The sequence below is a fragment of the Pan troglodytes genome, chromosome 16 (assembly GCF_028858775.2).
Source record: "Pan troglodytes isolate AG18354 chromosome 16, NHGRI_mPanTro3-v2.0_pri, whole genome shotgun sequence".
NCBI classification, from domain to species: domain Eukaryota; kingdom Metazoa; phylum Chordata; class Mammalia; order Primates; family Hominidae; genus Pan; species Pan troglodytes.
The window spans coordinates 35,300,557-36,398,423 of record NC_072414.2 but is presented as its reverse complement, the minus strand read 5'-3'; the positions used below and the strand labels follow the sequence as shown (position 1 = coordinate 36,398,423).

General features: G+C 43.0%; 24 protein-coding genes, 7 non-coding genes and 3 pseudogenes across 118 annotated transcripts; 19 read left to right on the top strand and 15 right to left on the bottom strand.

Moving 5' to 3' along the window:
- Positions 1-5,611: 5,611 nt before the first annotated feature.
- GOLM2 (golgi membrane protein 2) lies at positions 5,612-132,149 on the bottom strand. 2 transcript variants are annotated; one of them, XM_009428964.5, is made up of 10 exons: positions 130,600-132,149; positions 96,877-96,931; positions 91,119-91,221; positions 87,827-87,917; positions 81,982-82,126; positions 81,572-81,652; positions 41,599-41,697; positions 40,414-40,584; positions 18,340-18,507; positions 5,612-8,032 (listed from the first exon to the last, which is right to left on the bottom strand). In XM_009428964.5, the coding sequence occupies exons 1-10, from the start codon at positions 130,924-130,926 to the stop codon at positions 7,962-7,964; spliced, it is 1,311 nt and encodes a 436-aa protein (XP_009427239.1). In that variant the 5' UTR covers positions 130,927-132,149; the 3' UTR covers positions 5,612-7,961. The 2 variants fall into 2 exon arrangements, with proteins under 2 accessions (XP_009427239.1, XP_016783621.1); XM_016928132.4 differs by lacking the exon at positions 18,340-18,507 and having other exon boundaries at positions 130,600-131,907.
- An 86,581-nt stretch (positions 132,150-218,730) lies between these two features.
- On the top strand, positions 218,731-549,935 carry FRMD5 (FERM domain containing 5). Of its 8 annotated transcripts, XM_063794898.1 has the most exons (17): positions 218,761-219,098; positions 496,533-496,637; positions 501,043-501,085; positions 501,315-501,393; positions 510,870-510,967; positions 514,900-515,023; positions 518,604-518,691; positions 528,620-528,708; positions 531,142-531,228; positions 531,817-531,880; positions 532,423-532,514; positions 534,932-535,006; positions 535,897-535,965; positions 536,885-536,991; positions 546,240-546,583; positions 547,482-547,533; positions 547,879-549,935. In XM_063794898.1, the coding sequence occupies exons 1-17, from the start codon at positions 218,997-218,999 to the stop codon at positions 547,890-547,892; spliced, it is 1,632 nt and encodes a 543-aa protein (XP_063650968.1). In that variant the 5' UTR covers positions 218,761-218,996; the 3' UTR covers positions 547,893-549,935. The 8 variants fall into 8 exon arrangements, with proteins under 8 accessions (XP_063650966.1, XP_063650971.1, XP_063650970.1 ...); XM_063794901.1 differs by lacking the exon at positions 531,142-531,228 and having other exon boundaries at positions 218,736-219,098; XM_063794897.1 differs by lacking the exon at positions 547,879-549,935 and having other exon boundaries at positions 547,482-547,646.
- On the bottom strand, positions 349,373-350,238 carry LOC107968608 (glyceraldehyde-3-phosphate dehydrogenase-like; annotated as a pseudogene).
- On the top strand, positions 423,909-425,201 carry LOC134808522 (actin, cytoplasmic 1-like; annotated as a pseudogene).
- LOC743052 (peptidyl-prolyl cis-trans isomerase NIMA-interacting 4 pseudogene) lies at positions 544,345-544,884 on the top strand (annotated as a pseudogene).
- A 3,771-nt stretch (positions 549,936-553,706) lies between the features above and the next one.
- WDR76 (WD repeat domain 76) lies at positions 553,707-595,856 on the bottom strand. 6 transcript variants are annotated; one of them, XM_063794893.1, is made up of 14 exons: positions 595,740-595,856; positions 593,548-594,393; positions 592,275-592,676; positions 585,478-585,567; positions 584,411-584,466; positions 580,906-581,029; positions 578,135-578,233; positions 577,980-578,023; positions 576,603-576,756; positions 569,423-569,581; positions 563,504-563,721; positions 561,854-562,006; positions 559,304-559,357; positions 553,707-554,597 (listed from the first exon to the last, which is right to left on the bottom strand). In XM_063794893.1, the coding sequence occupies exons 2-14, from the start codon at positions 593,605-593,607 to the stop codon at positions 554,333-554,335; spliced, it is 1,878 nt and encodes a 625-aa protein (XP_063650963.1). In that variant the 5' UTR covers positions 593,608-594,393; positions 595,740-595,856; the 3' UTR covers positions 553,707-554,332. The 6 variants fall into 6 exon arrangements, with proteins under 6 accessions (XP_063650963.1, XP_063650960.1, XP_063650962.1 ...); XM_063794890.1 differs by having other exon boundaries at positions 594,940-595,840; XM_063794892.1 differs by having other exon boundaries at positions 595,731-595,840.
- Positions 595,811-616,067, top strand: MFAP1 (microfibril associated protein 1). Its single transcript, NM_001246371.1, has 9 exons — positions 595,811-596,153; positions 603,206-603,425; positions 605,568-605,697; positions 605,954-606,141; positions 607,288-607,396; positions 607,498-607,658; positions 610,740-610,899; positions 615,179-615,268; positions 615,368-616,067. The coding sequence occupies exons 1-9, from the start codon at positions 596,075-596,077 to the stop codon at positions 615,548-615,550; spliced, it is 1,320 nt and encodes a 439-aa protein (NP_001233300.1). The 5' UTR covers positions 595,811-596,074; the 3' UTR covers positions 615,551-616,067.
- Positions 616,068-618,776: 2,709 nt separating this feature from the next.
- On the bottom strand, positions 618,777-620,628 carry HYPK (huntingtin interacting protein K). The gene is made up of 5 exons (XM_009428959.5): positions 620,506-620,628; positions 619,872-620,161; positions 619,469-619,524; positions 619,087-619,138; positions 618,777-618,945 (listed from the first exon to the last, which is right to left on the bottom strand). The coding sequence occupies exons 2-5, from the start codon at positions 620,055-620,057 to the stop codon at positions 618,850-618,852; spliced, it is 390 nt and encodes a 129-aa protein (XP_009427234.1). The 5' UTR covers positions 620,058-620,161; positions 620,506-620,628; the 3' UTR covers positions 618,777-618,849.
- SERINC4 (serine incorporator 4) lies at positions 620,089-626,497 on the top strand. 6 transcript variants are annotated; one of them, XM_003952645.6, is made up of 12 exons: positions 620,105-620,769; positions 621,168-621,344; positions 621,517-621,695; positions 622,154-622,233; positions 622,654-622,747; positions 623,314-623,525; positions 623,730-623,825; positions 623,928-624,054; positions 624,443-624,515; positions 624,934-624,982; positions 625,129-625,282; positions 625,457-626,497. In XM_003952645.6, the coding sequence occupies exons 1-12, from the start codon at positions 620,668-620,670 to the stop codon at positions 625,668-625,670; spliced, it is 1,557 nt and encodes a 518-aa protein (XP_003952694.1). In that variant the 5' UTR covers positions 620,105-620,667; the 3' UTR covers positions 625,671-626,497. The 6 variants fall into 6 exon arrangements, with proteins under 6 accessions (XP_063650977.1, XP_003952694.1, XP_063650973.1 ...); XM_063794904.1 differs by having other exon boundaries at positions 620,116-620,769; positions 621,127-621,344; XM_063794907.1 differs by lacking the exon at positions 622,154-622,233 and having other exon boundaries at positions 620,089-620,769; positions 621,127-621,344.
- A 127-nt stretch (positions 626,498-626,624) lies between these two features.
- SERF2 (small EDRK-rich factor 2) lies at positions 626,625-628,346 on the bottom strand (the record flags this gene model as incomplete). Of its 2 annotated transcripts, none has more annotated exon segments than NM_001251924.1 (3): positions 626,625-627,094; positions 627,587-627,695; positions 628,288-628,346. In NM_001251924.1, coding segments are annotated over 3 exon segments (513 nt in total). In that variant the 5' UTR covers positions 628,295-628,346.
- MIR1282-1 (microRNA mir-1282-1) lies at positions 626,911-627,010 on the top strand. Its single transcript, NR_035631.1, has one exon. It is a non-coding gene; the product is annotated as a microRNA mir-1282-1 (primary transcript).
- Positions 628,347-643,215: 14,869 nt separating the features above from the next.
- Positions 643,216-648,133, top strand: ELL3 (elongation factor for RNA polymerase II 3). 2 transcript variants are annotated; one of them, NM_001246499.1, is given in 12 exon segments: positions 643,216-643,621; positions 643,756-643,950; positions 644,176-644,211; positions 644,569-644,681; positions 644,797-644,998; positions 645,110-645,195; positions 645,339-645,414; positions 645,953-646,130; positions 646,208-646,250; positions 646,373-646,544; positions 647,388-647,432; positions 647,510-648,120. In NM_001246499.1, coding segments are annotated over 11 exon segments (1,194 nt in total). In that variant the 5' UTR covers positions 643,216-643,621; positions 643,756-643,818; the 3' UTR covers positions 647,621-648,120.
- A 1,070-nt stretch (positions 648,134-649,203) lies between these two features.
- On the bottom strand, positions 649,204-673,932 carry PDIA3 (protein disulfide isomerase family A member 3). Of its 2 annotated transcripts, NM_001246452.1 has the most exon segments (13): positions 649,204-649,638; positions 650,163-650,220; positions 650,415-650,494; positions 651,098-651,226; positions 652,146-652,254; positions 653,830-654,012; positions 654,725-654,850; positions 655,171-655,287; positions 657,541-657,670; positions 659,213-659,320; positions 663,514-663,631; positions 666,386-666,464; positions 673,604-673,932. In NM_001246452.1, coding segments are annotated over 13 exon segments (1,518 nt in total). In that variant the 5' UTR covers positions 673,771-673,932; the 3' UTR covers positions 649,204-649,524.
- Positions 673,933-675,129: 1,197 nt separating this feature from the next.
- Positions 675,130-683,587, top strand: LOC453386 (cation channel sperm-associated protein 2). The gene is given in 6 exon segments (XM_024349183.3): positions 675,130-675,166; positions 675,169-675,270; positions 675,724-675,864; positions 675,867-675,893; positions 676,069-676,137; positions 683,303-683,587. Coding segments are annotated over 6 exon segments (588 nt in total). The 3' UTR covers positions 683,515-683,587.
- On the top strand, positions 676,135-693,251 carry LOC134806979 (cation channel sperm-associated protein 2-like). 2 transcript variants are annotated; one of them, XM_063794912.1, is made up of 7 exons: positions 676,135-676,271; positions 687,622-687,779; positions 688,015-688,114; positions 688,431-688,488; positions 690,898-691,109; positions 691,462-691,626; positions 693,082-693,251. In XM_063794912.1, exons 2-7 carry the CDS (start codon positions 687,678-687,680, stop codon positions 693,111-693,113), a joined length of 669 nt encoding a protein of 222 aa, XP_063650982.1. In that variant the 5' UTR covers positions 676,135-676,271; positions 687,622-687,677; the 3' UTR covers positions 693,114-693,251. The 2 variants fall into 2 exon arrangements, with proteins under 2 accessions (XP_063650982.1, XP_063650981.1); XM_063794911.1 differs by lacking the exon at positions 676,135-676,271 and adding an exon at positions 683,393-683,475.
- LOC112205803 (U6 spliceosomal RNA) lies at positions 686,027-686,133 on the top strand. The gene has a single exon (XR_002939885.1). It is a non-coding gene; the product is annotated as a U6 spliceosomal RNA (small nuclear RNA).
- A 7,100-nt stretch (positions 693,252-700,351) lies between the features above and the next one.
- LOC742658 (stereocilin) lies at positions 700,352-719,344 on the top strand. Its single transcript, XM_063794913.1, is given in 33 exon segments — positions 700,352-700,439; positions 700,554-700,656; positions 700,959-701,744; positions 701,833-701,857; positions 702,625-702,689; positions 702,692-703,881; positions 704,838-704,900; positions 705,002-705,106; positions 705,222-705,415; positions 706,068-706,254; positions 706,393-706,505; positions 706,783-706,823; positions 706,826-706,908; positions 707,259-707,441; positions 707,746-707,784; positions 707,968-708,135; positions 708,295-708,360; positions 708,842-708,967; positions 709,965-710,023; positions 711,094-711,217; positions 711,322-711,434; positions 713,877-714,012; positions 714,430-714,626; positions 714,825-714,915; positions 715,124-715,280; positions 715,834-716,003; positions 717,386-717,398; positions 717,401-717,540; positions 717,924-718,066; positions 718,255-718,400; positions 718,643-718,743; positions 718,832-718,979; positions 719,179-719,344. Coding segments are annotated over 32 exon segments (5,316 nt in total). The 5' UTR covers positions 700,352-700,439; positions 700,554-700,601; the 3' UTR covers positions 719,268-719,344.
- Positions 705,517-705,620, bottom strand: LOC112207828 (small nucleolar RNA U13). The gene has a single exon (XR_002942258.2). It is a non-coding gene; the product is annotated as a small nucleolar RNA U13 (small nucleolar RNA).
- On the bottom strand, positions 716,285-716,388 carry LOC112207830 (U6 spliceosomal RNA). Its single transcript, XR_002942262.1, has one exon. It is a non-coding gene; the product is annotated as a U6 spliceosomal RNA (small nuclear RNA).
- A 188-nt stretch (positions 719,345-719,532) lies between the features above and the next one.
- On the bottom strand, positions 719,533-726,076 carry LOC100608872 (creatine kinase U-type, mitochondrial). 3 transcript variants are annotated; one of them, XM_024353829.3, is made up of 10 exons: positions 725,659-726,076; positions 724,560-724,882; positions 723,756-723,954; positions 723,457-723,552; positions 722,849-723,070; positions 722,634-722,719; positions 722,394-722,517; positions 720,605-720,739; positions 719,987-720,112; positions 719,533-719,782 (listed from the first exon to the last, which is right to left on the bottom strand). In XM_024353829.3, exons 2-10 carry the CDS (start codon positions 724,706-724,708, stop codon positions 719,666-719,668), a joined length of 1,254 nt encoding a protein of 417 aa, XP_024209597.1. In that variant the 5' UTR covers positions 724,709-724,882; positions 725,659-726,076; the 3' UTR covers positions 719,533-719,665. The 3 variants fall into 3 exon arrangements, with proteins under 3 accessions (XP_024209597.1, XP_063650979.1, XP_024209599.1); XM_063794909.1 differs by lacking the exon at positions 725,659-726,076 and having other exon boundaries at positions 724,560-724,900; XM_024353831.3 differs by lacking the exons at positions 724,560-724,882; positions 725,659-726,076 and having other exon boundaries at positions 722,849-723,026.
- A 2,915-nt stretch (positions 726,077-728,991) lies between these two features.
- On the top strand, positions 728,992-799,997 carry LOC107966461 (inositol hexakisphosphate and diphosphoinositol-pentakisphosphate kinase 1). Of its 4 annotated transcripts, XR_010151654.1 has the most exons (37): positions 729,309-729,359; positions 734,038-734,131; positions 734,398-734,572; positions 735,326-735,521; positions 735,973-736,063; positions 736,276-736,361; positions 736,676-736,830; positions 736,971-737,072; positions 737,537-737,698; positions 737,802-737,923; positions 739,742-739,843; positions 740,695-740,781; positions 740,900-740,975; positions 741,120-741,229; positions 741,316-741,398; positions 741,612-741,743; positions 741,903-742,024; positions 742,298-742,480; positions 744,488-744,629; positions 744,819-745,042; positions 745,367-745,494; positions 745,703-745,817; positions 745,975-746,082; positions 747,007-747,123; positions 747,269-747,433; positions 751,634-751,724; positions 770,487-770,660; positions 772,917-773,090; positions 773,266-773,334; positions 779,880-780,052; positions 780,583-780,738; positions 781,355-781,479; positions 784,165-784,343; positions 784,558-784,657; positions 784,973-785,029; positions 787,467-787,678; positions 788,032-788,197. XR_010151654.1 is itself a non-coding variant. In XM_054667495.2 (27 exons), exons 3-27 carry the CDS (start codon positions 734,426-734,428, stop codon positions 799,901-799,903), a joined length of 3,123 nt encoding a protein of 1,040 aa, XP_054523470.1. In that variant the 5' UTR covers positions 728,992-729,070; positions 734,038-734,131; positions 734,398-734,425; the 3' UTR covers positions 799,904-799,997. The 4 variants fall into 4 exon arrangements, 2 of the variants coding, with proteins under 2 accessions (XP_054523470.1, XP_063650959.1); XR_008539563.2 differs by lacking the exons at positions 729,309-729,359; positions 773,266-773,334; positions 780,583-780,738; ... (4 more) ...; positions 787,467-787,678; positions 788,032-788,197 and adding an exon at positions 728,992-729,070 and having other exon boundaries at positions 770,508-770,660; positions 779,880-780,033; XM_054667495.2 differs by lacking the exons at positions 729,309-729,359; positions 770,487-770,660; positions 772,917-773,090; ... (7 more) ...; positions 787,467-787,678; positions 788,032-788,197 and adding exons at positions 728,992-729,070; positions 799,827-799,997.
- On the top strand, positions 771,433-790,572 carry CATSPER2 (cation channel sperm associated 2). 3 transcript variants are annotated; one of them, XM_054667496.2, is made up of 13 exons: positions 771,433-771,751; positions 772,317-772,463; positions 772,917-773,090; positions 773,266-773,334; positions 779,880-780,052; positions 780,583-780,738; positions 781,355-781,479; positions 784,165-784,343; positions 784,558-784,657; positions 784,973-785,029; positions 787,467-787,678; positions 788,032-788,196; positions 789,657-790,572. In XM_054667496.2, the coding sequence occupies exons 2-13, from the start codon at positions 772,319-772,321 to the stop codon at positions 789,686-789,688; spliced, it is 1,587 nt and encodes a 528-aa protein (XP_054523471.1). In that variant the 5' UTR covers positions 771,433-771,751; positions 772,317-772,318; the 3' UTR covers positions 789,689-790,572. The 3 variants fall into 3 exon arrangements, 2 of the variants coding, with proteins under 2 accessions (XP_054523471.1, XP_024209369.1); XM_024353601.3 differs by having other exon boundaries at positions 771,475-771,751; positions 772,314-772,463; XR_010151655.1 differs by lacking the exon at positions 787,467-787,678 and having other exon boundaries at positions 771,475-771,751; positions 772,314-772,463; positions 789,657-789,827.
- Positions 782,647-782,751, top strand: LOC112207608 (U6 spliceosomal RNA). The gene has a single exon (XR_002942033.1). It is a non-coding gene; the product is annotated as a U6 spliceosomal RNA (small nuclear RNA).
- LOC129137209 (stereocilin) lies at positions 799,931-828,530 on the top strand. Of its 5 annotated transcripts, none has more exons than XM_063794876.1 (30): positions 799,931-800,018; positions 800,133-800,235; positions 800,538-801,323; positions 801,412-801,436; positions 802,200-803,457; positions 804,414-804,476; positions 804,578-804,694; positions 804,837-805,003; positions 805,582-805,843; positions 805,982-806,097; positions 806,392-806,524; positions 806,875-807,057; positions 807,362-807,400; positions 807,584-807,751; positions 807,911-807,976; positions 808,458-808,583; positions 809,579-809,637; positions 810,719-810,842; positions 810,947-811,059; positions 813,518-813,653; positions 814,069-814,265; positions 814,464-814,554; positions 814,763-814,919; positions 815,504-815,673; positions 817,365-817,520; positions 817,897-818,039; positions 818,229-818,377; positions 818,620-818,717; positions 818,806-818,953; positions 828,445-828,530. In XM_063794876.1, exons 2-30 carry the CDS (start codon positions 800,181-800,183, stop codon positions 828,447-828,449), a joined length of 5,310 nt encoding a protein of 1,769 aa, XP_063650946.1. In that variant the 5' UTR covers positions 799,931-800,018; positions 800,133-800,180; the 3' UTR covers positions 828,450-828,530. The 5 variants fall into 5 exon arrangements, with proteins under 5 accessions (XP_063650946.1, XP_054523454.1, XP_054523451.1 ...); XM_054667479.2 differs by lacking the exon at positions 828,445-828,530 and adding an exon at positions 819,153-819,318 and having other exon boundaries at positions 805,657-805,843; XM_054667476.2 differs by lacking the exon at positions 828,445-828,530 and adding an exon at positions 819,153-819,318.
- LOC112205784 (small nucleolar RNA U13) lies at positions 805,105-805,208 on the bottom strand. Its single transcript, XR_002939868.2, has one exon. It is a non-coding gene; the product is annotated as a small nucleolar RNA U13 (small nucleolar RNA).
- LOC112207827 (U6 spliceosomal RNA) lies at positions 816,266-816,371 on the bottom strand. Its single transcript, XR_002942257.2, has one exon. It is a non-coding gene; the product is annotated as a U6 spliceosomal RNA (small nuclear RNA).
- LOC453384 (creatine kinase U-type, mitochondrial) lies at positions 819,507-825,955 on the bottom strand. 2 transcript variants are annotated; one of them, XM_003314639.3, is made up of 10 exons: positions 825,638-825,955; positions 824,542-824,864; positions 823,739-823,937; positions 823,440-823,535; positions 822,832-823,053; positions 822,617-822,702; positions 822,378-822,501; positions 820,585-820,719; positions 819,961-820,086; positions 819,507-819,756 (listed from the first exon to the last, which is right to left on the bottom strand). In XM_003314639.3, exons 2-10 carry the CDS (start codon positions 824,688-824,690, stop codon positions 819,640-819,642), a joined length of 1,254 nt encoding a protein of 417 aa, XP_003314687.1. In that variant the 5' UTR covers positions 824,691-824,864; positions 825,638-825,955; the 3' UTR covers positions 819,507-819,639. The 2 variants fall into 2 exon arrangements, with proteins under 2 accessions (XP_003314687.1, XP_016783603.1); XM_016928114.2 differs by lacking the exons at positions 823,739-823,937; positions 824,542-824,864; positions 825,638-825,955 and having other exon boundaries at positions 822,832-823,009; positions 823,440-823,530.
- A 63-nt stretch (positions 828,531-828,593) lies between the features above and the next one.
- PPIP5K1 (diphosphoinositol pentakisphosphate kinase 1) lies at positions 828,594-887,262 on the top strand. 14 transcript variants are annotated; one of them, XM_063794878.1, is made up of 32 exons: positions 828,594-828,737; positions 834,012-834,105; positions 834,372-834,546; positions 835,300-835,495; positions 835,947-836,037; positions 836,250-836,335; positions 836,650-836,804; positions 836,945-837,046; positions 837,511-837,672; positions 837,776-837,897; positions 839,719-839,820; positions 840,672-840,758; positions 840,877-840,952; positions 841,097-841,206; positions 841,293-841,375; positions 841,589-841,720; positions 841,880-842,001; positions 842,275-842,457; positions 844,465-844,606; positions 844,796-845,019; positions 845,344-845,447; positions 845,680-845,794; positions 845,952-846,059; positions 846,984-847,100; positions 847,246-847,410; positions 851,737-851,827; positions 855,290-855,415; positions 856,117-856,179; positions 859,707-859,889; positions 861,370-861,507; positions 881,083-881,196; positions 885,191-886,132. In XM_063794878.1, exons 3-32 carry the CDS (start codon positions 834,400-834,402, stop codon positions 885,991-885,993), a joined length of 4,449 nt encoding a protein of 1,482 aa, XP_063650948.1. In that variant the 5' UTR covers positions 828,594-828,737; positions 834,012-834,105; positions 834,372-834,399; the 3' UTR covers positions 885,994-886,132. The 14 variants fall into 14 exon arrangements, with proteins under 14 accessions (XP_063650948.1, XP_054523459.1, XP_063650951.1 ...); XM_054667484.2 differs by having other exon boundaries at positions 845,344-845,471; XM_054667482.2 differs by having other exon boundaries at positions 828,652-828,737; positions 834,283-834,546; positions 845,344-845,471.
- Positions 887,263-889,103: 1,841 nt separating this feature from the next.
- Positions 889,104-909,928, bottom strand: MAP1A (microtubule associated protein 1A). Of its 2 annotated transcripts, XM_003314635.5 has the most exons (7): positions 909,507-909,928; positions 908,442-908,543; positions 899,996-900,078; positions 899,607-899,747; positions 891,211-899,395; positions 890,849-891,069; positions 889,104-890,646 (listed from the first exon to the last, which is right to left on the bottom strand). In XM_003314635.5, the coding sequence occupies exons 1-7, from the start codon at positions 909,742-909,744 to the stop codon at positions 890,491-890,493; spliced, it is 9,126 nt and encodes a 3,041-aa protein (XP_003314683.1). In that variant the 5' UTR covers positions 909,745-909,928; the 3' UTR covers positions 889,104-890,490. The 2 variants fall into 2 exon arrangements, with proteins under 2 accessions (XP_003314683.1, XP_003314682.1); XM_003314634.5 differs by lacking the exons at positions 908,442-908,543; positions 909,507-909,928 and adding an exon at positions 903,016-903,148.
- On the top strand, positions 909,896-1,013,205 carry TP53BP1 (tumor protein p53 binding protein 1). 7 transcript variants are annotated; one of them, XM_054667473.2, is made up of 29 exons: positions 910,235-910,367; positions 928,302-928,486; positions 928,671-928,764; positions 929,013-929,097; positions 939,722-939,849; positions 940,727-940,885; positions 941,218-941,347; positions 941,697-941,747; positions 942,980-943,146; positions 945,039-945,168; positions 945,967-946,061; positions 950,669-950,877; positions 963,831-965,157; positions 973,265-973,384; positions 974,160-974,363; positions 979,176-979,233; positions 982,354-982,446; positions 988,111-988,594; positions 992,612-992,764; positions 998,338-998,609; positions 999,289-999,438; positions 999,728-1,000,158; positions 1,004,025-1,004,216; positions 1,004,631-1,004,846; positions 1,007,081-1,007,296; positions 1,010,674-1,010,768; positions 1,011,319-1,011,518; positions 1,012,327-1,012,472; positions 1,012,849-1,013,205. In XM_054667473.2, the coding sequence occupies exons 2-29, from the start codon at positions 928,310-928,312 to the stop codon at positions 1,013,034-1,013,036; spliced, it is 5,970 nt and encodes a 1,989-aa protein (XP_054523448.1). In that variant the 5' UTR covers positions 910,235-910,367; positions 928,302-928,309; the 3' UTR covers positions 1,013,037-1,013,205. The 7 variants fall into 7 exon arrangements, with proteins under 7 accessions (XP_063650943.1, XP_054523448.1, XP_523062.4 ...); XM_024349178.3 differs by lacking the exon at positions 910,235-910,367 and adding an exon at positions 927,503-927,733; XM_063794873.1 differs by lacking the exon at positions 941,697-941,747 and having other exon boundaries at positions 909,896-910,367.
- A 118-nt stretch (positions 1,013,206-1,013,323) lies between these two features.
- Positions 1,013,324-1,049,986, bottom strand: TUBGCP4 (tubulin gamma complex component 4). Of its 8 annotated transcripts, none has more exons than XM_009428884.4 (18): positions 1,049,641-1,049,986; positions 1,044,850-1,044,978; positions 1,044,451-1,044,573; positions 1,044,009-1,044,062; positions 1,043,171-1,043,227; positions 1,040,917-1,040,996; positions 1,037,570-1,037,771; positions 1,035,121-1,035,286; positions 1,034,747-1,034,871; positions 1,025,963-1,026,013; positions 1,025,432-1,025,537; positions 1,023,800-1,023,907; positions 1,022,943-1,023,081; positions 1,020,181-1,020,358; positions 1,018,539-1,018,673; positions 1,016,587-1,016,703; positions 1,015,833-1,015,972; positions 1,013,324-1,015,184 (listed from the first exon to the last, which is right to left on the bottom strand). In XM_009428884.4, exons 1-18 carry the CDS (start codon positions 1,049,716-1,049,718, stop codon positions 1,015,172-1,015,174), a joined length of 2,001 nt encoding a protein of 666 aa, XP_009427159.2. In that variant the 5' UTR covers positions 1,049,719-1,049,986; the 3' UTR covers positions 1,013,324-1,015,171.
- Positions 1,049,987-1,050,027: 41 nt separating this feature from the next.
- On the top strand, positions 1,050,028-1,059,722 carry ZSCAN29 (zinc finger and SCAN domain containing 29). Of its 2 annotated transcripts, XM_009428929.5 has the most exons (6): positions 1,050,028-1,050,515; positions 1,051,048-1,051,479; positions 1,051,948-1,052,152; positions 1,053,949-1,054,647; positions 1,056,366-1,056,833; positions 1,058,799-1,059,722. In XM_009428929.5, the coding sequence occupies exons 2-6, from the start codon at positions 1,051,162-1,051,164 to the stop codon at positions 1,059,665-1,059,667; spliced, it is 2,559 nt and encodes an 852-aa protein (XP_009427204.2). In that variant the 5' UTR covers positions 1,050,028-1,050,515; positions 1,051,048-1,051,161; the 3' UTR covers positions 1,059,668-1,059,722. The 2 variants fall into 2 exon arrangements, with proteins under 2 accessions (XP_009427204.2, XP_009427205.2); XM_009428930.5 differs by lacking the exons at positions 1,050,028-1,050,515; positions 1,051,948-1,052,152 and having other exon boundaries at positions 1,051,360-1,051,479.
- Positions 1,059,723-1,066,236: 6,514 nt separating this feature from the next.
- Positions 1,066,237-1,090,642, bottom strand: ADAL (adenosine deaminase like). 26 transcript variants are annotated; one of them, XM_054667461.2, is made up of 14 exons: positions 1,090,091-1,090,322; positions 1,088,939-1,089,039; positions 1,087,338-1,087,460; positions 1,085,592-1,085,817; positions 1,084,936-1,085,066; positions 1,084,065-1,084,125; positions 1,081,327-1,081,380; positions 1,080,405-1,080,492; positions 1,077,673-1,077,754; positions 1,074,759-1,074,885; positions 1,073,643-1,073,723; positions 1,071,694-1,071,832; positions 1,069,699-1,069,799; positions 1,066,237-1,068,986 (listed from the first exon to the last, which is right to left on the bottom strand). In XM_054667461.2, the coding sequence occupies exons 4-14, from the start codon at positions 1,085,652-1,085,654 to the stop codon at positions 1,068,792-1,068,794; spliced, it is 1,122 nt and encodes a 373-aa protein (XP_054523436.1). In that variant the 5' UTR covers positions 1,085,655-1,085,817; positions 1,087,338-1,087,460; positions 1,088,939-1,089,039; positions 1,090,091-1,090,322; the 3' UTR covers positions 1,066,237-1,068,791. The 26 variants fall into 26 exon arrangements, 25 of the variants coding, with proteins under 25 accessions (XP_054523436.1, XP_054523441.1, XP_054523440.1 ...); XR_010151653.1 differs by lacking the exons at positions 1,081,327-1,081,380; positions 1,085,592-1,085,817 and having other exon boundaries at positions 1,066,237-1,067,753; positions 1,068,092-1,068,986; XM_054667466.2 differs by lacking the exon at positions 1,081,327-1,081,380 and having other exon boundaries at positions 1,090,232-1,090,504.
- On the top strand, positions 1,090,460-1,093,221 carry LCMT2 (leucine carboxyl methyltransferase 2). The gene has a single exon (XM_009428928.4). The coding sequence runs from the start codon at positions 1,090,460-1,090,462 to the stop codon at positions 1,092,518-1,092,520; it is 2,061 nt and encodes a 686-aa protein (XP_009427203.1). The 3' UTR covers positions 1,092,521-1,093,221.
- The last annotated feature ends 4,646 nt before the right edge of the window (positions 1,093,222-1,097,867 follow it).

The following is a 1,097,867-nucleotide window of genomic DNA, read 5'->3' as shown; positions in this document are numbered from 1 at the left end:
CGTGATCCGCCCAACTCGGCCTCCCAAAGTGCTGGGATTACAGGCCTGAGCCACTGGGCTTGGCCTACCGGCCTATTACTCACTTTATTCTGGCTTCTTTTTCTCAGCATTTATCACTACTGGTCATATAATAAGCATATAAAATAATTTTGTCTCTTCCTCTAATATGTAGTTCCATGAAAGCGGGGATTTTGTCACGGCTGTATCCCCAGTACTCTGAACAGTTCTGTACACGTATTAGGTATTCAATACATAGTTGCAGAATGGTCATTGTTCTGCCATGATAGAATCCCGTGTTAGAGAGTTGGATGGATAGTGTCTTAAGGGCTGTACGTTAATTTTGACGAATAAATCAAAAATTCAAATTTCTGAGTCTCTCAACATGTCAACCCTGTGTTTCCAAATACTTGGACATGTTAGTTTGTAAGTCTTCAAGTTCATTTTTCTGCCATCTCCAATCTGCTATTAAACCCATCTGATGAATTTTTCATTTCAGTTATTGTTCTTTGCAGTTCTAGAATCTCATTAGGATTTTTATAATTTCTGTGTCTGTGCTGAGATTCCCTATCTGTTCTTTCATTAACATATTTTCATTTAATTCTTTAAACATATTTATAATAGCTCCATTAACAAATACAATAAAGGCTGGGTGCAGTGATTCATGCCTGTAGTCCTAGCACTTTGGGAAGCCGAGACGGGTGGATTGCCTGAGCTCAGGAATTCAAGACCAGCCTGGGCAACGTGGTGAAACCCTGTCTCCACTAAAATACACAAAAAGTAGCTGGGTGTGGTGTTGCGTGCCTGTAGTCCTTCCCAGCTACTCAGGAGGATGAGGCACGAGAATTGCTTAAACCTGGGAGGTGGAGGTTGCAGTGAGCCAAGGTCGTGCCACTGCACTCCCGCCTGGGCAACAGAGCAAGACTGTCTCCAGGCCGGGTGCGATGGCTCACACCTGTAATCCCAGCACTTTGGGAGGCCGAGGCGGGCAGATCATGAGGTCAGGAGATCGAGACCATCCTGGCTAACATGGTGAAACCCCATCTCTACTAAAAATACAAAAAATTAGCCGGGCGTAGTGGCAGGCGCCTGTAGTTCCAGCTACTTGGGAGGCTGAGGCAGGAGAATGGTGTGAACCCGGGAGGCAGAGCTTGCAGTGAGCAGAGATCGCGCCACTGCACTCCAGCCTGGGCGACAGAGTGAGACTCCATCTCAAAAAAAAAAAAAAAAAAAAGACTGTCTCCAAAACAAAACAAATAACAAAGTCCACCCCAATTTTAAAAAACTATGGACCACATTTTCTCATCTCTTTGTAGGTCTAGTCATTTTTTAGGGAACACTGGACATTATGAATAATAATGTTTTAGAGACTCTAGATTCTGTTATCTTCCCTGAAAAGTGATGATTCTTGTTTTAGCAGGCACTTCAGTTACTGAGTGGTCACCTAAACTTGTTGATGCTTGGTTTTATTTATACTTTGTTAGTTCACATCTATGGAAAGCCTAAGGAGACTTGCAAGCCCTATGTTGGCAGGACACAAGCTCCATACTCTGTTTCCCCTGCTAATCTTGTCAAGGCTTGACTTTAGGCTTTGATAAGGCAGATCTAGAGTAGGTCTTACTCTAGGGGATGGAGTTTACTCCTAATGTGCAGCCTTTCTAATGTTTCAGCTGTTGCTGCAATTTTTTTTTTTTTTTGAGACAGAGTTTCCCTCTGTTGCCCAGGCTGAAGTACAGTGGCATGATCTTGGCTCACTGCAACCTCTGCCTCCTGGGTTCAAGCGATTCTCGTGCCTCAGCCTCCCGAGTAGCTGGAATTACAGGCATGCGCCACCACGCCCAGCTAATTTTTGTGTTTTTTTTAGTAGAGATGGGGTTTCGCCATGTTGGCCAAGCTGGTCTCAAACTCCCGACCTCAGGTGATCCACCTGCCTTGGCCTCCCAGTGTTGGGATTACAGGCATGAGCCACCCGCCCAGCCTGTTGCTGCAATTGTTAAAGATGTTCACCTTGGCAGGCCCAGAAATCCAATGTCCCTTAGCACTGCTTTTGTGCCAAAACTTCTTGGCCTCTGGTATCTCTATTCTGTTCTCAACCCTGTAGCAACTGCTATCTGTAAGCATTAGATGGTCTTTTTTCTGAGCATATATAGCCCAGTCCTTGGCCATGGACTTGTGGGGACCTCTATATGGATTTCTGGGGCTGCCTCTGTGAACAGCTCCCTATTCTCTGGTGTCCGACCCAACAGATTCCAAATGTTTCAGCTGCTCCCTATGGTCTCTGCCTTCTCAGTTCAGCAGACCCACTGTGCTCTGCTCTTACTCCCAGCCTCTTTACACCACAAAAAGTGGGATGATTGTGGGGCTCACTGCCTAAGTTTCCCTTCTCTCAGAGATAGTAGTCTTGTGCTGGCTGGAAATAGTTGCCTAATACATCTTGTCGAGTTTTATAGGTGCTACTAATCCAAGAGGGCTAGTCAAGTTACTCCAACATAGCCAGAAGCAGAAGTCTCCCTTTCCTTACCTCAGACTTTTTTCTTTTTTTTTTAGTCAAGAGTCTCACTCTGTCACCCAGATTGGAATAGAGTAGTATGGTCATGGCTCACTGCAGCCTTGACCTCCTGGGCTCAAGTGTCCTCCCACCTCAGCATCCCAGACAGCTGGAACTATAGGCATACACCACTACAGGCATATACCTGGCTAATTTTTGTATTTTTTGTAGAGACAAGAGTTTCACCATGATGCCCAAGTTGGTCTTGAACTCCTGGGCTTAAGGAATCTGTCCACCTTGGCCTCTCAAAGTGCTGGGATTACAGGCATGAGCCACTGTGCCTGGCCTCCCTCAGATTTTTGAAGTGAAACTAAGGGAAGAGGAGCAGCCCCTCCCAGGTAGCAAAACTAAGAAAATATGATCTGTTAGAAGCCACAGTTAGAACTTTGAGGAGGGAGCTAGTTTGAGACAAGGTAGTAAGTAGAGGGAAGTAGAAATGGGAGTTGGTGAAACAAAGTCCTGGCAGCATTCCAGTCCTTGTTTCAGTTGTCTTTAAGTCCAGGGGATTCCTATTCTTTATGCACTTTTCTTACATGAACCATTACATTTCCCCCCTTTTTCTGGGTTAGTTGGTTGAATTTTCACTTGGAACTCTTAGTGAAGAGAGTTTTAAAAGAAACTGGGTAGGGTGCGGTGGCTCATGCCTGTAATCCCAGCGCTTTGGGAGGCCGAGGTGGATCACGAGGTCAAGAGATTGAGACCATCCTGGCCAACATGGTGAAACCCCGTCTCTACTAAAAATACAAAAATTAGCTGGGCGTGGTGGCACATGCCTGTAGTCCCAGCTACTCGGGAGGCTGAGGCATGAGAATCGCTTGAACCCGGGAGGCAGAGGTTGCGGTGAGCCGAGATCACGCCACTGCACTCCAGCCTGGCGACAGAGCTAGACTCCGTCTCAAAAAAAAAAAAAAAAAAATTAGAACTGAATGTCGATGGCCCACATGTGATGTGAAAACTCTATAACCTAGACTGAAAATGTATTAATGACACACTGTCCCATTGAAACCATGTGCCGCACATGAGAGAATAGGTGTTTCTAAGGTCAGCCCCATTATGGAAAGTGACTACCTTCCTGATACAGTTTGGCTCTGTGTCCCCATCCAAATCTCATCTCGAATTGTAATCTCCTGTGTAGAGGCAGGGACCTGGTGAGAGGTGACTGGTTAATGGCGAGGGTTTCCCCCATGCTGTTCTTGTGATAGTGAGTGAGTTCTTACAAGATCCACTGGTTTTAAAAATGGCAGTTTCCTGTGTGCACACTTTCTCTCCTGCCACCATGTAAAATGTGCCTTGCTTCCCTTTTGCCTTCTGCCATGACTGTAAGTTTCCTGAGGCCTCCCCAGCCATGCGGAACTGTGAGTCATTAAACCTCTTTCCTGTATAAATTACCGAGTCTCAGGTAGTACCTTTATAGCAGTGTGAAAACAGTCTAATACACTTCCTCCTAAGTATGTTGTTGCTTTTTTTCTGAGACGGAGTCTAGCTCTGTCGCCCAGGCTGGAGTGCAGTGGCTCGATCTTGGCTCACTGCAACCTCCGCCTCCTGGGTTCAAGCGATTCTCCTGCCTCAGCCTCCCAAGTAGCTGGGATTACAGGCGCACGCTACCAAGCCCGACTAATTTTTGTGTTTTTTTAATAGAGACAGGGTTTCACCACGTTGGCCAGGCTGGTCTCGAACTCCTGACCTTGTGATCTGCCTGCCTCAGCCTCCCAAAGTGCTGGGATTACAGGCGTGAGCCACCACACCTGTCTTGTTGTTGCTTTTTTTAAAAACAAATTCTCTGTCCTCATATTCAAGCAAATTTTGTTGTTACATGATTACAGGAATGAGAAGCCCAAAAGACACAATCTTAAGATTTCTTCAAACTGTGTCATATTTTAGAAATGATTTTGAAGTCATATTCACTTTTCTTCTAAAATCATCTTTCCATGTAGATTTGCTTCATTTTATTTATGGGTCAGTAGCAATACCTAAACTTACAAGGCTCTCCCTATCTTGACCCCTCCATACTACTTCAGCCTCATTTCTCTCTCCCTTGCATATTCCATTCCAGCCAAATAACTGTAATGTTTTAGTTCAGTAAAATCTAATTGTTTGGAACCTTAGAACATTCATTCATTCATTGATTGATTTGAGACAGAGTCTTGCTCTGTCACCCAGGCTGGAGTGCAGTGGTGATCTTGGCTTACTGTGACCTTCGCCTCCCGGGTTCAAGCGATTCTCCTGCCTCAGCCTCCTGAGTAGCTGGGATTACAGGCGCACGCCACCACCTCCAGCTAATTTCTGTCTTTTTAGTAGAGACACGGTTTCACCATGTTGGTCAGGCTGGTCTCGAACTCTTGACCTGGTGATCTGCCCGCCTCAGCCTCCCAAAGTGCTGGGATTATAGGAGTGAGCCACTGCGCCCAGCCAGAACTTTTATTTTTAATAGCTCTTTAACACTATTTAAAGTTATCTTGTTCATTTGTTTACTTGTGTATTATCTGACTGCCCCCACTTGAATGTACGCTCCATGCGAACAGAGACCTTGTCTATCTTATCCGCTTATCTTAATATCTAGAACAATGCTGGGCACATAATAGGCATTCAATATTTGTTGAATAAACTAGACCTACAGTAAAGAGCCCTGGTGTAAAAATATTTGGTTTTCAGGATGGGTATGGTAGCTCATGCCTGTAATCCCAGCACTTTGGGAGGTCGAGGCAGGTGGATCACCTGAGGTCAGGAGTTCGAGACCAGCCTGGCCAACATGGTGAAACCCTGTCTCTACCAAAAATACAAAAATTAGCCAGGTGTGGTGGCACGTGCCTGTAATCCCAGCTACTTGGGAGGCTGAGGCAGGAGAATTGCTTGAATCCGGGAGACAGAGGTTGCAGTGAGCCGAGATGCGCCACTGCACTCCAGCCTGGGCAACAGAGTGAGACTCCGTTTAAAAAAAAAAATTTGGTTTTTTAGTTTAGCTTAACTTAAAATGAGTGCTAAACTTACTCAGATTTTAGTGTTAAAATGTATTTACATCATGGGTGTGATGTTTGTGTATGTATTAGAATCAGCAAAACAGTGAAACAAGTTTAATTTTTAATTTATTAGAACCCAGTAAATGATGATTTTAAAAGCAGAGTTTCCATCAAATTAACACTTAATTCAGGGCAAAAATACATTTAAAAAACCTAAATCTTAAGGCAGAAGTAAAACATTATAAAAACAGTATGTCTAATACAGACTGTAAAATGTCAGATTTTTAAGAGATTCACATAGTATTTTATAGCACTAAAATATTAATACAGTCAGAAATATTATCAATTGGTCCAAGATTTCTGTTTATAAAATGTCTAGACTGCTAATTGAAGAAATGTTGCTGTATAAGTAATAGCTACAATACAACCAACCAAGTGATTGTTTTTATGACAAAAGAACTAAGGCAGGTAATTGCATGGTTTCCATTTGTAAAGCTTTTGCAGTATTAAAATATAAAGCATTACTAGGGGTATTTTTTGATTCATCTCCCTACCCTAATGCCCCCGAAATGTACATCACTTCCCTTTAACTCTATTTTAAAATTCTGTGAACCACCATACCTATTCATTGTAGGCCTGACCCTATAAAGGCATGAATTGTTTAATTTGATATGGTGGAAAAACAATTTTAGTAAACTACTACATCTTTTCCTAGTCATTGAGCAATTTCAAACAGAAGTCTTAAGAATTTTTGCACCTCAACAAGTGAACAACCTGTTTCTTTACCACTATAAGTTTGAATTTTGCCTAGAATGTGTTAGTACACAGGGGAAAACACATTTCATGTTTATGTGCAATTAACAGTAGCCCTTCTGAAAAATAGGGTTAACAATCTTAAATTTCCCCCTGTGATCAAAACCTTTTGTTTTTAGGGGGCAGGATAAGATTTAAAAGTGCTTTAAATCAGAAAACAAGAATTAGCTAGCTTACACATTCCACTGAATAGTGTCAAAAAAGATAAATGCATTTAAAATAATTTGTAAGTCTAGCAAATATAAGCTTGACGGGTTCTTAACTAACATATTAAGTAATTACAAAGATTCATTTTTTTACAAACTTTTAAGCTATTTTAATAAAATGGCTATAGACCTCACTGTACTTCTATTTATTTGTGCATTAATAAAAACCTGTTAAAATTCCTTATTTAGTACTTCTGAAAAAGTCTAATCAAATAAGATCCCTAAAATTACCAGAAAAGCTTTGAAATACTGATTGCAGATTCATTTCAAAGTAGATTTAACCCCTTTCAGGATCTGGTGTTTAAATCATGAATGTCTTCACCAACTTCAACTCTGAAAATATAAAAATTTTAGCCAGTTCTGGCTACAGTTAAACAGTACTGGTATTACTTGAAAAAATAAAAATTAAAAATATATTGTCAATCATGCATTCCACAATTTCAAGAACTAAGATATAACTCATAAATACTGTTATGTCTTTGCAGGTTATCTCAATTTCCATCAGGCCTCAGCTGAAAGCTCATCTGCCAAAACACATCAGCACTCATGTAAAATAAAAGGAGTAGGGAGGTGACTTTGTACACAATACTGTACAGTGTTTGGCTTCCAGTTTCCCTCTTGTGTGTAACTATTCTAGGTATGACTCCTTGAGCGTGAAATGAGGGGTAGATAGAACGGAACAGCTGTTGGGCTAACAAGAATTAGTGTGTAGACTGGGCGCAGTGGCTCATGCCTGGAGTTCCAGCACTTTGGGAGGCCAATGCAGGAGGATCACCTGAGGTCAGGAGTTCAAGACCAGCCTGGCCAACATGGTGAAACCCGTCTTTATTAAATATACAATTATTAGCTCTCTATTAAAAATACAAAAATTAGCTGGGCATGGTGGTGGGTGCCTGTAATCCCAGCTACTTGGGAGGCTGAGGCAGGAAAATTGCCTGAACCCAGGAGGCGGAGGTTGCAGTGAGCCAAGATTGTGCCATTGCACTCCAGCCTGGGAAACAAGACTAAAACTCTGTCTCAAAAAGAAAAAAAAAAAGAATTAGAGTATAAAAAGTTTTCTGCTGAATATCTGTTCTCTTCTTACTGTGGTTATGCTATGCCACATATAACCTGTACAACCATTTTGTCCTGTTTATCTATTTGTGGAAATAAGTTGGCTCAATAAAATGTGAAATATACATTAGTTTGCTTTAGATGCAAAGATTAGCTGTTTTTGGCTTAACTGTATCATAACCAAAAAAGTCTATACCTTGATAATACAATATGAAAAAGTTCACATATGTACATGGGTACATTCCTTCATTAAAGTTTTTCCTTAATTCTATCTCAATGTATCTTTACAACTGATACAATTCGTCTTTACAACAAAAGTCAGAAAGGACAAAGTAGAATGATTTCATTTTACAGCACTTTAGGTTTTCTGAAGCGTTCCTTTAGGACTTAAAGGACATCATTGAAATGTTGCTTTCCATAGTCTGCAGGATCCATTTGAAGCTCTCGTTCTTCATCATCTGTAAGTAAAATAATTTTGTATCAACATATTATTTTTTAAATCACTGCAGAAATCCAATTAATGTCTCAGTTTTTCATAGCCTTAAGGTAGTTTCCTGCTTGTTATTTTACACCTAGTACAAATAGTGTTCTATTTGTTAGTTGCTTGGCTAAAGAGTGAAAAGTATGTGGAACTATTTTGCAAGATTAATTTTAATAAATCTTTAGAAAATAGACATAGATGACAGACAAGCAGAAATAGAGCCAGATAGACATAACTAGTAAAACTTTAGGAACGCACAAATATTGAGGAGTTAATATTTTTATATAAATGTAGTCTTTTTTTTTTTTTTGAGACGGACTCTCACTCCGTTGCCTAGGCTGGAGTGCAGTGGTGCGATCTTGGCTCACTGCAACCTCTGTCTCCCAGGATCAAGTGATTCTCCTACCTCAGCCTCCCAAGTAGCTGGCACTACAGGCACCTGTCACCATGCCTGGCTAATTTCTGTATTTTTAGTAGAGACGGGGTTTTACCATGTTGGCCAGGCTGGTCTCAAACTCTTCACCGCAGGTGATCTGCCCACCTCGGCCTCCTAAAGTGCTGGGATTACAGGCTTGAGCCACAGTGCCCAGCCTAAATATATTATTTCTATATAGATGATATTTAGTCCTTTAAATTAAAGCTTTGGTAGAAACATTTCTGTACACATTTTCAGGCTTTTAAACATCGATTTTTTTTCTAAATTATAAAAGTATCCAATATTAGTATTTTAAAAATTATAAAAGACAGAAAAATAAAAGTCACTCATAATCCCAACATTTAACATTTTAGTGAATTTCTTTACGTCTCTGCAAAAGTAGCTTCCTCTTGGCTTCCTAAATGGGGTATAACAACCAAAATTTAACCTTTTATTAACTAAACAGAAAAAAAAGATTACTGTTAATAAAATCGTCAAAGCCTCTTTGAGTGGCTGTATTAAATTACTCCAAATAGTGCTATGGAGTTTGATTTATTTGGCTATTACAGATTTTTCTGGCTCTTTCTTGGCTATGAGTTGTCACTTTGCCTTCTTGTCAATTTACCTGCCAATAGCAATTCTTCTTTTCTAATTTTGCTGCAAATTACAGGTTTTGAAATGAGACTGCTGAAGAGGTTTTTTTGTTTGTTTGTTTGTTTGTTTGTTTTTCTGAGACAGAATCTTGCTCTGTTGGCCAGGCTCAAGTGTAGTGGTATTATCATGGCTCACTTGCAGTCTCAACCTCCCGGCCTCAAGTAATCCTCCCACCTCAACCTCCCAGGTAGCTGGGACCACAGGTGCACGCCACCACACTAGGCTACATTTTGTATTTTTTGTAAAGACAGGGTTTTGCCATTTGTCCAGGCTAGTCTGGAACTCCTGGGCTCAAGTGATCCACCGGCCTCAGCCAAGAGTATTAAAATTATATTAGAACAAGAATGAAACGTATTTTGATGAGAGCCTTGGAGAGTCCCTTTGGAGTACATAGATTTTTTTTTTTTTTTTTGGGATGCAGTCTCATTCTGTCGCCCAGGCTGGAGTGCAGTGGCATGATCTCAGCTCAATGCAACCTCTGTCTCCTGGGTTCAAGGGAATCTCCTGCCTCAGCCTCCTGAGTGGCTGGGACTAAAGGCGCTTGCCACCGCACCCAGCTAATTTTTGTATTTTTAGTTTCACCATGTTGGCCAGGCTGGTCTCAAACTCCTGGCCTTGTGATCTACCTGCCTCAGCCGCCCAAAGTGCTGGGATTACAGGCATAAGCCACCGCGCCTGGCGTAGAGTACATGGATTTTTATGATATCTTTTGGCTTCTCTGCAGACTTAAAAAATCACTTTTCTTACATTCTGGGTCACATACTATTACCCAATAGCTTAATTTTTGTTAATATAATTTAAAGAAAGTTATACATTGGAATCTAAATTCATATGTATACTATAGTTTTCTAAAAACTATTACTTTAGGTATGAGAGGTTTTAACACTCTAAAACTTTCTTCTTTCAAAAATGCAAAACAGGCCAGGCATGGTTGTCCAAGCTTGCAATCCCAGCACTTTGGGAGGCAGAGGCAGGCAGATCACTTGAGCTCAGGAGTTTGAGACCAGCCTGGGCAACATGCTGAAACCCAGTCTCTACTAAAAATACAAAATTTAGCCAGGCATGGTTGTGTGTACCTGTAGTCCCAGCTACTCAGGAGGCTGAGGTAGGAGGATTGCTTGAGCCTGGGAGGTGGAGGTTGCAGTAAGCAGAGATCACACCACTGCACTCCAGCCTGGGTAACAGAGTTAAACCCTATCTCAAAAAAAAAAAAAAAAAAAAAAAAAAAAAAAAGTCAAACAAACCAATTTTCTTTTTCAACAACTTTCCTGTTAAACTTACAGAAATTTTCATTTCTAAAATTTTAGGTAACCATTTTGCACTTTTTTTTTTTTTTTTTTTGAGACGGTCTCAGTCCCATCACTCAGGTTGGAGTACAGTGGCACAATCTCGGCTCACTGCAGCCTCGACTTCCCAGGGCTCAAGGGATCCTCCCACCTCAACTTTCTGAGTAGCTGGGACTACAGGCACACACCACATGCCCAGCTAATTTTTCCTTTTTTTTTTTTTTTTGTAGAGACAGGGTTTCACCATGTTGCCCAAGCTGGCCTTAAACTCCTGGGTTCAAGCGATCTGCCCACCTTAGCCTCCCGAAGTGCTGGAATTACAGCTGTGACCACTGCACCCAGCCTACCCCATATTCTTAACAAATGATCTATCTTTAAATAGTATAATCCACTAGGTATGATAATCCCAAATCTGTCTTAATATGTGTTAAAGCCTGAAATTATATCCATTTCACACTTTTACTTTATATACATGCTAATCAATTTCTTATCAATGAACTCTTTACTTAAAAAAAATTATATATATATTTTTGAGACGGAGTCTCATTGTGTCGCCCAGGCTGGAGCGCAGTGGCGCGATCTCAGCTCACTGCAAGCTCCGCCTCCCAGGTTCGCGCCATTCTGCTGCCTCAGCCTCCCGAGTACAGGCGCCCGCCACCACGCCCAGCTAATTTTTTTGTATTTTTTTAGTAGAGACGGGGTTTCACCGTGTTAGCCAGGATGGTCTCGAACTTCTGACCTCATAATCCGCCCGCCTCGGCCTCCCAAAGTGCTGGGATTACAGGCATGAGACACCGCGCCCAGCCTATCTTTGTTTTTAAAAGGGAAAATAATCACAGGTATCTCTCCAGAAAGCTCTCCTTAGGATCCACATTATAGAACCTCACCTTATGGCTATAAACACATCTTTTAGGACTTTAATATAATGATTAAATTAAGATAAGACTTAATCATCATGTAGCAGTGGATAATTTTCTAGAAATTTAATAGGAAAGTTATTGAAAGGAAAAGGTGTCTTTACTTTTTGGGATTTTTTTTTTTTTTTAGACGAAGTCTTGCTCTGTTGCCCAGGCTGGAGTGCAGTGGCACGAATTCGGCTCATTGCAACCTCCGCCTCCCGGGTTCAAGCGATTCTCCTGCCTCAGCCTCTTGTGTAGCTGGGATTACAGGCGTGCGCCACCATGCCCGGATAATTTTTGTATTTTTTTTTTTTTTTTAGTAGAGACGGGGTTTCACCATGTTGGTTAGGCTGGTCTCGAACTCCTGACCTCGTGATACACCTGGCTCGGCCTCCCAAAGTGCTGGTATTACAGGCGTGAGGCACAGCGCCCGGCATTTTTTTTTTTTTTTTTTTTTTTTTTTTTTTTTTTTGAGAGGGAGTCTTGCTGTTGTAGCCGAGCCTGTTAGTGCAATGGCGAGATCTCGGCTCACTGCAACCTCCGCCAGGTTCCAGCAATTCTCCTGCCGCAGCCTCCCGAGTTGCTGAGATTACAGGGGCCCGCCATCACGCCCAGCTAATTTTTTTGTATTTTTAGTAGAAACAGGTTTTCCCCATGTTGGCCAGACTGGTCTCGAACTCCTGACCTCAGGCGATCCACCCGCCTGGGCCTCCCAAAGTGCTAGATTACAGGCATGACCCACCGCGCCCAGCCACTTTTTGGGCTTTTTTTTTTTTTGAGACGGAGTCTTGCTCTGTCGCCCAAGCTGGAGTGCAGTGGCGCGATCTTGGCTCACTGCAAGCTCCGCCTCCCGGGTTCACGCCATTCTCCTGCCTCAGCCTCCCGAGTAGCTGGGACTACGGGTGCCCGCCATCACGCCCGGCTAATTTTTTGTATTTTTAGTAGAGAGTAGAGATGGGGTTTCACCTTGTTAGCCAAGATGGTCTCGATCTCCTGACCTCGTGATCCAGCTGCCTCAGCCTCCCAAAGTGCTGGGATTACAGGCATGAGCCACCGTGCCCGTCCTTTTTGGGATTTGTTTGTTTGCTTGCTTGTTTGTTTTGAGACGTAGTCTCGCTCTGTTGCCCAGGCTGGAGTGCAGTAGGCGATCTCGGCTCACTGCAAGCTCCGCCTCCTAGGTTCACACCATTCTCCTGCCTCAGGCTTCCCAGTAGCTGGGACTACAGGCTCCCGCCGCCACTCCCGGCTGAATTTTTTTTGTATTTTTAGTAGAGACGGGGTTTCACCATCTTAGCCAGGAGGGTGTGATCTGCCCTCCTTGGCCTCCCAAAATGCTGGGATTACAGGAGTGAACCACCGCGCCTGGCCCTTTTTGGAATTTTTAAGTGAACAAATAAAAAGCGAAATCAGGATAAGAGCAAATGTCTACGAACAGAAAAACAAATGTACTCCCAGCTCACGTACTTAACAAACATGATCTAGTTCCTAAAATTATTTGGACCTGTAATTATCTTCTCAGGAAAATAGAGATAACAACTGTGTTTCCTACCTCAAAATAATATACATGAAGGCAGTCATTACTTGCAATGTCCTCAATAAATATGAAGTTTTTTTTGTTAATTTATACCTGTTAGCAAAATTTTAATATGGTATCTTCACATTGTTTTCAGAATTTCACAGGACTTTTAAATTAACTGGAGTTCATATTCAGTGTAGCTATTCTACCCAGAATTCAAGTTTCTACCAACAACCTCTTTGCATTTATCTGTAAAGCAGTAGTACATGATTATGAAATCACCTAACCAAATCTAATGTAGAATAACAGATAACCACTAAATATAATTATAAGAACTAATATTTTAGTTCCTTTTAGGAAGCAGCAAAATATTAAATAGTTCATCAAGGTAAAATGAATATTAAAGGAATATTTTAAAGATATCCATAGTTTATTAAACAATTCCTAAATTCCCTCTGAAGTCAAGAAAGGCCACCTCCATTAAAGAAAGCGCTACCATGGCTGGGTGTGGTTGCTCACGCCTGTAATCCCAGCACTTTGGGAGGCTGAGGTGGGCAGATCATGAGGTCAGGAGTTCAAGACCAGCCTGGCCAACATGGTGAAACCCTGTCTCTTGTAAAAATACAAAAATCAGCTGGACGTGATGGTGGACGCCTGTAATCCCAGCTACTCAGGAGGCTGAGGCAAGAGAATTGCTTGAACCTGGGAGGGGGAGGTTGCAGTGAGCTGAGATTACGCCATTGTACTCCAGCCTGGGAGACAAAAAAAAAAAAAAAAAAAAAAAAAAGATAAAAGAAAGAAAGCTCTATCGCCTGGGTGCAGTGGCTCACGCCTGTGATCCCAACACTTTGGGAGGCTGAGGGAAATGGATAGCTTGAGCTCAGGAGTTTGAAACCAGCCTGGGCAATATAGCAAGACCCCATCTTAGAAAATAAAAAAAATTTAAAAAAAAAGCAAGAATTCGGGGCAAAAAGCCAGTGAGGAGCCAGGTGCAGCGGCTCATGCCTATAATCCGAACACTTTGGGAGACCGAGGTGGCCTGATTGCTTGAGTCCAGGAGTTTAAGACCAGCCTGGGAAACATGGGAAACATGGCTAAATCCTGCCACTACAAAAAATACAAAAAACTAGCCAGCCGTGGTGGTGCATGCCTGTAGTCCCAGATACTCAGGAGGCTGAGGTGGGAGGATCACTTGACCCCAGGAGGTCGAGGCTGCAGTAAGCCATGATCATGCCACTGCACTCCAGCCTGGGTGACAGAGGGACACCCTGTCTCCAAAAAATATATATATATAAATATATAATATAAATATATTATAAATATATAATATAAATATATTAAATATATAAATATAAATATATATAATAGAAATATGTTATAAATATATAATAGAAATGTATTATAAATATATAACCATTTATATATCTATATAAATATATTATAAATATGCAAACATTTTTATTAAAATAGAATATATTTTATATATTGTTTATATATAATTTATATATATAATTATATATATAAATAATTGTAAACACAGGAAAAATAGGCCTCAATTCTACAAAACACTCTACAAGTAGTGCTGACCCCAATGATTAATATGAAATGAACAGGTATCAGATATAAGGCTGGAATGCTTCAGCTCCCTACTGGCAGATATGCTGCCAAAGCCTCAATTCATAATACACAATTTTGGAGACCAAAGCCAAAGTATACTTAGGTGAAGCCAGAATCTTATCCTGCAGCTGGAATCTCTAATGCTAGGGACCTCACAACTTAAGAAACTACTCCTACTACTAGAGAGCAGAGAAGAGCCCCTATTGATTGAACATTAAGTGTGTGCTTCATTTTTTGTTATCTTTCGCTGTAGAGTCACAATAGTGGCAATAAAGTTTCTACTTTCTTTCATGGATTTGGGAATAGATCTGTTTCAGACATCCTGAAATCTGAAACATATTTTCTCATAATACTTGTGTTATATATAATGATTCCAACTTGAATGTGGCCACAGAATTTTAAAACCGAGAAAGATCATTTATTCTAATTCAGCAGTCTTCATACAGATGAAAAAATTGTGGCCCAGAGAGTTTAAGTGACTTGAAAAGCAATACACAGACTATCTCTTGATTCTAGACTAATGTTTTTTTCTTTTTTTCTTTCTTTTTTTGAGACAGAGTCTCGTTCTGCTACCTAGGCTGGAGTGCAATGGTGCAATCTCGGCTTACCACACGTCTGCCTCCCGGGTTCAAGCAATTCTCCTGCCTCAGCCTCCCAAGTAGCTGGGACTACAGGCGCCTGCCACCACGCCCAGCTAATTTTTGTATTTTTTAGTAGAGAGGTTGGCCAGGCTGGTCTCGAAATCCTGACCTCAGGTGATCCGCCTGCCTCGGCCTCCCAAAGTTCTGGGATTACAGGTGTGAGCCACTGCGCCTGGCTGACTAATGTTTTTTTCTACTCTATGTTCTGCCTGCTTTGGCTACAAGTGCAAACCATACTGGGAACCCAACCATTATTTCCACATTGGCAAAGTAATGAACATTTGGAATCCAACTTGTTGATAAATTAGGGAACAGCCATAATTACCTCTCCCTACTTTTTGGACAGTTAATAATATACCTAAAGAATCCCTGGATGGCCAGGTGTGGTGGCTCATGCCTGTAATCCCAGCACTTTGGGAGGCTGAGGCGGGTGGATCACTTGAGGTCAGGAGTTCGAGACCAGCCTGACCAACATGGTGAAACCCCCATCTCTACTGAAAATACAAAACTTAGCTGGACGTGGTGGTGCACGGCTGTAGTCTCAGCTACTCGGGAGGCTGAGGCAGGAGAATCGCTTGAACCTAGGAAACAGAGGTTGCAGTGAGCTGAGATCGCGCCACTGCACTCCAGCCTGGGTGACAGAGTGAGACTCCGTCTCAAAAAAAAAAAAAAAAAAAAAAAAAACCACACAAAAATCAACTCTACAACAGGAAGATTCAGCTTGAGCCTGGGTGACAGAGCAAGACTCTGTCTCAATTAAAAAAAAGAATCCCTGGAAACATGTTAACAATTATTTAGGTCTCCTCAGTATTCCTTTTTAGTCAGTTCACCCAAACTTATCCCTCTTTATTTGTTGGAGCTGATGTTCCTGCATCTTTTTGTTCTTGGTCCCCTTTGTAGGTGCCCTATCCTGCCACTATCATCTAGAGAATGCCAGAATGAGACAAGAAATGTTAAATGGCAACACTCAGCTCACGTAAGATTAACTTGCAAATAGGGAAATCCAAAAATGTAACAGCCCCTTCTCTACTTCACTGAGGACATCATCTTTTGTCATTTCCTTATATTCCTTAGTATCGGTGAATTTATTTTCTTGTGAAAGGAATGGGAGGGCAACATGAGGGTCTTGGGGACTTAAGTAGAAGGTGGCAGTAAGAACCAGGGGAGGAAGAAGGAGAAGAGTACAAGAAAGGGAGAGAGAAGGCACTGAAAATAAATCTACTTACAATAGATTGAAACCCATACAAATATTAAATCAAAATTTTCTGACAATTATCAACTTTAAGATAGACAAAAATATAAGAAATGATTGACAACAAAGATTGAGATAAACCACTATAATAAAAACCTCAAAATTATCCAATGAGATGAAAAAGCCCTTACAAAAATTAGAGAATATTGAAAGTGTAAACCAAGCAAGCTTGTAATACCAGAAGTTAAAGAGTTATTACCCTAGTCACAGTTATAAGAATAAATGCTCAACGAGAAAAGCATGCAATTATCAGTTAAAGACAATGTGCAAAGTACTGTGGCGGGTGGGTGATGTGCAAAGTACTGTGGGGGGTGGGTATAAAGGTAGAAAAGGATACAAACAAAATGGAAGGCAAAATAAATAAAAATTCCTGCCCTCCAAGAGCTTACAATCTAATTGGTGATATGATATACATGCATGAAAAAGCCTTAAAACGTTATAAATAATTGCAAATAAATATAATCCAAACAAATCACAAAAGCAATGAGAAAAAATGATAAAATTTATGAAAAAAGGATGAGATTATAGAAAAAGTACATAATATTGTAAGGTTATATTTATATCAATATCAATATTACCAAAAAGTGTTTGAAAAATTCTTATAAATATAACCTTATATAACTCCTAGCACATATGAATCTCTTTTCTATCCCCAATAATCATAATTTTCCTAAACTAAAATGAACTATGAAAACAGTGCCTAGGTAAAAGTCAGTCTCTAGTTTCCCTTTTTTCTACAAACCATATAATTTTCTAGAACAACTACATTTTCTTCCGGGTTTTATAAAAACAATGCTTGTCATGAGCCTAAATAAAAATTTAATTACTTTAAAAACAGCTAAGGAAGAAATCAAAGCATGTTATGATGAAAAATTTCCATGCATCACATAAAAATGTAATGTATCACACACTAAGGTCACAATCAACTTTTATAGAAAAGAGAAATAGCTCCACAAATACTACTAAACAAGATAAGCAGGCAGAAAACTAGCCTAAAAACTTGTAATAGAGTAAAACACTCTGATATGCATGCATGGGTAGGGCTGCATGCACACAGGTAGATTCTGAACTTTCACTAAGTTAAATGCTCAGCAGAAGTAACACAGTGAATAAGAAAAATATGTTGAATCTGTGTAATAAATATAAAACAACTCTTCACATATTGATTGTTAAATATAAATTTTAAGCCTCTCAGAAAAAATTCAAAAATAGCCTTCCTCTGCTATGTCAGTGGTGAAATAATCTTATCTTCAGTGTGGAGAAAACCATTCCCTTTGTGGCTTTCCTTATAACGAAAAAGCTACCTGGGCAATATTTGTACCTGAAATAACAAAATGTTTTTAGATAAGAAATTGGAAAAGTGTATTTTGTAGAAGCATTTGCCTTAGGTAAAGTCTAGAGTCATTTTAAACAATTTAATTCTAAAATTTCTGAAGATTCTAAGTTTTAAATCATAGCTGTATCAATAATACACATAAGATAACCAAAATTTTTAAAAATTAAAATAATTTACAGATTTACAAATTCCACTATTATAAAAGTTTTCAAAATAAAACTGAAAAACTGCACAGAACCTCTTTGTATTAATACTGAGGTTGGCTGGGCACAGTGGCTCATGCCTGTAATCCCAGCACTTTGGGAGCCTGAGGTGAGCAGATCACCTGAGGTCGGGAGTTTGAGACCAGCCTGACCAACATGGAGAAACCCCGTCTCTACTAAATATACAAAATTAGCCAGGCGTGGTGGTGCATGCCTGTAATCCCAGCTACTTGGGAGGCTGAGGCAGGAGAATCGCTTGAACCCGGGAGGTGGAGGTTGCGGTGAGCCGAGATCGCACCATTGGACTCCAGCCTGGGCAACAAAAGCGAAATTCCGTCACAAAGAAAAAACAAAAAATTTAGGTTACACTGCCACTAATAAGTGGGGGAAATTCTACACAAATTCAACCAAAAAACTTAGAGGTGGGTTTCATGGTTATAGCATGGAGGCCAGGCCCACGCTCACCTTGGACGTCTTCCTCTCCACCATCACCATCTTCTTCCTCATTGTAAGCCAGTTCAGCCTGCTTGTCTGCCTCATACTCACCTACGTTACCATCATCCCCATTATAATCCGCCAGTTTAGAGCCATGCTGCGGATCAACAGGGGATTCATTTTCATCAAAGAATCGGCCTGTGAAGTAGGTAGAGGATTAATTCAAGAGTAAAGAGAGAAGAAAAGAAGGAATCTATACTGAAGGCAGACCAGAAAGTAAACAAGTGAAAGCTGGCAACTTTTGGGGTACTGGATATAAAAGGATACATTTTGTGAAGGTTATCCAAGACAAAAGTATATAAGAGGGAAGACTCTGAAAATATGTAATTTTTATTAAGAATTTCTCTTTTGTGTTAATTTTAGTGCTTGCCACTTAAGATTTGAATGATTTCTTAAAGAAATGGGCACCATTTTTAGGAATGTTTTCCTAATAACCAATGACTTCTCTAATATAAGTATGACTAAATTAACACTTTAGGAGAATAAATTATTTTATTACTAGATATGATACATATTTAAAATTTGAAAATCTAGGCCTGGTGCAGTGGCCCACACTTGTAATCCCAGAACTTTGGGAGGCTGAGGTAGGTGGATCGCTTGAGCTCAAGAGTTTGAGACCAGCCTGGGCAACATGGCAAAACCCTTTCTCTACAAAAAATACAAAAATTAACTGGGTATGGTGGTGTGCATTTTGGATTTCCAAAAAGGGATGACAAAGAAGGTAAGCCATCAGAATCCCTAGTGGTTTAAAAAAAAAAAATCCCAAGTAATTCTGGTGTATCTCTTCTCATTTCCTAAGACAGATTTTTAAAAAGACAATGGAATCTTAAGAAAACTGACCTATAACAGGCCAGTATATTATACACATTCATAACCATTAGAAATCAAGAAGACAGGCCCGGTGCAGTGGCTCACACCTGTAATCCCAGCACTTTGGGAGGCTGAGGTGGGCAGATCACCTGAGGTCAGTAGTTCGAGACCAGCCTGGCAAACATGGTGAAACCCCATCTCTACTAAAAATACAGAAATTAGCCAGGCGTGGTGGCAGATGCCTGTAATCCCAGCTACACAGGAGGCTGAGGCAGGAGAATTGCTTGAGCCCAGGAGGCAGAGGTTGCAGTGATCCGAGATCACACCATTGCACTCCAGCCTGAGTGACAAAAGTGAGACTCCATCTCAAAAAAAAAAAAAACAAAAAAAGAAATCAAGAAGATAAATAGACATAATACCTACTGTAGAAAACTATTCAACAATTAGACATTGAAAATAAAAATGTTAGGCACACTAGGATCTGATTTAGAAATGCAATACAACTAAAACTATACTTAGACATTAAGTTTAACTTAGCATAAAAGTAGATTTATTTTAATCCATAAAATTAACTTCCTAATAATGCAAGACTTTAAGACTTAGAAATTTAACAACTTTCTGTGATAGGTCTAAATTTTTAAAAATATATTTCAAAAATTTACATTGCAGGCTGGGTGCAGTGGCATATGCCTGTCATAGCAGTACTTTGGGAGGCCAAGGTGGGAGGACTGCTTACGCCCAGGAGTTTGAGACCAGCCTGGGTAACATCTCTACAAAAAATACAAAAATTAGCTGGGTATGGTGGTCCACACCTATAGTCTCAGCTACTCAGGAGGCTGAGGTAGGAGGATTGCTTAAGCCCAGGAGTCCAAGGCTACAGTGAGTTAGGATATTGCCACTGTACTTCAGCCTGGGTGACAGAGTGAGACCTCGTCTCTTAAAAAAAAAAAAAAATTAGCCAGGGGTCTGTAGTCTCATCTACTTGGGAGGCTAATGCAGGAGGATCATTTGAGGTCAGGAGTTTGAGGTTATAGTGAGCTAAGATTGTGCCACTGCACCCCAGCCTAGGCAACAGCAAGACTCTATCTCTGAAGATAAATAAATAGATAAATAAATAAATAAAATTTACATTGCAATGGAACACTCAGGAAAAAAAATAAACAGCTTCCTTTGCTTGGAAAGAAAGGTTAAGTACAAATAGAATTCTGGGGGTACTGGTCAATTCTACAGATGGTTCATCACATCATCAAGCCAATGTATTTCTAATTGTTGGGTAAAGAGTCCATCAGGAAAAATCGTTAAAGAACAAATTGCACTTACAGAGGCTTTTAAAGAAGGGCGGGTGTGGCCAGGCATGGTGGCTCACACCCGTAATCCCAGCACTTTGGGAGGCCAAGGCGGGCGATCAGAAGGTCAGGAGATCAAGACCATCCTGGCTAACATGGTGAAACCCCATCTCTACTAAAAATACAAAAAATTAGCCCGGTGTGGTGGCAGGCACCTGTAGTCCCAGCTACTCGGGAGGCTGAGGCAGGAGAATGGTGTGAACCCAGGAGGCAGAGCTTGCAGGGAGCTGAGATTGCGCCACTGTACTCCAGCCTGGGTGACAGAGCAAGACTTAAAAAAAAAAAAAAAAAAAAAAAAAAAGGCAAGGCGGGCAGATTGCCTGAGGTTGGGAGTTCAAGACCAGCCTGACCAACATGGAGAAACCCTGTGTCTGCTAAAAATACAAAATTAGGCAGGCATGGTGGCACATGCCTGTAATCCAGCTACTTGGGAGGCTGAGGCAGGAGAATCGCTTGAACCCGGGAGGCGGAGGTTGCGGCTCACTGAGATTGAGCCATTGCACTCCAGCCTGGGCAACAAAAGCCAAACTCTGTCTCAAAGAAAAAAAAAAGAAGGGAGGGTTTGGGGACAACAGGAGACTGAAGTAACTGGAGTAACTGGGGCCAACAAAAAGAGCATGAATTCATCTTAAAACTATTCTAGTATAAGCTTGGATATGTACAATAAATAAATAAATAAATAAATAAATAGAAAAGTTGATGAAACAGAGTTAGAGAAAAGAAACATACAAGAGAATAGGTAGGCTATTTGTAAGAAAACAGTGTCTCCTAATTATAAATCAAACACTTTGATGGGCTTTATTATCTTTCTTTTTGAATAATAAAATAAATGATGTCAATATAGGCAGTAAAAAGAGATTTACAGAAATCTATATTTTCTTTTTCTTTTTTTTTTCTTTTTGAGACTGAGTGGCTGGAGTGCAGTGGCCCGATATCAGCTCACCGCAACCTCCACCTCCTGGGTTCAAGCAATTCTCCTGCTTCAGCCCCCTGAGTAGCTGGGATTACAGGCGCCTACCACCATGCCCGGCTAATTTTTGTGTTTTTAGTACAGACAGGATTTCACCATGTTGGCCAGGCTGGTCTTGAACTCCTGACCTCAGGTGATCCGCCCGCCTCGGCCTCCCAAAGTGCTGGGATTATAGGTGTGAGGCACCACGCTCGGCCTTCATTTTTAAATCAGAGTTATGAAATACAGAAGACTCAAAACATTAGGCTAAGACAAGGTACTAAAAAATATATATCATTTACTAATATTGTCAGACATGGAATAAAGAAATGTCCCACTTGTACCTGTTATAATATTCCAACAGAACAATTTAAAATTTCCTTTTTTTAGGTGTTTGATGATCTGACTAGCCTAAATTAAGTCAAAATTTTAATACTATAATTACATAGATACTCAGATAATAAAAATATCAACAAGAATGAATAATGACACAATTGCCCTTTGTTAAACAGTGATCTGTGCTATTATATATACAGAATTATCACGTTTGGAGAAATATTTATAGCTAACCTTTAATACTGGGCTTCCAACATTTCACAGACAACAAAAGTTGAAAAACACAGAACCAACTTACACAGAGTTGCCAATCAAGTTAAGGAGATCAGACAAACTTTGCATTAAACATTGAATGAATATAACGGTACAGACAAAAATGCATAATACTGATCAATATAAGGGACTGCTAAATTATTCAACATTTAAGGGCCACATGTCAATGTGAGAAAAGGGAAAGTTCAAAAAGAAGACAATTATATTAGACTATGACAGGGAAAGAAAGAAGCACTGAAAGAACAGGTAAGAACAAAGATGGGGTATTTAGAAGATAGTAAAGAGATTAATTTGACTGGATTTATATGAGAAAGTTAGAGTAAGTTTGAACAAGCAAATTACAGATAATTACGGGGCCAGGCATGGTGGCTCACGCCTGTAATCCCAGAATTTTGGGAGGCCAAGGTGGGTGGATCACCAGAGGTAAGGAGTTTGAGACCAGCCTGGCCAACATGGAGAAACCCCATCTCTATTAAAAATACAAAAAATTAGCTGGCTGTGGTGGTGGGTGGCTGTAATCCCAGCTACTTGGGAGGCTGAGGCAGGAGAATCGCTTGAACCCGGGAGGCGGAGGTTGTAGTGAGCTGAGATTGCTCTATTTGCACTCCAGCCTGGGCAACAAGAGTGAACCTCTTGTCTCAAAAAAAAAAAAAAAAAAAAAAGGCTCCTATATTCACTTGTGTTCATTGTTTAAATCCAATGACAAAGTATATAGAATCTCCTATATTCACTTATGGTCACTGTTTAAATCCAATGACAAAGTATAATGGAAGTATCTACAATGCTTTCATCCATCCATGGTTCACTGATGTATGTGATAGGTATTGCACTATGCACTGTGATACAAAAATAAATCATAAATCTACAGTTGGGCATGGTGGCGCACACCTGTAGTCTCAGCTACTCAGGAGGCTTCAGCCTAGGAGTTTCAGGCTGCAGTAAGCTATGATCATACCACTGCATTCCAGCCTGGGTGACAGGATGAGACTCTGTCTCAAAAATAAAAACAGAAAGCAAAAATAACATCCTATCTTCATCTCCTATAACTGAGTATAGTAAGGAAAACAGATAAGTAAACAAATTAGGAAGTGATAATACGTGTGCTATTGCACACTGCTCTAGAAAGTAACATCTGAACATGGAGACAACTGAACATGGCTTCAGTTGGCTTCCTTTTGATACAGTGAGTTTGAACATTATGTAGGAGGCAATAACCAGTAGTCAAGATTTCTTTTAAGCTCCCTGAGAACTGAAATCTGATCTGCCTTATGCCCTACAGTATCTCCAGTATCTATTTAGGTAAGAAGCTATGAGGACTTACACTAGGAAGACGGAGGAAATGTTAGAAACTGATGAATCAGATACATTTGAAAATGACAAAATGAATATATGTCATAATGGAGCAGAAAGAGTCAAAGGATGATTCCAAATCCTAGCCTGGAAACTATAATTAATGCTACCTATATCCCAAATTGGGAAGGTATGAGAAAGCAAATGTTGCTTTAGATAAACTGAATTTGGGACTACAGTATGACATCCAAATGAAAATGTTTTATAGACACATGGCTATATGGATCTAGAATGTAGGTGCAAAGTGAGGGCTAAACATGTAGATTTAAAACTCATAAATTTCAAGGTGATCGGTTAAACTATCAGAATATAATTTTAGGAAATAAATATTTACAGAAAACAGCTATAAGTCAAAGAAGTGATCTTGGGGAATGACAATATTTAAGAAGAGAAAAAAGAAGTAATGAGGGCAAAGTTATCATTTGATGGTATAAATCTATGATGTGTGTGTGTGTGTGTGTGTGTGTGTGTGTGTGGTTTTTTTTTTTTTTTTTTTTGAGACGGAGTCTCACTCTGTCACCCAGGCTGGAGTGCAGTGGCGCGATCTCAGCTCACTGCAAGCTCCGCCTCCCAGGTTCATGCCATTCTCCTGCCTCAGCCTCCTGAGTAGCTGGGACTACAGGCGCCCACCACCAAGCCCGGCTAATTTTTTGTATTTTTAGTAGAGATGGGGTTTCACCGTGTTAGCCAGGATGATCTTGATCTCCTGACCTCGTGATCGGCCTGCCTCGGCCTCCCAAAGTGCTGGGATTACAGGGGTGAGCCAACACACCTGGCCTATGATGTGTATTAACAGGAATTAAATAGTAGACTTCATCTCTGAGGCATTTCAACTTTTTACAACCTTTAATACAGTTCTGCTGCTCCGTAACAAAACTGTTAAATCTGTGCCCAGCTAGGGGAGTAATAAAGTAATTATATTTAGTTTGGATCCTAGATTTCCTTATATTGTTGCAAAATTCAATTGTGCGCTTGAATATTATTTTCACTCTGGTGGCCAGCTGAAAATGATTTGATTATCAGCAACAATATAGCTTCATCCCAATAGTTTAAACATGAGAACACAAAGAAACAACACACCCACTAGCTATTGAAAGTCTTTGAGTTGTATCAAGTTTGAAAAATTGTAACAGATTATTTTCAATATTTAAATTCCTTTTCTGGGCTAAGTGAGCTAAAGTCTATTAAATATGTAATAAGCATGTATGGCATGTATATGAAGTAATTTTTCATACATTTTACTTTAATTCATATACCACGTGGTCTAACTTCATATGCTCCACATCACCTAATTAGGCATTTAACGCGCTTTTCAATTCACGCTAAACAACACAATAAAACTTCAAACAGAATGCTAGACATTCTGTAAGACATCTCAAATATCAGACTACAAACTTCAGAAACTAGTAGAGAAAAAAATGAGTAAGGGCTTTGGTCATGTGGAATAGATAAACTTTAACCTTTTCCATTTACAAAGGCATCGTTTGAATACAACTATCCTTTTAAACTAGTGAGTTTTATTGGGAAGGTATGAGAAAGCAAATGTTAAATGAGAAAGCAAATGTAGCCATTTCTCGTGGCTAAAATTTTATGTTTTATTAAAAAAAAATTTTTTTTTGATGGAGTCTCACTCTGTTGCCCAGGCTGGAGTGCAGTGTTGCAATCTCGGCTCACCACAACCTCCATTTCCTGGGTTCAAGTGATTCTTCTGCCTCAGCCTCTCCAGTAGCTGGGATTACAGGGGTTTACCACAACACCCATGTAATTTTTTTTGCATTTTTAGGAGAGACGGGGTTTCGCCATGTTGGCCAGGCTGGTCTCGAACTCCTGACTTCAAATGATCTGCCCACCTCGGCCTCCCAAAGTGCTGGGATTACAGTCATGAGCCACCACACTCGGCCTCATGGCTAAAATTTTAAAATAAAGTTATAAAGTCTTTACTTTTGTCTGTCTGTATTATGTGTACAGGTATACATGTATGTTTGTATATTGTCTACATGGTATCACTGACCTATAAATAAATGAACACTTATAAATTAAATAACTAGCCTGCATGCTTTTCAAGTTCATATGAATTTGGCAATCTTTGGTAAATAAAGATAGCTTTATTTTTTATTTTATTTTATTATATTTTTGAGACGGAGTCTTGTTCTATCGCCAGGCTGGAGTGCAGTAGCGTGATCTCAGCTCACTGCAACCTCTGCCTCCTGGGTTCAAGCGATTCTCCTGCCTCAGCCTCCTGAGTAGGTGGGACTACAGGCGCGTACCACCACACCCAGCTGATTTTTGCATTTTTAGTAGAGACGGGGTTTCACCATGTAGGCCAGGATGGTCTTGATCTTTTGACCTTGTGATTCGCCCGCCTTGGCCTCCCAAAGTGCTGGAATTACAGGCATTAGCCACCACACCCAGCCCTAAAGATAGTTTTAAATTGTTGGTAAAATAAAATAGAAACACGTTCAAAAAAAAAACCAGTAGAAAATAAGAGAATAACATTTCTTAATCACAAAAGGGTATTTCAATCAAGAAAAACTAGGCCGTATATTTTAATTCTGTACTATAAGTCAAAGGAAACACCAAGATGAGTCACTTTTGCTTCATTAGTCTGATGTTCGTTTACGGGTTTCAATTTCTCAACTATTTTATTTTTAAAAGTTTATATTTTGGCCGGGCGCAGTGGCTCACGCTTGTAATACCAGCACTTTGGGAGGCTGAGGCGGGCGGATCACAAGGTCAGGAAATCGAGACCACAGTGAAACCCTGTCTCTACTAAAAATACAAAAAAAAAAAAAATTAGCCGGGCGTGGTGGCGGGCGCCTGTAGTCCCAGCTCCTTGGAGAGGCTGAGGCAGGAGAATGGCGTGAACCTGGGAGGTGGAGGTTGCAGTGAGCCAAGATTGCACCACTGCACTCCAGCCTGGGCGACAGAGCGAGACTCCGTCTCAAAAAAAAAAATTTTATATTTTTATGTCATTAATGTAATATATTACCACTATTGTAAGCAAAATGAAACTATTAGAGCTAGTTACAATAAACCTAGAGAGAATGAAAAGGAAAGTTTAAGGAAGGCAGCCTCTTTTTTCTAGCCTTCATCTATTGGCAGTATTCACTTTCATTTATTCATTTGGTAGTTAACACATTCAACTGATCTTGCATTATTCAATTTAATACCTAGAGTTGTGACTATTTCAAGTACCCTGAAGGTAAATGACACGTGATGACTTATAATCTGTTGAGATATGAGTTATAATCATGAGAGGTGGGAGGTTGGGGTGTACAAACTGTAACAAAAATGTTACTGCAGGCTTTCTTCACAAAACAATTGTAGGAAAACTATTGACTGGCTTTTGAATTGATTTCATTATCAGGAACATATTAGGGCAAAAAGACCACATTTCTATCTCAAGGGATATAGGCCCTGCATATAGTAGGCACAGGAAGCAATCTATTCACTGATGGACTGGACTTGTGGAAGGTAAAGAGAAATAAAGGAAATGAAAGAAGCATGGTAGCTAGAATTTATGGCAAACAGCATCTGAACAACCTTACCATCTCCCCGTTTCCAAGGCAAACCTATACTATCTAGATTTGTGTAGATACACTCTATGATGTTTGCAATGATGAAATCAACTAAAAACCACCTTTCTCAGAATGTATCCCCTGTTGTGATGCAATGTATTACGTGGTTGCTCAAACCATGTACATTCCAAAGAAAGCTTTGTTTTCAAGACTGGCCCTTGGCTGGATTCTGAGAGATAACCTCTGAGCCCATGAAATATTCTGCTTTATAAATGTTTTTGTATGCCTGAGGCCTGAGCCATTATGTACCAGTCTGATGAGGTCAATTCATCCTACAAAGTGATTTATGGTGAATAGAGTTGTTCCTCCCTCAGTATCCACTGAGGACTTGTCCAGGACCCCAGCAGATACCAAAATCCACAGATGTTAAAGTCCCTTGTATAAAATAGCACAGTAGGTCAGGCACGGTGGCTCATGCCTGTAATCCTAGCACTTTGGGAGGCTGAGGCGGGTGGATCACTTGAGGTCAGGAGTTTGAGACCAGCCTGGCCAACATAGTGAAACCCCATCTCTAACTAAAAATACAAAAACTAGCTGGGTGTTGTGGCATGCGCCTGTAATCTCAGCTACTCAGGAGGCTGAGGGAGGAGAATCATTTGAACCTGTGAGGTGGAGATTGCAGTGAGCCAAGATTGCGCCACTGCACTCCAGCCTGGGCGACAAACGCTTGAATGTGGGAGGCAGAGGCTGCAGTGAGCTGAGATCACGCCACTGCATTCCAGCTTAGGCAATACAGCGAGACTGTGTCTCAAAACAAACAAACAAACAAAAAAAGAGCATTATAATAAATCTTCATATCTGATAGTGGAAGTCTTTACACTTTATTCCTTTTATAAATTGTCTTGGCTATTCTTATTCCTTTGCAGTTTCCATACACATTTTAGAGTCAGCTTATCAGATTCCACCCAAAACCCCCAAACTCTGCTGGGATTATAATTGGGATGGCAATGAAGTTCTAGATTAATATGGGAGGAATTGACATAATTACAACATTGAGCATTCCAATCCATGGATATGGATTTATTTATATATTAATTAATTTCTGTGAACAATATTTTGTAGCTTATAGAGGTTCTTGTAAATCTTTGTAAGAACTTTTCAAGGTATCTGATGTCTTTTTATGCTATTAAAAAGTTTCTTTTTAAAAGTTTCACTATGTTTACTGCTGCTATATACAGAAATATAATTTGTATATAAATCTTGCATGTAATAACTTTGCTAAATACATTTGTTTATAAATTGTTTTGAGTTTTCTACATATAAAATCATATTGTCTACAAATAATATCAGCTTATCAGTTATATTTCTTCCTTTCCAATCTCTATACTCTTTATTTCCTTTTCTGTGCTTTATTTCATTGATTAGAATCTACAGTGAAAAGCAGAATAGAAGTGATGATGGTGGGTATCCTTTTCTAGATCTCAAGGGAAGGTTTTTGAGAATTAATCATTAAATTTGATATTTGTCATAGGATGCTTAAAATACTCTATCGAGTTAAGGAAATTACTTTCTAACCCTACTTTGCTTAAAATTGGTTGTTTTATCATAAATGCATGAATTTCCTCAAATGCTCACTTTACATCTTTTGAGATGATTTTCCTCATATATTTTGTTAATGTGGTAAATTACATAGATCGCTTTTCAAATATTAAACAATCTTGAATTTTCAGATTAAATCCAACATGGTCATCATGTATATAATTTTTATCTGTCTCTGGATTTGACTTGCTAATGTTTTGTTCAGAATTTTTTTTTTTTTTTTTGAGACCGAGTCTCGCTTTGTCACCAGGCTGGAGTGCAGTGGCACAATCTTGGCTCACTGCAACCTCCGCCTCCCGGGTTCAAGCGATTCTCCACCCTCAGCCTCCTAAGTAGCTGGTACTATATGTGCGCACCACCGCACCCAGCTAATTTTTGTATTTTTAGTAGAGACAGGGTTTCACCATGTTGACCAGGCTGGTCTCAAACTCCTGACCTCAGGTGATCCACCTGCCTTGGCCTCCCAAAGTGCTGGGATTTACAGGCATGATCTATCGTGCCTGGCCTTGTTTAGGATTTTTATATCTATGTTAATAAGAGAAACTGCTATAATTTTTCTTTCTCATAATATTCTTAGTTTTGCTGTCCAACTTATGCTGGTCTCATAAAATGGGTTGGGGAGTGTTTTTTTCCTTTTCAATTCTCTGAAAGTTTATGTTACATTGGTTGTATTCTTTCATGTTTGAAAGAATTCACCAGCTGGGTGTGGTGGCTCACACCTGTAATCCCAGCACTTTGGGAGGCCAAGCCAGGAGCATCACCTGAGGTTGGGAGTTCAAGACCAGCCTGACCAACATGGAGAAACCCTGTCTCTACTAAAAATACAAAATTAGCAGGGCATGGTGGCACGTGCCTGTAATCTCAGCTACTCGGGAGGCTGAGGCAGGAGAATAGCTTGAACCTGGGAGGCAGAGGTTGCGGTGAGCTGAGATTGCGCCATTGCACTCCAGCCTGGGCAACAAGAGCAAAACTCCATCTCAAAAATAAATAAATAAATAAAAAATAAAGAATTCATCAATGAAACCATTTAGGTACCAAAATATTAACTTACAGATTCAATATGTTAATAGACATGGAACTATTCAGATTTTCCCTATCTTTTTCTGTCAGTTTTGTATAGAAGTGTTTTTCTAGGACATTGGCCATTTCATCTAACTTTGCAAATGTTTTGGCATTAAATTAATAATTAATAATACCTCTTATCATGTGTCCTTTAATATTATTTGTAGGATCTATATTGATGTTCTTTTTTTTTCATTTTTGTTATTGAGAATTTGTGTCATCTCTTCCTGTCTTAATGTGTGCTGACGATCTTTCCAATTTCTTTTTTTTTTTTTGAGATGGAGTCTCACTTTGTCGCCCAGGCTGGAGTACAGTGGCGCAATCTTGGCTCACTGCAACCTCCGCCTCCCGGGTTCACGCCATTCTCCTGCCTCAGCCTCCCAAGTAGCTGGGACTACAGGCGCCCGCCACCACGACCGGCTAATTTTTTGTATTTTTTTTAGTAAAGACGGGGCTTCACCGTGTTAGCCAGGATGGACTCGATCTCCCGACCTCGTGATCTGCCCGCCTCAGCCTCCCAAAGTGCTGGGATTACAGGCGTGAGCCACCACACCTGGCTGGTCTTTCCAATTTCACTTGCCTTTTCAAAGAACCAGTTTTTGGTTTGCTTGATTTCATACAGTGACCCTGAATTAGTAATCAAGCTAAACTCTCATTAACTTTTACCAGTCTCTTTTGAGGGAAGGGGGGAACTTTTGATACCTATTCAACTTATTTAATGATTATTGGTTTATTCAAGTTTTCAAATCTTCATGAGCCAATTTAGGTAACTAATAATTGCCACAGTTTGAATGTGTCCTCTCCAAAATTCATGTTGCAGCTTAATCCCTACTGTGGTGGTATTAAGAGATGGGGCCTTTGGGAGGTGATTAGGCCATTAGGGCTCCACTCTTATAAATGGGATGAGGGACCTTAGAAAAGGGGGCTGAGCATGGTGGCTCACGCCTGTAATCCCAGCACTTTGGGAGGCTAAGGCGGGCGGATCACCTGAGGTTAGGAGTACGAGACCAGCCCGACCAACATGGAGAAACCCCGTCTCTACTAAAAATATAACATTAGCCGGGCGTGGTGGTGCATGCCTGTAATCCCAGCTACTTGGGAGGCTGAGGCAGGAGAATCACTTGAACCTGGGAGGTGGAGGTTGCGGTGGGTGAGCCGAGATCGTGCCATTGCACTCCAGCCTGGGCAACAAGAGTGAAACTCCATCTCAAAAAAAAAAAAAAATTCTATATGTAAAGGAAGATCAGGTATTCTGTGATACACTAGCTTGCCTCTCCAATGTTCCTTGGGAGAATGATTAATAACCACTGTTAAATAAATGAAACCCTGCTGGTATACAGAAAAGCCAATATGAGAAGCAATTTGATCAACAATCACTCCCTACTGTTTGGAGTAACCACCCTCATGACTTTCCATGTGGGAGCTGACATTTGAAGTAAATTCTTATCTCTATTCAAAGCATCTAAATACAAATGGTATGTCCCTCCTAGCTGGCAAACATGTAGGCCTCGCCTGGATTTTCAGTTTCAACTATTTTGGAAGATGTCTGTTTCTTTGAAGTATCCCTAAACTATATTTTGTGTCACCACATAGCCTACATTCTAAAGTTTAAATTAAACTAACCCAAATACATCTTCCAAATATGGTGAAATATACCCCAAAATGTTCTAGCCACTTTTGCATGATGTGGTAATACAAAATTAAATTTACAAAAATATGCAGCTCTTTATAAATATATCAATATAAGTATGATATATTAAGCTATAAAACAAAAATACTAAAGTTAAAGCTGCCAAAAATTTTGTAGTGAGGTCAGGAATGGTGGCTCATGCCTGTAATCCCAGCACTTTGGGACACTGAGGTGGGAGGACTGCTTGAGCTCAGGAGTTTGAAACCAGCCTGAGCAACATGGTGAAACTGTCTCTGCAAAAATACAAAAATTAGCCAGGCATGGTGGCACACACCTGTAGTCCCAGCTATTCAGGAGGCTGAGGTGGGATGATCCCTTGAGCCCAAGGAGGTCAAGGTTGTAGTGAGCTATGAACGTGCTAATGCAGTACAACCTGGGTGAGAGAGTGAGACCCTGTCTCAAAAAACAAAACAAAACAAAAATTGTGGTGATAACTATATAAAGTCTAAGGACTTCCCCTCCTTTTCTAATAGTGTTTTCAATAAAATTTTCAACTTTTTTCTAACAGCATGTTATTTTGTACCTACAGAGTATCAAGTGCTTTTATTTTTTATTTACTTATTTATTTATTTGAGACAGGGTCTCACTCTGTTGTCTAAGCTGGAGTGCAGTGGCGTGATCATGGCTCACTGCAACCTCTGCTTCCCAGATTGAAGCAATCCTCCCACTCAGCCTCCTGAGTAGCTGAGACTGCAGGCGTGTACCACCACACCTGGGTAATTTTGTATTTTCAGTAGAGACAGGGTTCTGCCATGTTGGCCAGCCTGCTCTCGAACTCCTGGCCTCAAGTGATCCACCTGCCTCAGCCTCCAAAAGTGCTGGGATTACAGGCGTGTGCCACTGTGCCCGGCCACATTGAAATTTTTGAGAATAATGATTTAGATATACATATTTGACAAGTGTTAAATGAAAGAAAAAAATTGTAAGTCAAAAAAGAAGAAAATTATAAAGCAAAACTGTACTTAAAAATGAATTTTCAAGCTGGACGTGGTGGCTCACGCCTGTAATCCCAGCATTTTGGGAGGCCGAGGCAGGCAGATCACGAGGTCAGGAGATCAAGACTATCCTGGCTAACATAGTGAAACCCCGTCTCTACTAAAAAAATACAAAAAATTAGCCGGGCGTGGTGGCAGGCGTCTGTAGTCCCAGCTACTTGGGAGGCTGAGGCAGGAGAATGGCGTGAACCCGGGAGGCGGAGCTTGCAGTGAGCCGAGATCACACCACTGCACTCCAGCACGGGCGACAGACCGAGACTCCGTCTAAAAAAAAAAAAAATGAATTTTCACTGGGCTCAGTGATGCATGCCTATAAATCCCAGCTACTCAGGAGGCTAAGGCAGGAGGATGATTTGAGCCCAGGAGTTTGAATCCAGCCCGGCAGCACAGCAAGACCCTGTCTCTCTCCCTCTCTCTTTTTTTCTTTTGAGACAAGGTCTTGCTCTGTTGCCCAGGCTGGAGTGCAGTGGCACGATCATGGCTTACTGCAGCCTCTAACTCCTGGGCTTAAAGAATCCTGCTAACTCAGCCACCCAAGGAGGTGGGGCTACAGGAGCACGCCTCCATGCCCAGCTAATTTTTGTATCTTTTGTAGAGATGGGGTTTCACCATGTTGCCCAGGCTGGTCTTGAACTCCTGGGCTCAAGTGATCCATCTGCCTCGGCCTCCCAGTGTTAGGATTACAGGCATGGGCCACTGTGCCAGGCCACCTGTCTCTTAAATAACTAAAATAAAATAAATTTTTCTTATAACTAAATAGTTTTTGCTCTATGGAAAGCAAAGCTGAATAAACACAAGAATACTAACGATTTTTTTTTTTTTTTTTTTGAGACAGAGTCTTGCTCTGTTGCCCAGGCTGGAGTACAGTGGTGCAATCTTGGCTTACTGCAACCTCCGCCTCCCAGGTTCAAGATTATTGTGCCTCAGCCTCCCGAGTAGCTGGAATTACAGGCATGCACCAACAAGCCCAGCTAATTTTTGTATTTTTAGTAGAGATGGGGTTTTACCATATTGGCCAGGTGGGAGAATCACTTGAACCCAGGAGGCAGAGGTTCTAGTCAGCTGAGATTGCGCCACTGCACTCCAGCCTGGCCAACAGAGCAAGACTCCGTCTCAAAAACAAAAAAAAAGAACAGTATATTTATGTCCAGATAGAATAAAAGAAATGATTTTTATAAAAGAAATTATCTTCTATAAGAGAAATGAAAATCATCATAAGAGTCTAGATCAATATGCTTGAATATATACAAATAAAGACCTTTTGTGTCAAGTTGTATAAAGTTGCATGATACAAGATCAACACACACAAAAATCAGTCATATTTCCTTTTTTTTTTTTCCTTGAGAGAGTGTCTCACTCTGTCACCCAGGCTGGAGTACAGTATCGCGATCTTGGCTCACTGCAACCTCCACCTCCTGGTGCAAGCGATTTTCATGTCTCAGCCTCCCAAGTAGCTGGGATTACAGGCATTTGCCACTGCACCCGGCTAATTTTTGTATTTTAGTAGAGATGGGGTTTCACCATGTTGGCCAGGCTGGTCTCGAACTCCTGACCTCAGATGATCCACCCACCTCGGTCTCCGAAAATGCTGGGATTACAGGCATGAGCCATCAGGCCAGGCCAAAAATCAGTCATATTTATATGCACTAGCAAGAAGTCTAAAAGGAAAATTAAGAAAACAGTTCGATTTACAATGACATCAAAACAATAAAATGCTTAGGAATAAATTTAACCAAGGCAGCACAAGACTTGTGCACTAAAAGCTACAAAACATTGCTGAAAGGAATTAAAGATGACCTAAATAAATGGAAAGACATCCCATATTTATGGATTGAAAGACCTGATATTGTTAAGATGGCAGTGCTCTCCAAAGTGATCTACAGATTCAGTGCAATTCCTTTTTTTGTTGTTGTTGTTTTCCAGACAAGGTCTTGCTCTGCTGCCCAGGCTGGAATGCAATGGCACAATCTCAGAATCTCAGCTCCCTGCAGCCTCTGCCTCCTGGGCTCAAGTGATCCTCCCACCTCAGCTTCCCAAGTAACGGGGACTACAGGTGCATGCCACCATATGTGGCTAGTTTTTGTATTTTTTGTAGAGACAGGGTTTTGCCATGTTGCCCAGGCTGGTATCAAACTCCTGGGCTCCAGTGATCTGCCTGCCTCGGCCTCCCAAAGTGCTGGGATTACAGGCATGAGCCACCGCACTCGGCCAATTTTTTAATTTTATTTTTTCAGAGACAGGGCTCACTTTGTCACCCAAGCTGGAGCGCAATGGAACAATCATAGCTCACCATAACCTTGAACTCCTGGGCTCAAGCAATCCTCCCACCTCAGCATCCACAGTAGCAGAGGCTACAGGCTTGTGCCACCATGCCTGGCTAATTTTTAAATTTTTTGTGGAGATAGGGTCTTGCTACATTACCCAGGCTGGTCTTGAACTCCTGGCCTCATGTGATCCTCCTGCCTTGGCCCCACAAAATGCTGGAATTATAGGTGTGAGCTACTGTGCCTAGCCACAATTCCTTTTAAAATATCGCTGCCTTTTTAGTAGAAATGGAAAAGCAGATCCTACAATAAAATTACAAGGGATCATGAAGAGCTAAAATAATCTTAAAGATGAACAAAGTTGAAGGACTCATAATTCACAATTTCAAAACTTACTGCAAAGTTATAGCAATGAAAACAGTATGATACTGGCATAAGGAGAGACATATAGATAAATGTAACAGAACTTATAATTCAGAAATAAACCCATATATCTGTGGTCAATAGATTTTTGACAAGGATACCAAGATTGTTCAATGGGAAATGAAGAGTCTTTTCAATAAATGTTGCTGGGACAACTGGTATCCACACACAAAAGGATTAAGTTAGACCTTACCTCAAACCATATACAAAAACTAACTTTAAATGGATGAAAGACCTAAATATAACAGCTAAACCTATGAAAGTCTTAGAAGAAAACACAGGAGGAAATCTTCATGACCATGATTTTGGCACTGGTTTCTTAGATATGATACTCAAAGTATGAACAAAAACAAAAAATAGATAAATTGGACCTCATCAAAATTAAAAACTTTCGTGCATGAAAGGACACTATCAAGAATGAAAAGACAACCCATAGACTGTGCAAAAATATTTGCAAATCATACACCTGATTAGGGTCTAGTAACCAGAATACCTTTTCAAAAACCTCTTAAAACTCAACAACCAAGACAAATAACCCAACATAAAAATGTGCAAAGGGCCAGGCCCAGTGGCTCATACCTATAATCCCGGTGCTTTTGGGAGGCCAAGATGGGAGGATTGTTTGAGGCCAGGAGTTGGAGACCAGCCAGGGCAAGACAGCAAGACCCCATCTCCACAAAAGCTAAAAAATAAATACATACACTAGCTAGACATGGTAGGGTATGCCTGTAGCCATAGCTACTACTGAGGCTGAGGCAGGAGGATTACTTGAGCCTAGGAGTTTGAGGCTGCAGTGAGATATGACTGTGCCACTGCACTCTGGCCTGGGTGACAAAGCTAGATTCTGTCTCTAAAAGTAAATTTTAAAAAAGGACAAAGGTCTTGAAAGAACAATTCTCCAAAGATGATATACAAATGGCCAGAAAGTACATAGAAAAGGTGCTCAATGTCATTAGTGAAATGCAAATAAAAACCACAAGGAAACATCACTTCATATGTACTACATGGTAGAAGGAATGAATGAAAGTGGCGGGGGGAAGGAAGGAAGGAAGGGAGGGAGGGAGGGAGGGAGGGAGGGGATGTGGAGAAATTGGAACTCTTATATGTTGCTGGTGGGAATGTAAAATGGTACAGCTATTGTGGAAAATGGTTTGGCAGTTCCTCAAAAAGCTAAACATAGAACTATCATATGACTCAGCAGTTTCACATCTAGGTACATACCCAAAGAATTAAAAACAGATGTTCAAAAAAACTTGTACATAAATGTTCACAGAAGCACTATTCGATAGCCAAAATGTAGAAACAACCCATATATACATCAACAGATGAATAAACAAAATGTATCCATACAACTGAATATTATCCAGCCATAAAAAGAAATAAAATACTGATAGATGCTACATGCTACAGCATGGTCGAACTTTGGAAAAATTATGCTAAATAAAAGAAGCCAGACACAAAAGGTAACATACTGTATGTTGTTTTTTTTTTTAAGATGCAGTCTCGCTCTGTTGCCAGGCTGGAGTGCAGTGGCGTGACCTCAGCTCACTGCAACCTCCAACTCCCTGGTTCAAGTGATTCTCCTGCCTCACCCTCCCAAGTAGCTTGGATTACAGGCATGTGCCACCACGCCCAGCTAATTTTTTTTTTTTTTTTTTTGAGATGGAGTCTCACTCTGTCACCCAGGCTGGAGTGCAGTGGCGCGATCTTGGCTCACTGCAAGCTCCGCCTCCTGGGTTCACACCATTCTCCTGCCTCAGCCTCCCAAGTAGCTGGGACTACAGGCGCCCGCCACCACGCCCGGCTAACTTTTTTGTATTTTTAGTAGAGACAGGGTTTCAGTATGTTAGCCAGGATGGTCTCAAACTCCTGACCTCGTGATCCGCCTGCCTCAGCCTCCCAAAGTGCTGGGATTACAGGCTTGAGCCACCGCGCCCGGCCTAATTTTTGTACTTTTAGGTAGAGATGGGATTTCACCATGTTGGCCAGGATGGTCTTGATCTCCTGACCTTGTGATCCACCCGCCTCGGCCTTCCAAAGTACTGAGATTACAGGCATGAGCCACCGCGCCTGGCCGTATGATTCCTTTTATATGAAATATCCAGAATTGGTGACTCCATAGACAGAGAGAAAAAAGCAAATTAGCAGTTTCCAGGTGCTGAGGGTAGGAGAGTACAGAGTTTTGTTTCAGGGTGATGAAAATATTCTGGAACTAGAGTGGTGATAGTTTGTACAACTTTGTGAATGCACTAAATGCCACTGAATTGTACATTTTGGTGAATTTTACGTGTAACTTACCAAAACAAAAAATTATTTTTAATTAAAAAAACTTTTGCATGATAAAGCATAAGAAAGTCTTATATCAGGAACGACAATATAAGAGGAAAACTGTGATAAATCTGAATTATCTATAAAGATTTGATACGGGGCTGGACAATGGTGGCTCACACTTGTAATCCCAGCATTTTGGGAGGCTGAGATGGGAGGATCACATGAGCACAGGAGTTCAATACCAGTCTGGACAACAGAACGAGACCTCATCTTTGTTTAAAAATTTTAAAAATTAGCCAGGTGTGATGGCACATGCCTGTGGTCTCAGCTACTGAGGAAGGTGAGAAGGGAGGATCATTTGAACCCAGGAAGTCAAGGCTGCAGTGAGCCACAACTGCACCACTGCACTCCAAGCCTGGGTGATAGAGTGAGACGTTGTCTCAAAAAAAAAAAAAAAAGAAAAGAAAAAGAAAAGAGTTGATACAAATAAATAGAACCAATCTACAAAGTTCTCAGGCTAAGTGGTCAAAACTGATGCACAGATTATATACCAAGAAATAATTACAATAAAATTACTCACATAAATATAGGCTACCAGAATAAATGATTATTAAAACATTTTTAAGGAAACGTTATATTCTAAATACCTTATAAAAACGATAAAAATCAATGTGGCCAGGCCACAGAGAAACCCCTAAACTTAAATAACTCCAGTGACACTTTAAAACTGTTCTAGAGAACAATCTGACACTATTTAACAAGTGCTATAAAGCTAGTCAAGTGCTTTGACCCAGTAATTTCGTTCTGAGGACTATACTTTTAAAGGAACATGCAAAGTAGGAAGAACAGGAAATAACTGGGGAAAAAAAAGATAGTAACAATCATGACAGCTACAATGAGAAAATACGAAATGATCTAAACAATGAGAGGAGACCTAAGTAAACTGTTATTATTGCCTAAGCACAATAGAATATATATATATGTATACATATATTCTGTATATGTATATAATATATACAGAATATATGTGTATATATTAATAAAAATTTAAATTAAGTAAAAAGGAATGTAAGAAATAATGTCAAAGTAAATCACAAAATTGTGCATGCATTGATTTCAACTCTCCATATACATTAATGATAAATGGAAAATAATTTGGAGTGAGGGTTTAAAACTCAATAGGCTCTTTTCCTTTTCTTTTTTTTTTTTTTTTTTGACAGAGTCTCGCTCTGTTGCCCAGGCTGGAGTGCAGTGGCACAATCTTGGCTCACTGCAAACTTCGCCTCCCGGGTTCAAGTGATTCTCCTGCCTCAGCCTCTCAAGTAGCTGGGACTACAGTTGTGTACCACCATGCCTAGGCTCTTTTCAAAATTATTGTAGAGAGTAATAATTTCCGAGCAATTATTTCCAACCACCTTCTTTACCCAAATATCAGTTAAAAAAATATATACAGGTAAGGCAACAATTAAAAAAATGTATAGAATAAATATAAGTTTAGAAGAAAATCTTGGCCGGGCGCGGTAGTTCATGACTGTAATCCCAGCACTTTGGGAGGCTGAGGCGGGCAGATCACCTGAGGTCAGAAGATCGAGACTAGCCTGGCCAACACGGTGAAACCCTATCTCTACTAAAAATACAAAAATTAGCCAGGCATGGTGATGTGGACCTGTAATCCCAGCTGCTCGGGAAGATGAGGCAGAAGAATCGCTTGAACCTGGGAGGCGGAGGTTGCAGTGAGCTGAGATTGCACCACTGCACTCCTGCCTGCCACTGCACTCCTGGCCTGGGTGACAGAGTGAGACTCCATCTCAAAAAATTTTTTTTAAAAAAAGAAGAAAATCTTAAGTGATCAAATTAAGATATTTTATTTGTTATGCTCTTACTGTACACCTCTTCTTGTTGAGATGTAAGTTTTCAGGCCAATCCCCCAACCCAATTTTGAGGAAATATTTTTTCATTATATTTAAAATGTTAGCTAAATCTTTGTAATAAAAATGTTTTTCACACAATACTTTGGTCAAGATACACAGATATGCTTTAAAATATCAAGGAATTTCCTATTTGAAGAAAACAGAAAAAAAGAAAAAAGAAAGGAAAGCCAATTAAATTAATGCAAACTATACATTCACATATATGAATAAATTTGAATAACTGTTACAAGATCAACAAAAATACCTTGAATAGGCTGGGCACGGTGAATCACGCCTGTAATCCCAGCACTTTGTGAGGCTAAGGCGGGAGGATCACTTCAGCCCAGGAGTTCAAGACCAGCCTGGGCAACAAAGCGAGACCCCGTCTCTAAAAATAAATAAATAAAAATAAAGAAATAAAATAAAATACCTTGAATAAATTCACAAATATAACATTGTTCAATTATTAGCTTACATGCAACCTTTGTACAAATAACTGCCTAACCAGTGCTCTGCACAGTTGCTGCCATAGACAGAAGCCATCATAAAAACCAAAGACTTGATCTTACTCCTGGTGACTGATAAAAATTAAAAATAAATAAATAAACCAAAGACAAACTGAAGCTTTTAGAGATTCTGTCTATTCAGAATTGAAGGTAAGAAGATGCCATGAAAAGCAGAACCAGTGAAAAGCACAGTTTAAGGAAGCTGATCTAAGGGACACTCTCCTGCCTCAAATTCTACTACTAGAATTTTTTCTTATACTTCTAACATCTAAATGAGGAAAATGCAATTGCAGGGAATGGAGGAGGAAGCAGTATTGAGCAATCTACTAAGGCAATCCCCCAGAGTGTATGTTTCTCCCAGAATGTTCCATTTTTCAAAACTATTTATTTTCTCTCCTCCCTAATCAAAGTTTTCATTTGTAAGCCTATCAAAATATATTTTTCTCATTTCTCCAAAAAAGTTTATATTCATAAGAACTAATTGTATTTTTTAAAAAAGTCAACTCACCTGAAATTTATTATTTAACAATGGAGAATATGAGAACCTTTTTAAAGTTTTCTTTAAAATCGTATCTATCCATTTAAAACCTGTATTTCCTTTAAATTTTGACACTTTCATACCTTCTCTTTAAATATATATAACTTCACTATACATTTATTAGAGAGCAGAATAATGAAGACCTTAATTCATATTACATTTAAAGAAATATTTTTAGCATAATATTCATCAATTGATTCTTACTTTGCTTCAATTTATGGAAATCACTGACTCTGTCCTTGGTAGCCTGCTTTAGTATATCTGTTTGAATTCTGGGTTCACTGTCCAAGTTTGAGCCTGGAATCAAACGCTGAAGAGGACTAGAAGGATTCTGTTTTGAAGTACCGGGGTTTCCATTGTGGTTTACGTGTGAATCTGTGGCATAAAAACATCAAATTAAAAGAATATAATTTAATTTAATCTTTTAAAGATGAATTTCACAAGAGCTGCTTTAGAAAGCTAAGACACACTATTGTTTAACATTGGGTAGCCACAAAGCTTTTTTTTTTTTTTAAAGGTTTATTCTCATTTCTTTAATCAAATATTATAACCAATGTGATTTTAGCTGTGGGAAGTTTACTGATCATTCCCAGGTGAGTATCTCCACTAATGGCCATAAACTTATTCACCAAAAAGATATACAGTAGAAATCCATAGATTAATATAGCAATGATACTCATATCTTTTCCTCCCTCCAAATTCCATATCACTATCAGAAATCTCCAAAATCCAGTAAGGCTTTTGAAATTTCTACTCTCTAAGTCATCTTCATCTATACAGTGACTCACAAGTGTTGACTCTTGATTCTTTCTTAGCATTATCTACTGGATACCACCTCTCTTTCCCCACCTCCCTTTTTATCCTCATCAATGACTTTAATTTTGGATCCCAAAACATCCTATTCCACTCTGACCTTTTTCCTTTCCATCATCTCCCTTAAGCAGGTCTCTTCAATCATATCTACTCTCATTTCAGGGAAATGTTCTATAAAATGGAATGAGTGTTTAGAAAATAAACAAATACATTCATAAGTACGAAGATTTTAATATAGGTGGGAACTGTAATTTATAGAAGGCCTCTATGAGATAAATTTGAACACATTTTGAAGAAGCAAACCTGTATAGCAGGCAGAGAGGAAAGGGAATGTAGCTCAGAGTGGCATAATAAATAATTCTTCTGTTAAGAAAAAGACTAACAATCCACCAGATAAAGTGGAGTTTCAGATTATTATTTCTCTCTGCTTTTACTAGCCTAAAAAAATATATAACATTACCTCAAAGAATAAATGCTATTTCACTATACTGCTAAGTGATATATTTGATACACTATATAACTGTACAAGACTAGTAAGTTGGTTTCAAATGGAATTATAAGCATAAGCCTTCATACCTGGAGGCATATTTGGGGAGAGAGGTTGTCCAGTTGGAAGATGGGAGATTGCTTGATGACTTTCATGTTGAGAAACTGAAATAGGAGGCTTCCTTAAAGCTAGAAGAAAAAAAATAAATCCATATTATTCTCATTGATACTATGATTTCTAAAAAAAAAACAAAAAAACAAAACAAAAAAAAAACCACCGTGAATCAATTTACATTGCACTAATTCTATGATGTTTATTCTAATTTTGTAATCCTTATAGTTGGTATGCTAATTTATTTACAGTTACTAATTGATACACTGTACCATTCATCGCAGAATTTTTTTTTTTGGTGGGGGGACAGAGTCTTGCTCTGTCTCCCAGGCTGGAGTGCAATGGCATGATCTCAGCTCACTGCAACCTCTGCCTCCCGCGTTCCAGCGATTCTCCCTGCCTCAGCCTCCGGAATAGCTAGGATTATAGGCGCTCGCCACCACGCCCGCGTAAGTTTTTTATTTTCAGTAGATATGGGGTTTCGCCATGTTGGCCAGGCTGGTCTCGAACCCCGGATCTCAGGAGATCTGCTTCCCTCAGCCTCCCAAAGTGCTGGGATTACAGGTGTGAGCTGCCGCGCCCGGCCCCATCACAGATTTTTTTGACCAATAAATCTGCCCAGAATATAAGCTCCATGACAGTACAAACTGTCTTCGTCACCACTATATCCCCAACATCTAGAACATGCCTAGCATGTAAGAGAAGTTCAACAAAGATTTGATGAATTAATAAAATGGACTGGGCGCAGTGGCTCACGCCTGTAATCCCAGCACTTTGGGAAGTTGAGGTGGGCAGATCACAAGGTCAGGAGTTCAAGATCAGCTTGGCCAACAAGGTGAAACCCCATCTCTACTAAAAATACAAAAAATTAGCCGGGCGTGGTGGTGCGTGTCTATAATCCCAGCTACTTAGGAGGTTGAGATAGGAGAATCGCTTGAATCTGGGAGGCGGAAGTTGCAGTGAGCTGAGATCGCGCCATTGCACTGCAACCTGGGTGACAGAGACTTCATCTCAAATAAATAAATAAATAAAATGAATCTCTTCAGATACAGTGATCTTCAACAGTGAGACCTTTTTATATGCATAGCACAAATAAAAATTGACACAAGTTAGGTAAGGTATTAAGAATATGTTATTTTTAGTTGCTCAGATTTTCTTTTATTTATTTGCTCAAATTTTCTTTTCTTTTCTTTTATTTACTTATTTTGAGACAGAGTCTTGCTCTGTCGCCCAGCTTGGCCAACAAGGTGAAACCCCATCTCTACTAAAAATACAAAAAATTAGCCGGGCGTGGTGGTGCGTGTCTGTAATCCCAGCTACTTAGGAGGCTGAGACAGAAGAATCGCTTGAACCTGGGAGGTGGAGGTTGCAGTGAGCTGAGATCAGGCCACTGCACTGCGGCCTGGGCGATAAGAGTGAAAACTCTATCTCAAAAAAAAAAAAAAAAAGTCCTGGCGCGGTGGCTCACGCCTATAATTCCAGCACTTTGGGCAGCCGAGGCGGGCGGATCACGAGGTCAGGAAATCGAAACCATCCTGGCTAACATCGTGAAACCCTGTCTCTATTAAAAATACAAAAAAAAAAAATTAGCCGGGCGTGGTGGCGGGCACCTGTAGTCCCAGCTACTCGGGAGGCTGAGGCAGGAGAATGGCGTGAACCCGGGACGCAGAGCTTGCAGTGAGCCGAGATTGCACCACTGCACTCCAGCCTGGGTGACAGAGCAAGACTCCATCTCAAAAAAAAAATTTAAAAATAAATAAATAAATAATTTAAAATATATATATATACTTCTTAATAACGTGTTCCTATAGAAAACTTGGAAAAATAGAAAAGCACAAAGAAATTAAACTTTAACTGTAGTACTACAACTTAAAGATAACCACTGTTATCCTCTGAAGAGTATCTCTGTGGTGGGTTTTTTTTGTATTTCTGTACATTATACTGTATACCTTAAAATTAGGGTTATATCATATATACTATCTTATAATCTTTTTTATTTGTATTTTACACATATTTTCCACGTCATTCCATTTTTCTCTACAGTATTACCAAATGATAGTGCTGAATCAAAACTCTCAATTTTATAGTTTTGGCTAGAGAGATCTGGGTAAAAAATTGCCACAAGGGGCCAGGAAAGGTGGCTCACGCCTGTAATTCCAGCACTTTGAAAGACCGAGGCATGTGAGTCACTTGTGGCCAGAAGTTTGAGACCAGCCTGGCCAAAATAGCAAAACCCCAACTCTACTAAAAAATACAAAAAATTCAGCCCGGCGTGGTGGCACACGCCTGTAACCCCAGCTACTTGGGGGCCTGAAGCACCAGAATTGCTAGAACCTGGGAGGTGGAGGTTGCAATGAGCCAAGGCCGCGGCACTGCACTCCCGCCTGGGTTGCAGAGTCACAAGGATTATTTTTATTTTTTATTTTCTGAGACAGGGTTTTGTTCTGTTGCCCAAGCTGGAAGGCAATGGCAAAATCATCGCTCACTGCAACTTCAACTTCCAGGGCTCAAGTGATCCTCCCAGCTCAGCCTCCCAAGTAGCTGAGACCACAGGCTTGCACTACTACACTTGGCTAATATTTTATTTTTTGTAGAGACGAGGTCTTACTATGTGGTCCGGGCTGGTCTCAAACTCCTGGCCTCAAGCAATTGTCCCACCTTGGCCTCCCAAACTGCTGGGATTATAGACGTGAGCCATTATGCCCAGCTCCCAAAAACTTTAGAGCCCCATAAACTGTAACAACTTAACTAGTTGGTGGATAGACTTTTACCGACATAAGAAAAAGCAGTGTGTATCCTGTAAACACTTTGATTTCTATGCTTTTATTTTGCCTTTTGTTTACTTTCCTTTTGTTTTCTTGAAAAATTCCTTTTAGAAAACCCCAGCCTTGGTTTTGTTGAACTAAGGGGAAAGGTATTTATTTATACCTAGGATAGAATAGTTAGAGGACTTCCCAGAGGCCAGAAGTAATAGTTTTAAGCCCCATAAATATAAACACCTACTATATACCTAAAAAATTAAAAATTAAAAAAAGAGGTAATTATTATAGTTAGTCGTACTGAAACAAACGATGATCTAGAAAAATGCTAGCTGACTTGGAGACAATTAAGAGTGCTAACCTTACCCTCCAATTTTGTATAGGAGATACTTGTGTATACATATACAAGTATCTATTTTTTTCCTCCACAAAAATGAGATTATGTTATACTTGTTTTCTTGTAACCTGTTTTCTTTTTAATTTAAAAAATCACAGATACAGACTGAGCACAGTGTCTCATGTCTGTAATCCCAATATTTCAGGAGGCCAAGGCAGGAAGATCATTTGAGCCCAGGGGTACCTAGCAAGACTCTGTCTCTACTAAAAGTAAATACAATTAGCTGGGTGGGGTGGCACACATCTGTAATCCAGCTACTCAGGAGGCTGAGATGGGAGGATCACTTGAGCCCAGGAGGCTAGGGCTGCAGTGAGCCACCACTGCACTCCAGCCTGGGTGACAGAGGGAAACACTGTCTTAAAAACAAGAAACAACATAGGTATCTTTGTTTTTTGTTTTTTGTTTTTTTTTGAGACGGAGTTTTGCTCTTGTTGCCCAGGCTGGAGTGCAATGGCACGATCTCGGCTCACCACAACCTCCGCCTCCCCGGTTCAAGCGATTCTCCTGCCTCAGCCATCCCAAGTAGCTGGGATTATAGGCATGCGCCAAGCCCAGCTAATTTTGTATTTTTAGTAGAGATGGGGTTTCTCCATGTGGGTCAGACTGGTCTCGAACTCCTGACCTCAGGTGATCCGCCCACCTCGGCCTCCCAAAGTGCTGGGATTACAGGCGTGAGCCACCACATCCGGCCCAACATATATATCTTTGTATGCCAATAAATATAGCTCAGCATCATCCTTTTTAGTGGCTACATATTACACTTTTATGGATATAACAAATTTAATGAACCCTCCCTATAAGATTTCCATGGTTTTTAATTTATCATTATAAACCATTTATGATAAGCATTCTTTTTTTGAATTTTTTTGAGAAGTCTTGCTGTGTTACTCAGGCTGGAGTGCACCAGTGTGATCACAGCTGACTGGAGCCCCGACCTCCGGGGCTCAAGCAGTCCTCCCACCTCAACCTCCTGACTAGCTGGGACTACAGGCATGCAACACTACACCTGGCTAATTAAAAAAATTTTTTTTGTAGAGAGGAGGTCTCACTATGTTGTCCAGACTGGTCTTGGAACTCCCAGGCTCCAGCCATCTTCCTGTCCTGGCCTCCCAAAGTGCTGGGATTATAGGCATGAGCCACTGTGCCCAGCCTATAAATCTTCAGATAAGAAAGTACTAAGTCAAACAAATTAAGAATACTTCTCAAACAAATTAAGAAAAAACCTGTAACAAATGTGAGCTTAAAAACAATGAAAGTTTGGGGAAAATTAGATGCAGAGTAGACTGCAAACAATATCATGACAATGATTGATGATATCAAAGCAACTCTCGGTCAGGTGGGGTGGCTTATGCATGTAATCTCAGCACTTTGGGAGGCTGAGGTGGGCGGATCACGAGGTCAGGAGTTTGAAACCAGCCTGGCCAACATGGCGAAACCCCGTCTCTACTAACAATACAAAAATTAGCCAGGTGTAATGGTGTGTGCCTGTAATCCCAGCTATTCAGGAGGCTGAGGCAGGAGAATCGCTTGAACCCAGGAGGCGGAGGAGGTTGCAGTGAGCCGAGATAGCACCACTGCACTCTAGCCTGGGCAATGGAGGGAGACGCTGTCTCAAAAATAAATAAATAAATAAAAATAAATAAAGCAGCTCTCTTTATATTTTAACCTGGTCCTCTTCATTGAAGACCAGAGAGCCAGGGGAAAAATATACAAGTCAACAGGGAATATCATGCTGCTATCAGAAAATACCATTAATAGCTAGGCTGCTGATATGGTTTGGCTCTGTGTCCCCACCCAAATCTCATGCGGAATTGTAATCCCCAGTGTCGGAGGTGGGGCCTGGTGAGAGGTGATTGGATCATGGAGGTGGTTTCTAATGGTTTAGCACCATCCCCATAGTGCTGTCTCGTGATAGAGTTCTCACGAGATCTAGTTGTTTAAAAGTGTATGGCACCTTCCCCTTTGCTTTCTTCCTCCTTCTCTGGCCATGTGAAGATGTGCTTGCTTCCCCTTCGCCTTATGCCATGATTGCAAGTGTCCTGAGGCCTCCTCAGAAGCAGATGCCTGTACAGCCCGCAGAACCATGAGCTGATTAAACCTCTTTCTTTATAAATTACCCAGTCTCTGGTAATTTTTTTTTCTTTTAAACATTTAAAACAAAAACAAAGATGGGGTCTCACTATATTGCCCAGGCTGGTCTTGAACTCTTGAGCTCAAGTGATCCTCCCACCTTGACCTTGGAAAGTGCTGGGATTACAGGCGTGAACCATCGTGCCTGGCCTCAGGTAATTCTTTATAGCAATGCAAGATCCGACCACTACAGCTGCTAAAACATATATCATTGATAAAGCCATTATTAAGGAAAAGTATCAAAGATAAAATAATAAAATGTATTTATCACAAAGAGAAAATACAGGCCACCAAAGCCATTAGAGCATATAGTTTTTATCCTATCACTGATTTTTGTATTATTTATAAAGCAGAGTTATCAGTGTAGAAATTTAATCATTTGACAATATTTATTTATTTATTTATTTTTGAGACTGAGTCTTGCTCTGTTGCCCAGGCTAGAATGAAGTGACGTGATCTCAGCTCCCTGCAACCTCAGCCCCCTGGGTTCAAGCAATTCTCGTGCCTCAGCCTCCCAAGTAGCTGGGATTACAGGCGTGCACCACCATGCCCAGCTAATTTTTGCATTTTTAGTAGAAACAGGGTTTCACCATGTTGGCCAGGCTGGTCTCGAATTCCTGACCTCAAGTGATTCGCCCATCTTAGCCTCCCAAAGTGCTGGGATTATAGGTGTGAGCCATCACACCCAGCCAATTGGACAATATTTAGTATCTACTATATGCCAAGATCTGTTTTTTTGTTTTGTTTTGTTTTTTCAAGATGGAGTCTTGCTGTGTCAGCCAGGTTGGAGTGCAGTGGCACGATCTCGGCTCACTGCAACCTCCACCTCCTGGGTTCAAGCAATTCTCTTGTCTTAACCTCCTGAGAAGCTGGAATTACAGGCGCCCGCCACCGCGCCCGGCTAATTTTTGTATTTTTAGTAGAGACAGGGTTTCACGATGTTGGCTAGGCTGGTCTCAAACTCCTGATCTCTTGATCCGCCTGCCTCGGCCTTCCAAAGTCCTGGGATTACAGGCGCGAGCCACTGTGCCCTGCCAAAACTGTTTTTGTTTTGTTTTGTTTTGTTTTGTTTTTTTGAGACGGAGTCTCGCTCTGTCGCCCAGGCTGGAGTGCAGTGGCACGAACTCGGCTCACTGCAAGCTCCGCCTCCCGGGTTCACGCCATTCTCCTGCCTCAGCCTCCTGAGTAGCTGGGACTACAGGCGCCCGCCACTGCGCCCGGCTAATTTTTTGTATTCTTAGTAGAGACGGGGTTTCACCGTGTTAGCCAGGATGGTCTCCATCTCCTGACCTCGTGATTCGCCCGCCTCGGCCTCCCAAAGTGCTGGGATTACAGGCGTGAGCCACCGTGCCCGGCCGCCCAGAACTGTTTTAAACAGCTGGAGATTCAGCAGTGAACAAAATAGACCAAGTTATTGTCCTATGAAGCTTACATTCTTGTTGGGGAGATAAGAATAAATAAACAAAAGTTATAGAACATAATATAAATGTCAGAGTGCTGTGTATAAATTAAAACAGGGAGATGTGATAGAGAGTGGTGGGAGGCTCTATTTTAGATAGTTTGGTCAGGGGAGGCATTTTTGAGGAGGAATCATTTGAGCAGAGATATGAATGAAACTTGGAGGAAGAACATTCAAACAAAGACGAGCAAGTACAAAGGCCTTGAGACAGGAGCATGAGCAGCATATTTGAGGAGAAGCTAAGGAGTGAGGAAAAAGTGTTAGAAATGAGGGAGACAGGAAAGAAGGGGCCATATTAGAGACACAATAGTAAAAACTTTAAGAATAGGTGGCTAGGTGGCAGAGGTAACTGGGGGCTGGGACTGTATCTGGTAGCTCCTAAGGAGGCAATAACCAGGCACTAGTCTCATGTCACCTTTACCTCTAAATTAGATAGATATCCCTTTTTCAAAGGTGAGGAAACAAAAAGCTCATGACAGTAGAGATAAGACATACCTCTCACTTGACTTAAAAATTCAGAGTAAACATTTCTAAAGAAACTGGTAAGATGCTTACAAAGATGACAGGTGGTTTAGGATTAATTGTCCTCTACTTCTCTTTTAGGCTTCAGTTGCAGCCTCTACTCTGAGAGGCAAAAAAAGAACTGATCCTGCCTTTTCCTCCCATTTTCTTACTCTAACAACAGGGCTATAATCTCAAAACTGTCTAGACTTCCAATTTCCTGACTAACAGGACTTCATGATCCAGTGCCTATGGCCATAGAGAAGGAGTATGGCACTGATAAGCAGTGGTCCTCAACTCTGGCTGCATTCTAATATTACAGACACTACCACAGACGTACTGAATATGGGAATGGGGCATGGGTTTCTATACTTACTGAAAGCTCCAAAGGTGGTTCTACTGCACAGCCAAGAGAATAAAAGAATAAAATACATGAGCTTTGGAGTTAGACCAGATTTTCTCTTTTAGAGAGTCAAATCATGGCTCTGTAATTTATTAACTGCATGACTTTGGATTAGTTCCTAATTTTTCTAAGCCTCAACCCTCATCTATAAAATAAAGATGATGCCATTTACCCTGCATGATCAATGTGGGGACTAAGTGAGAATATTTTCCTCTGGATTATGAGACAAGCCTAGCAAATAGTTGGTGATCAATACATACTGGAGTATTTAGAGTTGTCAAAGTAATGTATTTATCCTTAGAATGAAAGAGAATCTAAGATTTAGATTGAGAAAATCTGATTAGTTTTACAATTTACATGTAAAACTAATCAATTTATTGACCGGCTGTGATCAATTTTCTGAGCCTCCTGATTATATAGTTGACTTGCACTTCAGAGTCCTGATGAATATTTACTTATAGTAATGTTTTGGAAAGTTACTGAAACTCAGATCAGCAATTGACCATAAAAACTCCTAGAAAGAGATGAAGTAATATTAATCATTCTGAAGCATAAACATTAAATACAAAACAACGATATAACATTCTTTCTTTGCTTTGTGTATATGAACAGATACAACACACTTGAAATTTGCTCAAATACTGGTTAGTGGGACTATCTCAGCCCTCCATGAAATATAGGTAAATGTCTACATGTACTACTTAAAATTATGTTCTCATATGGCTCCTGAGACATGGTCTATGAGTAATGAGTTTCCTTTAAACTTAGAGATGGATTTATTTAATTAAAAAAGGACAACATGAACTTCCACTGCTAGCAATGACATACTAACCAGTATTGGGTTTCCTCTACCCTAAACAATTATAAAGGCAGGAAAAATACATGAGGCAGCTGTTTGTAAGCACTGTACAACCATCAGCACAAGACCATGGTCCTTAAAAGAAGGGATATATATGAATAGGCAGTCTTTGTGAGCAGAGGAGACAGAGATCATCAGAGTTTGGACTGCTGAGGTGGCTAGAATTTGCGGGAAAGGATATTACAGAGGAGGAACCTGTGGGGGATGAAACGGAGAGCAGAAATCTGTATGGGGATTTCCTCTTAAGTCTTTGGCCAAGCCCCAGGTTGTGTATGCACAGGGTGAGACTTCATGGGGTCTAACAGACAGCTCCTCCTATAGGGCTGAGAGCTGAACAGAAATAACAGAGGTGGTTGGGTGTGGTAGCTCATCCCTGCAATCCCAGTGCTTTGGGAGGCCAAGGTGGGAGATCACTTGAGCTCAGGAATTTGAGACCAGCCTGTAAAACATAGTGAGACTTTGTGTCTATTAAAAATTAAAAAAATTAGGTGGGCATGCTGGCACACACTTGTAGTCCCAGATACTCAGAGGCAAAGGTGGGAGGAGAGCTTGAGCCCAAGAAGTAGATGCTTCAGTGAGCTACAATCACACCACTGCACACATACACAGAAAAGGCTAAAATTCTCCCTGCCTTCCCTATTAAAAATAAAAAATAAAGGAAATAACAGAGGTCATGGAGCACCAACCATCTTCGGTATTCAGATGAGATGCTACAAGGCCATAGTTTAAGAGTAGGGACCACGCTCTTAGAGTTGGGGTTTGTTCTAGTGCCCAGGCTGAAGTGCTGTGGCATGATCATAGCTCACTGCAGTCTCAACCTCCTGAGCTCAAATGATCCTCCCACCTCACCCTTCTGAGTAGTTGGGACTATAGGAGCACATTACCACACTAGACTAATTACTTATGATTATTATCATTTTTAGGCCACACTCTAGAGTTAAAGGCCATGCTCTGAGACTAAAAACAAAATAAAAACTAACTTGCTCTAATGAAGCAAAAAACCAAAGCATAAACAAGCCTGACAGAATCAACAGGCTCTGTGATGGTTAGTATTGAGTGTCAACTTCACTGGACTGAAAGATACTTTAAGTATTGATCCTGGATATGTCTGTGAGGGTGTTGCCAAAGGAGATTAACATTTGAGTCAGTGGGCTGGGGAAGGCAGACCCACCCTTAATCTGATGGGCAAATTCTAATCAACTACCAGCGAATATAAAACAGGCAGAAAAACGAGAAAAGGTGAGACTGGCCTAGCTTAACAGCCTACATCTTTCTCTCGTGCTGGATGCTTCCTGCCCTCAAACATCAGACTCCAAATTCTTTAGTTTTGAGACTTGGACTGGCTCTCCTTGCTCAAGCTCGCAGACAACCTAATGTGGGACCTTGTGATCGTATGAGTTAATACTTAATAAACTCCCCTTTATTCATATCATATATTATTCAAATTTTAAAATTCTATCTTTTTTTATCCTTCTAGGACTCAAGTTACACACATTTTAAATTTTATTTAAGATGGAGTCTTGCTTTGTCATCCAGGCTTTATTAATACTTAATAAACTCCCCTTTATATATATATGTGTGTGTGTGTGTGTGTGTGTGTGTGTGTGTATGCATATATATATGTGTGTATATATATACATATACAGGCCGTATATATATATATATATACATACAGGCTGGTCTCAAACTCCTGATCTCTTGATCCGCCCGCCTCGGCCTTCCAAAGTGCTGGGATTACAGGCGTGAGCCACTGGGCCCTGCCAAGAACTGTTTTAAACAGCTGGAGATTCAGCAGTGAACAAAACAGACCAAGTTATTGTCCTATGAAGCTTACATTCTTGTTGGGGAGATAACAATAAACAAAAGTTATAGAACATAATATAAATGTCAGAGTGCTGTGTATAAATTAAAACAGGGAGATGTGATAGAGTGGTGGGAGGCTCTAGTTTAGATAGTTTGGTCAGGGGAGGCATTTTTGAGGAAGAATCATTTGGTGAAAAACATCAATCCACAAATCTAAGAATGTATATGTACATATATACATATATATACACACAGACACACACACACACATATATATATATATATATACACACGCATATCTAAAATGCTATAGGGCTGAGAGCTGAACAGAAATAACAGAGGTGGCTGGGTGTGGTAGCCGGGTATATATATATATATAATATATCCTACTATATGCATATATCTCCTATTAGTTCTGTACCTCTAGGGAACCCTGACTAACGCAGGCTCCTCCAGTAATTTGTCTGCCAGAACAAAATTCAACACCCTTTAAAAGAAGACACCCTTTAAAAGAAGGCAACAAAATCCAAACTCCTCAATGTAATACTCATAAAGTATACAATAAAATTACTAGACATACAAAAAAGCAGAGAATGACCCACAATCAAGAAAAAAAGGAATCAACAGAAACAAACGGAGAGGTGATCCACTTGTGAAAATTAGCAGACAAGAACTTATAAACAACTGTTTATATATATATATGTATATGTATATATATGTGTGTATATGTGTATATATATGTGTATATATATGTGTGTGTGTATATATATGTTCAAGGATTTAAAGGAAAATGTGGGAACATCTGGTAAAGAATGGGGAGTAAAAAAGAACCAAATGGAAATTCTGGAATTGAAAGTACGACATCTAAAGTGAAATATATGCTGACTGGGCTTAACAGCAGACTAAACATTACAGAAAAAAAGGGGTCAATGAACTTGAAGGTAAATCAAAGACATTAAACAAACTGAAGGAGAAAAGGTATTACAAAAATCTAAACAAAACTTCAGTGACGTTTGGGATAATATCAAGCAGTCTGAAATGTATGTAACTCGGCCGAGCATGGTGGCTCACTTGAGGTTAGGAGTTCAAGACCAGCCTGACCAACATGGTGAAACCCCGTCTCTACTAAAAATACAAAAAAAAAAAAAAAATAGCTGGGCGTGGTGGTGCATGCCTGTAATCCCAGCTACTTGGGAGTTTTAGGTGGGAGGATCGACTGAACCCGGGAGGTGAAGGTTGCAATGAGCCGATATCATGCCACTGCACTCCAGCCTGGGTGACAAAGCGAGACTCCATCTTAAATAAATAAATAAATAAATTTTAAAAATGTATGAAACTTGAGTCTTAGAAGGATTAAAAAAAGATAGCATTGTAAAATTTGCATATTTGATCTGAATAAATGCTGAAATTTCCCCAAATTTGGTGAAAAACATCAACCCACAAATCTAAGAACCTCAGAGAACCCTAAGCAGGATAAATACAAAATAAAACCCCATACTAAGGCACATCTTGGTCAAATTGATAACAATTAAAGATAAAGGGAAAATCTTAAAAGCATCTAGAGAAAAAACACACAATAAAAGAGAACGACAAAAGAAAGATGGCTGACTTAGAAACAATGAAGGCCAGAAGATAGTTGGAACTGCATCTTTTTTTTTTTTTTTGAGACAGAGTCTCTGTCGCCAGGCTGGCATGCAGTGGCGTGGTCTCGGCTCACTGCAACCTCCACCTCCTGGGTTCAAGCAATTCTCCTGCCCAAGCCTCACAAGTAGCTGGGACTGCAGGCCCACGCCACCACGCCCAACTAATTTTTGTATTTTTAGTAGAGATGGGGTTTCACCATGTTGGCCAGGATGGTCTTGGATCTCTTGACCTCGATCCACCCACCTCAGCCTCCCAAAGTGCTGGGATTACAGGCATGAGCCACTGCGCCCTGCCGGAACTGCATCTTTTAACATGCTGAATGAATGCCCTCAACCTATCAGCCCAGATTTCCATATCTGGCAAAAATAACCTTCAAAAATGAGAATAAAATAAAGATACTTTCAGATAAAAGTTGAAAAATTCACTGCTAGAAGACCTGCACTTCAAGAAATGCTAAAGGAAGTTCTTCAGGCTGAAGGGAAATGATAATCAAAGTAGAAATTTTAATCTATAGGAAGGATTCAAATTTGTGTCCTTTATAACAGGGATCTAAAAACTTTTTCTTAAAGGGCCAGACAGAAAAAAAAAAAAAAAAAGGGCCAGACAGTAAGTGTTTCAGGCTGTGGGCCTTACTCAATTCTGCTGTTCTAGCAGAAAAGCAACCATAGGCAATATATAAACAAATGAGTATGTCTATGTTTCAGTAAAATTTTATTTATTAAAACAAATGGCCACCTGGTAGTTTGCCAATGTCTGTTTTATAAGATATCTAAGAAAAAATTTTAATTATAATTTTAATATCAAGACTGGCAATTTGTTAAGATTTTTAAATTTTTATAGCTTAATTTTTTCCTGAGAGTGCTTTTAGAAAAATAATCTCTACCAAAAATATAAATTATTAACCACAATGCTTCCTTAAAACATAACGTTTTTGTTTTTTTCTTTGACAGGGTCTTGTTCTGTTGCCCAGACTGGAGTACAGGTAGCATGATTATAGTGAACTGTAAACTTGAATTCCTGGCCTCAAGCAATCCTCCCACCTCGGCATCCCAAACTGTTCGGATTACAGGCGTGAGCCACTGCACCTGGCCTTAAGACATAATCTTCCTATCTTTTTTCCTCATCTCACATATCACTGTAATTACTTCTCTTTAATTTTTATTTTTATTTTTGAGACAGGGTCGCATTCTGTTGACCAAGTTGGAGTGCAATGGCGTCATCATGGTTCACTGCAGCCTCAATCCCCTGTGCTCAAGTGATCCTCCCACTTCAGCCTCCCAAGTAGCTGGGACTACAGGCGTATGCCACCATGCATGGCTAATTGTGGTATTCTTCTGTCTCATATTATGTTGTCCAGACTGGTCTCAAACTCCTGGACTCAAGCGATCCTCCTGCCTTAGCCTCCCAAACTGCTGGGATTACAGGTATGAGCCTGGCCTCTCTTTAATTGTTTTTTAAGACTTAGAGCAGTTTTGTGGTTTTTTTTGTTTTTTTTTGAGACGGAGTCTCGCTCTGTTGCCCAGGCTGGAGTGCAGCGGCGTGATCTCTGCTCACTGCAAGCTCCGCCTCCTGGGTTCACGCCATTCTCCTGCCTCAGCCTCCCGAGTAGCTGGGACTACATGCACCCGCCACCACGCCCAGCTAATTTTTTGTATTTTTACTAGAGATGGGGTTTCACTGTGTTAGCCAGGGTGGTCGCGATCTCCTGACCTCGTGATCCACCCACCTCGGCCTCCCAAAGTGCTGGGATTACAGGCGTGAGCCACCGCGCTCGGCCAAGACTTAGAGCAGTTTTCAGTTCACAACAAAACTGACAGGAAGATGGAAAAATATCCCAAATATCTCCTGCTCCCATACATGGCCATGGATAGCCTCCCCGATTATTAACATCCCCTACCAAAGTGGTACATTTGTTAAAACTGATGAACTTACACTGGCACACTGTAATCACCCAAGGTCTCTAGCTTACATTAGGGTTCATTCTTGGTGTTGTACATTCTATGGGTTTGGACAAATGTATAATGACATGTCTCCCCATTATAGTATCAGAGCATTTCACTGCCCTAAAAATCCTCTGTGCTCTGCCTATTCATCCTCTCTCTCTCTACCCCATCCCCTTGCAACTACTAATTTTTTAATTGCATTTTAGTGCAATTAAACTTGAACTCCTGGGCTCAAGCGATCTGTCAACTTTGGCCTCCCAATGTGCTGGGACTGCAGGTGTGAATTACCACACCCAGCTTTCTCCAAGTCTTTTCATGTCTTAATATCTCATTTCCTTTCAGTGGTAAATAATATTCCATTGTCCAAAGGTACCACAGTTTATCCACTCACCTATTGAAGAATATCTTGGTTGTTTTCAAGTTTTGGCAATTACGAATAAAGCTTCTATAAACATTTATGTGCAGGCTACTGTGTGGATATAAGTTTTTAACTCTTTTTGATAGATACCAAGGAGTAAGATTTCAGGATCATACGGTCAAAGTAAGTTTAATTTTGTAAGAAACTGCCCAACTACCTTCCCAAGTAGTTGACAATTTTGCATTCTCACCAGCAACACATAAAAATTGCTTTTGTTCCACGTCCTTGCCAGCATTTGGTGTTTTCAGTCTGCTGGATCTTGGCCTATTAGAATGGTCCAAAATCTACTGTAGTAGATTTCCCTGATGACACATGATATGAAGCATCTTTTCATATGTTTGCCATTTTTATGCCTTCTTTGGTGAGGTGTCTGTTTAGGTTTTCAGTCCATTTTTTAATCAAGTTGTTTTCTTTTCTCTTCTTTTTTTTTGAGACAGGATCTCACTCTTTTCCCCACGCTGGAGTGCAGTGGTGTAATCATGGCTCACTGCAATCTCTGCTTTCTGGGCTCAAGCAATCCTACCACCTCAGCCTTCCGAGTAGCTGGGAACACAGGCACGGTCCACCGCACTTGTCCAGTTTTTTTTTTGAGATGGAGTCTTGCGCTGTCACCCAGGCTAGAGTGCAGTGGCGCGATCTCGGCTCACTGCAAGCTCCGCCTCCCGGGTTCATGCCATTCTCCTGCCTCAGCCTCCCAAAGTGCTGGGATTACAGGCGTGAGCCACCACGCCCAGCCACACCTGTCCAATTTTTTTGTATTTTGGGTAGAGATGGGGTTTTGTCATATTGCCCAGGCTGGTCTCAAACTCCTAGGCTCAAGCGATCCACCTGCCTCAGCCTCCCAAAGTGCTGAGATTACAGACGTGAGCCATCATACCGAGCTTGTTTTCTAAGTGTTAAGTGTGTGTTTTTATTTGTTTATTTATTTATTTTTATTATACTTTTAAGTTTTAGGGTACATGTGCACAATGTGCAGGTTAGTTACATATGTATACATGTGCCATGCTGGTGCGCTGCACCCACTAACTCGTCATCTAGCATTAGGTATATCTCCCAATGCTATCCCTCCCCGCTGCCCCCACCCCACAACAGTCCCCAGAGTGTGATGTTCCCCTTCCTGTGTCCATGTGTTCTCACTGTTCAATTCCCACCTATCAGTGAGAATATGCGGTGTTTGGTTTTTTGTTCTTGCAGTAGTTTACTGAGAATGATTATTTCCAATTTCATCCATGTCCCTATAAAGGACATGAACTCATCATTTTTTATGGCTGCATAGTATTTCATGGTGTATATGTGCCACATTTTCTTAATCCGGTCTATCATTGTTGGACATTTGGGTTGGTTCCAAGTCTTTGCTATTGTGAATAGTGCCACAATAAACATACGTGTGCATGTGTCTTTATAGCAGCATGATTTATAGTCTTTGGGTATATACCCAGTAATGGGATGGCTGGGTCAAATGGTATTTCTAGTTCTAGATCCCTGAGGAATCGCCACACTGCTTCCACAATGGTTGAACTAGTTTACAGTCCCACCAACAGTGTAAAAGTGTTCCTATTTCTCCACATCCTCTCCAGCACCTGTTGTTTCCTGACTTCTTAATGATTGCCATTCTAACTGGTGTGAGATGATATCTCATTGTGGTTTTGATTTGCATTTCTCTGATGGCCAGTGATGGTGAGCATTTTTCCATGTGTTTTTTGGCTGCATAAATGGCTTCTTTTGAGAAGTGTCTGTTCATGTCCTTCGCCCACTTTTTGATGGGGTTGTTTGTTTTTTTCTTGTAAATTTGTTTGAGTTCATTGTAGATTCTGGATATTAGCCCTTTGTCAGATGAGCAGGTTGCAAAAATTTTTTCCCATTTTGTGGGTTGCCTGTTCACTCTGATGGTAGTTTCTTTTGCTGTGCAGAAGCTCTTTAGTTTAATTAGATCCCATTTGTCAATTTTGGCTTTTGTTGCCATTGCTTTTGGTGTTTTAGACATGAAGTCCTTGCCCGTGCCTATGTCCTGAATGGTAATGCCTAGGTTTTCTTCTAGGGTTTTTATGGTTTTAGGTCTAACGTTTAAGTCTTTAATCCATCTTGAATTGATTTTTGTATAAGGTGTAAGGAAGGGATCCAGCTTCAGCTTTCTACATATGGCTAGCCAGTTTTCCCAGCACCATTTATTAAATAGGGAATCCTTTCCCCATTGCTTGTTTTTCTCAGGTTTGTCAAAGATCAGATAGCTGTAGATATGTGGTGTTATTTCTGAGGGCTCTGTTCTGTTCCATTGATCTCTATCTCTGTTTTGGTACCAGTACCATGCTGTTTTGGTTACTGTAGCCTTGCAGTATAGTTTGAAGTCAGGTAGCATGATGCCTCTAGCTTTGTTCTTTTGGCTTAGGATTGACTTGGCGATGCGGGCTCTGTTTTGGTTCCATATGAACTTTAAAGTAGTTTTTTCCAATTCTGTGAAGAAACTCATTGGTAGCTTGATGGGGATGGCATTGAATCTATAAATTACCTTGGGCAGTATGGCCATTTTCATGATATCGATTCTTCCTACCCATGAGCATGGAATGTTCTTCCATTTCTTTGTATCCTCTTTTATTTCCTTGAGCAGTGGTTTGTAGTTCTCCTTGAAGAGGTCCTTCACATCCCTTGTAAGTTGGATTCCTAGGTATTTTATTCTCTTTGAAGCAATTGTGAATGGGAGTTCACTCATGATTTGGCTCTCTGTTTGTCTGTTATTGGTGTATAAGAATGCTTGTGATTTTTGTACATTGATTTTGTATCCTGAGACTTTGCTGAAGTTGCTTATCAGCTTAAGGAGATTTTGGGCTGAGACAGTGGGGTTTTCTAGATATACAATCATGTCGTCTGCAAACAGGGACAATTTGACTTCCTCTTTTCCTAATTGAATACCCTTTATTTCCTTCTCCTGCCTAATTGCCCTGGCCAGAACTTCCAACACTATGTTGAATAGGAGTGGTGAGAGAGGGCATCCCTGTCTTGTGCCAGTTTTCAAAGGGAATGCTTCCAGTTTTTGCCCATTCAGTATGATATTGGCTGTGGGTTTGTCATAGATAGCTCTTATTATTTTGAGATACGTCCCATCAATACCTAATTTATTGAGAGCTTTTAGCATGAAGGGTTGTTGAATTTTGTCAAAGGCCTTTTCTGCATCTATTGAGATAATCGCGTGGTTTTTGTCTTTGGTTCTGTTTATATGCTGGATTACATTTATTGATTTGCATATATTGAACCAGCCTTGCATCCCAGGGATGAAGCCCACTTGATCATGGTGGATAAGCTTTTTGATGTGCTGCTGGATTCGGTTTGCCAGTATTTTGAGGATTTTTGCATCGATGTTCATCAAGGATATTGGTCTAAAATTCTCTTTTTTGGTTGTGTCTCTGCCCGGCTTTGGTATCAGGATGATGCTGGCCTCATAAAATGAGTTAGGGAGGATTCCCTCTTTTTCTATTGATTGGAATAGTTTCAGAAGGAATGGTACCAGTTCCTCCTTGTACCTCTGGTAGAATTCGGCTGTGAATCCATCTGGTCCTGGACTCTTTTTCGTTGGTAAGCTATTGATTATTGCCACAATTTCAGCTCCTGTTATTGGTCTATTCAGAGATTCAACTTCTTCCTGGTTTAGTCTTGGGAGAGTGTATGTGTTGAGGAATTTATCCATTTCTTCTAGATTTTCTAGTTTATTTGCATAGAGGTGTTTGTAGTATTCTCTGATGATAGTTTGTATTTCTGTGGGATCGGTGGTGATATCCCCTTTATCATTTTTTATTGCATCTATTTGATTCTTCTCTCTTTTTTCTTTATTAGTCTTGCTAGCGGTCTGTCAATTTTGTTGATCCTTTCAAAAAACCAGCTCCTTGATTCATTAATTTTTTGAAGGGTTTTTTGTGTCTCTTTTTCCTTCAGTTCTGCTCTGATTTTAGTTATTTCTTGCCTTCTGCTAGCTTTTGAATGTGTTTGCTCTTGCTTTTCTAGTTCTTTTAATTGTGATGTTAGGGTGTCAATTTTGGATCTTTCCTGCTTTCTCTTGTGGGCATTTAGTGCTATAAATTTCCCTCTACACACTGCTTTGAATGTGTCCCAGAGATTCTGGTATGTTGTGTCTTTGTTCTCATTGGTTTCAAAGAACATCTTTATTTCTGCCTTCATTTCGTTACGTACCCAGTAGTCATTCAGGAGCAGGTTGTTCAGTTTCATGTAGTTGAGCGGTTTTGAGTGAGTTTCTTAATCCTGAGTTCTAGTTTGATTGCACTGTGGTCTGAGAGATAGTTTGTTATAATTTCTGTTCTTTTACATTTGCTGAGGAGAGCTTTACTTCCAACTATGTGGTCAATTTTGGAATAGGTATGGTGTGGTGCTGAAAAAAATGTATATTCTGTTGATTTGGGGTGGAGAGTTCTGTAGATGTCTATTAGGTCCACTTGGTGCAGAGCTGAGTTCAATTCCTGGATATCCTTGTTGAGCTTCTGTCTCGTTGATCTGTCTAATGTTGACAGTCACCCATTAAAGTCACCCATTATTAATGTGTGGGAGTCTAAGTCTCTTTGTAGGTCACTCAGGACTTGCTTTATGAATCTGGGTGCTCCTGTATTGGGTGCATATATATTTAGGAGAGTTAGCTCTTCTTGTTGAATTGATCCCTTTCCCATTATGTAATGGCCTTCTTTGTCTCTTTTGATCTTTGTTGGTTTAAAGTCTGTTTTATCAGAGACTAGGATTGCAACCCCTGCCTTTTTTTGTTTTCCATTTGCTTGGTAGATCTTCCTCCATGCTTCTATTTTGAGCCTATGTGTGCCTCTGCATGTGAGATGGGTTTCCTGAATACAACACACTGATGGGTCTTGACTCTTTATCCAATTTGCCAGTCTGTGTCTTTTAATTGGAGCATTTAGTCCATTTACATTTAAAGTTAATATTGTTATGTGTGAATTTGATCCTGTCATTATGATGTTAGCTGGTTATTTTCCTCGTTAGTTGATGCAGTTTCTTCCTAGTCTTGATGGTCTTTACATTTTGGCATGATTTTGCAGCAGCTGGTACCAGTTGTTCCTTTCCATGTTTAGTGCTTCCTTCAGGAGCTCTTTTAGGGCAGGCCTGGTGGTGACAAAATCTCTCAGCATTTGCTTGTCTGTAAAGTATTTTATTTCTCCTTCACTTATGAAGATTAGTTTGGCTGGATATGAAATTCTGGGTTGAAAATTCTTTTCTTTAAGAATGTTGAATATTGGCCCCCACTCTCTTCTGGCTTATAGAGTTTCTGCCGAGAGATCCGCTGTTAGTCTGATGGGCTTCCCTTTGTGGGTAACCCGACCTTTCTCTCTGGCTGCCCTTAACATTTTTTCCTTCATTTCAACTTTGGTGAATCTGACAATTATGTGTCTTGGAGTTGCTCTTCTCAAGGAGTATCTTTGTGGCATTCTCTGTATTTCCCGAATCTGAATGTTGGCCTGCCTTGCCAGATTGGGGAAGTTCTCCTGGATAATATCCTGCAGAGTGTTTTGTTTGTTTGTTTGTTTCTTTTTGAGACAGAGTCTCGCTCTGTTGCCCAGGCTGGAGTGCAGTGGCGCAATCTCAGCTCACTGCAAGCTCTGCCTCCCGGGTTCAACCCATTCTCCTGCCTCAGCCTCCCAAGTAGCTGGGACTACAGGTGCCTGCCACCATGCCTGGCTAATTTTTTTGTATTTTTAGTAGAGACGGGGTTTCACTGTGTTGGCCAGGATGGTCTCGATCTCCTGAACTCGTGATCTGCCCACCTCAGCCTCCCAAAGTGCTGGGATTACAGGCATGAGCCACCGCGCCGGGCCTCTAATTGTTAAGTTTTAAGAGTTCTTTGTATATTTTGCATAGATCTTTTATCAGATATGTCTTTTACAAAATTTTTCTCCCAGTCTTGTCTTCTCTTGACATTTTCACTCACAGAAGTTTCTAAATCTTTTTCTTTATTATTATTATTATTTTTTGAGATGGAGTCTCGCTCTGTCACCCAGGCTGGAGTGCATTGGCGCGATCTCAGCTCACTGCAACCTCTGCCTCCCTGGTTCACGCCATTCTCCTGCCTCAGCCTCCCTAGTAGCTGAGGCACCCGGCATCACGCCCGGCTAATTTTTTTGTATTTTTAGTGGCGATGGGGTTTCACCATGTTAGCCAGGATGGTCTTGATCTCCTGACCTCGTGATCTGCCTGCCTCAGCCTCCCAAAGTGCTAGCATTACAGGCGTGAGCCACCGTGCCCAGCCAGAAGTTTCTAAATCTTAATGAAGTCCAGCTCATCAATTATTTCTTTCATGGATCGCTACTTTGATGTTGTATCCAAAAAGTCATTGCCATACCCAAGGTAATCCAGGTTTTCTCCTGTTGTCTTCTAGTTTTATACTTTTGCATTTTCTATTTAGGTCTATGATCTATTTTGAGTTAATTTTTGTGAAGGGTATAACGTCTATGTCTAGATTCATTTTTTAAAAATCTAGTTGTCAGCACCATTTTTTGAAAATACTGTCTACCCCATTGTATTGCCTTTGCTTCTTTGTCAAAGACCAGTTGACTATATTTATGTGTGTCTATCTCTGGACTCTCTGTTCTGTTTCATTGGTCTATTTCTCTGTTTGTTGACCAATACCATACTGTCTTGATTACTGTAGCTCTAATATTAAGTCTCGAGGTCGAGTAGCATCAGTCCTCCAACTTTTGTCTTCAATATTGTGTTGGCTATTCTGAATGTTTTGCTTCTCTATATAAACTTTATTTTGTTTTGTTTCTTTGAGACAGAGTCTCGCTCTGTCACCCAGGCTGGAGTGCATGAAGTGCTCTTGGCTCACTGCAACCTCCGCCTCCTGGGTTCAAGTGACTCTCATGCCTTAGCCTTCTGAGTAGCTGGGATTACGGATGTGCACACCGCACCCAACTAATTTTTGTATTTTCAATAGAGACAGGGTTTTGCCATGTTGGCCAGGCTGGTCTCAAACTCCTGGCCTCAGGTGATCTGCCTGCCTTGGTCTCCCAAAGTGCTGGGATTACAGGCGTGAGCCACAGTGCCTGGCATGCCTCTATATATAAACTTTGGAATCAGTTTGTCAATATCCACAAAATAACTTCCTGGGATTTTGACTTGGATCATATCAATCTATAAATCATACTCCGAGGAACTGACATTTTGACAATACTGAGTCTTCCTATCCATGAAACTCAATAGCTCTCCATTTATTTAATTCTTCTTTGATTTCATTCCTTAGAGTTCTGTAGTTTTCCTTATATAGACCTTTCACACATTTTATTAAATTTATACCTAAATAATTGAATTTTGAGAGTACTACTATAAATGGTATTGTATTTTTAATTCCAAATTCTATTTGTTGACTGCTGGTATATGGAAAAGTGATTAACTTTTGTATATTAACCTTATATCCTGCAACCTTTCTATAATCACTTACTAGTTCCAGAAGCGTTTTTGTCAGTTCTCTTGGGTCTTCTACATATAAGATAATGACATCTGTGAACAAAGAGAGTTTTATTTCTTCCTTCCCAATGTGTTTACCTTTTGTTTCCCTTTTTGCCTTATTACACTAGCTAAGACTTCCAGTATAATATTAAAAAGGAGTGGTGAGAAGGCACATCTTTGCCTTGTTCATGATGTTAGTAGGAAAACTTCTAGTTTCTCATCACTAGGTATGTTGTTACTTGTAGATTTTTTTGTAGATATTCTGTATCAAGTTGAGAAAGTTTCCCTGTATTCCTAGTTAACTGTGTTTTTCTCATGAATGAGTTTTGGATTTTGCCAAATGCTTTTTCTGTATTCACTGATATAACCATGTGATTTTTTTTTTAGCCTGCTAATATGATGAATTATGTTACTTGATTTTTTAATATTAAACCAGATTTGCATACCTGGGATAAATCCCACTTGCTTGTGATACACTTTTTTCTTTTTCTTTTTTTTGGGGGGCGGGTGGTGGTGGGGACAGGGTCTTGCTGTCACCTAGGCAATGATGTGATCTTGGCTTACTGCAGCCTCAATCTCCTGGGCTCAAGCAATCCTCCCAACTCAACCTCCTGAGTAGCTGGGACCACAGGGGTGTGCCACCACACCTGGCTAGTTTTTGTATTTTTTTATAGAGATGGGTTTTTGCCATGTTGCTCAGACTGGTCTTGAACTCCTGAGCTCAAGCAATCTGCCCACCTTGGCCTCCCAAAGTGCTAGGATTACAGGCATGAGCCACTGTGCCTGGCCTATAATTCTTGTATACATTGTTGGATTCAACTTGCTAATATTTCATTGAGAATTTTTGCATGTAAGATCAAGAGAGATATTGGTCTGTAGTTTTGTCTTATCTAAGATCATGAGAGACATTGGTCTGTAGTAGTGTCTTTCTCTGGTTTTGGTACTGGCATAACAATGGCATCATAGAATGAATTAGGAAGTATTCCCTCTGCTTCTATCTTCTGAAAGAGACTGTAGATAAGGGGTATAGTTTCTTCTTAAATATTTGGTAGAATTCACTGGCAAACCCATCTGTACCTGGTGCTTCCTGCTTTGGAAGGTTATTATTGATTCAATTTATTTAATACATATAAACCTATTCAGATTATCTTTTTGTAGAGCTGGCAGAGTGTGTCTATCAAGGAAGTGGTCTAGTTCATCTAGGTTATCAAATTGGTAGGCACAGAGTTGTTCATAGTATTCCTTTATTTTCCTTTTAATGTCCATGGGATCTGTAGTGATAACCCTCTTTCATTTCTGACAGAAGTAATCTGTGTCCTCTCTCTTTTTCTCTTAGCCTTGCTAGAGGCTTATGCATTTTTATTAATACTGTCAAAGAACCAGCTATTGGTTTCATTGATTTTCTCTAATGATTTCCTGTTTTTAATTTTATTGACTTCTGTTCTAATTTTTTATTATGTCTTTTATTTTGCTTACTTTGGATTTAATTTGCCTTTTTTTTTTTCAATTTCCTAAGGTGGAAACTTAAATGACTGATTTTAGACCTTTCTACTTTTCTAACATATGCATTCACTGCTATACATTTCCCTCTAAGCATGACTTTCACTGCATCCTATAAATTTTGATAAGTAGTGTTTTCATTTTCATTTAGTTCAAAATATTTTTAAATTTCTCCTGAGATTTCTTCTTTGATCCATGCATTATTCAGAAATAGTTGTTTAATCTCCACATATTTTGGGATTTTCCAGTTATCTTTCTATTATTTTATTTTATTTTTGGCTGAGTACAGAAGACTTTATTGATGGTACATGACAAGGTGGGGGCTCTCTAGACCCCTCCCATTCTTCAGGGGATATGGCATGAAAACTGTGGTGGAGGGGAGCTTCTTGGTGTGGTGGGGGACGGAGTGTGGCAGGGACTCCTCAGCAGCTGAGAGCCTCTCTTTTTCTCTCATGCTCTCACTAGGGCTGGTGGTCCGGAGGGCTGTTATTCCTTGGAGGCCATGTGGACCATGAGGTCCACCACCCCATTGCTGTAGCAAAACTAATTGTCATACCAGGAAATTAACTTGACAAAATGGTTGCTGAGGGCAATGCTAGCCCCAGAATTAAAAGTGGAAGAGGGAGTGTCACCGTTAAAGTCACAGGGGACAACTTGGTGTTCAGTGTAGCCCAGTGTGCCCTTGAAGGGCCTTCCGATGCCTGCTTCACCATCTTCTTGAAGCCATCATATTTGGCAGGTTACTCCAGACAGCAGGTCAGGTCCACAACTGACACATTGGTGGTAGGGACGAGGAAGGCCATGCCAGTGATCTCCCCATTCAGCTCGGGGATGTCCTTGCCCACAGCCGTGGAAGTTCCAGTAGATGCAGGAATAATGTTCTGCAGAGCCCTACAACCATGACGTCACAGTTTCCCAGAAAAGCCATCCATAGGTCTCCTGGGTGGCAGTGATAGCAGGGACTGTGGTCATGAGTCCCTCCATGATGCCAGAGCTGTCATGGATGATCTTGGTCAGAGAATGCTAAGCAGTTGGTGGTGCAGGAGGCAATGCTGATGATTGTGAGGTTGCTTTCATACTTCTCATGGTTCATGCCCATCAAACAGGGGGTCAAATGCAGCAGAGATGATGACTCTTTGGCTCTCTCCTCTAAGTGTGCCCCAGCCATATACAAGATAGTGAAGACACCAGTTGACTCCACAACACAACCAGTGCCAGCATCACCGCATTTGATTTTGGTGGTATCTTGCTCCTGGAAGATGGAGATAGGATTTCCACTGATGACAAACTTGTGATTCTCAGCCTTGACAGTGCTGTGGAGCTTGCCACTGGTGGAATCATACTGGAACTTGTAGACCATGTAGCTGGAGTCAGTGAAGGGGTCACTGATGATGACAATATCCACTTTGCCAGAGTTAAAAGCAGCCCAGTTGACCAGATGCCCAGTACAGCCAAATGTGTTTACTACAACCTTCAATTTCACCAACTGTCTCAGGGACATGGCTGCTGCTGCATGAGATGCAGTCCTTTATCACACAGAAGGAACAGAGAGCCTATCTTTCTCTGTTGATTTTCAGTTTAATTCCACTGAGGTCTGAGAGTAGACATTATGTGATTAATATTTTTTAAAATCTGTTTAAGTATTTTTGTGTGTGTGGTTGCTGTCTCATTTTATTTTATTTTATTTTATTTATTTTTATTTTATTATTATTATACTTTAAGTTTTAGGGTATATGTGCACAACGTGCAGGTTTGTTACATATGTATACATGTGCCATGTTGGTGTGCTGCACCCATTAACTTGTCATTTAGCATTAGGTATATCTCCTAATGCTATCCCTCCCCCCTCACCCCACCACACAACAGGCCCTGGTGTGTGATGTTCCCCTTCCTGTGTCCATGTGTTCTCATTGTTCAATTCCCGTTTTATGGTCTATCTTGGTGAGTGTTCTGTGACAGCTTGAGAAGAATGAGTACCTGCTGTTGTTGGATGAAGTGGTTAATAGATGTCAATTACATACAGTGGATTAATACTAATTACCTATAATTTTTTGAGGAAATGCATTACTTACATTTTCTTCTTCTAATTTTTGTGGGTACACGGTAGGTGTATATATTTACGAGGTACAGGAGATATTCTGATACAGGCATACAACGTGTAATAATCACACCAGGGTAAATGGGGCATCCATCACCTCAAGCATTATCTTTTGTGTTAAAACCCAATTATACTCTTTCAGGTGTTTAAAAACATAGAATTAAACTATTATTTAGTCACTCTGCTGTTCTATCAAATACTAGATCTTGTTCATTCTTTCTATTTTTTGTACCAATTAACCATCCCCACTTCCCCCTTCCCTTTCCCCAATAAGCTTCACAGCCTCTGGTAACCATTATTCTACTCTCTATTCCCATGAGTTCAACTATTTTAATTTTTAGTTCCCACCACAAATAAGTGAGGATATGTGAAGTTTGTCTTTCTGTGTCTGGCTTATTTCACCTAACATAATGACCATAGTTCCATCCATGTTGTTACAAATGACAGGATCTCATTCTTTTTTATGGCTAAATAGTACTCCAATGTGTATATATACCACATTTTCCTTATCCATCATCTGCTGATGAGCACTTAGGTTGCTTCCAAATCCTGGCTACTGTGAATAGTGCAATAAACAAGAGAGTGCAAATATCTCTTTAATATACTGATTTCCTTTCTATATATATTTTTTTCTGCATACGAATGCCAGGTCATATCCTTTCTCTTAAGTATATATCTAGCAGTGGAATGGCTAGATCATATGGTAGCTCTATTTTTAGTTTCTTGAGGAACTCCAAACTGTTCTTCATAGTGGCTGAACTAATTCACATTCCCACCAACGGTGCATGAGGGTTCGCTTTTCTCCATATCCTTGTTAGCATTTGTTATTGCCTGTCTTTTGGATACAATCCATTTTAAACGGGCTAAAGTCATATCTCATAGTTTTGATTTATGGTTCTTTGATGACCAATGATATTGAGCACTTTTTCATATATCTGCTTTGCCATTTGTACGTCTTCTTTTGACATATGTCTATTCAGACCTTTTGTCTATTTTCTAACTGAATTATAAGATTTTTTTTCTTATATGGTTGTTTGAGCTCCTTATATAGTCTGATTATTTATCTCTTGTCAGATAGATAGTTTGCAAATATCTTCTCCCATTCTGTGGGTTGCCTCTTCACTTTTCTTTTCTTTTCTTTTTCTTTTTTTTTTTTTTTTTTTTTTTTTTTTGAGATGGAGTTTTGCTCTTATTGCCCAGGCTGGACTAAAATGGCACGATCTGGGCTCACTGCAACCTCTGCCTCCCAGGTCCAAGCGATTCTCCTGCCTCAGCCTCCTGAGTAGTTGGGATTACAGGTGCCTGCCACTATGCCCAGGTAATTTTTGTATTTTTAATAGAGACGGGGTTTCACCATGTTGGCCAGGCTGGTCTCGAACTTCTGACCTCAGGTGATCTGCCGGCCTCCCAAAGTACTAGGACTAAAGGTGTGAGCCACTGCACCTGGCTACTCTTCACTTTTCTGATTGTTTCCTCTGCTGTGCAGAGCTTTTTTAACTTGATGTCATCCCATCCGTCCATCTTTTCTTTGGTTGCCTGTGTTTGTGGGGTTTTACTCAAGAAATCTTTGCCCAGTCTGATGTCCCAGGGAGTTTCCCCAATGTTGTTTTTAGTAGTTTCATAGTTCAGGTCTTAGATTTAAGTCGTAAATTCATTTTGATTTGACTTTTCTATGTGGTGAGAGACAGGGAGCTAGTTTTGATCTTCTGTGTATGGATATTCAGCTTCCCCAGCACCATCTAATGAAGAGACTGTCCTTTCCCCAATGCATATTCTTGGCACCTTTGTCAAAAATGAGTTCCCTGTAGATGTATGAACTGTTTCTAGGTTCTCTACTCTGTTTCATTGGTCTATGTGTCTGTTTTTATGCCAGTACCACGCTGTTTTGGTTACTACGGCTCTGTAGTATAATTTGAAGTCAGGTTATGTGATTCCTCCTATTTTGTTCTTTTTTCTCAGGATAGCTTTGGCTATTCTAGGCCTTTTATGATTTCATATAAATTTTAGGATTGTTTTTTCCATTTCTGGGAAGAATGTCATATTTTGATAGGGATTGCATTGAATCTGTGACTGCTTTGGGTAGTATGAACATTTTAACAATATTGATTCTTCCAATCTATGAACATGGAATATCTTTCCTTTTTGTGTGTGTGTCCTCTTCAATTTCTTTCACCAATGTTTTACAGTTTTCATTGTAAAGATCTTTCATTTCTTTGGTAAAGTTAATTCCTAGGTATTTTATTTGTAGCTATTGTAAATGGGATTATGTTCCTGATTTCTTTTTCAGATTATTCGCTGTTGGCATATAGAAATGCTACTGATTTCTGTATGTTGATTTAGTATGCTGCAACTTTACTGAATTTATCAGTTCTAATAGTTTTTTGGTGGAGTCTTTAGGTTTTTCCAAATATAACATCACCTGCAAACAAGGATAATTTGACTTCTTCCTTTCCGATTTTGATGTCCTTTATTTGTTTGTTTGGGTTTTTTTTTTTTTTTTTTTTTTTTTGAGACAGAGTCTTGCTTTGTTGCCCAGGCTGGAGTGTAGCGGCGCAATCTCAGCTCACTGCAAGCTGCGCCTCCCAGGTTCACGCCATTCTCCTGCCTCAGCCTACTGAGTAGCTGGGACTATAGGCACCCGCCACCACGCCCGGCTAATTTTTTGTTATTTTTAGTAGAGACGGGGTTTCACCATGTTAGCCAGGATGGTCTCGATCTCCTGACCTCGTGATCCACCCAACTCGGCCTCCCAAAGTGCTGGGATTACAGGCGTGAGGCACCACACCCGGCCACCTTTCTTTCTTTCGTCTGATTGCTCTAGCTAGGACTTCCAGTACTAGGTTAAATAGCAGTGCTTAAAGTGGGAATCCTTTCACCTTCCTTTCTGATTTGGATGTCCTTTATTTCTTTCTCTTTTCTTATTGCTCTAGCTAGGACTTCCAGTACTAGTACTGGAAGTCTAGGTCAAATAACAGTACTAGATCAAATGACAGTGGTGAAAGTGGGCATCCACTTCGTGTTCTAGATCTTAGAGAAAAGGCTTTCAGTTTTCCCTCTTCAGTATGATACTAGCTGTGGGTCTGCCACATATGGCTTTTATTATGTTGAGGTATGTTCTTCTTTCTACATCCAGTTTTTTGAGGATTTTTATCATGAAGAGATGTTAAATTTTATCAGATGCTTTCTCAGCATCAGTTGAAATGACCATATGGTTTCTGTCCTTCATTCTGTTGATACAATATACCACATTAATTGAGTCATGTATAAGAAGCATCCTTTCATCCCTGGGATAAAACTCACTTGTTCAATGATACATGATCTTTTTAATATGTTCCTTAATTCGGTTTGATAGTGTTTTGTTAAGGATTTTTGCACCAATGTCCATCAGAGATATTGGTCTGTGGTTTTCTTTTTCCTTGATGTGTCTTTAACTGGTGTTGGTATCAGGCTATTACTGGTCTCCTAGAATGAGTTTGGAAGTATTCCCTCCTCCTCTATTTTTCAGAATAGTCTCAATAGGATTGGTTTTAGTTTTTCTTTAGGTGTTTGGTAGAGTTCAACAGTGAAGCCATTGGGTCCCGGGCTTTTCTTTGCTGGAAGACTTTTTATTACAGCTTCAACTTGTTACTTGTTGTCAGTCTGTTCAAGTTTTATATTACTTCATGGTTCTATCTTAGTAGACTGTATGTGTCTAGGAATTTAACCCTTTCTTCTAGGTTTTCCAAATTACTGGCATATAGCTGCTCATAGTACCCTCTAATGACCCTTTGAATTTCTGCAGTATCTATTGCAATATCTCCTTTTTCATTTCTGACTTTATTTGGGTCTTCTTTTTTTCTTAGTCTGGCTAAAAGTTTGTCAGTTTTATGTTTTCAAAACACCAACTTTTTCTTTCCTTGATCTTTTGTATTGTTTTCTTCATTTCAATTTCATTTATGTCTGCTCTGATCTTTATTTTTCCTTCTACTAACATTAGGTTTGGTTTACTCTTGCTTTTCTAGTTCTTTAGGATGCCTTGTTAGGTTGTTTATTTGAAGTTTTTCTTCTTTTTTGATGTAGGAGCTTATAGCTATAAACTTCCCTCTTAGTTCTGCTTTCGCTGTATCCCACAGGATTTGGTATATTGTGTTTCCATTATGTTTGTTTCAAGATATTTTTCAATTTCCTTCTTAATCTCTTCATCGACCCACTAGTGACTCAGGAGCATATTGTTTAATTTCCATGTGTTTGTATAGTTCCCAAAATGCCTCTTGTTATTGATTTATAATTTTATTCCATTGTGGTTCAGAGAAGATACTTGATATAACGTCAATTTTTTGAATGTTTTAAGACTTGTTTGGTGGTCTAACATATGGCCTCTACCCTTGAGAATGATGCATGTACTGAGGAGAAAAATGTGTATTCTGCAGCCACTGGATGAAATGTTCTGTAAATATCTATTAGGTCCATTTGGTCTATAGTGTAGATGAAGTCTGATGTTTCTTTGTTGATTTTCTGTCTGGATGATCTGTCCAATGCTGAAAGTGGGGTGTTGAAGTCTTCAGCTATTATTGTATTGAAATTTATCTTTCTCTTTAGCTCTAATATTTGCTTTATGTATCAGGGTGTTCCAATGCTGGGTGCATATATATGTATAACTGTTATATCCCATTGCTGAATTGACCCTTTTATATATAATGACCTTCTTTGTCTCTTAGTTTTTGTCCTGAAATCCATTTTGTTTAAGCATAGCTACTTCTGCTCTTTTTTTTGGTTTCTACTTGCATGGAACATCTTTTCTCATCCCTTTATTTTCAGTCTATGTGTGTCTTTTTTTTTTTTTTTTTGAGACAGAGTTTCACTCTTGTTGCCCAGGCTGTAGTGCAATGGCGCGATCTCAGCTCACCGCAACCTCTGCCTCCCGGGTTCAAGCGATTCTCCTGCCTCAGCCTCCCGAGTAGCTGGGATTACAGGCATGCACCACCACGTCCCACTAATTTTGTATTTTTAGTAGAGACGGGGTTTCTCCATGTTGGTCAGGCTGGTCTCAAACTCCCGACCTCAGGTTATCCGCCTGCCTTTGCCTCCCAAAGTGCTGGGATTACAGGTGTGAGCCACTGCACCCGGCCTATGTGTGTCTTTACAGGTGAGTGTGTTTCTCGTAGGCAACAGATTGTTGGGTCTTAATTTTTTTTTTTTCTTTTTTTGAGACAAGGTCTTGCTCTGGTGCCCAAGCTGGAGTGCAATGGCATGATCTCAGCTCACTGCAGCCTCAATCTCCCAGGCTCAAGTGATCTTCCCACCTCAGCTTCCGGAGTAGCTGGGACTATAGGCATGTACCACTGTGGCACCACCATTAGAACTGTGCTGGGTTAGACCTGAAGCCAATACAGCACTGGGTCTTACCAAGGCCTGCTGTAACCACTACCTGGCTACCACCTATGTTTGCTCAAGGCCCTAGAGCTCCACAATCAGCAGATGATGAAGCCAGCTGGGCTTGTGTCCTTCCTTTCAGGGTGGCAAATTCCCCCAGCAGGTTCAGAGATGATGTCTGGGAACCAGGGCCTAGAATTGGAAATGTCAGAAATCTACCTGGTATTCTTTCTACTGCAGTAAGTTTGGCACCAAAACAGAGTCTCTCCCTGTGTCCACCACTACCACAGGCCCATGGGGAGTACTGTGGCCTCCCATGGGGAGGCCAGGGTATCGACAGTGTTCACTTAAGGCCCAAGGGCTCTTCAGTCATCTTGTGAACACTCAGGCCTGGGACTCACCCTTCAGAGCAACAGGCTCCCTTCTAGCATAGTGTAGGTCCAGAACTACCATCCAGGAGCTAAGGCCTGGAATTAGGGACCCTGAGAGCCCATTTGGTACTCTTCCCAACTATGACCAAGTTCAAATCTACGCTGCAAGACATAATCTCCTTTATTCTTCCCTCTCCTTTTGTTAAGCAGAGTCTTTACTTGCAGTCGCTACTGCTGGGTCATACCTGAAGCCAGCATGTCTCAGAGTCTCACTCAAGGCCATGGCATCTCCTATCTGGTTACCACTGCTGATTATTCAGGGCCCAACGGCTCTTTAGTTAGCAGGTGATGAATCTTGCCAGGACTAGGTCCTTCCCTTCAAGGCAGGAGGTTCCCTTCTGGCGCTGACTGTGTCTAGACACTATAGGCATCTAGGGCCTGGAATAGGGGTCTCACAACTCTACTTGGTACCCTAGATGACTGTGGCTGAGCTGGTATTCAAGTTGCAAAATGAAGTCCTCTTTACTCTTCCCTTTCCTGTCTGCAAACAGAAGGAAGGGGTCTCTTTTGTACTGGCAAGATGCACTGGCTGGCACTGTGTGGAAGGGGTGACACAAGCACTTCCTTAGTCACCCTGGCTGCTGTCTCACTAGGTTGTGTGCCCCCGCAAGACCACTGGCTCTGATCCCAGCACTACTCTAGTACTTGCCTGGGGGTTGCAGTCCTTCTAGCCTAGACTGCTTTTCTAGTTCATTTAAGACCCCAAAGCACTCTAGCTCGCGGTGGCAAGGCTAGCCAAACTCAAGTTCTGCCTGCTGGGAGAGAAAATTTCCCCTCTGACTAGGGTTAGTCCACAGGCTTCCTCTGTGGGCATTGGCTGAGTTCTGCTCAGTGTTGGCAGCACTAAGTTCCAGTGCAAAGTCTCACAATTACTGCACTCTCACTCCTGGAGGTGTATAGATTCTCTCTCCATGCCACAAGGCCACTGCAGGGGTTGGGGGGTGGTGTCTTCAATTCAAGACTGTCTTTCCTACTCCTTCCATGTCCCTTTTAACAATATTAAGTTAAAACCAGGTACTGTGATTGCTCACCTGATTTTTGGCTCTCATGAAGGTACTTTTCTGTGTAGACAGTTGTCAAATTTGGTGCTACTGCAGGGAGGACAATCAGTGGAGGCTTCTATTCAGCTATCTCGCTCTGCCTCCTCTCTCTCTCTCTCTCTCTTTTTTGTTTAGACAGGGTTCTCTCTGTCACCCAGACTGGAGTACAGTGGTGCAATCACAGTTCACTGCAATCTCGAACTCCTGGGCTCATGTGATCCTCCCACCTCAGCTTCCCAAGTAGCTAGGACTACAGGTGTGTGCCACTATGCCTAGCCATTTTTTTTTTTCCTAAGATATGAGGTCTTGTTATGTTGCCCAAGCCTCGAACTCCTGGCCTCAAGCAATCCTCTTGCCTAGGCTTCCCAAAGTGTTGGGATTACAGGCATAAGCCACTACACCTAGCCTCTCTTTAATTTTTTTAAATAATGATTTTTTTGAATAGGTAGTTTATTAGTATTATACAAAAATTTAAAAGTTCAGAAGATTATATAATGAAAAGCAAGTCACCTTTTCATCCCTGTCCTAATCTTCTTCCCCATAAAACCACTATTACTGGTTTCAATCTAGAGCAGTACTGTCCAACAGAACTTTCTACAATAATGCAAATGTTCTGCATTGGTGCTGTCCAACACAGTTGCCTTTAGCCACAGGTAACTACTAAGTAAGCACTTTAAGTGTAGCTAGTTTGACTAAGAAACTGAATTTAATTTTACCTAAATGTAATGAATTTAAATGTAAATAGCCACATGTGACCAGTGGCTACTGCATTAATACAGTATAGATCTAGAGAATCTGTCTAGAGTAAAGGTTTTTCTGCCTTAGCTACATAATGTAATCACCCAGTGACCATTTAAACCTTCAATGCCCAAGTCAAACCCCAGAATAAATATAACAAAATCTCTGGAATGGAATTTAGGCATCAGTATCTTTTTTTTTTTCAAGCTCCCCAGAGATTCCAATATGCAACCACCATTCGAAGCCTCTGCTCTAGAAAATCTGTTATCTTACAAATAGATTACCTCTACCTAATATTTAAAAACTAAAAGCCTGGCCAGGTGCTGCGGCTCACACCTGTAATCCCAGAACTTTGGGAGGCCGAGGCGGGTGGATCACCTGAGGTCAGGAGTTCAAGACCAGCCTGGCCAACATGGTGAAACCCCATCTCTACTAAAAATACAAAAAATTAGCCAGGCATGGTGGTGGGCGCCTGTAGTCTCAGCTACTTGGGAGGCTGAGACAGAAGAATTGCTTGAACCCAGGAGGTGCAGGTTGCAGTGAGCCGAGATCACGCTACTATACTTCAGCCTGGACAACAGAGCGAGACTCTGTCACACACACACACACACACACACACACAAAAACCTAAAAGCTTTTCCTGGATGCTGTTGATAGAAAATAAAAATAAAAATAAAAATAAAGAAAAATAAGAACCAAGAGGAGTAATTTTTTTCTTTCCAAGTTATTAATTAGGAAAATAACTTTCAATTGCTCAGGTACTTAAATATCTTTATACCTATAGAGGGTTTCTCCCAAAGTAAGTCAATAGGGGTAATTTTTACATTTTTACTGGGACTGATTGGATTTTTAAAGCTAAAAAAGAGTTTCCAAGAAAGAAATATGATTTTCCTCTTTGTTTATAGGTATAATACAGAGAAGATATTTGCATTGCATACTGTTAAAGAACTCCTAAATATCAAGAAGAAAGGCTGGGCACAGTGCCTTACACCTGTAATCCTAGCACTTTGGGAGGTCGAGGCGGACGGATTACCTGAGCTCAGGAGTTCGAGACCAGCCTGGGCAATACAGTTGAAACCCCGTCTCTACTAAAATACAAAAAATTAGCTGGGCGTGGTGGCGGGCACCTGTAGTCCCAGCTACTCAGAGGCTGGCATGAACCCGGGAGGCGGAGCTTGCCGTGAGCCGAGATCGTGCCACTGCACTCCAGCCTGGGTGACACAGCGAGACTCTGTCTCAAAAAAAAAAAAAAAAAAAATTAGCTGGATGTGGTGGCGGGCACCTGTAATCCCAGCTACTCAGGAGGCTGAGGCAGGAGAATTGCTTGAACCTGGGAGGCGGCAGTTGCAGTGAGCTGAGATCGCACCATTGCACTCCAGCCTTGGCTACAAGAGCGAAACTCCATCTCAAAAAATAAAAAAATAGGCCGGGCGCGGTGGCTTACGCCTGTAATCCCAGCACTTTGGGAGGCCGAGGCGGGCGGATCACGAGGTCAGGAGATCGAGACCATCCTGGCTAACATGGTGAAACCCCGTCTCTATTAAAAAAAAAAAAGAAAAAATTAGCCAGGCGTGGTGGCGGGTGCCTGTAGTCCCAGCTACTCAGGAGGCTGAGGCAAGAGAATGGCGCGAACCCAGGAGGCAGAGCTTGCAGTGAGCCAAGATTGCGCCACTGCACTCCAGCCTGGGCGACAGAACGAGACTCCTACTCAAAAAAAAAAAAAAAAATTAAATAAATAAATAAATAAGTTTTGCATGTGGTGGCACAAGCCTGTAATCGCAGCCCCTCTAGAAGGTCAGGCAGAAGGATTGCTTGGGTCTAGGAGTTTGAGGCTGCAGTAAGCTATGACCATGCCACTGTACTCTAGCCTGGATGACAGAATAAGATCCTGTCTCTAAAAATAAAAAATAATAAATAACAAAAAGATTTTAAAAGTTTAAAAACTACTGATATAAATATGTAACTGCCTAACATTACAGTTATCTAAATCAGCATATAGGTAAGTATCCAGGTCAAGAAGGTAATTCATTAAATCATAAAGTTCCTGTAAAGTCTTGGCGATTAGTTCCAAATCAAGCATTAAAAACAAACAAAACCCAGTAAGGGTTCACTGTATGGCTTTGGGAGCTGAGAAGCTGAAACAAAATGCTAACCCTAGGCACATGCTCTATAACCCTTGACTGTTTCAGAGGTATATATATATATATATATATACACACACACACACACATATACATTTTTTTTTTTTTTTTTGAGACAGGGTCTCGCTCTGACACCAGGCTGGAGTGCAGTGGTGTGATCTCTGCTCACTGAAGCCTCCGCCTCCTGGGCTCAAGCAGTTCTCCCACCTTAGCCTCCTGAGTAGCTGAGACTACAGGCATGCGCCACCATGACTGGCTAATTTTTCTATTTCTTGTAGACACAGGGTTTCATCATGTTGCTCAGGCTGGTCTCAAACTCCTGGGCTCAAGCGACCCTCCCGCCTCAGCCTATCCAGCTGTAATCTCAGCTAAGATTACAGACGTGAGCCACTGTGCCCAGCCTCAGAGGTATATTTAAAGATAGTTTCCCATTGCTCTACCATAATTTCTAGTATGGTCCTAGCTATCTTAAACAAAACTGTCAGTATATATAACAGTCCACTTTTAAATTACAAGGATATATATTTTTTTCTTTTCTTTTTTTTTTTTGAGACAGAGTCTCACTCTGTTGTTCAGGCTGGAGTGTAGTGGCGTGATCTCAGTTCACTGCAGCTCTGCCTCCTGGGCTCAAGGGATTCTCCTGCCTCAGCCTCCCAAGTAGCTGGAATTACAGGTGTGTGCCACCATGCCCAGCTAATTTTGTATTTTTAGTACAGACGGGGTTTCACCATGTTGGCCAGGCTGGTCTCAAAATCCTGGCCTCAAGTGATCCACCCGCCTCAGCCTCCTAAAGTGCTGGGATTACAGGTATGAGCCACTACGCCCAGCCAGGATATGTTCTTTTCTCTGCTTCCTCTTTGGGGTTACTGCCTCTATAGCTAATAGGACACCACATATACACCAGAACTTACATTGACATTAAGAATTTTGGCATACTCTACTTCAGGAAGAAAAGACAAAACTGAGAAAAAGGAGTGGCAAAGAGATTAAAAATGGGGCTATAATTACATGAAATAATAACAACAACAACAACTAAGTTGGTTTTTTTTTTTTTTCTGTCTTCCAGGTTGGAGTGCAGAGGCATGATCTTCGCTCACTGCAACCTCTGCCTTCTGGATTCTAGCGATTCTTCTGCCTCAGCCTCCTGAGTAGCTGGGACTACAGGTGCCCACCACCACACCCAGCTAATTTTTGTATTTTTAGCAGAGATAGGGTTTCACCATGTTGGCCAGGGGGTCTTGAACTCCTGACCTCAAGTGATCTGCCTGCCTCAGCCTCCCAAAGTGCTGAGATTACAGGCATGAGCCACTGCACCCGGCCAATAGAAACTAAGATTTATATAGCACTTGCTATGTGCCAGGCACTGTTCTAAGTGTTTTACATTTAAATTTCACAACATTCCTGTCAGGCTGGAATTGTTATTATTCTATTTTACATATAAGGGCAAAAAATGGTCACAAAATTGTTAAAAGATAAGAGCCAAAGGTTTGAATCTAGGCAATTTGACTCCAGAGACCATTGTCTCACCATTAAAAGATAGCCTGATAATTCAACCATACACATTTACTGGGACCCTGCTATATGCAAGGCAGCATGTAGGGAGCTCCAGATACAAAGATATGAAATGGCTTTCCTTCGTGTTTGCATCCGAATGATCACAGAGCTCAAAGTTTCCTTCTACCAGTTACCATTTCAAAATAATCTTTACACTCAAAATACTTCCTCAAATAATTAAGGATAATTGCTATGAAAAATGATTATCAAAGCAAAGCACCAATAGTTTAAAGAGCTTCAAATATTAATCCAGGCCAGGCATGGTGGCTCACACCTGTAATCTCAGCGCTTTGGGAGGCTAAGGCAGGCGGATCACAAGGTTGGGAGATCGAGACCATCCTGGCTAACACGGTGAAACCCTGTCTCTGCTAGAAATACAAAAAATTAGCTGGACGTGGTGGTGGGCATCTGTAGTCCCAGCTACTTGGGAGGCTGAGGCAGGAGAATGGCATGAACCTGGGAGGCAAAGCTTGCAGTGAGCCAAGATCGCATCACTGCACTCCAGCCTGGGCTACAGAGTGAGACTCTGTCTCAAAAAAAAAAAAAAAAAAAAAAAAAAAAGAGAAAAGTATGTGGAAATAAATAATAGAGGTCAAAAATTATATATGTTTAAATACAAATAATATATTTTGCAGGTATATTACATGAAAAATTAATGTATGCAGGTAGCCAACTGTTGCTCATATCTGAATAGAGTGCTTCTATGTATCAGAAACCATCAGTATGTCCTTGACAAAACTTTGGGTATAGTTTTTAAAATACACAATCGCAATGTAAAATAGATTAATCAACCTAAAACTCAACTGTGCCTAGGACTAGAGTAAGTGCTACAAAAATTTAGAAGAATACAGAGTTCCTGCTCTGAACATTTCTTTAAATTAACATCTAAGTCAGTGGTTCTCAAATTTTAGCATAGATCAAAATCACTAGGAGAGCTTTTTAAAACAAATTGCTGGGCTCCATTCCAAAATTTCTGATTAAGTAGGTCTGGAATGAGACCTAAGAATTTGCATGTCTAACAGGTTCCTGGGTAATGCTGACACTGCTGATCCAAAGACCACACTTTAAAAATCACTGAATTACAGCTAGGCACCACAGCTCCCGCCTATAATCCCAGTGCTTTGAGAGGCTGAGGCGGGACTATTGCTTGAAGACTGGAGTTAAAGAGTAGCCTGGGCAACAGTGAGGCACCGTCTCTACAGAAATAAAAATATTAGCCAGGTGTGGTGGTGTGTGCCTGTAGTCCTAGAAGGCTGAGGTGGGAGGATGGCTTGAGCCTAGGAGTTTGAGGCCACCATCAACTATGATCACTGCACTCTAGCCTGGGCAACAGAACGAGACCCTGTCTCTGAAAAAAATATAAGTAATTTTTGGCTCTCTGTATATATATTTTTTGGCTGGGTGCAGTGACCCATGTTTGTAATCCTAGCACTTTGGGAGTCTGAAGTGGGAGGATCACGTAAGCCCAGGAGTTTGAGATCAGCCTGGGCAACATGGTGAGACCTTGTCTCTACAAAAAAATAAAGAAAATAGGCTGGGCATGGTAGCTGATGCTTGTAATCCCTGCATTTTGGGAGGCCAAGGCAGGCAGATCGCTTAAGGCTAGGAGTTCGAGACCAGCCTGGGCAACATGGTGAAAACTTATCTCTACAAAAAAACTATAAAAATTAGTCAGGTGTGGTGGCACATGCCTGTAGTTCCTGCTACTCAGGAGGCTGAGGTGGGAAGATCGCTTATGACCGGGAGATCGAGGCTGCAGTGAGCTGTGATCATGCCACTGCACTCTGGCCTGGGTGACAGAGCGAGATCCCATATCACAAAAATAAAAAAATAAAGAAAATAAAAAATAAAATTAGCTGGGCATGATGGCACACACCTGTAGTCTCAGTTATTCAGGAAGCTGAGGTGGATGGATAGCTTGCACCCAGGAGATCAAGACTGCAGTGAGCCATGACTGCACCACTGCACTCCAGCATGGGTGACAGAGTGAGACCCTGTCTCAAAATTTTAAAAAGAGGCCGGGCTTGGTGGCTCATGCTTGTAATCCCAGCACTTTGGGAAGCCAAGGTGGGAGAATCACTTGAGGTTAGGAGTTCGAGACCAGCTGGCCAACATGGTGAAACCTCGTCTCTACTGAAAATACAAAAATTAGCTGAGCTTGGTGGCACACACCTGTAATCCCAGCTACTCAGGAGGATGAGGCAGGAGAAATGCTTGAACCTGGGAAGCTGAGGTTGCAGTGAGCCAAGATCGCGCCACCGCACTCCAGCCTGGGCAACAGAGAGAGACTGTATCTCAAAATTAATTAATTAATTAATTTTAAAAAATCACTGGATTACTTCATTGTCTTACAAACAAAGCTTGCTAATTCTGATTCTTTATTTTCAAATTCATATTATTGCTTTTGTCCTTACCTTTATTTTAGGGGAAATCACTATGAATTGGAAACCCATAAGAATTTGAGAAGACAATAAAACTATATAAATAAAAGGACAAATATTTCATTTATTTGATCTAAACATTCAGCAATTTCAGTCATGTACAACTAGCTATAATCACAGAAGTAATTACTGAGACTGAGAAGAAATAAAATCAGCCAAAAGCAGTAGAGGCATGCTGTTAATTTCTTATTTTTCTACCCTAATAAATTGGAGCAGGGAGGAGTACCATTAATAGCCAAGAAACATAGATATGGCAAGAAAAACAAAGAAGAGACATGAAAGAAAAAAATGAAGGGGATTAGAATAGCAGCAAGTGGGATCAGGCCTTCAAGTGAAAATGGATAAGCAGCAGACACATTAAGGAGGAAAGAGACATACAATGAACAGAAGTGGCCAGAAAAGAAAAAAAATGTTAAACAAACTATCCAAAAGTGTGGGGTAATTCACTAAAAGGACAAGCCAAGCCCTCAAAACTAAATAATTAAATAACTCTTATTAGGGTATTACTATGCCATATTAAAGCACACCAACAACACAGGAATCTGGGCACATTTGGTAGGAAAGAAAAGAGCCATGCATACTTTTAGTAAACATAAATGACTCTATATAGTACAACTGTCATAAGCAAAAACTCAGAGTGACAAAGAAAAGATTCAAATATAGGTGATTCTTATCAAGGCAAAAACAAGTATTTTATACATCTTAGCAAAAAATTTTATAAAAGTTGGATCCAAAAAAAGTCCTGGCAATTAATGGGTACTTAATTAAGTAGAAATATCAATCATCCAGATATCTGTGACTTTTCCAAGTGTTACCCAAAAAGAGAATGGGGTCACATGAAATGTATTATCATCACTTTAGTCGAATTCTCTAACAATTTTTACTTACCAGGGGGAAGATCATCAACTTTTGCTAGGTCATTCTCTTCTATTCCAGGCATCCCTGCATCACCACCTCTTTTGATTTGTTCTGCCCAAGTAACAAAAAGATAGAATTCTATCGTTTTTCTTACATAATTTGAAAATGTTTTGAAGGAATGTAACAATCAGTTTCTAAAAGTAATAGGCTACATCAACTGAACATCTTTACATCTTGCTTTGGACATAGCTGTAACTCTAAAATAACTTACTCTTTTTTCTCTTCTATCAAACAATCCAAATTTGAAACAATGCAGACACTTAATCATGTGTGAACTAAAATCAAACAATTTTCTTTATGATTGAAAATATTCACTTCAAAATGGGAAGAAAAAGTCAATATCCTATTAATACAAAACAGAAGAATAATAACAATAATACCTTTCCCATGTGGAATATGATTGCTTGGGGGTTCTTCATTCTTATCTGCAACATTCTCAGCTACTTTTGGAATATTTTTAGGTACTACTTGATTGTTTATATCCAATTCTTTTCCATCATTTGATTGAATCTTGTGGGTCTCTTGCTGTTAGATAAAATTTGGTAATAATATTTTTCAGTTCAAATTGTTAAACCACCGACACAACTATTAATTAAATGTTCTGAAACAGTTCATCTTGTAAAACATATACCATGGGTTCAAATAATGAACAATTGGAGATGCAGGATACATTATTTTCTGTGTGATTTTTATACCTGATAAAAAGTCAAAGAATAACACTTTTGAAAATCTCTAGCTACAGTAAATGAATGATTTGGTAGGCAGAGGTGACTCTGCTTGGCTATGCTGAGGTGTGTGATTCTGCAAGACAGCCTGCTGAATACTATAGGTTACCCTAATGGCCTAAAATTGGGCATCTTCCTGGGTGCTATGGGCAGGGTGGGTTCTCTGTAAGCATATGTTAGAACCAAGCAGGATGGCAGTAAGGAGGAGACTGGTACACAGGTGCCTCTTCAAGAGCAAGGGTGAAAAACAGGCAATCTTCTTCCTAAGTGTGCTGGCCACCGAAACACAGCAAGTAGTGGCAGGACAATAAACAGGTCAGTGCTTCCTCCAACCTGTTCCTAACCTAGCATCTTCTTGGAAATGTGAATCTTCAGGTACATGGTTAGGCCTAACTCAATTCTCTTGGTGGACCAGTATTAAGTTTGCCTCCATGGAAAATTGGGAGCAGCAAAGATTCAAGTACACAAGCTTGGGATGCCGTATATAGGTTCCTCTAGTCAACATTTAATGCATCTATAAATGCTTTGTAAACTCTAATGCAGTATGAAATATAATTCTTAGTAATGTTATAAAAATAGTACGAAAAATCTATATGGAATCTAGAAAAACAAGAGCCAAATATATATTTTTTATTATTTATTTCTGAGACGGAGTCTTGCTTTGTCGCCCAGGCTGGAGTGCAGTGGCGCGATCTCGGCTCACTCCAAGCTCCGCCTCCCAGGTTCATGCCATTCTCCTGCCTTAGCCTCCCGAGTAACTGGGACTACAGGTGCCCACCACCACACCCGGCTAATTTTTTGTATTTTTAGTAGAGACGGGGTTTCACTGTGTTAGCCAGGATGGTCTCGATCTCCTGACCTCGTCATCTGCCCACCTCGGCCTCCCAAGGTGCTGGGATTACAGGCGTGAGCCACCGTACCCGGCCACAACAGCCAAATCTTAAGAGTGTGTCACAATAAAGGAGAAAGAGTACTCTGACAATTAGGTGTAAGTATTCCAGTGTCCTGGCAGGTAAAATCAACAATAAATATTTGCATCGTGTCTCATAGTTTCCAAATTGCCTTCATAGCTGTCCTCTAGTAGAAATAAAATTAATAGTTTTGAGAAAAACAAAACTGAGGTATTAAAAACTTAAGCAGTTTGGGCCAGGCACGGCGGCTCATGCCTGTAATCCCAGCACTTCGGGAGGCCGAGGTGGGCGGATCACGAGGTCAGGAGATAGAGACCATCCTGGCTAACACGGTAAAACCCCGACTCTACTAAAAAATACAAAAAATTAGCCGGGTGTGGTGGCGGGTGCCTGTAGTCCTAGTTACTTGGGAGCCTGAGGCAGGAGAATGGCGTAAACCCGGGAGGCGGAGCTTGCAGTGAGCCAAGATGGCACCACTGCACTCCAGCCTGGGCAACAGTGCAACACTCCATTAAAAAGAAAAAGTTAAGTAGTTTGGGCCAGGCACGGTGGTTCATGCCTGTAATCCCACCACTTTGGGAGGCAGAGGCGGGTGGATCATGAAGTCAGGAGTTCAAAATCAGCCGGACCAACATGGCGAAACCCCGTCTCTACTAAAAATACAAAAATTAGTCGGGCATGGTGGCGCATGCTTGTAATCCCAGCTACTCAGGAGGCTGAGGCAGGAGAATCTCTTGAACCCGGGAGGCAGAGGTTGCAGTGAGCCGAGATCGGGCCACTGTACTCCAGCCTAGGTGACAAAGCAAGACTCTGTCTCAGAAAAAAAAAAAAAAAAAAATTAAGCAGTTTGTCCAAAGTCACAAAACTAGAGAATTGTGAAGAAGGAATTCTAACCACAGTCTTTCTGACTCCGAATCCCACATTTCCTGTAAGTTGGTAAGCTATAATCAATTCTGATAGTTTAATCATTGATGAATGAAATGATAAACTGAAATTTTTGAACATGTCAATATAAACACCAAGGGTGAGAAAATCCATGAGGTACAACCTGAGCAGCCAGCTTGCATCTCTGTGCATCTTCACTATAATGCTATCTCATAAGGCTATTGCTATAGTACTCTTCACTCTTTTCCAGATGTGGATAAGAAAAATATTGAACAAAATTAAAAGTCAACAAGCTACTGTTCAAAAATACTTTTCCATTGAAAATAGTTAACAAAGATGTTGTATCTTTAATGTACTATTGACAGTACCTTTCTATGAATGGACAATATTAATATTAATAAAATAAGATGCTTTTCTAGATGTAATGTTTGTGATTTGGTTAGTGGGCCTCCTGATGGTTTTTAAAATAAACTTCTTATTCTGAAATAATTTTAGATTTACAGAAAAGTAATCACCCCTTACTCAGTTTTCCCTAATGTTAAAATCCTGTTAACCTACCATCCATAATTACCATGATACATTTGCAAAACTAAAAAAGAAAATCAGTATATTATTAGTACCTAAACTCCAGACTTACTTAGATTTCACCAGTTTTTCCACTAAGTCCTTTTTCTGTTTCAGGATCCAATTCAGGATACTACACTGCATTTATTTTAATTTTTTAATTTTTTAATTTTTGAGATGGAGTCTCGTTCTGCTGTCAGGCTGGAGTGCAGTGGTGCAGTACTGGCTCACTGCAACCCCCACATCCCCAGTTCAAAGGATTCTCCTGCCTCAGCCTCCTGAGTAGCCGGGATTACAGGTGCCAGCCACCATGCCCGGATAACTTTTTGTATTTTTAGTAGAGATGGGGTTTCACCATGTTGGCCAGGTTGGTCTCGAACTCCTGACCTCGTGATCCACCCACTTTGGCCTCCCAAAGTGGTGGGATTACAGGCGTGAGCCACCGCCCCCAGCTACTACACTGCATTTAAGTCCTTAGGTCTCCTTAGTCTTCTCTGGGCTATGAGAGTTTCTCTGCCCTTACAGCATGAACGCAGTAAACAAATAAGCATGGCTGTGTCTCAATAAAATTTTATGTATGAACACCAAAATATAAATTTCTTATAATTTTCCCAAGTACTAAGATAATTTTTTCTTGATTTTTTTCAACCATTTGAAAATGTGAAAACCACTTTTGGCCTCTAAACAGTACAAAAGCAGGCAGCAAGCTGAATTCAGCCTGCGGGCTATAGTTTGCTGACTTCTTTTCCAGAGTCATTTCTATGATAGACATGTGGCTGGTTAATTAATTTTAAAATTAATAAAATAGATAAATCCCTGAATACAATTTATGCTTATTTCATATAGCTAACATTGGATTTGTCTCTATGAAAACTCAAATTGCACAGAACCAACTTGCTATAGTAGTTAAAGTACAGGAAATGAAGGGTGGGGAGTAGAATTAGGTAGCTGATCTAGAGGGTAAGGGCTGATGTGCTACCCAGAAAGGAGAAGTTCTCTGGGCACCTCAATTCCTGCCATGCCTTGTTCCATTCAGGGTAGGATAATGGCAAGGAAGAATTGGAGAAGCATTAGTTAATTAATAACATAAAAATAGCCTAGTATAGAAGAACAGAAAGAGAATTACACTGGCTTGGAAAAAAAGGGAAAGCTCTCATCTGTATTCCTTAAGAGAATAGAAGAGAGCGGCCGGGCGTGGTGCCTCACGCCTGTAATCCCAGCACTTTGGGAGGCTGAGGCGGGCAGATCACGAGGTCGGGAGATCGAGATCATCCTGGCTAACATGGTGAAACCCCGTCTCTACTAAAAATACAAAAAATTAGCTGGGCGTGGTGGCGGGTGCCTGTAGTCCCAGCTACTCGGAAGGCTGAGGCAGGAGAATGGCGTGAACCTGGGAGGTGGAACTTGCAGTGAGCTGAGATCACGCCACTGCACTCCAGCCTGGGCGACAGAGTGAGACGCCATCTCAAAAAAAAAAAAGAGAATAGAAGAGAGCAAACTTATCCCATTATTTATATACTATGCTTATAATGACACAATTGCAACAGCAAACCTCTCTTCCCCTTCCTTTTGTGTTCCATTATGTTCTTTTGACCCTCCAGTGTCTCAATAATACCTTTTGGTTGCCCTCAATGCCTCTACTATGGTAGCTCACTCAGGCCTGCCTTTGTCCACCAATCCATCCTTAAACACCTCTTCAAAGTGGACTGCAGATAGGCAGCAGGTATTCCACTTTGTAGATTCAAAAAATGAAATGGAGAAAGAAATGACACCCTCTATATCCTACTATAAAATTGTGAAAAAGCTAAGAATGAAAACCTGATATCCTTAACTTCTAGTCCTTTACTTGAGATGCTACCAAAGAGCAAAACAAATACTTTTCACTATTAAATCTTTTTTTCCTTTAAATCACAAGAGTTCATAAAAATCATGCCTGGTCAGGTAAGATTACAGGGTATAAAAAAATGAATTGGCCTGGCGCGGTGGCTCACGCCTGTAATCTCAGCACTTTGGAAGGCCAAGGTGGGCGGATCACAAGGTCAGGAGATCGAGACCATCCTGGCAAACATGGTGAAACCCCGTCTCTACTAAAAATACAAAAAATTAGCTGGGCGTGGTGGCAGGTGCCTGTAGTCCAAGCTACTCGGGAGGCTGAGGCAGGAGAATGGCATGAACCCAGGAGGCGGGGCTGGCAGTGAGCCGAGATCACGCCACTGCACTCTAGCTGGGCGACAGAACGAGACTCCATCACAAAAAAAAAAAAAAAAAAAATGAATCATGTCCTTAATAATTAGTAATCTTCAGACAATTTCCTCTATTGCTAAAAGAATCTTCATAATACATATTAACTTAAAATGAATTAATAAAAGAATTTGCCCCCCCCCCCCAAAAAGTATGAATCAAATTGGTTGTAGTGGCTAGTGTCTCATTTCTGTGCTTTAGGAAAGGGTGTCAGAATAACAGAGACTGATGATAAAGGAAAAAGTGTTTCTTTTTTTTCTATTTCTCAAATGTATAAAAAAGGAAGTAGTTGATTTTCAGTAAAAAAGTTGCCCACTTTACAATCTGAGAAATATATTAACAACAAAAATTATTTTTTTAAAAAGATGGATATTTTGGTTCAAAATTAATTTAAAAAAAAATTTTTTTTTTTTTTTTTGAAATGGAGTCTCACTCTGTTGCCCAGGCTGGAGTGCAGTGGTGTGATCTTGGCTCACTGTAACCTCCTCCGTCTCCCAGGCTCAAGTGGTTCTCCTGCCTCAGCCTCCTGAGTAGCTGAGATTACAGGCATACACCACCAGGCCTGGCTATATTTTGTATTTTTAGTAGAGATGGGGTTTCCCCATGTTGGCCAGGGTGATCTTGAACTCCTGACCTCGAGTGAGCCGCCCGCCTCAGCCTCCCAAAGTGCTGGGATTACAGGCGTGAACCACCGTGCCCGACCAGTTTTAAGAATTAAGATTATATTTTTGCAAATGTTTAATTTACTCAGAAATAAAGCCATTGTAAATCACTTTTGGAATTAGGCTGGCTGGAAAACTTAAAATATAATGTTTTGTGACAAAATTACAATTTTAATTTCTAAATTACCATGATTTATAACAAAAATATTTGGATTTAAGTATATTTTTAAAATTTACCTTTTGTTCCTGTAAAAACTGGTCTGCTAACTTTTTAATATTTTCTTCATGCTGTGCTCTCAATTCCTTGATCTGCTGTCCACACTGAAAACTAAATTACAAAGTCATTCTTTTAGATTATATTATCTTGGATTGGATTCTCAAAGTTGTCCAGAAGTTGACACATACATAAGAAAGATAAAACACTCAGTTAGCAGGGGAGAGTGGGCTGGAAAAAACAGAGCATACAAATAGCTCACAATCAAAACTTTTAAAATACTTGAACTTGTAATAGGAGGTAGATAATACTGATAAAGCTAATTGAGAAAACAGAAATTACAAAGATAAAAACAATTCTTTTCCTATTATTTCCATAAATTGCATCTATTAAAAAAACTTTCAAAACCAACTTCAATCACAGAAGAGAAAAATACTATAGAAGAGAAAACTGTGAGACCAATTTATAGTAACAGATGAGGAAAGCTAGAATTATGAGAGTTGATAAGGAGTGGCAGCAGAAGATTCATCCAATAGTTAGTAGTTTAAACACTGTAATAAAAGGCTAAACCATAGAATACTAGGAATGAAAGAAACTAATAAAGAAGATAGACTGGTGCCATCAGGAGAAAGTGAACAGCAGCAAAACAGATAAAGATGGTGACTTTCTGCTAGCCAAGTAGTCAAAGGATACACATACACCAATCATGCAAAAAGAAACAGTTAACACATATATAGAAAAATGTTAACTTTCACCATTATAAAATGCAAATTAAACTTCCTATATGTGGCTAGGCAGGGTGGCTCACACCTGCAATCCCAGCACTTTGGGAGGCTGAGGCAAGCAGATCACTGGAGGCCAGGAGTTCGAGATCAGTCTGGCCAACACAATGACACCCTGTCTCTACTAAAGATACAAAAAATTTAGCCAGGCATGGTGGTACATGCCTGTGGTCCCAGCTACTCAGGAGGCTGAGGCATGAGAATAGCTTAAACCCAGGAGGCGGAGGTTGCAGTGAGCTGAGATTGTGCCACTGCACTCCCAGCCTGGGCGTCAGAGACAGACTCAGTCTCAAAAAAAGAAAAACACAAAACACAAAACAAAAAAACCCACCAACTTCCTACATGTATATATATATAGTAGTATCTTATTCCTATACTAACAAAATTAAATTAGAATTAAAACCAAATTTGGTAGGGCTATGGGGAAATGTCTACATTATAAATGAGTACAATCATTTTAGAAAGCAACCTTTCATCTATGCTGTAAAAGCAACAAAATTGGTAAAGCATTCTTTTAGAGGAATTCTACATTTGAGAAAATATACTACTGAAATAACAAAGGGAGGGGAAATCTTTATTTTTTTATTTATTTTTGAGACAAGGTTTCATTCTGTTGCCCAGACTGGAGTGCAGGCATGATTATGGTTCACTGTAGCCTCAACCTCCCGGGCTCAAGCAATCCTCCCACTTCTGCCTCCCAAGTAGCTGGGACCACAGGTGTATGCCAGCATACCCAGCTAGTTTTGGGAAATCTTTTTTGCATAGACATTTTTATAGCTGTGATAGTCTTTTTTTTTTTTTTTTTTTCAGATGGAGTTTCGCTCTTGTCACCCTGGCTGGAGTGCAATGGCGCGATCTCGGCTCACTACAACCTCTGCCTCCCAGGTTCAAGCAATTCTCCTGCTCAGCCTCCCAAGTAGCTGGGATTACAGGCATGCACCATCAGGCCCAGCTAATTTTTTCTATTTTTAGTAGAAATGGGGTTTCTCCATGTTGGTCAGGCTGGTCTTGAACTCCCGACCTCAGGTGATCCACCCGCCTCAGCCTCCCAAAGTGCTGGGATTACAGGCGTGAGCCACTGCACCCAGCTTTTTTTTTTTTTTTTTTTTTTAAAGAGACAAGTTCTTCACACCTGTAATCCCAGCACTTTGGGAGGCCGAGGCAGGTGGATCACGAGGTCAGGAGATCGAGACCATCCTGGCTAATATGGTGAAAGCCCGTCTCTACTAAAAATACAAAAAATTAGCCAGGCGTGGTGGCGGGCACCCGTGGTCCCAGCTACTCGGGAGGCTGAGGCAGGAGAATGGTGTGAACCCGGGAGGCAGAGCTTGCAGTGAGCTGAGATCGCGCCACTGCATTCCAGCCTGGGCGACAGAGCGAGAGACGCGAGAGACTCCATCTCAAAAAAAAAAAAAAAAAAAAAGACAAGTTCTCACCCTGTTGCCCAGACTACAGTGTAGTGGCATCATCATGGCTCACTGCAGCCTCAATCTCCTGGACTCAAGCGATCCTCCCACCTCAGCCTCCCAAGCAGCTAGGACTACAGGCATACGCCATCATGCCCAGCTAATTTTTAAAAATTTTTTGTAGAGACAGAGGTCTCACTATGTTGCCTAGGCTGGTCTTTTAACTTCTGGGCTCAGATGATTCTCCAGTCTCAGCCTCCCAAAGTGTTAGGATTACAGGTGTGAACCACCATAACCTAGCCTGTGATAGTCTTAAAGTGAGAAAAGGAAAACTCCTACTGTGGTCCCACAATTGGAAGAGACTAAAGAAGTTTTGGTACATTAATATGCTAGAATAATATATTACCTCTACATACGTTAAATCTTTAATCCTACAGACATGCAGAAAAATAATACTGTTACGTTAAAATACATATATTTAAGTAAATGTACAATGATAACCTACAAGAGTAAGAAGTCAGAAATGGACACAAAATGCTTTAAAATATGGCAAATCTTTCTAACTTTTGGTGTACAAATCTAAAAAATATCTTTTACCGTAAAATTGATTACAAATATAATAAAAGTTTTAAGGCGTGATTGCTAGAAAGGCCTGTAAGAGGATCCCCAACCTCATCACCAAGTGTAGAGGTATCAGCAAGAGGGCTGACATGCAGAGCAGGAAGAGCAGCCGGCACTCAGTCCCTCAGCTCTACTGGGAACATCTCCCAGTGCTGGTTTCATCTTCTGGATGTCCGTCAAAAAGAATCACAAATCTTCTTTCCATCTTTGCCACATCTAATAAAACTCAGAGCTTGTAAGATTTTCTGTCTCACAATGAATTCTACAACATACACAAACTCAACATGCCCTCTAAGAGATACTTCATGCTGTTTAATTTATCAAAATAAAAGAGTCTGGATTTCAAAGAGCAAAAGAAAGATAATAGAAAAGGAATTTAAAAGGCTTAACAAAATGAAAGAAGAGAAAAAAAGGGAAACAAAAGTCAGAGAGAAAGAAATGAACTGAGCCCAAAAGCTGGACAAATATTTTAGATTCATAAACATATGTTGCATGTAACATCTTACCTTTCATATTCTAACCTCTTCACAAGGTAAGTATTGTTCTTCCTATAGTCCTGAAGCTGGTCTTCTTGTCGAAGAAATTCCTGACGAAGCTCAGCAAGTTGCTCTATCCACCCAAGGTAAGAACCAAAGGAATCAAGTTCACTCATTGTAATGCTTCCTATTCAGAAGCTATGGGATGTTTTTTTAATTATACATAATTCTCAATTTCTTTAGTAATATTCCCAGGAAATTAAATTATATAACAAACACCACATTTAATAGCCTTTTGTAACACATTCATGGTCAATAAAATTTATTCATTTATTTATTTGAGATAGGGTCTTGCTCTGTCACTCAGGTTAGAGTGCAGTGGTGCAATCTTGGCTCACTGCAACCTGCACCTCCTGAGCTCAAGTGATCCTCTCACCTCAACCTCCCAGACAGCTGAGACTACAGGTGTGCAACATCACATCCGGTTAATTTTTGTATTTTTAGTAGATATGGGTTAGCCATGTTGCCCAGGCTGGTCTCAAACTTGTGGGCTCAAGCAATCTGGCCACCACAGCCTCCCAAAGTGCTGGGATTAAAGGCATAAGCCACCATGCCTGACCGGTAACATTTATTTTTTTAAAAATATAGCTTCAGTGGCTTTCACATCAACCCAAAATATTCTTTAAATTACACATCGTTACACTTTGTATAGACTCATGCTAAGCTGTGGAGACAATACAAAAAACTACCTATCTCTTCAAATCTATCTGCTTTATTAAAGTAGGAAAAAAGTACTATGGGTACAAATTTTAAGTTTTCTTTCTCATTTTAAATCACATTCGACTACCAACATAGGTGCCAATCACTTTAGATACATTTCTAGTTCGGCTATGGATGGTAGCTCTACATATCCCAAAATTCCATTTTCAAAGCTCATAATTTCTGGACTAGGACTGAATTTTTTTAGTGGAAATGAATCACGTGAAATTCCAAACTGGATAGTAAATTATAACCTGGCCAAACACTTGTTTGTAAATGTTTAATCCATAATCACCAGCCACACATGTTCTAGATTTCATTCCCTCATGATCTAAGCCTACAGACAAAAGAAATGCAGGCAGAAAAGAGTGAATGTTAATTTCACAGATAGGTGATTTTAAAAACAGCTAACAGCCTTAGCAGTTAAGCAAAAGTAGTATTAAGATAATTTTTAGAAATGAAAACAGGGGCCTATACTGTATAAGCAACAGCTATTAAGATTAAAATATAACATCTAGCCATAATGTACCAATACTATAACATCTATTTTTTACAGAAGGGTTACAGAATTAGTCTTATTCCTCTAAAAGCACTCCAAAAATACTTGGGAGATATATATACAGCCACTTTCCTGAGTAAAAAGGGAGATATAGATATATATGTGTATTTATAGAGATGGTCTCACTATTTTGCCCAGGCTGGTCTCGAACTCCTGAGCTCAAGCGAACCTTCTGCCTAAATCTCCCAAAGTGCTGGGATTACAGACGTGAGCCACCATGCCTGGCTGTTTTTAAAAAGCAGATGTTGGGGCTGGGCGTGGTGGCTCATGCCTGTAATCCCAACACTTTGGGAGGTGGAGGCGGGTGGATCGCCTGAGGTCAGGAGTTCGAGACCAGCCTGGCCAACATGGTAAAACCATGTCTCTACTAAAAATACAAAAATTAACTAAGCATGGTGGTCTGAGCCTGTAATCCCAGCTACTTGGGAGGCTGAGGCAGGAGAATCACTTGAACTCAGAAGGTGGAGCTTACAGTGAGCTGAGATTACGCCACTGTGCACTCTAGCCTGAGTGACAGAGCGAGACAAAAAAAAAAAAGCAGATGTTGGCTGGGCACGGTGGCTCACACCTGTAATACCAGCACTCTGGGGGGCCGAGAAGGGTGGATCACATGAGGCCAGGAGTTCGAGACCAGCCTCGCCAACAAGCTGAAATCCCATCTCTACTAAAAATACAAAAATTAGCCAGGTGTGGTGGCGCATGCCTGTAATCCCAGCTACTCAGGAAGCTGAGGCAGGAGAATCACTTGAACCTGAGTGGCGGAGGTTACAGCAAACCGAGATCATGCCACTGCACTCCAGCCTGGACAACAGAGCGAGAATCCATCTCAAAAAAAAAAAAAAACTATAAATAAAAAAATAAAAATAAAAAGCAGATGTTTTTAAACAGCAGATGTAAACATATAATTGCATCCATGCAAAAAAAAAAGACTAGAATAAAAATATATCAAAGTGCTATCAGTGAATGTGTTTGACAGTAGGATTTTGAATATATACTTTTTTTCTATACTTTCTAAATTTTATTGTGGAATTATAACTGTGGCAATAACGAAGAATAAAAATTTAAGTCACATAAACATCTGCTGAGACACATAATGTTTAACAATATGCATAATAACTTGTATAATAATCAAGTATGAAAAAAATCAATGATTCATATAAAATATTTGTAGTTAACCATTATCTTTGCATATTCAAGCCACATTTTAAATTTCTTTTTTTTTTTTTTGAGACAGAGTCTCTAGCTCTGTTGCCCAGGATGGAGTGCAGTGGCGCGATCTCGGCTCACTGTAACCTCTGCCTCCCAGGTTCAAGCGATTCTCCTGCCTCAGCCTCCTGAGTTGCTGGGATTACAGGCACCCACCACCATGCCCAGCTAATTTTTGTATTTTTAGTAGAGACAGGGTTTCACTGTGTTGGCCAGGCTGGTCTCGAACTCCTGACCTCGTGATCTGCCCGCCTCAGCCTCCCAAAGTGCTGGGATTACAAGCGTGAGCCACCGTGCCCAGCCAAATTTCTCTTTTTATAATATTAATTCTCCAATATGTAAACATGGTTGATTTACCCCCCATCTCAAATAAAAGTGATGGATCTGTGGTGGCCAGGTAGCCATAAAAAACCCTTTCAGCTTGTTGCCTGATCCCTGTCTCCATCTCCTAAGATACAGCAGGCCAGAGGTACCAGAAACCCTGGCCCCAGCTATGAATGCTGATTCTATAGAGACAATGAGATCACAGTAGGAAGCAGTAGCAAAAAGCCTTGTGGCCAAGGGATCGAACTAGCTAGTTCAGTAAACCTGTGCTCAGGCTGGATAGTTTCTAGAACTGAAAGCTGAATTTAAAAACTGTAACTAAAAAACAAACAAAACTTAACAACTACCAGAAAGAGACTTCAATTGGTGATCTTTAGGACTCATTCTCCTCGGGAAAAAGGGAACAAAAAGATTACAGTCCCTTCTGATTCAGGCTATGCTGTAAAATACCTGAAATAGCTTCAGAATGAACCTGAGGCTTAGTATGATTTTAAGATTCTTGGATGGCTTCTCTGTACCCCCACAAAGCTTCCCATTGATGGTATTTGAAATTCATCTATCAGGAAATAAAATTTTCCTTTGTAATTGAAGATAAAAGACTTAAAATACAATTGACAAAGAAAAATAAAACATTAATATGAGTTTTAGCCCATGTAAAATATGATTATTTCCTATTTGAATACAGAGAAAGATCATAAAGCAGGGAGGTAATTGGTGATTTCCAGTGGGTCAAAACAGAGATTTGCAAGGGGAAAAGTAAGAAGACCAGAAAGCAAAACAAAGGAGAAAGAGGATCAGGAAAAATAACTGATGGATACTAAGCTTAATACCTGGGAGATGAAATAATCTGTATAATGAAGCCCCGTGACACATGTTTACCTATCTAACAAACCTGCACATCCTGCACATGTACCCCTGAACTTAAATAAAGGTTAAAAAAAATCAATTTTACTTTTGACTGATTGGCATGTGTTTTCTTTATATGAACCCAGAGATATTCTGTCTAGCGTGGCTGCTCCAGGTCACCGTAGCAGAACTCTTAGAGTAAGTTAACACGAGTCAGGTTGATTGTACAGGACGCTCTATCTTTGAAAGCAACACCAGTTATGTTATAGAAAGACATGGCTGTACTCCCTTAGTTTAACTTCAAAAGATTAGGGATAGGTAAGAAATGGGTTGCCTGGGGCCAGCTTTAAAAAAAAAAAGAAAATTACTTCTAGAAAACTTTGACTTTGAACTTTCTTTCAGTAACAGGCATAAAAACAAGGTAAGCTAATCAAAATAAATCTGATAGTAGAATGTCAATTTATTATCTCAATGATTGAAAAAACCAACTTTCCTTTATTTCCAAGAAAATATAAACCATCTCAAGTGTCTTAGTGTCTATTAATTCTACTATAGCAGATATTAATTTCAAAGAAAACTTGCCTATAAAAGGCAAGTTTTCAAGAAGTTTGTTTCAGTAGAAATCATTCCAGTTGCAAAAGTCACATTATTGAATTTCAATTTTAAATTTTTAAATTCAAATTTAAGAGCCCAAGCTTCAAAACCAAAAGTTGTATAGCTATACATACAAATCAAGACCTTTTTCTCTGCTGAAGAGTATCATGCACAATTTCAAAATATCTCAAGATCTACTCCAACACATATGGTACAATAAAGATTTTTACTCAGTAACACAGGTTGTCATTTTTGTTGACACATACTAACAGAAGCCACAGGACTTCTTATTCAACTGATCTATTTAATAAACAGTTAATAAGCATTAAGTTACTGCTTTAATAAGCCCTAATAGTATTTCTTAACATTTAATAAGAAGTATACTTTGATAACAAGTGAAAGCATTTGTAAAAATTGCAAGTTGGAAGCAGCACTGACACTGTGGCATCTTCTGTGTCATCCTAATATATTTTGGTGAGTCAAAAAGAGAACATGGACACAGATGCAACAAAAACCCATGTGACGACCCAGAAAGCATTTCTAACAGAAAATCAAAGCTGTTCTAAATCATGGATAATAGGAAATCAACAACTTATTTTAGGGTTACAACACAAAAAACACTTCCTATTGATTGTGCTAGGTAAGGAGAAAAATTTTACTACATTACAAAGCCAGCTAAGGTTGGCTACTTCGAGAGGACAATAAAAATAGATTATCTAAGTATATCTAAAGAGGCTCAAAAGGATAATAGAATAAAGGATATTTATGAAGCTAGAGAGCATGTACTACCCACATACATAAACCTAGAGACAATGCGTGCAAAATTTTAAAATACAGTATTATAACCAAAGGGTGTGAGGGAGATGAGGATTGTTCCTCAGATCCCAAACTTCAAAGGCTAACAGCGATGGCATGAAGTAACATAAGCAGATTGTAGGGCTTTTTTTTTTTTTCCATAAAAGCTGTAGTACCTCTTTATCACTTCATCCAAGTAAAAATATGCGTGTGTATTTTTATATTTATTATTATTTATTTATTATATATTTATCTATTTTCCAGGTTTCTTTCTGTTCCCAGGGTATATAAAACCTTAAGCTTGGAGGCTCTATCCAAAGCATCCCTAGACCTGAATGAATTAATTTAGCAGATTGGACACAGTACAGAGGGAACACTTCTCATCTTTTCCCTAGAAATTTGATGGCTTCTGAAGCTACAGCTCAATTTTTTTTTGAGTATTCTCTTAAGAACATTTCATTGCATAACCTTGTCTATAGCTCAAGGTTAAGACACAGATCTCAAATTTTAACTTGGATTTATCATATATAAAGCATCATTAAATAATTTATTATATCTTAAGGCAAAAGGATAAATGTTTTACCATCAGAGGAGTTTGTTCAGAAAATTGTATTTCATTAGGCTAATTTACTATTTCTTAATTCTTCACAATTTTAGGCATTTAGTGACCTTGGTTTATCTTTAATCTGTAATTAAGGTTCTTACCCTTTAAATGATGTATGTCTGCCATCTGATACGATATGTTGTTCTGTAGTTTAACCTGAAAAAAAATTAAGTTCTCATTTTACTAAAAAATATGTAGTTTTGCTCATTTTTTTGGTTCACATTCACTTTGAGCTTGATCATAAATGCAAACAAAAAAACTCTGGTTATTTATTTATACTCTACCTCTTTCCAAAAAAAATCAGCAATAATTCTGATCTTGTAATGCTTACTTTAAATTTGCACATGAAAATTCATTTCAATTGATAAACAATGTAACAACTTTAAAAGTTTTAAAGTTTGAACTGAACATCACATAATGATTTTTTTCTAAAACTCAGAGCTATGGTCACTGTCTTCTAGGAGCCAGTACATAAGAATACTAAGAACTTAAAAGTATACGAAAACATGACTCAAAGGCTTACCAGTCAACTTAAAAATTAAAATAAGACCTTGGATAAGCCAAGACCTCGTAGACAGGGAACTAACCACTCTGTTTCAGTTATTGCTTTAGATAAGTTTGTTCTAATTGTAAAATGTAACTAAAATATCACTAAAAATACATCTCTTGTCTACCCCAAAGTAACTTTACTTTGGAAGGCACAGGCAGATTCACATTAATCAGAAGTAGCACCATGGAAAAATGATTTGTTTTTTTATACTGAGTCTCACTCTGTCGCCCAGGCTGCAGTGCAGTGGTGCGATCTCAGCTCACTGCAACCTCCGCCTCCCAGGTTCAAGATATTCTGCTGCCTCAGCCCCCAAGTAGCTGGGACTGTAGGTGTGCACCACCACACCCAGCTAATCTTTGTATTTTTAGTAGAGATGGGGTTTTACCATGTTGGCCAGGCTGGTCTCGAACTCCTGACTTCAAGTGGTCTGCCGGCCTCTGCCTCCCAAAGTGCTGGGATTACAGGCATGAGCCACCACGCCTGGCCTGAAGAATATATTTTTAAACTTTTTTTTCAGAGTCTTGCTTTGTCAACCAGGCTGGAGTACAGTGATGCAATCACGGTTCACTGCAGCCTTGACCTCCAGGGCCCAAGTCTATCCTCCTATCTCAGGCTCTCAAGTAGCTGAGACTACAGGTATGTATCATAATACCCAGTTAATTTTTAGAAATATATTTTTTTGCAGAGACAGGGTCTTGCTATGTTGCCCAGGCTGGTCTTGAACTCTTGGACTCAAGTGATTCTCCTGCTGGCCTCCCAAAGTGCTGGGATTACATGCATGAACCACCATGGCCAACCTAAACTTTTTATTTTAAAATTAATTACAGATTCACAGGAAATTGCAAAGATAGCAAAGAGAGGTCCCAGGTAACCTTCACACAATTCACATAATTTCCCACAATGGGTACATCTTATGTAACTACAGTACAACATCAAAACCAGGAAACTGACATTGGTACAATATGAATGTATAGCTCTATGTCATTTTAAAATATGTGCAGATTTGTATAACTACCATCACAATCAAGATGCAGAATACTTTTATCATCACAAAGATCTCCCTCATGCTATCCCCCCGCCCCCCTTTTTTTTTTTTTTTTTTTTTGAGACATGTTCTCACTCTGCAGACCAGGCTGGAGTGCAGTGGCAAAACAGCTCCCTGCAGTCTCCATCTGCAGGGCTCAAGCGATCCTCCCACCTCAGCCTCCTGAGTAGCTGGGACTACAGGCATTTGCCACCATGCCAGGTTAATTTTTTTATTTTTAGTAGAGATGAGGTCTTGCTATGTTGCCCAGGCTGTTCTTGAACTCCCGGGCTTAAGCAATCCTCTTGCCTTGGTCTCCCAAAGTGCTGGGATTACAGGAGTGAGGCACAATGCCTGGCCCATGCAATCTGTTATAGTCACCCCCAACCCCCAGTCCCCCACCACCCCATGTCAAGCCACTCAATGGGAAAGTATAAAACAACTAAGAAAACATGAGAGTAGTCTCAAGAAATTAGACAAGGCACCATCTAAAGCAGTATAATTACTACAAGAATCCAGAGATCCGGGAAAACTTCATGGAATTGATTATATCTGAATTAGGCATTGAAAGTTAGGTAAAAATTTAAACAGATGGGAAAGGGGCATTTCAGATGGAGGAGATGGTATAAGAAAAGATACAGTGGCAAGAAAGCATGAGGTATACCTCGAGACTCCACCAACATACTGTCTGACTGGAGCACATGAAAAGAAGAGTTGGAAAGAAAGATAGAGTAAAAAGACCATGGAGTATCTTTCAGTCCCAGGTAGAGTGTATTCTTCAATCTGAGAGCCCACGACTTTCAAATTTAAAATAAAAGTTTGTCCATAAATAGATGAAAATATAAATGTTCTAGGTGAAGCAAGAGAAGGAGTCTAGGGGGTCCCTCTTTTTCTCCCCCCCGAGTCCTGGGTGCTTTGAAGAATGAAGTTTAAAATATACAGCTAGGTCAGACACAGTGGTTTATGCCTAGAATCCCAGTAGTTTGGAAGGCCAAAGCAAGATGATCACTTGAGGCCAGCAGTTCAAGACCAGCCTGGCCAACACAGTGAGACCTACAAAAACTAAAGAAAATAAAAAATGAAATTAGCCACGCATGGTGGAACATGTCTGTAGTCCTAGCTACTTAGGTGACTGAGGTAGGAGGATCACTTGAGCCCAGGAGTTTGAGGCTGCAGTGAGCTAGGATTGCACCAGTGTACTCCAGCCTGGGAGACAGAGCAAGACCCTATCTCAAAAAATAAATAAATAATGAAATATAATGTTGATATTCAGTAAGAAAAAAGGAATAAAGTACTAGTACATGATAAAATATGGATGAGCTTGGAAAACATTATATATGCTAAATGAAAAAAGACAGTCACAAAAGTTCAAATATTATCTGATAGCATTGATATGAAATTTACAGAATAGGTAAAGCCATAAAGAAAGAAAGTAGATTAGTGGCTGCCAGGGGCTGGGGGCAGGAAGGAATGAGGAGTGACTTTTTGTTGAGCACAAGGTTTCTTTTGGGGGTGATGAAAACGTTCTGGAATTAGACCATGGTGATAGTTGCTCAACATTTTAGATATAGAAAAATGCACTAAATTGTACACTTGAACAGGATAAATTTTATGGTACATGAATTATACGTCAATTTTTAAAATGTAAAACAAACAAAAATGGCCAGGTGCAGTGGCTCACGCCTGTAATCCCAACACTTTGGGAGGCTAAGGCAGGCAGATCACCTGAGGCCAGGAGTTTGAGACTACTCTGGGCAACATGGCAAAATCCCCTCTCTACAAAAAATACAAAAACTTAGCCAGGCACAGTGGTGCATGCCTACAGGCCCGGATACTTGAGAGGCTGAGGTGGGAGGACTGATTGAGCCCTAAAGGTTGAGGTTGCAGTGAGCTGTGACTGCACCACGGCACTCCTACCCTAGGTGACAGAGCGAGACCCTGTCTCAAAAACAAAAATGAAAACAAAACCAACCAACCAAACAAAAACCCCACTCACACATTACTATGGGGTATCATACAGGAAACTGGAAGGCCAGGCGTGGTGGCTCATGCCTATAATCCCAGCATTTTGGAGGCTGAGGCAGGAGGATCATTCAAACTCAGGAATTCAAGACCAGCCTGGAAACACAGTGAGATCTCATCTCTAATAAAAAATAAATAAATAAACAGATTAGTCGAGCATGGTGGCATATGCCTATAGTCCCAGCTACTTGGGAGGCTGAGGTGGGAAGATCACTTGAGCCCAGAAGTCAGGAGTGCAATGAGCCATAATCAAGCCACTGCACTCCAGTCTGGGCAATGGAGCAAGACCCCATCTCAAAAAAAGAAAAATGGAAACTGAGGATAACACAACAGACAAACACTATGTACTCAAGGAGCTTACCATTTAGGAGGGGAGTCAAGTAAATTGGCAATCATTATACCGTAAAATAAATGCTATCATTCGGTTCTACAGACATGATGGGCGAACTTAATAGAAGGATTTAATACAGCCTTCATGGAGTGAGAGAAGGCTTCTGGAGATGATGATGATGACTGATATGAGTCCTGCAGGAACCAGGTATAAGTAGGGAGAAGATAAGGAGGAAAGGCATTCAAGGCACGTGTCAAAACTTAGATATGAAAAACACTTAACATTCTAGGAATTATAAACAATTCCCAGTAGCTGCAACAGAGAATTAGGGAGAACTGGTAAGAAATATGGCTAGAAAGGTAAGTAAGGTTCACAATTATGAAGGGTCTTCCAAGAAACATGGATTCATCCTGTAAGCTATGGTCAATCTTTAAAGGTCTTTTAACAAGGTAGTAAAATTCAACTTCCAATTTTTTTTTTTTTTTGAGACACAGTGTCGGTCTGTTGCCCAGGCTGGAGTGCAGTGACCCAATCTCTGCTCACTGCAACCTCCACGTCCCAGGTTCAAGTCGTTCTCCTGCCTTAGGCTCCCAAGTAGCTTGGACTACAGGCACACACCACCACACACAGCTAATTTTTGTATTTTTAGTAGAGACAGGGTTTCACCACATTGATCAGGCTGGTCTCAAACTCCTGACTTCAGGCGATCCACCCACCTCGGCCTCCCAAAGTGCTGGGATTATGGGCGTGAGCCACGCGCACCCAGTCCCAATTTGCAATTTTAAAAAGTCAATCTGGCTGCAACATGAAGAGTAGACCAGAGTGGGCAAGATGAGAAGGAGGGAGACCAAGTACTACTGCCATATTATAGGTGAGAATGTTGGTCTAAGTCAGGGGTGGGCAAACTATGGCCTGTGAGCCTGTTTTTGTAGGGAAGGAAGCTAAGGATGACTGTTTCATTTTTTTTTTTAAATAGCTGAAGGAAAAAATCAAAAGAAGATTTTATGATACATGAATTACATGAAAATGAAACTTCAGTGTCTACAAATAAAGTTTTATGGGAAAATAGCCACACTAATTTGTTTACATATTGTATATGGCTGCTTTTGAGCTACAGTGGTTGTGGCAGAGACTATATGGCCTGCAAAGCCTAAAGTATTTACTATCTGGACTTTTACAGAAAAGGTCTTTTCAATTTCTGGTCTAAACTAATAGAATCAGAAAAGAGAGGTAAATACATGTGAGATATTAAAGGGGAAGAATAGTCTTGTGGAATTGATTATATACAGGCGTAAAAGGAGAAACATCAAGTATGATGCTTAGATTTCTAATCGGGGTGACTAGATGAGTAAGAATATAATTTTCTGTAATAGGTAAACACAGGAAGAGGAACAGACTTGGGGTCAGGGAGAGAATCAGGGAAATGATTTTTTGAGATTTTGACCTATTGATTTTGAGGCATCTGTGACATATTCAAGAAGAGATCTTCAGTAGGCAGTTGGACATATGGAGCTTGGGCGACGACCACAGAGCCATTCACATTCAAATGGTAATCCAGGTCATGGGAATGAGATCACTGAGGGAAAGCTACAGGGGAAGCAAAAAAAAACCTGACACCAACAACTACAGTATTTGATCAGTTTGCTCACTCAGAACTGCTCCGTAATAACTTCCAATTAGCCTGTATTTTACTTTGTTTCCCAATTCCTTCATTTGCAGAACCTAATCTCTTTTTGTACTTGTTGCCCTTCCAAGAACATCATCATCCTTTGTATTCATTTTCAACACTTTGGTTTTTTATTTAAAAAAACACTTTTTTTGAGACAGGGTCTTGCCCTATTGCCCAGGCTAGAGTGCAGTGGCATGACCACAGCTCACTGCAACCTTGATTTCTCAGGCCCAAAAGATCCTCCCACCTCAGCCTCCCAAGTAGCTGGGACCACAGGCATGTGCTACCACGCCCAGATAATTTTTTTTGTCTTTTGTAGAGATGGGGGGGGTCTCACTTTTTTAAATCAATTTTTATGATGCTATGCCAGGTTCTCTGTACTCCATTTTAAATCGGCTTCTGAAATTGGTAGAGGTATGCTCTTCTTAAATATTAGGCTGTGAGTGGCTTCAGCTTCCCTGAACTGTCTCTTTCATACTCTTATACATTGGAAAAAAATTTTAATGGAGGTGGGGAAATTCAATCTATAGTTGAATATATATATTCAACCTGGGTCCCTCTGTCACCCAGGGTGGAGTGTAGTAGCACAATCTCAGTTCATTGTAACCTCTGCCTCCCAAGCCCATGTGATCCTCCCACCTTAGCCTCCCGAGTAGCTGGGACCACAGGCACAGATGACCACTCCTGGCTAAATTTTTGTATTTTTGGTACAGACAGGGTTTTGCCATGTTGCCCAGTCTGGTCTTTTAGCTCTTGTTTTTTTTTTGAGACAGAGTCTCACTCTGTTGCCCAGCCTGGAGTGCAGTGGCACAATCTCGGCTCACTGCAACCTCCACCTCCCAGGTTCATGCCATTCTCCTGCCTCAGCCTCCTGGGCAGCTGGGATTACAGGTGCCTGCCACTACGCCCAGCTAATTGTTTGTATTTTTAGTAGAGACGGGGTTTCACCCTGTTGGCCAGGCTGGTCTGGAACTCCTGACCTCGTGATTTGCCTGCCTCAGCCTCCCAAAGTGCTGGGATTACACGCGTGAGCCACCGCGCCCAGCCAGCTCTTTAACTCCTTTGGCTTTAACCCTTCCTCTGAGAGCCTTCATTTAATATCTCCACCACCATCCCCTCACCTTCAAAAGAAAGCTTAACTTCCCTTCTAACTATTCCTTCTCACAGTTCACTGTTTTTTCTTTTTTTTTAGAGATGGAGTCTCACTGTGTTGCCCAGGCTGAACTCGAACTCAGTAGCTGTGACAACAGGCTCAGGCCACCACACCCAGCTCTCTCCTCACAGTTTTAATTTCCTTGTGGTCATTAGGAATATGCTTATCTTCTAAATGACTGCCAAAACGTCCCTGCTGTTGAGAAATTAATTGGAGTTCTTACTATTACATGACTAGAAAAAGAGATTATCTTCATTTTGCCACACATATTCTCTGTTGAACTGATCATGCTTCCACAATATTTTCACTTTTTTTCTAAATATATTCCACACAGGTAACAGCACATAAACTTCCTGATACCCATAAACACTGAATAAATGTTTGCTCAATGATCCCCTAGACTTTTATGTCCCATACTCTTTGTACTACACACTCTCCTACCTTAAGTTATACTTTATCCATATTTGCACAATTTTAATTATTCTTCAAGGTTTCTTTTGAGCGCCTTTATTTATTTCCCCTTGTTATCGCCGTCATTGCCTTTAGGCTTTACCTTATCCCTCTCTTTTTGTAATACTTGTTTCTTTGGGATTTTGAGTCCATCTATAATAGGCCAATTATCCTTGTTCTGTTTGGCCTTTTCCCTGTGAATCTCTTAAAATGTGTTTACTGTCCTTCCTGAGACCTCTCTCCTGAGTTTTATGTTCTTTGTTTATGCTCTTTATTTGTTTTCCTCAGCAAGAATTCTTTTTTCCTGATACTTCCCTATAGTACTTCTTGTTCATCCCCAGCTACTTCATTTATTTTCCCTTAATCTTTCTTCCTGCAATATCAAAAACTTCATTTTTATTTTTCTACCAGCTCTCTTCTGAAGTTCTTTTCATGTTTCCCCATCCTACGTGGCTTCTCTAAATTAATTTTGGCAGCTCTTAACAGCTCAGTTGCTCTGCTTCTCTTTCCATTTGGGGAAACCTTGAAAATGGCTCAGCTGTGCCTGCTTTCCTTTCATTACGGTCTGTTCTTGGGCAATCAGCACAACTATGACCATTTATTCCAAAGGTTATATACAATTGGCTTACTACAGATGTCATTCTTGACTCCTTTTTCTCCACACCAGAAATATTTTTCTTGATTATATCTCATACTCAGATGATTTCTAGAGACAAGTCTATCTTCTGTAACATAACTGCCAAACCTGGCTGATGCTCAGAATCACCTGGGGAGCTTTAAAAAAGACATATTCTACTTCCAGTCTGATTCAGTAGTCTGGGAAAGGCCCAGAAATTTTAATTTTAAAAATCTTATGTGATTCTGATAAGCAGCCAGGTTTGGCAATTATTCATCTATAGCATGGTTAACACCTATACCAGCTGGATCAAAATGGAATAGCATTAATAATAACAAGCAGGTATTAAATGATTATTTTTGTGCCAGGTCCTAGGCTAAGTGCTTTACAAGCATTATCTCATTTAATTCTCACAACCTCCCTATGAAAGTGAGCATAGTTATTTTTCCCCATTTCACAAATGAGGAAACTGTGTCCTCAGTCATATACCTACAGCAGGTTTTGAATACTTTCTCAAATAGACCCAGTCCAGAGTCTGTGTCTGTGACTACTGTGTATATACTAGACCTGGTAGGTGATTAACATTTTTTATTCTCACTACTCATAGTTCACACAGAGTATGCAGTCAACATTCCAATCACATCTGCAACTTTTACTTATCTGTTAATGAATTACTGTCTTCTTAAACCAAGTTTTAGTATAATTTATATCCAGTTATCAGTTACATTTTTTTTTTTTTGAGATGGAGTTTCGCTCTTATTGCCCAGAGTGGAATGCAGTGGTGCGATCTTGGCTCACTGCAACCTCCGCCTCCCAGGTTCAAGCAATTCTCCCACCTCAGCCTCCTGAGTTGGTGGGATTACAGGCATACACCACCATGCCCAGCTAATTTCTGTATTTTTAGTAGAGATGGGGTTTCACCATGTTGGCCAGGATGGTCTCGAACTCCTGACCTCAGGTGATCCACCTGCCTTGGCCTCCCAAAATGCTGGGATTACAGGTGTGAGCCACCGCACCCGGCCTACCCAGTTACATTTTCTTTTCTTTTCTTTCTTTTTTTTTTTTTTTGAGACGGAGTTTTGCTCTGTTGCCCAGGCTGCAGTGCAGTGGCGCGATCTCAGCTCACTGCAAGCTCCGCCTCCTGCGTTCATGCCATTCTCCTGCCTCAGCCTCCTGAGTAGCTGGGACTACAGGTGCCCGCCACAACACCCGGCTAATTTTTTGCATTTTTAGTAGAGACGGGGTTTCACCGTGTTAGCCAAGATGGTCTCAATCTCCTGACCTTGTGATCTGCCCACCTCGGCCTCCCAAAGTGTTGGGATTACAGGCATGAGCCACTGCGCCTGGCCCCCAGTTACATTTTCAAAGAGAATAAACAAGGTCTTTGGTCTTGATTGGCTATAATGAACAGCACAAAGTTTTTTTTCATTCACTCATTTATCTTATTAAGAAATTTTATTTTATTGTGGTGCTTATTCATTATTTATTCAATCAGTCATTTATAAAGCACTTAGTGAGTACCCACTATGTGATAGACCTAGGGATACAAAGGATTTGATCTTGGTCTGTTAAGAAGAATCACAAAGAATTACTATAAAGTTTACTTATTTAGTCAGTCAGCCAGTCACAAAGAAACATTTATTGAACACCTGCTAAGTGAAAGACACTGTGTAAAGCCTAAAGATACAGCAATATATAACAAACAAGAGAGAAGTCTGGATAAAGGATACAGATTTGGAGTCATTAGCACATAAAGTGTAACAAGTTTTATAAGTGAGTATGATGACGTAGTAAGAGAGTAGAATGAGAAGATTTCAGACAGAAAACTATGAACTATAACATTTAATAATGAATACAGGTGAAGTCAGCAAAGGAGACTAAGAAGTAAACTGAGAGATAAGAAGCCAAGAACATAGAATGCTGGGGAAAAGATGCTGAGATTATCAGGAGTAGGAGGAGAAAATGCAGATGAAAGCAGAAAATGCAGAGATAAAATGTCTTTTCAAGAAATTTTCCTGGAAAGGGGAAGTAAGACAAATATTTTTTATTTTTGATATGGAGTTTCACTCTGTAGCCCAGGCTGGAGTGCAGTGAGTGGCACAATTTTGGCTCACTGCAGCCTCCACCTACTGGGTTCAAGCAATTCTCCTGCCTCAGCCTCCCAAGTAGCTGGGATTACAGGTGCCCACCACCACACCAGGCTAATTTTTGTATTTTTTTTTTTTTTGAGATGGAGTCTTGCTCCGTCGCCCAGGCTGGAGTGCAATGGCATGATCTCAGCTCACTGCAACCTCCGCCTCCCGAGTTCAAATGATTCTCCTGTCTCGGCCTCCCAAGTAGCTGGGATTACAGGAGCACGCCACCACGCCCAGCTAATTTTTTGTATTTTAGTAGAGATAGGGTTTCACCATGTTGGCCAAGATGGTCTCTATCTGCTGACCTCGTGATCCGCCTGCCTCGGCCTCCCAAAGTGCTGGGATTACAGGCGTGAGCCACCGCACCCAGCCATTGTTGTATTTTTTAGTAGAGACGGGGTTTCACCAGGTTGGCCAGGCTGGTCTCGAACTCCTGACCTCAAGTGATCTGCCTGCTTTGGCCTCCCAAAGTGCTGGGATTATAGGCATGAGCCACCGCGCCAGGCCAGACAACTATTTTTTAAATGCTGAGGAGCAAGTATAGACTGAGAGGGTGAATATAAGAGGAGGACCGGATTACTAATTCTACAGTCTTTAAAAAGATGGAAGACATTGGATCCAGAGAACAGGTAGAGAGGCTGGCCCTGGAGAATGGATGAACCTTCTTTTATTTTAACAAAGAGGAAAGATAGATGGGTACAGATGTAGGTATTTCTACAGATTTGGTAGTTAAAGTTTTATCAGTCCAATTCTTGGTCAAGCAGGAGACAAGATCACCTACTAAGCTTGAGAAAGGAGAAAAAAAGTTTAAATGGGCCTAAGGAGGGCAAAGATCTGAAAGCTGTTGGAAAGGGTGTGTTGCCTGGAGAAATATAATATGTAACGTGTTACTGAAAACCCAGTTGAGTTTGCTGATCATAAATTCCTGCAAATCTGGTTATATGATTTTCTGCAGCTGTGCTTGAAATTGGCATGTAAAAGAGAAGGTAATGGCAAGAAACTAAATTGAAACAAAATCTCAGCTGGATAGGGAGGAAAGTAAAGAATACATAGGGCTGCTAGAAAGGAAGAGGTAATAGATTAGAGGTCCAGATAAAGTTGGAGAACAATTATAGTTTATTCAGCGGTTTTAATCTCTTTCTTGTTACATTCTCCCAAGAACATGCAAGTTTGATGTTCACAAACTTTAAATTTCAAGGATTTGAAATCCTATGTTAATGACTTGGCACGGTGGCTCAAACCTGTAATCCCAGCACTTTGGGAGACCAAGGCAGGTGGATCACCTGAGGTCAGGAGTTCGAGACCTGTCTGGCCAACATGGTGAAACCCCATCTATACTAAAAATACAAAAATTAGCCAGGCATGGTGGTGGGCACCTGTAATCCCACCTACTTGGGAGGCTGAGGCAGGAGAATCGCTTGAACCCGGGAGGCAGAGGTTGCAGTGAGCCAAGATCGTGCCATTGCACTCCAGCCTGGGTGACAGGGAGAGACTCCATCACACACACACACAAAAAAGCAATCCTATATTAGGTTTATGTTAGAATGAATTAATAATCAAGACTTTTGATAGTTCATTAACGTTGGCAAGTATTTCTAGTTCTCATCCCAGGCCCTTCGAAGGACTGTCTCTCCCCACTCCTTTGAAGGTATGTGTTTTTTACCACATATACACTTACCACAATAATAAAAAAAAAAAGAAAAGCAATCTTTTTCAGACATCATGTCCTGAATTTCATTTGAAAAATACAGACACTATGCCATTAATTCACATTAAAGTTATGGTGCCTGGAATGCCTCTTTAATTGGAGGCATTTCCCCAACATTTTTGGGGAAAAATGTTTTTCCTCTTAGGGAGGGGAACCATTTAGGGAAGTAAAACCTGTTAAGAAACTTTCCCCACTAAGCTCTAAAATAGTTTTCTCTTTTTCAGTTAAGGTAAGAAATACCACATGTAGCATCAAGGCAGTGGCATAATCTATAAGAATGGGTCATTTATAAGTAGAACATGTATAAGTATAAAACTACCTTGCAGGATTTGGTATGGAAAGTTTATATCCATATTCTTTAGTCATATGTTCTTTTAAGAACTTTTCCAGGTATGTATGTATGTTTGTTTTTTGCTTGTTCGTGTTGTTGTTGTTGTTGTTGTTGTTGTTGTTGTTTGAAACGAAGTCTCACTCTGTCGCCCAGGCTGGAGTGAAGTGGCACAATCTCGGCTCACTGCAACCTCCGCCTCCCGGGTTCAAGCGATTCTCCTGCCTCAGCCTCCCAAGTAGGTGGGATTACAGGTGTGTGCCACCATGCCCAGCTAATTTTTGTATTTTTAGTAGATATGGGGTTTCACCACGTTGGTCTGGCTGGTCTCAAATTCCTGACCTCGTGATCCGCCTGCCTTGGCCTCCCAAAGGGCTGGGATTACAGGCGTGAGCCACTGTGCCTGGCCGTATGTATTTTTTAATTGACTGATTGATTGATTGAGACAGGGTCTTGTACTGTCATCCAGGCTGGAGTACAGTGGCACAATCATAGCTCACTGCAGCCTCAAATTCCTGGGATCAAAGGAGTTTGATCCCAACTCCTGGGATCCTACCTCAATCTCTCAGGTAGCTGGGATTATAGGTGTGCATCACCACACCTGGCTATCTGAATATATGTGTGTGTGTGTGTGTGTGTGTGTGTGTATATATATATAGAGAGAGAGAGAGAGAGAGAGAGACTCTCACTATGTTGCCCAAGCTGGTCTCGAACTCCTAGTCTCAGAGAGATTTCCGCCTTGGCCTCCCAGCCTTTCCAGGTCTTTTTAGTTGGTTCTCTTGTGAGTACCCTTTCATCCCTTGGTGATTTTAGTTGCTCTTCTCTGGATAATTCTTAAACTTGCATCATGTAATTAATGCTGCACAAAGTAAATTAAGACTGTGACTATGCAGAAACCCAATAGCATAGTGCTTAAAAGAAGGGGCTCTGGCTGGGTGCAGCAGCTCACGTCCGTAATCCCAGTACTTTGGGAGGCCACGGCAAGCAGATCGCTTGAGGTCAGGAGTTTGAGACCAGCTTGGCCAACATTGCAAAACCCAGTCTCTACAAAAAATACAAAAATTAGCCAGGCATGGTGGCATTTGCCTGTAGTTCCAGCTACTCAGGAGGCTGAGGCATGAGAATCACTTGAACCCAGGAGGCGGAGGTTGCAGTGAGCCAAGATCATGCCACTGCACTCCAGCCTGGGCAACAGAGTGAAACTCTGTATCAAAAAAAAAAAAAACAAAAGCGGGTGAGGGGTGGGGCCTCTAAAATTAGATTGCCTGAGTCTGAATTCTGAATTCACTACCTGTTAGCTCTATTTCCTTGGACATACTGTTTACCTTCTCTGTTTCAGTTCTTTTATCTATAAAATGAGAAAATATTATCTGACTCATAGCATTGTCAAAAAGTTTATGCCAGAGATAAAGTGTTAACAACACTGGCTGGCACATGGTAAGGGATTAATAAACATTAGCTATTACTATGTAAAGGAGTAGAATGTCTTCTTTACTATTTCTACAAAGTCCCACTGCTAAATTTGACTGGCTTAAAAACAACACAAAAGAAAAAAAAGTCTTTAGCTTTTAGCCTTTTTAGCTAAAACAATAAATTGGGAATCTCATAGAATTTTTTTATTTTATTTACTTTTTTCTCAATTACTTTTTTATTAAGGGATATTTGACAATTAAAGATTGTATATATTTAAGGTACACAATTTGATGATTTGATATGCTTATAAGATCTCCAGAACTTACTCATCTTGCATAACTGAAACTATGTACCCCTTGACCAACATCCCATTTGCCCCTTCCCCTAGTCCCTGGTAGCCTTCCTTTAAATATATGCTCAGAAGTGGGATTGCCAGATCATAATATAGTTCTATTTTTAACTTCTGAGGAAACTACATACTGTTTTCCATATGGCTATTTACATTCCCACCAACAATGTTCAAGGGTTCCCCTTTCTCCACATCCTCACCAACATTTGTTATCTTTCACCTTTCTGACAATAATCATTCTAGCAGGTGTGAGATAGTATCTCACTGTAGTTTTGATTTGCATTTCCCTGATGATTAATAATGTTGAACATTTTTCCATATGACTGTACCTGTTGGCCACTTGTATGTCTTCTTTCAAGAAATGTCTATTCCAGTCCTTTGCCCATTTTTAAAACAGGTTGTTCATTGTTATTACATTGTATGAGTTCCTTATATATTTTGGATATTAACCCCTTATCAGATATATGATTTCCAAATATCTTCTCCTACTCTGTAGGTACCTTTTGACTCTGTTGATAGTTTTCTTTTGCTGTACAGGAGCTTTTCAATTTGATGTAATCCCATTTGTCAATTTTTAGTTTTGTTGCCTGTGCTTTTGGTGCACACACCTGCAGTCCCGGCTATTCAGGAGTCTGAGGTGGGAGAATCGCTTGAGGTGGGTCAAAGCTGCAGTGAGCCACAGTCATGCCACTGTACCCAGCCTAGGTGACAGAAAGAGACCTTGTCTCTAAAAAAAAGTTAAATATAGAATATGGCCCAGCATTTCCACTGCTAGACATAAAAGAAGTGAAACCAGGGACTCAAACAGATACTTGTACACCACCGTTTATAGAGGCATTACTCACAATAACTGAAAGAGGGGAACAACTCAAGTGTTCATCAACAGATGAATGAAAAGCAAAACATGGTATATACACATAATAAAATATTATCAGCCATAAAGAGGAATGAAGTTCTGATACATGCTACAACATAAACGAATCTTGAAAACATTATGCTAGGTGAAATAAGCCAGATAAAAAAGGACAAATATTGTATAATCCTCCTATATGAGGTATCTAGAATAGACAAATTCATAGACACAGAAACTAGAATAGAGGTTACCACAGGCTGGAGGGAAGGGCAATGGGAATTACTGCTTAATGGGTAGAGGTTTTCTTTGGTTTGGGATCGTGAAAAAGTTCTAGAAATAGATGGTAGTAATCATGGTTACACAACATTGTGAATGTACTTAATGCCACTAAATTATACACTTAATATGGTAAAAATAGTAAATTTTGTTATAGATGTTTTACCACAATAAAATAGTAATAACAATAATCATCATCATTCTGGCCCCAAATAGCTTTAACTCAGACATAATTTCCCCTACTTCTCAATACCACCATGTACCTTATATTACACTCTCCTATTCTACTGCTTGACCTTCTGTGAAGGTACAACATACTTTCCAGCTTTCCTGGCCTCATTTATGTTCCTCCTGTCCTTATCCCTTTCTCATTTTGTTAAATTACTAAAGATCACCTTTTCAGTGAATTATTTCGCTCTTGACTTCCTGAGGAAGTTAATCAGTTATTCCTCTGTATTCTCAAAACCCTTTGTAAGTAGCTTTACTGTAGCATTTAATCATGCATTATGGATTATTTTTCTATGTGTGCCTCCCTCACTTCTTCAAAGAACGGGAATCTTACTATCTTTCTATCCCTATCACATACCACATGGTATTCAACTTTCCCAAATAAATGACTTATGCATATAATAAACTTTGAACAATCATAAAGCACTATATCAATAAATGGTTTTATTTCATTCTGCCCATTGAGAATTAGTATCATGTGGGCTGAACACGGTGGCTCACGCCTGTAATCCCAGTACTTTGGGAGGCCAAGGTGGGCGGATCACGAGGTCAGGAGATAGAGACCATCCTGGCTAACACTGTGAAACCCCATCTCTACTAAAAATACAGAAAATTAGCCAGGCGTGGTGGTAGGCTCCTGTAGTCCCAGCTATTCGGGAGGCTGAGGCAGGAGAATGGCGTGAACCTGGGAGGCAGAGCTTACAGTGAGCGGAGATCGTACCACTGCACTTCAGCCTGGGCCACAGAGCCAGACTCTGTCTCAAAAAAAAAAAAAAAAAAAAAAAGAAGAATTAGTATCATGTTAGTTTCCAGCTTATGAGACAAGTCCCTGATGATAAGCAGTATAACTTGGATACAGGCATACCTTGTCTTATTGTACCTTGCTTTATGCGTTTCTTATAACCCTGCATCGAGCAAATGTATTGGCACAATTGTTCCAATAACGTGCTCACTTCATGTCCCTATGTCACATTTTGATAATTCTCAAAATATTTCAAAATTTTCTTTATTATATCTGTCATGGTGATCTGTGACCTTCAATATTATTATAATTGGGGGCACCACAAACTGCACTCATAGAGGACAGTGAGTTTAATCAATAAATGTTGTGTGTGTAAATAGAATAAACAACTTTATAGAAACAGAAAGTAGAATAGAGGTTGCCAAGGGTTGGGGAGACGATAATGGGAGTTACCATGGAATAACCATTCCCCCATCTCTCTTCCTCTCCTCAGGCTTCCCTATTTCCTGAGACAAAACGATACTACAATGACCTCTAAGTGTTCAAGTAAAAGAGTTGTATGTCTCTCACTTTAAATCAAAAGCTAAACATAATTAAGCTTAGTGAAGAGGGCATGTCAAGAACATAGACAGGCCAAAAGCTAGGCCTCTTGTGCCAAACAGCCAAATTGTGAATGCAAAGGAAAAATTCTTTAAGGAAATTCAAAGTGTTACTTTAGTGAACACATGAATAACGAGAAGGCAAAACAGCCTTACTGTTGCTGATATGGAGAAAGTTTCCATGGTCCAGATAGGTCAAACTAACCACAATATTCCCTTAAACCAAAGCCTAATCCAGAGCAAGGACTTAACTCTCTTCAATTCTATGAAGGGTGAAGGGTAAAGAAGCTGTACAAGAAAAGTTGGAAGCCAGCAGAGGTTGGTTCATGAAGTTTAAAAAAAAAAAGCAATCTCCATTAACATAAAAGTGCAAGAGGAAGTGGCAAGTGCTGATGAAAAAGCTGCAGCAAGTCATCCAGAAAATCTAGCTAAGATCACTGAAGGTGGCTACACTAAACAACACATTTTCCATGTAAATGAAACAGCCTTCTATTGGAAGAAGATGCCATCTAGAACTTTCATAGCTGCAGAGAATTCAATATCTGGTTTCAAAGCTTCAAAGGACAGGCTGATTCTCCTGTTAGGGACAACTGGTGACTTTAAGTGGAAGCCAATGCTCACTTACCATTCCTAAAATCCTAGCCTTTAAGAATTGTGCTAAATCTGTTTTATCTGCGCTCTATAAATGGAACAACAAAGCCTGCATGATAGCACATCTGTTTACAGCATGGTTTACTGAATATTTTCAGTTCACTGTTGAGATATACTACTTAAAAAAAAGATTCCTTTCAAAATACTACTGCTCACTGACAATGTCCCTGGTCACCCAAGATCTCTGATGAAGATTTACAAGGACATTAATCTTTTCATGTCTGCTAACAGCAGCCCATGGAGCAAGGAGTAATTTCTACTTTCAAATCTTATTATTTAACAAATACCTTTCATAAGGCTATACCTGCCATGATGTAATTCCTCTGATGGATCTGGGCAAAATAAATTGAAAGTCTTCTAGAAAGAATTCACCAATCTAGATGCCATTAAGAACATCTGTAGAGGCTGGGTGCAGTGGCTCACGTCTATAATCTCAGCACTTTGAGAGACAGAGGCGGGCGGACACTTGGGCTCAGGAGTTCAAGACCGGCCTGGGCAACATGGGGAGACCCTGTCTCTACTAAAAATAGAAAAATTAGCCAGGTGTAGAGGCCCATACCTGTGGTCCCAGCTACTCGGAGGCTGAAGTGGGAGGATCACTTGAGCTCAGGGGGTAGAGGTTGTAGTGAGCCGAGATCGCACCACTGCACTCCAGCCTAAGTGACAGATCAAGACTCTGTCTCAAAAAAAAATTATAATAATTTGTGGCTGGGCACAGTGGCCATTAATTCCATCACTTTGGGAGGCCAAGGCAGGCAAATTGCTTGGGCCTAGGATTTTGAGACCAGCCTGGATAACATGGCAAAACTCCACCTCTACAAAAAATACAAAATTAGCCAGGTATGGTGGCATGTGCCTGTAGTCCCAGCTACACAGAAGGCTGAGATAGGAGGATCACCTGAGTCCAGGGAGGTCAAGGCTGCAGTGAGCCATGAATTGTGCCACTGTACTCCAGCCTGGGCAACAGAGACTGTATCTCAAAAAAAAGAACATTTGTGATTCATAGAAGAAGGCTAAAATATTAACAGGAACATGAGTTTGGAATAAGTTGATTCCAACTCTCATGAATGATTTTGAGGGGATTCAAGACTTCAGTGGAGGAAGTAACTGCAGATGTGGTACAAATAGCAAGAGACCTAGAATTAGGCTAGGCACGGTGGCTTATGCCTGTAATCCCAGTACTTTGGGAAGCCAGGGCAGGAGGATCACTTGAGTATGGGAGTTTGAAACCAGCCTGGGCAACATAGCAAGACCCTGGTCTACAAACCATTTTTTAAAAATTAGCCAGGAGTGATGGCTCAGGCCTGTGGCCCAGCTACTCAGGAGGCTGAGGTGGGAGAATTGCTTGACCCCAGGAGGTTGAGGCTACAGTGAGCTGTGATTGCACCACTGCATTCAGCCTAAGTGACTGAGTAAGAGAGAAAGAGAGAGAACTAGAAATAGAAGTAGAGCCTGGAGGGCTGGGAGCGATGGCTTATGCCTGTAGTCCCAGCACTTTGGGAGGCTGAGGAGGGCAGATCACTTGAGGTCAGGAGTTTGAGACCAGCCTGGCCAACCTGGTGAAACCCTGTCTCTACTAAAAGTACAAAAATTAGCCAGGTGTGGTGGTGGGCGCCTGTAATCCCAGCTACTCAGGAGGCTGAGACAAGAGAATCGCTTGAACCTGTGAGGCGGAGGCTGCAGTGAGCCGAGATCATGCCATTGCACTCCAGCCTGAACACAAGAGTGAAACTCTGTCTCAAAAAAAAAAAAAAAAAAAAAAAAGAAGTAGAGCCTGAAGACGTGACTGAATTACTGCAATCTCATGATAAAACTTGAATAGGCCAGGCATGGTGGTTTATGCCTGTAATCCCAGGACTTTGGGAGGTTGAGGTGGGAGGATTACTTGAGGCCAGGAGTTCAAGACCAGCCCTGGGGAACATAGCAAGACCACATCTCTACAAAATTTTAAAATTAGCCAGGTGTGGCCAGGCACCGTGGTTCACATCTGTAATCCTAGCACTTTGGAAGGCCGAGGCAGGCGGATCACTTAAGGTCAGGAGTTTGAGACCTACTTGGCCAACAAAACCCTGTCTCTACTGAAATACAAAAATCAGCCAGGCCTGGTGGCGGATGTCTGTAATCCCAGCTACTCAGGAGGCTAAGGCACGAGAATTGCTTGAACCTGGGAGGTGGAAGTTGCATTGAGCTGAGACCACACCACTGCACTCCAGCCTGGGTGACAGGGCGAGACTCTGTCTCAAAAAAAAAAAAAAAAAAAAAAAAAAAATTAGCCAGGTGTGATGGCACAAGCTTGTAGTCCTAGATGCTCCAGATGCTGAGGCAGGAGGATTGCTTGAGTCCAGAAGGTCAAGGCTGCAGTGAGCCATGATCATGCCACTGCAGTTTAGCCTGGGTGACAGAATGAGACCCTGTCACCAAAAAAAAACAAACAAAAATCCAAGCTATGCTTATAACTCAAACTTTTTTTCATTATATCCCCATGAAGCTAATCCCAAGGTTTTGTTCTCTTCACTTAAACACTAAATTGAATCAGAAAAATATTTTTGAGTTTCTAAATGAATAAAATATTATTCTAGATCTACTATAACATGTTTCAAATAAAAGATATATTCTATGTATACTAGAAAGATGAGTTGACAAGCGGTAGTTTTACATCTGAATATTTTAGTTATGTCTTCCAGAAAAGGTAGTGCAATCAGATATGTGGATAATATCTGTGGTAGCCCTAGTACATATTTATGCACCCGTTGGTTCAAGAAGCAATATAAGTTGCTAAATCAATCATCAAATATTTACTGAGTCCAGACATAGGGAATAGTATGAAATATTAAGTGTTAGATTTATACTAGATTTAGACTATTTATTTATTTATTTATTTATTTATTGAGATGGAGTATTGCTCTGTCACCCAGGCTAGAGTGCAGTGGCGCGATCTCCACTCACTGCAACCTCTGCCTCCCAGGTTCAATTGATTCTCCTGCCTCAGCCTCCCAAGTAGCTGGGACTACAGGCGTCCGCCACTACGCCCGGCTAATTTTTGTATTTTTAGTAGAGACGGGGTTTCACCATGTTGGCCAGGATGGTGTTGACCTCTGGACCTCGTGATACGCCCACCTCAGCTTCCTAAAGCGCTGGGATTACAGGTGTAAGCCACTGCGCCCGGCCTAGACTATATTTTTATAGTCAAGAAATTCACAGGCTGGATATGGTGGCTCATGCTTGTAATCCCAACACTTTGGGAGGCCAAGGCCGGCAGATCACTTAAGTCCTGGAGTTCAAGACCAGCCTGGGCAACACAATGAAACCCCATCTCTACAAAAAAAATAAAAATTAGCTGGGTGTGGTACTGTGCACCTGTAGTCCCAGCTACCTGGGAGGCTGAGGCAGGAAGCTCGATTGAACCTAGGAGGTGGAGGTTGCAGTGAGCTGAGATGGTGACACTGCACTACAGCCTGGGCAACAGAGTGAGACCCCATCTCAAAAAAAAATAGGAAAGAAAGAAAATTCACAATATATCATTGGAAGACAAGAAAAAAATTAGAACCACTAGGCGTGGTGGCTCATGCCTATAATCCCAGCACTTTGGGAGGCCGAGGTGAACAGATCACTTGAGGCCAGGAGTTTGAGACCAGCCTCGTCAACATGGCAAAACCCTGTCTTTACTAAAAATACAAAAATTAGCTGGGTGTGGTGGCATGTGCATGTAATCCCAGCTACTTGGGAGGCTGAGGCAGGAGAATCGCTTGAACCCATGAGACAGAGGTTGCAGTGAGCCGAGATCGTGACACTGCACTCCAGCCTGGGCAACAGAGTAAGACTCCATCTCAAAAAAAAATAATAATAAATTAAATGTAAAAAAGAGAGTCAATCAATGGCTTCCTATTGCCCTTAACATGACTCACAAATCTTTTCACAATCTGAATCCAGTCTTGTAGTGCAACATCAAATATTATCACACTCATTCTAGCTCCCTCATTCCACATGGTGAACTTTTTTTTTTGAGATAGGCTCTCACTCTGTTGCCCAGCCTGGAGTACACTGGTGCCACGACCTTGGCTCCTAAGTTTTTTTTTTTTTTGAGAGAGGGTCTCCCTCTGTAGCCCAGGATGGAGTGCACTTGGCATGATCTTGGCTCACTGCAACCTCTGCCTCCTGGATTCAAGTAATTCTCCTGCCTTAACCTCCCGAGTAAATGGGATTATAGGCATGCGGCACCATACCCGGCTGATATCCTGTGCTTTAAAATATGCAATAAAATAAAATATGCAACATTCTACATCTGGAACCCTCTTATCATCTCTCCTGAGCCTCTTATCCCAAACCTCTCACTCAATCTTTGCCTCATTAAATCCTGATCTTTTTTTTAAGGACTCAACTAAAACTCTCAAGAATGTCATCCCTAAGCCTCTAAAATAGGTTAGGTCTTCCCCTCATAGCCCCTGCTCAAGGGTAAGTTCCATAGTCAATGTATACCATATCTGTCTTGTTCACTCATTCACTATGTGATATGCATGCAGCATAGTAACTGATCCAAAATAGAAACTTGAACATATTTGTTCAATAAAGAAATTAAAATGGGGTTAAAGATGGAAGCACAGCATATGTAAACATTGAGTGGGAAAATGATAGGATAACCAAGATAAATGGGTATTATTAAAGCTAAAGGGAAGAAGTTTCAAAAAGGAGAGAAAGGAGAGATCATCAGTATAAAATGCTATAGAGAGTCAAGTTTAAGAGTGAAAATGTAGCCAGGCATGGTGGCTCATGCCTGTAATCCCAGCACTTTGAGATGCTGAGGCGGGAGGATCACTTGAGGCCAGGAGTCTGAGGCTGCAGTGAGCTATGAGAGGCCTTTGTTAATCATCAAATGAGAAAAAATGTTCCCCTAAGTTGAACTTAAATTGGATATAGAAAATTGAAATTATAAAAGGAAAGCAAATCATTTTATATTAAATAGAAAAAGCTTTGTGGATGTAAGTTTTGAAGTCATCCTCAGGGAAAAAGTGTAGTTTGGAAAAGAGAAAGAATCAGACATTAAAAGCATCTGAGCAAAAGCTCTGTGGCAACATTGTTCAAAAGAGGAACTACCTGGCCAGAAACAGTGTAAGAAAATTAGATAAAGTTAATTAAGAACAAGAAAGAGAGCCTTGAAGCACTGTGAGAAACTGAAATTACTGCATGCCCAGTCTGTCCCTAGAGAAAAGCCTGGACTTTGAATTCAAGGAAACTTTAACTCTCTTTTGAGGAAGAGGCTAACATGGGGAACTTTAAGGTCTTCAACCAAAAATTGTAAGGACTAGTTCCTCCTGTTTAATGAGGTCATAAGTCAAAAGGTACTCCCTATCACTTCAGGAGACAGATGTTACATGCCACACTATAAGAACTGTTTGTTTGCCTCTATGGAGTAAGTAAAAGGGAGCTCCTTGAATGTCCTTTTACCTTTTTTCTGCACAACTAAATCCTAGTCATCATTTTTCAAAAAGCAGCTTGTTTTATGATCTTCATGGAACCTCCTGAGATTACTCAGTCCTTTATCAGGAGAGTAAGAAAAAACAGAGAAATACAAAAATAAGAAAGGGAGACAAAGAAAAGTGACAACTTGTTTCAAAGATCATTTTAGTGTATAGCACAGTAAGTGCCCAATATATTTAATAAATTTTTGTCAACTGAATTAATATACTTGGGTTTCAACAGAATAATACAAGACTAAATTTCTTCCTTCCTTCCTCCCTCCCTTCTTCCTTTCTTTCTTTTCTTTCTTCCCTCTCCCTCTCCCTCTTTCTTCCTCTTTCTCTCCTTCCGTCCTTCCTTCCCTCCCTTCCTTCCTTCCTTCTCTTTCCTCCTCCCCTCCCCTCCTCTCCTCTCTTCTTTTCTTTTTTCCTTTTCTTTCTTTTTTTGAGACAGGGTCTTGCTCTGTTGTCAGGCTAGGGCACAGTGGCACAATCATAGCTCCCTGCAGCCTCAAACTCCTGGGCTCAAGTGATCCTCCAGCTTAAACCTCCCAAGCAATTAAGACTATGGGCATGTGCCACCATGCCCAGCTTTTTTTTTTTTTTTTTTTGCTATGTTGCCCAGGCTAGCCTCAACCTCCTGGCCTCACATGATCCTCCTGCCTCAGCCACCCAAAGTGCTGGGATTATAGGCATAAGCCACTACACCTAGCCCCAAATTTCTTCAAGATTAGCTATACCAATGCACCCATGAAAGAAAGGAACTAATATTATTAAATGTCAAGCTTTGTATGGGACAGGCCTCTAAATATTTTACTTCATGAATCCTCTTCATTTTATGAGTGAAGAAACAGGCTTAAGGAGAGGTAACATAATGGTAGAATTATAAACTCAAGTCTGTTTGACTCCAAAAACCCTTGTTCTTTCCAGTGACCCATACTGCCACACAGTATATATTATATAAGAGTAGTTATCTAGTCAATTTGGGAGGCCGAGGCGGGCGGATCACCTGAGGTCAGGAGTTCAAGACCAGCCTGGCCAATATGGTGAAACACCGTCTCTATCAAAAATGCAAAATTTAGCTGGGTGTGGTGGTGCGTGCCTGTAATCCCAGCTACTCGGAAGGAAGAAGCAGGAGAACCACTTGAACTCGGGAGGTGGAGGTTGCAGTGAGCTGAGATCGCGCCACTGCACTCCAGCCTGGGCGACAGAGCGAGACTCTGTCTCAAAAAAAAAAAAAAAAATTATCTAGTCAAAAAATCAAATTAACTTTTAAGTATGCATTTGTGTATTTGTTTCCTAGGCTGATGTAACAAAGTGCCACAAACTGAATAGCATAAAGCAGAAATGTATTGTCTCACAGTACTAGAGGATGGTTTTAGAGGCTAGAAGTCCAAAATCAAGGTGTTGGCAAAGCCTTGTTCCCACTGGAGCCTCTAGGGGGAGGCTCCTGGCTTCTGGCTTCTGGTAGCCCTGGGCATTCCTTGGTTTGTGGAAACATAACTCCAATCTCTGCCTTTATCTGCCATGCGGTCTCTGCAATGTGTCTGTGTGTCTCTGTGTATTCATGCACCTGGTGTTCTCCCTAATTCTATTTTTTTTTTTCTTATAAGGATACCAGTTATAATGGAATAGGGGCCACCCTAATCCAGTATGACCTCATTTTAACTTGATTACATCTGCAAAGACCCTATTCCCAAAATAAGATAACATTCACAGGTGATTTAGACTTCAATATATCCTTTTAGGGGATACAAATCAACCTCGTACATTTTGTAACAGCACTAAGAACTATTTTTCCCAGAGGAAAAAATTTAAAACATAGTCCTTCCTCAAGGAACTTAAAATTTCGTTGAGAAAACGAAGTTCACACACAATAAGCTATTAGTAAAAAATGAACAAAATAAGTTAATGAAGCTCAAACAATAAATGTAAATGGTGTATAAAGAAGGAAAAGCATGGCTGGGAGCAGTGGCTCACACCTGTAATCCCAGTACTTTGGGAGGCCCAGGTGGGTGGATCACCTGAGGTTAGGAGTTCGAGACCAGCCTGGCCAATGTGGTAAAACCCCATCTCTACTAAAAAAAAAAAAAAAAAAAAAAATTAGCCGGCCATGGTGGTGGGTGCCTATAATCCCAGCTACTTGGGAGGCTGAGGCTAGAGAATCACTTGAACCTGGGAGGCGGAGGTTGCAGTAAGCTGAGATCGCGCCACTGCACTCCAGCCTGGGCGACAAGAGCAAAACTCCATCTCAAAAAAAAAAAAAAAAGAAAAGAAAAGAAGGAAAAGCATATTCTAGGTCAGAAGTCCCAGGGGGCTTCATAGTGGACATGGATCAGAAGCTGGATAAAAGACTGGTAGAATAGGCCAGGTGTGGTGGCTCATGCCTGTAATCCCAGCACTTTGGGAGGTCAAGGTGGGCGGTTCACAAGGTCAGGAGTTCGAGACCAGCTTGGCCAACATGGTGAAACCCCATCTCTATTAAAAATACAAAAAAATTTAGCCAGGCCTGGTGGTGCGTGCCTGTAATCCCAGCTACTCAGGAGGCTGAGGCAGGAGAGTCGCTTAAACCCGGGAGGCAGAGGTTGCAATGAGCCAAGATTGCATCACTGTACTGCAGCCTGGGCAACAGAGCAAGACTCCATCTCAAAAAAAAAAAAAAAAAAAAAAGGCCAGGCGCGGTGGCTCACACCTGTAATCCCAACACTTTGGGAGGCCGAGGCGGGTGGATCACGAGGTCAGGAGATCAAGATGGAGACCATCCTGACTAACATGGTGAAACCCCTTCTCTACTCAAAATACAAAAAATTTAGCTGGGCCTGGTGGCGGGCACCTGTAGTCCTAGCTACTCAGGAGGCTGAGGCAGGAGAATGGTGTGAACCTGGGAGGCGGAGCTTGCAGTGAGCCAAGATCACACCACTGCACTCCAGCCTGGGCGACAGAGCAAGACTCTGTCTCAATTAAAAAAAAAAAAAACAAAAAAATTTGGTATAATAAATATACAGAAAAGAGGCAAGAAACTAAGAGTCAAACAGCAGGAACAAAGGCACAGAAACAGGAATTAACATGATACAGAAAGGCAGGTGGGAAGGCAAAAGTAAGCAAAACAATCAGCCTGAAATACAATTTGGGTCAGGAGATAGTGGGAGACAAAGGTAGCTAGAGCCATTCTATGGAAGACCTTGAAGATGAGACAGCAGAATTCTAACCTGATGTAGTCAGTGAGTAATACAGCCACTCTGAAAATAAGGTTTGAGGAAGTTCAGGCTGGCTTCACAGGAGAACTGACAAAAAGAAATGGAGACCAAGGAAAGGGGACTAGTTAGGGATCTGCCAAGTTCTCTATTCTGCAGTCAGAATGACGTTTTTTTTTTAATTCGATCAAGTAACTCCTCTGCATGTTGAAGCACTCAATATGATATACTGAAGGAATCAAAGACAACACCAAATTTCTAACCTCAGTCTTAAATAACAGTTGCATGGGCATCATTTATAGGAACCAAGAAGGTAGGAAAGGGATATCGTTTGGAAGAGTTATCAGTTTTGATTGGTTTATGAATAATTTGAGGTAGAAATTACAGTTAAAAGTTGGCCAGATTATGGCTGGTGAGGCAGAGGCAAAGGCAGGAATTATCATGTGCAGCATATTAGAACTGTAGAAGGTTGATACTCAAATTACAGAAGAACAGGCAAGCTCTAGGGAGTCAGCTAAGACACCTATGGGAGGAGCCAACTAAGCCTAACTGGAAATGAACCAGGAAACTGAAAACAAGCAAATAACAAAAACAGTCAGACATTCAGGAGCAAAGGGTGAGGCAGGTAGGCTAGGGCTGGGACCAGATCTTGGGCAGGAACACAGACAGAGTCCCATCCTGGAAAAAAGGCAGAAAAGAAATAAGGAAGTAGCTGTAGAATAACCATGTAGTAGGCACTGTTTTAAGAATTTTAATCAATTTACTCAAACCTCTCAAGAATAAGAGAGACTACTATTATATTCCAAAATTTTCCCCCAAAAAGCATTTTTTTGTAATACGCTTCTCATCCTCCTTTCTGACACATGACCTTTTCCCCATTCAACTAAAGGCATAGGCTGCCTCAAGGAAAATTATGGTTGTTAAAGGGAAAAAAGGTCATTTACTATTCAGCTTCAAACCTCAAAACTGATGTGTGTGTGTGTGTGTGTGTGTGTGTGTGTGTAATAAAACGACAATTTTGAGGACTTTTTCTACATTCTAACAGCTCCTTTTATTTATCAAGAGCTTGACTTGCCACAGCTGGACCACATAGCTTTAGTATGAGCTACAGTTTGCAAGAATCCAAGTTTAGGAGCCAAGCACAGTGGTGCACACCTGTAGTTTCAGCTACTCAGAAGGCTTAAACAGGAGGACCTTCGCTTGAGCCCAGGAGTTCCTGGCTGTGGTGTGCTATGATCACACCTATGAATAGCTACTGCATTCTAGCCTGGGCAATGTAGTAAGACCCCATCTCTTTAAAAGACAAAGAGAGAGAGAATAATAATCAAAGAGACATGCCCTGTACTGAGGAAAGAGAAATAAGGACTTTTCTGATAAAAGAGGAAATAAAAGGGTGTGTGTGTGTGTGTGTGTGTGTGTGTGTGTATGTGTGTATGTGTGGTGGAGCTCCCTTGTTCTAAGATGAACTGTGTTTCCCCCAAATTCACATGTTGAAGTCCCAGCCTCCAGGATCTCAGAATGTAACTGTATTTGGAGACAAGGTCTTTAAAGTGCTTAAGTTACAGTGGGTCTAATCCAATATGACTCGTATCCTTTTAAGAAGAGGAAAAGACACCAAGGATGTGAGCATACAGAGGGACTATCATGTCACAATAAAGCAGCAAGAAGGTTGCCATCTGCAAGCCAAGGAGAGAAGTTCAGAGAAAAACAACCCTGCTGGCACCTTGGTCTTAGACTTCCAACCTTCAAAAATGTGAGAAAATAAATTTCTGCTGTTTAAGCCACCTAGTCTGTGGCATTTTGTTATGGCAGCCCTAGCAAACTAATACACCCCTCCAGGCTGAAACCCTTTAGAGGGAAGTTTAAAAAATCAGAAAGTTTGAGGGAATCTCAGAGAAGTGGGGGTTGTTTCTCACTTCTTTGGACAAGACAGGAACAACTTAAAGCTCCCTTAAAGAATTTCCATGTTCAAGGCTGGATGTGGTGGGTCATGCCTGTAATCCCAGCACTTTGGGAGGCCAAGGTGGGCAGATCACTTGAGGTCAGGAGTTAAAGACCAGCCTGGCCAACATGGTGAAACCCTGTCTCTACTAAAAAATCAAAAATTAGCCAGGCATGGTGGCATGCGCCTGTAGTCTCAGCTACTCAGGAGGATGAGGCAGGAGAATCACTTCAGCCCGGCGGGTGGAGGTTGAAGTGAGCTGAGACTGCGCCACTGCGCTCCAGCCTGGGTGACAGAGTGAGGCTCCATCTCAGAAAAAAAAAAAAAAAAGGAATTTATGTGTTTAGTAACCCAGGTAACAGACTGGAAGTGACAGAATGGCATAATAATGTGAAAGAAACCAAATATCACCTTTCTGATTCCTCTGGAGAAAGGATTCCTTGATTTCCAAAGATAACCTTATAGTAGCAATGAGCATATCTGCCAAGCAGACTTTGGTTTCTTTTTTTTTTTTTTCTGAGACAGAGTCTTACTCTGTTGCCCAGGCTGGAGTGCAGTGGCACAATCTTGGCTCACTGCAACCTCTGCCTCCCAGTTCAAACGATACTCCTCCCAAGTAGCTGGGATTACAGGCGCCCCCCACCATGCCCGGTTGATTTTTGTTTTTTTTTGTGGTGGTGGTGTTTTTTTGTGTGTTTTTTTTTTTGAGATGGAGTCTCACTGTCCTCCAGGCTGGAGTGCAATGGCGTGATCTCAGCTCACTGCAACCTCTGCCTGCCGGATTCAAGCAATTCTCCTGCCTCAGCCTCCCGAGTAGCTGGGACTACAGGTGCACACCACCATACCCGACTAATTTTTTGTATTTTTAGTAGAGACGGAGTTTCACCATGCTAGCCAGGCTGGTCTCGAACTCCTGACCTTGTGATCTGCCTGCCTCGGCCTCCCAAAGTGCTGGGATTACAGGCGTGAGCCACCGTGTCTGGCCCAATTTTTGTATTTTTAAGTAGAGACGGGGTTTCACCATGTTAGTCAGGGTGGTCTTGAACTCCTGACCTCAAGAGATCCACTAGCCTCAGCCTCCGAAAGTGTTGGGACTACAGGCGTGAGCCACCGTGCCCAGCTGCAGACCTTGGTTTCTAATGCCATTCTCCAATAAAAGGAACCAGGGTTCCTTGGAGAAATGGCTGACTCTAGGGCTGGAGTAGGAAACGTATAGATAGGCCTAGAGCATCTAAAAGTACCAAAAAGTAAGAAAGGGGTATGTCACAATGAAACTGGGTGTAGGGTATGTGGAAATTCTCTGTACTTTCTGGCACTATAAAAGTAAGAAGGGGATACAGGAGTTAATGAAGGAGCTCTCCAATAGCCAGAGCCAGAACAATTTGAGCAACAAAAAAATAAACTAATATTGGATTATAAGCCAAAGTACAAAATAAATATCCATGAGTCCATACCGATACAAGTAAATTATTAAGTTAATAAATGAGGGAGAAGAGACAAATCTCCTTTGCAGAAGAATTCCATATAGTTTATGTTGATACTCTGTCCTTAAGGAGGAAAAACATAACTACCCACTCATTAAGTGAGGGTGAACATACTTTCTTCCAAAGTGTACAGTATGGAAACAGATTTTTTTTTAAGAGTACATTATAGTGGAGAAACCTGACAAGCACTATCTCACGCCAGGTGATAGAGGTTAACATAAGTAGTGATAAATCATTTTGAAAAACGTACCCATGATATGATGTGTTGAGACTGGTACTTTACTTCTGTGGTCTTTGTCCCAAAACCCACAACCCCAGTCTAATCCTGAGAAAAGACTCAGACAATTCCCAATTGAGGACATTCTATATAAAACACCTAATCAGTAATCCTTAAAATTGTCAAGATTATCAAAAACAAGAAAAGGTCTAAAAAACAAGGAAAGGCTGAAAAGAAGCTTCAGGAGACATAATGTCTAAATGTAACGTAACTCTGGATGAGACCCTGGAATTAAAAAAGGACAGCAAGCGAAAACTGAAGAAATCTGAATAAAGTACAGACTTTCATAATAAGATATCAATACTGGTTCATTAATTGTGACAAATGCATCATACTTATGTTAAGATGTTAATAATAGGGAAGACTGGGTGTGGGGTATATAAAAACTCCCTGTACTATCTTTGCAATAATTTTCCAGATCTAAAACTGTTAAGTGGCCAGGTATGGTAGCTCACACCTGGCACTTTAGAAGGCCAAGGCAGGAGGATCACTTGTTTAGTTTTCCAGATCTAATTTTCCAATAATTTTCCAGATCTAAAACTGTTAAGTGGCCAGGTATGGTGGCTCACACCCAGCACTTTAGAAGGCCAAGGCAGGAGGATCACTTGTTTAGTTTTCCAGATCTAATTTTCCAACAATTTTCCAGATCTAAAACTGTTAAGTGGCCAGGTATGGTGGCTCACACCCAGCACTTTAGAAGGCCAAGGCAGGAGGATCACTTGAGGCCAGGAACTGGAGACCAGCCTGGACAAGATAATAAGATGCTCATCTCTACCAAAAAATAAAAAATTAGACCATCATGGTGGCATGCACCTATAGTCCTAGCTACTTGGGAGGCCGAGGTGGGAGGATCGCTTGAGCCCAGGAGTTTGAGGCTGTAGTAAACTATGATCGCACCACTGCTCTCCAGCCTGGGTGACAGAGCAAGACCCTGTCTCAAAACAAACAAACAACAATAACAATAAAAAAACCCTGAAAAACTGTTAAGTTTAAAAGACAGAGACCAAGACTACCCTTTCTACTAAGCAGCTCAGAGAGTCCTCATTAACCCCAAGAACAGACATTCACAAGCAGCCCAAGAAAGTTGTTATAGCCAGCTCAAAATACAGAAGTGGCACACCAAGTGCTGTAGCACACACCTAGAATCCCAGCACTTTGTGAGCCCAAGGCAAGATCACTTGGAGCCAGGAGTTTGAAAGCAACCTGGGCAACATAGCGACACCCTATCTCTACAAAACTAAAAAAAGAAAAAACTTTTAAAAATATACAGAACTAGCCGGGTGCGGTGGCTCACGCCTGTAATCTCAGCACTTTGGGAGGCCAAGGCTGGTGGATCACGAGGTCAGGAGATCGAGACCATCTTGGCTAACATGGTGAAACCCCGTCTCTACTAAAAATACAAAAAATTAGCCGGGCATGGAGGTGGGCGCCTGTAGTCCCAGCTACTCAGGAGGCTGAAGCAGAGAATGGCGTGAACCCAGGAGGCGGAGCTTGCAGTGAGCCGAGATCACACCACTGCACTCCAGCCTGCTTAACCGAGCGAGACTCTGTCTAAAAAAAAAAAAAAACATATATATGTATGTATACACATATACACACACAGAACTGACATTCAATAAGAGATACAGTCTTGTGAGCCAGCTGCATAAAATATTAGCCAAACACTTAAAAGTAGTTAAGATACCCAGGGCAATATTTCCCAAACTAGTGGGCTTTGCTATATTATTCTGTGCCATAATAGGTAGGCCATGAAAATAGTAACCTGTGATCAAATAAACTAAACAAGACTGAGTTTAACAAAATTGAATAGCCTTCTTTATTAATGGATTTCTCAGAGCTTTTATATTCTAGCAGGCATTATGAATTCCAAGAGGAGGATACACTAACATTTCCCTCCAAAAAAGGTTTTCGTTTTTTTCTCCTTACCACCTAAGAAATATTACAAGAAGGGTATTCTGTTTAACACTACTTTGGGGAATACTGCTCTTATGGGAGAGCAAAGGCTCAATAACAGAGTCCCCTACTAGGTGACTGGAAAGAAAAAATAAATCCAGCAAAGAATATAGTGAAGAAGATAAGACTGGAGAGTCCAGTATTACAGAAGCAAGAAAGAAAATAGTTTCCAAATAGCTAGAGAAAATCAACAGGATCAAACTACTGGGAGGTCAAATACAGTAAGAATAAAAATATTCTTTGGTTTTGACTAGGAAGACTGCCATTTGTGACCTTCAAGAGAATAGTTTCAAAAAAGGGGAGGAAAGAAAGATGGCAGACATTTTAAGATTAGGATGGTTATGAAAAAATAGGTAGATGGAACATTTGTAGACCATCAATAATTTGACTTTAGCAATGAAAGTGAAAAAACAAATGGGTTGGTTGGGAGAAAGGAATATACAGATTTTTTTTCCTTTACTGAGAACAGGGGACACCCACATACTGTTGAAGGTAAAAAGTGAAACAAACTGAAAGAGACAGTTCAGTAGAGCTGGGCAAGGTGGTGCACACCTGCAGTCCCAGCTACTCAGAGGCTGAAGCAGGAGGATCACTTGAGCTCAGGAGTTCAATGCTATAGTGCATCATGCCTGTGTAACAGCTACTGCACTCCAGCCTGGGCAACACAATGAGACCCTGTCTCTTTAAAAAAAAAAAAAAAAAGAGGCTGGGCATGGTGGCTCACACCTGTAATCCCAGCACTTTGGGAGGCTGAAGCGGGCGGATCACCTGAGGTTGGTAGTTCAAGACCAGCCTGACCAACATTGAGAAACCCCTTCTCTACTAAAAATACAAAATTAGCCAGGCGTGGTGGTGCATGCCTGTAATCCCAGCTACTCAGGAGGCTGAAGCAGGAGAATTGCTTGAACCCCGGGGGGCGGAGGTTGCAGTGAGCTGAGATCACGCCATTGCACTCCTGCCTGGGCAACAAAAACAAAACTCCATCTCAAAAAACAACAACAACAACAACAAAAAGTCCAATGGATGAAAGAATGGAATCAAGAGTATTAATTACAACAAGAGACTTTACTTTGAGACCAGAGAGAAGAATGTGAACTGTAATGCTTAACCATGCCAAGTAGGAAGACCTTACTTTAATACTCCAAACTTTCATGGATTTCTACCTACTCTGCCCGAGAGTTTTTCAGTCTTTAGAGTTAAGCATGCAGCGCACATATAAATGTACTGATTCCTTGACCCTATCAGAGCATGTCTATGTTATGGTGAAGAGGAGGGGGTTATAGGGAAGCACTTAGCTGAGGGCCTTAATCTTCATGAAATAAGAAAGCCAGGTCAACAGGAAAGTTAGAAGCTCACAGTTTAATTTATAATGACTTACCCTTAAGTGATTTTGATATGCAAAGTAAAACTTGTCATTATAATGGGCATTTACACACAAAAATGTGAAGATTACCAAAGAAGGGTATAGAAAGGCATCTACTATCCTGCCCAGAAATTTTCATAACTCTACTATACCTACAGAAGTTGCTAAGTCATAAACTATTAATATAGTTACCAACGAGCTAATGAAAACAAGGATTATTTAGTAGCAAGTATGATTACAGTTCAATTTTAAACTTTTTATATTTAAAACTTTGTATAGTTTTCCATCTGCATAAAACACCAACCCTAATAGCAACTTAGCTATACAAAATTTCATTCTATTTTCTTTCAATGAAGACACTGACATGACATTCCACTGCTTAAAATTTATTTTCAGATTCTAATCTTTTGGCTGATTTCATTAACAATTCAAATTGAGTAGATAATGATGGATCAACTATGTCCAAGACACAAGTGTGTCTCACATATAGCTCGAGGGCCCATCTATCATAACATTTTGATCACAAAAAGGCAGTCATAGCTGATTATTTAGTTATTCAATACATCACCCTATAGAGATTTTAAAAGTCACACAGCTTAAAAAATATATGGTGACTACCATAAGTAGAGGAGTCAGAGGCGGCTTCGTTCTTTAAATAACGAAATTAATATTCCTTAGTGTGCACGGAATAAAAATGAGACAATAACCACACCAAACCTGGCAGTCGCCAGATTTGTGTGTCTTTGAAGGTAAGGGGGCCACACAGGCCAGATGATTACTACTGCCAACTCACCAGCTGAGCTTAGAGAATAGGCAGCATCCGTACACAGTCCACTCTTGAGAACCAGAATTTACAGTCATTTTTTTCTGGCAGGGACCAGAGAACGTGGCACTGATAAACTGGGAAAAGTCTGACAGAAACAGGGTTGTTGGGGGTGAAAGGAGCCTTCAGGACTGAAATACTGGAAGGGATAAGACAACAGCTAGCGGATTAACATCCCGCCCCAGACCCCGGAGAGAAAAGAAACCATGGGGGTTGAAGAGAAAGGGGTCGTCCTTACCTTGTCATCCTCGCATCTCTTCCCGAGGCCCTCTCTGGCCTGCAGCCGGCTGCTGAGGCGGCCGTAGTCGGCCTCCTTCTGGTCGATCTGTTTCTTGTGCGTGTCCACCAACAGCAAGAGGTCCGAATTGCGCTTTTCCAGCCGCCCGCGGGCCACTTCGGTGCGCTGGACCTGGCCCTGCAGCTCGGCCACCTCCTCCTGAAGCAGGACGTGGCGGGAGGAGATGCTCCAGTAGTTGAAGGCGAGGACGACGATCACCACCAGCAGCACCACCAGCACGAGAGAGGGCAGGCGGCCAGCCCGCCGGTTGGCCCCGAAACCCACCATGGGGCCAAATCGGGCTGTACCCTAGGGGCCTCGCCGCAGACACCTGCAGGCAGAAGCCCAGGCCTCGGCTGGAGTTGCCCGGCGGACACGGCCCCAGGACCGGCCGAGGGAGGAGGCGGGCTTATCGGTCGGCTGCGAGCCGGAGAAGGGGGCGGGGCCGCAAGCCGCAGGTCCCTCCCCGCCCCCCTCCTCAAATCAGGCCAAAACGCGTTCCGGAGGCTTTGAACCCGACCCTGCACCTGCCCAAGGGAACCGGGAGAACCCAGCTGCCAGCGTCCCCCAAACCCAACACCTCACGGTTGGGAGGCGGGGAAAAAAAACCGGAAAGGGGCGGATGTACCCTGGCCCCACCCACTAGCTGGGGCCTGGTCGTCTAGGGGACCATTTCCGAGTTTCCGTCGACACCCCTCTTGTCGCGAGAACGTTGCTTCCTCTCGTCTCTCTCTCTCTCTCTCTCTCTTTCTCTCTCTCTCTCTCTCTCTCTCTTTCTCTCTCTCTCTCTCTCTCTCTCTCTCTCTCTCCTCTCTCTCTCTCTCTCTCGTCTCTGTCTCCGGGTTCTCTCTCGCTCGCTCGCTCGCTCTCGCTCTCGCTCTCTCTCTCTCTCTCTCTCTCTCGTCTCTGTCTCCGGGTTCTCTCTCGCTCGCTCGCTCTCGCTCTCTCTCGTCTCTGTCTCCGGGTTCTCTCTCGCTCGCTCGCTCTCGCTCTCTCTCTCTCGCTTGCTCTCTCTCTCTCTCTCTCTCGCTCGCGCTCTCTCTCTCTCTCTCTCGTCTCTGTCTCCGGGTTCTCTCTCGCTCGCTCGCTCTCGCTCTCTCTCTCTCGCTTGCTCTCTCTCTCTCGCTCGCGCTCTCTCTCTCTCCCCGCCCAGAGTTTTCTCTGTCGCGTAGGGTGTTGTGTTAATTTTGGCGGTCTCAGATGTCTCAGGTACCTGGGTCGGAGTCCTTTCTGTTGTTATCTACTGGATTCCCTTGATTCAAGGCCTAGGGAGTTCCTGCCCTACACTGGCCCTCGCGAAAATATTTGTCTTTGAGGACGTCTGGGGCTGCGACCGCGGAATAGAAAAAAATAGTAGGTGAGCTGCTGCCAAAAAGGGGCGACTAGAAAGGTTTTGTACTTGCTTCTGTAGAAGGGGAATTTCTCTTTTGTGCTAATGATGTGGAAAGAAAAAACAAAAAGACCGTAAAATAGCGATGCCCTAAACATAATGGAGAAAAGCGGGAGAAACCAAGCTTTAGGACTGAAAGGGGTGGTGCCAGTCTCGTTTCCTAGGTTACTGCTTTCACGAACCGAAAGAATTTCAGAATGTGGCGAGCTCCAATTTTTAAACGCACTGCTGCTTTTGCCTCAGCTGGGCTTCCAAACAGAAAGTCCAGAAGCTGCCCTCGATGAATCGTAACTAATGCACTGTTACTGCCAGCGAACACATTCTGGGTTAGAAATAATAGCTCTAACAAATTGTTTTGCGCGCCTAGTCTCATATTATCTTCTCAACAACGCAATTTTACAGATGAAGAATCCAAGACACATAGATGTTTGGGAACTTTCTCTTATCTGGTTTTAAATAGGCTTGAATCCAGATCATTGAACTCTAAACACCATTGCTGTCTGCATATAGCAGACTGTTTATATGTTAAGTGTGAATTTCAGTAGTGCAAAAAAAAAAAAACCTGCCTCTTTTGGGTTTTTTTGCATAATTATTTTGTCCGTGCGTAGAAAAATAAAAAGGTACTGGCTGTAACCTGTTTAAGGAGAGGATGGGGTTGCCTTATTTTTCAGACCTCAGGTTGAAGAACTTCCATGAGTATAAAACCTCAAGAAGGAAAAACCTTGGTATTTTTTATTCGAATCAGAGTGATATGATTTTGAGGCAGGAAGACTTGTCATCTTTGAATGATTATTCTGTGCTTCCTATCCTCAAAAATTATTTCCCTAAGTCCCGTAGTAGCGTAGAATTATTGCATCTTCAAAGAACAATGATTACTCTCTCAGATGCAGTACAGAAAACCACCACCAAAATTATTAATACTTGGTTCACATCAGAAGTGAGCTCTGGCTTCATAAGATCTAACAAATCCTCTCCACTCTCAGATGACAAGCCGACTTTGGCAAAAGGAAGCAAAGCAAAAATGAGAAATCATTAACTATAAAGAGCCTTTCCATCTCTGCTTTCGTCAACTCATATTGGCCTTGCTCTGCTCAACCAGCAATCGAAAATTATTCTAGGCCGGGCGCGGTGGCTCACCCCTGTAGCCCCAGCTACTCGGGAGGCTGAGGCAGGAGAATCACTTGAATCGGTGAGGCAGAGGTTGCAGTGAGCCGAGATCGTGCCATTGCACCCCACCTTGGGCAACAGAGTGAGACTCCGTCTGAAAAGAAAAAAAAATTATTCTATAAAGTTATGTTAACTACTTAAGATTTACTGTTCCCACGAGTGTTTTCATTTTTACATAGGCAAATCTAAAAGTATAAATGTTGTACAAAACACATACACATACATTTCCTCAACAGATGTTTAATAGAACTATTGGGTACCATTATTCCATTTCACAGGTGCAGAGGTAACTTGCCGAAAGTCAATTATGTAGTAAATGGCCGAGATGACCAATCCTCTTTCCACTCTTCCCCAGAAGATTTTTTTTTCCATTTTGATGGTTGTCTCATCAAGCTGTTCCTCCTACTGAATACAAACCAGATATTAAGACAGTGTTTAAGTGCCCTCCCATATGTAGTTCTGAGTTAGACATTAAACAAATTAAGGTAAAAGTCAATTCCTTAAACCAGGTAATCAAAGTTAACATCAACAGTGATGTCCTGTCGATAGTATGTATTGGTGATACAATATGATGATTGTAGCACTCTGTGTGGTCTTCTTCACAAAGACTCATAACCCTAGTCTACTCATGAGAAAAACATCAGACAAATCTCAGTGGAAGGACATTTTAAAAAATACTTGACCAGTATTCGTCAAACTTGTCAAGGTCATCAAAAACAAGGAAAATTGGAAAATCTTTCATGGCCAAGAGAAGCTTAAGGAGACATGATGATTAAATGTATCCTGGTTGGGATCCTGGAACACGAAAAGGACATTAGGTAAAAACTAAGGAAATCTGAATAAAGTATGGATGTTAGTTAATAATAATATATCAGTACTGATTCATTAATTGTGACAAATGCACCATACTAATGCAGGGGAAACGGTGTGGGATATATGGGAACTCTACTATTTTCACAATTTTTCTGTAGATCTAAAGCTGCTAAAAAATTATTTTTAAAAAGTCCATTCCTGTCTTTTAGAATATGTTATCAAGTATAGACATAAATATGATATAACTGTAAAGGCAGTGTAATCATAGATAAATAATGTTTCTTGTGGTTTTTTTGTTTGTTTTATTTTGTTTTTTAAAAGATGGGGTCTTGCCCTGTCACCCAGGCTGGAGTGCAGTGGCTCGATTTCGGATCTCAGCTCACTGCAGTCTTGACCTCCCCAGCTCAAGTGATCCTCCGGCCTCGATCCCGGAAGTAGCTAGGACTACAGGTGCCCGCCCCACGTGCAGCTAATTTTTGTATTTTTTGTACAGACAGGGTTTTGCCATGTTGCCCAGGCTGATTCTGAACTCCTGAGTTCAGGTAATCCTGCTGCCTGGGCCTCCCAAAGTGCTGGGATTAAGGCATGAACCACCATGCCCGGCCAGTCATAGACAAATAATGGGGTTTTTTTTCTTTCTTTTCTTTTCTTTTTTTTTTTTTGAGGGGAGATGGAGTCTCACTCTCACCCAGGCTGGAATGCAGTGGCATGATCTCACCTCACTGCAACCTCTGCCTCCTGGGTTCAAGCGGTTTTCCTGCCTCAGCCTCCCAAGTAGCTGGGATTACAGGCGCATGCCACCATGCCCGGCTAATTTTTTGTATTTTTTTGTTTTGTTTTTTTTTAGTAGAGATGGGGGTTTCACCATGCTAGCCAGGCTGGTCTCAAACTCCTGACCTCGTGATCCACCCACCTCGGCCTCACAAAGTGCTGGGATTACAGGCGTGAACCGCCGCACCCGGCCAACATATAATGTTTTAAGGTTTAATTGGGAGGCCAGGTGTCCCAGCTACTCAGGAGGATGAGGTGGGAGGATCATTTGAGTCTGGGAGGTGGAGGTTTGGTGAGCTGTGATCGCACCAGTGCATTCCAGCCTGGGTGATGGAGTGAGACCCTGTGTCAAGAATAAATACATTAATTAAATAATTATATAGATTTAGTTTGGGGATAAGCATCTGTTATAGGGTAGCAGGTGTAGGAATTTTGTGTTTGGATGAAGTCATCTTTAAAGGCAAAAATCGGCCGGGCGCAGTGGCTCACGCCTGTAATCCCAGCACTTTGGGAGGCCGAGGTGGGCGGATCATGAGGTCAAGAGATTGAGACCATCTTGGCCAACATGGTGAAACCCCATATTTACTAAAAATACAAAAATTAGCTAGGCATGGGGGCATGCACCTGTGGTCCCAGCTACTCAGGAGGCTGAAGCAGGAGAATCACTTGAACCCAGGAGGTGGAGGTTGCAGTGAGCCGAGACCGCACCACTGCACTCCAGCCTGGTGACAAAGCGAGACTCTGTCTCAAAAATAAATAAATAAAGGCAAAAATTATGTCATGTATTTCTCTTAACATAATCCTTCTGACCCCCTTTCTTAAGCCCACAACACAATTTCACGTACATTGTCTTCAGTATATTTTGACCCATAAAAAGTTTGACATGCTGGAATTGGGTAGAAAAGTGGATTATTTTATAGTTTATTCCTCAATATTTTGGACATTTGGTAGGACTAGGTTAGAGAAGATGGCAGCTCATAGAAATAAGAAATGCACAGATATGTAGGCAAGATTTCTTCTATTGCTAATCAAAAAAACCTAACTTAAAACTAGCTTAAGAAAAGAAATTATGGCCGGGTGTGGTGGCTCATGCCTGTAATCCCAGCACTTTGGGAGGCTGAGGCAGGCAGATCACGAGGTCAGGAGCTTGAGACCAGCCTGGCCAACGTGGTGAAACGCCATCTCTATTAAAAATACAAAAATTAGCCAGGTGTGGTGGCACACGCCTGTAATCCCAGCTACTCGGGAGGCTGAGGCAGGAGAATTGCTTGAACCCAGGAGGTGGAGGTTGCAGTGAGCCAAGATCGCACCACTGCACGCCAGCCTGAGTGACAGCGAGACTCCGTCTCAAAACAGAAAAAGAAAAAAATTATTAGAATGATACTAGGATAGTTCACAGTACTACTATTGGTGTAGCAGTAGGAACTGGAGTACCTACAGGGGATTTGATGCTTCCAGGACCTCTAACTCTTTCTGTTTCTCCCCTCTGCTTGGCTTTATTCACTACTTCAGATGGTCCTTTTCCTTGTAGGCAGCAAATATGGCCCCAGCATCCATAGAGTAATATCTTGACATTTCTCTGATCTGAGAAGAAAGGGAGGTTTGTCTTCTAGATTTCAGTACAAAAATCCTCAGGGAAGGATTTTGATTGTCCAAGGCTGGTCATGTGCCCACCCCTTGTACCCATTACTGTGTTCAGGAAGGTGAAATTTTATGATTGGCCCAGCATAGGACACTCCTCTCTGGCCAGTGGGCAGTATGTTACTATGAAACAGTGTATTGGGTAGACCAAAATAAATAATCTTAATTACAACTGAGTTTTCTTTTTCTTGAGATGTATTAAGTACTTTCCTTCCAATTAGGAACAGTTAATGTGTTAATAAAGCCATGGTGTCATGGGTTGGGTTATCCAGAAAACAGACTATGAGATGGAGATTAGTAATAGGAGGTTTTTTTAGGGAGTGTTCTTGAGATCACCACCTGCAGAAGGGAAGGGAAAGAAAGAGAGGAAAACAGGATGAGCAGAGGGTGAAGTTGGGCTGCTGGGAAGTTTCAGTGAAAGCTTCGGCCAGCTCCACGTAGAACTCTGAAGCTGTGGTGACCCTTCAGAATTGTCCTGGGTTGGAAGGGCTCAGGCCTTTATACTCCCACACCAACCAGGTTTTGGATAACGAAAGGGAAAGGCCAAACTGCAATCAATTAGTAACAATGCCTGGGCTGGGCGTGATGGCTCATGCCTGTAATCCCAACACTTTGGGAGGCTGAGGTGAGTGGATCACAAGGTCAGGAGTTCGAGACCTGCCTGGCCAACGTGGTGAAACCCCGTCTCTACTATAAATACAAAAATCAGCTGGGCATGGTGACGGGCGCCTGTTATCCCAGCTACTCGGGAGGCTGAGGCAGGAGAATCGCTTGAACCTGGGTGGCAGAGGTTTCAGTGAACCGAGATAGTGCCACTGCACTCCAACCTGGGCGACAGAGCAAGACTCCGTCTCAGAAACAAGCAAACAAACAAACAATGCCTGGATTGGTGCATTTAAAAAAGATTAGGAAAATATATCCGGACTTATTGATAAAGCAAACTGTAGTCGATTTATAGTTCAGCCACAGGCACAGGAAGGGAGTATGATATCATGCATGGGTAATGGATGCTGTGGTGTGCCACCCAGATCCCTCTTCAGGAATGAATGACATATTCCCCCAGCTGCTGGGAGTGCTGTCAGCAGACACCTCTCAGTGATCAGTCAGCCACCTTCAGAATTGCCTCAGCTAAAGAGGGCTGCTTCATAAAGGAAATACCCCAGCCCCCCATCCAATACTGGTCAACAGAACACATGTGTTATTTCCCTATGACAAATCCATTTCCTATAGTTGTGTAGCATGAGGCAATATACTGTAAGAGTAAGGTGGGCTCTGGAGTAAGAATTCATGGGCTGAAAGTCGTCTCTTCACTTTTACTAATTTTGTAACATCGGGCAAGGTACTTAACCTTAGTTTTCTTGTTTCCAAAATGGCAAATCAGTTAGGATTAAGTTTGGTGCCATGTAACAGGAAAATAAATAAATAAAAATAAACAAGATAGGATTTTCTTCTCTCACACATAAATCCAGAAGCCGGCCATTCAGGATTGACATGGCAGGCTCCTTTGAGTTCACTGTTCAATCATCCCTACAGTGTTGCCCTCATGTTCACTTCCAGCTATGACATTCTTGATGCAGGAACCAGAAAGGGCCAGGCATGGTGTCTCATGCTTGGAATCCCAGCACTTTGGGAGGCTGAGGCAGGAGGATTGCTTGAGCTCAGGAGTTTGAGACCAGCCTGGGCAACATAGTAAGACCTTGTCTCTACAAAAAAATTTAAAAAGCAGGGGTGGTGGTACACACCTGTAGTTCAAGCTGTTTGGGAGACTGAGGGAGAAGGACTGCCCAGCCTGGGCCACAGAGCAAGATACTGTCTCAAAAAACAAAAAAGGGCCAGGCACAGTGGCTCACGCCTGTAATTCCAGCACTTTGGGAGGCCGAGGCGGGCGGATCACAAGGTCAAGAGATGGAGACCATCCTGGCCAGCATGGTGAAACCCTGTCTGTACTAAAAATACAAAAATTGGCTGGGTGTGGTGGCACACGCCTGTAGTCCCAGCTACTCAGAAGACTGAGGCAGGAGAATCTCTTGAACCCAGGAGGCAGAGGTTGCAGTGAGCCAAGATCGAGCCACTGCACTCCAGCCTGGTGACAGAGCGAGACTGTCTCAAAAAAAAAAAAAAGAGGAAGGGTACACCCTCCCCCAATTTTTAAGAAGACTTCTCCAAATACACATTTCTACTCATTTTTCATTTAGTCACAGAGTCATCGTAGACATTAAGGAGGCAAGGAAATACAGTGCTACAGCAGAGCAGCAGTGTCCCCGGTTGCAAATTCAGATCTTTAGTAAAGGAAAAGAGAAGAAAGGTACAAAGAGACAACCCAAAACCAAAAAACAACTCTGAAATCTGTGAGGATAATAATAAAGCCTATCTCACATGGTTGTTTTATTAATTAATAAGTATACAGTGTTTAGAACGGGCACTTATCAAGTATTCAGTAAATGTTGCTACTCTGGCTACTATTACAGCAGTGGTTCTCAGTTTGTAGGAGGTCATAAATGTTCACTATATTTTCACTAACTTTTGTCCATGTACAGAAAAATTAATGTCTACAAAATCTCATTACTTTAAAAAAGAGTTTGAAATTGTGTTGAATAAAATTTTACTTAAAATTGAGCTGGTTATGGTGGCTCATGCCTGTGATAGCAGCACTTTGGAGCACCAAGGCAGGAGGATCACTTGAGGCCAGGAGTTCAAGACTGGTCTGGGCAACATAGCAAGACCCCATCTCTACCAACAAATTTTAAAAATTAGCCAGGTATGGTAGCACATGGCTGTAGTCCCAGCTACTTGGGAGGCTGAGGTTGGTGGATCTCTTGAGTCCAGGAGTTCAAGGCTGCAGTGAACCTTGACCACACTACTGCACTCCAGCTTGGGTAACAGGGCAAGATCCTGTCTCAAAAGAAATAGCAGGGCGAAGTGGCTCATGCCTGTAATCCCAACACTTTGGGAAGCCGAGGTGGGAGGATCACTTAAGGCAGGGAGTTGGAGACCAGTCTAAGCAACATAGCAAGACCCCATCTCTACAAAACAATTTAAAAATTAGCGGAGTGTGATGGTGTATGCCTGTACTCCCAGTTACTTGGGAGGCTGAGTTGGGAGGATCCCTTGAGCCCAGGAGTTTGAGGCTGCAGTGGGCCGTGATCAAGCCACTGCACTTTAGCATAAGAGACAGAGCAAGACCCTGTCTCTAAAAAAAAACTAAGTAAAATTACTAGTGAATCCACTTTAACCTTTTTCATTGTGTATTTTTAAAATCAGTAGATACTGGCCGGGCGCGATGGCTCACGCCTGTAATCCCAGCACTTTGGGAGGCCTGAGGCAGGTGGACCACCTGAGGTCAGGCGTTCAAGACCAGCCTGGTCAACATGGTGAAACCCCATCTCTACTAAAAATACAAAATTTAGCCGGGTGTGGTGGCAGGCACCTGTAATCCCAGCTACTCAGGAGGCTGAGGCAGGAGAATTGCTTGAACCTGAGAGGCAGAGGTTACAGTAAGCTGAGATCGCGCCATTGCGCTCCAGCCTGGGCAACAAGAGCAAACTTCGTCTCAAAAAAAAAAAAAAAATCAATATATACTAAATTTATAATTACTATCACATGGTAATCTGTACAGTTTTTGACATTAAAAAAGAAGTTTGAGCTGGGTGCGGTGGCTCACACCTGTAATCCCAGCACTTTGGGAGGCCGAGGCAGGTGTATCACAAGGTCAAGAGATCAAGACCATCCTGGCTAACACTGTGAAACCCCATCTCTACTCAAAATACAAAATTAGCTGGGCGTGGTAGCATGTACCTGTAGTCCCAGCTACTCAGGAGGCTGAGGCAGGAGAATAGCTTGAACCCAGGAGGCGGAGGTTGCAGTGAGCTGAGATCACGCCACTGCACTCTGGCCTGGAGACAGAGCGAGACTCCGTCTCAAAAAAAGAAAAAAAAAGTCTGTAGAATCAAAAGCTGTCACTGCCTATAGTCCCAGCTACTTGGGAGCCTGAGGCAGAAGGATGGCCAGAGCCTAGGAGTTGAACACTGCAGTGCTCTATGATCGTCACTGTGATTAGCCACTGCATTCCAGCCTGGGCAACATAGTGAGACTCATCTCTAAAAAAATAAAAGGTTAGAGGCCGGGTACGGTGACTCGCGCCTGTAATCCCAGCACCTTGGGAGGGCAAGGTGGGCGGATCACCTGAGGTCAGGAGTTCGAGACCAACCTTAACAATATGGAGAAACCCCGTCTCTACTAAAATACAAAATTAGCGGCTGGGCGCGGTGGCTCCTGCCTGTAATCCCAACACTTTGGGAGGCCGAGGCGGGAGGATCACGAGATCAGGAGATCAAAACCATCCTGACTAACACGGTGAAACCCGGTCTCTACTAAAAATATTTTTTAAAAAATTAGCCGGGCATGGTGGCAGGCGCCTGTAGTCCCAGCTACTCGGGAGGCTGAGGCAGGAGAATGGCGTGAACCTGGGAGGCAGAGCTTGTAGTGAGCCGAGCTTGCGCCACTGCACTCCAGCCTGGGCGACAGAGCGAGACTCTGTCTCGGAAAAGAAAAAAAAAAAAAAATTAGCCAGGCATGGTGGTGCATGCCTGTAATCCCAGCTACTTGGGAGGCTAAGGCAGGAGAATCGCTTGAACCTGGGAGGCGGAGGTTGCCATGAGCCGAGATCGCATCACTGCACTCCAGCCTGGGCAACAAGAGCGACTCTCTGTCTCAAAAAAAAAAAAAAAAAAAAAAAAAAAGTTGGTAATCTTGGGCCCTTGGGCCTATAGGACCACTTTTTTTTTTTTTTTTTTTGGAGACAGAGTCTCGCTCTGTTGCCCAGGCTGGAGTGCAATGGTGCAATCTCGGCTCACTGCAAGCCCCGCCTCCTGGGTTCACCCCATTCTCCTGCCTCAGCCTCCCGAGTAGCTGGGACTACAGGCGCCCGCCACCACGCCCAGCTAATTTTTGGTATTTTTAGTAGAGACAGGGTTTCACCATGTTAGCCAGGATGGTCTCGATCTTCTGACCTCGTGATCCGCCCGCCTCAGCCTGCAAAGTGCTGCGATTACAGGCGTGAGCCACTGCGCCCGTCCAGGACAACATTTTTTATAAGACTATAACCCCACCTCTACCAGCCTCCATAGCCTTATTTTTTCTTCATATCACTTATGCCCTAGCTCTAGGATAATCCTGTTTCCCAGGATATATTATGTCTCTGGCCCTTTGGAATGCTTCTCTAACTTTGTTCTTTCACTGTCAGTTATTCAAGAATTCATTCTTAATAAAAATGATACAAATTTCTCACATAGGTACACAATCAAAACTATACTATTAATATAATTTGAAGTTGTAACAGTAATTTTTTTGTTGGCTTTTTTTGAAACAGGGTCTCACTCTGTCACTCAGGCTGTACTGCAGTGGTGCAGTCATAGCTCACTTCAGCCTCGAACTCTTAGACTCAAGCGATCCTCCTGCCTCAGCCTCCCAAGCTAATTTTAAAAAATATTTTTTTGTAAAGACAGGATCTCACTATATTGCCCAAGCTGGTCTTGAACTCCTGGCCGTAAGCAATCCTCCTGTCTCAGCCTACCAAAGGGCTGGGATTACAGATGTGAGCCACTGTGTCCAGCTGAGTAATACTTTTCAGTGAAATTTTAAAAAATTCATCATCATGGCATTGTTATTGGAAGCCTGCTTTGTTCAAGGATTTATATCATGGTGCATGCATTAAGTAATTAACAAATTAATTAATTACTCAAATATTTACTGTGTGCCTGCCATGTGACAATCTATAGTGTTGTAGGTGAGAGGAAGTGCGGAGGATACAGCAGAAATAGAAAGGTCCTCCTGAAGCTTCCAGTCTCTTCCTCCTTTACCAGTGCCCAACCAGGGGAACACTGTATTCAGTTTCCTCCTTGAAAACATTTTTCAACAGCTCCCATGCCCTGCTGCTCCCAAGTGATGGAAGCGACCACTATCTTACTGTGCCTGCATGATGTCCTCTAGTTTTCTATTGTAGCAGTTTATTTTGCTGACTCTACAGTGGACTTTTGGTAGATTTTTTTTTTTTGAGATGGAGTCTTGCTCTGTTGCCCAGGCTGGAGTGCAGTGGCACAATCTCGGCTCATTGCAACCTCTGCCTCCTGGGTTCAAGCGATTCTCCTGCCTTAGCCTCCTGAGTAGCTGGGACTACAGACACGCACCACCATGCCCAACTAATTTTTTGTATTTTTAGTAGAGACGGGGTTTCACCATGTTGGCCATGATGGTCTTGATCTCCCAACATCGTGATCCACCCGCCTTGGCCTCCCAAAGTTTTGAGATTACAGGCGTGAGCCACCACACCCAGCTGGTAGATGTTTTTCTGCAGGACCGCATTATAAGATAGTATGAGGTAGGCTGTGATTTTGTTTTGACACCACACCATTAGGCTTTTTTTTCCCCTTCTCCAATGTCTGCTCACTTCTTTCTTTTCCATTTATCTGAAACTTTTTTTTTGAGACAGTGTCTCACTCTGTCACCCAGGCTGGAGATCAGTGACACAATCATGGCTCACGGCAGCCTCGACCTCCCTGGCTCAAGCAATACTCCTGCTTCAGCCTCCCAAGTAGGTGGGGACTACAGACACACACAACCACACCTGGCTAATTTTTAAATTTTTTGTAGAGACGGTGTCTTTCTATGTTGCCCAGGCTGGTCTCAAACTCCTGGGCTCAAGCAGTCCTCCCGCCTCGGCCTCCCAAAGCATTGGGATTTACAGGCGTGAGCCATCGTGCCCAGCCTAAAACAGTTTTAAAATACTCTCTTATTCATTTCATTCTTTTTTTCTTTATATCCTTGAATTATGGAATTTTAGAACAGGAAGGGAATTTAGAGATTACCTAGTCTAAAACTCCTATTTAATAGATGAAGATAAAAATCCAGAGAAGTATTGCGATTTAAAATTATTCTATTTGGCCAGGCGTGGTGGCTCACGCCTGTAATCCCAGCACTTTGGGAGGCTGAGGCAGGTGGATCAGGAGGTCAAGATATCGAGACCATCCTGGCCAACATGGTGAAACCCTGTCTCTACTAAAAATACAAAAATTAGCTGGGCATGGTGGTGCGCGCCTGTAGTCCCAGCTACTCAGGAGCCTGAAGCAGGAGAATCGCTTGAACCCAGGAGGCAGAGGTTGCAGTGGGCTGAGATTGTGCCACTGCACTCCAGCCTGGTGACAGAGCAAGACTCGGTCTCAAAAAAAAAAAAATTATTCTATTCTACCAGTCAAAGGCAGACATAGGATGAGAATACAAGCTTTCTTCAAGATCCAGCATAAATCCTCACTCTCTGAGAGCTTCTTCCAAATTCCAGCTCAGCTCACATATTTTTCATCTGAATTTTGCGATTATTGTCTACATCATTGCGTATATTATCTACATTTATTGTCTGCATCATTTTGGCAATAATCAGAGTATACTCAAGTCTTTCACATTGGTTTGACTTGACTCTCCAGTTAGCTGTAAACTCTGGAAAGCACAGATTTTTCACTTTTATTTTCTCTGTTGGCAGTTAATGATATTAAGCAGATATGTACTGAGTGAATTAATGGGCACATAGTAGGGATTCAAATATTTTTTGACTGATTAGTCATCACTTCTCACCTATCTTTTCAAAATATAGTGGTTCTTGTTCCTTAACATTTGCTTCTATTTCCATTGTAATTTTAAAAAACCATACTTAGATTCTTGGCAAGCAATGAAAAGATGGTCATGCCTCTGCACAGTCTGCTGCAATGTATTTTTTCTACACTTGGCAGAAAACCCAAGGTTTCTGCCCTATTTTTTGTTCTCTGCCCTGCAGTTCATCTAATCTTCTAGCTCATGGTGGCTTTCTCTGCTAGATATTGTTCTGAAGAGCGACCCAATTAAATATGGCCCCATTTGATGCAGTGGGACTTTATGTGGGGCTAGTTTCAGATGACCACCTTGTAATTTTCCGAACCTTTATTTATGTAGTTTTTTTTTTTTTCATTCCTCAGCACCTGCTGCAGATGCTAGTGTGGCATCACAATAAATCCTCCTGTGCTGACTTTCAGGCAGAAGACACAGCTGTGAGCAGAGCTGGTCATGTGTCATCTACTGCTTTTTAAGCAGATCCTCGTGTGTATCCATTGTCTGAGCTTTAAGTGGAAGCTTTTTTAACCTACGTAGTTTTTCACTGAATCTGTTAGTTTCAGCATGTTGTTTGTGTTGTTTTCAGTAGTGCAATTCCTGATATCTATCAAGTAAACACCATGATGGATTGAGCTCACCTCATGCTCCTGTTCAGGTGCTATGTTTTGATTTGTCGGTATCCCAGAGAAGCAGCCCATTGCATCCAAGGCCAGAACAGAAGCCAGCAGTTGCAAAACACCATATTTTGTAGCAGGGCGATGTAGTAACTTTGAAATACTGATCCTTATTAACATATTGGTGTGCACAATGCTTTCTTTTGGCATCTGAGCATTGATGGGATTATTTTAAATCCATATTAAAAATTACTCCAAAGCAGGCAGATTGCTTGAAACCAGGAGACCAGCCTGAGCAACACAGTAAAACCCATCTCTACAAAATATACAAAAATTAGCTGGACATGGTGGCCCATGCCTATGGTCCCAGCTACTTGGGAGGCTGAGGTGGGAGGATCATTTGAGCAAGAGGATGAGGCTGCAGTGAGCCATGATCACACCACTGTACTCCAGCTTTGGCGATGGGAGTGAGACCATGTCTCAAAAAATGAAAATAAAACAAATTACTGATATTTAACTGGGCACAGTGGTTCATGCCTGTAATGCCAACACTTTGGGAGGTTGAGGCGGGAGGACCACTTGAGGCCAGGAGTTCAAGACTAGCCTGGGCAACACAGTGAGACCCCATCTCTATTAAAAAAAAATTTTTTTGGCCGGGCGTGGTGGCTCATGCCTGTAATCCCAGCACTTTGGGAGTCCAAGGCGGGAGGATCACAAGTTCAGGAGATCGAGACCGTCTTGGCCAACATGGTGAAACACCATCTCTACTAAAATACAAAAAATTAGCCAGGCGTGGTGGTGCGTGCCTGTAATCCCAGCTACTTGGGAGACTGAGGAAGGGGAATCTCTTGAACCCCGGAGGCAGAGGTTGCAGTGAGCTGAGATGGCGCAACTGCACTCCAGCCTGGTGACAGAACAAGACTCCATCTCAAAAACAAAAAACAACTTTGGGAGGCCAAGGCGGGTGGATCACCTGAGGTCAGGAGTTCAAGACCAGCCTGAACAACATGGTGAAATCCCATCTCAAAATACAAAAAAAAAATTAGCTGGGCGTGGTGGCAGGCGCCTATAATCCCAGCTACTCTGGAGGCTGAGGCAGGAGAATTGCTTGAAACCAGGAGGTGGAGGTTGCAGTGAGCTGAGATTGCACTGTTGCACTCCAGCCTGGCTGACGAGCAAAAAACTCTGTCTCAAAAAAAAAAAAAAAATTTTTTTTTTTTTTAATCAGCCAGGCATGATGTCATGTGCCTGTAGTCCCAGGTACTCAGGAGGCTGAGGTGGGAGGATCGCTTGAGCCCAGGAGGTCAAGGCTGCAGTGAGTTGTGATTACACCACTGCTCTCCAGCCCGGGCGACAGAGCAAGACCCTGTCTCAAAAAAACCAACCAAACAAACAAACAAACTACGGATATTTTAAAGAAAATCTGTTAATTTCCATATCCAAGTAAGTTATTTCAAATGATATGTAGCTAGACCACACTCAGTACATACTGTGCTATTTCATGCCTCCATGCCTTGGAACACTCTGTTTCTCTTTGCTAGAATGCACTCCCTTTGCATTCTCCTAAGTCTTTTAAGATACTATTTGAATGTCTCTTACAAAACAATTTCATCTTTGTGCCTCTACTACACCTAATTTACATGTTTGGTATTACACTTACTATAAGTGTATTACTGCTATTTAGTTTATACATATGTCACCTTGTTATAGATTGTGAGATCCCTAAAGATAAGGACTGTGTCCTTATCTTTCCACCATTCAGCACTGTGGCTGACATATATCATGTTTGATAAAGGAACATGATTTATTTCCTCTGGGTGGTATTTGACTAATCCTTGGTCTTTCTATCACATATAAAGAAAATCCTAAAATAGATGAATTTTTCATGTTGAATTGTCTGAATTCGTATGAATGTATGAATTTGGGGGTGTTTTTTAAAAGTGGAAATAATTTAATGTTTTTTAATGCTTATGAATGTGCTCAGAGCAAAAAAAAAAAAAAATCAGATAGTCAGAATGGGAAAACAAACAGTGAAAATCACCAACAGTTTCATCCACCAAAGTAAAACCACAGTTAACATTCTAGCATAGAGCTTTCCAGACTTTTTCCTTTTTCCTTTTTTTTTTTTTTTTTTTTTTTGAGATAGAGTCTTGCTTTGTCACCCAGGCTGGAGTTCAGTGACACAACCATAACTCACTGTAACTTCGGACTCCTGGGCTCAAGTCATCCTCAGTCTCCCAAGTAGCTGAGATCACAGGTGCACGCCACCATGCCCAGGTAATTTTTATTTTTGCAGAGATGGGGGTCTCACTATATTACCAAGGCTGATCTTGAACTTCTGGCGTCAAGTGATCCTCCCTCCTCGGCCTCCCAAAGCACAGGATTACAGGCATGAGCCACCACTCCCGGGCCCATCAATGCATTTTTAATGCATATCAAAAGTACCATGTGTATTGTTTTGTGACCTGCTTTTTCACTTAACAATATCTTGCAGGCAACTTTCCATGTAATAAATTTATTGCTACATATCCGTTTTTGGTCAATGCATAGAACGATGTACTATATACTTTATTTAACGAATCTCCTATAGATGATCACTAAGTATTTTAGGTAGCTTCTTATGGTCGCCCAGAACAAAGACATCCCTCAAGACACTTTATTTTTATTTTATTATTATTATTTTTAGAGAGAGTCTTACTCTGTCACCCAGGCTGGAGTGCAGTGGTGCAATCCTGGCTCACTGCAACCTCTACCTCCTGGGTTCAAACGACTCTCATGCTTCAGCCTCCCGAGTAGCTGGGATGCATGCCACGACACCCAGCTAATTTTTGTATTTTTAGTAGAGATAGGGTTTCACCATGTTGGCCAGGCTGGTTTCAAACTCCTGACCTCAGGTGATCCACCCACCTCGGCCTCCTAAAATGCTGGGATTATAGGCGTAAGCCACCATGCCCAGCTGGCAAGATACTTTAAAAATGTAGGAAAGACTCGTTCAGATTTCCTCAAGGATCAAGAGGGCACGTTAAAGGATGTTCAGTCCATAGATCAAAACTGGAACCAGAAGTCCATCTAACAGGACACAGCTCTATAAACCAACTACTCTTTCTGACACTTCTTTTTTTTTCAGACTGAGTCTTGCTCTGTTGTCCAGGCTGGAATGCAGTGGTGTGATCTCAGCTCACTGCAACCTCCACCTCCCAGCTTCAAGCCATTTTCCTGCCTCAGCCTCCCCAGTAGCTGGGATTACAGGCACCTGCCACCATGCCCAGCTAATTTTTGTATTTTTAGTATAGATGGGGTTTCACCATGTTGTTCAGGCTGGTCATGAACTCCTGACTTCAGGTGATCTGCCCGCCTCAGCCTCCCAAAGTGCTGGGATTATAGGCATGAGCCACTGCGCCCAGCCTCTTTCTGACACTTCTGTCTCTCCTCTCGTCTCCATGTCTCCCCAATTTTCTCTTCTTCTTCAGAGTTTTTGCTTCCTCTCAACTTCCACTTGTACAGAGCTTTGACTTGGCTTGCTCTCGTCTCCTACATGTGATATTCTTTTGGTTTCTGTCCCTTATTGTCAGTAAGTAGAAGTTCAGATATTTTTATCCTATACCCAGAGGATGATCTTGTACACTCCACTTGAGATCCCCGGTGTAGAAGTGAAAGAAGTAACGAGAAATGGAGGTGAAGAGATAAGTGGGGGCCAGATCATAGAGAGCTCATATTAAAGAGTCTGGCTTTTTACCCAAGAGTAAGAGAAAACCACTAAAAGATTTTAGGAATATTTATGATTTAGGAAGACTTTTCTAGCTAAGTGTGATTGTGCCTGCAAGTCTGTAGATGGCAGGAAGGCTAGTTGAGAGACTGTTGCAACAATTCATATGAGAAACATTAAAGTCCAAGAAACATCCCAGAAACAGTTTTTAACTTGAACAGTTGTATCAGTGCTGGGGGCATTCCCTGAAACAGGAACTCTGGAGAGCTGATGAGCTTACAAGTCGTTTCTATAAGGCAGAAGGTTTTCTAGTTGAACGAAAAATTACACATTACTTCACTAAGTCCTTGAAGATCTTCATCTGACAACCTCAGACCTTTTCTACTCTCAAATTCTATTCAAGAGCTGTTTGGGGTTGTGGTTGTCTTAAGTCTTAAACCATGAAGCTAATTTTTACTCCTCTAGCTTTATCCTTTGTCATAATGAAATACATTTTCTTGACTGAATAACATGTCATGCCTTTTACCTCCTCCTGCCAATGTGTGACGGATATGTAAGAAAAAAATACTAAAAAAATTTTTGATAATCCATTCACAAAGTGTGATCTTTCTCCATGTTCCCCCCACCACCCCACTTTTTGTTACACTTTCTCTTTCTCCTCCTCCTCTTCCCTCTGGGAAGTCGTTTTGAAGGAACAGGCATCTGTCTAGACTGTTTTTTATTTCTAGAAAGTATTAGGTGGATGACTGATGCTTCAGAAAAATGGATTCCAAAGAAAAAGGAAACAAGATTACTGGGGTTTAGTCAACTAGCTTTACAACAAGACACAAACAATTCCCTTAGTCTAGTAGTAGAATGGTAGGTATGGGCCTGGAAAGGTTCATTCATCATGCCTGATGTTCCTCACATCTGGACCTGCCTTTTATTCCTCAAGAACTTATCCTAGCAAGACTGATGGCCAACTCTCCTGAGCATTCTCGAAGCTGAAGCAGGATACTTCTCCACTGTCTTTCCTCCTTTTCCTCTCCCACTCAAAGATAATTTTTGGGTGAGAGCAAATTAAGTCTAGGAATTTACTAACTTGAAACATTACTTTTTAAAGTATATGTCTTAGCTATAGTATTATTTATCTATAACTTTGGCTAAAGTAGTAAGACCTGATCCATCTGACTTAAATCCATTGAAATGTGTTCCCCCAAAACCCTATCAAAGAATTTACAACTTCTATCTCTTACTTAGGACTCCTTTAACTGTAGTTTACATATCTTAGAGTTTTTCTAGATGGATACATAGAAACAGCATTTCCCTGGAACAGAGGCTCATAAAAATGATGGCATAGGCCAGGTGCAGTGGCTTATGCCTGTAATCCCAACAGTTTGGGAGGTCAAGGTAGGTGGATCACTGAGGTCAGGAGTTCAAGACCATTCTGGGCAATACAGCGAGACCCTGTCTCTACAAAAAAAGTTTATTTATTTATTTATTTATTTTTATTTTTATTTTTTTTGAGACAGAGTCTCACTCTGTCGCCCAGGCTGGAGTGCAGTGGCGCAATCTCGGCCACTGCAAGCTCTGCCTCCTGGGTTCAAGCCATTCTCCTGCCTCAGCCTCTGGAGTAGCTGGGACTACAGGCGACCGCCACCACACCCAGCTAATTTTTTTGTATTTTTAGTAGAGACAGGGGTTTCACCGTGTTAGCCAGGATGGTCTTGATCTCCTGACCTTGTGATCCACCTGCCTCGGCCTCCCAAAGTGCTGGGATTACAGGCGTGAGCCACCACGCACGGCCACTGGAGATGTAATTTACATACCATAATGTTCACCCATTTAAAGTGTATAATTCAATGATTTTTAGTACAGTTACAGAGCTGTGCAACAATTGCTACTATCTAATTCCAGATTATTTCCATTATACCAAAAAGAAATCCATAAGCAGTCACTCTCCATTCTTCCTCCCCCTAGGTCTAGGCCTACTTTTTGACTCTATGGATTTACCAGTTCTGGACATTTCATATAAATGGTATCATACTATATGGGTTTTTTTGTGATTGGATTATTTCACTTAGCATAATGTGTTTGAGCTTCATCTATGTTTTTAGCATGTATCAATACTTCATTACTATTTTTTTTTTTTTTTTTTTTTGAGACAGAGTCTTTCTCTGTCACCCAGGCTGGAGTGCAATGTCGCGATCTTGGCTCACCGCAACCTCCGCTTCCCGAGTTCAAGCGATTCTCCTGCCTCAGCCTCCTGAGTAGTTGGGATTACAGGCGCCCGCCACCACGCCTGGCTAATTTTTGTGTGTGTATGTGTGTTTTTAGTAGAGATGGGGTTTCACTGTGTTTGCCAGGATGGTCTCAATCTCCTGACCTCATGATCCGCCAGCCTTGGCCTCCCAAAGTGCTGAGATTACAGACGTGAGCCACCACGCTTGGCCAATGCAAGTCTTTTCAAAGAATTTATTACTCTTGACTTGTGCACAAGTCACGGCCTTTATTTTCTAGCTCTGCAAATTACTGTTGTTAACCCAGCACTTATATACCTGCTTATCACTTTTATTATCTGTTTTAATAATAGAGATCATAGAAAAGTGAAATACAATGCAAAACAAATCCCAGCCCAGTTTGCAAACACCAAGCATGAGCAAGAGGCCAAGTGAGCTGCCAGCCTCTCATTCAACCTTGTGTTCCTAGTGCAACAAGCAGCAGCAGTTCTGTATCACAGTGATGTTATAGAACCTGTAGCCAGTCTAGGCGCTGTGATTCATGTTCCCTACATATCTGATTGTATCTAGTTTGCAATGTGAAAATCCACTGTAGAAGAAATGTCTGTAAGTGTAAGTTGCTATGGAAACGTGGAGAAAGAAATACTTAATTCCTTCTTGGAGGTACCAGGGGGATTGAAGTTCAGGGAAGGTTGCCCATTTGATCTGAGTTTTGAGTAAGGAGAGAATGTGTTCGTAGGTATACAAGGGGGGACAGGCACATCCAGGTGAGGATACATCATGAAGGAACAGGAAACATTGCTGTGGAAGTTTAGAGAATGGAAATTTATCTGTCATGGCTGAAACAAGGTTTTTTGAAAGCCAATTTTCAAATAAGTTTTAAAATAATGTAAATGTACATCTATTCTATTGTGTAGAACTAGTATATCTTATATCCTAAGAACAGGCGTTGCTATTCTTCAATCACTTCTCAATGACTTATTTAGATAATTTTACTCACATTAATCTGCATTCATTTTCTTCCCATTAGCCATTTTTCTCTAAGAATTACTATAATTTACAAAAGGTACTGGCAGTCTCTGATAAAAATATATATCCACGTACAGTCATTCACGTGGTTTGGGGGCTGAAAACTGAGCTCTAAGCAGGATATCTAGATGTTGGCATGTCCTTCAAGGAACTCCATGAACCTGGGCAAGTTGCTCAACTTGTTTTGACCTCAACATTTTTTATGGGTAAAACAAGATGATCTCTAAGATCCCTTCGACTATAATGGTCCTTTCAGATGGTGAATTGTGAACTAAGCAGCCTAATGTCCTATCTGGCTAGGAGATTTGCCTTACATGCCTGGAACAAGACAGAAATTAAAATATTTATGTCCTAAGAAAGAGTCTCTCAGGTAGAGACCCCTAGACAATGATGGGGCAAGGCAAATAACCTCACACTTAAGTACATGATAAACTGCTGCCCATGCTAATCTGTCATTAAAGTTTGGTTAAATTAGAATCAGAAATTTGTAGACATAAGCAGTGCTATTTTGTCGTTGTTGTTGTTTTGAGGCAGGGTCTTCCTCTGTCACCCAGGCTGGAGTGCAGTGGTGTGATCACAACTCACTGCAGCCTCAATCTCCTGGGCTCAAGTGATCCTCCCACCTCAGCCTCTCAACTAGGTTGGACTACAGGTGTGCACCACCATGCCCAGTTAATGTTTTTTTTTAAAAAAAAAGAGATAGGGTCTCAATATGTTGCCCAGGCTAGTTTTGAACTCTTGGCCTCAAGTGATACTCCTGCCTTGGCCTCCCAAAGTATTGGGATTACAGGTATAAGCCACCACAATTGGCCACTATGCTTTTTTAAAAATTGTAGTAAAAGGCCAGGCACGGTGGCTCACGCCTGTAATCCCAGCACTTTGGGACGCCAAGGTGGGCGGATCACTAGGTCAGGAGTTCAAGACCAGCCTGGCCAACATGGTGAAACCCTGTCTTTACTAAAAATACAAAAATTAGCTGGGTGTGGTGGTGTGCACCTGTAATCCCAGCTACTTGGGAGGCTGAGGCAGGAGAATCGCTTGAACCCAGGAGGCGGAGGCTGCAGTGAGTCAAGACTGTAACACTGCACCCTAGCCTGGGCGACAGAGTGAGACTCAGTCTCAAAAAAGAAAATATTGTAGTAAAATACACAGAACATGAAGTTTACCATTTTAACCACTTTTAGGTGTACAATTCAGTTGTATTATGTACATTCACAATGTTGTGTAATCATCATCACTAACTATAAATGCTATGCTTTCGTGTTTTGTTTTTCCTCCCTTAGTTTCCTTAGATAATGTTATTTTAAATAAATCTTCTCCCTCAGCTGAATGAAAAGAAAAGAAACTTTTTCGCTTGGGCATGGTGGCTCACGCCTGTATTCCCAGCACTTTGGGAGGCCGAGGTGGGTGGATCACGAGGTCAGGAGATCGAGACCATCCTAACTAACACGGTGAAACCCCGTCTCTACTAAAAATACAAAAAATTAGCCAGGCGTGGTGGCGGGCACCTGTAGTCCCAGCTACTTGGGAGGCTGAAGCAGGAGAATGGCGTGAACCCGGGAGGCGGAGCTTGCAGTGAGCCGAGATAGCACCACTGCACTCCAGCCTGGGCGACAGAGTGAGACTCTGTCTCAAAAAAAAAAAGAAAAGGAAAGAAAAAAAACTTTTTCATATTGCCATTACAGTTTTTCTTTTTCTTTCTTTCTTTCTTTTTTTTTTTTTTTTTTTAAGAGGCAGGGGTCTCACTATGTTGCCCAAGCTGGATTCAAACTCCTGGACCTATGCAATCCTCCAGCCTGAGCCTCCAGAGTAGCTGGGACTATGGCATGTGCCAGTGCATCAGGCTACAGTGGTTCTTAACTTGGAGATCCTTTTCCCCCTCAGGGGACTTTTGGCAATGTCTGGATACTATTGACATCTAGTGGGTATAGGCTAGCAATGTTGCTAAACATCCTACAATGTACAAAACAGTTGCCCACTCGCCCCCTGCACAACAAAGAATTATCTAGCCTCAAATGTCATTAGTGTTGCTTTTGTGATTCCTTGCTCTTTCAGAATCATTCTGGGGCTCTATGCCTCTCTCTCTCAGCAATGGAGAGGCATGCTGGTAATAAGATTGGAAAAGTTTTGAAACCCGAGGAAATACAGCAAGACCCAGGCAGATAAAGAGAAGAAACCAAATAAGGATGAACTGTGAACATTAATTCCTTTTCTCCTAGTGATCCCCTCATTGTGTTGCTCTCTAATTCTATGTTAGTGGTCATTTTATAACTGTTCCTGTAGTACAATACTTATCAACAGCATGACTACAATGGTGAAAGGACAGGACCAAGATGCAAGAGGCCCAAACAGTGAAAGGCAGTGTTTAATTACTTCTTCATTTGGAATGAGTTATTTCTAAGAAGCAGTCTTCTCTTGAAATTTGACTTCTATTGTACCTTGATCATTGGCATCTGACCCTTAGTTTCCTGGATATGCTAGTAATATGTCTGGTCCTGATTGTGGATTGTTTGCAATCTTTTTCCAAGAGGAATATTAGTTTGGTTAGTAGTCTCAGTGGAACTTCCTAGCAGAAAAAAATAAGCAGTAATTCCTCTTCTAACTTCACTCTTGGCCGGGTGTGGTGGCTCACACCTGTAATCCCAGGACTTTGGGAGGCCAAGGTAGGAGGATCGCTTGATCTCAGGAGACCAGCCTGGGCAACATGGCAAAATCCTGTCTCTACTAAAAATACAAAAATTAGCTGGGCATGGTGGTGTATGCCTGTGGTCCCAGCTACTTGGGAGGCAGAGGTAGAAGGATCGCTTGAGCCCAGGGTGGAGTTTTTTGTTTGTTATGGTAGTTTGTTTGTTTTTTAATTTTTATTTATTTATTTACTTTTATACACATGAGCCACCACGCCAGGCCAATTAGACCAGTTTTTAAATTTTAAGACTTTGACTACTCATTTTAAGACTATAAGTCATTTTGACACAGACCTATGTTAGAAATGAGCTGAATTGTCCTAAGACCTAAATATGGGGAAATGGCCAGGTTGTTAAGTTCCGTACTTAAATGTTTTATGAAGTCTCAACTGATTGCTACTAAGAGAAGATCCTAACTTTTGATCCAGTGAGAAATAATTTGCTCATGGAATGAGGAACAGAGATAACAGAGTGGGGAGGTTCCCAGGATGCGCTTGCCTTTCCTCCCTCCCCGCCCAACAAAAGAACAGAGGTAGCTATACCAGCACTTCCCAAATTGTGCTCCATGGGACAATAATGCCTAGAAAGTCAGCAAGTGTTAAGACAAAAACTGGGGGGGGGGGCGGTGGGGTTAAAACCAGGATGCAAACTAATTATTAGGTTCCCTAAGTGAAAATGTCAGTGCTCCAAGAAGCAGACATCAATTAGAATGCTTTTTCAACATAGTTTCCTTATTTTTCACCCAAGGTAACATTCAGTAATTACTGGATATTTCCTGCACTGGCTTATCAGCCATCTGCTCCTGGTAATCTTGCTTCTAGAATTTTGTCAAAGTTCCAACCAGAAACAGAGATTGACCCTGCCCGTCTCAGTAAGACCTGACCTGATTTCTGCTCCCTGCTCCCCAGGTTATCTGCCTTCTTCTCGTTTAATCAAGAAGATTGATAGGCTGGGCGTGGTGGCTCACACCTGTAATCCCAGCATTTTGGGAGTCTGAGGCAGGCGAATTACTTGAGTTCACGAGTGAGACCAGACTGGGCAACATCTATTAAAAATACAAAAACTTAGTTGAGCGTGGTGGCAGGTGTCTGTAGTCTCACCTACTCGGGTGGCAGAGGTGGGAGGATCACTTGAACCGGGAGGCAGAGGTTGCAGTGAGCTGAGATTGTGCTGCTGCACTGCAGCCTGGGCAACACAGCCAGACCCTGTCTCCAGAAAAAAAAAAAAAGATTGATAGTGAAGACATCCAATTATAACTTTTTCTTTCTCATTTGGAGCGCTAAAAGGTGAGCATCTTCTCGTCTCCACTAGAAATATTATAAGGTGGTAAGCGTTTTTGTAATGTAGTATATTTGATATGCTCTTTCCTTTCCTCTGATATAATTTATATGCTTTATGTTGTGGAAAAAGAACAGCTTAAGGTTGTTCTTAACCTAAACTTAATACGTTATTTTTTCAGTGACTCCTTAGCTCTGCAAGTGATGTTCAGGATGTTCACATATTCACAGGCATGTGGTCACAGACTCACCCTGCTATTCAACACCTACAAAGTTAATAGGTTTCCTTATACATGAATATTCATAGCAGCATTATTCGTAATAGCCAAAAGGTGGAAACAAATTAAATGTTTTCTAACTGAATATTTAACAAAATGTGGTATATTTATATACTGGAATATTATTTGGCAATGAAGAGCAATGTGATCTGGATTTCATATTATTAAAGTCAATGTTGGCCAGGTGCAGTGGCTCACGACTGTAATCCCAGCACTTTGGGAGGCCAAGGCAGGTGGATCACAAGGTCAGGAGTTCGAGACCAGCCTGGCCAACATAGTGAAACCCCGTATCTACTAAAAATACGAAAAAAAAAATTAGCCGGTCATGGTGGCAGTCTCTTGTAATCCCAGCTACTTGGGAGGCTGAGGCAGGAGAGTCACTTGAACTAGGGAGGCAGAGGTTGCAGTTAGCCGAGATCATGCCACTGCACTCCAGCCTGGGTGAGAGAGCAAGACTCCATCCCAAAATAAAATAAAGTCAATGTTAATAAGATTTTAAAAGTTATTTTTTTGGAATGTAAGCGCTTGGAAAACTTAAAGGCCAGAAATGATAACAGTAATGGGAAGGCTCCAGAGTGTGAAGTTAAAGGGCCATGAGAAGGGTTCAGGCTTGTTTTTGTTCATTTTGATCAACCAATCTGTTATTATTATTATTATCATTATTATTTGAGATGAAGTCTCGCTCTGTCTCCCAGGCTGGAGTGCAGTGGTGCAATCTTGGCTCACTGCAACCTCCACCTCCTGGGTTCAAGCGATTCTCCTGCCTCAGCTTCCTGAGTAGCTAGGATTACAGGTGTGTGCAACCATGCCCAGCCAATTTTTATATTTTTAGTAGAGATGGGGTTTCATCATCTGGCAAGGCTGGTCTTGAACTTCTGACCTTGTGATCCACCCTCCTCGGCCTCCCAAAGTGCTGGGATTACAGGCATGACCCACCGTGTCTGGCCCCAATCTGTTATTTTTTTTATTATTATTTTTTGAGACGGAGTCTCGCTCTGTCGCCCAGGCTGGAGTGCAGTGGTGCGATCTCGGCTCACTGCAAGCTCTGCCTCCTGGGTTCACGCCACTCTCCTGCCTCAGCCTCCCAAGTAGCTGGGACCACAGGCGCTTGCCACCATGCCCGGCTAATATTTTGTATTTTTAGTAGAGATGGGATTTCACCGTGTTAGCCAGGATAGTCTCGATCTCCTGACCTCGTGATCCACCCACCTCAGCCTCCCAAAGTGCTGGGATTATAGGCGTGAGCCACCGTGCCTGGCCTCCAATCTGTTATTTTTAAGCCACAATAACAAAAACGTCTTTATTGCTGCCATTACTGAAAAAAAGAACTTTATTATTTTTTCTTATATCTCAATTCTTCCCATTGAGACCATCAACTTTTAAATGCAATTTTTAGATAATTTTTTTTTTTTTTTTTTGAGACAGAGTCTCACTCTGTCTTGCCCAGGCTGGAGTGCAGTAGTGTGATCTTGGCTCACTGCAAACTCTGCCACCCGAGTTCAAGTGATTCTCCTGCCTCAGCCTCCCTAGTAGCTGGGATTACAGGAGCCTGCTACCGCACCTGGCTAATTTTTGTAGTTTTAGTAGAGACGGGGTTTCACCATCTTGGCTAGGCTGGTCTTGAACTCCTGACCTCGTGATCCACCCACCTCAGCCTCCCAAAGTGCTGGGATTACAGGCATGAGCCACTGCGCCCAGCTGATAATGTGATGTTTTAAACCCAAGTTGTGCAAATAACACAACAGTGCCTTTATTTGCTGCTTATTGAATTCTACCTTGTAATACTTTATCTCTCAGATTGTGAGCTTATTGAAGACAGGAATCATACCATTCATCTTCATATTTCATTTCTCCCTTGGCTTCAGAAAAAGACTACCATGTCTAACACATAGGCACTGAATACCTTTTTTTTCTTCAGTGAAATTGAATGGGAATTTTAAAATTATGATCTTTTTTAAACCTTTTTTATTGTGAAATCAGAAAGGCAGAAAAGAGCACAATACAAAAATGTATAGCTCAACAAATTATCCACAAAGCAGACATCCATGTAGCTATTACTCAGCTCAATAAAAACATTATTACCAGCAACCCTCTCTCAATCACTATCCCCTTTGTTCTCCCAAAGGTAACTATTATCTTGACTTTTGTAAACACATACTCTTAAACACTGTAGGTTAGTCTGGCCTGGTTTTTAAAACTTACTACAAATGGAATAACACTGAACAGGAAGAGAAAACCTTGAAATATTCAGAGCTGAAAATGATTAAGGTGAGTATTTTTTAGATGCCTGCCCCCCGCCACATTTTCTCTCCCTCCCTACCTGCCCCAGAAAAAGGAAGCCCTAATTCCTTAGTTCTCTAAACCTGCTCATCCAAGAGGCAGTTACCCTAGAGCAGCCGCCTGCTGGAGCATCCCGCCCAACACACTGCCGTGTAAGGAGCTCCCCTGCTGCTACTGACTCCGGATGACTGGGATCCATCAGGAAACTCCGTCCAAGGGCACTAATTGTGCATGTGTTCTTTTGTATCTCAGATTCACCTATAATGAATCCATAATGTTGTAAATAGATTTGTACCTAAAATTCATCCATAATCATCCATAATGTTGCATATAGATTTAGCCTGCTCATTTCCATTGCTGTATGTCATTCCATTGTGTGAACACATCACACTACATATTTACTCGTTCTTTTTTTTTTTTTTTTTTTTCAGATGAGGTCTCGCTCTGTCGGCCCAGGCTCCAGTGCAGTGGCGTGATCTCGGCTCACTGCAAGCTCCACCTCCTGGGTTCAAGCCATTCTCCTGCCTCAGCCTCCTGAGTAGCTGGAACTACAGGCGCCTGCCACCACACCTGGCTAAGTTTTTGTATTTTTAGTAGAGACAGGGTTTCACCGTGATAGCCAGGATGGTCTCGATCTCCTGACCTCATGATCCACCCGCCTCGGCCTCCCAAAGTGCTGGGATTACAGGCATGAGCCACTGTGCCTGGCCTTATATTTATTCATTGTACTGTCGATGCCATATTTAGGTGATTTCCAGTTTGGAACGATTACAAATAACATCTCCATGAGCATTTATATATATGTCTCTTGATATATATGTGTTCACTTTTGTACTGGATACCTGAGGGTGGAATTGCTGGAATTGCTGGATCACTGAGTATGCACCTTCCACCTTAGTAGAGAAAGTCAAGCTGTTGTTGTATCACTCCTGCCAGCAGTGTATGAGAGTTCCCAGTGCTTCACGCCCTTGCCAACAGTTATTATTGTAGTCTGTTTAATTTTAGCTTTTCTGGGGGATATACAGTATTATCCAATTGTGGGTTTTTGTTTGTTTGTTTTGTTTTGTTTTTTAGAGACAGAGTCTTGCTCTGTTGCCCAGGCTGGAGTGCAGTAGCAGGATCACAGCTCACTACAGCTTCAAACTCCTGGGCAGAATTGAGCCTCCCACATCAGCCTCCCAAGTAACTGGCACTGCAGGTACATGCCACCATACCTGGCTAATTTTTATTTTTTTTCGTAGAGACAGAGTCTGACTATGTTGCCCAGGCTGGTCTTTTTCTTTTCCTTTAATTTTTATTTATTTATTTATTTATTTATTTATTTATTTATTTATTTATTTTTAGAGATGGGTTTTCACCTTGTTGCCCAGGCTGGTCTTGAACTCCCGGGCTGAAGCAACCCTTCAGCCTCGGCCTCCCACAGTGCTGGGATTACAGGCATGAGCCACCATGCTCAGCCCCAATTGTGGTTTTAATTTACATTTTCCTGATCACTAATGAGATTGGGCAATTTTCATATGTTTACTGGCTATTTGATATCCTCTTGTGAAATGCCTGTTCAAGTCTCTTGCCTGTTTTTCAATTGAGTTGTTCAAATTTTTGTTATTGATTTCCAGTAGTTCTTCATACAGTATACTCTGGATACAAGCCCTTGGTCAGTTGTATATGTCGTAAATTTCCTCTCCTTTTTGTAGCTTGTACTTTTCATTCTCTCTATAGTCTTTTGAAGAAGAGAAATTCTTGATTATAACACAGTCAAATTCATCAACTTTTTAATATGTTCCCTGTTTTAGAATGCTTTCCCTACACCAAGATCATAAAGGTATTCTGTATTATCCTCTAGAAATTGTATGTTTTTCCTTTCAAATTTAGATCTACAATCTACATTGGATTGTCTTTTATATATGATGTGAGTTAAAGGTTGTTTCTTTTTTTCTTCCCAAGATTCTTTTTCAAATATCATAGTGTCATTTATTGAAAAGACTGTTCTTTCTCCACTGCTCTGCAGCACCATCTTTGTTAAGAATCAAATGTTGATCAATATATGAGCCATTTCATTCTATTTGTCTATCCTTGTACTGACATCACACTGTCTTAATTGCTATTGCTTTATACCATGTCTTTATATCCAAGATAACAAGTGCTCCATTCCAGTTCTTCTTCAATTGGGTCTTGGCTATTTGTTACTTTGCATTTCTGTATAATTTTTAGAATTAACATGTCAAGTGGAACTTTCATTTTTCTCTCCTAGTGCTAACTTTCAGCAGCTAAATTTCTGTGGGACTATAGTTATTTAGAACTTTAATGACAATAGCACTTTGAAAGGACGTGATATAGTGGGAAAAACATGGGCCATGCTATCAGACTTGAGTTTGAATTTATTCCTACCATTCTCTATTAGTGTGGGACATGAGAATGGTACAGGCTTGTTTTTATCTATTTTGATCAATTTTTAGGCCACAATAACAGAAACATCTTTATTACTGAAATTAGGGAAGAAAAATAACTTTGTTATTGCAAATATGAGACTATCTTCTTCCTATTGAGACAGTCACTTTTATAAGCACAAGTTAATTAGCTTCCCTAAATTCAGGCTTATCAGTTGTAAAATGGGGATAAAAATAATTACTTTATGAGGAATGAACCTTTGTAAATGTGCTTAGCACGGAAAAGGAACTTGATAATGGTGGTCCTTATATCTGTTCTTTCTTGGCTTGTCTAGCGTGTTTTCCTACACCCTTCTCAGTTGACTGGGAGCAATGGCAGGTCTGAGATGCTAGAAGTTTTTGCATAATAAGAGCCTAATTTTCAGAAATTCATATTATCTAAACTGGGAGATATTGGGGTACATTAGATACATATTATCTAAACTGGGAGAGATTGGGGTAAAAATTATGTATATGAATACATTCTTTTTTTTTTTTTTTTTTTTTTTTTTTTGAGACGGAGTCTCGCTCTGTCGCCCAGGCTGGAGTGCAGTGGCGCGATCTCGGCTCACTGCAAGCTCCGCCTCCCGGGTTCACGCCATTCTCCTGCCTCAGCCTCCCGAGTAGCTGGGACTACAGGCGCCCGCTACCACGCCCGGCTAATTTTTTTGTATTTTTAGTAGAGACGGGGTTTCACCGTGTTAGCCAGGATGGTCTCGATCTCCTGACCTCGTGATCCGCCCGCCTCGGCCTCCCAAAGTGCTGGGATTACAGGCGTGAGCCACCGCGCCCGGCCATGAATACATTCTTTATAAATGTTTTACAAATTATGATGCACATTTTAAATTTCACCATTATTCTTCTCTTCCTCCTCCTTTAATATTAGTTATAAATCATACAGAGTATAGGTTTTGTTTCTATAATGCTCAGTGCAATAAAAAGTCAGGCTTGTGACTGGATTGTTAAAATTCAGCACTGCACGGGTTTGTTGGCATCATGATAAATATTTCTTAGTCCAGTTCAGAAATGCGTCAAAGCTATCATGACATGTATCAGACATGTCATGATATGACATGACATGCAGCAGACAATGTATCAGTCAGCTCTGGGCATCATTACCCACTTATCATAACTGTAACTTGTGCCTCATCTTTTTAACTTTAAACATTTGTGCTCACCTAAAAACCAATTTAAAATGTTTTTCTTATTATCTTCTTACCATCCCCCCAGAATATATATATATAAATACACACACATATATATATGTGTGTGTGTATATATATATATGTGTATATATATATTTTTTGAGACGGAGTTTGGCTCTTGTGGCCCAGGCTGGAGTGCATGGCATGATCTTGGCTCACTGCAACCTCCGTCTCCTGGGTTCAAGTGATTCTCCTGTCTCAGCTTCCTGAGTATCTGGGATTACAGGCACCCGCCACCACGCCTGGCTGATTTTTGGTATTTTTAGTAGAGACAGGGTTGCACCATGTTGGCCAGACTGGTCTCAAACTCCTGACCTCAGGTGATCCACACGCCTCGGCCTCCCAAAGTGCTGGGATTACAGGCGTGAGCCACCAAGCCTGGCCCAGAATATATATTTTTTTAACTCACAAAATGCATATCGTATAATGTAAATCATAAAGTTATAATGAATACCCATGAATCTAACATCTGTCATCCAAACCATGTGCTCTTTCTCTATTCATGCTAACTGGCTTCTTATTTAAGCCTCTTTCAGAACTTTGCCTCTTTAATTTATATTATTGGCTTAATATTCACTTAAAATATCCTCAAATAGTACAGACAGCTGCATGCAGCTTCGATATGCGGTTATTTTGCAGCTCATTAATGCTATGAAATCTATGAACATGTTTATTTAGTAAAATTGGCAAGCAGGGAGTTTTGTCTCCAATTCTATCTACACCTCTAAGTGTCTGTGTGTAACGGTGGCTGCATATGGCCTCTTACACACATTCAGAAATGAATTCTTCTCTATGTATCTCTGTATCTCTTTCTCATTCTATCTCTCTCACACACACATACATATTCAAACACACACAGAAAGAAAAGGATATAGAAAAATAAAATATGAAAACAGCTCCCAATCTGATCCATCTACCATCTGTACTTTCCTATCCATCACTCTGCAAACTTGGGCAAAATGCTCTCTCTTGTATTCATTTGCTCCCTATTCCCTTATTCATGCTGGTTTGGAGACAAAGTGGGTGTGCAAAAAGGCAGTCCGCTATTTTCTGTGCCACGATTTCCCTTTTCAGTGACTCCATAGCTGCTGTCAGCTCACAGGAGCCATCAAAGAGATGCTCTTTTATGGATACGGGGGGAACTCTGATTGAGCACTTTGTGGAAGGTGACCCACAGGGCAAGAGTGAATAGTCTGTCAGCCTATTCACTGTTTCTGCAATCCTGTCACCAGGTGGCAAAAGCAAAGTGCTCTGTCAAATGGCCCAAAAGCTTATCAGGGAGGAAAAGACTCAAGGATTTACAGCATCTGAGCTTATAGAACATGCTCATTTAATTCATGTGATGTTTCATTTTTTGTATTTTGCTCTTCAATTTTAGTAACACTTATGCCTTTATGGTTGTAATCTTTTGCTTCCCCCATCCTTTCTATAGATGCATTATGTATATATCTGTGTGAATATGTATATATATAATATACATCTACATATCATAGTTCAGTTTAATAGGCATTTATTAAGTTATTATGTCCCATGCATCAAGGACACAAAGATGAATAAGATATGGATTCTGCTGGGCATGATGGCTCCTGCCTATAATCCCAGCTACTCAGAAGGTTGAGGTGGGAGAATCACTTGAGGCCGGGAGTTCAAGACCAGCCTGAGCAAAATAGCACAAGATCCCATATCTGTTTTTAAAAATGTGGATTCTGCCTCGAGGAGCTTACAGTCTACTGGTATTTATCTTTCCAAAGAGACGATTTTAAACATAGGGACCATATTTCAGTTTTACTACACAAAGTATTAAAACCTAATAGGACTTTCCAGAAGGCACAGGTCAGCCATAGGAAGCAGATTTAATTTGTGTATCATTTACATACAATTTAAATTTGTTATGAATTTTTTTTTTGACAGGGTGTCGCTCTGTCACCCAGACTGGAGTACAATGGCGCGATCTCAGCTCACTGCAACCTCCGCCTCCCGGGTTCAAGCAATTCTCCTTCTCAGCCTCCCAAGTAGCTGGGATTACAGGTGCCCACTATCATGCCCAGCTAATTTTTTGTATTTTTAGTAGAGACGGGGTTTCGCCATGTTGGCAAGACTGGTCTCGAACTCCTGACCTCAGGTGATCCACCCGCCTCAGCCTCCCAAAGTGCTGGGATTACAGGCATCAGCCACCGCATCTGGCTGACTTTTTTAAATTTCTGAAATAATTTTAGGCTTACAGAAGAGTTGCAAAGATAGAATAAACTGTTCCCATATACCCTTTATTTCAGATGTTAACATCTTACCGAACCATAGTACATTTATCAAAACTAGGAAATTATCATTGGTACAATACTATTAACTACAAAATAGACTTTATTTGAATATCACCAATTTTCACTAACGCTCTTTTTCTGTTCCAGGATCTGATCTAGGATCCCACATTGCATTTAGTTGTCACGTCTCCCTAGTTTCCTTCAATTTCTGATGGTTCTTCATTCTTTCCTTGTCTTTAACTACCTTGGCACTTTTGAATAGTACCAATCAGGAATTTGCTAGAATTTTCCTCAATTTGGGTTGGTCTGGATGTTTTCTCATTATTAGATTAAGGTTATAAATTTGGGAGAAAAAATATCACAGAGGCAACATGCCCTTCTCAATGCATCCTATTAGGAGTACATGCTGTTGACATGTCTAATTACTGGTGTTATTAACTTCGATCGTTTGGCTAAGGTGGTATCTGCCAGGTTTCTCCACTGTAAGGTTACTATTTTTTCTTTGTAACTAACAAATATTTTTCAGAAGATATTTTGGGGCTATGCAAATATCTGGTTTCTCCTTAAAACTTTACCCACTAGTTTTTTATTTTTTAAACCAACTTTTCTTTTTCTTTCTTTTTTTTTTTTTGAGATGGAGTCTTGCTCTGTCACCCAGGCTGAAGTGCAGTGGTGCAATCTCGGCTCACTGCAACCTCCGCCTCCCAGGTTCAAGCAGTTCTCCTGCCTCAGCCTCCCAAGTAGCTGGGACTACAGGCGTATGCCACAACGCCCAGCTAATTTTTGTATTTTTAGTAGAGACAGGGTTTCACCATGTTGGCCAGGATGGTCTCGATTTCTTGACCTCATGATCCGCCCGCCTCAGCCTCCCAAAGTGCTGGGATTACAGGTGTGAGCCACTGTGTCCAGCCTTTAAATGATCTTTTCTTTTCTTTTTTCATTGCTTTTCTTTTCTTTCTGTTAGAGACAGGGTCTTGCTATGTTACCCAATCTGGTCTTGAACTCCTGGGCTCAAGTGATTCTCCTGCCTCGGCCTCCCACAGAACTGGGATTACAGGTATAAGCCACCACACCCACCCTAATTAAACTTTTTGTTTGAGAATAGTTTTAGATTTAGAGAAAAGTTGGGCTGGCCTAAATAAACTTTTCATTTTAGAATGGTTTTAGATTTACAGAAAAGTTGCAAAAATAGTACATAGTAGCCATTTTCCCCTATTGTTAATATCTTCCGTGTACATTTGTCACAACTATTAAACCAACATTGACACATTAAACTATAAACTCTGTACTCTATTTAGATTTCACTACATCCACTCATTTTAACATTCAATTGATCTTGCCTGTAGCAATTACTATTGTGGTTTTCTGGTTTTTTGTTTTTGTTTTTGTTTTTGTTTTTTGAGATGGAGTTTCGCTCATGTTGCCCAGGCTGGAGTACAGTGGTGCAACCTCAGCTCACTGCAACCTCTGCCTCCTGGGTTCAAGCAATTCTCCTGTCTCAGCCTCACGAGTAGCTGGGATTACAGGCAGCCACCACGATGCCTGGCTAATTTTTGTATTTTTAGTAGAGATGGGTTTCACCATGTTGGCCAGGCTGGTGTCAAACTCCTGACCTCAGGTGACCCACCGGCCTTGGCCTCCCAAAATGCTGGGATTACAGGCATGAGCCACCGCACCCAGCCACTATTGTGGTTTTCTAACTGTAATTTTCTGTTTCCCTCATTTTTTCTACACTGTTAACTGGAATTCTTCTGCAAGGAAAAATTGTTCCTTTTCTCCTATTTATTTATTTAGTCCTTCATTTATATCTGTGTGGACTCATAGATATTTATTATATTCTTTGGCTTATAATACTATCTATCTATCTATCTATCTATCTATCTATCATCTATCTATCTATCTATCTATCTATCTATCTATCTATCATCTATCATTTTAAGAAGAGTCTAGCTGTGTTGCCCAGGCTGGAGTGCAGTGGTGCAGTCTCGGCTTACTGCAACCTCTGCTTCCTGGGTTCAAGTGATTCTCACATCTCAGCCTCCCGAGTAGCTGGAATTACAGGCATGTGCCACCATGCCTGGCTAATTTTTGTATTTTTTTTTTCTAGTAGAGATGAGGTTTCTCCATGTTGGCCAGGCTGGTCTCAAACTCCTAGCCTCAAGTGATTTGCCCACCTCGACCTCCCAAAGTGCTGGGATTATAGGCGTGAGCTGCCACCATGCCGAGCCCATTATATGGTTTTGTTGATCAAATTATTCCAGCTTTTGCTATTGGGAGCTTGTTCAGGTTAGCTTCTGTGTCCCTTCGACACACTTACATCCCTTTCTTTTCTTTTTAGATCATTTTTATAAATCTACGTAGACACTGTCATCTAGGAAGCTGTTTATTAATTAAATTCTTTAAATTAATTAAAATTATATTTTTATTTAATTTTCTTCCTCAGTTGACATTTTAACTTTTTTTTCCTTATTCTTATCATCCAAACATTATAATTGTCCCAAATTACACTGAAGGATCAAGGCATGACAAATATACCAACAAGGGGGAAAGGATGGGACTTAGGTGGACAGGGCTTGTTTTTTTTTTTTTTTTTTGGCACAAGTTACCTGACCTCTCTAAGTCTCAGTTTACTCATCTATAAAATGGGTGGTAATAGTAATAATATCTATATCATGGACTCACAAAGATTAGATGATTAAGGTGTCATAAGATGGAAAAGTACTTTGTTAACTGTAAAGTTTTATATAAATATAATAGTGTTATCTTTGTATCATAGCACAATGGCGCTGTATCCTATCCCTTTAATTATTTGATAATGGTTGTTAAGAAAATGTTTTTGTGATTACACAGAGAGGCCTATTTAAGGAATAACAATGAACAATTGAAATTGTACTAGCCAAAACACTAAGCCTGGAACCAGATTAATGTATTTACTCAGATGCAGCCTCATTTCTATAACTCCATTCATTCAGAAAACCCAAAGATTATACTGGTAATAAGCATGACCTCTCTCTTTCAGACATAAAATGAAAGTTTTGTCTCTATTAAAATAAAAATAAGCCAGGATCAAATTTTTTTTTCTCCAAAGCCATATAATGGTTCCTAAATCAACACAAACTATTATGTAGAAGCAATTCATGTTGAAGAGTCTGCTGATTTGCTCAGTGTCATCCTCCTGTTCATCAGTCAGGAGATTCATGGATTACCCATTACATATGAAGAATACATGCTGCAAGCTCTACCTGGGAAGTAACAGATTTAGTACCTGCTCTTGAGGAGAATGATACCTACACTATCATTTATGGAACCTGGAGCTAAAGAAAAAAATAGTTTTAAAATGACTTTCTCAGGCTGGGCGCAGTGGCTCACGCCTGTGATCCCAACACTTTAGGAGGCAGAAGCTAGAGGATCGCTTGAGCCCGAGGAGTTCGAGACTAGCCTGGGCAACAAGGCAAAACCCCGTCTCTACAAAAAATACAAAAATTAGCCAGGCATGGTGCTGTGCACCTATAGTCCTAGTTACTTGGGAGGCTGAGGTGGGAGGATTACTTGAGCCCAGAGGTGGAAGTTGCGGTAAGCCAAGACCACACTACTACACTCCAGCCTGGGCAACAGAGTAAGATCCTATCTCAAAAACAAAAATTATTTTCTCGGCCAGGTGCAGTGGCTCACACCTGTAATCCCAGCACTTTAGGAGGTCGAGGCAGGTGAATCATGAGGTCAGGAGATGGAGACACAGTGAAACCCTGTCTCTGCTAAAAATACACACAAAAAAATTAGCTGGGCTTGGTGGCACCCACCTGTAGTCCCAGCTACTCGGGAGGCTGAGGCAGGAGAATACCTTGAACCCAGGAGGCGGAGGATGCAGTGAACCAAGATCCCGCCACTGCACTCCAGCCTGGGCGACAGAACGAGACTCCGTCTCCAAAAAAAGAAAAAAAATAAGACTTCCTCAAATCAAACTGGAATCTAAAATTTAAGTGAGTATAATAATGTTTGGGAGGCCGAGGTGGGTGGATCACGAGGTTAGGAGATTGAGACCATCCTGGCTAACACAGTGAAACTCCGTCTCTACTAAAAATACAAAAAATTTGCCAGGCGTGGTGGCAGGCGCCTGTAGTCCCAGCTACTCGGGAGGCTGAGGCAGGAGAATGGGGTGAACCCAGGAGGCGGGGCTTGCAGTGAGCCGAGATTGCACCACTGCACTCCAGCCTGGGCCATGGAGCGAGACTCCATCTCAAAAAAATAAAAAAATAAAAAATAAATAAATAATGTGAATACAAGGCTGGGCGTGGTGGCTCACGCCTGTAATCCCAGCACTTTGGGAGGCCGAGGTGGGTGGATCACGAGGTCAGGAGTTCAATACCAACCTGGCCAAGATGGTGAAACCCCGTCTCTACTGAAAACACAAAAAAATTAGCTGGGCATGGTGGCGGGCGCCTGTACTCCCAGCTACTTAGGAGGCTGAGGCAGAGAATTGCTTGAACCCATGAGGTGGAGGTTACAGTGAGATAAGATTGTGCCACAGCACTACAGCCTGGGTGACAGAATGAGACTCCATCTCAAAAAAAAAAAAAAAAAAATTGTGAATACAGAGATATTTATGTGGGAGCCAGGAAAGGACAGAGTGAATTGAAAACCAAGATCAACAGAGAAGTGGTTTTCCTCTTTTTTGAATGGCCTGTTTCCTTATTTCTGTCTCTCTCTTTTTGAGAGTCTGATGTCTCATTGTGCACTCAAATTTTAGTGTTTGACTTGACCCAATTCTTGATGGATAGAGAGCAGCAATGGAGACCAAATGTGTTTTACGGTGCAATGTTTGAAAGAAATTCAACATAGTATATCATTAGTCCTTTAAAAAATGTTTATTAATGACAGACAGGGCCCCTTCTACAGTTTAGCAAATTTAAACTAGCACAATAATTTATCATCAAATTTTTTGTGTATAGTAAACCCAAAATTTGGGCTAACACAATGATACCTCCAACTTCTGATTCTAGCCTCTCTCTGGGCCCTCTTCCCTCCTCCATACAGTCTTGCAGTGGCATTAGGACAGTTTATTTTAAAAGGATCTGTAATACTATCTAGAAAGCAAAGAATACAGACCAGGAACTCAAACTGATTTATCAGAGAGGGCCAGAGATTCTCCTCTCTCTCAACTCAGTTCTGTTCTCATAGGCTTTGCCCCTAGTTTTTATTATTTTCACCACAAACACTATAGGATTTGATCTTCAACTTCTCAGATTGTCTGTAATTGTCACATATCTGTCCTAGTCAGAAAAGTGACCTGTAGGCTGGGTGTAGTGGGTCATGCCTATAATTCCAGCACTTTGGGAGACTGAGGCGAGAGGATCTCTTGAGGCCAAGAGTTCAAGATCAGCCTGGGTAACATAGTGAGATTCCATCTCTACAAAAAATACAAAACTTAGCTGGGTGTGGTGACACGCGCCTGTAGTCCTATTTACTTGGGAAGCTAAGATGGGAGGATCACTTAAGCCCAGGAGTTCAGGGCTGCCACTGCACTCCAGCCTGGGCAATAGAGTGAGATCCTATCTCTAAAAGTAATTTTTTAAAAAGTGACCTATGGTTCACCCTTTCCTTAATTTCTATGGTTGTAGAACAGTAACCGGGCTGCACTATGACATTTCAGCACTAAGTGGAGCCAGACGCCCAACTGCCTTAAAATTTACAAATCAGCAGAAGAGTACAGCCTAGTTACCTGGAAAACCTGACTTGGCCATTGTGTTTACAGATGGACAGAGCTGGAGTTATATGGTACATCACATATATTTGAATGCCCAAGACTCAAGGAATAGATACCATGGAAATAATTACTTTAGCTCATCTCACATGGTTAAAGAAAACCTATCAAATAAACACAAACTAACCAAATTTGGTTTTTTTTTTTGTTGGGGGGGGTGTTTGTTTGTTTGTTTTTGAGACAGGGTCTCTCTCTGTTGTCCAGGCTGGAGGGCAATGACACAATCTCGGCTCACTGCAACCTCCACCTGTGGGCTCAAGCAATCCTCCCACCTCAGCCTCCGGAGTAGCTGGGACCACAGGTGCACGCCACCATGCCCAGCTAATTTTTGTATTTTTTGTAGAGACAAGGTTTCACTATGTTACCCAGGCTAGTCTCAAACTCCTGAACTCAAGTGGTCTGCTTGCCTCAGCCTCCTAAAGTGCTGGGATTACAGGTGTGAGCCACTGTGCCTGGCCCCAAATTATTTTGTTATGTCATGATTCCCAACCCCTCTGCCCTTTGTTGAAAGCTTCTATAAGAAAGACATGTAGCCTCTGGTGGTTCAGATTCTGATCTGCAGATGAGAATGAGCCAATTTGGGAAAGAGCCCAGCCTAACAGAGGATTTGTGATAGCATTTGGGTGATGTTTTTGCAAGCAAATATATGTTTGGCATAGGGACAGTTTTGCCCAGGGCAGAGTATTGAATTCTGAGAATAGGAGCCAGTTATGGGGTACGTATGTGTAGGAGGCCGATGGAGGGTTAATAGAGTCACAGATCATGGCAGTTGGGTAGAGGATGAGAAATTACTTAATGTTCAGGATCTATACCCTAGGGAAAAATAAAAAGAAATTACTTAATGGGTACAATATACGTTATTTGGGTGGTGAATACCCCGAAAATCCTGACCATTACAAAGTCTATGCATGTACTGAAATTACACTTATACCCCATGAACTTATGTAAATAAATTTTTTCTTCTTCTTTTTTTTTTTTGAGACAGAGTCTCATTCTGTCGCCCAGGCTGGAATGCAGTGGCTCGATCTCACCTCACTGCAACCTCCGCCTCCCAGGTTCAAGCAATTCCCTGCTTCAGCCTCCCGATTAGCCGGGATTACAGGCACCGGCCACCAAGCCCGGCTAATTTTTGTATTTTTAGTAGAGACAGGGTTTCACCATCTTGGCCAGGCTGGTCTTGAACTCCTGACCTCGTGATCCACCCACCTTGGCCTCCCAAAGTGCTGGGATTACAGGCATGAGCCACCGCGCCCGGCCATAAATAAATAAATTTTTTCAAAACAAACAAACAACAACAACAAAAAAACCCAAAGAGTCACAGATCATTCTTACCTAGAAACTCAGCACAGACTGAGCAAACCATTCAACTCTTGGGAGACCCTGAGATCCTAAGTATAAAAGATGAGCTAGGCCGGGCGTGGTGGCTCACGCCTCTAATCCCAGCACTTTGGGAGGCCAAGGCTGGCGGATCACGAGGTCAGGAGATCGAGACCATCCTGGCTAACACAGTGAAACTCCGCCTCTACTAAAAATACAAAAAAAAAAAAAGTTAGCCGGGTGTGGTGGTGGGTGCCTGTAGTCCCAGCTACTTGGGAGGCTGAGGCAGGAGAATGGTGTGGACCCAGGAGGTGGAGCTTGCAGTGAGCCGAGATCGCACCACTGCATTCCAGCCTGGGCAACAAAGCCAGACTCTGTCTCAAAAAATAAATAAATAAATAAAAATAAAAAAGAGATGAGCTTCTGGCCCAGCACGGTGGCTCACGCCTGTAATCCCACACTTTGGGAGGCCGAGGCAGGTGGATCATCTGAGATCAGGAGTTCAAGACCAGCCTGGCCAACATGGTGAAGCCCCGTCTCTACTAAAAGTAGAAAAATTAGCCAGGCATGGTGGCATGCGCTTGTACTCCCAGTTACTGGGGAGACTTGGGCAGGATAATTGCTCAAACTGGGGAGACGGAGGTTGCAGTGAGCTGAGATCGCGCCATTGCACTCCACCCTGTGCAAGAGAGTGACTGTGTCTCAAAAAAAAACAAAAAGAGAGAGAGAGATGAGCTTCTTACAATTATTCCACTGCTTTCTGACATATTTCCTTATCTGTGAAAAGTGATAAAAATGCTAATTTCTACTTCCACTTCTCTTTCACAGGCATATGTTGAAAGGGGGTTACAAAGTTTAAAATCGCTGTTTTAAAGACTAACAAAACTTTATCTTGCAGGTAAGGAACTTGTTGTGATATGCCACCTTAAAGTCAAATGCTATTGGAAGCCCAGTCCTGAGCTTGTTCTTATAGGATGACAGATGAACTGAATGGATAAATAAAGTACAGCTCGATGCCTTATAATCCTACTTTCTTTTATTTACTTCTTTCTTCAATAAACATTTACAGGTGCTTACTCTATGTCAGGCACTGTGTTTGGCATTGGGAAGCCAGCAATGAAAGCCCTGCTCTCTTCCCACAAGAGCACTTGGTCTATGTGAGGAGAATGATAAAAATGCTAGCGATTATAGGAGAGTGCAGTAGGTGCTATGATAGGGTGGGAGCAAGGTTTGTGGGGACACAGAGCAGAGTCTCAGACTGGGGCCGGAGAAGGCCTCAAAAGAGGCGGCATTTGAATGGAACCTTGGAGAATATGAAGAGATAAACAAGTGGAAAAGCTCAGAGGCATGAAACAGCATACTTGTAGCACTATCTTGTAATAAACTACAACTTGCAACAATACATAAAGAAGGACAGCTGGGGACGGGTGCAGTGGCTCACACCTTTAATCCCAGCACTTTGGGAGGCCGAGGCAGGCAGATCACAAGGTCAGGAGTTCCAGCCTGACCAACATGGTGAAACTCTCCATCTCTACTAAAAATACAAAAATTTGCTGGGTGTGGTGGCACGCACCTGTAATCCCAGCTACTCAGGAGGCTGAGGCAGGAGAATCACTTGAACCCGGGAGGCAGAAGTTGCAGAGCTGAGATCGTGCCATTGCACTCCAGCCTGGACGACAGAGCAAGACTCCGTCTCAAGGAAAAAAAAAAAAAAAAAAAAGGACAGCTGGACATGGTGGCTCATGCCTATAATCCCAGTGTTTTGGGAGACAAAGGGAGGAAGATTGCTTGAGGCCAAGAGTTCAAGACCAGCCTGGGCAACATATTGAGGGCCCATCTCTACAAAACAAAAAAAAAAACAAACAAAACTTAGCTGGGTGTGATGGCACATGTATGGTCCCAGCTACCCAGGAGGCTGAGAAGGGAGGATCAGTTGAGCCCAGAAGTTCAAAGCTGCAGTGAGCTGTGATTGCACCACTGCACAACTCCAGCTTCTGTTCATCCACCTACAAGGAGAGACTTCTCTGGGACCCTGTTGTTCAAATTATGGAGGGAAGGTGTGGAATATCTTTCTATGTCCAAGTCCCTGAGGGCAGGAAGGAAAACTGAGAGACTGGCCTTATTGGACCTTGTTGACACTGTTATCTCATGTCCTTTCTCTCTCTCCTTTCACTGTCAATCTCCTAAAATGTGCGGTTCACACTCACTGTACCCACATCTTTTCCCGTTCTTTTCTTAACATCTTGAGCTTTGACTTCCATGCCTAAGACTGCTCTCTCCAAGATAACCAATATTCTTTCAGTCAGTTTTATTGAGTTCATATTTTCTTCTTAGCAATATTTGTTCTGCTGATGGAAGAATCTCTCTGTAGTGCCTTTTGGTGGCCCACCACTACATTTCCTTTGCCAACATTTCTTCTCTTTTTTCTTTTTATTGAGACAGAGTTGCCCGGGCAGTAGTGCAGTGGCACGATCTCAGCTCACTGCAACCCCTGCCTCCCAGGTTCAGGCGATTCTCCTGCCTCAGCCTCCCAAGTAGCTGGGATTACAGGCATGTACCACCACGCCCAGCTAATTTTTGTATTTTTAATAGAGAGGTTTCACCATGTTGGCCAGGCTGGTCTCGAACTCCTGACTTCAGGTGATCTGCCCACCTCGACCTCCCAAAGTGCTGAGATTACAGACGTGAGCCACTGCACCTGGCCTCTCCCCTCTTTTATACCCAATTGTGTTGCCCCTAAAGCTGGGTCCTTGGGCCTGGCTTTGTCTCATTCATTCTCTTCCTCATTTTAATACCTTCCTATTTCTTTATACATATTCCTCTCCTAAGACTTAATTTTTGGCTGGGCGCAGTGGCTCACGCCTGTAATTCCAGCACTTTGGGAGGCCAAGGCGAACAGATCATGAGGTCAGAAGATGGAGACCATCCTGGCTAACACAGTGAAACCCCGTCTCTACTAAAAAAAAAAAATACAAAAAATTAGCCGGGCATGGTGGTGGGTGCCTGTAGTCCCAGCTACTCGGGAGGCTGAGGCAGGAGAATGGCGTGAACCCGGGAGGCGGAGCTTGCAGTGAGCCGAGATTGTGCCACTGCACTCCAGCTTAGGGGACAGAGCGAGACTCTATCTCCAAAAAAAAAAAAGGTAAAATGATATACAGCTTAAGAGCATGGATTGTGGTGTCAGAATGCCTGAGTTCAAATCTTGGCTCTGCCACTTACTAGTAGTGTCACCTAATTTCCCCATATGTAAAATGGGGATAATAATAGTACTTACTTGGTTGGATTGTTGGAGAATTAAATATATTTATGTAAAATGCATGGAATAATGCCTACTACATGGTAACTCTATGTCAGTATTACTATTATTTTTATTAGGCTCTAGATTAGTTTTTAAATCTGCTGTTAATATATCTCCACTTGCATGCCCTTTGAATTTATTCCTTACTTTTAATTCCTATAACGTCTCGTACCTCCCTGTAGAGAAGTTATGAAAAGTATGGTCTTTTGAGTCAAACCTGGATTGGTATTTCAGTTCTATTTCTTCCCAACCACATAACTTTGTGTAAGGCATTTCATCTCTCCAAGACTTCATCTCCTCTTCTGTATCTATATCATTTGTGAGGATTAAAGGAAGTAAGTATGTGATGAGATGATATAAGCACAAGGCAAACAGTTAACAAATAGTAGTGATTCCATTGTTGTTACCCCTTACCTTCTATATTCAGCACAAGTACTATATCTTTTATAAAAATTCCTCAGACTGCTCCTACCACAGTGCCCCCTTCCTGGCTTCTCTTGCACTTGTTATCTGTACCACTCATCTGAGAGTAAGCATATGCCACTGTGTATAGTCATTTGCCATTTGATTAATATTTCTTCTTTCCCTGGTGTAAATGTCAGCTCTTTGAAGGTAGGGACCTTGTCTTACACCTTCTTGTAGCTTCAGCATGTTTTGACAAATATTTGCTAGTGTTTGACAAATAAATGCTTTCTCCTCAAATATCAAATATACAAATTGGAGCTTTCCCCAAGAAGCATACTTCTCAACTCTCTTGGATCTCTCTGTTAAGATGCCACCTTTATTTGGAAGTTAATCTGATGAAGCTATTTCTAATCTCTTTGTTCAGAAATCTTTGACATCTTATGTACTGAGTTCTATCAATTCATGTGCCTGGCTCAGTGCCTAGGACATAACAGTTGCTCAATAAATGTTAAATGAGAAACAAATCAGAATATAAATAACTAGATTCTTATTTTAAAATGTTTCAGATTTGCCTCTTTTCTTTATCCCTATTTCCACCAACATAGTCCAGACGCTCACGGCTTCATATTTAGAATATTGAAATAGCTTTCTCTCTGGCTCCCTCATTTTCTTCTTTCATTTTAATCTATCTTGCCTATTACTGTTAGACACATATTCTGAAAATTCCATTTCAATTCACATATGATATGGTTTGGGTGTGTCCCCACCCAAATCTCATCTTGAATTCCTACATGTGGGAGGGACCCGGTGGGAGGTGATTGAATCACGGGGGCAGGTCCTTCCTATGCTGTTCTCATGACAGTGAATAAGTCTCATGAGATTTGACAGTTTTGTATGGGGGGTTTCCCTGCACAAACTCTCTGTCTTTGCCTGCTGCCATCCACGTTAAGATGTGACTTGCTCCTCCTTGCCTTCTACCATGATTGTGATGCCTCCCCAGCCATGTGGAACTGTAAGTCCATTAAGCCTCTTTCTCTTGTAAATTGCCCAGTCTCGGGTATGTCTTTATCAGCAGCATGGAAACGGACGAATACAACATAACATGACCTTTTTTAACCCTCACAGCAACTCTATGAGAATTATCTCTCTACTGCTTAAACAATTAGCTGATCTTCTGAGGCTGGTTGTTAAGGTCTTACACAGTTTGGTCTCATTCCATTTACCCAGTATTTCCTCTCATCAGTACCTCTCACAAATTCCATGCCTACCCAAGCTGGTCCCACTAGTCCTACACATTTTCCTTCACACCCAGTCATGACATCATCCTAACTCACGCTTTAATCATGTTCTCAATCATGGAGATCTTGCTTTATTTCACTATCTTTATTTGACTTCAAAGTGAAAAGTTCTTAGACTAGTGTAACCTGCTATTTTCTTTACATAACTTTATGTAATTCCCTTTATATATAAAATCTTTATGGTTCTATTTAGCATGTATTGATTCCAACTTATTATGTCTACTTATTTCACATGGGTTAGTTAGTATAGCCTCTCTCCCTACTTGTATCACAAATCAATTAAGAGACGAGTCTATGATTTATTACTCTTTGTATGCTATTCAGTATCTAAGCGAGCTAAGTCCATAGGAGAAGCTCAGAAATGATTGATTGATGGCCAGGCGCGGTGGCTCACACCTGTAATCCCAGCACTTTGGGAGGCCAAGGCTGGCAGATTATCTGAGGTCAGGAGTTCGAGAGTAGCCTGGCCAACATGGTGAAACCCCGTCTCTACTAAAAATACAAAAATTAGCCAGGCGTGGTGGCACACACCTGTAATCCCAGCTACTCAGGAGGCTGAGGCAGGAGAATTGCTTGAGCCAGGGAGGTGGAGGTTGCAGAGAGCCGAGATCGTGCCACTGCACTCCAGCCTGGCCAACAGAGTGAGACTCTGTCTCAAAAAAAAAAAAAAAAAAAAAAAGAAATGATTGATTGATATAGTGGAAATTACTGTGATGAAGGTGATGTTTTGGGAAACAGAGTTTTCTCAAATTTCAGTCCAAGATAAGATCTGTGATATTCCAGATAATTTGACTGAATATCATATTATGCTGTCTGTCTTATATTGAATAGAAGGTAAATGTTACTGCACCATTTACTTTAATAAAAACAAAAAGTTTGCTATTGATGAAAGCTAACGCCGAGATTTATCTTTTTTATCTGAATTTGATCCATAAAAACCGTTTCATAAAAAGGAATAAAAATTATGAAAATCAAACCCCATCTAAAGTTTCTGTTTGGGCCAGAATGGCTTACACTTGTAATCCCAGCACTTTGGGAGGCCGAGGCAGGCGGATCACCTGAGGTCAGGAGTTCAAGACCAGCCTGAGCAACATGGTGAAACCCCGTCACTACTAAAAATACAAAAATTAGCTGAGCATGGTGGTGCACTCCTGTAATTCCAGCTACTCAGGAGGCTGGGGCAGGAGAATCGCCTGAACCCAGGAGGCGGAGACTGTAGTGAGCCAAGATCGTGCCAAGGTACTCTAGCCTGGGTGACAGAGTGGGACTCTGTCTAAAATAATAATAATAATAATACAGTTTCTGTTTCTTTTAAATGTGAGCTCAACAAGTAAAACTTATTCATTTCAGTCCTTCCAACATTAATACCATGGATAGCTCATAGCTTTCCTCTCACATGACAATTCCAATTTCTGGACATGCCAAGACCTTAGAATTTAGAGCAATCTGTTAAGTCCAATTGCAGGGCTAGTTGGTTATAGTTGTTGGAAGCTAAGAAGTACAGTGTGCCATGAAAAAAAGGATATAGATATGTTTTCCTTTAAAATACTGCTACGAATATAAGATTCTATGGTGTTCTATTTCACATAGTATGCTACACCTTTTTATTCAGTTCTGCCTCAGGGAAATAGGTATATATATATGTGTGTGGAGGCATAGGAAGCTTTAGATGCCATTCTCTTTCAGGCTACCCGCTATTGTCCTTTGGGAATGTGGAAAATTAACTAGACAAGGGCTCCTATGCTTCAGTAATCTTTGTCTTACTTTCATGGTTTTTGCCAAATATTTTTCTTTAAAGTAACTATTTTTATTTGTATACATTTATTTTTAAAAAGTATATTTGTATCACTGTCATAAATTAAAAAAAAGATTTCGGTTATCATAAGCAGAATGTAACCATGAAAAGAAATACAACAAAAATAAAACTTTTTCATCAAATTCCAGCTAGATACTCTTGGACTCTCAGCCCAAGGCTGGACTCACTCTTTGTTATAAAGGAAGGTTGGTAGATGTTAGAAAGATGTTAAGACATATTAGCATTAAAGTGAAACTTTCTTCTTGACATAATCAGTGTTATTAAAAGAAAATTAAAAGGAAAATATTATATTTGTTGCCCAAGTTAATTGATGTTGTGCCTATCACCTAAAATTATTTCCTGTATCTTAGTGGTATGTGTGCCCCACTTTGGGATACAGTAAACCAAGAGAAAAAGGGATTGAATTATTTTTTAAAAACTGAGGGAAAATTCCAAAAAGGAGAAATCTTTATGCCACCAAATATTATCATACTCTTGTATTTTCAAATCTATAAAGCACAATTTCGTTAGTGTTCATTTTCATTCTAAGATCCCTCATTATAAAGGCTCAAGTGGGCCAGGCGTGTGGCTCACACCTGTAATCCCAGCACTTTGGGAGGCCGAAGTGGGCGGATCACCTTAGGTTAGGAGTTTGAGACCAGCCTGGCCAACATGGTGAAATGCTGTCTCTACTAAAAATACAAAAAATTAGCCAGGCATGGTGGCGTGTGCCTGTAGTCCCAGCTACTTGAGAGGCTGAGGGAGGAGAATCGCTTGAACCTGGGAGGCGGAAGTTACGGTGAGCCGAGATCGTGCCATTGCACTCCAGCCTGGGTGGCAGAGCAACACTCAGTCTCAAATAAATAAATACATAAATAAATAAATAAATAAATAAAGGCTCAAGCTAATAAAAGAAAGCCTGTCAATGCACCTGTATCACCTTATCTGATGCATTATTTATTCACTCAAATAAAATTCATGGAGACCATCCACCTATTTAGAGCTTAACAAATATAGTAAGCGTTCAGCTATAAAACAAAAACCTTGGCATATAAATCTACAATAAACTAAGGGAAACAAGTCAACAGAGGTACAAGGGAAAAACATTTTAGGATTTCAATAGAAAAACTATAAACTTGAAAAAGAAAAGGAGAAAAGAGGTACATTAAGAAATCCGGATAGGTTCAAGTAAGTTTTCTATGCTTTTTTGAAAGAAATTTTCAAAGTAGGATGATCAACCATCCTGGTTTTCCTGGGACGGATGAATTTCCTAGGATACAGAACTTTTTTAACAAATTGAGAAAGTCCTGGCAAATCAGGACCAGTTGGTCACCCTAATTCAAAAGCTTCCTTCAGGCTGGGTACGGTGGCTCACCCCTGTAATCCCAGCACTTTGGGAGACTGAGGCAGGCGGATTACCTGAGGTTAGGAGTTCAAGACCAGCCTGGTCAACATGGTGAAACACTGTCTCTACTAAAAATACAAAAATTAGCCAGGTGTGGTGGCGCACACCTGTAATTCCAGCTACTTGGGAGGCTGAGGCAGGAGAATCACTTGAACCTGGGAGGCGGAGGTTGCAGTAAGGCTGAGGAGGCTACTCAGTAGACAGCCCTACCCTTACACAAGATCGTGCCACTGCACTTCAGCCTGGGCAACAGAGCAAGATTCAGTCTCAAAAAAAAAAAAATGAAAGAAAGCTGCCTTCAAACATACATATTAAGTAGTACAGAAGTAGAACTTTTCCTCCTGTAGGGTGTTGGAGGGTGTATGAAGTTATGTCTACAGAGCATCTGATAAACTTTGCCATGCCTAGAAATTGCTTTGGGAATACTATTGTCAAACCTTTTTCCTAAAATTGCAATTAAATTTTATTGACTAATTACCTGAAATGGAATAAGGACAAGCATCAAGCATCTTTTTCCAATATCCCTTCTACTTGCCTTTTTTTTTTTTTTTTTTTTAAGACAGAGTCTTGCTCTGTCACCAGGCTGGAGTGCAGTGGTGCAATCTCAGCTCACTGCAACCTCCGCCTCCCGGGTTCAAGTGATTCCCCTGCCTCAGCCTCCTGAGTGGCTGGGACTAAAGACGTGCGCCACCACGCCCGGCTAATTTTTTGTATTTTAGTAGAGATGGGGTTTCACCGTGTTGGCCAGGATGGTCTCAATCTCCTGACCTCATGATCTGCCTGCTTCGGCCTCCAAAAGTGCTGGGATTACAGGCGTGAGCCACCACGCCCCAGCCTCTACTTGCTATTGACCATCTAAGTGCTCAGTGACACTCACATAGTAATACTTCTAGGGATGCTGGGGCATTATCTGTAAATGGTTGAAGATACTAAGTAACCAAAGGCATTTGAATATGAAAATTCTCCAGTTCAGCATGCCAGTGTTTTTTTTTCCATAGGTCATCTACTTGTCTCTTCCATCCCTACCACTTGATTTATAAGATAATATAATTAAATTCAATAGTCAGTCTCTGAAATGCCTTCTCTGTGAAAGACACTTTTTGCTAATTTAATTCTAAGCTCCTCTTACAAATCATGTATAAAATTATACACTTCTAAAATTATGTACTTCTACCTTATCGAAAATCAAGATTTGGGATTTTTCCAAATATGCACCTTGAAGATTTAAATTTTCTATAAGAGAAACCATTACTATGGAATGTTTAATTGTGCATATTCCTAGTACTCCTCACTTAAGGCTCTAACAGCACTTTCTAGGTGTAAAATACAACACAGGGCTGGGCATGGTGGCTGACGCCTGTAATCCCAACACTTTGGGAGGCCGAGGCAGGCGGATCACGAGGTCAGGAGTTCAAGACCAGCCTGGCCAACATAGTGAAACCCCGTCTCTACTGAAAATACAAAAATTAGCTGGGCATGGTGGCATGCGCCTGTAGTCCCAGCTACTCGAGAGGGTGAGGCAGGAGAATCACTTGGACCCGGAAGGTGGAGGTTGTGGTGAGCCAAGATCATGCCACTGCACTCCAGCCTGGGTGACAGAGTGAGACTCCATCTCAAAAAAATAGAAAAAGAAAAAAAAATCACAGTACACACACAAAAAAATAAAATCAACAAAAAACAAATAAAATAACAAAACCCCCACAGTACTAATATCTCACAATTTACTATATAGTAACATTATTTCTTCTTCTTCTTCTTCTTTTTTTTTTTGAGACGGAGTCTCCCTCTGTCACTCAGGCTGGAGTGCAGTGGCGTTATCTTGGCTCACTGCAACCTCTGCTTCCCAGGTTCCAGCAATTCTCCTGCCTCAGCCTCCCGAATAGCTGGGACCACAGGCACACGGCGCCATGCCTGGCTAATTTTTTGTATTTTAGTAGGGACAGGGTTTCACCATGTTGCCCAGGCTGGTTGCGAACTCCTGGGCTCAGACAATCCACCTGCCTTGGCCTCTCAAAGTGCTGGGATTATAGGCATGAGCCACCGCTCCCAACCACATCATTTCTTCTTAATGCATTCTTCTCATTTATGTATTGCATTATTCAAAACAATTATTGTTCCAATTTTAGTATATGTGCTGCCTAAGCAAGCTCTATTCAAAAAATTATTGAGTACTTTCTTTGGACTGCACACTCTGCTAGGAACTGGGGATTCAGAAATAACACAGACAATGTCCCTACCTACATAGGGCTCACATTCTGGTTGGTGCCTTTGAGACATTTAAAATGAATGTCAAATAGAAAATAAAGTCTCCAAGGCATGAAGCTCTGACTACTCGGGAGAAAAAGATTAGCTAGCCAAGCAGATCTTGTCTATCTTTAGTTTTCAGACTTTGGGGATCAAATAAAAGGAAAGCAGAATAGTTTAGAACAAGAAATGAGTCATACTGGAATACAACCAGTGTAAGAAAAAACCAAAAAGCTATAATCTCTGTTTGTCTTCCTTGGAGCAGAGTTCTGCAAAAGAAATCTTTTGATATAGTTGTGGGGTTACTTCCTCCTTTCTCTGAATCCTTATTAAAGCTTTTGGTAAACAGCTTTGGTTAATATAATCCTGTTTCTTTTAATGACCTTGGTTCACTCTTTAGCTATTACACACTTTCTGACTTTACTTTCATGGATAAGTTGCCATGCCCATGCAAAAATTTAGCCCAAGAATCCAAATAGACCAGATTTTTCAAGCAAAATCTTTGTTTTCTTTTCTTTTCTTTTCTTTTTTTTTTCTTTTTGAGACAGAGTCTCACTCTGTTACCCAGGCTGTAGTGCAGTGGCGCGATCTCAGCTCACTGCAACCTCTGTCGCCCGGATTCAAGCAATTCTCCTGCCTCAGCCTCCTGAGTAGCTGGGATTACAGGCGCCTGCCATCGTGCCCAGCTAATTTTTGTATTTTTAGTAGAGACGGGGTTTCACCATGTTAGGCAGGACTCGATCTCCTGACCTCGTGATCTGCCGGCCTTGGCCTCCCAAAGTGCTGGGATTACAGGCGTGAGCCACTGTGCCGGGCCCAATCTTTGTTTTCTTTCTGTTGGTACAGAGTCCTCTGAATAAAAAAGAAAAGGAAACTATGGGTAATTTTAGAATTCTTTTGGCAAGAAAAGCAATCAATATTATAAACAACACTGCCAGGCCGGGCGGATCTCCTGAGCTCAGGAGTTGGAGATCACCCTGGGCAACATGGTGAAACCCCATCTCTACTAAAATACAAAAAATTAGCTGGGCATGGTGGTGCGCACCTGTAGTTCCAGCTACTTGAGAGGCTGAGCCACAAGAATTGATCGAACCCCAGAGGGAGAGGCTGCAGTGAGCCAAGATCACACCACTGCACTTCAGCCTGGGCAATACAGTGAGACTCTGTCTCAAAACAGAACAAAACAAAAACAATACTGCTACTATTAAATAATAGGCCAGGTGCAGTGGCTCATGCCTGTAATGCCAACACTTTGGGAGGCCGAGGCAGGTGGATTACTTGAGTCCAGGTGTTTGAGACAAGCCTGGACAACATGATAAAATCCTGTTTCTACAAAATATAAAAATAAGAAAATTATCTGAGCATAGTGGCATTTGTCTGTAGTCCCAGTTACTTGGGAAGCTAAGGCAGGAGAATCACCTGAGCTCATGAGGTCAAAGCTGCAGTGAGCTGTGATTGGGACACTGCACTCCAGCCTGCGTGACAGAGTAAGACTCTGTCTCAAAAAAAAGAAAAAAAATGCAGACATTTATTGAGCATCAGTTAAGTGAAGGAAATTAGAGAATAGATAAGGCCATAGTCCTTGGCCTTAAAAAACATGATCATTTCGTATGTCAGGTGCTAGGTACTAGCAGAGATGCAAAAGAAGTATTCAAGAGGGTTCTGGGCTGGGCGCGGTGGCTGACACCTGTAATCCCAGCACTTTGAGAGGCTGAGGTGGGCGGATCACTTGAGGTCAGGAGACCAGCCTGGCCAACATGGCGAAACACAATCTCCACAAAAAAACTACAAAAATTAGCCAGGCGTGGTGGCAGGTGCCTGTAGTCCCAGCTATTGGGGAGGCTGAGGCAGGAGAATCGCTTGAACCTGGGATGTGGAGGTTGCAGTGAGCCAAGATTGAGCCACTGCACTCCAGCCTGGGTGACAGAGCAAGACTGCGTCTCAAAAACAAAACAAAACAAAACAAAAAACCCTCCTTTCCATTGTCATGTAATTGGCTTAAGAGACATGTGAACCAATTCTGACCAACAAGTCACAGGAGGTTTGCTGGAAGCCTCTGGGAAAGGAACTTCATTGATCTTGCTGGGTGTTAAGGGGTAGATTGTAGCCTATATAGCCTGATAGTTACTGAAGATCATCTTGAGATTATGGCAGAGGAGGCTTAGAATTAAGCCTATATTACAGAAGGCAGAGGAGAGAGATGGAAAAAACGGAGGTTTTTTTTTTTGAGAAAAAAGGTATCATTCTGTCACCCAGGCTGGGGTGCAAGTGGCGCAATCACGGCTCAATGCAGCCTTGACTTCCCAGGCTCAGGCAATCCTCCTGCTTCAGCCTCCTGAGTAGCTGTGACTACACATATGTGTCACCACACTGGGCTCTGAGTTCTTGATCATGTAATTTTTCCTCCGAGTTAACTAACGCTGAAGCTTTTGTGAGTCAATAAACTTTTGATTTAGGACAGTTTGAATCAGTATTGATGTTATTTGCAGACAGCATCCTACCTGAAGCTAGGTTCCAACTTTCAAAGACACAATCTAGTTGGGGAGGCAGGATCACCATATTTCACTGGCTCTCTGATGTACTTCCTTTTCTCCATATTTTTTTGAAGGGGTGGCCTGCCCCTCCACACCTGTGGGTATTTCTAGTCCGGTGGGATGAGAGACTGAGAAAAGAAATAAGACACGGAGACAAAGTATAAAGAAACAACAGTGGGCCCCGGGGACCTGCGCTCAGCATACCAAGGTCCTGCACCGGCACCGGTCTCTGAGTTCCCTCAGTTTTTATTGATTATTATCTTCATTATTTCAGCAAAAAGGAATGTAGTAGGAGGGCAGGGTGATAATAAGGAGAAGGTCAGCAACAAACATGTGAGCAATAGAATCTACGTCATAATTAAGTTTAAGGGAAGGTACTATGACTGGACGTGCACGTAAGCCAGATTTATGTTTCTCTCCACCCAAACATCTCAGTGGAGTAAAGAATAACAAGGCAGCATTGCTGCAAACATGTCTCGCCTCCCACCATAGGGTGATTTTCCTCTTATCTCAGAATTGAACAAATGTACAATTGATTTTTATACCGAGACATTAAGTTCCCAGGGGCAGGCAGGAGACAGTGGCCTTCCTCTATCTCAACTGCAAGAGACTTTCCTCTTTTACTAATCCACCCCAGCACAGACCCTTTATGAGTGTCAGGCTGGAGGACGGTCAGGTCTTTCTCATTCCATGAGGCCATATTTCAGACTATCACATGGGGAGAAACCTTGGACAATACCCCGCTTTCAAGGGCAGAGGTCTCTGCAGCTTTCCACAGCGCATTGTGCCCCTGGTTTATTGAGACTAGAGAATGGCAATGACTTTTACCAAGTATACTACTTGTAAACATTTTGTTAACAAGGCACGTCCTGCACAGCCCTAGATCCCTTAAACCTTGATTTCATACAACACATGTTTTTGTGAGCTCCAGGTTGGGTCAAAGTGGTTGAGGCAAAGCTACAAATTAACAACATCTCAGCAAAGCAATTATTTAAAATACAGGTCTTTTTCAAAATGGAGTCTCTTATGTCTTTCCTTTCTACATAGACACAGTAACAGTCTGATCTCTCTTTCTTTTCCCTACATCTTTTAGCATCTCTGAGATGGGGGTATGTTTCTGAAATCAGAGTATAAAATCATAAAATTATTCTTACTCCTTACTCAAGCAGCAGCCTTTCTTTTTTTCTTTCTTTCTTTTTTTTTTTTTTTTTTTTTGGAGATGGAGCCTCACTCTGTCACCCAGGCCTCAGCCTCCCAAGTAGCTGGGATTACAGGTGCCCGACACCATGCCTGGCTAATTTTTGTATGTTTAGTAGAGACGGGGTTTCACCATGTTGGCCAGGCTGGTCTCGAACTCCCGACCTCAGGTGATATGCCTGCCTCGGCCTCCCAAAGTGCTGGGATTACAGGCATGAGCCACCACGCCCCAAGCAGCAGCCTTTTCATAGTTGTCAATGCCTATGCATGTGTGCATGACCTTGGTCATACTGTTCAGTTGATATTGCTTTAAGTTATAGGCACTGTTTGAAATACAGGTATTAAGCTTAATCACCATTTAAAATTAATCATGATTGCATCATGATTCAGAATTGAAATGAAAGTTTATTCTGTCTTCAGAAACGCCCAGAAACAGCAGCAAAACATACATTGATATAAGTATAGGAAATATTCATCCTTGGAGGAATTACCACAATTCCATACTTTCTTGCAAATACTTTATGCAGGAACTAGGAAAAGAAGACACCCACAAGTTTATGGAACTGTGTTATATTCTGTTACTGAGATGCATGCAGAAGGAATGCCATTCACACATCAAACAATGCACCTGAAAGCAAGAAGAAAAAATGCCAAATCCCTCAGAATACATGTAAGAAATTTCAAGGTCATGATAGGTTTGTGTTATTGCATCACACAGGACTGTCATTAAAGCATTGTGCCATAGAAAATGGAAACATTATCAGGTGCCTTTTGCTTATAGGAAACTAATTGCCAAATTGGTCTTTTAGGCAGATGTGGTCACACCAGTTGTTTATGAGAATTTATTTTCCTGAACTAGAAGAAGAGTTTTAAATAATTTGATCTTGTTGATTTTATTTTTGAAGGCCAGATCAACTTCTTTTCTTTGAATAATTGAGGCATTTTGCTCTTTTTTAAAAATTATTATACTCTAAGTTCTAGGGTACATGTGCACAATGTGCAGGTTTGATACATAGGTATACATGTGTCATGTTTGTTTGCTGCCCCAATCAACTCATCATTTACATTAGGTATGTCTCTAATGCTATTCCTCTCCCAGCTCCCCACCCCACCGACAGGCCCCAGCGTGTGATGTTCCCTGCCCTGTGTCCAAGTGATCTCCTTGTTCAATTCCCACCTATGAGTGAGAACATGCAGTGTTTGGTTTTCTGTCCTTGTAATAGTTTGCTCAGAATGATGGTTTCCAGCTTCATCCATGTCTCTGCAAAGGACACGAACTCATCCTTTTTTATAGCTGCATAGTATTCCATAGTGTATATGTGCCACATTTTCTTAATCCAGTCTATCATTGATGGACATTTGGGTTGGTTCGAAGTCTTTGCTATTGTGAATAGCGCTGCAATAAACATACGTGTGCATGTGTCTTTATAGTAGCACGATTTATAATCCTTTGAATATATACCCAGTAATGGGATGGCTGGGTCAAATGGTAATTCCAGTTCTAGATCCTTGAGGAATCGCCACACTGTCTTCCACAATGGTTGAACTAATTTACACTCCCACCAACAGTGTAAAAGCGTTCCTATTTCTCCACATCCTCTCCAGCATCTGTTGTTTCCTGACTTTTTAATGATCGCCATTCTAACTGGCATGAGATGGTATCTCATTGTGGTTTTGATTTGCATTTTTCTGATGACCAGTGATGAGCATTTTTTCTTGTGTCTGTTGGCTGCATAGATGTCTTTTTTAGAGAAGTGTCTGTTCATATCCTTTGCCCACTTTTTGATGGGGTTGTTTGTTTGTTTCTTGTACATTTGTTTAAGTTCTTTGTAGATTCTGGATATTAGCCCTTTGTCAGATGGGTAGATTGCAAAAATTTTCTCCCATTCTATAGGTTGCCTGTTCACTCTGATGGTAGTTTCTTTTGCTGTGCAGAAGCTCCTTAGTTTAATTAGATCCCATTTGTCAATTTTGGCTTTTGTTGTCATTGCTTTTGGTGTTTCAGTCATGAAGTCCTTGCCCATGCCTATGTCCTGAATGGTATTGCCTAGGTTTTCTTCTAGGGTTTTTATGGTTTTAGATCTAACATTTAAGTCTTTAATCCATCTCGAATTAATTTTTGTATAAGGTGTAAGGAAGGGATCCAGATTCAGCGTTCTACATATGGCCAGCCAGTTTTCCCAGCACTATTTATTACATAGGGAATCCTTTCCCCATTTCTTGTTTTTGTCAGGTTTGTCAAAGATCAGATGGTTTTAGATGTATGGTGTTATTTCTGAGGCCTCTGTTCTGTTCCATTTGTCTGTGTATCTGTTTTGATACCAGTACCATGTTGTTTTGGTTACTGTAGGCTTGTAGTATAGTTTGAAGTTAGGTAGCGTGATGCCTCCAGCTTTGTTCTTTTGGCTTAGGATTGACTTGGCAATGCGGGCTCTTTTTTGGTTCCACATGAACTTTAAAGCAGTTTTTTCCAAAGGCATTTTGCTCTTTAAGTGAAATCACCAGCACTGTTATTGGAGATACTGTTATTTAGCCCTGGTAAAAACCTGTTTCAAAAAGATAACCACTCTAGCCATGTGTAATGGTGCACACCTGTAATCCCAGCTACTTGGGAGGATAAGACAGGAGAGTTGCTTGAGCCCAGAAGTTTGAGGCTGTAGTACACAATGATAGTGCTTGTGAATAGCCACTGTACTCCAGCTTGGGCAACATAGTGAGATCTCATCTCTCAAATAAAGAAAAAAGAAAGAAGAAAACCACACTAACTTTGGAACTTGCACCTTTGGAATAAACTTAGCTGGATGGATCCTATATTCTTCTGCAATTAGCATCTGTAATATCCATAGCATAATCCACATTTTTTCTGGAAATACTTGCATGCGGCAGGATAGAAGTTTCCTAATCTCTTGTGTGTTTTAAATGTTTATAGACACATTTAGAGCATAGAGAGACTGCTGTCTGTAAATAGATCTGCTTCTCTAAACAGTCCCTAAATGATCTCTCTGCCTCTTTCCTTGTCTTTCACTTAATTCTATAAGATGCAAAATGTCCTTTATAAAGCCTGATTTGGTTCTACTGCCTGAAGAATAGCATGCAGACTCCTCAGTCTGATATTCAGTTTGATAATGTCCCCCTATATTTCTAATTTTATTTTGTACCATACTCTTTCACATATTCTATACCTCAGTCGCATTAGAGGGCTTGCCTTTGCCCAAACCTACTTACAGTCTCTTATCTCCATATCTTTCCTTATGGTAGTTTCTCCTTGTGAAATCCTTTCCCATCATCTGTCTCTTCCTTTTGGAGTCCTTCCCATCCTTCGTGGCCCAGCTCAAGTAGTGCTATTTTACATCTCCTTATTGAGGGTTAATGCCTCTCTCTCTTATTTTCCTATTATTTTCATTGCATGTGTTGTGTCACTACTACACTTGGTTTATCTTGTATTCAAATTAAGAGTGATTTGTAAATATGTTTGCTCTACTGGACTTGGGCTCCTAAGAGCAGTGACCAAATTTTTCACTAATTTTAGTCATTCGATAATGAATGGGGTTAGTCACTGTGTTAAATACTCTCATGAAGCTTCTAGTCAATAAGGAAAGCCAGACATTAACGAATAATTACAACTGTGTTGAATATGGTGACAGAAAGGTAAGTTTTAATAGGAGCATATTAGAAGGGAACATAATTTAGTCTGAGTAGTTGGGGAAAGCTTCCAGGAAAAAGTAACACTTAAACTGAGATTTAAAGGATAGTACCAGCCTGGTGCTTTGGCTCATGCGTGTAATCCCAGCATTTTGGGAGGCTGGGGTGGGAGAACTGCCTGAGCTCAGGAGTTCGAGAACAGACTGGGCAACATAGCAAAGGCTTGTCTTTACTAAAAAAACTAAAAAATAATAAAAAATTAGTTGGGCATGGTGGTGTATGCCTATAGTCCCAGCTACCAGGAAGGTTGAGGTGGAAGGATTGCTTGAGCCTGGAAGATAGAGGCTGCAGTGAGCCATCATTGCACCACTGCACTCCCACCTGGGCTACAGAGCAAGACCCTGTGTCAAAAACAAACACACAAACAAACAAATAAACAATAAAAAAAAGTAGGAACCAAAAAGATGAAAATGGGAAGGGAATTGAAAGAGGACAGAAACAGGACAGGAACAGTATCTAAGAAAGCTAAGACTTTAGAAATAATGACATGTTCTTAGTACTGAAAAAAGTCAAGGTTGTGGGAATTTAATAAATGAGGAGGAAAGTGGCACCATGTGAGCCTGTAGAAGCAGACAGCGGCTGAATCACGCTGTCCTAAGAATTTATGATTTTATCCTAGGGGCAGTAGGAAGTAATTGGAGGTTTTAATAAGGGAAATGAGGAGGTCAGAATTATGTTTGTAAAAGCACATGTTGGCTTGGCGCGGGGCTCCAGCCTGTAATCCCAGCACTTTTGGAGGCCGAGGTGGGTGGATCACAGATCAAGAGATAGAGACCATCCTGGCCAACAGAATAGGCAGGAGAATCACTTGAACCCGGGAGGCAAAGGTTGCAGTGAGCTGAGATGGTGCCACTGAACTCCAGCCTGGGCGACAGCGTGAGACTCTGTCTCAAAAAAATAAAAATAAAAAAATAAAAGCACATGTTTGCTGCAATATGAATATATGTGAGACACAAGAGTTTGTTATTTGTTTATTTTGGTGGGAGGTGGTTTTATTTGTTGTTTGCAATTATTCAGGCAAGAGACAGTGGTAACTTAGACCCTTAGATATTTGCATCCCCTACAAGGTCGAGTACAAGTGTTTGTTTCCAGTGTCATTAATAAATGTTTTTTGAACTGAAGTAAATTAATTGGCTCATAAGTATAAACTCCAAGACACTACAGTCATCAGGAACAAACACTTTTATTTATTTTTTTTTTTTGAGATGGAGTCTCGTTCTGTCACCCAGGCTGGAATGCAGTGGTGTGATCTCAGCTCACTGCAAACTCCGCCTCCCAGATTCAAGCGATTCTCCTGCCTCAGCCTCCCGAGTAGCTGGGATTACAGGCACATGCCACCATGCCTGGCTACTTTTTTTTTTTTTTTTTTTTTGAGACAGAGTTTCCGTCTTTTGCCCAGGCTGGAGTACAATGGCGCCATCCCGGCTCACCGCAACCTCCGCCTCCCACGTTCAAGAGATTCTCCTGCCTCACCCTCCCTAGTAGCTGGGATTAGAGGCATGTGCTACCATGCCCAGCCAATTTTGTATTTTTTCAGTAGGGTTTCTCCATGTTGACCTGGCTGGTTTCGAACTCCTGACCTCAGGTGATCTGCCCACCTCAGCCTCCCAAAGCGCTGGGATTACAGGTGTGAGCCACCGCGCCTGGCCTAATTTTTGTATTTTTAGTAGAGACAGAGTTTTGCCATCTTGGCCAGGCTGGTCTCAAACTCCTGATCTCAGGTTATCCACCCGCCTCAGCCTCCCAAAGTTCTGGGATTACAGGTGTGAGCCACCCTGCCCGGCCATGGATCAAACACTTTTCTTTTTTTGAGACAGAGTCTCGCTCTGTCACCCAGGCTGGAGTGCAGCGGCGTGATCTCAGCTCACTGCAACCTTCGCCTCCCAGGTTCAAGCGATTCTCCTGCCCCAGCCTCCTGAGTAGCAGGGGGAACAAACACTTTTAAATACCTGGGCATTCTTCTCCAAGCGACCTCAGGTCTGTGATTCCAGGTTTCACTAAGTCCAGAGCAAATAATAATTTCTTCTCTAGTGGTCCCTGAAGATCCTGGATCAGGAAGAAAACGCTGTAACTAAAACTACTGCCAGTCTCATTTTACAGGAAACTTCTCTATAAACGTCACTTGTTAAGTACTGGTGGAAATGACATTCCTTTCAGTTCAAGAAAGGAAGCTCATTCTTTCTCATTAGTTGCCTCCTGCTTTGGTTGCTAATGTTTCAATGTATGCAAATAAAATCTCTCCCTTACCTTACTTCATAAAACAACAGGTTATGCTTTTAATTTTTTGTGAGGTTAGAAAATCAGTCTAGGTGTAATATTTGGTAATCTTGTGTCAGATTACTTTTATGCTTAGTAATTTTTAAAATTTTCAAGATAGCCATTTATCATCAAAATGGGAAGTGTGTGCGGGTATGAATAAGCACGATTGAAGAAAACAGGCCATGGCCGGGTGCAATGGCTCATGCCTGTAATCTCAGCACTTTGGGGGGCCGAGGTAGGTGGATCACTTGAGGCCAGGATTTCGAGACTAGCCTGGCCAACATGGTGAAACCCTGTCTCTACTAAAAAAATATAAAAAATTAGCCGGGCATGGTGGCGCATGCTTGTAGTCCCAGCTACTCAGGAGGCTGAGGCAGGAGAATCGCTTGAACCCAGGAGACAGAGGTTGCAGTGAGCCAGGATCGTGCCATTGCACTCCAGCCTTGGCAACAAGAGTGAAACTCCATCTCAAAAAAGAAAAGGAAAGAACAGATGAGCAGATATTTAAGGAAAATAGCTAGTTATGAAGCATAATTATTCAGGACAGCTGTGAGACACACATGCGCGCGCGCACACACACACACACGCACCTCTTCTTTCAGATACCAAATAGAGACATGATTAAGTTTCTTTTCAGTGTGACAAAGCAAAGTTGATCCCATTTCCTTCAAACCTACTCGGTTTTCTTATCTATAAAATGGAGATAATACTGTTTACTTCATGAAGCTGTAAGGATTAAATATGTTATATAAAATAACAAGTAAGTACAGTAAATGTTTAATCAATTAAATAATACATAGAAAAAATACTAAGATACTCTACATATCTAGATGCCTTCTCCGCACAACCTTAAAGACTTGATATTATTAGGAATGTTTACATTATGGATTGGACTAAGGGACATTTTTAGACAAACTTGAAGTAGTTGCAATTAGTCTTTGGTTCACCTTCCTGCCCCTTTGTGTTCAGGTTTATCCTCTTCTGTATTCACATTCCTGGTGTCCACATGATGGTTTCTAATTGCTTGTTGCTTTCCTTTTTGCAGTCTATTCAGAACTTATTTCTCTGAAAGTATTTCATGACACAGTGTACTCCAAAATGAGGTGTCTTTTTTTCTAACTCTGTTTTTTCTTTTTGAGGCAGAGTTTTGCTCTTGTTGCCCAGGCTAGAGTGCAATGGCACGACCTCAGCCTTCTGCAACCTCCACCTCCCAGGTTCAAGCAATTCTCCTTCCTCAGACTCCTCAGTAGCTGGGACTACAGGTGCACATCACCACGTCTGGCTAATTTTTTTGTATTTTTGGTAGATACAGGGTTTCACCATGTTGGCCAGGCTTGTCTCAAACTCCTGACCTCAAGTGATTCGCCCACCTTGGCCTCCTGAAGTGCTGGAATTACAGGTATGAGCCACCACACTCGGCCATTTCTAACTCTGTTTAAACTTTCGACCTCTTCAAAAGGCTCAACTTAGCTAGGCGTTAGGAAGCAAGTGCTCTTACTAAGCTAATTTGAATCAAAGCATTTGGTTAATTTAATCTTTACGCATATTTACAGTTGAGAAAGGACAGTCATTAACCCCAGTGACAATGATTTTGTAGTGGAATTTTAGGCTCTGTAAAGGAGATGTTTTTTAGGTCAGGCAATAATTTAACTGGCAGTAATTCTCAATCTTAGTTGCACTTTGGAATAATTTGAGAAGCTTTTAAAAGATGCCTATTGCCGAGACCCACCCCCAGAGAGTCTAATATAATTGTTCTGGGGTGAGGATCAGAAAGTGGAATTTTTAAAGCTCCCCAGATGGATTCTAATGTGCAGCTATGTTTAAGAACTGTCAGGTTAGAATAACCCTGTTTTGATTTAACCTCATTACTAAAAGGTTTTCATTTTTCTATTATGTGAGTCACGTACACATTGATTACTATACCTGATAAAAGAAGGTTGGGAAAAGTTTAATGGGACAATATAGAGCATTAATTGTAATTTAAGTGTCATCAAATTCACCTCCCACATTTTACTAATGAAGAAAAAAATTCAAATGGTTAAACTTACAGAGATAGTTAGAGGTGGAGCCAGGGCAAACTTTAAATGACTTAAACAATAGAATATTTTTTAGGATATATTAAAATATCCTAGATTTTTTTTCACTTTTTGAAATTTAATTTAATTAATTTTCTAATGGGCTAAATTTATTTTAAAATAAGAGTCATTCATGCAAATGGCAAAATTCAAACAATTCAAAAAAGTACAAAGTAGAAAAGCACAGGTTAAGGCCGGGCGCGGTGGCTCATGCCTGTAATCCCAGCACTTTGGGAGGCTGACGCGGGTGGATTACCTGAGGTCAGGAGTTCGAGACCAGCCTGGCCAACATGGTGAAACCCCGTCTCTACCCAAAATACAAAAATTAGCTGGGCGTGGTGGCAGTTGCCTGTAATCCCAGCTACTCCGGAGGCTGAGGCGGGAGAATTGCTTGAACCTGGGAGGTAGAGGTTGCAGTGAGTCGAGATAGTGCCATTGCACTCCAGCCTGGGGGACAAGAGTGAGACTGCCTCTCCAAAAAAAAGAAAAAAAGAAAAAAAAAGCAGAGGTTACTTTTCTTTGTTGCCATTTCTGCCACAAAGAATATAACTATTGTCTTCCACAAGGCGGCAGTATTGCTTACTCTTCAACAATCTCCCCATGGCCAGACAGTGATTGCCAGAGTCGACTATGAATATTCAAGTCATTCTCCCAGTGACTGAATCAGTCCCTGGTACTGAAATGCCAGGTCAAAGCCAGATTCCCGTCATGAGAAAAACCAAAAGTGAACAAAGAACTGCACCAGATTGAGCTGTAACTGTGTGGATAAACAGTAGGAAATAGGTTAGGGACGGAGAGAACCAAAGGAAGCACAGGGCAGTGGGTTGCCGCCCAGAAAACTTCTATCAATTTCCTATCTCCATGGAGGAACTGCAACAGCTAGGGTCAGTTTTGAGAAAGCGTGCATCCAATTGTGTCATGCACAGAATTTTCTCTTTACAATGAACCGGACCCAGTCAATTCAAGGGTTTCCACAGTATCCCTCATGGCTCCAGAAGTCTCTAGGCCACCAGAAAAGACCTGGATCTTTCAATAGTGCCCTTCCCCAAAAAGAGTTGGGGAGATCATGTTTGAGTTTCCCAACCTTGTAGATTTCCAGCAGGAACAGGTGATAAAAAGCACAGATGGTCCTGTTTTGGTCATTAAATTCTAGCGACATATGGTGAGGAGAATGCTTTTTAGACTTTCTATGTGAGATCACATATCTACTGGAATAAAACGTTTGTTACTGGTGACATCTTTAGGATCCTGAGAGAATGACCCTTCTCTGTGACATTCAATAATATGCTTCTCCATGACGTAGGAGAGGACAGAACTGAAGAAAGTAGTAAGTGATGGAATTGTAGAAAGGAAAACTCTTCGTCTCCTCAAATCCTTGAGATCATTGCAGCAGGGATAGGGGCAGGGGCAGAAGCAGAGGCAAGGAATGGACTATGACAGAAAAGGTTTGTGTGAGGGACAGTTACTAAGAGTGAAGCTTTGTTCCCAAGGTAAACCCAGACAAACCACAGAGAAAGAAGTATGTGGGAAACACATTATGGAATTTGCAAGATACGTCTCTAATTATTATGGATCTATTGTGATGTGATCTACTGTTTGGGGTCCTTCAAAGTAATGGGTATAGAGCCTAGAACACAGGACCAAGAACCAGCTTTTTTTTTTTTTTTTCCTAATCAAGAGTCTTTCTAAAAGCTGCTGAGCTCTTAGACCAACTTTGTAGTTTAGACAGTCTTTTGGTAACTAATGGGAATTGTTGTACCTAATTACAACAATGGAGAGAAATACCATACTAAATACTTTGAGTCATAATGTCAATCAGTTTAAGTTAAATCCTTACTTTCCACAAGCATTATTTCTTTTTTTTTGAGATGGAGTCTCGCTCTGTCCCCCAGGCTGGAGTGCAGTGGCGGGATCTCAGCTCACTGCAAGCTCTGCCTTCCAGGTTCACACCATTCTCCTGCCTCAGCCTCCCGAGGAGCTGGGACAACAGGCGCCTGCCACCATGCCTGGCTACTTTTTTGTATTTTTAATAGAGACGGGGTTTCACCGTGTTAGCCAGGATGGTCTCGATCTCCTGACCTCGTGATCCGCCCGCCTCGGCCTCCCAAAGTGCTGGGATTACAGGCGTGAGCCACTGCGACCAGCCAGCATTATTTCTTTTAGTGACCCCTGGCTACTTCTAAATGATGTGCCTGATTTCAACTATGAATTTCCACTTTTTTTTTCCGTGCTGTATCCAAACTTCATTCTGGATTACAGTACTTGGCAATATGTCCAATGATCATGGTTTGTAACGGGAAAAATCCTGGCTATTGCCTTCATAAGGCTTAGACATCTTACATAGTCCTGGCAGAACTTTTATTGATAAACAAAAACAACAACAAAAACCCAGGATGTTGACCTGCATTTTCTAGGTTTGAAGCTAAAACAAATTTTGCACAGGCTATATAATTTAGTCAATGGGCACTCCCAAACCTCAGACTGGAAATATGAAACCCGGTTAAAAGCCAATAAAGAAAACCTGATGTGATCCCAGAGCTAATTAGGAGAATCTACTAAAAGCATTCTTGTTAATAATGCAAGTGCTGGGCTCGTTGTCACAGTGTTAGAAGAACCGTAACTGTGTTCTCTCTCTCTCTCTCTTTTTTTTTTTTGAGACGGAGTCTGGCTCTGTTGCCCAGGCTGGAGTGGAGTGGTGCGATCTCGGCTCACTGAAAGCTCCGCCTCCCGGCTTCACGCCATTCTCCCGCCTCAGCCTCCTGAGTAGCTGGGACTATAGGCACCAACCACCATGCCCGGCTAATTTTGTTTTTGTATTTTTAGTGGAGACGGGGTTTCACCGTGTTAGCCAGGATGGTCTCGATCTCCTGACCTCATGATCCGCCTGCCTCGGCCACCCAAAGTGCTGGGATTACAGACATGAGCCACCACACCCAGCCACTGTGCCCTCTTAATTCCACCTCAATTTTAAGTGAAAGATGGGCATAAAAATCAGAAGGAAATAGCATTGCCAGTGCCATGTTATGCCCTACCTTGGTCTGGAGCCAGGTGCACGATAACCAGAAGATCAGCTCTTACTGGCCAATGGGAGTGTTTATGTTTCTTAATCACAGTGGACATGTCTGAGAGACTGCCGGCTCTAGTAGATTGCTCACTGATACCTGGTTCCTCTTCATGTGGAAAGATCACAATAACCTGTCCTGTTGAGCTCAGATGTCACCATGTGAGTTGCTTTGGCCATTGAAATGTGAGTGGAAGCTCTGGGGGTTCCTCTGGCAGAAGTTTTAAGAGCCAGAGCATGCTTTTTCATGGTCTGCTTTTCCTCTGCCATGGTTACCAATAACATTCCAGACAGAAGTTGCTCTGGCAGTCTGGGTGCCAAAGTGAAAATAATGATGGAGAGAGCAGAGCAACTTTGCTGACCTCCAATGCACATGTGGTGTGAGTGAGATGTAAGCTTTTGCTTTTTTAAGGTTGTTTGTCACTGTAGCACAACCCTACATCATACATTCTCAATGGGAGAGGTATCACCCCATGGAAGGCAAAAATTGGCCTTTTTTTTTTTTTTTTGAGACGGAGTTTTGTTCTTGTTGCCCAGGCTGGAGTGCAATGGCGTGGTCTTGGCTCACTGCAACCTCCACCTCCTCGGTTCAAGCAATTCTCCTGCCTCAGCCTCCCAAGAAGCTGGGATTACAAGTGCCCTCCACCATGTCAGCTGATTTTTTTTTTTTTTTTTGTATTTTTAGTAGAGATGGGGTTTCATCATGTTGGCCAGGCTGGTCTCGAACTCCTGACCTCAAATGATCCTCCCACCTTGGCCTCCCAAAGTGCTGGGATTACAGGCGTGAGCCACCATGCCCGGCCTTTTTTTTTTTTTTTAAATGTTATAAAACTCAGATGTGCTGGGTGTGGTGGCTCATGCAACATAGTGAGCCCTAATCCCTTAACAAAAAAATAAGACAATTAGCCACGTGTAGTGGCCTGCACCTGCAATCCCAGCTACTTGAGAGACTGAGACAGGAGGATTTTTGAGCCGCCCAAATAAAAAAAACAAAAACAAAACACACAGATGTTATTGTATATATAGTACACAAATAGATATACTATATATTAAATATTTATGGGGGGATGATTAGGAAAAAAGTCTAAAAAGGCTCCTTGAGAGGTGATAATGAAATAAAGGTTGAGTAACATTGTTCTATAATGGTCAGGTTATCTTCATCAAATCTAATTTAGGGGGTTCTCAGCTCTAGTGGAACATTTAAGTCTTTTGGAGAGCTTTTTAAAAACACTGATATCCAAGTCTAGTTCCCAGAAATTCTAATTTAATTGGCAGAATTAACATATGTATATATATATATATATATATATTTTTTTTTTTTTAACAGTTCCCAGGTAATTCTAATTTGCAGACAGGGTTAAGAACCACTGGACCAGACATTCTCAAAGACAAAGCCGCATTACTTCCCCCAGGGAGAAGTCACACAAATAGCAGAGAAATAGCACAGAGCACAGGAAGTGGCTGGCATGGAGTACAACTCACTCCTGTTTTAGACGGGCTATTCTGGCCTCATACCAGGTAACAAAAAGCTGCATTCATCAAGAAGAGACAGCAATGTCCGCTTTCTGTATTTTATCATTCCCATTTCATGACACACTATTTGAATGCAGAAGGTCCTTTATGAGTCATTTGGAAAACACAAGAAGGCCAAAAAATGGCTGTGGTTATTCCTGGACTAGTACCCATAATCAGCATTTTCTGCACAGATGCATTTGGAAATCATCTCTAGCTCAGCTCCTAAAATTCTAAGTTCTTATTGAGTGAGTTAAAAAAGCCATTCAGCATGAGATCTTTATGTCCTATTCCTAGGAAACTCTAGATGCCAGAAGGGAACTTTCATATAGTGTGTAAAAGTTAAAAATTAAAGAAAATTAAAAACAATTAGGAGGGCACTTTCTCTGTCTTTGCATAGAAAGAGGCTTGGGCTAAATTGCAGTGACATGGGATTATCGTGACTGAATTTGGTCATTAGATGGATCACCACTTATTCTTCCCTGAAATGTGACTTGGAATTGACAATGGTATGGCCATATATATATATATATATAGATATATATATATATAGATATTTTTTTTTTTTAGATGGAGTTTTGCTCTTGTCACCTAGGCTGGAGTGCAATGGCACAATCTCGGCTCACTGCAACCTCTTCTGGTTATGGCTATATTTTAATGAAGTGGCTCATTTTCAGGTTGGAAGTTGAAATTATAATGTGTTAATTAATAAGGGTATCACCTTGATTTTTTCCTTTACACATTTGCACACTCAGATGGTATTTACATTGGTCTCATTTATTTGGAGGTTAAAATTAAAAGATGTGGATTGGCTTTCCTGATGTTAATTTTGGTCACTGAGCACCTAGCTCAAGGGAAGGTGGAGATATTTGCAGGCATTACTTGTGAAATTTCTTGAAGCATAAACATAAAATTTCCAGGAAATTCTCCACAAGGAGAGTCAGCATCAGTTGTACAAGTTGGCAAATGCTCACAACTATCTTGTCAACACTTGGTTGGTGATTTGGGCAGATACAGAAATAAAAAAAATCAAGTGTTGCAGTTATTAGTAGAGGCCAGAATGGATTTGAAATGTGAAGATGGACAAAACGTGGATCCTAAAGGGCTTAAACGCTAAGTATCTGCAATTCATTGTCTCTAATTTTTAAAATTTCTTTTCAATTTTTTAAATTGACAAAAATGTTATGTATAAGCCGAATGTAGAGATAAATGCCTTTAGTCGCAGCTACTTGGGAGGCTGAGGTGGGAGGATCCTTTGAGCCCAAAAGTTCAAGGTCAGCCTGGGCAACAGAGAGACCCCCATCTCAGAAACAAAACAAAATTATATATAAAATTGTACATAATAAATATATATAATTATATATAAAAATATATATATTTATTATATACAACATGGTGTTTTGAAATATTATGGAATGGCCCAATTGATCTAATTAACATATGCATTACCTCCTTATCTCTCGTTTCAAAGAATGGCAATTGTGAATCCTTTTTAGAACGCTGGCTAACCGCAATTCCTCATGTGGAGAAAGCAACACAGTGACTGTATGATGTTGCTCATCTACCCACAGCTGATTGAATAAGAGGTAGACACCTGACTTAAGTTAATTACATTCTTTCTCCTGGGAATTTGGAATTGGGATGCAGAGTCTTTGGTTTGTTTATACTGGGCACTGGAACTGTTAGATAATGAAGAGCTGGGGCTGACTGCCATTTTCTACCAAGGGGATGTTGAAGCAGAGAAAGCCAATCTTCGAAGAAAGGAGAGAAGACATTATGGAGCCTAGAGGAGATGAAAGTAATATCTTCAGTTTGTGACTTTCAAGTTCCACGTCAAATCCCTTGTGAAACCTGACTGTCCTAACAGTTTTGGTTTTATAAGTTATGTGTGTATCTTTTCAATAAACATCATCCCCTTGTACTTGAACTAATTTGAGTGGGATTCAGTGCCCTACAATTATTGCTGTCTTAAGAAATATGTCTATGTCTCTATACATAGAATGGCTAAAATCTATGAAGAACATATGCCACATCTACTGCAGGTATTTGGCTTCTGAAAATTTTGCTTAAATTATTAAGGTTAGCCTTCCAGTAGATGAACTGGCTGTTTAGTATGACAGATGTGGCAGGCTCTGTGAGCAAATGGGTCACAAAGAAATGCTGATTGGCACGAAATCGTTTGCAGCAATGGGCACATGTTTTACCATACATGTTCTAAACCAAAAAGTATAGATCTATGCATGCAAAACCTATGGTTAAATTAGCTTTCTTTAACTTAATTAAACCCCGTTAATATAGAGAGACAAAGGAGATATGCACAGCAATTTAATGTCTCCATTATAAAAGACTTGAAAAGATTCTAAGATGGATGGAATAATCAGCTCTATCAGCTCCATCAATTTCTAGCCCCCTTTTGCTTCTGCTTTAGACCCCTGACACCAATTATGTAAATTTGACCCCACAGCATCTGATTGCTTTTGCATTATAATTTAAATGTAGGTGTCTTATGAAGACAAAAGGAAATGCATTCTTTTCAGAATTAAGAATTTGAACGGATACACTGATTTTGTTCCTGTTGAATTACCAGGCAGCTGGAGAAACAGCTGGACCAGTTTCTGAAGATCAAAAAAAGAAACCTCAAGTCTGAATTACAATAGGGATTTCATCAGAATTTTATAGTATTGTTTAATAAATACAAAACAGCTGAGCGCGGTGGCACATTGCCTGTAATCCCAGCACTTTGGAAGGCCAAGGCGGGCAGATCACCCAAGGTCAGGGGTTCGAGACCAGCCTGGCCAATATGGTGAAACCCCCGTCTCTACTAAAAATACAAAAATCAGCCGGGTGTGGTGGCGGATGCCTGTAATCTCAGCTACTAGGGAGGCTGAGGCAGAAGAATAGTTTGAACCCAGTAGGCGGAGGTTGCAATGAGCTGAGATCATGCCTTTGCACTCCAGCCTGGGTGACAAGAGCAAAACTCCATCTCAAAATAATAATAATAATAATAATAAATACAAAACACACTTTACTGGTAATTGGTTGCTTTCCCGTTTACATTAGCAAATGTATTATGAAGACAGTGCCAAATGCACTAGGAGTTTCTTGATTCACTGAGAGTAATCAGTTTGAACTTTATTTTAAGGACTACAAAATCCAGTTTGAAGGAGGATGTAAAGATCAGAAGCAGTATAGCATAGTAGTCCTCTAGTATTGCCTGGGTTCAACACCCAGTTCTTCTAACTGTATGATCTTTGGTAAATTACTCAAGCTCTCTGTGCTTTAATTTAAGCATTAAAAAAAATTATTGTTATTATTTTTTCGTCCGGGCCTGGTGGCTCACGCCTGTAATCCCAGCACTTTGGGATGCCAAGGCGGATGGATCACCTGAGGTCAGGAGTTCGAGACCAGCCTGGCCAACATGGTGAAACCTTCTCTGTACTAAAAATATAAAAATTAGCTGAGCGTGGTGACAGGCGCCTGTAATCCCAGCTACTGGGGAGGCTGAGACAGGAGAATTGTTTGAGCCCGGGAGGCGGAAGTTGCAGTGAGCCGAGATTGTGCCATTGTATTGCAGCCTAGGCGACAGGGCGAGACTCTGTCTCGAATTTTTTAAAAAAATTGTTATTATTTTTTTAGAGATGAGGCTTCGCTATGTTTCCCAGGCTGGTCTTGAACTCTTGGCCTCAAGTGATCCTCCTGCCTCAGCCTCTCGAAGTGCTAGAACTACAGGCGTGAGCCACCATACCCAGGCTCTGTGCTTCAATTTTCTGATTTGTGAAATGGGGATAATAATAGTACCTACTTCACTGGACAGTTATGAGGATTAAATGAGTTAGTTTATATGAAGCACTTAAAACAGAGCCTAGCTTATAGTAAGTTGCGTTAGTCATTATTATACTCCATATGCAAAACCTTGTATTTTCTTGAAATCTCTGCCAATGGAGCTAATTATTTTATTAGTGCAATATCCTTTCAAATCCAGTCAGTGACTCAAAAGTAGGGAAATAGATATATGTCTGGCTTTTCACAAGCAGATAGCAATGTGGGTAAGGAACAGTATGGTGTGTATATGGGTTATGTGTATATATGTGTATAAGAGCTATGTATGTAGAAGTAGCCTTGATCTCAAAATTCAGACCTCCTACTTCCTTACGAGAATTACATTCTGCCCAGTAGGTTGGTTGAATGACTGTCTTGTCTTAGGACAGGGCCAGCATGTTCTGATTAACTATAGGTGGACAAGGTACATTGGGTCAAGACAAGTATAAGATGAAACCAGCTGCAGATTCTAGAAGGAAGTCCAGCCTCAGTGGTACACATCAGAAGGGGCGGGTAGCCTGGGAAGTTGTTGACAAGAAGGAGGAATAACTTGGAGCTAGAGAATTTTTCTAAACTGGATAGCACAGTGATGGGTAACCCAGAAGAAGGACTATTCAGAGATCCAGACAAACAGCCTGCTATTTGAGTAAGGGATGTTGCAAATAGCAGCATCTGCAATGGGAGAGTAGTAGGAGCATATTGGATTCCATCTCTGAGGGACTGTGATTTCATGGTGTATTAAGACAAGGGAGCCAATGAAAGGAATCAAAAAGGAGCTCAGAAACTAGAAGTAGGGGCCAGATCTCAGAAATCTGAACTCTGTTGAAACTGTAGCATAAGACCAGAACCAGAGCCGCAATGGCAAGTTTACACTGGGTGTTGGGATAAAGACTGGTCAGGATGGTCCTAGGGATGGGTTGGGTGGAAACTTCAGGTCCAAAGGGCTCAGCTGTATGGATAAGAAGGATAAAAGAGGCCGGGAGTGGGAGGGGGAAAAGAACAACTGGATGTCTATAAAGGACAGTGAGGCAGTTCTTCAAGCATTCTTTTGTCTTTTAAACTTTGAGTCACAGAAAGTACCATTTAACTCTGGGTACTCTCTCAGTGAAGGAATGGTGGTCCTTAAGAATGCCTCATGGTCCGTAAGAATGCCTCAGCCCAGGCTGGGTGCGGTGGCTCACACCTGTAATCCCAGCACTTTGGGAGGCCGAGGCGGGCGGATCACAAGGTAAGGAGTTTGAGACCAGCCTGGTCAATATCGTGAAACCCTGTCCCTCCTAAAAATACAAAAATTAGCTGGGCATGGTAGCGCATGCCTGTAGTCGCAGCTACTCAGGAGGCTGAGGCAGGAGAATCACTTGAACCCAGGAGGTGGAGGTTGCAGTGAGCCGAGATCGCGCCACTGCACTCCAGCCTGGTGACAGAGCAAGACTCTGTCTCAAAAAAAAAAAAAAAAAGAATGCCTCAGCCATGGCTACATCTCTGAGTGATTGGTAGAAAAAACAACAACAGCAACAACAAAAATAACTATATTCTGGCTGGGTGTGGTGGCTCATGCTTGTAATCCCAGCACTTTGGGAGGCCAAGGCAGGTGGATCGCTTGAGCCCAGGAGTTTGAGACCAGCATGAACAACATGGTGAAACCCTGTCTCTACTAAAAATATAAAAATTAGCTGGGCATGATGGCATGTGCTTGCAATCCCAGCTACTCAGGAGGCTGAAGCAGAATTGCTTGAACCCGGGAGGCGGAGTTTGCAGTGAGCCGAGGTTGCATCACTGCACTCCAGCCTGGGTGACAGAGCAAGACTCAGTCTCAAAACAAACAAACAAGAAAACAAAAAGAAACTTGTTCCCTAGAATTCAAGGAAGAGCCAGGCGTATTTAGAATAACATAAAAACTTAATTCGAAAACTCACATTTTGTGATTACCAGATTAGGGAAATGGAATGGTGTTTGGAAGGAGAATTGCACTAGTTATAGAGGAAAATGACCTTCTGTGAGAGTTGGATGCCCTGTGGTTGCTCTTAGATTAATTTGCCTCCTTACTTGTCACTGATCACACCTACTTCTTGTTGCAGAAAAACCGTTCCTTTCCATAGCTATAGTCTTAACCTGTTGTCTAAATAATGTAGCTAAATCAGCTGAGCACATGGGAATCAGAGACTAAAAGAAGCACATTAGGCATTCAATAAATATTTGCTGAATGAATGAAATGCTCAGTAAGCATTAAAAGATGATGATAATGACAATGGTTAGCATGAAGAAGAAAAGGAAAGGGGACAGAGGAAGGCACGAATAACTGTAGCTCTAAGGCAATTGGCTCACCAATTACACTGCTGAAGCGATAACATAACAATCACAGTTTTCAGGTACTCGGATGCTGGTTCTCCAGTTTGTGTATCATCTCAGATTTTTGGTTTAGATTTTCCCTTAAACTGACTCCCTTTTAGTCCTCCATTTAATGTCTATTAATCCACAGAGAAAATGAAGGAACAAGAAATTAATAGTAGCTAAAACTTTCCAATGTTTTCTTTGTGCAAAGGCTTATCTCATTTTACTCTCACAGTCTCTCATAGAGAGGGACTATTATTATACCTGTTTTACAAATAAGGAAACTGAGCCTTCACAGCATTCTCAAGGTCACACAGCTGGTACACAGCAGAGCATAAACTGGGATTATTGGAACCTAGAGCCCATACTCTTATCCATGTTCTCTTGCTTCCATGCTACCGAGTCTTCTAACTTGTTCCTTGTGTTTTAGAGTTAAGTCCTTTCAAACTCTCTCTTCTTTTCCTTTTTCTTTTCTTCTTCTTTTTTTTCCTGGTGTATAAATGTGTGTTGTATTGATTTATCAAATTGTTTCTTTTGCATCTTTCAAATTCTTAAGCCTCAAGGTGCCTCTGTGCTGGAATGTTTGTTTTAATCAAAACTAGGCATGTACATAGTTTAGGAGTCAAATAGCTCTACAAGGCCTATTACAAAAAAAGAAAAAATCAGGGCTGGGCATGGTGGCTCATGCCTATAATCCCAGTTACTTGGGAGGCTGAGGTGGGGAGATCACTTAATTCTGGGAAGTAGGGGTTCCAATGAGCTAGGATTGGGTCACTGCACTCCAGCCTGGGCAACAGAGTGAAACCCTGCCTTAAAACAAAACAAAACAAGACAAAACAAAAAAAATCAATTCCCTAGGCCTCAATTTCTGCCTCCTCTACCCCCCCTCCGCCCCCATAATAACTTTTAGCTATTTTAGCTATTTCTTTTGTATTTGTCTCAATTCTTCTAAATAATATGCTTTTACTGTTATTTCTCTTTTTTGTTTTTTTGGTTTTTTTTGAGACAGGGTCTCACTCTGTAGCCCAGGCTGGAGTGTAGTGGCATGATCATGGCTCACTGCTGCCTCGACCTCCCAGGCTTAGGTGATTCTCCTACCTCAACCTCCCAGGTACCTGGGACTGCAGGTACACACCACCACACCTGGCTAATTTTTTTATTTTTATTTTTAATAGAGACAAGGTCTTTCTATGTTGCCCAGGCTGGTCTTGAACTCCTGAGCTCAAGCAATCCTCCTGCCTTGGCCTCCCAAAGTGCTGGGATTACAGACATGAGTCATTGTGCCTAGCATATACTGCTATTTCTTGATTTTTTAAAATGTAGGTGTTATCTATGAAAGATATATTATTTCTTTCAACTACTCCAACCCCCAGCATACCCCAATCACACATACTTTTCTATCCATTATCCCAATATAGTTATGTCAGTTAAATTAGTAATAAGTATATTATTATGATTACATAAATTCTTATACACATGCTATGATTACTTTTCCTTTCTTATACAACTTTTTGTTTTTCCTAAAGTTAATACAAGCTTTGTTTTAATTTTTCTCTTACTTCGTTTTAATATAATTATCACTAACTTATAACCAAATTCTCCCCTAAAAGTGTATTTTTTCTCATTACTACATAGTCGGGCATATTAGGTAGTCTATCAATTTCGTCTTCTTGGAAACACCTGGGAGCCATCTGATTGTCTCCCTTCCGACCTTGATTATTTTCTAGACTAGCTTCACAGCTGTTATTCTGGGATCAAACCTCACAATTATTCTGAGAATTTACATTACCTCTTTCTGTGTTAGATCCTGTTTCCAGGATGCCATGTGTATTAGTCAGCTTTTGATACTTTTTTTTTCAGGAATGACTCCAAAATATGAGTAGCTTACAACAAAAAAGATTTATTTCTCACTTTCATTAGACATCCTCTGTGGGTTGGCTGCGTCGTCTACTCCGTGTTGGCTTCTTCCCAGGACCCAGGAGCAAGCTCCATCTGGGCCATGCCAGTCTTTTGGGAAAGAAAAGGTCAATAATATACATGTTTTCACTTACATTCTATTGTTCAAACCAAATCAGTGGTCAAGTTTAATGCCAGTAGGGTACGTAGAAATAGAGACGACAGTGAATATTTGAAGACATAGCACAATCTTTTATTTTATTTTATTTTTGTGAGACAGAGTCTCGCTCTGTCACCTAGGGTACGGTACAGTGGCGTGATCTTGGCTCACTGCAGCCTTGAGCTCCCCAGCTCAAGTGATCCTTCCCCTTCAGCCTCCCGAGTAGCTGGGACTATAGGTGTGCACCACACCACACCCAGATAATTTTTGTATTTTTTGTAGAGATGGGTTTTTGCCATATTGCCCTTGCTGGTCTTGAACTTTCGAGCTCAAGTGATCCTCCCACTTTTTCCTCCCAAAGTGTTGGGATTACAGGTGACATAATACATAATCTACTATGTATTCTTATTTCTATTTTTTTTTTTTTTTGAGACGGAGTCTCACTGTCACCCAGGCTGGAGTGCAGTGGTGCGATCTCAGCTTACTGCAAGCTCAACCTCCCAGGTTCACGCCATTCTCCTGCCTCAGCCTCTGGAGTAGCTGGGACTACAGGCGCCTGCCACCACGCCCGGCTAATTTTTTGTATTTTTAGTAGAGACAGGGTTTCACAGTGTTAGCCAGGATGGTCTCGATCTCCTGACCTCATGATCTGCCCGCCTTGGCCTCCCAAAGTGCTGGGATTACAGGCGTGAGCCACAGTGCCCAGCTCTTATTTCTTATATCTTTGTTTGCTCTGACATTTTTGGGGAGCCCATCCCTCAAAAGCTTCCTGAAGAAGGGTATGTACGAGTATAAGATATTAGACATTGAGTTCATACATGTCTAAAAGTGTCTTTTTACTCAAGAGTAGTGTATTTGGGTATAGAATTCTATATTGGAAATAATTTTCCTCAGAATCTGTAAATGCTGTTCTACTATTTTCTTGATTCCAATGTTGCTGTTGAGAAGTTCAATGTAATTCTAATACTGTTTGTAACTTTTTTTTCCTTTTCTGGAGGCTTACTTTTGTTCCTAGTGTTCTAACATTTCATAGTAGTATGTTGTGGTGTGGATTTGTTTCTATCCATTGTGCTGGACAGTTGGTACCCACTCTAAATTTGGAAATTCATGTCCTTAATTATGGGAAATTTTCTTGAATTATGCCTTTGATAATTTTTTGCCCTCCATTTTTCCCATTTTTTTTTTAAAATCCAGGATCTTGCTCTATCGCCCACATGCTTGAGTGTAGTGGCATGATCCCAGCTCACTGCAGCCTTGACCTCCTGTGCTCAAGTGATCCTCCCACCTCAGCCTCCTGAGTAGTTGGGACTACAGGCACCTCCCACCACACCTGGCTAATTTAAAAATTTTTATTTTGTAAAGACAGGGTCTCACTATGTTGCCCAGGCTGGTTTCAAATTCCTGAGTTCAAGCCATCCTCCCATCTTAGCCTCTCAAAGTGCTGGCTGGGATTACAGACGTGAGCCACCGTATCTGGCACTCTCCCCCATTTCTATTTCTATTTAGTTTTATTTTTCACCTATCCTATTTTATTTTACATTTGCACATGTTATTTTTAATTCTCAGAATGCTTTTTTCCCCTCTTTTTCTAAATGGCATCCCAGACTTATTTACTGGATGCAAGATCTTCTATCTCTATTAGGATATTTACCAATAATTTCCATTTTGAAATTTTTCTTTTTCCTACTTAGTTTTTCTGTCCTCCAAGTTGCCTGTTTTCCTTTTGTTTTAGTCTCTATATTTTATGTTAGAGATATTTCTTAAATTTCTGGCGACCCCATTCTGGTTCAGAAATTCTGTTTTAGTCTCTCCAGATAATTACCCTTCAGTTTTCTGATAGGGTGAAGAAAAGAAGTCTCTTGGCTGCACAGAGTCAGAGAAGGGAATTGCTTCTTAAATTGACTTTCTAACAATCCTCCTGTTTTCAGTTCTACCTTCATTTCCAAAAGAACTGGGTAAATCAATTTCTAAATATTTTGTGCATTCTACAGTGCAGATCAGGTTGCTTCTCAGCTTTGCCCTGCTAGTTTTGGATTCGGCTTTCTTGGGTTTGCTCAGTCAATTATTCCTCATCCATACGCTTTCTGGATTCCAAAATGTTGTTGTTGTGGCTTCTTTCCATTAAATTGGTCTTTTAGGTTTATGCCTTTTATTTATTTCTTCTTCTTTTTTTTTTTTTTTTTTTTAGACAGAGTCTCGCTCTGTCACCCAGGCTGGAGTGCAGTGGCGCGATCTCAGCTCACTGCAAGCTCCACATCTTGGGTTCACACCATTGTCCTGCCTTAGCCTCCAGAGTAGCTGGGACTACAGGCGCCCGCCACCACGCGCAGCTAATTTTTTGTATTTTTAGTAGAGATGGGGTTTCACCGTGTTGGCCAGGGTGGTCTCAATCTCCTGACCTCGTGTTCCGCCCACCTCGGCCTCCCAAAGTGCTGGGATTACAGGTGTAAGACACCTCGCCCGGCCTTATTCCTTCCTTCCCTTCCTACCTTCCTACCTTCCTTCCCTTCCCTTCCCTTCCCTTCCCTCCCCTCCCCTCCCCTTCCCTTCTCCTTCCTTCCTTCCTTCCTTCCTTCCTTCCTTCCTTCCTTCCTTCCCTCCCTCCCTCCTTCCCTCCCTCCCTTCCTTCCTTTTTTTTTGAGACAGGGTCTCACTTTCTCACCCAGGCTGGAGTGCAGTGGCATGATCTTGGCTCTTTGCAACCTCCATCTCCCAGTCTCAAGGGATCCTTCTGCCTCAGCCCCTCAAGTAGTTGGGACTACAGGCGTGCACCATCAGGTGCTTATTTTTGTATTTTTGGTAGAAATGTGGTTTTGCCACATTGCCCAGCCTGGTCTCAAACTCCTGAGCTCAAGGGATCCACCTGCCTCAGCCTTCCATAGTACTAGGATTATAGGCATGAGCCACCTCACCTGGCCTGGTTAAAGCCTTTTAGACATCACTTTACTGTTGCTTCAGTGGTTCGGTGTGACAGCAGAGGTAAATACATGTGTTTAACCTGCCATTTTTAAGCAAAAGTCTTATGATTCTCAGAACAACCAGAGAAGGCATTCTAATCCCCATTTTACGAATGAGAAACAGAATTTAAATGACTTGCCAAGATTACATGGCATAGAATGTTAGAGCTGGGGCTTGTATTCAGGACTTGTGACTCCACATTCAACGCTCTTTCCACTAAATTCCTGAAAACGAAAGCTGTGTAATATAGTTGTTAAAAACACAGTGTTTGGCACCAGACACTTGGATATGAGTCCAGGTCTTGCCTCTTGATAGCTGTGTTCTTTCAACAAGTTATTTAGTCTCATTGCACTGAAAGTTCCTCATCTATAAAATGCGGATGATAACAATAGCACAATCTAACCACACTATTATGAGAATTCAATTAGATAATATATGTAAAGTACTCACCATAGTCTCTGGCATATAGTGAATGCTCCCTTGTTACTATAATGGAAAAAGTGAAATGATAAGGTGTAATCATGATTTGCAATTTTAATTAATTGAACTATGTCCAGAGAACCTTTGAAATTAATTCTGCAGACATTTACTGAATAATTAGCATGTGCATTGTGGAATGTTTATTCTTCCTTTCTCCTCTGTTTGAACCTCTTTATGAAAATATCTTTGATTTGCAACTGCTTCAAGCCCAGCTGAGCTCAGCTAAGTAACTTCTGAGTAAGGATAGAAGAATTAGATAAAGTCACAGATTTTTCTGTGCACCAATAGCTAATGAAATGAACAACAAAAATACATTGATAAAGTTCAAACAGCAGCTACAACAAGGTAAAGGGGAAAACCTTACATATAAGTGAAATGTTAAAAAAAAAAAAAAAGGCCAGGATGCCTCACGCTTGTAATTCCAACACTTTGGGAGGCCTAAGCAGGTAGATTACATGAGGCCATGAGTTCGAGACCAGCCTGGCCAACATGGTGAAACCCTATCTATTAAAAATACAAAAAGTAGCTAAGTGTGGTGGCTCACGCCTGTAATCTCAGCTACTAGGGAGGCTGAGGCATGAGACTCGCTTGAGCCCAGCAGGCGGAGGTTGCAGTAAGCCAAGACTGCCACTGTACTCCAGCCTGGATGATGGAGTGAGACTCTGTCTCAACAATAAACGTGGGGAGACAATAAAAGAAACAGAATATTCTGGTGCAGTAAGGTGTGGCTCCTCACCTTGCCTCTATTCTTTAGAAGCCTTTAGTCCTTGCTACTCAGGAGGCTGAGGTAGGAGGGTTGCTTGAGGCCCAGAGTTCAAGACCAGCCTGGATCAACAAAGTGAGACCCCCCACCGTCTCTACAAAAAAAAAAAATTAAAAAATTAGCTGAGCGTGGTGACATGCACTGTAGTCCCAGCTACTTGGGAGGCGGAGGTGGGAGGATCACTTGAGCCCAGGAGGTTGAGGCTGCAGCGAGCCATGCTTGCACCACTGCACTCCAGCCTGGGCAACAGAACAAGACCCTGTCTCAAAAAACAACAAACAATAGCAACAACAGCAACAAAAACCCCAAAAAACTATGCGTTGATTTCAAAACTTTCTTGCAAGAAAATAAGCTTATAATAACTTTTATAACATGTTGAACAGGATCTAGTTTGAAGCACTAAAAAGGATAAGACAGCAGTTTGAAAAGAGCTCCTATCAGAGCAACATTAATTCTGCTAAAATTGAACTAAGAACAAACATCAAACTTATGGTGGAAGCTTGAGTGGAGGAATGGTGAAATCACTGGTGCTTTATGAAAAGTTTATGGGGAAAATGTCCCAAAGAAATCAGCAATTTGCAAATGGATAACTCATTTTAAGAAGGGACACGATGATGTTGACAATGGAGCCCACAGAGGCAGGCCATCCACATCAATTTGTGAGGAAAAAAATTAATCTTGTTCATGCCCTAATTGAAGAGGACAAATGATTAACAGCAGAAACAATAGCCAACACCGCAGACCTCTCAACTTATTCAGTTTATACAATTCTGACTAAAAAATTAAACTTGAGCAAACTCTCCACTTGAGGGGTCCCAAAACCATTGCATCCAGATCAACTGAAGACAAGAGCAGAGCTTTCAAAGGAAATTTTAAATAAGTGGGATCAAGATCCTGAAGCATTTCTTCAAAGAATTGTATCAGAAAATGAAACATGGCTCTACCAGTTTACCATGGCTTTACCAGATTGTGCTGAAGACAAAAACACAATCAAAGCAATGGCTACCAAGAGGTGGAAACGGTTCAGTCCAAGCAAAAGTGGACCAGTCAAGAGCAAAGCTCATGGCAACAGTTTTTTTGGGATTCTCAAGGCATTTTGCTTGTTGATTTTCTGAAGGGCCAGAGAACCATAACATCTACTTGTTATGAGAGTGTTTTGAGAAAGTTAGTCAAAGTTTTAGAAAAAAAAAAAAAAGAAGCCTGGGAAAGCTTCACCAGAGATTCCTCCTCCGCCATGACATATTCCTGCTGCTCATTCCTCTCATCAGACAAGGGCAATTTTGTGAGTTTTGATGGGAAATCACTAGGCATCCACCTTACCATCCTTCTAACTTCTTTTTGTTTCCTAATATTAAAAAATCTTTAAAGGGCACACATTTTAATGTAAAAGACTGCATTGATATGGTTAAATTCCCAAGATGCTCAGTTCTTTAGGGATGGACTAAATGTCTGATATCATCACTTACAAAAGTGCCTTGAACTTGATGGAGCTTATATTGAGAAAGTTTATATTTTTATGTTTATCTTTTAATTCCCTTTTGTCATAAATTTTTTGAAGTCCTCTTGTATGACTGACAAAATCTATAAATTATAAACCCTGACAAAATAGAAATAATAAAAACCACAAGATTGGGAGTTGGAATACGGAGGTAGGAGGAAGTATACGAATACTAAATATCTTATTTCACAGAACAAGTGGTCAACTGACACTTTTTCTGTTTTTTTTTTTTTCCAGATGGGGTCTCACTCTCTCACCTATGCTGGAGTGCAGTAGCATGATTTCGGCTCACTGCAACCTCCACCTTCCAGGTTCAAGTGATTCTCCTGCCTCAGCCTCCCAAGTAGCTGGGACTACAGGTGCGCACCATCACGCCTAGCTAATTCTTGTATTTTTAGTAGAGATGGGGTTTTGCCGTGTTGGCCAGGCTCGTCTTGAACTCCTGGTCTCAAGCAGTCCACCGGCCTCAGCCTCCCAAAGTGCTGAGATTACAAGTGTGAGCCATGGTGCCTGGCCAAGAAATATGAGCTATTCTGATTTCTTCTTTATATATTTTCTTTGCTCACATTTTTTTGGGCTATTTCTCATATATTTCCTGCCTTTCCCCTTTATATCTTTTTTTAACCAATGTGTATTGAATATCAATCTACATAAACTGATGATTTAATAAATGTTGAAGTAATTTTTCCAGTTGCATAAGACTGTAAGTTCTATGAGGATTGGAGATATGTTTTATTCATCTTTGAATTCTGTCAGCACATGGCATAGGGACTTGCACATAGTAGACCACCAATACTTTTTTTGAATAAATGAATTAATTTGCTTTGTTTCATTTATGTTTGTTGCTAGAATAATGGCTGAAAACTAGCTGGGAATATAAGAAAAATGAGCCGTAATTGGAGAATATAATAAAGCCTGTCACCCAAATCTGAGAGACCTGTTATAAATGCTTCTGGTGCTTCATTAAAGATATTCTATTGTTTTCAGAATCCATTTTCCCCCAGCAAATAATTTCTTCATACTTTAATTTAATCCTTTACACTATCAAAATTATCATTTTTAAACACAGATCTGATCTTGTCACTTCTCTATTTAAAAACCTCCAATGTCAGCCTATTGACTATGCAACAGAGTTCAAACTCCTAACCATGGCAATCAAGGTCCTACATGACTTGGCTTCAGTCCATCTCTTTCTGGCCAAGGCACCTCACATGCTATCCATTCAGGGATACTTGCAGTTCCTAGAGCATGCTATACTCACGCTTATTTGGACCTCTGTGTCTTTGCTTATACAATTTCCACTACTTAAATGTCACTCCTCATCCCATATCCATCTTTTCTGCCTTCTTCACAATCAAGAGCCTACTGTAGTCCTCAACGCCCAACATAAATGCTTTCTCTGTAAGGCTTCACTGTCTCTCCTAATTAAGCCTACATAATTGTACCATTTGTTGTGCTCTTGTAGTACTTTGCTCATGCTCCATGTATTGTATTATAGCTAATTTACATACATCTAACACTCTCTCTTACATTGTGAAGAATTTTTTTCTTTTTTTTTTTTTTTTTTGAGACGGAGTCTCGCTCTGTCGCCCAGGCTGGAGTGCAGTGGCGCGATCTCGGCTCACTGCAAGCTCCACCTCCCGGGTTCACGCCATTCTCCTGCCTCAGCCTCCCGAGTAGCTGGGACCACAGGCGCCCGCCACCACGCCCGGCTAATTTTTTGTATTTTTAGTAGAGACGGGGTTTCACCGTGTTAGCCAGGATGGTCTCGATCTCCTGACCTCGTGATCCGCCCGCCTCGGCCTCCCAAAGTGCTGGGATTACAGGCGTGAGCCACCACGCCCGGCCCGAATTTTTTTCTTTATACACTTCTTGACTTATTTCCTTTTCCCATATCTGGGCTATGTCTTACATATTCTAGAACATTGTCACAGTGCCTAACACATACGCTCAATAAATGTTTGTAGTTTGGAATTTTAAAAAGCGTGTATACTGCTTATATTTCCATATAAAAAACCCCACCTCTTCTAAGTGTAATGGGGGCTCACCAAAAGTCTAAAGGTTAGGTAGAAAAACTGTCTCTTAAACTGTATGTGGTTTTCTGTCCTGATAAATGGGAAAACTAGAGCATTTCTTCAAGAGAAGACTACTCTGGGAAAACTACATGAATTGTTTAGTTACTCATATTCAAACAAGTAGACATGTATTACTCTTAGAAAACTATAAAGCAACAATTAACCTGAATATAAATGCTTTAGACTGAGAAGCAGAGTGCTTCATTTGAATATGCAAATCTTTGTGTGTGGAGCAGAAGTACTGCTTCTGCAGACATTGATGTAGAAGAGAAGAACAGAAAATCTGTTTCTTTCCTCTGTGCGGATTTAGAGCATATATGTGTCAATGCATTATTATTTCTGTGGAGATGTGAATGTCCTTTTGAGCCCCTGCTCTTTAGATAGCAGAAGCTGAGACCTAATGAATATAGGAAAGCAAGGACAGGCATGATTTTCACTGCTCTGCTGGAGAAATAATTATGCAAACGGACAGGACTGGCTTTGACAAGGCTTTACCTTGACCCACGTGTAAAGACTGAATAATTCAACCTTTGTGAGAAACATGCTGATGTTGACTATTGTGTTCTGATATGACAGCCCTGTTGAATCAGAGGTCAAGGTCATACCCTTGGGCATGCAGGGTGGGGTTTCCTCCAGAAGAGTAGATATTTCCATGGTTAGTCATTCTAGGAAGAGGTAGCACCTGGGACAGAAAATGGGACTTGGAAAGTGGACCCTAACCTGGGTAAGGAGAGTTGTTTTCTTCACAGTGATTGGGAGTAAACGCCTAAGACGTAGTCAGGGGAACTCTTGCTGGAGAGGGGAAGCTATCTTCAGCCACATGAACCAGAATGGAAGCCTGACAGTAAGGCCAGGCCTGTATCTAATCCACAGTCCATGAGGCTTTGAAAGTAGCTATGTCATACTTCCAAGTTACACTTCAGATTATTCTTTTTTTCCTAAATATTGTTAGGAGTTAGAGCTTGGTCTTAGCTGTGTTGGGGGAAACTTTGATGGGAAGGGCCTGTGTTTGTCATGTCTTGGTGAAGAGAGGGCAGTACTCCTTCCTGCCAAAATCTAAAGAAATGGTGAAGGTTGCATTGGCTAAAGAGAGAAACCAGTGTCCCAGAACAGCAGGGTATAGAATATCTGAAGCAGAGACATGAAATGCTTTGTTTAGTTTTTTCAGGCATACGCGGGGGATAGTACCTCCCCTGGGGACTCCCTCGTAGTAGAGAAGGAAAAGAAATTCAAAAGACGGCTGATATTCTGATAATTTGGAAGGTGGGGGTTCAGAGCCATTATAATTTGGATTCTTATTTTTAAATGTGGCCTCCTTTATACTTAAAGACACATGAAAGCTATGGCACGCTGGTTCTCAAGGGCAAATAAGGCCTTTTATTAAATAAGCCCTTTCCATTCTGGGCATCCTGGTTAATAGATTTGAGGAAAACAAAGATAAACAAAATATTTCTGTTTGGTTTTACTTTTTATTTTATTTGGAGACAAGGTCTTGCTCTGTTGTCCAGGCTGGAGTGCAGTGGTGCAGTCATAGCTCCTGGGCTCAATTGATTCTTCTGCCCAGTCTCCCAAAATTCAGTTTGGTTTTATATGAGCCCTTCCTTTCTAGTTCTCCTTATGCTTCTTCTCATGAGCTTTGTTGTGGAGGCATACATCTAGATTCTTGCTTTTCTTCCATTATTTTTTCATTCTCTGTATTCCTCACAAAGTGTTTTGTATCAGAGAAGAAGGGAGAGTTTGAAGTTCTCTCTGGATATTACACCTAAGCATGAATGAATATCTAACTGGTCTTTCAGTGAGGTGAGCATCTAAGCAGATGTGATTTTTTAAATTACTTTTTTCTTTTTTTGAGACAGGATCTGGCTCTGTTGCCCAGGCTGGAGTGCAGTGGTGTGATCTTGGCTCACAGCAACCTTCCCCTCCCCCTAGGCTCAAGCAATCCTCCCACCTCAGCCTCCCCAGCAGCTGGGACTACAGGTGTGTGCCACCACACCCAGCTAATCTTTGTATTATTATTATTATTGTAGCTATGGGGTTTCACCATGTTGCCTAGGTGGGTCTTGAAATCCTGAGCTCAAGCGATCTGCCTGCCTTGGCTTCCCAAATGTTGGGATTATAGGCATGAGCCACTGCACCCAGCCTCAGACATGATTTTCTCAGACTGAGCAAGGATGCTACTTAACACATTGACATAGGAAATACAGTCTCACCTCTGTTGATTGCAACTATGGCCACACTTCGAAAAAAGACTGCATTCAGTTCCTTAGAGCTTTTCTGGATTCATAGTGCTTTGCCTTTTCATTCTAACAGCTTCTTATTTGGATAACCTGTTAAAAACACTTTCCTACCATCACACTAATGGACTTCCTCTAGCTTGGACATTTTTTCTTGCTCTTGTTGATTCTATAACAAACAGTAACTTTTGCCTTCAACAAAAGCTCTTTCAGTTTGAATTTTTTTCCCTTTCTTTTTTTTTTTTTTTTTGAGATGGAGTCTCGCTGTCTCCCAGGCTGGAGTGCAGTGGCCCAATCTCAGCTCACTGCAACCTTCGCCTCCCAGGTTCAAGCAAATCTCCTGCCTCAGCCTCCTGAGTAGCTGAGACTACAGACACACGCCACCATGCCCGGCTCATTTTTGTATTTTCAGTAGAGACAGGGTTTCACCATGATGGCCAGGCTGGTCTTGAACTCCTGACCTCGTGATCCACCCACCTCGGCCTCCTAAAGTACTGGGATTACAGGTGTGAGCCACCCCACCCAGCCTGAAATATTTCATTATCTTCTTACAGCTACATAACAAAGCTGAGCTTTGTAGAATATCACTTTGGCATATTAATAATTTTACTTGTCTCCAAGATCTTCCTGAAATTTTGAGTTTCTTCACAGGTCTTCTTCCTCTGGGATTTAAGTGCTGTAGAATACCTGTCAATTCCATTTACTTCAGTTCATCAATTTTTTTTTTTTTTAGACCGAGTCTTGCTCTGTTGCCCAGGCTGGAGTGCACTGGCACAATCTCAGCTCACTGCAATCTCTACCTCCCGGGTTCCAGCGATTCTCCTGCCTCAGCCTCCCCAGTAGCTGGGACCATGGGCGCATGCCACCACACCCGGCTAATTTTTGTATTCAGTTCAACACTTATTGAATACCTATTATGTTTCAGGCATCAGACTACCTGCTGAAGCTACAAAGTAGTGGAGCGCACGCCTGGTTTTATGCCTGGAACACTTGACTTACTAGTTCTAGACTCATAACTAACTCCATCCGAATTGCACTGAAAAGAGAATCCTGCTCCTATGGCTATTAAATGCCACAAAGGAGAATGCAACCAATTAAGAGCAGTCCAGGTTACTAAGGTGATAGAAAGAAAAAGGGGGAGGGAGAGGGGGAGGAAGAGATAGAGAGAGAGAGAGAGAGAGAGAGAGAGAGAGAGAGAGAGAATGAATGAGAATGAATCTCCCCATGCAAAAAAAAAAAAAAAAAAATTGGGAAAAATATTGGAATCCAAAGACACTAGGGAAGAAGCATACTTTAAAGGCGGTATAGTTTTCTAGGCTAATGTAGAGTTTCATTTTTGTTACACATTATACCTATAAACAAGAACAGTGCAAATGAAAGTAATAGGAAATTATGCCTATTTCATTATTTTAAATTAATATATTTATTACAGCATTAATGTTCTATGTTGACACGATTATTATTATTTTTTTTTGAGACGGTGGCTTGCTCTTGTCCCCCAGGCTGGAGTGCAATGGCCATGATCTTGGTTCACTGCAACCTCTGCCTCCTGGGTTCAAGCGATTCTCCTGCCTCAGCCTCCCGAGTAGCTGGGATTACAGGTGCGTGCTACCATGCACGGCTAATTTTTTTGTATTTTTAGTAGAGACGGGGATTCACCATGTTGGTCAGGCTGGTTTCGAACTCCTGACATCAGGTGATCCGCCCGCCTCGGCCTCCCAAAGTGCTGGGATTACAGGCGTGAGCCACTGCGCCCGGCCGACATAATTATTTTATAACATTTCCTCACATCAAAAATCTTTGAGGGAGAATATCTCTTATTGAAGTTCTGGTAAAAAACCTTGAAGTCTGTAAATTTGGGGTGACAAAGAGAAGGAGACAATTCTTTGTGATGTATACCTCCTGACATACTATGTTGTTCTATTGAGAAAGTCTGAAGACATAATTTCCAGTTCTAAAAGTGCAAGGAGAAGATTCATTGCTTCCTCTGCTCCCTACCAGCTGAAGCAGCAGTCTCCTTTTGTCTTCTGAAATAAAAAGAAGGAGGCAAAGGGTGTTAGAGTGGAGGGTTTTTTAGGGGATTAAACCCGGGTACTTCAGAACCTCTGAGGTCCCTTTAGCTTTTATTTAAGTAGCTCCTGTTTCCCAAAATAAGAGGGCTGGAGCACAGAGGCCAGACGGGCCAACTTAGGGTACAGCACAAGTCGGGGGCAGTCGCCCTATCTGGAGCGAGAGGTACCCGCATTCTGCAGGTGCAGGGACTGTGATCCAGCACCCTGCCGCCTCCTCGCTCCGGCTCCCAAGAGGGCGGGAACCGCGGTGTTGCAGGGTGCGGGGCTTGGCTTCGGAAACGCAGATCAAGTGTATTTCAGGCGGCAGACATCAATCCAGTTGGGTGCTCACACCTGGCCCGGGGGAGGGGAAACAGCATCCATAGGAACCACGGGGCGGAGAGGAACCCCTCGTTTGGGACGCTAGAGGGCTGCTCCGGCTTGACTAGGTCCGACTGCTTTTCTGTGATTGCTTCTTTATCCCGCCCATCATCCCAGTACTCTATCTCGATTGGCTTTTCGGTCTGCCACTCGGTTCCGCCGCGCTGACCCCCATTGGCCCTCTCCAGTTGAGGCCCCGCCCCGCGAGCTGGGCACGGGCATTGGGGCGCCGAGGAGACAGAGCCCGGCGCTTGATCTGGGCTGGGGGGAGGCGGTGGCGGCTGAGGGAAGGAGGAGGATAAGGAGGAGGAACGAGGCCAGCAGGAGGCAACGGCAGCGACGGGGCCGGGGTGATGGTGCAGGTGCCTGGGGTCGGTGCGGAGCTGCCGGGCTGAGGGACGCCTGGTCCAGGGTCCGCAGCGCCGCCGCGTCGCTCCCGAGCGGGCGGGCGGGAAGATGCTGAGCAGGTTGATGAGCGGCAGCAGCAGGAGCCTGGAGCGCGAGTACAGCTGCACCGTGCGGCTGCTGGACGACAGCGAGTACACCTGCACCATCCAGGTCAGCGCCGCGCCGCCCCGCCCCGCCCGCGGGACCCCCTTGTCCCCCAAGTGTGGTCAACTTGGCCGGCGGCGGCCGCCGCCCAGGGGTCGCCCCAGCCCCAGCGCCGTGCTTTGTCCGTTCCTGGTTGCGGCGGACCGCCCTAGTGCAGGGCGTCTTCTCGGGAGCCCCTGCCGGAGCCCTGGCACCCGGTGTGTCACCGCCGCCGCGGGGCGAGTCTCCGCGTCCCACACCCCTAAGTCCTCCCCTGCTCTCCCTGGGTGAGGGCGCCCCGTCCTGGTTCCTCGAGCCCGCCCGAGTAAGGTGCACCTTTCCGGGGCGCCCGGAGGGAGGCGGGTAGGGCGTTAGGCTCCTAGCCCGGCCGCCCCGTCGGGGGCGCAGGCTTTGGCTCTCTGGCCGGGCAAGGACGTATGGCTGGCTTTTCTTATCTTTCTTGGGTTGGAAGGATAATGGTTTATGTCATAATTCCTCCCCCCCCCCCTTTGTGAGTCAGAGCTTTCAGAAGGTAGAACTGAACGCGCAGCCCATGCGGAGTGGCCTATTGAAGGAAGCCCAGTCCTCTGGGTTTTAGAGATTTAGGCCCCCTCCCGCCTTTCGATCCCCAAATTTTATTGTGTTGGGCGGTTCTAGGGGACGTGAGGTAAAGATTTAGCAACAAGTCCCAGCGATTTGGGGCTTGGAAGTGGCCAGGAAGAATCGGCGACTTACGAAAAACGCCAACAATACGGTAATGCTCAACAGCATTTCTTTCAGAACCTGGTATTTTTGAAGGCATTTTTACAACCTCTTGCTCATGTTCCTTCGCTACTGCTGTGTGCACGTCAGGAGTAGTAGTCTTTCCCGGGAATGCAGTCACAGCCCTCTCTCCTCCCTTATGAAAAAGTCAGAGATTGAAAACATTGACAATGCTCCCGTGTTTAGTTCATCAGCCAGGAGGATCCTGCGCTCATCGCCGGAAGCTGCTCTTTGTGGAGAAGCAAATTGAGCTGGACCCAGAGGGGTCTCACCTGATCCTTTGCCTTTGCAGCAGGAAAACAGAGGAGGAGGCTTCTGGCTCAGATGTGACAGACAAAACTGTCGGCCTGGGTCCTACCCTCAGTGTCTTCTTGCCCCCCGCCTCCTTATTTATTTATTTTTGCTGACAGTGCTCAATCGCGGAAAATAGCGGTGTGTGAGAAAGACACTGGGTAGTGTATGAGAACAGCTGGTCTCTGCTGACTCCGTGCTCAGTTCAGCCTTCTCCTCACTTTCCCTTTTCTCCCTCCCCTCGAAACCAGCTCTGAGCGTAAGTGCTGACTGCTGCCAAAGATCCATGAGGGTAGAGAAAGAGCACAAAATCTCTTTTTAAGGCTACTTAAATACAGACTAAGCAGTCATAAAGATGCTAGCCATCTAGTGAAAGGATTTTTGTAGTTGAATATGATAGAGAGATGCTCTGTATTATTTCCTTGCTGAATGAGTGGAATACTACTTTTTGTTCCTATTGTATCATTGTGCCATGTCCAGTTTTTTTTTTTTGTTTTTTTTGTTTTGTTTTGTTTTGCTGGGGTATGAGAATACATTGAGTTGATATCTTCACCATTTGAGTATATTGTCTAGAGCTTTTTAAAAGTCTTTATCCTTTTGTTTTAAAATTTAAAGCATTTATCCAATAGCATATCAAGGGGAGTGTGAGATTTAGACTTTATAAGTCCTAAGAATACTTTTGGGGTATGTGAAATAATTTCCGAGGCAGGTCATTAACTTTTGCCAAGGTGTAGAATACAAATAAAACACAATTCACATCACCATTTCGCTAGAAATGATTGTTAACCTTGTGGTTTTAAAGTATTGCAATGAGGCAAATAGTTATTTTTTTCCCAGTTAGTGGAACCTTTGAGGTTGCTTGATTGGTATTATAATTGTGGGTAGTTTTTATTACCATTTAGAAAAAGAATATTTTTGAGTTAAATAGGACTTATTGGATTTGTGCTTGCTATATCCTACTATGGCTGTACTTATTTTCCTACTGCTCTCATTTTACATTATTACAATTTAATTTTATAAAATATCTAGGCCACCTAAAAAATTAAGCTTGGTGTAATATGGCCACACTGTAGTAAGTGTCCACTGTCTAGACATGTTAATGATTGTGCATTGTGATTTTTGCATGGAATCTAAAGAACACAGGGATTGTTAAGTATATGTAATGTTGTCATTCTTTGGCATCACTTTTGCGAATTGCTTTTGTTTTTACCCATGTGAGGAAATGTAGCAAAAAGACAGTATCTTATATGAAATTAACATTTTCTGCATGTAGCTTTTTTGAACATTTAGAAGTTGAGCTTTTCTTATAAACTTTTCCCTTCATGCATTTCTGTAGTGAGTGTGTGTGTATATGTGCATGTGCTTATTTGTTAAATACTGGGCATAGGATCTTTTAAATCAGTATGGAAAGGATCTGTGAACTTCTTATTAGGTTAAGCAATATTCCCAACATTTTAGGCATTGTAGCACTGTATATTTTAATTTTTATGGTGATAATTTGAACTCATTTTCCTTAAAGTGTTGTATGCCATATTTTTGTTTAAATAAAGTATCTATTTTAGAATGATTTTACTGCCTTAGCATAATCAGAGACTACTTAGGATATTACAGAATCAGAAATGTATCACTGGGTTGGAGTCATGATAGTTCCATTTGGTAAATTTCAGTTATAGGAAATTCTGTCAAAGTATTTGTCTATCCTTTTGTAATGCAGCATTTATTCCGATCTGGCATTTAGGATGTAATTATTAAGGTAATGAAAATGCCTTATATCTTTTCAATGAAGGTTGCCACAGTTACCAGACTATTCTTTCACTCTTTCTGATATGCAAATGTATTTGTAGACCATGAGAAATGAAAGTATACATAGGAGGGTTGTAGTCTAATTGCTCCCCTGTGAAGAACATTGTTAACAGCTCCCTGCCAGTTTTGAAGGTCATTGCCTCGTAAATGCAGGTCTGGTCTACTCATCTGTTTTTCATTAATCTGTTTCATTTATGGAGATATATATATATATGTATATATATATATTTACCACATTTATCAGCTTACTTTGTTATTTGGAGAAAATAGGGAAAATTAAAAAATGAAAAGATAACTAATATCTTTGAACTCAGTATACTGAAGAAGTCATTTACATGCTTAGGCATGTAATATCCTAAGGAATAGATTTTTATGGTTTTAAGAAATGGGATCTTGCTATGTTGCCTAGGCTGGACTTGAATTCCTGGGCTGAAGTGATTCTCTCGCCTCAGCCTCCCAAGTAGTTGGGACTACAGAAGTGCACCACCATGCCCTGCTTATAAGGAATAGGTTATTTTATTATTATTATTATTATTATTATTTTTGAGGTGGAGTCTCGCTCTGTTGCCCAGGCTGAAGTGCAATGGCGCAATCTAAGCTCACTGCAACCTCTGCCTCCTGGGTTCAAGCGATTCTCCTGCCTCAACCTCCCGAGTAGCTGGTATTACAGGCACCCACCACCATGCCTGGCCAATTTTTGTATTTTTAGTAGAGACGAGGTTTCACCATGTTGGCCAGGATGGTCTCTATCTCTTGACCTCGTGATCCACCCGCCTCGCTTCCCAAAGTGCTGGGATTACAGGCATGAGCCACTGCACCCAGCCAGGAATAGATTTTTAACTATCTTTCAGCTTATAATAGTTTATAAATTATGAGAATATATATTGCAACATTTCTAGTAGAAATATGTGTTGAAAAAATACCTATTTTCAAGTCAGAAATGTTAATCAGTTTTTTGTGATTACTGAAAGGTGAGCTATTCTAGAAATGAATTTGATTTTACTGAGAGACATATTAAAATAACGGATTAAGCAGCCAGGTTAAATTGTGCAATTAAATAAGATACTACCATAAATAGAATGTGTGTGCAGGGGCATTTCCATAGTATAACCAATATTTGGATTTGATTGTGGCTCAACCACTTAGTAGCTGTGGTAGCTAGGGTGAGAGAGGGAGGGAGAGAACAAATGTATTGAGCCCTGTGCTTGCCAGGCACTCTAGAGTTTATAATAGATTAAGAGAAAGCTATAAATCACAAACCCTAAGAATGATCACATCTAGTTCTATGCCTTACATAGTTTTAATTCAATAAATATTTGTTCTAATTTGTTTGTGCTACATGATTGCTATGTTAACTTCACTTCAAATTTTCTTATTCCTGAAAACAATAAACAGTTCTAACAACTGTATGACTCTTTATAGTTTTAATCCATTCCATTACAAACCGTTTTGCTGTGTGACCCCTCTCCCGGGTGAGCAGTATGTTAGTGTGGTATTTATGAGGTCTTTGAGGTATTTATGAAGTCAGTTTCTGCAATTATCCTTTGTTGAATTAGTGGAGTGCCAGTTGGTATAGCTCCTATGACTTTTTGGTTTGTCTTTTAGGATTTCAAAACTTTCAGGTCCCCCTGCCTCCATCTCTGCAAGTTTAGAGGGCTTAGATCAAATGAATACTATGTGATGCAGTACTTCATGGATTGTTAGAGTTCTGCCAGAATTAGGATTTTGAGTGTAGGGATCACCATAGCTACAGAAGTTTCCTTCACACCTTTCCCCTTAGTACCCCATAAAAGAGGAGACAGACCTCCTCACAGCCTCATTTTCTCACCTCTTGCTCCAAGAGGAAGTGGACCATGCTTCCCATCCTGTTTCTGGTTATATCTATTTTAAGTTGAATTCACCTTTGATAGCCTCATCTATAACATCCTGTCTGATTCTGCAGACCCTGTTTCATGGAGTAGCCTACTGTGAGTTGCTCATCTCTCAAATGTGTCTAGTTAGGGCTTGTACTAAAGAAGTGAATATCATGGAGGATTGGCAGCAACCTTATAGCTTCTGTTTCTCACTTCTGTAGTGCCCAGGAAGGACAGTGCTGCTTTCCTGGAGGCCAGGTGATGGTTGTTGCCCCTCTGTTTTCTGGTCTTGACCTTTTGGGGCTTAGGCCAACCACCTCAGTGGTTTTCTTATGCAGCTGGGAAATTTGAAGGGTACTAAAGCATCTCCATTCCCATGTTGCAGGGAGAATGGTGTTTCCCCTAAGACAGCAAATCGCCAATTCATATGTCTATCCTAGCAATTGAAGCAGGTCTTCCATTCCTTTTTAAGACCCTAGACCCTGGTGACCAATAAAACTCTTTGGACTTTTGGCTAGACATGGTGGCTCATGCCTGTAATCCTGGCAATTTGGTAGGCTGAGGTGGCAGGATCACTTGAGATCAGGAGTTTGAGACCAGCCTGGTCAACATGGTAAAACCCCCATCTCTAGTAAAAATACAAAAATTAGCCAGGTGTGTGCTGTTACATGCCTGTAATCCCAGCTGCTCGGGAGGCTGAGGCAGGAGAATTGCTTGAACCCGGGAGGTAGAGCTTTCAGTGAGCCGAGATAGCACCATTGCACTCCAGCCTGGGTGGCAGAGCAAGACTCTGTCCCAAACAAAAAAAACAAACAAAACAAACAAACAAAAAAAGTCTTGACTTTTACAAGCACTTTAAATACAGGTAGAGCCAAAGATAAACCAGGGGGAACAGAGGGTCTAAGTTCACATACTTCCAACCTCCAGTTTCTCCATCAGGCTAAAACTGTCTCAGAGAAATTTAAATTATGGACCTTTTGCCTCCCAAGGTCAACATGTGATCTTCATTATTGTTGTCAACATTTTGACCAAGATAGGCCCCTATATTGGTCTTTCAACAGTTGTAATTGTTGTATTATTTCTAAAGATTGTGTTTTACTTTTGTGGTCTTACCAACTTTCTAGTATCATATCCTAGATTTGGGAGGCAGGAACTTGTAAAGACCCTTAGGTTCAAATTCCCCAGGCTTTTGCCTGCTACCGTTAGACTAAACACAAACTTGTGTGAATCAAGTTCTCTAAAGAGATCCTTCCGTGCCATGCTCATGAAGGCAAAATAATTGGGCCACATGCTTGGCAACCACTGAGTTTGTGTACAATAGCTCCATTCACTTGTCTACAGAAAACACCCCTTTGACAGTGATTATAGCTTTCAACCCCCCACCCTTCCACTTCTGACTCCCCGAATTACCATGACCTCATCTGCTGCTTCGTATTTAGAGGTGCTCTGGACCACTCCAGAAGTGCCTAGAACTCATTCCTGTGTGTTAAAGATCAGTTCAAAGCTTCAGACAACTACTGCCCACCAAGAAAAACCATTCAAAATCAGGACCAAATCTAGCTATTCTTATGCCTCATTTGAGTCATTTTACTATGTCACAATTCAGGGGCCCTTTTCCTTCAGTAGAAATTGTGAGGCCTCTCAAAAGCATGGAAAATGAAATAAGGGATTGGATAAAGCAGTGGTTCTCAAAGTATGGCCCCTAGATAGGCATTATCCATATCACCTGGGTACTTGTTAGAAATGCAAATTCTTGACCCCATCCCAGACCTAGTGAATCAAAAACTCCGGGGATGGAGTTCAGCAGTCTGTTTAACAAGTCTTACAGGTGATTCTTAGGCTTGCTGAGGTTTGAGAATCACTACTACTGGGTTACAGAGATATTTAGTAGGTAAAATGGACAAGTGTTGATTGACTGGATATAAAATGTGAGGGAGAGGGAGAGGTGAAGAAGGAATCTCACATTTCTAACTTTGGATTTATTCCTGAATTGTCTTAATAGATTCTCTTCCCTTGCAAGGTAAATGCTAGGTTGTCTACAGATATGCATACCTATTTTCAAGTGGGTAGGAGTCTAAAGATTCTGCAGTGTGTCATTATACCAGTTTGATGCTGTTGTATTTATTGGTTAGTATTTTTTGTCTCTCCTGACCTAAAAACAGTAGATTATTGTATATTTGTATATTTTTTAAAAATAAATTTTGTTCACAACTTGACGCACTGGGGGAAAGGAAAAGTCAAGGCCCCTGTTGTCGAAGGGCTTACAACTTAGGGATTGCAAACACGTAAATAACAAACTATAAAGCATCATGGAATTTGGAGCTAAGACAAGGGGATATGTTGTGGCAATGCAAATTTGGGTTGGAGTTTGGGAAATGGGGAGGGATTCCAAAATTAATAATTGTTTTTCAAAGGAGATGAAATGTGAACCAGGTTATGAAAAATTGCCAAAAGCAGGGCCAGGCACTGTGGTTTATGCCTATAATCTCAGTGCTTTGGGGAACCAAGGCAGGAGGATCCCTCGAGGCCAGGAGTTTGAGTCCATCCTGGGCAACATAGCAAGACCTTGTCTCTACAAAAAATTTAAAATTTAGGCTGGCATGTTGGTGTATGCCTGTAGTCCTAGCTACATGAGGGGGCTGAGGTGGGAGGATTTTGTAAGCCCAGGAGTTTGAGGTTACAATGAGCTATGATTGTGCCATTGTACTCCAGCCTGGGCTACAGATGGAAACGCTGTCTCCTAAAAAAAAAAAAAAATTGCCAAAAGCAAAAATGGCATGGGGATGCGTAAAGAGCATTAGAGGCTGAGTTAACAGCAGACTACTTCTAAGTGGAAAAGTTAAAAATGTAAAGTCTTTAGTTTTTTTCTTTAGTATGTTTATCTGACTTACTCTGGTATAGTTGAGTCAAACAACAGAAATCTGCTTGGGGAAAATTCTTGTCAGTAAATTTCAATCATACTTGATATGCAGAGAGGAATCAATCTAAACTAATAATGCATAAAGCTAGTGTTGAATTAAATCTAATTCTAAAACTGTATAACACAAATTAAGATTCTTCACAAAGCAATGGCATTATGTCAAGAAAAGGTGGATTCAGATTTCAATCTTCATTCTGTGGCTGCAGTAACTACATATGAATTTTATTTCCAAGAGGACTCTTCTCTTCAGGATCAGTTTAATCATCTGACAAAAAAGAGGGTATCAAATTGCAACATTTAGCCGATGTTTGAAAATCCTTTGATGAATACAGTGCAGCCCCAATTGTGCATTAACAGTTAAGAAATGTGACCCATGGAGTCCTAAAAGGCACATTTCAGCATCTCTGTTCCCAAACCTAAGCGGCCACCAAAAATAGCTTCTCTTGAGGACCGAGGATTGCGTCTCTGAATTCCCCAGTGAACCCCTGACAGCTTCGAAGTTCCCAGCCTTATACAGGGTGTACTTTTAGCACTCAACACAATGCCAGGCTAGAGCTTTGGGGATGGGAACCTCCAAGAAAGCACTGTTCGGCATTTGGGCAATCAGTGTTCGGCAGAATGCCAATGCTAATAGGTTATTTTGCTCTGGAAAAGGAGAAAAAGAAGGGATAGTCTAAAGACTGATGAATAGGGGATGACTGACAATACGGACACTCCACTTTATTGGAGAGATTAAGGGGGCTTGCTATGAAGTGGTATTGTGGGAGCCAGAAAAATTAGCAAAGGCCCACAGGCCCAAGACCTGAAATAAATAGTGGTACGTCAAACCCGCATGCCCTAGGGCACACTCAAATGTCTGGCCACTTTCAGTGAACTTGTAGTAGGAAAAAGCCAAATCATTAGGAACCCTCATAGTCTGGTACTCCATCCAGGCACTCCTTAGTCAGGCAAATTATCCTTCACCTCCAGACAGGTGCAGAGCCTTTTTTCTCTACACCCTGACTTAACCCAAGGGCCTGTAGTCTGGGCCTCAGTCTAATTTTGAGGATACTGAGTGGAAAAGTTGGCTTCAGGATTTCCAAAGGATTCCAAATACGCTAGGCAGGAGGTGCCACTAAGATTCTTGTTTTGTTAGACTTGAACCAAGCTGGTAAGAACATTGATCAGAACACAAGAAAGGCCGGGTGCGGTGGCTCACGCCTGTAATCCCAGCACTTTGGGAGGCCGAGGTGGGTGGATCCCCTGAGGTCTGGAGTTTGAGACCAGCCTGACCAACATGGAGAAACCCTGTCTCTACTAAAAATAAAAAATTAGCTGGGTGTGGTGATGCATGCCTGTAATCCCAGCTACTCTGGAGGCTGAGGCAGGAGAATCGCTTGAACTGGGGAGGCGAAGGTTGTGGGTGAGCCGAAATAGCGCCATTGCACTCCAGCCTGGGCAACAAGAGAGAAACTCCGTCTCAAAACAAACAAACAAACAAACAGACAAAAAACACAAGAAAGCAGAATTAGTGAATTCACATAAGGATCTCATGTACTTCCAGAGGTAATTTAAGATGGAGAAAACATCTAGCCTGCCCTCTTTTAGATTTTTTTGCCTCTAGAGCATTTTTTTTTAAGATAAGAGTCTCACTCTGTTGACCAAGCTGGAGTTCAGTGGTATGATGTCGGCTCATTGCAACCTCTGCCTCCTGGGTTCAAGCAATTCTTGCGTCTCAGCCTCCTGAGTAGCTGGGATTACAGGCATGCACCACCACGCTCAGCTAATTTTTGTATTTTTAGTGCAGAAGGGGTTTCACCATGTTGGCTAGGCTGGTTTCTAAACTCCTGACCTTAAGCAATCCACCCGCCTCAGCCTCCCAAAGTGCTAGGATTACAAGTGTGAGCCACCATGCCTGACCTTGCCACTAGAAGACTCTAAAGGCCCCAAAGTTATTATGGAATTGGAGGTTTGTAGGTCAGAGGACTCCATGGATTGGCAATGATGCCTGGAATGTTATAAGGCATATTAAGCCTGCAATTTCTCAGTATACACTTATCTGTCTAACAGAATAGCCCCTCAGCTCTTCGGGAGGCCATTTGGAAGTTATACTATCAAAAGAAATTTGGCTGTTGAGCAGTGAAACTCTGATAAAAACATAAGGAAGTCCCAGTACTGGAATGCAACTTCTTCAAACTATGCCCAGCTTCAGATTCTAGTACATGTGAAATAGGTTTTAAAAAAACTAGGAGAGGAGTTTGCTTGGTGTAGCTACAGGACATCAAACACCGCATATTCTCACTCATAGGTGGGAATTGAACAATGAGATCACATGGACACAGGAAGGGGAATATCACACTCTGGGGACTGTGGTGGGGTGGGGGGTGGGGGGAGGGGGGAGGGATAGCATTGGGAGATATACCTAATGCTAGATGACGAGTTAGTGGGTGCAGTGCACCAGCATGGCACATGTATACATATGTATCTAACCTGCACAATGTGCACATGTACCCTAAAACTTAAATAAAAAACAAAAACAAAAAAAAACAAAAACAAACAAAAAAAACCACTGAACCAACTAAGCAGCACAGCTAATCTGAAAACTTAATACTTTCTTTGCTTACTTTTAAATTTATCTTACATAATTTTAAAAAGTTTGTTTAAATGAATAGCCACACTACAGACTGTACATCTATGAACTGTTTTCTAATTTTATGGTAAGGAGATATTACCCATATTCTAATTTGTAATATTGGGTATACTGGTCAGTCTGATTATTTTTAAAGAGACAGATATAATGATATACTATCTTGCTGCAAATGAGATCTTTCAGTGTGTCATTATAAAATATTATGGACTATTTTTACTAATGATTTATCTCACATAAGCTACTTTCTGGCTGAAAGACAATGACAAAAGAAGTGGAAGAATTTTACTTTTTTTTCACTTTCTGAATTCCACAATTTTATTTCTTGCCATCTTTCCTGAACAAGATAGCCCTTCTGTTCATCTCTTATTATCTCCTTTGCTTTATGCTAATTTATACTATTAGCCTCTCATTTAATAGAGTCTTTTATCACCATTTCTAATTGCCATCACTGCTTAGTTATACCTTTGCTGGTAAGATTCTTTGTGTGATGGTCACACCTTCTCTTCGTAGTGAGAGGTATTAAATAGGTGCATTCATAGTGTATGTAAATGTACACTAAGGCATAATGTGATACGTGTACTTTAAGTTCATTTTTAAACTTAAGAGTGTTGTATATTTAGTTAATTGAGGCAGTACAAACAAATGGAAATCTGTATTGTATAAAATGACATCTTGAAACTCCAACCTAAAGATTCCTGAAAACCTTGGGCTTTAGCTGGATTGGTATTATATGTTAAGAGTTTTCTATTAACTTTTTTTGGTAATAATTTCTTAATGGATTAATAGACCCAATGTGACTCTGTGTCTACTATGTCTTCAGGTCTGGTGCTTCAGGAATGGGTAGACATGATGGCAGGAGGTGGACTTTCCATGGCCAGTAAAGCCTTACTTTAGACAGCCGAAGTTAGAGTGGAGGGAGAATTAAAATAATTGACTAAATGGAGAAACAAAAGATCAAAACAGAGAAACAGAGGGGTTGGAGTGAGAGCCTTAAGCAGAAATACCTGGACGAATCTGGAGGGAGAATCTGGAGAAGCAGGTTGAGGATAATGAAAGAACATTGGAGATCTTTTTTTTTTTTTTTGAGACGGAGACTTGCTCTGTCGCCCAGGCTGCAGTGGCGCAATCTTGACTCACTGCAACCTCCACATCCTGGGTTCAAGTGATTCTCCTGCCTCAGCCTCCCCAGTAGCTCAGACTGTAGGCTCAAGTCACCACACCTGGCTAATTTCTGTATTTTTAGTAGAGACAGGGTTTCGCCATGTTGACCAGGCTGATCTCGAACTCCTGACCTAAGGTGATCCACCTGCTTCAGCTTCCCAAAGTACTGGGATTACAGGCCTGAGCCACCGTGCCGGCTGAGATCTATTTTTTGTTGTTGTAGCTGTGTGTGATGGTAGAGGCTTAATGGTTTAAAGGAGCCCTCTGGGCCTGGCCTCCATGTGGGGGTGACATTTAAAATATTCAACAATCAATGAGTCATAGTGAACACCTCACTGCACAATACTCTGCCACAGTGCACTGGTGCTGGGTATAGAACCCTCTGCTGGACGGGCCACTAACTATTTAGTGCTGACCACATTCTATTCTCTGGCTTCCCATTTGCCCTTGCCAGATGTGGGGACCAAATTGTGTAGGTTTTACCTTCCTGTGGAGTGGTGGGCCCATTCACATCTTTCACATGTTTCCCAAGCGCACCTCTAATTATTTTATCTTTTAAAAATCCTACATGGTTTTCCCATTGCCTACAGGATAACAGGAGCCTTTTAGCATGGCACAGAAGGCCCTCCATAATCTCTCTGCTACCCCGCTTTCCAGCATTGTCTTGTCTCATCTTCCGTATGCACCTTTTCTCACTGCATGGATCACCAGCCTTCTTGTTCCAGGGTAGACTCCCTCCCCATTGTTGCTGGGCAGTGCCTTGGGGGACTTATAGCACTTACCATATTGAAATGTGAGTATTTTTGCCAGAACAGTGGCTAATGCCTGTAATCCTAGCACTTTGGGAGGCCAAGGTGGGTGGATCACGAGGTCAGGAGATCGAGACCATCCTGGCTAACATGGTGAAATCCCGTCTCTACTAAAAAAAAAAAAAAAAAAATTTAGCCTGGCGTGGTGGCAGGCGCCTGTAGTCCCAGCTACTGGGGAAGCTGAGGCAGGAGAATGATGTGAACCCGGGAGGCGGAACTTGCAGTGAGCCGAGATCATGCCACTGCACTCCAGCCTGGGCGACAGAGCGAGACTCCGTCTCAAAAAATGAAATGTGAATATTTTCTCACATGTCTGTCTCTCAGTGTACTGTGAACTGTTTGAAGAGCAGAGATATCTTTGTACAGCTAGTAACTAAGGTGTCACCGAGGGGCTTAATATATGTTGATTGTAGATGTGTATGAATAAAAGTATTAGCTCTGAAAAAATGATTATTAAATAATGCAAATGGGCCTGATGCGGTGGCTTACACCTGTAATCCCAGCACTTTGGGAGGCCAAGGCGGGTGGATCATGAGGTCAGATCGAGACCATCCTGGCTAACATGATGAAACCCCGTCTCTACTAAAAATACAAAAAATTAGCCAAGCATGGTGGCACGTGCCTGTAGTCCCACCTACTTGGGAGGCTGAGGCAGGAGATTTGCTTGAACCTGTGAGGTAGGGGTTGCAGTGAGCTGAGACCGCACCACTGCACTCCAGCCTGGGCGACAGAGCGAGACTCCGTCTCAGAAAGAAAAAAGAAAAAGAAAAGCAATGTAGGGCCAGGTGTGGTGGCTCACGCCTGTAATCCCAGGACTTTGGGAGGCCAAGGTGGGCAGATCACATGAGGTCAGGCATTCAAGACCAGCCTGGCCAACAAGATGAAACCCTGTCTTTACTAAAAATGTAAAACTTAGCCAGGCATGGTGGCGCACACCTGTAATCCCAGCTACTCGGGAGGCTGAGGCAGGAAAATTGCTTGAACCTGGGAGATGGAGGTTGCAGTGAGCCGAGATCGCACCACTACACTTCAGCCTGGGCGACAGAGCGAGACTCCGTTTCAAAAAAAAAAAAAGCAAATGTAAAGTTACCTATAGCTTGAGCTAAATAGGTGGAAAAATGAACCCATCATGTTTTCTATTTTTGAGAGTTATGATATGGTGATATTATTTGTTTTGTTTTGTTTTGTTTTGAGACACGGTCTTGCCCTGTTGCTGAGGCTGGAGTGCAGTGGCGTGATCTTGGCCCACTTTACCCTCGAACTCCTGGGCTCAAGCAGTCCTGTCTCAGCCTCCCCAGTATCTGGGACTACAGGTGCATGCCACCAAGCCCAGCTAATTTTTAAAATTTTCTTTTGTAGAGACAGAGTCCTGCTATGTTGACCAGGCTGGTTTCAAACTCCTGGACTCAAGTAATCCTCCCACGTCAACATCCCAAAGTGCTGGGATTATGAGTGTGAGCCACCGTGCCCAGCCTATGATGACTTTAAAAGGTGGTTAGTTAGTGGTGAGGGTGGCACAACTCTGGGAACATACTAAAAACCATTTAATTGTATACTATAAAATGGTGAATTTTATGGTATGTGAATTAAATTTCAGTGCTAACGTAAATTTCCTGGTTTTGATAACATACTATAGTTATGTAAGATTTTACCACTGGGGGAAGGTGGGTGAAGGGCACATGGGACATCTCCTTACTATTTTTTGCAATTTTATGTATCTATAACTATTGCATAATAAAAAAATGTAAAAAGGTTAGGATGGGCAGAGTAGCTCATGCCTCCAACACTTTGGGAGGCTGAGGCGGGAAGATTGCTTGAGTCCAGGAGTTTGAGACCGGCCTGGGCAACATAGTGAGACTGCTGTCTCTACAAAAAATAATAAAACAAAAATTAGGCATGGTGGCATGCTGCTGTAGTTCCAGCTACTTGGGAGGCTAAGGTGGAAAAATTGCTCGAGCCCCAGAGTTGGAGGCTGCAGTGAGTTGTCATCAGACCACTGTACTCTAGCCTGGGCAACAGACCAAGATCTGGTCTTAAAAATAAAAAAAGTGATTAAATTAGTTTTTCTAACCAAATGTGTTTATGATTAAGTTTGGGTTTATGGTTTAGAATTGCTATAGAATGTTTTCTCACTTGATTAGAGATCCAGTTACTTCTTAAAATTTTATGTCAATATTTTATTCTCAAGTATCATATGTCAAAACCTATCTACTTATAAATAATCCTATATAATTATCAATTATAATCTAATAAAAAGATAAAAATTAAGGATTTAGAAATGGTATCTTGGCAGTATTTTTCTTTTTTTGAGATGGAGTCTCACTCTGTCATCCAGGCTGGAGTGCAGTAGCAGGATCTCAGCTCACTGCAACTTCTGCCTCCCAGGTTCAAGCGATTCTCCTGCCTCAGCCTCCTGAGTAGCTGGGATTACAGGTGCCCACCACCATGCCTGGCTAATTTTTGTATTTTTAGTGGAGACAGGGTTTCACCATGTTGGCCAGGCTGGTCTCAAACTCCTGACCTCAAGTGATCCGCCCATGTTGGCCTCCCAAAGTGCTGGGAATACAGGTGTGAGCCGCCGCGCCTGGCCAGTATTCTTTTTTTACATCCTTTCTCTGTAATTCTTTGTTCCTTTAAAAATAATATTTCTGACATAATTACAATTAAAATGAAGGTACTGATAAGTTATGAATATTATGACACGGTGCCATTTTTGTGTCTTAGAGAGTTATTTGCTATAAAGTCCATATTACATATCTTTAATTTGTAATATATGTTAATTGATTAAAGAATTATTGAGTTCTTTGTTCCAGGCTCTGTGCTAAGTGCTTTATATGCATTCTTTCATTTAATCTTATCTATAAGATAAAAAATGATATTGTCTCTAATTACAGATGAGTGCAATGAGGCTTAGACAAGTGAAATAACTTAATGTCCCAGGAGTAGTAAGTCGGGAAGCTGGGATTTGAACTTACATCTGTGTGACTACAGAGTTCTTTTCTTTTTTTGCCTTTTTTGCCTTTTTTTTTTTTTTTTAAGAGATGGAGTCTCACTATCTTGTCCAGGCTGGAATGCAGCGTCTGTTCACAGGTGTGGAGCACAGTGCACTGCAGCCTTGAACTCCTGGCCTCAAATGATCCTCCCACTCCAGCTTCCGAAGTGGCTGGGATTACAGGCACACACCACTGTGCCTACCTACAGTTGTTTTACTTCTCTCTGATGATAACTTGGAGTGAATTGGGAGAACTGTGTTAAATGCCTGGCACTGATTATCTTTGAGACCTTGGTCAGGTAACTTAATCTCTAAAATTGCAATGTAACCCTCTTATTTGCCAAATGAGGAGATGAGGAGGCACAAATAGATGATCCCGCCAGCCCCTTTTAGCACAGATGTTCTGTAGTTCAAGAAATTTATCCTTGGCTCTATAAGTTGTTTGTTTAATGTGTGTGTGTTCCCTCTGTGAAGGATATTATTTATAAATACAGATGTTCCTTTTAAAGAAAGAGATGTCAAAGGAAGAGCTTGGTGACTGCTTCCATCTATGATCTGGTCTTTGAGTTTGCAGAACACAAAATACAGCTTTATATGCTCATTCAACTGATTTCAGGTTCTCGGGAATTGATTCATGCTAACCAAAATTGTAAGAGCTTTTGTTTTTTATGTATAATCCAGAATCTTAGTTTGTCAATTATAATGGAATAGTGAATACTGGTTTCTGCCATTGTAGGCACTTCTTTTAGGATCAGAGACTTTGGAAAACCAGATTAGAAACTATTTGGAAGGCAAAGGGAATCAAGTGGGTTTGAGGGGTATTTTTCAGGTTCAAAGTCTTATAAATAATCTCTGTTCTGTAGTAGAGTTCTAGTAATTATATATCTACCGGAATCAGTTTTCTTTCTCCTTTAAGTAGTAGTTACTAATGGCTGGTAATCTTCTCTTTTTCTCCTACTTCATGCAGATTATTGTACCTATGCTAATATGACTTTTTTTCAGATAGGTTAATTTTTCCTTTTCTTATTTTTTTTAAAGGTACATCCCAGTCTACATGATACTGTTTACTTTGATTAGACTTGGGTATTTATTTATTTATTTATTTATTTCAAGACAGAGTTTCACTCTTGTTGCCCAGGCTGGAGTACAGTGGTGCAATCTTGGCTCACTGCAACCTCTGCCTTCTGGGTTCAAGCGATTCTCCTCCCTCAGCCGCCCAAGTAGCTGGGACTATAGGTGCGTGCTACCACACCTGGCTAATTTTGTATTTTTAGTAGAGATAGAGTTTTACCACGTTGGTCAGGCTGGTCTCGAACTCCTGGCCTCAGGTGATCCACCCGCCTTGGCCTCCCAGTGCTGGGATTACAAGTGTGAGCCACCGTGCCCGGCCTAGACTTGGGTATTTCTTAAGACTCAAATCTAAATGTCATTTCCCCTCTAAGTTAGAGGACTTGGCCAGACAACTTTAGTTTTATGTTGACTTTCACTAGTTCACCTTTCAGAGGGAGGTCTCTTTCTAACATTGATCCCAAATTCCAAGGGGAATTCTGCCATGGTCCATATGTTTTCGACTATATTGTCATTCTGTCATCGGCAATATATAAACTTGATGGTATACGTAGGAGGCACGCTCCTCTTAGTTATAGAACTCAGTAAGGGTGAGTTCTGGTATATTTCAAAGGTTTCCACTATTCTTTTGATCTCAAGTTTCCAAATATAGTTTTCTGTATCTCCTCAATGTAAACTTGCCTTTTAATTTTTTAATTTTATTTATTTTTGAGATGGAGTATCACCCTGTAACCCAGGCTGGAGTGCAGTGGTGTGATCTCTGCTCGCTGCAACTTCCGCCTCCCAGGTTCAAGCGATTCTCCTTGCGTGAGCCTCTCAAGTAGCTGGGATTACAGGCACCCACCACCATGCCTGGCAAATTTTTGTGTGTTTTTAGTAGAGATAGAGTTTCACTATGTTGGCCAGGCTGGTCTCGAACTCTTGACCTCATGATCTGCCCGCCTCAGCCTCCCAAAGTGGATTACAGGCATGAGCCACAGTGCCTGGCAAAACTTGCCTTTTATAAGTCAGATTTATTGGGATACAATTTACATAGATTAAAATTAACTTTTTTAGCTGTACAGTTCTATGAATTTTGACAAATATATGCAAGTTGTGTAACTACCTTGTATGGAATATTTTCAGCACCCTGTAAATTTCTCTTATGCCCCTTTGTGATCAGTCCTCTCCTCTTTCTCCAGCTTCTGGCAGCCACAAACCTGATTTCTGTCCTTACAGTTTTGCCTTTTCCACAGTGTTATAAATGGAATCATACAATATGTAATCTTTTGAGTCTGGCTTCTTTCACTTAGCATAATGCTTTTTTGAGATACAATTTACATACCATAAAGTTCATCTGTTTAAGGTGTACATTTCAACAGTTTTTAGTATCTTTTCAGAGTTGTGCAACCATCAAGATATCTAATTTTAAAACATTTTTATCGCCCCAAAATAAACCTTGTACTCATTAGCAGTTATTCCCCAATTCTGACTCCCCTCCCATAGCTCCCTATCCTAGGCAAACACCTACTTTTCATCTCTCCAGATTTGCCTATTCTAGATATATTAATTAATGGTATCATACAACGTGGTCTTTTGTAACTTCTTTCACTTAGTATAATGTTTTTCAGGTTCATTCATGTAGTAACATGAATGCTTTATTTTTTTAATTGCCAAGTAATTTCCCATTGTATAGGTCATAGATATACCACATTTTGTTTATTCATCAGTTGATGGACATTTCAACTTTTTGGCTATTATGGATAATGCTATGAACATTTATGTACAGGTTTTTGTGTGGACATGTTTTCCTTTCTCTTGAATACGTTATGAACATTTTTGTACAAGTTTTTGTGTGGAAGTATGTTTTTATTTCTTTTGGATGGATACGTAAGAGTGGAATTGCTGGATTGTGTGGTAATTCTTTGTTACCACACGAGCCAGCAAACTGCCAAACCCTTTTTCAAACCCTTTTCCACAGTGCTCAAACCCTTTGGAACTGTCAAATCCTTTTCCACAGTGGCTCAAGGGTTCCAGTTTCTCCTGGCCAATCCTCACTATTGTCTGCCTTTTTTTTTTTTTTTTTTTTTTACATATTTTATTTTATGAACTTTCTTTTTTTTATTATTATACTTTAAGTTTTAGGGTACATGTGCACAACGTGCAGGTTAGTTACCTATGTATACATGTGCCTTTTTTTATTACAGCCATTCTAATGGGTGTGAAGGAGTATCTTATTGTGGTTTTGATTTGCATTTACCAGATGACTAAATATGTTGAGCATCTTTTCATGTGTTTATTGGCCATTTGTATATCTTTTTGGGAGAAATGTCTATTCAAGTCTTTGGCCATTTAAAAATTGGGTTATTTGTCTCTTTGTTGAGTTATAAGAGTTTATTATATATTCTGGATACAAGTCCTTTATCAGATAGATGATTTACAAGTATTTTCTCCTAGTCTGTGAGTTGTCTTTTCATTTTCTTGATGGTATCTTTTGAAGCACAAAAGATTTTAATTTTGATGGAGTCCAATTTAATAATCTTATTTTTTATTGCTTGTGCTTTTGGTGGCATATCTAAGAAATCATTGCCTAACCCAATGTCAAGAAGGTTTATACCTGTATTTTCTTCTAGGAGTTGTATAGTGTTAGCTCATACATTTAGGTCTATGATCAACTTTGAGTTAATTTTTGTGTATGGTGTGAGATAGGTGTCCAGACTTTTGCTATTACATGTGGATATCCAGTTGTCCAGCGCAATCAGTTGAAAAGGCTATTCTTTTCCTCATTAAATTGTCTTAGCCCTTTTGCTGAAGATGAATAGACCATAAATATATGGGTTTATTTCTGGACTCTAAATTATATTCCATTGATCTATCTATTTACCTTTATTCCACTACCACAGTATCTTGATTAATAGCTTTGTAGTAGGTTTTGAAGTTGGGAAGTATGAGTTCACCACCTTCATTCTTTTTCAAGATTATTTTAGCTATTCTTGGTTTATTGCATTTCCATATGAATTTTAGAATCAGCTTGTCAATTTCTGTAAAAATTCCAGGTGGAATTTTGATAGGAAGTGTATTGAATCTGTTGATCAATTCAGCAGTTCAGGGAGTGTTGCCATCTTAACAGTATTAAGTCTTCTGATTCATGAATGTAGGATGTATTTCCATTTATTTAGATCTTTAATTTTTAAAAAAATGCTTTGTGGTTTTCAGTGTAAGCATAATGCTTTTGAGATTCATTCATGTTAGTGTGTATATTAGCAGTTTTTTCATTTCATTGCTGAGTACTATTCTATTTTATGGATGTATCACAATTTGTTCATCTATTAACCCATTGAGAGACATTGGAGTTTTCATTTTTTGGCAGTTATGAATAAGGCTGCAAAAAGACATTCACATACAGGTTTTTATATAAATATAGGTTTTCATTTTACTTAGGTATATACCTAGTAGTAGAGTTACTAGTTGTATATGTGTGTCTGTTTACCTTTATAAGAAACTGCCAAACTGTTTTCCAAAGTGGCTATATCATTTTGCATTCCCACCAGCAATATATGAGAATTCTAGATGCTTTGTGTCCTTACCAGCACTTGGTGTTATTAACATTTTTTTAAAAAGTTATTTTGATAGGTATATAGTGATATTTCATTGAGGTTTTAATTTACATTTCTCTAATGGCTAATGATATGGAGTATAAAATAATGAAATCCTAGACTTTTAGAGCTGGAAGAGACTTGAAAGAGTTCATTCCTGGTTTTTATATTCTGTTCCTCAGACATATTTCATGGGGTGTCTGAGGTGGGGATTTGGGGACTGAGGAGCATGCTGAGTGCTGAGTGGGTGGGATCTGAGCAACCTGCCTAGAAGGGCTCTACTTTTTATCAGTTTTAAAAATATTGAATTTCCAGGTGATAAATTGTTAGAAAAAAGGTGCCTCTGTTAAACAAAAATGAAAGCTACTGAACTGAATTTTTTTTTAAATTTTATTTTACTTTAAGTTCTGGGATACATGTGCAGAATGTGCAGGTTTGTTTCATAGGTTTACATGTGCCATGGTGGTTTGCTGCACCTATCAACCTGTCATCTAGGTTTTAATCCCCGCATGCATTAGGTATTTGTTCTAATGCTCTCCCTCTCCTTCCTCCCAACCCCCCAACAGGCCCCGCTGTGTGATGTTCCCTCCCTGTGTCCATGTGTTCTCATTTGAACTGAATTTTTTTAAAGGGCAAAACTGAGACCCAGAGAGGTAAATTGACTTACCCAAGATTCTGTAGTCTGAAATGGATTCATACAATAGGGCTCTTTATTCTGCAGTGCACTATCTTGTCATAACTTTCAGATTCTACTGTTTGTTGACTCAAGAATTATGATAAAAACTCTTCTGACCAAGATTTGTTGAAGTCATAAATATTTTAAAAATTTTCTTTTATATTGAAAAGTAGTATATGGAAACTAAGTCATTTTTCATGAGTTAGCTGTACTGACTAAAAAATGAGGTTATCTTTTCTTCAGGAATCCAATTTCTAGTACAAAACCTTCCAAAATTACTGTGCTTGGTTTCTGTGTAATGTGGGAAATGTGGCACAACTGTCAGAGGTTATAAATGACAATACATTATAGAAATAGGTGAGGGAACAAGCAGGGATTTGCCATTGGGAAACAGACATTGTATTTTGTTATCAGTTTTGATGAACACTGACAATGGTTCATCAATGTTGAAAGAGTAAAATTGAATTCATTAGATGCAATCATAATGGTTAGAGTAAGTTTTTTTTTAATAAGAAAAATTCAGTTCTGAAATCTTTCCTTTATTGAGGTTTTTCTAGAAATTACCAGAGTGTGAAAGCAGTTCTATACAGTGTTGGCAATTCTGAGATTGGCTTTGGGACTGATGAGTGAGCAATGCATGGTTACATTGAGCAGAATTTTATTAGAATGCCTTTGGTGGATTTGAGTAGAAATTTTATTTAATAATGGTATAGAGAAAGGAGTATAGTGTTTGAACTCAGGAAACTTGAGGTCAAACCTTGGCTCTGCTTCATACTACCTATATGACCTTGAATGAGTCACCTAACTTCTGTGATCAGCCTATTCCCAAGAGTTGTGTGAAGATGAGAAAAAAAAAATAGAGAAAATGTATCTGAAAGTACTTTATACATTTTAGTGCTATTTAGCTATAGTTTTATTACTAATAATCATCTTCGAACTTGCAACATACAGGATTTTTAAAAAATGATTTTTCAGCCACATGCGGCAGCTCATGCCTGTAATCCCAGCACTTTGGGAAGCCGAGATAGGAGGATCGCTTGAGCTCAGGAGTTCAAGACCAGCCTGGGCAACATGGTGAAACCCTGTCTCTACTACAGATACAAAAAAAATTAGCCAGGCATGGTGGCACATGCCTGTAGTCCCAGCTACTCGGGAGGCTGAAGTGGGAGAATCACTTGAACCTGGAGGTTACAGTGAGCCGAGATTGTGCCACTGCACTCCAGCCTGGGTGACAGAGGGGGACTCTGTCTCAAGAAAAAAATATATATATTTTTTTCCTCCTTATATTTGGCTATAATTTACTTGTATTCTTTTAGCCTCTGTCCTATGTCTCTCATTTTTGGAGTTTTTGGAAACTTTGCTCTGTCCTTAGTCCCCCTCCTCCTCTTTCAAATAGATGACATTTTCTCACTTTTGTCTATTAGGAGAACTAGCTGTATTACTTTTTTCCTACGGAAAAAAAGAAATAGTTTTTATTTTCTACATATATTTAGCCTAACAACCCTGGCTAAAGTATCAAACCTATAAGCTGCATGTAGGTTTTCTTATCTGGCATTGAATTTCCCTTCCTTGTGGTTAAGTTCCTTGTACTTCTGCCTGCCTTTCCTCTGGGATTTCTGTTTCCTTTAGATGTGTTTGAAACCTAATATGCCTTGGTCAAGCCCATTTGTTGGTCTGTAATAGAGTTAAAATACTTTATCATGATATATTTTGTAGACATGAACGGTGGGGTCATGTATTTCAACTGCTCCAATAATGATGACAAGCGATTTCATGTGTTGATTTGACTCCTCTGTCTTAGATGGAGTTAAAAGTTATTTGCCAGTCCTCAGTAACTGTAGACACAGGAGACAATGTTGGAAACAATGTTGGTGAAATGGAAGTATCTTCCCTTTTGACAGCTGAAGCTGGTAAGGTTGTCAATTTTAGTGTTATTTCCTTTTCTTCCTGGTTAAGAGAAGGAAAACTTTTTCCTGAGGGTTTTTATTTTCAGTGGTTACTATCTAATCGCTTATTTTTATTTAAATTAACTAAAAAATAAAATTGTATATTTTAAGTAGTTCTGAGATGAATGGGTATTCTGGAGAACAAGCACATCTGCATCAAATACTGTTTCATTCTTGGGAGTTTCATATGCTTGCTAGATCTACTTTCATCATTTGGAGTAATATTTTTAAAATAATAGCATGTCCCATTTTTGAAACTAGAGGCTAGTTTTCAAAAAGTCACTGAATTCTAAATTAAAGCAAAGGAAATAGCAATACTGGCTGATGTGTTTATAATTTGCCTAGAATTACCTCTTGGTTATTTATACTTTGTATTTCAGAAACCACACTCTTAATGTATGTTTTCTGAAATAAAAATGGGCTGGGTATGGTGGCTCACACCTGAACCCCCAGCACTTTGGTTGGGAGGCCAAGGCAGGAGGATGGCTTGAGTCCAGGAGTTTGAGACCAGCCTGGGCAACATGGCAAGACCCTGTCCCTCAGAAATTAAAAAAAAAAAAAAAAAGAAAAAGAAAAAAAGAAAGCCAAATATGGTGGTGCACACCTGTGGTCCCAGCTACTCAGGAGGCTGAGGTGGGAAGATCACTTGAGCCCAGGAGGTCGAGGCTGCCGTGAACCATGATTGTGCCACTGCACTCCAGTCTAGGTGACAGAGCAAGGCCCTGCCTCAAAAAAAAAGAAAAAAAGTGTAGTGATATTGTGTTAAAAGCCAGCAGAGGCTGGGTATGGTGGCTCATGCCTGTAATCCCAGCACTTTGGGAGGCTGAGGTAGGTGGATCACTTGAGGTCAGGAGTTTGAGACCAGCCTGGCCAACATGGTGAAACCATGTCTCTACTAAAAATCTAAAAATTAGCTGGGGCATGGTGGCGCACGCCTGTAGCCCAGCTACTCATGAGGCTGAGGCACCAGAATCATTTGAACCCGGGAGACAGAAGTTACAGTGAGCCGAGATCACGCCACTGTGCTCCAGCCTGAGTGACAGAGCGAGACTCTGTCTCAAAAGCCAGCAGATACTGACCAAAGGCATACTTTCTCTAATAATGACATTCTAGGGTCATTTTGTTCATAGCAATCATTCATGGAGGGGTAGAAAGACAGAGGCTGGAATGGGGTAGGTGAAGTATCAATGCCAGTTGAGTTCAATTCCCAACCTCATTGGAAATTCAGAGGTTGTCATATACTTTAATCATTCATATTTCGGGAAAATCATACCTTAACCCAGAAAAAAAATAATTTCTAAAGATACTACACGGGCAGCATTCTCAGTGTGTATTATTATATACTTCAACGTATATTAAAAACAAAACCCCAAACAAAAATACTGGATTCCTTATACAGCCTTGAAATTATAACCAAAAGCTTGTAGTGTTGAATACTCAGTAGACGAGAAAGATTCACAACTAGCAAATTGGGCAGTTTGAACAAGTTGATCAATGAACTGGCTGGAAATAGAATGACTGCTTTAAAATATCACTTAGACATAGTTATGGTAACAATTATAATTTAGCTTTCATATTTTTAAGCAATATATACATCAAGAAATTCTAAAATTGTCACTATTCTGTGATAACTTAGTATATTTTGTATTCAGATATTATGCAAAAAAATGTGCACTAACACATACTTTAAGAAAAGTAGGTTCTTTTACTTAATATTTTAGGGTATCTCTGTGGCTTCTTAAGATGACTGCTTATAGGCATATATCTTGTCACCAAGCTATGGATATTTTAGATTTTAATGGTTATGTGTGTGTTTTTAAAAAACATAGCAACATGAAGAGATTACATCAATTAAAGCTTTATGAGATAGAGCAATATAGGTATATCTTGTCATGGAATGGCTTTCTAAAATATTATAAATGGAAGTATTTTAAAATAAACTGTAAAAATCAATAGTAAGTCTCTTTGTTAAGTGAAAAATCATGTATAAATTAAAGTAATATATAACTCAATTTAGAGTTTTCATGTTATAGGTGTTGTAGTATAACCAGCTGGGTAAGGTAACGCCTTGTGGAGTAGCAGACAAAAGCCAGTGGCTTATCTAAGGGCAAAAACTCCATCAAAAGTGGCTGGCAGGGTTCAGAGACTCAGCTTGCTTTCTTTGCAAAAGTCCCTGGGCCTAGGAACACTGTTGGGGCCAAAAAGAGAGTGAGTATAGGATCATAACTACAGAATGGGAAAAATTATGGGGAAATGGGGATTTCTTTCCATGTACAAAAAGGTATCTGAAAACATATTTAAAGTTTTTTTTTTTTTGGATATGGAGTCTCACTCTGTTGCCCAGGCTGGAGAGCAGTGGTGTGATCTCGGCTTACTGCAACCTCCGCCTCCTGGGTTCACGTGATTCTCTCACCTCAGCTTCCCGTGTAGCTGGGATTAGAGATGTATGCCACCACGCTCAGCTAACTTTTGTATTTTTAGTAGAGACGTGGTTTCACCATATTGGTCAGGCTGGTCTCGAACTCCCGACCTCAGGTGATCTGCCTGTCTTGGCCTCCCAGTGCTGGTATTACAGGTGTGAGCCACCATGTCTGGCCTAATTAAAGTATTTTTAATAAGCAACCAGCTGGGCTTGATGGTGTTCTCCTGTAGTCCCAGCCACTCGAGAAGCTGAGATGGATCACTTCAGCTCAGGAGTTTGTGGCCAGCCTGGGCAACATAGTGAGACCCTGTCTCTTAAACAAAAAAAGCAACCACGTGGCAAAAGTAGGTTTTGGGAAATCTGTATTTGAGAAGAAAACTTTAAAAAATAATATTTAAAAATAAGAAGGAGCAATTTATATGTTGATACTATCTCTTCTCCAGGAACAAAAGAGTATGTAGTAGTTCTATACACAGGCAATAAGTGAAAGGCTGAATATTATATTCACCTCTGAATATGTTTCAGTAATAATTACATATATTTTTCTATAACACATGGAAAGGAGTTTCAGTAGTATTATACCTAAGTATGGAAATAGTTATAGTTACCATATTTTTAAAAAGTATATTCAGGTAGTCTAACTGAATTTTATATTCTCAGAAATTATATATAAATAGCTATCATTTGGGGCTAAAAACTTCCTTGTTTTGTTATTGTATCATATTGGAGCTCACATATTTTGATGAGAGGTGATAAAGCAAGGGTCCCCAGAAATCTGCTGTTGTTAAGGAAACCCATATAAAACCTGACCCCACATCTTCTGGGATTTCCTGGAAATCCACTGACATTTCCTGGAAAGAGAGATGTGCCTGAATATTTTCAGGATAACTCTGTTCTCATAAGCTTTCTGCCTGTTCTCTCTCCTTTCAACTCTGGTTTCTTAGGAGCTTCACTTCTCTCTACTCCCTTTCCACCTGGTGATCTTAGGTCTCAGAGGTTTTCTTTAAAATAACTATCTTCTCTCAATTTTTTTTTTTTATGGAAGGATTCTAATTCCAAAGGAATCATTTGGTTAAAGGTCACCTTCATGTAAGGTCTGGAGGAATGGAGGAGAATCTAGGGGACTGTTTTACATTTTCCTTATGGAAGATAGAGTATAGCATACCCTGAAGAATTACATGCAAGGTGAGAAGAAAAGGCGACAAAAGCCTTTACATGCAAGGTGAGAAGAAAAGGCGAGAGGAATAATTGGGGAGGTGAATAGAGTAAATCTGAGTATAATACAGAAGCCAAAAGTAAGTATTTTATTAGATGCATAATTTTTATATTTACCAGCTTCTACTGAATAAAATTGAAGTTGGTTCATCAGGGTCTGTGACCAATGATTGCACGTGAGCACAGGAGAGAATAAATAGAGCAACCTGAAGTAATAAGCGATGGGGAGGAGTAGCCTAGGCGATCTTGAAATGATATTGATCAAGGAACAACAGGGAGAGAAGAAACATTTGAAGTAAAGGAGGCTTGTAGCAGCAGGTGGGTGTTAGGATGAAATAGCGTTTAGTCAGCTTGGCAGAAGAGGAACCTAGCGCATTAAGATCAGCACCTCGGAGAGAATCTGAAGAGAAAGATTGGGTAGAAATGAAATAAACAAAATCTGGACAATCAAAAATGAAGTACGTTGGGGATATTGGCGAATTATTTGAATTGTCCTAGCCCCTAAATATAGATGTACCTACATTTTTAACGCTAACATACATTTAAGTTGATTCCTGAACTCTGATTGGACAATAAAGATACAGTTTATTATTTTCACTTTCAGAAAGTAGAGTTGTTAAAAAAAAGTTTTTACATCAAGTAATTGTTCTTGTCATTACTAATGTAGTTACAGTTGTGTTCACCACCCAAAATAAAATTGGCTATGACACACAAGAATTAAAGACAGGAATCTTAAAATTCACTTAAATTTGGCACTGAGCAAGTCTATATGCATGATTCGTCCACTAATCCTTATGAGAACTTAATCAAATAGATGATCTATATGTGAAAGGATCCTAAATTCATAAAGGCCCTTAGTCACAGTCATGAATGTTCTCTGCTGAACACTTTTTTTTTTTTTTTTTTTAAAGACAGGCAGGGTCTCACTCTGTTGCCCAGGCTGGTGTGCAGTGATGCGATCTTGGCTCACTGCAACCTCCACTTCCCAGGCTCACATGATCCTCTCACTTCAGCCTCCTAAGTAGCTGGGACTACAGGGATGTCCCACCATGCTTGGCTAATTTTAAATTTTTTTTGTGGAGACGAGGTCTCACTACGTTGCCCAGGCTTGAATATTTTTCTTAATCCAGCGCTCTGGGCAGCCAATACCAACCAGTTGCTTGGAGGTGAAACTGTTGGCTCTTCCATCTAGTGTTATTTTTATATGGAAAAGTCTAATTGGTAGAAATAGAAGTCTTAGAAAAAAATTGCTAATTAAGGAGTTAGTTGAATTGAAGGATGCTAAATCTATTTTCATTTCCTTTAGTTGGAATGATTCAATGATTCACTGACTTTCAGACATACTGACTAGATAAAAACAAACTCAGTAAACTTGATTTCTCACTTTGGATAGACCTTAATAAGCAGTATTCGGAGTTACTGGGAGAAAATAGAGGTGAGTATTTTTTAATCTTTGCACAAGAATTTTCTTCTTCTTCTTTTTTTTTTTTTTTTTTTTTTTTTTGAGATAGGGTCTCACTTTGTCACCCAGGCTAGAGTGCAGTGGTGTGATCTTGGCTCACTGCAACCTCTACCTCCCGGGTTTAAACCATTCTCCTGCCTCAGCCTCCCGAGTAGCTGGGATTACAGCTGCTCACCACCACGCCCAGCTAATTTTTGTATTTTTAGTAGAGATGGGGTTTGCCACATTGACCAGGCTGTTCTTGAACTCCTGACCTCAAGTGATCCACCATCCTCAGCCTCCCAAATTGCTAGGGTTACAGGCATGAGCCATCGCACCTGGCGTACATGAGAATTTTCTAAGTGTAAAGATAATGAGAGAAATAAAAAAGAAAAAGATCCAAAGATATACCACATAAAAATTAAAAATCTCTTTATGTCAGAAACATCAAAGCCAATAGCTAGAAAGTGAGTAAAAATTTAGGAGAAAAATTTGCAGCCAATATGCCAAAGGGTTACTATCCTTAATAATAATAATAATCACCACCACCATCATCATCATCCATTATATAAACACTAAAAAGAACTCTAGCTCGATGGAGAGAAGGCCACAAAGTGGACAATTAATACAATGAGGAATTACAATTAGCTAATAAACATGTGAAAAATGTTTATTTCAACCTCACTAGTAAGCAAAAACTGTAAGTTAAATAAGTTCCAAATTTATTATGCAAATTAGCAGGAACTAAAAAATAATGATAAGAATATACTGAGTACAAGTTTAAGTCAGTACAGTCTTTATTAAAAGATTTGCAAGTTAACTCCTAGGAATCTCCCCTAAGGAAATGATTTAAAATACAAGAAAATAATTTTTATACCAAGATGTTCATTAGAAAATTATTTATAATAGTGAAAAAAATTCTTTTACATATTGAAACATGTATGTTAATTATACCTCTTTTAATACTCAGAGGCTGAGTGGGAAATATTAATTTGATAGATTTATTTTATTTTTATTTTTTTGAGACAGGGTCTCACTCTGTCGCCCAGGCTGGAGTACAGTGGCATATGGCTCACTGCAGCTTCAGCCTCCCCAGCTCAAGCAGTCCTTTCACCTCGGCCTCCCAAGAACCTGGGACTACAGGCACATGCCACCCACCTGGCTAATTTTTGTATTTTTTGTAGAGATGGGGTTTCACCATGTTGCCCAGGCTGGTTTCAAACTCCTGAGCTCAAGAGATCCTCCCACCTTGGCCTCCCGAAGTGCTGGGACTGCAGGTATGAGCCACCATGGCCAGCTGCCAATTTGATAGATTTAGATTAATTTAATATCTGCTACCTGCTAGTTACTGTCTTATTGTGTTGGAGTTCTTAGTTGCAAGCAATAGCAACCAACTTTGGTTGATCTGATTGATTGATTGATTGATTGATTGAGATGGAGTCTCACTCTGTCGCCTAGGCTGGAGTGCAGTGGCATGATCTCAGCTCACTTCAACCTCCACCTCCCAGTTTCGAGCAATCCTCCTGCATCGGCCTCCCCAGTAGCTGGGATTACAGGCGTGTGCCACCACCACACCCAGCTAATTTTTGTATTTTTAGTAGAGACGGGGTTTCGCCATGTTGGCCAGGCTGGTCTCGAACTCCTGACCTCAGATGATCTGCCTGCCTTGGCCTCCCAAAGTGCTGGAATTACAGGTGTGAGCCACCGCTCCTGGCCAACTTTGGTTGATTTTAACAGAAGGGGACTTCACTGCAAGGACATTGGGTAGCTCAGAAATTTTATAAGCAGGGTGCAGGCAGAAATGGGCTTAGAAAGTGGACAACAAAAAGGGAGGCTAGGGAGCACCCAGGACCCAGAATACTACTACAGAGCCAGTCTGAGAGGACATTGCTGCCTCCACCTCCAAACATGTATCTGGATGCTCCAGCTTGCTCTACTGTAATCTGGAACACTGAACACTAGGCACCGGTGCCACAGTGCTACCACATCTGCCCCTGTGCACTTCATACTGGTGGTGCAGCTGTCTTAGCTGCTTCTGCTGACCACCAAAATGTATTCTCCATGGTTCCTGCTTCTTCACTGTGACAGTTTCATTGTCAAAGACCAAGGTAGGAGTGTTTGAGTAGCCAAGCCCAAGTCATGTACTCTATCCTAGCTGTAGGGGAGGCTGGGAAAGTAGGTATCTGGTATTTTCAGTTTCTAAAGTGTCTCCCATTAAGACTTGTATAGAAAATAGTTCACATGTTGAGCAGGAAAAAATCCATTATATTTATGTTATTTCATCAAATTATGAACAAAGTTTTAAAATTTACTGTCTGTTGCCTCTTATCTTGCTAGTGAATAGGCTAACATCATTAATTTCTGTTATTGTATGGTGCTATTTATGAGTATGTGACAATCTATCTTCTATGTGGTCCCTGATCCTTAGGCTGATTTTAATTTGCAGAATAGTGCATCTGCAAAAAAAAAAAGACCAATAATATGTGCTGTGAACATGGTAACTAGTCAGTGTTGTTAAGTGAATCCATAAAAGTTGGAAGTAGTATATTTTTCTTATAATGCAAAAAAAAGTGCTTACAAAAATAGTACACTACTAGAATGTACCATGATCAAGTAGGGGGAATTTCAGGTTAAGCTATCATTAAGTAAGTAAGGGCTTTCAGGGAAACCAAAGAAAACATGATCGGGGATAGACATTGTCTGGAAGGGAGTGGGGCTGAAGAAATGAAAGGTGGGGAGGACAGTGAGAAGCAGGAAAGAACAGATGAGGATTGAAGGAGAGAAGCATTTTGTTTGCATTCTTAGGAACTGGCGCGGAGGTTAAGGAGCAGCATAAAATGGATCTCAGGTTTGAAAGACTTCCCCTTGCTAGAAGCAAGGCAGAGACAGAGAATGTTAAAAGATGGATGATGATGTCTGTCAACATTTAATTTGGCCTATACAGAATGAAGTGGAGGGACTTGACTAGGCAACATTCAGGGCCTCTAATCAGCTGCACACTCTCCCCATGTAGCAAGAGAAGTGGCCTTATTAAAAATCTTAGAACAGAGAGAAGAGAGGGAGATAGCAGTTTTTACCTTTTCCTGAGACCCTGCAGAAGTTGTTATTCATTAGACGTTCACTTTATTCCCTTTTAAGTCTGGTAAAGAATGAATACTTGGACGTTTTGTTTCATGCAGATTTAGTTAGCAACTCGATTATCAAATGGTAGAATATCTGTATGCACTGAAGCCAAATTCTCAGTAACTCAGCTTTTGTTAGTCATATGAGGATGATGAATAATAGGACTCCAGAGCAGTTAACAAATTGATACAAGTGGTAGGAAAATTTGATATGAAGTTATCAAAACAATATAATGAATCTGTTAAAGCTAAAGAAGTGTACCATGACCACATTCATTATTTATCCACTCAGTCGTTCAAAAAGTATTAGAATGCCCAACCCCTCTATTCCAGGCACTAGTTATGTACACAGGGGTACAGCAGAGAAGGCAGACAGACCTATTCTCTGCCCTTGAAGAGTTCACAGTCCACTGAAGAAGTAGACACATTGAGTATAATCAAGAAGTGTTACAAGGATGTTTAACACTTCCTTAAAATCCTGAGAGAGTCAAACATAATATAAGAGCTGAAAGATGCGGATTTGGGGGAGACATAGGGGTTTTTTTGTTTTGTTTTGTTTTTTTGAGATGGAGTCTCGCTCTGTCGCCCAGGCTGGAGTGCAGTGGCGCAATCTCGGCTCACTGCAAACTCCGCCTCCCGGGTTCACGCCGTTCTGCTGCCTCAGCCTCCCGAGTAGCTGGGACTATAGGCGCCCGCCACCACGCCGGCTAATTTTTTTGTATTTTTAGTAGAGACGGGGTTTCACTGTGTTAGCCAGGATGGTCTCGATCTCCTGACCTCGTGATCCGACCGTCTCGGCCTCCCAAAGTGCTGGGATTACAGGCGTGAGCCACCGCGCCCAGCCTTGTTTTTTTTTTTTTTTTTTTTTTGAGACGGAGTTTCACTCTCGTTGCCCATGCTGGAGTACAATGGCCCGATCTTGGCTCACCGCAACCTCTGCCTCCCAGGTTCAAGCAATTCTCCTGCCTCAGCTTCCCAAGTAGCTGGTATTACAGGCATGCGCCACCACGCCTGGCTAATTTTGTATTTTTAGTAGAGTCGGAGTTTCTCCATGTTGGTCAGGCTGGTCTCAAACTCCTGACCTCAGGTGATCTGCCTGCCTTGGCCTCCCAAAGTGCTGGGATCACAGGCGTGAGTCACCGCGCCCGGCCGACATGGGAGTTTTAAGACAAAGAGAACATTAAATTTTCAGCCTGGAGGCAGGAAAAAACATGACTTTAGAGCCAATAGAAATACAAAATTGGCAAATTATAATGAAAGAAAGCTAGCAAAGGGAGGAAATGCAGTGTTAGGCAAAGTAATGTAAATATTAATATAAAGACAAAGAGTTAAATAAGCCAGGTGTGGTGGCGTGGACCTGTAGTCCCATCCACTGGGGAAACCGATGTGGGAGAATTGCTTGAGCTTAGGAGTTTGAGACCAGCCTGGGCAAAATAGTGAGACCTGATCTGTCTTTAAAAAAAAAAAAAAAGGCCTGGCACGGTGGCTCACGCCTGTAATCCCAGCACTTTGGGAGGCTGAGGCGAGTGGATCACAAGGTCAGGAGTTTGAGACCAGCCTGACCAACATGGTGAAAACCCCATCTGTACTAAAAATAAAAAAATTAGCCGAGTGTGGTGACACACGCCTGTAATCCCAGCTTCTCAGGAGGCTGAGGCAGGAGAATCGCTTGAACCTGGGAAGTGGAGGTTGCAGTGAGCCAAGATTGTGCCATTGTACTCCAGCCTAGGGCACTAGGAGAGACAAGGAAAAGACAAGGAAAAGAGGGAAGTCTGAGGTTCTTATAACCTTTCAAGGAAATACCTCTACCTAAAAATCCCAAGAAGGGATGACAGAACATAAGGCTCATAAAGATGGCAGTTCAGTACAAAAGTAGAGATAAAAGTCTCAGCTGAATTCAATTTCCTGTGAAAATAGTCATTTTAGTGGAGAGTCTGTGGAAGGAGAGGAAGATACGGTATAGTAAGGGGCTGTTTTGGAACTTGGAACATTTGGAAAGATGTAGAACAGAGGTAGATGAGGTCAGCTGCATATCTGTGAGAGGGAGAAGTTGGTCGCCATATGCCATCCCACTACATTCCCGAAAACTACCAATGGTAGTAATTTATACAAATCATGTTTAAATACCATGCATCACAACAATGATTACACATTGAGCATGTGTCAAATTATTGTATTTTATTGGAAAATTATACATAACCTTAATAGTTAAGCATGTTGCCCAGTTGCTTGCAGATATTAATATTACAGGTGAAGAAGGCAGATAAAACTTTGTGGCACTCTTTGAATCACAGCATTCCTTCTCAGCAATTATTTAATGAAGCTATGAGGTATCCTAAAGAGGCTTATGATTTGGTGGGTGAATATAAAATTACCATTTTAGTAAACTATATTTTATACTCAGAGGTGCAGGCAGGACACTTTGGGACCACTTGACTCAAGATGAGCATGGTTAGAGAAGACTTTCTGGAGGAAGCAGCAGTTGAACTTTTTTGAATAAGTAGGAGTTGGTTGGGAATAGAAATTGAGGGAGCTGTGGGACATGGGTGGAAGGAACAACATGAGCACAGATGGAGGCATCTCTGTCTACATTTATTGTTAACTCAAGGAGGGACCAGTAAGCATCCATGGGATGGGAAAGGAGATATAAAATAATATGCTGATCCTGCTGACAGAGAGCACATGGTTCACTTATTGGAGATGTATTTACTATTTTGTGCCACGAGGGTGCTATTTAGTGAACTACCTGCCTCCTCTCTTGTACAATATGGTACACTAGTGGCTTGATAAAATTAATGCGTCCCCAACAAGTGAGCAATTTACTTCCTTCTTATGAAAGGGCTAGTAAGTTGCTATGCATTCTTTTAGCTGGTTATATAGGTTTTAAAAATGATTTAAACAAAAATCTAAAGGGAATTTTATAGACAAGGAATCATCAAATAAAATACTAAGATATTGCTAGTTGTCACCATAAAAATGGAATTAGGATTACTTAGAATGATGGGCTTAATTTTTAAAATTAGCTTGAAAAGCTTTCTTCAAACTTAAGCATCCAACAATAGGTGGTTGAATAATTCATGATATATAATCAGATACTATTTAGCTTTAAACATGAAGTTATAGAAGAATGTTATAATACAGGAAGATGCTCACCATATTGTTAATTACAATAAAGCAGTATACAAACAGTATGAGCAAGGTTTTGCTTTTGCTAAAATGTTTATAAACTGGTAAGCTGTAGGCTTTAGTAATCTGGAATCATACAAGAGGTTCCATTTGCATTTCAAAATGATTACAACTTATCCGTCCCTCTCCTCCCCACCTTTCAGGTTCTGTTCTATCCTGCAAAACTTTCCCAGTTATTTATTTATTTATTTTTTGAGATGGAGTCTCACTCTGTTGCCCAGGCTGGGTGCAGTGGCGCCATCTCGGCTCACTGCAACCTCTGCTTCCCGGGTTCAAGTGATTCTCCTGCCTCAGCCTCCTGAGTAGCTGGGACTACAGGTGCAAGTGGCACCACGCCCAGCTAATTTTTGTATTTTTAGTAGAGACAGGGTTTAACCATGTTGGCCAGGCTGGCCTCAAACTCCTGACCTCAAGTGATCTGCCCACCTCAGCCTCCCAAAGTGCTGGGATTATGGGCGTGAGCCACTGTGCCTGGCACTTCCCCAGTTATTTCTATGAGAACTAAATGTCAGCAGTGGCTACCATGAAGGGTCAGCCATGCTACTTATTCATCTTTGGCTCACCCTTGATGATAGATGCTGCCACTTGAGGAGCCTCACTGAAGGTACTACTGAGAACCTCGGGACCTTGCCAGAGAAGCTACCCCCTGAGCCTGTCATAGCCCCTGATTGTCTGGGTGATAGTGCTGGATTCTATTTAAAGGTATGAAAAATGGCTTCCTCCTTAAATCTCAGCTGCTATTTGTTGCCTGGGCCTTGAAGCAGCACAAAGTCCACAGATCCACTTAAGAAATGAAGCAACTCCTCTAACTGCTAATCTTTATCCTTTGTCCACAAGCTTTCAAACTTGGCAGATCAAAGCAAGAATTACCAATGCTTCCTGATCCAACCTGATGCTTCTCCTATTTTCATTCTCTAGGTGACTTGGCAGTGTCATCTGCTTGATTGCTCAAGCACAAAACCTGAGAGGCATCTTAAACTCCTCTTGTTCCTTAACTTTAGGCTCCAAGATCCCTTCATTCTTCTTTCTTGCTGTCTTGGAAGTCAATTCATTCCTTTTGTCTCACTGCCTCTCAGAATTTAGACCTTAATTTCTCATCTGGAGATATCAGTAGCCTCCTAATCATTCCTGCCCCTTCCAGTCTTTCTTCCACCCTGGTTTAGCCTCCGTACTCCTTTACCATGGAATACAAAGCCCTTTATGGTCTAGCCCTGTTGCATCTCAGTCCTTTCTCTTGCCACTCAGTCTCCTCCACAGATACCTTATGTGGTGTTTCTACCCTCCCAAACGTGTGCGTATGGTAAAATACACATAAAATTTATCATTTTAAGTGTATAATTCAGTGACATTAGGTACACCAATAGAGATTTGTGTAACAAACACCACTCTGTATTTCCAGAATGTTTTCATCATCCCAAACAGAACGTGTGTCTTTTTCCTCTGAATAGAATGCCCTGTTCCTCTGCTCCCATCCCTGTTCCTCCTAAGGATCTCTCTAGGCTTGGTTCTTGCGCTACATTGTCTGAGAAGATTTTCCCAGTCTTTTCAGACTTGAGTTAGGTGCTCATTTTTTTTGTCTTCCTATGCCATGCTGGGCATACTCCTGCCATGACACTTGCCCATGATATTGTGATTGTAGGTATGTGTGGCTCTTTCTTCCACTAGACTTTGAGGTCTTTGAATGAAGAGTCTGACTGTCTTTTATCTCTGCATCCTTAGCTTCTAGCACTATGCCTGCTGTGAATAAATGATTGGACTCAGCTTCCTATCAGCTATGCAAATTAGCTCTTGATCACATGCTAGCATTGAATGGAAATCAGGTAGCAGGTCTAAAAGAAATTTCATAAATGTAGGCTCTTTCTTCTTTACATTAGGTATTCATGGAAATTTGTTTTTGAGGGCTGCTTTGAGTATGTAATTTCTCAGCAGTTGCACATAATCTTCTATGTTTATAATTTTAGTAATGGGTTGGGTCATGAGTATACAGTAACTAGGATAAGGTGACAAATATTAGGAAGAGTAAAAATTTTACAAAAAGCTGAAAATCTATGTGGTCTTAAATATCCAGAACAGTTTCCAAGACTGTTTTATTTGTCAGGTTATGAGGTACAAAAGAAAGAAGGAACTGGAAGTCTTATTATTTTGGTGCTATTGGATAGAAAATCAGTGAAAAGACATTGGAATGAGTCAAGGTACTAGACAGGGCTTAAGGTCACAACAATTTTTTTCTCCCTTCTGTTCTATTTTTTCCCCTTTCTTTAGAACAGAAAATAGATGGGAACAATTCTTAAAAGTAGAACTGCTACTAAGTTCTCACAGTAGTAGTTTAATGTTTCTCTTGTGGTTATACCTCATCCTGGTGTGAGATGCTGAATTTGTCAAAGAGGGTGAGACAGAGGCTCTAAAATTCCTAGAATTAAAATTAGATATATGGATCTATTATCCATGGACTTTTATGTCACTTCTTTTGCCTTAAATCAAGTGAAGTAAAATCCTAAGCATACTATTTAAAATCCAGTTCCGCCAGATGCTCAACTAGAAAGGTCAATCTTTATCACTCCATTTACACTGAACAAACATATTTGTGGCAGCAAGAGATTGAATCAAGGGGAAAAAATGTAGTCCAGTAATGTGATTCAATTGTCTCATCAGGCATATGATTTGAACATAATTTGAAGGGTCCTTGAAGTTTCTTTTTTTTTTTAAGTTTGAAATCAGAAATTTGCAATTGACACAACATGAGTCATGTAGATCTGATTGAATTTCCTGGATTTTCCTTTTCTTTCAACTCCTGAATTGTACTCTTTCATTTTCTTATTTGGAGTCTAGTGAAGAAAGGAAGTGAGACAAACTTAAAGTGAAATCAGATTGTACATTTGCATACCATAGAGCTAGTGGAATTTTTTTATTTACAGTTTATGATATAAATGACTTAGCAATAGTTGTTTTTCACACAACACATTTAGAAATTTCTGTTTTAGCACATTGAACAATTAATTGCTTGATAGTGTGATTTACCTGCTTAGGACTTTTTAAGTCATCATTATGAATTATATGAAGTATTATGTGAATACTACTACCTGTAGGATACTACAGTGGTACTAATAATTTAGACATCTATTAGGCTTTTCATATAATCACATGACCCAAAGTTATTTAAAGAGGAGTCTGAAGGCCCAGTTCCTAATGTGAGAGGACCTCACAGGTAGATTACAAATATAGAATATTGCCTGCATTGATACTGATTGATTACTCTTGAACATTTGGACATTGGAGAAAATTTTTGAAGATAAGTGTTCATTGACATAAAGTATGCTTTACTTTTCATGAAGAAAGGAGGCTTCATCTAGAGAAGTAGGAATTAAACATATCTGAAGGTGTCTGGATTTTAGCTCTCATAAAATAATACAGGTAAAAATTATTGTATGTATTTGATATGTAGCTTGTAATCATAATGCCTTTTTTATTTGAGAAGGTTGACCTATTTTTAATGACAGAGAGAAAGGATGTAGTATGAAAAATTGATCTTTGTCTCATCCCTGACCTCCAATTCCCAGCTTGCCTGTTCAGAAAAACTACTGTTAACTAGTTTCTTATGTATCTAGAAGGGGCAGTTTATTTTTGCATTTTTATATATATATATTTTGAGACAAAATCTCTCTATGTTGCTCAGGCTGGTCATGAACTCTTGATCTGGAGCAGTCCTCCTGCCTCAGTTTTCCAAGTAGCTGGTACTAGAGTAGAAGAGACAATTAAAAAGATACATTCCTGATGTTTATTACAGCACCAAACATATTGTGGGTGTAAGTCAAGATGCATATCAAATCCTATTTTCATACTTCCAAATGACAGGGTAGAGATGAGATTTAGGTTCATAAGCAACAGAAGCCTATCTGGGTCTAATAGGTATTCCTCAACTTTCTTAGATCATATATATGTTCCTGGAAACACATAAAAAAGTCAAATGTGTGAACCTCAAACATTGGACTCTCATGTTTTAAGGGATGTTTAGAGTACTAAAAGCTACTAAAAAATCCTCAACTTTGCCTTACTTTTTAAAGCACAATCTTTGGCCTCTATTTACAGTTAAAATTATTTATACGGGCTGGGCGAGGTGGCCCACGCCTGTAATCCCAGCACTTTGGGAGGCTGAGGTGGGTGGATCACTTGAGATCAGGAGTTTGAGGCCAGCCTGGCCAATATGGTGAAACCCCGTCTCTACTAAAAATACAACAATTAGTTGGGCATGGTGGCGCCTGCTTGTAGTCCCAGCTACTAGGGAGGCTGAGGCAGGAGAATCACCTGAACCTGGGAAGCAGAGGTTGCAGTGAGCCGAGATCATGCCACTGCACTCCTGTCTGGGTGACAGAGCGAGACTCTGTCTCAAAAAAAAAAATTATATGTCATTTTGTATTTTTCACTATTGGGCAAGTAGTTGACTTACCTCAGTTCACTGAGACTAAATATTAGTCTTTTTCAATACACTTAAGGCTTTGAACTTTGCCTCAGTGGTTCAACTTTTGTGACACTGTGCTGTTTTTCATGACTATCAGCTCTTTTTTTCCTGCTTTCCTCTGGAGAACTTCTTGCATATTTCATTATATTCCTTATTGCACCTAGTCAGTGGTCACTCAAAAAATATGTTTGGGGAGGAGCCAGGCGTGTTGGCTCACACCTGTAATCCCAGCACTTTGGAAGGCTGAGGCAGGCGGATCACTTGAGGTCAGGAGTTCAAGACCAGCCTGGCCAACGTTGGTGAAATCCCGTCTCTATTAAAAATACAAAAATTAGGCGTGGTGATGGGTGCCTGTATTCCCAGCTACTTGGGAGGCTGAGGCAGGAGAATCGCTTGAACCTGGGAGGTGGAGGTTGCAGTGAGCCGAGATGGCGCCATTGCATTCCAGCCTAGGTGACAGAGCGAGACTTTGTCTCGAAAAAAAATGTATATATATATTTGGGGAGGAATTAAATTAGTGAATAAAAGAATTCAACCCTTTTTTTGATAAAGGAATGGAGTTTCTACATCATATGGTATGCTTATATTCAGCTTTAATAGATACTAACAAATAAGTTTCCAGAGTGACTATACAGCTTTTCTTCTTTTTTTCTTTTTTGAGACAGAGTCTCGCTCTGTCACCAGGCTGGAATGCAGTGGTGTGATCTCGGCCCACTGCAACCTCTGCCTACTGGGTTCAAGCGATTCTTGTGCCTCAGCCTCCTGAGTAGCTGGGACTACAGGCACGTGCCACCATGCCCAGCTAATTTTTGTATTTTTAGTAGAGACGGGGTTTCACCGTGTTGGCCAGGATGGTCTTGATCTCCCGACCTTGGGATCTGCCTGCCTTGGCCTCCCAAAGTGTTGGGATTACAGTGTGAGCCACCGCGCCTGGCCAGCTTTTCTTTTTATCAACAGTGTGTGTATGCTGTACTGTCTCCTCACCAACACATGTTATTATCCATCTTTTATATTTTAGCTGATAGATGTATGATGGTATCTCACTTTGGTGCTAATCTGATGCCTAATGATATTGAGTGTCTTTTCATATTTTTATTAGTTTTTTTAGTGAAGTACCTATTTTTCTTTTTCTTTTAAAAATAACTTTCTTGAGACATAATTCACATGTCCTACAATTCACCCATTTAAAGTGTACAATTAAGTGGCTTTTAAGGTATTCAGAGTTGTACATCTATCACCACAATTTTTGGAGAATTTTTATTATACCAAAATGAAACCCTGCACCCCTTAGCTGTCACTATGTAACCTCTCCCTTTCAGCCCTTCTGCATGACTAATCTACTTTTTGTGTCTATAGACTTGCCTATTCTGGATATTTTATATAAATGGAATCATACAACATGAGGTACTTTGTGACTGTGCAGATATAATAGTTGCAATAAAGGTTTTACACATAAAGTGTTGCCTGCTTTGCAGGGAAAACAGTTCACTAAAGCTTGATTAAAAGTATCTACCAAGCAGTTTCCACTCTAAGCATCTTCTAAGTATGCACTGATTATAAATCATAAATAACTATTTTATACTGTTGCATAGGATTAAAAACCAAAGTAATCCCAAAGTGAAAGCTTTGGTGCCCTCAATAACCAAGTATGTAAGCCGATAAAGAAAATTAACATGGTGATTAGGAAAAACTAAAAACTTGTGTACTCTATTGGTCTATTTTTTTTTTTAAAGTTTTTTCCCAAGGTTTTTTTTCTTTGTTTGTTTTTGTTTTTGTATTTTGAGACTCACTCTCACCCAGGCTGGAGTGAAGTGCAATCATGGCTCACTGCAGCCTCAACCCCCCCAGGCTCAATTGATCCTCCCACCTCAGCCTCCTGAATAGCTGAGATGAAAAGCATGCACCACCAAACCCAGTTAATTTTTGTATTTTTTATAGAGATGGGGTAATTGCCATGTTGCCCAGGCTGGACTCCAACTCCTGGGCTTAAGCGACTTGTTGACCTTGGCCTTCCAAAGTGCTAGGACTACGGGTGTGAGCCATTGCACCCGTCAACATTTTTTCCCAAGTTTTAATTGTACTTAAAATTAATATAACGTAAAATTTACCATCTTAGCCATTTTTTTTTAAGACTTGCCCTGTCACCTAGGCTGGAGTGCAGTGGCGCCATCTTGGCTCACTGCAACCTCTACCTCCTGGGTTCAAGCAATTCTCCTGCCTCAGCCTCCTGAGTAGCTGGGATAGCAGGCACCTGCCATTATGCCCGGCTAATTTCTGAATTTTTGTAGACACAGGGTTTCACCATGTTGGCCAGGCTGGTCTTGAACTCCTGACAGCAGGTGATTCACCCGCCTCAGCCTCCCAAAGTGCTGGGATTATGGGCGTGAGCCACCATGCCTGGCCTTAACCATTTTAAAATGTACAGTCCAGTCAAATGAAATACATTCATAATGTGCAACCATTACCACCATCCACCTCCATAGTCTTTTTCATCTGTAAAACTGAAACTCTATACCATTTAAACAATAACTTCCCATTTCCCTATCCCCTCAACCCCTGGTAACCATTCTAGTATTTGTCTATACCTCATATAAATGGAATCGTATAGTATTTGTCTTTTTGTGACTGGCTTATTTCACTTAGCATAGTTTTTTCAAGGTTTATTTATGTTAAAGCTTATGTCAGAGTTTCCTTCCTTTTAAAGTCTGAATAATCCTTCATTATATGTATATACCACATTTTGCTTATTCATTCATCTGTTGATGGACTTTTAGGTTGCCTCTACATTTTAGCTATTGTGAATAATGCTGCTGTGAACATGGATATACAAGTATCTCTTTGAGACCTTGTGTTCAGTTATTTTGAGTATATACCCACCCAGAGGTAGAATTGCTGGACCATATGGTAATTATATTTTGAATTTTTTGAGGAAGTGCCATACTATTTTCTATAGTGGCTGTGGCTGTACCATTTTATAGTCCCACCAATAGCGCATAAGAGTTCCAGTTTCTCCACATCCTGTCCAGCATTTGTCTTCTCTTTTCTTGATGATAGGCATCTTAATGATGTGAGGAGGCATCTCATTGTAATTTTGATTTGCATTTCCTCAGTGATTAGTGATGTTGATCATCTTTTCATGTGCTTATTGGCCATTTGTATATCTTCTTTGAAGAAATGTCTATTCAAGATCTTTGCCCGTTTACTTTTTTTTTTTAGAAAATATTTGCAGTACAGTTTAATAAAGAAGTCAGATCCACAATATATAAACAACTCCTGCAAAGCAATAAGAAAAAGATAAACAGCCAATTTTAACGGGCAAAATATGTCATCAAGCACTTCACAAAAGACTATCTCCAGATGGTCAGTAAATGTATGTTCCATTATTGTTCATCAGGGAAATGCAAGTAAAAATTGATGTGCAATATCAGTAGACATCCACCAGAGTGGTTAAAGTTAAAAAAAAATTAAGGCCAAGTGTTAGTAGAGATTAGAGCAACTTAGCTCACAATCAAATCTGGTGGAGCTTTTTCCCATTTACTGAGGTAACTCAAGAAAGCTGTCTGGTGGTTTCTAATAAAATTAAACATACGCTTATTCTGCAAGGCTTGTATGAGAATGTGTGTAGCAACTTTATAATTGTCCCAAACTGGAACAAACCAAATGTTCAGTAGGATTATGAATAAACAAATTGTGTCTTATTTATATATTTGCACATTGGAGTAATACTACACAATAAGGTTAAAGAATGAAGTATTGATACATACAACAACCTAGATTTATCTTTAAAAATTGAGCAAAAGAAGGGAGACACAAAAGATGTACAATAGTGTTTACTGCTGCAGGTTTTTGACTGGAAAAGGGGAAAATATAGTTTTGTTTTGTTTTTTTGGGACCGTCTCCCTCTATCACCCAGGCTGGAGTACAGTGGCGCAATCTCAGCTCATTGCACCTGTGCCTCCCAGGTTCAAGCAATTCTCATGCCTCAGCCTCCTGAGTAGCTGGGACTACAGGCATGCGCCAGGACACCTGGCTAATTTTTGTATTTTTATTAGAGAGGGGATTTTACCATGTTGGCCAGGCTGGTCTCAAACTCCTGACCTCAAGTGACCTGCCCGCCGCGGCCTCCCAAAGTGCTGAGATTACAGTTGTGATCCACTGCGCCTGGCCTGGCCTTTGCCCATTTACTAATTGGGATTTTTGTTTGTTTGTTTTAGGAGTTTACTATATATTCCGGACATGAATCCCTTATCAGATATGTGATTTATAAAGATTTTCTCCCATTCTGTGGGTTGCCTTTTTACTCTGTTGATTTTGATGCACAAAATTTTTATAATTTTCATGAAGTCCAAACTTTTTTTTCTTTCCTTGCTTGTGCCTTTGGTCTCATATCCAGAAAATCATTGCCACATCCAGTGTTGTGAAGCTTCTGTTTGTTCTGAGTTTTATAGTTTTAGGTTTTACATCTAGGTCTTTTAGCACTGCACTTTAATTTCTTTTAGCACTGTTTTGTAGTTTTCATCCAATGAATCTTTTACCTCCGTGGTTAATTCCTATGTATTTTATTCTTTTTGATGCAATTATACATTGAATTGTTTTTGTACTTTTCTTTTCGGATTATTATTTGTTAGTATATAGTACCCAACTGATTTTTGTGTGTTAATTCTTTTTTCTTTCTTTCTTTTTTTTTTTTTTTTTTTTTTGAGATGGAGTCTCGCTCTGTCACCTAGGCTGGAGTGCAGTGGCGCGATCTTGGCTCACTGCAAGCTCCACCTCCTGGGTTCACACCATTCTCCTGCCTCAGCCTCCCAAGTAGCTGGGACTACAGGCGCCCACCACTATGCTTGGCTAATATTTTGTATTTTTAGTAGAGACGGGGTTTCATCATGGTAGCCAGGATGGTCTCAATCTCCTGATCTCGTGATCCATCCGCCTTGGCCTCCCAAAGTGCTGGGATTACAGGCATAAGCCACCACGCCCAGCTCTTTTTTTTTTGTTTTGTTTTTTGAGACAGAGTCTTGCTCTTTCGCCCAGGCAAGAGTACAGTGGTGCCATCTCGGCTCACTGCAGCCTCTGCTTCCCAAGTTGAAGCAATTCTCCTGCCTCAGCCTCCCAAGTAGCTGAGACTACAGGTGCATACCACCACGCTTGGCTAATTTTTGTATTTTTAGTAGAGATGGGGTTTTGCCATGTTGGCCAGGCTGGTCTCGAACTCCTGATCTCAATTGATCCACCTGCCTTGGCCTCCCAAAATGCTGGGATTACAGACGTGGGCCACGGCACCCGGCCTCTTTATTTATTTATTTTCTGAGACAGGGTCTGCTGTGTTGCCCAGGCTAAAGTACAGTGGTGTGATCATGGCTCACTGCAGCCTTGAGTTCCTGGACTCAAACAATCCTGCTTCATCTTCCTGAGTAGCTGGGACTACAGGCATATAGCACCACTTCTGGCTAATTGAAAAAAAAAAAAAAGAATTTTGTGGAGACAGGGTCTCTCACTGTGTTGCCCAGTGTGGTCTCAAACTCTTGGGCTTAAACGATCTTCCTGCTTTGGCCTCTCAAAGCACTGAGATTACAGGAGTCAGCCATCACACCCAGCCTGTGTGTTGACTTTATTTCCTGAGACTTTGATGAATTCATTTATTAGTTGTAGCAGGGTTTTTTTTTTCTTTTTGATGGGGGTGGAATCTTTGGGATTTTTCTACACATAATATATCGTCAGCAAACAATTTTATATCTTCCTTTCTGACTTCTATGACTTATTTCTTATTCTTGCATAATCTCTTTGCTAAGAACTTCCAATTCTATATTAAATAGCAGTGGTGAGAGTAGGCATCCTTGCCTTGTTCCTGATCTTAAAGGAAAAGCTTTCAGTCTTTCACTATTGAGTATGATGTTTGCTGTGGATTTTTCATATATGACTTTTCTTATATTGGTAATTTCTTCTATTCCTAGTTTGTTGAATGTTTTTATCACGAAAAGCTGTTGATTTTTGTCAAATAGTTTTATGCATCAGTTGAAATGATTATTTTTTTCCTTCCTCCATTCTGTTAGTGTGATATATTGCGTTGATTGATTTTCATATGTTGAACCATCCTTGCACTGCAGGAAAAAAATCTCACTTGGTTATGTTGTATAATCCTTTTGCTATGCTGCTGAATTTGGTTTGTTAGTATTTTGTTGAGGATTTTTGCATCAATTTTGCATCAATTTTGCATTGCAAAATGTTCATATGGGGTATTGTTCTGTAATTTTTTTATACTGTCTTTGCTTTGCTATTAGGGTAGTGCTGCCCTCCTGGAATGAGAATGAGAACTGTCTCTACCTCCTTTCATTTCTTTCAGTCTTTGCTTTATATATTTTGATGGTCTGTTATTAGGTGCATAAATGTAATTGTTACATCTTCTTGCTGTATTGAATCTTTAATATATATTGCCCTTTGTCTCTTGTTAACTTTTTTGATTTAAAGTCTGTTTAGTCTGATATTAATATTGCCACTCCTTCTCTCTTATGGTGACTATATATTTTTACATCCTTTCGCTTTCAACCTACTTGTGTCTTTGGATCTAAAGTGAGTCTTCTATAGATAGCATATAGTTGGATCATGTGTTTTTTAATTGATTCTGCTAATCTGTCTTTTGATTGGAGCATTTAACCCATTTATATTTAAAGTAATTATTGATGAGGAAGCACTTTTGTCATTTTGTTGTTTGTTTTCTATATATATTATAGTTTTAAAAATCTCTCATTTCTGTATTACTATCTTCTTTTGTGTTTAGTTGACTTTTTGTAGTGAATTATTTACATTCCTTTCTTATTTCTTTTTGTGTGTTTTCTATAGGTATTTTCTCTGTGGTTACTATAGGGATTACATTTAACATTCTAAGGTTATAATGCTTTAATTTGAATTTTTACAAGTTCAACTTTAATCACATAAAAACTATGCTTTACAGTTCTGTCCCCATTCCTTCTGGTTGTTGATATAACAAAATTACATCCTTATACATTGTGTGTGCCAAAACATAAACTAATAATTCTTTTTAATACATGAGTCTCTTAAATTATGTAGAAAACAAAATGTGGAGTCACAAACCAAAGTTATAATAATATGAGTTTTTAGACTAATTTTAAAATGTATAAGTCTCTCAAATCATGGAGAAAACAAAAACTGGAGTTACAAATCATTGTTACAATAATACTAGCTTTTATAATTGCCCAGGTATTTACAGGTACACCTTTGAGATATTGTGGATTTGGTTCTAAACCACTGAAATAAAGCAAATATTGGAATAAAGTGAGTCACAATTTTTTTGGTATCCTAGTGCATAAAAGAGTTATGTTTATGCTATACTATAGTTTACTAAGTGTGCGATAGCATTATGCCTTTTAAAATGTACATACTGTAATTAAAATATTTTATTGCTAAAAATGCTTACACAGAGACACAAAGTACAGCTGTTGGAAAAATGGCACTGATAGACTTGCTTGACACAGGGTTGCCACAGACCTTCAATTTGTTAAAAAAAAAAATGTAGGTTGGGCACAGTGGCTCACGCCTGTAATCCCAGCACTTTGGGAGGCCGAGGCGGGCGGATCACGAGGTCAGGAGATAGAGACCATCCTGGCTAACATGGTGAAACCCCGTCTCAACTAAAAATACAAAAAATTAGCCGGGCGTTGTGGCGGGCGCCTGTAGTCCCAGCTACTCGGGAAGCTGAGGCAGGAGAATGGCGTGAACCCGGGAGGCAGAGCTTGCAGTGAGCAGAGATTGTGCCCCTGCACTCCAACCTGGGGGACAGAGTGAGACTCCGTCTCAAAAAAAAAAAAAAGTAATATCTGTGAAGCACAAGAAAGCAAAGCATAGTAAAACAAGGTATGCCTGTATCTTCATTTATTTACTTATTTTATTATTTTTACTTTTGAATATCTTAGTCTTTATTATCCAACTTCCAAAAGGGGAAAAAGAGAAAAATTAAGGGAGGGAAACAAAAAAGATGTGGGCCCATTAAATACTCTGGAAGTCACTTCAGCTGGTGAAGAAATGCTGGATTAAAGAAATGGTAGATTTTAAGTGGTTAGGTGTTAATGGGAACACTAAATTGATAATGTCATAGCAGATATTGTGGTCAGAAGCAGCAATCAGCACTGAAAGCACAGATCACTGATATTTGAAGGACAAAGTCTTTTTTTGCCCACCCTGGCTCCTGCAAGCTATGTGCAAGCCGCTCCAGGAGTAGGTGCACAGCTGTCTGCCACAGGGCTGGGGGTGGGGAATGGGCAGCTGCTAATGTGATAACAGCTGAAATTTATAAAAATTAACCACACTTTACAATCCAAGCCTTCCCCTGGAAGTTGGAAGCCTTCAGTAGACTCCAGAGTTCCAAAATAGTTACATCAGACAGATTTGTTGTCTAGGTGGGGCAACAGATTCCTGGTACTTCTTACTCTGCCATCTTACCAAAATCCTTTCCTGTACTGGTCTAACACCTGTTTTCTAAGTCATGTTCAAAGACAAAATGCTTTCAACTTAATGGCCATACTGCCCACAGTCATTTACAGACTCAATGATATTCCCATTAAACTACCATTGACATTCCTCACAGAATTAGGAAAAACTACTTTAAAATTCATATGAAACCAAAAAAGAGCCCCTATAGCCAAAAACATCCTAAGCAAAAAGAACAAAGCTGGAGGCATCACGCTACCCGACTTCAAACTATACTGCAAGGCATGGTACTGTTATGAAAACAGACATGTATACCAGTGGAACAGAATAGAGATCTCAGAAATAAGACTGCACATCATCCACAACCATCTGATCTTTGACAAGCCTGACAAAAACAAGCAACAGAGAAAGGATTCCCTATTTAATAAATGGTGCTGGGAAAACTGGCTAGCCATATGCAGAAAATCGAAACCGGACCCTGACCTTACACCTTATACAAAAATTAACTCAAGATGAATTAAAGACTTAAATGTAAAACTCAAAACTATAAAAACCCTAGAAGAAAATCTAGGCAATACCATTCAGGACATAAGCTCAGGCAAAGATTTCATGACAAAAATATCAAAAGCAATTGCAACAAAAGCAAAAATTGCCAAATGGGATCTAATTAAACTAAAGAGCTTCTGCACAGCAAAAGAAACTATCCATCAGAGTGAATGGGCAACCTACAGAGTGGGAGAAAGTTTTTGTAATCTGACAAAGGTCTAATATCCAGAATCTACAAGGAACTTAAACAAATGTACAAGAAAAATCAAACAACCCCATTAAAAAGTGGCCAAAGGACATGAACAGATACTTCTTAAAAGAAGACATTTATGCACCCAACAAACACATGAAAAAAAGCTCAACATCACTGATCATTAGAGAAATGCAAATAAAAACCACAATGAGATACCATCTCACACCATTCAGAATGGCAATTATTAAAACGTCAAGAAACAACAGATGCTGGCAAGGCTGTGGAGAAATAGGAATGCTTTTATACTGTTGGTGGGAATGTAAATTAGTTCAACCGTTGTGGAAGACAGTGTGGCGATTCCTCAAAGACCTAGAGCCAGAAATACCATTTGACCCAGCAATCCCATTACTGGGTATATACCCAATGAATATAAATCATTCTGTTATAAAGATACATGCACACGTATGTTCACTGCAGCACTAGTCACAATAGCGAAGACATGGAATCAACCCAAATGCCCATCAATGATAGACTGGATAAAATGTGGTACATATACATCATGGAATACTAGGTAGCCATGAAAAGGAATGAGATCATGTCCTTTGCAGGGACATGGATGGAGCGGGAAACCATTATCCTCAGCAAACTAACACAGGAACAGAAAACCAAACACCACATGTTCTCACTTATAAGTGAGAGCCAAACAATGAGAACACATGGACACAGAAGGAGAACAACACAAACTGGGGCCTGTTGGGGGATGGCAAGGGAAGGGAGAGCATCAGGATAAATAGCCAATGCACGCGGGGCTGAATACCTAGGTGATGGGTTGATGGGTGCAGCAAACCACCATGGCATATGTTTACCTATGTAACAAACCTGCATGTCCTGCACATGTATCCTGGAACTAAAAAGTTTAAAGTGAAAGTTCAATTCCATTCTCAGTATGCAAAAATGTAATGTATTAAATTTCTGCATGTTAATACAGCATACAAGTTTAAGTTGCCATTTCCATATGGTAAGCTCCCTTAGTATGATATGTTTTTCTTCTAATAAGGATGATTAAAATGAAAGACAAAGGGTCAGTTATATTTTATTAGTGGCCGAATAATGCCCACTAAATTACTTGTGTTAAATCTTAAACTTTCATTCAGTTCGGCAGAATTATCCTTGGTAGCCATGTGTTCCTGCTGCTTATCAAACAAAATTGGACTGCTAGTGTGTAATCAGAATTGTAACTGTGAGTAATATGCTAGCAAATTCCAGACTCTGAAAGCAACTTCTAAGGTTAGGTTTCTTAGAGTTGGAGTCCTGTTCAAAATGAGTTTTACACCAAAATGGATTTTACTTCCAAATTTTGTGTTTTGAAATGTATGTTTAATCTAAGTTTGCATTTAATTTTTCCTGTCAAACCTTAGTTTAGAACCCAAAATCCTCTTCCTCTAAACTTTCTTAGTGATACCAGCAATTAATCCCTGTCAGTTTCACTGGTACAAGAACACTGCATTTATGAAACAACTGTTCAAATAAATATAATAGTAAAAAGTAATACTTTACTTGAAATAGTGAGTTTTTAAAGAAATGCAGGATTTTAAGTGGTTGTGTTAACAGGCACACTAAGTTGATGGTGTCATAAAAGACATTTTCCATTCCCATTTTGGACTGAAATGAGTAGCTGGTGCATTCAGTTCTGTGCAGTTTTGCTATCTGCCAGCTCCCTGATGGCCTGGAGCACTGGGACCTCAGGACAGATGTTTGCAGGAGGCTTTTATAGGTAGGGCTGTAAAGCAGCATCAGGAGCAAAAACAGAGAAATAGGCTGCTGTAGTTTACATATCCCCCTGGGATTCTACTTCAGTGTAAAATTTTAATTTTAAATTTTAGTAAACTGAAAAGGATAAGAGCATTCTGCTTCCAGAACACTTTATCAGGACAAATTCATTAGTAACTCTATGATACTGGGCACTGGCCAGGTTTCAGTCAGGACCCTTTCTTCTCCTATCCTGCATACCAACCCTGCACTTAGGACCAGCTTTCTACACTTAGGACCAGCCTGCTACAGAAAGGGAACAAGCACAGGTTTCCTCAGTCTTCTCACATTTTAAAACGCTTGGAAGGACTTGACTCACTCTGTTGCAGTTTCCCCCTTCTGGAAGAATTTTGTTTTTGAGAAAATGAATGGAAAGTCTTAAGTATAACAATGGCATATTTATGAATTATGCAAGTGTTCCAACATCAGTTTATTATGGGAAGATGTGTTTTAAACAGATATAATATTCTAAATGGTGATGAGGTTTTCAAGCTAGTTCGCAGAAACCACTTAGCTCAGGGTGCCCCTGGAAAGAGAAGTTGTGTATTCTAGGATCCTTTGGGGACCCTGAACCACAAAGTCCTCTGGGCCCAAGACCCTCTATAGCTTAAACTCTTGTATCACATGGAGTCCTGTGAATGAAATAGATGGAAACTCCTGAGCACACTCCTTTTTCTACTCACTGATTTACTGTGTCCTTGGCTCTACCCACTATCCATGCCTAGCTGTCACCCAGTGGATAAGAGATAAGAGGGAACATTCAGACCATAAGCTGATACAGAATTGGAGGCTGAGTTGGACTTATTTACTTACAAGTTCCTTTTCCGGATGAGCCTTTAACTGAAAAGTTGAAGAAATATTTATAAAAATAATACCTACTCTATAGATATCCTCAACTTACAAAGCTTTTGTTTTTAAGCAGAAGCTATGCTAGAAAAAAAGAAGACAAGAGAAGGAAATCCTATAATGAAGTATAAAGAACACTGGCAGATGGAGCAGATAAAATTTAAAAATTATTGAATGCCACTTTTTTGGACACCGAAAGGTTCTCAGGGACTTCATAGTTATACAGAATATCTGGCATTGTTTTTAGCTTTTGAGTGTTGTATATTTACGTTTCTCTTTTACAGTCAAGAAATAGAGCTTCAGGGAAAGATAATACTTTTCTTTTCCTTTTTTTTTTTTTTTTTTTGTGACAGAGTCTCACTCTGTCGCCCAGACTGGCGTGCATTGGCATGATCTTGGCTCACTGCAACCTCCGCCTCCTGGGTTCAAGCGATTTCCTGCCTCAGCCTCCCGAGTAGCTGGGACAGCAGGCGCGTGCCACCACGCCTGGACAATTTTTTGTATTTTTAGTAGAGACGGGGTTTCACCGCATTAGCCAGGTTGGTCTCAATCTCCTGGCCTCGTGATCAGCCTGCCTCGGCCTCCCAAAGTCCTGGGATTACAGGCGTGAGCCATCGCACCCAGCCGAAAGATAATACTTTCTACCATCTAGTAATGCGTTCTGATACCTCTATTATAGTTTGTTGGGAAATGTAAAAGAATGGGTTTTTGTAATTAAATACTCATAATATCTTATTAATGGAACCCTTGGAAAGATGCCTTAAGTAGCAAAATATTTATTCCATATCATAGTTCTTCATGGCCAGTGAAAATTTTTGGCTATATGCCCATCTCCTTATATACAATGTCTTTGTAGATAGCTGGTTTCTTAGTCCCCAAGTGAAAAGTTTGTGTCTGAGGAACACTGAGAGAACCAGATAGAAGTAGGTCTCTTAGGTGCTCATGTGTGAATTCACCAGGAAGATCAAATGAGGAACAGTTTCAAAGCAGGCTACATGAAGGTAGCAGAATATTTTCTACTCTCTAGTTTCAGTGTTCAGGGTGTACTGTGTCTGATACATCCTTTGTGATTAGGTGGGATAGGTGCCCCATGTTTTCTTGGGAGCTGAGTTTTATAACTTATCTGGATTTTGAACACATTTATTCTTTTTCTTTCTTTCTTTTTTCGAGACGGAGTCTTGCTGTGTCACCCAGGCTGGAGTGCAGTGGCACAGTCTCAGCTCAGTGCAACCTCTCTGCCTCACAGGTTCCAGCAATTCTCCTGCCTCAGCCTCCTGAGTAGCTGAGACTGCAGGCCCGTGCCACCACGCCCAGCTAATTTTTGTATATTTTAGTAGAGACGGGGTTTCACCATGTTGGCCAGACTGGTCTTGAACTCCTGACCCCATGATCCACCCACCTTGGCCTCCCAAAGTGCTGGGATTACAGGTGTGAGCCACTGCGGCCCGGCCTACGTTTACTCTTCTTTTGTGAGGAAGTACAGCATTTGCCCAGTTGTATACCTGTCTGCCTTCTCTTAATTTAAACTATCAAAGTAATGTTTTTGAACTCTATTATCCTTTTACATTTATCACTCTCCCCATATTCCTCTCCACCCCAGGGGGCTCCATTTCTTAGCGTTACCAGTTCTTTTTCTGTGAATGATAGATTTTAAAGAAATTTTCTGGCCTGCATATTGTGGACATGTTTTTTCAATAGTTATATATTTCCCATAGAGACTATAATAATTATGTTATGAATGTGTGGAGTCTCTATAATTTGGTCTCTTCTGTAACTTGTGCTAATTTTTCAGAATTTACTTAAAATTTTTTGAGTGGTTTGTGAGCATCTGAGAGAAGATGTACAAGTTGTTTGATGCTACCATGTGTTCACTAAAATCAAGTGATGTCAGACTATCTCACTTCTATCTCACTTCTTTGAAAAGCTTAGTAGATTGGCAGATCATGGAAATGCAACAAGCAAAGCTAAACCAAAACTGAGCAGGACATTTTACCTTGTCTTATAAGGGTTTTGATGGCCAGATAGAAAAATATGGACTGATTGCTAATATAATTAAGTGGATTAGTATTAATTAAGAGGAAATTTTCTGTTATGTCTCTAGGGTTCTCTATGTAAAACTTCTCGATCAACATTTTAAATCAGTTCTTTGGATGAAGCCTTCTATAGAAGGCAGGATTATTGATTTTGTGAATGACATAGTGCAGGATGGGATAATGAATACATTTGATGACATAAAGAGATTATGGAAAAGGCCACAGACAAGGACAACAAGCCTAATTTAATGACAGCAATGAGTAGATGTAAGAATAAGGCCTTACACTTGGAGGAGACAAAAAACCCTATACAAATGAGCCCAGGATGTGAGAGGTTAGGTAGCTGTTAACTTAGCTGTTAAATAGATGGCAAGTGCAGTGTTCATCATTCCAGTTTTGTAGTGAATAAGTAAAGCTGGTGTGGTCTGAGGTAGGTTGTGTCACCAGAAGTCTAATAACAGCACTTGGAAAGTGATGCTCACACTCTAACTCTGCAGCTTCCGAATTACAAGGAGAATTCAGTTCTGGGTACAGAGTGCCCTTCAGGAGAACAAGTAGGACAGTTTAAAGCCTAGAAATTGTATCAAGTAAGAAAGTCAAAGGAATCACAATGTTATAATTCCTTTGGAATGTCCTGCAGTTTTGCTTTTTCACATTTAGGGTTCTTTTTTCTTCCATCAATTTTATTTTGTTATATGGTAGTGATCTAATTTGCCTTATGCATAGCTAATCCTAGCTCCTTTTATTGAGTGGTCTAATTTCCCCCTGATTTGTAGTGCCACCATTGTCTAGAACCAAATTTCTGTGTATGTACTTGACTGTTTCTGAATTATCTGTCCTGTCCATTGATCTGTTTGTCTACCCTTGGGCTAGTATCACACTCTTTTAATTATTTTGTCCTTTTCTTTCAAATTGTCTTGGCTATTTATTCTTCTATGTCAACTTTAGAATGAACTTGTCAACTTCTGTAAAATTTCCTTGTAGAATGTTGATTTTTTTTGGCATAATTTGAAGAGAATTGATGTGGTTATCCATCAAGTATTCATATTTGTGAACATAATATATTTCTCCATTCATGTTATTTTTGGAGGTTTTTAATATAATTGTGTACTTTCATCTGACAGTTTTACACATTTTGTGGGATTTTTTCCACAGTTACCCTCTAGTGTTTATTGCTATTGTAATTGGTTTTTTTTTTTAAATTACATTTTCTGAGTTGGTTATTACTGGTATGTAAGAGAACACTGTCAGTTTTTACAAGTTGATCTTATATCCAGCAACCTTGCTGAATCCTCTTTATTTTAATTGTAAATTCTTTTGGATTTTTTTTTTTTTTTTTTTTTTGAGACAGAGTCTCACTCTGTCACCCAGGCTAGAGTGCAATGATGTGATCTTGGATCATTGCAGCCTTGATCTCCTGGGCCCAAGCGACCCTCCCACCTCAGCCTCTTGAGTAGCTGGGACCACAGGCACGTGCCACCATACCCAGCTAAATTTTTTTTGTATTTTTTGTAGAGTTGGGGTTTTGCCATGTTGCCCAGACTGGTCTCCAACTCTTGAGCTCAAGTGATCCACCTGCCTCGGCCTCCTAAAGTGCTGGGATTACAGGAACGAGTCACTGTGCCTGGCCTTTCTTGGATTTTTTATGAGAGCAATGATAGCATGCAAATAATGACATTTTGATATTTCTTTTTTAATTCTTGTGCCTTTTATTTTTCTTCTTGCTTTATTGTATTGTCTGGGACCTCCAAAACAATGTTGTTTAGAAGTGGTGATAACGGGTATCTTTATTATCTTCTTGACTACCCCTCTTTACACATTTAGTTGTATTTTTACAAAGTTTTTTATATGGTAATTTCATTGTTGTTCAGTTTTAGTATTTCATAATATCTATTTAGATTTCCTCCCTATGAGTTTTTCTAGTACGTTATTTTCTCTATATATGATTATTTCTGTTTACTTTTTATTATTGATTTCTAATTTGCATTGTGCATAATGTGATTAGTATATTATTCTTAGAAATTAGTTGATACTACCTTTGAGACAATAGTAAATTTTTATAAATGTCTTATATGCTTAAAGCCACTGTATATTCTTTTTCTGTTTAGCACAGTTTTATATCTATATGTGTGTATATATGTATACACACATATATGTATGTGGATATATACATAGACACAGACATGTATTGCATATGTGTATATATTTATGTGTATATATGTATATGTATAAGATCAGACTTACTGTTGTGTTCAGATTTGCTATATCCTTGGGGAATTTTTGTCCATTTAGTCTGTGAGTTTCTGGTAACACAGTATTAAAGTCTCCCATCATGACTAGTTGTGTCAGTCTCTCCTTATTAATTGTATCTGCCGTTGCTTCGTATGCATTTGAGAGCTTATATTATTAATTGTATACATTCATTCATTATAGCTTCTTTGAAGAGTATTCTTTTTTATCATTATGTCATGTCTTTTTTTTTTTTTTTTTTTTTTTGTAGAGACTGGGTCTCACTTTATTGCCCACGCTGGTCTCCAAGTCCCGGGCTTAAGTGATCTTGCCCCCTCAGCCTCCCAAAGTGCTGGAATTACAGCATGAGCCACCATGCCTGGCCTGTAATGTCTTTTTTTATTCCAAATTTGTTTTTTATCTTAAGTTCTATTTTGTCTGTTAATGTTGTTATACCAGCTTTCTTTTGCACCTTCCTGATATATTTTTCACTGTCTATTTTCAAACTTTCTGCATCATTTTGGCTTAGACATGTCTCATAAGCAGTGTATAGTTGGATTAAAAAATTATTTTTATGATTTTTTTTCTTTTTCTGTTCTGGCTTCTCAATAAGATTTTTTTTAACCGAGTCTCATAGACTCTGTCTTTTAGTAGATGAAAGAAAGTGTGTGTGTGTGTGTATGTGTGTGTGTGTGTAGAGAGAGGGGGAGCTATAGATGGTGTTTCTGTTCTTGTAATGGTTATTTCTAAGTTTTTAACATTCATAAATAATTATAAAAATTTCTATCAAAATTTAAAAGGATCTTAGTGTATTTGAACATCCCCTTTTCCTTTCTAGTTCCGCTTTTTAAAATGGCTTTACTGAGATACAATACACATACTATACGATTCACCCATTTAAAGTGTACAAGTCAATTTTTTAGTATATTCAGAATTGTGCAACCATTGCCACGATCTAATTTTACAACACTTTTGTCCCCTTAGTTTTGTCCCCCTTAAAAGAAATCCTGTGCTCACCAACAGTGCTGGCCTACTCCCCACTCTCTTCTCTGTCGCCCCAGTCATAGGCAGCCAGTAATCTACTTTCTGTCTCTTTAGATTTGTCTATTCTGAACATTTTATGTAAATGGAATTATATAATCTGTGGTTTTGTTCCTGGATTCTTTCACTTAGCATAATGTTTTCAAGGTTCATCCATGTTGCCACTTTTCTTTTCATCATAATCACTTTTAATCATAATTTATTTATAATCTGTAATTGGCTGCATTTGATAATAAATTTTATCAGTTTCTGTGACCACCAACCTGTCTTGCTTCCTTCTTTGGGCTCTTCTTTCTGAAGTATATTCTATGATATATCAGTTCTTTACTAAGAGTCTGTTAGTGTAACATGGTCGTTGTAGGTTTTAAAATGTTTTTATTTTGCCTTCATTCTTTATGATGGCTTAGCTGGGCATGGAATCCTAGCTTGACAGTTCTTTTCTCCTAACATTTTAAACTTATAACTCCATTATCTTCAAGGCATCCATTATTGCTGATGAAGTGTTTGCTGTCAGTCTAATTGTTGTTTTTTTGGTAGGTGATATTTCTTTATGGCACTTTGATGTTATGCAGTTTCACTATAATATGTCTAGGTGTGATTTATTTATGTTTATCCTGATTGGTACTGAGATTGCACTTTGAATCTCTATGTTTTATGGCTATTTTTCCTTTATATCCTTTGAGAATTCTAAATACTTATTTTAAGGTCATTTTCAGATTGTTTTATTATTTTCATTTTGTCTTGAGTGAATTCATCTACCAAATAGTTGATTTTATTGGTAATCGTGGTGTTAATTTTTTTCATGTATTTGGAATTTTGGTTTGAAAGCTTAACTCGAATGACAGTTGTTAACCAATATCATCATATCCTACCCAGCCTATCAGTTTTGTGGTTGCCTCCATCTGATTCCTGTAGGTAACTCAGATTTCTGATCATTGTGATAATGGTAAATAGTACATATCTAGCCACTGAGCTAGCAAGTGGCTGGCTTAGATTTTGGTGCCTCCTGCCTGTTTTATTGTACAGTATGACATAACTGCTTTTTCCAGTGTCATTTCTGGAGTGCTGCCCACTTCCTGGCTTTAAGCAATGTGCCTGGCCTCAGTCCCCTGCCTTAAGTGAGACAACTTAAATTTTCATTAACCTACAGAAGTTGAACTCCTGACCATCTTTGCTTGCTTTCAGATATGGAACCCATTAGGCTTCACTGACTGCTTTCTGTTTCTGTTCCATTTATAGTCCTTGGAAATATTTATTCTAAATAATTACTATCATATAATCATATAATTTATTGTCATTTTGATGGATATGGCATGTATGATAGATGGGCTAATTTAGCATCTGTTTTAACCTCCTTCTGGTATGCCTTCCTGTGCTACAGTGACTGGAAAGTAAAAAGTACTAGTTAGGCTTCCTTACCTCTAGAGTTCCTGATATGATTCCGATTCCATTAATCATATTTACTTGCATGAGATTTGAATTCAGAATTGAGTCAGTGGGGAGAGGGTGGTAGGGCACAGAGCATTCATTTTGCTGATGCAGATCCAGTGGTTTGGCGTTTACAGTGTTTCTAATCCCCAAATTGCAGCCATGGGCTGTGTTCCTCGGAGCCAGCAATTCTGGTGGGAGCTTATTGATCTAACTGAAGCTAAGGCAGTATGTTCTTGGAGACAGCAATCACACTGGTGGCTACCGAATTCCTGGACTGTGGCTAAGGAGGTGTGATCCTGTAGCCAGCACTTGGCACAGGAGTGCCTTGCTTCCTCAGCTTTCCGATGGTGGCAGAGGTGGCAGTTCCTTTGGCAGGCCAGTTCTGTGTGGATTCTGAGTTACATTCCTTAAGGTCTAGCTTATAACCTCCTCCTCCAACTCTTACATTTATTTTATTAGCATCTAAGTGTTAGCACCTAAATATTAAATCTGATCCTGTTTAAAATATTAGAGGTTTTTTTATACCTGCAATTGAACTCTAACTAATATGGCAGCTATAATTTTCCTTTTTTAAGAATTTTTTTTTTATTTTTTATCTATCGCTGTTGTGTGAAGGGTGCAAGAGTTTGTATGTGTTGGGGTGTGTGACCTCAAAGTATGAACCTACACAGCCATTTTAACAAGAATTATCTGTTACTTATATTGTTTTTCAATTTCAAATGATTTCTTTTTGTTCCTTGGTATGTAAAACCATTATTGATTGCAAGGTTGTCTCAACCATAACATTGCAAAACTGAAATATAATGGCATGTGTTACCCTAGAAGAGGAGAAAGAAGGCAGTGTTTATTTAGGATTTTAATGCAAAGTGATTGGCCTAAGGACATTTGGAAGATGTAACACATTTTTCTACCACTGCAAGGTAATAAAGGGTTGTGTTCCTTGACTATGATGAATTAATATGATCAAAAGTAGAAAATATCAACTAGCTACAAATAAATCTTATTCTCCCTCTTTTCTTTCTACTTTTATATTTTATCATAGCCAGTTTGTGACTTATGTGCCTAGAGAAATAAAGTCCTTCTCCAGAATTTATAGAATAAAAATATTAACTCTAGCCATCTTTGTGAAAGGGTTCTGGGATTTCTGACATTCCATTTTTATTAAAATATTATTTGCACCTGATAAGAAAAGTTTTATTTCAGGCCAGGCACCGTGGCTCACGCCTGTAATCTCAGCACTTTGGGAGGCTGAGGTGGGTGGATTGCTTAAACCCAGGAGTTTGTGACCACCGTGGGCAACATGGTGAAACCCCGTCTCTACCAAAAAAAACAAAACAAAACAAAAAATAGCCAGGTGTAGTGGCGCACCTCTGTAGCCCCAGCTACTCGGGAGACGGTGGTGGGAAGATCTGGGAGGTGAAGGTTGCAGTGAGCCAAGATGGCGCCACTGTACTCCAGCCTGGGTGACAGAGCCAGACCTTGTCTCAAGAAAAAAGAAAAGAAAAAAAGGGAAATGTTCTATTTAATAATTTTCCTGGCATTACCTACTGCGACCCAAAACTTAACTGGTGTCAGATTTGTATTTTAAATAATATTATGAATATAGTTCAGGAAATAAGCAAAAATATCCTGAAAATTTTATGCGTCTACTAACTTGTCTCCTTGTTGCCTTTGATTTGTAGGTTTTTTTTTTTTTTTTTTTTTTTTTGAGACAGTCTCACTCTGTCTCCCAGGCTGGAGTCAGTAGCGCGATCTCGGCTCACTGCAACCTCTACCTTCAGGATTCAAGCAATTCTCCTGCCTCAGCCTCCTGAGTAGCTGGGACTACAGGTGTGCACCACCACCTGGCTAATTTTTGTACTTTTAGTAGAGATGGGGTTTCACCATTGGCTAGGCTGGTCTCGAACTCCTGACCTTGTGATCCCCACCGCCTTGGCCTCCCAAAGTGCTGGAATTACAGGCGTGAGCCACCATGCCTGACCCAATTTGTAGTTATTTAAAAACTGATGTCAGAGTCACAACACAGAGAAATGTCTGTAATATAGTAAAATCTATAATAATTAGGCAATAAAGCATGTCTATGTTATAATTGTAACTGAAAAATCAGTTATGCATAGGAATAGGGACTGTAAGGAAATATGAAAAAATTGGAAACAGCTGATGCTTTCTTAGAGGAAATAAAGCCAGTGGGGCTTGTTTTGTTCATAGTAGGCTTGTTTTGACTCCTAGTTTCTGAAATTTGCCTTTCCTTTTCTACATTTGTGAAAACTTAGAAAAACATTTAACTCCAGGCTTCTGGCACTACTCTTGTTTTTTATAAGTTGTAAAAAATTATTGAGGGTGGTTGTGTGAACCACACATCTTTACATTTTTTCAGTACTCTGATGTATAGTTTGTATAGATTTGGGGATTCAAACTTTTTTAGAAATGAGAGTTCATTCCTTTCCTGAACTTGTAGCCTCCTAGCAGGTCCATCTCCTTTCATGCTTATCCCTCAATAGTCTCTTTTCTACAGTAGCCAGAGTAACACTTTCAAAGTATGAGTCAGATCTTTCCACCTATTTCTTGTTGCTCTTTCCTTGTTCCCTCCATTCTAGCCCTAATCTTCTTGCTGTTTCTCACATAGGCATCTTGCCAACTCAGGGCCTTTGCATTTGCTATTGCCTCAGCTTGCAGGGTCTTTCTCCCATGGGTTGCACCCTCATTTAATTCAGGTCTGCATTCAAATGCCACCTTCTCAGAAAGGCTATCACTGACTAGCTAAAGTATACCTCTCGGGGCTGGGCGCGTTGGCTCGTGCCTGTAATCCCAGCACTTTGAGAGGCCGAGGAGGGTGGATCATTTGAGGTCGGGAGTACAAGACCAGCCTGGCCAACATGGTGAAACCCTGTCTCTACTAAAAATACAAAAATTAGCCAGACAATAGTGGCGCGCGCCTCTAATCCCAGCTACTCGGGAAGTTGAGGCAGGAGAATCTCTTGAGCCTGGGAGGCGGAGGTTGCAGTGAGCCGAGATCATGCTACTGCACTCCAGTCTGGGTGACAGAGCAAGACCCTGTCTCAAAAGAATAAAAATAAAATATACCTCTCTATCCTCTTACCTAGCTTTGTTTTTTAAAGAATTGCCACACCCTTATTCTCCTCACTTTCTATGCCTCTAAGAAGAGCTGTTACTATTGCCCTCCATATTTTTCATGAGCCTTAGCTCATTTTGGGCCTTCACCTTCCAGATATTCTTTTGTAAGTATTTGTAAAGCTGGACGCGGTGATGCACACCTGTAGTTCTAGCTGTTCAGGAGGCTGAGGCAGGAGAATAATTTGAGCTCAGGAGTTCCAGCTATGACTGTGCCACTGCACTCTCCAGCCTGGGCAACAGAGTGAGACCCTGTCTCAAAAAAAAACAAAGTATTTGCCAGTCTTTTGCATGTTTTGCTTTGGCCATCTGATTATTTTCCATCTATCTTTTGAACACATCTTTTAAAGTTTGGGTGCTTCAGAGAGTTCCTTGACCATCCATATTGGCTTATTTAGAGTTCTCTCCCTTTTATTCCTTTTCTTTTAGTTTTGATTTTGTCAGCCTTCTAGGGCTAAAATTATTATTATTATTTACAATCTCTGGACATTGGCTTATATCTGATTCTTCTCTGAACTTTTGTAATCTATTATTAAAAACTTTAAAACTCTTAAACTTTAATATGTATGCCTGATATGACCAGTGTTAATTTTTTGTGTGCGATTAAATACTTGAATTTTATATAGGCTTCTTCTTCTTCTTCCTAGAGTTTTGTTATCATTACAACACCAACCTATTCTTTCTGGTTTGTCAGAATTAAGTTCTATTTAGCATCTTTTCTTTCTTTATTTTCTCTTTTTAAATAAGTAATTTTAAAGATTCCTCACAGACATATTTAAGAATTCTATCTTTTTTCAGTTTTTTTTTTTTTTTTTTTTTTTTGAGACAGAGTCTCACTCTGTTGCCCAGGCTTGGAGTGCAGTGGTGCGATCTCAGCTCACTGAAAGCTCTGCCTCCCAGGTTCATGCCATTCTCCTGCCTCAGCCTCCCAAGTAGCTGGGACTACAGGCACCTGCCACCACGCCTGGCTAATTTTTTGTATTTTTAGTAGACACGGGATTTCACCGTGTTAGCCAGGATGGTCTCGATCTCCTGACCTCGTGATCTGCCTGCCTCGGCCTCCCAAAGTGCTGGGATTACAGGTGTGAGCCACTGTGCCTGGCCTTTTCAGTTTTTTATAGTACTAAAATACATATAAAATTTGCCATTTTAATCATTTTTTTGTTTTGTGTTGATTTTTTTTTTTGAGACGGAGTCTCGCGGTGTCGCCAGGCTGGAGTGCAGTGGCGCGATCTCAGCTCACTGCAATCTCCAACTCCCTGGTTCAAGGGATTCTCCTGCCTAATCATTTTTAAGTGTCATCATTTTTAAGTTCAGTGGTATTAAATACATTCATGTGGCTGGGCATGATGGCTCATGCCTGTAATCCCAGCACTTTGGGAGGCCAAGGTGGGCGGATCACAAGGTCAGGAGTTTGAGACCATCCCGGCTAACGTGGTGAAACCCCATCTCTACTAAAAGTACAAAAATTAGCTGGGCATGGTGGCAGGCACTTGTAGTCCCAGCTACTTGGGAGGCGAGGCTGAGGCAGGAGAATCGCTTGAACCCGGGAGACGGAGGTTGCAGTGAGCCAAGATTGCATCACTGTACTCCAGCCTGGGCAACAGGGTGAGACTCTGTCTAAAAAAAAAAAATAAATAAATAAATACATACATTCATGATGTCCAGGCATGATGGTTCATGCCTGTAAGTCCAGCACTTTGGGAGGCTGAGGCTGGAGGATCGCTTAAGTCCAGCAGTTCGAGACCAGCCTGGGAAATGTGGCAAAACCCTGTCTCTACGAAAAATAGAAAAATTAGCTGGGCGTGATAGCACATGTCTGTAGTCGCAACTACTTGGGAGGCTGAGGTGGGAAGATCACTTGAGTGCAGGAAGTCGAGGATGCAGTGAGCAGAGATCATGCCACTGCACCCCAGCCTGGATGACAGAGTGAGTTTCTTTCTCTAAATAAATAAACACACACACACACACACACACACACACACACACATACACATTCATAATGTACTACCATCATCACTATCTGTCTCCAGTAACTCTTCTCATCTTGTAAAACTGAATCTCTATACCCATTACATCAGAGGTCCCCCAACCCACGGGCCATGGACTGGTGCTGATCTATGGCCTGTTAGGAACCAGGCCACATGGCAAGAGGTGAGCGGTGGACGAGCAAGTGACGCTTCATCTGTGTTTACAGCCACTCCCCATCGTTCACGTTACCGCCTGAGCTCCGCCTCCTGTCAGATCAGCGGTGGCATTAGATTCTCAAAGGAGCGTGAACCCTTTTGTGAACTGCCCATGCAAGGGAACTAGGCTGCGCACTCCTTATGAGAATGTAATGCCTGATGATCTGTCACTGTCTCCCATTACCCCCAGATGGGACCATCTAGTTGTATGAAAACAACCTCAGGGCTCCTACTGCTTCTACATATGGTGAGTTGTGTAATTATTTCATTATATATTACAATGTAATAATAATAGAAATAAAGTACACAATAAATATAAAGCACTTGAATCATCCCAAAACCATCTCCCGCCCACCTGTGGAAAAATTGACTTCCATGAAACCAGTCCTTGGTGTCAAAAATGTTGGGGACCACTGCATTATACAATACTTCTCCATTTTCTTCTCCCACCACACTCTGGCAACCACTGTTCTACTGTCTGTCTCTATGATTTTAACTACTGTAAGTACCTTATATAGGTGGATTTATTCAGTATTTCTCTTTTTGTGACTGGCTTATTTAACTTAGCCTAATGTTTTCAAGGTTCATCTATATTAGAGCATATGTCAGAATTTCCTTCCTTTTAAAGGCTGAATAATATTCCATTGTATGTATATCCCACACTTTGCATATTCATTCATCTGTTGATTGACATGGGTTGCTTTCATGTTTTAGCTATTGTGTATAATGCTGCTTATGAACATGGGTATACAGATATCTCTCTGAGACCCAGTTGTTTTGAGTATACACCCAGAATAGAATCTTTGGATCATATAGTAATTATATTTTGATTTTTTTTTAGGAATTGCTGTATTGTTTTCCACAGTGGCTGTATCATCTTACATTCCTACTGTTTATAGGGGTTCCATTTTCTCCATATCCTCACCAACACTTGTTATTTTTTGTTTTTTTGATAATAGACATCTTAGTGGGTGTGAGGTAGTATTTCATTGTATTTTTTATTTGCATTTTCCTAATGATTAGTAATGTTGAGCATATTTTCATGTACTTATTGGCTATTTGTAGATCTTCTTTGGAGAAATGTCTAAAGAACTACTTTTTTGATATTCATTTGAATGAAAGTGGATAGCACTAACCTTGGCAGCACAGTAAGATTTGGAGATTTTATAAATGCAATTGAAGGATTAGAAACTGTTAGGCTAGATAGCCTTTGAGATAAAGTTTGGATAACTATAAGGCTAAATCCTGGCTTGGATTCATCCTTTGGTCAGTAGAGGTCATCTGTGTCAAAGAAAACAAATTATTTATTTATTTACTTATTTTTTGCTACTGCTATTACTGTGAAATTACTAGTATATAAATAATAATTTCTTTTAACGTAAACACCAACTAGTTTATGCTAAGCTGGTTTCTGCTTGCCAGAGTCAGGGTTGTAAGTAAATCTGTAAATCTATGCATTTTGTGCTCTGAAGTTCTAATGAATCAAAGTTCCACAAGGGATGCTATGCTTTCTCCCTCTTACTTTTTTCCATTTGGTCCATACAACTGTAAACAGGTGCTGCCCTGTAATTTGTAGCTATTCAAGTTTGGAAGAAATATGTACCTTCTGAAGTGCTAAGCATACAAATTCTTAAACAGGTTTTATAGTTCTAGTAGATAATAACATATTATGGAAAGACTTTCTCCAGAGTCATTTTTTAGAACTTTGAAGAAGGTTCACTTTGCCTGGACTGCAATAGATTTATCCTTTTTCTTATATTTATTTATTTATTTATTTATTTATTTTTTTATTATTATACTTTAAGTTTTAGGGTACATGTGCACCTTGTGCAGGTTAGTTACATATGTATACATGTGCCATGCTGGTGCGCTGCACCCACTAACTCGTCATCTAGCATTAGGTATATCTCCCAATGCTATCCCTCCTCATAGGTGGGAATTGAACATTGAGATCACATGGACACAGGAAGGGGAATATCCTTTTTCTTATTAGTTATTCAGGGTCACCTAAAACTAAGCTTTACTAGTGAGCCAGGTGTCTCACTTGGAAGTTCCCTGGAATAGTAGAACTGAAGTGTAATCTTTGGAAAATGAGTTGGAAAGGAATGCCATCAGGGTCCTGGGGAAGGAATCTAATAGACTTTGCCACCGTGGGGAAAAAGGCCATGAAGGCGAGGCAGAGCTGTCCCAGACTAGTGGGCGAATCCTCTTGCCTCCAAGGATTGGCGGGGATGTCAGTCTCTCATGGTCCTCACCTTGCACAGGGTAATAGATGTGATAATGGTGATGAGTGTTAGCAACCTGCTGAAGCATGATGGGTTTAGAGGGGAGAGGGTGGTTATAGTATTAGTGCAGCCCACCTGGAGGGAGCCCCATTGACCACAGGAATCACCAAGCAAGGTGCAAACCATCCCAGCATCTTTTAAGAGAAGGAAGGGGACACTGAATTAGGGAGAGTTGACATTGTAAATGTGGACATTGAGGTCCTTGGTTGGCCTTCCCCAAGCTGATGTTCTCTGGGAAACAGTGGTTATAAAAGTTTGCTGACCCATGTGCTTTGCCTGGGGCTCATTTGTTGCCTTGCCAGAAGTCAATCATGGGAAGGGTCCTAGTTACTAACCTGAGGAACTGCTGCAAGTGAAAGCATCTAGAATGACTTTTCTGTTGGAAGAAACAAAATGACTGTGAAAATTGGAGAGGAAAAGGCTCTTCCTTCTGTTTTGGGCTCTAGTTAGGTCATTTTTGTGATGTGGACTGCTGTTAGAAGCTTCACTCTAAAAGCCTATCCTACAGTATCTCTTGATGCCCTTGGAAATGACTTTAAGCTGTCTTTCCCGGTTTGGAGTTAATGGGATATTGAAGCAGAAACTGAGTTCTAATATCTGGGGACTGCAGAGAATCTCTAAGGATTACTTTAACTTTTTGTTTATTTTAAATTAAAAAAAAGTGCCTCTGAGATATAGATGACAGGATAAAGACATAATCAGAGGAATTGCCATCACTCCTCACTGGATTTTTCAGAAACAGAACAAAGTTGTTGTTACAGTTCCATAGCCCTGGGATAAAGTCTGTGATTCCTTTGCTTATTACATTTTTGGGACAATGCTTCTTGCAATTCTAGAATCTGACTTATAATCAAAATGGTCAGGTTTTAGGTTTATGAAATGTTTACTAAGTATACAAAAGTTGGGTTTTGGCTTTAGAGACAAAATTATTTTTTACTAGATGGAGTTTCTTGAATTGACTTTAAAAAATAGCATGTAAGCAAGGGATTTTATTTTTCATTTTAGATTGGGGAATCATAAGAGCTTTCTGTACATTTTTCCAATATAATTGACATTGATCCTTAAGGGCTATTTGGATTAAGGTTAGCCTGTAGTCTCAGTTTTTGTATTATCTCTTTCAAAGTAGGACTTGCCTGAGATTTTATAATGTGGAAATGTTTTATGCCCAGTGCTGTTGACTGTGTAAAGAGCTTCAGACCTCCACTAATGTTGTACTCCTAGCTGCTGTTTGGTTAACACTGCCTACCTTCTCCAAAAGTAACTCATTATATATGCCTTCTCTCCCCACTCATGCTTAGGGACTTCGTACCACATCATTCTGTGTTTTTTTTTTTTCTTTTTCTTTTTTTTAGCTCCTTTAATTTCCCTATTTCTATCCTTGTTCAAATCTTAAAAATTCAGTCTTAATTCCTTCTGATTCCTGTCATCTTCAGTTTAAAGGAAGAATGATGTTGAGGGGATGGTAGAAGAGCTCCTGAAAGTAGTCATATTATTTACTGTATGACTATTTTATTTTTGAATAATGGTACCAGTTTGCTTAGGTAAGCACATATCTAGGAATACCCTAACCTACTCAATGATGAATGCCAATATTGAAATCCTAGTGATGTATGCCTACCATATATCTTAATCAGCTTCATAATCCCATTTCTTTCTCAATGATACTACTTTGTGAAACTTAATTTCTTTTTATTTATTTATTTTTTTGAGATGGAATTTTGCTCTTGTCACCCAGGCTGGAGTGCAATGGCATGATCTCAACTCACTGCAACCTCTGCCTCCCAGGTTCAAGTGATTCTGCCTCACTCTCCCCAGCAGCTGGGATTACAGGCCTGCGCCACCATGCCCAGCTAATTTTTGTATTTTTGGTAGAGACAGGGTTTCGCCATGTTGGCCAGGCTGGTCTTGAACTCCTGACCTCATGTGATCCACCCGCCTCGGCCTCCCAAAGTGCTGAGATTACAGGCCTGAGCCCCTGTGCCCAGTGAAACTTAATTTCTTAACTCATGAGTGCTAAATAGTATGGATATAAAAATAGTTGCTCTTTTGGGCATTTTTTGAAGATTGCTTTTTTTCTCAGAAGCTTCATTGAAATGTAACTGCCATGATTCTGTCTGTATGGTGGGGGCAAAATTTTACCTTCCTCTCTCTTGGCATAGCTGCTAAATAAGTTAAATAATTAAAAATGGAAGCATAAGCAAAAAAATGGGAAAATGTTGAAAAGCCAGATTGCTACAGCTGCCTCCTTCACATTACTAAAAGTTTGTTATCTTAGAATATTATCGACATCTGCTGGGTTATTTATTTATTTGTTTTGGAGACAGAGTCTCATTTTATTGCCCAGGCTGGAGTGCGGTGGTGAGATCACAACTCCCTGCAGCCTCAACCTCCCAGGCTCAAGTGGTCCTCCCACCTCAGCCTTCCAAGTAGCTGGGACTACAGGTGTGCCCCATGCCCAGCTAATTTTTGTATTTTTTTGTAGAGATGAGGTTTCGCCATGTTGCCCTGGCTGATTTCAAACTCCTGAGCTCAAGTGATCCTCTCGCTTCAGTTTCCCAAAGTGCTGGCATTACGGGTTGTGAGCCATTGCACCCGGCCTGGTTATTTTTGTTAATAAATATAATTGAGGGAAAGGAGAGCCAAGAGCAATTAAGTTGAGATTGTACAGTAGTCATGGAAGTGGGGAGTGGTGATGGATAGTCATTGCTTTTCAGTTTCTGAAATGAACACTGAAGACTCCAGATTGAGATCTGGGTATAAGTCTCTTACTACCTTCACAATAAAAAAGCATTTATTAGGCTGGGTGTGGTGGCTTACGCCTGTAATCACAGCACTTTGGGACCTCGAGGCAGGCAGATCACTTGAGGTCAGGAGTCTGAGACCAGGCTGGCCAACATGGTGAAACCCTGTCTCCACCAAAAATACAAAAATTAGTCGGTGTGGTGGTGAATGTCTGTAATCTCAGCTGCTTGGGAGGCTGAGGCATGAGAATTGCGTGAACCTCCTTGAGCCTGGGAGGTGGAGGCTGCAGTGAGCCGATATTGCACCACTGCACTCAAGCCTGGGCGACAGAGCGAGACTCCATTTCAAAAGAACGTTTATTAAATGACTATATGAAACATGTTCTGTTCTATAGAATACAGAAAGATTGTTCCTCTCTAGGTGTTTATTATTTAAAGTGACCAATTGCAGAATGAACATTCATTAGGATCAAAGTACTTAAAAAAGTATTTATAGGCCATGAATGTAGCAGTGCCCAGTGATTGGTATGAGGGAAGTACATTAGTTTAATTAGCTTAACGTTCTCTTGACTGGACTATTCCCCTTACTTCTAGTTACTTGGGAAAGTTTTTATGAAGGAGACTAATTTCCAAAGTTATTTAGGCAATGACAGGTTGGAAGATTGGTCAGCTGAGAGTGGGAGGAACATAACGTATGAGAGCCAAAAGGAAGGGTGGAACAATGGGCCGGTAAAGAGAATGAGGACTAGATAAATTCTAATGAGGGAAGAGTCTAGGGCCTATGTGGGAGAGTATGAAGAGTAGAGGGTCCTTGGAGTGTGGCAATAAGAATGTGAAACTCAGATTGGAATTGGCTCCTGGTCAAGAGGATGGTGTGATGTTTCTGCAAAGGTTTATGGCGGGATCATGTCATTGTGGATGGAAGAGAAACTCAGTGTTTTTTAGATGCTCACATTTTATTAGGAACTGCATGATACCCATAGTCTCTAAAACTGGCATAACACAGATCACATACAAACTTAGATTATTTTAAAGATTTATTGTATTAGTTCATGCATTTTAGCTTTTTCTAAAAATGAAGTTTGATCTAAAGTAATTACTGTGGCAAAGAAGAAGGTTAAATCTGTGGAAAGTAGCACCTGTCATAGGGAAATGCCATTATCTCAAACACTTTGAAGTGCCTGGATTTCAAAGCTGTCAGTTGGAGCCATATTTCTTGAATCTTTTTTTACTCACCAAGCTGGATTGTGTCATTTTAATGTGGTAACATATATAAGAGAAAAGGAGAAAATGATCCTGGTACTGATTATCTCTTGGGAGGAGGTTCAGAGAGGTGAATTTTTAATGAGACTTTGGTGTTTGTCCAGCAGAATCATTGCAGTAGCTGACTTCACTTATATTGGTTTTTTTTGATACTATCCGATCATAACTCTGTGGGAGTTTCTTCAAGTGAAAGGTAATTTATAGAATTTACCGATAAGACTACTTACATTTTCAAAAGCTTTTTATTGCTTTTAGATAGACTCGGAAAAGGCTAAGATGTCCTGGGCTTCCCTGTCAATGTGCTTCCCTGAAGTCAGTGGTGGCAGGGTAGCAGAGTCAATTCTACATGACAGTAAAGGAGGACTACTGTGGCAAGATTGGTGATGAGTGCTGTATTCAGTGATCATTGACACATTAAAAATGCCACAAGAGGTCATAAAAATGATGTCGGAATTTGGAAGACTGTTGAGAAAAACTGATTTTTATTATCTTCTTAGTCCTCTTTTCTTCTTCAGAAATAAGAGTTTTTATTTTGTCTGAATGTCAAATCACAGTAGTTAGTATTCATCAGGCCACCCGTCTCATGTCTAAGAATTTCATGATCTCAGAAATTGTAGCTGAGGCTTTAGCCTCAATTCCATAGGCCCTGAGGTAAAGCAAAGGAATTTTAAAATCAGCTTTAACCTCAGCATTTAGAAAGAAACTGGAATAAATCATCTAACATTTAGCTTGGTGTTATGTGTAAGAGCACAAGGTACTATGGTAATAATCAGAATGACTCTGAAAATCAGTCATGTCAGATCTATTTCCTGTTCTTCTCTGATAGAATGAAAGACCCATAGACGAGGATGAAATAGTAAATTATTATTATTATTATTAAGAGATGGGGGTCTCACCCTGTTGCCCAGGCTGGAGTGCAGTGGCATGATCCTAGCTCACTACAGTCTCAAATGCCAGGACTCAAGCAATCTTCCCGCCTCAGTGTCCTGAGTAGCTGGGATTATCAGCATGAACCACAATGCCCAGCTAATTATTCTTTCCTAGTTTTAGTAAGGTTTTGATTTTGACTTGCACTACATTCTTATTGACAACCTAAGAAAACACCCTTTTCATGAACTTAAGTAACTTCAAAGAAAAAAGGACTACAATACAATAAAAACAAAACTTTATTTACATTTTTCCAAATTAATTGTTCTTATTTGTCAGTGGATTTTTGTTGTTGTTTGAGATGAGATCTCACTATATTGCCCAAGCTGGTCTGGAACTCCTGGGCTCAAGCGATCTTCCCGTCCTCTTCTGCTCAATCCACCACGCCTGGCCTCTGGATATGTTCTTAATTGTTGTTTTGAAGTCTGTCTTATTCATATATCCTAATTTTTATAACCGTTCTCTTTCTGAGGGATACTTGGATGATTTCTAGTTTTTCACTGTTTTAAATAGCATGTCTAAGAACATCTTTTTAAAATTATTATTATTGTTTTTTTTGAGATGAAGTCTCCCTCTGTCACCCAGGCTGGAGTGCAGTGGGATGATCTTGGCTCACTGCAACCTCTGCCTCCCAGGTTCAAGTGATTCTCCTGCCTCAGCCTCCCTAGTAGCTGGGACTACAGGTGCGTGCCACCATGCCTGGCTAATTTTTTGTATTTTTAGTAGAGACAGGGTTTCACCGTGTTAGCCAGGATGGTTTTGATCTCCTGTCCTCGTGATCTGCCTGCCTTGGCCTCCCAAAGTGCTGGGATTACAGGTGTGAGCCATCGCCCACAAGAACATCTTTATTTTTCTTCTTCCTTCTTCCTTCCTACCTCTTTTTTTCCTTCCTTCTTTTATTTTGAGGATACTGAATATTTCCTTACATTCCTTGTAATACCAGGTGGAATTATTGGGTCAAAAGATATGGGCACGGTGGCTCACGCCTGTAATCCCAGCACTTTGGGAGGCCGAGGCGGGCAGATCACCTGAGGTCAGGAGTTCGGGACCAGCCTGGCCAACATGGTGAAACCCCATCTCTACTAAAAATACAAAAAATAGCCAGGCATGGTGGTGAGTGCTTGTAATCCCAGCTACTTGGGAGGCTGAGGCAGGCGAATTGCTAGAACCCAGGAGGCAGAGGTTGCAGTGAGCCAAGGTCATGCCACTGCACTCCAGCCTGGGTGACAAGAGCAAAACTCTGTCTCAAAAAACAAAAAAAACAAAACAAACAAAAGATATGAACAATTTTATAGTACTTATTACATAATCTTGATTATTTTTCAGGAAGAATTTATCAAATAATAATGTCACTAAGTAGAAATATAGCCCAGTCAGCCTCAGATTTTGTAATTTACATCTTGCTAGTTAAGCGGTAGTACTTTAAAGCTATTTTAATTAGCATTTCTTTAATTTCTAACATTGTATTTTCTCAGATGATTCCCATTTGTATTTTCTTTTTCAAAATTTATCTTTTTCTCTCTTTGACCACTTATGAGTGAATTTTAGGTGTCGCCCTTATGTAATTGCATGTTTGTTTTCTTTTACATTTTTGGACAAGAAACTTTTGTCAGTTTTCTCAATGTGTTGTGTTGCTTTTTATAAAAGATGATTTTCTGGTTTCTTTATTTTTTAAAAAATATTTAATTCTACAGATACATAGGTATATGAAACAAGATAGGTATATAAATAAATTTTCTGTACTAATAGTCAGTTATCCCAACAATTCCCAAGTGGTGATTCCTTTACCCAACATTGAGTTGCTGTTGATTTCCAGCTTGTTTATATACTAAAATAGTACCAAATAAACTTGTCTATCATATTCCTTGAGGGTCACTTTTCTTTAACCCTATGCCATATCACTTTTTTTTTTTGAGATGGAGTTTCACTCTTGTCACCTGGCTGGAGTGCAATGGCGCGATCTCAGCTCACCGCAACCTGTGCCTCCTGGGTTCAAGTGATTCTCCTGTCTCAGCCTCCAGAGTAACTGAGATTATTGGTGCCTGCCACGATGCCTGGCTCATTTTTGTATTTTTAGTAGAGATGGGGTTTCACCATGTTGGCCAGGCTGGTCTCAAACTCCTGACCTCAGGTGATCCACCCACCTCGGCCTCCCAAAGTGCTGAGATTACAGACGTGAGCCACCGTGCCGGGCCTGCCATATCATTTTGATTAATGTTCACATTATGATAGCCATAAAATGATTCTTGCCATGTTATTTTCTGTATTTATCAGGCTTGTCATCACTGAAAATATGAAAGGCTTTTAATTGGTATTGAATTAAACTTATTAAATTAGAGGTTTTATCTTTTTTTTTTAATTTTTTTTTGAGACAGAGTCTCGCTCTGTCGTCCAGGCTGGAGTGCAGTGGCACGATCTCAGCTCACTGCAAGCTCTGCCTCCCGGGTTCACGCCATTCTCCTGAGTAGCTGGGACTACAGGTACCCGCCACCACACCTGGCTAATTTTGTTTTTGTATTTTTAGTAGAGACGGGGTTTCACCGTGTTAGCCAGGATGATCTCCATCTCCTGACCTCGTGATCTGCCCTCAGCCTGGGTTCGGCCCCTCGGCCTCCCAAAATGCTGGGATTACAGGTGTGAGCACCATGCCCAGCCATTATCTTTTGTTTTTGTTTTGTTTTGTTTTGTTTGAGGCAGGGTCTCACTCTGTTGCTCAGGCTGGTGTGGTCTCTGCTTACTGCAACCTCTGCCTCCCAGGCTCAAGCGATCCTCCTGCCTCAGACCGCACAGTACAGCCCAAGTGCACCTGGGACTACAGGCATGCACCACCATGCCTGGCTAATTTTTTTTGTATTTTTCGTAGAGACAAGGTTTTGCCACGTTGCCCAGGCTGGTCTTGAACTCCTGACCTCAAGTGATCTGCCTGCCTCGGCCTCCCAAAGTGCTGGATTACAGATGTGAGCCACCATGCCCAGCCTATTATCTTTTCAATACTTAGTCTTATCTACTTGACGTATAACTTTTAATTTATTTATGCCTTCTTTTACCATTAACAGTTTGTCTCTTTCCTTAAGTAAATACCTTACATTTGGTTAAAATAATGTCTGAGTATTTCAAGGTTTGTTACGTTTTGTTAATGAAATTTTTATTTTTTACTAAAGCTTCTACTTACATGTCACTATAATTTAGGAATGTGATTTGAATAAATATATTTCATGTGTTACAGTGAAAAGTATACTATTTCTTTTCCTTTTTTTTTTTTTTTATTTTGAGTCTCCCTTTGTCACCCAGGCTGGAGTGCAGTGGTGCAATCTTGGCTCACTGCAACCTCCATCCCTCAGGTTCAAGCGATTCTCCTGTCTCACCCTCCCAAGTAGCTGGGACTACAGGCACACGCTACCATGCCCGGCTAATTTTTGTATTTTAGTTAGAGACAGGGTTTCACCATATTGGCCAGGCTGGTCTCGAACTCTTGACCTCACATGATCCATTTGCCTCAGCCTCCCAAAGTGCTGGGATTAAAGGTGTGAGCCACTGCCCCGGCCTGAATAGACTATTTCAACTGTCATATAAGGAGTTTTTTTGTTTTTGTTTTTGTTTTTTTTTTTGGTAAGTTTCCCCTTTAAAGCCTGGAGATATCCATGAAAGATCTAGAAAACTAGAGAGAAAGGGTCAAGCTTGAGAGAAACCTCGAGCTTGAGAGATTTGGTGATTAGACTCTGTCTACTCATTGGGGACTACAGATCTTAAATCTTGCTACATTTAGACCAGTGATCATTGGATTGAAGACTGAAAGCAGATCAAGATTTCAGCGCTAATATGGCAATACTTTTTTAATAGCCTTTCCCACTTTATAAAAATCCTTTAATTCTATTCTCCCTCTTCTCTTCCATAGCCAATCTCCTTGAAGGATATCTTGCTGTTTTCATCTCCTTGGCATTTATTCCCTTCACATCCACTGAAAGCTGACTCCCCCTCCCACCCCCTGCCCCAAATGTCCTAGTTAATATCCTTAGTGATACTTCATCAGCCCTTATAGTAATTGAGCTTTTTGCACTATTCGACATTGTTAAACACTTCTTTTTGATAGTTTCCTCCAAATCAACATAATTACTACTCTTTTCCCCTTCATTATTTTCCTGCATCTTTGAATTCTTTGCAGCTTCTTTTTTCCTTCCTTCAGGGGGTTATACTTGAACTTCTCATTTCTCACTCTGTGTTTCCTTTCTGATTGATTTTACCTGTGGCCTCAATTTCCACTACCACTTAAACACTGATGACTACTAAATTTATAAATTGACTGAGTTCAGGCTGTGTTCCTAAGCACAAGATATGTATACCCAATTTCCTGCTACATGTCTCTACTTGGGTTCAATCCAGCACCTCTAACTCAGCATGTTCATCATCCCATCTTCAAAATCCACTCTTCCCAGCTGGGCACGGTGGCTCACGCCTGTAGTCCCAGCACTTTGGGAGGCTGAGACAGGCGGATCACGAGGTCAGGAGATCAAGACCATCCTGGCTAACACGGTAAAACCCCGTCTCTATTAAAAATACAAAAAAAAAAAAAATTAGCTGGGCGTGGTGGCAGGCGCCTGTAGTCCCAGCTGTTTGGCAGGCTGAGGCAGGAGAATGGTGTGAACCCGGGAGGCGGAGCCGAGATTGCGCTCCTGCACTCCAGCCTGGGCGACAGAGCGAGACTCCGTCTCAAAAGAAAAAAAAAAAAAAAAAATCCACTCTTCCCAATAATCCCTACTTTTGGGGAATTCTTCCTTATCCTTCTAGTTACCCAAGCCAAATCTAGTACTTATTCTATAATTCTTCTTCTATCCCACCTATACATTAATCTCTTATCATGTTTTGTCAGTTCTGTCTTCGAAATCTCTCTTAAATCTGGCCCTTCTCCATTTCTTCTGCCTCTGTCTTATTTCAGGCCCTCATTATTTTTGCGTGAGCTCCAGTGGCCTCTTAACTAATCTTCCTGCCTCTAGACAGTTCTTTCCTATTCATTCCTATTTCTGGCAAAGTGATTCCAGAGAGATCTTTCTAAAACTCAGTATGCCCCTGCCATTCTTCTTGGGATACTTTAATGTTCCATTATTGTCAGCATAAAGCCCAAACTCCTTGGTATGGTTTGTAGGTCCCCCTATGAACTTTCTCCTCTGTACCTGTTCAGAATTGTATGTCTTGACATTCCCTGACAGGTGTTCTATGCTCCAGTCATATTGAACTACCTGTACATCTCTGGGACCATGCTGTTTATTGCTTATTATGCTTTTGCACATTCTGTTCCCTTGAAATATATTCTGTCTTCTTTAGTTGGTTACTTCCTCTGAGATGCTCAGTCATTTATTCAGTAAGTATTTTTTACCACTTACTATATGTTAGGTACTGTTCTAGGTGGTGGAGATAGTAATGAATAAAACAGGCAAAGATCCCTGTGCTCATGGAGTTTGTGTTCTGGCAGAACCCAGAACTGGGTTAGGTGCTTTTGTCTTCACACAGTGCCTTAAACTTAAAAAAAAAAAAAAAGAAGTAGACAGTGTCTATGATTTCAGCTTTTCTGTCATGTGCCCTTCTGAATCCTTCCTAGGAGATGGAACCATTGCTAATGCATAAACTGCCTTCTCTCCTTTATTATCAGAACCTGCTCTGATGAAAGGATCTGAAATTTATTCATGGGAAATAAAAATAAGGGTTTAAAATATCCCTCGCAGGGATATTTTATTCCAAAAGGCCAGAGAAACTTTAAGCTTGGGGAATTTTAAGCACCAGATTGCCTAAAATAAAGTTTAAACTTTGGAAACAAGAAAGAAAAAAACAACCTGGAATGGAACCAGTTAAGTTATGGTGGGTAGTGTCACTGTACGTCTCGAAGTCAGTAGCCTTGCTTACCTCCCTTTACATGGATCTTGGGAAGATTGGTAAGCCATTTTAGAGGAAAGGTGCTGTTTTCTTATAAATGGTAATAAATTAATGAGTGTGATTTAAAAAATATTATTAGTGGCCAGGTGCAGTGGCTCACACCTGTAATTCCAGTACTTTGGAAGGCCGAGGTGGGAGGATTGCTTGAGCCCAGCAGGAGTTTCACACCAGCTTGGGCAGCATGGTAAGACCCTGTCTCTACAAAAAATAAAAAAAATTAACTGGGTGTGGTGGTGCATACCTGTAGTCCCAGCTACTCAGGAGGCTGAGGATTGCTTGAGCCCACGAGATCGAGGCTGCAGTGAGCTGTGATCACGCCATTGCACTCTGGTCTGGGTGACAGAGCAAGACCCTGTCTAAAAAATAAAAGTTAAATTTAATAAAATAAAACATTAAAAAAATTTAGCATGGTGGGATGAACCTGTAGTCCCAGTTACTCAGGAGGCTGAGGTGGGTGGATCATTTGAGCACAGGAGGTCGAGGCTGCAGTGAGCAGTGATTGCGCCACTGCACTGCAGCCTGGGTGATAGAGCAAGATCCTGCCTTTAAAAAAAGAAAAAGGAAAATCTTAGAGAACAGATTCCATACAAAGCTGTGTATTATACCTTTTGAATCCCATCAGGGGATCTGGTTGAATCTGAGATTTTGACTGGCTAGTTTATGAAGATTTCCTGCTTTAGGCTTGCGTTTGAATTGGAATTTTAAAAAGAGAAGTAAATGCTGTGATAAATTGAGGTAATAATCAGTACAGTGAAATGGTAGGATAGGAAATGAAAAGAAGACAGGTTCATAGAAAAGTGAGTATAGGGGCCAAGAAAGTGATTGAATATAGAGGCAAAATGATGTAGAAGTGGTAAATGGGAAATCTATGCTAAAATAATACAGAGTATTAAATAAAGTTGGCCTTGTAGTGGTCAGAGGAGGAGACCACAAATATGTTCCGGATTTTTAGAGCCCCAGAAAGACCCTTAAAATCTGCCTTAAAATGTGTTTTCCATTTACTAGTGAAGGCTGAACATTCTTTTAAAGATGTCTTTGTCCTTGTACAATACAATATACCCAGAAGGGAAAACACTTTATAGCCCTTATGGACTAACTTGGTCTGCTTTGAAATTTGGCTCAGGTAGGCCTTACCATGGAGTTACCTGGTAGCTATTAAAGAAGTTTAAGTACAGAAGTTTTCATAATTACTTCCTTAATTTCTTCCTCATAGTTTGATTTTAAATTAGAAGAGAATTATCCTCCTCAATCACTACCCCTAGCAAGCTTCATTAGTCTTTGAAATGTTTCTCCCTGTAAAGAACAGTGGCAAAAAAAAAAAAAAAAAAAAAAAGAAGAAGAAAAAAAGAAAGAAATGGAATCCAGATTAACTGACTAGTTTTTAGTCCTTGCTCTAATTCCTCAAAGCAAACCTTTAAAGGCTGTGTGGTTTTGAGAGTGAGGGAAGATTTATTAGTGATTGAAAACTGCTGTTTTATTTAGAAATTCCTTTTAATTTTAATTTAGGTTATAAGTATCTTGGACAAAGGAAGTACACCCAGCTGCTAGGTCCCCTGATTGTATTTATATCACTTTCCCTTCAACCTCCTCTGGCCTCTCTAAGGCCTTAGCCTTCATAAATGCTAAGGCCCAGGTGGGCCATCTCTGCAGAATTGCATACAAAGAAGCACAGTCCAGCATCCAGAAGGAATTTAAAAGGAATCTCAGTCTTGATGTGCTTTTCTCAAAGATTGTTAAATAACATCTAAGTTGTAACCCATAGCAATGCTTCTCACAGTCAATCTTTATCCTCCCTCCAATTCTTTCATTGTAGCACTGCTCAGAAACCCCAAAAATGCTCAGCCTGAGGTCTTTCCGCTAGCCCAATCTGATTTTTTTCCCTTTCATCTTATCCTCCCCAACTCTTTATTAGATGGGCAGACTTAGTCTTTTTGGCTTATTCTCTCATTTTTCTCGATTCCTTGCCCATTACTCAGATTCTCTACAAAGGTGAGTTCAGAAACTGAGCAAGCAGGAATCTTTTCTTCTTTCTTCTTAGCTCTTCAGTCCTGCCTTTCTCTACCACTCATTCTCTTGATTCTGAATCACAGTAAGTCCTGGGAAAGTGGATAGTCCAAAGAGAACTTTCATTAGAGGGCAGTGAAGGCAAATTAACTGGGTGAAGACAAAATACATTTTAGCTAACTCTTCCTCCTGGATGGGTGCATTCACACTTTTTTTTTTTTTTAAGACGGAGTCTTGTTCTGTCGCTCAGGCTGGAGTGCAGTGGTGCGATCTCAGCTCACTGCAACCTCTGCCTCCCGGGTTCAAGTGATTCTCCTGCCTCAGACCCCGCCCACCCCCCCGCCCCACCCCCTGAGTAGCTGGGATTACAGGCCCACGCCACCATGCTCAGTTAATTTTTGTATTTTTAGTAGAGACAGGGTTTTACCATGTTGCCCAGGCTGGTCTCGAACTCCTGACCTCAGGTGATCCGCCCGCCTCAGCCTCCCTTAGTGCTGGGATTAAAAGTGTGAGCCACTGCACCCAGCCCATGCAGTCACACTTTAATACATTTTGTAAGGTTACATGAAGTTGCTTTGAGGATCCAAGAATTCTGTTTTCTGAGCCCAAGGGAGGAATGATGCAGACAGAAAAGATTGGTAACCAACACTGGGGAGCGAGGGGCATAAAGGAGATAGTGCTGACCCTTCTCCCTCTCTCCCAACCCTAACCTGTTGCAGACAACCGGTTCCTTCTTTAACCCTTTAGCCAGTTAATGAAAGTGTATTATGCTGGCAACAACATGTCCACTTGACATCTTCAGATGCTTTTGTGACACTTTTCAAAATGTACCCTTTCTCTGGCTGTTGTAGCCCTGTAGTCAGGACACAGGCTCTGCCAGTTGTTAAAGCCAAAGAAATATATTTGGAGCTGGGTGTGGTGGCGTCCTTAGTCCCAGCTGCCCCAGAGGCTGAGGTAGGGGGATCACTTGAGCCCAGGATTTCAGAGTTACAGTGAGCTATGATTGTATCACTGCCCTCCAGCCTGGGCAAAGAGTGAAACAGCCAGACCCTGTCTCTTAAAAACAAAACAAAACAAAACTCACTCTCTCTCTCTCTCTATATATAATATATATAGTTGTATATGTATATAAAATATATATAGTTGTATATATTTTCAGAATATAGATATATTCTGAATATATAGATATATTCTGAAACATTATTCCATCTCCCCTAATAAATCATCTTTCCTCCTCTTCCTTATCGCACTCCTTCCCCTGGTTAGCATTCATCTGAGCAACTGTCATTTTGAGGAAGGCTGGCAATCAAATAGGGGTGACAGAACAGGGCCTGAATTATTAACAAGCAATAGGTTGGACTCCAGTGCTCACATTAGTTGCTTTGATCAGTCAGCTGCTTATTAGCATAATCCAGAGAAAGAAAGGACCTGCCTTGTTGTACCCGGGATGCTTTCTTATCCTGATGATTGCCTCAGAATTTGCATCTGCTCCTTATTCAATTGACTCTACGTTTGCAGCTGCCTGAAACTGCACCTACCTTTGTAGCAGTTTTTTCCTACAAATGTTTAGAACTCAGATTTCCTCTGATCTTGTTTCTCTGATCTGATTCCACATGCTTTCTTTCCTTTGAGAAATCCTCAAAATCTGTGATCTGCTTAGCACTCTTCTTTGCTTTCACTGAAATTTTGAATTTCTTCTTTTAAGTATTTCATTTTACTGGATTTAGGATGGAAAGGGGTTCAGTTATGTGCATAAAGTCTATCATCTCAACCCAGTCTTAGTTTTTATTATTTTACATATATGTATCTGTAGTTTCATATAATATCATCCCTATGTATGATTGACTCAAAATGTTATTAAAGATCTGAACATTATTTCTAGTTTTCTTTACTGGAAAGAAACACATTTCCAGCTGAAGTATACTTAAAACTATAGAATATGTTAAGTTTATTTTGCAAGTTGATCCAAGATTAAAAGAATAAAATGCAATGTGACATATATGTTTGAGTAGTGCAGAAAACTACTGTTTTTATGGAGATAAAAGTTGATGTTGATAACAGAATTTATTACTGGCTTATTACATGTATTACATGTAACGCATGTAGATAGTTTTTATGTATCTGTTTATGAGAAGAGTATGTTGTATTTATATAATTTGACTTATGTTCCAATATTTAGTGTTTTTTATATAACATAAGCATTTTTCAGAGTTGCAGAACAGAATTCAAACTGGTAGACTCCAGGCCAGATCAGGCTATAGAAATGTTTTGTTTGGTCTTCATAATATTAGCTTACTCAGTTTTTTTTAAAAAGTGAATTAATTGCCAATGTTTGAAAGTAAAGCTATTTCAGGAAGAGTTCCCGACTTGTAGCTTCTCTTGAAAAATCAGAAGATTTAACAACTTTGGGTCCACATTCCTCTGTGGCAGTAAATGACCAGTGCTGAGTAGTGGCTGCCCTTGTTAGCTAGTAGTTGGCCACAGTCTTCGTCATTCTTTATAATCTGTTAAGCCAGTCTACTTTTCTCTTTATTGCTTCTTTCCTGATCCTGTAGGTGTTTGAGTTTGTGACCCCCTACTATATAAATCATTATTTTAAAGTATTATGAAATATTCATGGAATAAGGGTACTACAATTATCAGATTTCTTTCTTTTTTAAAGTGTATATAATTCTGTGATTTTCAACTTTGTAAACATATTCTTTCACATTGGCATTATAACCTGGAAGCAGAAGTATGGAGTCAAAAAAATGAGAACAGTTACATGGCTCTTGATAAATATGCAAAGTGCCTTCACAATAAAAATAGCTAATGTTGAAGCTAGAAAGAGGAGTCAATAGAGAAGTCAGGAGAAATGCTGGCCTTCTACCTACAGAGCCTCATAGTGTCCCTGTGGAGATCTTGTCAGTTTAGGTCTGGTTTTTATTCTTGCTGATCCAGTTAGTAATCAAAAAGTGGCTTGGTGAACACAGACTCAGAATAAAGGAAGCAGTAGTTTTGAAGGAGATTTCATTACACCTTAGCGAGGACTGATGTATTAAGTTTGCTTTATAGTACAAAACATTTGTCTCTCAAAATCATAATGCCTGCTGAGTCAGTATCCATTTTCCTTGGATAGTGTTGGGTGAATACTGCGAAATTCTTTTTGCAACCCCCTCCTTCTTTCTAAAAACTCCATTTATACTACTGTCTTCTGTTAATACATTCTTTATATGAATTTCAGTATCATTAGGTTACGTCTTTATATATGTCATTTTTTTTTCTGAAATACCTAATTACCTTATTGGACTTGGGCTAGAGGAACTCAAATGGTCTTTTTATGGTGGATGACTGTTATAGATAGAGATGCCATCCATTATATGTTTACCCTTTCTAGATTCATGTTTAGTTTTGTCTTCTAAATTCTGAGTATACTTTGTTCTCATATGTCGATTAATCTGGTGTTTGTTTAATATTTCATAGTTATGCAAATAAAGTTCACATATATCATGTTGTTTTATCCAGTTCAGACCCTGTGTCAGTTATCCGCGAGGGTATCGTGATTCCCATTTTTAAAAACAAAGAAACTGATGATCAGAGAATATAAATGACTTATTCAAGGTCAAAAAGCTAGTAAGATGATTACTAGAGGCTGGGAAAGGTAGAAGTGGGGAGGAGGGGAAGCGGGAATGGTTAATGGGCACAAAAAGTTGTTAGAAAGAATGAATAAGACCTAGTATTTGATAGCACAACACAGTGGCTACAGTCAATAATAATTTAATTGTGCATTTAAAAATAACTAAAGGAGTATATAATTAGATTGTTTGTAACACAAAGGATAAATGCCAGAGAGGGTGAATACCCCATTTACCATAATATGATTATTACACATTGCATGCTCGTATCATGTACCTCATGAGAGATATCAAGTGTCTCATATACCCCATAAATATATACACCTACTGTCTACCCACAAAAATTAAAAAGTGAAAAACAAAGCTATTAAGTAACAGGGTTGGGAATTAAAGTGAGATTTTCTGACTTCAAAGTCCATGTTTCCAAGATAAGCAGTAGAATGAGGCAGTGGACTTAGTGATGCGAAATGAGAAGGGAGCATAACCCTACAATGCAGATTGTTTCTTTTGAAATTTCTTTTTTTGCTCCTACCGGGAAAGCAGGGTCACCCTATTTGGTATAAGTGGCATAGAGCTTGTCAAGAGGTGTTCTTGGGGATATAGTCATACCCTGTTTGTGAGGGAGAATCCTGCAAGTTTGGTACCCTTTGATCTTCTCTGGGACAGCTGCAGATAGCAGGGCAAAAGTTAAAGAGAGGTTTTATGTAGAACCATTCCTATAAGACCCCCTTCTCATCTGGCTAAATACAAAGGTATTCACTAATGAAGCTTAACTTATCTCTGAAGCATTTTCATTTTAATAGAAGACTTATAAGGAGAAATATGAAAGGAAAAAATCAGTGAAGGTGGCCGAGTGCGGTGGCTCATGCCTGTAGTCCCAGCACTTTGGGAGGCCGAGGTGGGTGGATCACAAGGTCAGGAGTTCGAGACCAGCCTGGCCAATATGGTGAAACCCCATCTCTACTAAAAATACAGGCCAGGCGCGGTGGCTCAGGCCTGTAATCCTAGCACTTTGGGAGGCCGAGGTGGGTGGATCATGAGGTCTGGATGAGATCGAGACCATCCTGGATAACATGGTGAAACCCCGTCTCTACTAAAAATACAAAAAATTAGCAGGGCGTGGTGGCAGGTGCCTGTAGTCCCAGCTACTCTGGAGGCTGAGGCAGGAGAATGGCATGAACCCGGGAGGTGGAGCTTGCAGTGAGCCGAGATGGTGCCACTGCACTCCAGCCTGGGCAACAGAGCGAGACTCCATCTAAAAAAAAAAAAAAAAATCAGTGAAGGTGCAGTGGCAGATAAGGGATTCCCTTTTTATTACATTTTTGTTTCAGTATTTTTTAAAAATTAGAAAGATTGAATTATGAGTTTTAAAATAGTACACAAATAATATAAGGAGTTCTTAACAGTCCCTTCAGGCTTTTATTCTCTTAAAATGATTTCTAAAACCATATAACAGGAATTTTTAAATAAAACTTCTACTATAAGTTCACTATAATTCCTGTGCACTTAAGCAATATAGCACAACTTTGAAATACAAAAATAAGATATACTTCTATCTCCAGGGACTTCTGACATTTTTATATGAAAAGAGAGAAGTATTTGGCCAGGCACTGTGGCTCACGCCTGTAATCTCAGCACTTTGGGAGGCCGAGGTGGGCGGATCACGAGGTCAGGAGATGGAGACCATCCTGGCTAACACGGTGAAACCCCGTCTCTACTAAAAATACAAAAAATTAGCCGGATGTGGTGGCGGGCACCTGTAGTCCCAGCTACTCGGGAGGCTGAGGCGGGAGAATGGCGTGAACCCGGGAGGCGGAGCTTGCCGAGGTGGTGCCACTGCATTCCAGCCTGGGCGACAGCACGAGACTCTGTCTCAGAAAAAAAAAAAAAAGGAAAAGAGAGAAGTATTCAACAAATCAGTTTTGGCGTATGGGTTTCCTCGTGTTGACTTTTGAAATACTGATTGGTGACTATCACCAACCAATATTCCCTAGCTCCTTCGTGCACCTCAAATGACTAAGAATGGAGAGTACTAGGAGTAGCATCTATTTCTTTTGCAGAGATTAGAAACAAGACGCTTCTTGCTCCACTTCTTCAAAGGGTTCCGATTGGGTGATTAAGAACAACTTTAAATATTTTGGAGTTGAGAGAAAGTTATGAGTCCTTTTTCAGCCTGAGACTTTTCTGTTATGAAGGAATGCATACGCAGTCAGCCTTCCAAGGATACTGCTAGCAGTTGCTTTAAAATATTCTTAGGGGCATTGTTTTATAGACAAGTCCCTTGAACCTGATGATCAAGAGAAATAAATTGATCGGGCCCTTGCAGGAGCAGTTTATCACCCTGGAATACTTTTGACAATTGCTGAAAATGCGTGCTGGCAGGAAGTTTTTTAATTACCAAAACCATCAGATCATTTGCTTGGTTCTTTCAGAGTCAGTGAAATATATGAGTGAGTAATGGAGTCTGTTCAAGAAAAAATTAGCTAAGCATTGAATCTGGCACTGTCCCTGTTGCAGATGGAAGGCCAGATGTGCAGGAGCAGTCACGAATCATCAGGTTCATATATATAGAAGCACACACATATATGTATGTTACATATATATGTATACATGAGAGTTAAAATAAGAAAGGAAAGATTTTGTAGTTCATAGGAGAACCTCATATTTACAGCAGGTTGAATTTCTGGAAAAGGCATTTTAATTAAATGGAAGTGGTTTTCTTAAGTTTAATTTGGTTTTCCTTTGGAAATAGCATTATAATAGAGTTATATGCTTAACTGGGGGAGAGATATCTGAGTCTTTATAAAATTGGTTATAAATGTAATATTTAATCAGCTATTAGTGATAGAAAAGGGCAATAATAGGCAAGCACTTTTCAAAGATAATACATTTTCTCATTTAATTTCTCACACTATTATCTTCATTTTGCAAATGGGGAAACACGTTTAGAGAGATTCAGTAATCTGAGGAAGATCATAAGGCAAGGAAGTGCTAGAGCATGGCTTCATTAAAGGGATTAGAAAATGGTAGCCCTTGAGAGTTTCAGGGTTAGCAGTAGCTAGAACAATGAAAAAATATTGAAGCTAGAGATGGATTATAGTGGAAAAGTAGAGACGGTCCACACTTTTTCTGTGTTAAGAGAGGTAATGGAAAGTAGTTGCCAGAGGATTGTATCAGTGATTTACTGTGTTGAATGGTAGTAAATTGAGGACTGTCTGTACTGCAGTTGTGAAATATATGAAGTCCTACAAAAAGTAGACTTCTCAGAAACCTTGCAAGCAGTTTCTTACAAACCTGAAGATACTCTTACTATATAATCTAGCAATCACACTCCTTGGTATTTACCCAGATGAACTGAAAACTTACATCCACACGAAAGCCTGCACGTAGCTGGGCATGGTGCTGTGGGCCTGCAGTCCCAGCTACTCAGGAGGCTGAGGCAGAGGGATTGCTTGAGCCCAGGAGTTTGAGGCTGTAGTATGCTATAAATGCCTGTGAATATCTACTGTGCTCCAGCCTGGGCAACATAGCAAGACCCTGTCTCTAAAAAAACAAAAACTGCCTGTGGATGTTTATAACAGCTTTATCCATAATTGTCAAAACTTGGAAGCAACCAAAATGTTCTTCAGAAGAAAGGAGGTTATTTTACAAGAAGGTGAATAAATACAAAAAAATTACATACAAAAAATTTATAGTAAATATACAAAGTTACAAGAAGGTGAATAAATAAATAAAACATGGTACACTTAGCACTAAAAAGAACTGTGTTATCAAGCCATGAAAAGACATGGAGGAAACTTAAAGGCATTTTACAAAGTGAAAGAAACCAATCAGGTTGTATACTATATGATTTCAACTATATGACAGTCTGGAAAAGGAAAAACTATTGAGACAGTAATGATCAGTGGTTTCCAGGGGTTAGGAAAGAAGGAGGGAACTTAGGTAGAGCAAAGAGGATTTTTAGGGCAGTAAAATTCTTCTATATCATATGACAGTGATGGATATACGTCATTGTACACTTTTCAAAACCCAGAGAAAGTACACTACCAAGAGTGAACCCTAATGTGAACTATGGACTTTGGGTGATAATGATATGTCAATGTAGGTTCATAATCAATGTATTGATTATAACAAATGTACCACCGTAGGGTGGGATGTCAATAGTTGGGGGTGGGTTTCATGTAGGGGGTAGGGGAGTATATGGGAACTCTGTACTTTCTGCTCAATTCTGCTGTGAACCCCAAATTGCTCTTAAAAAAAACAAAATTTATTAACTAAAAAGAAATAAAAAAGGAAGCAAAGAAAGAAGGAAAGAAGAGAAAGAAACCTTGCAAACCAGAAGATAATAGGTGACATATTTAAATGGGAAAATATTCTGTCAACCCAGAATTCTATAACCAGTGGAAATGTCTTTCAAAAATGAAGGAGAAAAATGGTAAATTTTATGTTATATGTATTTTACCACAGTAAAAGAAAGGAGAGATCAAGATATATAAGAAAAAGCTGGATGAAAAGAATGCAAAGAGCAAACAGTGGCACTGATACTTCATAGTTAATGTGATGAGACCAATTTTAGAAATTAAAAAATTATTCAAGGAACATAACCATTAATGATAATAGAAGACAGCAATAATATCACAATAGTATCTAACATTTTATTGAGTACATATTATGGGCCGGGCACTAAGCTGAAATGCTTTATATCTGGCAATGGCATTGGCAAACTTTTATTTTATTTTATTTTTATTTAGAGAGAAGTCTCACTCTGTTGCCCAGGCTGGAATGCAGTGGTACCATCATATTTCACTGTGGCCTTGAATTCCTGGGCTCAAGGGATCCACCCACCTTAGCCTCCCAAGTAGCTGGGACTACAGGCTTGTGCCACCATGCCCGGCTAATTTTTAAATTACTGGTAGAGGTGTCTCACTGTGTTGGTCAGGCTGGTCTCCAACTCCTAGCTTCAGAGATCCTCCTGTCTTGGCCACCACCCAAAGTGTTGGGATTACAGGCATGAGCCACTGTGCCCAGAGGTTTTTTGTTTTTTTGTTTTTTGTTGTTGTTATTGTTGTTTTTGAGACAGAGTTTCACTCTTGTTGCCCAGGCTGGAGTGCAATGGCGCGATCTCGGCTCACTACAAACTCTGCCTCCAGAGTTTAAGCAATTCTCCTGCCTCAGCCTCCTGAGTAGTTGGGATTCCAGGCATGCACCCACCATGCTCGGCTAATTTTGTATTTTTAGTAGAGACGGGGTTTCTCTATGTTGGTCAGGCTGGTCTCGAACTCCAGACCTCAGGTGATCCGCCTGCCTTGGCCTCCCAAAGTGCTGGGATTACAGGCATGAGCCACCGCGCCTGGCCTTATTTTTATTTTTTATTTTATTTTTTAAAGAGATCTCAGAGTCTCTGGCTTTGGACTCCGGGGCTCAGGTGATCCTCTGATCCTTCCACCTCAGCCTCTCCAGTAGCTGTGACTACAGGTGTGCACCACTGCACCTGGCAAGGGAGACTGTTAAAAATAAAAGTCCAGACAGTAAGTATTTTCAGTTTAGCAGACTATTTACCATTTCTTTTGTCTATTATTCTTTTTTAATTTTGTTTTGTTTTTATACCTTTTAAAAATGTAAGAAACCATTCTTAGCTTGAGGGCTATACAAAAACTGTATGAGGGCTCAGTTTGGTTTAGTCTATAATTTGTTTACCCCTGGTCTAGACTTTAAGCTTTTGACCTCAGTGCACATGACTACTTAACAAAATCCAAACCAATTGCACATCCCTGAAAAGTCTGTAGAAAGGACCAAAGGCATATGGAAATTGAGAATTAATTGTCATATTTCCGTGGCTTTTGTTGCTTTAGGAGCAATGATATAACAAAATTAAAGAAGTAATTTAAATAATCTGTAATTCTACCACCCTAGCACAATAGCCAAATCCAAATTACTTTCCAATCCTGGCCTTTATGCAGCATATTTTAAGAACAGTAATTTTTAATGTATTTTCAGCATGTAAAAATAACTTCAGCATTTCTAATTTTAAAATCTCATTAACATTTTTTATATTTTAATGGAATGTTAAAAAATTTATCAGTTGAATTCCAATCATGCAGCTTCATGAGAGCTGTTGCTTTCCCCCCTCTAATCATATAACCTTTGAGCAGCATTTTTCGGCTGATAACTACAAATCAAGAGAGAATAGATATCCAAAAGAGGCAGAAGAGATGTGTAATAAAGAGCATATGAGGACTGAGAAAGATAAAAAGATGGGAGTTGTGTGGAATAGAATTGTTAAAGTGGTACATTTCCTACCCAAAAGATCAATTTTTACTTAAGGTTTCGTTCAGACTTTTGTCCTTCTGTGTCGTTCCTGTTTTTGGTTTTGTTGGTACAGAATTACTTTTAGCTTCTTTATTATTTTTCCTAAGACTGGTGATGTTTATACTTTATTACCACTCTTCCTTGGCTTTGCCTCTCTGTCCTCAGCTATTTTCTCTAGCTATGGTTAAGGTTGTATCCCCCTTCCCTTCCTTTATATCTTTTCATTTGCCTATCAACCTTCTCAAATATTTCGTTTGTGAATGAAAATACATCTTGTAATTTATGAAACAAACAACCCACAATACCATTGTGCTGGGGCCCTGGGTGGTCCCTGACACCCTTTCAGAGAGTCCTTGGAGTCACAGATATTTTCAAAAAATGCTAAGGGTTATTTATTAACTTTTCTTTTCTTGAATCGATGCATATTTTAAAAATTTCTCAGTTTAAACTTCTAAAATGGTAAAAATATACCATATATCATCCACATAAACAAAGCTCATTGATGTTCTCAATCATTTTTAGCAGTGTAAAGGGGTCCTGAGACCAAAAAGTTTGAGAATGGCTAATGTATTTCATCAGCAAACTAAAAACATTTATTAAGCAGCTTTGTATTTTCAGTCCCAGTACTAGTTGTGTAGAATTGGTGGCAGAACTTTCCCTCACAGTTTAGAGGTGAAGACATACTTCTCAAAGGATAAGTACAGTTGGAGTCAGTAAGTGCAGAGATCTTACACATCACGGGAGTCCAGAGGGAAGTATAGTTAACTTGTGATTATGTTACTGGTGATAGGGGAGGGGTCAGTGAGAGGCTGGAACCACATTTATTAAGCCTTCCTAGAGGAGGTGACCACTGAACCAATTATTTTAAAAATCAGAATGAGGCAGGTGAAGGATGGTTGTAGGAGGCCTTCTAGACGAATCAGCAGGAGCAAAGACAGGGAAGCAAAGAGTGCAATATGTACAGGCAAACACAAGCAGGCCTCTGTTACTGCATGCAGGGTGGGTTTAAAGAGTAGTGGCGATGAGGCTGGAGATATGGCAGGGAACAGTTCTTAGAGAGTCAGTTTTAGCCTTTTAGGAGTTTAGACTCTATCCTTAAAGGGAAACCCCACATTTATTTATTTATTTATTTTTGAGCACATATGTGGTATTAGTTCGTCTTTCTATACATGAAGAATTTGGCTTATTAAAATAATTTTAATTGTTGGGTATCAGACCCATTTGTAAACAGAAAAATACAGTTAAGTGTTTTCTTAGGAAACAGAATGTAACCGTACTTTTTAAAACATCGTACAGCCATGGATTCAACCAACTGTGGATGGAAAATGTTTAGGAAAAAAACAAGAAAAAATAATAAAAAACCAATACAGTTAAACAACTATTTACATACATTTACATTGTATTAGGTATTATAAGTAACCCAGAAAGATAAAGTATATAGGAGGACGTGCTAGCTTATATGCAAATACTACTCTATTTTATATAAGGGACTTGAGCATTTGGATTGTGGTATCTGTGGGGGTTCCTGGAACCAGTCCCCAAGGGGCAACTGTAGTAAGCTTAATAAGAAGAAATTGTGTGGTAAATATTCACCATCCATTTAGTTCTAATGGGCAGTAGTAATTATGGGTTTTCTTGTTGAAGCTAATGAAGGTAAAAAATAGGTCCATTTTTTTTAAAGACTAAGTTGAGAACTAATAGAGCTAAAAGCAGTACAGGCATGAAAGGAAAAATGACAAGCTACAAATAAATAGTAGTAAAGTGAACTCTAAACCTTTAAATTCTCAACTCAGTATAAATGACAAAACATGTTACCAAATCTGCATCATTTTTATTGCCACCATTTAAATCTAACTGATGGTTTCCTACAACTAGCAAACTAAAAAAAATAAAGAACAGAAATGTATTTCCCACAGTCTGGGAAGTTCAAGATCAGTAAGTTAGCGCCTTGGTCACTCTGCTTCTAGGATGGCACCTTGAATAGCACAGGTGTTTTAAAGAAATTTTGCCTTCCACACCTTTGAAATAATTTGAGCTGGGCACAGTGGCTCACACTTGTAATCTCAGCACTTTGGGAGGCTGAGGCAGGTGTATTACTTGAGCCCATGAGTTAGACACCAGCCTAGGCAACATGGCAAAACCCTGTTTCTACAAAAAATACAAAAATTAGCTGGGCGAGGTGTTGCGCGCTTGTGGTCCCAGCTACTCAAGAGGCTGAGGTGAGAAGATCACTTGAGCCTGGGACATCGAGGCTGCAGTGAGTTGTAACTGTGCCACTGCACTCCAGCATGAGTGAGACCCTGTCTCAAAGAAAAAAAAAAAGAAAAGAATTTGAGTGATATAGGCTCTTTACTACCATGTATGATACTACTATGAAAGTTTTATCAGCATTATTCACGATAGCCAAAAAGTGGAAGTAACCCAAATATCTGTCAGCTGAGAAATGAATAAATAAAGTGTGGTATATCCATATAATGCAATATTGCCAATAAAAAGAAATATATGTTTTCTACATGGATGAGCCTCGAAAACATTATGTTAAATGAAAGAAACCAATCGAGAAGACTACATATTGTATGATTCCAGTTACAGTCATGTGTCATTACTTAACAACAGGGTATGTTCTGAGAATAGGGTGATTTTGTTGTGTGAACATCATAGAGTATACACAACCCTAGATGGCATAGCCTACTATATATACTACCCAGGTTATGTGGTATAGCCTATTGCTCTTAGGCTACAAACCTGTATAGCATGTTACCGTACTGAATACTATAGGCAGTTGGGACACAATGGTAAGTATTTGGATATCTAAACATAAAAAAGTACGGTAAAACATCAAACATCTTTAACGTATGAAACATTAAAAATGGTACACCTATATGGGACACTTACCATGAATAGAGCTTGCAGGACTAGAAGTTGCTCTGGTTGAATCAATGAGTGAGTGGTGAATGAATATGAAGGTCTCAGACATTGATGTACACTACTATGGATTTAATAAACACTGTACACTTAAGCTACACTAAATTTATTTAAAAATTTTTTTCTTCAATAACAAATTAAGCTCAGCTTACTGTAACTTCATGAACTTTTAGAATTTTTAAACTTTTTGATTCTTTTATAACACCTAGCTTAAAATATAAACACATTGTACAGTTGTACAAAAACATTTAAAAATATTCTATAAGCTTTTCGCTATTTAAAATTTATTTTTACTTTTTAAACTTTGTTAAAAACTAAGGCAAACACACATTAACCTAGGCGTACACAAGGTCAGGATCATCATTATCACTGTCTTCAATCTCCGTATCTTGTCCCACTGGAAGGTCTTCAGGGGAAATAACACACAGGGTTAATGATAAAAAGTATAGTATGATAATACATAAAACAGTAACAGTCATTGCTATTATCAAGTGTTATTTACTGTACATAATTATATGTGCTATGCTTTTATATGACTGGCATTGCAGTAGGTTTGTTTACACCAGCATCATCACAAACATATGAGTAACGCATTACATTATGATGGCTATGACACCACTAGGCAATAAGAATTTTCAGCTTCATTTTAGTCTTATGGGACCACTATCATATATGAGATCCATTGTTGACCAAAATGTTGTATGAGCTGCATAACTGCATAGGCAAATCCATGGAGACAGAAAGTAGATTAATGGTTTTCCAAGACTGGGGAAGAAGGAAGTTGGGAAATGGGGAATGATTGCTTGCTAATGGATATGGGAGGATTTCTTTTTGGGGTGATGAAAATGTTCTAAAGTTGATTATGGCAAAGGTCGCACAACCTTATGTATGTACCAAAACCCACCGAATTATACACTTTAAATAGATGAATTGTATGGCATATGAGTTATCCCTCTATAAAGCTGTTTGATCTATCTGTATTTCAACAGTTAGAGTGAGAACTTGAATATTGAAAAGTTTGAAAATACATGTTGTGAGGGAAGGTAAAACGCCAAAGACTACATTTTACCAGTATATGTCTAATCAAAACTATTCCATAAAACTCCTTCCTAATTTGAATAGAATGATTTTTTTCCTTTGAAGGTAAAAATCCTCTATATCTTTTACCATTTTATTAATATTTAATTCCTTCTTCTTTCTTTCTGGAGAAACTTTGGATTCTGACAGAGCTCTTTCTATACTGACCTGACAAGGTCTCAGAGACTAGTACTGTTGCAGCTAATGAGTCAAGTGGACACTCATGCTGGCTGTGTTCCCAAGACTATTCTTACATTAGGGCAAATGGCATGAGGACAATGCATCCAATGTATCAGGCACAAAGAGGTTTTTCTTCCTAATTGACCATGTGTGTCCTCCTTTCTTTGAATAATAGGAGGAAAATCTCCCTACCATGACTTTTGGAATTCCTTCCTTTCCCTCTCCTAGTACCCAAGGTTATGAGTGTAGGCAAGGCTTTTGTTCCAAAGCTGTCATCTCCTTTTATCAATTTCCCCTTTTCATTCCTTCTAGGTCTCCAAGCCTCAGAGCAGAAGGCTGTGACTAGTGAGCCTTTCTGATTTGTTTACTCATTCAGGCACACACAGTGAACAGCTGGGAGTCCAGCCAGTTTTGTTATACTGTTGCTTGTCTAAGTGATTCCCAAGTGAGTCAGTGAGACCTTAGGTCCAACTCTGACCATCCATTTGGTTAGTGGTTTGGGTAGGCTGTGGACTGGGAGGCTTTTTGAACTCTTACATGGTAGCTTTTGAGCCCTTACCCTTTTGTTCTGCAGGCAGAATGAAAGTCTGCTTGGGAACTCCTGAAAAACCTCCCATCTTCAAACAAACACTATATTTAATTCCAAGCTAGGACAATTTCTTTCTTTCCTTTTCCTATGGAAGAGTAGTCTGTTTGTGAGATCTTCATTTCTATACCCTGATTTCTCCACAGCCCTGTTTCAATTAGCTTTTATTTCCATTGATTTGTCAGATCCGTTTACCAGAAGTACATTCTTAGATTGAGGACCTCCTTCATGCCAAAACCTTCTGTCCTCTTTTGACTTAACTTTATGTGATAATATTCCTGACAACTCCTTCCTTCTCAGAACTCAATCTTTCCTTGAGTGGAACTCAACTGATGCTTGTTGGATTTGACTATATTTTTCACAGTGTAGCATCCAGGCTTACTTCTTACCTTTCAGCTGATTCATCTTTGTTTCTTGCATTGAACTACACATTCCTCACATTCTCTAATCAGAGTATTCTCTGAAGGTTCTACATGCCAGTGCATGATCAACTGCATCTGGTTTGTATTTAGACCTTGTGGTCCAGGGGAGTGGATATGTCCAAGAGGTTAAAGGTATGCAAAGAATGGATAATGGTGCCAAGTGGACTGCTTCTGCCATTGAGTGTGATACGGCAGTCACCATAAGAATAAATTACATGGCTTTCAACTAGTCAATAGTCCAAAGTTTTTCAACCCTGCAGTACCTTAAGCCAGATTTTCTAGACTTTGGTAGCGGTTTAAAATAGATTTCTGGAACACCTCCAAATCTGTGATTTAAACTGTCTTAAAGTTGGGCCCAGGAATCTGTGTTTTTGAAAAGCACCCAAGTGTTTCTGATAGAGTTGGTTCAGGCATCATTCTCGGAGGAAACAATGTCATAACCACCTTTCCTTTAGTAACAGGCTCCATCCTTAGAGATTTAGAAAGAACTAAGAGTAATCTGCAAAATATAGTAAAAGTTGCCTAGGACCTGGAATGTATCTACTTGTGAAGTAACAACAGTACTCATCATCTTATGTTTGTTCATCCTCACCTTGGGAACAAGTACATTCATTGTCATTTATAGAAAAGATCCAAAAGAAGCAGGCTTACCAGCTTTCATGGTAAGTCTATTTTCACCTTCATAGGAGTTTCAGAATCATCTGTAAGAGGCCTGGAATCCAGAGGCACCCAAGGGAATTAGCAACAAGAAATACATAGTAAGTAGGTTAGTTAATGAGGCTATGGAGTTAGTATTGTTTTACATTGTTTAAGATACTCTACTATGCCTACATTTTGGGAAAGATGTGTATCTTGTGACATTTGTACTTGATTTGGTTTGATTTCATACCCTGCCTGCTATCCACAAGCTTGCTTTATATTCTTTCTGGGGGAAATCCCCTCAGAATCATGTGAATAGCTGCCAGGCCACAAAGCTGACTTCTCCACCCTGGCATCACAGAGTGGGAAAGACTAGTTTATTTCCTTCTTTTCTTTTTTCTTTTCTTTTTTTTTTTTTTTTGAGACGGAGTATCACTTGGTTGCCCAGGCTGAAGTGCAGTGGCGCGATCTCAGCTCACTGCAACCTCCGCCTCCTGAGTTCAAGGGATTCTCCTGCGTCAGCCTCCCAAGTAGCTGGGACTACAGGCGTGCACCATCACACCCGGCTAATTTTTGTATTTTTAGTAGAGACAGGGTTTTACCATGTTGGCCAGGATGGTCTCGATCTCTTGACCTCGTGATCCACCTGCCTCGGCCTCCCAAAGTGCTGAGATTACAGGCGTGAGCCACTGCGCCTGGCCCCAAGACTAGTTTATTTCTAGCTGCAGGAACTAGTTCTCTTGTTTAGGCCATTTAGTCTAATGAATAAAAAGAATTCAGAAAAACTGGGTTTCTTTCCATACAGCAACTTCTTTGGGAGGTAAAGAAAAAGAATCTTAGTCTCAGAAGTCAAGCTATCTGTGGTTCATATCTGCCTTGGGAGATAGCACCTCCTTGCACTGTGTCTCATTGATGGTTGTCACTTTCTGTTGTTACAAGAGAGCTTGGGTCCCATGTGAGGTCACTAATATTAATAATGTAGAAATGGTTTTTAGTTCAGAGGAGCAGCTTGTCAACAGCTTGTATTTTTAAATATTGTACTAGGAGGAAGTATACTGTATTCATAGGGTATGTGCTTCTTTATTAGTAATCTTAATGCATTTATGAGCAGTTTGACATACGCTAATTATTTATAGTGCTGTGGATTCCATTTGCTGCTAGGTGACAATGTGGAGAGTTGGGATGCAAAACTGTGATTAAGAAGCTATTAGTTGGCCTGGCACGATGGCTCACGCCTGTAATCCCAGCACTTTGGGAGGCCAAGGCGGGTGGATCACCTGAGGTCAGGAGCTCGAGACCAGCCTGGACAACATGGTGAAACCCCCTCTCTACTTTAAAAAAAAAAAAAAAAATTAGCCGGGTGTGGTGGCACATGCCTGTAGTCCCAGCTAGTTGAGAGGCTGAGACAGGAGAATCACTTGAACCCGGGAGGTGGAAGCTGCAGTGAGTCGAGATCACGCCACCACACTCCAGCCTGGGCAAGACAAGACCGAAACTCTATCTTAAAAAAAAAAAAAAAAAAGAAGAAGCTATTAGATACAGTCAGGATGACTGGATTTCAGCTTTTGTGTGGCTAGACCCAGAGTGTAGGGGGGCTTTCAGAGTGCTTGTTAAATGCTCTGGGTTAAATCAGAAAGAAGGAAAGCTAGCAAAAATTGCTTAATCAGAATAGTTTGGTTGAACTCATACAAGCTTATCTTTTTAGATGTTGTGGAATTCTTTGCAACTCTATAATTAATTCCAGATTGTTCAGATGTACTTCTAGTGCCAGAGATAGTGTTGTGGCTGCCTCCATAGCAAGCCTAAAAGTACCCCAGAGCTGGCCTCTTTATGGTACTTGCAAGTAGAGGATAAAAGATGTATCTTTTTGTATCTTGGATACTGGTGACCCTTGGCAACAAACAATCTCCATCTCTCTTGAGGGAGTCAGGATGCCAAGCAAATTTTGAGGAACAGATAATAGAATAATGATATGAATCAAAATAGGGGCCAAGAATCCCAAATTCACTTCTTCCTTCCATTCTCCAGAACCCATGATTGCAGTTTCCACATTTTTTTTTCAGTTTTAACAGTCTCCTTTTTCATAATCATATGATGGGAATTCATGTGTGTCAAAGAGATTACTTGAACATTACCACCTCCAAGAGAGGTCATGGTAGATGGTCTTACTGTTGAAAATGTGGTCCATGGATCAGCAGAAGCAGCAGCAGCATTACCTGGGAGTTTGTTAGGATTTCATAATCTCAGGCCCCACTCTAGACCTACTGAATCAGAATCTGTATTTTAACAAGATCCTCGGGTAGTTTGCATGCATGTTAAAGTTTGAGGAGCATTGGTAGAGGGAGCTGTGGCTATTTATTTTATTGGTCATGTGCATACTAATTTCCCGACCTCTCTTGATTATTAAAATGACTGTGAACTTACTAGAACTACAACATATTGATGTGAGGGAGGTGTTTATATGTGAAGGTGATTGGCTTCCATGCAGAAACCATGTAACACCCAGCCTGAACAGTTTCTGATGAGGTTGCCCTTAACCTAGGAAACTGAAAGATAATGTTGTCGTGTTTTTGATATATGACTACTGTCCTGCTCAACTTTATAAACATGTCCAGGAGGTGGGGAGCAGTTTGCTACTCTTCATTTGCAAATCAATTATCTTTATATAAGTAGCAAATAGTCTATTTTAAAAGCTCAAAAGATAATTTTTAAATGAGAATTTGCTTTGCATGAAGTGTGTAGATGTTGGAAAAAGGTGACTTTGTCTAATTTTTCTAATATATGAAGTTTAAAGGAATTAAGAGAATGTAAAAAATGGAGGCAGTAAAACGTAGAGTCTTCTTTAAGTCACAACTGTGACAGGGTCTCTTCAAGAGACATCAGAAGTGACAAATGACCATTGGTGAGGAAATGGTACATTTGCAGTTTGGGTTCATAGTTTTCTAACTCCGTGGATGAAGAAAGACTCAAGGCTCTGACAGAAACTAAGTCATAGATTGCTTTTCTGCTTGTGTCTCTCTCTTTTTTTTTTTTTTTTTTTTTTTGAGACAGAGTCTTGCTCTGTCGCCAGGCTGGAGTGCAGTGGCATGATCTCTGCTCACTGCAACCTCTGCCTCCTGAGTTCAAGTGATTCTCCTGCCTCAGCCTCCCAAGTAGCTGGGACTACAGGCATGCACCACCACACCCAGCTAATATTTGTATTTTTAGTAGAGATAGGGTTTCACCATGTTGGTTAGGATGGTCTCGATCTCCTGACCTCGTGATCTGCCCGCCTTGGCCTCCCAAAGTGCTAGGATTACAGGCGTGAGCCACCGCACCCGGCCTTGTATCCCTTTTAGTAGAGAGTATGCTTCCTGTTCATTCAAGAGTCAGGTGACAGAGAGTAACATAATCATTGAAGCTTGGACTTTTTATTTAGTTTTTTGTTGTTGTTGTTTAGTTTTTGTTTGTTTTTTTTTTTTTTTTTTGTCACTCTGAACTTTCGGGAGCATGGCATTACTTTCTGGCTGCTTTAGGCATTTGGCTCTTGCTGATGCACATAACACAGGGTCAGGCCAGGTTCATGCTGCTGCAGGTCCTTTCTCCCAGACTTTAAGAAGATGACATTTTACGTTAGGATGCAGTACACATGTCATTCAAAGGCCATTCTGCAGCTCCTGGAGCACAAAGACTTGCTGAGTTTGCCATGATTGCATGCAAATTTTTGAAAAGTCAAATGCATGTATAAAACAGTTTGTCAGGCTGCTATTGGAGGAAAACAAGAACAAGTTGAAATCAATTGTTTGGGAAGAACATTTTGGCATGGTTTCTCTGAAGTTGAGTAAACATAATTTGTCCTATGTACCCATCTGGGCACACAGTAGCAGTCCTTCTGCCCATGGAAGGAGTTTGCACACATTAGACAAGTTACTAGTCTGAATCTCCAAGACACAGATAGACGGTTCTGTGTGTGTATGTATTTGTGTTTATACACTGTAACATATTATTCTATATACAGTGTTAAAGGCAGAGCCCTCCCCGAGGTACACTGCTTTCTTCAGAGAGCTTCCCTATAGTCTGCTCTGGTAGCACCTCCTACTTCTTTTAAGGTTAGTACAGGAGCCCCTCTTCTTGTCTGGTTGACCTGGACACTTTCATAGCCATGTCATTCTAAGGGTTCAGGTCTGACCCAGATAAGCCCTAAGGCCCAGACTGCTTGTCTGAAGTCTCCCAAGAGCACAGTTTTGCAGAGGCAAAGTGAGGCTTTGCTAAAGGCACTTCAGAATTTTTCTACAAAGCTTGCTGTTCCTACAGGTGAGGGTAGCTGTTTTTTTCTCCCCGTAGGTTTACTTTACTCTCACTCATCAACTCTGGCAAAGTGGATTTAACCATCAGATGTATTCTTTATTTCAGAGAACAAAGTGGTTTTGTTGGACTTCTTGTTCTCTCACTAGCTTTTGTGAAGGAAAAAAATCCTGCATGTTCCATACTAAAATGATAGCATTATAATTTTGCATCATTACATTATTTAACTGTTATCAGTAAATCTATGAATAAACTCTTCGAGACATCCATTCTCTACTTTTGTTTGTTGATTCATTATCATGCTTTTTGTACTTTCCAAAGCAGACCCCACATTTTTTGTATGAAGCATCAATAAGGGTGCGATATGGCAAGGGTCACTCACCATCATCCCTGCTTATCACTGTCTCCTTTCTTGCTCCTGACATTTTTTCAGTGAGTAGTACCCCTGTGTGACAGCTGGAATACAGAGTGGTGACTGCACATTGACCTTAAGAACACATTTGTGGTTGTGAAATGGGCTGGGTCAAGGACTGCCCTCCTGCAAATTCCCTTCTACAAAATTTATTTTAAAGATACACACTACTAGGCTGGGTGTGGTGACCTCACTTACAAAGTGCTGTAATCCCAGCACTTTGGGAAGCTGAGGCGGGTGGATCGCTTGAGGTCAGGAGTAAAAGACCAGCCTGGCCAACACGGTGAAACCTCGTCTCTATTAAAAATACAAAAATTAGCTGAGTGTGGTGGCTCGTGCCTATAGTCCCAGCTACCCAGGAGGCTGAGGTAGGAGAATTACTTGAACCCAGGAGGCGGAGGTTGCAGTGAACCAAGATCACACCATTGTACTCCAGCCTGGGCAACAGAGCAAGACTCTGTCTAAAAAAAAAAAAAAAAAAGATACACCGTACTAGATTGATCCTTCAGTAATACACTGTAGCATTTGTTTTAGGTTGTTAAATGAGTGGGCTTATGCTACTACAATTGCTTTAGTGTTTATATAGCAAAAGTGTGGCATTTGTGATTAAATGGATCACCCTGAGTTGGAATGATGGACATAATTTAATTTACTCTTTTTTTTTTTTTTTTTTTTTGAGATGGAGTTTCTCTCATGTTGCTCAGGCTGGAGTGCAATGGCGTGATATTGGCTCACCACAACCTCTGCCTCCTGGGTTCAAGCGATTCTCCTGCCTCAGCCTCCCGAGTAGCTTGGATTACAGGCATGCACCACCACGCCCAGCTAATTTTGTATTTTTAGGAGAGATGGGGTTTCTCCATGTTGGTCAAGCTGGTCTCAATCTCCCGACCTCAAGTGATCCACCCACCTCAGCCTCCCAAAGTATTGGGATTATAGGCGTGAGCCGCCGCACCCGGCCAATTTACTCTTATGTAGTAAGAGTAGGTCAGCCTTCCTGGAGTCTGTTTAGGATGGAAGTGGGCTTTCAAGGCCAGGCCATATCCAGTCAGGCATGCCTTTGAGTGCAGCATACAGTTGGAAGGACTAGGGCAAGAATGGGGAGAAGGTATAGGAGCAGTTCCTTTATCTTAGTGGGTTTCCAGTTGGCCATGCCAGGAGGGAATAAAGTAACTGAACTCTGGAAAAGCTACAGAATCCTGCTGCAGGGGGTACATTTGAGGAGAAGCCAGAACATTAAATGAAGGTAAGAAAATGCAAGAAAGAAGAAGCAGCACAGGTGAATCAGAGCTCCTTCAGCAACATCTGACAGGGGCTCCCTTTTGGGCATGAAGCTCAGGGTTCATTTTTAAAGTCATGCTAAACAGAAACTGTGAATTCAAGCCAGGCGAGTTGGCTCACACCTGTAATCCCATTACTTTGGGAGGCCAAGGTGGGAGGATTGCTGTAACCCAGGAGTTTGAGACCACCCTGGGTAACATAGTGAGACTCTAACTCTACAAAAAATTTTTAAAAATTAGCCAAGTGTCGTGGTGCATGTCTGTGGTCCCAGCTACTCGGGAGACTGAGGCAGGAGGATCTCTTGAGCCCAGGAGATTGAGGGTGCAGTGAACCACAGTTGTACCACTGCACTCCAGCCTGGGCAACAGAGCAAGACCCTGACAAAAAAAAAAAAAAAAAGAAATTGTGAATCCCCTGGAGGTGCTTGTTAGATGAATGGAGTCCAAGTCCTGTCTCATAGAGATTCTGATCAGGTCTCAGATGGACTCGTGGAATCTGTATGTTTTCAAATGCTCTAGATGAGTCTTATGCTTGGGTAATTTTGAGAAATACTCTGCTGCTAGATTATATTAATCCTGTTGGGTGGGACTCTATGTTGGCTGGCTCCCTAGGGGTCCAGTGAGTAATGCATCGTGAATCACTGGATCATGGTCATGTTATATCTATGGATATAATAATTTTGTCAAAGCTTTCTAGAGAGGCCATTTCAATGTGTCCCTCAATGAATTTTCCTAAAACTATTTATCAGCACAATTGAAATTTGTGGATGAACTTGGTCTGATTAAAGAGATGAAAAATGGCTTTTGAACTAATTGCCCCTTTATCTCCCAAAGTGTCTTTCAGAATATTGATATTCATATATCAGTAACTCAGAGTGAATATTAGCTGCAAAATAAAACAGGAATCATAGGCTTTGGGTTTACATTATGACACAAAACTTTTAAGTGTGTGACCTAAAATAATTTGTGCTACAATCAAAAGAAAATGTTAAATAAAATGGAAAATAAAACTCTTAGATTTCTGTACACTGGTGATGAATAACTTGAGCATGGTAGGAGCCTGATAAATACTAGAGGAATTCCAACACACTGTTTAGTGGGAGTTTGGTGGCTCAATAAAACATTTATGTCCTAGTTAGGACTAATGGGTTGTAGGTGTCTGAGAAGAACTCGAGCTAGCCTTAGCAGAAAGAGGGGTTTATTATAAGGATGTAGAGGTTGCCAGACCTAAGAATGGGAGCAGCTGGGCCTCAGAGAGAGACTGGAATTAGGGGACAAATGGAAAGCCAGCCCGGACCTAGGAGGTGCCCATGCTCCCTCTCCCTCTGCTTTTGTTTGCATATCTGCCTCTTATCTATATACAGACAAGATTTCTTTGTTCCACAGTCTACTTGGTAGAGAAATCACCAAGCTGCAGTACCTGAGTAACTCATGAAGACACTGCCTTGATTTGTTCTCATGATTTCAATTCCAAACTCTCAGGAGAAGAAATCTGACTGGCCTGGCTTGAGTCAGTTTGTATCCTGGGTTCATGGTAAGCACATATGCCAGAGTCCATATGTTTCTGGAGATATGGAATGCAATGTGGAGGTATGGTCTTTGAGAAAGAGGGTTCTTGCAAGCTGATTCATTCACCCCAAAAATGCAAGTATTATGATATATAATGGTGAAGACTTTTATTATTATTTTTTTTCAGTGGGGCTGGGTTGTATTGCTCCATTAAGATATTAGGGGCCGGGCGCGGTGGATCACGCCTGTAATCCCAGCACTTTGGGAGGCCGAGACAGGTGGATCACAACATTAGGAGATCGAGACCATCCTGGCTAACACGGTGAAACCCCGTCTCTACTAAAAATACAAAAAATTAGCCGGCCATGGTGGAGGGCACCTGTAGTCCCAGCTACTCTGGAGGCTGAGGCAGGAGAATGGCGTGAACCCGGGAGATGGAGCTTGCAGTGAGCTGAGATGGCGCCACTGCACTCCAGCCTGGGCGACAGAGCAAGACTCCGTCTCAAAAAAAAAAAAAAAAGATAGCATGGTTGCAGTGTTTTGTCAACCAAGTATTGTCTCTCATCCATGCTTTTGCATAATCTAATGGATGTAGTCATTTCTACCCTTCTTCACCTGACTAGCCTCATTCAAGTTCAAGTTTCAGATTAAATAACTCTTCAGGAGAAGTGCTCATCAGCCAGTCTTCCTTGTTGCTTCATGCCCTTCCCTTTCCCTACCCCTGATAAGATCAAGTTGTTTTTTTTTTTGTCCTGAAGGAAGGAATGGAAGAGAGTTTAGAAAATATGTGCATTCCTAAAAATACTCCCTATCTAATGTATACAAGTTTCTGGGCTAATTTTTATAAGTAATAAAAAGGGAGTAATGGCTGGGTGCGGTGGCTCACGCCCATAATACCAGCACTTTGGGAGGTTGAGGCGGGTGGATCACGAGGTTAAGAGATCGAGACCATCCTGACCAACATGGTGAAACCCCGTCTCTACTAAAAATACAAAAATTAGCTGGGTGTGGTGGTGCACGCCTGTAGTCCTAGCTACTCGGGAAGCTGAGGCAGGAGAATCACTTGAACCCGGGAGGCAGAGGTTGTGGTGAGCCGAGATTGTGCCACTGCACTCCAGCCTGGCGACAGAGTGAGACTCCATCTCAAAAAAAAAAAAGGCAGAGGATAGAACAAATACACAATTACTATAATGCAAAGTAAGATAAAAGTTTCCGAGGACAGTATAGGGAGAGAAACATTAGGATGTGGGGTCAGCGAAAGACTTTATGAAGGACATTTCACTTTAGACAGGCCTTGAAATTTAGATTAAGTTTCTAGAAGGTGACGTGGGGAGAGGTGGGAGAGGATTCTGGGTGCAGAAGTCAGAAAAAAATAGCATGGTTGTAGCAAAATTCTAGATGAGCAAAACCCATTTCACTAGAACAGAGGGCAAGGGTGCAGTAGGAGATAAATCTGGAAAGGATCACTTAGCTCATATCCTATGATGAACACAGTGAGGAAATTACACTTAATTCCATTGGCAGTGGGTTGATGAATTTTGCACAGAGTATATCATTGGAATGTAAGCTTCATGAGATAAAATGACAACAACAACTGTGTGTCTTTTTCTCTGACTCTTTAGAGTCTAGCACAGTGTCTGGCATAGAGAGTGTGTGCTTAAGAAATATTTGTGACTTCGTGAATCACAGCTGTATCTTAGCAACGTTAATTTGGCAGCACCAAATAGAATGAGTTATAGGGGAAGACTGGGAGCTGTGAGACCAATTTGGAGGTGAATATGGTAGCTTGGCTGAGAATTAATGAAGACCTTTGAGCTGAGCTAGAACAGAAAGGATGGAGGCTGACTTGTAGAACATTGTGGAAGTGGAATCTGAAGGACTAGACATACAGGAGAGGCAGAGACCCTTTCAATCAAGGGACTAGATTCCCAAAACAGAGGGACTAGATTCCCAAAAGAGAGTGACGACCAAAAGAAAGAAACCTACACGTTACTGTTTTATGAGAGAAAAATATGAAGCAGTTATTCCCCTTGCTTTTTAAATTAAAAATCGGGAGCATTAAACTTAAATACTTCAAAGTCTGCTTCTCTTGCATCCCATGTCGTCATACAGTGAGGTGCTCTGTTTATATTTCATGTAGGATGTCAGGCCTCAGCTCTATCCTAAATTCATACATAGGCACTATGTATTTTTCCTTCCTCTCTTGACTGAGGGGAAGCAGGGAGAGAGGAGAGTAGAGGCTCAGGCAGCACACAATTCTAGAGAAAAAGCAAATCCTGTCAGTTAAAAAAAAATTCCCATGGATGGAAGAAAATTAAGATAAGAGTTAGCACTGGCCTAGAGTTTCTTTTCTCAATAAAAAAAAGTTTGTGGAAAAAAGATGAGTATTTAATGAACCAGACACCATATATATAAGGGTATTTCTTATATACCTCCTTCTGGAACTTAGCACTATAAGATTCATTCAGTTACTGATTCCCATTTTTCCCATCACAAAATCTTGTTCACATTAATGTGATGTGATTTATCTTCTTCCAAAGTCTCTTGTGCTTAGAAAAGAGAAGCTAAAATTAGTTAGGAAAGCATTCATTAAGGACTGGATCATGGGCATTCCACTAAGCACTGGTGATAAGGAGACTTATAAGTTATGTTTTATGTTCTTAAGGAATTTATTAACCTGGTTGAAGAAACAGGATATATATGTGTGTGTGTGTGTGCATGTGCGTGTGTGTGTGTGCATATATATCTATATATATCAGGCTATATATGTAAAATGTAAATAATATCATAAACATATGCCAAGTGCTAAATAAGCTTGATTTCATAATGCTTGTTTCACAAACAGGTTAAAAACCACCAGTCAGGTATACTGTAACACTTAGGTGGATTTAACATTTTCTTCTCCTGAAGAAAAATACTTAAGTATTTCCTAAAGATTTCATTGAGAGAGAAAATTGTGTTTGACAAATTAAATAGAATACCATTATTAATAGCTTACAGTTGCTATAAATTGATCTCAAATGCTTGGTACTTGAATAATGGAACAGGTTCTGTGATTTATAGTGTAACTTCATTAACAGGTGTTTCCATAGTTACAGTGCTCTTTGTGCAGGGTCCCCAAGCTGGTTGTGTTAGGTTGTCTCGAATTGCCCATTTTCTCAGATTGGGTATTTGCAGGCTTTAGTAATGGAAAGAATTTAGTTGTCGTGGTAAGGATTCATAGTAGTCTTTTTAAAAAATTCAAAACATGGGACATAGAGTGATTAAAATACAGCACTTTCTTTGGAAATAAGTACTATAAGACTTAATTTAAACATGCACATTGTCAGAAGAAAATTGCAGTTATTCGCCCAGGCACAGTGGCTCACGCCTATAATCCCAGCACTTTGGGAGGGTGAGGCGGGTGGATCACCTGAGGTCAGCAGTTTGAGACCAGCCTGGCCAATACAGTAAAACCCCATCTCTACTAAAAATATAAAAATTAGCCAGGCATGGTGGCGGGCACCTGTAATCCCAGCTACTCGAAAGGCTGAGGTGGGAGAATCACTGGAACCCAGAAGGTAGAGTTTGTAGTGAGCCGAGATCGCGCCATTGCTCTTCTCCAGCCCAGACAAGAGTGAAACTATCTCAAAAAAAAAAAAAAAGTAGTTATTCATCTCTTCGGTAATTTAGACAGGGCTTCCATAACATTTTATCTTTAATTTTAAAATATTGAGCTAGCTATTGTGGCTAAATCTTATATATTCTGAAATATAGTTACAAATCAATTGGGACATCTAAAGAGAGCAGTACTCACTAGGGATTTTATTTACATCATCTCAGTAATTTTATGGGCAAGCATTCTGAGGATCTAGGAGATTAAATAACTTGCTCATGACCTTGCAGCTTATAAATGGGATCTAAAATTGTACCCTGGTGTGTCTAACATTCACCTATACCACAGATTTCCAGATTCTTGGCCTCAACTTCAGGATAGACAAGTTTAAAATGGGAATTCAAGTAGGAGCTCCCTAAACACAGATTAAGTTCAAGTGAAGTGAGGGACGGAGGTGAGCATGCATGCACGTGTGTGTGCATGCAGGGTGTACACTGCTGAGAGATAGTGTGATGGAGGTCTTTGCTGTGTTCTTTCTTTATGATAAAGAGTGAGAGAGGTGGAAGACAAAATTTCATTAGGCCCTTAGGCCTAATCAGCCACTTTCTCTTTGTTCCTGCTTTATAATAGGCACTTCTGATGTCTTGACTTACCTGGCTACATGCACTACAGACATCTTCCACTGAAATTCTTTCTATTCTTTATGTCCCAGTTCCTTTGCTTCTGCTTGCTCTGACTGCAGAAAACCACCCAAATAAAATGCCTTCTATTAGGAAGTGACCAACTTTTTTTTGACGTAGGATCTGGCTCTGTTGCCCAGGCTGGAGTGTAGTGGCATGACTTTGGCTCACTGCAAGCTATGCATCCTGGGCTCAAGTCATCCTCCCACCTCAGCCTCCCAAATACCTGGAACTACAGGTGCATGCCACCATGCCCGGCCAATTTTTGTATTTTTTGTAGAGCCAGGGTTTTGCCATGCTATCCAGGCTGGTCTCCAACTCTTGAGCTCAAGTGATTCTCCCATGTGGACTCCCAAAGTGCTGGGATTACAGGCGGGGACCACCATGCCCAGCCCTGAAAAACTTTTTAAAGGACAAGCAGACATGCCTGTTTATCTCCTGGAAATTCTGGTACTGACAAGGAGTGGTCAGTTCCACATTACACATATACGTAAAACCATCGTTAATAGTTTTATGTGGTGTTTATTTTCTTGTTCTATATATAAAAATGGACTCACAAAGAAAGATTTAAAAGCATATCTGAGGTTATAAAGTACATTCATGCTGTAGAATGGGAAAAGGGAGGGCAAACAAATGTGAGAAACATGGATAGATCTGGAGACACAGAGTCACCATCTTTCTGTCCCCTCCTGTGCTGATAAATTCTTTCTATTATATCAGTCTGCTGGCCAACTTTTATTTTCTCTTGAAACCTGAGTTTTTAATGTAAGTCTGTAAAATAGAGAATAAATATGAAAGTTTATCAGCAATATTAAGAATCCATTTATATTATACATTAAGGAGTTCCTTGAAGAATAAGCCACTTTGACTGGGTCAGGAGAAAACCACTACTGAGTGAAAGAGCTTAACAGTTTAGGGGCTTAGGGTCTTACGGCTTTGTAGTCAGACTGAACAGGGTTCAGATCCCATCTCTGACATCACTGGCTGTGTGCCTTTGGGCGAGCTAGTTAACCTTTCCAAACCTCAGCTTCCTCCTTTGTAAAATGAAGATACTAGTAGTTTTTGTCTCCCAGAGTTATTGTGACAATTAAAGGAGAGCACATATATAAAGTATATCATAGTGCCTGGCATATGGTATGGAATGAATAACTGATAGCCTCCAGTATTGTTTTCTCTCCTCTTAACTTCAGTCCTGAGTACCTCTCTGTACACCCAAGGTTTTGGGGGAAGGAAGAAGAGAAAACATGAGGAGGGATAACCTGAAACAGTTGATGTCTGTCAGAGGTGCACACATGGAATCAAAACATGTGGAACAAGAATCAGGGCATCATTTCTCTTTTCTAAGTCCTGATATTACTTAAATAAATATAATTATCGTGGAGTGGTCTTAAAGTTGTTGGATTTTTACCATATATTTATGATTCTGTTTATATTAAATGTTCAGAATAGGCAAATCTATAGAGACACAAAGTAGATTAGGGGTTTCTTAGAGCTGGTGGGGAGAGAGTTAATGGAAAGTGAGGAGTGACTGCTAATGGGTACATGGTTTCTTTTGGGAATGGTGAAAATGCTCTAAAACTGATTGTGATGATGGTTGCATAACTGTGAATACACTAAAAACCATTGAATTTTATATGTTAAGTGGGTGGGATTGTGAATTATATCTCAATAAAAATGTTTAAAATTGGGGGAGTTTTTGCCTATCTCAACTAGAATGTAACTTTCTTGGAGAACAGGACCTATATCTTTCCTCTCTAAACACTCAGCCTAGCATAAAAACTAGCACATGGTAGATATTCACGAAGTGTTGAATAATGAATGACTCCTTGAGTAAGTCCAGGACAGAATTCTCAGACAATGTGACTCACCATACAGGAATTACTTCAGCTAGAGTAGTTTTACTTCAACTCAGTGTAACTATTGGGCTTTCAATTTTGATTTTATTTGCATTCCCCAAAGAGTTTGAACATTGCTGGGCTGGAACACCAAATTTTATTCCTAAATTCAATTTACTCCTTCTTCAATGCCTGGAATGATGATGATGATGATGATGATGATGATGATGATGATGATGATGATAGCAGCTGATATTTACTGAGCACTTTCTATGCTTCAGGCACTATTCTAAGCATTTAAAATAAATGAATAAATAAATATGTGTATGTATATCTCATTTAATCCTTACAACAATTTTGGGATGGGTTCTATTATTATTCTCATGTTTCAGGTAAGGACATTGAGGAAAAGTAACTTGCACAGGTTCAGGCAGGTAGTATGTGGTGGAGCCAAAGTTCAATATTGCACGAAAACCTATACTTTAAACTACTGCACTAGAATGTGCCGTAATGTTTTGGTTCATATATTTCAAAGGAACCTGCCTTGACTACTTTCTCCTCTGAATTCATTGCATATGTTGACTGCATTACTCTTAAGTTTATATGTTATTACGTGTTATAATGTAGGGCTTTTTGTGAGTTCTACTTACTCTATTTTAAAACTTGGGCGGGCGCGGTTGCTCATGCCTGTAATCCCAACACTTAGGGAGGCTGCGGCGGGGTGGATTACCTGAAGTCAAGAGTTTGAGGCCAGCCTGGCCAACATGCTGAAACCCTATCTTTACTAAAAAATACAAAAGTTAGCCAGGTGTGTTACCACACACCTGTAATCCCAGCTACTTGGAAGGCTGAGGCATGAGAATCGCTTGAACCTGGGAGACGAAGGTTGCAGTGAGCCAAGATTGCACCACTGCACTCTAGCCTGGGTGATAGAATGAAGAAACAAAAAAACACTGGTAAGGGCAGAGACTACCTCTTTATCTGTTTCTAACAGATAAAGCCATTGTTGTCCTGTGTTGCCCTTTATATTATCAAGACCATGAATGATGATGATTTTTACAGTGAACGGAAATCCTTTCCATAGTACTGCTTTATTTTAAGGTCAGTATTCCTTTTATAATACAAATGTTTCATAAAAGCCATGATTATTACTTTTTAATGACAGACTAATCTTTATCCCTCACCCCTATCAGTCCTACCCTTTAAATATCTCCATCCATGGAAGTACTCTATCAATAGGCCAATATTCACCTTTTAAAAATTGTGGTAAATACACATAATATAAAATTTACCAATGTAACCATTTTTAGTGTATCATTCAGTGGCATTAAGTACATTTACAATGTTATGTAACCTCATCACTCACTAGTTCCAGAATACTTTCATCACCCCAAAAGGAAACCCACTTAGCAGTCACTCCTATTTCTCTCCTACCTGCAGCCCCTGGCAACCACTAATCTGCTTTCTGTCTCTGTAGATTTGCCTATTCTGGATACTTTACATAAATAGAATTATCTAATATGTGGCCTTTGGCATCTTTCACTTAACATACTGCATTTTCAAGGTTCATCCGTGTTGTATCAAGTATTAATACTTTATTCCTTTTTACAACTGAATAATATTTCATTGCATGAATATACCACATTTTGTTTATCCATTCATCTGTTGATGGATGTTTGGGTTGTTTCCATCTTTTGGGTGTTATGAACAGAGCTGCTATAAACATTCATATGTAAGTATTTGAACACCTGCTTTTAATTCTTTTGAGTGTATTCCTAGAAGTGGAATTGCTATGTCATATGGTAGTTCTATGTTTAGTTTATTGAGGAAACTCTAATATCCCTTGTATAATTTTATAGATATTATATAACACATATGGATATTATTGCTTGTATCATTATTAAACACCTCTGTTTCTCTCATTCCTGGAGTCTTCAGGCCCTCTTGGTTCTACCTTTTAAAATTATCTCCTGAATATGACAGGAGATAATAAAAAAGCTTCCATTTCCATTCAAACCATCAGACTCTTAGTATATTTTACCTAACCAGTTGCTAAGTGATTTGGGCAAATTATTTAATGTCTTCAAGTCTCCATTTCATTATTGATAAGATAGAGGATAATGTATATATGGGGTTGTCATAATTGAGATAATACATATAAAGCTCTTAGCCTTCTGATTGCATAATAGGGCTCAATAAATGTTTGTGATTATTAATAATCTTTTAACTTGTCTCTCTTCCTCAGGTTTGGTTACCTCAAAATTCATTAGCCATACTGCTGGTAGAGTAATTTTTCTAAAATGCAAAATTAGCCATTGCTTCCCTATTTTATATTTTCTTACAACTCTCTATGCCTATAAGATAATGCCCAGACTTGGTTTGAGATACCCCTCTTTGGCTTCTCTTGCCCTATGTGGCTCCTTATCAAGACCAGTATTGGCATCCTAACCACCCACACGGCTGCCATTGTATCAGGTCATTTGCTTTCTCTTCTGTTTTCTTACTTAATTTTTCTACTTTGACCTATGAGTCGTTTCCTTATCTTCTTGAAAACTTAGCTATGTATTTTTAAAAAATGTTTGCTATATTTTATTCTGAAGTTTCTTTGAGTTTTGTTGGCGGAGGCTTTTTAGGTTATCTGGTCTACCCTATTGACAGAAATAAGTCTTTTTTATATTTCTTGTCTAATCTCCTGTCTTTCCACTTTGCTTCTCAAATAGGACTTAGGGCTAGAAGTGGGTTCAGTGTATCTTTATATTCCTAGGCTCTAGAACATAGTGCTTATATAATATCTATTTAATGAATATTCTCCAAACCACATTGTTTATTTGGAATACCTGTTCACCTTTTAAAATTCACAACAAACTGATTGTTGCAATCGCCAAATAAGAATCTATATAAATGACAGCTGCTGAGTGAAGTTTGTACGTAGGGGAACATTTCCTGGTAGCCATATTAGATTTCCATAGGTAAATCTCTTGGTGCTCAGATCACAGTCATTTGTGTGTAATGATATCTGGATGTGGTTTATACCACACCCCCAGATTGCTTCCCCAGATTGTATATCAAAGTCACGATCTTTTGGCAGAATTATAATTGCCCGTGGGGAATGGTGGCCTCTGAGTTTCATAGCTCAGGGATGTATTGTTGGAGCTGCTGTCAGTTTTTCACTAGAGATATAACAATTGAAGTGTCTTACATTTCTATAGTTCTTTTTAAAAAACAAATTTGAGATACAACACATACCATTTAAAGTGTACAATTTAAATTTAAAGTGTACAATTCAATGGAATAAAAGCTAAAGGATTATTAGCCTGGAGAAGAGAGAAAACTTATAAGAATGTGACAGCTTCCTCCAGTATTAGAAGGTCTATCATGTGGATAATATAGAAAAAAGGTTTAAGTCTGTGCTGTGTTGCCCCAGAGGGACGAACCAGGAAGTTGCAAGGAGATAGATTTATATCAACATTTATATCTGAATTCATATCAGAAGAATTTCTGACAGTTGGCGTTAGTTGAAAATACAGTGGGCTGCCTCGGGAGTTCATAAAACTCTCCATCAATAATAGTATCCAAACAGGAGCAAGATGACTGGTAGTGGGGAATTCTGTAATGGTGATTCAGGCATCCCGTGGGTTGTATTAGGTGATTTCTGCGGTCTCTTTCTACCATGAGAGATTGATTCTTTGAAGGCTAGAGAAAACAAAGGGAGAAGAAGTTTACAGCTTGCAAAACACGGGGTATGTATAATGTAAAGATAGGTGTGTTATCATCTTCTTGAAATTTGGTAGTCAAAACATAAAATTTGAGATTAGCCTCCTCATTATCTAAGTGGGACATTCAGATACAGAAGTTATTAAACATTGCCCAAGGTCAAATAGCCAGTCAGTGGCAGAGTTGGAACTAGATTCCCTATTGTTTTAAGACAAATAATGGAATTATTCATTTTAATAATTAAGATAAAAATAATTTACTGGATGGAAAAACTGACAGGTCCAAGACTAGGTTATGACCACATCCTTAATGTATTATTAATGAAAGGTAGGTATGTTCAGGATACCTTTCAAGCCTTTTGAGGATAAGATCAAACAGTACGAATGACAAGCTTTACTACAAAACTTACCCTGGTGCTGCTGACAGAAAGAAGATATTGAACTGAATGAACCACTGATTTAACACACAATGGCTTTTAAACTGTGTATGTCTTTATGTTTTTTCTCTGTTTGCTTTTATCATTGTTTTTGAATGTTTTATTATTTCCATAGTTTGATCCCATGTGTCCCGTTTTATTCCAAGTCCACTTTTATCTCAGCGTCTTGAATGTTTAACACAAACAACAAATGCATTAAACAGCAAGGCATTGTAACTTCTAACATCAATAACAGTAAAAGCAGTAAGACATTCAAGAACAATGAAATAAAAGCAGTGGGGGAAAAAAATCCTGGGTTCAGTTGAAGCTCGGCTAGGAGTATATCAGCCAGTAGTGAAGCTTGAACAGGATCACAGAAGTTAGAAACAATTGTGCCAGACTATGAATGGACAGCAATTCTGTCCTCCAAATTTAAACACATAGCATTAAAATATTACAATTAGTAACCATGCAAGACTGGCATGAGAAAATGAAATCTAATCTTGATCCTTGTTTTAAATATTTTAAGAGGAGTTTATCAAATAAATTTTCTTGCTTTAGTGGATGCATTTAGAAGAAATGGGACCATATAGATTTGTCCTGTGAGATTACGTCTTCATCTTCTTCCTAGCATACCAAAGAGAGTAGGATATTTGCATATTTCCAGTTCTCTTTTCACTTTTTAAAAATCACATGAAATATCCTGTGATATTTATATATGACCACTGAGGTCCAAAGGTAAAAGAAGGGCATTTTAATCTGTCTTTTAAGGCATATAATCAGAAAGTGTTTGAGAAGCTTGTCATGAATTATGAGCACTTTCAGCGAATCACTTACAGAGTATTTTCAGCACAAAATCCTGTGAAATTTAGGTTCATAATTGCATCACACTCCTTTGGTACCGTTGTTGGAGTCAGAATTCACTTGGGAAAACACTGACTTAATTGGCAAACTTTATCTCTTCTTCCTTCAGTACACCTGCAAAGTGCTTATCATAATAGGAATTATGCTTGTTCCAAGGAGAAGCTATCCTTGTGAATTAGCCAATTAGCTAGTGTTTCATATCTTATCTTTCATTCCCAAGCCTATGATTTTTTTCCTCTAAGTACCAACACTTATTTGTGAGCTTGCAAATTGAAATGTATGTATTCCTTTCCTTGACATCTCATCACTGTGTAATATGACCTTCAGCTATGCTTTTAGGAAATGATTATGTATGTCTGAGTTAAAAAAATATCTTCAGACTGTTTGTGGAAACTGATTTTTTAAAACAAATTTTAAAGGAACTTCCTGTCTCATAGAATTTCTTGGCATATAAAACAAGGGAGTCTTCAATAGAAATGAAAGAATACTGAATGCAATTTGTACAAAACAGCATATTTGGCTGTCAATTATGGACAAAATCACCAGAAATCAAACACCTGGTCTCTCCAGGGAGGAGGACTGATTGTCACATAGCAAGAATACTGGCTGACCTAGCATAGTTCAATATATGGGGTGGAGAGTATCTCACCACCAGAAAAGTCGTTTGAGAATACATTTAAAAATATATTAGTTTGGTTTTGCCAGTGCAGACTTATTCTCGATTAGCAGATAGAGTGTTTTTGAAGGAGATTTGCTGCAACCTTTAAACTCAACTTTTCCCCTCTGTGTTCCGATATGAGCTAGTGGCGCATGGGGACCCTTACCTTTGTTTTGTAGAGTTAATGTGAGCAAGAAAGAATTTGTGTGAAATTTTGAACAGTCATAAGAATTTTGGTATTTATAAAAATAAAAAAAATTCAATTTATTTTTGAAAATAAATTGTTCTACTGTCCCTAAAGTACCAAGAAAATGAAAGAATTTTTGGGAAAAGCAGGTCTCAGAATAATTTCACAGCCAATTGCCATTTCTTGGATCATGAAAGGCCTTAGGATATTGGTGTTGACATTTTGGGTTCACTTTTCTTCTTCATTGTCCTCTGAGGCTGTCTATATGTAGCAGATGGACCAGATTGTGGCACAGCTGACCTGTTAATTTTCACTATTTCCATTATTAGAAGCTTTCACTGGTTATGTCGCAATTTACATTAGCCACAAAAATGGCCAAAATGGATAGATTTTTAAATTACCTTGTAAGCTATTCATTTATGGCCCCAAAACGCAGACAAAATGTCAGTTCAGAATTTTATTTGAGGAGGATATAAATCAGTTTGAACAATAATTTTAAATACATGTTAATAATTCTTTTTATTAATCCTCTGAGTTCCAAAGCACAGAGAAAGAATCCCGTAGGATCTCAGTAAACATGAAATATAAGTAAACGACTGGACCATAGTTCATTTTTGTGTGTGAAAGAATATAACTTGTGTCTTCCTGGTGTTTATTATTTCTGGCTTGTTACTGGATTCCACCTAAAAGTTCTGTTTCCTGAAATAGTTGATCCCAGATCTCTTTATGAATCACAATGCCGATTTGCTTTTCTTTCTGTATGTGTAACAGAGAACTTTGTGGTAACACATAGACTTTCCCAAGTTCATAGTTGAGGATTTTAAGCAGTCAGTAAAGACAGAAAATTAAAGGAGAGAAAATCCAGAACAAGCTGTTCAAAACTAATCAGTAGGAAATTATGTAAACTTAATTAACTAGGGCATCAAGGGAAGGGCTATGGAGTGTAATGAATTTTTTTTAGAAATGAGGCAAAGCAGCCAAACTAAAATAGGGTTAGTTGAAGTGTTCCCAAAAGGGAAGGAGGGAATATCCTTCCTGCATAAGGAGCCTTCCTTGACCTCCTGCCTTATTTTTGGCTGTGAATCTCTATGCCATGATCCTCAGTGGGGTAGGTATGCAAGGAGAGTATGGTGCCAAATGAACCAAAAAAAAAAAAAAAAACTCATTTGTATTATTTATTGAATGATGCTCATATAGTAAAATGGAGACTGAAATATAGGCATTATGGCCTAGTCGCAAACCTCTGACCTTCCATTTGCAAATGAACCAAAATGATTAGCCAAGATTTAGAGGAAATTCATAAATTTCACATCTAGGTAGACCAGCTGGAGAAAGACTTGAGGGTTCTCTGTCTAGGACTCAATTCAGTTCAATTTTTAAACAATTTATTGAACACCTACCTGTTCTGTTAAAAATGATGTGCTAATGCTGCATGGAACAAATAGCTGAGTGAGGTATTTCATTGCCTTTTAAGAGTGTATAATCTATTATGGAGAAAGAGACAAGTATACAAACAATAAGCATACCAGGAAGTGGTACAAAATAATACTCCTATGTCTGAAGACTCCTAAACGTCTTTTCCTAGTCTCATTTTCTCTTGTAAGCCCCAGATCTGAGTAGTCAACTGCCTTTTGGACCTCTCCCATCAACTTTTGAGTAGAGAAATGTAAACTTTGCATTTCTGATTACTTCAAAGGTAGATTTAGAAATGTAGATACACATACAAAAATGGAGTGTTTTCTCAAAGCTATCATTTATTTGGGTTGCAAATGTAGAATTCAGGTGTTTTAGGCACACACGAGAACTGATAATTGTTACATATATATACATAATCCCATATACCTACAGACCCTTTATGACAAGTACAGATTGTAAAACACAGTACTGTCAAATTTTGGAAGACAAAGAATGCATATATGAACTCTTAATTTAAAATTGGGTTTGGAAATTCAAACAAAATTAAAGGAGATAAAAAGTTTTATTTTCTTATTCCTTTATAGCCTCAGTCACATGCTTCACTTTTTTTTAGTTGTGGTAAAATATATATATATAACATAAGCATTTTAACCATTTTTAGGTATAAAGTACAGTGGCATTAACAACATTCACATTGTTGTGCTAACATCACTGCCATTCATCCCCAGCACTTTTAAATCTTCCCAAACTGAAACTCTGTTTCCATTAAATAGTAGCTCCCCATTCTATTTTCTGTCTCTGTGAATTTATTCTAGATACCTCATATAAGTGTAATCATACAATATTCGTCCTTTTGTGTCTGGCTTATTCCACCAAGAATAGTGTTGTCAAGGTCCATCCATCTTGTAGCATGAGTTAGAATTGCCTTCCTTTTTAAGACTGAATAATATTCCATTTCCTTTCAAGGCTGAGCAATATTCCATTTTGTGTATATACCACATTTTGTTTATCCATCAGTCAATGGACATTTGGATTGTTTCCACTATTTGCCTATTGTGAATAATACTGCTATGAACATGGGTGTACAAATATCCATTGAAGTCCCTACTTTCAGTTCTTTTGGGTATATACCCAGAAGTGCAATTGCTGGATCATATGGGTATACTTACCCAGATGGGTTTTGTTTTATTGTTTAAGAGACAAGTTCAATGTTGCCCAGGCTGGCCTTGAACTCCTTGGCTCCAATGGATCATCTTGCTTCAGCTTTCCACTTAGTTGGGACTACAGGCCAGGTAGACCAGCACCCAGCTCAATTGCTGGATCATATGATACTTTTATGTTTACTTTTTTGAGGAGCCATTATACTATTTTCCACAGTGGCTGCACCATTTTACATTCCCACGAGGAAAGTGCAGGCATTCTAATTTCTCCATATCCTTGACAACATTTGTTACCTTGTTTTGGGTTTTTTTTTGATAATAGTCATCCAAATAGGTGTGAAGTGGTATCTCATTGTAATTTTGATTTGCATTTTCCTAATGGATTAGTGATTTTGAATATCTTTTCGTGTGCTTATTGGCCATCTGTTTATCTTTGATGGAGAAATATCTGTTCAAGTCCTTTACCTATTTTTTAATTGGGATGTTTTTTGTTATTGGGTTATAGGAGTTCTCTATACATCTGAATATCAATTGCTTATTAGATATGTGGTTTGCAAATATTTTCTCCCATTCTGTGGATTGCCTTTTACTCTGTTGATTATGTCCTTTGGCACACTTTGATAGTGCCCTTTGTTAATTTTGATGAAGTCCAATTTATCTGTTTTTGCTTTGGTGGTCTAAGAAATTTCCAAGTCTAATGGCATGAAATTTTTTCCCTATGTTTTCTTCTAAGAGTTCTATAGTTTGGGCTCCTATATGTAGATCTTTGATGCACTTTGAATTAATTTTTGTATATTGTATAACATAAGGATCCAAGTTTATTCTTTTGCATGTGGATATCCCAAAGCCATTTGTTGAAAAGACTTCCTTTACCCATTAAATGGTCTTGGCATTCTTGTTGAAAAATAATTTGGCCATTGGCTTATTTCTCATAGCATAATGTTTTATTTCTGGGCTCTATTTTATTCCTTTGGTCTATATGTCTGTTCTTATGCAGTACAGTACCACACTATTTTGATTATGGTAGCTTTGTAGTAAGTTTTGAAATCAGGAAATGTGAGACATCAATTTGCTTTTCTTTTATAAGATTGTTTTGACTCTGGGATTCTTGAGATTCTATGTGAATTATAGGACAGTAACATACTTTTACTTATGGTCTTTGAAGTATTTTATAGGAAGTCCTCTATGACATTTTTATATAAAAACTCCTTTTGAAGTAATCCTCTCTAGTTCATCTAAGTTTAGGATAAATGGCAGGGTCTGATAATTTAAGCCAGTATAGGGCTACATGGTATTATTTAAACCCTTAGGGGGAATAAAAGATTACAGGATAAAGAATTTGAAAAGATATTTTCTTTGTAGAGAAAAAGAAGGAAACCACATTTGAAAAAACAGTTATCATGCCTTTTGAATTTTTTAAAAGTTTGATTGGAAAGCATTCAGCTATTCAGAATTTGCCTTTAGCAAAGGTTTTAGATTGACTCCCCTCTCACCCATTCTCAATAATCTTATTTTTTGCTTTGTAAATGAATAAGCTTCGGGGATTTTATTCTGCAATGTATAAGATATGTATGTAATATAGACATAAAAAATAAACATAGTTTAACCACTTTAACAAGCTGTAAAAATCCAAATCTTCAGGGGCTACCTTTTGTTATTTAAGGATGTATAAATCATGATAGCTTTTAGATAAGTCCTTCTCATCTTCATGAGCTTCATGTAGTCTAGCACAGTTACTTTCCATAGCAGATGTTTGATAATTGTTTTTTAGTGAAATTTTAATAAGAATTTTATGTCTGTTTTTTCCTGTTCAATAATAGGTAGTATTTGAAGGAACTTTTCTGGCTTAGTTACTTCATACATCCAGTCACTTCATTTCCTCCCCTATCTGTTTGAAGGAAAGGTGCTTACTAAATTTGTTAGTGATCACATTTTTTTGAATTTTCTAGACTCACTCATTTTTATTAAAAGGTAAAAAGTTAGCATTTTCCCATCAACATTTGTATTTATTTGAATTATCAAATTTCTTTTGCTTTGAACTTAAGCATGCTGCAGTCATTGTTGTCTTCTTTTTTAATCTTGCAGTTATTTATAATTTCTTTTTGTAATCTCTTACAGTTTTGATTTAGTTTTTTGACAATGCAATTGAATATATTCTCCATGTGTTTAAGAATATTTTAAATAAGCGCCCATTTCTTTGTAATGATTTTTCTCAGAAACAAACAAATCCTCAAGCTACTCTAGTAATATTCCTACTCCAGAGTAGTATACCATAGCTCTTGAGAAGAAAAGGAAAAATAATAGTTTCTGTGTGTTTTAAGTGGAAAGTAGTTTCTTTGATTTACATGAACATTAAGGCGTGATAGGTAATGACAATTTATTCCTAAAATGTATTCAGTTACCCATTGACATGGATATGTCATAACCTGTTATCCTTGACTTATAGATCTCCCCAGGGAAAATGTTCCAAGAGAGTGAGCAAAAGAAATGTTTTCTGGGGAAAGTATCAAGGCAAGAGTGTTGTTATTTCAGACATCACAACATTTCCCTATAGCAGTCTATATCCAAGAATAAATCTGTGCTAGCCAAGCAGATGAATCTGGCATTTCTGAGAATACATGTGATGGTTGAATTGAGATTTTTGGTAACAACTGTGGGTCACTCTAAGATACCCATTTCTGGACATCTCAGACTGAGAGATGACTATAAGAGGTATCATTTTAAGTCTGGAGACCAGAAAGCCTCTATACTTGTTCATAGAGCTTTTTTTTTTTTCTTTTTTTTATTATTATTATACTTTAAGTTTTAGGGTACATGTGCACATTGTGCAGGTTAGTTTCATATGTATACATGTGCCATGCTGGTGCGCTGCACCCACTAACTCGTCATCTAGCATTAGGTATATCTCCCAATGCTATCCCTCCCCCCTCCCCCCACCCCACAACAGTCCCCAGAGTGTGATGTTCCCCTTCCTGTGTCCATGTGATCTCATTGTTCAATTCCCACCTATGAGTGAGAATATGCGGTGTATGGTTTTTTGTTCTTGGGATAGTTTACTGAGAATGATGATTTCCAATTTCATCCATGTCCCTACAAAGGACATGAACTCATCATTTTTTATGGCTGCATAGTATTCCATGGTGTATATGTGCCACATTTTCTTAATCCAGTCTATCATTGTTGGACATTTGGGTTGGTTCCAAGTCTTTGCTATTGTGAATAATGCCACAATAAACATACATGTGCATGTGTCTTTATAGCAGCATGATTTATAGTCCTTTGGGTATGTACCCAGTAATGGGATGGCTGGGTCAAATGGTATTTCTAGTTCTAGATCCCTGAGGAATCGCCACACGGACTTCCACAATGGTTGAACTAGTTTACAGTCCCACCAACAGTGTAAAAGTGTTCCTATTTCTCCACATCCTCTCCAGCACCTGTTGTTTCCTGACTTTTTAATGGGAGAAGATTTTCGCAACCTACTCATCTGACAAAGGGCTAATATCCAGAATCTACAATGAACTCAAACAAATTTACAAGAAAAAAACAAACAACCCCATCAAAAAGTGGGCAAAGGACATGAACAGACACTTCTCAAAAGAAGACATTTATGCAGCCAAAAAACACATGAAAAAATGCTCATCATCACTGGCCATCAGAGAAATGCAAACCAAAACCACAATGAGATACCATCTCACACCAGTTAGAATGGCAATCATAGAGCTTTTCATTTATCTGAGTGTTTTCCTCTGCTTGTCGGGACTTGTGCTTTCACGAGCTCCTGCTCTCATATCAGGGGAGTGAATAATTGAATTTGGATAGCTTTTTGGTTTTTGAGTTGGAACACTCCTTTTCCTGTGGAACGTCTATAGAAAAAATGAGTCAAACAGAGAATATGCAGGGGAGGCAACTCTGAATGCTTCCATGGCTACATACATACCTGTTTTCTTTGATTTGCTAAACCCTAAATTAAAAGGAAAGTACTGTCTAAAATAGGGAGAAATTCCCTATATTTATACCATCATCTGAGTATTTACAATGGAGTGTTTTGTGTTATAAATGTCAAAAAGGTTGAGACAGGACTCACTTAAATTAAGAGGGGAAACTTTTTTTAATGATGGAAATAGGGGCTTAATAAACTTACATCTCCTTAACTCCTTTAATATTTGTAATAAACTATGACTGTTCAAGAGTTGAGCAGTCTCTTGTTTGAAGAAATTTATTCATTTTCCTTCAAAATTGGCACCACTTTAGAATTTCCAGTTGAGATCTATTTGGCTAAGACCTCATTTCCCATCCAATTCATTAAAATTGTTGATGTTCAAGCCAGGGAGAGGATATTTTCTGGGTCTACTTGTGATGGCTCTGTATCAAACCAGCCATGTTTAGAAACCCTCCAAGGCCTATGTGATTTTTTAAAAAGAAATTTATTATGTGGAATGAAGAAGCAAACATGTTCTATTTTATACTATTCAGAGCCAAGTAATCAGCCGTTTCCCTCAGGAGTCACTTGTGCTAAGAGCTGGCCTGGACTGGGAAAGGCACTGTAATGGCTGCTCATCACCCAGAGCTGCCCAAGCACTAGCTTCACCTTATAGCTCAGAGGGACCCCAATGGTCTTTTCCTTAGTGCTTAGGTTATTAGTACTAGACCTCTGAAATGCAGACCTAAGAAATGCCTGGTGATGGCACTAAAGCTGACGTCACTATGAAAAGCAGGCAGGAGGTATTGTACCCCTTGTGAGGAAGTTTAAAAGTTTCTTATAGCAACTGACTTCTCCATTAACAAATAAATAGACCTTCCACAGCAGCTAGAAGTTACCTCATCCCGTTTATTGAACTGTGGCCATGGACTTCTCAATGATATCCCTGTAACCCTAAGACCTAGTGAAAAACCTGGTACAGGAAAAAGTATACAGTAAATATTAGATGAAGAATAGGCAGGAGAATCACCTGAACCCGGGGGGTGAGGTGCGGAGGTTGCAGTGAGCCAAGATGGTGCCACTGCACTCCAGCCTGGGCGACAGAGCAAAACTCCATCTCAAGAAAAAAAAAAAAAAAAAAATTCAGCTCTGTGATTTCCATTTTTTCTCCTGCCAAAGATCATGTTAATTATTTCTGTTTCTCATGGCCTCCATATTTTGAAATATTTATTATTCTCCATTGATTAAATAATAATTCATTTGTTTCCTAATTTTACTGACCAAAGCCAACCAGGACTTCTGGTCAATATGAGAAAATTACAGTTGGTTAGCTGCAGCTCAGAAAAAAAAAAAAAGATATTTGTGTAATAAATAAGCTTTTTGAAATAAAAATAACTTCCAGGCCCAATTATTACTTTGGGGGGGCTTCTATGATTCTGAACACGCATACTAAAAATCAATAATATTGTCTAAACTACTCATTTTATAGATAAACATGGTAATGCTTCAGGAGTTAGGTAGAAATGACTTACCTGCAAAGCCAAACTAATTGATTCCCAGTTCAGAGTCTATTTAGGATGGATATATAGGATAGGGCTTGGAGAGGGTATTCTAGAATGAGGCCTTAAGTTCTTGGCTCCTTTTTAAGAATACGTGTTGTTGGATTATTGTTAACATAAATTTGGACAGAATTTATGGATAGAATCCCATTTAACAAATACTGTATTATATCTAGTTATATATAATGTCATTACATATCCCCATGATCTAACTCACAGTTCATACCAATGTTTTATTGTCATAAGCTGCAAAATTCTATTAGATTTTAAACATTTCATATGAATAGGTGTCATAGAGGACTTGTTTTTGTCTGGGAAGGATGTGGGAACACCCTCCTTATGGCCCCAGGAGAGGGAATGGCTTGAGAGTGCATGTTATTAACTTGAGATCAGGACTAGGCATCCATTAGAGAGTGACCCTTGTGGGCAGTGGGATCAGCCTTTGTAAGGCCTATAAAGAAAACCAAGGATGAAACTATGCAGTCAGGGCCAGGTCAAGGATTTGAAGTGGATCAAGATTCCTATGTCCATGATGTTTTGCATTTCTGCTATTATTAACATGTCAGAATATAATAGGTAGTCAGTATAATTTGATTGTTCCAAAAAAATTAATTACAAGTCGTTATCCATTTAGCAGGCAGTCTTCAAATTAATATATTAATCCATTTGCTACAGCACTTATGAACAATAATTATATGCAAACACCCACATCATTATAAATATTAGTAATTAACTTTAAGGTGTTTAGACTGAATATTAAGTTCGCTCTTATACACGTATGTTTTTGTGTGCAGAGTGTCTGGAAGGGTCAAGAAAAGGAATTTGAAACTCTGGAACAGGCAAATATACAGGAAATCATGCAATAGGGAGAGGAATACGTAAGATTTACCTGAAATATGGACTTTTACTATTTTTTATCTTAAAATTTTTAGTTTTGTTTCTTTAGAGACAGTTTTGCTTTGTTACCCAGGCTGGAGTGCAGTGGCATGATCAATAGCTCACTCTAACCTTTAACTCCCAGGCTCTGGCAACCCTCCTGCCTCAGCCTCCCAAGTAGCAGGAACTTCCAGTGTGTGCCACCATGCCCGACTATTAAAAACATTTTTTAAAAATTGAGATGGGGTCTTACTATGTTGCCCAGGTTGGTCTTGAACTCCTGACCTTGAGAAATTCTCCCACCTTGGCTTCCCAAAGTGCTGGCATTATAGGTGTGAGCCACTGTGTCCAGCCTTGATCTTTTATTTTATTCAGGTATAAAACATAGATAATGAAAAACACAGTTTGTTTTTTTTTATTGCTAGCGCAAATTTGGGACAATTTTATCTTTGAAAGGGACAATATCTGCCATCTAGAATCATAATCCAATTAGTTGAATGAGTTTCTTTCAATCTGAACACAGTCTTCATATGAATATTAGTATGACATAAAGGAATACAGCATGGTATGTTCTGGTGTCCTACAAAAGCAAAAACATCCAGAACTTTCCACTGGAAGGCTTCATAACAGAGGTAAGCAGTAACAATTCTAAAGCATTTTAAAGCTGGTTAAATTGTCTGTAACAGCAAATTTTTATAGTAATCTTTTTTTTCCACCATGAGAGGGCAAGGTAGTCTAGCTGTGTTTCAAAATCTCTTACTGTATTAACAAGGGAGAATCATTTGCTGTTATAACAAGTAGCAAAAAGGTACAAACATTTATATGGTAGTGTGGAGTGGGTTCTTTTCTATCAGGCAGTTCCAACACACTGAGAGGCATACCCTGTTCCTTATTTTGACTGTTGTACGTCATACTTAGAAACTGTTAAGTTTTAGAATCTTTAAAAAAGAACTTACGAGGTCGATAGGTCTAAAGCATGTTTTGTCTGTTTGTACAAGCAGAACCCTTAAGAAAAATTTTAAAGTTTTAAGAACTCGGCTGGGTGCGGTGGCTCACACCTGTAATCCCAGCACTTTGGGAGGCCAAGGTGGGTGGATCACCTGAGGTCAAGAGTTCGAGACCAGCCTGGCCAACATGGTGAAACCATGTCTCTGCTAAAAATACAAAAATTAGCCAGGCATGGTGGTGGGCGCCTGTAATCCCAGCTATTCAAGAGGCTGAGGCAGGAGAATCACTTGGACCCAGCAGGCAGAGGTTGCAGTGAGCTGAGATTGCACCACTCCACTCCAGCCTGGGTGAGAGAGCAAGATTCCGTCTCAGCATCAATAGTAAGGAAACATTTTTTGTATACAAGCACTTGTGTATATAGTGGAATATTAAATGATTTTAAAAATATTTTCTTAATTATTAAGAATATAGTCAATGTACTTTGACTAATGCAATGAATAACACAAGAGTCCAATGTAGCTTCATAGGCTGAAATGATGGAACAGATGGAAAAGAGTACATTAACCATAAATAAACATAAAATCATGAACTTAGGTTCAAAAAATCAACTCTGGATACCCATGATAGAGAACACAGCATGTTATGGGAAGAGACCCCAAGTTTATAATTAGCTGTAAGCTCACCGTAAAGCAAGGTGGTAAAATGTTAGTCCCAAATGCTTAAACTGAATTGTATTAAGTAGGGAGGAGAGAGTTTTATAGTACACTTGACTATTGTTGCCAGAACTTTAGTTTGTTTTGTTTTGTTTTGTTTTGTTTAGACAGGGTCTTGCTTTGTCACCCAGGCTGGAGTGTAGTGGCACGATCATGGCTCACTGCATCCTTGACCTCCTGGGATCCGATGATCTTCCTCCTCAGCCTCCCTGAGTGCTGGGATTACAGGTGTGAGAACTTTAGTTTTGTGTTCTATTCTGGGCATCAAATTTTAAGAAAGATGCTAACCAGCTAGGGTGTACTCAGAGGAAGGCACCAAGTGGATGTGGGGACTGAAAACTGACCTGGGAGGATGAATCAGAATAACTGGGCAAAGACATAAGTAAAAGTATAGCTCTTGCTTCTGGGGGAAGAAAGCCTGAGAGATTATTTGATCTGAAATCCTGACTTTCAAGTTGAGGAAACAGGCTCAGAGAGATGTGTCTTGGGTCACATGAAGAGAGAGGAGCAGACTACAGACTAGTTTCCAAATATGCCAGGCAATGGGATAGCAGGTGCCAAACATGTGATATGCTGTGCAGAAGAGGGGCCAGACCTTTTTTGGCAGCTTAAAAAGGCAGAACCAAGACTAACGTTTGAAAGTTACAGAGATGATTTGGGACAAAAATCGAAGGAACAACTTTCTAGCTATTGTAGCTGCCTAACATTGGAATGGATTGCCTTGAAAAGCAGTGAGTTACCTATCACTAGCTATGTTCAGGTAAAGGTTGGATAGGATGTTAAGAATGTTGTTGAGTGATTCCTTTCGTGCAGGAAATGTTGGACTACGTAAGTTAATTACTCTAGCCCCTTTTGATTATTAATAATAGCAAACATTTATTGAGCTTATGGAGCTACCATGTCAAGTGTGGCGTATATATCATCTCTTTGATTCTTATAATATTTGAGGAAGCTGAGGCTCCACAGATTGCTTATCTGAGGTCACACAGTATTGGTGAGGTGAGATTCAAATCTGGAGGTAGTTTTGCTAACTTATGTGCTATAGCTACAGATCTCTAATTCACATAACTATTAGTTAGATCCATTCTTTTGTGATTTGTTCTTTAAGCTTTTGTTCAAGCATTATTTGTTCAAGCATTCTGGAACAGAAGCAGACTCTCAATGAGAGGGCCTAGCTTGCATTAGAGGATCTGACTTTTTTTTTTTCTTATTTTTATTTTATAAATAAGGTTTTGGTCTGTCACCCAGGCTGGTCTTGAACTCCTAGACTCAAGCAATCTTCCCACCTTGGCCTCCCAAAGAGCTGGGATTACAAGCATGAGCCACTGCACCCAGCCCTGGTTTCCTATAGGTTTCAGGTATCATTAATTTACCCTTTGAGGCACTTATGCCATCACAGTCCCTTGAGAATAAATCCTCTGGAAATGGTTAGCCATTTGTAGTTCCTAAGCCATTTCAATAGTGGTAGAAGTAATATTAAATTACCATTTGTCATTAAGAGACCTTGTGTTCCCAAATCTCCTTACTTTGTATACATTTAAAAAATTTCCTTAGTAGTTATTATAATCCTCTTGTTATGAATATGAAAACTGCATGTCAGATTTTGATTTGTCTTGCCTCCCCCTTAACCTGAGCTATTTTTTTAAAATTAAACTGAGATAATTGTAGATTTACATGCAGTTGTAAGAAATAATACAAAGAGGAGAGCCTATGTATCTTTTACCCAGTTTTTCCCTATGGTAACATCTTGCAAAACTGCAGCACAATATCATAGTCAAGATACTGACATTGATGCAGTCAGGATGTAGAACATTTCCATCACCATGAGGATCCCTCCTATTGCCCTTTCATAGACACCTCTCACCCTCCCATCCTTGACACTTGGCAACTACTAATCCTTTCCCCATTTCTATAATTTAGTCATCTCAAGAATGTCATATAAATTGAATCATACCATTTATAACCTTTTGGGATTTTTTTCACTCCACATAATTTCCTGAAGATTAATGTAGGTTGTTGAGTGTATCAACAGTTGTTTTTTTTTATTATTGCTGAGTAGTATTCCATGGTATAACAGTTTGTTTAACCTTTACCTGTTGAAGTACATCTGGATTGCTTCCAGTTTTCAGCTATTATGAATAAAGCTGTTATGAACATTTGTGTAAAGGTTTTTGTGTGAGCATAGGTTTTCATTTCTTTGGGATAAATGCCTAGGAATGTAATGCTAGGTTATGTGGTAGTTTCATGTTTAGATTTGTAAGAAACTGCCAAACTGTTTCCCAGAGTGGCTGTACCATTTTACATTCCCACTGACAGTGTGTGAATAATTCAGTTTCTTTGCATCCTTGCCAGCATTTGGTGTTGTCACTATTTTTTATTTTAGCCATCCTGATAGGTGTGTAGTGATATTTCATGGTTTTAAGTTGCCTTTCCCTAATGCTAATGTTATTGAACATCTTTTCATGTACTTATTTGACATCTGTATATCCTCTTTGGTAAAATGTCTGTGTATGTCTTTTGCCTATTTTCTAATTGGATTGTTTGTGTTTTTATTATTGGGTTTTGAAAGAGCCTGGGCTTTATAGATATCAGTTTCAGCAATGTGCTATTCATTCCTTGACTCTGCCTTCCTGCCTTCCCAATACCTTATTCACAGTAACCCTCACATCTGACTTCTATCATGTGTTGTACCCTGAGAAAATCATGATTCCATTCTGAATAGATCTGGAACAAAATACAGGTCATCTAAACTTGCTAGCAATCTTTTCAACACAAGATTCACATGTCATAAAATTCGCCTGTTTAAAGTATACAAATCAGTGGGTTTTAGTATTCATAAAGTTGTACAAACATCACCAGTATGTAATTTCAGAACATTTTTATCACTGCAAAAAAGGAATCTCATACCCATTAGCAGTCACTCTGCACTCTCCCATTTTCCCATTCCCTCAGCCCCTGGAAACCACTAATCTGCTTTCTTTCTCTATCAAATTGCCTATTGTGGACATTTCATATAAACGGAATTCTGCACTAAGTGGCCTTTTGTGTCTGGCTTCTTTCACTTAGCATAATGTTTTAAAGATTCATCCGTACTGCAGCATGTATTAATATTAGTACTTCATTTTTATGGCAAATAATATTCAATTATATGGATATCCCACATTTTGTTTACTCATTCATCAAGTGATAGACATTTAAGTTGCTTCCACTTTTTGGCTATCATGTATAATGCTGCTATGAACATTTGTGTGCAAGTTTTTGTGTGGCTATATGTTTTCATTTCTCTTGGGTATATAGGAATGAAATTAATTGCTGGGTTATATGGTAACTCTATATTTAACTGTTTGAGAAACTGCCAAACTGTTTCCCAAAATGGCTGAACCATTTTATATTACCACCAGCAATATGTGAGAGTTCCAGTTTCTTTGCACTCTTAGCAACACTTGTTATTTTTTATTATGTCCATTTGTGTTTTTTACTATGACCATCCTGGTAGGTAAGGAATAGTTCACTGTGTTTTTGATTTGCATTTCTTTAATGATAAATGATGTTGAGCATCTTTACATGTGCTTATTGGCCATTTGTATTTACTTGAAGAAATATCTGTTTCAATCTTTGCCTATTTTTAAATTGCATTATTTGGTTTTTCACTGCTGAGTTTTAAGAGTTCTTTGTATATTCTAGGTGCCAGATGATTATCAGATATCAAATTTGCAAATATTTCCTCTCATTTTGTGGGTTGTGTTTTCACTTTTTTGGTAGTGTCTGCTATGGTCTGAATGTTGATATTTCCCTCAAATTTATATATTGGAAATAATCCCCAATGCTATAGTATTAAGAGTTGGGGCCTTTAGGCGTGATTAGGTCATGAGGGCTCCACCATCATGAATGGGATTAGTATGCCTATAAAAGAGGCTCAAGGGGCTTGTCTCTGCCCTCCACCCTCTGAGGATGCAGCAACACGGCTGATCCATGAGGAACAGGCCCTCACCAGACACCAAATCTGCTGGTGCCTTGATCTTGGACTTCTAGCTCCCAGAACTGTAAGCAATAAATTATACTGTTTATAAACTACTCAGTCTATGGTATTTTGTTATAGCAACCTAACACTGATTAAGTCAGTGTCCTTTGAAGCACAAAAGTCTTTACATTTTGAATATGACCATTTTAACTATTTTTTATTTGGTTGCATTTACTTTGGTGTCTAAGCAATATTTTAACCAGTGCTTTTTTGCTCATGATTATATCCCTCTCAATGTCTTTTCTAAGTACACCTAATTCATGGCATATACCTAGTCTCTCCCCAGTTCTCCATGCAAATGAGCTTGCCTCCTATTCTCTGAGAAAGTTGAGATGATTTGCCATAAATTCTTCAACTTCCTCTGTCTCAATAAGTTTCCATGTATTTTCACTCTTTTCCCTTTTATACTCTCTTTCTTTTGAAGTACGGGAATTTTCCTTTTCAAAATGAATACCTCCACCTGGTCCATTCCATCCCTCTTCTTCTTGGACTTTAATTCAGTGATTGATCTTTTTCTCCCCACTAGCATCAATAATATTTTGTTCTCTACTAATCTTTCTTTTCTGCCTTCATACAATCTCAGGTCTTTGTTGCCCCTTTAAGGAAAAGAACTGAGGGGGAGCTTTGCCCAATTTTATTTTTCCTTTAAGCTACCAACCTCTTTGACTCCTTCCCTTTACTTTTAATCTTGAAAGAGCAGTTTCACTTCGTCTAAAATATTGTAGTAATCCTCTCAGTGGCCTCCAACTCCAAAGTCTCCCCTTGGACTCCTCTTACACACTTTCCATCAGTTGAATCTTCCCAAAGTAAAGTTCTTATCACCTAACTCTCCTGCCTAAAAACTTTGATGACTCATTTAATATCGAGTTATCTATAGGACCTCCCAGCCTAATATTCAAAGCCCTTCATAACATGTTCTCTCAACTCTGATAGATCTGAACAACTCATTTTTCCGTGAACACCCCCTTGCCACTAGTTTCCTGCGTAATGCCTTTTCCCCAGAATGCCTGTCTTCCTTCAGTTCTTCCTATGGAAATTCTGTGTAAAATTTAAATGCCTTGAAGTCTCTGTTGATCATCTCTTCCCCTTCCACCAGAGGGCGCTCTCCAATCTTTGAATCCCTATCACATCGTAAACGACTGTGTGGCCCTTACTATTTGACCTCGTATTATAGCTTTTGAAAGTAGATTGTGAATTCTGTGAAGGCAGAGACTTACCTATCTGTGGACCTCTCCAGCAGCCATCCAGAGCTGGTAGAGCCAGTAGGTATTTCTTGAATTGATTTATTGAATTGAGTATTTCTTGAATTATTTTGATTTAAATTGAAAACAAGAACCTGGACACCTACATCTGTGGAGAAAAATCTTGAAAAGATAAAGCAGAAAACATGGGGTAGACAGTGGGAGGTGAAACTGAGAAGGTAATTTATGCTTTAGCTTTACAGCAAATCAGAGCACCTGGAGTTCAAAACCTCATTTTTCTGAATGTCAGTTTTGTTTTTGAAAAACAATCAGTGCATAGCATATTTACTCTTTAATCTCAAAACATTAAGAGTAAAAAAAAAAGTGGAACTGGTTGAGTAAAATGATATAAAGTCACCTTATCTGACAAACTGTATCATCTGTTTTGAATGAAGGCCCTAGAATTGTTGTGAAGGATGTCATGTTCATCTCCCAATTATGGAGATAAAAGGTAATGAGTGCAGGAACTTTGTAAAGTCTAAAGCACTGCATATAAGTTGACCTTTAAAGTTAAAAATATTTCTTACAAAATGTAGGTCAGTTTATATGCTTATTGACTACTGTTAGCTGGTTGGTAGGTGGTAGCAGTCTCTCAGCTGGCTCTTTAAGGATGGATGGGTCATGAAATCAATATCATGACCAAAATCAATATATTCTCAAGGATAAACCCAGTCCCAAACTTTTATATTAAAAAGTCTAAGTCAACCTGTGTACTAGATCGTACTCAACCTCCATCATATGCATAGTGTTATTAACTCTGTTGAGTGTTCAAATGACACTAAATCGATTAAATATTTACCTGTTTGGGTTGGGTGACTTAAAGTGATTTTGTTTTATTAACTTTCAGGTCTTAATAGGAAAATGATACTCTTCATTATTTTTCCTTCCTTCATTACCCTTCCTTTTGGGCTCTTTGAATTGATTTCTAAATTGTAAGTTCTTGAAAGCTGAGAAACTGTGCCATATATTTTTGTAAACCCTAGTCCTACCAGGACCTCTTTAGCATTATAATTATTCAGTAGTACCAATAGTGATAATCCTTAATATTTATTGAGTGCTTACTAAGGGGTAGACACTATACTAAGTACTGTATATTCATTATTTCGTTTAATTCTCATAGCAACTTTGTGAGTTATTTCAAAGGAAGAAATGAGACTTAAATAATTTGCCCAAGGTCACACATTGCATAGGTGGCTGAGCCAAGATTGGAACCCAGGTGGTCTGACTCCAGAGCCTGTGCTCTTAACCACTACACTATCTTCTTTAATAAATGTCTATTCTCAGTGATGCTAATTAGAACCAAGCTGTGTGCATGGCATATGTGCAGTGACATCCTGTCTATGTTTTTATTGTGTAATATACCCATGATACTGTGAGCCCACAGCTGGTGTCCATTAATGATAATGGTGTGGGAATTCAAAAGTAATTTCCAGAGCATCTTGAGTACAAGACATAATTTTCATTTTTCAGTGATCTTTAAATTCTGGGGCTTAAAAGGGACTTGTTATTTGGTTACCCAAAATAGTTTTCTTCCTTTTCTGAAAGTTGGATTTGAAATGGAGATAATATAAGACTACAGTGTGCTTTCTGATATTATTTCAGTAGGATTTTTTCACTTTTATTTTTTCTAAGCTCCTCTAAAGGGGGAGGTAGAGGCAACGTGTTTTGTTTTGTTTTGTTTTGTTTTTTTTGAGACAGAGTTCACTCTTGTCGCCCAGGATGGAGTGCAATGACGAGATCTCGGCTCATCACACCCTCCGCATCCCGAGTTCAAGCGATTCTCCTGCCTCAGCCTCCGGAGTACCTGGATTACAGGCATGCGCCACCACGCCCAGCTAATTTTGTATTTTTAGTAGGGACGGGGTTTCTCCATGTTGGTCAGAATGGTCTTGAACTCCTGACCTCAACTGATCCACCCACCTCGTCTTCCCAAAGTGCTAGAATTACAGGCATGAGTTTTACTGCATGTAGCCTGTTTCACTACCTTCTTGATGTCATTATATTTGCCAGGTTTCTCTAGATAGCAGATCAGATCCATGACTGACAGACACAGTGGTGGTGGGGGACATGGAAGATCATGCCAGTGACCTTCCTGTTCAGCTCAGGGATGACCTTACCCACAGCCTTGTCAGTGCCAGTAGATGCAAGGATGATGTTCTGGAAAATTCCACAGCCATTGTGCCATAGTTTCCCAGAGGGGCCATCCACGGTCTTCTGGGTGTCAGTGATGGCATGGACTGTGGTCATGAATTCTTCCATGATGCCAGAATTGTCATGGATGACCTTGGCCAGGGGAACTAAGCAATTGGTGGTACAGGAGGCATTACTGACAATCTTGAGGCCGTTTTTGTACTTCTCATGGTTCACACCCATTACAAACATGGGGATGTCGGCAGAGGGGGCAGAGATGATGACCTTTTTGGTTCCCCCGTCTAAATGAGTCCCAGCCTTCTTCATGGTAGTGAAGACACCAGTGGACTCCACGATGTAATTAGTGCCAGCATCACCCCATTTGATTTTGGTGGGATCTCTCTCTTGGAAGATGGTGATGGGATTTCCATTGATGACAAGTTTCCCATTCTCAGGCTTGATGATGCTGTGGAACTTGCTATGGGTGGAATCATACTAGAACATGTAGACCATGTAGTTGAGGTCAACAAAGGGATCATTGATGGCAACAATATCCACTTTGCCAGAGTTAAAAGCAGCCCTGGTGACCAGGTGACCAGTACAACTAAATTCATTTACCTTGGCCTTCACCTTCGCCATGGTGTCCCAGGGGTGCAGCTGGCCCTGCACAAGAAGATGCTGTTGTCAAACGGGAGGAGCAGAAAGCCTAATTTTCAAAATATTTATTTGAAAAATGTTTTATACATTGGTGGACTTTAGACTGTTTTATATTAAAATACATAAATACATGAATAAATTTATGCCAATAAATTTGACAACTGAAATGACATTTCTTGAGAGACATAAACAACCAAAGCTCACCCAGGAAGAAAAAGATAACTGAAGTAGCCCTATGTCTTTTAAAGAAATTTAATTAATGGTTTAAAATCTCAAAACCAAAAATAAAACTGTATTCCTAGATAGATTTACTTATATGTTGTACTAGTTCTATACAAACTCTTCCTAGCTGGCTTTTTTAAAAAAGAAGCTGACAAACTGAAATCATGTGGAAATGGAAAGAACGTAGAATAGCCAAAACAATTTTGAAAAAGAAAAGGCTGGAGATTTCACTCTCATTGATTTTAAATATAAAGCACCAGTAATCAAAATTATATGGTTTAGGCTTAAGGATAGATATATTCATCAGTGAAACAGAATAGAGAGTCCAGAAATGGACCCACATATATACAGTCAATTGATTTTTTTAACAAAGGTACCAAGAAAAAATTGGATATCCCTGTGCAATAACCTCAACCTTTATCATACTCCTTATACAAAAAAAATTACAGTAGTCCCTCTGTATCTGGGGGGGATTGGTTCCAGGACCCATTGAGGATACCAAAATCCCTTATATAAATGGTATAGTATTTGCATGTAACCTATGTACATTCTCCCATATACTTTTTTTTTTTTTTTTTTTGAGACAGAGTCTCACTCTGTTGCCCAGGCTGGGGTACAGTGGTGCAATCTTAGCTCACTGCAGCCTCTGCCTCCCAGGTTCAAGCAGTTCTCTGCCTCAGCTTCCCGAGTAGCTGGGATTATAGGCACCCACCACCATGCCTGGCTAATTTTTGTATTTTTAGTAGAGACGGGGTTTCACCATGTTGGCCAGGCTGGTTTCGAACTCTTGGTCTCAAGTGATCCGCCTGCCTCGGTCTCCCAAAGTGCTGGGATTACAGGCATGAGCCACAGCGCCCAGCCTGTAGCTACTAACTTTTGAAGTAATACTGATACTTCTTCAGAAAGACCGTGTCTTCTAGTTTTAATATTGGAAGTAACATCTCTGTGGTCCCCATGGTGGATACAGTATTTTGTGTGGTATACATATTCATAATCAACTTACTTGAGAAGGAAATTTGGGACTTAAATTTTTATAAACATGAACTTTTTAAAGTTTATTGCTGCCAAAAATGTTTATTGCAAAGTAAAAAGGCATCACCACACAAGAAAATAAAGTCTTTATTTACATCAGGAAAATAAATGACAAAATCACTGTGAAAGAGCATACAGACTACTATCTAAATATGTTGCAGCAAGGCTGTTCAGATTGTATTTCCTGCACTTGTATCTAACCTACGATTTCTCACATTTCCCACTGACCTCACTATCTGGAAGCCTAGCAGCTTTGTGCATCTCACAAAAGACATGGTCAGGAAGAATGAACTGTCCCTAGCCACTCATGTACCTGTACACTTCATTTGTTCAGCAAGCATGTGCATGCCGTCTTTGAAAGAGAAGTATTAAGTCCGGTATCAGAAAATGGTGGGGGAAAGTGATTGCTGGCCGTATTTCAGATTTAACACCATATGAGAAATGTTAATGCATCTCACCATTAGATAAGACCATGACAAAGGCTGGAAATTTAAAGCAAAGATCCTGCAACATTCATAACCACCCACCCCAGCTTATTTTAATGCAACGAGTAATAATAGTTTTTGAAAAGTTAACATTCTGATTCAAATGTCAAATGTCAAACTTTATGGACTTCGCTGACAGCAGCAGGTAAATTGGACTGGCATAACAAACTGGGATGAGTAGTTACACATTTATGGCCTATATCAGAAGCTCTAAACAATTCAAAGCATAAAGGATAATGATAATAGTCCAGCCAAAGGGCCAGACTAATAGTGAGAGACCACTGGCCGCCCTTTATTGCTAAAAAGCAGTAATCTTGGTGAAGCCTGGGAGAACCCCACACTTTTCTTTAGGACTGAGGCTGTGAGAGCATCCATGGACATTACAGTTTGTCTACTTTAAGCCCACACTGAAACCATAATCTCTCCCAAATGCATTGAAACTTGTCCCTGAAATCTGCCCCTAGATTTTGACTGTGAAGGAGTCAGAGTTAAGTAACTATGATATTTAGAAAAGCTGGAATGTCTAGGTTGTGGGAAGTGAGAGAAAAGAGAATATAATGATAAAATTGCATCTGTAAATCACATAGAGTAGGGAGTCAGGAAGGACATAGGATTTCCCCATTGATGTATCTTTGTGTCAAGAGCTGAAAAATGTAGGAGGGTACTGCCTTACTCTTCTGAGCTAATCAAAAGCAGCAGCAAGTACACAGTGAAATAAGATTTAGTTGTTAAGTGGCAGGGAAGAGTGTTACAGTTTGAAAGTTTATGTTGTATACTAGACATTATGTCTAAGTACTGTGGAGGAGAGACAAATATGAAACAGTTTCTTCCTGTTCACTGAGCCTATATATTTTTAAGGGATATAAAATGTTTGCACACAGGGGCCTGTCTCAGTTCCTCTCTTAGAGCTCAAGCCCTTAATCCAAGTATTCTCAGATTCAGATGTGAGGAATAAGTTAGTGTGCCAGGGATTTTTTTCCTTTTTCATTATTTTATGTAATTAAGTGGCTTCTCACCTTTTCTTTTTTTAGGCAGTCGTCATAGAATTATCATTTCTGCCCTCTTGTTCCATTATGGAATGAAATTTCTGTTGTCCTAGGTCATCAGTGCCTAAGCCATTTGGGGACTAAAAAAATAAGTGTGCTGTATAGTTGAGGATTTTATTATTTCTGCCCCAAATATTTTGACTTTAATTTTGAAGGGAATATTTGTAAGATGTACCTTTTTAAACAGAGAATGTCTATCTTACTTTAATCTATTGTTGATTCAAGGTCATGTTTAGGAATGTCAGTGTTCTGTGTTGTAGATATATATGGTGCAGGGCATGAAGCTGAATGATTTAATTTGTCACTGTAGAGCCCAGCACTGTCACAGCCCCTTCTCCCCTGGGCCCTTGAACTGCCTTGGTTTTCAGGCTTCTGGGTATCCACCTAGCGTGGATACTAAGGAGCATGTCCTTAGGCACTCTTTGCATGCTGTCTTCCCTCGCTGCCTTCAAGGGCTGCTTATGAGCTGGTAACTCTTTGTTGGATTAGGCTGTAGAATGAGTTTCTTTTCTCCCTCTTTTGTAACTGGCTTTCTTATGTGCCAGTGTCTGCTACTTGCAACCTTGCTGCCTACTCTGTCATCATTTCCAACCTCTGCTTCTGCTTCTAATCTCTGTTCTATCTGACAGCTCTCTCCACTTACCTTCTTGTCTTCTTCTCCTTTGTGTCGTACACATTGTCAGCAGATTGGAAGAAGGTTTTTCCTACAAATAGCCAGTGCAGCTCTTTAGCACTTTCGGCTATTTTTGTTGCCAGGTGTTCAGGGACTTGATCTGAAACTTAAATACTATTTTTTAAAAGGTGTTTCTGAATTTGAAACCAGGGATTTGTCCAGAAACCTGTCTCTATATAAATGAAGTTTTACTTTACCTTATAAAATATAGTGACCCTAGCTGGGTGCAGTGGCTCACACCTGTAATCCCAGCACTTTGGGAGGCTGAGGCAGGTGGATCACGAGGTCAGGAGATAGAGACCATTCTGGCTAACATGGTGAAACCCCGTCTCTACTAAAAATACAAAAAAAAATTAGCTGGGCGTGGTGGTGTGCGGCTGTAGTCCCAGCTACTGAGGAGGCTGAGGCAGGAGAATCGTTTGAACCCAGGAGGCAGAGGTTGCAATGAGCCAAGATCGTGCCACTGCACTCCAGTCTGGGTAAGAGAGCGAGACTCCATCTCAAAAAAGAAAGAAAGAAATATAGTGACCCATACTAGGAATATCTCTTGTTTTAAATAAGAGTAGAATAATTTAGTTTTTGTATTTATTATCCAGCATATTGGCTTGGTATTCTCAGATGTTTAAGGCCTAGAGAAAATTCTAGTTCTTCTATGAAGGCTTTCTTTACCCTTCTAGAACCTATGCAGACTCTATCATAGCATTTATTCACCTGGCCTTGAAATGTGCATGTTCTGTCCCTTAAAGGCTCTTTGAAATCGAGGAGGGGGTGGGAATCTATTTATATCATCTTTATATTTCCCTCTTTACTACAGCTCTTAAGATAATACCTTGTATATCATAGCTTTCTCCAAAATGTTCTGTTGAGTTGAATAATCCGCTCACTCCCAGGTCCCTTCTGTAGTTTGTGATTGATGCTAGTTGAGGGTTCTTCGCACCAAACGTGTCATCTTGCATTTGCTCACATTAAAACTTCTCTGCCAGTTGCATAGGTTCCTAAGTTTTTCCTGTTGTTTGTCCTCAAAGATCCTGGCTCTTTGTTGTTTCGGGAAATTTAGTGTCAAACAGAAATAAAGTTACTATATGCTTCCCCTTCCAGAGCCATTTAAAAGATAAAATCTTTAAAAATGCTCTGTTCTTACAGAAAAATGCCTATTTGTTCCTCACACATTTTTGCTTCTGAGCCAGTTCATTCCCCACAATAAAACAGCCCCATTTCTTCTTCTTTTTTTTTTTTTTTTTTTTTTTTGAGACGGAGTCTCACTCTGTCGCCCAGGTTGGAGTGCAGTAGTGCAATCTCGGCTCACTGCAAGCTCCACCTTCCAGGTTCACGCCATTCTCTTGCCTCAGCCTCCTGAGTAGCTGGGACTACAGGCACCCGCCACCACGCCCGGCTAATTTTTTGTATTTTTAGTAGAGACGGGGTTTCACTGTGTTAGCCAGGATGGTCTCGATCTCCCGACGTCATGATCCGCCCGCCTCGGCCTCCCAAAGCCCATTACTTTTAAAAAGAGCTTTACTGAGATATAATTTACACATCATACAATTTATCTATTTAAAGTACATAATTCAGTGGCTTTAAGTTTATTCACGGAGTTGTACAACCATCACCACAATATAATTTTAGAACATTTCATGACCTCCAAAAGAAACCTCATGCCCCTTAGCAGTCACTCCACAGTTCCCCAGCTTCCGGTCTGAGGCAAACCACAAATCTACTTTCTGTCTCTATAGATTTGCCAATGCTGGACATTTCATATAAACATAATTATACCTACCATGTGTGGTCTTTTGTGACTGGCTTCCTTCACTTGATACTGCTTGATATTTGTTTTTTTAAAATATTCTTGTATTTATAACTTCTCCTCAGAACAGATGTGGTCTTGTAATTCTCATAAGTCCTTCTGTGGCCTGGTTTTATTGGATTTGTGAGATTTGGTTAAGTTGCAGAATATACTGTTACACGTCAAATAACATTGGCTGCTGATGATAATGAAAATGGCCCTGTTTCAGAGCTAAGATTAGGTTATAGATGTATTTCATAAAGCTGAACCAAACTATGGATGTGGTCAAATGAATTGGGATATATAGGACTCCATGGTTTTCACACTGACCCATTTTCTAATGGGTTATTTGAGGCTTTGAGGTTTTTAATTCCTAAGGATCATAAAGCGCTGGAACTGGAAGGGACCCAGCAGTCATGAAGCTTAGTCCCTCTTCTCTAACTCCTATCCCATTTTACAGAATTCAGAATGTTCATTGTTCAAGATCAAATAGTTAATTAATAACAGAACCAATTATAGCAAAATTACAACTAATGTGTGTCGATTCCTAATCCAAGGTTCTTTACTTCCTTTTGGATTTTGTTGCTGCTGTATCCTGGGTTCTCTAGAAACAAGAGCCTGACTGGAAATTAAGTGAAGCTTTATTTGGTGGTACAATTTCAGAAGAGTAAGAGTGAAGGAAAAGAGATGAGAAGTGAGAAGCTTTGAGAAGCAAAGCAAGGCGATTAGATTACCATGTTAGCAATTGTGTCATGATGATCCTCAAAGAGACACAGCTGGTTATTCAGCAAGTACATATGCTTGACCATGTGCAATATCTCCAGATAGGATAGATAGAACAGTTCAGCCGGGCACGGTGGCTCATGCCTGTAATCCCAGCACTTTGGGAGGCCGAGGCAGGTGGATCACTTGAGGTCAGGAGTTCAAGACCAGCCTGGCCAACTTGGTGAAACCCCGTCTCTACTAAAAATACAAAAATTAGCCAGGCGTGGTGGCTACTGGGAAGGCTGAGGCAGGAGAACCGCTTGAACCCCGGAGCCAGAGGTTGCAGTGAGCCGAGATCATGTCGCTGCACTCCAGCCTGGGCAACAGAGTGAGACTCTGCCTCAGAAAAAAAAAAAAAAAAAGAACAGTTCATAAGAGCAAAGAGGGAGAGGGAATTTATCTGCCCATCTCCTCTCTGGCTGCTTGTTTCCCATTATCAAAGGTCAGTCATGGAGAGTGAACTCACAGTTCTGAGTGGTGTCATGCTGCCCTTCCATTTGGAAAGCCAGATTCCATGCCCTGGTGAAGGATTTCATCCAAGTTTGGAAGTGGTAGGAGAATCCATAAGCTCTGGGTATATAGTTAATTTGTAGTCAACAGGGAGGATTTCCTCCTCCCTCCTGCAGTGTCGCTGGTTGTCCTCAGGGATGATGAGACAATGGTGTGGAGGGAAACTGAGGAGGTGTTTAAGGGTCAATGAGATAATGGTGTGGAGGAGAACCAAGGAGAGGTGTCTGATACACTTGCCAAGAGAGTGCCCTTCCTAGCCTAGGTTTCTGAAGTCATCCTTTATGAGCATGATGACCCCTTCACTAGTGTATTTGAAGGAATTGCTTAAATTGACAGTCATGTTCTTTTTTCTAATGAGACATTTTTTCACACTGCTATGGCTGACACTCTTTAGAGTATTGAAACATGTAACTAAAACTGTCATTAGGAAACTTGTTCTCCTGGCCATCTCTCTTTTCTAGAAAAAAGAAAACACCTGGAAAGGCTTTTCAGAATTATAATTGCTTGGTACCTGGGTTTCTGTGTAGGTTGCCCCACATGCAGAGATTTCCTCAGTCAATTCAATTCTTATTCTTCTTTGCAGATGAACTGACTAGCCTATATTGAGATTTCTCCTGCTCTGGCTATTTAGAGTTTATTTTCACTGTATTTGCCCTACTCTCTTTCATTTAAATATTACTTCAGATTTTTTCTATCCTGGTTTGTTTATATGCTAGTTTTCCTCCTGGATATCTTTAATTTTTGGGAATCCCCCCACTACCTTGAATTTTAAATGCTTGTTGACTACCTAAATATAAGCTGGAGTATTTGTTCTAGGCCAAGTTGTCAGAAAGAATTTGGACAGTGGACAAAGAAGTAATTAAAGCTTTAAGTTCTTCAGTGAATAACTGCAAATGAAAATGTTAAAGTTAGTTGTTTGGAAAGGTTTGAAGATGAGAGAGAATCATATGTAGATTAATGAATAAGGGAGGAGGTTATTTCAATTTGGGGACAAATGGGAAGAAATACCAGGATAAGGAGGTAAAATGGTGGTTAGAAAATACCTGGTGTAGAAAATGAAGAAGATCACGCAAAGAAAAGGAGATGTATAATCATGACATTTATAGAATTAGAGAATCGTCAGTGCTGGAGGAGGCCTTAGAAATAATTTAGTTTAATCCAGTTAATGTATAGGTGAAGAAACTGAGGCTGAAAGAGGTTAAGTGACTTAAGGTCACACAATAGTTAAGATCAGAGGCCAAGATTTGAACTGAGGCCTTTGGATTGCAGATGATTGTGCCACATCTACCTTGTACCACAGAGTACCACAGCTACTTTAAGAATGTTTCATATTTCCTTTCCTGAAGAGTTATTTTTCCTATTTGGTGGCTTTTTCATAGCAATAATTGGTAAAATTTAAAGGACTTGATTTTTAATTTATTTTCAATGTTTTAAAATGCAGTGCATAGTAAAGCTTGTAGTGTGTATAGTGACTTTATGTTGACTGTATAGTGTCAGTTACAGGGCTTCAACAAGCAAATGAGATCCTCTTAGTAGCTGAGGATAGTGCTAATCATTTAATAAAAGCACTTTAGTAGTTGGTTTTGTCGTAAAAACATAGACTACTATCTAAACCCAAATCAAGTTATAAAACACTCCAGTGTTTTTCTGGAGTCCAAATAATTGTTCTTGTGTTTGATCCTTCTACAGTGCTACTACTAGTCTATAAGGTGCCAGAGTCATTAATCCTGGGCCAAGTAAAAAAATAAAATAAGACACAAACAACTTCCACCCCAGCTACCCACCCTAGCTCCTGGTCACAAAGCTTTGTGAGAGAAGCAGGCCTGCATTTCAGATCCTATAGCCAGGTGCCTTTGAGCAGTGCACAAACTGTGCAATCTTAGGAAACAGCTCCACTCTTTTTTTTTTTTTTGAGACAGAGTCTTGCTCTGTCACCCAGGCTGGAGTACAATGGTGCGATCTCAGCTCACTGCAACCTCCATATCCTGGGTTCAAGCGATTCTCCTGCCTCAGCCTCCTGAGTAGCTGGGATTACAGGCGCATGCCACCACGCCCAGGTAATTTTTGTATTTTTAGTAGAGATGGGGTTTCACCATGTTGGTCAGGCTGGTTTTGAACTCCTGACCTCGTGATGTGCCCGCCTCGGCCTCCCAAAGTGCTGGGATTACAGGTGTGAGCCACTGCGCCCAGCCAGCTCCACTCTTTTGGAAGCAGATCCTTGTGTACCTTTCATCCTTGTGATTCTGGTATTACCTTTTTGAAAACTGACATATCACTCACAGTTTTATCCCAAAGAGTTTACATATGATTAAAATATGGGTAGACTCTAATTAGAGGATTATTAATATATTCTCCAAAGAATAGAATTAGCTATAATTCTGTAGAATTATTATAGCTAGAATAATTCTATTCTTTGGCGGACAACCCCTATGAAAATAGCATTCAGTTGATGATTACAAGCTGTTAAACCATTCTTTGTATTAGATGTTTCTGCATTCACTCAAGAATCAGTTTCTATAATCAAGATGTTATTTGTTGTGGAATTAGTTAATGTGTATTTGAAGAGACTCTAGTAAAATCTGACAGGTTTGGGATTTTTATGGTTGTAAACAGTTGTTCCAAATGGCTCTGGAGAGCGGACGATTGCAGGGAAGATAATAGGATAGAGGTTGGGATAAAAGCTGCTCCCACACCCTGATGCTTTCTTCCCTCAATGCCTCATTTTCACCTGTGGGCCAATGATTAGGAAAATGAAATAACATTAAAACAACACTGTTTGTCATGTTATTAGTAGCTGTTAATCCTTTACTATAACTGCCAGAGATTTTGTGTTTTAAAAGACATAAGTGATCATATATACATTACATAAAGGAGTTGAACATGAGAAGGCACACAACCATAGATATATTCCATAGGAGTGTTTTTTATAAAATGCACAATTTCAATGCTTTAAAGGTTGGGTGCTTACAGTTTGCTATTTGCTTTCACACATGTGATGACGTTTAATCCTGACTATAATTCTATGAAATGGAAATTATTAATCTCATTTTGTGAATAACTTGACTTGCTCAGTGCCCCTTCTTTTCATATTCTGAATTCTTTCCTAAACTATCTTATCTGTGCTTACAGCTTCAGTTACCATCTATAAAATTAGTAACTATATCAAATTTATATTTCTCACCCTGAGCTTCAGTTTTTTTATATCTAATTATCTTGTTAGCCTTTCCATTTGGATCTCTCAGAATGAACTGTGCTCATGGACTTCCCTATCAAACCTGATCCTCTTACAGTGTTTTCTTTATTAATGAATGACATCATCCATCATCCATCTGATTGTGCAAAACTAGAAACCTAGGTCTTGCCTTAAGCCATCCTTATTCTTGTCTCATATCCAGTATGTCACAGAGTCTTCTCAATTTTGCTTCCTACATAACTCAAATCTGTCTGCTTTTCTCCATCTCCACTGCCACCGCTCCCATCCAAGCTCTCTAGCATCATCTTTTTCTGCTATTCCAGTAAAAATACTAGTATTTGGGCTTTTCACCCACTCATATTCATTCTCCACACAGCAACCAGAACGATCCTTGCAAAACACTAATTTCAAGATGTCACTACCCATCCCACCCTCCTTAAAACTCTAATGAACTTTACTTCAAGAACTTCCCATTGCTCTTAAAATAAAGACTAAATCTTTACCATGACTGGCAAGGACTACTGTGGTTGCTTTCCTTCCATGTTCATCTTTTGCCAGTATCCCCCTAACTCTCTGAGCTTTTTAATGTACCACATTCTCTCCTGCTGCAAACTTTTGCCTTCCCCTTGTTTGAAGTTGTTTTCCTGCTCTAAGTTAGTTACCTCCTATTCCATCTGATTTTAGCTTCCTCTGGGAAGCCTTCCCTGACTCCTAATCCACAACAGATCAAGTCTCCCTGCAGTATTATCTCATAATATCATCTACCTCTTCTTTGTAACACTTAGCACAGTTACATTGTTGTAATTATTTGTGTGATATTTTAAAAATAGCATGCATCTCTCTTACCAGACCATGGACTCCCTCATGACAGGAAGTGTGTCTCATTTTATGTCCTGTTACATCCCCATCACCTAGGATACTACCCAGCACATACTAGACCCTCAATATACATTTGTGAATGAATGAACAAATGAATTCAGTATTCTCTAAGGCCCTTTCTGGCTCTAACATTCTATGATTCTATAAGGGACAGAGAAGTATACCACTGGATAAGTATTAAATGGAGTGTAATTTTTCACTGTGTTTAAGAAATGGTCATGGTGTCTTTTGTTGGGACTAAAACTGATATATTAGAGTGGGGCTTCCCAAAATCAGAGTGAAAGGACTTCTGGTCTCTAATATTGTTCCTAGGCACTATCTCAGGGTGTCCTGAGAAATATTTTGATTCTGGAAATGGAAACAAATGTTATGTAAAAAGAAGTGGCTGTGGAAGCAATAGTACCCAACTAGTAACAAGTACACCTTGCACTTGGCTCTTAGATTCAAATACCATTCTCAGGTAAAGGAATGAAGGATCCTTAGAGAAATGGCTGATTCTCGGATGGGGACAGGAAATATACAATATAGGCCTGAAGCATCTTATAGTGCCAGACAGTAAGTGCTCAAAAGAAACACAATGGTTGCGTATGTTAAAGGGACACAGGATCCAACTGAAAGAGCTCCCAATGGTCAATGCCAGAAAAATTTGAGCAACAAAATAAAGTAGTATTGCATTGTAACCCAAAGTATAAAACCAATATACATAAGTCCATACTGATATAAATAAAAGTCTGAATAAATTGGAGAGACTAGAAAAAGCTATAATAATTGGGAGAAAAGACAAATCTCCCATGAAGAAAAATTCAAAATAATATATGTAACTACTTTGTTCTCAAGGAGGTGGAGCACAACTCCTCACTCCTTTAGTATGGGCTGTACATAGTGACTTACTTCCAAAGAATAGAGCACATAAAGAGGAAAAAAAAAAAAAAGAGTTAACTTTACAGTGGAAAATTCTGACAGACACTGCCTTAGCCAGGCAATGAAGATCAGCATTAACAGTGATAAATGTTCATAGTATTACCCTTGATATGATGTGATAAAAATGGCACTTTATCTCTGTAGTTCTTCCTCCCTATAAGTTCTTCCTCCTTATAAAAACCTATAAGCTCAGTTAATCATGAGGAAAACATCAGACGAATCCCCACTGAGAGACATTCTACAAAATACTTGACTAGTACTCCTCGAAACTGTCAAGATCATAAAAAAACAAGGAAAATCTAAAAAACAGTAACGGCCAAGAGGAGCCTAAGGAGACATGACTACAAAATATATTGTGAGATCCTAGAATAGAAAAAGAGCATTAGGTTAGAACTAAGGAAATGTGAATAAAGTATGGATTTTATTTTAAAATAATCATATTGGTTATTGTGACAAATGTGCTGTACTAATATAAGATGTTAATAATAGGAAAGGAAATGGTATCAGATATATTGGAAGTCTGTACTATGTTTACAACTGTCAATCTTTAAAACTGTAATATCTTTAAAACTGTTCTTAAGTAAAAATTATTTAAATGTTTTTTTAAAAAGTGACTGGGCTGGGTGCTGTGGCTCATGCCTGTAATCCTAGCACTTTGGGAGACCAAGGTGGGCAGATCACCTAAGGTCAGGAGTTGAAGACCAACCTGGCCAACATGGTAAAACCCCATCTCTACTAAAAATACAAAAATTAGCCGAGTGTGGTCATGGGTGCCTATAATCCCAGCTACTTGGGAGGCTGAGGCAGGAGAATTGCTTGAACCCAGGAGGCAGAGGTTGCAGTGAGCAGAGATTGCATCACTGCACTCCAGCCTGGGTGACAGAGCAAGACTCCATCTCAAAAAAAAAAAAAAAAAAAAAGTGACTGAATGTATACACTAATTAGGAGGTGAAAGATGGAAAGAGTTTAACAGGGCTCTGGAATTTCAGGACCAGTGAGAAATAGTCAATTTAGGATCTAATTATTTGCTTTGTAGGTTTATGTATTGCCCATTTGGGGTAGATTTAGGAAAATATTTTCTAAATTCAAGAAAAAAAGGCCAGGCTGGGCACGGTGACTCATGCCTGTAATCTCAGCACTTTGGGAGGCTGAGGCAGGCAGATCACTTGAGGTCAGGAGTTTGAGACCAGCCTGGCCGGCATGGTGAAACCCCGTCTCTACTAAAAATACAAAAATTAGCTGAGTGTGGTGGTGTGCACCTGTAATCCCAGCTACCAGTGTGGTGGACGCTGGAGATTCACTTAAATCTGTGAGGCAGAGGTTGCAGTGAGCTGAGATTATCCCACTGCACTCCAGCCTGGGCGACAGAGCGAGACTTTGTCTCAAAAAAGAAAAAAAAAAAAAGGCCAGTGTGCCTCACACCTGTAATTTGGGAGGCTGAAGCATGAGGATCACTTGAACCCAAGAGTTCAAAACCAGGCTGGACAACATAGCAAGACCATATCTCTACCAAAAAAAAAAAAAAAAAAAAAAAGGGAGCCAGGCATGGTGGCATGTGCCTGTAGTCCCCAGCTACTCAGGAGGCTGAGGTAGGAGGACAGCTTGAGCTCAGGAGGCTGAGGCTGCAGTGAGCCATGGTCACACCACTGCACTCCAGCCTGGCCAGCAGAGTGAGACTCTGTCTCAAAAGAAAAAAGAAAAAGAAAAATACTCTTTAGTTATCAGATACTCCTCACGCATAACTTCTCTATCATTTTTTTCTTTCTAGTGTTTTGAATTTTATTACTTGAGCTGAAATATTCTAAAGATGTAACCACTCTCTTTTTTTGCACACTGCTTAAGATGAAAAGAAATCATTTATATGGAAACTAGAATAGCTGATATTCCAGACTAAGGTAATAAGCTTCTGCATTAATAATTCATAGATGTAATTTTTGTGAAAGATATGGTTTATATTAATCTTCTGGTGTTCCTAAATTTGATTTTTTAAAAAAGTTTATTCACTAAACTAAAATTTATTGTGGTCATATACAGGGTGATCTAGGGGTCAGGAAGGTTACTTGTACATAGATCCTGCCCACAAGAAGATTATTGTTTAGTGCTGGAGACAAGACATGTTTGTAAACAACTAAATCATAAAGTAGAGGGTTATAACTTCCCAATAAAGATGTTGATAAAATACTATCCAAAATCAGTAATGGAAAAGATCATTCCCAATTGGAGAACTCTGGGAAGGTTTCATAGAGGAATTAGTAGGTTGACCTAGACTTGAATAATTTCAGATTCCTCTAAGTCAAGAGTTATATATTATTGATATATGTACTTCCAGCACATAGTAGGTATTAAATAACATTTGTTGACTGACTGAAGGATTTTAAATGCAAATGGAGATGACAGAAAGGACAAGGAAAGATATTCTAGTTCTAACTATTGCTTCTAACAATGTTGTATGAAACAAATATCTATTCTATCTTTTTTCTTATTGATTCCTCATTTGATAAATGAGTTAATTTGATTATGTCACTTTCCATTTTTACATCTCAACAAATACATTATTTATAAATAAATTGTTTGCAAAGGCTTTTTATAGTGACTTTTTGATGGCTGGAATATGGAATGGAGGAGCAAAGCCAGCCCTTTATTCACTAGGGTTACTCTGTTTTTTAAGGAGCCCACTGTCCAGCTTAAGGTTTATTCGGGTTACTTATACTCTTGTGTGCCTTATTTCTTTAAGCTACTTTGAAGCTTGTGGAAGTATCGGTCAGATGGTGGTACAGATTCCAGGAGAAGTAAAACTCAGTCAAATGAGTGGTCTACTTCTTAACAACTCTGGTTAGAGGTCTGGTTTGGGAGCCAACTCTGGTTAGAGGTCTGGTTTGGGAGCTTAAAACTATGTTTGAAATAAAGATTGCATATCATCTGTGGATTTCAGTTGCATGGGCTATCTCCCTCATTTCTATGGATAACTAAGACATGGCTGGTAGCACATGCCAGCCATTTTTAGCAGGGTTACCCTGTTGGTTGCACTATTGCAATTTGTTTTTAAATTGACCCAACTTTTAAATCTGTAGGCAACAGCAATAATGCATGCTGCCTTTCCGCCAAGAAGTACAAAGTGGCTTAGCAGTGGATTTGTAGGTATATGATTATATTCAAAATTAGTGTAGGTATGAGATCAAAATCATAATGAGGCCGGGCATGGTGGCTCACGCCTATAATTCCAGCACTTTGGGAGGCTGAGGCAGCAGATTACTTGAGGCTAGGAGTTCAAGACCAGCCTGGCCAACATGGCAAAACCCTGTCTCTACTAAAAATACAAAAATTTGCCAGGCATGGTAGTGAGCACCTGTAGTCCCAACTGCTTGGGAGGTTGAGGCACAAGAATCGCTTGAACCTGGGAGACGGAGGTTGCCATGAGACGAGATCACACCACTGCACTCCAGCCTGGGCAACAGAGTGAGACTCTATCTCAAAAAAAAAAACCAAAATAGCTAAATTGGACTTCATCAAAATAAAAAACTTTGTGCTGCAAATGTCACCAAGAAAGTAAAAAGACAACCCACAAAATGGGAGAAAATATTTGCAAATCATGTAACTGATAAGGGACTCATATCCAGAATGTATGAAGAACTCTTACAACTCAATAATGAAAAGATAGCCCAATAACAAAAGGGCAAAGGATTTGAATAGACATTTCTCCAAACAAGATACAAAAATGGCCAATAAGCACATGAAAAGATGTTCCACATCATTAGTCATAGGGAAAATTAAAATCAAAACGACAGTGAGATACCACCTCATACCCATTAGGATGGCTATAATTAAATGGATAGACAAGCCTTGCTTGTGAGGATGTGGAGAAACTAGAACCCTCCTATACTGCTGGTAGGAATAGAAAATGGTATAGCCACTTTGGAAAACAGTTTGGCAGTTCCTCAATAAGTTAAACTCTATGTTTATAGAGTTACCATGTGACCCAGCAATACCACTCCTAAGATGACAACCGAGAGAATTGAAAATAGATGTCCACACAAAAATTTGTTAATGAATGTTCATAGCAGCATTTTTCATAATAGCTTAAGAGTGGAAACAACCCAAATGTCTATACACTGAGAAAAGGATAAACAAAATGTGGTATATCCATGTAATAGAATATGATTTTGCAATAAAAAGAAAGTATTGATACATACTACAACATAGATGAAGCTTGAAAAAGTTATGGTAAAACCCAAAGGGCCACAAGTCGTATGATTCCCTTTTTATAAAATGTCCAGAATAGGCAAACCATTAGAGACAAAAAATAGATTAGTAGTTGCCAGGCGTTGGTAGGGATTAGGAAATGTGTTGGCAGGAATGAGAATTAGCTAATGGATACGGGGTTTCTTTTAGGAGGGACAAAAGTATTCTAAAATTAGATTGTTGTAAACATATCAAAAATCACTGAATTGTGCACTTTAAATGGTGAATTTTATGATAGGTAAAGTATATCTCAATAAATCCATTTTTGAAAAAGAATTGTTTGTCATAGATGTTTGTATTATAAAATTTATTGATCTTTATGGTAGGGAAAGGGTCACCCCACCAACACATAACATTTAAAACTTTCCACAGGCCTAGGAACATTAAGCTAAAGGACAAATCAGACAGCAGGCTAGAGGGCACCCATGTCTGGCCTAGTAATTGGTCAGAGGAAGTTTAAACAGTTTTTTCTTTTTCCCTCTCCCCTCCTTTCCCCTCCTCTCCCCTCCCCTCTTTTTTGAGACAGTCTTGCTCTGTCGCCCAGGCTGGAGTGCAGTGGCACGATCTCAGCTCACTGCAACCTCTGCCTCCTGGGTTTAAGCGATTCTCCTCCCTCAGCCTCCCACATAGCTGGGATTACAGACACCCGCCACCATGCCCAGTTAATTTTTTTGTATTTTTAGTAAAGACGGGGTTTCACCACGTTGGCCAGAGTGGTTTTGAACTCCTGACTTCAAGTGATCCGCCCGCCTCAGCCTCCTGAAGTGCTAGGATTACAGGCATGAGCCACTGCGCCTGGCCTTAGTTTTTTCATTGACTAACAGTTGAATTATTTCCTAAGAGGACGTCCTCACAGTAAAGATGATACTGGCATGCTAGACCTCTACAGCAAAATCTGAATTAATATCTTCTAAGAATGGTTCCAGTTGGTATTCAGTGTAGAAAAGTTATAGGATAATCTTTTCTTAGGCTATGTGGATGTCTAGTTTTTGATATTTTCAGATTAAGGGAAGTTGAACTTGGCTATCCTTATATAACTTCCAAATGTATTACATTATGTATTGTGGTGTTTCCAAGAATTTGCAAACACTAAAATGTAAAAAGGTTAGGAACTGCTTAGAAAAATTACAGTGACCATTGCTATTCTTGGAAAAGTAATTACACCAACATTGTATTTTAATTCCAGAGCCAAAAAAATGTGTGGCAGAGTCAGCTAGCAAACACCAGGAAAGCGGCTGTGAAGGAAGATTGAAATTTAAATTCATATTAGCCTCTTGAGCCAGTATTTTTGTGCATGGCCCATTGTACTTTTCTATTTGCCTTGAGTTGGCACTGGACGTTGAATAAACCTTGAAGACATAAATGAAAATGCGTATTGGTATGGAAATGTGTAAGGATATGGAAGTGTCCTTGGTGCAATAAAGCGCATAATGCATTTTCTGTCATTTGTCATCAAAATTATTTTTTCACTTTGTGTGGCTTGTCTACTTCCATTCTTGCTGTGAGGTATTAGCACATTTGTAGCTATTTATTAATTCCCCTTTTTATTTTCTCTTGAGTTCTGTCCTACTTGTTCCTTATTCAGGGTTAAATTTAAAATGTTCACGTCTTTTTCTTTGGGGAATATTTAAGAAAGGAAGACTACGACATCACTCCATCTTCTTCAATGAAAGGAGAACTTCATTCATTCATTCAGGAATTATTTGCTGAGTATGTACTCTGTCCAGGGTATTATGCTAGGTGTTGGGTGTTTCTAAATTAATCAAGGAGATGACTGCAGAGCTGATTTCTAAGGTACTGTTTAAAGTAACATTTCAGTGCTGTGCATAATGATAGCAGCAAAGAGACTATACAACCGTAGGTCAGAAGAAACAGAATAATTCCACTGAACTATCTGTGACAGAGTGACAAATGACAACAGATCTTGTTCAAGCCCTGATCATGAGCTGAAGGAATAACTGCATTTCCTATTAGTCAGATACTGCTTTGACCTGATATTAAAGTCAACTGTTCTCATATTTAGGATACAACAGCATTGTATTCACTTATCAAAGAGAATGGGTGACAAATACTACATTTCTCCTTTCTGCTCTTCTCCTTCTGCCCCTTCCTTACACTCTGAATGCCCTTTCTAACCACTCCTATCATTTTGTTTCTCCTCCTCCTATATTACTGTACTGTCTATTGAAGAATAGTCTTTATTACTAGTTTTATTGTCAACTGATGTTTCTTAATAAATCATCTGATCTTCCATGTTGAATTTATACGTGCATATACAAGTATGTACATAGGCATAGTAAACTTTTCCACTTTCCCCTATTTTTGCTTTTTTAAATTGATTCTTGTTGATGTGGGTTGATCAGCCTTTTGGTATGAATCATTTAAGTGTAGTCAAGATACTCCAGAGAGGGGAAGTGAATGTCAGAACTTAACAGCCATTTCTCTTTCGTTAGAAAAGAGACAGCATAACAGGAAAATGAGTCCTTGCCATAAATGCCATGCTCAAAAATCTAAGGTAAATTGGAAAATATCTAGGACAAATGGTGGAATTTGCTAATTATTTACTTCCTGGACACATCTGACTGGGTAATCCAAGATAGACTGAAATTGACCTAATTGAATTTTGTAAATTATTGAATAAGAATACACTTTACACTGAACTGAACATTTAGTTATTTTTTCCCACTAACTCGTGAGTGTAGGAAGGAGAGTCAGATTAGTTCTAAATGAAATGAAGAAATTTTATTTTTCTCTCCACATCTGAGTTATAGTGTGAGTTGTGTGTCACAGTTTTATTTATGGGGAACTCAGAGGATGTATAGTCTTTAAAGCAGTCTGGGACAGAAAGCTTAAAAAGGAAATGAACATAGAACATGTCATATTAGGGAAACAAAGGGAATGAGAATTTTTTTTTTAATACTTTAAGTTCTGGGGCACATGTGTAGAACGTGGAGGTTTGTTACATAGGTATACATGTGCCATGGCGGTTTGTTGCACCCATCAACCAGTCATCTACATTAGGTATTTCCCTAATGCTATCTCTCCCCTAGTCCCCCACCCCCTGACAGGCCCCAGTGTGTGATGTTCCCCTCCCTGTGTCCATGTGTTCTCATTGTTCAGCACCCACTTATGAGTGAGAACATGCGGTGTTTGATTTTCTGTTCTTGTGTTAGTTTGCTGAGAATGATGGTTTCCAGCTTCATCCATGTCCCTGCAAAGGATATGAACTCATCCTTTTTATGGCTGCACAGTATTCCATGGTGTATATATGCCATATATTCTTTATCCAGTCTATCATTGATGGACATTTGGGTTGGTTCCAAGTCTTTGCTATTGTGAATAATGCCTCAATAAACATACATGTGCATATGTCTTTATACTAAAATGATCCTTTGAGTATATACCCAGTAATGGGATTGCTGGGTCAAATGGTATTTCTAGTTCTAGATCCTAGAGGAGTCGCCACACTGTCTTCCACAATGGTTGAACTAGTTTACAGTCCCACCAACAGTGTAAAAGTGTTCCTATTTCCCCACATCCTCTCCAGCATCTGTTGTTTCCTGACTTTTTAATGATCGCCATTCTAACTGGCATGAGATGGTATCTCATTGTGGTTTTGATTTGCATTTCTCTAATGACCAGTGATGATGAGCTTTTTTTCATATGTTTGTTGGCCACATAAATGTCTTCTTTTGAGAAGTGTCTGTTCATATCCTTCACCCACTTTTTGATGGGGTTGTTTTTTTTATTGTAAATTTGTTTAAGTTGTTTGTAGATTCTGGATATTAGCCCTTTGTCAGATGGGTAGATTGCAAAAATGTTCTCCCATTCTGTAGGTTGCCTGTTCACTCTGATGATAGTTTCTTTTGTTGTGCATCAGCTCTTTAGTTTAATTAGATCCCATTTGTCAATTTTAACTTTTGTTGCCATTGCTTTTGGTGTTTTAGTCATGCAGTCTTTGCCCACTCCTATGTCCTGAATGGTATTGCCTAGGTTTTCTTCTAGGGTTTTTATGGTTTTAGGTCTTACATTTAAGTCTTTAATCCATCTTGAATTAATTTTTGTATAAGGTGTAAGGAAGGGATCCAGTTTCAGCTTTCTGCATATGGCTAGCGAGTTTTCCCAACACCATTTATTAAATAGGGAATCTTTTCCCTGTTGCTTGTTTTTGTCAGGTTTGTCAATGATCAGATGGTTGTGGACGTGTGGTGTTATTTCTGAGGCCTCTGTTCTGTTCCATTGGTCTATATATCTGTTTTGGTACCAGTACCATGCTGTTTTTGTTACTGTAGCCTTGTGGTATAGTTTGAAGTCAGGTAGCGTGATGCCTCCAGCTTTGTTCTTTTTTGTTAGGATTCTCTTGGCAATGCGGGCTCTTTTTTGGTTCCATATGAAAGTTAAAGTAGTTTTTTCCAATTCTGTGAAGCAAGTCAGTGGTAGCTTCATGTGGATAGCATTCAATCTGTAAATTACTTTAGGCAGTATGGCCATTTTCATGATATTGATTCTTCCTATCCATGAGCATGGAATGTTTTTCCATTTGTTTGTGTCCTCTCTTATTTCCTTGAGCAGTGGTTTGTAGTTCTCCTTGAAGAGGTCCTTCATGTCCCTTGTAAGTTGTATTCCTAGATATTTTATTCTCTTTGTAGCAATAGTGAATGGGAGTTCACTCATGATTTGGCTGGCTGGCTGTTATTGGTGTATAGGAATTGTTGTGATTATTGCACATTAATTTTGTATCCTGAGACTTTGCTGAAGTTGCTTATCAGCTTAAGGAGATTTTGGGCTGAGACGATGGGGTTTTCTAAATATACAATCATGTCATCTGCAAACGGACAATTTGACTTCCTCTTTTCCTAATTGAATACCCTTTATTTCTTTCTCTTGCCTGATTGCCCTGGCCAGAACTTCCAATACTATGTTGAATAGGAATGGTGAGAGAGGCTATCCTTGTCTTGTGCCGGTTTTCAAAGGGAATGCTTCCAGTTTTTGCCCATGCAGTATTATATTGGCTGTGGGCTTGCCAGAAATAGCACTTATTATTTTGAGATACGTTCCATCAGTAGCTAGTTTATTGAGAGTTTTTAGCATGAAGGCTGTTGAATTTCGTCAAATGCCTTTTCTACATCTATTGAGATAATCATGTGCTTTTTGTTATTGGTTCTGTTTATGTGATGGATTACGTTTATTGATTTGCGTATGTTGAACCAGCCTTGCATCCCAGGGATGAAGCTGACTTGATCGTGGTGGATAAGCTTTTTGATGTGCTGCTGGATTCAGTTTGCCAGTATTTTATTGAGGATTTTCGCATCGATGTTCATCAGGGATATTGGCCTAAAATTTTCTTTTTTGGTTGTGTCTCTGCCAGGTTTTGGTATCAGGATGATGCTGGCCTCATAAAATGAGTTAGGGAGGATTTCCTCTTTTTCTGTTGTTTGGAATCATTTCAGAAGCAATGGTACCAGCTCTGCTTTGTACCTCTGGTAGAATTCGGGTGTGAATCCATCTGGTCCTGGACTTTTTTTGATTGGTAGGCTATTACTGCCTCAATTTCAGAACTTGTTGTTGGTCTATTCAGGGATTCGACTTCTTCCTGGTTTAGTCTTAGGAGGGTGTATGTGTCCCGGAATTTATCCATTTCTTCTAGATTTTCTAGTTTATTTGCTTAGAGGTGTTTATAGTATTCTCTGATGGTAGTTTGTATTACTTTGGGATCGGTGTTGATATCCCCTTTATCATTTTTTATTGCATCTATTTGATTCTTCTCTCTTTTCTTCTTTATTAGTCTGGCTAGTAGTCTATCTATTTTGTTGATCTTTTCAGAAAACCAGCTCCTGGATTCATTGATTTTTTTGAAGGGTTTTTCATGTCTCTATCTCCCTCAGTTCTGCTCTGATCTTAGTTACTTCTTGTCTTCTGCTAGCTTTTGAATTTGTTTGCTCTTGCTTCTCTAGTTCTTTTAATTGTGATGGTAGGGTGTTGATTTTAGATCTTTCCTACTTTCTCTTGTGGGCATCTAGTCCTATAAATTTCCCTCTACACCCTGCTTTAAATGTGTCGCAGAGATTCTGGTACGTTGTGTCTTTGTTCTCATTCGTTTCAAAGAACATCTTTATTTCTGCCTTCATTTCATTATGTACCCAGTAGTCATTCAGGAGCAGGTTGTTCAGTTTCCATGTAATTGTGCGATTTTGCATGAGTTTCTTAATCCTGAGTTCTAATTTGATTGCACTGTAGTCTGAGAGACTGTTTGTTATGATTTCTGCTCTTTTGCATTTGCTGAGGAGTGTTTTACTTCCAATTATGTGATCAATTTTAGAATAAGTGTGATGTGGTGCTGAGCAGAATGTATATTCTGTTGATTTGGGGTGGAGAGTTCTGTAGATGTCTATTATGTGGTCAGTTTTAGAATAAGCGCAATGTGGTGCTGAGCAGAATGTATATTCTGTTGATTGGGGTAGAGAGTTCTGTAGATGTCTGCCTGGTCCAGAGCTGAGTTCAAGTCCTGGATATCCTTGTTAATTTTCTGTCTCGTTGATCTGTCTGTGTTGACAGTGGGTGTTAAAGTCTCCCAGTATCATTGTGTGGGAGTCTAAGTCTCTTTGTAGGTCTGTAAGAACTTTGCTTTATGAACCTGGGTGCTCCTATATTGGGTATATGTATATTTAGGATAGCTAGCTCTTCTTGTTGCATTGATCCCTTTACCCTTATGTAATGCCCTTCTTTGTCACTTTTGGTCTTTGTTGATTTAAAGTCTGTTTTAACAGAAACTAGGATTGCAACCCCTGCTTTTTTTTTTTTTTTTTTTTTTTTTGCTTTCCCTTTCCTTGGTAAATATTCCTCCATCCCTTTATTTTGAGCCTATGTGTGTCTTTGCACATGAGATGGGTCTCCTGAATACAGCACACCGATGGGTCTTGACTCTTTATCCAATTTGCCAGTCTGTGTGTTTTAATTGGGGCATTTAGCCCATTTACATTTAAGGGTAATATTGTTATGTGTGAATTTGATCCTGTCATTATGATGCTAGCTGGTTATTTTGCCTGTTAGTTGATGCAGTTTCTTCATAGTGTCGATGGTCTTTACAATTTGGTATGTTTTTGCAGTGGCTGGTACTGGTTGTTCCTTTCCATGTTTAGTGTTTCCTACAGGAGCTCTTGTAAGGCAGGCCTGGTGGTGACAAAATCTCTCAGCATTTGCTTGTCTGTAAAATATTTTATTTCTCCTTCGCTTATGAAGCTTAATTTGGCTGGATATGAAATTCTGGGTTGAAAATTTTTTTCTTTAAGAACACTGAATATTGGCCCCCACTCTCTTCTGACTTGTAGGGTTTCTGTCAAGAGATCTGCTGTTAGTCTGATGGGTTTCCGTTTGTGGGTAACCTGACCTTTCTCTCTGGCTTCCCTTAACATTTTTTCCTTCATTTCAACCCTGGTGAATCTGACTATTATGTGTCTTGGGGTTGCTCTTCTCGAGGAGTATCTTTGTGGTGGTCTCTGTATTTCCTGAATTTGAATGTTGGCCTGCCTTGTTAGGTTGGGGAAGTTCTTCTGAATAATATCCTGAAGTGTTTTCCAACTTGGTTCCATTCTCCCTGCCACTTTCAGGTACACCAATCAAATGTAGATTTGGTCTTCTCACATAGTCCCATATTTCTTGGGGGCTTTCTTTTCACTCTTATTTCTCTAATCTTGTCTTTTGCTTTATTTCATTGAGTTCATCTTCAATCTCTGATATCCTTTCTTCTGCTTGATCAATTCGGCTATTGATACTTGTATATGCTTCATGCACTTCTTGTGCTGTGTTTTTCAGCTCCATCAAGTCATTTATGTTCTTCTCTAAAGTGGTTATTCTAGTTAGCAATTCATCTAACCTTTTTTCAAGGTTCTTAGCTTCCTTGCATTGGGTTAGAACATGCTCCTTTAGTTCAGAGGAGTTTGTTATTACCCGCCTTCTGAAGCGTCTTCTGTCAGTTCATCAAACTCATTCTCCATCCAGTTTTCTTCCCTTGCTGGCGAGGAGTTGTGATCCTCTGGAGGAGAAGAGACATTCTGGTTTTTGGAATTTTCAGCCTTTTTGCACTGGTTTCTGCCCGTCTTTGTGGATTTATCTACCTTTGGTCTTTGAACTCGGTGCCCTTCAGATGGGGTCTCTGAGTGGACATCCTTTTTGTTGATGTTGCTACTATTCCTTTCTGTTTGTTAGTTCTCCTTCTAATAGTGGAGGCCCCTCTTCTGCAGGCCTGCTGGAGTTTGCTGGAGGTCGACTCCAGACCCTGTTTGCCTGAGTATTACCAGTGGAGGCTGCAGAACAGCAAAGATTGCTGCCTGTTTTTTCCTCTGGAAGCTTTGTCCCAGAGTGGCACCTGCCAGTTGCCAGCGAGAGCTCTCCTATATGAGATGTCTGTTGGCCCCTACTGGGAGGTGTCTTCCGGTCAGGATACACGGGGGTCAGGGACCCACTTGAGGAGGCAGCTTGTCCCTTATCAGAGCTCGAATGCTGTGCTGGGAGATCTGCTGCTCTCTTAAGAGCTGTCAGGCAAGGACATTTAAGTCTGCTGAAGCTGCACTTGCAGCTGCCCCTTCCCCCGGGTGCTCTGTCCCAGGGAGATGGGGGTTTTATCTGTAAGTCCCTGACTGAGGCTGTTGCCTTTTTTTCAGAGGTGCCCTGCCTAGAGAGGCAGTCTGGCCACAGCAGCCTTGCTGAGCTGTGGTGGGCTCCGCCCAGTTCAGACTTACGAGAGGCTTTGTTTACACTGTGAGGGCAAAACCACCTACTCCATCCTTAGCAATGGTGGATGCCCCTCCCCCTACAAAGCTTGCGCATTCTAAGTCGACCTCAGACTACTGTGCTAGCAGCAAGAATTTCAAGCCAGTGGATCTTAGCTTGCTCGGCTCTGTGGGGGTGGGACCTGCCGAGCCAGGCACTGGAGGGAATTTCCTGGTCTGCTGGTTGTGAAGACCATGGGAAAAGTGCAATATCTGGGCCACAGTGCACTGTTCCTCCCGGTACAGTCTCTCAAGGCTACCCTTGGCTAGGAATGGGAAATCCCCTGACCCCTCGCGCTTCCCGGGTGAGGCAACGCCCTACCCTGCTTCAGCTCGCCGTCTGTGGGCTGCACCCACTGTCCAACCAGTCCCAATGAGATGAACTGGGTACCTCAGTTGGAAATGCAGAAATCACCTGCCTTCTGCATTGATCTTGCGGGGAGCTGCAGACTGGAGCTGTTCCTATTCAGCCATCTTGACAGCCACTGAGAATTGTTAAAAAAAAAAAAAAAAAAAAAAAAAAAGCTCTGGCTAGCCATATGCAGAAAGCTGAAACTGGACCCCTTCCTTACACCTTATACAAAAATTAACCAAAGATGGATTAAAGACTTAAACATAAGACCTAAAACCATAAAAATCCTAGAAGAAAACCTAGGCAATACCATTCAGGACAAAAGCATGGGCAAAGAGTTCATGACTAAAACACCAAAAGCAATGGCAACAAAAACTAAAATTGACAAATGGGATCTAATTAAAGAGCTTCTGCATAGCAAAAGAAACTATCATCAGAGTGAACAGGCAACCTACAGAATGGGAGAACATTTTTGCAATCTATCCATCTGACAAAGGGCTAATATCCAGAATCTACAAAGAACTTAAATTTACAATAATAAAAAAAAACCCATCAAAAAATGGATGAAGGATATGAACAGACACTTCTCAAAAGAAGACATTTATGTGGCCAACAAACATATGAAAAAAAGCTCATCATCACTTGTCATTAGAGAAATGCAAATCAAAACCTCAATGAGATACCATCTCACACCAGTTAGAATGGCAATCACTAAAAAGCCAGGAAACAACAGATGCTGGAGAAGATGTGGAGAAATAGGAATGCTTTTACACTGTTGGTGGGAGTGTAAATTAGTTCAACCATTGTGGAAGACAGTGTGGTGATTCCTCAAGGATCTAGAACCAGAAATACCATTTGACCACCAATCCCATTACTAGGTATATAACCAAAGGATTATAAATCATTCTACTATAGACACATGTTGCTGGGCACAGTGGCTCGCACCTGTAATCCCAACACTTTAGGAGGCCGAGGCAGGTGGATCATGAGGTCAAGAGATCAAGACCATTTCCTGGTCAACATGGTGAAACCCCAACTCTACTAAAACTTTAAAAAAAAAAAAAAGCTGGGTGTGGCGGCATGCACCTGTAGTCCCAGCTACTTGGGAGGCTGAGGCAGGAGAATTGCTCGAACCTGGGAGGCAGAGGTTGCAGTGAGCTGAGATTGTGCCACTGCACTCCAGCCTGGCGACAGAGCGAGACTCCGTATCAAAAAAAAAAAAAAAGAAAGAGAAAAGACACATGCACACGTATGTGTATTGAGGCACTATTCACAATAGCAAAGACTTGGAACCAACTCAAATGCCCATCAGTGATAGACTGGATAAAGCAAATGTGGCACATATATACCATGGAATACTAGGCAGCCATAAAAAAGGATGAGTTAATGTCCTTTGCAGGGATATGGATGAAGCTGGAAACCATCATTCTAAGCAAACTATCACAGGAACAGAAAACCAAACACCGTATGTTCTCACTCATAAGTGGGAGGTGAACAATGAGAACACATGAACACAGGGAGGGAAATATCACATACCAGGGCCTGTCGGGGGTTGGGGGGGCTAGGGGAGGGATAGCATTAGGAGAAATACCTAATGTAGATGACAGGCTGATGGGTACAGCAAACCACCATGGCACATGTATACCTATGTAACAAACACGCACATTCTGCACATGTATCCCAGAACTTAAAGTATTAAAAAAAAAAAAACAACTGTAGTTGTAATGTTGAATGCTGCCTAACAGTCAGGCAAAATAATGATTGAAAAGTACCTGTTGGATTTAACAACAAGAATTTCATTAGAGTCCTTTGCCAGAACCTTTTAGTGACCGAGTAGGGAAGAAGATCCAAAAGAAATGGCAGAGTCAGGAATATGATCAGGATGCTCACCAGCACTGCTTCTTTACCACTGTACTGAAAGCCCATGCACAAAACAAAAAAGTATAAGGATTAGAAAGAAACAAGTGTCATTACTTACAGATGATATACTATTTTGTATTAGAAAAATCCAAGAGAATCTACAAGCTAGTGAGTTCAAGAATATGTAAAACTCAGTTTGATTTTTGTTCTAAGTGCTTGACACATACGATTTTATTTAATCCTCTTAATAACTATGATCAACTACAATTTTCAGCTCCATTTTATTGATGAGGAAATTGTGGTGCAGAAGGGTTAAGTAACTTGTGCAATCACACAGCCATGCAAATAGCAGTATGAGAATTTGAGCCCAATCGGCTGCAAGGACCCAGCTGCCGGTGCCTATACTCTCTAAACAACTTCTCTCCTCTATTTTCAAAAACAGAGTCAGAAATAGTAATTAGAAGGGACCCAGGAGGGGTTTTTTTTTTTTAATTTGAAGATAAGAGAATGTTGAGCAGGTGCGTGAGGGTGAAGAGGGACTAATTGTAGGAACTTAGTTCTGGAAGAGATTGAAAAAAGAAAAAACTTGAGAGAAGTTCAACCTTGGTCAGGAGAAATGTGCCCTTATCCTCTGACACTAGCATAAGGGTTGTTATGTCTGAAACAAACCACAGAGTTTGGAGTAGGCATTTCTGGTCTTGTTTTGATCCTGTTGACAAGTGCCCTCTCAGTACATATTATGGGCAATGCTGCGTTAGGATTTGTTCCTTTAATTTTTGTGACATATGACGCAGTTTCTCTGGCCAGAGGCTTCTCTTAGGTCAGCATACATTTCTCACTTAGTTCATCCAAGCGGTGCCTTCAGAGAGAGTTTACTACGAGGAAGATCTGTCAGGAGCACATGTATAACATTTTTTAGTCATTCTAGTTAGTTGGCTTCAGGACAAAATAAAAACCTCCCAGCTGATGAATAAAAAGTACCTGATGTCACCTTCTTAAATGCCTCAAAGTAGCATGGGGCTACTCAAGTTTTATGATATATAAACATAAAATATAAAACATAGATTTTTTAAAAATGGGATCAACACTGCTCAGGTGGCAGTTGGTCCAAAGAAAAAATAGTCAGGTACCAACCTCTAATAAGAAAATTTGCATAGTGGCACATCCCTGACAGATCCAAAAGGGTCTCCAAATTTTATTACTTCTGTTTTACCCTAGCAACATTAATAAGTACATCATAACAGGCATTTTTTGGCCAAGAAAAATCAAATACTCTTTGGGAGGTAAAACGGATTTTGATGCCTTCGAATGAATGCTGGAGGAATTTGGCAAAAGACATTCTAGCAAATGCCAAAATAGCAGTCATCCAGGATACTGTGTGTTTGACTCACAGCCAGTCAGGCACAGGCAAAGTCTGACGGGTTGCTTCTTTACACCACCAGAGTAACACTTAGGAGAATGTTCCAGATGTGTAAATGTTCAAAACTTGAGCTCAGACCAGACCTAAGTGGTATACAACCTGTTCAAGGTTGATTTAATTGCTAGCAATTGTATATTCCTCAAGGTCTTTATGGCCTTTTGTCAGCATGGCATGGCAAGACAAGAAAAATTTTAAAACCACTGGTTATGTAGAGTGTTTTTTGGGTATGGAACCATATCTTCTGACTTAGCCCCAGAAGAGTCACCTGTGACACCATGATTGCAGGCTCTTTGGGGTTTGGACTGAAGTCTGGAAACTGCTGCATATGCTACATCAGAAATTTTAAATATAGTACCAGGTCTTAAGCAAATATAGAAAGTGAAAACAGCAGAATTCTAACAAGAATTAAGTGTTCTGATAGGCCAGTGGAAATGGGGAGCAAGCAACATTCACTGTTTCAGGGAACCAGCTTTAGGGACTGAGGTATCAAAAAGAAGGGATTGGATATACAAGTGGACAGGGTGGAGAGATCTCTAACCTGGGTAGAGGGAAAATAGTTAGAAGCACCCAGTTGTTAGGTTAGGGCTAGAATGAGCCTGATGTAGAACTCATCAGTGTTTGACTAGGGCTTCTTAACTCTTCTCTTCCCCCCTCAGCTCCCAAGTTTCAGACTGCCCAAAGCCTGGAAAAAGAGCTAAATCTAAAATTAGCTGAAGTTGCTGAGGATGCAACTTGGAGGTTGGGGCACAGACTTAGACAAGCCTTACGTCTTCCTGCTCCAGACAGTGCTAAGTAAGGGGGAAATATTTTCCTAAGATAGATGGGCACATAACCCCATTAACTCCCAAAGGAGTATGAAAGGGAATATGTGCTTATTTCACAATAATCTTTTATTGCAAAATTTACTGATGCAGAAGTAGAAACTAATGCAGGTGGCAAGTGAGAGGAATGTAACTTTGTTTCCCAGCATTTAGAAGTCCGTGAACCCAAGTGTAGACCAAGTGAACCTTTAAAGACAACACACGGGTATTACTTGGTCAGGGTAACAGACCATATAAGTAGGTAGTCAAATAATTCGAACTAGAAAACCTGAAAAAATAAATTGCTGAAAAAGGAGGTTGAATGAACAGTAATCATTCCTGTGTGATTAGTAAACTTTTAAGACCCTGTTATGGTGAATTGTATCACTGTACTTTTCAAGTAGACAACATTCAGTTAGACACCTGCCTAAGGAGCATATTTTTCATTGACTTTTGATTATCAAAAATTGAGATCTTTCTCATGCCCAGACTATTGCCAAGGAAACAAGAGTAACAGTTTCCACTCAGCAGCCTGGCTAAATTCCAGAACCCCATGTGACTGGGCAGACTCCTGGAGTCTTTCTGATGACCAATATCAGAGATGCCTTGTCTGTGGCCTATTGTGTTTTCCTGTATAAATGCTTCATGGGAAAATTTATACTCTAGATCAAATAAATAAGAGTGAATCCTAATCACCTTTTATTGAACACTTAATAAATACCAGACAGTATGCCAAGCCTCAAACATAAATGATCTTATTTAATTCTTACGAATCTTAGGGACAAACCCTTTTCACTCATGTTGTAGAGGAAGCTAGCCTAAGAGAGTTCAAACAACTTACCCCAACTCACCCAGTTACTAAGTTTCAGAATCAGAATTTGAACTCAAGGAGTTTGATGTTTATGCCCATGATTTTAATCATTATATTCTACTGCCTTTTCTCTTCCCGTTTTTGAAATTAGCTCAGAACTAAAACCATTTTCGAAATATTAGAATTGTTTACTGGTGTAATTCTCTGTACAAAAATCTTACAAAGCAAGTGTAAACAATGGAATAAATGAAAGCTTCAATTGAATATACACAATGAAAATTATATATGAAAATATTAAGTTCATTTATGCTATATGAAAAAAGAGGCTTGAACAAAAACTATTATTTGGGATATTTATTGAAACGCCTCTTAAAAGAGAATTTGCCTCTTATCAGTTTGAAAAACTTTATTTTCTTTTTTTTTTAACTTTTAGGTTTGGAGGCACATGTGAAGGTTTTTTTTTTTTTTTTTTTTTTTTTTTTTTTTTTTTTTTTTGAGACGGAGTCTCGCTCTGTCGCCCAGGCTGGAGTGCAGTGGCGCGATCTCGGCTCACTGCAAGCTCCGCCTCCCGGGTTCACGCCATTCTCCTGCCTCAGCCTCCCGAGTAGCTGGGACTACAGGCGCCCGCTACAACGCCCGGCTAATTTTTTGTATTTTTAGTAGAGACGGGGTTTCACCGTGTTAGCCAGGATGGTCTCGATCTCCTGACCTCGTGATCCGCCCGCCTCGGCCTCCCAAAGTGCTGGGATTACAGGCGTGAGCCACCGCGCCCGGCCGAAGGTTTTTTACATATGTAAACATGTGTTACAGGGGTTTGTTGTAGATATTATTTCATCACCCAGATATTAAGCCCAGTATCCAATAGTTATCTTTTCTGCTCCTTTCTCTCCTCGCATCCTCCCCCTTCAAGTAGACCCAGTGTCTGTTATTTCCTTCTTTGTGTTTATAGGTTCTTATAATTTAGCTATAATTAGCAAAATTATATTTTATCATTTAGCTACCACTTATAAGTGAGAACATGTGGTATTTGGTTTTCTGTAACTGTGTTAGTTTTCTAAGAATAATAGCCTCCAGCTCCATCCATGTTCCTGCGAAAGACATGACCTTGTTCTTTTTTATGGCTGCATAGTATTCCATGGCATATATGTACCATATTTTCTTTATGCAATCTGTCATTGATGGGCATTTAGGTTGATTCCTTGTCTTTGCTGTTGTGAATAATGCTGCAGTAAACATACACATGCATGTGTCTTTATGGCAAAATGATTTATCTTCCTCTGGGTATATACCCAGTAATGGGATTGCTGGGTCCAATGGTAGCTCTGCTGTTTAGCTCTTTGTAGCGAGGAATTGCCATACTGCTTTCCACAATGGTTGAACTAATTTACACTCCCACCAACAGTGTATAAGTGTTCCCTTTTCTCCACAACCTCACAAGTATCTGTTATATTTTGACTTTTTAATAATAGCCTTTCTGACTGGTGTGAGATGGTATCTCCTTGTGGTTCTGATTTGCATTTCTCTAATGATGAGTGATATTGAGCTTTTTTTCCATATGCTTGTTGGCTGCATGTATGTCTTCTTTTGAGAAGTGTCTGTTTGTGTCCTTTGCCCACTTTTTAATGGGGTTGTTTGTTTTTTCTTGTAAATTTAAGTTCCTTATGGATGCTGGATATTACACCTTTGTCAGATGCATAGTTTGAAAATATTTTCTCCATTCTGTAGGTTGTCTGTTTACTCTGTGGACAGTTTCTTTTGCTGTGTCTGCAGAAGCTCTTCAGTTTAATTAGATCCCACTTGTCAATTTTTGCTTTCATAGCAATTGCTTTTTGCATCTTTGTCATGAAATCTTTGCTTGTTCCTATGCCCAGGATGGTATTGCCTAGGTTGTCTTCCAAGGTTTTCGTAGTTTTGGGTTTTACAGTTAAGTCTTTATCCATCTTGAGTTGATTTTTGTTTATAATGTAAGGAAGGGGTCCAGTTTCTATCTTCTGCATATGGATAGACAGTTTTCCCACCACCATTTATTGAATAGGGAGTCTTTTCCCCGTTGCTTGTTTTTGTCAGCTTTGTTGAAGATCAGATGGTCATAGATGTGCAGCCTTATTCCTGGGCTCTCTATTCTGTTCCATTGGTCTATGTGCCTGTTTTAGTACCAGTACTATGCTGTTTTGGGTACTGTAGACTTGCAGGAATTATTTTCTACCCTGCTTGAATTTTAAAATAGCTCTCAAGGGACCTGATCCATAAAGATTTGCATCTATAATCTATAGAGTTGGAGCAGAATAATCATTTGATAAAAATGAAAGATGTCCCCATTTTTAGTTTCTCTAACGTTCAAGTAATCTTAAAGTTAAGGCAGATGTAAGGATAAGATGATTGGGGAATATCATGAAAATAGCCACCAAATACTGGACTACGTGAAATAGGACCAAAAGGGGTTAACATTGCCATGGACTGAACATGTTTGTCCCCTGCAAAATTCATATGTTGAAACCTAATCCCCAGTGTGATGGTATTAGAAGATGGGGCCTTCGGGAGGTGGTTAGGTCATGAGGATAGAGTACTCATGATTGGGATTAATGACCTTATTAAGGGGTTGAAGATACCAGATTTCTCCCCTTCCACCATGTAAGGACATATTAAGAAGGCACCATCTATGAACCAAGAAGAGGGCCCTTACCAGACACCATGAATGGCTGGCACCTTAATCTTAGATTCTCAGCCTCCAGAACTATGAGAAATAAATTTCTGTTGTTTATAAGCCACCCAGGTTATGGTATTTTGTTACAGAAGCCCAAATGGACTAAGACAAACATTAATTTTGTTTTTATATTTTCATAGAGAAATGATGGGATAACTGTAATATCCAGTTGTGTGTGGCTTTTTTTTCTCCCCTGTGGAAGAGGGGCCCTGGGCAGAACTTTATATTCTTGCACTTTTCAAGGACTTCAACCTTCATCTACACCACTATTCTAATTATTTTTATCACCCAAGCAGGTAGCTGAGTGTGCAGCACCCATCCATCCAGGCAGGTGGGAGCCCAAAGCACTCCTCACTAGGGTTGTAGAGCATGTGAGTATCTAGTCACTTGGCCAGAGCTTTTGACTAGGAGACCCAGTCAGACTGACTGACACTCCTCCTGCATCACTTTAGGGCTTCTTTTTTTTTTTTTTTTTTCTTTTTCTGGTCTCTTTTGGAAAACCTGCTTCGGCAAATTCTTGCTCTTTTAATAGAGAATAGATTTCTTCTGCCTATTTAGTTCAGACCATTATTCTCTCTCCTATCTTTTTCAGACTTTGCACTCTTAAGTTTCTCTCATCCAGCACTTCCCTCTTCTTCCTTTCCACGTAACTTCAAGTGTGAGGCTGACAGAAAGACTGCAGATTTTGTGGAGACAGAGTCAAACCATGCCAAACTTCCATCTTCCTCCTCCTTCACCTTCTCCTTTTTGGGGATTGTAATGGGATCCATGGTATCACTGAGCTTTGCTACAAGGTGGAGTTGCCATTGATTATAGTGTTTAACTAGGGAGACTCAGAAAGGGAAACATACTTGCTTTTTCCTAGCATAGGGTTTTGTTTCCATTAAGCTTGAGAATGAATGAAGTTTACAGGAAGCTAGAAGTTTCACTGAGTCAATCCCTGTTCGCTTTATTCATCCAGGGCTTTGAAGTCATTAACACATAAAGTAGTGCTGAATTATAAATCTTGTCAGTAACACTAAGTATTTTCAGTTGTACATTATACTGTTGCTCAAGGAGAAGTAAATACAAAAATAAGCAAACAGTAGAGGGCAGAATCAGGATTAATAAATGGAGTGGCTTTGTGATTCTGCTCTTCATAATCTGACTCTGGGTATGGGATTTGGATACGTAAATCTTATTAGAGCACCAATTTCCCCTCCTTCCCTCACCCCTCATCCCAGTTCAACAAAAATTAATTTTGTAAAAAAAAAAAAATCAATGTTGTAATGATCACACATGTTCATTCCCATTTAGTCTGCCTAAAGTTATGCCAGGAATTCTGTTAAGGAAGTACAGATTTATAACATCAGCTGTCAACTTTTTTGTTTCCTATGTTCCAGTCTCTTTGAGAGCATCAGGCTAAGGCAGAGAATTTGTGATTTGTTTGTTCACTTATTCATTAATTACCAGAAACATTGGAGGCTAGAGTACAAAAATGAATAAAACATAGTCCATACTCAAAAAATATATAATCCAAAGAGGCTTTTCATTCATAAGTTCTTTCAGTGTTTACTGAGGATGTTCTTCAGGTGTTCTCACTTGCAGAATGCTGTGGCCATGCATCAGAATCACCTGAGACGTTACTAAAAATTAGCATTGCGTATGCTCCACCCCAGACCTACTGAATCGGAATCTCTAAGCATCTGTTCTGTTTTAAAGCCTGACAGGTAATTTTAATGTTACTGCTAGAGTGTTGAGAAACAAATTTACTGTGGAAAGTACAGTGATTGAATATGTCTGCATCTCAATCCTATATAGCCTTGTGTTTTAGTTACCATGTCAGCATATGTCAGCCTGTGTCTCTACCTCAATCCTGTATAAGCTTGTATTTTAGTTACCATATTTTCTCTGTACTGTTCCCTGTTATGTTATGTTTACTAATCCTAGCCACTAGAATACCTGTAGGTTTAATAGCTTTAACACTGAAATTATCCTGGGGCAGGTAAAATAAAGTTGCTGCTAAACACCAGAGTTAGTTTATTGGTTCAGACATCACCCATTCTGGTTCCTGTTGCTGCTTTCTTATTGTGACTGCAAGGTCGAAATCCTGCACAGCTATTCATGGTTCTGTTTTTTTTTTTTTCCTTGAAGCAAAAGGATGCAGCAGTGTTATCCAAAGGGCTTTAAACAGTGAACCAAATGTAAGTTAAATATGGTGGCAGGAGCCATTCCATAAAGGTTACAAACTTGTTTTAGGAGTGAAGTGGGGACTTTTTTTGGCTTGGTGCCAAAATGGAACTGGCATTGTTTTTTCAATTCAGCCTGCCTGGTATTTCTATCATAGCTTTGCTAGTTGATCAGTTTCCTCTCACTATGGCCTCTTATTCATTCCTTCATTTGGCAAATATTTGTTGAATACCTACTTATGTCAGGCACTGTTAAAGCAGTGGATGTAGTGGTAAATAAAATAGAAGTGGTTTAGTGTATTTCTTTGAGCCTTCCTCAGAGAAAATGTCACTTCTTTGTCAATGTCTTTACAGCCTTTATCCTGAGACCAGGAGAGAAAAATTACCTAAATATCCAGTCTAGTTTAAAGCTTAAACTGATCCAGTAATTCAGACAGTCCCTTGGGGTAGTGTCATAAATGATGGCCATAGGTGTCTCCTGGTCTCAGGGGCAAGGTCCCTCATCCACTTTAGTGCTGCTTGTTCTGCTGTCATTTAGGGCTGAAATATGTGGCTGTAGGCTGCTTGCTCAGAACCCAGTAGCACTCTGGCTACCTGGGCCTCCCCCTGACTTCTGGTTGCACCCCCTGAGCCTCTGGTGTGTCTGCCATCCAGTTCATCCCCTTATAATCTCTCAGTATCTGTGCCTTATGGGAACTATGGGGGCTCAGGAAACCTGAACCTCAGACACTTCTCTACCAGACCTGCTACAACACTGAGTCACTGTTTCTGTGCACCATGTTGTGGTGGAGGCTGCCTGAGAGTTGATCTTCTCTAGACTCCCAAACATGAAGAAGGAGTGGGCACTTGGCCTTTGATTTTATCCTCACTTATTTAACAAACTGATTTATCTCCAGGCTGAGGAAGTCAGTGTTGCTTTGCTGCACTTCCATCTCGCATAGTCTGGAAGTCTGGAAGGACTTTTTCCTACATTATATCCTTCTCTTGCCATAGACCTAGCATGGCAGTTATAGTTGGATGGAATATCTTCTCTACACTCCCTTTTGTATGGGCATGTTGGTTGATATAGAAAAGGGAGAAAAAGTATTTTGGAAAAGTCTTAAAGATGACTTTTTGCTTATAAACTACTGTCTTCCTGCATGTCATAGATTATATTTTTCTCTGCTTGTTCATTCTCCCTTCCTTTTCCGTGTGATATGCAACACCTCCTATGAGAGGAGTACACATCCTTGCCCCATTGATGTTAGGCTTAAATGTGTGACTTTCTTTGGCCAATGACATGTGAACAGATATGATATAGACCACATCTGGGCAGAAGTTTTGAAAGTCAGCACAGGGCCGGGCGCGGTGGCTCATGCCTGTAATCCCAGCACTTTGGGAGGCCAAGGAGGGCGGATCATGAGGTCAGGAGATAGAGACCATTCTGGCTAACACAGTGAAACCCTGTCTCTACTAAAAATATGAAAAATTAGCTGGTTGCGTTGGCACGCACATGTAGTCCCAGCTACTCGGGAGGCTGAGGCAAGAGAATCGCTCAGGAGGCAGAGCTTGCAGTGAGCTGAGATGGCACCACTGCACTCTAGCCTGGGCAACAGAGCGAGACTCTGTCTCAGAAAAAAAAAAAAAAACAAACAAACTAGAAAAGAAAGTCAGCACAGGTTTCCACCAGCCCTCTTTATTCCTTCTGCCGTGAAAGTGGCATGACCAAAATAAGGGCTGTTGCTTCTGCAAGGGTCACAGAATGAGATTCATGTAACAGAAACCAAGCTGCGCCTGACCTGAATCCAAACTGCACTGTAGTGAGAAAATTTTGTCCTTATAAACATGAAGATTTGGGGTTGTTACTGCAGCAAAGCTGACTTAATTATTTCCAAATATTCCATGTTACATAACAAGAGGAACTAAATATGGAAAATATTCTAACCTCTAGTTTTTTGGGGTTTTTTTGTTTTTGTTGTCGTTGTGTTTGTTTTTTGCTCTGGAGAAAGAAGTGACCATCGTTATGGAAATAAATGCTATGCATACAGCATATCCAGGTGAAAATTAGTAATTAAAGGATAGAAAGTCTTATTTTAAGATTGTGACATTGTTATAGAAATGTAATATAGAGAAGAAGGTACTAACCCTATTCAGTGGCGGGTTAATTCTGGGTTGTGATCCCAGGGTCATGGTCCACAGTTTGTGAACAACCATGGGATCCTTTCTGTCTTTATTTGTGTGGATGCAAGCGATATAGCTCAGATTCCAACAAACACCACAGATTCTTCTTGCTATTTTTTATTCCATTGTATTTTAGGAATTGTAAACATGTAAGATTTATTTAGTGGTGAATACACCTGCTGTTTATTTACTTACGCCAGAGGCAAGCAAAAGAACTGGTAGACAATGAAGAAAGAACTGTTGATCCCACAGCGATCATTTTAGCTAATCTGTGCACACATGGTAATCACCATGAGCAGAATAAATTTTGGAAAAAGAAAAATATAGTAGCTTTTTCCTTTAGAAATGCTTAGGATTCCTCTGGATTTGAGTGGTTGGAATTTCCCTGCTGATATAGTTCATTTCTGGTTTGTATATAGAACTGCCCACCATTTTCTGTTTGAGAAAAATCATTTCATCATGCTCAAACCTTGGGTTTGCTAAGAAAAAATAATAGTCCTAACTTCGGATACTTTATTGTGATAGACAGGGCTTGCAACTGAATCTGATAACAGATTCGTAGTTCAGTTCTCTTGAGTAAATAAATAATAAGCTGTTAAAAAAAAGCAACAATGTAAGGCCAAATCACTTTTAAAGTAATTGTTCATGCGCTATAAATGTGGAAAGGGAAAAAAACTAGATAGAACATGAGAAATACAGTAATAGTTAGTATATTTTAATACAGTCAAATGCTATTTTAAATCGTAGAATAGGTATGACAGAAGAGGGTAATGAGTGGAACTTTTTGCTTAAGACAAAACATACTGAATGAAATTTGTTTCTATCAAGAAAGAGAGAGTCCAGACGTGGGGGTTCATGCCTGCAATCCCAGCACTTTGGGAGGCCAAGGCGGGTGGATCACTTGAGGTCAGGAGTTTGAGACCAGCCTGGCCAACATGGCGAAACCCTGTCTCTACCAAAAATACAAAAACAATGAGCCAGGCTTGGTGGTACATGCCTGTAGTCCCAGCTACTCAGGAGGCTGAGACACGAGAATCACTTGAACCCAGGAGGCAGATGTTGCAGAGAGCTGAGATGGTGCCACTGCACTCTAGCCTGGGTGACAGAGTGAGACTCTGCCCCACCCTGCCCCACCAAAAAAAGGAATTAAGGAGGGAGGAAGGAAATTAGGCTGACCGTAATTGCCAGAGCCTGTATAAGTAAAGTGAATGAGAAAAGGTGTGATTTTCCTGGATCAGGTTTCAGAACTCATCATGTTTAACAAAGAAAATCATATGTTGCTGATTCCCAGAAAGGCGGTAAGTGAGCAGCCACCAAGCCTGGCTCTCAAGAGTGGTAGGCTCCTCACCTGTCATTCAGTGGGCATCCATATCTGTTTGCTTTCTCTATACTAGTCATATTTAATACTCCCTATTTTCTTAACACTCCCAGCTCTAATTCTTCCACAGATCCTACTGTACCAAATTTTATTCCAAAGTCAACAGCATTTCACATTTATACTTAGAATACTAATTAAATTATGAGTTACCATTTAATGCATAGAGTACCCTAATAACCTGAAAAATGAAGACTTGCTTCTGATTTTGACTTACTCAGTTGTTCCTATACTTTGGCAGACTGCATAGATGTATAAGATATTAGATATAATACATATAATTACATATATTTGTGTGTATATATATATGTGTGTGTGTATATTCTCCCATGCATCTCTTTTGTTTGCTAGAATATCCTTCTTATCAATATCTAACTTCCTTTAATGTCCATTTAAATGGCATTTGCTCTATGAAGCCTCCATTCACTCTCTCTTAACCCCTAGCTAGACGTTACCTCTTCCCATGTCTACATTCCAATAGCATTTAATTATTTTTTTGTAGGGAGTTTTAATGATATTTTATTCTATATTATAGTTATTTGTATATATTTGTATCCTCCCTAATAATGGTGATGGTGATAGCAGCTACCATATGTTGAGAACTTTCTGTTGGCCAGCCACTGGATTAAACTCTATTCCTCACAATACCACTGTGAGTTAAGTATTACTACCCCACTTCTACGAATGAGGAAGTTGAGGCTGAAAGAGCTTGAGCTAGGTGGGCCAAATTCATACAGCTAGTTTGGTAAAGTTGAGATTTAAAAGCAAATCTGTTACTCTCCAGATCTCATACCTATAAACCATTCCCCTATTACTCACTTATGAATTGAGTGAGGATGTAGGTTGAGGGCAAATGGAGGAAACTCACTTTTACTGAATGTATAATCTGTGCCTGACACTTGACTAAGAGCTTTCAGGTATTTTATCATATGAAGTAGATGTTTTTATTTACATTTTATGGATGAGAAAACCCATGCTTACTATAAACAAAGATAAAAATAACAGACTTTGAGAAGATATTCGTATTTTATTTTACTGGCAAAGAATTCAGAGCCAGAATATGTTTTTAAAATTCCACAAATCAATTTTTAAAAAATGAACCAATTCCCCAATTTAAGAAATGATCAAAAGAAATGAACAGGAAGTTTACTTAAGGGTAACCTGTAATAGGAAAAAACGTATGAAATGATAACTTTATTAGCAATTAGGGAAATATAAGTTAAAAGATGAGATACCATTTCAAACCTGTAATGTTGGCAAAAATTAAAATGCCTGACATGTAGTTTTGCTAAATGAGAATGCACCTAAAATGCACAATGCTAGGTACAAAAGAAAATGATATGCCACTCTGGAGAACACTCTGGTGATGTGAAGGTTATCATACCCTGTGACTCAGCAATTCCACTTCTTAATATATATCTTAAAGAAGTTCTCCCAGGAGACATGTTTAGTGCCAATATTATGAGGGGGATGGACAAATTGTGATATTTTCATACAGTCGAAAATCATAAAAAAAAAAATCATAGGGAGTTAAAACAAATGATCTGCCACACATCTGGTGTTTATTTTCTGTACTTTTCTCTATGATTAAAATATTAATAATGTAAAACAAAAGATGAAAGAAACCTAGATTCCAACTGTACATTGTAACACTTAACAAATGTTTATTGAATTAAAATTTCATTTATGTTCACAATGGTAATAGCAGTCACAATTTACTGAGTGCTTATTTATTGCTAGGTGCTACATATACTTCATATCCTTCACATCCAACAACCTTGCAAGGCAGGTCTTGTTAGGCCAGCCACTAGATATGGAAAACGAGACCTAGGAAGGTAAAGAATGGTTATCTTCTTTCTTGATATCATGCTGATTCTCAGAAATTCACAAAGTATTGCCCTTGTGTCCTGAAAGCATTAATGTTCCATAATTTATAATCAGTTAATAACCTGAGCTTTAAAATGATCCATTTTAATATAGTAAAAAGTGACATTCAAATACTGTAAATTTTATATTACTGAAGACTTTAGTGTTTGCCAATTCTTATAATTTTGTTTTTAGACTACTGGAGGATCACTGGTGGGAATGTGTATGGACTGCAAACAAGTCCAATTTACTTTAAAAGAGTCTTTAAAAATACACTCTACAGTTTTTAAGTCTAGACGTTTAAGTTGAGAGGAGCTTATTTCTTTAAAAGAAATAAATGAAAAGGTTTTGTACTAAAACAGGCTCTTTCCCACAAAGAAAGTTCCGTATTATAAAGCTCAAGGTGCTTTGTAATGTTCTGCCTATTGCCACCTCCCTGTTTTCTGTCCACAGCCCCTTGGGTTACTTGTCTGGCCTCTGAGCCTTTGTACATGTCATTTCCTCTGAGTAAAATGTTATTTCAACATTATAGCTTAGGACTCCTATGTCAGGCTATAACTCTCACTGCCTCATTTGCAAGCAATTCCTGTAACAACCTCCAGATGGGGAGATACTGGGGGACCTGGGGAAATTTAGGGGAGATGGGAGTGTCTTCAGGTATCATCTAGATGGTAACTACATTTCAGGGGCAAGAACGTCTCTTGTAGACCCCTGACCTCAACCCAGGAGTGTACATAATTGGTGTGGCCCAAAGACTGGGGCTTTTTGTGTCCCCTTGCCCCTATTTTTGCATAAATACATATCTAACAGATAAGCTACTGGACCTCTGATCTCCTCTCACTCCTCTCCCCAACATTTCTTCTCCTTCAAATTTGCCCCATTGCTTTTTTCCAAATCACCATGTTCATGAAGCTTAACCTCCAGGGTCATTTTTCTGATCTCCCTGAAGCCATTCTGTAACAAATGCATATAACCCAAAACTTTGTAACATTAATCTGATAGTTACTTGACTATATGAAAAACGGTATGCAGCTGTGGAAATAGTGCTAGACCACTCAGATGGTCTAGAGTCAGGGCTGGCTCTTCCATTTCACGTGTGTCCCTGAGCAAGTCTCTTTCTTCCTCTCCATTAGAAGGAAAGTAAGCTCACTGGAATCCTGGAACCAGCCTATCCTGGCCCACAAAATACGATTGTTAAATTTTTGGCAATCTCATGAGCTTTTTTTCTTTTAAAATTATTCAAGCATAAGAATATTCATGATTACCTGCCCTCTTTTTTTTTTTTTGGTGGAGTGGGGACAGAGTCTTGCTCTGTTGCCCAGGCTGGAGTACAGTGGTGCAATCTCAGCTCACTGCAACCTCTGCCTCCGAGGTTCAAGTGATTCTCCTGTCTCAGCCTCCCGAGTAGCTGAGATTACAGGTACATGCCACCACGCCCAACTAATTTTCGTATGTTTTTTTTTTTTAGTAGAGATGGTGTTTCACCATGTTGGCCAGGCTGGTCTCAAACTCCTGGCCTCAAGTGATCCCCCAATCTCATCCTGCCAAAGTGCTGGATTACGCGCATGAGCAACTGCACCCAGCCGCCTGCCCTCTTTTGTATTATATTAAAATATACATAACATAAACTTTATAGTTTTAGCTATTTTTAAAGTACATACACATGGTCATGAAGCCATCACTATTATCCATTTTCAGAGCTTTTTAATCATCCCAAACAGAAACTATTACTCCCTCCTCACAGACCCAAGTAACCACTCTTCTACTTTCTGTCCCTATGAATTTACTGAGTGTACGTCATGTAAGTAGATATTATTCATTATTTTTCCTTTTATGTCTGGCTTATTTCACTTAGCATAATGTTTTCAAGGTTCGTCTATCTTGTAGCATGTACCAGAATTTTATTCCTTTTAAGGCTAAATACTATTCCATTGTATTTACATACTACATTTTGTGTATTTGTTGATGGATATTTGGGTTGTTTCCACCTTTTGGCTATTGTGAAGAATGCTTCTCTGAATAGTGGTGTACAAATACCTGTTTGAATCTTGGTTTTCAATTCTTTTGAATATATACCGAGAAGTGGAATTGCTGGATTGTATGGTAATTCCATGTTTAATTTTTGAGGAGCGACCATAACATTTTACATAGCAGCTGTATCATTTTACATATATAAGAGTTCTAGTTTCTCCACATCTTCAGCAACATTTGTTATTCTTTCTCTTTTTTTAGTAATAGCCATCCTAGTAGATGCAAAGTAGTACTTTATTGTGGTTTTGATTTGCATTTCCCTAATGATTGGTAATGTTGATCATCTTTTCATGTGCTCACTGGCTGGCAATTTGTATATCTTCTTTGGGAAAATGTTCAAGCCCTTTGCCTATTTTTAAAATAAAATTGTTTGGCTTTTGGGTTATTGAGTTGTAGGTGTTCCTTATATGTTATATATATTAATCCCTTATCAGATATATGCATTGCAAATATTTCCTCCCATGCTATGAGTTAGTTACCTTTTATGAGCTGGTTTTAAGGCACAGAAATTATTAAAAATTAAACTATATAAACTAAAAACTTATATATATATGTATATTTGAGACAGGGTCTTGCCCAGGCTGGTGTGCAGTGTTGCAATCTCAGCTCACTGCAACATCTGCCTCCCAGGCTCAGGCAATCCTCCCATCTCAGCCTCCCGAGTAGATGGGACCACAGATGCGCACCATCACACCTGGCTAATTTTTGTATTTTTTTGTAGAGACTGGGTTTAGCCATGTTGCTCAGGCTGGTCTCAAACTCTTGGACTCAAATGAGCTGCCTTGGCCTCCTAAAGTGCTGGGATTATAGGTGTGAGCCACTGCACCAGGCCAAGTTATATTAAAAACAAAATAAATACACAAAGCTAATCATTTTATGGTTATCTATTCTCTTGAGATATTTGTATCTATTATATCTAAATGATGGAAATATTATGTAATGGTGTACCACTGCATTTTTTCGCCAACTCTGAGTTCGGTGATTTCATGTTGATAGCTTGAAATTACCTGTGATAGAAGTACTTACACCACTGAAATCAACAAACACTACAAATCAGGGTTTGATTTATTGTTTTGTTGATTGTCTAGACTCAAGAAAGTGATGAAGAAAATGTTAATAATTCATTCTCTATAGCTATTACTTGTGAATAGCACAAAAGATTGAGAAATATTCTTCCAGTATGGGAAAATTATTCATTGATTTAGCAAAGAAGTCACTCATATGATTAATAAATTAATAAAGCTCCAACATACAGTTTTTTGCTTTACTTTTGTCTTAGTTGTTAAAAAATATACTAATTCATACATTCATGGTGACCCACATTTGAGGAGCTAGTTTTTAAAAATTTACAAACACACTACTGAGTAAGCATCCTAGGAGCAGGAACTCTGTCTTGTTCATCACTGTAAATCTGGCACCTAGAAAAGTGCCTAGCTGTTGAACAAATGAAGATATATAACTTCTCAGTGTCTCAATTTCTCATCTGTAAATTGAGGACAACAGACCTATGCTGCTACAATACTGGGGTGAGGGAAGAGCAAACGTGATAACAAAGCTGAAACCACTTTATGAACAAGCAGCATTAAGCAGATGTAAAGTGGTCTTATTAAGATATATTATGAAATGGTGAGCCAAGATCGCACCACTGCACTCCAACCTGGGCAACAGAGCAAAACCCTGTCTCAGAAAAAGAAAAAAAAAAGATATGATATGATATCATACCATATACTGAATGTATTTACCTCATATGTTGGTTGGTTAAAGGACTCTAATAGAGATAAGGATTCGTATATAGATAATTTGTTTCATTCAAAGAAAACATATATTTATTTTATTTCTTTATAAATAAATATTTTGCAGTCTCATTTGCCTGGTTCAGTGCTAGGTGTTCTGGAAAATACTACAGAAATAGATTTCTTGCACTCAAAAGATGCATATCTGCTCATAATGATAACAAATAAAACATTTAGAGAACAGAAAAATTAAGTGGGAAATGTTTGGTATTAGACACCGTGCCAAGGATTTTAGTGCTTGTTCTTTTTTTTCTTTCTTTCTTTTTTCTTTTCTTTTCTTTTCTTTTCCTTTTTTTTTTTTTTTTTTTTTTTTTTTTTTTTTGAGACAGACTCTTGCTCTCGTTGCCCAGGCTGGAATGCAATGGGTCAATCTCAGCTCACTGCAACCTCCGCTTCCCGGGTTCAGGCGATTGTCCTGCCTCAGCCTCCCAAGTAGCTGGGATTACAGGTGCCCACCACCACACCCAGCAAATTTTTTGTATTTTTAGTAGAGATGGGGTTTCACCATGTTGGCCAGGCTGGTCTCGAACTCCGGATCTGAGGTGATCCACCAGCCTCGGCCTTGCAAAGTGTTGAGGTTACAGGTGTGAGGCACCGTGCCTGGCCCTTTCTTTTTTTTTTTTTTAACAGGATGCCAAAGATATTTTGACTAGCCTTTCTGATTATTAAAAATCCTTCTTTGATATTATTTTCCAGGGCATCTTGGATGATGGTGTTAGATCATCATCAGTAAGCATTTAATAGATAGTCACTGTATGTACTAGCTGTGCTAATAAAAATATAAACTCTAGGATTTACAAAATTGAGTGAAATATGGTCTGCAGAAAACAGATAGGCAATCATAAATGCATTAGAAATATATGCCCACATCAGCCAGGCATGATGGCTCACACCTGTAATCCCAGAACTTTTGGAGGCCGAAGTGGGTGGATCACCGAGGTCAGGAGTTCAAGACCAGTCTGGCTAACATGGCAAAACTCCATCTCTACTAAAAATACAAAAATTAGCCAGATGTAGTGGTGTATGCCTATAGTCCCAGCTACTTGGGAGGCTAGGGCAGGAGAATCGCTTGAACCTGGGAGGCAGAGGTTTCAGTGAACTGAGATCAGCCACTGCACTCCAGCCTGGGTGACAGAGTGAGACTCTATCTAAAAAAAAAAAAAAAGAAAAAAGAAAAGAAATGTATACCCACATTGACTGTTAGCCATCTCTCTCCCTCTTAGCTATTTTAATATGCCAAAAATTATTTCTCTGGAAATAAACTGCCTAGGTCAGTAAGACCAAAACGTGGAGGACAAGGAGACAGTGCTGGCTTGGGATTTACAGGGCAAAAGTCTCTATTTGACCAGATGATAAAGAAGAATGGAAAAAGAAAGGATTAGGGCCATGGAAGCCAGGGCTTTCTCCTCCTGCCCTGTACACTTTGTCTCACTCCTTGAGTCAAACTAGAATTCTTAGGGGTGCAGCCACAGACCTGTGCCTGTGGACTGAGTATTAAACAAGTGAATAGATTGAGAACTTAGTGACAGGACATTTTTAATGATTATGCCCCCAAAGTGATATTTTTTTTCAGTGTTCTATTTGCAAAGGCCCCTGTCGGATTTCCTTGCTGAGAATTAATTACTCACATGCCCAAACTTAATCAAATTTTTCTCATCACTTTATGCAGACAGCCATTAAGAGTAGCTCGACACTTTACTAAAGGAGTTACCCCTCCCTTTTTAGAATACCTAAATCCCACTGAGGCATGAAACAAACAGATTGGTGTATACTGCTTAACTGTTCCTTTGAGGAAGAATGATAGTTTATGTTTATGTATTCCATTTATATTAACTTTCGTCAAAAGTGCTTTTTGAAGTTTATTTGCATTAAGTCACAGTCTAATCCCTTGATCTAAACCATATTAAATACTTTGATGCCAGCCTGTGCTTTGAACAAATATTTCAAGTAGATAACATTAACTTAAATAATCCTGCTGCCTAACATATTCTCAGATAAAATATTGATTTAAATGCTAATATAGATGTGCAGAGTTCCATTTTCTCTTTCCTTATAAGCAAAAATGGATAAACATTTAGCCTTTCCTAGGCAGTGGGACTTAGGCTAATACAAAAAATTAGCTCTTGTGCAGTGGGACTGCAGCAGGGTTTGAAAGCCATGTTTGATCAGGTGCGGTGGCTCACACTTGTAATCCCAGCACTTTGGGAGGATGAGGCGGGCGGATCACGAGGTTAGGAGATCGAGACCATCCTGGCTAACATGGTGAAACCCCGTTTCTACTAAAAATACAAAAAAAATTTTAGCTGGGCATGGTGGCAGGCGCCTGTAGTCTCAGCTACTTGGGAGGCTGAGGCAGGAGAATGGCGTGAACCCGGGAGACGGAGCTTGCAGTGAGCCGAGATCGCACCATGCACTCCAGGCTGGGCCACAGAGCCAGTCTCAAAAAAAAAAAAAAAAAAGAAATATTTGGGGATTAATGCTATTAGATCAATGACTTGCCCAAAATCAGCTCAATACATGGCAACTGATTTATCAGTGTACACAGTGTACTGTGTTTAAAATCCATAGTGACTAATGTACTAAATAAATAGTTAAATGTAATCACGATAATAAAAAATAAAATTTGAAAGGCCTTAACCGTTTACAAAATACTGGCAGATACATGATCTCATTTGATCTCAAAAATTCTATCAGAGGTCGGGTGCCATGGTACATGGTTTTTGGTTTTTTTTTTCTGAGACAGAGTCTCGCTTTTTCACCCAGGCCGGACTGCAGTGGCGCTATCTTGGCTCACTACAACCTCCACCTCCCGGGTTCACACCATTCTCCTGCCTCAGCCTCCCCAGTAGCTGAGACTACAGGTGCCCACCACCAGGCCCGGCTAGTTTTTTGTATTTTTAGTAGAGACGGGGTTTCACTGTGTTAGCCAGGATGGTCTTGATCTCCTGACCTCGTGATCCGCCTGCCTCAGCCTCCCAAAGTGCTAGGATTACAGGTGTGAGCCACCGCACCCGGCCAGTTCATGCTTTTAATCTCAGCACTTTGGGAGGCTGAGGTGGGCAGATCACTTGAGCCCAGGAGTTCAAGACAAGCCTGCAACATGGTAAAAACCTGTTTCTACAAAAAATTAGCCCAGTGTGGTGGCAAGCACCTGTAGTCCTAGCTACTCGGGAGGCTTATCACTGCATTCCAACCTGCAAAACAGGGTGAGACCTTGTCTCAAAAAAAAAAAAAAATTATGTGAACTACAACAGTTATTATTATTATCTCTTATTATCCAAGGCCACTCTATTTATAAAATTGTAGTAGCTAGACTCGAACCCAAGTCTTCATTTTTTTTTTGTTTTGTTTTTGAGATGGAGTCTCACTATTTTGCCCAGGCTGGAGTACAGTGGTGTAATCTCGGCTCACTGCAGCCTCCACCTCCCGGGTTCAAGCAATTCTCCTGCCTTCGCCTCCCAAGTAGCTGGGACTACATGTGCATGCCAACATGCCTGGCTAATTTTTTGTATTTTTAGTAGAGACAGGGTTTCGCATGTTGGCCAGGCTGGTCTCGAACTGCTAACCTCAGGTGATCCACCTGCCTCGGCCTCCCAAAGTGCTGGGATTACAGGTGTGAACCACTGCGCCCAACCTCCAAGTCTTCATTTGCCAGAAACGGCAGTTTCCACAATGCCATTGCTGCATCCCTATGGCCTGTTTCAGGGTACAATGAAGAAATACATTATTCGTATATACAAATATTAACTACCTCATAAGGACTCTGATGGTTTCTTAGTAAAACACTTCAGTGGTGTAATTCCCACTAGATTGCTCAGTTCTCTTGGTCAAATATTATGGGTAGTTTTGGTAGGTTTTTCCTTTTCTGACCAGATCTGCCACATTTTGTCAGCATTCTGGGTTTGCAGATGTTGCTGTTTAATTAGATTGCTCTGTAGAGGATGAGAGAACCAGGAGGTTCATTTGCATAACTGATAAGTGGCTGGGTTTTGAAGCAAGAGATAATGCTTCTTTGGGTCCTATGAACTGGTGGGAAGGCAAGGTGTTAGTCTTTTTCTATTGGAGATTATCTGTAAACCGGGAACTTCTCCACATCTAGGCACTCCCTGTATCTGAATATTGTATTCTGAACCTTACTCTGTACTCTAGCAAGATGATAAATGTAATGCAGATATAAATCAACCTTTCATTTACTTAAAATAATAATTCTGCAGTAAAGGAAAAAATGACAGCTACTCTGATCCTTGAATACTGGGCAAAGGCAAGCCATCTGTAAGTGCATAGTCCTTCAGTATGACGTAACCTTTCTCATTTAATGAACATTTTCCCCTAGTAACTCTTTGTGCTGGCAAACCATGAAAGAAAGCATGTGGACTTGGCAGCCCAACCCTGAAGTTTTTGTCTCAAAAATTATTGCAATTTCTGTACTAAGGGTCCAAAGGACATTTGTTTGGACACAGACTTTTCTGAAATTAAAAAGAATGACCTTATTTCACTTAGTGAAATGAGTTGTACTCTTAAATAGAGTCCATTTTGAATAGTTTTTCTTAGAGCAACACTGTCAAAAAAGAAGATATATTTTATATTCTCCTCATTATTAGAAGAAAATGCACTATTAAGATACCTTCAGGGCCAGGCACGGTTGCCCACACCTATAATTCCAGCACTTTGGGAGGCCAAGACAGAAGAGTTACTTGAGACCAGGAGTTTGAGACCCATCTGGGCAACATAATGAGACCCCAGCTCTGTAAAAACCAAAAGGTAAAAATGTAGCCAGGCATGGTGGTGCTTGCCTGTAGTCCTAGCTACTCAAGAAGCTGAGGCAGGAGGATCACTTGAGCCCAGGAATTCAAGGCTGCAGTGAGTTATGATCACACTATTATACTCCAGCGTAGGCAACAGAGTGAGACCCTGTCTTGAAAAAAAAAAAAAAAGTTTCAGTAAGGCTTGCTTGGGTCTCATGGTACCATTTAAAAATTCCTAGTCCTAAGTGGTGATTTGGCACAAGGTTAGGCATAGTTTTTTTCTTTTATTTTGGGGTGAAAAACAGGGATCACATATGATTGAAGATAGTACTATGGTTTTTACTGATATTTAATAAACCATACCCACCTTAATTTCCTCTTGTGCTTTCATCCCTAGGAAACCTATAGTTTTAAAAGTTAACTAAGTTTATAATTGACATAACATGTAATCAGCAACTTACACATGCCTGATGTGCTCGTTTAGTTAATGCTCATATAGCTTTCAGAGTATCTCAGATACTGTTAAATTATTTAATCCTCCTAACAACTCTTGAGGTAGGTATTCTTTTTTTTTCTTTTTTCTTTTTTTTGAGACGAAGTCTCGCTCTTGTCACCCAGGCTGGAGTGCATTGGCGCAATCTTGGCTCACGGCAGCCTCCATCTCCTGGGTTCAAGCGATTCTCCTGCCTCAGCCTCCTGAGTAGCTGGGATTACAGGCGCCTGCCACCACACCCGGCTAATTTTTGTATTTTTAGTAGAGATGGGATTTCACCATGTTGGCCAGGCTGGTCTCGAACTCCTGACCTCAGGCAGTCTTCCCGCCTCGGCCTCCCAAAATGTTGGGATTACAGGCGTGAGCTACCGCACCCGGCTGAGGTAGGTATTCTTATTATACCCATTTTAATGGGATATAGAGAGGTTAAGTACCTAGTCTGACATCTCATAGCTAAAAAATAGGGGGCTGAGACTTGAACCCAGAAAGTTTGGCCCGAGTCCTTACACTTAACCTCTCTACTATACTACTTTTGTTTGGATGAATACCAGCCTTAGATAAGCTTGCACAGAAAGACTCCTTTCCTCAGACTGCTTTTCCCCCCATCACAGCTGCAGTCTTTTGTGACCTAGACCCCCTCTCATGCCAGTCTCTGTCCTCACCTTGTTCCAGTTAGGCTAATGTTGAACAAATGATGACAGGATTGGTTCAACCAGCCCTGATGAGTGTCTCTGTTGAAAGTATCTCCAGAGATCGAGATCAGCCTGGCTAACACACGGTGAAACCCCATCTCTACTAAAAATACAAAAAATTAGCCGGGCGTGGTGGCAGGCACCTGTAGTCCCAGCTACTCAGGAGGCTGAGGCAGGAGAATGGTGTGAACCCAGAGGGTGGAGCTTGCAGTGAGCTGAGATCGCAGGACTGCACTCCAGCCTGGGCAACAGAGTGAGACTCTGTCTCAAAAAAAAAAAAAAAAAAGAAGGTGTCTCCAGATACTTGCATCACTCCTCCTCATCATCATCTATTTCCTTTCATTCCTCTAACTTTCCTTATAGGGCCTCCCCAATGGAAGTAAGAAAATGTCGAGGGTAACTGAAACTTAATATGAAATTAATGTCATAGCTGGGAAAGAAGTCCTCATTCAACCACCAAAATTAGAGAATGAACCATAGGAGAGATTGTTCTTTACAACCAAGCTGGAATTCAGAACATATTTTTCAAAGGAAACATTTTCATATTAATAGTTTGTATTACTTTCAGAATAGTATAGGCCTACACTTTATTCGTTGACTCATTCAATCATTTGTTCAGCAACTTTTTAGAACACCACGTGCAAGATATTATACCAATCTCTAGGGATACAAATCACCACCATGGTTAAGTCCATGATTTGACCTAATCATTATTAATATCATTGAATCAGTGAGAAAATGCTCATGAATTTCTAAGTACCTAAGTTACTGAAGAACTTTGGAAATATATCTTTTTTGTAACTTAGGGACTTAACCTCAAACTCCTGGGCTCAAGTGAGCCTCTCACCTTAGCCTCCCATGTAGCTGAGATGACGGGGGCATGCCACCACGCCCAGCTAATTTTTTCAAAATGTTTTTGTAGAGATAGGATCTTGCTATGTTGCCCAAGCTGGTCTTAAACTCCTCGCCTCAAGCAGTCATCCTGCCTCAGCTTCTCAAAGTACTGGGACAAAATAATTGACTTTTAGAAATCAATGTGTGCTTTTCATAATGAGAATCTACTTTTTAAGATACAATCGGCGGGGCGCAATGGCTCACACCTGTAATCCCAGCACTTTGGGAGGCTGAGGAGGGCGGATCACCTGAGGTCAGGAGTTCGAGACCAGCCTGACCAACATGGTGAAACCCCACCATTACTAAAAATACAAAATTAGCTGGGCATGGTGGCGCAGGCCTGTAATCCCAGCTACTTGGGAGGCTGAGGCAGGAGAATCGCTTGAACCAGGGAAGCAGAGGTTGCAGTGAGCCAAGATTGTGCCATTGCACTCCAGCCTGGGCAACAAGAGCGAAACTCCATCTCAAAAAAAAACAAAACAAAAACCCAATAACTTGCCAGTAACCAATAATGTTTTAGGTGAACCCAAAAGATTATGTTAAACCCAGATTATACTTATGTACCCTGCAAGTGTACCCCCTGTTAATTGAGATTGGTGCATAACATTAGTAGTCATATCCTGTAATTTTGTGCCACCCACAACACTTCTCAATACCGTATCTGTTCAGTGAAGATGTTTGGGAAGTTAGTGACCAGTTTTGAAAGAGGCATACCAAAATTTGTTATGTTTTTCTTTCATCTATGAATAGAACAGTTACCCTTATTTAATTTGGTAGGGGAACTTTATCATTTAATGCCATATTCTACTATAGACTTGAAATGGCTAAATACACTTAAGTTCTAAGAAAGCTTCTTACTAAATGTGATTAGGTATATGGTTTTGCAAAGCCTAGAGGTGTCAAAAGAATATCTGCAGAGTGTTTAGAAAAGTTTAGAGTCTCTGTGATAGTCAGGAAGACTTTGGAAGTGTCATTTATTCAGTGGTGCACTTACAGTCAGCCCTCTCTATCCGCAGGCCATTTCACTTGTCTTTGGGATATCTTTGCTTGGGAAACAAAATGTGAACAAGCAGTGACCCTTTTAGGAATCTAGGATTTCTTAGGGAGATTTATTAAGTCAATATTTGTCAGTATCTGTTGAATCCTTAAAATGAAGGTCTTTAGAAACTTGCACATAGCAGTGAAAGTGAACAGATGGTGAGTTCAGGAAGGAAAAAGAAGAGTCAAGCAGTAAAGACAGATGGACACCAACAAATATGAATTGAATAGCCCATTTGTTCCCTCTTTAGCTGTTGCACTTGAAACCTCTGATTTCTGATCCCACCAAAAGTCTAGTGAAAAATGCTCCTCGATGTCTCGCTGGCATTTTTCTCAAGCCCCATCCTTTTTGACCTCTGGGTAGCATTTTCTATTGTGACCTCCTGCACCCTCTTGAGCCTCTTTCTTGCTTTGTGACAGTCTGCTGATTCTCAGATTACTGCTCTGACGATTCCTTCTTTGATGGCGTCATCAGGGTCTTTTTCTTATCCTAAATGCAAGTATTCCCTAAGGTTCTGCCCTTTACCCTTCTCTTTCCTCCTCCTTTGCTATCTCCCTTGATGATCTCATCCACTTTCATGGCATCAGCTCATTTGTATGCAGAATAGTCTCACATCTATAGCTTCAGCAATCCAGACCTCTCCTCAGGGCTTCAGTCGCACATTTCCAACAGCCTGTCAGGTGGCTTCACTAACACTTCATTGTGTCCAGAACCACACATCATCTGTCCGACCTTCTTCTATTTCTCTCCTGGGCACCTGTTCTTGAATGACATCAGCATTCTCCAAGTCACCTTTGACTCTTCCCTCTTACTGATCCCCACAACAGTTAGTTGCCTGGACCTGTTGATTTATATCCTAAACATCTGTTGGCTCTGTCTCTCAATTCCCATTGCTACAAACTTCACTACTACCGTATTAATTTCTCCAGAGAGCAGTTCTTATCGTCTTCAGTTCTCTACTTAAAACTTTTAAGGATGTAAAGTATTAGGAAGGAAGAAAGGGAGGGAGGGAGGAAGAAAAGAAGGAAGGGAAATTAAAAGAAAAAGAAAAGAAGCCTACTTAGCTGGGCATCCAAGGCCCTAACCTTCTTTCCTTCTTTCCTTAATCCACCAAGCAGAAGCAACAAGACCCCACTGCCACTAGCCAAATGTTCTGTCTCTTCTAAATTATCTGTATCTCTTTTCCACCTGCATTCCAGTTATTAGTGTTCATATTTTATCTCTAGTGTTAGAGATCATGGACTCTTCTCATCTTGTTCACCCTAGTTCTCTCATCGTGCCCAGTGCTATGCTTTAACACATAGTAGGTACCCACTGAAGCATTTTTTTTAACGTTGAGTAATGAATTTTGAACAACTTCTGCCCACAGTTAGGGCTCTTTTGCCCAGCATAAAAGCTATATGGAAGAGTTCCCTGTTGTATTCATGTTTGTTTAACTTCCTTTCTGTTTTCTGTGCTTCAAATAATCCATTCCATTGTCAAGAATATCATTTGTAGGTCTGGTTTAGAGAAGAGGTTCTTGAGGCCAGGCATGGTAGCTCACGCCTATAATCCCAGCACTTTGGGAGGCCAAGGCAGCTGGATCACTTGAGGTCAGGAGTTTGATACCAGCCTGGCCAACATGGTGAAACCCTGTCTCTACTAAAAATACAAAAATTAGCCAGTTATTAATTAGCCAGCTACTCAGGAGGCCGAAGCAGGAAAATGGCTTGAACTCAGGAGATGGAGGTTGCAGTGAGCAGAGATCGTGCCACTGCACTCCAGCTTGGGTGATAGAGCAAGACTCTGTCTAAAAAAAAAAAAAAAGGAAAGGAAAAAAAATTGAGAAGAGATTCTTGGAAGGCTTCATCTCTGAGGTTAGTCATCACTGTAATCCTAGAGAGCTTCTGGTAACTGATTGTTTCTGGGTAATTCACTGTATTCCATAACCACTTGGGTTTTCTGCTGTGTGTAAAGCGGAGACAGAAGGCAACTTGCTGTCCTCTTGAGTATTTCTGGTAATTCATTGCCAAGCCATCCATGGCAGAAAGTTCCCTCAGCAGAATAGATGCAGCCATTCCAGAGATGGAATCTGTCCTCAACAATAGCCTGATCAATCTTAGTGGATAATTCCCTTATAAATAGAAATGATTCTTTATGGCCAGCATAATGCAGAAATTGGATAATAAAAATTTTTAAATCCCTTTGAAGGTCAGGGTATGATGTTAGGGAAGAGTAGCCTCTGTGCTTTGTCTAATATACTCAGGTTCCAAAAAGATGCAGTAGAGATCCACAGTGTTTACTCCTGGGCAGAATTCTTATTTGAATTTCTGTCTCCATTCTTACTTTTATAAGCTGAGTTGGACAGCCAAACAGGGAACTTTAAGGGTAATAAATATTACCTTTTCCCCTTATGCCTGGGACCTGGAGCAAGCTCTTAGCAGCCTGTTCTCTGGGCCTTTCCTCTTAGTACCTAGAAGTACACAGCACCCCAAAGCCCCCAGGAAACCTATGCCTCAAAAAACTCCATAAAAGTGAATTTTTTTTTCAAACACAGTCTCACTCTGTCACTTAGGCTAGAGTGCAGTGGCACAATCACGGCTCACCGCAGCCTCGACTTCCCAGGCTCAAGCAATTCTCCCACCTCAGCCAGCTGAGTAGCTGGGACTACAGGTGTGTGCCACCATGCCTAGCTAATTTTTTGTATTTTGTAGAGGCAGAGTCTCTCCATGTTGCCCATGCTGGTCTCACACTCCTGGGATCAAGCAATCATCCTGCCTCAGCCTCCCAAAGTGCTGGGATTAGAGGCATGAGCCACTGCACCCAGCCACATGTTACTTTAAAAATGTACAGAAAGACAAATGTCTTTTGCATCTTTAAGATTTCTTTTTCACTCCTACAAAGGTTCCCCCCAGCCATGTTTAGTGATAACTGCATTGAGCAAGTCTTATTACCTCTCTGACTCATTATCAGTCATATGAGCTACTGTGACCCAACCCTTAGAAAGCTGGGCAAAGAAGAGATAGTGTGAGCTGAGGCAATAAATTAGTGATTTGTTCATCCATTCTTTATTCATTTCCTTATTTTTATTTGTTCAACATTTATTATTTACTGCTTGGTAGGAACTAAGATAAGATGATGGGACAGACATGGTTCCTGTCGTCGGGAAGCTAATTTTTTGTTATTGTTGTTTTTTGTTTTTGAGACGGAGTCTCCTCTGTCACCCAGGCTGGAGTGCAGTGGTGCAATCTCGGCTCACTGCAAGCTCCGCCTCCCGGGTTCACGCCATTCTCCTGCCTCAGCCTCCCCAGTAGCTGGGACTACAGGCGCCTGCCACCACACCTGGCATATTTTTTGGATTTTTAGTAGAGACAGGGTTTCACCGTGTTAGCCAGGATGGTGTCGATCTTCTGACCTGGTGATCTGCCTGCCTCAGCCTCCCAAAGTGCTGGGATTACAGGTGTGAGCCACTGCGCCTGGCCTGGGAAGCTAATTTTTAATGGAGGAACTCTACAAGTTTAATGCTGTGATTCTTAACTTATTTTAGGTCAGAGACTCCTTTGAAAATCTGATGCAAGTATTAGCTTCCACAATGAAAATACATTTACACAAAATTTTACATACAAAAATCTTTGGTGCACCACATGTTAAAAAAGCCTGTGGCCGGGCGCGGTGGTTCATGCCTGTAATCCCAGCACTTTGAGATGCTGAGGCAGGCAGATCACTTGAGGTCAGGAGTTCAAGACCAGCCTGGCCATCATGAGGAAACCACATCTCTACTAAAAATACAAAAAAATTAGCCAGGTGTGATGGCTCACAACTATAGTCCCAGCTACTTGGGAGGCTGAGGCACAAGAATCTCTTGAACCCAGGAGGCAGAGATTGCAGTGAGCTGAGATGGTGCCACTATACTCCAGCCTGGGCAACAGAGCAAGACTCTGTCTCAAAAAAATAATAAAATAAAGCCTTCTACATGAAATAAAGGCTTCTAGAAATAAAGCCTTACAGGCTCATGCCTGTAATCCCAGCACTTCAGAAAAATGAGGCAGGAGTGTCGCCTGAGTCCAGGAGTTTGAGACCAGCCTGGGCAACATAGGGAGACCTCATCTCTACAAAACAAAACAAAACAAAAAAAAACACAAAAAATTGCCGATTGTCCCCAGCTACTCAGTAGGCTGAAGTGAGAGAATCACTAGAGCCCAGGATTTTAAGGCTGCAGTGAGCCATGATCATCCCACTGCACTCTAGCCACAACAACAGAGCAAGACCCCATCTCTTTAAAAAAAATTAGCAGCCAGGCGCAGTGGCTCACGCCTGTGATCCCAGTACTTTGGGAGGCCAAGGCGGGTGGATCACCTGAGGTCGGGAATTCCAGACCAGCCTGACCAACATGGAGAAACCCTGTCTCTAATGAAAATACAAAATTAACCGGAGTGGTGGCACATGCCTATAATGCCAGCTACTTGGGAGGCTGAGGCAGGAGAATCGCTTGAACCCGGGAGATGGAGGTTGCGGTGAGCCAAGATCACGCCATTGCACTCCAGCCTGGGCAACAAGAGCGAAACTCTGTCTCAAAAAAAAAAAAAAAAAAAAAATAGTTAATTAATTTAAAAAATTAGATTTTAAAAATTCAAAAAATTAAAAGATAAAAATATCTGGCATTGTAGATACTAGGAAAATGCAAAATATGTTAGGATGTTAATGTCCATTTTGATCAGCAGACAGAGAACTTAAGGGATTAAAAACATTGTTATCAAAACAGTCAAGTTTGTCAAATGTGTACATTAACTCCAAATGAAATTCTAGGCCCTCACAGTATCATTAAAAGCAGAGGTTTATATGTATATAGGCATACCTTGGAGATATTGCAGAATCAGTTCCAGACCACCGCAATAAAGTGGATAGTGCAATAAAGCAAGTCACAGATTTTTTGGTTTCCCAGTACATATAAAAGTTATGTTTCACTATACTGTAGTCTGTCAAGTGTGCAATAGCATTATGGCTGGAAAAAAACATTTATATATTTTAATTTAAAAATGCTTTGTTGCTAAAAAAAAAAAATGCTAACAATTACCTGAGCCTTCAGCAAGTTAAAATCTTTTGGCTGGTGGAAGGTCCTGCCTTGATGTTGACAGCTGCTGACTGGTCAGGGTGGTGGCTGCTGAAGGTGGCTGTGACAATTTCTTATAATAAGATAACCATGAAGTTTGGCACATCAATGGACTCTTCCTTTTATGAAAGATTTCTCTGTAGCATGCAATGCTGTTTAACTGCATTTTACCCACAGTAGAACTTCTTTCAAAATTGGAGTCAATCTTCTCCAATCCTGCCACTGCTTTATCAACTAAGTTTATGGGATATTCTAAATCCTTTGTTGTCATTTCAACAATGTTCACAGCATCTTCACCAGGAGTAGTTTCCATCTCAAGAAACCACTTTCTCTGCTCATCCATAAGATCTTGAGATTGTGGCAATTCAGTCACATCTTCAGGTTCAACTTCTAATTCTAGTTTTCTTGCTATCTCTACCACATCTGCAGTTACTTCCTCCACTGACACCTTGAAATCAAGGGTTGGAATCAACTTTTTCCAAACTCCTGTTAATGTTGATAATTTGACTTCTCCCCATGAGCCACAGATGTTCTTAATGGCATCTAGAATGATGGCATTCAGTTTTTCAATTTACTTTGCCTAGATCCATCAGAGGAATCACTATTCATGCAGCTATAGTCTTATGAAATGTATTTCTTAAAATAACACTTGAAAGTGCAAATTACTCCTTGATCCATGGGCTACCAACTGGGTGTTAGCAAGCATGAAAACAACATTAATCTCCTGTACATCTCCATCAGATCTCTTTGGTAATCAGGTAGAGTGTCAGTGAGCAGTAATATTTTGAAAGGATTTTTTTTTTCTTTTTGAGCAGCAGGTCTCAACAATGAACTGAAAATATTCTGTAAACCATGCTGTAAACAGATGTACTGTCACCCATGCTTTGTTGTTTCATTTATAGAGCACAGGCACAATATATTTAGCATAATTCTTAAAGATCCTGGGATTTTTAGAATGGTAAATGAGCATTGGGCCTCAGTTTAAAGTCACCAGCTGCATTATCCTTTAATCTGAGTCAGCCTGTCCTTTGAAGCTTTGAAGCCAGACGTTGACTTTACTCCATCTATGAAAGTCCTAGATGGCATCTTCTTCCAGTAGAAGGCTGTTTAATCTACATTGAAAATCTGTTGTAGCCACCTTCATAAGTGATCTCAGGTAGATCTTCTGGGTAACTTGCTGCAGCTTCTGTGTCAGCACTTACTACTTCATCTTACACTTTTATGTTATGGAGATGGTGATATGGTTTGAATGTGTGTCCCTGCCCAGATCTCATGTTGAAAGATAATCCCCAATGCTGGAGGTAGGGCCTGGTGGGAGGTGATTGGACCTGGTGGGGGTGGCTTCTCATGAATGGTTTAGCATCATCCCCCTAGTGCTGTTCTTGTGATAAGAGTTATCATGAGATCTGGTTGTTTAAAAGTGTGTAGCACCTTCCCCTCACTCTTTTCCTCGTGCTCCGGCCATGTGAGATGCCTTGCTTCCCCTTTGCCTTCCACCATGATTGTAAGTTTCTTGAGGCCTCCCAAGAAATAGAAGCCGCTGTATTTCCTTTATAGCCTGCAGAACTGAGTCAATTAAACCTCTTTTCTTTGTAAATTACCCAGTCTCAGATATTTCTTTTTTCTTTTTTTTTTTTTTTTTGAGATGGAGTTTCACTCTTTTTGCCCAGGCTGGAGTGCAATGGCGTGATCTCGGCTCACTGCAGCCTCCACCTACCGGGTTCAAGTGATTCTCCTGCCTCAGCATCCCGAGTAGCTGGGATTACAGGCACATGCCACCATGCCTGGCTGATTTTGTAGAGACAGGGTTTCACCATGTTGGCCAGGCTAGTCTCGAACTCCTGACTTCAGATGATCTGCCTGCCTTGGCCTCGCAAAGTGCTGGATTACAGGCATGAGCCACCACACCCAGCCTCAGGTATTTCTTTATAGCAGTATGAGAGTGGACTTAATACAGATGGCTTCTTTCCTTAAACCTCATGAACCAAGCTCTGCCAGCTTCAAACTTGTCTTGTGCAGCTTTCTTATCTCTCTCAGCCTTCACAGAATTGAGAGGTAAGGCCTTGCTCTGGATTTGGCTTTGATTAAAGGGAATGCTGTGTCTTGTGTGATCTTCTATCCAGACCACTAAAACTTTCTGCATATCAGCCTGAAGACTGTTTTACTTTCCTGTTATTCATGTGATCACTGGAGTAGCACTTTAAATTTCCTTCAAGAACTCTTCCTTTGCATTTACAAATTTGGCTATTTGGCTCAAGAAGCCTAGCTTTCAGTCTATCTCAGCTTTCAACCTGCTTTTCTCACTAGGCATAATCATTTTTAGCTTTTGATTTAAAGTTAAAGACGTGACTTTTCCTCTTACTTGAACACTTACGGGCCATTGAAAGGTTATTAATTGGCTAATTTCAATATTGTTGTGTCTCAGGGTATAGGGAGGCCCAAAGAGAGGGACTGAGTTGGGGGAACAGCTGGTTGATGGAGCTGTGAGGACACATAAAACATTTGTTAAGTTTGCCATCTTCTATGGGCATGGCTTATGGTGCCCCAAAGCAAGTATAGTAGTAACATTAAGGATCACAGATCACCGTAAGAAAAAATAATATTAATGGAAAACTTTGAAATATTGCAAGATTTAACAAAGTGTGACACAGAGACATGAAGTGTGCATGTGCAATTGGAAAAATGGTGCTAGTAGACTTGCTGGATGCCAGGTTGCCACAAACCTTCAATTTATTAAAACAAAAACAAAAACAAAAACATAGTATCTGTGAGTCACAATAAAGTGAAGCACAATAAAATGAGGTATGCTTGTACTGATATGTACACACATAGGTATACATACATGTTAAATAAAAACTATGGCATTTTCTCTGGAAGTTTGATTTAACATTCATTTGAAGTACCTTGGCTCACTGGTGTGGGTGTGTTACTAAATTTCTTGTAAGGACACATTCCTCTTTGAGAGAATGCTGGTTTGAAAAATAAATATGAGAGCTATTGGTCCAAATTGCTATTATAGATTAAAAATCAAATTGTTTTACAGAAAATTTTTAGTCAAACCATGCTGCCAAAATAGGGGGTGAAACAATTCATAATGCTGGGTTCCTAATAATTTATTCATTTAACATCAGCAAATATTTGTTGAGTGTCTACAGCTTGCTGGACACCGTTCTAGGCCCCTTTCTTCTTCAGTGAACAAAAGAGACAAAAATTGATGTCCTCATAAATTCTAGCAGTGATCCAGGGGTGGAGAATAAGCAATGAATAATAAACATAAAAAAATTAGTAAATGACATATGGTATATTAGAAAGTGATAAGTGCTGTAGAATACGAAAACATAGAGTAGGGTAAGGAAAATGGGGACTGCTAGAGTTGGAAGGGTGGTTGTAATATCAAGTATACATATCAAATACAGTAGTCAGTGTGGGCCTTGTTGAAGTGAGATTGAACACTTGAAGGAAGTAAAATAATCATTTCTGGCGGAGGAATCATAGCCAAGGGCGTAAATAAGATTATAGCTGTAGAGTGTGACAAATAGCAAGGAGGCTATTGTGTTTGGAGTAAAGTAGGATGATGAAGGGAGTAATAGGAGGTGAGGCCAGAAAGTTATAGGGACATTTTTAGGACTCTGGGTTTTACTCTTGAGTGAAATAGGGAACCATCGCAGGGTTTTAACAACCTACAACTGAGTGTTTTGTGATCATTGGAATGTTAAGAGGAGTGATTGAAAGTGACTTACATTTTTAAAAGCACTACCCTGACTGCTATGTTGATGACAGACTGATTAAGGGGCAAGGGTAGAGGCAGGGAGACTAGCTGGGTGCAATCTAGGCCCAAGACGATGGTGGTGGCTTGGACCAGGGTGATTGATAGCGGTGGAGGTGGTAAGATGTGGTTAGATTCTGAATACATTTTGAAGGTAGAACTGATAGGATTTTCTGACAGATTAGATAGATGTGTAGTATGAAAGAGAGAGTAAAGACTCCAGGATGATTCCAGGGTTTTTTATCTGAGCAACTAGAAGGATGGAGTTGCCATCAACTGAAATGGGATAGGCTGTGGGTGGACCCCATTTGGAACAAAAGATCAAGAGTTCAGTCTTCTGCTGTGGTATGACTTGGGAATTCTTTCCTTGTATCCTGGGACTGAGCACATAAGTAAAGTGAGGATAATAGGAGGTAGGTCTCTCATTGTTAGAAAAGGGAGTTACAAGTATGGAAAGGGGGGAGACTAGAATTAAGGGAGGAGACCACCCCTCATATTGTCTTATGCCCAGTTTCTGCCTCCAGAGAAAGAAGAAGTAAAAACTAAAAGGCAGAAATGAAATCCACAGGCAGACAGCCCAGCGCCGCACCCTGGGCCTGGTAGTTAAAGATCGACCCCGGACCTAATAGGTTATGTTATCTATAGATTCCAGACATTGTATGGAAAAGCACTGTGAAAATCCCTGTCCTGTTCTGTTCCATTCCAATTACCGGTGCATGCAGCCCCCAGTCACGTACCCCCTGCTTGCTCAATTGATCATGAGCCTCTCACGCGGACCCCCTTAGAGTTGTAAGCCCTTAAAAGGGACAAGAATTACTCACTCAGGGAGATCGGTTTTTGGAGACGTGAGTCCGCCGATGCTCACAGCTGAGTAAAGCCCTTTCCTTCCACAACTCGGTGTCTGAGGGGTTCTTGTCTGCGGCTCGTCCTGCTACAGAATGAACCCTTTGAAATTGGAATAGAATTAGAGATATTAGTGTAAACCCATGGTTTTTGACATTGAGATACAGAAATGGATATAAATATACACCCTCAAACATACTTTCTTAACTTCATTACTGAGAAGGCCTGCGACGAATGACCCTCCAATAACAATGATCACACAACACCCAGATGTAAGTTTTTAAATGCCATTCTCCACTAAAAAAATCAGGTGCCTTTGAGAACTAGCTGATTCTGGGCCAAGGCAGAGAAAGGGTAAGATGGGCCTGGGACATCTTATTGTGCTAGAAAGTTTAAAAGTGCTCAAGTAATGATGACATGTCAAAAGGACAGGAAACAACTTGAAGGGGCTCACTGTGGCCAAACCGAGGAGTCTTTTGGCATCAAAATAAAGAATGAACTGGGTGCAGTGGCTCGCACTTTGGGAGGCTGAGGCAGGTGCAGTGGCTCGCACTTTGGGAGGCTGAGGCAGGTGGATCACTTGAGGCCAGGAGTTTGAGATCAGCCTGGCCAACATGGTGAAACCCCGTGTCTACTAAAATTACAAAAATTATCCAGGTGCTAATTAGCCAGCTACTCAGGAGGCTGAGGCAGGAGGATCCCTTGAGCTCAGGGGTTCAAGACAACATTTTGAAACCCCATTTTTACAAAAAATACAAAAAATTTAGCTGGGCCTGGTGACATGTGCCTGTACTCCCAGCTACTTGGGGGGCTGCGGCAGGAGGATCACTTGAGTTTGGGAAGCGGAGGCTGCAGTGAGCTGTGTTCATGCCACTGGACTCCAGCCTGAATGACAAAGTGATTTTTGTCTCAAAAAAAAAATAAAATAAAATAAAATTGGATCTTTATCTTATGCCATACACAAAAATAAACTCAAAATGGATTAAAGATTTAAACATAAGACCTGAAACCATAAAAATCCTAGAAGAAAATATAGGAGGAAAGCTCCATGACATTAGTCTTGGCAATACTTTTTTTAATATGACACTAAAAACACAGGCAACAAAAGTAAAAACAAGTAGGGCTACATCAAATTAAAAAGTTTCTGCACAGCAGAGGGAACCATCAACAAAATGAAAAAGTGTCCCACAGAATGGGAGAAAATATTTATAGTCCATATGTCTATCTGATAAGGGATTAAATCCAAAATATATGAGACTCATACAATTCAATAACAGAAAAATAAATAACCTGATTTAAAAATGGGCATAGGAGCTGAATAGACATTTTTCCAAGGAAGATATAAAAATGGTCAACAAGTATATGAAAAGGTGTTCAACATCACTGATCATTAGGGAAATACAAATCAAAACCACAATGAGATAGCACTTCAAACACGTTAGAATGGCTATTATAAGAAAGACAAAAGATAACAAGTATTGGTGAGAATACTTGTTATTGGTGAGAAAAGGGAACCCTTGTACACTATTAATGGGAATGTAAATTAGTATAGCCATTTTGAGGCTGGGCATGGTGGCTCGCACCTATGGTTCCAGCTACTTGGGTGGCTGAGGTGGGAGGATTGCTTGAGCCCAGGAGGTTGAGGCTGCACTGAGCTGTGTTCACACCACTTCACTCCAGCCTGGGCAACAGAGCGAGACCCTATCTCCAAATACTAAAAAAGTATAGCCATTTTGAAAATCAGTATGGAGGTTCCTCAAAAATTTTAAAATAGAACTACCACAGGGTACAGTGGATCACACCTGTAATCCCAGCACTTTGGGAGGCCAAGGTGGGTGGATCACCTGAGATCAGGAGTTCAAGAACAGCTTGGCCAACATGGCAAAACCCCATCTCTACTAAAAATACAAAAATTAGCTGGGTGTGGTGGCGCTTGCCTATAATCCCAGCTACTCGGGAGGCTGAAGCATGAGAATCGCTTGAACCCGGGAGGCAGAGGTTGCGGTGAGCCGAGATTGTGACACTGCACTCCAGCCTGGGGGATACAGCGAGACTCTGTCTCAAGAAAAAAAAAAAAAATAGAACTACCATGTGATCTAGCAATCCCACTTCTGGGCATATATCCAAAGGAAATCAGTTGAAGAGATGTCTGCACTCTCCTGTTCATTGCAGCGTTATTCACAATAGCCAAGAAATGGAAACAATCTTTTAAGTGTTCATTCACAAAAGAATGGACAAAGAAATTGTGGTAGGGTGAGGTGCAGTGGCTCACACCTGTAATCTCAGCATTTTGGGAGAGTGAGCAGGAGGATCACTTGAGCGCAGGAATTCAAGACCACCCTGGGCAATATAGTAAGACCCTGTCTCTACAAAAAAATAAAAAATAGCTGGGCATGGTGCATGCCTATAGTCCTAGCTACTAGGGAAGCTGAGGCAGAAGTATGGCTTGAGCCCAAGGAGTTTGGGGCTACAATGAGCACTCCAGCCAGGGTGGCAGAGTGAAATGCTGTCTCCAAAAAAACAAAAACAAATCATGGCATATATATATACATATGCATGGCATATATATATATATATATACACATACACACACACAAATATAAAATGGTATATCATGTATGTGTATGTATCTGTATATCACACATATATCTGTGATATAGATATTCCATTGTATATGTGTGCGTATTCACATATATAGATACACACACATGTGTATACAATGAAATACTACCCAGCCTGTAAAAAGGAGGAAGTCTTGCCATTTGTGACAACATGAATGCAACTGGAGGGCATTATTCTGAGTGAAATAAGTCAGAGACAAATACTGCATGATCTCACATATGTGGAATCTAAGAAAGTCAAACGCATAAAAAGAGTAAAAAAGTAGTTACCAGGAGTCAGGTGTGGGGGTAGGGAAATGGGAAGATGTTGGTAAGAGGGAACAAACTTGCAGTCATAAGTAAATTGTGGAGACCGAATATACATCATGGTGACTATAATAATAATGAATTGCATACTAGGAAAAAAGTTTTTAAGTGGGTGTAGAGTTTTAATTTTGCTAGATGAAGAGTTCTGGAGATTGGTCGCACAACAGTGTGAATGTACTTGACACAACTGAACTGCACACTTATAATTAAAGGCTGAGTGTGGTGGCTCACACCTGTAATCCTAGCACTTTGGGAGGCCAAGGCAGGCAGATCACCTGAGGTCAGGAGTTCGAGACCAGCCTGGCCAATATGTCAAAGCCTTGTCTCTACTAAAATTATAAAAATTAGCCAGGCGTGGTGGCACACACCTGTAATCCCAGCTACTCAGGAAGCTGAGGCGGGAGAATCACTTGAACCTGGGAGGTGGAGGTTGCAGTGAGCCGAGATCACACCACTGCACTCCAGCCTGGGCAATAGATGGAGACTCCATCTGAAAAAAAAAATAAAAATGAAAGCAACTTGTGAAGAGAGAAGAAACAGTGTTAACAGCTGAGGAATGAAATTATCGTCTGTTTGTTTCCTATCCCTAGCATTTGATGATTACAGCTTATTTTCTTTTTCCAGAAGTTTTGGTGCTTGCTTGCCAGCAGGTTGTTCCCAGAGATTGTCTGTGTTCTAGAAAGTGACGTCATTTTGCATGGTAGAGAGCAGCTGGATAGAAATAGGCCTGCCTATCTCACAGCAGGGCGGAGTCTTGGAATGCAGAGTCTTTCATTCAAATCATACTGAACTTCCTGATGTGAAATCAGCCATCATCTCACAAGCTCATCTCATCAATTTCCTGGTAGAAGCAGCTGTGCTGCCAGGGATAGAATCCTCTGGCCAGCCATTATTAGATCTGAAAACGCACCCCTTGTTTTCCCTTTAGTGCTCAAGCCTTAGTGTCTGCCAGTTTGAATGGCAGTGGAGTTTAGGGATTTGTATGTACTTAAACTGAATAAGGTAGAGAGCCTAATGGTCATGACAGAATTGACAGACACCCTCTCTGTGGAGTGTTGGATCACATATGCATTGCCTCTGATCAGTCTGCTTGTTTGAAACTAATGTCAAAGGCAATGTCTAGTGTTGCCTCTTACCTTTAATAGGAAACTAGAAATAGAACCCTTGTCACCTGTGCAGAGATTTGCCATCAGAGAACTTCATCTGTCCTTTAATACTTTTGCTGTGTCCTGGAAATGATTTCTTTACTTGTCTTCCAGGATATGTCACTCATTCCTACCAACTAATAATAAGCATATCTAAATCTTGTAGACCACTTTGCAATTTACAAAGTTATATATCTATTATCTCATTTAATCTTGGTAGCAGAACTAAAAAGGCGATAGTCTTATCCCCATTTTGTGGAGAAGGAATCATAGCTCCAGATCATATACCACCTGTAAGCAGCTATGATTGTTATATCCCTGATGACAATACCTTAGTTCCACATTGAAGCAGTTGAAGAAATGTAGCTTTGTTAATTATATTATCTAACAAAGTCTCTTTAGTGTGATGTAGGAAATACCTCACACAAAGGACCATTTTACTATATATAGTATAACATCATGTTGTATACCTTAAATATATATAATAACTTTTTTTAAGACAGAAAAAAGAGGCCTTTAAGAGGCCTACTGGAAGTAGACGGGAGATCTCAATGTCATGAACATTGAAGAACATATCTTTTTGTTGTCATTATGGTTTTATTGTGGTTGTTTGGAAACAACATAAGTCATATGGACTGAAACTGTTAATTGTTTCTTGTGGCGTGCATGATCATTCTGATTTTTCTATAAAGAGTAGAGATAGATAGACATGTTTCCTTTTCATCATTTGCAAGCATTGTCTAGATTATGGGGAGGCAACTGCCACTGTTAGATTTCAATAATATAAAAACTTAAGAATAGAAATCAGGCCCAGGGGAAAAATCCACTCACTTTGGCAGCAGAACTACATCAAGAAAGCTCAGGGGCAAGGAGACAACAGGCAAGGAGACAGTTTCTCCTATGGAGACAGACTAGGTTCTATCAGCAATTCTGGTATCCTGTGTCATTGCCAGCAGGCACCCTGAAGGGAATGAGATGAACCACAAAAGAATGTGTTGGTAAGAATATATCCTTTGCAACCTTACTGCAGAATGGGAAATTTCTTTTGAGCTTGATCCATTTTTGTTCCCTAGAGTCAAAAATATGTTTTCTTGAGAAATCTCAAGAGTAGAATCTTTGGGTGTGGATTGGGGAGAGGAGTGGGCAGAGAATAGGACAACAATGAAGGCTGGTTTTAGAGAGGTAGAGCAAAGATGCCGTAAATAAGCATAGCAGTTAGAGTATTGTGAAATGAAATTTGGGAGTTACCCTTCAGGCCTTTATCATCATAAGAGTCATTTTCTTTCTGGTGCTAGCAGCATTCTTCTGTTAAGGTAGGTCCCCTGTGTCTGTCTTCTTGAAAGTGGGAGTTGAAACTTTCTCTCTTTTCTTTCTTCTCATCATGACTAGAGTATACCTGAGCAGATATTTGTGTTTGTACATTCTAGTTCAGTGATATTCATGTTTTAATCATTGGAAAGCTTTAAAGAAATATCAGTGCATGTATCATTTTTTTAAAAGCCCCCCACATGATTCTAATATATAGCCAAGGTTGACACTGTTCAAGAGCAGTGTTTATCAAACTTTAATGTGAAAATGAATCATCTGGGGATCTCGTTAAAAGATGGTTTCTGCTTTCAGTAGATCCAGGATAGAGCCTAAAATTCTGCATTTTCAACATGCAGAACACTTTGAGCAGCAAATTCCAGAACAATGGTTCTCAAACTGGTATACAAAAAAAAAAAAAAAAAATCAGCTGAGGAGCTTAAAAAAAAAAGGCAATCCCCACTCAGATCAATTCAGTAAGAATCTATAGGAGAGAAACTGAGGGTTTGAACATCAGCTAGATGGTGAAATTGAACTTTATAGCACTCATCCCCTCACAGAAATATCATCGTAAACAACTACCCATGCATGAAAATACCTTCACAAGAACTAGGGAAATCAGATGAGAGAGTACAGCAATGAGGTATCATGTAGAAATAAGAAAAGATACATTGAAGAGGGCAGGAAAGACAGTTTTACGTTACCCTCGTCACACTTCCCCAAACCTCAGACAGCACAGCATGGAGAAAGATACCCTCTGTGTGAGGGAAGGAGAGTGAGTACCGGACATTGCCTCATTCCTCAACACTGGGCCTGTCCCAGTAAAACCCATCACTGGGTAGGCCCCATGGTCCCTGACTCCAGGCCTGTACCTACAGACTAGGCTTCCAAGTCCACCACAGTGCCAAGCTAGATCCTGCAGCCCCAGGCTCCAGGCCTGCTCAGTGGACCCTGCCTCCAGGCCAGCCCCTGCAGACCTAGTCTGCAGGCCCACACCAGGTTCCAGAACAGCCCAGAGGCAGGTCAGCCCACACAACCCCAGGCTTTAAGCCTGCCCCAGTGCCAAGGCAGAAGCCTAGGCCTCAGGCACCAAGCCATCACCTTCAGACACGGGCTCCAGGCCAGGCTGATCCTCGTGACCCCACCCTGTAGGGGAGCCTCTGCAGCCCTACACTCCAGCAGCTTTGGGGTTCAGCCCTGTTCTAGCACATCCAGGGTCCAGGCTCATCCCAGTAGACCCCAGCACTGGGCTGGAACCCATGGACACAGGCTCTAGGAACATCCATGTGGACCAAGGTTCCAAGCTGGCTCTCACGGCTCCAGGACCTACGTTAGCCCTCAAAAACCTAGCCTCCAGACCTAACCTCCAGGCATATCCCCATGGACCCAGTCTTCAGGCCAGTCCCCAGGGTTCCAGGTACCATGCCAGTACCCATGATCCCAGGCTCCAGACCAGCCCCTACAGATCCAAGCTTCATTCCTGCCCTAACACCAGGCTGGCCCCAGGCTCCAGGCCAGTCCCCATAGACCCAACCTCCAGTGGACCCAGAATCCAAACCTGCTTCAGCAGACCCATGGTCCAGACCCACCCCTGTAGACACCAGTGCCAGGACAGTCTCCATGAACCATGTCTCCAGGACCACTCCTGGAGACCCATGCTCCAGGCCAGCTCCTGTGGACCTAGGACCCAGCCTGCCCCCACAAACTCAGGCTCCAGGCACACCCCAGCACCAGGCCAGCCTCTTTGAAATCAGGCTTCAGCCCTTTGTAGCTGCAGGGTCTTCATCCATGGATTTAACCAATCATGGATCACAAATGTAGTTAAGCCTACATTGGTTACATCTGTACTAAACATGTACAGACTTTTTTTTCTTGTCATTATTCCCTAAACAATACAGCATAACAGCTATTTACATAGCATTTACTTTGTATTAGGTACTACTAGTAATCTAGATATTTAAAATGTGTGGGAGGATATGCATATGTTGTTATATGCAAATACTATATTGTTTTATATAAGGGACTTGAGCATCTGTGGATTTTGGTATTCTCAAAGGGTCCTGGAACCAATTCCCCACAGATGCTGAGGGATGACTATATTCAAAGTGCTAAAGGAGAAAACAAGAATACCTGGAAGCTGTCCTTCAGAAATGAAGGAGAGAGAAAGGCTTTCTCAGATAAGCAAAAGCTGAGGGAGTTCATCACTACCAAACTTGTCTTATGAAAAAGGCTGAACGGAGTTCTTCAAGCTGAAAGAAGAGGATGCTAATTAGTAAACATTAAAACATACAAACTCACTGGTAAAAGTAAGTACACAGTCAAATTCAGAATAATATTGTAATGGTGGTGTGTAAGTTACTTATATCTTTAGCATGAAGGTTAGGCAAAACTATTTAAAAATACTAAGCGCAGGGTGCAGTGGCTCACGCCTGTAATCCTAGCACTTTGGAAGGCTGAGGTTGGTAGATCACTTGAGGTCAGGAGTTTGAGACCAGCCTGGCCAACATGGTAAAACCCCATCTCTACCAAAAAATAAAATTAGCTGGGTGTGGTGGCATGTGCCTGTAGTACCAGCTATGCAGGAGGCTGAGGTAGGAGAATCAGTTGAACCTGGGAGGCCAGTATTGCACCATTGAACTCCAGGCTGGGCAACAGAATGAGACCTTCTCTCAGAAAAGTAAAATAAAAATAATAATAGCTATAATAATTGATTAATGAATACACAATATAAAAAGATGTAAATGTTGATAGTAAAAGCATAAAATATGAGGGGCAGGTAGAGTAAAATAATTGAGTTTTTTTACGCACTCAAAGTTGTTACCAGTTTAAAATGGCCTGTTATAACTATAAGATGTTCTGTGTAAGCCTCATGGTAACCACAAAACAAAAGCCTATAGTAGATTCACAAAAAATAAAAAGTAAGGAATCAAAGCCTAACACTAGAGAAAATAAATCACAAAGGAAGATAGCAAGAGAAGAAGGAAAAAAGGATCCACAAAACAATCAGAAAACAACTAACAAAATGGCAATAGTAAGTCCCTACCTATCAATAATTACTTTGAATGTAAATGGATTAAATTCTCTAATCAGAAGGCATGGAATGGTTGAATTAATTTAAAAAACAAGACCCAACTATATGCTTCCTACAAGACACTCATTTCACCATTAAGGACACACATAGATTGAAAGTAAAAGGACGGCAAAACATATTCCATGCAAATAGAAATCAAAAGAAAGCAGGGGTAACTATTCTTATGTCAGATAAAATAGACTTTAAGTCAAAAGCTGTAAAATGAGACAAGGTCATTATATAAAGATAAGGAGGTCAATTCATCAAGAGACTATAACAATTATACATATAGATGCACCAACACTGGAGCACCTAAGTATATTAAACAAATATTAAAGGACTTGAAGGGAGAGATAGATCGCAACGCAATAATAGTAGGGGACTTTGATACCCAACTTTAAGCAATGGACGTTTCATCCAGACAAAAAAAATCAATAAGGAAGCATTGGACTTAAACTGTACTTTACATCAAATGGACCTAACAGACATATACAGAACATTGCATCCAGCAGCGACATCATATACATTCTTCTCTAGCACACATGGAACATTCTCCAGGGTAAATAATATATTAGGGTCAGATGCAGTGGCTCACGCCTGTAGTTCCAGCATTTTGGGAGGCCAAGGCGGGCGGATCACGAGGTCAAGAGATTGAGACCAACCTGGCCAACAAGGTGAAACCTTGTCTCTACTAAAAATACAAAAAAATTAGCCGGGCATGGTGGCACGCACCTGTAGTCCCAGCTACTCGGGAGGCTGAGGCAGGAGAATTGCTTGAACCTGGGAGTTGCAGGTTGCAGTGAGCCGAGATCGTGCCACTGCATTCCAGCCTGGCAACAGAATGAGACTCCATCTCTAAAACAAAACAAAACAAAAAACCATTATGTTAGAGCACAAAACAAGTCTAAATAAATTTAAATGAGTTTAAGAAGATTGAAATCATATCAAATATCTTTTCTGCCCACCAAAGTATGAAACTAGAAGTTAAGAACTGGAGGAATTTTAGGAAATTTCCAAATATATGGAAATTAAACAACATGCTCCTAAACAACAAATAGGTCAAGAAGTTAAAAGGGAACTTTTAAAATATCTTGAGACAAAATAGAATACAAAATACCAAAACTTATGGAATGCACCAAGAGCAGTGCTAAGGGGTGAGTTTGTAGCAATAAACATCTACATCAAAAAAAGAAAAAGTGCCCATTGTCTCATGCCTGTAATCCCAGTGCTTTGGGAGGCTGAGACAGGAGGACCACTTGAGCCTGAGTTTGAGGTTACAATGAGCAATGACCATGCCATTGTACTCCAGCCTGGGCAGAGGAATACCCCATCTCTAAAAATAAAATAAGAATTGGAGACTGATTTGAGTAATAATAAAACTCCAGTCCAGCCGGGTGCAGCAGCTCACACCTGTAATCCCAGCGTTTTGGGCGGCCAAGGCAGGTGGGTCACCTGAGATCAGGAGTTCGAGACCAGTCTGGCCAATGTGGTGAAACCCTGTCTCTACTAAAAATACAAAAATTAGCTGGGCATAGTAGCATGCACCTGTAGTCCCAGCTACTCAGGACGCTGAGGCAGGAGAATTGTTTGAACCCAGAGGCAGAGGTTGCAGTGAGCTGATATCGCACCACTGCTCTCCAGCCTGGGCAACAGAGCAAGACTCCATCTCAAAAAAATAAAAATAAATATAAAACTCCAGTCCCTTGCAAAAAAAAAAAAAAGAATTTACAACCTTCTCATCAGTAAATATTTCGACATATTCAGGAATGCCCAACCACCAACCAATACTTTACATTTTTGCTATAGAGACAATTCTGAAGTCTAAAACTCCACGTCAGATTAAAACAAAACAAAAACAAACTCAGAACAATCTCCAACTGGAAGTTTGATTAAAGAACAAATTTCATTTCTGCTGTGAGACTCATTAGTGGAGAATATTTGTAGTCTCTATTTCTAAAGCCAACTTTATTATTTTCAAAGCCAGAATTATAGTAGAAAGCAAATATTCCTAGTAGTATTTTTTTAATAGAAGATACCTTATCCTCAAATAACTTATAGTTTAAAGAGTTTCTGTTTCTCTCATACTTCATCTTGTTGGGAGCTATCAGCATTCAGGGTTTGGATTTTTTCTGACACATGGTTTTCTTCTGGAAACCTACTAATTAGTAAAAGGATGCAGGGCTAGGACACTGTGCTGTGTTAGAGATTTTATTATTGAGCCATCTCCAAAGAATGTTGGACCAAGATTCGAGTTTAGCAGAGCTAATACATAAATGGAGTTGAGAAAACAGGAGAATGGTGAACACATCAGTGCCCTGTTTGAAAATATCAATCCCTTACCTGGTAGGCCTGATGATTTTTAATAGAGACGAGATTGTGCATTTTTTGTGGCAAGAACTGTCTAGTTTAATGTTCCAGAATTATCAGCACCAAAGACAGATCAAAAGGTCAATATTTGTCCTCCCTGTAAATGCCTTGTCTTGGGAGGGTGTTAATATGCCCAATTTGGCAATGAATTTATGGATTTTTATAATGAATATCCATATTTCAAACCCAGGCAGGTGCTCTGGAGCAGTACTGTCTGAGGGCACAGAATGCAGCAGCAGCAGTAGCAGCAGCAGCAAAGACCTGTCCCAGGCATTCAGGGCTCATTTGTATGGATGCACCGATGCTGTGGGAGCTGCGTACATCAAAGCCACTGCAGTCCCCATCACAGAGCCTCACTGAAAAAAGGATTGTTCTGCAGCTTTCCTTTCCCATCAGAGTTCCACTCCATAATCTAATACCCTTTAGCTGGAGAGGATCTGGGAGAAAGGGAGCTGAATGTGCAAAGCAAAGAACAATTTAAGTACAGTGCTCAAAAATAATTGGCAGCTTCAGGTAAAATACAGTTCTACAGTGATAAAAATCACAGCATCTTAACTCTGGCAGAGACCTGTACGGGTCATACAGTCCATCTTCCCTTGCCTGTTTTCAAAACTTAAACCATTCTAATTGGATAAGAGCTAATTTTTCATTTTAGGACTTGCAGAAAGAAAATTACAGAGCTCTCTTTGAAATCTGTTCTGATATATAGTACCTCTTTCACTGTAAGTTCATTTTTAAGTTAACCCAAATCCATCATATTCCAGTTAAAATTTGTTTGTTCAGTCATCTATAGAGATGTATAATGACTAGTCAGTATCCTTTATGTAAAAGTCATTGAAGATCAGCCATAGTTAAATTACCACTTCAACTGTCTTTTCAGTGGCTAAAATCTGTCAAGTTCCTTAAACAGTTTTTCTATGGCCAGTTTTTTTAGTCTCTTACCTGTTATTATTATCTTCTCTTCATTTTCCATGGCAATCTTTGGCTGTAAAGCTTAAACTGCACCCAGTGCTGTAGAAATATCAGATGAGTACTTAGTACGGTGAAAAACTCACCTCGTGTTCCTAAATACTTGTAGTTTTTGCTTTGCACACTAATGTGAGACCAAAAATTACCATGCTAGCTGACTCTATATGATCTTAATAATCAATGAGAAAATTTGTGATACGTAAATGTGTGTCAAAACATTTGAAACTCTATTTCTGTTGGTTATAAATGTATAGAGAAATGAAAAAACATAGTAAAACTAATGTTAGTAAGCTGTAATTTAAAACATTATAAATAATGAGAAAAGAAATTTTATTTATAGGCGTACCTCAGAGATATTGCATGTTTGATTCCAGACTATTGCAAAAAGCAAATATCACAAAAAAGCAAAGTCAGACAAATATTTTGGTTTCCCAGTGCATATAAAACTTATGTTTCTGCTGAGACCGTGTCCACCCTGCAAGCACAGAGCCTTGCCCTCGCCTCTCTGCCACCCGTCCACACCCGCCGCCAGCTCACCATGGATGATGATATCACCATGCTTGTCATCGACAATGGCTCTGGCATGTGCAAGGCCAGCTTTGCGGGTGATGATGCCCACCCCGGGCCATCTTCCCCTCCATTGTGGGGCGCCCCAGGCACCAGGGCGTGACGGTGGGCATGGGTCAGAAGGACTCCTATGTGGGCGACGAGGCCCAGAGCAGGAGAGGCATCCTGACCCTGAAGTACCCCATCAAGCAGGACATTGTCACCACCTGGGACGACATGGAGAAGATCTGGCACCACACCTTCTACAACGAGCTGTGTGTGGCTGCCAAGGAGCACCCCATGCTGCTGACCAAGGTCCCCCTGAGCCCCAAGGCCAACCACAAGAAGATGACCCAGATCATGTTGGAGATCTTCGACAGGCCAGCCATGTACGTGGCCATCCAGGCCGTACTGTCCCTGTACACCTCTGGCCTACCACTGACATCATGATGGACTACGGTGACGGGGTCACCCACACTGTGCCCATCTATGAAGAGTATGCCCTCCCCCATGCCATCCTGCGTGTGGACGTGGCTGGTCAGGACCTGACTGACTACCTCATGAAGATCCTCACCTAGCACAGCTACATCTTCACCGCCACAGCCAAGCGGGAAATTGTGCATGACATCAAGGAGAAGCTGTGCTATGTCACCCTGGACTTCGAGCAGGAGATGGCCATGGTGGCCTCCAGCTCCTCCCTGGAGATAGCTACAAGCTGCCCGACGGCCAGGTCATCATCATCAGCAAAAGCAGTTCTGCTGCCCTGAGGCGCTCTTCCAGCCTTCCTTCCTGGGCATGGAATCCCACGGCATCCATGAAACTACCTTCAACTCCATCATGAAGTGTGATGTGGACATCCTCAAAGACCTGTATGCCAACACAGTGCTATCTGGCGGCACCACCACGTACCCTGGCATCGCCGATAGGATGCAGAAGATCACCACCCTGGCGCCCACACAATGAAGATCAAGATCACTGCTCCTCCCAAGCGCAAGTACTCCGTGTGGATCGGCAGCTCCATCCTGGCCCGGCTGTCCACCGTCCAGCAGATGTGGATCAGCAAGCAGGAATATGATGAGTCAGGCACCTCCATCATCCACCGCAGATGCTTCTAGGCGGACTGTGACTTAGTTGCGTTACACCCTTTCTTGACAAAACCTAACTTGCGCAGAAAACAAGATGAGATTGGCATGACTTTGTTTTTTTTATTTTGTTTTGTTTTGTTTGGCTCGACTCAGGATTTAAAAACTGGAATGGTGAAGGTGACAGCAGTTGGTTGGAGTGAGCATCCCCCAAAGTTCTACAGTGTGGCCAGGGACTTTGATTGTACATTGTTCTTTTTTTAATAGTCATTCCAAATATCGTGAGATGCGTTATTACAGGAAGTACCTTGCCCTCCTAAAAGCTACCCCACTTCTCTCTAAGGAGAGTGGCCCAATCCTCTCCCGTGTCCACACAGGGGAGGTGATAGCATTGCTTTCATGTAAATTATGTAATACAACTTTTTTTAATCTTTGCCTTAATACTTCTTTATTTTGTTTTATTTTGAATGATCAGCTTCCGTGGCCCCCCTTTTTTGTCCCCCAACTTGAGATGTATGAAGGCTTTTTGTCTCCCTGGGAGTGGGTGGAGGTAGCCAGGGCATACCTGTACACTGACTTGAGACCAGTTGAATAAAAGTGCATGCCTTATTAAAAAAACACTTATGTTTCCACTATACTGTAGTCTATTCATTGTGCAGTAGCATATGTCTAAAAAAACAATGCACATACCTTCCTTAAAAAACACTTCGTTGCTAAAAAAAAAAAGTGCTAATGACCATCTGAGCCTTCAGTGAGTAGTAATCTTTTTGCTGCAAAAGGGTCTTGCCTCAATGCTGGAGACTTTGCTCTGTATTAGGTTTTGGCTTAAGGGAATGTTGTGGCTAGTTTGATCTTCTGTCCAGGGGTCCTCAACCCCCAGGCCACAGACCAGGCCACACAGCAGGAGGTGAGTGGTGGGGGGGGGCAAGAGAAGCTTCATCTGTATTTACAGCCACTTCCCATCACTTGTATTACCACCTGCGTTCCACCTCCTGTCAGATCAGCAGCAGCATTAGATTCTCATAGGAGCGCGAACCCCATTGTGAACTGTGCACATGAGGGATCTGGATTGCATGCTCCTTATGAGAATCTAGTTCTTGATGATCTGTCACTGTCTCCCATGACCCCCAGATGGGACTATATAATTGCAGGAAAACAAGCTCAGGGCTCCCCCTGATTCTACATTATGGTGAATTTATAATTATTTCATTATATATTACAATGTAATAATAGGTTGGGCATGGTGGTTCACACCTGTAATCCCAGCATGTTGGGAGGCCGAGGCAGGTGGGATCACTTAAGGTCAGGAGTTTGAGACTAGCCTTGCCAGCATGGTGAAACCCCATCTCTACTAAAAATACAAAAATTAGCCAGGCGTGGTGGTGCATGCCTATAGTCCCAGCTACTTGGGAGGCTGAGGCAGGAGAATCGCTTGAACCCAGGAGGCTGAGGTTACAGTGAGCCGAGATCGCACCACTCTAGCTTGGGTGACAGAGCAAGACTCCGTCTCAAAAAAAAAAAAAAAAAAAGTAATAATAGAAATAAAGTGCCCAATAACTGTAATGTGCTGGAATCATCCCGAAACCCCCTGCAACCTGGTCCATGGAAAAATTGTCTTCCACAAAACTGGTCCCTGGTGCCAAAAAGGTTGAGGACCGCTGTTCTGTCTAGACCATTAAAACTTTCTCCATATCAGCAAGAAGGCTCTTTCACTTTACCATTCATGTGTTCACTGGAGTAGCACTTTGAATATCCATCAAGATCTTTTTCTTTGCATTCACAACTTGGCTAACTGGCACAAGATGCCTAGCTTTTGGCCTTTCAACATGTTTTTCTCATTAAGCTTAATCATTTCTAGGTTTTGATTTGAAGTTAGAGGCATGTGACTCTTCCTTTCACTTGAACACTTAGAGGCCGTTGTAGGGTTATTAATTGGCTTAATTTCCTCATATTGTGGTGTCTGGGGGAATAGGAAAGCCTGAAGAGAGGGAGGAAAATGGAGGAATACCCTGTCAGTGGAGCAGTTAGGACACACACATTTATTGGTTATGTTCACTGTCTTCTATGTGTGTGGTTCATGGCACCTCAAAACAATTGCAATAGTAACATCAAAGATCACTGATCACAGATTAACATAACATAATAATGAAAAAGTTTGAAATATTGCAAGAATTAACAAAATGCAACAGAGACACAAAATGAGCACATGCTGTTGGGAAAATGGTGCTGAAAGACTTGCTCAATGCAGGCTTGCTACAAATCTTGAATTTATTTAAAAAAAAAAAACCCACAATATCTACAAAGCACAATAAAGTGAAGCACAGTAAAACCAGGTATGTCCGTATTTATTAAAAAAAAAAAAATCCCAAGTACTTTAACAGTACTTGCCTCCTTTTTGTCATATAGTTTATGATACTGAGAAAACATCTTTTCTGTGCCTTGGTGAATTGTCATCATACTCCCTTCTAAGTTTGGATGAGCTTCCAATATTTTACACTTTATGCTTTCAGTGTCATGAAATATCTGCAAGAGTTTCTTTGATGTGAAGTTTTTGCCAGCATCGCTTCCTCTGGGACATCTTCATACGTTTCGTCACAACCACTTTCCTCATTTACATTGATTAGTTTGCCTTCACTAAGTTCCTCTGGTGCATATCTAGAGCCCCTTAAATAGCAGCAATGTCAATAATCTCACAGTTAGCTATTTCTTCTATAACCCTATTTACATTCCTGTTACCACTTTTTGTTACTTTGCTGCATTTTCATCTTCGTTAGCCAGTTCCCTCTTTCAGTTATCATTTTTGGGTTTCATCATTGGAAGACAAGGAGGCAACCCCACTGCACACTTTGTTGTTTGTGCATTAACTGAATAACAGATGCACAGTGACTAGTCACCGACAGACTGTGAAAGAAGTGACGTGATTTGTCACTGATCGTGATACACATCTGTTATTTATGTTGTGAACTGAAGAGCTAGCAATCAAGTTTGTACTTCATGTAATTACTCACAGTTAATAAACCATGGCAACTGAAATTTCAACCCTGTTGTTTGGGGACTGACATTCTTTCATCTAAGAACCATGCAAAGTGAGGACAACCTCAGTCAATTCCTACATTCCTTCAGGCCCACTGCTAATTTTCTGATTCCTGGTCAGTTATCTACTCTGACATTCAGATCTTTTTCTGGTATATATGCCTTGCTAACTTCATCTTAGTGAAGTTTCTCTTTCTCCTCCAGGGGCAATACCTTTGATCTTTCCTCTCTGACATTTATGCTCTTGGCTTCTGACCATTCCTTCAATCTCTAAGTTTGTTTGAAATACTGATTTGCCCCGCTAGCTTGTGATCGTTTGCAAATTAAATAGACATTTCTCCATTCATTAATGTGAATACTTATCCCCACAGAATGTCAATTCCTGAATACCAGCACAGGTTCACCCAGCCAGCTTATCCTTATCCTTTGGTCATGTGGTCCAGTCAGTTGTATAAGGGACTCTGTAAAGGTCCTGGGTGGGGCCTCAGAATCTATATATTTAAATGTTCTCCATATTATAGCCAAGTTTGATTTATAATATAAACCATGCTTTCCTGGTTCTTAGTAATCTTACTATAGACTAATAGAAGTTTAGATCTGACAAATATACTAGAGATTGTCTTGTCAAACCTACTCATTTTATAAGTGAGAGAACTAAGGTCCAGAGTTGCCAGATGACTTGCCCATGGCTTCCCAGTTACAAGCAGAGTAGGAACTAGAACTGATGGTTCCAAACGCCCAATCTTTCTTTTTTTTTTTTTTTTTTTTGAGATGGAGTCTCACTCTGTTGCCCAGGCTGAAATGCAGTGGTCCGATCTCAGCTCACTGCAAGCTCTGCCTCCCAGGTTCACGCCATTCTTCTGCCCCAGCCTCCCAAGTAGCTGGGACTACAGCTACCACCACACCAGGCTAATTTTTTTGTATTTTTAATAGAGATGGGGTTTCACCATGTTAGCCGGGATGGTCTCGATCTCCTGACCTCGTGATCTGCCTGCCTTGGCCTCCCAAAGTGCTGAGATTACAGGCGTGAGCCACCGTGCCCGGCCTTGTTTTTTTTTTTTTTTTTCTAGACAGAGTTGTTCTGTCGCCCAGTTTGGGGTGCAATGGCACGATCTCGGCTCACTGCAACCTCCACCTCCCAGATTCAAGCGATTCTCCCACCTCAGCCTCCCGAGTAGCTGGGATTACAGGTGTATGCCACCACGCCTGGCTAATTTTTATATTTTTGGTAGAGACAGGATTTCACCATGTTGGCCAGGCTAGTCTTGAACTCCTGACCTCAAGTGATCCACCCACCTTGGCCTCCCAAGGCATTGGGATTACAGGCGTGAGCCACTGCGACCACCCCAAACTCCCAGTCTTTCAACCTAATTTCCATCCTGTGGGATACAATCAAAGTCGTTCATCATCATCTTTTTCAAACTCACCTGTGGTAATTTTCTTTTTCTGTGTGAATCTGTGCAATAATATCTGAAGAGAGATGCTCAAGTAAGTTTCTCTGTAGTGAATGGGAAAGCAGTTGTGGCAAGGATTGTTGAGGTAGTAGGAGCTATAGAGGCCTGGAGCAGCTCTGGAGGAACCTTAATCCAGTCCTGCTCCAGTGCTTACCCTCTGCCTGCTCTGCGCCTGCCCACTGGTGCCTAAACTGCTGTCCACTGGGGGCTTAGGTATCTGTTTGACTTGTGCACACAGTGCTTGTTTCCGGAGGCAGTGTATAGAGGAGAAGATGGGGATGCGGGTTTGGGTAGGGGTTGAATATACTATTCTGTAAAGCTTTTTCTATTTCCATAAGATATTCTCACAACTGAAGACTCTGGCCTTCAGGTTTGCTGACAGAGTGAAATGAGTCTGTCTGTAATTCTGAGAGACGCACTAAGGAGTAGAGCATCATCCCTTTGATATGTTGTGTAAGTTCATGAAAAATGAATGGGGAATGTTGAATAGTATGTATAATAGCAACGTTAATGCTTACATACCCATTCTGGCTTGAAGAAAAACAAAAACAGAATTTTGCTACTTCCTAATCTCCCTGAGTTCACCTGTCACAGGCAACAGCAGTGTTTGAAATGCTAATGTGTCTTGTAGCCATTTTAAAGACTGAAGAGCTGCATAGTTCAGGGAAACTGAGATCAAGGGACTTCTTTATAAATTGTCCTTACATTTTCTCTAGCACTTGCTGCCTGGGACCCTGGCCTCTCACTAGGCCCCTGAAGATGAAAGAGCATTTCACAGTGACATGACATTTTAGAGCCAGAGGTGGAGATGGTGGATGGGGGGAGGACCTTAGTACTCTCCTGCTTCAATTCTGATTCCAAAATTTTTGTTTTCTCTGCTGAGACCCCAAGTGGTCAACGAACTTAGCTACAGTTGCACAGTTTGTTTAGGGCTAGATTTAGACTAGAGCTCAGGTTTCCTGATTCCCAGGTAAATGTGGTTTTGGCTGTATCATATTGTGCATAAAAGCATTGTCAGACTTCTTAAATGAAATACAAAATCCTGGGTGATTTGGCAGTTGTGAATCTTGCTGGCGGTAACAGACTTTTGGAGGAGATAGGACTGTATTTTTATAGCTGAGGAAACCAGATCAAGGAAACTAGTGTAAATAATGGTCCAAGGGCTGAAAAAAAAATCCTCACAGCCTCCCCATTATAACTTTTCAACTTAGGGTGCCAGAAAAGTCTCCGTTAATGATTTAAGTTAAGGTTTACACTGAAGGCTGGGACAAAAATGTATATAAAGCACCTAGTTTGCTTATGTATAGATACATTAGATCTCAGAGTAAAGAGAAGGGAAAGAGTATCTTTAAAAATTAGAAGATTGGGGCCAGGCATGGTGGCTGACACCTGTAATCCCAACACTTTGGGAGGCTGAGGCTGGTGGATCACTTGAGGTCAGGAGTTTGAGACCAGTCTGACCAACACAGTGAAACCCTATCTCTACTAAAAATACAAAAATTAGCCAGATGTGGTGGCACATGCCTGTAATCCCAGCTACTTAGGAGGCTGAGGCAGGAGAATCACTTGACCCCGGGAAGTGGAGGTTGCAGTGAGCCGAGATCACACCACTGTACTCCAGCCTGGGTGACAGAGTGAGATTCCATCTCAAAAAAAGATTGGAAAAAAGATACCTGGGGAAATTTAGTTTGCAAGTGACTACCTAGTTTTTTCTTTCCAACTGAAGGTTCACATTAGCATCAATAAATATTTTACAGCAAGTCTCATACCCTGATTTAAAAAAGATACCTTCTGTTCTTTGGAAACCATATCAGAGGTCTATTTTTAGGTAATTATTTTCATTTTCTATCTTTAGGAAAAAAAACTTTAAAAATACAGTTTATAAAGACCCAATGTGTTCTTTAAAAACTTCTTGGTAGGACTGCTAAAGTTCCATTTCTCCCCTAATGAAGTATAAAAATTGAATTCTTAATGCAGATGAAAGTGTCCTATTCTGGGGGAAAAATGCCACAAAGGACACTTCTTAGTAAGGAAGTGAGCACCAAGATTTAAGGCAGGAAAGGATAAGCTAACTCTACTGTTTTGTACAAATGCAGTTGAGTTTATGATCAGGACTGCCTTTATCTGTATAGCTGCTAACCCTCAAGCGTTAAAGTGAAAAAAAAACACCAGCTGCCAGGCTTTGGGTTTTACAAAAAGAAGACCTGGACAACAAGAATCCTTTTACTGGATTGATTCCATTGATGTTTTGTCCTTGATGTCAAGAAGCACCTTGCTAGTAAAGGACTGCCTTTTAAAGTTCTTCTGATATCAGACAATGCCCCTGGCAACCCAGAACCCCATGAGTTCAACACCAAAGACATCGAAGTGGTCTACTTGCCCCGAAACACAACATCTCTAATTCAGCCTCTAGGTCAGGGAATCATAAGGACCTTTAAGGCTCATTTCACACAGAACTGTATGGAAGGATGTCAACCCTATGGACGAGAACCCCAATAGAGAGAACATCATGAAAGTCTGGAAGGATTACAGCATTGGAGATGCCATCATTATAGAAAAAGTCATGAAAGCCATCAAGCTCCAAGTAATAAATTCCTGCTGGAGAAAACTGTATCCAGATGTTGTACGTGACTTCACAGGATTTATGACAGAGCTAATCAAATAAATCATGAAAGAGATTGTAGATATGGCAGAAAAGTTGGGGAGAGGGTAGAGGTTTAAAGGTTTAAAACATGGATCTTGGAGAACTGCAAGAGTTAACAGACACCACACCTGAGAAATTCACAGAAGACAACTCGATGGAGATGAGTGCTTCTGAATCAGTGCTAGACAATGAGGAAGAAGATGTAGAAGAAGCAGTGCCAGAAAGCAAATTGACATGAGACCATCTAGCAGAAGGTTCCTAATTATTCAAGAATGCTTTTGACTTCTTTTATGATGTGGATCCTTCTATGATACGGGCACTGAAACTAAAGCAAAAGGTGGAAGAAGAATTGGTACCATATAGAAACATTTTTAGAGAAATGAAAAAGCAAAAAAATCAAAAATTACAATGTATTTCCATAAAGTTACACCAAGTGTGTTGGCTTCTCCTGCCTCTCCTTCCACCTCCTCTACCTCTTCCATCTCTGCTACTCCCAAGACAGTAAGATCAACCCCTTTTCCTCCTCCTCTTCAGCCTACTCAACATGAAGACAAGGATAAAGACCTTTATGATAATCCATTTACACTAAATGAACAGTAAATATATTTCCTCTTCCTTGTGGTTTTCTTAATAATTTTTTTTCTCTAATTTATTGTAAGAATACAGGATGTCACACATACAACATACAAAATATGTGTTAAGGCGAGGTGGTTCACGCCTGTAATCCCAGAACTTTGGGAGGCCAAGGTGGATGGATCACTTGAGGCCAGGAGGTTGAGACCAGCCTGGCCAACATGGTGAAACCCCAGCTACTTGGGAGGCTGAGGCATGAAGATCACTTGAACCCAGGAGACAGAGGCTGCAGTGAGTGACGATCACATCACTGCACTCCAGCCTGGGCAACAGAGTGAAATTCTGTCTCAGAATGTGTATGTGTGTGTGTTTGTGTGTCTGTGTTAAATTGACTATGTTATCAGTAAGCCTTCTGGTCCACAGTAAGCTGTTAGTAGTTAAGTTTTAGAGGAGTCACAATTTTATAAGTAGATTTTTTACTGTACCTGGTGGGAGGGGGTCAGTACCCTAACTCCTGCATTGTTCAAGGGTCAATTGTATAATGAATACACAAAAATGAGCAGCACCCACAACCCACTGTGTCTGGCCAAAATAAGCCCAGCTTTAACTTTACTGAAATATTCTCCTTCATTAAATAACATGTATTTTCGGTCTCCTGGGCTACCTCCAACTGGGACCAGCTTTAAGATAAAAAAAATCAGATTTCAGATGTGTGGTTTGGGTATTTAAATTTTCAGTGATACTCAGTTTCATATCTTTCAATTGAGGGAAAATTGTCAAGAGACAAGAATGGTGTCAAGAGTAGAAAGATCTAGCACCACAAGCCAGGGAGTATTGAAAGAGAACCAAGGGCCAGCTTCTCATTAAAATCAGAGGCAAGAAAGCATCTAAAGATCAAATGACTTAAATGGTAGCAGAAAAGACTTTAGGAGGTAAATAAGGAAATGTTTGTTTGAAGGCTTAATGGAGGATATTGTGTTAGAAATGCTGAGTTATTTTCCCTAGTACTAACTTTCTAATAGCAATGATGTTAAGGATATCTCCCCACACCCCACCAGCATTCTCAGTTACTGAAGGACTTCTGCAGGAGTGGGACAGTCCCCTATTAGAAAAGCTGGCATAGTTGAGGTTCTACCTATATTTAAGCAGAGGTAGATTTTATTAGAGAAGCACTCAAGTGTAGCTTTTGATTTTTTTGGAAGCATACTTTATAGGGCCTGAATACCTTATTAAAAGCAACATAATACTACATTAAATGAGTAAACAAGCATCTAGGGAAATCACACTTACAATCAATTAGATTTATAGACTAGTATTTCAAAGCAAAAACAGGAGGAATTCAAATGGAACATCTAGGATTCTGAGCAGCACATTGGTCTTGGAATTCAACTACAATCTAATATGTCTTGGTTCCTTTACCCTAAATACTCTGTTCTCCAATTAGAGTTGGTTTTGTTCTTCAAGTCTTTATTTTCATAGCATCACCCGACTTCTATGTTGCTTCTTCTTTAATTTTTTTTAAGTAAGAAACATTCTGCTTTATCTCATTATTTAACCATTCAGAGACACTTCCCAGGCTTTTCTATCATTTGTGAAGAACAGTGGGTAAAAGTAAAGTACAATCATTCTGGAAATTCTTTATGAAACAGAAAATATATAAAAATATTCAGAGTATCTCCACTAATGCCTGATGACAATTCATTTGGACTTTTGAACTGGAGAGAAAGAAATCATCCAATAGTTTTGTGTATTGCTATCTATGTTTCTTTTTGGTCAGTAATGTATATGTTATTTCCAAATGGCCTTCCTCCATGACCCTCATCCAATTCATGAGGAATAACATATTTTGAATCTCAGAAAAGACTGCCACTTTTAAGCCTTATAAGACTGAGTTCAAGTCCCAGTCCCTTGCCTCAACAATGGACTCTAGTGGCCTTTTCTTGCATCTGAATAACCATGGATCAATATCTGCCTATAAGAGTGTGGAGGTATAGGAGGTGGACGAACATGCTGTGGGAAGCAAATTGAACCCTTTTTTTTTTTTTTTTTTTTGAGACAGAGTTTCGCTCTTATAGCCCAGGCTGGAGTGCAATGGTGTGATCTCCGCTCACGGTAACCTCCACCTCCCAGGTTCAAGCAGTTCTCCTGCCTCAGCCTCCTGAGTAGCTGGGATACAGGCACCTGCCATGACGCTTGGCTAATTTTGTATTTTTTTGGTAGAGACGGGGTTTTGCCATGTTGGCCAGGCTGGTCTTGAACTGCTGGCCTCAGGTGATCAGCCCGCCTTGGCCTCCCAAAGTGCTGAGATTAAAGACATGAGCCACTGTGCCCAGCCACAAATTGAACCCTTTCTATAAGCATTTTCTACATTGCCAAAAATAGTGTTGTCCTCAAAAGTACAAGCTTACTTACTGGAGATTTAGGAGACAGTATTTTGCCAGTAGAATTCCATCTTCCTTTAAGCAAACTTAACATGCAAAAATCTATATTTATCCAACAGAGTAAAGGCTAAAGAACTTTTTGTTTTAAAAGAACACTTGGCCGGGTGTGGTGGTTCATGTCTGTCATCCCAGCACTTTGGGAAGCCGAGGTGGGTGGATCACCTGAGGTCAGGAGTTCGAGACCAGCCTGGCCAACATGGTGAAACCCCGTCTCTACTAAAAATACAAAAACTAGCTGGATGTGGTGGTGGGTACCTGTAATTCCAGCTACTTGGGAGGCTGAGGCAGGAGAATCACTTGAACCCGGGAGGTGAAGGTTGCAGTGAGCCAATATTGCGCCACTGCACTCCAGCCTGGGTGAATCTTTTTGATTACAAAAACACATGGAGACTCAGAAAATCATGTTAACCAAATGTACGTCTTAATCATTATAAAGTGAACATCACCCGATCATGAAATAGAACGTTGCCACCTACTCTAGAAGCCCTGCCCAGGTACCCCAACTCCATCGCAGTCCCTTCTTTCCCTGATTAGTAACCATTATTATGATGTTTACATTCTCACCAGCAATGTATGAGAGTTCTAGTACCTGCACAAATGCTTGCCAACACTTGGTAGGGTCAGTCTTTTTCACTTTAGCCATTCCAGTAGCTGTATCTCTTTTGTGTTTGTAATGGTATGTATTTGTGGTGGTATCTCATTTGTATTTTGCTAATGACTAATGATATTGAGCTGCTTCTCATCTGCTTATTTGCCATCTGTTAGGAAGATTTTTAAAAGGAAGGAAGTGAGAGAGAAGGCAACTCAACGGCCAAACAGGTTTATTTACAAGAATAAGCCTGCAAGCGGTCCCAGTCAGGAATCTGGCTGAGACCCTGATTTATTTTTTTATAATAAAGTTTCTATAGGGAGGTTTTTATAATAAAGTTTTTATAATAAAGTTTCTATGGGGAGGGGTTGGGGATGTGCTGGCAGGTTGAAACTGTAGGGGGCAGGGGAAGGATGTGGTAAAGGCCAGTCAGTCTTTGTTGTAGTCAGGGTTGTTACTGTCTGTTAAAGGTATGGGCGAGGTTGACCTTTGCTGACCAGATAAACTCCCTAGCAACAGTTAGTACTCCAAAATCGCAGGGGACTAGATATCCTCACTGTAGAAAAGGGAGGCCTATTTCTCTTCCTGCAAGAAAATGCTGTTTCTTTACAAATAAATCTAGATTGGTAAAAGAAGGAATATCCAAACAGAAAAATTGCAGACCGCCTGCCCAAACAACCTGCTGACTTTTTCAGTTATTTCCTCCATTGGGCACTCCCTTTAATTGGTCCTTTCATTGTCATCTGCTTAATATTAATGTTTTTACCCTGCTTGATGAAATTGTTTTCAAAAGTTTATTTTAGAAAGAGTAACCTCAGTTGCTCAGACCACCATAACGGAACACATCAAGGAGGCATTCCTGCTACAGCAACAATGAATGACCTCATCACCAGAGGAAGGCCACCCTCCCCCATGCACCACCCCCAGTGAGCAGGAAGTAGTCAAAGAGAACCTACATCCCTATTCCTAAATAATAATAATACAAAGAGGTGGGAATGTGAGAATTAACAATAGTGATGCCATTTTTCCACCTTGGTGACTGTGTTTCCTACCTTAGTGACAGTGTTTCCAAAAACAAAGCAAAGGTCAACCTCACCCATACCTTAACAGAGAGTAACAACCCTGACCACAACAAAGCCTGGCCCTTACCACATCCTTCCCCAGCCCCCTGCAGTTCCAACCTGCTAGCACTTCCCCAACCCCTCCCCTATAGAAACTTTAGTATAAGGCTGGGCACAGTGGCTCACGCCTGTAATCCCAGCGCTTTGGGAGGCTGAGGCAGCTGTATAGCCTGAGGTCAGGAGTTCAAGACCAGACTGGCTAACATGGTGAAACTCTGTTTCTACTAAAAATGCAAAAAAAATTAGCTGGGTGTGGTGGCATGCACCTGTAATCCCAGCTACTCAGGAGGCTGAGGCAGGAGAATCACTTGAACCCAGGAGGCGGAGATTGCAGTGAGCTGAGATCACGCTACTGCACTCCAGCCTGGCAACAGAGCAAGATTCTGTCTCAAAAGAAAAAAAAAAAAGTTGGTCATGGTAGTACATGCCTGTAATCCCAGCTACTTGGGAGACTGAGGCAGGAGAATCACTTGAACCTGGAAGGCAGAGGTTGCAGTGAGCCAAGATCGCACCATTGCACTCCAGCTTGGGCGACAAGAGCAAAACTCCGTCTCAAAAATAAAAAAAAGAAACTTTAGTATAAAAATGTCAGCTTGTAAGCAATCAGGGTCTCAGCCAGATTCCTGACTGGGATGCCTCACAGGCTTATTCTTGTAAATAAACCTGTTTGGCCATTGAGTTGCCTTCTCTCTCACTTTCTTCCTTTTAAAACTCTTCCTAACACCATCCATATATATCTTTGTTAAAGTGTCTGTTCAAATCTTTTGCCTTTTTAAAAAAATTGCGTTGCTTGTTTTTTTATGGAATGTTGAGGGTTCTTTTTATTCTACATGCAAGTCCTTCATCAGATAAATGCTTTGCAAAGATTTTCTCCTAGTTCTTGGCATGTCATGTCGTTCTCTCAACAGTTTCTTTTGAAAAGCAGTTTTAAATTTTGATAAAGACCAATATATCCATTTATTTTATGAGTAGACATTTATTTGTTTTTTATGGGTTGTGTTTTTGGTGTTATATTTAAGAAGTATTTGCCTAATCCAAGGTTACAAATGTTTTCTTCTATAAATTTTATTGTTTTATGTTGTACATTTTGGTCTATGATCCACTTTAAGTTTTTTTTTTTTTAATATATGGAACAAGGTATGAATTGAAGTCTCCCTCTCCCTTTTTTTTTTTTTTAGCACATAGATATCCCGCTGTTCCAGCACCACTTCTTTAAAAGGCTTTCCTTTCTCTACTGAATTCCCTTTTACACCTTGTTGAAAATGAACATGTGTGGGTCTATTTATAGGCTCTTTATTCTGTTCCATTGATCTATTTGTCTTTCTTTGTGTCAGTACCACACTGTCTTGGTTATTGTAGCTTTATAATATCTTGAATCTAGATCATATTAGTCCTCCAAATTTGTTCTTCTTTTGCAAACTTGTTTTGCATATTCTAGATCCTTTTATTGCCACATGAATTTTAGAATTCATTTGCTAGTTTCTACAAAAAAGCCTCCTGGGATTTTAATTGAGATTGCATTGACTCTATAGACCAATTTGGGGAGAATGGACATGTTAACAATTTTGAATCTTGAAACCTATAAACATGATATATCCCTCTGTTTAGGTTTTCTTTCATTTCTCTCAGCAATGTCTTATTGTTTTCCTTGAGTTGTTAGAGTTTTAAATATTTGCTAATCACTTGTGTGTAAAGTGGTGTCTCATTGTGGTTTCACTGCTGACGACCAGTGAAATCCAGCATCTTTCAAGTGTTTATTGGCCCTTCAGGTTTCCTCTTCTCTATTGCTTTTATATTGGCCTGGCATTTTATTTGCCAAGAATATCTCTGCTGGGTGATCTTATGGTCTCTTATTTTTCATCTATTTTGTGTTTGTTTTATTGATAGTGGAGATGTTTCTCTTTTTTGGCTCTTGAATTCTGAAATAGTAATTTAGATATTGAGGCAAATACCTCTTTACATCTTTCATTCCTTGTTAGTTTTATCTCTCCTACTTTCTGCCAATAGGAAGCTCTGGTATTCCCTGGCATATTCTAGCTTAGATGACTTTTGAGAACTCTGATTTGAGAGCAAAGCATGAGGTCACCTCACTTGTCAATGTCCCTTGGGCGATGCCTAGTTTATCTTTTTGCTAAGCTAATCTGCTCTCATTCCTCATGGTTCACTGCTCTGGACATTCTGCGATTCTGTTCCAGCTGAGCACATTAGAAGAGAGAGACGATTCCGCATCACGGGGCAGAGCTTAGGTAGCCTGGGGTTCTCACCTTTGAGCCAACAGGCAACTTGGCAAATTGCTCAACAACTCTGGGAGATGATTGTCAGAAGCCACAAGAGCCCCAGTCAGTGTTCTGTGAACCTGCTTTGAACAATTAAAAGGATCTGCATGTAACAAATTCTTGAAAAATTTTTGTTTCATTTTTATTAAAAAGGAAGCCTTTGATTTCTGTTGGCTACAAAGTAGGCTTCCTGTGATGTCTAAGTCAGAGAGCTACATGAATCTGGTTGTATCTTTCAGAATATTGTTTATGCATATTAGAATTTGTGAATAGTTATTTTGCTTTTAACACTTTAAACATTTGTCAAATACCTATGGTGTGCCAAGCACTGTGTCAGGAACCAGAATCACCAAAATGGATAAGGCACGGCCCTCTCTTAGAAAAGCTTACAGAAGCCAGAGTATAGGTAGGAGTTAACTAACTCCAATGCTTTCTCAAAGAAAGAAAAGGGAAGGTAGATGCGGGAATGGGGCCATCCTAAGGCATAAAAAGCAAGCAGCCTTAACCTATAGAAACTTGTCCAGGAAGAGTATAAGTAGAGAATTAAATGAGCACCTGCAGCACATAATTTCTGGACAACTGGATAGGAGTCCAAAAAGGGAAAGACACTAAAAGATATTGGCATTCAGAAATTTCTGTAATCCCAAATCCTTGCTCAAGCTGTTCACCTCCTAGATTGCTTTCCATGACCCTTTTCATTTGGCAAACTCTCATTCACCCTTAAGGAGTCACCTGAGATTTTTATTCTCATGGGAAAGTTTTCTTCCTTGCCTCTCACTTTCACTAGAGGACCATCTTGTGTGCTTTCATAGCACCCTACTGCTGATTCCAACTGTTCCACTTAGCACTCTGCATTGAAAGTGCCTCTTTGTCTCCACCCAGTAGAGTAACTTCAAGATCAAGCTGATCCCTTTTGGAGTAACCTCAAAAAAAAAAAAAAAGTTAATTTGATATGTTCAATGGGATCCTAACATACTGAAACAGTGGGCTAAAATCAACAAGAAGAAATTTACTAGGCCTAAATCCTGCATCTAGTTCCAGCAGTTAAACTATACAAGTAGAAGATTGAGGAGGCCTGACTTAGTAGGAGAATGTTTGAAATGGCATTCTAGGTATCCGCAAATTGGATATAAGCCAATGGTATATAAGTTTCTCTAAAACCAAATAGAGGTTTGGGTTGTATTAAGGAAAATATAGCATTTAGATTAAGATTTAATAGCTGTATTATATTATAATGCTGCAGTATATTTGGAGTATCATGCTCAATATGATCTTCTGACTTAAAGAACATTAGTGACCAGGAGCAGTGGTTCACACCTGTAATCCCAACACTTTGGGAGGCCAAGGCAGGTGGATCACCTGAGGTCAGGAGTTCGAGACCAGCCTGACCAACATGGTGAAACCCCGTCTCTGCTAAAAATACAAAAACTAGCTGGGTGTGATGGTGGGCACCTGTAATCCCAGCTACTCAGGAGGCTGAACCAGGAGAATCGCTTGAACCTGGGAGGCAGAGGTTCCAGTGAGCGGAGATATCGCGCCATTGCACTCCAGCCTGTGAGACAGAGCAAGACTCTGTTTCAAAAAAAAAAAACAAACAAAAACAAAAACAAAAACAAAAACAAAAAAACATTAGCATTAGCAAACAAGAAAGTAACTAGGATATTAACCAAAATCGGCCAGGTGCGGTGGCTCACACCTGTAATCCCAGCACTTTGGGAGGCCGAGGCAGGCGGATCACGAGGTCAGGAGATCGAGACCATCCTGGCTAACATGGTGAAACCCCGTCTCTACTAAAAATACAAAAAATTAGCCAGGCGTGGTGGCGGGTGTCTGTAGTCCCAGCTACTCGGGAGGCTGAGGCAGTAGAATGGCGTGAACCCGGGAGGCAGTGCTTGCAGTGAGCTGAGATCGCGCCACTGCACTCCAGCCTGGAGGACAGAGCGAGACTCCATCTCAAAAAAAAAACAAAAAACAAAAACAAAAAAAGGATATTAACTAAAATCTAGAAAGAAGTCATATGATGATCCATTCATAAGAATTAGATATTCGGCCTGGGGAAGGGAAGACTTGGAAGACATGGGATAGGATAGTATCAAATATCTGAAAAGCAATCATGTAGAAGCCTGGGTGGAGTTGATCTCTTATCCTTCAGAAAGCAGAGCTGGATATTCAGAGAAGGACTGTGTGGTAGATAGAGCTCCCTCTCCCCTCTCCCCTCTCCCCTCTCCCCTCTCCCCTCCCCCCTCCCCCCTCCCCCCTCCCCCCTCCCCCCTCCCCCCTCTCCCCTCTCCCCTCTCCCCCTCCCCTCTCCCCTCTCCCCTCTTTCCACGGTCTCCCTCTGATGCCGAGCCAAAGCTGGACGGTACTGCTGCCATCTCAGCTCACTGCAACCTCCCTGCCCGATTCTCCTGCCTCAGCCTGCCGAGTGCCTGCGATTGCAGGCGCGCGCCGCCACGCCTGACTGGTTTTCGTATTTTTTTGGTGGAGACGGGGTTTCGATGTGTCGGCTGGGCTGGTCTCCAGCTCCTAACCGCGAGTGATCCGCCAGCCTCGGCCTCCCGAGGTGCCGGGATTGCAGACGGAGTCTCGTTAACTCAGTGCTCAATGGCGCCCAGGCTGGAGTGCAGTGGCGTGATCTCGGCTCGCTACAACCACCTCCCAGCCGCCTGCCTTGGCCTCCCTAAGTGCCGAGATTGCAGCCTCTGCCTGGCAGCCACCCCGTCTGGGAAGTGAGGAGCGTCTCCGCCTGACCGCCCATCGTCTGGGATGTGAGGAGCCCCTCTGCCTGGCTGCCCAGTCTGGAAAGTGAGGAGCGTCTCTGCCCGGCCGCCATCCCATCTAGGAAGTGAGGAGCGCCTCTTCCCGGCCACCATCACATCTGGGAAGTGAGGAGCGTCTCTGCCTGGCCGCCCATCGTCTGAGATGTGGGGAGCACCTCTGCCCTGCCGCCCCGTCCGGGATGTGAGGAGTGTCTCTGCCCGGCCGCCCTGTCTGAGAAGTGAGGAGACCCTCTGCCTGGCAACCACCCCGTCTGAGAAGTGAGGAGCCCCTCCGCCCGGCAGCCACCCCGTCTGAGAAGTGAGGAGCGTCCTCCCTCCTCTTCCGGGAGGGAGGTGGGGGGGTCAGCCCCCCCGCCCGGCCAGCCGCCCCGTCCGGGAGGTGAGGGGCGCCTCTGCCGGGCCGCCCCTACCGGGAAGTGAGGAGCCCCTCTGCCCGGCCAGCCGCCCCGTCCGGGAGGGAGGTGGGGGGGTCAGCCCCCCTCCCGGCCAGCCGCCCCATCCGGGAGGGAGGTGGGGGGGTCAGCCCCCCGCCCGGCCAGCCGCCCCGTCCGGGAGGGAGGTGGGGGGATCAGCCCCCCGCCTGGCCAGCCGCCCCGTCCGGGAGGGAGGTGGGGGGATCAGCCCCCTGCCCAGCCAGCCGCCCTGTCCAGGAGGTGGGGGGGCGCCTCTGCCCGGCCGCCCCTACTGGGAAGTGAGGAGCCCCTCTGCCCGGCCAGCCGCCCCGTCCGGGAGGGAGGCGGGGGGGTCAGCCCCCCGCCCGGCCAGCCGCCCCGTCCGGGAGGGAGGTGGGGGGGTCAGCCCCCCGCCCGGCCAGCCGCCCTGTCCGGGAGGTGAGGGGCGCCTCTGCCTGGCCACCCCTACCGGGAAGTGAGGAGCCCCTCTGCCCGGCCAGCCGCCCCGTCCGGGAGGGAGGTGGGGGGTTCAGCCCCCCGCCGGGCCAGCCGCCCCGTCGGAGAAGTGAGGGGCGCCTCTGCCCGGCCGCCCCTACTGGGAAGTGAGGAGCCCCTCTGCCCGGCTAGCCGCCCTGTCCGGGAGGGAGGTGGGGGGTCAGCCCCCCGCCGGGCCAGCTGCCCCGTCCGGGAGGGAGGTGGGGGGGGGGGTCAGCCCCCCGCCCGGCCAGCCGCCCCGTCCGGGAGGTGAGGGGCGCTTCTGCCCGGCCGCCCCTACTGGGAAGTGAGGAGCTCCTCTGCCCGGCCACCACCCCATCTGGGAGGTGTATTCAACAGCTCATTGAGAACGGGCCATGAAGACAATGGCGGTTTTGTGGAATAGAAAGGGGGGAAAGGTGGGGAAAAAATTGAGAAATCGGATGGTTGCTGTGTCTGTGTAGAAAGAGGTAGACATGGGAGACTTTTCATTTTGTTCTGTACTAAGAAAAATTCTTCTGCCTTGGGATCCTGTTGATCTGTGACCTTACCCCCACCCCTGTGCTCTCTGAAACATGTGCTGTATCCACTCAGGGCTGAATGGATTAAGGGCGGTGCAAGATGTGCTTTGTTACACAGATGCTTGAAGGCAGCATGTTCGTTAAGAGTCATCACCACTCCCTAATCTCAAGTACCCAGGGACACAAACACTGCGGAAGGCCGCAGGGTCCTCTGCCTAGGAAAACCAGAGAACTTTGTTCACTTGTTTATCTGCTGACCTTCCCTCCACTATTGTCCTGTGACCCTGCCAAATCCCCCTCTGCGAAAACACCCAAGAATGATCAATAAAAAAGAAAAAAAAAAAAAAAGCAGAGCTAGGGTCAGTGGGTAGAAGTTGCACACTGGAAGTTACCTAGGAGACCTTATTTATTATTAAGAACTTGCCACAAAACTGTTCAAAGGTGAATGGGACTACCTGTATGAGGTGGTGAGCTCTCTGTCATGCACGTGGAGGCTGGAAAACCATAGCCCTGAGATTAGGACTGTACAGTTGTATAGGTTAGTTATTGTACAAGGGCACCCGGCCAAGGGGGCAACTAGGGCTGAAATCCAGCCAGTGCTGCAGTAACTACATCATGTATCCTGGCATTGGTTACCCAGAGGAAGAGGTACCTTTTTATAGTTCACCCAAAGATGCCCCAGATCTACTAGATATAGAAAGGTTTTCTTATCAGGTGAGAGATCAGATTAGTAACCGCTAACCCCCTGCCACATCTTATTGTACATTAGTCTGTGGTCACAGCTATATTTAATTAAAACTCAATAAAGTAAGGTGAAGAAAATCCAAGCAAACAAATTCCATTTAACCCAAAGGAGAATAACTTATATATGCTTTTTAATATATTGATGCATTTAAAGGCCTCCCTAACCCCATCCCACATGATGTTGTGTGATGTGCTGCAGGAGGGGATGAGAGAGAGATGGAGTTGGTTGGTCTTCCATGCTCTATGAACTCTCTTAATAACAAGGTGTGAGCTCTGCTACATCTGAGGCATATTCAGTGCCTGTCGTATCTTTCTTTGGAGATTAAGCACCATTAAAATGTTTTCTACTGAAAATCTTTATATATATATATTTTTATATATAAGTATATAAATATATAAATATATAAAAATATATATATTTTTAATAGAGATGAGGTCTTGCTATGTTGGCCAGGATGGTCTCAAACTCCTGACCTCAGGCAAAGTGCTGGGATTATAGGCATGAGCCACCACGCCTGGACTGAAAAATCCTTATATTTAAATGTGAAGTTTTAAACCCTGTCTCTACTAAAAATACAAAAAATTAGCCAGGCGTGGTGGCGGGCGCCTGTAATCCCAGCTACTCGCGAGGCTGAGGCAGGAGAATCGCTTGAACCCGGGAGATGGAGGTTGCAGTGAGCTGAGGTTGCACCATTGCACTCCAGCCTGGGCAACAAGAGTGAAACTCAAAAAAAGAAGAAGAAATGAAGTTTTAAAAACAGTATATAAAATTATGCATATAATGTCATTTCAACCCTATTGCATAAAAACTGTTTTTTTTTTTTTAGATGCAACCTCCACCTCCTGGGTTCAAGTGATTCTCCTGCATCAGCCTCCTGAGTAGCTGGGATTACAGATGCGTGCCACCATGCCCGGCTAACTTTTGTATTTTTAGTAGAGATGGGGTTTCGCCATCTTGATCAGGCTGGTCTTGAATTCCTGACCTTGTGATCCGCCCTCTTGGCCTCCCAAAGTGCTGGTGAGCCACCGCACCAGGCAGAAATTTTTTTGAACAAAAGAAAAAATAGTAGCAGATGTACTCTCTGAGGGACAGGTTTATGGATAGTGTTATTTTTATAACAGAAAACAAATATTTTAAAATGATCTTCTCTTCACCTTGAAAATTTTTTATTTTTTGTTTTTTTGGTTTTTGTTTTTGTTTTTGTTTTTTTTGAGGTGGAGTCATACTCTGTCACCAGGCTGGAGTGCAGTGACATGCTCTCAGCTCACTGCAACCTCCACCTCCCGGGTTAAAGTGATTCTCCTGCCTCAGCCTGACGAGTAGCTGGGTTTACAGTCCTGCCACTATGCCCAGCAATGTTTTGTTTTGTTTTGTTTTGTTTTTTTAGTAGAGACAAGGTTTCACCATGTTGGCCAGGTGATTCACCTTCCTCGCCCTCCCAAAGCATTGGGATTACAGGTGTGAACCACCACACCTGGCAAGAATTCAAATTTCTAAAGGGCCTGAATTTTTTCCTCCCACCTTGTCATCAGCTTACTCACCAATGAAATTTTCATCTTTTACATTCTCATTTCTTTTATCATATTACTATAATATGCTACCCAAACAGAGTGCAATTAAAATCTGCTGGGGAAAAAGACGTCTCATTTACCTAAGAAATGCTCTTGGAAATGAGCTTCAAAAATAGATGGGGTATGGCAGGTACGGTGGCTCACGCCTGTAATCCCAACACTTTGGGAGGCCAAGGCATATCACTCGAGGGCAGGACTTTGAGATCAGCCTGGCCAACATGGCGAAACCCTGCCTCTACTAAAAGTACAAAAGAATTAGCCAAGTGTGGTGTCTGTCACACACCTGTAATCCCAGCTCCTCAGGAGGCTGAGGCAGGAGGTGGAGGTTGCAGTGAGCCAAGATCATACCACTGCACTCCAGCCTGGGTGACAGAGCGAGACTGTCTCAACAACGACAACAGCAACAAAGAAATAATGGGGTAAAATGCTACATCCAACAAGAGTATGTTACCCTAGATACCATATATGTTGAAGCGAGAGAGGGCATAAACTAAAAAACATTTGATGCAGTGCTTTCAACTTCTAAGCCTTTCTGCCTCCAATCCAAAGAATGCTGGGAGAGGAACATTTCAAAGACAAAGAATAGAAGCGCAGAGCAGTTAACAAGAGTAAATTGTCAAGAAATGCTGGCAGTAGCTAGGCCATGAGTGTCAGGCCAGCAGCCTAGGTTGTCTTCTGATGTTTCTGAGAATAGAGATTTATCTTAAAAGAAATTTCCACCTGGTTCTAGTTTTAATTTTAGAACTCTATCTAGTTCATCAATCACATTACAATATAGTAGTTGAAGAAAATTAAGCACAAAATCCAGTTCCCACTTTTTCTTCTATCCTCCCTTTTGTGATTTGCATTTTGTCAAATGCAGTTTGTGTCTCAGCCAGAACACTCTCATGGCTGACTTTCTGTGTGGCCAGTTGGCAGGTTTCATAATGAGAGGCAGGGTGCTGAGAGAAGAGGATGCTTATACCAGAACACAGAAGAAATAAAATTCTGTAACTCCAATAAAAGTACATTTATAACCAGTATAGTTCTTACCTCCAGAAAATCTTAGGATAGAGGCATAGTATCATTCATCTCTTCTTAACAAGGAAACTATCCAGTTAACTAGTATAGGCCCTCAAAGGCGTATGTTCTGTCTGGCAAGTCTTATGGATTTGGTTATAGGAAATGTACAGTCCTCTCAGGGCTGTTATTTATTGGCTAAGATGTTTAAAAGGAGTCCTTTATAAGAACTTCCAGTCTTTTTGAGTGTATGTGACAATTTTTGGGAACCAAAAGATTGCAATATTTATATATAGAAATTACACCAATTTATATGAAGAAGTTCCACCCATGGGAGAGGGACCATATCTCTCTTATTCATTATTATATGCTCAAAAGCACACATAGAACTGGGCATGGTAGGTGTTGAGTAAATATCTGTTAAATAAATGACCGAATGAATGAATGAATGTGCATGGCTGTAAAATTCTCAATGATTGAAGAATAAAGGTGGCTGGACCATAGTGGCTCATGCCTGTAATCCCAGCAAAACTTTGGGAGGCTGAGGTGGGAGGATCGCTTGAGCCCAGGAGTGTGAGACAAGGCTGGGCCACATAGTAAGACCCCATCCCTACAAAAAATTTAAAAATTACATGGATGTGGTGGTGTACGCCTGTAGTCCCAGCTACTCAGGAGATTGAGGCAGGAGTTGATCCCAGGAGTTGGAGGCTGCAGTGAGCCATGATTGTGCCACTGCATTCCAGCCTGGATGACAGAGCAAGATCCTGTCTCCAAAAACAAAACAAAACAAAAAAAAAAAGAATGAAGGCAATTTAAACCTCATTTTGGGATGCCAGTAACAAACTATTAGCTTACCTCTAAATCAGTATTAAGGCCTCTAGATATAATCAGTCTACATTCACCTACAGTCCTGTCCAACTCTAGGAAACATAGTCTATGAATTAGGCAGAAATTCAGAATAAAATAACAATATAGGATTTTTGTGAAAATAAAGATTTTTTTCAGTGTCTTTCCGTTACTAACTTTAAAATTCTAGGTATTTTTTTTCCTAAGCAATGTGAGAATAAATGATTGTGAAATGATAGTGTCCTTAGCAAAAGCAGTCATTTTGCAATGAAGGAAAAGCTTGTTAAACATAGGAATGTGTTTTTCCCTCAAATTACAGAAAGAAAAACAATTTCCTTTAGACTAGCCAATAAAACACCTGGCATATATTCCATACACGTTCATACGTAGTAGAATAAAGTAGATAGATACAAGGCATTCTATTTAAACCACCTTTAGGAAAGCTGCAAGCACCTTATGTACAATTAATGACTGTCATCTTTCCAGCTTGGAAAAAAGAAACACACAGAATAGGAGTCGGGAGAACAAAAGAAATATATTTCACTTTTCATTTCAGAGGTAGCTTGAAAAAAATGAAATTCCCAGGAAATTCTTCTGAGAAAAAGGGTCAATTATTTTGCTCTTCAACTTCTCACATCTTGGTAAGAATAGGAATGCTCTGCAGGACAGCATACATCTACCTCAGCTTTTCAATTGAAGCTAAAGATAGGAAATACTCCATTGGCAAGGAATACAACCAATTTTGAATTCTTCTTAAAAATATCACCTAGGCCTTCTATTTAAAAGGATTATGACATGATGTGGGGGATTTGCGTCAAGTAATTGGGGGTGGTTGGGGTACAGATGAGATAAAGATAAGATTGGTTGTGTTTATCATTGTTGAAGCTGGATGATAAGTATGTGGGAGTTCATACACTTTTGTGTATGTTTAAAATATTCCATGAAAAAACTAAAAATGATTTCCTAAAATGGAAAAAAATCTTCCTTTTTTTTTTTTCAGATCAGTGTGGTAAATAGGAAATGCATTGTTCTCACTCATAAGTGGGAGTTGAACAATGAAAACACATGGACACAGGGAGGGGAACATCACACACCAGGGCCTGTCAAGGGGTTGGGGGCAAGGGGAGAGAGAGCATTAGGACAAATACCTAATACATGTGGGGCTTAAAATCTAGATGATGGGTTGATAGGTGCAGCAAACCATCATGACACATGTATACCTATATAACCTGCACATTCTGCACATGTATTCCAGAACTTAAAGTAAAATTTAAAAAAAAATTTAAAGATATTACTCAAACCAAAAAAAAAATAGGAAATGCATGAAATATAGAATCAGAAGCCCATTATATACAGGTCTCAATCTTAAAATGTACTAACAGTGCGGCCTCGTGTTAGTTACCACAGGTCTTTAAACCTCAGTTTCAACATTTGAAAAATGGAAATAATGCCAAACTTTACCTTATAGGATGTTATGCAGATAAATGAATTAATATTTCTGAAAGTGGGCTGGGTGCGGTGGCTCACGCCTATAAGCCTAGCACTTTGGGAGGTCGAGGTGGGCAGATCACGAGATCAGGCGTTTGAGACCAGCCTGGCCAGTATGGTGAAACCCTGTCTCTACTAAAAATACAAAAATTAGCCGGGCGTGGTGGCACATGCCTATAGTCCCAGCTACTCGGGAGGCTGAGGCAGAAGAATTGCTTGAACCCGGGAGGTGGAGGTTGTAGTGAGGTGAGATCGTGCCACTGTACTCCAGCCTGGGTGACAAAGCGAGGCTCCATCCCAAACATATATATATATGTTTATATATGTTTATATATTTCTGAAAGTGCTGTATAATCTGTAAAATGACACAAAACTATAAATCCGAATAATTTTTAATCGAACTATGCGTCTATCCAAAGTTATTTGTGCTTTATTTTCCAAATTTACATTTAATTAAACCAGCTCCAGCCAGAAGCAAGTCCATGTCTTTCTAAATCTATAGCATCAGAATGAAACTGAAATATCTTCCTTTTCTTTCTCTCTGCTTCTGTTTCTCTGTTTCTGGGATGCTCCTATAGGCAACTCCTAACTGTTCTTCCTGCCCCTCTGTAAACTTTCTGCAACCTACTGCTGGAGAAATCATCCTAGAACACCACTTGGATCATGTGACTCCCTTGCTCAGAAACATTTCTGAATCACCATTGCCCAAGGAATTAAATCTAATTTACTTAACCTACCCTTCAAAGTCTCCAGTGCTTGGTGTCTAACCTGCCTTTCCAGCTACCTCACAACCATTCATGTTCTAAACCTTTGGCTCTAAGCAAAAGGCTTTCTTTCTGGTGTTTTTGTTCCCCATTTCTCCTCTTGGAATCCAGTACTACTTTTCTCCCTGTCTAGATTCTATCAATCCCTAAAAATCAGCCTCATCCCTCCTTCTCCTCTATGGAGTCTTCCTAAACCCTTCCAGACCATGTAATCTCTCCCTTTTCTTAGTCTTAAATATGATTGGTTTGGCAATTAATCATGTATTCCTTTGTAATATTATGTTTATTCTTGTTTTAAGCAGTTAATTATCCCTATTGTTACTTTTTTCCTATCCTGCCCAGTTAGATGGTAAACTTTGTTTGTTTGTTTTGTTTTTTTAGAGACAGGGTCTCACTCTGTCTCCCAGGCTGGACTGCAACGGCATGAGATCTCCTCTCACTGCAACCTTCACCTCCTGGGTTCAAGTGATTCTCCCACCTCAGCCTCCCAAGTAGCTGGGACTACAGGCATGCACCACCACGCCCCGGCTAACTTTTGTATTTTTATTAGAGATGCGGTTTCACCATGTTGGTCAGGCTGGTCTCAAACTCCTGACAAGTGATCTGCCCACCTCAGCCTCCCAAAGTGCTGGGGTGACAGGCGTAAGTCACCGCACCCAGCCCAGATGATAAACTCTTGAAAGGCAAGAATTGTGACTTTTATATCTTCCTGCCTCAAGGCCCAGTGCTTTGCATGCAGCAGGCACTTTCATTAACATTTGTGGAAAAATATTACCTAAACTGAGCTGGGATTATATAGTTCCTGATAGCCATACTTAGCATATTAGTACTACCCTCATATGTGCTTCTTTGAATCTTAAAAAATGACTTTTTAGGCCGGGTGCGGTGGCTCACGCCTGTAATCCCAGCACTTTGGGAGGCCAAGGTGGGCGGATCACCTGAGGTCAGGAGTTCGAGACCAGCCTGACAACATGGAGAAACCTCGTCTCTACTAAAAATACAAAATTAGCCGGGTGTGGTGGTGCATGCCTGTAATCCCAGCTACTTGGGAGGCTGAGGCAGGAGAATCGCTTGAACCTGGGAGGCAGAGGTTGTGGTGAGCGGAGATTGTGCCATTGCACACCAGCCTGGGCAACAAGAGTGAAAGTCTGTCTCAAAAAAAAAAAAAAAAAAGACTTTTTAAAAAATTAATTTTGCATGGCATCTTTTAGAGGGTGGCATGGTGGGAAATTAGGTGCAGTCTTACTTGTTACACATACCTGGATTCAAATCCCAACCTAGACACATTAGCTATGTGAAATCCTGGTAATTTACTTGACCTCTTTATTTCTTAGCTTCTTCAATCATAAACTGGAAATACAGTAATAGGACTTGCTTTGCACAGTTAGGCACAGTGTATGTACAGTCCCTGACACGTCATCAGTAAAAGGCAGATATCATTATCCTAGTGCACATCAGATGGTTTTGACAGGTCATCAAAGTGAATGATCATGGTTGTTTTTAACTCTCAGGAGATAGAATGCAGTAAATATAGAGAAGAATCAGGAAAAATCTCTGCCCGTTCCTTCAAGCCCTGCCTCTGTACTCTGTATTTGCTTTTGTGCATCTTTCATTAATAAGGGTTATAAGCTAAATATCGCTGGAATCCCTGTCAATTTAAAAAGTACTGAGTCCCCAGGCCATGCTCTATCCTTTTCCATACTAGGTGAGCTCCCTCAGTATACTTTTTTGGAGACTTCCCCTCAATCCAAACCATAGCTCAGTCATATCCTCTTTCTTTGCTTGCCCTTTATTTCACAGCAACCCTAATTATACTTAGTTCTCCTGCAGTCTTCTGCCTACAGTCATGGTAAGTTTGCCAGCTCCGAGTCTTCTGAACTGTGGGCTGTAAGTCATTGTGTTTTCATTTATTTAGTAATCCAAGGTTGCCTCTTCTAGACAAGACCCAAAGCAATGGTATAGAAGGACTTCAGTCATAAATCACAATGTTGTCAATACTTGAGAATATAAGACTAGGCAGAATGCAAGGTCACAAGAAAATTGTCATCATCTGGAATTGGCTTTTAGGTAATATCTTTTCTCCATTGAGGGCAGGATTCTGAATATGTGCTTGCTTACACATAAGAAAAAGCATTAACATGTGAAAGAGGCCAAAATCTAATATGCCAGAATTTTAAAAAAGCCTTGTTACATCAGGATTCTGTCATTATGAGCACTCATTTTTCTTTTTCTTTTCTTTTGTTTTTGTTTGTTTGTTTGTTTTTTTGAAACAGGGTCTCACTCTGTTGCCCAGGCTGGAGTGCAGTGGCACAATCATGGCTCAAAGGGCTGGGATTACAGGCATGACCCACTGTGCCTGGCCTCACTTATTTCAATATTTAATGCTATGTTGTTTTCATGCTTAAAAAAAGAAAAAAGTTCAGGAAAATAGCCACAAAAGGATTAGTTATCACAGAAATGAACATGGAAAAAGGCATCACTGAATTATTATATTTATAAGGACTTTTGATTGAGTCTGACCCACTAGTGTGCCATTTCTTAAATCCCTTGTGATTGATCTTTTTAAAGTTGATCTATACCCAGTGAATCATCACCTTAATCTATGATTATAACAAAAGTTGCATTCACAAATGCTTTTATTTTATTTTATTTTCTAGTGATATTCTTTTTATTATTATTATTATACTTTAAGTTTTAGGGTACATGTGCACAACGTGCAGGTTTGTTATATATGTATACATGTGCCATGTTGGTGTGCTGCACCCATTAACTCGTCATTTAGCATTAGGTATATCACCTAATGCTATCCCTCCCCCCTCCCCCAACCCCACAACAGTCCCTGGTGTGTGATGTTCCCCTTCCTGTGTCCATGTGTTCTCATTGTTCAGTTCCCACCTGTGAGTGAGAACGTCTGGTGTTTGGTTTTTTTGTCCTTGCAATAGTTTGCTGAGAATGATGGTTTCCAGCTTCATCCATGTCTCTACAAAGGGCATGAACTCACCATTTTTATGGCTGCATAGTATTTCATGGTGTATATGTGCCACATTTTCTTAATCCAGTCTATCATTGTTGGACATTTGGGTTGGTTCCAAGTCTTTGCTATTGTGAATAATGCCGCAATAAACATACGTGTGCATGTGTCTTTATAGCAGCATGATTTATAATCCTTTGGGTATATACCCAGTAATGGGATGGCTGGGTCAAATGGTATTTCTAGTTCTAGATCCCTGAGGAATCGCCACACTGTCTTCCACAATGGTTGAACTAGTTTACAGTCCCAGCAACAGTGTAAAAGTGTTCCTATTTCTCCACATCCTCTCCAGCACCTGTTGTTTCCTGACTTTTTAATGATCGCCGTTCTAACTGACATGAGATGGTATCTCATCGTGGTTTTGATTTGCATTTCTCTGATGGCCAGTGATGATGAGCATTTTTTCATGTGTTTTTTAGCTGCATAAATGTCTTCTTTTGAGAAGTGTCTGTTCATATCCTTTGCCCACTTTTTGATGGGGTTGTTTGTTTTTTTCTTGTAAATTTGTTTGAGTTCATTGTAGATTCTGGATATTAGCCCTTTGTCAGATGAGTAGGTTGCAAAAATTTTCTCCCATGTTGTAGGTTGCCTGTTCACCCTGATGGTGGTTTCTTTTGCTGTGCAGAAGCTCTTTAGTTTAATCAGATCCCATTTGTCAATTTTGGCTTTTGTTGCCATTGCTTTTGGTGTTTTAGACATGAAGTCCTTGCCCATGCCTATATCCTGAATGGTATTGCCTACGTTTTCTTCTAGGGTTTTTATGGTTTTAGGTCTAACATGTAAGTCTTTAATCCATCTTGAATTAATTTTTCTATAAGGCGTAAGGAAGCGATCCAGTTTCAGCTTTCTGCATATGGCTAGCCAGTTTTCCCAGCACCATTTATTAAATAGGGAATCCTTTCCCCATTGCTTGTTTTTCTCAGGTTTGTCAAAGATCAGACAGTTGTAGATATGCGGCATTATTTCTGAGGGCTCTGTTCTGTTCCATTGGTCTGTATCTCTGTTTTGATACCAGTACCATACTGTTTTTGTTACTGTAGCCTTGTAGTATAGTTTGAAGTCAGGTAGTGTGATGCCTCCAGCTTTGTTCTTTTGGCTTAGGATTGACTTGGCGATGCGGGCTCTCTTTTGGTTCCATATGAACTTTAAAGTAGTTTTTTCCAATTCTGTGAAGAAAGTCATTGGTAGCTTGATGGGGGGGGGATGGCATTGAATCTATAAATTACCTTGGGCAGTATGGCCATTTTCACGATACTGATTCTTCCTACCCATGAGCATGGAATGTTCTTCCATTTGTTTGTGTCCTCTTTTATTTCATTGAGCAGTGGTTTGTAGTTCTCCTTGAAGAGGTCCTTCACATCCCTTGTAAGTTGGATTCCTAGGTATTTTGTTCTCTTTGAAGCAATTGTGAATGGGAGTTCACTCATGATTTGGCTCTCTGTTTGTCTGTTATTGGTGTTTGAGAATGCTTGTGATTTTTGCACATTGATTTTGTATCCTGAGACTTTGCTGAAGTTGCTTATCAGCTTAAGGAGATTTTGGGCTGAGATGATGGGGTTTTCTAGATATACAATCATGTCATCTGCAAACAGGGACAATTTGACTTCCTCTTTTCCTAATTGAATACCCTTTATTTCCTTCTCCTGCCTGATTGCCCTGGCCAGAACTTCCAACACTATGTTGAATAGGAGTGGTGAGAGAGGGCATCCCTGTCTTGTGCCAGTTTTCAAAGGGAATGCTTCCAGTTTTTGTCCATTCAGTATGATATTGGCTGTGGGTTTGTAATAGATAGCTCTTATTATTTTGAGATACATCCCATCAATACCTAATTTATTGAGAGTTTTTAGCATGAAGAGTTGTTGAATTTTGTCAAAGGCCTTTTCTGCATCTATTGAGATAATCATGTGGTTTTTGTCTTTGGTTCTGTTTATATGCTGGATTACGTTTATTGATTTTCATATGTTGAACCAGCCTTGCATCCCAGGGATGAAGCCCACTTGATCATGGTGGATAAGCTTTTTGATGTGATGCTGGATTCGGTTTGCCAGTATTTTACTGAGGATTTTTGCATCAATGTTCATCAAGATTATTGGTCTAAAATTCTCTTTTTTTGTTGTGTCTCCGCCAGGCTTTGGTATCAGGATGATGCTGGCCTCATAAAATGAGTTAGGGAGGATTCCCTCTTTTTCTATTGATTGGAATAGTTTCAGAAGGAATGGTACCAGTTCCTACTTGTACCTCTGGTAGAATTCGGCTGCGAATCCATCTGGTCCTGGAATTTTTTTGGTTGGTAAGCTATTAATTATTGCCTCAATTTCAGCTCCTGTTATTGGTCTATTCTGAGATTCAACTTCTTCCTGGTTTAGTCTTGGGAGAGTGTATGTGTCGAGGAATTTCTCCATTTCTTCCAGATTTTCTAGTTTATTTGCGTAGAGGTGTTTATAGTATTCTCTGATGGTAGTTTGTATTTCTGTGGGATCGGTGGTGATATCCCCTTTGTCATTTTTTATTGCGTCTATTTGATTCTTCTCTCTTTTCTTCTTTATTAGTCTTGCTAGCAGTCTATCAATTTTGTTGATCTTTTCAAAAAACCAGCTCCTGGATTCATTGATTTTTTGAAGGGTTTTTTGTGTCTCTATTTCCTTCCGTTCTGCTCTGATCTTAGTTATTTCTTGCCTTCTGCTAGCTTTTGAATATGTTTGCTCTTGCTTTTCTAGTTCTTTTAATTGTGATGTTAGGGTGTCAATTTTAGATCTTTCCTGCTTTCTCTTCACAAATGCTTTTAAAGTCACAATTCTGTGTAGTTTAGGTTTTTTTCAAATACAAGATTAGACTTCAATTTGTCTACTTTTGCTACTCAGCTTTAAGCCATAAAATGGGACTCAGATTTTAAATTACATTTGTTTTTCTACTGCTCATTATTGCTGAGCTATTTCTTATTTATCTTTTACTGATTGCAAAACAGACCTAAGGAGAACTGTTGGTTTTCATTATATGGATCTCATTTTAAAAAAATAATCATTTTAGACCAGGCGCGGTGGCTCACGCCTATAATCCCAGCACTTTGGGAGTCTGAGGCAGGCGGATCACCTGAGGTCGGGAGTTTGAGACCAACCTGACCAACATGGAGAAACCCTGTCTCTACTGAAAACACAAAATTAGGCCAGGCACTGTGGCTCACGCCTGTAATCCCAGCACTTTGGGAGGCCGAGGCGGGCAGATCATGAGGTCGGGAGATCGAGACCATCCTGACTAATACAGTGAAACCCCATCTCTACTAAATATACAAAAAATTAGCCAGGTGTGGTGGCAGGCACCTGTAGTCCCAGCTACTCGGGAGGCTGAGGCAGGAGAATGGCATGAACCCGGGAGGCAGAGCTTGCAGTGAGCCGAGATGGCGCCACTGCACTGCAGCCTGGGCGACAGAATGAGACTTAAATAAATAAAAAATAAATTAGCCGGACGTGGTGGCGGGCGCCTGTAGTCCCAGCTACTTGGGAGGCTGAGGCAGGAGAATGGCATGAACCCTAGAGGCGGAGTTTGCAGTGAGCCGAGATTGTGCCACTGCACTCCAGCCTGGGTGACAGAGCAAGACTCCGTCTCAAAAAAACAAAACAAAACAAAATTAGCTGGGCATGGTGGCGCATGTCTGTAATCCCAGCTACTCAGGAGGCTGAGGCAGGAGAATTGCTTGAACCCAGGAGGTGGAGGTTGCGTTGAGCCGAGATCGCGCCATTGCACTCCATCCTGGGCAACAAGAGCGAAACTCCGTCTCAAAAAATTATCATCATCATCATCATTTTACTGAGAAAATTTAGCGTGTGGGTGCAAATAACTTGCCCTTTCAGTAGTATCAATGAGCAATAGGCCCGTTAAAAGGGAAAAGAAATATTGACCAAATTCACTCATTGAATTTGCTAGTCTTTTAACACGCAAAAATGTCTAGGAAAAAAAAATCTCAGATGTCAGTAATCTTAACACAAAAAATATTGTCAGTGGAGTCCTCTTTGAATCCAAAAGGTAGGCATGTGTCTAAATCATATATTCACAGAGTGATGGAGTATTAGCCCTGGAAGGGACTTTCGTAATCATCTGGTCTAGGGATGTAAAGTAGTTGGTGTCCCAGCTAGAGTCAGAGTCCTTGTGTCTCATCTCCCAGTCAGTTCATTGTGCTCACCTGAATTCTATAGTTGCAGCTATTAAAATCTAAATCAGCTATTAAAATATTCATATCGACTATTAAAATCTAAATTATGATTATTTTCAGGCGCATAATGTCAGCTTTGCTAACACTACCTCAGATCCATTTGATTTCTTGGGAACTACCAGGACTGTATTTGGTTTATTTTTAAAGCCAAGCAGCTTTATAAACCTTAAAATATTTCGTCTTCGAAACCTGAAAGGCTCTTTATTTAGTCCATGATGAATATTTGAGTAGTGTTAAATTTATCATTCTGGCAGTACTCACATTGTACTTGTCATTAATTGTGACTCATCAAAGAATGTTTTGATGTTGAGTCCTTGGCTAACAGATGGCTCTGTTTAGAGGAATTGAGGCAGTGAGCTATGAGGTCCAAGGAGAGAGACTTCTTAAATAATTATTCACTAGAGGTTGTTTGAATTTGTAAGAAAGCACAGTAATCTGTGGGGGAGGGAAGTTTAGCCTTTGTGTTAAGGCTTGAGAAGGCTTTTTTTTCAGCTCCCTTCAGAGGATGCATAAGAGAGTTGATGTCAGTGTTGTTTGTATGCCAGGCGTGAGCTGGAATGACACAAATGGCCAGCAGAGATGCACGCAGTTGAATACTTGTTCGTTTCTGTTTCTAAGGAGTCTGTCACCACCTTTGTGACATAGCCATAGAGACCACCACACGGGAAAGAACAGGAGCTCAAGCAATAGGAGTACTAATAAGAACTTGATTATAGAATGTAAAGCAATGAATCTTCCTTTTAAAAAGCATTTACCAGCTGGGCAGGGTGGCTCATGCCTGTAACCCCAGGACTTTGAGAGGCCAAGGTCTCCCAGAGGAGGTGAGCAGATTGCTTGAGTCCAGGAATTCGAGACCAACTTGGACAACATGGCAAAACCCTGTCTCGAAAAAAATTACAAAAAAATAGCCAGACATGGTGACACACACCTGTAGTCCCAGTTACTCAGGAGGCTGAGGTGGGCAGATCACCTGAGCCCCAGAGGTAGAGGCTGCAATGAGCCACGATCGTGATTGTGATGTTGCCACTGCACTCCTGGGCGACAGAGTGAGACCTTGTTTCAAAAATAAAAAAACAAAAAAACAAAAATTTACTTCAGAGGCTACAGAACCATCTCCCCCTTCTTTCTCCTCTGTCTTTTGCCTTTTTCATATTTTTTTCTTTCTAGATTGTTTTTTCTTATATTTTCAGTCCATCAATGGTACTCTAAGGCATGGTCCTCAAAGGCATGTGCAGCTCTCAGTACATTATTCAGCACCTGTGTGCTGACCGCTGTGTTAGCCATGAAACTACATGGGCAGCTTATCTTATATTCTGGGTCCTAGTGTATACACAAATGAGTCATTATTTGGAATGACATTTAGTGCTTCTTTAATTAAGAAAAGGGGAATATACACTGTATATTAAATAAGACCAAGAAAAACCTGAAAGACAAAATTCAGATTCTCTTAGATACATTCAAAAAAATAATAGATTACACACACTTGACCTTTCTGAGCCTCAGGTTGTTCATTTGCAAAATAGGTTAATAATATATACCTTGTGGAGTTATGTGAAAATGACATAAGCATAGTGTCTCGCCCACAGTAAAGACTCAGTAAGTGGTCTCTGTGTTAAGGAGGAAGAGTAAATTAAGTAAGTATGCAAGGATGCTGACTTGCTTGCTAGCAACAAGGAAACACAGGAAAAATGATTAAGAATAAAAGCAGACTGGTAGTTGAATTAATAATCAATGAAAGAGGCTCTTTTAAAAGACTGTCAAGAGCACAACATTCAAAATAAAAGTGATAATGCTTTCACTGCACATTACTGGAGTGTTACTTTAGTTTGGGGCTGCATGGCTTAAAAGCACTGAAAAAAACTAAATCAAGTAATACAAATGTCTGAATACCTTCTGAGAGGCTAATACAGAACAGTGGAGAGAACCAAAGATTAGAAATTGAAAGCCTGGGCTTGAGCCCCTGGCTCAACATTTTCTAGCCACCTAACTAACTAGAAATTATCAGAGGCTGGGCTTAGTGGCTCACACCCATAATCCCAGCACTTTGGGAGACCAAAAGCAGGTGAATCACTTGAGGTCAGGAGTTTGATACCAGCCTGGCCAACATGGTGAAATCCTGTCTCTACTAAAAATACAAAAAATTAGCCAGGCATGGTGGTGGGCACCTGTAATCCCAGTTACTTGGGAGGCTAAGGCAGGAGAATTGTTTGAACTTGGGAGGTAGAGGTTGCAGGGAGCCAAGATCTCACCACCGTACTCCAGCCTGGGTGACAGAGCCAGACTCCAACTCAAAAAGAAAAAAAAAGAAAGAAAGAAATTATCACAAATATTTTAATAGGTGACACATGACCTCACTCAGTTCTCACATCTGTAAACAAGGTTAAGAATAATTTTTAAATTTCTGAGGATTTTTGTGAATATGTACTTTGCAAATTATAAAACATTATATAAATCAGTTTTTTAAAGGGATGATAGGGGAAGATACTCCCTTTAAAAAGGCTGACTTAACTACCTGTGGATATTATCTATAAAAGAATAAATAAAAGGTAGATGATGGTAAATCTTCATTTTCATAGATGATAGAATTGGAAGAAATGGGATTGCAGTACAGTCAACTTTGTAGAGACAAAAGAGAAAAGGCCCAATCATTAAGTTGTCTAAACAATGGCCAGCTATCAATGAACATCAGTAATCCCCTCCTTGCTTTACTTCTTCTGAAATTCATGAACTCATCATTTCCAGCCTTTCTGGATGGACACATGTACATATGAGCAGCTTTAACAAGTCAAATGATTTAAAATTCATTTTGTTTAATGCCTTGGAGTGTTGCAAAGTTGATTAAGAAACACTAATATAGGCAATTACATTTTAGAGATGCTTTAGTTAACCCGTGACCCAAGAGCAGGGTCATAGACTGAATGACTTTTTGAGATTTCTCCATTCAGTCTATTTTTCTTAATTGAGCAGGTGTTTCTAATTAAGATGTTGAACACTAGAGCAAAAAAAATGTCGTCTCACATCATGTGTATTTTAATCAATTTGATTTTATTTATTTTTATATCTTCCCTCAAAGTAGTTGAATTTAAAAGAACTAAATGAGAAAGAAAATTCTGATCATTTCCCTTCTGAAGAGCTGTTTGTATGAGAGCTGATTTAGTACCTTCAATACTTGAGGAGACTTAGGGAAAAAAAGCTGTGTCTGGATTAAAACATTAAAAATAGAAACATAATTCCAAGATTAAGTTCCTTGACTTACTTGACATTTGAAATAATTTCCGCAAAGTAATTTCTTTTGTAAAGGTTTATAAATTTATGAGAGAAAATACCTTATCCTGCCTAAAGATTATTGTGTCAATTAAGAATAAACAAGATTAGAGAAAACCAAGCATTAGGCTGGAAATGGATCTACTCTAAGTGTGATAGAATCATATTCAAATTATTAGTCGAAATAGTAAGTATGAGCCTTCCCTTTTTATCCAGGGCTTGAATAAGTACAGCTATGAGTGATTTTATAAGTGGTCCTTGTTTGCATGTACTAGTTACTTAGCCTTATGTTTTTGTCTTACCTGTGGTAAACTTCCACCAAAAAACCAGAACCCCAAATGGATCCTCAGTTATCATCTGAAACTCTGAAAACATGCTGGTTCTCTTGTATAGCCAAGGACCATGCCCTAAAAAAAAAAAAATCTCTGAAGTTGGTGCCTTTTACTTGATTATAACCAGAATAGAGACAGTTCATTGGAAAACATGGAACATATAGAAGAATAATTTGTTCCTTTATTGGAGGCTAATGTTCTTCACTCAGAGGTTGATTGCTTATGAAATGTATTAAGAAATTGTGTGCTTAACAAAAACAAACTTATTCAGGTTTGACGGTTTGCTGATCTACACACACACACACAAAATGGCCCTTTTCACAAAGCAGTTGGCTTTCATCAACTTCTCCATAATGCCATACATGCATACAAATCACACTTTCAGTTATTCACTGTAGAAATCTCATCAATAAGAAATCCCTCGTGATAACTGGGCCTTCATTGGCTTTCTTTTATTGGCCAAATGCTGAGTATTTTTGGCTTGAGATGATAACTTTATTTTAAGCCTGAGAGAGCAGTTGACTTGCCCTTGGTCTAATGATACTAAGCAGCTGCCACAGCCTGTTTCACATCCACTGGAGAAGACTGTCCCTGGAGAGGGAGCACATAACTGTGCATGTCTCTTTCAAGATGTCTCTTTGGGTACCATGTTGGGAAGTGACTTTCCAAGGGTGAGGAGTGCCCTGTGTTTAGCTTTTTGATTACATCCCTGTGCACAAAGGAGAGACCGTGTTAAAGAGTTGAGACTTTGAGAAAATTCTTGTTACTTCATATGCATTTACAGTGTACCTAAGGCTGAGGACAAATTTTATTTTAGCAAGATACATCAAAGGCAAATAAATGTACTCGCATAAACAGTAAAATGACATTTTTTTCTCCTGTGTTCCACAATCAAAAGGAGCTTGATTTGCAATGGGAGCATGTAGGAACAGGAGGCATACTCCCTTTAGATAATAATTATTATAATAGCTTCCATTTTCTGATTATTTACTATGTAAAATGCTCAGCATATCATCTAGCACATACAAGAAATAGCTGTTAAACGAAGAGTGCTAGGTGCTGTACTAAGCACTGTAGCACTTTATATCACTTATCTCATGTAAGGTAGATTTCATCTGAGGCTTTGCAGGATGATAGGGACAGTCTTATTAAAGGGCATGGATTGCTCCCTCTGATGAGAAACTGAAACTTAGAAAGATTAAATAACTTGTTTAATGTCACATAGCTAGTAACCATGGCAGACAATATTCCATACTAATTTAATTCCAATGTCTATATTTAATATATCACTTCCACCCCCCCAACACACACACACACACACACACACACACACACACTTTCTTTGAATTCACTATCTCTTCAGATTATCACTTATTTTAGACTATCTCATTGCCCTTACTGGACTGTCGTTGCTCTTCTTGTCAGATTTACTCAACAATATATCCATTTGATTTCATTTCAAGACATTTCCTAAACCTAACTTATAACAGAGATACCGCACTTTATCTAGGAAGTGTTCTTCCCACTATTCATAGAGCATCTTAAATCAAATCATGCCCAGAAGGCCTCCTTGGAATATTTGGTATTTTCCTGGGGCCTACAATATACCCAACTCCCTTTTCATTTTTTTTCATTATTTCGGTATTTATTATTTTCCCTCCAAATTTACTAACCTCTTATTTTCATTTAGTCAAAAATTTAGAATTACAGAGTTGTAGAACTAGAAGAAACCTCAGCAATCTGACCTCCCAGCCAGTTTGTCCAACTTTCCTTATACGACTCCCCCGAGAGATGAAGGCTGTACCTCTCCATCAAGATGGGCACACACTGTGATCAAGACTTCCTAGAATAATACTGGGGAGTATTGCGAAAGCCCCTGACCCAGGGTGTAGGAAGAAAATAACTCACGTCTGATTAACTAGTATTTATGGAGCACTCACTACAGTGAGGACATTATTGCCAGGGATTGGGGTGGGTAAACAATGAGTGAGACAGTCCCTGCTCCCAAGGAACAAAATCTGAAAGGCTGTGAGGGATTGAGTACACTGCACAAATGTATAAAAAACAACACAAGTATAGATATGAATTCTTGGGCCATTTAAAGGAAGGAAATATCATAGCTAGTTGGAAGGAATCAGAAAATACTTTATGAAGAAAGGTAGATTTCATCTGAGGCTTTGCAGGATGATAGGGACAGTCTTATTAAAGGGCATGGATTGCTCCCTCTGATCCCCTGTTAAACAAGGGTATTTCATCAGGCCAAGAGAAGGTGGATGTGGCAAGTGCCAAGCTCTGTAGAAAGAGATGCTATGGAAATGCTAAGTAAAATGTCATAGTTGTTGTTCAGATATGGCAAACCAGGATGAGTCAACCCCTTTCCCCTCGCACACATTATCACCTACACATTTTGGGATGGTGTTGGGTGAGAGTCATCTTTATGCTTGCCCTTCACTATTACTCATCTTACTTTGGCCACCCAGCTCTCACTTTTTCCTGTCACTCATCCCCTACATTTGAAGTAGGGAAGCATATACAGGCACTGAATAATTTGGGGTCTGTAAATATAACCTTTGAGTCACTATCACATGGTGCCTTTGTGGGCCAGGACAGTACCCAGTGCAGTGATGAGCTTGCCCATCTGCTTTGGGTCTCAGCCCTCCAGCAGGCCTTCGTCTCCTGGGTAAGCAAACAGGCAGAAGCATCTCTGGCCCAGAAGAACGTCCTGAATCACAGCCTGTGCAGTTCTGTGCCAGCCCCCAGGGACAGCGTGAGAGCAGAAGAGATGAGAAGTGCACAAACTGAATAGCCCTTTCCTGATGATATTTAATTGAATCTGGGCATCGACAGGGCTTGGCCAGGTAGCTTGCTTTCCCTCACGTGCAGCTCAGCTCTGGCAGATTTCTCTTGTAATGATCATTCTACCCAGGTAGCACAGAACTTTTTCATAGAATGAGGACTTGGGTAAGGATCAAGAAACCTGGGAACCAGTTTAAACTGTGCCATAAACTTTAGGCAGTCATTTAACATCAGTGAGTTATTTTTTCTTCATTTATAAAGTAGGAAGAATACCCATCCTACTGGTCTCCATGAATTTTGTGTCTAAGGCTGTAAAGTCACATCATAGCTGAAAATACCTTTTGAAGGTTATTTTTATTACTAGAGTCTTAACTATTAATACAGTTAAGTGCAAATAATACCACCCATGGAGGTAACAGATGACAAGTACCTTGTGGAAACCTGTTATCACTCTTTCTGTTGGCACAGGAGTGTAAATTACAGCTAAGGTGTGAGGTTTTTATTGTTGTGAGGGAAGTGGTTGTGAGGGATAGCTGTGGTAAAGATCAAAGAAGGATCTACCGTAGTTCTCCTAGTTCTGCAACAAGGCTTAGTGAGCGATATGGTATGACTGTAAAGAACAATGTCTACGATGTAGGCCATTAACAGTAGTGATTCTTCATTTATGTTTTCCTGTTGCTATCTGACCAAGCCTTCTTCTCATTGCTGATTTTCTTTTGGTTGTGGAGTAGGAGTGATGCTTGCTTCCTAATTCTGCTCCCTCTCCCACCCATCTCCACCACCAAGGATTGAGCCATGCTTGAGGGATGGGGATGCTACCAGAGAAAATCCCAGAAAGCAGCCAGCAAGGACTTTGTGATGCAATGGTCCTGTCCTTCCTCCATGTTTTACCTTGCAGAATCTGTGCATTTTTGCTCCCCTGGGAAAGCCCTGAGAACTCTTTAGCAGATACCAAGACTATGCTGCTAAGTCCTTCTGATTGAATTCCTTCACTGGACATTGGGGTAGAGGGGAAGTCCCTGTGCTGTGCTCTTGGATTTCATAGCCCCTGGGGCAGCTCAAGGCTCCTCTCACATCTAAAGCAGAATTACCAGTAGAGAAAAAGTCATTCTTAGGACCACAGGACAAAGGCTTAGTGGAACTGCTTGAGGTCTAGCCCCTGGCTTCTGGGGTTCTTCAGCAGTGGATGGCAGAGGCTATCTTCCTAATTTAGATAATTTCTCAGGACCAGATTAGCCTCTTTCTCAGCTGCACTTTTTTTCTCAATTCTGCTTTCTGCTGACTTACAGTTTTCCTCAAGGAGCCAAACAAATAATTTTTCATCTGCATCTGCCTCTTCTCCTATTCACTTCCCTTCCTGGGTGGATTATTCCAGAGTTCCAGCAAAGCTGCCTTCAGCAGCCTCTGACAAAAGCTGCATGCTGACCGCATGGCTGCATACTGGCCACACATGCCCCTTTGACCATCCCAATTGAAGAGGACACAGCTCAGAAGCTGCAGGCTCGCTTTCTTTTCATATGTTTTCTTGGGAAATCTCAAGAAAATGCAGTGTTCATTCCTGGAAGCGAGTCTGCAGTGCTGAAGCCTTGGTCACCCAAGCGTTCCCTCTGCATGATGGCCGTGCTCCCAGACTATCCAAAATGCAGCAGCGCATGGAAAGAGACAGGCTGCTGAGGTGTTACTGGTTTGCAATACCCTGATAAGGAGATTTCATTCCCTTCTTGCTGGCAGAGTTATATAGAGTAATTACATAAGTACTGCTGTGACACTGGGCGGAATCTCATTAAAAACTGTATAAAGAACAATTGGGTTGTGCTAGAGAATATTCATTTTATTTCAGTTGAGTATAATCCCTGTAATAGAACATTAGCCTGAGCATAAATACTGGTGTTGCTCCAGCTCCCTGATAGAATGTATTTGGGATGTATATTTAGTGCAGCATTTGCTTATGTGGGGCATGACAGAAAATCATTATGAGGCAGGTCCAGATTTTCCCACCTGGTGAGGAAGTTGCTCGCTGTGCTGAGCAGATCGTTGTTTGTTTTTTACCCCTCCTGGGAGAGCTACTTGTTCAGCTTGGATGGGACAGTCTATGGCAGTTTGACCACATGGCAACTCTGAAACATACACACACACACACACACACACACACACACATGCACATACATACACACACACACACACACACACACACACACACACGCATACACACATGCACATACAGACTCGGGCCCAAAAGAATGTGTCCCCTTAGCAGGTTTAGCCTTCCACCCAAGATGTAAGAGAGGCCTGGTCAGGGGAGAATTTGTCTTGTGTTGTTGTTCGTTCATTTTCAGAAAAGTAGCAGGCAAGTCCTTGTTTAATGTAAGGTTGTTTTTGGTTGATGGCATGTGAATTGTCCCTTCAGCCTTGCTGAGCATCACTCATCACAACAAACAAGAGCTATCCTAAGTAGTTTGCTAATACAGCAGTTTAAGGCTCAAAAGCATTAAAGGACAATAACATCTAATACAGTTATACCACTGTACTGTGCATGACTTACTTTCACACATATTATCTGGTGTGTGGGGAATTCAGTAATCCATTCTTAATTATCCAGAGCATAATCTGTTTGGTATTTGAAGTCTAAGAGCACTATGAATTATTTTCTTTATAAAATATTTTTCATTATAGTTCTAGTGTTCTATAGCATTATAGGGCAACTACAATCAACAGCAATTTATTATATATTTTCTTTTCTTTTTTTTTTTTTTTGAGATGGAGTCTCACCCTGTGGCCCAGGCTGGAGTGCAGTGGCGCGATCTTGGCTCACTGCAAGTGCCGCCTCCTGGGTTCACACCATTCTCCTGCCTCAGCCTCCCGAGTAGCTGGGACTACAGGTGCCCGCCACCATGCCCGGGTAATTTTTTTTGTATTTTCAGTACAGACAGGGTTTCACCGTATTAGCCAGGATGGTCTCGATCTCCTGACCTTCTGATCTGCCCACCTTGGCCTCCCAAAGTGCTGGGATTATAGGTGTGAGCCACCACGCCTGGCGCTATTTATTGTATATTTTCTAATGGTAGAAGAACAGATTTTTATGTTCTCAAAACAAAGAAATGATAAATGTTTGAGGTGATGCATATGCTAATTACCTGATTTGATCATTTCCTCTGTAGATCTTCTGACTGGCCCACCTGAATTTTGTTATCTGGTCTCACACCGCATTTCGAGGGAAGAAACCAAGATTAATCATCCTCCATTGATATAAGGGGCACTATATTGAAGACTATATATCCCTGTTGTTAAAAGTCAGTGTCACTTTGCCTGTAATCAAAGTACCAAAATGATGGCAGGGGAAGCATTCAACTGTTAAACAGCCAACCTCTCCTGTTATTAAAATAGCACTGAGCAAGGCAGCTGGAGTAAACCATTTTAGAATCTGGGGTTTGCTGTCGCTGGTAAGGATGTCCCAGCTGTGCCTTATTGTCAAAATTCTCTTCATCATCTCAGGATGCCAGGTCCCAAGCTGAGCTCACTCTGGGGACTCAGATCCATTGAATGGGAACGCTTGGCCTCTGCCCACGTTATTTAGGAGCTGCAGGTGAAACTGAGGTTAAGAGAGGCTCAGTCGGTGTCTCTCTTAATGCATCCCTGCCCACAGGAATGGGTGTGAATGCAAATGTATTTCCAAGTATGCCTGAGGTAGCTGAAGAGAGACTATAGAATCATCATCCCCAAGGACTTGTCATCAGCTTTCAGTCTATCATAGTTTAAGCATGGCTGTTTGTCTATGTGAATGCGTGTTTTAAAGCATGAAACCAATTTTCCTCCCCAGACAATGGCCTGCTCCCTTTTTATTGAGGAAAATAGGATTGAATTTAAGATCTCATTAAAGGAGGCATATGTCCCTCCTTGGTCACACCCTACTCCTTCCTTCACCTATCCACCTTCCCGGTTGTACAGAAGCACATCTAATACACATGGCCTCTAGGGCAGAGATCTGAATGGGTTTCTTCAGAGGCTGCACCATTCCACCAGTACCTCAGCTAGGAGGGCTGAGACCACTGAGCAGTGGGCCTGAATTTGTAACCAGAGCCTGCCCAGATGCAGTGTAGGACAACCTCTAGCCTTCCTGCACACCAAGAAGGAAGAAGGAAGCAGTTCAAGAAACTGAGGCATAATTGTGATGACCAATGCAAGTTCCAGAGCTCCTGGCTGCCTGACACGTGTGCCCTTCCCAAGCCTTGGAATCTCCATGCAGCATGCAAATGTCTTCTTCTTTCATCCTTTTTTTTTTTTTTAAGTTAGCAGAACTCCCTGAAGTGCACTTACTCTCCAAATATGTACGCAGCACGACGTGAGAGATCACTTCTGTCTGTAATGGATGCCTTGTGTCCAGGGTATTTTCTTGGGTATTGTGTTATTCAATTTAGGACTCCTAATGCATGATTAATGTGTGTTTAAACAGTCATTGCCTAATCGGACTGCTTCACCTGTAAGACACTGGGGAGTACACAAAGCCAACTTACAAAAAACACCATTGGCTATGTGGAATGATGCAACAACTCTAGTGTCGTACAAGGAATGAACATTTTGAGGCTGATATGGTGCCCATCTCATCCTGTAGTTGCTACCAAGCAGGACTTTCAGAGACTGGCTTCTAGGACCATTTGTTTAATTCAGTGTTTTTTTGAGCATCTATCAGGCAAGACTCCATGAGTTCCAGAAAGGGGAATTGGATGTAGGTTCTACCTGAAGGGAGCTCACAGTTTAGTAGGAAGTAGAATATGTTTGTGAATAATTATATCACTGGGTGGAAAGTTATGAGGGCCCTAAGACAGATTTTTAAAAGGGATGGAAAGCCCATCCCATTGTGAAGGGGAACCCATGTGGACAGTGAGCATAGATGGTAGTGGATGGGACTGAGGGGAAGGGAAGGAGTAAGAAGCTCACAGTTACTGCTAGGGATGTCAGGGAACCTTGCAGGGGCTTTGCAGGGCCTTTCCCAGTCATCCACACAGGCCACCAAAGTGGTAAGTTTGGGTGCCTGAGGTGTCCCCATTGGTGACCCTTGCTGAGCTCTTTCCCTGCAGGCTTTGCCTACTAACCATGGAGCCCTGAAGCCTGCTTAGTGCTTCTTTTGGCCTGTATGTCTGTGAAGCAGAAGTGTCCCATGAAGAGGTCCCCAAATTCTAGATTCTTACTCACAAAAATATGATTTGAACTTAATGAGCTGTGGACAGATGGCAAATAGGAAAGAGAAACTAAGGTGTTTGACTCTAAACATTTTGGTCATTTTCATTTTCATCTCATTTGCAACCCATCAAGGTTCTTAGAAGATTTGCATGTGACTCATCACAGAATCTGAACCCTCAAAGTGGGTCATGCCTGAAAAATGGATGAGGAGTTTTCTTCTGACAGATGTTAGTTAGGGGACAGTACAGGCCTGTCCTTTTCGGAGAATTCTTAGAACTGGTTGCATATAAATAGAACCTGAAAAATGGGAACTTGGCTTTAAGGTATCTTATATAGAGTGAGGGAGTATTGGTATGTGTGTGTATTTATACATACTTTGGAAAAAAATATGCCCTCCTTATGGAAACTGTTTTATAAGTTAGGCTTGTAATTGCTACATGATTCAACCACCAAATTACCGAAATGTTCCCCACAAGGAGGATTTGACATTTAATAGAAATTTTAATATAATGGAATGAACATGTCAAAAATCCAAACAGATTTTTAATTCTTTAACTTATTCAAATTTGAATTTAGAAGAAAGGATGGTTTCAGGTAGGTTTTTTTCTTCCCCCTTGCTTACAAGTAATGGTGGGTGGCAGAAATGTACACTGAAGAGGACTCCAGACTTCTACCACTATATCCTAACAGTTTCCCAGGCAGCAGCCATATATTAGAGTACAATACACTTTCAATCCCTTTTATCCTGTCAACTTGGTTATTTTTTGTTATTTTGGAAAATGCCATATGGCACAATGATTATATATTCAGGTTCTATAATTAAACTGCTTGGGTTCAATTCCCAGCTCAGTCACTTACTAAGCAAGTTTGCCTGCTTTCTCTGTAGTTTGATTTTCCCTTTTTTAAGTGGGCGGGATTGTGGTACCTACCTCATAAGGTTGTTGTGATGATTAAAGAATACATGCACAGTGCTTAACACAGTACCTGACACAGAGTTAGCACTCAGCCAACATCAGCTTTCTTTATCCTTCTCTCCTTACCCCTCTTATTCAGGATCTACACCTGTGGGAGAATAAGCCCAAGGATAGTTATTAAAAATTGTCAGCTTGGCTACTCGTTAGCTTTTACTAACATCTGGGATAAAAGGTTTAAGTACTGGAGGGGTTTGAAATGTAGTAGGGTTTGAGTTATCAGTTAATCTTCCTGTATCCCAGCTGCCTCTGCTTCAGCAATAAGGGAGATTGAATTTATGAAAACTAAAGCTTTCCCAGGCCTCTACACACTCTGTCTGATATAAAGTGCACCCGTGCTGTCTCCCTGGGTGTGGCATTCCTCCCTGCCTTTCTGATTGTCCTCACCTCGGTCCATGATGCAACCATTCATCCCCTTGCCCTCTCCATCTTTCTTTCTTTCTTCATTCTTCTTTTTGTTTCTCATGTCTTTCCATTCCTTGAAACCTCCTTAAAACCAGGGATTATAAAAACCATCATTTTGAGATTAAATTTAGAATTTCAAATGGATTTTCTTTTGTAAATTGCTTTTTATAAAGCCATACCCAAACACTATAGGAAGATAGTTTTAACTGTCAACTTTTGCCAAACTCAAAGTTATCAGCATGAAATTGAGAGACGATAGCTTTTAAATATATGGAGTTTGGAAAACAGAATAAATGGAAATTGTATAGCCATGCACAGCTTTTTGTAATCTACCAAGAAGTCTATTTCCTAGCTAATATTCTTCACATATACTCTCACACTCAAGGTAAATATCTAGCAGCCACAGCTGTGTAATGCTGGCTAAAAGTGAAGCATCCAAGACATTTATGCCAGGAAATTTAGATTTTAAAGGATATTATACAATGAAACAGAAGTTGCTTAAGCACTAGTATTCATTAAATTCTATTCAAGTGATAACTTTAAAAGTAGACATTTCTATAGGTTCCTTTTTCTTTTGAACCAGTTCACCTCAAATTGACAAGGTGTACGGGAATTTAAAAGCTTGTACTTTTCCAGCTTATGAGTAAACTGAGAGAAGTAGTTTAATGCTAGAAATGGTGTTACCTGGTGTTCTAAAGACTGAAATTGCCTACCAGACTTGCAAAGTATCTACTTTAACTAACACTAGTAAATAAATTAACCAGGTCATCATTCAGAATGTGTCTGTCTTTTAGAATGAGCTTGAAGTGTTTGAGGAGCACAGAGGAGGCCATGTGACCACCATGTAGGGAGCAGGGGGACAGAAGAGAGCAAAGTGAAAGTGGAGACCCCCTTCCATCCCGGGAACCCACTGCCCCATCTAGCAGAACTCTTTCATTAAACTTCTTCCCTCAACCACCCAGATCCCAAACCTTCTCTCCTGAACACAAGACAACCCAATCCTCTACTTCCTTTCCCTCCCCTAAGACTCCCAGACATATCCTTCATGTTTTCTAATGCTTTTTACATTATTATGTTAGAGATACCCCAGAGGCTGTGTGTTGTAGTGGAAAGAGAATGAACAGTAGCTCTAAGGCTGAATTTTCTCATCTGAAAAATAAAATTAGAAATAATGTGTGTAAATAAAGTGCATGGCACATAGTTAGTGCTCAGACTCTGCCAGCCTGAACGATATCCCTTTCCAGCGTATGTTATTTCCTCATGTACATGCGTATATAAACAGGAGAAAACTATTAACTTATAAGTGTTTACAGTCATGCTATACACGCACACACATACACACTGAGGAAGAAGAATCCTGTAGTTGCATGGCTAACCATGCTGCCTTTGCTGTGATAAGCAGAGAAATAGATACAGCTGCAGATTTAGAACAGTCAAGAACTTTGCCTTTAAAAGAAGAGAGAGAGAGATAAGAGAGCAAAGGACCTGGATAGGACTGGAAGAGGGAAGCCAAGAGGAGGAGAGATTTGGGTGCTGTCAGAGGAAGTGAGACTTTGGGGAATTTTTTTTTTTTTAGAAGACTCATTTATTATTTTTTTTTAATTATACTTTAAGTTTTAGGGTACATGTGCACATTGTGCAGGTTAGTTACATATGTATACATGTGCCATGCTGGTGCGCTGCACCCACTAACTCGTCATCTAGCATTAGGTATATCTCCCAATGCTATCCCTCCCCCCTCCCCCCTCCCCACCACAGTCCCCAGAGTGTGATATTCCCCTTCCTGTGTCCATGTGATCTCATTGTTCAATTCCCACCTATGAGTGAGAATATGCGGTGTTTGGTTTTTTGTTCTTGTGATAGTTTACTGAGAATGATGGTTTCCAGTTTCATCCATGTCCCTACAAAGGACATGAACTCTTCATTTTTTATGGCTGCATAGTATTCCATGGTGTATATGTGCCACATTTTCTTAATCCAGTCTATCATTGTTGGACATTTGGGTTGGTTCCAAGACTTTGCTATTGTGAATAATGCCGCAATAAACATACGTGTGCATGTGTCTTTATAGCGGCATGATTTATAGTCATTTGGGTATATACCCAGTAATGGGATGGCTGGGTCAAATGGTATTTCTAGTTCTAGATCCCTGAGGAATCGCCACACTGACTTCCACAATGGTTGAACTAGTTTACAGTCCCACCAACAGTGTAAAAGTGTTCCTATTTCTCCACATCCTCTCCAGCACCTGTTGTTTCCTGACTTTTTAATGATTGCCATTCTAACTGGTGTGAGATGATATCTCATAGTGGTTTTGATTTGCATTTCTCTGATGGCCAGTGATGATGAGCATTTTTTCATGTGTTTTTTGGCTGCATAAATGTCTTCTTTTGAGAAGTGTCTGTTCATGTCCCTCGCCCACTTTTTGATGGGGTTGTTTGTTTTTTTCTTGTAAATTTGTTTGAGTTCATTGTAGATTCTGGATATTAGCCCTTTGTCAGATGAGTAGGTTGCGAAAATTTTCTCCGAAACTGGATCCCTTCCTTACACCTTATACAAAAATCAATTCAAGATGGATTAAAGATTTAAACGTTAGACCTAAAACCATAAAAACCCTAGAAGAAAACCTAGGCATCACCATTCAGGACATAGGCATGGGCAAGGACTTCATGTCCAAAACACCAAAAGCAATGGCAACAAAAGCCAAAATTGACAAATGGGATCTAATTAAACTAAAGAGCTTCTGCACAGCAAAAGAAACTACCATCAGAGTGAACAGGCAATTTTTTTTTTTTGAGACAGAGTCTCGCTCTGTTGCCCAGGCTGGAGTGCAGTGGTGCGATCTCGGCTCACTACAGCCTCCGCCTCCCGGGTTTAAGCAGTTCTGTGTCTCAGCCTCCCAAGTAGCTGGGATTACAGGCACATGCCACCATGCCTAGCTAATTCTTGTATTTTTGGTAGAGACAGGGTTTCACCGTCTTGGCCAGGCTGGTCTTGAACTCCTGACCTCGTGATCCACCTGCCTTGGCCTCCCAAAGTGCTGGGATTACAGGTGAGCCACCACCTGGGGAAGACATTTTTAAAAGATCTGGGGGGCAGGGGGCAGAGTTTTGCTTTCTATGGTGCAATGTGCCCTCCCGTCCATATGCCTAAGAAATCTTCACATAGGTTATATTACACTTCAGTACATTTACAGTGGGATGCATGCAGTTGTGTGTCCAAGAAGTTCCATGTGGTGTTTTTGTATGAGTGTCCTATGTTGGCATAGGATGAGGGCTTGGCAATCATACAAAAGGCTCAGGTACCCAGGACCTACTTCGTTCATAATGATATTCCACTGTAACAAGTAAAAGTAATTTCATATTTTCAAAAAGATTGAAATGTCCTCAGTAGTAATTTAAATCAGTTCTCCTCTGCCTACAACTGACCATGACTTTGGCTTTTGTTTAGTATTCTTTCTAGTTCTTTGGGTTCAGGAAAATTTTTTATTTAAAAAAAATGACATTTTTAATGAAGGGAGTCTTTACTTCCTATAATGACCAAGCACTTCCTATTGAACCAACTCTCCCACAGATAAGTGTAAATGTTGAATAAAATATAAAAAGCAACCACCTAATGCCACTGGAGCATAATAAAAAGTAGGCAGGGTAGTGTAGGGTCTACCCTTGGAAGAAGGAAATGGCAGTGGGTAAGTTTCCCATTTTTTAATGGCTTTTAGATTAAGGAGATGTCCTATCTGGTGTCATATAAACTCATAGAAACCTGCCGGGCACTATGGCACATGCCTGTAATCCCAGCACTTTGGAAGGCCAAGGTGGGCGGATCACGTGAACTCAGGAGGAGACCAGCCTGGGCAGCATGGTGAAACCCCTCCTCTATCAAAAAAAAAAAAAAAAGATAAATAAACTTATAGAAACCCACAGTTTCTATCAAACCCACAGAGGCCACAGCTTGGGATAGCCAAAGCAGCTGGAAAATGAGGAGGAAAATTCCAGAAAGGAGAGAGGCAAATGGGAAGCCCCAAATTCTGTGCATAAATCCTGCCCAAATATCTGACTGACCCTTTAACTATGTATGCGTGGGACAGACTCCAAGGAACCCAGCCAAGCCTAAAAGAACCATGACTTTTGAATAGCAGTTCTTTTTTTTTCCTTTTTCTTTTTTCTTTTTTTTTATGAAGACACAGAGCCTTATTCTGTTGCCCAGGATGGAGTACAGTGGCGCAATTGTACTTCACTGTAAACTTGAACTCCTAAGCTCAAGCAACCCTCCTACCTCAGACTCCTGAGCAGCTGGAACTACAGGTATGTCCCAGCACACCTGGCTAATTTTTTTTTTTATTTTGTAGAGACAAGGTCTTACTATGTTGCCCGGGCTGGTCGGGAACTCCTGGCCTACAGGCAAGAACCGCTGCTCCTGGCTGCATCTCATTTTTTAAATGATGAAAATTAATTTTTGGTTTATTGAGCATTTAGTTTGGAAAAATATCATTTTCATAAGTACCTGGGACTTTAGAATTTGTCAGCCAAGAGCCCTCAAGAACTCCAATCTTTGAGGATACCATTTCAGAGCTAATTTGTTGAATGCCTTCTTGGTGCCCAGCTGTGTATGCTGGGGAATTTAAATATCTTTAGAAGGTTAACACATACACATATGAAATTAAATAACAATGTCAAAAGACCTCTATACATTGTTCATGCCATAGGAATTAAGAAAAATCAGCTGTGTGCTTGTGGACTACTAAGATATATAAGATAGCCCTTGTACTTAAGGAGTTTGTGGAGCTTAGTTTATATAGCAACATAGTAACAGAATATTATAAATGATGAAATAATATACAAATAAAGGAAAAATTACTTCTGGTGGAAAATAGAAGACTTTTTCATGGACTCAGTACCATGTGGTCTAAGTGTGGAAGGCTGGCTAGAATTTTGACAGATAGAGACAAAAGAGAATATTTTGAGCAGAGGAAACAGCATGACCAAAGGCACAGAGGTGGGAAATAAAGAGATTGGTTGGGGAATGTTATGTAGCCAGATTTGCCCAAAACAGTGAGCGTGTGGCAGCTTGGAAATGGGGAGGTAAGTTATATGTTTGAATATTTGTCCCCTCCAAAACTCATGTTGAAATTTAGTACTGAGCCAGATGCGGTGGCTCATGCCTATAATCCCAGCACTTTGGGAGGCTGAGGCAGGAGGATCACTTGAGCCCAGGAGTTCAAGATCAGCCTGGGCGACATAGCGAGATGCAACTGTACAAAAAATTTAAAAATTAGCTGGGTGTGGTGGCACAACTCTGTAATCCCAGCTACTTAGGAAACGGAAGCCGGAAGCTCTCTTGAGCCCAGGAGCTCGAGGCCAAAAATGAGCTGTGATCACACCACTGCACACCAGCTTGGGTTACAGAGCGAGACCCTGTCTTTAAAAAAAAAAAAAATTTAAATGTTGTCCCAAATGTGGCATTATTGAGAGGTGGCAGCTGGGCGTGGTGGCCGAGATGGGAGGCACTTTGGGAGGATGGCATGGGAGGATCGCTTGAGCCCAGGAGTTTGAGACCAGCCTGAGCAACATAGTGAGAACTCGTCTCTACTAACAATAAAAATATACAGTTAAAAAAGAGGTGGGGTGGGCGCAGTGGCTCACACCTGTAACCCCAGCACTTTAGGAGGCCAAGGTGGGTGGATCACCTGAGGTCAAGAGTTCGAGACCAGCCTGACCAACATGGCGAAACTTTGTCTCTACTAAAAATACAAAACTTAGCCGGGCATGGTAGCGTGTGTCTGTAGTCCCAGCTACTTGGGAGGCTGAGGCAGGAGAATCGCTTGAACCCAGGGGGTGAAAGTTGCAGTGAGCCAAGATCATGCTACTGCACTCCAGCCTGGGCAACACAGTGAGACTCCATCTCGAAAAAAAAAATTAGCTGGTCGTGGTGGCTCACACCTGTAATCTCAGCTACTCAGGAAGCTGAGGCAAGAGAATCACTTGAACCCGGGAGGTCGGGAGGTGGAGGTTGCAGTGAGCAGAGATTGCGCCACTGCACTCCAGCCTGGGCAACAAGAGCGAAAACTCCGTCTCAAAAAAAAAAGAAGTGGGTCCTTTTAAGTGGTGATGGGATTTGTAAGGGCTCTGCCCTTCTGAATGGCTTAATGCGTTAATAGATTAAAGGGTTAATGGATTAATGGGTTATCATGGGAATGGAACTGGTGGCTTTCTTAGAAGAGGAAGACAGATCTGAGCCGAGCACATGAGCACACTCTGCCCCATGATCATGTGATGCCCTGTGGCACTTCAGGACTCTGTAGAGTTCCCACCAGCAAGAAGGCTCTTGCCAGATGCAGTGCCTTAACCTTGGACTTCTCAGCCTCCATAATTGTAAGAAATAAATTTCCTTTCTTTATAAATTACCCAGTTTCAGGTATTCTGTTATAAGCAACAGAAAAGGACTAAGGCAGTGGCCGATGGGATACGGCACTGAAAAGATAAGTAAATGACCAATCATGGAGAGCCCCAAGTGCAAAATAACAAAGTCTGCTTTGCTGTAAGTAGAAAGAGGGGTCACAATGGCCAGATTTGGTAAGGAAAGACTTCATGGACAGTGTGGAACTTTTGCCCTGAAGGAGAGGTTGTATTCATTTTCTAGGGCTGCCATAGCAATCACAAACTGGCTTGAAACAACAAATTTATTCTGTCATAGTTCTGGAAACTAGAAGTTTGAAATCAAGGTGTCAGCAGAGACATCCTCCCTCTGGAGACTCTAGGGAAGAATTCTTCCTTGCTTCTTTCCAGCTGCTAGTGGTTGCTGGCAATGCTTGCCATTCCTTGCTTGTTACTACATCATTCTGACCTCTGCCTCTGTCTTCCCTCTGTGTGTGTCTATGTCTCTTCATGGTCTTCTTATAAGGAACCAATAATTGGATTTAGGTCTACCCTAATCCAGTATGGCCTCATCTTAACTAATTACATCTGCAAAGACTTTATTTCCAAATAAGGTCACATTCTAAGGTTCTGTGTGAACATGAATTTTGGGGGACACTATTCTACCCAGTACAGAGGTGAGTTAAAAGTATCATGAAATATCCAAGGTCTTACAGTTCTGGGCCTACTTAATCCTTAATATTAAAGTACTCTCTTACGGCCAGGAGCAATGGCTCTCGCCTGTAATCCCAACACTTTAGGAGACCAAGGCAGGAGGATCACTTGAGTCTAGGAGTTTGAGACCAGTCTGGGCAACATGGCAAAACCCTGTCTCTTTTTTCTTTTCTTTTTTTTGAGATACAGTTTCACTGTTGTTGCCCAGGCTGGAGTGCAATGGCACAGTCTCGGCTAACTGCAGCCTCCACTTCCTGGGTTCCAGCAATTCTGTCTTCCTCAGCCTCCCGAGTAGCTGGGATTACAGGTGTGCGCCACCACACCCGGCTAATTTTGTATTTTTGGTAGAGACAGGGTTTCTTCATGTTGGTCAGGCTGGTCTTGAACTCCCAACCTCAGGTGATTTGCCCACCTCGGCCTTCCAAAGTGCTGGGATTACAGGAGTGAGCCACCGTGCCCAGCCGGCAAAACCCCATCTCTACAAAAAATACAATAATTAGCTGGGCCTGGTGGCACACACCTAAAGTCCCAGTTACTTGGGGGGCTGAGATAGGAGGCTCTCTTGAGCCCGGGAGGTGGAGATTGCAGTGAGCCAAGGTGGTACCACTGCACTGCAGCCTGGGTGACAGAGCAAGACTCTGTCTCAAAAAAGAAATATTCTCTTTTATGGAACATTAGTATTCATGACAGTATATTATGTGTTATGATTAATACCTAATTATTCATGACTCATTTATATTTTGATTCTTATATGTTGTCATTGGTAGTAACAAGAATTTCATTTCACTGTAAACATTTAAAATTAAGATATCACTAAATACTAATCCCAGCCTTCTCCCTGTCTTTTGCTCTCTTCCATTGTTCCAGATGAGTAAGGTTAAATGCATTTTTTGGGAGAAGAGGGTTATAAAACCCTCCACAAAATCTGTTTTCTAAAGCAAAGCCATTCCATTAAGCAAACCTAAGTTTGGATTGTCAAAGTCCCATAGACTCTGAAAAGCAAGCTGTTAAAACTATAATGAGTTTCGGTGTTGCTGCATTTGGAAATGCTTGCATCTCAGCAGCAGTCCTTGTACTAGACTGCTCTAGGAGAGGGAGGGGGCAGATGTCTGAGGGACTCTTGTCTTTGAGGCCATCATTTCAGACATTAGTTGAAATTCCATATTCTTGACCTTCATACATTCTTTATGAATTCCTAGCAGTCATAATTTGTAAAGAGCATATGGACAACTCCCCTAATGACAGATCAGAGATTATTAACTTAAAATATTTAATTCAACTCAGAAGAACCAAAGATGAAATATCTTCTTCCTTCCTCTCCCTCTACCCCTATACCAGCAAGCCTGGCTTTTTCTAACAATATCCTTAAGTTAGAGAAAATGCAAATGAAGCTTTGGGGATTCAACTTAAAATGAAAACATTTTGCAGCTGTCATGGCTAATTTGACAATAAATATGAGCATCAGTAATTCTCTTTTTTTTTTTTTTTTTTTTTTTTTTTTTTTTTTTTGAGACGGAGTCTCGCTGTGTCTCCCAGGTTGGAGTGCAGTGGCGCGATCTCGGCTCACTGCAAGCTCCGCCTCCTGAGTTCACGCCATTCTCCTGCCTCAGCCTCCCAAGTAGCTGGGACTACAGGCGCCCGCTACCACGCCCGGCTAATTTTTTGTATTTTTAGTAGAAACGGGGTTTCACCGTGTTAGCCAAGATGGTCTCGATCTCCTGACCTCGTGATCCGCCCGTCTCGGCCTCCCAAAGTGCTAGGATTACAGGCGTGAGCCACCGCGCCCGGCCAGTAATTCTCTTAATATATTTCTTGAATAAGAATCTTAGAGGTAAGAAAATATTGCCTCCAAAGGCTCCTGCTGATGGGCTACGTCTTCAGATGTATTTCATGTCTGGAATTGACCCACTTTCTGATGAAAATAATCACCAGTATACAACTCAAAGTTAGTGTTTAGGCGCAGCTGAGCTCACAGGAGCAACCCCCCACCCCTTAGTTTTCTGTGCAGAATTAGTTTCAGTTCTGCTGGCCAGTCTGAAAAAAGCACTTAGAATGGTATTTGCTAGACATAATTTACTACTTTTATTTTTGCAGCTTTTATGCTGTCAAGATTTATTTTTTAAGTGCCCGCCATATTTCAAGAAGTGGGCATACCAGAAGGAGTAAGACAAAGTCCCTATTCCACCCACCCAGCTCTCCATGATAACTTATAGATAATTACAACATATCGAGAAGCAGATACAACATATTGACAGGGTTATGTCCAGAATGCTATGGAAGCTCAGAAAAGAGCATCTAAAACTTGCTTTAAAGAAATGTACAAGTAGCCAGGCATGGTGGCACACACCCACCTGTAGTGCTAGCTACTCAAGAGGCTGGGTGGCAGGATCACATGAGCCCAGGAGTTTGTGGCTGCAGTAAGCTATGATCAGTCACTACACCCCAACGTGGGCAACACAGCGATCCTCCCACCTCAGCCTCCTGGGTAGCTGGGACTACAGGCACACGTTACCACACCTGGCTAATTTTTTGTATTTTTTGTAGAGATGGGGTTTCACCATGTTGCTCAGGCTGGTCTCCAACTGCTGGGCTCAAGCAATCCGCTTCTTGGCCTCCCAAAGTGCTGAGATTATAGGTGTGAGCCACTCTGCCTGGCCCAAACATGATTTCTATGCTTTGATAATTGACTTCAACCTTGGTACCAACAAGAAGATAATGTATTCTAGCAAACATTTTTTTAAAACATAGGGTTTGCCAAAACAGTGTGCTCTAAAAAGAAATCAATGCAATGGCTGATCTAAGAAATCTTAATTATTTCCTTAATTAATTCAGTAGTCAGAGCCCTGAAAATATTAATGACCCATTCACCAAAGTCATTGTGATAATACTCGATTTAAAGATAGCTTTTCAACCTGTTCTCCCAGCCTCCTTGCTGAACGGAAATTGTCCTCCATTCCTAATTCTCATTCACGCCCCTCTTCAAATTGGTCACTTAAATACTATTTATTCTGCCACCTAAATATTGATTTAATTTTTATCCTCATTGCCCTTATCTTATTGCCTATTATAGCTCACCTGTATTGTTACAGTGATTTCCTGACTAGTTCTTAGCATGGTATACACAGCCCTTCACCATCTGGCATTTGTTTACCTCTCCATATTGATCTGCAACCGACGTCCTTGTACCAGGGCAGTTATTTGAAATTCCTAGAACATGCTCTAGACATGATGGTCTCACTCCCACCAAACTACCCCTGTACCTTGTACATACCTCTCTTATAACAGCTATCATCCCATTGTAATTTGGGAGATAATCTCTCCTTCCCAAAAATAAGGTTCACTTTCTAATTAATGGATAGTCAAGGGAATCATTCTATCATTTCTCATCTCTGGAGTCTCCCTGGGTGGGAAGAATGGGCACAAGAAATAGGGCCCCATTACTTTCTTGGAGTGCAGGGATGACTTGAATGCACTGAGGAGGCTGCCCCAGAAACTGTTCATTGACTGCATCTTGCACAGTCTGATGCCACGCGCTTTTTTTAAGCATCTTTTTTTGTTGTTGTTGTTTGTTTTGAGATAGTTTCGCCCTGTCGCCCAGGCTCTGGAGTGCAGTGGCTCCATCTGGGCTCACCACAACCTCTGCCTCCCAGGTTCAAGTGATTGTCTCTCCGCAGCCCCACAGGTGGCTGGGATTACAGGCACCCGCTACCATGCCTGGCTAATTTTTGTATTTTTAGTAGACACAGGGTTTCACCCTGTTGGCCAGGCTGGTCTCAAACTCCTGACCTAAGGTGATCCGCCTGCCTTGCCTCCCAAAGCGCTGGGAGCACATGAGCCACCGTGCCTGGTGCTTTTCTAAGCATCTTTGACAAATGTAAAAGAGCACCCCAGCCTGGCACAGTGGCTCACACCTGTAATCCCAGCACTTTGGGAGGCTGAGGTAAGTGGATCACTTGCGCCCAGGAGTTTGAGACCAGCCTAGGCAACATGCTGAAAACCCGTCTCTACAAAAAAACAAACCAACATTAGCTGGGCCTGTTGGCACATACCTGTAGTCACAGCTACCCAGGGGGCTGAGGTAGGAGGATCAATTGAGCTCAGGAGTTCAAGGCTACAGGGAGCCATGATTGTGCCACCACACTCCAGCCTGGGTGACAGAGTGAGAACCTATCTCAAAAAGATAAAAATAAATATATACATTAATTAATAAAAAAGAGCACCCCAGAGAACAACTATAAGACACTCTACCTGGGGAGAAAAACCCACAGAGCCAAATGAACTTGTCAATGGTGCATCTTTTTACTGAGGCAGCAGCTTTTCTTGTCTTGAACTGATGACTTCTTTTGGCACATGCATGTCATGCTGAAGATTAGGGAGATCTGGAATGTGGAAAGGAAGAACAAGATTAATAACAGCCTTTGGGGAATATAGAGAGGGTGTATATAACCTTTCATGTTATCCCTGGCACCTGCCTCATCAGCTCCCCCATCTGGGGGATTTGGGATTGGTTATCCACTGATATTTAATCTCCAGGATATAGAAATTCAGAAATGTTCTGATCAAAAAATAAATCTATTGGCTGGGCACAGTGGCTCACACACCTGTAATCCTAGCACTTTGGGAGGCCGAGGCAGGCGGATCACCTGAGGTCAGGGGTTCGAGACCTGCCAGGCCAACATGGGGAAACTCTGTCTCTACTAAAAATACAAAAAAAAAAAAAAAAAAAAAAAAGCCAGATGTGGTGGTGCATGCTTGTAATCCCAGCTACTCGGGAGGCTGAGGTTGGAGAATTCCTTCAACCTAGGAGGCGGAGGTTTCACTGAGTCAAGATCGTGCCACTGCGCTCCAGCCTGGGTGACAGGGTGAGACTCTGTCTCCAAAAATAAAATAAATAAATTAATCTATTAAGGATGAGCATAGTGTCATTAAGAAAAAAGAATCTAAAAAGAAATCTGGCTTTAAATGCTGCTCATTTTTTGCTTCATAATCTTCAAATATTATTGGCTAAGTTACTGGTTTCTGTTAAATTTTGAGGCTTTCCCTCTTTGTGTACCTTCTTGGAGAAGCCCAGCCTCTATACTATTTTCAACAGGAGTGGTGTTCTGGTTGAAGCAGGCCAATAGTGCCCAGATCTAAGGAATCCAAAGAGTTCAGAAAAGAATTCAAGCAATGGGCTGTATATATGTGCATAGCTACCAATTTATAAATATAGTCAGAGGACTATAAAGGCAACCCAAAGCTGCAAAGAAGGATGGAGCTGTAGGCTGCTTCTGCAGCAGCTATATGAGAAAATAAAAAAATAAGAGTCTAGCGTTTGGAAAGAATGTGAGCTTTGGAGCAAGGCAGCGTGGATTTGAGTCCCATGTACTAGTTGTGTTGTCTTAGGCATGTCATTTAACCTCACTAAGCCTTTGTTTCTCTTTATAAAATGGGGTTAATAGAAACTTTCCTTGTGAGATTGTTGTTAGCATTAGAGATAATGTTTGTAGAATGCTTTGCACATGGTAGGCTTTTTTTTTTTTTTTTTTTTTTTTTTTGAGACGGAGTCTTGCTCTTTCTCCCAGGCCAGATTGCCAGTGGCGCGATCTCGGCTCACTGCAAGCTCTGCCTTCCGGGTTGACACCATTCTCCTGCCTCAGCCTCCCGAGTAGCTGGGACTACAGGCGCCCGCCACCACGCCCGGCTAATTTTTTGTGTTTTTAGTAGAGACAGGGTTTCACCGTGTTAGCCAGGATGGCCTCCCAAAGTGCTGGGATTACAGGTATGAGCCACCGCGCCCAGCCTGCACATGGTAGGCTCTTAAGAAATGGTAGTTATGATTTGGGGTTTCTGTCAAGAGTGGTGTGATGGATGCTAATACTCCACCCAGGTCCCCACTAGGGGTCCTGTTGGCAGTGGTCAACATTCAGTTACTGCTTGAGACAAGCTTATAAAAGACTTGGCTATCTTGGCTTAACTTGAAACAACTCTAAAGGGCCACTCTGGCTCCAGATCTCCCCATGGTCCAACCAAGTCAACACTAGGCCCACGTGGCAGCTCAGCTTCTCCCTCTGCTCACTCCAGCTTTCTCCCCCTCTTTTCCGTGGATGTTGTTCCCAAGAGCACTTTTTTTTTTTTTTTTTTGAGACAGTGTCTCACTCTGTCACCCAGGCTGGAGTGCAGAGTGCAGTGGCGCGATCTTGGCTCACTGCAACCTCAGCCTCCCAAGTTCAAGCGATTCTCCTGCCTCAGCCTCCCTAGTAGCTGGAATTACAGGCACGTGCCATCACGCCCAGCTAATTTCTGTATTTTTAGTAGAGACAGGGTTTTGCCATGTTGGCCAGGCTGGTCTTGAACTCCTGGCTTCAAGTGATCCACCTCCCAAAGTGCTGGGATTACACGCATGAGCCTCCACGCCTGGCCGAAGAGCACTTCTTAATAAATATCCTTCATGCTAAACTCTGTCCCGGAGTTTATTTCCTAAGGAATCTGACCTGTGACAAATGATAAGGCCGGTAGCCAATTCTATGTTATCATTTATCACCCATTGATCTGAAGCCCAACGATCCTATGCCATTTTGGCTAGGTGTCAGGTTTAGAAAGACAGGCAAAGCATCAGAAAAACTGTAAAGAGAAAAATCTTAGAAATGTAACACTTTCCTATAGAAAGGCATTTGATAATTTCCAAAAGTTAAAAACATCCTAAATCCTGCTCCACATGACCCCAAGAGCATGGCAGTATTTTTTAGCATCAATTTCCTAAAAATAACTTGGCTATGAGGTTCACATCAATATAATTAAGCAAATGTAATTATTAGTTTTTTCCAGCATTGAGCTTTTAATTCCCTTTCCAATGGCAAGGACCCAGTTAGCGATTTTCCTGGAAGCAAAGCCATTTTACTTGCCCGTGACTGTGTTGGTTGTATAAGAAGTTACTTTAGAACCGGGCTGTACTGTCGGCATCTTTCTGGAGTTGAGGCTGGGAGCCCCTTGTCTCACTCAGCTTCTTCCCCTTCCCTCCCTTCCCAAGTACAGCCTATGTAGTTAGAATCAGCAAACTAGACAAAAGGCAGAACCCAGCAGACCGATTCTGAAGTGAATGTCTAGAGTTAAGCTAGACTCTGATTTGGACAGGGATACCATCTCCAGGAATACCCTTACCCCAGTTTGATCCTCTGTTCTTTCCTACACTGATCTCACTGGGTATTAGGAGTTGAAGACTCAGGAAGGAGGAGCTCATCAGGTAATTAGCCTGGTCATAGTCATTTAGTAATTAATCAACAAATACTTCTTGGCTGGGCGTGGTGGCTCATGGCTATAATCCCAGCACATTGGGAGGCCAAGGCAGAAGGACCCCTTGAGCTCAGGAGTTCAAGACCAGCCTGGGCAACATAGGGAGGCCCCCCTCTTCAGAAACTTTAAAAATTAACCGGGTGTGGTGGCGCATGCCTGTGGTTCCAGCTATTCTGAGGCTGAGGTGGGAGGATCGCTTGAGCCCAGGAAGTCAAGGCTACAGTGAGCAGTGATTGTGCCACTGTACTCCAGCCTGAGCCTCAGCAACAGAGCAAGACCCTGTCTCAAAACAGAAACAAAAACCCACAAATACTTCTTGAGGATCATGTACAGGGCACTGGGCTGTGAACCATGAATGCAAACACTGGACACCATGCTTCTATCTCTCCCAGTAATGGAGAGGAGAGTGGACTTAAACATGGGAAGGTTAGCATTAGGACAGCTAAGCGGTACAGGCAGTGCATACCATGAGATCAGAGAAAAGATGGCTTTTCCCAAGTCACTTTTTCAGGTATCTCTAAACCGCGTGTCTCTGCAGCCTTGAGATAGCTCAGTAGTGCCTTGCTCAGATTAGACCCTCAGTAGATACACACTGAATTGAGTGTTTTTCCCAATGGTTTTCCATCCACTTTTTGGCCTTCAAATAACACAATATTCAGTTGGCAGCAGATGTTAAGATTTTTTTCAGCAGTGATATCCCAACCAGTGTTGCTGTGCAGAGGCACAGAAGATGACAGGGATGCGCCAGAGGCCTCAGGGAGCCACTGGGCTCAAGGTTCCTGCCTCCCCTCCACTCACCCCTACTCTTCTTGACCAAAAACTGAAGAAGGAGCAGTCACACACTTCCAGAAAACTTGCCTCCTCTGTTTGCTCTCTCTATCACACTGCAAAGCCTGGACCATGGTTCTTCCTGATGCTCTGGGGACCTGGTCATTCCCACCCTACCCCCAGTGCACATTAAGACATACATTTCCAAGCCCAAGAATTATTTATTTGTTTATTACTTATTTGAGACAGAGTTTCGCTCTTGCCACCCAGGCTGGAGTTGCAGTGGCACGATCTCGGCTCACTGCAACCTCTGCCTCTCGGGTTCAAGCAGTTCTCCTGCCTCAGCCTCCCAAGTAGCTGGGATTACAAGCACCCGCCACCACACCCGGCTAATTTGTTTTTGTATTTTTAGTAGACATGGGGTTTCACCATTTTGGCCAGGCTAGTCTCAAACTCCTGACCTCAGATAATCTGCTCTCCTTGTCCCCCGAAAGGGCTGGGATTACAGGCGGGAGCCACCACGCCTGGCCCCAAGAATTATTTATAGACCAAAAGACATCTGTTGCTGCTCAGCCACTGAAATACCACATCTGGGAGAACCTTCAGGAAACTAACAGGTTGAGGGACCCAATGGTACTTGTCTCAAAGCACATCCACAGCTTCTGCCTCAGCCACGTTTCAGAGGCTCTGCCTCTGGTTAAGTGAGATGAGGTTGCAAGGGACACTTTATCAGCCCCTTTCCATCTCTGTCAGTTCCTATCCCTTCTTTATCTGGACAGTTGAAGAGTTCTCAATCTTATATACAAGATCATACAAATAAATCTTTATTCCCCACCCTCACCCCAGCCAGACTGTCACCCCTAAAGCCCTCGCATATAGAAATCCAGCAGTCCCGCTGCTGCCTGGGTTATAGTCTAGGAAATAGTGGGCCTGGGAAGGACAGAGGCTGGTATTAGCCTGAGGATCCACTCTGAGAAGATCTTGCAATGATCCTCATTTTATGAGGCTGGAGGCGGGCATTAGATGATCTAATGGGACTTTTCCATCGCTCACAGTGGAATGTAAAATGACCAGACTGGTAGCAGGATAATAGTTTCACATAATGGTGTTCACTGTGTCAGGCCTGCTAGAGGCAGTTTCTAAAATTGAATGGATTCTGTTTAGTTACTCTTTCCATTTACTTTGAGCAATGGCCCTGAGTTTTTTAGATTAATTACACTAGCAATAAACATCTACCTGTTAAAGCTACCCGATTAGCCTTTTTAAAGAAAAAAAACTTTTTAAAATCCTTGTTTAGAAGATGGACCTGGGATGTTATTACTTTGATTGACTAATAACAGAATCAGAGGATTTTGAGCACATAAGGGGGCATGAGATTATTTGCAGATAGAGAAACTGAGACACAGAAAGGGAAAATGACCTGCCCAAGAGATCACAGTCAGAATGTGCCTTTTCTTACTCCCATCGCTTCCCTCCTGCCCCAAACTCCCTGCCAAAGTTGAACATGGAGGACTTGCCTCCTTGGCATGGAACTACATGCTCAGAGCATATTTCCTATACCCACCCCAACCCTCCATGGAGGGGCAGCTGGATCCTCTCTCAGGAAAAGGAGAGAAAGGAGAAGGCTGGTCTTGACAGCCAAGATAGAATTCTGACTAAGGAGCTTCAAGGAGCGTAGATGTAGGGAGGAGACAGCAGGTTGAGGTACTGGGGCACCTTCCAGCCCCGCCTCCTAGACAAGAGAGCCCAAAGGCCAGGATAGGACATGTTCTGGAACAGACTCCCTGTCACTGACAGCAGATCTGGGGTGAGAAGGGGAGTTCTTTCCCTGGATTGAGTTTGATGATAACTGCTGGCTTTATTTTCTGATGATCTAGTTCATAGCAAAAGTGCAGTGAGTTTTGAGCTAGTTAGCCATTGAAAATAAATGGTAATTGGGGACTCGAACTTGCAAGCCAGAGTTGGGTAGCTGCCCACTGTCATGAAAGGCAGAATTTAAAAACCTGGTAGGAAGAAGCAGTATTTCTCTGTAATATTTAACTCACAGTCTAATGCTCTGAAGTTGGTACTCTTGTTATATGAAAACGTGGAAGGTTAATGAAAGTGGGGTTTGTGCTAACAGAGTTGGATTGTCACAGAGGTCAAATATCTGCTTCTCTTTCCCTTATCCCTGTAGTCTTGGCTTCAAGAGCTACAAGACCGTCAGATGCCAGTAATCCCCAGACCAGCAACAGCAGCATCACCTGGGAACTTGTTAGAAATGCAAATTCCCAGGCCCCACAGCAGACCTATGAACTAGCAACTTTAGGGGCGGGGCCCAGCAATCTGTATTTTAACAAGCCCTCCAGGTGATTCTGAGGTGGACTCAGGTGTGAGAACCAATGGTCCGGAGTATGGTATGCTTCCTAATTTGCTGTTTATTAAGGAAAGTCAGCCTTCTGAGTGAGCTAGCTGTCTGCCTCCTATCTTGCCTCCTTCTCCTCTTCTCCTCCACCAGTGGGACAACCACTATTGGAAGATTCGGGGTTTGTCCTACTGCTTTCCTAGGCCTCGGTATTTGTACAGGAAACTGTCTCTCCACCCATCTGCCTGGCTCCAGGCCCCAGCTGTCTCACTCCTCTCCTGGGACTCTCACTATTGTTGTTCCAGTGAAGTTGTTTCTACTCAGTGCTGGGAAGGGAGGCATAAACCTGGCTTTTGTTCCTCTAGTGGGACCACAGATCAAGGCAGACCATGGAACTCTTCTTCAGAGTTTTGTTTGCTGTGACAAGGGGCTTTCAAGGGAGGCCCTGGCTGTCCTTCTCAGGAGAAGCAGTGAAAATGATTTGTCTGGTCCTGGGATAGGATGCCAGCAGCTGTGTGTGACTGGGCATGCTCTGGGGAAGTTGGGGCTTCAGTCAGAGAGCTGTGGGCCCTACTTGCCCATCCCTCTCTCATTTATCTGTCAATATCCTGTTGTGCAGTACCCTGGGGAATCCCAGGGGGAAGAGTCTAATGCTACAGGTAGCTCCCGTAGGTTTAACTACAGAGGGAACCTGTTCTGTTTTTTGAGAGAGATCAGGGCGCTGAGTTAATTTCTTGAAATATATTTTGCCAAATGCTTTTTTTCTTTTTATTCTAATTAAAGCCAAGGCATTAAAAGGTATAGTGTCTATTGGAATCGTGTCATATCTTATTCCCCTTACTCAGCTCCTCCTTTCTAGGGAGCATGTCAGGAGCCTGTCACAGAAGCTCTGCCTTTGTCTCTGTGGCACTGACTAGAAGCTGCCAGGCTTCTGAGGGGATTTGGTTTGATTACATATATTTGAAATTTTCTATTCTTCTGATCAGGAAAAAAATAGCCTTGGGTAAGAAGAAGACGCAGATTTGTACTTTAAGAGCTGCTTTGGGCATATTTCCAAAATGGTAGCCACTCCCAGATCTTGGGGACACTACAAGGTGGACATGTAGCCAAGATCCATTCATACATTCTTGCCCAGGGAGGACAGGCTTCTGTTCCTTGAGTGCATTGACTCATTGCTGAGGCCTTGTGCATTCAAGTCCATCCATCCTGGAGGAAGAAGAGGTCTCAAGAGGCTGAGGAAGTTGGCACGAAAACTCACAGGGTTTTTATGTATATTTTGTGTCTTGATTTTAGCCCCGCAGTCATCCTTAGATGTAAGATTAACTCTGTTTTATAGATAAGGAAGCTGAAGCTCGAGTACATTAAGGGATGGGTCTGAGATCACAAGCTGAGAAGTGGCAGACCAGGGCCTTGACTCTAAGTCTACTTAGTGCTCGTTCTCAAAGCCTTTGCCTTCCCAGTGCTCCTCCCCTTTCTGCTCCCTATGCCTCAACTTCTAAGGAACATAAGTAACCTGATAGGAGAGTTGAAAAGGAAACTGCACCCAGACTGCACTCAGGACTCAAAGATCCTGACCTGTTTGCTAATGAAATGTGTCTACCTCAGGATCCATCACATATGTTGGCACTGGCCAGTAAACAATTTTTTCGTGAAGAGGAGGGAAATAATCAAAGAGTTATGAGGACCAGTGAGTTTATCATATTTCTTCTGACCCTGGCCATCCAGGATACTCCCTAAAACCCCAGAAATTCCCAGATTTTGCCAAACATGCATTTGTCTTTTGCAAAAAAAAAGAAAAGAAAAAAGCAGCAATAAAATGAGTTGTCAAACTGTCCTTAGGGTTGGAGCAAGGGGAAGTCGATCTTTCCCCAAATTCTAGATTTTCTTTACAAGTTATTTGAAGCAGCATTGTATGAGAAGTGCAGCTGTATTAGAGAATGTGTGTGTGTGTGTTGGGGGTGGGGATCGGGGGGTGTAAGTGTGAGAGAGAAAGAGAAGAGAGAGAGAGACAGAGAATAGAGAAAGAGAATATGAGCTTCACAAATACAAAGCAATGAGTTTTTTCCTAACAAGCCTGGCTGAGTTTCCAGTAGTTCTGCAGCTGTGACATGACTAGTCCACTGAGATACTCAGCACTGGTTGGAAAAATACAACTAAAATTTATTCAATCAATAGCAAGATGCAGTGATGCTTTTAAGAGTCAACTTACTTGTAAAAGTGGCTTCACCAAAGATAAGAAAGATGAACGAGTTGTCTGCTTTTCTTCAGACCTGGCTCTGTTTTTCTTTTTCTTTCCAGACACTTCACAGGGTACAAAGATTTCATATAGAAATGAGACACCTTGTCTCTTGAAGCATCACCATTGATATCTCAATAAGACTAGCCCTCTTGTTAGCCCTGCTCTTACAAGCTGTACAACAGCAGGTTTGAAGTTCTGCTCAGAGGGTCTTAATTGCCCTTGTTGAGTCTGCTTTGGGCCATCTGTGCTGACAGAACACTTAGTCCTCCCTCCCATGACATTTCCTTGCGCACGGTGACCTCCATGTTCCAGACTGAATGTGATTTCCCCACCCCACGTGCACGTCCTGCGTGTCACACCATGTGGCGATGAGCAAAGCCAGTTCTCTGACCCAAGTGAGGACTGCCAACAAGGCTCCCTGCAGCACTGCACCTGGCATCTGAACCTAGAGATATCTGTGTGGCTTCATGAAAATCACCCCAGCTCTCAATTTGCATGTAGAAGGGAGTTGTTGGGGCAAAGAAGTTGCTGTATTTAAGGATTTGGTGAGAACAGTGGCTAAGAAGCACTGATCCTTTCTCCTTCTGAGCTCTGATTTCCCTCCACTTTGGGGCCTCACCACTCCTCCAGGAGCCACATGGTTACGTGGCCCCACAGCAGCCTCCTGGCATTGTAGTTTAGATACCAAGAGCCTGCTTGGGCCCCGTTCTTCCCAGCCTGATGGCTGAGTTCTGAGAGTAGGAAACAGAAGGGAGTACCTGGGTAGGGGTGAGCTATGGCCCTGCCACATTTGTGGTGACCTGCTACTCAAGAGAGTATTGCTTGCAGATGGACGTCTCTGCATTTCCCCCTGGAATGAGCTTTCTTAATCTTCTCCCAGAGTGAACTGGCTGCTCTTCTAGCTGCAGCCTCAGCAGTTCCTGGACAAATTTCATTGGTTTACGACTAAGCAGGAAAAGTGAGCTCCTGGGCCAAGAGCTCAGCAGGGGTTCCCTCCCTTCAAAGAAAGTGTAAAGAAGGTGCTGAAGTTAGGGAATCTGAGGTTCTGCTGTTAGCACTTGTGCCCCACACCCTCCCTCTGCCTCAGAAAGCTGGGCTGGGTGTAGCATGTGACCACAGAGGCAGGGACTGCACCCCAGAAATTAATTCACACTTTTCTGCTCCGCTCACTAATGCCATGGCCCTGAGAAGATGACCTACTGTGGCTGTTCCTCTGTAACATTAAAGTGCTTTTACACAGCATCTGCTCTGGAACCTGGCAGACATCGGCATGCCGCTTATGCCCTCACACCACTAAAAGGCATGGAAGGAAAGCAAGGAAGTCTTTGGCCTACAAGAAATTTAAATATAAAGTTAAGCTAGAATGCAGGCTGAGATGCCATCCCATCCCTGGTGCCTGTTTCTTCCCCGGCAGGCCTCCAAGGACAACTCGTTCAACTGTTGCCCTTCCTCCAGGGTGCCTAGTATCAGTGTGGCTTTCTTCCACCTCTGGACTCTTGTACTTTGGGCTACGGGTGCCCACTTTCTGTAATCCCTCCATTTTACCTCTGCCTTCTCTAAGGGCCCGTGAAACCAAGGCCAGCTACCCTTTAACAGATTGTGAACCAAGATCATAGCATGTAGCCAGGAGGAAGTTGGAATCACTCTTACCCTCTGCTAGACTCAACTTCATTTGCACTTGCTTGTGAGGTGCTTGTGTGCCTCACAAGTAAGCAGGATTGAATAAAGTGGAGCCTAATGAGTAGGGCTTTCTGCATCTTGGCTTCTCTCATCAGGATGCTGCATGCCAGAGAGCCTGGGATTAACCTCATCCATGATGGGTTAAAATAAAGCTCCTCTCCTGCCCATGGATATCGATGATGAGACAGAAAATGCAATTAACCTTGAATAGTTTAGGTCACTGGCCCAAGCTTGCTTACTGCTTGCTGCCTCAGTCCCTTCCCTAAGGAATAGGCAAACCATAGAGAACCAGAACCAGGCGTTCCAGGGAGGGGCAAAAATAGGAATTATCCCACCCTCAGAGCTGCACAGTGACTCCAAGAGGCTCGTGAATCATTCTGTGCACCATATAGAGAGAATAAATGGGTTGTACCTATATGCACTAGTATTTTCAAATATGTATAGGCACTGTTGTGGTTCATAAAATATAAATTTATTTTTTAAACGAGTGCTTAATAAGTTATTTTGATCCAATAATGTCTTTGGGAAGAGAATAACCTCAGAAGTAGCTGCAGGGTGAGGATTTGGGTGCTCTGCCTCAGCTCACTTGTCCTGAAGATAAATGTCCTCAGGCTTGGAGCTCTGACTTTGTGACTAAACAGTAATCACCTGTCAGCGCAAGTGCCTGTTTCTCCAGTATAATCAATGGCACAACATTCAACGCACAGTTCAGCCACAGTGCCAGGGCACCTGCAGGCAAAGGGAAGGGAAGACGGCTTTGCCATCTCATCAAAAGAAAAGACTGACTGTCACAGAATATTCCAGAAACCCCTGGACTTAGGACTGGGAGACCATGGAGAGGGTATCCCAGGACACAGCTGGCATCAGGAAGTGCAAGGGGATCCACAAGCCCAGGAAGTTGTAAAATTCCTAAAATCTTGCCGCTGCCGTTGGCTTGTAGGGAGCCCATCATGATGGTTCAGCTGCATGTGATTTCACCCAGTGCTGCCTCAGGCCACTCCACCAGCCACAGGTGTGAGTGCCTCAAAGGAAGGGCTTTGTCGCAACCCTCTGTGAAAGGTGCCTCTGCAGCAGAGCTCTAAGTTGATTCTACCTTTGCATACCTGCTGGGGATTTAAATTTCATGGAATTCTGTGTCTACCTCTTTCCTCATTCCCCTCACCCCCACCCCAGCCTTGGAGAAAGAGCAAAGGAAGATGCTTCTCTTCATTAGTCTATGCAAGAGCCCTGCACCTCAAAACAATGCATCTAACACTGGTAACTGGTAAACGGGAACTTGAGGGAACTATGTCTTCACGGCGGGGGAGCAGGGGGATTCACCAGGTGCTGAAAAGTAACCAGAAAAAGGTCTTTTTTATGTAGCTCTAGGGAATGGGTAGTGGGATATGTCCTTATTTCCTAACTACTCCAAGAGAAAAGCCATGCTTCCTTTTTCTTCCTGTGAAGTGGAAGAAATCTGAAGTTGGATCTACCAAGTTCAGGGTTCTTACCAGCTAAGAGCCTTACAAGTGCATCTGAGCTCGCAGCCCATGAGAATGAGTTGTTTTATGAAAGGCAGGATTCTTATTAAAAGCCTGTATGATTTCCATCACAGAAGCATGTTTTCCCTATAGCTATCTCTGTCCCATTGCTAATCTGGTTGTTGTATGTATGGAAGCAAACTTCTTCAGCCCGTAAAACTCACATCATACTGTAGTAGTGTTTGTGAAAAACATTTTTTCATTAAAAAAAAAAGCACCAGCTGATCACAATGTAATAGCCAGCTTGGTGCAAAGTAAAATTTGTAGAGAAAAGCAATGAAAATATGCTACTGTCTCTCACTGCTCCATTTCAGTTGCTCTGAGAGAGATAATAGTATAGGATATGCTGCATGGGATAGAGTTGAACATGTTTACTCTGCTCCCAGAGAACCTGAAATACCTCTTTAAGCTCTTCTCACTCTCTTGGCATCAGTGAAGAAGCAGTTAATAGGCCCTGCACAAAGAAAGTTCTGACGGAGTCCTTTGAAAGACCTGGTTTGTGGCCCACCACCCAGAAGTCCCAGTGTGATTCATAACGAGTCTCTGTCCTGAGAGTCACTCTTCCCTGTAGGGGACCAAAGACAGGAGGAATAGGGCCTGCGAGTTCAGGCTTATGTTGTGAGAGGGAGTGTGAGGCTAGCAGAAGTGATACCAGTGGGCTGGGGGAGGTCCCCAAACGCCAGTGAGACCTCCACCCCACCTGGTGTCCAGGCTCTTGACACCATTGAGAAGATAAGAATTCTTTCAAGAAATTCAAGGAAGAGTCAGAAAATAGTAAAAGAACAGAGATTTATTGAGATTTATTGCAAAGGGCAAAGTACACGTTCAAGAAAAGGGAGCGTAGGCATACTTGAGAGAGTCATTCAGTGGGGTTTGGGGTTTCTGTCTTTATGGGTTTCTTTAACCAAGGGGTGGAATATTCATGAAAATTCTTGGGAAAAGGTAGAGATTTCTCATAACTGCAGTGGCACCTATTTTTACAGCAAATATGGGTGGTCTTGGAACAGTCCTGGCGCTGGTAGGTGTGTGATCTAGTATGTTAACGAGTTTATAGTGAGGTCCTAGGAGAAACCTAGGTCAAATCCAGCCACACATTGGGTTCAGTGGGTCTTAGCTAGCTTGGTCTATGCCCTGTTTTTCAGGGTCTTATCAGCCCATAGCCTCTAGTCATGTGAAACTGCTGTCTGGAATTTTTATTCTCCTGTGACCACCCTGTATTATTCCTGTCTCAGAAGAGGAGGGGTGTTGCCCACATGTTGCCTCCTTCTGTAGTTGAGCTGTCTACTCACCTATTCTTCCAGCTCCTGCAAGGACAAACTTCTTAACATAACTGCCGCGAGATCAGCATCCTGCCCTAGTTCTCCTTGGATAGTATGTGGTGAGTTAGCAGAAGGGGAAGAAGTGAGGTGTAAACCTTTTGTGAAGGTCTTTAAAATATGCTCATTCTTGGGGCAGGGCCAGGCCCTTCTGTAATTACCCATGGCCTTGGGCCTTGGCACAGGAGAGATCTTTGGATCTTATCTTACAACCTCAATTTGTGAGACAAACGTGATAACCACTACACTACAGAAATTCCTCATACAACCTCAATTTGTATGCAAAATTAGACATAGACCCGCCAGAGATGATCATCTGAACTGAGCTGCAGAGACCACTGGGGACAGGCCAGCGATGGATGCTGTGCAGGCTCCAGATGTTTTGACAGTTTCCTGCAAGTCATTCTCCTCCCACTTCACCCTTGGCATCCAGGCAGGTCTCTGAAGTAGAAGGTTATGGGTTATAAACAGCCTAGCGTTTCACCATTTTGTGAAATCTTTTAGCAAACCTTTTCCCTTCTATTCATTCAGTAATTTATTCAACAAATAATTATTGAGGACCTGCCTGCCATGCATCAGGCCCTGTGCTAAGTTCTGGGGGAAGGATTCTGACCTCATGAAAATTACAGTCTAGAAAGGAAGCAGATAGTAAATAGATAACTAAACAAATCAACAAGATAATTACAGATTGGTATAAGTGCTATGAAGGACATAAATGGCAAAATGAGATGGAAAGTAACTGGGAAGGGCTGTACTATAGGGAAAGGCCTCTCTGAAGAGGGGACATTTGAGCTGAGTCCTCAAAAAATAGGAGTGGCTGCAGAGAGCTGCAGGAAGAACATTCCCGGCAGAGGGAATGCAAAGACAGTGGCAGAAAAGCCTTGGGGAGTTCAGAACGGAAAGGCCATGGCTGAAGTGTAGTGAGGAAAATGATTTTGGGTGAGTGCAGAGAGAAGCCAGGCTGTATAGGGCCTGGGACGCCATGATCAGAGTTTTCATTTTATTCTGAGAGCAACAAGAATTAAGAGAAGTGAGTAACATAAAGATCATTGTATGTTCACTGCCACATTGTTTGTAATAGCAAATTAGAAACAAATGTCATCAATATGGAACTGGGTAAATAATTTTAGATTCATTGCAGTGACATGCAGCAGTTAAAAACTGTGAGGCATATCTATATATATTGCCATAGAAGGATTTGCAAGATACCCTAAGTGGGAGAAAAGAGCTTAAAAATATGTTACAAAATGTATTTTTAAAAGAGGAGATGTATATGTATGTAGGTTTGCCTGTGTATAAAACATCACATAAAGGATATACAAGAGGGCTGGGCATGGTGGCTCACACCTTTAATCCTAGCACTTTGGGAGGCCGAGGCAGGCAGATCACCTAAGGTCAGAAGTTAGAAACCAGCCTGACCAACATGGTGAAACCCCGTGTCTACTAAAAATACAAAAATTAGCTGGACGTGGTGGCACATGCCTGTAATCCCAGCTACTTGGGAGGCTGAGACAGGAGAATCGTGTGAACCCAGGTGGTGGAGGTTGCAGTGAGCCAAGACTGCGCTATTGCACTCCAGCCTGGGAGACAGAACGACGAGACTCCATCTCAAAAAAAAAAAAAAAAAAAAAGGATATACAAGAAGCTGATAACAGTTGCTTCTGGGGAGAGGAACTGGGGCACAGGGTGGCCAGGGTGGAAGGGAGACTTACTGTTCATAGTATATCCTTTTGTTTGTTTAAATATCCTACAATGTGCCTGATCACTTATTCAGCAAGAAAGAGACGATGTCTAAATTGTGGACACCCTCCTTGCTGTGCGGAGAATGGACTGAAAGGGCAAGAGCAAAGGCAGAAGATCAGTTAGAAGGCTCTGGCAGTGGTCCTGTTGAGGGATGGTGGTGGCTTGACCTATGGTGTTGGTAAGAGAGAGGAAGAGAAGTGAATGGATTCAAGATTTACTTTAGAGGCTCAGTCAGCTGGGCCTGGTGTAATTATTGCTGTATTCCACACTGACATTCCCTACACTCACAGTTTAAGAAAGCTCTCTGTGCATTTGAGATGGGAACTGGGCTTACCTGACTCTACCCTGACTTCTCTGACATCTTTGTGGTGGGAAGAGTTCTTGGGCTCCTTCCAGGTGCTAAAAGCCTCTGGATTCCAGACAGTGAGTGATGTATCACAATGTGGAGGACATAGTTATGGACATTCACCCCTTTCATAGACACATGCAACAGTTACAAACAACTTTTAATGGCTATAAAAAAAAAACAAAGTTACACTGAAGAAACCCACTCATTTCTCAATGGAGTTTTCTTTCTTTGCAGAGAGATGCCAAAGGCCAGTACCTGTTTGACCTTCTTTGCCACCATCTGAACCTACTTGAGAAAGACTATTTTGGTATCCGCTTTGTAGACCCAGATAAGCAGCGGGTAAGTCAATATTCAAAGCACAAAAGGAGGACAGGGCTAGTCAATAAGCCTGAGGTCTTGAACTGTCATTCATATTCAAAGTCAAGCTTCAGGAATCAGGGACCAACCAGACCCTGCAGTTGGATGTCGTCTCTTCAGATCATAGCATTAGACCTGGAAGGCACCTTGGCTAGAGCTCACCTGGAGAAGCTTGTCATTTTACAGTTGCTGAAATGGCAGGCTAGGGAGCTTAAATGATTTGCACAAAGTTGGAGGCAGAGCAGCTGGGCTGGAGTTGTGGTCTCGGAGCCCAGGTCACAGGGTGAGCCTCTCCTGCCCACTTTTTAGTAAGCGGGCTGAAGCACATTGTACTGGTTAGGAAAGGCCTCACCAAAGGTGCCATACCAACCCAATCTAGGCAGTACAGACAGAGCCAAACCAGCGCGGGCCTTTCAGCACCTTGCAGATCTTGCAGTTCTTGCTCTGCTCTACACAGCATAGGCAGCTCTGCAGACACAGGGCATTCTGATAGCCAAGGGTGCTGATATTCCAGACAGATTCAGGAACAAGTCCATCATCTCAGGCCCCTGCCTATTTCTCCAGCTTCATCTCCCCAACCTGCTGTGGTCCCGCCAGACAGTAATACTTTTGCCCTCCAGATACATCATACCTTCTTTCTTTACAGAGCCTTCACCTATAGAGTTCCCCTGCCTAGAATCTTCTCCTTTTCCTCACCACTCCACACTCCACACCCTTCTTCCAGCTAACTCTTTTTCACACTTAAGGTCTCAGCTTAGACTTTTACTTCCTCTGGGAAATCTCCCCTAACCCCACTCTGTATTAGGGATCCTCCTATGGGCCCCCATGTGCCCTCTGCTACCCTGTTATAGCACTTATTACATCATTCTGTGATTACCTGTGTTCCCTGCAAAAATGTAAGTTCCATGAGGGCCTGGAGTTTGTCTCATTCATCACTATCTCCCATTTAACTAGCACAGGCCTACAATGTAGTTGGTGTTCAATAAATATTTTCTGAAGAAATGAATGCATGAGTGAGTTAATGGCTTATAGTGTTGTATTTCTTACATCCATTTGCCCAGCCTCCCAGCTTGCAGACACCTGCAGTTTCTATAACTTCCCTTCATCTACCCTTTGCTCTTTGTGGAGATGTACTCTCTGGCATCCCCACTAAAGTAGAGAGGTAATGATGGTGTTTCTTTGTTTGGTCCAAACTTTTATCCTTAAAAAGGAAGGCTGGCTGTGTGCACTGGCTCATGCCTGTAATCCCAGCACTTTGGGAGGCTAAGGCAGGCGGATTGTTTCAGCCCAGGAGTTCATGACCAGCCTGGGCAACATGGCAAAACCCCGTCTCCACTAAAAATACAAAAATTCGCGGAAATGGTGGCATGTGCCTGTAGTCCCAGCTACTTGGGAGGCTGAGACATGAGAATCACTCGAACCCGGGAGGTGGAGGTTGCAGTGAGCCAAGATCACACCACTGCGCTCTAGCCTGGGAGACAGAGCAAGACTCTTGTCTTAAAAAAAAAAAAAAAAAAAAAGGAGGGCCAGTTACTCCAAGATCTCTTCATCCCCTAGAGTGGTGGTATATGAAGAAAAAAAGAAAAAAAGGCAAATTGTATCCTGTTCATTGGTTTTTTAGTTAGGTCAGAATGTGCTTGAGGAGAATAAGAGAATATGTGGATGTGGTGAAGGTTAAAATGAGAAGGAACTAGAGAGAGATAAGAACATGGGAAAGAGGAGAAGTAAACATTTATGGAGTTCCTACTGCTTGCCAGGCTCTGCGCTGCACACAAACCTAATTCTTCCAGCTGATGTATACTGCTCACTGAGTCGTGCCAGGCACTAAGCTAAGAGCTTCACGTATGTTATTCCATCTCATCCTTAACAAAATGAGATGAGTATCCCTAATGATAATATCTGTTATCCAGATGAGTAAATAAAGTCTCAGACAAGTTAAGTAACTTGCCCCAGGTCAGTGGCAAAGCCAGCCTCGAGCTCAGACCTATTTGACTCCAGGGACAGTGCGGTTTCTGAGATTCCATGCTGAATGTATAACTGATAGCCTCTGAAAGTTGTGTAATTCTGTGCCTTGCGGGAGGGGTTAAGGAGAGCAGAGAGGCTTGAGAGAGTATCTGAGGGTTGTAGGGAAATGGGGACCTGTAGAGAGTTGCCCTTAGTCCACTGATTCATGGTAGGGATGGAGGAGCTGAGCTCCCTTGCTCCCTCAGTGTGTAAGGGCCTAAAATAAACCTCTTTCCCTGGGTCTCAAGACAGTCTGAACCCAGCACTTACATCCATCCGATGTCAGTCCTTGCTCTGCAGGAGCCTCCATGCATCTAGAAGCTCTCCTGGTCTCTCCTGGAGGAGCTGCCCTTACTTTCCTTCCCCAGGATGCCTGACTCGGGCCCAGGGCCTCCACCTTCTCTTGGCCTCTGCTTTGAACCCTTTCAAGCCCCTAGAGTCTGAAGATTGTGCCACATTGGCCCATTCACTCAGATAGGGGAGGAAACCCTCCTCTCTGAATCTTCTTTTCCTCTTCTTTTAATCCCTCCTCCCTAAGCCCATGTTGTCTGTTTGCTAGTGAATCTGGGACCGATTTGGTCAGGCATTTGCAAAAAGCCACTCTGGCCATCACCATATTCTTGGGTTCCTCTCAAGATTTCTCTGCCAGACTCCAAATCCCATGGATCAGCTGTGACAGCTCTTCAGTCCCTTCTCACCCCTTGCTACTCTCCTCCAGCCTCAGTCCTTTCTTGAGCTCTCACTACAATAAAACTAAAATCTTCTTTCTAGCTATTGTCAAGGGGAATAGCCTTTTGTCATTCAGCTTTATCTGCCCTCTGCTGATAATGCATCTCACAGTCATTAATTTCTACCTTCCTTTGTTTATTTCTTTTAATCTATCAGTCTAATGTCTGGGGGTGTTGCTGTTCTGTGTACTGAATCCCTGGCACTGGCTATGTTCTCCTCACTGTCCACAATTCCAGGGTGCTCTGAACAGATAGGCCTCCTCCATCTTCACAGGCATACCCTGGAACCCCAGTTGTTTCTGAGCAATTTCATCTCTTGCCTTTGCCTCCCTGTGAAGCTGAGCCGCGGTGGGCCGTGTAATGTGAGAAGGGCCTCTTAACCACATTGAGTGGCTATAATGAGTTGCCAGCCTCGTGGGAACTCAGATCAGCAGAAGCAGGAGAGCAGAATGTCAGTCCAGATTATCCATGTGGAGCTGACAGAAGAACTGGCTCTTACTGGGTCCATTAACTGCATGACCCATGGCCCAGCCCAGAAGGTGATCACTGGGAATCAAGGGAGGCCAGGATGCTGACTGCAGCGCCCTGGCTGCTCTCCTGCCAGAGGGAGGACTCTGCCAAGACATTACACTAAATTGAAGTAGCCAGAAAAGAAGGAAGTATGGGCCCAGTCCCTTTGCCATTCAGCAGCTACCTATTGAACACTGTGCTAGGCACTGGTGATACAGTGGTAAACAAGACTGACAGTTCTGGGCCTTCATGGAGCTTGCATCTGGCAATGTTAAGCTACCTCTGGATAATCAAACCCCAATTAATAGCAGTCCTACCTAATCTTGATTAGCAAAAAGCAACAAACATCAATAATAAAATTTATAAAGGACCCATGTAGAATTAAGGAACACATATAGAATGGTTTCATTGCTTCCCCCAAACGTTAAGTACCATGGGAAAATGTATTCTGCCTCTATGTCCTGCCTCCTTGAAAAATCCAAGGGGAAGAAGGTACTATCCTACACATTGGTTGTGGTTAGTTATCATTTGAGATTTAGATTTTAAAACATCGCTGGATGCCAAGGAATCCTGAGTATGTGTTTTCTAACACAAGGGTTGGCAATTTATGTTACTCAAAGAAAGATGGAATATATACCAGCCATCCCTGACTTAGGAAATTTCCACTTCTCACTACTTTCTAGAGTTGCTACCAAAATCTTCTATCCCCACTCCCCTGCCAAAAAAAGAAGAAAAAAAAAGCTGGTGCATAACAGAAACACACACCACCCATTAAAGTCAGTATTTCCCGACTCAACCCAGGTGGGGCTCTGTCCCCGCCACACATACATGCAGTCGCTTGTGCCTTAATCGCATGCCAAAAACATGGCTCAGAACTTTGGCACCCTGCTTTAGAAGACAGCATTTCCAGGGAAGCCCAGAAATGGCATCTGAAGCTGGAACTATTCCCCCCTTCACAGCTGGCTCCATGGGAGCTCATTTCAGAAAATCATATCACTCTTTACTCACCAAACTTATCTTTCATAAGCTTTTGGGCTGCTTTCACCCTAGGCTACAATCTGTCTAGTTTTTTAAGTTGGAGAAAACAAGTTATATTTTACAGCCCTTCTCATTAGGGTTTTCATGTTCTGTGTTCTCTGTTTCAGCATTGGCTGGAATTTACAAAGTCTGTGGTGAAACAATTGAGATGTAAGTATTCTCCGTGAAAAGACTCAAGCCACACCCCTGGGGAGGGTGGGATGAAACCTCCCACTTATCTCAAGTTTTGATCTACATATATAATTTTCCACTGTTCTGAGTATAAGTTGGCCCTAAATATATGAGGGTTCTCTTCTGCTGCTTCATGCTAGTGGGCAGAAGAGCCCTGTCCTCTTCTGGGTGAGAGTCTTCCCTGATGAGCACCTCTTTTTCTCTGCAGCCCAGCCTCCATTCACCATGTGCTTCCGTGTGAAGTTTTATCCTGCAGACCCTGCTGCTCTGAAAGAAGAAATAACCAGGTGAGGTGAACATGCTTCCCGCAGCCATTAGGACCTGTTGGAGAGCATAGGAAAGGGGGATGGTGACCTCTTAGAGCCTCTCATTTGGAAGCGCCTAACTCTTAGAGGCAAGGAACTCTTCCTAAATATAATGACTTCTGTATTTCATTTCCACATGCTTTCTTCGCGTACCCCTCAGTGCAGTCGCAACAGAGTGGACTTCTTTCCTTCAAGAAGTGTGAATACTACCTCTTGAACTGGTCACTCTCAAAGGGCTCTGGAGTAACTAATCAGAAGCGTCTTTTCTTTTACCTATGATGTTGCCACTGTGGACATTTTTGGAGAGAGCTATGTTGCTGCTTATTTCGGGGGTTGCAAATAGATTCAAGTGGTCTAATGGATATACTTGGAAAATGCCAAAGGCATAACACTGAAAGATAAGCTGGGAGATACTGAAGATTTAAAATCAAAATGGATAAACTCTGTGGTGCTGTTGGATCAGGTTCGTGATAAACTATTGTGGGGATCATGTTCTGTGGCAGGCCGACAGCTGCGTGGAATGCATCCTGTCTCATCCAGCGCCACTTGAGGATGAAAAGAACCTCTGTGCCCACAGCCATCCTAAAAGAGGGTCAGTGAGTGAGAGCTTCAAAGCTTCCCCAGGATTTTGTGTATCTGAGCCAAATTTACTGTGAAAGTCTCACCTCAGAGATTCAAGAACTCTACAACATGGATCCCTAATTTTTATATTAGAAAGACCTAATTTTGACATAAGCAAAACCTTGATGTTACTTTGTAGAAGGCAGGACCATAGGTGAGGATGTGATGCCAGGGAATCCTAGAGCTGAGGAAGAGATAGCACTGTCAGCTCTAACCCCTTCCCTAAGACCGTGGAGACAGCAAAGGTGGGAATGAGGATATTGCCAGCCATATAGACGGGTTATCCTGTAAGGCTTTGAGATCCACTCCTAGATCCTTAACTGCTTGGGAAAATTCCAAAGACAGAAAAGGAGGAGGGAAGGAGGAGGAAAGAATATGGAATTCTTTTCTTTTTTGAGACGGAGTTTCGCTCTTGTTGCCCAGGCTGGAGTGCAGTGGCGCGATCTCAGCTCACTGCAACCTCCACCTTCTGGTTTCAAGCGATTCTCCTGCCTCAGCCTCCCGACTAACTGGGATTACGGGCGCCTGCCACCACGGCTGGCTAATTTTTGTATTTTTAGCAGAGACGGGGTTTCACCATGTTAACCAGGCTGGTCTCGAACTCCTGAGCTCGTGACCCGCCTGCCTCAGCCTCCCAAAGTGCTGGGATTACAGGCATGAGCCACCGTGCCCGGCCAGAATTATTTTCATTTCCTGATCTAAAGAGCATGCCAGGTGAAAGGAGCAAAAATTTCTCTAAGAGAGGAAATCAGGAAATGGGGAGAGGAGGGGGCCAAGAAGCAGGCATTAGTAGTACAAAGGCAACAAGGAAGTGGGACGGGGAGAAAAGTGGCTTCTTCGCATGGGCCCTTCACATGGGAGTTGAGGGAGATCCTCTTCAGGAAGGCTTGTTTCCTGCAGATGCATAGGGCAGCGTGTACCCACCTACTATGAAGCACTGAAGACAGTGAAGAGTGTAGCTAGAACCAAATCTCATGTCTCTTACTAGGCATAGAAGCCCCAGGCTCTGCTCATCTATGTGGAAGTGGAGGTGGCTCTTGCTTTGCTTCAGAAAACCAAATCCATCCAAATCATAGACACCCTAAGGCTTTAGGTAGGTGAGTAAGGGTAGAACCACTATGTTTAAAATTTCAGGCCAGGTGTGGTGGCTCACGCCTGTAATCCCAGAACTTTGGGAGGCTGAGGCGGGTGGATCACCTGAAGTCAGGAGTTCAAGACCACTCTTGCCAACTTGGTGAAGCCCCATCTCTACTAAAAATACAAAAATTAGCCGGGCCATCACGCCTGTAATCCCAGCTACTCGGGAGGCTGAGGCAGGAGAATCACTTGAACCCGTGAGGTGGAGGTTGCAGTAAGCCAAGATTGCGGCATTGCACTCCAGCCTGAGTGACACAGTGAGACTCTGTCTCAAAAAAAAATTTTTTTCAAGAGTTTTGTTAAAATAACCACTAGCCTGCCCCACTCATGATCTCCAGAGTGTTTGCCTTAGCTCTGAACTTCTGTCTGTCTCTGCTAAAAGAGGTACTGGTGCCAGGGCAGACCCCAAAGTTGGTACTCCTGTCTACATATCAGAGCAAACCTAACACGTCTTTGTTGTCCACCTCACTGGACCAACAGTGGGGATGAGAGGGAGCAGCCAGTGAGAGCACCACAGACACATGGCTTTCCAATTTGATTAAAGGACTGGAAATGTATGGTTATCTTGGCCCTTAGGAAGAGCTCTTAATAATACAATTTTCCGCCAGGCATGGTGGCTCATGCCTGTAATCCCAGCACTTTGGGAGGGTGAGGTGGGTGGATCATCTGAGGTCAGGAGTTTGAGACCAGCCTGACCAACATGGTGAAACCCCGTCTCTACTAAAAAGACAAAAAATTAGCCGGGTGCGGTGGTGCACACCTTTAATCCCTGCTTCTCGGGAGGCTGAGACAGGAGAATCACTTGAACCCAGGAGGCAGAGGTTGCAGTGAGCCAAGATCACGCCATTGCACTCCAGCCTGGGCAACAAGGGTGAAACTGTCTCAAAAAAAAAAAAAAAAAAAATACAATTTTGTAAATCCAGTGTCACTATCTTATATGCATGGACAGACCTTCCTACCCAAGAGGCAGCATAGACCTGGGAGCTCAGATCTTACTTATGTCACTTGTTGGCTGTATACAGCCAAATAAGATACTTAACTTGGAAATAAGATACTTAACCTCTCTAACCTTAGATTACTCATTTATAAAATGGGGATAGTGATATCTACCTCATAGAATTGTCGGGAAGATTAACCACTATCCCGGCCTCTTACACTTCTTAATACACCCACAGTGAGCCTTGCACTGAGCAAAGTCTCAATATTTCGTTGCCAGATTCATTACACAGTCCGTAGGCCCCAGGGGCTCTGCATCATGCACAAGTACAGTTAGTACTGGCTTTTCTTCCTTGTTTATGTGAAAGGTACTTCTTTTCTAATAATCTCCACTCCTCCTCTGTCCCCTTTCCCCACCAGCTAGAATCCTAAAACTTAAGCAGCTAACTTCTGTTTCCTGAGAGAGAAAGCTATCCCAGGTGGTCATCCAAGTCCTGGTAAGCACAGCATTAGGACCATGGCCAGGCCTCTCACCAAGTCAGCAGACTTCAAGGACACTGGCAAGAGAATGAGCTCCTCTCGGTCTGCATGCATTTGTGCTAACCATCTTGGGCAATTTTCCCCTCTCTCTCAACCTCACCAGCGTTCTTTACCTAGTATGCAGTTTTCCAGCATTGTCAGGAGTGTGAACCACCGGTGCCTGGGCCTGCTTTGCAGTCTTTGTGCCTCCCCCTCCCTGGGGCATTCTGTGAGCCTGTGGAATTAGCTGCATTTTTCTCCTCATTCACATCCCTACTGATCTTAAGAGAGGAGATACCGGGCCCAGCCTCACTCAACATCCGTAATTCATCCCTGGCTTAGAGCCCTCCATCCCACCTTGCTGCCAAACTAATTTAGCTGTCAGTGTGTTTTTTCCAGGCAATATTGGTCCTAAATTTCACTGCTGTCTCAGCCATTCCCATAAAGCCAGGCTGAGAGAAGGGGGTGAAGTAGGGAGTACAGAACTTGCTTCAGTTTATCTCTTGGCTTCTTCCCAGATGATAAATTTAGTTGCCAAATCCTGATTAATTTCTTTTGTCATTTTTAAAGTAATAAACAGATTTTCTTGTCTAGGCTAGAGACAAGGCAAAGAAAATGGGAAATTCAGGTACCAGATTTGGCTTTTAACAGGGATTGCAGGTGTATGAACTCTTTGGAAAGATCAAGTAGGAGAAGGAAACTGACTGCAAATGGGGCCCCACCGTCCAAGGAAGCAAAATGTCTGACACACAACAGGTGCTCCAAAAAATGTTAATAGAATGAATCAATACATACATGAATGAATGGAGTCATCAGGTCACTTATGCCTTCAATGAACATCACTTGAGCCTAGCTTAGGCTAAGATGGATTGGCAAACTTTTTCTGTAAAGGGCCAAATAGTAAGTATTTTTGGCTTGTCGGGCCATATGGTCTCTGTCGCAACTACTCAATTCTGTCATTGTAGTGTGAAAGCAGCCATAGACGATACATAAATGAATGAGCAAGGCTGTGTTCCAGTAAAATTTTATTCCATTGGAAACTATGGCAGTGGGCTGTAGTTTGCCAACCCCTGGGCTAAGAAATCAGAGAGCTGGCTTCAAATCCCAGGTTGTTCTTTAACTAGCTCTGTGACAAGGCAAGAACAGTATCTCTAAGCACTCAGTCTCTTCATCCATTAAACAAGGATTAAAATGGTAGTCACAGGCTGGGCGCAGTGGCTCACGCCTGTAATCCCAGCACTTTGGGAGGCTGAGGTGGGCGGATCACCTGAGATCAGGAGTTTGAGACCAGCCTGGCCAAAATGGTGAAACCCTGTCTCTACTAAAACTACAAAACATTGGCCAGGCGTGGTGGCACGTGCCTGTAATCCCTGCTACTCAGGAAGCTGAGGCAGGAGAATCACTTGAACCCGGGAGATGGAGGTTGTGGTGAGCCGAGATTGCACTACTGCATTCCAGCCTGGCAACAGAGCAAGACTCCGTCTCAAAAAAAAAAAAAAAAAATTGTAGTCACCTCATAGAGTTGCTGGGAGGACTGAATGAAACAGGGCACACAGCATGCACTCAGTAAATGTGAGTCTTTGTTGTTATTTTGTTTTGTTATTATTTTTCCATCTCCCCCACTGGAATGTAAGCTCCATTAACAGGACTCCAGGTTGTTCCCTACTGCATTCCCAGCACCTGTGACAGTGCCTGGCACATGTAGTAAGTGTCAGAACTGGATGGATGGATGATGGATGGATGATGGATAGATGGATAAGCTAGGCACAGGATGTGTAGGCTCTGTAGAAGAATATTAAAAGTAAATAAAACATAGTCTCTGACTTCAAGGAGCTTACAGTCTAGTATTGGGGAGGAAGACGTACTAAACATAATTATAGTCAGGAAAAAGGAAATAGTAAATAGAGGAAGCCAGTGGCAAAGAATCTATTTGAAGGGAAGGGAAGGCCAAAGGATCTTCTGGAAAAAACTCTCCAGGAGCCTCCAGTGCTTTCCAGAGTTCACAGCCTTAAACTCTGGAAATGCCTGTGGACTCATTTCTACCCTCTGATATCAGAAAGCGTTATGCCAAAGCCAATACCCTGGAGAGATGTTCGTGTTACACAAAAGCTCAGGTTTTCCCTGGCATCTTGCAGGCTCTTGCTAACTCTGTCCTGATTCACACTCCAATCAATTTAGGACAACACTAGCATTCAAACAAAAATGGAGGTGAGGTAAAGCCCCTCTGAGGCCAGAAAGAGATCAGCAGAGTTTAAAAAACAAAAAACCAGTTTCCTCAGAAGCAAGCGTGTTCTCCTAAATCCGGTCTAGAGCTCATTTCTCCTTTAGTCTCAGTGAGAATATCTCTCTGATAACAAAGGGTCCTCCTGACTTGGATTAGGACTAACCTGATAACTAAGTGAATTACCATGGGCCGAGTCAGAAGGCCTGGATTCTGATTGCTGTGTTACCTCAGATAAGTAACTCTCCATCTCTGGACTTCTATTTCCTTGGCTATGAAATGTTCTGAGGTTCAGAGATTCAGGAGGGCTGCACTAGGCAGCCCCAGCAGGCTGATCCCTTGCCTGACAACACACAGTGGCCCTGGAGATAGTGCCTCAGGCAACAAGATAGTCTTCCTTAGGCCCTTGTGTGGCAGGGGAGAACATGCCAGGGTCTCTTGTGAATAGGTCTAAGGATGCTATGAGTCATGTGGAATATATTTCCACCAACAACATTGAGTCACTGGTTATCTCCTTAAATGAACCAAACACAAAGCTCGATGGAAGCCACTGTGGCAGAAAGGGGAGGGGGAGCCCTGGTGCAGCTCGTTCTCTCTCTTGAAGCTGTCAGTTGATTCTTTCATGAGCTCATCTCCTCTTGCCCTCAACTATGGTTTGTTTCTTTAGGATACTGGTGTATCCTTTTCCCTCTTCCCATCTAATTTTATGACATTGCCTGAGAATGCCCTGTGGCCTTGCCTTTAACCTCCCTGCAGCTGTTTTATTACCAGAAATCAAAAGGAACCCTGCCCAGCAGTGGAAAGCCTTGTTTCTATTCCAGTTCACCTGAGGCCATTACCTGCCATCAATAATGATGCCTTGGAAAGACAGTGGTTCTCAGTGTGAGCAGGATCATGTTCCCTTGGGTGGGAGGAGAAGGGGAGCAAATCAGAAACTTTAAAGGGGCCTTTTCTTTTTTTTTTTTTTTTTTTATGAGATGGAGTTTTGCTCTTGTCAGCCAGACAGGTGGCACGATCTTGGTGCACTGCCACCTCTGCCTCCTGGGTTCAAGCGATTCTCCTGCCTCAGCCTGTCCCAAGTAATTGGGATTACAGGCCGACACCACCATGCCTGGCTAATTTTTTTTTTTTTGTATTTTTAGTAGAGATGGGGTTTCACCATGTTGGCCATGGTGGTCTCGAACTCTTGACCTCAGGTGATCCACCCACCTCGACCTCCCAAAGTGCTGGGATTACAGGCGTGAGCCACCGCGCCCGGCCCAAAGGGGCCATTTCAAACCACAGGAGCACCCCCAACACATACAGATTCTGACGGGCTCCCCCTGGAAGATGTTCCCCTCTCTGCCACATTGAGAATCACTGCCCAGAGCCATGTTATCCCTTTGTAATATCTCCTTTAGTCCAATATGTACAGTCCCTGAATTTTGGACACAGACGAGCAGAGAAACATGGAAGATGTGATGCGTGAATCCAGGCCCAGGGAGTGATCAGTGAGTAAGGGGCAAAAGGTTTGCATCCACATCCTGCTGAAGCCTGTGGAAGGTGGGAGTTGGAACAGTGAGAGGCAGAGAAGTGCTCACTCACTCTCTCCCACACACCGTGTGGCATTTCGCTGTGGGAAGCAGAGTGAAGACGAGCTTGATTTGGTAGATCCATCTTAATTATTCACTCTACATGATGTCTTTTTTCCTTTCGTTTTTCTTGGCAAACATTTGGGCAGAGTAGGGTTGGTGGGAGTGAGGGGATGGGTTCTTATTAACTTCCAGGCTAAGACTCACCTTCCCTTTGGTCTGAGGAAGGCAGTCCATCCTGCTGTGGTTAGAAGATGGCTTTTGAATTTTCTTAGGACAGCTTCTTAAATTTTAATCTATACACAAATCACCTGGGGATCTTGTTAAAAGGTGTAGGTGGAAGTGTAGGATGGGCCTATATTCTTTATCTCCAATAAGCTCTCAAGTGATGCTGATACCCCTGATATGTGGGCTACACTTTGAGTAGCAAGCGCTGAGGAGAGAAGATGGCTTGGTTGCTCCCGCATTTCTGTTTGTTAACTGCTTGAATCTTCAAGCCCAAGCCTCTCAGAGTTACCTGCTAGGACCCCTTCCTACCACCTCCTAGAAGTTGCACTGTCAACAGCCCTCTTCCTCTTGAGCATTTTTACATGATCAAGTGGACAAGGAATCCTCTGTTTCATTCTTCAGCCCAAAAACAGAAACAATGGAAACCTCCAACTGTCCAGGGAGGGGTCAATTTCTTTTTGGTTCAGACTGTTCGAATTTAAAGGAATTTTACTACATTTTCATTACTCCCCTAGGGATGCTGGACCATAAAAGTTAAAATAACAAGCGTTTAATTGTCTCAGAGTGTCTATGGGTCAGGAATTCAAGAGCAGCTTAGCTGGGTGGTTCTGGCTCAGGGTCAATCACGAGGTTGCAGTCAGGAGGTTGGCTGGGGCTGCAGTGATCCACAGGCTTGACTGGAGGTGGGGACTTCATTTCCATGATGGGTCATTCAAATGGCTGTTGGCCGAAAGCCTCAGTTCCTTGCTGGCTGTTGGCAAAGGCCCCAGTTCCTCACCACATGGACCTTTCTATAGGACTGCTGAAGCAACCTCAAGAAGAATGAGTGATCCAAGGGCAAGAGAACAAGGAGGAAGCTGCAATGACTTTATGATCTCAGAAGTCAGACACTCACTCATGCTTTATTCTATTGATAGAAGTGAGTCACCAAGTCTAAGCCATACTCAAAGAAGGAATTAAGCTCTACCTCATGAAATTAGGATTATCAAAGAATCTGTGGAAATATTTTTAAATCACCAGAGATGCTCCCTGGCCCAGGAGCCACCATGGTAGGTGACCCACTCAAGGGACTGATGCTCCTTATAATCTTACAGGTCTTCTAAGAAGAGCAATAAAGACCACACTCCTTGTGAAGACATTTCAAAATGGAAAGTCATCAATTCCATTCCACTGTGACAGGGTCCATCCAACTAGTGAAACTGCAAAGCATTTATAGTGCAAGGAGGGCAGAATATCATAGTGATGAAGAGCCAAGTTTAGGGGTCTCACAGTGCTGAAGTTGAATCCTGGCTCTTTCACTTAGTTGTACGTCCATGAGAAAATCACTAAAGCCTCAGCTTCTCTATCTGGAATAATGGGGATAATAACAGTACCTATCTCAAAGTGTCATGTGAAAATTAAATAAGATATTGCATGTAAAGTGTGTAACACCTGGACTGGCAGATCGTAAGTGCTCAATACATGTCAGCTACTATTTGCTCTTGTTTTTGATATCCTGCTTCCACCAGAGGCAACAGCTTTCTGTATTTAAAGAGGTGCTGGCCCCAGGTTTCTGCTTCATTTGTGTGCTTCTTTCACCAGTGCCTCTTGTTGCAATTTTTTTTTTTTTTTTTTTTTTTTTTTTTTTTTTTTGAGACAAGGTCTCTCCGATTGCCCAGGCTAGAGTGCAGTAGCACAATCTTGGCTCACTCTTCTTACACTTTATTCCATTTCAAAGGTCTGGTTGACCTCGGTAACTGCAGGCTGTTTCCGCATATGGACAGATTCTCTTGGTAAGTTGAGGCTGAACTCTTCCTGGGCTAGTTCCTTCACCCACCATTCTACTTAAGAAGGAACATCAGCTGGCATCCAAGGCGGAGAGAGGCCCAGTTTGCCAGTCTCTGATGGCATAGTTTTCTTTTTCGGCACCAGATCGACTAGGGCTGGCTCCTTCCAAAGCTCAGCACTGTGGGGTGATGCTTTTACCAGGAAACAGCCATTTCTGACTTGAGCTACAGGAGGAAACTGGCATATTTTTAACTGAACCTCAAGTCAATTCAGGGCAAAGTACCTGAAAGAGTTTCCAGGGAAATGGAGAATGTATTTGTTCTACATTATGTTTTAGGATTTTTTTTTAATGTAGTAAAAGTATCCTGACAAAGATTTTGATAGGCTTACAATACATATTTCTATCTTTAAAGCAATCAAAGAAATCCTTTATAGTTTATTCTCTGTTTTCTCTCCAGGTATTTAGTCTTCCTGCAGATCAAAAGGGATCTCTACCATGGCCGACTCCTCTGTAAAACATCGGATGCTGCCTTGTTAGCAGCTTACATCCTTCAAGGTAATGACTTTTGACAGGATAAGTTTGCTTTTCATGCCAAGTACTGATTACATTATTTTCAGTTACCACTGATGACTCCTTCTTGAATCTAAACATTATCTAGGCCAGGTGCTGTGGCTCACGCTTGTAGTCCTAGCACTTTGGGAGGCCGAGGTGGGCAGATCACCTGAGGTTAGGAGTTCAAGACCAGACTGGCCAACATGGTGAAACCCCGTCTCTACTAAAAATACGAAAGTTAGCTGGTGTGGTGGCACACACCTGTAGTCCCAGCTAGTCGGGAGGCCGAGGTGCAAGAATTGCTTGAACCCAGGAGGTGGCGGTTGCAGTGAGCCGAGATTGCACCACTGCACTCCAGCCTGGGCAACAGACCAAGACTCCATCTCCAAATAAATAAATACATAAACAAACAAACAAACAGTATCTAACTTGAAGCAGAGTTCAAGTTAGAGAGGTTTTTTTTGTTTGTTTTGTTTTGTTTTTTTTGAGATGGAGTCTTGCTTTGTGGCCTAGTCTGGAGTGCAGTGGTGCAATCTCGGCTCACTGCAACCTCTGCCCCCCAGGTTCAAGCTATTCTTCTGTCTCAGCCTCCTGAGTAGCTGGGACTGCAGGCGCCCACCACCATGCCCAGCTAATTTTTTTTTTTGTATTTTTAGTAGAGATGGAGTTTCACCGTGTTGGCCAGGCTGGTCTCGAACCCCTGACCTCAGGTGATCCACCTGCCTCAGCCTCCCGAAGTGCTGGTATTACAGGTGTGAGCCACCACACCCAGCCAAGTTAGAGGATTTTGCTTGGATTTCCTAGAGCCAGAAAACACTGAACACTCAACCCTAAACTGCGCTTGAGATCTTACTACCAGCCCCTTAAAGTCATTCTGACTCTGTTTTAGGGATTTGCCCTGGGCCCCTGGTTGATAAAGTCCCTGAGACTCTGGAGTGTAATCAGACTTGATTTTTTTCCCCATCCTCTCAGGCAAATCTCCAAGATATGAAGCATCTTAAAATTCTAGTATCTATTTCAGAGACCTTTTAGTTCAGTGTGCTCAAAGTTGAAAGTGTTTCCAAGTAACAAGCACATTTCCTAACAGGCTAATAAGTAAGAGTTGAGGCTTACCCAGCTGAGGCCCAGATTGGCTTTTTTTGCAAAACAGTGGGAGAGATATGCACTCTTCACACACATCCCCTTCTCCTGAGATGCAGAGACACTTAAGTGCCGCTTCCTAGATTCCTCTTAGTCCCTAGGCCTGAAACTGCCATTACTACTGGATCATTTTGGACCACAGCACTAAAATCATGAAGTTTCCCCAAAAGAATTTGAACTCTTAGTTGGAAATCCTGGAAGCAACTTTGTGAAGAGAACCTGGAAACTGCTTGCCAATAAGAAACTAAAGTCCTTCTGGCAATAGAAATACCACGGCTGGCTGCCTGTGTTAAGAATGTAAAATTCAGCCCATTGCCACTTTGACTTCTGAGACTCCTGTTTTTAAAATCACCTACATGGGGAGTCCATGGGGAGATACCCAAAGATGCCCCTTTGAATTTTTTTTTTTTTTTTTTTTTTGAGACAGGATCTGGCTCTGTCCCCTAGGCCAGAGTGCAGTGGTGTGATCTCAGCTCACTGCAACCTCCACCTCCTGGGTTCAAGTGATCCTCCCACCTCAGCCTCCCAAGTAGCTGGAACCACAAGTGTGCACCATCACACCCAACTAAATTTTTAATTTTTTTGTAGAGATGGGGTTTCACCACATTGCCCAGGCTGATCTTGAACTCCTGAGTGCCCCTTTTATTTTTAAAGAGAAAGCCTGGCCTGACCTAAGTCGAGTCTTAAACTCTAGTCTTTTCTACAGTTTTACCCAATCATTCATTTTCCTTCAAAAAAGTACTTGACATCCAACATTGATGTTTTCCATTTGGAACTTTCTAAATAAAATCAATATAAATGACTCTGGGCCAGTCACAGTGGCTCACAACTGTTATCCCAGCACTTTGGAAGGCCGAGGTGGAAGATCACTTGAGCCCAGGAGTTCGAGACCAGCCTGGGCAACAGAGTGAAACCCCATCTCTACAAAAAATTTAAAAATTAGGCCTGGCACGGTGGCTCACGCCTGTAACCCCAGAACTTTGGGAGGCCGAGACAGGCAGATCATGAGGTCAAGAGATCGAAGCCATCCTGGCCAACATGGTGAAACCCCATCTCTCCTAAAAATACAAAAATTAGCTGGGCGTGGTGGCACGTGCCTGTAGTCCCAGCTACTTGGGAAGCTTCAACCTGGGAGGCGGAGTCTGCAGTGAGCTGAGATCGCGCTACTGCACTCCAGCCTGGTGACAGAGCCAGACTCTGTCTCAAAAAAAAAAAAAAAAGCTAGGCCTGGGGTGTGCACCTGTAGTCTCAGCTATAGGCTGAGGTGGGCGGATCACTTCAGTCCAGGAGGTCGAGGCTACAGTGAGCTATGATCATGCCACTGCACTCCAGCATGCATGACAGTGAGACCCTGTCACAAAAGAAAAAAGACTGCAAGGCTCAAGGTCACCCCAGACTTCAGACTTGGGTCTCTTGCTAACAGTAGAAGTTCCCAAGTAATTTGGAAGATACAGTGAGTAGGTTTGTAGTGAAAAAGTACAAGTCCCAAGTACAATATTCAGCCATGGGAGGAGGGCACGTTTTCCTCTTAATATTTCTCCTCCCTCAAGACTTCACATCTGAAGTGGTTGTGGCTCTCACCTGGGAAGGAAAAAGGGCACCCACAGAGTAGCTGGCCCCTCCTCTTTCTTTTGTCATACCCACCATCCTCCCTGTGGAGAGCTTCACGTGGAAAAAGCTGGATTCTGACCTGGGTGTGGAAAGTACCGTGGGTCTTCTGCCCTCCTAAAGTTTACTGCCCTGAGATCTTACCAGGTTTAGAGATAAACTCTCTCTGAATAGCTGGAGGAGAAAGGCTCACACCTGGCAGGGACTTGAGAAATGAGCCTTAGAACTTGATGCTTCTCGGCCGGGCGCGGTGGCTCACGCCTGTAATCCCAGCACTTTGGGAGGCCAAGGCGGGCAGATCACGAGGTCAGGAGATCGAGACCATCCTGGCTAACATGGTGAAACCCCATCTCTACTAAAAATACAAAAAATTAGCCAGGCGTGGTGGTGGGCACCTGTAGTCCCAGCTACTCGGGAGGCTGAGGCAGGAGAATGGCGTGAACCCAGGAGGCGGAGCTTGCAGTGAGCCAAGATCGCACCACTGCACTCCAGCCTGGGCTACAGAGTGAGACTCCGTCTAAAAACAAACAAACAAACAAAAGAACTTGATGCTTCTGAACTCAACGATACTTTCTAGTTACAGCCAGGCTTCCCACTCTGTAGGCCTCTCGAAGGAACCTGGCACCTGGTCAGCCCTTAATTAATATTTATTCAAATTTATTAATTTGATTTGATTTGAACTGAGGGTTGAGTTCTGAATTTGGATCGCAGCTCATTCATCAATTTACTGTGTCCCTGCTAACATCCTCAAACTAGGATTTAGACTTATGATCTGGCTGAGGCCCAAGAGGATCTCCCTTTCTGATCAAGCTCACCACTTCCTGTGCTGCCACAAAGACCATTGCTCCCAGACCATCTTCTCATGGCGGAATGGATGAGGACCATAGTGCAGGCCTCTGCTCTTTCACTGTAAATTTACTTGTGGTGACCTCAGAACACAAGGTCAGCTCTCTGTCTCTCTGCATAGACTTGAATGCCAACCCAATGTGTGCACCTGGAAAAACAAAGGTGGACATGCTCCTGAAGGGCCTGCCCTCTGCCCAGCCCACAGCCGTGCTCAGAATCCACTGTTTCTTATAAATCTGATGTGTATTTTGGCTTTTGCTCTGTGTGCTAATCTCTTGTTGTTTTGTCAGTGATGATTTACCTGTCTCCACAATTGTTTTCTTCCACCTTCCTTTTGAAAGCGGAGATTGGGGATTATGACTCAGGGAAACACCCTGAAGGCTACAGCTCCAAGTTCCAGTTTTTCCCTAAACATTCAGAGAAGCTGGAAAGGAAAATTGCCGAGATTCACAAGACAGAACTGAGGTACGTGGCACTTAATCAGGCCCAGAACACTGTGGCTTCTCCACAGCCTGAGCACGCAGGCTCCACGCCATGTCTTCTGTTCTTGCAGACTGTTTACTGACACAGAGTGATGCTCCCCAGCCTTCCTGACCGCGGATGTACCATTGTCAGTGATACACTGACAGCACAAGTCACAGCCACAAGCCCTGTAGGCTCCCTCTCCAAGAAAAGCGATTTAGCCTGAAGCTTAAAGACAAGGGAGAAGTTGTGTTATAGGGGAAACAGAGAGGGATTGGCCTTTGAAAGGCATCTGCCTCACTATGATATTTAATGAAGATACAGAGGAAAGCATGAACTGGGGAAAAGGAAAAGATAAAGGAAATTGCATAAGATAAAAAAGATGAAAGAAAAAGGCCAGGCGCGGTGGCTTACGGCTGTAATCCCAGCACTTTGGGAGGTCGAGGCAGATGGATCACCTGAGGCCAGGAGTTCAAGACCAGCCTGGCCAACATGGTGAAAACCCATCTCTATTAAAAATACAAAAATTAGCCAGGCATGATGGCAGGTGCCTGTAATCCCAACTACTCCGGAGGCTGAGGCGGGAGAATCGCTTGAACCCAGGAGGCAGAGGTTGCAGTGAGCTGAGGTTGCGCCATTGCATTCTAGCCTGGGTGACAGAGCGAGACTCCATCTCAAAAAAAAAAAAAAAAAAAAAAAAAAAAAGGAGAGGTTGAGTGAGGATGTGAAAAAGGGCAGGCTTCTGCTCTTAGTCTGTGACGGTGTGACAGGTGGCTTCTCAGTGGAGGATGGAGTGCGCAGGGCTGATTCATAAATGCTGAGGGTGCCTTGGGAGCACTCTGGTTCAGAAGTATGTCCTCAGCCCCGCCTAACTCAGGCCCCCCCATACCCTACCTGGAGTCCCCGACTTTGCACAGAGAGAAGTGGAGGAGACGTGGCTTCAAGTTTGGAGCCTCATCTTTCTCAGCTTCTCTTACTTTGCCCAGAATATGCTGAATACCATAAAACAGCATTAATGCAGCCTTTCACCCACATGAAGTAGGATTTTCTACAAAGCCTGATTTTAAAAAGCAACAATAGGGTGTTTGGGCTCCATTTGGTTACGGCACAGATTCCCCAAACTGACAAACTATGAGGAAAAAAGGGATATAGAATGCAGTGTTGGCCAAGCGCAGTGGCTCACACCTGTAATCCCAGCACTTTGGGAGGCGGAGGAGGGCAGATCACCTGAGGTCAGAAGTTCGAGACCAGCCTGGGCAACATGGCGAAAACCCTGTCTCTACTAAAAATGAAAGTAAATAAATAAAAAAGCCAGATGTGGTGGCACACGCTTGTATCCCAGCTACTCAGGAGTCTGAGGCATGAGAATTACTTGAACCCGGGAGGTGGAGGTTGCAGTGAGCTGGAATTGCACCACTGCATGCCAGCCTGGGCCACAGAGCGAGACCCTGTCTCAAAAAATTAAAAATACAAAAAAGTTATGTTGTCATTATAATACATTACAGCTTTAAAAAAATATTTTAAAAGGTTTGTGTATCTACTGTTCCGAGGAAAGACTATGCCTGGCAACAGGGAGCAGAGCTGGATATTTCTAATGCTAATACTAAGCTTCAACTTGTTCCTTCCCCAACCACAGGCCCCCCAGAAACCCTTCACTCAATGATTTTACCAACAAATATAACCCAAAGCCTCCTTAGCCTTTGTAAACAGACCCCTCTGCCCATGCTTTGTGGCAGGAGGGGTTCCTGACCCTCCCAGCGGAATGGCGACACCGAACAAATGGAATCTTAGATGCTTCCCGCCCCTCTCCCTGGGTGTGCCTTCCCAGGTGCAGGACCCCATGGCTCCTCAAGTCACTCTGTTAGGGAATAGCGACCCCTTGTGGTAAAAATCAGAATAAACACGGGCCTGTGGTGTTGGGGGCAGGGGCCTCATGGTTCCTTCAAAGAGATCAGGGATGTGCTGGAACTGCCTGGAGGGCTTTAGGAGACATCAGAATAGTAGGGACAGCCCTCCAGAAACCTAGTTCAAAGCAGGGGATCCCCCAGGAAATGATGCCCGCTTTGAGGACCCTGGAGGTTTGGGCCAACTCCAAGGGTAAATGGAGCCCACAGGGCCCACTCCCCCTGCAGACAGAGGACACTCCCTGGAAAGGGAAGCTGTGCTCTAGCCAGCCCTTTGCTTGCCACACAGATATTTTCCTAACTTACCTTCCCTGTGCCTCAGGTACACTAGTGGATGCAGAAGTCTTTATTCACAGTAATACCCCCTTCCACAGGTACTTTTTCCACAGGTCCTGCCTCGTCTTCATAATGTAAAAATACGTCCATGCTTCCTTTATGCAACTGTGATATGGGCTTTTGAGAGCACAGACTGTATACTGTGTTTCTTCATATATTTTCCAGCAAGTAGCACAGAGGCTGGCACATAAAGGTGCTGCCTGACTAATGCCTCTCCAGAGGGACACTAGGGGGAATCTGGCCTGGGGTCAGCTTATCTTCCTGCCTGGCCATATCACCTGAGGCAAATGATAAGCTTAGAAACGAGCAACGTGCAGTCCTGTCCACCAGCCATCAGAGATGTTGACTTCACAAGCTGCCCACCCCTCCTCACTGAAGCCAAACCTGTAGCTATAGAAGTGTATCTGCTTTGCAGGGCTCTGGACCCAGGCAAGAGCCTGATGGTTATTCTGCCACTGGGTCTGCAATGAGCCCATCAACACACCTGCTAAAGAGGCAGTGGGAAGGGGTGATGCCAAAGGCCCCTTCAGATGGCCTGGAGCCGGAGCTGATCTCTGCCTTTTTCAGCATCTTTCGTTTTCCTGGTCATCACCCTATGGGCAGACAGCTGTTGTGGAGCATGGGAGCTCAGCACTGTCTCCTGCCTCTCCTCACCCTAATTTCCTGTGTTTCCTTTTGGCAAAGGAAGAGGGCTGGGTGGCACCAGCAAGCTATATGAGCCCCTTCTTTATATTTCAGTCTAGAACAGATCACATATGAGAAGCCTATGACCTGCCTCCAGCCTACAGATGTATTTTGTTTTACCCCATAGTATTTTAAATTGTGAAATACCACATAAAAATCAGTATCTCTGACTTTTCTTTTAAAATCACAATATCTAGCTAAGCCTTGCATTCTTTTTTTTTTTTTTTTTTTGAGACAGGGTCTCATTCTGTCACTCAGGGTGGAGTGTAGGGCTGTGACCATAGCTCACTGAAACCTCGCACTCCTGGGCTCAAGCAATCCTCCCACCTCCCACCTCAGCCTCCCAAGTAGTGGGCCCTGCATTCTCAGTGATGAGAATCTCAGAGTTAAGGTGGTGCTGCCACAGTCCCCACCACTCCCCATTGTTTACACTCAGCCCAAGTAATTCATTATGTAGCCTGCCTCACTCTGAAAACGTTTGAAGACAGTCAGAGACTCTAGCAGGAGTCTATGAAGTTGGTCCTAGAACCAAGCAGGGAGCACACCCTAGACAAATTGAGATGTGTGGCTCATCCTAAGCACATCTTCATAGAGAGTTTACCTCAGGGGAACCTGTGGGAACAAGACACCTTGAAATCATCTCATCTTCTTTATTCCAGTGGTCAAACACCAGCAACATCAGAGCTGAACTTCTTAAGAAAAGCACAGACATTGGAAACATATGGAGTGGATCCTCACCCATGTAAGGTAAGACCCCCTGGTTGGAGACTGCATGACCTTTCCTCCTCTAGAAGGCATCAGGAGCAAGAGCCCCCATGCCTGCACTCAGAGGCCCCCTTCAACGTTTACATGGCTGGCACTTTCAGTGAGATATCAGAGAAAATGCCTGCTTTGAAAACTCCTCTGGATCCCATGCTACATAATTTTGTGGTGCCACATCAATGTCAGAGGAACCGAGGCAAAGTCAATCTAAATAACAAATCCAAAGCTAGGGCCCCGCAATGGGTAATTTGGTAGAAATGAAGAGAGGAGGGATATGGAAGGCCCCCCACAGAGAACGATCAGAGGCGGCTCAGCGCCTGCCCACCCTTTCCTGACCTGTAATCTAGTTTCTTTCCGAGAGTGGGTTTTATTGACTGCAGTGGCATAAGTCACTGCACGGAACTGCAGTGGAGTCACATTTAATGCCATTATGCGCCTGTGAGGGATAGACGAGAACCAGCCGGGGAGGCTGCCCAGAGAAAACCTCTGTAATTACTCACGCACATCTGGCATTTTGGAGATGAGCGGGGGCAGCCAGTCACTGCCGAGGCCTGTGCAGACCCATGGCCCCTTCCAGTCTCTCTCTGTGGCTGTGGCCCTTCACGTTACCTCCTGTCCCTGTTGCTTTGACACTCCTGGTCTCTACCTCAGTTTCTCCACATTTCTGCCTCTCTCTTTCCATTACTGGAGAGGGTCCAGTATCACCAGTAAAACCAACTGGCAAGCTGATCTGAAGGAAGCAGTATCAGCCAGGAACAGGAAGACATCAACCTTTTCTTCCTAACTGGAGAGGGGATACTAAGCTTCAAGCAAAAATTAAAAGAATAGTATATTAGTTCCTAGGGTTTCTGTAACAAGTATCACAGACTGGGTGGCTTAAAGAACAGAAGTCTATTGTCTCACAGTTCTGGAGGCTGGAGATCTGAGATAAGGTGTCAGCAGGGTTGGTTCCTCCTGTGGGCTTTGAGAAAAGGATCCTTTCCAGGCCCCTCTCCTTGGCCTGTGGATGGCTGTCATCTGCCTGTGTCTTCACACTTTCTTCCCTCTGTACATGTCTCTGTCCAGATTTCTCCAAAGACACCAGTCATATTGGATTAGGGCCCATCCTAATGACCTCAGTTTAACTTAATTACCTCTGTAAAGATCCTGTCTTCAAAGAAGGTCACATTCTGAGGTACTGAGGGTTACAATGTCAACATATGAATTTTTGAAGACACAGTGTATAGGAATGCCGGGCGCAGTGGCTCACACCTGTAATCCCAGCACTTTGGGAGGCCAAGGTGGGCGGATCACAAGGTCAGGAGTTCAAGACCAGCCTGGACAACATGATGAAACCCTGTCTCTACTAAAAATATAAAAAGCTAGCCAGACATGGTGACACATGACTGTAATCCCAGCTACTCAAGAGGCTGAGGCAGGAGAATCGCATGAACTCGGGAAGTGGAGGTTGCAGTGAGCTGAGATCACGCCATTGCACTCCAGCCTGGGTGACAGAGCGAGACTCTGTCTCAAAAAAAAAAAAAAAACAGGAATGAATGAGCACAGTGACATAGGGACAAAGCAGTGTCCTTTGGTCCCTTGGTGAGAAGATGGTGATTTATTCTTGCCTAGGAGTTATGAACCTTGAGAACATCCTGATATTCAGAAACCCTGGTCATCTTCCCTACCCCACAGTTCCCTATCCACTAGCACAGCCTGCTGCAAAGTAACCCCTGTGTTCTTGGGGCCACACTGTCAGAAAACACATTCATGCCTGTTATACCAGAGAATCGACATTTGGATATTTACACATTAGCAAAACTTCCAAACAATGCCCTCTGTGTAACAGATGCAGTTTAAACCCCTCCATAAATTGCTCCAATACTGTTAGCAGGGCACCCACACAGGAGTGAAGAGAGCTTTGGATAAGCTGGCCCTGGGCTCCGGTTCCCATCCCCTGTTTACTGGGGCCTTTGGGAGCTTCTCTGAGCCTCACTTGAAAGTACACAGTCTGTGTTCAATAACTGCTCCCTGAACTGCTGAGTCACTCTAGGACCTTAAAGACGGCTGCCTGAAGATATGTTCATCAGAAAGGGCCAGGTTACCTCTGCGTTTGACCCCAAACCTGCCCAGTCCCCTTGAGGCCACACATAGCACCTACCTCTTCAGAGACGGGTCCCTGAGCAGAGTTGAAAAGACACAGAGATGGGCAGACAGTGAGCCCGAGCACTGAGTTTGTCCATCATTGGACGCAGAGAGGCTGAAGAGGCTGCAGGGAGGAACCAGCATTCATACCAGGCACTGTTGCCACCCAGTCACTTATGTCATGCCATCTCAATCCCATAGCATCAACTCCTGGAAGGAAAGAGGGAGGGAGGGAAGAAGAGATGTTTGTGGTATGCCTCCCATGGCGGCCTCAGTGGAGTCTTTTCACATTATGTTCTCATTTAATCCTCACACCAGCCCTGGGAGGTAGATGTTATTCTCCCTGTTTTATAGATAAGAAGACTGGCATTCCAGGAGGCCAAAATTCACAAGCCCTCAGCAGTAGAGCAAGAATTTGAACTCAAGTCACTACCCGTTGTTATGTACCCTATGGAAAAACAGAAACCCCCCAGGAGACTTCTGTTGGGGGAGTGCTCAGGTCCCTTGTTCCTGAGCCCTGTGCCTCTTCCTCACCCAGGGCCATGTCAGGGCCCTATTGCAGACCCCACACATAGCCCCTCAGCTCCTCTCATTAGGCTCTGGCCATGATTCCTCAGCTCTCCCAGCAAAGAGAACAGTTTAGGGGCCTTTACTCTTGTTATTAAGTGGAGTCACTTTAGTGATATGCTATCAAGTGCTCGCCTTAATGCTGCTACAAGAAGAGCTGAAATAAGCTGGCACACTTGGTGTAATAAATACTGATGATTTCTATTAACAGAGAGGCAATTACTGGGCCCAGGGAATCTGGGGCATGCAGCCCTAGGGAGGACAGAAGAGGAATCATTTTGATAATTAAATGAGAGCAGAACAACGCTCTAGCTTAGGCTCTGTCCCCTGGACTGATTAAGAAGCTGCTGTTCTTCCTGTGCACACTGATGGTTTCTTTCTGCCCAGAATGTCCTTGTCTGGCCCTGGGACCAGGAAGAGGAGATTCTACAAATGCTGGATGGGACAGCCAGAGAGCTCTATTAGCTAATACCCAAATTCCAAAAGTGCAGGACAAGGCTGTCCTGCATTTTCTGCCTTGACCCTCAGCCCTCAACTCCTGGCGGGAGCCCCAGCAGCCCAAGCCTACAGCTGCTGGAGGAGGAGAATGAAGCAAACCACTGGCAGTCCATTGCTATATCTGTTCCCTGGCCCTGACAGCACTCCAACTTCAGGAGCCACCATCTTGTTCCATCCAGGTAGCCCTGAGACTGGTGGTTTGGCCTGGGTCTCCTGCAGCACTGTACTTTGGCCTCCTGGGCCCAACTTATGGAGATGTCCTGTTACGGTTCATGGAGTAGTTAGGCCTGTTACAGATGCCCAGCCTTGTTGTTAAGAGTCTTGAAGATACCATTTATTGAGAGTCTGTCTGTGCCAGCTTTGTACATTATCTCATTGAATCTTTACAACATCCTGCTAAGAAGATATTCTTGTCCTTATTTTAAGATAAGAATACTGAGCCTCTGAAGATGCAGACAAGAAGGGATATGAGGGAGATAAGTCCCCTCTAAGGAACCAACTAACATGCCCAAAGGTACTGGGTAACACAGTAATGCCCAAAGGTACTGGGTAACACAATACTGAGGCTCGAACCCAGGGTTATCTGAGTCTCAGTGCTGTGCTTTTTCAATTATTATTCATGGTCTTCCTTCTGGAGAGATGGAATTTAGGAACTAAGCACAACTCATTGCCAATTCTGACACAGAAAGGACACTGACCTACAAGATTATTGATATCATCTGTCTTAGTCCGTTTTCACACTGCTATAAAGAACTACCTGAGACTGAGTAATTTATAAAGAAAAGAGGTTTAATTGACTCATAGTTCCGCATGGCTAGGGAGGCCTCAGGAAACTTACAATCATAGCGGAAGGGGAAGCAAGGCATGTCTTACATGGCAGCAGGAAAGAGAGAATGAGGGGGGAGATGCCACACTTTTAAACCATCAGATCTTGTGAGAACTCCCTCACTATCATGAGAACAGCATGGGGAAACTGCCCCATGGTCCAATCACCTCCCACCAGGTCCCTCCCCTGTCACATGGGGATTAAAATTCCACATCAGATTTGGGTGGGGACACAGAGCCAAACCATATCATCATCCTATAAAAATTTAATGTAAGTTCACCAGTGTCTTTATGTCTGCTTTGTATAGACCAGGATAAAATTGATTTCAACAGGATCTAGGTTAGATCAACCACAAAAATAAAATTACACTGTCCCTCTGCCCTTAAAATGGAATCATTACTTTCATAATCCAGCCACCTAGCCAGCTCTCTAAAGAAGAACCCCATCCCCCATCTTGACGAGTTGCCCCTCACTTTTTTTTTTTTTTTGAGATGGAGTGTCACTCTTGTTGCCCAGACTGGAGTGCAATGGTGTAATCTCAGCTCACTGCAACCTCTGCCTCCCGGGTTCAAGTGATTCTTCTGCCTCAGCCTCCCAAGTAGCTGAGATTACAGGTGCACACTACCACGCCCAGCTAATTTTGTATTTTTAGTAGAGATGGAATTTCACCATGTTGGCCAGGCTTGTCTCAAACTCCTGACCTCAGGTGATCTGCCCGCCTCGGCCTCCCAAAGTGCTGGGATTACAGGTGTGAGCCACCATGCCCAGCACCCCTCACTTCTGAGAAACAGAACAAGAAGGATCAATGATGGCTGTCCCACCCTTGGGTGGGCCCCTCTTGGCTGTGTGGCAGGTAGGGTGTTAGATTTACTGCTGAAATGAAGAACTTCACCAAAGCCACCTGGTGCAGTTTCCACCAGGGATTCCTTTCTGAGCTGTCATGGAGTAACACCAAATCTCTTACAGGGTGCCTCCTCCTCCTCCTCCTTCTCCTCTTCATTTCCATTCTAGTTTATTGTGGCCAAGTTTAAGTGTAGTATATTCAGACTGGGTGATTTTCATGACTGACTTCAGCTTCCCAACTGTGAGCTCTTTCAGAAATGGGCATATCTGGTACAGCATGTGGAATCATCTTCCAGAGGGTTTTATAAGAAATAGTGGCTTCATTCATCAAAACTGAATTAGTTTGAGTCATGGCCCAGAGAGGGGACAGTATGACCCTAGAGGCCTAACAACCAAGAATGCTGTGTTGCCTACTCAGTCACACCCAGTGTGTCCTCTAGGGTGGCAGGAGACAGAAGGCTACTTTGAATCTGGAAGTGGAACTGGTGGGGACTAGAAATGGTGGCCAGATGTTCCTGCTTCTGAACCAGTCAATGCTTTGATTTCCAAGAATCCTTTCCTGGGCAGAGTGATCATCTTAGGGTGAACTTTGCTGGTGTTGACTGACACAGGTGAAGTTTGATGGCGGGGGCCATGTAAACACATGAATGACAAGGAATACATGTTCATCCCCTCTCCAAGGAGAATACCGTTGGCCACGTCCTAGCAGTAAGATATTTGGTCTATCTCCCTAAAATCAGATGGAAGTAGTATTTCTCCAGGTATATATTATTGTCCTTATTTAGCAAATGAGGAAACTGAGGTTTGGAGAAGTGAAGTCACAGAGGAAAGAAGGAGGAGAGCTGGGGTCCTAAACTGAGACAGAAGCTCTTTTCACAAGGATGAGAAATTGAAAACAATTTTTTTTAAACTCACAACTGAAGAAGTGAACTAGATTATTTCGACTGTTACCTGCTGCAGAGTGTAGCTGGCGATATCCACGGCATAGCTATCAGGACCCTAGTTTGTTTTCCACCTCCCGACTCCATTAATGGCTCAGTCCTGTGGGCACTGATTTCATAGGGATGGGAAGGGGACAGAGAAGAAAGAGAATCCAGCTTGATAAAATGGGAGATCTGAAGAACAGGCAACTGTTGACTCTTCACTTCTCACCTTGTCCTCATTCCCTCCTCTTTTTGTCATGCAACTTGTTATTTTGCACACAAACTCCAACGGCAGGCTCACAACAAGAATGACAAGTCAGATAGAAGAATCTGGAGAAGTTCCAGGGAAGGTGTCAGTGTGGCTGCCTGCTTGTATTTTCATGCCAGTACAGATGTGAGATTTCTCACTGTAATTCGAGTCCCTTCCACACTGATTGCTGAGCCTCATGTGCCAGAGGCAAGTTGCAAACATCCCAGCTGTCATCTGCCCCTGCGGATACCGGGTGTCAGGGTCTTGCGGTGGCCTTCATCTGCATCTATTGCATTTGAAGCAGTTTGGAGAACTGCTCTCTTCATATGAGATTGGGAACAATTGGGATTGTTCAAGGTGCTATTATTGCTTATGAAATGATGTGGCATCTCATTTTCATTGGGGTTTATTCCCAGCTCTCTGCTCTAAAGCAGCCAGTCTGGTTAGGAGAGGCTGTGCTCCTCTAACTCTAACACCTGCCTTCACTCAGAGGCCAGCTCTGAGGTATCTGCAGGATGCAGGGCAACCTGGCCAGCACCACCCATCTTGTGGGACTGTGTATTCCCTTTGCTCTGCAGAGGGACACAGGTCACTGAGAGGACTCTGGCGGATCTCTGCCTGTGTCATGGCCTCTGTTCCCTTCCCATTCTCACTTCAGATTCATGGATCACCCCACTCTTCCATGGTTCCCTAACAGTGAATTACTTCTCCTTTTTTCATTCTAACTTCCCACATTTTCGTTTCCTAACTAGCAAAATTTAAATCTGTCAACATCAGGAAAAATAGTAAAATGTTAGATTTTACAAAAGGATTTGTATTAAGTTCAACAAACTCAGCTAACTAGTAGCAGCTATAATAACAACAAACACAGGCCGGGTGTGGTGGCTCATGTCTGTAATGCCAGCACTTTGGGAGGCTGAGGTGGGTGGATCACTTGAGCCCAGGAGTTCAAGACCCACCTTGGCCATATGGTGAGACCTTGTCTCTAAAACAAACAAAAAACATGGCCACTAGCATTTGTGAGGTGCCTCCTAAACATAACCTATGAGGTAGGTAACACGATCAACCCTCATTCTAAGACAAGGAGTCTGACCATGGAGAAATTAAGGACCTGGCCACAGCCACACAATGAGTGGCAGAGCTGGACCTGGACCCGAGCGGTTTGACCCAGAGCCCGCACCACTGTGGTTCTAGTGGGGGTGCTCTTCTGCCTGTCACTGCCCATATGAGCCAGAGTGGAAGAAGCAGAGGGGGGCCCTCCGCTGCCTCCCTCCCCTGCCTTCCCTCCCAACTCCCTTCCCTACTTCTTTCCGTTATTTCAAGCTGTCCAGTAGCCTCCTGCAGGCCCAAGGCTTCATTTCCATCCCTCCACCTCTCCTTCCTAGGCCTTTCCTTTATCTCAGCGAGCATTATGACCCCTTCCGTGCCTCTGCCTCCCCTCTGCCTCCCCTCTCATTTTTACGCACATACGGACGTTCCCCACTGCAGCCAGACTGGCCCCTCTGACCCACCCCACTGTCTAACACCTTCATCTGCTCAACATTTTCTGCAGACCCTTTCTATACCACCATTCACACAATAAGGTCTCCACTCCCAGTCTCTTTCTTTCTAAGCCTGCAGTTGTAGGACTTCCCCGGGTCCTGCTTGCACAGTGAGCAGAAGAGACAGAACAGGCAGGCTTCCTCCCTCCCCAACCTCTCCCAGTCATTCTTACCTCAAGGCCACCCTTCCCTGACCCATACCTCTGCCAAGCCTGCCAGATTAGCCCTGGTGCCTCCTGACAGGAACAGTGTTTGTGTGTAGTGCCTGGTACTCAGATATTAATAACCACCACCAGGCACTGATTATAAGCAGGAGGAAAATCAGCCCTGTGGCTTCATAGTGTCTGCATTCCAGTTATTTTTAAACAGCTTTTTGTTCTGCCCATGACATTGTGCTTGTAGCCAAGTGTCTGGATCATGACAGACCCTGAGGAAAGGATAATAACAACAATACATTAATTGCAAATGTTTGCCAAACATACACTTAGTTTATTCCCTGGACCGAGATGCTCATACTTGTAACCCTGACTCTGAGAGATAGTTTTAAGGCAAAACTGGACTGCTTCTTGAGGCAGGACTCATGAGGCCCTGCAGAGGCCCCACTGTTCTTGGGACCAATCAGGCTGAGAATCTGTGTCAGGGAGGTGAGCCCTGAAAGCAGAGAGGCCGGGAGAGCCAAACCTCAGGCTGACCTGGCCCAGCAGCCTCAGCCCCCACACCCATGCCTCACGCCCGGTGTCTGGCCCTAACTCCATGGCACCACCTGAGCTGTGGCCCAGAAGACTCTCCTGCAGGCACATTTGACCAGCATCACAGCATAAGTTTCTGGTCACCTCAACACACTTACACCCTCTCCATCACCATTCATGCAGCCTGACAGTGCCAAATCTCACCTGACGCCCTTGTCACAAAGGAAGCCCCTCTGGGGGGGCAAAATCCTCCACCCAGCCTAGTCCTCAGGGAGCTCACTTTCGCACGTGAGGAAGCGAGACCTACAGCTTCTGCTCCGCCCGCTCCCCACTATGTTCAACAGAGCCTCAAGCCTGGTGTTTACTGACTGATGGTGCCAGTGACCAGGAGGCCCTCTCTGTTGGTTCAGGCACCTCAGGGCTGATGGCAACTGTTCTATTTTGCCAGTTGCTTCTTGTTTTTTTCTTCAACTAAACTTTCCTGAGGGGCCCAGTGTTATAGGACTATTATGAAAGTGGATAACAACTCCCCCACTCTTTAATAACAGCCTTTTAAGATATAATTCACATATCATAAAATGTTTTTTTTTTTTGTTTTTTCGTTTGTTTTGTTTTTTTGAGATGGAGTCTCACTCCGTCACCCAGGCTGGAGTGTGGTGGTACAATCTTGGCTCACTGCAACCTCCACCTCCTGGGTTCAAGCAATTCTCCTGTCTCAGCCTCCTGAGTAGCTGGGATTACAGGCACGCATCACCACGCCTGGCTAATGTTTGTCTTTTTAGTAGAGATGGGGTTTCACCATGTTGGCCAGGCTGGTCTCGAACTCCTGACCTCAGATGATCCACCTGCCTCGGCCTCCCAAAGTGCTGGGATTATAAGCACGAGCCACCGCTCCTGGTGATATGTGCCCTTTTAAAGTGTACAATTCAGTGGTTTTTAGTATATTCACAGGGTTAAAAGATCACAACCTGATTTTTTGTGACTGGCTTCTTTCACTTGGCATAATGTTTTCAAGGTTCGCCTGTGTTGTAGCGTCTATCAGTCCTTCATCCCTTTTTACCGGTGAATAAGATTCTACTGTATCATGATACTACTTGTTTATTCATTTATCAGTTAATGGAAACTTTACACTGGAAAATGGATTGGGTTGTTTCTGCTGTTTAGCTCTTAACACATACTGCTGCTATTAACATACATGTACCAGTTTCTGTGTGGACATGCATTTTTAAATCTCTGAGCACATACTGAGGAGTGGAATTGCTGGGTCATATGGTAACTCTATTTTTAACAATTTAAATGACTTTCAAACTCTTTCTCAAAGTGACTGTACCATTTAACAACCCCATCAGCAATGCATGAGGTGTTGCCATTCTCTTTGGATGTTCACAGCAACCTTCTAAGGTTGGTATCATTATAACCTACAACTTACAGATCAGGACACTGAGGCTCAGCAAGTAACTTGCCTGTAGTCATGCGGCTGGCAAGTGGCAAGGCTGAGACTCAAACTATGGTCTTGTGATTCCAGATGATATGCTTTTCCCTCTGTGACCTACTGCCAAGTATTAACCCTGCATCACCTATGAACAGCTGTGTTTCTTACCCTTTCACCTCTGTGCCTGCATCACCTGATGAGAAGTCTTTCTGTGTTGCAGGACGTGTCAGGAAATGCTGCATTTCTGGCCTTCACTCCTTTTGGGTTTGTTGTTCTTCAAGGAAACAAGAGGGTCCACTTCATTAAATGGTGAGCATCTTCATTTCCAAAATAGGCTCTTTATATCTCACCAACTGGGGAGGGGCGACGGTTCCCGTGTCCTTTGTCTGTGATTGGGCAGTTCTGGTTCAGAGCCCTCTCCAAAGCCTTGTGTTGATGGTGGTAACTGACGAAGGGAGTGGTCTCTTCCTAGGGATCCTGTTCTTCTAAAGGGGTGTCCCTGAGAGCCAACAGCCTCTCCAGAAAGGAAAAGGGATACAGAGGTTTGATTTCTGGGGAGGGTGAGAGGCCTGGGGCTGGAGCCAGTGTTAGCGGAGCAAAGTTCCTGTGAGAACTGAATCCTTGGGGCCGTCACCCACTGAGGGTCATAGTTAGCCCTGTTGAGCCGGCTGTTCTGGAGCATCTCTGTGGATGGCTTAGTGCCCTTACCTGCTCTACTAACAAGGGAGGGGCTCACAGACAGTGACCTCTGGGGCAGATATAAGTCCCTTGCTACTTTGGCAAAACACCCTCCTCAGACCAGCCCTCCCTGTGGGCATCGTGTCTGCAAAAGCTCAGTTGCTGCCATCTCACTCCTATCCCTCTTGGGCATTTAAGTGTCCTCAGCTTCCAGGAGTCATATTCCCACTCTTTCTTCCTTCCCTCCCTTCTCCACTCCCATCTAACAGGCAAGAGCCACTGCCTCAGCTGCAGCTACTCTGAGCTGCTTCCTCTCCTGCCCCTCTCTGTTTTATCTGGGGTCTGTTCTGCTGCATGCCTCTGGGCAGACTCTGGTTTGTTGATTGACATTTGGCTTTCCTGGAGACCCTTTAGCTGGCCAGCCCATACAAACATCTGTCAGCGTCATCAAAACATTTTGCATATTCTACTAAGCTCTTGTGATTTCTGTACCTTCCTGGGCCTCAGACTGCCAAGTCTAAGCTGGCCAGCTCCTCCTAGGGGCTTAGATAAGTGGCTTCCCTTGGTCCAGCAGAGCTCAGTGGGGGGAAGTCTGTTTGGTCTGTCTTCTCCAGGAGAGCTCATGAGGAATCTTGAGTACAGTTGCTTCCTAGTCAGCGTTCTGCTGGGGACACTGCAGACCATCTATCCCGCTGTGCCCTCTTCAGCTCCCCCACTGAGTTTGAGCTTGAGGACAGATGCCGCCTTTCCAGCCCACCTTGATTTTGTGAAGGAGGGCATTACGATAGTCAGCCAGAGTGCTGGTGAAACTGCTCCTCACACAGGACAGGAAACTCGACTCCCCAGGACAACAGCCATGCCACAAGGCAGCTGCTGCCCTGGAGTTACCAGAATACACCCCAACATACCTGTTTCCTAGGCATCCTCAAGTCGGCCCACTTCACTGTGCTCTCTGGGTAAAGATGTGAGGATTTGCAATCTCCTGTCCAACAAAATGCTTTTCAGAAAAAGGCAATGAGCAGGATCAGGCCTCAGCCCTCCTAGTGCGGGGTCTCTGCTGCCTGGATACATCTGGGCTATTTGATATTCCTTAGAGGGCCCAGATCCACATTCCAACCAGAGTAGCTGTTGGGTGAGGTCCCTGTCAGAGGGAATGTTTGGCTAGAAACAAGTAGGACACACCTGTCACAGACATCTGCAGTCCCTAAATTATACCCACCCCTCCAGAAACCATGATGGCTCTTGGTTCTCACAGACACTTTTCTTTCCACGGCTTCTCTCATACACCACTTCTTCTGGAAGTCTCCTCTTCACCATGTGTCAACTCTGTAATAATAGATGTAAACCCAATCTCACTCTCAAAATAAAACTCCTTACTTTCCTAGCTTGCTTGTTGGAACCTAGGTGATCTGTGTGCTTGTCTATATATTAACCAATTGGCATTATTGTATTGTGTGTGTATGAGATTGGTGGTTGATTGAGAGGGAGTTTGAGAGGGAATCAAACAGGGAAGGAATACCATGTGACTTGTGTTAGCTCAGAACTGGTGGTCAGAAGTTGTGAAATCTCATCCTGACCCAGCCATGATTTTCAGGAGCATGGAGAACAAGTGATTTTCCTCTGTCCCCTGAACTTTTTCCAGCAGTAAGTTGGGTACATGATTCTCACTACCTTTCTACTATTTCCTAGGAGATGAAGGAAATCTCCTTAGAAATTACAAAAAAAAGCAGCAGCCAAGTGGAGGTGAATGTGCATGACAAGACCGCCTTGGGGGTCCCAGTTGGGTTGAAAAATGGGGCCTCCAGTGACATGGAGAGGGCTGAGAGACTCCAGAGGGCAGCTATGTTGGGCAGATAGAAGGGAAGTGAGGAGCAACCAGTGCTGAGCCCTAGTTCCATGGCTCTCAGGGACGTTCACCTAAGACCCAGTAGTTTTTCCATTTTGCAAATGTAACCAAGGCTGAGAGCAGGAGGTGGATGTGGAGGTGAGGTCTAGGCCGTGCCATGTACAGTAACCATGTCACTTCTTCTGATTTGTGTCTGTCCCACGGGTGATGTACCCCAGTATCCTGTTTGCCTCTTTTACTGCAGCCATTCACTGGGCTGGTGGCTTCAAGGATTTTTCTACAATAACCCCTAAGCCCCTTTCCTGGTCAGTACGCTGCATGACTGTTCCATGTAATCTGTTCTCTCTCTTTGGTATGTTGCCCTGCCCCGCTCCCTGAGATTGTTTGATATTTGTCTGCATTAAACTGCATTTTCCATCCAGTGGCACAGTCACCTGAAAGACTCAACTCCCTCAGAACCTGGTTGCATTGTTTCTCATTATTTGCTGTATCTTGAACTTTGGCCTCATCAGCTACCTGTGGCATCTTACGTTTGACAGTCCCATCCAGATAATGCACCTGTGTTATGAACCCAATCCTGAAATGACCCCAGATACTCTACCTAGACTCACTTTCCATGCAAATGTTTCCCTTTTACAGCCACTGTTGATAAGCCCGAAATCCTCCTGTCACCCTATTACTATAGTGTGATTGACCAGAAAACTGTGGATTGAACTGTTTCAACAACATTCTCTAAGGCCACTGCGCTGCTGTCTTGTTTCAGTTCTGATTTTGGCTAAAATTGTGTCTGTGCCTGGAGCCCCTTCCAGCTGGGGTGGGCTGTGCATCTACAAGATTTAGCTGTGAACAAGCAGCCCACAATGAGGTGACAGGCACTATCTTTGTGCTTCTAGGAATGAGGTGACCAAGCTGAAATTTGAAGGAAAGACTTTCTATTTATACGTAAGTCAGAAAGAGGTGAGTGCTGGCTTCCTTCTCTTCAAGGAGGGCTGGGGTGATGGGATGCTTCCTGGTGGCCAGAGCCAAGCTTGAGGGACCCCAGTAGAGCCAAGCTACCCACATACTAAGCCAAGACCAAGGTCAGGACCTGGAGGTACAATATGAAGGAGCGGGAAGGCCCTGGAGCACAGGACTTCCTCAGGGATGCTATTGACACCCAGCGCTTCCACTCAAGAGATCTTTACCTCCAGGAAATGCAAAGGAAGGCTCTTTTTCTTTCGTGTATATGGGAATTCCAGAGGCAAGGGCAACTTTCTCACCAAGAGCTCTCCTGGTTCAATTTGTGCCACTTTTGTGCCAGCTGAGACTTACCCTGATTGGACTTGCCAAGTATGATGTGATGCACTTAACTGAGCTCTGCCTCAGTGGGTCCCACAGGCCCTCCCCTCTAACTAGCCAGCTGCCAGGGCCTCTAACAGCTCTGGGGTCAGGGTCCTCGCCTACTTCACCCTTTGCTTCTCCATCCACACTCAGCCATATCAATGTGGAATTTTTTGCAGGAAAAGAAAATTATTCTTACATATTTTGCTCCAACTCCTGAAGCGTGTAAGCACCTCTGGAAATGTGGAATCGAGAACCAAGCCTTCTACAAGTGAGTGGATACATGTGATGGGGACTGTCTTTCTTAGAGCCAGAGTCACAGAGAGTCGGTGACAGGAGGCCAAGTGCCCAGGAACTTGGGGCGGGGTAGCTGGAAGTGGGCAAGAGCTTGACAGTTACTGAGAAGCCAGGTTGAGGCCAAAGGCAAGAGCTTTGCCTACCAAAGGGATTTTGTAAAGAATGTGGGGCTTTTGTGTTGTTTTCTTCGATTAAGAAAGTGGTTATAAAAGCATTAGGTAGTAAAGAAATGGCCCATTGAGGGTGTGATGCCAGGTAAAATATGTCTCACTAAGCCCTTTGGTCTTGTTTTAAAAATATACCGTAATGATTTATGCTTTACTAATATGTATCTGAATGAGGTCAAGGCAAGACAGAGTGTGGTATATTCTACCTGGGGTGAGCCCTGCTCTCACCAAATGCCCCTGATTGGCCAGGTCCCAGTTCCAGTAACCTGAAGGATCCTGGAGAGATGAGAACTGCTCTGGGATGAGTGGCACCATACTTCTCTCCAGGGAAGATTCTGCTGCCTGCTGGCTGCTATGGGATGCTGGCTGGCAGAACTGGGTCCTCCCAGTTGCCAGGGCCACAGCCCCAGAAGCTGTTTCTTAGACAGGCATTCTGAATTACTTAATTCCCATTATGTGTTTATACCAGAATCAAGGATTCACTGAATCGGCAGCCTTTCTTCTCCTGAATATACTCAGGGGAGACTTTGGCATGGTCACACTTCCCTCCTGTTCAGTCCCTACTGTCCATAGAAAGTCAAGAAAACATTTATTTTCTTTTGCTACCACCCTCCCTTTGCCTGTGAGGATGTAATCCAGGTTTGGCCAGTTACCTGAACCTAGAGAGAAGCAACTTGAGATGCAAGCTCCTGCCTGTGGGACTGAGGAGCAGCCCAAGAACTGGGGTCCCACGGGTCTCCGCAGCAGAGAGAGGAAGGCACTAGCCGACAGGGGCCTGCTCCACACTGAACTATCCCTGCCCTGGGAATGGCATATGTGGAAGCTTTCCCTTTCTCTCTACCAAAGGGTCTAATGCAAACAGAAGCAATCTCCTTGCCTCTTGTCTTTTCATGCCTTCAGCAGCATTTCTTAAGGGCTTGGTTTTCCCATCTGTGTCACGGAAACAGAAGTGTTGCTTCTGAACCTGTGACCTCACTCAGTTTCTGAGTCTTCCCACGAGTAGATCTCCCTACCCACCCAGCTCTGCCTGCACCCACACTGGAAATGGAGGTCATTTTTCAGTTTTCCATTGCCTCCTTAATGTTCTCATCAAATGGTAAAAGCCTGGGTGAGATCCCCAGGTATGTCAAGTCTCTGGCAGCAGCGCTTTGGCCTTGCCCTCAGTGTCTCTCACATACAGATCCCTAGTCCTGCCTTTGGCCTAGTGCCATGGCAGGAGCCCAGTCAGATGCAAGAACATGCCCAGGCTCCAGTAAGCAGCTCGGATGTCCTAGAGCCCTGAGACGGGCAGGGATGGTGTCTCCCAAGAACTGTTCATGGATTGTGGAAACAGCTCCTACTCACTGCTCATAGCACAGGTTTCAGACTCACATAGGTTACTGGTTGGATCAGTACCATAGGCACCTGGGCATGTTACAGGTGGATCCCATCTTAGGAGGCTTCTCTCTGAGCTGCTGTGCCCAAGCTGAGAGAGCTAATGGGCTCAGTGAAGTCACCCAGGAGAAAGTATTACAGAGCTCCACATCGGCTGTCTACAGCTTCAAACGAGATATTAAATAGATACGCTGGGGGAGGGAGAAAGGCTCCAAATTCAAATACATGACAGACTTTTATTAAAGTTAAGCTAGTTTCTTCATCGCAGGATTTCTGTCTTTACTGTGGTCATGTATTTTAGGACCCTCCAAAAGGGAGATGGAACAGGAAAGACAGCCCCCACCCTCTTCTCTACCCACAATTACCCAGACAAGGACACAAAATCGAATACTGGGACTGGAAAGGAGACCCCTAAGGTCCAGTAGTCCCAGCTCTATCATTTTATAAAAAGGGTGAGGCTAAGAGAGAAGGAAATTTGCCCGAGATCACACTGCTAATAAGTGACGTGGCTGAGATTAGATGGGCATTCTATTATTCCCCAAGACCATCCACCCGAGCATGTATTCTCTCAGTCCCCCTGGTAAAACCTATGAAGCATTTTGGGGGAGCCTTCACTCTCCTGACACTAAAATGGGTTTCCATGTTGACAGTCCTGGGCACTGAGGCAGGAGAGCAGCTGGCTGTGAGCACAGCCCCCAGATCCTAAATGAGAGTCAGAGACAAATGTGGACTATGAAGGGCTTTTTTCCTGAAGTTTCAAGTAGCCTTTGGAAGAAGCTGGGGATGTGCTGCCTTAACCTGTGTGAGGCAGTTCAGGCTGTCTATCACACTGGACTTTGCCTTGCTACAGGCTGGAGAAGTCAAGCCAAGTCCGCACAGTGTCCAGCAGCAATTTATTCTTTAAAGGGAGCCGGTTCCGATACAGGTAAATAGTGACAGTAAGTAACCATTATGGATCTATTTTCAGACCCTTCTCTGGAGAACACTCAGTGGTCCTTATCCTTTAGAACAGAGAAACCAGGGAGGACTCAGAAAAGTCTGAGGTCTCCATCTAATTCTCCCATCTTATGACCCTTTTACTATTTCCTTCCTTCCCTACAGCAATTTGTCTGTAGGGTTTTAAATGTATATTGGCCAGCCATAGTGGCTCATGCCTATAATCCCAGCACTCTGGGAGGCTGAGGCAGGTGGATCACTTGAGGCCAGGAGTTTGAAATCAGCCTGGGCAACATGATGAAACCCCATCTCTACTAAAAATACAAAAAAAATTATCTGGGTGTGGTGGCACACACCTGTAGTCCCAGCTACTTGGGAGGCTGAGGTGGGAGAATTGCTTAAGCTCAGGAGGTCGAGGCTGCAGTGAGCCATGATTGCACCACTGCACTCCAGCCCAGGAGACAGAGCAAGACCCTGTCTCCAAGAAAATGAAAAATAAATATGTATCTTCTCTTTCCCTTACAATAGCAGCAAAATAAGAACTATAACAGTGATTCATGTCTCACTGTCTAAAGGTTGTTCTTATGTGTTTTTTTGTGATGTAATTGGAACATGCTGGAAAATGAGGAATTACTCCTAAATGAGAATGGAAGATCCTAAAGACTCTAGAGATGGAGAGAGTTCTCTCAGATAGGCTGTCATGACCATTTAGAACTCTACCCCACCAAGCAAGCCTTTCTCCATGACCAAAACATCAGGGAAAGGGTGGGCCACAGATGCCATTTCCTGATTCAGGGAAAGCACCTAAGACCTTGGAGAGGAGCTGTCCTACAACACAGTCTCATTTCTTGCTGCTTGTTTTTATTATACTACTTACAGTGGCCGAGTTGCAAAGGAAGTCATGGAATCAAGTGCTAAGATCAAACGGGAGCCACCGGAAATACACAGGTAGGCTGCCAGGGGCTTCCCCCCAAAACAGTTGTAGCTCAGATCCCAGAATCTCAATCCAGCAATTTGAGTACTGTGAAGCCCCTGGCTCCAGTGGCTACCAAAAAGTCCAAAATGAAGCAGAAGGCTGAAGAAACTTCTCAGAAGGGATGGGGAGAAGTCTTTGACCTTTAATAAGAGAGCTGGGGAGGGAGGAAGGGCTACTGCAGATAGTACATCAGATCCAGGTGCCACTTCACTTGGCAATTCTCTTCTGCCCTCCCTAGTCTTGACACTGATCATAGATGTGTCACACAATTTCAGTGGTTCTGGAACCAGTCGATCATATGAAGCCAAGGATAGTCCCACAGCCCTGCCACACTGGCTCTAAAATAATTTCAGGATCCATGCTTCACGTAGATCCACAAATTGTGTTTCCAGAAGCCTATCTCCTAGAATCTAAGACCCAGAAAGAATATGACTGACCAAGAAGGGTAGGATTTGCCAACCAGCCTTTGCCTCTGGGAAGGGGAGCATTACTGCCTGCCCCTTCACATGGAGCCCTGTCATCAGCAGCCTCTATTGGAAGTCAGGGGAGGCTGCCAGTATTGGTCCAGGCATATTTTCAGGAGTACTGCTCATCCTGGGGCTCTACTCTCTGACAGTCTTGCCCCCACCCCAGAGACCAGTGGCACTGCTGCCACACTAAAAAAAAGGTTCAGATGGGTCTAGGGTTACAAAGAAGTGGAGGAGTTTGAAGCACTATCTCTGACTGGAATCCAGAGACCAAAGGCAAAGAGAAGGTATTAAAGATTTTAAAAAAGAGAGAGACCAAGACTTAATACAGCCAGGCAATTCTAGTAGCCAGTACTCAATTCTTAAGTGCCTACCAAATGTGTCCATGCACTGAATTAACAAGGTTCTTTTTCTTTAACCTCAGAGCAGGGATGGTTCCCAGCCGGAGCTGTCCCTCCATAACCCATGGCCCAAGGCTGAGCAGCGTCCCCAGGACCCGCAGAAGAGCTGTTCACATCTCCATCATGGAAGGTGAGCATGAGCTTCTTGAGGTGACCACTGGGGTCCTCCAAGTTGTGATCTGGGACCTTGAAAAGAGGCTAATTTGCATTAGTGATGGCAGCATGTCTCTTGGGGAAAAGGGCCTCCAGTGGCAAGTAGGAGGTTTTATCCAGTGGATGGGAATATTAGCTGGGTACAGGGTAAAGGGGTGTGGGTATCTAAGCAGGAGGGTTGTGGATTTGAGGGTGCTGGGTTAGCCCTTTGGGGGACTTGCATATGTGGGATCTATAGGTTCCATGCAGTTCTGAAATTGCTTTCCATCAAGAGGCTTTTCACGCCCTGTGCGGTGGCTCACACCTGTAATCTCAATACTTTGGGAGGCCTAGATGGGTGGATCACTTGAGGTCAGGAGTTCAAGACCAGCCCGGCCAAAATGGTGAAACCCTGTCTCTACTAAAAATACAAAAACTAGCTGGGCGTGGTGGCACATGACTAATCCCAGCTACTCGGGGGGCTGAGGTAGGAGACTCGCTTGAGCCTGGGATGCAGAGGTTGCAGTGAGCTGAGTTCGTGCCACTGCTCTCCAGCCTGGGTAAAGGAGACTGTGAAAAAAAAAAAGAATTTTTTTTAAAAAAGGGGCTGGTGCAGTGGCTCACGCCTGTAATCCCAACACTTTGGGAGGTTCACTTCAGGTCTCAGGAGTTTGAGAGCAGCCTGGCCAACATGGTGAAACCCCTTCTCTACTAAAAATACAAAAAATTAGCAGGGCATGGTCGTGGGAGCCTGTAATCCCAGCTACTAGGGAGGCTGAGGTGGGAGAATTGCTTGAACCCGTAAGGCGGAGGTGGAGGCTGCAGTGAGCCCAGATTGCACCACTGCACTCCAGCCTGGGTGACAGAGACTCTGTCTCAAGAAAAAAAAGAGGGTTTCACTTGTTTGCTAAATCTGACCAATCTCCACAGTAAAATTATCAGGATGGCTGAGACTGTTAACCAAGAATTTTCACTTCTTGGTTCCGAAGCATTTCTAGTAGCTGCCACCATGTTTTGCTTCAGCTATAGAAATCTGTCCTGTTGGCTGGGCAGTGGCTCACGCCTGTAGTCCCAGCACTTTGGGAGGCTGAGGTGGGTGGATCACCTAAGGTCAGTAGTTTGAGACCAGCCTGGCCAACATGGTGAAACCCCGTCTCTACTAAAAATACAAAAATTAACCAGGTGTGGTGATGCACGCCTGTAATCCCAGCTACTTGGGGGGTTGAGGCAAGAGGATTGCTTGAACCCAGGAGGCGGAGGTTGCAGTGAGCTGAGATCGTGCCACTGCACTCCAGCCTGGGCAACAGAGTAAGACTCCATCTCAAAAAAAAAAGAAAGAAAGAAATTTGTCCTGTTGCTATCTGCATATCTTACCACTGTCTCAGGAAATTCAATATGACGCATCTCCCTCCAGACTCCCTTCCTTTGGAGCAGGCCGAGGTGGGAAGAGAGAGAAATTCTACGTATCTCCACTGAACTAGATACCCCAATAGCTGAGGCCAACAATCTATTCTCTGGGTAGTTAATGCTGTTAGGAGGCGCTCTTGGAATACTGCCCTCTAGCTGCTGTCACTGGCCCAGGTCACCCGGAGGCTGGATACAGGTGTAAAGTTGAGTGCTTTCATTCCCGAAGATGGTGTTTTTTTAGGACCTCAGAAATCTCACACAGCAGGAAACAGCAGAATTGGTTCATACCTGTCTCTCTCCTGGGATTAATGGTGTGGAAGCTGGCAGGACAGCCCTTTGTCCTTTCTGTAAGAATGCTGCTTGGGAATGAAAATGAATTGCTCACGTTAGGAAGGATATCACTGCTGTTTCCCTGAGATCTAATTTGTGTTTAGGATTTTAGGATGTGTCACTGTGAGTGTGAGATTCCATGTTACCAAAGTCTAGTATGTAACTCCCTATGGTCTAGAGGTTGAGAACCCCGGCTAGACAAACACCATCAAGTTACTTGAGTATCTTCATTGCTCCATTTGTAAAATAGGGACATCTTCCTTGCCCACCCCATTGGTTGCAAGGAAGCTAATATGTGCGGAAGTACTTGAAAGAGACTAAAGTGTTTACAGGCCGGCAGCAAGCACAGTTCAGAGTTCTGATCAGGAAGCCAAGGTCTGACTAGGAGCTCTGCCATGCACTTTCTGGAACAGGTTGTTTTATCTCTGAGCCTAGTTCCCCCACTGCAGAACAGAGCTGGGTGTGGGAGAGTGCCTGTGGACTACCAAGTAGAATCGTTATGCAAAGAACAGAATTATGGATATATGACCATCATGAGACACAGCCTCCTGGTGTTTCCTCCCATCTTAGGCTGACCCGAAGAACTGAGCTTGGCTCTCACTGTCCCTCGGCTCTCTCCGTCCCTCTTTTGGGGTGTACATCTCAGGAAGTAGAATGAACTTCTCTGAGGAAACATAACTTTCTCCCCTCTGTGGCCTTTCTTTCCATCCCTCTGAGGCTGAAGCTAGAGGGTCCATCCCCATCCTCCACAGAGAGCTGGGACAGCTGTCCTCCCAAACAAAAGGCTCACCCTAGGGAAGCTAGCACCATGCAGGATGTAAAACAGGAGAGGAGCCTTGTGCATGCCTACTTCCCAGAACAGGGAAGAATGTCCAGGAAACCAGCATTCCCAAAAGAGGGAGGGCTGAGGCTCTCTGTGTAGAGACAAAACTCACTGAGAGTTGCTGCCAAGTAGGGTTAGTAGAACAACTCAGAGGCGGGGAAAACAGTCCTTGTGATCCTGAGACATGCTGAGGCTGACTCAGGTCCCCATTCAGCTCTGGCTTTACCTCCAGCCTCCTCCTCCCATTGCAGCAGCAGGTTCCTTGTCCAAACTATTCCCCCTTGCTGCCAAATGCAAAGAGAGGTACAGTGGGGAGAGGCTGCTGAGGAGTATAGGCCCCCTAGGGCCAGGGCACTTCCTCAAAACCAGCCTCATAGAATGGCACACTTGGTAGGTTACAGCTCAGCAGACTTCCAGGTGCTTCTCACACCCTGTGCCCAAGGCTGCAAGTGGACAAACACAGCCTGTGGCCCTGGTCCCCAGCCCAGGACCCATTAGATGCAGGACAGCGCAGGTAAAACTGACCTGGCCCAAATGAACCTCACAGGCTCAGGGTGAGGAGAGGGAGATGGACATCAGGTTTGGATGTGGAAATAAATAAAAGATTGTAGCAATTAAATGGCTTTATCAGTACAGGGGCTACCAAGCCTGTGGAAGTAAAGAATGGATTAGTTTCCAGGAGGCGAGAGTTCAGGTGCAACGTCTTTCAAGAGGAGGGCTTGCCTTTAAAGGTCCTGACAGGCACTGCTGACCCTAACTGCCCACCCCAACCAGGGAGGGAGGGGCTGCGAGGGATGCGATGAGGGCCTCAGAAGAAGGGCACAACCAACAAAAACCCCAAGGAATTTAGAGGCATTTAAATTGGTTCATGCTCCACCAAAGACTGTCTTTTCTATAGTCCATTTGGCCCATTTAGTATCACAGAGACTACCTCCTCCCACTTCAGAGCCACCCAGCCCCAAAGCTAGGCTGACCATGCAACTTGGCTGGCACCAGGGCAGGCCTGGACTATATATGGCCTGGATAAAGGCCAATGGCCTTGTAACTTTACATCCTGGATTTTCTGGGACGGTCTTGATTCCCCTTACCCTCTGGGATTGTTCTCTGCCCCCTCTGTCCCTTGCCCTCTGAGAGGTTGGAGCCCTTATCCAGGCCTCAGGGAAAGAGCTGCAGGCCAAGGAAGCATTACTTTTTATGGCTCTAAGTGCTTCTGACTAAATCCAGTCCCCTGATAACGGTGGCCTCTCAGAGCTGCTCCTTCCCTGCAGTTCAGCCTGATGTGAAGCTTGGGGAGGTGACCTTCTCCCTGCAACACGCGAGGCACTGCCAAGGGGCTGCTATGATATGGGATCTGCAGAAATCCTTTGTTCCTAGTTGGCTTTCCATCTTTGCCTCTCTGTATCTCTCCCTGCCTGGCTGGTTTCTCTGAAAAGATCAGCTGGTTTCCACTGAAGAAGTATTTGCCTTCCTGGGCCACCATGGGGAAGAGTCTGATTAAGATTCACACCAGAGTCCGGGTCCAGCTCCGGCTGACTAATCACTGCTTTCGGCCCCTAAGTGTGCGCATCCTGAGGATGGGGCCCCGGCTCCAGGGTAGGGTCCTGACTGCTGTGACCCCCGGGCAAGGGAATCAGCTGGAGCACTTCCAAGGTAAAAAAGACTCTCCTGTTTTGCTGTGCCACTTAGCGCAGATCCTTCCCACGGCACCCATCCCATCTATCCCAAAATAACAGGTTCGATGAAATGGCAGGACAGGTGGTGGCTTTTACAGCAGTGAGAACAGTTTCTAATATAGGACTAACCTGATTGGGAGGGTCACCTTACAGGTGAGATCTTCTGTTAAGGGAGGAGACCAACTGATATTTACTGAGCAACTGTATTTGTCAGGCATTCTACTAGAAATGCACATCTAATTGGATGTGGTGGCTCATGCCTGTAATCCCAGCACTTTGGGAGGCTGAGATGGGCAGATCACTTGAGGTCAGGAGATCAGACCAGCCTGGCCAACATGGCGAAACCCCATCTCTACTAAAAATACAAAAATTAGCCGGGCATGGTGGTAGGCGCCTGTAATCCCAGCTACTCGCAGGGCTGAGGTGGGAGAATCACTTGAACCCGGGGGTCGGAGGCTGCAGTGAGCCGAGATTGCACCATTGCACTCCAGCCTGGGCAATGAGATGGAGTGAGATTCCATCTCAAAAAAAAAGAAAAAAAAAAAAAAGAAAAAAAAAAAGAAATGCCTATCTATCCATTATCTTGTTTAATGAGAGCACCAACAGCTCCCAGTATGATGTGGCTCCAGGTGGTCCTCTGACATTTTCCTCTTCTGATATCACAGCATCTGCCTCTCCTTCCCCACAAGCTGAGGGGTGTAATCGTAGGTTAAGCTAAGCTTTTCATACTTTGAAAGATCCTGCAGTCAGAGCTGTCCTCATGAAGGGGCAGGCCTTTGAAAGGGTGGCAGGCGCCCTATGCAATGGGGCTGAGGACTGCCTGGGAAAGGAGCCAAGCAAGCAATATGCTGCAACCAGGGCCTTAAGGTTTCTGCTTTATCAGTGACCCATAACCTGTCCCAAGGTACATATTCCTCAAGCTGCATGTGCAAATGGGGACATCAGGGAGGAATACTGTGGAAGAGAGATCAGAGGAACAGCAAGAGCTCTAGAACAAGGGACAGAGACTCTTAATTTCAGGTTATTTCAAAACAGTTTCTCGGGCAATTAAGACCTAAATCTAAGGTAGATGCTGGCTGTTGATTTAATCCGTCCTGGCCCATGGTTCCATTCCATGGAATCCGACTACAGTTAAGTCATCACTTAACAGCGTTGACAGGGTCTTTAGAAACTGCAACTTTAAGCAAAATGATGTACAATTAAACTTTTTTTTTCTCATCAACATTATAACAAAATGGGGCTGGGCATGGTGGCTCACATCTGTAATCCCAGCACAAAAACCTGTCTCTACAAAAAATACAAAAATTAGCTAGGCGTGGTGGCACATGCCTGTAGTCCCAGCTACTCAGGAGGCTGAGGTGGGAGGATCACCTGAGCCTGGGAGGTCGAGGCTGCAGTGAGCCGTGATTGTACCACTGCACTCCAGTCTAGGCAATGGAGTAAGACTGTCTCAAAAAACTAAAGAACTTTAAAAAAATTATAACAAAATGATGCTGAAGAAAACATTGGAGGACCTGCTGTAACATCATTTGGCTTAAAGTCATGGTTTCCAGGAACCTGTTGACAACGTGAGGACTCAATAGATATCATCAGCAGGATCATGAACTAGAAAGCGGCTTGGATTCTATCCTTGGTTTTGCCATTAACTACCAACCACATGACTTCAGATAACCTCTTGCCCTCACTACCTTGTGGAGTTACTGAAAGATAAAATCAAAGTGCTTTAAAAAGATGAAAGCATTATACAAATTTAAGATTTTAGCACAGGGACAAAAAATACAGCTAAGACTATGAGGAGCTTCTGAAAGCAGAGATTGAGAGCTGTGGCAAATGTATGAGCCGTGAGGCAATGGGGAGCGTAACTAGATGGCAGGTGCCCTGCCTTTGCCCCCACCCTCTCTCCCCATTGTCCTACTCATTCATAACCCAGATTCCAGGGCTCATTCCTCTGGAGAATCCTTAACTGTGCCTGTGCCAAGATAGGCTCCACAAGGCTGGTCAGGCAGGCTGCCTGGGTGCAAACGGCCAAGCCATGAGGGAGCCAAGGAAGATGGGACACACTGCTTCTGAAAGGTTACTAACACCTTTTTAAGAGAGACCTTTGGACTGCTTCATGTCCTGGAAGAAGGGGAAAAAAGAGACCCTTTGGGCTTCTGGAGCTAGCCCTGAACCAAAAAACGCCCTAATCAACCTGACTTAGGTAAAACCTTTACTGAGCTGGGAATCTGGTTCAGTCTGGGATTGTCAGGGACTATTTCAGGGCAACAGAAGGGGACTGGCTTTTCTTGTCATAGGTCACAAAGGCAGAGAGAACCACACCAGCATCACCAAGATGGCCAGGAGTGGAAAATGCAGACATTGAGCCTAAAACAAGAAGCCATTTCCTTGGGAGCACTGTGATGGGGGCCGCGCTCACTCACTATATGCCCAAAGCCTCTGGCCTGGGTGGCTGCTGTTCAGTTGAGAGTGTAACCAGCTCCTGTTTTCCCTGCCAGGGCTTGAGTCCTGTGAGAACCTTGGAAAGAGAGAAGAGATAATGGGTAGTTTTAGGGGATAGAATACCCCTTCCTCCTACCAAATGTAAGAGAAATCCACCCCCCCAACAAGATCTCAAACTGTTTTGTGCTCTGAAGTGTCTAAAGATAGGGGAGCTTTTCAGCCTATTCTAGACCCAGCTCCTTCTCAGAGGAAAAGAGAGGGAGCTGGCCAGGGACTACTCCCATGCCCCCTCAAGAAGAGCAGAGAGAGTTTCTACCCCATCATTCCACAAAGTCAGAACAGCTAGAACGGAGGCTGAAGAGACTGAGAGCAGCTGCAGAAATCCAAAAATATTGACCTTATAAGCTCAAGATGCTGTATGCTGGGTTTTTACAAGGATATTCGGTATTTGATGAAACCCAGTTAGGCAAGACATATTCCCCTTCTCCCCATTCCTACCTCTCTTTTATTAAAAATTTTATAGTTACAGTGTCTATGTTGCCCAGCCTGGTCTTGAACCCTTTGGCTCAAGTGATCCACCTGCCTTGGCCTCCCAAAGTGCTGGGATTACAGATGGGAGCCATCGTGTCTGGCCCATTCCTGCCTCTTAAAGCCCTCCACCCAACAGGCAGACTTGAGACTCAAACCGTGGTCCCAGCTCTGCATCAGGGGTAGTTTGGAATTCAGATTCTTTCAAACTGGGGTAAAAACCAGGCCCAGAGTTCAGAGTTCAACAACAAGCTTCCAAGATGCCGCCCAAAGGAAAAAGTGGTTCTGGAAAAGCGGGGAAAGGGGGTGCAGCCTCTGGGAGTGACAGTGCTGACAAGAAGGCTCAGGGTCCCAAAGGTGGTGGCAATGCAGTAAAGGTCAGACACATTCTATGGGAAAAACATGACAAAATCATGGAAGCCATGGAAAAGTTAAAGTCTGGGATGAGATTCAATGAAGTGGCCACACAATATAGTGAAGATAAAGCCAGGCAAGGGGGCGTCTTGGGTTGGATGACCAGAGGGTCCATGGTGGGACCATTTCAAGAAGCAGCATTTGCCTTGCCTATAAGTGGGATGGATAAGCCTGTGTTTACAGACCCAGCAGTTAAGACAAAATTTGGATATCATATTATGGTTGAAGGAAGAAAATAAAATCATATGAAAGACTGAAAGAAAAAAAAAAAAAAAAACTAGGCCCAGGACACCAAAGGCAAGAAAGGCAGAATCTTTAACAAATTAGGGGCTGGGTGCGGTGGCTCACACCTATAATCCCAGCACTTTGGGAGGCCAGGAGTTCTAGACCAGCCTGGCCAAAATGGCAAAACCCCGTCTCTACTCAAAATAAAAAAATTAGCTGGGTGTGGTGGCAGACACCTGTATTCCCAGCTACTCAGAAGGCTGAGACACAAGAATCGCTGGAACCCGGGAGGCAGAAGTTATAGTGAGCTGAGATTGCACCACTGCATTCGAACCTGGGCGACAGAGTAAGACTCCATCTCAAAACACACACAAACTAGGCCAAAACCATAAGCAAAAAGCAAAGAAAAACTCTTCTAAAATGGCCACTGTGATTTCTGTGCCTTCTCTTGTTTCATACATACATATATATATATATATATATATATATATATATTTTTTTTTTTTTTTTTTTTTTTTTTGAGACAGTCTTTCTCTGTTGCTCAGGCTGGAATGCAGTGGTGTGATCTTGGTTTACTGCAGCTTTGACCTCCCAGGCTCAAGCAATCTGCCCCCCTACAAAGTAGCTGGGACAAGAGGCATGCACTACCACACCTGGCTTCCTCCTCGCCCCGAGGCAGAGTCTTGCTCTGTCACCCAGGCTGGAGTGCAGTGGCACGATCTCTGCTAACTGCAACCTCCGCCTCCCAAGTTCAAGCAGTTCTCCTGCCTCCGCCTCCTGAGTAGCTGGGATTACAGGTGCCCGCCACCACACGTGGCTGATTTTTGTATTTTTAGTACAGACGGGGTTTCACCATGTTGGCCAGGCTGGTCTCGAACTCCTTACCTCATGATCCGCCCGCCTTGGCCTCCCAAAGTGCTGGGATTACAGGCATGAGCCACCATGCCCAGCCTTTTTCTTTTTTTTAAGATGGAATCTCACTCACTCTGTTGCCGAGGATGGAGTGTAATAGTGCGATCTCAGCTCACTGCAACCTCCGCCTCCCGGGTTCAAGCGATTCTCCTGCTTCAGCCCACCAAGTAGCTGGGATTACAGGCATGTGCCACCAGGCCCGGCTAATTTTTGTATTTTTAGTTGAGATGGGGTTTCACCACGTTGGCCAGGCTGGTCTGGAACTCCTGACCTCAAGCGATCCACCCATCTCGGCCTCCCAAAGTGCTGAGATTACAGGTGTAAGCCACCACACCCAGCCTGTCGTCTTCTCGATATATCAAAATGGAGTGCAGTGGCTACTGCTGCTGGTCATGTGGGTGTGCAGAATGGTACCCAATAAAACACAATGGGTGCTACTGGAAAGCAAAGGGTGCATTGGGACACAGCCTACTCATGTTCCTTTTGCCTTTCTAGGCCTAGAGTCCTTACGGGACAGTGCCCATTCCACACCAGTGCGTTCCACTTCCCATGGGGACACCTTCCTGCCTCACGTGAGAAGCAGCCGGACAGATAGCAATGAGCGAGTAGCTGTGATTGCAGACGAGGCCTACAGCCCTGCAGACAGCGTGCTGCCCACCCCTGTGGCTGAGCACAGCCTGGAGCTGATGTTGCTTTCCCGGCAGATCAATGGAGCCACCTGCAGCATTGAGGAGGAGAAGGAATCTGAAGCCAGCACCCCAACTGCTACAGAGGTGGAGGCCCTTGGGGGAGAGCTGAGGGCCCTGTGTCAGGGGCACAGCGGGCCCGAGGAGGAACAGGTGAATAAGTTTGTTCTAAGTGTCCTCCGTTTGCTCCTTGTGACCATGGGACTCCTCTTTGTTTTGCTCCTCCTCCTGATCATCCTTACCGAGTCTGACCTTGACATTGCCTTTTTCCGTGATATCCGCCAGACCCCCGAGTTTGAACAATTCCACTATCAATACTTTTGTCCCCTCAGGCGATGGTTTGCCTGCAAAATCCGCTCAGTGGTGAGCCTGCTCATTGACACCTGAGAAGGCATGACTCCTCCCAAAAACTAGCCAGGTGGACCAAGGAGCCCGGCTACCCATTCCCAGCAATGGGACCCATCGCGGAACCATCGGCACATATACCAAGTCCTCCTCTCATGACTCAAAGTCCACTGCAGCCTAGGAGGGTGTTTCCCAGAAGAAGAAAGGGATAGGCTCATGCCCTGTCTAAACAAACTGGGAAAACTCATTTTCTTCAGAAGTTATTTCAAGAAAGGCTCAGCGACTCTGTTTCTCATCTTTCCAATTTGCAGGATAATTTTTGGTTTTGAATTTTGATTTTTCATAGATGATGTGTATTATTTTGAAGTATCAAATAAAAATAATTTATTTTACTATTACTGATTATTGCAGTAGTATCACCTAGCAGAGGGGACACTAGTTGAAAACTAGAGAGCTGCTGTCCTCTGTATTCTGCAGGAGCTTTTCCTGCTGGTGCCACTGGGTTCCAGTAGACTCATCACTGCAGCCTCAGCAGGGCAGGCCAGGGATCTGGACAATGGGGACTGTTTAGTTTTTTGTTTGTTTTTTTGCCAGCCAGAACTTTTAAAAAAGTAAACATCCGTGTAGAATGATTAAATGGAAAGTTGCTTCTTATGATGGTCTGAGTTGGATTTTCTTTTCCTTTTGTTTTTTCAAATCTGAGCAGAGTGGGCATCTGAAGGGACCACCGCTACAGCAACAGCAGCAGCAGGGGTGGGGTAAGTCTGTCCCCTTAGTCTAGAGCCTAGTGGGCATCACCATAGTTTTGTATAATGAAACTAGACTTAACGTGATTTTTTTTTCCGAAGAACCTCAAGACTTTTATAGTGCTCCAGGGGCGTTAAACGAATTCAGTGGTACCAGAGATAGTTCTGTCAGAAATGTTGGACAAAGTGTAGTTAAGAGAAAGCAGAGTTAAGTTACCTGAGAGACTGTTGAGATTTGGATAGCAGTGCTTATTTTATATACACCCCCTTGACCCAAAGACTATTTCAATTTATATTTTAACAACGAAATGTTATTTTCTTAACAATTCATATTTTGTTTTTACTTTATGGATTAAGAAAATAGAGCCTGATGAACTAAACGATGCAAGAAAGAAACTGATCCTGAGAATGAAAAGCTTCAGAAAATAGAATTCCAAGATCAACAGCCTTAGAAGGGACCAGGAAAAGAATCTTTTAAAATAGATTTCTAAGAGATGCCTACAAAACACAGAATGTGACCGTGGCAGAGACCAACACTTAGATGTAGAAATGCTGCCCCCTAGGGTCATCCTCTGCATAAGTTCTAGGAAAGCATCACCATCCTTGCAGAGGGAAGTCCTCGAAGCACGCAGCACAGGCATATGAAGGGCAAGTGTGGGATCCTAGGCCCAAGCTCTTCAACTCTAAAACCAATCACACACAAGATCCTGTTTTCATCTCAGGGAGAGATTTCTAAGTCATCTGGGGCTTGAGGGCTTATTTAAGGGTGGTCAATGGACATATTCCTGGACCCACACAAAAGTAGAGCAGCTGCTGATACCCTAATTGGACAGCCCCAAACGCAGAACAGAACAAGTCACTTGTAGACTTGACCTCCCCTATTTTGTCCCCTGAGATGGTAGAACCATGTCCATGTTTACAATATGACAACTGTGGAATAATTGGGGTTCTTAGGGAGAGATTTGTATAATTTTAAAGACATCCTTTCATCTGGACCAGAGGTCAATCAACTTATGTCAAGTGCTACACAGTAAATATTTTGGTTTAGCACGCCATACTCTGTCACAACTGCTCAATTCTGCCATCACAGCACAAAAACAGCCATAGATAATTTGTAAATGAAGGAACATGGCTGTGTTCCAATAAAACTTTATGAAAACAGTGAGCTGAATTTGGCCTACAGGCCATAATACGCCAATCCTGCTCTAGACAATAAAACTGATCCTTACCAGTATGTTAGCAGAAGAGGGTCAGTCAGCTCTGTTTCCATGCCTGACATGTATCAAAGATCTGGGACCTCTTCCCAGGGGAGGCACCAGCGTTGCTTGTTTAAAGGGTGCTTGAACAACTAACCAGCAAAGAGATGTCTGATGCCAAATGGGCAAGATCAAATACTGGAATGCTAAAACACAGCTGGAATCTAAGAAGGGAAGAGGGCTTCTCTGACCATTTTCATACCAGCAACAATTTAGGCGGAATTATAAACATCTATTTATCGAGTGACAATACAAACCGAAGGAGATCCTAGTAGAGATTAGGGGTCAGTTAAAATCAACTAGCCACTGCCACTTGTCATCTACATAGCAAAGGCTTTATTTAGCACAGGACTAACGTGAAAAGTAGACCCAGAGATGAAAAGGCTGTCAGGAGACAGGGGGCTGGTGTCCACCTGGTATCTACTGTCTTATGCAACATAGAAGATTACCTTTTAGTGTAGTGCTCCTACCTCAGTTTGTAGAATCTGGTGTTTCTATGCAGTGAGTGATAGCCTCAACTCTGACCTTTCATATTCACATTAGAGACAGATGCAGTATTCCATATCCTAGTATGTTCCTTGTGTCTAGAGTTCTAACAGTACAGTAGTCTATGCCATTTCTAACAGCTAAATTTTGCTCTGTAAACAGAAACTTTAGGGTTGTTTTTTTCCAGGGCTCATCCCAGAAAATATGGATAGAAAAGTTTCCTTCAGTTTGCTTTTCAAATAGTGCTTGAATAATAAACCTCCTTTGATTGGTGACTAGTCTTTTTTGGTATATCTCCACCTTTAAAAATTGTTCAAGTTTTTAACCTGGTTATACTGTGTTCTAACATGTCTCTCATTTTCTCTCAAAATTATTTTATCTCATTGTAGAAAAAGCAATGGTTTTCATAGCTTCATCTATCAGGAAATAAAACTCTTACTAAAGAATAGCATACTGCATCTTTAAGCAGTAGAGGGTAAACTACCTGCAAATGTGAATTTCTTAGATACATTTAAAAATATATAGTTGTTAACCTTCTGTGTGCCAAAAACTCTTAAGTTACATTTTCCTTCAAAGCAATGTACTTTTTTCTACATATGCAGTATGTAGTTAGCATAAAATCATTGGTGCCATGAAGATTATTTTTAAACTTAAATAAATATTTAAATATCATGGAAGAGTGGGCTCTTTCTTTAATAATAGCCTGTCTTACTTTTCCTCCCTTAAAGTTACTAACACATAGATAAAAGGATACTGGTGGGATTTACACAGCTGACTACTATTCACTTGGATCATATAATTATTTTGCTTGTATCCACCTATTATCCTTGTCCTTACCCCCAAATAAATACTGTTAGAAACTGAGAAGCGGCCAGGCACAGTGGCTCATGCCTGTAATCCCAGCACTTTGGGAGGCCAAGTCGGGAGGATCACGAGGTCAGGAGTTCAAGACCAGCCCGACCAACGTGGTGAAACCCCCGTCTCTACTAAAAATACAAAAATTAGCCAGGTGTGGTGGCGGGCGCCTGTAATTCCAGCTACTCAGGAGGCTAAGGCAGGAGAATCGCTTGAACCTGGGAGGCGGAGGTTGCAGTGAGCTGAGATCACACCACTACACTCCAGCCTGGGTGACAGAGCAAGACTCCACATCAAAAAAAACAAAAACAAAAAAAACTGAGAAGCTATAAATGTAATAATTTTAAAGTGAATTGGATATTTTTCTGATGAGGAAAACCAAGAAGACTAAGTGATTTTCCCAAGATTACATAGTGGTAGAGTCCAAACTAGAACCCAGATTGTCCACCTTCTGGTCTGCTGTTCTTACTCAAGCCTGGAGTAAGTGGGAGCACAGAAAATACTTTCTAAGAAGGAACTACAATGATACCACCACCACATATTTACAAAATATATCCCTATAGCATTATCTCATCTGATTATGTAACCATCACTCTGTGGCTACAGAATTGGAAATGGTCTTCTAAATTCCATGAGGATAAGAGGTGACAATGGGGGCTTGGTCCACTGTGCTAGCTTCTTACCTAATCTTTGTCTTTTCAATTCTGCCTGCCCTCCACTCTCCCATTTCTGTTGCCAGATCATCCTCCTAAACACCAATCAGGCTATGTTACCTCCAAATTTCAGAGGTACCCACTACCTAAAAAATGCTATCTAGCACCCTATCCCCAGCGGAATTTTTTGTTTTTATGACATAAGATTTTGCTTGAAGTGATCCAAAGAGTAAAAAGCACAAGAAACACTGGACCTGGGTGGCTTCCCGTGGCCCTGCCGATTCACAGCAGCCTCCCTTCTGCTGACAGCTTATCAAGAACTACCTGTGCACACACCCCTGTAGGACTCTAGTCCCTACTCCCTCTGCTTTGGGTTCCTCTAGCACAATCTAGCTCCTCTGCACCTGAACACACTTTTGGTTTTAGCTCATGAACAGGTTTCCTCTTCAGACCCCTACGACCTGCTGATGGAATGGAGTAAAACAAGCAAAGCACCCTTTTAATAAATTTCCTCTTGCCCAGTTTCCATTTTGGGGAAAATGTATCATAAAATGTTTTGTTTTTCAGCTCTGTGTAATTGTACTAAATGTTATCTTCCTCATAAATTCTAACTTTTCATTTGAAAATCCAAGTATTTACAGCCAAATAAGTCAAAATACAATCTGCTGTCTTGGTATTTCTAGCCATCAACACCCTACTAAAAAGCAGGGGGAAATGTACTAAGTCAGAAACGACCGCCCAATAGGGCATTGAAGTTTTTGGAATCTGAAGTTAGAGGGCATATATTTCCTCTTCTCAGATTGATTCAGAAGGCATGTGTGTCTTCTCCCCCACCCTACCCCATGTACTGTACATTAGCTGAAAGGATTTAAATCCTTGTATCCATAGCCCTAAGGCTCCCTGTTTTCCTGGAGAACTCCCCTTGCAAAATCTTCTTGGTGGAAAGGAAGCTCAAAGACCAGAATACTAAAATAGGACTTAAGCAACTCAGATTCTATTAATTCCTAATCATTTGTGGTCTCTCCTAGTCTGACCAAGTCTCTGACAACCAAAAATGAGAATTGTCTGCTCCTTCCTTAAAAGTTACATAACAAAAGCCTGGGTATCTTAAAAAAAAAAAAAAAAAAAAAAAAAAAAAAAAAAAAAAAAAAACTCAAGCGGAATTCAGAGCTTAAGAGATACCATAAAGGCCAAACTTACAGAAAAGGCTTATCCCGAAGGAGGCAATCATAATACACACATAATTACAGAAGCCACACAGCTGTAGCCAAGTCTGTGGGAGAAGTACCTTTCACTACAGATTACACAGTGTAAGAATGTCCCAAGGGAGACAATTTTCTTTTATGTGCTGTCTAGATTTAAACAATTACTCCATTAGAAAGCTTATCGCCAATAAAAAAAAAAAAAAGTCCCTACTCATTCTCCTTCCTTCCTGCACTGCCTGAAGATATAACTCTATTAAGTGTAATTGAATATAAATAGCACTGTTTATGAAGCCACAATGGCAAAAGAAACCACATAAGTGAGGAACATCAAGAATTTGCTAACATTTATTGACGAGCCCAGGCAATTACTGCCAAGTATTCAAAGCTTAAATGATGGTACTAATTTGATTGAGAGTAGTTTTCAGCATCTTTAAAAACAAAAACAAAAACAATTCCCATAGAACTAACCACTCTAGAACCCATGAGATTAATTGGTATAGAAATGAAAAAGGGAGCCTAAAGCCTTTACGATGTTTCCTGAACAGTTTAATTATAACTCAACCTCACCTAGCTTTTCTTTCCCTTTATAAATTAACATTTCCATCTCACTTGTCAATTCCTCTACTTATATCAACTAGAAAATAGAGAACTATTGCTTATAAACACCTAAACCTATTAAAAAACTAAACCTTTTTACACTTAGATTACAGAGAAGAAAATTATTTAGAAATTGGTTTTCAAGGAAATTGTATATCACTATATTTCTCTGATATACAATTATGGGAAAATATTTCCTCTTAGAATTCAAACATATTGCCAAAGCCATTTACAAGTCTTTCAGTATTTGGCAATGAAGAATAATGAAAAAAGTTGGATAGATGTCACACAGTAATATTAGTAACTGATTTGGCAGCTCCCCTCCCAACAACAAACACATTGAAATTACCATAACTTCTGAAAAGAAAACATTTTCATAAAATACCAAAAGTGGTGAGTATTTCATAATATTCCCCCAAATACAAGTAAGAATGAAGGTATTCACTTAACAGGCTATTGAATTTCCTTTGGACAGTTTAAAGATCGGGACAGGTAAGCCTGGGGCCTTCTTCATTCTAAGCAGTAGCTTTAACTTCTTTATCCATTACCCATGGTACTATAGTAATAAAATATATATATATATATTTTTTACATCAGAATACACATAAACATATATACCTAACAAATATATATGCATATGTAACTAAGTTTTACCAAACAATACTTACTCAAATATATTTTCCGTTCTTTACAAATTCTTTCCTTTTCATTTTTTTCAACACCAGTCATTGTCATTTAACTTGATTTCATGTGAAGAGCAAAAACCCAGTCTGAAAAACACAGGTCTGAGGCAATCTTATACTGGAATGCCGGGACCAGGGCAGATCCCAACCCGGTGCTTGGGAGTCCTGCCTGTGTCTCAGGAGCCATCTAGAGTAAAGGGAAAGTACAGACAGACCCAGACCCCGCCCTGGGTAACCAAAGCTGCTCAGCAATTATCTTGGCATTTCACGTAAGACTTAACCTACAGGCAGGGTTCTCAGTTAAAAAAAGTTCTCAGTTAAAAAAATCAAGTTTCAAAATCACTGAGTTAGATTACCTTTCCGGGTCCCCTTCCAGTGTGTGAGTCTAGAAATAAGTATTCATTATAAACTATAAAATAAGCCACAAATCACTATAGAATCAAAACTGTATCATTAGATCACAAAAACTTTAATAGTCAAAGCTTTGTAATTTATAATGTTAGAATTTCTCAACATACTGTCTTGATTACAAGTTCTGATGGCCAGGCATGGTGGCTCATGCCTGTAATTCCAGCACTTTTGGAGGCCGAGGCGGGCAGATCACCTGAGGTCAGGAGCTCGAGACCAACCTGGCCAACATGATGAAACCCCATCTCTACTAAAAATACAAAAAAAAAAGCCAGGCGTGGTGGCAGGTGCCTGTAATCCCAGCTACTTAGGAGTCTGAGGCAGGAGAATCGCTTGAACCTGGGAGGCGGAGGTTGCGGTGAGCCAAGATCGCGCTATTGCACTCCAGCCTGGGCAACAAGAGCAAAACTCCATCTCAAAAAAAAAAAAAAAAAAAAAGTCCTGACGGCACCTCAGCCTCCCCTCAAATTCCCTCCCCGTCCTGCAGAAGCAACCCTCCAAGACTTCTCCCTTACTAAAAGTACACTCTTCTTATAGTCTTATTAATAAAACAATGTTATATTTGCTAAATGTAACACATTACCACATAAACACACTAAGGCACGCCGATTACTAGGCTCCTTAGACAGTGGTCAATTTGAACAAATTGATGTTCCTAAACCAAAAACTCAGCAGCTTTTTTCATTCATAAAAACATGTATCTTCCCGCTGGAATTACCTCCAGCCAAAATATACCGAGTTGGGTGCATGGCATTGATGGAACACACAGAGACAAGGTATTCTCCACCAAACGAATGCACCCTCTTTCCTGTCTCATGGAAGATTTCTACCCGTCGTGGATGGGCCATGCTGCCAACTATGACACAGTCTTCTTGTTTAGGATCCCACATGGCTTGGAACCTGGTCAGCCATCGCCCAGTGAAAGTGTTGTGCCTAGTGAGGAAAACAATATATTTTTTAAATGAAGTAAGGTTAAATAAGGTAGCACTGGGCAGAGGGTAAAGACGGCATTGCTCCCAAATGCTAGTTTTCTCTGCCAAGTTTCTTCTCATTAAGTTACTGAGTTACCACCAACCTTACCTCATCCTTACAGGACTGAACCTCTGGACAGAGACGATATCCTCCTCATCTAAAAATCTCCCAAAATAAAACATATGGAGCCCTTTATAGTTCCCAAAAGCAAAAACAGAAGTACTGCCCTTTTAGTCGTTTTGCCTTAATATCACTAACAATCCTTTTTCATTAAAGTATGGACTACAGAGAAACACATTTCCCACTGCCACTTAAATGACCCCATCATTAATGAAAATTCTTACCCCCTAGAATAGTCACCCTACATAAATTTTTTAAAAATATACATAATATGGCCAGGCACAGTGGCCCAAGCCTGTCATCCCAGCACTTTGGGAGGCCGAGGCAGGTGGAACACCTGAGGTCAGGAGTTCGAGACCAGCCTGTCCAACACGGCGAAACCCAGTCTACTAACAACACAAAAATTGGCCAGGTACAGTGGCTCACACCTGTAATCCCAGCACTTTGGGAGGCCAAGAGGGTGGATCATTCAAGGTCAGGAGTTCGAGACAGCCTGGCCAACATGGTGAAACCCCGTCTCTACTAAAAATAGGAAAATTAGCTGGCCATGGTGGCGGGTGCCTGTAATCCCAGCTCCTAGGGAGGCTGAGGCCGGAGAATCACTTGAACCCAGGAGATGGAGGCTACAGTGAGCCAAGATTGCACCACTGCATTCCAGCCTGGGCAACAGAGTGAGACTCTGTCTCAAAAAAAATAAAAATACAAATACAAAAAGTAGCCAGGCATGGTGGTGCTTGCCTGTAATCCCAGCTACTGGGGAGGCTGAGGCAGGAGAATCGCTTGAACCCAGGAGATGGAGGCTACAGTGAGCCGAGATTGCACCACTGCATTCCAGCCTGGGCAACAGAGTGAGATTCTGTCTCAAAAAAAAAAAAAAAACACAAAAATTAGCCAGGCATGGTGGCGCTTGCCTGTAATCCCAGCTACTGGGGAGGCTGAGGCAGAATTGCTTGAACCCGGGAGGTGGAGGTTGCAGCGAGCTGAGATCGCGCCACTGCACTCCAGCCCCCGTGTCAGAGGGAGACTCCATTTCAAAAAATAAAAATTAAAAATTAAAAAAATAAAATAAATATACATAATACTGGCTGGGCACAGTGGCTCATGCCTAAATCCCAGCACTTTGCGGGGCTGAGGAAGGTGGATCATCTGAGGTCAGGAGTTCAAGACCAGCCTGACCAACATGGTGAAATCCCTCTCCACTAAAAATAGGAAAGTTAGCCAGGCATTGTGGCTCATGCCTATAATCCAGCTACTCAGGAGGCTGAGGCACGAGAACTGCTTGAACCCAGGAGGCGGAGGTTGCAGTGAGCCCAGATCATGCCACTGCACTCCAGCTTGGGCAACAAGAGCAAGACTCCGTTTAAAAAAAAAAAGAAAACAAATAATTAAAAAATGGGCAAAAGATCTGAATACACACTTCTCAAAAGACGATATACAAATGGCCAATTATATGAAAATACGTTCAGTATCACTAATCAGTGAAATGCAAGGTAAAACCACAATGAGATACCACCTTACATCTACTAGAATGGCCATTATGAAAACAACAAAAGATAGCAAGTATTGGTAAAGATATGGAGAAGAAGGACCCCTTGTACATTGTTGGTGGAAATGTAAATTGTTGCAGCCATAATGGAAAACAGTATGAGGTTCCTCAAAAAAGTAACAATGGCACTACCATATGATCCAGCAATCCCACTACTGAGAATATATCCAAAGGAAATGAACTATCTATGAGATACCTGTACTCCCACATTCACTGTCACATCTAAGATATGGAATCAACAAATCAATGGATAAATGAATAAAGAAAACGTAGTATATACACATAACGGAATACTATTCCACTTAAAACAAGAAAATCCTGTCATGGATGAACCTGGAGACATTATGTTAAGTAAAACAAGCCAGGTACAGAAAGACATATACCACATGACCTCACTCATATGGGGAATATTAAAAAGCTGAGGCTGGTTGAAAGGTAGTAACTTATCTTAATTGATTGTTCACAGTCAGTTACAGATAAAACTCTTTGTTCTACTCTTTCCCACCTTCTCACTACTACACTTGACTAGTCTAAAAAATAATAATAAATAAAAAATAACAAAGTTGTAAGGCCGGGCATGATGGCTCATGCCTGTAATGCCAACACTTCGGGAGGCCCACGTGGGAGGATCGGTTGAGGCCAGGAGTTCCAGACCAGCCTGGGCAACAGCAAGTCCTCATCTCTACAAATAATTTTTTTAACTAGCAGAGCATGGTTCTGTGTGTCTGAAGTCCCATCTACTTGGGAGGCTGAGGCAAGAGGACTGCTCAAGTCCAGGAGATTGAGGCTGAAGTGAGCCATGATCATGCCACCACACTCCATACTGGGCAAGGGAGCGAGACCCTGTTTCTTTTAAAAAAAAAAAAAGAGAGGGAAAGGTTTGGGGAGATGTTGGTCAAAAACTATTAAATTTCAGTTAATAGGAGAAATACATTCAAGAGGTCTATTGTACATCAGGATGACTATAGTCAATATATTATATTCTTGAAGATTGCTGACAGATTTTAAGTGTTCTCATCACAAAAAAATGGTAAGTACGTGAGGTAATACATATGTTAATTAGCTTGATTTAGCCATTCCACAATGTATATATTTCAAAACATGTTGTACATGATAAATACACACAATTTTATTAGTCAATTAAAAAATAAGACTGGATGCAGTGGCTCATGTCTGTAATCTCAGCACTTTAGGAGGCCAAGTCAAGCGGATCACTTGAGGCCAGAAGTTCAAAACCAGCCTGGCCAACATGGGAAACCCTGTCTCTACTAAAAAAAATACAAAAATTAGTGGGGCATAGTGGTGCATGCCGGTAGTCCCAGCTACTCAAGAGGTTGAGGCAGGAGAATTGCCTGAACCCAGGAGGCAGAGGCTGCAGTGAGCCGAGATCGTGCCAGTGCACTCCAGCCTGGACAACAGAGCGAGACTCTGTCTCTAAATAAAATAAAATAGGCTGGGCACAGTGGCTCACACTTGTAATCCCAGCACTTTGGGAGGCCAAGGTGGGTGGCCGCTTGAGGTCAAAAGTTAGAGACCAGCCTAACCAATGTGGAGAAACCTCATCTCTACTAAAAATACAGAAATTAGGCTGGGTGTGGTGGCTCACGCCTGTAATCCCAGCACTTTGGGAGGCCGAGGCAGGTGGGTCACGAGGTCAGGAGATGGAGACCATCCTGGCTAACACAGTGAAACCCCATCTCTACTAAAAATACAAAAAATTCGCCGGGCATGGTGGCAGGCGCCTGTAGTCCCAGCTACTCAGGAGGCTGAGGCAGGAGAATGGCATGAACCAGGGAGGTGGAGCTTGTAGTGAGCCGAGATCGCGAGCCTGCACTCCAGCCTGGACAACAGAGTGAGACTCTGTCTCAAAAAAAAACAAAAAAACAAAAAACACAAAAAAACAGAAATTAGCCAGGCAGGGTGGCGTGCACCTGTAATCCCAGCTTCTTGGGAGGCTGAAGCAGGAGAATTGCTTGAACCCAGGAGGCGGAGGCTGCAGTGAGCCAAGATCATGCCACTGCACTCCAGCCTGGGCTACAAAGTGAGACTCTATCTTAAAAAAAAAATTAAAAAAAAAAAAAAAATTGTGGACCTGAAAAAAAAAAAAAAAAAGAAACTGATAAAATGGAACAAAATGTATGAAGCAACAATCAATGTATATCACACACTATTCGCAACTTCATAAATACTGACAAAGGGGAATATCAAGGAGAAGGCATTGAGTAAAGTTTGATGTAAAATACACACATACAAGGCCGGGCGCCGTGGCTTACGCCTGTAATCCCAGCACTTTGGGAGGCCGAGGCGGGTGGATCACAAGATCAGGAGTTCGAGACCAGCCTGACCAACATGATGAAACCCCGTCGCTACTAAAGATACAAAAAATTAGCTGGGCATAGTGGTGCATGCCTGTAATCCCAGCTACTCAGGAGGCTGAGGCAGGAGAATAGCTTGAACCTAAGAGGTGAAGATTGCAGTGAGCAGAGATCACGCCACTGCACTCCAGCCTAGGCAACAGAGTGACACTCCGTCTCAAAAAAAAAAAAAAAAAAAAAAACACAAATACATTCAAAGTAGTTGATGCAAGAGTATAATCAAAGAAATGAAGTGGGAAGATGGGGAAGCCCTCAAGGCCCAGAATAAACAGACACAAATAAACAGACCTTCAGACAGCCTCATCAGCAAGTGAGTAGTTACAGTCTTCTTTAATAAGATAACATGAGTAATTCAGTTCAGAATAAAGTCATTAACCTTAACCAAAAATAACCTCCCACCTGCAGAGAACAGCTACTGACTACAAGAGACTGAACCTCTACAGACACAGGGAACCTGGAAGCAAGAACCCTTCTGGATAGGAACTAGCAAACTGGGACACTTATAATTTTTGTATTCAAAAATCAGGACTATTACATCTCTTTGACAATCAGATGTCTAATGTATGCACTGCAACAAATAGTTCATAGTAATCCACATCTACATTATTTGGCATATAGAAGCCTACCTGATGGTGGTGAGGAGCGGAATCTTAGAAGATATACAGCTGCTGTCAAAAATTCTGCAAAATAAAGAGAGTAAGACATTCTTCTGTTACTTAAAAACTTTCTGAAATAAATATCAGTGTATTTAACAAGCTTCTCATTAATTCATGGTATGAAATATATAACTGTCACTTAAAAATATGTAGGATCAGGCCGGGTTTAGAGGCCCATGCCTGTAATCCACAGGAGGATCACCTGAGGCCAAGAGTTTGAAACCAACCTGGGCAATACAGTGAGACCCATCTGTACAAAAAATTTAAAAATTATCTGGGCGTGGGGCACATGCCTGTAGTCCGAGCTACTCAGGAGGCTGAGGTGAGAAGATCACTTGAGCCCAGGAGTTTGAGATTACACTAAGCTATGATCACACTACTGCACTCCAGCCTGAGCAACAGAGCGAGAACCTTGTCTACAAAAAAAAAAAGAGTAAGATCAGGCGCTAACAAATCTTGGTCAAGATACTAAACAAAAGTTACAAGACGTTTTATAAAATAAGTCAGTGCTTATAGTTTAGCGTAGAAATCATTTGGCTGAGTGTTGTGGCTCATGCCTGTAATCTCAGCACTTTGAGGCCAAGGTGGGAGGATCACTTGAAGCCAGGAGTTTGAGACCAGCCTGGGCAATATAGTGAGACCCTATCACTACAAAAAAAAAAAAAAAAAAAAGCCAGGTATGGTGGCACATGCCTCTAGACCCAGCTTCCCACATGGGAAGCTGAGGCAGTAAGATTGCTAGAGCCCGTAAGTTGGCTGGAGCCCAGCACGTCAGGGTTGTAGTGAGCCATGATCATGCCACTGCACTCCAGCCTGGGCAACAAAGAGATACTGTCTCTAAAAAAACATCAATAATGATAAATGAATAGAAATAAAATGCCCATTCTAAAGCGATCATCTGAACTGTAAAACTATATACAAAATTCACAAAAACATGGGACATAAAGGATGTGGCCTGAAAATGTACAAATCACCTAAAAGTACATCTGTGTATCAAGAGCAGTTTCCCTGAGACTCATCAGCTGAAGGCCTGATAGTGTCATTTCCAGACTAAGACCAACCAGCAACAAAGGAGAGGAGTTGTGTTTTGGTTTTCAAGAGACAACGTCTCATTCTGATGCCCAGGCTGAAGTGCAATGGCACCGTCACAGCTCACTAAAGCCTCAACCTCCTAGGCTCAAGTGATCCTCCCGCCTCAGCCTCCCAAGTAGCTGGGACTATAAGTACACACTACCATATCTGGCTAATTTTTTCTGTAGAGACAGGGTCTCTCCTTGGTGCCCAGGCTGGTCTCGAACTCCTGGGCTCAAGTGATCCTCCCACCTCAGCCTCCCGAAATGCTGGGATTATAGGCATAAGCCACTGCACCTGGCCAAAGAGAGGAATTTTTATACAGCAGTTGGAGAGGAGTCTAGAAGCCTCCACTGAGCACTACAGCAGAAGGAAACTAACAGCATCACCACCTCCTTCTCTTCTCCTTGTGCCTAGCTTTTCTAGTGTGGTTTGCTGGCACTAGAGTTTATTGCCTAAATAGATTAGTAGAAAGCCAAACCACTAATAGTTAATATAACAAGAGTAAACTGCAGTGTAAACGAACAGGAACAGAACAAGCAGCTTTTGAGACAAAGGAAACTACATGAGTGGAAACGGGATCCTGGCCTACCATTCCCGGGTGACTCTCTTCCTACAACACCTGGTTAATACTCACAGACTTTGCTAGAAACTAACTAGACACCTGTCACACACTGCAGACCACGCTCTTCCCATCAGGTGGGTTTAAACAGAAACTGGGTGCCATTCTGGAGCCTGGTGAACAGTATACATTCAACTGAATAATATATGAATTCCAAAATCACTTAAGGTAAAACTCTCATAAACTGAAAACTGCTTGAAATTTTAAGCAAAATCAGGGATTCTAAAAGAGAACAAAATAATTTTCCTATGTGATTACACTAATGTTCCCGACATCTTTATTGACACTGTTTTCTGTTTTTTGTTCGATTGGTTTATATTACACTTTAAATCCATTTTTAGGAAGTAGCTATAGAAAGGTACTAAAGCTAAAACCCTAGAACTATAAAACCATATCCAATAGTTTGTATAGAATCCCAGTTTTTGCTCTTTTCTGTCTGCCCATGGTCTGGGGCTCTGCAATTTCCATTCAGCACTTCACTTGCAGAATAGATCCCACTGACCCCAAAGTATGCTAAAATTATCTCCTTTTCAGGATACTACACAGCCTGGTTTCTGGGATTCTTCAGTGCTTAAAGGGAAGCCAGACCATAAACCCCCCAGGGTAGCTACGGACCTTTGCCAGTCTCAAGGAAATTTCCAGGACCCAAAAACCGCTGAAAAGCCATTAAATACAGGTCACCAGTCTTTAGGAACCTAGATATGACTACTAAACAATAACACTAGCAATTTAATAGGGAACAGCAGTAAACAAAGCTTTTGGTTTACTGACACAGTAGCTATAGACTCTTTAGATTCCTTAAAAACATTTCTGCCTTCCCAATTTACCTCAGATTACAATCGGCACATGTGGTCACCACTCTGTTACCAGTAAGAGGTGAAAAATAGGCGGAAGCAATGCTCTTTGTATGTTCAGTCAAAGAAATCAAAGGCTGACTTCTCCTGGAATTCAATTGCCTTGCATCATAAATATGAGTATCCCTGTAATGGGAGAAACAATGATCAATGTTGCCATAGTACATGTAATGAACCTCTACAACAGGGCTAAACATAAGTTAGACACTCACATACTTGCTATACTGAAGAACATTTAAGACAGAACTCTCAGCCAGGTGTGGTGGCTCAAGTCTGTAATCCCAGCACTTTGGGAGGCGGAGGCAGGTGGATCATCTGAGATCAGGAGTTCGAAACCAGCCTCAACATGGAGAAACCCCGTCTCTACTAAAAATACAAGATTAATGTGGTGGTGCATGCCTGTAATCCCAGCTACTTGGGAGGCTGAGGCAGGAGAATTGCTTGAACCTGGGAGGCGGAGGTTGCAGTGAGCCGAGATCGCGCCATTGCACTCCAGCCTGGGCAACAAGAGCAAAACTCCATTTCAAAAAAAAAAAAAAAAAGACAGAACTCTCTAAGGCCAGGCATGGTGGCTCACGCCTGTAATCCCAGCACTTTGGGAGGCCAAGGCAGGTGGATCACAGGGTCAGGAGTTCAAGACCAGCCTGGCCAAGACGGTGAGACCCTGTCTCTACTAAAAATACAAACATTAGCTAGGTATGGTACTGCGCGCCTATAATCCCAGCTACTCAGGAGGCTGAAGCAGAAGAATCGCTTGAACCTGGGAGGCGGAGGTTGCAGTGAGCTGAGAGTAAGACTCCATCTCAAAAAAAAAAAAAAAAAAAAAAAAAGACAGAACCCTCTAATACACTTATTAATTTTCCCAAAACTGGTATAGATAACAAGTACAATACTAGACACATCTCAAAACTATAGCAGATACTTGGATCCAGTGTGTACAGAAAGACTTTTTTTTTTTTTTTTTTGGAGACAAGAGTCTCGCTCTGTCATCCAGGCTGGAGTGCAATGGTGCAATCTTGGCTCACTGCAACTTCCGCCTCCTGTGTTCAAGTGATTCTCCTGCCTCAGCCTCCCAAGTACCTGGGATTACAGGTGCATGCCACCACACCTGGTTAGTTTTTGTATTTTTAGTAGAGACAGGGTCTCACCATATTGGCCAGGCTGGTCTCGAACTCCTGACCTCAAGTGATCTGCCTGCCTCAGCCTCCCAAAGGGCTGGGATTACAGGCATGAGCCACCACGCCCAGCTGTCAAGTTTCTAGTTGGTTTTTCAATCCTTCCAAGAAAAAAGTTAACACAGGCCAACAAGTTATAGCTCACATGTAACTTTTTTTTCTGTGAAATTTAAATTTTCTTCTCATAAGAGGCGAATGCATATAATGCCAAGGAAAACAAAAATTTCTTTCAGCTTTTTCACTATTTATCAAATCTAAAAGAATTTTTCATTTTCAAAAAAAATCACTCAAGTCTCAATCAGTATAGAAAGGAAAATTACTTGGCCTTTGGGTATTACAAAAGGAATACCTTTTGTAATATTGTATTACAATATCTTTGACAACCAAACTAAACCATGTAATTGTGACATTAAAAGGTCTAAGTCATAAAGTCTTATAAAGACCATACCTCAATCCGGCAGTGATAAAATACTGTCTATGCACTGGGTGGACATGAACAGTTCTTATTTTTCCCATAGAAGAACTGGTAAGTTTCTCATAAGAAGTTCCAGGTGTCCGTCTATCCACCAGTGACATATTTCCATCCCAGTGTCCTACTATTAAAGTGGAGGCATCTTCTGCCAGGAAGTCGAAGGAGGAAAAGCTACTTCTTTCATTTCTATACACCTAAGAATTTAAGTAATAATCAGCTTATATCACACTCTTCTTGCAAAGAAAGCCAAAGCATAAATTCTTTGGTAAAAGGGTTATAAAACACTTTACCCAAATAACCTCATTTATCCTCTCATCATCCCCATCAGATGCACAGGACATAATGGAAACACAATCAGGGTATTTGGGGTTCCATTACCTTCAATATTTATCATTTCTATGTGTTGGGAACATTTCAAGTCCTCTCTTCTGGCTATTTTAAAATATACAATACACTGTTGTTAACTATAGTTACCCTATTCTGCTACTGAACATTAGAACTTATTCCTTCTAACTGAAAATTAAAAAAAAAAAAAAAAAAAAAGAAGCAAAGGCACTGATCAGCTGTGTCTACAATTAAATGGCCCATCTACCCATGTCAGGGCTACATCCCAAATCTCTCAATCCAATAAACCTCAGTTCCAGATCTACCCTGTGAAACTTAACAGAAAAGAACTGAATCTGAATTCTACCCAATTGAAATTATATTTTAATATGCAAAGTAACTTTGCCAACCAAGTCCAAGACACACAGCTGAATGCTCACCTACTCTCAGTAGAAGAGTAAATATATACATTTTTTGACAGTTAATCAGGCTACATCTATCAAAATGTTTAATGCTTATACTTTTTGACCCAGTAATTTCACTAAGAGATCTATAAAAATGTCTGCTGCAAGACTGCTTATAATAGCAATAAGAAGCAACATAAATATCCACCAAGAGAGATCTGGTTAAATAAATGATGATCCACCTCTATTTTGAAATACCATGCAATGCTAAAAAGAATAAGGTAGTTTTATAGTATTAACTGTCCAAGATATACTATTAAGTGAAAAGAGTTGCAAAAGGCTATGTATATTAGTATGAAGCCATTAGTATAAAGAAGAGGAGAAAAAAAAATGTATAACTATATGCTTGTAAGCATAGGTGTACTTTGTGGAAGCATACTCAAGATATGCAACAACGGTTACTTGTGATAATGGGAATGAAGAACAGGCAGATTTACTTTCATATCTGATTTACTGTAAATATTTTATCATGAGCGTGGTTTTTTTTTTTTTGAGACAGAGTCTCACTCTGTTGCCCAGGCTGGAGTACAGTGGCACGATCTCGGCTCAATGCAATCTCCGCCTCCTGGCTTCAAGTGATTCTCCTGCCTCAGCCTCCCAAGTAGCTAAGATTACAGGTGCGTGCCACCATGCCCGACTATATCATGAGCATGTTATTAAGTTTTTAATCACATGTAATCTACAATGCAATGACTTTGGGTTTAGGACTCATGCACATAAAGAATAAAAAATAAATCTTCCTGTCAATTAAGAGGGGATGACCACAATTCTTATTGTTGAATCATGAACTGATTTTTAGTTTTAAAAACAAGTGTTATAAACTAAGAATAAATTAATATGCTAAAGGCATCACAACCTTCACACCCCACAAAAAGACCAATATATACAAATGAAAACTTGGCATACTCAATATATTTAAATGATTAAGAGCAGGGGCTTTGGAGTCACACAAATCCTGGTGTAAATTCTTGTTCTGCCATCTATGTCCTTGAGCAACCTCATAAACCTCTCTGCCTCAGTTTTTTCACCTGTTAAATGCAATAACATTACTCATTTTCTAGGGTGTTATAAGGCTTAATGATGTATATAAAGCACACTCAAGATAGTGCCTAGTATAAGGTAACTGTTTAGTCAGTAGTATCTGAAACAAATTACGAATATATGCAATAGCATGAACGCATCTTAAAACTGTTACTCTAGGTAAAAGCCAGAAACAAGTCTACAAATCATATAATTCCAACTGCCTGACATTCAGAAAAAGGCAAAACTATAGGGACAGTAATCACTTCAGTAGTTGCCAGGGATTGCAGGCAGTGGGAGGAGAATGACTACAAAAGGTCATGACGTAATTTTGAGGGAAATGGAAAATTTCTTTTTTTTTTTTTTTTGAGATGGAGTCTCACTCTGTCACACAGACTGGAGTACAATGGCGCAATCTTGGCTCACTGCAACCTCTGCCTCCTGGGTTCAAGCGATTCTCCCTGGCCTAGCCTTCTGAGTAGCTGGGACTACAGGCGTGAGCCACCATGCCCATCTAATTTTTTGTGTTTTTAGTAGAGATGGGGGTTTCACCATGTTGGCCAGGCTGGTCTCGAACTCCTCACCTCAAGTGATCCACCTGCCTCGGCCTCCCAAAGTGCTGGGATTACAGGCGTGAGCCACTGCGCCCAGCTCTATATCTTGATTATGATAGTTACACATGTGTACACAATTCACCAAAACTCAGAGAATTATACACCTAAAGTGGTAAATTGTACCATATGTAACTTTTTTTTTTTTTTTTTTTGAGAGTCTCCCTCTGTCACCCAGACTGGAGCGCAGTGATGCAATCTCGGCTTACTGGAGCCTCACACTTCCAGGTTCAAGTGATTCTCATGCCTCAGGCCTCCCAAGTAGCTGGGACCACAGGCGCATGCTACCACGCCCAGCTAATTTTTGTATTCTTTTAGAGGTGCGGTTTCACTATGTTGGCCAGGCTGGTCTTGAACTCCTGAGCTCTAGTGATCCACCCTCCTCGGCCTCTATAAGTGCTGAGATTACAGGTGTGAGCTACTATACCCAACCTATTCTTTGTATTATTGCAAATAATGCTGGTATGAACATTCCCGTACAAGTTTTTGTGTGGACATGTGCTTTCATTTCTCTTGGGTGTATACCTAGGAGGGATATTGCTAGGTCATATGGTAACTCTGTTTAACATTTAAGGAACTGTCAAACTTTCCCCAACCAACTTTACCATTTCACATACCAATTCTCAAAATATGAGGGTTTCAATTTTTCCACATCATTGCCAACACTTATTACTGGCAAGTATAGTTATCCTAGTGAGTGTAAAGGGGTATCTCATTGTGATTTGCATTTCCCTAATGAATAATGATGCTTAGAATCTTTTCATGTGCTTATTTGCCATTTGTGGGGGTTTTATTTATTTATTTATTTATTTTGAGACAGAGTCTCGCTCTGTCGCCCAGGCTGGAGTGCAGTGGTGCAATCTCACCTCACTGCAAACTCCACCTCCCGGGTTCAAGCGATTCTCCTGCCTCAGCCTCCCCAGTAGCTGGGACTACAGGTGCCTGCCACCACGCCTGGCTAATTTTTGTATTTTTAGTAGAGATGGGGTTTCACCATGTTGGCCAGGCTGGTCTCAAATTCCTGACCTCAGGTGATCCACCCGCCTCAGCCTCCCAAAGTTCTGGGATTACAGGGGTGAGCCACCGCACCCGGTGCCATTTGTGTTTCTTTAAAGAAATGTTTATTCAGATCCTTTGCCCATTTTTTAATTGGGTTAGCTTTTTTAATTAAGCTATAGGAGTTCTCCACCTATTGTTTTAAAGTCAGGCTTATTGAAATGTAAGTTACAGCCGGGCGTGGTGGCTCATGCCTGTAATACCAGCACTTTGGAAGGCCAAGGTGGGCAGATCACTTGAGCTCAGGAGTTTGAGACCAGCCTGGGCAACATGGCAAAACACCGTCTCTACTAAAAATACAAAAATTAGCCAAGCATGGTGACACATGCCTATAGTTCCAGCTACTCAGGAGGCTTAGGTGGGAGGATCACGTGAGCCCGGGAGGCAGAGGCTGCGGTGAGCCGAGATCAAGCCACTTCACTCCAGCTGGAGTGACAGAGTGAGACCCCCATCTCAAAAAATAAAAATAAGTAAGGCCAGGCGTGGTGGCTCACACCTGTAATCCCAAGACTTTGGGAGGCCAAGGTGGGTGGATCACCTGAGGTCAGGAGTTCAAGACCAGCCTGGCCAACATGGGGAAACCCTGTCTCTACTAAAAATACAAAAATTAGCCAGGTGTGGTGGCACGTGCCTGTAATCCCAGCTACTCAGGAGGATGAGGCAGGAGAATTGCTTGAACCCGGGAGTTGGAGGTTGCAGTGGGCCGAGATTGCACTGCTGCACTGCAGCCTGGGCAACAAGAGCGAGACTCAGTTTCAAAAATAAATATATAAAGAAAGAATAGAAACACAAACGTTCATCAACTGATGAACAGATGAATAAAATGTGGAATACCCATACAATGGCATATTATGCAGCCATAAAAAGGAATGAAGTACTGATACACGGCTACAACATGGATGAACTCTGAATACATTTTGTTAAAGAAACCAGTCACAAAAGACCACAAATTGTATGATTTCATTTACATGAAATGTCCAGAATAGGCAAATCTGACCACACACAGTGGCTCACGCTGTAATCCCAGCACTTTGGGAGGCTGAGGCGGGTGGATTACAAGGTCAGGAGTTCGAGACCAGCCTGGTCAACACGGTGAAACCCCGTCCCTACTAAAAATACAAAAATTAGCTTGGCATGGTGGCATGCGCCTGTAGTCCCAGCTACTCAGGAGGCTGAGGCAGGAGAATCACTTGAACCTGGGAGGCGGAGCTTGCAGTGAGCCAAGATCGCACCACTGCACTCCAGCCTGGGCGACAGAGTGAGACTCCATCTCAACAACAACAACAACAACAACAACAACAACAACAACAACAAATTACCCGGGCGTGATGATGGGTGCCTGTAATCCCTGCTACTCAGGAGGCTGAGGCAGAAGAATTGCTTGAACCTGGGAGGCAGAAGTTGCAGTGAGCCGAGATCTCGCCACTGCACTCCAGCCTACGTGACGAGAGTGAAACTCCGTCTCAAAAAAAATAAAATAAAAAAGTTCAACTTATAAGACTTATCTTATTGAGGCAATCTGATACAGTTAAGCAAATCTGAAAGTTCATTTCAAATGATATGTTTGTTTTAAACATTAAGTAGAAGATGTCTTATTTTGAGAGAGGGTCTCACTCTGTCACCCAGGCTGAAGTGCAATGATGTATGTGATCACGGCTTTACTACAGCCTCAATCTCCTGGGCTCAAGCAATCCTCACACCTCAGCCTCCTGAGTAGCTGTGACTACAGGCACATGCCACCACACCAAGCTAATTTTTTTTAGAGACAAGGTCTTACTATGTTGCCCAGGCTGATCTTGAACTCCTGGGCTCAAGTGATTCTCCCACCTCAGCCTCCTGAGTAGCTGAGACTACAGGCACACATCACCAAGCTCAGCTAATATCTTTTATTTTTTGTAGAGACAAGGTCTCGCCATGTTGCCCAGGCTGGTCTGGAACTCCTGGCCTGAAGTGAGCCTCCCACCTTGGCTTCCCAAAGTGCTGAGATTACAAGCATGAGCCACCACACCCAGCTAAATACAAGTCTTATGCCTAAAAATAGAAGAGTAAGTTATTTTAGTTAAAAGCTTTGGGAGAGAAAAAAATAAGAAATTTAACAAGCGCAAACACATACTATGTGCCAGGCTCTCTTCTAAGTACTTTATCTGCATAAGCTCATTAAATTCTCATGACAACCCTGTAAGGTCAGTCCTGTTAAATCCCATTTCACAGCTAAGGAAAGTGAGGCACAACAAGGTTAAGCAACTTGTCAAGGTCACACAACTAGTAACAGATGATCTGGGATTTGAACTTAGGCAGCGTAGTTCTCAAAGTCCTTCTGCTATACCACTTCTCCCAATTGGTATAATAATTATTCATGTGGCATTTCGAAGAATCTAGAATATCATCTGAAGTCAGCATGTAAACACATTAACATTTACCTCTTCAAAAATAGCCCTGGAAAAATCCCCACAGCGTAACGTGCCATCATAGCTCAGTGACAGTATGTGGGCCGGATTGGCGGGTGAGAAGTAAAGACAGCTAACTGGCTGACTATGGGGATGAAAAACATAAACTCCATCTTCTTTAGGTTGCTGGGTCTGGAAGAGAGTTGGGGGAAAGGGGAGAGAGAAAAAAACTAGTGAAAAATAGTGATTTTTGCTATGCTATTATGTCATTAAAGAATTTACACTGGATTATATTCAGTCTTTTCTTAGTCTATAATTGTAACCACTCTCCCCGTCACAAAGTCAGAATGAGAAACTTTATCTTGTCATTAACTTTTTTCTAGTTTTCAATCCAACAATACCAAGTCACACTAATTTTAACAGTGACCAGCTTTCTGTAACTAACAAAATAGTTTATATATTACTGTCAGTTTATAAAATCCTCAGGAAATGAGAAATCTACTCTATTTCACACATGGTATAATTGCTAACTAAAACAGTATCAGTACCTTACCACTTTGCTTCTGCAGCAGGCTTCTTCTGTATAATACTAACTTACTCATTCTCAGTGTAATTTTCATAAGGTATTTGGTCCTGGGACAAAGATAATGGTTTTAAACATACTTTGTCCTCTAAATGCACCATAAAAATGGCCGGGCGCGGTGGCTCACGCCTGTAATCCTAGCACTTTGGGAGGCCAAGGCGGGCGGATCACGAGGTCAGGAGATCGAGACCATCCTGGCTATCATGGTGAAACTCCATCTCTACTAAAAATACAAAAAACTAGCCGGGCATGGTGGCCAGCACCTGTAGTCCCAGCTACTCGGGAGGCTGACGCAGGAGAATGGCATGAACCCGGGAGGTGGAGCTTGCAGTGAGCCGACATCTCACCACTGCACTCCAGCCTGGGTGATAGAGCAAGACTCCGTCTCAAAAAATAAAATAAAATAAAATAAAATAAAATAAAATAACACCATAAAAATGCATGTATTTGAATTTCCATATTAATATACCTACTCCTAAGGACTATCCTTTCCACGACTGGATTGCCAGCTCCTGAGAAGTCGCTTTTCAGAACAAGTTATGTTTCTATGCCATATGGCATATTATGAACCAAAGAATCACCTCTAAATCTGGCTTACTCTACTCTGAAATGGTCAAGCATTTTTGTTTTCTTTTTTAAATTTTAAAATGGAGAGAAGTATTATTTAAAAGAAAAAAAAAGAGAAAAAATTATTATAATCACACATACTCTTCCTGTTACCAGAGTTAGAAACTACTGACATATTTGTTTATAGCATTTGTTTTCTAGAAAAATAAAATTTTCTCTTGGTATAAAGAACTCAAACAATGCAGAAATGTACAAAGATGGAAGTTTTAAAAAAAATCACCCCAGGCCAGGCGCGGTGGCTCACCTGTAATCCCAGCACTTTGGGAGGCTGAGGTGGGTGGATCACGAGGTCAGGAATTCAAGACCAGCCTGGCCAAGATGGTGAAACCCCATCTCTACTAAAAATACAAAAATTAGCCGGGCGTGGTGGCAGACACCTGTAATTCCAGCTACTCAGGAGGCTGAGGCAGAGAATTGCTTGAACCGGGGAGGCAGAGGTTGCAGTGAGCCAAGATTGCACCACTGAACTCCAGCCTGGGCGACAAAGCGAGACTCCGTCTCAAAAAAAAAAATCATTCCAAATCTAAAATTAACCAAAATTATCATTGAAACACTGAGATTATAGACATCTTTATAGTTAAATTTAATGTGATTTAAAACGGCATATACAGCATGGTCCTTTTTTAAAATTTCTTCTCTATCATTCTATCTGTATAGGTACACATAAATCTGTCAAAATAATATAAGAAAATGAAGCTAAAGGAATTTTTGAATTTCAAGTATTTACAGAGACATTATCTTCTACAATGGCAAAAGTATAAAACAAAAAGCAATTGTAGTCATTATGCTTTTTATTTTTTAAACTGTTAATTTTAGATAATTTATATTGATTTGAGAATATTATTCTCACCCTTCCTCCAACAGTCTTTTTTTTTTTTTTTTTGAGATGAAGTCTCACTCTGTCACCCAGGCTTGAGTGCAGTGGCACGATCTCAGCTCACTGCAACCTCCACCTCCCAGGTTCAAGCGATTCTCCTGTCTCAGCCTCCTGAGTCGCTGGGATTACAGGCACCCACCACCATGCTTGGCTAATTTTTGTATTTTTAGTGGAGACGGGGTTTCACCATGTTCAGACAGCAGGTAATCTGAAATGCAGTTTTTTTGGCCTCAAAAAAAAAAAAAAAAAGTCTCAACTCTGTCGCCCAGGCTGGAGTGCAGTGGTGCAATGCCGGCTCACTGCAACCTCTGCCTCCCGGGTTCAAGCAATTCTCCTGCCTTAGTTTCCCAAGTGGCTGGGATTACAGGTGCACATCACCATACCCAGCTAATTTTGTATTTTTAGTAGAGACAGGGTTTCACCATGTTAGTTAGCCAGGCTGATCTTGAACTCGACCTCAGGTGATTCACCTGCCTCAGCCTCCCAAAGTGTTGGGATTACAGGCATGAGCCACTGTGCCCGGCCTTGTTCATTATTTTATACCAGGATTCATACCACCTACTTGTATGGCGGTGGAGGGTGTTAGCACTCCCGTGGGCCAAGAAAACTTCCTTTGAAGACAATCAGTTCTACTACTCACTGTCCCTACTTCTTCTATTTTTCCTGATTTCACCCCAGCAACTATTTCCCCATTCCTCATTCAAAAGAGGAAAAATCGGAATACCCAATGTGCTTCTCTCTACTTTTGATAATATAGAAAATTCTCAGGATTTGGTCAATTTACCAGTATAGATTCTGCACATGGGGCAGGGCAGAAGCTAAATTATGCTGTCTCCTAGCTCTGCTACAGATTTGTTTCTCTCCTTGGTAGCTAGTTTTTGAAGTATACTACATTAGGTTCTGCTTCTTTCTTATTGCAGTAAGTGAATTTTTTTTCTTTTTTTAAGATAGGGTCTCACTCTGTCAATCCAGCCTGGAGTACAGTGGCACAATCATGGCTCACTGCAGCCTCAACCTCCTTGAGCTCAGGTGATCTTCCCAGCTCAACTTCCTGAGTAGCTGGGACTAATGGCATACACCACTACATCCAGCTTTTTTTTTTTTTTTTTTTTTTTTTTTTTAAGAGACAGGCATCTCACTATGTCACCTAGGCAGGTCTCGAATTAGTGGGCTTAAGCCATCCTCCTGCCTTGACTTCCCAAAGCGCTGGAATTACAGGCATGAGCCACTGCACCCAGCCAGCATGAGGGATCTTATAGGGATGATGAAAATGTTCTAAAACCAGACTATGATAATTAAACAACTGAGTAAACTTATTAAAAACCACTGAGGCCAGACGCAGTGGCTCACGCCTGTAATCCCAGCTCTGGGAGGCCGAAGCAGGTGAAAATCACTTGAGGTCAGGAGTTCCAGATCAGCCTGGTCAACATGGAGAAGCCTCATCTCTACAAAAAATACGAAAATTAGGCTGGGCACGGTGACTCATTCGTGTAAACCCAGCACTTTGGGAGGCCGAGGTGGGTGGATTACAAGGTCAGGAGTTCAAGACCAGCCTGGCCAAGATGGTAAAACCCCATCTCTACTAAAAAAACAAAAAAATTAGCCAGGCGTGGTAGCGGACGCCTGTAATCCCAGCCACTTGGGAGGCTGAGGCAGAGAACTGCTTGAACCCAGGAGGCGGAGGTTGCAGTGAGCAGAGATCACGCCACTGCATGCCAGCCTGGGCAACAGAGCAAGACTCATCTCAAAAAAAAAAAAAAAAAATTAGCCAGGTGTGGCAGCGAGCGCCTATAATCCCAGCTACTCAGGAGGCTGAGGCAGGAGAATCACCTGAACCCAGGAGGCAGAGATTGCAGTGAGCCAGGATCACACCACAGCATTCCAGCCTGGGTGACAGAGCAAGATTCCCACCTCAAAAAAAAAGAAAAAAAAGCATTGAATTTTACATTTTTTAAATAGGATTTTATGATAGGTAAATTATTACCTCAATGAAGCCATTTTTTAAAAAAACTGGGGAAATTGTGAGCACAGGATAGACAAGGTAATATTGCTTTTAGACTTGTTAAATCTGTTAATGAGATTGCCAAATGTCCTGGAAAATTAGGTTGATGGACATACTGGACTACAGAGACCTAGTAATATAGATTTTTTTTTTTTTTTTTTGAGGTGGCGTTTTGCTCGTTTCCCAGGCTGGAGTGCAATGGCGCCATCTCGGCTCACTGCAACCTCCGTCTCCTGTGTTCAAGCAAATCTCCTGCCTCAGCCTCCCAAGTAGCTGGGATTACAGGCATGTGCCACCATGCCCGGCTAATTTTGTATCTTTAGTAGAGATGGGATTTCATCATGTTGGTCAGGCTGGTCTCGAACTCCAGACCTCAGGTGATCCGCCAAACCTTGGCATCCCAAAGTGCTGGGATTACAGGTGTGAGCCACCGCGTCCGGCTGTAATACAGATTTTTGGAGTCATCATGAAAGATATGAAAAAAGGATTTTTATGTATGTCTTAAATCTATACAGATCAACTCATCCAAAAAAAACCTTCATTTAATCATGCTAATTTTCAATTTTTCCTTTCCAAAATTCTTCAAAAAGTAGTCTCAGATGGGTGTGGTGGCTCACACCTGTAATCCCAGCACTTTGGGAAGCTGAAGCAGGTGGAGTGCTTGAGCTCAGGAGTTTGAGATGAGCCTAGGCAACATAGTGAGACCCATCTCTACAAAAAGTTAAAAAATTAGCCAGGTGTGGTGGCACATGACCGTAGTCCCAGCTACACAGGAAGCTGAGGTGGAGAATTGCTTGACCCTGGGAAGTTGAGGCTGCAGTGAGCTATGATCATGCCACTGCACTCCAGCCTGGGCAACAGAGTGGGACCGTATCTCAGGGGCGGGAAAAAAAAAAAAAAAAAGTCTCTATCCAATGCTTCTCCAGTTCTTTCATTACCCCCATACTTCCTTAATCTCCTAAAGCCTTTGTTCCTTACTTACCTCATTGTCAAAGCTATTCTCTCAACTCACTAATGGTACCCTATTTTCAAAATCAATGGCCTTTTCTCCATTCTTTTAACTTCTCTGCAAAAGGCTCTGTCAACCTCCCATCCTTGAAACTCATCTCTTGGCTTCCAAAACATACTATTCTGATCTTCTTCCCACTTTTTTGCTTCAGTTTTCTTTGCTAAATCCTATCACCTCCTATCCCCACTCACATCTTATCAAAATAAGGGAGAATCATCTATGATCCCAAAATAAGAACTTGGTTTCTGTCTTCAGACTTGCAAATTTTGTTTATAAACCCCAACCAACTTCAAGTCACCACTATTTCTTCACCTTCATTAATTGTCCTTATGGCATTTTTCATGTCTTTGGTCTTCTCCCCCAATAAGAAAATAAATTCAGAGAACATTAACTTGACGTTTCTCAATTTTGTAATAACAGACAGTATTTCATGCAGAATTATATGCACAATGAATGGAACTCAGTATCTATTTCTGACTCATCAAAGATAACTAAAATCATTCCAAAGCAGGTCCCTGGGAAGATATTTTGATACAGCTTAGAAACTGTTTCTTAGTCCATTTGGGATGCTAAAACAACATACCATAAACCGAGTGGCTTATCAACAGCAGCATTTTATTTCTCACAGTCCTGGTGACTAGGAAGACCAAGATCAAGCTTCCAGTTCATTCAGTGTCTGGTAAGGGCCTACTTTCTGGTTCATAGTTGGTGCCTTCTAGCTGTGTCCTCATATGGTAGAAGGGACAGTTGTCTCTCTTGGGTTTCTTTTATAAGGGCACTAATCTTATTCATGACCTAATCACCTCCCAAAGCTCCTACCTCCTAATACCATAGGGATTAGTATTTCAACATATGAATTTTGGGGAAGACAAAAACATTCAGACCATAGCAGACCATATTTTAAACACAACTAGAAAACTAAACTTCGGGCTGGGCGCCATGGCTCATGCCTGTAATCCCAGCACTTTGGGAGGCCAAGGCAGGCAGATCACGAGGTCAGGAGATCAAGACCATGGGGAAACCCCACCTCTACTAAAAATAGAAAAAATTAGCCGGGCATGGTGGCAGGCGCCTGTAGTCCCAGCTACTCGGGAGGTTGAGGCAAGAGAATGGCGTGAACCTGGGAGGCGGAGCTTGCAGTGAGCCGAGATCACACCACTGCACTCCAGCCTGGGCGACAGAGCAAGACTCCCTCTCCAAAAAAAGAAAACTAAACTTTGATCTTTTTTTTTTTTTTTTTACACAGAGTCTCGCTCTGTCGCCCAGGCTGGAGTGCAGTGGTGCGATCTCGGCTCACTGCAAGCTCCCCCTCCCAGGTTCACGCCATTCTCCTGCCTCAGCCTCCCGAGTAGCTGGGACTACAGGCGCCTGCCACCACGCCTGGCTAATTTGTTCTATTTTTAGTAGAGATGGGGTTTTTTAGTAGAGACGGGGTTTCACTGTGTTAGCCAGGACTGTCTCGATCTCCTGACTTCGTGATCCACCTGCCTCGGCCTCCCAAAGTGCTGGGATTACAGGCGTGAGCCACCGCTCCCAGCCTTTTTTTTTTTTTTTTTGAGACGGAGTCTTACTCTATCACCCAGGCTGGATGGCACAGTGTCGACTCACTCCAACCTCCGTCTCCTGGGTTCAGGCAATTCTCCTGCCTCAGCCTCCTGAGTAGCTGGGATTACAGGCACCTACCACCACGCCCAGCTAATTTTTGTATTTTTTTACTACAGACGGGGTTTCACCATGTTGGCCAGGCTGGTCTCGAACTCCTGACCTCAGGTGATCCGACCGCCTCAGCCTCTCAAAGTGCTGGCATTACAGGCGTGACCCACCGCGCCCGGCCACTTTAAATGTATATATGAAAAGATCACACAAAGTGTAACAAAGTTTTCTGGCAGTTAATTTATGACCAGATGGTTAATGATATTCAAGCTAAAAATATTAAAGTTCTATAAAGCAAATTTAAATTCTTCCAGATTTCTAAAATTTGGAATCATAAAGCATCATATAGCCCAAAACTGTAAGTCTCACGCAACATTTATAAACACATGGCTCTAGCCTATTCTCTTCCAGACTATTTGCTTTAGTCAAACTATAATATATTCAAGAAATTTAATAACTTACCAAATCACAAAGTCCAACTTGCCCAAATTTGGCCCCAACTGCTACCAAAGTTCTAGTTTCCGATGGATGGAGAGCCATAGAGAATACTGGGCCTGTGGTAACTTTGTAAACGGTATCTTCACTAATGACCATGCCATTTAAATTGGCTTTGTAGCTAAGAAAATTACAAAGTTAAATTTTGTAAGTAAAACCAATCTCAATAGTCAAAATAAGTAAAAGATTATTCAAAAAGAAAAATCACAATTAGCAAATAAATATGGGAACTATTCAATCTCCTGGTAACCAAGGAAATCAAATTAAGCAATATTCTTTCACTTTTTAAATTACCCTTGATAATTTTAATAACACCAAAAGCTGGTAGGCTGCAGTTAAATACACATACTCACACATATTGCTAGTGGAAGAGTAAGTTCATATAAAATGTTCAGAAGAAAAAAAAAGACCTTTGAGCAACAATTCGGCAATGTGTACTAAAAGCCATAAAAATGTTCACAATATTTGATGCATTAATCTCACTTCTGGAAATCTAACCTAAAGAAATAATCCACTATCATATCCATATACTTCAACAAACACATACACAAACACACAAAGCTAAATGGAAAACAACCGCAAATACCAAGCAGGTAGGAGGAGAAGTGAACTCCTTCTACTCAATGGAATATTTTATAATTATTCAATAATTTTAAAGACTCTAGTAACATGCAACCACAAATGAAAAAAAACATAACGCAGGCCAGGCACACTGGCTCACACCTGTAATCCCAGCACTTTGGGAGTCCAAGGCAGACAGCTCACTTAAGCCCAGGTGTTCAAGACCAACCTGGGCAACACAGCAAAATCTCATCTCTACAAATACAAAAATTAGTGAGATGTGATGGTGCACGCCTGTAGTCCAAGCTACTTGGGAGGCTGAGGTGGGAGGATCATTTGAGCCCAGGAAGCGAAGGTTGCAATGAGCCAAGATAGTGCCACTGCACTGCAGCCTAAGCGATAGAGGGAGACCTTGTCTCAAAAAACAAAAAAAAAGAAAAAGAAAAAGAAAAAAGTGTAATGCAAAATTGTATATACATTACAACATATAGTAAAAATGTATGTGGATTCACTCATTTATTCAACATTGAACATATATTATGTGCCAAGCACTGTTCTGGTTATTGAAATAGAATTCTTGCTTATATCCTAGTGGTATTGTATATGAAGCTTATATCCTAGTGGTATTGTATATGGCAACACTTGTGAGGAAATACACAAAAACAACAGTTGTTAGGGTGGAAACATTTCATCTCACTTTCAAAATTCCCTAAAATGGTGTATAGTCTTTATAACTCAAACATCTCAAAAAATATAAAAGAAACACAAGGAATTTCAACTTACCTTTTAATGCTAGATAATCCCTTCTCAGTGTTCTTACTACTTGGCTGAAACATTGGGAGAGATGAAAGAACTAAGTTAATATGTATATATTTTTACATATATATATATTTCCTTAACAGATGATTCTAAAGGCTATTAGCCTTCCCAAGTGATACCTTGCTCATTCCTGTCCATGTCTGCAGAAATCCTTTAAATCGTTCATTGTTGTCTTGATTTTCAGAAGTCATTTCTAAAGGCCCAGGAGGTAACAAAGGCTGTTATAAAAAATAAAAAGTTATTTGTTGGGCTCCCTGCCCTAGAATGTAAACACAAGGAGGGCAAGGGTATTTGTCTGTTTTCCCCACAACTTCACTTTCAACATCAACAGTAATGGTGGCATATCGTGGACATTCAAAATAATTGTTCAATAAATGAATGCCAGGTACCCTATAAAGTAATAATAACCTGTATTATATCATTTAATCCTCTCAACAACCTAGCAAATGAGGTATCACATTTTAAAGACAGTGGATTGAAACTTAGAGACTGTAATCCCAGCACTTTGGCAGGCCGAGGCAGGCGGATCACAAGGTCAGGAGTTCGAGACCAGCCTGGCCAATATGGTGAAATCCCATCTCTACTAAAAATACAAAAATTTGCTGGGCGTGGTGGCAGGCACCTGTAATCCCAGCAACTCAGGAGGCTGAGGCAGGAGAATCGTGTGAACCCAGGTGTTGGAGGTTGCAGTGAGCCAAGACTGCGCTATTGCACTCCAGCCTGGGCAACAGGGCAAGACTCCATCTCAAAAAAGAACAAAAAACAAAAACAAAAAAACCCCAGAAACTTAAGAGGAGTTAACTTGCCCAAAGTCACACAGCCAATAACTGGAGAAGCTGAGAATTGACTCAGATTATCTTAACTCATTACTCAGTATTATACCTACATTAGTATTTTTTTAAACAGTTTGTAACCAATTAGTGGGTGAGAAATCATGTTAATATGTCACAACTAGCAATTTGTTGTAGTGAATGAGAATAGAATAGAAATACCAGGCCAGGTACATGGCTCACACCTGTGATCCCAGCACTTTGGGAGGCTGAGGCAGGCAAATAGCTTGAGGCCAGAAGTTCCAGACCAGCCTGGCCAACATGGCGAAACCCCATTTCTACTAAAACTACAAAAATTAGCCATGCGTGGGCCGGGCGCAGTGGCTCATACCTGTAATCCTAGCATTTTGGGAGGCCGAGGCGGGCGGATCATGAGGTCAGATTGAGACCATCCTGGCTAACGCAGTGAAACCCCGTCTCTACTAAAAATACAAAAAAATTAGCCGGGCGTGGTGGCAGGTGCCTATAGTCCCAGCGGAGGCTGAGCCAGGAGAATGGCATGAACCTGGGATGCAGAGCTTACAGTGAGCCAAAATCACAGCACCGCACTCCAGCCTGGGCAACAGATTGAGACTCCATCTCAAAAAAAAAAAAAAAAATTAGCCAGGCATGGTGGCACACACCTATAGTCCCAGCTACTCTGGAGGCTGAGGCATGAGAATCACTTGAACCCGGGAGGCGGAGGTTGCAGTGAATTGAGATTGTGCCACTGCACTCCAGCCTGGGTGACAGAGGGAGACTGTCTCAAAAAGAAAAAAAAAAAGAAATACCAAAGTGCACCACATGTAGTAAGTGTCGTTTGACAAACTGTGGTTTCAGTTGCATATATGTGTGATAGTTACAATGTAAATAAATATATATATATTTTTTAAATTAATGTCTCAAGTGATGCTCCCACCTCAGCCTCCTGAGGAGCTGGGACTACAGGCACATGCCACCACACCCAGCTGATTTTTGTATTTTTTTTTGTAAGAACAGGGTCTCTTGATGTTGCCTAGGCTGGTCTCAAACTTCTGGGTTCAAGCGATCCTCCTGCCTCAGCCTCCCAAAGTGCTGGGATTACAGGCATGAACCACTACACCTGGCCATAAATATATTTCTTGTGGGCTGAGGCTTCAAAAAAATTTGAAGCTACTCTTCTATGCTGCTTCCCATAACACCTAGATTTGCAATTTGCTCCCAAAACACCAGCCTAATTAGTGCTATCTTCCTATTTACAATTAAACACTTACATATAAAGTATTAAAAATAGGTGTTCTTGAATAAAAAGTATTTAGAAAATGTTTGCTAAATAAAACTCTACTCACTAAAACTACACATTATCACGTATTATTTATTAACATTAATAACTATATTCTATTGATTACTAAGCCCCTAATATGTGAGAAACTTTATAGATATGATTTCATTTATCTTTACAGTAGCTCTTTGAGGTTTTTTTTTTTTAACTGACATAAAATTGTACATAGTTACTGAGGGTTCTATTATTGCTGACTTTTTTTTAATGGAGAAACAATCAGAAAGGTTAATTAACTCACCCACAATCCTACAGCAGGTAAGTCCTGCAGAAATACAGAATCCAATACAGTCTTTACGACTTCGAAATCTTACTCATTAAACCGTACAAATGGGCCGGGCACAGTGGCTCACACCTGTAATCCCAGCACTTTGGGAGGCCGAGGCAGGCAGACCACTTCAGGTCAGGAGTTCAAGACCAGCCTGGCCAGCATGGTGAAACCCCGTCTCTACCAAAAATAAAAAAAATCAGCCAGGTATGGTGGCATGTGCCTGTAATCCCAGCTATTCGGGAGGCTGAGGCAGGAGAATCGCTTGAACACGGGAGGAGGGGGTTGCAGTGAGGCAAGATCATGCCACTGCACTCCAGTCTGGGCGACAGAGCGAGACTCCATCTCAAAAAAACAAAACAAAACCATACAACATTCAAGTATTAATGAAATATAAAATTAAACATAATTTAATGAACTTTTAGTCTAGTTTCAACACTTCAAATTTTTCAGTATTTTATTACATTAAAATATTATATTTGCACATTTTCTTACAGTTTCATCTGCTACTAATGTCGGCGGTGTTGGGGCTGCTGGTAATGAAACTCCCGAAGGATCAACTTTCAGTAATCGCATTGACCTTCTACATCCAATCCCATTTTCTCTCTTAGGCTTCTTTCTAAAGGAGTGGAGAAAAACTCATGTTATACTCACAAAACAATAAAATGTATTTACTAATATTAAAGAGATAACTTCTAGGAATATATCCCACAGATATATTTATAAACTGCATAGATATATATATACATGGCCACAATTATCTTAATAAGAAGTATGGAAAAAACAAACCTAAATGTTCATCAAAAAGAGGTGAGGTCTGTTAAATTATGGTATACATATCTAATAGAATAATATGCAGCCATAAAAAGAATGACATAGATCTTTATGCACTGCTGAAAGGAACCCTCGGTTATAAAAAGCAAAAACAAAGTCCAGTACATGTATACAAAAAGGTTACATACACACATACATTTGTACACGCTGAGGTTACCTGTGGAGGAATACACATAAAACTACTACTTCTAGGGAAAAGGCTTGGAAAACTAAGGTCTAAAATAGGAAGGAAACTTAAAACGTTTCACTGCATTCCCTTCCATACACTGTAGTTTACTTTTTAAATAATATACCTTCTCTATTTTTTTATGCACTATTTTTTCATTTTTAAAAAAGTAATTCATTTTAAAATGTTGGGGAAAGAGAAGCCTCTGAAATTATTTCCAAAAATTCACATAAAAAATTATCAGTTATAGTCCACATTACTTCGAGAATTAGTAAAACCTATTGATTGAAAGTATACTATATACTAAAAACTGTAGTCAATATTCCATCTCATATTTAATCCTCAAAAAAGACACCTGAGTATATGGAATAATATGGGCTGTCATACAATCCTAGAAATCTACTCCTAGAGAAACTCCCATACATAAGCACTAAGAGACTTAAGAATGTTTGGAGCAGCACTTTTCATAATAAAAATAACAACTCAATTGTTCATCAACAGTAGAATAAAATGTAGTACATTCATACAGTGGGATATCATATAGCAGAAAAAAAGAACGAAATAAAGCTGTGCACATCAACATGGGTAAATTTAAAAGCATATGTAAAGATGAGCAAAATAAGAAAATCTCAGAATATAAAAAAGGCATATTGTATGTGAACACCAAAAAAAGACAAAGCTAAACAATATAGTGTTTAAGGATACACTCACTGGTAGTAAAACTATAAATCAATAGCCAGGCACAGTGGCTCACACCTGTAATCCCAGCACTTTGGGAGGCTGAGGTGGATCACTTGAGGTCCAGAGTTCCAGACCAGCCTTGCCAACATGGCGAAACCCCGTATCTACTAAAAACACAAAATTTAGCAGAGCATGGTCATGAGCACCTGTAATCCCAGCTACTCAGAAGGCTGAGGCATGAGAATTGCTTGAACCTGGGAGGCAGAGGCTGCAGTGAGCCAAGATTACACCACTGTACTCCAGCCTGGGCAACAGAGCAAGACTCTGTCTCAAAAAAATAAATAAATAAAAATCAAACTATAGGCTGGGCACGGTGGCTCACGCCTGTAATCCCAGTACTTTGGGAGGCCGAGGCAGGCGGATCACAAGGTCAGGAGATTGAGACCATCCTGGCTAACACGGTGAAACCCCATCTACTAAAAATCCAAAAAATTAGCCGGGCACGGTGGCGGGCGCCTATAGTCCCAGTTACTCAGGAGGCTGAGGCAGGAGAATGGCATGAACCTGGGAGGTGGAGGTTGCAGTGAGCCGAGATCGCACCACTGCACTCCAGACTGGGCAACAGAGCAAGACTCCATCTCAGAAAAAAAAAAAGCAATAAATAAATGCAAGGAAATATTACCACAAAATTCAGCATAGTGGTTGTATCGGGAGGGAGGGGTATATATGGGCCTTCAGGGGTATTCGTAATTTCTATTAACCTGGATGGCAGGTACATGGATGGGACCTGTATAATTTTTCAACTACACAAATACATTATATGTACCTTTTTATATGTATATTTAATAATTTTCAGAAAATTTAAATCCTTCTAGATTAGCATAATGCCAGCTTTACAGAAAAGGAAAGAAAAATTATATAAAGTATCCAAGGTTACTGTCATAGCTGTAAGTGACTGAATCAAAACTTGAACCCAAATTTGCTAAATCTCAAAGGCTACACTTCTCCGCTACATTACACAACTTCCATACTATCAACTTGCTACTACCTATACAACTATTAAGGGCTAGAATTTTGTGATTTAGGAAGAAATCACCAATCTTGGCTAATAAAAAAATGCAAATGTAAAGCTACTAATCAGCTGGCAACAGGACCAGTGCTACTGTTTTTCCAGTGTTAATGATGTTCCTCTTATAGTAACTTTTCACACTTGAAAATACCTGGCCATGATTAAAGGTCTAGCTTTTCTCAAGCTAATTGTCCTGTAACAGAATCAAACCAAGTAAATGAAGCTACATTTCATTAGGAACTGGCACTAAACAAATGAGCTAATGATACCAAGATTTTAGTTTCTTCATTTATATGTAAGCGCTGCTAAAATGCAATGGAGATAATTCAAAATTTAAACACCCTGGAGTTCAAATCCTAAAGCTACCACTTATAAGCTGTTTTGACTTTCAGCAAATAGTTGTTTTTTTTGCTTTTTTTTTTTTTGTGAGATGGAGTCTCACTCTTATTGCCCAGGCTGGAGTGCAATGGTGCAATCTTGGCTCACCATGACCTCCGCCTCCCGGGTTCAAGCGATTCTCCTGCTTTAGCCTCTTGAGTAGCTGGGATTCAGACATGTGCCACCACACCCAGCTAATTTTTAATTTTTTTTTTTTTTTAGTAGCGATGGGGTTTCTCCATGTTGGTCAGGCCAGTCTTGAACTCCCGACCTCAGGTGATCCCCCTGCCTCAACCTCCCAAAGTGCTGGGATTATAGGCATGAGCCACTGCACCCAGCCAACAATTTTATCTTTTGAGCCTGATTTCTAACTCACAAAATGAATATATTACCTACCACATGCAGTGGTTGTCAGAGTTAAATGAGATAATATAGGACAAAATTGCTAGATCACTGCAGTATGTTTCATAGATATTCAATAAATGTTAATTCCTTTCCTTTATTCTAGGACTAAGAAAGCAAAAACAAATTGAGACGCAAAAAGATAGCCAGAAAAATTAAAAGTAAGTAGAAGAATCTTTAATAGTTTTCTAAGTAACAATAATTTAGTGGAAATAAAGATTTCCCTTCATTAGTAGCAACAATAAATATAAACAAAATTCAGCTCTCATTTTATTTGCTCCATATTCCTTTGACGAAGATGAGAATTGTAAAGTTATTAAAGGGTAGCACTCCCTCAGAGATCCTAGAGGGACTGAGATTAAATAGCACTTTATGATCTGTTAAGCTTACCACACCAAACCATTTTTTTCAAATTATAAAACAGTTGAGCAATGTATCATGGTTCAGGCATTGCAAACTAGATATTTTACCTTTTGGATTTAGGAGGCTGTCTCTTCTCTATCATTTCACGGAGTCTTGCAGCAGACTGTAAAGTATAAAAATCATGTAAAAATGTTATAACTACGTATCTTACCTTTTAAAATATTAAGCATCTGCTACTATACCCACACTAAACTAAGGTCTATTCAGGAACTAAAGATCCTTAAGATAGGCCATGAGTCATGATCAGCGCCACTGTACTCCAGCCTGGGCAACGCAGCGAGACCCTGTCTCAAAAAAAAAGACAGGCCAGGCATGGTGGATCACAACTGTAATCCCAGCACTTTGGGAGGTCAAGGCAAGTAGATCACCTGAGGTCAGCAGTTCAAGACCAGCCTTACCAACATGGTGAAACCCCGTTCCTACTAAAAATACAAAAATTACAGGCGTGGTGGCAGGCGCCTGTAATCCCAGCTACTCGGGAAGCTAAGGTAGGAGAATCACTTGAACCCGGGAGGCAGAGGTTGCAGTGAGTCGAGATCGTGCCATTGCACTCCAGCCTGGGTGACAAGAGCAAAACTCCGTCTCAAAAAAAAAAAAAAAAAAAAAAAAGACAAAAAAATAATGCCTTAGAATCAACGGAGTACAGTAACCTCTTCCTATTAAGCACAAAACCTGCTCCAATTTTACCCTCCCTCATATGACACTATGAAACCTGATATGTTATTGACCTGGTGGGAGTTATGACATCTTGGGTTTTACGGCTCTTGTTGTTGTTGCTGTTTTGAGACAGGGTCTTGCTCTGTTGCCCAAGCTGGAATGCAGTGGCATGATCATAGCTCACGGCAGCCTTGACTTTCCAAACTCAAGCCATCCTTCCACCTCAGCCACCCCAGTAGCTAGGACTCCAGACATGCATCACTATGCTCAACTAATTTACTTTTTATAGAGATTGGGGTGGGGGGCGGGGGGCGGGTCTCCGTATGTTACCCAGGCTGATCTCGAACTCCTGGCCTCAAGCGATTCTCCCATGTCAGCCTCCCCAAGTGACAGGATTACAGGCGCTACCCACTGTTCCCGGCCCTGCGTCTTGCTTTTAAATAGACTCCACACAAACCTCAGACAACTGAAGAGAAGCAAAAAAGTCTGCGTTTTCTGATATGTTCTTCAGTCTCTTCCTTTCGTAGGGTGACAATCCCGAAAAATCCTATAAAATTACACCAAAAAGATTCCATTACTTTATATAATCTATAGGAAAAGCACTTCACAAAACTACATGTTTCATTTTCTACATGAATGCTTTACTTCAAATTGTACTATCTCTATTCATTTCATCATCTTACCAAAACAGACGTTTGCTGAATTGGATATTTCAGTAAGTCTGGATTTGGGATACCCCTAAAATATCTGTATGGCTTCCCAGTTAAGGAGTGATCTGATATTAGAAATCAAGTAGTATAATCTAGTAGCAAATTATTTCCTAGTGGCAATTAATTGTACTATTACACAAAAGTTATTTTTGGCCAGGGGCAGTGGCTCACGCCTGTAATCCCATCAATTTGGGAACCTGAAGTGGATGGAACACCTGAGGTCAGGAGTTCAAGACCAACCTGGCCAAAATGGTGAAACCCCATCTCTACTGAAAATATAAAAGTTGGTCAGACGTGGTGGCTCACACCTGTAATCCCAGCACTTTGGGAGGCCGAAGTGGGCAGATCACCTGAAGTCAGGAGTTCGAGACCAGCCTGGCCAACATGGTGAAATCCTGTCTCAACTAAAAATACAAAAAAAAAAAAATTAGCCAGGTATAGCAGCAGGAGCCTGTAATCCCAGCTACTCAGGAGGCCGGGGCAGGAAAATCGCTTGAACCTGGGAGGTGGGGGTTGCAGCAAGCCGAGATAGCACCATTGCACTCTAGCCTGGACAATAAGAGCGAAACTCCGTCTCAAAAAAAAAAAAAAAAAAAAGTTATTTTTTCCCAACAAAAAAACTTCCCTTAAACGCAGTAGAGTGAGTAAGTACATGTCTCTACTTTCTCCTAAAAAGCCACTAATGTAACAGTAAGCTAATTTTTTAAAACCCTGAGATATAAGGCAGTATATTCAGGAAATAGCAAAATACTGTAAGAAAAGAAAATTCAAAAAATAAGAACTCAATAACTAGTTTTTAAATCCATGAAAAGGCTTAAATTTAGAAAGTAGAACAAAAAGATAAACACATGAACAGAAAAGACAAAAAAATAGAGACTCAGTCTTAGAGGTCCAATATCCAATTCATTGTTCGAGAAACTGCAGAGAAATTGGAAGAGAATCAATTATTAAAAAATAATATAAATGGGAGGCCGGGTGTGGTGGCTCACGCCTGTAATCCTAGCACTTTGAGAGGCCGAGGCAGGCAGATCACCAGGTCAGGAAATCAGGACCATCCTGGCCAGCATGGCAAAACCCAGTCTCTACTAAAAATACAAAAATTAGCCGGGCGTGGTGACACACGCCTGTAGTCCCAGCTACTTGGGAGGCTGAGACAGAAGAATTGCTTGAACCCGGGAGACGGAGGTTGCAGTGAACCCAGATCATGCCACTGCACTCCATCCAGCCTGGGCCACAGAGCAAGACTCCGTCTCAAAAAACAAAACAAAAAAAAAAAAAAAAAAGAAAGGGCTGGGAGCAGTGGCTCACGCCTGTAATCCCAGCACTTTGGGAGGCAGAGGCGGGCAGATCACAAGGTCAGGAGATCGAGACCATCCTAGCTAACACAGTGAAAGCCCATCTCTACTAAAAAATACAAAAAATTAGCCGGGCATGGTGGTGGGCGCCTGTAGTCCCAGCTACACAGGAGGCTGAGGCAGGAGAATGGCATGAACCCGGGAGGCGGAGCTTGCAGTGAGCCGAGATGGCGCCACTGCACTCCACTCTGGGCAACAGAGCCAGACTCCATCTCAAAAAAAAAAAAAAAAGAAAAGAAAAGAAAGAAAAATAACGTTAAGTGGGAGACCAAAGCAGGAGGATCACTGGAGCCCAGAAGTTCAAGGTTGTAGTAAGCTATGATGACACCACTGTGTTCTAGCCTGGGCAACAGAGTGAGACCCCATCTCTAAAAAATAATAGTTTGAAAACAAATATTATTTTAAAGTTTCTCAAAACTAAAGACATGAGCTTCCAGATTAAAAAGGCCCAATGAGTATGCAGCCTTTGGATGCATAATGAATGAAAAAGGACCCAGGCAAGCAAGCTCAGTGGCTCATGCATGTAATCCCAGCACTTTGGGAGGCCACCAGGCAGATCACTAGAGGCCAGGAACTTGAGACCAGCCTGGCCAACGTGTCGAAACCCCATCTCTACTAAAAATACAAAAAAACTAGCTGGGTGTGGTAGTGCACACCTGTAATCCCAGCTACTTGGGAGGCTGAGGCACAAGAGTTGCTTGAACCTGGGAGGCAGTGGTTGCAGTGAGCCGAGATCACACCACTGCATTCTAGCTGCCAGGGCAAGAGCGAGACTGTCTCAAAAAAAAAAAAAAAAAAAAAAAAAAAAAAGCAAGCCGGGTGCAATGGCTCATGCCTGTAATCCAAGCACTTTGGGTGGGCAGATCACCTGAGATCAGGAGTTCAAGACCAGCCTAGCCACCATGGTGAAACCTAATCTCTACTAAAAATACAAAAATTACCCAGCCGTGGTGGCGCATGCCTGTAGTCCTAGCTACTCAGGAAGCTGAGACAGGAGAATCGCTTGAACCTAGAAGGCAGAGGTTGCAGTGAGGCAAGACTGTGCCACTGCTCTCCAGCCTGGGCGACAGGGTGAGACCCCACCTCAAGAAAAAAAAACAAAAAAACAAAAAAAACAAAGATGAACCCAGGCCTCGGCATGGTATCACAATTTTTTTTTTTTTTTTAAGTGATAGCGTCTCACTCTGTCACCCAGGCTGAAGTGCATTGGCTTGATTATAACTTACTGCAGCCTTGAACTCCTGGGCTCCAGCCTTAGCCTCCCAAGAAGCTGAAACTACAGGCCTGCCTTACCACACCCAGCCAGAAAAGATCTTAAAAGCATGCAGAGGGGAAAAAAAGATCACAAAGAATCCAGAATCAGAATGGCACAAACTTTCAACATTGAAGGAAGGTGGAAGACAATGGAACAATGCATAAAAATTCTAAGGAAAGATTATTTTCAACTTACAATTCTAAATCCAATTAGGTCATCAATCAAATATAAAGCTAAAGACTTTTTCTGGGCCAGGTGCAGTGGCTCACGCCTATAATCCTAGCACTTTGGGAGACTGAGGCGGGCAGATCATGAGGTCAGGAGTTTGAGACCAGCCTGGCCAATATGGTAAAACCCCATCTCTATTAAAAAAACAAAAAGTTACAGTAAGCTGAGATCGCACCACTACATTCCAGCCTGGGCGACAGGTGAGACTCCGTCTCAAAAACAAAAAACAAAAAACAAAAAAACAAAAAACTTTCTCTGATATGCAAAATATTTGCCTCGTATACACTTTTTCTCAGAAAGCTGTACTTCACCAAAATGAAAGAATAAACCAAGAAAGAAAGACATGGCATGCGCGGTGGCTCACGCCTGTAATCCCAGCACTGTGAGAGGCTGAGGCAGGCAGATCACTTGAGGTCAGGAGTTAAAAACCAGCCTGGCCAACATGGAGAAACCCCTTCTCCACTAAAAATACAAAAAATTAGCCAGGCATGGTGGCACACGCCAGTAATCCCAGCTACTCGCGATGCTGAGATGGGAGAATCGCTTGAACCTGGGAAGTGAAGGTTGCAGTGAGCTGAGATCGTGCCTCTGCACTCCATCCTGGGTGACAGAGTGAGACCCTTTCTTAAAAAAAAAAAGCATCTTGGCTGGGCTCAGTGGCTCACATCTGTAATCCCAGCACTTTGGGAGGCCGAGGTGGGCAGCCTGCTTGAGCCCAGGAGTTTTAGACCAGCCTGGGCAATAAATATGGCACACCCACATCTCTACAAAATAAAAAGTCAAAATTAGCCTGGCAAGGTGGCACATGCCTGTAGTCCCAGCTATTTGGGAGGCTTTATTTTTTACTTTTTTAAAACAAGAGTCTTGCTCTGTCACCCAGGCTGGAGTGCAGTGGCCTGATCTCGGCTCACTGCAACCTCCACCAGCTAGGTTCAAGCGATTCTCCCATCTCAGCCTCCCGAGTAGCTCAGATTACAGGCACCTGCCACCACGCCTGGCTAATTTTTATATTTTCTTTTTTTTTGGTGGGGAAGTGGGGACAGAGTCTCGCTCTGTCGCCCAGGCTGGTGTGCAGTGGTATGATCTCGGCTCACTGCAACCTCTACCTCCTCAGTTCAAGCAATTATCCTGACTCAGCCTCCTGAGTAGCTGGGACTACAGGTGCCCACCACCATGCCTGGCTAATATTTGTTATATTTAGGAGAGACGGGGTTTCACCATGTTGGCCAGGCTGGTCTCCAACTCCTGACCTCAAGTGATCCACCCACCTCGGCCTCCCAAAGTGCCGGGAGTGCAGGCATGAACCACCATGGCCGGCCTAATTTTTGTATTTTTAGTAGAAATGGGGTTTCACCATTTTGGGCAGGCTGGTCTGGAACTCCTCATCTCAGGTGATCTGTCCACCTCCTTTTTTTTTCTTTAGGAGCAACTCTATTAATGGATCTATTTCATTACATCAAACTAAAATCTGCTTTATATTTACCTTGTATTCTTCAGAATCTTTTTTTTTTTTTTTTTGAGACGGAGTTTCACTCTTGTTGCCCAGGCTGGAGTGCAACAGCACGATCTCGGCTCACCGCAACCTCCACCTTCCAGGTTCAAGAGATTCTCCTGCCTCGGCCTCCCTAGTAGCTGGGATTACAGGCCTATGCCACCACGCCCAGCTAATTTTGTATTTTTGGTAGAGACGGGGTTTCTCCATGTTGGTCAGGCTCGTCTCAAACTCCCCACCTCAGGTGATCCACCTGCTTCAGCCTCCCAAGGTGCTGGGATTACAGGCGTGAGCCACCAAGCCCGACTTCTTCAGAATCTTACAGTCTAAGAGGCCAAAGGGATAACCTAATCCAGTGGTTATCAAAGTGCAGTCCTGGACTAACATCAGCGTCTCTAGGAAACTGTTAAATATGCAAATTGGGCTGGGTGTGGTGGCTCAAGCCTATAATCCTAGCACTTTGGGAGTCTGAGGTTGGAGGACTGGTTGAGCTCAGGAACTTAAGACCAGCCTGGGCAACACCTCCCACCCTCCACCCCACAAACATCCCAACATCTCCATTAAAAAAAAAAAAGAAAAGAAAGAAAGAAAAAGAAAAAAGATATGCAAATTGTATGCCCCAACTTCTGAATCAGAAACTGTTGGTGGGGCCCTGCAATGGAGTTTTAACAAACTCTCCACGTAATTCTGATATAGCCTAAAGTTTGAGAAGCACAGATTTTATCCAATCCCCTAAGGTGATTTGCTTAAAGGAACAAGGTTTCTTAGAAGTACCCGTGCTAGGCCAGGCGCGGTGGCTCACGCCTGTAATTCCAGCACTTTGGGAGGCCGAGGCGGGCGGATCATGAGGTCAGGAGATCGAGACCATCCTGGCGAACATGGTGGAACCCTGTCTCTATTGAAAATATAAAAAATTAGCCGGGCATGGTGGCGGGCGCCTGTAATCCCAGCTACTCAGGAGGCTGAGGCAGGAGAATGGTGTGAACCCGGGAGGAGGAGCTTGCAGTAAGCCGAGATCATGCCACTGCGCTCCATCCTGGGCAACAGAGCAAGACTCGTCTCAAAAAAAAAAAAAAAAAAAGAAGTGGCCATGCTAGGCTCTCAACCCCAAGTCCAATTCATTTAATACTTACCCCATGCTGTCCCACTATGAGTCCTGGTTCTTAACTCTGGGACGAGAAAGCATAAAGCAAACTTCTATTTCATAACAATAAGCCTTCAATTATAGTATCTCCCTTTCCCTAGGATCATTTTCTGTTTTCTGAGTTCCAGCAACATTGTGTCATGTGCTATGTATGTTTTATCTTGTCCAGTTAAAATTTGTCACTTTGAATGGAGCACAGCGCTCCTGGTAGGCAGTAGAAGCCAAAAGAATTACAGACCAGGCTGGGCGCAGTGGCTCACCCCTGTAATCCCAGCACTTTGGGAGGCTGAGGCGGGTGGATCACAAGGTCAGGAGTTAGAGACCAGCCTGACAAACATGGTGAAACCCCGTCTCTACTAAAAACACAAAATTAACCAGGTGTGGTGGCACGCGCCTGTAATCCCAGCTACTCAGGAGGCTGAAGCAGGACAATCTATTAAACCTGGGAGGCCGAGGTTGCAGTGAGCCGAGATAGCGTCACTGCACTCTGGCCTGGGCGACAGAGCGAGACTCTGTCTCCAAAAAAAAAAAGAAAAAAATTACACACCAAATTCCTTAAATTGATTGGAATTACATAGAACAAATGTGTTTCTCATGTTTCTTATCTACTCTGTCATTTATCTCGTTTTGCATTTAAAGAAAATATTATTCAACACATCCATAGAATCAGTTTATGTTTCCCTACCCTGATATCAAAGGTCAGTCAATACCATGTCCCACAAACTGATGACTTCTGATATACTGTACATAAACATGTAAAGGTGAGCAAGGCACCATAAAGTATGACTAAACCCAAAAATATATGCAGTTAGTTTAGAGAAAGAAAAAGGGAAGCAGAGTAAAGATTAAGTCAATCCTTTCATTGACACATCAACAGCAAGAGCAAAAATAACCCAAGGAAGTTATTTGTTAAACCTTAAAAATAATAAAAATGTATTATTACATTTATACTTACATTAGATGATGAAATAACTTGTTTGTACCAGAGAGATCCTTGAAAAACTTCGATTTATCAGAACTTCAAATTTCAAAAAAGAGAAACCAGAACAAGCTACTAATTAAGTTCTTACCAGGCCTGGTGTGGTATCTTCATCACTGTCTCCATCCTGACTACTTTCCACATCAACACTGAGATTCATCGCATCTGCCGTTCTCTTGGGTTGTAGCTTGTTACTTTCAGTATGAACAGCTGAGGATGAATTTTGCAGCATGGATTCTGCCTTGGAAGATGTGTTTTTCATCTTTGGAGGTATAATCCTTCTGCAAGTTTTCTTTATTTTAGTCTTGTTACACGCCACTTCATTGTTAGAATTCTTTTCTGATAGGGATTTGGGGCACATAAGCTGGTCTAGCTGGTAATTACTGAGTGAAAAGGGGGCAAGATAGACCTTAGCTGTTTTTATTAAAACTGTAGTCTGTACTGGTCTCAGAGACACATAAGCGATGCTTTGATTTTCTTTATATTCATTTACCTATTCAGATCAATAAAAGAAAACAGAATATTAGAACTCCAAGTCCTGTGCCTTTTCTTACAGGATCCCTAACAGATCTAATAATTCCCATTTCCCAAAGACAATATAAATCCAAATTGAGGCCAGGTGCAGTGGCTCACGCCTGTAATCCCAGCACTTTGGGAGGCCCAATCGGGCAGATCACGAGGTCAGGAGATCGAGACCATCCTGGCTAACATAATGAAACCACCTGTCTCTACTAAAAATACAAAAATTAGCTGGGCATAGTGGCACACGCCTGTAGTCCCAGCTACTCAGGAGACTGAGGCAGAAGAATCGCTTGAACCCGGGAGACGGAGGTTGCAGTGAGCCGAGATCACACCACTGCCCTCCAGCCTGGGCAACAGAGTGAGACTTAGGCTCAAAAAAATAAATAAATCCAAATTGACACCCTTCGTAAGAAAACTTATTTTCCCCTCCAAAATCCTAGATATGTAATTCACTAACCTTAACCTCAGTAGAATTCACTTACTGGGCACATTTGCCCATAAGTTTTCCAGACCAATAATAATAATGACTAGCATTTGTGACTGGGGCAAATACCCCAACTGTCAGCTGCGGATTGTCTGGAATTATTTAAAGAGTGTGAAGCCGATCATAACTGTGGCAGAAGAAAACGCAGAAGGTTGAAGAAAGGGAATCCCAGATGTGACTCTCCCACTATTTCTCGGGTTATTGATAAGAACCTTTCGTCAAAGCTGAAGGCCTAAGGGCAGGGATCCCCCGCCTACCCCCGGTGCCAGGTGCCCTCGACCTCCTGGGCCTGTGTCCCGCATAACTCTCACAAAAACCGAGGCAGGAGCACACCTGGAAGCACCAGTCCGTTTCTCACCTTCATCTGGGGTCGCTGTCTGGAGTCCGCCTTCTCAGCCGCCGCGCCCGACCTGGACATCTTTCGGCTTCTTAGCGGCCGGCGCCTTCCCGCCAAGATTGCGGCGGGAGGCCGGGAGGGGCGGGTCCGAGGCGGGGCGGAGCCCACTCAGATCCCCAGCGGCCGCAGCGCCAGAGCAGGAAGTTGGGGTTTTACGCGGGCTTCTTAAGAAGGCCGCCTTGGCCCGGCCCGGTGGCTCCCGCCTGTAATCCCAAGCACTTTGGGAGGCTGAGGCGGCGGATCACCTGAGGTCAGGAGTTTGAGACCAGCCTGGCCAACATGACGAAACCCCGTCTCTACTAAAATTACAAAAATTAGCCGGGCTTGGTGGCGCGTGCCTGTAATCCCAGTTACTCAGGAGGCTGAGGCAGAATTGCTTGAACCCAGGGGGCAGAGGTTGCAGTGAGCTGAGATCGCGCCATTGCACTGCAGTCTGGGCAACAAGAGTGAGACTCCGTCTCAAAAAAAAAAAAAAAAATGCTGTCTTAAAGCCCTAGACTCAAATTCTTTAGGGATGTCCTGGGGCTGAACTGACATTTTTACCTTTGACTGGTGATTTTGATTCTGGTGGTACTGGGATGTCGCTTTGAAAAACACTAACAGGCCGGGAGCGGTGGCTAACGCCTGTAATCCCAACACTTTGAGAGGCCGAGAGGAGTGGATCACTTGGGCCCAGGAGTTCCAAACCAGCCTGGGCAACATAGTGAGACCCCATCTCTATAAAAAATACAAAAATTAGCCCAGCGTGGTGGTGTACGTCTGTAGTCCCAGCTACTCAGAAGGCAGGGGTGGGAAAATGGCTTGAACCTAGAAGGATGAGGCCACAGTGAGCCGTGATTGCGCGGAACTCCAGCCTGAGCGACAGAGCAAGACCCTCTTCTATAAATAATAAAATAAGATTCTGGCTATTCTCTTTAAGGTTCCTTCTAGCCCAAAACTGTTTCCTTGGTTGCTTAGTTGGGTCCCACACTGTTCCTTGCCTGAGATTTGTCCAGTTTCATTTCTTCTCCCACTCAAGGCCCAATTGTAGAACACAGGTGAAGTAATTTGGGTTAATCATATTAATAGCAACTTCAAGGCCCCTCATGACTCAAAAATTACTGATAAAACCAAACTTTTCATGGTGTCCTGTATAAAACATACTGTTTCTGGACTTTAAGACTTTGTTCCTACTGTCCCTTGTCTCCCCCGCAGTTATAAAGTCCTTTCTACTGTGAAATGTGTCCTGACTTTCCAATTAGCCAATATTATATATATTTTTTAACACGACTCAGCTTGTAAATTGGAGCTGCTTCTGTTATTATCCTGTAAGTCCTTAAAGAGTTCTTAAATAGGCCGGGTGCGGTGGCTCACCTCTGTAATCCCAGCACTTTGGGGAGGCCGAGGTAGGTGGATCATCTGAGGTCAGGAGTTCAAGACCAGCCTGGGCAACATGGCGAAACCCTGCCTCTACTAAAAATACAAAAATTAGCCGGGAGTGGTGGCCCACGCCAACACTCAGCACTGTGGGAGGCCGGAGTGGGCGGATCACTTAACCCTGGCCAACATGGTGAAACCTCGTCTCTACTAAAAATACAAAAATCAGCAGGGAGTGGTGGCAGGCGCCTGTAATCCCAGCTAATCAGAAGGCGGAGGCACGAGAATTGCTTAAACCCGGGAGGTGGAGACTGCAGTGAGCTGAGATCGAGTCACTGCACTCCAGCCTGGGTGACAGAAAAAGACAGTCTCAAAAGAATAATAATTACTTAGATATTTAAATACAAACATTTTCTAGCCAGGAATGTATTTTAATAGGTAGTTTCCAGAAACTGGAAAAACCTGAAAGCCTAAAAAAGTGGAGTTTTGGGATTTCAGGCGGGCAATGTCCCAGGCACCTCGGGAGTTTTTTTTTTTTTTTTTTTCGGTCACTGGCCTAAATCAGCACCACCTGCCCTGTGAAACCAAATACCGCACCACAGCCCACCCTGGCCTTATGAACTAAGCTAATCGGATACTACTGGCAAGATTTTTATTCCATCAAACTCTACTTCTTCTGAGCTTTCAACAAGCCATTCAAACAGTAACTCACTGTCGCCTGAGTTTCTTATTCACTATACCGTTCTTGGCTTCAAACCAAGCTAACACGTAAAATCTTTCATTCGAACCTTCCTCACCGCAGGGTCCTAACAGCAAAGCCCAAAGGAAGCAAAATTTCCCGCCAAAAGCTGCTTCCAAATTCTGCGACGTAGAGGACAAGCGGGCAGCCAATGAGCATGCGCAGAAACCGACTCAACTTCCTAGCTGTGGGCGCCCAAACGCGTCCACCATCCCACAATCCTCTCGTCACGTATTTCCGGTTTATCTAGCTCAGCCGTAAGTAGTTTCTCTATCAGTCGCGCAGCTGTGTTCGCGGACTCAGGTGGAAGGAGTTTCTTCTCTTCGTTGACGTTGCTGGTGTTCACTGTTTGGAATTAGTCAAGTTTCGGGAATCACCGTCGCTGCCATCAACATGTCGGTCCCAAGCGCTCTCATGAAGCAACCGCCTATTCAGTCTACGGCTGGGGCCGTCCCAGTTCGCAATGAGAAAGGTACGGTGCTAACACCCTCTTCCCAGTCGAATTTTAACCCCTTCCGGCCCCAGCAACCTCCAGACCTCTCCCGGACAGACCACTCCAACCCCGCCAGCTCTTGAGATCTGGCTGCCAGATTCTTCGATCTTTCCACCCCCACCCACTTGCATCCGATCTTGTTCCTGTGGCCTGCTCTCGTATTCAGCAAACACCTCTCTTCTGTTAGCCTCCACAAATTCCTTAGACTAATGTTACATATATAAAATATATATTACATATATAAAAATATTAGGAACTTAAGTATATATCAGAATATATGTCTAATATATATGCTAGAATATATGTATTAGTCTAATGTATATTATGATTAGAATATAATATCACTAATTACATATAATTACTAGAATTTATGTATTATTAGTGTAATTACTTAGGAACTTAAGTATATTATTAATCTAATAATTAGGAACTTAAGTATATATCAGAATATGTATATAATATCGGACTAGATAGATAGATAGAGAATGCCCGTTGGCAGGGCATTGTGCGGGATACAGTCCCTCGTTTGCTGTCCATAGAAGTCTGCTTATGCTGCCCAGGCTGGACTCGAACTCCTGGGGCTCAGGCTGTCCTCCTGCCTCAGCCTCCCAAGTAGATGCCGCCGTGTCTAGTCTCAACATGGCTTTTGAGAATTATCTTTGGATCCCTATACATCTAATTCATTCATCTTAACAGCTTATGAATTCCATTGTATAAAATAAACTGTAATCCACACTTTATTCCCTACTGAGAGGCAGGTGGTTGTCCCCTCGTTCAAAAAAGTGCTGCGGCCAGGCACGGTGTCTTATGCCCATAAACCCAGCACTTTGGGAGGCTGAGGCGGGCTGAACACCTGAGGTCAGGAGTTCGAGACAGCCTGGCCATCATGGCGAAACCCCGTCTCTACTAAAAATACAAAAAATTAGCCATGCATGGTGGTGGGTACCTGTAATCCCAGCTACTTGGGAATCTGAGGCAGGAGAATTGCTTGAACCCGGGAGGTGGAGGTCGCAGTGAGCAGAGATCGCACCATTGCACTCCAGCCTGGGCCACAGTGTGAGACACTCTCTCTCAAAAAAAAAAAAGAAAGTTCTGCAATTGTCATTCTCTAGCCAATACTAGCTTTATTTAGTACCTGTTGCCAATTGCTCCCCAAAGTAAGTTATAAGAACATAAGAATTTGTGGAGCACAGTGGCTCACACCTGTAATCTCAGCACTTCGGGAGGCTGAGGCAGGAGGATCGCTTGAGGCCAGGAGTTCAAGACCAGCTTGGGCAACATAGCGAGACCGCCCCCCCCCCCCCCGCCCCGCCAATCTCTGCAAAAATAAAAATAAAAATTAGGGCCTGGCGCGGTGGCTCACGCCTGTAATCCCAGCACTTTGGGAGGCTGAGGCTGGTGGATCACCTGAGGTCAAGAGTTCGAGACCAACCTGGCCAACGTGGTGAAACCGTCTCTACTAAAAATACAAAAATTAGCCAGGCGTGGTGGCAGGCGCCTGTAATCCCAGCTACTCGGTAGGCTGAGGCAGGAGAATCACTTGAACTCAGGGGGCAGAGGTTGCAGTGAGCCGAGATCACACCATTGCACTCCAGCCTGGGGGACAAGAGCAAGACTTCGTCTCAAAAATAATAATAATAATAATAATTAAAAATTAGCGGGATGTAGTGATGTGCTCCTGCTACTTGGGGGAAGCCAAAGCAGGAGGATCACTTATGCTCGAAAGTTCAAAGATGCAATGAGCTATGATTGTGCCATTACACTCCAACCTAAGCAACAGATCAAGACCCTGTCTGTTAAAACAAAGGCTGGGCGTGATGCCTCAGGCCTGTAATCCCAGCACTTTGGGAGGCCGAGATGGGTGGATCACCTGAGGTCAAGAGTTTGAGACCAGCCTGGCCAACATGGTGAAACCCCGTCTCTACTAAAAATACAAAAATTAGCCGGGTGTGATGGCGCACGCCTGTAATCCCAGCTGTTTGGAAGGCTGAGGCAGGAGAATCACTTGAACCCGGCAGGTGGAGGTTTCATGGAGCCAAGATCATGCCACCGCACTCCAGCCTGGCCAACAGAGCAAGACTCTTGTCTCAAAGAAAAAAAAGAAAACAAACAAACTTCGAGAACCTAAGAGCTTTATTTCCCATATATTCATCATCTACACACTTGGTTGTATCATTTTTACATTTTTTGCCCAATCTAACAGGTGTGAAATGGTATCTCATTATTCTAATTTGCATTCCCCTGATTACTAGTGATGCTGGGCTTTTTTTTTTTTTTTGAGAAAGAGTTTCACTCTTGTTGACCAAGCTGGAGTGCAATGGCTCCATCTCGGCTCACCGTAGAGCTACTGCATCCGGCCGATGCTGGGCATCTTGTTCATGTGTCTAATAAGCTCTCTAGGTTTTCTTTTCCATGAATTACCTGTTTCTGTCAGTTACCCACTTTCTGTTTGCTTTGTTTTTATATATTCGAAATCTATAGTATACGTTTCCCCATTTTTTGGCTTGTCTTTTAATTATGGAGCCTTCTCTTACACAGATGTTTCTAGTTTTAGTATTATCAGATTTATCAACTTTATCTTGTATGGTTTTAGCTTTTTTTTGTATATCGTTTAAGAAATAATCCTTCCCTGCACTGAGATCACAGATACTCATATTGTAAAGGTTTTCTATCTTCTGAGTGTTTGTATATATTAAATTGAGTTGAATACACACTTACACAAGACAGATTATAAGTTAGCTTACAGTCCAGTAGGGAATGTAAATATTTAAGATAAGTTTTTCATAGTTGCGTCTTTAATCCATCTGGAATTTTTGTGTCTGTGGTGGAAGTTAGAGGTCTAATTTTACTATATGGTTGGCCAATTGTCCCTTCTCACCCCATCCATTTTCTACTGATTTTTAATGCCATCCCTATAATATACTTGAGTTCTCATATAAGTTTGTTTTTCTTTTCTCTGTTACATTGATCTCTGTGTACTTCCTGGGTCACTGACATATCTGGTAAACTATGCCCCACCCCTCCTTCCCCGCCCCCATCAGCTTTATTCTTCTTCAGCATTGTCTTGGCATTTTGGGGCCTCCTATTCTTCCATATGATTTTGGAATAAGCCTGGAGACAACTTTTAATGGAATTGCATTAAAATGATAGATTATACATTTATAGGTTAATTCAGGTGCAGTTGCCATCTTCTCATCCTTGAACATGAAATATTTCTCTATTTACATCTTTTTTATCTTTCAATAAAATTACATATTTTTCCTCCTAAAAGCCTTGTACATTGTTTGTTGGATTTATTCCACAGTATCTTATAGATTACTTGTGACCGTTAATGGTATTTTAAAACTATATTTTCTTCAGCCTGGGCAACATAGCGAGACCCCAAAAAATACAGTGCTCTACAAAAAAATAAAATTACCTGGGCGGTACCTGTCTGTAGTCCCAGCTACTGAGAGGCTGAAGAGGGAGGCTCACTTTAGCCCAGGAGGTTGAGACTGCAGTGAGCTGTGATCATGCCACTGCACACCAGCCTGGGTAACAGAATGAGACCCTTTCTCAAACAGTAGAAAATAAGCCAGGCATGGTGGCTCACGCCTGTAATCCCAGCACTTTGGGAGGCCCTAGGCAAGAGGATCACTTGAGTCCAGGAGTTCAAGACCAGCGTGGGCAGCATAGTGAGACCTTGTCTGTACAAAAAAAATTTAAAAATTAGACCGGCGTGGTGTTGCACGCCTGTAGTCCCAGCTACTTGGGAGGCTGAGGCAGGAGAATGGTTTGAGCCTAGGAGGCTGACGCTGCGGTGAGCCATGATTGCGCCACCGCACTCCACCCTAGGCAACGGAGTGAGACCCTGTCTCAAGAAAATAAATAAAAATAAAATTGTACTTTCTAATTATATGTAGCTAATGTACAGGTATGCTTATTTTTATAAATAAGTTTTTTATCTAGCATTTTTTCTGAACTCTTTTATCTATTTGTTATCTTGTGTTTTCTACAAAGACAACCATGTAATCTGCAAATTATGGCAGTTTCTTCCTTTTAAATCCTTATAACTTTTCCTTATTGCCCAAATTAGAACCATAATACAGTGTTGACTAGAAGGTGTGATAGGTACAACATTAGGATGCTCACTGGTTTTTTTTGTTGTTGTTGTTTGTTTTTTTTGAGATGGAGTCTTGCCCTGTCGCCCAGGCTGGAGTGCAGTGGCGCGATCTCGGCTCACTGCAAGCTCCGCCCTGGGTTCACACCATTCTCCTGCCTCAGCCTCTTGAGTAGCTGGGACTACAGGTGCGTGCCACCACACCCGGCTAATTTTTTGTTTTTTTGTTTTTTTGAGACGGAGTCTCGCTCTGTTGCCCAAGCTGGAGTGCAGTGGTGCTATCTCGCTCACTGCAAGCTCTGTGTCCCGGGTTCACGCCATTCTCCTGCCTCAGCCTCCCAAGTAGCTGGGACTACAGGCACTCGCCACCATGCCTGGCTAATTTTTTTGTCTTTTTAGTGGAGATGGGGTTTCATTGTGTTAGCCAGGATGTTCTCAATTTCCTGACGTTGTGATCCGTCCGCCTTGGCCTCCCAGAGTGCTGGGATTACAGGCGTGAGCCATCACGCCCAGCTGGATGCCCACTGATTTTTAAAGAGAATGCTTCTGGCCAGTCACAGTGGCTCACACCTGTAATCCCAGCACTTTATGATACTGAGGCCGGCAGATCACCTGAGGTCAGGAGTTCAAGACCAGCCTGGCCTACATGGTAAAACCCTGTCTTTACTAAAAAATACACAAATTAGCCAGGAATGGTGGTGGGCACCTGTAATCCCAGCTACTCAGGAGCCTGAGGCAGGGAGAATTGCTTGAACCCAGGGGGCGGAGGTTGCAGTGAGCGGAGATCATGCCACTGCACTGCAGCCTGGGCAACAGAGCGAGACTCCGTCTCAAAATAAATAAATAAATAAATAAATAGAATGTTTCTATTGTTTTATCATTAAGTATAAAGTCTGCTGTATCTATTATTTTTAAAAAATGTGACTTTAAAAAATAGTAGGCTAGCAGAGATGGCTCACACCTGTAATCCTAGCACTTTGGGAGACTGAGGCTGGAGGATCACTTGAGGCCAGGAGTCCAAGGCCAGCTTGGGCAACATAGCAAGACCCTTTCTCTACCTTTTAAAAAATAACAAACAAAAATAAAATTTTAAAAAGTAAAAATAGTATATTGCTTCCCTCCCATTGTTCATCTATCTATCTATGTACATTTTTTTTGGAATTTTGTTTTGTTTTGTTTTGTTTTGTTTTTAAAGACAGAGTCTTACTGTGTTGCCCAGGCTGGAGTGCAGTAGCACGATCTCAGCTCACTGCAACCTCCACCTTCCAGGTTCAAGTTATTCTCCTACCTCAGCCACCTGAGTAGCTTGGATTAAAAAGTCTGTGCCACCACGTCTGGCTAATTTTTGTATTTTTAGTAGAGACGGAGTTTTGCCATGTTGGCCAGGCTGGTCTCGAACTCCTAGCCTCAACTGATCTGCCCACCTTGGCTTTCCAAAGTGCTGGGATTACAAGCATGAGCCACTGTGCCCAGCTATATATATTTTTGTGTTTGACACAGGGTCTCACTCTATCACTCAGGCTAAAGTGAGTGCCTTGGTGTGGTCATGGCTTGCCGCAGCCTCAACCTCCTGGGCTCCAGTGATTCTCCCACCTCAGCCTCCCATGTAGCTTGGGACCACAGGCATATACCACTATGCCCGGGTAATTTTTTTTATTTTTAGTAGAGATGAGGTCTAAACCCAGGCTGGTCTCGAACTCCTGGGTTTAAGCAATCCTCCTGCCTCAACCTTCCAAAATGCTGCGATTACAGGCATGAGCCACTGCACCTGGCCCCCTCATTAATTTTCTAAGGTCAAACTATCCTTCTAGTCTTGGGCTAAATTCTAATAAGTTGTGTTGGCTTAGGGGTTTTTTTTTGTTTCTTTTTTTTTTTTTTTGGTAGTTTTTATATTGCTGGGATAAATTTGCTCTTATGTTATTTAGTATTTTTGTATTTGTGTTTGTAAGTGAAATCCACCTAAAGTTTTCCTTTGAACTGTCCAATTTGGTTATCAAGGTTATACTCATAAAATAAGTTGGTTAGTTTTCACTGTCTTTGTTCACTAGAATTGTTTGTATTTGTAGGCTGGGTGCTGTGGCTCACGCCTGTAATCCCAGCACTTTGGGAGGCCGAGGTGGGCGGATCATGAGGTCAGGAGATCGAGACCATCATGGCTAATACGGTGAAACCCCATCTCTACTAAAAATACAAAAAATTAGCTGGGCATGGTGGCATGCGTCTGTAGTCCCAGCTACTCAGGAAGCTGAGGCAGAAGAATCACTTGAACCCGGGAGGCGGAGGTTGCAGTGAGCCGAGATCACGCCACTGCACTCCAGCCTGGGCGACAGAGCGAGACTCCGTCTCAAAAAAAAAAAAAAAAAGAATTGTATTTGTAAGAGATTACATACTCTTGCATGTTTGATAACACATAAGGTAAAGGAAAAGAAGGTAGAAATAGGTAAGATTAGAATATTGAGTCATGTGGCAGTATGTTATAAAGGCTGCCATGGAAATTCCAGAGGGAAATACAAGAATGCCTGAGCAGTTTTATGTTCCTGCAGAAATTACCCTTACTATGTGCTGGGCACTGTTACAAATAATTTGTTTAAGGGTATAGTTGAGGTGGGATACCATGAATTTGTGATGGATGCAGTCTGCCTTTTTGGGGGGGACTTTTTTCTACTGTTTCACTGCCTACCTTCCTCTACTTCATTGTACTCAAGGTAAGCCTCATTATCATCAGTGTTGGCTTTCACAAGGATGCAGTCTCATGACTTGGCCTTTGTAGGAAAACACCATTAGAAGAATAGATGGTTGGGTATTGGCTCTCTTCTTCTTCTGCTTAGACTCTTGTCTACTATGAATAAAGGGCTCTATTTGCAAAGGCCATGATGGGTTGAAGCACATTGAGAAAGAGGCTACTGAAACATAAGTTACCTTTCTCGCCCAGGTGAGATTTCAATGGAAAAAGTGAAGGTAAAGCGTTATGTGTCCGGAAAAAGGCCAGACTATGCCCCTATGGAGTCCTCAGATGAGGAGGATGAAGAATTTCAGTTCATTAAGAAAGCCAAAGAACAAGAAGCAGAGCCTGAGGAACAGGAGGAAGATTCATCCAGTGACCCCCGGCTACGGCGTTTACAGAACCGTATTAGTGAAGATGTGGAAGAGAGGTAATGTCTGTGATTGTGTTTACTTGAACATGAACCTCTACAGCTTAATAATAATAATAATAGCTAATACTTGAATAGTACTACCAAGTAGATTACATTTGCTAATTCTTGTAATCCATACAATAACTTTATGAAATAGGTGCTATTATCCCCATTTCACAAAAGGAGGAAACTAAGAGCACAAAGGGGCTAAGAAAGTTACATGACCAAAGTTACAAAGTGGCAGCTTCAGGAAACAGCAGGTTACTTCTGGCCTAAAGGACCTACTCAGCTCCTTATGGGAATAGAAAACAGACCATTTGTTGGCTGTTGAGAGGAGTCTTTTTAGCACAAAGATGTTTTATAAACTTTGGTAAATTGATTTTATACATCTACTTATTCTAAATGCTAATAAGGGGAAATGACACTGAAGTAGGAGAAAAGACCTCATAAAGGTCTCATGGTAGAAAGAGAGCCTCCCAGTGAGGGATTTTGTATGTTACATATTGATGGAGACATTACTTTATAGAGTAGGCCAGGAGTCCTGAACTTTCACCATTCATAATTGTCCCAGGAGTTTTTTCACAGAGCTCCTGGGCCAAAACAGTTCTGTTTATTTTAGTTATTAAGTAGTTAGAGCCAAGCAACTTAATAAGTATTTATGTCCTAATAACTTTGCCACTTGAAAATTAACAGTGCCCATGGCCAGGTGCGGTGGCTCACGCCTGTAATCCTAGCATTTTGGGAGGCCAAGGCGGGTGGATCACGAGGTCAGGAGTTCAAGACCAGCCTGGCCAACTTGGTAAAACCCCGTCTCTACTAAAAATACAAAAAAATTAGCCAGGCGTGGTGGCGGGCACCTGTAATCCCAGCTACTTGGGAGGCTGAGGCAGAGAATTGCTTGAACCTGGCAGGCGGAGATTGCAGTGAGCCGAGATCACGCCACTGCACTCCAGCCTGGGTGACAAAGCGAGACTCCATCTCAAAAAAAAAAGAAAAAAGAAAAAAAAAGAAAATTTCAGTGCCCAGGGGGAAAAAAACACTTTTATTCATTCTCACATAACCATAGTTACTAGTGGAATTTGTTTGCCTGTTGGACACTGACAGCCTTTCAAACCTTGGAATCAGCACTATCACTTTTTCATGTCTTATTTTATATTGATTTTCACACTATACTTTTACTTTTTATCACAGCAGCCACCAAAACCCAGTTTCACAAAGACACGATATTCTCGAAAGGAATGTAGTGTGACTTAATGTTGAAACTGAATTATCTTGAGCTATTAAAAATATTCCAATGCAGGCCGGGCTCAGTGACTCACGCCTGTAATCCCAGCACTTTGGGAGGCCTAGGCAGGCGGATCACCTGAGGTCAGGAGTTCAAGACTAGCCTGGCCAATATGGCGAAACTCCATCTCTACTAAAAATAAAAAAATTAGCTGAGTGTGGTGGTGCGTGCCTGTAATCCCAGCTACTCGGGAGGCTGAGGCAGGGATTATCACTTGAACCTGGGAGGTGGAGGTTGTGGTGAGCCAAGATCATGCCATTGCACTTCAGCCTGGGTGACAGAGTGAGATTCTGTCTCAAAAAAAAAAAAAATCCCAATGCATCCCTATGAGTTTGCTGGCTTGCTGTGGTGCCCCAGGATGCCTCAACATACATTTAGTATTTCAGGCCCAACTTGACTATTCGCTCTGACATCCTAGTTTAGTTTCTTTAATCTGCACCTCAGTTTCCTCCACCTCAATACTTTAATACTGGATGGACATGGTGGCTCACACCTGTAATCCCAGCACTTTGAGAGGCTGAGGTGGGCAGATTGCCTAAGTCCAGGAGTTCAAGACCAGCCTGGGCAACATGGTAAAACCCCGTCTCTACAAAAAATACAAATATTAGCCAGGTGTGGTGGCACGCCTATAGTCCTAGCTACTCAGGAGGCTGAGGTGGGAGGATCACTTGAGTCTGGGAGGCAGAGGTGGCAGTGAGCCAAGATCGCACCACTGCACTGCAGCCTGGGCGACAGAGCAAGACCCTGCCTCAAAAAAAAAAAAAACTTCAGTATTAATGAAGGCAAACATAATGTGCTCTGTGGCTATGGAAATGCAGTTGATGCTACTTCATTTTTATGGCATTGGTGTTACATTTGGAGATACTGTTTTTCAGATTGGCTCGACATCGAAAAATAGTGGAACCTGAAGTGGTAGGAGAGAGTGACTCAGAAGTAGAAGGAGATGCTTGGCGCATGGAACGAGAAGACAGCAGTGAAGAAGAGGAGGAGGAAATTGATGATGAGGTATGATAAAGGAACATGGGAAGTTTTTTTCTGGATATAAGAAAAAGTTCATGCCAGTGCTCATTTGTTGAAGCCTTAAAAACATGAGATCACTGCTTTGGCAGGACTCTGATCATGTTCCTTGTTTGTGGGGATAGGATTAAAAATAGAATGATACTAAGTTGTATCTTTTTACATTTGAATTTGTTGTGTTTGATGAGACAAACAAAAAGCCGTAGGCCATTTGACTGACTGGCTTATATATATGACTTGACAGGAAATAGAGCGGCGGCGTGGCATGATGCGTCAGCGAGCACAGGAGAGAAAAAATGAAGAGATGGAAGTCATGGAAGTGGAAGATGAGGGTCGTTCTGGAGAGGAGTCAGAATCAGAGTCTGAGTATGAAGAGTACACAGACAGTGAAGATGAGATGGAGCCTCGCCTTAAGCCAGTCTTCATTCGAAAGTAAGTATCTCACAAGCCAGATCTGAATCCACTTAATTACCACTTTCCAGGCCTGGAGACAAAAGTCTGTTTTCTGTCTTGCTATTCTAAAATCTAAACGCTGAGTGAAAGTGCTTTTGCTAGTGCTCTACCCTTGGCAGACTAGCTGCTGAGGAATATCTTGGCATTAGCAGAGAACCTGAGTTTGTTTTCACATCTCTTTTTTCAGTAATAGAGCATATATCTGTCCAAGGCCTTTTTTTGTTTGTTCGAGACAGAGTTTCGCTCTTGTTGCCCAGGCTGGAGTGCAATGGCATGATCTCGGCTCACCACAACCTCCACCTCCTGGTTTCAAGCAGTTCTCCTGCCTCTGTCTCCCGAGTAGCTGGGATTACAGGCATGCGCCACCACACCTGGCTAATTTTGTATTTTTAGTAGAGAGGGGGTTTTTCCATGTTGGTCAGGCTGGTCTCGAACTCCCAACCTCAGGTGATCCGTCCTCCTCAGCCTCCCAAAGTGCTGGGATTACAGGCATGAGCCACCGCACCAAGCCAAGGCCATATATTTTTAAGCACAAAATTAAACTCAACGAGCAAATTCCTATTCCTTTCCTGATGGCTAGAAATCCTACTACTTAGAGGCCAGCAGGTTCTTTGCTGTCCAGGCAGTTCTCAAAGATGAACATGATTTTAGTCCTCTAAAGACCTGGGATGATGGCTGGGCACGGTGGCTCACGACTGTAATCCCAGCACTTTGGGAGGCTGAGGTAGGTGGATCAGGAGGTCAGGAGTTCAAGACCAGCCTAGCCAAGATGGTGAAACCCCATCTCTACTAAAAATACAAAGAAATTAATCAGGTGTGGTGGCAGACTCCTGTAATCCCAGCTACTCAGGAGGCTGAGGCAGAGAATTGCTTGAACCCAGGAGGCGGAGGTTGCAGTGAGCCGAGATCACACCACTGCACTGCAGCCTAGGCGACAAGTGAGACTCCGTCTCAAAAAAAAAAAAAAAAAAAAAGACCTGGGATGATTCAGCGTTTTTTGCTCTTTGAAAATAATAGAGCCAAAGATTGTTTGGTTTTTGTCTGATTTGGATGGGACTAGGTCTAGGGGAACAAAGCACTCCACTCTAAGGACTCTGGGCAATTAACAGGATCTCTGTGATGCAGGAAGGACCGAGTGACAGTTCAAGAACGTGAAGCCGAAGCATTGAAACAGAAGGAGCTGGAGCAGGAAGCAAAACGCATGGCTGAGGAAAGGCGCAAGTACACACTCAAGGTACTGGGGAGTGGTTGCAAGGAATGAGTACAAGAAATAGTGTAATCAGGTTTGTCTGAGGAGAGTAAGGAAGTCCAAGCTGAATTGTTCTCCCTATCCAGATTGTCGAAGAGGAAACCAAAAAAGAGCTGGAAGAGAACAAGCGATCCCTGGCTGCATTGGATGCACTCAATACTGATGATGAAAATGATGAGGAGGAATATGAGGCATGGAAAGTTCGAGAGCTAAAAAGAATCAAGAGGGACAGAGAAGATCGAGAAGCGTGAGTAAAAAGATGAGCCTAGAGTTAATGCTGCTAATGGAACAGGTTTCTAGCAGGATAGCTCTGAGACTCATTACCTACTGTGAGTTCCATTCTAGCCACCTTCAGAGTTCTTGTTGCTTTGTGAGTTTCCTATAATTGGAATATGAGTTTCACTTGCTACAGTGAAATCAGGGAAGAGAAAAACACTTTGTCGATGTGTGTCCATAATAGAGTGCCAGCCAGTGCTCCCTTTAGTTTCCTAGTAGACACAAAAATTAGTAACTGTTAGTAGTTATCTCTTCTTGTGTACAACCCAACCCACAATTGAGTGACTTGAAACAACAATTTATCACTTTTCACAATTTTGGAGGTTGGCTGAACAGTTCCTCTACTGATTTCACCTGGGCTTACTTATTTGCATCCAGATGGAAGGTTGACTGGGCTAGAAACTTAAAAGGGCTTCACTCACATGTTAGTAGTAGGTGGTGGCTATCAGTTAGGATGCCTCACTTATCCTTCACTGGATTAGACTGGCTTCCTTACATAGCAGTCTCAGGGCACCATTCTAAGAGGGCAAGGTCTTCTGACACGTCGGTTCCAGAACTCATACATCGATCTTGCCACATACTGGTCAAAGCAAGTCACAAGGCCAACCTAGCTTTAAGCAGGTGGAGAAACAGACTCCACCTCTGCAGAGGAGGAGCAGCAAAGTCATACTTTTTGAAAAGGGGCATACATACTGTGAGGGGAAGAATTTGTGGCACTTAAATAATCTACACTATGTTAGAGCAGAATCTTTTTTTTTTTTTTTTTTGACATGAAGTTTCACTTTTCACCCAGGCTGCAGTGAAGTGTCACAATCTCAGCTCACTGCAGCCTCCGCCTGCCAGGTTCAAGTGATTTTCCTGCCTCAGCCTCCCAAGTAGCTGGGATTACAGGCATGCGCCACCATGCCTGGCTAATTTTCGTATTTTTAGTACAGACAGGGTTTCACCATGTTAGTCAGGCTGGTCTCGAACTCATGATCTCAGGTTGTCCACCCAACTCGGCCTCCCAAAGTGCTGGGATTATGGCATGAGCCATCATGCCCGGCCCCAGCAGAATCATTTCTGAGCTGCATCACTCATTCCTGTAAATTACTAGGTATGAGAGGGTAATCCCAGATTACAAAGGAAACCATCAATAGATAACTCTAGGCTGGGCGTGATGGCTCACACCCATAATCCCAGCACTTTGGGTGGCTGAGGCAGGCGAATCACTTCAGGCTGAGAGTTCAAGACCAGCTTGGCCAACATGGTGAAAACCTATCTCTACTAAAATACAAAAATTAGCTGGGTGTGGTGGTGTGTGCCTGTTATTCCCAGCTACTCGGGAGGCGGAGGCAGAGAATTGCTTGAACCCGGCAGGCAGAGGTTGCGGTGAGCTGAGATCGTGCCACTGCACTCCAGCCTAGGTGACAGAGTGAGACTCTATCTGGAAAAAAAAAAAAAAGAAAGAAAAAAAGAAAACTTGCCTGAATATGAGCTACACACAGTAGATAACTCCATACTCAGCCTGTAATTTTTTGTTTTTGGTTTTTTTTTTTTTTTTGAGATGCAGTCTCACTCTGTCGCCCAGGCTGGAGTGCAGTGGCGCAATCTTGGCTCACTACAACCTCCACCCCCTGGGAGTCAAGCGGTTCTCCTGCCTCAGCCTCCTGAGTAGCTGGGACTACAGGTATATGCCACCACGCCCAGCTAATTTTTGTATTTTTAGTAGAGGTGGGTTTTCACCATGTCGGCCAGGCTGGCCTTGAACTCCTGACTTCAGGTGATCCACCCACCTCGGCCTCCCAAAGTGCTGGGATTACAGGCATGAGCCACCACGCCTGGCCCTCAGCCTGTAGTTTCTAAGATTTTTATCCTGGACCTGAAGGAGTAGGAGTCTAAGTGCCCTTTAAAATTGTACACAAGGCCGGGCGTGGTGGCTCACGCCTGTAATCCCAACAATTTGGGAGGCCGAGGTGGGCGGCTCACAAGGTCAGGAGTTTGACACCTGCCTGTCCAACATGGTGAAACCCTGTCTGTACTAAAAATACAAAAATTAGTCGGGCATGGTGGCACACACCTGTAATCCCAGCTACTCAGGAGGCTGAAGCAGGAGAATAGCTTGAACCTGGGAGGCAGAGGTTGCAGTGAGCCAAGATCATGCCACTGCACTCCAGCCTGGGCAACAGAGCAAGATTGCATCTCAAAAAAATATAAAATAAAATTGTACACAAAATTGTGTGTATGTATGCATTTTTTTTGGAGACAAGGGATATCACTCCCTCTCCCCAACACTGGCTAAAAAGTTACTGCAATCTGGCTGGGCGCAGTGGCTCACGCCTATAATCCCAGCACTTTGGAAGGCCAAGGCGGGCGGATCACGAGGTCAGGAGATTGAGACCATCCTGGCTAACACGGTGAAACCCCGTCTCTACTAAAAATACAAAAAGATTAGCCGGGCATGGTGGCGGGCACCTGTAGTCCCAGCTAATCGGGAGGCTGAGGCAGGAGAATGGCATGAACCCAGGAGGCGGAGCTTGCAGTGAGCCAAGATCACACCACTGCACTCCAGCCTGGGCGACAGAGCAAGACTCCGTCTCACCAAAAAAAAAAAAAAAAAAAAAAAGTTACTGCAATCTAATTAATGATGGTAATCTTTGGTTTATGACATGCAAGCATCTATATGATTATGATACACTTACATAAAGGAATACCAGCAAAGCCTCAGACACTTATTTTAAATTCACTGATTTTTTTTTTTTTTTTTAAAGCTAAGACGACCTTTTAGGGAAAGAGAATTTGTAATGTTGGAAAACCCAGCAGTAATAGTATGTCTGAATGTCAGAAGGGCTAGAATCAACTTTTGAAAGTTGGCAATACCTAGTCTAGCAAACATAAGGAAGACTAACTCACCCATTTGTTTATTGAGCTCCTTATCTTGATTCCTAATAGGCAATGACTAGAATTAAAGAAGGTGACTAATACTTGAAATGACATGGGACTGTTATTTTCAGATAATTTGGTCTTTCTGAAGCTGTAACAGTACCAATAAATTGTTTTGCTCCCTGGACAGGCTTGAGAAGGAGAAAGCAGAAATTGAACGCATGCGAAACCTGACTGAGGAAGAGAGGAGAGCTGAACTTCGGGCAAACGGCAAAGTCATTACCAACAAAGCTGTTAAGGGCAAATACAAGTTCTTACAGAAGTATTATCACCGGGGTGCCTTCTTCATGGTAAGAAGTGAAAAGAGAGTCAGAAAATTGGGCAGTAGGAATAACTCAGAAACTTTGAATTATTTTTCTCTTCAAGAATATTCTGGAATGTAATTTCCACTTGCCAGTGGTCAGCTTTCTCATTTGCTTTTTCCTTCTGAACAATATAAACTCAGAGAAAAGCATCAGCAGTTGGATTACAGAAGTAGCATCAACTGTTCTCTCTTTTGGCCCCAACTCTCAAAAATAGGAAATGATGTAATAGACTTTTTTTTTTTTAAGAGACAGAGTCTCGCTGTCACCCAGGCTGGGGTACGGTGGTGCGATTATAGTTCACTGCAACCTTGACGTCCTGCGCTTTACACCTGCTTCAGCCTCCAGAGTAGCTGGGACTACAGGCATGCAACAACCATGCCTGGCTTTTTTTTTTTTTTTTGGCTATTTTTTTTTTAAATTTTTCGTAAAGACCGGGTTTCACTATGTTGCCCAGGCTGGTGTTGACCTTCTGGCCTCAAGCAATCCTCCCACCTCAGCCTCCCAAAGTATTAGGAATACAGGCATGAGCCATCGTCCCCAGCCTTAGATAAATTGAGGAAATGAAATAGAGAAGTGATCTGTATAGATAGTGGACTAATTAGGTCCTCCACATAACATAGTTGTCATTCTTTCATAGCTGAATGAGAAGTTTTGGTTATGTGAAAACCAAACTCTGCAAATAGCTTTACATTAATTCACTTTTGGGTGGCAGAAAGTTAGTTCACTTCATTCTGAACTGACAGTACCCAAGAGTAACTAACCAAAAAAATGGTTTATTATCTAACCATTAGATGGAATGCCATCATCTTTGTTTTTCATATAAAGACTAAGATCAAAATAGCAATCTGTTAACCCTGTATGGTTTATTTCCTAATGTTAAAGCAGTTTGCACCAAAAACTAGACTAGCTTTTTCAAGTGCCGTGTGGCAAATTCTAAATATCCCCACTGCAACTAAATTCCTGCCTTTCACTGCAGATGCTGTTAAAACTTCAGTGGCGGCTTCCCTGCCACCCTCCAAAATCAGTTTCAGGTCTATCTGATTAGCAGGAAGTGTTTACTTAGGTAGTTTTCCAGCACATGTAGCTTACTATTCAGTGGAGATTATGAACTACTTCTTGTACTGCTTCGGTCATAAAGTTTGTTTGCTTAAGCAGTTCGCAGCTTTAATAATCAAGCTTCTTAGAGAAGCAGTTCATTGCTAGTTAAGATACATAAGAAAAGTGTATGTGAAAGTCCTTTGGTGGGCCAGGTACATTGGCTAATGCCTGTAATCTTAACATTTTGGGAGGCCAAGGCCAGCAGATCAGTTGAGCCCAGGAGTTCAGCCCGGGCAACATGGCAAAACCCCATCTCTACAAAAAATACAAAAATTAGGCGTGGTGGTCCGTGCCTGTAGTGTCACCTATCAAGGGGCTGAGGTGGAAGGATTGCTTCAGCCCCAGAGGTTGAGGCTGCAGTCAGCCGTGATCGTGCCACTGCACTGCAGCCTGGGTGGCTGACCAAGACTTTGTCTCAAAATAAATTTTTTTTTAAAAAGTCTTTCTTAAACAAGATAGTGCTATTTTTAATTCCTTCAGCATATGTGTTTATAAATCTGTATCACAGCATTGTAATATTATCACTCAGGCTAGAGTGCAGTGGTGCAGTCATGGCTCACTGCTGCCTCATTCTCCTGGGCTCAAGCAGTCCTCCTGCCTCAGCCTCCTGAGTAGTTGGGACTACAGGTGTGTGCCACCACACCTAATTTTTATTTTGTAGAGATGGGTTTTGCTATGTAGCCCAGGCTGGTCTCAAACTCCTGGGCTCAAACTCTCCTTCCACCTTGGCCTCCCAAAGTGCTGGGATTACAGGCAAGAGCAACTGCATCCAGCCTTACTAATGTTGTTTATTTCATTGAGTAAGTAAGCTTTAGTGCATATACTATGCAAAGGTCACTGTTTAGCACTGTTAGCGAGAATACATAATCACTATAACATAAGTAAAAGTAAAGTACTGTAGGGGTTCTGACAAGAGAGATGTTATATTTGGTAGAAGATTGAAAGGGTTGACGTAAAGGTTGTAACATTTAAGCATTTAAGATGTATAATTTTGGGCCGGGCACGGTGACTCACGCCTGTAATCCCAGCACTTTGGGAGGCCAAGGCAGGCGGATCTTGAGGTCAGGAGATTGAGACCATCCTGGCTAACATGGTGAAAACCCATCTCTACTAAAAATACAAAAAATTAGCTAGGCGTGGTGGCGGGCGCCTGTAGTCACAGCTACTTGGGAGGCTGAGGCAGGAGAATGGCGTGAACCTGGGAGGTGGAACTTGCAGTGAGCCGAGATCACGCCACTGCACTCTAGCCTGGGCGACAGAGTGAGACTCTATCAAAAAAAAAAAAATTAAATATATAATGTTTTTTTTTGTCACCTAGGCTTGAGTGCAGTGGTGCGATCTTGGCTCACTGCAACCTCCGCCTCCCAGGTTCAAGCAATTCTCCTGCCCCAGTCCCCCAAGTAGCTGGGAATACAGGCGTGTACCACCACGCCCAACTAGTTTTTGTATTTTTAGTAGAGACAGGGTTTCTCCATGTTGGCCAGGCTGGTCTTGAACTCCTGACCTTAGGCGATGTGCCCACCTCAGTATCCCAAAGTGCTGGGATTACAGGCGTGAGCTACTATGCCCGGCCAAGATGTATAGACTTTTTGACATTCGGTGCTGGGAAGACATTCCAGGTGGAGACCAGCAGGAGTGGAGGCAGAAAGCATCAGCTGTGAAGGGAAGCGGCAAAGAGAACTGAAAAGGTGGATTAAGGCTGTATAATATTTGGCTTTGATTACTGCACAGAGGAGTTGTATTCATTTATTTATTGATTGATTTTTGAGATGGAATCTCGCTCTGTCACCCAGGCTGGAGTGCAGTGGTGCGATCTCAGCTCACTGCAACCTCCACCTCCCGAGTTCAAGCGATTCTCCTGCCTTGGCCTCCTGTGTAGCTGAGATTACAGGTGCACGCCACCAGGCCTAGTGTTTTTTGTATTTTTAGTAGAGACAGAGTTTCACCATGTTGGTCAGGTGGGTCTTGAACTCGTGACCTCGTGATCCGCCCGCCTTGGCCTCCCAAAGTGCTGGGATTACGGGCGTGAGCCACTGCGCCCAGCCTAGGTGTTGTATTCATTTAATAGAGAACCATTGAAGTTTTTGAGCAAGGCAAAGATTATAATGAGTTACAGTCTAGAAACATCAGTGCAATGACAGTATGTGAGACTGATAGTAGAGGAAAACTAATAACCCAGGTGGTAAGAGTTTGTAAGATGTGGCAACTGATTGAATGCACATAGAGGTTACTCAGTTTTGAATCTAGGTAATCGAAGAGTACGCTGGTCCTACTAACAGAAAAGTTAAAGAGAAGAGGTTGATATGGAAAGGTTAGGTATTAATGGTTTTCACTTTAGACGTGCGTTTCAAGTCCCAATAAAATATCCAACTTATGATATATGAAAGCCAGTAAAAAATCCAGGATTGCAGATTTGAGAGGCCTATGCAGAGTTGAAGTCACATGAGTAAACAAACATATTGAGTGCAGAGAATAAGCCAACCTTCAAGACACGTCTACACTCAAGGAGAAAATTAGGCATAGTTGCATGCACCTGTAGTCCCAGCCACTCAGGAGGCTGAGGTGAGAGCATCGTTTGATCCTGGGAGGTCAAGGCTGCAGTGAGCAGTAGTGACCCCACTGCACTCCAGCCTGGACATCAGGACATCAGAATGAGACCCTGTCTCAGGGGGAAAAAAAAAAAAAAGGAGAAATACAACAAAGGAAAAAGAATATCATCTCGGCCGGGCGCAGTGGTTCACACCTGTAATCCCAGCACTTTGGGAGGCCAAGGTGGGCAGATCGCAAGGTCGGGATATCGAGACCATCTGGGCTAACACGGTGAAACTCCGTCTCTATTAAAAATACAAAAAATTAGCCGAGTGTGGTGGCATGCACCTGTAGCCTCAGCTACTCGGGAGGCTGAGGCAGGAGAACTGCTTGAACCTGGGAGACGGAGGTTGCAGTGAGCCAAGATCACGGCAGTGCACTCCAGCCTGGGCAACAGAGCGAGATTCCGTCTCAGAAAAAAAAAAAGAATGTCATCTCTTCAACTAGATGTAAGCTCTTGAAGAAAGGCTCAATACCCTCTGCTTTCTCTGTATCCCTTATTGTAGAGTTTAATAAATTTGTGGTTTGAATATACAGGAAATAAAGCCACAAGATTGATAAGATTTTTTTTATACAGGATGAGGATGAAGAAGTATACAAGAGAGATTTCAGCGCTCCTACCCTGGAGGATCATTTCAATAAAACCATTCTTCCTAAAGTCATGCAGGTATGGGGAACCTTAATAACATGACAGAGAAAAGTGATGTATTGATAGCTGAGGCATGGTTTGTTTGGTGGTATAACTCATCATCCATCCTTCCCTCAGGTCAAGAACTTTGGACGCTCAGGTCGCACCAAATACACTCACCTTGTGGATCAAGATACCACCTCCTTTGACTCAGCTTGGGGCCAAGAGAGTGCCCAGAACACAAAGTTCTTCAAACAAAAGGCAGCTGGGGTACGAGATGTATTTGAGCGGCCATCTGCCAAGAAGCGGAAAACTACCTAGGGTCCAACTGCTTATTCTTCCAACTGTGGAACACAAGGGGAAGTCTCAGCATCTGGTCCTTCATTTGGTTTTTTCATTGTTTCCTTGGCCCCTGTATCCAGATATTGGACTTACTGCTATACTTGTGATACTGGGTAGCCCAGACTTTGAAGGTGCTTTGTGAGGTTTGGACTCATGCTGAGAAACCCACAGGAAAGCACTGTCCAGGTAGGATTAGAGGCTTCCCACTTAAAACTATTTCTGAGAAATCTTAGGTTTTATCACTGCTATGGTTTCCCATATTTACTTGGGACTGTTCTGACTTTCTTTTTCCAGCCCTTAGCTTGGGTTAGAAAAGTGGACATGTAAGTGAACAATGCATTACTTCTACCTTAGGTTTAGGAGTAATATACCCGGAAATCTAAGCTCATGGAAACATGTTTTCCATTTTTGCTTGGAGTCCGTTTTTCTAGTTGTACATACTTTTTGATCCATATATGTGTGCATGTCAAGAAATAAAAGAATCACAACAAGGAGATTTTTAGCATGATACTGGAAATAAAATGTCCAAGCTGACAAGTATTAATTGCCTATTAAAGTAAAAGATAACAATTGTCAGGCAGAAGGTGTTTCACATTTTGATAATTCCCTTTGATCTCAGAAACAAGCTCAGGTACTAGCTTGGCTTTAGGTAGCATCTGGATTTATTCCATGACAAAATACAGATGTGTTTGAGAAGACCAAGGTCTTCTCACATCCTTTAAATGTCCCACTGGAAGAATCAAATAGTTTAGTGTCGTACGATAAAAATGAATGCAAATAATTACTATGAGGTGGTAAATACATAAAGATGAACATAGGTACAAGTCACTGTTGTGTGGGATACAATCTAAGAATTATCCTAGAGTCAGAATGAGGGTAAGGCCTTGACACTCTTGGAGAAATGTCTGTAATTGCCATTTGAGTGTCCATACAGCAGACTCAGGGGCCGTTGCAGGGTTTTTGTTTGTTTGTTTGTTTTAAAGAGACGGCTCTGTTGCCCAGGCTAGAGTGCCTCAGCCTCCCGAGTAGCTGGGACTACAGGCGCCTGCCACCACGCCTGGCTAATTTTTGTATTTTTAGTAGAGACGGGGTTTCACCATGTTAGCCAGGATGGTCTTGATCTTCACTTCACGATCCGCCCGCCTCAGCCTCCCAAAGTGCTGAGATTACAGGCCTTGAGCCACTGCGCCTAGCTGGGGCCATCACAGTTTTATAGTTGAGGAAACTAGTTCAACATGTGTGAGTTGGTCCAAGCTGATTTTTTTTCTTTTTTTTTTTTTTTTGAGATGGAGTTTCACTCTTGTTGCCCAGTCTGGAGTGCAGTGGCGCGATCTCTGCTCACTGCAACCTCCTGGGTTCAAGAGATTCTCCTGCCTCAGCCTCCCTAGTAGCTGGAATTACAGGCGTCCACCACCACACCAGGCTAATTTTTTTTTGTACTTTTAGTAGAGATGGGGTTTCACCATTTTGGCCAGGCTCGTCTCAAACTCCTGATCTCAGGTGATCCACCTGCCTCGGCCTCCCAGAGTGCTGGGATTATAGGCGTGCGCCACCACGCCCGGCCCTGATTAACCTTTAAAGTAAAATTACCTTCTCTCTAGGATAGGAAATGGCATGTAGAATGTATTATGGCTTAGAATTTGAATACCAATCAAAACCTTTCATAGGTTTTTTTCATTTTGAGACAGTCTTGCTCTGTCGCCCAGGCTGGAGTGCAGTAGCACAATCTCAGCTCCCTGCAGCCTCAACCTCCCAGGCTCAAGCAAATCCATCTCAGCCTCCAGAGTATCTGGGACCACAGACAGGCACATGCCACCATGCCTGGCTTTTTTTTTTTTAATTTTAGTAGAGACAAGGTCATGCTATGTTGCCCAGGCTGGTCTGGAAATCCTGACCTGACGCTGTCCTCCCAGCCCAGCCTCCCCAAAGTGCTGGGGTTACAGGCATGAGTCACCACACCTGGCCCAACCTTTGATATCTTCTAGTCTTACCATGTTCTAACCCTCAGGTACCTAAATTCTTTTTTTGGTGGTGGGGGGAGCGCGGTAGAGACGAAATCTCACTGTGTCGCCCAAGCTGGTCTCAAACTGCTGGGCTCAAGTGATCGTCTTGCCTCAGCTTCCCAAGGTGTTGGGATTACAGGCATGAGCCACCATGCCTGGCCCCTAAATTTTTTTTGTTGTTTTGTTTTTGAGACAGTCTCACTCTGTCACCCAGGCTGGAGTACAGTGGCACAATCTCGGCTCACTGCAACTTCCGCCTCCCTGGTTCAAGCAATTCTTCTGCCTCAGCCTCCTGAGTAGCTGGGACTACAGGCATGCACCACCACGCCTGGCTAATTTTTTTTTTTTTTTGTATTTTTAGTAGAGACAGGGTTTCACCATGTTGGCCAGGCTTGTCTTCAACTCCTGACCTCATGATCCGACTGCCTCAGCCTCCCAAAGTGCTGGGATTACAGGTGTGAGCCACTGTGCCCGGGCTTTTTTTTTTTTTTTTTTTTTTTTTTTGAGATGGAGTTTCACTCTTTCCCCCAGGCTGGAGTACAGTAGTACAGTAGTACAGTAGTGTGATCTCAGCTCACTGCAACCTCTGCTTTCCAATTTCAAGCGATTCCTGCCTCAGCCTCCAGAATAGCTGGGATTATAGGCGCCCACCACCATGCCCGGCTAATTTTTCTATTTTCAGTGGAGACGGGGTTTCACATGTTGGCCAGGCTGTTCTTGAATTCCTGACTTCGTGATCTACCTGCCTCGACCTCCCAAAGTGCTGGGATTAGAGGCGTGAGCCACGGCACCCAGCCAAATTATTTTTTTTTAATCACTCAAAATCAAGCATGTTGTAGGTACCAAAATTCTAACTCAAGGCGGCCTATGAACTGGGTTCATAACCTACATCTATCTATATATATAGTGGCTCCTAGGCAGGTAGCTGGCCTTTTAGATATTCATAAGCTGTCTTGGAGACACATGCCATTTGAGTACAGTAACTCTGCTGAGACTCCAGATGTACCTTGAATACTGTTGAGAGCTAGTCAGATGAATGAGACTGGCCTGCCACCTAGCATCTGCACATGAGGTATTCTTCTACACTGATTTTTCATACAGGTGTGCTAGATTTTAATGGGTCACTTAAATTCAGTTATTCTCCAACATATAAATTCCCCACAACATAGGATATAGTATATACTCTACTTGACCCAAGATGATAAAACTGAAAAAGACAAAAAAAAATTTTATTGCCATAAATTAATCCAGTAGGTATATTTGAGAAAGCACGCATCAGTTGGTTAGGGCAATAAGCGCCTCTACCACGTTGCCCATGTGTTCCCGCAAACTGCGTTCTGCTGCTGCTCGAGATATCTCCATCTCGGTCATCTGCAGAAAAAAATCATGTTACATAGGTTCCCAGGCATTAATGTGCCACCAAATATACTGACTCCGCTTGTTTCAGGAAACAACCCAAATTAAGCTGAATAGCCTCCCCTCCGCATACACTAGTTAGGCACTACCACTCACTATTAGCTCCAGATCTTCCTTCTTGATAGTGACTTTTGCCAGTTCTTTCTCCCTGCAAAAATATTTAAATATATTAGTCCTCATTCTCAACCAACACCATAAACTCCCAGGAAGGGTCATTCCCAGAAGTGCCCTGTAAATAAATCTTGATAAACCCTTGATTGAAAATAAAAACTCCCACTAATACTCCTTTCCCCTGGAGTCTTGGCAGCAGGTGTTGCCAGGAGGCCTTCTGCTAACAAGAGTAAAGTTGTGGCGCCTAGATCTGCAGGAATTGGTGATAAATTTGAAGAACGGTATAAAGGCTTAATAATGGTTTTTATTTTTGTCTGGGGACCGGGGAGGGAAGAACTGTTAAAGTTGGCTGCCCCTGAAGACTTACCGCTCCTGTTTGGCTTTCTGCTCCCGGGACCTTCTGTCTCCAATCACAGACATGGCCTATGGGAAAGGCAGGTCTAGTTACTGCACCGCTACCCACAATTCCCAATAATCTAAAAGGCCAACAAAACAAGCGGTTCATGCATGGATTCACGATGACAAGTGTTACCAGGTAGCAAGGACTATGTTTAATTCCATTCTATGCACCTGAGGTCCCCTTAAGCCCACTATCAAGCTCCTTTAGGCAAGCGGCGCGCTCCGGTGACCGCTGTTTCCCTCGGCTCTACCCTATTGCCTCCTCCTGCCATCGGGATCAGAACCCCGTCTTGGAGCGCTGGCTTCCAGCTACAGCCTCAGAGCCCCCCTCTGCTCTCAGCCCGCCCCGACATGCTCTTGGCCAACCTTACCGTCTCCAGATTGGAACTCTGGATCTCCTTCTCCTCTGCATAGTCGGTGACCCGCTCCAAGTCCGCCGCACCGCTGTCATGTTTCCGTGGCTTCTCCGGAGGCCGCTCTGGTCCACTGGTCTCAGTCTCCAACTCCAGCTCCACATCCCCCTCGGTCGCCATATCTATTTCACCACGCCGCCGCATAAGCCCCACCTCACGCCGACTTCCGGCAACTGACACAGCTTCCGCCCGGGGAGGAGGCGGGGCTGGCCCTGGGCAACACCTTCTTTCTGCTCCAGTTCTAGAAGCTTCAGGGAGGAAGGCGGTTCGTCTCTCAGACTTCCTTTCGGGTTTCTACAGTGTTTTGTGCGAGGCCTTCTCAGACCTAACCCGACACCGCTCCAGCCCACCCCACCGACATCCTTAACCACCTCATAAACTAGGAATAGTCCCCTCAACACATAAACACGCACCCACCCACCTCAGGGAACTCCGTTCAACCTGAATGACGTCTAATCCTAAACCAATAAAGAATGCTAATCCACAGGGGGCCAGATAGACAAACTGCCCCCTAATCTGGAGAGAACAGCCTGAGTGGCCGCAGTGTTGAGGCCCTAAGGACAAAGCTCCTTCACAGGGCATTTGCATTTACCGCAACCTGGAGGTCAGTGTTCTCTTCCGGACGTCGCCATTCTGCCCGGGACCGGGTGCTCAGCCCCAACACAGTGGCAGTCCAATGGGCTGAGGACAGAAGCAACTGCTGCTTTCATCTGCCTTCCATCTGGTGGACCTAAGCCTAATCCCTGGGACAAGGATGGTGGGTGCCAAGGCCGGCCCCAGCCCCGGCACCTCCCTGGGCCTGGCACAGCAGCACAGCGGAGGCAGCAGTGTCCTAGTGAAAAGTCCCTTCTGTCAGGTGAGAGGGTGCGAAGGGGAGAGTGGCCGAAGCTGGGGAGGAAGACGTGCAGAAGCCAATAAAAACGACAGGCCTCTTTTCTCCTCTAATGTCGTTCTGGTTCGTTGCCCCAGGTATAATCTGTAAATCTCTCCCGCCATGTTTCCAGCCCCAGGTGTTTAGGTCGAGAGAAAGGTCAGATATCTCAAGCCTGCTTATAATGAAAGCCCTACTAAGTTGTCAGTGGGCGGCAATCCCAAATGGCTGGAATCAGCTTGAAACAGAACCTGAGTAAAAGGAAGAAAGGGGAAGGGGAAATTTTGGAATTCAACCTCCTGGGTTAACCTCACACATACATTAACGTATGCCTTTCCTCAGCAAGTCTCCACCTCGCTGCCTTGCATCTGCTCTACTCCCAGGTGTGCTGCTGTGGGCCTGCTCCTTGTGCCAGCTGCTGCCACTCCAGGTGGCCCTCTCTCACCGCATCCACTTGCAGCCGCCTGTTCTACATCCTCCTCCATGTGGGGGCCTCAGCAATCTGCTGCCTCCTGCTGTCAAGGACAGTAGTGGAAAGGGTGTGGGGCAAGACACACAGGGTAAGTGAGAGGGGGTCGGGTTGTCAGGTGGGAAGAGATGAAAGGAAAAACCCTAAGATAGAAAAGGTTTCGGTTGGGGGCAGGAGACAAATGAGTGGTCATACCCGTGACAAGTAGGTACCTTTCCATGCATTATGACTTGTCCTGCCATTTCTCACACACACACTCCCAGATCCAGATGCCCTCGGGGTTGTGTGCCCACCTGTTTGGCCTCTCTGACTGTCCAGTGCTCAGTGGCTCTGGGGCTGTGTACCGAGTATGTGCAGGAACCGCCACCTTCCACCTGCTGCAGGCTGTGTTGCTGGTCCACCTCCACTCCCCCACCAGCCCGCGGGCACAGCTGCATAATAGGTTTGTGTGTACTTTCTGGGTGGGGAGGGGACAGAGGAGGGAAAGTAGACACAAGCTGGATAAAGGAAATTCCGGGATGAAGTAATAGCACTGTAAAAAGACAGAAAACAGGTTTAAGTCCCTGCTTCTCATGTACTTGCTGTGTAACCTTGAGCCAGACTTTGTGCTTCTAGCATCTAAAATGGAGGTAACAGTGGGGTTATCTTGGTAACATAATCCTTTATAAACTATAAAACATTGCCCAGATGCTATTATTTAAGTATCTTTGAGTTAGAATTTGGAATAAGGTGCAGTAGGCCTGTCCCAGCCCCCTCTCATTTGGGATTGGTTCCTCCTTAGTTGTCTCGTCTGTCCTCTTTCCTATATTTTTGGTTTCTCTTTTGCCTTTCCCCATAGGCACTCTTCACTGTCCTTTGCCTTTTCTCCTGAGTCTGTTTTTCTTTCTCCCTCCTAACCAGCTTCTGGCTCCTCAAGCTGCTGTTCCTGTTAGGTCTCTGTGCTATTGCCTTCTGCATTCCTGATGAGCATCTCTTCCCAGGTACTCTCCCTCCCACACTCTTGGCAGGAGTAGGCTAACTTTTCTAAGATAACAAGTGGGTAAGAAGAGGAGTAATGGCCGGGTGCAGTGGCTCAGGCCTGTAATCCCAGCACTTTGGGAGGCTGAGGCGGGCGGATCACGAGGTCAGGAGATCAAGACAATCCTGGCTAACATGGTGAAACCCCATCTCTACTAAAAATACAAAATATTAGCCGGGCATGGTGGCACGCACCTGTAATCCCAGCTGCTCAGGAGGTGGAGGCAGGAGAATCACTTGAACCCGGGAGGCAGAGGTTGCAGTGAGCTGAGATCACACCACTGCACTCTAGCCTGGGTGACAGAGCAAGACTCTGTCTCAAAAAAAAAAAAAAAAAAAAGTAACAATTTGACCACATTTTTCCACTGGTGCCCATCTTGCAGCATGGCATTACATTGGCATCTGTGGAGGCTTTGCATTCATCCTACTGCAGTTGGTGCTTATTACAGCTTTTGCCCATTCCTGGAACAAGAACTGGTAAGGGGCACATAACCCTAAAGGCTTTTCCTGGGGAGGTTTCTAGTATTACTACATGGAAAGGGCTGGGCAAAAGGCACGGCAGAGCACTGGTCCCACAGCTTCCCACTGAGCAGTATCAAAAAAGCTTAGGAATGTGATGACTGCGTGGGCCAAGTAGGATGGCTAGTCACACCAGTCTTCTGAGAGCAGGGGAGTAGTTGGTAATGGGTAAAAGAGTTGGAGCTCCAGCTGGGCACGGTGGCTCATGCCTGTAATCCCAGCACTTTGGGAGGCCGAGGTGGGTGGATCATGAGGTCAGGAGTTTGAGACCAGCCTGGCCAACATGGTGAAACCCCATCTCTAGTAAAAATATAAAAGTTAGCTGGACATGATGGTAGGTGCCTGTAATCCCAGCTACTCAGGAGGCTGAGGTAGGAGAATCACTTGAACCCAGGAGGTGGAGGTTGCAGTGAGCTGAGACCACACCATTGCACTCCAGCCTGGGCAACAGAGCAAGACTCCCAACTCACAAAAAAAAAAAAAAATGCTGGAGCTCCAAGCCATTGCCCACTTTCCACCCTTAGGCAGACAGGTGCAGCTCAAGACTGCAGCTGGTTCCTGGCTGTCCTGCTGGCCACCCTAGGATTCTACAGCATGGCAGGTGTGGGAGCTGTGCTCCTATTCCACTACTATACACACCCAGCTGGCTGCCTGCTTAACAAGATGCTCCTCAGTCTGCACCTTTGCTTCTGTGGCCTCATCTCCTTCCTCTCCATCGCTCCTTGCATCCGCCTCAGTGGGTACATGTCCTACAACATTCCAGGTTTTGGGGGCCTTAAAAGCATAGCAAGTTTCATTACCTCCCTAATCTCAATTATTTGATAAAAGAATCTCTGCTTCCCTATCCCCACCAAAGGATGGGGAGACAGAAGTACAAGTGGGGGTAGAAATGGAGGAAATTACCAGCCTGTAGACTAAAGCAATGATACTCACTCCCCAGAGCAACCCCGCTCTGGCCTCCTACAAGCTTCTGTCATCAGCTGCTATATCATGTATCTGACTTTCTCTGCGCTGTCCAGCCGTCCTCCAGAGAGAGGTAAGGGACAGGACCTGGATTCTCCATGCTAAGACCTTTTTTTGCCCCTGCCAAATACCTAGCTCATTGTTAATACCCATCTCTTCTGTTGTCCCTTCCCAGTAATCCTTCAAGGACAGAATCACACCCTGTGCCTGCCTGGCCTGAGTAAAATGGAACCCCAAACACCAGATATCTCTCTAGCAATGCTGAGTGCTAGCATCATGTATGCTTGTGTGCTTTTTGCTTGGTGCGTAAAGGTGTCAAGGGTGGAGGTATGAAAGGAGGGTGCCCAAGACAGGGAAGGATGGTCAGGACAATGTCTGGGACCATTATTTAAAGTTTACAGCAAGACTAGAGTGAGAAAAGCTCCCCACAAACAGGGACAAATTCTAAGAATAGTACTTTGTCAGATGATCTGTATGAGATGAAGGGGGTGGGGGGAATGACTTGAGAATTTAAAATATGTCCAAAGACCTTAGGGCTCTCACATGAATAGAATTCTAAATCTTTGGTGGAAAAGGGCACAGGGAGTATGGTACCCTTTTGAGGATTACCAGTATGGACCAATTGGTAGTAAATGCCCCCAGATAATCCCTATTTAACTAAACCAGCTTAAGAACTCTATTCTTTCTCAGCAATGAGGCCTCCTACCTGGCTGAGGTATTTGGACCCCTGTGGATTGTCAAGGTTTACAGCTATGAGTTTCAGGTGAGGATAAAGAGCTCCATATCCCCAACACCCTCCCTCCCCCACACAAAGACACACACACATCCTACCAACCTCTACCCAGAATGCTCAGATTATAGCTGCTATTACCTTTTATTGAGTACCCACAATGTGCTAGGCAACTGTGCTAGATACTTTTACATAATCTCATTTAATTTAACCCTCACAACAACCCTGTGAGGTAGGTATTTGCTCCATTTTACAAATGGAGAAATCGAGGCACAAAAGATTAAACATCTTACCAAAGTCTGCACAGCCACTTACATGCTGGAGCTAGAATTTGAACCCAGGTGTGCCTCCACTTTTTAATACTAGACCAATCTTTTCACGGGGGAAGTTTCCTAGATTAACACCCTCACATCTTTTAAGACCATTCCAAAACCTGCGTTCTGTTTTGCAGAAGCCCTCACTGTGTTTCTGCTGCCCTGAAACAGTGGAGGCAGACAAAGGTGAGTGCCAAGTGAGGAACCATAAGAAGTGGTAGATCTCTGTGGAGTGCCATAAGAACCCTCAAGAGCCTTAACAAAGGTAGTTGGGGGAGAGGGGAAGAGGTGTTTCAGCAGCACTGCTCCCAGCAGCCATTTCCTCTCTCCAGGGCAAAGGGGTGGGGCTGCTAGGCCAGCTGACCAAGAAACCCCACCAGCTCCTCCAGTCCAAGTCCAGCATCTTTCCTACAACTATTCTGCCTTCCACTTCGTCTTCTTCCTTGCCTCACTCTATGTCATGGTTACCCTTACCAACTGGTTCAGGTAAGATGGAGTGGGCCTTAGATACTCTCCTGAAGAGCTAGCTATTTTAAGGAAAGAGCAATTCAAGGCCATTCCAGACACACATGGGTCTGCCATTATATTTGGTGAGGAGGTAGAACAGGTCTAAAAGCTAAGGCCCTTCATATTCTCTAACCAGAGCCTTTGGTTACACAGCTATGAGGGAGCAGAACTGGAAAAGACCTTCATCAAGGGTAGCTGGGCCACCTTCTGGGTCAAGGTTGCCTCATGCTGGGCCTGCGTACTCCTCTATCTGGGGCTGTTACTGGCACCACTCTGTTGGCCCCCCACCCAGAAACCCCAGCCCCTTATCTTGAGGCGCCACCGCCACCGCATCATATCCCCAGATAACAAATATCCTCCAGTCTAAGTCCTTTTCACAAACTGGGGTTCCCCTGACATTGTACTCCTAGAGTTGGCTCAAGGGGAGCTGTCCAGCCCAGCTCAATACCTCAAGGACACACGGGGAGTTATCTCCGTTTGGGCTGAAGTCAATACTATGAACTGGAAGAAGTGGTCAAACACAGTCTAATGTGCTAGGCAGAGTGTCTGACTCACTGGAGCTACTGTTACATCTGCATCCCAGCTCAAGAGCCTAACACCGAAATCAGCAGCTCAAAGAACCACCGCTGATCCCAGCAGACAGTGTGGCACCAGCCCTTTCCTGGCTCTTGGGCTGGAAGTGGGGGTGGGGAAAGACCAACAGGGACTGAAGACTCGGCTCTGCCCTTGGAGAAAGGAAAATAAGGAGTTCAGCCCTGGGCACACGGATATAAGAAGCCCAGAACCACAGAACAAACCAGGGCATAGAAGAAAGGAGCACAGAGGCTACCCCAGGTTTTAATCCTGATTTTGAGGTCAAGGGAAGCGGGAAGACAAAACCACCCTCATTCCATGAGGAATGACAGAAGAGAAAGTGAACGCTTGACAGCAGCTGACCACGGGAAGTCGGTGAGCAGCAGGATTTTTTGGCCAACTTTCAAGCAGACGAACAAACTGAGGAAGAATGAGGAAAAGAGGCATAAACACAGATCTTGCAGCATTCACTCTTAGGCCAACTCCATCCTAGAGATGGTGTTCAAGGGTGGGGAACAAAAATCACAGAAAAGAAGTCTCTATGGTTCTTAGAGGATTCCTCTACCGCATATCCGGAGTACTTGTTTGGTTGTCATTGTATAATAAAGGCTTCTTCTGTGATGTTTCACTTATTAAGTCTACATATCCACAATCTGAATCTAAAGAGTTCTCCCTTTTTTGGTGGGAAAGGGCAGTCATTCCTCCAACCCCATCCCCCCAAGTCCCCAGTCAAACCAGGCGCTCAAGGAATTACAAAGCTACTTTTAATACTTTGGGGTGAGCCCCACAGGAATAAAAAACACTGGGAAGGGGTAACCCCCTCACCCCCGGGAGTGGCCCAGGGGGAGAGAGGCTACCTGAGGGGAAGGAAGCACAAAAGGGACCCGCTGCAGACTCAGGGCAAAGGGAATGCCATCGGTGCTGGGACCTGTGAGCACTACAGGAGGAAACGCGAGCGTGGTGGGACTGGCTCCAGGCACACAGGCGAAGGGCAAGAGGGTTGGACACGAAGCCACAAAGCTACTTGGGTTCCTCCTTCTTCTCGTTTGCCTTTTTCTGCTTCTGCTGCATGATCTCCGAGTCCCTGGGGGTAGAGATGATGGGGCACTGGGAGGTACCAGAGGGCAAAAAGGACAAGATGCAGGGGGATGAAGGGCACAAAGGATAAGATGGAAGTGGATGGGACTAAGTTCAGCGTTTGGCTGCTGTACTCCCACCCTAGGAGAACAAGAGGAAGAGAGCTGAGGCTCAAAAGGCGACCAGTCTCCATCTGGCTGTTGCCCAAGGGGTCAGAAGTCTGGTGACACAGGCCCAAGGCTCTCTATTCTGTATTGAGTACCACACCCAGCAACACCAGTGAGGAGGTTGGGAGAAGGGAGGAGAACCGAACAGCAAGGAGGGCCAAAAGTATTGGGCTGCCGTAACCACAACTGTATTTGAAATGTGAAGCTCCCTGCCCTTGCCCTTAAGGTCAGACCCAGGGACGCTCAGAAATCAGACTGAGGGCAGGCGCCCGCCCCCGTCCTTTCCTGTAAGGCTGTGAGCTAACAATTTGGAGGGTGGGGAGGGAATAAAACCCTAGAGGAAGCAATGCACTCTGCTCCTCACGACTAGTCCACATTCAAGCCCTGAGGTAGCTCTCTTTCCTGCTATAACCCTTGGTCTAACCCAGGTCTCCACCGTCCCTTTCCCTCCCCTCCCTGGGGCTACCTCTGCTTGCGGGCGGCAGCAGAAAGCCCGTCATCTCGGCGCTTTCCCTTAACCGAGTCGCTCTGCTTTTTCATATTCTTCTGGCGGGCGAGCTCACGCTGGTTACCGCCTAAGGAAAGAAAATTAAAGGTGAGACGCGGGGGCCGCTCTGCCCACACACCGGCGACCCTTCTACCCCAGCGCGGCCAGCAGCAGGATCCAACGCCACTTCAATCTCCGGGCCCCGACAACGGCCCATCGAGGCCCAGGCTGCTTGGGGTAGGGGGGAGTGGCGAATCTGCCACGGGCCAGGTCAAAATGCGGACTGGAGAAGGGAGGTCCCAAGGGGCCAGCTGGAGGCGTGTTTTGGGGCGGCGTGGGGCCCAAACAGCTGGCGAGGTGTGTGTGGACGGTTTGGGTCTCCGCGGGGGATGGGCTGGCTTGTGGAGTAGGGGGCTCTAGGCCTATCACAGGGGCGCTGGCCTTCTCCTCACACCGCGGAAGATCCGGGAGGGCCTATGCCCAACCCGGGAGGGTGGTCCCGTGAAGTAGCCGTGGGCAAAGGGCTCGATTTCCGGGCACCGAGTGTGAGGGTGACTACAGAGCGCGCCCAGAGAAACGCCTCGCTAGGGAAGCTACGGAAGGTCAAAGCCGGCGCCTTGCCGGTGGTGTTTAGGGTGAACGGAAAGAAAAGGGCAAGGAGAAGGGGGCTCGGTGCTCACGGGTCATGGCGACGGCAGCGGCTCCAACCTGCCTCCGTTACGTCCCCTCGTTCTGTCGGACGTTGCAGGTCCCGCCCCTTCTCGCAACGTAGCGCAGTCGTTCCTTTCCTCCCCGCCCCTTCGCGCCCGGGAGCCGGCTCCCATTGGACAAGAAAAAGCACGTGGATCCACGGGTCGTGTTTGAGCCGGGGTGGGTAAGTGGCGGAGGGTCGCAGGCGGAGCGCTCAGCGTGGGGCGGGGCTTCCCGAGTGAGACGTAGGGACGGGCCTGGAGAAACTAGGCCGGGTCACGTGGGCAGGGTGGGGGTGGAGGGGTGCGGCTGGCGATGTGGCGCTCCCGCGGGCTCGAGCACGTGACCGTGCAGAGTGACCTCATGCGGGGACAGTTTGGGGTACTGACAAAGTCGCCCTGAAAGAACGCCCGTAGGCAGAGGGCGGGGTTTCAGCCAGTTCTGTGTTACGAGTACTCTACTACTAAACTTGTTCTTACTTAGGACCACCTCTCAGCCACTTATTTGGACACGAGTTGTTCACAGCTCGCTTAAAATCAAGTACAAACACAACTTCAGAAACCCGCTTCTACTCCCATTGTCCCCTTCCACGCCCCTTCACTGTAGAAAATCGCAGCAACATCTGGTATTTCCTAAAACTCTACCCTGTTCGTTTTCCCCCAGAAACTTTAAATGTGAACATGCAGCTTGGAAGTATTGGAGGACTCCAAAAGTCACAGACTATGGAGTTGGATCAGTGGCTGAGATTAGATAATTCACATATTCGCTTTTCTCCTCTGGAGCTTTTCTCACTGTACCATCGCCACCAGCCACCCGGTTTTGTATTAAGACCCTGGAGGGCCGGGCGTGGTGGCTCACGCCTGTAATCCCAGCACTTTGGGAGGCTGAGGCGGGCAGATCAGGTCAGGAGTTCGAGACCAGCAGCCTGACCAACAATGGTGAAAACCCGTTTCTACTAAAAATACAAAAATTAGCCGGGCGTGGTGGTGCGCCTGTAATTCCAGCTACTTGGGAGGCTGAGGCAGGAAAATCGCTTGAACCCGGGAGGCGGAGGTTGCAGTGAGCCGAGATCGCGCCATTGCACTCCAGCCCAGGCGACAGTGCGAGATCCCGTCTAAAAAAAAAGAGTTAATAAGAATTAGCCGGGCGTGGTGGCGGGCGCCTGTAGTCCCAGCTACTCAGGAGGCTGAGGCAGGAGAATGGCGTGAACCCGGTAGATGAAGCTTGCAGTGAGCCGAGATCGCACCACTGCACTCTAGCCTGGGCGACAGAGCGAGACTGCGTCTCAAAAAAAAAAAGAGTTAATAAGAAAGGCTGGGCAAGGTGGCTCACGCCTGTAATCCCAGCACTTTGGGAGGCAGAGGCGGGTGGATCACGAGGTCAGGACATCGAGACCATCCTGGCTAACACGGTAAAACCCCGTCTCTACTAAAAATACAAAAAAAAAAAAAAAAAAAAAAAATAGCTGGGTGGGGTGGCAGGCGCCTGTAGTCCCAGCTACTTGAGAGGCTGAGGCCGGAGAACCGTGTGAACCCAGGAGCAGGAGCTTGCAGTGAGCCGAGATCACGGCACTGCACTCCAGCCTGGGCGACAGAGCCAGACTCCATCTCAAAATAAATAAATAAATAAATAAACAGTTAATAAGAGACACCCAAGCTGGAGTGCAATGGCGTGATCTCGGCTCACTGCAACCTCTGCTTCCTGTGTTCAAGCTATTCTACCACCTCAGCCTCCCGAGTAGCTGCGATTACAGGCACCCGCCATCATGCCCGGCTAATTTTTGTATTTTTGTTTTTCTGGAGATGGGGTTCCATCATGTTGGCTAGGCTGGTCTGGAACTCCTGACCTCAGGTGATCCGCCCGCCTTGGCCCCCCAAAGTGCAAGGATTACAGGTGTGAGCCACGGTGCACAGCCACAATTGGGTATATCTTGATGAGCAGAGCATATTCCTATAATCATGAAAGATACAAAGAGAAAAAAGCTCTCTCACACTTTCTCTCTCTCCCTCTCCCTGTCTGCCTCTCTCTCTCTAATATCCATATATGTATTTATATGTCTGTCTATATATATGAATTTTTGGGTTTTTTTGAGACAGTCTTACTCTGTTACCCAGGCTGGAGGCTGGAGTGGCATGCTCTCGGCTCACTGCAACCTCCACCGTCTTGGATTCAAGTGATTCTCCTTTCTCAGCCTCCTGAGTAGCTGGGATTACAGGCACCCGCCACCACGCCCGGATAATTTTTTTTTTTTTTTTTTGAGATGGAGTCTTGCTCTGTTGCCCAGGTTGGAGTACAGTGGTGCGATTTCGGCTCACTGCAACCTCCACCTCCCAGGTTCAAGCAATTCTCCTGCCTCAGCTTCCCGAGTAGCTGGGCCTACAGGTGCGTGCCACCACGCTCGGCTAATTTTTGTATTTTTTAGTAGAGACAGGCTTTAACCATGTTGGTCAGGCTGGTCTCAAACTCCTGACCTCAGGTGATCCACCTGCCTCGGCCTCCCACAGTGCTGGGATAACAGGTGCAAGCCACTGTGCCCGGACTGTATTTTTTTTTTAGTAGAGACAGGGTTTCACCATGTTGGCCAGGCTGGTCTCGAACTCCTGACCTCAAGTGATCCACCCACCCCAGCCTCCCAAAGTGCTGGGATTACAGGCTTGAACCACCACGCCCAGCCTATATATGAAAACTGATCATGATAATAGCTTTAAAGGAAAATAACAGATTCCACGCAAGGATGATATTCAAAATGTTTCGCAGTGCACACAGCTTAAGCACTGACCCATAAAAACAGATGTCAGTGTAATTTGAATGAAGACTCTGTGAACAATTCCACCTGGTATGAAGTAACTAAATAGTACTGCTGGTGCTATGAAGGGAGTACACCTGTGGACTCTGTAGACTTTAATTTTGATTAGGGAGGTGAAGTAAGTGATATTTGAGCTAAAGCAAAAAGATGAGAAATTAGCCAAGCCCAGGAGGGAAGGGCAGGGAGAACATTTCAGGAGGGAACAGCACTTGTGAAGGCCCTAAGGCCCTCCTCCCTCAGGTCATCCCATCAAGAGCCACAGGATTATTGTGTAGGTAAAGGGCAAGTCACTAATGCCTAATGAGCAGGGTGGTGTGAAACTAGGTCAGATAGGGAGGTAGGGTTGTGACAAGATCCAAGTTACTACTGCTAATATAACTACTAGCTAACATCAGGTGGGTTTTTATTTGGTACATTTAGTGTACTTTTCTTTTTTTTTTTTTTTTTAGGCAGAGTCTCACTCTGTCGCCCAGGCTGGAGTGCAGTGGCGCCATCTCGGCTCACTGCAAGCTCCGCCTCCCGGGTTCACGCCATTCTCCTGCCTCAGCCTCCCAGGTAGCTGGGACTACAGGCGCCCGCCACCACGCCCGGCTAATTTTTTGTGTTTTTGGTAGAGACGGGGTTTCACCGTGTTAGCCAGGATGGTCTTGATCTCCTGACCTCGTGATCCGCCCACCTCAGCCTCCCAAAGTGCTGGGATTACAGGCGTGAGCCACCGCGCCCGGCCCTAGTGTACTTTTCTTATTTGAGCCTTACGATGACCTTTGGAGGTGTCATTATCCCCCTCCTACTGATTTAGAAACCTCGGCCCTGGCAGGTTAAATAACTTTCTCAACGAAACTGAGATAATAAGGGGTGGATAATAAGAGTCTAACCCAGCCTGTGCTCTTCATTAGCAGAGTGTAAGCTTTGAAAAGATCACTTTACCAGTAGAGAATGGATTACAGCAGATGAATAGAAATGAGGAGACCAGTCAGGAGACTATCACAGGCAACAGGCTCTAGGTCTCAGTTTAAATGTTACCTCATGGAGGGTGCAGTGAGCTATGATCACGCCACTGCACTCCAGCCTGGGTGACAGAATGAGACCCTGTCTCAAAGAACAAACAAATAAATAAATATTACCTCAGAAGTGGTTCTCTACAAGCAAGGCACTAAAAAGCTGGTTGAAGGCTGGGCACAGTGGCTCACGCCTGTAATCCCAGCACTTTGGGAGACCGAGGCGGGCCGATCACGAGGTCAGGAGATCAAGACGATCCTGGATAACACAGTGAAACCCTGTCTCCAGGTTGGGCATGGTGGCTCATGCCTGTAATCTCAGCACTTTGGGAAGCCGACAGGGAGGATCCCTTGAGGCCAGGAGTCTGAGACAAGCTTAGGCAATATAGTGAGACCCCGTCTCTACAAAAAATTTAAAAATTAGGCTGAACGTGGTGGCTCATGCCTGTAATCCCAGCACTTTGGGAGGCCTAGGCAGGCAGATCTCTTGAGGTCAGGAGTTCAAGACCAGTCTGGCCAACATGGTGAAAACCCATCTCTACTAAAAATACAAAAATTAGCCAGGCATGGTGCACATACCTGTAATCCCAGCTACTCGAGAGGCTGAGGCTAGAGAATTGCTTGCACCTGGGAGGAGGAGGTTGCAGTGAGCCATGATTGCACCACTGCACTCCAGCCTGGGTGATAGAGTGAGATACCATCTCAAAAAAAAAAAAAAAAAACTAAAAATCTAGCCAGGTGTGGTGGTGTGTGCCTATAGTCCCAGCTACTCGAGGGTGTGAGGTGGGAGGATGGCTTGAGCTCAGGAGGTTGACACTGCAGTGAGCTGTAATCATGCCACAGCACTCCAGCCTGGGCAACAGAGCAAGACCCTGTCTCAAAAAAAAAAAAAATTCTGGCTGGGCAAGGTGGCTCACGCCTATAATCCCAGCATTTTGGGAGGCTGAGGTGGGCAGACCACCTGAGGTCAGGGGTTCAAGAACAGCCTGACCAACATGGTAAAACCCCCGTCTCTACTAAAAATACAAAATTAGCCTGGCATGGTGGCGCATGCCCGCAATCCCAGATACTCGGGAGTCTGAAGCAGGAGAATCACTTGAACCCAGGAGGCAGAGGTTGCGGTGAGCGGAAATCGCACCATTGCATTCCAGCCTGGGCAGCAAGAGTGAAACTCTGTCTCAAAAAAAAAAAAAAAAAAAAAAAAAAAAATTCTTCCCCTCCAGCCTATACTCCAAGAGTGGTACTGAATGGCTAAGTCAATCAAAGTAAACTAATCCCTTTTAATATTGATTGGTTTAAGAACCCAGGCCTGGCCGGGCGTGGTGGCTCACGCCTGTAATCCCAGGACTTTGGGAGGCCGAGGCGGGCTGATCATGAGGTCAGGAGATCAAGACCATCCTGGCTAACACGGTGAAACCCCGTCTCTACTAAAAATACAAAAAATTAGCCAGGCGTGGTTGCGGGCGCCTGTAGTCCCAGCTACCTGGGAGGCTGAGGCAGGAGAATGGCGTGAACCTAGCAGGCGGAGGTTGCAGTAAGCCGAGTGGAGCGCCACTGCACTCCAGCCTGGGCCACAGAGCAGACTCCGTCTCAAAAAAAAAAAACAACGAACCCAGGCCTAAGCAGATTATTTTGTGGTATTCACCTGGTAACAGTTATTGGTTCAGGAGTGAGCATGTGGCCTAAATTAGCCTGATCAGACCAAAGAGAAGGACTTTTTTTCCATTGCTAGGGTGGTGACAATGCTGTTTCCCATTGACATGAATGAGGAAACACATAGCCCATACTGCTCCTGGCAGCTCTAGTCTATCACCTAGAAGAGAGCCAGCCTTAGGTTGAAGCAAATGAGTAGCAGAAAGAATCTTGGTACTTGGTCATGCTGTTGGACCACTAGATACCTCAACTGTAACATTTGTTCTACATTGAGTTTCCTGGTGTGGGAACTACCATATTGTTTTGTTGGTTTAAGCTACCTTGAGTCAGATTTCTGTTACTTCAGCCAAATACTTTTAATCAAACACAGACAAGAGAAACAGCATATACCAAGGCCCTGAGAGGGGGATAAGCTTGGATAATTAGATGAACTTAGGCCTTACATAATGAAATGGTCCAGTCAGATTATCTTAAAGTGTAGGCAGCTCTTTCCATGCGTACCAAACGTCAACCAGCTTTTTTTTTTTTTTTTTTTTTTGAGACAGAGTCTTGCTCTGTGGTCCAGGCTGGAGTGCAGTGGCATAATCTCGGCTCACTGCAAGCTCCGCCTCCTGGGCTCATACCATTCTCCTGCCTCAGCCTCCCGAGTAGCTGGGACTACAGGCACCCGCCACCACACCTGGCTAATTTTTTGTATTTTTAGTAGAGACAGGGTTTCACCGTGTTAGTCAGGATGGTCTCGACCTCCTGACCTCATGATCTGCCTGCCTCAGCCTCCCAAAGTGCTGGGATTACAGGCGTGAGCCGCTGTGTCTGGCCTTCAACCAGCTTTTTAGTGCCTTGCTTGTAGAGACGAATATAGAGCCAAAGATCACCAAGCATTGGAGAAAACAGTCCTAACATAAAAATAGACCCCAAAAAAACACAAGCAGAAAATTCAGTCTCATGGCTGGGCATGGTGGCTCATGCCTATAATCCCAGCACTTTGGGAGGCCGAGACGGGCAGATCACTTGAGGTCAGGAGTACAAGACCAGCCTGGCCAACATGGTGAAACACAGTCCCTACTAAAAATACAAAAATTAGTGGGGCGTGGTGGCATGCACCTGTAATTGCAGCTACTTGGGAGGCTGAGGCGCAAGAATTGCTTGAACCCAGGAGGTGGAGGTTGCAATGAGCTGAGATCAAGCCACTGAACTCTAGCCTGGGTGACAGAGCAAGTACCTGTCTCAAAAAAAAAAAAAAAAGAAAAGAAAAGAAAAGAAAGAAAAAGAAAATTCAGTCCCAGAGGATACAGAAACAATTCAGTTGCAAGACCACAAGAAAATCGGAGACACAGGACTATAAATAGTATTCTTTGAGAGAGAGGGTATTGAACAACAATAGGGAGTTTATAAAAACAGATATTCAGAAAACAGCCAGGAGTGGTGGTATGCACCTGTAGTCCTTAGCTACTCAGGAGGCTGAGATGGGAGGATTGCTTGAACCCAGGAATTCAAAGTTGCAGTGAATCGTGATCTCGCCACCATACTCCAGCATGGGTAACAGAGCAAGACTATGTCTCTTAAAAAAAGGAAAAAATAAAAGAAAGAAAGAAACATTCAGGCGGGGCACGGTGGATCACGCCTGTAATCCCAGCACTTTGGGAGGCTGAGGCAGGTGGATCATTTGAGGCCAGGAGTTGGTGACCCACCTGGCCAACATGGTGAAACCTCATCTCTACTAAAAATACAAAAATTAGCCGGGTGTGGTGGTGGGCGCCTGTAATCCCAACTACTTGGGAGGCTGAAGCAGGAGAATAGCTTGAACCTAGGAGATGGAGGTTTCAGTGAGCCGAGATTGCTCCACTGCACTCCAGCCTGGGCAGCAGAGTGAGACTCTGTCTAAAAAAAAAAAAAAAGTAATAAATAAATAAATAAGGGCAGAGCACAGTGGCTCACGCCTGTAATCCCAGCACTTTGGGAGGCTGATGTGAGCAGATCACCTGAGGTCATGAGTTCAAGACCAGCCTGGCCAACATGGCAAAACCTTGTCTCTACTAAAAATACAAAAATTAGCCAAGCGTGATGGTGGGCGCCTATAGTCCCAGCTACTTGGGAGGCTGAGGCGGGAGAATCACTTGAACCCGGTAGGTGGAGGTTGCAGTGAGCCAAGATCGCGTCATTACACTCCAACTTGGGCGACAGAGTGAGACACCGTCTCAAAAAAATTAATTAGGGCCAGGCGCGGTGGCTCACACCTGTAATCCCAGCACTTTGGGAGGCTGAGGCAGGCGGATCACGAGGTCAAGAGATCGAGACCATGGTGAAACCCTGTCTCTACTAAAAATACAAAAAATTAGCTGGGCGCAGTGGCGGGTGCCTGTAGTCCCAGCTACTCGGGAGGCTGAGGCAGGAGAATGGCGTGAACCCGGAAGGCGGAGCTTGCAGTGAGCCGAGATCGCGCCACTGCACTCCAGCCTGGGCGACAGAGTGAGACACCGTCTCAAAACAAACAAACAAATGAATTAATTAATTAAAATAAATAAATAAAACAAAAATAGAGGGAGGTCACAGAGTGCCCAACCCAAGAAATGAGAAAAGCTTGACATCACCACACATCAGAGTGTCAGAATTAAAAAGATCCTAATGGCTTCTGAGATAAAAAATAGTTCATATACAAAGGATGAAGAATCAGAATGGCTACAGACTTGTCAGCAGCAACACTGGAAACGAGACGACAATGGGGCAATGTTATCAAATACCTGAAGAGAATAGGCTGGACTCAGTTGTTTATGCCTGAAATCCTTACACTTTGAGAGGCCAAGTCAAGGGAATCACTTGAGACCAAGACTTTGAGACCAGCTTGGGCAACATAGGGAGACCCATCTCTACAAAACTTTTAAAAATTAGCCACATGTGGCCAGGTGCGGTGGCTCACACCTGTAATCCCAGCACTTTGGGAGGCCAAGGTGGGCGGATCACAAGGTCAGGAGTTTGAGACCAGCCTGGCCAACATGATGAAACCTCGTCTCTACTAAAAATACAAAAAAAAAAAAAAAAAAAAAAAAAGCTGGGCGTGGTGGCACGCGCTTGTAGTCCCAGCTACTCCAGAAAGCTGAGACAGGAGAATCACGTGAACCCAGGAGGTGGAGGTTTCAGTGAGCCAAGATCACATCACCACACTCCAGCCTGGACGACAGAGGAAGATTCCATTTAAAAAAAAAAAACAAAAAAAAATTAGCCAGATATGGTGGTGTGTGCCTGTAGTCCCAGCTACTTGGGAGGCTGAGGTGGGAGGATTGCTTGAGCCAAGGAGGTTGAGGCTGCAGTGAGCTATGATTGTGTCACTGCACTCCAGCCTGGGCAACAGGGCAAAATTCTGTCTCTTAAAAAAAATTATGAAGCCAGGCATGGTGGCTCATGCCTGTAATCCCAGCACTTTGGGAGGCCGAGGCCAGTGGATCACTTGAGGCCAGGAGTTCGAGACCAGCCTAGCCAACATAATGAAGCCCCGTCTGTACTAAAAGAATATACAAAAATTAGCCAGGCGTGGTGGCACATGCCTGTAGTCCCAGCTACTCAAGAGGCTGAGGCACAAGAATTGCTTGAACCCAGAAGGCAGAGGTTGCAGTGAGCCGAGATCATGCCACTGCACTCCAGCCTGGGCAACAGAGTGAGACTGTCTCAAAAAAAAAGTTGGCCGGGCGTGGTGGCTCACGCCTGTAATCCCAGCACTTTGGGATGCCAAGCTGGGCAGATCATGAGGTCAGGAGATTGAGACCATCCTGACCAACGTGGTGAAACCCTGTCTCTACTAAAAATATAAAAATTGGCTGAGTGTGGTGGCGTGTGCCTGTAATCCCAGCTACTCGGGAGGCTGAGGCAGGAGAGTGGCTTGAACCCGGGAGGTGGAGATTGCAGTGAGCTGAAATTGTGCCACTGCACTACAGCCTGGTGACAGAATTAGACTATGTCTCAAAAAAAAAGCCAGGTGTGGTGGTGCGTGCCTGTAATCCCAGCTACTCAGGAGGCTGAGGCACGAGAATTGCTTGAACCCAGGAGGCAGAGGTTGCAGTGAGCCGAGATCACGCCACTGCACTCCAGCCTGGTGACAGAGCGAAGACTCCATCTCAAAAAAAAGAAAAAAAAAAGTTATGAGAATAAAATAAAGGTATGCAAAGTCTCAAAGGATTTGTCCAAAAGTTTCCTGAAAAGAATGCATGGTGGATAAATCCTTTGAGGCTTTGCACCAAAATGAGGGAGTAAGCCAAGAAAAAAGTTACAGGATCCAGGAAAAAGTGTATCTGACACAGGAGGTAAGTGAAGGAAATCCTCCAGCTGAGATAGAAGGGAGATCCCAGGATAATAGCTTTGCAGCCGACCTAGAGAACAATCATTTCAGATTGGAGCAGGAGTATGGAGGGCTCTGGAGCCATATATCTTAAGAAAAAATGGAAACTGATAAAATTGATAAATTATCTGATTGTATTTGGTTATACTAAGAGGAGAGTTATACTCCTAGAAGAGGGTATGAGAATGAATTGGTAATAAGTACATAGGTAACTAAGCAAACAAAAAAAAATGCATAATTATTAATTGGTGTAGAGGAACATACAAGAAGGAAAATGTGAACATAATATGGTAAGTGTCACAGCTTGCAAATAACATTTACATACTCCTAATAATAGAAACATTCAATATTGATATAACAAAAATAACATTACTACATTAGGAGGATGGAGAGAGAAAGTACATGCATATTTTGGGGGCAGATGAGAGTTAAATCCTCATTTTAAAAATAGAAGTAGGGTCGGGCATGGTGGCTCACGCTTGTAATCCTAGCACTATGGGAGGCCGAGGCGGGCGGATCACCTGAGGTCAGGAGTTCAAGACCAGCCTGGACAACATGGTGAAACCCCGTCTCTACTAAAAATACAAAAATTAGCGGGGCACAGTGGCATGTGCCTGTAATCCCAGGTACTCGGGAGGCTGAGGCACCAGAATTGCTTGAACCCGGGAGGCAGAAGTTGCAGTGAGCTGAGATCGCACCACTGCAGTCCAGCCTGGGTGACAAAGCAAACTGTGTCTCAAAAAAAAAAAAAAAAAAAAGAAGAAGTAGGACCAGGTGCGGTGGCTCACACCTGTAATCCCAGCAGTTGGAGAAGCCGAGGCAGGTGGATCACTTGAGTCCAGGAGTTCGAGACCAGCCTGGGCAACATGGTGAAACCCCATCTTTATTGAAAATACAAAAATCAGCCAGGCATGGTGGCATGCCTATAGTCCCAGGAGGCTGAGGCAGGAGAATCGCTTGAACCCAGTAGGCAGAGGTTTCAGTGAGTCGGGATTGTACCACTGCACTCCAGCTTGGGTAACATAGTGAGACCTTGTCTCAAAAAAAAAAAAAAGGAAAAATGCAGACATAAACAATAAGTTTTTCTTTTGTTGTTTGTTTGTTTGTTTGTTTTTGAGACAGACCTTGCTCTATCTCAGCTCACTGAAACCTCTGCCTCCTGGGTTGAAGTGATTCTCCTGTCTCCTCCTCCCGAGTAGCTGGGACTAAAATTAGTCACCGCTCCCAGCTAATTTTTGTGTTTTTAGTAGACATGGGATTTCGCTATGTTGGCCAGGCTGGTCTCGAACTCCTGACCTCAAATGATCCACCTGCCTCGGCCTCCCAAAGTGCTGGGATCACAGGCGTGAGCCACCGTGGCTGGCCAACAACTCAGAAGCTTTTCAATTGAGTGCTGTTCTGAATAGTGTGATAAAATCTTGTGTCCTCCCTCTCCATCCCACCCAGGATGGCAATCCTTCCTTTGTCCAGTGTATCCACACTGTAGGCAACACCCACCCACTAATCACTTAGTAGCCATCTCAGCTATCAGAGCGTATCACAGTGTTTATATGCAAGCAACCCTTATTTTACTTAATAATGAGCCCAAAATGCAAGAGTAGTGTTGCTGCCAATTTGGCTTTGCCAAAGAGAAGCCATCAAGTGCTTCCTTTAAGTGAAAAGGTAGAAGTTCTCAATAAGGAAAAAAAAAAATCTTATGCTGAGTTAGCTAAGATTTCAGGTAAGAACAAATCTCCCCTATTCGTGAAATTGTGAAAAAAAGAGAGAAAAACTCATGCCAGTTTTGCTGTTGCACCTCAAACTGCAAAAGTTATGGCCACAGTGCATCATTAAGTGCTTAATTAAGACAGAAAAGCCATTACATTTGTGGATGGGAGACATGAACAGAAACATGTTCTGATTGGCATTATTCAGGTTCAGTATTATCTGCAGTTTCAGGCATCCACTGAGGGCCTTGGAACTTCCCTGAAGATAAGGGTAGACTACTGTATGAGGTATCTACGGTAGTCAAATTCACAGAAACAGAAGGCAGAAGGGTGGTTGTTGCTAGGGGCTGGGAGGAGGGGGAAATCGGGAATTGTTAAATGGATATAGAGTTTCAGTTTTCCAAGATAAAGAGCTTTGGAGATTGGCTGCAGGGCGATAGGATAGGCGATACTTAACACTACTGAACCATACACTTAAAAACAGTCAAGATCGCAGGGCGCAGTGGCTGACGCCTGTAATCCCAGCACTTTGGGAGGCCGAGGTGGGCGGATCACGAGGTCAGGAGATCGAGACCATCCTGGCTAACATGGCGAAACCCCGTCTCTACTAAAAAAAAATACAAAAAATTAGCTGGGCGTGGTGGCGGGCGCCTGTAGTCTCAGCTACTCGGGAGGCTGAGGCAGGAGAATGGCGTGAACCTGGGAGGCAGAGCTTGCAGTGAGCCGAGATCGCACCATTGCACTCCAGCCTGGTTGACAAGAGCCAAACTCTGGCCTCCAAAAAAAGAAAATAAATAAACATTTTTTAAATTTGCAAAAAAACACAGGGGTTCATAAAGAAAAACAATTATATTCACATATAATTATCAAAATATTAAAATGTTTATGATGTAACTGATTTTTATCAATGTATTAAAGATCTAACAGCAAGTCTAATATCAATTATAATTACAAAGTGTGCTGAATGCAAACAATATTTAGATGTATCTTCAACACTTGTAATGTAAAATGAAAATATCTGTTATTTCTATTAGTAATAACATTGCAGTTACTGCCAGTACCAGTGATTTGTTGCCTACATTCATAATTAAAGGAGATGCTAAATTTCTGTTAAAAGTTAGTGAAAATACAGATGTAATTTTGGCTGAGCATGGAGATACTCATGCCTGTAAATCTCAGCACTTTGGGAGGCTGAGGTGGGAAGATCACTTGAGGCCAGGAGTTTGAGACCAGCCTGGGCAACATGGCAAGATCCTGTCTCTACAAAAAATTTAAAAAATTGCTAGGTATGGTGGCACACTCCTGTAGTTACAGCTATGAAGGAGGCTGAGGTGGGTGGACTGCTTGACCCCAGGAGTTCGAGGATGCAGTGAACTATGATTGTGCCACTGCACTCCAGCCTGGGCAACTGAGGGACACCTGCCTCAAAAATAAATAAATAAATAAATATGTAATTTTTTTTCCCTTCCAAGTTCACAGATTCCCTGAATTGTATGATCTGTAGGCCCAGGTTTAGAATCTCTGCTTCTCTAAGCCTCAGATTTATCATCAGTCCTTAGTGTTTGACACATTCCTAACTTATTCACTCTCTCACACTTACAGGCAACTGTTTCACACTATTTTCACACCTCAACCCCAATCACTCCTCCCTCATCCTCTCTCTCAGTTGCTTCCTACTTCACTGAGAAAAATGGAAGCAATCAGAAAAAAATTTTCAGACTCCCACCACATCTACCTAACCTCTACACTTACACCCACCTTCTCTGCCTATGGCCTGTTACCATAAACGAACTGCCCACACTCCTACCTTTAGGCTTTAGCCAATCCTGAATAGATCTCATGACCTCAAACCTAATCAAGGGCACTACTGCAGTAAATCTCCTACACCATCAAAATTTTGGAGATGTTCTAAAAATTATTTCCGTCAACATGGAACATGCTATTTCTCCCATCTTAAAACTTTTTCTTGATCCTATTTCCTCCACCATGACTCCTATTTCTCTGTCCCCGTATTGAGCAAAACTCAGGTTTCTTTTTGAGATGGAGTCTCACTCCAGCCTAAGCTGGAGTGGAGTGGCATGATCTCAGCTCACTGCAACATTCACCTCCGGGGCTCAAGCGATTCTCCTGCCTCAGCCTCCCAAGTAGCTGGGACTACAGGTGTGCGCCACCACACCCGGTTAATTTTTTTGTAGTTTTAGTAGAGACAGGGTTTCACCATGTTGCCCTGGGTGGTCTCGAACTCCTGAGCTCAGGTAATCCACCTGCCTCGGCCTCCCAAAGTGCTGGGATTACAGGCATGAGCCACCGCACCCAGCCTCTTTTTTTTTTTTTTTTTTTTGAGATGGAATCTGCCAGCGTGCCTGGCCTTTTTTTTTTTTCTTTTTTTTCTTTTTTTGAGACAGGGTCTCTCTCTGTTGCTCAGGCTGAAGTGCAGTGGGGAAAACATGGCTCACTGCAACCTGATTCATGGATTCAAGCGATCCTCCTGCTTCAGCCTCCTGAGTAGCTGGGACTACAGGCATGCACCGCCATGCCCAGCTAAGAGACCAGCTTTATCCATTACCACAACTGTTTATCAGATTAGGATATTGCCGCAGAGAAACAGAAATAGCACAGATTTTAAAGATCAACTTTATTGAAGTATAATTTACATACAAATTTTATGTGTATTAGCCGGGCGCGGTGGCTCATCCCTGTAATCCCAGCACTTTGGGAGGCCGAGGCGGGTGGATCACGAGGTCAGGAGATCAAAACCATCCTGGCTAACACGGTGAAACCCCATCTCTACTAAAAATACAAAACATTAGCCAGGCGTGGTGGTGGGTGCCCGTAGTCCCAGCTACTCGGGAGGCTGAGGCAGGAGAATGGCGTGAACCCAGGAGGCGGAGCTTGCAGTGAGCCGATATCGTGCCACTGCACTCCAGCCTGGGCGACAGAGCAAGACTTCGTCTCAAAAAAAAAAAAAAAAGTGTATTTTTTTAATGAGTTTTGACAAATGTATAGGTAAATATATTTGTAGTAGAGGACATTAAGGTTCCCGGGGATTGTGCAGGTCCAGGGATTTAACAGAGGGATCCTGTTTAGGAAACAGGACAACATCAGGGCTCTTGGGAAACATAATCAAACAGGAACAAGTGGAGACACCAAGGGCTGGCCAGAGGTTGGTGCTGGGGTTTCAGTGCACCAGGATCTGGCCCTCTGGAATGCCTGGCGACTTCATGGCAGCTCCTGGCCCTCCTCAGGGAGCGGTCTCACCACTCTGACGCGTGTTTAGGCCACGAGGTGAGACCTAGGACTGGGTTCTGGCTCTCTGCCCTGCAACTTTCCTGCCACTACCCGCGCCCGTATCCCTGCCCACCAACTGGGGGCGCTCCAGTCGGTGACAGCCAACTTTCACTGCTGCCACCACAACCGCAGGGCCCAATTACCTCTCTGTTAGAAGTCGGTTTCAGAGCGGTGGAACCGCGGGCGGGAAAAAGCCCAGGCGCTGTCTCGGGTGCCCCTTCGCGTCAGCCATCCTCTGGTCTCTCGGGTCTCCGAAGCTCGGGGCTAACTGGGCGCGAACCGCTGAGCCCGCCTACCAACCAGGCCCTTTCTCCCGCCCCTCTGCGGCTGAAACCCTCAAGGGGTTGCAGGTTCAGCTTTCACTTAGAGACAGCAACTCCAAATTCAGGGTCGCTGGGGAAACTAAGGCAGGACTGGGGACTCTGAGAGGTCAGACGCTGGTCGCGGACTCTTTCTCCCGAGAACTGGGGATAGCTCTTCCGATAGCCCAAAGCGATTCATGCGGATCCTAGAAGAAAGCGTCGAGGTCCGGGCGGTTGGCCGGTGAGAGCGAAGCGCCGCCCACGCGGCTGGGAAAGCTTGGGGTGGCGCTGGCGGGAGGTGGGGCCGGGGGCGGGTTCCTGGCGGAGGGTGGGGCAGACGTGGGTTACCGGGTGTGCCAACCAAACCCTGAACAGAGGAGGTGGCGGTGGTGGCCCTCGCCTGTGGCCCCCGTGCTGCTTGCACTCGAACTCGTCGCCATGGAGGAGCTCCAGGAGCCTCTGAGAGGACAGCTCCGGCTCTGCTTCACGCAAGCTGCCCGGACTAGCCTCTTACTGCTCAGGCTCAACGACGCTGCCCTGCGGGCGTTGCAAGAGTGTCAGCGGCAACAGGTACGGCCGGCCCCCTTCTTCTCTAGTCCCTGCCCCTAGGGACCTTGGGCCTCAGCCGGCGACCCTGGAGAAGGTGCAGGGGAGAGGGAGCGGCTTCCGCAAGCTCTGGCCTCCCCACCTCTCCAAGTGAAGCCCGCTAGGCAGGTGATCCCGGGCTCCGGACGCCGGATCCTGGGGACACCGCTTCACCTGCGCTCAACGGTCACATCTTCGCTCTCCCCGCAGGTACGGCCGGTGATTGCTTTCCAAGGCCACCGAGGGGTAAGTGCAAGCTCAGGGTGTGTGAGCGAGGTGAGGGCGAGGGAGCATAAACGTGGGCTGGAGGTGGAAGGTGCGGTCGGGGCCGGAGGCTGCGAGTGGTCACGGTCTGAGGTAGTTCCGAGAACTGAACTCCAAGTGGGGCGAGGAGGCTGCTGGGGTTGTCCCAGGGGGCTGTGGTTTGAGGGGACTGTACTGTTTCGGCCTCCTGGGGAACTCAGGCCCAGCTGCACCTGGTGTGCTAACAAGCCCTGTGGGACCCGTCTTAGTCTTACTTACGAACTGGCTCCCGGACGAGTGGCGGCGGCAGGAGGGGGAGGGGCTGACTTCATGGGGCTTACCGTCTCCTTCCACCCCCAGTATCTGAGACTCCCAGGCCCTGGTTGGTCCTGCCTCTTCTCCTTCATAGTGTCCCAGTGTTGCCAGGAGGGCGCTGGTGGTAGCTTGGACCTTGTGTGCCAACGCTTCCTCAGGTAAGGGGGAACAGGTAGCCGGCAAGAAAGGGTTTGTGGAAAGTGGGGGAGGGAAATGTGGAGAGGTGCTTAAGAGCTCTCCACCCTCCTATTTTTTTCCACCATCCCTTTCCAGGTCTGGGCCTAACAGCCTCCACTGCCTGGGCTCACTCAGGGAGCGCCTCATTATTTGCGCAGCCATGGATTCTATCCCAGCCCCATCATCAGTTCAGGGACACAACCTGACTGAAGATGCCAGACATCCTGAGAGTTGGCAGAACACAGGAGGCTATTCTGAAGGAGATGCAGTATCACAGCCACAGATGGCACTAGAGGAGGTGGGTGAGGCCAGAAATTGCAGGGAGTTGTGATAAGGTGGGGCAAAGCCTGAAGTCCAAGGTATCCCAGTACTCCAGGGAACCAAGTGCTCCTGCCACTTTCCCCACCAGGTGTCAGTGTCAGATCCACTGGCAAGCAACCAAGGACAGTCACTCCCAGGATCCTCAAGGGAGCACATGGCACAGTGGGAAGTGAGGTACTTTGGATGAGGTGGGACTAACATGGGAAGCTTTGGCATTGTCTTCCTTTCTAATCTCCACTCTTAAATGTTGTAATAAAAGATCCAGTTCCACCTCCTACCCTGGTCTTCATCTGTCCCATTCCCTTAAAATATCCTAGAAACCAGACCCATGTTCCAAACAGAGAACCTGTTCAGGCACTGCCTTCCTCTGCCAGCCGGAAACGTCTGGACAAGGTAAGTTAGAATGGCAAGGGCTTTTTTTTTTTTGTAACATTAATATAATTAAACAGTGGCAAAGACTATTTTGAAAAGCACTTTTAGTCAAGCTAAAATTTAGAAATTGGAAGCTCGTTATATGGGAGGAATTTTTTTAGAGACAAGGTCTCTCTGTTCCCCAGGCTGGAGACTCCTGGGCTCAGGCTATCCTTTTTTTTTTTTTTCTTATTCTCACTCAGTCACCTCAGGCTGGAGTGTTGTGGTATGATCACGGCTCACCACAGCCTTGAACTCCTGGGTTCGATTCTCCCTCCTCAGCTGGTGTGTGCCACTACACCAGGCTCATTTTTTAATTTTTTTGTAGAGATAGGGTCTCACTATGTTACCCAGACTAGTCTTGAAATCTTGGGCTCAAGCGATCCCCCCACCTGAGCCTCTGAAACGGTCAGGATTACAGGTATGAGCCACTGTGCCCAGCCTAGGAGGAATTCTTGAGAGAAGAACATATTTAGGAAGCTCTTGGCTGTTTATGTCACACAGATATTTTCCTCAACAGAAACGTTCAGTGCCTGTAGCCACTGTAGAACTAGAAGAAAAGAGGTTCAGAACTCTGCCTTTAGCGCCAAGCCCCCTACAAGGCCTGACCAATCAGGATTTACAAGAGGGAGAAGATTGGGAGCAAGAAGATGAGGACATGGACCCCAGATTAGAACACAGTTCCTCAGTTCAAGAAGGTGAGTTAATGAGAGGAGGGTAAAAATGCCAGTGGAAAAGACTTATAATCACTTGTGTTTTCTTGCTTCCTTCCTAGATTCTGAATCCCCAAGTCCTGAAGATATACCAGACTACCTCCTGTGAGTTCCTTGCTTTTTCCAATTTCATCAAGACTTGTTCATATATTAAGATACACTTCCTGGAAGCTGGGGGCTTTTCAGGGGCAATGAAATTGAAGGTGACAACTCTCTGCTCCTGGCAGGCAATACAGGGCCATCCACAGTGCAGAACAGCAACATGCCTATGAGCAGGACTTTGAGACAGATTATGCTGAATACCGCATCCTGCATGCCCGTGTTGGGACTGCAAGCCAAAGGTTCATAGAGCTGGGAGCAGAGATTAAAAGAGTTCGGCGAGGAACTCCAGAATACAAGGTAAGGACAGGACCCAGCCTGGCTTTCCAGCTTTACTGGCCATTAACCCCCTGCTAACCATCCATATACCTGTGTTTATAAAGTGACTAAGCAAAGTGACAAGGAAACCTGTTTGAAGGGAAAAATTAGTCTGTATCATTTGGTAGAATGAGAAGGGAAGTTACTTCCCTTCTTTTTTTTTTGGGACAGTCTAGCTCCGTCTCTTAAGCTGGAGTGCAGTGGTGCAATCTTGGCTCACTGCAACCTCCACCTCTTAGGCTAAAGCGATTCTCATGCCTCAGCTTTCCGAATAGCTGGGATTATAGGTATGTGCCACCATGCCCAGCCAATTTTTGTATTTTTAGTAGAGACAGGGTTTTACCATGTTGGCCAGGCTGGTCTTGAACTCCTGACTTCAAGTGATCCACCCACCTCAGTCTCCCAAAGTGCTGGGATTACAGGTGTGAGCCACTGCGCCTGGCCCCCCTCTCTCTCTCTCTCTTTTTTTTTTCTTTTTGAGACAGTCTCACTCGGTTGCCCAGGCTGGAGTGCAGTAGCGTGATCTTGGCTCACTGCAAGCTCCGCCTCCCGGGTTCACGCCATTCTCCTGCCCCATTCTCCTGCCGCAGCCTCCCGAGCAGCTGAGACTACAAGCGCCTGCCACCACGCCCAGCTAATTTTTTTGTATTTTTTTAGTAGAGACGGGTTTCACTGTGTTAGCCAGGATGGTCAAGATCTCCTGACCTCGTTATCTGCCTGCCTCAGCCGCCCAAAGTGCTGGGATTACAGGCATGAGCCACCGTGCCTGGCCGCCCCTCTCTCATTTCTTAATGTTGAACTCAGTGCTAGTATTTTCTGTTTCAGGTCCTGGAAGACAAGATAATCCAGGAATATAAAAAGTTCAGGAAGGTAAGACAAGGTCTGGGAACGGAAGCAAGGTAGAATGAGAATTTTTACTTTTTGACATGGATGCTTTTTCTCTGCAGCAGTACCCAAGTTACAGAGAAGAAAAGCGTCGCTGTGAATACCTTCACCAGAAATTGTCCCACATTAAAGGTCTCATCCTGGAGTTTGAGGAAAAGAACAGGGGCAGCTGAAGTTATCAAGGGAATTTTTGAGCCTCTGCTTAGTGAAACACAAAGGAACAAAGCAGCTATAAACTAAATAGAATGCAACTATCTGCTTTTCTTATGCTGACCACTGGAGTCCATGGTGGCAAGTAGAGAGCTGCTCTAGGTTCTTGAGGTTTGGTTTTCATTATTAACTTTTAGGGTATGGGCACTGTGCAAAGACTCCATAGCTGTGCCTAGGAGTCTAGGAAAAGTGACAGAGGCTTGGCTTTTTTACCTTTAGTTCAGCCAAGTCATTTTCAAGTCCTGAGAAATGACATCATCTTCAGGATAAAATAATGAGGACATTAGACAAACCAAACTAAGTGAATTTTAGCCTGGTAGCCTCCCTAAGGAAACAGTAATAATAACTTCTGATAAGAGTTAAAAGAACTTGTAGCATACCTGGATATAATGGGAAAGGGCCTGGGTGTTACCCATGTACTGAAAATGAACTGTTACCAACATGGCTAAAAAATTAAAACTGACTGCTTCTGTGTCCTTTGTGCAAGTTTATATGTTTCCCTTAAATCTTCCAAGGCAGATGGTTCTTAACCCTGGCTTTACATCTGAGCCACTTTTGGGGCTCTCTAAACAATTAGATCCCTGGGCCCCAGCCCAGATGTTATGAGTTAGAATCTCCAAGATTATGGTTTAGACATCTTTTACTTTTTCCAAGCTTTGGGTGTGACCAAGATACATACTTTACTATAAGGCTCTACCAAATTCATCTTAAAATTGACAGCTAAATACTGTAATTATATAGTAGGAAGAAAATTCTTTTCTGAACATAGGAGTTCCTAGGATCACCTAAAGTAGGGCTCCTACCTGGAATTCTCCAGTGACTGAAAACTGTAACTGGGCAGGATTTGAATTTACCTACAAAAGGAGATAAATGGTTTAGTTGGACAAAAGATCACTCTTCAGTCCTATCCTTTCTGTTCCTCATTGTTACAAAAGAAAGTGGATGCTTCACTCATAACTAGGAATGATACTGCCTTTCCCAGTTCTACCGGAGGGGAAGTTAAAGGGCCACACCCTAGGCTTTGGGGGATAGAACTGCACCCAGCAGTGTCAGCAATTCCTGAAACAACTTGGATGAAACTGCGTGATGCCACACCCTTGACAGGGCATTTCTGAGCAGAGAACAGTCCTTGGGAGATATAAACACGCAGTAAGCTCAGCTGCGTGGCAAGGATAAACAGGAACCCATCCTTAGGGCATGGACAGCCTAACAAGAAAGGCCCTTCAGCTGTTCTAATCACCAGGGTAGGCCTGGGAAATAAACATGTAAGGAGAGAAAGAGATAATAAATTTTGAAAGAATTTTGAGGTGATGAACTATTGACCCAGTCAGTCTACAGCTGCAGTGACCAGTATGGTAGCAACTGTATGGCTATTTAAATTAATCAAAACTAAAAATGTAGTTTCTAGCCATATTTCAGATGCTCCGTAGCTACCTGTACTGAACAGTGTAGATTACAGAGCATTTCCATCACTGGAGGAAGCTCTATTGAACAGTGATAGTGTGTAGAGAACATCTGGTTCTCAATCTGGTGGAAAATAAGACAGTTTAAAGGGGTCTCATTTATTGTCACTGTTCCAAATGTACAAAAAAATTAGAAAATACCCCCAACTCAACCCCACCCCCACAACATTTCCCCCAACACAAATAATTTTTCCCAAAACCACAAACATAAACTGGTCCTGGTATTTCCATAAACAGTGCAGCTAAGAAACAGTTTAGAGAAAATTTAACAGGATTCAGATTATATCCATTCTGTCCTCTCGGCCCTGAGAGGTAGTAATTCCCATATGGGTCCTAGTCCTCCCCAATGGTTTTCCCATCTCTGATGGAAGAGTCCTTTTACAAAGTGGTGTTTGGCTACTGCTTTAGAGATCCTCCTGTGCCTTCTTCTTCTTCTTGGGTTTTTCTTCTTGAATTACAGGGGGGTTTGTAGCTTCTCTTTGTAGATAGCTAATAAAATCACTTAATTCACGGCCACCCTGAAAACAGAAAGATCAGCTTAAAAGTGTAACTTTTTAAAGAACCCTGATCTGCCCCACCCAAACAGGAAAACTTCTGAGTTTGTAAAAGCATATTAGCAGCCACATATACTGCCCATGAGAGTTTAAAGAGTTTTTAGTTAAATAAACCCAATTAGCCTAGCACGGTGGCTCACGCCTGTAATCCCAGCACTTTGGGAGGCCAAGGCAGGCTGATCACCTGAGGTTAGGAGTTCAAGACCAGCCTGACCAACATGGAGAAACCCCATCTCTACTAAAAATACAAAATTAGTCGGGGTGGTGGCGCATGCCTGTAATCCCAGCTACTCAGGAGGCTGAGGCAGGAGAATCGCTTGAACGGTGAGCCGAGATCACGCCATTGCACTCCAGCCCAGGCAACAAGAGCGAAACTCCGTCTCAAAAAATAAATAAATAAATAAATAAACCCAATTAAAGAACTATGTTTAAGGTTGTGTGTTTATGTCTGTGTATATATTTGTGGGGATATGGGACAATTCACTTACTTCATATTTCTTTGGATTTAGCTTCTTGTTGGCTGGAGAGAAGTATATGGTAGGAAAACTGGGGAAAGAAACATTTATTAATTTCAAGCAGTTATGTGGGCCCATGCTGCAGAACTCTTAAGCCAAGAAGGAATCAGTGGTTCTGCCTTCAACTGGAATATGAAAACTATGTGTAGTAATGATTTCCTGGTGGTTACAAGCTTTATTCCTATCTATTGCCTCGACACTTTTGTTAAGTTTTAATCCACTTACCCTCTGACTTCATATGGAGAAGGCACATCATTGGCTGTGGCATCCATCTTGGCTATGACGATATTTGGGTCTTTGCTGAGCTGTTAATAAAACAGGTTAAATGTTTACATTTCAAGTTTTCAGTGACAGAGGGACACTTAGTCAATTGAAGACTTAAAACAATCTCATTCTTCAAACACTAAAAATACAAAAATTAGCCGGGTGTGGTGGTGCGCACCTGTAATTCCAGCAGATAAACTGCTGTTCATGTGGGAAGAGTGGTTTGCAGATGGTAGTACCTCACTTTCCACAAGCTTCCCTTTTTTCTCTTGTATTAAGACTCTACATATTGCCACCTTCAAATTTACCTGGTCTAAATAAGACATTACAGGGGCTAAGCCAAATGTTTTAAGATGAAGGACCATATGGATTCATGTAAGCCATTACCAAAATTCAGAAGTCCTTAGATATTTTTAACCATTATCTAGATTGAGCCTGAGGAATGGAATGTTAAAAGTGGGTATCTCAGGCACTGCACAGGCTGGAGCACTAGGGGGCAGTCACGAGAAAGTGAGTAAACAGCAAGTAATTGGGGAAAAAATCTATCAGTACTTAGGAACCAACCAAATTAGCCAATGCTGAATACATACATAAACTTACTGCTCCCGCTCAAATGTTATCCTCAAAATAGGGTTCACACTTACCTTCTCGCCAAGTTCTTTATACTTGGGCTCCAGGTTCTTACAGTGACCACACCAAGGGGCATAAAATTCAATCAGCACATCTTTATTTTCATTATTCACTATTTCATCAAAATTCTCTGCTACCACTACCTGGAAAACACAGAAGAATCTCTAGTTGGTAACATAAAAAAATAAATTCACAACTGTATTTGTTCCTAGACCCAATCCCTCTCTAATTTGATGTGTTACCACAGAAAATAAGTCATGGAAACCCAAATCACATTTACAGATTGTATTAAAGATGTTGTCATTCACTAGATACCAACTCGTTCCTATGTCTGTCACCTGTCAAACTATGTTCAGGAAGTTACAGGACATAGAAGTGCTACCCAACCATTCCTTAAAATAATTTCAAGCCAAGCTTGGTGGCACATGCCTGCAGTCCAAGCTACTCAGAAGGCTGAGGCAACAGAGTAAGACCACATCCCTATAAAAAAATTCAAAGCAACACACTGTTCTTAGGGGTTGCTCTATCCTCAAGAGTAACTTAGCCCAATATAAATTTCATCAGAAAATTCTACGCAGGCTTTACACTCTTGCCCCTACCAAGCATTATGAGCCCTGCCAATGCTTTTTTTTTTTTGAGATGGAGTTTCGCTCTTGTCGCCCAGGCTGGAGTGCAGTGGCATAATCTCGACTCACTGCAACCTCTGCTTCCTGGGTTCAAGCGATTCTCCTGCCTCAGCCTCCCGAGTAGCTGGGCTTACAGGCGCCCGCCACCATGCCCGGCTGATTTTTTTGTATTTTTAGTAGATACGGGGTTTCACCATGTTGGGCAGGCTGGTCTCAAACTCTTGACCTTGTGATGTGCCCGCCTTTGCCTCCCAAAGTGCTGGGATTACAGGCATGAGCCACCGCTTGGCCTGCCAATGCTTATTTTATGACTTGAGAGTAAGGACAAAAAAAAAAGAGATGGCCAACAAAGTCTTCATTTAGACCCCACAGTTTTGGAACAAAGAAATGAGGACAGGCAATTGCTCATAGCTTGATGAGGCTGTGAGCACCTCACCTTCACAGGCCCATCATTGCTCTCTGGGATAGGTTCAGACTTCAGGTATCTCTTCAGATTGCCATCAAAGTAATCCTGCAGGAACCTCTCCAGAGCCTTCCCATCACGCCTACAATTGGAAAACAAGGGTAAGGCTTGTTAATCTATTCCTACCGCTGAGAAAATTACAGCAATTTCTTTGAATAGTTACTATGTATTTTAGCTTTTCAAGGCTAAAAAAGGGGGACTCTTATCTCTCAATATGCAGAACTACCGACTAAAGAAACAAACCGTTCCTTTTATTTCTAGTGTGTTCTTTGTGGATTAGAAAGTTCAGAGAAAGGAGAATCATTGGTCTTCTGGAGATTCATCTTTGTAAAAGAACAAGGTCTTATTGCTCTGGAGCACACTATTTACAGTATTTTGTTTTATTGACTGGCTCACAAGGAAGATTTTCTCTTGTCTCAATCTCCCAAAATCTCAGAAAGTGAGGGTAAAAATTGTTTCTGGGGTCTTCAGATCTTCCCGATTCTGAGTTTACTTTAGACCCATGTGCTATTTCAAAAAGAAAATACATTCTGTAGGGATGAGGGGGGGAATGGTTTGGTTTGAAATTATGTCAGTATCAAGGAGACTGTTCAATCTTTTTTTGGATTTTTAAATTTTTTGGAGACGGGGTCTTGCTATGTTGCCCAGGCTGGCCTCAAACTCATGGGCTCAAGTGATCAAGTGATCTTCCTGCCTCAGCCTCCCAAAGTGCTGGGATTATAGGTGTGAGCCACCACATCTGGCCCAAAGGAGGCTGTCCAATCGTATCTATTTCTTTCTTTTTTTTTTTTTTTTGAGACAGAGTCTTGCTCTGTCACCCAGGCTGGAGAACAGTGGCATGATCTCAGCTCACTGCAACCTCTTCCTCCCGGGTTCAAGTGATTCTGGTGCCTCAGCCTCCCCAGTAGCTGGAATTACAGGTGCGCACCGTCACACCTGGCTAATTTTTGTATTTTTAGTAGAGACAGGGTTTCACTATGTGGGCCAGGCTGGTCTTTAACTCCTGTGATCCACATGCCTCGGCCTCCCAAAGTGCTGGGATTACAGGTGTGAGCCACTGTGCTCATCACCCTTTATCTGCTATTTCTAATGACCAAGTGGAATCATGTAAGAATTCCAACCTGCCATCCTTTCATTAGTTTTCAGAATTCATTAAGGATCATAATCCTTAAAGTACCTATATGTATTTATTTTTATTTATTTATTTCTTTTTTTGAGACAGAGTTTCGCTCTTGTTGCCCAGGCCAGAGTGCAATGGCGCGATCCTGGTTCACCGCAACCTCCGCCTCCCAGGTTCAAGCGATTCTCCTGCCTCAGCCTCCCGAGTAGCTGGGATTGCAGGCATGCACCACCGTGCCTGGCTAACTTTTTTGCATTTTTAGTAGAGACGGGGTTTCTCTATGTTGGTCAGGCTGGTCTCGAACTCCCGACCTTAGGCGATCCGCCCGCCTTGGCCTCCCAAAGTGCTGGGATTACAGGCGTGAGCCACCACGCCTGGTCTAAAGTACCTATATTTAAATTGAGAAAAATGACAGTCATAGGTCTTGATTAAAAGACCTATCTTCACATTCCAGGGTTATTGTTCTTTAGAAATCCTTTGTAGTATAAAAGGCTTTAATAATTGCCTTGGAGAATCAAAGCCCAACTAGCAACTCACGAGAACTCCTCCTGCATGACAAACTTCTCTCCTTTAGCAGTTCTGATAGCAACAACAGGAATCTCTCCAGCAGTGCTCTCCAAGCCAAAATCAGAAAGTTCATGGCTAAAGGTTTTGCGGCTAGCTACAGCAAAGTTGAGTTTGTGCCCAGCATCCAGGAATTTCTTTGCCACCATCATTACCCTGTGGGAAACAAGAGACATTTGTGCCAAGACTATACAGGGTGGTCAAGCACTTTTGAAACTAAGAAGCAAGTGATTGGAAAGCAAAGACTAAGTTCTATAGTTCTAGCCTTCTGGAATCAGTCTGAACAGTCTGAGCTCTTGGGCACTGACACAGGGTTATGATATACTTCAATGCCTTACTGAACTTCACTGGCAAATTGGTGATACCCAATCAACTGGTGCATTCCTGCTAAATCTTGCTGTAATATATAACTGAAATCTATTATAGGCATAATGACTGATCTGAAAAGAAAATTTGTAAGGGTAAAATGCACTGAGAGGCTCAATGTGCAAGTAAGCACAATGTTTTAAGTGCATTTTATATCAAATTTCCACCTTCTACTTGGAGTCACTGTGTCACAAAGCAAAGAAACACCTACGAAATACATGCCCAACAGATTGTGAAAACAGTTTATTTGTCCTTATGGCTTCAAATGTAGCCATTTGAAGCCAATTGTAGACAATTTGGAAGCCAAATGTTCCCATTCTTTCCTGCTTTTATACCACACATGGTAACAGGATAGTTACTTTAATTTTTTTTTTTTTTTAACCTCTTCTTAAGGAACCATTTATTGTTTTACAGATTCTTAAGGAACCAACAAGATAGTTAGAAGGGACTGTCTATACATTGGGTAAACTTGTTCATGAGGGAAAAACATAATTCTTATTACCTGTTTCTCCAGTAGTTGGAACCTTTAGCATTCTTTTCATAGTCCACATCATAGTAAGCAATAAGTAAGTCCTTGCCCTGTATCAAATCTTTATTGTCTTCTGTCATGTGAGGGCAGATACCAAAACTGAAATGAAATAATCCATTATCAACTGGCTTGCCAAGTTTTTAGCTATATCATAAAGTTGCCACAAAATAATTGATAGCATTTATGAAGGAAAGAGATTTTAAACATTTAGAACAAGTACTGAGCAATATATACCTTACAGGATGACAATAGGAGTTCTAACACCCACACATTACTGCTTTAATATAAACTCAAACTATTACTATTACAATCCCCCCAAATAGACTGTTTACGCCAAAATATAGCTCGGCTTAATAACTGAGGTAAACAAACTAAAATCAAGCAAATAAATCCCAGACAAGATACAAAGAAGTACTCACATGTTTTCCTGGATAAACTTTTTAATTTTGCCACTGGTCATTTTTTGCTCTGTATATGCCACAGTCTTGTCCTCAAACTTGTTAGTGAGATGTGAAGGACGAAATAAGATGATACCCCTTAAAAAAAAAAAAGAAAAGTCTCAGTAGGCAGATAGCAGAAGAACTGTCTCCCATCTTTTTTTTTTTTTTTTTTTTTGAGATAGGGTTTCGCTCTGTTGCTCAGGCTGGAGTGCAATGGTGTGATCATAGCTCACTGTAGCCTTGAACTCCTAGGTTCAAGTGATCCTCCTACCTTAGCTGCCCAAAGAGCTGAGAACACAGGTGTGCACCGCCATGCACAACTAATTTATTTTTTAAATTTTTGTAGAGATGGAGGTCTCATCATGTTACCAAGGGTGGTCTTGAACTCCCAGGCTCAAGCGATCCTCCCATCTCAGCCTCCAAAAATGCTGGGATTACTGGCGGAGCTCCCATGTTTCATGTAAAGCTCAGACTATGTACTTTTGCCGCCACTTTTAACTAGCAACATCTAAGCACATAAGGACTCTTTTCTAGTACCACAGATTCAGCAGCAAGACCTTCTCATTAACACTAAGATGCTAACCACCTTAATCTTAAGTGCAATAATTGAGTATAGGGTTTACTAAATTTTGGGTTAGAAAATTAAGAGAACGTGGTTCTAATCATAGTTCCCCAACTAATTCCAAACACGTTGGACCAGGTCTCAATTTAATCCTTCTGGGCTTCAGCTTTTTCATCATCTCAAAAGGGGGTTAGAGTAGATTTTCAAACCTTTAGAAACAATAGCAGGCTGGGTGTGGTGGCTCACACCTGTAATCCCAACACTTTAGGAGCCTGAGGCAGACAGATCACCTCAGGTCAGGAGTTTGAGACCAGACTGGCTAATATGATGAAACCCTGTCTCTACTAAAAACACAAAAACTACCCAGGTGTGGTGGTGTACACCTGTAATCCTAGCTACTCAGGAGGCTGAGGCAGGAGAATCACTTGAACCCAGGAGGCAGAGGTTGTAGTGAGCCGAGATCGCACCACTGCACTCCAGCCTGGGCAACAAGGGCGAGACTCTGTCTGAAAAAAATAAAAAAATAAACTCAAACTTGCTCTGAATCTTCTTTTCACTCATAGTTAGTGACTACTGTTTACATTTTTTTATACTCACCCCTTCCTATCCATTGCCACTAATGCTGTTGACCGAGTTCAGACTCTCACAAGTCATCCTCAGTTTAGATTCTCCTTATAGTTCTTAGAATTCTCCTTAGAATCCTTAGAATGCCTTGCACCACTCCCCCTTCAAACCATTATCATGTGGCTGCCAGTGACTTCTTCACAAATTTAACCCATTTACGCAGGAGGTTGCAAATTGTTTTTGTGAAAGATCAGACCTTGGCAATGACCTTGAGCAGGAGGATCTAAATAACTCCCACAAGCTTAGTATTCCAGTAATGGAACACTAGGCATTACTCCCCAGCCCAAAGTCTTTTAATGGCTCTCAAATGTCTAAAAGATAAAATCAAAGCTCTTTCGTATGGCACTTAAAATTTATAATTTGGTCTCTGCTTAATACTCCAATCTTATCTTTCATTATGATCTCAATCACAAACAATACTCTAGCAGTACTATGGGCCCCAACATGCCTAGGCTATCTTACATCTCAAGGCCTTCACTCCTGGTGCTCTATCTGGAATAATTTTTATTTCAAAGGCCATAACCTTCCAGAGAAAACTGATCCTTCAAGAGTCACCCCCTCTATGAATATTTCTGATATTACCCCCCTACCCCATAAGAAGAAAAAAACACTCCCTCTTTTGTACTTCCAACCACTCTGTATATAGTTCTACATACACTTACACTTTCATTTTTATATATGTTCATGCATACAATCTCCCTCTACTAGATAGAGGGATGTTCCTTGAAGGCAGCAATAGTTTCTGGGCATGTAGCATAATGCCTTGAAAGTACTCAATAAACCCTTGGGAAAAATTAGGTATAAAAATGACCAATTCAGCTGGGTGCGGTGGCTCATGCCTGTAATCTCAGCACTTTGGGAGGCCGAGGTGGGTGGAACACTTGAGGCCAGGAATTTGAAACCAGCCTGGGCAACATGGTGAAACCCTGTCTCTACTAAAAATACAAAAATTAGCAGGGTGTGGTGGCGCGTGCCTGTACTCCCAGCTACGCAGGAGGTTGAGGCGCAAGAATCGTTTGAACCTGGGAGGTGGAGGTTGCAGTGAGCAGAGATCGCACCACTGCACTCCAGCCTGGGTGACAGAGTGAAACCTTGTCCCAATCAATCAGTATCACCAGTTCACACAATAATACTTGGTCAGGAGATTCAACTCAGTCACTTACTCTCCATTATCATCATACTCGTTCACCAGAGACTCAACATTCGTATGTGCAAATCGGTAGTTATCCCTCAAGTTGCTGGCTGCTTTTAGGAACTCGGAGTGAGCCTCACTGAATGAATCATCGAAAAAACCTATACAGAAAATATTAAACACAAGGAAGAAGCAATAAGTGCTGACAGATGGACATTCCAAACCATAAACGTCTATTCCATAAACCATAAACGTTTCATTCTATTTTGAGGACTGGGTCTGCTTTGCCATGACTACCTCAGATAGGCACAATATTTAGGATGAGAATTTCCCCTCTACCCTTTACAGAAACATTTCTTGAGAGCGCCAAGGGAGAAAATTTGTCAGTGTTCAAGTCTTCATTTTACTTTCCCATAATTGAACAAATTTGGGCAAATTGCTTAAGAGTTTCAGGGACTATTTCAGGTATCAGAAGGATTAAATTAAGATGACATGTCAACATAAACTGTAAACCACTTCACCCAATTTTTTTCCTTCTCTATATTTGTCTTCAGAACTACTCATTTAGAAAAGTGACTAAAACATAAATGTTTAATAAATACATGCTAACTCCTTGTAAAATATAAAGAATCAGTAAAATCTAGATGATAAAAAGTGGCTTTTAGCCAAATTTAAACAGTAAACCATATTCTGCTGCCAGAAAGTCACTTTTTTTTTTTTTTTTTTTTTGCGACAGAGTTTTGCTCTTGTTGCCCAGGCTGGAGTACAATGGCGCGATCTTAGCTCACCCCAACCTCCGCCTCCCGGGTTCAAGCATTTCTCCTGCCTCAGCCTCCCGAGTAGCTGAGATTACAGGCATGCACCACCATGCTCGGCTAATTTTGTATTTTTAGTAGAGACAGGGTTTCTCCATGTTGGTCAGGTTGGTCTCAAACTCCCGACCTCAGGTGATCCGCCCGCTTCAGCCTCCCAAAGTGCTGGGATTACAGGCGTGAGCCACTGAGCCAGGCGAAAGTCAGTTTTATTACAGTAATTAGGAGACTAAGAGAAGCACAAACATAGCTTTTATGTTTAAATTTATTTTTTAGTCAAATTTATCATATCACATTTAAAAAACAAAACAATGAACATCTAAGATGCAGAAAGTGTTTAACTGGCTCATGTCATTTAAAAATGAGATACTGCAACACATGAGAAAGCAATAAATGCTGCAAAAACAAGACAAATCCTAGCGATCTGATTTTAAAGTTCCCTGATTTCTGTGAAAATAGCAGAGGTTTATTATTTACTTGTATCTTCCTACCTTAAAACCTTATTTTCAGTCATAACTACCCTATTGTGAGTCAAATCTCAGAGTTTAAGAAGCATTAGAAAACGCTGAAGATATTCCTATCCTAGTTCTTTATTTTTCCCCACACCCACCCCTTCTAGTCCCTTTAATTGAAATTAAACCTTTACATCTATGAGAACACAAACCCACTCAAATAAAACACCAATTGCCCCCCACATTATAATTACATTATATAGTAATTATATAATGTACTATAGTACATTATAGTAATTGCTGACCCAATTCTGTCAGTTGCCTTCTCAACTGCCCCAAGGTTTCCTTAACTGCTTTAATTCTGTGGCTTTCCCAGACATGGAGGGTTTTGGAAACCAAACTGACAATTCTGTGGCACGGTTTAATATTTGCTACTTACCTACTATAGAGGCATCTTTATCACTAATGAATTTCTTAAATTCTTCCTCAGTCCTGAGAGGCACTGAAGCTGGTCCTGCTTGCTTCTTCAGGTGGCTGACAATTCCATCTTAGAAGTCAAAATAAAAGTTATGACAACACAACTTATTTATAATTTTTGAGAAGGCAATTATTCATCATTCACAATTCAGAAGGCACAAAAGGGTGTAAGATGAAATCTTCTTGCCACCCTTGTCCCTAGTCACCCAGTTTCCTCCTTGTAAGATTTCAGGTTTTTTTTTTTTTTTTTTGAGACAGAGTCTCGCTCTGTCGCCCAGGCTGGAGTGCAGTGGCACAATCTCAGCTCACTGCAAGCTCTGCCTCCTGTGTTCATGCCATTCTCCTACCTCAGCCTCCTGAGTAGCTGGGACTACAGGTGCCCGCCACCATGCCCGGCTACTTTTTTTTGTATTTTTTTAGTAGAGACGGGGTTTCACCATGTTAGACAGGATGGTCTCGATCTCCTGACCTTGTGATCCACCTACCTTGGCCTCCCAAAGTGTAAACATTGTTTACAATGCATAGTGTTTCACTATAAATGTGCCACAGTTTATTTAAGCAGACACAATTGCAAAACTGATGGACATTTGTTTCCAATCTTTTTTTCTTTTCTTTTTTTTTTTTTTTGAGACAGGGTCTCCTTCTGTCACCCAGGCTGGGGTCCAGCGGCGTGATCATTGCTCACTGCAGCCTCGACCTCCCAGGGTCAATCAGACCTCTCGCCTCAGTCTCCTGAGTAGCTGGGTCTACAGGCATGCACCATCCCACCTGGCTAGTTTTTTGTATTTTTATAAAGACGGGGTCTCACTATGTTGCCCAGGATGGCCTCCAACTCCTAGGCTCAAGCAAACCACCTGCCTCAGCTTCCCAAAGTGCTGGGATTTCAGGCATGAGCCTTGTTAAACCATTTTTTTGTTTGTTTGAGATGGAGTTTCACTCTTGTCACCCAGGCTGGAGTGCAATGGCGCGATTGCAACATTGGCTCACTGCAACATCCGCCTCCTGGGTTCAAGCAATTCTCCTGCCTCAGCCTCCCGAGTAGCTGGAATGACAGGCTCCTGCCACCACGCCCGGCTAATTTTTTGTATTTTTAGCTACAGACAGGGTTTCACTATGTTGGCTGGCCAGGCTGGTCTTGAACTCCTGACCTCGTGATCTGCCCACCTCGACCTCCCAAAGTGCTGGGATTACAGGCGTGAGCCACCATGCCCAGCCCTTGTTAACCATTTTTAAACATACAATTTTGTATACTATTTGTGCTACCTCATGTAAGTGGAATCATATAGCAGCATGTAGTCAGAATTTTCTTCTTTAAGGCTGAATAATCTTCCACTGGATGCATATACCGTATTTTGTTTACTATTCATTCACTGATAAGATACTTGGGTTACTTCTACCTTTTGGCTACTATGAATAATGCTGCTGTGGATATAGGTGTACAACTATCTTCTTTTGGGTATACAATAAGTCCTCACTTAATATTATTCATATGTTCTCAGAAACTGCAACTTCAAGAGAAAGAATGCATAGCAAGTCCTAGAATAACACTGTTTCCTATAACATTGATGAGGAAAAAAAAAAACAAGTTTTGTTATAGGTTGTTTCACTTAAAAGTCACAGCTTCCAAGAATCTATAGACAACATTAAGTGAGAACTAAATGTATACTCAGAAGTGGGCATACAGAAGCTGGATCATACATATGGTAATTTTATTTATTTATTTACTTATTTTTGAGACAGAGTCTCACTCTTTCGCCCAGGCCAGACTGCAGTGGCGCTATCTCCGCTTACTGCAAGCTCCGCCTCCAGGGTTCATGCCATTCTCCTGCCTCAGCCTCCCGAGTAGCTGGAACTACAGACACCCGCCACTGCACCCGGCTAATTTTTTGTATTTTTAGTAGAGACGGGGTTTCAATGTGTTAGCCAGGATGGTCTCGCTCTCCTGACCTTGTGATCCGCCTGCCTCAGCCTCCCAAAGTGCTGGGATTACAGACGTGAGCCACCACGCCTGGCCTAGTAATTTTATTTTCATTTTTTTTTTTTTTTTTTGAGACAGGGTCTCACTCTGTCACCCAGGCTGGAGTGCAGTGGTGTGATCTCAGCTCACTGCAACCTCCACCTTCCAGGTTCAAGCGAGTCTCCTGCCTTAGCCTCTCAAGTAGCTAGGACTACACGTGTGCACCACCACGCCCAGCTAATTTTTGTATTTTTTGGTGGAGACATGGTTTCACCATGTTGGCCAGGCTGGTCTAGAACTCCTGACCTCAAGTGATCTGCCTACCTTGGCCTCCCAAAGAGCTGGGATTACAGTCATGAGTTACCGTGCCTGGCCTTCTATTTTTAATTTTTTTAATCTTTTTTTTTTTTTTTTTGAGATGGAGTCTTGCTTTGTTCCCCAGGCTGGAGTGCAGTGGCCCGATCTCGACTCACTACAACCTCTGCCTCCCGGGCTCAAGTGATCCTCCTGCCTCAGCCTCCCAGATAGCTGGGATTACAGGTATGCGCATCACACCCAGCTAATTTTTGTATTTTTAGTAGAGAGACGGTTTCACCACATTGTCCTGGCTGGCCTCAAACTCCTGATCTCAAATGATCTGCCTGCCTTGGCCTCCCAAAGTGCTGGGATTATAGGCATGAGCCACCAGGCCTGGCCCTATTTTTAATTTTTAAAGGAACCACCATACTGTGTTTTCCATAGTGGTTGTCCCATTTAACATTCCTAATAGTGCACAAAGTTTCCAATTTCTCTACATCCATACCAACATTGGCTATTTTGTTGTTGTTTTGAGACGGAGTTTCCTTCTTGTTGCCCAGGCTGGAGTACAATGGCATGATCTTGGCTCACCGCAACCCCGCCTCCCAGGTTCAAGCGATTCTCCTGCCTCAGCCTCCCGAGTAGCTGGGATTACAGGCATGTACCACCACTCCTGGCTAATTTTGTATTTTTAGTAGTGACAGGGTTTCCCCATGTTGGTCAGGCTGGTCTCAAACTCCCGACCTCAGGTGATCCGCCAGCCTCAGCCTCCCAAAGTGCTAGGATTACAGGCGTGAGCCACCGCGCCCGGCCTATTTTGTTTTTGTTTTTTTTTTAAATAGTAGCCATCCTAATGGGTATGAGATGGTTATCCATATATACATGGAGATAACACACATACCTTTGTGTGTATGGAGATGGAGTCTCGCTCTGTTGCCCAGGCTGGAGTGCTGTGACACGATCTCGGCTCACTGCAACCTCCACCTCCTGGGTTCAAGTGATTCTCCTGCCTCAGCCTCCTGAGTAGCTGGGATTACAGGCATGTGCCACCACGCCCAGTGCTAATTTTTTCTATTTTTAGTAGAAATGGGGTTTCACCATGCTGGCCAGGCTGGTCTCAAATTCCTGACCTCGTGATCTGCCCACCTCAGCCTCCCAAAGTGCTGGGATTATAGGTGTGAGCCACTGTGCCTGGCCCACACTTTTTCTTTTTTTTTTGAGACGGAGTCTCGCTCTGTTGCCCATGTTGGAGTGCAGTGGCGCGATCTCGGCTCACTGCAAGCTCCGCCTCCCAGGTTCACCCCATTCTCCTGCCTCAGCCTCCCAAGCAGCTAGGACTACAGGCGCCCGCCACCACGCCCGGCTAATTTTTTGTATTTTTGGTAGAGATGGGGTTTCACTGTGTTAGCCAGGATGGTCTCGATCTCCTGACCTCGTGATCCACCTGCCTCGGCCTCCCAAAGTGCTGGGATTACAGGCGTGAGCCACCGCACCCAGCCCCGGCCCAAACTATTTATTGGAGATGGGGACAAACTTATATTGCCCAGGCTGTGCTCAAGACAGTCTCTCACCTCAGCCTCCCGAGTAGCTAAAACTATAGGTACGTGCCACTGCACCCAGCTCATCTATATTTTTAAAACTTGTTTGTTGCCTTCTCCCCCTCATCCCCCAGAATGTAAGCTTCACAAGAGTAGGGACCTTGTCTGTTTTATCAATAAATGCCAACGACCTAGTATATTTAGAATATCTGGCACACAGTAATTACTCAATAAATATCTGTAAAATGAAAAAATGTCGAGCTGACCTTATAAATCAAGTTTGTGTATTTTCTATATTACTTATATAATCTGCTCATTTAGAGAGGTCTTTTGTTACCACCAAACTGACCTCTTAGATGAGGAATTTTTAAGACTGAAAGTATACTGTGTAGAAAAACACATTTTTATGTTTCCACTACAAAGAATAAGGTACTTCACATCAGTTTCCAGAATGTAATTCAGGATCCTTACCAGCAGTCCTAGGTCCATCATAAGCACCTGCTTCTTCACCATCTCTAAATATCTTCAGGGTTGGATATCCACTGACTCCATATTTATTACAGGTGTTAGTGTTGGCAGTGCAATCAACCTAAAGATCAAAATACACAAACTATTTTCTTATCCAAGTTTCTGCTGCAGGTTCTTCCTATATTCTCAAAATACTAGGATTGGTCAAATCCTAAGGGGATCAAGGAATTCTTGGCATATATGCCACAGAACATTAGATTTTAAAGGCAGACTGGAGCTTGCCTAACTACATCAGAACTGCCTAAGGAATTCTTTAAAATTGAGATTCCTAGGCCTCACATAAAATGCAAAGTTCCTGTTTAAATTCTGCCCTTGTAGTCTCTATTAGCTAAAGCGGTGGTCTTCATCTTTTTTCTGCCTCAGAACACATGAGGGATAAATCACTTAAATTATTAACAGTGGCTTACTTTGATTACGACTATCACCAAGGGGATATATCGATGGTGGTACATATCCTTTAGGTGTAATGTAATTTGATTTTGCAAATCATCTAGAGCTATTATCAAAGGTACCAATACCTGTACACGTACCCTGAGCTAGTTTGAATCTGGGCTATACCATAACATAACCGATCTAGTGAGATCTATCAGGAAGAAGGAAAATAATTTCCCGGAACGAGCCACTTACTCCAACACAGGCACAAGTACTTTGCATATATTATCTCATTTAATCTCCACAAGATTATGAAGTATGATCCTTATGCTCTAAGATGGGTAAACTAAGATCCAGAAAATTAATTAATGTGTCTATAGTCACACAGGTAGGAATTGTGATTGAATTTTTTTTTTTTTTTTTTTTTTGAGACGGAGTTTCACTCTTGTTGCCCAGGCTGGAGTGCAATGGCACGAACTCAGCTCACTGCAACCTCTACCACACGGGTTCAAGCCATTCTCCTGCCTCAGCCTCCCGAGTAGCGGGGATTGCAGGCCGCGGCCACCACACCTGGCTAATTTTTGTATTTTTAGTAGAGACGGGGTTTCACCATGTTGGCCAGGCTGGTCTTGAACTCCAGACCTCAGGAGATCCACCCACCTTGGCCTCCCAAAGTGCTGGGATTACAGGCGTGAGCCACAGTGCCTGGCTATGATTAAATTTTTTTCCTATGGCAAGCTGCTTGATAAGATTAAAAGTAATTTCCAAAAATAGCCTTATATATGAACTATTTGGCAGAGGTAAGAGCTTTTAGACTAGAACAACTATGGGTTTACTACAGAATGGCAACATTCTGGAAGCATTACTTTAATTGTAAAAACAAATACCAAGTTTACAGTTGACCATTTGGTTACATTTTCATCAATATCCTCATATCATTTTCGTATTACCATCATTGTGATTATCACATGGCAGTTTAGGGAACTCATTTACTCGCAGATTATTATTATTTTCTGAGATGGAGTCTTGCTCTGTCGCCCAGGCTGGAGTACAGTGCCATGATCTCAGCTCACTGCAACCTCTGCCCCCCTGGGTTCAAGTGATTGTCCTGTCTCAGCCTTCCAAGTAGCTGGGATTACAGGCACCTGCCACCACACATGGCTAATTTTTATATTTTTTAGTAGAGATGGGGTTTCACCATGTTGGCCAGGCGGGTCTCGAACTCTTGACCTCAGGTGATCCGCCCTCCTCAGCCTGTCAAAGTGCTGGGATTACAGGCGTGAGCCACCGTGCCCAGCCTCAATGATTATTTTAACCTTTATAGCTGTACTTCTGCTTTCCATCTTTAATTCTTATTCACCATATACTTTACTACTTTTTTTTTTTTTGAGACAGGGTTTCGCTCTATTCCCCAGGCTAGAGTGCAATGGTTCAATCACAGCTCAGTGCAGCCTCAACCTCTCTGGCTTAAGCAATCCTTCCACCTCAGCCTCTGAGTAGCTGGGACTATGGAAGCCTGCCTGTATCTTTAGTAGAGATGGAATTTTGCCATGTTGCCCAGGCTGGTCTCAAGTGATCTACTTGCCTTGGCCTCCCAAAGTACTGGGATTACACTTTTTTTTTTTTTTTTTTAAGAGACAGGGTCTTACTCTGTCACCTAGGCTGGAGTCTAGTAGTGTGGTCATGGTTCACTGCAGCCTCAAGCAATCCTCCTGCTTCAGCCTTTTGAGAAGCTGGGACTACAGGTGTGAGCCAACACACCCAGCTTTTTAAATTTTTTGTAGAGATGAGGTCTTGCTTTGTTGCCCAGGCAACAAACTCCTGGCCTCAAGTGATCATCCCAAAGTGCTGGAATTACAGCTGTGAGGCACCATACCTGGTCTATTTTACTTCTTATGCCAGTAATTTCCTTAGTCTCACTACTTTTAATTTTTTTTTTTTTTTTTTTTTTTTGAGACGGAGTCTTGCTCTGTCACCAGGCTGGAGTGCAGTGGCCCGATCTCGGCTCACTGCAACCTTCATCACCTGGGTTCAAGCAATTCTCCTGCCTCAGTCTCCTGAGTAGCTGGGACTACAGGCATGTGCCATCACACCCAGCTAATTTTTGTATTTTTAGTTGAGACAGGGTTTCACCATGTTGGCTAGGATGGTCTCAATCTCTTGACTTCATGATCCACCCACCTCGGCCTCCCAAAGTGCTGGGATTACAGGCATGAGCCATCGTGCCCAGCCACTACTTTTAATCTTTTGAAACTATAAGTCAGTTGTGTATTTGCCCAGAAACTAGTATTCGCTCTTCTTAGCAGAATAAGAGTAGAGAAAATGAATGTTAATCTTACAAACTATTTATTACTGTTATTTTTTTCCATGTAACAAAGCTGAGACAACAAACTACTTTTTAAAATACTTCCCGTCCTTTAGTGAAGAATCCACCTGTACTTACCTTTGCTAATGGGACTATTCCTTTTAATCTGGTAGCTGCAGCTTCATACTCAGGTGCAAGTCTCTTGCAGTGTCCACACCTATATACGTATTAAAAAAGCCAAATTCTCAGTTTAGTCCTATGAATTTGTTAATGTTGTCTCACTAGGAAGAATCTCAAACTATAATACTACCTTTGAGCTAGTAGACACTTCCAAAAAGCAAAATCATCACATGAACAACATTCATTATTGTTAAAGTAAACCAGAACTCTCAGAAGGTAAAGGTCCTACCCCTAGACTGAGGTTGACTCCATAGTACTGGCTCAGCACAGGGCAGCTCTATTTTCTCAATACAAAGTATAACTAAGTTGTGAAAGCTGTAGTCAAAGGTGTACGCCACATTATTAAAGAGGGTTGAATGGGTTAATGCCCTTTTGACCAATTAATGAGGCTGAATGAAGGACAAAATAGAAATAATCCCATTTCTGATAGAATTCCCCAGAGGAAAATACAATTCCCTGGGAAACCAGCATTGTGGTTGTTAAAAATTGTGACTGAAGCTCACACCTGTAATCCCAGCACTTAGGGAGGCCAAGGCGAGTAGATCACTCGAGGTCAGGAGTTCAAGACCAGCCTGGCCAAAATAGTGAAACCCCGTCTCTACTAACAATACAAAAATTAGCCAGGCGTGGTGGTGGGCACCTGTAATCAAAGCTAATCGGGAGGCTGAGGCAGGAGAATTGCTTGAACCTGGGAGGTGGAGGTTGCAGTGAGCTGACATCGCGCCACTGCACTCCAGCCTGGGTGACAGAGCAAGACTCTGTCTCGGGGTGGGGGTGGGGACACAAAATTGTGACTGAAACCCTGTAATGTCTCAAGTATGATATTAAGTCTTTTAGATGGCAGGCCTGATTTTTACAGCTACATAGTTCACCTGGCCATGAGAAGTGATAACAAAACATGTAAACTAGAATACCTTTCCCAGAGGGCCACCAGAAGCACCGGCTCCTCTGCCCAGAAAGTCCTAATCAGTGTATATACAGCTAGCACCAGCTGTACATCACCTCTTCAAAAGCCAAAGGGTTGCAGAGGGATCACGTTGAGAAGGTGAGTTCTGTAACCTTCCCGTAGACAGCAAAAATAGAAATATAATAGAGAAGAAACTTGAGCAGATATATTTCAATAGTCAATGGTGTAATTTTATCAAGTGATGGATAACTTGGAAATATTGTACACCTAAAACTTGTTTAAAATAAAGGATTATAACAGCTTATTCTCCAAGGCCTTCAGGCGGCCTATTAAAGTATAAAAGAACCAAATGATAAATACCAAATTCAAGATAAAGGAGTGTATAAGATGGTAAAGGGGCACATAGGGGACTTCAAATGTACTGGCTATGTTTTTCAGACTGAGTGCAAACAAATGCTATTCCTTATGCTGTATTTCAGATTCATTGTTTTTTCCTGATATTAAGATGTATTTTGCAGTCATGTTATAGTTTCAGTGGTAGTATTTCTTTCTCAGTGAGACACAAGATAGTTCCTCTCACAATCAGTGGTATCTTATGTGTGTGAAATAGGGTCTTATTCATTATATCCTCTGTATTCCTTTAATACTGCATAGTAAATGGATTTTAAAGGGAGTAACAATTGGATCTGGGTCTTTAAGGATTTAACGCTTCAGAGAGAAGAGGCAGGGTATTTAAGATGAGGGAGATAGTAGAGCAAACGTAAAAGAATACCAGTAAGCATGATGCATTCAGAGAACTGTAAAGGGCTTTTGTGAGATAATAAATGTGCGTGCACGTGTACTAAGACTACGTCAATCAGCAATGTCAAAGACTGACAGAAAGGGAGAAAATAGAGACAAGAGTAAAGCCATCTAGAAGATAATATATTTCACATGGCAGACAATAAAAGCTTGGACCAGAATGGCAGCAATGAGAATAAAGAAGAGACAGATGAGAGATTTCTGTTGAATATATAGTAGTTGTCAAGGCTGAGGCAACAGATTTATGAGTTAATTGTTTCAACTATCTTCAAACATTTTAAAAGAAAAAAATCACATACAATAGTTACTAGGTCAAGCCAGTAGGTGTCAACTCTAGATGCTTATCAAAAATACCCACAGAGCATTAAAACAACAAAAGTATGCATGGCTTACTGAATGAGAATCTCCAGAAATCTGGGGAGCAACCAGGTGTGTGTGTAAGCTGCAAGGCTGGGACTAAAATCCACTGCCTTAAACTTTGGCAATATCCATAAGGTCATCAAATCCACAAAAAGAGTTTCAATGAGGCTGGAGGAGACTCTCCTCTTCAAATCCACCAGGAATGGAACTCAGGTGGTATTTAAGGGAAATCAGGGTTGGTTAACATAGATCCTTCAAGATTAACCACTACTTCTTTCACCCACCCCTAGAAAATATTAAAACACAATTAATTCTATCTATCCTCAGGGATGGCACCTGGCAGTTGATAATGAATTCCAACATATATTCACCCATAATCATCACTTCATCATGTGTGCCATGCGTCAAGTGCTTTTTGATAAGTGCCTTATCAAGTGTCTTTGATAAGAAAATTGGTATAGTCCTTTCCTTATAGGAACACCAGTCTGGCAGGGGTGACACAGTATTATTAGATGCCAATAGAGAAGCAGGATCAACCAGTTAGTTGTCCAGGGAAGGAAAAAAAAATATGAGCTAAATGTTGATGTTGAAAAGATCAACTCGGGGTGGGGATTACAAGTAAAGAAATTAGCACATATATTATTTTTTTTTTTTTTCGAGACGGAGTCTTGCTCTGTCACTCAGGCTGGAGTCCAGTGGTATGATCTCAGCTCACTGCAACCTGCACCTCCCAGGTTCAAGCAATTCTCCTGCCTCAGCCTCCTGAGTAGCTGGGATTACAGGCTCCTGCCACCGTGCCTAGCCAATTTTTGTATTTTTAGTAGAGACAAGGTTTCCCCATGTTGGCCAGGCTGGTCTCAAACTCCTGAACCTCGTGATCTGCCCACCTTGGCCTCCCAAAGTGCTGGGATTACAGGCGTGAGCCTTCGCACCCAGCCATTATTTATTACTACTGTCTTAGAGGGTAGCATACACATCTATAGCATAAATAGATGTTGAGGACTTTTTTTTTTTTGAGAAGGAGTCTCGCTGTCGCCCAGGCTGGAGTGCAGTGGCGTGATCTTGGCTTACTGCAAGCTCCGCCTCCCGGGTTCACACCATTCTCCTGCCTCAGCCTCCCGAGTAGCTGGGACTACAGGCACCTGCTACCACGCCCAGCTAACTTTTTGTATTTTTAGTAGAGACGGGGTTTCACCATGTTGGCCAGGATGGTCTCGATCTCTTGACCTCGTGATCCACCCGCCTTGGCCTCCCAAAGTGCTGGGATTACAGGCGTGAGCCACCGTGCCCGGCCAAGGACTTAATATTACATATTAACACTAATCAATAAATTTTCGGACATTTCCAAACATTTAAATAGTGTTATTTCCCCAGAGAAATTCAGATACTCTTATCCTTAAAAATATATAGCAGATTAACTCCATAATGGAAATATTAGTCTACAAAATCAACTGCAAAGAAAGCTTTCACTAGGCCAGGCACGGTGGCTCACGCCTGAAATCCCAGCACTTTGGGAGTCCAACGCAGGTGATTCAGGTGAAGTCAGGAGTTCAAGACCAGCCTGGCCAACATGGTGAAACCTGGTCTCTACTAAAAAAAAAAAAAAAAAAAAAAATTAGCCAGACAGGGGAGGCGGAGGTTGCAGAGCCGGGATCGCGCCACTGCACTCCAGCTTCGGCAACAGAGAGACTGTCTCAAAAAAAAAAAAAAAAAAAAAAAGCAAGCAAAGCAAGCTTTCACCTTTCACTTTCACTTGAAACATGAAAGCGGAAAAAGAATTTGCTTAAATAGGTCTATTTTGTGACGAGAATAAGGTAAAAAAAAAAAAAGTCCATTTTACTTTCTTTTTTGAGACGGTCTCACACTGTCATTTAGGCTGGAGTACAATGGTGCAATCTCAGCTTCCTGCAACCTCCACCTCCCAGGCTCAAGTGATCTTCTCCTCCCACCTCAGCCTCCTGAGTAGCTAGGACTACAGGCGTGTGCTACCATGCCCGGTTAATTTTTGTCATTTTTTAGGAGAGATGGGGTCTGGCCATGCTGCCCAGGCTGGTCTCTTACCTCGCCACTGCCTCCTGGGTTCAAGTGATTTTCCCAACTCAGCCTCCCAAGTAGCTGGGATTACAGATGTGTGCCACCACGTCCAGCTAATTTTTGTATTTTTAGTAGAGATGGGGTTTCCCCATGTTGGCCAGGCTGGTCTGAACTCCTGATCTCAAGTGATCTGCCTGCCTTGGCCTCCCAAACTGCTGGGATTACAGGAATGCACAACAGGGCCAGACCTCATTTTACTCTTACTAAGGATTTTTTAACTGTTTCTTGTAAGATAGTACTACTGAACTGTACAAAGGAATATAGCAGTCAGAAAACATTTCCAGCTGAAATGTTAATAAATAAAAATACAGAGGCCAGGCTAGGTGGCACACGCCTGTAATCCCAGCACTTTGGGAGGCCGAGGAGGGTGGATCTCCTGAGGTCAGGAGTTCACCACCAGGCTAACATGGTGAAACCCCGTCTCTACTAAAATACAAAAATTAGCCAGGCTTGGTGGTGCGTGCCTGTAATCCCAGCTACTCAGGAGGCTGAGGCAGGAGAATCACTTGAACACGGGAGGCGGAGGTTGCAGTGAGCCCAGACCATGCCACTGCACTCCAGCCTGGGTAACAGAGCAAGACTCTGTCTCAAAAACAAAACAAAACAACAAACAAACAAAAAACCAGGCTGGGCGCAGTGGCTCATGCCTGTAATCCCAGCATTTTGGGAGGCCGAGGTGGGCAGATCACCTGAAGTCAGGAGTTCGAGACCAGCCTGGCCAACATGGTGAAACCCCGTCTCTATTAAAAATACAAAAAAATTAGCTGGGCATTGTGGCAGGCACCTGTAATCCCAGCTACTCGGGAGGCTGAGGCAGGAGAATTACTTGAACCCAAGAGGTGGAGGTTGCAGTGAGTCGAGATAGTGCCATGGCACTCTAGCCTGGGCAACAAAGCGAGACTCCATCTCAAAAAAAAAAAAAAAATACACACACACACACACACACAAAAAAAAAACTGTAGTGGAATGTGAAGAAATAAAGACCTCAACGGGAGACTTCTTTAACTCCAAATTGCTCATTCAGAAAACTCATCTTTCTTGCTGACATTGTGGAGGATGACTTTTTCTTTTAAACCAATTAAAAGCAGACACCACAGCAGAGATCCACCCAATTCTTGAGACAGTCAGTGCCTGATGGGATATGTAGTTTTTAGGGTAGCACGTGTAACAATTTAAAGTAGGAAACACCCCCTTCAATTCAAATAAAAAATTCTGGTTTTTTTTTTGAGACGGAGTTTCGCTCTTGTTGCCCAGGCTGGAGTGCAATGGCAGGATCGTGGCTCACTGCAGCCTCTGCTTCCTGGGTTCAAGCTATTCTCCTGCCTCAGCTTCCTGAGTAGCTGGGATTACAGGCATGTGCCACTATGCCCAGCTAATTTTGTATTTTTAGTAGAGACGGGGTTTCTCCATGATGGTCAGACTGGTCTTGAACTCCCGACCTCAGGTGATCCGCCCGCCTCGGCCTCCCAAAGTGCTGGGATTACAGGCGGGAGCCACCATGCCCAGCTCCAAAATTCCTTTTTTAAACTAATATTCTAGTGGCCCACTATTCTCCAACAATTCCTACTTTAAATTGTTGCATGACCCCTGTAGTAAAAAGCATCACTCAGATCTGACAAACTCAGTGACACCCCCAGTTTTTACAAATTATTGACACCCCCTCAAAGCTAACAGCATGATTATATAATTGGGAAGAGTTGTTCCTAAGAGAGAACATGAGTTCCAGAGATGTATAAGAACTATCTATATGTGTAATCTGTACTGCCAGTTAGCCCCAGAAATGCCCTGGACACAAAATCTGTCCAAGCTGAAAACAAAATTTGCCATCTCTAGCACATCATTCTGATTCAGGTGGTCTTTACTACAGGGCATTTTTCGTGTAACCCTTAGCAAGCTGTTTGAGGCTAAGAAGTGAAGACCTGAGTCTGAAGCAAATAAAAGTTATACACAACTTTTACTGACATTTTTGAACACGGATAGTATTAAACCAAGGGTCACTGTGCCAGGAGGGGAAAAATTAAGTACTGTAATTATATATATTGAATTATATATAGAGAGCTATCCCCAGGATAAAGGAATCACTGTTTACTCTGGTAATGATCTGGAGGTTTAAAACACACACACACACACACACACACACACACACACACACACACACACACAAAACACTCAAGTTGACTGGGCCAGAAATCTTATTTGCTCTTCCTTCTCCCCAACAGTTTTTTATTTCGAGTTAGTTCTATCTAAGGAATTTACACCCTTGATCACTTAAGTCACCCTAAAGTGGAGTATGTAATCAATATTGGTTATTTTCTCATTGGAGTCTTTTTTGACATTTTAAAGAAATGCTATTTAAAACGGACAATATGGACAGATTCTGATGGAATTATTCTTGTTCACGTACTCCTTTCGTTTGGACAGAGGTATCTGCCGGTACTGAGATGTAAGTGATCAGCTGAAGGGAGAAACTGTACACCATGTGACGGACAAATTACCTGCCTCAAGAAAGCACTTACGACCATTCTGCAGCCACTCAGTGACCTTGGCTAGAAACCAATGGCTGTGCGGCGTGAGGTAAGATGAAAGGAAATACCCTAGGGATCCAGGACTTCTGCATTTGGTGAAACGTCCGCTTCCACTACAAGGCTTTGGGATGCCTAGTCTGTAGACTGGAGGAACATTAATACTTACTCAAGCAGAAAAGATATAGCTACATATTGGACTGGGGGAAGGGGTGGCAAAACCCTCTGCAAATAGGAAGTGCCGCAAGAGCACCGAGATAAGGATGAGGCCCTGCGTGAGCGCAGCCTTAGGGTTTTCCTTGGGCCGATCAGCACCGACTCCCCCGCTCTCGGCGAGGCGCCTCCAGCTCCCGGGAATGAGAAATGTGCCCGCCGCAGCAGGGGCCCACAGGAATGACGGGCCCCGGCGCTGCGTAGGCCCAACAGTTCCCCGCGCTCTCGCCCCCGGCCCAGCCCCGCCTTTCTTCCCCCGCCTCGGCAGAATGGACTCACCAGGGGGCGAAGAACTCGACGAGCATGAGGCCCGCAGAGCCCGTGTCGGAGATGCGACTCTCGAAGTTGTCGTCCGTGAGTTCTAGCACGTCGGAGGCAGCGGCGAGGCGGGCCGCGGCAAGAAGCAGCGCCACACCCGGGAACAGCGCTAGGCGGCGGAGGCGCATGGCGGCGAGGTGGGGTGGGGACGGCCGGAAGGGTCGCGGCTCGGCTGGGACTGCGGAGGTCGGGCGCGCGACCACTAACCCGCTGCTTGCGCTCGCGCGTCTGGCCCCGGCGGACCTGCAGCCGGAGGTCCCAACCCCCAAACCCGGCTCGGGCCGCTGTGTGGCAGCCGCTGATTGGCTGCGCGTCGCCTTCGTCGGGCGGGCGGGACCAACTCGTTACCGCCGAGTGGCCGGAGCGCGGGGCGGGGCCGAGGCGGCGAGTGTCTGGGCGAGCGTGGCTGGGCCCGGTCCTGGGCTGGGGGCAGGGGCTAGGGCCGGGTCCCGGGGTGAGCCGAAACCTGGGGGTCGGGCGGGGCGGGAAATGGGGCGCAGTGAGGCTGGGAGCCGGCCCTGAGCTCGTCCTGCGTAGGGGTAGCCGGGCTCAGGGGGCGCCTGAGCTGGAGGTGGAAGCGTGAAGTCAGGACTGAGTGGGCGAAGAGAACCTGGGCTGAGGTGAGGCCCAGAAGCGAGAATGGAGGAGAGAAGGAGCTAGCCCCCGAAGGAGTGTTGGAGTGGACACACTTGGGACGGGACCCATTTTCAAAATGTCAGGCTTTGGCATTTTGTCCAATTTCTCTTCACTTGGTTTCTCTTGCGTGGGCAGGCCAAGCCCTCCCCCAACTCCACCTCATTGCCCGATTCTCTCAGGCCCAGGTGGGACCCAGGTTCTTCTTTGTCCAGCCCCGGGCCCCTGCCCTTGTGGCTGCTCCTTTTTTATTGAGTTTCTTGTTTTGTTTTGTTTTGTCTGAGATGCCGTCTTGCTCTGTCCCCCACGCTGGAGTGCAGTGGCGCGATCTCCGCTCACTGCGAGCTCTGCCTCCCGGGTTCACGCCATTCTCCTGCCTCAGCTTCCCGAGTAGCTGGGCCTACAGGCGCCCGCCACCACGCCCGGCTAATTTTTTGTATTTTTAGTAGAGACCGGGTTTCACCGTGTTAGCCAGGATGGTCTCTATCTCCTGACCTCGTGATCCGCTCGCCTCGGCATTCCAAAGTGCTGGAATTACAGGTGTGAGCCACCACGCCCGGACTTTTTTTTTTTTTTTAATGAGCTTTTAATTGGTAGTGCCGTCACAAAGTGAAGATGCCTGGCCACTTGGTCGACTGCGCAATGTCTTTACCACTCTTAGCCCCTTTTGTTTCAAAAAACCCTGAGTCTTAGTACAATGTTTGTTCTTCCCAACTGCACCTAGTTCCTAAATGTGGGTACATTAAGGAATCTTAAGGGCAAAGAGGGTGGGGAGGAGGGGACAGAAAACCTGTAATCCTTGGTGCAGCTCCAAGAATGAAATGACACTTGATGCTTACATTTTCTTAGCAGACATGGCCGCTTACCAACAAGAAGGGCAGATGCAGCTTCCCCTGATGCCATTCGTTCACTTCTCGTCGATACTTTCTCTCTCATCGAGCATTTGCAAGGCTTGAGCCAAGCTGTGCTGCGGCACACTATCAGGGAGTTACTTGGTCAGCAGTCTATTTCTTCACTAATTTAAATTTAAGACTCCTATCCACATCCTCTACATTTAAGAGTGGAAAATTCTGGGGAGGTCGGTTTAGTTGCTGGTTTACCAAACTTGATAAATCAAGGGCTTGTAAATAAAACTAAGGAGATAGAATCCACGTCTTTCACTTTTAGGCCTAGGATAGCCACTAGCCGTGGATGATACGGAACAGTTTCTGTCAAAGACTCTTAAAACTTTGAGAGTGAACCTGCTGCTTTTGTGGGCATGGACAGTGTTGGTCATAAGCAATACATTTGCTCTCACTCCAAACAGAATTCTTAGTTGCTGTGAGAAGAGAAGGACCAGCAGTAAGCCATTAGGGGGACCCATTATCTGAACAGTATCCCTGCCCCCAACCCTACCTGGTCTATTTTGTTTGTATTTATCCACTATCCCTTTTCAATTTTTGTTGTAGATCCTTCCCGCCAGAAGAAACTTATGTTGGGAGATCAACACCAGCTAGTGGGCGTCTCTATAAAGCCTCAACGTGTAGAACAGATTTCACATGCCCAGAGGCTGTTGAGCAGGCTTCATGTGCGCTGCAGTCAGAGGCCACCTCTTTGTGGGCCGGATGGGTCCTTGAGTGTATCCTTTCATGTCACTCATTTTTATCCTGGCTGTTGATCATCTGCCTAATGACTTATTTTTTGCTCCCCAAACTCCATTGTCTCATTCTCACTGCTTATGTTATTGCTCTTATTATTTCAGCTGCATAAATCAGAAAGAACTCCACTCTGTACGTTTCCTTAAGAGACAACAGGTCCTCTCTTCAAAAACTTCATCATCTTCCTGGTCTTTTTGAATACGATCGTATTGATGGTTGAAATACGTGAGAACTGACATTGTATGAAAGAGGAAGTGAGGCCAGGCGCGGCGGCTCACACGTGTAATCCTAGCACTGTGGGAGGCCGAGGCGGGCGGATTGCCGAAGCTCAGGAGTTCAAGACCAGCCTGGGCAACATGGTGAAACCCTGTCTCTACTAAAAAATACAAAAAATTAGCTGGGCGTGGTGGCATGGCCTGTAGTCCCAGCTACTCGGGAGGCTGAGGCAGGAGAATCGCTTGAACCCAGGAGGCGTAGGTTTCAGTGAGCTGAGATTGTGCCACTGCATTTCAGCCTGGGCGACAGAGTACAACTCTGTCTCAAAAAAAAAAAAAAAAAAAAAGACAAGAAAAGAAAAAGAAAAAGAGGAAGTGGGTAGGAGTAATTTTTTTTTTCTAAATTGATCATTTTACATTTTTGAATGTCATTTGAAATGTGACATTTATATTAAGGACAATTATATTAAGCCTCCTGGAGTAGAATTTATGCAACTGCTAAAATCTAGAAATATTCGCTGGGCACGGTAGCTCACACCTGTAATCTCAGCACTTTGGGAGGCCGAGGTGGTTGAATCACTTGAGGTCAGGAGTTGAAGACCAGCCTAGCCAACATGGCGAAATCCCATCTCTACTAAAAGTACAAAAAATTAGCTGGGTGTGGTGGCGGACACCTGTAATCCCAGCTACTCAGGAGGCTGTGGCAGAATAACACTTGATCCTGGGAGGCAGAGGTTGCAGTGAGCCGAAATCATGCCACTGCACCCGATCTCAAAAAAAAAAAAAAAAGAAATATTAATATTTGGAGGGCTCTCAAGCGTATACTAGATACAGAGCATCTAGACACATAAAACTAGGTGTAATATGTAGCAATGTAACAAATCCACAAAGAATTGAACTTGGGAAGACCAGTTTTATTTCTGTTGTCAGTTTAGCCTGACAATTGTTTGCATTAACCTTTTCTGTTAAAGATATTGGTACCTATCGGTGAATGATCTAACATTTACATTTTTTTTTTTTTTTTTGAGATGGAGTTTCACTCTGTCGCCCAGGCTGGAGTGCAGTGGCACGATCTCGGCTCACCACAAGCTCAGCCTCCCAGGTTCACGCCATTCTCCTGCCTCAGCCTCCGGAGTAGCTGGGACTACAGGTGCCCACCACCACGCCCAGCTAATTTTTTGTATTTTTTAGTAGAGACGGGGTTTCACCGTGTTAGCCAGGATGGTCTCAATCTCCTGACCTCGTGATCCACCCGCCTCGGCCTCCCAGAGTGCTGGGATTACAGGGGTGAGCCACTGCACCCAGCCTAACATTTACATTTTTACAAGTATATTTAGAAATATTATTCAAGTAAAAATAAGAAAGCTCACAAAGTATGGAAAGGTAGATACCACTAAGATATTAGCTGAGCCAAAAAAATTACTTAAAAGGAAATTATTCTTAAACCAATAATAAATTATATGAAACATATTCAAAACATAAGGATGTCTGCAAAATCAGTGAGCTCATTTGTTGATAATCTGAAACTGCTCAGAAATGATGAAAGGACAGTAGAACTACTCACTTGTTTCATTCTCACTGTTGTAGGGAAGTCTCCCACTTTATTTTTTAGTGAAAGAGTCTTACTTTGTTACTTAGGTTGGAGTATAGTGGTGTGATCACGGCTCGTTGCATCCTCAACCTCCAGGGCTCTATTGATCCTCCCACCTCAGCCTCCTGAGTAGCTTGGACTACAGGTGCATGCCACTACACCAAGCTAATTATGTTGATTTTTTTTTTGTAGAGACAGGGTCTCACTATGTTGTCCAGGCTGGTCTTGAACTCCTGGGCTTAAGTGATCCTCATACCTCAGCCTCCCAAAGTGCTGGGATTACAGGCATGAGTTACCACGTCCAGCCTAGGAGGAATTTTTAAGAGAAGGGCATAGTTATGAAGCTCTTGGCTGTTTATGTCACACAGATATTTTCCTCAACAGAAGTGTCCAGTGCCTGTAGCCAGTTCAGAACTCTGCCTCTAGCTCCAAGTCCCCTACAAGCTTATCTCTGGGGCCCAGGCATGGTGGCTTATGCCTGTAATCCCAGCACTTTGGGAGGCTGAGGCAGGAGGATTGCTTGAGCTCAGGAGTTTGAGACCAGTCTGGCCAATGTGGAGAAACCTCATCTCTACAAAAAATACAAAAATTAGCTAGGTGTGGTGGCACATGCCTGTAGTTCCAGCTACTCAGCAGGCTGAGGTGGGAGGATCACTTGAGCCTGGGAGGCGGAGGTTGCAGTGAGCCATCATGCAACTGAACTCCAGCCTAGGTGACAAAGTGAGACCCTGTCTCGAGAAAAATAGTCCTTTACTGCAGTCAGGTCAGAGATATTTAAATATACAACAATAATTGATGTCACGGACCCACTACAGTATACTATATACTTTGAGGTGTTTTATTTCCTCCTCGTAATGGTGAAGATTTTGAACTAAGTTACTTATAATTCCCTTTTATTGTATGATTGCTGCCATGTATTTGCCTTGCATGGCTAGGATTATAGTACTAAGCCTTGGAATGAAGTAAATAATAGTAACTATACAGGATTTCCTAGATCAGTGGTCCCCAGCCTTTTTGGCTTCAGGGACTGGTTTCTTGGAAGACAGTTTTTCCATGGATGGGGTAGGAGGGAGGTTTCAGGATGAAGCTGTTCCACCTCAGATCATCAGGCATTAGATTCTCCTAAGGGTCACGTACACGCAGTTCACAATAGGGCTCGCCCTCCTATGAGAATCTAATGCCGCAGCTGATCTGACAGGAGGTGGAGCTCAGGCAGTAATGCTCACTCACCGACCACTCACTTCCTGCTGCATGGCCGGGTTCCTAACAGACCATGGACTGGTACCAGTCCGTAGCCTGGGGCTTGGGACTCCTGCCCTAGATCTAATAGACAAATCAAAATAGAATAGCACTAACTATTCTATTTGGTAAAACAGTTAACTGAATATGAAACATGATCACTGTGCCAGAGGATAAGTAGATTGCCGGACTAGAAATTATCTGGCAAGCTCGTGGAAATTTTATCTTATTAAGCTTATTCTTGTGGTAGAAAGGGAGGAGGGATTTTGCAGAGGGAAATTATTTGTGATTAACAGATTTCTTTGAACAGACTAATTCATATGATAAACATTAAGACTTTTTTTAGGCTTAAAATTTTTTTTCCAGATCACAAAGCGATCTAAACTGTTAGGGCTTTAAAAAATCTACTTCCACAACTGGATATTGGTAATTCTGTTTTGCACTTTATTTTTTTAATTTTATTATTTTATTGTTATTATTTTTTGAGACGGAGTCTCACTCTGTCACCGAGGCTGGAGTGCAGTGGCACGATCTCGGCTCACTGCAAGCTCCGCCTCCCAGGTTCACGCCATTCTCCTGCCTCAGCCTCCCGAGTAGCTGGGACTACAGGCCCCTGCCATCACACCTGGCTAATTTTGTGTATTTTTAGTAGTGATGGGGTTTCACTGTGTTAGCCAGGATGGTCTCGATCTCCTGACCTGGTGATCCGCCCGCCTCGGCATCCCAAAGTGCTGGGATTACAGGCATGAGCCACTGTGCCTGGCCTCTGTTTTGCACTTTAAACATCAATTGGCTTATTTTTAAAATCTTGTATTTTGTTTCAAATAATGAGAAAGAAAAAATGATTTGACTCATTTGCAAGCCTTTGTCAGAAAATAACACATTGCAAGTGTAGACAATCCTTACTTAAAATTAAAAACTGAGTATATTAGGAGGCTGAGGTGGGAGGATCACTTGAGCCCAGGGGATTGAGGCAGCAGTGAGCTATGATCTCACCAGTGCACTGCAGCCTGGGTGACAGAGCAAGATTCTGTCTCAAAAATAAAATAAAACCTAAGTATAATATCATTACAATTTTTTCCCAAAGGTGGGCATATTCCTGAAGATTACAATTTTTTACATTGACTTTTAAAGTCCTAGAGAGGGTTTGATGTGCTATATAAAGTTTTTGGTCATATGAATGGAATTTATAGAATCTGATGAAGATCATCTTGAGATTAAACTTGCAGAATTATCATTCTTTTTTTTTTTTTTTTTTTTTGAGACAGAGTCTTGCTCTGTCTCCCAGGCTGGAGTGCAGAGACGCCATCTCTGCTCACTGCAAGCTCCACCCCCTGGGTTCATGCCAGTCTCCTGCCTCAGCCTCCCGAGTAGCTAGGACTACAGGCGCCCGCCACCACGCCTGGCTAATTTTTTGTATTTTTAGTAGAGACGGGGTTTCACTATGTTAGCCAGGATGGTCTCGAACTTCTGACCTCGTGATCCGCCCGCCTCGGCCTCCCAAAGAGCTGGGATTACAGGCATGAGCCACCGCGCCCAGCCAGAATTATCACTCTTAATGCTCTTCATGAAATTGTATTTCTGGCTGGGCATGTGGCTCATGCCTGTAATCCCAGCAATTTGGGAGGCCTAGTCCTGCGGATCACTTGAGGTCAGGAGTTCAAGACCAACCTGGCCAACATGGTGAAACCCCGTCTCTACTAAAAATACAAGAATCAGTGGGTATGGTGATGTGCACCTATGGTTCCAGTTACTCAGGAGGCTGAGGCAGAAGAATCGCTTGAACCCGGGAGGCGGAGTTTGTAGTGAGCTGAGATGGCAGCTGGGCAACAGATTGAGTGAGACTCCATTTCAAAAAAAAAAAGAAAGAAAGAAATTATGTTTCAACATCAGTATTCCTTGTTTCATGATGGATATAACTAGCCAAAACATTACTAAAAATATTAAAACTGTAAATGTCAAAATCTACATATCAGTTTATTGTTACAGTGTACTATTCTCCTCACCTATAGTATTGGACTCCTTGAAACCAATGTGAATTTACCTGGTATTCTGTGAGGTGACTTACTGTTGTTTTTCTAGAATAGGGAGTAGCAATAGATGACTGTTCATGGTGAACTCTACCTTGTAAAACAGAATTATGTATTTGCCTGACTTGCTTGATCAAATGGCTACTGTCTGTCACCCTGAGAAGAATATTGAAACATAGGTGTTCACTGCTACTTCACTTCACTGGCTAAGATTCTTGGGTAGACTTCACTGGGCTCCTGGTCTCTATTTCCATTAAGACTCCTTTGCCTTGCTATAGCAGCCTGAAAAATTCCAAGAATTTTAAAAAGTTATTTTTCATCTTCAGAGAGGACGCATTACTTGATGTAGAGTGGAGGCAGTCACTTTTGCACATTCTGTGCTGCTGAGGCAATTTCTGCTATTCGTTCCTCTGAACTTCCTTGGGTTTGTTTAGCTTCTATAAAATTATTCATTTTTCCAGAGAGTAAAAGTGCTACTGCTTCTATAATTTGGACTTCCCTACTTAAACTATTTTAAACTACTCAAAACTATATTCTGCTTTACAAAAGCCTTATTTTACTTCATTGCTCTGTTTGGGTTCCTGTTTTGCAAGGGCAAAAACTGAATAAAAATTATAGCATTCTATTTTCCAGCCACAAATGTGGTCCTCAGCTCTTTCTAATTATATAATCCCATGCTCCTGAGAGCTAGAATATATTGTTAAGTGAAAAAAGTTTGTATTTTATTGAATCTAAGCTGTCATCAATGGTGAAATTCACTGTTTACCAATAAGAAATAAAAATTATGCTCAATTAAACTGGGACACATCGCTGGTTGTAAAATGCATCCTCACTTTGGGAGGCCGAGGTGGGCAGATCACGAGGTCTAGAGATGGAGACCATCCTGGCCAACATGGTGAAACCCCGTCTCTACCAAAAATAATAAAATTAGCTGGGCATTGTGGCGCAGAGGCAGAGGTTGCAGTAAGCTGAGATTGCACCACTGCACTCCAGCCTGGCAACAGAGCGAGATTCCATCTCAAAAGATAAAAAAAAAAAAAAGCATCCTAATTTCATGGATGTTAAAATGTGAAATATTGTCCATCTTAGAGAAATGTGCATGAAAGAAAAACTTACGGAAGAAGTACAGAGCCTAAATAAGCATAGGAGTGCTGGGTGCAGTGGCTCATGCCTATAACCCCAGCACTTTGGGAGACCAAGGCGGGAGGATTGCTTGAGCCCAGGAGTTTGAGGCCAACCTGGGCAGCATAGGGAGACCCCATCTCTACAAGTAATTTAAAGAAAAAATTAGCTGGGCATGGTGACATGTGCCTGTGGTCCCAGTTACCCAGAGGCTCTTGAGCCCGGAAGATCCAGGCTTCCACGAACTATGGTTATGCCACCGCACTCCTCCAGCCTGGGTGACAGAGTGAGACTCTGTCTCAAAACAAGCATAGGAATAAGTATAGTGTAACCCCATTGGTTTTTAGAAGGGGCCAACCTCTGTAAAATTCTAGGGATGATTGAAGTATGGTTCTGTTCTTTTTGTCTGGATCCAGTTCAGCATCAGGATGAATTTAAAGCCAGAGCACCACAATGTTGATTTCTATTTAGCTCTTAAGCCATTTTAATTTCAGTGTTTTTTTTTCTAGAGCATGGCATACATCCATTAATTGTATAAAAGAGATGAAGAAGGTTGAAAGAGAAAGGCAATGAATTAAGGAATAGCAATTGGTAAATAATAAGGTTCTAGAGAGGAAGTATGCATTCAATTTGCTTTGCAGAACAAAACCAATTTTAGGCAGGGAAGAAAGGAAAAGTTTTAAAAGAAAGCTAACAGAACCAAGTGATTTATTGTTATAATTCGATATACCCTAATGATTGTGGCTTGTTTCTACATTCGTTATAAAGTAGTTCAGATACCATGGCCCTGTATTTTCATTCTGTTCTCAAGACCCATTGCTTTCTTGTGAACTTTGGGACTGAGATAACAGTACAGTAGATGGGGGTGGGGGGTTGGAGGTAGGGGTAATTAAAGAGAGTAGTCTCTTAGTAGCTGTGTGAGCCCCAGAGTGGATCGCAAGTGACTTGTAGCTGGGCAGACATAACTATATGAACAGATTGGTTGTGGCTGTGTTTTATGGTCAATTCTGTCCTTCCCTGTATTTCACAGGTTGAAGCAACAGTGTTAAGAAGAGAAACTCTTAACTCTTAACACAGTGTGAAGAAAAATGGAACCGTAGTGGGCAAAACTGTGGTTTATAAGTGTGTTCATTCTCCATCATTCGGTTTCCAGCTTCCTTAACTTTTATTCCTCCTTTGCTGTATCCTCACAGAATTGCTGGAATCCACAAATACCAAACTATGGCCATTGAAGCTGACCTTGGAGGTGGCAGCTTGGTTTATCTTGCTTATTTTCATCCTGGAGATCCTTCTTAAGTGGCTATCCAACTTTTCTGTTTTCTGGAAGAGTGCCTGGAATGTCTTTGACTTTGTTGTTACCATGTTGGTAAGGATAGAGATCCTGAGGGTTCGTTTAGTGGGATGAAGAATGTACCTAGGTGAATCGAAAGAACAAGAAAAGTTAACATGATAATAGGAAGAAACAAAAATTTACTTAACTTCTTTCTTTTGACTTTTTTTCCTAAAACTAAACATCAATCATTGCAGGAGTTGTTGATATTAGGAGCAAAGTAGACTAACTACAACATCAATGCCAACAAGAGCATCTGCCGGTTACTGAGCACTTACTAAGTGCCAAGCACTATTTTAAGTGTTTTCCTTACATTATCTCATTTATGCTCCACAACAACCCAATTAAATAACCATGAATTTTATCCCCCTTTTTATATCTGAACAAGTTGAAGTATAGTGTTTAAGCAACTTAATATAGAAAGGCTGAATAGTAAGCACTTCTCAGAGAATGCTATTCAAAGGATAACGCCCAGGGGACAATGAAGAGGATAAGATGAAGAAGGTGCAATTCTGCCTGGGTGCCTTGGGGTGTATTTTACTTATAACCTGTGTGTTTTCCACAGTCCCTGCTTCCCGAGGTTGTGGTATTGGTAGGGGTAACAGGCCAATCGGTGTGGCTTCAGCTTCTGAGGATCTGCCGGGTGCTGAGGTCTCTCAAACTCCTTGCACAATTCCGTCAAATTCGAGTTATTATTTTGGTCCTGGTCAGGGCCCTCAAGGTGATTTGACTGTTGCAAGCTAAAGCAGGGGGCAAGGTAGATAAATGTGAGGGCTTAACATAGAATATGAAACAAATTGGCCGGGTGCGGTGGCTCACGCCTGTAATCCCAGCACTTTGGGAGGCCGAGGGGGATGGGTCATGAGGTCAGGAGTTCGAGACCAGCCTGACCAACATGGTGAAACCCTGTCTCTACTAAAAATACAAAAAAAAAAAAAAAAAATTGCCGGGCTTGGTGGTGTGTGCCTGTAATCCCAGCTACTCAGGAGGCTGAGGCAGAAGAATCACTTGAACCCGGGAGGCGGAAGTTGCAGTGAGCCGAGACTGCGCCACTGCACTCCAGCCTAGGCGACAGAGTGAAACTCCGTTTAAAAAAAAAAAAAAAGAATATGAAACAAATCTGGATGGGTCAAAGAAGGCAATGAAACGTCCTGTGAAATGTTATTGGATGAGAAGGGGCTGGGGACAGGTGCCATGGTTCAGAGATGACTGGGTTCAGCAGTGCAAGAGAGGGTTTGGTGGGAGATTGCCAGGTGGGCTTGACTGGGCTGTTGGTGGAGATCAGCCTAGTCTGGCCCACATCTGACTTGAGGTTATGGCCTCTAGAGCATGACTTTCCTCTTGATGTTGCTGCTCATCTTCTACATTTTTGTTGTGACTGGTGTCTACGTCTTCTCAGAGTACACCCATTTACCTCGTCAGGACCTGGAGTATCATGTGTTCTCGTAAGCAGAGCTGGGGGACAGCTGAGTGAGGGGAGAAAATTTGGCTAAGAGACCAGGAAGCTTGTCCAAAGTATAGTAATATAAAAAGTACAGTCTATTCCAAGAAACTGAAATAGAACACAATAGGGAGAGGGAAAGAGAAAGCAAAAGAACAGTGAATGGTATTAGCTCTGATCTTGAGGTTAGGGCAGCTAGTTCCATGTTTATTCTGGGTTTTGCAAATTCAAACCACACTGTCATCAGGCATCTTTAAATAGCGGTACACTCCAGTGGTTGAGCTTGGTTTCTGTGACTCAGTTACGTCTTTTGAAAACTGGGGGCCAGGCGCAGTGGCTCACCCCTGAAATCCCAGCACTTTGGGAGGCTGAGGCGGGTGGATCATGAGGTCAAGGGATCGAGACCATCATGGCCAACATGGTGAAAACCCATCTCTACCAAAAATACAAAAATTAGCCAGGCGTGGTGGCTTGCACCTGTAGTCCCAGCTACTCGGGAGGCTGAGGCAGGAGAATTGCTTGAATCTGGTTGGCAGAGATTGCAGTGAGCCAAGATCATGCCACTGTACTCCAGCCTGGCAACAGAGCGAGACTCCATCTCAAAAAAAAAAGAAAAGAAAAAGAAAAGAAAAATGGAAATAGGCTGGGCATGGTGGCTTACGCCTGTAATCCCAGCACTTTGAGAAGCCAAGGCGGGTGGATCACCTGAGGTCAGGAGTTTGAGACCAGCCTGGCCAACATGGTGAAACCCTGTCTCCACTAAAAATACAAAATTAGCTGGGCATGGTGGTGGGTGCCTGTAATCCCAGCTACTCGGGAGGCTGAGACAGGAGAATCACTTGAACTAGGGAGGCGGAGATTGCAGTGAGCTGAGATTGAGCCACTGCACTCCAGCCTGGGCTACAAAGAGTGAAATTCTGTCTAAAAAAAAAAGAAAGGTGGGGGGAATAATAGCAGTGCTACTTCATAAGAGTGTGGGGTTAAATGTGGTAATGCATTTAAGCACTTAGCACAGTATGTAACACGTTATAAGTGATCAATTAATGTTACTATGATTCTCAAATATGATCACTGGTTTTATCCCAATCTCTACATATTACACATGCACACTCCTATTCCTGATCTCTGTCTAGAAAACACTAATCAGTGCTCACTTCGGCAGCACATGTACTAAAATTGGAACGATATAGAGAAGATTAGCATGGCCCTTGTGCAAGGATGAAACACAAATTTATGAAGTGTTACATATTTTTTAAATATTAACAAAACCTCACTAATCAGTGTTTTCTAGAAGAAAATCAGCTTGAATTTAGAGTAGAGAATCCTGCTTATGAATTATAATTAAATCTCGTCAGCGCCTCTCAGGACTCTGTTAGACTCCAACAGATAGTTTTGTAAGAGTATTGAGTTAGGAAAGTCCTAGAATTTATCCTATACAAGCTCTGATGTTTTCAATAAATTGTGTATGGGGAACTAAAAAGAAAGGTAGGAAAATTTAGATACCTTCCCGGAAACTTTTTACTTTTTTAGCAATTTTTAAATATTATTAATTTTATAATTTGTATATATTCATTATTTAGGATCACATATGTTTATGTAACATACCCATTTACTTGCATATCATTTCATACCAGCAAACTAATAGGAATAATTTTTTGGATGATCTTCTATTTTGCTAAATTTGCTAATTTTGCTAAATTTTGCTAAATTTACGAGTGATCTTCTATTAAGTGGAGTCCATAGAGCAGTGGAGAATAAAATTAGAAAAAACGGCCGGGCATGGTGGCTCACATCTGTAATCCCAGCACCTTGGGAGGTGGAGGCAGGCAGATAGATCACTTGAGGTCAGGAGTTCAAGACCAGCCTGGCCAACATGGTGAAACCCTGTCTCTACTAAAAATATGAAATATGAAAATTAGCTGGGCATGGTGGTGCACACCTGTAATCTCAACTACTCGGGAGGCTGAGTCAAGACAATCACTTGAGCCTGGGGGGCAGAGGTTGAAGTGAGCTGAGATCACGCCACTCCAGCTTGGATGATAGAGTGAGACTCTGTCTCAAAAAAAGAAAAAAAAATTAGAAAACTATCTAGTTGGTGATGCATTCATCTTTAAAAAATTGATCTTTAAAAATTCATTCATCTTTAAAAAATTCAGTCAATACCTATTTATTATTTATTATACCCCAGGACTAATGGAGTAGTGAGAGGTAGTCACAGATTATTCATGATAAAGGAGAATTTAGGCTGGGTGTGGTAGCTCACGCCTATAATCCTAGCATTTTGGGAGGCTGAGACTGGTGGATCACCTTAGGTCAGGAGTTCGAGACCAGCCTGGCCAACATGACAAAAGTTTAGTAGAGATGGCTCTACTAAAAATACACAAATTAGCTGGGCGTGGTGGTGCGTGCCTGTAATCCCAGCTCCTTGCGGGGCTGAGACGAGAATCTCTTGAACCCATGAGGTGGAGGTTGCAGTGAGCTGAGATCGTGCCACTACACTCCAGCCTGGGCAACAGAGCGAGACTCTGTCTCAAAAAAAATTAAATTAAATTAAATTAAATTAAATTAAAATAAAACAACTTCAAACAAGAATGATTAGCTAAAAACAGTATGGTAGAAAAGGAGCCAAAATCAGAACAAACTACAAAGAAATGCTTTATGTTTCTTTGAAAGTAGGAATGATACCATTTTTGAAAGGTTTAGGTCTCTGCTTCTGTCTATGCGCATGCCTTTTTCTTTAGGGACCTCCCGAATTCCCTGGTAACAGTGTTCATTCTCTTCACCTTGGATCATTGGTATGCACTGCTTCAGGACGTCTGGAAGGTGCCTGAAGTCAGTCGCATCTTCAGCAGCATCTATTTCATCCTTTGGTTGTTGCTTGGCTCCATTATCTTTCGAGGTATCATAGTAGCCATGATGGGTAAGCATAGAGGAGGTGAAACTTGTTTGGGAAGGGTGGTTGGGAAAAAGTTATTCTGAAAGCTGGGATTGGTGGCTTATGGGTATAAAGAACCTAGTGTAGCAGGAAGGCCTGGGTTCTGGATTGGATATTTCACTTGGATTCTCCCCACCCAAGCCCTCTTCCCAAGTCTAGTCATTACCATCTCTCAGCTCCTAATGGCCCTTTGGGGCAGTCATTAACTTTCAGAATATCAGGAAAGAGCTGCATGAGGAGATGGCAAGTCGGGAGGTTCAGCTCAAAGCTGATATGTTCAAGCGGCAGATCATCCAGAGGTCTGCTTCTCCCTTTTCAACCCCAGCTTTCCTTCTCAAGGGTTTCCTGAGCTCATTTCTTGTTTCTGCTCCTTGACCCCACTTTTCCCTTTGTGACAGTAGATTTGCCCCCAAGGATAAGAATTCTCCAGCTCTAGAATATTGCCTGATTCTTCATCCCCTGTGGGGAGTCCTCCATTTTTTTCACCCCTTGACTACAGTTTGTTCTCCCCAATTAGTTTTCTTCACTTTCTGATATGAACTCTTTTTTTCTTACCACACTTTTGCTTGAATATAACTGTCTTTGCTCTTTTTTCTTTTTTTTTTTGCTTTGCAGGAGAAAAAAACATGTCACGTGAGGCACTGAGGTCAAGCCACAGCAAAATAGATGCCAGGTTAGGAGTATGTATGTGAACTGGGATAGAAACACATGAAGGAGGAGAGGGTGGAAAACTAAAGATGAAGATTGGCTTTGAGAGATAATTCATTCATTTAATAACTGCATATTGTAGTAGGTTGACTAGTGGCACCCGAAATAATATGTCCATGTCCTTGCTCCCTGGAACCTGTGAATGTGACCTTATTTGGAAAAAAAAAAAGATCCTAAGTTAAGGATCTTGAGATGAGATCATCCTAGATTATCCAGGTAGGTCCTAAATCCAATGGCTTATAAGAGTTGAAAGAGGAGAAGACACAGAGAATAGGAGAAGGCGATGTGAAGACGGAGATAGAGGTTAGGGTTAATGCCGCCACAAGCCAAGGGAAGCTGAGGAATGCCAGGCAGCTGCCAGAAGGTAGAAGAGGCAAGGAACTTCTCCCCTAAAGCCTCCAGAGGGAATATGGCCCTGCCAACACCTTCATTTCAGACTCTAGCCTCTAGAATTGTGACGGAATATATTTCTGTCATTTTAAGCTACCAAGTTTATAGTAATTTGTTATGGCAGCCACAGGACACTAATACAAATACCTTCCATGAAACAGATATGATTCTAGACCCCAAGTGTTTAGCAGTGGACAAAAAAAGCAGAAGCAGAAGTAAACTCATTCACTCATTAACAAATAATTACTGGGTGGATGTGGTGGCTTACACTTGTAATCCCAACACTTTGAGAGGTGAAGGCAAGAGGATTGCTTGAAGTTCAAACCAGAAGTTCAAGGCTGCATTGAGACATGATTGCACCACTATACTCCAGCCTGGGCAACAGAGCAAGATCCCATCTCAAAAATTTAGCAGGGTGGGCGTGGGCACTCATGCCTATAATACCAGCATTTTGGAAAACAGGTGGGCAGATGACTTGAGCTCAGGAGTTCAAGACTAAACTAGGTAATATGGCAAAATCCTGTCTCTGCGAACAAAAATTAGCTGGATGTGGTGGTGTGTTCCTATGGTCCCAGCTACTTAGGAGGCTGAGGTGGGAGGACTGCTTGAGCTGAGAGGTTGAGGCTGTGGTGAGCCGTGATTGTGCCACTGCTCTGCAGCCTGGGTGACAGAGCAAGACCCTGTCTCAAAAAAACGAACAAAAAACAATAAAGAACAAATAATTATTGAATACTTAGTAGGTGCTTGGGATGTTATCAGTGAACAAAATAGACAATAATGCCTGCTTCATGGAGCTTACATATTAGTAGTGGTAAAGAGATAATAAGCAGTGAATATATTAAGTAATCTGTTAAAATATGATAAGCATTATGGGAAAGTTAAAAGTAGAACAGGTTAAGGGAGATTGGGAGTAGAAGGTGGGATTGCAGATGGGTTGTAGTTTTTTTTTTTGAGACAGAGTCTTGCTCCGTCACCAGGCTGGAGTGCAGTGGCACGATATCGGCTCACTGCAACCTCTGCCTCCTGGGTTCAAGCAATTCTCCTGCCTCAGCCTCCCAAGTAGCTGGGACTACAGGTGCCTGCCACCATGCCTGGCTAATTTATTTGTTTATTTTTTTGTATTTTAGTAGAGACGAGGTTTCACCATGTTGCCCAGGCTGGTCTCAAATTCCTGAGCTCAGGCACTCCACCCGCCTCAGCCTCCAAAAGTGTTAGGATTACAGGCGTGAGCTATCGTGCCCAGCCGCAGATGGGTTGTAGTTTTAAACAGGGTAGTCGCGGTGACCTCATTGAAAAGGTAATGTGAGCAAAGACTCGAAGGAGGTAAAGGGATTACCATGTGGATATCTGTAAGAAGAGTGTTAATAGGCAGATGAAACAGCTAGTGCACAGCTCCTAAGCTGGATGCATGCTTGGTGTGTTTGAGAAACAGCAAAGAGGCCATTGTGACTGGAGTAGAGTGAGCAGGGGGAAGAGTGCTGGGAAATGAAGTCAGAGAGAGAATGGTGACCTGATCCTGTAGGGTTATGGGTGCCATTGTAGGGACTTTGAAATGGCAAGCAGAACAGAGGGGTGGCATGAAGTGACTTACGTTTAAGAAGGATTACTCTGGTTGCTGTGTTGATAGAAGAACAAGGGAAGGAGCAGAGAGATCAGCTGGGAGGCTATGCTGCTGCCCAGGCAAGAAATGATGACAGCTTAGGCCAGAGTGGTGGCAGTGAGTTAGTGAGAAAAGATATATTTCGAAGGTAGAGTCAGCAGGATTTCTTGATGGACTGGATATGGGAGGGAAGAGAAGAGTTAAGGATGACACATGAATGATTGAAGTTGGAAGTGCCTGAGTTTAGAGTTTGGGAGTAGTTTGGCCCTCATTGTCTTATGCCCCAGCTTTAGGGGGTGGCCAGGGGTAGAACCAGAATAATGAGTGGACTAGTCATATCTTGTAAATGTTTGTGAAGCCATACATTTCTCCTTTCTGTTCAAGAGGAGCTAGTCAACAAAGGGAAAGTTTGGACTTATCAGAAGTGTCTGAAGTAGAGTCTAATTATGGTGCCACTGAAGAGGATTTAATAACATCTGCATCAAAAACAGAAGAGACCTTGTCAAAAAAGAGAGAGTACCAGTCTTCCTCCTGTGTCTCCTCCACATCCTCTTCCTATTCTTCCTCTTCTGAATCCAGATTTTCTGAATCTATTGGTGAGCCGAAGAACTATAATAATGAGTTTTTTCCATTTGAATTCAGACTCCTCTTTAAGACATCTTAGTCTTAACAGGAGCTCTCCTACTATATCTCCTTTCCAATTTTCTGGTCTTAATTACTTTCTTTTTGCTTCTTAATTTCCCCTGTACTTCTTCTTCACTTTGGGTAAGTGTGGCCGTGGCCTCTTTGCTCATTGTAAAAAGTGGTTTCTTGCTGATGAACCCTTTCCCTCCTTGCTTCCTGTTACCTCTTTCTACTCCACCTTTCCACCCACACCATAGGATTTACCAGCTCTTACCCAGCTTTTACAAATCTAGACATGCTTTTCTGAAGCATTCCTCCCTATAGGTCATTTGGACTGGGAAACTCTTGTGCACGAGAATCTGCCCAGGCTAATGGAAATGGATCAGGATGACTGTGTTTGGCCCAGAGACTCACTCTTCCAATATTTTGAGTTGCTAGAAAAGCTTCAGTATAACCTAGAGGAGCATAAGAAGTTACAAGAGTTTGCAGGTATGGAGTTAGGGCAGTCATGGGGACCATGGGAATATATATATAGCATTTATAGCTGTGGAGAAGGAGGAGGGTGTCCACTATTCTGGCATTTCAGCTTCTCAATTTCTGCCTACACCTAAAATAGGCAAATTCTTGGTTTGGTATGTCATATTCTGGGAATGTGTCCCAGTTTTCTCTAACTGAGAGAGAATCTAGAAACTCTGCTTCTGTAGCAGGGGACACCCAAATCCTATGAGGTATGAGAGCTTATTTCCCAAGAAGAGAAAGTCTAATCCCAGTTGTTGGGAATTAGGACAAGGTAGGCTCTTGCTTGATTTGGGCAGCCCACCAGTTTCTGCACGTTTGTTCTCTCTGAAGATTGCATTTCAGACTTGAGCAGCAGGGCCTAAGCCTCAAGCTGGAGAGCTATGGGGGATCAGACAATGAGCAGGATGCCCACAAGTGCTCACTGTCTTAACTCCCTAAAGAGGTTTATGAATTCTAAACTTCTGCTTGTATCTGCCCCTTCTAGTGTCAGCCTCTATAAAGATAAATACGTGACTTAAATAGTAGAGTTTGATGTAAACTGAGAACTATCCAAATTTATTTTTCCTAAATTTCATTACTCTATGACTAATTTGGATTAATACAATTTCCCTCTAAAAGGAAAAAAAAAGGCTGGGCACGGTGGCTCATGCCTGTAATCCCAGCACTTTGGGAGGCTGAGGTGGGCAGATCACGAGGTCAGGAGATCAGGATCATCCTGGCCAACATGGTGAGACCCTGTCTCTACTAAAATACAAAAAATCAGCCGGGCCTGGTGGCACATGCCTGTAGTCCCAGCTACTCGGGAGGCTGAGGCATGAGAATTGCTTGAACCTGGAAGGAGGAGGTTGCAGTGAGTGGAGATCACGACACTGAACTCCAGCCTGGCAACAGAACGAGACTCTGTCTCAAAACAAAGCAAAAACAGAACAGTTAAGGGCAGATTTTTACAATTTAATATGTGTTATCTGGGGTTTCCCCCTCATATCTAGTTGAAATCAACTCAGTGTGAAAATAAGAAATTAGAGAGGAGGACTGTGTATTTGTGTGTGGTGGGCACAGGTGGGCAACAAGAGGAATTTATAACATTGGAACACAGAATTTAGGGCAAGATGTGAAAGACAGGCTTTGCTTACTTCACAATGTTGCCTAAATTTAATCCTGTTCCTTCTAGTCATTCTTAGCCCTGCCTTCCCACTTATTCTCCAGGGAGGACAGGGTGAAAAGGAGGAAAATGCAGCAAGGTAGTTTCTTTAATCCTGATAAACGTGTCTATGGCAAAGAGTACACAGAATCATAAGGCTTAATTAAAAGATTAATAAAGACTTTTGTGGGAACCTAGAACCCAGAAAAGCAAGGTCTTCACCAAACATTTATATATGTAGAATATTCTTAGCTCTCCAGCCTCACAATCTGTTTCCTTTGCAGTGCAGGCACTGATGAACTTGGAAGACAAGTAAAGCAATGGATGGCTTCAATATCCTTGGGCCCAGCAAAAGATAATGAAGGGAATTGTTGGAAATAGAGAATTGAAAATATAAACATTCAGATAGAACAATGTCTGTTCATTAAAATTAAAAAGTATAAGTGTCTACGCCGGGTGCGGTGGCTCACGCCTGTAATCCCAGCACTTTGGGACACTGAGGCGGATAGATCACCTGAGGTCGGGAGTTCAAGACCAGCCTGGCCAGCATGGTGAAACCCTGTCTCTACTAAAAAATACAAAAAAAAAAAAATTTAGCCGGGTGTGGTGGCAGATGCCTGTAATCCCAGCTACTCTAGAGCCTGAGGCAGGAGAATCACTTGAACCTGGGAGACAGAGGTTGCAGTGAGCCAAGATCGCACCACTGCACTCCAGCCTGGGCAACAGAGTGAGACTCGGTCTCAAAAAAATATATATATATATATATATATATTTTATATATATATATATTTTATATATATATATATTTTATATATATATATATATGTGTGTGTGTGTGTCTAATAGATGCTGCTAGTAGCTGCTCAGTAGTCTGCCTCTGGGATAAGGGATATTGAAAGGCATAAAGTCAAGCAAAAGAGTTAGTTCAAGCTGAGTGTGATGATGTGTGCCCCTAGTCCCAGCTATGAGCTGAGGCAGAATTGTTTGAGGCCAGGAGTTGGAGGCTGCAGCAAGCTAGGATCATACCACTGCATTCCAGCCTGGGCAACATAGCAAGACCCTATCTCTAAAAAAGAACAAAACAAGTTAGCTCAGATGCCAGCGGAGTCTGTGCTCCTTAGCTTTCTACCCTTTCCACAGCTCCTGAATCTGACTCATTTCTTGACTTTATCATTATAGCTTCCACCCTTCCTGCAACCTCTACTGCCTGATTAGAGTCTGTGCTCCTTAGCTTTCTACCCTTTCCACAGCTCCTGAATCTGACTCATTTCTTGACTTTATCATTATAGCTTCCACCCTTCCTGCAACCTCTACTGCCTGATTAGAGTCCTAATTTTACCCTCTCCCTCCCTGATGCATAGGTAAAGGCCTCTCTGTGGAGTAAGGAGATCTTCAGAGCTGTTAGTGTAACTAATTGAGAAGTATTGTTTCCATTGCGTGTTCTACTCATGTTGCTTCTCTTGTGAACCATTAACTTTAATTGGATATTATTTTTACCTGTTTCTGGACCAAAAGTCTCTTTATTTCATTTTGCCATTGCTCAGGGCAGTGTTCAAATCAGTAAGTGTTGTACAGGTTTTTAGTGTTAGAAGGGATTTCAGAGTTAATCTATCTCCCATCAAAGCAAGAACACCTTTTAGAACATCACTGAAAGGAGGATTATCCAGGTAATGCTTAATGTTTCTAGTTATTTGGGATTTATTATCTAGAAGGGATCCCATTCCATCGTTAGAAGACTTAAGTCTTTAGACATGTTTATTATTAAAAATTATATCACTTATTGAGTGTTTAACATGTATGAGGATATTTATATATTTAGTATATATATACTGTATATAGAGTATGCATATTTCATAAAATAATCATATATGGAAGATAGCATCACATTTTTAGAGATCAGAAAACTAAGGCCTAAAGAAATTAAGTAAGTTAAGTAGCTTGCCCAAGAGCATATACCAAGTAAGAGGTAGAGCTAAGGTTCTAACTCAGGTTAAAAATTCTGAGTTGAGAAAAAAATCAGTTGAAACCATTTAAACAATAAAATAGCTTACTGGAGACTGGAAAATTCAAAGGCAGTATAGCTTCAGGATTGATTTAATGTAAAAATTCACTGTTGTTAGATCTGTGGTTTTGTTTCTCTGGAATTTTCCTGTCTGCGCTCTCCTCCATGTGTTCTTGTTATTCTCAGACTGGCTTCACTTGGGTAGCCAGATAATTTTCTGAAGCGCCTAGGCTTGCATACCTATTTCCCCATATGCCGGGGAAGAGAGCCAGTGACTCCTTTCTCAGTCAATGAACAAAATTTTTGAGCTTTGGGTCACAATAATGGTTATTCTTGGAGTGAAGATACTGATGGGGAGGAAGCATGAAGCATCTGGAGTGCTATAGATATGTTCCATATCTTGATCTGCATGGTGGTTACACAGGTATATATAGATGTAAAAATTCAACAAAATGTACACTTAAAATTTGGGCATTAACTGTATGTAAGTCAACCTCCACTCCTCTAAAGATATCCTGACCACCACTCTGATTGGACCAAGAAGTTAGGTCATATGCTTACGTCTGAACAAATTGTTGAGGTAAGGTGGTGGATGTGATGAAATCACTAATTAAGGCTTTCTCCTGAACTGGAGGTAAGGTCAGTAACACCCAACCTTAAGTAAGGGCTGCTACCCAAGTGGGGAAGAGATGGAAGGGGGCAATAGGGTGGTAATTATAAAGTCCTCACCTAAGAGTATGTCTGGCAAAAAGGTCAAGATGGGGAAAAGGCAAACGAATTGAATGTCCAGAATAAACAAATCTATGAAGACAGAAAGTAGATTAGTGGTTTCTTGGGGGTTGGGGAGGGAGGAATTGAGACTGACAGATGATAGGTATAGGGTTTATTTGGCAGGTGATGGAAATGTTCTGGAATTAGATAGCCTTGAATAGTTCAACAATATAATATATTTAAAAACACTGAATTGGGCCAGGTGTGGTGACTCATGCTTGTAATCCCAGCAGTTTGGGAGACCGAGTCGGGTGGATCACCTTAGGTCAGGAGTTCGAGACCAGCCTGGCCAACATGGTGAAACCCCATCTCTACTAAAAATACAAAATTAGCTGGGCGTGGTGGTGGGTGCCTGTAATCCCAGCTACTTGGGAGGCTGAGGCAGGAGAATTGCTTGAACCCAGGAGATGGAGGTTGCAGTGAGCCGAGAGCGCACCATTGCACTCCAGCCTGGTCAACGAGCGAAACTCCGTCTCAAAAAAAAAAAAAAAAAGAGCTGGACTGGCGCATCATCCATTGAACTTGTCAATCAGAATACAATAAACATCATAAAACAGAATAAGGAAGCATTATATCATAAATCTTACATATATTATCCACAAAGGAGATGCTCTTGAATAGTTTTGCTCAAAGTGTGGCCTGAAGATGAGCAGAATTGGCTTCATCTGGTCATTTGTTAGAAGTGTAGAATCTCTCACTAGCACGAGACTAAAAAATAATTAAAAAAATAAGTATAGAGGCCGGGCATGGTGGCTCACGCCTGTAATCCCAGCACTTTGGGAGGCAGAGGTGGGTGGATCACGAGGTCAGGAGTTCCAGACCAGCCTGACCAACATGGTGAAACCCTGTCCCTACTAAAAATACAAAAATCAGCCGGGCGTGGTAGCACACACCTGTAATCCCAGCTACTCAGGAGGCTGAGGCAGGAGCATTGCTTGAACCCGGGAGGTGGAGGTTGCAGTAAGCTGAGATCACACCACTGAACTCCAACCAAAAAAAAGGAAAAAGAATCTCAGGCCCCATCCCCCAGGCCTATTGAATCAGGTGATGTAGCTGCACATAAAAGATTCAGAACAGCCGGGTGTGGTGGCTCACGCCTGTAATCCCGGCACTTTGGGAGGCCGAGGCAGGTGAATCATGAGGTCGGGAGTTCAAGACCAGCCTGGCCAACATGGTGAAACCCTGTCTCTAGTAAAACTACAAAAATTAGCTGGGGGCGGTGTAAGGCACCTGTAATCCCAGCTACTCAGGAGGGTGAGGCAGGAAAATAGCTTGAACCTGGCTGGCAGAGGTTGCAAAAAAAAAAAGATTCATAAGGCACTGCTTCATAGGTATTTGATGAATATTCCCTCCTTCCCTTTTCCCCCAAAACACTACACAGATATACCCTCTTGACTTTTTCTTTTCTTCCCTTTTCTTTTTTCTTTTCTTCCTTTTTTCCCTCCCTCCCTCCTTTCCTTCCTTCCTTCTTTCCTTCCTTTCTTCCTTTCTCCCTTTCTCCCTTCCTTCCTTCCCTCTCCCTCTCTCCCCTGCCCCTTCTCTCTTTCTTTCTTTTTCCCACACCGAGCTGGCTGTGCAGGAGACTGGAGTTTTACTATTATTACTCAAATTAGTCTCTTCTGACGTTTTTGAGACGGAGTATCACTCTGTCGCCCAAGCTGCAGTGCAGTGGCACAATCTCTGCTCATTACAACCTCCGCCTCCTGGGTTTAAGCGATTCTCGTGCCTCAGCCTCCCAAGTAACTGGGACTACAGTCACACGCCACCACACCTGGCTAATTTTTGTATTTTTAGTAGAGATGGGTTTTTTGCCATGTTGGCCAGGCTGGTCTTAAACTCCTGGCCTCAAGTAATCCGCCGCTCCTTTGCCTCCCGAAGTGCTGTGATTACAGGCGTGAGCCACCGTGCCTGGCCTGAATGAAGCTTTTCTAGCATACATTTTCTCTATAAGGCACTTTACAGCCTTCTTGCTCTTAAGAACACCACACAACACTTTGGCATTAAGCTTAAGAGCCATTTTAAAAGGTGAAATCACCAACAGCCCCAAAACACAAAAAGTGCATCACTAGATAGACCTCAAAAAAGACACTGGCTGGGCGCGGTGGCTCACGCCTGTAATCCCAGCACTTTGGGACGCCAAGGTGGGCGGATCACGAGGTCAGGAGATTGAGACCATCCTGGCCAACATGGTAAAACCCCATCTCTACTAAAAATACAAAAAATAGCTGGGGGTGGTGGCACATGCCTGTAATCCCAGCTACTCGGGAGGCTGAGGGAGGAGAATCACTTAAACCAGGGGGTCGGAGGTTGCAGTGAGCTGAGATCGCCACTGCACTCCAGTCTGGTGACACAGCAAGACTCCGTCTCAAAAAAAAAAAAAAAAAAAGACACTAATATTTATACCATGAGAGCTGCAACAAGAAGGCAGAGCACTGCCTTGTTCCACCTCAGCTGGGAACGTGTATATCAGGTGACTCCAACTTGTCACCTCTCAATACAAGTCTGTGAATGACCTCAATAGCACTGTAAGTATTGATTTTGGGTTACAAACATTTAGTGACTAGGCAAATCCACAAATACAGAACTCACAAATGACAAAGACTGACTGTAAATGCTGTGGTAATTTGGAGCCTCGGGCTATTTTGACCTTGTGACACTGCCATCTCAACATGTGGTTTCTAGGTTGCCTCAACAGGGAAGAGATTGTTGGAGGCTCATTTGCTAGCTCTTAAATTCTTTGGTCAACCACAGTCCATTGAACAGAACTAATCACCTGAGCCCAGCTAACTGCAAGAGATCTGGGAAATGTGAGAAACACCTAGATATCTAGTAAGCAATAAATATTTCAGTTACCAAAGCCAGACTAAAAAAAGAGAAAAATAATTGTACTTTACAAAGGGAGGCATCTGGCTGGGCATGGTGGCTCATGCCTGTAATCCAAGCACTTGGGAAGCCGAAGTAAGTGAATTGCCTGAGCCCAGGAGTTTGAGACCAGCCTGGGCAACATGGGGAAACCCTGTCTCTACTAAAAACACAAAAAAATCAGCTGGACGTGGTGGCACACACCTATAATCCCAGCTACTCAGGAGGCTGAAGCATGAGAATTGCTTGAACCCAGGAGGTGGAGGTTGCAGTGAGCTGAGATCACACCACTGCACTGCAGCCTGGGTATCAGAGAGAGACTCAGTTTCAAAAAAAAAAGGAGGCATCTGTTCTTTTTTGTTGTTTTTTTCTTTTTTGAGATAGAGTTTCCCTCTTGTTGCCCAGGCTGGAGTGCAGTGGTGGGATCTCGGCTCAGTGCAACCTCTGCCTTCCGGTTTCAAGCGATTCTTCTGCCTCAGCCTCCCGAGTAGCTGGGACTACAGGCACATGCCACCACGCCCAGCTAATTTTTTGTATTTTTTAGTAGAGACAGTGTTTCACCATGTTGGCCAGGATGGTCTCAATCTCTTGACCTCATGATCTGCCTGCCTCAGCCTCCCAAAGTGCTCGGATTAGAGGCGTGAGCCACCGCGACCGGTTAGGGAGGTATCTGTTCTTGTCAGGCAGAGAGTGTCCTGTGGGAGTTTTGGGGAGTGAGGATGTTTCAGAGTTCTCAACTCCTGTGGCGCTTCCCAGGTATACCCATTCTAACTGGCAGATCACAGAGTGTTCCAGTTATCACTAGTCTTATCCATTTCATTTTAGCAGGACATATAATTAATTTCTTGTTCTGGACCTTTGTAATTTAAATTTGCTGGTTGTTCTCTGTTTCCATTTGGTCATCTGCAGGTTAGAACTTGTCTCGCTCTTGTTGAACTTTATCAAATTATAAGCAATAACCAATACACTCAAATAGCCTGGTATATTTGCCATAAACCCTAAGCACTTTGGGAGGCTGAGGTGGGTAGATCACTTGAGGTCAGTTCAAGACCAGCCTAGCCAACATGGTGAAACCCCATCTCTACTAAAAATACAAAAATTAGCTGGGTGTGGTGGCATGTGCCTGTAATCCCAGCTACTTGGGAGGCTGAGGCAGGAAAATCGCTTGAACCCGGAAGGAAGAGGTGGTGAGATAGCCCCACTGAACTCCAGCCTGGGCGACAGAGAGAGATTACATCTCAAACCATCCCCTGGAAAAAACAAAAAAACAAAAAAACAAAAACAACAACAAAAAAGACTTCTAACCTGACCAGACCAGATTATTTTGAATGACATCTCTTTCTCTCTCTGTTCCATGAGCAATTCTGTGTGTAGGGAGATCAGTCCCTGTGCATAGTGATTTAATCTGGTTTCTGTCTTCTCAGCTCAGAGTTTTTGATGGGGCTTTTACCTACTAGGCCACAGAGAAAGAACCAAATGATAGGGGATCCCAGGGGGGAAGGAAAGACCCAAACATTTGAATGGCCTAATGAGCAAATCACATTTCTCTGGGTCTGTTTCCTTATCCGTAAGTGAAAAAGTTTGGTGTATGTGATCTCTGGGGTACTGCTCAGCTCTTGACACTCTGTGGTTCTGGGTAGTAGTTGAAAGCAGCTCTCCTCTTCCTGAATTCTCCATCCTTGGACTGGACCTCTCGTCTGTTTATACCTTGCTGTGCAGTTTGTTTCTCCTGGGCGTCATTTCTTCTTCAATTTCCTCAAATCCTACTTGCTTCTTAGCTCCTTCATATCCTCTTTGTTTTCTTTGCTTCTGCAGAACCCCAGATTACACCCCTGGTCTCCAGTTCTCCATCTCCATGTCTGCCTGTTCCTTTCTGCATCACTGGCTCCTAACTCAAGCAATCTCCTTGGGTTTCTCTGAGGGGCCCCTGGGATCCCCTATCATTAGTCCCTCTCACAGAAGCATACCCTTCTCCAGAGCTAAAGGATCAGATATTCAGCGGCTCAGGTAACAAACCTGCTGTCAGGTTACACATATTGTTTCCTGAAAGACCACACTACAGTGTCAGTGGAGCCTCAGGTTGCCTGCAGTGCCCTGCCCTCACCTGGCTATCCCACACAGGAGAGAATAACCAGAACTCACCTCCGGTACCAGTGTTCACCTGGAAACATGGCTCTGAGCCTCTGGCCCCTGCTGCTGCTGCTGCTGCTGCTGTCCTTTGCAGGTGAGAAGAACAGTGAGCAGAACTGGGGATGAGGAGGAGGGTGGCTGGAAAAAGACTTTAAGAATATGGAGGTGAATCTGTTAGATAGAAAGACAAAGGAGAGAGGCAGAGACTTGTGCAAAAGGGAAAAATGAGGGTTAAGAAAAGCAGGCCAAGACTTACTGTAGGCCAGTGAAAGGGGTTCAGCTCACCATCCCCTCACCTCATCTTTAGATCCAGGTAGGGAACTGTGCTCAGGGGCAGGGTTGAGTTTGGGCTCTGTGTTCCTCTCCTTCAGTGACCTCTGGTTTCTCTCCTTACAGTGACTCTGGCCCCTACTGGGCCTCATTCCCTGGACCCTGGTCTCTCCTTCCTGAAGTCATTGCTCTCCACTCTGGACCAGGCTCCCCAGGGCTCCCTGAGCCGCTCACGGTTCTCTACATTCCTGGCCAACATTTCTTCTTCCTTTGAGCCTGGGAGAATGGGGGAAGGACCAGTAGGAGAGCCCCCACCTCTCCAGCCGCCTGCTCTCCGGCTCCATGATTTTCTAGTGACACTGAGAGGTAGCCCAGACTGGGAGCCAATGCTAGGGCTGCTAGGGGATATGCTGGCACTGCTGGGACAGGAGCAGACTCCCCGAGATTTCCTGGTGCACCAGGCAGGGGTGCTGGGTGGACTTGTGGAGGTGCTGCTGGGAGCCTTAGTTCCTGGGGGCCCCCCTACCCCAACTCGGCCCCCGTGCACCCGTGATGGGCCGTCTGACTGTGTCCTGGCTGCTGACTGGTTGCCTTCTCTGCTGCTGTTGTTAGAGGGCACACGCTGGCAAGCTCTGGTGCAGGTGCAGCCCAGTGTGGACCCCACCAATGCCACAGGCCTCGATGGGAGGGAGGCAGCTCCTCACTTTTTGCACGGTCTGTTGGGTTTGCTTACCCCAACAGGGGAGCTAGGCTCCAAGGAGGCTCTTTGGGGCGGTCTGCTACGCACAGTGGGGGCCCCCCTCTATGCTGCCTTTCAGGAGGGGCTGCTCCGTGTCACTCACTCCCTGCAGGATGAGGTCTTCTCCATTTTGGGGCAGCCAGAGCCTGATACCAATGGGCAGTGCCAGGGAGGTGAGTGTGGCCAGGGCTGGGACTGGGATGTGGCAGGGCAAGGAAAGTGAAATTGGGGTAGTTTTCTTCCTTACTCTTTCCCTCCTAGGTAACCTTCAACAGCTGCTCTTATGGTAAGTAACAGGAGACCAGTTCTGAGAGATTGGGCCTGGAAAATCTGGAGGTGAAGAGCTGAAGACCTCAGCCTCTAGAGAGGAAAACTGATGGGAGGAGTGTAGTTTAGTGGTTTTGGGGTGTGACTGTCTGGGTTGGTGTCCCAGCTCCACCTCTTCCTAGCCATATGACCTTGAGCAGGTTACATAGTCTTTCTATACCTCAGTTTCCCCATTTATAAAATGAGAATGATAATATTAGTTACCACAGAGTTGTTGCACCCGATTAAATGAGTTGATACTATGTATGCAAACGACTTAAAACCGTGCTGGCACATAGCGCTTAATAATGTTAGCTAGTAAAGATGGGATTTGGAAAATAAGGACACAGCTGGATTCCTCTACCCGCTTACTACTTCAGTACAACAATGCCAGACAGTAGTTAGACATATTGAGTTGCTGAGCAGATTTCCTAACATGAGGCCCGCTGAGGGTTGTGTTTAAGCTATCTAAAAGCATACGAAGAAAGGAGACAGAAGGGGGCCAGGTGGACAGAAAGAATTCCAACTGGGGCTTCTCCTAGGTGATTTTGGACCTTGGCAGGGCAGCTTTGTCTTTTTTGCCCCGTTGCAGCATTTCAACCAGTAACGCCTAAACTCTCAGGGACCTCGCTTGTAGAAAAGTCTATGCTTGCCATGCCCCTTGAGGGCTCTGAGTCAGGGTCAGAATCTTCAGCTGGAGGAAATGTGAACTGACCAGATCCTGCCTGCTCCTCCCTCTGCACCCAGGGGCGTCCGGCACAACCTTTCCTGGGATGTCCAGGCGCTGGGCTTTCTGTCTGGATCACCACCCCCACCCCTGCCCTCCTTCACTGCCTGAGCACGGGCGTGCCTCTGCCCAGAGCTTCTCAGCCGTCAGCCCACATCAGCCCACGCCAACGGCGAGCCATCACTGTGGAGGCCCTCTGTGAGAACCACTTAGGCCCAGCACCACCCTATAGCATTTCCAACTTCTCCATCCACTTGCTCTGTCAGCACACCAAGCCTGCCACTCCACAGCCCCATCCCAGCACCACTGCCATCTGCCAGACAGCTGTGTGGTATGCAATGTCCTGGGCACCAGGTGCCCAAGGCTGGCTACAGGCCTGCCATGACCAGTTTCCTGATGAGTTTTTGGATGCGATCTGCAGTAACCTCTCCTTTTCAGCCCTGTCTGGCTCCAACCGCCGCCTGGTGAAGCGGCTCTGTGCTGGCCTGCTCCCACCCCCTACCAGCTGCCCTGAAGGCCTGCCCCCTGTTCCCCTCACCCCAGGCATCTTTTGGGGCTGCTTCTTGGAGAATGAGACTCTGTGGGCTGAGCGACTGTGTGGGGAGGCAAGTCTACAGGCTGTGCCCCCCAGCAACCAGGCTTGGGTCCAGCATGTGTGCCAGGGCCCCACCCCAGATGTCACTGCCTCCCCACCATGCCACATTGGACCCTGTGGGGAACGCTGCCCAGATGGGGGCAGCTTCCTGGTGATGGTCTGTGCCAATGACACCATGTATGAGGTCCTGGTGCCCTTCTGGCCTTGGCTAGCAGGCCAATGCAGGATAAGTCGTGGGGGCAATGACACTTGCTTCCTAGAAGGGCTGCTGGGCCCCCTTCTGCCCTCTCTGCCACCACTGGGACCATCCCCACTCTGTCTGACCCCTGGCCCCTTCCTCCTTTGCATGCTATCCCAATTGCCACGCTGTCAGTCCTCTGTCCCAGCCCTTGCTCACCCCACACGCCTACACTATCTCCTCCGCCTGCTGACCTTCCTCTTGGGTCCAGGGGCTGGGGGCACTGAGGCCCAGGGGATGCTGGGTCGGGCCCTACTGCTCTCCAGTCTCCCAGACAACTGCTCCTTCTGGGATGCCTTTCACCCAGAGGGCTGGCGCAGTGTGCTACGGACGATTGGGGAATACCTGGAACAAGATGAGGAGCAGCCAACCCCATCAGGCTTTGAACCCACTGTCAACCCCAGCTCTGGTATAAGCAAGATGGAGCTGCTGGCCTGCTTTAGTGTGAGTGCTCTGCCAGAGGGAAAGCTCCTAGAACAGTGAGAAGGCCCTCCTGGGGAATTCCTCAAATACTCAGAGGCAGTAGTGTGGGGTAGTAGTTGAAGCACACAGCTCTAGAGTCAGACAGGCTTGGATTCATATCTTGGTTCTGTGACCAGCCTTGAATGAGTTATTTAACTTCTCTGAGCAATATTTTTCTCGTCTCATTTATAAACTAGGGATGATAATGGTATATGAGATAATACATGCTGTGGGCTTAGCACAGTGCATGATAGACAAACGTGCAATAAATATTACCTTGTTATTCTTTTGGGCTCTTTGACTCTCTCACTTTCTGCACCAGAAAGAAAAAGGATCAAGTTAGAGGACTCTAAATTTTTCCCCTAGAGAGTGAGAATTGGAGGCTGGCAGAATACAGGAAGATAAGGCAGGAATGAGAAAGATTCAGGGACACTACCAATCAGAAGACTTTGGTTCTAGGTTCAACTGTGCCGCAAATTAGTGTGATCTTAGGCAAGCAATTTCATTTAGTTTTTCTGGGCTTCAGTTTTTAGTCTGTAGAATGGAGGGGTGAGAATATGTTAAACACCATAATTAATTCACTGAGTGCCTATTATATGCAAGGCACTTTGCTAGGTTCTGTAGGATATATAAAGATTTCTTACTCCATGTTGGGGCCACCTTTTTCAAACCCTGGGCCCAGTAAAATGGAATTAGATAGTCTCATAGTATTTGGTTCAGGTCTACAAGTATTAATTGAGCCAACTATGGACCTGGCATGGGAGAGGGTACAAGAGAAATTAGAGATATGATCCCGGACCTAAAAGAGCTTAATATCTGAAGAATCACACTTGAGATGATGGACAAGCATCCCAGCCAGTGGAGTTGGAATGCCTGGGGGAGCTGCAGGAGAGACAGAGAAGACAGCTCTGTTGGCATATTGTCTTTCTTCCCACCAGCCTGTGCTGTGGGATCTGCTCCAGAGGGAAAAGAGTGTTTGGGCCCTGCAGATTCTAGTGCAGGTAACAGGTGGAGGGCACATGGGTGGGCTGAGTGACAGCCATGGCTGGAGGTCCCTGCCCCGTGAGGTGAGGCCATACCCACCACGACCTCCTATTCGCAGGCGTACCTGCATATGCCCCCAGAAAACCTCCAGCAGCTGGTGCTTTCAGCAGAGAGGGAGGCTGCACAGGGCTTCCTGACACTCATGCTGCAGGGGAAGCTGCAGGTGAGCACTGATAAAGGGGAGCAAGGGCACCTGGAGCTTAGTGTTCAGAGGGCTTGCTTTAGTGGGAGGAGGAACTCCAGAGAGGAAATGGCAGGGATACTGAGCATCTCCAGAGGCAGAATCCATTCCTGTGCCCCCACATGTACCACCATCCGAGGAGCAGGCCCTGGGTCACCTGACAGCCCTGCTGCTCCAGCGGTACCCACGCCTCACCTCCCAGCTCTTCATTGACCTGTCACCACTCATCCCTTTCTTGGCTGTCTCTGACCTGATGCGCTTCCCACCATCCCTGATAGCCAACGACAGTGTGTAAGGTTCTTGCCCTACTCCTCCTGCTCCTGTCATGGTCAGGCCAACCCCATCCACCTGGAGCAGCCCCTTCCGGAGCTCCTGTCTGTTTTTTTCTTTCATGCCAGATAGGTAATGTGCCATCATCGTAACAAGGTTTGAGAGAGGCACTTCTCACACCTAAGTGTGAAAACCCAATCATTATGCTAATGAACTACAAAAGGATCAGAGAGCTCCTCTCTATTAAAACCTGGGAGAGGCCGGGCGTGGTGGCTCACGCCTGTAATCCCAGCACATTGGGAGCCCGAGGCCGGTGGATCACAAGGTCAGGAGTTCGAGAACACCCTGGCCAATATGGTGAAACCCCGTCTCTACTAAAATACAAAAATTAGCCAGGCATGGTGGTGGGTGCCTGTAGTCCCAACTACTCGGGAGACTGAGGCAGGAGGATAGCTTGAACCTGGGAGGCAGAGGTTGCAGTGAGCCAAGATTGCACCACTGCACTCCAACCTGGGCGATGGTGTGAGACTCCGTCTCAGGAAAAAAAAAAAAAAAAAAAACACAGAACAAAAAAACGGAGAGTCTCCTTCCTATCTAGACAGCAGGGCTACAGAGGGTCAGGGGAAAACAGTTTGGAAGAAGACAAGGGGTTAAGATGCATGACTTCTTGCAGCCTGGCTGCCATCCGGGATTACAGCCCAGGAATGAGGCCTGAACAGAAGGAGGCTCTGGCAAAGCGACTGCTGGCCCCTGAACTGTTTGGGGAAGTGCCTGCCTGACCCCAGGAGCTGCTGTGGGCAGTGCTGCCCCTGCTCCCCCACCTCCCTCTGGAGAACTTTCTGAAGCTCAGCCCTCACCAGGTATGAGAATCATCTTCTTTACTTGACTGGCCCATCTTCTGCTAGTGGGGACAAAGAGTCAATGGCATGTCTCTCAGTGGCCCCTCCCTGCAAGAACCCTATAGTGACCCCAGTGCGAGCTAACCTTCCCCGTCTCAGATCCAGGCCCTGGAGGATAGCTGGCCAGCAGGTCTGGGGCCAGGGCATGCCCGCCATGTGCTGCGCAGCCTGGTAAACCAGAGTGTCCAGGATGGTGAGGAGCAGGTATGCAGGTGAGTTGTTGTGGGATCAGTAACCAAGGCAAGAGTGGAAGAGGTAGAGGAAGGTACAGCTGTCATGCTGGGTCGGTGTTCTAGGAAGAAAGGGGCAAGAGAGTAGGCAGTGGCCCCAGGCAGCGTAGAGTTCCAGGAGAGAGGTCTATAGATGGTGCCCCTGTGTAGTGGTGTAGTGTCAGAGTGCCCAGTGTATGTACCCATACCATCTACTGCCAGGCCTGCCTTAGTGTGAGTCTCAGGGACCACACAAAGGTCAGCTTCATGGCCTCCTCAGGCTTGGGCCCCTCGCCTGTTTACTGAGCCCTGAGGAGCTGCAGTGCCCCTGAGTGATCCGACGGGGCCAGTAGAACGGGGGTTGCTGGAATGTGCAGCCAATGGGACCCTCAGCCCAGAAGGATGGGTGAGCCCCTCAGCACAAGCCTACAAGACTTCAGGCTTCCCCTGGGTCTGTGTGGATGGCTTTCCCATTGTCAACTTGAGCACAGTGGTGCCAGCCCCCATCCCACTTTTGCAACCTCCATTCCTTACTCCATGGCCATTCTTACCTGTTACCACCTCTTCCTGGCCCTTTTCTATCTGGTCTGTAGCACCCCAAACATACCCTTTGCCATTTTGAACCTAATCTACTCCAGTCCAATCCCTAGTTCCAAACCCTAGCCCAGGCCCTGGGAAATTCAGATGTGGGATTAGAGAGGAAGTTCAAGGTTCATCTGTCTTTTCTCTCCAGTCCTAAACCTTCTTTGGTTACAGGTGGCATATGAACTTCTGGGTGTGTTGCGCTCATCTGGAGGAGCGGTGCTGAGCCCCCAGGAGCTGCGGGTCTGGGCCCCTCTCTTCCCTCAGCTGGGCCTCCGCTTCCTGCAGGAGCTATCAGAGCCCCAGCTTAGAGCCATGCTTCCTGTCCTGCAGGGAACTAGTGTTACACCTGCTCAGGTTTGCCTGTCTCACTCCCTGGCATGTACCCTCCATCCCCGCTTGAGCCCCAGTCAAGAGAATCCCATTCAGGGATAAAAGCAGCCCCTCCTTTCCCGGGGTGAACAGTAGAGGTAAACTCTGTCTGCAGGAGGACGCCTTCATTCCCTTTCCTCAGATCAAGAAGGGACCTGAGTCACTGAGGATGGTTACTGGGGATGGTTAAGAGGCAGCGGGAAGTTTTGGAGGGTTTGCCTTAGGAACCCACTTAGGACCTGGCTGCTGGGTCCTGAGAGCTGTTGTTTTCGGTCCCATCCCAACACAGGCTGTCCTGCTGCTTGGACGGCTCCTTCCTAGGCACGATGTGAGTAGCAGCAACTTCTCAGCCTCCCACCAGAGGTCTCTATCCCCTTTTGCCCTGGCTCCTGCATCTGCCCCTCCTCTCTCTCTGCTCCCCTCATAATTACTGCCTTGCTGCATTGTGATTGTTGTCTTCCCCACCACCCTTCCCTTCTTCTTCAGGCCTCTTGTCTCTCTTGCTCTTTAGCTATCCCTGGAGGAACTCTGCTCCTTGCACCTTCTGCTACCAGGCCTCAGCCCCCAGACACTCCAGGCCATCCCTAGGCGAGTCCTGGTCGGGGCTTGTTCCTGCCTGGCCCCTGAACTGTCACGCCTCTCAGCCTGCCAGACCGCAGCACTGCTGCAGACCTTTCGGGTATGAGAGTGGCAAGGAGGATGAGATAATCAGGGATACCGGCTCTTTCTGGTTGGGAGGAAGGCATCTTCCCTGAGGCCAGGGAAGGCCTTTCATACCTCCCCACTTACACACACACACACACACACACACACACACACACAACCAATTCTCATGCAGGTTAAAGATGGTGTTAAAAATATAGGTACAACAGGTGCTGGTCCAGCTGTGTGTATCCCTGGTCAGGTAAGTGTGAGATCTCCCAACTGAGCTCCTCTCCCCATTCTGGGGCAGTTTCATATGGCTGGTGCTACCTCCCACACTACCCTGCAGTGGCCCTGAGAGTTCTGGTTAGCTCTGTGCCCATTAGCAGCCCTCCCCAGTGCCAGATGCAGGACAGCATGATCCACTCACATTGTCCTAGACTAATGTCAAAGCTGGAAGGGCCTGAGAATTCTTCCAGGCCACCCACCTTGCTTTCAGATGGAAAGACCAAGGCTGAGAGAGGCTAAGGGACTTTGTTTGCCTGGTGCCTAACTAGCAGCAACACTTGACCACAGCAGCCTGCAGTGTGAGGCTTTTAGGCGTTTATTGCTACAGTGGCAAATGCCATTCCACTTCTGTCCTAGCTTTGGTCCCTTTCTGCCCCCATGGTTCCTTTTCTCTGAGTGCTAAGTCCAGACTCTCTCGCCTATCACTACACTGCTATACCCATCACCGCCAGCAGCCTATTCCCACCACCTGGCCAGACTGCCTGCTTCCCCTGCTCCCATTAAAGCTGCTACAACTGGATTCCTCGGCTCTTCTGGCAAATCGAAGACACTACTGGGAGCTGCCCTGGTCTGAGCAGCAGGTAATTCTCCCCACTTAATTTCAGAACTTCCTCCCTCAATGTAGTCTACCTTCTTTACCCATTCCTCAGCCCTATTTGGCCAGCTTATCCCTAGTATCCTTTATTTGATTGATTGAGACAGAGTCTCACTCTGTTGCCCAGGCTGCAGTGCAGTGGCATGATCAGAGTTCTCTGTAACCTCAAACTCCTGAGCTCAGGCAATCTTTCTGCCTCAGCCTCCTGAATAGCTAGGACTACAGGTGGTCACCACCATGCCTGGCTAATTTTTAAATTTTTTTTTTGTTTTTTGAGATGAAGTCTTGCTCTGTCGCCCAGGCTGGAGTACAGTGGCACAAGCTTGGCTCACTGCAACCTCTGTCTCCCGGGTTCAAGCGATTCTCCTGCCTCAGCCTCCCAAGTAGCTGGGACTACAGGCACCCCCCACCATGCCCGGCTAATTTTTTTTTTTTTTTTTTTTTTTTTTTTTTTTTTTAGTAGAGACAGGGTTTCACCATATTGGCCAGGCTGGTCTCGAACTGCTGACCTTGTGATCTGCCTGCCTCGGCCGCCCAAAGTGCTGGGATTACGGATGTGAGCCACCATGCCTGGCCAATTTTTAAAATTTTTGTAGAGACAGACAATACAAAAATGTGGACACTATGTGGAGACACTATGTTGACGTACTATGCTGTCCAGATTGGTCTTGAACTCCTGGCCTCAAGCAATCCTTCTGCCTTGACCTCCCAAAGTGCTGGGATTACAGACCTGAGCCACTGCACCCAGCACCCTAGTATCCCTTATAATGTGACTTGCTTTTCTTTTTCTTTCTCCTTCCCTTTTCTTTCATTTCTTTCTCACTCTCGAGAGAAGAGTGGGCATCTGGGAGAGTGGGAGGCTGGTGGGTCCCACAGAGTGAAGAGGCAGGACTGGGTCCAAGGCAGTCCTGCCTTTCCACTCTAGGGGGTATCCTTGGACAGTGTCTCTTCTGGGAAGGGGCTCGTCTTTCTTTCTCTTGTAGGCACAGTTTCTCTGGAAGAAGATGCAAGTACCCACCAACCTGACCCTCAGGAATCTGCAGTGAGTAACTTGTGTTGAGCAGTGCGCTGAATTCGACCAACATTTTTTTGAGTGCTTACTATGTGCCAGGCACCATGTGATATGGAATGGGGGATATAGGGATGAATGATGCATAGTCCCTGCCTCGTGGACGTTCTCCTAGCACCTCCCTTTGCCCTCCTGTCCTTCCACAGTGCCATGCCTATCCTGACTAGAGCCAAAGGACTCAGAAAACCTGGATTCAGGTTCCAGTCCTGTCACCTACTTGTGCTCTTGGGCAAGTCATTTAACGTCCCTGTGTCAGTTTTCCCTTCTTTAAATGAGAATTACAATGGCACCAGCCTCATAGGTAGTTATTGTGAAGATTAAATGAGGTAAGTCATGTAAGATATTTAACACAGTGCTTGGTCCATTGTAAAGTCCCAGTAGTCATTTGCTACTATTAGTTTACTTCAGGGTGACTTCAGAGGCACTGGCCAAGCAAGAATAAATAGGAATAAGAAGGTATCACTTTACTTACACCCACATTAGAAGAACAATGGGCTTCAGAATATTTTTTTTTTTTTTCGAGACAGAGTCTTGCTCTGTTGCCCAGGCTGGAGTGCAGTGGCACGATTTCGGCTCACTGCAACCTCTGCCTCCCAGGTTCAAGCGATTTTCCTGTCTCAGCCTCTGGAGTAGCTGGGATTACAGGCGTGTGCCACCATACCCAGCTAATTTTTGTGTTTTTAGTAGAGATGGGGTTTTACCATTTTGGCCAGGCTGGTCTCAAACTCCTGACCTCAGGTGATCCATCCGCCTCAGCCTCCCAAGGGCTTCAGAATCTAAGACATGGCTCTAGTTTCAGTTTACCACATTTCTAGCAGAATGATGTTGGGAATGTCACCTGACCTCCATAAATCCTTATTTTCTTCTCTGATAAACAGCAGTGATGTTATGGGGAGCTGATGAGAATATCTATGTAAAAACATTTCTCAAACCATAAATTGCCGTGGATGAACATCTGTACCTGTGTTGAGAGTACTGATATCAAGGAGCAAACAGGCTGTTGTATGTGTTGAATGAGCCTCTCCCCACTCACACACCCACAGGGCTCTGGGCACCCTGGCAGGAGGCATGTCCTGTGAGTTTCTGCAGCAGATCAACTCCATGGTAGACTTCCTTGAAGTGGTGCACATGATCTGTCAGCTGCCCACTAGAGTTCAAGGGAGCCTGGTGAGAGGGGGTGCCTGGACTTTAGTGGGAGCAGGGAGGCTGGGACCCTAGGTATAGAACCCAGCTCCTATGTTCTGCTCTGGCCTCACCCTGCTTCCCTACAGAGGGCCTGTATCTGGGCAGAGCTACAGCGGAGGACGGCAATGCCAGAACCAGAATGGACAACTGTAGGGCCAGAACTGAACGGGCTGGATAGCAAGCTACTCCTGGACTTACCGTAAGTACTGCAGCTAGAGATATTGGCCCCTCAGAAAGCTCAATCTGGGGTGAAGATCTGCCCTTAGGGAATGCCCTAGAGGAGGCAGTTTTTCTGTCTGGTAGTTCCCTGACATAATTTATAGCCCAAAGCAGAGGATTTTATTCAAAGTTGCTCTATGTATTGACTGGTTCCCAGAATATGCTCCAGCACGGGGCAGCTGAGGGTGGCAACACTGTATTGAAGCCTGCCAAGTAATCTTACAATAACCTAGTCCACATTAATTGAGATTGAGACAGAGCATCTGAAGTGAGGGAGGCAATGCTCCAATTCTGCCCCAGAGGATTGTAGTTTGCTCAGGGCACTGTGTTCTTAGTGCGTTCAGAGAGTAGATCGAGAGAAAAATATATGAAAAATGTGATAAATGCCTTCAAATACCTGAGGGGCTATCAAGTAGAAATTAGATTGTCATATTTATGAGTGGCCCCATTGGGCAAGACTAAGAGTAGTTAACGGAGATCAGATTTTTACATAGTATAAGAAAAACTAAGGTAGTGAGTTCCTGGTCCTTGGAGCTGTTCGAGCCTAAGCCAGATGGCCCCATGGCAGGAATGTTGTCGAGCACGTTCATATACAGGTTGTGGGAAGAAAAGGCTATAGGAACCCAAGGCTCCTCCCTTCCCACAGAGAAATTTATTAGTATCTTACTCATATGCTGCTTTTCTCATTTTACCCCTACCACCACCCCGTTGCCATCCGCACTGTAAGTCAAAATAGGAAAATGCTGGTGTTACAGTCTTCCTGGGGAATATGGAGCTGAAGTGGAGTAAAAGCAGTTGACTTCATTCTTACTTTTTTCTTTTTTTTTTTTTTTTTGAGACAGAGATTTGCTGTGTCACCAAGGCTGGAGTGCAGTGACGTGATCTCGGCTCACTGCAACCTCCATCTTCCAGGTTCAAGCAATTCTCCTGCCTCAGTCTCCCGAGTAGCTGGGACTGTAGGTAGCTGGGACCATGCCAGGCTAATTTTTGTATTTGTTGTAGGGACGAGCTTTCACCATGTTGGCCAGGCTGGTCTTGAACTCCTGGCTTCAAGTGATCTGCCCACCTTGGCTTCCCAACATTCTTACATTTTTATAGGCCTTTCCACAGATTTTAGCTCTTGTATGACTTAGCCCAGGTCCAGAACTGGTAATCCTAGGTAGGGTACAGGTTATCACCTCTGATTTCTGGGTAAAAGGGATTTATTTATTTATATTTTTGAGACAGAGTCTCGCTCTGTCACCCAGGCTGGAGTGCAATGGTGCCATCTCGGCTCACTGCAACCTCTACCTCTGGGGTTCAAGCAATTCTCCTGCCTCAGCCTCCTGAGTAGCTGGGATTACAGGCGCGTGCCACCACACCCGGCTAATTTTTGCATTTTTAGTAGAGACGTGGTTTCACCATATTGCTCAGGCTGGTCTCGAATTTCTGACCTCATGATCTGCTTGCTCGGCCTCCCAAAGTGCTGGGATTACAGGCATAAGCCACTGCGTCCGGCCTGTTTTTACTTTTTTTTAATGCAATTCAGATCTGTTTAAATATGTGGGTTCTGTGAGATAATTTAGAATCCCAAGGTTACAGATGAGGTGAAAGATCCTAGACCATGCATCAAAAAACTTGAGTTTCTCATTTGTGGAAGAAGGATAAGAGAAACACCTATTTTGTCTGGGTGCAGTGGCTCCTGCCTATAATCCCAGCATTTTGGGAGGCCAAGGTGGGTGGATCACGGAGGTCAGGTGTTCAAGACCAGACTGGCCAACATGGCAAAACACCATCTCTACTAAAAATACAAAAGTTAGCTGGGCGTGGTGGCGCGTGCGTGTAATTCCAGCTATTCAGGAGGCTGAGGCACGAGAATTGCTTGAACCTGGGAGGTGCGGGTTGCAGTGAACTGAGATCGCAGCACCACTGTGCTCCAGCCTGAGTGATGGAGTGAGGCCAGGTCTTGTTGTAGGATCAAATGAGATAACACCTGAAAGAACTTTGTAAATTGTATAGCACGTACAAACAAGAAGGGAGCTCTTCACAAGCAGAGGAAGGGTGGTCCTGTGGAAAAAAACGGGAATTGGGAGTGAGAGACCTCAACATTTGATCTCTGTGAACCTCAGTTTTTTAATCTATAAAATGGGGAAATGTTAATGGTACTTAATATTTGGAGCTTTTGAGTCCATTAGATCAGGTAGGATTTTTTTTTTTATTTTTTATTTTTTAGGAAGACTAGAAATATGTTGCTCCCTTTTTCTCCCCCACTCAAGCTTGATGGTGGGAATTGGCCCTGGAGCTGTTTACTATCAGTTCCTGTCCAGCTTCACTAAATTTGGTCTGGGGTCACATCTTAGCTGGGGACTGTGGGGTTCTGTGGTCCCTTCTCGACTTGGCCCAGTTCCACCTGAATGATATTGTTGTCAAATTGCTATAATAGAATCCAGTTGATGGACAGACTATCCAATGAATCCATTATGTTGGTGGTGGAGCTGGTGCAAAGAGCTCCAGAGCAGCTGCTGGCACTGACCCCACTCCACCAGGCAGCCCTGGCAGAGAGGGCACTACAAAACCTGGTAAGAGTCCACCATACCAGACTCAGATTTGCTGCCCTGGGCAATTCTTGCTCCTCAGACAATGCTCTCTGACTGTCCTCCAACCCTCTACTTCTTGCTTTCTTGCTGCCAAACAGGTTCCTGTCTACAAGGCCTGGCCCCTGTTTTGCCTCTGGGTTCTGTTTCTTGATAATATGCTTCATGTTACTTGTCCATACCTCTTGGAGTCCGAGAAATCTCTTGGAGTCCACCTCTCAGTCTTTCTGCCTGCTCCTATCTGGGCTCATTGCTTAAGAAAGTGAACAAAGGTAGTGAGCATCATAGGGTGCTGAGTTGGGAGCAGGAGGGAGGGAAGGTCAGGGGGCTTGGTGTCTTGATCAAGGTGTCTGGTATTTTGAGTCAGAAGTGCATTGTCCAAGTTCTGATGCTCTTCTCCAGGCTCCAAAGGAGACTCCAGTTTCAGGGGAAGTGCTGGAGACCTTAGGCCCTTTGGTTGGATTCCTGGGGACAGAGAGCACACGACAGATCCCCCTACAGATCCTGCTGTCCCATCTCAGTCAGCTGCAAGGCTTCTGCCTAGGAGAGACATTTGCCACAGAGCTGGGATGGCTGCTATTGCAGGAGTCTGTTCTTGGGTATGGATCTTCGAGAACTTCAGATTCTAACTCATTCTATACCCAGTCCCTCAACCACCATCATCAGTGGCAGCCTGTTCCATATTCCTAAGGGCCCTTGGAGCCCTGTGTCCGAAATCCTAGCATGTCCTCTTTTCCCCTTCCTTTTCCTCACAGTTCCCTCAGCTCCCCAGCCCCCGATTTTCTTCCTGTCCCCAGGAAATCAGAGTTGTGGAGCCAGGATGGAGTAGAGCAAGCTGGACGCCTAGTATTCACTCTGTCTACTGAGGCAATTTCCTTGATCCCCAGGGTGAGATGAAGGAAGAAGGGAAGGGAGTAAATGCATAGAGGGGACTGGTGAGCTGGTTATGGGGACCCATGGCCAAAGAGGGCAAAGGATATGAAGCCTAGATCTGGGGGGATACTGCAAAACAGAGACAGGACTTTGGACTTATAGCTATAGCAGCAGGCCCTGATCTGTCCAGATCTCCCAACTCTCCTTCTACCTTCTCATGCAGGAGGCCTTGGGTCCAGAGACCCTGGAGCGGCTTCTAGAAAAACAGCAGAGCTGGCAGCAGAGCAGAGTTGGACAGCTGTGTAGGGGGCCACAGCTTGCTGCCAAGAAAGCAGCCCTGGTAGCAGGGGTGGTGCGACCAGCTGCTGGGGATCTTCCAGGTGAAACTACCCAAATACTTACATGTCCAGCAGGATGTACAGGGAGTATCAAACGGTCTGGGTTCTACATGTGCTTTTCTCTGGGACTGGGTTTTCTAATTTATAAAGCAAAGAGTTTAGAGGGATGATCTTCAAGTCTCGTCTAGTTCTAGAATTCTATAGCTCTGGGAGTGTGTAAACTATTAAGTTTTCTTTTAGCCCAGAACTTCCATTTTCCTGCTGTCTTGTCTCTTTAAACAGCTGACTCAGCTCAAGCTCGGCTAAGTGTGGAGCTCTCTGCTGGAGAGATCCCTCGAAGGAGACATTGTGAGGCTAGAGAACTGGTTTCAAATTCAGCTCTGCCATGAAATCCCTGACCAACATCCTCAGTCTTCCATCTATAAAATGAGGGACTTGGCATCTCCAATCACTTCTTGTTCAATTCACTTCTAAGCCCTATACATCTTACCCTGTAATACTCCCTCGATCCCTACTTCCCACAGTGCTCCATCCTCCAAAGGTTGGAAGAGTCATTCCATCTACAGATACCTCCTGGCCCTGCCTTCCCCCTCAGAACCTGTGCCAAATTGTGCAGATGTACGAGGGACATTCCCAGCAGCCTGGTCTGCAACCCAGATTGCTGAGATGGAGCTCTCAGACTGTAAGGACTGCCTGACACTATTTGCAGGAGACCCAGGACTTGGGCCTGAGGAACTGCGGGCAGCCATGGGCAAAGCAAAACGGGTTAGAGATGGAGAGCCAACTGAGGTTGGCCATGAGGAAGCTGTGTGGGTGTGATGTAGGACACGAAGAGAATGGAGAGTTGGATGAGAGGTGGGGGAAGCAGAAGATAAAAGAGTTAGAAGATTTGGGTCACAAGTAGAAGGTGAGGAGAGATAAATATTGAGGAAAGAGAGCTAGTATAATGAATAGAGGGACTAAAGCAGTGGTTACCAAATTTTGATGCATATCACAATCATCAAGGGAACAGATTTTTTTCTTTTTTCTTTTTTTTTCTTTCTTAAAAAATAATGGCATACTTCATGAATTTGCGTGTTATCCTTGCGCAGGCGCCATGCTAATCTCTGTATGATTCCAATTTTTTTTTTTTGTATATGTGCTGCTGTACCGAGCACGGGAACAGTGCCAGTGCCGGATTACCATGCTAGACTGACTTAATAAAAACCTTTGCGGAGGCCAGACGGAGTGGCTCGTGCCTGTAATCACAGCACTTTGGGAGGCTGAGGCAGGTGGATTGCTTGAGCCCAGGAGTTTGAGACCAGACTGGGCAACATGATGAAGCCCTGTCTCTACTAAAAATAGAAAAAATATTAGCTGGGTGTGGCGGCACATGCCTGTAATCCCAGCTACTCGGGAGGCTGGGGTAAGAGAATCCCCTGAGCGCAGGAGGTGGAGGGTGCAATGTGCCAAGATCGCACCACTGCACTCCAGCCTGGGTGTCAGAGCAAGACCCTGTCTCATAAATTAAAAAATAAGCCTCTGGGAGAAAGAGTCTAGACATCCGCATCTGCTTTTTTTTTTTTTTTTTGAGACAGAGTCTCACTCTGTCATCCAGCATCCAGGCTGGAGTGCGGTGGTGTGATCTTGGCTCACTGTAACCTCTACATCCTGGGCTCAAACGATCCTCCTGCCTCAGCCTCTCGAGAAGCTGGGACTACAGGTGCACACCACTACACCTGGCTAATTTTTGTATTTTTGGTAGAGATGAGGTTTCGCTGTGTTGCCCAGGATGGTCTTGAACTCCTGGGCTCAAGCATTCCTCCCACCTCAGCCTCCCAAAGTGCTGGGATTACAGCCGTTAGCCACTGTGCTGGGCCCCAGGCATCTGCGTTTTAATAAGCGTCTCTGTGTCTGATGCACATAAAAGTGTGGAACTCATGGACTAGAGTTAGTTTGCTCTTCTTTTCCACTGATTGTGATGTCTTTCAAAACACCTTAGAGGAACTGTAAGGCAACGGTCTCATTTTATAGTGGAGGAAACCAAAGAAAAGGCAAGTGACTTGCCTAGAGTTATACAGCTAAGGTCAGAGGCAAGACTTAAAACCCAGCATTCTGACTCCCAATCTACTGGTTTTCCACTCATATTGTTCCTCTCTTTCTCTTAGTTGTGGGGTCCCCCCGGGGATTTGGTCCTGAGCAGATCCTGCAGCTCAGTAGGCTCTTAATAGGTCTAGGAGATCGGGAACTACAGGAGCTGATCCTAGTGGACTGGGGAGTGCTGAGCACCCTGGGGCAGATAGATGGCTGGAGCTCCACTCAGGTAACACTTTTCCTCCTCCCTACGGCTTCCCAAACACCCATCCCACAGACCCAGCCCTATAGATCATCTAAAGCCCGAGGAATTTTTTTTCCTGTGACCCTACCTGGTCATTCTTTCTGTCTTTTGTTAATATCCCATACTAGTGACCTTCAGGACTCTTGATTTATTCACTCTGAGGCCCTGGACACATAATACTGTCTCCTACCTCTTTTCCTGGAGGCTTCCTCTATTTCTATCCTTTTCTTTTCTGAGTCCTCAGCCTTCCCCATGACTCCTTAGGTCTTAATAGTAGCAGAATATAACCCAGTAACACCTATCACTTCCCTGTCCGTTAATTCTCCATAACTTTTCTCCTTCCCATCTGCTCCCAACCCCCACCCCAGCTCCGCATTGTGGTCTCCAGTTTCCTACGGCAGAGTGGTCGGCATGTGAACCACCTGGACTTCATTCATCTGACAGCACTGGGTTATACTTTCTGTGGACTGTGGCCAGAGGAGCTCCAGCACATCAGCAGTTGGGAGTTTAGGTCAATTGTGAAGGGGCTGGGGTGGTCATGTTCAGGTAAAGGTGGACTTGCTGGGGAAAGGAGGATCATGAAGTTATAGTCCCATGGAGGAAGGGAACTCATTTGAAGCCATCTCTTCCTTTGTCTCATGACCACAGCCCCTTTCACTGAAGCCGAATTCTTCTTCCTTCCTTCCCACTGTTCTACAGCCAAGCAGCTCTCTTCCTCGGCACCCTGCATCTCCAGTGCTCTGAGGAACAACTGGAGGTTCTGGCCCACCTCTTTGTACTGCCTGGTGGGTTTGGCCCAATCAGTAACTGGGGGCCTGAGATCTTCACTGAAATTGGCACCATAGCAGGTGGGGAGCTGGGCCACTGCTGGTGCAAGTTGGTTTGGTTTCTATACCATGGGTGGACTGGATGGAAGACTGCCCTGCAATTCTTCAGGTGTGGGCCTGAGAGGGTGTTTAAATAAGGGGCTAGAGACATATTGGGGAAGGTCTATGATAGGGCACTTTGGGAGTAGTTAGAGAAGGTCTATAGGTTTGAAGAGAGGGAAGGTCAGTCTAAGACAATGTTTGGATGCCACTTGCTTCAACGGCTGGGATCCCAGACCTGGCTCTTTCAGCACTGCTGCGGGGACAGATCCAGGGCGTTACTCCTCTTGCCATTTCTGTCATCCCTCTTCCTAAATTTGCTGTAAGTATTAATGGACTGGGGTGACCACAGGAGAGCCAGGGCCCAATGGGGACTACATGCATGCACTGATTCCTACCCCTGCCCTCAGGTGGTGTTTAGTCCCATCCAACTATCTAGTCTCACCAGTGCTCAGGCTGTGGCTGTCACTCCTGAGCAAATGGCCTTTCTGAGTCCTGAGCAGCGACGAGCAGTTGCATGGGCCCAACATGAGGGGAAGGAGAGCCCAGAACAGCAAAGTGAGTTCCCAGCTGCACAGCTTGATCCTCCATCTCCTGACCCAGAATCAAACCCCTAATTTGGTGCTGTCCGGCTCTTAGAGTGCACCCAGGGAGAACCCTGGAGTGAAGGAGTCTACAGGCAGAGTGCTAATTTCCAAGTATCAATGCTCCTGGAGAGCTGAGTTGTGATATTACTCCCATTCCCTGTCTATTATAGGTCGAAGTACAGCCTGGGGCCTCCAGGACTGGTCACGACCTTCCTGGTCCCTGGTATTGACTATCAGCTTCCTTGGCCACCTGCTATGAGCCTGTCTCTACAGTAGAAGGAGATTGTGGGGAGAGAAATCTTAAGTCATAATGAATAAAGTGCAAACAGAAGTGCATCCTGATTATTTTCAGAAGCTGATGAGGAATATGGGTAAAATGTTAATGCTTTCCACCCACCTGAGAATCAGTGTTCCTGGGTTGCCATATCTGGAGTCTCTTTCCATCATAAATAATCCCACTGCCTCTTTTCATTTCCTGAAGGCTGCTCCCTCCTCACCCCACCATTAGAAGTAACACAGACAGCTGCAGCATAGCAAGGAGTCTTTACTAGGATGGAGGCAGGGGATGCGGGGGCAGATCCAGAGCAAGTAGAATGGGCCATCATTAGAATGAGCAGAACTCCTGGGAATCTTGAGTCATCAGCTGGTGATGGGGAGTTAATGCTTGGTGTGGATGACAGGTGTGGGGATGCGGATATCCTGGCCTCTCTCCAGACGCCGTTCACAATCAATCAAATAGTTTACTCCATCGATGACCAGTTGCACCAGCTCCACCTGAAGGACACTAATCTTTGATCTGCTTCCTACAGTCTGAGTTTTTCTTTAGCACTGACTGACTTGCCTGCTCATTTCCAATTGCCTCCCCACTCAACCTGAATTTCATTTCAGATTATGTTACATCCCGGAGGCTCACTCACTGCCATATTTCAGCCCTCGCAGACCTATACCTCTCCTCATCCTAATCCCTTAGGATCTCACCTCTGATTTGCCTAGTCGGTCCAAATTAGAAATATCAAAGACACCGCCTGTGGCAGCAGTGTCCACTCCTCCAGTACCACGCTTTTGGAGTCTTAGGTTCTCCAGGATCTTTGGGAAGCGGCTATCCTAGAGAGGAGATAGGGATTGGGAGCAGGGTCAATAGAGGCAGAGACTAGTTCTACCTGAAAGAGCCCTGAAGCTGCTCAGAGCTCTGTCTCTTGACCTTTTTTTTTTTTCTTTTTTCTTTTTTTTTTTTTTAGACAGTGTCTCTCTCTGTCACCCAGGCAGGAGTGATCACAGCTCACTGAAGCCTCGACTTCCCAGGCTTAAGTGATCCTCTCACCTCAGCCTCCACTACACCCAGCTAACTTTTGTATTTGTAGTTGAGATGGGGTTTCACCAGGTTGCCCAGGCTGGTCTTGAACTCCTGGGCTCAAGTGATCTGCCTGCCTTGGCCTCCCAAGTGTTGGGATTAGAGGCATGAGCCACTGTGCCTGGCCTGTCCCCTGACCCTTTAGCCACAACATGTTTGGCTCCTTTCCAAAGGGTCCACTCCCTCCCCATCCACAACCCACCCTTCCTTACTCACACCCCTCTGTAACCCCACAACTCCTTTACTTTGCTTAGCAGGGGCAGTTTGATGTGCACTCCTGCCCGAAGTCCAGTGCCCAGGTTAGATGGACAGGTCAAGATGTATCCCAAACGCTCATTCCACATGAACTCCCAGCCACGTTCTTGGATAAGTCTCTCCACCTGAGTCCACAAAGGTTTTGTTAATGAAAAATCAGGGATATTTCATTAACCCTGGACCCTCCCTTAGCTAGACCCACAAGAACACTAGAAATTTGTCTAGAATAGAAACTTGGCTGTGAATGAATGACATTGGTCTTTTTTTAAATGAAAAAGGTTTGTTATTGTTTTCATGCATGCATGATGCAAAATTATGATGTGCATAATAATGAGATTGTGAAAAAATATCTTATGTGGAAGAAGAAAACTCAAAGGAGTGGTGTATTAAGGATGATCTAGGGAAATGAACAGAGGTGGTAAACTGAACTGAGAGATGACTGATTATTCAATGAGTTCTGCATGCATCGATTATCTTTGCTTTGCTAATGAGCCTAGAGCTTGGAAGGGTCCTTTCAGACAGAAGATGAAAGTGTAAGCTTTGCCAGGAAGAGGTGAGATAACGTTCTGTTAGATGTGAACGGAGCATCTGTGTGAATGCAGAGAAAGATGAAAACAGAGCAGGAAAGCCAGATTCATAGGAGTAGGGGACAGGGGGAATGCATTTTGCTTCCATTAACCATATAGTCATGAAGATGACTATTAGAGTTCAAGAGACAAGGGATCTAGCAGAGTGATGGTCACAAAGACCACTACCCAACATGAGTAAAGGGATCCTGTTTGTAGTTCAGAAGGAACCATGCCACAGGGGATATCTTCTTACATGCTGAACATGGGGGGAAGCCCTTCCATCTAGAATAATATTGCAGCTAACACTTTAACACTTATTAAGCACTTACTGTGGACCAAGTACTTTACCTGTATTTCACTTAATCCCCACAACAACCTAAAATGTAGAAAATCTCATTATCCCAGTTTTACAGATGAGGAAACTGAGGCATATAATTTAAAGGTACTTCCCTACCACTCATAGTCAGAATATGTTATCTATTACTTGCCAAAAATAGTAGAAACTTCTCAGAATCTAAAAGAGGAGCTCTTTTTCTTTGCAAACCTAAAATAGAACTGTATGTTTGAGAACATACAGTAAGAATTGAATTGAGTTTATGGGGATTTCTAATGTAGACTTGAATACGGAGACCCAATCCATGTAGGATTGATGATTCAGTTCAACCTCTCATCTAGAGCCACATATTCTAGAACTCGAACCATTCTATCCTCCACCTTCCCCAGTCTCCCTCTGAACTCTCAACTTAAAGCCTAGACCCGATACTTTAACAAGAATGATAGAATCCAGAGTCAAGGCCTACCTTGGCTCAGAACTGGGTGGTTATATTAGAGTCATGAACACAGCAACCTCTCCCCGCCAACATCAATCTAAGCTCGAATGTTTTCCTTATCTGCACACCTCACCATCCCACTGCACACATCCCAGGCACTGACGTGCCATCTGTTATTCTTTCTTTGCATTACCTGCCTTCTTCACTTCCTAAGATTCCTGACACTCTTTCTTTTCCTAATCTTAGTGTGACCACATGTCCTGGTTTTCTCAGTATGGTCCCAGCTGGTTTATACCTTTAGTCCTAGAGTGAGTCCTAGGTAGTCCTTTTTACCATCAGACATGTCTTGGGTTGGTTGGTAAATTACATAATCTATTTATGCTACTCTTTGGTTTTCCTTATGTCCTCCCACCTAGCTCCCCTACACAATCTTCTCTAACCTCTTTGAGGCCTCGGCAGAATCTTTCAAACACTCTCTTCATGTTGCCACCCTTCTCCATGGAGATCACCCGTGTATGATCCTCCTCATTCACCCAGATCAGGAAGCTCTTCTCATTGTTGTGCCTGAGGGCCGGAGAGGGACAGTGATCAAGAGGCAAGGCAAGAATTGGGAGAGATAGAGGGAAAAAAAAGCATTTATGAGGGCATGAAGACAAAAGAGGTAATGAGCAGCTTCATACCAAATTCCACGAGCATCTGGCCAGTCTCGAGCCATTCCTGCTGCAGTCAGCAACGGGGACACAGGCTTATCAAACAGAAAGTGATCCTGGGAAGAGTAACGGGACTTGGGTTAAGAATCTTCATGGTGGCCCCTGGGCTTTTCAGAGCCCATGTCTCATCTGGCCCAGCCTTCCCCATCTGCTCCCACCAGCCAGCACCCTCTTAAGGCCCTCACATCAATAAGCTGCTGCTGTTCAGCCTCTGTCATCTCACTGAGCCTATAGTAACGTCCAGCCAGGTCACCCTTCAGGCCACTCAGTGCATCCACCACAACACGTTCCACCTCTCGTCGCTCTGCTCGAGTGCAAGCTGGAGGCAGACTGAGTCCTCGGATGCTTCGGCCAGTTCTGACTCTAGAGGACAATACATACCTCTCATCAAAGTAGCCAGAACGGATCTGGGAGATAAGGGAAATGAATGTAAGTCACAGAAACACGGTGGGAACTGAGGGCCCCTGGGAAAGGAGAGACCTTCCTTAGGCATTAGAGGATTCTTTGTGCATTCTTCCTGTGTGCATTGGAAGAAGAGGCCCTTTGGGAAAGCACTGGAATTGAAGGGGGCATTGCAGACCCGTCCCCAAACCACCCACCTTGGGCCATGGTCATTCTTATCTATCCTTCCATCTCCATATATGCTGCCCCTTAAGATATGATTCTTTCCTTACATTAAGATTAAAAGCTCAGCAGTATAATGACCATGAGTCAGGAAATAAGGTGAAGGGGTTGGAGATACAGAGTGTTGTACACAGGCAATGCAAATCAGAAGTGGGATATTTGAACTCACTTTACTGGCATCCAGATCCGTGGTGTGCTTCATTGTCCGGGGGTCATATCCATTGTGTCGCTCTTGGATCACAGGGTCAAACAGGTCAGCAAATACCTAAGGGGAGTTAAGAGGGAGAGATGGTTAAGGAGAGGGAATTCCTCCCCAGACTTCAATTGTGCATTGATTTCACTGGTTCAGAAAACTTAAGTATGGGGGGCTCAGAGTCTTGGGGGAAAGAGAGAGGTCTTTAGGGGAAAAGAGCTGGGATTACTGGGAAGATGAGTTGGATCATCAGGGAGACTCTGGGGACCCCCTACCTCATAGGTCTCCTCATCTCCAGCCACCATGCCCACAGTCTTGATGAATGGGTGGCCAGGGTTGTCCACGCCAGTCTGGATACACTGATCTAGCGTCCAACCAGTGGGTGTGGTCTTGTCGCAGAGCCGTGCATAGACTGCTGGGGTCAGGTGACTGGCCATGCAGTTGTTGTGCTTTCGGAGGTCTGGGTACTCAGCGCTGGGGAGGGGGTACCCAGTAACCATGGAGGGAGGGCACAGACGCCTAGACCTAGTGCAGTTACCTGGGAGCTGTCCAGTTGGCCATGTCTGGCTTTGCTCCGCGGGAGGAGGGGGAATTAGAAAGAGGCTAAACCTTGGTAATCTCTTTAGGGACTTTCAGAGTCTATGCTTTCCTAATAGTTCTAGTTGCCTCTGGCTGGCCAGCTCAGTTTCTTCAGATCTGCTCAGTTCTTTCCTCCCATGACACAACACTACGGATGGAGGAGGGGAAAAGCCTAAGGAGAGGAATTGAGGAAATGAGGGAAGGAGATGGAGGGGACCGAAAAGGATAGTTCCTGGCTTTACAATTAGGGATTTGGGCAGCGAGTGCAGCTAGAACTCGTAGGGCCAGAGCTGGTCTTGGCAGGTCCCCAGGAAATGTTCTTGCTTTATGGTTTTGGCCCCCACCCCCACCCCACTGAGGTCTGCAGACTGCACAGCCCTCCAGCTCCAGGGCCTTCGTGATTATAGCCCTTCTCTGTTGCCCGGATTCTCATTTCTACCCGCACCTTCGTTGCCATCACCACCTGCCCCCGCCTCCTCCCGCGCCTCAGGCACTGTTACCTCGGGGGATACAGCCTCCGTCGTTCACTGGCCGCTCGTACAGGTTCCGGTCGGAGCAGAAACCCAGCGGCTAGAGACCCCGCTCCGGCCAAAGCCAGGAGCCTGAGTCCCGGGCGGGCGGACAGCAGACGGGAGAAGGGACCAGCCATGGCTTGAGGTCTGGCTACGGGATCCTGGAGTAGGCGCTGGCGCAAGGTAAGATCCGGAACAGGGAGGGAGGATGCAACCGGATAGACCGAGGGCCGGAGCTAGGTCCGAGGCTGCAGCCGAAATGGGGGTCGGATTGGAGGCTGGAGCCGGAATGGGAGCCGGTGCCAATCAGACTGCAGGAGAGGCGCAATGAGCTAGTGGCAGGCGGGCGGGCGGAGGAGAGGGAGGCCCCAGCCGCAGTCTCTGGGGGGAGGGGGGCTCCCCCAGGCCCCGCCTTCCCGCCTGCCACCGCGCTAGGTGCGCGAGGGCAGGGGTGGGCAGCACCCGCCAGGTAATTAGCGGGACCTGAGACTCGCGCGTCTAAAGCCGGGGATGTAGCCCCCTCCCGCCCCCGGGATGTGGCCGCCCAGATTTCAGCACCAAGTGGAGGACAGCACCCACGTGGACTAGCTGAACCCAACACCCTTCCCCCACACCCCTCGGTTTAAGCTGAAACTCGATCCGTCTACCCTGTGGGTGTGCAAGGGTGACATTGCCCAACCTTTCCTCTGCTTTCGGCCTGCCCCAGCCACCTCTTCGGTCTCCCGGGGGCAGCCGCGGGGAAACCGCGGAATAAACACAGATACCAGAGGAGGATATGGAGAAAGCACAGGGTTAGAGGCAGGCACTGGGAAAGACACCCACTGGCTCAAGGTCACCTTTTCCTTAGAACCAGGAAGAGGAGCAAGGTGCTTCCTTGCCACCTCTGTGCACGCCTTACAAAGTTGAGAAAGGACTCCCTGGGAGGAACCAAGGAAATATTAATTCTTATGCCATCTGTGCTGTGTCCTCCACCTCCATTCTGCACCCAAGTCTGAAGCCCTGTTATTTCCTGCCTCTGCTTCTCATGATCCCCCACTTTTTGTTTTCCTTTTGTCTCTCCCACTTTCCTCCACGTCCCCTACCTCACCTTTGATCTTTTACTTCTCTGCGTCTTTTCCAGGCTCAGATGTGTTTGCTGCTCACGGGATGCCCTCTGCGTTTTCTCGGCAAGCTTGCCCACCTGTTGGTGGTGCTGGGTGTGGGGCTGGGGTTGGGCGGGGAATCGTTAGTTTCCTCTTCCTCCTCTCCCTTGGCTTCTCTCTCCATACCTAGTTCCTGTGCTGGAGGAGAAGGTAAAGTGAGGTGAAGGGTGTGGTGAGATGACTGGGTGTGGGACTGGAACAGGCAGGCACAGGTCTCCAGACACCACATGTGTTTCCTCTCTTGTCTCCCTAATGCTGTTTAATCCAGAGAGTAAAGGTGAGTGGTGTACAAAGGCATGAGGTCGTCAGGGAACCTCTGCCTTCCTCGTGGTCCCCTCTGCTGCTCTCTCTCTCCTCGTGAAACACATATTCAGATTTGAGAGGGCTTTGTTTCCCAGCTCCAGGTATGACTTGACCTTTGTCCTGGTAGCAAGGAGAATGAATGCTAGAGTTGAAATAGAGATAAGGGGCTTCAGCGTGGAGGGTCAGTTAAGGTGGAGTAGCACTGTGGCATTATTCCCTTCCCTCTGCTATCCTGGTGTACCCACAAGACAGATACTTGGAAATCTTAACAGAGAGTATTTGGGAAAGAGAATTCCCTTTATATTGAAAATTCCCCCATATTACTTTCATTCCCTTCATTCTCCTTAGGCCTTCCTTGTGTCCTTTTATTCTACCTTTGTCATTTGTGGGTATTCTTAGAAGTGTCCACTTCTCTCTTGGGTCCATCCCTTCTTCTTCTGGTAAGACATCAATTATTAGAGAACAGAGTTATGCAGCTGCAGTGTGGAAAATGTTACCTGTGTTATGCGGCCTCTTTACCTAGGTTGAAAAGTAGCCATGAGTAAATAAACATAATTTCTTAGAATAGCGTGTATTTATCCAGATAAATAGGGAGATAATCTTCCAGAGCAGTAGGGTTGCTATTTGATTGAGAGGGTGTTACTAAGATTAAGGAATAGGAAGTGGGAAGAGATAATTACCGAAGGAGAAATAAGACAGCCAGAGGAGTAGAGAAATTACCCAAGTTTAGAGAGTAGCTTCCCAAATGTGAACAATAATTCCACTGAGAAAACACATGTACTTACGCACTTTTCTTTTTCTTTTTCTTTTTTTTGAGATGGAGTCTCACTCTGTCGCCTAGGCTGGAGTGCAGTGGCGCGATCTGGGCTCACTGCAAGCTCTGCCTCCCGGGTTCACGCCATTCTCCTGCCTCAGTCTCCCAAGTAGCTGGCACTACAGGCACCCGCCACCATGCCTGGCTAATTGTTTTTCGTATTTTTAGTAGAGATGGGGTTTCACCATATTAGCCAGGATGGTCTCGATCTCCTGAACTCGTGATCCGCCCGCCTTGGCCTCCCAAAGTGCTGGGATTACAGGCGTGAGCCACCGCGCCTGGTCACTTGTGCACTTTTCTTATCCCTCATGTGCCTTTGACAGGCACATAATATATTAACGCTCATTTTAATCATTATTTTACTGCATATGGAAGTAATCAATATATGGTATTGTTATATGGTATTTCATTTATTTAATAAGAATTATTGTTGTCAATAGTATTTAATATTTTTAAAGCACTTTACAATTACAAGGAACTTTTATATGTATTATTTCATTGAGTTGAATTGGATTGTTCCAATGATTACTGGGGACAGAGTCTACATTTTCATGGGGTTAGTAAGGGGAGTTAAATACCTGGAAGATGCTGTAATAGCTAGTTTGAAGGGCTAGAGTGGTGGAGGGGGTATGAGCCTGAGCATGAACTAGGGAGGCATCTATTCCTCCTAGAATAATCTATTCAAGCCCTTAGAATCATTTCTATGTCCATTCAGGAGGTCTTGTGGGGTCAGTACAATGAGGCACGACTGGAAAAGTGGCAAGACCCCTAATATTGCAGAGAAGAAAAAGGGAACAACTGTCTTGACCAGGGAAACCCAAGTGAAGATGCGAGGATAATAAGAGCAATAACATATACAATACAAAATGCTTTCATATTATCAGTACCCTTTAAGTGAGGTGTTTTGTTGTTGTTGTTTTTTGAGACAGGGCCTCGCTCTGTCACCCAGGTTGGAATGTAGTGAGGTGATCTTGGCTCACTGCAAACTCCATCTCCCAGGCTCAAGTGATCCTCCCGCCTCAGCCTCATAAGTAGCTGGCAGCACAGGCATACGCCACCACGCCTGGCTAGCTTTTGCATTTCTTGTAGAGACAGGGTTTCATCATGTTGACCAGGCTGGTCTTGAACTCCTTGCACTCCAGCAATCTGCCCACCTCGGCCTCCCAACGTACTCTGATTGCAGGCGTGAGCCACCACAATCGGCCTTAATTAGGTTTTTTTTTTTTTTTTTTTTTGAGAAGGAGTCTGGCTTTCTCACCAGGCTGGGGTGCAGTGGCGCCATTTTGGCTCACTGCAATCTCCACGTCCCAGGTTCAAACAATTCTCCTGCCTCAGCCTCCCGAGTAGCTGGGATTACAGGTGCGCACCACCACATCTGTCTAATTTCTGTATTTTTAGTAGAGACGGGGTTTCGCCATGTTGGCCAGGATTGTCTCAACCTCCTTACTTCCTGATCAGCCCGACTCGGCCTCCCAAAGAGCTGGGATTACAGGCATGAGCCACCAAGCCCAGCCTTAGGTTTTTAATCCCATTTTTATGGGTGAGAAAAATAAAGGCTCAGAGAAGTTAAGTGAGTCGCTCAAGGCTGCACAGCTATTAAAGGTAAGGCCAGGATTCAAACCCAGCTTTGTCTGGAGAGTGGAGAAAAAGCAGGCTCTGGAGATAGAAATCAATTTGTCTAGAATTCCAGGTCCATCCATTTTCTTGCCTCCTCTGTAAATGTCTCTCTGTTCCTTCCCTTAACTTTCTTATCTGCTTCTCTCCTTGTCTCTTTTTTGTCTCCAGTCTCCCTGTCACTCCTCTTTACATCTGTTAATATTTTCAACCTTTATTTATTGGATCTGTACATATATGAGACCCCGTTTTGTCTCATAAGACAAACGGAAGACCTGGTTTTGCTCTGAAGGAACAGCAATGGCACAAATTCTGCCTCTTCCTCTTTCTCAGCATGAGGCTTCCCACCCACCCTGTCGTCTCATGGAACGTCTCTGTCTAGACCACGCATCTGGACTTTGGCGACGCAGTAAAAAATCAAAGGAAGAGAGCATCAAATTGCATTCCCTCCCAGAGCCACCAGGGGTCACGCTCCTCCGCGCAGAAGTGCCGGCCAACGCAGTCTGACTCTGTTGCCTGTGCGCGCCCTTCACTGATTGGTCGCACCGGAAAGAAGTCGCACTTTGATTGGGCCGCTGTCAGGTGTCGCTGCCGGCAGGTTCGGCGGCGCAAGCGGAGGGAGGCGGGTGAGTGAAGGCCGGGGGCGGTGGGGGAGTGGCTGGGGCTGGGGGCGGTATCGGACCGGGTGGGCGCGGTAGAGTGGGCTTGGTGGGTTCCCAGGGCTGGGGTTCGTTCCGGGTGGGCTCCGCTTTGGGAAGAGGCCCAGAGGAGGGGCCTTAGTGTCAGCGTAGGGAGAGTGAGGCGGCGAAGGCGGGGCGGGCAAAGGCTAGTGGAGTCGGGATGCGAGGGCGGTATTCGTGACCCGGAGCTGTGCGAGGAGAGTACCGAGGAGGGGGTCGGCGGGAGAGGAGATAGGTATGTGGGGGTCTGCGTGAGGAAGAGGGGGTCCTGTGGGAGGATGGAGGAGCGGAGTCGTACAGGGGAGAGGATCAAGGTGGAAGGGATCTGCGCCAGGAGGGGTGGGGCTGGAGTCCAGGGGGAAGAGGGTAGCTTGAGGAATGGGTTGCGGCGGAGAGAAGACAGCCTGGAGGGAGGGGTGATGTGAGGAAAGAATGGATAGCAGGCCGTCATTGTGGGGGGTCACTGAGGGGTCAATATAAAGATGTTACCAAGTATGGTGACTCGTGCGAGGGGGTGAAGGAGTTTAATACTGGGCAATCAGTGAGTGCGAGGATTAGGTGGATTAATGGAATTAGTTGACCAATGATGCGGGATGGGATGGGGAGGCTGCAGTCAGTATTGGGGCAAGAGTCATAGCAAGTTGGGGAAATTAGGCGGAACGAAGCAGCTGATACTGAGAACAGGGAGAGGAGCACAGTTGATCAGAGTCGGAATGAGGAGTGTGTCTGAAGAATTAAAAATTGCATTAAGAAGGAAGTGAGGCGTCCACTGTTCAAGGTGGGCAGAAAGTAGTGTTGGTGGCCTGAGGAGTTTTTCTGTGTTGGAAGTATTCCTGCCTGGAATTTGTATTGATATTTCCTCTTCGCTACCAATGGAGTCCACCATCAAGTGCACAGTGATTTAGGAAATTAGATGAGTATGCAAGGAGCCCTACATTCTAAGGGATAAAAATGTTACACCGTTTACCCCCCCCCCTTCTACCCCTTCTCCAGATCTGATTTAACATAGATGTTCCTGAGAAGATTGCCTGCCTGCCCCTCCTTCGTTACCTTACTCGCCTATCTCCTTGCTTCTTTCCTTCCATTCACATTGATTCCTGTCAGAGTAAGACTGCCCTTTAGCCCAGTGTGGAGTGTGAAGTTTTCTTTTCTTTCGCAACAAAGCTTGGGGGAGAGGCGGATGGGGAGAAGAGCATGGAAAACAGGGAAGCGGCTCTGGGAACACCACATTAAAGCCCATCTTCTCCCAGAGGTGCATCTAAATAAATCCTGCCTTATTTCATAGCTATTTCTGTCAGGCTTCTATTTTTGCTTTGTTAACTGGGAATTTAGACCTTTCGTCTCTCTTCAGCCACATATTTGTAAACAGTCTCTTCCCTATTCTATTAGTTACCATGCCCCGTTATGTAGTTGCAGTAGAATTTCAAGAACATGAGTGTACATTCAGTGGAAAACGAGGAAGGACTCAATGGAAGAAAGGGCAAAGGGTTAGGAATCTTAGAGTTGAGAGAAAGTCCCGGCTTCAGAGCGAAGATAAAGAATGCAACAAAATTCTACTTGCTCAAACTATACAGGGACCTTGGGAATGTCCCAAGTCAGGGAAATTGGGTCAGGTCACTGAAAAGGAATTCAAAAAAATAGCGTTTTTATCGGGGTAAGAGTGTGTGTGTGAGACCTGCAGTGCACAACTAGAAATATTAAGCCTAAGGAGAATGTCGCACCCCCGTGGCAGTTGAGAAATAAAGACAGCAGATAATGAAAACTGGAAAGGTCGAGAGGTCGAGGTCTATATAAAGGTCCGCTAGAACTTTCTTTCTGTTTATTTTTTTTTTTGAGACAGGATTTTCACTCTTGTTGCCCAGGCTGGAGTGCAGTGGCATGATCTCGGCTCACTGCAACCTCTGCCTCCTGGGTTCAAGCGATTCTCCAGCCTCAGCCTCCTGAGTAGCTGGGATTACAGGTGTGTGCCACCCCACCCGGCTAATTTTTTGTATTTTTAGTAGAGGCAGGGTTTCGCCATGTTGGCCAGGCTGTTCTTGAACTCCTGACCTCAAGTGATCTGCCTGCCTTGGCCTACCAAAATGCTGAGATTACAGGTGTGAGCCACTGTGCCTGGTGGTCAGCTATAACTTTCTAGTCAAAGCTGCAAACCCCAGTTGTAATGAAAGAGTTTAAAATAAAGATAGAGAAAATAATTGTTCAAGACTGTTTTCAAAATCTATGAGACTAATTACATATATAAGATATTATTTCTGTAAGGCAAGTTCATTTACTTAAGGAGTTTGTGGCTTTCACTAGAGTCATTGGTCAGTGTTTCTGAGAACTTTTGGAGACCACGGAAAATTGCTGATGTGTGACTCAATTTTTATTTTTGGAAAATAATAACAGATATTCATATCCTTACAATTCATAGTAATGAATGTTAACCTTCTGTGTATTTGCTTCAGATCTTTTTTACAATTGAAATAAACATTGTAGATAAGGTTGTGGAGTACCATTTGAATCCTCAGTTCCATTCTCCCTTCTCAAAGGTAACCACTATCATGAATTTGATGTCTTTCTTTCCAGTCCCTGTTTTTATACTTCTACTAATTATATATGCAGTCATAAACCATATGTAACATTTGTATTTATACAATAGGGATGTACTGCAGGTATATTTCTGCAGTTTGTATTTGGAAACTGTCCATTTATTACATATAGCTTTTATTTTTACATTGCTATTAGTCTATCATTTCTATATATGACATTACATTTATGGATTCTACTTGTAACCTCTGAACTGTTTTCAGTTTTTCTCATTACCAACAGAGAGATGAAGAGGATTAAGAAGTTCCTCACAAAAGTCTTATGTAGGAGAATTTTTCTACAGCAGGGTTTCTCTACCTCAGCACTACTGAGATTTAAGGCTGGATAATTCTTGGTTGTGAGGAGATATCTTATGCATTTTAGAATGTTTGGCAGTATCCCTGGCTTCTACTCACTAGACGCCAATAGTACCTTTCCAATTGTGACAACCAAAAATGTCTCCTGCCAAAAGTCCCCTGTGCAGCAAAATCACAGCTGGTTGAGAACAACTACATTACTTGTGTGTACACAGAAGTGGAACTGCTGGTTCAAGTTAAAGTCTTAAGATATTCTTACTGGTACAGTTTTAGGCAGGATTTTTTTTTTTTCACTGTAGCTCCTGGCGTGAGGGACCTTGGCCTAGACTAGCACTGGTTCTATAGTACCAGGGGACACTAGAGAGAACATTGAGATTTCAGTTTGAGAGTGGGCTGGAGACTGCTGTATGGATGCCTGTATTCTCAACCTCCCAACCACACTAGACCTCTTTCCCTGAACAGATTTTCTGAACTTGGGCATTTGTCTTCTATTATTATTATTATTATTATTATTATCATCATCATCATCATTATTTGAGGCAGGGTTTTGCTCTCACCCAGGCTGGAGTGCAGTGGCACGATCACAGCTCACTGCAGCCTTGACCTCTTGGGCTTAAACAATCCTTCCACCTCAGTCTATTGAGTAGCTGGGACCACAGGCTTGTGTCACTCACTATGCCTGGCTAATTGTTAAAAACTTTTTGGCCGGGTATGGCGGTTCACGCCTGTAATCCCAGCACTTTGGGAGGCCGAGGCAGGTGGATCATGAGGTCAGGAGTTCGAGACTAGCCTGGACTGCATGGTGAAACCCCGTCTCTACTAAAAAAAAGAATACAAAAATTGGCCGGGCATGGTGGGGTGTGCCTGTGGTCCCAGCTACTCGGGAGGCTGAGGCAGAATTGCTTGAACCCGGGAGGTGGAGGTTGCAGTGAGCTGAGGTCACGCCTCTGCACTCTAGCCTGGGCGACAGAGCGAGACTCTGTCTCAAGAAAAGAAAAAAATTTTTTTTCTTTTGAAACGGTATTTTTGAGTCGCCCAGGCTGGAGTGCAGTGGTACAATCACGGCTCACTGCAGTCCCGACCTCTTGGGCTTAAACGATCCTCCCAACTTAGCCTTCCAAGTAGCTGGGACCACAGGCACGTGCCACCATGCATGGCTAATTTAAGAAAAAGCTTTTGTAAAGGCCAGGTCTCCCTGTATTGCCCAGGCTGGTCTCGGACTCTGAGGCTCAAGCAGGCATCCTGGTTCAGCCTCCGAAAGTGCTGGGATTATAGGCATGAACCACTGCACCCAGCCTTAAAATTTTTTTGTAGAGATGAGGTCTTGCTATGTTGCCCTGGCTGGTCTCAAACCCCTAAGCCCAAGCGATCCTCTTACCTCAGCCTCCCAAAGTGCTGGAATTATAAGGATGAACCATGGTATCTGGCTGTGCAACTGTCTTTTAAGGTGGAGTAGATGAAGGAGAGAGAGAGCATGGGGGTTTTATTATTTTTTAAATTTTTGGTTTGAGAGAGGGTCTCACTCTGTCACCCAGGCTGGAGTGCAATGGCGTGATCTCGGCTCACTGCAACGTCCGCATCCTGGGCTCAAATGATCCTCTTGCTTAAGCCTCCCAAGTAGCTGGGACTACAGGCATGCACCACCATGCCTGCCTAATTTTTGTATGTTTTTGTAAAAACTGGGTTTCAACATGTTGCCCTGGCTGGTCTCGAACTCCTGGACTCAAGTGATCCACCCTCCTCAGCCTCCCAAAGCGCTGAGATTATAGGTGTAAGCCAGTGTGCCTGGCCTTAATGTTCTGATATAATGCTTAGAATGTAGGGTGCCCTCAATAAATATTTTTTGAGTTAATCTTTGGGAAGAATGAAGAAGAGGTTTAAGGGGAAAGGAAGCTGAGCTCTCTCATTCCTCTGCCTTTGAATTAAATTACTGAATTCAACATTACTGTGAGGAGGTGGAAAAGGGCTAGGAACATTGTGAAATGAGTCCAAAGTTTCAAACGTCACTCTAACCTTCTCTTCTGGTAGGACTCAAGAGTAGCCTTCCTCGAGGACCTGCCTTTCCCATTTGCTGCCTGAAGTTAATGTTTCTTGCTGGCCAAATCAGGGACATGCTGGCATTGTAAGGGCTGATTATCTGATCCTCTTACTAATTTATTGTTTGGGGTGGGGTGAGCAGGGAGGAAAAGGGATACCTTGCTTTTCTTTTATGGCTCTTTTAGCATCTCAAGTCATAGCCCATATGCCTCCTTTCTTGTTGATCCTTCTTCCTATAGCTTTGTTTTGTTTCCCCTTATAGTTCCCTCTTATGCTTTTCATCTCCATCCCCAGCCCCACCCACTGCCAGGGGGCTTGGGTTCTGAGCTGATGGGGTACCCCCCTCTGCAGAGCGGGATGAGTGGGTGTTCCGGCAGGGATGTGGTCATTGACGGCCAGTGAGGGCGAGAGTACCACGGCCCACTTCTTCCTTGGAGCTGGAGATGAGGGGCTGGGCACCCGTGGAATAGGCATGAGGCCAGAAGAGAGTGACAGCGAGCTCCTTGAGGATGAGGAGGATGAAGTGGTAAGAATGGGGAAAATGATGTAACTTGGGGTTGGAGCCTCTGTCCTAAAGAGTTAAGATTCTATTGGTTAGAGATACCTCTCTGTTCTTTCCGAATGCATAGACTCCCTGCATAAACAGGCCCTATCCTAGTTTAGGGGAGGGGCAGTAGAGATTGGTAGGTTGCCTCTCTTAGAAATCCCTGCCCTGGCCGGGCCTGGGTAATCCCAGCACTTTGGGAGGCCAAGGTGGCCAGATCATTTGAGGTCAGGAATTCGAAAGCAGCCTGTCCAACATGGTGAAACCCTGTCTCTACTAAAAATACAAAAATTAGCTGGGTGTGGTGATGGGCGCCTGTAATCCCAGCTACTCGAGAGGTCTAGGCAGGAGAATCGCTTGAGCCCAGGAGTTGGAGGTTGCAGTGAGCAGAAATCGTGCCACTGCACTCCAGCCTGGGCGACAGAGTGAGACTCCATCTCCAAAAAAAAAAAGAAACCCCTGCCCTTAGGATCTTCCTGTCGTCTCATGGTTGTTGGTTCTCTAGCTCTCCTGCTTGAGCACATATTTCCTACTGTGGAAAGGCTCCAATTCTGTAGGCAGTTGGAATCCCTAGCTGTGCCTCAACCTCGATCAAAGTTAGGAGGCACCCTTTATCCCATAGGTCCAGAGTTCTGGCAAGAAACTCTGTGCCCTAAGAAGATAAGACAGTGTTCCCAGAAGGGGGTGATATTGGTGGGAAGTTCTTGAGTTTCTGATAGCACTTCCTCTCTGTAGCCTCCTGAACCTCAGATCATTGTTGGCATCTGTGCCATGACCAAGAAATCCAAGTCCAAGCCAATGACTCAAATCCTAGAGCGACTCTGCAGATTTGACTACCTGACTGTTATCATTCTGGGAGAAGATGTAATCCTTAATGAACCTGTGGAAAACTGGCCATCCTGCCACTGCCTCATCTCTTTCCACTCCAAAGGTTGGGGTCTATGAAGGAAAATGGGAGGGAATGGTGGTGGGAATACTGGTTCGGGAAATGAGGTTCTTATTGTCTTATTTCCTTAGTAAAGAGCCGTCAGCTACTTGTGACACACTAGAGAATGGTGCCAAGGAGTTTGCTTTCCCTACATCTTGCAGGAGTTGCCGGGGGTTTAAAGCCTATAGTCTAACCTCAGGACAACTCTAAGTGTCTTAGGATCTCTGACAGAATTGGGTCTCTGGAAGGACCGTAAAAATAACTTCTGTTTTACTTTTTCTTGATAAATATCCTAGACTTGGGGAGCTGGGCAGAAGAATAAGTGATGGGTTGAATGGGTAGAGGAGCTCAGTGGCAGCTAATAGCTTTAATATGTCTTTGTATCTCTCTTGCTCTTTTCTCGTTCTCTTTCTCTCCCTTCCTTTGGTCTCTTTATTTCCTGTCTCCATTCCAGGCTTTCCTCTGGACAAAGCTGTTGCTTACTCCAAGCTTCGAAACCCCTTTCTTATCAATGATCTGGCCATGCAGTATTACATCCAAGATAGGTATAACTTCCTATTGACCAGTGAGATGGGTGGCTTTGGGATCATGCGTGTTCAGGGAACCCACTGTGAGAGGGGCAGAGTGAAACCAACATGCCTAATTTTTGTACCATAATTTTGTGCCCTGGTGTCTTTTAATCCTGTGCAAATGAAATCCCCAGCCTCTCCCCTTAGTTACTCCCACCTCTCCCAGCTATTTTATTTGGGGGTGACAGGAGGGAGGTGTACCGGATCCTGCAGGAAGAGGGTATTGATCTGCCTCGATATGCTGTGCTCAACCGTGATCCTGCCCGGCCTGAGGGTGAGTACCTGGCCTGAGGGAGGGTTAGTCCTGCCTTTCCTTGCTTTCTATGACTTAGCCACGTTTCCATCTTCTAGACATCTCCTGTATACCACCTATCTGTGTGGGGTTTTGGTTATTGGATTATGGGTGGGGTTAGAGCCATGAGTCTTCGGACAGAGGGTTGGACCTGTTATGTAGAGATTTTACCTCATCTATTACAAAGATATAGTCATAAAAATTTGAGGGTTATAGAGACGAAAACCTGGGGAAATGAGAATTAGTAATATTCCACAACCTTAGGCCATAGGAATGAGTACACATCCACCTTTCAGAATGCAACCTGATAGAAGGTGAAGACCAAGTAGAGGTCAATGGAGCTGTCTTTCCCAAGCCCTTTGTGGAGAAGCCAGTGAGTGCAGAAGACCACAATGTTTACATCTACTACCCCAGCTCAGCTGGAGGAGGAAGCCAGCGTCTCTTTCGTAAGGTAGGGGGGATATTTGAGCATCTGGGGAGTCAGAGAGGTGAAAGGGCAAGGATGAGGTTGTGGGGAAGGAAGATGGAGAATTTGGGGACAGAACAGAGAGTTGAGGCAACATTGTTTTTTCTTCTTTTTTTCTCTTGAAGATTGGCAGCCGAAGCAGTGTTTACTCACCTGAGAGCAGCGTCCGAAAGACGGGATCGTACATCTATGAGGAGTTTATGCCAACAGATGGCACAGATGTCAAGGTTATGGTGGATATAGGGATTTAAGAGGTTACAAATGTGTGGGTGGGGATGGGGTACTTGGGAAACAGGTGGAAGTATATGGGGAGGAGGTCCTAGAAAATAACATGATGTGAATGTGATTGGCTTTCATATTCAGGTGAAGATAATGAGTGGAGGATACAGACATTCACATTTTCACTATCAGAGCAAGGGCAAGGCTGACTTAGAAAAATGGTATAATGTTTGTAAATTATTTTTTAATAAGGACTACCTGACAGTAGTGGAGTCCCGAGGAGAAATTCATAATGATACTTCAGTAAGGCTCAGTAGGAAAAATGTTGGTCAGTCTCCTTAATGCTCAGGATTTGTTTTGTTTTTGTTGTTGTTGTTTTACTCTGAAACTCGTCTACAGACCTAGTGCTCATGTTGTCTTCTCATATACAGGGTGAGCTGTGGGCATACTCAGTGATGCTATGTACCTGCAGGTGTATACAGTGGGGCCAGATTATGCCCATGCTGAAGCTAGAAAATCTCCAGCTTTGGATGGGAAGGTTGAACGAGACAGTGAGGGGAAAGAGATTCGATATCCAGTCATGCTGACTGCCATGGAAAAGCTGGTGGCCAGGAAAGTCTGCGTAGCTTTCAAGGTAGAGGAGGGCCCAGGGAGGTTGTGAAATGAGGGAGAGAGGAAGGAACAGGGGTCCGGGAAGAGTAACTGTCTTGTTCTCATCTTTCTTCTTTTCCTTGCAGCAAACAGTTTGTGGATTTGACCTTCTTCGTGCCAATGGTCATTCCTTTGTGTGTGATGTCAATGGCTTTAGTTTTGTCAAGAACTCGATGAAATACTACGATGACTGTGCCAAGATTCTGGGGTAAGAGACATAGTGGTCTGCGCTGGGGAGAATGGGCTTACAGAAGAATATTTGAAAGTTTTTGCTTTATTTTAAATATCACAAATATGATTTAAAAGTGAAAAAGCAGGCCAGGCGTGATGACTCATGCCTATAAACTCTGCACTTTGAGAGGCTGAGGCGGGTGGGTCACCTGAGGTCAGGAGTTAGAGACCAGCCTGGTCAACATGGTGAAACCCTGTTTCTACTAAAGATACAACCTTAGCCAGGCATGGTGGCGCATGCCTGTAATCCCAGCTACTAGGGAGGCTGCGGCAGGAGAATCGCTTGAACGCAGGAGGTGAAGGTTGCAGTGAGCTGAGATCGTGCCATTGCACTCCAGCCTGGGTGACAAGAGCAAAACTGCGTCCCAATAAATAAATAAATTAATTAATTAATTAAATTAAAAAAATAAAAATAAGAAAGGAAGGGCTCCTCAGGCTCCTTGCCTTTCTAACACTGCCCCTCCCAGAGACCATTGTTGTTAACAGTTTTAGACATAACAATTTATCTTTTTCTGCCATATCCAAACTGTATTTCTTTTACTAAATGTGGTTATACTATAATACTGCTCTGCAACTTGACTTTCCAAGAAATTTGTCACGTAATGTATAAACCATTCAGAAATATATGAGGAATGATGACTATAGTGAGCATCTATGTATTCACCACCTAGCTTAAGAAATAAAATATTAGGAATATAGGTCGGGTGCGGTAGCTCACGCCTGTAATCCTGGCACTTTGGGAGGCCGAGGCGGGTACATCACCTGAGGTCAGGAGTTTGAGACCAGCCTGACCAACATGGTGAAACCTCGTTCCTACTACAAATACAAAAAATTGGCCAGGCTCAGTGGCTTCCGCCTGTAATCCCAGCACTTTGGGAGGCCAGGGTTCATGGATCACCTGAGGTCAGGACTTTGAGACCAGCCTGGCCAACATGGTGAAACCCCATCTCTACTAAAAATACAAAAAAAAATGAGCCAGGCATATTGGTGGGCGCCTGTAATCCCAGCCACCTGGGAGGCTGAGACAGGAGAATCACTTGAACCCGGGAGGCGGAGATTGCAGTGAGCCGAGATCATGCTGCTGTACTCCAGCCTGGGTGACAAGAGTGAGACTCCATCTCAAAAAAAAAACCCAAAAAAACCCAAAAAATTAGTCAGCCGTGGTGGTGGTCCCCTATAATCTCAGCTGCTTGGGAGGCTGAGGCAGTAGAATCACTTGATCCCAGGAGGTGGAGGTTGCAGTGAGCTGAGATCAAGCCATTGTACTCCAGCCTGGGCAACAAGAGTGAAACTCTATCTCAAAAAAAAAAAAAAATATATATATATATATATATATATACACACACACACACACGTACACATATATGTATATATGTGTATATATGTACGTATATATTGTATATATACACATACATATGTGCATCTATATACACATATGTGTGTATCTATATACGCATACATGTGTGTATGTACACAAACTGTACACATACGTGTGTGTATGTACACGTGTGTGTGTGTGTGTATGTATATATATATAATCGAAGCCCCTATGTACTCCTCCCTAGTAACATCCCCTCCCCATCCCCAGACGGAACCACAATCCATAATTTGGTGTTTGTCATTCCATGTATTTATTTATATTTGTACTACATAAATATGGGTATTTGTTTGTATGTTTTTAGACTTTATATTAATGTATTCTTCTGCCTGCAGCCTGCTTGTTTTTGTGAGCTTCATTCCTGTGAGTAGTTCTGGTTTATTCATTTTTACAGGGCTTCTTTGTTTCTCTTTCTAGGAACACCATAATGCGGGAGCTTGCCCCACAGTTCCAGATTCCATGGTCCATCCCCACGGAGGCTGAGGACATTCCCATTGTTCCCACCACATCTGGCACTATGTAAGCAAAAGCAAAAAATCTAGAGTAACCTACTTAAGACCCATGGGATTCCTTAAGCCAGACTAATGGTTACTTCCTGACCCCACACTATCTGACTAATGGAGCCTAGGCCTCTTATACACAGTCTTCTTAACTCCACTTATATTCCCCCGCCGTTTTTTTTGTTTTGTTTTGTTTGTTTTTGAGACAGAGTCTAGCTCTGTTGCCCAGGCTGGAGTGCGGTGGCATGATCTCGGCCCACAGCAACCTCCACCTCCTGGGTTCAGGTGAGCACATCTGGCTAATTTTTGTGTTTTTAGTAGAGACGGGGTTTCACCATGTGACCAGGCTGATCTTGAACTCCTGACGTCAAGTGATCCACCCGCCTCGGCCTTCCAACGAGCTGGGATTACAGGCATGAGCCACCATGCCCAGCCTCCATTTATATTCCTAATCTCAGTTCCCTTTTCTTTTTCTTTCTTTTTTTTTTTTTTGCGACAGGATCTGGCTCTGTCTCCCAGGCTGGAGTGCAGTGGTGCACTCATGGTTCACTGCAGCCTCTATCTCCTGGGCTCAAGTGATGCTCCCACCTCAGCCTCCCAAATAGCTGGGACCACAGGCGTGTGGCACCATGCCTGGATAATTTTTTTTCTTTTAACTTTTTTTATAGAGACAGACTCACCCTATGTTGCTCATGCTCACCCTATGTTTCTCCTGGGCCTAAGTGATCCTCCCACCTCAGCCTCCCAAAGTGCTGAGATCACAGGCCTGAGCCCTGCTCAGCCCCTCTGTTTTTTGACATGTCAAGTAATGTGATGACAGCAGGTGGGATGGGGGTGTGGGAGAGGCTCTGATAACATTTATGATCTTAGGATGGAACTTCGTTGTGTCATTGCAATTATTCGTCATGGGGATCGTACTCCCAAGCAGAAGATGAAGATGGAAGTGAAACACCCAAGGTCAGAAGAGTGTCCTAATTTACATAAATAGGTTTTCGTGAGGAAGACTGCATGGGGGGCAAGTCCTGGAGGCTTTGACTGTCTCATGCCACACTGAAGCTTCTCGTTACTTCTTCAGGTTTTTTGCTCTGTTTGAAAAACATGGTGGCTACAAGACAGGAAAATTAAAACTCAAGCGACCTGAGCAGCTCCAGGTAAGGTAGTGAATCTGGCCAGGAGGAGCAGTGCCATGAGAGAGATAGAGGATATGGCATTGGGAGTCTTGATAAAAGACTAGGATGGAAAGGTAACTGTCTAGGACTTGGCCTTCTGCATGGATACCTTATTATTTCCTCTAGGAGGTGCTGGATATCACAAGGCTGTTGTTGGCTGAACTGGAGAAAGAACTAGGTGGTGAGATCGAGGAGAAGACTGGAAAACTAGAGCAGCTGAAGTCTGTATTGGAGATGTGAGAAAGGGGATAGCAAAAGGGAGCCAATAACAGTGAGAATTGGGGTGCTGGAACAGAACATAAACTGTGACTTTATCCTGCAGGTATGGTCACTTCTCAGGTATAAACCGGAAGGTACAATTGACTTACTACCCTCATGGAGTAAAAGCTTCTAATGAGGGGCAAGGTAAGATGTAGTCCCCCTTACCACTACCTCTCAGATCTTGTGTTCTTTTTATTTTTTTTGTCCATCTTCTTTCCCCACAAGATCTGTTTTTCTTGAGCCTACAGATGACCTTTACCCCAAATTACGTCTCTGGTCTCCTCAGAAGACCTAAGGTTTAGATTTTCCCACTATTTTTCTTAGATCTAGACCGTTCACTGCCCTTTATTCCTTCAGATCCACAGAGGGAAACTCTGGCCCCATCTCTGTTGCTGGTACTGAAGTGGGGTGGAGAACTGACTCCTGCTGGCCGTGTTCAGGCTGAGGAGCTGGGGCGAGCTTTTTGCTGCATGTACCCTGGAGGACAGGGTGAGTGTTTTGGGGAGTGAACGCATAGCAGGGCCAGGATAAAATGATTAGAGAGTAAGTTGGGGAAAATGAAGGGACAGAGACAGTGGGGGAATGAATATTTTTTCTTCCACGAGTATTTATAGCAGTCCATTCCTGGTCCCCCACCTTTGTCCCCAGGTGACTATGCTGGCTTCCCTGGTTGTGGGCTGCTTCGTCTCCATAGCACTTTCCGCCACGATCTCAAGATCTATGCCTCTGATGAGGGTCGTGTTCAGATGACTGCTGCTGCCTTCGCCAAGGTGCATACTACAGTTCTGTAGTCCCAGTTTCCATTAGGTAGAGAAGCAGAGAGTTTGGAGAACCAGTTGGAGCATTTCAGGGTGCTTGTAGGCCAACTCAGAGAAGTTTCTGCATGTATCGGACCCATTCTGTACTACCAAGAATGAGCTGAGAATAATTAGTGAGGGTAGGCCCCATCTCTTCAACCAGCTCCCATTCGATCCCTGGGACCATCTAGGTCTAGGGATGCTAACCTGCAAGGGAAACAAATAGACCTTGTGCTTTCTCTTTAGGGCCTTCTGGCTCTAGAAGGGGAGCTGACACCCATTTTGGTGCAAATGGTGAAGAGTGCCAACATGAATGGGCTACTGGACAGCGATGGGGATTCCTTGAGCAGCTGCCAGCACCGGGTGAAGGCTCGGCTGCACCATATTCTACAGCAGGATGCGCCCTTTGGCCCTGAGGACTACGATCAGGTCAGGCTCAAAAATAGCCTGGATCCCCAATTCCTAGAATTCTAAATAGTAGGGATCAATAATAACAGTATTTACTGTATGCCAGGCACTGTTTTAGTTATTTTACACATATATTATTTAATCCTTACAGCAACCCTTTGAGATAAGTACAGGTCCACAATCTCTTATGCATAATTTTGAAAATTAAAAAGATTTTTTTCTTGACATTGAGATTCATTTGGCAGCTAAACCTGACACAAACTGTCATAAGACTTTTATAATCCTTAGTTTTCCCACTTAGTGTAAATAGTCGTGCATTTTGTGGCAGAAATATTAATGTGTTTGGTTATGCCATGGGCCCTGATGGAGGTATTATATACATATGGCATATGTACTGTATTAACTTCTAAAGTCCCACAGATTCTCAATTCCAAAGCACAGCTCTGATCCCAAGGATCCTGAACAAAAGAACGTTTCAGTTATCCATTGTTGCATAGTAAACTACCCCAAAACGTAGTAACCTAAAACAGCAACCATTTTATTATCTCTCACAGTTCTGGGCTCATCTGATCTTGCTTGGAGTCTCTCCTGAAATTGCAGTCAGATATTGACTGGAGCTGGAACCATCTGGAAGTTCAGCTGGGACTGTGGGATGGCTGGCTCTCTCCCTCTTCATGCTCTCCCTGTAATCTCAGTGCCTCTTTTCTCCACATGGTTCTTCATATGGTTTCCGTAGCATGATAGCCAGATGTATTAAATGGTAGCTTTAGGGATATTCAAAAGCAGAAGCTTAGAAGCTTTCTTAAAGTGTAGGCCCAGAAATAGCACAACATAACTTTGTTATTTTTTATTGGTTAAACAGTTACAGGGCCAGCCAGATTTAAGGGAAGGGAAGGAAAGGAAGACAAAGAATTGATGGTCATCTTTAAAGCACTACAAGGACTGCAGACCACAAGGACTTTCCTCCCATTTTACAGATGAGGAAACCTAGGCTCAGAAGAATCTAAGCAATTTTCCTCATGTCATCCAGCTAATACAAACCCAAGGGGTCTAACTCCAACACCCAGGCTGTTACATTGCTTTATAGTATTAATCCCACTATGTGCCATTACCCAATATGGTCGTTCTTTTTCCTGCATATCTGGGCCACAAATGACCAGGCAGTGGTTTTCTACTCTTCCCACTCCTCATTTCTGATATGTTCTTTAAAAAAAATGTTTATAACTTTGAAATTGTGGTACCATTTTAACCATTTTTAAGTTTCCAGTTCAGTAGCATTACATGTATTTACATTGTTGTGTAACATTTCTGATTGGTTCTTAAATGAGTTAAGTAGCTAAGCACATTGCTATGAGCCCATAGGATTTTCTGTGTTCTCTGAGTAGGACTTGATAAGGAACAGGACCTTGCTCCTTTATTTCCCAATCCATTGCTCACTGTCAAACTCAAAAAAGCTAAGGCAGCTTTCCTTTCTGCCTTGCCTTCTTTTGCGAGCAAGAATGAAACTTGTGAGGACCTAAACAGAATTGTGCATTTTCAGCCACAGTCTTGATTCTGCCTCCCCATTTCTCATTGACTGTTACTGTCCTACAAGCCTGAGTCAGAACCCAGTTTTGAGGCAGCATTTCTACTCTAGGCTCAGGCTAGCATCTTGTTTAGAGGAAGAAGATAATGTTATCTGTGATCTCTACTCATGAAAACATTCTGTGGAGATTTTGAGGGATTTTGGTTCAATCTTTATTCTCCAGTATTTTCCATGTGTATTCTAGAGCCCTCAAGAAAATAACTTAGGTCTGTTTTATTTTCTCTGGACTCTTAAAATCAATCCCTCTTAGACGACTATATGCTAGAGCAGTGCCCTTACCTGAAGGCCTAGAACTGCTAGTATGCCCAGTAACCTAAGAATGCTCACTGGAGTGAACCAACATACACAGCTGTATTGTGGGTAGTCTCTGTGTAATAAACTCACAGGAATCTGGGCAATTAGTGCTGAGCCTGTCTTGCTTTTCTTCTCTCTATTCTTCATAGCTGGCTCCCACCAGAAGTACTTCCCTGCTCAACTCCATGACTATCATCCAGAATCCTGTGAAGGTCTGTGATCAGGTATTTGCCCTGATCGAAAACCTCACCCACCAGATCCGGGAACGAATGCAGGACCCCAGGTCTGTAGGTGGGTATGAATACTACTATCTTCCCTTCAAGGTCTCAGGTATGGATGGGTTTCTCAGGCATTCTGGTGTCCTCTCCTAAACGTCAGAGACCAGGCCTCCTCCTCCCTCTGGCTGTACTTCAGAGTTGTCAAGGTCTTTTGTTGGAGGTAAAATCTTTGATTCTTATCTGATTCCTGCCTTTCTTCCAGACCTGCAGCTCTACCACAGTGAGACACTAGAGCTAATGCTACAGCGTTGGAGCAAGCTGGAGCGTGACTTTCGACAGAAGAGTGGGCGCTATGATATCAGTAAGATCCCTGACATCTATGACTGTGTCAAGTATGATGTGCAGCACAATGGGAGTCTGGGACTTCAAGGCACAGCAGAGTTGCTCCGTCTCTCTAAGGCACTGGCTGATGTGGTCATTCCCCAGGTGTGTCTTGTATAAGGGACCTAGCCTGGGGATGAGGGTGTTGGGAAGGAAAGAGAGAAAAGGTGGAAAGGAAGGGTGATTTGAGACTAGAGGAAAGCAACTCAGAGAAGGAATAAGTTGAGTTGCTACATTTCTCAGGGTCCACTCTGGCTCTTGGTAAGTACAGGAGGCTAATTCAGGAGACACCTGGAAGAGGGGGAATGTAGTGGATATGAAAGAAGCCCTAGACGTGAGGTGAAGACAGGCATGATCTCGGTCCTGGGAATATGAGGCATGAGAAAACAAGATTTATTGAGGTATTTATTCCTGGCCTGTGGCCCCTAGGAGTACGGGATCAGTCGGGAGGAGAAACTGGAAATTGCTGTGGGCTTCTGTCTTCCACTGTTGCGGAAGATACTACTTGACCTGCAGAGAACCCACGAGGATGAGTCTGTCAACAAGCTGCATCCCCTGTGAGGGAGGGCTGGGAGGGGTGTTGGATGGAGGGAGGGGCATGTCAGGGAGCCTTGGGGGAATCAAAGCTGGGACAGCCTGGGGAACCAAGAATAGACAAGATTTTGGGATAGAAAGGAGAGAAGTCTTTGAGGTGGGAGGAGGGAGTTTGCAGAAGGGTGGGAACAGGGTTAACTGACTGTGTGAGTGATTTAGCTGTTATCTCAGGTACTCCCGAGGCGTGCTCTCCCCAGGTCGCCACGTTCGAACGCGTCTCTATTTCACCAGTGAGAGCCATGTCCACTCTCTGCTCAGTGTCTTCCGTTATGGAGGACTTCTTGATGTAAGGATCCTCCTTCTTCTTTAGGCTGTGAACAGCTTTTTCCCAGCATTCTTTTACTCTTCTCAAATGAAAACTTTCTCCATTCTCATTGGCTCCCTGCTCATTCTCTGACTCCCATTTCCTTAAGCAATGGCTTACCTCTTTTTGCATTTGGTAGGAGACCCAGGATGCACAATGGCAGCGAGCTTTGGATTATCTTAGTGCCATCTCAGAGCTTAACTACATGACCCAGATTGTCATCATGCTTTATGAGGACAACACACAGGTGAGGAGCTAGCAGGTGGGAGATGAGAGGAAGGCCCCTTCTTTTGAATTCTATTAAAAAAAAAAACTTGCTTATCCTTATAATTTGGAGAATCCAGCTAGGTGTGGCACTTATGCACAGCATGACACAGAGCATCCACTAGGTTCCTACTGGAATGGAAAATATGTTCTGGGATGTTGTTGAGCCAGAGAGGTAACCTAGAACACAGCTCTGGCATTAGAAGAGTATGGAATTTGGGACAATGTTATGAGTCTTATTTCCTCAAACATGGTTATACATATACCTTCTGCATATGGTTCCACAATTATACTTTTTTTTTTTTTTTTTTTTTGAGACAAGGTCTCACTCTGACACCCGAGCTGGAGTGCGATGCTACAATCTGAGCTCACTGCAGCCTTGCAACCTCTGCCTCCTGGGCTCAAGTGATCCTCTCACGTCAGCCTCCTAAGTAGCTGGGATGACAGACATGTGCCACCATGCCCGGCTAATTTTTTGTAGAGATAGGGTCTCAACATGTTGCCCAGGGTGGTGTCAAACTCCTGGACTCAAGTGATCTGCCTGTCCCAGCCTCCCAAGGTGCTAGGATTACAGGTGTGAGCCACTGCTCCTGGCCCACAAGGTATCTTTAAATGTTCTGCTATATGCACCACAGCCAAGCTGAGTTATTGTGGAAGGTGATGGGAAGGGTTGTAAAGCTGGAAATTCAAAAGTCATGTGCAATGGCGAAATCACAAATGGTAGAGATGAGGGAATGAGGATCCTGTAAGAGACAATATATAGTTGAAAGGAAGCTATAACAGGTCAGCCCCGGAGTGGGACAAGACCCTGAATTCCTGGGAGGATGAATCCCCTTGAGTTCCTCTCTACTTCCACCACAATATCCAGCTTCTCCCAACTTCCCCCTCTTGTGGTTATGCTCCATAGGATCCCTTATCAGAGGAACGGTTCCATGTGGAGCTACACTTCAGCCCCGGAGTGAAAGGTGTTGAGGAAGAAGGCAGTGCCCCGGCTGGCTGTGGATTCCGTCCAGCCTCTTCTGAGGTGGGTCAGAGTGCTGGGATTTGGGACTGAAGGACTTAGGAACCAAGTGGTGGAAAGCAGTACAGGGAGAAGTAAAAGGGCTGGGTAGTCTGGGATTAGGATTTTGGACCATTAACACCTCTCTTATCTGCCTTTTGTTGTATAGAATGAGGAGATGAAAACCAACCAAGGGAGTATGGAGAACCTGTGTCCAGGAAAGGCATCAGATGAACCAGACCGGGCATTGCAGACTTTACCCCAGCCTGCTGAGGGCCCTGGCCTCCCGAGGAGATCACCCCTCATTCGTAACCGAAAAGCTGGTTCCATGGAGGTAATGAGAGGGCCTTGGGAAGAAATGAAGGGGTGGCAGTGCTCATAGGACTATATCCACAGATCCACTAGATCCCCTTGGGGGGTCTCTTGGGACTTGAAGCAGAGTCCTCCTGCTCTGATTGATATGTTTTACTTAATCTCTCTTTCACAGCTGGTCTCCCAATAGAGCTTCTTTAACCTGGTTGCTACTTCTCAGATTAAAGAGTTGCCATTGAGGGATGCCTGAGAGATAAGGGTTTAAAGAGATAAGATTAAGGAGGAGGCCTCTGAATGAATTTGAAAAGGTAGTTCTTTAAAAGGAAATCTAGTGGAAACAGCTTGAACTCTGGGCCAAAATCCCAGTCTAATACTTGGATGCTATGTGACTTTGGCTGGATAACTTCTCTACATTTCTCTGACCTTAACTTCTCTAAGCCTCAATTTTTTTTCACCTCTAAAATGTGAGTAGTATCCACTTTATAGATGCTCAACAAGCAGTAATATAATAACAATACAATTGATATTAAAGGTCCAGCCCTCTCCAGCTCTTGGTCACCTTGGGTAAAAATTATAGCTCAGATAGGAGCAAATACCTGTCACTTTATCTGTACTGTCATTCCAGAAAGTGGGTCAGTCAAGAGCTCTGTCTGTCTTCCTCTTGTTCTGATGAGGATCTTTATCAGCATGGGCCTATATTCTGCTATTCTTGGAGTTTGTTTCTAGTTCTGGTTCTAGCTCTCTAGCCTAAAGGCAGTAAGTGTTATTAATCTCATATTGTGTCCAGCTAACCATCTGAGGTTTTTGTTTTGGTCTTTTTCCTGGAAAAACTGTTTCTGTCTTTGGCCTAATTATATCCTTTTTTTCCCCCCCTATCTAGCTCCTTCTGTATCACTTACATTCATTTTGACACCACAATTTATCCCTGTCTCAGAGACTTTGACTGTCTGATTTAGATTCTGCTCTGTCCTAATGACCGTGTTCACCCTGGCTCGGTGCCAGGTCTCTATCTTAGAGGAATTGGTTTTTCCATTTTAGGGATATATCCGAAGAATCTATAACGAGCTGACCTAGGTTCAGCAAAAGTTTTGCAATTCAGATTTTGGAGAAAGCTGAGAAGATGAACTGCAGTCTCTTCTTTTGATTCATCCTTTACTTCCTGATTATTTTAAGGTGAAATTGCCATTGGTAATATGCAGAGTTTCTTTAGGTAGGATATACATTATTTTCTCTTTGAGGTGTAGGTGTCGGTTGGTATCCGTAGTACTCTATTACCCTTTATACTCACATGCAATAGATCACATGGATAGAATGATACATAATCTTCCATCAATAAACTGCTCCTCCAAATGTCTTTCCTATTCACATGGTCTGCTAGTCTCTCCTGGTGCTGTTGTGCCTGAACCGCGTCCCCCAACCCCCAACCATTTTTTTCTGGTTTATGCAGTCATAAGACATAGATAGCTGCGTGTGGTGGATCACACCTGTAATCCCAACACTTTGGGAAGCCTAAGTGGGAGAATCATTTGAGGCCAGGAGTTCAAAACCAGCCTGGGCAACATGGCAAGATCCTGTCTCTACAAAAAATTTTAAAACATTATAAGGTGGAAAAAAAAAAAAAGGCACAGGTAAAGGAAAGCTCTGTGTATCATCTCTCAGACTTGATAAGATTGACTTCTTTCAGGCCTATAGGAAGCTTCCTGTTGTAATCACAGGCTTTCTTTTCAATTACTAGTGCTGCTTAGACCCTGGCTTATCCAGGGTGATGGTTGTCCAGGATATTTTCCTCAGCTTTGCAAGAAAATCATCTCTCTGCTCCTTGGTCACAAAGCCTTATGATACTAATGTTAATGTTTATCTTCCTTGCTCTATAAATATAGGCATACAACTTATCCTTCCCTCCATCCCTTCTTCTCCTCTTGTCATCTCATACTTTTTAACTATTTTAGATTATAAAACTTATGACCTTTATAGCAGCTATGCCCTAGCTGGTCATCCTCTCTAGCCCTGTAACTAGCTCTGCCCTGTGGGCCCTGGGGCTTTTGGGAGCCTGGGGTTTAAAGGAGCCGTGACCGGCTTTCCACCCGGTCTGATTGCAGGTCATGAACATGCAGTGCACAGGGAACCTGGACCTCATCCCCTTGCGGGGACGGCGCCGCAGGAGGTCGGGAGACCTCCCCCGGCCTTCCCTAGCCATCGACCTACAGCCCCGGGCTGTGTCCACCACTCACCTGGCATCCTGCACACAGGTGTCCCTCCCTACTTCACCTTCCTGTCTTGCCTTCTGTCTTTGCCTTTTGGGATCTAGGGGCTCAGACACTATCTGGGTGGGATGTGTGTGTTTTGGGGGTTGTGTTGGGCCCTTGTGGGCATTGTAAAAATTCTGTTTCACGTTTCTAGGGGTGAGACAGTGGAGGGGTGGGCTTCTTGGTTCTAACAAGGAATGTAGTATGGTTGCAGTAGCCACAGCTCTCCCATGGAAAGAAGAGAGGGTGGCCAGACTCTTATTTGTGGCTGAACCATTGTGATTGGCTTTCTGAGTCTGTGGGGGGATAGATACAATTAGGAAACTCTGCTCTGCTGAGAACTAGGAATGGGTTGAATAATGATTTCTCAAACTCAGATTGGTAATGGGAGGGCTGTGGGGAAAGGCATCTTGAAAATAGAAGTACCTTCTAGGGAGGGAGGTGGGGGGGGGTCAGCCCCCCGCCCGGCCAGCCGCCCCATCCGGGAGGGAGGTGGGGGGTCAGCCCCCCGCCCGGCCAGTCGCCCCGTCTGGGAGGGAGGTGGGGGGGTCAGCCCCCCGCCCGGCCAGCCGCCTCGTCCGGGAGGTGAGGGGCGCTTCTGCCCGGCCGCCCCTACTGGGAAGTGAGGAGCCCCTCTGCCCGGCCAGCCGCCCCGTCCGGGAGGGAGGTGGGGGGTCAGCCCCCTGCCCGGCCAGCCGCCCCGTCCGGGAGGGAGGTGGGGGGGGTCAGCCCCCCGCCCGGCCAGCCGCCTCGTCCGGGAGGTGAGGGATGCCTCTGCCCGGCCGCCCCTACTGGGAAGTGAGGAGCCCCTCTGCCCGGCCAGCCGCCCCGTCCGAGAGGGAGGTTGGGGGGTCAGCCCCCCGCCCGGCCAGCCGCCCCGTCCGGGAGGTGAGGGGTGCCTCTGCCCGGCCGCCCCTACTGGGAAGTGAGGAGCCCCTCTGCCCGGCCAGCCGCCCCGTCCGAGAGGGAGGTGGGGGGGTCAGCCCCCCGCCCGGCCAGCCACCCCATCCGGGAGGTGAGGGATGCCTCTGCCCGGCCGCCCCTACTGGGAAGTGAGGAGCCCCTCTGCCCGGCCAGCCGCCCCGTCCGGGAGGGAGGTGGGGTGGTCAGCCCCCCGCCCGGCCAGCCGCCCGGTCCGGGAGGTGAGGGGTGCCTCTGCCCGGCCGCCCCTACTGGGAAGTGAGGAGCCCCTCTGCCCGGCCACCACCCCGTCTGGGAGGTGTGCCCAACAGCTCATTGAGAACGGGCCATGATGACAATGGTGGTTTTGTGGAATAGAAAGCGGGGAAAGGTGGGGAAAAGATTGAGAAATCGGATGGTTGCCGTGTCTGTGTGGAAAGAAGTAGACATGGGAGACTTTTCATTTTGTTCTGTACTAAGAAAAATTCTTCTGCCTTGGGATCCTGTTGATCTGTGACCTTACCCCCCAACCCTGTGCTCTCTGAAACATGTGCTGTGTCCACTCAGGGTTAAATAGATTAAGGGCGGTGCAAGATGTGCTTTGTTAAACAGATGCTTGAAGGCAGCATGCTCGTTAAGAGTCATCACCACTCCCTAATCTCAAGTACTCAGGGACACAAACACTGCAGAAGGCCTCAGGGTCCTCTGCCTAGGAAAACCAGAGACCTTTGTTCACTTGTTTATCTGCTGACCTTCCCTCCACTATTGTCCTATGACCCTGCCAAATCCCCCTCTGTGAGAAACACCCAAGAATGATCAATAAAAATAAAAATGAAAATTAAAAAAAAAAAAAAAAGAAAATAGAAGTACCTTCTAGTATAGAAAGATGCCCCGGACAGTTCCCTCCATAAAGTACATTCTCTGTTCCCTTTTCATCCCTCTTCCCCTATAAATCCTTTGGTACTTCCAAACTTTCTAACATTGCTTGGCTTTGTAGGGACAGGAATCCAGGACCTGGGTTTTATACTTTGGGGTTGAGGTGGCAAAATGATTAATATAGAGTCCTTTTTCTGCAGGTACTTTCTGAGACTTCATCCTCGAGGCCTGGCGGCTACCGGCTCTTTTCATCTTCACGGCCACCCACAGAAATGAAGCAGAGTGGCCTAGGTATGGTTTTGCCAGCATTTCTCACCTATTGTTGGAAAAGTTGTCTGTCTGTTCTTCAGAGTTTTATTGTGGGAAACCTTTGTCATAGGATTTGGGGCCGTCCAATCAGTGGAATATCATCAGGTGGAGGTAGGGAGGATGAAGTGGGAGAAGCCATAGTTAGATGTGAACTTGGATCTCAGATGATTATTCCATCCCCGGAAGGTGTTTATCTCTTGGTTTTCTATACCAACCACATTTCCCTGGCCAAAGGGCGTTCTTCTGGCTTTCCCTCTCATTCCTTGTCTGTCCCTCCAGTCTAGCCCAGACCTTAAGGGGCCATGGAGACTCTGAACCTTCAGAGTTATCAGAGACAGAGCTATAAATAGAGGTACTTGCAACCCTCATAAATGTCGTATTCCTCATTTGAAGAAATGTGCCATGTCTTCCCCTGAAACCTGTGTTTTTCACATCCCCGCTCTTGCCCTTCCTACCACCTTGCCCTTTCCTCCATCATCTCCTAATCCTGTAACTATTTCCCCTTCCTTCTGGAAAATTGACAAGTCTGAGACTGGTGTAGTGGCAGAGGCATCTCTCAGGACTTTGAGGAAATGTCTCTTGATTTTTGGATCCCTGGAAAGGGGTAGAGAACATCATTCAGCTTTTTCTAAGAGCACAGACGGCAGGAAGGACCAAGCCTCAGAGGGTATTGTATTCGTTGGGTGGGGGGCGGTCCTTGGGAGGAACTATCTCTGAGCACAGTGCCTTGTGAGCCAGTAATTAGAACTGGAGGTCAGACATGGTTGTGTGGGGTCTGGTCTTGGTCCCCTGGCTGTTTCTGTCTTGTCCTATTATTCTCTCTATTTAGCGCCTCTAATTGTTCTGTTGCCTTTGTCCTTGGCACCCATTTTCTTGGCCCCAAAATGGTCAGCTTTTGGACTAGCAAGGGGGAGAAAGGTTTTGGTAACTTTCCAGGCTAATTTTATGAGAATAAGTTGCCTTCTAGATTCCTGAAATGAGGAAGATGGTATGGGGCATGAGAAATAAATGACAAGTGTGTAGATCTGGCCAGGCGCATTAATCCCAGCATTTTGGGAGGCCGAGGAAGGCAGATCACTTGAGGTCAGGAGTTCTGAGGCTAGCCTGGCCAACATAGTGAAACCCCATCTCTACTAAAAATACAAAAATTAGCTGAGCATGGTGACGCATGCCTGTAATCCCAGCTACTTGGGAGGTTGAGACACGAGAATTGCTGGAACCCAGAAGACGGAGGTTGCAGTGAGCTGAGACTGTGCCACTGTACTCCAACCTGGGTGACAGAGTGACACTCTGTCTCAAAAAAAAAAACCAAAAAACCCGAAACAACAATAGTGTAGATCTAAGAAATGAACCTCTCTTCCCAGAAGTCCCAGGAAAGAATAGGTTTCAGACAGACTACAAAAGAGGATAGGTGTGTCTGTCCCAGTTAAGTGGGCCATGGGAATGCTTTCAAGAGCAAGGCAGAGGTATGGACATGGAACTGGTTGGCAGATGGTGGTGGTAAGGTAGAGATCATCCTCTGAGATGATCTGAGGACTGGGCAGAACAGAGTTGGCATGACTGCACCAGAAAAGTATTCAGTGGAGGAAGTGTATGTAGGACAAAGCTTGGGGTGGTCTGGGATAGAGCCAGCTAGTTTTAGCTTCTCTGAAGAAAAGCAGTCATATTTAGCAACTGTTATTACTCTCTGGAATCTCATTCCAGAGCCTGTTTGAACATGAAAGGTGGAGGAAGTTACTGTATAGGGGAGAGGTCCTGAATTCCAGGGTGGGAATCATCAGGCATCTGAACTTCCTGATTGCTCTGGTGACCCCAAAATCCTGGGATCCCTGAAACCATGGTCCCTTCTTGGTGGCCTCAAGGGAATTGAACTCCTTTCCACTCCATCCATTTCCCCTATGAATGTTAAGTCCCAAGCCAAACCCAGGGTCTTGGCTAAGATGGATTTGGAAGTAGAGAGGCAAATCCTGAGAACTTGGGTATCAGTCTTGTTTCTTCTTGACCACTCTGTCCTTATAGGCTATAGTAGGAGAAGGGACCGTGGAGTCCTAACCCTCCTCTAGATCAGCTGTTGGGGACAGTGACTGGTCTGATTTATTTCATACTTCAGAGATTATTCAGATTTTATTTAATCCTCTCATTGGCAATGGAATTCTCTTTGCTTTCTTTGAATTTATATGTGTGGGCAACTGGCTTTGAGCATAGGCTTACATGATAATACACTTTTGCAAGCAGAACAAACATGTCTTTTTGTTGTTATTTCCTGTATTCCTTCTTAGTAGGGTGCTCCTCACATAATAGGCATGCTCTACATATAATCAACTGATTCTTCACATGCCCTTCAATTTGTGTCCATCTTGACTTTAGAAACTGCTGGTTCCTAAAAAAAGTAGTTATTTATTTTCTAACAATACAGTTGGTCCTCAGAGTCAGGAGACCTGGATTCTAGTCCAGCTTAGCTTCTAAAAAACTATGTGACCTTGAGCAAAGGAGGTCCCTTTTGGATCTCAGTTTCTTCATCTCTAAAATAAGAAAGTTGGACTGGATGATCTATGAGTCCCTTCTAGCTTAAAAAATTCAATGAGGCAGGGGGCTGTGGCTCACACCTATAATCCCAGCACTATGGTAGGCCAAGGTGGGAGGATCACTTGAGCTCAGGAGTTAGAGACCAACCTGGGCAACATAGTGAGACCTCATTTCTACTAAAAATAAAAAAATTGTCGAGGCATGATGGTGTGTGCTTGCAATCCCAGCTACTTGGGAAGCTAAGATGGGAGGATCACTTGAGCTTGGGAGACCAAGGCTGCAGTGAGCTATGATTGTGCCACTGCACTGCAGCCTGGGCAATAGAGTGAGACCCTGTCTTAAAAAAAAAAAATTGTGAGCCTCATACTTTCATTCTTGGGAAAGGTCAAAAGGCCTGAAGGGAGGGGATGTTGGATGGAAAACTTAGGAAGGATTGGAAGGGTGCCAGCTGAATGTTCAGAATACAGTCTCTAGCTTCAGTCAAAGCCTTTTCCTTTCAAATATACAAGGACTAGATTTCTGGGTTTCTCAAGCTATATATCCAGGATAAGGGGTGCCGAATTAAATCTGGGGGGAATCTAGAGGGACCTACCTGTTATTTTAGCATTTCTGAGAGCCACCTGAAGAGCACAGTCTATCCCTTTCAGTAGCTTTGAATCCCCTAATATGACTAACCCTGCATTTGTAGTGGCCTCTTGTCTCTGCCATGTAGCTCTTCAGAAGAATCCCCTTTTGCTTGCCCACTGTGGCTATGGAGAAGTGTAAAGCCATTTGTGGTTATGTGGAATGGCCACATGGTGGTGGCTCTGAATGGCTGTGTGTGTGTCTTGATGTTATCATGTGAAGTTGTGTATAGTTCTGTGTGAGAGTTGTGGCTTTACGTGGCTACTAACGCACTCCCGGCCTTGCAGGCTCACAGTGCACAGGGCTGTTCAGCACCACAGTGCTGGGTGGCTCCTCCAGTGCCCCGAATCTTGAGGGCTATGCCCGCAGCCATGGCAAAAAGCTACCACCTGCCAGTCCGAAGCACCGAGATGGTATGTGGGTGGGTTTTGGGGGATAACTCCTTTTTTCACTTGTCTCTCAGCAAGGACATAGCTCAAGAACTATTCATGCTTAAGATGACACTGGCCTGCTGGGCGCAATGGCTCACGCCTGTAATCCCAGCACTTTGGGAGGCCAAGGCAGGCAGATCACTAGGTCAGGAGTTTAAGAACAGCCTGGCCAACGTGGTGAAACCCCGTCTCTACTAAAAATACAAAAATTAGCTGGGCGTCCTGGCGTGCACCTGTATTCCCAGCTACTTGGGAGGCTGAGGCAGCAGAATCGCTTGAACCCAGGAGGTGGAGACTGCAGTGAGCTGAGATTGCGCCACTGCACTGTCCAGCCTGGGTGACAGAGTGAGACTCGGTCTCAAAAAAAAAAAAAAAAGGATGGCACTGGCCTTATAACAAGTTTTCTTCATCAGTAATAGATGGGAGAATGAACTAGGCCCCCTTTCACCCCTCCATTTCCATTCCCTCTTGCCATAAAAATGCTATGTATTTATGCTTATCCCTTCATAATCTCCCATGTACAGTCCTGCTGCATCAGTTTGTACTCTTTCCTGGATTCTGGCCTGTAGGGGTAAGGACCAAGGAGGATGATGCATGGTTAGGAAGAATGTAGTGGACCCTCAATTAAAATCCAGCAAATTGGGTTTAGGGCAGAGAATGTTACTCAGCTAAGGCAGAAAAGATAATATGGAAAGAGACTAGGGGAAGGGATGAATATTTCTGTGTAGATTTTATTTCCAAATGACCAGAAAGAGGACATAGTGGTAAAATTAGGGTTGTTTGTAAGGGTGCATTGTGGTAGAGATGACACACATATTCCTAAGAGATTTATCAAAGGAAAAGAGATTGACGTGTGTTAGTTAGAAATCCAAGGGATGGGGAGGAGAGCAGGTCAGATAACTAACTTTAAAGAACAGAATATCCGGCCAGCCGCGGTGGCTGACGCCTGTAATCCAGCACTTTGGTAGGCCGACGTGGATGGATCACAAGGTCAGGAGATCGACACCATTCTGGCTAACACGGTGAAACCCCATCTCTACTAAACTACAAAAAATTAGCCAGGCGTGGTGGCGGGCACCTGTAGTCCCAGCTCCTCGGGAGGCTTAGGCAGGAGTATGGTGTGAACCCGGGAGGTGGAGCTTGCAGTGAGCCCAGATCGCGCCACTGCACTCCAGCCTGGGCGACAGAGCGAGACTCTGTCTCAAAAAAAAATAAAAATAAATAAAAAAAATAAAAAAAGAACAGACTGTCTTGTAGGCAAACTCCAGAGCAGAGGGTGGGGACAAGGGTGGGTATAATCCCCATGATGTCTTTTCTCCCCAGAGCTCTTGTTTGTCCCGGCCATAAAACCATTTTCTGTGTCATTTGCAAAGCATCCGACTAACGATACATTTGCTTCTGACTGAATGTCATTCCTCCTCACCATGTCACCTCTAGACACTTAACTCTGAGTTTCGACACTGACTTTGCCTCTCCTTCCACTGTGTTGACACCCTGCTGTCTCTGAATGAGCCACTCACTAAGTGTCCCTCCTGGGATGGTTTCCTTGTGACAGCCTTAGTCTTGGCTACAGCCTGGCTGCCCCATCCCTGTGGCAACTCCATAATCTTACTTCCATAATCACCATCATCACCATTATGTCACTTTTGTCAGCATCACCACCAAAACACTGATTAAACCTCTCCCTTTCCTATCACATGACTGTCAGGCTGTGTACAGATATGATGGTTCCCCTTCTTAGGATGGGAATAGTGTTTCCTAGATTGATTCCATTTCTTCTCTTCCCCCATACCCCCAATTCCTCAGCTGATATAACTTTGATCTTTCTGTGTTTTCTCCAACTCTTTTGTTGGGGTGGATGTGGATGACTAGTTTGTTCCTCTTTCGGAGCAATGCTGCAGTTCCCAGCTCCTAAGCCTACTTATATGGGTATTAGTCTTGAGTATATAGTTTCCCATCTCCATATTTCTTTCTCCTGCCATTGTGTGTATTTTGTGTGGCTCTTGTGCTCCTGACATTTGCTTTATGTTACTACTAACCTATTGCCTGGGCCTAGAAAACAAGAGCCCAGGTTGCTTTGGGATAAAAATAAAAAGAAAGGAGTAGGAGGTAGTAGGTAAAAGAAAAAAGACTGTACCTTGAGTTTTTAAGTGTAGTTTCCATGTGGCACCAGCCTACCTATGGTAAAGCTATTGCAGAGAAGTTTGAACAGTGGAGATGTCTGCTGGGGATTCTGGGGGAGCTTAGGAAGGAATAATATTTTAAGAACATTGAAGAACTGGGTCTGCCCACACTAAGGTGGGAGAGCTTGGAGATCTCTGTAAACCATAAATTGAAGGGTATAGTCTCTTTGTAGGGTATAGCAGGAGAACCCAGGCTCACTCTCTTTCAAAGTTTTATCCTTGGTATCCTTATTTTTCTCTGTGTATTATATTTTGTCTTCAAGGTAATCTAGGTTTTTTAGGTATGGTTTTCTTCTATTCAAGAGCTAAGACTCTCTGAGGGAAGTAAAACTAGGCTGGCTTCCTGACTAGAAAACCTCTATGTGCTATTCTCCTATTGCCTAGCAAGTGACAGCTGCTAGATTTTAGCCCAGTCAGGTTGTACATCTTCACAAGGCACTGCTGAAATCTCTCCCTAGGTTGACCAGCCTATGCTGACTCAGTTTATCCCTGCCCCCAGGCTCCCAATTGTGCCTGTGGCAGGAGTTCCCATTCAGAGCCTCATGGGTGTGCCCGCTCATTTAGCTTCAATCTCTTCTGGCCTTCATGTGCCACAGCCATCTCCAGAATAGAACCTGATGCATGGATAGCATAGCCTGGGACTTGGACTTAGGGTCCACAATATAGTACAAGGAACGTGGACTCCTGAAATCAGAGCTAAATCATATATCTCCTAGTTCTTAAGTGCCATGAGAAAAGACCCAAGTCCATGAAACAGACCCTCAGACGTATGTACCTCCAGTTCCCCGAAGTACTGTTCAGCAGCCTCACCCGTTGAAGAAGATTTAATTCTGCTAAAAGGAGTTGAGGAAAAAAGAGCTGGAAAATGCAGGTGTTGTGCAGGAAAACAAATTTAAGATCTCCAATGCCCTGCACACTTCCTCAGGGGTCTTGTGGCCTCCTTTGTTTTTCTTGTGCTGGAGCTTGGAGGCTAACATGCTTAAGAAGCCAGAATCTGGGTTCTACCTGTTGACAATAGGAGAAATTTGGAGCTGTATGTCACTTGCTGAGGAAGATTATCTAGATTCAATTTGACCCTCAAGAAATATGAAGGCTCTTCTCCATGGCCAAGATCTTGCTTGACTGACCAGCAATTACAAAGTGGATGTTTTGTCTGTAGTTGCAGGTAAGTCACAGCAGCTCCGTCATTACCATCTCCTTGCCATGATGTCTGGCTTTGAAACAGCAGCTGGAAATACTGGACCTGGCTTTGGAAAAGAGGCAAGGCAGTGTGTCTTCACACTTTGATGGGAGAGCAGCCCTCAGCCTATCCCTGCCTCTGTTCCTAATAAGCTGCTCTTACATCCTGTAACTATATCCAGCACACAAGTATAGCCTGTTACTAAGCTGCACACTGAATTCACCAAAGTAAATTAATAAAGTGGGAAAGACTGTGGCTCACGCTCATCCAGAATGTCAGGGTGTGACCACTGGATTTGTCAAGCCCGTTATCTTCTAGGGACCCATATAACTATGTGACCATTGGTACATAGTTAGTGCTCACAAGACTAGCCTAGGTAGAGCTGAAATCTGTCCTGACATCCAAGCTAAGGTCTCTGAAGACCACAGTCTCATGGGATCACCTTGTGGAGCCAGTTCTGGTCTGGGATTTTTGAGCAGTCATCCTGAGCTGCCTTGTTTCTACCTTCTCTATACCAACATCCTGTATTCAAGTTCTTGTCCATCCTCACATCTTGTCTTAAGATCCCATATCTTTTCTCTAAGATCTTTTCACTATTGTTCCTCTTACACCCCTCTCCACATGCCTTTGACTGCCTTCAACCTTTTGTAGCTGAATTACATCATCCACAAAGTTTGCCAAGTAGCTAAAATGAGGGGTTCAGAATCAAAGCTTTTCCACTCACCAGCTGAAAAAAGTGCAGTTAGACTCACCAGCAGTGGGAAGAAAATATAAAATTATCCAACTTTCAGCTTGTGTAATGGATACAGTATCTCTAAGTCCGGAGTTTTAGTGTACTTTTTTTTTTAACTGATTGTTTAAACAACAGTAAGGTAAAGGATGGTTAGTCAATATTGGTATTTTCACATACTGATTCCATTTTCCACACATACCGTTTTAAATGAGTTCTATACCTGGTTTCCTGCCAGTCTCCTGTGCCAACTGCCTAATACCATCCCTGTCTTCCGCTATCTTAGAGTGTGGTCCAGAAGGCCTGCCCTAAAAAAGAGCCTTTTTAGCTTGACTGTCTTGATACACAATACCATCACTTTTTCATTTTTATCCCTACTTCATAAATCCATTCACCTGAGAATGCAGGCCCTAAGTAGGGTTCATCCAATGATGAGGGATCCTGAAGCTGTAGTCAAGACTCCCAGCCACAAAACTGCCAGCTCACCCCTGTTCACAATGATGTGACTGATGTCTACAAGCACTGACGGAATTATGCTCAAGGAGCAAGGGGAAGGCATTACTGTATGATGAGATCTCAGTTATCCCTTCTTTCAGACTCATTGTATGATGACACCACTGTTCTTCCCTGCAAGAGATGCCCAGTGGCTCTGACCATCTCCGCTTCTCTCTTAGCTCACCTTGGATCTGAGTGCCCCCACCTCCCAGTAATGCTTGTGCTAGTCAGTGCCCCCCTCATTGTCTCTCCCTCTTCTCTTTCTCTTTGTGCTTCCTGCCGTGGTCCCCTCACCCCCTCCAGAGCTGCTGGATGATCAGCACCCTGTGGTCTGGTTGCTGCGCAGGTTTTCCTCTGACTGTACAGGAGGCCGGCCAGTCTTCTTGGATGCCACGCTGGCGCATCACCTGCACCAGTGCTCCTACCACCTGCGCCTCTTCCGGAACTGGCTGCGCTCAGGCCAGGATGACCCCGAGTGCCTCTACGGTACCCCCTGCCACCAAGCTGGCTGCTGCCATTACCCTGGCTGGGTCTGACTGCTTTGCTTATTGCACTTCTGGCAGGAGAGCCCACCTATTTCTTTCTCCTATTTGCCCTAAGGTTATGTAACTTGCATTTAGTCGCTTGGATGGGATTGGGGCCAGACTGCCTGGTAGCTGTAGCATTGGCTGCTCATCCCTTTCCTATTCTCCTTTCTCACCGCCCTCTAATGTTACTCATTCCCCAGTTCTGTTCAATACAGGAGTAATCTCTTGCCTTGGAATCTGTTCTTATCACTCTGACCCTCTACTACCACCATCTTCAAATCCAAATGTTTTTCTAGCCACTCTGAGGAGCTAGAGACAGTAACTTTCCTGCCCTCCTGCCACTAGATCACGGGAGAAATTGAGGCACAGAAGCCTCAATTGTATCCTTTGGGCAAAGTCCAGAGGTTCAAAGATGGTCAGGCTATAATGCTTTTGAGTTATGGGCTTTAGTCACTGGTGAACAGGAAGCTGTCTTGCATAGACTTTGTTGTCCCGTGTATCCTTAGTCCCTTTAAGGAGATGTTGAGGAGGCATAGGAAAGATTGGGGACTGAGATAGTGGTTTGGATGTGTTTTTCTTCATCCTCCAATGGGGACATTTTTTCCATCACCAGTCCCTACTATTAGGGTTACATATTTATGTTTATCCTTGACCCTACCCAGACTGATAGACCTACATTTGAATTCTTGGGTTTAGAGCAGAGAATCAGTACTTTTTCTTTTTTCTAGGGCATTTGCCTCATTTTTCTGATGAAGTAGAAAGATCCTAGCAAGTCTGGGGTTTTCCAGTAGATCAGAAGTGTGATGCTTTGATGTGATGGAAATTACCAAGAAAGAACTTCCATCCCCTTCCTGATTATGCATGTGGTTTTCCTGGGCTGAGCTTCATGTGTATTGCATGCCCTCCAGTTTGCATCCGAGTATTCTAGCCTTTCTACTGACATCCTAAATTTGCATGAACCCCTTCTCAGATTCCATGTCCTTCTTAATCTGGTTCTCTTATTCATGATACCCAAAATCTGCTGTTTCTTCCCAGCTCCCTGACCTCCCTATCTCATGTTAGATCTGCAGTTTCACCCCTTACCTCTGGATCCTTGTTTTATTCCCCTAGAAAATGTGAGAGCAACGTTGGTGCTTACTCTACTGGGATTCTGTTTATTTTTCCATGGGACATTGCAAGCTCTCCATAGGTAGCATGAGAGGTGATTTGATTCACCTTGAGGCCTTAGCAGGTAGATGTTTTAGGAAATCTGAAGGTGAGAAAAACAGACTCCCTAGGCGCTCTAAAGAGTTCCCTCTCCTAAGAGTCTTGGATACCCAACACTCCAAAAGCCACGGACTCTCCTGATGGCTCTCAGGGACTCTCCCTGCTTCCTTGGCCAGTTGGGGTATATCTGGCAGGAATAACATTGACTTTGCCCATCTCTTTTCATGCATCACAGGGCCAGACCCCATTTTACTGTGTTTTTTTTTTTTTTTTTGAGATGGAGTCTTACTCTGTCGCCCAGGCTGGAGTGCAGTGGTCCGATCTTGGCTCACTGCTCTCGGCTCACTGCAACCTCCGCCTCCTGGGTTCACGCCATTCTCCTGCCTCAGCCTCCCGAGTAGCTGGGACTACAAGCGCCCGCCACCATGCCCGACTAATTTTTTATATTTTTAGTAGAGACAGGGTTTCACCATGTTAGCCAGGATGGTCTCGATCTCCTGACCTCGTGATCCACCCGACTCAGCCTCCCAAAGTGTTGGGATTACAGGCGTGAGCCACGGAGCCCAGCCCATTTTACTCTTACTAAGGATTCTTTAACTGTTTCTTGTAAGATAGTACTCCTGAACTGTACAAAGGAATATAGCAGTCAGAAAACATTTCCAGCTGAAATGTTAATAAATAAAAATACCGAGGCCGGGCTAGGTGGCTCACGCCTGTAATCCCAGCACTTTGGGAGGCTGAGGAGGGTGGATCACCTGAGGTCAGTGGTTTGCCACCAGCCTAACATGGTGAAACCCCGTCTCTTCTAAAATGCAAAAATTAGCCGGGCTTGGTGGTGTGTGCCTGTAATCCCAGCTACTCAGGAGGCTGAGGCAGGAGAATCGCTTGAACCTGGGAGGCGGAGGTTGCAGTGAGTCCAGATCATGCCACTGCACTCCAGCCTGGGTAACAGAGCGAGACTCTGTCTTAAACAAAATTAAAAAAAATAGGCCGGGTGTGGTGGCTCACGCCTGTAATCCTAGCACTTTGGGAGGACGAAGTGGGTAGATTACCTGAGGTCAGGAGTTCAAGACAAGCCTCGCCCAAATGGTGAAACCCATCTCTACTAAAAATACAGAAAAATTAGCCGGGCATTGTGGCGGGCCTGTAATCTCAGCTACTTGGGAGGCTGAGGCAGGAGAATCACTTGAACCCAAGAGGCAGAGGTTGTAGTGGGTCAAGATCGTGCCATTGCACTCTAGCCTGGGCAACAAAGCGAGACTCCATCTCAAAAAAAAAAAAAAAAACTGTAGTGGAATGTGAAGATATAAAAGACATCAACAGGAGACTTCTTTAACTCCAAATTGCTCATTCAGAAAACTCATCTTCTTTGCTGACATTGTGGAGGGTGACTTTTTCTTTTAAATAAATTCAAAGCAGACACCACAGCAGAGATCCACCCAATTCTTGAGACACTCAGTGCCTGATGGGATATGTAGTTTTTAGGGTAGCAAGTGTAACAACTTAAAGTAGGAAAGACCCCCTTCAATTCAAACAAAAAATTCTATTTTTTTTTTTTTTTTTGAGACGGAATTTCGCTCTTATTGCCCAGGCTGGGGTGCAATGGTATGATCTTGGCTCACTGCAGCCTCTGCTTCGTGGGTTCAAGCTATTCTCCTGCCTCAGCCTCCTGAGTAGCTGAGATTACAGGCATGTGCCACTATGCCCAGCTAATTTTGTATTTTTAGTAGATTCGGGGTTTCTCCTTCATGGTCAGGCTGATCTCGAACTCCCAGCCTCAGGTGATCCGCCCACCTCGGCCTCCCAAAGTGCTGGGATTACAGGCGGGAGCCACCGTGCCTGGCCCCAGAATTCCTTTTTTAAACCAATATTCTAGTGGCGCACTATTCTCCAACAATTCCTACATTAAATTGTTGCATGACCCCTGTAGTAAAAAGCATCACTCAGATCTGACAAACTCAGACACCCCCAGTTTTTACAAATTTAGTGACACCCCCTCAAAGCTAACAGCATTATCATATAATTGGGAAGAGTTGTTCCTAAGAGAGAAGATGAGTTCCAGAGATGTATAAGAACTATCTATATATGTAATCTGTACTGCCAGTTAGCCCCAGAAATGCCCTGGACACAAAATCTGTCCAAGCTGAAAACAAAATTTGCCATCTCTAGCACATCATTCTGATTCAGGTGGTCTTTACTACAGGACTTTTTTCCTGTAACCCTTAGCAAGTTGTTTGAGGCTAAGAAGCGAAGACCTGAGTCTGAAGCAAATAAAAGTTATATACAACTTTTACTGACATTTTTGAACATGGATAGTATTAAACCAAGGGTCACTGTGCCAGGAGGGGAAAAATTAAGTACTGTAATTATATATATTGAGCTATCCCAAGGATAAAGGAATCACTGTTTACTATGATAATGATCTGGAGGTTTAAAAAACAAAAAACAAAAACACAAAACAAAGAAAACCACTCAAATTGACTGGGCCAGAAATCTTATTTGCTCTTCCTTCTCCCCAACAGATTATTTCGAGTTAGTTCTATCTAAGGAATTTACACCCTTGTTCATTTAAGTCACCCTAAAGTGGAGTGTTTACTCAATATTGGTTACTTTCTCACTGGAGTATTGATATTTTATTTAATTTATTTATTTATTTATTTATTTATTTATTTTTTTGCAATCTATCACATTATCTTTAATTAACTAACAGTACCTCAGGGTAAATCCAAAAGCTGTTTTTTTTTTTTTTTTTTATACTTTAAGTTTTAGGGTACATGTGCACAATGTGCAGGTTAGTTACATATGTATACATGTGCCATGCTGGTGCGCTGCACCCACTAACTCATCATCTAGCATTAGGTATATCTCCCAATGCTATCCCTCCCCCCTCCCCCCACCCCACAACAGTCCCGAGTGTGATGTTCCCCTTCCTGTGTCCATGTGTTCTCATTGTTCAATTCCCACCTATGAGTGAGAATATGCGGTGTTTGGTTTTTTGTTCTTGCTATAGTTTACTGAGAATGATGATTTCCAATTTCATCCATGTCCCTACAAAGGACATGAACTCATAATTTTTTATGGCTGCATAGTATTCCATGGTGTATATGTGCCACATTTTCTTAATCCAGTCTATCATTGTTGGACATTTGGGTTGGTTCCAAGTCTTTGCTATTGTGAATAGTCCCGCAATAAACATACGTGTGCATGTGTCTTTATAGCAGCATGATTTATAGTCCTCCGGGTATATACCCAGTAATGGGATGGCTGGGTCAAATGGTATTTCTAGTTCTAGATCCCTGAGGAATCACCACACCGACTTCAACAATGGTTAAACTAGTTTACAGTCCCACCAACAGTGTAAAAGTGTTCCTATTTCTCCACATCCTCTCCAGCACCTGTTGTTTCCTGACTTTTTTTATGATTGCCATTCTAACTGGTGTGAGATGGTATCTCATTGTGGTTTTGATTTGCATTTCTCTGATGGCCAGTGATGGTGAGCATTTTTTCATGTGTTTTTTGGCTGCATAAATGTCTTCTTTTGAGAAGTGTCTGTTCATGTCCTTTGCCCACTTTTTGATGGGGTTGTTTGTTTTTTTCTTGTAAATTTGTTTGAGTTCTTTGTAGATTCTGGATATTAGCCCTTTGTCAGATAAGTAGGTTGTAAAAATTTTCTCCCATTTTGTAGGTTGCCTGTTCACTCTGATGGTAGTTTCTTTTGCTGTGCAGAAGCTCTTTAGTTTAATTAGATCCCATTTGTCAATTTTGGCTTTTGTTGCCATTGCTTTTGGTGTTTTAGACATGAAGTCCTTGCCCTTGCCTATGTCCTGAATGATAATGCCTAGGTTTTCTTTTAGGGTTTTTATGGTTTTAGGTCTAACATTTAAGTCTTTAATCTATCTTGAATTGATTTTTGTATAAGGTGTAAGGAAGGGATCCAGTTTCAACTTTCTACATATGGCTAGCCAGTTTTCCCAGCACCATTTATTAAATAGGGAATCCTTTCCCTATTGCTTGTTTTTCTCAGGTTTGTCAAAGATCAGATAGTTGTAGATATGCGGCGTTATTTCTGAGGGCTCTGTTCTGTTCCATTGATCTATATCTCTGTTTTGGTACCACTACCATGCTGTTTTGGTTACTGTAGCTTTGTTGTATAGTTTGAAGTCAGGTAGTGTGATGCCTCCAGCTTTGTTCTTTTGGCTCAGGATTGACTTGGCAATGCGGGCTCTTTTTTGGTTCCATATGAACTTTAAAGTAGTTTTTTCCAATTCTGTGAAGAAAGTCATTGGTAGCTTGATGGGGATGGCATTGAATCTGTAAATTACCTTGGACAGTATGGCCATTTTCATGATACTGATTCTTCCTACCCATGAGCATGGAATGTTCTTCCATTTCTTTGTATCCTCTTTTATTTCCTTGAGCAGTAGTTTGTAGTTCTCCTTGAAGAGGTCCTTCACATCCCTTGTAAGTTGGATTCCTAGGTATTTTATTCTCTTTGAAGCAATTGTGAATGGGAGTTCACTCACGATTTGGCTCTCTGTTTGTCTGTTGTTGGTGTGTAAGAATGCTTGTGATTTTTGTACATTGATTTTGTATCCTGAGACTTTGCTGAAGTTGCTTATCAGCTTAAGGAGATTTTGGGCTGAGACAATGGGGTTTTGTAGATATACAGTCATGTCGTCTGCAAACAGGGATAATTTGACTTCCTCTTTTCCTAATTGAATACCCTTTATTTCCTTCTCCTGCCTAATTGTCCTGGCCAGAATTTCCAACACTATGTTGAATAGGAGTGGTGAGAGAGGGCATCCCTGTCTTGTGCCAGTTTTCAAAGGGAATGCTTCCAGTTTTTGCCCATTCAGTATGATATTGGCTGTGGGTTTGTCATAGATAGCTCCTATGATTTTGAGATACGTCCCATCAATACTTAATTTATTGAGAGTTTTTAGCATGAAGGGTTGTTGAATTTTGTCAAAGGCCTTTTCTGCATCTATTGAGATAATCATGTGGTTTTTGTCTTTGGTTCTGTTTATATGCTGGATTACATTTATTGATTTGCGTATATTGAACCAGCCTTGCATCCCAGGGATGAAGCCCACTTGATCATGGTGGATAAGCTTTTTGATGTGCTGCTGGATTCGGTTTGCCAGTATTTTATTCAGGATTTTTGCATCAATGTTCATCAAGGATATTGGTCTAAAATTCTCTTTTTTGGTTGTGTCTCTGCCCGGCTTTGGTATCAGGATGATGCTGGCCTCATAAAATGAGTTAGGGAGGATTCCCTCTTTTTCTATTGATTGGAATAGTTTCAGAAGTAATGGTACCAGTTCCTCCTTGTACCTCTGGTAGAATTCGGCTGTGAATCCATCTGGTCCTGGACTCTTTTTGGTTGGTAAGCTATTGATTATTGCCACAATTTCAGCTCCTGTTATTGGTCTATTCAGAGATTCAACTTCTTCCTGGTTTAGTCTTGGGAGAGTGTATGTGTCGAGGAATTTATCCATTTCTTCTAGATTTTCTGGTTTATTTGCGTAGACGGGTTTGTAGTATTCTCTGATGGTAGTTTGTATTTCTGTGGGATCAGTGGTGATATCCCCTTTATCATTTTTTATTGCATCTATTTGATTCCTCTCTCTTTTTTCTTTATTAGTCTTGCTAGCAGTCTATCAATTTTGTTGATCCTTTCAAAAAACCAGCTCCTGGATTCGTTAATTTTTTGAAGGGTTTTTTGTGTCTCTATTTCCTTCAGTTCTGCTCTGATTTTAGTTATTTCTTGCCTTCTGCTAGCTTTTGAATGTGTTTGCTTTTGCTTTTCTAGTTCTTTTAATTGTGATGTTAGGGTGTCAATTTTGGATCTTTCCTGCTTTCTCTTGTGGGCATTTAGTGCTATAAATTTCCCTCTACACACTGCTTTGAATGTGTCCCAGAGATTCTGGTATGTTGTGTCTTTGTTCTCGTTGGTTTCAAAGAACATCTTTATTTCTGCCTTCATTTCGTTATGTACCCAGCAGTCATTCAGGAGCAGGTTGTTCAGTTTCCATGTAGTTGAGTGGTTTTGAGTGAGATTCTTAATCCTGAGTTCTAGTTTGATTGCACTGTGGTCTGAGAGATAGTTTGTTATAATTTCTGTTCTTTTACATTTGCTGAGGAGCGCTTTACTTCCAAGTATGTGGTCAATTTTGGAATAGGTGTGGTGTGGTGCTGAAAAAAATGTATATTCTGTTGATTTGGGGTGGAGAGTTCTGTAGATGTCTATTAGGTCTGCTTGGTGCAGAGCTGAGTTCAATTCCTGGGTATTCTTGTTGACTTTCTGTCTCGTTGATCTGTCTAATGTTGACAGTGGGGTGTTAAATTCTCCCATTATTAATGTGTGGGAGTCTAAGTCTCTTTGTAGATCACTCAGGACTTGCTTTATGAATCTGGGTGCTCCTGTATTGGGTGCATATATATTTAGGATAGTTAGCTCTTCTTGTTGAATTCATCAACAAGGCCTTAATTACTTAATTGATCATTAAGTAATGGCCTTCTTTGTCTCTTTTGATCTTTGTTGGTTTAAAGTCTGTTTTATCAGAGACTAGGATTGCAACCCCTGCCTTTTTTTGTTTTCCATTTGCTTGGTAGATCTTCCTCCATCCTTTTATTTTGAGCCTATGTGTGTCTCTGCCCGTGAGATGGGTTTCCTGAATACAGCACACTGATGGGTCTTGACTCTTTATCCAATTTGCCAGTCTGTGTCTTTTAATTGGAGCATTTAGTCCATTTACATTTAAAGTTAATATTGTTATGTGTGAATTTGATCCTGTCATTATGATGTTAGCTGGTTATTTTGCTCATTAGTTGACGCAGTTTCTTCCTAGTCTCGATGGTCTTTACATTTTGGCATGATTTTGCAGCGGCTGGTACCGTTTGTTCCTGTCCATGTTTAGTGCTTCCTTCAGGAGCTCTTTTAGGGCAGGCCTGGTGGTGACAAAATCTCTCAGCATTTGCTTGTCTGTAACGTATTTTATTTCTCCTTCACTTATGAAGCTTAGTTTGGCTGGATATGAAATTCTGGGTTGAAAATTCTTTTCTTTAAGAATGTTGAATATTGGCCCCCACTCTCTTCTGGCTTGTAGAGTTTATGCCGAGAGATCCGCTGTTAGCCTGATGGGCTTCCCTTTGAGGGTAACCCACCCTTTCTCTCTGGCTGCCCTTAACATTTTTTCCTTCATTTCAACTTTGGTGAATCTGACAATTATGTGTCTTGGTGTTGCTCTTCTCGAGGAGTATCTTTGTGGCGTTCTCTGTATTTCCTGAATCTGAATGTTGGCCTGCCTTGCTAGATTGGGGAAGTTCTCCTGGATAATATCCTGCAGAGTGTTTTCCAACTTGGTTCCATTCTCCCCATCATTTTCAGGTACACCAGTCAGACGTAGATTTGGTCTTTTCACATAGTCCCATATTTCTTGGAGGCTTTGCTCGTTTCTTTTTATTCTTTTTTCTCTAAACTTCCCTTCTCGCTTCATTTCATTCATTTCATTTTCCATCGCTGATACCCTTTCTTCCAGTTGATCGCATTGGCTGCTGAGGCTTCTGCATTCTTCACGTAGTTCTCTAGCCTTGGTTTTCAGCTCCATCAGCTCCTTTAAGCACTTCTCTGTATTGGTTATTCTAGTTATACATTCTTCTAAATTTTTTTCAAAGTTTTCAACTTCTTTGCCTTTGGTTTGAATGTCCTCCCGTAGCTCAGAGTAATTTGATCGTCTGAAGCCTTCTTCTCTCAGCTTGTCAAAGTCATTCTCCGTCCAGCTTTGTTCCGTTGCTGGTGAGGAACTGCGTTCCTTTGGAGGAGGAGAGGCTCTCTGCTTTTTAGAGTTTCCAGTTTTTCTGCTCTGTTTTTTCCCCATCTTTGTGGTTCTATCTACTTTTGGTTTTCGATGATGGTGATGTACAGATGGGTTTTTGGTGTGGATCTCCTTTCTGTTTGTTAGTTTTCCTTCTAACAGACAGGACCCTCAGCTGCAGGTCTGTTGGAGTACCTGGCCGTGTGAGGTGTCAGTCTGCCCCTGCTGGGGGGTGCCTCCCAGTTAGGCTGCTCGGGGGTCGGGGGTCAGGGACCCACTTGAGGAGGCAGTCTGCCCGTTCTCAGATCTCCAGCTGCATGCTAGGAGAACCACTGCTCTCTTCAAAGCTGTCAGACAGGGACATTTAAGTCTGCAGAGGTTATTGCTGTCTTTTTGTTTGTCTGTGCCCTGCCCCCAGAGGTGGAGCCTACAGAGGCAGGCAGGCCTCCTTGAGCTGTGGTGGGCTCCACCCAGTTCGAGCTTCCCGGCTGCTTTGTTTACCTAAGCAAGCCTGGGCAATGGCAGGCACCCCTCCCCCAGCCTCGCTGCCGCCTTGCAGTTTGATCTCAGACTGCTGTGCTAGCAATCAGCGAGACTCCGTAGGTGTACGACCCTCCGAGCCAGGTGCGGGATATAATCTCCTGGTGCGCTATTTTTTAAGCCCGTCGGAAAAGCGAAGTATTCGGGTGGGAGTGACCCGATTTTCCAGGTGCCGTCTGTCACCACTTTCTTGACTATGAAAGGAAACTCCCTGACCCCTTGCGCTTCCTGAGTGAGGCAATGCCTCGCCCCGCTTCGGCTCGTGCACAGTGCGCACACCCACTGACCTGCGCCCACTGTCTGGCACTCGCTAGTGAGATGAACCGGGTACCTCAGATGGAAATGCAGAAATCACCCGTCTTCTGCGTTGCTCACGCTGGGAGCTGTAGACCGGAGCTGTTCCTATTCGGAGTATTGACATTTTAAAGAAATCCTAATTAAAACGGACAATATGGACAGATTATGATGGAATTATTCTTGTTCAGGTACTCTTTTCGTTTGGACAGAGGTATCTGCCGGTACTGAGATGTAAGTGATCAGCTGAAGGGAGAAACTGTACACCATGTGACGGACAAATTGCCTGCCTCAAGAAAGCACTTAGGACCATTCTGCAGCCACTCAGTGACCTTGGCTAGAAACCAATGGCTGTGCGGCATGAGGTAAGATGAAAGGAAATACCCTAGGGATCCAGGACTTCTGCATTTGGTGAAACGTCCGCTTCCACTACAAGGCTTTGGGATGTCTAGTCTGTAGACTGGAGTAACATTAATACTGACTCACGCAGAACAATATAGCTACATATTGAACTGGGGGAAGGGGTGGCAAAACCCTCTGCAAATAGGAAGTGCCACAAGAGCACCAAGATAAGGATGAGGCCCTGCGTGAGCGCAGCCTTCGGGTTTTTCTTGGGCCGATCAGCACCGACTCCACCGCTCTCGGTGAGGCGCCTCCAGCTCCCGGGAATGAGAAATGTGCCCGCCACAGCAGGGGCCCACAGGAATGAAGGGCGCCGGCGCTGCGTAGGCCCAACAGTTCCCCGCGCCCTCGCCCCCGGCCCAGCCCGGCCCTTCTTGCCCCGCCTTGGCAGAGTGGCGTCATCAGGGGGCGAAGAACTCGACGAGCATGAGGCCCGCAGAGCCCGTGTAGGAAATGCGACTCTCGAAGTTGTCGTCCGTGAGTTCGGAGGCAGCGGCGAGGCGGGCCGCGGCAAGAAGCAGCGCCACACCCGGGAATAGCGCTAGGCGGCGGAGGCGCATGGCGGCGAGGTGGGGTGGGGGCGGCCGGAAGGGTCGCGGCTCGGCTGGGACTGCGGAGGTCGGGCGCGCGACCACAAACCGGCTGCCTGCGCTCGCGCGTCGAGCCCAGGGGACCTGCAGCCGGAGGTCCCAACCCCCAAGCCCGGCTCGGGCCGCTGTGTGGCAGCCGCTGATTGGCTGCGCGGCGCCTTCGTCGGGCGGGCGGGACCAGCTGGTTACCGCTGAGTGCCCGGAGCGCGGGGCGGGGCGGGGCCTAGGCGGCGAGTGGCTGGGCGAGCGTTGCTTCGCCTGGTCCTGGGCTGGGGGTAGGGGCTAGGGCCGGGTCCCGGCATGAGCCGAAACCTGGGGTTCGAGTGGGGCGGGGAATGGGGCACAGTGAGGCTGGGAGCCGGCCCTGAGCTTGTCTTGCGTAGGGGTAGCCAGGCTCGGGGCGCCTGAGCTGGAGGCGGAAGTGTGAAATAAGGACTGAGTGGGCAAAGAGAACCTGGGCTGAGGTGAGGCCCAGAAGCGAGAATGGAGGAGAGAAGGAGCTAGCCCCCAAAGGAGTGTTGGAGTGGACACACTGGGGACGGGACCCATTTTCAAAATATCAGGCTTTGGCATTTTGTCCAATTTCTCTTCACTTGGTTTCTCTTGCGTGGGCAGGCCAAGACCTCCCCCAACTCCACCTCATTGCCCGATTCTCTCAGGCACAGGTGGGACCCAGATTCTTTGTCCAGCCCCGGGCCCCTGCCCTTGTGGCTGCTCCTTTTTCTTGCGGTGTTTTTGTTTGTTTTGTTTTGTTTTTAATGAGTTTTAATTAGAAATGCCATCACAAAGTGAAGATGCCTGGCCGCTTGGTCGACTGTGCAATGTCTTTACCACTTAGCCCCTTTTGTTTCAAAACACCCTGAGTCCTAGTACAATGTTTGTTCTTCCCAACTGCTCCTAGTTCGTAGATGTGGGTACATTAAGGAATCTTAAGGGCAAAGAGGGTGGGGAGGAGGGGACAGAAAACCTGTAATCCTTGGTGCAGCTCCAAGAATGAAATGACACTTGATGCTTACATTTTCTTAGCAGACATGGCCGCTTACCAACAAGAAGGGCAGATGCAGCTTCCCCGAGCTGATGCCATTCGTTCACGTCTCATCGATACTTTCTCTCTCATTGAGCATTTGCAAGGCTTGAGCCAAGCTGTGCCGCGGCACACTATCAGGGAGTTACTTGGTCAGCAGCGTATTTCTTCACTAATTTAAATTTAAGACTCCTATCCACATCCTCTACATTTAAGAGTGGAAAATTCTGGGGAGGTCGGTTTAGTTGCTGGTTTACCAAACTTGATAAATCAAGGGCTTGTAAATAAAACTAAGGAGATAGAATCCACGTCTTTCACTTTTAGGCCTAGGATAGCCACTAGCCATGGATGATTGGGAAGAGTTTCTGTCAAAGACTCTTAAAACTTTGAGAGTGAACCTGCTGCTTTTGTGGGCATGGACAGTGTTGGTCATAAGCAACACATTTGCTCTCACTCCAAACAGAATTCTTAGTTGCTGTGAGAAGAGAAGGACCAGCAGTAAGGCATTAGGGGAACCCATTATCTGACCAGTATCCCTGCCCCCAACCCTACCTGGTCTATTTTGTTTGTATTTATCCACTATCCCTTTTCAATTTTTGTTGTAGATCCTTCCCGCCAGAAGAAACTTGTACTGGGAGATCAACACCAGCTAGTGCGTTTCTCTATAAAGCCTCAACGTATAGGACAGATTTCACATGCCCAGAGGCTGTTGAGCAGGTTTCATGTGCGCTGCAGTCAGAGGCCACCTCTTTCTTTGTGGGCCGGATGGGTCCTTGAGTGTATCCTTTCATGTCACTCATTTTTATCCTGGCTGTTGATCATCTGCCTAATGACTTATTTTTTGCTCCCCAAACTCCATTGTCTCATTTTCACTGCTTATGTTATTGCTCTTATTATTTCAGCTACATAAATCAGAAAGAACTCCACTCTGTACGTTTCCTTAAGAGACAACAGGTCCTCTCTTCAAAAACTTCATCATCTTCCTGGTCTTTTTGAATACGATCGTATTGATGGTTGAAATAGGTGAGAACTGACCTTGTATGAAAGAAGAAGTGAGGCCGGGCGCGCCGGCTCACACGTGTAATCCTAGCACTTTGGGAGGCCGGGGCGTGTGGATTGCCGGAGCTCAGGAGTTGGAGACCAGCCTGGGCAACATGGTGAAACCCCGTCTCTACTAAAAAATACAAAAACTTAGCCGGGCGTGGTAGCACGCGCTTGTAGTCCCAGCTACTTGGGAGGCTGAGGCAGGAGAATCGCTTAAACCCAGGAGGCGTAGGTTTCAGTGAGCCGAGATTGTGCCACTGCATTTCAGCCTGGGCGACAGAGTACAACTCTGTCTCAAAAAAAAAAAAAAGAAAGAAAGAAAGTGGATAGGAGTAATTTTTTTTTCGAAATTGATCATTTTACATTTTTGAATGTCATTTGAATTGTGATAAGGACAATTATATTATGCCTCCTGGAGTAGGATTTATGCAACTGCTAAAATCTAGAAATATTGGCTGGGAATGGTAGCTCATGCCTGTAATCACAGCACTTTGGGAGGCCGAGGTGGTTGGATCACTTGAGGTCAGGAGTTCAAGACCAGCCTAGCCAACACGTTGAAACCCCATCTGTACTAAAAATAGGAAAAATTAGCTGGGCGTGGTGGCGGGCACCTGTAATCCCAGCTACTCAGTAGGCTGAGGCAGGAGGACGCTTGATCGTGGGAAGCCGAGGTTGCAGTGAGCTGAAATCACGCCACTGCACCCCATCTCAAAAAAAAAAAAAAGAAATATTAATATTTGGAGGGCTCTCAAGAGTATACTAGATACAGAGCATCTAGACTCATAAAACTAGGTGTAATATGTAGCAATATAACAAATCCACAAGGAATTGTACTTGGGAAGACCAGTTTTATTTCTGTTGTCAGTTTAGCCTGACATTTGTTTGAATTCACCTTTTCTGTTAAAGATATTGGTGCCTATCAGTGAACGATCTAACATTTACATTTTTACAAGTATATTTAGAAAGATTAAGTATAAATAAGAAAGCTCACAAAGTATGGAAAGGTAGGTACAGCTAAGGTATTAGCTGAGCCAAAAAAATTACTTAAAAAGGAAATGATTCTGAAACCAATAATAAATTATATGAAATACATTCAAAACATAAGGATGTCTGCAAAATCAGTGAGCTCATTTGTTGATAATCTCAAACTGCTCAGAAATGATGAAAGGACAGTAGAACTTGTTTCATTCTCACTGTTGTGGGGAAGTCTCCCACTTTATTTTTTAGAGACAGCGTCTCACTTTGTTGCTTAGGCTGGAGTGCAGTGGTGTGATCACGGCTTGTTGCAGCCTCGACCTCCAGGGCTCGATTGATCCTCCCACCTCGGCCTCCTGAGTAGCTTGGACTACAGGTGCATGCCACTACACCAGGCTAATTATGTTGATTTTATTTTTGTAGAGACAGGGTCTCACTATGTTGCCCAGGCTGGTCTTGAACTCCTGGGCTCAAAAGATCCTCATGCCTTAGCCTCCCAAAGTGCTGGGATTACAGGCGTGAGTTACCACGTCCAGCCTAGGAGGAATTTTTAAGAGAAGGGCATAGTTATGAAGCTCTTGGCTGTTTATTTCACACAGATATTTTCCTCAACAGAAATGTCCAGTGCCTGTAGCCAGTTCAGGACTCTGCCTCTAGCTCCAAGTCCCCTACAAGCTTATCTCTGGGGCCCAGGCATGGTGGTTCATGCCTGTAATCCCAGCACTTTGGGAGGCTGAGGCGGGAGGATCGCTTGAGCTCAGGAGTTTGAGACCAGCCTGGCCAATGTGGAGAAACCTCATCTCTACAAAAAATACAAAAGTTAGCTAGGTGTGGTGGCACATGCCTGTAGTCCCAGCTACTCAGCAGGCTGAGGTGGGAGGATCGCTTGAGCCTGGGAGGCGGAGGTTGTAGTGAGCCATCATGCAACTGAACTCCAGCCTAGGTGACAAAGTGAGACCCTGTCTCAAAAAAATAAAATAGTCCTTTACTGCAGTCAGGTCAAAGATATTTAAATATACAACAATAATTGATGTCACGGACCCACTACAGTATACTATATACTTTGAGGTGTTTTATTTCCTCCTCGTAATGGTGAAGATTTTGAACTAAGTTACTTATAATTCCCTTTTATTGTATGATTGCTGCCATGTATTTGCCTTGCATGGCTAGAATTATAGTCCTAAGCCTTGGAATGAAGTAAATAATAGTAACTATACAGGATTCCCTAGATTAGTGGTCCCCAGCCTTTTTGGCATCAGGGACTGGTTTCTTGGAAGACGGTTTTTCCATGGGTGGGGTAGGAGGGAGGTTTCAGGATGAAGCTGTTCCACCTCAGATCATCAGGCATTAGATTCTCCTAAGGGTCACGTACACGCAGTTCACAATAGGGCTCGCCCTCCTATGAGAATCTAATGCCGCAGCTGATCTGACAGGAGGTGGAGCTCAGGTGGTAATGCTCACTAACCCACCACTCACTTCCTGCTGCATGGCCGGGTTCCTAACAGACCATGGACTGGTACCAGTCCGTAGCCTGGGGCTTGGGACCCCTGCCCTAGATCTAATAGACAAATCAAAATAGAATAGTACTAACTATTCTATTTGGTAAAACAGTTAACTGAATATGAAACATGGTCACTGTGCCAGAGGATAAGTAGATTGCCAGACTAGAAATTACCTGGCAAGCTCATGGAAATTTTATTTTATTAATCTTATTCTTGTGGTAGAAAAGGAGGAGGGATTTTACAAAGGGAAATTATTTGTGATTAACAGATTTCTTTGAACAGACTAATTCATATGATAAACATTAAGACTTTTTTTAGGCTTAAAAAATTTTTTTTCTAATCACAAAGTGATGTAAACTGTTAGGGCTTTAAAAAATCTGCTTCCACAACTGGATATTGGTAATTCTCTTTTGCATTTTAAACATCAATTGGCTCATTTTAAAAATCTCATATTTTGTTTCTAAATAATGAGAAAGAAAAAAGATTTGACTCATTTGCAAGCATTTGTCAGAAAATAACACAATGCAAGTGTAGATAATCCTTAAAATTAAAAACTGAGTATATTGGGAGGCTGAGGTGGCAGGATCACTTGAGGCCAGGAGATTGAGGCAGCAGTCAGCTATGATCTCACCAATGCACTGCAGCCTGGGTGACAGAGCAAGACCCTGTCTCAAAAATAAAATAAAATAAAACCTAAGTATAATATCATTACAATTTTTTTCCCAAAGGTGGGCATATTCCTGAAGATTACAATTTTTTACATTGACTTTTAAAGTACTAGAGAGGGTTTGATGTGCTATATAAAGTTCTTGGTCAAATGAATGGAATTTATAGAATCAGATGAACATCATCTTGAGATTATACTTGCAGAATTATCATTCTTAATGCTCTTCATGAAATTGTATTTCTGGCTGGGCATGTGGCTCACGCCTGTAATCCCAGCAATTTGGGAGGCCTAGTCCTGCGGATCACTTGAGGTCAGGAGTTCAAGACCAACCTGGCCAACATGGTGAAACCCCGTCTCTACTAAAAATACAAGAATCAGTGGGTATGGTGATGTGCACCTATGGTCCCAGTTTCTCTGGAGGCTGAGGCAGGAGAATCGCTTGAACCTGGGAGGCGGAGTTTGTAGTGAGCCGAGATGGCAGCTGGGCGACAGAGTGAGTGGGAATCCATCTCAAAAAAAAAAGAAAGAAATTATGTTTCAACATCAGTATTCCTTGTTTCATGATGGATATAACTAGCCAAAACATTACTAAAAATATTAAAACTGTGTAAATGTCAACATCTACATATCAGTTTGTTGCAGTGTACTATTCTCCTCACCTATAATATTGGACTCCTTGAAACCAATGTGAATTTACCTGGTATTCTGTGAGGTGACCTACTGTTGTTTTTCTAGAATAGGGAGTAGCAATAGATGACTGTTCATGGTGAACTCTACCCTGTAAAACAGAATTATATATTTGCCTGACTTGCTTGATCAAATGGCTACTGTCTGTCACCCTGAGAAGAATATTGAAGCATAGATATTCACTGCTACTTCACTTCACTGGCTAAGATTCCTGGGTAGACTTCACTGGGCTCCTGGTCTCTATTTCCATTAAGACTCCTTTGCCTTGCTATAGCAGCCTGAAAAATTCCAAGAATTTTAAAAAGTTATTTTTCATTTTCAGAGAGGACACATTACTTGATGTAGAGTGGAGGCAGTCACTTTTGCACATTCTGTGCTGCTGAGGCAATTTCTGCTATTCGTTCCTCTGAACTTCCTTGGGTTTGTTTAGCTTCTATAAAATTATTCATTTTTCCAGAGAGTAAAAGTGCTACTGCTTCTATAATTTGGACTTCCCTACTTAAATTATTTTAAACTGCTCAAAACTATATTCTGCTTTACAAGAGCCTTATTTTACTTCATTGCTCTGTTTGGGTTCCTGTTTTGCAAGGGCAAAAACTGAATAAAAATTATAGCATTCTATTTTCCAGCCACAAATGTGGTCCTCAGCTCTTTCTAATTATATAATCCCATGCTCCTGAGAGCTAGAATTTATTGTTAAGTGAAAAAAGTTTGTATTTTATTGAATCTAAGCTGTCATCAATGGTGAAATTCACTATTTACCACTAAGAAATAAAAATCATGCTCAATTAAACTGGGACACATCGCGGATTGTAAAATGCATCCTCACTTTGGGAGGCCAAGGTGGACAGATCACGAGGTCCAGAGATGCAGACCATCCTGGCCAACATGGTGAAACCCCGTCTCTACCAAAAATACAAAAATTAGCTGGGCATGGTGGCGCATGTCTGTAGTCCCAGCTACTTGGGAGGCTGAGGCAGGAGAATCGCTTGAACCCAGGAGGCGGAGGTTGCAGTCAGCTGAGATTGCACCACTGCACTCCAGCTTGGCAACAGAGCGAGACTCTGTCTCAAAGAAAAAAAAAAAAAAAGCATCCTAATTTCATGGATGTTAAAATGTGAAAAATTGTCCGTCTTAGAGAAACTTACGTGAAAGAAAAACTTACAGAAGTACAGAGCCTAAATAAGCATAGGAGTGCTGGGTGCAGTGGCTCATGCCTATAACCCCAGCACTTTGGGAGACCAAGGCGGGCGGATCGCTTTAGCCCAGCAGTTTGAGGCCAACCTGGGCAGCATAGGGAGACCCCATCTCTACAAGTAATTTAAAGAAAAAATTAGCTGGGCATGGTGACATGTGCCTGTGGTCCCAGTTACCCAGAGGCTCTTGAGCCCGGAAGATCCAGGCTTCCGTGAACCGTGATTATGCAACTGCACTCCTCCAGCCTGGGTGACAGAGTGAGATTCTCTCTCAAAACAAGCATAGAAATAAGTATAGCGTAACCCCATTGGTTTTTAGAAGGGGCCAACCTCTGTAAAATTCTAGGGATGATTGAAGTATGGTTCTGTTCTTTTTGTCTGGATTCAGTTCAGCATCAGGATGACTTTAAAGCCAGAGCACCACAATGTTGATTTCTATTTAGCTCTTAAGCCTATTATAATCTGAGTGTTTTTTTTTTTCCAAGGGTATGCCATACATCCATTCATTGTATAAAAGAGATGAAGAAGGTTGAAAGAGAAAGGCAATGAATTAAGGAATAGCAATTAGTAAATAATAGGTTTCGGCCAGGTGTGGTGGCTCACGCCTATAATCCCGCACTTTGGGAAGCTGAGGCGGGCGGATCACCTGAGGTCAGGAGTTCGAGACCAGCCTCAACATGGAGAAACCCCATCTCTACTGAAAATACAAAATTAGCCGGGTGTGGTGGTGCATGCCTGTAATCCCAGCTACTCGGAAGGCTGAGGCAGGAGAATTGCTTGAACCCCGGAGGTGGAGGTTGCAGTGAGACAAGATCGCACCATTGCACTCCAGCCTGGGCAACAAGAGCGAAACTCCATCTCAAAAAAAAAAAAAAAACAAAAAACAAAACAAAACAAAAGTAAATAATAGGTTTCTAGAGAGGAAGTTCACATTCAGTTTGCTTTGCAAAGCAAAATTTTAGGCAGGGAAGAAAGGAAAAGTTTTAAAAGAAAGCTAACAGAACCAAGTGATTTATTGTTATAATTCGATATACCCTAATGATTGTGGCTTTTTTCTACATTCGTTATAAAGTAGTTCAGATATCATGGCCCTGTATTTTCATTCTGTTCTCAAGACCCATTGCTTTCTTGTGAACTTTGGGACTGAGGTAACAGTACAGTAGATGGGGGTGGGGGGTTGGAGGTAGGGGTAATTAAAGAGAGTAGTCTCTTAGTAGCTGTGTGAGCCCCAGAGTGGATCGCAAGTGACTTGTAGCTGGGCAGACATAACTATATGAACAGATTGGTTGTGGCTATGTTTTATGGTCAATTCTGTCCTTCCCTGTATTTCACAGGTTGAAGCAACAGTGTTAAGAAGAGAAACTCTTAACTCTTAACACAGTGTTAAGAAAAATGGAACAGTAGTGGGCAAAACTGTGGTTTATAAGTGTGTTCATTCTCCATCATTCGGTTTCCAGCTTCCTTAACTTTTATTCCTCCTTTGCTGTATCCTCACAGAATTGCTGGAATCCACAAATACCAAACTATGGCCATTGAAGCTGACCTTGGAGGTGGCAGCTTGGTTTATCTTGCTTATTTTCATCCTGGAGATCCTTCTTAAGTGGCTATCCAACTTTTCTGTTTTCTGGAAGAGTGCCTGGAATGTCTTTGACTTTGTTGTTACCATGTTGGTAAGGATAGAGATCCTGAGGGTTCGTTTAGTGGGATGAAGAATGTGCCTAGGTGAATCGAAAGAACAAGAAAAGTTAACATGATAATAGGAAGAAACAAAAATTTACTTAACTTCTTTCTTTTGATATTTTTTTCCTAAAACTAAACATCAATCATTGCAGGAGTTGTTGGTATTAGGAGCAAAGTAGACTAACTACAACATCAATGCCAACAAGAGCATCTGCCTGTTACTGAGCACTTATTAAGTGCCAAGCACTATTTTAAGTGTTTTCCTTACATTATCTCATTTATGCTCCACAACAACCCAATTAAATAACCATGAATTTTATCCCCCTTTTTATATCTGAACAAGTTGAAGTATAGTGTTTAAGCAGCTTAATATAGAAAGGCTGAATAGTAAGCACTTCTCAGAGAATGCTATTCAAGGGATAACGCCCAGGGAACAATGAAGAGGATAAGATGAAGAAGGTGCAATTCTACCTGGGTGCCTTGGGGTGTATTTTACTTATAATCTGTGTGTTTTCCACAGTCCCTGCTTCCCGAGGTTGTGGTATTGGTAGGGGTAACAGGCCAATCGGTGTGGCTTCAGCTTCTGAGGATCTGCCGGGTGCTGAGGTCTCTCAAACTCCTTGCACAATTCCGTCAAATTCGAATTATTATTTTGGTCCTGGTCAGGGCCCTCAAGGTGATTTGACTGTTGCAAGCTAAAGCAGGGGGCAAGGTAGATAAATGTGAGGGCTTAACATAGAATATGAAACAAATTGGCCGGGTGCGGTGGCTCACGCCTGTAATCCCAGCACTTTGGGAGGCTGAAGGGGATGGGTCATGAGGTCAGGAGTTCGAGACCAGCCTGACCAACATGGTGAAACCCTGTCTCTACTAAAAATACCAAAAAAAAAAAAAAAAAAAATTGCCAGGCTTGGTGGTGTGTGCCTGTAATCCCAGTTACTCAGGAGGCTGAGGCAGAAGAATCACTTGAACCCGGGAGGCGGAAGTTGCAGTGAGCCGAGACTGCGCCACTGCACTCCAGCCTAGGCGACAGAGTGAAACTCCGTCTAAAAATATATATATATATATATATATATGAAACAAATCTGGGTGGGTCAAAGAAGGCAATGAAACGTCCTGTGAAATGTTATTGGATGAGAAGGGGCTGGGGACAGGTGCCATGGTTCAAAGATGACTGGGTTCAGCAGTGCAAGAGAGGTTTTGGTGGGGGATTGCCAGGTGAGCTTGACTGGGCTGTTGGTGGAGATCAGCCTAGTTTGGCCCACGTCTGACATGAGAGTTATGGCCTCTAGAGCATGACCTTCCTCTTGATGTTGCTGCTCATCTTCTTCTACATTTTTGCTGTGACTGGTGTCTACGTCTTCTCAGAGTACACCCGTTCACCTCGTCAGGACCTGGAGTATCATGTGTTCTTCTCGTAAGCAGAGCTGGGGACAGCTGGGTGAGGGGAGAAAATTTGGCTAAGGAAGCTTGTCCAAAGTATAGTAATATAAAAAGTGCAGTCTATTCCAAGAAACTGAAATAGAACACAATAGGGACAGGGAAAGAGAAAGCAAAAGAATAGTGAATGGTATTAGCTCTGATCTTGAGGTTAGGGCAGCTAGTTCCATGTTTATTCTGGGTTTTGCAAATTCAAACCACACTGTCATCAGGCATCTTTAAATAGCAGTACACTCCAGTGGTTCAGCTTGGTTTCTGTGACTCAGTTACCTCTTTTGAAAAATGGGGGCAGGTCGCGGTGGCTCACCCCTGAAATCCCAGCACTTTGGGAGGCCAAGGCGGGTGGATCATGAGGTAAAGAGATCGAGACCATCCTAGCCAACATGGTGAAACCCTGCATCAACCAAAAATACAAAAATTAGCCAGCCGTGGTGGCAGGCGCCTGTAGTCCCAGCTACTCGGGAGGCTGAGGCAGGAGAATTGCTTGAATCTGGGAGGCAGAGATTGCAGTGAGCCAATATAGTGCCACTGTACTCCAGCCTGGCAACAGAGCAAGACTCCATCTCAAAAAAAAAAAAAAAAGAAAAGAAAAGAAAGAAAGAAAAAGAAAAGAAAAATGGGAATAGGCTGGGCACAGTGGCTCATGCCTATAATCCCAGCAGTTTCAGAAACCAAGACAGGTGGATCACCTGAGTCAGGAGTTCGAGACCAGCCTGGCCAACATGGTGAAACCCTGTCTCTACTAAAAATACAAAAATTAGCCAGGTGTGATGGTGGGCGCCTGTAATCCCAGCTACTCCAGAGGCTGAGACAGGAGAATCACTTGAACTTGGGAGGCAGAGATTGCAGTGAGCTGAGATTGAGCCACTGCACTCCAGCCTGGGCAACAAAGAGTGAAACTCCATCTCCATCTCAAAAAGAAAAGAAAAGAAAAGAAAAAAAAGAATAATAGCAGTGCTACTTCATAAGAGTGTGGGGTTAAATGTGGTAATGCATTTAAGCACTTAGCACAGTATGTAACACATTACAAGTGATCAATGAATGTTACTATGATTCTCAAATATGATCACTGGTTTTATCCCAATCTCTACATATTACACATGCACACGCCTATTCCTGATCTCTGTCTAGAAAACGCTAATCAGTGCTCACTTCGGCAGCACATGTACTAAAATTGGAACGATATAGAGAAGATTAGCATGGCCCTTGTGCAAGGATGAAACAAATTTATGAAGTGTTACATATTTTTTAAATATTAAACCACTAATCAGTGTTTTCTAGAAGAAAATCAACTTGAATTTCGAGTGGATAATCCTGTTTTTGAATTAGAATTCAATCTTGTCAGTGCCTCTCAGCACTCTGTTAAACTCTAACAGATAGTTTTGTAAGAGTATTGAGTTAGGAAAGTCCCAGATTTTATCCTATACAAGCTCTGATGTTTTCAATAAATTGTATATGGGGGACTAAAAAGAAAGGTAGGAAAATTTAGATACCTCTCTGGAAACTTTTTACTTTTTTAGTAATTTTTAAATATTAATTTTATAATTTGTATATATTCATTATTTAGGATCACATATGTTTATGTAACATACCCATTTGCTTGGGTATCATTTCATACCAGCAAACTAATAGGAATAATTTTGTGAATGATCTTCTATTTTGCTAAATTTGCTAATTTTGCTAAATTTTGCTAAATTTGCGAGTGATCTTCTATTAAGTGGAGTCCATAGAGCAGTAGAGAATAAAATTAGAAAAAATGGCCAGCCATGGTGGCTCACACCTATAATCCCAGCACTTTAGGAGGCTGAGGCAGGCAGACACTTGAGGTCAGGAGTTCAAGACCAGCCTGGCCAACATGGTGAAACCTTGTCTCTACTAAAAATATGAAAATTAACTGGGCATGGTGGCGCATGCCTGTAATCCCAACTACTCGGGAGGCTGAGGTGAGAGAAGTGCCTGAGCCTGGAGTGCAGAGGTTGAAGTGAGCTGAGATCACGCAACTCCAGCCTGGATGATAGAGTGAGACTCTGTCTCAAAAAAAAAGAAAAAAAAAATAGAAAAACTATCTAGTTGGTGATTCATTCATCTTTAAAAAATTCAGTCAATACCTGTTTATTATTTATTATACCCAAGGACTAATGGAATAGTGAGAGTTAGTCATAGATTATTCATGATAAAGGAGAATTTAGGCTGGGTGCGGTGGCTCACACCTATAATCCTAGCACTTTGGGAGGCTGAGACTGGCAGATCACCTTAGGTCAGGAGTTCGAGACCAGCCTGGCCAACATGACAAAACCCCATCTCTACTAAAAATACACAAATTAGCTGGGCGTGGTGGTGCATGCCTATAATCCCAGCTACTCGGGAGGCTGAGGCAGGAGAATCTCTTGAACCCAGGAGGTGGAGGTTGCAGTGAGCCTAGATCACGCCACTGCACTCCAGCCTGGGCAACAGAGTGAGACTGCATCTAATAAAAACAACAACAACAACAAAAAACTTCAAACTATAGAATGATTAGCTAAAAACTGAGTATGGTAGAAAAGGAGCCAAAATCAGAACAAACTACAAAGAAATGCTTTATGTTTCTTTAAAAGTAAGAATGGTACCATTTTTGAAAGGTTTAGGTCTCTGCTTCTGTCTATTCACATGCCTTTTTCTTTAGGGACCTCCCGAATTCCCTGGTAACAGTGTTCATTCTCTTCACCTTGGATCATTGGTATGCACTGCTTCAGGACGTCTGGAAGGTGCCTGAAGTCAGTCGCATCTTCAGCAGCATCTATTTCATCCTTTGGTTGTTGCTTGGCTCCATTATCTTTCGAAGTATCATAGTAGCCATGATGGGTAAGCATAGAGGAGGTGAAACTTGTTTGGGAAGGGTGGTTGGGAAAAAATTAGTCTGAAAGCTGGGATTGGTGGCTTATGGGTATAAAGAACCTAGTGTAGCAGGAAGGCCTGGGTTCTGGATTGGATATTTCACTTGGATTCTCCCCACCCAAGCCCTCTTCCCAAGTCTAGTCATTACCATCTCCCAGCTCCTAATGGCCCTTTGGGGCAGTTACTAACTTTCAGAATATCAGGAAAGAGCTGCATGAGGAGATGGCGCGTCGGGAGGTTCAGCTCAAAGCTGACATGTTCAAGCGGCAGATCATCCAGAGGTCTGCTTCTCCCTTTTCAACCCCAACTTTCCTTCTCAAGGGTTTCCTGAGCTCATTTCTTGTTCCTACTTCTTGACCCCACTTTTCCCTTTGTGACAGTAGATTTGCCCCCAAGGATAAGAATTCTCCAGCTCTAGAATATTGCCTGATTCTTCATCCACTGTGGGGTGTCCTCCATTTTTTTCACCCCTTGACTATAATTTGTTCTCCCCAATTAGTTTTCTTCACTTTCTGATATGAACTCTTTTTTTCTTACCACACTTTTGCTTGAATATAACTGTCTTTGCTCTTTTTTTTTTTTTTTTTGCTCTGCAGGAGAAAAAACATGTCGCATGAAGCACTGACGTCAAGCCATAGCAAAATAGAGGACAGGTTAGGAGTATGTGTGTGAACTGGGATAGAAACACATGAAGGAGGAGAGGGTGGAAAACTAAAGATGAAGATTGGCTTTGAGAGATCATTCATTCATTTAATAACTGCATATTGTAGTAGGTTGACTAGTGGCACCCGAAATAATATGTTCATGTCCTTACTCTCTGGAACCTGTGAATGTGACCTTATTTGGGGAAAAAAAGATCCTAAGTTAAGGATCTTGAGATGAGATCATCCTAGATTATCCAGGTAGGTCCTAAATCCAATGGCAAGGGTACTTATAAAAGATGAAAGAGGAGAAGACACAGAGAATAAGAGAAGGCAATGTGAAGATGGAGATAGAGGTTGGGGCTAATGCCACCGCAAGCCAAGGGAAGCTGAGGAATGCCAGGCAGCTGCCAGAAGGTAGAAGATGCAAGGAACTTCTCCCCTAAAGCCTCCAGAGGGAATATGGCCCTGCCAACACCTTCATTTCAGACTCTAGCCTCTAGAATTGTGACGGAATATATTTCTGTCATTTTAAGCTACCAAGTTTATAGTAATTTGTTATGGCAGCCACAGGACACTAATACAAATACCTTCCATGAAACAGATATGATTCTAGACCCCAAGTGTTTAGCAGTGGACAAAAAAAGCAGAAGCGGAAGTAAACTCATTCACTCATTAACAAATAATTACTGGCTAGATGAGGTGGATTATACTTGTAATCCCAACACTTTGAGAGGTGAAGGCAAGAGGATTGCTTGAAGTTCAAGCCAGAAGTTCAAGACTGCATTGAGACATGATTGCACCACTATACTCCAGCCTGGGCAACAGAGCAAGATCCCATCTCAAAAATTTAGCAGGGTGGGTGCGGTGACTCATGCCTGTAATACCAGCATTTTGGAAAACAGGTGGGCAGATGACTTGAGCTCAGGAGTTCGAGACTAAACTAGGCAATATGGTAAAATCCTGTCTCTATGAACAAAAATTAGCTGGATGTGGTGGTGTGTTCCTGTGGTCCCAGCTACTTAGGAGGCTGAGGTGGGAGGACTGCTTGAGCTGAGAGGTTGAGGCTGTGGTGAGCCGTGATTGTGCCACTGCTCTGCAGCCTGGGTGACAGAGCAAGACCCTGTCTCAAAAAAAAAAAACAAAAAACAATAAAGAACAAATAATTATTGAATACTTAGTAGGTGCTTGGGATGTTATCAGTGAACAAAATAGACAATAATGCCTGCTTCATGGAGCTTACATATTAGTAGTGGTAAAGAGATAATAAGCAGTGAATATATTAAGTAAATTAATCTGTTAAAATATGATAAGCATTATGGGAAAATTAAAAGTAGAACAGGTTAAGGGAGATTGGGAGTAGAAGGTGGGATTGCAGATGGGTTGTAGGTTTTTTTTTTTTTTTTTTTTTTTTTTTTTTTTTTTTGAGGCAGAGTCTCGCTCTGTCACCAGGCTGGAGTGCAGTGGCACGATATCGGCTCACTGCAACCTCCGCCTCCTAGGTTCAAGCGATTCTCCTGCCTCAGCCTCCCAAGTAGCTGGGACTACAGGTGCCTGCCACCATGCCTGGCTAATTTATTTATTTATTTTTTTGTATTTTAGTAGAGACGAGGTTTCACCATGTTGCCCAGGCTGGTCTCAAACTCCTGAGCTCAGGCACTCCACCCGCCTCAGCCTCCAACAGTGTTAGGATTACAGGCGTGAGCCATCGTGCCCAGCTGCAGATGGGTTGTAGTTTTAAACAGGGTAGTCACGGTGACCTCATTGAAAAGGTAATGTGAGCAAAGACTTGAGGTAAGGGGATTACCATGTGGATATCTGTAAGAAGAGTGTTAATAGGCAGATGAAACAGTGCAAAGCTCCGAAGCTGGAAGCATGCTTGGTTTGTTTGAGAAACAGCAGAGGCCGTTGTGACTGGAGTAGAGTGAGCAGGGGGAAGAGTGCTGGGAAATGAAGTCAGAGAGAGAATGGTGACCTGATCCTGTAGGGTTATGGGTGCCATTGTAGGGACTTTGAAATGGCAAGCAGAACAGAGGGGTGACATGAAGTGACTTACGTTTAAGAAGGATTACTCTGGTTGCTGTGTTGATAGAAGAACAAGGGAAGGAGCAGAGAGATCAGTTGGGAGGCTATGCTGCTGCCCAGGCAAGAAATGATGACAGCTTAGGCCAGAGTGGTGGCAGTGAGTTAGTGAGAAAAGATATATTTCGAAGGTAGAGTCAGCAGGATTTCTTGATGGACTGGATATGGGAGGGGAGAGAAGAGTTAAGGATGACACATGAATGATTGAGGTTGGAAGTGCCTGAGTTTAGAGTTTGGGAGTAGTTTGGCCCTCATTGTCTTATGCCCCAGCTTTAGGGGGTGGCCAGGGGCAGAACTAGAATAATGAGTGGACTAGTCATATCTTGTAAATGTTTGTGAAGCCATACATTTCTCCTTTCTGTTCAAGAGGAGCTAGTCAACAAAGGGAAAGTTTGGACTTATCAGAAGTGTCTGAAGTAGAGTCTAATTATGGTGCCACTGAAGAGGATTTAATAACATCTGCATCAAAAACAGAAGAGACCTTGTCAAAAAAGAGAGAGTACCAGTCTTCCTCCTGTGTCTCCTCCACATCCTCTTCCTATTCTTCCTCTTCTGAATCCAGATTTTCTGAATCTATTGGTGAGCCGAAGAACTATAATAATGAGTTTTTTCCATTTGAATTCAGACTCCTCTTTAAGACATCTTAGTCTTAACAGGAGCTCTCCTACTATATCTCCTTTCCAATTTTCTGGTCTTAATTACTTTCTTTTTGCTTCTTAATTTCCCCTGTACTTCTTCTTCACTTCGGGTAAGTGTGGCTGTGGCCCTCTTTGCTCGTTGTAAAAAGTGGTTTCTTACTGATGCACCCTTTCCCTCCTTGCTTCCTGTTACCTCTTTCCACCCCACCTTTCCACCCACACCATAGGATTTACCAGCTTTTACCCAACTTTTACAAATCTAGACGTGCTTTTCTGAAGCATTCCTCCCTGCAGGTCGTTTGGACTGGGAGACTCTTGTGCACGAAAATCTGCCCGGGCTAATGGAAATGGATCAGGATGACCGTGTTTGGCCCAGAGACTCACTCTTCCGATATTTTGAGTTGCTAGAAAAGCTTCAGTATAACCTAGAGGAACGTAAGAAGTTACAAGAGTTTGCAGGTATGGAGTTAGGGCAGTCATTGGGACCATGGGAATATATATATAGCGTTTATAGCTGTGGAGAAGGAGGAGGGTGTCCACTATTCTGGCATCTCAGCTTCTCAATTTCTGCCTACACCTAAAATAGGCAAATTCTTGGTTTGGTATGTCATATTCTGGGAATGTGTCTCACTTTTCCCTAACTGAGAGAGGATCTAGAAACTCTGCTTCTGTACCAGGGGACGCCCAAATCCTATGAGGTATGAGAGCTTATTTCCCAAGAAGAGAAAGTCTAATCCCAGTTGTTGGGAATTAGGACAAGGTAGGCTCTTGCTTGATTTGGGCAGCCCACCAGTTTCTGCACGTTTATTCTCTCTGAAGATTGCATTTCAGATTTGAGCAGCAGGGCCTAAGCCTCAAGCTGGAGAGCTATGGGGGATCAGACAATGAGCAGGATGCCCACACGTGCTCACTGTCCTAACTCCCTAAAGAGGTTTATGAATTCTAAACTTCTGTTTGTATCTGCCCCTTCTAGTGTCAGCCTCTATAAAGATAAATATGTGATTTAAATAGTAGAGTTTGATGTAAACTGAGAACTATCTATTCAAAGTTATTTTTCCTAAATTTCATTACTCTATGACTAATTTGGCTTAATACAATTTCCCTCTAAAAGGAAAAAAAAAGGCCGGGCACGGTGGCTCATGCCTGTAATCCCAGCACTTTGGGAGGCCGAGGCGGGCAGATCACGAGGTCAGGAGATTAGGATCATCCTGGCCAACATGGTGAGACCCTGTCTCTACTAAAATACAAAAAATCAGCTGGGCGTTGTGGCACATGCCTGTAGTCCCAGCTACTCGGGAGGCTGAGGCATGAGAATTGCTTGAACCGGGAAGGCGGAGGTTGCAGTGAGCGGAGATCACGCCACTGAACTCCAGCCTGGCAAAAGAATGAGGCTCCGTCTGAAGATAAACCAAAAACAGAAGATTTAGGGGTGGATTTTAATTATTTAATATGTGTTATCTGGGTTTTTCCCCTCATACCTAGTTGAAATCAACTCAGTTTGAAAATAAGAAATTAGAGAGGAGGACTGTGTGTTTGTGTGTGGTGGGCACAGGTGGGCAACAAGAGGAATTTATAACATTGGAACATGGAATTTAGGGCAAGATGTGAAAGACAGGCTTTGCTTACTTCACAATGTTGCCTAAATTTAATCCTGTTCCTTCTAGTCATTCTTAGCCCTGACTTCCCACTTATTCTCTAGGGAGGACAGGGTGAAAAGGAGGAAAATGCAGCAAGGTAGTTTCTTTAATCCTAATAAAACTTGTCTATGGCAAAGAGTACACAGAATCATATGGCTTAATTTAAAGATTAGTAAAGACTTGTGAGGGAACCTAGAACCCAGAAAAGCAAGGTCTTCACCAAACATTTATATATGTAGAATATTCTTAGCTCTCCAGCCTCACAATCTGTTTCCTTTGCAGTGCAGGCACTGATGAACTTGGAAGACAAGTAAAGCAATGGATGGCTTCAATATCCTTGGGCCCAGCAAAAGATAATGAAGGGAATTGTTGGAAATAGAGAATTGAAAATATAAACATTCAGATAGAACAATGTCTGTTCATTAAAATTAAAAAGTATAAGTGTCTAGGCCAGGCGTGGTGAAACCCTGTCTCTACTAAAAATACAAAAAAATTAGCTGGATGTGGTGGCAGATGCCTGTAATCCTAGCTACTCGGGAGCCTGAGGCAGGAGAATCACTTGAACCTGGGAGGCAGAGGTTGCAGTGAGCCAAGATTGCACCACTGCACTCCAGCCTGGGCAACAGAGTGAGACTCTGTATAAGTGTCTTATAAATACTCCTGATAGCTGCTCAGTAGTGTGACTCTGAGATAAGGGATATTGAAAGGCATAAGGTCAAGTAAAAGAGTTAGTTCAAGCTGAGTGTGGTGATGTGTGCCTCTAGTCCCAGCTATGGGCTGAGGTAGGATTGTTTGAGGCAGGGAGTTCGAGGCTGCAGCAAGCTAGGATCATATCACTGCATTCCAGCCTGGGCAACATAGCAAGACCCTATCTCTAAAAAAGAACAAAACAAGTTAGCTCAGATGCCAGTGGAGTCTGTGCTCCTTAGCTTTCTACCCTTTCCACAGTTCCTGAATCTGACTCATTTCTTGACTTTATCGTTATAGCTTCCACCCTTCCTGCAACCTCTACTGCCTGATTAGAGTCCTAATTTTACCCTCTCCCTCCCTGATGCATAGGTAAAGGCCTCTCTGTGGAGTAAGGAGATCTTCAGAGCTGTTAGTGTAACTAATTGAGAAGTATTGTTTCCATTGCGTGTTCTACTCATGTTGCTTCTCTTGTGAACCATTAACTTTAATTGGATATTATTTTTACCTGTTTCTGGACCAAAAGTCTCTTTATTTCATTTTGCCATTGCTCAGGGCAGTGTTCAAATCAGTAAGTGTTGTACAGGTTTTTAGTGTTAGAAGGGATTTCAGAGTTAATCTATCTCCCATCAAAGCGGGAACACCTTTTAGAACATCACTGAAAGGATTATCCAGGTAATGCTTAATGTTTCTAGTTATTTGGGATTTATTATCTAGAAGGGATCCCATTCCATCGTTAGAAGACTTAAGTCTTTAGACATGTTTATTATTAAAAATTATATCACTTATTGAGTGTTTAACATGTATGAGGATATTTATATATTTAGTATATATATACTGTATATAGAGTATGCATATTTCATAAAATAATCATATGTGGAAGATAGCTTCACATTTTTAGAGATCAGAAAACTAAGGCCTAAAGAAATTAAGTAAGTTAAGTAGCTTGCCCAAGAGCATATACCAAGTAAGAGGTAGAGCTAAGGTTCTAACTCAGGTTAAAAATTCTGAGTTGAGAAAAAAATCAGTTGAAACCATTTAAACAATAAAATAGCTTACTGGAGACTGGAAAGTTCAAAGGTAGTATAGCTTCAGGATTGATTTAATGTAAAAATTCACTGTTGTTAGATCTGTGGTTTTGTTTCTCTGGAATTTTCCTGTCTGCACTCTCCTCCATGTGTTCTTGTTATTCTCAGACTGGCTTCACTTGGGTAGCCAGATAATTTTCTGAAGCGCCTAGGCTTGCATACCTATTTCCCCATATGCAGGGGAAGAGAGCCAGTGACTTCTTTCTCAGTCAATGAGCAAAATTTTTGAGCTTTGGGTCACAATAATGGTTATTCTTGGAGTGAAGATACTGATGGGGAGGAAGCATGAAGCATCTGGAGTGCTATAGATATGTTCCATATCTTGATCTGCATGGTGGTTACACTGGTATATATAGATGTAAAAATTCAACAAAATGTACACTTAAAATTTGGGCATTAACTGTATGTAAGTCAACCTCCACTCCTCTAAAGATATCCTGACCACCACTCTGATTGGACCAAGAAGTTAGGTCATATGCTTACGTCTGAACAAATTGTTGAGGTAAGGTGGTGGATGTGATGAAATCACTAATTAAGGCTTTCTCCTGAACTGGAGGTAAGGTCAGTAACACCCAACCTTACGTAAGGGCTGCTACCCAAGTGGGGAAGAGATGGAAGGGGGCAATAGGGTGGTAATTATAAAGTCCTCACCTAAGAGTATGTCTGGCAAAAAGGCCAAGATGGGGAAAAGGCAAATGAATTGAATGTCCAGAATAAACAAATCTATGAAGACAGAAAGTAAATTAGTGGTTTCTTGGGGGTTGGGGAGGGAGGAATTGAGACTGACAGATGATAGGTATAGGGTTTATTTGGCAGGTGATGGAAATGTTCTGGAATTGGATAGTCTTGAATAGTTCAACAATATAATATATTTAAAAACACTGAATTGGGCCATGTGCAGTGGCTCACGCTTGTAATCCCAGCACTTTTGGGAGGCCGAGGCGGGCGGATCACGAGGTCAGGAGATCCAGACCACAGTGAAACCCCGTCTCTACTAAAAATACAAAAAAATTAGCCGGGCGTGGTGGCGGGTGCCTGTAGTCCCAGATACTCGGAGAGGCTGAGGCAGGAGAATGGCTTGAACCTGGGAGGTGGAGCTTTCAGTGAGCCGAGATCGCGTCACTGCACTCCAGCCTGGGTGACAGAGAGAGACTCCATCTCAAAAAAAATAATAAAATAAAAATAAGTATAGGGGCCAGGCGCAGTGGCTCACGCCTGCAATTCCAGCACTTTGGGAGGCTGAGGTGGGCGGATCACGAGGTCAGGAGTTCGAGACCAGCCTGACCAACATGGTGAAACCCCATCTCTACTAAAAATACAAAAATTAGCTGGGTGTGGTGGCGCACACCTGTAATCCCAGCTACTGAGGAGGCTGAGGCAGGAGAATCGCTTGAACCCAGGAGATGGAGTTTGCAGTGAGCCGAGATTGTGCCACCGCACTCCAGCCTAGGCGACAGAGCGAGACTCCATCTCAAAAAAAATATATAGAATCTCAGGCCCCATCACCCAGGCCTATTGAATCAGGTGATGTAGCTGCACATAAAAGATTCAGAAGTGGCTGGGTGTGGTGGCTCACGCCTGTAATCCCAGCACTTTGGGAGGCTGAGGCAGGTGAATCATGAGGTCAGGAGTTCAAGAGATGGTGAAACCCTGTCTAATAAAACTACAAAAATTAGCTGGGCGCAGTGGCAGACGCCTGTAATCCCAGCCTCAGGAGGCTGAGACAGGAGAATCGCTTGAACCTGGGTGGCAGAGTTTGCAAAAAAAAAAAAAGATTCAAAGGCACTGCTTTATAGGTGTTTGATGAATATTCCCTCCTTCCCCTTTTTTCCTCCAACACTACACAGATGTGCCCTTCTGACGTTCTTTTGTTTTCTTTTCTTCCCTTTTTCCCTCCCTAGCTCCCTTCCTTTCTCTCTCTCTCTCTCTTTCTCTCCCTCTCTCCCCTGCCCCTTCTTTTTTTCTTTCTTTTTCCCACACAGAGCTGGCTGTGCAGGAAACTGGAGTTTTCTTATTATTACTCAAATTAGTCTGTTCTGACATTTTCGAGATGGAGTATCACTCTGTCGCCCAAGCTGGAGTGCAGTGGCACAATCTATGCTCATTGCAACCTCTGCCTCCTGGGTTTAAGCGATTCTCGTGCCTCAGCCTCCCAAGTAACTGGGACTAGAGTCACACGCCACCACGCCTGGCTAATTTTTGTATTTTTAGTAGAGACGGGTTTTTGCCATGTTGGCCAGGCTGGTCTTGAACTCCTGGCCTCAAATAATCCGCCCCTCCTTAGCCTCCCAAAGTGCTGGGATTACAGGCGTGAGCTACTGTTCCCCGGCCCCCTCCTGACTTTCTATAGCTGATCTGTGGTCTGTGCGTTCTGCATTTTATTCTTTAACTCTTTCCTCAGTGAAAACAATCTGGCTTTAATTCTACAGGAATGGAAGTTTATTCAACAAATTTGTTGAGTTTGTACATTCCAAACATTGTTCTAGACACTTGGGATATATCAGTGAATGAACAAAACAGAAATCCCTGTCCCTCCTAACTAGTTCCTCATATGATCAAATAATAAAACTTCCATGAAGATAGTAATTTTATCTCCTCCCCTGTTTTGTGGTTGTTTATTTGGTTTGGTTTGGTTTCTGAGACAGGGTCTTGCTCTTTCACCCAGGCTGGAGTGCAGTGGTGCAGTCATAGCTCACTGCAGCTTTGATCTTCCAGGCTCAAGTGACCCTCCTGCCTCAGGCTCTCAAGTAGTTGGGACTACAGGTGCATACCACCACACCCGGCTAAATTTTTTAATTTTTTGTAGAGATGGGGGTCTCGCTGTGTTGTAATACGTCCAAAACTGAACTTATTATCACTTCTTCAAACCTGTTCTTCCTATTCTAATCTCAAGAACTGCTAAACAGTTTCTATGGGCTGGGGGAGTCCTCAAAGATCTCCTTGCTGCTTAACTTTTTCTGTATTTTGTTTGAAGGTCTTTCACTTAAGATGCTATTTCTTGCACCAATTTTTGTATTAAGATTCTTTAAGTTGGCAAGGCGCAGTGGCTCTCCTCTGTAATCCCAGGACTTTGGGAGGCCAAGGCAGGCAGATCACCTGAGGTCAGGAGTTTGAGAGCAGTCTGGCCAACATGGAGAAACCCCGTCTCTACTGAAAAATACAAAAAACATCTGGGCATGGTGGCTTGCACCTGTAATCCCAGCTACTGAGGCTGAGGCAGGAGAATCGCTTGAACCTGGGAGGCAGAGGTTGCAGTGAGCCGAGATTGTGCCATTGCACTCCAGCCTGGGCATCAACAGCAAAACTCCATCTCTAAAAAAAGAAAAGATTCTTTTTTTTTTTTTTTTTCGAGTTGGAGTCTTGCTCTGTCTCCCAGGCTGGAGTGCAGTGGCACAATCTCAGCTCACTACAAGCTTCTCCTCCCGGGTTCATGCCATTCTTCTGCCTCAGCCTCCCAAGTAGCTGGGACTACAGGCGCCCACCACCACGACCAGCTAATTTTTTGTATTTTTAGTAGAGATGGGGTTTCACCATGTTAACCAGGATGGTCTCGATCTCCTGACCTCGTGACCCGCCCGCCTCGGCCACCCAAAATGCTGGGATTACAGGCATGAGCCACTGCACCCGGCCAAAAAGATTGGGTTGCAGAAGAAGAATTCATCTTGAGCTAGTCTAATCATAGTGGTGGTAAGATTTAGTGGATCTGTTCCAGTACCTGCCACATCAAGACACTTTATAATAAAAGTGAATGAGCAAAATTGGGTGGGTGAGTAATAGTATCTCCATTTTACAGATAAGTGAATTATAGAAACTTCTTGGGGTCACCAGACTAATAAATATGGAATGAAGACCTAGAATTCAGAGATCTGATATCAAAGTGCAAACATAATTTAACTGTCTTAATCAGAAGAGTCAAAAGCTCTGCTGCAAGAATAAATTAACCCCTAAATCTCAGTGGTTTAGTATAAGAAAGACATATTACTCACTCATGAAGGTTTCAATACTGGTTGGGTAACTGTTCAAGGCAGCTACAGTAAATTTTTATTATTTATGATGATTATGTTTTATAAAGGTGCAGCAAACAACTGAATTAGTGACTACTGAACCACTGCTCCCAGGGGAAATACAGGGTTAGGTTCCTGTGAGCCTCTGGTGACAACATTTTCATCAACTGATCAAATACATAACCTTGGTTTTCTTTGTGTTTCTGTTTATAGACACCTTACTTAATATATGTTGTTGATTGATTAACATTGAACTCATGGCCAACAGCACTGTGCTTCATGCTTGAATGAAGCTTTTTTTTTTTTTTTGAGACAGAGTCTCGCTCTGTCACCTAGGCTAGAGTGCAATGGCGCAATCTCGGCTCACTGCAACATCTGCCTCCTGGGTTCAAGTGATTCTCCTGCTTCAGTCTCCTGAGTAGCTGGGATTACAGGTGCCCGCTACCATGCCCAGCTAATTTTTGTGTTTTTAGTAGAGACAGAGTTTCACCAGGTTGGCCAGGCTGGTCTCGAACTTCTGACCTCAGGTGATCCACCCGCCTCAGCCTCCCAAAGTGCTGGGATTACAGGCATGAGCCACTACGCCCGGTAGTGAATGAAGCTTTTCCAGCATAATTTTCTCTATAAGGCACATTACAGCCTTCTTGCTCTTAAGAACACCATACAACACTTTGGCATTAAGCTTAAGGGCCATTTTAAACAGTGAAATCACCAACAAATAGCCCCAAAATGCAAAAAGTGCATCACTAAATAGACCACAAAAAAGACACTTACTAGCCGGGTGTGGTGGTCACGGCTGTAATCCCAGCACTTTGGGAGGCCGAGGCGGGCAGATCACGAGGTCAGGAGATCGAGACCATCCTGGCCAACATGGTAAAACCCCATCTCTACTAAAAATACAAAAAATAGCTGGGGGTGGTGGCGCTTGCCTGTAATCCCAGCTACTCGGAAGGCTGAGGGAGGAGAATCACTTGAACCAGGGGGTCGGAGGTTGCAGTGAGCTGAGATCGCCACTGCACTCCAGTCTGGTGACACAGCAAGACTCCGTCTCAAAAAAAAAAAAAAAAAGACACTAATATTTACACCATGAGAGCTGCAACAAGAAGGCAGAGCACTGCCTTGTTCCACCTCAGCTGGGAACGTGTATATCAGGTGACTCCAACTTGTCACTTCTCAATACAAGTCTGTGAATGACCTCAATAGCACTGTAAGTAATGATTTTGGGTTACAAACATTTAGTGACTAGGCAAATCCACAAATACAGAACTCACAAATGACAAAGACTGACTGTAAATGCTGTGGTAATTTGGAGCCTCAGGCTATTTTGACCTTGTGACACTGCCATCTCAACATGTGGTTTCTAGGTTGCCTCAACAGGGAAGAGATTGTTGGAGGCTCATTTGCTAGCTCTTAAATTCTTTGGTCAACCATAGTCCATTGAACAGAACTAATCACCTGAGCCCAGCTAACTGCAAGAGATCTGGGAAATGTGAGAAACACCTAGATATCTAGTAAGCAATAAATATTTCAGTTACCAAAGCCAAACTAAAAAAAGAGAAAAATAATTGTACTTTACAAAGGGAGGCATCTGGCTGGGCATGGTGGCTCATGCCTGTAATCCTAGCACTTGGGAGGCCGAGGCAGGCAAATTGCCTGAGCCCAGGAGTTTGAGACCAGCCTGGGCAACATGGCAAAACCCTGTCTCTACAAAAAATACAAAAAATCAGCTGGGCCTGGTGGCACGCACCTATAATCCCAGCTATTCACGAGGCTGAAGCATGAGAATTGCTTGAACCCAGGAGGTGGAGGTTGCAGTGAGCTGAGATCACACCACTGCACTGCAGCCTGGGCGACAGAGTGAGACTCAGTTTCAATTTAAAAAAAAAGGGAGGCATCTGTTCTTGTCAGGCAGTAAGTGTCCTGTGGGAGTTTTGGGGAGTGAGGATGTTTCAGAGTTCTCAACTCTCGTGACTCTTCCCAGGTATATCCATTCTAACTGGCAGATCACAGAGTGTTCCAGTTATCACCAGTCTTATCCATTTCATTTTAGCAGGACATATGATTAATTTCTTGTTCTGGACCTCTGTAATTTAAATTTGCTGGTTGTTCTCTGTTTCCATTTGGTCACCTGTAGGTTGGAACTTGTCTTGCTCTTGTTGAACTTTATCAAATTATAAGCAATTACCAATACACTCAAATAGCCTGGTATATGTGCCATAAACCCTAAGCACTTTGCCGTCAGTTTGCACATAGTCTGAATCCTTAGCGGCAAGAGAATTGCTTAATCAACGGCTTACAACAGCGGAACGTGGACTGCCAGGAAAATTTCCATCCTGAGTTAAGGGAATCCTCATTGTTTCTCTCTCTGGTTGACTCAACTAGTTCCATATTTGTTCTGAAGGTCTTTCACTCAAGATACAACTTCCAGATAATCATTTATGTATTCATTAGAACTCCTTTAGTTTCGAGTAGAGAAAATCATCTTGAGCTATTCTAATAATAGTAATAGTAACATTGAGTGAATGTTTATTCTGTACCAGTGTCTGGCCCATAATAAGTGCTTAATCTTTGTTGAATGAATGCTAGACATTGCACTAAGTACTTTAAATGCATTATCTAATTTAATCCTCACAAAAACTCTACACTAGGATTTTTTCCTTTTTACAGTAAAAACAACAACAGCAACAACAACCACAACAACAAAAACCCAAAAAACCAAAAACAGAGATTTAGAAACTGCCCCAGGACACACAGCTAGTAAATGTTGGAACCAGGGTTTGAACCTAGACCATCTCATTTTTTGCTACCCTATGAGGAAAGAAGGATAATTTATTATAAGAGGGTTGTTACAGAATGAAGGGCAGAAATTCAGAAGGATTACAGGATGGGCTGGAACCACAAAGCTGTTGGGAACTCAGGTCGTATTCTCCCTCGGATTCATCTGTCTGCTTTTTAGACTAGATGTGGTATCCTTGATGGGCAAAGGGAATATTGGTAAAATTACACAACAGATCATTTCACTGATCTCAACTTTTGATTTGCCTTGGAAAATCCCATCATTGCTCCCAGCTGTCTTTGTGACCTGGGTTAAGTCATTCCATTTCTTTGGGCTTCAATTCCCCTGTCTATAAAATGAGAAGTTCTTACCAGAGGATTCCTCAGGTCTCGTCTGTGATCCTGGGAGGCCGAGGCAGGAGGATTGCTTGAGTCTAGGAGTTCGAGGGTGCAGTGAGCTAGGATCATACCACAGTATTCCAGCCTGGGCCCCAGACCAAGACCCTGTCTCTAAATAAATAAATACACAAAAATAAAACTCTGTGATCCTAAGTGAATCTTCTAGGTCAGAAGCACATTAATAATGAAGTTCCATGTGTGGATTTGAGGGAGAGAATGGGGAAGGGTTCTAGGGAAAGAAGGACAGAATAAAAGTTTGGGTATAGCTTCAGTGTTGAATTACTATTTAGAGTTGGTATAAAGTGAAGGCCTTTGGGGAGATATAGATGGAGAATGGGAAAGACTTCTAATCCTGGCCTGGGGCAGTAGCTCAAGCCTGTAATCTCAGCACTTTGGGAGACTGAGGTGGATAAATCACTTGAGGTCAGGAGTTCAAGACCAGCTTGGGCAACATAGTGAAACCCCGTCTCCACCAAAAAATACAAAAATTAGCCGTGCGCGGTGGCGCATGCCTGTAGTCCTCAGCTACTTGGGAGGCTGAGACAGGATAATCGCTTGAATGAAGGAGGCAGAAATTGCAGTGACCCAAGATAGTGCCACTGCACTCCAGCCTGGGTAACAGAGTGAGACTCCATCTCAAAAAAAAAAAAAAAAAAGGCGCGGTGGCTCATGCCTGTAACCCCAGCACTTTGGGAGGCTGAGGTGGGCAGATCACTTGAGGTCAGGAGTTCAAGACCTGCCTGGCCAACATGGTGAAACCCCATCTCTACTAAAAATACAAAAATTAGCTGGGTGTAGTGGCACGTGCCTGTAATCCCAGCTACTTGGGAGGCTGAGGCAGGAAAATCACTTGAACCCAGGAGGCAGGGGTTGCAGTGGTCAGATAGCCCCACTGAACTCCAGCCTGGGCAACAGAGAGAGATTCCATCTCAAAAAAACCAAAACCAAAAAACCAATAAAACAAAAAACAAAAATGACGAAAAAGGACTTCTAACCCTGACCAGACCAGATTATTTTGAATGAAATCTCTTTCTCTGTTCCATGAGCAGTTCTGTGTGTAGGGAGATCAGTCCCTGTGCATAGTGATTTAATCTGGTTTCTGTCTTCTCAGCTCAGAGTTTTTGATAGGGCTTTCACCTAGGCCACAGAGAAAGAACCAAATGATAGGGGATCCCAGGGGGGAAGGAAAGACCCAAACATTTGAATGGCCTAATGAGCAAATCACATTTCTCTGGGTCTGTTTCCTTATCCGTAAGTGAAAAAGTTTGGTGTATGTGATCTCTGGGGTACTGCTCAGCTCTTGACACTCTGTGGTTCTGGGTAGTAGTTGAAAGCAGCTCTCCTCTTCCTGAATTCTCCATCCTTGGACTGGACCTCTCGTCTGTTTATACCTTGCTGTGCAGTTTGTTTCTCCTGGGCGTCATTTCTTCTTCAATTTCCTCAAATCCTACTTGCTTCTTAGCTCCTTCATATCCTCTTTGTTTTCTTTGCTTCTGCAGAACCCCAGATTACACCCCTGGTCTCCAGTTCTCCATCTCCATGTCTGCCTGTTCCTTTCTGCATCACTGGCTCCTAACTCAAGCAATCTCCTTGGGTTTCTCTGAGGGGCCCTTGGGATCCCCTATCATTAGTCCCTCTCACAGAAGCATACCCTTCTCCAGAGCTAAAGGATCAGATATTCAGCGGCTCAGGTAACAAACCTGCTGTCAGGTTACACATATTGTTTCCTGAAAGACCACACTACAGTGTCAGTGGAGCCTCAGGTTGCCTGCAGTGCCCTGCCCTCACCTGGCTATCCCACACAGGAGAGAATAACCAGAACTCACCTCCGGTACCAGTGTTCACCTGGAAACATGGCTCTGAGCCTCTGGCCCCTGCTGCTGCTGCTGCTGCTGCTGTCCTTTGCAGGTGAGAAGAACAGTGAGCAGAACTGGGGATGAGGAGGAGGGTGGCTGGAAAAAGACTTTAAGAATATGGAGGTGAATCTGTTAGATAGAAAGACAAAGGAGAGAGGCAGAGACTTGTGCAAAAGGGAAAAATGAGGGTTAAGAAAAGCAGGCCAAGACTTACTGTAGGCCAGTGAAAGGGGTTCAGCTCACCATCCCCTCACCTCATCTTTAGATCCAGGTAGGGAACTGTGCTCAGGGGCAGGGTTGAGTTTGGGCTCTGTGTTCCTCTCCTTCAGTGACCTCTGGTTTCTCTCCTTACAGTGACTCTGGCCCCTACTGGGCCTCATTCCCTGGACCCTGGTCTCTCCTTCCTGAAGTCATTGCTCTCCACTCTGGACCAGGCTCCCCAGGGCTCCCTGAGCCGCTCACGGTTCTCTACATTCCTGGCCAACATTTCTTCTTCCTTTGAGCCTGGGAGAATGGGGGAAGGACCAGTAGGAGAGCCCCCACCTCTCCAGCCGCCTGCTCTCCGGCTCCATGATTTTCTAGTGACACTGAGAGGTAGCCCAGACTGGGAGCCAATGCTAGGGCTGCTAGGGGATATGCTGGCACTGCTGGGACAGGAGCAGACTCCCCGAGATTTCCTGGTGCACCAGGCAGGGGTGCTGGGTGGACTTGTGGAGGTGCTGCTGGGAGCCTTAGTTCCTGGGGGCCCCCCTACCCCAACTCGGCCCCCGTGCACCCGTGATGGGCCGTCTGACTGTGTCCTGGCTGCTGACTGGTTGCCTTCTCTGCTGCTGTTGTTAGAGGGCACACGCTGGCAAGCTCTGGTGCAGGTGCAGCCCAGTGTGGACCCCACCAATGCCACAGGCCTCGATGGGAGGGAGGCAGCTCCTCACTTTTTGCACGGTCTGTTGGGTTTGCTTACCCCAACAGGGGAGCTAGGCTCCAAGGAGGCTCTTTGGGGCGGTCTGCTACGCACAGTGGGGGCCCCCCTCTATGCTGCCTTTCAGGAGGGGCTGCTCCGTGTCACTCACTCCCTGCAGGATGAGGTCTTCTCCATTTTGGGGCAGCCAGAGCCTGATACCAATGGGCAGTGCCAGGGAGGTGAGTGTGGCCAGGGCTGGGACTGGGATGTGGCAGGGCAAGGAAAGTGAAATTGGGGTAGTTTTCTTCCTTACTCTTTCCCTCCTAGGTAACCTTCAACAGCTGCTCTTATGGTAAGTAACAGGAGACCAGTTCTGAGAGATTGGGCCTGGAAAATCTGGAGGTGAAGAGCTGAAGACCTCAGCCTCTAGAGAGGAAAACTGATGGGAGGAGTGTAGTTTAGTGGTTTTGGGGTGTGACTGTCTGGGTTGGTGTCCCAGCTCCACCTCTTCCTAGCCATATGACCTTGAGCAGGTTACATAGTCTTTCTATACCTCAGTTTCCCCATTTATAAAATGAGAATGATAATATTAGTTACCACAGAGTTGTTGCACCCGATTAAATGAGTTGATACTGTGTATGCAAATGACTTAAAACCGTGCTGGCACATAGCGCTTAATAATGTTAGCTAGTAAAGATGGGATTTGGAAAATAAGGACACAGCTGGATTCCTCTACCCGCTTACTACTTCAGTACAATGCCAGACAGTAGTTAGACATATTGAGTTGCTGAGCAGATTTCCTAACATGAGGCCCGCTGAGGGTTGTGTTTAAGCTATCTAAAAGCATACGAAGAAAGGAGACAGAAGGGGGCCAGGTGGACAGAAAGAATTCCAACTGGGGCTTCTCCTAGTGATTTTGGACCTTGGCAGGGCAGCTTTCTCTTTTTTGCCCCGTTGCAGCATTTCAACCAGTAACACCTAAACTCTCAGGGACCTCGCTTGTAGAAAAGCCTATGCTTGCCATGCCCCTTGAGGGCTCTGAGTCAGGGTCAGAATCTTCAGCTGGAGGAAATGTGAACTGACCAGATCCTGCCTGCTCCTCCCTCTGCACCCAGGGGCGTCCGGCACAACCTTTCCTGGGATGTCCAGGCGCTGGGCTTTCTGTCTGGATCACCACCCCCACCCCCTGCCCTCCTTCACTGCCTGAGCACGGGCGTGCCTCTGCCCAGAGCTTCTCAGCCGTCAGCCCACATCAGCCCACGCCAACGGCGAGCCATCACTGTGGAGGCCCTCTGTGAGAACCACTTAGGCCCAGCACCACCGTACAGCATTTCCAACTTCTCCATCCACTTGCTCTGCCAGCACACCAAGCCTGCCACTCCACAGCCCCATCCCAGCACCACTGCCATCTGCCAGACAGCTGTGTGGTATGCAGTGTCCTGGGCACCAGGTGCCCAAGGCTGGCTACAGGCCTGCCATGACCAGTTTCCTGATGAGTTTTTGGATGCGATCTGCAGTAACCTCTCCTTTTCAGCCCTGTCTGGCTCCAACCGCCGCCTGGTGAAGCGGCTCTGTGCTGGCCTGCTCCCACCCCCTACCAGCTGCCCTGAAGGCCTGCCCCCTGTTCCCCTCACCCCAGACATCTTTTGGGGCTGCTTCTTGGAGAATGAGACTCTGTGGGCTGAGCGACTGTGTGGGGAGGCAAGTCTACAGGCTGTGCCCCCCAGCAACCAGGCTTGGGTCCAGCATGTGTGCCAGGGCCCCACCCCAGATGTCACTGCCTCCCCACCATGCCACATTGGACCCTGTGGGGAACGCTGCCCGGATGGGGGCAGCTTCCTGGTGATGGTCTGTGCCAATGACACCATGTATGAGGTCCTGGTGCCCTTCTGGCCTTGGCTAGCAGGCCAATGCAGGATAAGTCGTGGGGGCAATGACACTTGCTTCCTAGAAGGGCTGCTGGGCCCCCTTCTGCCCTCTCTGCCACCACTGGGACCATCCCCACTCTGTCTGACCCCTGGCCCCTTCCTCCTTGGTATGCTATCTCAGTTGCCACGCTGTCAGTCCTCTGTCCCAGCCCTTGCTCACCCCACACGCCTACACTATCTCCTCCGCCTGCTGACCTTCCTCTTGGGTCCAGGGGCTGGGGGCGCTGAGGCCCAGGGGATGCTGGGTCGGGCCCTACTGCTCTCCAGTCTCCCAGACAACTGCTCCTTCTGGGATGCCTTTCGCCCAGAGGGCCGGCGCAGTGTGCTACGGACGATTGGGGAATACCTGGAACAAGATGAGGAGCAGCCAACCCCATCAGGCTTTGAACCCACTGTCAACCCCAGCTCTGGTATAAGCAAGATGGAGCTGCTGGCCTGCTTTAGTGTGAGTGCTCTGCCAGAGGGAAAGCTCCTAGAACAGTGAGAAGGCCCTCCTGGGGAATTCCTCAAATACTCAGAGGCAGTAGTGTGGGGTAGTAGTTGAAGCACACAGCTGTAGAGTCAGACAGGCTTGGATTCATATCTTGGTTCTGTGACCAGCCTTGAATGAGTTATTTAACTTCTCTGAGCAATATTTTTCTCGTCTCATTTATAAACTAGGGATGATAATGGTATATGAGATAATACATGCTGTGGGCTTAGCACAGTGCATGATACACAAACGTGCAATAAATATTACCTTGTTATTCTTTTGGGCTCTTTGACTCTCTCACTTTCTGCACCAGAAAGAAAAAGGATCAAGTTAGAGGACTCTAAATTTTTCCCCTAGAGAGCGAGAATTGGAGGCTGGCAGAATACAGGAAGATAAGGCAGGAATGAGAAAGATTCAGGGACACTACCAATCAGAAGACTTTGGTTCTAGGTTCAACTGTGCCGCAAATTAGTGTGATCTTAGGCAAGCAATTTCATTTAGTTTTTCTGGGCTTCAGTTTTTAGTCTGTAGAATGGAGGGGTGAGAATATGTTAAACACCATAATTAATTCACTGAGTGCCTATTATATGCAAGGCACTTTGCTAGGTTCTGTAGGATATATAAAGATTTCTTACTCCATGTTGGGGCCACCTTTTTCAAACCCTGGGCCCAGTAAAATGGAATTAGATAGTCTCATAGTATTTGGTTCAGGTCTACAAGTATTAATTGAGCCAACTATGGACCTGGCATGGGAGAGGGTACAAGAGAAATTAGAGATATGATCCTGGACCTGAAAGCGCTTAATATCTGAAGAATCACACTTGAGATAAAGGACAAGCATCCCAGCAAGTGGAGTTTGAATGCCTGGGGGAGCTGCAGGAAAGACAGAGAAGACAGCTCTGTTGGCATATTGTCTTTCTTCCCACCAGCCTGTGCTGTGGGATCTGCTCCAGAGGGAAAAGAGTGTTTGGGCCCTGCAGATTCTAGTGCAGGTAACAGGTGGAGGGCACATGGGTGGGCTGGGTGACAGCCATGGCTGGAGGTCCCTGCCCCGTGAGGTGAGGCCATACCCACCATGACCTCCTATTCGCAGGCGTACCTGCATATGCCCCCAGAAAACCTCCAGCAGCTGGTGCTTTCAGCAGAGAGGGAGGCTGCACAGGGCTTCCTGACACTCATGCTGCAGGGGAAGCTGCAGGGGAAGCTGCAGGTGAGCACTGAGAAAGGGGAGCAAGGGCACCTGGAGCCTAGTGTTCAGAGGGCTTGCTTTAGTGGGAGGAGGAACTCCAGAGAGGAAATGGCAGGGATACTGAGCATCTCCAGAGGCAGAATCCATTCTTGTGCCCCTACAGGTACCACCATCCGAGGAGCAGGCCCTGGGTCGCCTGACAGCCCTGCTGCTCCAGCGGTACCCACGCCTCACCTCCCAGCTCTTCATTGACCTGTCACCACTCATCCCTTTCTTGGCTGTCTCTGACCTGATGCGCTTCCCACCATCCCTGTTAGCCAACGACAGTGTGTAAGGTTCTTGCACTACTCCTCCTGCTCCTGTCACGGTCAGGCCAACCCCATCCACCTGGAGCAGCCCCTTCCGGAGCTCCTCTCTGTTTTTTTCTTTCATGCCAGATAGGTAATGTGCCAACATCGCAACAAGGTTTGAGAGAGGCACATCTCACGCCTGAGTGTGAAAACCCAATCATTATGCTAATGAACTACAAAAGGATCAGAGAGCTCCTCTCTATTAAAACCAGGGAGAGGCTGGGCATGGTGGCTCACACCTGTAATCCCAGCACTTTGGGAGCCCGAGGCAGGCGGATCATTAGGTCCGCCTAGTGAGTTCGAGACCAGCCTGGCCAATATGGTGAAACCCTGTCTCTATTAAACTACAAAAATTAGCCAGGCATGGTGGTGGGCGCTTGTAGTCCCAGTTACTCTGGAGGCTGAGGCAGGAGGATAGCTTGAACCTGGGAGGCAGAGGTTGCAGTGAGCCAAGATCGTGCCACTGCACTGCAGCCTGGGTGACAGAGCGAGACTCCGTCTTAAAAAAAACAAAAAACAACAAAAAAAAAAAACAGGGAGAGTCTCCTTCCTATCTAGACAGCAGGGCTACAGAGGGTCAGAGGAAAACAGTTTGGAGGAAGACAAAGGGTTAAGACCCATGACTCCTCGCAGCCTGGCTGCCATCCGGGATTACAGCCCAGGAATGAGGCCTGAACAGAAGGAGGCTCTGGCAAAGCGACTGCTGGCCCCTGAACTGTTTGGGGAAGTGCCTGCCTGGCCCCAGGAGCTGCTGTGGGCAGTGCTGCCCCTGCTCCCCCACCTCCCTCTGGAGAACTTTCTGCAGCTCAGCCCTCACCAGGTATGAGAATCATCTTCTTTACTTGACTGGCCCATCTTCTGCTAGTGGGGACAAAGAGTCAATGGCATGTCTCTCATTGGCCCCTCCCTGCAAGAACCCTATAGTGACCCCAGTGCGAGCTAACCTTCCCCATCTCAGATCCAGGCCCTGGAGGATAGCTGGCCAGCAGCAGGTCTGGGGCCAGGGCATGCCCGCCATGTGCTGCGCAGCCTGGTAAACCAGAGTGTCCAGGATGGTGAGGAGCAGGTACGCAGGTGAGTTGTTGTGGGATCAGTAACCAAGGCAAGAGTGGAAGAGGTAGAGAGAGGAAGGCACAGCTGTCATGCTGGGTCGGTGTTCTAGGAAGAAAGGGGCAAGAGAGTAGGCAGTGGCCTCAGGCAGCGGCCTCAGGCAGCATAGAGTTCCAGGAGAGAGGTCTATAGATGGTGCCCCTGTGTAGTGGTGTAGTGTCAGAGTGCCCAGTGTATGTACCCATACCATCTACTGCCAGGCCTGCCTTAGTGCTAGTCTTGCGGACCACACAAAGGTCAGCTTCATGCCCTCCTCAGGCTTGGGCCCCTCGCCTGTTTCCTGAGCCCTGAGGAGCTGCAGAGCCTAGTGCCCCTGAGTGATCCAACGGGGCCAGTAGAACGGGGGCTGCTGGAATGTGCAGCCAATGGGACCCTCAGCCCAGAAGGACGGGTGAGCCCCTCAGCACAAGCCTACAAGACTTTAGGCTTCCCCTGGGTCTGTGTGGATGGCTTTCCCATTGTCAACTTGAGCACAGTGGTGCCAGCCCCCATCCCACTTTTGCAACCTCCATTCCTTACTCCATGGCCATTCTTACCTGTTACCACCTCTTCCTGGCCCTTCTCTATCTGGTCTGTAGCACCCCAAACATACCCTTTGCCATTTTGAACCTAATCTACTCCAGTGCAATCCCTAGTTCCAAACCCTAGCCCAGGCCCTGGGAAATTCAGATGTGGGATTAGAGAGGAAATTCAAGGTTCATCTGTCTTTTCTCTCCAGTCCTAAACCTTCTTTGGTTACAGGTGGCATATGAACTTCTGGGTGTGTTGCGCTCATCTGGAGGAGCGGTGCTGAGCCCCCAGGAGCTGCGGGTCTGGGCCCCTCTCTTCCCTCAGCTGGGCCTCCGCTTCCTGCAGGAGCTATCAGAGCCCCAGCTTAGAGCCATGCTTCCTGTCCTGCAGGGAACTAGTGTTACACCTGCTCAGGTTTGCCTGTCTCACTCCCTGGCATGTACCCTCCATCCCCGCTTGAGCCCCAGTCAAGAGAATCCCATTCAGGGATAAAAGCAGCCCCTCCTTTCCCTGGGTGAACAGTAGAGGTAAACTCTGTCTGCAGGAGGACGCCTTCATTCCCTTTCCTCAGATCAAGAAGGGACCTGAGTCACTGAGGATGGTTACTGGGGATGGTTAAGAGGCAGCGGGAAGTTTTGGAGGGTTTGCTTTAGGAACCCACTTAGGACCTGGCTGCTGGGTCCTGAGAGCTGTTGTTTTCGGTCCCATCCCAACACAGGCTGTCCTGCTGCTTGGACGGCTCCTTCCTAGGCACGATGTGAGTAGCAGCAACTTCTCAGCCTCCCACCAGAGGTCTCTATCCCCTTTTGCCCTGGCTCCTGCATCTGCCCCTCCTCTCTCTCTGCTCCCCTCATAATTACTGCCTTGCTGCATTGTGATTGTTGTCTTCCCCACCACCCTTCTCTTCTTCTTCAGGCCTCTTGTCTCTCTTGCTCTTTAGCTATCCCTGGAGGAACTCTGCTCCTTGCACCTTCTGCTACCAGGCCTCAGCCCCCAGACACTCCAGGCCATCCCTAGGCGAGTCCTGGTCGGGGCTTGTTCCTGCCTGGCCCCTGAACTGTCACGCCTCTCAGCCTGCCAGACCGCAGCACTGCTGCAGACCTTTCGGGTATGAGAGTGGCAAGGAGGATGAGATAATCAGGGATACCGGCTCTTTCTGGTTGGGAGGAAGGCATCTTCCCTGAGGCCAGGGAAGGCCTTTCATACCTCCCCACTTACACACACACACACACACACACACACACACACACAACCAATTCTCATGCAGGTTAAAGATGGTGTTAAAAATATGGGTACAACAGGTGCTGGTCCAGCTGTGTGTATCCCTGGTCAGGTAAGTGTGAGATCTCCCAACTGAGCTCCTCTCCCCATTCTGGGGCAGTTTCATATGGCTGGTGCTACCTCCCACACTACCCTGCAGTGGCCCTGAGAGTTCTGGTTAGCTCTGTGCCCATTAGCAGCCCTCCCCAGTGCCAGATGCAGGACAGCATGATCCACTCACATTGTCCTAGACTAATGTCAAAGCTGGAAGGGCCTGAGAATTCTTCCAGGCCACCCACCTTGCTTTCAGATGGAAAGACCAAGGCTGAGAGAGGCTAAGGGACTTTGTTTGCCTGGTGCCTAACTAGCAGCAACACTTGACCACAGCAGCCTGCAGTGTGAGGCTTTTAGGCGTTTATTGCTACAGTGGCAAATGCCATTCCACTTCTGTCCTAGCTTTGGTCCCTTTCTGCCCCCATGGTTCCTTTTCTCTGAGTGCTAAGTCCAGACTCTCTCGCCTATCACTACACTGCTATACCCATCACCGCCAGCAGCCTATTCCCACCACCTGGCCAGACTGCCTGCTTCCCCTGCTCCCATTAAAGCTGCTACAACTGGATTCCTCGGCTCTTCTGGCAAATCGAAGACGCTACTGGGAGCTGCCCTGGTCTGAGCAGCAGGTAATTCTCCCCACTTAATTTCAGAACTTCCTCCCTCAATGTAGTCTACCTTCTTTACCTATCCCTTAGCCCTATTTGGCCAGCTTATCCCTAGTATCCTTTATTTGATTGTTTGAGATACAGTCTCACTCTGTTGCCCAGGCTGCAGTGCAGTGGCATGATCAGAGTTCTCTGTAACCTCAAACTCCTGAGCTCAGGCAATCTTTCTGCCTCAGCCTCCTGAATAGCTAGGACAACAGGTGGTTACCACCATGCCTGGCTAATTTTTAAATTTTTTTTTTTGTTTTTTGAGATGAAGTCTTGCTCTGTCACCCAGGCTGGAGTACAGTGGCACAAGCTTGGCTCACTGCAACCTCTGTCTCCCGGGTTCAAGCGATTCTCCTGCCTCAGCCTCCCGAGTAGCTGGGACTACAGGCACTCCCCACAATGCCCGGCTAATTTTTTTTTTTTTTTTTTTTTTTTTTTTTTTTAGTAGAGACAGGGTTTCACCATATTGGCCAGGCTGGTCTCGAACTGCTGACCTTGTGATCTGCCTGCCTCTGCCTCTCAAAGTGCTGGGATTACAGGTGTGAGCCACCATGCCCGGCCAATTTTTAAATTTGTTGTAGAGACAGACAATACAAAAATGTGGACACTATGTGGAGACACTATGTTGAGGTACTATGCTGTCCAGATTGGTCTTGAACTCCTGGCCTCAAGCAATCCTCCTGCCTTGGCCTCCCAAAGTGCTGGGACTACAGACCTGAGCCACTGCACCCAGCCCCCTAGTATCCCTTATAATGTGACTTGCTTTTCTTTTTCTTTCTCCTTCCCTTTTCTTTCATTTCTTTCTCACTCTCGAGAGAAGAGTGGGCATCTGGGAGAGTGGGAGGCTGGTGGGTCCCACAGAGTGAAGAGGCAGGACTGGGTCCAAGGCAGTCCTGCCTTTCCACTCTAGGGGGTATCCTTGGACAGTGTCTCTTCTGGGAAGGGGCTCGTCTTTCTTTCTCTTGTAGGCACAGTTTCTCTGGAAGAAGATGCAAGTACCCACCAACCTGACCCTCAGGAATCTGCAGTGAGTAACTTGTGTTGAGCAGTGCGCTGAATTCGACCAACATTTTTTTGAGTGCTTACTATGTGCCAGGCACCATGTGATATGGAATGGGGGATATAGGGATGAATGATGCATAGTCCCTGCCTCGTGGACGTTCTCCTAGCACCTCCCTTTGCCCTCCTGTCCTTCCACAGTGCCATGCCTATCCTGACTAGAGCCAAAGGACTCAGAAAACCTGGATTCAGGTTCCAGTCCTGTCACCTACTTGTGCTCTTGGGCAAGTCATTTAACGTCCCTGTGTCAGTTTTCCCTTCTTTAAATGAGAATTACAATGGCACCAACCTCATAGGTAGTTACTGTGAAGATTAAATGAGGTAAGTCATGTAAGATATTTAACACAGTGCTTGGTCCATTGTAAAGTCCCAGTAGTCATTTGCTACTGTTAGTTTACTTCAGGATGACTTCAGAGGCACTGGCCAAGCAAGAATAAATAGGAATAAGAAGGTATCACTTTACTTACACCCACATTAGAAGAACAATGGGCTTCAGAATCTTTTTTTTTTTTTTTTTTTTTTTTTTTTGAGACAGTCTTGCTCTGTTGCCCAGGCTGGAGTGCAGTGGCGCGATTTCGGCTCACTGCAACCTCTGCCTCCCAGGTTCAAACAATTCTCCTGTCTCAGCCTCTGGAGTAGCTGGGATTACAGGAATGTGCCACCATACCCAGCTAATTTTTGTATTTTTAGTAGAGATGGGGTTTCACCATTTTGGCCAGGCTGGTCTCAAACTCCTGACCTCAGGTGATCCACCCGCCTCAGCCTCCCAAGGGCTTCAGAATCTAAGACATGGCTCTAGTTTCAGTTTACCACATTTCTAGCAGAATGATGTTGGGAATGTCACCTGACCTCCATAAATCCTTATTTTCTCCTCTGATAAACAGCAGTGATGTTATGGGGAGCTGATGAGAATATCTATGTAAAAACATTTCTCAAACCATAAATTGCCGTGGATGAACATCTGTACTTGTTTTGAGAGTACTGATATCAAGGAGCAAACAGGCTGTTGTATGTGTTGAATGAGCCTCTCCCCACTCACACACCCACAGGGCTCTGGGCACCCTGGCAGGAGGCATGTCCTGTGAGTTTCTGCAGCAGATCAACTCCATGGTAGACTTCCTTGAAGTGGTGCACATGATCTATCAGCTGCCCACTAGAGTTCGAGGGAGCCTGGTGAGAGGGGGTGCCTGGACTTTAGTGGGAGCAGGGAGGCTGGGACCCTAGGTATAGAACCCAGCTCCTATGTTCTGTTCTGGCCTCACCCTGCTTCCCTACAGAGGGCCTGTATCTGGGCAGAGCTACAGCGGAGGACGGCAATGCCAGAACCAGAATGGACAACTGTAGGGCCAGAACTGAACGGGCTGGATAGCAAGCTACTCCTGGACTTACCGTAAGTACTGCAGCTAGAGATATTGGCCCCTCAGAAAGCTCAATCTGGGGTGAAGATCTACCCTTAGGGAATGCCCTGGAGGAGGTAGTTTTTCTGTCTGGTAGTTCCCTGACATAATTTATAGCCCAAAGCAGAGGATTTTATTCAAAGTTGCTCTATGTATTGACTGGTTCCCAGAATATGCTCCAGCACGGGGCAGCTGAGGGTGGCAACACTGTATTGAAGCCTGCCAAGTAATCTTACAATAACCTAGTCCACATTAATTGAGATTGAGACAGAGCATCTGAAGTGAGGGAGGCAATGCTCCAATTCTGCCCCAGAGGATTGTAGTTTGCTCAGGGCACTGTGTTCTTAGTGCGTTCAGAGAGTAGATCGAGAGAAAAATATATGAAAAATGTGATAAATGCCTTCAAATACCTGAGGGGCTATCAAGTAGAAATTAGATTGTCATATTTATGAGTGGCCCCATTGGGCAAGACTAAGAGTAGTTAACAGAGATCAGATTTTTACATAGTATAAGAAAAACTAAGGTAGTGAGTTCCTGGTCCTTGGAGCTGTTCGAGCCTAAGCCAGATGGCCCCATGGCAGGAATGTTGTCGAGCACGTTCATATACAGGTTGTGGGAAGAAAAGGCTATAGGAACCCAAGGCTCCTCCCTTCCCACAGAGAAATTTATTAGTATCTTACTCATATGCTGCTTTTCTCATTTTACCCCTACCACCACCCCGTTGCCATCCGCACTGTAAGTCAGAATAGGAAAATGCTGGTGTTACAGTCTTCCTGGGGAATATGGAGCTGAAGTGGAGTAAAAGCAGTTGACTTCATTCTTACTTTTTTCTTTTTCTTTTTTTTTTTTTTTTGAGACAGAGTTTTGCTGTGTCACCAAGGCTGGAGTGCAGTGACGTGATCTCGGCTCACTGCAACCTCCATCTTCCAGGTTCAAGCAATTCTCCTGCCTCAGTCTCCCGAGTAGCTGGGACTGTAGGTGTGCACCACCATGCCAGGCTAATTTTTGTATTTGTTGTAGGGACGAGCTTTCACCATATTGGCCAGGCTGGTCTTGAACTCCTGGCTTCAAGTGATCTGCCCACCTTGGCTTCCCAACATTCTTACATTTTTATAGGCCTTTCCACAGATTTCAGCTCTTGTATGACTTAGCCCAGGTCCAGAACTGGTAATCCTAGGTAGGGTACAGGTTATCACCTCTGATTTCTGGGTAAAAGGGATTTATTTATTTGTTTATTTATTTATATTTTTGAGACAGAGTCTCGCTCTGTCACCCAGGCTGGAGTGCAATGGTGCCATCTCGGCTCACTGCAACCTCTACCTCTGGGGTTCAAGCAATTCTCCTGCCTCAGCCTCCTGAGTAGCTGGGATTACAGGCGCATGCCACCACACCCGGCTAATTTTTGCATTTTTAATAGAGACGGGGTTTCACCATGTTGCTCAGGGTGGTCTCGAATTTCTGACCCTGTGATCTGCCTGCCTCGGCCTCCCAAAGTGCTGGGATTACAGGCATGAGCCACTGCGTCCGGCCTGTTTTTACTTTTTTTTAATGCCATTCTGATCTGTTTAAATATGTGGGTTCTGTGAGATAATTTAGAATCCCAAGGTTACAGATGAGGTGAAAGATCCTAGACCATGCATCAAAAAACTTGAGTTTCTCATTTGTGAAAGAAGGATAAGAGAAACACCTATTTTGTCTGGGTGCAGTGGCTCATGCCTATAATCCCAGCATTTTGGGAGGCCAAGGTGGGTGGATCACGGAGGTCAGGTGTTCAAGACCAGACTGGCCAACATGGCAAAACACCATCTCTACTAAAAATATAAAAGTTAGCTGGGCGTGGTGGCACGTGCGTGTAATTCCAGCTATTCAGGAGGCTGAGGCATGAGAATTGCTTGAACCTGGGAGGTGCGGGTTGCAGTGAACTGAGATCGCAGCACCACTGTGCTCCAGCCTGAGTGATGGAGTGAGGCCAGGTCTTGTTGTAGGATCAAATGAGATAACACCTGAAAGAACTTTGTAAATTGTATAGCACGTACAAACAAGAAGGGAGCTCTTCACAAGCAGAGGAAGGGTGGTCCTGTGGAAAAAAACGGGAATTGGGAGTGAGAGACCTCAACATTTGATCTCTGTGAACCTCAGTTTTTTAATCTATAAAATGGGGAAATGTTAATAGTACTTGATATTTGGAGCTTTTGAGTCCATTAGATCAGGTAGGATTGTTCGTTATTTTTTTTTTTTTAGGAAGACTAGAAATATGTTGCTCCCTTTTTCTCCCCCACTCAAGCTTGATGGTGGGAATTGGCCCTGGAGCTGTTTACTATCAGTTCCTGTCCAGCTTCACTAAATTTGGTCTGGGGTTACAACTTAGCTGGGGACTGTGGGGTTTTGTGGTCCCTTCTCGACTTGGCCCAGCTCCACCTGAATCCTGTTGTTGTCAAATTGCTGTAATAGGATCCAGTTGATGGACAGACTATCCAATGAATCCATTATGTTGGTGGTGGAGCTGGTGCAAAGAGCTCCAGAGCAGCTGCTGGCACTGACCCCACTCCACCAGGCAGCCCTGGCAGAGAGGGCACTACAAAACCTGGTAAGAGTCCACCCTACCAGACTCAGATTTGCTGCCCTGGGCAATTCTTGCTCCTCAGACAATGCTCTCTGACTGTCCCCCAACCCTCTACTTCTTGCTTTCTTGCTGCCAAACAGGTTCCTGTCTACAAGGCCTGGCCCGTTTTGCCTCTGGGTTCTGTTCCTTGATAATATGCTTCATGTTACTTGTCCATACCTCTTGGAGTCCGAGAAATCTCTTGGAGTCCACCTCTCAGTCTTTCTGCCTGCTCCTATCTGGGCTCATTGCTTAAGAAAGTGAACAAAGGTAGTGAGCATCATAGGGTGCTGAGCTGGGAGCAGGAGGGAGGGAAGGTCAGGGGGCTTGGTGTCTTGATCAAGGTGTCTGGTATTCTGAGTCAGAAGTGCATTGTCCAAGTTCTGATGCTCTTCTCCAGGCTCTAAAGGAGACTCCAGTTTCAGGGGAAGTGCTGGAGACCTTAGGCCCTTTGGTTGGATTCCTGGGGACAGAGAGCACACGACAGATCCCCCTACAGATCCTGCTGTCCCATCTCAGTCAGCTGCAAGGCTTCTGCCTAGGAGAGACATTTGCCACAGAGCTGGGATGGCTGCTATTGCAGGAGTCTGTTCTTGGGTATGGACCTTCGAGAACTTCAGATTCTAACTCATTCTATACCCAGTCCCTCAGCCACCATCATCAGTGGCAGCCTGTTCCATATTCTTAAGGTCCCCTGGAGCCCTGTGTCCGAAATCCTAGCATGTCCTCTTTTCCCCTTCCTTTTCCTCACAGTTCCCTCAGCTCCCCAGCCCCCGATTTTCTTCCTGTCCCCAGGAAACCAGAGTTGTGGAGCCAGGATGAAGTAGAGCAAGCTGGACGCCTAGTATTCACTCTGTCTACTGAGGCAATTTCCTTGATCCCCAGGGTGAGATGAAGGAAGAAGGGAAGGGAGTAAATGCATAGAGGGGACTGGTGAGCTGGTTATGGGGACCCATGGCCAAAGAGGGCAAAGGATATGAAGCCTAGATCTGGGGGGATACTGCAAAACAGAGACAGGACTTTGGACTTATAGCTATAGCAGCAGGCCCTGATCTGTCCAGATCTCTCCACTCTCCTTCTACCTTCTCATGCAGGAGGCCTTGGGTCCAGAGACCCTGGAGCGGCTTCTAGAAAAGCAGCAGAGTTGGGAGCAGAGCAGAGTTGGACAGCTGTGTAGGGGGCCACAGCTTGCTGCCAAGAAAGCAGCCCTGGTAGCAGGGGTGGTGCGACCAGCTGCTGAGGATCTTCCAGGTGAAACTACCCAAATACTTACATGTCCAGCAGGATGTATAGGGAGTATCAAACGGTCTGGGTTCTACATGTGCTCTTCCCTGGGACTGGGTTTTCTAATTTATAAAGCAAAGAGTTTAGAGGGATGATCTTCAAGCCTCTTGTGGTTCTAGAATTCTGTAGTTCTGGGAGTTTGTAAACTATCAAGTTTTCTTTTAGCCCAGAACTTCCATTTTCCTGCTCTCTCGTGTCTGCTCTAGACTCAGCTCTAGCTCGGCTAAGTGTGGAGCTCTCTGCTGGGGAGATCCCTAGAAGCTTTGAAGGAGACATTGTGAGGCTGGAGAACTGGGTTCAAATTCAGTGCTACCATTAAATCCCTGAATAACATCCTCAGTCTTCCATCTATAAAAGTCTTGGCATCTCCAATCACTTCTTGTTCTATTATCTCCTAAGCCCTATACATATTACTCTGTAATACTCCTTTGATCCCTATTTCTCACAGTGCTCCATCCTCCAAAGGTTGGAAGACTCATTCTATCTACAGATATCTCTCTGGGCATATGTTATTACTACGCTGACCTCCTGGCCCTGCCTTCCCCCTTCAGAACCTGTGCCAAATTGTGCAGATGTACGAGGGACATTCCCAGCAGCCTGGTCTGCAACCCAGATTGCAGAGATGGAGCTCTCAGACTTTGAGGACTGCCTGACATTATTTGCAGGAGACCCAGGACTTGGGCCTGAGGAACTGCGGGCAGCCATGGGCAAAGCAAAACAGGTTAGGGATGGAGAGCCAACTGGGGTTGGCCATGAGGAAGCTATTTGGGTGTGATGTAGGACACAAAGAGAATGGAGAGTTGGATGAGAGGTGGGGGAAGCAAGAGATAGAAGAGTTAGAAGATTTGGGTCACAAGTAGGAGGTGAAGGGAGATAAATATTGAGGAAAGAGAGCTAGTATAATGAATAGAGGCACGAAAGCAGTGGTTACCAAATTTTAATGCATATCACGATCATCAAGGGAACAGATTTTTTTCTTTATTTTTTTTTCTTTCTTAAAAAAATAATGGCATGCTTCGGCTGGGTGCAGCGGCTCACGCCTGTAATCCCAGAACTTTGGGAGGCCGAGGCGGGCAGATCACGAGGTCAGGAGATCAAGACCATCCTGTCTAACACGGTGAAACACGGTCTCTACTAAAAATACAAAAAAGTTAGCCGGGCATGGTGGTGCACACTTGTTGTCCCAGCTACTTGGGAGGCTGAGGCAGGAGAATGGCGTGAACCTGGGAGGCGGAGCTTGCAGTGAGCCGAGGTCAAGCCAATGCACTCCATCCTGGGTGACAGAGCAAGACTCCATCTCAAAAAAAAAAAAAAAAAAAAAGGCATGCTTCATCAATTTGCGTGTTATCCTTGCACAGGCGCCATGCAAATCTCTGTATCATTCCAATTTTTGGGGGTATGTGCTGCTGAACTGAGCATGGGAACAGTGCCAGTGCCAGATTACCATGCTTCACTGACTTAATAAAAACCTTTGGGGAGGCTGGGCGCAGTGACCCATGCCTGTAATTACAGCACTTTGGGAGGCGGAGGCAGGTGGATTGCTTGAGCCCAGGAGTTAGAGACCAGACTGGGCAACATGGTGAAACCCTGTCTCTACTAAAAATAGAAAAAACATTAGCTGGGTGTGGCGGCACATGCCTGTAATCCCAGCTACTCAGGAGGCTGGGGTAGGAGAATCCCATGAGTGCAGGAGGTGGAGGGTGCAATGTGCCAAGATCGCACCACTGCCCTCCAGCCTGGGTGTCAGAGTAAGACCCTGTCTCATAAATTAAAAAATAAGCCTCTGGGGGAAAGAGTCTAGACATCTGCATCTCCTTTTTTTTTTTTTTTTTTTTTTTTTGAGACAGAGTCTCACTCTGTCACCCAGCATCCAGGCTGGAGTGCAGTGGTGTGATCTTGGCTCACTGTTACCTCTACATCCTGGGTTCAAACGATCCTCCTGCCTCAGCCTCTCAAGTAGCTGGGACTACAGGTGCACCACACCTGGCTAATTTTTGTATCTTTGGTAGAGATGGGGTTTCACTATGTTGCCCAGGATGGTCTCGAACTTCTGGGCTCAAGCATTCCTCCCACCTCAGCCTCCCAAAGTGCTGGGATTACAGCTGTTAGCCACTGTGCTGGGCCCCAGGCATCTGTGTTTTAATAAGCGTCTCTGTGTCTGATGCACATAAAAGTGTGGAACTCATGGACTAGAGTTAGTTTGCTCTTCTTTTCCACTGATTGTAATGTCTTTCAAAACACCTTAGAGGAACTGTAAGGCAACGGTCTCATTTTATAGTGGAGGAAACTAAAGAAAAGGCAAGTGATTTACCTAGAGTTATACAGCTAAGGGCAGAGGCAAGACTTAAAACCCAGCAGTCTGACTCCCAATCCACTGCTTTTCCACTCACATTGTTCCTGTCTTTCTCCTAGTTGTGGGGTCCCCCCCGGCGATTTCGTCCTGAGCAGATCCTGCAGCTCGGTAGGCTCTTAATAGGTCTAGGAGATCGGGAACTACAGGAGCTGATCCTAGTGGACTGGGGAGTGCTGAGCACCCTGGGGCAGATAGATGGCTGGAGCTCCACTCAGGTAACACTTTTCCTCCTCCCTACGGCTTCCCAAACACCCATCCCACAGACCCAGCCCTATAGATCATCTAAAGCCCGAGGAATTTTTTTCCTGTGACCCTACCTGGTCCTTCTTTCTATCTTTTCTTGATACCCCATACTAGTGACCTTCAGGACTCTGATTTATTCACTCTGAGGCCCTGGACACATAATACTGTCTCCTACCTCTTTTCCTGGAGGCTTCCTCTTTTTCTAACCTTTTCTGAGTCCTCAGCCTTCCCCATGACTCCTTAGGTCTTAATAGTAACAGAATATAACCCGGTAACACCTACCACTTCCCTGTCCATTAATTCTCCATAACTTTCCTCCTTCCCCTCTTCTCCCACCCCCCACCCCAGCTCCGCATTGTGGTCTCCAGTTTCCTACGGCAGAGTGGTCGGCATGTGAGCCACCTGGACTTCGTTCATCTGACAGCGCTGGGTTATACTCTCTGTGGACTGCGGCCAGAGGAGCTCCAGCACATCAGCAGTTGGGAGTTTAGGTCATTTGTGAAGGGGCTGAGGGTGGTGGTGCTGAGGTAAAGGTGGACTTACTGGGGAAAGGAGGATCATGAAGTTATAGTCCCATGGAGGAAGGGAACTCATTTGAAGCCATCTCTTCCTTTGTCTCATGACCACAGCCCCTTTCACTGAAGCCGAATTCTTCTTCCTTCCTTCCCACTGTTCTACAGCCAAGCGGCTCTCTTCCTCGGCACCCTGCATCTCCAGTGCTCTGAGGAACAACTGGAGGTTCTGGCCCACCTACTTGTACTGCCTGGTGGGTTTGGCCCAATCAGTAACTGGGGGCCTGAGATCTTCACTGAAATTGGCACCATAGCAGGTGGGGAGCTGGGCCACTGCTGGTGCAAGTTGGTTTGGTTTCTATACCATGGGTGGACTGGATGGAAGACTGCCCTGCAATTCTTCAGGTGTGGGCCTGAGAGGGTGTTTAAATAAGGGGCTAGAGACATATTGGGGAAGGTCTATGATAGGGCACTTTGGGAGTAGTTAGAGAAGGTCTATAGGTTTGAAGAGAGGGAAGGTCAGTCTAAGACAATGTTTGGATGCCACTTGCTTCAACAGCTGGGATCCCAGACCTGGCTCTTTCAGCACTGCTGCGGGGACAGATCCAGGGTGTTACTCCTCTTGCCATTTCTGTCATCCCTCCTCCTAAATTTGCTGTAAGTATTAATGGACTGGGGTGACCACAGGAGAGCCAGGGCCCAATGGGGACTACATGCATGCACTGATTCCTACCCCTGCCCTCAGGTGGTGTTTAGTCCCATCCAACTATCTAGTCTCACCAGTGCTCAGGCTATGGCTGTCACTCCTGAGCAAATGGCCTTTCTGAGTCCTGAGCAGCGACGAGCAGTTGCATGGGCCCAACATGAGGGGAAGGAGAGCCCAGAACAGCAAGGTGAGTTCCCAGCTGCACAGCTTGATCCTCCATCTCCTGACCCAGAATCAAACCCCTAATTTGGTGCTGTCCGGCTCTTAGAGTGCACCCAGGGAGATCCCTGGAGTGAAGGAGTCTACAGGCAGAGTGCTAATTTCCAAGTATCAATGCTCCTGGAGAGCTGAGTTGTGATATTACTCCCATTCCCTGTCTATTATAGGTCGAAGTACAGCCTGGGGCCTCCAGGACTGGTCACGACCTTCCTGGTCCCTGGTATTGACTATCAGCTTCCTTGGCCACCTGCTATGAGCCTGTCTCTACAGTAGAAGGAGATTGTGGGGAGAGAAATCTTAAGTCATAATGAATAAAGTGCAAACAGAAGTGCATCCTGATTATTTTCAGAAGCTGATGAGGAATATGGGTAAAATGTTAATGCTTTCCACCCACCTGAGAATCAGTGTTCCTGGGTTGCCATATCTGGAGTCTCTTTCCATCATAAATAATCCCACTGCCTCTTTTCATTTCCTGAAGGCTGCTCCCTCCTCACCCCACCATTAGAAGTAACACAGACAGCTGCAGCATAGCAAGGAGTCTTTACTAGGATGGAGGCAGGGGATGCGGGGGCAGATCCAGAGCAAGTAGAATGGGCCATCATTAGAATGAGCAGAACTCCTGGGAATCTTGAGTCATCAGCTGGTGATGGGGAGTTAATGCTTGGTGTGGATGACAGGTGTGGGGATGCGGATATCCTGGCCTCTCTCCAGACGCCGTTCACAATCAATCAAATAGTTTACTCCATTGATGACCAGTTGCACCAGCTCCACCTAAGGGACACTAATCTTTGATCTGCTTCCTACAGTCTGAGTTTTTCTTTAGCACTGACTGACTTGCCTGCTCATTTCCAATTGCCTCCCCACTCAACCTGAATTTCATTTCAGATTATGTTACATCCCGGAGGCTCACTCACTGCCATATTTCGGCCCTCGCAGACCTATACCTCTCCTCATCCTAATCCCTTAGGATCTCACCTCTGATTTGCCTAGTCGGTCCAAATTAGAAATATCAAAGACACCGCCTGTGGCAGCAGTGTCCACTCCTCCAGTACCACGCTTTTGGAGTCTTAGGTTCTCCAGGATCTTTGGGAAGCGGCTATCCTAGAGAGGAGATAGGGATTGGGAGCAGGGTCAATAGAGGCAGAGACTAGTCCTACCTGAAAGAGCCCTGAACCTGCTCAGAGCTCTGTCTCCTGAACTTTTTTTTCCTTTTTTCTTTTTTCTTTTTTATTTTTTTTTAGACAGGGTCTCTCTCTGTCACCCAGGCTGGAGTGATCACAGCTCACTGAAGCCTCGACTTCCCAGGCTTAAGTGATCCTCTCACCTCAGCCTCCAGTACACCCAGCTAACTTTTGTATTTGTAGTTGAGATGGGGTTTCATCAGGTTGCCCAGGCTGGTCTTGAACTCCTGGGCTCAAGTGATCTGCCTGCCTTGGCCTCCCAAGTGTTGGGATTAGAGGCATGAGCCACTGTGCCTGGCCTGTCCCCTGACCCTTTAGCCACAACATGTTTGGCTCCTTTCCAAAGGGTCCACTCCCTCCCCATCCACAACCCACCCTTCCTTACTCACACCCCTCTGTAACCCCACAACTCCTTTACTTTGCTTAGCAGGGGCAGTTTGATGTGCACTCCTGCCCGAAGTCCAGTGCCCAGGTTAGATGGACAGGTCAAGATGTATCCCAAACGCTCATTCCACATGAACTCCCAGCCACGTTCTTGGATAAGTCTCTCCACCTGAGTCCACAAAGGTTTTGTTAATGAAAAATCAGGGATATTTCATTAACCCTGGACCCTCCCTTAGCTAGACCCACAAGAACACTAGAAATTTGTCTAGAATAGAAACTTGGCTGTGAATGAATGACATTGGTCTTTTTTTAAATGAAAAAGGTTTGTTATTGTTTTCATGCATGCATGATGCAAGATTATGATGTGCATAATAATGAGATTGTGAAAAAATATCTTATGTGGAAGAAGAAAACTCGAAGGAGTGGTGTATTAAGGATGATCTAGGGAAATGAACAGAGGTGGTAAACTGAACTGAGAGATGACTGATTATTCAATGAGTTCTGCATGCATCGATTATCTTTGCTTTGCTAATGAGCCTAGAGCTTGGAAGGGTCCCTTCAGACAGAAGATGAAGGTGTAAGCTTTGCCAGGAAGAGGTAAGATAACATTCTGTTAGCTGTGAACGGAGCACCTGTGTGAATGCAGAGAAAGATGAAAACAGAGCAGAAAAGCCAGATTCATAGGAATAGGGGGCGGGGGGAAGGCGTTTGGCTTCACTTAACCATGTAGTCATGAAGATGACTATTAGAGTTCAAGAGACAAGGGATCTAGCAGAATGATGGTCACAAAGACCACTACCCAACATGAGTAAAGGGATCCTCTTTATAGTTCAGAAGGAACCATGCCATAGGGGATATCTTACATGCTGAACATGGGGGGAAACCCTTCCATCTAGAATAATATTGCAGCTAACACTTTAACACTTATTAAGCACTTACTGTGGACCAAGTACTTTACCTGTATTTCACTTAATCCCCACAACAACCTAAAATGTAGAAAATCTCATTATCCCAGTTTTACAGATGAGGAAACTGAGGCATATAATTTAAAGGTACTTCCCTACCACTCATAGTCAGAATATGTTATCTATTACTTGCCAAAAATAGTAGAAACTTCTCAGAATCTAAAAGAGGAGCTCTTTTTCTTTGCAAACCTAAAATAGAACTGTATGTTTGAGAACATACAGTAAGAATTGAATTGAGTTTATGGGGATTTCTAATGTAGACTTGAATACGGAGACCCAATCCATGTAGGATTGATGATTCAGTTCAACCTCTCATCTAGAGCCACATATTCTAGAACTCGAACCATTCTATCCTCCACCTTCCCCAGTCTCTCTCCGAACTCTCAACTTAAAGCCTAGACCCGATACTTTAACAAGAATGATAGAATCCAGAGTCAAGGCCTACCTTGGCTCAGAACTGGGTGGTTATATTAGAGTCATGAACACAGCAACCTCTCCCCGCCAACATCAATCTAAGCTCGAATGTTTTCCTTATCTGCACACCTCACCATCCCACTGCACACATCCCAGGCACTGACGTGCCATCTCAGTTATTCCTTCTTTGCACTCTCTGTCAACTGCCTTGTTCACTTCCTAAGATTCCTGACACTCTTTCTTTTCCTAATCTTAGTGTGACCACATGTCCTGGTTTTCCCAGTATGGTCCCAGCTGGTTTACACCTTTAGTCCTGGAGTGAGTCCTAGATAGTCCTTTTTACTATAAGACATGTCCTGGGTTGGTTGGTAAATTACATAATCTATTTATGCTACTCTTTGGTTTTCCTTATGTCCTCCCACCTAGCTCCCCTACACGGTTCTCTAACCTCTTTGAGGCCTCGGCAGAATCTTTCAAACACTCTCTTCATGTTGCCACCCTTCTCCATGGAGATCACCCGTGTATGGTCCTCTTCATTCACCCAGATCAGAAAGCTCTTCTCATTGTTGTGCCTGAGGGCCAGAGAGGGACAGTGATCAAGAGGCAAAGCAACAATTAGGAGAGATGGAGGGAAAAAAGGCATTTATGTGGCCATGAAGACAAAAGAGGTAATGAGCAGCTTCATACCAAATTCCACGAGCATCTGGCCAGTCCCGAGCCATTCCTGCTGCAGTCAGCAATGGGGACACAGGCTTATCAAACAGAAAGTGATCCTGGGAAGAGTAACGGGATTTGGGTTAAGAATCTTCATGGTGGCCCCTGGGCCTTTCAGAGCCCATGTCTCATCTGGCCCAGCCTTCCCCATCTGCTCCCACCAGCCAGCACCCTCTTAAGGCCCTCACATCAATAAGCTGCTGCTGTTCAGCCTCTGTCATCTCACTGAGCCTATAGTAACGTCCAGCCAGGTCACCCTTCAGGCCACTCAGTGCATCCACCACAACACGTTCCACCTCTCGTCGCTCTGCTCGAGTGCAAGCTGGAGGCAGACTGAGTCCTCGGATGCTTCGGCCAGTTCTGACTCTAGAGGACAATACATACCTCTCATCAAAGTAGCCAGAATGGATCTGGGAGATAAGGGAAATGAATGTAAGTCACAGAAACACGGTGGGAACTGAGGGCCCCTGGGAAAGGAGAGACCTTCCTTAGGCATTAGAGGACTCTTTGTGCATTCTTCCTGTGTGCATTGGAAGAAGAGGCCCTTTGGGAAAGCACTGGAATTGAAGGGGGCATTGCAGACCCGTCCCCAAACCACCCACCTTGGGCCATGGTCATTCTTATCTATCCTTCCATCTCCATATATGCTGCCCCTTAAGATATGATTCTTTCCTTACATTAAGATTAAAAGCTCAGCTGTATAATGACCATGAGTCAGGAAATAAGGTGAAGGGGTTGGAGATACAGAGTGTTGTACACAGGCAATGCAAATCAGAAGTGGGATATTTGAACTCACTTTACTGGCATCCAGATCCGTGGTGTGCTTCATTGTCCGGGGGTCATATCCATTGTGTCGCTCTTGGATCACAGGGTCAAACAGGTCAGCAAATACCTAAGGGGAGTTAAGAGGGAGAGATGGTTAAGGAGAGGGAATTCCTCCCCAGACTTCAATTGTGCATTGATTTCACTGGTTCAGAAAACTTAAGTATGGGGGGCTCAGAGTCTTGGGGGAAAGAGAGAGGTCTTTAGGGGAAAGGAGCTGGGATTACTGGGAAGATGAGTTGGATCATCAGGGAGACTCTGGGGACCCCCTACCTCATAGGTCTCCTCATCTCCAGCCACCATGCCCACAGTCTTGATGAAGGGGTGGCCAGGGTTGTCCACGCCAGTCTGGATACACTGATCTAGCGTCCAACCAGTGGGTGTGGTCTTGTCGCAGAGCCGTGCATAGACTGCTGGGGTCAGGTGACTGGCCATGCAGTTGTTGTGCTTTCGGAGGTCTGGGTACTCAGCGCTGGGGAGGGGGTACCCAGTAACCATGGAGGGAGGGCACAGACGCCTAGACCTAGTGCAGTTACCTGGGAGCTGTCCAGTTGGCCATGTCTGGCTTTGCTCCGCGGGAGGAGGGGGAATTAGAAAGAGGCTAAACCTTGGTAATCTCTTTAGGGACTTTCAGAGTCTATGCTTTCCTAATAGTTCTAGTTGCCTCTGGCTGGCCAGCTCAGTTTCTTCAGATCTGCTCAGTTCTTTTCTCCCATGACACAACACTACGGATGGAGGAGGGGAAAAGCCTAAGGAGAGGAATTGAGGAAATGAGGGAAGGAGATGGAGGGGAGCGAAAAGGATAGTTCCTGGCTTTACAATTAGGGATTTGGGCAGCGAGTGCAGCTAGAACTCGTAGGGCCAGAGCTGGTCTTGGCAGGTCCCCAGGAATGTTCTTGCTTTATGGTTTTGGCCCCCACCCCCACCCCACTGAGGTCTGCAGACTGCACAGCCCTCCAGCTCCAGGGCCTTCGTGATTATAGCCCTTCTCTGTTGCCCGGATTCTCATTTCTACCCGCACCTTCGTTCCCATCACCTCCTGCCCCCGCCTCCTCCCGCGCCTCAGGCACTGTTACCTCGGGGGATACAGCCTCCGTCGTTCACTGGCCGCTCGTACAGGTTCCGGTCGGAGCAGAAACCCAGCGGCTAGAGACCCCGCTCCGGCCAAAGCCAGGAGCCTGAGTCCCGGGCGGGCGGACAGCAGACGGGAGAAGGGACCAGCCATGGCTTGAGGTCTGGCTACGGGATCCTGGAGTAGGCGCTGGCGCAAGGTAAGATCCGGAACAGGGAGGGAGGATGCAACCGGATAGACCGAGGGCCGGAGCTAGGTCCGAGGCTGCAGCCGAAATGGGGGTCGGATTGGAGGCTGGAGCCGGAATGGGAGCCGGTGCCAATCAGACTGCAGGAGAGGCGCAGTGAGCTAGTGGCAGGCGGGCGGGCGGAGTAGAGAGAGGCCCCAGCCGCAGTCTCCAGGGGTGGGGCTCCCCCAGGCCCCGCCTTCCCGCCTGCCACCGCGCTAGGTGCGCGAGGGCAGGGGTGGGCAGCACCCGCCAGGTAATTAGCGGGACCTGAGACTCGCGCGTCTAAAGCCGGGGATGTAGCCCCCTCCCGCCCCCGGGATGTGGCCGCCCAGATTTCAGCACCAAGTGGAGGACAGCACCCACGTGGACTAGCTGAACCCAACACCCTTCCCCCACACCCCTCGGTTTAAGCTGAAACTCGATCCGTCTACCCTGTGGGTGTGCAAGGGTGACATTGCCCAACCTTTCCTCTGCTTTCGGCCTGCCCCAGCCACCTCTTCGGTCTCCCGGGGGCAGCCGCGGGGAAACCGCGGAATAAACACAGATACCAGAGGAGGATATGGAGAAAGCACAGGGTTAGAGGCAGGCACTGGGAAAGACACCCACTGGCTCAAGGTCACCTTTTCCTTAGAACCAGGAAGAGGAGCAAGGTGCTTCCTTGCCACCTCTGTGCACGCCTTACAAAGTTGAGAAAGGACTCCCTGGGAGGAACCAAGGAAATATTAATTCTTATGCCATCTGTGCTGTGTCCTCCACCTCCATTCTGCACCCAAGTCTGAAGCCCTGTTATTTCCTGCCTCTGCTTCTCATGATCCCCCACTTTTTGTTTTCCTTTTGTCTCTCCCACTTTCCTCCACGTCCCCTACCTCACCTTTGATCTTTTACTTCTCTGCGTCTTTTCCAGGCTCAGATGTGTTTGCTGCTCACAGGATGCCCTCTGCGTTTTCTCAGCAAGCTTGCCCACCTGTTGGTGGTGCTGGGTGTGGGGGTGGGCAGGGAATCGTTAGTTTCCTCCTCCTCCTCTCCCTTGGCTTCTCTCTCCGTAGTTCCTAGTTCCTGTGCTGGAGGAGAAGGTAAAGTGAGGTGAAGGGTGTGGTGAGATGACTGGGTGTGGGACTGGAACAGGCAGGCACAGGTCTCCAGACACCAATTGTGTTTCCTCTCTTGTCTCCCTAATGCTGTTTAATCCAGAGAGTAAAGGCGAGTGGTGTACAAGGGCATGAGGTCGTCAGGGAATCTCTGCCTTCCTCGTGGTCCCCTCTCCTGCTCTCTCTCCCTGTGAAACGCATATTCAGATTTGAGAGGGCTTTGTTTCCCAGCTCCAGGTATGACTTGACCTTTGTCCTGGTAGCAAGGAGAATGAATGCTAGAGTTGAAATAGAGATGAGGGGCTTCAGCGTGGTGGGTCAGTTAAGGTGGAGTAGCACCGTGGCATTATTCCCTTCCCTCTGCTATCCTGGTGTACCCACAAGACAGATACTTGGAAATCTTAACAGAGAGTATTTGGGAAAGAGAATTCCCTTCACATGGAGAATTCCCCCATACTACTCTCATTCCCTTCATTCTCCTTAGGCCTTCCTTGTGTCCTTTTATTCTACCTTCGTCATTTGTGGGTATTCTTAGAAGTGTCCACCTCTCTCTTGGGTCCATCCCTTCTTCTTCTGGTAAGACATCAATTATTAGAGAACAGAGTTATGCAGCTGCAGTGTGGAAAATGTTGCCTGTATTGTGGGGCCTCTTCACCTAGGTTAAAAAGTAGCCATGAATAAATAAATATAATTTCTTAGAATAGCGTGTATTTATCCAGATAAATAGGGAAATAATCTTCCAGAGCAGTAGGGTTGCTATTTGATTGAGAGGGTGTTACTAAGGAATAGGAAGTGGGAAGAGATAATTACCGAAGGAGAAATAAGACAGCCAGAGGAGTAGAGAAATTACCCAAGTTTAGAGAGTAGCTTCCCAAATGTGAGCAATAATTCCACTGAGAAAACACATGTACTTATGCACTTTTCTTATCCCTTGTGTGCCTTTTACAAGCACATAATATATTAATGCTCATTTAAAAAATTATTTTGCAGCATATGGAAGTAATCAATATATGGTATTGTTATATGGTATTTCATTTATTTAATAAGAATTATTGTTGTCAATAGTATTTAATATTTTTAAAGCACTTTACAATTACAAGGAACTTTTATATGTATTATTTCATTGAGTTGAATTGGATTGTTCCAATGATTACTGGGGACAGAGTCTACATTTTCATGGGGATAGTAAGGGGAGTTAAATACCTGGAAGATGCTGTAATAGCTAGTTTGAAGGGCTAGAGTGGTGGAGGGGGTATGAGCCTGAGCATGAACTAGGGAGGCATCTATTCCTCCTAGAACAATCTATTCAAGCCCTTAGAATCATTTCTATGTCCATTTAGGAGGCCTTGTGGGGTCAGTACAATGAGGCACGACTGGAAAAGTGGCAAGACCCCTAATATTGCAGAGAAGAAAAAGGGAACAACTGTCTTGACCAGGGAAACCCAAGTGAAGATGCGAGGATAATAAGAGCAATAACATATACAATACAAAATGCTTTCATATTATCAGTACCCTTTAAGTGAGGTGTTTTGTTGTTGTTGTTTTTTGAGACAGGGCCTCGCTCTGTCACCCAGGTTGGAATGTAGTGAGGTGATCTTGGCTCACTGCAAACTCCATCTCCCAGGCTCAAGTGATCCTCCCGCCTCAGCCTCATAAGTAGCTGGCAGCACAGGCATACGCCACCACACCTGGCTAGCTTTTGCATTTCTTGTAGAGACAGGGTTTCATCATGTTGACCAGGCTGGTCTTGAACTCCTTGCACTCCAGCGATCTGCCCGCCTCGGCCTCCCAACGTACTGGGATTGTAGGCGCGAGCCACTACAATTGGCCTTAATTAGGTTTTTTGGGGGTTTTTGGGGTTTTTTTTTTTTTTTTTTGAGAAGGAGTCTGGCTTTCTCACCAGGCTGGGGTGCAGTGGCGCCATTTCGGCTCACTGCTGTCTCCACCTCCCGGGTTCAAACGATTTTCCTGCCTCAGCCTCCCGAGTAGCTGGGATTACAGGTGCACACCACCACACTTGGCTAATTTCTGTATATTCAGTAGAGACGGGGTTTCACCATGTTGGCCAGGATGATCTCGACCTCCTGACCTGGTGATCCGCCTAACTTGGTCTCCGAAAGTGCTGGGATTACAGGCGTGAGCCACCGAGCCCAGCCCTAGGTTTTTAATCCTATTTTTATGGATGAGAAAAATAAAGGCTCAGAGAAGTTAAGTGAGTCGCTCAAGGCTGCACAGCTATTAAAGGTAAGGCCAGGATTCAAATCCAGCTTTGTCTGGAGCATAGAGAAAAAGCAGGCTGTGGAGATAGGAATCAATTTGTCTAGAGTTCCAGGTCCATCCACTTTCTTGCCTCCTCTGTAAATGTCTCTCTGTTCCTTCCCTTAACTTTCTAATCTGCTTCTCTCCTTGTCTCTTTTTTGTCTCCAGTCTCCCTATCAGTCCTCTTTACATCTGTTAATATTTTCAACCTTTATTTATTGGATCTGTACATATATGAGACCCTGTTTTGTCTCATAAGACAAAGGGAAGACCTGGTTTTTGCTCTGAAGGAACAGCAATGGCACAAACTCTGCCTCTTCCTCTTTCTCAGCCTGAGGCTTCCCACCCACCCCGTCGTCTCATGAAACGTCTCTGTCTAGACCACGCTTCTGGACTTTGGCGACACACTAAGAAATCAAAGGAAGGGAGCATCAAGTTGCATTCCCTCCCAGAGCCACTAGGGGTCACGCCCCTCCGCGCAGAAGCGCCGGCCAACGCAGCCTGACTCTGTTACTGGGGCGCGCCCTTCGCTGATTGGTGGAACCGCAAAGAAGTCGCGCTTTGATTGGGCCGCTGTCAGGTGTCGCTGCCGGCAGGTTCGGCTGCGCGAGCGGAGGGAGGCGGGTGAGTGAAGGCCGGGGGCGGCGGGGGAGTGGCTGGGGCTGGGGGCGGTATCGGACCGGGTGGGCGCGGTAGAGTGGGCTTGGTGGGTTCCCAGGGCTGGGGTTCGTTCCGGGTGGGCTCCGCTTTGGGAAGAGGCCCAGCGGAGGGGCCTTAGTGTCAGCATAGGGAGAGTGAGGCGGCGAAGGCGGGGGCGGGCAAAGGCTAGTGGAGTCGGGATGCGAGGGCGGTATTCGTGACCCGGAGCTGTGCGAGGAGAGTACCGAAGAGGGAGTCGACGGGAGAGGAGATAGGTATGTGGGGGTCTGCGTGAGGAAGAGGGGGTCCTGTGGGAGGATGGAGGAGCGGAGTCGTACAGGGGAGAGGATCAAGGTGGAAGGGATCTGCGCCAGGAGGGGTGGGGCTGGAGTCCAGGGGGAAGGGGGTAGCTTGAGGAATGGGTTGCGGCGGAGAGAAGACAGCCTGGAGGGAGGGGTGATGTGAGGAAAGAATGGATAGCAGGCCGTCATTATGGGGGGTCACTGAGGGGTCAATATAAAGATGTTACCAAGTATGGTGACTCGTGCGAGGGGGTGAAGGAGTTTAATACTGGGCAATCAGTGAGTGCAAGGATTAGTTGGATTAATGGAATTAGTTGACCAGTGATGCGGAGTGGGATGGGGAGGCTGCAGTCAGTATTGGGGCAAGAGTCATAGCAAGTTGGGGAAATTAGGCGGAACGAAGCAGCTGATACTGAGAACAGGGAGAGGAGCACAGTTGATCAGAGTCGGAATGAGGAGTGTGTCTGAAGAATTAAAAATTGCATTAAGAAGGAAGTGAGGCGTCCACTGTTCAAGGTGGGCAGAAAGTAGTGTTGGTGGCCTGAGGAGTTTTTCTGTGTTGGAAGTATTCCTGCCTGGAATTTGTATTGATATTTCCTCTTCGCTACCAATGGAGTCCACCATCAAGTGCATAGTGATTTAGGAAATTAGATGACTATGCAAGGAGCCCTAAATTCTAAGGGTTAAAGAAGTTACACCGTTTACCCTCCCTTCTACCCCTTCTCCAGATCTGATTTAACATAGATGTTCCTGAGAAGATTGCCTGCCTGCCCCTCCTTCGTTACCTTACTCGCCTATCTCCTTGCTTCTTTCCTTCCATTCACATTGATTCCTGTCAGAGTAAGACTGCCCTTTAGCCCAGTGTGGAGTGTGAAGTTTTCTTTTCTTTCGCAACAAAGCTTGGGGGAGAGGCGGATGGGGAGAAGAGCATGGAAAACAGGGAAGCGGCTCTGGGAACACCACATTAAAGCCCATCTTCTCCCAGAGGTGCATCTAAATAAATCCTGCCTTATTTCATAGCTATTTCTGTCAGGCTTCTATTTTTGCTTTGTTAACTGGGAATTTAGACCTTTCGTCTCTCTTCAGCCACATATTTGTAAACAGTCTCTTCCCTATTTTATTAGTTACCATGCCCCGTTATGTAGTTGCAGTAGAATTTCAAGAACATGAGTGTACATTCAGTGGAAAATGAGGAAGGACTCAATGGAAGAAAGGGCAAAGGGTTAGGAATCTTAGAGTTGAGAGAAAGTCCCGGCTTCAGAGCGAAGATAAAGAATGCAACAAAATTCTACTTGCTCAAACTATACAGGGACCTTGGGAATGTCCCAAGTCAGGGAAATTGGGTCAGGTCACTGAAAAGGAATTCAAAAAAAATAGCGTTTTTATCAGGGGTAAGAGTGTGTGTATGAGACCTGCAGTGCACAACTAGAAATATTAAGCCTAAGGAGAATGTCGCATCCCCGTGGCAGTTGAGAAGTAAACACAGCAGATAATGAAAACTGGAAAGGTCGAGAGGTCGAGGTCTATATAAAGGTCCGCTAGAACTTTCTTTCTGTTTATTTTTTTTTGAGACAGGATTTTCACTCTTGTTGCCCAGGCTGGAGTGCAGTGGCGTGATCTCGGCTCATTGCAACCTCCGCCTCCTGGGTTCAAGCGATTCTCCAGCCTCAGCCTCCTGAGTAGCTGGGATTACAGGTGCATGCCACCCCACCCGGCTAATTTTTTGTATTTTTAGTAGAGGCGGGGTTTCGCCATGTTGGCCAGGCTGTTCTTGAACTCCTGACCTCAAGTGATCCGCCTGCCTTGGCCTCCCAAAGTGCTGAGATTACAGGTGTGAGCCACCGTGCCTGGTGGTCAGCTAGAACGTTTCTGGTCAAAATTGTAAACCCCAGTTGTCATGAAAGAGTTTAAAGATAGAGAAAATAATTATTCAAGACTATTTTCAAAATCTATGAGACTAATTACATATATAAGATATTATTTCTGTAAGACAAGTTCATTTACTTAAGGAGTTTGTGGCTTTCACTAGAGTCATTGGTCAGTGTTTCTGAGAACTTTTGGAGACCACGGAAAATTGCTGATGTGTGACTCAATTTTTATTTTTGGAAAATAATAACAGATATTCATATCCTTACAATTCATAGTAATGAATGTTAACCTTCTGTGTATTTGCTTCAGATCTTTTTTACAATTGAAATAAACATTGTAGATAAGGTTGTGGAGTACCATTTGAATCCTCAGTTCCATTCTCCCTTCTCCTCAAAGGTAACCACTATCATCAATTTGATGTCTTTCTTTCCAGTCCCTGTTTTTATACTTCTACTAATTATATATGCAGTCATAAACCATATGTAACATTTGTATTTATACAATAGGGATGTACTGCAGGTATATTTCTGCAGTTTGTATTTGGAAACTGTCCATTTATTACATATAGCTTTTATTTTTACATTGCTATTAGTCTATCATTTCTATATATGACATTATATTTATGGATTCTACTTGTAACCTCTGAACTGTTTTCAGTTTTTCTCATTACCAACAGAGAGATGAAGAGGATTAAGAAGTTCCTCACAAAAGTCTTATGTAGGAGAATTTCTCTACAGCAGGGTTTCTCTACCTCAGCACTACTGAGATTTAAGGCTGGATAATTCTTGGTTGTGAGGAGATATCTTATGCATTTTAGAATGTTTGGCAGTATCCCTGGCCTCTACTCACTAGACGCCAATAGTACCTTTCCAATTGTGACAACCAAAAATGTCTCCTGCCAAAAGTCCCCTGTGCAGCAAAATCACAGCTGGTTGAGAACAACTACATTACTTGTGTGTACACAGAAGTGAAACTGCTGGTTCAAGTTAAAGTCTTAAGATATTCTTACTGGTACAGTTTTAGGCAGGATTTTTTTTTTTTTTCCACTGTAGCTCCTGGCGTGAGGGATCTTGGCCTAGACTAGCACTGGTTCTATAGTACCAGGGGACACTAGAGAGAACATTGAGATTTCAGTTTGAGAATGGGTTGGAGGCTGCTGTATGGATGCCTGTATTCTGAACCTCCCAACCACACTAGATCTCTTTCCCTGAACAGATTTTCTGAACTTGGGCATTTGTCTTCTATTGTTATTATTATTATTATCATTATTTGAGGCAGGGTCTTGCTCTCACCCAGGCTGGAGTGCAGTGGCACAATCACAGCTCACTGCAGCCTTGACCTCTTGGGCTTAAACAATCCTTCCACCTCAGTCTATTGAGTAGCTGGGACCACAGGCTTGTGCCACTCACTATGCCTGGCTAATTTTTAAAAACTTTTTGTCCGGGTATGGTGGTTCACGCCTGTAATCCCAGCACTTTGGGAGGCTGAGGCAGGCGGATCACGAGGTCAGGAGTTCGAGACCAGCTTGGTCAGCATGGTGAAACCTTGTCTCTACTAAAAAAAAAAAAAAATACAAAAAATTGGCCGGGCATGGTGGGGTGTGCCTGTGGTCCCAGCTACTCGGGAGGCTGAGGCAGAATTGCTTGAACCCGGGAGGTGGAGGTTGCAGTGAGCTGAGGTTATGCCACTGCACTCCAGCCTGGGCAAGAGGGCGAGACTCCATCTCAAGAAAAGAAAAAAAAATTTTTTTTTCCTTTTGAAACAGGGTATTTTTTTTTTTTTTTGAGACGGAGTCTTGCTCTTTTGCCCAGGCTGGAGTGCAGTGACATGATCTCCGCTCACTGCAAGCTCCGCCTCCCGGGTTCACGCCATTCTCCTGCCTCAGCCTCCCCAGTAGCTAGGACTACTGGAGCCGGCCACCATGCCCGGCTAATTTTTTTGTGTGTATTTTTAGTAGAGACGGGGTTTCACCATGTTAGCCAGGATGGTCTCGATCTCCTGACCTCGTGATCCCCCGCCTCGGCGTCCCAAAGTGCTGGGATTACAGGCGTGAGCCACCGTGCCTGGCCGAAACAGGGTATTTTTGTGTCGCCCAGGCTGGAGTGCAGTGGTACAATCACAGCTCATTGCAGTCCCGACCTCTTGGGCTTAAACAGTCCTCCCAGCTTAACCTCCCAAGTAGCTGGGACCACAGGCAACGTGCCACCATGCATGGCTAATTTAAGAAAAAGCTTTTGTAAAGGCCAGGTCTACCTATATTGCCCAGGCTGGTCTCAAACTCTGAGGCTCAGGCAGTCATCCTGGTTCAGCCTCCGAAAGTGCTGGGATTACACGCATGAACCACTGCACCCAGCCTTAAAATTTTTTTGTAGAGATTAGGTCTTGCTATGTTGCCCTGGCCGGTCTTAAACCCCTAAGCCCGAGTGATCCTCTTGCCTCAGCCTCCCAAAGTGCTGGAATTATAGGGATGAACCATGGTATCTGGCTGTGCAACTGTCTTTTAAGGTGGAGTAGATGAAGGAGAGAGAGAGAGCATGGGGGTTTTATTATTTTTTAAATTTTTGGTTTGAGAGAGGGTCTCACTCTGTCACCCAGGCTGGAGTGCAATGGCGTGATCTCAGCTCACTGCAACATCTGCATCCTGGGCTCAAATGATCCTCTTGCCTCAGCCTCCCAAGTAGCTGGGACTACAGGCATGCACCACCATGCCTGCCTAATTTTTGAATGTTTTTGTAGAAACTGGGTTTTGACATGTTGCCCTGGCTGGTCTCGAACTCCTGGACTCAAGTGATCCACCCTCCTCAGCCTCCCAAAGCGCCGAGATTATAGGTGTAAGCCAGTGTGCCTGGCCTTAATGTTCTGATATAATGCTTAGAATGTAGGGTGCCCTCAATAAATATTTTTTGAGTTAATCTTTGGGAAGAATGAAGAAGAGGTTTAAGGGGAAAGGAAGCTGAGCTCTCTCATTCCTCTTCCTTTGAATTAAATTACTGAATTCAACATTACTGTGAGGAGGTGGAAAAGGGCTAGGAACATTGTGAAATGAGTCCAAAGTTTGAAATGTCACTCTAACCTTCTCTTCTGGTAGGACTCAAGAGTAGCCTTCCTCGAGGACCTGCCTTTCCCATTTGCTGCCTGAAGTTAATGTTTCTTGCTGGCCAAATCAGGGACATGCTGGCATTGTAAGGGCTGATTATCTGATCCTCTTACTAATTTATTGTTTGGGGTGGGGTGAGCAGGGAGGAAAAGGGATACCTTGCTTTTCTTTTATGGCTCTTTTAGCATCTCAAGTCATAGCCCATATGCCTCCTTTCTTGTTGATCCTTCTTCCTATAGCTTTGTTTTGTTTCCCCTTATAGTTCCCTCTTATGCTTTTCATCTCCATCCCCAGCCCCACCCACTGCCAGGGGGCTTGGGTTCTGAGCTGATGGGGTACCCCCCTCTGCAGAGCGGGATGAGTGGGTGTTCCGGCAGGGATGTGGTCATTGACGGCCAGTGAGGGCGAGAGTACCACGGCCCACTTCTTCCTTGGAGCTGGAGATGAGGGGCTGGGCACCCGTGGAATAGGCATGAGGCCAGAAGAGAGTGACAGCGAGCTCCTTGAGGATGAGGAGGATGAAGTGGTAAGAATGGGGAAAATGATGTAACTTGGGGTTGGAGCCTCTGTCCTAAAGAGTTAAGATTCTATTGGTTAGAGATACCTCTCTGTTCTTTCCGAATGCATAGACTCCCTGCATAAACAGGCCCTATCCTAGTTTAGGGGAGGGGCAGTAGAGATTGGTAGGTTGCCTCTCTTAGAAATCCCTGCCCTGGCCGGGCCTGGGTAATCCCAGCACTTTGGGAGGCCAAGGTGGCCAGATCATTTGAGGTCAGGAATTCGAAAGCAGCCTGTCCAACATGGTGAAACCCTGTCTCTACTAAAAATACAAAAATTAGCTGGGTGTGGTGATGGGCGCCTGTAATCCCAGCTACTCGAGAGGTCTAGGCAGGAGAATCGCTTGAGCCCAGGAGTTGGAGGTTGCAGTGAGCAGAAATCGTGCCACTGCACTCCAGCCTGGGCGACAGAGTGAGACTCCATCTCCAAAAAAAAAAAGAAACCCCTGCCCTTAGGATCTTCCTGTCGTCTCATGGTTGTTGGTTCTCTAGCTCTCCTGCTTGAGCACATATTTCCTACTGTGGAAAGGCTCCAATTCTGTAGGCAGTTGGAATCCCTAGCTGTGCCTCAACCTCGATCAAAGTTAGGAGGCACCCTTTATCCCATAGGTCCAGAGTTCTGGCAAGAAACTCTGTGCCCTAAGAAGATAAGACAGTGTTCCCAGAAGGGGGTGATATTGGTGGGAAGTTCTTGAGTTTCTGATAGCACTTCCTCTCTGTAGCCTCCTGAACCTCAGATCATTGTTGGCATCTGTGCCATGACCAAGAAATCCAAGTCCAAGCCAATGACTCAAATCCTAGAGCGACTCTGCAGATTTGACTACCTGACTGTTATCATTCTGGGAGAAGATGTAATCCTTAATGAACCTGTGGAAAACTGGCCATCCTGCCACTGCCTCATCTCTTTCCACTCCAAAGGTTGGGGTCTATGAAGGAAAATGGGAGGGAATGGTGGTGGGAATACTGGTTCGGGAAATGAGGTTCTTATTGTCTTATTTCCTTAGTAAAGAGCCGTCAGCTACTTGTGACACACTAGAGAATGGTGCCAAGGAGTTTGCTTTCCCTACATCTTGCAGGAGTTGCCGGGGGTTTAAAGCCTATAGTCTAACCTCAGGACAACTCTAAGTGTCTTAGGATCTCTGACAGAATTGGGTCTCTGGAAGGACCGTAAAAATAACTTCTGTTTTACTTTTTCTTGATAAATATCCTAGACTTGGGGAGCTGGGCAGAAGAATAAGTGATGGGTTGAATGGGTAGAGGAGCTCAGTGGCAGCTAATAGCTTTAATATGTCTTTGTATCTCTCTTGCTCTTTTCTCGTTCTCTTTCTCTCCCTTCCTTTGGTCTCTTTATTTCCTGTCTCCATTCCAGGCTTTCCTCTGGACAAAGCTGTTGCTTACTCCAAGCTTCGAAACCCCTTTCTTATCAATGATCTGGCCATGCAGTATTACATCCAAGATAGGTATAACTTCCTATTGACCAGTGAGATGGGTGGCTTTGGGATCATGCGTGTTCAGGGAACCCACTGTGAGAGGGGCAGAGTGAAACCAACATGCCTAATTTTTGTACCATAATTTTGTGCCCTGGTGTCTTTTAATCCTGTGCAAATGAAATCCCCAGCCTCTCCCCTTAGTTACTCCCACCTCTCCCAGCTATTTTATTTGGGGGTGACAGGAGGGAGGTGTACCGGATCCTGCAGGAAGAGGGTATTGATCTGCCTCGATATGCTGTGCTCAACCGTGATCCTGCCCGGCCTGAGGGTGAGTACCTGGCCTGAGGGAGGGTTAGTCCTGCCTTTCCTTGCTTTCTATGACTTAGCCACGTTTCCATCTTCTAGACATCTCCTGTATACCACCTATCTGTGTGGGGTTTTGGTTATTGGATTATGGGTGGGGTTAGAGCCATGAGTCTTCGGACAGAGGGTTGGACCTGTTATGTAGAGATTTTACCTCATCTATTACAAAGATATAGTCATAAAAATTTGAGGGTTATAGAGACGAAAACCTGGGGAAATGAGAATTAGTAATATTCCACAACCTTAGGCCATAGGAATGAGTACACATCCACCTTTCAGAATGCAACCTGATAGAAGGTGAAGACCAAGTAGAGGTCAATGGAGCTGTCTTTCCCAAGCCCTTTGTGGAGAAGCCAGTGAGTGCAGAAGACCACAATGTTTACATCTACTACCCCAGCTCAGCTGGAGGAGGAAGCCAGCGTCTCTTTCGTAAGGTAGGGGGGATATTTGAGCATCTGGGGAGTCAGAGAGGTGAAAGGGCAAGGATGAGGTTGTGGGGAAGGAAGATGGAGAATTTGGGGACAGAACAGAGAGTTGAGGCAACATTGTTTTTTCTTCTTTTTTTCTCTTGAAGATTGGCAGCCGAAGCAGTGTTTACTCACCTGAGAGCAGCGTCCGAAAGACGGGATCGTACATCTATGAGGAGTTTATGCCAACAGATGGCACAGATGTCAAGGTTATGGTGGATATAGGGATTTAAGAGGTTACAAATGTGTGGGTGGGGATGGGGTACTTGGGAAACAGGTGGAAGTATATGGGGAGGAGGTCCTAGAAAATAACATGATGTGAATGTGATTGGCTTTCATATTCAGGTGAAGATAATGAGTGGAGGATACAGACATTCACATTTTCACTATCAGAGCAAGGGCAAGGCTGACTTAGAAAAATGGTATAATGTTTGTAAATTATTTTTTAATAAGGACTACCTGACAGTAGTGGAGTCCCGAGGAGAAATTCATAATGATACTTCAGTAAGGCTCAGTAGGAAAAATGTTGGTCAGTCTCCTTAATGCTCAGGATTTGTTTTGTTTTTGTTGTTGTTGTTTTACTCTGAAACTCGTCTACAGACCTAGTGCTCATGTTGTCTTCTCATATACAGGGTGAGCTGTGGGCATACTCAGTGATGCTATGTACCTGCAGGTGTATACAGTGGGGCCAGATTATGCCCATGCTGAAGCTAGAAAATCTCCAGCTTTGGATGGGAAGGTTGAACGAGACAGTGAGGGGAAAGAGATTCGATATCCAGTCATGCTGACTGCCATGGAAAAGCTGGTGGCCAGGAAAGTCTGCGTAGCTTTCAAGGTAGAGGAGGGCCCAGGGAGGTTGTGAAATGAGGGAGAGAGGAAGGAACAGGGGTCCGGGAAGAGTAACTGTCTTGTTCTCATCTTTCTTCTTTTCCTTGCAGCAAACAGTTTGTGGATTTGACCTTCTTCGTGCCAATGGTCATTCCTTTGTGTGTGATGTCAATGGCTTTAGTTTTGTCAAGAACTCGATGAAATACTACGATGACTGTGCCAAGATTCTGGGGTAAGAGACATAGTGGTCTGCGCTGGGGAGAATGGGCTTACAGAAGAATATTTGAAAGTTTTTGCTTTATTTTAAATATCACAAATATGATTTAAAAGTGAAAAAGCAGGCCAGGCGTGATGACTCATGCCTATAAACTCTGCACTTTGTGAGGCTGAGGCGGGTGGGTCACCTGAGGTCAGGAGTTAGAGACCAGCCTGGTCAACATGGTGAAACCCTGTTTCTACTAAAGATACAACCTTAGCCAGGCATGGTGGCGCATGCCTGTAATCCCAGCTACTAGGGAGGCTGCGGCAGGAGAATCGCTTGAACGCAGGAGGTGAAGGTTGCAGTGAGCTGAGATCGTGCCATTGCACTCCAGCCTGGGTGACAAGAGCAAAACTGCGTCCCAATAAATAAATAAATTAATTAATTAATTAAATTAAAAAAATAAAAATAAGAAAGGAAGGGCTCCTCAGGCTCCTTGCCTTTCTAACACTGCCCCTCCCAGAGACCATTGTTGTTAACAGTTTTAGACATAACAATTTATCTTTTTCTGCCATATCCAAACTGTATTTCTTTTACTAAATGTGGTTATACTATAATACTGCTCTGCAACTTGACTTTCCAAGAAATTTGTCACGTAATGTATAAACCATTCAGAAATATATGAGGAATGATGACTATAGTGAGCATCTATGTATTCACCACCTAGCTTAAGAAATAAAATATTAGGAATATAGGTCGGGTGCGGTAGCTCACGCCTGTAATCCTGGCACTTTGGGAGGCCGAGGCGGGTACATCACCTGAGGTCAGGAGTTTGAGACCAGCCTGACCAACATGGTGAAACCTCGTTCCTACTACAAATACAAAAAATTGGCCAGGCTCAGTGGCTTCCGCCTGTAATCCCAGCACTTTGGGAGGCCAGGGTTCATGGATCACCTGAGGTCAGGACTTTGAGACCAGCCTGGCCAACATGGTGAAACCCCATCTCTACTAAAAATACAAAAAAAAATGAGCCAGGCATATTGGTGGGCGCCTGTAATCCCAGCCACCTGGGAGGCTGAGACAGGAGAATCACTTGAACCCGGGAGGCGGAGATTGCAGTGAGCCGAGATCATGCTGCTGTACTCCAGCCTGGGTGACAAGAGTGAGACTCCATCTCAAAAAAAAAACCCAAAAAAACCCAAAAAATTAGTCAGCCGTGGTGGTGGTCCCCTATAATCTCAGCTGCTTGGGAGGCTGAGGCAGTAGAATCACTTGATCCCAGGAGGTGGAGGTTGCAGTGAGCTGAGATCAAGCCATTGTACTCCAGCCTGGGCAACAAGAGTGAAACTCTATCTCAAAAAAAAAAAAAAAAAATATATATATATATATATATACACACACACACACACGTACACATATATGTATATATGTGTATATATGTACGTATATATTGTATATATACACATACATATGTGCATCTATATACACATATGTGTGTATCTATATACGCATACATGTGTGTATGTACACAAACTGTACACATACGTGTGTGTATGTACACGTGTGTGTGTGTGTGTGTGTATGTATATATATATAATCGAAGCCCCTATGTACTCCTCCCTAGTAACATCCCCTCCCCATCCCCAGACGGAACCACAATCCATAATTTGGTGTTTGTCATTCCATGTATTTATTTATATTTGTACTACATAAATATGGGTATTTGTTTGTATGTTTTTAGACTTTATATTAATGTATTCTTCTGCCTGCAGCCTGCTTGTTTTTGTGAGCTTCATTCCTGTGAGTAGTTCTGGTTTATTCATTTTTACAGGGCTTCTTTGTTTCTCTTTCTAGGAACACCATAATGCGGGAGCTTGCCCCACAGTTCCAGATTCCATGGTCCATCCCCACGGAGGCTGAGGACATTCCCATTGTTCCCACCACATCTGGCACTATGTAAGCAAAAGCAAAAAATCTAGAGTAACCTACTTAAGACCCATGGGATTCCTTAAGCCAGACTAATGGTTACTTCCTGACCCCACACTATCTGACTAATGGAGCCTAGGCCTCTTATACACAGTCTTCTTAACTCCACTTATATTCCCCCGCCGTTTTTTTTGTTTTGTTTTGTTTGTTTTTGAGACAGAGTCTAGCTCTGTTGCCCAGGCTGGAGTGCGGTGGCATGATCTCGGCCCACAGCAACCTCCACCTCCTGGGTTCAGGTGAGCACATCTGGCTAATTTTTGTGTTTTTAGTAGAGACGGGGTTTCACCATGTGACCAGGCTGATCTTGAACTCCTGACGTCAAGTGATCCACCCGCCTCGGCCTTCCAACGAGCTGGGATTACAGGCATGAGCCACCATGCCCAGCCTCCATTTATATTCCTAATCTCAGTTCCCTTTTCTTTTTCTTTCTTTTTTTTTTTTTTGCGACAGGATCTGGCTCTGTCTCCCAGGCTGGAGTGCAGTGGTGCACTCATGGTTCACTGCAGCCTCTATCTCCTGGGCTCAAGTGATGCTCCCACCTCAGCCTCCCAAATAGCTGGGACCACAGGCGTGTGGCACCATGCCTGGATAATTTTTTTTCTTTTAACTTTTTTTATAGAGACAGACTCACCCTATGTTGCTCATGCTCACCCTATGTTTCTCCTGGGCCTAAGTGATCCTCCCACCTCAGCCTCCCAAAGTGCTGAGATCACAGGCCTGAGCCCTGCTCAGCCCCTCTGTTTTTTGACATGTCAAGTAATGTGATGACAGCAGGTGGGATGGGGGTGTGGGAGAGGCTCTGATAACATTTATGATCTTAGGATGGAACTTCGTTGTGTCATTGCAATTATTCGTCATGGGGATCGTACTCCCAAGCAGAAGATGAAGATGGAAGTGAAACACCCAAGGTCAGAAGAGTGTCCTAATTTACATAAATAGGTTTTCGTGAGGAAGACTGCATGGGGGGCAAGTCCTGGAGGCTTTGACTGTCTCATGCCACACTGAAGCTTCTCGTTACTTCTTCAGGTTTTTTGCTCTGTTTGAAAAACATGGTGGCTACAAGACAGGAAAATTAAAACTCAAGCGACCTGAGCAGCTCCAGGTAAGGTAGTGAATCTGGCCAGGAGGAGCAGTGCCATGAGAGAGATAGAGGATATGGCATTGGGAGTCTTGATAAAAGACTAGGATGGAAAGGTAACTGTCTAGGACTTGGCCTTCTGCATGGATACCTTATTATTTCCTCTAGGAGGTGCTGGATATCACAAGGCTGTTGTTGGCTGAACTGGAGAAAGAACCAGGTGGTGAGATCGAGGAGAAGACTGGAAAACTAGAGCAGCTGAAGTCTGTATTGGAGATGTGAGAAAGGGGATAGCAAAAGGGAGCCAATAACAGTGAGAATTGGGGTGCTGGAACAGAACATAAACTGTGACTTTATCCTGCAGGTATGGTCACTTCTCAGGTATAAACCGGAAGGTACAATTGACTTACTACCCTCATGGAGTAAAAGCTTCTAATGAGGGGCAAGGTAAGATGTAGTCCCCCTTACCACTACCTCTCAGATCTTGTGTTCTTTTTATTTTTTTTGTCCATCTTCTTTCCCCACAAGATCTGTTTTTCTTGAGCCTACAGATGACCTTTACCCCAAATTACGTCTCTGGTCTCCTCAGAAGACCTAAGGTTTAGATTTTCCCACTATTTTTCTTAGATCTAGACCGTTCACTGCCCTTTATTCCTTCAGATCCACAGAGGGAAACTCTGGCCCCATCTCTGTTGCTGGTACTGAAGTGGGGTGGAGAACTGACTCCTGCTGGCCGTGTTCAGGCTGAGGAGCTGGGGCGAGCTTTTCGCTGCATGTACCCTGGAGGACAGGGTGAGTGTTTTGGGGAGTGAACGCATAGCAGGGCCAGGATAAAATGATTAGAGAGTAAGTTGGGGAAAATGAAGGGACAGAGACAGTGGGGGAATGAATATTTTTTCTTCCACGAGTATTTATAGCAGTCCATTCCTGGTCCCCCACCTTTGTCCCCAGGTGACTATGCTGGCTTCCCTGGTTGTGGGCTGCTTCGTCTCCATAGCACTTTCCGCCACGATCTCAAGATCTATGCCTCTGATGAGGGTCGTGTTCAGATGACTGCTGCTGCCTTCGCCAAGGTGCATACTACAGTTCTGTAGTCCCAGTTTCCATTAGGTAGAGAAGCAGAGAGTTTGGAGAACCAGTTGGAGCATTTCAGGGTGCTTGTAGGCCAACTCAGAGAAGTTTCTGCATGTATCGGACCCATTCTGTACTACCAAGAATGAGCTGAGAATAATTAGTGAGGGTAGGCCCCATCTCTTCAACCAGCTCCCATTCGATCCCTGGGACCATCTAGGTCTAGGGATGCTAACCTGCAAGGGAAACAAATAGACCTTGTGCTTTCTCTTTAGGGCCTTCTGGCTCTAGAAGGGGAGCTGACACCCATTTTGGTGCAAATGGTGAAGAGTGCCAACATGAATGGGCTACTGGACAGCGATGGGGATTCCTTGAGCAGCTGCCAGCACCGGGTGAAGGCTCGGCTGCACCATATTCTACAGCAGGATGCGCCCTTTGGCCCTGAGGACTACGATCAGGTCAGGCTCAAAAATAGCCTGGATCCCCAATTCCTAGAATTCTAAATAGTAGGGATCAATAATAACAGTATTTACTGTATGCCAGGCACTGTTTTAGTTATTTTACACATATATTATTTAATCCTTACAGCAACCCTTTGAGATAAGTACAGGTCCACAATCTCTTATGCATAATTTTGAAAATTAAAAAGATTTTTTTCTTGACATTGAGATTCATTTGGCAGCTAAACCTGACACAAACTGTCATAAGACTTTTATAATCCTTAGTTTTCCCACTTAGTGTAAATAGTCGTGCATTTTGTGGCAGAAATATTAATGTGTTTGGTTATGCCATGGGCCCTGATGGAGGTATTATATACATATGGCATATGTACTGTATTAACTTCTAAAGTCCCACAGATTCTCAATTCCAAAGCACAGCTCTGATCCCAAGGATCCTGAACAAAAGAACGTTTCAGTTATCCATTGTTGCATAGTAAACTACCCCAAAACGTAGTAACCTAAAACAGCAACCATTTTATTATCTCTCACAGTTCTGGGCTCATCTGATCTTGCTTGGAGTCTCTCCTGAAATTGCAGTCAGATATTGACTGGAGCTGGAACCATCTGGAAGTTCAGCTGGGACTGTGGGATGGCTGGCTCTCTCCCTCTTCATGCTCTCCCTGTAATCTCAGTGCCTCTTTTCTCCACATGGTTCTTCATATGGTTTCCGTAGCATGATAGCCAGATGTATTAAATGGTAGCTTTAGGGATATTCAAAAGCAGAAGCTTAGAAGCTTTCTTAAAGTGTAGGCCCAGAAATAGCACAACATAACTTTGTTATTTTTTATTGGTTAAACAGTTACAGGGCCAGCCAGATTTAAGGGAAGGGAAGGAAAGGAAGACAAAGAATTGATGGTCATCTTTAAAGCACTACAAGGACTGCAGACCACAAGGACTTTCCTCCCATTTTACAGATGAGGAAACCTAGGCTCAGAAGAATCTAAGCAATTTTCCTCATGTCATCCAGCTAATACAAACCCAAGGGGTCTAACTCCAACACCCAGGCTGTTACATTGCTTTATAGTATTAATCCCACTATATGCCATTACCCAATATGGTCGTTCTTTTTCCTGCATATCTGGGCCACAAATGACCAGGCAGTGGTTTTCTACTCTTCCCACTCCTCATTTCTGATATGTTCTTTAAAAAAAATGTTTATAACTTTGAAATTGTGGTACCATTTTAACCATTTTTAAGTTTCCAGTTCAGTAGCATTACATGTATTTACATTGTTGTGTAACATTTCTGATTGGTTCTTAAATGAGTTAAGTAGCTAAGCACATTGCTATGAGCCCATAGGATTTTCTGTGTTCTCTGAGTAGGACTTGATAAGGAACAGGACCTTGCTCCTTTATTTCCCAATCCATTGCTCACTGTCAAACTCAAAAAAGCTAAGGCAGCTTTCCTTTCTGCCTTGCCTTCTTTTGCGAGCAAGAATGAAACTTGTGAGGACCTAAACAGAATTGTGCATTTTCAGCCACAGTCTTGATTCTGCCTCCCCATTTCTCATTGACTGTTACTGTCCTACAAGCCTGAGTCAGAACCCAGTTTTGAGGCAGCATTTCTACTCTAGGCTCAGGCTAGCATCTTGTTTAGAGGAAGAAGATAATGTTATCTGTGATCTCTACTCATGAAAACATTCTGTGGAGATTTTGAGGGATTTTGGTTCAATCTTTATTCTCCAGTATTTTCCATGTGTATTCTAGAGCCCTCAAGAAAATAACTTAGGTCTGTTTTATTTTCTCTGGACTCTTAAAATCAATCCCTCTTAGACGACTATATGCTAGAGCAGTGCCCTTACCTGAAGGCCTAGAACTGCTAGTATGCCCAGTAACCTAAGAATGCTCACTGGAGTGAACCAACATACACAGCTGTATTGTGGGTAGTCTCTGTGTAATAAACTCACAGGAATCTGGGCAATTAGTGCTGAGCCTGTCTTGCTTTTCTTCTCTCTATTCTTCATAGCTGGCTCCCACCAGAAGTACTTCCCTGCTCAACTCCATGACTATCATCCAGAATCCTGTGAAGGTCTGTGATCAGGTATTTGCCCTGATCGAAAACCTCACCCACCAGATCCGGGAACGAATGCAGGACCCCAGGTCTGTAGGTGGGTATGAATACTACTATCTTCCCTTCAAGGTCTCAGGTATGGATGGGTTTCTCAGGCATTCTGGTGTCCTCTCCTAAACGTCAGAGACCAGGCCTCCTCCTCCCTCTGGCTGTACTTCAGAGTTGTCAAGGTCTTTTGTTGGAGGTAAAATCTTTGATTCTTATCTGATTCCTGCCTTTCTTCCAGACCTGCAGCTCTACCACAGTGAGACACTAGAGCTAATGCTACAGCGTTGGAGCAAGCTGGAGCGTGACTTTCGACAGAAGAGTGGGCGCTATGATATCAGTAAGATCCCTGACATCTATGACTGTGTCAAGTATGATGTGCAGCACAATGGGAGTCTGGGACTTCAAGGCACAGCAGAGTTGCTCCGTCTCTCTAAGGCACTGGCTGATGTGGTCATTCCCCAGGTGTGTCTTGTATAAGGGACCTAGCCTGGGGATGAGGGTGTTGGGAAGGAAAGAGAGAAAAGGTGGAAAGGAAGGGTGATTTGAGACTAGAGGAAAGCAACTCAGAGAAGGAATAAGTTGAGTTGCTACATTTCTCAGGGTCCACTCTGGCTCTTGGTAAGTACAGGAGGCTAATTCAGGAGACACCTGGAAGAGGGGGAATGTAGTGGATATGAAAGAAGCCCTAGACGTGAGGTGAAGACAGGCATGATCTCGGTCCTGGGAATATGAGGCATGAGAAAACAAGATTTATTGAGGTATTTATTCCTGGCCTGTGGCCCCTAGGAGTACGGGATCAGTCGGGAGGAGAAACTGGAAATTGCTGTGGGCTTCTGTCTTCCACTGTTGCGGAAGATACTACTTGACCTGCAGAGAACCCACGAGGATGAGTCTGTCAACAAGCTGCATCCCCTGTGAGGGAGGGCTGGGAGGGGTGTTGGATGGAGGGAGGGGCATGTCAGGGAGCCTTGGGGGAATCAAAGCTGGGACAGCCTGGGGAACCAAGAATAGACAAGATTTTGGGATAGAAAGGAGAGAAGTCTTTGAGGTGGGAGGAGGGAGTTTGCAGAAGGGTGGGAACAGGGTTAACTGACTGTGTGAGTGATTTAGCTGTTATCTCAGGTACTCCCGAGGCGTGCTCTCCCCAGGTCGCCACGTTCGAACGCGTCTCTATTTCACCAGTGAGAGCCATGTCCACTCTCTGCTCAGTGTCTTCCGTTATGGAGGACTTCTTGATGTAAGGATCCTCCTTCTTCTTTAGGCTGTGAACAGCTTTTTCCCAGCATTCTTTTACTCTTCTCAAATGAAAACTTTCTCCATTCTCATTGGCTCCCTGCTCATTCTCTGACTCCCATTTCCTTAAGCAATGGCTTACCTCTTTTTGCATTTGGTAGGAGACCCAGGATGCACAATGGCAGCGAGCTTTGGATTATCTTAGTGCCATCTCAGAGCTTAACTACATGACCCAGATTGTCATCATGCTTTATGAGGACAACACACAGGTGAGGAGCTAGCAGGTGGGAGATGAGAGGAAGGCCCCTTCTTTTGAATTCTATTAAAAAAAAAAACTTGCTTATCCTTATAATTTGGAGAATCCAGCTAGGTGTGGCACTTATGCACAGCATGACACAGAGCATCCACTAGGTTCCTACTGGAATGGAAAATATGTTCTGGGATGTTGTTGAGCCAGAGAGGTAACCTAGAACACAGCTCTGGCATTAGAAGAGTATGGAATTTGGGACAATGTTATGAGTCTTATTTCCTCAAACATGGTTATACATATACCTTCTGCATATGGTTCCACAATTATACTTTTTTTTTTTTTTTTTTTTTGAGACAAGGTCTCACTCTGACACCCGAGCTGGAGTGCGATGCTACAATCTGAGCTCACTGCAGCCTTGCAACCTCTGCCTCCTGGGCTCAAGTGATCCTCTCACGTCAGCCTCCTAAGTAGCTGGGATGACAGACATGTGCCACCATGCCCGGCTAATTTTTTGTAGAGATAGGGTCTCAACATGTTGCCCAGGGTGGTGTCAAACTCCTGGACTCAAGTGATCTGCCTGTCCCAGCCTCCCAAGGTGCTAGGATTACAGGTGTGAGCCACTGCTCCTGGCCCACAAGGTATCTTTAAATGTTCTGCTATATGCACCACAGCCAAGCTGAGTTATTGTGGAAGGTGATGGGAAGGGTTGTAAAGCTGGAAATTCAAAAGTCATGTGCAATGGCGAAATCACAAATGGTAGAGATGAGGGAATGAGGATCCTGTAAGAGACAATATATAGTTGAAAGGAAGCTATAACAGGTCAGCCCCGGAGTGGGACAAGACCCTGAATTCCTGGGAGGATGAATCCCCTTGAGTTCCTCTCTACTTCCACCACAATATCCAGCTTCTCCCAACTTCCCCCTCTTGTGGTTATGCTCCATAGGATCCCTTATCAGAGGAACGGTTCCATGTGGAGCTACACTTCAGCCCCGGAGTGAAAGGTGTTGAGGAAGAAGGCAGTGCCCCGGCTGGCTGTGGATTCCGTCCAGCCTCTTCTGAGGTGGGTCAGAGTGCTGGGATTTGGGACTGAAGGACTTAGGAACCAAGTGGTGGAAAGCAGTACAGGGAGAAGTAAAAGGGCTGGGTAGTCTGGGATTAGGATTTTGGACCATTAACACCTCTCTTATCTGCCTTTTGTTGTATAGAATGAGGAGATGAAAACCAACCAAGGGAGTATGGAGAACCTGTGTCCAGGAAAGGCATCAGATGAACCAGACCGGGCATTGCAGACTTTACCCCAGCCTGCTGAGGGCCCTGGCCTCCCGAGGAGATCACCCCTCATTCGTAACCGAAAAGCTGGTTCCATGGAGGTAATGAGAGGGCCTTGGGAAGAAATGAAGGGGTGGCAGTGCTCATAGGACTATATCCACAGATCCACTAGATCCCCTTGGGGGGTCTCTTGGGACTTGAAGCAGAGTCCTCCTGCTCTGATTGATATGTTTTACTTAATCTCTCTTTCACAGCTGGTCTCCCAATAGAGCTTCTTTAACCTGGTTGCTACTTCTCAGATTAAAGAGTTGCCATTGAGGGATGCCTGAGAGATAAGGGTTTAAAGAGATAAGATTAAGGAGGAGGCCTCTGAATGAATTTGAAAAGGTAGTTCTTTAAAAGGAAATCTAGTGGAAACAGCTTGAACTCTGGGCCAAAATCCCAGTCTAATACTTGGATGCTATGTGACTTTGGCTGGATAACTTCTCTACATTTCTCTGACCTTAACTTCTCTAAGCCTCAATTTTTTTTCACCTCTAAAATGTGAGTAGTATCCACTTTATAGATGCTCAACAAGCAGTAATATAATAACAATACAATTGATATTAAAGGTCCAGCCCTCTCCAGCTCTTGGTCACCTTGGGTAAAAATTATAGCTCAGATAGGAGCAAATACCTGTCACTTTATCTGTACTGTCATTCCAGAAAGTGGGTCAGTCAAGAGCTCTGTCTGTCTTCCTCTTGTTCTGATGAGGATCTTTATCAGCATGGGCCTATATTCTGCTATTCTTGGAGTTTGTTTCTAGTTCTGGTTCTAGCTCTCTAGCCTAAAGGCAGTAAGTGTTATTAATCTCATATTGTGTCCAGCTAACCATCTGAGGTTTTTGTTTTGGTCTTTTTCCTGGAAAAACTGTTTCTGTCTTTGGCCTAATTATATCCTTTTTTTCCCCCCCTATCTAGCTCCTTCTGTATCACTTACATTCATTTTGACACCACAATTTATCCCTGTCTCAGAGACTTTGACTGTCTGATTTAGATTCTGCTCTGTCCTAATGACCGTGTTCACCCTGGCTCGGTGCCAGGTCTCTATCTTAGAGGAATTGGTTTTTCCATTTTAGGGATATATCCGAAGAATCTATAACGAGCTGACCTAGGTTCAGCAAAAGTTTTGCAATTCAGATTTTGGAGAAAGCTGAGAAGATGAACTGCAGTCTCTTCTTTTGATTCATCCTTTACTTCCTGATTATTTTAAGGTGAAATTGCCATTGGTAATATGCAGAGTTTCTTTAGGTAGGATATACATTATTTTCTCTTTGAGGTGTAGGTGTCGGTTGGTATCCGTAGTACTCTATTACCCTTTATACTCACATGCAATAGATCACATGGATAGAATGATACATAATCTTCCATCAATAAACTGCTCCTCCAAATGTCTTTCCTATTCACATGGTCTGCTAGTCTCTCCTGGTGCTGTTGTGCCTGAACCGCGTCCCCCAACCCCCAACCATTTTTTTCTGGTTTATGCAGTCATAAGACATAGATAGCTGCGTGTGGTGGATCACACCTGTAATCCCAACACTTTGGGAAGCCTAAGTGGGAGAATCATTTGAGGCCAGGAGTTCAAAACCAGCCTGGGCAACATGGCAAGATCCTGTCTCTACAAAAAATTTTAAAACATTATAAGGTGGAAAAAAAAAAAAAGGCACAGGTAAAGGAAAGCTCTGTGTATCATCTCTCAGACTTGATAAGATTGACTTCTTTCAGGCCTATAGGAAGCTTCCTGTTGTAATCACAGGCTTTCTTTTCAATTACTAGTGCTGCTTAGACCCTGGCTTATCCAGGGTGATGGTTGTCCAGGATATTTTCCTCAGCTTTGCAAGAAAATCATCTCTCTGCTCCTTGGTCACAAAGCCTTATGATACTAATGTTAATGTTTATCTTCCTTGCTCTATAAATATAGGCATACAACTTATCCTTCCCTCCATCCCTTCTTCTCCTCTTGTCATCTCATACTTTTTAACTATTTTAGATTATAAAACTTATGACCTTTATAGCAGCTATGCCCTAGCTGGTCATCCTCTCTAGCCCTGTAACTAGCTCTGCCCTGTGGGCCCTGGGGCTTTTGGGAGCCTGGGGTTTAAAGGAGCCGTGACCGGCTTTCCACCCGGTCTGATTGCAGGTCATGAACATGCAGTGCACAGGGAACCTGGACCTCATCCCCTTGCGGGGACGGCGCCGCAGGAGGTCGGGAGACCTCCCCCGGCCTTCCCTAGCCATCGACCTACAGCCCCGGGCTGTGTCCACCACTCACCTGGCATCCTGCACACAGGTGTCCCTCCCTACTTCACCTTCCTGTCTTGCCTTCTGTCTTTGCCTTTTGGGATCTAGGGGCTCAGACACTATCTGGGTGGGATGTGTGTGTTTTGGGGGTTGTGTTGGGCCCTTGTGGGCATTGTAAAAATTCTGTTTCACGTTTCTAGGGGTGAGACAGTGGAGGGGTGGGCTTCTTGGTTCTAACAAGGAATGTAGTATGGTTGCAGTAGCCACAGCTCTCCCATGGAAAGAAGAGAGGGTGGCCAGACTCTTATTTGTGGCTGAACCATTGTGATTGGCTTTCTGAGTCTGTGGGGGGATAGATACAATTAGGAAACTCTGCTCTGCTGAGAACTAGGAATGGGTTGAATAATGATTTCTCAAACTCAGATTGGTAATGGGAGGGCTGTGGGGAAAGGCATCTTGAAAATAGAAGTACCTTCTAGGGAGGGAGGTGGGGGGGGGTCAGCCCCCCGCCCGGCCAGCCGCCCCATCCGGGAGGGAGGTGGGGGGTCAGCCCCCCGCCCGGCCAGTCGCCCCGTCTGGGAGGGAGGTGGGGGGGTCAGCCCCCCGCCCGGCCAGCCGCCTCGTCCGGGAGGTGAGGGGCGCTTCTGCCCGGCCGCCCCTACTGGGAAGTGAGGAGCCCCTCTGCCCGGCCAGCCGCCCCGTCCGGGAGGGAGGTGGGGGGTCAGCCCCCTGCCCGGCCAGCCGCCCCGTCTGGGAGGGAGGTGGGGGGTCAGCCCCCCGCCCGGCCAGCCGCCTCGTCCGGGAGGTGAGGGGCGCCTCTGCCCGGCCACCCCTACTGGGAAGTGAGGAGCCCCTCTGCCCGGCCAGCCGCCCCGTCCGGGAGGGAGGTGGGGGGGGTCAGCCCCCCGCCCGGCCAGCCGCCTCGTCCGGGAGGTGAGGGATGCCTCTGCCCGGCCGCCCCTACTGGGAAGTGAGGAGCCCCTCTGCCCGGCCAGCCGCCCCGTCCGAGAGGGAGGTTGGGGGGTCAGCCCCCCGCCCGGCCAGCCGCCCCGTCCGGGAGGTGAGGGGTGCCTCTGCCCGGCCGCCCCTACTGGGAAGTGAGGAGCCCCTCTGCCCGGCCAGCCGCCCCGTCCGAGAGGGAGGTGGGGGGGTCAGCCCCCCGCCCGGCCAGCCACCCCATCCGGGAGGTGAGGGATGCCTCTGCCCGGCCGCCCCTACTGGGAAGTGAGGAGCCCCTCTGCCCGGCCAGCCGCCCCGTCCGGGAGGGAGGTGGGGTGGTCAGCCCCCCGCCCGGCCAGCCGCCCGGTCCGGGAGGTGAGGGGTGCCTCTGCCCGGCCGCCCCTACTGGGAAGTGAGGAGCCCCTCTGCCCGGCCACCACCCCGTCTGGGAGGTGTGCCCAACAGCTCATTGAGAACGGGCCATGATGACAATGGTGGTTTTGTGGAATAGAAAGCGGGGAAAGGTGGGGAAAAGATTGAGAAATCGGATGGTTGCCGTGTCTGTGTGGAAAGAAGTAGACATGGGAGACTTTTCATTTTGTTCTGTACTAAGAAAAATTCTTCTGCCTTGGGATCCTGTTGATCTGTGACCTTACCCCCCAACCCTGTGCTCTCTGAAACATGTGCTGTGTCCACTCAGGGTTAAATAGATTAAGGGCGGTGCAAGATGTGCTTTGTTAAACAGATGCTTGAAGGCAGCATGCTCGTTAAGAGTCATCACCACTCCCTAATCTCAAGTACTCAGGGACACAAACACTGCAGAAGGCCTCAGGGTCCTCTGCCTAGGAAAACCAGAGACCTTTGTTCACTTGTTTATCTGCTGACCTTCCCTCCACTATTGTCCTATGACCCTGCCAAATCCCCCTCTGTGAGAAACACCCAAGAATGATCAATAAAAATAAAAATGAAAATTAAAAAAAAAAAAAAAAGAAAATAGAAGTACCTTCTAGTATAGAAAGATGCCCCGGACAGTTCCCTCCATAAAGTACATTCTCTGTTCCCTTTTCATCCCTCTTCCCCTATAAATCCTTTGGTACTTCCAAACTTTCTAACATTGCTTGGCTTTGTAGGGACAGGAATCCAGGACCTGGGTTTTATACTTTGGGGTTGAGGTGGCAAAATGATTAATATAGAGTCCTTTTTCTGCAGGTACTTTCTGAGACTTCATCCTCGAGGCCTGGCGGCTACCGGCTCTTTTCATCTTCACGGCCACCCACAGAAATGAAGCAGAGTGGCCTAGGTATGGTTTTGCCAGCATTTCTCACCTATTGTTGGAAAAGTTGTCTGTCTGTTCTTCAGAGTTTTATTGTGGGAAACCTTTGTCATAGGATTTGGGGCCGTCCAATCAGTGGAATATCATCAGGTGGAGGTAGGGAGGATGAAGTGGGAGAAGCCATAGTTAGATGTGAACTTGGATCTCAGATGATTATTCCATCCCCGGAAGGTGTTTATCTCTTGGTTTTCTATACCAACCACATTTCCCTGGCCAAAGGGCGTTCTTCTGGCTTTCCCTCTCATTCCTTGTCTGTCCCTCCAGTCTAGCCCAGACCTTAAGGGGCCATGGAGACTCTGAACCTTCAGAGTTATCAGAGACAGAGCTATAAATAGAGGTACTTGCAACCCTCATAAATGTCGTATTCCTCATTTGAAGAAATGTGCCATGTCTTCCCCTGAAACCTGTGTTTTTCACATCCCCGCTCTTGCCCTTCCTACCACCTTGCCCTTTCCTCCATCATCTCCTAATCCTGTAACTATTTCCCCTTCCTTCTGGAAAATTGACAAGTCTGAGACTGGTGTAGTGGCAGAGGCATCTCTCAGGACTTTGAGGAAATGTCTCTTGATTTTTGGATCCCTGGAAAGGGGTAGAGAACATCATTCAGCTTTTTCTAAGAGCACAGACGGCAGGAAGGACCAAGCCTCAGAGGGTATTGTATTCGTTGGGTGGGGGGCGGTCCTTGGGAGGAACTATCTCTGAGCACAGTGCCTTGTGAGCCAGTAATTAGAACTGGAGGTCAGACATGGTTGTGTGGGGTCTGGTCTTGGTCCCCTGGCTGTTTCTGTCTTGTCCTATTATTCTCTCTATTTAGCGCCTCTAATTGTTCTGTTGCCTTTGTCCTTGGCACCCATTTTCTTGGCCCCAAAATGGTCAGCTTTTGGACTAGCAAGGGGGAGAAAGGTTTTGGTAACTTTCCAGGCTAATTTTATGAGAATAAGTTGCCTTCTAGATTCCTGAAATGAGGAAGATGGTATGGGGCATGAGAAATAAATGACAAGTGTGTAGATCTGGCCAGGCGCATTAATCCCAGCATTTTGGGAGGCCGAGGAAGGCAGATCACTTGAGGTCAGGAGTTCTGAGGCTAGCCTGGCCAACATAGTGAAACCCCATCTCTACTAAAAATACAAAAATTAGCTGAGCATGGTGACGCATGCCTGTAATCCCAGCTACTTGGGAGGTTGAGACACGAGAATTGCTGGAACCCAGAAGACGGAGGTTGCAGTGAGCTGAGACTGTGCCACTGTACTCCAACCTGGGTGACAGAGTGACACTCTGTCTCAAAAAAAAAAACCAAAAAACCCGAAACAACAATAGTGTAGATCTAAGAAATGAACCTCTCTTCCCAGAAGTCCCAGGAAAGAATAGGTTTCAGACAGACTACAAAAGAGGATAGGTGTGTCTGTCCCAGTTAAGTGGGCCATGGGAATGCTTTCAAGAGCAAGGCAGAGGTATGGACATGGAACTGGTTGGCAGATGGTGGTGGTAAGGTAGAGACCACCCTCTGAGATGATCTGAGGACTGGGCAGAACAGAGTTGGCATGACTGCACCAGAAAAGTATTCAGTGGAGGAAGTGTATGTAGGACAAAGCTTGGGGTGGTCTGGGATAGAGCCAGCTAGTTTTAGCTTCTCTGAAGAAAAGCAGTCATATTTAGCAACTGTTATTACTCTCTGGAATCTCATTCCAGAGCCTGTTTGAACATGAAAGGTGGAGGAAGTTGCTGTATAGGGGAGAGGTCCTGAATTCCAGGGTGGGAATCATCAGGCATCTGAACTTCCTGATTGCTCTGGTGACCCCAAAATCCTGGGATCCCTGAAACCATGGTCCCTTCTTGGTGGCCTCAAGGGAATTGAACTCCTTTCCACTCCATCCATTTCCCCTATGAATGTTAAGTCCCAAGCCAAACCCAGGGTCTTGGCTAAGATGGATTTGGAAGTAGAGAGGCAAATCCTGAGAACTTGGGTATCAGTCTTGTTTCTTCTTGACCACTCTGTCCTTATAGGCTATAGTAGGAGAAGGGACCGTGGAGTCCTAACCCTCCTCTAGATCAGCTGTTGGGGACAGTGACTGGTCTGATTTATTTCATACTTCAGAGATTATTCAGATTTTATTTAATCCTCTCATTGGCAATGGAATTCTCTTTGCTTTCTTTGAATTTATATGTGTGGGCAACTGGCTTTGAGCATAGGCTTACATGATAATACACTTTTGCAAGCAGAACAAACATGTCTTTTTGTTGTTATTTCCTGTATTCCTTCTTAGTAGGGTGCTCCTCACATAATAGGCATGCTCTACATATAATCAACTGATTCTTCACATGCCCTTCAATTTGTGTCCATCTTGACTTTAGAAACTGCTGGTTCCTAAAAAAAGTAGTTATTTATTTTCTAACAATACAGTTGGTCCTCAGAGTCAGGAGACCTGGATTCTAGTCCAGCTTAGCTTCTAAAAAACTGTGTGACCTTGAGCAAAGGAGGTCCCTTTTGGATCTCAGTTTCTTCATCTCTAAAATAAGAAAGTTGGACTGGATGATCTATGAGTCCCTTCTAGCTTAAAAAATTCAATGAGGCAGGGGGCTGTGGCTCACACCTATAATCCCAGCACTATGGTAGGCCAAGGTGGGAGGATCACTTGAGCTCAGGAGTTAGAGACCAACCTGGGCAACATAGTGAGACCTCATTTCTACTAAAAATAAAAAAATTGTCGAGGCATGATGATGTGTGCTTTTGCAATCCCAGCTACTTGGGAAGCTAAGATGGGAGGATCACTTGAGCTTGGGAGACCAAGGCTGCAGTGAGCTATGATTGTGCCACTGCACTGCAGCCTGGGCAACAGAGTGAGACCCTGTCTTAAAAAAAAAAAAAAAATTGTGAGCCTCATACTTTCATTCTTGGGAAAGGTCAAAAGGCCTGAAGGGAGGGGATGCTGGATGAAAAACTTAGGAAGGATTGGAAGGGTGCCAGCTGAGTGTTCAGAATACAGTCTCTAGCTTCAGTCAAAGCCTTTTCCTTTCAAATATACAAGGACTAGATTTCTGGGTTTCTCAAGCTATATATCCAGGATAAGGGGTGCCGAATTAAATCTGGGGGGAATCTAGAGGGACCTACCTGTTATTTTAGCATTTCTGAGAGCCACCTGAAGAGCACAGTCTATCCCTTTCAGTAGCTTTGAATCCCCTAATATGACTAACCCTGCATTTGTAGTGGCCTCTTGTCTCTGCCGTGTAGCTCTTCAGAAGAATCCCCCTTTTGCTTGCCCACTGTGACTATGGAGAAGTGTAAAGCCATTTGTGGTTATGTGGAATGGCCACATGGTGGTGGCTCTGAATGGCTGTGTGTGTGTCTTGATGTTATCATGTGAAGTTGTGTATAGTTCTGTGTGATAGTTGTGGCTTTACGTGGCTACTAACGCACTCCCGGCCTTGCAGGCTCACAGTGCACAGGGCTGTTCAGCACCACAGTGCTGGGTGGCTCCTCCAGTGCCCCGAATCTTCAGGACTACGCCCGCAGCCATGGCAAAAAGCTACCACCTGCCAGTCTGAAGCACCGAGATGGTATGTGGGTGGGTTTTGGGGGATAACTCCTTTTTTCACTTGTCTCTCAGCAAGGACATAGCTCAAGAACTATTCATACTTAAGATGACACTGGCCTTATAACAAGTTTTCTTCATCAGTAATAGATGGGAGAAGGAACCAGGACCCCTTTCACCCCTCCATTTGCATTTTCTCTTGCCATAAAAATACTACTTATTTATGCTTATCCCTTCATAATCTCCCACATACAGTCCTGCTGCATCAGTTTGTACTCTTTCCTGGATTCTGGCCTGTAGGGGTAAGGACCAAGGAGGATGATGCATAGTTGGGAAGAAAGTGGTGGAAGCTCGATTAAAATCCAGCAAATTGGGTTTAGGGAAGAGAATGTTACTCAACTAAGGCAGAAAAGATAATGTGGAAAGAGACTAGGGGAAGGGATGAATATTTCTGTGAAGATTTTATTTCCAAATGACCAGAAAGAAGACACAGTGGTAAAATTAGGGTTGTTTGTAGGGGTGTATTGTGGTAGAGATGACACATTGATTCCTAAGAGATTTATCAAAGGAAAAGAGATTGATGTGTGTTAGTTAGAAATCCAAGGGATGGGGAGGGGAGCAGGTCAGATAACTAACTTTAAAGAACAGAATATCTTGCGGGCAAACTCCAGAGCAGAGGGTGGGGACAAGGGTGGGTATAATCCCCATGATGTCTTTTCTCCCCAGAGCTCTTGTTTGTCCCGGCCGTAAAACGATTTTCTGTGTCGTTTGCAAAGCATCCGACTAACGGTACGTTTGCTTCTGACTCAATGTCATTCCTCCTCACCATGTCACCTCTAGACACTTAACTCTGAGTTTCGACACTGACTTTGCCTCTCCTTCCACTGTGTTGACACCCTGCTGTCTCTGAATGAGTCACTCACTAAGTGTCCCTCCTGGGATGGTTTCCTTGTGACAGCCTTAGTCTTGGCTGCAGCCTGGCTGCCCCATCCCTCTGGCAACTCAGGGTCTTACTTCCATAGTCACCATCATCACCATTATGTCACTTTTGTCAGCATCACCACCAAAACACTGATTAAACCTCTCCCTTTCCTATCACATGACTGCCAGGCTGTGTACAGATATGATGGTTCCCCTTCTTAGGATGGGAATAGTGTTTCCTAGATTGATTCCATTTCTTCTCTTCCCCCATACCCCCAATTCCTCAGCTGATATAACTTTGATCTTTGTTTTCTCCAACTCTTTTGTTGGGGTGGATGTGGATGACTAGTTTGTTCCTCTTTCGGAGCAATGCTGCAGTTCCCAGCTCCTAAGCCTACTTATATGGGTATTAGTCTTGAGTATATAGTTTCCCATCTCCATATTTCTTTCTCCTGTCATTATGTGTATTTTGTGTGGCTCTTGTGCTCCTGACATTTGCTTTATGTTATTACTAACCTATTGCCTGGGCCTAGAAAACAAGAGCCCAGGTTGCTTTGGGATAAAAATAAAAAGAAAGGAGTAGGAGGTAGTAGGTAAAAGAAAAAGGACTGTACCTTGAGTTTTTAAGTGTAGTTTCCATGTGGCACCAGCCTACCTATGATAAAGCTATTGCAGAGAAGTTTGAAGAGTGGAGATGTCTGCTGGGGATTCTGGGGGAGCTTAGGAAGGAATAATATTTTAAGAACATTGAAGAACTGGGTCTGCCCACACTAAGGTGGGAGAGCTTGGAGATCTCTGTAAACCATAAATTGAAGGGTATGGTCTCTTTGTAGGGTATAGCAGGAGAACCCAGGCTCACTCTCTTTCAAAGTTTTATCCTTGGTATCCTTATTTGTCTCTCTGTATTATATTTTGTCTTCAAGGTAAATCTAGGTTTTTTAGGTATGATTTTCTTCTATTCAACAGCTAAGACTCTCTGAGGGAAGTAAAACTAGGCTGGCTTCCTGACTAGAAAACCTCTATGTGCTATTCTCCTATTGCCTAGCAAGTGACAGCTGCTAGATTTTAGCCCAGTCAGGTTGTACATCTTCACAAGGCACTGCTGAAATCTCTCCCTAGGTTGACCAGACTATGCTGGCTCAGTTTATCCCTGGCCCCAGGCTCCCAATTGTGCCTGTGGCAGGAGTTCCCATTCAGAGCCTCATGGGTGTGCCGGCTCATTTAGCTTCAAGCTCTTCTGGCCTTCATGTGCCACAGCCATCTCCAGAATAGAACCTGATGCATGGATAGCATAGCCTGGGACTTGGACTTAGGGTCCACAATATAGTACAAGGAACGTGGGCTCCTGAAATCAGAGCTAAATCATATATCTCCTAGTTCTTAAGTGCCATGAGAAAAGACCCAAGTCCATGAAACAGACCCTCAGACGTATGTACCTCCAGTTCCCCGAAGTACTGTTCAGCAGCCTCACCCGTTGAAGAAGATTTAATTCTGCCAAAAAGAGGTGAGGAAAAAAGAGCTGGAAAATGCAGGTGTTGTGCAGGAAAACAAATTTAAGATCTCCAATGCCCTGCACACTTCCTCAGGGGTCTTGTGGCCTCCTTTGTTTTTCTTGTGCTGGAGCTTGGAGGCTAACATGCTTAAGAAGCCAGAATCTGGGCTCTACCTGTTGACAATAGGAGAAATTTGGAGCTGTATGTCACTTGCTGAGGAAGATTATCTAGATTCAATTTGACCCTCAAGAAATATGAAGGCTCTTCTCCATGGCCAAGATCTTGCTTGACTAACCAGCAATTACAAAGTGGATGTTTTGTCTGTAGTTGCAGATAAGTCACAGCAGCTCTGTCATCACCATCTCCTTGCCATGATATCTGGCTTTGAAACAGCAGCTGGAAATACTGGACCTGGCTTTGGAAAAGAGGCAAGGCAGTGTGTCTTCACACTTTGATGGGAGAGCAGCCCTCAGCCTTTCTCTGCCTTTGTTCCTAATAAGCTGCTCTTATATCCTGTAACTATATCCAGCACACAAGTATAGCCTGTTACTAAGCTGCACACTGAATTCACCAAAGTAAATTAATAAAGTGGGAAAGACTGTGGCTCACGCTCATCCAGAATGTCAGGGTGTGACCACTGGATTTGTCAAGCCCGTTATCTTCTAGGGACCCATATAACTATGTGACCATTGGTACATAGTTAGTGCTCACAAGACTAGCCTAGGTAGAGCTGAAATCTGTCCTGACATCCAAGCTAAGGTCTCTGAAGACCACAGTCTCATGGGATCACCTTGTGGAGCCAGTTCTGGTCTGGGACTTTTGAGCAGTCATCCTGAGCTGCCTTGTTTCTACCTTCTCTATACCAACATCCTGTATTCAAGTTCTTGTCCATCCTCACATCTTGTCTTAAGATCCCATATCTTTTCTCTAAGATCTTTTCACTATTGTTCCTCTTACACCCCTCTCCACATGCCTTTGACTACCTTCAACCTTTTGTGGCTGAATTACATCATCCACAAAGTTTGCCAAGTAGCTAAAATGAGGGTTCAGAATCAAAGCTTTTCCACTCATCAGCTGAAAAATTGCAGTTAGACTCACCAGCAGTGGGAAGAAAATATAAAATTATCCAACTTTCAGCTTGTGTAATGGATACAGTATCTCTAAGTCCTGAGTTTTAGTGTGCTTTTTTTTTTTAACTGATTGTTTAAACAACAGTAAGGTAAAGGATGGTTAGTCAATATTGGTATTTTCACATACTGATTCCATTTTCCACACATACCGTTTTAAAGGAGTTCTACACCTGGTTTCCTGCCAGTCTCCTGTGCCAACTGCCTAATACCGTCCCTGTCTTTGGCTATCCTCGAGTGTGGTCCAGAAGGCCTGCCCTAAAAAAGAGCCTTTTTAGCTTGACTATCTTGATACCCAGTACCATCTTTGACACTCTGAGTGACTTTGAACTTTTCAATTTTTATCCCTACTTCATAAATCCATTCACCTGAGAATGCAGGCCCTAAGTAGGGTTCATCCAATGATGAGGGATCCTGAAGCTGTAGTCAAGACTCCCAGCCACAAAACTGCCAGCTCACCCCTGTTCACAATGATGTGACTGATGTCTACAGGCACTGACGGAATTATGCTCAAGGAGCAAGGGGAAGGCATTACTGTATGATGAGATCTCAGTTATCCCTTCTTTCAGACTCATTGTATGATGACACCACTGTTCTTCCCTGCAAGAGATGCCCAGTGGCTCTGACCATCTCTGCTTCTCTCTTAGCTCACCTTGGATCTGAGTGCCCCCACCTTCCAGTAATGCTTGTGCTAGTCAGTGCCCCCCTCATTGTCTCTCCCTCTTCTCTTTCTCTATCTTTGTGCTTCCTGCCGTGGTCCCCTCACCCCCTCCAGAGCTGCTGGATGACCAGCACCCTGTGGTCCGGTTGCTGCGCAGTTTTTCCTCTGACTGTACAGGGGGCCGGCCAGTCTCCTTGGATGCCACGCTGGCGCATCACCTGCACCAGTGCTCCTACCACCTGCGCCTCTTCCGGAACTGGCTGCGCTCAGGCCAGGATGACCCCGAGTGCCTCTACGGTACCCCCTGCCACCAAGCTGGCTGCTGCCATTACCCTGGCTGGGTCTGACTGCTTTGCTTATTGCACTTCTGGCAGGAGAGCCCACCTATTTCTTTCTCCTATTTGCCCTAAGGTTATGTAACTTGCATTTAGTCGCTTGGATGGGATTGGGGCCAGACTGCCTGGTAGCTGTAGCATTGGCTGCTCATCCCCTTCCTATTCTCCTTTCTCACCACCCCCTAATGTTACTCATTCCCCAGCTCTGTTCAATACAGGAGTAATCTCTTGCCTTGGAATCTGTTCTTATCACTCTAACCCTCTACTACCACCATCTTCAAATCCAAATGTTTTTCTAGCCACTCTGAGGAGCTAGAGACAGTAACTTTCCTGCCCTCCTGCCACTAGATCACGGGAGAAATTGAGGCACAGAAGCCTCAGTTGTATCCTTTGGGCAAAGTCCAGAGGTTCAAAGATGGTCAGGCTATAATCCTTTTGAGTTATGGGCTTTAGTCACTGGTGAACAGGAAGCTGTCTTGCATAGACTTCGTTGTCCCGTGTATCCTTAGTCCCTTTAAGGAGATGTTGAGGAGGCATAGGAAAGATTGGGGACTGAGATAGTGGTTTGGATGTGTTTTTCTTCATCCTCCAATGGGGACATTTTTTCCATCACCTGTCCCTAGTATTAGGGTTACACATTTATGTTTATCCTTGACCCTACCCAGACTGATAGACCTACATTTGAATTCTTGGGTTTAGAGCAGAGAATCAGTACTTTTTCTTTTTTCTAGGGCATTTGCCTCATTTTTCTGATGAAGTAGAAAGATCCTAGCAAGTCTGGGGTTTTCCAGTAGATCAGAAGAGTGAAGCTTTGATGTGATGGAAATTACCAAGAAAGAACTTCCATCCCCATCCTGTTCATGCATGTGGTTTTCCTGGGCTGAGCTTCATGTGTATTGCATGCCCTCCAGTTTGCATCCAAGTATTCTAGCCTTTCTGCCGACATCCTAAATTTGCACGAACCCCTTCTCAGATTCCATGTCCTTCTCCTTAATCTGGTTCTCTTATTCATGATACCCAAAATCTGCTGTTTCTTCCCAGCTCCCTGACCTCCCTATCTCATATTAGATCTGCAGTTTCACCCCTTACCTCTGGATCCTTGTTTTATTCCCTTAGAAAGTGTGAGAGCAACATTGGTGCCTACCCTACTGGGATTCTGTTTATTTTTCCACGAGACATTGCAAGCTCTCCATAGGTAGCATGAGAGGTGATTTGATTCACCTTGAGGCCTTAGCAGGTAGATGTTTTAGGAAATCTGAAGGTGAGAAAAACAGACTCCCTAGGGGCTCTAAAGAGTTCCCTCTCCTAAGAGTCTTGGATACCCAACACTCCAAAAGCCACGGACTCTCCTGATGGCTCTCAGGGACTCTCCATGCTTCCTTGGCCAGTTGGGGTATATCTGGCAGGAGTAACATTGACTTTGCCCATCTCTTTTCAAACAGGGTTTGAAGGGTGTTCCATGGTGCCTACCATCTACCCTCTGGAAACACTGCATAATGCCCTTTCCCTACGTCAAGTGAGTGAATTCTTGAGTAGAGTCTGCCAGCGCCACACTGATGCCCAGGCACAGGCATCTGCAGGTATGGATACTCTTATTTTTTTACCCTTCTCTCTGCCCCCATGCCCATGCTTCCTAGAATATAAGAAAGTAGTAAATTAGAAAGCTAGTTAGGCAATCCACAAAGACACAAAAGTACACTTAAAAATGTATAATTGCTGGCTGGGTGCAGTGGTTCATGTCTGTTATCCCAGCACTTTGGGAGGCCGAGGCAGGTGGATCACCTGAGGTCAGGAGTTTGAGACAAGCCTGGCCAAGATGGCGATACCTGTCTCTACTGAAAAAAAATAAGGCCGGGCGCAGTGGCTCATGCCTGTAATCCCAGCACTTTGGGAGGGCTAGGCGGGTGGATCACGAGGTCAAGTGATGGAGACCATCCTGGCCAATATGGTGAAACCCTGCCTCTACTAAAAATACCAAAATTAGCTGGGCGCGGTGGTGTGCGCCTGCAGTCCCAGCTACCCAGGAGGCTGAGGCAGGAGAATCGCTTGAACCTGGGAGGCAGAGGTTGCAGGGAGCCGAGATCACGCCACTACACTCCGGCCTGGCAACAGAGTGAGACTCCATCTCAAAAAAAAAAAAAAGAAATTAGCTGAGCATGTTGGTGTGTGCCTGTAGTCCCAGCTGCTTGGGAGGCTAGGAGAACTGCTTGAGCCCAGGAGGCGGAGATTGCTATGAGCCAAGATCGCACCACTGCACTCCAGCCTGGGTGACAGAGCGAGACTCCATCTCAAAAAAAAAAAAAAGGATAACTGCATAGGCCAACTAAACATCATAGAAATATCACTCCTGAATTCTAAAGTTTTCATTGAAAAATACACAACCAAGAACAGTGAAGAATGAGCGGGGTGCAGTGGCTCACATTTGTAATCCCAGCAACTCTAGAGGCTGAGGCAGGAGGATTGTTGAGTCCAGGAGTTCAAGACTAGCCTGTACAACATAGTGAGACCCCCATCTCTCCAGAAAAAAAAAAAAAAAAAAAAAGGCTATGCATGGTGGTGTGTGCCTGTAGTCTCATCTACTTGGGATGTTGAAACGGGAGGATCACTTGAACCCAGGAGTTCAAGGCTGCAGTGAGCTATGATCACGCCACTGCGCTCCAGCGTGAATGGACAGAGCAAGATGCTACCACAAAAGAGAGAGAGAGAGAGAAAGAGAAGAGAGAGAGAGAAAACTCTGAAAAGAAGAGCAGTGAGCAAATACTAGCCCTACCACATTTTAAATCATTCTATAAAATGTCATTTTAGTTTTGATTTTTGCAGTCATAGCTTACTGCAGCCTAGAACTCCTGGGCTCAAACGATCCTCCTGTCTTGGCCTCTCAAAGCACTGGCATTACAGGTGTGACAGAAAGACTTTTTTTGAGACAGAGTCTCACTCTGTCACCCAGGCTGGAGTGCAGTGGCAGGATCTCAGCTGACTGCAACCTCCATCTCCTGGGTTCAAGCAGTTCTGCCTGCCTCAGCCTCCTGAGTAGCTGGGATTACAGGCACAAGCCACCATGCCTGGCTAATTTTTGTATTTTTAGTAGAGATGGGGTTTTGCCATGTTGCCCAGGCTGGTCTTGAACTCCTGACCTCAGGTGATCCACCCCCTCTTGGGCTCCCACAGTGCTGGGATTACAGGTGTGAGCCACCACACCCAGCCAGAAAGACTTTTCAGTAAATGGACGGGGGGTAAATTGAATAGGCATTTGACAAAAATTGAAATTGAACGCACACTCTATACCAGGATAAACTCCATATGGATCGGAAATCTAAACGTAAAACTTAAATCATGTGTTAGGTAGGTAGCTCCAAGGGCTTGTTCATCCACAGAAACACCAAAAAGTAAGAAAAAACTGCTAGAACCAACATTGTGAGAACTCTGGAGAATAGTAAAAGATTTTCAGTAACCAGGAAAATGCTGAATCCAGAAAGAGGCAACCTAAAAATGGCAGAAAAGCTTTGCAGCATTTTTACTCACTCTTGCCCCACCCCGCCTCCCTGGCTTGGTTGTGCTCTTGAAGATGACAGCCCGTGTTCTCAATGTAGGACCCTGGTTCCTGGTTCCAGAGGGAGCGGAGAAGACCTTATTCTCAAAGAATTTTGTCTGTTCTAATTTGTTGGTGGGCTACTTGAAGGATTGACACAAAGTGCCTACCTTTGTTTTGCCTAACTCTAACTTATTCAGGGCAGAAAAGTGGCTGTGCAGAGAGCATTCCTTAAAAACATTGTAAGGCAAATGAACAACCTGTGCCTGGCCTCAGAATGCATTTTTTTTTTTTTTTTTTTTTGAGATGGAGTTTCATTCTGTCACCCAGGCTGGAGTGCCACCATGCCCGGCTAATTTTTGAATTTTTAGTAGAGACAGGATTTCACCACGTTGGCCAGGCTGGTCTTGGACTCCTGACCTCGGGTGATCCACCCACCTCGGCCTTCCAAAGGTGCTAGGGTTACAGGTGTGAGCCACAATACCTGGCCAGAATGCACTTTTTTTTTCTTTTTTTCTGTTTTTTGAGATGGAGTCTCGCTCTGTTGCCAGGCTGGAGTGCAGTGGCGCGATTTTGGCTAACTGCAACCTCTGCCTTCCAGGTTCAAGTGATTCTTCTGCCTCAGCCTCCCGAATAGCTGGGACTACAGGTGCGCACCACCACACACAGCTAATTTTTGTATTTTTTTAGGAGAGACAGGGTTTCACCACGTTGGCCAGGATGGTCTTAATCTCTTGACCTCGTGATCCGCCTCACTTGATCTCCCAAAGTGCTGGGATTACAGGCATGAGTCACTGCGCCCGGCCCAGAATGCACTTTTTAAAGTGTCCACAAGAGACTCTATTTATTTATTTAATGTTGAATTGGTTTATTTTCTAATTTGCTGTTCTTAAATATTTTTATAGAAAATAGAATATTACTTAAAGTAAAAATTTTAAGGCCAGGCATGGTGGCTCACGCCTGTAATCCTAACACTTTGAGAGGCCAAGGAGGGTGGATTGCCCAAGCTTAGAAGTTCGAGACCAGCCTGGGTGATACGGTGAAACCTCATCTCTACTAAAATACAAAAAATTAGCCGGGCATGGTGGCATGCACCTGTAGTCCCAGCTACTTGGGAGGCTGAGGCAGGAGAATTGCTAGAACCGGGGAGGCAGAAGTTGCAGTGAGCTGAGATCATGCCACTGTACTCCAGCCTGGGCAGCACAGCGAGACTCCATCTCTAAAAAATGATAATAATAAAAACAAACAAACAAAAATTCAGCCAGGCATGGTGGCTCACACCTGTAATCCCAGCTCTTTGGGAGGCTGAGGCTGGCAGATCACTTGAGTTCAAGAATTCAAGATCAGCCTGGGCAACATGGCAAAACCCCACCTCTACAAAAAAATAAAAATAAAATTAGCCAGGTATGGTGGCATGTACCTGGGGTCCCAGCTATTTGGGAGGCTGAGGTGGGAGGATCACCTGAGCCTGGGAGGTGAAGGTTGCAGTGAGCCGAGATTGTGCCACCACACTCCAGCCTGGGTGATAGACTGAGACCGTGTCTCAAAAAATAAATAAATAAATAAAAATAGAAAACTCCAACAGTTTTCTAATTGAAAGACTATTATAATAAGGTAAGCAGAAGAAAAGCAATCAAGATTTAGGAAAATATAATAGTGTTTTGTGTTTTTAATTTATTAATTTATAGTTTATACTTTTAACGCCTGGGCATGGTGGCTCACGCCTGTAATCCCAGCACTTTGGGAGGCCAAGGAGGGTGGACCACTTGAGGTCAGGAGTTCAAGACCAGCCTGGCCAACATGGTGAAACCTTGTCTCTACTAAAAAATACACAAATCAGCGAGGCATGGTGGCAGGCACCTGTAATCCCAGCTACTCAGGAGGCTGAGGTAGGAGAATCGCTTGAACTTGGGAGGTGGAGGTTGTAGTGAGCCAAGACCATGCTACTGGCCTCCAGCGTAGATGGCAAGAGAGAAACTCCATCTGAAAAAAAAAAATTATTATTTACTCTAACAATGTCAATATTTAATTATAATTATAATATCAATTATAATTATAAACAAATGAAAAGTCTAATAAGACAGACTTCCAACTTATACCTTGAACTGTAATTTTAGTAATATTCTCTCATGTTGTTTTGTCTTCTAACAGATTCCACCTTTCCTTGTGCGTGCCTGCGTGTGTGTGTGTGTGTGTGTGTGTGTGTGTGTGTGTGTATGCCAGGTGTCTTATATTTGAGAAGAGTCTCACATTAGGTCCAAAGACACAAATAGGTTGAAAGTAAAAGGATAGAAAAAGATATTCTGTGCAAATAGTAACCAAAAGAGAGCTGAAGTAGCTATACCAGTATTAGACAAAATAGTCTTTAAGTAAAAAAATTGTTACAAGAGGAGCGGTGCAGAGGTGCATACCTGCAGTCTTAGTTACTTGGGAGGCTGAAGTGGGAGGATTGCTTGAGCCCAGGAGTACTCCAACTGGGGAACATAGCAAGACCCTGTCTCTTTAAAAAAAGTTGTTACAAGTAAGAGAAAGTCATATATTGATAATGAGGTAAATTTATTGGAAGATAAAACAATTATAAACACATACCAAATAACGGAGCCCCAAAATACATGACACAAACATTGACAGAATTGAAGGAAGAATTCTACAATAGTAGTTGGAGACTTCAATACCTACTTTTATTTATTTTATTTTTAGAGACAGAGTCTTGCTCTGTTGCCCAGGCTGGAGTGGTGTGATCATAGTTCACTGCAGCCTTGACCTCCTAGATTTAAGTGATCCTCCTGCCTCGGCCAAAATGCTGTTGTTGCAGGCATGAGCCACTGTGCCCAGCCAATACTCACTTTTAATAATGGACAGAACAACTCGTCAGAATATTAGTAAGGAAATGGCCAGGCGAGGTGGCTCACACCTGTAATCCCAGCACTTTGGGAGGCTGAGGCGGGTGGATCACAAGGTCAGGAGATTGAGACCATCCTGGCTAACATGGTGAAACCCCATCTCTACTAAAAATACAAAAAAATTAGCCGGGCGTGGTGACGGGCGCCTGTAGTCCCAGCTACTTGGGAGGCTGAGGCAGGAGAATGGCGTGAACCTGGGAGGTGGAGCTTGCAATAAGCCGAGATCACGCCACTGCACTCAAGCCTGGACAACAGAGTGATACTCCGTCTCAAAAAAAAAAAAAAAAACCACACAGAAAATTAGTAAGGAAATCCCAGCACTTTGGGAGGACAAGAAAGGATAAGCAGGAGTGTCGCTTAAGCCCAGGAATCTGAGACCAGTCTGGGTAACATAGTGAGACCCTGTCTCTACAAAAAATTAAAAATTTAATTGGGCATGGTGGCACATGCCTGTAGTCCCAGCTATCTGAGGGGCTAAGGTGAGAGGACTCCTTGAGCCCAGGAAGTTAAGGCTGTTGTAGTGTGTTGTGATTGTGCCACTGTACTCCAGCCTGGGTGACAGAGTGAGATCCTGTCTCTATTAAAAAAAAAAAAAGAAGAAGAAAATTAGTAAGGAAATAGAACACTACAAACCAACTCGACCTAACAGACATATATAGACCATTCCATCCAACAACTGCAGAATGCAGATGCTTCTCACATGTACATGAAATATCCTCCAGGATAGACCATATGTTAGGCCACAAAACAAGTATCCATAAATTTTAAAAAGTTGAAGTCATACAAAAGATCTTCTCCAACCACAATGGAATGATGCTAGAATTAATAACAGAAGAGAAAACTGGAAAATTCACAAGTATAGAAATTAAACAACATATTCTTTTTCTTTTTTATTTTTTTGAAACAGATTCTCACTCTGTCGTCCAGGCTGGAGTGCAGTGGCATGATCTCAGCTCACTGCAACCTCCTGCATTCAAGCGATTCCCCACCTCAGCCTCCTGAGTAGCTGGGACTACAGGCACGTGCCACCATCCCCAACTAATTTTTGTATTTTTAGTAGCGACGAGGTTTCACCATGTTGGCCAGGCTGGTCTCAAACTCCTGACCTCAGGTGATCCACCTGCCTTGGCCTCCCAAAGTTCTAGGATTATAGGTGTGAGCCACCACACCTGGACTCCTTTTTTATTTTTAATTTTTGTGGGTGAAACAACATACTTTTTTTTGTTGTTTTTTTTTGAGACAGGGTCTCACTCTGTCACCCAGGCTGGAGTGCAGTGGTACGATCATGGCTCAGTGCAACCTCGACCTCCGGCTACTCACCCCCTGAGTAGCTGGACTACAGGCACACACCACCACACCCAGCTAATTTTTGCTTTTTTCTTTTTTTTCTTTTTTTTTTTTTTTTTATAGAGACAGAGTTTCACCATGTTGCCCAGGCTGAGCTCAAGAGATCTGCTGGCTTCGGTCTCCCAAAGTGCTAGGATTACAGGCATGAGCCACTGCGCCCAGCCAACAACATACTCTTAAATGACAAATGAGTCGAAGAAGAACTCACAAGGGAAATTAGATTATACTTTGAGATGAATGAAAATGAAAACATGCCAGATGGTATGGGATGCAGCAAAATTAGTGCTCAGAGAGAACTTTATAGCTATAAATATTTAAATTTAAAAAAAGAAGGGCCAGGTGTAGTGGCTCACATTTGTAATCCCAACACTTTGGGAGGCCAAAGTTGGAGGATTGCTTGAGCCCAAGAGTTCAAGACCTGTCTGGGCAATATAGTGAGACTTCATCTCTACAGAAAAACTTTAAAATTAGCCAAGTGCGGTGGTGCAAACCTGTAATCCCAGGTGCTTGGGAGGCTGAGGTGGGAGGAGAGCTTATGCCTGGAAGGGAGAGGTTGCAGTGAGCTGAGATTGTACCATTGCATTCCAGCCTGTCTCAAAAAAAAAAAAAATCTGAAATCAATAATCTAATTTATACTTTATGACACTAGAAAAAGAAGAGTAAACTAAACTCAAAAAGCAAAAGGAGCCGGGCGTGGTGTCTCACGCCTGTAATCCCAGCACTTTGGGAGGTCGAGATGGGCGGATCATGAGGTCAGGAGTTCGAGACCAGCCTGGCCAACATGGTGAAACTCCATCTCTGCTAAAGATACAAAAAAAAAAAAAAAATTAGCCTGGCGTGGTGGCACGAGCCTGTAGTCCCAGCTACTCAGGAGGCTGAGGCAGGAGAATCGCTTGAACCTGGGAGGCGGAGGTTGCAGTGAGCCGATATCGCGCCATCGCACTGCAGCCTGGGCGACAGAGAGAGACTCTGTCTCAAAAAAAAAAAAAGAAAAGAAAAGAAAAATAAAGGAAGGATATAAAGATTAGAGTGGAGATAAAGAAAAAGAAAAGAAAAACAATAGAAGAATCAATGAAACTAAAAGTTGGTTCTTTGAAAGATCAACAAAATTGGCAAACCTTTAGCTAGACTGAGAAGAAGAGAGAGAAGACTCAAATAACTAAAATCAGGGATAAAAGTGGGGACATTGCTATTGATTTTAAAGACATAAAAATGATTATAAGAGAGTACCATGAACAATTGTATGCCAACAAATTAGATAACCTAGTTGAAATGGACGAATTCTTAGAAACACGCAAAGCTACAAAAACTGAATCAAGAAGTAGAAAGTCTAAACACACCTGTAACAAGGAAAAAATTAAATTATTATTATTATTATTGTGGGTTTTTTTTTTTTTTTTGAGACAGAGTCTTGCTCTGTTGCCTAGGCTGGAGTGCAGTGGCATCATCTCAGCTCACTGCAATCTCTGCCTCCTACATTCAAACGATTCTCCTGCGTCAGCCTCCCAAGTAGCTGGGATTACAGGCACTGCCCACCACACCCAGCTAAGTTTTGTATTTTTAGTAGAGACGGGGTTTCGCCATGTTGGCCAGGCTAGTCTTGAACTCCTGGCCTCAAGTGATTCACCCGCCTTGGCCTCCCAAAGTGCTGGGATTACTGGTGTAAGCCACTGCATCCAGCCAAAAAAGATTAGTAACAAAAACCTCCAAAAAACAAAAAGTCTAAAACCAGATGGCTTCACTGGTGAACTCTACCACATATTTAAAGAAGTAACTCAGTCTACTCACGCTCTTCCAAAAAAATTGAAGAGAAGGAAACATTTTCTTGAGGTCAGATAACACATTTCAGATGACACCATAGGAGAAGAAACCAATATCCCTTAATTATAGAGGCAAAAGTCCCGAACAAAATGCTAGCAAACCAAATCCGACCGCACAATAAAAGAATTATACACCAGGGCTGATGAGATTTATCTCAGGAATGCAAGAGTGATTCAATACAAGAAAACTGGTCATTGTAATACACTACATTATTAGAAAGAGAGAAAAAAACACAGTCATCTAAGTTGACACAGAAAAACATTTGACAAAATCCAACACCCTTTCATGATAAAAACACTCAGCAAACTAGGAATAGAAGGGAACTTAATGAACATGATAAAGGGCATTTATGAAAGCCAAAGCACACATCATACTCAGTAGTGTAACACTAAAGGCTTTCCCTCTAAGATTTGGAACAAGACAAGAATGCCGGCTTCAACCACTGCTATTCAACATTCGTACCAGGAGTTTTAGGCAAGGAAAAAAAAATATCCAAATTGGGAAAGAAAAAATAAAAGTATTTCTGTTCACAGAGGACATGGTCCCAAATATAAAATCACAAAGAAGTCTCAAAAGAAAACAACAATAAAAAAGCGGCTATTAAAGCTAACGAACAAATTTAGCAGAGTTGCAGGTTACAGGATGAACTCAGACTGGGCGCAGTGGCTCACGCCTGTGTTCCCAGCATTTTGGGAAGCTGAGGTGGCAGGATCACTTGAGCCCTGGAGTTTGAGACAAGCCTGGACAACATAGGGAGATACTCTCTCTACAAAATAAATAAATAAATAAATAAATAAATAAATAAATAAATAAATAAATTAGCCAGGCATGTTGGTACGCACCTGTAGTCCCAGCTAATTGGGAGGCTGAGGGAGGAGGATGGCTTGAGCATAGGAGGTCGAGGTGGCAGTGACTGGTGATCGCATCACTGTACTTTAGCCTGGGTGATAGAGCAACACCCTGTCTCAAAAAAAAAAAGAAAGAAAAAAGAAAGATCAACTCACAAAAATCTTGTGGGCCGGGCTCAGTGGCTTGTACCTGTAATCCTGGCACTTTGAGAGGCTAAGGCAGGAGGATCACTTGAGGCCAGGAGTTCAAGACCAGTGTGGTCAACATAGCAAGACCTCGTCTCTATAAAGTAATTTTTTGCTGAGATAGGGTCTTATTCTGTCACCCAGGCTTGAGTGTAGTTGTGCCATCATGGCTCACTGCAGCCTTGACCTCCTGTGCTGGAGCAATCCTTCCACCTCAGCCTCCCAAATAGCTGGGGCTATAGGCATATACCACCACATCCAGCTAATTTTTGTATTTTTTGTAGAGATGGGGTTTTGCCATGTTGCCCAGGCTGGTCTCGAATTCCTGGAATCAAGTGATCCTCCTACCTCAGCCTCCCAAAGTGCTGGGGTTATAGGCATGAGCCCAGGCTTATAAAATAAATTTTTAAAAATTTGTATAAAGATTTTTTTTTAAGACAGGTTGTTGCTCTGTTGCCCAGGCTGGAGTGCACTGGCATGATCTCAGCTCACTGAAACCTCTGCCTCCCAGGCTCAAGTGATCCTCCCACCTGAACCTCCCAAGTAAGTAGGACCACAGGCATGTGCCACCACGGCTGGCTAATTTTTTGTAGAGATGTGGTATTGCCCTATTGCCTAGGCTGTTCTTGAACTGGCTTCAAGTGATCCTGCCACCTCGGCCTCCCAAAGTGCTGGGATTACAGGCATGAGCCACGGTGTCTGGCCCAATTGTGTTTATATACACCAGCAATGAACAACTGAAAAAGGAAATAATAAAAACAATTCTATTTTCCATAGCATTCAAAAGAATAAAATGCCTGGGAACAAATTTAACCTAGAAGTTGAAAGATTTGTACACCAAAAACTACAAAACATTGCTGAAAGAAATTAAGGAAGGCCAGGTACAGTGGTTCATGCCTGTGATTCCAGCACTTTGGGAGGCTGAGGCAGAAGGATTGCTTGAGCCAAGAAGTTCAAGACCAGCCTAGGCAACATAGGGCCCTGTCTCTACAAATTATATATATATATATATATATATATATATATATATATATATATATATATATATATTTTTTTTTTTTTTTTTTTTTTTTTTTTTTTTTGAGATGGAGTCTCACTCTGTCACCCAGGCTTGGGTGCAGTGGCGCAATCTCCACTCACTGGAACCTCCGCCTTCCAGGATCAAGCGATTCTCCTGTCTCAGCCTCCCGAGTAGCTGGGATTACAGGTGCTTGCCATCATGCCCAGCTAATTTTTTTCTAATTTTAGTAGAGACAGGGTTTCACCATGTTGGCCAGGCTGCTCTCGAACTCCTGACCTCAGGTGATCCACCACCTTGGCATCCCAAAGTGTTGGGATTACAGGCGTGAGCCACTGCACCCGGGGTCTACAAATAATTTTTAAGAAAACTTAACTGGGTGTGGTCGCATGCGCCTCTTATTCCTAGCTACTTGGGAGGCTGAGGCAGGAGGATCACCTGAACCTGGAAGGTCAAGACTGCAGTGAGCCATGATTGCACCACTGTACTCCAGCCTGGGCAACAGAGTGAAACCCTGTCTTGCTTAAAAAAAAAAAAACAAACAACTCAGGGTGCGGTGGCTCACACCTGTAATCCCAACACTTTGGGAGGCCGAGGCAGGCAGATTGCTTAAGCTCACGAGTTCAAGACCAGCCTGATCAGCATGGAGAAACCCTGTCTCTACAAAAAATTAAAAGAAAAAAAAAAGGCTGGGTGTGGTGGCTCATGCCTGTAATCCCAACACTTTGGGAGGCTGAAGCAGGAAGATCATAAGGTCAGGAGTTCAAGACCAGCCTGTCCAACATAATGAAACCCTGTCTCTACTAAAAAAAAAAAATAATAAAAAAAATAGCCAGGCACAGTGGCAGGTGCCTGTAGTCCCAGCTACTCGGGAGGCTGAGGCAGGAGAATTGCTTGAACCCGGGAGGCAGAGGTTGCAGTGAGCCAAGATCGCGCCAGTGCACTCCAGCCTGGGTGACAGAGCAAGACTCCATCTTGAAAAAAAAAATTAGCTGGGTGTGGTGATGCATGCCTGTAGCCCAGCTACCAGCACTCTAGCCTGGGTGACAAAGTGAGACCCTGTCTCAATAAAGAAAAAATTAAAGAGGACCTATATAAATGGAAAGGCATTTCATGTTCATGTTGAAGACATGATATTGTTAAGATGGCAGTATTCCCCAAAGCGATCTATGGATTTAATGCAATCCCTTTCAGAATTTTAATGTCTTTTCTTCAGAAATGGAAAAGCTGACCCCTCTAATTCATAGGGAACTGTAAGAGGGCCTGAACAGCCAAAAGAATCTTGAAAAAGCAAAACAAAACTGGAGGACTCAAACTTCCTAATTTCCAAATGTATTGCAAAGCTATAGTAATCAAAACAGTGTGGTATTGCTGTAAGTATAAACATATAGACCACTAGAATAGAATCAAGAGTCCAGAATTAAACATCTATGGCCAGTTGATTTTCAACAAGGATGTCAAAACTACTCAATGGAGAAAGAATAGTCTCTTCAATAAGTGGTGCTGAAACCACTAGGTATTCACATTGCAAAAGAACTCATTCACCCCTACCTCATATCATATGAAAATATTAACTCAAAATGGATCAATGACCTAAGTATAAGAGTTAAAATTATAACTCTCTTAGAAGAAGTCATAGAGTAAATCTTAATGACCTTAAATTCGGCAATGGATTTGTAGAACAAAAGCATAAGCAACAAAAGAAAAAATAATTAGACTTCATCAAAACTAAAAATATTTGTGCATCAAAGGATATTATCAAAAAGTAAAATAACAACTACAGAAAGGGAGAAAATATTTACAAATGTTATATCTAATGCATACAGATGATAACAACAACAAAAAGACAACACAGTTTAAAAAGGAGCAAAGGACTTGAATTGACATTCTCCAAAGAAGACATGTAAATAGCTAAGAAGCACATGAAAAGATGCTAACTCTCATTAGTTTAGGGACATACAAATCTAAACCACAGTGAGATACCACTTCATACCCACCGGATAGCCATTAAAAAATAAAGAAAAGAAAGTGTTAGTTAGGATGTGGACAAACTGGAACTCTCATACAGTGCTAATGGAAGTATAAAATAGTACAGCTACTGTGGAAAACAGTTTGTTCCTCAAAAAATTAAACATAGGCTGGGCACAGTGGCTCATGCCTGTAATCCCAGCTCTTTGGGAGGCCAAGGTGGGCGGATCACTTGAGCCCAGGAGTTCAAGACCAGCCTGGGCAACATGGTGAAACATTGTCTCCACAAAAAAATACAGAAAATTACCTGGGCATGGTGGTGCACACCTGTAGTCCCAGCTACTCAGGAGACTGAGGTGGAAGAATCACCTGAGCCCCAGAGGTTGAGACTGTAATAAGCCAAGTTCATGCCACTGCACTCCAGCCTGGGTGTCAGAGTGAGACTCAAAAAAAAAAAAAAAAAGAAAAAGAAAACAAGTACTCAAACAAATACACACAGATGTTCATGGCAACACTATTCACAATAATCAAAGCTGAGGATGATGGCTCACACCTGTAATCCCAGCTCTTTGTTAGGCCAAGGCAGGAGGATTGCTTAAGACCAGGTGTTCAAGACCAGCCTGGACAACATATCTCTACAAAATAGGAAATAAAAAAATTAGCCAGTCATGGTGGTGTGCACCTGTAGTCTTAGCTACTCTGGAGGCTGAGGCAGGAGGATCACTTGAACCCAGGAATTCAAGGTTACAGTGAACTACGATCACACCACTGCACTTCAGCCTTGATGAAAGAGCAAGACCCTTTCTCAAAAAGTCAAAAGGTAAAAACAACTGAAATGTCAATGAATAGATAAAATATAGTATGTACATACAATGGAATATTACTGAGCTATAAAAAGGAATGAAGTACCGATACATATTAAAATGTGGATGAACCTTAAAAACATTATGCCAAATGCAAGAAACCAAACACAAAAAGTCACATATTGTATGATTTTATTTATATGAAATATCCAGAATAAGTAAATCCATAGAGACGGAAAGCAGATTGGTGGTTTCCAGGGTTTGGGAGTAGGATGGAATGGGGATTGACTTCTTTTTTTTTTTTTTTCCCCATAAAGTGAAAGCAAGTTTATTAAGAAAGTAAAGGAATAAAAGAATGGCTGCTCCATAGGCAGAGCAGCCGGGATTGACTTCTTAATGGATATGGGGTTTCTTCTGGGGTGACGAAAATGTTTTGGAACTAGATAGAGGTGGTGGTTGCACAGCACTGTGGGTGTACTAAATGCCACAGAATTATACAATTTAAGATGGCTAACTTTTATGTTATGTGGATTTCACCTCAATAAAAAAAATTAAACCATGCAGGTACTAAAAGTAAGCAGGGTGTTAGTGGTAAATTCCTTTATCATCTGAAAGTAAGGAAAGCCTAATTCTGACTCAAAGTCAAACTTGTGAAGCAAAAAAAAGATTGATAAATTAGGCCAGGTGCAGTGACTCATGCCTGTAATAGCAGCACTTTGGGAGGCCAAGGCAGAAGGATCACTGGAGCCCAGGAGTTCGAGGATGGAGTGAGCTGTGATTGTGCTACTACACAATCAGCTACTACTACCTGAACAACCCCATCACTAAAAAAAAAAAAAAAAAGAAGTGTACAGAGAAAGAAATGCAGATAGCCATTGTACATATGAAATTATGCTTAACCTTCCATAAGAGGTATGCAAATTAAAACTACACTGAGATATTATTTCTCACCTGTTAGATTGGAAAAAATCCAAAAGTTTGACAATATACTCTCTTGGCAAGTCTGGTGAAACTAGAAATCCTGTACATTGTTGGTGGGGGTACAAAATGGTACAATCTCTATGGAGGTACATTTTGTAGTATCTCACAATTATAGTTAACCTCTGATCCAATAATCCACTTTTTTTTTTTTTTTTTTTTTATGAGACGGACTCTTGCTCTGGCGCCCAGGCTAGAGTGCAGTAGTGCCATCTCGGCTCACTGCAAGCTCTGCCTCCTGGGTTCACGTCATTCTCCTGCCTCAGCCTCCTGAGTAGCTGGGACTACAGGCGCCCACAACTACACCCGGCTAATTATTTGTATTTTTAGTAGGGACGGGGTTTCACTGTGTTAGCCAGGATGGTCTCGATCTCCTGACCTCGTGATCTGCCCACCTCTGCCTCCCAAAGTGCTGTAATTACAGGCGTGAGCCACCACGCCCGGCCCCAATAATCCACTTTTAAGAATCTATTCTGAAGCCATTTCTATGCAAAGTTGAAATAACATTTGCTTATTTATGTGTTTTTTTAGAGGCAGGGTCTTGCTCTGTCACCTAGGCTGGAGTACTGTGGTATGATCATGCCTGGAGAACAGTGGCATGATCACTGAAGGCTGGAATCCTGTGTTCAAGTGATCCTCCTGCCTCAGCCTCCCAAATAGCTGGGACTACAGGCATGTGCCACCATGCCCAGATAATTTTTAAAATTTTTTGTAGAGACAGAGTCTCACTTTATTGCCCTGGCAGGTCTTGAACTCCTGGCCTCAATGACTCTCCTGCTTAAGCCTCCCAAAGTGCTGGGATTATGGATGTAAGCCACTGCTCCCAGCCTGAAATAACATTTATATACAGTTATTCACTGGGACATTATTTAAAGTGGCAAAATATTGGAAATGACTCAGAAGTTCTTTGGTGCAAGAGTGGTTGAAAAAGCTGTGGTGTGTCCACTCAATTGAATACTATGCATCTGTTAAAACTAATGAGGAAGCTCTATATGATCTAATATGAAATAATCACCAGGATATATTATTAAGTGAAAAAAACAAGATGTAGAATAGTGTTAATAGTATGTTACCTATATTGTAAGTAGAGAGGGGAAATAAAGAAAAAATACATATATATTTACAAAAAATACTTGCTAGAAGTATAAACCAGAAACAACATTTATTACCTCAGATTTAACAATAGGGAATGGGGCTGAAGGGCATGAAGGAAACGCAGTTTCTCTGAGTGTGCCTTTTTGTATAGCTTTGACTTGTGAGCCTGTAAATGTTTTTCAAAATATAAAGTTAAGAAAAGAAACAAAACCTAAAATTGCAAAAAAAGAAAGAAATGACCCTAACTGTATATCAAAATAGTAACATAACCACATGGGTAAAATAATTTTTCAATAACTTTAGAATACTTTATCAGTTCTTTGGTGGGACAAAAAGAACTATAATTGTAATCCTTATTCAGTAGTTTAATTGTTAATAGTGATATTGATACTACAGTGATATTGATACTATGTATATAGTGTGTGAATATATATTTTATATATATATATATATGCATTATAGAGTAGCAAATAAGGAATTATGTTCCTGTTATTAGGAACCAGGATTTTCAAAGTAAGATAAATTAGATAGAAGTATAAATTCAAAAGACTTTTAAAATACTGTAATGATAAATATGAATTGGCAATATCAATATGAATTCTGGTTTTTAAGTGCTTTTTCTAGTACTATGCATTGGCAAATGTAGCATGAGCTCCTTTAGCAACTAGATTTTGGTCTCTATGTACCATTATCCACTAAAAGTAACCAGGATTCCATGGGGAAATAACTTGATTTTTGGTCTAGAGCAGGGTTTTTTTAAAGCTTTGTAGAAATTACTCTCCATCCCAGGAGTTTTTTGTTTTGTTTGTTTGTTTGTTTGTTTATTATTATACTTTAAGTTTTAGGGTACATGTGTACAACGTGCAGGTTTGTTACATATGTATACATGTGCCATGCTGGTGTGCTGCACCCATTAACTTGTCATTTAGCATGAGGTATATCTCCTAATGCTATCCCTCCCCCCTCCCCCCACCCAACCAGGAGTTTTTTTAGAATTTTTTTTCCTAATTACCTCCTACCACATGAAATTTTAACACCACAGATATATCATATATCTGTTTATGTATTGTGACCATTTACCATTGGAATAGCTAAGATTTTGTTACCCCCACCAAGAACCAATTTTGTTTGGAATGCATGGCTGAGGGCAAAGAAAGCCCAGGATGATCTTGCAGCATGTTGTAAAGGAAAGCAAGGAAACAATCAAGCCCAAAGAGGCTCCCAGTGACCAAAATTGGGACAATTTGGGCATTAAAAAGAATAATTATGTAGTTGATTGAAGTACACTGAATGTAGCTACTCAGGAGGCTGAAGTGGGAGTATCGCTTGAGCCTAGGAATTTAGACCAGCCTGGGCAACATAGCTAGATCTTATCTGTAAGAAAATTAAAAAGTTAGCCAGGCATGATGGCACACACCTATAGTCCTAGTTACTCAGTGGGCTGATGTTGGAGGATTGCTTGAGCCCAGGAGTTTGAGGCTGCAGTGAACTGTGCTAGCATCACTGCATTCCAGCCACTGACAGAGTAAGACCGTGTCTCTAAAACACACACACACACACACACACACACACACACACACACACACACACACACTGAATATATATAATAAAAACCCACAAGCTCATAATGAATGAAAACAAGAGCTGGGTGCTAGGTGAGGTAGCTCATGCACCTGTAATCCCAGCACTTTCGAAGGCCAAGGCAGGGGAATCACTTGAGTTCAGGAGTTCGAGACCAGCCCGGGCAACATGGTGAAACCCCATCTCTACAAAAATACAGAAATGAGCTAGGCATTGTGCTATGCGCCTGTAGTCTGAGCTACTCAGGAAGCTGAGGTTGGAGGATCGCTTGAACCTGGGAGTTTGAGGCTGCAGTGAGCTGTGATCGTACCACAGCACTCTAGCATGGGTGACAGAGCAAGACTCTGTCCCCCCCGCCAAAATTAAGTAAATAAGACAAATTAATACTCATCCAGTACTATTGGAAAATATTTTTCACTAACTCTCTACTCTGAAAACCAATTAAAGGGAAATAAACATTCTGCCTTTTCAGTGAGAACTGTAATTCAGTATAATCAAATAGTCCCATTTGCAGAAGGAAAGCTCTTCTTTACAGAAAATATGCCAGTTGATGGTGGAGAACTAGACATTCCTCAAAGGATCACCCCTAATCAGAAGGGGAAAGCTTCACAATGAGATCTTGTTGGTGCCACCTTAACCTAGTTAGTAAACTTAGCCTTACTTATAATGGGACAATGAGACAATATGCCTCCAGTATGATGCAATATACAGCACATGGGATCACCTCTTAAAGTATTCTTAACAAAATTATTTAACATAAATCAGTTAAGTTAGATCAATTTCCAGTTAATAGGAAATACAAGGGATAGTGAAATAAGTTAAATGATTCTATGTGGAAACAATTAGACAAGTCCAGAATGTGGGACATGACCTTCTGCAAAGACAACTGGCCTGTTCTTTTCTCTTTTCTCTCTTTTTTTTTTTTTTCTTTTTTGAGATGGAGTCTTGCTTTGTTGCCCAGGCTGGAGTGTAGTGGCATGATCTTGGCTTACTGCAACCTCTGCCTCCCGGGTTCAAGGTTCAAGTGATTCTCCTGCTTCAGCCTCCCAAGTAGCTGAGATTACAGGCGCCCACCACCACGCCTGGCTAGTTTTTGTATTTTTTGTAGAAATGGGATTTCTCCATATTGGCCAGGCTGGTCTTGAATTCCTGACCTCAGGTGATCTACCCGCCTCGGCTTCCCAAAGTGCTGGGATTACAGGCATGAGCCACCGTGCCTGACCTTCTTTTCAAAAAGTTACTATGGGCTGCGGATGGTGGCTCACGCCTGTAATCCTAACACTTTGGAAGGCTGAGGCGGGCACATTGCTTGAGCCCAGGAGTTCAAGATCAGCCTAGGCAACATGGTAAAAGCCCATCTCTACTAAAATACAAAAAATTAGCCAGGAGTGGTGATATGTGCCTGTAGTCCCAGCTACTCAAGGGGCTGAGGTGTGATGATCGCTTGAGCCAGGAGGTCAAGACTGCAGTGAGCTGTGATCACACCACTGCACTCCAGCCTGGGTGACAGCGAGACCCTGTCTCAAAAAAGTTACTATGAAAAAAGGAGAGGCTGCACTATTCTAGATTAAAAGACACTTCAAAGACATAACGAGATGCAGTGCATGGTTCATGTTTGGATGCTTTTATAAAAGACATTTGGGGGAATAATTGGGAAAATTTGAATATGGACTGGGTATTGAATGATACTAGGCAATAATTTTTAATTTTGTTTAGCTTGTTAATGGTGTTTGGCTATGTTGGAAAAATTTCTTTATATATATCTTCTCTCTTCTCTTTTTTTTTTTTTTTTTTGAGACAGAGTCTCTCTCTGTCGCCCATGGTAGAGTGCAGTGGCACAATCTCTGCTCACTGTGCAACCTCTGCCTCCTGGGTTCAAGTGATTCTCATGCCTCAGCCTCCCAAATAGCTGGGATTACAGTCATGTACCACCACACCCAGCTAATTTTTTTTTTTTTTTTTTTTGAGACAGAGTCTTGCTCTGTCGCCCAGGCTGGAGTGCAATGATGCGATCTCGGCTCACTGCAACCTCTGTTTCCTGGGTTCAAGCAATTCTTCTGTCTCAGCCTCCTAAATAGCTGGGATTACAGGCATGTGCCACTACACCCGGCTAATTTTTGTATTTTTAGTAGAGACGGGGTTTCACCATGTTGGTCAGGCTGGTCTTGAACTCCTGACCTCGTGATCTGCCTGCCCCGGCCTCCTAAAGTGCTGGGATTACAGACGTGAGCCACTGTGCCCGGCCTTAATTTTTACATTTTTAGTAGACGGGGTTTCTCCATGTTGACCAGGCTTGTCTTGAGCTCCTGGCCTCAAGTGATCCACCCACCTTGGCCTCCCAAAGTGCTGGTTTACAGGCATGAGCCACCATACCCAGCTGGAAAAATATCTTATATTTTATTATTATTATTAAGACAGAGTTTCACTCTGCCACCAGGCTGGAGTACAGTGGTGCGATCTCAGCTCACTGCAACCTCTGCCTCCCAAGTTCAAGCGATTCTCAAGCCTCAGCCTTCCAAATAGCTGGGATTACAGGCATGTGCCACCATGCCGGCTCATTTTTGTATTTTTAGTAGAAATGGGGTTTTGCTGTGTTGGCTAGGCTGGTCTTGAACTCCTGGCCTCAAGTGATCCACCTGCCTTTACCTCCTAAAGTGTTAGGATTACAGGCATGAGCCACTGCACCCAGCCATTTCTTATATTTTAGAGATGCATTTTGAAGTATTTAGAGGTGACATGTTTCATAATGTCTGTCATTTATTTTAAAACACTTTAGCATGCAGAAATAGATGAAACAAGTATGGCAAAAATGTCAGTGTGTTAAATCTAGGAGACGGGTATATGGGCATTGACTGCAGCAGTCTTTCAACTACTTTTTAAAAATATATGTTTGAAAATGTTCATAATATAACGTTTAAAAAATTGAAAATGGTTTGGTTGAAGGGTCCCCAGGAAATGCTACTTCTCAGCCAAGGAAGGGTAAGTTGGCTTTGACTTATGTTGAGAACGTGTGGCTCCTGGATTCTTCCTCATATGTCTTTTTTTCTTCCCTCTCCCTTCACCCTACCTCCTTTCCAGCCCTCTTTGATTCCATGCACAGCAGCCAGGCCTCAGATAACCCATTTTCTCCACCACGTACTCTTCATTCACCTCCCCTGCAACTCCAGCAGCGCTCTGAGAAGCCCCCTTGGTGTAAGTAATCCTTTTGGAACTGCCTAGACAAAAGTCATGAAGACTGGAGTGATTGGTGAATGAGGGGCCTGTTGCATGAGGTCAAAGAAGGTGAGGCTTGAAAGACCAGGAATATCCATTCTGGGAAGCAGTCTCATCTGCCATTTCTAAGATGAAAGGAGAATCTGTTTATTCTCTCTCTTTACCTCTTTACCTCTGTTCTCCATGTTCCTTCTATTTCATTGGAGAGAAGCTTTTCTGCAGTATTAGGAATAATTTTTTTTTTTTTTTTTTTTTTTTTTTTGAGAGACAGAGTTTCGCTCTTGTTGCCCAGGCATGATCTTGGCTCACTGCAACGTCTGCCTCCCTGGTTCAAGCGATTCTCCTGCCTCAGCCTCCCAAGTAGCTGGGATTACAGGCATGCACCACCACGCCCAGCTAAATTTTGTATTTTTAGTAGAGACGGGGTTTCTCCATGTTGGTCAGGCTGGTCTCAAACTCCCAACCTCAGGTGACCCACCTGCCTCAGAGGAATAATTTTTAATTTGGAGAGAAGTTCTTCCTCAAAGCGCTCTTTGGGGAAGAAAGAATGGAGACTTCATTCTCCTTTCATCCCTATTTGATCTCTACAGTTTTCTCCAGTAAAGATGACTAGCAGACAACCTAGATATTTAGAAAAGCTGGGAGCAGGAGGCCGGGCATGATGGCTCACGCCTGTAATCCCAGCACTTTGGGAGGCCGAGGCAGGCAGATCACGAGATCAGGAGATTGAGACCATCCTGGCTAACACGGTGAAATCCCCGTCTCTACTAAAAATACAAAAAATTAGCCGAGCGTGGTGGTGGGTGCCTGTAGTCCCAGCTACTCGGAAGGCTGAGGCAGGAGAATGGCAGAGCTTGCAGTGAGCTGAGATGGCGCCAATGCACTCCAGCCTGGGCAACAGAGTGAGACTCCGTCTCAAAAACAAGCAAACAAAAAAGGCTGGGAGCAGGAGAGACTAGAATCTGCTACTTATTTCTACATAACCCTTCTCTCTGTTGCCTGTTTTCAGTTTTTAGTTTAAGTTGAGATGCTGCTTTTTCCCATCTTGTTTATTATCTCTAATCTATCACTAGTTATTTTTGGTAACAATGTGAACAGTGGAGCCACACAGAGTTGTTAGAGTGACTATAGAGAGGAGGCGCTACTGGTGGTAATTGGAGGTGGGAATATGGGCCAGAGGCACTGGTGAAGTATCATCCTGCCTCCGGGGAATAACTGAAATCAAATATGCCTTTCATTATTTTATTTGGATAGGACCGAAGTAAAGATTCTTACTTCATTCAGCATTGGACTTAACAGTTGTAGAATTTTTGCCCTTTTTCTGGCATCCTGTTTGAGGAAGAAACTTTCCTCTCTGACACCAAGAATTCCTCCCCTGAATTTCAGATTATCCTACACTCTTTGTAGGGCCATTGCCCTTTTTACCTGTTTCCTGGAGTGTTTATGATTTCTGTGCCCCTGGAAATCTTACCCTTCTCCCTCTTCTGTTTCTGTTTGACCTTTTTGATTTGCCTGAATCAGACCACTAGCAGGATATTAAGGCTACTTCTTTACTTGGGTAAAGCTCAGCTTACATCTTTTTCTTTTTTTCCATCTAGTATCAGATTTTTGACTCAGTATCAGGTGTGTAGCCTCACTGGTAAACGTCTTCTTTAGGGTCTGTATGTCTGCATCAGAAATAGGCTCCACATCTCTTAAAGCCTTGTTGGTTCAAAACCATGATCTTCTCTCTCTCTCTCTCTCTTTTTTTTTTTTTTTTTTTTTTTTTTTGAGACGGAGTCTTGCTCCGTCACCCAGGCTGGAGTGCAATGATGCGATCTCGGCTCACTGCAACCTCTGTTTCCTGGGTTCAAGCAATTCTTCTGTCTCAGCCTCCTAAATAGCTGGGATTACAGGCACGTGCCACCATACCTGGCTAATTTTTGTATTTTTAGTAGAGACGGGGTTTTGCCATGTTGGCCAGGCTGGTTTCGAACTCCTGATCTCAAGTGATCCACCCACCTCAGCCTCCCAAAGTGTTGGGATTACAGGCATGAGCCACCGCGTCTGGCTTCTTTTTCTGCTTGAAGCATGCCTCCTTTGATTCTTTTTTTTTTTTTTCTGAGGTGGAGTCTTGCTCTGTCATCCAGGCTGGAGTGCAATGGTGCAATCTCGGCTCACTGCAACCTCCGCCTCCTGGGTTCAAGTGATTCTTCTGCCTCAGCCTCCTGAGTAGCTGTAGCTGGGATTACAGGCATGCGCCACCATGCCTGGCTAATTTTTTTTTTGTATTTTTAGTAGAGGAGGAGTTTCACTATGTTGGTCAGGCTGGTCTGGAACTCCTGACCTTGTGATCTGCCCACCTCGGCCTCCCAAAGTGCTGGGATTACAAGTATGAGCCACCGTGTCCAGCCCCTCCTTTGATTGTTTACAGAAGAGAGATAACTAGCATACCTTCAACTCAATGATGGATTGGGCCTTTGTAGGCTCAGGTTTACCAACTTTTCAAGGTTTTCTTCAATGGCAATATGTTCTGATGTTCCCTTTTCCCAGAATCTGTCGTTATGGATACCATAGTGCTTTAATATATCGTTATAATATTATCAACAAAAATGATGTTTACCAAGGGAAAAGTAGGTTAGTCCCATACTAGAGGGCAATGAAGCAGTAGAGGATGGAGTAGGAATCATCCCACAGTGTAATTGAAGACTCTGAGGTCTTTATTACACTACTGTCAGGATGTAGGAAATCAGTTTTTTAATGTTTTCTGTGTATATAATATGCACAAGCCTGTAACATTGTATGTCCCAAGACTTACAAGCGTCTTAACTCTGGATCCATAGATGTGGTTTCAGGGTAGGGTCTGTGAGCTTCAGGAATCACATGTAAAGATTAGTGTGAATATTCTTATATAGATTTTTCCTGGAAGATATCTATGACTTAGTACCTCAAAGGGGCCACTGACCCCTAGAAAGGTTAAGAACTGCCATGTAGAAATTCCATGGCCATCTTCCATTTTTGGGTAAACCATTTTCTTTTTTTTTTTTTTTTCTGAGACGGAGTCTTGCTTTGTTGCCCAGGCTGGAGTATAGTGGCATGATTTCGGCTCACTGCAACCTCCACCTCTTGGGTTCAAGTGATTCACCTGCCTCAGCCTCCTGAGTAGCTGGGATTACAGACAGCCGCCACTACGCCTGGCTAATTTTTGTATTTTTAGTAGAGACAAGGTTTTGCCATGTTGGCCAGGCTGGTTTAGAGCTCCTGACCTCAAGTGATCTGCCTGCCTCGGCTTCCCAAAGTGCTGGGATTACAGGCGTGAGCCACCGCACCCAGCCAGGTAAACCATTTTCTTTCCTATTGTTCTGATTTACATGGTTTTTCTACATTCTTCTGCCAACTTATCATTTGGGCTATAAATAATGATTACCTCTGCCCCAGAAATACATTGATTGCTTTAAAGAATGATTCTTAACAGAAGGTGTACATCAGATTCAAATGAGAGTGTTCCAACAAAATTATATTGCCTTCTTCCTCCTCCCTCCTCCAAACTACACCTTTACGCTAAACCTATAGAATTAGAATCTCTGGAGTTGAAAACTGGAAATTAGTATTTTAAAAAATTTTTTCATGATTTTGTTTATGAACCACTGGGCTAAAGTATTCATATGCTTCCAAAGTAGGGATGAGAGGCCTTGGGAACTTGGAATTGGGATGGGAGTGTATTTGTGAAAGAACCAGATGAAGTGGGTCTTAGCACTCCTCCTGAAGTCTTAGATGTACCTTATTGTTACTCTCAAAGTATACATTAGGCCAGGGTGACAGTTCCTGAGGTAAGCAAACTTAGGAGTCTCTGCTTAACTTAGGAAGAATTTAGACACTCTTCCCTCAAGACATAAGTAGCATAGGCCAACAATTCTAGCATTTGAACTATCTGCACAGGGTAGAGCCTACTCTTCCAGCTTCTCTAACTTGATCTCTTGACTTTGCTTTACAGACAGCAGTGGCCCTTCTAGCACTGTGTCCAGTGCTGGTCCTTCTTCCCCTACTACAGTAGATGGTAACTCCCAATTTGGCTTCAGTGATCAACCCTCCCTAAATTCACACATGGCTGAAGAACATCAAGGCCTTGGGCTGCTCCAGGAGACCCCTGGGAGTGGAGCACAAGAGCTCTCCATAGAAGGGGAGCAAGAGCTTTTTGAACCAAATCAGTCCCCACAGGTGCCACCTATGGAAACCAGCCAGCCATACGAGGAGGTCAGCCAGCCATGTCAGGAGGTCCCTGACATCAGCCAGCCATGCCAGGACATTTCTGAGGCGCTCAGCCAGCCATGTCAGGAGGTCCCTGACATCAGCCAGCAATGCCAGGAGAACCATGACAATGGTAACCACACATGCCAGGAGGTCCCTCACATCAGCCAGCCATGCCAGAAGTCCAGCCAACTGTGCCAGAAAGTCTCTGAGGAAGTTTGCCAGCTATGTCTGGAGAACTCCGAGGAGGTCAGCCAGCCATGCCAGGGGGTCTCTGTGGAGGTTGGCAAGCTGGTCCATAAGTTCCATGTAGGGGTTGGTAGCTTGGTCCAGGAAACCCTTGTAGAAGTTGGCAGCCCAGCTGAAGAGATCCCTGAGGAGGTCATCCAGCCATACCAGGAGTTCTCTGTGGAGGTTGGCAGGCTGGCCCAGGAGCCTTCTGCGATCAATCTGTTATCTCAGGGCATCCCTGAGATTGATAAACCATCCCAAGAGTTCCCTGAGGAGATTGATCTGCAGGCCGAGGAGGTCCCTGAGGAGATCAATTAGAAGTCCTGGGTGGTCCCTGAAGTGATTGATCAGCTGCCTGGAGAGGGTATTCCGCAAGCCCAGCATCCATCTGGTGATCCAAACCCTCAGAGCCAGTCTCTAGCCCATGACCAGCACTCACCCCTTCCACCAGCAACATGTGATTAATTTTCTCATTAGTGGTATCACACTATACCAGCCATTTGAGCCAGCAACCTTTTCTGTTGGCTAACTCACTGGCCAGCTCTCACCAGCGGTGTCTGGGGAAGTAGTTCTCTTTGTATGAAGCATACCTGTGCCAGAGCTGTGCTTGAGGAGGAGCCAGTTTTAGGTTCAAAGAAGCCATTGGCTCCTCACTTAGCCATTAGACTTGAATAGGATTTCCTTGGGGTGGGTTGGTCTGTCATTACCCAGCCTTCTCTGAGCATCCTAGGAAATCACAGATTGTTAAAGGAAGTGCTGCTTCACTGCTGAAGACACCATCTGGCGACAGCAAATACAAAAGAGGGGACTCTAGGGTCTTCACTTTTCTGGGGAAATATTCACGACTTCTCAAGGTACGCTTAGACCATATGTGCATTCAGGGGACTCTTGTCTTTGCCAGCACTCCTCAGGTGAGCCCAGGATGGCTATCTGAAATGTCTGGAAAATAGAGTCCCCTCCCCAAACATCTGACATGGCCACTAAATCTTTAGACTTGCCTTATAGATCCTTCCATATCATCCCCAAGTGCCCCTTCTGCCTCAGTCCTGTTCCTCTGGGCAATAGCTCTAGGGAAAAGTAGGTATTAGACTGCTGTGCAAAATTCAGAGCAACTACTTAATATGCTCTAGAGGATTCTTAGCCAGTCTGTGAAAGTGGGCCTCCTCTGTGGTGGGGCTGTTTGGCTTAGGAGATGCTGTAGTAGTAGAGATAATCAGGTTCTATTTTAAGCAATCAGCAGAGATCAATATTGTACAGATACAAGCAAAGGTTTAATAAATATATATATATATACACACACATACATATGTGTGTGTGTGTGTGTATAGATATATATAAATATATATCTATATTTATTTATTTATTTCTGTAGTTGTGCCAGGGACAGACTGGCCAAAGACCAAACACTGCAGGGTCCCCAAGAAATTTGTCCTTATATCATTGTGTCTGAGGGCCAGATATGATTATGAAGCTTTTTCCAAAGATCCAGGGATGGGAATGGGAGTGGGTAGGAGGGGTAATGCAGTCATTGGAGTCGGGGGCTGGAACATTATGAGTGCTCAATAAATATAAACTAATGAGAATGGTGGTGATGGATGATGGTGATGTCCTTGTGAATTCAAGAATGAATATGGGCTGGGCACGGTGGCTTACACCTGTAATCCCAGCACTTTGGGAGGCCAAGGCGGGCAGATCATTTGAGGTCAGGAGTTGGAGACCAACCTGGCCAACATGGTGAAACCTTGTCTCTACTAAAAACACAAAAATTAGCCAGGCATGGTGGTGGACACCTGTAATCCCAGCTATTCGGGAGGCTGAGGCAGGAGAATCACTTGAACCCTGGAGGCAGAGGTTGCAGTGAGCCAAAATCACGCCACTGCCCTCCAGCCTGGGCAAAAAAGCAAGACTCTGTCTCAAAAAAAAAAAAAAAAAGGAATACGACTGTGAGTCAATTGTGTCTGTAACTGATTAATCTGAATCGGTCAAAAGCCATTATAGTTGAGCAGGAATGGGCTGTAAAAATACAGAGATCAGGCATCCAAAAATAGACTATAAAAATATAGAGATCAGCTGGGCGTGGTGGCTCACGTCTGTCTGTAATCCTAGCACTTTGGGAGGCCGAGGTGGGTGGATCACGAGGTCAAGAGATTGAGACTATCCTGGCCAACATGGTGAAACCCTGTCTCTACTAAAAATATAAAAATTAGCTGGGCATGGTGGCACATGCCTGTAATCCCAGCTACTCGGGAGGCTGAAGCAGGAGAATTGCTTGAATCCAGGAGGTGGAGGTTGCAGTGAGCCAAGATCGCGCCACTGCACTCCAGCCTGGTGACAGAATGAGACTCTGTCTCCAAAAAAAAAAAAAAAAAAAGAGATCAGGCATCCCAAGAGGAGCCTATGGCAGTTAACCCACTATCTCAAAAGGTATTTATTTATTTATTTAGAGACAGAGTCTCGCTCTGTCACCCAGGCTACAGTGCAGTGGTGCGATCTCAGCTCACTGCAACTGCCGCCTCCTGGGTTCAAGCGATTCTCCTGCCTTAGCCTCCTGAGTAGCTGGGATTACAGATGCCCGTCACCACACCCAGCTAATTTTTTTGTATTTTTAGTAGAGACGGGGTTTCGCCATGTTGGCCAGGCTGGTCTCGAACTCCTGACCTCAGGTGATCTGCCCGCCTCAGCCTCCCAAAGTGCTGGGATTACAGGTGTGAGCCACCACACCCAGTCCCCAAAAGGTCTTTATTGAGTAAGTAGAGTGTTGGATGGGGGACTGGAAAGAGGTTCCCTCTCTGTGAAGCACCAGAGGGTACATGCCTTCTCACCAAGTTCTTGGAATCATCCTGTTAATTTTTCACTCTGATGGAGTGTCAGGAGGAGTTTATATAAAGGGGCTATGCCCTTTCTCTGCTCCTTTGACATCTTTACCATGAGAGAGCCCAGAACAGTGGGAGGGCTAGAATATGCCCCTCCCCAAGTATACACATTCATAACCTGGCCACTTCTGACATACTTAGGACTATAAAGGGTTTCCATGGAGGAGGAAAGTCGACCGTTTTACTCCATGGAAATCCTGACTGCACAAGGAGAGTTGTTTCCAACCTCATTAGGCTCTGGATCTCTTAGGGTCCTTCAGCAAGAGGCTGTCCAGGGTAGCTGATCCTGGTTATTTGGTCCTCAACTCTTGACCCCACGGAATGCATATCCCCTCCCCAGGAGGCCCTCTGCCCCTCTTCCCTCCCCCAGACCAGACGTATGTATCCACCCTAGGCTCCTATTCTTCATACTCAGGCACAAGTGTTTCCAGTAATCAAAAGCACTGGAGTCTTCCAAGATAAATTCAATACTGGTTGAAGCAGAGAGGTAGAAGCCAGGGCCCAGTAACTAAGCATGTATGGAGTCAGAAAAAGCCTAAGCAGCACTACACCATCTGCAATGAACTTGGTTTATTGTTAGAGTTGGAGGTGGCTCCGTTACAGCAGCTGGGAACTATAGCAGGGAAGCGTGGGGAGGAGCAGAGCACAGCAGCATGGGGAGGGTGGAGCTAGGAAGAACACAAGGTGGGCTCATTTTGGTTTCCCAGTCGTTTGGCAGAGAAGGCAAGCCCACATGACTACCAGCTTCTGGGTTTCTCAGTCTGGCAGTAGTCTGGCAGGGCTGCTCACTGGCTTGCTTGGGGCGAGGTCCTCTCCTGGGGTGGTATTTTCAGCCCGTTTTCATTTCACTCTGTAGGAGTTAAGCTGTGGCTCAGCTTCTCCCTTTTTCCTTCCTCCATCTCATTTTCCCCAAGTCCTCTGGCCTGGCTTCCACCTCCCAGATCCTCTGTCCAAGAGCGGGTTTGGAGAGGCAGCCAGTGTTCCCATTTCAGCTGCAGGATGGCATAGTGGAATGTTGGGGGAGTCACACATTGCTGGGGTGTCAAATGTTGGGATGTCAGGCAGTGGCTTATTTTTAACCCATTAAACACCAGGCCACAGCAGATGACCACATGCAGAGAAGCCAAGCAGGGGATGAGAAGGGATCAGGATAATTGAAATGGGGTGAGTAAAAACTTCAAAGAGTCAGGGAGTTTGGAAGAATTCTGGCATTGGGGCTTGGGCTCTCCTTGCCATTTTGTGCTGTCTGGACACAGCCCTGGGATGTGAATGTATAAAGCAGGGTCTGGGGGATAAGCTCCTTTCTCCTCTCACCAGTCTATTGGTCTAAAGAGCTTCAAGTTTTAAATTGAGACATTCAGATACTGAGGGAAGCAGTAGAACAGTATAGCAGTGGGATACCCCCAGGCCCCTGCTAGAACTCAGACCCTGGTGGTTGAGGAGATGGGGGATGGGAAATGGAGGAAAGGGTGCAGCTCTGGGCACCTCACTGACAGTATCCTGCCCCCAGGTCACATAAATTACTATTGGAAATCCTTCCCGGGATGCCAAATAAATAGATTGAGATAAAGAGGTCCCTGGAGTTGGGGATATAATCTCCCTCTACGAGGGAGGAGGTTGCTCTCTGAGACCCATCCTCAGTCCCCATTCAATACCAGCATTTGACAGTGCTAGGAGAGGGTTCTCAGGCATCAGATGCTATCCTATTCTAATTTGTCCCCTCCCCCATCCTCTCCCTGTTAACTTTGGTTTGAGACACCTCACAGGAATGGATGATGGGGAGGGACAACCCCTCCCATTTAGCCCAGCCCAAGTCCCCACAACAAGACATCTCCCTCCCCTCCCCCTAGCTCCCATCTCCCTCAACCCCAAAGGACTCAGCAGTAGCCATTCTCTAAAGGAGCTGGGGGAGTGGATCCTTGGGGAAGGGAGGGCGGCTCTTTCAGAACTCAATCTTGCAGGCAGGGAAGGACTCATCCTGCATGACCACGGTGCTGCTGCTAGCCAGGACCAGGACATTCAGTTGCTGCTGCTGCTCATGAGTTTGTTGGTACCACTCACGAGTCACCTCCGTGTCATGAGTAGGGATCAGAGTCACCTAGAAGGGAGATAAGATATGTCTGATGTGAGAACATAAAGGGAAGGTAGGTGAGGGGGAAGGGGCACCTCATGGTCTCAGAAGCAGCTCTGCTGCCCTTAGAAAAGGCCCATCCTTTAATAAATAGGGACTGTGTTCCATCCACTACTGCCTCTGAGTGAGCGTTGACCAGACTACTTCCTTGGTGTCCTTTGCTACTCACCTGAAGATTCTCCCCCCACTGGGCCTTGCCCTCCAGCAGGGCATCCAGCACAGCCCGGCTTGGCTCGCCATTGGCAGGGTCATTCCCACTGACCACATAGTAGGATGCACGCACTCGACGGAAGAAGTCAAGGTCAGCAGTCTTGCCACTGCAATGATTCGGGATGTAGGCGAGATCCACATATACAGGGGCACCAGAGCTGCCCTTGGAACTCAAGGCCACTGTAGAGACAAGCCAGGATTCATTGTAGAGGAAAAGTAGAACCCTTTTGGCAACCTTCCCCTCTGTCCCACTCCTGAAGTCTGACCAGCCCACACCCAGCCCTAACCCACACTCTCTGCCAAGTTTCATGATATACTTACTTGGTCCTGCCTTGAGTCCATTGACTAGGCCTTTGGACATGGGGCTGTGTCCATCCTTTTCCTCTGCTGGGGTGACCTGGCTTGTGGTGCTGCGTGGTCGAGGTGGGGCCCGGGATGCTCGATCTGCAGGCCCTTTACCAGGGGTGGGTGAGCGTTTTCCCCGAAGATCCAGACGCCGTGCAGGGGACGCTGGCTTGGCCTTGCCTGGGGCCCTGCGCCCTACTCGCCCCTGAACCTTTTCCTTCTCCCGTAGCCTCTCTACTCTCCCAGACTCTGAGCTGAGCCCCTCGGGGTCAGCCATGCACACATCAGGGCGGGGAGGGGATGGGCGGGGGTCTGGCTGTGGGAGAGGAGGTGGGTCGTGGCCAGGCCTGGGGTGGTGAGTACCACTGACACCCCCAGCTTTGTCCACAGGCAGGAAGTCTCCATCTTCATCTGAGTCGAGGGCTGCCTCAGCTGTGATGGACGGACACTCCTCAGTTTCTGGCGGGACATCAGAATCTGACTGTGAGGAGCCTGAGTCACTGGCTGATGTAGGGGGTGTCTCATCAGTCACAGGGCATGGGCCCCCAGTGGTCCCTGGCCCCCCTGCCCGGCGCCGCCCCCCTCTTCCTACTAGCCGAACTTCCTCAGTTGAGAGGTTCCTATCATCTGTGGATGGGGGCAGAGGTGGGTTCAGGAAGGATGGGGAGAGCTCCCCACGATGGGGCCGAGGCTCAGTGGCACATCCCTGGGGCCCAGCTTCGACCTCAGGAGAGGCACTGCTGGGTGGGCCCCCGGAGCCCCCTGCAGGACACACTGGCTGCTCAGGGGAGAGCAATATGTCAGGCCGGGAGCTCCTCTCAGCTCCTTCAGGCCAGGCCCCACGTTCCCAGGCAGGGCAAGCCGCAGCCTCTTCATTTTCAGCCTTGGCTGGGGCAGGGCCTGGGGGGTTAGGGCTGGTTTCAGTTGGGCCATTGGCTGCACAATCCTCAGAGGGAACCTGGAAGGGGCTTGGCTTCTCCGTGGCTGCCTCTGAGCACTCCAGGTGGCACGGCAGGATGCCATCACCCATGACTCCAGGCAGGCTTGGAGCTGGAGCTAGGGCCAAGTCCAGTGAAGCTGGGGGTGCTGGGCTCAGAGGAGTGAGGTCCCAGAGGCTGTGGGCAGCTGGTTCCATTCCTGGGTCCAGCTCTCCAGACTCCTGTTCTGCAGCCTCAAGGCTTGGAGAGAAGCGCTCCGCCACACTTGAAATCACAGGTGTGGTAGCCTCAGAGGAGGAGCCGTCAGACAGGGCTGGTGAGGCAGGTCGTGGCAGATTGGAGAGGAGAGGGGCCCCAGGAGAACTGGGTGATGGGAGCTGGGGCAGTGAGGAATCCAGGCTGGGGGCCTTGGTCACTTCCAGGTATTCATCATGCCGGGTTCTGGTGGGGGGTCCTGGAGCCAGAGCCAGAGCTCGATCCCCAGAGAAGGCAAGGGAGCCACAGGGTGCCGAGCGGGGTTCAGCTGGAGAGGGCAGCTGTGGGGGAGCTGGCTGCAATGAGGAGAAGCCAAAGGCTGAAGCAGGGAAGTCCAGACTGGGTCGGGCAGGCCCCAGGTGTGAGTCCAAGGGAGGGCTAACATGTGCCTCAGTTTCTGGCCATAATGTGGGGGACCCCATAGGAATGGGGTGAGGAGGACTTGGGGATTGGGCCTCTTTTTCTGGCTGTTCCCGAGCCCCCTTCTCCAGTTCTGAGTCACTAGTGCTGTCATCCCAGTGACTCCGGCCTGATTCCTTGGGGGATGGGGACCTCCTATCTGGGCTGCAGCTCAGGATGTTACCATTAAGAGGGGGGCTTGGGCCTTTGCTCAGGATAGGAGCACGGGGGGGAACTGCAGGTGGGGTGAGGCTGGGCTCCATACTTGTCCCTGGCTCTGGCCTTGGGGGTACAGTGGGTCCTGCCAGGGCTGCATAGCTGAAGGTTGGAGTGTCAGACTGGAGGCTCTTGGGTGAGATAGGAGATGAAAGCTCCTTCTCTGCAGATGTGTTTCGGCCGGCAGCTGCCTCCTTGGTTGAGAGGCATGGGGGCCAATCCCCAGCTGCTCCAAGTGGAGGCTCTCTAGTGGGGCATGCAGGGCCAAGCCCAGTAAGCATCATCTGCTCATAGATGTCTGCATACTGAAAGCTTCTCTCATCAGGATAGGGTGTGGGCTCTCTCTGCTCCGGCTCAGTCTGCTCAGGCTCCGTGGTGGCATGGCTTTTGCTGGCCTCTGGTACCTTTGAGCTGTGTGAGCTTTTGTCAGGAGCCTCAGCCCTACCTTCTTCTTCCCTTTCCCCTTCAGCCTTGCGGTAGTCCTTCCCCAGGGGGGAGTATGGCCCACCTTCCAACTCAGCTGCCCCCTCCTGCACTGCAGCCACCACACTGTCATACTCGGCTGTGCCCCAAGAGAAGGGTGCAGGAGTATGGGATTCCGGGGCAGGTGTGGGGGGACCAGGAGCTGGGGAGAGGGGTGCAGGGGGGAGGGGTCTGTCCTTGGGCACCCAGGGTGGGATGTCAGCCAGCCATGAGGGGGTAGTGGGTTCATTCTTCATGTGTGGCATGAGCTTAGGGTCTGGGATAGGACTCTCTTGTCCTGGGGCTGAAGGAATCCTTTGTCCAACCATCTCAGGTGGGGAAGCTGGAGGGGAGATGATCTCAAAGGGAGAGCGGGTCAGTTTGTCCTCTTCCTCTGGTGGCAACCCAACTGGTGATTCAGCAAGCCAGCGCTCCACCTCTAGCCCCTTCTGTGGTGAGGATTCCTGGAAATCCTTGAAGTCTGAGGCCCAGGGGCTCCGGGTTGCGTGTTCCCGCGGGGGTACTTCTTGCTCATCATCTGGGCCCTCATCTAGGAAAGTGCTTTCCCGTTCCTCAGTGTAGCGTGGGCGGGCCCCCTGGCCATCCAGCTCGTGAGGGAACCAGACCTTCCGCTCACAGCTTAGCTCCCTCCAGTATGTGTCCTGTTCCAAGGCCACATCCTCTCTGCCCCTCCAATACCTATTGTCCTGCTCAGGAGATGTGTCCTCCCATGCCGAGGCAAGCTCTTTCTGTTCTCCAGCCGGCTCCTCTCTGGTAGGAGATGTTTCTTGCCACTCCTGGACCACATCCTGCCCCCTCCAGTACTTTTCTTCCTGCTCTCTGGCCCTGCCCTCCTGCACTAGGCTCTCTTCCAGGCCCAGAGCTTTGGTCTTCTCCAGAAGAGCTTCTAACTTCTCTTCCATGGCCTTGACCTTTTCTGGGGATTTTTCCTCTAGCATCTTTGGTTTCCTGGTTTTATCCTCCTGCACTAGGCTCTCCTGCTCCTGAGTTTGGTGGTTCTCTTCCAGAGCCTGAATGTTTTGTTCCAGGGCTTCATCCTTCTGTCCCAAAGCCCAGTATTTTTGTTCTAAGGCCTGATCCTTCTTTTCTGAGACTTTATCCTTTTGTTCCTGGGCCTGGTGTTTCTGTTCAGGGGCTTTGTCTGTCTGTTCTAGGTCTCTGTCCTTCATTTCAGCGACCGTGTCCTCCGGAGCCTTATGTTCAACACTTCTGACTTTTTGATCTAAGGCTTTGTCTTTCTCTTCTGGGATCTTCTCCTTCTGTTCTAGGACCCTGTCCTTTTGTTCCAAGTCTTTATCTTTTGGTTCCAGGGCCTTGTCCTTCTGTTCCAGGGCTGTATCCTTTTGTTCTAAGGCTTTGTCTTTCTCTTCTGGGATCTTATCCTTCTGTTCCAGGGCCTTGTCTTTTTCTTCTAAGTCTTTGTCTTTTGGTTCCCGGGCCTTGTCCTTCTGTTCTAGGGCTGTGTCTTTTTGCTCTAAGTCTCTGCCCTTTTGTTCTAAAGCCTTATCCTGCTGTTTCACAGCCTCATTCTTTACATGCAGAGCCTCATCTTTGTGATAGATGGCTGTATCCTTCGGCTCTACCACCTCCTTGTGCTCCAGAGTTTTGTCTTTCTGCTGTAAAACTTCATCCTTTGGCTCAGGTTCCTTCTTCTGTTCTGAGGTTCTGTCTTTCAACCCTGGAACTTTATCTTCCCACTTTATGGCAATGTCCTCCAAGGCAGGGCCTGGCAAAGACTCAGGACTCTTGGAGAAGGAGCTATCAGGTGTCAGAATGTGTTCATCAGGGCTTGTGATCGCCCCAGGTAAGTACTTCCCATTTCCTGAAGGTGTAGAGTGAGAGAATGAGCTGGCAGGTGATTTCCTGTCAAGGCTGTCATCTGTGATGTCTGTCTGTGCAGAGTATCGAGTCGTCCCATCTGTGGGAGGTGACGCTGTGGCTGCATGGGGCTCTGGAACAGACATGGGAGCTGTGTGGTGAGAGGTGTCCTCGGCCTGCATCAGATGCCCCATTTCTTCCTTCCCAAGGTTTAGTTCCCCAAACTGGAGGGTGCCAAGGCTTTCTGGAGAGAGCTGCTTAGAAGAGACATCCAGGGAGGTCTCCTTGCTGGGACTCTCTTCTGACAGAGAAAGTGACTGGGTGTCTTCTGGAGATACCTCTGGCCAACGGTCTTTGTGTAGGTACTGTTCTGTCAGGCCACAGGGAGACTTGGGGGTAGGCTCTTGGTTGGCAGTGTCTGGGGAGGGCACGCTGAGGACAGAGAGGGATTCTGCATCTTCAGGAGAGAGGCTTCGGTCAGGATATCTGAGCACCTCATCTTTCTGAGGTTTGCCAGGTTCTTGGGGTAAAGTCCTCAAACCTCCGGGAAGGGCTTCTGCTCCCAGAATTGGGCCTGTGGGCTCTCCTGCCTCCATAGTCTCAAAGACTATTGCTTTATCCTGTGCTGGCAACAGTTGAATGGTACAGCCTGTAAGTCCCTCATCAATGCTGACAGGTGCTTCCTGGGCCTGGGGGCTCCTGGGAGGAGGAACTTTCTCTTCCTTCTCTAGTGTGCCCTCTTCAGGCCCTGGCTTGACTGTCTCCTCAGCAGCATCTTCTTTGCCCACACCTGGTGTGCGCTTAGTGTCTCCCCAGGAGTCTGCCTCCTGAAAGTCTTGGGGCTCAGACTTTTCTTCCACTGGGGACTGATGAAAGGGTGTGTGGGTGGCACTGGGTGGGCCAGATGGTGGAGGAGAAGCCATCTTCACTGTGCTGTCATCTGGGCTAAGGCACCGCTCCTCTGCTTCTCCAAGTGCTGGTTCTCCTGGATGTAGGGCATGCCCAGGGGCACTAAACACTGGAGTTCCATATTGACTGCAAAGTTTCTCAGACATCTCTACGTTTGCTGTCTCCTCCTCTTCCTCTTCCACAGCTCTCTCTCCAGACAAGCCTTTCCCTATGATCTCTCCTCTCTTCTCTGACTCCCCAGTCACAGAGAAGTCCTCACAGGGTGGTGATTTGAAGCCCTTGTCTTCTTCCAGTGAGGAGGTGGGTGAGATGGTACCAGCTGATGGGACATAGTCCAAGCCCTGCGTAGCTTCAGTACGGGAGGAAGGGATGCTTGTGACTGTGTCAAGCAGCAGGGAGCTCTTGCCTGTCTCCTCTGTCTGGGGAGCTGTAAGTGAGGCCACAGATTGGTCCTCAGCCACTGATGTGGCAAAGGAAGAAAGTTTGTCACACTCAGTGATTGAAGTGGCCGAGGACACATGTTCCTCTTCAGCCAAAGGGGCAGCCACTATGTTAGTGGGGTAGGTGAGTTCAGTCTCTGGCGTTCCATAGACTTTGCCAGAGGTAGCAGGAACAGCACTATCGGCAGGTTGGCTGGCTTCGAATGGGCCAGCACCTTCAGGCCCGGGCAGGTCATATGTACTTGTATGAAATCTGGGTGGAGCTGGGCGCTCCTCCGGCTCATCATGGATCTCCTCATCTGAGATGGTCTGCTCAGTCTCTGAGTAGCCAGGGATTGTCTCATCCTGGATGTAAGAGACATGCTCAGTGGCTCCTGCAGGTGTGGTCAGGCTGCTTAGGAATAACGAGGTCTCCTTCTCAGGGGCCTTGCCCTGGAGTCCCAATTCCCGACCCCCAAAAGCCTCCCGGCTCCTTGGAGTTACCTTCAAGGGTTCCTGCATATGTTTTTGGTAAAAACCCTCAGCTTTTGTCGCATCCTCTTCCTCCTCATCTGAAGGGTGTACCTCCTCCATTTCTTCTAACTCAGCCTTTTCTATCACATCCTCCTTTACTTCAGGTTCACTTTCCTCTCTGGCTTCTGTTCTGCCTGGGAGCCTCTCTGCTTCCCTCTGCTTCTTTTCCTCCCAGGTATCTTTCTCTTCCACTGTTTCAGCCCCAGAGTCTAGGCCTCTGTCCTTGCTGCCTTGTTCCTCAGGGACCTCTGGGACAAGCTCTTTCTCCTTCATCACATGTTCTTCTTGTCCCAGCCCTGGAAGAGAGGGTGGTGTTCCCTGGATAGCTGTACTTGGGGGTCCCTCCTCTGCAGTGTCTAGAGGGAATGGCTTATCTCCTAGTCCCGTGTCCCTTTGTTCAGCCAGCAAAGCCCTCTCCTCACGCTTCATCTCCTCAAAGTCCTGTGTGAGGTCCTCTGGTGAGGATAGGACCAGCTCCCTGTGCCCACTGATGGTTGGGAGTGGTACAGTTCCCTTCTGGGCTGGGGGTGTCTGGGGCTCAGAAGACAGCTCCTTCTCCCCACGGATAGCACGGCTCCTGTCTATTTTGACTCTTCCAGGGACCTTGGCTTTATAGAGAGTCTTACGTACCTCAGGAGTAAAGGGCTTTAGGTCTGGCTTGGAAATCTTCTTGAGCTCAGGTTTGGTATCTTTCCTCTTCTCCTCCTTCTTGGCATCCTTCTTCTCCTCCTTCCTTCCTTCATCCTTCTTGAGCTCTTTCCTCTCCTTTTTGATCTCTTTTTTCTCCTTGTCTTTTTTTTCTTCCAGCTTTGATATCTTTTCTTTAAGGTGCTTTTTCCCTACCTTGTCTTTGATCAGCTTTCGCTTCTCTGCCTTCAGTGCCTCACTTGACTCTGTCTTCACCCTCTCAGGCTTGGCAGGCTTCTCTGGGGGCTTCTCGGATGACTCTTTTGCCTTCTTCTCTGTCTTGGCTAACTCCTTGGCCAGCTCTGAACGTGCCTCCTTGGCTCCCTCTTCTACCACCTCCTCCCGTTTGGCCAACTTGCTCACGGCCGTCTTGGTAGTGGCTTTGAGGCTCTCCTTGCTATCAGCCCGCTGTTTGATTTTGCTGGGCTTGAGGTTGGTAGGCACAGCCCCAGAAGCCAGGTCCTTCTGCGTGGCCACAGGGTAACGCAGGAAGTCCAGATGCCGAAGCTTTTCTAGGCCCTCCAAGATCTTGTTTTGGGGAGCATTTCCTGGAAAAAGCACACGCACAATCTTCTCAGTGGGATTGGCTGGTAGCCAGACCACCAGAGCAGTGATAGAGGTAAGGTAGGGCACGGAGATCTCAGCCTCCTTCCCATTGGGCAGCACGATGCCTGTCTTGGCTTTACTATTGCCTGCCCACTTTTGCATGAGGAACTGCATCTCCTTGCTGTCCTTGACAGGGTTGAGGACATACATGTCCAGCCGGCCCACACCCATTTTGTGGAAGAGGGTCAGTGGCTCAATGGTATTGCTGACCACACGATATAGAGGCTCAGCCTGGATGCCCAGGCGGTTTAAGTGCTGCAGAGTGAGGCAGGCCTCCTCAATGCTACGCTTGGCTTTCCGGGAGGCATCAGGAAGCCGCAGCTTCTCAGGCACGTTGAAAAAGACAACTCCAAGCTCAGGAGAGATAAGGTTCTTCACCCAGTCGCTGTAACTGCTAGAGCCCTGGGACTGCTCCTCCTCTAGCTCTGCCACTTTGCGCTGCAGTAGTCCATTGATGCCTGGCAGGTTGTCTGCCCCAATGTGTGTGAGTAGCACCGAGTCAATGCGGTCCAAGTGCCGTACCAGCTTCCAAAAACAGGACTTGCGATCAGAGCCACCATCCACCAGGATGTTGAAACCATTGACAGCAAAGAGGGCAGAGTCCCCACGACCACCTGGGAAGATGTAGCAACAAGGCTTGGAGAGCTTGAGGAAGCCCCCTGAGGTGGGGGGCTCTAGTAGGTCAAATGGGGATGGCACGTCCACAGTCTCAGAGACATACTCGGAGAACTCAGCCACGCCGTCCATGGTGGGCAGAGTGGGCTCAGGGTTTAGCCGGAGGTGCAGGGTCTCTTGGGAACTGGATAATCCCAGGTGGCTCCAATCACCTTCCCCTAAGCAGGACACGGTAAGGAAGGCCTGTATCCCAGGGTCTCTATTGCTGAGCAATTGGGAAATCTAGAAGAATAGGAGATAGAAACCTGATCAGGTCACTAGAGTTGTTTTGGTCTGACTTAGATTCAGTACCCTAATCTTCACCTCTTTCCAAGGTGGACTCTTACCTTTCTGCCAGGGCCCCCCATGGTCAAGCAATATGAGACTTTCCCTTAGATCCCTCCCACAGCTCTAGTGCTACCCTTTCTCCCAGACACTCTGGCATGGAACTTACCTCGGGGTTGTGAAGGACCTGGGCAAAGTTTTCATACGAGTAGGTGCCACTCTGTAGGATGAGGTCTCCCCCAGGCTCTAAACTTTGCCCACTCAAGATTAGTAGTTTATAAGCTGATGAGCTGCTAAGAAGATGGTGAACCTGGAATGGAAGAAGGGGAGTGGTCACAGATATAGGAAATCCAGGGAAAGGCAATGAATGGCCCCTCAGTACCTCAAGAACATGCTCCCAACTTATGTCCCTCATAACACCTCCAGAGTGGGCTGGAGACAATACGTCAGCTTAGATGGCAGAGAGAGGAATTCTTGGCCTAATAGTGGTAGCACTGGCAAGGGTGGGTATAGCACTTGCACCAGGCCTGTTTGGCAAGGCACAGGCCCTGGCCTTACCTCAGAGCTGATGCTGTCTGCACTGGGATTTACCAGGATGATGGTCTCTAGGATCTCACTCTGGTGGCAAAGGGTCCTCTGGCCTGAGGGAGAGATGTAGGAATTTATATTGAGAATAGGTATAGAAATTGTGGTGCAGGAGAGGAAAGAATGTGCTATCACGAAATGGGGCTTAGACGAAAGAGAAGGTATCCTTAGGCCCTGCCACCTTGGATACTGCTGAGTAAGGTCTAGGAACTGGCTCATCCAGCCCTTCCCTTAGAGGGTTTCCACCTCCCCTCTCCCACACTGGCTGTCCTCTCCTTCCCTTCATCTACCACACCCTCTGCTGCCTGTGCCCCCATCCCTCTGCCTGGAACTATGGCCTCAGACTGCCCTATTGACAAGAAGCTTTTGTCCTTCTCGAGCACTAAGTTCCTGGTGCTGCCTGGGGATGGGGGGCTCAGCTGGAGAGAGGGCCCCTGGGATGATGACCCTCACTTCCCTTTCTCCTTCCTGGCTTGCCTCTGCCCTGGGCTTTCCTGCCCGCAGAGTGTCTAGAAATAAGGAAATAGGAGCTTCTGTGTGGTACAGACTCCCCATCCTTCTTGCCATCCAAGGCCAGAATTCCTGTTCCAGAAGACCCGGAGAAGCCTGTGCTATCTAAATTTTTGGGGTTTTATGATTCAAAGAATAGACATAGGACTATAACTTCATTTTCTGTCTTCTGGTTCCTCAGAGGCCAAGCCTGCACTAATACACATGCACACAATCATATTGTTCCTGCTCGGAAGTTTTCACAACACCCACTCCAACCTGATCTTCATGTCCCAAAGTTTCAGAGAGGCCAGATTCACTACCCCACAACCCATTCATTGTGAACAGTTTCTTCTCTCATCTTTGCCCCCCTCCTAGGGGCCTCTACCACGGACATGGGGAGTGAAAGGTTCTTGAACAAGAAACACATTAATAAGGAAGGAGAGATTCAGGGTGTTCCCCAGGCCATGGAGAAAGATAAGGCATCCCCAAATCCCCTATTTCCCTTCTCCAGCCTCAAATGAAACACCAAACAATTCAGCAAAGAAAGAAAGTGGCAAATCAGACAGAAGATGCTGAAGAAGAATGCTGCCATCCCCTGCACCCGCCCTTCCTTGCCAAATCCCCTTTCCAATTGCAGTACATAGTGGCATTAACCTCACAGAGCATCCAACAGATGGCAGTGGGCTGTCTGGAGGATACTGGTGGGAGGGTCCATAATTTGTCCCTTAGACCCTCTTCTGTGACCCAGCTCTCTCTTCTTTCTGGTGCTTGGACAAGAGAAGCCTGGGGCCAGGGCCTTTGTTAAGAGGCAGAGCCATGGTGCCAGGATCAGGCAGATCTGGCAGCACAGGGCTGCAGATGCAGCTGTGGGGGAAATGAACGATGGTGTCAGAAGACCAAACCCCATACAGCGTGTGTTGGGCCAAAGGGGAATTCAAGGGTTCCCTTCTATTCACTTGAGAATTGAGGGAACATTTGAGATAAATTCAGAGGACAAGAGCCACCTCAGATGTAGGCAAGGGCAGGGCTTGGGGCAGGTGAGGGATATCAAGGTTCGGGAAGCTGCCAGCCGTAAGTCGTTCAGATTTAGAAAGACAAGAGCTCCCTCCACACAAATAAGGTCATAAATTTGAGGTAGGAGGGTCAGAAAGACAAATATCTATAGCACACACTGATTTGCTTTCTATCTACCCCTCCCTGCCCCCAACCATTCCTCACGGTCCCCATTTATCACCACAAGACTTCTATGATCCCAGTTCCTGTCCTGGCATGAGGTCCTGTTCCTCACTCTATCCCTGGGAGTGGTTCTGACTTGAAATTACATGGTTTATATCCTGTGCCTCTCTTTTTCAGGCCTGGGAGAAAGCCGTTTCTTCTGCTCCCCTGGCTCTCTCACTGAAGGGAACTGACTCGTTTTTTCCTTTTTCTTTAGAGAGGACCATCTTGTGAGGCAGGGACACACAGTGCTCAGCCAGTGCTGGAGTGGGGGGGGGGGGGCTGCGGTGCAGAGGCTGAGCAGGCAGGAGGGCAGGTGTCTCCGCAGTGAGGCAGAAGGGGAGGGGGGCCGTTTGGGCAGCTGCAGTTTGCCGCAGTGTGTGAGTGTGCGCGCTGAGCTCCGGCTCCAGCTCCGCCCCCACCCCCCACCCCAGCATGACAAGTCATTTTCTTGGCTGCTTCTGCATGGGGGGTGGGGATGGGGGGATGCAGAGAGAGAGAAGAAACTGGCTCCTCTGTTCAAGAGCCCCCATCTTGGGAAGAGAAGCAGAGATGAGGTGGGGGTAGGGCTGAGACTGGGAACCTGTGGGGTTGACACGACTGGAAATGCAGGGCAGCCGCTGGGGAGGGAGTTCTCCGTCTCCAGAGTGGCCTCAGCAGGGCCAGAAAGGGGGGTTTAGAGTCCCATTCTAAAGCTAGCCGCAGGGAATAGGGTGGGGGAGCCCACTGCAAACCGGTTGGTCTGTAAGGAGGCGCGTGCCACGTCTTAGTGACCCTTTCCTCCCTTCTTTTCCATAGTGTCCCCCACCTTCCCTTACTTGGCAAAAACTCACTGCCCCGCTCACCCCCAGCATAGGAGCAGCTGAGCAATCCAGCAGCTGACACCCAGGGGCCCTCCTATTAGGCACATTCCCATAACATCCCCCTTTCTCTCAGATTCTTCTGCCTCTGACCAGAAACATAGCCCCCAAACTCCTCCAGCATCCTGGGCTGCCAGGCAGAGCCAGTGGCACCACCCTCTGCTGCTGTCCCAGGCTGATGTCTCCCATCCCCGCCCAGCTGGAGAGGTGGACTGTCACAGCCCCTGGTGGCCTCTGGTTCTGGGTCCAGGCTGGGCCCACAGCCAGTAACGTTCATCTTCTCTCTCCATTTCCCCATCCTGCCTACTGCCACTGGGCTGGTTCTAGACGCGCCAGATTAGGTACCAGCACCCTTTCCATGACCCCCATCCCACCTCCCTATCACAGTGTACCCCCACATGCCAAGCCCTTTGGTTCGGTTCTTACCCTGGGGTGTAGGAGGAAGCCTCTCATGGAGGCGGCAGCTCCGGCCTCAGCCGGCAGCTTCAGGGAAGAGTCTGCAGCACTTGGGGTGGGAGTGGGGCGGGCGGGCGGGGGGGGGGGGAGGGGGGTGCTTGATGAGGAGGGCGGCGCCAGGGCGGGGAAGAGGGGCTGGTCCGTGACGAGGCACTGGAGACTTAACTGTTTCTTTGCCTTCACGACGTCTGAGCTCCAGTGCTTTTGCTTGGCTCTGTGGGGCTGAGGGATTGTCTAGCAGCTCAAGGAGCCTCTGCAATGTCCTATGGCCCATAGGACCTTTCTCTCCCAACCCTGCTTAGTTAGGAAATATTCTTTTAGCATCAGCCAAAAGACCAAAGCCCCATGCTAGGGCACAGAGCGAGGCTATAGGAGGCATGGGCTGCGTGGGCTCTCCCCCTTCTCTTAGAAACCATCTGCTGCCTCTCTCCTCAGATGGATCCAGGGAGTGACCTTCAATCCCTGGAGGAGCAGGAGACAAAGGCTGGGGGCCCAAAAGCATGGGGTAGGTGTGGGGAACTGCTTAAGACAAAGGTTGGGGATGCGGAGATGTGCTGCCTTCTTCTGAACCTCAGCACTACAGAAACCAAGGAGGGCAGAAATAAGTCTTATTTTAGGGTTAGAGGGTAGTTTGAAATTCCGGAGTGGACACATGGTCCCTAGCCTGTTGGGGTGGGGCACAGGGACCCTGAGAGCTACATGAAGTTTCATGGGAATGCAGCATAACACAGTAACCACACAGGCACTGATTCTTGGGATTCTTGAGTCATTGGATATGAAGAGACAAGTCCCTGAAGGGACAGGGAGCTTTCTGCCTTACAGTGAAGGAGTTAACAAGGACCAAGAAGGATCACCAGGGCCTCCGGCCCAAGCAAGGTTGTAGGCCAATTATTAAATGTAACAGAAGTACTCTTTAGATTAAAAAAACCCTATAATGACTTTGTAGGGTGGTTGGGTTCTTGCTCTCTCCTTGTCTCTTTGCTGTTTCTATATTATATTATTTGGATCTTTCTAATGTTGATCCTGTTTCCCTTAGTCTCTACCTCCATCTCAGATTTAGTAAAGCGCTCTAGGACTCAAAGGAAGGATCTGGAGAGTGGTAGCACTTCCTTCCAACCCGAGGATGCTCATGCTCTTACATAGTCCTTCCCTGCCCTCTTCCCATCCACCCTCCCCAGTTTGGCCAGCTCCTAAGGCCTTCCTCACAATCACAGCCACCCACTCACACCCAAACACTAGCCCCACCCTTGCCCCAGGCTGCCAAGAGTTACTTCTGAAGGTCAGAGAAGCCAAAATAGTCTGTGCTCTCAGCATCCCCCATCCCCCCTTAATTGCAGCCAGAGGAGAGGAGGAGCTGAGTCACTAGTACTCTTGGGGGTTGAGGGGACAAAAGGGGAGCAATCCTTGCTTAGATCCGGGGATGCAAATCCGCAACAATGGCAACAACCCCGTTTGGGTAGAAGCGGCCATCTGCAGAGATACACAGGGAAAACCAGGCTGAGTTCCGAGCATCACAAAAGGGAAATACCCCTCTTCTGCAACTTCATCGTTCTTATTTCCTCCCACCTCAAGCCTTCTATCTCCTCCCTGCTTTCTAGGGCTTTCTGGAGTGTGTTAGGAGGGAAACTTAAGTAGACATTTAGTTTACGAACAAAATAACATTTCCCAGACCAATACAGAGCCCACCCATATTCTCAGCTGCCACCCCCAAGGGCCACACCCTGGGCATGGTGCCAACTCACAGTGGAGTTTTCCTTCAGCCTTCACCCTCTGAACAGCTACCCACCACAACCAACTCTCCACCTGCTGTATTCCTAGGCTCTGCTGCAATGAAATGGTGAGATGCCAAAGAAGAAAGAGAGGCTTGAGCTGAGATACAAAGTAAGATATGAAACCCTGGATTTGAGACTTGATCCACCATTTTACTAATCATGCTGCTAAACAAGAGACTTAACCTCTCTCAGAGCCTACTTCATAAACTATGAAATGAGTATAATATTAGTACCATCCTCCGATAATGCTGTGAGGTTTGAATTGTATAAAAGATGAAAAAAATGCTTCTTCATTCCTAGACTTCCAAATCTGCAATGTACAAATGCCACTGGAAGTCTTTCTCCCTTTTGTGGAAGATTTCTGAGAGGTCATCTAGGTGATCAAGGAAATCATAAATCAGGATCTCAGACCAGATCAACTCTGGAGTACTCTTAGCTCCCAGGTAAACCCAGAACTAAAGATGCCTGCAGTATGAGATTTGAAGTCCTATTCATGTCCTTGCTTTCCCATTTCAGACAGCAATGCAGACCCCGGTTCCAGGGGTTAATGAGCTGCTGTATTAATTCAGGGTGACTGTTGTATTGGTAGAAGTAATAGAGCTATCACTTCCTAAGTCCGTCAGTGGAAATGGAGAGTCAGACCGAAGGCCTCCAGACTGGTCCCTCAGCCTGTATTTTTATTTATTTATTTATTGAGATGGAGTCTAGCTCTGTCGCCCAGGCTGGACTGCAATGTCATGATCTCAGCTCACTGCAACCTCTGTCTCCTGGGTTCAAGCAATTCTCCTGCCTCCCGAGTAGCTGGGATTACAGGTGTGCACCACCACCCTTGGCTAATTTTTGTATTTTTAGTAGAAGAGGGTTTCAACATGTTGTCCAGGCTGGTCTCAAACTCCTAACCTCAAGTGATCCACCCACCTCGGCCTCCCAAAGTGCTGGGATTACAGGCATAAGCCACCATGCCCGGCCCTGTGTTTTTTAGAGTCTTAGAATATTAGTTATGAATTATGAGCCCCCTTCTATTTCCTATAGGTATCCAATAGTAAAAGAATCAGAGAGTTATTGAAACTCAGTTTTCCACTGTCCTAATTGTTTCTGGATTTGTATTAGAATGCTCGGAAGATCCAGATTTTTTGTAGGGGTTAGAAAGTCACCACTGGAGAGACTACCTGGTGCAAAAATCACCTTTGAAAGCTTTTACCAGACTTGACCACTAGAAGGAGCTGGGCCACTGACTCTTTATCAGAGGGTCCCTTCTTTTCTGTGTATGGGTATGTCAATGTGGAGGGGGCAGTGCCTAGGAATAATTGCACTCTCCTTGTCACTGTAGGATACATTTTTGTCTGCTTTCTCAGCATTTTGGCCCAGGGCTTGAGGATAGGTGATAGGAATGGTGGCCCAGCCTGTGGGGTAGTCAAGCCATAAGGCACTAGCATATCCCCTTGAGCTCATCCCAGCTGCCTGGTCCCCTTTGCGTCCTCACTAACAGAAGGCTGGAGGGAGGGGCAGTGTCTGCAGCTGCTCTGGGCTGACTGTTGTTTGTGGGGACAGCTGAAAGAGGAGCCAGCAGGGGTGGGGCTGTGGCTGTCTTGAGCTGTGTGGGTTTTTCCAGGAAATTCTCTACTATTCTCCTGTGACATAGACAGACCATGATAAAAATGTCCAAACCTAAAAATATGCAGTATGCCAAAGTAAGCTCTGATCTAGGGTACATAGCCCTAAGCTCTTTGAGGACACCACAGACAAACTCTTTGATGGAAAGGGCCTAGTAGGTGTTTATATATCAATGCTCATTTCTAAGAAGTGCCTGAGAATAACTATGTATCTCCCTGTAAGTGTCTTCCCAAGTATCACTGCATCTTAATCTGAAGAATGGCTAAGTACTTTGGTTTAACTTCTTTTCATTTCTTACATTATTCCAGAAAGCAGCCTACTCTCAAGTCTCTGTAGCCAAAAGGACAAGGTTAGAGCATTCAGTGTGAATTATTAACATCAGCAGATAATCCCCAAACTTCTGTTCAGTCATTAATTTCATCCTCTGTCATCCCTGTATCTGGCCTTGCACCAAAGCTCCTAGGAGTACTAAGTGGTAAAACTGCCGATTTTCATCATTGGGGATAAATGGAGGAAGCCACGACATGAGTAATTCTAAACAGAAACATTCTCAAAAGAGTGAGTAGCCTGCTTTACAGGAAGCCAGTCACATCAGGAAGATGTCAGCCTCACATATATTAATATAAAATTGCTGTATATATTCCTAGGCTAATGGAGCTTTAGTCATATTAGCCTTATTTTCTCCAACTTCCTAGCAGCATCTATAAGTATCAGTGATCAGGAAGTGATCAAAGATTTGGCAGTTAGGAGCAGTGGAAAAGGAGGAGAGATAATTAAGGAAAGGTGACTACTATACTGAGTAATTGAGAATTATCTGTATAAGACATGAATTCAATCATTCAGTTGCAGTGGCTGTTGACCTGGATGGATTTTATATTCCATTAAGCTGATGGATTGGTGTGTCAACATTTTCCAATAACATGACTAGATGCCTAGCTCCTTTTTTTTTTTTTTTTTTTTTTTTCTGAGATGGAGTTTCACTTTTGTTGCCCAGGCTGGAGTGCAATGGCACGATCTTGGCTCACTGCAACCTCTGCCTCCCGGGTTCAAGCGATTCTCCTGCCTCAGCCTCCTGAGTAGCTGGGATTACAGGCATGCACCACCACGCCCAGCTAGTTTTGTATTTTTTAGTAGAGGCGGGGTTTCTCTGTTGGTCAGGCTGGCCTCGAACTCCCGACCTCAGGTGATCTCCCCGCCTCAGCCTCCCAAAGTGTTGGGATTACAGGTGTGAGCACTGTGCCCGGCCTTAGTTCTTTTATAATAGCATGTAGAGCTTTCCGTAGTCACCTCACAGACATCTGTCATGGAATGGTAGTGCCTAACATCTTATTTTCTCAAATCTCTAACCCACCCATTCCTCCCACCCAGCAGAATGGGAAACTGCATTATGTGAGCTTTGATCTGGGCCAAATCTCAGAGTACAACTTGATCTTGTAGCAGTAAATTCAGGAGCCCCTCCTTCCACTCTGGATTTGATGGTGCCCATCATCATGTAAGTACCAAGATTCTGCTCTGCCCTGGAGATCTGTTGGCTAAGCCAAAGCAGGAACCAGAAACCCTGAAACCTGTGCAGCCTAAATAAAAATGCTAAACAAGGGTCAAGGAAGATGAATGGGGGATTCTGGGGTGTCTGTAAAGGGAAGCAGGGAGACCCGGGGTATGCAGAAAGGGGAACACAAATGAAGAGAGTGAATTTTTGCGTGAGAGATGATTGATCACTAAGAGGAGTCCCTCATTTCTTTAGTGCATGTCAACAGCTATCCACAAACAACCCTCTTCTCAAGGAGAAGTTATGTTCTCCAGTCTCCCTCCAGTATCAAACCATGTCTGCAAAGTATATTTGGTATGTGGGGACAGCTATGGAATTCCATGATTTTCCTCCTCTATAAAGTTCCTCCCTTCTCCTCCACTCAAACCTCCCGCAAGGCCACTTCTCCCAGGGAGACTGGACCTCTGCTCTTCTGTGACCAGCTCTTACCCAAAGGACTGAAATAAAACATTAGTCCTAACCTTTGACCTCTGAGGAGAAGTGAGCTAGGTGCCGGGTAATGAAGAGTCTCAACTGTTGGTTCAAGTCAAAGGATGACAGGTCAATGTTCCAGGAGAGAATCCCTGTGGGAGAAAAACAAAGAAGGTTCTGGATAAGGTTGCAGGTTGTAGGGTGGTGAGACTGCAGGAACACTTTCAAGTTCACAGAACAGGTAAGGAGAGGGAGGGTATATGGATAGTTGCCATGATCAGCCTCAGTGATGTCTCAAAGAAAGGTGGCTAGTAATGGTGTCTTTCTCCCAGTTTACAGCTTTTCTAGGCTTTGCCTGAGCCAGAGGGAGAAGGACAGAGTTTAGACTAAACTCGGTCATTAATGAGTTTATAGGTAGGAATTTTCTTGTAAGGTTCCCCAGTTGTGGTGGAAGTGACACCTAAGGGCCTATTCCCAGATACTGAGGGCTACCTTCCCCACATTTACAGCTAAGTAGGATTCTAGGTTCGCCTTCTGTGCTCCCTTCCTTGTCCCCAGCCCTCCACAGCTTGCTTCCACCCGCAGGTGGCTCCGCAGCACTGCACCACAGCCACAGGCACAGCACTGGGGAAGGAGATGAGGATTTAGGAGCTGGTAGCCACGAAGGTCACTTCGTGGTTGGCTTCTGGCATTCAGAGATTTGAGATTTGTACGGGGCGTTCAGAAAGCTCCCCGTGCTGGTTCAGGGACCATAAAGAAGATACAGCAAGATAGGGACGTGGATTCTCCAGGGATGGTGAGGACTTTCAGGACACCTGGTCCAAAACACTGCGGTGGAGGGTGTGACCAGAGGGGCCCCAGGGGCTGCATAGAGCCCCGCTGCCTCAGGGAGACTGCGGAACGCCATGGAGTGTGCAGGAAGGATGGGCAAGCGAGATGTTAGTAGAGCGAGAGGATACGGACACATGGCATGGAAGATGCAGGTGACAAGGGCGCAGATCTCAGGAAGTGCAAACTAGGGATGGAGATGCAGACGTATGCATTGGTAGTTGAATGCAGAAGGCGGAGAAGCACAGGGTAGAGATGCCTGAAGCACAGCCAGAACAGTGGCTCACCTTGTTCAAGGTGGGCCCGCACGGCCCTCAGCTGACTCTCTGTACCGATATCGCCGATCACAATTAGCAAAGAGTGCTTCTGCAGGTCCCAGCGTGCAGCCGCCACCGCGGCTCCGGCCTCGCACAGCGGCTCCGCGGGGTTCTGAGCCAGCGGTGCGCCGGGACTTCGGAGCCCCAGCCCCGGAGTTGTCTCCATGGCAACGCCGTGAGGCCGCGCAGGCTCGGCCTCGGTCTCCATGGAAACACCCGCGTAGTGTTAGTCCGGCAGCGTCCGCTGCAGGCAGAGTGCGCGCGGCTCTTAAAGGCCGGCGGCAGGTGCAGTTCATTGGCTGCTGCCTGTCAGGGGGCGTGGCACAGGCGCCGCAGGGGCGGGCCGGAGCTGGAAGCTCGTGCTCTGCGGTCTCGCCAGGCTAGAGGGTGGTGGCCGCCCCCTTCCTCCCACCACGCCCTCCCCAGTACCAGCGGGAGCTTCCACTTAGACTTGAGCGGGGGTGGGGTCTCTGGGGGACCCATTGGTGGGGCGAGGCTGTTGCCTCGGCGCCGGAAGAAGCTTCTAGTTAAGATGTATCCCTGATAAGTACTGTCTGGCAATTCCGCAGCCTCGCCCGAACTGAGGGGAGCCATCTTGTCCCTCTCTGCCTCCGAGTTTGTATCGTTGCCTCCATCTGTGTCTGTGTGTCTGTATTATCGTTGTTTGGCGTGTTTTTTTTTTTTTTTTTTTTTTTTTTGTCACTGCCTGCCTGGGTCCTGCCCGAGGTCTCCATCCTCGGTTTCCCTGTCCTTGCCCCGGGCCCTGGGAGTGCTCTGGAAGGCTGCGCAGTATTGGAGGGGACAGAATGACCTTCCGGCCTTGAGTCCCTGGTGAGTTGTTATTCTGAAGATAGCAGTTGGCTGGCTAGTTTCCATCTCTGCTGAGTGCAGGACTCGAGTGCAATGAGCTCAGACTGCAGCAAGGGGGATTTGAGTAAAACCTAGGAAAGACCTTCCCATCTTCAAGTGATGTGACAGTGAGATGGGTCTCCCTCAGGAGACTGTTGTATTACTTACCCCCTCCCACCCCCCGGGAGTTCTTAAAACAGAAGGAGCAGTGTTTGCACCAAAGAAGGGGTTGACAGTTCTAAGATCAAAACCAGAGGTTGGGAAAGGACTGAGGAGGCCTTGCACTGTTTTATGACTGACTGGAACCTCTTTGTAAAAAAGTGCTGTTAGGCTAGAGCCTCCCCCATTCCTCAGTGTGTCTCCACCTACTCCACACTCCAGAGTCGTCTTTTACCCAGGATACCGAATCATTCTGTACATGTATGTATGGGAGCGCCTATCTTTCACCCTAGGGCTCCAGCAGCACTTGTTTTTTTGTTTTTTTTGTTTTGTTTTGTTTTTTGGGGTTTTTTTTTTTTTTTTTTTTTTTTGTCCCATTTGCCTTTGCTTTGGAGATAGTACAGGAAAGAAAGGAACACAGTATCAGATTCAGCAAGGCTGCCTGTGAGCCACGTTCTGATTGGGCATTGTCTGCATGTTAAATACTTCACAGCGACCGGGCACAGTGGCCCACGCCTGTAATCCCAGCAGTTTGGGAGGCCAAAGTGGGTGGTTCACTTGAGGTCAGGAGTTCAAGACCAGCCTGGCCAACATGGAGAAACCCTGCCTCTATTAAAAATACAAAAATTAGCTGGGCGTGGTGTTGGGCGCCTATAATCCCAGCTACTCGGGAGGCTGAGGCAGGAGAACCACTTGAACCCCGGAGGCGAAGGTTGCAGTAAGCCAGGATTGCACCACTGCACTCCGGCCTGAGTGACAGAGTGAGACTCTGTTTCAAAACAAAACAAAATAAAACAAAACAAAACAAAAAACTTTACAGCAATCCTGGTCCCTACCATGGAGCATGTGTTACAGGAAAACAGCCAGTCCACTCTGCAACCAATTTGGACATGGCCCTGAAAATCCTTTTTGCACAGAAAGGAGAAAATAAGAGTACTGGCAGGATGTCAGATGCTCGGGATGCCTCACCCTCTAGTCTCATGACTATGACACATGAGACGGTGTTCCGCTGTACCTCTGCCCCCCCTCCCCACTGTTTGTGGATCTGAATCTGGAAAAGAGCTTGGAGAGATTTACAGGCCTCCTCTTCTGCAATCAGTAAAAGAGTACCATGTGGAGGCAGAGAGCCAGAATAGGTTGTGGGGAGAAAGGGACAGTTTCCATAGCAACTGCAGAGATGAGGTCGCTAACTAGCACAGGGTCTCAGTATAAAGGTCAGCAGTAGTTAACCAAAGATTCTGCTTTCATCAAGTCTCACAAAGAGACTAGACAATAGATCTGAATGGTATAGGGAAGGATCACATACTGATTAGATGGTAGGGGCAGAAACTCAGCCTTGTGATCTCAGGCCCTGCTAAAATTGGGTTTTATTAATTACAGTGCAAATGTAGATTATGATAGTACTAACATTGCTTATGTGTGCTGGATGAGTATTTTGCAGGCTCACTGCCAAAGGCTGACAATGTCACAGAAAGATTGGCTATAGGTGTCTGTTAATTATCCTCCTCTTTCCTTGGTTAACAGTATTCCAGCCATTCCACTGGGTGATGATTCCAGTATGATTATATTGTCAAAATATACGTATATATATTTAGAGACAGAGTCTTGCTGTGTCAGCAAGGCTGGTATACAGTGGCGTGATTGTAGCTCACTGTAACCTCAAACTCTGGGCTCAAGTGATCCTTGCACCTCAGCCTCTGGAGTAGCTAGGACTATTTGAGACAGGGTCTCACAGAGACAGGGTCTTTGTGTGTTGCACAGGTTGGTCCCAAACTCCTGGCCTCAAGCAGTCCTCTTGCCTTGGCCTCCCAAAGAACTGGGATTACAAGCGTGAGCCACTGTTCCCAGCCCAGAAATTTTTTTTTTGAGGCGGAGTCTTGCTCTCTTGCCCAGGTTGGAGTGCAGTGGCGCGATCTTGGTTCACTGCAACCTCTGCCTCCCAGGTTCAAGCGATTCTTCTGCCTTAGCCTCCTGAGTAGCTGGGACTACAGGCGCGCGCCACCACGCCCAGCTAATTTTTGTAGTTTTAGTAGAGACGGGGTTTCACCATGTTGGCCATACTGGTCTCAAACTCCTGACCTCGTGATCCACCCACCTCGGCCTCCCAAAGTGCTGAAATTACAGGCATGGGCCACCATGCCCGGCCCAGAAAATATTTTTAAGTGTTAAATTGCACATAGCACTGTCCAAAGTGCTCTATAAAGAAAACTGGCCAGGAGTGGTGGCTCACATCTGTAATCCCAGCTGTTTGGGAGACTGAGGCGGGTGGATTGCTTGAGCCCAGAAGTTCAAGACCAGCCTGGGGTACATAATGGAACCCCATCTTTACAAAAAATACAAAAATTAGCCGGATGTGGTGGTGTGTGCCTGTAGTCCCAGCTACTCAGGAGGCTGAGATGGGAGGATCAATTGAGCCCAGGAGGCAGTGAGCCGAGATCTCGCCACTGCGCTCTAGCTTGGGCAACAGAGCAAGCCTCTTATCTCAAACAGAAAAAAAAGAAAAAAGAAAAAAGAAAACTGTGGAGCATTAGCATCAGTGTCCCAGAATTTTATAAGCAAAGACAGAAAATGCTCTGATACATATGTATAAGACTTAGAAAGCTAAATAAAAAATTAAATACATATATGAATTATAAAGTATTTAAAAATCTATATTGAATTTAGGAAGTGTGCTATGGCAGAAGCCTGGTAGTAAAACGATGCAATTCAAAGGCCCTTCCAAGGGTGTTACCAGTGGAGGGTCTTGACTACGAGTTGTCCAGGTTCTTGGCATATTGAACAAAGAATTGGACTAGCTGGGCGCAGTGGCTCACACCTGTAATCCCAACACTTTGGGAGGCTGAGGTGGGTGGATCACCTGAGGTCAGGAGTTCGAGACCAGCCTGGCCAACATGGTGAAACCCCATCTCTACTAAAAATGCAAAAATTAGCTGGGCGTGTTGGTGGGCGCCTGTAATCCCAGCTACTCGGGAGGCTGAGGCAGGAGAATTGCTTGAACCCAGGAAGTGGAGGTTGCAGTGAGTGGAGATCGTGCCACTGTACTCCAGGCTGGGTGACAGAGTGAGACTCCATCTCAAAAAAAAAAAAAAAAAAAGAATTGGACAAAATGCACAAACAAACCAATGGAAGATGAAAGCATAGATTTATTGAAGTGAAAATACATTCCACAGAGTGGGAGTGGGCTCGAGTAAGTGGCTCAAGGGCCCCAGTTGCACAAATCTTCTTGGGTTTAAGTACCCTTTAGAGGTTTCCTATTAATTACATCCTATGTAAATGAAGACTTGGCCTGCGACCTATTGGAGGCTGAAGTGGTGGCTTGGCCCATCACCAATTAGAGGCTGAAGTGAAGTTACACCCTTTGCAAATGAAGACTTGGCTCCCACCAATCAGAGGCTGAATGAAGGCTCCCTGTCTCCAGACACTATTCTCCTGCCTCAAGGGGATTATTAGGGACCTGTGATATGCATGATTGTCAGACACAGGTAGTAGTGTTTGATGGCTATGGAGCCTCTTGTTTTGTTTCATTTAACTATTGACCCCCTGGAATGACCAAGTATGATCTTTTGGGAGCTCTCCAATTCTGTAGCTTCTTCCACAGTCTTGTCAAGCAAAATTGGCAGATATAGTGGCACACCAATGCTTTTGAACTGTGATGAAGGACCCTTGAATTGTCGAAGGTGTCTAAGGATCCACCACTGAAAGAGGAGGTTAGAAGAGGTGCAAGAGGAAGGCACTATTATAGGCTCTTTCCTTGGTTATGCACTGGAGTCAGCACAAGGCAAAAGATAATATAAATCTCAAATGGTTTGAAAAGTATCGGCTAAGTTTAAACCAGTTAGGGAATTCTCAACCCCCAGGCCTTCATAATGTATAGTGATAAATTATCCAATAGGTAAATTAAGCACACTCTTAACAAAGTGGGAAGGGCATCTCTAAGTTTTTCTGGAAATAATTTCATATTTGGCATTTAAAGTATTAAAGTTGTCCCCATGAAAAATCAGAGCTTTACTTGCAATTAGTTGCACTCATCTTGGATTAGGTGTTCATAGGAGAGAAGAACATCATAATTCTTTCAATGCTTAAAGTCTCCATAAGATTTAAGGCAGCTCTGGCAATTCATAAAGAAAAGATGCTGGGCCTTCTCTTCTAGCCTAATGAATGTCATTAGTTTTTCTGGGGGTCTGAGCTCATTTGGCAGAACTCCAGCCCTGCTCTGCTGGATTGCATGGTTTTATCCACCAAAATATCCAAGGGAGCTGCATACAGCTCAGATTCCTTCCCTGCACTCAGTTCTGCCTGTAAAGCATTCTTACACAGAGAGAGGCGTGTTGGATTACAGAAGTGCTGTGTCAGAGGCTTATCCTTGGCTTTTGGGGGAAATACTATGATCATAATGCATACCAGCAGCCATAGGGTCACCTCAGCCTGAACAGCTGGTTTGTCTGCAAAGGCATGGAGTAAAATAACCTTTAAAAAGGCACTGAGTAAAATAATATCTAAAAAGGTTGAGATGGGGAAGAAGTCTGCATTTATTACTATGTCTGGGCCACAGAGGAGGCCCACAATAAATATTTTTCTAATTATTATTTGTTCACATTAAGTAAATGGGCAGAGCAATGGGACTGGGTTTACCTTCCCCCTGCAGAGCATTGCAAAGGACAATGAAGAAATTTCCCCTTTTTCTTCCCTCACTTCCCACATTCTTTTATTTAAGAAAGTGATTCCCAAAAGCGAAAAACATAATTTATCAATACCATCTTCCCTTATCCATTTCATTAGCCTGTGAAATGGAAGGTAGTGTTTGGCTGTGACCTCTGATACCATCTTTTCTTTTAATCTGAGCAAAGCTACCTCTTACTGCAGGGATCTCTTAAGGATTTTCTTTGTGGTGGTAGAGATGATGGTGGTAAAGAGGATTCAAACCTAACTATATAACTTAGTTTTCAGGCCATACCTGTGTGTGAATTATATTTTGCATCTTTTTTTTCCCCAAAGTATTCATAGAATGGAGTTATTTCCTTTCAAGGAATGCTTGGGTTGAAGAAATATTATTCCCTTTGCAATATCACAAAATCACAAATACTTTGTCTTTCTTCCCATCAGTTCCTTCTCGAAGATCCTTCATAATATGCCCTAACTTCCCTTTCCAACATTACCTCCTGCAAATATCCTGTTTTTATTTTATTTTTTAAATTTTATTTATTTATTTTTTGAAACGGAGTCTCGCTCTGTCACCCAGACTGGAGTGCAGTGGCACAATCTCGGCTCACTGCAACCTCCGCCTGCCAGGTTCAAGCAATTCTCTTGCCTCACCTTCCCGAGTAGCTGGGATTGCAGGTGTGCACCAACATACCTGGCTAATTTTTTATATTTTTGGTAGAGACAGGGTTTCACCATTTGGCCAGGCTGGTCTTGAACTCTTGACCTCAGGTGATCTCTCCGCCTCGGCCTCCCAAAGTACTGGGATTACAGGAGTGAGACACCGTGCCTGGCCGCAAATATCCTGTATCAACCTTTTTATTCAGTCAGTCTGAACCACTTGCCTTTTTCTCATTCTTGTATTTTTTGTTTAGGCTGTTCATTTTTCCTTGAATACTCTGTTTTCCTTAACTCATCTAAGGATTTATTTATTTACCTTTACCTTATTTGTGGAATAAAGATTCATCTCATTCCACAAAGGATTTAAGGGATATGACTGAACTCAAACCCAACTACTTCTGCAAAACTGACTTTCTTACTTACCAACTATGTGAACTTTGGCAACTTGCTTATCTTCTCTGTGCTTCAGTTTCCTTGTCTGTAAAATTAAAATAATAGCACCCCACCTTATAGGGATTATTTTGAGAATTAAGTGGAACAACCTTTTAAATATGCTTAGCACAATGCCTGGAATTCATTCATTCATTCAATAATATTTATGGCCAGGCACGGTGGGTCACATTTATAATCCCAGCACTTTGGGAGGCTAAAGCAGGAGGATCACTTGAGGCAAAAGTATCACTTGAGGTTGCAGTGAGCTGTGATCGTGCCAGTGCGCTCCAGCTTGGGCAACAGAGCAAGACTCTGTCTCAAAAAATTTTTGTTTTAATTTATTGATTGATTTGTAGAGATGGGGGGGGGTCTTGCTATTTTGCACAGGCTGGTCTCGAACTCCTAGCCTCAAGCAATCCTCCCATCTTGGTCTCCCAAAGCTATGGGATTACAGGCTTTAGCCACCATTCCTGGCCCTCCCGTATGCATTAAATTGTCTCTTGATTACCTGTAATAACTAATACAGTGTAAATGCTATGTAAATAGGTGTATTGTTTGGCAAATAATTACAAGAAAAAAAAGTCTGTGAATGTTCAGTATGGAAGCAACCACCCTTTTTTTCTGAATATTTTCAATTCATGGTTGGTTGAATCCACAGATGCAGAATCCACATATAGGGAAGGCTGACTATATTTTAAAACACTGCAAAGAAGAATCAGGAGAAGGCAGGGTGAGACTTCAGACTAAGATGTAAGCCTGACATCTGTGGAAGGAGAGAGGGAAGGAAGGAGGATTGGAAAGGAAGAATCTTTTTTTTTTTGAGATGGAGTCTTGCTCTGTTGCCCAGGCTGGAGTGTAGTGGCGTCATCTCTGCTTACTGCAACCTCCACCTCCCGGGTTCAAACAATTCTCCTGCCTCAGCCTCCCGAGTAGCTGGAATTACAGGCGCCGGCCACCACGCCCAGCTAATTTTTTGTATTTTTAGTAGAAACAGAGTTTTGCCACGTTGGCCAGGCTGGTCTTGAAATCCTGACATCAGGTAATCCACCTGCCTCAGGCTCCTGAAGTGTTGGGATTACAGGTGTGAGCCACTGTGCCCAGCCCAGTGGTACATTTTCATGGTTGTCACAGTACATACTGCATGAATAAGTTTATCTGAAATTCTAGAATGGGAAAAACTAATCTACAGTGACAGAAAGCAAATAAATGATTGCCCAGGGCTGGGAATTGATTGCAAAGGGCACAGGGAACTTTTTGGGTGATTGATATGTTCTATATTTGATTGGGGTCATAGCTACACACACCCGCGCACGCACACACACACGCACCCATTTATTGAACTCATCAAACTCTACACTTAAAATGGGCCCAATTTTAATTGTACATAAATGATATATAAAGTTGACTAAAAAACACAAGATAGGCTGGGCAAGGTGGCTCACGCATGTAATCCCAGCAGTTTTGGAGGCCAAGGCGGGTTGATCGCTTGAGTCCAGGAGTTGAAGACCAGCCTGGCCAACATGGCAAAACCCCGTCTCTACTAAAAATACAAAAATTAGCTGGGGGTGGTGGTGTGCGCCTGTAATCCCAGCTACTTGGGAGGTTGAGGTACAAGAATCGCTTGAACCCAGGAGACAGAGGTTGCAGTGAGCTGAGATCATGCCATCACACTCCAGCTGGAGTGACAAAGTGAGACTCTGCCTCAAGAAAAAAAACAAATGGCAGGGCACGGTGGCTCACGCGTGTAATCCCAACACTTTAGGAGGCCAAGGTGGGCAGATCATGAGGACAGGAGATTGAGACCATTTTGGCTAACATGGTGAAACCCCGTCTCTACTAAAAAATACAAAAAAAAAAAAAAGTAGGTTGTGGTGGTGGGCGCCTGTAGTCCCAGCTGCTCAGGAGGCTGAGGCAGGAGAATGGTGTGAACCCGGGAGGCGGAGCTTGCAGTGAGCCAAGATCGCGCTACTGCACTCCAGCCTGGGTGACAGAATGAGACTCAAAAAAAAATAAGAAAAAAAACAAACATGAGATATCACTTCACACTGACAAACCAAATGTTAGTGAGAATGTGGAGCACCTGAAACTAATATGTTGTTAGTGGAAGTGTAAAATTATACAATCATTTTATTTATTTATTTTTAATTTGTTTTTAAGAGACATAGTCTCGCTCTGTTGCCCAGGCTGGAGTGCAAGTGGTGCGATCATAGCTCACTGCAACCTTGAACTCCTGGGCTCAATTGATCTTCCCACCTCAGCCTCCCTAGTAGCTGGTACTACAGGCTGGTGCCACCATGCTTGACTAATTTTTAAAACATTTTTTTGTAGAGATAAGACCTCCCTGTATTGCCCAGGCTGGTCTTGAACTTCTGGCTCAAGCGAACCTCTCAACTCAGCCTCCCAAAATGTTGGGATTACAGGCACGAGCCACTGCAGGTGGCCTACAGTCATTTTCAAAAACTGTTTTTGGCAGTTTCTTATAAAGTGAAAGGAGCACACATCCTATGACCCAGCAGTTCCACTTCTAGTTATCTACCCAAGATAAATGAAAACAAATGTTCACAAAACGAATTGTTTATAAATGTTCATAGCAACTTTATTTATAATAGTCTAAACCCAAATATGCAGTAATAGGAGAATTAATAAAACAAGTTGTGTTGCATACAATTGAATGTTGCTGAGCAATGAAAAAGAATGAAGTACTGATGCATGCAGCAACATGCAAAATGTTGAGCAAAAGAAGCTGGACACAAAAGACCACGTACTGTGTGATTCCATTTATATAAAATAGTATTACAGGTAAAATTAATCTATGGTCATAGAAGTTACAATATGACTGCCTTGTGGAATGGGGATTGACTGGAAGGGACCATGAATAACTCTCTGGAGTGATGACAATGTTCTATATATTGATTGATATGCAGGTTTCATGGCTGTATATGTTTGTCAAAGCTCATCAAATTACTGGCCAAGCACGGTGGCCCATGCCTGTGTTCCCAGCATTTTGGGAGGTCGAGGTGGGAGGATTGCTTGAGCCCAGGAGTTCAAGACCCACCTGAGCAACATAGTGCAGCCCCATCTCTACAAAAGAAAGAAAAATTAGCCAGGTGTGGTGGTGCATACCTGTAGTCCCAGCCCCGAGGAGACTGAGCTGGGAGGATTGCTTGAGCCCAGGAGCTGAGCCCAGGAGTTCAAGGCTGTGGTGAGCTATGATCAAGCCATTGCACTCTAGCCTCGGCCACAGAGCAAGACCCTGTCTCTTAAAAAAAAAAAATTTACACAATTAAGAGCTATAGATTTCACTGTATTTAAATTTTACCTCAATAAAAATATCAGTCACTAAAAATAAAAAACAAAATGAAAGAAACAAGCCTAACTATTGAATTGGTAGTATTGTTTTAAGTGATTTTAAAATACAGTAACTTAACTTTATATATATATGTTTTTTAGACAGACTGTCACTGTCACCCAGGCTGGTGTGCAGTGGCATGATCACTGCTCACTGCAGACTTTACCTCCTGAGCTCAAGTGATCCTCCTGCGTTGGCCTCCCAAAGTTCTGGGATGTAAGCCACCATGCCTGGCCTGTTCATTTTCTTTGGGTGTGTTGACGGTGTTCTTATGTTTAAAATATTCTCTTTATTTTATTTTATTTCTTTGAGACAGAGTCTCACTCTGTCGCCCAGGCTGGAGTGCAGCAGCGTGATTTCGGCTCAGTGCAACCTCCGCCTCCCAGGTTCAAGTGATTCTCCTGCCTCAGCCTCCCAAGTAGCTGGGACTACAGGTGCTCGCCACCATGCCCAGCTAAATTTTGTATTTTTTAATAGAGACAGGGTTTCACCATGTTGGCCAGGCTGGTCTTAAACTTCTGACCTCAGGTGGTCCACCCACCTCAGCCTCCCAAAGTGCTGGGATTGTAAGTGTGAGCCACCAAGCCTGGCCTAAAATATTCTCTATATTTTAGATACAGAAGTATTTTGGTTAAAATTATATGATGTCTGGGATTTGTTTAGAAATCAGTTTGGGGGAAGTGGGTGGATATAGATGAAATAAGATTGAGCATTTGTTTGAAAAAAAAAGAAAAATTTCAACAAAAGAAGATTGAGCATTTGTTGCTAATTGTTGAAGGTGGATTATATAAGTACATAGCTTTTAAAATTCTTTCTGTTAATAAAAAGACAGTATCTTCAAGCTTTTTGTTATAAGCAACCAGAAGGGTGAAGTTGCCATCAACTGAGATGGGGAAGGCTGCGGGTGGAGTAGACTTGGTAGAAGAGATGAGTTCAATTTTAAGCATGTTGAATTTGAGATGTCAATTGGACATCAAAATGAAGATATTGAATAGGCAGTTAGATACATAAATTGGTAATTTGGGAGAGAGGTGTGGGTCAAAGACATAGTTAGGAGTCATTGGCATATAGATTGTATTTATAGCAATGTGACTGGATGAAATCAAGAAAGGAGTGAGAGTAAATAGAACTTAGAACATAGTAAGTGCTCAAGAAGTATTCATTATAACCACATGACTAAAATTCTTTCGATTTGTCTCACAATTCCTACAGAACTTTTATTGTATCTTGTACTATCATTATTTCTATGTCTTATCTCCTTCCTAGATTGTAAATTCTTTGAAGCTAGAAACTAGATATTACTCATCCTTATACACTGCTCTCTCTCCACCACCACCATGGAGCCAAAATGGTACCTTGCATTTAAGTGAATTGAAATTAATAAATGAACCTGAGTTTGTGAAGAAATTTTTGGTCAGTTTTATGGGTTTTCTGACTTGCTCTGACTTTCAGTTCTTGAGACTCTGTGTGATGTGCTTATATGTGAGTAGAGCCAAGATGCATTACTGCTATTCTTGCCACTTGTTAGTTAGCACACTAGCTCTGTACAGCCCAGATCAGCCTTTGAGACCTAGCTGTACTGAAGACACTGCAGAAGGGATATGCTCAGAGTAGAATGGGAAAGGGTAATAATGACACAGGAAGTAGGATCCAAGAGTAGGCACTGTGTTCATGCTATGTTACTTTTACTTTATTATTTATTATTATTTTTTAAATTTTATTTGAGGTTCAGGGGTACATGTGCAGGTTTGTTAAATAGGTAAGTTGCATTATCACGGGGTTTGGTGTACAGATTATTTTGCCACACAGGTAACAAGCATAGTAACTGATAGTTTTTGATTCTCATCCTCCTCCCCCTCTCCACCCTTAAGTAGGCCCCAGAGTCTGTTGTTCCCTTCTTTGTACATAGACGTTACTTTATATACACACACTACCTCAGAATATGAGTAACTATTTCACAGCTCAGCCACTAGGACACAGTGGTGTTCTTGTCCACTGAAGTCTTCTCTTATATTCTTTTTAGATTTCTCAGCCCCAGGACATAAAAACTCCCTTCTTTCCATTGAAACATAAGAGTTTAGGAGTAACTGGTTTGTTTTGTTTTTTGTTGTTGTTGTTGTTGTTTTTAATTTGCAAAATGAACTTTTCTCACCTTCTACCATCCTGGGTCTGATTTCTGGCAGTTTCCATAGTTTCTAAGTATATTCCTTCTCTTGTCCTCATGCTGTTCCTATGTCAGGTGCAGGTTAACTTTTCTTTAGTTTTGCTTAGTACCAAACTGCCCAGCTCCAATCTTGGATAATTTGGTACCATTCTCTTTCTTTATTTTTTATTTAATAACCAGAGTATAATTATCAAGATCAGGAAAATAATATTGATTCGTTACTAATCTACAGACCTTATTCAGATATCAACAGTGCTCCCATTAGAATTATTTATAGAAGAAGGGAAACCAAGTTCTTGTCCAGGATTCAGTTCTGGATCATCTGTTACATTTAATGGTTTTGTCTTTGTAGTCTTCTCAAATCTAGAACATTTCTTGAGACTTTGATTGTCATTCTTGACCTTGGCAGCACTTCTTTCTCTCTCTCTCTCTTTCTCTTTGGAGAATATGGGCTGTTTATCTGTAAAGCACCCATTAATGTGGATTTATCTGATTTTTTCTCATGATCAGATTCAGGTTATAGATTTTTGGCAAGAATACAATTAAAGTGTGATATATCCTCAGTGCATTATATCAAGTGACACAGATGGCTTTTTGTTCCCTTACTGGTATATTAACTGAGATCACTTGGTTGAGTTGGTGAATACCAGGTTTCTTCACTGCAAATTTACCACTTTTCTCTTTGTAATAATTCAGTACATTTTAGGGAGATACTTTGAGATCATGTATATACCCTCTTTCACCATATTATGAGTTTTAGCATTAATGATATTTATTTTGAATCATCTTTATTGTGAAACATAGCACACATAAAGTGAACAAAATAAAATATAAATGTACAAATTTATGAATTATAAATAGTATACCTGTGTAATGCCTCTGGTAATAAAAAATAGAACATTTCCAAGCACCTCACATGCCTCTTAATTAATTACAACCCCACTGTTCCCTATACAATTAACCATACATTCTTTTATTGCAATCCTGTTATTAAAATTTTTTATGATCTAAGTACACATCTTTAAATATTAAAGTTTAGTCTCATTGAAAAACTTTTGTTACTGTAGTAAAATACACATAACATAAATGTACCATTATAACCATTTTTAAGTGTATGGTTCAGTGGCATTAAGTACATTTACATTGTTGTGCAACCATCACCACCATCCATCGCCAGAACTTTTTCATCTTCCCAAACTGAAGCTATGTAAATCATTAAACAATAAATTCCCTTTCCTCCCTCCTCCTAGCTCCTGGCAGCCACCATTCTACTTTCTCTCTTTCTGAATTTGCCTACTCTAGGTACCTCGTATAAGTGGAATCACACAATATTTGTTCTTTTGTGTCTGGCTTATTTCACTTAGCATAATGTTTTCAAGGTTCATCTGTGTTGAGCATGTTCATATCACTCTCGATTTTTATTCTATAGTACTGGCTTCCAGGAAGTTAGGAATTGGAAAGAAAGCTGAGATGGTAGAGAAGAGCCAGGATTTATCGAGTCACAGGATGAGAATTTTGAGGAGGGAATGGCAACAGCATCAGACACTACAGACGTCAAAGATAATGAGGTAATTTGTTGTTGTTTTTTGAGACAGAGTCTCACTCTGTAGCCCAGGCTGGGGTGCAGTGGTGCGATCTCAGCTCACTGCAACCTCTGCCTCCCAGGTTCAAGTGATTCTTCCACCTCAGCCTCCTGAGTAGCTGGGAATACAGGTGCACACCACCATTGTATTTTTAATAGAGACGGGGTTTCACCATGCTGGCCAGGCTAGTCTTGAACTCCTGAGCTCAAGCAATCAGCCTACCTTGGCCTCCCAAAGTACTGGGATTACTTGAGCTACCGCGCCTGGCTGATAATGAGGTAATTTGACAAGAAAATTTTAGAATCAGTCATTAACATGTTTAGAGTAACTACTTTGTGTCTGGCATTGTGCTAGGCATTAGATTTATGGAGGTCGAAGCCAGACTGCAAACGTAGAGAAGTAGAGTGGACAGGAGATGATACTTGGATGTGAAGATTTGATTACTTCTATACAAAGAGGGGAGAGGCCGGGCACTGTGGCTCATGCCTGTAATCCCAGCACTTTGGGAGGCTGAGGTGGGCGGATCACCTGAGGCCGGAGTTCGAGACCTGCTTGACCAACATGGAGAAACTCTGTCTCTACTAAAAATACAAAATTAGCCAGGTGTGTTGCACATGCCTGTAACCCTAGCTACTCAGGAGGCTGAGGCAGGAGAATCAGTTGAACCCAGGAGGCAGGGGTTGCCGTAAGCGGAGATCACACCATTGCACTCCAGCCTGGGCAAAAAGAGTGAAACTCCATCTCAAAAAAAAAAAAAAAAAAAAAAGGAATATATGATTGTTTTCCTATCATTAAATTTGGCACTTGTCAATTCTCCTCAGTAGAGTACTCTGCCACTGAGCTTGAAAACTATGAGTTTTCATAAGATCGTGAAGCAACTTTAAAGGTTGGTGGAATACCTGTGAGGGAAGAATAAGCTGGGCTAGGGTTCTTTTGCTTAGAGAAGTCTTTGAGGAGGCTTCAGAAAAATACTCACAAACTAAGTCATATAGCATTTAGATTTGTTGTTTGATGGTTTGAAATTTATTATATAATTATAGGACGAAATGAGATGATCCCAACTTAATGACATCTATCTTGATTTTAAAGATAGCAGTTAAAGACAATATGAGAGGAAATGGCTTTAAATTCTATAATAAAGGATTTAGGTTAGAAGATTAGAAGATTAATATTAGAAGAAAAATTTCTGACAATGAGGTTTGTTAAACTTTAAAGCAAGTTAACCTAAGATCTGATGAGTCTTCTCTGGGAGGGCTTTAGAGGTAAGTTAGATTTCTCTGTCTAAGGTGGTTTAGGAAAAGATGTTACCTGTAGACAGGTAGGTGTGCTGTTGGTCCTTTGCAGTCTAGGAGTCAATAAAGGCCTTTGGCTCATCTAGCTGCAACCATTCTGCCTGTAGTTTGTTTTTCTGGATAATTTAATGATTAATTTAATTGCCACACTGCCTAACAAGGAATTAATAGTTTTTCTTAACAGTTTTTTTTAAGATTCTTGTTTAGTAATGCAAATGGCTCACTCATTTATTTATCTATTTTTAGTCAGGCTGAGGTTTTTAGGCTTTTTTTTTTTTTTTTTGAGACGGGGTCTCACTCTGTCACCCAGGCTGGAGTGCAGTGGCGCGATCTCTGCTGACTGCAAGCTCCGCCTCCCGGGTTCACGCCATTCTCCTGCCTCAGCCTCCCAAGTAGCTGGGACTACAGGCGCCTGCCCGTGCACCCGGCTAATTTTTTGTATTTTTAGTAGAGACCGTGTTTCACCATGTTAGCCAGGATGGTCTCGATCTCCTGACCTCGTGATCTGCCCGACTTGGCCTCCCAGAGTGCTGGGATTACAGGCGTGAGCTACCGCACCTGGCTTTTTGTGTGTGTGTGTGTGTGTGTGTGTGTGACGGAGTCTCACTCTGTTGCTCACGCTGGAGTGCAGTGGCACGATCTCAGCTCACTGTAACCTACGCCTCCAGGGTTCAAGCAATTCTCCTGCCTCAGCCTCCTGAGTAGCTGGGACTACAGGCGCCCACCACCATGCCCAGCTGATTTTTTGTATTTTTAGTAGAGGCGGGGTTTCACTATCTTAGCCAGGATGGTCTCGATCTCCTGACCTCATGATCCGCCCGCCTCGTCCTCCCAAAGTGCTGGGATTACAGGTGTGAGCCACTGCGCCTGGCGGTTTTTAGGTTTTTATTGTTGTTGTTTCAGACAGGGTCTCACTCTCTTGCCCAGGCTGGAGCACAGTGTTGCAATCTTGGCTCATTGCAACCTCTGCCTCCTAGTTCAGGAGATGCTCTCACCTCAGCCTCCTGAGTAGCTGGGACTACAGGCACATGCCACCACACCCAGCTAATTTTTTTCGTATATTTTTTAGAGATGGGCTTTTGCCATGTTGCCCAGGCTGGTCTCAAATTCCTGGGCTCAAGTAATCCACCTGCCTCTGCCTCCCAAAGTGCTGGGATTACAGATGTAAGCCACTGCGCCCAGCCATTTTATGTTTCGACAAACACACTTGTCAAGTAATCAAACAGATCTGTTTATTTGTGCCTCACTTGGGGAGGAAGCAGAAGCAGGCTGGAGAAGAAAAGCAAAAAAATGGTAACTTTTGGGGGATTTTTATGGGACTCAAGGTCATGATTTACTCATAACAGGACCTGGTTGGTTGTGCCCTCTCAAATAGAGCAGATGAACTCACTTTGTCCAGCTAGTGTAGTTAGTATTGCTCTAACCTGGTCTTTAAGTATTAGATTTGTTTAGTCACTGGTGTTCTGCAGCTTTAGGAGTGGAGTATGAAAAGAGTCAATTATAAATGATTTTAAGATTAAGAAGTGAGATGCATCTCTGTGTGGTCCATTTCATTTTAGCTCCACTAATAAAACATACTGGCGACCATAATTATATTCCAGTTAGCAGTAATAGATTCTAGATTTTTCAGGACAGTTTCAAGGAGTCAGTCCTTTTGTTCCCATAAGTAACGTGTATTCAGACAACATGCTTTGAATTTGGTTTGGAAAATATGATCACTGTAATTTATAGCAGCAGTGAGAAGACTGGTAGGAAGCTCCACTTCAGCTTTGCCTATATCACGTGCTGAATTGGGCATTTACAGAAATGGAGAATCATGGTTGGGCTGTGCCGAAATAAATCTGAGCCTGGGGTAGAAAGAGAAAACTGCCTCCTATTGAATGCCTACTATGTATATGTTTGGCACTGTGCTAGGTGCCTTCCCTATTGACAGCTGCTCTGGCTAGAATTCTATCCTGGATCCAACTGCCATTTAAATAATATACCCCCACCCCTCAACAACAACAACAACACAACCAACACATATGCCTCATGGGGCTTAGTTCATTAAGACTCGTCACAGCTGCCACACCCTCTTTAAGAACCTGGCACCATAATTAGGATAATAGAATCTCTGGGTTTGGAAGTATCTTTGAGGTCATCTAGTTAGAAGGGGTGGCAGCTGTTCTCTTTACCATGGAGTTTGAGAATGACAGTGCTCAATTCTCTCAATGGGAGGTGCAAAATATGTCTGGGGCTGTAGTCTCTGCAGGCAATCCCATAAAAGATAAGGCAACGATAAACAAGTGTGAAGCTTGAAATACGTCCTAGGCTGAAAAGGGCAATGGGAAGAAATATGGCTTACTGGAGCCCTTATACAATGTAAAAACAAACAAATACTAAAAACGCCCTGGCAGAGATGTAATGTCAGGCCCTTGGATTCAGGGTAGAGGCCCACAAAAGGGATCCTGATTGACACAGGTTAACCCTGTGTCAAAGAAGAAAGAGTCTCTTCTGTTGGGTTCACCAGCTCTGAAGTACTAGCCATCCTCAAGCCGCTTCTTCTTTGCCCTGTTATGAGAAAGCTGGGAAACTCTCTCCTTTTCCAGGAAAGAGGGTGAGGGACGGGGATTAAGGGGCGTGAACGAGAAAAAGCAGGTAGAGGTACTGAAATGTCTGAGTAGTGGTAAATGCAATCGTCCTGGAAGCAGGGGAAGGTATTTCACGCCCTCTCAAGGTCCCTTCGGTTCAAGGATACCGTCATTCTCCGGCTCTACTAAAGGGGAGGGCCTGCAACGTCCATGCTGCCATGGAAACGCGCCGCCGTGTTCCTTTTTCTTACGTGGGGCAGGGCACTCTGCCGCAGCTACCTATCATCCACGGGATTTCTTGAGTGGCGGGCGGCGGCAGCGAATGGACGATCCGATATTGTGTGACGTAACGGGAAAGGGGGAGTTCGCGGCCGGTGGCGGCGGTGGCGACAGCGGCGACCTAGGGATCGATCTGGAGGGACTTGGGGAGCGTGCAGAGACCTCTAGCTCGAGCGCGAGGGACTCCCGCCGGGATGCCTGGTACTGTTTGGAGAGAAATGGGAGTGCAGTGGGCTCTGAAGGCCTGGATTTCGGGTCTGAAGGGATGGCTGACCGGAGGGGGCGGGGTGGCAAGCATGGCGGCGGTGACGGGGAAGGGGTTGGAGGGCCCTAAGGAGGGGGTGGGGAAACGTTAGCTAAGAAGGCTTGGTGGTCGTGAGGAAAGCTGAAAGGCTGTGGGGCCTCTGGCGAACAGATTTTAGAAAACATTCTTTTGGGGGGAGGTAGAGGCGCCAGAAGGACGTTGGGGGGGGGATGGAAAAAGGGGCGGGGAGAGAAGAGGTTAGGAAGGAGGGGAAAGGGTGTCTACGAGAAGGTGATGAAAAATAGGGAGGGATAGGCAGGCTTATTGTAAATAACGAGGAATGGGGACTTGGTAGGCATGATAGGAAAGTGCTTGCAGCAATTATAAATATAATATTCTAATTGGAGGAGTCCTGAAGTGGTCCCGTTTCCCAGCTCTTGTACTTCCGCCCCATTATTTAGGTTTAGACTGCGTGAGCAAGGCTAGTAGGTTACACGGAACTGATCTTTTGTTATTCCATTCCAGGGGAGCAGATGGACCCTACTGGAAGTCAGTTGGATTCAGATTTCTCTCAGCAAGATACTCCTTGCCTGATAATTGAAGATTCTCAGCCTGAAAGCCAGGTTCTAGAAGATGATTCTGGTTCTCACTTCAGTATGCTATCTCGACACCTTCCTAATCTCCAGACGCTCAAAGAAAATCCTGTGTTGGTGAGTGATACCTTGTTTGAAGAAGATTGAGCAGATTTTTTTTTTAAACCGAAAACCAGCAAACATAAGTATTTAGAAGATCATTATCTTCTCAATAAAGTTGATTGGAAAAATTGTTCACAAATAGGTTTCATTTTGAACTATTTCATATATAATGGGGATATTTTGTATGTGTATTTTCTAGGATGTTGTGTCCAATCCTGAACAAACAGCTGGAGAAGAACGAGGAGACGGTAATAGTGGGATCAATGAACATTTGAAAGAAAACAAGGTTGCAGGTGAGGTGTTTAAAGCTATCTGTCCCCTTTGCATTTTTTGGGTGCTCTTGTTGGTGCTGGGTGGATTTAAACTTTATGTGGTTGTGTCGAATGTATGTAAGGAAGCCTACTGTGGTATCTGCATAGTAGTCACTCAAAAGTTGATGTGCTAGTGTCACTGATTAGATTGGTATTGTCTGTATTCCTGATTTTGTATTAAAGTTTGGTGGTAAATGTCTTTCATGCTAATATCCAGTTATTTTTTTCAGAACCTGTGGATTCTTCTAACTTGGACACATGTGGTTCCATCAGTCAGGTCATTGAGCAGTTACCTCAGCCAAACAGGACAAGCAGGTATACAGTGTTTGAAGGGGTTTATTTAAATGTATTATCAGATTTGTTCTTTTATCTGTACCTGTTGCCTCATCCCAAGGATAAAAGGATTAGTCTCTTTCTTGTGGATCAGGAAGTGGGACTTGAGGGTTGTATTAGATAGTATTGTAATAGTACTGATAGCTGGAAACTGTTTTGTGAAGGTAATAATTTTTATACCTACATTATTCAAATCATGATCTGTCTTGTGCATGTGAAACAAAATAAGCATTCCTCCTAGTAGAAAAAAATTATTAAAAAGTATTTAGGGGCCAGGCATGGTGGCTCATGCCTGTAATCCCAGCGCTTTGAGAGGCCGAGGCGGATGGATCACTTGAGGTCAGGAGTTTGAGACCAGCCTGGCCAACATGGTGAAACCCCATCTCTACTAAAAACAGAAAAATTAGCTGGGCCTGGTGGTGCGTGCCTGTAATCCCAGCTATTCAGGCGGCTGAGGCAGGAGAATTGCTTGAACCTGGGAGGCGGAGGTTGCAGTGAGCTGAGATTGTACCACTGTACTCTATCTAGCCTGAGTGACAGAGTGAGACTCCGTCTCAGAAAAAAAAAAAAAAATTTTTAGGAGTATTATCAGAACTATTAGGCATGTTTTCCATCTATCAACCGAAGTACCCCACCAGTTTTAGATTTAGAATGTTTAATTCTTACCCTAAACAAGATTCAATTTTTACCATGTCTTTTGCATATCTTTATAATACCCATTTTTTGAGTTCATGCTCTGTGTTAGGTCCTGTATTGGACGTTTGGCATATAGTATAATGTTATTTAATCCTATTCTTAAAGCAGCTGTACGATGAAGACATTACATTACTTCCATTGTATAGAGGGGAAAATTGATGGACAAAGAAATTAGATAACTTGCTTTAGAGTACATTGCTAGTAAGTGGCAGAGCTGGCTTTGAACCTGGTCCTAATGACGCTAATGCCTCCTCTTTCATTCTAACTAGTCAGTGCTTCTCAGTCTTCCGCCCCAATATTTCTAAGGTCCAAGGAGAATGTAGAGAACTTCAGGAGTTTTGGGGTGGTAGAAAGGGGAGGTGGTTAGAGAGGAGAATGTTAGCTTGAGATGGTTAAAGACTATTGTTTTTTCTTAAAAAGAAATGGTTTTTGGCTGGGCGCAGTGGCTCACACCTGTAATCCCAGCACTTTAGGAGGCTCAGACAAGAGGATCACTTGAGCCCAGGAGTTTGAGATCAGCCTGGGCAACCTAGTGAGACCCTGTCTCTACAAAAGAAAAAAAAAAAGGACTGGGTGTGGTAGCTTACACCTGTAATCCCAGCACTTCGGGAGGCTGAGGTGGGCGGATCACCTGAGGTCAGGAGTTTGATACCAGTCTGGACAACGTGGTGAAACCTGGTCTCTTAAAAACACAAAAATTAGCGAGGTGTGGTAGCGGGTACCTGTAATACCAGCCACTCAGGAGGCTGCATCAGGAGAATCACTTGAACCTGGGAAGCAGAGGTTGCAGTGAGCCGAAATTGTGCCACTGCGCTCTAGCCTGGGTGACAGAGCGAGACTCTGTCTCAAAATAAAATAAAATAATAAAAAAAAAAAATAGCAGGGCATGGTGGTCCGTGCCTGTAGCCCCAGCTATTCAGGAGGCTGAGATAGAAAGATCACTTGAGCCTGGAAGATTGAGGCTGCAGTCAGCCGTGATTGTGCCGCTGCACTCCAGCCTGGTTGATAGAGTGAGACCCTGTCTCAAAAAGAAAAGCTTTTTTGGAGGTGTGTTTTATTTTACACTCTGTGTTTGTACGTAATTTTTTTTTTCTCACAAATCATCAAGTAAAATAAATGCTTTAGAACAACCTGCAAACCGATGGGCTCATTGTGGCCTGCAGAAGTGTTTTATTTGGCCTACATAGGTGGTAAAATGTTAATATATTTGAATTAATTGACAGAATTTTAGAATGGGGAAATTTCTCATAAAACTTAGACTTCCAGCTTCTGGCATTTCTTGTTTCTGTTGGCAACAGTTGGCTGGAGTTATGAGTAGCAGTCAGCCTCTGCTTAGATGGAGCATTAGTGCTATGATTTGCCATAGTCACTACAATTCATTATTGTACTTGGACACTGAGGCCAGGTGTTCTTTTGTCATTTATCATAGTGCTTGTGCTTTTGTTCTTACACCCAGCTGCTTCACTCATCTATGTTATCTTGCTTTGATTTCTGTGGGCATTTAAGTTTATGGTACCTCTTTAAGAACATGTGCCAGGCTTATCTATGTTTTTGTGGCTCAGCATCCTGGTTTGAGCCAGTGGGGACAGGAAGTATGCACGTCCCTCATTGTGAATGAAGCAATGCTATTTGAGAAGTTTCATGCTACTTCTTTTCATGTTAAATAAATGTGCAGGCACTGTGGCATGTGCTTTAAAGGGGCTTTTGCCATTGTGGAGCTTATAATTTAATAGGAGAGACAGATGTTAAATGAGTCATTACATCAGTAGCTATTCCATTACAACTGTGATCATTGCAAAGAGGAGAAAAAATATATATAACGTAATCAGAAGGATAAGGGGACACCTCTTTGTGGAATACAATCTAAACAATAAATATGAATTTGTTAGGCATAGTTGAAGAGCTGCACATTTCTATGTGCAGTATGCAAGGAGGAGCTGTCCAAACAGAATGAACTGTGTGTGCATAGGCCATGAAGCTGGAAAGAATTTGGAGTTGATTCCAAAAGAATGAAATCTCTTCAAAACACTTTTTTTTTTTTTTTTTTTTTTGAGACAGAGTCCCACTCTTGTTCCCCAGGCTGGAGTGCAGTGGTGTGATCTTGGCTCACTGCAACCTCTGCCTCCCAGGTTCAAGCGATTCTCTTGCCTCAGCCTCCTGAGTAGCTGGGATTACAGGTGTCCACCACCACTGCTGGCTAATGTTTGTATTTTTAGTAGAGATGGGGTTTCCCCATGTTGGCCAGGCTGGTCTTAAACTCTTGACCTCAAGTGATCCACTTGCCTCAGTCTCCCAAAGTGCTGGGATTACAGGTGTGAGCCACCTTGCCTGGCCAAATCCACCAAATTTATTCACATTTCCTGTTTTACTTCTTTTTATGTGTGTGTGTATGTGTGTGTGTATTAAGTTTTACATAGTTTTATCACCTGCGTAGGTTTGTGTCTTCACCACAACAGTCAAGATACAGTTCTAACACCGCAAGGATGTTTATTGTTGCCCTTTTATAGCCACACCTACCTCCGTCTTTTGCACCCAAACCCCTGGCAGCCATTAATCCATTCTTCATGTGTAAAATGTCATTTCAAAATACTATATAAAATGGGATCATACGGTCTGTAACCTTTAGTGATTGGCTTTTTTTTTTTTTGAGACAGGGCCTCACTCTGTTGCTCAGGCTGGAGTGCAGTGGCAAGGTCATGGTTAGTGCAGCCTCCACCTCCTGGGCTCAAGCAATCCTCCCATTTCAGCCTCGCAAGTAGCTGAGACGACAGGCACATGCCACCACACCCAACTAATTTTTTAACTTTTTGTAGAGATGGGGTTTTGCTGTATTGGCCAGGGTGGTCTCCAATGCCTGGGCTCAAGCAATCCTCCCGTCTCATCCTCCCAGAATGCAGGGATTACAGGCATGAGCCACCATGCCCATCCTTGGGATTGGCTTTTTCAATCAGCATAACTTCTGGGGCTCCATCCATGTTTTTGCATGTATCAATAGTTCATTTTTATTGCTGAGTAGTCTTCCATGCCGTGGATGTACCACAGTTTGTTTAACCATTCATCTGTTGAAGGACATCTGCGTTTTTTTTTCTTGTTTTTGACTACTATTGAGAAGCTGTTATAAGCATTTATGAACAGGTTTTTCTTTTCTTTTTTTTTTTTTAAGATGGAGTCTTGCTCTGTCGCCCAGGCTGGAATGCAATCTCAGCTCACTGCAACCTCCACTCCAGGGTTCAAGTGATTCTTCAGCCTCAGCATCCTGAGTAGCTGGGACTACAGCCGTGCACCATCACGCCTGGCTAATTTTTGTATTTTTAGTAGAGGCGGGATTTCACCATGTTGACCAGACTGGTTTTGAACTCCTGACCTCAGGTGATCTGCCTGCCTCGGCCTCCCAAAGTGCTGAGATTATAGGCGTGAGTCACTGTGCCCGGCCATATGTACAGGTTTTTCTGTGAACATAAGTCTTCATTTCTCTAGGATAAATGCCCAGATTTGCAATTGCTGGGTCATGGTAGTTGCATGTTTGTTTTTTTAAGAAACTGCCAAACTTTTCTAGAGTGGCCGTACTGTTTTATAGTCCCACCAGCAATGTATGAGTGATCTAATTTTTTTTCATCCTCACTGGCATTTGGTGTTTTCAGTATTTTTTATTTTAGCCATTACAAGTCTGTAGTGATACCTCATTGTTGTTTCAGTTTGCATTTCCCTAATGGCTAATGATGGTGAGGATTTTTTCATGTGCTTACTTGCTGCCTGTCATTTTCTTCAGGGAAATGTCTGTTCATATCTTTTGTCCATTTTCTAATTGGATTGTCTTTTTACTATTGTGTTTTGAGAGTTCTTTATATATTCTAGATACTAGTCTTTTGTAGAATATGTATTTTGCAAATATTTTCTCCCACTCCATCCTTTCTTTCTCTTCATAGGGTTTTTCACGGAGCAATTTTTAATTTTGGTGAGAGCTGTTAAATATTTTTAACAGAATAATATAAGTCATTTACTTTAAAAAGGGCTTATAGGCCGGGTGCAGTGGCTCAGGCCTATAATTTCAGCACTTTGGGAGGCCAAGGCGGGTGGATCACTTGAGTTCAGGAGTTTGAGACCAGCCTGGGCAGTATGGTGAAACCCCGTCTTTACCAAAAATACAAAAAAATTAGCTGGGCATGGTGGCACACATCTGTGGTTCCAGCTACTCAGGAGGCTGAGGTGGGAGGATCGCTTAAGCCTGGGAAGCAGAGGTTGCAGCGAGCCATGATTGCACCGCTGCACTCTAGCCTGGGTGGCAGAGTGAGACCCTGCCTCAAAAACAAATAAATAAATAATAGTAAAAAGGGCTTATAATGAAAAGCAGAGAGTCCTTCCTCACCCTTGCTCCCTTTTCACAAAGGCAACTCTCTTTAACTGTTTATGGTTTTACTTCTTTGGGAGATTATCTTCCTACCTCTAATACTATTGTAAAACTATAAATGTGTTTTATATGTAAAGTAATACAATTGAGTTCTGATAATGAAAGATGGGGTAACTCAGCAACACCCTCCCAATTTTTGTTTATTTGTTTGTTTTATTTTGAGACCGAGTTTCGCTCTTGTTGCCCAGGCAGGAGTGCAATGGCATGATCTTGGCTCACGGCAACCTCCGCCTCCTGGGTTCAAGCGATTCTCCTGCCTCAGCCTCCCAAGTAGCTGGGATTACAGGCATGTGCCACCATGCCCGGCTAATTTTGTATTTTTAGTGGAGATAGGGTTTCTCCATGTTCGTCAGGCTGGTCTTGAACTCCCGACCTCAGGTGATCCACCCCCCTCAGCCTCCCAAACTGCTGGGATTACAGGCGTGAGGCACCGCAGCGGCCCTCCCAATTTTTTTTTTGTTTGTTTTCACCCTCTCAATTTTTGATGATAATTATTTTAATTCTTCTGGCTCCGTTTACACCTCTAAATAATATATTTAAACCTTTGTTTTCTCTTTCCATCAACTTTAGACAGTGGAGAAAAGTTTAACTAAAGTACTGTTTTTTGTCTGTAATCTGAATTATTTCATGCTTTTTCTGATTTGTCTAATCATTCTACAAATTTTTTTGAGTATTTTCTTTTTTATTTTTTGAAACGGAGTCTTGCTTTGTTGCCCAGGCTGGAGCGCAGTGGCACCACCATCTTGGCTCACTGCAACTTCCACCTCCTGGGTTCAAGTGATCCTTGTCCCTCAGCCTCCTGAGTAGCTGGGATTACAGGCAAGTGCCACCATGCCTGGCTAATTTTTGTATTTTTAGTAGAGACAGGGTTTCACCTTGTTGGCCAGGCTGGTCTTGAACTCCTGACCTCAAGTGATCTGCCCATCTCGGCCTCCCAAAGTACTTTCTTTTTTTTTTTTTTTTTTTGAGACGGAGTCTCGCTCTGTTGCCCAGGCTGGAGTGCAGTGGCACGATCTCGGCCTGGGTTCACGTCATTCTCCTGCCTCAGCCTCCCAAGTAGCTGGGACTACAGGCACCTGCTACCACGCCCGGCTAATTTTTTGTATTTTTAGTGGAGATGGGGTTTCACCATGTTAGCCAGGATGGTCTTGATCTCCTGACCTCGTGATCCGCCCGCCTCAGCCTCCCAAAGTGCTGGGATTACAGGCATGCGCCACCGCACCCGGCCAAAGTACTTTCTATTGAGTATTTTCTGTGTGCCAGGTGTTCTTGGATTTTGGGGATACAAAGTGATCAGAAGAAATAAAAATCCTAGACCTTAATGTAGCTTACATTCTTGTGTAGGGTATAGCAATATATGATAAATAAGTAAAATATGTAGTATGTTAGATGCTGATAAGGGCTGAAGAGATAAATATAGCAGGGAAGGGGAGAGGAAGCAACAAAGTGGTTGCAAGTTTACATAGGGTGTCTAGGGAGTGCTTCATTGATAGGACATGTGATTAAAAATCTAAGTGAGGCCAAGGCAGGAGGATCTCTTGAGCCCAGGAGTTTGAGAGCAGCCTGGACAACATAGTGAGACCCTGTCTCTACAAAAAATACACAGTAAGCCAGGCATGGTAGTGTGCGCCTGTGATCCCAGCTACATGGGAGGCTGAGGTGGGAGGATTGCTTGAGCCTGGGAGGTTGAGACTGCAGTGAGCCATGATTGCTTCACTGCACTCTAGCTTGTGTAACAGAGTGAGACCATATCTTAAAAAAAACAAAAAAAAAACAAGTAAGTATGTATTTGCTGTTATCTGGGATAAGTGCAATCCATGCATGGAGAATGGCAAGTTCAAAGACCCTGAGGCATGAGTGTCCCTGGAATATTTGAGAAATAGCAGGGAGGTTAGTGTGGCTGTAGTGGAGTGACTAAGAGAAGTGAGAGAAGAGGTCAGAGAAGTCAGAAGGGAACCAGATTATGTAAGGCATTGTGAGGAATTTGGCTCTTATTTTTAGTGAGATAGGAAGACATTTAAGGGTTTTGAGCAGGGGAAGGACATGATCTGATTTAGATTTTTAACAGAGTCACTCTGGCTGCTTGATTAAGAATAGACTGAAAGCAGGACAAGGCTAGAGGCAGGAAGACCAACAAGGAAACTATTGACATAATTTAGCAAAATGTGATAGTGGCTGGACCAGGATTGAAGCAGATGAAGAATGGTGAGATTCTGAGTATTTGAAAAGGGGATTCAAAGACAGATCAGATGTGGAGTGTGAGAGACAAGAAGGAAGTAATAATTATTCCAGGTTTGTTTTGCTTCAAGTAGCTGGGACTACAGATGTATGCCACCGTGTCTGGCAGATTCCAAGTTTTTGATTTGAGCAACTAGAGTAATGGAATGACAGTTAAGATAGAGAAGACTGCAGGAGGGGAAGTTCAGTTTTAAACATATGAAACATTGTGCTGTCTTTTCAACAACCAGTTGGATGTGTTGAGGAGGTAATTGGACAAGGAGGCCTGGAGCTCAGAGGGAAAAGTCTAGGCCAGAGATTTAAATTGCAGACTCATAAGCAGATAGGCAGTATTCTAAACCATGAGTCTGGATGAGGTCATTAAGTGGGTGAATGTAGCTAGAAAAGAGGTCCAAGGACTCACGGAGCCTACCAGCATTTAGAGATCAGGGACATGAGGTAAAAACACCAAAAGAAACTAAGAAGAGCTCAAAGTGTGTTGTTTTGTGCTGTCATCCTTCATTGCTTCTTTTCTACCATTTGCAATATTTGCTCTTGAACTTTCTTTCCCTCTGTTTCCCAAGGTCATTTATCTGGTCCTTCCAGTTATATAGATAATGTTCTATTTTGTTTTTGTAAAAATCTTTACTTAGTCTTCTTTCACTTGCTTGGGTCACGGTTCCCAACTTTGCAAATTTATATTTTCACCTCTTTTGTGTTTATTAAAGTTATGCTTAATGCTCTTTTTATGAAATATTAATTGTGTAGAAAGTTGCAAGGAAGCAAAGATGTCATCTGTAATCCTGCCACCCAGAGGCTAATTGCTGTAAACATTTTGGCATCTTTTCTGTCTTTTTTTGTTCATTTGATTTATATGGTTGACATCATGTGGAAAGTAAAAGTGTATGTTTGCTGATGTTTTGCTTAAAAACATGAAAATTTTTCTCATGACAATTAAAACTTAACATATTCCCCAAGTTTTTTATTTTAAAAGTTTAAGCCCACAGAAGAAATGAAAGAGTATACATTTGTTCTGTGTGTGTGTGTGTGTGTGTGTGTGTGTGTGTGTGTGCTGTACTTTTTTGGGGAGGATTAATTGTTTAAAACTAAGTTGCAGACATCAGATTTTTCCTTAATATAATGTCCCCTTAAATACTTCAGCATTCATCCCCTAAGAATAAGTACATTATTCTATATAATCATAGTACCGTTATCACACTTAAAGTAATAATTCCATAATATTTAAGTATACAGTTCAGATTTTCCCAGTTGTCTCAAAGATGTCTTTTGTCTTGTTTTATTGATTGGTTGGTTGATTGCATCTAAGATCCAATTCAGGTTCACATTTTGTATTTGATTGTTTCACACTTTTCTTTTTTTGGAGACAGACTCTTTTTCTGTTGCCCAGGCTGGAGTGCACTGGGGCAGTCCCGGCTTACTGCAACCTCCACCTCCTGGGTTCAAGCGATTCTCCTGCTTCAGCCTCCCAAGTAGCTGGGACTACAGGCACATGCCACCACACTGGTTAAATTTTTTTTTTTTTTTGAGACGGAGTCTCGCCATGTCTCCCAGGCTGGAGTGCAGTAGCGTGATCTTGGCTCACTGCAACCTCCGATTCCCAGGTTCAAGCAATTCTCCTGCCTCAGCCTCCCCAGTAGCTGGGACTACAGGTGCGTGCCACCACGCCTGGCTAATTTTTTGTATTTTTAGTAGAGACAGGGTTTCACCTTGTTGGCCGGGATGGTCTCGATCTCCTGACCTTGTGATCCGCCTGTTTCGGCCTCCCAAAGTGCTGGGATTACAGGCGTGAGCCACCGCGCCCAGCCTAATTTTTGTATTTTTAGTAGAGACGGAGTTGCACCATGTTGGCCGTGCTGGTTTTGAACTCCTAAGCTTAAATGATCCGCCCACTTCGGCCTCCCGAAGTGCTGGGATTACAGGGATAAGCCACTGCGCCTGGCCTTGTTTCAAACATTTTTAACGGTGATATATGTTATTAATAGATTGTGAAATTATTTAATCATTTCCTTAATGCTGAATTTATAGGTTGTTTCTTGTTGTTGTTGTTGTTGTTGTTTTTTGAGGTGGAGTCTCGCTCTGTCGCCCAGGCTGGAGTGCAGTGGCGTGATCTCGGCTCACTGCAAGCTCTGCCTCCCGGGTTCACGCCATTCTACTGCCTCAGCCTCCTGAGTAGCTGGGACTACAGGCACCTGCCACCACGCCCAGCTAATTTTTTTGTATTTTTTAGTAGAGATGGGGTTTCACCATGTTAGCCAGGATGGTCTCGATCTCCTGATCTCGTGATCCGCCCTCCTTGGCCTCCCAAAGTGCTGGGATTACAGGCGTGAGCCACCGTGCCTGGTCGGTGTTAACTTATTTTAAAAATATATGGAGTTTGCTTGTGCCCAGTAGTTCAAGGCTGCAGTAAGCTGTGATTGTGCTACTGCACTTTAGCCTGGGAGACAGACTCTGTCTCTCTTTTTTTTTTTTTTTGAGACAGAGTCTCACTCTGTCACCAGGCTGCAGTGCAGTGGCGCGATCTCGGCTCACTGCAACCTCCGCCTCCTGGGTTCGAGCAATTTTCCTGCCTCAGCCTCCTGAGTAGATGGGACTACAGGCGCATGCCACCACACCCAGCTAATTTTTATATTTTTAGTAGAGACGGGGTTTCACCATGTTAGCTGGGATGGTCTCGATCTCTTGACCCGTGACCTGCCTGCCTCTGCCTCCCAAAGTGCTGGGATTACAGGTGTGAGCCACCGTGCCCGGCCCAGACTCTGTCTCTTAAAAAAAAAAAAAGTAAAAAATAAAAAGTGTGTGTGTGTGTGTGTGTGTGTGTGTGTGTGTATTTATATACATATATAAGCTCCTTACCTGAATTTTGTTTGGACTCTGTGGTTCTATATATGTATTTTAAGATTTTTTACTAAAATACTTCTGTGAACTTTTAAAAAGTTTTTTGAGCCCTTTCTGTGCTCATCCAATGCATATCTTCTCTTGTCACTTGTCAGTAATTCTCCTGAATGCAAGATTTTTCTACCTCTTCTCAAAAATATAAAATTCGAGTATGTTGGTGCCTTATTTTTTCTTTACTTAATTCTGTGTAGGATGTTGAATTGTTAATCTTTTAGGTGCTTTTTGTAGAAAGAAGCACTATAAAGGTGAGGTATTTTACTTTTTCAAGTTTGGCTAAGAGATGGTTGGTATGTGTCGGGGGTCAGAGTGCTCTGATTAAAGTGTCCCAAACTATCTGGGAACACATGATTATATCCTTCTGCTGTGTAGTGTTCTGGGAATGTCAGTGGAATCTGCTCCTGCTGTGGAGGAAGAGAAGGGAGAAGAGTTGGAACAGAAGGAGAAAGAGAAGGAAGAAGATACTTCGGGCAATACTACACATTCCCTTGGTGCTGAAGGTAGCCTTGTGCCTTTTTCAGAATAATAGACTGTTCTAACTTCCCTTTAACATGATTGTGCAGATGTCTAAATTTCTCCTCTTTATTAGGTTGCAGATTTCTCATAATTAAATTGAGAGTCATTAAGAAATTTGCTAGTAATTTAAAATGTTCCACCTGATTTGGTGTTCAGGAATTTGTAGTTCATTGGTTAGCCCCTTTCTGCATGTTGAGTTTTCTTCCTCTTGTATTCATTTGTTTTTCAAATGTTTTTGGAATGTGTACTTTGTGGGGTGTAAGTACAGTCTGAATTGCTGTGACTGTGGGTGTAGTTTATGATGTACCTTTAGAAAGCAGACGTAGTCTCCTTATAAGATTTTATAGTATGAAGTATTTTTACTTTATTACACATTTTCCCCCTTCATCTTTAATGCACTTATTTTATTTTTATTTATTTTTTATTTTTTTGAGATGGAGTCTTGCTCTGTTGCCCAGGTTAGAGTGCAGTGGCGCAATCTGGGCTCACTGCAAGCTCCGCCTCCTGGGTTCAAGCCATTCTTGTGCTTCAGCCTCCCGAGTAGCCAGGATTACAGATGTGCGCCACCACACCTGGCTAATTTTTGTATTTTTAGTAGAGATGGGGTTTCACCATGTTGGCCAGGCTGGTCTTGACCCCCTGACCTCAAGTGATTCACCTACCTTGGCCTCCCAAATGCCGGGATTATAGGTGTGAGCCACCGTGCTCGGCCACATTTATTTTTTATTTTTGAAAAATTTGGGGGGTGCACAGGGCTTTGATGTGAAGGACTTAACGTGACCCTCCTTTGCTGAGGACAGCAGCTTGTACATTGCATAATGTTGTGGGATGATACCTAATTTCTTGGCATTTTGTTCCTAGATACTGCCTCATCACAGTTGGGTTTTGGGGTTCTGGAACTCTCCCAGAGCCAGGATGTTGAGGAAAATACTGTGCCATATGAAGTGGACAAAGAGCAGCTACAATCAGTAACCACCAACTCTGGTTATACCAGGCTGTCTGATGTGGATGCTAATACTGGTATGAAACATGTTTTCTGGCATTTGGAGTTGTTGTGTTTTCTCCCATATTAGAGGTAGTTATTTTTTCCTTGATAAGTTTTGCAGCTATCCAAATTAATATAATCTAAGTAATTTAGTAAGGTTGAAGAGTTTTCTGGTAAATACTTGTCAATTGTTGGTTTGTGGGCTGAGGTTTTAAGTTATTGGTTACTTTCCTTTATAGACTGATGCCTGTATATATTTTAAATTGGACTTCTGTTAAAATGTTTGCTTTTTTAAAAACATCTGGGACTGTATCTAGTATTTTGAAAACTTAATTATCTCCTTCCTGTCATTTTATAAAACTCTTAGCAATTAAGCATGAAGAACAGTCCAACGAAGATATCCCCATAGCAGAACAGTCCAGCAAGGACATCCCTGTGACAGCACAGCCCAGTAAGGATGTACATGTTGTAAAAGAGCAAAATCCACCACCCGCAAGGTAAGCTGAACTTTCTAAAAAGGATTTACGAGTTTTGCTGTAGGATTATACTAATGTCATTTTACCAGATGAAAACATTTTTAGAAATTGTTGATTTTTAATTTATTTTCCCCTTGTACTGGGCATACTTGTGGTCCATTGGAAACGTTGATTATTTATGAAGTCTCAAGAATTGTTTTTTGTCTGTCTGTCTGTCTGTTTGAAACAAAGTCTCACTATGTTGCCCTGGGCTCATGTGATTCTCTGCCCCAGCCTCCCAAGTACTGGGGCCACACTTGACTACTAATCTTATCTTTAGGCATTCTACAAAGACCTTTTTTTGTTGATTAAAAAAAATTTTTTGTTGTAGAAATGGAGTCTCGCTATGTTGCTCAAGCTGGTCTCGAACTCCTGGACTCAAGTAATCCTCCTGCCTCAGCTTCCCAAAGTGCTGGGATTATAGGCGTGAGCCACTCTGCCTAGCCTGCAATGATGTTTTAAGGCTGCTCTAACTATAAGCATGACTCCGTAATCTTTGGTTGCCACTCCTCCTTTGTGATCTTTGTCTACAGAGACACTGCTTGTCTGTAGGAGGTCTTCTTAGCCTCTCTGGTGTTATGAAGAGTAACATGACTATTATATTTGAAAGCCTTCTGTTTCTGTACTTGAGGAGCACCCAGATTGCTTTGGGTTCTTAGGTATCCTGCATCTGGTATTTTATGGTATCGATAGATGTAGGGATTTTCTCAGATTCTTTAGGCTCTTAACTTGGTAGGAATTGGGGAATGTGCCTCTGCTTCATCTCTCGTGATTTTTATAACCAAAGCTTCGTTACCTCTGGCCAGTAAGTGAAGTTTGAATATGGCAGAAGAAAACTGGGATGCTTCCAGTTTGGGATAGGGGATAAATAAACAGTATTGTTTTGTTATTTCCTTCAATGGAAAGAGTGGGGAGAGAGTGTCCTAAGCAAAGTTGAATATCAAGAGAAATTGTCTTTCTAATGTAAAACACTCAGCATAACAGTGACTTTTTAGGCTTTTCTTTTAGATGCTGCCTTCCATCTAGTTATGCTATTCTGTTTACCCTGGGGAGTGGTAGAACAGGTGAACCTCATAAGTCTCTGGAAAGGGGCCAGGGATGAATGTCTTATACATGTTAGTATTGATCTGAAGGAGAGTTGGTTTGGGGTTTGGGTACATCAAATGGAAAAGGTCAGCAGAAGATGTGTGTGGCACTAGTAAGGAGGATAATTCACATCAAATGCTTTCCATGGAATGTCATAGTTTAAACTGTTCTCCTTACTGGCATCATTGGGGTCTGGATCAGAATTCTTTATACAGGTCTAGATAACATTATATGTAACAAAAATTCCCCAAGTTACTCATCAGAATCTTAGAAAGCATGAAGCACAGTATTGACCAGAGTTGAAGACAGGTATTGGCTGTGAGAGAGAGTGAGACAGGTTTTAAAATGGGCTGAGGACTTTTATCACTATAAAGAGTAGTTTATTTCCTTTTTAATATATAATTATGTAAATTAGAGCCACTGGAATTTTTGAAATTATTAAAGAAAAACACACAAAACAGGAAAAGCTTTTTATTTAAAAGCATTTGAACTTAGGAACTTTTTATCCTGGTGATATGAATTTCCTAGGTCAGAGGACATGCCTTTTAGCCCCAAAGCATCTGTTGCTGCTATGGAAGCAAAAGAACAGTTGTCTGCACAAGAACTTACGGAAAGTGGACTGCAGATTCAGAAGTCACCAGAGCCTGAGGTTTTGTCAACTCAGGAAGACTTGTTTGACCAGAGCAATAAAACAGGTACCAAGAGTGATTTGTCGTTACAGCTCTTCTCCAAAGATCTAAACTTTTACTTTAGTTCTGAGGCTACTGGTTAAGTTACAAATCATTTTATAGGTTTGCAGACTTGTTTGTGATATGGAAGGAAAATGTGTTTCTAGTAATTAGTGAGAAGGGCTTTTTGGGAATAATTTCCATTTAATATTTTGACATAATTTTCTCTCTTTTGGAAATGAGATGGTGAAGAATAGTTAATACAGTAAATTTAGTATTATGGATACTAGCCATTTTCTTTTTTTCTTTTTTTTTTTTTTGAGATGGAGTCTCACTCTGTCACCCAGGCTGGAGTGCAGTGGCGCAATCTCGGCTCACTGCAAGCTCCGCCTCCCGGGATCATGCCATTCTCCTGCCTCAGCCTCCCTAGTAGCTGGGACTACAGGCACCCGCCACCATGCTTGGCTAATTTTTTGTATTTTTAGTAGAGATGGGGTTTCACTGTGTTAGCCATGATGGTCTCGATCTCCTGACCTTGTGATCCACCTGCCTTGGCCTCCCACAGTGCTGGGCTTACAGGCATGAGTCACCACACCTGGCTGCCATTTTCTGTTACATGGCTACTATGTCTTCAAATCTTCAATATGATATTAAGCCTAGGTTTTTCATATTCATCTGGGTAACAGTTTACTAACTTAATCTGTTTATTAGTTAATCTGACACAGATAGGAATTTAAAATCTAGCAGAAAGGACATAAAACTTAAAAGGATATAATTTGTTTCACACCTCTTTAACCTCCACCAATCTTTCATTCCACAGCCTCAGAGAGCTAGAAAGCTTGAGTTAATTACCAGCAAAACATATTATGTTGGTTGTAAGGCGGGAAGGGAAGAAGGCTATCTTCCTTTGCTATGCTGTGATACAGGTTGCTGTGCAAGACATTCAGAGGGTCACTGAGGAACCTTTGTTGGTCTCTTACTAAAGTTGTAAGGTTTTATTTAAGAAATTCTTTTACACTGGGATTAATATAGTTGATACTCCATCTATTGCTAAGGGGAAGGGACCAACAAGAGACTCTTCATAGTATAAAACAGTAATGGCTGCTCATAAATCCTTTACTCCTTTGAGCAGGCCCAAATCTTGAAAACTGCTGCATTTATAACATCAGGTGTCATGTGCATTTTTTTGACTTCTCCCATCTGTATCATGGCATGAGCTTGACTTCACCTAAGGTAGACGTTGGAATAAAAGGCTCATTTGCTGTTTTTTAATAGAAGCATCACAAGAAAGAAGAGCAGCTAAGCAGAAGTATAAGGATTCTGGCTTTTATTTATTTATTTATTTTTTTGAGACGGAGTCTCCCTCTGTTGCCCAGGCTGGAGTGCAGTGGTGCAATCTCAGCTCACTGCAACCTCTGCCTAGCAGGTTCAAGTGATGCTCCTGCCTTAGCCTCCCGAGTAGCTGGGATTACAGGCACACACCACCACGCCCAGCTAATTTTTGTATTTTTAGTAGAGATGAGGTTTCACCATGTTGGTCTGGCTAGTCTTGAACTCCTGACCTCAGATGATCCACCCGCCTCAGCCTCCCAAAGTGCTGGGATTACAGGTGTGAGCCACTGCGCCCATCCAGGATTCTGGCTTTTAATCTCCAAGCTTAGATCATGACAGAAAGGACTAAGGAACTCTTCATCAGTTCTTTATTCAAGAAGCCCATTGCGGGGGTGGTTAATGTTCACTCAAGATTTGTGCTATTGTAGTAGTCCATTCGTTGTACTATAATTAGAAAACAATTTCTGCCCTTTTGGAAATATGGAAATATGTTGGAAATATGGATATTACTCTTTGCAGTACTGAATGGTTTTTGGCAGCTCAGTAGTGTCAATCTGAGAAGTGCAACTGGAATTTCTTTTTTTCAGTATCTTCTGATGGTTGCTCTACTCCTTCAAGGGAGGAAGGTGGGTGTTCTTTGGCTTCCACCCCTGCCACCACTCTGCATCTCCTGCAGCTCTCTGGTCAGAGGTCCCTTGTTCAGGAGAGTCTTTCCACGTAAGTAAGCCTAAAATAGCTTATGCCAAGGCAGTATGTGCCTGAGAGTCTTAGGCTAAGGCTGAAAGAGGCTAAACTTGCCTGCTAGTCTAGAATTCTTTTTGAAACCAAATGGTAGAACCTATGCCTTAGAGCTTTGGGGATGAAGAACTGTTGAAGGCAGATAAATCTGTTGTCCCATTTGAAAATTTTATAATAGTAGCCCAAAGGTTTCACTAAGAAAGAAAAGGCGCAGTTATTTAGAAAATGTTACACATCCAAAACAAGCATTCTGCTCCTCTGTTTTACTTGCAATTCTTCTCATTTAATAGCAGAAGGTGGAGAATAAGTTGTTAAGTTGACAGTAGTTGGATTTCTTTATGTTAGGGCAAAGAGGTTCGCTTGTTGTTTTTTTTTTGTTTAGTTTTAGTTTTCTGATGAAAATGTTCATGGTCTGACTATTATTAGGCAAAAAAATGGAATAATTTTTTTTATGTCTGAAATCTGCAAATGAATTTATTTCCTAGCACTGCTCATTTTGCTTTTAAATCATGATGTCCTTGTGTCTGATCATTCACTTTGCCCTTACTCTCTTTTTGAAAAAGTTCTTATTTTACAACAGAAATGTCTGGTGTGGGAAATAGTTATTGAAGTATTTTTGGTTCTTCCACCAGCCTCAGGTTGCTGTTGGGGAAAAGTGCTGATAAGTATTTATCTGAATGCCTTAGATATTTTTTCCTGTTAAAAAGTAAAAGCAAATACAGAAATGCAAAACTGTGGCTATGGTAAAATAACCTGTGATTCTCTCTTTATATAAAGGAATTCTTCAGATCTTGTTGCTCCTTCTCCTGATGCTTTCCGATCTACTCCTTTTATCGTTCCTAGCAGTCCCACAGAGCAAGAAGGGAGACAAGGTGAGCTCTCTTGATCTGTTTGTTGATCTCAGATTAGAAGAGGAGCAACACTTTTTCTGCCTTGCAAAATGTACTACTTCTTTGTACTTTAGAATGCTTGTGACCTACACAATTCGGTAGGACTCATATTTGTCTAACCTTTAGGGATGTGACCTACTGTAAAGTGCTGTCCTCAGTTCTTTGCTTTTCCTTCCTTCCTTTTTTTTTTTTTTTTTTTTTGGTCTAACCCCATTGAGAGGTGACAGCGTGCTGGCAGTCCTCACAGCCCTCGCTCGCTCTCGGCGCCTCCTCTGCCTGGGCTCCCACTTTGGCGGCACTTGAGGAGCCCTTCAGCCCACCGCTGCACTGTGGGATCCCCTTTCTGGGCTGGCCAAGGCTGGAGCCCGCTCCGTCAGCTTGCAGGGAGGCGTGCAGGGAGAGGCGCGAGCAGCAACCGGGGCTGCGCGCGGCGCTTGCAGGCCAGCTGGAGTTCCTGGTGGGTGTGGGCTTGGCGGGTCCTGCACTCGGAGCAGCCGGCCGGCACTGCCGGCCCCCCGGGCAGTGAGGGGCTTAGCACCCAGGCCAGCGGCTGCAGAGGGTGTACTGGGTCCCCCAGCAGTGCTAGCCCACCGGCGCTGCACTTGATTTCTCGCCGGGCCTTACTTAGCTGCCTTCCAGTGGGGCAGGACTCGGGACCTGCAGCCCGCCATGCCTGAGCCTTCCACCCCCTCCGTGGGCTCCTGTGTGGCTGAGCCTCCTTGATGAGCACTGCCCCCTGCTCCATGGCACCTAGTCCCATCGACCACCCAAAGGGCTGAGGAGTGCAGGCGCACGGCACGGGACTGGTAGGCAGCTCCACCTGCAGCCCCGGTGCGAGATCCACTGGGTGAAGCCAGCTGGGCTGCTGAGTCTGGTGGGGATGTGGAGAACCTTTAAGTCTAGCTCAGGGATTGTAAATACACCAATCGGCACTCTGTATCTAGCTCAGGGTTTGTAAACACACCAATCGGCACCCTGTGTCTAGCTCTGAGTTTGTGAATGCACCAATCCACACTCTGTATCTAGCTGCTCTGGTGGGACGTGGAGAACCTTTATGTCTAGCTCAGGGATTGTAAATACACCAATCGGCACTCTGTGTCTAGCTCAAGGTTTGTAAACACACCAATCAGCACCCTGTGTCTAGCTCAGGGTTTGTGAATGTACCAATGGACACTCTGTATCTAGCTACTCTGGTGGGGCCTTGGAGAACCTTTGTGTGGACACTTTGATCTAGCTAATCTGGTGGGGACGTGGAGAACCTTTGTGTCTAGCTCAGGGATTGTAAATGCACCAATCAGCGCCCTGTCAGTACAGACCACTGGCTCTACCAATCAGCAGGATGTGGGTGGGGCTAGGTAAGAGAATAAAAGCAGGCTGCCCAAGCCAGCAGTGGCAACCCGCTCGGGTCTCCTTCCACAGTGTGGAAGCTTTGTTCTTTCACTCTTTGCAATAAATCTTGCTACTGCTCACTCTTTGGGTCCACGCTGCTTTTATGAGCTGTAACACTCACTGCGAGGTCTGCAGCTTCACTCCTAAAGCCAGCGAGACCACGAGCCCACCGGGAGGAACGAACAACTCCAGACGCACTGCCTTAAGAGCTGTAATACTCACCGCGAAGGTCTGCAGCTTCACTCCTGAACCAGCGAGACCACGAACCCACCAGAAGGAAGAAACTCCGAACACATCTGAACATCAGAAGGGACAGACTGGAGACGCGCCACCTTAAGAGCTGTAACACTCACCGTGAGGGTCCGCGGCTTCATTCTTGACGTCAGTGAGACCAAGAACCCACCAATTCTGGACACACCATCCCCCATTCTTTGCTTTTCTAGCACTAATTCTATTGAGATTTCTGTATTGGCTCAATTTTTAAAAAGGCTCTGAAGGAAAAATTTTTGTTTTTAAAGTTGAACTTAAATGAATTAGTATGGGGAAGAACTGGACTTATTAATAATGGCCTACTTGTTTCTAGCAACACGTGAACACATTTCTGGTGAGAAGGAACCAGCAATTGTTTCTTGTGGTCCTTATAGGTTATTTTTGCTATTAAAATAGTTTTAGCATAAGAAAGGTTAAGAGTAGGTGGTAAAAATTTTAACTTCATTCATTTACTCCTTTGACGACTTAGAGATTTTATATTACTTTATTCACAAGAAAGCTTTCCTTTTCACTTACCTAATTTATCTCATTATTTAAGCTTCTTTTGCTCTGACCTAGTCTCCTATCCAGTCATTCAAGATGTTTCTAAGTTCTTATGATTTCTACAAAGCTTTTTCTAATAAATTCTATGATTTTCATCTTTTCACTCTTTCATATACAAGTAATGGTATAATAGTTTTATTTATTGAGCACTTAGTATAGGCAAGGCATTGTTCTAAGGGCATTTCTGTGGTTTTTCTCATTGAATCCTCACAAACATCCTAAGAAGGAGGTGTTATTTTTATCCCCATTTTACAGATGAGGAAATGGAGGCATAGAGAGATTTTGCAACTAATGAGATGTAGAAGCAGAATTTGAACTCAGGCAGCTGCCTCCAGAGCCTGTGCCTTCATCTGTCATGTATATGCCTCCTATTATATCCTTTCTCTGCTCTTGAGTAACATAAAACATAGACATTTAACAGTTTTTCAAATGTAATTTATCAGTGATAGAATTTGATCTTAGGCTTTCTTCTGCTACAAAGTTTGTCTCTGGCTGTTTCTCTTAAAATCAGTTGTAGGTATCCAAATTGACTAATATCAATCTAAGCATAACATGATTAGTGACTGATATCAATCTAAGTATAACATGATTAGGTGAATTAATTCTACAAAAACCCAGGTAATACAAGTGAAGTTTGGTTAATTCTTAAAACAATTTCTTTTATCTTTTATCTGTAGTGTGAACATTGAAAAAATATAAAAATAATTATATTAAATATACTTTCTCAGGCTGGGCACGGTGTCTCACACCTGTAATCCCAATACTTTGGGAGGCCAAGGTGGGCAGATCACCTGAGGTCAGGAGTTTGAGACCAGCCTGGCCACCATGGTGAAACCCCGTCTCTACTAAAAATATAAAAAATTAGCTGGGTGTGGTGGCGGGTGCCTGTAATCCCAGCTACTCAGGAGGCTGAGGCAGGAGAATCACTTGAACCTGGGAGGCGGAGGTTGCAGTGAGCCAAGGTGGCACCACTGCATCGCAGCCTGGATGACAGAGCGAGACCCTGTCTCAAAAAAAAAAAAAAGCTTTCTCCCTGATTGTAAACAGTCAGTATTTATTGTAGAAAGTTTGTTAAGTATATAGGAAATTAATGAAAATAAAAATCACCTGTGATATTACACTCCAGATATAGTTACAACTAGTATATTTGGATATATTTCAGTTTTCAATGCATGAAGTAGTTTTACATAATTGGCATCATGTTGTGTATATGACTCAGTTTTTTTTTTTATGTAACAGTGTATTTTCCCTTGTCAGTTATATTTTAGATTTAATGCATTTGCTTAATATGTACATCAGTGTTTGTGAAACTATATGTGCTTTTTGTATTTATTTGTTTTTTTGCTCTTCTCTTAACCTAAAACCTTTTTTGTATGTAGTGCCTATAACAGCAGGTTTTTAATGTGCTTTGTCATGGCAAGAAAGTTCAAAAGGTGCAACAAAAATACTTAGCACAGCTATGGTAGTATATTAAAGGCCTGTAGCACTGGATCCCAAATTAGGTGTAGACTGGTAAGGTTGAGACTAAGCTAAGCAGCAAAGCTGGGTATTGAGGTTGCAGTTTGGGTAGCTGGTAGCATGAATGTGAATTATGGGGAAAAGGTAAATGTTGTTAGTAGTTTGTGAGTAGTCTAGAGGAAGCCTGGTTGGGGTCAAGTTGTAAGATAGGGGATACAAATGATGAATCAAATACTTAGCTAGCTGGGCTGACTCCAAGCAAGGTCCTGATAGCCTACAGGTGGGTAGTATACTATGGGAAAGCAGTGTTTTGTGTGTTGTGTGTGTGTGTTCCCTCCTAATTTGTGTCAGGATTAGTGTCTTCTCTTTCTTAGTTCTTTGATAAATCAGTGCTGATTGGCATTGATAGATTTTTTTTCTTCATCTGTATTTGTACAGGCATCCATCTCTCTGCAGTTAGCAATTGTTAATGCAAATATAATCAGTTCGTAAATATGAATTATAGATACTGTATTTACCTAAAGTGGTGACAAATTCACTGTCTTTCAAGGCCTGTGGTAGAATATATGATGGTTAAATTAGGTACCAGTAGTTTGGGCTTTTCTACAGGAAATGTGAAAAACTGAGCTATAAAATCAGGAAAGGAGCCAAGTTAATTTAACATTTTTTATGAATGGGTGGGTAGCCCCAGATGCATCCAGTTTTGATCTATACCTAAAAATAGGAGCTTGGACTGCTCCGCCAACCAAAGGAAGTATTGGTAGATTGCTAGGACCCTGTCTACTATTATTCTGTCAGCTTTTCTGAAAAATTACATCACTTTTTTTTAGAGTGAAAATGTCTGTAGTGTAATTGTTCTTAGTGGTTTTGGAACATGAGTAATATTGATGAGTGATATTTCTCAATTTGTTTTTCCTGTTTTAAACCAGATAAGCCAATGGACATGTCAGTGTTATCTGAAGAAGGAGGAGAGCCTTTTCAGAAGAAACTTCAAAGTGGTGAACCAGTGGAGTTAGAAAACCCCCCTCTCCTGCCTGAGTCCACTGTATCACCACAAGCCTCAACACCAATATCTCAGAGCACACCAGTCTTCCCTCCTGGGTCACTTCCTATCCCATCCCAGCCTCAGTTTTCTCATGTGAGTATTGTAAAAAGAGTTGTTTCTCCTAACATATTTTTTTAAAGCAGCATTATTGGGGTATAATTTACATACCATAAAATTCACACGTTTTAAATGTACAATTTTGTGATATTTTAGTAAATTTACAGAGTTGTGAAGCTGTCGTCACAAAGCAGTTTTAGAACAGTTCCAAAGTCACCTAACATCTTGATTTTTTTTATGTTTAAACTTTTTACAATGTCTTTAAACTGTTTGAAAATGTTACTGCAAAATTGCGAAGTGACATAAATCATTATTCTACTTTAACACAACTGTTACTGTAATTTTTGTCTTTCTACATGCTTATGGTTTTTTTAAATAAATTTTTTTGCCTATGACACAGCCTCAGGAGGTCCTGACAATATGTGCCCCCACATGCTTATGTTTTTTAAAAAAGGTGTTTATATAGCACAACTTTTATTTTCTTTTTCCAGTTAATGTTGTGTCGTAATAATTCTCAGTGTTATATTGTCTTCACTTATCCTTTCAAAAGTCGTGTATTATTTCTCTAAGTAGATGTGATCTCAGTACAGGATCATCCTATACTTAGGGTATCAAGATGGTTTTTAGTTTTCCAATGTGTATTTTCTTCTAAAAGCGAGGGAAAACTATTAATTTGTATAATTTTAAATTTAAATATTTAAAGAAATGAAATTCAGGTTTCATACTGAGTTGAAAATCCTTAAATCTAAATGACTATTATATATTCAATCTAAATACCTATTCTTATAAGACCTTAAGTGGGGGAATTATTGTAGTTTTATTGGGAGAACTTATTTTACCCCTTTCAGTTTGCAGGTGTTATAACAAGAGTTTGTATTTAAAAGTAAAATTTGAAAATGAATAGTAATGAACTGTAGATTTAGTGAGGAGGGGACAGTAGGAAGAAAGAAATTGATTTGTTTTCTGGAGTTTTAAAACTTGTTTTGTTAAAGGATTTCATTTTATGCAGTTCATTAGAATTTGGTAGCGTTATTAAAAATGAGGACTCTAGAGTCAGAACTTCCTGGACTCGCTCCTGGCTCTGTCATTACTACCTTTGTGACCAATTGAAATTGAATCTTAGTTTGCTCATCAGTCAAATGATGGGGATATTGATACTGTCTACCTCGTAGGATGTTTATGAAAGGTTGAGTTAATATATATAAAATGCCTAGACTAGTGCCTTGCATTTGGTAAATACTGCATATAAGGGTAGCTGTTGTTGGCAGTGAAAGGGTTAAAAACAAGGTTACCTAGAGGTGAAATGGATGTTCAAACCATACATCATTTTCTTTAGCTTTTTTTTTTTTTTTTTGAGACAGGACCTTGGTCTGTTGCCCAGGCTGGAGTGCAGTGGTGCGACCATGGCTCACTGCAGCCTTGACTTCCCGGTCTCAAGTGATCCTCCCACCTCAGCATCCCAAGTAGCTGGAACTACAGGCACATGGCACCATGCCCAACTAATTTCTTAATTTTTCTTATAGAGACGGGGTATCACTATGTTGCCAGGGCTGTTCTTAAACTCTTGGGCTCAAGCAATCCTCCTGTCTCAGCCTCCCAGTGTGTTGAGATTACAGGTGTGGGCCACCGTACCTGGCCTTCTTTCACTTTTATTTTTCTAAGTTATATGTGAACATAGCTGGGCATGGTGGGGCATGCCTGTAATCTCAGCTGCTCAGGAGATTGAGGTGGGAGGAGCATTTGAACCTAGGAGTTTGAGAACAGCTTGGGCAAAATAGCAAGACCCTGTCTCAAAAAAAAAAAAAAGTTATAAATCTGACCAGGCGTGGTGGCTCATGCCTGTAATCCCAGCACTTTGGGAGGCTGAGGCAGGCGGATCACTTGAGACCAGGAGTTCAAGACCAGCATGGCCAGCACAGTGAAACCCAGTCTCTACCAAAAAATACAAAAATTAGCCAGGCATGCTGGCACGCACCTGTAGTCCCAGCTATTTGGAAGGCTGAGGCAGGAGAATCGCTTGAACCTAGGAGGCAGAGGTTACAGTGAGCTGAGATCGCGCCACTGCACTGCAGCCTGGGCAACAGTGAGGCCCTGTCTTAAAAAAAAAAAAAAAAGAATTTAAGAATGAGCTATAAACACTGACACAGAGCACTGGGAAGATTCTTCCAACACTGATTTAAAGAAAATGCTTACAGATGTTTATCAGTGACCAAACGAGACTTTTATGGTCTTTGGAAAGGTATTCCTACTGGTTGTGGGGGGTGGAGATAATGCCTGGCCACAAAGGGAGAATGGACGTTTTGAAAAACAAGGCACTGTTGAAGGAATTGCTCTATTTTCAACATTTACCAAAGACCTTCAGAATTAGCTAAAAAATCAGCAATGAAAATTTGAGACAAATGAGTGATTCTGAACATAGTTCAGAGATTCTTGGAACCTAAGATGACTTTAATCAGGTTTCTTTGAACTCATATTTTATAAGATGCCTTAGCCAGTGCAGTCCATGCCTCCTGAAAAGTCTCTCAAGAATACCTTTAGTAGGCCGGGCGCAGTGGCCCACACCTATAATTGCAGCACTTTGGGAGGCCGAGGTGGGAGGATCACGTGAGCCCAGGAGTTTGAGAACAGCCTGGGCAACATAGCGAGACCCCATTTCTACAAATGGTCAAAAATAGCCAGGAGTGGTGGTGTGTGCCTGTAGTCCCAGCTGCTCAGGAGGCTGAGGCAGGAGAATTGCCTGGAGAATTGCTTGAATCTGGGAAGTTGAGGCTGCAGTGAGCCATGATCATGCCACAGCACTCAGCTTGAGCAACAGAGTGAGACCTTGTCTCAAAAAAAAAAAAAAAAAGAATACCTTTACAACATAGCTTTTAAGTTAAAGATTTGATTTTACTTAATAAGCATGTGTAAAACCCCAAAAATAAGTCAGATAGTTAAAACAAGGCCTCTTCCTCTTCCTACCCAAAGATAACCACTTTTCGTTCTTTATGCTTTTTCTTTTGGTATTTACCTCCATAATTCTACATAGCATGATTATATATTCTTTTTCTTAGGCACAGGGTCTTGACCTGTTGCTCAGGCTGGAATGCAGTGGAGCAATCATAGCTCACTGTAACCTCGAACTTCTGTACTCAGGCCATCCTCCCACCTCGGCCTCCTGAGTAGCTAGGACTACTGGCACACACTATCACACCTGGCTAATTAAAAATTTTTTTGTAGAGATGGGACCTCACTATGTTGCCCAGGCTGGTCTTGAACTACTGGGCTCAAGCAGACCTCCTGCCTTGGCCTCCCAAAATGCTGGGATTACAGATGTGAGCTACCGTGCCCAGCCTATTTTCATAAAAAAATTTTAGCCATTTTCCAAGTATAGTTACATCGTAATTTTGTTTAGATTATTACTGAGTTTACATTATAACTATGTAAACAATTCACAGCAGAGCCTATGACATATTATTAATAGTTTTTCATGTTTCTTTTCTCTGAAATTGTAATTGTCTTTTTTTATTTGTTTAGTTTTCTTTGACTCTCATTAAATCAACCCTAGATTCTCCACAATTGTCAGAAACTCCTTTCAGGATGTTGAGGAGCCTTAGACTTTCTGTTTCATCTTTTTGGAGAAACCTCTTTTGGACCCTCCTGATTTCTAATCTGTACTGTTGCCCTCTATGCCTGGTGCATAACTGTTAACCTCCGTTCACTGTCATCCGTGGAGATTCTCCTTACCTGTCTGTGTTGGATACCTCTTGGGTTTCATATCTTCTTGCTTGGTTTACTCCCTCATTTTGGTGGGGGACATTGTTTAGTAGCCTTTATTCTGCTATCACACTTGATTTGTAGTTTGCAGGAGTATAGAATTCTAGATTGGAAATAATTTTCCTTTAAAGATTTTGAAGGCATTGCTCTTTTGTCTTCCAACTTCCAGTGCTGCTGTTAAGTGTGAGGGTCAGGTCAGCCATGGTGGCTCATGCCTGTAATCTTAGCACTTTGGGAGGCTAAGGTGGGAGGATCACTTGAAGCCAGGAGTTTGAGACCAGCCTGGGCAACATGGCCAGACCCTGTCTGTACCAAAACAAAACAAAGCAACAACAACAACAACAACAAAAAAACAAAACAGTGTGAAGGCAGTCTGATCTTGACTTTTAATAGGTGATCTGGTTTTTCTTTACTGGAATCCTGTAGGATTTTCTCTTCGTTCCCAGTGTTCTGAAATTTCCAGACCTTTGGGATACGTCTATCTTCATTCATTGTATTGGGTACTTGGCAGGCCCTCTCAATTTAGAAACTCAGGTCCTTCAGTTCAAAGAAATTTATTTCTTTAATTTCTTCCCCTTTGTTTTCTCTGTTCTTCTTCTTTTTTTAATGGACTACCTGTTGTTTGGATGTTGAAACTCCTAGAATAGTCTTCTAATTTTATTTTGCCTCCACTTTTGATCATCTCTGTCTCTTTTAGTTCAACTTTCTGGGTGATTTCTTCAATCATTAAAAAAACAGTGGCTATATTGAGATGTAATTCACATACCATTCAGTTTACCCATTTAAAGTGCACAATCCAGTGGTTTTTAGTATATTCATAGAGTTGTGCAACCATCACCATGATCTAATTTCAGAATAGTTTCATCACCTCCCCAAAACCCATGCCCTTTAGCACTCACTCAACATTTCTTCTACCCTCGGCCCTTAGAGGGTAGTCTACTTTCTGTCTCTATAGATTTGTAGACACCAGTCTACAAATGGAAAGTAGACACCAGTCTACTTTTTGTCTCTATAGATTTGCCTATTCTGGACATTTCATATAAATGGAATTATAAAATATATAGCCTTTGTGAATGGCTTCTTTCATTTAGCGTAATGTTTTCAGGATTCACCTATGTTGTAGCATGTATCAGATTTTCATTCCTTTTTTTGTGTTGATCTATCCTTGTCTATAAAAAATATAAAGGAAAAAAGAATTTCATTCCTTTTATTTTATTTATTTATTTATTTATTTTTCTTTTTGAGATGGAGTTTCGTACTTGTTGCCCATGCTGGAGTGCAATGGCATGATCTTGGCTCACTGCAACCTTCGCCTCCCAGGTTCAAGCGATTCTCCTGCCTTAGCCTCCTGAGTAGCTGGGATTACAGGCATGCACCACCATGCCTGGCAAATTTTGTATTTTTTTTTTAGTAGAGACGGGGTTTCTCCATGTTGGTCAGGCTGGTCTTGAACTCCCGACCTCAGGTGATCCGCCTGTCTCGGCCTCCCAAAGTGCTGGGATTACAGGCATGAGCCACCACGCCTGGCCTTCATTCCTTTTTATTGCTGAATAATACCATTGTGTGGATATACCGCAGTTACTCATGGATTCGTCAGTTGATGGACGTTTGGGTTGTTTCCCCTTTTGGCTATTGTGAATAATGCTGCTATGTACATTTATGGACAAGTTTGTGTGTGAACATGGTTTTATTTCTCTTATGTATACCTACAGGTGCCATTGCCCAGTTCAACCATCTTTTAATTCTTCTCTTAGTTATTAATTTCTACTCTTGGGTTTTTAATTTCTAAATTCTTTTTTCAGAATATATTTTTAAATACCATTTCTCTTGTTTTATTGATATACTATCTTATCTCTGTAACAGTATTAATAACAGTTTTCTTCTGTCTGGAATAGTCCTATTTCTTCCAGGTGGACTTTAGTTTTGTTTGTTTTGATCTCTTTCAAATTAGAGGCTTTCCTCAGATGTCTGGTAATCTTTGATTATTTGCTGATGTTCAAGAGTGAAATATCAGACAGATGATTAGTAGTTCTGAGTGGGTGGTTGGGTCTTATTGTTTTTGGGATTTGCTGTAATGTGATCCGCTGAGACATTTTATTGGGAGTCCCATAATGTCAGTATCTTGATTTATCTTGGCCTGGTCAGATCCCTTAGGAAAATGTCTGATCTCCTATTTGCAGGGTATTGGCCTGGCTGCCGTTGTACTAGAGGTCTATTAATGGAAGCGGGCTTTGGGTGGGAAGGGGGGTTGGGAGGCAGGTGCAGGTTTCATTCAATATGTAGATTTTCATTTAATCTCCGTATTTTCAGTATTGTACTTCCTGATAACTGTGCCTCTTGTCTGCCAGTCCTGGGACACTCTGTTTTACTCTCTCCAGGGCAGAGGAGGGGCAGGGTGAGATTATGGGTGTTGGAACTGTGGTGTAACTCTGGTGGTTTGTTGGCTTTCTCCACTGCTGGCTTAGGAATTCAGCTTTCACTCTTCTGCTAAATAGATTACCTTTTCCAGATTTTTTTTGCAGTTCTCTTCTTCTGTTCTCTTTTTCTTGAAGTTTTGTGCTTAAGAAAAATCCCTTTACCATTACTTAATGGGATTTCAGAAAACTCTGAATATGTGTATATTTAGTTCTCCATTTCTATTAAGTTCCCTACTTTTTTCATTATATGTCAAACTTATTCTTGTTATTCTTAATGGGTAACCCTTGTTCATCTATTATTTCTTTTGTACCTTGGTTACTGGAGTCCAAGTCAACCTAATTTTGATGTTGTAAGATTTAAATACGCGTAAAGAGATTAGTACTATTCAAGAGAAAATTGGGATAAAGGTAATTTTGTCTATTTTTTTCTTTCTTTCCTAATAAACTTGTCAATTGCATAGCCTCTTTGACCCTTTACCAAGATATGAGGGATGGGGAGAGGATTAGTAGAACACAGTTTGATAGTTAACATTTTCTCATTCTTGATATATGTATTAATTTTGGTGAGGACAAATTAGACAATTAAATGTTTTCAAACTAGAATAGTGGTGGTGGTGTCATAACATTGTAAATGCACCAAATGCCATTGAATTATTTTATTTTTGTTTTTGTGTTTTTTTTGAGATGGAGTCTCACTCTGTCACCCAGGCTGGAGTGCAGTGGCATGATCTCAGCTCACTGCAACCTCCTCCTCCTGAGTTCAAGTGATTCTCCTGCCTCAGCACCCCAAGTAACTGGGACAAAAAGTGCACACCACCATGCCCAGCTAATGTTTGTATTTTTAGTAGAGATGGGGTTTCACCATGTTGGCCAGGCTGTTCTCAAACTTCTGACCTTAAGTGATCTGCCTGCCTTGGCCTCCCAAAGTGCTGGAATTACAGGCATGAGCCACCACGCCTGGCCTGAATTGTTTAGTTTAAAATGGGTTAATTTTATATTGTGAGTTTCATTTAAAAAAAGGTATTTATAGCTTTACGTTAGTGATGTTTTATCTATGAGCCTTTGTAAAATGACTTATTTTTTGCAACAAGGGAAAAAATACATATATCTTGCAGAAGATGTGGTCATGCTTGGTGGCTTACACCTGTAATACCAGTGCTTTGGGAGGCCAAGGTGGGAGGATAGCTTGAGCTAGGAGTGTGACAGCAGCCTGGGCAACATAGTGAGGCCCCTGTCTCTACCCACCAAAAGAAAAAAAAAAATTAGCCGGATGTGGTGACGTGTGCCTGTAGTCCCAGCTCCTGGTGCTGGGGAGCAGTATGAGCGGGGAAGATTGCTTGAGTTCAGGTGTTTGAAGCTGCAGTGAACTATGATTGTGCCACTGCCCTCTGGCCTGGGTGACAAAGCAAGACCCCATCTTGAAGAAAAGAAAAAAGAGAAGATAAGATCGTTAGTTATTCTACCTCAGAAATAACAACTCTTAGCTTTTTTTTTTTTTTTTTTTTTTTTTTGAGATGAAGTCTCGCTCTCCACGTGCCTGGCAAATTTTTGTGTTTTTAGTAGAGATGGGGTTTCACCTTGTTGGTCAGGCTGGTCTCGAACTCCTGACCTCAGGTGATCCACCTGCCTCAGCCTCCCAATGTGCTGGGATTACAGGTGTAAGCCATCACACCTGGCCCTCTTAGCTTTTTTTGATATATGTTTATTAACTAAAATTACATGAAGATTATATATTATAAAATGTGTAAAAAGAGTAGAATGGCCAGGTTCTGTGGCTCACGCTTGTAATCCCAGCACTTTGGGAGGCCGAGGCAGACCAATCACTTGAGGTCAGGAGTTTGAGACCGGCCTGGGCAACACGGTGAAACCCCATCTCTACTAAAAAGTACAAAAATTAGCCGGGCGTGGTGGCGGGCACCTGTAATCCCAGTTACTCTGGAGGCTGAGGCAGGAAAATCACTTGAACCTGGGAGGTGGAGGTTGCAGTGAGCAGAGATGGTGCCACTGCACTTCAGCCTGGGTGACAGAACAAGACTGTGTCTCAAAAAAAAAAAAAACTATAATGTATATCCACATAATTTTTTACTAAAATAGAAACTTCTTTCTATAGCCCAAATGTTTTTTGATCTTTTAGTATTCTTCTACTGTATACTTTTATGTAGACCACAAAACATTCTATCATGTGATAGATCACAATTTAAAAATTATTATCTTGGCCGGACGAGGTAGCTCATGCCCGTAATCCCAGCACTCTGGGAGTTCGAGGCGGGCAGATTGCTTGAACCTAGGAGTTCAGGATCAGCCTGGGCAACGTGGCAAAATCTCGTCTCTACAAAAAATACTAAAAAATTAGGTGTGGTGGTGTGTGCCTGTATTCCCAGCTACTCGGGAGGCTGAGGTAAGAGAATCACTTGAGCCTAGGAGGTCAAGACTGCAGTGAGCCATGATCGCATTACTGCACTCCAGCCTGGGCAACAGAGCAAGACCTGTCTCAAAAAAAAAATAAAATAAAATTCCTATTTGTAACCATTTAAGGTATTTCATATTGTTTCCTATTCTAAATAATAATATAGCAGTGAACCATTTTGTAGCTAAGTATTAGTGTGCTTTCATTGATTAATTTCCCAGAAATGGAATTATTGGATTATGGGGTATAGAATTTCAGGGCTGTTGTGTTTTGCTAAATTGCCATTTAGAAATGTTGAACCTTTTTTTTTTTTTCCTTTTGAGGCAGGGTCTTACTCTGTTGTACAGGCTGGAGTGCAGTGGCACAATCGCACTGCTCACTGCAGCCTTAACCATCCAGGCTCCCAAGTAGCTGTGACCACAGACGTGTGCCACCACACTCAGCTAATGTTTTTTTTTTTTTTTTTGGTAGAGACAGGGTCTCACTTTGTTGCGCAGGCTTATCTCAAACTCCTGGGCTCAAGTAATCCTTCTGCCTCGGCCTTCCAAAGTGTTGGGATTATAAGTTAGAGCCACTGCATCTGGCTTGAACCAGTTTATACTCAGTCATGTCTGAGAGTATATGAACAGATTCAAACTTACGATCATTGTTACAATCTGATAGGATAAACAATAATACCAGACATTGAAATATCAGAAGTTATGGAATATACAGAATGCTTTACTACCCATTTGATTCCTCATTCCCTTAAAAATCATAGGAAAAAAAGCCTGGGCGTGTTGGCTCATGCCTGTAATCCTAGCAGTTTGGGAGGCTAAGGTGGGCAGATTGCTCAAGCCCAGGATTTTGAAACAAGCCTGGGCAACAAAATGAGACCCTCTCTACAAAAAATACAAAAATTACCTGGCTCTGGTGGTGCGCACCTGTAGTTCCAGCTACTCGGGAGACTGAGGTGGGAGGATCAGTTGAGTCCAAGACATTAAGGCTGCAATGAGCCGTGATTAAGCCACTGCACTCCAGCCTGGCTGGCAGAGCGAGACCTTGTCTCAAAACAAAACAAAACAAAACAAAACATAGGAAATGAATGCCTAACCATCTATGTTGGGAGTTTTACATCATTTACATTAGGCAAAATAACACACTAAATGTAAAATCTCTTATAAAAACAGCTAAGTTTTGTATTAATTTCTCTTTTTAAAAATATTGAAGTATTGGTTACATAAAATAAAATTATTTTACGTGTATGTTTTGATGAATTGTGGCAAATGTATACAGCTGTGTAACCATCACCACCATCAAAGTAGAGAGCAGTTCCCTCACCCTAAAAAGTTTCCTTATAACCTTTTGTAGTTGATCTCCCTGCTGCCCAGTATACTCCCTTCTCCCGCCCTAGGCAATCACACATCAGCTTTCTGTCAGTATAGTTTTGGTATTTCAGTAGTTTCAAGTCTGGGCAATATAGCAAGATCCCATTTCTAAAAGACATTTTAAAAATTACCTGGGTGTTGTGGCGCCCACCTGTATTCCCAGCTACTTGGGAGGCTGAGGTGAGAGATTGCTTGAGCCCAGGAAATTGAGGCTGCAGTGAGCTATGATCTCACCACTGCACTCCAGAGCCTAGGCAACAGAGTGAAGCCGTGTCTTTAAAAAAAAAAAAGAAAAAAAAAGAATTTCATGCAATTGGAATCAGGAAGTGTGTATGGTCTTTTATTTTTGAGCTCTTTTACTTAGCATATTTTTGAGATTTGCTTGTATTATACATATTCATATTTTATTCCATTTATATTGTTGGATAGTGTTCCATAATATGTGTATCCGCAATTTGTTTATTCATTCACCAATTGATAGGACATTTGGTTCTAGTTTTTGGTTATTTTGAATAATCTATTCAATTATAATTAATATATGACCATTATATGAGTGAATATATGAATAATTTCCCATGAATTTATGAATAATAATCCTATGATCATTTGCACATCTTTTTTTTGGAGACAGACTCTCGCTCTGTCACTGAGGCTGGAGTGCAGTGGCGTGATTTTGCCTCACTGCAACCTCTGCCTCCTGGGTTCAAGCGATTCTCGTGCCTCAGCCTCTGGGTAGCTGGGATCACAGGTGTGCACCACCATGCCCAGCTAATTTTTGTATTTTTAGTAGGGGCGGGATTTCACCATGTTGGCCAGGCTGACCTCGAACTCCTGGCCTCAAGAGATCTGCCTGTCTTGGCCTCCCAAAGTGCTGAGAATACAAATGTGAGCCACTGTGCCTGGCCAGCATGCATATCTTACGAATAATAATTCTGTGATCATTTGGATGCACATCTTTCTGTGGGCACATATTTTTATTTTTCTTGGGTAAATGCCTACAAGCAGAATGCCTAGGTTATATAGTAATGAATGTTAAACTTTATAAGATACTGCCATACTGTTTTTCCAAAGTGGGTGTAACATTTTGCATTCCCAGCAGCAATGTACGAGAGTTGCAGTTGTTCAACATCGTTGCTAATCCTGGGTTTTGTGAACCTTTTTTCTTGTCTTTTTTTGGGACAGAGTCTTTCTCTGTCACCCAGGCTAGTGTACAGTGAGTGGTACAATAATAGCTCACTGCAGCCTTGAACTCCTGTGGCTCAAGGATCCTGATGCTTCAGCCTCCCGAGTAGCTGGGACTGTAGGGACACAATACCATGCCTGGCTAATTTTTAAAGTTTCTGTAGACATGGGGTCTAGCCATGTTGTCCAGGCTGGTCTTGAACTCCTGGGCTCAAGCAGTTTTCCCACCTCAGCCTCCCAAAGTGCTGGGATTACAGGTGTGAGCCACCATGCCTGGCTGAGCCACGATGCCTGACTGTTTTGTGAACTATTTTAACATTAGTTTGCTTTTTTTTTTTTGAGATACAGTCTCACTTGTTGCCCAGGCTGGAGTACAATGTCACTATCTCAGCTCACTGCAACCTCTGCCTTCTGCCTCCTGGGTTCAAGTGATTCTCCTGCCTCAGCCTTGTGAGTAGCTGGGACTACAGGTGCACACCACCATGCCCGGCTAATTTTTGTATTTTTAGTAGAGATGGGGTTTCACCATGTTGGCCAGGTTGGTCTCGAACTCCTGACGTCAGGTGATCCGCCTGCCTTGGCCTACTAAAGTGCTGGGATTACAGGTGTGAGCCACCGTGCCTGGCCTATGTTAGTTGCTTTTGTTGCGTGTAGTGGTATTTCATTGTGATTTTAATTTGTATTTCTCTGTTGACTATTGATATTTTGTAAGCTTTGGATTTTATTTATTATTATTATTACTATTTTTTGAGATGGAGTCTTGCTCTGTAATCCAGACTGGAGTGCAATGACATGATCTTGGCTCACTGCAACCTCTGCCTCCGCGGTTCAAGCCATTCTTCTGCCTCAGTTTCTTGAGTAGCTGGGATTACAGCCATGCACCACCCCACCCAACTAATTCTTGTATTTTTGGTAGAGACAGGGTTTCGCCATGTTGGCCAGGCTGGTCTTGAACTCCTGACCTCAGGTGATATACCTGCCTCAGCCTCCCAAAATGCTGGGATAATAGGCATGAGCTACCACACCTGGCCACTGGATTTTAATACCTGCTTTATGAATGCTAGCTTTTTTTTTTTTTTTTTTTTTTTGAGATGGAGTCTCACTCTGTCACCCAGGCTGGAGTGCAGTGGTGCAATCTCGGCTTACTGCAACCTCCGCCTCCAAGGTTCAAGTGATTCTCCTGCCTCAGCCTCCCAAGTAGCTGGGATTACAGGTGCCCACCACCACGCCTGGCTGATTTTTTTGTATTTTTAGTAGAGACAGGGTTTCACCGTGTTGAATGCTAGCACATTTTGAAATCGTGAAGTAAAATGAGTACGTATCCCCACTTTGTGAGAACTGAAATGGGCTGGAGCATGTGCCACTGCTCCTGGCTATACTAGAGTTCTTTAATTCTTTTTTTTTTTTTTTTTTTTTTGAGACGGAGTCTCGCTGTGTCTCCCAGGTTGGAGTGCAGTGGCGCGATCTCGGCTCACTGCAAGCTCCGCCTCCCAGGTTCATGCCATTCTCCTGCCTCAGCCTCCCAAGTAGCTGGGACTACAGGCGCCCGCCAACACGCCCGGCTAATTTTTTGTATTTTTAGTAGAAACGGGGTTTCACCGTGTTAGCCAAGATGGTCTCAATCTCCTGACCTCGTGATCCGCCCGTCTCGGCCTCCCAAAGTGCTAGGATTACAGGCGTGAGCCACCGCGCCCGGCCTAGAGTTCTTTAATTCTTAAATTTGATTTAGAAATTTTATATGAATTTAAAAATTTGATTTAGAAATTTGATTTTAGAAATTTTATATGAATCCAAGGATTCAATATAAAAGATATATGATCATGTACAAATTACGATTTGTCTCTTTCTGTTCTTCCTTAGGACATTTTTATTCCTTCCCCAAGTCTGGAAGAACAATCAAATGATGGGAAGAAAGATGGAGATTTGCATAGTTCATCTTTGACAGTTGAGTGTTCTAAAACTTCAGAGATTGAACCAAAGAATTCCCCTGAGGATCTTGGGCTATCTTTGACAGGGGATTCTTGCAAGTTGATGCTTTCTACAAGTGAATATAGTCAGTCCCCAAAGATGGAGAGCTTGAGTTCTCACAGAATTGATGAAGATGGAGAAAACACACAGATTGAGGATACGGAACCCATGTCTCCAGTTCTCAATTCTAAATTTGTTCCTGCTGAAAATGATAGTATCCTGATGAATCCAGCACAGGATGGTGAAGTACAACTGAGTCAGAATGATGACAAAACAAAGGGAGATGATACAGACACCAGGGGTGACATTAGTATTTTAGCCACTGGTTGCAAGGGCAGAGAAGAAACGGTAGCAGAAGATGTTTGTATTGATCTCACTTGTGATTCGGGGAGTCAGGCAGTTCCATCACCAGCTACTCGATCTGAGGCACTTTCTAGTGTGTTAGATCAGGAGGAAGCTATGGAAATTAAAGAACACCATCCAGAGGAGGGGTCTTCAGGGTCTGAGGTGGAAGAAATCCCTGAGACACCTTGTGAAAGTCAAGGAGAGGAACTCAAAGAAGAAAATATGGAGAGTGTTCCGTTGCACCTTTCTCTGACTGAAACTCAGTCCCAAGGGTTGTGTCTTCAAAAGGAAATCCCAAAAAAAGAATGCTCAGAAGGTATGGAAGTTGAAACCAGTGTGATTAGTATTGATTCCCCTCAAAAGTTGGCAATACTTGACCAAGAATTGGAACATAAGGAACAGGAAGCTTGGGAAGAAGCTACTTCAGAGGACTCCAGTGTTGTCATTGTAGATGTGAAAGAGCCATCTCCCAGAGTTGATGTTTCTTGTGAACCTTTGGAGGGAGTGGAGAAGTGCTCAGATTCCCAGTCATGGGAGGATATTGCTCCAGAAATAGAACCATGTGCTGAGAATAGATTAGACACCAAGGAAGAAAAGAGTGTAGAATATGAAGGAGATCTGAAATCAGGGACTGCAGAAACAGAACCTGTAGAGGAAGACTCTTCACAGCCTTCCTTACCTTTAGTGAGAGCAGATGATCCTTTAAGACTTGACCAGGAGTTGCAGCAGCCCCAAACTCAGGAGAAAACAAGTAATTCATTAACAGAAGACTCAAAAATGGCTAATGCAAAGCAGCTAAGCTCAGATGCAGAGGCCCAGAAGCTGGGGAAGCCCTCTGCCCATGCCTCACAAAGCTTCTGTGAAAGTTCTAGTGGTGAGTGTGATTGTAGATTATTCTGTCTCCACCTAAATTATAATCTGGAATGGAAAGTTGGCGAGAACTGCATGCTTATGTCAGGAGTGAACACTATCTTTGGTTTATGTTTATGAACAACCAATAATAATTGGGAAATTAAATTTTTTGGATTGCCTTTTTTTTTTTTTGAGACAGAGTCCCGCTCTGTTGCCCAGGCTGGAGTACAGTGGTGCAGTCTCAGCTCCCTGCAACCTCCACCTCCCGGGTTCAAGTGATTTCTCGTGCCTCAGCCTCCCAAGTAGCTGGGACTATAGGCTCATGCCACTATCTGGCTAATTTTTGTGTATTTTTAGTAGAGATGGGGTTTCACCATGTTAGCCAGGCTAGTCTCGAACTCCTGACTCAAGTGATCTACCTGCCTTGGCCTTCCAAAGTGCTGGGATTACAGGGATGAGTCACCACGCCCAACCTGGATTGCATTTTTTTAATAGCTATAATTATTTGTGCAATTAAAGATATTTGAGGTTTATCAGCTTTGTAACTCGAGACTAGTTGGTAAAAAATATTTAGAAATTGTACCAATCTGTTTTTTTTTTACTTAGATTGTATCCTTGCTCTCTGTGTATAGATTTTGACAGTTGCCTTGAAGTAGAAGGATCTTTTTTGATTAACTCTGTGTGGTAAAATCACATTCAGAACTGTTGATGAGTATCCTATTAATTAGTTATTTCCTTTTTATGGGCATTAGGTAAGGTTTCTAAACTTAGTTCAAAAAATACATATCTCTTAAACCTGAAACTGGAAAATGTATTAGTTCTTGTTCTTTATTTTATGAAATTCAGCATGAAAACGTAGATTACTTTCTAAAGTATTTGTACAGGCTGGGTGCAGTGGCTCACGCCTGTAATCCTAACACTTTGGGAGGCCAAGGTGGGCGGATTGCCTGAGCTCAGGAGTTTGAGACCAGCCTGGCTAACATGGTGAAACCCATCTCCACTAAAATACAAAAAATTAGCCAGGTGTGTCATGTGTACCAGTAGTTCCAGCTACTCAGGAGGCTGAGGCACGAGAATCGCTTGAACCTGAGAGGCAGAGGTTGCAGTGAGCCAAGATCACGCCACTACATTGCAGCCTGGGCGACAGAGTGAGACTCTGTTTCCCAAAAAATAAAATAAAATAAAATAAAATAATTTGTAGAGTATGACATTAGCTGAAAATAATTCAATCTTTCTGAATCCTTAGAGTTAGTATAATGTAGGCCAGGCGTGGTGGCTCACGCCTGTAATCCCAGCACTTTGGGAGGCCGAGGCCAGCAGATCACCTGAGGTTGGAAGTTTGAGACTAGCCTGACCAACATGGAGAAACCCTGTCTTTACCAAAAACACAAAATTAGCCAGGAGTGCTGGCAGGCGCCTATAATCCCAGCTACTCGGGAGGCTGAGACAGGAGAATCACTTGAACCTGGGAGATGGAGGTTGCGATGAGCTGAGATTGCGCCATTGCACTACAGCCTGGGCAACAAGAGTGAAACTATGTCTCAAAAAAAAAGAGTTATTATAATGTAAAATCAAGCTCCAAAAACAAAATAACAAGACACAAACTTAAGAAAACAAGTTTTTAGGATGAAATGAAAAAACAGTATTTGGCAGGTTTACATATGATAGTATGAGTGACCATATTTTTTGGTTTGCGTAGAACAGTCCCTTTTTTTTTGAGATGTGGAGTCTTGCTCTGTTGCTGGGCTGGAGTGCAGTGGCGCAATCTCAGCTCACTGCAACCTCTGCCTCCCGGGTTCAAGCAATTCTCCTGCCTCAGCCTCTCGAGTAGCTGGGACTACAGGTGCATGCCACCATGCCCAGCTAATTTTTGTATTTTTAGTAGAGACGGGGTTTCACCATGTTGGCCAGGATGGTTTCAATCTCCTGACCTCGTCATCTGCCTGCCTCGGCCTCCAAAGTGCTGGGATTACAGGCGTGAGCCGCTGCACCCAGCCTAAACAGTCCCATTTTATACCCATTGTCTAAGTGTGATTATTAATAGTACTTTTTTTTTAGTTTTTAAATTGTCCCTATTGGCCGGGTGCGATGGCTCACGCCTGTAATCCCAGCACTTTGAGAAGCCAAGGCGGGCGGGTCACCTGAGATCAGGAGTTCGAGACCAGCCTTGCCAACATGATGAAACCTCATCTCTACTATAAAAATACAAAAATTAGCCTGGAATGATGACGGGTGCCTGTAGTCCCAGCTACTCTGGAGGCTGAGGCACGAGAAGCCGAGATTGTATCACTGCACTCCAGCTTAGGTGACAGAGTGAGACTCCGCCTCAAAAAAAAAAAAAGTCCCTATTTATTAGCTTTTATATTTAGCACTTTTTTTTTATCTTAAGAATAAGAAATGTTAGAGCTAAAAAGGAAGTGAGGGGTTATTGGATTTAGTCTCTTAACGTCTTTTGGCTAGTTAATGATAGAGGTGAGACTAGAACCTAGGTCTCCTGATCCCAGCTGTGCTTTTTCTTCCTGTAAAACTGCTTAATACAGATTATTTGATTCTGAAGAGCTGTAGTGAAGAACAATGTGAATAATCTAAAATTCTGTAGTAGAGTATTTTTCTAATTGTATTATGTTTAAATACTGCTAATGACCTGTGCCAACAAAATATCAGGTCTCTTTGATTGTTTTAATATAGTTATTTTGGAGTACTTTTAAATTAAATGCAAAAGAAGCTTCTAAAACAGTGAGATATTCTATTATTTTAATAGTATTCTTCATGAATTCTTGTTTACATTGTTAATTGGCAGAGTCAGCTTTTTTTGCCGCAGTAAAACTTGTTATTTTATTAACATTAATATCCAGATTATTGAAAATGCTAGTGATTTCGTGTTTATTTCATGATTTTAGTTCTTGGGCAAACAACAAAAAGCAATGAAGACAGTGGTTGGAAAATAGTATTTATGAGGAGGAGTTAAATAAAAATAATTTTAACTACAAATTAGAACATGAAGGGAGAATAATAGCTTTTTGTCTTTTTTGTTTGTTTGTTTTTGAGCCAGGGTCTCACTCTGTCGCCCAGGCTGGAGTGCAGTGGCACCATCAATGTTCACTGCAGCCTTGACCTCCCGGGCTCAGGTGATCCTCCCACTTCAGCCCCCTGCCCCGAGAAGCCGGGACTATAGGCGTGTACCAGCATGCTTGGCTGATTTTTTGTAGAGACAGGGTTTTGCCATGTTGCCCAGGCTGATCTCGAACTCTTGGATTCAGGCAATCCATCCACCTTGGCCTCCCAGAGTGCCAGGATTACAGGTATGAGCCACCGTGCTCAGCCGAGAACAATAGTTTTTAACTTAGAGAATTGTATAAAATAAATCATTCAGAAGAGCATTGCAAAAAGAACAGAAAAATATTATTTTGTACTTAAAAATATAGTTGTTTAGTTGCTAAATGTTGAGAGACTAACTTTATTTTTATTTTTTTGGAACAGAGTCTTGCTCTGTCGCCCAGGCTGGAGTGCAGTGACATGATCTCGGCTCACTGCAACCTCCGTCTCCCAGGTTCAAGTGATTCTTGTGCCTCAGCCTCCTGAGTAGCTGGAATTACAGGCACATGTCACCATGCTTGGCTAATTTTTGTATTTTTAGTAGAGACAGGGTTTTGCCATGTTGGCCAGGCTGGTCTCGAAGTCCTGGCCTCAAGTAATCCACCTGCCTTGGCGTCTCAAAGTGCCAGGATTACAGGTATGAGCCACTGGGCCTGGCCAAATTTAAATGATAGTAATCTAAAAAGTAATGGTTTTTCACTTTTACACTGTTGGTGGGACTGTAAACTAGTTCAACCATTGTGGAAGTCAGTGTGGTGATTCCTCAGGGATCTAGAACTAGAAATACCATTTGACCCAGCCATCCCATTACTGGGTATATACCCAAAGGACTATAAATCATGCTGCTATAAAAACACGTGCACACGTATGTTTATTGCGGCACTATTCACAATAGCAAAGACTTGGAACCAACCCAAATGTCCAACAATGATAGACTGGATTAAGAAAATGTGGCACATATACACCATGGAATACTATGCAGCCATAAAAAATGATGAGTTCGTGTCCTTTGTAGGGACATGGATGAAATTGGAAATCATCATACTCAGTAAACTATCGCAGGGACAAAAAACCAAACACTGCATGTTCTCACTCATAGATGGGAATAGAACAATGAGAACACATGGACACAGGAAGGGGAACATCACACTCTGGGGACTGTTGTGGGGTGGGGGGAGGGGGGAGGGATAACATTGAGAGATATACCTAATGCTAAATGACGAGTTGATGGGTGCAGCACACCAGCATGGCACATGTATACGTGTGTGACTAACCTGCACATTGTGCACATGTACCCTAAAACTTAAAGTATAATAATTAAAAAAAAAAAAATTAGTGGTTCTTCAGTCTGAAAAGACAGAATGAAAGGTATGAATTGGGTGAGTTTTGCATTTGTTCATCTACTAAAGTTAGAAGAGCACTTTTTTGTTGTTAATAGATTTATTGATTTTAAAAAAAGATACATGCTTGGCCAGTCATGGTGGCGTGCACGCGTAATTCCAGTTACTTAGGAGGCTGAGGCTTGAGAATCACTTGAACTCGGGAGGCGGAGGTTGTAGTAAGCTGAGATTGCACCACTGCACTTTAGCCTGCGCAACAGGGGGAGACCCTGTCTCAAATAAATAAGTAAATAAATAATGCATGCTTAATTTTGACAAACATTCAAACAATACAAAGTAGAGATTCTGAGTGGGGAGGGTGTGGGGAGAGAGGGAGTTGGAAGGAAAAGAGAGAGTGAGTACAGAGAGGGAGAGAGAGAATTATTTTAAATGTCTCCATTTATAGATAACTTGTCACTGTTAACAGTTTGGAGACCTCTTCAAGTATCTGTCTATGGAGAGCTCCTGTTAAACCTGTAAAAAAGCAAGATGGTACTTGGAAGCCCAATCTTGTTCAACACAGAACAAATATTTGGTGGGTTGATGATGTGAAAAACTGTAAGGAGTTCAGTAAGTCTTTAAATCCATAAGTAATAGTCTGTAATAGTTAATAATGATCAGGGGATCTAGATGTGTTTTAGGCTCTAGCTATAACCTTTATTTGCTTACTTGATAGAATGCCATCTTAATTGGCTATTAATGTCAGAGGCAGACTTTTGGGGTAGACTTCATGCATGATATCGCCTGATATATAAATTCTTACATTTTTAACTAGATGGCTTTTAATAAATTCTTAGGGGTAACCAGTTCTTTTAAGAACAAAGAAGAAAAATGGGTTTAAAACTATAACAGAAAGTTAGGAGAGACCTTCTTAACATTTAGAGTTTTAAATATTGCTTTGGAGTTATTCTCTAAAGTCCTTAAAGGACACATACTCCCACTCAGGTGGTTTCAAAATTAGTATTGAGTTTCCTTTTGTTTCCTCATTCATATCCTTCGTCATTGTTTGGTATGCTGACCTACAACATGATAGCCCATGATTATCTGGAAAAACAAGAAGGGATTTGATAATTTAAAGAATGTAGGATTGCTAAATGTTAGAGAAATAATGGAATATGTGGAAAATTCCGTAAGTTTAAAAGGATAAAATATACCAGCAAATGTATTTTTAAGGATTTGGCAATAATTTGAGTAGATGTGTGGTGTTTTCCAGATGAGGGAACAAAAGCATAGAAATGGGAAACCTTTGGAGGACATTGAATAGAAGCTTTATGAACGTGAATAATTAAAGAAAAACTGGAGATATAGGCTGCTACTAATTAGTTGAATGCTGACTATAGAGTTGGGAATTTGTCTTCTAGTGAAAATCTTGAAGTTTTTTGACCAGGAGCTAACAAAGCCATGTTTTCTAGGAAGGCTGCAGAAAGTGTGCAGAAAGAATGGGGGTTAGGGAGAGTGGGAGACTTTAGGCAGAGGAAGTGATTGATAGGCTATGGTAATAATCCAGGAATGAGGCATTGGAGACCTGAGGAGAGTAGTGGCAGTGCTGTCCCTAGGGCCTGTAAAAGTCTCAATTTTCCATTAGGTTATAGTAATGCAGTTAGATAAATGGTGCTAAAATTACTTTCCATAAGTTTTATGTAATACTGTGCAAAGGAAACCTTGTTACAGGGATATATTTTCAGCGATTAATGCTTGCATATTGCATTTGCATAATATAATATGTCACATAGAAAGGTCTGCTTAAAGATTTCATGCACATTTTCAGAAGTCTGGAATGTATGAGGCTTTGCAAGGTGTTTTTTAAGTTTCTGTATCTCTTCTAAGTTCTTTATTAGAACAACTTGCTTTATAAGGGGCTACCACAGAATGAATGCTTATCTACCTGACCCATTTCTCTTTTCTGTAACTATGGTGGATGTCTGTCAGTTAGATGTAATGTTGAGATTCTTCATCCATACTGTTTACAGGTTTGTTTTTGTTTTGTTTTGTTTTGTTTTTTTGAGGCACGGTCTCACTCTGTCATCCAGGCTGTAGTGCAGTGGCACCATCTTGGCTTACTGCAACCTCTGCCTCCCAGGTTCAAGCAGTTCTCCTGCCTCAGCCTCCTGAGTAGCTGGGATTATAGGCACCTGCCACTACACCCAGCTAATTTTTGTATTTTTAGTGGAGACGGGGTTTCATTATTTTGGCCAGGCTGGTCTCGAACTTCTGACCTCAAGTGATCCATCCGCCTTGGTCTCCCAAAGTGTTGGGATTACAGGCATGAGCCATGGTACCTGGCCCCTCTTTACAGTTTCTTTAGCTGAGCATATGTACTTTAATCCTTTATTTCTAAAGACCATTTCTTTTTCTCTTTTTATCTCCTCAGATTACTAATTCATTTTCTCTTGAAACCCCATCTCTACTAAAAATACAAAAAATTAGCTGGGCGTGATGGAGGGCGCCTGTAGTCCCAGCTACTTGGGAGGCTGAGGCAGGAGAATGGCGTGAACCCGGGAGGCGGAGCTGGCAGTGAGCCGAGATTGAGCCACTGCACTCCAGCCTGGGCGACAGAGCCAGACTCCGTCTCAAAAAAAAAAAAAAAAGAGAGATTTTTTTGTTTTGTTTTGTTTTAAAGGAAAAAATTATCACAGTGCTTGCTATTAAAGATAGGAGTGGAAAAAGATGAAAGAAGCAAACTACTTTCATAAGTAGTAGTGTCCAAGTATGCCAGATTATAGTTATTTTGAGCCATCCCAGGAAAGTAAGAAGAAATTTTCATATATTAGTTTTAAGAGGGCAGTCTGGTGCAATTCTTATTTTCTCCCAAATGTATCATTTTATAAAAAGAGACAAATTAGGAAATTAGAAAATGTGATTTTTTGACAGTTTTCTAGTTCTGATTAGCAAAAATTTGGAACTGAGACCTAGGTAGAAAGTAGCTTTATGTCTTGACAAATATTTTCTATTTATAATAATTTAATAACTAAAATGTGTACACTGGTGATGCTTATATATGAGGGATTTACTGTTGTGCAGAGATTTAGGTATGAACATTACACTTAGGCCTAGAGTGAATGCTGGTCAGTACTGCTGAACCATGAAACCCTTGGATTTCTATGCTAGAACCAGTCAGTATCTTGAAGTCCTTTAACCCGTGAGATCCTCTGTCATCTCTTTGATTAGATTGTACATTATAAGTATTAACTTCAGACTTTGCTTTGGAGAATCCTACAGACTATTAAGGCTTATAAACAAACTCCTTAGGTTAGCATTGCACAAAATTATGTTGTTCTGATTTGAAACTGTCCAAATTTGTATTGCTAAATATCCCCTGATGTACTGTCTTGGAGATCAAATGTTTGTGTTCCATTTGACTACAGGTTCCTCAGGTCTTGCAGACTTCGGGCTTTCTCTATTTGCCTGTCCTCTGGTTGTCTACTTTGTGTCAGTACTATAGTTGTTGGCTGTGAAGAGAGCAGAGACGATAGAAGGGAGTTCGTCAGGAGGCCTGGTGAGGGTGGTGGCAATGAGACAGAATTTGGGAGCAAAGGAAAAGAGTGATTGAAATATTTCTTGCAGTTCTTATTATTTTTGCTTATTTTATACTTGTTTTTTTAAAATCATTTTTTCTTTCTTTCTTTTTTCTTTTCTTTTTTTTTTTTTTTTCAGAAACCCCATTTCATTTCACTTTGCCTAAAGAAGGTGATATCATCCCACCATTGACTGATGCAACCCCACCTCTTATTGGGCACCTAAAATTGGAGCCCAAGAGACACAGTACTCCTATTGGTGAGTGAATAAAAAGTAATGATATTTAAGGCAGAATTTCTGAGATATCATTCTCTACACAAGTGATATTTTAGATCTGAGGAGTTGGGTCTGGCTGGTAAGGTTGATTTTTGTTTTAGGGAGAATAGGGTTATGAAGTCTGGTTCTGTGATTTTACTACTAGGAGATGAGGGGTAAAGAGAGGAAGGAAAGAAAGGGTGGAGGGAAGTAAGAAAGAAAGAGAATACTTAAAAGAATTTTATCTTATTACTTGCAAGGCAGTAGAATCTGAGTGCTAAGTAGTGATACAGAGCTGTTCTATAAGGATGGAACAGGAAGTAAGGTAGAAGTACTATTTATTCAGTACCTTGGCTAACTAGTCAGTCTGCTGCTTGACAGGGCAAGAAAACTTAGATCCTCCTTCCCTGAAGCAGCCAGTAGTCTTCTACATTAACCTATTTGTTTTCTCTAGTCAGTGCTGGGAGGTAACAATCATGCCGTCTGGAGTCTCCTGCTACCTATGCCTGATGCTGGCAGATGTGGGTTGGCTGAGGGCTCATGCAGCATCCTTTGTCCAGATGCAGAAGTGGAACTGAATCCTGTTGCTCCTCTTAAGACCAGGTGTCAATACTAGTTCGTAGTTGTTGATACTTATGACAGGGATCTATCCTAGGAACCTCCTTCAATCCTGCAGAGCTGTGGAGCCAAACAGGCAAATTGATGACCTTGAATTGCTGTTTTTTGTGTTTGTATTTTAGTGTTCTTTTTTTCTTCCTCCCTGCCTCACTTCTTTCAGGTATTAGCAACTATCCAGAAAGCACCATAGCAACCAGTGATGTCATGTCTGAAAGCATGGTGGAGACCCATGATCCCATACTTGGGAGTGGAAAAGGGGATTCTGGGGCTGCCCCAGACATGGATGATAAATTATGTCTAAGAATGAAACTGGTTAGTCCTGAGACTGAGGCGAGTGAAGAGTCTTTGCAGTTCAACCTGGAAAGTAAGTTTTATGTTAATCTTGGGTAATTAGTAGCTGCAGATCATCTGGGGAGTATTGATTATAATCTAGTTATAATAATTGATACTTCTGTATTTATAAATGTATTTGTAAAGTCTTACACTCATAGATTTAATTCTTTGCTTTTGGCCAGCCTGTCATGTTACTAAAGATACTCTGTTTTATAATCTCCATATTATAGCTTGTTTCTATTAAGTCTGTTCCTATGTAATTGGTTTCCCTATTCAGAAAGACTTCAGAATAGAGTAGAAAACTTTAGGACTGTGGATTCACATTGCAGATTAATGTTGATTCTTTCCCACGTGAATTAGAAGTTGTTTGGTAGGGCTAGAATAAAGAGAAGATACAAGGGAGGGATGCAAAGTAGGGACCAGATGCTGAAAGGCTTTTTACATCATGCTGAGAAGCCGAAGAATTTTAGGCAAGGGAGTAATATGATCAGATTTGCCTTTAAAAAAAAGCATCAGCTGAGTCTTTCAAAACCTTGTGCTTTTGTGCATGATGATTCCTTTCCTTCCATTTCCCATATTCTGTTCTCCTGCCTGGTAAATTCTACCCAGTCTTTAACCAGAAAGTGAGGTCATTGGTAGTGGGGCTGGAGATGAGGGATGAATTTGAGGAGCGAGTAGGCAGAACGATGGTGCCAGGTGAATATGGAAGTAAGGGGGAGGAAAAAAAGAGAGAATGACTCTTCACATATACTGTATGATCTCATTTCCATAATAGTACTCCCAAGTAGGTATCTGCATTTTCATTTTATTGATGAGAAAACAGAGTAAGAGAGGTTTTTAAGTTACATGTCTAAGGTCACAATAATTGGTGCTAGGTGGAGTTGGAATTTGAGTCAGACCTAACTCTGAAGCTTATAATTTTTTCATTTCAGGTAATTTGTAAAAGCTGTTTAAGGGGGATTAGAAGAGGAAGAAATCTCATAAAGGAGATTATAAAGGAACGTTCAGAGAGAAGGAGAACTAGGAGGGTATATGAAGCCATGGAAGCCTATGGGGAGGGGAGTTACAAGAAGATCATGTCAGGCACAGGAGCAAGTTTAGTAAGATGTGTCTGGAAATATACTTTGACTTTGGCGAGGCAATTAGGATCCATTTGGTGACTCTAGCAAGAGCCATTTCAGTGCAGCAGTTGGGGTGGGAGCTATACTGAAAGTAATTGAGGAAGGATGAGGAAGAGGAGATGAGGCTGCAAATGTACTCTCTACTTTTGAGAAGTTTATGTGAGAGAAGAAGAGAAAATATGGTGAGTTAGAGGGAAATGCAGGGTTGAGAGAGGATTTGTTATTTTAGGCTGGGAGAGGCCTGAGCAAGTTTACAGATTTTAACCCATTTATGCCTAGTGTTCCACTATTGGAACGCTAGGCTTGTGGGAGTTATTTATATCCTGCTGCTCAAGGTCATCACCAAGGTCTGATTTTTCACAAAAAAATTTGCAACCTCCAGCATAAATGGGTTAAGGAAGGATCCAAAAGAGGGAGGCATAGATTAAAGACGAGGGAATTGGGGGAAACAGTTGATGAATTAAGGCCCTGAAGAAGTTGGGAGGGGAAGCTATTGAAGACTACACAGAATAGGGTGGATAAGCAGGACTTCTTCTTCCCTGAGACCAGAGAAAAGTAATTTTAGCTAATACATTTTTAGCTCTTACTGTATGCCAGGTACTTCACATGTATAGCTCATTAAATCTCATAAGAAGCCGATGAACTAGATCCTATTATTATCTTCCTTTTACAGATGAGGAAACTGAGGCACAGGAAGGTTGAGCGCCTTCCCTAAACATAGCTAGTAAATGGAGTAGCCTGGACACAAATCCAGGAAGTCTGGTTCCAAATCTTTAATGCTGTGGTACTTACTGATTTGAATCTTAGCAACTCAGTAGACTGAGTTAAAGTATTACATGGTTCCATCCTTACTATCATCTTTTCTGGAATAAATAAGGGCTTATTGCCAGGCATGGTGGTTGGTGCGCTCCTATAATCCCAGCAATGCCAGAGGCTGAGGTGGGAGGTGTGCTTAAACCCAGAAGTACAAGACCAGCCTGGGCAACATAGTGAGATCTCATCTCAAAAATAAAAATTTTAAAAAGGGTTTGTCAAGAGAGAGAGTATGTGATAGCCTTAAATCTTACTTTACCTTTGGATCTGAAGTTACAACTAGCGAAGTGTTAAGGATGGTTATATCAGTAAATTTTACTACCTTTCCTAATACCAGGAGCATAGTATCAAGGACTGTATTCAGTGTTACTTACATCATTTCATCGTCACAACAAACTTTTGAGGTTTGTTGTGTTTTTATCTTATAGAGGAGGACACTGAGACTCAAAATGACAAAGTAGTTTACTCCTAGGTTGGACTATTAAGTGCAATAGCCAGGGTGTGAGCCAGGTTTCTATTTCAGAGCCAGGGCTCCAACTGAATTTCAGCTGCCTCCCTGATGGACTGTTTAGATTATGTTGGGTCATGAATATTTTAGAAATAATTAAAAACCATTTAAGGGTTGTTTTCTCTAAGGCTGGTATAAATTATAAATGAACAAATTTTAATCCCTTGAAATTAGTGACATTGTTGTGAGAATATGGGATTTTTTTCAGTATGACCTTTAATCTGTTGCTGCATGTTCTTGAAAATGTCCTTTTTGTTTCTTTTTGTAGTTACTGTTGTTGAGACAGGGCTTCTCCCTGTCACCCAGGCTGGAGTGCAGTGGGGTGATCTCAGCTCACTGCATCCTCCATCTCCCAGGCTCAAGCGATCCTCCCATCTTAGCCCCCTGAGTAGCTGGGACTACAGGCACGCCACCACCCATGCCTGGTTAATTTTTTTATTTATTATAGAGATGGGGCTTCGCCATGTTAGCCAGGCTGGTCTTGAACTCCTGAGCTCAAGCGATCCTCCTGCCTTGGCCTCTCAAAGTATTGGGATTACATGAGTGAGCCACCGTGCCTGGCCACCCTTTGTTTTTGAAGTGTCTGTCCTAAAGCACTTTGGGAAGAACTTGGGTACCTTCTATTTGTGGGTGCTCTAAAAACTATTTAAAATTAGTTTATCAACCTAAAATATTTTCTACTTATTTTATTAAGTTCTTTTATTTTTAATTTGTTTTTAATATGATATAAATTTTAAAAAGTTTTTGGTTTTTAATTTTGTATTATTACATACTTTTTTAACTTCTTATATGGGCAGAGATGAATTGGGATTCAGAAGTTTAATTTTCATTTAAGAATGTTACTGCTGGCTGGGTGTGGTGGCTCATGCCTGTAATCCCAGCACTTTGGGAGGCTGAGGTGGGTGGATCACCTGAGGTCAGGAGTTCGAGACCAGCCTGGCCAAGATGGTGAAACCCCATCTCTACTAAAAATACAAAAATTAGCCGGACATGGTGGCAGGCACCTGTAATCCCAGCTACTCGGGAGGCTAAGGCAGCAGAATCTCTTGAACCCGAGAGGCGGAGGTTGCAGTGAGCTGAGATCATGCCACTGCACTCCAGCCTGAGCAACAGAGTGAGATTCTATCTCCAAAAAAAAAAAAAAAAAAGAATATTACTGCTAAGGGCTAGGTGTCGTAGCTTGTATGTGTAATCCCAGCACACTTTGGGAACCTGAGGCGGGTGAATCACCTGAGGTCGGAAGTTTGAGACCAGCCTGGTCAGCATGGTGAAACCCCATCTCTACTAAAAATACAAAAATTAGCTGGGTGTGGTGGTGCACACCTGTAATCCCAGCTACTCAGGAGGGTGAGGCATGAGAATCGCTTGAACCCAGGAGACACAGGTTGCAGCAAGTCGAGATTACGCCGCTGCACTCTAGCCTGGGCAACGGAGTAAGACTCTGTCTCCAAAAAAAAAAAAAAAAAAAAAAAAAGTTACTCATTGTATTGTATTTCTTGCCAGTCTTATTAGTCTTTTATAGGAAGTTTGAAAGAAAATTGATTGTGGAAGTGAGAAAAACTTGTACCATTAAATTACAAGAAATAGCCAGCCGGGCGCAGTGGCTCTTGCCTGTAATCCCAGCACTTTGGGAGACCGAGGCGGGCGGATCACGAGGTCAGGAGATTGAGACCATCCTGGCTAACACGGTGAAACCCCGTCTCTACTAAAAATACAAAAAAATTAGCCGGGTGTGGTGGTGGGCACCTGTAGTTTCAGCTGCTGGGGAGGCTGAGGCAGGAGAATGGCATGAACCCGGGAGGCGGAGCTTGCAGTGAGCCGAGATTGTGCCACTGCACTCCAGCCTGGGCGACAGAGTGAGACTCTGTCTCAAAAAAAAAATAAAAAAAAAAATAAATAAATAAAAACAAATCTGGCCTGCACTGCAGCCTGGGTGACAGAGCGAGACTGTTGTCTCAAAACAAACAAACAAAAAACAAGAAATCTGGCAGATCACTTGATTTCAGGAGTTTGAGACCAGCTTCAGAAACATGGCAAAACCCTGTCTTTTCTAAAAAATACAAAAAATTAGCTGGACCTGGTGGCGCATGCCTGTAGTCCCAGCTACTCGGGAGGCTGAGGCAGGAGAATCACTTGAACCCAGGCGGCGGAGGTTGCAGTGAGCTGAGATCACACTACTGCCCTCCAGCTTGGGTGATAGAGTGAGACTGTCTCAAAATAAAGAAAGAAATAAATAAAATTACAAGAAATGTTTGTATGTTTATACTTACTAGTTTTACTTATTTTTATTTCTTTTTGTTATTTTTTGCAAATACTAGTAGAGCAGAGTGAAGGTTTAGGTGTGATACTAACTAAATTCTGTTTCTCTTTCCTTTCTCTCCTTGGTTTTGTTTTTATTCAGAGCCTGCAACTGGTGAAAGAAAAAATGGATCTACTGCTGTTGCTGAGTCTGTTGCCAGGTAACCAAAGCTGGATGCTATTTAGAGTTTAATACACAGCTACTGGTGATGAGGGTAGATGGTTTATCAACAAAGGAAAAAAGTTAAAATGAGAAAGTTAAAATGAGACTCTTTCATAAAGGATTTAGCAATGTTTTGAATGGATCATAGACTTTTTAGTTAATACTTTTTTAAGTTCAGTGAAGCTTTTTTCTACACCTAGAACTAAGATAATTGAAATGTCTTTTCTTTTGTTCATGTGAGAGTTCCTTTCCCCCCTTTTTTCTGTTGCTGATACAAGAGTCTCCACAATCTCAGGATTGTTGATCCAATTGATGAGAAAAAGAAGGATTAACAAGAGATAGCTACAGACCTTGTTCCTTCTGCAATCGCATACTCAGCTGCAGCCTCAGGTCATTTTCTCTTCTGCCTGCCAAATTAACTACTATGTTGAGCTGTTATTTTTGCTTTGTCATGGATGTTGTAATGCTTTGAGGACGAGTATGACCCCATACTGAGGTTTTGGTTGGTAAGCTTTGCCATCTGGTGGCTGTGAGAATACAGTTGTTTCAGGCATGAGTCATCCAGCCTGAAAACACTAATAGCAGTTGGTGAAATACAAGCAAGAATTCTTCTTTTATTTTCTTTTTTATTTTTTTGAGACAGAATCTTGCTCTGTTGCCCAGGCTGGAGTGCTGTGATGAGATCATGGCTCACTGTGACCTCAACATCCTGACCTCCAGCTATCCTCCTGCCTCAGCCACCTGAGTAGCTGGGGCTACAGGCATGTACCACCTCATCTGGCTAATTTTTGTATTTTTTGTAGAGATGAGGATTTTACTGTGTTGCCCAGGCTGGCCTTGAACTCCTGGGCTCAAGTGATCCGCCTGCCTTGACTTCCCAAAGTGCTAGGATTACAGATGTGAGCTACCATGCCCCACCAAGAATTCTTAAATTAGAGGCTAGGCGGGTACTGTAAATAAGTAGAGTGGCTAGGTACAAGACAGAGTGGTTTTTTTTTGTTGTTTTTTTTTTTCGAGACGGAGTCTCACTCTGTCATCCAGGCTGGAGTGCAGTGGCACGATCTCCGCTCACTGCAAGCTCCGCCTCCCGGGTCCACACCATTCTCCTGCCTCAGCCTCCCAAGTAGCTGGGACTACAGGCGCCAGCCACCACGCCTGGCTAATTTTTTTTTTTGTATTTTTAGTGGAGACGGGGTTTCACCGTTAGCCAGGATGGTCTCGATCTCCTGACCTCGTGATCTGCCCGCAAGACAGAGTGTTGAGGACAATGGCAAACTGAATGTATGGTCCATGTGAAAGGGTGTGCCCCACTCAACTCCAGCCAGTAGTTGTCATGTGAGACTGCAAACTTCTTGTTGCCACATCTTTGTTTTTAAAAAGAAATCTGGATTTTTAAAAATAAAATATCAAATAAAAGAGGCCTGTGGACTAAATGTGACCTCACTTGTGAGTTTCTGACCTTTTTCAAAGTCTTTTGATCTGTTCTTAGCTATGTCTTAGAGAGATTAGTTCCTCTTTGGGCTATGGTATATTTAATCTGAAACATAAGTACCGTAGAGTCCTTTTTCATTTGAAGATCCCTTAATGATATATAGTCTTAGAAGTTGAAGAAAGTGGAGTGTGTATCTGGTCCATTTGGCTTTAACAGAATTTTTGGCCAGGAATAAGTTGTTATTAGTCTGTACGTGTGCATATTCAGAGGGAACAGATTATGTTGCTGAAGCTTCTAGAACTCTTAGGGTAGAAAGTAGAGAGGAGAAAATAAGGAAAAACTTTGAGCAGAGGGTTGGAATGGTGGATCCTAGAATGAGATGAAATTTTTGATATTGTTGTGAAGAAATTTTTCTATATAAGAATCTAAATTTAAAAAAATTCGACTTGTTTGCTATTGTGTTCACTCTAACAAATCATCTAAAGTAAGCTCTGTCACAATATTGGAAGTGGTCCTTGGTTCATCTGCATTTAGGTGGAGATTTTTTGTTTGTTTGTTTGTTTGTTTGTTTGTTTGTTTGAGACAGGGTCTCACTTTGTCAACCAGGCTGCAGTGCAGTGGTGCAATCACAGTTCACTGCAGCCTTGACCTCCCAGGCTCAAGCGATCCTCCTGCCTCAACCCCACAGGGAGCTGGGACTACAGGCACCTGCCACCAGGGGCTAATTTTTGTATTTTTAGTAGAGATGGGGTTTCGTCATGTTGCCCAGGCTAGTCTCTAACTCCTGAAGCTCAAGTGATCCACCTGGCTCGGCCTCCCAAAGTGGTAGGATTACAGGTATAAGCCACCGTGCCCAGCCTACATGAAACTTTTAAGTGTTGTTTGTAACTGTACTCTGTTCAAATTACTTGCTGTCACCTTATTTCTCAATCATTTTACTACAGAAGGTTTCAAGCATATACGAAAGTAGAGAGAGTAGTATAATGGACTGCCATGTATTCATCACCCAGTTCCAAAAATTTCTTATGGCCAGTCTTGATTCATTTATATTTCCAGCACCCCCCTCCCTACTGAATTATTTTGAAGATAATTTCAGCATTATATAATTTTATCTGAAATACTTCAGTGCTGTCTCCAAAAGATAAGGATTCTTATTTTAAACTTAATCGTATTACTATTATCATACTTTAAAAAATTGACAATGGTTCCTTAATATCATAAAATATTCAATGTTCAGATTTCTCTGATTGTCTTATAAATGGTGTTTTACAGTTTGACTCAAGATCTAAATAAGGTCTGCATATTGCATTTGATTATATCTCTTTAAGTCTTTTAAAATACAGAGTACCCCTCCAGTCTTTTTTTTTTTTTTTTGCCTCTTGCTTGCAAATTATTTGTTGAAGGTACAGATTGTTGTATGGTTTTCTACATTCTGGATTTTGCTGATTGCATCTTTATGGTATTTAATACAGTCCTCTGTCCACCTTATTTCCAGTGAATCTTCCTTGAGAATTTTAAATTATGCTAATTCAAAACAAGTATGGAGAATTTGCATTTTGGTGTAAGGTGGTTTGGAGTTTGATATGCAGAGAAAGCATTTTATTTCCTCTGTGCATAAAAGGATAATCTCCAAAAGTACTTTTCTTTTCAAAGTTAACAATATATTGCTTTAATATATTGTCTTAGTCCCCAGAAGACCATGTCTGTGTTGAGCTGTATCTGTGAAGCCAGGCAAGAGAATGAGGCTCGAAGTGAGGATCCTCCCACCACACCCATCAGGTAAGCATTATTTTTATAGAATCTTTTGGGCTCCATTGGTTCACAAAATGGTTAGTGCCCAAATCCTAATATGTACTGTGCTGTGGTTTGAATGTGGCATGTGTTGGAAACTTAACCCCCAGTGCAACAGTGTTGAGAGGTAATTAGTGGTATTGGTATAAAGCTACAGAAGTTGACCACACATACACAAAAAAGAGGTAATTAGGTCGTGGGGGCACTGCCCATATGTATGCATTAAGGCTGTTGCCGTGAGCATGGGTTAATTATAAAAGGCTGAAGGGGCAGTTTGGCCCCCTTTCCACCTTCTTGAATGCACCCTCACCATGTGATGTCTTCCACCGTGTTACGATGCAGCTAGAAGGCCCTTACCAGCTGGCCGTCTAGATGCTAGTGCCATGTCCTTGGACATTTCAGCATTCAGAACCATGAGCCAAATCCTGTAAATCTTTTTCTTTATCAATTTCCCAGTCTGGTGGGAATTCTGTTATAGCAGCAGAAAACAGACTAAGATGTACTGCTACTATTTTGTGAGCTTAAGCTTACCTTATTTTTTTATACCTTGAGGGACTATAATGTATTCTGGATAGATTCATGAGCTGTCATGAGAAATTTTGTTAAATATTTTATAGATACACATTTTTGTCTTTATCTGCCAGTTGTATCAATTTGAAATGACTGACTTCATAAATGTATTTATTAATTTATTTTGAGATAGAGTCTCACTCTGTCACCCAGGCTGGAGTGAAGTGGCGTGAACATGGCTCACTGAAGCCTTTACCTCTTGGGCTTCAGCCTCCCAAGTAGCTAGGACCACAAGCATGCGCCACCATACAGGCTAATTTTTCTATTCTTTGTAGAGATGGCTTCTCACTGTGTTGTCCAGTCTGATTTCAAACTCTTGGGATCAAGCAGTCCTCCCACGTTGGCGTCCAGAAGTGTTAGGAATACAAGTGTGAGCCACCGTGCCCTACGGTGAAAATAATTTATATAATTCCTCATTTCTTAGATTAGTTTTTCTTATTTTGGAAATCATGTTTACTTTTAACAGACTTTTTATTTCTCCTTAGTTTCCCACAGAGCAAAATATGAGATGTTTAACATCCCAAATTTAAAGTTTTTCAGACTTAATGGAATTAATTTTTCCATAATTTCTTTTTCTTTTTAGAGACAGGGTCTCACTCTGTCACCCAGGCTGAGGTGCAGTGGTGCAGTAATAGCTCACGGCAGCCCCAAATTCCTAGGCTCAAGCAATCCTCCTGCCTGAACCCCCTGAGTGGCTAGGACTACAGGCATGTGCTGCCGTGTCTGGCTAATTTTTTTTTTTTTTCAACTTTTTGTAGAGACAGGGTCTCACTGTGTTGCCCAGGCTGGTCTCAGACTCCTGGGCTCAAGTGATCCTCCTGCCTCGTCTTCCCAACGTGCTAGAATTGCAGATATGAGCAACTGTGCTTAGCCCCATAATTTCTTTACTCCATAATCTCTTAGAACAGTCGTAAGGCAGGAAAAAAGTTTTGAGTTACAGGCCTTTATCTCTATTTAAATAATTAAGGAGGCGGCTGGCCACGGTGGCTCACGCCTGTAATCCCAGCACTTGGAGGCCAAAGCATGAGGATTACTTGAGGCCAGGAGTTTGAGATGAGCCTGGGTGACATAGTGAGACCCTATTTCTACCAAGAAAAAAAAGAAAAAAAAAAAAGCCAGATGTGGTGGCATGCGCTTGTGGTCCCAGCTACTTGGAAGACTGAAGTGGGATGATTGGTTGAACCTGGGTGGTCGAGGCTGCAGGGAGCTGTGGTCTCGCCACTGCATTTTAGCCTGGGGAACAGAGTGAGACCATGTCTTAAAAAATAATAAAAAATAAATAAATAAATAAATAGTATCTTGTATGGAATATATGATACTTATATTTAGTGTAGAGAAATAAGTAATGGCAGTGGAAAAGGACCTGTATTTTCATTATGAAGTGAGTATCTTTCACCTCTAAAATTCAGTGATTATATAATTAGACAATGTGATAATGTTTTGTCAGTAGGTATATCACTAACAGTGATATAAGTAGCATGATTTAGCCAGGCGCGGTGGTACTTTGGTAGACCGAGGTGGGTGGATGGCCTGAGCTCTGGAGTTGGAGACCAGCCTGGGCATCATGGTGAAACTTCGTCTCTACAAAAAGTACAAAATTAGCCAGGTGTGGTGGTGCATCCCTGTAGTCCCAGCTACCTGGGATGCTGAGGTGGGAGAATGGCTCGAGCCCAGGAGGTGGAGGTTATAGTGAGCCGAGATTGTGCCACTGCACTCCAGCCTGGGCGACAAAGCCAGACTCTGTCTGAAAAAAAAAAAAAAGACTGGATGGGGTGGCTCACACCTGTAATCCCAGCACTTTGAGAGGCTGAGGAGGGGTGACCACTTGAGGCCAGGAGTTAGTGACCAGCCTGGCCAACATCGTAAAACCCTGTCTCTACTAAAAATACAAAAATTAGCCAGGCAGTGTCGTCCACGCTTGTAGTCTCAGCTACTCTGGAGGCTAAGGCATGAGAATCACTTGAACCCTGGAGGAGGAGGTTGCAGTGAGCCAAGATGGTGCCACTGCACTACAGCCTGGCGAGAGAGTGAGAGTTATGTCTTATCCATTAAAAAAAAAAAAGTAATAGGTAGCATAATTTCTAAATTTCTATGCTCATTATTGAAAGAAATATTTAAAATAAATATGCCAGTGCATTAAATGGGCATTCTGAATAAGTGTAAGCTTGTTGATATTCTTGGGAATCAGATGATCCTGAAATCATGTGATTTTAAAAGTGGTGTAGTAATGACCCAGCTATTACTAAATTTGTTGATGTCATTGTATTGCCTTGCTTTTTTATTAAAGCGTTTTAAAATAGAGGTGCCAAGATGTTGGTTATATTGTTTAACCTTGGTGGAGCAAAGATCTGGGAATCTAGCTGGATTTGATTCCAGATGCCTCATAAACAGAGCTACACTCAGAATAGAATAGTTAGACATTTGTTAAATATGGAGATGTATTCTTCCCTATTTCAATTTGGATTTTTTTTTTTTTTTTTTTTTTTTTTTTGAGATGGGGTCTTGGTCTGTGTGTCACCCAGGCTGGAAGTGCAGTAGGGCGATCTTGGCTCACTGCAACCTCCACCTCCCAGGTTCGAGGGATTCTCCTGCCTCAGCCTCCCAAGTAGCTGGGACTACAGGTGTATGCCACCACACATGGCTAATTTTTTTGTATTTTTAGTAGAGACGGGGTTTTGCCATGTTGGCCAGGCAGGTCTCGAACTCCTCACCTCAGGTGATCCACCCGTCTTGGCTTCCCAAAGTGCTGGGATTACTGGTGTGAGCCACTGTGCCCAGCCTAAAATTTACTTTCTTAGCATCAGTTTCTAAGTCTGGCATATAGTGACCAGAGTAGAATTGCATAGCTGGAACTAATGGAGAGGGAGAGAGGTATGGCACTTCTTACAATTTATTGGATTGCTGTAGAAGTAAAATTCCATTCAGGTATTCTAACCTGAATAAACAGCTTCTGAGGTGTCTTAGTCTCTTTGGGCTGCTGCAACAAACTGCCATAGGCTAGATAGCTTATAAACAAAAGAATTTATTTCTCTCATTTCTGGAGGCTGAGAAGTTCTAGATCAAAGCACTGGCAGATTTGGTGTCTGGTGAGGGCCTGCTTCCTGGTTTGTAGACAGCTGTTCTCACATGGCAGTTGGGGGCAAGAGAGCTCTCTGAGGTCTCTTTTATAAGGGCACTAACCCTATTCATGAGGGCTCTGCCTCTTAATACCATCACCTTGGTGGTTAGGATTTAATGTAAGTCTTGGGGTGGAGGGGACATAGACATTTAGTCTGTAGCATGAGATAAAATTTATAAGCTTGTTTAGGATAGGAAACAACAATAATTGAATTCCTAAAATCGAGTCCTGGCTCTTCTGGCTTTTGAATCCTTTCCTTCTTGCTCAGCCATTGGTATGTTAGATGTCTTAAAGATTTAAATATGAATATTTAGTTGATATTGAAGGTGAACTGAGTCTCTTTAATTGCATTGTCTTATGCATCTAATATTGATTGAGCATCTGCTGTGCTCAATATTTTACATATATGAACATTTATAAACCTCATAAGAGGTAAGTGCTACTCATGGTAGGTGTCTCCTGGTGGTCTTGTTCTTACTTCTTCTTCATTGGACCATATATTCTCATTCAGTTGAGGTTCCTGAGAGATAGGACACACACTATAACAACCAAATTTATACTAAGCTCTTCTTGGCTAGAACTCTATTCGAAATCCCTCTTTGAGCTCCTGTTCTGGTAGGCTGAGCTAAACAATATAGAAACCTCAGAAACTTCTTTTTTCCTTTTCCTTCAAGATCTAGAGCAGAGCAATCCCTGAAGAGCACTTCCTGCTTCCTTTACCCTGTCTACGTAGGAAAGCTGAGATCCTAAGGATAAGAGCTTCTGTCAAATAGGAGACAGCCCTAACTCTTTTTCTGGCCACATACTTAAATCAACATATGACATAGTTTCTAGGCCCCTTAATCGTCCTTCATGTTACCTTCTGGGTTTATCTACAGTTTATGCCTTGTAAACTGTCATGCCGAGAACTGAAACAGATATTCCAGATGTGGTCTTAGCATGGTCAGTTCAGAATGGATTCCTTTTATCTTTATTCTGGCTATTGTGCATGTAATGGAGCCTAAAACTGCATTATGTTGATTTAATCTGAGTAGATTTTGCAATTAATTGATTCAGAGAACATTCAGTCTTCTGTTCAAAGTACATGTATTAAGCATCTATTTTATATTAAGCTGTGAGTTAGGTGTTTTAAATATAAAGATAGATAAGACATGAATGTCAAATTTCTGTTGACTTGGAGTTAGCCTGGACGTTTTTATTCTGGAGAATTGTTAGGGATATTTAAGAAAGCTCCTAGTCACTTCGGAAATCGTGGTATGTAGTTTGTAGGAGACATTCAGCAAATGCTTGTGGAATAAAGGAACGAATCACTGATACCCAAATGGGATGACTTATGAAAAAAAACGGGCTGTATCTTAAGAACTGTCTTTGAGAAACCAATTCATTCTGAAATGTTTAGTTGTAGATATATCAGTATAGCTGACAAAACTAGAATCTACCTACAGCTTTATCCTTTGTAAGTCAGATTTTCTTTCCTAAAAATATTGCTCAGGTGGGGATAAACAGTATCGAGAATGCTAGGAATCAGTTAAGGAATGTTAGAACCATCATAAGGCCAGATGAGACATCTTGACTTAATTGATCTTTTTTCAAAATAGATCCCTAAGTTGCCCTTCATGGTCTATGACTTCAGTAATGGGTTTACATCTTTTTGTTTACTTCATTTTCCTGCATCAAGTTTCAGAGTTCATAGCTAGTGATGGGAAGAAATTTTATGACTCTTTTATCATCATGGTGGAATTGTTCTATCTACCATTATTTTTTTTACAGGAGTGAAATTATAATGAGAGGCCTCCCAAGGTGATAATGCTTGACTACCTGACTTTCTCCCTTCCTTACATTTCTCAAATTGTCAAAATATGGCTCCCCCCTTGCCACTACACACACACATGCACACGCACACACACACGTTCACACATACACTTGCTTAATTGACATGGCTTCTTTATATGTTGCATTTTCAGGGGGAACTTGCTCCACTTTCCAAGTTCTCAAGGAGAAGAGGAGAAAGAAAAATTGGAGGGTGACCATACAATCAGGCAGAGTCAACAGCCTATGAAGCCCATTAGTCCTGTCAAGGACCCTGTTTCTCCTGCTTCCCAGAAGATGGTCATACAAGGGCCATCCAGTCCTCAAGGAGAGGCAATGGTGACAGATGTGCTAGAAGACCAGAAAGAAGGACGGAGTACTAATCAGGAAAATCCTAGTAAGGCCTTGATTGAAAGGCCCAGCCAAAATAACATAGGAATCCAAACCATGGAGTGTTCCTTGAGGGTCCCAGAAACTGTTTCAGCAGCAACCCAGACTATAAAGAATGTGTGTGAGCAGGGGACCAGTACAGTGGACCAGAACTTTGGAAAGCAAGATGCCACAGTTCAGACTGAGAGGGGGAGTGGTGAGAAACCAGTCAGTGCTCCTGGGGATGATACAGAGTCGCTCCATAGCCAGGTGAGAGAACATACTAGGGTGCATCAGAGGCCTTGTTTTTAACTTTCAGGATTCTCAGAGAATTTAAGTTGTGGCATGTCTGCCTAATGACAATTCTTGACAGTTTTGTACAGAACAGTGGTTAAAAGACAAAAACAACTTTTCTAAGATACAGATATGGTAGTGAAATTGTGGGTAGCTATAGCCATTAGATAGTCTTTTAGGGAAAATGTAGTATTGCTACAGTTTTTTAGGTAGGTCTTTACTGGAGAAGAAAGCCAGAGATTCTGCCTGGGTCCTGTAATACTCTTCTACATTCACTCTTTTCCTTCTCCATGCTTTTTATCTTGCCTTCTAACCATCAGATCTAATTTTCTCTCCCTTAAGTCTATTTCATCATGGTTCTCAGGAATTCAGAGAGTAGAAGGTAAGGGGGAAAGAAGCAGCACGAAGAATAGTGTATTTCAGTATATGAAACAGAAAGAATGGTAACAGGAATAGAGAGAGAGATGGGGAAAAGTCCCCAGGTGACCAAGAACTGCAGAAGAGAGGCTAGACTAGAAGCTAATGTGAAGAAAAGGATTGGGGCTGATGAAAATGAGGCTGGAGGAGTATCAGGTTCCAGGGAATAGAGTAGGGAAGTGTCGGTACTAGTAAAAATTAAGTAGGTGGCTGTGCCTGGTGGCACATGCCTGAAATCCCAGCGCTTTTGGAGGCTCAGGTGGGAGGATTACTTGAGCCCAGGAGTTTGAGACTAGACTGGGCAACATAGTGAGACCTTGTCTCTTAAAAAAAAAATTGAGTAGATGAAAAGAAGTGGTAGAAATGTATGTGTTAACAAATACATAGAAGTTCACAACATTTCATTGAGTGGCAGAGTGGGATCTATGGCAGAGAAAATTTGGAAGTTACTAGTAAACAGTAGTCTCTGCTTATCAGTGGTTTCTTTTTCTTGGTGGTTTTAGTTGCCCATGGTCAGCTGCAGTCCAGAAATACTAAATGGAAAATTCTAGATATACTAAGGTTTAAATATTGTGCTGTTCTGAGTAATGTGATAAAGTGCTGTCCTTCTTAGTCCTGGCTAGGATATGAATCCTCCCTTTTTCTAGCATATCCATATGCTATATATGCTCCCTGCCTGTTAATGACTTAGTAGCTGTCTTGGTTATCAGATCAACTCTCATAATATTGCATTGCTTGCATTCAAGTAACCCTTGTTTTACTCTCACCCCAAAGTTTGAGAGTAGTGATGCCGGCAATCTGAATATGCCAGAGAAGTAAGTCATAAAGTGCTTCCTCTAAGTGAAAAGGTAAAAGGTCTTAATAAGGAAAGAAAAAAAATCATATGCTGAAGTTACTAAAATCTATGGTAAGAACAAATCTATCCATGAAATTGTGAACAGTATATTGTTATAGTTTATCTTATTATTAGTTATTAATCTTTCTGTGCCTGATTTATAAACATTATAGGTCTGTATGTATAGGAAGAAACATAGTGTATAGGGTTTGATATTATCTGCAGTTTCAGGCATCCACTGGGGGTCTTGGCACATATCTCCCTCAGATAAAGGAGATATTGTAGTGGTCAAATTGCTTTTTCAGTTGCTGTGGTAGATTATCTTCATTTGGGATCTACTTAGGAAATCTTCATTATTGATGTACCTCTCATTCTGATTGTCCAAGTTGTTTTGTAAAAATAAAATACAGTTCTTATATATTGAACACCTATGGCACATATGGGATATGAGCATTGTGTTCAAGACAATGATATATTTTATGTTATGCAGATTTTACCATACTAAAAATATATAGATGGTGTATAGAATAACAGAAATTGAAATTGGTGTGCCATCTTTTGAAGAGAGGTTAGCAAATGAGAAAGGCTGTATGCAAGTTTTCCAGGTGTCGGTGCTTTTTAAAAATCCCCTTCAGTGTAGATAGGACATAGGCTAGTGCTAGTGGAAAAGCATAGGCAGCCTACTTTGACACTCCTGAAATTTTCATTTATATGTCAAAAAGGACGTGGAACCAGGTGGAAGGGAAAGTGTGGTTTTATTTTCATTTTGTTTCCTTCCCTTAATGGTGGTAAGATCATCTATTTATTTTACAGACACCTCTTTTGAGAAGAGTATTTGAAGTGAGTAAGCATAGTTTTCTGTCTGCCCTCTTTACCTTTTCTCCTTATTCTCTCAGACACGCTTAAGTGTCTGTCTTGAAGTGATCATTCATATGGCTGTTGTAATTGGAAGAATACAGGGAAGCTTCTTGGCTGCATTTCAGGAATATGTAAAGCACTGAAACCTTTTAGACTGACTTTCTCTTTAGTGGGGAATAGTCTGATTGTGTGTGCAGGCAGGAAGTACAGGCTGTCATAGTTCTCATGCATGGGTACCCTGATGATTGAGGTAGGACAGACCTGTGCTTTAACCATTCATTAGACAGAGTTGTGTCTGTGTAGAAGTATGTAGAAGTATTTTAAATAATTGGATGAGTAGCGTTTCATGCCTTTGATATTATTTATAACTAGTCACATAATTTACATATCTCCATTTTAGTAAATATTTCACCTCTGCCAGTTTCCAAGTTGGAATTGGAGTGGGGATTATTCGGAGAAATTACGGAAAGCTTTTGGTAAATTACTACCACATGTCAGGAAAAAAATGCAGAATTACCATTATTGCATTTGTATATGTAATTCTTTTTAAAGACTTGGCTACTTTGATACTGAATGCTGAAAGTAAAATCAGCCTACCATAGGGGAGATAAGGTGAGAGACAAAAGTGTGCATTTTCTCTTCAGAATTACGGAGTTAGTGGGGTGTAGGAGGGAGGATAAAGATGTGAAAAAATGTGATATAGTTGTTATTAGAAAAGATGTATTTTTTCAGAAATGCAGGACTGAAATTCTAGCACTTTTTTTTAGCCACAGGCAGGTCCTAGGTAATAAAGGCCGAAAGTCTCAAACTAACTAATGATTCGAGGTGGTAAATAGGGCTTTAAGACCTAATTTGCTAAGAAGTAATCTTTTAAAAATTATTCAGATCTGACTAAAGTATGAACTCGGGCTGTCTGTAAATAGAAAATTATGAACAAGAAATAATGAAGCTGGATGCTATGTTAGTTAACTCAGTTATTCTTTTGAATAGCAGTAGTTGTTATTAGTTTGTTGTATTTTTGTAAATAAGAAATAGTGCATTTGAATTTTTTCAGTGTTGAATGAGTTTTACCTGTCCTGAATTTTCCAGCAGTTATTTGTCTAGTATAGTACCTGGCACCCTTAAGTTATTCGATAAATATTTGCTTAATGTTTTTTGAATGAAAGAAGCTCAATCCCCCTAAGTAATATTATTTAATAGTTATCATAAAAAGTAGGGTCTTATTTAGCCCTACATTATTCTTGTAGTAGAACTAGATATAAAATCTTAATTTGCTAATTTTTCCATTTCTGGACACTAGCTCAACTCTTTAGTCATAATCTGTTCTTTGGAATAGATGAAATATTTTATATTTAATTCTAGGAGAGATCAATGTATATTGTTTTAGGTAATAAACTGTGGTTTTCACTTTAATACAGGAAAAACAGATAAACTGAGATTAACAGATACATCATTCTGGTTTTATATAAAGGACTAAAGAGTGCCTTCCTTTTATCTAAAGAGCTATTGCAAATGTAAACTCGTTTACTAATTTGCAAGATAGCATCAGAATTAGAAGAAATACGGTTTAAAAATAATGAACTTTTAGGGGTCAAAGGTTCACTTAAATGTCCGTAAATATAAGTACTAGATGTAATGATTTTGATTTAGACAAGAATAGGTCATTTTATTAGGTCATGCTCATACAAACTTCTCTTAGCCTCTGGCTATACAACTGATCCATCCCTGGTCTTACCTATAGGTGGATAAAACAAAACAGTTGGAAGATTCTGTCACGCTAGATTCATGGAGCCTCTGAACAGTTCTCATCATGAAGCATAAGATTTGTGATTTTGACAGCTTGCAGTGAGACCTGTGCTTATGTTCTGTATTTTCTGTCACAGGGAGAAGAAGAGTTTGATATGCCTCAGCCTCCACATGGCCATGTCTTACATCGTCACATGAGAACAATCCGGGAAGTACGCACACTTGTCACTCGTGTCATTACAGATGTGTATTATGTGGATGGAACAGAAGTAGAAAGAAAAGTAACTGAGGTAATACATACTCTGAGTCTGTGTGGCAAATTTCTTTCTTTCTTTTTTTTTTTTTTTTTTTGGAGACAGGGTCTTACTTTGTTACCTAGGCTGGAATGCAGTTGCGTGATTTTGTTTCACTGCAGCCTCTGCCTCCCAGGCTCAAGTGATCCTTCTGCCTCAGCCTCCCTTGCAGTTGGTTCTACAGGCATGAATCACCAAGCCTGGCTAATTTTGTTTATTTTTTGGACGGACAAGGTCCCACTGTGTTGCCCAGGCTGATCTTGAACTCCTAGGCTTAAGTGATCCTTCTGCTTTGGCCTCCCAAAGTGCTGGGATTACAGGCATGAGCCATTGTCCGTGACCCCACATTTCTTTCTATAGAAAAATTCTCTTGACTCTCTACCCCATCCCCCTTTCCTGTGCAACACTTTGTTTTTCTTCATCTTTTTATTACCAGAGATAGAAGAACAGGGTTAGAAATTAGACTTCCTGCTTTCTAAAGCTTTCCCCAACCGTAGGTTTGCTGTTTGACCATTGGTTAGTTATTTAATGCATCCCATCATGCTTTCCTTTTCTGTAAAGAACAGACTGATAAATCTCTCTCATGTATAAAGATTGTATGTATTATTTTAAATCCTTAGAAACTCAAATGGAGTTTAGAACACTCTGTTTCAAATTACCTGTGTTTTCTCACATATTTTCATGTCTACTCATTCTGTTCTTTGTCACTATCTGTGTGTGGTCATAGACCTGTTGGTAAGAAATGCACCTTTATTTTTTAGTGGGATTCATTATAGACTCATTACAAATGTCAGCTCAGTATTGGCATTTAGTGACTATTTGTTATCTTGAATGGCATAGTATGCTGACTTTGTTTACATCTAATAATGAGAGAGATTAGACAGATTTTCTAGAATTAAAGATCTGGGACCTTTATTGGTATATGTTAAGATCTGGGAACCATTTTATTGGTTGGTAAGAGGCACAGCTATTTTCTTTCTTTTTTTTTTTTTTTTGAGGCGGAGTCTTGCTCTGTTGCCCAGGCTAGAGTGCAGTGGTGCGATCTCGGCTCACTGCAACCTCCACCTTCCTGGTTCAAGTGATTTTCCTGGCTCAGCCTCCCAAGTCGCTGGGATTGCAGGCACCCGCCACCGCGCCTGGCTAATTTTTTTTTTTTTTTGTATTTCTAGTAGAGACGGGGTTTCACCATCTTGGCCAGGCTGGTCTTGAACTCCTGACCTTGTGCTCAGGCCTCGGCCTCCCAAAGTGCTGGGATTGGAGGTGTGAGCCACCGCGCCCGGCAAGGCACAACTGTTTTCTTCCTTTACCCAGATACTTTCCTTTAATTCTATCTGCTGGCCGTGTAGGAGGTTGTACTCAGGGAGAGTTAAACTCTAGTATATAGTTTTATTAAATAGAACATATTATTGCTATTTTTCAGTGGGCTATTGTGGCCCTCATGTCAGATAACATTTGATGTTAGTTTGAGGAATTGTTGTTTGTTTTACTATCCACAGATTATTCAGATTTCATTGGTTTTACAGACACTCATTGAGAAATTGTTTTTTATTCCTTTTTTTTTTTTTTTTTTTGACACAGAGTCTCACTCTGTTGCCCAGGTTGGAGTGCAGTGGCCTGATCTTGGCCTTCTGGAGCCTCTGTCTCCTGGGTTCAAGCGATTCTCCTGCCTCAGCCTCCTGAGTAGCTGGGATTATAGGTGTGTGCCACCATGCCCAGCTAATTTTTGTATTTGTAGTAGAGATGGGATTTCACCATGTTGGCCAGGCTGGTCTCGAACTCCTGATCTCAAGTGATCTGCCTTGGCCTCCCAAAGTGCTGGGATTACAGGCGTGAGCCACTGCGCCCGGCCTGTTTTTTATTCTTTGTGTATACCGAATACCAGAAATAATTCTTTTAAAATACTGCTTTATCTTCATTTTAAAAATGTTTTTTGTTTTTTTTTTTTGAGACGGAGTCTCGCTCTTTGGCCCAGGCTGGGGTGCAGTGGCGCTACCTCGGCTCACTGCAAGCTCCGCCTCCTGGGTTCACGCCATTCTCCTGCCTCAGCCTCCCAAGTAGCTGGGACTACAGGTGCCCGCCACCGCGCCCGGCTAATTTTTTGTATTTTTAGTAGAGACGGGGTTTCACCGTGTTAGCCAGGATGGTCTCGATCTCCTGACCTCGTGATCCGCCTGCCTCAGCCTCCCGATTAAAAATGTTTTAAAAAGATTTTTGTTCGTGGAACTTTTTTCATGTTATTACTATTTTGGAGAAATTATGAAAAGCAGTTTGCCTTCATGAAAATTTTTGTAACTGTTGTAGTCCACATTAAACTCTGTGCCTAGTACACTACATTGTGTTAAACACATTACTTCATTTCTTAAAATATATTTTTTATTTTTATGTTTGGAGACAGGGTCTCGCTCTTTTGCCCAGGCTGGAGTGCAGTGGTATGATCACGGCTCACTGCAGCCTTGACCTCCTGGCTCAAGGGAGCCTCCCACCTCGGCCTTCTGAGTAGCTGGGACCATAGGCACACGCCACCACACCTGCTAAGTTTTGTATCTTTTGTAGAGATGGGGTTTCACTGTGTTGCCCAGACTGGTCTTGAACTCTGTTCTCAAGTGATCTTCCTGCCTTGGCCTCCCAAGGCAATGGGATTACAGGCATGAGCTACTGTGCTGCTAGGCCCATTTAGTATTTTATATGGTGCTTTCTAAAGTATATTTCTGGAAACAGCAGTGATAACTCATTAATCTGTTAGCTCGTAATTCCGTTAATCCATGAATGGACTAATCCATTCATGAGGGCAGAGCCCTTATGACTCAATCACCTCTTAAAGGTCTTACTTCTTGGTACTGTTACATTGGGTATTAAATTTCAACATGTGTTTTGGAGGGGCAGACGTTCAAACCATAGCACGCCATTAATCCCTGTCCCCACTAACATGAAAATTCACATATTACCATATTAAAAGTTCTAAGAAGTCCTCTAGTAAGGATACCTATTTTATTCTGTTTAACCCAGCACTTCCCAAACTTACATGACCATTAGCATTTTTTAAAGTAATGCCTGTTTTTTCCCTATGGAAGATAGTTTGGGAAGCACTACTAAACTTAAATAATGATAGTGACTAGCGTTTATTGAGCACATACTATGTGCCAGGCATTATTCTAAGCACTTTAGTGAATTATTTAATTCTTAACAACTATTCTGTGATAGATCCAGTTATTATTCTCATTTTGCAGATGTGAAAACACAAGTGTATCAAGTTAAAATAGGCCACTGAGAATGATGACAGAAGTAGGAATGGGGAAGGTAGAGAGGCTATGAAGCTAAGGTCTTCATGCATGAGAGAGGGTGATTTGGAGAATGTTAGTGGATAACAACTAGGGAAGGGGTGAAGATAGTTTTAAGGAAGTGGCAAATAGTGGTTTTGAAGGAGAGGAGGTGGGGAAATAGAAATGGTCTGTAAATGGCAGTGGGGAGCAAGGAGGTATCTCATCTCAAAATTCTTGAATGGAGGTTCGGCTGAAAGAAACCAGTCTCTGCTAGAAAGAGCTGTAGGAGATGTGAGATGCACTGGGGATATCTAGGATTTATTCACTGAAGGCAGAGAAATGGAGGGAAGATCACAGATTGTTTTGGATCTGTTGAATTTCAGGTGTTTGTGGTAAATCCAAGGGGAAGACTAGTAGAAATTTGTATAAGCTGAGTCATCATTGTATTCTTGGTAGCGAGGTAAGGATGAGTGTGGTGAGACTGACCAGGGAAAGCATGTGAGAGTGAGAAAAGGAATAAAAACAGAGTCCTGGGAAATACCGATTTTTAAAGGAACACAAAGAGAAAGAGGAACCCAAAGAAGCATAAATAGAAGTAGCCAAAAAGGTAGACTGAAAGAAAGAGAAAAGTACTTTTATGGATTTTAAAGGAGGAGAGATTTTCAAGAAGGGAGGGATCAGAGATAATTATTTCATCATTTTATAGTATTATCTAAATGTATATGTATGTGTGTCATTATATACAGTCTCCCCATGGGGATTTTTTTTTTTTTTGAGGTGGAGTCTCACTGTGTTGTCCAGGCTGGAGTGCAGTGGCACAATCTTAGCTCACTGCAAGCTCCATCTCCCAGGTTCACAAGTGATTCTTCTGCCTCAGCTTTTCGAGTACCTGGGAGTACAGGAGTGCACCACCATGCCCAGCTATTTTTTTTGTATTGTTTTAGTAGAGATGGGGTTTCACCATGATGGCCAGACTGGTCTTGAACTCCTGACCTCAAGTGATCCACCTGCCTCTGCCTCCCAAAGTGCTGGGATTACAGGCGTGAGCCACCATGCCTGGCCTCCCAAAAGGAATTCTAAACTCTTTGAGGGAAGGATCTATCTTATACATCTCCATATCCTCTCTGGCAATTAACATAATATTGCGTGAACATTCTAGACTAGGAAGGCAGATGTGTCATACTCATGCTATAATTTCTCTATGCTGTGCCCATAGCGAACATTGCTGATTGGTCTTAGAATCTTTTCCCACTAAGTCTGGGATTTAGCCTCCAGAAGGCTTCTTAAAACTGAGCACCAGGCAGCTACTACCAATTTATCAAAGTAGGCATCCGAGATAAAGCCAGTTTGACTTTCTTGTAGTCTATAGATACTTATAACCTTTTTGTCCTTCATTTTTCCAAATGGTAATACTATTTTAGCCTTTTTTGTTGTTGTTGTTGTTGAGACAGGGTCTCATGCTATCACCTAGGCTGGAGTACAGTGGCATGATCCCGGCTCACTGCAGCCTTGACTTCCAAGCTCAAGTGATCCTCCCACCTTAGCCTCCCAAGTAGCTGGGACTACAGGTGTGCACTCCCACGCCTGGCTAATAGTTTTATTTTCATATGGAGACCTGTTCTCACTATGTTGCCTAAGGTGGTCTCAAGCTCCTGGACTCAAGCAATCCTTCTGCCTTGGCCTCCCAAAGTGCTGGGATTACAGGCGTGAGCCACCACACCTGACCCCTATTAGCCTATTTTTGCATATACTTTTCTATTGCCTTGATCAGTTATTGAAAGGTAATGTAAAATAACCAATGTCAAAACATGTAATGCTGTCCACTGTTAATGAAGTACCTAGAAGGGCTCCTGACCACTCATTTTCTCCTCTCACCTGCCTACCTCCTTCCCTGTCTTCTCTCAGATAAGAATTTACTTCTGTCGTCTAGGTTAGAATCTTTGCTGGTAGCCAGAGGTTGTGAACTTATCCAATAAAAAGATAAACTCTTTCTTACCAATATAGTACCATCTTTATTTTATATTTTATTGAGATACAGTATAGTCCCATTAGAATGAACAATTCTTCTCAGAATCACCTGGGGGAGAAAAAAAAAGAACAGATCCTAAATGTTCAGTTCAGTGGCTTTTGAAAATTTTATCTAACCACTACTCAAAACAGATACAGAACATTCCCATTATTCCAGAAAGTCTCCTGATTCTCACCTTTTTGAATTATAATTTTGTGCCATCTGTAGGATTTTCCAACCATCATATTAGCATTGTGTTATTATGGCATCTTTTATCTTCTGTATCTATTTTTTCCTTGCAGGAGACTGAAGAGCCAATTGTAGAGTGTCAGGAGTGTGAAACTGAAGTTTCCCCTTCACAGACTGGGGGCTCCTCAGGTGACCTGGGGGATATCAGCTCCTTCTCCTCCAAGGCATCCAGCTTACACCGCACATCAAGTGGGACAAGTCTCTCAGCTATGCACAGCAGTGGAAGCTCAGGGAAAGGAGCCGGACCACTCAGAGGGAAAACCAGCGGGACAGAACCCGCAGATTTTGCCTTACCCAGCTCCCGAGGAGGCCCAGGAAAACTGAGGTGCAGACAGGGTCTCCAGAGAGAGAGAGCCACAGCAGGGGCAGGGTTGCTGACATTTTAATATCACAGGAAAAGGGGAGTAATGGGAAATCCCCCATCCTCCATTAAAGATAAATCAACTTCCCCCCTTCACTATTTGCCCTCTTCCTGTTTTGGGTTTGTGTGGGAAGTAGGGTGGAGCCCTGTGGCAGGTAGACTTCATTGGCAAAGCAGCCCCTGAGAAAATGTAGGTAACAGGGGAGGGGACTTTTGGGAATTTATCGTCTGGTGGGCACTGCTTCTACCACAGCCTTTATATGATTTAGTTGGGAGTACAGGAAGTTTGGGATAGTAGCCCAAACTTAATGCATCCCCTAGCTTTTTTAATTCTTTGCAGGTGTCCAGAGCCTAAAGTAGAGGAGAAGGCATAGCAGAAATGGGGTGTGCTGTTTTTGCAGCAGCAGTAGGAAGCTTTGTCAGAGGGAATAGACTTACATGAAGGAGAATGTCCCTTACTTGTTATCCCACGCTCCCCACTCCCTGCATGAGATTTTGGTGGTGGGTGTGTGAACCAGCTTCCTGCTGCCCCAAAGGCTCAGCACATGTAGGCCTGTCATGTAGTCTGAGGGCAAAGGGGAGACTTTGTGAAGAAAAGATTCAGTAGCAGGTGCTATCAGACTAACTTGTCTTCATTCTCTAGTCCTAGAAAAGGGGTCAGTCAGACAGGGATGCCAGTGTGTGAGGAGGATGGTGATGCAGGCCTTGGCATCAGACAGGGAGGGAAGGCTCCAGTCACGCCTCGTGGGCGCGGGCGAAGGGGCCGCCCACCTTCTCGGACCACTGGAACCAGGTACCTGGGTAGTGTAAGATATACTTAGTCTGTTATTCAGAAAACAAGGGAATGGAGGAGAGGGGAGTAGAGAGTTTGTGGGGTGTCAGGAGGGAGAAGAGGGGCCATACTGACTGGGGAGTGGGCAGGGATCAGAGTGAGGCCACAGAGAGACCAGGCTCATGCCTGTGATGGGGTTTTTAAAGAATGGGCTGAGGAGACCCATGGACAAAGGAGTGGAAAAATTGGTAGATATATACTTCTGTGTTCTTGTTCTCACCGCCTTCTCCTATCCCCTATCTCTCTTTAGAGAAACAGCTGTGCCTGGCCCCTTGGGCATAGAGGACATTTCACCTAACTTGTCACCAGATGATAAATCCTTCAGCCGTGTCGTGCCCCGAGTGCCAGACTCCACCAGACGAACAGATGTGGGTGCTGGTGCTTTGCGTCGTAGTGACTCTCCAGAAATTCCTTTCCAGGCTGCTGCTGGCCCTTCTGATGGCTTAGATGCCTCCTCTCCAGGAAATAGCCTTGTAGGGCTCCGTGTTGTAGCCAAGTGGTCATCCAATGGCTACTTTTACTCTGGGAAAATCACACGAGATGTCGGAGCTGGGAAGTATAAATTGCTCTTTGATGATGGGTACGAATGTGATGTGTTGGGCAAAGACATTCTGTTATGTGACCCCATCCCGCTGGACACTGAAGTGACGGCCCTCTCGGAGGATGAGTATTTCAGTGCAGGTAATGAAAGAAGCAGAGTTTGTAGAGATTTTTTTGTGCCTTGGGGCAATAATACTCTGTTATGTTAGTAGTTACCAAGACATTACTTGGTACTTTTCCAGTGTCTCTAAAGTCAGAAATTTCATTCCTACAAAATTGGTTACTCTTGCCACTGACTTTTCTGTTTGTTCATTTGTTTTTGAATAAACTTATTTTGGAATATTTTAGATGATTTACAGAAAATTTGTGAAGTACAAAGTACTGCTAGTACAGAGAGTTCCTGTATACCCCTCATCCAGCTTTCCCTATTGTTGACATCTGGTGTTAGTATGGGACGTTTGTCAAAACTAAAAATCCAACCTTGGTGTATTACTATTCACAAAACTTTAGACTTTATTTGGATTTCACTAGCTTTTCCATCATGTCCTTTTTCTCTTCCAGCATCCAACATTGCATTTAGTCATCACATACCCTTTGGTCTGCTCTGATTTGTGGCAATTTCTCAGTCTTTTGTTTTTCATGACCTTGACAGTTTTGGGGAGTCCTGGTCAGGTATTTTGTGGAATGTCCCTCCATTTGGATTTGTCTAATATTTTCTCATTAGACTGGAGTTATGGGATATTTTAAAAATAATGCCACATAGATGGCTGGGTGTGGTAGCTCATGCCTGTAATTCCAGCACTTTGGGAGGCCAAAGCAGGGGGATCACTTGAGGTCAGGAGTTTGAGACCAGGCTGAAACATAGTGAGACCCTGTCTCTCAAAAAAAAAAAAAAAAAAAAGTAACATAAATTAGCTGGGCATGGGGGCACATGCTTGTTGTCGTAGCTACTCAGGAGGATGAGGCAGGCGGATTGCTTAAGCTCAGGAGTTTGAGTCCACAGTGAGCTATGATCATGACACTGCACTCCAGCCTGGGAAACAGTGAGACCTTGTCTCTTAAAAAAAATATGCCACAGAGGTGAAATGCCCTTCTCATGTTATCATATAAGGACCTGGGAAGGTTTGTGATGTATCCACATGACATCACTGATGCAGGATGTTAATCTTCATCACTGGTTAAGGTTGTATTTGCCAGATTTCTTCACTTTTTTTTGAGACAGTCTCACTCACTCTGTTTCCCAGGCTAGAGTGCAGTGGCGCAATCTAGGCTCACTGCAACCTCTAGCTTCCGGGTACAAGTGAGTCTCCTGCCTCAGTCTCCTGAGTAGCTAGGATTACAGGTGTGCCCCACCACACCTGGCTAATTTTTGTATTTTTAGTGGAGACGGCATTTCGCCATATTGGCCAGGCTGGTCTCAAACTCCTGAGCTCAGGTGATCTACCTGCCTTTGCCTACCAAAATGCTGGGTTTGCAGGCGTGAGCCACTGCAAGAGAGGGACAGGTGGCCTTCTCTAAAGTTAGTGTTTTTCCCTTTCCATACTCTCTTCTTTTTTAAAACTTAGCTACCTGCTTTGATTGGAACCCAGTAGGTGATATTGAGATATTTTTGCTTAGGGAGAAGTTTTTAGTGCTGTGTCTGTATGACTGCACATCTACCACTTATTCTCTGGTTTGAAGAACAGTGCCTTTTTATTTTTGAAGTAGGTAATATTGGTGATAGTGAGAGGTTTATGCTTGTGGTTATGCTTGTTGTTATTGTTTCATGTGCTAGTTCTTTGAATATATTGTCTCCTTTCTATGGAAATAATTTGAAGATACCTATTTATGTTGAGTTTGTCATTTAAAAACATCTTTCTGAGGACTTTTTGAACATGGATTGGGATATAATGGGGGAAAATGGCTTTCTTTCTATCTTTTTTTTTTTTTTTTTGAGACACAGTTTCACTCTGCCTCCTAGGCTGGAGTGCAGTGAGTGGCGTGATCTTGGCTCACTGCAACCTCTGCCTCCTGGGTTCAAGTGTTTCTCGTGCCTCAGCCTCCCGAGTAGCTGGGTTTACAGGCACGCACCACCACACCTGGCTAATTTTTTTGTGTGTTTTTCGTAGAGACGGGATTTCGCCACATTGGCCAGGCTGGTCTCGAACTCCCAACCTCAACTTATCTGCCTGCCTCAGCCTCCCAAAGTGCTGGGATTACAGACGTGAGCCACCATGCCCAGCCAAAAAATGGATTTTTTTTTTTTTTTTTTTTTTAAACAGAGCCTTGCTCTGTCGCCCAGGCTGGAGTGCAATGGCACGATCTCGGCTCACTGCAACCTCCGCCTCTGGTGTTCAAGTGATTCTCTTGCCTCAGCCTCCCAAGTAGCTGGGATTACAGATGCATGCCAGAACACCTGGTTAATCTTTGTATTTTTAGTAGAGACAGGGCTTTGCCATCTTGGTCAGGCTGGTCTTGAATTCCTGACCTCAAGCCATCCACCCGCCTCAGCCTCCCTAAGTGCTGGGATTACAGTAGTGAGCCACTGCTCCCGGCTGGAAAAATGGCTTTCTGTTGGAGTCCATCCAGGCTTCTCTTGTATTTGGAATCCTCTGAGTAATTGTTGTTTGCCCTTTGTTCATTATTAAATGGGCCACTTCACCTTCTAGTTCTGGATAACATTGTTAGCTATATATGGGATCAGTTGGGAGTAGCACATGGATTGGGGTCTTTTATTGTGACTCATAGTTTGTATGTATCAAATGCATTCGTTCTTCTTTCAGGTGTAAAGCTACTCTTAGGGGTTCATATTTGGCCTTTTAAAGACGGAGTTCTGTAACAAGAGTGAACTGTGGCATCAAGGTGTGGGGATTCTGTGTCCCATTTCTTGAGGCTGTTTGCTCATGTCAACACTAGACTACTTCTAGTAGCTCTTCATTAGTGTGAAGTATATTGTTGGCCTTGGGCTTCTTTGTGTTTTTGAGGGAGTCTTTGTGACTTAGTTTGGGGATAGAGATTTAAGCTAGGAGATGAACAAGTAAGGGAAAAGGGAGTGATTCCACAGGATAGAGAACCAAGGCTTGCTTTCTCTGTGTTATTTTCCTTGGGTGGGGTAGGCTCTGGGTTTCTTTTAGCTCTTCATTCAAGCATAGGCTAATGGGTGAGAAGAAATTGGACCCTTCTGTTTATAGGAATGAAAAAATATTCATAGTAATGCCTTGTTTTTGTATTGTATATGTGTGTGGGGGTGGGGGGGTGTGTATCTATAGCTATAGTATGTGTGTGTGTTGTAAATTGTTTATTCATTGATAGGAAGAAGTGTTCTTTTTCACAGGCTTAGTAATGGGTCCTGCCCAAGATCACACAGCTTGGTGGCAGCAGAATTAGGCCTAGGCTCAGGTCTCCTGAATTATAGCTTAGTTTCCTTTTACATCCCATATTTTGTTCCTTCTAACATAAAGGCCTTATCAGGTTTTGAATCAGAGCAGGAAAGTAGATAATAGAGAGGAAAATTAGGTAGGAGAGGCAGGATCTGTTTTTTCCTTTCTTTGCTCTCTAATTTTGCTACACACACAGAGAGAAAACACACACATGCTGTCTCTCTTAGAATGATGTCATTTTTCACCTACAGCTTAACTCAAGACTTACTACTCAGCCTCCCAGGGAACCAAGAAGGAAATGTTTAGAAGTTATAATGGAATTGTTAGGAAACCACATGCCATTTCACTTCATGGAAATCATTTGAACCACCAGCAATCCATAATGGCTGTCTTTGGGAAGCTTTATTTTATAACTAAAGGCTACCTTCTGTCAAGAAACTTTCCTTGTCCTAATCCCAGTGTAGTAGCTACATATATCCTAAGTGTTACTGTTTGGGATTGACAACTGGAATTTTGTTAAGTCCTAACTTCAGTCCACTGTTGGATCTCTAAATTCCCTAACTCAGGCCTGCTTTACAGAGCCCTTGTGAGAGGGTGCTAAGGAGCCTAAGACAACAGCAAGCTTCTTTTATGCTTTCCGCCCCCCAGGAGTGGTGAAAGGACATAGGAAGGAGTCTGGGGAACTGTACTACAGCATTGAAAAAGAAGGCCAAAGAAAGTGGTATAAGCGAATGGCTGTCATCCTGTCCTTGGAGCAAGGAAACAGACTGAGAGAGCAGTATGGGCTTGGCCCCTATGAGGCAGTAACACCTCTTACAAAGGCAGCAGATATCAGCTTAGGTAAGACTTTTGCTTCCTGAACAGCTGCTTTTGGGCTCCTGTTCTGCTTACAGTGGGAGGAGATTCTGGACCTGTCAGTAATGTTTCCCTAACTTTTATTATTCCTATGTGTGGCTTCTCAGATGGTGATGAGCTGTCATTTTCTAGAGCTACTGCCTTACCTGTTTCCTTCTTAGTACCAAACAGAAAGTCCTTAGGGTTTTTCTGTCCTCCTCAGTTCTATAGGGGACTAAACACATTTCAGTCATGGCAAAGACTAGATAAAAAATATGGCCTTAAAAAGAAGCTTCTTGGCCTCATGGGAAGTGGGGGAAGGAACACTGTGGTGTCTGAATCAGGGTCTGCCCAGTTTCTTGGAGTTCAGGGCCTCATACCATAGAGTTTGACCAACCTGTTTGGCTTATCCTGCCATAGACAATTTGGTGGAAGGGAAGCGGAAACGGCGCAGTAACGTCAGCTCCCCAGCCACCCCTACTGCCTCCAGTAGCAGCAGCACAACCCCTACCCGAAAGATCACAGAAAGTCCTCGTGCCTCCATGGGAGTTCTCTCAGGCAAAAGAAAACTTATCACTTCTGAAGAGGAACGGTCCCCTGCCAAGCGAGGTCGCAAGTCTGCCACAGTAAAACCTGGTAAGTGCTCCTTTTTGCCTCATTCTTCCTTCAGACCATGGCAGAATGCAGGGTCAGCTGCTGGAAAAATGGAGCTTAATATGTGGCAGTGGCCCTTCTGTCCTGCTATAAAGTCGGGGTCCTGCCTAAGACCACAGGTGATATTCAGGGACAGCTCACTGTACCCCTCCTCCCCCATCCCCTACAGACTCTAGTGCGGGTAGATAGCAAGGCCAGAATTAGCTGAGTGTGGTGGCGGGCGCCTGTAATCCCAGCTCCTGGGGAGGCTGAGGTGGGAGAATCGCTTGAACCCAGGAAGGCGGAGGTTGCAGTGAGCCGAAATTGCACCATTGCACTCCAGCCTGGGCAACAAGAGTGAAACTTGGTCTCCAGAAAAAAAAAAAAAAAAAAAAAAAAAGGCCAGGACTTGATCACACCATTCTTTGACTACTGTGTGGGTTCTAGGAGGGAAAGGAGAAGTATTGAAATGTAAGCAGATTCAAAATAGGTGTAATTTCTCTTTGCCTGCACCATCTTCTTCCTGGAAATTCTGCTCCCCTCTCTCTTGTGCTTAGGCCCTGTAGCTTTCTCAGACTTCCTATTGAAACATGGCTGGGCATGGTGGCTCACACCTGTAGTCCCAGCACTTTGGGAGGCCGAGGTTGGGGGATCACTTGAGGTCAGGAGTTCAAGACCAGCCTGGCCAACCTGGCAAAACCCCGTCTCTACTAAAAATACAAAAAAATTAGCTATGAATGGTGGCACATGCCTGTAGTCCCAGCTTCTCCGGAGGCTGAGGCAGTAGAATCACTTGAACCCAGGAGGCGGAGGTTGCAGTGAGCCGAGATCACGCCACGGCACTCCATCCTGGGTGACAGAGTGAGACTCCATCAAAAAAAAAAAAAAAAAGTCATATTTCAGTATGCTCTTCCCTCTCCCCGTTATCCCCGAAACAACCCCTTTCCAGTCCTTAGCATTCAATAATTAAGAAAGGAGTTCATTCCATCTGTTGTTCATTGAGTCCCTACTGTGACCCAGGCCCAGCTGCTATGGGTTCAGGAGATTACAGAGGTAAAATCAGTCTATTCCCTTTTGGAACTTTCTCAGGCTAGCAAACTGATGAAACTCCATTGATTGTTACATTGTCCTGGCACCAGAGCTCCTTTTGTTTCCTATGTATTTGAATTGTGTTTCAGGGTATTTAAAAACAATAGTTCATTGAATATTTACTGTATGAGGCATAGCACTCAGTACTTCACACATAATACCTCACATACAATCCCTATGAAGTATAGGTGCTAGAAGGAGTTTTCCAGTTGAAGACTTTGAGGCACAGAAAAGTTGGCTAACTTTCCCAAGATGACAAAGTAAGCCAGGATTCAAACTTTGGTGGTCTTCACTTCTAATTCCAGCCTCGTTCATATAACGTCATATTGCCTCTGAGACTGTTTTCTTGCTCCTGGTTTTATTTTAGGGAGGCATGCATGACCTGTCTGTCATCTTAGCCTCCTAATGAACCTACGATTCAGCTTCTCCAGGTCAGGTATCTTTTTTTTCTCAAGGACTTATTGGGGGCACTCTTGGCATGGGTGTTCTGGCTGGCTGGTTCACTTACTTACCCAGGTGTTGAAAACTAATTCAGTTGAGGCAGGCTATTTTGATGTGGCACCATCTATGTGTAAAAACACTTTATTACCAAGTATTCTCTGCACCATTCTGGTGACGGTCAGTGATGGGGTGGGAGGATCTATCTACAAGGGGCATTTCTTGATAATAAAAAAGTGTTGGGTTTTTTTTTTTTTTCCAAAGGCTGCTTCAAAATATCTCATACCCTGGGGGAAATCAGAGCACGGGACAGAGAAAGTGGGCTGAAGATTTCCAAACATTTTTCACTCTTACCTACTATTTCTTTGTATTAGAACCACCTCTTTCTTCAGATGACCTCAGAAGTATTTGGTGTGGCTATATGGAAACAATACTTGGTTAATTTTCATTTATGAAAACACTGTATACATTATCATGACTGTGTAAAATTTAAATATGTAAATTTCTCTTTGTTGTAAATTTTATCCTAGGCTGTTGGCCATTTAGAATGGTTGGCCATTGGAATGGTCTTTGGTTTCTGGCTCAGATAAGTTCATCAGGACAGTGCCTGCCCATCAGGTCATGCTTGGTGCTGGGGCCTTTTGGTGTTAAGGCTTTTGCTGAGGCAATGGTGTGTATCCCTCTAGTAACTGTGCCCTTGTCCTTCCCAGGTGCAGTAGGGGCAGGAGAGTTTGTGAGCCCCTGTGAGAGTGGAGACAACACCGGTGAACCCTCTGCCCTGGAAGAGCAGAGAGGGCCTTTGCCTCTCAACAAGACCTTGTTTCTGGGCTACGCATTTCTCCTTACCATGGCCACAACCAGTGACAAGTTGGCCAGCCGCTCCAAACTGCCAGATGGTCCTACAGGAAGCAGTGAAGAAGAGGAGGGTAAGGCCTTAGGAAGCCCTGGGAGCTCTGACACATAGGCACTTCTTTCTTTTCCAGTCACTTATGAGCTGGTGGTCCCCCTGTTGTATGTAGAGGAGGCAAGGCAAGTAGCAACTGGGATCTTGGTCACAGAAATTACTCTGTATCCTGCTTTTTAACAGTTTCTAGACTGTTTTCACAAAATTCCTCTCAGTGAGTGGTTCCTGAAAACAATCCTGTGAGGCAGATGGGAGATAGATCTTATCTATTTTATGGATGAGGAAACAAGTTTGGAGAGGTTAAAGGTTAAATAATTGTGTTTTTTTTGTCCACAATAATGACAAACCTGTGACTAGAGCTCTGTCATTTTAGCCTACTGCAACCATCCAAGTCAATCAGGTCTGAATGCCCTGCCATCTTCCCCATTTGCGTTCTATGGGCATCTGCTAGAGCAAACCCATGTGGAGGGTAAGGTTCATTCTCCTGAGGTCTAAGACTGGGACTGTGGGGTGCCTGGTTCCTCAGGGTGATTGCAAAGAAACAGCTTCTAGGCCTTTTCAACTCTTATACCTCTCTTTAACCTTAAATTAAATCTGTACATTGCATTTATTTCTGTGTTGTCTGTTAGTTTTTGAAGGAAGGCTGCAGTGGGTAGAGGTCTGAAAAATGTGTGATCTAGGAGAGGGAATGAGCAGATATAAATGTATACACTGTAAATGTGACTGACAGCAGTATCTGAATGTGTCTGTAAAGGCTAAAGGTCCAGATGGAATGATGTTATACAAGTTAGAGTTCTGACTAATGTTGTCTTGCAAAAGGGAATTGAATTAGGCAACATGGTTGTCATAATTTGCACCACTGGACATCTGTGAGGGTTGGCATTTCAGGTGTGTGGATGACTCTTTCCTAATTAACCAAAACTATATCTCACCGACTGCAGCCATGTGTAGATATGTGCAAGGACATGGAAGGGATGATCAGGGGCAGGCTTTGGTTTGGGAGAGTTGGGCTGTGGGAGTGAGTAGATGTGGTGTGGTGGGATTTCAAGGTCCAGTGTTTGCAACACCTAGCTTGTCAAACAATCAGATAGGCACAGTGGGAATAAGGTATTTGAAGAGTTTCCTGGACAGGAAAATTGGGAGTCTTTTGAGGATTCTGCATAGAGGCGTGTCATGGCATTAAAACAGTGGTCATGGTCATGGGTTTTTTTTTCCCCCTTTTACAATATTGCTGGACTCGAAACCAGGACTTCACAAGGCAGCTGTATAGATGTTTCGTTTGTTGCTTGGTTCAGCATAGTCAAGAAAGCTGACTGGTATGAGATGCAGGCTGTCCAGTTTCATTAAAATCCGTGTGCCTGCGTGAGATGTAATAAAACTCTACTCATAAAAATAAAATGAGGCATTTGGACAGTGTTTTTGAAGGGATCTCCAGGTTTCTGATAGACAGTGTGGTTATGGTGAATGTGTCTTTATGTTGGTGCCTTCATCCTTGGGCACAGCCCAACAGTACCAGAATCCTTGATATTTTCAGTGTATGAGAATGCTTGGGGGTTTCTCAATCTCAAGAAGGCGGAAGACATCTAATACTAAAACAATCCTCTACAGAATTATAGTTTTTAAGAAACTGTTTGGTAGATGTTACAGATAAATAGGAATTCTTAGACACCAGCTTACAACAGGAGCTCAGTAAAATATTTAAATTCATTTTATGAGATATAGTTATTAATAAGTTTGGTACCTAATCTTGTTGGGTGGCACACCATCAGAGATCCTTCAGACACAGGGATTGACCCTGGAGTTGGGTTTATTTAGTACCTTCATACTTGATTTAGATGGCACGATTAACAACCTATTCATTTTAGCATCTGGCTGGGCAGGGCACTTATACCTCAAAAATGAAGAAATTGGAACCCAGACTATTTGAGAAAAATTAGAGAAACACACTGCCTAGACAGGGTAATACTTCATTAGACAAATTAAGGAAATATAATTAGGGATTAAAATCTAAATAGACCAGTCCTGGATTAAGCAGACATAAAGTAGAAGTCTTGAGAAAAATACAGGACTGTAAGGGGTGTCGGCAGTGACTCAGCAGTAGAATCTTGGTGCTGAAGATTGTGACATGCTATATTGAGATAGCAAAAGGGTGCTATGACAAAGCTGAGAAATAGCCCTGCTGTATTCTGAGTTTCTTATAACCATTTAGAGTTTCTGTTTTGGGATTTCAATTTGAGAAGAATGTGGAGAATGCTGAATCAAGAAAAGAGCAGTAAAAGTGAATAGGTTGGCTAGTCAGAACTAAGTGGAGATGGAGACCCCTGACCTGGGGCCTCAGCGGTGCCTGAGCTCCTCCAGCAGACAACGAGGGCACTGAAGGGGGAGCCGTCACAAGGGATCTGCTCTAAGTTTTACTACTGGGTGTGAAGGGGAAGGGGAGTGGTACAGGCATTGAACCTTATGCACTGGATTGGGTTGGGTTTTAAAATTTGTGATAAAAATTTCAGTTAATTAGAACTTAATTTCCCAAAACTCCTAATTAACTAAAATCTCTAATGTCTTGCTTTTCTTTTCTTTTTTTTTTTAATGTGTTATTTATATATGAGAGGAGCAGATGACAAGAAAACAAGCTCAAATTAGATATTTGGTCAAAAGAAGCAATTTCTAATTGCCTAGGGTCATTACAGCTTCAGCCTCATCTCTCATATCTTCTACTTCACTCTCAAGACTATAGAGCAGTCATTGGTGTTCAGTGTCCTGAGGTACTTCAAGATCATCAAAGGTAGATAGTTTTCAATAAAAAGGTTGAAACAGGATTTTCTAACCTTCACTTAATCAGTTAAAATTTTAAAACCATATTTCATTGAGCATTCTGGTTTATTAAAGTTTTAGTTGTACAAGGGGATAAAAGGGCTGATGCAGTGGTTTATAATAAACCCTTCATATATAACTTATAAAGTGTTCATCAGCTATTCATCTCCACAGAAGGCAGAACTAGAGGAAATGGGGTTTAGTTTTCAACAGGAAAGATTTAGGATAGACACAAAGGGAACTTCCTGATGGTAAGGGTTATTCAAGTTGGAATATGTCACTGTGGGAAATGATTGTGTTCCCATCCCTATCAACAGTCCGGTGCAGGAACCTTTGATGTTTTTAGGTCTAGGACCTACCTCCAGTCCTCATCTTCCCATTCCCTCCTACTCTTGTCCCTCCTTTTGGCAGCATTTTAAAGGCCTCAAGATAGATCTCTTTCTGACCCATGGGGAAGCCCTTGGCCTGTCTTTGGGGACACACTGTTGTGGATAGCTGGGGAGTGGAAAAGGCAGTAAGAAGGAGGCATAAGGTAGCAAATAAGAAAACCACTCAGTAATTATTATCTTGGTTTTTTTTTTAATATAGAATTTTTGGAAATTCCTCCTTTCAACAAGCAGTATACAGAATCCCAGCTTCGAGCAGGAGCTGGCTATATCCTTGAAGATTTCAATGAAGCCCAGGTGAGGAGTTTCTTTGTGTAACCTAATATAGTGGCAATGATAAGAGCCAACTTGCTGTGTTGAGAAGAGGCCTGGGAGGGGTTGGGGAACCTGGATAAAGTAGCCAGAGATTTCAGGAACTGAGAAACTGCCAAAATGTTTTTGCATGAAATAGAATTTTTGTTGTGTATAGGGAAGAGAAGGTAGGACCTTGGGTTAGTTAATAGCTATGGTTCTGTTGCTGCGACAAAAGAAGATTGATGTTTATGTTTAGCAGTAGAAACCCCTATTAGGGTTGCTGATTTTTAGCCTGAAAGGCTGAGTTCATAGGTCTTGGTTGTCCGTTGAGGATTTAGGTCCTCAGTATGCTGCAGGTGAGGCAGAGAGAACATCTATGGAAATTACTTGGGCCTTCCAGTGAGAAGAGTGGCCTTGGGCAGGATAGACTAAATCACATTTTGGGTAGTAGTTGGGAGTCTTCAGATCTGCTCTTCATGGCTCATTATGGCTGCTGCTTAGGAGCTTTCCACAGAAGTCACCAAACCCATTGGCTCTGCTTCTTTTCTTCCAGTGTAACACAGCTTACCAGTGTCTTCTAATTGCGGATCAGCATTGTCGAACCCGGAAGTACTTCCTGTGCCTTGCCAGTGGGATTCCTTGTGTGTCTCATGTCTGGGTCCATGATAGTTGCCATGCCAACCAGCTCCAGAACTACCGTAATTATCTGTTGCCAGCTGGGTACAGCCTTGAGGAGCAAAGAATTCTGGACTGGTAAGTATTTGAAGCCCATCCAGAATTGTATAGGCAGGAAGACAGCAAGCTTTGGAGGGAAGAGAATCTAGGTGAGAGAGTAAAGCTTTCTAGAAATTGGTATGTCTGTGGGATAAATTTGAGTGGGTTTGAAATGACTTCAGGAGTTTATCTAGTTTATTTCCATAGGTTACATTGGCTAGGAACCTTTTGCAAATGTGTGAAGATTTGTATATAGGTTCAATATTCTCAACCTGTAAAGTCAGAGAACTAAGTTTTAAGCAAGCATTAAAAATATATAGGCTCAGGAGCATGATTTGGATTATTCTCAGCCCCAGAACAAACATGGAAATTAGAAAGCCAGGAATGCAAGGAATACAGATCATTCATAGAAAGAAGGAAGAGAAGGGGGACCCTAATATAGGGCTTAGTTTTTTGAGATGAAGTCTTGCTCTGTCACCTAGGCTGGAGTACAGTGGCACAGTGACGACTTACTGCAGCCTCAACCTCCCAGGCTGAAGTGATCCCCCTACCTCAGCCTCCCAAGCTGCTGGGACTACAGGCACTCGCCACCACACCCAGCTAATTTTTTTGTTGTCTTTCGTAGAGATGGGGTCTCACCATATTGCCCAGGCTGGTCTCGAACTCCCAGGCCCAAGAGATCCAACCACGACAGCCTCCCAAAGTGCTGGGATTATAGGCTTGAGACACTATGTCTGATGGGGCACTTATTTTTGAAAGCATTCAGATGTACATGAGTCCCTTTGCAGAAAGGCAGTTTGTTGGATATTACTTGTCATGCTAAGGTCCTTTCCTGTCTCCTTCATAGGCAACCCCGTGAAAATCCTTTCCAGAATCTGAAGGTACTCTTGGTATCAGACCAACAGCAGAACTTCCTGGAGCTCTGGTCTGAGATCCTCATGACTGGTGGTGCAGCCTCTGTGAAGCAGCACCATTCAAGTGCCCATAACAAAGGTACCTGAAAGTGTGTGTGTAGTGTCTTTGTTCCAGGGATCTTCTTAGACCTGTAGGTGTTAGGCCTTGTGGTCCAAGGCTCAGGCCTAATAGGTTGACCGTATCCATGTTTCTTAGAGAAGAAAAGTACCACCTTCAAGAGGTGAGTCAACATAAGTGAAGCACTGGACGTATATTTGTTAAATATTTCTACAAGGTCAGCACATAGTGATTATAACTAACTCTGCCTTTGGTCATGATCAGTAGCAGTGTGTTTGACATAATAGGGCTTTGGTTTGTGCAGAGTGGGATGTATTGGTTAGAATCAAATCTCTCTTTCTAATGGAGGGCTAAGTTGAGTGTCCTTTCCTCCTTCACTTTCCCTTGCTCCTTGCAGATATTGCTTTGGGGGTATTTGATGTGGTGGTGACGGACCCCTCATGCCCAGCCTCGGTGCTGAAGTGTGCTGAAGCATTGCAGCTGCCTGTGGTGTCACAAGAGTGGGTGATCCAGTGCCTCATTGTTGGGGAGAGAATTGGATTCAAGCAGCATCCAAAATATAAACACGATTATGTTTCTCACTAAAGATACTTGGTCTTACTGGTTTTATTCCCTGCTATCGTGGAGATTGTGTTTTAACCAGGTTTTAAATGTGTCTTGTGTGTAACTGGATTCCTTGCATGGATCTTGTATATAGTTTTATTTGCTGAACTTTTATGATAAAATAAATGTTGAATCTCTTTGGTTGTAGTAACTGGGATTTCTTCATCTGTTTTTTTGAGCTTAATCTCAGCACAAATGACAAGACATAGTACTTTCTCTGAGTCTTTCAACAGGCTTATTCACTTACGGAGGACAGCTGGCCAAGGAAATTGAAAAGTTAAGAGTGAACTTTATTCTGTGGCATCATTCCCAAAAGGTTATTCCAGGGTGTCTAAAATGCTATGCTTGCAGAAACTCAGTTTAAGGTAGGTGAAGGCCCAGATTAACAGTTGTGCCAAAAGTTGAGTGGAATTGGGCACAGCTCTGTTTCCTGACAGTTAAAAAAGACCTCATGCTCTCTCTCTGAGCTGAGATCACAGCTCACCTGTGGGTACTCCCCAACTCTTAGAGCTAAAGGGAGAACGAAAGGACCAACTGCCATGAAGGGACAGTGACCATAAGCTTGATGGAATGACCTTCCTTAAGATAAACATGGGAAGCACAAGTGAGAACACCTGGAAATGTTACACGTTCTAGTCAAAGACCCAATATTATTATTATTATTGTCACAATGGCTGGAAGCAGTTCCTTCCCTTCCTCTGGCATCACTGATCCCTGCATGGCTTCTCAAAGCAGGGGTCAACAAGGTTTTTTTCTGTAAAGGGTCAAAGAGTAAATATTTCAGGCTTTGTGGGCCATTTGATCCATCACAACTACTCGCCTTTGCTGTGAGGGCATGAAAGCAACCATAGACAATGAGTAAACAAATGGGCATGGCTGTGTTTCAGTAAAACTGTACAGAAACAGACAGCAGGCCATAGTTTGCCAGCTCCTGCTCCAGAGACAGCAGTGGAAAGGGTGATCTTTAGTTGATAATAGCAGGGAATAAGGTTGTCAGAGCTTCCCAGTGTGTGTAGAAGATGTAGTGATGAAAACCAGATGCAGTGACTATAACCTGATGCCAGAACACTGCATTCTTTTTCAGTTTGGAGGGCGTTGTTCAGTGAATATTTCTTTTTACTTACACTGATATGAATATTGATTACCAGTGATGGCTGGGCCATATTAAGATAACTTCAACCCCTATGGTTTGTGTAAGATGGGTAATTGGGCCTGCAATCTTCAGTATTTAAAAATCTAACAACTTGATATCAGTTTTTTCTTAAGGACCTTTTTCTTGGAGAATAATACTTTTTTTTTTTTTGAGACGGAATTTCGCTCTTGTTGCCCAGGCTGGAATGCAATGGCACAATCTCAGCTCACTGCAACGTCTGCTTCCCAGGTTCAAGCAATTCTCCTGTCTCAGCCTCCTGAGTAGCTGGGATTACAGGCACATGCCACCACACCTGGCTAATTTTTGTATTTTTAGTAGAGTCGGGGTTTCATCATGTTGGTCAGGCTAGTCTCAAACTCCTGACTTCAGGTGATCCGCCCGCCTCGGCCTCCCAAAGTGCTGGGATTACAGGTGTAAGCCACCATGCCCGGCCTAAGAAATACTTTTAAGTATATTTTCATTAGCTAGAATTGCCCAATCTGTGTAGGTATAAATTACTTGGTATAGGGAGAGAGAAAGCCTATCTTACCTGTTGCTTTCTTACTTGGTGGTAACGTCCAGCAGTTAGTCTATTTAATTACTTTTTCACATATGAACCATAAAATATTTAACTTTCTGCTCTATATTGTTTGTTTACCGCTGTATCTCCCACAGCTTGAACAGTACCAAGGTACGTAGTAGGTGCTCAATAAATGACTATTGAATAAATGAACATATCCAACAAATGTTCTCAATGTAAAGGATCAGAGATGCCACATGTTCTCCTTGATGGGACAGACCCTTCCACATGGGAATGATGGGAAGGAGCTGTACTCCTGGATGTTCAGTAACTGCTTCTAGGAGAAAAGGTAGAGTCCTATCACTAAGCCGCAGATATTTGTGTGTGGCTAGAATGGGATGTTTTGAATCTTCTGTTACAACCTTGGGAACGTGGCTGTTATTTCAATTTATGAGCCAGAAATTTTCACATCCCGAAACTACAAAAGAGAAAAAGAGCCTTATTAAGTGTCATGCTTTCCCAAGACTACCTTCAAAGAAATATGAATCAGGACAACCTGTGATCTAAATAATGTCATCTTAAAACTGAAGAGTTTCTTTTGACTCTTCTGCTACAATAGCTTAGAAAAAAATCTGCTTGCAGACATTTTAGAGAGAAAGGACAATGAAGTGATTTTCTGAATGGGAATGACAGACCTCTGGGAAGCCAGCTACCACTGAATCTCGGTATCAGTTTTTTTAAAAGTTTAGAGTTAGAAGGGGTGGTCGCCTCCTTTCACAGATGCGGAAGCTAGGGACCAGCAAGGCGGGGTGCCCACGGCTGCACAGCTAGTTCATATCAGAATTGGGAGTGGAAGGCACACTGCCTCCCAGCATAGCAATACATAACCTAGCAAAGGACTTAACACCTATCTCACTGTCAGGTTTTTTAGTATTTTATGATGATGATGACTTCTACTGAAAATAACCTTCATTAAAATTATTAAAGATGGTCACACCTCTATCTCTAAGCCTTACTTATAAAATGAGGGTATTTGGACTAAAGTCTTCTTCCAGTTCTAGAATTCTACAACTCATTAAAAAGCCACCTTAAAAAGTCTACTGAGTTACCCAAGGGTTGCTCCTACCTGCCCAGAGTTCCACCAGCCTGGGTATAGTATTTGTTATAATCTAGTCGTAACAGTAGTTGAGCCAAATCTGAGTTGATCTGATGATTCCGAACACTGGAGAGAATCTTGAACAGGAGTGAAGACTGGCGGCTAAAGCCCTGCAGAGAGAAGGACTCAGCTGTCATTCCACTTCAGCTCACCAACTCTCCATATGGAGGATGGGGGCGGAGGGAGGAGTTTCTTGGAAAAGCCTTGTTCAAAATTCTACAGAACCACCTGGCCTTCCCACATTCCTATTTCTATTAGTTCCTAAAATGACTTGTACCAAATCCATACATGCATGACTTCCTATGAAAGTACTCTTTCATCAGTAGGAATTTAGTAGCTGGTTTCCAGTTAATGTATTTTGTCAAGTACTGGGGTTGGGGAGAACCCGTTTTGATTACAAGCAGATAATTATCTCAGTGAGATGGGGGTTAGTTCAAGGAAGTAAGGAGGGGGTAGGATGTGAGGAAGTTAGAACAACCCAATGCTTATTTGATGCGCTGAATAAACTATTCAGGACTGAACTATTTTTGAGCACTGTGAGGTGGCACAGTAATTACCTGCTTCAAAATCAACTGATACCAACATTTTTATCTTTGTATCTTATCTCTGTACGTGTGTGTATTGAGGAAATGCTTTACTGACTCAGAGGAAAGATCATGAATTCTCCATTGGCAAAACCACCTCTGTCCTTTCGGCAAGGCTGCATACTTCCAGGCAGACGCACCTTCACGAGAATGCTCAGCTGGGCGGCTCCACGCTCATCCAGTGGGCCTAGGTTCTGACTGACCAGCGAACAAAAACTGTGACAGAGATCTAGGATTTCATTCAGGCAGTGAAACACCTACCCGGGAAACAGAGTTGGCATTAGGAAAGGAAGGAAGGTACATCCATGAAGTTAAAGTTTTAGGAGAACAGTCTAATTAATAGCTGATCTAATTAATAGCTGACCTCCCAAATCTGAGAGGATAGACACTGCCACTTGCAAGGCCTGCCAGCCCCTCAGACGTACAAAATGTGTAAAACAAATGCATCCTTTCCTGGCTAAGCAAGTATTACTCTCTTAGCCCTGCACCAAACCTCCAATCTAGCCACATTTAACTCTTCATTTCTTAGACCCGCAGAGTGTCTTCCTGCCTCTGAGCTGTGAGTGTTGTTCCCTTTGCCCGGGATGCTCTTGTTTTTAATACCAGTTCAAGTCCCACTCTCTCAGTGAAGCACTCCCTTCCCCACTATAGCCTTTAGTGAACCCTCGTTTCTTGCTTCTTTATTATCTGTACTGTTGTCCACTTGGCAATTGTTCAGGCCTCTGTGTTGTTACTGATTTTTGTATGTATATATATATATATATGTCTTGTTTTTCCAACTAGATTGTGAGCTCCTTAAGGGCAGAGCCATGAATTATACCTCTTTGTATCCCCAGTGCCTTGCATACAGTAAGCACTCAATAAATATTTAATGATGATGACCTGCTCTGATATTCTGCTTTTTCCTATGGATACATCTATGCCACATAAGGACAGCATCCACCCATCACAGTAGTTCTTGGCTGTTTTCAACCAGCCCTCTGGAGTGGCATCTATTAATATATATCTTACTCTTCCTGGTACAGCAGAAATAGCCCTAAACACCAGAACATTTTTAAAAAGTCTGTAACAGCTGTGCTGTAGCACACTGAGGAATAACAACCAGCTCATGTCAGAGAGGAGGCATAACCGTTACATTAGAAACTACCAGAGATCATTTCAGTCTTCCTGTTCTTTATCCTGGAATTGGAACTAGCTTGTGAGCTTTAAAAAAAATTAGTACCTGGGTCCCACTATTACAGGGATTCTAATTTAAGTGCTCTGTCACCTAGATTTTTTTAAAGAGTCCCGATGATTCCAATGTGCAGCCAAAGTTGAAAATAACTGCCACGAAGGAGACATATATGTACTTACAGAAACACATACATAGATCGAGAGAGAAACACTACTCTAGTTGTCTATGAAAAGAACTTTCAAATGACTGATCCATCCTGGTCCAAAAGATTTCTAAGAACGTGAACTCTATATGCTTTTCATTGGTTTTTCTGTATTGTCAGCAAGAATTTTGAGTTTCTTTAACTCCTGAGGGTTTAAGCACATAATTCTTTCATCTGTAGCTGCTCACCACACCCTGTATTTCAGAAATTCAAAGACATCTTAGGTCCCGTTTAACATGCCTTTTTAGTTTTGCTTTACACATTCTTTTTTTTTTATCTGCTCCCCCAAGACAGAATCTTGCTCTGTTGCCCAGGCTGGAGTGCAGTGGAATGATCTTGGCTCACTGCAACCTCTGCCTCCTGGGTCCAAGCAATTCTCCTGCCTCAGGCCTCCCAAGTAGCTGGGATTACAGGCGCGAGCCACCACACCTATTATTTTTTTTTTCTTCTGTATTTTTAGTAGAGACAGGGTTTCACCATGTTGGCCAGGCTGGTCTTGAACTCCTGACCTTGTGATCCGCCCACCTCGGCCTCCCGAAGTGCTGGGATTACAGGCATGAGCCACCATGCCCCGCCGCTTTACACATTCTTAAAAAATGTTTTAAAATGGACTTGAATAATTGCTTAATGATGGTTTCGTATCCTGTCAACTCAAAGTGCCTAAGGGAATGGTCAGTGGTAGAAGCAGTCTGAGGAAACCAATGAGCCTTACTTACAGGTTTCAATAGGATAAAGGATTGAGCCAGCAAATTGCTCAGGAAGTGGTCATGAGCCAATCGGATGCTTTCAAAGTCTCGGGTAGAATTGATCTGATGAAGCAGCTGGGAGAACTGAGACTCCAACACATCTACCTGATAGACATTACAAAAAATTTTAGCACTTTGCATATTCTAAGCACTTGAAGACATTAAGATGCCTGACAGATTGAAATGAAAATGCTTTGCCTCCACTCATCTTCCTTCTAACCAAGTCACATTAAGGCTGACCAAAGACACCCTTATATTGCCCAGCCTTGTAGGAAGTTATTTGCATAATTCTGAACCCCCTCCCTCCAACGTCCTGGCTGACCACTCTCCCCTGCCCCATCCTTTTCTCTTTTTCCTTTTTTTTTTTTTTTTTTTTTTTTGAGATGGAGTCTTGCTCTGCCACCCAGGCTGGAGTGCAGTGGTGCAATCCTGGCTCACTGCAACTTCCACATACCAGGGTTCAAGCAATTCTCCTGCCTCAGCCTCCTGAGTAGCTAGGATTACAGGTGCCCGCTACCACGCATGGCTAATTTTTGTATTTTTAGTAGAGAGGGGGTTTCACTATGTTGGCCAGGTTGGTCTCGAACTCCTGACCTCAGGTGATCTGTTTGGCTCAGCCTCCCAAAGTGCTGGGATTACAGGTGTGAGCCACTGCGCCCAGCCTCCCCTGCCCCATCCTAATCCACTCATGGCCACATTCCCTCTACTGACTGACTTGGTCACCTACAGGATTCCAGAAGTTATAGCAAACAATAAAAATAAGGGGCAAGTCAACAATAAATAATAGATTGTTGATGAGGATTCTTTAAAATGCCTTTAAGAGGCTGGTGTGGTGGTGGTTCATGCCTATAATCCCAGCACTTTGGGAGGCAAAGGCAGGAGGATCATTTGAAGCCTGGAGTGTTTTTTTTTTTTTTTTTGGAGACGGAGTCTCACTCTGTTGCCCAGGCTGGAGTGCAATGGCATGATCTTGGCTCACTGCAACCTCCACCTCCCAGGTTCAAGCGATTCTCCTGCCTCAGCCTCCCAGGTAGCTGGGACTACAGGCAGGTGCCACCACGCTCGGCTAATTTTTTTGTATTTTTAGTAGAGATGGTGTTTCACCATGCTGGCCAGGCTGGTCTCAAACTCCTGACCTCAAGTGATCCGCCCATCTCAGCCTCCCAAAGTGCTGAGATTACAGACGTGACCCATGACACCTCGCTGAAGCCAGGAGTTTGAGACCAGCCTGGGCAACAAAGTGAGAATCCATCTCTACAAAAAATAAAAACAAACCAGCTGGGTGTGGTGGCATATATCTGTAGTCACAGCTACTTGAGAGGCTGAGGCAGGGGGATCACTTGAGTCCAGGAGCTTGAGGCTTCAGTGAGCTATGACTGTACCACTGCATTCCAGCCTGGGAAACAGAGAAAGACCCTGTCTCTAAAAAATAATAAAATAAAATAAAATGCTTTTTTTATTTTAAGAAACATGCTTGGTGATATAACTCCTGAATTTTCCCAAACCCCACCATTTTATCAAATACAAACTTGTAGTCCCTATTCAATACTCCCTGCCAACCTCCTAGACGTTTTTCCGTACCCCTTCCTTCTACTCATCTCTTAGCACAGACCTGGAGATAGTACTGAAGATTATCCACCAAAAATGCCATGTGATTTCTTAGGCGCCACTTGATTGCATCAGTCTGGTTCGACTTGAGGTGCTTGCGCTGCATTTGTAGGGCCCAGCAGTGCTGCAGCTCAGCTTGCACCCGGCGCACACTCAGTAAGTACTTAAAAACAACATTGTACCTAGGACAGAAATAACAGGATATTCAAGACAAAAATTTCATCCCCTGCACTTCCCCCACATGACAGACTCTAGGACTTTGTGCCACCCACTCCTCTCACAAACAGGCAGTAAGGAAAGAGTGACTAGAGATGTAGACAAATAAATTATAGTTTATTTATACAATGGAATATTATATAGCAGTCGAATGAACTCCAGCTATACAACAAGATGAGACCCCATCTCTGCATTTTTTAGATAACTTGGGAAATTTCAATGTGGACTGGATATTAGATTATAATAATCTTTTTGAATGGTTGACTCGTGTTGCTTCTCATATTCAAAAACATGATTTTTGAATGAAAAAGGTAAATCACAAAAGATTACATATAGCCTTTTCTATAATTCTTAAAGCAGGCCAGGTGTGTTGGCTCATGCCTATAATCCCGGCACTTTGGGAGGCCAAGGCAGGAGAATTACTTAAGCTCAGGGGTTCAAGACCAGCCTGAGCAACATAGTGAGATGCCATCTCTACTAAAAATTAAAAAAATTAGCCAGGTGTGGTGGTGCCCACCTATAGTCCCAGCTACTTGGGAGGTTGAGGCAGGAAGATTGCTTGAACCCAGGGTTCAAGGCTGCAGTGTGCTGCCTGGGCAAGAGAGCAAGACCCTGTCTCAAAAAAAATAGTGTGTTATGAATCAAGGATTATGATGAATCTGATTCTCTGTCGCTGAGAGCCGAAAGAAAGTAAAATAGCTTCCCTCTGAGACAGACTCCCGCTCCTGCCTCCCTGCAAGTTCAGGTGCTAACTGCTTAATGCTGAGACTCCATACTTAAAAGACACACGGGAAGAACAGCTGATTCCTGGTAGAATAGGATTTATTTACCTGTTTGTAGGCAGGCTTGCAGAAGACAGTCCCATTCTGTTTGGTTTTTAAAATTATCTATTTCTAAAGGCACAAACATAATGAAATGATAGACCTTGTTTGGAAACTGATTTGAACAAACCCAAACATAAAGATAATTTTTAGATAACTGGAGAAATTTCAATGTAGACTGGATATTATAAGGGATTATAAGGGACTACTGTTAATTTTACTGGATGTGATAATGGCATTGTAGTTCTGTTGAAATATGCCTTTTTCAATTGTTTATTGGCAGAATGAAATGACTGTGATTTGCTTTATACAGCTCTAGCAAAAAAGTGGGGGAGGGACAGATAAAAGTAGTATAATGTTGCTGGTTACTGAAGGTGAATAATGAGGACACAGGATTTTGTTATGGTCTATACTTTTGTTTATATTTAGAAATTTTTATAATGAAAATGAAAAAATACTTCTAAACTTGATTTCTTCAAGGGTGTTGAGAGCATATCAAGTTAGGAGGTAAGTGGACTGTGGGCCTATAGGATTCTGGGAGCTAAGGATCTTTGGACGCTCTTTGTACAGGGTCCATGCCACTTGCTTAGCTGGGCCGTGGGCTCTGAATTTGCCATAGAATCTTCTCCCTGAACCAGTCTCATCTTTTCTAGTTTATGCCCAGTCTATTCTACCCTAAGCTTCTCTACCTCAAAAAAGTAGAGAGGGCTAGGAAGAACAGGAAGGATTAAGAGTGGTGGCTGGAAGAAGAGATGGCCTTTTTGTTTCCCTTTTCTTCATTCCTCTGGCTTCACAGAGTATGACAGCTTCAATCCTCCATCCAGGCCAGGGGCCAGTTCTCTGACCAGTAATTGGGTTTGGGAAGTTCCTAGATATGGCGTGAGGATAGATTTCAAAAGCCACCACCAGCCACATTTGCTTCTCTTACCTCTTTTCTGTAGATCTCTGGTTTGGGGACATTAGGTCCTGACCAAGCCAAGCAACAGCACTTGGCAAGCTCTCATGATAAAGAACAAGGCTGACCTGACAGAAGGAGACTCCAGCTTGGTCAGCTCCTTTATTCCACCCCCAAGCTTGGCTGCCCCTGTTGTCTCTCCCTGGGGGTAAGGAGGCAGTCTTCTCCCCAGTGGCTAACATCCATAGCAGACATGTAGGCTGGAGGACTTTCCCAAGTAAATCAACAAAAAATATTACAAAAGTGAGGGAGAGACCTTGTCAGGTGTGATGGAATCATCAAGGGCCATTATCTCGACATGGTGCCTGAGACCTTATTTTCCAGAGCTCACAAACTGGCGGCCAACAAACTGCTTATTATTTGGCAATTTAAAAAAACGATGGTTTGAAGTAGATATGCCCTCCCACTGATTCCAACTCCGTGTCTCATATCTGTGGCTTCACTTATTAATGTGATCAGTCTAGCCCCTGAAGGCATAAGGGTTTACAACTTTTGATTTACAGATTGTTAAAAACTAGTTGGGTGGCTCTCTTGCTCCCATTAATTTTTTTTTTTTTTTTTTTTTTTTTTAATGAGATGGGGGTCTCGCTATGTTGCCCAGGATGGATTTGAAATCCTGGGCTTAAGGGATCCTCCTGCTCAGGCTCTGGACTAGCTGGGATTACAGGTGTGTGCCACCACACCTTGCTTTCCCACTAATTCTGTTCCTGCTAGTTTCTTCCCTTACAAGTAAGGTGGGTCATATTTACCTGTGAGAAACTCAGAAATACTCACTTTTCCAGGACAGCTGGGGTGAAGAGAATATGTAGTGGCCACTGTACTTTGTAGGAAAGACCTAGGGCTGCCCAGCCAGATGCAGGGGCTTCCCGGGGAGAAGTTTCCCGAGAAGGCCCTTCTCTTGCCTGAGTAGCATCTGCTGTGATAAAAGAAAAGAAAAAAAGAAAAGATAACAACTTGGTTAATCTAGAACCAGAGACTCAACAAGTGAATAACATTAATGAAACTAGAGCTCACAGGAGTTCAAGACCAGTCTGGGCAATACAGTGAAACCCTGTCTCTACTAAAAATACATAAATTAGCTGGGCGTGGTGGCACGCATTTGTAGTCCCACTACTCAGGGGGGCTGAGGCATGAGAATTGTTTGAACCTGGAAGGCGGAGGTTGTAGTGAGCCAAGATTGTGCCACTGCACTCCAGCCTGGTCAACAGAGTGAGACTCTGTCTCCAAAAGAAAAGCAACAGAGCTCAATGGAGTCTGCGATGTCAGAAGCTTACAGGGGACACAAAGAAGGGGGCAAGGAAACTTCTATGTGAGGTTCTCTTGGGAGGTCTTCTAGTGATTCTTTCCTCAGCCTTAAAATCTGGGGGCTGGAAATAAACAGGGACCATTCCAGCAGCATGACAAAAAAAAAACCCAAAAAACCCAACTCCCCCAAAACATGGCCTGGGCATCTCACTTAGCCTCTCTGGACTTCTGGACTTTCCTTTTCTTCTCTATAGAATTATAGTACTGTACTAGCTGATTTCTAAGATCCAAAATTATATGGTTTCTGTGGCGGGGGATGGAAGCAGAGACGGGAAAATGGATGATGACCAGCAGGAACTCTAAGGTGGCAGGGAAGAATGGCAAACCTTTGTGCTCCTTTCCGTGATACTCGATTGTCAAGTGCAACAGAGGGAGAAGGTTGTCATCATCTAGCAATACCTTGTGTGCTGACTGTTGAAAGGCCACATTCACATCTGCAAGAAAGAACACGCAGGCTGACAGGGACGCTTGGCTACATAACAAACCCAGACTCCTCCAGCTTTCCACTTCTCCCCCAACATGCTCAATGCTAACAGCAGGACACAGTGGACATCTGTTTCATTTGTTTAACATCCATCCATCCTTCTCTTCTTGCTGACAAACTGCCTCTTGATTTTCCTTGGAGAATTCATCCCTATTCAGTACAGTTCACATATTTCCAGTGGGTTAGTGCTAGACAACACCTGATTCTAGGGGTAGCTGGGTGATGTAGGCATGATCAAATGGAATGTAATACTCTACTTTGTTATGCTATATTGTTTAGGGATATTAACATGACCAAGCCAGGCCAATCCAGAGGCTCTATTCAGACTCTAAAAGAGTCCAGCTCTTTTTTCAAGATAAACAGGGGCTTAGTAGGATGTAAACTTGGCTAGAGACTATCTTGCTACCATACAGAGCAGGCCTGTCTGAGAAGAAAGAGGTAAAAGACGGAAAGAGACCAAGTCCTAAAGGTGCCACACCTGTCACTGGATCAAACTTAGCCGAAAACCATCATACGTCTGAGCTTTTCAGTTATGAGAATCAATACATTATTTCTTTCCTTTTGCTTTGCTTAAGTGAGTTTGAATTGGATTTTCTGATATTTGCAACCACAAGTACTTATATTTGTACTATATAAGTACAGTGGACATCTATGGTTTTACTGAGTTAGAAAAATGATCAGCCTGTGTGTATGTATTTTCTTTCTCACAGTTTCTTTTTTTGGATCCTTACCCAACTCTACTCATGCAGTATGAATGGGAATGGACATCAGTGGGTCAAGGGGTAGACTCTTCACTGAACTAGGCATAGCCTAGTGTCTGACCTCTTTGACTGATACAGGGATAGGGATGTGATGTGGGCTGGGCCAATCAAAACCTAGATAATTCCCTAGAATTCTCTAACTTGCAACAAGAGGGACTGGGTTCAGTTCCTTCCGTAGAGGACACTGTGAGGCATATTCCTGGGAGCTGCTGTGATCATGTTTCCAGAAGGTCATCAAAGTGTTCACAAGAGACACAGACAACATATGGTGAATGAGTGAATGAGAGACAGAGAGAATGAATCGAAGTTTTCCCACTGGGGTTTTAGATACAATAGCAAATCCATTTCCCTTTCCTAACTAGGCTAGTTCGGGTGAGTTTCCATCATTCACACCTAAAGAATTCTACTGCAAAACTACAAGCAGCACTAAGTCCCAATATGGCCCATAAAGTATATATGGCTATAATCCAATGAGAAAAAATACCTGGTTTGAAGGCCTGAACCAACTCTTCCAGGAAGGGTCACAGGCCAAGACACTGTTCCCAATGACCCCAGCATGAAGCCTACCTGCAAGGGCCTTCCATCTCTGGAAGCCACTGCTCTGTAACTCATCAGGCTGCTCTTACGTGGAGCAGGCCTTAAAAGGGTCAGCAGCAGCCAAGAAATACCCTACAATGTCAATCATTGTCACTGTCAGGGCCACTGACAATTACCATGCTCAGTTACTGCAGTGGGTGGTGTTTTCAACATGTGTTGAGCTGTGTCAATGAAGGCCTGAAACAGTTCTCCACGTCCCAGAAGGTAAAAGTCTTTAATGATCTGAGGAAAGAATTTCAATTTACAATTCAGTAAAGCAAGGCAGGAGCTCCTCACTGTCCTGAGGAATTACACGTATACAGTAATTTCTAATTTCATCAATTTGAGCCCAAGCTACAAAAGATATAGGCATTTGGCATTTCAAAGAGGCATACTTAGTTCCGCATAGCAGGATGACTGGTGTGTATTTGGCATTATTTATTCAATAGCAACATAATTATATATATATGCCAGAAAAAAGTACACTCCCAAACCTTTGTATTATAGTAGATTTGTGGCATTAGGTATAGTTTGCTCACTTGGATAAGAACAAATGAGTTGACTCTGGAAGTCTGGGTATAGGCAACCAGTGCTCTCAGGAAACGTCAGAGAATGCAAGTCACTGCCTACCAGCATCACCGTAAGAATTACAACAGCTAAGCCATTACCTTCAGCTGACCCAGTAAATCGGATTCTTCTACCATCAACTTCCAGAGATGCTATGAAAACAACCAACAAAACAGGGACAAATTTCATTACAGTGAGAACTCCTGCAAAGAATGGTTCCATACAAATCCAGCAATGTATTAAAAGAAGACTATACCTTGCCCCACATAGAAAAATTTACTCAAAACAATCAATGTATTATTCTGTTCTCACACTGCTGTAAAGAATACCTTAGACTGGGTAATTAATGAAGAAAAGAGGTTGAGTTGCTCACAGTTCTGCAGGCTGCACAGGAAGCACGGTGGCTTCAGCTTGGCTTCTAGGGAGGCCTCAGGAAACTTACAATCATGGCAGAAGGCAAAGGCGTCTCACATGGCAGGAATAGGAGCAAGAGAGAGCAAGGGGGAGGTGCTGCACACATTTAAACAACCAGATCTCATGAGAACTTACTATCGTGAGGACAGTACCAAGGGGAATGGTGCTAAACCATTCATGAGAAACTGCCCCACGAACCAATCATCTCCCACCACGCCCCTACAACTCAAGAAATTTTGGCGGGGACACAGGTCCAAGCATATCAATCATAGACCTGGGTATAAAACTGAAAACTATAAAATTTCTGGAAGAAAAGAGAAGAGAAAATCTTAGTATCCTTGAGTTAGGCAGAGTTCTTAGACATAACACCAAAAACATGATCCATAAAAGAAAAACAAAAGGTAAACTGGATTTCATCAAAATTAACAACTTCTGGGACAAGTCATAAATTGTGAGAAAATAGCCCAGGCGTGGTGGCTCATGCCTGTAAATCCCAGCACTTAAGGAGGCTGAGGTGGGCGGATCACAAGGTTAGGAGTTCGAGACCATCCTGGCTAACACGGTGAAACCCCATTTCTACTAAAAGTACAAAAATTAGCCAGGCATGGTGGCAGGCGCCTGTAGTCCCAGCTACTTGGGAGGCAGATGCAGAAGAATCACTTGAACCCAGGAGGCAGAGCTTGCAGTGAGCCGAGATTGCACCACTGCACTCCAGCCTGGGCAACAGGGCAAGACTCTGTCTCAAAAAAAAAAAAAAAAATTGTGAGAAAATATTTGTAAGTCACACATCTGTTAAAGAACTTAAATTCAGAATACATAAAGGACTCTCAAAATTCAACAACAAGAAAACAAAAACCCAGTATAAAATAGGCAAAGAGGCACATGAAAAAATGTTCAACCTCATTAGTCATTACAGGCATGCAAATGAAAAAGACAGTGGGGAATCCCAGCACTTTGGGAGGCCAAGGTGGGCGGAGCACAAGGTCAAGAGATCGAAACCACATTTTGTTAATCGTAAATGTGGCACATATACACCATGGAATACTATGCAGCCATAAAAAATGGTGAGTTCATGTCCTTTGTAGGGACATGGATGAAACTGGAAACCATCATTCTCAGCAAACTCTCACAAGGACAAAAAACCAAACACCGCATGTTCTCACTCATAGGTGGGAATTGAACAATGAGAACACATGGACACAGGAAGGGGAACATCACACACCGGGGACTGTTGTAGGGTGGGGGGACCGGGGAGGGATAGCATTAGGAGATATACCTAATGCTAAATAACGAGTTAATGGGTGCAGCACACCAACATGGCACATGTATACATATGTAACAAACCTGCACATTGTGCACATGTACTCTAAAACTTAAAGTATAATAATAATAAAATTAAAAAAAAAAGAGATCGAAACCATCCTGGCCAACATGGTGAAACCCCATCTCTACTAAAAATACAAAAAACTGGCTGGGCGTGGTGGCGGGTGCCTGTAATCCCAGCTGCTCGGGAGGCTGAGGCAGGGGAATCGCTTGAACCCGGGAGACGGAGGTTGCAGTAAGCAGAGATCGCGCCACTGCACTCCAACCTGGAGACAGAGCAAGACTCCGTCTTAAAAAAAAAAAAAAAGACATTGGGAAGCCACCCAAATATTTATCAAGGATGAATGGATAAACACACTGGTATAAACAATAGAATACTAGTAAGCAATATAAAGGAATAAACCATTGATAAATGCAACATGGGTTCATCTCAAAATAATTATGCTGAGTAAAAGAAGCCTGGTCTCCTCCTCCAAAAGAGTGCATACTGTATGATTTCATTTTTATCAACTCTAGAAAGTGCAAACTAACCTAGAGTGACAGGGAGTAGATCAGATCAGTGGCTGCTTGGGGACTGGCAGGGTAGGAAGAGTGGGATGAAAGCACACAGAAAGGTTGCAGATAAAGGATGGAAGAGTGTATCAGGTAAATATGATTTGAAAGGAAGCTGGATAGTGATCTTAGTAACTAACAAAATAGAATCTAAGTAAAGAATATATTAGGCCAGGTGTGGTGGCTCATGCCTGTAATCCCAGCACTTTGGAAGGCCGAAGCGGGCGGATCACTTGAGCTCAGGAGTTCAGGATCAGCCAGCACAACATGGCGAAACCCCATCTCAACTAAAAATACAAAAATTAGCCGGGCATAGTGGCACATGCCTGTAACCCCAGCTACTCAGGAGGCTGAGGCAGGAGAATCGCTTGAACCCGGGAGGCAGAGGTTGCAGTGAGCCGAGATCACGCCACTGCACTCCAGCCTGGGTGACAGAGCAAAACTCCATCTCAAAACAAAACAAAACAAAACAAACAAACAAACAAACAAAAACCAGACCCTGTATTAGTCCATAAAGAAACTTGCAATAGATTCCAAAGAAACAATATAATTCAGACTATGTTCTCCAACTATAATGCAATAAAATTAAAACAAATTCCTTGGTTAAAAAATCATAAACAAAATTAATTAGAATTATATAGAATATAATGAAAACACTACATGCCAAAAACTTGTGAGACACAGTCAAAACAATATGTAAAGTTTTATATATATTTCTCAGAAAACACAGGTTAAAAATAAAGGAGTCAAGCTTTCAACCTGGGAAAGAGTAAAAAAAAAAAACACGAAGGAAGAAACTAATAAAGAAAAAGGCAGATATCAATGAAACACAGAATTCAAACAAAAAACAAATGTGTGTGTGTGTGTGTGTGTGTGTGTGTGTATCTCTATTTTATTTTATTTTGAGACGGAGTCTTACTCTATTGCCCAGGCTGGAATGCAGTGGCGCCATCTCAGCTTGCTGCAACCTCTGCCTCCGAGGTTCAAGCAATTCTCCTGCTTCAGCCTCCCGAGTAGCTGGGACTATAGGCACGCACCACTGCACCTGGCTAATTTTTGTAGTTTATTTTAGTAGAGACAGGGTTTCACCATGTTGGCCAGGCTGGTCTCAAACTCCTGACATCAAGTGATCTGCCTGCCTTGGCCTCCCAAAGTGCTGGAATTACAGGCATTAGCCACTGCGCCTGACCCCAAAATATATATTTAAAAAATAAAATTAAAAAAAGAAAAAGCCTGGTGGGCGCAGTGGTGCATGCCTACAGGCCCAGTTACTTGGGAGGCTGGGGCAGAAGTTTCACTTGAGTCTAGGAATTCTGGGCTGTAGTGTGCTACACCAATCAGGTGTCCACAATAAATTCGGCATCAATACGGTGACCACCTGGGAGTGGGGGACCACCAGGTTGCCTAAGGATGGGTAAATTGGCCCAGGTCAGAAATGAAGCAGGTCAAAACTGCAGTGCTGAGGTGTTGTGGCTCACATCTGTAATCCCAGCACTTTGGGAGGCTGAAATGGGATGACTGCTTGAAGCCAAGAGTTCTAGACCAGCCTGGGCAACATACTGAGACTCCGTCTCTACAAAAGAGTTTAAAAATTAGCAGGGCATGGTGATTTGCACCTGTAATACTAGCTACTCAGGAGGCTGAGGCAGGAGGATTGCTTTACCCTAAGAGTTCAAGATTATGGTGAGCTATGATGACATCACTGCACTCCAGCCTGGGAGATAGAACAAGACCCTGTCTCTGGGGAAAAAAAAGAAAATGAAAGGCCAGGTGCTGAGGCTCATGCCTATAATCCCTGTACTTTGGAAGGCTGAGGCAGAAGGGAAGATTGCTTGAGCCCAGGAATTGGAGGCTGCAGTGAACTAGGATTACACCACTGCACTCTAGCCCGGGCGACACAGTAAGAAGAGTAAGACTGTGTCTCAAAAAAAAAAAAAAAGAAAAGAAAAAAAAAAAAGAAAAGAATTAGCTGGGCATGGTGGCATGCACCTCTAGTCCCAGCTACTTGGGAGGCTGAGATGGGAAAATTGATTGAGCCTGGAGATCGCGCTGCAGTGACTCATCATTGCACCACTGCTCTCCAGCTTGGGTGACAGAGCGAGAAGCTGTCTCTACAAATTTTTTTTAAATTAAAGAAAAAGCCAGGCCCAGTGGCTCATGCCTGTAATCCCAGCACTTTGAGAAGCCGAGGCAGGTGGATCACTTGAGGTCAGGAGTTCGAGACCAGCCTGGCCAACATGGTGAAACCCCATCTGTACTAAAAATACAAAAATTAGCTGGGCGTTGTGGTGCACGCCTGTAATCCCAGCTACTCAGGAGCTGAGGTGGGAGAATCCCTTGAAGCTGGGAGGTGGAGGCTGCAGTGAGCTACGATTGCATCAATACACTCCAGCCTGGGCCACAGTGAGACTCTGTCTCAAAAAAAAAAAAAAAGAAAAAAGAAAAAAGATTAAAAACAAAAGCTTGTTCTTTGAAAAGACTAATAAGACTAAACAATAAAAAGAAATTCTAAATAAATAAAACATAACTGACTACAGATTTTTTAAATTAAATCTAGATGAAATAGGTAAATTCCTAGAAAATACCAAAATTAATACAAGAAATACCTGTTTTATGTCAATAGGTTTTAAATACACTGAACTAGGTAAGTTTTCCCTCCTAAAAATATCTAGCTTAGATTATTTTTCAGGTAAATTCAAACTTTCAGTAAGAATTCCTGTCTTATATAAACTGTTCTAAAACAGAAAAAGAACAAAACCTAACTAGCCCATTTTATGAGGACTGTAGAATCTTTATTCCAAAACCACATAAGCAAAATACAGGAAAAGAAGGGTACAGTCTTATTTCATAGTGACATGATTTGGCTGTGTCCCCACCCAAACCTCATCTTGAATTGTAGCTTCCATAACTCCCACGTGTTGTGGGAGGAACCCGGTGGGAGGTGATTGAATCATGGGGGTGGTCTTTCTCATGCTGTTCTTCTGAGAGGCAATAAATCACTCTTATAAAGGGGTGATTTACTTTATAATAAATTATATATTTTATATATTTTTATAGTATTTTATAAAGGGGAGTGCCCCTACAGAAGCTCTCTTGCCTGCTGCCACGTAAAACCTGACTATGCTCCTCATTTGCCTTCAGCCATGACTGTGAGGCCTCCCCAGCCATGTGGAACTGTGAGTTCATTAAACCACTTTCCTTTATAAATTACCCAGTCTTGGGTATGTCTTTATTAGCAGCATGAGAACAGACTAATACAACTAGTGAATACAGATGTAAAACATCCAATCAAGTAGTGTTTATCTCAGGAAGAATCAGTATCTCAAAATCTAACCAGAAATTTATCATATAAATAGACTAAAGGAGAAAAATAACCCAGAGCAAGAAACTGAACCTTAATTGACACAGAAAGAGCAGTTGATAAAATTCAACATCTACTTATGATAAAAAGCTCTGGACTGGGTATGGTGGCTCACAGAAGGACCACCTGAGCCGAGGAGTTCAAGACCAGCCTGGGCAACACAGCAAGACTCCATCTCAAAAAATAAAAATAAAAATAGAAGGAAAGTTCACTCATTTGCAGATGGTATGATCATCTACTTAGAACAACTGATAGAATCAGACTATTACAACTAAAAAGAGTTCAACACGTTGCAAGTTATAAGATTAACCACAAAAAGTAATACCACCATTTCTCTATGTAAGCAGTAAAAACTAAAGACATAATTAAAATGAAAACTATTAAGTACCTCAGAATTTTTAAAACCTTTTGTTGAAGTACCAAAATACATACAGAAAAGTACAAGTCGTAAGTTCACAGCTTGAAGATTTTTACAAATTGAACACCTGTATTACCAGCACCCAGATCAAGAAATGGAACGAACTGAGTGTTGCCAGCACCCTAGAAGCCCCACTCATGCCCCTCCCATTGACTCAAAGGCAAATATAGTCCTGACCTCTAGCGCCAGATTCACTTTGCCTGTTTTTGAACTTTACAGAAATAGATTCACATAGTATACACACTTTAAAGAAAAAAATTTTTAAAGGAGAGAAAGAATCCCAAAAGGGATAAATATAACACATATTTACAAAACACTCCCCCCTTTTCCTTCAGGGCACAGCTTTTCATTGCTGTAGGCTGTTATTGTTGCAATAATGCTTCCAAAGTCTATTAACTACAATTCTAAGAAACTTGAAAGAGTCTGTGCTTCAGTTTGCTTATCATTTTTACAAATTGGAAATATAATTTCTAGCAAACTTTCACAAGAAAAAACAATTTTTCTATTGTTTATAATTCAGTCAGTACAATTTTACTTTCTTCCATTAATTATACTTTCCAAAGATTTATAATAAAAATGATAAAGTAACAGAAATAGATTCAATTTTCAAAAATGTAAGGAACTGATACCAACCCCTCTAGACTAGAAACTGCCTTGGCCTATAGACGGGGTTGAGGCAATGTCTTAAAATTTTGAAAGGACAGGAACATGGGTCATTTAGATATTTACTTGCCCAGAAAGATTCAAATCAAATGATACTTCACAGCCATTTTAAGATCGAACATTCTGTGTCTATATCACAGCTCTACCTCTGATGACCAGGAGTTTTTGAGACAGTGACTAGAAAGGGAAACCATATTTATAATAGATTACTGTGCTTCTAACCCATGGAGATTTGATGCTCTTAGCAGTTCCAGACACTGAACAAAGTGCACTGCTTTTTAGTCCTGTCTGTTTCAGAAACCCCTGTAGAGGTTTGTCTTTGGTGGGTGGACTGGCTTGCTTAAATAAAAGTACCTGCCGGGCGTGGTGGCTCACACCTGTAATCTTAGCACTTTGGGAGGCCAAGGCAGGAGGATCACTTGAGCCCAAACGTTCAAGACCAGCCTGGCCAACATGGTGAAACCCCCATCTCTATTAAAATACAAAAAAGTTTGCCAGGCATGCTGGTGCAGGCCTGCAGTCCCAGCTACTCAGGAGGCTGAGGCACGTGAATTGCTTCCACCCGGGAGGCGGAGTTTGTAGTGAGCCGCGACTGCTCCACTGCACTTCAGCCTGGGTGACAAAGCAAGACCCTGTCTCAAAAATAAAATAAAATAAAGGTACCTACCCTCTCCTGACCTATGAATCAGAAGCTCTGGAAGTAAGGACTTGGTGCAAGTGCAGGTTTTAAAATTTCCTCATGCGGGCCAGGCGCGGCGGCTCACATCTATAATCCCAGGACTTTGGGAGGCTGAGGTGGGAGGATCACTTGAGCTCACGAGTTTGAGACCAGCCTGGCCAACATGGTGAAACCCCATCTCTACTAAAAATACAAAAATTAGCTGGGCATGGTGATGTGTGCCTGTAATCCCAGCTACTTGGGAGGCTGAGGCGGGAGAATCGCTTGAACCCAGGAGGCAGAGGTTGCAGTGAGCCGAGATCACGCCATTGCACTCCAACCTGGGTGACACAGCAAGACTCCATAAAAAGATAAAAAATAAAAAATAAAATTTTCTCATGCGATTCTATGCTTAGCCAATGTTGAAAGCCATGAATATAGTTAACAACACAGCTGACTAAATGTCTCATTTCGTGTTATCACATATCCATGAGACAAATGTTAATATAAGCCACAGAACATATATGCTCCTTTGAAAAATTACTGGTCACAATTTAAGTCGGTGGCACCAGCACAATTCAAAATGAAGAAGACTGTGCACCAGGAGTCGGAGGCCTGGCACTGACCTCACTATGGCTACTCACTGTGCCACACCAGGCAAGGCAGACAAGTCAGCTTGCTGAGTGTTTGCTTCATTTATAAGAATGAGAAAATAATATTTGTTCTGCTTTCCTCATAAGATGATTGTGTATAGAAATGAAAGTATAAGTTATGAGCCATACTAAACTACAAGACACAAAATTTAGTCAGAATTAGTTGATTCCTAGGAGTTATTGCAAACGATAGAGACAGATCCAAAATGCTGATTTTCAGAATTTAAACCAAGATCCCCCCTTTATTCAACTAACTAACCAACTAAAAACCACCTGTCTTTTAGTTAGATAGGAAAATGGGAAGGCAGTTCTGCCTCTGTTAATGAAAACAGAGGCTTTTCTTTTCTACTTTCTGCCTTCAACTCTCTGCAACAGCTCTTTCCAAGCTCAGTTCTTAACTCATCAAGATAAAAACAAAAGTCAAGTAACTCAATGTCTTTTTTTTTTTTGAGACACAGTCGTGCTCTGTTGCCCAGGCTGGAGTGCAATGGTGTGATCTCGGCTGACTGCAACCTTCGCCTCCCGGGTTCAAGCGATTCTCCTGCCTCAGCCTCGTAAGTAGCTGGGACTACAGATGCCCGTCACCACACCCATCTAATTTTTTTGTATTTTCAGTAGAGACGGGGTTTCACCATGTTGGCCGGGCTGGTCTTGAACTCCTGACCTCAGGTGATCCACTTGCCTTGGCCTCCCAAAGTGTTGAGACTGCAGGCGTGAGCCACTGTGCCCGACCAAGTAACTCAATTTCTAGGAAACTAGTCCAATTTTTCCTAAGGAAAAAAAAAAAAAATATATATATATATATATATATATATATATATATATATATGATGAAACACAAACCTCAGCCACAGTGCTGCGAATGCGATCCACCACCTGTTCAAAGTCCACCAAGCTGAAGAGTGGCTGCTGCTTGAGACGGTGCAGCTCTGCAGCAAAAGTGTCTTCCTGGTTTTTCAAAATGGATCCTGCAAAATAGGAAGACACCGTCAAAGGAGGACGGAGAATACCCAGGACAGTTAGGGTTTTCTGGGGAGGGCTAATCTCAGTGGGGCAGCAACTTCACCTGCTTCTCAGACAAACGTCATGATTCTGCTACAATCTCAGGATAGGAATATTATCGACCACTCACTCTGACCAGGCATGCTGTGGGGCCACATAGTATTAAGGAAGAAGAGCTTTTGAGGGTGTGGTACATTGGACAAGGAGATTTCTACCTTTTCTAGTCAGGTTCACATTTTGATTCTCAAACATCTGGACAGATTCTCCAACAAATAGGATTTTTTCAGCAACCCTCACTGGAATGTAGGATGGCAAAATCTCCACTCGTAGGGAAAACTGCTTCAGAGATGGTGCCAGCATGTTCTCTTCCTCAATCAGGCGCTAGTCAAGGAAAGAGTACACATCGAGATGCAGTGTGAAGCAAGAAAAGGAAAACAAGAAAATACCTAGTAACTCTCCCAACCCATGATTTAAAGTAAAGACGCAGGGACTTCAAATCTGGTGTTGCACAGTTCTCAAACCACCCATTTTGGAGAGATGTATTTCATCTTCAGGCAGCAGAGTGGCATGGTGGAAATGAGTGGCTTAAATACTGGGATTTGGGCCCTCACTCTGCCTTTACTACTGAGTAAAAACTTGCACAGTCGACCAGCTTCCTTACTTGTACGATGAAAGAGGTGGTCTTTTTTGTTTTCCAGGTCTTCTCTCTATGTCTTCTCTGCTGGTGCTCCTCAGGGCACTGTCCCAGACTGTCTTTTCCTCTCAGCCTACACTTCCTATACAATCACATCGTCTTCTGTGACTGATCAGTGTAACAGATAGTTTTAATTTTTAGGTCACAGACCTCTCTGCAATCATAAAAGCTATGGATCTTCCAGACAAATGTACAGACATATAACATTTCATGAACCTCCTGAAGCCACCCAAGGGCCCCAGATTAAAAACCTCCAAGCCCCATGCTGATGATTCCATATGTAGATTTAAAGTAAGCTGGAGTGCTCTCATGAGCCCCAGGCTCAGCCCACTGAACATTTCCCACAAGTTCCTCAAACTCAACATGCCCCCCATTAGACCCATCTTCTTCCCCGCATACCAGCAGTATACACCCCTATCGTCACTACTTGCCCAGCTGCTGAAGGCAGAAACCTGGGTATCATCAATGATTCTTCCCTCTTGACTCATTTCCAAGCACTCACTAAGCCTACCGATTCCACCCTCTAAACAGCTCTCACACCTCTTTGCTCTTTTTTCATATTCAATGTTAGTATCTTTGGTTTAGGGGACTATTATTTTCACCTAAGTCTCCCCATCACTCTCTTAACTGATCGACCTGCCTCTAATCTTGATTTTTAAAAAATGATTCCCCACACAGCATCCAGGGTAATTTATCATGAAGTCTGACTGTGGTACCCACTTGCTTAAAATTCAATAGCCCCCAACTCTTTTCAGGTTCAAGTACAAACTCATTTCCACTGTTTACATGCACCTTTGTGATCTTGCCTCTGCTTAACTCAAGTTTCATCAAGTACCAACTTAACAGTTTCAAGTACCACCTCTCCCTCACACCATCTCTTGTAACATTTTACTTCAGCCTTTATTTGATCATTTCAATTGAATTACTACTGTTTCCCCAAATGAACCATGTCCTTAATGGCCCCTGTACCTTTACACATATCATTCCTTCTGCCTGGATGTCTCTTGATGGCTCCTCCCAAACTCTTTGCAATTTAGACATACCTTCCACTGAAAAGCCTTCCCTAGTCACTCCAAGACCCTATCCCGTGACCATGTTCCAAGAATACCCATATTTAGTCTTTTCAGAGCCCTTAGCACACTGTAATGTAACTGTTTACTTTTCTATATCTCTTCCCCTAAACTATGAGCTCCTTAGGGACAGACACTACTACTTTTTATTTGTAGCACCTAGAACAATGCCTAGCACATAACAGGCATTCAATGAAATATTGCCACAGGATAAATGAATGAATGGATGGATGGATGAATGGATGAATATGGACAATGTAGAACTTTGAGGAGTCTAATCAAAACACCAAACTGGCCAGGCACGGTGGCTCATGCCTGTAATCCCAACACTTACAGGCCGAGGCGGGTGGATCACCTGAGGTCAGGCGTTCGAGACCAGCCTGGCCAACATGACAAAACCCTGTCTCTACCAAAAATATGAAAATAAAAAATATGAAAATTAGCCAGGCATGGTGGCACATGCCTGGTTCCAGGTACTTGGGAGGCTAAGGCAGGAGAATTGCTTGAACCTGGGAGGCAGTGGCTGCAGTGAGCCAAGATTGCACCATCGCACTCCAGCCTGGGCGATGGGTGAGAATCTGTCTTTAAAAAAAAAAACAAAACTCCAAACTGTATTTAAAATCTAAAATGTAGCTAGCTGCTCCATTAGAGTAGCTATATAAGTAAGACTTATAATCTCTCAAATGCATATATTGGGAAAGAGGAAACAAAAAGAATATCACAAACATATTTTCTATTTTATAGTCTCACACTAGTTAAGATAAAGCCGAATGTTTACATCCAAAGGATTGATGGAAGGTGCTCAGCTATGAGCTAAGAAGGGATCACCAGAAGATCATTTGTGTGCATGCTTTTCTGACTCCTGGCAGGAGAGTGCTAGGCTACTTTCTGGGCTCTCACCAAGTCCTGGAGTTCTCTCAGTTGTTTTCCTGTCAGTCCCCCAATGCCCAGATCCTCCTCGTCCTCTTCTGGCTGGGCACTGACATTACCAGAAGATGGCCCCTGTTTGATAAAGAATTCTTCATGCTGGTCCAAGAGGAGTCCATGGAGCATCCAGGCTGAGAGCTGTTTATACATGACCCCATGACAAACGGCCAGGATTCTGGGCAGAGTAGAAAGTAAGAGGCTCAGAAGTCATGCTTTAAACTGTTACAGGATAAACAGAGGCCTGAGAATTTGATGAGTCATAACAGAAATAACCAATTAAGTTAAAAATAATTGTGCTATTTTAATTTAAATGTGGGTGAACTAACTCACTGAATTTCCATATTTGCAGCCTACACAATGAAATCTAAAATGTTCAGTATATGTGCTGATATTATTTTAGGGAAGACATTTTCTTCCCTTCTTTTATGTAATTTTCAAAACTGATGGGTCCTAAATATGTACAACTGTTTTATAGCAATAAAAAATAAAAATAATAAAAAATTTAAAAAATCGACTTAATGGAGTCTCTTTTTGGCTAACACAGTATTAAATTTGTTTTATTTTTGTTGGAATCACATAGGGAGAGAATATTCAATACGTGAGTGCCAGGTATACATGAAAAACTATTATCTAGCAAAATTGAGAAACTAAAAATGCAGAATGGTTGTTGGGGAATAGGATATTCAGATGGTCTCAAAGGATCACCCACCAGATAGCATATTAATTAAAAAGGGGAAAATGTACCTCTATAATGGAGCAGCACATGATGAAAACACCTAAGCCAAGTGATCCAACTTCATAACATCCGTGATGGGATAAAGTTACTTTCTGTACCTTCTAATATGATGTAATGGGAAATAATATCACCTACATAGTATTCTTGCCAAAAAATGTTTAATCCGAATCTAATCATAGGGAAACAATAAATCCAGATTGTGGAACATTATACAGGACAGCTGGTCAGGACTCTTAAAATGTCAGCATCATCCAAAACACCAAGAACAACAAAAGGCAAGGGGGACGGTTCTAAATTAAAGGAGACTAAAAAGACATGAGAACAAAATGTAGTATGTGAACACTGATCGGATCCCGGATTGCAAAAAAAGAACAGCTATGAAGGAATTCTGAGGGACAACTAGAAAAATTTGGATATAGTATTACTGAATTAATGTTAACTTTCTTGGGTGTAATATGGAATTGATGTTCTATAAGAGAATCCCTTTTTCTTTTCTTTTTCTTTTTTTCTTTTTTCTTTTTTTTTTGAGACAGGGTCTCACTCTGTTGCCCAGGCTGGAGTGCTGTAGCACGATCATGGTTCACTGCAGTTTCGACCTCCTGGACTCAAGCCACCCTCCCACCTCAGCCTCCTAAGTAGCTGGGCCCACAGGCGCACACAGCATGCCTACTTTTTTTGTATTTGTAGAGACAGGGTCTCACTATGTTGCCTGGGCTGGTCTCCTAGGCTCAAGCTATCCACCCACCTTGGCCTCTCAAAGTGCTAGGAATACAGGTGTGTGCCACCATGCCCAGCCAAGAATGCCTTTTTTCTAAAGTGATACAAGCTGAAGTATTTTAGTGTTAGGGTATCTGTGACTACTTTCAAATGACTCTGCAAAAAAATTTGTGCATTTCACATATACGTATAGAAGGAGAAAAAGAGAGATCAAACGTGGCAAATGTTAACAAATGGTGAAACTAAAGGATACACTAGCGTTTGGTTGGTTTTTTTTGGTTTTTGTTTTGAGACAGGGTCTCATTCTGTCATCCGGGCTGGATTACAGTGGCGAGATTTCAGCTCACTGCAGCATCAACCTCCTGGGCTAAAGCAATCCTTCTGCCTCAGCTTCCCGTAGCTGGGACTACAGGCAGGCACCACACCTGGCTAATTTTTTTATTTTTGGTACAGACAGGGTCTCGCTATGTTGCCCAGGCTGGTCTCGAACTCCTGGGCTCAAGCGATCCCTCTGCCTCAGCCTTCCAAAGTGCTGGGATTACAAGCGTGAGCCACCGAGCCCAGCCTGCAAGTGTTTTATTATATGTTTCTTTCAACTTTTTTGTAGGTTTAAAATTTTTCAAAATAAAAGGTTGGGAGAAAAAGAAATTACAAGAACTTGACTGTGTTATTTGTAGTATGCTAACTGAATGGAATCTCTCTTTAAAAAGATCAAATGTGAAGCTATTTACATTTATGCATTTCTGAGTATGTGGTCTGTAAAGTTTGGTCCCTGCAAACACAGAACAAACATGTATATATAGTATCATCTACATTAGATTTTATATTCTATACACAAAAGTATAATAGAGAATTAAGTCCCTAAGGAATGTTCTGGACGATTTACTCATGCAGTGGTTAGAGTGGAGATTAAGAGTTGTGAGTGGCCGGGTGCGGTGGCTCACACCTGTAATCTCAACACTTTGGGAGGCCAAGATGGGAAGATCGGTTGAGCCTAGGAGTTCGAGACCAGCCTGGGCAACACAGCAAAGCCTTCTCTCTACAAAAAATTAAAATAAAATAAGAAAAAAAGAACAAAACAGAGTTGTGAGTGGCCTCAGGGATCATCTATTACAATTTTTCAATGAATGTCACAATTTTTTTAAAATAAGGAAAATGGATAAATGGAAAGCTCAAACAGGCAGTCTTTGATTATACTCTACATGTTTTCATATTGTTGTAATCACAAGATAAATACAATTTTGTATCATTTGTCAGTACATATTTATATAAAATAGTTTACATGTTATAGTACCTACACTTTTAGTGGCTTTATAGTCTATCAAGTGAATATATCATCATTTAAATTTTTTTCTACTGTTGGTAATTTTCTAATTTCCTGATATAGTAGACAACATTGCAATGAACACGTTTGTGCATATAGTTATTTTCTTCTATTAAATAGTTTTGTTAGGATAAAATTCCTAAGAGTGGCATTATGGGATTATAAAGCATAAACATTTTTAAGGACCTTCAATTTGAAAATACCAGCTACTCAAATACACATGTTTAGACACAGCAAGCAACATCTGGCACATGTAATGGAATTCCTGCAAGGATAACAGGATCTAAACATTTAAAAAGATTGCCTCAAGGTCATCCAGGCACCTAAATCCTGGCTTTGACACTCAACACTCTATAGCCCTTTTTGCAAGGCCTGAGCCATAATAAAGGTTACATGGGCTCCTCTGCTCATGGAGCTTTTTCTATCCTGGTTATAACCTTCCCAAGAGGGAAACCTGAAATGACCTGAAAATAAAACATGTGAGAAGTCAAATAATTTGACCACCCACCTCCACCACCAATTCCCAGTTAAGCCATGACTTACTTTTCCAGTGCACTTCGAACAGGAGGCAACCCCCCACAGCTGTGTTTGTAGACTGTTTCCAGGATTTGACAACCATGAATCTGTGGAAAATATGGCCTTGTCAAACTGGATTCCATTCTAAGAGTCCATGCAAGACACATTCTTATTCCATATTCAACCAAGAGGGCACAATCTAGGAGAGACTGGGGATAAACTTTCTCCTAAGATTTACACATAGTGGTTCTCAAAGAGGGACCTCTCTCCCATCAGCAGCATGACCTGGAGACTCATCAGACATGCAAACTCTTGGTTAGAACTCAGCACTCGGTGTTTCCACAAGCCCTCCAGGTGATTCTAATGCACAGTAAAGTGTGAGAACCACTGCACTTAAAGCAACCAGAATCATTTAGAGTTGGAACACCAAAGCTAAGGAAAGCTTTTTATTTCAAGTTAAGGCCCAATTCAGTCTACTTCTAAGGTATATACTTTTTCAAAAATCCTCTGCCTCTATGTTCTTCAGACATTTTTTTTTTTTTTTTGAGACGGAGTCTTGCTCTGTCGCCCACACTGGAGTGCAGTGGTGCAAACTTGGCTCACTACAAGCTCTGCCTCCTGGGTTCACACCATTCTCCTGCCTCAGCCTCCCGAGTAGTGCGACACAGGCGCCCGCCACCACGCCTGGCTAATTTTTTTTGTATTTTTAGTAGAGACAGGGTTTCACTGTGTTAGCCAGGATGGTCTCAATCTCCTGACCTCGTGGTCCGCCCGCCTCGGCCTCCCGAAGTGCTGGGATTACAGGCGTAAGCCACCACGCCCGGTCCCCAGACTTTTATTTTTACCACTTTGAGGTATAATTTACAATGAAATTCACCCATTTTAAGCATACTAATAAACAATTATTAGTAAATTTCAAACACTGGGCAAACATTACCACAATCCAGTTTTATAACATTTCCACTACTCCAAAAAGCGCCTTTGTGCCTGTTTGCAATCAATCTCCATTCTCAACCCAAACCTAGAATCTTGACCACCTGATTTTAAAAACTCTGAAGAGCCTTGGTACACTAGTTTCTCTACCACTATCCTGGCAGGAAGGAAGATTCAGCCATCTGCAATCCCCCTATTTTCCACTCTCCTTCCTATAGCCAGCGGAAGTTGAAGGCCAACTGAGACGTGCAGCTAGGCCTGGCTCCCTTATGCTGTCCTCATTAACTCTATTTGCCTAGAATGTCTCCTTTTATTTTGGGAGATAGTTTAATCTAGTGGTTAAGAGCACACTCTTTGGAGCCAGATAGAGCTGGGATATAAACCCATTTACTACTATCTGTGTGACACTGGGCACACCCCTTAACCAACTTAGCCCTTTAGTGGATTGTGTGTGACAATGTATTTAAAGCACTGAGCACAGTGCCTAGTACACAGCCAGTGACAGTAAAAGCTGGATGTTGTTATTTGATGAGGACAATCAGCTTTGAAGGGCCAATGAGCACCCACCACTGGCTTTGCTGGCACAGCATGAACATAGCAGAGCACTTGTTTCTATACTCACACAGTTAAAAATGATGCAGCAATGTGGCAGATTAACTGGTTTACTAGTTACATTAATGAAAATGAACACCCCTAATAAGCTAAGGCACAAATAAAGAGCTTAAAAAAATGACGACTTGAGCTAAAGATGTTTAATCCATTTGTCCACTTGGTCCAATTGTGGACCAATTCAATAGGACAGCAGATTCTTCTAATATGAAATCTCAAAGCATTTATTCCTCAGACTTATTAACTCTGCCCAGAAAGACATTCTCCTAACTTCTCAATACACCTGATAAAAACTTGTGATAAGAATAGGCATATTTATTAAACATCTGGCTTTCACTCACTGATCTCAAAATTCTCAGAAAACTGCCAGCACACTAACCATAAACCTATTACCTTCTTCCTAAGAATTAACTTTCTGCTTCACACCCAACAGTTCTAAACCCTTACTGCAGGTTCCTCTCACCTGCAAACATCCACAGCACTTTTTTTCTTACCCCAACAACATTCTTGGAAACATCTATGAACATTTCCTCTACCTTCTGGACCAGGAGGTGTTTAAAGACAGAGTCATACTTTTGCATTCCTGACACTTAACATGATAACCAAGCAGATATTGTTAAATGAATGAATAAATAAAACTACTAAAAACTAGGGTCTTCGAAAAATAATGTAAAGCAAAATTAATTAGTAATATTCCCTCAGTGCTTAGCAAAGCAAAAGGAATAAGGAAAGTTCTCACCTTTTGACTTTTAATTTGTTCTACTACAACCATCACAGAGGGAAAAAGAAGCTGGAACTGCAAAGTAGAGAATAATTAGAAGGGTATGTAATCAAATGTAAGGGAAAAAAAATCAACTTGGGAAATGCTTTTGTTTCTAAATAGTTCAACTTAAGATAAAATGGCAATACCACAGAACAGTCAAGATCCAGCATCCTAAGGCAATTTGATGTGGAGGTTCGCTGCAGATAGGAAGAGGATGGCAGAGAGAGGCAGTTTCTTTTTTTTCTTTTTTCTTTTTTTTTTTTTTTTTTTGAGACAGGGTCTCACTCTGTCACCCAGGCTGGAGTATAGTGGTAGGATCCCAGCTCACTGCAACCTCCACCCCTGGATTCAGAACGTTAGCCTCCCAAGTAGCTGGGACTACAGGTGCACGCCACCACAACCGACTAATTTTTGTATGTTTAGTAGAGACAGGGTTTCACCATTTTGGCCAGGCTGGTCTCCAACACCTGACCTCAAGTGATCCAACCACCTCGGCCTCCCAAAGTGCTGGGATTAGAGGTGTGTACCACCATGCCCAGTCGGGAAGCAGTTTCTATTTCTGAGGCTGGCATACTTGTTAATACTGATGTCCATATAGAGCAGTAACATTAGTGTTAATATCAGACATTAAGTTTTAACTATATTTGGAAATCTTTAAACAGTTTTGATCTAGTAAAACATACAAAATGCACAAAATATAAAATGTTAGGCTCTGAATCCAGAAGAAAAAAAGTTCTCAAAAACAGTATCATAAATTAGATTATTCTAACACTATCAACAGATTGCAAGGCATTTGGTTATTTGGGCAGCATACCTGGTCTAGGAAGTAGTTGACATGTGATATGGAGAGATGGGGATCACCCAGGAACTGCAGTAAAAAACTTTGTGATTAGAGCTCCACACAAAATATCTCAAATCTATTTGATCTATGAAAATGAGAAGAGAATCTCATGATGGGCTTAGGTGTTAATTTTAGGCTATCGAGAACTGATAATTTAATCAGGTTATTAATCCTGATTTTCGGGCCATAAAGAAACCAAGCCAGGGCTCTTATAAACTCACTAAAGAGTCTTTGCCATGATCTGTAAGCCACTCTGATCACAGGTTGGGCAATCACTGAGAGAACACTGTACCTTCCAGCCATGCAGGCAACTGCTCACTCTTAACTACCTGATCTTATCAAAGGGCATTTCAGATTCAAGAACATGCCCTAATCTACTGTCCCAGAGGTGTTTCCTATATCTCTTCCTTCTTACCTCTTGTTCCAAATCAAGCAGTGCTTGGCGATAAGGCTGCAAAACAGAATCCAGCCCTGTGCAGAAGGCCCGCAGGTAGATTCCATGTAACCCACCTTGGCCCTGTTGAGATGGATGGTGATCCTGAAATCAAACAAACAGAAGCCAACTTCTCAGCTCAGGCCCTGAAACCTGAGAAAGACATTATCAGACTTGTTTCTTTTAAAAGTTATATAAACAAACCAATTAGAGGCCTTGCCTTCACTTGAATATTTCTAGTGATGAGAAATCCATAACTTACTTCACATGAATTACCGATAAATTCACTGAAAGCTTGACATAGCTCCTGCCCTCTAGAGGTGAAAGCTTGACATAGCTCCTGCCCTCTAGAGGTGTACACCCACAGAGAATAGGACCCACCTGCTGTTGCACATGGCCCGTGTACTGTTCAATGAACTCAGTGAAGCGAATATAGTCTGTGCCGAGCCGGCAGAGTCGATTCAGGACACTGGTCTCACTGGGGTGGAGGAAAGGGAAGTCCTGCGATACCTGCAGGAAGAGGAACACTGCCGAAAACACCGCCAGTCACTGCCCCAACTTTCAGGCGCTTCAAACGCTTCATACTACACATTTATCGTTTTCTTTCTCAAGATGTCCACTTAAAGGTGTTAAGTTCTGGATAACAATGTATTTCCAAAGCACTTCAAAGGGGTTCCCTATCCCTGACCCAATTATTTGCTTCTTAAGATAGGTAACACATGCTAAATAATTTAAACAATATAAAATGGTGTACATTAAAAATAAGTCAACCACCCCAGAAGCAGCCGCTATTACCTGCTTCTTAAGCAATCTTCTAGGGATGGTCTATAAGGATATGGGGGTTTTGACCTGGTTGCAACAAAGTCTCTTTAGCAATATTGCTCAAATGGGGGTCTGCAGACTCCGTGGGTTTCTCAGACATATTCTTAGGATTTACAAATTCCCTATAGAAGTTTTCATTGTTTTCATTCCAGTAAAAATCTAAAATTAAGCATACCTATCATCTGTAAATGCACCTTATAACTGGCCATATATATTTAGTGTCCATATTTACATTTGTATTTTTAATTTAAATGAAAGCCAAATGATAGCCTAATATGCTATATACAAAGGTTTCACAGCAGTTCAGGTAGAAAAAAGTAGTGGGAAAATATATTCCTTCAACCAACTTTTTAAAAATACTGTGGTAAAATACGTATAATAAAATCTACCATTTTAGCTATTTTAAGTATATAGTTCAGTGGTATGAAGAACATTCACACTGTTGTGCAACCAGCACCACCATCCATCTCCAGAACTTTTTTGTTTGCCCCAAATGAAACTCCGTATCCAGCCCCTGCCAAACACCACTCTACTGCCTCTGACTTTGACTAGTCTAGCTACCTCATATAAGTGGAATCACTCAGGTCGGGTACAACTGCTCACGCCTGTAATCCCAGCATTTCGGGAGGCCGAGGCAGGTGGATCACCCGAGGTCAGGAGTTCAAGACCAGCCTGGCCAACATGATGAAACCCTGTCTCTACTAAAAATACGAAAATTAGCCAGGCGTGGTGGTGGGCGCCTGTAATGCCAGCTACTTGGGAGGCTGAGGCATGAGAACTGCTTAAACCCGGGAGGCAGCGGTTGCAGCGAGCTGAGATTGCACCACTGCCCTCCAGCCTGGGCAACAGAGCGAGACTCTGTCTCAAAAAAAGTGGAATCATTATTTGTCCTTTTGTGACTGGCTTATTTCAGCTCATCCATGTTGTAGCACGTGCCAGAATTTCCTTCCTTTTTAAGGCTGAACAATATTCCCTTGTGTGTATATACCACATCTCAATTACCTATTCGTCCCTGCACTGACACTTGCTTCCACCTCTCAGCGATTGTGAATAATGCTTGGTGAACACGGGTGTACAAATATCTGTTGGGTTCCTGCTTTCACTTCTTTTGGGATATACCCTGAAGTAGAACTGCTAGATTGTATGGGAATTTTATATTTAATTTTTTTTTTTAGAGACAAGGTTTCACTCTGTCACCCAGACTGGAATACAGTGGTGGGTTCATAGCTCACTGTAACCTTGAACCCCTAGGTTCAACCAATTCTCCCACCTCAGCCTCCAGAGTAGCTAGGACTACAGGTATGTGTCACCATGCCCGGCTAATTAAAAAAATTTTTTTTGTAGAGATGGAGTCTTGCTCTGTTGCGCAGGCTAGCCTCAAACTCCTGGCATTAACTGATCCTCCAGCCTCACCCTCCCAAAGTGCTGAGATCACAAGTGTGAGCCGCTGTGCCTGGCCTTTATTTAATTTTTTGAAGAACTGCCATACCATTTTCCACAATGGCTGTACCATTTTACATTTCCATTACTATATCCCAGGTACTGTGCTAATACTTTGAGATAAAAGAGTGAACAAAATCAGATACAATTACTGCTCCAAAGGAACTTAGCATATTATATGGATGGATATATAATATGGATTATATGTGGATGCCCTTTTATATGACAGTAAATGTGGTAACAAATAGGCGAAGAAGAATTTTTCTGTTACCGAGTCCATAGAAAATTGATTAGGAATCCAATTAATGTAGATTTTAATGACACAATGCTAATCACATCTTCAAGTTAGTAACTTAAGAGGTTGCACAACACGGTGCTTAAGAACCTGGTCTCTTGCCGGGCGCAGTGGCTCACGCCTGTAATCCCAGCACTTTGGGAGGCCGAGGTGGGCGGATCACAAGGTCAGGAGATCGAGACCATCCTGGCTAACACGGTGAAACCCCATCTTTACTAAAAAAACTACAAAAAAATTAGCCGGGTGTGGCGGCAGGCGCCTGTAGTCCCAGCTGCTCGGCAGGCTGAGGCAGGAGAATGGCGTGAACCCAGGAGGTGGAGCTTGCAGTGAGCCGAGATTGCACCACTGCACTCCAGCCTGGGCGACAGAGCGAGACTCCATCTCGGGAAAAAAAAAAAAAAAAAAAGAACCTGGTCTCTGGAGCCCGACTGCCTGGGTTTGAATCCCTGAGTTGCCTCTTACTTGCTTGAAAGCTTAGGCAAGTTACTATACCTGTCTGTGCCTGTTTTCATACCTATAAACTGAAGAAAATAATTGTGAGGATTAAATAAGTTAATACATGTATAAAGCACATGTCCCAACCACATAGCTAGTGCTCAATACACATAAGCAATTTTATATTATTAACAAGACAGCTCTACCAGTTATCAAGTGATACTACTATTAAAATTGGCATTTGAGCGTTTCTTGTTGGCAGAGTTTTCGAAAAGTTCAATATCTAATTATTCTGAAACAGCAAATAATAACTCGAAGTTACTGATACCATTCTATATAACACAGTTATAGGAACAGGCTGAGAAATCCTGCATTAGAATAATGGTCATTTGAACTTATTGATTTGGTAGTTTTGTTTACTTTTAATTTATAAAAATATTTGATTTTATAGTTGTTTAAGAGCATTATGCTTGAGTTTATACCTAGCTTATGTATATACATATTCAATATAATAAAATAATTTTCATTAACACTTGGCACTCATGACAACTTTTCCCTTTACTCAAATGTAAAAGACACTGCTCTGCAGAAAGTATGTAATATTTGCCATCTTTGTCTTCTTTTCTTCCATCAATACCTAAACACCTGCTATGTGGCAGAAACTGTGCTAGGTGCTGTGGGTAGATGAATGAAGAAGACCACTGGTCTTCGCTCCCAGGGGCAATCTATGCGGGAGAAAGGCTAAGAACAGGTAACAACAATACATTATGAATTGTGACAAATCCTACAAGGGAAATAAACAAGTTGATGGAGAATAATGGCATCAGGGGAGGATGCTTAAAGATGTGCTCAGAGAAAGTTTTCCTGACAAAGTGACTTTAAAGCTGAGACCTTGAGGATGAAATGGTAGAAAATACCTGATTGAGAATTTTTCATAAGAAAGAAAGGAAGGGAAAAGATGAATTACTTGTGGTTGTCTCCCCCACCCCCTCCCTAGCTATCTTTCCTGTACTGTGTTATCTCTTCTTATTTTGGACCATCAGGCACCCACATACTTCCTGAATACTGTCCTCCTATATGCCTGGCATTGTACTAAGATCTATGGAGAAAAGTGAAACATCGAATTAGTCTTCAAAGACCTACAGGTGAAAGATAACAATTCAAACTCCACCACACAAATCTTCACCTGTTTTTTTCAAAAATTCACCTAAACTCCCAAACTCCAAATACACGTTCATAAATAATAACGAAAGGAAACTGTTTGATTTATAGGTTTTATAGACTAAGAATGTACTTTTTCTGCTCTTCCACAGTCTCCTAAGAATCGGCATGTCTTGGTGATCAGACAGACCTAGATTTCAATCTTGCCACTACTAGGACTGGCCAGCATAAAGTTTTCTGAGCTTCAGTTTGCTCATTTGTTACCTGGTAGAAACAATACCTAAGTGGACTAAATTATTGAGAGCATTAGATAACATTACTGGAAGCAGAAGCAGGTAAAGTAGTTCAAATACTGAAGCCAGACAGACCTGGCTTCAAAACTAAGCTGTTAATTACTAGCTATGACCCCGATAGTTATTTAACTATTCTAAACCTAGCTTAATCTGTAAAATGGATATAGGTGGTTGTGAGGATTAAATAAGATAATGCATACGGAACATCATACATTCCTGGTTACACAAAGGCCCCCTACCAAGTGCTTTACCTAGTGCAGAAATTTTCTGGTAAAGGAGTAATGAGGGAAACACCACACGCTCTCGATTTCATTTATTTCATTCAACAAACTTTACTGAGCGCTTACCATGTGTTTGGGAGCTGTGTATTTGGCCCAGTACTTCAAAACTCAAACAATGCACGTGTGAAAATAAATAGGAGAAAGTGCCTCCCACACTTCTATATCATTCCCCAGCAACTGTCAGACACCTGGACCTCAGGCCCTTTCCTCGCCCCGCCACAGGTGGGGCTCTTCGAGGTCTGCCCTCCGTTTTCTAGCCTAGGCCCGGCCTCTCTAGGTGTCGCATCAGCCTTGACCCTAAGGGGCTGCCCTCCAGTCACCTGTCCAGGGACACGCCCCCAGCCCTGGAAGCCCCGCTCGCTAGGTCCCTCAGCCTACTCCCCCAGGCGCTGGCTCAGGTCCCCCCTCCTGCGCTCCCTGGTTCCCGCGCTCTGCCGGACAGTACCTGCAGGCCACTCCGCTTGTTCCAGGTGAAAATGGACCCAGGGTACCCGCTCAGAGCCAAGAGCAGTTCGTGGATCATTCCCACGGCGGACCTCGAGTCCCTGGTTATGTCACCCCCTCCTCCAGCGCACCTCCAGGCGACCACGAGGGGAGTGCTTCCCCTTCCACACGCGCACCGGCCCCTGGGTCGGGCGGTTTGTGCCGAATCAACCCACCGAGACAATCGCTGCGGCGGAGCGGACGGGAAGCTGGGAAGGGGTCGCGCGGGAGTCCCGGAAGTTTGGCGGCTCAACGGGGTCCACCAGCTACTCCCGCCCGGGCTCTGCGGAGACTGAGTCGCGGTCGCTGCCCTCGCGCATGCGCCCTCGGTGCCCCGAGCCGCCCGCTCGGACTTCCGGTTTGGGAGCTGTACTTGGGAGGCTGGAGAGCCAGAGCCGGGGCCGGGGCTGGGGTCGGGGTCAGGGTCGGACCCCGAGTGGGTGAGGCTGGCCCGGAGGCAAGGATGCGAGGGGGTTGAGGGGCAGCTCGAGAGGGAGACGCTCCCAGGGGTGGGCTGGAGGGCGCCCTCAGGGCGCCTTAGCCGGGTCAGAGGCCTCTGGAGGGACCGCACGACGGCTCCGGGTTACCCGGCCGGAGGGAGCGGAGACAAAAGAGGCCAGAATCCCGCAGCCGCTGCTCCTTGAGCTGAGAGCTCTGCGTCCGCGAACCGGCAGCACCTGGAGCCTCTGGCCGACACCCGAGCCCGTCCTCAGGAAGCCCGTTACTACTGCTCCTCGGATTCCGTCTCTCCAGCGCACTGTGACTCTCCCCAAGCCCCCATGGTCCTCGCTTTGGAGCCAAAACCAGCTTCTCTCCTTGCGCGAGGTTTTCCGACAGGTAGCTCCCTAATCCTTGCTGAGCGGCTACTACTACGCGGGGAAAACAAAGACCCGAGATTCTGGACGTGATTTTTGCCTGGGGTGGGCTTTGGGAGTTGTGCAGCCCGAGGGGGCGGGGCGGACGCAGAAGGCCTCGGGAAGGACTGCGGAGATACTGGGGGAGATCAGCTGCGACCAGCTGGACAGAGGCTTTTTGTTGCCTTCAAGCAGGATGGTGACTTGTCTTTAGATCCTCTCGAACTCCAGCTCTCCTATATGGTTCGGACTCACTGTGCAACATTGGCCAGGGAAGTTAAATGGGATCGGATTTGGAGGAGGTGGGAGAGGGGCAGACAGGACTTTTATTCTCTGCTGCTTCCTGGGGCTGCCCTGGAAGTCAACCAGAAAAGCAGCTTTTGCAAAGTCTATTTACTGAAGATTGTGCTACCTTAGAAGGCCACTCGGAGCACATGGGAAGGCAGGCCAGCTCTGGCAAGACTTTAGACATATGAATGTATTCCTTCTGATAGTGCCATCTTTCTCTGCCCTAGGAAGAAACACCTCTTACAGAGTCATCTGCAGGGGATTCTCCAAGGACATGGGAAGATAGATGTAAGCCCTGGAACCCAGACTCCTAAGCGAAGGGAAGCTGCATTCTGCTATTAATGATGGCCAAATCAGCTCTAAGAGAGAATGGCACTAACTCTGAGACCTTCCGACAGCGTTTCAGGAGATTCCATTACCAGGAGGTGGCTGGGCCGCGGGAGGCTTTCAGCCAACTCTGGGAACTTTGCTGTCGGTGGCTAAGGCCGGAGGTGCGCACCAAGGAGCAGATTGTAGAACTGTTGGTGCTAGAGCAGTTCCTGACCGTCTTACCTGGGGAGATCCAGAATTGGGTACAGGAACAATGTCCAGAAAATGGAGAGGAGGCAGTGACTCTCGTGGAAGATTTAGAAAGAGAGCCTGGAAGACCTGGATCTTCGGTGAGAAGGGAGGGGGAATTCAAATTCAAAAGTGTGATACTGGGTGGAGGGCTAAATTAAGATATAGACAGGCTTAAAGAGGGACACAGTCTCCCTTGGTGAGGCTTATACTTCTGGTCTGGTATAGGTAACTTTTTCAGATAGTGCTTGTCTGGAGATGCTTCCTGGGTGTACCTTCACCTACCCTGTCATAATGAGTTTTTCCTATAGTTTCTTAATAGGGAAGAAAGGGGATTTTTTTTTTTCAGCCTGAAGGTGGGTTTACTATTTTGATCGTTTCCTTCTGGAGTTTCAACTGCTTTAAGCTAATGGCAATGGAGTAAGACCCTTGTTCGCGTTAACCTCCCTCACCCCTACAACCCTGGCCATGGCCCTGAAAGATGATCTCTTTTGGGGTATTAAATACTCTCCTCTGGGAATGCCCCTCATTATGATCTTGCAGTGACAATTAACGGGGGTTGTTTCTAGGTCACAGTCTCTGTGAAGGGGCAGGAAGTGCGCTTGGAGAAGATGACACCCCCGAAATCATCACAAGAGTTATTAAGTGTTCGGCAGGAGTCAGTGGAACCCCAGCCCAGGGGTGTACCCAAGAAAGAGAGGGCAAGAAGCCCAGACCTGGGACCACAGGAGCAGATGAACCCAAAGGAGAAGCTCAAACCTTTTCAAAGGAGCGGTGAGGAGTAGATTCATATGGGAAGATAGGCTGCCATTCCAAGTTGGGAAGTAGGGTTGGGAATAGTGAGTGGGAAAGGGATTTCAGGAGTAAGTGGAAATTGCAGAATATGTGGTTGTTGACATGTAGTTTAGCCTCTGGTATTCTTATATTACCTCTTGATAAGTCCACAAGAGAATGGCTCCCTAGTTTTTATCAGAACTTGGAATTATTTTATTTCCTCTTGGTAATGATGATAGTATAGGTCATTATTTTCTAGATAAAAATTCTTTTCTATACTTGAAGGCACATCTTCCTTTTGGTTGTTTTCCATCTTCAAATTAAACTATATTTGTTACCTTAAGCTTTCCCGCAGAAGATCCATTCTTTAAACCTAAGTTTCTGTTGCTCTCTATTGGAACCTTTAAGTTCTCCAAATATCATGTTAATTGTGGGGAACTAAATTATGTTTATTATTTTCCTGAAAGTCTGTTAGAAGCTAAGTAAGAATTTTACTTCAGAATCTTGCAATGTCTTGTATCAGTATAGCCCAACCTGTTATATATTTTTTGTTCACCTGGTAACTTCCAGGACTCTGATAGCTTTCCCCAATGCCTTTATACCTAGTTGATTATTCTTGTACTTGATTTTTGTAGAATTTGTTTTTCTTCTTTGTAGTCTATTGATCTCCATGTTGTATGCTTTTTTCTGTTACCATTTCACTTAAAATTTGTTGAGGTTGTTTTGAATTCTGATCTTATCATCCAAGACAATAGCCTTCTCAGCCAGTTTGGTAATGGTCTGTTTAGTCACCCAGATGAAATCCCTGAATCTCACACACAGACTTGCAGAGTTCATCAGTTTTTGAACACCTGTCAAGGTGCTCAACATCTTGCAGGGTACTCTGCAATAAGAAAATGTGCCTATCCTCAAAGAACTTAAAAACATGATTGAGAACACTATAGCTAACTCTTAAGTATGTGCCGAACTGAACTGAACTGAACTGAAACAGTGCCAGACAATGACTTGCCCAATTGTGTGAGTACCGTATGGGTTTGTCAGAGTGGGAGATGAGGGAGGGCTGTCGGTAAGGCTTCTTGAGGGCACTGGCAAATACAGCCTCTTGAAGGTTGGGCTAAAATTGGATAGGAGGGAATTAAAAGTAAAGGCACAGAGTGGTGAACAACAGTGTGCTGTGTTCTGAAGGGAAGAGTCTGACAGGAATGGGTATGGTAGGCACTAAGGTTAAGGTTCACCAGGGTAGCATGTGCACTGGCAAGCAAGAGCCTGCGGTTAGGTAGAACAGTGACTGCTGCAATTTTCTGGGTGTGAGAGGATAAGTAGTCTGGACTTGGATGGTGGCAGTAGGAATAGAGAGGAAGGACTACTAAGGTGAACACCTTTAGAACCTGGAGACTGACTGTGAAGGAAACGGATAAGGTAAAGACAATCTTCTCTCGCTTCCCCCTTGAAATCACGCCGAGTTTAATTCTGTAGCCCCAAGTGAAGAACAATTATTCCCAGCAGTACTAGGACCTGCCTACAAACAGGAGAGCCTGGAATAGAATTATCTGCTCTGAACACACAACAGAATCCTTTCCTCTCTTGTCACCCTTCTCTGGAAAATAAAACATTTCTCATCTTTTGAGGTTTCCTGTATTTTCCCCACCTTTTTCAGCCCACTGAACTTTCTGAAAACACTTCCCTAGACACTCTGTTTATAATCCTCTTGGATGAAAAAGGCAGGACTGAATTTCAAGATTTTTGTGATAATCAGTCCAAACTATGACAACTTTTGTTTGTTTCCCTGCAAGCAGGATTTCCATTTCCTAAATCCGGTGTGGTCTCCAGGTTGGAGCAAGGAGAGCCATGGATCCCAGATCTGCTGGGCTCTAAGGAGAAAGAACTTCCAAGTGGCAGCCACACAGGAGACAGACGAGTGCATGCTGATCTGTTACCATCCAAGAAAGATAGAAGAAGCTGGGTGGAACAGGATCACTGGAGCTTTGAAGATGAGAAGGTGGCAGGTGTGCACTGGGGCTATGAAGAGACCAGAACGCTCCTCGCAATTCTCAGCCAGACTGAGTTTTATGAGGCTCTCAGAAACTGCCATAGGAACAGCCAAGTGTATGGGGCTGTGGCTGAGCGGCTCAGGGAATATGGCTTCCTCCGGACCCTGGAACAGTGTCGGACCAAGTTCAAAGGTCTCCAGAAGAGCTATCGGAAAGTCAAGAGCGGCCACCCACCTGAGACCTGCCCCTTCTTTGAAGAGATGGAAGCCCTGATGAGTGCTCAGGTCATTGCCCTGCCCAATAATGGCCTGGAAGCAGCAGCCTCTCACTCTGGCCTGGTAGGCAGCGATGCTGAGACTGAAGAGCCAGGGCAGAGGGGCTGGCAGCATGAGGAGGGAGCAGAAGAGGCTGTGGCTCAGGAGTCTGACAGTGATGACATGGATCTAGAGGCGACCCCCCAGGACCCCAACTCAACTGCACCTGTTGTGTTCAGAAGCCCAGGTGGTAAGAAGCTTTTCTTCTTGGAGTTTTGGAATTAGACTTGGGGAACAAAGAGACTGGATGTGGAGTCAGAAGGCTTAATGTCACATGCCAGCTTTGCCACTTAGGGAACAAAGAAGTGCTTCTCCATTCTTTGTGTGTATTTCATTCTCTTTTATGGGAAAATCAGTGAGATAATTGGGAATACATTTAGATTTTTAGAAGAAATACACTCAGAAAATTCACAGTCCTGAGAAGGAGTATCATTCCTTCCATTTCTTTACTAAACTATTTTTTTCCCTGATTTTAAAATCATTGCAGGCTCACTGAGAAAAATGTGGCACAATATTATCTTTAAGTAGAACCAGTGTTTATTGAGTATGTCATATGAACTTGATGTTTTACATATTTTATCTTTTACTTCCCCAAAGCTCAAAGTCAGTTTATTATATTCGTTTTTACTTAGAATAGTATAGTGAAGAATTGTCCAAAGTTGGGGAAACATTTTTTTCTTTAAAAATTTTAAAATATATTTAAACAGAGACAGGGTCTTGCTGTGTTGCCCAGGCTGGTCTCACTGGGTTCAAGCAGTCCTCCCACCTCAGCCTTCTTAGTAGTTAGGACTACAGGTGTGAGCCACCACACTGAGCTGGGAAACATCTAAGTTTCCTCTGAGATTCATAGTATACATTGGCATTTTAACAGGATTGAGAAGTCCTACAGTGAGAAAGCTTGTTTAACACTCTATTTAAATATTCTTGCCTATGGAATCCTTTTTAAAGTATCATTTACTACCATTAATGTAATCGGTACAACTATGCTGTTATGGAAGAGCACCAAAGTATGACTCAGGAGGCTTAGATTCTAATCCTGATGACCACTAATCAACTGGGCGACCTTGAGCAGTTATCTAACCATTCTAAGCTTCCATTTCCTCAAGTGTAAAATGGGGCAAAGCAGGAGGACTACATCGCTAAAGTTGCAGTTCCTCTGTGAGCAGTGGTCTTTTCCTTCTGTTTTTTGTGACATGCATGATCTTATTTTAGTTCTGTTCTAGCTTTCTGGTCTTTGTGTCTTCTGCTTTTTCGTTTCTCTTTATTTTTCTTGTTTTCTTCATTCTCTTTTTCCTTTTTTGTTGCAGACACAAATATATGTAGGTTAATTAAATGTGGCACATGTGCTAAATGTTATTTTCATTATCTTTGTTCTTTCACTTTTTTTTTTTTTTTTTTGAGACAGAGTCGCTTTGTTGTCCAGGCTGGAGTGCAGTGGTGTGATCTCATCTCACTGCAACCTCCACCTCCCCAGTTCAAGCGATTCTCGATTCTCATGCCTCAGCCTCCCAAGTAGCTGGGACTATAGGTGCACACCACCACGCCTGGCTAATTTTTCTGTGTTTTTAGTAGAGACAGGCTTTCACCATGTTGTCCAGGCTGGTCTCAAACTCCTGGCCCCAAGCGATCCACAGGGATTAGAGGCATAAGCCACTGTGCCTGGCCAGCTTCTTTTTTATATGGCTAAACAGAATTTGTAAATAAAGGTCTCTGTGAAATTGCTAAAGGATATAAAGAAGCAAAACATTCTATACTGAGTTTGTGGATTTTGGAAACATGAAGTATTTTTACTTTTTCATCTAGGAGCCTGAGCTTAGGTGAATTCTCATGATGCAGATGATAGGACTGAGGAATTCAGGCTCTAAAACTCTGGATTAAGTGGTGCTGAAATTTCTCTTCTGGTGGCAGGTGTACACTGGGGCTATGAAGAGACCAAGACTTACCTTGCAATTCTTAGTGAGACCCAGTTTTATGAAGCCCTCCGGAACTGTCACCGCAACAGCCAGCTGTATGGAGCAGTGGCTGAGAGGTTATGGGAATATGGCTTTCTTAGGACCCCAGAACAGTGTCGGACCAAGTTTAAAAGCCTGCAAACCAGCTATCGGAAAGTTAAGAATGGCCAGGCACCAGAGACCTGTCCCTTCTTTGAAGAGATGGATGCTTTGGTGAGTGTCCGGGTTGCTGCCCCACCCAATGATGGCCAGGAAGAGACTGCTTCTTGCCCCGTCCAGGGGACCAGTGAGGCTGAAGCTCAGAAGCAAGCCGAGGAGGCAGACGAGGCCACAGAGGAAGATTCTGATGATGATGAAGAGGATACTGAGATACCCCCAGGGGCTGTCATAACCCGTGCTCCAGTGTTATTCCAAAGCCCCCATGGTAAGATTATTTCACTATTATGGTATAAATAACAAAGGGAAGACAATGGGACTTAGGAAAAATATCATCTGATTGAGAACTGGCCTCTACACCCAGCTTTCATGGATTCTTCTTGTGACCACCCATACTTCTTGTCTATTAAAGCAGCTCACTGAGGGGATATAAATTATTTATGTGACTTGACTCCCCACACTAGAGCATCAATCTGAGATAGCTGCACATTGTAAATTTGCTGTGATTTATTCATGAACCACTAGGTTTCCAACCAGTTTACTAAGCAGGGAATCTGAAAGCTCACATTTCTCAAGTAGCATGTCATGTACCCACGGTAGGATGAAGTTGATTTTAAAAGTTCATTCTCTTTTATATGTTTTCTTCTAGTTTCAGCTCATATACCAGCTGTATGTCTGCTTTGTTCACATTTATGAAAATCTGATAACTGTTGTTCACTTTTATGAATCTGAGGTTCCTGAGAGAACTGACCCTTTGAATCTTAGCTGCTAGATAAGAAAAAAATACTTCACAAGGGCTTCCCTCCTTGTGAGAAGAGTTCTGATTTCAGAGTCATATATGTGTACGTATGTGAATCTGGGCTCTGTTGTTTATTAGTTAAGTGACTTAGAGAAGGTTACTTAAGTCTGGGCATGGTGGCACATGCCTGTAATCCCAGCATTTTGGGAGGTCGAGGCGGGCAGATCACCTGAGGTCAGGAGTTGGAAAGCAGCCTGACCAACACGGCGAAACCACATCTCTATTAAAAATACAAAAAATTAGCCAGGGGTGGTAGCGCGCACCTGTAATCCCAGCTACTTGGGAGGCTGAGGCAGGAGAATCGCTTGAACCTGGGAGGCAGAGGTTGCAGTGAGCTGAGATCGTGCCATTGCACTCCTGCCTGGGCAACGAATGAAAAAAAAAAAGTTACTTAACCCCCAAGTTTGCTTATATATTAAGACCTACCTCATAGGGTTGATGTAAATGAGGTACTGTGCACAGTGCCTGGCACATAGTAGCCATTTAATAATAGTTTTCATTTCCATAAGTCTTTAAGATCAGCATTTTTTAATGTTGTTCCCTGGAATATCAATTCCATGGGGTATTAATATATTCTACTAAAAAATAACTTATAGGTTTGGGAAGATGGTAAATACCCCTCTTGGAGGCTCACAATACATATTCATATATTTAAGGTTCTAAGATTTATTTAATCTAGTGAATATTTCATGAAATATAAGACTAGGCTTCTGGGTAGAAATACTGTCTCAGGAGGTACAAACATGGGCTGATACTCAACATGCTTTTACTCCTAGATTTAGTCCAGGGAATATGGGATTCAGAGTTTACCTGAAATCGCTGAATAAATGCAAATTTGCATAGCCTAGGCCCAAAAAAGCCAGGCATTTGGTTCTTAGGGCCTTTTGGTTCTTTGAAAGACACTACATATTTTTCTATCCTGTTTTTACTTGCAACCTATATTGGAATGTGAGGGGAAGGGGACTCATGAAGCTCCTCTGGATATAAAAGTTTCCAAAAATGTTTTCCTGAGCATGTCCTTCTAAACCTTTTAGTTACTGGTGAAGAACATGAATAAGAATACTATGACAGACCCGAGATGTGGCAAAAATACGTATTAGAAAGTGTCTTTCCTGTAGAAACATGGAAATTATTTTATCTAAAACCTGGTGATTTTCCATGCTGTACTGGGAGGATTTTCCAAAGATCCTAGATGACCAAGAGGAGTTAAAAGTATATATTATTCAGACCCTATGTAGATGAGAAGCACATGATAGGTTAACAAGTAGAGAAGTAAAACATTGGGATTTTAATAAGATAATGGTAGTTATTTGGGATCTAGGGCTCCCTAAATTTTAATCATGTGGTGTAATGCTTGTTTTTCCCAAGTTTTACATTCCTGTGGCACATATGATTAAGAAAATAGATAACTTCTAAAATTCTGTTTTACATCAGGTTTTGAAGCTGGATTTGAGAATGAAGATAATTCAAAACGGGATATTTCTGAGGAAGTACAACTGCATAGGACATTACTTGCAAGATCTGAAAGGAAAATTCCCCGGTATCTTCATCAGGGTAAAGGCAATGAGAGTGACTGTAGATCAGGAAGACAGTGGGCAAAGACCTCAGGGGAGAAAAGAGGAAAACTGACACTCCCGGAGAAGAGCTTAAGTGAAGTCCTAAGTCAACAGAGACCTTGCTTGGGAGAGAGACCCTATAAATATCTCAAATACAGCAAAAGCTTTGGTCCAAACTCCCTTCTCATGCATCAGGTATCCCACCAGGTGGAAAATCCATATAAATGTGCTGATTGTGGGAAAAGCTTCAGTCGGAGTGCACGACTCATTAGACACCGGAGAATCCACACTGGAGAGAAACCTTATAAATGTCTTGACTGTGGAAAAAGTTTCCGTGACAGTTCAAATTTCATCACCCATAGGAGAATCCACACAGGAGAGAAACCTTATCAATGTGGTGAGTGTGGGAAATGCTTCAATCAGAGCTCAAGCCTTATCATTCACCAGAGAACCCACACAGGAGAAAAGCCCTATCAATGTGAAGAGTGTGGAAAAAGCTTCAATAACAGTTCTCATTTTAGTGCACATCGGAGGATACACACAGGAGAGAGACCCCATGTGTGTCCTGACTGTGGAAAGAGTTTCAGTAAGAGTTCTGACTTACGTGCACATCATAGAACCCACACAGGAGAGAAACCCTATGGGTGTCATGACTGTGGCAAGTGCTTCAGTAAAAGCTCTGCCCTTAATAAGCACCGAGAAATCCATGCACGGGAAAAGCTTCTGACACAGTCAGCTCCTAAGTAAGCCCCTGAGGATATATAACGGAAAGAGGCTCAATAAATATATTGTTCAGAAAGTCTTCCAATAGTGAGATTCATCTACTATTCTGTGTCCAGTTAGCTTAGGAAATTCACTTTAGGATTTATGCCACTGTTTGTTCCTTGTTTTTCCTGATCTAGAGTCAAATCCCCAAGGCAGTCTAAAGAATGAAAGGAAGATTTCAGTCCCTCTCTTTGCCTGCATCTGAATTGATGGATAACATCTTTTCCCTCTCAGTGCCTATGGTGTTCCCTTAATATAAGCACAGAGAACAAGGTAATAGATCCTATGAATTTGATAAGCATCCTTCTTTACTCATTCTGTCATTCAGCTGCATTTTGACAGGAAAAACCCATTACATTTCGAGAAGAAGTTATGAGACTTTGCCCATTAGGTGGGTCTAGCTCTTTTTTTTTTTTTTTTTTTGGAGACGGAGTTTTGCTCTTGTTGCCCAGGCTGGAGTGCAATGGCGCGATCTCAGCTCACTGCAACCTCTGCTTCCCGGGTTCAAGTGATTCTGCTGCCTCAGCCTCCCAAGTGGCTGGAATTACAAGCGTGCACCACCATGTCCAGCTAATTTTATATTTTTAGTAGAGACGGGGTTTCTCCATGTTGGGCAAGCTGGTCTCAAACTCCCGACCTCAGGTGATCTGCCTGCCTCGGCCTCCCAAAGTGCTGGGATTACAGGCATGAGCCACTGCGCCGGGCTTTTTTTTTTTCGAGATGGAGTCTCACTCTGTCGTCCAGGCTGGAGTGCAGTGGCATGATCTCAGCTCACTGCAACCTCTGCCTTCTGGGTTCAATTTTCCTGCCTCAGCCTCCTGAGTAGCTGGGATTACAGCCACCTGCCACCATACCAGGCTAAATTTTGCATTTTTAGTAGAGATGGGGTTTCACCATGTTGGCCAGGCTGGTTTTGAATTGACCTCATGATCTGCCTGCCTAGGTCTCCCAAAGTGCTGGGATTACAGGTGTGAGCCACTGCACCCGGCCCAGCTCTTCTTTATACAATAATGGAAATGCTAAAATGAATGATTCTTCCTGCTCACTTAAACCTGTGCTCAAAATGACATATTTGTCAGGCACCCTCTTCATTTACCTTAAAGAAGGAGAGTTTAATGTCCATCTTGGTTCTGCCCTATGAATCATCTTGTCAAGAACAGGTGTTCTTATGCAGAAACAATGAAAACCTTATACTGAAGTGTGAACCCTGGATTTCTTAGTTTCTTCTGAGTCCTAGAAGAAGGGTTGGAATAGAGTAATACATTTACAGGATTTAGGTTGGTTTTCTTTCTGTCCAGTCTCATCTGAATTTCATCTGTCCCTTGTGGTCCAGAAGTTCCACAGAGCAAGGCAGCTGCATGTGGTGACAGGTAGAGCAGTTAAAGCTGCCAATAGGAACTCGTCCATATTCCACACACCTGGTATAGTGTTATGCCCTCCATGGGCACTTACCTGCAATAAGCAGAAGCCACTGCCACATTCCCATGTATCGGGAAAATGGACTACTGTGTGCGAACAGGCCCTTTACCCTAATGGCAGGGAAGATGGATTATCTTTGGCCAGTGGAGCTGCCAATCTAGACATACACATTCAACTGAATACAATTAAAAGCAGTTCTTTAAATGCAAATATAATTACTCATCTTTATAATACAATAGTATTAACTGCCCATATGCTCGTAGTATGATGAGCCCTGTATAGCACAAGGTCAACAGGTCCTCTCCTTGTCCTTACAATCTAAAGCAGATGACACTGACATGGACAAACAAATGCACATGCATAGTTGCGGCAGTTTTAGAGAAATCTAGAAAGCTAGGTAGCAACACTATGCATAAATGTTGTGGTCCAATGCATTAGTTTGCTTTAACAAAAATCTGGGAGGTATTTTTTCTCTTTATTCAGGAAGGCTTCATGAAGCAGGAAGTGGTCAAAGGAGGGAAGGTTACTGGTTAAATTAGGAAGAACTTTCCATAACTAGTTGCAAAATTGAGTGCTGGGTGGGTTGAGGAATGGGAAAAAGGGGGAGCAAGGTGTTTTGTGTAGATGGAACAAAGGGCAAAGGATAGACTGTAAGGAAGGCCAGATAAAGCTTGGAGTAGCATGAGAACTTGAGGAATAGTATGATATGGGCTGTGCAGCAGGCAGAGAGAATCACCTTAGCTGAAACATGGGTGTTAGGAGCAGACCATGAGGTGGTAGAACCATCATCTATAGTAAATCAGGTACTATGCTATAACTATTGATAAGGAAACAGCTGACTGGCACTGAAAGAATAAGCAGTTTTAGAGGACTAGCTCCTATGGGAGATAAAGGTCAGAAATTGTAGTATCTGATGAAGATATTTTGATGAGCAGGTGAGAAGAAAGATAAACATGGCCAGATGGCCAAGGACTGGGATAAGTAGCTGTTTCACATTCAATTAGAATTCTGTGGCTGGAATAAGATCAGGGAGAGCAGTAGGAAGATATAGTATTCTATAATTCATAGCTTGTTGTGTTAGAGATTAATTAGGATTCTGCTGTTGAATCTTAGTACAAAAAAATCTAATATTTATTAGGAATTAAGGGAAGATGGTACTTCTGTTATGTTGCCTAAGCAGACAGGAAGCTACAAGAAACACCAGTCTGAAGCAGTGCCTCAGGATCTCAGATGATTTAGGAAGTGTGCTGTAATGTCAAAAAAAAAAAAAAAGTATTGTCTTTAGTATATCTATGTATAGTCTCGTGGGAAAAGCATTGGTTGGGGTATCAACAGATATTCTGGTTCCAGATGTCTTGTAAGTTAACCTGCCTCCATTTCCCTTTCTGTAAAGCAAAATAATGTTTACACCTAATCTGTCTCTCAGGGATACCATATTAATAAAAATTATGTCTATAAAGTGCCTGGTGTTTCTTGAAGTGTTTATGTGTGTGTGTATATATATATACACAAATTACGATCAAGTTGTGGAGGGCAGGAAAAGACCAATCTTTCTTTTTTTAACTCCTTGTGTTGGTTTACTAGAAGTATGCTTATCTGAATCTTTATATTCTAGAAAGAGGAATAAGTCAGATTGTGGTAAAAGGGAAATTAGAATGCAAATCCTTCCTTTGTACCTCTATCCATATCCACAATAAATTAGGACCCAAGATAACTGGGCATGCAGAGTCTTATTTTTTAAATTTTTATTTATTTTTTAGAGATAGGATCTCACTCTGTTGCCCAGGCTGGAGTGCAGTGGTGCCATCATAGGTCACTGCAGCTTCAAATTCCTGGGCTCAAGTGATCCCCAGCCTCCCCAATAGATGAGACTACAGGCATGAGCCACTATACTCAGCTAATTTTTTAAAGTTTTGTATTGATGAGGGGTCTATGTTGTCCAGGCTGGTCTTGAACTCCCAGCTTCAAGTGATCCTCCTGCCTCAGCCCCCTAAAGTGCTAGGATTACAGGCATGAGCCACAGTGACCAACTCAGCTGAGTCTTACTTTAAAAGACCCAAAACTGGCTGGGTACAGTGGCTTATGCCTGTAATCCCAGCACTTTGGGAGGCCGAGGCGGGTGGATCATGAGGTCAGGAGTTCGAGACCAGCCTGGCCAAGATGGTGAAACCTTATCTCTTCTAAAAAATACAAAAATTAGCCAGGCGCGGTGGCAGGCACCTGTAATCCCTGCTACTCAGGAGGCTGAGGCAGGAGAATCACTTGAACCCAGGAGGCGGAGTCTGCAGTGAGCCGAGATCATGCCACGGCACTCTAGCCTGGGCAACAGAGCAAGACTCCGTCTCAAAAAAAAAAAACAAAAAAAACAAAAAACAGACCCAGAACCAACCCTCCAAACTCCAGATGAAAAGAATGTGCAGTACATGCTGCCCAACCTGCCATTCCTCAGGATGGAAGCAGCAAAAAATACCTTCAAACATTCTGAGAAAGAAACCAAGCCCACTGTTGGGGGAGCAACAGCATCTCTGCACCTCTAACTTCTTAACATCTAAAGCCTTTGTGAGACAGATGGGGTGGCATGTGCAGCAAAGGAAGCAAAAAATGTGTATTAGCAGAAGCTGGATAATCCTGTTCACATCAGTTGTTTCCTTAGTGCCATTACTTTTCTTTTTCCCCATACTATCACTTTTCCTAAGTTTGTTCTCTATGGCCAATGCATAGAATGTAACATATGTTTTTGCCATTTCTCATTTATTGTAATCTGAGTGTAGACTCTGAGTCTTGTCAATGTAGTATAGCACTATTTTACACTACTTTTTTTTTTTTTTTTTTTTTTTGAGACGGAGTCTCGCTCTGTCGCCCAGGCTGGAGTGCAGTGGCACGATCTCAGCTCACTGCAAGCTCCATTTCCCAGGTTCACGCCATTCTGCTGCCTCAGCCTCCCGAGTAGCTGGGACTACAGGCACCCGCCACCATGCCCGGCTACTTTTTTGTATTTTTAGTAGAGACGGGGTTTCACCGTGTTGGTGAGGATGGTCGCTATCTCCTGACCTCGTGATCCGCCTGCCTTGGCCTCCCAAAGTGCTGGGATTACAGGCGTGAGCCACCGGGTGGCGCCCAGCCTGTATAGCACTATTTTTATGGTAACCAGGTAAGAAAGGGAAGATGAGTTAAGATTGTAAAGATAGATCAGTTCTTTCCCCATTATTCAATTCAAAATCCAAAACGAAGACTTTACTCCTATACACTGAAATAGCTATGTAATGACATGCATGTCTCAAAATTTTGACATATAAAATGTTATGTAGAATTCTCTGAAACCATGGTGCTTTAAGTACCAGGTGTGTGTGTGTGTGTATTTTTTAAGAGCTTAAATTATTCCTTTCCTACCACACCCAAGATGGTACTCTTTTAGAAACAAAACTTTGGAACAACTAGAAGTCAGGTTAAAGACTAGAAATAGAAGTCCAATGTACCTTAGAGCTCAAAAAGGCTCTGGAGAGCAGAACTTCGCTGCGGTCAAAATAAAAGAACATTAAAAAAAAAAAACACATTGATTCCCAGGTGACTCAGTTCAACTTGTATAACCCAATAGATAAATCAGGGAAGTAATTTTAAAGTCTTCCATAATTAGTGAGCTCCTCAAATTATGTAAGTATAATTTAATATACAAATATTTTATTGACATCTTTCTTAAATATAGTACAGAAACCAAAGACACTCACATCATTCTACACAGTGAGGTCTATATTCCAATAACTCATGCTGTGAGTCACCGAGCACCTGAATATTTCTTAGGCCTCACATATCTCTGGATGCCCAAAGTTGGCATTTGAGAGTTTTTAACAGATAAATGCAGAAGCAACACTTACAGAGACTGGGCCAAATTCTAATGAACTTAGTGGTCTTCATGTGGAACTAGTGTAGGCAAAATGAAGCTGCATTCCAGGTCAGTCCCATAACACTTCACCTCTGGGTTCATTTGATGTACAGATAAGACACAAGCTATATATGGTCTTAGCAACAGAGAGAGTGGAAATAGCAGCTATGTTGGTGACCAGGTAAGGTAAGCCTGGGATGGGGCTTTGAAGATGCAAATGGTACGCATGTACAGGGTTACCTGGTATTAACAGTAGGGGACAGGTGTATTTTCCAAAATGCTAGATCACTGAAGGAATCCAGGAAATAAGGTTTCAGAGGGTCTATTCCAATCTATATACACTGTATAAAGTTTTTTTAACTTTTAATCTTGATATAATTTCAAACTTACAGAAAAAGTTCCAAGAGTACAAGGAACTGTATACCTGGATTCACCAACTATTTATATTTTGCCCATTTGCTTTTCATTCTCTATGTATGTGAATGTGTGTGTATATACACTTTTTTTTTTTTTTTGAAACAGGGTCTCACTCTGTCGCCCAGACTGGAGTACAGTGGTCTGATCATGGCTCACTACAGCCTTGACTTCCTGGGCCCAAGCCATCCTCCTACCTCAGCTTGTTGAGTAGCTGGGAACACTGGCAAGTGCCACCACGCCTGGCTAGGATGTTTTTTTTTGTAGCGATGGGGTCTCCCTATGTTCTCCAGTCTGTTTTGTTGTTTTTTTGAGACAGACTCACTCTGTTGCCCAGACTGGAGTGCAGTGGTACGATCTCAGCTCACTGCAGCCTCGAACTCCCAGGCTCAAGTGATCCTTCCACTTCAGTCTCCTGAATAGCTGGGACTACAGGCATGGGCCACCATGCTTAATTTTTTTAAAAATATTTTTTTGCAGACGGGGTTTCCCTATGTTGCCCAGACTAGTCTGGAACTCCAGGATCCTCTTGCCTCAGCCTCCCAAAGTGCTAGGATTACAGGTGTGAGCCATGACACCTGGCCCACGTGTTTTTTTTTTTAATTCAATATTTCACCATTAAATCTGATGTTAGCTGTAGTTTTTCATAAATGCTGTTTATCAGCCAATCCACATAAATTTTAGAACCTCAAACAAAAAAAACTTATGCCATCCCTACTGTCACTTAAGACTAGCATGACTTTTATAGTGTGAAAAGAATTTCATGATAAGGCTAATAAATTAAAATCATACACTTCAATAGCTTTTGTATAGATATTAAACAAAAAAAGGACTATAAAACTTTATAACCATATTTTCATTGAATATATTATCATGAACACTTTCAGTCATTAAAATCTGTTCTACAACATTTTTAGTGACTGCAATAGATCCACATTTTATGAATAAACTTTGATGTTTTTACTGTGCAATTTCTGTATGAGTAGATAAGGGTAGAAAATAATATAATGCTATATATAATGCCACACAAAGCTACACACACGTATCTAAGAACTTCAAAAACCACAGAACTTCCCTCTCCCCTGTTCCTTAAAACAAAGTCTGAGTGGAAAAAACAAACTTTTTTCCTCTGCTCTCACACCACAATAAAGACAGAAACTTCTCTGACCAAACGTGTGGAGTTTTTTTCCCCACGACCAAGCAAGCAATCAATTTTGCAGCAGATACCAGCTAGGTGTCCTCCAGTTTCCCATGCTATCCCCTAGAGATGGCATTTGATCCCACAGATTGAGGGCCCAGTCCCACAAGACTGCTGCCCACTTCCAGTGCCAAGTTCAAACCCCAGGTGGTTTTACCTGTGCTTCTGACCAAACCTATAAATCAGGGTTCCCATGACCCCTCCTTGAGTTTAATTTGCTAGTAAAGCTCACAGAACTCAGGGAAACACTTAGGTTCACTGGTTTATTATAAAGGACAGTACAAAGGATAGAGATGAAGAAATGGATAGAGCAAGGCATGTGGGAAGGGACAGGGAGCTCCTATACCCTCTACCCTCTTCAGGTACAGCACCCTCTAGGGACCTCCACATGTTCAGTTACCTGGAAGTGCTCCGAAATCTGTTCTTTTGGAGTTTTATGGAGGCTTCATTATGAAGGTATGATTACCACTGGTCACTGGTGATCAACTTAACCTTCAGCCCTTCTCACAAGAGTTTGGGGGAGGACTGAAAGTCCCAACTCTAATCATGCATTTGTCTTTCCAGTGACCAGCCCCTAGGGGCTGCCAGCCAGCAGTCAACTCATTAGATACAAAAAGCCATCACTCTGGAGACTCTAAGGATTTTAGAAGCAGTATGCCAGGAAACAGGGTCAAAGACCAAATAAATACTTTACGATATCACAGAAAGACAGAAAACCTATCAGAAATCCTTAGTAATTTAAATTAGGGGTGTCATCAGCCTTAACTTCTTCTGATACCAGGGAAAAACACACATTCTAAAGAGCAAAGCAATTCAAGCATAACTTGGTATCTAATAATTTTGTTTTTGTTTTTTGTTTGTTTGTTTGTTTTTTTACCTTTCAGAACTATCTTAGTTTGTCCCTTGTCTTCAGCTGAAGTGGCCACAGTATGTGTGTTTATGTAAGCCTGCACCAGTGGTCCATTATGTAGGGGTAGGGTTACAAGAGACCCAATGAACTCTACTTAACACAATGTTGCCACTACTAGAGGTATCTTTCAGACCGAGCAGAAAGTGAGTACTAAAGTAGAAATACAGCTTCCACAAAGAAAATGTAATAGAAGCTGTTTTAAAACTGAAAGCTGCAGTGATCTGTGATCATGTCACTGCACTCCAGCCTGGGGAACAGAGTGAGAGCCTTTGTTGAAAAAAAAAAAAAGAGAGAGCTGCAGCTATTTCTGTCTTTCTCACCCCTCAGCCAGTTATTCTCTCCTCTTCCAAAATTGGAGCAATGACTTCACTTTCTAGTACTGATGGGACAATCATGAAGAGGGCAAAACCAGATCTCAGCACCTAGCTTTATCTGTCACTACGGTCATCCCTAGGCATTCACATAAATCCCTGGTATATAATGTGGCCTGGTGTCAATGGTCTTGGGATCTTGGAGAATACTTTTCTTTTTTTTGAAACAGGGTTTCACTCTGTTGCCCAGGCTGGAGTGCTGTAGCATCACAGCTCACTGCAGCCTCAAACATCCCTGGGATCAGGTCTCCTCCCACCTTAGCCTCCCTGGTGGCTGGGACTACAGGTGTGCACCACCGTGCCTGGCTAATTTCCGGTTTTTTGTTTTTGTAGAGACAGGGTTTCTCCATGTTGCCTAGGCTGCTACTGAACTCCTAGGATCAAGCAATCTGCCCACTTTGGCTTCCCAAAGTGCTGGGATTATAGGCATGAGCCATCACATCCAGCTGGGGAATACTTTTAAAAACTTAAAGCGAGTGAAGGGAGTCTGATTAAAGTATGCACAATAAAATATAAAGCTGTTTAGAAGGCTTAAAGGTCTCAGCAGTAGCCTAATTTCCCCACTTCCCTAACTTTATACTAGTAATTCCAAAACATTTCCTGATGAGAAACTTCGATTTCCCTGAAATTTTATGATCACTAATAGGGAAGGACTGCTGAGTCACAATAATCACTGGTGGAATGGAGATTTAATTAGCAACAACAGTCAAGTCCCACCCAGTAAGCACCTGAGAGCTTGTGAGTCAGTTGAAGACACGTGTTTACTGAGTACCTGCCATGTGTAAGGTGCTGGTGATAGAGCCCAAGGAACTTGGTTTCTATGCTTCAAAGGAGTGGTGGACTGTTTTACTAAGTGGGATATGGCAAGAACTTGATTGAAACACATACTCAGAAGTAGTTCACCTCATTATAGCTTAAAAATGTAACACTCTGGGCTTCAGGTGATTCCATTTCTTCCTCAGTTCAGATCTGGTGCTGTCAGAAGCAAAGATGTAGTTGATGGATTCATAAGACAGATCCCACACCTGAGACTGGGTCAAATTAAATGTTTCAGCTGCCAGCTGGTACTCTTGAGAAAGGTGTGTTGCAAAAACACCCTTATCATCAGTCTGCCAATGTAAACAAGAATGTTTCAAAATGAAAAAGGAAGGATTTTTCAAAAACAACCATCTTTTTGTTTAGAGTCTATTTTCCTATTTACTATGCTTCTTTCAAGAGTCTAAACAAGGGCCTACAAATTTATCTATGCATAGCTGTAACTAAACAGATTTATTTATACTTAAGAAAAGATACCAGAGCAGTGTTTCAACTCTGGCTGTATATTAAAATTACCTAAGGAGCTTTTAAAGCCTATCTCTGCCCAGGACTCACCCCAGATCAAATAAAACAGAATCTCATGGGATGGGTGCAGACATCAGTTTTTTTGTTTGTTTTTAAGTCCTCTCAAGTACCTTTTGCTACAGAGCCAAACCAGAGTCACCCTGGCCCTCTGTAGCCTCTCATGTCCCAGTCCCTTTTTTTTTTTTTTTGCTTTGTGAGATGGAGTTTCACTCTTGTTGCCCAAGATGGAGTGCAATGGCATGATCTCTGCTCACTGCAACCTCCTCCTCCTGGGTTCAAGTGATTCTCCTGCCTTAGTCTCCTGAGTAGCTGGGATTACAGGTGTGCGCCACCATACCCAGCCACACCCCGGTCCCTTCTAACTCCTCTACTTGGGCATTATCCTCAGGCATGCAAGGCAGTCAGCTAGATAGTGAACATCTGAATTAATGCAACTCAGGGAGCAAAAAGGAGCAAAATACTTCACACGGAACACCTTACACAGATCACAGAAGGATGGGCAATGCTGTACCAGAATCCGAAATGGTGCTGGTCATAAGATGGAACTGTCTGACTTTTGACGTTTGAGGTCAAACAGAGTTCTAGATGAAAAGGGGAAAAAAACCTCTTATTAAAAGCAAATAAGTGAACTCATTCAGTGTTCACCAAGTAGACACGAGAAATATTTCCAAATTTTGCTAATTTAAAGTAGTTTATTAGTTTACAAAGTCGACCTTTCCTTATGTGTGAAAATTTGTAGTTCAATTAGTGTAGTTGTACAGGAAGCATGTGGTGCAACTTATGGCAACAGAGGTACCAGGCAAGGAATTAATATCCCTTTTACAGCCATGGACTTCTCCTTCTTTGACCAAAATAGAGAGGAAAGAGGAATGTCATGATGAAAAAAGCAGAGAATTATCAATGATAGGAGCAGAAGGGTTTTTTGAAAAGCTACTGCAATCCCTCCTGGTCTAATGGTGGAAGCCAAAACAAAGGTAAGAAAACTGTAGCACCAGGTGTGAGAGCATTATAAAGAGCTAAGAATGAGCAGAGACTTTGCCATGGCTTCTAAGAACCCCTAAACGCTTTTACCCAGACAATCATCCATTCACCTCCTTCTGCTTCTAGGTAAGTTAAGTCCATCTTAAGAATGACTCCTACTATTGGCCGGGCATGGTGACTCACGCCTGTAATCCCAGCAATTTGGGAGGCCAAGGCGGGTGGATGATGAGGTCAGGAGATCGAGACCATCCTGGCTAACACAGTGAAACCCCATCTCTACTAAAAAAATACAAAAAAAAAAAAAAAATTAGCTGGGCGTGGTGGCGGGTGCCTGTTGTCCCAGCTACTCAGGAGGCTGGGGAAGGAGAATGTCGTGAACCCAGGATGTGGAGCTTGCAGTGAGCTATCGCGCCACTGCACTCCAGCCTGGGTGACAGAGCGACTCCGTCCCCCGCCCCCAAAAAAAAAGAGTGACTCCTATTATTAACAAATTCCTTCCTGGAAATATTACCAGGCTCCCCAGCCAGAGTAAAACACCTTACTGACTTGATTGATGGTATCTGCTCACTTGAGTAAGGCAGCCTCAACACAGGCTCACTCAGTTTAACGGATGACAAACCCAAGCTGCCCCCTCTGTTGGGAGCAGAGCTAGGCCACCACACCAAGTAAGATCACTATGCCAGTGGTTCCCATTCTCTCCACTTTTGTGGATATTTAAAATTTTCCTTAGCAAATCTAGCCCATTATGAATTGCTAAAAACTCTATAGTTAAAACATACTCACACAAGCATTTTTATAAATTGGTAAATATAGCAAATTGATCATTCTGTAAAATAGTTTGCAGCCAACCACTTTTTCCTTCTTTAGAAAGGCCTTTCCTAACCATCCAATCAAAAGTGGTTATACAATCACTACTATATCAGCCTGTTTAATTTTCTTCACAGAACACTGATACTTTCTTGTATATTTGTTTACTGTCCTCCCTCTGCTAGAATATGAGTTTCTTGGGAAAGAAATCTTGCCTGTTTTGTGTACTGCTCTATCGACAGCAATGACAACAAAGTAGGCACTTCATAAACACATAGACAATCAAGTGTGTAATGATCAACAGACATGTGAAAATATACTTGGGATTTTCCATGTTTAATTTTTAAATAATGTTACATATTTTCATAACACATGTCAATTTTGTTAAAGTCATTTCAAAATTCTAGATGACCCTTTATTCCTTTAAAAAATTCTTATTGAGTTCCAAGCATTGGAGAATGTAACAACGAATAAGACAAGCAGGGGCCCTGCTCTCATAGAGCTTATATTCTAATGGAAGCTAAAGCTTTCTGTTTTAAATAAGGCTCAGAAAGCACACACTCCATCTTTTAATAGCTACATGACATTCGTACTTTTAGAACAGTACTTCTCTGTAATCTCCAGGCAACCTGGGGATTGGGGGAGAGACACAGAGTCATCTGGAAGACCTGAAACTCCAAGCCTTACCCAGTGGTATCCGATGTTGCCTCACAAAGTCCACCAGATCCAGGGATCCTCCCTCACCGGAGTTGAGAAATGTTCCATGCCCGATTCTGTCAGGAAGCAGATCCAAGAGTATTTGTGTTTCTTTTTTTTGGTTTGGAATCTAAAGAAAGGGGAGGAAAGGGGATCAATGGCCTCTTTCAGTGGTTCTTAAGAGTATTTTTTTCTATAGCTAGGTACCCTGCCCCTCTAAGTAGTACTTAATGCAGACCTTTTGGAAAACTGAACTACTTCTGCCTTCCTAGCTCTTTGCCTTTTATCTTCTCATTCTTTCCTCAATATTCTTCTAGATTCATTTCAATGATAATAATAAACACTTATTAAGAACCTACTTTGTGCCTTTTCACACAAATTATTTAAGGCCTCACAAGAATCTTAAAAAGTATTAAGATGAAGAAATTAAAGCTGAGAAAAATTAAGTAATTTTCAAAAAATAAAACTTCACAACTCCATATGTATATGTGTGTTCTGTTATAGACATGTGTTCATATATATTATAAAAAGTTCTGAAAAAATATAAACACAAAACTGTTAATAGTATTAACTCTGGGGAGCAAAACAAATAGAAATTGGGCTTTTAATTTTTAATTATTTTCCTTCTTGACACTTGGATTTTTTTCAGGTATACATAACTCTTATAGTTAAAAATATAAAGGATTTTTTAAAAAAAGTTGTCCAAGGTCATAGAGCTAGTGAATGGTAGAGATAAGTGTGAAACCTAACTCAATCTGACTCCAGGGCCCAGTTACTTTCCTCACATAGTGTGCTCATCATGTTTGATTCTGACAAGGCTGGCTATGTACATACCACAATCACCATGAAAATGTCTGGCTGTGCTCTTTATCTCCTAGATAGCCCAAAACACAAATGCTCAGAACATTTTTAAATGAAATCTTTTATATCCAATGGACTGGATGATAAAAGCAACAGAAACTAAGGTAAAGAACAAGTTCTGATGTTGCACACAAGGCCAGAGATAACTGGTCACTGTCACACATGCTATTCCCTTATAATGACCAATGGTTTCTATCACACATCAGTTAGGTCAGCCATAGGATGTCCTGTGGATGAAAGGTCTTTTGAGTTAAGAGTGTGGAAACATGGATTCTAGATTTTAAGTCCTGCCACTAGATTACTGACCTTCTGCTTATAGACATGAAAGATACAAGTACTGGCAAGGGGTTCTGATTTTTTTCCCTAATCTTTAAATCATGATGTAACTCAACCTTTATACATTACCCCTTTAATACAATAACTGTGAGGTAAGTAGACTAAGTATTATTTTCTGCATTTAAGAAATAATTAAATAGATAGAAGTACTGAGGTAAAAAATACATCCATTTATAAAATGGAGAAAATTGCAGCAAAGTCCCTCACAAGGGGTTTGCCTCATAAGGATGTGCTTAAGAAAGTGACTACTTCCCAGCAATTATCTGTCACTACGTTCATGCTAACAGTGAGCTTGGGGCTGATGAGGGGCACTGGACCTCTTTGCTGGGCTTTGACAAATGACGAGCTGCTTCCTTTACTGCCAGTGGATGTGATACAATCAGGTCCCTTCTACTGTGAGGACAGGTGAGATAAATTGGTGCTTTTCTTAGAGTCAGCTTGCCAATGACAAGACTGATGTTGGAAATTCATGCATTTTCTCTAGCAAGACGTCATTAAACTGCTTTTAATGACACAGCTGGCATTTGAGTCAACAGCCACTCCCAGGAACCACAAAAGGATAAAAACAGTAACAGTAGAGACTGAAGCAAGTCATGTATTTTTAAATTTAGATTTAAAAATATTTCTACTTTCCCTTTTTAAAAAATGTTTTTCCAATCCCGGTTTATTCCTAGTCACTTACAAATGACCCTATTATTTTCTATTACAATCTGTCCCTTCTAGCCTAAGACAATATTATTTACCTCTGAAAGATGCAATGCTAACTTCAGACCTGCTTTCTTAGCTTCTAAAAGAGGTTCCAAGAAGTCTTTTGCTTGTCCTACCTTAAAGATGAAAGTTAAAATAAGGATGCATGAGAATTCTGGGAAAATTGAGGAACTGAGTACTCCATTCCAATGAACAACATAACGGCAGAAAAAAATAATGGTAGATTAATTCATTTGCACATCTTGTTTATAAAGCACCTACAATGTGCGAGGCACTTCACTGAATACAAAGCTGGCAAAGGCACAGTTCCTGCCCTTGAGAATCTTGTCTAGTATCAGTAAACTGAGGTCAATCAGCTAAGCTGGATATAGTAGTCACCAAATTTTATGCCTGGAAGGACACCTAGATATCCAGAGCTAAGGAGAACTCACTCACTTGACTCAGGAACTCTCATGATTACTCAAAACACTTCTGTTAAACAGGTGGATAAAAAGAAGGGCAGAATACTCCAGGTTTGGACAAAGCCATAAGAATCAATTTCATGGGACTCTCTTATTCAGCTGTTTTCAACCAGGAGCAATTCTGCCCCCCAGGGGACACTTGACAATGTCTGGAGACATTTTTGGTTGTCATATCTGGGAGAGTGCTACTGGCATCTAGTGGGTAGAGGCCAAGGATGCTGCTAAACATCCTACAATGCATGGGGCAGCCCCACAACAAATTATCCAGCCCCGAATATCAAGATTTCTGCTTGAATCTGACATTCAAGAAGCTCAAGTCAACATTTCTCAACTATCTATGAGATAGTTAAGCCCTAATACCCTAAGACATCCATCCATTGTATGTAATGAATTACATTACAGTGCATATAGTCTGGGACTAGTTGTGCACCATCTTTAGAAGAATGGAGAAAATAGTCATATAGTCAGGCAACTCTTTTTTTTTCTTTTAGGGTACTTAATTGTTTCACAGAACCTTGGATGAGAGCTGCTCTAGGCATTCTGGTCATCCAGGGCAGAACAGGCCTTCATCCACAGAATGGAGTGTCTGTTGGACACTCTGGAGAATGCAATGCAAGATGCCCAAAGCTAGTCCTTATCCCACTGATTCTACCTTTTAGAATTAAAATGCACGTAGGAAAAATAACTTACAGTAGGGTCTCCACTGAGGTCAAGGCCAAGAACTGTACCCTCAGTAGAAAGGAAGAACTCCTCGGCAAGTTTTACAGTCTCCTTGGCTACTAAAGGGCCACCTCTTCTGTCAACTGCTATCAAATACCTTTAACATAAGAAAGACAGAGTTGAAAACTAATATGACACAGATGAAAAAGACAATTCTGAGTACGGCCAGACAGAGATGGCAGACTACGTGTAATACATCTCACTAGGAAAAGTATAGCCTGACTGAATCTAGACAACATGACATTTTACTTTGTCATATGGACTGAGACATGAATTCCTAAATAGCATCAAGCATCCAGTCACTGTTCAGATTTACAGTTGTCTTTCAAGGTTTTTTGGTTCCTGTATTTGTTTCTTCAGTTTGTTTGATTCAGGATCCAAACAAGGTCCACACTTTGTGTAAGTCAATGTATCTTCTAAGCCTCTCTTAATCTACAACCACTCTTTCCTCTCCTCCCACCTCCCACCCTGCTTTTCTTGTAACTTATTTGTTGAAGAAACCAAGTTGTTTGTCCTACAAAGTTTTCCATGGTCTGGATTTTGTTGATTGTATCCTGTGTTGTTAACATGTTGTCCTATTTCTTTCTTTTTTTTTTTTTTTTTTGAGATGGAATCTCACTCTGTCGCCCAGGCTGGAGTGCAATGGTGCAATCTCGGGCTCAGTACAATCTCTGCCTCCCGGGTCCAAGCGATTCTCCTGCCTCAGTCACCTGAGTAGCTGGGGTTATAGGCACGTGCCACCACGCCTGGCTAATTTTTTGTATTTTTAGTAGAGACGGGGTTTCACCGTGTTAGCCAAGATGGTCTCGATCTCCTGACCTCATGATCCGCCCGCCTCGGCCTCCCAAAGTGCTGGGATTACAGGCGTGAACCACCATGCCCAGCCTTTAACATGTTGTCCTATTTCTTACATTTCCTGTCTAGTCCAGAGGCAGATCAGGTTCCATTTTTTGGCAAGAGTAAACTGGTGGTGGTGTGTTCTTAGGAGGCTGAGATCCATTATTTCATTAGGGGTTACAAAATCAGAAATATTCTCTTTCTAAAATGTATCAAATATCTGATAAAAGTTCATTCTTCACATATTAGCTGGAATTCTATAAGACTTGAATACCCAGAGAATCTCTGTTAATATTTCTTTTTTTTTTTTTTTTTTTGAGACAGAATTTCGTTCTTGTCACCCAGGCTGGAGTGAAATGGCGCGATCTCAGCTCACTGCAACCTCCACCTCCCGGGTTCAAGCAATTCTGCCTCAGCCTTCTGAGTAGCTGAGATTACAGGTGCCTGCCACCACACCTGGCTAATTTTTGTATTTTTAGTAGAGATGGAGTTTCATCATGTTGGCCAGGGTGGTCTCCAACTCCTGACCTCAGGTGATCTGCCCATGTTGGCCTCCCAGAGTTCTGGGATTACAGGCATGAGCCACTGTGCTTGGCCTGTTAATATTTCTTGAATACCCAGAGAACCCCTATAATTTTTTAAAGCAGTTATGAGTTTACTATTTATTGACAAAATAAATTCCTTTAGCATTTGTTCATTTATTTACAAAATTTAGATCAACTATATATAAAATGCTGTATCTTTTTTTTTCACTTAGCAACTTCCCATGCCATTAAAATAATGTTAGAAAATAGTATAAATCATATGAGCATACCATAATGTAATTATCCTCTGAATGCTGGATGTTTTAAGCTATTTTCTAATTTTTGTTATAAATAACATTATAATAAGGAATCTTATGCATAAATCAATCTATTTCCTGGGATGCATTTCTAGCACAGAATTACTGTGTCAGAGGGAAAAACTTTTTTATAAATCTTGACATATATTGCTCTTTAGAGAGGTTTTTCCCCCCTTACCTGTGTACCAGTGCAGGATTTAAAGAGGTTTTATTAATTACATATGCTTACCAGCAGTGTGTAACTTACAAACACTGGCTATTACTTTTTTTAGCCTATTGAAACAGTATTGTAATATATGATTAATGAATTAAGTAGTTTTCTCTGTATTTCTATATGTCTACCAGCTCTTTGTATGTCTTCTTCTCTGCATTCTATTGTCTTCTGCTTGGTTTTTTATTGGGGTTATTAGTTAAAAGCTTAATTTTTAGAGTCTTATAGCCTGAAACTATACAGCTAGCTTTTTTTCTTTCTTCATTTAGGGCTTTACTGAGCCCATACTATGTACCTACTTTGTGGTAAGTACTAAAGATGTAGTGGTGAATCAAAAAACAAGGTCCTTGGCTTCACTACACTTACATTCTAGTGGGTGGGCATACATACAAACTAACACAAGATAATTCCTTATCTTGTTACAAATAATGCCATAAAGGAAATAGATGGGTGACTAGAGGATTAGTGGGGCACTTTAGACAGAGTGGTAAAGGAAGGCCCCTCTGAGGAAGTAACAGCCAAATTGAGATCTGAATAATGAGAAGAAGCCAGTCAGCTGGGCAGGAATCTGGTAGAAATGTGTTCTGGGGAATACTAAACAAAGGTGCTGAAGGGGGACAGTCTTTTTTGCTTATTTTAGGAACAGACAGCAGGCCCACGTGTAAGGGAGGAGGAGTGGTCTAGATGAGCTGCTGAAGTAACAGAGGCAGCCAGATCATGTGGGACCTTGTAGGCCACAGTAAGAAGTTCATTTTAGCTTAATGGCAAAGGAACACCATACTTTACTCATGTAAAAATACTCAGAATTTTATTGCCTTATGAATAAACTCAGAATTGTGTTCTCACTTTAAACAACAGCGTTCTTGATTTTATTTTTCTATTGTATAAATCAATGAATGATTAATTTTAACAAATCCATTACACCCATGATCAAAACAGTAAAAATTCACATTCTGGTTTTGTAAACGTTAACTACTAAGGTACAATCTTCTTACCTAACATCAATGTCCAAGTTTTCTTGTTTGGACTGTTTTATACCTTCAAGTATAGATTCCACATAAGTCTTTTTAGTCATTCCTAGAAAGGACACATAGAAAATACATGTAAAGAGATCATCAACTATTTCATCCCTCACCTTCAGCAATCCTATATGAACAATTACATTTTCACTTTATGCTATGACAAGGGCATAGTTAAAGATGAGTGAAAACATGGCCCTTATGGGTATATTTTAGTAAATGCAAATTATATTTTAATAAAATTGGGGGTAAATGAAGTGTTAGAGAAATGAAATGAAAAAAAATAAAGGCTTTTTTTTTTTTTGAGACAGGGTCTGGCTGTCACCCAGGCTGGAGTGCAGTGGCATGATCTTGCCTCACTGCAACCTTTGTCTCTTGAGCTCAAGCCATCCTGCCACCTCAGCCTCCTGAGTAGCTGAGACTACAGGAAGGTACCACCACGCCCAGCTAGTTTTTGGATATTTAGTAGAGACGGGGTTTTGCTATGTTGCCCAAGCTGGTCTCAAACTCCTGGGCTGAAAGTGACACGCCCGCCTTGGCCTCCCAAAGTGCTGGGATTACAGGTATGAGCCACTACACCTGTCCTGTTTTTTTTTGTTTTTTTTGTTTTTTTTAAAGGGATATTTTCTCTCCTCCTAGTCCAGAAAAAAAGTCCTAACTTGGATTCCTTTCCCCTCAATCCTGCTCGGGCTTAGTGTTTCTCATCCAGGGAACCAGGCATGTTCTTCCAAGTCTGAGTGCTCTGCTCTCTGAGGGGATCTGCAAGAGCACTCTCCAGAGCAACCTCCTGTAAAATACCTTTTTTTCTTTTTCTTTAGGCTACATTGGGTAAAATAAAATACCCTTTTACCCGGATTATAAAATGCTTATGTTTGGTGGAAAGTCTCTGGTAAAATACATAAAGTTATAAATAAAAATAAAAATAGGGTGTGGTGGCTCATGCCTGTAATCCCATCAGTTTCGGAGGCCGAGGCAGGCCGATCACCTGAGGTCAGGAGTTCGAGACCACCCTGGCCAACATGGTGAAATCCTGTCTCTACTAAAAATATGAAAATGAGCCAGGTGTGGTGGCATGTGCCTATAATCCCTGCTACTCGGGAGGCTGAGGCAGGAGAATCACTTGAACCTTGGAGGCGGAGGTTGCAGTGAGCCAAGATCCCACCACTGCACTCCAGTCTGGGTGACAGAGCAAGACTCCATCTCAAAATAAATAAATAAATAAAAATAACCCCACCACCCAGAGATAACTACTGTTTTCCAAGTACACATATACACATTTATTTTTATGTATTATTTCAAGAGACCTTTTTTAAGGTCTCTCTCTGTTGCTCAGGCTGGAGGGCAGTGGCACGATCATGGTTCACTGCAGCCCTTGGAGCCCATAGAGGTGGGGGGGGTCTTATGATGTTGCCCAGGCTGGTCTCGAACTTCTGGCGTCAAGTGATCCTCCTGCCTCAGCCTCCCAAAGCGCTGGAATTACAGGCATGAGCCACTGCACTCTGCCCATATACACATTTTTAAATAGAGAAGATACTACTATGTGTATATGTACCCAGTTCAGTCATTTAACATGAGTCTGAGTATTTCCCCATGTCATTAAAGTGTCTTCACCAGTATTTTAAATGGTTGCCTAATATTCCATTAGCCTTTATTTAACCATTCCTCTACTGTTGCATATTTAGATTAATATCCTTCTTTTAAAACTCCATTGAAAGAGCCCTATGAGTTGGCTCTTCTCTCCTTCCCTTTCACTACTCTCACCAGTACAACGTGGAACTGATTCTATGGTTCAAAAATGCAAGATGAGAGCCTTCTCCTTATCTTATGTAAACACTTATACTTTACAATAAGTTTCAAAAATTTTACCCCCAAATGATTACTGAGCTACATATATCAGGAAACAAGATGACCTAGGTCTCTTTGGGTCATAAACAAGGTGCTAAGAGGGCCCCAATGTCTCCTGATGCTGCTCTTATAGAAGGAGGATCTCAGGAAATTCCTCCAGACCATAGCCAGATCTCATCTCTATCCAGAGAGGTTTTACCACATCACAGCTTGCTCCTGGCCTAAGAAACTATTCCCTGAGAAGCGAATGAATAACCTACATTTTAGTAACTACCATAAAACATGATTCTGCATCCACTCAACGGCATTGTCTCACAAGTGCCCATGATGCAGGAAGCAAGAATCAGCCTCTGCTTGTGACAATGCAAACATAAGGAGCAGGTATCCTTTTCTCAGAGTGAAAACAACTAAACAAGGAAGAACAAAAGAAACTGCTGCAGGCCTTTGTTTCCTTCCTTAAACAGATAATGCCTGACTGGAATTTTACTACTTTTTACTTAAGAATAACTCACTCATTAATAATGTACATCAGGATGGGCACGGTGGCTCACACCTGTAATCCCAGCACTTTTAGAGGCTGAGGTGATTGTTGGGCCCAGGAGTTTGTGGTTACAGTGAGCTATGTTTGCACCACTGCACTCCAGCCTGGGCAAGACAGCAAGACCCTGTCTCTAAAACAAACAAAATGAACATCATTAATGTACATCAGAGAGAGGACTTGGACTGTTGACTAAAGGTTCAATGAAATACAGAACAACACAATAGTATAAAAGTTAGTGCTTCATATTCCCACTCACAAACATGTGAGTGATCAAAGCACATAGGAAAAGGACAGTACATTTGCTGAGAAGTATAAATTCTACCGGTAGCATTTTCTCTTCTGGGTGTGCTCCTTAGTTCCAGGTACTTGACGCCGTCATCTGCAAATTCTTTTATGACATCTTTTGTGACCTGATAATAAAGATAACGTACACAATATTGATAATGTTTGGGTAAGGGTCCCAATGAATGTGCCAAGTGCTACAGCTTTATTTTATTCATTAAATCTGATTTGCAAGTAATGTTGGAAGTTTCTCACGTGGTAGAGATTATCCACTTTGTCACATCCCTGATGGAGACTATGCAGGGCTGCAATATTTCCAATCACTCCCATCACCCCTCATTCCCACATTCAATCCCAATCTGCACATCAGCTACACCCTTTGTTTCTTTTCCCCCTTTTAAACATTTATTTCCTAGTATTTATAATAGCAGATTGATAAAATAGACAAATGGCGCAAAACTAAAACCAGCTGGAACCATCTGTATGTGTAGACTGCTAGGAAATGCACATACAGAAATAAACAGCTAAAATGATTAGGTATTACTGATGTGCTATTTGAAGTCATGGCTTAAGGTTTTTATTGAAGTTATTTAGGAATAAGTTACATTTTTCAATAAATTCTGGCAGGGTTAAATTTTCTCGAGAAGTACTTAGGGCAAAGAAAGTAGGTGATAAATATGAGTAAAACTGTATCCAATTTAGTGCAAATCTCAACAATCCAAAAGTTCCTGAAGGATTTCCTGAAGGATGTTTTTCCTTTCTGCCTTCAATCCTAAAAAATCTACAGGAAAAAAAGGCTAGGTTGGCGAAGCTGTGACAAACTGCCGTAATTAGTCCTTACAGTTGGTATCCTAATCTTAATCTGCTTTGACTACACACACACAAGCATGTGAGTGCAGTGTCCTGGCAAAGCAAGAGGGGCTGGCTGTTCATACATACAGTGCCTAACAGTATGGCACTACCTTGGTGAATTCACAGCAATCCAAGTTGTAGGCCTCTTCTTTTTTCTTTTTCCACTAAAGACAAAAATGAACTTATTATAATGTAAGTGGAATGGGTAGCTCAGTTTCATCAAGAGGTCTAAAGACCCAGATTCTGAGAATACACAGCCAAAGATAATACAACTGCATTCTAAATCACGTGAAACTCCAGGACCAAGCAAGATACCACTGCTGCCTCCTCCAAGGAGCATGATACTGCAGCCTCCATGCCATCATGAATGGCATTGGCCCCATGGCACTGCTACTCCAGGAACTCCCTCTTGCTGTCACTGACACCACGAAATTGTGGCCTCACCTTTGTATTAATAGGTTGAGGAATCTGGATCTTGTCACTGCCCCAGAACAGAACAGACCCACACTCAGCTACCCCAGCTCACATGAGACTAATGCAGAAAGCTGTTTGACAATGAGGAATACGGTTGAAGTGAGGGTTTGAAATAGTAGTCCTTTTCAGTGACTACTATCCAAGGCTCCCTCTTTCTGAGTGGCTAGGTACCTGTAAAACCAAATGAACAATGAAAAACTAACAAGTATGGAGCAAGAACAAAGGGAGGAAGATTTATCTAGGCCACAGTGAAGCCTACAGAACCATCCCTAACCCACATCCAAGAACATTTCCCTGGGGTCTACATCTGTGTTTGCCAGATTTAGCCCTTTCTGTGATGTGCAGCAGGTAGTGCGGTAGGTACTGAGAACAGCTCTTTGGGCTTTCCTCTCCTATGCGCTGGACTGAGAATATCTATTCAAATTCTTTTTCCAGACAAAGTACATCACAATTAGTTAAGTTCCTACTTACTCAAACCTCTCTAAGACTGTATAAGCTTGAATGGGAAAGAGCATGAGCTCTGCAACCAGATAGTACTGCCACTTACTGTGTGTGTGTGATCTTAAGCAAGTTACACTTAACCTCTTTAAGCCTATTTTTTCATCTACAAAAAGGGAACAATAAAAATACCTACTTCTGAAAGTAGTCCTAAGAATAATGTCTGGTACATGTAATAACAAGTATCATTTTTTCAGCCACACTCCAATCCTCTCTTTGAGATTATACCCAGCTCACCTTGACTAGAGTTTTAAGTGATCTCCCTCACACTCAGTTCTACATTTACAATCTCTTAGTTTATCCTCATGGACGTTTCATTTATCATATGGGGCACCCCATTGTCACCCTCTGAACCACCTAGTAGCACTAGGTCAAATGCACAGAATCTTCTCACTTCATTTAATAAAGCTTTTCAACTTTCATTTTGAAATGAATGTAGCAACAAGCATGCCATTAATATACCCATAGAGTATTAAACTGTCAAAGTTTCAATTTAATCATTTTGCTCTATAACACTCATCAACAAAGTGAGACCAGGGCCCCTGTGGTGGATATTCTTAGCTATGTTCAATGGTATCTTTTGAGACGCTGCTTAGAGAATGCCCTTTTGGTTCCCTATAAATCCTTATGTGTGTGTCTAATGCAGAGCTTACCACACTATGTTGCAGTATCTGCTTATGGGTCTGTCTCTCCAACCTAATTATAAATTTCTCAGAGGCAGAAACTGTGTCAATCTCTCTCAGACTTTAGCACAGTGCCTGGAACATTGTGGGCACTCAGTCAACTTTTGTTGAATGAAACTATTAGAGTTACCTCTCTTCTAAAAGGTGCTTAATTTACTTACCACTTATCATGAAGATCAGTCTTTACCAAAGAGGAAAATTTTTGCTTGATCAGTCAAAAGTTACCTCTCCAGAAACAGGTTATACTTTCTTTGCATTTTTTTTCTACTGGTTAAGATCACTGACACAATTTTGCTTCTCTCCATTTAGAAAGAGAACATTTTAAAATGCCATCCTAGTCAGATCAATGATACAGAAGACAATCTTCCATGTCAGACTCTAGTATCATGGAGCTTCAGATAAGAGAACACAGTGGTATCCTTTGTGCCCTCAGAGGGAAAGCACAATTTCCCTAGGGATTAATCACTTACTCTCTAAGCTCTTCTTGAACTTCTTCCTTCTCTATAATGTCCACCCATACAGTAAGTCTCCTATGTAATACAGACAATGCCTTATTAAGGATATCCCCATCTGTGGTCTAATATTTCTCTTTTTTTTTTTTTTTTGAGACGGAGTCTCGCTCTGTTGCCCAGGCTGGAGTGCAGTGGTGCGATCTCGGCTCACCGCAAGCTCCGCCTCCCGGGTTCACATCATTCTCCTACCTCAGCCTCCCGAGTAGCTGGGACTACAAGCACCCGCCACCATGCCCGGCTAATTTTTTTTTTTTTGTATTTTTAGTAGAGACAGGGTTTCACCGTGTTAGCCAGGATGGTCTCCAACTCCTGACCTTGTGATCCGCCCACCTCGGCCTCCCAGAGTGCTGGGATTACAGGCGTGAGCCACCACGTCCAGCCCTAATATTTCATATATGTATGTTATATATGAAAAACAGGACCAAATTTTCTCTTCCATATCATCCTCTATCCTATAGAAGATGCTCTTCATGGTTCTTTCCTCATATCTTTTACAAGAAACACAGTTTTTCTGTACTAGCTCTTAGGCAAATGACTTACATAGGTTTTGAAGAGTTGCCGTAATAGAGAAAACATTTTTCATCACTCTTAATGAGAGCAAAAATGAAAGGCCATGTGCAATAATGGAAGGAAATTACTTCATAATTTTTAAACCATTCTAAAAATTCCTTCATGTCTTACCATTAGAATATCTTCAGGGCTACTAGTAAGCTGATGAATAGTTTGAAACATCTGGAAACATCTGCAACATGAATGAAAAGTTTTAACATAATCTAGTCATCAAAGAAACTCACTAACTGAATGAATTAAATTTTAGGCTAATAGTAAATATATATTTATATTTACAAAGAACTACAGAATAGATGTTTCAAAAATTACATTGATCTGGAAAGATAATCAAATGATTGAAAATAAAACATTACTGATATTTTTAAGTGGGAAATAATAGTACCCCTTCTCCAACCCATGCCTGACATGGGGAAATTCAATATGCCTATATTTTCAAATCTAAAGACTATCACAGGCTGGGTATAATGGCTCATGCCTGTAATCCCAGAATTTTAAGAGGCCAAGGCGAGTGGATAGCTTGAGGCCAGGAGTTTGAGACCAGCCTGGGCAACATAGGGAGACCCCTATCTCTAAAAAAATTAAAAAAACATTAGCCAGTCATGGTGGCGTGCACCTGTGGTCCCAGCTACTTGGGATGCTAAGATAGGAGGACTGCTTGAGCCCCAGAGGTCAAGGCGGCAGTGATCTGTGGTCACGTCACTGCACTCCAGTCTAGGCAACAAAGTGAGATCCTGTCTCAAAAAAAGAAAAGAAAGAAAAAAGAAAGAATATCCCAATATAACTTCACAAACCACAGAAATCACTAGAAATACTGTCAACAGTCTAACAGTTGGAAAAAAATGTTGTATGTTAAGATATATGCTCCACACCACATGCCAACCCTATTTCTGTTTACCAAAATCTGAATTCTTACATACTACTTACAATCTCAAAATACTGATAGAGAAAAAAAGGAGTATGTCCACAACCTCCCCACACTTACTCTTCCAAAGTTCTTTTCTTTCCCTTGTCAATCACAGTCATCTGATCGTGGATTTTAAGATCTGGCTTCTGGGCTATTAATTTCTTCATGGTATGAGAACTAATGGATCCATTCAAGTGGGCATGAAGTTCCTAAGAGATACAACCAGTAAAACTTATCAAATATCCAATAGATTCATAGCATCTTACCAGGTACTTAATGTTGGTAGTTTGCAATAGGCAAACTGCTTACTAGATTTAGCTACATAATAAAGTTTACAAATTTTGCCTACAAAATTTACTTTTTCTTTTTTTGAGATGGAGTCTCCCTCTGTCACCCAGGCTGGAGTACACTGGTGCGATCTCAGCTCACTGTAACCTCCGATTCCCGGGTTCAAGCGATTCTCCTGCCTCCGCCTCCTGAGTAGCTGGGACTACAGGCATGCCACCAAGCCCAGCGAATTTTTGTATTTTTAGTAGAGATGGGGTTTTGCCATGTTGGCCAGTCTGGTCTCAAACTCCTGACCTCAGGTGAATCCACCCGCCTTGGCCTCCCAAAGCGCAGGAATTTCAGGCACGAGCCACTGCGCCCAGCCAAAATTTACTTTGATGAAAAGAAGCAACATCAAAATCATTATAATTAGCAACCACTCAAGATTTCTGTAGTTGAATTCTCACCACTTTTGGCAATTCAGAATAGAAGTCTGTCTTGCAAGGCTGTTGCTCTTCTGCCTCTATCATTTTAGCAGGAAAAAAATGGTTCTTCTCCACTCTTATTCTTAGTATGAGCAATATGATGTATTTCAGTCAGTAAATTGTATGGTACTGAATTTCCTTCAGATTGCTTTACTTCCACACATTTTGTTAAGATTAGCTGTATGTGTAGATCTGGGTTCAGCTTCACCTATTTTAACAAATGTTAATATTTTCAGATGTAAAAGCAAAGAAACAGGATTTTGTTAATTTTTTCTTTAAAAGGCAAAAGCTCCTCTAAAACTAACTTAAGTGTGTCTAAGGTGGGAAAATGATTAGTAAACAACATAAACTGGAAACAGGAAAAGACCTCAAGCTTATAAGAGGTGTACTAAAACCTGACATTTAGTAGAGTATATTCCTTAACTATTGGCACCTTCTATACAACGACTTCAAAAATTCAAAATTTTATAAGGCCTACTTTGGATAAAAAAAATATATATATATATATATATATATATATATATATATAATTTTTTTGAGACAGTCTCCCTCTGTCACCCAGGCTGGAGTACACTGGCATGGTCTCAGCTCACTGCAGCCTCTATCTCCCGGGTTCAAGCGATTCTCCTGCCTCAGCTTCCCAAGTAGCTGGGATTACAGGTGCATGCCACCACACCTGGCCAATTTTTGTATTTTTAATAGAGACAGGGTCTCACCATGTTGGCCAGGCTGGTCTCAAACTCCTGACCTCAAGTGATCCACCCGCCTCAGCCTCCCAAAGTGCTAGGATTACAGGCATGAGCCACCATGCCCGGCCAAAAATAAAATTTTAAATTTTGAATTGTTTAAAATATATAAAAGAAGAACAGAGGTGCTGGCATTAGATGGACTTAGGTTTGTCCTTTTACCAGCTCTACAGGTTAGAAGCTGTGTGGCCTTAGTCACTCACCTTCATGGCTTCAGTTTCTTTATTTACAAAAATGGGATTAAAAATGCAAAGTAGCAGTGATGATTAATAAAGTATTTTAAATTCCCCTCATCTATGTTCCCACATGAGCCAGTCACTGCCTTTAACTCAGCATTTAATCACACTGATATCTCAATCACTGATATACTTGTCTTTCTCTCTCACCAGACTGTAAGTTCCTTGAGGACAGGTCCTTTGAATTATTCCACCACTCTAACACTTAGCACAGTGCCTAGCACACTGTAGGTGATAAATCAATCATAATTTCCCTTCACTTCTGAAAGTGGTTTATAAGTGAAGATAAAATTCCAAGTGAAATTTAGTGATTTTCAAACTAGCCACCTTGACTCTCTGGGTTCTCACGTATTAATGAGGATGACGTTTAAGAATAACAGTTTCCATGTATTTGGAACCTAACAGGTATGTGACAAGCACTTTTAATAATGTTATCTTTAATCCTTGAAATAACTTTGTGAAATATTACTGTATTGAAAATCAATAAATTGATACTGAGTGGGGTTAAATAAGTTACCAAGATATTAAAATGTACAATAAAGAAAGTAGTTTGTATAGGACTAAACATAGCCATAGAAATCCATAGAAAGGCCTACTTAGTATGAGATAAACATGGCATTTCAAAGTAATGCCATAGTAAGTGCTTAATAAATAGTAAAAAATGAAAAAGATGGACTATTTAATCAATGGCATTTAATATCTCTACCGAAAAACATAAATGATTTAATTAAAATGGAAAAACATACCTTTTTTTTTTTTCTTTTGAGACAGGATCTTACTTTGTTGCCCAGGCTGGAGTGCAGTGTCACGATCACAGCTTGCTGCAGTCTCAAGCTTCCAGACTCAAGCGATCCTCCCACTTCAGCCTCCTAAGTAGCAGAGATCACACGCATGCACCACAATGCCCATCTAATTTTATATAAAAATTTTTTTGTAGAGACGGGGTCTCACCATGTTGCCCAGGCTGGTCTCAAACTCCTGGGCTCAAGTGATCCACCAGCCTGAGCTGGGATTACAGGAGCGAGCCACTGCGCCCGGCCAGATTTTCAATTTTACTCCAGGATCCTGATCTTAATTTGTGCCCCATTCAAACCATCCTCCAGACTGACCTTTAACTAGCTGTGAGTAAATTTACTGACCCACTGGCTACAATGTTAACCTATGGAAATTAAAAAGCAACTAAGCAATCATAATCTTTACACATTAAAAAAAATTGTTGTTCCTTGCCTAAAACATGGCTACCAACAACAGCATGCCATGACAAATTTAACTTTTCTGGACTGGTTTTGGTCTGGGACGGAAGGTAACAAACACTGGGATAAGATCCACATTAGTAATACTTCATCAATATTAGAGCAGGGCCAGAAGCAAGTATCCTGTCTCCCAGGGAACTTTTTTCATGCTCCCACCTACTCCCCCAAAAGGGAACTCAGAATAAAAAAAATATTTGTTACTGTTTATTATGCACTTACCATGAGCCAGGCACTGTGGTGTCTTAGATAGTTATTTTGTTTAAATCCTCACAACAACCCCTGAGGTATTATTATCCCCATTTTATATAAGAATAAATTGAGATTTAAACACAGTTATTTTGTTTAAATCCTCACAACAACCCCTGAGGTATTATTATCCCCATTTTATATAAGAATAAATTGAGATTTAAACACAGTTATTTTGTTTAAATCCTCACAACAACCCCTGAGGTATTATTATACCCATTTTATATAAGAATAAATTGAGATTTAAACACCGGCCCCCCCTCCCCCGGCCTAAATCATAAGGCATCGAAATCACAAATTTTGCTCCATTCTCTTTCTTCTTTAATTACTTTTCTTGATCTGGTCTTTGCAAAACAAGTAGTATTTTTGACATAACACCTACATTTTAGGAACCTGTCATTAAATAAATTTGTTTCTATGGTGCTATGTATTTTTCAAAGTCCTTCAACTTTTTTTTTTTTTTCTATTTGCCCCTCAATCAACCCTGAGATACCTCACAAAGCAGTACTTAATCTCATTTTAGAGGTGAGGATCCACTGACCCAGCAGGCATAGGTGAGCCCTTCTTCTAATCCCTTCAGAAGCAATTCTCAAACTGCTCAAATGTTCCATCAGATCTGAATGCCTTACACTAAACTGACAACTCTGTCACCAACTTTACAGAGAAAACAGAAGCCATCAGGTGTAAATTCCTTCTTTTTCTCTCTGCCCTACCTCACACCTGAGCTTATGATTATCCATAATCTTTTTTTTACTCCATCAGGAGTCACAGATAAAGGATTCATTCTCCTATCCCCACAACTAATACGTGCCCAGGATCCCATTTCTATCTATTCCAAGTTACTCTACCAGTGAGTTATCTTCTCATTTTTCTGTTCCTTCAACCTCTCCCTCTCCACTAGCTGGTTTCCCTCACAGGACCAACACGCATGTGCAGTATTTGCTTCCACCTGAAAACAAAACAAAACAAAAGACTCTTTTATCCCACAATATTCTTTAGCCACTGCCCTGACCCTTTTTTCCTTCTGAGTTAAGCTCCTCGAAAGTATAACAATTTAGACTGGATACCTCCTTTAACTCACCTCCTATTCACTGAAACATGGATTCTGCCCTCATTGCTCCACAGAAACTGCTCTCCCTAAGGCCATTAATGAGCTTTTAAACACCAAATCTAAATGTCACTTTTCAATTACCGAATCTTTATCCTGATCCAAACCTTTTCTTTCTTATTTCATTTTGTTCCACAAGAAAACATTGGAAAATACGAAACTTTTTCTTGACTCCAGTATCCAAATCTGCTGGACTCCAAAACTCACACTCTTAACCATTATGCAGTACCACCTGTAGTTAACCATAAAGTTATCTGATTTCCTTTTCTATTTCAGCCAGTCAGTCACCAAATCCCAGTGAACAAATGATAAATTTCCTAAATGTCTCTGGAAGTGGTTTCCTATGGATGACTCCCAGACACCCAATTTAGAAACTTTATGATTATTCTGAAGTCTAACCTGGATTTACTCCTTAAAAACAAAGCTCAGAACACACCACAAGGAACAATCACCTCTCTTCAGTGACTCCCCTTTCTGGGGACATATTCAACACTACTTTAAAATCCACAGAATTCTCCAAGTGGAAGGTGGTGTGATGAGAAAGAGAGGCTGAGTGGTTTATTCACCGTCAGTCTAACATAGGGCTGGGAATACAAGGGAATCAACAGTCTACTATCTGTGGGGAAACGTCTTCTTGTTAGGTGTCTATAAATTATTTGTAAAGGTCGGTTTCTTCAGTTTGCACCCTGGCCTTAGTGACTTGTTTTCAAGTTTTAAATGGGGTTCTCTTTTGCAACTGTGAGAGCATTAAATAAATCAGCAACTATTAGCACCCAAGGAAGCTAACTAATCCTTGCCTACTGAAGGTCCGTGGTGCCGACCCTTCTTGGCTCCTACCAGACCCTTCCTTGGCGGTCCAAGGAAGCCAAGTCGTCAGTCCCCACAGACTCACCTCTTAGAGATTTCTCAACTACAAGGACTTAGGCAAGGTTTCCCTTTTGACTGGAAGGCTTGTAGAAACGTGACAACCCGCCTTCCCTAACACTCATGTCACAGCGGTAGCGGACCGTATTCTGGGACAAATGGAACTCACGACATTCAAAAGAAAGGTCAGCCGCAAGCGAACTTAGCACTGGCTACACCCTCCTCAATTCTGGTTGGCGAGATGCGCTCTTCCCGGAAGTGACGCACAAGCGCCGGCGGAAGGGGAAGTCCAGGAGCATGGGTGGTTGTTTCCCCCTACCGAGGTCCGTGAGGTGTGTGCTAACCAAGGGGCGGCTCACAACCGTGACAGACTGCCATTCCTGAGTCTCTTCTGGCCATGGGCCCCCGGAGCCGTGAGCGTCGGGCAGGCGCGGTACAGAACACCAACGACAGCAGCGCCCTCAGCAAGCGTTCCCTGGCCGCGCGCGGGTACGTGCAGGACCCCTTTGCCGCGTTGCTGGTTCCGGGCGCGGCGCGCCGCGCACCGCTCATTCACCGAGGCTACTACGTCCGCGCACGCGCCGTGAGGCACTGCGTGCGCGCTTTTTTGGAGCAGATTGGCGCGCCCCAGGCCGCGCTTCGCGCGCAGATCTTGTCTCTCGGCGCTGGCTTCGACTCGCTCTATTTTCGCTTAAAAACCGCGGGCCGCCTGGCCCGGGCTGCAGTCTGGGAGGTGGATTTTCCGGAGGTGGCGCGGCGCAAAGCAGAAAGGATTGGAGAGACGCCAGAGCTGTGCGCGTTAACCGGGCCTTTCCAGAGGGGGGAGCCCGCGTCCGCGCTGTGCTTTGAGAGCGCAGACTACTGCATCCTGGGTCTGGACTTGCGGCAGCTCCAGCGAGTGGAGGAGGCCCTGGGCGCCGCGGGGCTCGACGCAGCCTCACCCACTCTGCTGCTGGCCGAGGCGGTGCTGACCTACCTCGAGCCGGAGAGTGCCGCGGCCCTCATCGCCTGGGCAGCCCAGCGTTTTCCTAATGCCCTTTTCGTGGTCTATGAGCAGATGAGGCCTCAAGACGCCTTTGGCCAGTGCATGCTGCAACATTTTCGGCAGCTAAACTCCCCCCTGCATGGCCTGGAGCGCTTTCCTGACGTGGAGGCGCAGCGGCGCCGCTTCCTTCAAGCTGGCTGGACCGCCTGCGGTGCCGTGGACATGAATGAATTCTATCACTGCTTCCTTCCCGCAGAAGAGCGCCGGCGGGTGGAAAATATTGAACCCTTTGACGAATTTGAGGAGTGGCATCTGAAGTGCGCCCATTATTTCATTCTGGCAGCTTCTAGGGGAGACACCCTCTCCCACACCCTAGTGTTTCCATCCTCAGAGGCATTCCCTCGCGTAAATCCTGCTTCGCCTTCAGGGTTATTCCCTGCCAGTGTAGTCAGTAGCGAGGGCCAGGTCCCAAACCTGAAGAGATATGGCCACGCCTCTGTCTTCTTGAGCCCAGACGTTATTCTCAGTGCAGGAGGATTTGGAGAGCAGGAGGGGCGGCACTGCCGAGTGAGCCAGTTTCACTTGCTCTCAAGAGATTGTGACTCTGAATGGAAAGGCAGCCAAATAGGCAGTTGTGGGACTGGAGTTCAGTGGGATGGACGCCTTTATCACACCATGACAAGACTCTCAGAGAGTCGGATTCTGATTCTGGGAGGGAGACTGTCCCCAGTAAGTCCAGCCTTGGGGGTTCTCCAGCTTCATTTTTTTAAGAGTGAGGATAATAACACTGAGGACCTGAAAGTGACAATAACAAAGGCTGGCCGAAAGGATGATTCCACTTTGTGTTGTTGGCGGCATTCAACAACAGAAGTGTCCTGTCAGAATCAGGAATATTTGTTTGTGTATGGGGGTCGAAGCGTGGTGGAACCTGTACTAAGTGACTGGCATTTCCTACATGTAGGGACAATGGCTTGGGTCAGGATCCCAGTGGAGGGAGAAGTACCTGAAGCCCGGCATTCTCACAGTGCCTGCACTTGGCAAGGGGGAGCCCTTATTGCTGGAGGTCTCGGGGCTTCTGAGGAGCCATTGAACTCTGTGCTCTTTCTGAGACCAATCTCTTGTGGATTCCTCTGGGAGTCAGTAGACATCCAGCCTCCCATTACCCCAAGGTACTCCCACACAGCTCATGTGCTCAATGGAAAGCTGTTACTGGTTGGAGGGATCTGGATTCATTCCTCCTCATTTCCTGGAGTGACTGTGATCAATTTGACTACAGGATTGAGCTCTGAGTATCAGATTGACACAACATATGTGCCATGGCCATTAATGTTACACAACCATACTAGCATCCTTCTTCCTGAAGAGCAACAGCTCCTGCTCCTTGGAGGTGGTGGGAACTGCTTTTCCTTTGGTACCTACTTCAACCCCCATACAGTCACATTAGACCTTTCTTCCTTAAGTGCTGGGCAGTAAGGACTGGACTAATATTCAGGACCCACTAAAGTAGACAATAAAGTTTTCCACAAATAGGACGACCCTCTAGCTATAGATACTGCCACTCCTTTCCCCATCCTTTTTTTCCCTTAGCACTATTCAGTGCAAAAAGTGAAAAAGGTTGGTAAAATAGGTAAAATACCTAGAAACAATCACTACAGAAAACAGCTGAAGACAGTGGCCATGCAATCCGAGAGGAGTAGTGGTCTTCCTCTGATTTTCTAATCTAAGTTCGTTTATTGAGTTACAGTGGTCTTTAGTAAAGTAAAACAATTTCCCAATCCCAGGCCTTGTGATTTGAGATGGTACCTTAGAAAAAGTTACACGCAGTTCCGTGGTTGAATATATTTGAGATGGTACCTTAGAAAAAGTTACACGCAGTTCCGTGGTTGAATATATTTGAGATGGTACCTTAGAAAAAGTTTCACGCAGATCCTTGGTTGAATATAGTTGAGGGAGCGTAGTATTGACAATTCTTCATGTAGGAAACCTGAAATGAACACAGTCACAGTTTGATTAAAACATTGTCCTGTTTGTTGCAACAGAAAACTCGGATAGTTTTAACAACAGGAAACACTTGTAGGACTTCCTTTAACAACATACTTTTTAAATGTTTTGCTATTGGTTCCATATTTATTTAGATTTATAAGTGTCAATAAAGCAAACTCTTGATGCCTCAATTCATTTTGCACGGGGTATAATAATGTTTTGTTCCAGATATACTCTCCACCTTTCACTGTTCTGTGCTCCAAGAGGCTGACCTTTATGGGCTGCATCAAGGAGCTCTCTTTACTTTTTGGTTGAGTTCCACCAGTCAGAGGCACCAGAGGGGAATGGGGGCAAGAAGAAGAGTGAGAGTGAGTTGGTATTTATTCCCAATTCTTCCCCTGTTGGTTTGCAAGTTGGCAGTGGCAGCATTCTTCTGTCAAAGGCTACAGCTCCTGCCATGTAATCCTTTCCTGAAGACAGAGTTCTAATTCTGCATCATCCCAGGTTTCAGTAATTGTTCCTTTACTTCACCTTTTCAGGCCTAGGAGTTGTGATGGCTCTTTGCTAGACCTGAACTGTACTGTCCAATGTGGTAGCTATTGACAACATGTGACTATTTAAACGAATTAATAAATGCAGTGGCTTAGTCACATTGACCACATTTTAAGTGCTTAATAACTATGTGTGGCTTTGGCTACTGTATTAGACAATGTAGATGTAGAACATTTCATCGTTACAGAAATTTCTACTGGACACTGCTGACTGGATATCTTGACTTGGTTTCCCTTAACCCTACTCAGCCCCTTATAGTTAGCATCCCATTAAACTCAATTATCCCTTTTAAATGGGAATCTGTTGCCTAGTGAGCCATGTGAGATCAATGAAATAGCTATTCATCCTTAAAATTTGAGCCTTAATTTGTCATCTAAATTATGCATACCTTGTGAAATATACACCTCAAAAAATGTAGTGGCTTTGGTGGTAATAAGAGTATTACTTTAGTATTTCTTCTTAGTCCTAGAAACCTTAGTAGTTTTCATTCTACAAGTGCCTAAATGATTATTATGAACCATCATTGATGACAAATTGCATCCTTTATTTCTATTAATTTTGCATATAAATGGATGTGAAAGGTGATTAATATAAAAACCAAGTAGCAAACACAAACCTAAGTGTATGGAGAGGACAGTCTTGGCTCTGTTAGATGAAGCCTCCCCGGGGGAGACCAGCTGAATAAGGGTTGTGGTATAGGCTGGGCATGGTGGCTCACGCCTATAATTCCAGCACTTTGGGAGGCCAAGGCAGAAGGATCACTTAAAGCCAGGAGTTTAAGACCAGCCCAGGCAACAAAGTCAGATCCCCATCGCTACAAAAAAATAAGTAGGCACGGTGGTGTGTGCTTGTAGTCTTGGATACTCTGAAGGCTGAGGCGATAGTGAGCTGTGATTGTGCCACTGCACTCCTGCCTGGTTGACAGAGTGAGACCCCGTCTCTTAAAAAGAAAGAAAAAGAAAAAAAAAAAAAAGGTTGTTGTCCAACTTCAGCTTTCCTGAGACTTTGTAAGAGCCATTTCTAGGGAAAGCATTGGTTATGGCTATGACTGAGTCCTGGGAAACAGGGCTTATTACAGCTGGGAAGGCATCTGGCAAGGCGATCAGTGGGCCAGGTAGTAGAAAACTGGCAGGGAATATGATCAGCAGGAGAAAATGGCTGTTCTGTATTTCCTGTTTCTAAGTTTACTACAGCACACCCCAGCTTTCAGGAGCAGATAAAAGCAGAACACTGTGATGAGGCCAGGCGCAGTGGCACATGCCTTGATCCCAGCACTTCGGGAGGCCAAGGCTGGCAGATCACTTGAACTCAGGAGTTGGAGACCAGCCTGGCCAATATGGTGAAACTCCGTCTCTACCAAAAAAAAAAAAAAAAAATTATCCATCTATCTATATATACAAAGATTAGCCAGGGATGGTGGCGCATGCCTGTAGTCCCAGCTACTCAGGTACTGAGGTGGGAGAATTACTTGAGCCTGGCAGGTCGAGCCAAGATCATGCCACTGCTCTCCAGCTTGGGTGACAGAGTGAGACCCTGTCTCTAGTAATAACAACACTGTAATGAAATGAGTGTTCTCAGCTATGTAGTAGAGCGTACCAGAATTCAAACCTAGATCTAACTCCAAAGCCCAGGTTACACCTTCCACTATGATGCTGCTTACATCATGCCATCAGCCATTATTTCATTACTTTTGGGGGGAAAAGAAGGGAGGAGGGAGGTCATCTAGAGAATGTGGACATGTGCCAGACCTAAATTAGGAGTGCAATAGTGCCTATTCTCTTGAGCACTGCCCATTAGGGCGCCTTATGAGTAACAGGGCTTGTTCTCCCGAGAGAAATTACCCACATTTCCTATAAGTGATTACCAGATTAAGCATGCCCTCCACCTCTAACTGAGCATCATGCTCAGTTAAGGAATTATTCATCTCTCGAGCTCTACTCATTAGAGCACTTAGAAGTATTGTCAGCAATATTTACCCTGTGCCTTTGGAGCAGCATTCAATATAGACTAGCGTTGAACCACAGTTTCATTAACAGTAATCTGCACAGTTGGAGGTGTGAGCCAGATTGAGAACCAAAGCTGGATAATAATTCTTGCTTCTCCATTTCACTTTTGAAGTTTTTGTTCTAAAATTCTGATATGGAGCTCTGGAGTAGTTATGAGAGTTAATGAACAGGTCTCTCCCTCTTTTAGGGATTACTTCTAGACCAGATAAACTACTTAAGGAAGGAAAGTAATTTCTTATTTTGAATCTCCACTCTGGGTCAGGGTTTCAAAAATAGTGTATCATAATAGTGAAGATGAAAACAGGTTAAGAACAACTGTTGGAGGATATGCTCTTCAAAGGCCAGTGCTGTTGCTTCTTTTTGTACTTTCTGAGTTTTAAAACTGAATGCCCGTTTTTCGTCTTTCTGGAGCTTTAAGTCTTCTTAATGATCTTTGGGAGATGGTATGTATCCAATATGTTCCAGGACCCAGGTGTTTCCTTGGTCTTTTTCAGTGATCTCAGACCTTGAAGTCCTAGCTTATTCCATATGTATTTTGTGATCACAAACCCAACCTCAAGCAGCCCATGCTTACCCTGGGACTTATCCCACATGTCATCTCCTGGAAAGCAGCCCTATATGACTGCCCCAAATGGAACCAACCGCTTTCTCCCTGTGCAAGAGAAGCCTTTGAAGAGAAGCTCTTTGAAGAGTTTGGTGAATAAAAGAACTAGTTAATAAGGTGAGGTTTTTTGGGTTTGTTTGTTTGTTTGTTTGCTTTTTGTTTTTTGTTTTGAGACGGAGTCTTGCTCTGTTGCCCAGGCTAGAGTGCAGTGGCTCGATCTCGGCTCACTGCAACCTCCACCTCCTGGGTTCAAGTGATTCTCCTGCCTCGGCTTCCGGAGTAGCTGGAATTACAGGTGCGCACCACCATGCCCGGCTAATTTTTTTTTTTTGTATTTTTAGTAGAGTTGGGGTTTCACCATGTTGGTCAGGCTGGTATCCAACTCCTGACCTCAAGTGATCTGCCCGCCTCGGCCTCCCAAAGTGCTGAGATTACAGGCGTGAGCCACCATGCCTGGCCTAGGTGGGTTTTTAACCATAGGGACAGTCCAATAATGTCTAGTTTGACTTTAAGACTAAGCCTTTTAACTTCAGTAATGAAGGAAGGGGTGTAAAATAGCATTAAGCCGGCAAGTTAGGTCATGTAACTTGGCTAATCACATTAGACTTGATGTTTAAAGAGAGAAGGAGAGTGTGTAGAGCAGCAATTATGAAATTTATAATCAGCTTTAGAGTAGGCTGAGATTTCCTTGGATGTCAATAATTATGAGTAAACAAGAATTCTGTCATCCCACATGTAAGTAAGCAGTTACAAGACTGCTTACTTATCTGTCTTGGACATTGATAGAAAGCACATGATTGGGAAGGGGCAGTTCCTTGACTGAGGGAAGGAATTGTGTCTGGTTCACTTTTCTATCCCCAACATAGTAGATGCTCAACAAATACTTGTTGGATAGAGGTCCACTCTTGTACTCAAATAAATTATATTTGAATATTACTATAGTTCTTATGCACAAACTGATGTCAATAACTCCTGTAATTATTGTGTATGTGTGTGTGTGTCGGGGGGAGGTAAGCATTAAAATTTTAAAGAACCCACAGTTTAAGAGTCTTTGGAAATACATTCAACTTTTCTGACCCAGGTAAAGGTGGTAGACTTTCTGGTGTCATTTCTGTCTTTATGGAATAAACCTGAACCTTCTCCCTGATTGCAACTTTCAGCTGATCCTCATCCTCTTTTGCTCAACAATTACCGTATTCTTTGGAGATTAAATGAGTTAACTTTGCAAAAGGCTAATCTGAGGGAGTAGGAACATGCAATTAAATGTACTTGTGAGCACATATACACAGGATCTTCCTAGGATGTTGTGATGGTTCACTGGGCATGACTTTGTGTGTAACTCTCAAAGGAAGTTTAATAGAGGAAGAGGAAAGACCTTGCCCTAATTTTTATGTGAAAAGTCATTTGCCACCTAATTGTCAGACTAAAGATAGGAAATAAATTGAAATAATAATGGCTTTTAGGATATTACATGGCATTCTGCTTTTCTCATTCCCCAGCCTTTGTCCACATTTTTAGGCTTTCCATTAGAGCCCCAACCTCTGATTCATATTTAGACATATTGCTTCAGAAGAAGTTAGCAAAGCTGATCTTTCTTGTTTATGGATCCATCAGCAACTTAACCAATATTTAAGGAAAATAAATGTTGCCATTCCCTTTCCTCCCCGCTAAAAAA

Coding starts and splice junctions, on each gene's coding strand:
- GOLM2 (XM_009428964.5), bottom strand. CDS start 130,926: ATGGTGGGTTTCGGGGCCAACCGGCGGGCTGGCCGCCTGCCCTCTCTC. Junction 82,127..87,826: donor AGTTTTTACAGGAACAAAAG/GTAAATTTTAAA, acceptor TTTATCTAACAG/CAAGAGACCCACAAGATTCA. Junction 81,653..81,981: donor TCATATTCCACATGGGAAAG/GTATTATTGTTA, acceptor TTACTTGGGCAG/AACAAATCAAAAGAGGTGGT.
- FRMD5 (XM_063794895.1), top strand. CDS start 218,997: ATGCTGAGCAGGTTGATGAGCGGCAGCAGCAGGAGCCTGGAGCGCGAG. Junction 510,968..514,899: donor AGCAGCTTACATCCTTCAAG/GTAATGACTTTT, acceptor TCCTTTTGAAAG/CGGAGATTGGGGATTATGAC. Junction 531,881..532,422: donor TATACGTAAGTCAGAAAGAG/GTGAGTGCTGGC, acceptor AATTTTTTGCAG/GAAAAGAAAATTATTCTTAC.
- WDR76 (XM_063794893.1), bottom strand. CDS start 593,607: ATGTCCAGGTCGGGCGCGGCGGCTGAGAAGGCGGACTCCAGACAGCGA. Junction 562,007..563,503: donor TTTATCACTGCCGGATTGAG/GTATGGTCTTTA, acceptor CTCCCATTACAG/GGATACTCATATTTATGATG. Junction 559,358..561,853: donor TGTGCCGATTGTAATCTGAG/GTAAATTGGGAA, acceptor TTTATTTTGCAG/AATTTTTGACAGCAGCTGTA.
- MFAP1 (NM_001246371.1), top strand. CDS start 596,075: ATGTCGGTCCCAAGCGCTCTCATGAAGCAACCGCCTATTCAGTCTACG. Junction 606,142..607,287: donor AAGCCAGTCTTCATTCGAAA/GTAAGTATCTCA, acceptor TCTGTGATGCAG/GAAGGACCGAGTGACAGTTC. Junction 607,397..607,497: donor GGCGCAAGTACACACTCAAG/GTACTGGGGAGT, acceptor CTCCCTATCCAG/ATTGTCGAAGAGGAAACCAA.
- HYPK (XM_009428959.5), bottom strand. CDS start 620,057: ATGCGGCGGCGTGGTGAAATAGATATGGCGACCGAGGGGGATGTGGAG. Junction 619,139..619,468: donor CAGAAAGCCAAACAGGAGCG/GTAAGTCTTCAG, acceptor ATATTTTTGCAG/GGAGAAAGAACTGGCAAAAG. Junction 618,946..619,086: donor AGGAAGATCTGGAGCTAATA/GTGAGTGGTAGT, acceptor TTTTTTCTGCAG/ATGACCGAGATGGAGATATC.
- SERINC4 (XM_003952645.6), top strand. CDS start 620,668: ATGGTGGGTGCCAAGGCCGGCCCCAGCCCCGGCACCTCCCTGGGCCTG. Junction 622,234..622,653: donor TGATGAGCATCTCTTCCCAG/GTACTCTCCCTC, acceptor CCCATCTTGCAG/CATGGCATTACATTGGCATC. Junction 622,748..623,313: donor CATTCCTGGAACAAGAACTG/GTAAGGGGCACA, acceptor TTCCACCCTTAG/GCAGACAGGTGCAGCTCAAG.
- ELL3 (XM_054666817.2), top strand. CDS start 643,819: ATGGAGGAGCTCCAGGAGCCTCTGAGAGGACAGCTCCGGCTCTGCTTC. Junction 643,951..644,175: donor AAGAGTGTCAGCGGCAACAG/GTACGGCCGGCC, acceptor CTCTCCCCGCAG/GTACGGCCGGTGATTGCTTT. Junction 644,212..644,568: donor CTTTCCAAGGCCACCGAGGG/GTAAGTGCAAGC, acceptor TTCCACCCCCAG/TATCTGAGACTCCCAGGCCC.
- PDIA3 (XM_009428957.5), bottom strand. CDS start 673,770: ATGCGCCTCCGCCGCCTAGCGCTGTTCCCGGGTGTGGCGCTGCTTCTT. Junction 659,321..663,513: donor TGATGGACCTAGGACTGCTG/GTAAGGATCCTG, acceptor TTGACTTCTAAG/ATGGAATTGTCAGCCACCTG. Junction 657,671..659,212: donor TAAAGATGCCTCTATAGTAG/GTAAGTAGCAAA, acceptor TTTTCTGTATAG/GTTTTTTCGATGATTCATTC.
- LOC134806979 (XM_063794912.1), top strand. CDS start 687,678: ATGCACTGCTTCAGGACGTCTGGAAGGTGCCTGAAGTCAGTCGCATCT. Junction 688,489..690,897: donor CACAGCAAAATAGATGCCAG/GTTAGGAGTATG, acceptor TTTCTGTTCAAG/AGGAGCTAGTCAACAAAGGG. Junction 691,627..693,081: donor GAAGTTACAAGAGTTTGCAG/GTATGGAGTTAG, acceptor TTTCCTTTGCAG/TGCAGGCACTGATGAACTTG.
- LOC100608872 (XM_024353829.3), bottom strand. CDS start 724,708: ATGGCTGGTCCCTTCTCCCGTCTGCTGTCCGCCCGCCCGGGACTCAGG. Junction 722,720..722,848: donor AACAGCAGCAGCTTATTGAT/GTGAGGGCCTTA, acceptor TACTCTTCCCAG/GATCACTTTCTGTTTGATAA. Junction 722,518..722,633: donor CCAGATGCTCGTGGAATTTG/GTATGAAGCTGC, acceptor TCCGGCCCTCAG/GCACAACAATGAGAAGAGCT.
- LOC107966461 (XM_054667495.2), top strand. CDS start 734,426: ATGTGGTCATTGACGGCCAGTGAGGGCGAGAGTACCACGGCCCACTTC. Junction 741,744..741,902: donor CATGTACCCTGGAGGACAGG/GTGAGTGTTTTG, acceptor CTTTGTCCCCAG/GTGACTATGCTGGCTTCCCT. Junction 745,495..745,702: donor GTCAACAAGCTGCATCCCCT/GTGAGGGAGGGC, acceptor CTGTTATCTCAG/GTACTCCCGAGGCGTGCTCT.
- CATSPER2 (XM_054667496.2), top strand. CDS start 772,319: ATGGCCGCTTACCAACAAGAAGGGCAGATGCAGCTTCCCCGAGCTGAT. Junction 780,053..780,582: donor ACTTTGTTGTTACCATGTTG/GTAAGGATAGAG, acceptor TGTTTTCCACAG/TCCCTGCTTCCCGAGGTTGT. Junction 784,344..784,557: donor TATCATAGTAGCCATGATGG/GTAAGCATAGAG, acceptor CCTTTGGGGCAG/TTACTAACTTTCAGAATATC.
- LOC129137209 (XM_054667476.2), top strand. CDS start 800,181: ATGGCTCTGAGCCTCTGGCCCCTGCTGCTGCTGCTGCTGCTGCTGTCC. Junction 800,236..800,537: donor GCTGCTGCTGTCCTTTGCAG/GTGAGAAGAACA, acceptor CTCTCCTTACAG/TGACTCTGGCCCCTACTGGG. Junction 807,058..807,361: donor CTAGTGTTACACCTGCTCAG/GTTTGCCTGTCT, acceptor ATCCCAACACAG/GCTGTCCTGCTGCTTGGACG.
- LOC453384 (XM_003314639.3), bottom strand. CDS start 824,690: ATGGCTGGTCCCTTCTCCCGTCTGCTGTCCGCCCGCCCGGGACTCAGG. Junction 822,703..822,831: donor AACAGCAGCAGCTTATTGAT/GTGAGGGCCTTA, acceptor TACTCTTCCCAG/GATCACTTTCTGTTTGATAA. Junction 819,757..819,960: donor ACCGACTAGGCAAATCAGAG/GTGAGATCCTAA, acceptor AGTGTCCCTTAG/GTGGAGCTGGTGCAACTGGT.
- PPIP5K1 (XM_054667484.2), top strand. CDS start 834,400: ATGTGGTCATTGACGGCCAGTGAGGGCGAGAGTACCACGGCCCACTTC. Junction 845,020..845,343: donor CTGATGTGGTCATTCCCCAG/GTGTGTCTTGTA, acceptor TGTGGCCCCTAG/GAGTACGGGATCAGTCGGGA. Junction 855,416..856,116: donor CAGTCTGAAGCACCGAGATG/GTATGTGGGTGG, acceptor TTTTCTCCCCAG/AGCTCTTGTTTGTCCCGGCC.
- MAP1A (XM_003314635.5), bottom strand. CDS start 909,744: ATGGAGACCGAGGCCGAGCCTGCGCGGCCTCACGGCGTTGCCATGGAG. Junction 899,396..899,606: donor AGGTCCTTCACAACCCCGAG/GTAAGTTCCATG, acceptor CTATTCTTCTAG/ATTTCCCAATTGCTCAGCAA. Junction 891,070..891,210: donor TGGACTCAAGGCAGGACCAA/GTAAGTATATCA, acceptor TTGTCTCTACAG/TGGCCTTGAGTTCCAAGGGC.
- TP53BP1 (XM_024349178.3), top strand. Junction 939,850..940,726: donor ACATTCCCTTGGTGCTGAAG/GTAGCCTTGTGC, acceptor TTTTGTTCCTAG/ATACTGCCTCATCACAGTTG. Junction 946,062..950,668: donor AGAGCAAGAAGGGAGACAAG/GTGAGCTCTCTT, acceptor GTTTTAAACCAG/ATAAGCCAATGGACATGTCA.
- TUBGCP4 (XM_009428883.4), bottom strand. CDS start 1,049,718: ATGATCCACGAACTGCTCTTGGCTCTGAGCGGGTACCCTGGGTCCATT. Junction 1,044,063..1,044,450: donor TGCTTGATTTGGAACAAGAG/GTAAGAAGGAAG, acceptor TTTTTACTGCAG/TTCCTGGGTGATCCCCATCT. Junction 1,023,085..1,023,799: donor TCACGGAAAGGAGCACAAAG/GTTTGCCATTCT, acceptor CTTTTATCACAG/CAGATGCTACTCAGGCAAGA.
- ZSCAN29 (XM_009428929.5), top strand. CDS start 1,051,162: ATGATGGCCAAATCAGCTCTAAGAGAGAATGGCACTAACTCTGAGACC. Junction 1,052,153..1,053,948: donor CAAACCTTTTCAAAGGAGCG/GTGAGGAGTAGA, acceptor CCCTGCAAGCAG/GATTTCCATTTCCTAAATCC. Junction 1,054,648..1,056,365: donor TGTGTTCAGAAGCCCAGGTG/GTAAGAAGCTTT, acceptor TTCTGGTGGCAG/GTGTACACTGGGGCTATGAA.
- ADAL (XM_054667461.2), bottom strand. CDS start 1,085,654: ATGATAGAGGCAGAAGAGCAACAGCCTTGCAAGACAGACTTCTATTCT. Junction 1,080,493..1,081,326: donor ATTGCTGTGAATTCACCAAG/GTAGTGCCATAC, acceptor CTTTATTATCAG/GTCACAAAAGATGTCATAAA. Junction 1,073,724..1,074,758: donor ACCTCAGTGGAGACCCTACT/GTAAGTTATTTT, acceptor TTCATCTTTAAG/GTAGGACAAGCAAAAGACTT.
- LCMT2 (XM_009428928.4), top strand. CDS start 1,090,460: ATGGGCCCCCGGAGCCGTGAGCGTCGGGCAGGCGCGGTACAGAACACC.